The sequence below is a fragment of the Mesoplodon densirostris genome, chromosome 9 (genome assembly GCF_025265405.1).
Source record: "Mesoplodon densirostris isolate mMesDen1 chromosome 9, mMesDen1 primary haplotype, whole genome shotgun sequence".
Taxonomy (NCBI): domain Eukaryota; kingdom Metazoa; phylum Chordata; class Mammalia; order Artiodactyla; family Ziphiidae; genus Mesoplodon; species Mesoplodon densirostris.
The window spans coordinates 45,615,212-46,768,644 of record NC_082669.1 but is presented as its reverse complement, the minus strand read 5'-3'; the positions used below and the strand labels follow the sequence as shown (position 1 = coordinate 46,768,644).

At 36.5% G+C, this 1,153,433-nt stretch overlaps 2 protein-coding genes across 11 annotated transcripts; both read right to left on the bottom strand.

Annotated features, from left to right (window-relative positions):
* Window positions 1-219,950: 219,950 nt before the first annotated feature.
* On the bottom strand, window positions 219,951-315,342 carry ETV1 (ETS variant transcription factor 1). 5 transcript variants are annotated; one of them, XM_060108208.1, is made up of 14 exons: window positions 314,330-314,499; window positions 314,035-314,231; window positions 313,772-313,903; window positions 312,871-312,958; window positions 311,449-311,496; window positions 302,145-302,198; window positions 263,869-263,998; window positions 260,137-260,325; window positions 255,609-255,856; window positions 237,941-238,007; window positions 236,273-236,343; window positions 232,638-232,807; window positions 226,531-226,632; window positions 219,951-221,678 (listed from the first exon to the last, which is right to left on the bottom strand). In XM_060108208.1, exons 3-14 carry the CDS (start codon window positions 313,814-313,816, stop codon window positions 221,457-221,459), a joined length of 1,434 nt encoding a protein of 477 aa, XP_059964191.1. In that variant the 5' UTR covers window positions 313,817-313,903; window positions 314,035-314,231; window positions 314,330-314,499; the 3' UTR covers window positions 219,951-221,456. The 5 variants fall into 5 exon arrangements, with proteins under 5 accessions (XP_059964191.1, XP_059964193.1, XP_059964192.1 ...); XM_060108210.1 differs by lacking the exons at window positions 314,035-314,231; window positions 314,330-314,499 and adding an exon at window positions 315,319-315,342; XM_060108209.1 differs by lacking the exon at window positions 314,035-314,231.
* A 178,515-nt stretch (window positions 315,343-493,857) lies between these two features.
* DGKB (diacylglycerol kinase beta) lies at window positions 493,858-1,147,105 on the bottom strand. 6 transcript variants are annotated; one of them, XM_060107578.1, is made up of 25 exons: window positions 1,147,036-1,147,105; window positions 1,048,542-1,048,618; window positions 1,044,636-1,044,656; window positions 1,033,018-1,033,171; window positions 1,017,725-1,017,865; window positions 1,006,154-1,006,203; window positions 1,002,861-1,002,935; window positions 998,487-998,606; window positions 989,897-990,014; window positions 987,440-987,528; window positions 987,241-987,357; window positions 976,936-977,034; window positions 950,559-950,594; window positions 942,506-942,622; window positions 934,381-934,454; window positions 930,332-930,406; window positions 905,728-905,813; window positions 904,177-904,266; window positions 898,005-898,165; window positions 810,620-810,684; window positions 693,420-693,510; window positions 683,351-683,546; window positions 531,607-531,727; window positions 530,468-530,528; window positions 493,858-493,965 (listed from the first exon to the last, which is right to left on the bottom strand). In XM_060107578.1, exons 1-25 carry the CDS (start codon window positions 1,147,103-1,147,105, stop codon window positions 493,858-493,860), a joined length of 2,412 nt encoding a protein of 803 aa, XP_059963561.1. The 6 variants fall into 6 exon arrangements, with proteins under 6 accessions (XP_059963561.1, XP_059963563.1, XP_059963565.1 ...); XM_060107580.1 differs by having other exon boundaries at window positions 950,559-950,591; XM_060107582.1 differs by lacking the exon at window positions 950,559-950,594.
* Between the last annotated feature and the right edge of the window lie 6,328 nt (window positions 1,147,106-1,153,433).

The following is a 1,153,433-nucleotide window of genomic DNA, read 5'->3' as shown; positions in this document are numbered from 1 at the left end:
CATAAAGAAGTAATTAGCTGTCTAGTGAAATGAAATGGTTCTGATATTTGAAACTATAAAACTGAAAATATGTAAAGAGGGATTTAGTTTATTGCCTTCATATAAAATATGCTAAAGACTGAAGTAGTATGACCACTTATTAATCAATTTCTTAGTGAAATAAAAATTTAACAACAGTATACATCCTTTAATGTTTTCTTTGGTTTTGAGTTGGTAATCATCAGCCTTGACTACACATGTAATAAAAACTCCTGTATAATGTTACTTTGCAAATAATTTCAACTCTACTACAGCTTGTGATATCTGTCCTGTCAAAGGAAGGTGTCTGAAAGTGACTTCTAAAATTTCTGTCCTAAAGCTCAGTCATCATCTTATAGGATGGAAGTGTCTGACGTAGTTTAGGACTAGGCTAATCTGGGTTTTCCATACAGAACTGATTTTCTTTTACCACAATGAACTGTACATCAGTATCAATACACAAAGAAAGGCATCACCCTTGTCTCATAGTAGACTGGGAATATCTTGCCAGTTGGGTCTTTTTTTCCCTGTTAACCCCTGTGTCTGGCACACTAGCTGCTCAATATAGGTTAAAGAAATGATTGTTGAATTTTTGATAAAGTGGTGAGCATACACTCAATGAATGTCAATAATTTCTATTGGTGATTTTGTGAAATACCACCTTTAGTTACGCATTGATTCCATATTTACTTATCTCTTTCCTTAGGATAAAAACATGAAGGAGGTGATAGCACATACTAGACAAAAAAATAAAAGCTATCATATTTACTTACTTAGTAAGTACTTACTAAGTACTAAGTACTTACTTTGCTTAGTAAAATTATAGCTCTGCAGATTAGAAATTAATACTGGGGAAAAAATTAAAGAGAAACTAAGAAGGCATTGATTACTGGTGTTCAAAGATGTTTAGATGCAGGCAAAGAACATGGCTGGTGAATTGGATTCACAATATGTATTTTACTTTATAATAATCTCCAGAAGTTTTAATGTTTACCTACAAAATAAATAATACTAGATTAATTTGTGTTGATATATTCACAATTGGGGAGGTACTTTAGGAATGAGTAGGCTGTTTCATTGGTCACCTGTGGTATCATAATAATACTTTGTATATTCTACGATTTTCTTCCATGAAGTTGAGACTCTTTTTTTAAAAAACAAAATTTCCCAGTCGTAGTAAATAAGAACCATAAACCTATGTTCAGCTTGCTAATACTGAATTGTTCAATTTCAAATTGAATCACATTCAACTTAGTTCCAGCTTTTTTCCCCAATATCAGTGGACTGATATTGGATCAACTAATGGATTGACTACCTGTGCCAACTAAATATGAAAATTTGATTGTGATCTTAATTGTAATAAACCAATGGTTTTTTGAAGCATAGCAGGTACATATTCTACTGCCATTTAAAGGATACTATGTTGTCACTTTCCTGAAGCATCAGGAAATGAACTATTTCATTGAATCATACAAATCTGTCTGTTCCCCCAAAGAGGTAGCAATCATTTAAGATTAGTAGAGTTGAGAAAATAGGCAAATGAATTTTTAAGGACCTGAGATCCTAATAATGACCTAGTGATAATCTAATGACATTCTAGTTATGAAATATGTTGAGGATGGTAAGTAGACTTTCCAGGTGCAATTTCCAGCTGGAAACAGGAAGAGCAAAGGAAACAGTCTTTTCTTGCAACTGCATCTGTTGCTGAATCCTCTGTTTCCCTTTTATAAATGACCCCAAATCCCTTCCTCAGAATTCTTTGTTCATATTTTAATCCAGGCCATGATAATCTTTTAGTTTAAATGTTTAAATAGACTATCAGCAAAGTGAATCTTTGCTGTCAACCAGTCAAAGCAATTTTTGTGTCACTATCAAAAGCCTGAAATAATGTATGATGAGAGTATACATCACACTTAGATACCCTCCTCTTTTTAAGGCAAAGTTCAGGTCCATGGAATTTAGTGAAAGTAGTGATACCAACTGCCATCATTTTAACCTGCACTTATACTGCCCCAGGTAGTACTGGTGATAAAATCCAATATGATTAACATAGCCTGGGGGTAAGAACCAGACTCTGGCATGAGGCCCTCTGGATTAGAAGCTTGGCTCCTTCACTTATTAGCTATGCAAAGTTGGACACATTTCCTAGGCTCTCAATTACTCAGTTTCTTTATAGGGATTAGATTATATACTTTATAAAGTTTCATTAGATTTAATAAACTAATCTACCTAAAGCAATTATTAAAACAGTACCAGTTATAGAAGTTAAGTGTTACATAACTAAATGTTCAATAAAATAATTAGGATGTTATTTCTTCCCTAAAGTGTTAATATTTCTTAATATAATTTCTATAAAAGAGCTGTAAGGTTCATTGATTATATAACTCTTAAATCAGTTTTTAGTCTTACAACTTGAAGTTTACATAATGAGCATTTCATCTGTGTTTCTAGATATTTCTGAATTTTCAAAAAATTGGTTTTGAAATTATAATTATGGCTCTGACGAACCCCAACAATAGTTTAATTTCTTGGATTTTTACTAAATTCAGTCATCACCTGAATTTGAATATCAGTATTCCTCACAATTTATTTGGGTAATTCTTTACTTACTATTTCAGTTATCTATTACTAATTATATCTGAGTAACAAACCTCAAAACAACCATTTCATATGTCCCATGTTTAGATCTTGGCATTTCTTCTGCTAGTCTCTTCTGGAATCATTCATAAAGCTGTAGGCATTTGACAGCTCAACTATGGTGGGTATATCCCATACGACCTCACTCACATGTCTGGGGCTGCAAATGGGATTTCTAAAACGGCTGGAAGCTGCCAGCTTTTCTTTTCCTCTCTCTTTCTCTCTGTCTCTCTCTGTTTTACTTCCACCCTCCAGTTCTTCTTTTCCATGTGGCCTCTCATGTTCAAAGAACTTGACATCCAAGGTAGTCTCAGTCACTTCTGCAACACTCTCTCCATTAAAACAAGTCACAAGTCCAGCCCTAACTCAAGAGCAGGGGAAATAGGCTCTAGCTTTTGATAAGAATGGTAAAGTCATTTTTCAAAGGGGCACGGTAGGAATTATTCAACTATTTAAAAAAATCTACCAATCTGCCTTTTGGGCACAGCAACTTGCTTCTTTCCCACTTGCAAAATACACTTTTTCCTTCCAACACACTGTCTCCAATCACTTTGTATTCAGTTATGACACCAGGCTGGACATTCTTGTCTCATGTTCTGAATTGGGTCTGAATGTGGATGAGAATCCTCAGGTACAGTTGCTCACTGTGGTCGCTCTTGATCTAGAGACCTGTGGGGTTAAAAGACAAGTGAGCTGACTCTCACGCACCCAACATACAATGAGAGACAAAGAGTACAGTCTCAGTAACACTCCATTCCAAAGAGGAAGGAGTAAGGAACACACAGCAACCAGAGGTACACAGCAATTCCGACATCCAGACAGGCACATGCTTTCAGGTTTCTATATTTAAAGGCCACATTTTCTTTCTTGTGACCCAGGAAGCCTTTTCCAGCCACTAGGACACTCCACTTATAGGTCCTTGTGCCTGCAGATCTTTGTCAAGATCTTCATGTGAGTGGCTACTATCCTTCCAATCTTGGGACAAAAGTCAGCTCTGCTTAGAGGTTGATGTTGACAAACCTACTGGTTGTCAAGATACAGTTGTATCTCTCCCTCTCATATTTCCTTCACAGAATTTACAACATTCTGTAATTATCTTCAATATTGATGTATTTGCTCAAATACCATATAAATTACAGTTTACACTTAACTATATATTAAATACTAAATTCCATCCATAATAAAAACTCCTAAGAGCACAAACTCTGTTTCTTTCCTATTTACTAAAGTATTCCCAGAGTTTAACACAGAGCCTAGTACTTCAGAGATGATGAATAAATATCTAGTAAATGAGCAAATGAGATCTTACAACCACCCTACAAGACAGATGTTTCACTGTTTTAATGATGAGGAAACTGAGTGAGGCCTGCACAAGTTAAATAACTTGCCAAAGGTCACACACATCTGGTCGAGAGCAGAAGCCAGCTTCACGCCAGTAACAGGTTACTCCTACAATTTCCCAGTCTTTATAAATGTATAAGAAGTGCATGTCCTTCTGAAGGTTGACATTGTTTCAGAATCTTCCCTTCTTGCATCACTTCACCATTTCAGGTAACATCAGGTCCTACTATATCAGACAGCTCAAGAAGAATGCCAGTGACTTGCACCTTGTTCTCCCTTTCTGTCTATAACCTTTTTACAGACACTGTGTATTATTTAGTAAGTGAGAAAATGGGAACTGGTAGATGAACCCACCCTACAGTGAAGGAAGAGACAGTGAGCACATGTTGTCTGCCTAATTTCCAATGGATTGGAGTCAGCCTGTGTCCCCCTCTTGGAAAGAGTGTATGTTTCTTTATTCTTTCTCCTTATCCTTAGATAATGCTCACTCATCTCACATCTCAATTTTGATTTCTAACCCTACAATGTGTGAGAAATTTCAAATGTGAAAACCAAATTTTTATATTAGTCTTTCCTTAGAGATGCATCACTGTTTAAAAAAGAAGCCAGTAGCGAAACACCATTAGTACAACTGCAAAGAGATTTTAGAAACTTTAGAAACTAAAATCCCATCTTTCAAGGATGAGCTGAAGTTTCAAAGGCAGTAATCATCTCACACACAGACACACACACATTCCTGTGGATGCAAAAGGGGAGTGCAGATCTATTCAAATGTATTGTCATCATTAGTAAGTATAATGATCCCAGTACTATTTTTGGTAATTCTTATTGTTTACTGAGCTTTGCAACAAATCTGTCAGATAGTTACCTGCATTCCTGTTTTAGAGGTGAGGACGCTGTGTCTCAAGGGCTAATAAATGTTAGTGATTCAAGTATTTTCTAAAGTTTTATCACACCATCCTAGGAAGTCTTGCTTTCATCCTATGATATGAAAACTAATGAGATAATACAATTTAAGGCAATAAAGGAAGATCAGAGTGCTGGTGTGCACCAGCTCTAGTTAATGAAGAATATCAAAGCTTTGTTCTTTGCAATATGTTTGGGTTTTTTCTTCTTCTTTTTCTGAAGAAGGGAGTGACAAAGTCCACTCTCCTAAAGGCATTTTTAGGGTAATTACTCATTAGATAATAAAATTATTTAATTAATGCTTACTGTAAATACCACTACCTAATTTTTATTAGATCCACTAAACACTAAACATATAAATTAACAAAAATAACAATATATTTTTCCCATTCAATCCAAGTAGGCATTTCCGCCATTAACATAAACTGTGTAATACCAGTTAGGATACTTTTAGCAGCAATTCACAGAATCATCAACACAAATTGCCTTTTTAAATGAAGGGAAATTCCCTATCACATAGCAGAATGTCCAGAGGTTAGTCTGGTGATGAAGCCATAGGTATTGTATAAGCAACTACTTTAAATTTTTATTAAAAACAACCAACAAATTATTTTGCTTTGACCTCCACTGAAATGTTATAATTTAGTTTGAATAACTTCTGTGCGCCGTGACCATATATTTAGGAAGGACATATATTCTTAGTGGCATCACTGAGTATTTGTGTCATATTGGGTAATATGCATAAGCTTTCTGCCTATTAATTTCCTCATCTGCAAATACTAACAGTACATACCTTATATATGTGTATGCATATGTATATACAGTTAGCTCAATAGATAGAAAGCATACATAAATATTACCTAGAACTTCGGAGAATTAGGCAAAATTTAGTCTTTCTCTACTGTATCTAAATTGAATTTGTGAAACAATAGTTTCTTCAATGATTTAAGAATTTCCTTATTCCATGAAATTATAAATTTACTTTTCACTAAGATATGTTCAAAATTGTGTGTGTGTGTGTGTGTGTTTGTATGCATGCGTGTGTGGCAGCAACAACCAACATTTCTTTCCAAAATGAATGAATATATTTCATACAGGAGAAGCCAGAGTTTAGGTTGTCTCCCTTGCAGAAGATCCTGAATATATGTTTGTTACTCCATCCTGTTCCCCCCTCTTCACTTTCTATTAGTCAAAAAACATAAAGAATTTTGAGAAGTAGGCGTGGAAAAAACAGAGGAAGTTTAGGTGTTAAGTTTAATATACATACTTAGGATATATGTAGTCATCAATTATATATTAGATGTATCATTCTATACATTGTTTTATATGTAATATATAATAATTATTTGGAAAATGAAGCAAATGAGGTTGGAAAAGTATCTATTCAGGACCCAAAATTTACAAAAAAACTTTAAAAAATATAGCTGATTACTTAGTTTTTCAAGGTTAATAATTCTATTTTATGAGACATCGTTGCTTTTTATACTGTTATTACTGCTTTATTGGTACAAGAATATTGAAAAAAGAACATTCAGTGCCTTGTTTACAAGAAATAATACAAAATATAAGACCTGAAAAATACAAAATACAATAGTAAAACAAGCAAAGAATCTCATACATCACCCCCTCCTTCACCAGACCCCATTACAGTTCAATTTCACTGCCTGTTTAAAGTTTTCTTTGCATTTTCTTTTGCTCTAAGTTTCTTCTGCTACTGTGGTCAAAGTCACTAGTTATATTTAAGATTATCTTGCTCAGGCAGGGATTCTAATTATAACTTTGAGTATGTTAAATAAATACCAACTATATATTAAGGGCCAAATTCTGGCCTTGAATTTAAACAAAGAATTTATACTTTCTTCAATTAAACCTGAACATTTAACACATTTATTACAAAAAATCGTTAATGTTGAGGTTCGTAAACACACATAATGATAAAGCTGTCTAGAGAAATGAACTGAAATATTTTGTTAAGTATGATTTAAACTGGGCATTGGGTGTGACCAAAAAATAGACCATGAGCATCTTTCTATTTTACATTGAGCCTGTCAATACTAAAATTCCAAGGCTAATGGGATTGACTTATAGAGACCTAAATATCATAAGTGTCAAAACTTTTGGTTTTGGAATATTTTTCCCTTTTTTTCATGTCTTGGGATTCCTCTAGAAAGGGTGAAAGATTAATCTCATAGACAGAAAGGATAGGAAGCTTTTACCAAGAGAAGTTGGCCTTGTCACTGGGAATACTAGCAAACCATATGGGGCTTAGGAGGGAACATCAGTAACAACAAATATCTTGAAACTCTAGCAAATAAAGTTTAAATATCTACCCATTGGTAATAATCTTCTAGTAGGATATTTATACAAGATGACACAGTTTTTGGGTTTTTTTTACATCTTTATTGAAGTATAATTGCTTTACAATGATGTGTTAGTTTCTGCTTTATAACAAAGTGAATCAGTTATACATATACATATATACCCATATCTCTTCCCTCTTGTGTCTCCCTCCTTCCCATCCTCCCTATCCCACCCCTCTAGGTGGTCACAAAGCACCGAGCTGATCTCCCTGTGCTGTGCGGCTGCTTCCCACTAGCTATCTGTTTTACATTTGGTAGTGTATATATGTCCATGCCACTCTCTCTTTGTCCCAGTTTACCCTTCCCCCTCCCCATATCCTCAAGTCCATTCTCTACATCTGTGTCTTTATTCCCGTCTTGCTCCTAGGCTCTTCATGACTTTTTTTTTTTTTTTTTTTTTTAGATTCCATATATATGTGTTAGCATACGGTATTTATTTTTCTCTTTCTGACTTACTTCACTCTGTATGACAGTCTCTAGGTCCATCCAGCTCACTACAAATAACTCAATTTCGTTTCTTTTTATGGCTGAGTAATATTCCATTGTATATATGTGCCACATCTTCTTTATCTATTCATCTGTCGATGGACACTTAGGTTGCTTCCATGTCTTGGCTATTGTAAATAGAGCTGCAATGAACATTTTGGTACATGACTCTTTTTGAATTATGGTTTTCTCAGGGTATATGCCCGGTTGTGGGATTGCTGGGTCATATGGTAGTTCTATTTTTAGTTTTTTAAGGAACCTCCATACTGTTCTTCATAGTGACTGTATCAATTTACATTCCTACCCACAGTGCAACAGGGTTCCCTTTCCACAGTTTTAGTTTTCATACACAAAAGTTTCAAATAGAATGAGAGATTCTCTTTTCTCTTCACAAAGCCTAGACTTTAAGAGGAGAATGAGGCCCAAGAGAAGTGAAAACTTGTGTTCACACACACAAAAAAACTATACACTAATGCTCATCGCCACACTATTCATAATAGTCAAAAGTTAGGGGAAAAATGTTTATGAAACGATAAATGGATAAACAAAATGTGGCATATCCATAAAAAATACTATTCAGCCCTAAAAAGAAATGAAGTACTGATACATGCTACAGCATGGATGAACCTTGAAAACATTATGCTATGTGAAAAAAGCCAGTCACAAAAGACTACATATCATATTATTCCATTTATATGAAAGTTCGAATTGGGAAGTATAGAGAAACATAAAGTAGATTAGCAGATGCTTAGGACTGGTGGATGAGGTAGAAGATAATGTGGGATAACTAACGGGTGTAGGGTTTTTTTCAAGGTAATGAAAATACTCTGAAATTGGCCATGGTGACAATTGCATGTATTTGTATATATACAAAAAAATCATTGAATTGTATACTTTAAAGAGGTGAATTGCACATTATGTGAAATATATCCCAACAAAGCTTTTACAAAATAAAGAGAAATAAAAAAAGAGAAAGTTACCAAATAACAGTCTAATCTAAGTCTGATTTATAGGAATATCCCAGGACAATGTAGCTCTAGAGTGTGTGTGTGTGTGTGTGTGTGTGTGTGTGTGTGTGTGTGTGTGTGTGTTGTTACTTATGTTTTCCAGAAGTCTAATATGTTGAATTATTTTAATATAGAGTCTCCATGTTATAGTCTTCTATTTTTAGACTAGAATCTACTGGGAAAAAAATGACTTTAGCTGTTGAATTGCATAGAAATGACCTAAAATGCTTTTCATACATAAATGTTTGTCAACATGTGCTTTATTCTATGTAGTAAATTATCAGAATTTAATGCTCTGATCAGTTACACCACACCAGGCTATTTAAAGCTTGAAGCCCAGCAGGGATTTGTTTTTAATTTAGGATAATTTTAAACATCACAAAAATAGCTCTCTTCAAGCTCCCCTGCTGTGTCTTAGATTGTTGCCAAGGCTTTTTGTAATACCTTATCAGTAGAGTAACATCCTTCTATAAATACTACATCCTTGATTCTAATGTCACCCCAAATAGCAGTGTGGTATAAAAGGATACAGAGAAAAGAAACTGAATTAATTTTATTTTTCTTTATTTTCTAATCGTTACAACTTCCATATCACCATGCCTTCCCACTTCTCTGCATACCTTCTAAATGTGGAAGTCTCCCATGGGTTTTAGGTTATTTTATTTTCAAGGCCAAAAGACTTTTTCTTAGAAAATTAAGCTCACTTGGATATCTCATGTGTCAATTGAGAAAAATGCCACTGAACTTTGTGGAGCACTTAAAACCCTACTAACCAAGTCTCAGATGCTTGCAGATTTCTCATTTCAGTGACCCATTCCACAAAGCAATTTCTTCACTGTACAAGTTTTAAAGACATAAACCACGAATGTTTTGGATATAGTCTGAATCTTTACATGAATTCCATAGAGAATGGGACTGACATAGTTTGCCTTCCTTTTTTTTTTTACTCTGAAATTTTAATTCTTTATGTATTATGACAAAAATGTACTCCACATGTGACTAATTGTCAATCATGCTTTATTCATCAAACTGTATTCTAAAAGTGCTACTTGAGGCTCTAACTCAAATAACTTTTGAAATCGACTTTGGAAATTGTTTTTTAATACGCTATTAAAATTTTGCTCTTGAAAAATAGAAAGTCGTTATTAGCCCAAAGTAACAAAAAGACTCACTCAAGTTCAACTTGAAATATTAAACCCAAAATGTTAATAATTCCTACATTTAATAAAACCAATTTGAGTTCCCATTCTAACAGTCTGCCTCTTTGGAACATCCCTAAACAAACATACATGGTGGCCATGTTTTTTCTTTCTTTAATTAATTAATTTATTTATTGGCTGCATTGGGTTTTAGTTGTGGCATGCCGGATCTTCGAGGCATGCGGGATCTTTCGTTGTGCCGTGCAGGTTTTTCTCTTCTCTAGTTGTGGTGTGCGGGTTCCAGAGCACCTGGGCTCTGTAGTTTGCGGCACGCAGGCTTCTCTAGTTGAGGCGTGTGGGGTCAGTAGTTGCCCCGCAGCATGTGGGGTCTTAGTTCCCTGATCAGGGATCGAACTCACGTCCCCTGCATTGGAAGGCAGATTCTTTACCACTGGACCACCAGTGAAGTCCCCAGATGGCCATGTTAACTGCCAACTTTTGTACGACAAGAAGAAAGTGTTTCATGGAAACAACAGACTGAGTTTTAATCCTTGGGTAATAACCTACTGATTATGTCAGCTCGATTAGGCAGCTATATAGGACAAAAGTATTTTTCTCACGATCTCATGGAGCTCCTAAGAACTCTTTTTGTGGGAGCCTGTAACAATTCATTAGCCAAGGTAACCCCAAAACTGCAGCCAGATAATTCATTCTTAGATGACACCATCATTCATTCATAACATTGTACTGAATCCTAGGAGCAACTGTATGCTTATTGGAAGCCCCGTCACCACCATCCTCCTACATTTCCTGAAGAATAGTAATTTTTAAAGTACAGGAAATGAAGGCACAGTAGGCAGGGGAAAGTTAGGGGAGAAAAAGGAGAGTGCTGAAAATAACCTCGAGATTTAAAAAAAACACTTCAACTGCAGGCATAAAAAGAATCTAGACCTGCGAACTGTAGATACATTACACACTGGAGAATTTTTGAGAATTAATAACTTGCTTATAAATAGTAAGGAAGGATGTTTCTTGGTTATAGATATAACTGTCATCTCTGAAGGGTCTAATCTAGTTCATAAAAGCAGCAAACCCAGTTTCCTATACTTGCTTGTACCACACTCCCACTTTCTTGCCCAAGAGACAATTCCACAAACATCCTTAAGGGTCTTAAGTCCCATGACACTGAAGTAGTTTTTTGACTTTTTTTTTCCCCTTACTTTTGGGCCCTTATTGTTTTTACAACTCATCTTCTACCATTTACTAACTTTAGCAACCTGGAACTCTCATCTCCGAACGTTTCTTGGTTTCTCTGCATAGCTGCACTCCAGGGAGCCCTCACTGCAGAAGCACCTTGGTAAACCCCACTGTATATGCAAGAGTGGATGTGATTCCTAAAATGCCTTGACCTTTCTATATTAGTATCAGTATCTCCAGGCTAAACCTCATTTCCAATACCTACCTTCAGCTCTTACTTTTGGAATTTTTTTTTTTTTTTTTTTTACTTTTAGAATATTGAAATGAATGTTCAAAGTATGGGGAAACATATATACAATGGAATATTACTCAGCCATAAAAAGAAACGAAATGAGTTATTTGTAGTGAGCTGGATGGACCTAGAGTCTGTCATACAGAGTGAAGTCAGAAAGAGAAAAACAAATACCGTATGCTAACACATATATATGGAATCTAAAAAAAAAACAAAAAGGTCATGAAGAACCTAGGGGCAAGATGGGAATAAAGACACAGACCTACTAGAGAATGGACTTGAGGACATGGGGAGGGGGAAGGGTAAGCTGGGACAAAGTGAGAGAGTGGTAGCGTATATATGGACATATATACACTACCAAATGTACAATAGCTAGCTAGTGGGAAGCAGCCGCATAGCACAGGGAGATCAGCTCGGTGCTTTGTGACCACCTAGAGGGGTGGGATAGGGAGGGTGGGAGGGAGGGAGACACAAGAGGGAAGAGATATGGGGATATATGTATTGTGTATAACTGATTCACTTTGTTATAAAGCAGAAACTAACACATCATTGTAAAGCAATTATACTCCGATAAAAATGTTAAAAAAAAAAGTATGGGGAAAAGAATAATGCTATTGAAATGAGGTTTCTGTTTCTTTACATTCTGTGTGAAGAGGGACACTTGAGAAAAATATTTTGTACTTAAGGAAAACATACCTCTCAGAGTTATTTTTTTTATAGATGTGAAAGTGCTTGAAACTGCAAAATATGTTACAGAAATACATTTTGGGTATGACTGTTCTTGTCTTCATGATATATGCAGTTAGTGTCTTAGCTCAGATTCCCCTCAAAAACTGAGCCTGAGACAAAATTCACATGCTGATATCTTACTGGGAAGTTGTAAGCTCAGGGACACAAGGATGAAAAGGGCAATGAGGTAAAGCAAAAACAAAATGAAGTCTTGCGGAGCTGACCAAAGTTTCCAGAGTGGGTTGCTGCATCACACTGATGTCTGTGGTGAAGTGGTACGGAAAGGCTGTTTCTCAGAATGTTCTGTTAGGGAAGGGAGTTGGGAGTATTGATTCCAGGCACATTTCCATGCTGGTCTTTCATTGGTCAAAATCGTCACAGGGCTGTTAACTCCCCCCACCCTTCACCACTGTGTTACCTGGCCCCTTTGGGCTATGGAGACAACATCCCCTGAAAGCAGAGGTGCCATCTTCTTTACTATGAGTCATAAAGATGCTGAGTGAGCCAGCAAGTGGCCCTGAGCTAGTAACATTACTAACCTACCTGAAGCCTGCAGTTTGATGCAACAGAAAAGCACTGAGCCTAGAGGCAAGATGCTATGAGGTCATGACCTAGGTGCCTAGAACAGCTGCTGTGGCAGGCCCAACAGACTGATCGGGTAGAAAACTGCAATATATGATGTCCTCCTTGAAGACAGAGATGTCTCTCAATGAACTTCTCTAACAAAGACCCCATACCTCCTCCTAAGAACTGTAAGAAGCTGGCTTGTCCCAGCTAACCTTCCTAGAAGGCCAAAAGTAGAATTAACAGAGAGAGATGGCCATGACAAATCTAGAAGGTGTTTGCAGAAAGACTTTAGGAATAAAATATGAGGGAAAATATTTCTAGACGTTATTTTAAACAGACTTTCAAATAATAAAAAAATTCTATTGACCATCCTATAAAACTGCAGCTTGATGACTTGCTACCCTCCACTGTTATCTGGCGTTCCCAGTCCTCATTTTCTTAGCCTCTCTGTTTGCCCTGACACTTACTACTTGTTATTGCATTATAAGATTGACTTTGTATCATGTGTGTGGTTTATTGCCTGCCTACCCCAGTATACTATAAAGTTCACAAAGGCATGGAATTCTGTTTTGTCCACTCAGTAATCCAGGAAACTAAAATAGTCCCTTTAACAAAGCAAACATTCAATAAGTAATTATTAATAAGTTAATTAATGTGGAGAAGGAAAAAACTGTTCTGTTAAAATCAGACATTTTCTGCTGAAAATAGAAGAAAACCCTACCTAGAATGCTTAAAGAAAATAGGTATTAATTTGCTCACATAGCTGAAAAATCCAAAATAGGCCTGGTTTCATGTATAGCTTAAGGAGGACTTGCAAAGCTGTCACCAGGCTCTGTTTCTATTAGAGTCTTGATTCTTCCTTTCCTCGATCTTTCATGGCCTAATGCCTGCAATAGCCCCTCACAACTTCCCAGATCCAACTCCACCATGAAAGAAAAAATGCTTTTTTGCTAATACTCGAAAGTCCTAGGATTAGCTATGATTTGGGCTTACTCTAGCCTTGACCTTGCCTCTAGCTTTGATCTCTTGGGGCCAGGACAGTGTAGTCAGGTCGACTGGCAGAGGCCTTGGACACATGCCCCACATGCCAGGGCGAGGCAGCATCGCCAGATATGCATGGGTTAAGAGTGGTGCAGTGTATATTTGAAGTGTTTTAAATAAAATCATGATTAAGAACATAATAGTACAGGAAATGCCTCCCTAGTTAAAACAAGCTACAGTGTATTTCAGAGACTGAGGAGAAATACCACGGACAACACTGTACAAACAGCAAGGCCTCAACCAGCCCAACCTCCCGTGTCCTGGAAGCCTCACATTTAATAAGTAGTGTTATCTCATACATGTGTCTACAACAGTATTACGCAAAAGTATGACTATCAAAATGCAAAAGAAGTTGTAGAAGAATATAGGATTAGCAATTATAAATCAAAAAGAAAAAATTCTATTCAGCCCAGTATTCTGCCAGAGGATAAATATTTACTCCCAAATATGCTGACTAATACTTACTGACATCAAGCTCTAAGGTCTTCTGATAATTTGTCAATCTAGTGTTTATAAAAAAGAACTCCCAAGTTAATTTTAAAATGTATGATAAATTCTTAATAAAAATATATAAATGATACATTTAATCCATTTACTATATTTACCTTTTCCTAATAAAACACTTTAAAACATTTTTGAACAAAGATTAAACAAATAGCATAGATAATGCTTAATTTCCTGACATGACTCACTATTCCTTCTGTTTTACCCCTTCTGAACATTGTAAGTGTGCATGCAAAGTTAGAATTTCACCCTATGGTATTCTATTTTAAGGCAACATAACCAGGAACAGATTGCATCTAAATATAGAGAACAGTTCTATTATATTATCTTTAGTTTAGCTTTAAAACAATCAAATCAGAATTATGAATCAATTAAGTTACCTGAAAGTAACATCACATGTCAACTAAAGAGTTTTTCCTATATAATTATCACATTATAATCAGTCAAACTAGTATTAATTATTTTGGTATTATCTCCCACAGTGAGTACTTAAATATAAACTTGTGTTTAAACTCACTGCCCTTGTTAAAGGGTGGTTCTCGGTATATCTCATTCAGCACGTGAGCCCTGGAATGGACCCACAGATTATCTCACTGGAAATTATTCATTTGACATATAGATAAGTTGTACTCATCTCTAACAGAACTAGAGCTAGAAGCCAATTCTTATAATCCAATGCTATTTCCAGCAAACAATATTTCCTTCTATTCTTACATTCTATCACTATATAAGTAAGTGTAAAACCTGTAGAATATGTTCAACACTATCCTTTTTATTGAAGTATAGTTAATTTACAATGTTGTGTTAGTTTCAGTTGTACAGCAAAGTGATTCGATTACATACATATATATATATATATCTGAAAAAGATTCTTTTCCATTATAGATTATTACAAGATATTGAGTATAGTTCCCTGTGTTATACAGTGGGCGGGTCCTTTTGTTTACCTATTTTATATATAATAGTTTGTATATGTTAATCCCAAACTCCTAATTTATCTCTCCCCTCCACTCCCTGCTTTCCCCTTTGGTAACTATGTTTGTTTTCTATGTCTGTGAGTTTATTTCTGTTTTGTAAGTAAGTTCATTTGTATCATTTTTTTAGATTCCACATATAAGCGAGATCGTATGATATTTGTCTTTGTTTGACTGACTTCACTTATTAATACGATAATCTCTAGGTCCATCCATGTTGCTGCAAATGGCATTATTTCACTCTTTAAATTTGGTTAGGAGTTTCAAATCAAGGGTACCTACTTGACTGATATATAATCAAATATAACTCAGAGTTTTCTAGGCCTTTCCAGACCAGGTATCCTAAAAGAGATCATGCTTCCAAGTGCGTAACAGAATTCCACTTACTCTAAGATCTCAGTCAGCTATTTTTAGGGTTCCCTGGGGTGTCACATAAAGGTCACTGGATGTTCCTATACCCACAGTGTGTATCACAGCAAGAAGACCACTGTGCTATATGAGCACCTCCCCAACACACACACACACACACACACACACACTACATACTCCCCTACCTTGCTTTACTCTTAGCAGACTTCGAACTTTTGCTTGAATAAATATTGGAAGTTCCTTTTATTATGCCTATGTTACTATTACTCACACCTGACGCATGTAGCATATTGTGATGATACCTTTCTTGGATGAATTTACTTAAGAACAAAACTTTTAAAGTACTTTCTATTGAAGAATAATAGATACACAGCAAAGTACACACATTAAGTGCTTATCTCAGTGAAGTTTTACCAAGCAAACACATCTGAAAACACAGAACCTATATCAAGAAATATAATATTACCAGCACCCAAGAAGACTCCTCATGTCCCATGCCAGTCATCACCACCCCAGAAATCTTAATCAGTATCTTGACTTTTAACACATTAATTTGCTTATTTTTTTTTTACTTTACACAAATAAATTTATATAATAGGCACTCTTTTGTCTCTGGCTTTTTTTCACTAAACATTACCTCTCTGAGTCCTATTTGATGTAAATATACTATGAATTCCATCTCAGACATCTACCACAATTTATTCATTCTACTGCTGAGGAACATGTTGTTTTCAGCTTTTGGCTATAGCAAGTAATGCTGTTCTGTTGGTTATATACCTAGGATCAAAACCAAGGTAAGAGGGTTGGTGTATGCTTGGCTTTACAAATACTATCAAACAGTTTTTAAGTGGCTGCACCAATTTAAACTCCATTTAGCAATGTATGAAGAGTCTTAATTTCTCCATACCTTCACCAACTACTGTTGGTGTCTTCCTGGCTTCTTCTTTTTAAAAAATTTTTAATAATTTTTATTGGCATGGACCTCCGCCATCCTGCTTTCCTGAGCTGCCTAGCACAGAGCCAATAGTGTCTTTTTCCTCATTTGATTAGTTCAAAGAGTGGTTACCCTATGAAACTACATCTCCGATTTAAACAAATACACCATTATACCCATGATAATAATGCCATTTATGTCTTTGCATCCCCTATCAGGAAAATTCCCTTCTTTTGCACTAATTTTTCCTTTCCCATACTGCTTAAGGATTAATCAAAACAATGGCTTATATTTGTGTAGTGACCTACAGCTTTTGATACACATTTGTATCATCTCACTTTCACAACAAATGTGTCTTTTTTAAATTTTCATTGGAGTATAGTTGATTTACAATGTGTTAGTTTCAGGTTTACAGCAAAGTGAATGTTATAGATAGATCCTTTTTTGTTTGTTTGTTTTGCGGTATGCGGGCCTCTCACTGTTGTGGCCTCTCCCGTTGTGGAGCACAGCCTCCGGACGCGCAGGCTCAGTGGCCATGGCTCACGGGCCCAGCCGCTCCACGGCATGTGGGATCTTCCCGGACCGGGGTATGAACCCATGTCCCCTGCATCGGCAGGCAGACTCTCAACCACTGTGCCACCAGGGAAGCCCCCCCCCCTTTTTTTTAAGATACTTTCCCCATATAACTGGCTTCTTAATTTTATACATTCTGGTACATTTATATCTGTATCTAATTGTGGTGGGTTTTGTTTTGTTTTGTTTTGTTTTTGTGGTACGCGGGCCTCTCACTGTTGTGGCCTCTCCCGTTGCGGAGCACAGGCTCCAGACGCGCAGGCTCAGCGGCCATGGCTCACGGGCCCAGCCGCTCCACGGCATGTGGGATCTTCCCGGATTGGGGCACGAACCCATGTCCCCTGCATCGGCAGGCGGACTCTCAACCACTGCACCACCAGGGAAGCCCCCTAATTGTGGTGGTTTTTTTTAATTGAAGTACAGTGGATGCATAATATAAGTTACAGGTGTATACGAAATAGTGATTCACAATTTTTAAAGGTTATATTCTATTTATAGTTATTATAGAATATTGGCTGTATTCACCGTGTTGTACAATATATCCTTGCAGCTTATTTTATACATAATAGTTTGTACCTCCTTAGTCCCCTACCCCTATATTGCCCCTCCCCTTCCCTCTCCCCACTGGTATCCACTAATTTGATCTCTATTATCTGTGAGTCTGCTTCTTTTTTGTTATATTCACTAGTTGTATTTTTAGATTCCACATACAAGTGATATCATACAGTATTTGTCTTTCTCTGACTTGTTTTACTTAGCGTAATACCCTCCAAGTCCATCCATGTTGTTACAAATGGCAAAATTTCATTCTTTTTTTTATAACTGAACGGTATTCCAATGTGTGTGTGTGTGTGTGTGTCTACACACACATCTTCTTTATCCACTCATCTGTTGATGGACACTTAGGTGGCTTCTGTATCTTGGCAATTATAATTAATGCTACTATGAACATTCAGGAGTATGTACATTCTTGAATTAGTGGAGTTTTTTTGTTTTGTTTTTTCAGATACATACCCCAAAATGGAATTGCTGGGTCATATGGTAGTTCTATTTTTAGTTTTTTGAGAAAACTCCATACTGTTTTCCACAGTGGCTGCACAAATTTACATTCCCACTAAGAATATACTAGGGTTCCCTTTTTTCCACATCTTTGCCAACATCCATTATTTGTGTTCTTTTTTGATGATAGCCATTACGACAGGGCTGAGGTGAAATCTCACTGTGGTTTTGATTTACATTTCCCTGATGATTAACTATGTTGAACAACTTTTCATGTGCCTGTTGGCCATCTGAATGTCCTCTTTGGAAAAAATGTCTATCCAGGTCTTCTGCACGTTTTTAAATCGCATTTTTTTGTTTTATGGATTTTGAGTTGTATGAGCTGTTTATATATTTTGGATATTAATCCCTTATCAGTCTTAGCATTTGCAAACATTTTCTCCCATTCAGTTGGTTGTCTTTTCATTTCGTCAGTGGTTTCTTTTGTGTGCAGAAGTTTTTAAGTTTAATTAAGGCCCATTTATTTTTGCTTTTATTTCCTTTGCTTTAGGAGACAGATCCAAAAAATCTTGCTAAGAGTGTTCTGGCTATGCTTCTACTCGGAGGTTTATGGCTTCCGGTCTTATGTTAAGGTCTTTAGTCCACTTAGAGTTTATTTTTGTGTATGGTATTAGAGAATGTTCTTATTCTTTTACATGCAGCTGTCCAGTTTTCCCAGCACTGCTTATTGGAGAGACTAATTTTCTCCATTGTATATCCTTGCCTCCTTTGTCATAGATTAATTGACCATACGTACCTGGATTTATTTCTGGGCTCCCTATTCTGTTCATTTGATCTATGTGTCTGTTTGTGTTCCAATATCATACTGTTTTGATGACTATAGCTTTGCAGAATATTATGAAGTCAAGGAGCACGATTCCTCTAGCTCTACTCTTCCTCAAGATTCTTTTGGCTATTTGAGGTCTTTTGTGTTTCCACACACGTTTTAAGATTATTTGTTCTAGTTCTGTGAAAAATGCCATTGGTATTTTGATAGGGATTGCATTGAATCTGTAGATTGCCTTGGGTATTACAGTCAATTAATTCTTCCAGTCCAAGAACATGGTATATCTTCCTATCTGTTTGTACTGTCTTCAGTTTCTTTCACCAGTGTCTTACAGTTTTCTGAGTACAGGACTTTTACCTCCTTAGGTAGATTTTTTCCTATGTGTTGTATTCTTTTTGATGCGATGGTAAATGGGATTGTTTCCTTAATTTCTCTTTCTGATAGTTTATTAGTGTATAGAAATGCAACAGATTTCTGCATATTAATTTTGTGTCCTGCAACTTTACCAAATTCGTTGATGAGCTCAAATAGTTTTCTGGTGGCATCTTTAGGATTTCCTACGTATAGTATCATGTCATCTGCAAACAATGACAGTTACCAGTAATAAAATTGAATCAGTAATTTAAAAACTCCCAACAAACAAAAGTCCAGGACCAGATGGCTTCACAAGTGAATTCTACCAAACATTTAGAGAAGATTTAACACCTATCCTTCTTAAGCTATTACCAAAAATTGCAGAGGGAAGAACACTTCTGAATTCATTCTATGAGGCCAGCATCAGCCTGATAGCAAAACCAGGCAAAGGTATCACAATAAAATTACAGAAAATCAATATCGTTGATGAACATAGAGGCAAAAATCCTCAACAAAATATTACCAAACTGAATCCAATAATACATTAAAAGGATCACACACTATGGGAATTTATCCCAGGGATGCAAGGATTTTTCAATATCTGCAAATCTGTCAATGTGATACACCACATTAACAACTGAAGAATAAAAACCATACGATTATCTCAATAGATGCAAAAAAAGCTTTCGACAAATTCAACATACATTTATGATTTAAAAAAACTGTCTGGAAGGTGGACATAGAGAGAATATACCTCAACATAATAAAGGCCATACATGACAGACCCATAGTTAACATCCTACTCAACAGTGGAAAGCTGAAAGCATTTCCTCTAAGATCAGGAATAAGACAGGGATGCCCACTCTTGCCATTTTTATTCAACACAGTATTGCAAGTCCTAGTCACAGCAATCAGACAAGAAAAAGAAACAAAAGGAATCTAAAGTGGAAAGGAAGATGTAATTGTGGTGGTTTGGTTTCTTTTTCATGGAGCACTACGTTTTATTTATTTCAAACAATGGAATACAGCACATCAAGGCAAATGTTTGTATGTCCTACAAAAATCAAGAACCTGAAACTACACACTAATGCTGAAAACAAGTGTTCTAAATATAATGCCTATATAAGTTATTCAAACAGGGGAAAAAGGCCATAAACCAAGGTTATCCTTGATATTTATTATTCATACCCCCAAATTAGATCTTTTCTTACAACATAGTTATTACTATGAATTTAGAAAAATATAATATGTAAACCAACCTTGAAAATTTATAAAATTTCCTTAGAAAGCACTGCAGTTAAGTCTAGAAGCAGCAGTTCTGCCTATTGAATCAACAGTAGAGAAATTTAAAAAAAACCAAAAACCTATTATTTTTCAGATAAGTATACTCCAATTGTGATTTTAATGTGCATTGCCATGATGACAAAGTTGAACACCTTTTCATGTTTGTGACTTGGATATCGCCTTTTATGGAATGCCAGTTCAAGTCCTTTGGATTTGAACAGGCAAAATCTAATGAATTTTCTCTTTATTGATTTATAAAAGTTCTTTATATTTTCTATGTATGAGTTGTTAAACTGTATGTATAGCAAATACCCACCTCACTCTGAAGCATGTCATTTTGCTCTTTCAGTAGTGTCTTGATAAACAAAAGTTCATATTTTAATTCAGTCCAATTTGTCAGGTTTTTTCTTTATGGTTCTTGCTATTGGTTTCTGATTTGAAAAGATGTTTCCTTATTCAAAGTTCAGATATCTTATGTCTTCTTCTAAAGTTTATTGTTTTACATTTTAACTTTATATTTCCATGTAAAATTGATTTTTCTTCGTGGTATGAGATAGTAATTAGGAATTCTTGTCTATGCCTATCTAATTAATATAGCAGTGTTTATTAAACAGACCAGTTTTTCTCACTGTTTTCTCAATCAAGAGATGATTTAAGTAAGGCTCTACTTCTGTTTCATTGGTTTATCTGTGTAATCTGCTGTCCTGCATTTTCTTCATCATTATAGCTTCATAATAAGTTTTTTTATATATAAATTTATTTTTATTTATTTTTGGCTGCATTGGGTCTTTGTTGCTGTGTGCGGGCCTTCTCCAGTTATGGTGAGCGGGGGCTGCTCAGCAGTTGTGGTGCAGGGGCTTAGCTGCTCTGCAGCATGTGGGATCTTCCAGGACCAGGGCTCGAACCCGTGTCCCCCGCACTGGCAGGCAGACTCTTAACCACTGCGCCACCAGGGAAGTCCTCATAATAAGTTTTGACAGCTGACATTATATATCCTCCACCTTTTTTTTTTCTTCATGATTTTATTTATGTTTTTCATCTCTTTACAATTTTAAATCACCTTGTTAACTTCAAAAAGAAAGCCTTCTAAAATTTTTATCAGGATCGTATTGAAGCTAAGGATTGGTTTACATTTGACATCTTTTCAGTACTGAGCTGGCAATCCATGAAAATGATATATTCGGACTTTTATTTGTATAATCTTTAATTTCGCTGAGTATGTTTTATAGAGTTCTTGTGAATCTTCTAAATTTTTGAAGGTTTTAATATTTTTGTTACTTGAATTTTTTATTTTCTACCGTTTTAAAAATTATCTCTTCTCACTAAGATCATAAGTTATTTTAACTCTTGGACACATCTATTTTCGTTTGCAGTTGGTAAAACTAAGTATATTGAGGCATATATTGAGGCATAATATAAGGTAGAATTCTTATAAAATTCTTCTGCAAGAAATTTGGTATAAAAATTTTTTTAAGCTAAATTATGAACAGGAAGAGCTCCAAAAGCTAAAACCTTATAGATTGCTATTTAGTTTTGCACTAGAAATTATTTTAAATGTTCCTGTGATAAAAAACAAAAAAATACCAGAATAAGTGTCAAAGACAAATTACACACTGGAATATTTCCAGTGTATGTGACAGAGAAAAGGAAAATATCACTCCTAAGGGATAAACACCTTTACAAATACATTCTAAAAATTAATCACATAAGTAGAAAAAATGAACAGCTTAAATAAATTCGTTAAGACACAAAAAGTAAGAAATTACAGAGCTTATATATGTAGAAAATATATTTTTAACAAAGAAATATAAACCAAGGAAAAGGAACACCATTTTCAGCTATCAGATTGAAAAAAATTGTGTGTCAAACTGCTGACAAGTAGAAAATAGAAATGAACATGTTCACATTCTTCTGATAGAGATATAAAGTGTAAGAACATGTTTTTGGACCAATTGTGGAAATTTCCCTAGAAAATCCTAAATTTTTATGCACATACCTCTATGCAGTAATTTCAGTTAAAAAAACTGATCATAAGAAAAAACCTCATTGAAACTTATAAAAGATGTTATAAAACCATTAATGTAACATAGCAAAAGTATAGGTATTAAAGTAAAAAAATACAAATGCTGTATTATTGTGTTAAAAAATAAGATGCTATTTTTGTTTTCTATTGCTGTGTAACAAATAGCACAAACTCAGCAGCTTAAAACAACATCCATTTATTAGCTCACACTTCTGTAGGTCATAAGTCTGGTATGGCAAGACTAGATTCTCTGCTCAAAGTTATCACAGGACGGCTATCAAAGTATTCGATGGAGGCTTTGGGGAAATAACTTCCAAGGTTCATTTTTGTAGATAACAGTTCTTTGTGACAGGAGTACTGAGTCCCTTGTTTGCTTGTTGTCTGCCAGCTGAGGAGTAGGGGACACTCCTGGCTCCCAGAAGGCACCTCCTCCAACTTCTAGACAACAATGGTTGTTGTCAATTTATTCTCATGCTTTGAATCTCTGACTTCCCCCACCTCTGATCTCTATATTCAGATTTTAATCCCAAAGGATTATGATAAACTCCCTATTTTAACTTCAACTGATTTGGAACCTTAATTACATCTGCAAATTCCCTTCACAGCAGTAGACAGACTAGTATTTGATTTAACAGCTGAGAAGTATGTCTACCACTGGCAGAAATCTTGAGGGCTATCCTAGAATTCTGACTAACACAGATCCAAAATAGAATGTATTATGACCTTACTTATATGTAAATGAAGGAATATATATAAATTTCCACATATATGCATACCTTTAATAAAGACAGTTTTAACACTGTTAACAGTATTATATATATATATATATATACACACACATAATTTATGTATTTTAACATACATATAAAATATACCATAATATGTACATATATGATATTTTTAAATGTGGTTTTAATGTTCACCTTCTAACTACCAGCTTGGGAATTTTAACATAATGGACAGTATTATAATTTTTTTAAGAAGTAAACATACTTTTGCACCCTGTCCAGAAGTTTATATTTCTAGAAATGAGAGAATGTTTTGTTAGCGTATCTACCTATCAAATGGTGTTACCAGTGTTATGCTTCCAAAACAGAGACCGTATTGACAGTACCAGAACAAGCTTATATGGAGGCACAAAAATACACTTACAAATTTTGCAGTTTGAGCAGTTAAAATCCCGTTTTGATGCATGCTCAATTGAGAATTAAAAGTTCAAATATTGATTTGCATAGGAAATTAGCAATTAAGTACCCATATAATTAACTTGCACCTGCCAATTGATGCACCAATTAAGTCTGCAGATACGGTAAAAGAAAATTCTTGAAAATAAAGTTTCTGACATTTTTTGACAATAATCTGTTGTAGACATTTGAAAGTATACAGTTCTACAGAAAAGTGTATGTGGTGGCCCTGAGAATGTTACCAACTACTGAGAGTGTATGTAAGTGACCAAAAGCCCAGCTGCTGTGGTCTGAAACTTATCAGCAGGTTGGCACAGAGGTCAGGTTTCCCATGGGCAGCTCACTGCCCATGACTAAATGCAATAGGGACACAAAGGCAGATCTGTGTTCGGGAGACCCAGGACTTCAACTGATGGCTTTGGCTCAAGGACTACACAGAGGCACCTACACTTGGCAGAACTGTGTCCCCCCTAAAAAAAATATGTTGAAGTCCTAACCTTCAGCACCTGTGACTACGATCATCTTTAGAAACAGGGTCTTTGCAGATGTACTCAGTTAAAATGAGGTCATACCAGATTAGAGTGAGCCCTAAATGCAGTGACTGGTGTCCTTATAAAGAGAGAGATGTTCAGACACACACACAGGAAAGATGGCCATGTGACAGAAATTACAGACAGATCAGAGTGATGCAGTTACAAACCAAAGAATGCCAAGGACTGCCAGCAACCCCCAGAAGCTAGGAAGAGGCAAGGAAGGATTCCCCCCTGCAGCCTTCAGAGAGACCAGGACCCTGCGGACACCTTCATTTTGAACTTAAAGCCTACAGAACTGTAAGAGAATAAATTTCCGTTTAATTGGGTGTTCACACCCAGTTTGTGGTAATTTGTTATAGCTAACCTAGGAAACTAGTACACCCTTTAACCTTCCTTTCTTCTCTCTGTGACTCAAAATCAGAGTTATATAGCGGTTTGACAACACTCCCAGTCTCAGTCAGCCCCTGCCCACTCTCTCTTACACAGGTATTTCCCCTTACACCATCCTTATGTGTTTAATCTCATGGCATCCATTTCTCAGAGATCCTAGACAAACACAGTCAGTGCACTACATAGAAAATGAACCAAACAGTATTCAAATGTGTATTAAATAACATTTAATAACATGAATGTAGAACTACCCACTTGGATTTAAAAATTTTATTGGCATTTTCCTAATTCATATTGAGGTTAGGGACATCTGCCTATGCTGGTGGGCCAGGAGTATGTGTATTAGTTGTATGTAGAAGCGAGGAGCTTAAATCGTGGTGGGGACTACCTGGAATGAGGAGTGGAGACACACCTACTAATAGAAAACACTGCAGAAACAGATAAAGAAAGAGAAATATCCTGAATTCTGCCTCTCTTCCCATCCTCAGTCTTCTGTCAGTGCCTGCAATTGGCCAATCTACCCAGAGCCTGATATAAAGGAGCAACTTACATAGTTTGCAAGAATGGATCTGGTACAGAAAGGAAATAATCAGCAACTAGACCCTTTACCCATTTTTGTATGGAGTTACTGGTCTTCTTTTTCCTAATAATTTGCACGAAATTCGAACGCGTTTTGCCAATGTTATATTACAAAGTTGCAAATGTCCTAGTCTCCATGATTGTCTTTTTTTTTTTTTTAGTTTTATTGAGATACAATTGATGTCTAGCACTGTATAAGTTTAAGTTGTACAGCACAATGACTTGACTTACACACATGATGAATTATCACAATAAGATTAGTTAACATCCATTACCTTATAAACTTAAAAGAAAAATGGGATTTTTTTGTTTTGTTTTTTTGCTTGTGATGAGAACTTTTAGGTTCTTCTCTCTTAGCAACTTTCAAATATACCATGCCTCAGTGTTACCTGTCGTCATCACAGTCATCATGTTATACTTTATATCCCCAGTAATTATATATCTTATTATTGGAAGTTTGTGCCTTTTGACCACCTTCATCCAGTTTCTCCAACCTCTACCTCTTGTAACCACAAATCCGTTGGCTTCTTAGGAATTCGGGTTGTTTGTTTATTTTAGATTTCATATGTAAGTGAGGTCATAAAGTACTTGTGTTTCTCGAACTTACTTAACATGAATAGACCTTGAGGGCAGAATGCTATTACAAATGGCAGCATTTCCTTCTTTTTATGGCTGAATAATATTTCATTATATTATATTCATTATTTCATTATATATGATATATATGTACACATATACACAAATGTATAAATCGTGCAATTAACAATGAACACAGGGATACATATGTCTCTTCCACATAGTGGTTTTATTTCTTTTGGATATATATTCAGAAGTGGAACTGCTGGATCATATAGTAGTTCTATTTTCAATTTTTTGAGAAACCTCCATACTGTTTTCCAGTGGCTTTACTATTTCACAGTCCCACCAACAGTGCACAAAGGACCTCTTTTCTCCACATCCTCTCCAGATTTTGTCTTATCTTTTTGATGATAGCCGCTCTAACAGGCATAAGGTGATATCTTGGTTTTTTGTTTGTTTTTTTTGTGGTATGTGGGCCTCTCACTGTTTTGGCCTCTCCCATTACGGAGCACAGGCTCCGGACGCGCAGGCTCAGCAGCCATGGCTCATGGGCCCAGCTGCTCCGCGGCATGTGGGATCTTCCCGGACCGGGGCACGAACCCGCGTCCCCTGCATTGGCAGGCAGACTCTCAACCACTGTGCCAACAGGGAAGCCCTATCTTGTTGTTTTGATTTGCATCTCCCTAATGATTAGTGAGGTTGAGTACCTTTTAATGTAACTGTTGGCCCTCTGTACATCTTCTTTGGAAAAATGTCTGTTCAGGTCCTTTGCCAAATTTCTTACTGGATTGTTTGGGTTTTTTTACTATTGAGTTGTATGAGTTCTTTATATGTTTTAAATATCAGTCCCTTATCAGATACATGATTTGCAAATAGTTTTACCATTCCATAGGTCATCTTTTCACTTTGATCATTTCTTTTGTTGTGCAGAAGACATTTTAGTTTGATGGTAATCCCACTTGTTAATTTTTTATTTTGTTGCTTGTGCGTTAGATGCCATATCCAAAAAATCATTGCCAAGGCCCATGTCAAAGAGCTTTTTCCCCCATGTTTTCTTCTAGAACTTTTATGATTTCAGGTCTTATATATGTCTTTTTTTTTAATCAGAATTTTCTTTTTAATGTGTTATGATTGCTTCTAAGGTTTTGAAAGAAAAAAATGTTTCAGCACTAAACTAGATAAATAAACAAACAAATAATGAGTTTGAAAATTACAACTATAAAGCAGAATGAGATTAACAAGACCATGGTGGAGTTTTCCATTAAGGAAGAGTTACCCTTTTAGTGTTCATGGGACTTGAGGATACAAAAGTCAGGCCAGAACATGCCCCTCATTTTCCAAGATGGGAAAGAGTACTGTAGATCAACGTCCAAATAACTTACTCTACAGATTAACAGACAAGATAAGATACACTGACTTGGCAAACACATTTGGCTAGGGGGCTAATCTCTGCTATGCTGTGCTCTATTGCTTTTGAATCATATGCTTACCGAGAATTAATTGCACTTTTCCCAGGAACTATTACATCACTGCAATTGTCATCATAATTATGTAAGTTATATATTGCATAAGCAAATGAGTGAGTATATAGCGTCTTTTCTATTAATGCTTTTTACATGTAAGTCTTTAATCCATTTTGAGTTAGCTTTTGTGAGTGGTCTAAGATAGGGGTCTAGCTTCATTCTTTTACATGTGAATATCCAGTTTTCCCACCACCATTTATTAAAGAGCCTATCTTATCTCCATTGACTTATCTTGGCTCCCTTGTCAAATATTAATTGACCATATATGCATGCATTTATTTCTGAGCTCTGGATTCTATTCCAGTAGTTTGTGTGTCTGGTTTTATGCCAGTATCCTACTGGGTTTTTTTCCTACAGTTTTATTGAGATTTAATTGACATACAGCACTGTATAAGTTCTAAGGTATACAGCATATTGATTTGATTTACATACATCAAGAAGTGATTATCACAATAAGTTTAGTTAACATCCATCATCTCATGTACTTACAAAAAATATGTTTTTGCTTGTGATGAGAACTTCTAGGATTTTCCCTCTAAGCAATTTTCAAATATATCATACAGCAGTGTTAATTATATTTATGATGTTTTACATTATATCTCTAGTACTTGTTTATGTTATAACTGAAAGTTTGTACCTGTTGACCACTTTCATCCAATTCCCCCCTTCCCTCACACCCCCAGCCTCCAGTAACCACAATTCTGATCTCTTTTTCTGTGAGTCTGTTTGCTTTTGAACTATAATTGACCTGTAATACTGTTAGTTCCCATTACACAATATAGTGATTCGATATTTCTATACATTTCAAACTGATCACCATGATAAGTCCAGTTAAGATACGGCACCATACAAAGATATCACATAGTTATTGACTATATTCCCCATACTGCACATCTCATACCTGTGACATTTATTTTCCACTGGAAATATGGACCTCTTAGTCTCCCTCACCTACTTCCTTCCTCCCTGTATCCCCCACCTATTTGTTCTCTGTATCCATAAGTGTTTATATTTTGTTATGTTTATTCATGTATTTTGTTTTCTTAGATTCCATATATAAGTGAAATCATACTGTATTTATCTGTCTGTCTGACTTATTTCACTTAAAACCATCCGGTCCATCCATGTTGTGGCAAATGGCAAGATTTCATTTTTTATGGCTGAGTAATATTCTATTGAATATATATATCACATCTTCTTTATGCATTTATTCACCAATGGGCACTTAAGTTGTTTCTGTATCTTGGTTATTGCAAATAATGCTGAAATGAACATAATGTACATATATCTTTTCTAATTAGTGTTTTTATTTTCTTCAGAAAAATACTCAGCAATGGTATTGCTGTATCATACAGTAGCTCTATCTTTATTTTTTAGGAATGTCAATACTATTTTCCATATTGGCTGCACAAATTTACATTCCCACCAACAATGCACAAGGTTCTCGTCTCTCCACATTCTTGTCAATGCTTGTTATTTGTGGTCATTTTGATACTAGTCATTCTGACCAGTATGATATCTCATTATGGTTTTGATTTGCACATCCCTGGTAAGTGATGTTGAGTGTCTTTTCATGTGTCTGTTGGCCATCTGTATGTCTTCTTTGGAAAAATGTCTACTCAGATCCTCTGCCCATTTTTCAATAGGCTTGTTTGTTTTTCTGATGTTGAGTTGTATGAATTCTTTGTATATTTTGTATATTAACCTCTTATCAGATATATCTTTTGCAAATATCTCCTCCCATTCAGTAGGTGGCCTTTTCATTTTGTTAATAGTTTCCTTTGCTTTGCAAAAGTGTTTTAGTTTGATTTACTCCTATTTGTTTATTTTTGCTTTTGTTTCCCTTGCCCAAGGAGAGATACATACCCCCCAAAATATTATGGAGACCAGCGTCAAAATATTATGGAGACCAGCGTCAAAGAATGTACTGCCTATGTATTCTTCTACAAGTTTTATGGTTTCCGTTCTTACATTTAAGTCTTCAGTCCATTTTTGAATTTATTTTTGTGCATGGTGTGAGAGAGTAGTCCAGTTTGATTGTTTTGCATGTATCTGTCCAGTTTTCCCAACACCATTTGTTGAAGAGGTTGTTTTTTTCCCATTGTATATTCTTGCCTCCTTTGTCAACAATTAATTGACCATAGATGTGTGGTTTTATTTCTGGGCTCTCCATTTCCTGTTCATTGATCTATATGTCTGTTTTTGTGCCAGTATCACACTGTTTTGATTACTTTAGCTTTGTAGTATCGTCTGAAGTCTGGAAGGCTTAGGCCTCCAGCTTTGTTCTTTTCCCTCAGGATTGCTTTGGCAATTCTGGGTCTTTTGTCATTCAATAAAAGTTTTAGGATTATTTCTTCTAGTTCTATGAAAAATACCATGGGTAATTTGATAGGGATTGCATTAAATTTGTAGATTGCTTTGGGTAATGTGGCCATTTTAACTATATTAAGCCCTCTAATCCAAAAGCATGGGATATCTTTCCAAATCAATTTCTCTTTCTGATAGTTCCTTTTTAGTGTACAGAAGTGCAACAGATTTCTGTATATTAATTTTGTATCCTGCAAACTTTGCTGAATTCATTGATGAGCTCTAGTAGGTTTCTGGTGGTACCTTTAGGATTTTCTGTGTACAGTATCCCAGCATCTGCAAACAGTGACAGTTTTACTTCTTCCTTTACAATTTAGAAGCCTGTTACTTCTTTTTCTTCTCTGATTGCTATGAGTAGGCTTCCAATACCATGTTGAATAAAAGTGGTGAGATTGGGCACCCTGATACCAAAACCAGACAAAGATATCACCAAAAGAAAGAAAAGGAAATTACAGGCCAACATCACTGGTAAGCACAGATGCAAAAATCCTCAACCGAATATTAGCAAACCAAATTCAACAATATATTAAAAGGATCATACACCATGATCAAGTGGATTTATCCCAGGGATGCAAGGATTTTTCAATATCTGCAAGTCAGTCAGTGTGATACACCACATTAACAAAGTGAAGAATAAAAATCATATGACGATCTCAAGAGATGCAGAAAAAACTTTTGACAAAATTCAACTCCCATTTATGATAAAAACTCTCCAGAAAGGGTCTCAACATCATGAAGGCCGTATATGACAAACCCACAGCTAACATCATTCTCAACAGTGAAAAGCTAAAAAGCATTTCCTCTAATATCAGGTACAAGTACCATACTATTTGATTGCTTTAGCTTTATACTACAGCTTGAAATCAGGAAGTGTGATTCCTCCAGCTTTGTTGTTCTTTCTCAAGGTTGATTTGGCTATTCAGGTTCTTTTGTGATTACACATACATTTTAGAATTGTTTTTTCATGTTTCTGTTAAAAAATGCGATTGGAATCTTGATATGGATTGCAGTGAGTCTGTAAATGGCTTTAGGTAGGATGGATATTTTAAAAATCTTAATTATTCCAATCCACGAACATGGGATAACTTTTCATCTCTGATTGTCTTTCATATAAACATTTTCATGAAATCCAAATTTCTACTTTACCTGACAATTTCCAGAGTTCATGTTTTATTTAAGAATGTTGTCCTGACATAAACAAGTTTTAAAATATTCTCCTCTGTTTACAGTTACTTCAATAGTTGATAGGTTTTGGTCCACTTGTATTTTAGTATCCACATTCATATTAGTAACCACATCCTACATACACACCAAGTTATTTAAAGTTTAAAATAATTTGAACTTATTTCTTAAGAAGGACTGCTATGGCAGAGACAGTAGAGTCATTAACTATTTCCTGTGCTCTCCTACACCTGCCATTCCCCACAAATTGAGTGTTGGCCAATGGACGATGATCGGAAGTGACCTGTATCATTTCTGGTCCCTGTGAGTTAGGACTAGGTACAATTCCTCTGTGCAGTTTTTTTTTTTCCCCCGTACAGGAACTTGTAAGTCATATGCTGAGAGGGTATCATCACAAGTTGGTGGAAGCCTGAATCACAGAGGCAACAAGTCGAATTGAACTTCTGTCAAATCACATGATACTTTATATAAATGAGAAATAATCTTTTGCTTTATTAGGTCATCTTAGGTCAGGTTCTTGAGAATCAGAGCCCATAAAGGGGATTCTTTTACAAGTGATTACTGAGTGGGTACTCTTGTGTAAAGCCTGTAAGGAAGTGAAGGAAGAGAAGTACCAGAGAAGAAGGTAAAACAAAGTGCTTGTTTGTTTGACTTGACATCTAACTTCAGCCTAATCCATTAATGGCACCAAAGGGTTTTACCACCCAAGTGCCCTCCATCTTCAGTTGAGAGCTGTTAGAAGCCAATACTAACAACAGCTGGGGATGAGTGCACTGTTAGTAAAGCAGAGCTATGCTACGTCTCTACAGAGTTTATTACAATCTCTAAAATATTGGGGTTAATTTTCTACCACATTGTAGCCTATCCTCTCCCGTGCTGGGCAATAAAATTGCTAGCTGTCCTCAAGGCATTAATCTGACTTGAAATAGCACCATCAGTATATACGAAATCTCACCTGTAAGTAACTGCTTCTCTGGGCTACCAATTTTTTGGTTATTGATCTTTTGCTTCTTTGTTTGTCAAAATACATTGTTTTAATTACTGTATGTGTAGAATAAGTTTTTATATCTAGTGAGATTTTATAAAATCATTAATCTTTCTCAAAAATTTATTGGGGATTAGTAGGCATTTTAACTTTTAAATAAATTTACTCAGACTGTGAAGTTGTGTCAAAAATACCCATTGACATTGTATTGAATTTGTAAGTTAATCTGTACAGAAATCACATTCTTACCGTACTGAGTATCCCTATCCAGGAATGTATTCTATTTATTTAGGTCTTCCTTGTAACTTAAAGTTGTGTTATTAGTTCCATATGGATCTATCAATTTCTGTTAACTTTCCCTTATTTTCTAGTGCTTATTACTATTCTTTATGGGACCAGTTGCCCAATTCTATTTTTTTTTTTTTTTTCTTTTTGCGGTATGCGGGCCTCTCACTGTTGTGGCCTCTCCCGTTGCGGAGCACAGGCTCCGGATGCGCAGGCCCAGCGGCCATGGCTCACGGGCCCAGCCGCTCCACGGCATATGGGATCCTCCCAGACCGGGGCACGAACCCGTATCCCCTGCATCGGCAGGCGGACTCTCAACCACTGCGCCACCAGGGAGGCCCAACGAATTCTATTTTTAATTGGTTTTTTGCTAGGTAAAGGTAGCTCTCCAACTTGTACAGTGACACATCATAATCATGTGAAGTCCATAGTTTAAGGTAGGGTTAACTCTTGCTGTTATACAGTCTATGGCTTTGGACAAATGTATAATGACATGTTCCACTAGTCTAGTATCATACAGAGGACTTTTCACTGCCCTAAAATTCCTCTGTCCTCCACCTATTCAATCCCTGGAAACTACTGATCTTTTTACTCTCTCCATAGTTAAGCTCTTTCCAGAATATCACATACTTGGAATCATACAGTATGTAGCCTTTTCACATTGGCTTCTTTCACTTGGTAATATGCATTTACATTTCCTCCATGCTGTTTCATGACTTATTTGATAGCTTATTTCTATTTGGTATAGAATAATATTTCATTTTCTGGATGAACTACAGTTTATGTATCCATTCACCTACTACTGAAGGATATCTTGGTTGCTTCCAAGTCTTGGCAATGATGAATAAAGCCACTAGAAACATCCATGTGCTTTGTGTAGACATAAGTTTTCAGTTCCTTTGTGTCAACAACACGAAGCATAACTGCCAGATCATATGGTAAAAGTATGTTTAGCTCTGTAAGAAACTACTAAACTGTCTTCCAGAGTGGCTATACCATTTTGCATTCCCAGTAGCAATGAAGGAGAGTTTCAGTTACTCCACATTCTTGCCATCATTCAGTGTTGTCAGTATCCTGAATTTTAGCCATTCTAATAGAAGTGAAGGGATATCTCATTGTTGCTTTACAGAGCATCTTTTCATATGCTCATCATCTATATCTCTTCTTTGGTAAGGTGTCCATTAAGGTCTTTGGCTCATTTTTTAATTGTTGAGTTTTAAGAGTTGTATGTGTATTTTGGATAACACTCCTTTATCAGATGTACCTTTTGCAAATATTATCTCCCAGTGTGTCACTTTTCTTATTCATTTGACAGTGTCTTTTTTAGGACAGGAGTTTTTAATTTTAATGAAATCCAGCTTATCAACTATTTCTCTCATGGCTTGTGTCATTGGTGTTATATCTAAAAAGTCATTGCGAAACAGTTATTTAGATGTTCTCCTATGTTATCGCTCCTAGGAGTTTTGTAGTTTTACACTGTACATTTAGGCCTGTGATCCATTTTGAGTTAATTTTTGTGACGGGTGTCAGGTCTGTGTCTAGATTCATTATTTTGCACGTGATGTCCAGTTTGTTCCAGCATCTTTTGTTTAAAAGACTATCTTTGCTCCGCCGTATTGCCTCTTCCCCTTGGTCATAGATTTGTTGACTATATTTATGTGGGTCCATTTCAGAGCTCTGTACTGTTCCATTGATCTATTTGTCTGTTCTTTCACCAATACCACACTGTCTTGAATACTAGTTTTATAGTAAGTCTTGAAGCTGGGTAGTGTCTGCTTTCTACCTTTGTTCTCCTTCAGTTTTCTGTTGCCGATACTGGGTCATTTGTCTTTCCACACAAACTTTAGAATCAGTTTGTCAATATACACAAAATAAATTACTGGTATTTTGATTGGGATTTCCTCAGATCTATACATCCAGTTGCGAAGTACTGACATGTTGACAACTGATTGCATCTTCCTATTTATGAATATGGAATATCTCTCCATTTATGTTGTTTGGCTTTGATTTCTTTCATCAGAGTTCTGTAATTTTCCTCATACAGATCTTGTACATATTTTGTTAGATTTATACCTATTATTACATTTTGGGGGTGCTAATGAAAATGGTGGTTTTTTTTTTTTTTTTTTTTTTGCTGTACGTGGGCCTGTCACTGTTGTGGCCTCTCCCATTGCGGAGCACAGGCTCCGGACACGCAGGCCCAGCGGCCATGGCTCACGGGTCCAGCTGCCCCGCAGCATGCGGGATCTTCCCAGACCGGGGCACGAACCCATGTCCCCTGCATCAGCAGGCAGACTCTCAACCACTGCGCCACCAGGGAAGCCCTGGTGTTGTTTTTAATTTCAAAATTTCACTTATTCATTGCTGGTATACAGAAAATGATTGACTTTTGCGTATTAGTCTTCTATCCTGCAACCTTGCTATAATTGCTTATTAGTTCCAGGGTTTTGTCACTGTTGTTGATTCTTTGGGGTTTTCTACATAAATGATCATGTCATCTGTGAACAAAGACAGTTTTGCTTTTTTATTACCAATCTGTATACCTTTTATTCCCTTTACTTGTCTTATTGTATTAGCTAGGGCTTCCAGTATGATGTTCAAAAGAAGTGAGGGGGACATCCTTCTCTTGTACCTGATCTGAGTGGTAAAGCTTTGAGTACCTCACCATTAAATATAATGTTAGCTATAAGTTTTTTGTAGGTATCTGTTATCAAGTTTAGGATGTTTCCCTCTATTTCTACCTTACTGAGAGGTTCTTTCATTTGTTTAGTTTTGTTATCATAATGCCTGATGGATTCTGTAAATTCTTTTTCTGCATCTATTCATATGATCATGTGGTTTTCTTTCTGGTCTGTTGATGTGATGGATTACATTAAGTGACTTTCAAATGTTAAACCCCAGCCTTGCATGCCTGGGATAAATTCTATTTGGTACGTGGTATATAATTCTTTTTGTATATTGTTGGATTTGATTAGCTAATATTTTGTTGAGAATTTTTGCATCTGTGTTAATGAGAGATATTGGTCTGTAACTTTTTTTTTTTTAATTGTCTTAGCCTGGTTTTGGTATTAGTGTAATGCTGGGCTCATAGAATGAGTTTTGAAGTATTCTCTCTGCTTCTATCCTCTAAAAGAGAATTGGTATAATATCTTACTTAAATCTTTAATAGAATTCACCAGTGAATGTATCTGGGCCTGGTGCTCTCTGTTGTGGAAGGTTATTAATTATTGATTCAAAGTCTTTAATAGATACAGGCCTATTCAGATTGCCTATTTCATCTTGTACAAAGTCTGGCAGATTATTTTTTCAAGGAACTGGTCCATTTCTGTCAATTTTGTGGCACAGAGTTGTTCATAACATTCCTTTATTATCCATTTATTGTCTTTGGGATCTGTAGTTATGTCCTCCCTTCCATTTCTGTATGAGTAATTTGTGTCCTCTCTCTTTTTTTTCATACTTACCCTGGGTAGAGGCTTATAAATTTTATTGCCCTTTTCAAAGAACAAGGTTTTGCTTTTGTTCACTTTCTCTATGGATTTCCTGGTTTCAATTTTATCCCCCTTTAAATCTTATTCCTTGTCTTCTGCTTATTTTGGATTTAATTTGCTCTTTTCTAGTTTCCAAAGTTGGATACTTTAGATTATTGATTTTCAGATCTTTTTCTTTTCTAGCAAATATATGCACTTAATGCTACAAATTTCACCTCTAGTCACTGCTTTCACATCACTTCCATACATTTCTAAAAATTGTATTTTCATTTAGTTCAAAATATTTTTTCGTTTTTCATGAGACTTTGCTTTTGACCCCTGTGTTGTGTAGAAAGTGTTATTTAATCTCCACATATGTTGTTATTTTCCAGTTATCTCTGTTCCTGATTTCTAGTTTAATTCCATTGTGGTCTCAAAGCAGACATCATACAATTTCTACTATTTTAAATTTGTTAAAATGTTTTGTGGCCCAGAATGTAGTCTATTTTGGTGAATGTTCTATGTGAACCTGAGAAGAGTGTACATTCTGTTGTCAGATGAAGTAGTCTATAGATGTAGATTATATCCAGGTGATTGTTATTGTTGTTGAGTTCAGCTATGTCCATACAGATTTTCTGCCTGCTGCATCTGTCCATTTCTGATAGAGATGTGTTGAAGCCTCTAACTACGTGGTGAAAACATCTGTTTCTCCTTGCAGCTCTCTTTTTTTTTCTGTATTTTGATGTTCTCTTGTTAGGCATATACATGTTGAGGATTATTATGTTTTCTTGGAGAACTGACCCCTTTTATCATTATGTCATGCTCTTGTTTATCTGTAATAACTTTCTTTGCTTTCAAGTCTGCCCTGTCTGTAATTAATATAGCTACTCTTGCTTTCTTTTGATAAGGTGTCCACATGGTATTTTTTATCAATTTACTTTTTTTGATTCAGAATATATTTTTTGAATGACTTCTTTTCAGGTGGCATAGGAGACACAATGGTGAATATGATTGACATAACTATTGTTTTCATGAGGCTAAGGACATAGCAGGAGAAAGCAGTGATTTCAGGATTTGTATTGGCTTTTGAAGGAGCCCTGCAGTCAAGACAGCAAAATTCAGGAAAAATCTAGACTGAGAGAGACCTATGCCCAGTTACATTTTGTGAATGATATACACAAAACATCAGAGAGGAGATTTGAGACTGCTGTGATACTTTAACTTCATATGGAAACTAGACTAGACCCCAAGATGAGAATGTAAGAATTTGCGTAAAGTAAGTTCATATGGATTAGTGAGACTAATAAAACTAAAATCTATGGAAGACACTATTGCTCAGAGAAGGAATTTACACATTAAATAATCTTTTGCATGTTTTCTATTCAAATATAGAAAAGTGCTTATGCACATTTTTGTGAATTATTTTCTTTTCAACTCATCTGCCTTGTCCCTTAGGTATATGGTCCCTTGCATTTTCCAGATGAATGCTGGTGGTGTCTTATGATAGCTAGAATATAGGACAAGAAATTATTTGTAATGCAGTACATTTCAACAGCAGCAAGAACAGCAAATTTTCCTTTCTTTTAAATTAGGTTTTAGTACATTTGTAAATTGTTGGAATCAATAATTTATTCTGCTTACATATTTTGATGGGCCAAGGGAGGATTTTCCTCCTATAAAAAGAGAAATATGACTTTGATCATTGTTTATACAGCAGTAGTAAAAGATCGTCATGTGATAGAGGGCATACTTTAGTTTTCCCATTTTCTATTTCAGTAACATTTTCAGAATCACTGAAAACATAGTTCTTTAATTTTAGTTTCTCTTTTTTCTTAATTGAGGTATAATTGACATAACATCTTAGTTTCAGGTGTACAACATAATGATTTGATATTTGTATATATTGCAAAATGATCACCACAATAAGTCCAGTTAATATCCATCACCATGCAGAGTTACAATTTTTTTTCCTTAGGATGAGAACTTTCAAAATTAACTCTCTTAGGTACTTTCAATTTTGCAGTACAGTATTATTAATTGTAGTCACCATGCTGTACATTAAACCCCTATAACTTACTTTATAACTAGAAATTTGTACCTTTTGATCTTCTTCCCCCATTTCTCCCATCCACCACCTCTGTTCTCTAAATCTGTGAGCTCTAAGTTTGGGGTTTTGTTTCTTTGTTACGTTTCACATATAAATGAGATCACAGGGTATGTCTTTTTCCTGTCTGACTGACTTCACTTAGCTTAATGCCCTCAAGGTTCATCTCTGTTATTGCAAATGGCAAGATTCCATTCTCTTTTTATGGCTGAATAATACTGCGCCATATATATACCACAGCTTTTTAACCCATTTATCTATCAGTGGACATTTAGGTTGTTTCCATGTCTTGACTATTGTAAGTAATACTGCAATGAATATGGGATGCATTTATCTTTGCAGATTAGTGTTTTTGTTTTCTTGGGATAAAGACCCAGAAGTGGAACTGCTGGATTATATGGTAATTCTGTTGTTAATTTTTTTGAGAAACCTCCAAGCTGTTTTCCATAAGGGCTGTAACAGTTCCTTTTTTTTGGGGGGGAATAACAGCCCTTCCAGAAGGTATGAGGGGCTATCTCATTGTGGTTTCATTTGCACATTATGTACTGGGTTAATGGAACTGCTATACATACGCCTTTAGTAATGTAATGGTAAGGTGTGAGGGGAGGGAAATCACATCCCTGTGATTTGTGAGAAGTCTTTTAGTGAACCTATACCTCTGGACTGTGAACTTCACAAGAATTTCTCAGTTTTTCTCCTCCCCATCTCAGTGGTATAGGATAGCTAGAGTAGGCTGGAGTTGGCTACCTCCCTTTTCTCAGGTGGAAGGCTAGAGCTGACTAGAGTTGGGTATTCCCTTTCTGCCAGGTCCATTAGAGTCTGAAAATCCCCAAGAAGGACAAGCTCTGGTTAACTAGTTTCTCTGGAGGGCAGGCCTTGTTAAGAACAGAGTGCTCTGGCATATTCCAAATGGTTCTTTTTTCTGTCCACCTGCTGGAAGCACACAGGTTTTATCTCCCATGTTTATTATGAGGAGCCTCCTATGGCTGGGTCCCCCTGGAGTTTTTAACTCTTGTACTTGTCTACGCCGAGCCTCAAGCAATTTGTCACAGTTCAGGTTTTCCTACACTTGCACTGGTTCCCAGGGAGGTTTCCACTTGTTAGTATCTATTCTGTAAGCTTCAGCTGCAGTATTACCTGAGTCTGCCATCTTGGGGGCGGCAGTTTGCCCTGTGTCCTCCCCTCTCTTATGGATCCAAAAAGAGTTGATTTTTTCAGTCTGTTTACCTTTTTCCTTACTGTTAGGATGAAGTGTAGACTTCCAAGCTCCTTACATGTGGAACTAGAAACTGCAAGTCGTAACGCTTGTTTAGCAATTTACAATGTGCAAAGCTCCAATGCAATGAACTTCATGTTGGCTTGCCGGCCCGCCTGCACAGTCTATCTATCACTTCCTACTTAAAAAATCTCTTCACTGCCCTCAAGGTAAAGTCCACTCCCTTTTAGAGGCTTTCTTATGCCATCATAAACGTACCACAGATGATCTTACAGCTTTATCTCCTACCACAAGCCTCCCTTCTATATACATTATAATCCAAGTTCTATGAAGGAACTGTGCATTTGAATACCTCTGGTTTTCTCATTGGCTGCTTTGTATGCCTAGAATTCTCTTTCCATTCCTCATTGTTAATATCTTCCCATCTTTAAAGACCCAGTTAGAATATTTTCTCTTCAGAGCACTTTTCCCATAGCACTTTGTAAATGTCTGCACCAAGAGAGATTTTGAAATGCATTATTCTCTTTTATGCGTCTATCTGTTCCGCTAGGCTATGATCGTCTTACGGTGAGTCACTGTGTTTTCTTATCTTTTGGATCACCATTCTAACATGCTTAATGAATATCTGAGTAGAAGATGCTTACTCTTATGATCTGGATTTTGAAGTATAAGAAGGAAGTGTGATTTGGCTTCTCAAACCATTACCACACTGTGAAGTCAAAGAACAGAGGCTACCTGAGTGTGTGCCCATTACCTGCCTAGGAGAAGCCTTCTATATAACACTGATAACTTGGATGTTCCTGACATGGGAAGTACGACAGAAGGAAGGCTAATGATTGATTGGCATCAGATATGACTTCCTAAATGGTTCAGGCATCCTATGGTCGGGAGGGAAGCAAATGTTCTTTATTTATTTTATTTTTGGCTGTGTTGGGTCTTCGTTGCTGGGCGCGGGCTTTCTCTAGTTGCTGTGAGTGGGGCTACTCTTTGTTGTGGTGGGCAGGCTTCTCATTACAGTGGCTTCTCATGGTGCACAGGCTTAGCTGCGCTGTGGCACGTGGGATCTTCCCAGACCAGGGCTTGAACCGTGTCCCCTGCACTGGCAGGCAGATTCTTAACCACTGTGCCACCAGGGAAGGCCACAAATGTTCTTTAGAAACAGAAGTTCCTAGTGAATTATTGGAGCTAGCCACGATTACCAATATTATTTGAATACTTAGAAGAACACTGGTTCTCAAGTATTCTTATGATCCCCTTATTCTTGGAGAAGGAGAGAGTAGAACAAGCCATTTGCTTTTACTCATGTGCCTTCCAAACTGTGACTGACAGAAGTCCAATGGAAAGCTTTCTCTGCCTACCCTGGGCTGAGTTAGGTGATCTCACGCCACTATGTAATCATGGTATTCCACTCACATTGCTGTAACTGGACTTACTACCTTGTATTTTGCCTATTTTTCACACATTGTGGATTTCTCAAAAGAGGTTGTGTTTCAGTCATCATTTATTCCTACTTCCTAACACAGTTCCAGGCAAATTATCAGCATTCACTAATATTTGTTAGCTGAAGGATTATAAAACCTACCTCGGTGCTTAAACAGTCATGAAAGGATTATAAAAGGATTATAAAACCTACCTCGGTGCTTAAACAGTCATGAAAACTTTGCTGTATTCCTTTCTTATGTCTAGGATAAAATACAGACATTAAAAAATTAGAATCCTCAATGTAAAAGTTAAATTTTCTACCCTCAGCCTTACACAAGCCTGTTGTTTATCATTGGCTAAACAGGGTTAAGATATTCTGCTATTAGGAAACTAAATATTAAAACTAACAACGTACAGAGAGAATACATGGAGGAAAACAACAAATATGTATAAGCCACACCCTTTCCTCAAAAGCTGACACAAAGTCACCAACTCGGAATATTTTTTACAGCTTGCTACATTTTTGAATATTTGGTGCACAGTTTAGTTTCTATTTTTATTTCTCACTTTTCGTTTGTTTGCTTATAGTGTTTGTTGTTTATACTCTGGCCAGGTTGCCGAGCTCTCTGAGGAAACGTGGATGCAGCCCAGTGGTTGTGTGAAGAAGCCTTATCCATCAATCAGCCCCACCCACGTGAAGAGCACGGCAGCGACGGGTGAGTCTGAGGCCTGTCACAGTGCACAAAGCCAGCGGGTGCTGGTCCAGTTGCAGTTTATGCAAACTGAGGCAGTGAGCAGCCTCAGCAGCCCTCCCTGGTGGTCCTGATCTGCATGAGGGGAGAATCTGAGTCAGTGGTCTCCAGGCCAGCAGTCCAAGCCACCCTGTGGCTCTGGGTTTAATAAAGACATTCTTGTGGCCCCGAGATAAGAAACAGAGTCTAAAAGTATTTGGGGAGAACAAGTATCCTAGAACAGATATGCAGTTTCTCTGAATAAGACGATCTGTTTTTAAATCTTGAGTATCCTTGAAAGAAGAAAAGGGCCATGGATTTGATACCATTGCTTTCAGGCAGACCCCATAAAAGAAGTTTGTTCTTGTATGATCCTGTTGAAAGATATTTAAAAAGTAAGGATCTAGAATCCAAAGATGTGAGTGAAATACAATACCATGGAAATATTGTGAGGGCTATGAAAACAAGATGCATTACTCTAAATTTCTTGGTAGCTATGACTGGAATATACATAGTAAGGAACTACTATCTATCTTTCAAACTTTCAAAGCTAAGAGGAACAAAAACCTCTTCCAGGACATTTTTGAGCCAGCTGATGAGTTTAGAAGTATGCTTAGGTACACCTGTTCTCTGTAGTTCTTTTCCCCTCAGGCTCTTACCTAGCAAAAAACAAAATTTTCTCTTTACGGGTTAGTGCACTGTGATATATTTTGTCATCCTTCCTCCAGACCTAGTTAAATGTCATGCTTTGCGTACAGGGAATGCGCAACTTTGCTACCTTTATAAAGAAAAGGGTATAAAAGGTTCAGGTTTAAAAGGATTTGAACTGGATGGACTGAAGCACCAGATCTAAAACTACTGAGCAGTTACTTTCAGGGGGTTGGAATAAAAGCACATATATTGTTAGCAAGTTTAAAATGATCGGAATGTTTATTTTTATAGACTTACTTACAAGGATGGTTAAATGGATTAATACATGTAAAAAGTCATGTACCTAATTACCAATGGTAGATTCTTGTTTTTGTGGACGTTCTAGAGAAGGCCTGTGCTAGTCACTTGGAACTTAGAGCAGAAATACAATTCCCGCAGGAGAGTTCTCTAGAGAAGGACAGGGCCAAGTTCTTTCCTTGCATACCTGAGAGGTACTTGGTTTGCATTTCTGTAGGGCCCAGTAGTAGTCACTTGTGACTCTGATTTACTCTGACATCAATTTGGAAGCTGCCACTCTCAGCTCTCAAGTGGATGTGAAGTAGAGAGATGAATGGTTCTTTTAGTCGTGAACAACTTTAAAGATACCTTTACACAGGATAAACTTATCAGGAGTAGCAAGCAATAAATGAGGGTTATAAAAATTTAGGCATCTTTTACTTACCCTAATTGATGGCTCTCACAAGAGGACTTGTAACTTTTTTCTTAGTTGCCTCTTTACTTTCTTCAGTGCCTGAAGTCTTAAAATGGCAGAGAGTTTGGAGGGGGTTTTTGTAAAGTTAATTAATTGTGCAGTGAATTACTTTAAGGAGTCTGCTGAGTGATGGACCCACTGAAGGGGGTCGATACCATTTAATGTTCACTAGGGGATAATGATCATAAAATGGTGCCAAAAGACCAGCATTAAGGCTGTGCAAGAGCTTGTCAGGAACAGCTCTAAAGATCAGTTGCTCGTGGCAATTAAAACAATTGAAAATGACCTGGTATTACATTATACACGCTGCAACACTGCTCCCAGTATGAACAAACTTTCTTTCCATTAGTGATTTTCAATCTCATACCAAGCACTGCCATTTATTTTTCTTAGTTACCTTACTATGGCTGTCTGTGTACTTCTAACAGGATATTATTAATATTTATCCTATTATTATCTCATACAACATTTCATGCTTAAAGCACTTTGCAATCTTAACTAATTAATCTTTATGTTCTGCCTAAAAGGAGAGTAAAAGGCTTCCCTTTTAGAGTTAGGCAAACTGAGTTGGGAGTGGTTAAGAATGGACCATCAGGAAAATGGATCTGATAGATCCCACAGTCTGGGTTTAGGGCTTTTTTCCCCTAGAAGGTAAAATTAATGGAACTTTGAAATCTAGATGACCCTTCCTCCACCCCCATAGTAAAGGTAACTGGAATGATTTTTTAATGGAATTTAATTTACTCTTTCGATATTAGGCCCCAAGAAGGACGTCTTAAAAATATATCATACATGAGGAAAGAGAATAGAAAAAAGTTTAGTGGGGGTGTTTTTTTAGTGTTAAAACTATTATCTATTTAGAGAAACTAGTAAGCTAAATTTTACTCAACGCACATATCATTTTTTGAAAAATGTGCACATAGTTTGTTTTAGAGCAGTAATTATAATATCAAGATTACCTGATAGCTACCAGACAATGTCAGGTACTTTACAAACATGATCAATCTATAGCACTAGTGTGGCAAATGTGGTATTTACCCACATTTACTGATAAAGCAACTGAAACTTAGAGAGTTTAAGTGACTTGCTAATGACCAGGAAGTGAGTAAAAGACAGTTCTAGAATTCAAACCCAAATCTGTCTGTCCCCAGAGTCCTTAGTTTTTACACTACAAAAATGCTAGTTCTCAGGCTTCCCTGGTGGCACAGTGGTTGAGAGTCCGCCTGCCGATGCAGGGGACACGGGTTTGTGCCCCAGTCCAGGAAGAAGATCCCACGTGCCGCGGAGCAGCTGGGCCCATGAGCCATGGCCGCTGAGCCTGTGCTCCGCAACTGGAGAGGCCACGACAGTGAGAGGCCTGCGTACCACAAGATAAATAAATAAATATGCTAGTTCTCAAGTATAATAGAAAATCTCCCGTTAACAAAATCTGTACTTGACTTAACAGTGATCTGCTTGTTCTAATCCACTGGAACTCGAGACAGTCCCGAAGGCCACACTACACATCTTAAATGTGCCTTCTTTAGATTCACCCTTTCCACCCTGTAACAGAGATCCTACCCACCCACCCCCACCCCAACCCAGTCAGAACGCACACCTCCCTTCCCCAGAATCCTGAACTCATTTCGGAGCCCTTGCCCGTGCAAATCTGATTTCATCACTGCCAAGGGAGGCCCACCCTAACCTGAAGAGCTCTGTTACCTTCTGTCCCACACTCTTACCATTCCTTTCATGAGTAAAGCTGTCCAAATTTTAAACTAACCTTCTAATGAACTGAAGATGATATACAGATCCAATTATGACGTCACTGCCCTCCTTCCCCTCTCCTCCTCCATCTCATCATTCCAAGCTTTTAGTGCATGACACAATAATAGGAAATGTTATTTTATATATTCAGAGGGATTCAATTAATTCAATTTTGTCTGGGTGACTGGTATTTATTCTAAAATGATTACTCTGTGTATCCCCATTAGAAGTTTTAAATAATGCGAGGCACACTGGGGAAAGGCCCTGCTGCTAGTATGAGATTTGTCATGGGGAGACCATGTGTTGACAACACACAGGATTTACAGGGTAGACAGCTGACCCAGGTGAAGGCAGAGAACAAAATCCATAGTTAAGCTTACTGGTAAAGGTCATGCTTGTCTTTTTTTGCAGTACGCAGGCCTCTCACTGCTGTGGCCTCTCCCGTTGAGGAGCGCAGGCTCAGGGGCCATGGCTCACAGGCCCAGCCGCTCCGCGGCATGTGGGATCTTCCCGGACCAGGGCATGAACCCGTGTCCCCTGCATCAGCAGGCAGACTCTCAACCACTGTGCCACCAGGGAAGCCCATGTCATGCTTGTCTTAATCAGCTTGGGCTGCCATAACAAAATACCATATACAGGAAGTAGATGGTACTCACAGTTCTTACTTCTCACAGTTCTGGACACCAAGAAGTCCAAGATCATGGTGCTGGCCAATACTGTTACCAGATGAGGTCCGTCTTCCAGGCAGCCATCTTCTCACCGTGTCCTCACAGGGTGGAAAGAGAGAGGAATCAAGTTTTCTTATGTCTCTTCTAATAGGGCACTGATCCCATCATAGCACACTAGCCCTACCCTCCTAATTACCTACGAAAGGCCCAGTAGGGGAGGAAAATATTGAGGCCCTGGTAAGAAAAGCCAGATTAACAAGAGAAAAACAAAAGTTTATTAACAGGGGAGATAAACGAATTACTCCCCAAGGTGGCCTAGAATTCAGAATTAAATATCATCAATAATAGGGAAAGGGGAGGGAGGATGTAGCCCTCTCAGGGGAGAGTAGTGTCAATGGTTTCTACGAAAGATGAGTAGGCCCTTGTAAGAATGGATGGGAGGTGTGATCGTTTGTGTGTGGTGTCAACACTCAGCCTTCCCTGGTTGATGGCCAGGGAGGGGATTTATGATGACAATTTAGTTCCTTTTGGAAGATCTGTCTGTAGGCAGATCAGGGGAGTTTAGAAAAAGCCTCTCCTTGCATTTGCTGTTTTTCCAGGACCTACAGCTGGAAATGATCAATATGCCAAAGTTGCATATATTTTGGGGTATAATGTTCTGCTGCCCTTGAGCCCCATCTCTAAATATCATCACATCAGGGGCTAGAGCTCCAAAACATGAATTGTCGAAGGATGCAAACATTTAGTCTATAATAATTCTTACTATCTATATGAGACAATAAACACCACATTGAAAACCTAAAACTACAAACAGTGATTCTAGTAATTAAGAGCTCCCAAGTGACAGCTGAAGTCAGGACCTACTGCAGAAATCCTGAAGAGCAACACACTTTTGATCCTCATGACACTTACATGCTTTTTACACTCTTAAGGCAAATTCAAGAAAAATTAAAAGATTTAAATACATGTTTTAGTTTGGGGTCCTCGGGGTAGTGATCCAAATTTTTGAGTCACAGCTTATATACTTTCTGTGAGAAAATATATGTACATTCTCATATCTGTGCTCATGTTAAGAAAAAATGTGAATGGCGGATATGCAACTATGTTTGGGATTTGGGTTTGCTCTTTTAACCTTCTAGGCTGCAGTAACAGGTAAGTGCCACAGCATTCTAAAAGCTATGATAAATACCCCAGAGCTTTACACAGGTGAGCCCTGAAAAATATCAGGGCACTACTACTGGAGTATTAGAGTAACCAGGTCAAAATGATTTTTCCTACTTTATGGATATCTACTAAGAGGTGATTTTGAAGAGAGTACTCAAAACCATTTTTGATCTAGTTCATGTTTTAGACAGTAGTAAATAATGTATATGTAGAAATACATGGCATAAAACACCTATTATTGAACCTAACATACTATATTATACCTGACATTAGTGAGGATGGGAGTTGGACATTGCTTACCTGGAACACTGTCAACTGTTATGAGAAGAAAAGTACATGTGCCATTGTTATCATCTATCAAGTCATGGTTTGGGCCTTGTGACACCATCAAAAATCATGCCAGCTAAAGAAAAAGAAGATAAGTCCCAAGAAATTTACTTATTTTTTTCCCCACATCTTCCAGCTTGTGTGTTATAGCAAATTATTCCCATATATTTCCTATCAATATTCCTTCACTCAAATTTCTTTTGTAATTCGTATTAAGCTACTAGGGTCTATAGATAGGTTTATATTTAATTTCCTACAATCTACTAAAATAGTAGTTTTCTACTATTAGATATGTTGCTTATTCTAAAGTGCTGCTTGGAGAGAGAACCAAATAACTTTTTAAATTTTATCATAGAACGACCTGTAAATGACAGGGAACAAACTAGTAGAACTCATCTTCTGAGTGAATTTGGAGCTGGCTATTTGATCCTTCAGCAATACCTAGTAATGCACAGACAGCTCTGTATTAGATTATTTGTCAATGTTATTTTATGAAGAAATTTAATAAAGTTTACTACTCTGCAATCCACTGAGCACTTCCTAACTTAATTGTCATATTCTGCATTTCCTGAGATTTACAATTAAAATTGTGACGAGCCAGACATACAAACTACCCCTTGTGTGACAAGACAGGTTATTTGTATTTTACCAAAATTATATGAGATATTCATTTATTGTATAAAAGTTCTATTAAAAATTGATTTACCCATCTATGAGTACCTACATGAGATATATTTTAAGTCTGAATAGTTTTTCAGCCCAATTTTCTCTTAATGCCCACCACCACACAAAGATAGTTCAATTTACTATTTATGCCCATGCCAGATCCAGTTAATAAAAAATAATGGCTCTGACATTTTATATTTTCCAAGGATGATCAAATAAGAAATGGTCTCCAGACCAGAATCAACATTTATTTTGATTAAGAAATGTTTAGTCTTCCTTACATTGTCACTAGTCACCAATATTACTTCCTAAATTTCTAAAACTACATCAGGCAATGTCTTAACTTATAAAATTTTATGCCATTTTTTTTTAAACCTAATTTTAATTGCTAGAAAGACCAATAATAATATCCAGAGACCACATTTCCAGTATTATTGCTATTTTGTGTGCTAAGTATGTGGTCTGTAAACAGTGTATAACTAAAAAATCAAAGATTTATTTTTACTATATAACTGAAGATACATTTATCTTTAAATACTCATAATTTCACACTGGCTTTAAGAAAAATAAATTCCTTACTGAATATGGATCCAAAAATCTGTGTTTCTTTGTGCTCATCCTCTTGTTTGTTCTTTCTTTCCAACATCCTGGGTGACTGCAGTAGGAATGAAGAATGTGGAATGATTAATGACTTTGTAAATGATTTCATGAGGCATTAAATTGAAAATCAACTTTAAGAACCATTTGTTTAGTCATTTCACTATACTTTCAACAAACACTTATTGAGTTTCAGGTATTGGGCTTGATGACAGGCTGATGAAGAAAATGATAGCACTGATAACAACTAAGAAATTTGAGAAGGGGAGAGAGACCATTTGCAACTAATGTTGGTAGCACGAAGTTTTAAGTCTTTTTGACCAGTTTTAGACTTACTTGGAGAAGTTTTAGACCTGTCTAAATATCTCTAGGCTTGACATCTGAATGATTTTTGCTTATCTGACTTATTTTATGACTTGTAAAATTCACCACTTTGAGAGTAAGCATCCTAAACATAAAACGAAATTAATACCACATGCCTTACAGAGTACTGATATGGGGGAAAACAAGTATATATGTATATATATGAAGGTGCTTTGACAACTACTGAGTTACACAAATGAAATACATTGCTATTAAGCAAAACTTAACTGGAAATATCCAGAGGCCATTCATGGACATGAAACTTGAAGATATGGCACTGTACATTTATAAATTTCCGTTGTTAAACAAAAGCATTTTAATAGAAATCTTAGGAGCAATTGACCTCTCCTAGCTAAAAAGTGGGGAAAAGGGACAGAAGCCAAAGACAGAATCTTAAAAGATATGAACAGTACTTACAAGGTAGTAGAAAGAAAAAAGCAAATGACAAGTGAGGAGCATCCAAGATGTAAAAGAAAAATAGAACAGTGCAGTAGCAGAAGCCAGAGATATCAAACCTAACTGAGGTCAGGTTCACGATGGAAAACCACACACCTCCCTGATGGATCTGGAGGTGCTTCTTTATATTCAAGAGGTGGTTTTCAGCAGAATAATCATGAAGAAAGATTAAGAACTTCAGATGGAATAAGACGTGTTGTTTTTAAAAATTCTCTCTCCTTTATCTTCTAAATCCAATCCACTTGTTTCTATCTGAACAATTACCTCTTTAATCTACTCCCTGTTTTCCTCTCAATTGCCATGAGCACTTGAGAAGAGTGATACCTTAATGAATGCTTCCTGGTTTCTGATGCCTCAGACTTAGAAAACAGTATCCCTGGAAAGAGACAAAGGGGCAGTATGGAACTTGAAGACAAGAAGACTTAACTTCTAGGTCTGTATTAGTCTGCTCTGGCTGCCGTAAAAAAACAAACAAACAAAAAAAACCACGCAAGGTGGGTATCTTAAACAACAGAAATGTATTTTCTCACAGTTTTGGAGGGTAGAGTCCAAGATCAAGGTGCCATCAGTGTTGGTTTCTGGTGAGACCTATCTTCCTACCTTGTAGACAGCCTCCTACCTTGTAGACAGCCACCTTCCTGTTGTTTCCTCAGAAAGAGAAAGATCTCTGGCATCTCTTTCTCATAAGGACACCAGTCCTATTGGATTAAGGCCCCTCTTACAACCTCGTTTTAACCCTAATTACCTCTCTTAAGGACACATGGGGGCTCGGGGTTCAACATATGAATTTTCAGGGGGACACAATCCAGTCAATAACAAGACCTGAGTATATCAAGGGTATATGGTGACTAGTGATTAAGGAAAGTTGCTCTCATCTATTATTTAGGATGTTGGTTATAAGATATTGAATTACAAAACTATTTCTCTGTGAAGGAAACAATTCAAAACAAGATAAATACTTCTACTAAAAGGTCTAACTAGCATTTCTCCCATATTTTGACTTTCCAACCTGTCCTCTACATAGATATGATTTACCTTCCTAAACTTTAAGTCAGACCTTTCTACTCCTCTCTTGAAAAATCTTCAATGACTCCCCACTGCTTAATGCATAAAATTTTAATATTTTACTTACTCATTCAGTTCTCAATAACCTGGCTCCATCTTGTATTTTGTGTCATCTGTCACTCAACTCTTCAGCCACAGAGGACTACTCATTGCTACTTGGACTTTTCATGGTTTTTGATAACATTAAGCCTATGGTAACACTGTTTCTTCAGCCTGGAATGTCTTCTCCCTCAAGGCTTACTTCTTTTTTTCTTTTTTTTGGGTATCTTTTAAAAATACCAGGCTTTATTTTTTAGAGCAGTTTTAGGTCTACAGAAAGACTGAGCAGAAATTATAGAGCGCTCACATTTAGCTCCTCTCTTCCTGCACAGTTTCCCCTATTATTATCTTTCATTATGTTTTTTAAAAGTTTTTAAATAGGCTTTTTTTTTAAACATCTTTAGTGGAGTATAATTACTTTACAATGTTGTGTTAGTTTCTGCTATGTAACAAAGTGAATCAGTTATATGTATACATATACCCCATATCCCCTCCTTCTTGAAAGGCCCACTTCTACATTCCAGGGCTTCAGTGAAGCCTTCCTTGATCTCAGTGAAGCCTTCCTTGATCTCAGTGAGAAAAAATCACCCCCAAAACTCTTTGAGCATAAGTTAATTGCTTACAAAAATAAACTCAAAATGACTTAAAGACGTAAAACATACGACATAACACCATAAAACTCCTAGAAGAGAGCACAGGCAAAACATTCTCTGACATAAATCATACCAATGTTTTTTTAGGTAAGACTGACAAGGCAATGGAAATAAAAACAAAAGTAAACAAATGGGACCTAATCAAACTTACAAGCTTTTGCACAGCAAAGGGAAGGAAGCAAGGAAGAAAAGACAACCTATGGAATGGGGGAAAATATCTGCAAATGATGTGACTGACAAGGGCTTGATCTCCAAAACATACAAACACCTCATACCACTCAACAACAATAACAAAAGTAAACAACCCAGTCGAAAAATGAGCAAAAGACCTTAACAGACATTTCTCCAAAGAAGACATATACGTATGGCCAGTAGGCACATGAAAAGATGCTGAACACCACTAATTCTTAGAGAAATGCAAATCAAAACTGCAATGAGGGCTTCCCTGGTGGCGCAGTGGTTGAGAGTCCGCCTGCCAATGCAGGGAATACGGGTTCGTGCCCCGGTCCAGGAAGATCCCACATGCCGCGGAGCGGCTGGGCCCGTGAGCCATGGCCACTGAGCCTGCGCATCCGGAGCCTGTGCTCCGCAACGGGAGAGGCCACAACAGTGAGAGGCCCGCGTACCAAAAAAAAAAAAAAAACTGCAATGAGGTACCACCTCACTCTGGTCAGAATGGCCATCATCAAAAAATCTACAAACAATAAATGCTGGAGAGGGTGTGGAGAAAAGGGAACCCTCCTACACTGTTGGTGGGAATGTAAAATTGGTACAACCATTATGGAGAACAGTATGGCAGAAAACTAAAAGTAAAAACTAGTTTTACAAAAATTAAAAATAGTTACTAAAAATATGATCCAGCTATCCCACTCCTAGACATAGAGCCAGACAAAGCTATAATTCAAAAAGATACATGCACCTCTATGTTCATAGCAGCACTATTCACAATAGCCAAAACATGGAAACAACCTAAATGTCCATCAACAGATTAATGGATAAAGAAGGTGTGGTACATACAAATGAACTTATTTACCAAACAGAAATCACAGATGTAGAAAACAAACCTATGGTTACCAGGGGGGAGAAGGGGGAACGGGATAGATTGAGAGATCGGGATTGACATATACACACTACTATACATAAAATAACTAACAAGGATACACTGCATCACACAGGTAACTCTACCCAGTACTCTGTAATAACCTATAAGGGAAAATAATCTAAAAAAGAATGAATATATGTATATGTATAACAGATTCACTTTACTGTACACCTGAAACTAACACAACATTGTAAATTAACTATACTCCAATAAACATTTTTTGAAAATACATTAATTTTTTAAAAGATGTGTTACATATATACAATGAAATATTACTCAGCCATAAAAAAAGAATGAAATGATGCCATTTGCAGTAACATGGATGCCACTAGAGATTATCATACTAAGTGAAGTCAGTCAGAAAGAGAAAGACAAATACCATATGATATCACTTATATGTGGAATCTAAAATATGACACAAATGAGCCTATCTATGAAACAGACTCACAGACGTAGAGATCAGACTTGTGGTTGCCAAGGGGGAGGGGGGGAGGGAGAGGAATGAACTGGGAGTTCGGGGTTGGTAGATGCAAAGTATTACATTTAGAATGGATAAACAACAAGGTCCTGCTGTATAGCACAGGGAACTATATCCAAAATCCTGAGATAAACCATAATTGAAAAGAAAATAAAAGAATGTGTATATGTATATAAATAACTGAGTCACTCTGCTGCACAGCAGAGATTGACACAACATTGTCAATCAACTCTCCTTCAATTAACAAAATAAATTTAAAAAATAAGTTAATTGCTTACATGTCTGTCTTTCCCAAAATACTATGAGCTTCTTAGGGCAGAGAATGTTTTATTTATATTTTAACCAGCATACCTTAAAAACAAAAACAAACCAAAAAGACCTGTCATATAGTAAGTGCTGAATAACTGCTCAATGATTGAGGAAATTGGAGAGGCTATAGAGAATAGTTATTAGAAGTGTCTGATAGGTAAAGAAAGGTAAAAAATAGTAGAAAAAAGTTTCAGTTTTCTTCTCCAAGAGAAGAAACTGTCTGTATTTTATTTTATTTTATTTTATTTTTTTATTTTTTATTTTTTTTGCGGTATGCGGGCCTCTCACTGTTGTGGCCTCCCCCGTCGCGGAGCACAGGCTCCGGACGCGCAGGCTCCGGACGCGCAGGCTCAGCGGCCATGGCTCACGGGCCCAGCCGCTCCGCGGCATATGGGATCCTCCCAGACCGGGGCACGAACCCGTATCCCCTGCATCGGCAGGCGGACTCTCAACCACTTGCGCCACCAGGGAGGCCCTGTCTGTATTTTATAAAAAGAAGCTATGAACATGCTGCCAGTGATCATCTATACAGAGTGGCCTCAAAAATGAGAGACAGGCAGACTGTAATTCACTAGGCATTCCAAACTACAGCTTGATTCCAAAAGATACATATATCCATTTTCCTGTTAGAGCAGCAAGAAAACAAAAGAGGTAGATATAAGAGGAAAACAGTTCAAATATGCCCTAAGTTCCTTGACCTCATAAAGTAAAAGTTGCCGTACCTCTCTTTATAACCCATAGAATTGTAAAAAGTGTCCAATGGACCCATAGTCTATTGGGGGAAAAAAAACATGTTCTGAGTTCACACTGAATAGCTTTTCATAAGAAATTATACAGCAGCACAATTAAAATGAAATACTAATTGCAACAAGATGGTGACTGCAGAATATAACTCAGTCTTAATAGATTTTCTAATGCCTCTCTTTATACCAAAGGGGAGTAGCCCTTGAGCTAATAAAGTAAATTTTCTGATCTCCAAATGAGTACTTTATCCTCATTCAGGCTGATATTGCAGCGACATCATGAATTTCTCAGACAGCTCTGTGAATCAGCAGAGTATTTCAGAGGAAACCATTGACTGCTAAAAGCAGAGTCGTTATTTTTTAAACAGCCTTTAAACTACTAGATGAAACATTTCATTTTGGGTCAAGGATGCATTTGCTCCAGCCACCTAGAGGAGCAGAGAGGGCTGAACCAGTTGGGAAGGAACAGAATAAGGTTACTATGTCAGCCAAACTTCAAAGTATATCGTTTTGCAGGTCAAACATTTTTGACTTCTTCTCCTTAGTATCCAGGTCTATAATTCTTATTTCCAAAGAGCTTAAACATTAATATTGCATGAAATATCATCCTATATTTCTAAAGTATCTTTAGAAAGCCATTAACTAATTTGCTCATAATAAACTTTGAGGTCTAGAAAAAAACTGGTTTTCTTTCTCTTTAAATAACCGCAAGAAAGGAAATTCAGACAAGAAAAATGTACGCTTCCTAATACATCCATTCAGCAAATGTTCTGAGTGCTTCCATATGCTAGGCATTGTGTTAGGTGCTGGGAATACTAAAGCAGTATGACACAGTCCCTTTCCTCAATCATATGACAATACACAGTGTTTAGAGGACAAATTAATTGGACTCAAGATATCCCCACACTTCTCTTTTCTTTGTTCTGGTGAATTGATGAGTGTTTTTGAAGCTTTCATAGCATAAAATGGTGATTTAAGTCGACTCACAGTCTTTTTTTTTTCTTTTTTTTTTTTTTTTCTTTTTGCGGTATGCGGGCCTCTCACTGTTGTGGCCTCTCCCGTTGCGGAGCACAGGCTCCGGATGCGCAGGCCCAGCGGCCATGGCTCACGGGCCCAGCCGCTCCGCGGCATATGGGATCCTCCCAGACCAGGGCACGAACCCGTATCCCCTGCATCGGCAGGCGGACTCTTAATCACTGCGCCACCAGGGAGGCCCGACTCACAGTCTTAAATAGCTTAATATAGACTTAATTTCATCAAATCTTTGGATATGCTTTACTTTCCACTTTTTATGGACGTAAATATATCTTATTTGGGGAGTCCTAGCTTCAAGCAAGTTCTTTAAAATGTTGTATTGCATAAAGAATAGGGTTGAGAGTAAAGCACAGAATATTTATAAAAATATGTAATGCTGAAATTATATGTTGAAGAAAAACCTTTTCTTACACAGAACAACCTGTATATTACTGGCAAGGACACTGATTGATTGCCATGGTTATGTGTACCCTTCAGAATTATGTGCGTGCATTCTTGTGTCTATTGACTCTGATAGGTTTATGTGTGTGTATCTAGTATGGACAATTTAACCCCTAGATTTCCTGTGGCCACTGATAAGCCTCAGTCTTCAAATCATTCCATGCTTTTACTGTTGCCTACTGCCAATCTTTTAAACTAATATAAAATTGAGAGAGTTTACACTGCTGACCATTTATTCTTAAAACAGGTTTCTCAGTTTAATTTTATTCATAATTTTCATATCTATGCATCACCTGTACCATTATTTGTATATGTTGTTTTCAGCTCACGTTTTAAATTTAAAAAGCCCCATTTCAAACAACCATATTTTTAAATCAGTTTGGTATTATACATGTGTGTCTGTGTGTCATATATATATGTATGTGTGTATTATATATACATATGTGTGTGCACACATATGCACACATATACTCTATTAGACAATAATGTTAACATACAACTATATGTGACATTTAAGCCAAGGATCGACAATCTTTTTCTGTGAACAGCCAGGTAACGATTTAGTTTTTGCAGGGCATACAGTCTCTGTACCTCTCAACTCTGCTATTCCAGTGCAACAGCAGCCATAGACAGCAATGTAAACCAGTGGGCATGGTTGTGTTCAAATAAAACCATAGTTCCAAAAACAGCAGACCAGATGTGACCCATGGCCTGAAGTCTTTTAGACTCCTAATCTAGACATATCCTACATCATCAATGATAGGCATATCATTCTATGTGAAACAGTGCTTTAATATAATTCTTTGGAGTTATGAGACTGTGTATCTGACCTTTTACTATTACTTGAGTGGCCATTAGCCCCATAAGTATGGTGGGTTTTGGTCAATTTTTGCACAACAGTGAGGAGGCTGAAAGAACCCATGCTGATATTTCCGGTTAGGAAGGGACAAAGCATGGTTTGCTGACTGGCATTTTGAAACTCTCCTAAGTGTTCCTGCTGGTAGATTAAGAAAAAGTGGTGTGTTGATACAGAAAACAAATTTATGGTTAAGAAAGGGGAAAGGGGGATAAATTAGGAGTCTGGGATTAACAGATACACACTACTATATATAAAAAATAGATAGGGCCTCCCTGGTGGCGCAAGTGGTTGAGAGTCCGCCTGCCGATGCAGGGGATACGGGTTCGTGCCCCGGTCTGGGAGGATCCCATATGCCGCGGAGCGGCTGGGCCCGTGAGCCATGGCCGCTGAGCCTGCGCGTCCGGAGCCTGTGCTCCGCAACGGGGGAGGCCACAACAGTGAGAGGCCCGCATACCGCAAAAAAAAAAAAAAAAAAAAAAATAGATAAACAACAAGGACCTAGCTGGCCTACATTTCTTTAATTGTACCAAAATGTTTTTATAAATATTTTATCATAAATTATGTGAACATCTGATATTTATTTACAATGAGTTTTAATACTATGCATATATTTTGAGTTTTATGTATAACTGTCCATCCATTTGCACTTCCATCAATGGTTCTTTATTTAGAATTCTGAATGATGCATATCCCTTGCCTGAAAACGTGTGACTGTTGTTAATTAAGATCAGTAATATCTGGAACACAGCATCAGCATCAGGCGACATAAGATAGTCCTTTTTGTCCCCCCTATTCGGCAAAGAATTCAACATCTGTCCGCAAACAAAAATGTCTGTGTGGGAGTTGTGAGATCTAATACCACATGCCAAGGGACCCAGAAAGAGTCTTGCCCTCTTGTGCATCTGGTAATAGGCAGACAGACCTTGGTACACACTGTAGAAAAAGCAGAGCAACACGCCTGCCCAATCCCCACTGACCTGGACAGAAGATTAGACCAGAGAGAAACAGAAGTCCAGCTTCCTAAAGGGGAATTCAAGCACACTGTTGGAGGCAAACAAAAGCCCACAAATTTGGACATAGTGAAGATCGTAAGAATTTTACCAGCAGCCCTCCCTCCCCTGCCTTCACCAAAGCAACACTGCATGGAGCTGTCTATGTGGAAGTAACAACCTCTCCCATAGGGGAAAAGGACAGCCATGAATGAGTGCCCTGGTACTACAGTGGTGCCAGATGCAGCTGGAGAAACCCACCTCTCTTCAGAAGAACTGAAGCACTGAGGTGGGACACCCATGATTGGGAGGAGGGAGGAAAGCTGGAAAGAGGCAGATAAGAGTATCAAAGAGCATAACAGGGACACAGTTCCTGCTGACTGCCCTAAGCAGGAACTATACCCATGAGCCTCTGGCAGAACCATACCAAGGGATCTCCCTAGTGGGACTACAAACACCCCAATGCCCCAAGTGCTAAACCCACACCTCTCCCCACTCTGTGGCAAGCTCCTGGTGTGCTCCAACACTTTCAAGTGCCACTGTGAAAACAAGCTCTGATAGACGGAGTTAGCTCAGGAAACAGGCCAGGGTCTGTGCACTAATGAGAAACTACAGCTTGAGCTATGTTACCACCCTCTGGGAAACAAAAAAGAGACGTTTCCAGTAGCCAGACTGGGGAGTTGTAAGAACCAGAGAGAACATACAAGCTTAAAAATTCTGCCACAAAATGTATGGAGCAGGTGTATCCATACAAGTACCAGCTATAAACAGGACAAATGAAGAATATCTCCCACCAGAAGACAACAAGTAAAGATTTGAGGAGTCTACTGCTTCAAATGAGAAAACAGCAATGCAAAGGTCCAAGAACATGAAAAATTAAGGAAACATGTCATCACTAGAAATAACAACCCTCCCCTCCAGTAACCAAATTCAAAAGCATGCAATTGGCGACTTAGCTGATAAAAAATAGCTTTGTTGAGAAAACATGCTGCAGGAAAACGTAGAAAGCCAACAAAATCAGGAAAACAATTCATGAACAAAATGAGAAATTTAACAGAGATAGAAATCATGAAAAAGAACCAAACAAATTCTGGAGCTGAAGAATTCATTAAACAAAATGAAAAATGCAATAGAGAGCATCTACAGTAGAAGAGAACAAACAGAAGATAGGATCAGAGATCAGAGGACAGTAACTTTGAAATAACCCAGTAGGAGGAGAAAAAAGGAAAAAAAGAGGGACATCCCTGGTGGCACAGTGGTTAAGAATCCGCCTGCCCAGATAGCCTCATCCACCAGAGGGCAGACAGCAGAAGCAAGAAGAATGACAACCCAGCAGCCTGTGGGAAAAAAACCCGCATTCACAGAAAGACAGACAAGATGAAAAGGCAGAGGGCTATGTACCACATGAAGGAGCAAGATAAAACCCCAGAAAAACAACTAAATGAAGTGGAGATAGGCAACCTTCCAGAAAAAGAATTCAGAATAATTATAGTGAAGGTGATCCAGAACCTCGGAAAAACAATGGAGGCAAAGATCGAGAAGATGCAAGAAATGTTTAACAAAGACCTAGAAGAATTAAAGAACAAACAGAGATGAACAATACAATAACTGAAATGAAAACCACACTAGAAGGAATCAATAGCAGAATAACTGAGGCAGAAGAACAGATAAGTAACCTGGAAGACAGAATGGTGGAATTCACAGCTGTGGAAAAGAATAAAGAAAAAAGAAAGAAAAGAAATGTAGACAGCCTAAGAGACCTCTGGGACAACATTAAACGCAACATTTGCATTATAGGGGTCCCAGAAGGAGAAGAGAGAGAGGAAGGATCTGAGAAAATATTTGAAGAGGTTGTAGTCGAAAACTTCCCTAACATGGGAAAGGAAAGAGCCACCCAAGTCCAGGAAGCACAGAAAGTCCCATACAGAAAAAACCCAAGGAGAAACACGCCGAGACACACAGTAATCAAATTCGCAAAACGTAAAGACACATTATTGAAAGCAGCAAGGGAAAAATGAAAAATGACATACAAGGGAACTCCCATAAGGTTAACAGCTGATTTCTCAGCAGAAACTCTACAAGCCAGAAGGGAGGGGCATGATATACTTAAAGTGATGAAAGGAAAGAATCTACAACCAAGATTACTCTAACCGGCAAGGATCTCATTCACATTCGATGGAGAAATCAAAAGCTTTACAGACAAGCAAATGCTAAGAGAATTCAGCACCACCAAATCAGCTCTACAACAAATGCTAAAGGAACTTCTCTAAGTGGGAAACACAAGAGAAGAAAAGGACCTACAAAAACAAACCCAAAACAATTAAGAAAATGGTAATAGGAACATACATATCGATAATTACCTTAAACATGAATGGATTAAATGCTCCAACCAAAAGACACAGGCTTGCTGAATGTATACAAAAACAAGACCCATATATATGCTGTCTACAAGAGACCCACTTCAGACCTAGGGACACATACAGACTGAAAGTGAGGGGATGGAAAAAGATATTCCATGCAAAAGGAAATCAAAAGAAAGCTGGAGTAGCAATATTCATATGAGATAAAATAGACTTTAAAATAAAGAATGCTACAAGAGACAAGGAAGGACACTACATAATGATCAAGGGATCAATCCAAGAAGACATAACAATTATGAATATATATACATCCAACATAGGAGCACTTCAATACATAAGGCAAATGCTAACAGCCATAAAAGAGGAAATCGACAGTAACACAATAGTGGGGGACTTTAACACCTCACTTACACCAATGGACATATCATCCAAACAGAAAATTAATACGGAAACAGAAGCTTTAAATGACACAATAGACCAGATAGGTTTAATTGATATTTACAGGACATTCCATCCAAAACCAACAGATTACACTTTCTTCTCAAGTACACACAGAACATTCTCCAGGATAGATCACATCTTGGATCACAAATCAAGCCTCAGTAAATATAAGAAAATTGAAATCATACCAAGCATGTTTTTTTCTTTTTTCCTTTTTTTGCGGTACATGGGCCTCTCACTGTTGTGGCCTCTCCCATTGCAGAGCACAGGCTCTGGATGCACAAGCTCATCGGCCATGGCTCACGGGCCTAGCCGCTCTGCGGCATGTCGGATCTTCCCGGACTGGGGCATGAACCCGTGTCCCCTGCATTGGCAGGTGAACTCTCAACCACTACACCACCACGGAAGCCCCAAGCATCTTTTCTGACCACAACACTATGAGATTAGAAATCAATTACAGGGAAAAAAACGTAAAAAACACAAATACATGGAGGCTAAACAATACATTACTAAATAAACAAGAGATCACTGAAGAAATCAAAGAGGAAATCAAAAAATACCTACAGACAAATGACAATGAAAATGCGATGATCCAAAACCTATGGGATTCAGCAAAAGCAGTTCTAAGAGGTAAGTTTATAGCTATACAAGCCGACCTCAAGAAACAAGAAAAATCTCAAGTAAATGATCTAACTTTACACCTAAAGGAACTAGAGAAAGAAGAACAAACAAAACCCAAAGTTAGCAGAAAGAAAGAAATCATAAAGATCAGAGCAGAAATAAATGAAATAGAAACAAAGAAAACAAGAGCAAAGATCAATAAAACTAAAAGCTGGTTCTTTGAGAAGATAAACAAAATTAATAAACCATTAGCCAAACTCATCAAGAAAAAGGGTGAGGACTCAAATCAACAAAATTAGAAAGGAAAAAGGAGAAGTTACAACAGACACCACAGAAATACAAAGCATCCTAAGAGATTGCTACAAGCAACTCTATGCCAATAAAAGGGACAACCTGGAAGAAATGGACAACTTCTTATAAAGGTGTAAGCTTCCAAGACTGAACCAGGAAGAAACAGAAAATATGAACAGAACAATCACAAGTAATGAAATTGAAACTGTGAATAAAAATCTTCCAAAAAACAAGTCCAGGACCAGATGGCTTCACAGGTGAATTCTATCATACATTTAGAGAAGAGCTAACACCCATCCTTCTCAAACTCTTCCAAAAAATTGCAGAGGAAGGAACACTCCCAAACTCATTCTATGAGGCCACCATCACCCTGATACCAAAACCAGACAAAGATACTACCAAAAAAAGAAAATTAAAGACCAATATCACTGATGAATATAGATGCAAAAATTCTCAACAAAATACTAGCAAACAGAATCCAGGAACACATTCAAAGGATCATACACCATGATCAGGTTGGATTTATCCCAGGGATGCAAAGATTCTTCAATATATGCAAATCAATCAAGGTGATACACCATATTAACAAATTGAAGGAGAAAAACCATATGATCATCTCAATAGATGCAGAAAAAGCTTTTGACAAAATTCAACACCCATTTATGATAAAAAAAAAAAAACTCTCCAGAAAGTGGGCATAGAGGGAACCTACCTCAACATAATAAAGGCCATATATGACAAATCCACAGCAAACATCATTCTCAATGGTGAAAAACTGAAATCATTTCCTCTAAGATCAGGAACAAGACAAGGATGTCCACTCTCACCACTATTATTCAACATAGATTTGGAAGTCCTACTCACAACAATCAGAGAAGAAAAAGAAATAAAAGGAATACAAATTGGAAAAGAAGAAGTAAAACTCTCACTGCTTGCAGATGACATGATCCTATACATAGAGAATCCTAAAGGGGCCATCAGAAAACTACTAGAGCTAATCAATGAATTTGGTAAAGTAGCAGGATACAAAATCAATGCACAGAAATCTCTTGCATTCCTATACACTAATGATGAACAATCTGAAAGAGAAATTAAGGAAAAACTCCCATTTACCACTGCAACAAAAAGAATAAAATACCTAGGAATAAACCTACCTAGGGAGACAAAAGACCTGTATGCAGAAAACTATAAGACACTGATGAAAGAAATCAAAGATGATACCAACAGATGGAGAGATATACCATGTTCCTGGATTGGAAGAATCAATATTGTGAAAATGACTATATTATCCAAAGCAACCCACAGATTCAATGCAACCCCTATCAAATTATCAATGGCATTTTTTACGGAACTAGAACATAAAATCTTAAAATTTTTATGGAGATATAAATGGCCCCGAATAGGCAAAGCAGTCTTGAGGGAAAAAAACGGAGCTGGAGGAATCAGACTCCCTAACTTCAGGCTATACCACAAAGCTACAGTAATCAAGAAACTATGGTACTCGCACAAATACAGAAACACAGATCAATGGAATAAGATAGAAAGCCCAGAGATAAACCCATGCACCTATGGTCAACTAATCTATGACAAAGGAGGCAAGGATATACAATGGAGAAAAGACAGTCTCTTCAATAAGTGGTGCTGGGAAAACTGGACAGCTACATGTAAAAGAATGAAATTCGAACACTCCCTAACACCATACAGAAAAATAAACTCAAAATGGATTACAGACCTAAATGTAAGACTGGACACTATAAAACTCTTAGAGGAAAACATAGGAAGAACACTCTTTGACATTAATCACAGCAAGATCTTTTTTGATCCACCTCCTAGAGTAACGGAAATAAAAACAAAAATAAACAAATGCGACCTAATGAAACTTCAAAGCTTTTGCACAGCAAAGGAAAACATAAACAAGACGAAAAGACAACCCTCAGAATGGGAGAAAATATTTGCCAATGAATCAATGGATAAGGATTAATCTCCAAAATATATAAACAGCTCATGCAGCTCAATATTAAAAAAACAAACAACCCAATCCAAAAATGGGCAGAAGACCTAAATAGACATTTCTCCAAAGAAGACATACAGATGGCCAAGAAGCACATGAAAAGCTGCTCAACATCACTAATTATTAGCGAAATGCAAATCAAAACTACAATGAGCTATCACCTCACACCAGTTAGAATGGGCATCATCACAAAATCTACAAACAGCAAATGCTGGAGAGGGTATGGAGAAAAGGGAACCCTCTTGCACTGTTGGTGGGAATGTAAATTGATACAGCTGGAGAACAGTATGGAGGTTCCTTAAAAAACTAAACACAGGGGCTTCCCTGGTGGTGCAGTGGTTGAGAGTCCGCCTGCCGATGCAGGGGACACGGGTTCGTGTCCCGGTCTGGGAAGATCCCACATGCCATGGAGCGGCTGGGCCCATGAGCCATGGCCACTGAGCCTGCGCGTCCGGTGCCTGTGCTCCGCAACGGGAGAGGCCACAACAGTGAGAGGCCCACGTACCGCAAAAGAAAAAAAAACAAACAAAAAAAAACTAAACACAGAATTACCATATGACCCAGCAATCCCACTACTGGGCATATACCCAGAAAAAAGCATAATTCAAAAAGACAAATGCACCCCAATGTTCACTGCAGCACTATTTACAACAGCCAGGTCATGGAAGCAACCTAAATACCCATCAACAGACGAATGGATAAAGAAGATGTGCTTCATATATACAATGGAATACTACTCAGACATAAAAAGGAACGAAATTGGGTCATTTGTTGAGATGTGGATAGAGCTAAAGACTGTCATACAGAGTGAAGTAAGTCAGAAAGAGAAAAACAAATATCGTATATTAACGCATACATGTGGAACCTAGAAAAATGGTACAGATGAACTGGTTTGCAGGGCAGAAATTGAGACCCACATGTAGAGAACAAACGTATGGACACCAAGGCGGGAAAGCAGTTGTGGGGTGGTGGTGTGATGAATTGGGCGATTGGGATTGACATGTATACACTGATGTGTATAAAACTGATGACTAATAAGAACCTGCTGTATATAAATAAATAAATAAATAAAACAAAAAAACAAAACAAAACAGAGAATCCGCCTGCCAATGCAGGGGACACGGGTTCAACCCCTGGTCTGGGAAGATTCCCACATGCCATGGAGCAACTAAGTCTGTGTACCACAACTACTGAGCCTGCATGCCACAACTACTGAAGCCCGCGTGCCTAGAGCCCACGCTCTATAACAAAAGAAGCCACCACAATGAAAGCCCATTCACGGCAATGAGGAGTAGCCCCCGCTTGCCACAACTAGAGAAAGCCCGCGCACAGCAACGAAGACCCAACACAGTCAAAAATTTAAAAATAAAATAAAATGTTAAAAAGAGAAAAAAATGAAAAGGAGGTAAGACAGCCTACATGATCCACAGGACACTATCAAGTGTACAGATATTAGAATAATTGAATTTCCAGAAAGAGAAGAGAGGGGGAAAGGAGCAAAAAGTTTATTTAAAGAAATAATAGCTGAGAACATCCCAAATGTGGGGAGAGTTCAACATCCAATTTTACAAAGCTAGTAGAAAGCTAGCAGATCACCCATTATCTTAATGTAGAAAGAACTTCTAAGACACATTATAATGACACTGTCATAATCAAAGATAAAATTAACTTAGAATCATCAAAGATCTAGTAATCAAAGATAAAGAATTCTAAAAGTACCCAGGGATAAGAACATTATAACCTACAAAGTAACTCCCATTAGGCTATCATTGGATATCTCAACCCTGTAAGACCAGGACAGTGGGATGACATTCTCGAAGTGATAAAAAAAAAAACCTGCCAGCCAAGAATATTCTATCAGGCAAAGATATATGTCAGATATGAAGAAGAAATAAAGACTTTTCCAGAAAAATAACAGTTGAAGGAGTTCATCACTGCTAGATCTGCCTTGCAAGAAGGGCTCAAAGGAGTTCTTCAAGATAAAATTAAAAACCACTAATCAGTGAAATGAAAACATGGAAAAATATCCAACACTCTGGAAAGTAAATATATAGTAGTCAGACTTAAGAAGCTAATTCTGTAATATGATGATAGGTTAACCACTTAACTATAGCATAAAAGTCAATGAAAAAGAGTATTAAAAACAATTATAGATACTATTATTTTTAACAAGTATACAGTATGAAAAGAGGTAAATAATGATATCAAAAATATAAAAGGTGGGAAGTAAAATGGTGAACACTTTGTAGATGATCAAAGTTGCTGTCAGCTTAAAATGAACTGCTCTACCTATGAGGTATCTTATGTAAGCCTCACAGTAACTGTGAAGCAAAAACCTAGAGTAAATGCACAAAAAATAAAGAAATGGAGAAAAGAGCATGCCAGCAGGGAAAAGCACCAATTTACAAATGTAGGCAGAAACAGAGAGAAAAACAATTGATATACAAAATAAACAGAAAACAATCATTATTAAGTCCTTACATAGCAATAATAACACTAAATGTAAATAGATGAATTCAAAAGGCACAGAATGTTTAGATGGATTTAAAAAACAAGACCCACTTATCTGCTGTCTACAAGAGGCTCACTTCAGCTTTAAGGACACTCAGAGAGAAGTAATGCAAAAAGATATTTCATGCAAGTGCAAACAGAAAGAAACAGGGGGGTAGCTATACTTATTGGACAAAATAGACAATAACCCACAAATAGGTCAACAAAAAATGATAAAAGAGTCAATTACCAAGAGGATATAACAATCATAAAAATATATGGATCAACACTGGAGTACATAAATATATTAAGTAAATGCAAACAGATTTGAAGGGAGAAATAAACACCGATAATTAAAAAGGACTTCAATACCCCACTTTCAGCAATGTATAAATCATCCAGACAGAAAATCAACAAGGAAACATTGGACATGTACCAGGCATTAGACTAAATGGACCTAACAAAAATTTATAGAACATTCCATCTAAAAGAAGGTGAATACACAGTCTTCTGAATTACACACAGAACATTCTCCAGGGCAGACCATATGATAGGACAAAAAACAGGTCTTATCAAATTTAAGAACAATGAAATCATACCAAGGATTTTTTCTAACCACATGGTATGAAACCAGATGTGAACAACAAGAGGAAAGCTGGAAAAATCTGCAAATATGTAGAAGTTAAACAACACGCTCCTAAACAACCAATGGGTCAAAGAAGAAATCAAAAGAGAGATTAAAAAAAAAAAATCTCAAAACTAATGAAAATGAAAGCACGGCACACCAAAACTTATGCAGTGCTGCAAAATCAGTTCTTAGAGGGAAATTTATAGTGATAAATGCAAAAATTAAGAAAATATTAAGCAAAGAAGCAACCTAAAACTAGAACTTGGGAATCATAAAAAGATCAAACTAAGCCCAAAATGAGGAGAGGAAAGGAAATAACAAAGATCAGAGTGGAAAAAAATAAATAAAATAAAATAAAATAAACAAGAAAAACAACAGGAAAAAAATCTTACAGCTAGTTTTTCAAACAGATGAACAAAATTTACAATACTCTAGCAAAACTAACCAAGAAGAAAAGACTCAAATATATAAAGTCAAAACTGAAAGTCAAAACTACAACTGATACTGTAGAAATACAAATGATCATAAGAGACTACCATAACAATTATATGCTAATAAATTGGATAACATAGAAGAAATAGATAAACTCCTAGAGACATTCAACCTACCAAATTTGAATTTGGAAGAAAATCTAAACAGACTGGTAACAGCTAAGGAGGCTGAATCAGTAATCAAAATCACCCAACACAGAAAACCCAAGGACCAGACGGTTCCACTGGTGAATTCTACAAAAAAATGTAAAGACTTATACCAGGACTTCTCAAAACCTTCCAAAAAACTGAAGAGGGAACTCTCCTAAATTCATTTTACAAGGCCACCATTACCCTGATATCAAAGTCATATAAGGACACTACAATAAAACTACAGACCAATATCCCTGATGAATACAGATATAAAAAATCTGAGCTATCAGCAAATCAAACTCAACAAAATACTAAAAGGATTATACACCATAACCAACTAGGATTTATTCTTGGAATGCAAGGATGGTTCAACATATACAAATCAATATATGTGATACACCACATTGATAGAATGATAAAAATCATATAATCTGACTTTTGGTCACCATGATGGCAACATAGGTCATTCCTCACTTCACTCCTCCTCACAAGAAGAACAACTAAAAAGTGTTCATGAACAAAACACGACTGAGGGAATTCTAGAACACGGGAGTGAGGCTGAGCAGTGCCCTCCCCCAGGCTGGTACAGTACCACATAGAGGGGTCTCTTCTGAGTCTATGATTCCTCCAATGAGAAAAGAAAGCCTAGGGGTAATATCCAGCTCCCCCACCTTCTCAGGAGCCAGCACTCTTGTCTTGCCCCATGAGGACTGCAGGGGTATTTGCAGGACTCAACCACTAGGAATCTTACAGTGATGAGGAAGAGAGGAGGAGTCTGCAACAAGCACTCATTTCTTGGCAGACTGAGTTCCTACCTGCAGAGCCCAAGCAGTAATCCTAACCAGCAACTTTTCTCATCTGCAGAACTAAGTCAGTAGCACACTGTGACCAGGAAACTATAGGCTAGCACACTACTGAGTGTAACCCCAGCCCTGACTAGAAGGGCTGCCAGAACACCTGGAAGCTATGGAGCCCAACAACACTTGAGCACAGAGTCCAACAGGCAAAGTTGATTACCCCCAGAGAAAAGCCAGTTCTCAGTGTGAGGGGTACCCTGCTATGCCCAGGCAGGGAAGTTAATGCATAGCCCTACTGACTACCTAAAATAGCTCCTCTCCCTGGGAGGTGCTTGGAGCTGGTCCATCAAGCCCAGGCAGGAAAGCTGAGTCACAGCCCCACCCACTGCTGAGTGAAGCTCCCAGCCATGCCCTACTATAAAGATTGGCCAAAATACCTAGAAAACTGCATAGTCCACCAGTGCTTCAACAGAGAGTCCAGCAAGCACAGCAGATAATCTGCAGAGTAAAGCCAGTGGCCCTTTTCAGCCAGGGAACTTGGGGCATGGGTCAGGTTGAGTCAAGACCACAAACAAAGAGCTTTACTGGTCTTGGAGATGGTTCTCCCACTACACCACAGCAGGGTATCTAATTCACAGCCTCCCTCATTGCTGAAGACAGTCTTTAACCTGTCCAACCAGGGAACCTAACCAGAACACACACAGGAAGCTACATAGTACATTCAACAGCCCTGCTTACATTGGTGCTTGAACAGAGAGTACAGTACAGCCTGTGGTTTTCTACATCTGCAGAGCAAAACTGGTGACCTCACCTGGTCAGGGAAGTCACTGCACACTCTTACCTGAGTTGGGTCTCCAGACAACAAGCTGTGCAGGCCCCAGGCTCCTTCCCTCTGCCTTGCCAGGCACGGAAGCTCATTCATAGCCCCATTTACCACTGAGTATAGTACCGAGTCCCAACTGTCTAGAAAGCCTGACAAGAGAACCCAGGCAACCATGGAGTTTATCGTACAGCCTTGCTTGGGCAGGGAACTGGATAAGCAGTCCTATCCAACTGTTATCAGCCAGTGGCAGCCTTCCCAACATCAGAATTCAGGTAGCAGCCTTGCCGCTGCTACCAGAGTTCAGGTAGCAGCCTTGCCGCCAAATACACCCTGGTAGCAAGCTCCGTTTTCTAAATGACATTACCAACAGATATGCCTAGTTACTTAAACTGAGCTGACTGGTAAAGAACTGTCTCTGTATCAAGCAATTCAAATTTTTCTTATATGTGTAATGTCATGACTTTTCTCTCCTTCTTGGGAGCACCTCCAGCACCACTAGTGGCATTTTGTATGGGTTCCATGTTGTTATTTAAGGTTTGTGGTATTGCACTAAATGCAATGAAAAGTATGCAGGAACTGTGAGAGAACACTCTTTGCTACTATATGCAATTTACACCAGAGATGAACTCCTCAGACGGAGATGACTAGTGTCACATGGTGCTTTAAGCGGATACTTGCAACACCTGAGTTTGCCACAATAGCAGCAGGAGATGGCTATGAAATTATTACAGTAGTACAGTACATACTATAGTTAATTCTAGGCAGTTATGATTTAATACTGCATCTTTACAGTTGATTACATTTCTCTCAGCTGAAGATGGTGCCGAGTGAGGTCTGTGTTTGTGTGTAAATTTTAATATATTTTAACTTTTTATAATAGGTTTGGGTATATTTTATGGTATTAAATGATAAACTAGTAACTACAAAAAAAAAAAAAAAAAAAAACTGTCTCTGCCAAAGCAAACCCATGAAGTTTGGAAGAGAAGACCACTTACTTGAATATGCAGATAAAAACATAAGGAATAAAGGATCATGAAAAATAAGGTACACGACCAAATGGTATACCACCAAAGGAAAGTAATAAGGCTCCAATAACTGACCCTAAAGAAATGGAGGTCTATGAACTGTCAGACAAAGAATTCATAATAATCTTCTTAAAGAAGTTTAGTGAACTACAAGAACACACAGACAAACAAAATTAGGAAAACAATGAATTTTTAAAAGAGAGAGAGGGAAGGTCAACAAAGAAATAGAAACCATCCAAAAAAAAACCCCAAAACAAAAAAAACACACACACATACAAACCACATACACACACAAAAAGATGCCCTGGAGCTGAAAAGTACAGTGACTAAAGAATTCAACAGAGAGCTTCAAAAGTAGACTAGACCATGCAGAAGAAAGAATCAATGACCTAAAAGAGAGGACATTTGAACTTATCCGGTCAGAGTAGCAAAAAGGAAAAAGAATGAAAAAGAGTGAATAGAGTCCATGGAACTGATGGGACACGATCAAAAAAAAAAAAATCAAAAAGAAACAATATCCACAATATGTATGGGAATTTCAGAAAGAGTAGAGAAAGAAATGTACAGAAAATATATTTAAATAACGCTGGCTGAAAACGTCCTAAAGTTTCTTGGGAAAGAAGTGGACATCCAAATTTATGAGGCCCAAAGGACCCCAAAGAGTTGAACCTGAATAGGATCACACCAGACACACTGTAATCAGTGTGTCAAAAGTCAAAGACATAGAATTCTGAAACCCACAAGCCACAAGAGAGAAGTTACATAGAAGGGAACCCCCATATGACTGGGCAAATTTCTCAACAGAGACTTTTCAGGCTAGGAGAGAATGGCTGATATATTCAAAATACTGAAAGAAAAAACTGTCAACCAAGAATTCTACACCCAGCAATGCTGTCCTTCAGAAGGGAAGAACAGATAAGACTTTCCCAAACAAAAGCTTTTCCAAACTAGACCTGCCTTACAAGAAATGCTAAAGGGACTTCTCTGAGTAGAAGTAAAAGGGCACTAATTAATGTCATATAAGATTCTAAGAAAGTAGCATAAAACTTACTGGTAATGGTAAATATATAGCCAAAGTTAGATTCTGTAATATGATAAGGGTGATGCATAATCCACTTACAACTCTAGTTTAAAAGTTAAACAAATGTAGGAAAAAAAAGAAACTATACAACAATAATCTGTTATTAGTTACCCAATATAAAAATATGTACATTGCAACATCAGTAACCAAAAATGTGAGGGGGAGGAGAAGTAAAAGTATAAGTTTAGGAATTCTATCCAAGTTATTGTTTAAAATAAATTGTTATAATTTTATAATATTTAATGTAAGACTCATGGTATCCACAAGAGAAAAACCTACAGTGATTACACCAAAGAACATGATATATTAGGCCCAGGGAGATGGAGAGAGGTGAGGGAATGGCCAGTGAGAACACGCAACATATTTATCAATTAAGTTCTATGTCTTATATGGTGTGCTTCGTGGTATCGTAAAACAATTACAACAGTTACATCAAAGATCACTGATCACAGGTCACTGTAACAAATGTAATAATAATGAAAAAGTTTAAAATATTGGAAAAATTACCAAGACACACAAAGTGAGCAAATGCTTTTGGAAAAATGGCACCTATAGACTTGATGCAAGGTTGCCACAAACCTTCAAGTTGTATAAAACACAATATCTGCAAAGTACAAAAAAGCAAAGCACAATAAAATGAGGTATGCCTGTATATATATTGAATGGAATATTTATTCAGCCAAAGAAAGGAAACAGTGCCCCTTGTGACAACATGGAGAGTCCTTGAGGGTATCATGCTAAGTGAAATAAGACAGAGAAAGAAAAATACTATTAATGATCTCACTAATAAGAAATCTAAAAAAAAAAAAAAAAAAAAAAATTCATAGAAAAAGAGATCAGAATTGTGGTTGCCAGAGGTTGGAGTTGGGGCTAGGGGAAATTAGATAAATGTGGTTACAAGGCACAAACATCCAGTTATAAGATAAATAAGTACTCAAGATATAATGTACAACATGATGACTATAGTTGACAATGCTGTATACTATATTTAAAAGTTAAGAGAGAGACTTCCCTGGTGGCGCAGTGGTTAAGAATCTGCCTGCCAGTGCAGGGGACGCGGGTTCGAGCCCTGGTCCGGGAAGATCTCACATGCCGCGGAGCAACTAAGCCCGTGTGCCACAACTACTGAAGCCCGCGCACCTAGAGCCCATGCTCCGCAACAAAGACAAGCCACCATTGAGAAGCCCATGCACCGCAACGAAAAGTAGCCCCCGCTCGCCGTAACTAGAGAAAGCCCGCGCACAGCAACAAACCCAATGCAGCCAAACATAAAAATAAATAAATAAATGTATGTATAAATAAATAAATAATACTTTTTTTAAAAAGTTAAGAGAATAAATCCTAAGTGTTCTCATCACAAGAAAATATCTAGATATATATTTTGATATATATTTACCAGTTACAATGCTGGTAAATGTATTACAATCAACTCTCTGGGGAAACAGGAAACCCTTATTTGCAGTATTTCTTTCTTTCCATGGTGTAAACACTCTCATCATGGCCTACATTTTGTACAAAATGTTTTAAAGAGATGCTCACAGTTGGGTCCAACAGGAGCCATACCTAGCACATCACTGCTACTCACTAAACCACCAGCCAGTCTCAAAACTAAAGTTTAAAAACTTACAAGGTTTTTAAGGAATAAAAAAAGCTTGAGATCAACTGTTGCATTAGAAAGAATATTAGATGTTGAGTCAGTTATATAATATTTCTCATAGAGCTTGTCTTAACATAAATGAAAATATATTTACTCTAGAAGGCAATTTATATTCTCTAAAATCAAGTATCACAGTAGCTATCAATATACTTATTTTCCCCCTTTCCTTTCTTTCTTGTAGGTTCACCTTATTTATAACTTCAAAAGTTCTTTACATTAAATATATTCTAATTTCCATTTAATCTGCTTTTATTTTGATGTTATAAGTTGATTAAAAACATTTAGAATCTAATGCTATGAAATGTGATTAGTAATGTCATATTTCTTAAGCTTATTTTGTCAACACTTCGCATACTGAATTTTGATCAAGTTATAGATAATATTATCTTGTTTACAAATGAGTCTATGGTAATTGTCATAAAAATATAGCTCTAGTTTAAATTAATAATTGATCTAGCAATTGGAGAAATAGCAGATCACTTCATTTGATTATATCCTTCCAAAAGAGCAGATGTGAAGAAATTTTTAAAATGCTGCTTCATACTTCAGGCAATTATAAGATACTTTAAACTTCACCTATTGATTTGCTACTAAAGGCTGATGGACTGGGGGAGGGTACCTTTAGTGTGAATCCTCTAAATAAAATGCTTACCTGTATTCTTTGAGAAATCGACTTATGGAAATAGACTATTCTATTGCTGCAATTTGTATTTTTTCTTTTATAAGCAAGAGATCTGTTGTCTCTAGGTCACTGCAGATTAAGATTGGTTGCCTGTGTCAAACACTTTCCATGTCTGTAAAAAAAAAAAAAAAAAAAAAGTAAATAATGAGAGTAATTATTATAAAAATTATCTTCTAAATTAGTCTGTTCCAAAAGACACTCCAAGGCACTGCCAGTAAAAATGCAATCTTAGAATTAAGATCTCAAGTGTGGGGGTATAAAAACCTTTGTTAAGAACTGACAAAGATTTAGGTACCTCACTGAAACTTTCTTCTAGACAACAAGGCTTCTAACTCTCAGTCCAAGGTAGAGAGGGGCCTTTTTCAAAGAAATTTCCATCTCTTTTGTCTAATAGAATAGACTCTTTTTATACTCAGGAAGTCCACAAAGTTTGTAAGGGATTATACCAGCTTGTACTAAAAGGAACAGTGATCGTTCAAAATTAAAACAGGCCTTTGAGATCCCAACTTGCTGCAAGTAGGACACAGCCTGAGAAAGCTAGTCAGCTACACATGGGATAGCTCTTAGGGACAGGGGTGACGCATCTTGGGGAGATGGGAGCCCAGAAGGTAAAGGCAAGAGGCATGGAGAATCAATCCAAGAAAGCCAGAAGGAGCCCTAATCAAGGAACTGGCATGTGCTCAGCTAAATTTTAAGATTTCTATGGACCAGTGACTGCTCTTTGCCTCCCTGCTTTTTTAATGGAATGTCCATTCTAAGGTCCTTGTCTCAGCATTGCATATTGAGTTTGTGGGAGTCAGGTAACTTGTCTCCCAGTTTATAGCTCTTCATATCTAGAGGAGCCTGAAGAGCCTCATCTACACTGGGACTTGATTTAGATAAAAAGATGTTGGACTTTGAGCCCAATGCTGTAATGGGATGAGTTTTGGGGATCCTGGGGAGTGGTTAGGGTATTTTCCATGTCTGATGAATTTATGTATAATAATGTGTAGCTGGACTAAGGATGGCCAAACAGTTTCTATTATTCTTCCCATCAATACATGGAGTTTATTTCCTTCCCACTTGAATCTGGGTTGGCCCTGTGACAGCTTAATAGAATGTAATGGAAGTGACAGTGTGCCAATCACAGATATACTTTTTAAAAAACTTTTTAGTTTATATTGGCACATAGTTTATTAACAATGTTGAGATAGTTTCAGGTGTACAGCAAAGTGATTCAGTTACACATATACATATCTCTATTCTTTTTCAAATTCTTTTCCCATTTAGGTTGTGACATAATACTGAGCAGAGTTCCCTGTGTTATACAGTAGGTACCTGTTGGTTATCCACAGATATACTTTTTAAAGAGAACTTACAGCATCTATCTCCTCCCTCTAGGATTTCTCACTCTTGGAACACTTCTTCCTGGAACTCAGCCACCAGGCTGTGCAGAGACCAAGCCACATGTACGGGAAGCCTGTTGATGTTCAACTGACAGTCTCAGAACAACTTCTAGCCACTATCCAGCATCAAATGCCAGGCATGTGAACCATCTTGGCTCTCCAGCACAATTGAGCCCATATACGACGCAGCCAAAGCCGACATTATTGTACTAAGTGAGAAGGCCATGCAGCTTAGCCCAGTCAACACCAAGACTAGCAAGAAATAATAAAGTTGTTGTTGTTTGAAGCCACTACATTTTGGAGTGGTTTGTTATACAACAATAGGCCATTGAAATAGGGGTCTCTGCTGTGTGAGAGGTAATGAAGCCATGAGAGTGGATGAGACTTAACAGGCAAGTATGTGACATGAAAGAAAAGAGGCTTAGAATAGAATCCTGAGCACTGCAAAACTGCTGGACAGAGGAACAGAGGACAGCAACAAAGTCTGTGCAATATGTTCATAAAGGCAGAAGGGAACAGAGGAGACAGTCCGTGACCTGTAAGCCAGTGGAAGAGGTCAGTGCTAATGAGAGATCAAATAAGATACAGCTGATACTTGCTTGTTACATTTAATGACAAGGAAGTCAAAGGTAGCCTTAGCAAAAATAGATTTGCAAACTGACAGGGAAGAAGCCAGATTACTAGAGGTAGAGCTAGGTGAAGAATGAACAGTAAATGAGTAGAGAGACAATACATTGAAAGATTTAAATTATCTTTAAATGCTGATAAGAAGAAAAAGAGGGCTTTCTGGTGGTGCAGTGGTGAAGAATCCACCTGCCAATGCAGGGGACACAGGTTCGAGCCCTGGTCCGGGAAGATTCCACATGCTGCGGAGCAACTAAGCCCGTGCGCCACAACTACTGAGCCCGTGAGGCACAACTACTGAGCCAGTGTGCCACAATTACTGAGGCCTGCGCACCTAGGGCCCACGCTCCCCAACAAGAGAAGCCACTGCAATGAGAAGCCCGCGCACCGCACCGAAGAGTAGCCCCCGCTCGCCGCAACTAGAGAAAGCCCGCGCACAGCAACGAAGACCCAATGCAGCCAAAACTAACTAACTAACTAAATATTTTTAAAACAAGAAGAAAAAGAGTATAAATGTCACGGTAAGAGAAAATTACAGGTGAATAATATTTTACTCTTTCCAGAAAGGATCCTCAAACCACAGAACATCCATTTAGGCATTATCTATGTCCCTTGTCCTAACATACAGTAACCTCAAAAGAACATTTACTACAAAGCAGACTTTGTAATAACTAGCTAGTATCACGGACCCAAAGGAAATTATTCACTGACATATCAAAATGACCTGTTAAAAATCATGTAATGAAATCTACAGTGGAGACTTAACCTTAAGATCTTATAGCTCAAAAGACTATCTTTTTTAACTTTAGGCAAATTCATTCTTCTAAGATGAACAGTGAAATTTATCTTTTGAGTAGACCATTCCTTTTGGGGGGAAGGATTACTGGAGTAATATTCAAAATTGTGAAATATGTCTACTTACTGGTATGAAAGAGAATATACAAAATTTTTTGCTTGATAGGCTTCTGAGGAAGATCGTGGGTACATAAGATTGTGGGTAAAGTTAGATGATGCTTTTCCCACATGCGTATCTGTGAACTTACACACATGCAGAAGAGTCTTCCAGGAGTAGAATGGCTTATACCCTGGTTCCTTCTCTAGGTGTTTCAAAGATGTGAATACCCGTCTGATAAAATGAATTGCTATATTCAGGTAAGACTAAAGAATAGCAAAGAAAAATGGCACTGAAAGAGGATACCAGAAAGGGAAGATTCTAGACTAGAGACTTGGGATCAACACTAGAATGGAATTTCCTGAGAATAGCATGTAGCTTGATTCAAGAAGCAATCTTGATCCAGATACCCTACTAGGGGGGAGGGATCTTGGGGTAAGTAGTTTGAGGGTATGAAGTAAAAGATAATGTTATACTAAAGACCAGAAAGTTGTTCTTCAGGATGAAGGCAGTCTTCCTGGAGAAATCCTCACTGAAAAATATTTACCCTCCCTTGCTCCTTGAGATTCATTGTAGTCTGAGGAAATCAGTGTGCTTGAACTTGGGAAGTTGGGTGAGTCAGGCCACTGACCCACTTTTTTGTTTTCTACATCCCTCCCCTATTCTGATGGCCTAATTTACTCTTCTTCCCTTGGTCAGAATTTTCTTTGCCAACCCATTTTCTCCTTAAAGAAGCCTTACAGGAAATTAGCCAAACAGGGAATTTTCATCCTGTTCTCTTCCCTATTCCAGAACATGGAATTTTCCATTTTCAGGAAACCATGAAGCATGGGATAAAATTCTAAGACAAGTTAATAAGACCATATAAGATTATCTTTTTCTAAGATCTTATGAGGCAAAAGCACAAACCAGAGCAGAATCTTTCATAATGCGTAAGCAACATTTGCTCAATTCCACCTGCTGCAGTTGAAGAAGAGTAAGCAAAGGGAACATGGACAAAGTAATTCTTTCAAACAATCAAATGTCCTTTCTGATTTCTAGCCCCCCAAATTAGGAAGTTTCCATAAGCTCAATGAGTCTCCAAAATACGCCTCTATGCTGGCTCAACTCCTGCCAACTACCACCCTTTCTAAGCATCCTCAATATTTTGACAATAATCGTAGGTGCTTTCAAAATTATAATACTGCATGCATCAAAAAATTATGTGCCATAATGCAATACTTGAACACTTTTCACTAAGTGCTAAAAGATTTTAGTTTTGTGTCCTAATTGTTAACATAGATCAAACACAACAGATTTTAAAAAAACACAGCTGCAGTACCAAAAATGCCATCTGGTTTACTTAGCACCATATCACCAATAATGAGTGAAAATTTTAAAATATTAACCACCTTCAAATTAAAATTTAGCCAACCACATGAAAAGATGTTCAACATCACTAATTATTAGAGAAATGCAAATCAAAACTACAATGAGGTATCACCTCACAGCAGTCATAATGGCCATCATCAAAAAATCTACAAACAATAAATGCTGGAGAGGGTGTGGAGAAAAGGGAACCCTCCTACACTGTTGGTGGGAATGTAAACTGGTACAACCATTATGGAGAATAGCATGGAGGTTCCTTAAAAAACTAAATACAGAACTACCATATGATCCAGCAATCCCACTTCCGGGCACATATCCAGAGAAAACCATAATTCGGAAAGATACATGCACCCCATTGTTCACTGCAGCACTATTTACAATAGCCAAGACATGGAAGCAACCTAAATGTCCATTGACCAAGGAGTAGATAAAGAAGATGTGGTACATATATACAACGGAATATTACTCAGTCACAAAGAAGAACAAAATAATGCCATTTGCAGCAACATGGATGGACCTAAAGATTGTCATACAGAGTGAAGTAAGTCAGACAGAGAAAGACAAATACCATAAGATATCGCTTATATGTGGAATCTTAAAAAATGGTACAAATGAACTTAATCACAAAACAGAAATAGAGTCACAGATGTAGAAAACAAACCTATGGTTACCAGGGGACAAAGGGGGACAGGGATAAATTGGGAGACTGGTATTGACAACACGTGCTACTACATATAAAATATATAGCTAATAAGGAAGGACCTACTGTATACCACAGGGAACTCTACCCAATACTCTGTAATGACCTATATGGGAAAAGAATCTAAAAAAGAGTGGATGCATGTATATATATAACTGATTCACTTTGCTGTACACCTGCAACTAACACAACATTGTAAATCATTATACTCCAATAAAAATTTTTTTTAAAAAAATGAAGCCAGGGCTTCCCTGGTGGCGCAGTGGTTGAGAGTCCGCCTGCCGATGCAGGGGACACGGGTTCGTGCCCCGGTCCACGAAGATCCCACATGCCGCGGAGCGGCTGGGCCTGTGAGCCATGGCCACTGAGTCTGTGTGTCCGGAGCCTGTGCTCTGCAACGGGAGAGGCCACAACAGTGAGAGGCCCGCGTACCGCAAAAAAAAAAAAAGAAGCCAGCCAACATCCCAATTGTAGAAGGTATATAATTAGAGCAACATAGTTCTCAACTGGCAGGGATTTTGCCTCCCATGGGACAGCTGGCAACGTCTGAATACATTTTTGCTTGTCACAACTAGGGGGAGGGGTGCTACTGGCACCTACTAGGTAGAGACCCAGGGATGCTGCTAAATATCCTCCAAGACACAGGCCAGTCTCCCATAACAAAGAATTATCAAAACATCAATGCTGCCAGATTTGAGAAATTCTGAATTAGAGTTATCATAAAGTCCAATTTCATCTTCTTTATTTATGAAGCCCCCTGTGGTTTGTGACAATAAAATCATAACATAGGCCTGTAGGAAGAAATATAGGTTCCAATCCATTACAGTTTTCAGGGAATGTAGAAGGAAATTACTATTGCTACATATAGGAAAACAATACCAGGTCATTAAGAATTTAAGGGGAAAGAGTATCCAACAGACTGGAATCTTTGTACAACTTTATCTATTAGGTAAATTTGAAGTTCAGCAATGCTTTGAAATATAAATAAGCTCTCTAGTATTCTGAGTTTCCAATAAACTTTCTAGAAGGTTCCAAGCATTTTTCTCATGCAAATGCCATATAAGGTACTAAGGTACTTAGAAGCAAAGTGACTTTAGATTTCTATAAATGAGTCTAATATTACAATGGTTGTTTAAAGTTATGAAGAAAATTAAGAAGTTTAAAGTAAAAGGCATACTAATTAAGTTAATTCAGTTAAACATTATCGGTCGGTACCCATTTCCATTAATTTTATTTTCCCCACCATTCAGACTTATATGCTAGCTTTCAGAAGCAGCAAAAATGAAGGATACAGGAATTCTTCACATCGATTCTGTGGCAATCATCTCAAAAGGCCCAGTGGGAACAAGCAAATTTAAGGAGGTAAAGGAAGCAAATTGACTCTCTGGGAACTTTATTAGGTAAGAGGCAGACAAGCTTGAAAAATGGCCCTGTGCTGAAGAGAAGAAAAATCTTCCCTGGCAACATTTTCTTTTCCTTTCCAAACATTTTATTTAAAACCAATGCTATGATTTAAATTTTGGGAACAAAGTCTGTGACCTATATGTTTTATCATATGCAGACACCTACCTTAGGAATCCAAATGATAGGCTAAGGGTTAGTCTATATTGAGCTTTAGCAAGAGTGTAACCAGATTACAAAATTTCAATTATCTTTATATTTTTGAATTTTAACAACTCTACTGTGGATGAAGTCATTGTTTTGAAATATATTAAAATCTTCATTAACAGAGGTACATTTCTTCTGGTCAAAGCCCTATTCTTTCAATGTTATATTAAAGTAAAAACACTCCAAAATGTTTAACACATTGTTCTCCTAACAACCATTAAAGTTGTAACTTGAATTAATTTATTCTGTCATTGCTAGTAACAGATTTCTAATTTAGAGACAGAGGGGTAATGATTTTTAAACTAGGATGATGAATTGACCCAAAAGTTCCCTTCCTAAGGGGAATCCTTAGAATACTATATTCTTAAGTGGCCACATGGAAAAATAGGGTTCCTTAGAGGTTTGGAATATACTAGTTATGTTAATTCTTCTTTGATTTAAAGAAGCCTTTGAGAAGTACATATTAGAAGAGTAAAACCTTTGAGAAACCTAGTTAACTGTTTCTAGTAAGTTATAAATGTTTTGTTCAGTTACCCAGTGTGGTCTGTAACACCAATTAACATACTTTGGCATTAATGTCCTGAGTAAAATTTAGGAAATAGATGTCTAGGACATGAATAGTTGTGTTGGATGTATTAGCTATCCACTGCTGTGTAACAAACTTTATTTTACCCTAGTTTCCATGGGTCAGGGGTCAAGAAACAGCTGAGCTGGGTTTACTGTTCAGGGTCTCATAAGGCTGAAAACAAGACTGGACGAGGGCTTGGGTCATATCTGAAGCTCAAGAGCCTCTTTCAAGCTGAACTGGTAGTTGACATAATTCGTTTCCTTGTAGCTATTGGACTCACAGTGGCTTGCTTCTTCAGGATGAGTAGGAGAGGGAGAACCTGTGCTGCTTCAAGTCTCTGACCTCTAGTCCCTGCTTTAAAGCATTCACCTGATTAGATCAGGTCCATCCAGAATCACCTCCCTTTTGATGAAACTAAACCAACTGATTAGGATCCTTAATTGCATCTACAAAATCACTTCACTTTTGCCACAACACGTAATCTAATCAAGGAGTGAAGTCCCTTATATTAACAGGTCCCACTTACACTCAAGCGCAGGGTGATACAAACACTTGGATACCAGAAGATGGGAATCATGGGCCCATCTGGGGATCCAGTCTACCACATTGGGAAACTTTAAGAAAAGCAATAAACATAGTAGAGAGCCAAAGGAGAGGACAAAAGATCATAACAAGATCTTAGACCCACAATTAGCCTTGTTCCCAAAGGCATACCCATGGCCAGTGTTCCAATAGAAATAATTACCATGTCACAGACTGCATTCTTCAGACTGCTTCACTTAAAAGACAAAGTAGTTAGTTCTACTAAGACCAGTAGAAAAGGAGACCACATGTCTGTTCAGGTACCTATTGCTGCAAGTTTTAAGCCAGGTGTAAAATAAACGTACAAGGAAATAGCAAATATTTTCTGGCACCTTCTCAAATTTCCTAAGATATTGTCCTTCTGGCATTATTTTCTAATAAATACTTAGGCCCATTAAATCACAACATAAAGGAGGAAAAATATATTGTGTCAAATCTAGCTGGTAGGGCTTCCCTGGTGGCGCAGTGGTTGAGAATCTGCCTGCTAATGCAGGGGACACAGGTTCGAGCCCTGGTCTGGGAAGATCCCACATGCCGTGGAGCAACTAGGCCCGTGAGCCACAACTACTGAGCCTGCGCGTCTGGAGCCTGTGCTCCTCAACAAGAGAGGCCGTGACAGTGAGAGGCCCGCGCACCACGATGAAGAGTGGCCCCTGCTCGCCACAACTAGAGAAAGCCCTTGCACAGAGGCGAAGACCCAGCACAGCCAAAAATAAATAAATAAATAAATTTATTTTTTTAAAAAAAATCTAGCTGGTAATGAAAAAAATTATCATGTTTTTCTGAAGAAACAGAAAGATAGATCAACTGGTAGATAAGCCATAATGAAAGCCCAATAGAATTTGTCAGAATTAATTTCTAGTGACTAGAATTTAGATTTCTAAGGTCATATTTTGTCAGTTTATCTTCACTAAAAGACTGTAAATTCTTTTCTGATTATAATCACTTAAATATTTTTACTATCTTGACATTAAATAAGCTTTTTAAAACATTTACCTAAACTTTACACTATCTTCAAACTTAAGAGGAAGGAGACAAGCAAAAAAGTAAGGAGGAGATAAAATATTTTATCATTAACTTTCTTAAGTAAACATTTTTAATTCAGAAACACAAACCATAGAAAAAACACAGAGTGAAGTCTTTGTTGTTTTATTAAATCATACATAATATGCTTTATAAGTTAAAGTAGAGTCTCATTCCTGTATTTACAATCATGGTTTTTAGCCTATTGATTTAAAAAATATTTTGCTTCTCTCTTCAACAGGAAGTATGAGATCACTGATAAAGCTTAAGCCCATATGTCTTGATAGAGCACTGTTCTCTGTACCAGTCATACTCTGTACTTATTGCATATTTTAAATTATTTATATTTCAGAGGAAAGGGTTAGCTAGGTGATTTACGTACTAGTGGTAAAATCCCAGTCCACAAAACTAGCTATATAGAAGACAACTGAAGCTTACTTCTGAATATTTATAGCTATTTTTGAGAATGACATTATTATTCTAATTCTGCAACTAACAGTGAAAAGCAAGAAAAGTTCCTTTTGGAGAAACAGAACAACAGATCCAAGTTTCCAATCCCACTGGACTAGGACATAAATCAGGTAGAAAGATATAATTTCATACAGAGCTGATTCTCTATTAGAAAGGGGATGTAGGCTCTGGGAGGCATGCACTTAATTCTGACTTGTGCACACCACATTTTTGTCCATAGAACTGTACAAATCGCCCTGTGAAAAAGGTTGATCAAATGTGTAGCGTGACTTAGGAGAAAATGCCTGGGATGGCTGACCAATTCGATTCATATCTGCTGGTGGAGATCCATAATGTCTCAATTCTTAATTATCTAGTCTTTTGTGCATTAAAAAAAAATGGCCAATAAAATGTCAGCCAAGAAACACACTGTTCATTCCTTTCACGTTTATTTTAAACCTATTGCACTTAGACTAGAGCTAAATCAATTTTTCATGAATATCTACCCCAGTAGATTGCACCTCAAGCCAGTTCAGCTCCCCAGAGAATTTTAAAAAAGCGATTTATCAAGTAACAAGTAACACCTCAGGAAAAAGAAACAGGGTTTTTAATTGCTTTGTGGCTCCATAATTGAAGGCAGGCACCTTCTTGAGGCACTTGCTGCCAGGAGGAGTGAGACTCCAGTTGGCCCTGCCTAATTAATCCTGTGATACAAACCTTCTGGCTTCAATTTTCACATTTCTGTCTCTTTTTAGAGGTGATAATAAAACTAAAAATTTATGTTGGTTACTGTATGACTATAACTGTGCCAGCGGAACACAAATAAAACCATATGGGCTAAGGAGACCTTGTCTCCCCATTTTTGGTTTCTCCATGGTGTGAGGCACAGGGGCAAGCTTTGTGCTAACAAGAAAAGGTAGGGGAAACTCAGGAGCTGGGCAGAAGGGCAGGTCAACTCCTTCTTGTGAGTTTGCTCTGCTAGGATGACTCATTGAAGCATATGCCTTTTTTATTGACAAAAAAAATTTTCTCAAAATAGAATTGTATGCTCTGAAAGCTCAACGGCTCAGTGACTACAAATCTCAAAACTTCACAAAGCTTTTAATGAAAGACAAATTGGACAGCTTAGCCTTTAAAAAAGCTGTCAGAGCAACAAGCACATGGTCTTTTATCTTAATAGCTTACATATTAAAACTGGTATAAAACATTGTCTGTGGGAAGAGCAATGTCCTCAGTTGAGCTGTGATGCGTAATGCATCCCTCATCACAAACTGGCTCCATTTTTGACACAGGTCAAAATTATTTTGCTTTCATGGAGAACTTGGTTTGTAATGTGACATTAGTGTTAAATGTCCTGTGGAATGATACTTATAGAAAGAGGAGGGGGTCATTAAAGATGCCCTGTCAATGATACATAGTTAGCCCCAGGACAAAATCTGTAAACACAAAAGCATACGGATTTGTCCTTATATTAATTGTGAGACACGCCATGTGTGTAGTTTAAAACATAATACGAAAATACTAAAGCCATTCTATCATTGACATTTTGAGTGATTTTTTCCTACATTGCTATTTATTCTTCCATCTTGAAATACTAACAACATGGTTATTTTCAAAGAGTGGAGTAAAAACCTGAAATGTACATTGTATCATGCTGTTCATATATACGTCATACTTTTATTTTTAAAGGGAGAGAGAAATTTCCAAAAGCTATGGAACTTCAATTATGTTTGTATGCTTAAGATGTTCACAGGTTCTATCATTGTCTTTAACTGTATTCCTTTTAAATCTATGTTTATATACTTTGAATAGAATTTCCACTCTTTCTGCTGAATTTTTAAAAATATGGGAGCCATCTGGTGGTCAACAATTATATTTTTTTCTTAAAAATAAAAACAATTTTGTGTCTTGCAAAATAAAGTGTCATTCTATTTTCAAATTAAGTAAGTTTTTTTTTTTAGTAGAAGACTTTTAACAAAGGCACTAATTCTTCTCTCCCACACACCTAGTTAAATGGATTCTGAACGTGAAACTAATTTTTCAAGTACTCCCTTTTCACTGGACATGCCATCTATTTTTTATAAATATCATATAATTATTATTTCCATAAATTTCATGCATTTACACATAAGTGCTTTAAATTATGCAAGGGGCTGAGGAAAATACAAATATATTGTTAAAAGCTTTATAATATTTGGGTTTTCATACTTTTTAAAATAACACAAATGATTGTTACAGAATATTCTTCATAAAGGACTACTTAGGGACATAGGTTCAGGATTCCATAAATATGTACAGATGTGGAATTTTAAAAGGAAAGGTTAAAATGTAAAAACTATAAAGGTTCAAATTCTAGCTAGTGATATGGGAAACATCAAAACAGAGCTGACGTTAATAGCATTTGTTGAAATTCTACATGCCTTGTCCATACCGATTTAAGATAATCTGTTCATCTTTGAAAGTGGTATACTGAATATATATACAAGTATATACACACATACTGTATAAATATATATGTACACACATATATTATAAAATGAGGCCTGATGTGAACATGTTAATACATAATTTCACTCTGATCTCTAACTTATGACTAACTAGAGTTCTTTTTGTTATCACTAGACTTGGTTAGGTCTTTTTTACTATTAACATGCATTGAGTATTTACTATACGGCAAATTCTTGACTAAAAGCTTTTATAAATGATCTCACTGAATCCATGTAAAACACTGCCTCATAGGTACTATATTCTCCCACTTAATGAGACATGAGGCTCAGAGAAGTAATTTCAATAACAGTGAGTGGCTTTGACTTAACCTCAATTCTAATTCAAAATACTTACTCTAATTCAAAATACTTATTTTTATCTATCATTCAAAACCAAAATGACAGCTAGACACCCTAATTACTTGCAGTTTTACTGTTTTCAATAACATAACTATGTCCTCAATCAGCTTTAACTAGTAGGTAAGGCACCTACCCTTAATCTAAATCTGTTACTTATCTACCAAGTAATGTGCAAAGTAAATTGGTATCAAGGAATGAGAGAATGCCAGTGTAATGACACCTATTGTTTTAGTCCATCAGGCACTCTTTCTTCTTCCTGGTCTAGTACAAACTCCTCCCCTTTCATTCAGGCTCAGCTCTCTCTCTGCTCCATCTCTGGAGTTTAGGGGAGGGTGCCAGTCCTAGAACTCTGGGAACTGGACGTGTAACCCAGGCCTGGCCACAGTGACACATTCAGGAGAGAGCAGGGGACCCAGCCAGGACAAGCAGAGACATTCCCTGGGATATTTTTACCTTTGGATTAGGAATAAGGATGGTGAGAACTCTTTCCTCTTTCAAATCCCGAAATTGAGACGACATAGGCACAAAGCTATATATACTCACCCTCGCGCCCCTTGCCAACCCCGCCCCCCCCCCACACACACGCTTCTGTACTTGAAGGCATAGAAGAGAATGAGGTAAACACACATGGAAATACAAAGAAAAGTAGAAAGCCTAGAGTAGATGCAGCCTGCTTATCTATCTCTAAGATCCCCAAAGCAGTGTCATTCTTACAGGAGTCCCTTTAGTGTCTGAGCTACTTCAGAATCCTTCCAAGAAACCTGTACTGGTTGTTGAGTTTAGTTTTTGCTGCTGCTATTTTGGCTTGAGCTAGTGTGAGTTGGGTTTTTGTCGCTTGAACACAAGAAGCCATTAGAATTGCACAACAATGACAAAATATTAAGTTCCCTATGGGAAAAAAAACAGGGATAACCACTGTTTAGCCAATAGTGTCTCCTGAGTGTGTTTTAAAATAAACAATTTCCCTAGGAAAAGAGCCAATGTGCCTGCATATGGCAGGGAAGTGTGACACACAGCACCAGACTGGTTGCAGCAAACACAGGAATGAGCCAATTTCCAAAAGCTCAACAGTTTTAATCCCCACCAGCATGCAATTTTTGTTTTTATCTCACCCATATATATGCAAAACCAGACTCAAGATTTGCCCACCTAAGGAAGCACACAAACACACACACACCTTCCTGATTTTAACATGACCACATGCAAGCCCAGGAAGTAATTCCTCTTTGAACTCCATCTTCTTAGTCTACTGATAAATGGCAGACATATTGGGAAAAAATACTGTAAATTTGGAGGAAGTCAGAACGCAGCTATTGTGACTAGAGACACAGAATGAAGTAAGCCAAGTGACATATGCCTTCAAGTTGTCCCAGCTTTGTACTTATCAGTTATGTAAATTGGTTAGTCTCCCTGAATGCCCATTTCCTTTTCAATACAAGACGGGAATACCACAGTCAATTCCAAGAATGGAGATAATCTCTGAAAAGAACCTAAAATAGATGCTCAATATATGGCTGGTGTTGCTGTGGCTATAGCTTTTTATTAATATTAGTATTATTAAGTCTGCATATACTTTTGTTAACTAAAGCACTGGAAAAAAGAAAAAAGCTTATTTCCTTATTTACTAATTTTGCTTTTTCTGAATATTCACAATAAGCTTCTTCTAAAGGCACTAGTAATCAAAACTAATAGTTGAAAAATGTAATGCTGAAGTATAACGGTATTGTCAATTGCAAACATTAAATATTCTATTACGATTTTTTTTAGTGAATCTTATTGTTTAAGCTTATCGTGTTTTTCCAAATACTCCACTTGTATGCCTTTTGTTGTCTAAAATATGGTGGGAGAAATTTTAGTCTCACAACCCAGCCCCATGACACTCATTCATTGGATATACAATGTATTATATAATCTCTACTCAATCATTGTTAGGTATATATTTGGACAAAATTATTAAATGAAAATATATAATCTGAGAAGGATTTATTTTAAACAGAGTGAAGCCAAGTTTGCAAGTGACACCCATTATATATGATAAAATAACTCAGTGGTTCCCAAATCTTTTTGCTCATTGCAATTACTGGGAAACTTGAGAAAGTACTGAGTTTCACTCCCCATCCACCTGCTAGATTCATCATTTAATTGTCTGGGGTGTGGCCTTAGCTTTGAAACAGTTAAGAGACCACATGGTGATTGTAATATGCAGCAAGTTTGGGAAACACTGGATTAGCTTCCCTACTACTCTCATCATTGCTTAAGTAGTTTCTGTTTCATTTATTTTTCTCTAGGTCCAAGCATTCATTAGAGAAACTTTCATTGAAAAAAAAAATCATTTATTTAAATTAATGTTTCATTCTCCAATAGTCAACATACTCTGGTAGGGACTAAAGGGTAAGAAAAAAAGTACAAGAGGGCTTCCCTGGTGGCATAGTGGTTAAGAATCCGCCTGCCAATGCAGGGGACACGACATCGAGCCCTGGTCCGGAAGATCCCACATGCCGCGGAGCAACTAAGCCCGTGCACACAACTGAGCCTGTGCTCTAGAGCCTGCATGCCACAACTACTGAGCCTACATGCCACAACTACTGAGCCTGCGCTCTAGAGCCCGCGAGCCACAACTACTGAAGCCCGTGCGCCTACAGCCCGTGCTCCACAAGAGAAGCCACCGCAATGAGAAGCGCGCTCGGCACAACTAGAGAAAGCCCACGCGCAGCAACGAAGACCCAACACAGTCAAAAATAAATAAATAAATAAAAACTTGTTTAAAAAAGAAAGAAGTACAAGACACAAAGTCTGTCATAAAATGTTTACAATACAGTTCACATAACAGAACAAACACACATAAAAATATTAAAAGTCTAAATGTCTCTTCAGGAATGATAATCATGAAAGCAATCAATCACTTAAATACAGTGAAAATATTTTTTTTAAATGCAAGTGACTCCAGCCATCATAGAGGAATTCCCAGACAATTTTCCTTATACACACCAAAACTGTCTTTGGCAAATGTTATTAAAACTGAGACTGTTATCTAGAAACTGCTTTGATTGATATTCACCCACATTGGAGGTGACCAGACAGCTACATACATGCAGCCTGTGATTCCTAACAATACTCTCTCGATTCTTTCAATCTGCTAGCCGGTCCCACGTATGGACATATCAAATGCTTATGCTGAGACTCTGGTGGCCAAGAGGCATTATGATTCGATAGTATCCATATTCTTTATTATCATACGAAGAATGGAGGAAAAAGTCCACATGTACGCAGATTTCTTTACTGCTTTCTAAAAATCCCAACTACCACCACAGCTTAGCATTACTAGAAGATTTCCAAGTTTCATGTCCTGAGAATGCAATCTCTCCACCAGGCCTATGATAAGGATTAAAGGTGATGATGTAAAAGAGAGCACTTAGCACTGCGCCTGAGACATAGTAGCCACTGAATAAATGTTTGTTTTCAAAACAAAGATAATGTCCAATTCCGCTAATAATTGTAATTTAAAAAGTGTTCATAGTATTCCTTGAAGTCATTTATAAGAGAAACACCATCTCATTTCAATGAAATTAATGCCAACTACTCCCAAATTTACTGATTTTCTTTTTAAACGTGGGGTGGGTTTCCCTTAATTGGAGTTCACTCTTTCAAAAATGAGTACGTGTAGGGCTTCCCTGGTGGCGCAGTGGTTGAGAGTCCGCCTGCCGGTGCAGGGGACACGGGTTCGTACCCCGGTCCGGGAAGATCCCACGTGCCGCAGAGCGGCTGGGCCCGTGAGCCATGGCTGCTGAGCCTGCGTGTCCGGAGCCTGTGCTCCGCCATGGGAGAGGCCACAAGAGTGAGAGGCCTGCGTACGGCAAAAAAAAAAAAAATGAGCACGTGTAGATTCCCGGCCTGAGGATATCCAAACCTATTCTTGCCAAAACCGGTTGTGAAACGGATGCATCAATAATTGGAGGTAGAATAACTGTTTATTTTTCTGTCCTTCGTTAGGTCTTCACTCTTTTCCCAGCCAAGATGGAGGAAACCAGAGTCACAGAACATCTGAACTCTGTTCAAAATTCAGCTTATTTTAAAATTTCAGGTTAGGATGAATAATATATTAATGCTATACAACTTCATTGTGTTCACTTTAAAATTTATATTAAGTAGATTGCTACATTATGGTAATGTACTAAATTACCTAAAGCAAAGTAATACAATGATTAACTGACTATAAACATTGGTTTATGGTCAGATTATAAAGTATTACAATGATTAACATTATGCATTTTCATAACACTAGAAAACTGCAGGATGAAGTATCCGTGGATTGCCTCAGTGCCATTAGGAATAATAAAACAGTGGTATAACTCAGTCTCAAGTTACATCTTGAGAGTAAACTTGGTTTTAAATCTCTTCTTTAAGTGGCTGAGAAATTCATTAATTTGAAATGCCCAAGCCTTGCCAAACACAAGGTAGAGAATGCAAGTATTCATGCAAATGTATGATATTAAGAAAAATAGGGATTAACTAACAGTTTTTTAAAGTCTTTTTCTCTAATACTTTGCTATAGAACAACCAGAACACATCAATTTTATTTATTATGTGTTCTTTCAATGATAAAATAAAATTGATATACTCAAGATTTATCTCACCTTCTTTCAAAAATAGATTTAAATTGGGTTACAACCTTAAAAAATACACTCTCAGATTTAGAGAAGCCTAGTTCATCAGTTCTACAACATAATGTAACAGACTGATTCTTTGTGGAGAACAGACAACGCAGAGAAATAAAGACCTGCAGGAGAAGTTATGGATTTTATTGTTATTTGAAGGTAAAGGGTTGGAATGCAGGTAGGCACCAGCATAAAAGATTTGCGCATCGGGACACAAGTCTATAGAAAAATCATAGTGATGGACTAATATTGGAGAATGCTGCAGCAGAACTGTCTGGGCTTGAGTTTTATGTTGCCACAAAACTGCTAGATAATTTTGGGCAAATTACCTTAATTTCATCATCTGCAAAATGGGCATACCTCTCAGTTGTTGAATGAATTAAATAAAAAGTATAAAGTGACTGGCACCTAAGAGACAATAAATCAGTTACTTTTATTAACATTATTATTATAATTATTACCAGCTGATTACGACCAGTTGATTATTATTAGATTCTAATGATAGGGAATAGTTTCAACAGGAAAAAGAGTAAAGCAAAACTGGGAAGGCCAGTTTAAGAATACTTGGCTTGATGAAATTGATATGAGCTTGGGAAATTGTATTAAGCCCTAAAATACATATGCTGATCATTTTATATTACACAATGCTATTTGCCTACTCCTGTGAGAGGAAGTACAAGAGTCTGAGTCTTTTCTGAAACTGAACTTCTACTACAGATACAGCTTCTTCAGTGGTTAATCTCAATACAATTACACACATTTTTGTACACTTTTCCCTACAATATGAGCAGTTTTCAAACAGGGGGTCATATTTTCTATGATCCTGGCTCCCAACACAATTATAGGCTTTTAATAGATGCTCAATAAAGATGGGTTGAACTAACAAGAAGTTTAATGAATGCCTAAGGAAAAATAGAAAACTTTCAAATTAATGAAACTCATTGCTGGTGTATATTTACTTAATGTTTTAACATCCACTAGCATCCATATATCTATTTAGCTGCTTGTTTGAAAACCTCTCTCCTGCTTTATCCATTATCTAACATATTAAAAGCACATATTAATTGAGCAGGTCTATCACACTTTTTCCATGCTGTGTTTCTCAGAATGCAGAACACAGGGGTAAACTGAGTAATATTAGACTTTTCAACAAGGCCACTATAACATATAATAGAAGTCAAACTCACTGGTTCTTATTGCCTGCAAGAATGTCAATGTAATGCTCCTGGGTTGGGTGGGTTGTGTGACAGGCAAAATGACACAAAGCCATTCTGTATCCGTAGAAAGAGGAATTTAATATTCCATGATAATAATGGACCTATATGGGCAAAGAGTTTAGTGTTTTTCTTTCTTTTAAAAAAATTTTTTTTTAGTTCCATGCCTCTCTATATGGTATCCAAATCCTTCTTGCTGAACTTAATTTTGTTCCATTTTTCTTATCCTTAAAAAATACGGAGAACAAATTTTTGATATCATTATCAGTATATAAACTATTCCTAAAACAAAACTCTCTCAAACTGTGGTTTGTTGCCTATCTTTCTTCATTGGTCTGCATGAGATAAGTACAGAAATTTTAATCGCCCACATACTTTCAATGAGTAATGTATATCGGTTTTGTGGTCCTCTTTCTTCTCTCTCTGTTATGTTTGCTCTGATCATATTTATGGAAATTCAATTTTGTGTCTGTTGAATCTAATAAAAAACTAAGGCTTGAATTGTGTATGTATTATTTTAAGTTTATTTTCTAAGTAATTCATCTTTATTGCATTTCATAGAAGTGTCGTTCTGTGATAGATTGGGAAAAAGAAACTAGTCCTCTACCACAGATAGATTGAAAGGCACTGTCCTAGAATATTATGGCCTTTTCCCCTAGACAATTAAAAAAAAAAAAGAACAAAAATAAGTACTTTTAACTTGTTAAATAATTTGTAGTACTTTTTTGCTTAATCTTCTCCAGGTGCTGTATTCCATTTGTTATTCATGTGGATGCGCTTTAACAAACCACAGAGTTGTCAAAACTGAGTTTAACAACAACAAAAATCTGATCATATTACTTCCTTCCTTAAAATGCTTCAGTGGCTTCTCCTTAACAAATATCTTTCATGCTTTTGAAGGCTTAAAAGATGCTGCAAGATCTGCCTCTGATTACTTTTTAGCTTCATCTCCTCTCCAGCCCCCATTCTCTTCCCCTCCCCTGCAGACCAAAGACATAGGCTCTCGTCGTCAGGCCTCTGAATGTAAGTTTACCCTCTCTCTGTAACCCTTCTCTCTCTCTCTCAAAATACCCACCCCCACCCCCCCACACACACAAATACACACGTGCATAGGTGCATACGCCTATGCACACTCGCTGATATTGTTCATACTTACTGTTTCTTCAGATATCACACTACAGGGAACTTTCTCCTGAGCCCTTGGCCTCTTACTGATACTGTTAGGTCTTTCCATTTTCCTTCCATAAAATTTACTACATATGTAAAATGTATTTAATAGCTATATTTTTCATTGGATCATGGCTCTGTAAGGGCAGGGAACTGATTTCTGCCTAGGCTTTTGCATTCCCAGAACCTAGCCCAGTGTCTGACACATTGTGTGTTCTCAATATTTATTAAATGAATAATGCATAAAAATGATACAAGAGCTGATGATTTTAAATTAAATATTCTCATAAATTCTTCGTTTGCTTCATATCTTTCTGCAATAACCCCCATAGCATTTCAAAGACACTATAATGTTAACTTATAGAAAGAATGTTATAATCTTTGTCTTTTTAAAATCTTACTATTATGTAGGGACTTCCCTGGTGCTCCAGTGGTTAGGACTTCGCCTTCCAATGCAGGGGGTGCAGGTTCAATCCCTGGTCAGGGAGCTAAGGTCCCACATGCCTCATGGCCAAAAAACCAAAACAGAAACAATACTGTAACAAATTCAGAAAAGACTTTAAAAATGTCCACATCCAAAAACAAAAAAATCTTTAAAAATAAATAAATATCTTACTGTTATGTAGATCTTCCATCTACAGTATTTGCTGTACAAAGAAGTTTGTTGTCAAAAAATTCAGCTTGTCATCTGGCAGTTTATTTTTCCAACTTGTCAAGGGTATTTAAAGCTATAATCCTTTCCTTACTGTGATAAAAAAAAACTTACTAAGGCAAACATTAACCTAGGAAGGGGGGTGGGATAAAATCTCAGGAATTCAGTGTAGTTGATTTGATTTGAAATTAGATTCTTTATAACTCCATGATTTCTGATTAATTTACACTAACCTCATCTGTAGCTCAATCTTCAATGTATGCTTTTTCGTGCTTTGGTCTTTTAAAATAACCTATTTTCTTTACTTATGAATTAATTATTAATTTTAAAAGATTTGTTTCTTGCCCACCTACCAGGAGCCAGACACCATGATAAGGACTTTTACAAAGACTTCATACTCATTGACGCCTCTGAGACTGTTGTTATTTCTGAGAAACTGAATCCTAGAAAAATAAAGTGATCTGTATGAAATCAAGGAGCTAAACTCTCAGAGAGTCAAAATCCATACCCAAGCTGACTGACTCCACATCTAGTACTATTTCAAATACTCTTCTTACCGTCATCACTGGTATTTTCTAAAAATGTATATGGTTTCTCCAGCAGCGCTTAAGATTATAAAAATCTAAAATAATTGCCCTTGAAAGATGCAACCTAAAACACTTTCAGTACATTTGCTGAGCCAGTTGGAAACCATATAAAAGCAAAACATAAAGGAAAATGGTGGGCACATAGGGTGATTTTTGGTTCACAATAAGAAATAATGAGTGACTGAGTCCCATGTCATCATGGCTGGCTTGATGGCAAAGGGGCAGTCATTCACCCTGTTCATAAGCCACCTGAGCTGGCTTGATGGCAACGGCAATGGGCAAAAGCATGTCTGTACAATTAAAATTCAAATTTATTTTAATAATTTTCAATGCAGGAAAATCTAGAAATCTGAGTATTCCTCCCAAGTATAAGAGCACATCAGATATGAAACAAAGATGGATTAACTTGGTTTATGTTCCTTTCCTAACTGATAATAATTGCCTTTACACCAGATTCATTAACTCTATTCACTGTTCTACTCAAGGATAAAGGCAGAGAAAGACACCTGTAGGGAATGTGCTTTCCTGTGAAATGCATTTCCAAAGAAAGACTCAGTCTTCTCCACAGATCATCACATTACTCACATTCCATGATCAAAAAATGTTGGTTGAGTTGCTTAGAACTTACTGCAAATGTGACCAAGCTAACTATCCAATCACTTAGCCATAGAGTGAGTTTTCTCTAGTACACCACAAAATGTGGCCAGCTGTGTCACCAAAGTTTGCTACTGATCACAAGTGGGATCAGATATGAGTCTAACTGGCCGCAAACGTAAGTTAAAATATATGACCTTCGGTTATGTGCCATTACACATGAAAGCCAACCTGATAACACATCTATGGAAACCCTAATAACTTAAGTCATCAGTTATGAGATAGTCTTTTAAACATGTACCTGTTAATTTCCTTATATATGCTTATATAAATAAATCACATTAGCCTTCATACCAAATAAAAATATTATTTTAAAACAAAACACCCTTCAAACTAGCAAGGAGATGCTTAGTTTGGAATATGAGTATTTTTGCTCTCACTGTATAGGTTTGCCTCCCTAAGAATAAAGAATCCTCTTATACGAAAACCCCATGGTTTATAAACAGGTAACCAGAAACTTAAACCGAGCCATGCTGTAATAAGGCAGACTGGCTGCTAGAAAATGTGCAAATGTCCTTCAGAATAGCATTCACTTGAAATGGGTTTTGATTGTTGCTTTGATCATAGGGTTAGAAGCAATGAAGGAGGAGATCTTATCCACTACATAAGCTGAGTGTGGAAACCTGTATTAAGCAATCTGAGAAGCCTGAGTACAGAATATTAAGTCTCTAGAAATGCCTTACACATACAACTGAAATGGCAGAAAACAGAAATCTTTGGCCTTGCATAAATATATTTCCACTTTTCAATTTACAAGAGCAATTACTGTAGGGAAAGATATTTCATGAGGATTGATGACCACCTGAAGGTAGTAATGATTCCTGTCCTTCTGTTAGGCCATCAACTCCCTTCAGAGATGAAACCTAATGAATCTGTCATTATTGAGCTGATGTTTATAGGTACTTTAAAAAAAAAAAAAAAAAAACTGTCTCATTTGATGCCAATAAACTCCTGAAGATAAAGGAACACAGCCCTCTTTAGCAGGACCATCCTGATTGACTTGTCCCAAAAATCTGCGGAGAAATGTAACAGTCTGACTATAAAGCTAAAATATTTGCCTATAGCCACATTCACAGTACATTCAATGAACATTATTTTGGGAGACAATTAAGAGCAGGCACTGTCATAGGGGCTGGAAATACAACTATGACTGAGGCATAGATAGTTCCTACCCTCAAGGGATTTTTAGTCCATTGGGTAAGAAAGTCAAGTGATAAAGGAATTTCAAAAGACTGCAAACTCTACTATGGCTGGTGTCTGGTGGTGGAAGCATATAATGCAGTTCTCCATGAAAGGTGATTGGAAAAGTTTATCCATAAGAAATGACCCTGCAATAGCAAATAATCGGGCTAAAATGTGGATCTCCCAAGCAGAGGTTATAAAATAAGCAAATGCCTGGAGACAATTAAATAAAAAACAGCACACTCAAGCCACTGTAAGTTGTCACCATTTGGCCCAATAATTCAGGGCCTGGGTGATGAGAGATGAGGCTAGAGAACTAAGGGGGGACAAAAGCTTAATGGTCCCTCCTATACCACATTAGTAGGGCTTACCCTGAACGAAATGGCAAAGTCATTTGAGTTTAGAGTGAAGAGTTGACGTGGTCAGATTTTAGAAGGTTAACTTTGGCCAGAGGGAAGGATGGATCAGGGTGGAACTCAGCCTCAGCACTGCTGGCTGGAAAACCAGTTTTGCAATGCAGTCAAGAGATGATAGTAGCAGGAGAGAAAGAGAGACATTGATATTATCAAAAAATAATGAGGATGTAGGAGGAGGTGACATTCCCTAAGAGAAGGTGGAAAGGAAAAATTCAAAGGGGTAGATAAGACTTTCCCTTTGGGACCAGTGAAGTTTTAGGGGACATCCAAGTAGAAATGTCTGTTAGACATGTCGATGCAAAGGTCTCATCCTGAGGAGAAAAAGCTGGGATAGAAATAAAGTCTTAGTAAGTATCTGAACACACATGCTGATTAAAGCATTCAAAGGGGATCAGATTGCCTAAGGGGCATAGTGAGAAGAGACAAGAAGAGAGATGAACTGAGAAGTCAGCTAAGTATCTGAAACCATACAAGTGATGAGAAGTGACAAAAGGTACACGAAGGCACAATGAAGTATGCAGATGAGATGCCAAAACATTAGAAGGGTGTGTTGTCATGAAGGCTCTAGCGGAATTTGCGTATTTTTATTCTCCGCATCCATTCCCTCTTTTTATGGGAAAGCTATCTTAACTTTGATTTGGGTAAACTCTTCATTCCATTCTCAGCCATGTTCTTCAGATGAAATAGACATCACCCCTAGGATCCAGGAGTTGAATACGTGAAATAAGCAAAACCAGTCAGCTTATTCCCTTCCTGTCTACAATGACTGGCTCAAGGAGAGGGCAGGGCACAAACCTCAAATCAAGTCAATCCAAGTCAATATGATTCAATGATAGCATTCTGAGTTACGTGGGAAATAGATTCTTCTGTTGAATGAGTGTTGTGATTCTGTGAGGTTGAATCATTTTACTTTTCTCCATAGAGTCTGAGAAGGGAGGCAACCCAAAGGTAGGCAAGGAAGATGGATCCTACTAACATCATAGGAGCTCTTAATCAGAGGTAGGTTATAGTTTGAAGTTCATTTTTTCCATCTTCCTACCAAGAGTCTCTGTCCCAAACAGTCCCGTGTTTCCTAGCTTTCCTATACTCAAGTCTACCTAGAAACTGCTGCCATATTAACTTTCTTATTTTTGTTATTTTAAGCACTTTCTCCTGACTATAAAAGAAATACAAAACCATGGGAAAATTGAATATTGGAGAAATTACAATGAAGAGCATAAAAATTAGCACTAATCTCACTACTCAAGGATACCATTTAAATTCCAGCATAAAATAGGGATTGTATATGATATAATGAAAGAAAAACTTCTATCAAAAAAGAGAAATAGACCATAAGGAAATGTGTTAAAATATCAATTTAGGCTACTCTGAACGGCAAGAAATTTCTTCTTCTCCCTATGAGAGTTAACATGGCACCTCTACCTATTATCTTAATGTGAAGGAATTTCAGAGATGTTTTTCCTTCTTCCCAATTTACCAGTGGTTCAGCTCTCCCTACCATGGACTGGAAGGATCCAGAAGTGAGACAGTCAGCATCTATAATTCTCCCTTTCTCCCTGAAGGGGTAAAAATTCTGTGGTTGAAGTTACGAAGACTTCAGAAGAGGTTAGTGTCATAAAAATAAAACAAGTACACTATATATAAAGTAAATATGCAACTGAACAATTCCATGCCATTATCAGACAGGCGTGTGGGATGTGGAAATATGCGACAAAGCTTAGGTATAATTCCAGACCACATGTTTTAAAATGTTGTTTTAAACTAGTAAGCGTGTATATATTTGACCACGTGCTTTAAAATGTTGTTTTAAACTAGTAAGTGTGTATATATTTGTTGACATTTGAATGGTAACATACAGAATTACCCATGTAATCTTGACAAAATTATCCTGGGACAGGAGTCTGCATCTCTGGGTTTAACCAGGAATCTAGCTCCAACCAACATGGGCAAGTAATTCTGTCCACTTTTGTAAAGTCACAAGTTTATTTTTCCTGTTGTCAAAATCAGGCGAGAATTTTTTTTACAAAGCTTAAAATGAGCTCATTCTGTTTCAAGTGCTCAATATTTCCAGTAAGGGGGGATTTTTTTTTCTTCTTTTACAAATCATGTTCTATAAAAATAATTTAAAATTCATAAAAAATTACATTGAAAAAAAAAAGCCCCAGTTTCTTTTTGAGTAAGGAGTTGAACTGCTAAGTGGTGGCATCTTAATTTACATACAACTCTCCATGTAGTTGTCTGGAACTTAATAATGAAACAACATTTGAGCAATAAATAATATATCAGGGCTTCCCTGGTGGCGCAGTGGTTGAGAGTCCGCCTGCCGATGCAGGGGACACGGGTTCGTGCCCCGATCCCGGAAGATCCCACATGCCGCGGAGCGGCTGGGCCCGCGAGCCATGGCAGCGGGGCCTGTGTGTCCGGAGCCTGTGCTCCGCAACGGGAGAGGCCACAGCAGTGAGAGGCCCGCGTACAGCAAAAATAAATAAATAAATAAATAAATAAATAAATAAATAAATAATATATCAAATGCTTTCTCTTCTGATAGGCCACACTTTAATATAGATTCAATGTGTGCTACCTCTGAAAGTCCAAGTGAGATTTAAGATGACTCCTAGATATTTTAATTCCATGATATAAATTAATGGCCTCAGCAAATATTCTAATGTTACATTTCTCCTTACAAGAGTCCTTTCAGCAGTTGATGAGTCCTAACCAGAGCTGATATTAAACTCACGCTCTGGAGAAACATAATTTTAAGCTGTCAAGTGGTTCAGACACTTTCCAAGGTAGAACAAGGATTAATTTTATTTAAGGCAATAAAATTTACTGCATAAACCAAAACTTGGTAGAAATTATACGAGATTCGCCCCCTAACTCTCGATTCAGAAATGCCCTTAGCATAAAGGGTCTGTATAATCTTCCTTTTCTGTCTACTCCAGTCCCTACCCACAATCTAGGGATGGGCTTTCTACTAACTAGATGTCTGAATATTTTCTCTCCTTAATGTGTAATGTGTATGCTTGCCTCAACAAACAAAAGAAAGCATTTGTTTTGCATTTTTATGAACAGATGACTAACAACTATTAACTATTATTCAGCATGTATATTGTGAATTTCAAAACTCCCCAATAAAGAATTCACATTATGTCTTATGCTGCTGTGGATTAGCTCATTTCCAAAAAAACGTGCCTCCACTGCTTTAGATCTTGTGGGCTGAAGTACTGCCTGTGCAGTGGTGGTTTTTTCTGGGGTGGTGGGGGGGAAGCTATGAGGGATCCTAGGAAGATGGCTGAGATTTCTTACTTTTAGGACCTCCTACCTCTTTAAAGCCTCTGGGTATTCTGGTCACATCAGGATTCAAATCATGGTGGGAGGTAGGGGAACAGAGAGGGAAGGAGGATGCATGTGAGTTCCTTTTACCCTATCAGAGTTATCCCATAACTCTCTCCGGAATTTGACTCCTGTTTGAACTTAGGGAGCAATTAAAATGCAGTCATGCCCAACTCGAAGCCCTAGCCAAATGCTTTACACTTTTCTATTAAAGGAATGTTTGTCTCTGAAGCCAAGATTCCAGTCTCTGTTTGTCCCTAGGCTGGAAAGAGTCTTCATTTACCCAGCTGTTTCGATTAAGCAGAGATAGGAGACTGGAGGCCTGACCTCTCACTCACCCTACACAGGAGCATCTAAAGCACCTCTGTGAAACTTGGTGGCTACATGAAGCACAGAGTGAAAACCACTAGTGTAGAATGGTCTTTCAGAGTCCTTCCAGGTCCCCAATCCTTGGATTCTATATAACCCAAGACAATGAGTTTCTTTGGGCAACATACGTCCCTCCTTATGTAGGATTTTAATACGGTCCCTCATATTCAAATACATAAGCAGTTACATTAGGGACCATATTTCCAGTACATCCACCATGATTTAGGGACACAGCTGTGGAGCAGATAGTGACACTGCATCTCTAATCTATCAAAAATGCCAAGATTCTAGTTATCTCCCAAGGGGTGGAGTAAAATACTATGATAATAAATGAATATAGGTAAAATAGCAAAAAAGGAAGCTTAAAGGCATTTTGTCTGTTGAATAGGACAGAAAATTTACATGTTCTTTTAGATTAAGATCAAGATGTCCCCCACTGATACACTGCGGTGCCCTGATGCCAAGGTCTAGGATTGAATACTTAACTTGAATCCTGTAACTAGACCCAACATATTTGTCTGGAGCTGATACTGCCCTCTGGCTGCCAATGTGAATTAAATCCTTACAGAAATAGATCTACAGTTCTTCATGAAGAAGCACCTTCATTTGAGGAACTGCAATTTTTTGACAGTATTCTCTGAGAGTCCCTCATCTGGGTCATGAAGTCAATACTCTCTTCATACTCTCCTAACACTAATGCCCTTCTAAAGGGCTTCGTCTCAGTTCTCTGTTTCAAGCATTTGATATTCCCAAGGAGAGGGAAGTTTTTCAAAAAATCACATTCTTCAAAAATAAAAATAAACAAACTTCATAGAAAATTACAATGAGACAAATTCTCTCACCAGCGTCTCTGGCTTTCACATGTTTTTGCATAATGAAAGGGCTAATATAACATAACAGATCCTAAACTGTTTTCACAAGGAGTGGAAAAAAGATGTGTAAAAGTATGCTCTGTCTTGCTTCCTTCTGTTCACAATGTATCTAAATAAAACAAATGGTGTTCTTGCTCTTTCTGTCTGTTTCCCAATCTGTTTGGATAGTAGCCACCATTCCGAAGCCAACCATAATATCTGACACTTCCTGACATCATGAAAGCCACCATCTGTCTATCACCAAAAACCCTGTACTTTTTAAAGACTACTTGGCTTGATCCTTAATGAAGCTTCACGTTGAATGCACAGATAACTTTAGAAGGGATACAGGGAATAACTGACACAAGGAATCTGTATAAAATCACGTTTTCATTAGATTCCATCTGAAAACACAAAATGAAATATTAAGGCCCCTTTGCAGGCAGAAAAGGGTTGGTTTAGTTTCAATTGTGTTTCATTTCCGATTTGCCTGTGAAAGTTTAGACAGGGTTGGACACCAAGAATAAACCTCAACTAAAACCTAAGCTTTAAATCCAATATTTTCAGTCTTGTAAAATTAAACAGTTAGACATGACTTTGCAGTGTGTATATTTGAGCTATGGAAAAAAGAAGAAGAAAATCCATCAATTACTTTTCCAAGGCTTGAGGAAATCATACCATTTAAAACTGAATCAACTTCTTCTTTAACACCTGAGCGATTATCCAGGAAACAAAAGAAGGCTCTGTAGGTCTTCACTTGTAAATGTCACAGGTGAACACAAACAACCGAGTGCTGGCAACGTCAAGTCACTCTTTGTTTTATTAAACTATTGTACCTCTATGTGTGCAACAAGGGACTACATTAACAAGGGAGACTGAGGAAGAATATTTTCCTAGGTGATATTTTCTTGCAGAAAAAGTAAAGCTTTCCAGGAAGAAGAGAGAATAACAAGTTCCGTATACAAATTTCATTACTGCACTCCATTGAGGAGTTGATTTTCCACTAATTCTTTTTCTCCTCTCTTCACGCCAATATTATTCCCACGGTTCCTTTAACAATCTCATAAATTCAAGTTGTGTGAAGTCGTAGAATTTCCTCCAGCAATCAAAAAAAAGTATATATTATAAAATACACATGCAGACTATATTTATATATACATACAAACGTGTATGGTCTACATATAAATATATATATAGAGAAAGACAAAAAGGGAAAGATATTACATATTTTTATAGTCTCGAGCAGCTCAGTTTAAGTTTGAATCTTAAACTAGGGGAAAGCTACTTATGAAGGTATATTTTAAGAGTCCTTGTGGGAGTTGAAGTTGCATTTCTCCAGAAAATATCTTGGTAAATTAAGATTTATTAAGTGCTTATCCTATGCCAGCTATAAGGTCAAGTACTTCATACTTGTTATTATGTTTAACTCTATGTTAGGCACTGTTATTATCCCATTTTGTTGAAGAGGAAACTGAGCTTTAGAGAAAGTAACTAATACTCCCAAGAGCCCCACAACTAGTAAATGCTGGATCCTAGATTCAGATCAAGATCTTCGGATTCAAAGTCTATGCTCTCTCCCTCCACGATCCTACATTATCTCTTGGTTAGACTGTATATCCTGATACATTCTAGCTATGACATTATAAAACTTGGAGGAGCAGTGGGGGGAGGGCAGAAAAAATGGACGTCAAACTATTTTCATCCGTATGGGTGACAGCCTTCAAAATCAGCACCATGAAAGTCTAAACACTTATTCCTGCAAGGATACTAATGCTTTGGAAGGGCTAATGACTCCACACCAGTGCATCCGCCTTAAAAGAAAGGATCTTAGTGCATTTTGCCCCACCTTGTATATACAGAAAGAGCCCTGAGTTCATTAAAAAGCAGTCTCGTTTCTACTCTCTGCCTGTCCAACTCTTCATCAATGTCTTCAAATGGACAGTGAAGAATGAATTATCCACTTGGAATAATAGGGAGGCAGAAGGAGTCACTTGAGTAGCCAGTCTGTCCTAATACTTGACTCTGACTGTGCTTGAACAGAGACTGAAAACCAACAGATGCTCAGGGAGCTACATTCAACACGTCATCCCAGGTCCTTCCTAAATTGTCATGGAAATAGCTATAAATTTTTGTTTCTGAACAAACTCAGCATAAAGCACATTATCTTCATACCACCGAGTCTTCTACTTTTTGCTCATCAACATAGCTATTGAAAAAAAGGTTGAGAAGTAAAAATATAAAGCCTTGAGTTGAAACATGCACAAAACCAGCAGTTAGCCCTTTGACTGTGTGTGTCCTGAATAGTACGGTTGTGCAGGGACTCTCAATAGACATTTAATTTTACCCTTCAGTTTAGTAACATTTAATTCCTTCTCATCTGTAACATACAAACACATATTTATTTCACATCACACTTCCCTCTACCAGGGAAATCAGGCTCATGTTTCTCAACCTGAAGATGGGACATTGTAGTTTTTAGAATAGAAACAATACGTGAGAAAAAAAAATGAAAGCAGATTGTTTAAATAAAAAAGTGAATAAATTATTCAGACCAGCTGTTTGGATTTGGAAAGAACTTTTCCGTGTTGATTAAAACCTCTTAATTTGTTTTGCGCTACTGTGAAAGAGCAGGGTGTAAATAGACCCATGCCTACCACCACTGAGCTTGCTTTTATCCTTAACTCTTACTATAAATATAATTGTGATAAAATGACTTTTTCTTACCAGTGAGTCTCTAAGCATGACTACCTTTTCCATGGAACTATATTAAAAATCTCTTGTTAGTTTACCTCCAATAACTCAATAACCTTTTTTTTTTTTTTTTTTTTTTTTGCGGTATGCGGGCCTCTCACTGTTGTGGCCTCCCCCGTTGCGGAGCACAGGCTCCGGACGCGCAGGCTCCGGGCGCGCAGGCTCAGCGGCCATGGCTCACGGGCCCAGCCGCTCCGCGGCATATGGGATCCTCCCAGACCGGGGCACGAACCCGTATCCCCTGCATCGGCAGGCGGACTCTCAACCACTTGCGCCACCAGGGAGGCCCTCAATAACCTTTTAACACTACAAAATAAATACATTATTGAATGTAGTTATGATGATGGTGATTTTTATGGAATATGATCTGATAATTATAGAATATTATTTGGAACTTCTATTATACCTTAGTTCTTCGGAATTTAATATAGGAACCAGCATACAAAGTTTAAAAATGATAAAGGATTTAACTCAAATGTGGTCAAAAATTGAAAATCTCAAATATGTACATGAACATATAAAGGATCTGAAGTTGATTTTTTGAAAATGGTCTATTAAGTAGATTGAATATCAATGATTTTCAATACATGTATATGCAACAGGTGCTCGTGTTTTCAATATATAGCCAGTATTCTTAAAAAGATAAAGGATTTTTTTTCTAGTGCTATAACCCAAAATGCCAAATCTTGCAAAATGTATACCAAAACTGTTAAGCGTCTACAATGTTTTATATTACTTGATTTAATCTTCTTAAACAGTGAAGCACAAGGAGGAACTTACTCTCCAAATTTCATGTCTCCCAGGTTTTTTTCTTCCTCTAATACTGCTTCGTTTTACAAAACAATTGCAATGTGGACATCTGCATGGAGACACCCTCGTTTGCAAGAAAGTGCATTTACAAAAACAAAACACCAGGAAATGTAAGAAGGAAAAGAGCTGCCACCCAGCGTCCTGTAGGTAAGCAACAACAGGATGTCTTCTCTTCGGGAGCCTAATTATCCTATGGCCCCCTGGGAGCTGCAGGGCTCTCTAGGATTTTCATCATCTGACTTTAACTTAAGCCATTTCTGTACTTTTTCACTTCAGGCAATCAACACTATCCTGTCAAGTTTATGGGGTACGGATTTCCATCTCAAAATTGGTCACAACAGTCCTCTCGGATACTCCATTCTTTAACACATCACCTTATGGAATACTTGGTAGAACTGATACAATTAACACGAATCACAAATATAGGTATCCATGAAAAAGAGCAGCTGAAACGAATGAGGATTTTTAATACAGAAGACGAGTTAATATTTGCTCTAAGTTTCAACGACATTTTTTCCACATGTAAATTTCCCAATATCACACATAAGGATATTTATACCTAAAATTATATAATTATATATTAGTGATAGAATTGCCTGTCGTGGCCCACCAATGAAACTATTCTCTAGGAGAAAACACCCTATGCTAAACTCATTTTTTTTTTTTAATTCTGGAAAATACCTTTAGAAATGTATACATATGCCAGACACCTAGGACTTCTGGAACCTGGCAAACCACATTTTTTTTTAGGATCAATGCCATCTTAACAGATGGGTGATAGTGTAGGCATGCCAGGGAATCAAAATGTACATCACATTCCACTACGAGGGGGCAGAATCTCATCCAGAAATACCCGTCTGTGCCACTGGCTAAAGGAATATTCCGTTTCAACCGCACCTCAGAGCCAGATCAGTTAAAACAGTAACTTCTAAAGTCACAAAACAGTTTTTTGTTGTGTGTGTGTTTTTTGGGGTTTTTTGGGTTTTGTTTTGGCCTTTGAATGTAAGAATTCACATTCCACTGGGAAAAGTAGGACAGGAGCCATTGTAATGAAATTTTAAGCAGCAAAAACGCTATTATGGCCTATTTCATTTTTCAACTGAATGGCTCACCTAAACAGGAAAACCATTTTGTGGAAGCCAGCATATATTTTTGTTAAATAGATTCCCAGAGATCTTTCTGACTTAATTATTTTGAAGTATTTTTTTCCCTCCCTGAAACCTACAGAAACCCATCTTAATTTGGGAATGAACAGTTTCACCAGAACTGCCCTGCTGGGCAGAGTTGTATCAACAGCCATAATTGAACATGCTGCACAGAACTCATCCCTAGTTCAAGGATATTCACCAACTGTAGTATTAAGGACGCTCTTCACAGATTTTCTGGCTTTGACTAGAGTAAAAGAGAGATGTTCCCTGAAAAAATGGAAAATTTGAGCCTTTGTACCTTAGGTTCCTTATCTCTCTTGAGTTTATGACTCTCTTGAGTTTATAACCCCTACCAAAGAATTTGTTCATTGATATCAGTAAATCATTCATGTGTAATGAGTTTTAATTCTCATCGTGCTGCTGAAACTAAATGTTTTGGTCTTGGGTCATAATGGGAGAGTGGAACCAATATCCACTGCAGACAGACTTTTTTTTTAATTAGGCCTAAAAACAATTTTATCTTAAAATTTGCATTTTCTTATATCTATATCTGCTTCCCCTACTAGTCAAGATATGCCAGCTACTAATATATTAAATTTGACTAGGTATGAAAAGTAACTATTTTCAATAAATTAATTTAAGAGGTCATTAATGAATATATTTCCTAATCATCATTATTAAGATAAATACAAATTTTTATTTTCATTTAAGCATTTATAGTAAAATGTAAATTAAAGTCTTTTAGATACACGGGATCATAGACTATCAAGGAGCATTGTAATCTATATCAATTATCACAAGTCACAGAACCTTAAATGTGACTTTTTGCATTTGTGATTTTTTTAATTAAACTTCTACAGGATTTTTTATTGTTATTGTTCTTACTGAGTAATAATGTTCCTCATTAAAAATACAGCAACAGAGTTTAGGTAGAACACTCATCAGATACAATAAGTAATATAGTGCCCCAACTAATGAAACAATTATTAGCAAATAGACTTGGTACGTGTTATAATACTACATTTATAAGTTCAAGAGAAAATGAAATCTCATATTTAGAGATTCTCTGATTTTTAAATTAAGAGCAAATCAATGATTGTTGGCGAAACTCCTAAAACTAATACCCTGCCCATCAACCTAATCAGTAATTTTATATACTACAGAACTTTGAGAAGTGACATATTAAGTTGTATGAAGTATATAAAGGCATAACTCTACTTTTAAATATAAACAACCCAACTAAAGTTTTTCACAACATGAAGCATAAAAATCACCTGGAGATTAACAGCTGTAAAACAGGACAATTTTTTCATCATTTCCCAAACTGGTAAACTACTGTGGAGAAAAAAAGGAAAACAAAAGTGCAGCTCTCTCAAATACAAAGTTATCTTCCATTGGCCAAGAGAATTATCTAAATGTTACTTGCTTCCATTTGCTCTTCTCATCTGCAAATGAGAATATGTCAAATGTGCCAAGTTGACTAGCCATTCTATTAAAATAAAGACTACCTTAGCCAAAGAAGAAATTGGACAGATTCTCAGCTTTGTCTGCAAACATGAAGAGGAAAAAATACACTAATGGAAGCAGCATGATTCTTCATTATGGACCCCTCCAGGTCTTGAAAATCATCCAAGGAGCTATCTCATCAAAAGTTGAACATCTTCCAAGGATCCCTTCACACACACCCTTTTTAAATGGTGAGTTCCTATCAAAGATTTTCTCCATTCAAAGAGTTGAGAGGTGCTTCTGCAATGATTCCCATTTTCTGAATCTTGTCCAAGATCTATCCAAGGAGTAATAAAGGATTCAGTATACCTCATTCAATTTTTAAGGATGGAATACCTCTAAGGGAGAAGAAACCTATCGCCATGATTTCCAAGGACATGTCTTGCTTATCATTTGATGGTGGAAATTGTCCAGTTGATTCTTGTCTTTGCTTCTAAATATATATTTTCCTTCAGCCCAAGGGATGAAAGTATTCCAAGGTCTCTTTTAGTCAAGAATCTTCTCACACTTACACATATATTACAGACATATCCCCTTTTTTACCACTAAAATATTTTCAATTAGGAGGCGTAAAGTTGGGAAAAAGGTTTTAATTGAAAGGTAATTGCCAATCGTATCATTTTCATTTTGAAATAACACTTATGTTTCACATACTCTAAAGCATTTTATTTATTTTTATCTAAAGGAGAATTTCTTTATTCCTCATTTACCAATAGCTTTTTTTTTTTTAACATCTTCATTGGCGTATAACTGCTTTACAATGGTGGGTTAGTTTCTGCTTTATAACAAAGTGAATCAGCTATACATATACATATACATATATCCCCATATCTCCTCCCTCTTGTGTCTCCCTCCCACCCTCTCTATCCCACCCCTCTAGGTGGTCACAAAGCACCGAGCTGATCTCCCTGTGTATAGTATTTTAAAATACAGGATAAAAAATTATATAAGCATTTCTCCAAACATAGCAGAACTTTAGCAACAACCCATTATAATCTTTATATTTTATGTTTGTTTCTAACAGTTTTTACATATTTCTTCCTATACTAAACAAAATTAAGCAAATAATATACAGGTTTCCTCAGATATTTAAAAGCAGAGCGTTCCCATGAAAGCTTTCCTAAGCTGAAAGGGTTTAAAGCGAAGCAGCAATTATCTTAGGACACATCTTGCTAATGGATGCACAAAATAAATTAAGATAAAGCACAGATGCTCACAGATACAGTTCAAAGCTATGATGGCTTGATGCTGAGATGCTGAGTGCAGTTCCTGGGGAAGGAGCTTGGCGGTGCCACTCTCCCTGCTCAGGAAGCATACTGCCTCTGTAAGAGCTTGCTTCAAAACAAATGCTGACCACTATTTTCCCTTTTTGCTTATTTTCGTAAAAGTGAAAACCCTCTTCAGACTTCTTTCAGTTAGTGAAAACAGGTATGAATGTAGGTATTTTGTAAAAGCAAAGTGGCATAAAGCAAACTTCAAAAAGTCGAGGGTACCTATACCCCCAAAGTACGAAGCTAGACGTGGGAAGGAATCTCTGGATGCAAGAAGTGGAAATTTACAAGTGTCCTGAGAGTGTGGAGCTAGAAGTCAGACTTCAAACAGACCCCAAAGTGTGACTGTTAAGAATGCCAGAATGCGGAGGCTCTAGAAGAGAGTAAAGCCATGGCTGTTCCCTCAAGGTCACTTCCAGAACCACAGTGTGCTTTTTGATTTGACTGCCCTTTGCTGGCAGCAACATGCACTTCTGGCTCTTAATCTACAGTGGCACTTTGCATTTGCACAAGTTACTTTTGGCTCCATCTCTTCCTATGTGAATGTATACAGGTAACAAATTTTGAAGAGGGCTTTCAGAGTATTCAGCTGTGTACAGGTAAAATTAGTCACTTTTGTATGAGGTGACATTTGGAAGCTGAGAGTATCTGTAACTGAAACAAATCCAGTACCCAACACTAAAGAATAAGTTACATCCTTAAGATAAAGCACTTGCTAAAACTGTTTTTTTACTGAGATATAAATGAATGTATAGTATACTAGTTTCAGGTATACAATAATGATTTTATATATATATATATATGAGTCAGAATCTCACTGTCCTAGGATAATCATTTTGATGTGTCTGCTTTCATTAACATATTTTTTATTATTGTAATCAGACTGTGCAAATAGTATTCTTGACATTTTTTCTACTTAATATCAAAAGCATTTCATATTTAGCTCATTTTTTTACAATGAAACTTTTTAATGACTGCATTATATGCCATTAAGTGAATATGCCACTGGAAATTTAATAATCATTTTCTCATATTTTTAAATATTTAGCTTGTTTCCAGTTATTCACTTTTAATTTTTTTTTTTTTTTTTTTTTTTTTTTTTTTTGCAGTACGTGGGCCTCTTACCGTTGTGGCCTCTCCCGCTGCGGAGCACAGGCTCTGGACGCGCAGGCTCAGTGGCCAGGGCTCACAGGCCCAGCTGCTCCGCAGCATGTGGGATCTTTTTAGACCAGGGCACGAACCCGTGTCCCCTGAATCGGCAGGCGGACTCTCAACCACTGCGCCACCAGGGAAGCCCACACTTTTAATTTTTATTTGTAAATTATTTTTGTAATGATTTGTAAATTTTTTTTTGCCTTGTTCACTTTTTAAATAAACTTTTTGTTCGGGAATAATTTTAGATTTATAGAAAAGTTACAAAGATAGTACAGAGAGCGCCCATATACTCATCACAGCCTTCCATTTCTCGTAATGTTATCACACTACACTGTCACGGTTTATTCATCAAAACTAAGAACACAATATTGGGACACTGCTGTTAACTAAATCCTAGACTTCATTAAGATTTCACCAATTTCTCCAAGTAATGTTTTAATGATGCTGTACATTGATATGGAAAAATAAACAAGTAGACTATGGTTACATAAGGCTATGAGAAGACCAAAAATGGCCTATCAGGTTCTCCTATTAGTTTTTGTGTTGTTTAACATGAAATCAGTTATCACCATTAATTTTTAAGGCCAGCAGATTTCTGCTCTAAAATCTAATAATAGTAAAAAGAAACAGACAATATTAATTAAACATTAAAAATACAAACAGATATTTCCTGTTCAAATTAGAATATCTACAATGTTACTAAGGAGAATATATTCTAGCAATGTGTATATACATTTTCGTGTATGTTTGTGCAGATAGCCAACCTTTCTTGAACTCCAAATATGTGCTCAACCCTCTTCCAAGTGCTGCAGAAGGAAAATGGTATATCCCTAAAAGAGTTGACTTTCCCTTCAGAAGCTTAAAAATCCAACAGTCAAATAAACAACAGTAAATTCATAAAATGGATAAGTAAACATCGTGGCAGTGGAGAGCACAGAAACGACCGCAGAAGTTTTCCTGACACATAATTCTAAGAGAAAATGAGAAGAAAAAGTACAGACTAACAAAGTTGTAGGCAAAGTGTCTTGCGGGGGGAAAAAAAAAAAAAAGATTTTTACAGAATTTCTGGCACTCTCTTTGGAGTTACAACAATAGTTACTAATGATTGCCAGTGCGACTGAGGCATTATTATGTACCAAGAACTGCTGGGCAAGTCATTCATTCTCCAAACAAATGGAAGCACACAGCCCAGCAAAAGCAGCCAACTCAGACTCGCCAGTTTCATGAATTGTAGGTCTCAGTATAAACCTCTGGATCAGAATGAAACATTGCTTTTGGTGGGCCTCAGAAACGTGTTGGACAAAACAGTATAATAATAACTAACATTTACTGAGCACTGTTCTAGGCACACTTTTATACACTGTACATGGATTTACACACATAACCCTGACAACAACTCTTCGAAGCAAGATCTAGTGTTAGCTCCATTTGAAGTTGAAGAAACTGAGTCTCAGAAGGTCGCAGAGCATGTGAAAGAATGTTAAAGTAGGAAGCAGAGAAGTGTATATTCAAACTCAGGCTGCCGCACAAGAGAGGAGAAACTGAGAGGCAGGGGGTTCTAGTGGGGAAGCCAGAAAGAGAAAGCGTTCCAAGTGGTAATCTTTCCTTTTGTTTTTAATGTGTCTTCTAGGCCACTCTAAGAATGCTCATGTTTCAAACTCTGTACATTTGGTCATAATCAAACTGGCCGTGCCCCACCCGGCACCCACCAACACACACACACACACACTTTGGGGCATGTTTCACCATGCAATTTTTCAGTGCCTGATACAGTGCTAGACACTGCTATGGATCCACAAGGCAGATAGTTCAAAGCATGATCTTATCACTGGCCCAGGATCGGCATAATTCTCCCCGACCCAGAGCAATTTTTAGGTTGGCAAATTCTTTCATGATCTAGAAACAAGAGAAACTTTAATGCAAGGCTCTGTTATCAAGGCACTCAGTTCCTGCTCCTCCTCTTCTTCCTCCCCTTTGCCCTCATTATGCTAATTTCTTATGATTTTAAATTATGTTTAATATATTTCCTACTAAGTATGATGAAGAAGTTGAATACAACATATTTTTATAACATCTGATGTTCAAATTGGGCCCAAATTTTACTCCCTGGCTCCATACCGTTCAGAAAAGTAGAACACAGCATTCTTTATGCCATGTAGTCATCATCACAATTATTAAAGTTCCCTGAGAAGGTGACATATGTTTTACAGATACTAATACAATCCTCACAACAACCCTTTAGGTAACTACTATTATTCCATTCTACACATTGGGCCATAAACGGAGGCACTGAAGCAAAATAAATTGCCCAAGATTACATATCTATTATGAATCTGTTGTGGTACCAGGATTCATCACAGACCTTGTGACTCCAGAGTTAAACACATGGAGTTGAACACATCATTATGATTTTACTCGATGTATAATAGAAACAAGTTCCCTTACTAACAGAGTGATCACTGAAGCAGTTTACAGAAATATACTATACAAACAAAAAATTATGCACACATTCAGACACAGTGAGAGAGAACAACTTCTAAAAATAGGGGATGTTGAAACTAGTTTTGATTCAGAACCAATTTTATATTTTTTCAATTACCCCACTGTCTGTGATCATCTGGCATCCCTGTAAAACAACTACCACAGGTACCACTGTGAAAGATGTTATTCAAATGCTTGAGTGGGTACATAATGTTCTCAGTGTTTACTCAAGTATTTGATTCCATAATTACAATCTCCCCTGTTAATATTTCACCTTTAGTGTTCTTTATAGGGGCACATTTATTGCTTGAGTACTTCTAATGCTAGTTAGGAAAAATATATATTGCCTGTAACCCAAAGTGTCTTCCAATGTGCATATTGCTTCAGAAGCATCAAATGCCCGTATATGCTGGTGGGAAACACACCTGGGATTTATTGACAATTCATTATGTTCAGGCAACTGCAATCCTATATGTGGGCTTTTTGTTGCTGATATATATCTTTAAAGCTAAAATAAAATCTGTTTACTGTTAACAACATGGTTAAATGAATGAATGAATATGGTTTGTTGTATTTTCTAATAGAATCAACCAAGCCATTACAAATAAAAAAAGCAAAGACAATAACTATTTCTAATGTTTGTAATCAGGTAATAAAATACATCACTGTTACTGAAATAAAGTACAAAGATAACACATTTTTATCTCTAATATCTCTGTTGGCTACTCCATGACCAAATTAAAATTTCTGAAAAGTTCCTATCTACGTAAGAGGTGTTTGCTCTTGACTTTTTCTTTTTCTTTGCTGTGTTTTGTTTCTAAACTTTCTAGTAATCTAGAGACAGGCAATACATAGGCGGCAGTAAAAGATTTAATAGTAAAAGATAATTGCCAGAGTTGAACTACCTAGAATACAGGAGTTGGGTTGATTCCCATACTGGGTCTCTGGGGTCAGGAGTTCCACAGAATAGATTATCTAAAATAAAAGTCTCTAGAGCATTCTTACTGGTGATAGTTTAACAACATGGCTTTGATAAACCTTTGGAAGTTTTTTTTTTTTTTTGACTTTGAAAATGCACAGTTCTAACAAATTGGGTGGGTTATCTAATTTGTTAAATCCTCAGACTTTTAAAATTTTTTTAGTCTTTTCATGTATACAATGGTAGTAAAACTGAAGGGCAGGTATAAGAATTAAATAAGCTCATACATGTTAAACACCTAGCACATATCTTAGAAATCGGGGGTGGCGGGTGGTACTGTAGTGAAAATCTCAAGCCTTGGCTTTCAGTGTTTGAGCCCAAATTCTTGCTCTGGTCTTTACTGTGTGACTTGAGGACTATATAGCACTTACAATGCTCAGCTGACACTCAACGGCATCATGACTTCTCCACATTCTACTCATGATCAACAATTTTATTCCACTTTTACTTCTCTCCCCAACTCTTCCCTGGCTCTCCCTTTCCAGAAAAGTAACAAAAATATACAGGCTGATACCTGCGACATTGCCTTATTCCCCTTGAAACAGCCCAACCCTGGCAGTTGTGCCTTATCAACAGAAGTTGTGCAACTTTAATGTCTTCCGATTAGTTCTCCTCTAAACAGCCAAATGTTTTATTTGGCGTCACCACTGGACAGATCAACTGAAAACAGTAAATTCAATCCAAATTCATGGCCTAGGGAACATCATGTGACTTTCAATTAGGAAACCAGTGCTAACTTATAAAGAAATGGCTAACTACTGAATACTGTTTGACAATCCACTTTTAAAAACAAATCCTTCCAAATCTATCCATTTCAGCTTCAGATTTTATTGCCAGAGACAATATTCTTACAGATAACCTCAAAAAAGAAAAAACTAGCCCTGGTATCTATTTACTCAGAGAAGTGAAATGGTGCATGTAACATCTCTGTTACACAGAACCCAACGGTGACTGATGTTAGCCCTTGAATTCGTCTGTCGTTCACTTTGACTGCAAAGTGACCCATGCTAATTTATGTCAGTTTATAACACCCTTCACTTTTCAACTAACACTGAAACATGAACACATTCTGGTTAAGTAAGGAAAACCCAAATTTTCCAAACACCAAAGCAAGACTCAGTCCACAAATGTCCAGCATTACATAAGTTTACAGAGAACAAGACACCAAATGGCAACCCCTAGATTTCTCCATTACTTGGGTTCCCTTCCCTCATACTTAGTGGAAAACGTATACGCTTTGATTCAGTTCATATAAGCACAAATCCCAGCTCTATTACTTAATACTTGCTTAGTCTTTGGCAAAATAGTAAATCTCCTTGTACCTCAGATTCTTCATCTGAACAAAATGGAAACGGCAATCATAGTAACCTCCTAAGATCATTGTTAAGAGAGGATTAAATACGCTAATACATGTAACACTCTTTAAAGAATGACTGGGATCGGGCTTCCCTCGTGGCGCAGTGGTTGAGAGTCCGCCTGCCGATGCAGGGGACACGGGTTCGTGCCCCGGTCCGGGAAGATCCCACATGCTGCGGAGCGGCTGGGCGTGTGAGCCATGGCCGCTGAGCTTGCGCTTCCGGAGCCTGTGCTCCGCAACGGGAGAGGCCACAACAGTGAGAGGCCCGCATACCGCAAAAAAAAAAAAAAAAAAAAAAAGAATGACTGGGATACAGTAAGTGCTCAAGAGATTTTAGGTATTAATACCTTCAATAATAATAATAGTACTTTAAAAACTTCATGCATTCTACTCACCACAGAAACATCCCTAGCTGATAAGAGTAAGAGTGATTTATTAAACCACTGGTGTATATCAACAACTTAATTATTAGTATCACCTAACCAAGAGCCAGGTTTTATGTCTGTATCCTAAAATTGCAACAGAGAATCAAGAATTAAACATGTGGCTCAGAAAGATCCCTCTGGCGATATCTGAACACCAAACTGAAATAAATCCAGATATGGGATTATGCCCAGAGTCAGAAGTAAGGGTGTTGAAGACCTACATACAGGCAGTAGCAGCTATTATAGGAAGAATCGGAGAGACATGAGATGCATGAAGAAGGTGGAAACTACACAAAAAGATCACTGATGTAACATGGGTGGTACCAAATAAATTAAACCCTATCAAGTATTTTTTCTTTTTAAACTTCCTAAAGCAGGGACCCATTTATGTTTCTCTAGTATATACCTCATACAACAAGTAGTATTAAGCCCAAATATATCTCAACTTCAACTTTTTTTTAAATAATTATGTTTCATCGTAGAAGATAAAAAGAATGTATACAGCCAGTAAAATATGATTAGATTCATTAATATCTCAGACTAAACTATCCATATGTTAATCAATATATTTACGTTAATTGCTAATTTTCATGTCTCGCAACAAAGGTGCAAATTGTGGCATCATCTGACCTTCAAAGAACACATGATACCAGGGGATTTTTTTTTCTTACTAAGTTGTGCAACTGCTAAAATTAATTGCACCCCAGGGCTATTATATTATGCATGAATTGTCACCCAAATGAATGACAATGTTTGAGAGGGAGCGAAAGAATAGGGATTTACGTGTGTTCTCAGTGAACGCTGCCAGCTACATGACAACTGACATGATACCCAATTATAAGATCACTAATTAAGGCTGTCAAACAAGTTCGTGCATTTTTGCCCATCACTACGATGTTCCATCTCGTCCTTTGAATTTTCTTTCAGTAAATGGGGAAAAAACCTTTTCAGAGTAGTTTTTTCTGGCTTTCTGAAACTAGGATTTATCCATTTTGATATGTCATAAAACATGGTAATTTTGCTGTGCCCAATTCTAACATGTAACAAAAGAGCAACGATATGGGTTGATGTTATTTTTCTTATCTCAGCACTCAAAAACAGCTAATAAAGTCGGGTCTAGGGTTCTCCTCTTAAGACTGAGCAATGCCAGTGAAACCTTAAGAGTTTCATTTCGTGGGGAATGCAGGACATGTCATAGAGAAGAGAGCCTTAAAGATATACAATTCATTCTTTTCTTTATTGGAAAGGAATTTTAGCCAGTTAAAAGTATAGCTTATATCACCTCTTATAACACTTCCTTATTCACAAATAAGATGAACGTGATGCCTCTGATTTCTCCATATATGAAGTGAAGCCACCCTTCATTCCACAAGGTAATCAATAAACGACTTGATCCTTTCAATGAAATTCTTAGAAATGCATGTATGTGTAGACATATACAATATTGTACTCATTTTATTATGTATTGTTTATTTAATATGTATTAATTGTATTACTTTATTATGTATTATTTAATACATATACTAAAAATATATGCAGATATATGCATACTGTTTTGTATATATTTAGTGTTTATATGCATGCGTGTCTGTCTGTCCAAGGTTTAACCAAAGGGACATAAAAATTTGTTTAATATTACCTTGCACAATAAAAGTTAGCAACGCTCATATGTAACACACGAAGGTGCACACATACTCACACACAGCACCTATTTAACATATTTAGGGAGTGATGTCAGTACCATGGGAGCATAAAACATCCCTCCTTTTTGTCTCCACTTTTTAGCAACTAGTTTGGCATCCATTCATGAACAAGAGAAGCTCTGCGTGAGTTGTGGGATCCAGTATCATACACCACGGAAATCAGGAAGAGTCCCAATCACCTATGCAATGAGTAATAGGCAGACAGACATTGATATGGCTATGGAACCAGCAGGAGCTTGCAAACTGATCACAGCCCCTCTCAACCTCAGCCAGGAAAACCAGGAGAGTGCTGACTTGAGTAGACACCCACAGATGAGAGCGACTATGTAGAAGTCCAGCCTTCCTGAGGAGAGATTCCAGCATCCCACTTGAGGAAAAAGAAAAGAATACAAGTTTGGATGAACTGGAGAGGGTTAGAGAAACTTTGCCACCACACTACTTCCCCTGATACCTCAGCACAGCCTTGGACTGAACAAGCTGGTGGGGACCACACCTGAAGGAAAAAGAGACCAGTGAATGAGTACCTGGCTACCCACTTTGTGCAGGAAACTGGGCTGAAGAAGCCCATTTCTACCTGCAGCACCCAGAGTACTGATGCAGGACCTCCAGGACTGGGGGCAGGGAGATCAAAAAGGAGGCAGATGCAAATATCAAAGGGCATTAGAAGCATATAGTGACTGCTGACTGCTTTCATGACTCCAGCAGAAATTGCACCCAGGAGCCACTAGGAGAACCTCACTCAAGGATCCCCTCACCTGCCACACAGTTACCCTCCAATGTTCCAAGTGCCAAACTCACACCTCCCCACATTCTGCAGCTGGTTCCTGCTGTTCAATTCAGAGCGCAGCTGCAAGAGCAAGGTCCAATAAACAAGGAGTCCCTTCAAACAAACAAACAAACAAAAAAAGGCTGGGAATTATGGGCAAGGGTAAACTATAGCCTTTAGCTGTAACACCATATTCTAGGGAAAAAAAGAGGTTTCCAACAGAAAAGGTGGTAAGTTGTAAGAAGCAGAGAAGACAGAAGATTAAGAATTCCGACACAAAAAGGAGTAAAAACTGTAGAGCAGGTGCATCCACACAAGGTTGGAGAGAGTGCTAGATTTAAGCAGAACCAAAGAAGATTAACTCCCACCAGAAATCAACAAGTAAAGATTTGAGGAGGTGTCTGCTGCTTCATATGTGAAAGCAGCAATGCAAAGCTTCAAGGAACATGAAGAATCAAGGAAACATGTCACCAGCAAAAGATAATAATAATCCTCCATAACGGAATTCAAAAGCATGCAATTTTGCAATATAGCTAATAAAAAATTCAAAATAGCTCTTTTGAAGAAACTCAATGAACTATAAGAAAACACAGAAACACAGTTCAATGAAATCAGGAAAATTTATGAAAAAAAATGAGAAATTTAACAAAGAGATAAAAATCTTAAAAAAGAACCAACAGGGGGCTTACCTGGTGGCACAGTGGTTGAGAGTCCGCCTGCCAATGCAGGGGACACAGGTTCGTGCTCCGGTCCAGGAAGATCCCACAGCGGAGCGGCTGGGCCGCTGAGCCTGCACGTCCGGAGCCTGTGCTCCACAACGGGAGAGGCCACAACAGTGAGAGGCCCGTGTACCACAAAAAACAAACAAACAAAAAAAAAAAACAAGAACCTACAGGAATTCTGAATCTGAAGAATTCAGTAAACAAAATGAAAAATGCAGTAGAGTGCAGCTACAACAGAATAGATCAAATGGAAGACAGAACCAATGATCAGAGAACAAACAAGTACTTTGAAAAAACCCAGAGGTGAACCAAAAAAAGAATGAAAAAGAGCGAAGCCTATGTGATCTAGGGGACACCATCAAGTGTGCAAACGTTAGATTAATTGGGTTTGAAAAAGAGAAGGGGGGAGAAGGCAGAAAGTTTAAAAAATGATAGCTGAGAATGTACCAAACCTGGGGAGAGACTAGGACATCTGTGTTCACAAAGCGAATTGATCACCCTATTATCTTAATGAAAAAGACCTTCTCCAAGACACTTTAGAATGAAATTATCAAAAATCAAAGACAAATAAATAATCCTAAAAGCAGCAAAAGAAAAAAATATGGTAACCTACAAAGGAAACTTCATTAGTTTATGAGCAAATTTCTCAGCAGGAACTCTACAGGCCAGGAAAGAGTAGAATGACATATTCAAAGTGTTGGAAAAAATTGCCAGCCAAGAAGAATACTCTATCTGGCAAAGTTATCCTTCAGTTATAAAGGAGAAAGAAAGACTTTCCTAGACAAACAGAAGGTGAGTGAGTTTATCACCACTAAACCGGCCTTGCAAGAAAACCTGAAAGGAGTTCCTCAAGCAGAAATGAAAAGGTACTAATTAGTATCATGAAAACATACAAAACAAAACAAAAATATACAGACTGTAAAAGTAAATATACAGTCAGATTTAGAAAACTCTAATTCTGTAATATAAGTATGAATTAACCAGGTAACTACTGGTTGGTGGAAAAGAGTATTATAAAAATAACTATAGCCACAATAATTTGTTAATGAATACAAAATATAAAGAGGTAAACTCTGACAACAAATACATTAAAGGGATAAAGTAAAAGGGTAGAGCTTTTGTATACAATCAAAGTTAAGTTGCTATCAGCATAAAATGGCCTGCTTTACCTATAAGACGTTTTATGTAAGCCTTATGTAACCACAAAGCAAAAACCTATAGCGGATTCCCAAAAGATAAAACAGAAGCATTAGAGCATATCACCATGAAAAATCACCCACTTACAAAGGTAGGAAGAAAGAGAGGATAAAAGAAACAGTGATAATGCAAAACATCCAGAAAGCAATTATACAACGGCATTACTAATTCTTTATATATCAATAATTACTCTCAATATAAATGGACTGAATTCACCAATCAAAAGACACAGAATGGCTACATAGACAAAAAAACAAAACCCAACTATATGCTGCCTACAAGAGACTCACTTCAGCTTTAAGGGCACATATAGGCTCAAAGCGAAGGGATGGAAAAAGATAATCCATGCAAGCGTGAATCATAAAAGCAGAGCTAGCTATACTTAGACAAGATAAACTTTAAGCCCCAAATAGTAAAGAGACAAAGAAGGTTATTATACAATGATTAAGGGGTCAATTCATCAAGAAGATACAGCAATCATAAATGTACATGTACCCAACATCAAAGCACTTGAATATATTAAGCAAACACTAACCAATCTCAAGGGAGAAATAGATCATAATACAATAATAGTAGGGGACCTCAATATCTCACTTTCAACAATTGATAGATAATCCAGACCCCAAATCCATAAGAAAACTTAAATTACACATTAGACCAGATGTACTTAACAGAAATTTACAGAAAATGATATCTAAGAGCAGCAGAAGACACATTCTTCTCAAGTATACATGAAACATTCTCCAGAAAAGATCATATGTTAGGCAACAGAACAAGTATTGAAGGACAGAGCAAACACTGGAACGGAAACAAATAAAACTGAGACCATAAAAACAGTAAGACAAAAAAATTAAGAGCTGGATTTTTGAAAAGATACACATAATTGACAAACCTTTAACTAGACTACCTAAGGAAAAAAGAAACAGAATCAAATAAATCAGAAATGAAAGAGAAGACATTATAACTCATACTACAGAAATACAAAGGGTCATAAGAGACCACTATGAATAATCATATGCCAACGAATTAAATCAACTAGGAGATATGGATAAACGCCTAGAAACATATAAACTACCAAGACTGAATCATTAAGAAACAGGAAATCAGAACAAACCAATGAGTGACGAGATTTAATCAGCAATACAAACCTACCAATACAGCAAAGCCCAGTTTCAAATGGGCTTTTCACTAGTGAATTCCACCAAACTTTTAAGGAATAATGAATGCCAATCCTTCTCAAACTCTTTCAAAAAACTGAAGAGGAGGAAATACTCCCAAACTCATTTTACAAGGCCAATATTACACTGATAACAAAGCAAGATAATGAATACTACAAGAAAATGACAGACCAATATCCCTGATGAATACAGATGCAAAATTTTGACAAAATGCTAACAAACCAAATTCAGCAGCACATTAAAAGGATCATATACCATAATCAAGTGAAATTTATTCCTGTAATGTAAGGGTGGTTAACATATGCAAATCAATAAATGTGATACACCACATTAACAGAATGAAAGATAAAAATCATATGATCATCTCAATAGATGTGGAAAAATAATTTGACAAGATACAACATCCTTTCATGATAAAAACCCTCAACAAATTGGGTATAGAAGGAATATAATTCATTATAATAAAGGCAATACACAACAAACCCACAGCTAATATCATACTCAATATCAATAGTGAAATGTCAAAAAACTGTCCTCTAAGATCAGGGAGAAGACAAGGATGCCCACTCTAAGCACTCTTATTCAACATAGTACTGGAAGTCCTAACTAGAGCAATCAGGCAAGCAAAGGAAATAAAATGCATCCAAGTTGTAAACAAAGAAGTAAAATTGTCATTATTTGTAAACGACATGATCTCACATAGAGAAAACCCAAAAGACTTAACCAAAAGACTGTTGGAACTCATCAACGAATTCAGTTAAGTCACAGAAGTTAAATTCAACATACAAAAGTTGGTTGTGTTTCTATACACTGACAATGAAATATCTGAAAAAGAAAAAAAAGGACTATCCCATTCATAACAGAATCAAAATCAGTAAGGTACTTAAGAATAAATTTAACAAAGAAAGTAAGAGAGATATTACAATGCAAACTACAGCTCTTTGATGAAATAAATTAAGGAAGATACAAATGGAAAGATGTCTCATGTTCATGGAATAGAAGGATTAATATTATTAAAATGCCCATACTACCTAAAGCCATCTATAGATTCAATGTAATCCCTCCCTATCAAGATTCCAATGGTATTTTTCACAGAAATAGAAAACAAAATTGTAACACTTGTATAGAACCACAAAAGACCTTACAGAGCCAAAACAATCATAAGAACAAAGCCAGAGGCATCATACTTCCCAATTTCAAACTATACTCCAAAGCTACAGTAATTAAAACAGTTTAGTATTAGCATAAAAACAGACACACAGACCAATGAAACAGAGAGTCCAGAAATAAATGCCTGCATTATACAATCAACTAGTTTTTGACAAGGGAACCAAGAATATACAATAAGGAAGGTCTCTTCAATAAACAGTGTTAGGAAAACTGTATAACCACATGCAGAAAAGTAAAATTGGACCCCTATCTTACACCATTCACAAAAATTAACTCAAAATGGACTTAAATGTAAGATCTGCTACTATAAAACTCCTAGAAGAAAACAGGAAAAAAGCTCTTTGATACAGCACTAATTTTTTAGGTATGATTCCAAAAGCACAAGCAACGAAAGCAAAATCAACAAATGGGACTACATGAAACTAAAAGCTTCTGCACAGCAAAACAATCACAAAAAAATTAAATTAAATTAAAAAAAGAAGAAAAGGCAACTTATGAAATGGAAGAAAATATTTGCAAACCCTATATCAGATAAGTAGTTAATATCTAAAATTTAGAAAGAACTCATTCAACTCAATTACCAAAAACCCCAAACAATCCAATTAAAAAATAGACAAAGGATCTGAATTGACATATTCCAAAGACATACAAATGGCTAACAGGTACATGAAAAGATGCTCAACATCACTAATCATCAGGGAAATTCAAATCAAAACACAATGAGTAGGGCTTCCCTGGTGGCGCAGTGGTTGAGAGTCCGCCTGCCGATGCAGGGGAAACGGGTTCGCGCCCCAGTCTGGGAGGATCCCACATGCCGCGGAGTGGCTGGGCCCATGAGCCATGGCCGCTGAGCCTGCGCATCCGGAGCCTGTGGTCCGCAATGGGAGAGGCCACAACAGTGAGAGGCCCACGTACCGCAAAAAAAAAAAAAAAAAAAACCACAATGAGTTATCACCTCACACCTGTTAAAATGGTTAGCATCAAGAAGACAAGAGATGGGCCTCCCTGGTGGCGCAGTGGTTAAGAGTCCGCCTGCCGATGCAGGGGATACGGGTTCGTGCCCCGGTCTGGGAGGATCCCATATGCCGCGGAGCGGCTGGGCCCGTGAGCCATGGCCGCTGGGCCTGCGCGTCCGGAGCCTGTGCTCCGCAACGGGAGAGGCCACAACAGTGAGAGGCCCACATACCGCAAAAAGAAAAAAAAAAAAAAAGAAGACAAGAGATAACAAGTGTTGGTAAAAGTGTGGAGAAAAGGGAACTTCGGACAGTCTTGGTGGAAATCTAAATTAGTTCAGCCACTATGGGAAACAGTATGGAGGTTTCTCAATAAATTAAAAATAGAACCACCATATGATCTAGCAGTCCTACTCCTGGATCTATATCCAAAGGAAATGAAGGCAGGATATTGAAAAGATATCTGCATATCCTTGTTTAACAGCAGCATTATTCACAATAGCCAAAATACGGAAACAACCCAAGTGTCCATCAACTGATGAATGCACAAAAAGATGGGATTATACATATAATTCAATCATGAGAAAGAACAACTTACCATTTGCAACAACATGGATGGACCTTGAGAGCTTTATGCTAAGGGAGATAACTTAGAAAAAGACAAATACCATAGTGCTATCACTTATATGTGGAATTTTTAAACGTCAAACTTGGGCTTCCCTGGTGGCACAGTGGTTCAGAGTCTGCCTGCCGATGCAGGGGACACGGGTTCATGCCCCGGTCTGGGAAGATCCCACATGCCGCGGAGCGGCTGGGCCCGTGAGCCGTGGCCACTGAGCCTGTGCGTCCGGAGCCTGTGCTCCGCAACGGGAGAGGCCACTAAAGTGAGAGGCCCGCGTACCACAAAAAAAAAAAAAAAAAGTCAAACTCATAGAAACAGGGTAGAATGGTGGTTACTAAAGGCTGGGGAATGGAAGAATTGGAAGGTGTTGTTTAAGGTTACAAACTTGCAATTACTAGATAAATAAGTTCTGGAGATCTAATGCACAGTACAGTGAGTATAGTCAACAATACTGTATTACAAATTTCATAGTTGTTAAGAGACTAGATCTTAACTATTCTCACCACAAAAAATGGATGATAATTATGTGACGTGGTAGACGTGTTAGCTAACACTACAGTGGTAATCATATCGCAATAGATAAATGTATCAAATCAACACATTGTACACAATGTACTCCTTAAACTTACACAATACTATATGTCAATTATATCTCAAAAATAACTATATTGTTATATATAGTATTTTTCTGAATTTCATTGGAAAATGATAATCATATTTACCTCTAGGATTAGATCTCATGTTCAAACCAGATTTGTACTTTGTTTCTCTAATTTAAAAATTGCTTTCATTTTTCTTGCATTAATTCCGTACATCCTAAACTAGAGCCCAGTGATTATTCAAAACAATGTAATTGGTATCTTTTAGTGGACTGCTAGGTCATTTCTTGCCCAGACTCCTTAAAATATGATGAGAGGAGGAGGAAAGTGGGTACGGAAAGAGCAGAAATTCAAAGGTATAGAAAGGAGATGGACCACTAGGGAAGCACTGAACACCTGCATTACAACAGAGGATGGATTAACAGTTGTCTACCAGTGACTTGCAAGCAATGCTACTGTTAACGGTTGGATTCTTGCCTTGTTCTCCAAATAGACGACCCTGTGTTTTGATTTTGGCACCCCAGCTCATGACAGAAATCAACCACATTGCTTCAACCAGACTAACTGCCTACCTGACCCACAAAATCGTGAGAAATAACAAATGTCTATTATAAGTCACTGAGTTTGGAGGTGGCTGGATAAGCAGCAGGTGATAACTGACACACTGCATTAATCCACTGAGATTATGAGTTGATTCAACAACTAGGTTTTCCTTTCCTGACAAATATGACCAGTAACACAACTGACTGAGTAGTGTCACAGCCCATGGCTGAGAATCACCGGCCTAAGTGACAGGCAGTTAAATACTATAACTGAAAGTACTGTTGATAGATTTTAATTTCAGTGGTTTAAAAACTGTTCTGGGGCCGTCCTGGTTTTCAGGAAAAGCTTCAAAGGCTGTCTTGAAAGAAAGGCCAGTATTTCACTCTGGTTCTAGTGGACCACATGTGTTAAATATAGGGCTTTCGTTTCAGAAAAGTTTTCATTTCATAAAAAGGCCCACCTGAAAGTAAACTTTCCTAAAAATGTGAAAGTCACTAAAATTGTCCAACTGCATTAGAATTATTAAGCCAACACCCAGAGAAGTAAGGTGGTTTGCTCAAGTTCATGAACTTGAAAGTGGGGCTGAGAGAGAAGGAATCCAAACTCCTTTCTCTACCCACCTGACCCAGGGTTTTGTCTCCTGCAACATCCTGAGATTTTTAGTTTGGAGGATGAGGCCTCTGCAGCCCCAGAGGGCCAAGAAATGTCTTAGCATCTGAGCTTTCATTTTTTTATATATATTCAAATAGTTACTAAACAACAGTCGCTGTCACCTACATGCAGTTCCTACCTTAGGCATGTTTCCCTCTGAAGGAGGAAGCCAACCTAGAGTTATAAAATAGCAGGTCTGGGGTAGCATTTTTACAAAGCTCTAAGTCTCATTAGCTACTGTGTATTTAAAACTCAATTCTCTCTCCCTCTTCTTTTTTAAAAAAAAAAATTAAATCCTTTAGATCTTATGTTACGTATATACACAGCTTTTAATATTGAGTGTTTGCTTTTGGGTAGTCCAATAGAAAGATCAGGAACTTTAGCCCCAATATAAGCTATCATTATATTGGATTGCCCACACGCTAACATACAGTTTGAGTATTGTAAATGAGTTCCATTCATTTTGCAAACCAAGAACAAGTCAACAGTGTTTGCTTACAAGGTCAGGATTAATGAGCGCACTGTATTTTTCTCTTTCTTCCACTCCGCAGCAAGCAGTGAGCTCTCAGAATATGTGCAAGGAAATAAATCTTTAGTATATAGTAAAATCACATATATAAATAAAAAATCCTTCTTCTTGCATAAGGACACTTCTGTCTCAGGGTAAATCCCAAATATGGTTTAACCAGTGTACATCTTTATCAAGCAGTCTTTACTAAAAGTTACCATGCCTGTTTCCCTAGGCAGGATAAATGAATATGCTTATGAATAGCAACTATTTACAAACAAGTTATCACATTTATCAAGTCAAAAGAAGCATAATAAAAAGCTTGCCAGAAACCATCATAGATAGAACTGGGCCAGCTTTTTAAGCGTCATACAATAAGTCACTTGGCTACATCAGAATTATTAATAAAGAGCTCGCAATATTTTAGATACATTTTGGTCAGTATGTTCCTCTTTGGTGCCAATGGGGACCTCACACATTTCACACTTACTGAAATTGATGTAAAAGTACAGCACAACTAAAAATAATCATATTCCTGTCTTGGAGGAAGAAATTGTAAAAAAAAAAAAAAGGTTATTGTTTTGATTCAGGTTCAAATACCATTGTGGGACCCATGTGCCTGGCAGTTTTGCTACATTTGATCACTTAATCTTCTGAGTAGTCTGACAAGGCAAACATTATCATCACCTCCTTTCCACCGAAAAGAAAACTGAGAGTCAAAAATATATATGAAAAAATAGTAACTTTGTAATAGAGAAGATACTTGTAGGTACTATCTATGACCTCCCCACCCCCAAAAGATATATACATCCTAACCATTAGAACCTGTGAATATGTAATATTACATGGCAAAGGGGAATTAAGGTTGCTAATCAATTGACCTTAAAATAGATAGATTATCCTAGATCAACCAATGGGCCTGATGTAATCACAAGGGTCCATTAAAAGAGGAAGGGAGAGTATTGACAGAAGAAGATGTTAGCCCAAGGGAGAGTTGAAGATGCTGATATGATGGCTCTGAAGACGGAGGAAGACAAACCAAGGCGTGCAGCAGCCTCTACAAACTAGAAAAGGAGCAAGGAGGCAGACTCTTTTCTAAAGCCTCCAGAGAGAAAGGCAGCCCTGCCATGAGCTTGATTTTAGCCCAATGATACCCATGTTGTACTTCTAACCTACAGAACTATCAGAAAATAAGTTTGTGTTGTTTTAAGGTTTAAGACACTAAGTTTGTGCTAATTTGTTACAGCAGAAATAGGAAACTAATACACTACCATAACCAAGTGCCAAGTTTCACATCACCAGTGATGTCATGCTATGTCATGTGCCCCTGATACAACATGATGAGGAGGACATGTCATCACTGTGATATCCTTCCCCCAAACTCATCACCCCAGTCAAATCATGAAAAGACATCAAATAAACCCAAATGGAGGGACGTTCTAGAAAATACTCTGGGTGTACTCTTCAAACTGTTCAAGGTCATGAAAAACTAGGAGAGACTGAGAAGCTGCAACAGACCTGAGGAGCGTAAGAAGATGACTAAATGCGATGCTGCATCCTTGACTGGATGTTGGAGCAGAGAAAGGACATTTGTGGAAAAGGCAGTGAAATGTGAATAAAGTCTCTCGTTTAGTTAATAGTATTGTGGCAAAGTTAATTTCTTAGTTTTGACAATATACCATGGTTAGGTTATCATTAGGAAAAGCAGGGTAAAAAGGAGGTGGGAACTCTGTACCTTGTAACATTCTGTAAACCAAAAATTATTCCAAACTAAAGTCGATTAGAAATATAGTTATATTTTATACACGTATGTATTATAAATATTTATATATCATTTATGATATATTTATATATAGACCATATGTTACATATAATGTGTATAATATACACCAAAGACACATGCCTTACAGAATCAATTTCAGAATCCATATCTTCTAAGTTCTGTTTCCTCATTCCCTCCCCAAGTATCCTTTTCTGTCTTCAGTCTCCAAATCCACTCAGAGTGAACTTGCCTGACCTACCTATACCATTAATTCAGTTAAAGTCAAAATTATCTGGAATAAAGCACAAGGTTCAATTACTTGCTTAAAATTAGGAAGTGAATGGTTTAAAAAAATCTTAGAATTATGTGGATTAAGGAATATCTACAACTAACTTTTTCTCAGTTTCTCACTTCTTTCCTGCTTAGTCACAACTATTTTTGTGGGATTTTATTTTGAATCAGGAATAATCTATCTAGTGTAGTTTCTGGTATTGATGTTGGCTTAAAACTCTAGGTGTCCTGAAGTAAGTGCTAATGATAAAGACATCTTATCATATCACTGGGATTAAGTGGGGAATGATAACCATAATAATAGTGAGCACTCACTGAGCTTACTATGGTCCAGCCTTTAAATGTATTTATCTCATTTAATCCACAAAACCTTACGATGTGGGGCTATCTTTACTCATTTCCAAATGAGGGAACTGAGACACAGATCAATTAAGCAACTTGTTACATGCCCAATAAGTGGTGGAGGAGGATTTCAAACCTCACCAGTCTGATTCCAGGATTCAGTATCCGACAATAACTACACAAATTTGGGGGTGGGGCTTCCCTGGTGGTGCAGTGGTTAAGAATCCGCCTGCCAATGCGGGGAACACGGGTTCGAGCCCTGGTCCGGGAAGATCCCACATGCCTTGGAGCAACTAAGCCCGTGCACCATAACTACTGAGACTGCGCTCTAGAGCCCGCGAGCCACAGCTACTGAGCCTGCATGCCACAACTACTAGCCCACGCGCCTAGAGCCTGTGCTCTGCACGCAACAAGAGAAGCCACTGCCATGAGAAGCCCGTGCAACATAACGAAGAGTAGCCCCCGCTCGCCACAACTAGAGAAAGCCCTGCACACAGCAACGAAGACCCAACGCAGCCAAAATAAATCAAAAAAAAAAAAAAGTTTAAAAAAAAAATTGGGGGGTGAAGAGTAGGGTTTAGTACATCCTTATTCTATATGATGATATTAAGAGCTAACATTTCTAACATTTATTAAAACATCACCTCATTTAAACCTCACAGCCGAGCCTATGAGGGTGGTATGTACTATCACTGTCACAGAGCTGGTTCTTTGGGAAGTAAACTCAGAGTGAGATTAGAATGCAGGAAGCTTATGGGCAAGTGTACCTCAGGACTGCAGCAGAAGGGAAGGAAATGAGATTGTGCACAGGAGGAGCGGGGCTGTGATACAGCCACAGCAAAGTTCTCAGCCATTCCTCCAGGGAGCTCTGGAGCTGAGATGGCCCTGCAGAGTTGTACAAACTGGGGCAAATGGGCCAGATGTTTAAACCCCCTCCACGACCAGTCACTGAATGTGGGCTGCCCTTGGGAAGTGTTGAGGCCTCGGGTGAGAGCAGATGGCAAGTTCCAGAAGGGTGCTCAGCTATGAGTCATCAGCTCCAACACCCCCAGCAGCTAGAAAACAAGCACTTGAGTCCTGGAGTGTAGGTGGAGTGCCAGGTGGTGTGCCAGATAGTTACAGATGAAAAGACTGAGGAATAGAGAATAAACTAGCTACCTCAAGACAAATAAATAGAAAGCAACATAGGTGAGGCAGGACCCCAGCTCTGTTGGACTCCAGCACAAGCCCTAACCAGTGTGCTATGCTGCCTCACGGTACACAGGAACGACTGGGAACCAAAGAAAAGGTTAGCTGGAGTGTGGTAGCAACAAATACTTCCAGGTCAATACAACTCTAAGGGAGGCTACCTGATTCAGTCCAGGAACTCAGAGGCCAAGGTCAAATGCTCCCGAAGAAGTGACCAAATAAGGCAAGAATGAATTCAGTGTACATTTTTACTTTAGTTATAGTGATTGTTAGCTATCTTTCTAAAATGATGAAACCAAATTTCTTTCTTATAAAGAACAAAAAATCAAAATGTTTTTTTAAAGTTTACATGCAAAAAACATGAAAGATTAAAAATGGAACTTCAGATGCATTAGTAGTATAAGAATGCAACTCCCATACCAGCAATCTCCAACTTTCTGGGAAATGAGGCTTTCTTCAACTAGAACTCACGTATGTGTAACTACCTCTGCTCACAGAGGGCAAGGGAATAGAATTCTATGTACAAACGCATTTGTGAAAATTGATATGGTGATACATTTTAATATATTTACTCCAGCTCAAATAATTTAATGGTTCACTGTCATGAACAACCCTCAGAAATGTTTCACTTTCTCCGCTAATTGAACAGTAACTGAATGAACTGTTTGATTAATTTTTTTTCAAAAGTACAGACCTTGGGCTTCCCTGGTGGCGCAGTGGTTGAGAGTCCACCTGCCGATGCAGGGCACACAGGTTCGTGCCCCGGTCCTGGAAGATCCCACATGCCGCGGAGCGGCTGGGCCCGTGAGCCATGGCCACTGAGCCTGCGTGTCTGGAGCCTGTGCTCCACAACAGGAGAGGCCACAACAGTGAGAGGCCTGCGTACCGCAAAAAAAAAAAAAAAGTACAGACCTTGTCTTATAATGCCTTTGAAAGGCTCTAATTTCCAATGTATCAAAGAGAGAATCTTATTCTTTCCATTCCGCACTTAACAAATGTGAGCAAATTGAGAAGATCTGAAGAGAAGTAACTCCAAACATACATGGGAGGGTAACCAGAAGAATAAGAAGCAAAATGAGAGGATGAAGGAGGAGGTGGAGAAGGAAGAGGCAGAGATGGAGAAGCTTGTTGAAGGTTTAACTGTAGAAATAGTAAATAATCATGAGGTCATTAGAAATGGAAAAGATTTTAGAAACTTTGTGTTCAATGCTCTGATTCATTTATCTCCACACAACTGCCAACAAGTCTCACTCTTCCCACAATTCTACTTTCATCTTGTCTTTAAACATAAAGACGAGAAACTGTCAAATGCCTTTCCTTTCCAAAATCGAGCTATAATATGTCTATAAGAGCATTCCTCCAGATTTTCTCATCCAATAAACATTGCCTAAAAAGGAAATGACTCTGGTCTGGCATTAGTTCCTAAAAAATGTATTCTATGATCACTGCATTCTTTTCTAAGGATTCACGAAATAACTGTTTATTAATCCATTTGAGAACTTGACCAGGGGTAGTGTCATGCTCACACATCAAATCTATACTTCCGAATTATCCTGCTCTTTGATGTTTGCAAGATTTCCATCTTTGGCCCCAGGTTGTCAGTGGTTTCCAGTGGTAAACAGTCCCAATGATAAACAATCATAAAAGCTATTTTTGAATGAATTTTTCACTATATTGTAATATGAGGATTATTCTCTCTAGTTGAAAAAGACATTTGCAAGATAGCAAAACTTCCACGCACAGAAGTGTTCAAGCAAATAGTGGATGATTCCATGTCAGAGAGTTAAGTGTTGCTATTTTCTTTCTGTCATTATGGCTTCTACAGTCCTTCCAATGTGTTGGTACATCTACCACACAAATGTAATGCATTCATTCAACAAATGGTTACTGGGAAAAACGATTTGATTGTTATGTACTAAATACTGAGCTAAACACTGAGAGGACAAAGAAAAATTAGGCAAAATCTGAGCCTATAAAGTTTACACCCTTCTTAGTATCACCAAAACTCACTTAATTGGAAGACATTAAATAAAAATGTTTTCTGAAAAAATTATTTTTAAATTAAATCAGTAATTTAGAACCAAAGAATGATATTCAGTATCACCATTAACACCAAGGACCATATAGATTCTACTACAGGACTTCTCAGCACCCTGAATATGCTAATACGCATTGTGAATTTGTAGGAGTAGAATAGAATATATAGTGCTTGCCAAAGTATGACCAGGGGTCCCTGTTTTCCCCTTGAGACCTCTTAAGGGAGTAGGGTTTAGCAGAAAGAAACATTCTTTCCAACCAGGGTGGGAAATAATGGCCCTGAGAACTGTGTCTTTAGCACTGCACTGACTGTTCCCATTCCGCATCATCACAAAGCAATTCAAAGGCAATTTCAAGACAACTAATGAATAAGTGTGTGACTGAGCAATGCAGAACATATGTGTGAGGGAAATGACATTACATAAAGATCTTGTAGGAGAAATAGAAATTTATTTTTTATTCTAAGTGAGTAGTTTCAGAATGTATTGTATACATATGTACATTGAGTCCCAAATTTAAAGAGTGCCTATGTACAAAATGAATGGAGAATTTTTGCATCTACATGGCCTAACTTTTCCATCATTCAGATGTTTTTTTTTTCTTTAGGAAATCCTTTCGAACTCTTGGGATATACAGTAAAAAAACTGTACATTTGTTAACCTTACCCCCCGCCAAAAAAAAATCGCAATCTCTGGTTGTGGTATCCAAGAATCTATTTTTAAAAAATTCTAGTGATTCTTAGGTGTGCCAAAACTGGAGAGGCACTGAACTAGAATCCAATCTCTTCCTGCTCTTGTTCCCTAATTTTAAGAGGCATCTCCTTACAGTGCAACATTTTTAATCTCCAGAGCAATGGGATCAAGGGTCACTATAGGTTAACAGGAATCCACAGGGGAATAAGAAGCACTGTTGTGTCAAGGGTGGCAACCTTATTAAAATCCAAACCTTTCAATGGGGGAAAAACAAGAAAAAAATAAAAATGGCTAGTTTGGGATTAATTTACATCTCACTGCAAATTGGAAAAGCTAAGAAATCAGAGGAAGGCAGATAATAAGCTTGAAGACAATGAGATAATATATTTCTAAGCATTTATAATACATATTTATTTCTTAAGAAGTTAAAATAAGTATCTAGAATAGAAAGAAGATTCTGGGAAAATGACTGCCTAAGCTTACATTCCTGGCCTCCTTGTCTTCCCCTCAGCTCCCAGTCAAAGAGGCTTAACCAATAAATTAACCTTGATGATAAAAACTCCAGAAAAAAGTACAGTTAGGTATGTCATTGTTGGTAATGCCTGTGACATAATCAACAGACCAACAGAGCTTAAGGTTAAGGCTTCTGAACTAGGGTTTGGTATGAGACACTGGTAGACTCTGGATTTGGGTAGGGAAGGGGGTTTCTGCTCTTCACTTTCTTCTGAAGGTGGCCTGTTTAGCTAGTAAAAGAAATCTAGAGGAAAGTACACTCAAACTGAACCATTTGTGGTACATTAGTCAAGAGATGCCACTTCTCTTCTGCTTGGTCCTCAAGAGGCCCAAACTGAGAAACCCTTCTCCTTATTCCCCGGTAGAATACTCACAGTTTTTCCTGCCTGATCGTTGCAGAGGTTCTCCAGGATTGCCACAGACCGAGGTCCCAAAATCTGTCTGTGCTGTACTGAAGTTACTTATACCTGTGGGCATGCAAAGAAAAATGAACACACCATCAGTGTAGGCACCATAAAGACATCCACTGGGAGAAAATATTTATATTCCACATGTAACAAATGTTCTATAAATATTTGCATAAATAAATAAACTCCATATATTTATCCCATAAATAACAAAGGTCTAGTATCTAAAATATTTACAAAGCATTACAAATCATAATGGAAAAGTTAAATGACCCAACAGAAAACACGGTCAAAGAATATGAAAATGCCCTACAGAAACACTCATCCCGGAAAAACTCTTGCACATATATAAAAGGAGTCATGTACAGACATATGGATTTCAAAATTACAGAAAAATGGGAACCCATTTTTAAATTATCGTTTATTCATATCCGTGGTTATTCGTGTAGCTGAATACAAAACTAAAATGAATTAAATAGAAAGAGATTTGCTTCCAAATGAAACAAATGTTTCATTTGTAAAACTAAAAAAAAAAAAAGCCAAAAATTATGATTTCAGTCATGTGTTCACAGATAATTATCTTATTTTTTCTATTGTTCTAAATGCTGAAAATGTTTTTTAATGCAATAAGGATATAAAAAGATCGTAGCTTAGATGAGTAACAACTCAAGTTTTCAAGTTAGAAGAAAATCACCAAATCCCTGTTATGATAAATAGAAGAGACACATATAGATAAAACTGATGAAATAACTCTAAGAATAAAGACAAAATTTTACAAGCTTTCAGACAAAGAATAGATGAAAACAAAGAAAAGAGAGTCAGACTAGAAACAGATTTCTAGTCTTCAACTCTAGGCGGCAAAATCTATACATTTATAATCTGTTGTCAGGAAAGAACTCTGATTTCAAAATCCTATTCGTAGCAAAGATATAATTTTTACATGAAAACAAAAGAACTTCCAGTTTCCTGTTCCACAAATAAGGAGCCTGTAAGACGCCATTCCGTCCCAGCAAGTAAAAAGCTTAACACTTAAAAAATCAACAGTCGGGCTTCCCTGGTGGCGCAGTGGTTGGGAGTCCGCCTGCCGATGCAGGGGACACGGGTTCGTGCCCCAGTCTGGGAGGATCCCACGTGCCGCGGAGCGGCTGGGCCCGTGAGCCGTGGCTACTGAGCCTGCACGTCTGGAGCCTGTGCTCCGCAGCGGGAGAGGCCACAGCAGTGAGAGGCCCGTGTACCGCAAAAAAAAAAAAAAAAAAAAAAAAAATCAACAGCTCTTCTTATACCCGTAGAAGAGAGGAGGGCACAGGGCCAACCACTGGCCCCAAGACTGGAGAGAGGGACAGGGGGTTACAGGGAGTCCAGGTCCACTGGGCAGAGACTCACCAGTGGAAAACCACGCCAGGAACCAATGCTGGGAAGGAAAACTTGAACTCTGATGAATTGCTGGCAGTTCAGTGTGGACAATTCTGAGAGTTAAAAGTTCCAGGGGAACTCAGTTATAAGGGGCCCCACAATATTGTGAGATGTACCAGGAGCTTGACAAGCCTCCCACAGTAACCAGAGGAGAAAACTCCCCTCATGCACTGGGCAGAGGGAGGGGAAATGGAACCACTTTTAAATATGTCAGAACATGTTGTTCTTAACAAGGCCTGCACTCAGGAGAAACTAGTTAACCAGAGCCCGAGTTGCTGGCATTTAATCAGAGCCTAACTGACCTGGGAGAAGGGAATATCCAACACCAGCTCCCTTTAGCCTTCGGGTGGGGAGAAAGGAAATACCCAACTCTATCTACTCTAGCCATCCTGTCCCACCTAAGGAGAGAAAAAAACACTGAGAAGCACTGGTGAAGTTCACAGCTTAAAGGTACAGGCTCACTAAGAGTGACACCTGATCACATGATTAGAGGACACTTCCCCTCTCCCCGCACCCCACTGCCACATTACTAACAGCCTACTTAACATCAGTCCCTTTTACCCAATACATCAGCTGCAGCTATCATGAATGCAAAAGAAAGACATGTTCTGACATGCAACAAATAATGTATATACCTTCTATAATCATCCATACACTCTTTGAGGAAAATACTAGACATGCTCCACCCAAACAACAATTTAATGAGGACACCGTCAACAAAATAAAGGAAAACAAAATTCAATGAGTGGCAAGAAATGATTTTTAAATATGTATATAAATATGTATGTAAATACTCAAACTTATGTGACTAGGTATTATGATTAAAGTATTAAGCAATGATTTTTAAAACAAAGATATTACTACAGTTCATAAATAAAAATTCTAAACTGCTTAAATCCAGCAGTTGGAGAAGTAAATGCATTCCAAACATTTTCTGCAGTAGAGGTTTTGGGAAACCAGTTATGTGAAATGTTCTGTGCAGGTTTAGACATTATTTAATTTACTCTGATGTAGATATATCTTTACATAGATGGTTACAACAGGAATGTAAGCAGTAATAGGAAAAGAAATGCAGTAGTACTGTATTTCCAATTTAAAGTAGGGAGTAAAAGAGGAACAGAAAGACATTTAATCAAGTCAGCATAGAAAAAACAAATTGGAAATCGGGGGAAAGGAAACAAATGTACTCAATAATTAATATAAAGTATGGTGAAAATATTAATATTTATTTATTTACAATAAATATGAAGGATTGAAATTATTTATTCAAAGGCGAATACTATCAGACTGAATGAAATAAGGAACTCCAGTGACATGCCATTTACAAATGATACACGTAAAACAAAACCTCAAAGACAAAGTGAAAACAAAGGAATGACAAAATCACAGAATTACAAACAAAAGTAAAGTAGCATGGCTATACTAACATCGCATAGAGGGCAATTCAAGGTCAAAGGCAGGAAAAAAGACTAATCAAAATTAATGGGGGGCCTCCCTGGTGGCGCAGTGGTTAAGAGTCCGCCTGCTGATGCAGGGGATACGGGTTCGTGCCCCGGTCTGGGAGGATCCCATATGCCGCGGAGCGGCTGGGCCTGTGAGCCATGGCCGCTGGGCCTGCGCATCCGGAGCCTGTGCTCCGCAACGGGAGAGGCCACAACAGTGAGAGGCCCACATACCGCAAAAAAAAAAAAAAAAAAAAAAAAAAAAATTAATGGGTACTGCACACTTGCTATTTAGATTAAACCACAAAAAAACTCATTTTTAGGTCACAAGTAGTCAAATATTGGCAATTTCAAAAGTGTCAACATATAACTATTAAAAGTCTTTAAAAAGTAATCAAACACATCACTTTATTGTATTTCTAGTAAAGCAAAGATTATTCAACATTGGGAAATGTTTAAAATTGTCAAGAAAAAAAAGTAAACTCAAAAGATTATATTGATAAATGCCAAAACATATTTGCTAAAGTTCATCAACCATTTCTTTAAAAGTTTCTAAGAAAAACAGGACTAGGAAAAAAAAAACACTAAGGTACAAAAAATACTTTAAAAATTAACATCAAATATTTATTAAACAATGAAATGATACAGTCCAAATAAAACCAGAAACACATGAGGGTGACCACTATCACCATACTTATTCAACTTGCTTTTAATAATAAAGGGAAAACAGTTTATTTAAATAGTATATGAAATTGAAAGAAACCAATATTTTTATTGTCTGATTATATGATTGGTTTTAGAAAAGAAAATCCAAAAAATTCTTCTGATAAATTTTATATTTAATAAGAGAGATTTGCACTGTAGCTGAATACATTTGCAAACTCAACTGTATTTCTTTAGAATTTCACTGGGCAGTTAAAAATAGGAATAAAGAGGAAAATCACAATAATAACTGTTGACTACCAATTCACCGAAGGGACCATCAAAATAACCTTTTTATCACGCACAGCCAAATTAATCGTTCTGTATTAAGGGAGAACACCACCTCCACAGACTCTTAGTAGAATCTTGGCAGGAGGGATATTTTTAAAGTTTGGGGGATTGAATTTAAGGTGGATCTTCCCACGCAGCGGGGAGGTCTTGATCGGGATGGAACAAAATTCATGATATAAGAGTTTAGGATTGATGGACATAGGGAAATGAGAATTTTGAAGCAAGTCTTAAAGAGTAAAGCCCAACTGACCGAACTAATTTTCCTGAGAAGGAAGCTGTTTATCCTGATGAGAGCAAGTTGAAAATGTTTTCTTTGAATAAATGAAATGTTTGAAAATTCCTGAAACAAACATATAATTATGTCCAACTGTTATTATCCTGAACAAAAATTTCTTGGAATAATAATGTTCTGTTAATGTACATAATCAAATAGTAAAGTCACCTAGATGTAGAGTTTTATACTTAGTTATATTAATCTGTGACTATTAATGGTTTTGTATCTCATGACCAAAACTATAAGATGCTGAGGACTAAATTTAATAAGATTAGGTTCAAAACATATAGAAACTTATAAAATATGATACAATGGAGACCTGGGTGGGAACACTTAAAATAATTAAACTGTGTTATTTTCTAATTATTACATAATTAGATTGCACTTCCAATCAAATTTTTAGAGAACTTGATGGGGAGAAAGGATCCTAAAAATTGGTTTTAAGTTTCTTATAAACAGGTATTTTGTAAAAACTGCCTTAAAAGTTTTGGGAGAAAAATGAAAACTCTAGAAAAACTGTAGAGTGTGGTAAAGTTTATTATTCCTCTTTATTCAAAACTGTATGTAATTGACCCAAAAGCAAATAGCTAGATAAGTAAACAAACTAGAGAGTCTAGAAATAGATTTAAGTGTATTAGGGAGGTTAATGTAAGTGTGGCATTTTAATTGAATAAGAAAAAGATCTTTAATTTGCTGTACAGTTCTTACACAGTAGCTATCCCCAAAATAAACCTTATAGATCACTTCCTCACAATATACATTAACAATCTAGATGAAATAAAGTTCTAAGTGTTCAAGAAAAAAGTTAATTTAAAAGTAAAGAAAATTTTGGAAAATATTCCTGTAACCTTTAGGTGATAAACTTTTACCAGAAAAGAAACTCAAAACCAAAAAAGAAAAAGTTATGTATTTGACTGCTTTTTAAGAAAATTATGTTTAAAAAGACAATTATTAAAGTCAAAAGACAAGAGAGGCTGGAAGAAAACTGTTGTGTAATACATATGAAAACAAAAAAAAATTAATATTCATAATAAGATGAGGAAAAGCCAAACCACCCAAAAGAAAATAAACACAGGATATGGCAGGCATTTCACAAAAGAAGAATGGCAAATAGCCAATAAACATGAAAGGATGCTTACTGTAACTAGTCATCAGGAAAATGCAGTCAGATACCATTTTGCACACATCAAATTTGCAGAGACAGAAAGAAAACGCTCAATAGGCTACATGTGGAAATAGGCCCTTATATTCTGTGGTTAAGACTATAAATTTCCATACCTTTTTGAAAGTCTACCAAGTTAAAAAGATGCACTTTGAACAAGCAAATCTCCTTTTGAGTATTTATCACACAGATAGCATGTACCAGTTTATAAGTGATTTTTAGGTGTATTTTAGTAGTATCATACACTTACAATAAATTACTTATTTCATTTTCCTTACCAGTTTAAAATAACAGAGACACAAAGAGGATAGTCATCAAATAATGAACAGTTGATCACATTCTGGTACAGTCATTCTATAGAACATCAGAAAGCTATCATTGGAGAGGGAAAATTCTCCTCTACCCTCTGAGTGTCTGGCTGGCCCTAAGGATTAAACTGATTTAAGACAGATTAACAGGAAAGAAAGTGTACTAATTTTATTATATTTTTACATGTTCGTAGGAACCTTCGCAAGAGAATGAAGACCCAGAGCAGGAAGCTTTTATACATTTTAGACAAAGAAACAATAAAATTGTGAAGAACTGACAAGCCAAAGGGGTTTGGGCTATGGGTAGCAAATGGGGAAGAAGTAGGTAGAAAGATAAGACTTTTACAGAACAACTATATCATCCAAGAGAATGAGTGTCCAGAAGCCCCCAATGCCAAAGTAAACCCTCAGCCTACCAGAGGAAAAAACTTGCCATAAATATGATAGAATAGTGAAAAAAATAAGTCAATACATGTCATGATTTTAGTATTTTCTGTAATACAGTTAGCAGTTTTCACCAAGATAGGAATTAAAAATAAAGGTAATATACATTTACAAAGCTATTCATAACCAACTTATCTGGCGATTATCTACAAACATTTTTTTCACCTTGTCAAATGTCATTCTTTCCGTAAATGACATAATATCTGAACTATGAAAGTACTACGATAAATGAGCAGACATTTGACAAAAAACAGCCCATGGGTGTTCCTTTTTCAATCTTAAATTCCATGTATTCAAAGTCTTTTACCTTCTCACTAAAGTGTCTCCACTCTAATGACTCCAATTCTGTGAATCTTCTTAACCAAAAATCTGGAAAATCATCTCTAGTGCTTCACTTTATTTACATGCTAGCTGTTTCTAAGCCCCATTACTTTTTCATTTGAAAAATTTCTTGCATTTCTCTCTTCCATTTCACTCTGATAGTCATCACTCTTATCAAAGTATTTATCACCTTACACCTCAACTATAGTTTATACCCAATCTCATGATTCTCTGTTTTGGCACCTCCTCTCCTCCAGTTCCTTTTCAAACCACACATCTACTGTCCTTTTCAAATGCCTACGCTCATCTCTTAATATAACAAATCCCAACAACTCATTCTGCCTGGCTCTTGAGTTGTACGGTACACACTCACTCTCCCTTCTTAGGCTTGGTCTTTTACAATAGCAACCTTCCACTTCCAGAATAAGATCCAGAATAAGATCAAGAGCACACCATGGGCAGGGAGACTGTGGGTGCCCCAACCATGCTAGCAATTTAGTAATCTTTTTAAAAAAATAGATTTTGACTTCCATTTAGAGCAGAGCCAAGTACAGTTTGAGAGAAGGCAGGACGAAGACTCTCTACTATTGTCACAAGCAACTTAGCTGTATCAAATTTACAATACCACCCCCCATAAACAAGCCCCGATGCTTGCCAAATCCGTCCTCCACAGAGCGAAATTTAACAATCATCCATATTAACTCCAGTCCTTATCAAAGTATTCTTTCCAGAATACAGAATATTCTTTCTCTCCCAGAGAAATGATAGGAAACATAATTTTCTCCACCATGTTGTATTTCAATGATGTTTTTCCTCCTCAGTGTTTTTTCAGTTCCATTTAGAGATAGGTACCAGGATGACTGTCTACAGCTTAATCTACCTTCATGCACAATTCTCTTTCACTCCATACTTCTGCTCTTTCATACATGGAATGCTTCCCTCTTTCCTGTCCTCCTATGAAAATGCAATTTACTCACAAGGGCTGACTCCAATTTCACTCCTGCCTCAAGCCTTTTCTGATCAATCAGAAAATATATTTTTCTCCCTTTGGCAATTGTTGTTCTGTTACTGTCTCACCTATGTTAGTTTTGTCTCCTGGTGGAGATTGCAAGTTACCAGTGATCAAGCACCCTGTGTTTTCTTTCTTTCTTTTGTGTCTCTCTAATCACATAGTACGTACTCAGTGATCAATAGGCATGTGTTAACCAATTAAAAGCTGTAAGCCATAATAGCTTATTTGACAGATCAATGTAAAAACAAATTTATGACCAAAACTAAGCTTAATTACTAAATAACTTTTTATCTTCAATAATCTGTTACAACATCAGAAGAAGTCCTCCCCAAACAATGTATAAATCAAGACACAATAGACTGTTCATTATTTATCAATATATTTGACAATATCAAAGTAAAGTGGAATATTATATATGGGAATCACATTTTCTGCCCCAGAGATATTAATTCAAACAGTCTAAAATCCAAAATTTTTCAAGACGACGACTCTTCCTTTGTACCTGAAGACACCCAACAAACAATCATTGTGTTTCAGTTAAAATAAAATAATACAGCATGGGGAAATGCAGGAGTCTGAGAAATGCCCCATAAGAGAGGAAACAAGGGAAAGTTTCCATTAAGATCCTCTGCTGGAAATGTTTCTTATATTTTAGATATTCCTAGGAGTGCTGGAAGAGAGGAATTAGCCATCAATGATGTGATGTTCATGAACACGACGACCTGGGGAATTCATAACAGAGCACGCCGACATGCATGTTACATAACAGTTCTGAAAATCCTTCCAGATCTATTCATGTATTTGAGAACAGATGTTTCTTCTTCATGATTTTTTTTTCTTTTCAACATTGAAAAACTGACTTTGAAGTCTGGGATCAATTTACAGATTTCCCATAATGTTAAGTCATTTTCTATAATGTTCTATTTGGAGTAAAATTCATGTTTATTTTTATAGCAATGGAAAAATCTCCCTTTGGAATATAAAATGGGACAGTCAGTATGATTAGGAAGTCAGTTAAACAATATATTTTGTTTGGAGACAATCTGTTTCCTTTTGAATTCTTAGAGGAAAAAGAAAAGTCAATTAGTAAAAATATCTGTTAAAATAGCACTAATTTAAAATTAATTCAGGTCCTTATTCAAAAAATTGTTTTAAATGTTTCATCAATTTCCCACAACTCTTCTAATTTAGCTATGCTTGAGTTAATTTTTAGAATCATGTTTCATGAGTGGGCCTCAAAACTTCAGGTTTAATGGTTCAAAAATGGTGAATGTTGAATCTACTAGTTTATAAAAATAATGAAATGAAAATATTTTACAACAGATACTAGTACAAAAAAGCAGGAAATGAATGTAGAAAAGTAATGCAAATGAAATTTTAGCACAAAGTGGAACAAAGTCCACATCGAATTACAAAACATGGATAGGACAGGTCCATAGTTTGACTGGCTCCCAGTGTAGAGTTTATGTATTTACCAACACAAGTCAGCATTTTATTAAAGATTTTCGTAATAAATAGATGTAACAACGCAAGCAACACGATCTGTATTAAACAAGTTTTGTTTCTTTTCTACAGCAGAGCTCCTCCTTCCTTCCCTAGCATTGTGTTAAGTAAAACTTAAGTTAGAAATCTTTTGTAGTTTGTTTTTAGATATAAAATGTTGTGATTATATATTTACTGTATTTTGCTCCCAGTAAGTGAAATCAGTTTTGTAGATTACTCCTCCTTGTGCATGAGACAAATACCTATTATAGCCATCAACCACTTAGGATTTCTTTTAAGATTTTCTTCATTTAATGACCATTGAATCACATTTTAGTTAAGAACTGTCCAAAGCTGAAGCTCAATCAAATGGAGCTTTTAGATTTTTTTTAATAATAAATGTCATTAATTTTCCTTAATATTTTTATTTAGTTTTTTTTCTTTTAACAATATATATTTAATTTTGCAAAAGTAGTTCTAAAGGATACCAGGAAGGTGGAAATTTATGTCAGTCCTAACCACCTTTTAATAATGAAAATCCAGGAATTCGTGAGACTTTTTTTTTGCGAAATTAAGCAACAGCTTCTACCTTTGGCTGCTAATCGATCACAACATGAGCGAGGGCAGAGTAAAGATCAATTATCACACAGTGGTACCCGTAACATAAGGATAACCGCAATTAGGAGGCTTGAAAAAAAAACCGGATTCAGTCGGTGTATTTCTTCTCTCTTTTCAATGACTGAGAATGAAATCTTCCTTCTCAAACCATGTATAATTACTCTTAAAGAGTGACTCAAGTGAGGTGAGGCACTGTTTGAGTTTAACACATCTGCTTCAGAATCTAAAATTTGCTTCATTTTATTGCTAACTTCTCTGGTCCTTTGGAAACTTTACTTCCCTTTTCAACCATATAATCAAACCCATAACCAAACATGAAGACAGATTTAAGAGAAGATATTTCTCATATAATTTTTACAAACATTTTCCCATACAAATTTTTCTCACTATGTACCAGATTGTGACTCTGATAACTATTCCCTTGATCAAAGCACAGTAATTCCATCTAGTCAGTAATTATACGGTTAAAAAAAAAAAACTTCACCAGGGGAAATATAAATGGTGATACAGGAACTCTAATTTACCCCCATCCAACCACCCACCCACAAAATATGTAGTACTCCTCTCACAGTTCTTATTACTTCAGAAAAAGTACTTACTGAAAGGAACTTGTTTATATTAACCAAAGGCTAATTTAGTGTTCTCACCTTTACATATAGAGAAACACACAGAAAATTAAGTATAATTATATTCAAAGAATATGATTTAAGGGAAATACAAAGTTTTATTTTCAAATGCTAAGTGTCAAACCTATTATAACCAGTATTACGGAAACAGTAATCTTGAGTAGCAAATTATGTAGTATTTTTATGAAAAGTTTAATAGGAAGATATGCTCACATGATTTTTTTTAATTTGAAAGAGTAACAACTAAAATGGAAAAATTGGAAACAAAAAAATTTAGAAAAAACCCAGGCAAGATACACTTTTCATAGAAATAAACATATTTCTGGTGATATAAACTGTAGCCATGTAAAATGTCCCATACACTTCCAGATCTGGAAAACATGTTTGGGTTATGGATTGACAAAAGAGAATGAGCAAATGCCTTGAGTTCAGCTAAGACACAGAAATTGGGTATATATAAAGGTATAGTTAGGCAAGAAGTAGTCAGCCAAAACAGGAGAAAACTACATGATTCAGTATGTCCATGCAGGTACAGAGGTCAAAAGATCGAAGAGTAAACCTGTGACTTCTGATTCTATTTCCCTTCTTGGAGTGGGCATTCCCTTGCCTAAAAGGAATTGGCCAGAAGCCTATAGTTCAACCCTATCCCTCAGTGAGGCAGGATAGTGATACTTAGATCCATTTACATTCAACAGTTATTTACTGAATGTCTATCAACTATACTTCTGGTACTCTGTGGGGCTGTTGTGTATACAATGGAGGGCAAAACATACATGATCCCTGCCCTAAAGAGCTTATGATCTAGTGGCAAAGACAAACAATAATCATCAAAGACACACGTACACAAATAAAGGCTTGAATGGGGTAGTAAAGGAAAAATATAGAGTTCTGTCTTATGTCGGTTTCCTAGAAACAGAGCCTGAGATCAGGATTCTTGTTCAAGTGTTCCCAGGAAGACTGGAGTAAGGCAAGCAGGATAAACAGGGAAGAAATTTAAGCAAGAATGTGGACTCAGCTGGAGACTAGTTTGGGCTTGACCCCAGAGGGATCTGGATCTCTGGAGCATGAACCGCACCACCAAGCTGGTCTCACATTGAGGCAAGGAGGCACAATTTTTCTAGTCCTCGTCAGTCACTGGGTGAGGGCTATCAAGTAGAGTAGGGGTGGTGGGAGGGGCACACTTCTTTTGTGAACATACCCAAGTTGAGATCAGAAGGTTGTACAGTGTTTGCCTCAGAAAATGAAAGGACCTAGAATATGCAAGGTAGTCAAAGAGGTCAGCAATAATGGGGTTTCACAAGATGATACCGAGAGAGAGGCAGACAGGAGGTAGATAGATTATGAAGAATCATACAGAACATGTGAAAAATGCTATTTTTTATTCGAAGAGCAATGGACAACTTGCAAAGATTAGAAGCAGATGAGGTACTTAATCAGGTACGTGTTCTTGAAAGATTTTTGGAGAAAAAGAATCAAGTGTAGATCTTGGAATAACAGTCAGGTGATAATTGTAGGGATCCAGAAGAAAATAATGATGGTTTGAAGTACAACAGTGATAGGGCACATGGATACGCATAATTGGATTAAAGAGTTAATTACCGGGGCTTCCCTGGTGGCGCAGTGGTTGGGAATCCACCTGCCAATGCAGGGGACACGGGTTCGAGCCCTGGTCCGGGAGGATCCCACATGCCGCGAAGCAACTGAGCCCGTGCACCACAACTGCTGAGCCTGCGCTCTAGAGCCCGCGAACCACAACTACTGAAGCCCATGCACCTGGAGCCTGTGCTCCACAACAGGAGAAGCTACCGCAATGAGAAGCCGCGCACCGCAACGAAGAGGGGCCCCCGCTCGCCGCAACTAGAGAAAGCCCACGCACAGCAATGAAGACCCAACGTGGCCAAAAATAAAATAAATAAAATAAATTTATTAAAAAAAAAGAGTTAATTACCATGTTAAACTGACAGGACATGTTTATGAATAGGTACCACAAAGAATGCAATGACGTAGAACAATACCATACCAGTTCTACATCTTGTGTTATTTTCTTTAGCTATGCTATACTACCCAGGGACTAGCACAGATAAAGAGGTCAGTAAAGTTCAACCAGATTTAATTATTGCCTGCATGTAATGAAAAGTCAAAGGGATAAGAGAAGTTAGGTCATGGGTGAGAGAGTTACCAAAACAGTGGATCACAGAATTCAAACAGGACCAAGAGATAACGAAGAAACAATGGGGTTACAAGTATAGAGAGATGAGGCATGAACGAGCTGGAGATATGGACTGGGTAGCATAGAGGTTTGTGCTGCCCACTATGCACAGTTAGTTCAATTGTTCTAATTGCGAAATTATCCAAATTAATTAAATTTAAAAGCAATAAGCCCCTGGGAGAATGCATAAAGGATATTAAAGAAAATTTTACCAAGAGAAAAAATTCTGTTTATATATTACCAACATAGATTATTACAATGTAATTCAATGGTACTCGAAGCAAATCCATCACTGATTAGATGGATTTCGAAGCAGTGTGGACTAGCTCGGTACTAGTTAGACAGTACGTTCATCATGGTACTTATTAAGACTGTACAGTGAATTCTTCATTGCAATACTAAAGCAGATTAAGAGAAATTTGGAAAACCAGTGGAACCATACAAAAAGCAAAGTAAAAATAATCTTAAGATGGGCCAGGGGATAAATTCTGAGGTCACAATGATCTCACTGTTTGATCTGCTTGGATAATTTCTTCAGTTCTTTATTTTTGAATCTATACACACAATCTTTGTGAGTTTTGTGTAGATTTTGGAGTCCTTGAATTCCACTACTGTCAAGTAAATGGAAACAGGAGTGAAATCAGAAAGGGAAATCTGCAGTGTGTTCTCTGGAAGGGTTTGGAACTGCCTGACAGGCTGCCCCAGTTGGCAGTGAGGACCTTGGATCCATGAAAAACACAGCTGTGTAGACCAGGCTGTAGATCAAAGGTTAGAATGCCTATTTTTATTTTAATGTTGTAAAAAATTCCCTGGTCCAAGAACCACACAGATTCTGACATAAAGGCTGCAAAGAGAGAAGTCAAAGGCCTTCAGTTCTGAAGTCCCTTGGAAGGATCATATATTAGTGAAGAGGTGGAAATGAAAATGCTCAGATTAAAATAAAATCACGTAAAATTTCAGCATGAATTTTGGAAGTCTAAAAATACCCTTATTGCAAGCAGAATGGATTTTAAAAGCTCCTATACTAAACTTTTACTTCTGAAAATAAACAACACGCTGTTTGCAGCAACAGTGAGCTGTTGTTCTGAGATTCTTAAAGGTGATTATAAATGTGTCAAGATGACATTTGGGGTTGTGCTCATCTCACTATCAGAAACTTTTTTGGCTGAGCTGGGACTGCCTCTCTCTTAATTCTAGGAGAAAAATATGGTAAGGCTCTGATCTGTGCTATTTAAAAAATTGTTTCAGGTAGCAGGACTGAATTAACCACTCCGTGTCCCTTTTCCCTAATATGGTATCACATCTCCTTCCCACAGTGCCTCAGAGTCCAGTATTTGCCTCAAATATATATACATTTCTTGAAGCCAAGAAAATTGGCAAAACTGTTCCTGATAACCAGACACCTATTTATCTATATCTGAAACAGAGTCCACCGGACCATTATCTCCTGCAATTGGATAAGCCCCCACTACCCAATACCCTTCCAAAAGCTGTTGAGTTTTTGGTTTGGGGTTTTTTTTTAACATCTTTATTGGAGTATAATTGCTTTACAATGGTGTGTTAGTTTCTGCTGTATAACAAAGTGAATCAGCTATACATATACATATATCCCCGTATCTCCTCGCTCTTGCGTCTCCCTCCCACCCTCCCTATCCCACCCCTCTAGGTGGACACAAAGCACCGAGCTGATCTCCCTGTGCTCTGTGGCTGCTTCCCACTAGCTAGCTATTTTACATTTGGTAGTGTATACATGTCCATGCCACTCTCTCACTTTGTCCCAGCTTACCCTACCCCCTCCCCATGTCCTCAAGTCCATTCTCTACATCTGCATCTTTATTCCTGTCCTGACCCTAGGTTCTTCATAACCCTTTTTTATTTTTTTTTTGGTATTAAACTGTGATAGCAGAGATGCCCCAGTCAATACTGAAAGGAAGAACCTCCAACAACTGAATACAACAGAACTTCCTACTCCACAAGTAGTTCCCCAAGATTTGAGAGAGAGGGCCAGCAGTTCATAAAATCAACCTGAGTAGCTTTCTGTCTCATTTATTTTTATAGGTTCCTCACTTTCAGCAGGATTTTTTTTTCCCACAGTGTTTTAGATTCCTAGTAAATGCCAGTTCTCAAAAATACCTGGTAAAAAATAAAAAAGTGCAGGAAGATCAATGAAATCTTTTAAATAGTGTCTAAAAATGTCGTGGGTTTTTTTTTTTTTTCCTCTTTTGTAATCTATGGGATATTTGGGGAAGTCATTATAGCATTTTGACAGCATCTGTGACCTTAACGGGGGTGGACCTTTAATGCATTACAGACGTATGTCTTAACAGCTTTAGTATATGCCATGCCTTTAAACCGATGGGTGTATTATAAAAGCAATTGGCTTTTAATCTGAATATATTACTATCAGAGCAATGTATACTTAAAAGAGTTCTATCTATAGTTAATTATTTAGCTCACAGATTTAAAGCCACGTGGTAAATGGGCTTCTCATTTTCTTAACAGAAGGTTAGATCAGTCTTTTAAATGCTATCACAAGTTGGCAGCCAGGAGATCTCTGGTTGGCCTCTATTCTTTCAATTTGTTAGATGCTACCTACTATCAGTTTCAATATCCAGGTTTGCCAGCTGCCCTCGTGTGTTCTGGGTAGCATCACGCAATGAAGCTGTTGTGTACAATTACACAACCGTTCCCAACCATTTAAATCTAACATTACCCTAGAACAGCAAAGGCAAATAGGTCCAAACCAATTCCATTCCACGAGTGTACTAATGTGTCAAATGATTTTAATAAAGGTTTTATGTCAAATCTCTTAGGGGATTGTGAGGAAAATAAAACTTCACCCTGCCTAAAATCAGAATTGTCTGCCTCTCTCTCACTGTGGGAATATGAATATTCTGCTGAAAACTAGGGTGGCTGTTGCTTTCTGTTGCTCTCTGCTACTCCTGTTTTCCAGGCCTTGGAACAGATGGTGCACCACCTGACTCAGAATAGTCTAATGTAAGATTCATTGTGCTTCACGGGAAATCAAAGATCAAGCAACATTACAGAAGGTGACGCAGCACCTCGGCAACCAGGAACCCAGTATGATACAGTGGAGTGGTGAAGGAGGAGGGGAGGAGAGCAAGAAATTCAAAGCAAAAACTGGAAAAGACAAAGAGAGAGAGAGAGTATAAAATCAGTCAACGTACTTGGAAAATAAAACCTTCAGTCCTTGAAGGCTAGCGTTTGAAAATACTACCAAACTCCATCCCAAATATTTAGCCCAAAACAGTAATAACTCTCTCTCCAAAGGACTTTAGTTATCTCATCAGTGTCAACACTAAGAGATTATTCTATCATGTTCTTCAAGATACGTCTTAAATTCAAATCACCTTTAAGGCACAACGGTAGAGGTTGATCGTGACACATGGAAATTAGTAACTTTACTAAAACTATGGAGAAGGGGCCTAGGACAGAATAACTTGGATTATGTGAGTTAAGGTGTCCTCAGAGCTATTGTAAAAGAATAGCAAGTGCAGTCCCAGCAATCCCACTACTGGGCATATACCCAGAGAAAACCATAATTCAAGAAGACACATGCCCCCCAGTGTTCACTGCAGCACTGTTTACAATAGCCAGGTCATGGAAGCAACCTAAATGCCCATCGACAGACGAATGGGTAAAGAAGATGTGGTACATATGTACAATGGAATATTACTCAGCCATAAAAAGGAACAAAATTAAGTCATTTGTAGAGACGTGGATGGATCTAGAGACTGTCAAACAGAGTGAAGAAAGTCAGAAAGAGAAAAACAAATATCGTATATTAACACATGTATGTGTAATCTAGAAAAATTGTACAGATGAACCGGTTTGCAGGGCAGAATTTTTATGTATAAATTTTATGTATATTTTTATGTATTTTTATGTTCATACATACATAAAATATACATATTATATGTATATTTTATGTATAAAATAGATAACTAGTGAGAACCTGCTGTATAAAAAATAAATAAAATAAAACTAAAATTTCAAAAAAAAAAAAAAGAATAGCAAGTGTAGTAGTGCAAGCATCTGCAAGCCCTCCTCCACTCAACCTAGAAAAGCAGTTAACAAACTATGGCCTGTGCACCAAATTTGGCCCACTCCCTGTGTTTTTAAATAAAGTTTTATTGGAATACAGCCACATCCATTCATTTGTTTATTGTCTATGGCTGCTTGCACACGACATTAGCAGAAATTGGTAGTTATGGCAGAGAACATACATCCCACAAAGCCTGAAGTATTTACTGTCTGACCCTATACAGAGAAAGTTTGCCGAGCTCTGGCCTAGAACCTATTTCCCACTAATAATCTACACATGAACATAAACTTTCACCCAATCCAAGAAGTCCATGAAAACCCCTGTAATAAGAGCATCCTATATATTTGACTCACTCTCTTTCTCTTTTAGAAGAAACCAGTTCTCATGGATGTAAATGAGGCAATGCCTCCGTCACTAGGAGGCAATGTTGTTTCTCTGGCTCCCCCACCCAGTACCACCCACCACCACCAGTAGTTCAAATCAGCATTAGCAGAAAAGATATTAAGATGGCCTCTCCATGCCTGAATGTCAGCTTCTGACTTCCTTATAAAAAGAACCCTTGTGTTGGGCTTCCCTGGTGGTGCAATGGTTAAGAATCCGCCTGCCAATGCAGGGACACGGGTTCGAGCCCTGATCCGGGAAGATCCCACATGCCACAGAGCAACTAAGCCTGTGCGCCACAACTACTGAGCCTGCGCTCCAGAGCCCGCGAGCCACAACTACTGAGCCCTGTGCTACAACTACTGAAGCCCACACACCTAGAGCCCACGCTCCGCAACAAGAGAAGCCACTGCCATGAGAAGCCCACGCACCACAACGAAGAGTAGCCCCCACTCGCCGCAACTAGACAAAGCCCGCATGCAGCAACGAAGACCCAATGCAGCCAAAAATAAATAAAATAAATGTATTTTTTAAAAAAAGAGGGCTTCCCTGGTGGCGCAGTGGTTGAGAGTCCGCCTGCCGATGCAGGGGACACGGGTTCGTGCCCCGGTCCGGGAAGATCCCACATGCCGCGGAGCGGCTGGGCCCGTGAGCCATGGCCGCTGAGCCTGCGCATCCGGAGCCTGTGCTCCGCAACGGGAGAGGCCGCAGCAGTGAGAGGCCCGCGTACCGCAAAAAAAAAAAAAAAAAAGAAAGAAAGAACCCCTGTGTATAATGCCTTTGGGCAACTGGATGCTTATTTGTAGCTTTCTTACCCTTATGCTGCTAAATCTTGTTGAATTATTTGTTCCTGTCAGGCTGTCACAACACAAAAAAGTTTCAGGCCCTAGACAAATGCCACATGAGGATGTATTCCTAACTTCGTTATCTCTGTTACTGGTTGTAACACAGACTCACCCACAGAGACAGAGTGGCATTAAAGTGCAGTCAAGACATTTACAAATAAATTACTGCCTGAAAAAATCATAATAAGTGAAACAGCATTTCATCCACAAAAAGCACACTTGAAAATCCGTTATCAAAGTCAATTTGCTATTTCCACCCTACAATAGCCTAATACAATGCATACGAGGCACAGTCGGTGGTGTTCCAGCACAGGCTCTCCGAAAAATAAGCCTTTAAGGATTTCAAAATATCTGAGAAACTGCATTACTGGTCAAGATAATGGCATTTTTGTAACAAATGAAAAATAGCAGCTGAAATGCACAAGGGCATGAGATTAGGCATGAACAATCTGGTTCCAATACAATCCCACCATCTGCCACTTCATGCATCATTCTGAAGCAGGTCAGCGCTTTACCTATTTTATGTTTCAAATCAGTATCAGCCAGAGGGACAACCAGGAGACACAGGGATACCTTTTCGTACCCTCCTTCTCCAGTATGACATTGATAATGAGAACACCGCCTTTTGTGCCGACAACCAATCTTCCTCCAACCCAACCCAAAGACACTTTTCTCTCAGAAGAGTGAGACCATAATAGAAAGATGGAAATACTGAGGACAATTTCATCCTACAGAAAAAACTTTTACACAGTAGGACAAAGAAAAAGTTAAAAAAAATTAATTGGCTCATTTGTAGTACACGTATATTTCCTCTGCCAGTCAGCATTCACTTGTGTTAAGTAACAAGAACATCAAAGATCATAGAAGAAATGGCGAACCTCCTTGTTTTTCTCTTTGAGCCGTTACAGTAGATCCAAAAAAAAAAAAATCTAAAAAATCTGTGTCACTGTACTGCCTCCATGGAATTAGGACTGGTAATAAAGGGGTTTAGTTGCCAATGAGAATCACCTTGCCATGGATGGTGGCTTCAGTAATATGCTCCACGACTTACATACATACATTACATGTAGTCTTTTGGATTTCAAACACTTCATAGTAAAAACAGGGAAAAGGCAAATTTTTAAAAATATACTTTGAAAGGCAATGATTTGACTCTTTTAACTCACTAACCTAGTTAAAATGGCAGGAACAAATCTGAGACAATTTTTTCAGCATTACTGTTCTTGCTCAAGTGGGCATAGTAACTATAAAGATCTTTGCTTTTCTTCTTGGAAGAATGATAGTCTATAAACTTTTCAGTCTATATGACCCAAGACCTTCAAGAGTATAATTCAAAGAGCAAACTTCTAAATAAGGTAAATCATAACTCAAATGCCCCATCAATATTGTCATCTATAGTAAGAGAAGAAACTGCTGAACCTATCAATGCAATTGGGGATAAATCAAAAGAGTTACCAGTGTCTCCATGACTTTATGTCACTATCTCAATTTATACATTATAATTTCATCTCAAGATTGAGCATACTAAAAATGCTATTAACTTGCCTAGCAAAACTAAGTAAAAACAATTTAAATTAGAGCTTTCAGCAAGAATTTTATCTTTGATTCTCCAAATTTAAACAAACATATATATGTAATTTGTAATTTTATACAAATATTTTCTATTTACTCAAATAATAGCATATGAAGCCAACATCTGATGCTATAAAGAGGAACTAATTTCACAAAGTTTGGGAAAACAATTATTCCAAGAGGAGAAAAGAGCTCAGTCTCACTTTCATAGCCCCACACGGAATAAATCAATGCAAGAATATTAATTTTACATTGAACTGAAAATTAGAATTAGTAGTTCTAATATTATGTTGACATGTTTTCAGATGGTCCACCACTTAGGTCAACAAAACAAAGTGGAATAATTCATTCAACAAACATTTACTGAATACTTGCTCTACCCTGTAGGGAACAGGAGATAGTTTGCAATGAAAGACTTCTTGAAGAAAATGACACCTAAGTGATTTCTTAGGAATTAGCTAGGTCAAGGATGGAAAAGGAGAGTCTTCCCAATAGTGGCAGCGAAGACACAGGGCAGAGGAACCAAATGGTGTCAGACAAATATGCAAGCAGTTTGGCTTTGCTGAAGCAAAAAGTGTAAGACAATGCGTAGCCAGAGGTATGACTGGAAATTAGGCAAGGACTAGATGAGAGAGCTTTTGCCCTGAATTATGAAGCTTGGGAGGTATCTTCTCAATCATAAAAAGAAATTTAAAGGCTTTAAGCACAGAGTGTTATATTGTTTAAACCTGCATTTCTGAAGGATCATTCTAGCAGCTGGATTGAAGATGGATTTGACTGGTATAAGAATGGACTTGACTGGTACAAGCATGGAGAAAGGAGATCAATTAAGAAACTAATCAAGAGAAAGCAGCCAGATGAGAGATAATGAGGACTTGAACCAAGGGGATGACCAAAGGGATGGATTAGAAAAGATGGGTTGGGATTTAAAAATCAGCAGTAAACGCACATATATGGAATCTTAAAAAACACTACTGATGGGCTTCCCTGGTGGCGCAGTGGTTGAGAGTCCGCCTGCCGATGCAGGGGACACGGGTTCGTGCCCCTATCCCGGAAGATCCCACATGCCGCGGAGCGGCTGGGCCCGCGAGCCATGGCCGCGGAGCCTGTGTGTCCGGAGCCTGTGCTCCGCAACGGGAGAGGCCACAGCAGTGAGAGGCCCGCGTACAGCAAAAAAAAAAAAAAAAACACTACTGATGAACCTAGTGGCAGGGCAGGAATAAAGACGTAGACATAGAGAACGGACTTGAGGTCACAGGGAGGGAAGGGGAAGCTGGGACGAAATGAGACAGTATCAGTGACATATGTACACGACCAAATGGAAAATGGATGGCCAGTGGGAAGCGGCCGCACAGCACAGGGAGATCAGCTCGGGGCTTTGTGACCACCTAGAGGGGTGGGATAGGGAGGGTGGGAGGGAGATGCAAGAGGGAGGGGATATGAGGACATATATATACATATAGCTGATTCACTTTGTTGTACAGCAGAAACGTACACACCATTGTAAAGCAATTATACACCAATAAAGATATAAAAATAAATAAATAAATAAAAATCAGCAGTACTCAGGGAATTCCCTAGCGGTCCAGTGGTTAGGACGCTGCACCTTCACTGCCAAGGGATCCCTGGTCTGGGAACTAAGATCCCACAAGCTGTGTGGTGTGGTAAAAAAAAAAAAAAAAAAAATCAGCAGTAATCTATAATTAGTTATATATGGATGGTGGATAAGGGGGAGGAGTAAGTGACTTACAAATTTCTATGCAAGTTTCCTGGCCATGATTCCATTCATGGAGCTAGAAAGTATGGGATGAGGAGAGAAATTTGGTAGGGAAAGACAAACTTGTTTTTTGACATATTACAGGTAAGTTTCCTATGAGTCATTTGACGTACCCGGTAGGCTGTGGGATATATAAGTCTAGGGAGAGGTTTAAACCATCGAGTTTGGAAGATGAAACTATGAGTAGATGAGACACTCCAATGAGCATGAGAAACTGATGTGGAAGAGGAGATGAATAAGAAGACAAAGCAGCAGCAGCAGTATCAACACAGAAGACTCAGGACAGTGCCTGATCACAAAAGCCCGAGGAATAGGTAACAGAAGGATCAACAGCAACAGATACGGCAGATAAAGTCAAAAAATAAACAGCAGGAAAGGCCTCAGTTACAAATCAGGAACAATTAGAAGCCATATTTGAGTGGATCCAGGACTGCATAGGAGGTGAATGGGCAGTATTATTGTGATCAGGGAAAATTATTGGGCAGATTCTCAAATACCAGTAAAAAGAAAACAAAACCATCATTTCTAGTTATTTTTGTCAGAGACCAGGTACTATGTTATAATTTTTCCAAACCTCTGAATCTGTGCTTAATGCACATTTGATTATAAGAAAATGAATTTTGAAAAACAGAGAGATACCAACTTTAGGAGTCAGATCACACTTCTACTTAACAGAAATGACACCTAGGAATAATAGCAGTGAAAAGGAACAATAAACAAGGTAAAACTGAAGCTTGGAGGGTGGCTAATGCCCACATTATACTCTCACGAAGGACCAGTTTCTACCCATCCTTCACTTTAGCAGGAAGCGCTTTGTGTTTATTATACACTAAATGAAGGCCAGCACACTGCTTGCTTGGGGGACCTGTAACATTCTGAATGAAAACGGTACTAGTTATCAAGACACATTACATTCTAAGCAAATGTGTCCTCTAAAATGTGACTATAAGTTATGCGTCACCATAGTTTCTCCCCAATTCTGTTTTTTATTGAACAGTAATACAGGAAAATAGTTTAAAATCTGATTTGTAGGCAAAAACTGCTTCCTTAGAAAACAGCCAATTTCACAAAACCACTGATGAAGTTCAGACGATTCAATCATCAACCTCAACTTTAAAGTGAAACTCGTACTTTTCCCCTATTTTGGCCAGAATGTATTACTGCTGCAAAGCAATTTGCACTTTGCAACTTTAAGGAGAGCAGAAAGGACTAGACTTGCCAGAAGGCACTTGGGCAATTGTCACAGGCAGATTGTTTATTCTACCTAGAGGTTTATTATTATTTTCATAGTATTCTGCAAAGATCAAGCAAAAGTGCTAACAGACTCTGGTGCCTTTTTTTTTTTTTTTTTTTTTTGCGGTACGCGGGCCTCTCACTGTTGTGGCCTCTCCCGTTTTGGAGCACAGGCTCCGGACGCGCAAGCTCCACTCACGGGCCCAGCCGCTCCGCGGCGGCATATGGGATCCTCCCGGACCGGGGCACGAACCCGTGTCCCCTGCATCGGCAGGCGGACTCCCAACCACTGCGCCACCAGGGAAGCCCATCTGGTGCCTTTTTTTAAGGTGGAGTTTAAAGTATTATAAAGCAATAAACCATCAAGTTGCTTGACAGGTTATACACATAGGTTGTTCATATACCTATATTAGCAGGGAATATACCTTATTTCCATTAATTCCAGAACTGCGTGGCCTAACCAAAAGAACAATCTGAAGGAATTTTTAAATTTTTTTCCAAATTTTGAGCATAGCTCTGCAAGTGAATCAGGGCTAGAATGTAGTAAACCCACAGCGCCTGAAACAGGAATCAACATTAGCACCAGAAATCATGATTCTGTCCATTTCCAACTTCAAATACAATTGACAAGAATAGTAAAAGTTCAATAATGAAAGCAGCAGTCTCAGAACTTAGGAGGGAGGCAGAAAAGAAAGTAGCTTCGTTTGTGATGACACATCATGGGAAGAATTCAAGTTCAGATCATGTTTCTTACTATGAAGTAAAATTGGTCAAGCTGGGAACCAAAGAAGCATCTATATTAGGTTCCTGGGGCCTCTGAAACAAAATGGCACAAACTGGGTTGTTTAAGCCACCCAGAAATTTATTCTCTCACAGTTCTGGAGCCTAGAAGTCCAAGATCAAAGTGTTGGCAGGGTTGGCTCCTACTGAGGAGCTGTGAGGGAGAATCTATTCCACGCCTCTCTGCTAGCTTCAGGTGGTTTGCTGCCAATCTTTGGTGACCCTTGACTTGTAGACACATCACCTCAACGTCTGCCTTCACATTCACATGGCATTCTCCCTGTGTGCATGTGTCTAAATTTCTCCTATTTATAAGGACTCCAATCATATCCGATTAGATGCCCACTGTACTCCAGTATGACCTCATTCTAACTAATTACATCCCATGACCCTGTTTGTAAATAAGATGGCTTTCTGAGGTACTGCAGGTTAGGATTTCAACATATTAATTTGATGGTGGGCAGAGAGACACAATTCAACTCATAACTACATCCTAGAGGTCTCTATCTTTCCACACACTGTTGTCCCAAAGTCCAGTTTCATCCATCTTCAATCTTCTCGTGTTTACCCCTTTCTCTCCAGCTCCACTGTTGCCCTTGCAGCATTATACTTTATCATCATTGAACTGATTCCACAAAGGCAGGGCCCATGACCACTTTGGTCCTCAGGATAGGCCCAGTGACTAGGCTCATGCTGGCTTGCTCTTAATATAGTACCTGTTTAATGAGTTTCAAGTGAAAGACCCCTCATTGATTATTAAAATTTATTTCTAATTAGACTTCCTGTTTCTAAACCTCATCTCCACTGCACAACATCTCTTTTGCTGCTAACAGAAAAATCTTTGAAATATTTATACCATGCTCAAAAACTATCAGGGGTTTACCATGACTTACAAGATAAAACTCTAAACTCCTGGGCTTCCCTGGTGGCGCAGTGGTTGAGAGTCCGCCTGCCGATGTGGGTCACACGGGTTCGTGCCCCGGTCCGGGAAGATCCCACATGCTGCGGAGTGGCTGGGCCCGTGGGCCATGGCTGCTGGGCCTGCGCGTCCGGAGCCTGTGCTCCGCAACAGGAGAGGCCACAACGGTGAGAGGCCCGCGTACCGCAAAAAAAAAAAAAAAAAAAAAAAAAACACCTCTCAACTCCTTAGCTGGCACATAAAGAACTTCATCCTTGCTTCAGCTCACTCCTTCAGTCTCATCTCCTCAACTTCCTCTCCTATACCTTAGCCAATAAAAGCAATAACTGGAGTTCCTTGAAAAACCTCATGCTCTCCCATGCCTCCATGTCTTTGTACATCTTCACTTTGCCTTTTCTTTGTTTCTCATCCGCTGACTCAAACACATTCTCCTGTGTGAAGTCTTCACCAACCCCTCTAGTCCACCTTTTATGTACATCTATGTTAGAAAAAATTGTATAGTGTCTATTTAAACACTTGTTTTTGTGGCTCACTTTCCACAAGACTCTGAACTCCCTCTGCTTCTTGAGGACCAAATGCAAAACATTTTTTCATCTTTGTATTCTCAGCACATAATATGAGGCATGGGCAGGCGCTGCATAAACATTTGTGGAGTAAACAAATGCATGGGAGAAAAACTATATGGTCCAACGTACATTTACAGAGCCTACTTGGGACACTTTTCATGGGAAATCTGACTTGAAAGTGTTTGTCACTCTTCCAAATCAGGAGCCAGAGTCAACAGAACACATACTTCAATAACAACCTCAATGTCACCATTCCACCTGTCAAATCTAGGCAAGTGAGCAAGGACAGAGAGGCTTAGAAGCTCCCTTTCTTAAGCCATGTTAATTCAGCAGGCAGTTACTGACTCATAGCTCAGACAGTAAAATCAAACCAAATCTAAAATTAAGAATGCAGGAAAAAGGCTTTGTTTGTGTGTGTGTGTCTGTCTGTCTGTGAAATAGCTATCCTATATAGCGTGATCATGGCCCAGAGACATTGTTCTGTTTAGTATCAATCTTCAGATGCAGAGGTTTGCGTTTATTAAGTGCTTCCTTCCATATGAAGGCAGCAGCGACATTAGCAAAAACTCTCCAGGGAGATGTCTGAAGCTTGAAGGAATGTAACTATGAGGCACAGGCATTGCTACCTTGGACATTTTCTATTTCTAGCTTCTGTCATTCAGGCATCACTTAATTATGGGAGCTGGCAGATTAACTTTCCATGCCTCTGGGTATGCATGGTGCATGGTATATACAAGATGATACTGCAGGCACTGAAAATGAAAAGATGGCTTCTCTCCTCAAGAAGGTTGCAACCTACCGAGGGAGGCACCTCTTCAAGTAAGTCATTATGACAAAATATGTGTCAAAAACTTTTGCAGGGCTTCCCTGGTGGCACAGTGGTTGAGAGTCCACCTGCTGATGCAGGGGACGCAGGTTTGTGCCCCGGTCCGGGAAGATCCCACATGCCGCGGAGCGGCTGGGCCCGTGAGCCATGGCCGCCGAGCCTGCGCATCCGCAGCCTGTGCTCCGCAACGGGAGAGGCTGCGGCAGCGAGAGGCCAGCGTATCACAAAAAAAAAAACTTTTGCAGAAGGTACACTGGGATCCTAGAAGAAGTTACTAACATTGTCTCCCTTGTCCTTAAGAAAAAAGAAAGTAAATCAGAGTTCCATGAGCCTTCATCATTTCTTCACTGTATATCACTGGCAACACTTCCCAGTGCTGAAGATGGGGGATGGGCAGAGGAAACGGGTGTGCTTCTCTCTGAGCTGGGTCAAGGTGAAGTACTAGTGGGAAATTGGAGGGCACAAGGAATACAGAAGCCCAGTTATCTCTGGACTCTCACTGTCTGGGGCAGCATCTTTAGTGTGGCTAAGTGTCCTCCATAGCCCCACACAGTCCAAGCAGTCTTGCCACATTTCCTGAATTCCACATGCCTTGATCCTCCATTACAGGGATGGCAGTAACCTCCTGCCAGTACTGATCTCTGTGTTTTCTACCATCCTCTGGCTTCCTAGCTCTTTCATCAACTGTGTAACCCATTCTGTATATTTATTTATTTATTTTTATTTATTTTTTTTTTTTTTGCGGTACGCGGGCCTCTCACTGCTGTGGCCTCTCCCGTTGCGGAGCACAGGCTCCGGATGTGCAGGCTCAGCGGCCACGGCTCACGGGCCCAGCAGCTCCGGGGCATGTGGGATCCTCCTGGACCGGGGCACGAACCCGTGTCCCCTGCATCGGCAGGCGGACTCTCAACCACTGCGCCACCAGCGAAGCCCCATTCTGTATATTTAATTCCCTCTGTTTGGGATGTCCACTTTTCTGTTGGACTTTGATACACATAAAATAAAACAAACCAAACTAAGAATGGAAAATGTGAACTTCTCTCTCCAAAACTGGGATCTTCTATGTGCAAAGAATTGAGCAGTTAGATACATGACTAATAATTATCTCAGTTCTTATTTCACTCTTTTTTACATTAAGATCAGCTTTGGAGTCCAAATTACTAACATATTTTTGAAAAATCCGTGACAGAAATTCTGAGATTTTTTTTTTTTAATATGGGATGGAACAAGTCAAATAATTAAGATTCAAAGGCTATGTGCAAAACCTAGCACAGTTCCACAGCAGAAAATAAATAATATTCTAATCTTCATAAATAGAAAATGCTAGTAATTTTCCTTTTAATTTCAAATTTTGCTATAATTTTGATATTAATAACAATAATCTAATTACCCTAAGGAGAGGAACTAAATCTTCTTTATTATCCTGATTGAATAACAATAATAGAGATAATATGAAATAAAAATTCAATGTTAATATCAATAATGATAAATGGGGCCTCCCTGGTGGCGCAAGTGGTTGAGAGTCCGCCTGCCAATGCAGGGGATACGGGTTCGTGCCCCGGTCTGGGAGGATCCCATATGCCGCGGAGCGGCTGGGCCCGTGAGCCATGGCCGCTGGGCCTGCGCGTCCGGAGCCTGTGCTCCGCAACGGGAGAGGCCACAACAGTGAGAGGCCCACATACCGCAAAAAGAAAAAAAAAAAAAAAAAAAAAAAAATAATGATAAATGACTAAAAATATTAATGCCAATAATAATGATATAAAGCAAATACCTATGAGTTGTTTTTAGATGTTTATCTAACTACCTTTAAACATTTGGCAAAGACATCAACTCTTTGGGTTTCAGTTTTTTCCCGGGGAAACTGGAGAGTGTGGATTAGAATAGTTTTTCCCAACCATTGGTTCACAGGTCTAAAAGTTCCCAAAATTCAAGATAATATTGATCTCTACTGAAATTTCCATTCTTTAAATAAAAAATAAAGTCATTGTTTAAGAAATGTTTCCTTTATAAAGGAACAGTTTCAGACCCTCCATGCATCCTGAAGTGAGCATTTTCGGTGTTTAGAGGAGGTCAGATGAGCTGGCTCATAACTCAGTCTTAATTTCTGACTCAGCTGATAATCTCAGCTAGTACATTAGTTTTAAACAGCACATTGCTTTTTTTTTTTAATTCTCAGTCAAATATTGTTTAATTTATATCCATAATTAACCATTCATTAAAGGCAGGAAGCACAAGGCACACTGATGTTGAAATGCAATAAGGAAACTAGGAGCATAATGATATAATTCTGCAAATTTTGTTCAATTTTCCCTTCATCAGATCAAAATTCTTGTGTATGTTTAGTACTTCAAAAATCAATTTGAGGGCTTCCCTGGTGGAGCAGTGGTTGAGAGTCCGCCTGCCGATGCAGGGGACACGGGTTCGTGCCCCGGTCCGGGAAGATCCCACGTGCTGCGGGGCGGCTGGGCCCGTGAGCCATGGCCGCTGAGCCTGCGTGTCCGGAGCCTGTGCTCCACAGCAGGAGAGGCCACAACAGTGAGAGGCCCACGTACCGCAAAAAAAAAAAAAAAAAAAAAAAAAAAAAAAAATCAATTTGAAAAGCGTTAAACTAATGTAATGAGTATTAAATATGGCTTAGTATCGTGGGAAATAAAAAAATCACACTGCGTACAATATGTTATTTGCAGACTTTTCAAATAACATCTTAAATCTCATTTCTTATCTATTCAGTTAGAAACAAAATGTAAAAATTATAAAAATAAATCAGTTAATTTTTAAAGTAAAGGGCAAGAACTCTACATATCTGGTTACAATGGTACTTTTTTCTCATAACATGCATTAAAAATATTTTATAGATATTTATTCACAAAACCAAATATGATGTACCCTTAGGTTGTTAAATTTACTTTTCAATAAATTATGACCTTTAAATGAAATTAAAATAAAAAGCTTTTATTTTTAATGGACATGGTTGCAGTTTATATTTTTATGTATTATTTCTCTTAAAAACAGCATTAAAATATTTTATATTTTTGGATAATGTATTAATCCAAAGCTATATATATATATTTACTTAAAATATATTTATTATATGCCACTCAAAAGTTATTTTAAAAATGAAAGCCCTACAGACTATGTGGAATTACACATCCCACTGAAGATTTTTTTCAAGTGAAAAGGATTTTGAAAATGCTTATTTTGGCTAAACTCATATCTTTCTAGTTAAGTCTTCATGAATCCAGTGGTTTTTATGATCCAAAGTAGATTATCTTCAAGGGAATCCTAATGTTGTTATTTAAGTCTATAAATGCTAAACTTAAAGATAAAACTGAAAGGAAGGAAAAGAATTATCTGTAAAAGAGCCATCCATTAAAAATCTCTGTCTTTCAGATGCAAACTATTAGATAGAGAATGGACAAACAACGAGGTCCTACTGTATAGCACCGGGAACTATATTCAATATCCTGTAGTAAACCATATGGAAAAGAAATAAACAATTTTTAAAAAAAATTTCTTTCACTGTCTTCTCCCTCTCTCATTGTGTCCTCTTTCTGGGCTGTGGGATCCAGTTTTACACAGCCTGACACAAAATCAGGCCTTATGAAAACATTCATGTCATCCGAAATTTTTTTATAGAAACCTACTTTTTTGTCACATTTGGAAGTTAAGGATTTCTGTTTGAGACATTTGAGAATCTGGTACCTGGTATTCAGGATGTCCATTTGCTCTCTTCTGCTTTCATTTCTAACTCCGCAAAACACAGAGACCAAAAGAAACTGAGTCCTAATCCTTAGTCATAATGGGACTGAAGTAGATAGAGGATGGCCTATACACAGATGTGAAGTGTTCTTGATTTGAATGTTTATATGGAATCCATGAGGTGCATGAAGAGTTAAAAGGAGAGAATTCTTATAGGCAGTATGCTCATTCTTTGGATTCCAGCCATAGTGTTTAAATTATAGAAGAAATATCTATGAATGTATACTTGACAAATTTTCTGGTTTCCAACACCGTTCACCTACTCTTCCTGGAAAACATTCAAATCAAAGTATATAATACTGTGCCTCTAGTGCTGAGAGCCTTTATGCCATGAGATCACAATTTAAATCATGACTCAGATGTAAAACTGTCACTCTTGGGGTTAAGTAAAGACTTGCTCTCACCTTCTTGGGGAACAGTGACCAAAAGCAGCTCAGTATATATTGCCCATGTAGTAGAGATGGTAGTTTGGTTTAACAGCAGGTGTTTTGCACTTGATAATTACTGCCAGCATCTAATCTGATGCCTATCTTTTTTACTGAAGAGAAATTAGAGTAATAATTTGAGAAACTGCTGGGAAGAGAGTTAAGGTAGTTTTATGGACTGAATGTTTGTGCCCCCCAAAATTTATATATTGAAGCCCTACTATCCAGTGTGATGGTATTTAGAGATGGGATCATTGGGAAGTAATTAGGTTGAGATGAGGTCATTATGGGGGTGCCCCATGATGGGCTCTGTGGCCTTATAAGAAGAGGAAGATACCAGAGCTCTCTCTTCCAGCCATGTGAGGACCCAAGGAGGCATGCAGCAGAAGTCAGAAAGAGGGCTGTCACCAGAACCTGACCATGCTGGAACCCTGATCTTGGACTTCCCGGCCTCCAGAACTATGAAAAATAAATATCTGTTCTTTAAGTCACCTAATCTATGGTATTTTGTTACAGCAGCCCAAGCTAAGACAGGCAGCATAGAGATGAATTACTTTTTTTTACAATGTGCCTCTTCATAGAACATATTAACACTCTTCTGATGAGTCTTATTAGTAAAATTTCGAGATGTATAAAAACACTGACACTATACAAGGAGATAGGGTTTTCTTGTTATACAAATACCACATGTACAAGGGCATGTATTCCATTAATGATGAAGTAAGATCAAAGTATGTGGATGAAATAAAATTCATTTAACACTAAAAATGTGTTGAACAACTTCTAAAACTTGCAGGTTCCACAGTCATCATGAGCATATATAATACCACTCTACTGATGTACAAAGTTTATTGCATTTGTCATACCCTTTATTTGTCACGAAGAGAATATTTTTTAGTGACTCTTTGATTAGCTCAATACCAAGTTATCCAAATATAGCTATAATTGGAGATAACAGATGAGTCAAATCCTACAATATAGCCAACATTTTTGCAGAGATATAATTCTTTGGACACCTGAAATCCCTCCATTCTTTCCATCTTTATACTTTAGCTCTACCTAACATTTAATGTATATCTATCATAAACTAGGCAAAGCCATGGATTGATGTTTGCATAAACATTACTTAATCTTCATAATACTCTTATAGCGTAGAAACCATAACCTTTTTTTTCCAGAAACTTTAATATTCAGAATGTTTAAAAGCCACTCAAATTTCTAGCCCTACACTGTCCTTATTGCTGGCAATTTCATAGAAATGAGCATGTTTTATTTAGCAAGAGTTCCCTCTGATTTTCCAGAGATGACTCTAATCAATTTGCTTGGTATTAATATCCTTTCTTGAACCAACTGCTCTGTAAGAGGATGGCACAATCTCCCTGGACAAGCCTTGGTCTTCTGCTAATCCTGAGGCTGGAAGTTACGAGTGGGGATTGGCAGTCTACATAAGTCATATGTACTAAGGAGAGGAAACAGGTTTTTCCCACAGAGATTCTGAACAGTAGACCAAAATTGAAATATAGTTTTATAATGTTCTATTCCTTGATTGTCAGCATCTATACATGCAACTCTCCCCAAATAAACATTCAAAACTGCCTGGACTTATATGATACCACTATCCCATATACAACCCAAAAAGGTCTCACTCCATCCCACCAGGAGACAACTCAAAATTGTCCAATTATTACATCCTGATATCCAATAAACAAACTATGATACATGATTAATTTAACCATCCTCAACATAATCAATATACCATGGTGGAGGGTAAACAGGATATCTTTGATAATGTCTGGAAAGAGGACACAGGAAAATCATAACTAAAATCCAAGCACAGGGGCTTCCCTGCTAGCGCAGTGGTTGAGAGTCCTCGTGCCGATGCAGGGGACACGGGTTCATGCCCCAGTCCGGGAAGATCCCACATGCCACGGAGAGGCTGGGCCCGTGAGCCATGGCCGCTGAGCCTGCGTGTCCGGAGCCTGTGCTCCACAACGGGAGAGGCCACAACAGTGAGAGGCCTGTGTACCGAAAAAAAAAAAAAAGGGAAGGAAGACTAGCTTCATTTTGCCTGCATCATCCCATCCTCCCAGCTGGCACTGCTCAGCACTAAGAGGGAACTCCCAGCTAGAAAGAGTTTCCCTGAATCGGAAAACTAGAGTGAGGTGAGCGACTTGTTTCCCCAGTCTTTCAAAACAGAACCCACTTCAGTTTCATTCCACCTAGAGACCGGCAAAGCTGAGACATACACAGAAAGCGAGGAATCAGGATGAATGGCAGGGACTACCATATCGATTACAGGAGTGACCACAGTTCCCAACGATCTGCTCTGCAGAAGACCTCAGCCACTATTGCCATTGAAGAAACCAATGGCCAGAATGGCTGCCATGGACTCACTGCAGATTTCACTAGATTTCACCCTACAGGTTATTGCATTTGCAGATGCCAGTCACCTGAGTCCCTTCCCACCCCCTCCATCCACTACCAGGGCCTAGGACCCCCAGCAGCTCTGTGGCTGCAGCAGTGTAAGCTACCCGTCTAGACCTGCATGGCTGAAGTCAACCACCATATCAGCTTGAGGTCAGCCCCTCCAGTTATGCACCTGCATGACCCCGGCCTAACTTGAAACACTGGCCTCCACTGCCACACTTGCCTCTGTGGCAAGACTGCAGCAACAGGAGTGTGCAACAGGAGTGTGCACTGACAGCCAAGGCACCCACAGCTGCTAGTGCACAGGCAGTCCAGCCCAGCCCTTGCTGCTGACCCTGGCCCCTCACCACCATGCGAGTGTCTGCATTTGGCCTCTGTCACTACAGACACCTATAGCTGGCCTCCACAGCCAAGTATGTCACACCGCTGGCCCAGGTACCCCTGCTGCCTGCCCTGGTCCCTAGCTGCTGGACTTGAGGGGCACTGCTGAGGACACCAACAGCCCTTGCAGGAACTCAAGTGGACCCCCAGAGAACTCACCAAGAACCACACAGTTGTTGACCTCTATGGCCTGAGCTATGGACACACCACACACTCTTGAACTTGACATCCTGCACCACTGTGGCCACAGCGTGCTCCAGCATGCCCCAACCAACAGATTAAGGTAGTTAGTTCATAAAGTCTAGAAGAGATGACTGCTTCTTCAAATGTGCAGACACCTATGCAAGGCTACTGGGATTGTGAAGAATCAGAGAAACAGGACACTGTCAAAGAAACACAAGAAACTTCCAGTCACTGACCCTAAAGAAATGAAAATACATGAATTTCCTGACAAAGAATTCAAAATAATTGTTCTAAAGATGCTCAGAGAGCTACAAGGAAAGCCCAGACAAACATTTATGAAATCAGAAAAACAATATAAAAACAAAATGAAAAGCTCAAAGAGATAGAAAACATAAAGAAGAACCAAATGGAAATATTGAGCTGAAAAATATGACTGAACCGAAGAATTCAATAGAGAGCTTCAACAGCAAAAAGGCCAAAGTTAGCAGAAAGGAGTACATAACAAAGATTTGACCAGAAATAAATGAAAAATAATAGAAAAAATCAAAACACTAAGAGTTGATTTTTTGAAAAGATAAACAAAATTGACAAACCTTTAGCTAGACTACTACAGAAAAAAGGAGAAAAGGTTTAAATAAAATTATAAATGAAAGAGGAGACAAAACACCTGAAACCACAGAAATGCAAAGAACCATAAGAGAATTCTGTGAATAATTATATACCAACAAATTGGATAACCTAGAAGAAATGTATAAATTATTTAAAAATACACAAACTACCAACACTGAATCATGAGGAAATAGAAAATCTGAACAGACCAGTTACCAGTAAGGAGACTGAATCCGTAATCAAAAAGCTCCCAACAAAGAAAATCCCAGGATCAGGTGACTTCAGAGGTGAATTCTACCAAAATTTTTTAAAGAATTAACACCAATTCTTCTCAGATTTTTCCAAATATTTGAAGAGGAGGAAACACTCCCAAACTCATTTTACAATACCAGCATTACCCTGACACCAAAGCCAGATAAGAACACTACAAGAAAACTACAGGCTAATATTCCTCATGAAAGTATATGTAAAATTTCTCAACAAAATACTAAAAAATGAAATTCAACAGCACATTAAAAGGATTATACACAACAGTCAAGTGAGATTCATCAATGAAATGCAAGGATGGTTCAATAAATGCAAATCAGTCAATGTGATACTTCACACTAAAAGCAAGACAAAAATCACACTATCGTCTCAGTAGATGCAGAGAAATCACAGGACAGAAGTCAACATCCATTTATAATAAAAAAGTCTTCAACAGGTTAAGTGAAATAAGTCAGACAAAGACTAATACAACATGATTTCACTTATATGTGCAATTCTAACAAAGTTGAACTCAAAGAAACAAAATGGATTAATGGTTACCAGGAGCTGGAGTGTTGGGGGAATGGGAAGAGGCTGGTCAAAGGGCATAAGCTATCAGTAATAAGATAAGTCCCAGTTATCTAATGCACAGCATGGTGACTAGTTAACAATACCATATTGTATACTTGAAAGTTGTTATGAAAGAACACTTTAAATGTTCTCACCACGACAAGAACAACAAAAAAATGTGTTCTCTGTCCCTGTTTTGGTGATGTCAAAGCTCTTGTAAAGCTCCTCCATCAGTATGAGTCCCTGAATTGGTGCAAAGCATCCCTACTGACCCATGTCAAATATGCTGTGGAAAGAAGAAACATCTTCTGTTGGGTTAAGCCACTGTGTTCCAGAAGTTGTTTGCTATGAGGATCAAATAACACAACATGTTTAGTTTTCATAGTGCATAACACATAATAGAAGCACATAAATATGTGTCTCCTTCACTCTGGTCACAAATATTTAATCTTGTTCAAATGCTGTCTCAGTTTTTCCCATGTATAAAGTTGAAATAATAATTTCAGTTCAATAATTCAATTCAAATGTGTACCATGAAGCTCAATTAGCTGATTATTTCCATCAATTCAACTATTTTCATATTTATTCCTCTCCAGTCTAGCTGTTTCAGGGCCAGATACTGTCACTGAAGAAATGTTCTCTTCTGTGGGTTTTAGAAAAAGTGTCCTTTTTGAGTTATTAAAAATTACTGATTATTTTTAAAGAAATAAATCACTAAATTTGAACTGGCATCTTCTCAGTAACGAGAAGGTGGCTCCAAGGTCCCTGAAAGATGGTATATTCATCAACAAAATCAACTTCTAGAATGAGCCTGTTGAAGACAACAGTGGGAAAGGGATACGTAATGTCTAAGAACAAGAAATCATCCACAGAGAACAGATTTTTTAAAAAATAAGAATGAGGGGCTTCCCTGGTGGCTCAGGGGTCGGGAGTCCGCCTGCCAATGCAGGGGACACAGGTTCAAGCCCTGGTCCAGGAGGATTCCACATGAAGCAGAGCAGCTAGGCCCATGTGCCACAACTATTGAGCCCGCATACTGCAATACTGAAGCCTGCGCGCCTAGAGCCTGTGCTCCGCAACAGGAGAGGGCACTGCAATGAAAGGTCCGTGCACCGCAACGAAGAGTAGCCCCCACTCGCCACAACCAGAGAAAGCCCACAGGCAGCAACAAAGACCCAACTCAGTCAAAAATAAATAAATGAATAAATTTATTTTTTAAAAAAAGAATGAAAAAAGGTAAAAGTATAATACACAAAGAAGTCTCATCCTTAGAAGGATAACTGATGTCTTTTCTATTGAAAGGTAGCCTACATTCATGAAGGGTTTAGCTTGTACTTCTAAACCCTATTTTTTTTCCTGGCCTTTGTTTTTCTTCATTGTCTCAGTGTATATCCTGGACTTATAAACATTCTGCACTGAGCTTTTAAAACTCCATTTCTGGCCTATAAATAGAGAGTTCTCTTCTATACCTGAAACTGTTGCCATTGTGAGAGAGTGTGGCAAGGGAGAGCCCAGCATAGAAAAAGACAGAACAATCACCTGAAAGCTGGTCAGAGACCATGGTTCCCAAAGAGCCACTATGGTGTACAGTCAGATAGGAGACACTACCATGGTTTTCCCAACAGCAGAATGTGATTTGTAATACGTTTTCAAGTTAATCTGTTTATCTCTTGTAAGGTTTTTCACATATTAAGCCATGATACATCAGCTGTATGATCGTATTGCCTCTCTTTAAGCTTCTATTCCGCTCTAGTTGCTCTGGCTTTTCTCACTGAAATTCCCTGTTTACAGGGACACAAAGAGCTGTTTTAAACTGGAAGCCAACACTTGGGTGCCAGACAGCATGCTGGTGCCACATCGCATTCATTCCATAGTGAAACTGCAAACCAAGACCATTCTGTGCTAAATGCCACCGTATCTCCTCTCCTCCTTCACTGGGGAAGACTCCCTCCATGATGCCAGCTGCTTTTCTGGCACCAGACATGCAAACTCAGGCTGAATTATCCTCACTCAAACCATCGCTGGTGTCACTGTGCCAGACGCACCACTCAGACCTCTTTCACCACACTATGTTGGAAGGCACATCTCCTCTGGGGCTGTTCTAGACTTTTTTCTAGTTTTCCCTGGATCTTGTACCCTTGTACCATTTTTGTGGGCACTGTGTCAGATAAACGAGCTGATTGCTGTTACTCACGAATGAATTACACAGCTCTTCATGCAGAGGCTTGCTGCCTTTTCTTCATGACATTCCCTGTAATAAGAATGATATACTTCAAAGAATCACAAAGAAATAGGAATTAATAGTTTCTATTCAAGGTGAGACAAAAGTCATTGTGTTGTAGGGAATCTGCCTCTTTACCAAAGCGTAGCTCTGTGAGTGATTTTCAAACAGCCCTTGGTGTAAATTACTGGTGTACAGGCGTTACTTGTATTGTGAACTTTATAACCGTTTTTCCAGAAGTAAAAGTACTTCATAATGTCCACTTCTTTTCTTTACGTTTCAGCTTCACTGACACATAACTGACAAATAATAATAATGTTCACCGCTTTTTCCAGCTTAAAAATGTAACCCCCTTCACTGTTCTACAATGTTAAGCTAATGGCAGAGAGCAAGGATCACCTTCCTTCTCCAAAGCTGAGCCACAGGAAAGGGTATTTGGGCACAGGTTCAACGACTGCAAAGCAATCTGTGCTCATCTGAGTCTAAAAAAGGGGGGAAAGGACCATACTGTGTTTGGAAACCTGTCCTCACCTCACAAAGAACTCTATACAATAAGAAACAGAAAATAAAAATCAAACTGACTTAAGCAAAAAAGAGAATCTATTAGTGTATATATGTGGATGATGCAGAGGTAGATAGGGCTTCAGATTTGGGGTTGACTCAGCAGCTCAAGGATATCATTAAGACACTTCCTCTTCCCCATTTCTGCATCAACTTCCTAGCATCAGGTTCGTTCTGAGCCAGTCTCAAATGCTGCCACAGTTCTAAGATCCATATCCACAAACCACACCATGCAGGAAGACAGATGCTGCAGGCTGCAGCCAGCTCGCCTAGAAAGGTGAGGAGCTCTCTCCCCAGTGGCTTAACAACGTCCACCCATGTTTCCTGGGCCAGGCTCACCCATTCCTAAACCAACTTAATTGACACAGGAATAGCACGGAAAGCTAGGCCTAAGGCGGAGCTCTCCGAAACAATCAGCATAGCAGGAGGGAGGAGATTTTCATGATGGGGTCAATCAGGGCACACCTGCAGCTGGGATGGGGTCAGGGTGCCTTCCACCCACCCCCCACTCTTTGCTCCTACACAGGGGGATGATGAGAGGGGAATATGAGACAATCACAAGATCCATATTCTTAGCACTTATTAAAGGCTTTATCTTGCTCCCAAAAAGCTTTGCCCAGGGCTTCTTTAGGGGAATTTGCTTGACCTAAACAGTATGCATACTCCCCGACCATTATCAGTGAGCTCTCTCAGAGCTGAGGAAGCTAAGCTTCTGTTCCACATTCAGGGTACTTTTTGAAATGAAATCACAAATTGCCCTAAAATATTTTACAGCCTTTAAAGTACAAGATCTCCTGAACAATTGACAAGCACAAAATTCCCTGCTTGAGGAACTATCTTGAGCAACTGATTTGATGAAAATTCAGACCGAAAATAAAAGATAGTATCACCTCTAGGATAAAAGAGTAAACTATGATCCTCTTTTTTTTTTAAGTTGTTACCCAAGGAATATATAAATATAAATATATATACATATATACACATGTATGTATGTATATATGTACATATGTGTATATATATACACGTATATATGTACTCACACACATATATATATACTTGTACTCATATATGTGAGATGATATATGTAGATATGAATATCTATATGCATATGTGTGAGTCCATATGTATCTGTGTATATAGATAGATATACATGTACACACATACACTTTGATCACCAGATAAATTTTGTCTTCATTTATAAAGAAACAAAAGGGAAATCTTAAAAGTCTCCTTTAACCATGTGATTCTCAACAGATTCTTGTCTCAGTGTAAGACTACCCATCAAGGATTATAAACTGAATGTGGTCCACAGATATATCCTGTTGGAAACCTAGACAGGTCATCCTCTCTCCACTTTGACCAAAGGGCACAACTTCCTGTCTTAGACCAGGTCCAATTCATAACTTACTGTTAGTCCAGCCTCCAAAGATATTAGAGTACCCTTATCAGAGATGTGATCAAGATGGGATCACAGCCTGTCTTAACATAGGTATAAAAGTTAAATTAATAACCAGGCAACTCCTTGGTAAGCAAGAAAAAAGAAACACGATGGCACATTCAGGCCAAGGTGAGGACATTCAAAACTACCAGAGATTTTGCTGGGCTTTTTAAAGTTTTCTTGTAACAACAAACTTATTTTTTTCTTCTACAGATAGGATCAAACAAAATCGAGTATGTAACAGCTTTAGCCATGCTAAGGCAGCCACCCAAGAACTTAGTCATGAAATTTGTTTCTAGACTCCTTAGTCACAGATTATGGCTTTAGTCCAGGTATTTCTATAGCTGACTGATCTCAGTTGTTTCATGATGATTGTGTCTAATTTCATTCTCAGAGGGAAACCTTAATCCTAAGAGCTCAGGTTACCTAGCATTACCTCCTAGGTACTAACTACAATCTTCACTATGGGTGTTAAAGTCAAGATTTAAAAATATTGGTCCAGCATCACAAAGTGATATTAAATTGATACTGATGAATTCTTTTCGCTCTTTTAAACATTTTCCTAGTTTTCTCTCTCTGTAGGGTTGTTTTCTCTTTAGTTGAAGTATGATAACACATTTTTAAAGCATAGAATTTCCGTACATCACACTCTGACAATCTTGGCATTAAACAATCAGTGTTGGGTACATACAGCATTTGAACCTGGCAGGTCATCCCTCACTTGCTAGGCTACATAAAGGGTGTTGATAAATTGCAAAAACTGACACACCTTTACAAGTTAAGTGATGGTATAAAAATTTTGTGGACCAAAAAGGATGGAGCTACATTTCTTTAGGACACTGTCTTCTTCGGCATTTTCTTCCTAGCACCTAGAACAATGCCTGGCACGTATAAAGGGTTTGATATATATTTTTGAATGAACTAATTAACCATAAAAGTTAGAAAACAAGTCCAAAGAAAACATATTCTCCTGCTAAGTTATTTAGACTACAGGGAGATTTCTTACAGAGAATCTCACCCAATGAAGTAACAACTGATTCCTCCATTTGAAAAACTATTACTTCCAAATTCTATTTATGATCGATATAACTTGTCAAAATTCACAGGTAGAAACACCTGTTCTCTATGATTTGTTTTAAATAAAATCAGATACTTTTCTTTAAGGAGGACACATTGTTAGGAAAAGTTTTTTTGTAAACTCAGCTAGTAAAATAATACTTTACTTCCTAAAGAGACCCTTCTTAAGAGAAGAGGGACGGACCAGCAACAAAAGTAAAACATTTCTCAAAGTAGATATGGATGTTGAGATGTTACAAGGGTTATCTGAGCAGTTATTTTGATTTCTTTAGCTTTGGCATATATGCCAGGAGAGTACACTTTACTTAAGTAAAATTAAAATTAAATTAAAACCAAGGTTAATACTATTAGCCATAACCTGTTTAGATTATTTAGAAGTCTGGATCATAGACATGCTTCAATTCAAAATAATTATTAAAAGCACTAAATCTTTTTCTGGGTGGTGAAAGTTAGGAGAACAATAATTAGATTAGAGCAACAGGAAAACAAGAGGACAGACCATCACCAATACCACCTGTAACTTTCCTTGATCTAAGCAATTCAGAACACAACTTTATTTTACTTATAATTCCAGCTTGAATCAAAGCATCTTCTACCCCAAGCATCAATGCTCTTCAATATCTAATTTCACAGTTTTCTTAACAGGTATCTCATGTTATTTATTATAGTCAGGGGCATCCCAACACCTTTGTCTATCCTTGCTACCTTTTAAATGATTTATCTGGCAAACCATCAATCACAAATCATGAAGCATATTTTACTCCAAGTAAGATCAGTTAAGAAAGAAAACAAGGCTTGTGTGCCCTAATTGGAAACATTACTCACATCAATAAGAGATAAATGCTTGTTCTGGGAAAGATTTTTCCCTCAGATCTGTCTGTAATGGATAATATGGACAAGGTTAAAATCTCCAATCACCTTCTAACTTGAGGCCATAAAGATATTGATAAAAACCACCCAAAGTTTTGTGAAAAGTTTCAAAAACTCAAATTAAGGTGCAGAAGATTGCTTTTATTAGCAAACAAGCAACAATATGTACTTTATTTATGACTTACTCTCTGGTTAAAACCAGAACTGACAAACAACTTAAAAAAAAAATGCCCAATCAACATATACAAATGTTTTGCTGTGTTACAAAAGCCTTGATAAATCTACTAACTTGGCTTTACTCTGAATGACATGTGCTGGAAGTTTTCAATCATCTCTTATTTGATATTTAAACTATTCAAAGAACTTGTAATGATAATATCATAAAATATATAATTCAGAATTTATTAACATTATATATAGTATTTTCTATGTCTTATGGAGGATACCTTAAATATATCCTAGTAAACATATTCTCAAAATAGGAAAAGTCCTAATGTTTCTTTCATAAAATTTTAATTTAAAGGACATAGATGTGCACACTTATTCCATGAGGTCAATTTCACTACCACCACCACTTTACCCAGGTGAAGTTCATTTTCACATTACAAGTCATTTATTATAACTGCAGCACTGTCACAGGGACGGTTCACACAAATAATTTAACTTAGGTAAACACCATTTTCCAGTAATGATAGGACAAAACAAACTTTAGGAGCATTTATGAACAGTAACATCGTATTCTCAGTACACATTTGCCCACCGATCTCTGTTGTTTGCAAATGAATTAACGATGGCTCGAAAAATCATTAGAGCCATCTGCTTTGATGGTAAGGAAGAACTGCCGTGATCATTTTATTATAGGAGCAGAGACTAGGTACTATTGTAGTGTATTTTTAGCATCAGTTACCTTAAATTTCCCATGCTATCTCAAAAGTTACCAGGAGTATCCATCCTCTCACTGAGGCTCCCTGTAAATCCATTTACTGAGAAACCTCTTTGCATAGGTAACTGTGCAGTTTTTTAGAGATGTTGAACATGGGAAATGTCTATTTTTTCCTCCAGTAAAACTGATCATTATGGCTTTTTTCAGTATGTTTTAATCCCTCAAGTAAAAAACTGATGAAATTAAAATCAGCTTAACAAATTAGTTCCTCTGATTGTTTTTGAATATAAATATACGTTTGTTCAATATATTTCCCTGTTGAAACAATTTATGTGAATGTTATTTTCAATGCTACCAGAATTTGAATAGCAATTTTTCTCACTTGCTTAAAAAGTATCTATCTTTACTTTCCTATCAATCTTCGATTCAGGAACATGTTTGTAATGTAACTTTTAGTATTTGCTTGTATTTGGCAGGTAAAAAAAGGGAGGAAGAGGGGAAAGGAAGTTCACTAGTGTTTACCTTTGACGGAAAATTCCCAATAATCACAGACTATTTGATACGTAATATTAAGATGCATGCTTTACCATAAAAATATTTTTCTTCTCTTACGGATGGTGGTGGTACAGAGATGACTATAAAGGAGGACCTGTCTGTTTTCAAGTGCATTGAATTCAGTTGAATTTCAAGAGCTAAGTATATGTTGAACATATATGGAAGAATGGATGGATGGATGGATATATGGATGGATGGATGGATGGATAGAAAGATACATTTAAATGTATTCTATCTAAAGCTAAGTTAAAAGCTAAGAGAGAAAACAAAACCTGCCTATGTACTAAAAAGCAGTCCTTTTTAAACTCGGAAGAGCATCTTTTCTTATCTGGGTTTGCAGCTAACAAGGGAACAAACATATAGTTTTAAGCCATCAGATTAGCTGATTCAAAGTTCTGAATCTGTGGAGTGAGAAATATGCTAAATATATCTTCACTAAAGCTGCATACAGAATTGTCTTTACCAATAGGATATAAAAAGGGATAAGCAGGTAGATTTCACAGAAGTTTCTCATAATTCTAAATATAAGTAGCCAAACAGCAGATACACTTAAGACAGTGACTATAAATGCATATATACTTTACAGCTTAGGTTTGTGTATCCAAAATGTAATTTCACAATCTGGTAACTGATTTTTTTTTATATTATTGAGAAAAACAGCATTACACTTTAGTGGAGGTTTAAGTCAGTGAAGCCAAGGGCTGGCCATAGGCTGCTAGTAAACACTGGCCACTTCCTCTGGCTGGGCAAGCAATCTGACAGAGAACAAGACAGGGACCACTGTCTTTTTGCCACTTAATCTTGAAACTAACACCCCATCACTTCCGTGATATTCTTTAGAAGCAAGTCACTAGGTTCCTGTCCACACTCAAAGGAAGGGAATTACAGAAGGGAGTAAATATCAGGAAATGGGGATCACTGCCTACTACAGCTCCTTAGACCATGTCAGCCCCTTCTCCATTGCTTTATTCCAAGGTATTGCTCTTCTCTGAATTTCAATTATTTATTTTAAATTCAAACCTGATGACAATTAGCTTACCCATAGGTAAGCCACACTTTCCTTCTTCCCATAGACCTTAGAAAAAAGATCTGTTCTTCCACCAACCCTACAGGGTTACTGAAAATGTTAGCCATGATAATGAATATCTAACACCTTCCAGAGCACCTATCATATATAGTAGCCCTTACTGGGCCATCTTTATCACCAACATTGTTGCTCGGTGTTAGTTCCTAAACCTCTACTCTGGATCCCATTTCTGCAAGTTCTTAAACCATTAAACACTCTTCTGCCTACTTCAACACCAGTAACAGACAATTTCAAGTCACTACCATTTTATTTATTTATGTATTTACATTGCAAATATTCCTTCCCATATCCTTCATCTTTAGCAGCAACTGCCCTATCTATCTTCAAAGTCAAGTTTCTTAAAGAATAGCAGGAACTGCTGAATGTACTTTCTGACTGCATTGCACTCTAGTCCCCCAGGCCCACTATGATTCTCTGCTAAAGACTGACAGGGATCTTCCAACTGCCTAAACCAATGATTCTCAAAATGTGGTACCTGGATCAACAGCATCAGTGCCAACTGGGATCTTGTTGGAAATGCACATTTTGGGGCCCTTCCACAGACCTACTAAAAATCTGGGGCTGAGACCCAATAATCTGTTTTAACAAGCCCATTAGGCCATTCTGATGCCTGCTAATGTTTGAGAACCATTGGCTTAGACCACCATTAAAGAACCACTGGCCTAAACTAATGGACTCTCTTCAGTTTTTATCTAACTTTCTTTCTGCAGCATTTAAAATAGACTCCTTTAAAGAAGATGTGGTACAGATATACAATGGAATATTACTCAGCCATAAAAAAGAACAGAATAATATCATTTGCAGTGACGTGGATGTACCTAGAGATTGTCATAATGAGTGAAGTAAGTCAGACACAGAAAGACATATCATATGATATCGCTTATATGTGGAATCTTAAAAAATGTACAAATGAACCTATTTACAAAACAGAAATAGAGTCACAGATGTAGAAAACAAACTTATAGTTACCAAGGGGGAAAGGGGGGAGGGATAAATTGGGAGATTGGGATTGACATAAACACACTACTATATATAAAATAGATAACTAATAAGAACCTACTGTGTAGCACAGGGAACTCTATTCAATACTCTGTAATGACCTATATGGGAACAGAATCTAAAAAAGTGGATATATGTATAACTGATACACTTTGCTGTACAGCAGAAACTAACATAACATTGTAAATCAACTATACTCCAGTAAAACTTCATTTTAAAAAATAAATTAAATTAAAAAATAAAAGACTTTGAAAGTCTCATCACAAACACTCATTCATTCTCTTCTCCACACATTGTCTTCTCTTTCGCAAAAACATTCTCTCCTCCTAAACATTTTCTCTTTCTTCCTCTGATAATTCATTCTTAGTGTTCTTTTTGCACTTGTCTTGCCCCACCTGTCCCTAGCAGGATGGACTGGTCCTCAGTTTCCCTCTTTTATCATTATATATGTTTTCCCTAGTTAATTTTGTCCATCCCATTAATTTATACATGGAGCTGCTAACTCATATCAAACTCATATCCCCTGCCCAGTCAAATCCCTCGGGTACAGACTTATATTTCCAACGTCCTAATCAAGGTCATTAAATGTATGCCCTCCGTAAGTTCCAAATCAGTATGTCCAAAACTAAAATTACCATTTCCCCTCCCACAGTTTCCAAATCTGTTCCTCCTATATTCTTTATCATAATAAAATGTAACATGATTTTTAGAGTCATTACATTGAGAAAACTGGCATTCAACCCACGGAGCACCCTCTTCCCATATTTTCATATTGTTAATCAGGCCTTCCTTCAGATTATGTCTCCTCTTTTATGAGAATCCCTCTCTGGATCTTTACTGCCATTCCTGGAACTGGCGGTTTTCTTATTTTATCCTTTAAAAAAGTTTCTATTCTTTTATAAATAACATATTTTTATTAAATATAACTATATTTTCCAACACAAACAGAAAAAAACAGTGAGAACAGTGCTGTTGTTTTAAATGTTTATGAATCTCTTTAATGTCTGGCTTAATAAAAGATAACTGGATTCTCATATCTGCTCCTGCATTCAACCTGATATAATATGTTGTACTGATTGAAGTAAATGAAGAAAACCCTGCTTCATATTATTATATAATTGAACACATGGAGAAGTATTTTAATAACTTTTGCATATAACTGTGAATATTCCTCTTTGATATCATAGTAAACTCACCAAGTAGCAGTTTCTTAAAGAATAGTTGCAATGTGGTATCTGAAATCATATCAATAAACTTTCTGTAATGTGTTACATTAAAATCCATTGGTTTATCATGCATTTTGAATGTATCTGTTATCACGTAACATCATGCATTGGCTGTTCGGAAAATCATAATTTATTGAATTATGCAGATCTTCCAACTATTGACCCAGTTTATCACATAATATTTAAAAAATCACATTCATTAATATCACCATTAATCTCATCAGAAAAATATCTAGTACCAGAAAGTAATGGATATGTTTCCTGGAATTCTAATTATCTCTTGAACACTTCAATTTTTTCACTGACGTCAAACATTGTCAGTTGTCTTCCTTGAAGTGATAAGCTCACTTTTTTCATTTTCAAAAAAATGTGTCTACCACCCAAGTCTGAATGGCCACAGTTTTGTCTATGCACCATTCTTTCAAGTGCTCCTGAAAAAGTTGGCTAGTTCAGCTTGTACCTGAAACGATCACCCAAGTGCTTCTGAAATAACTGTCCTACCTTAATATTTAGTAGACGTTCTTTGAGTACTTCTCATCTCTTCATACAAAATATTAAACAGACATGAACTCAAAGACTGAGATCTAATAAGATTAATATTTCCATGGCTTGCTCCCTTCGGTGAATGAATTCTGGTAAGGAACGCAATGACTGCTAGTACCATTTGGTGCCAAGGCCTTTAGCTGTACTAGGATACCAGAAGTTTTGTCCACCATTGCTTTTGTACCATGAATGCAACTGTCAACACAATGAAAATAAGTAAATAACTTCCTACTACTATTATTACAGGATTTTAACCTTGCTAACTCCTTAAAAGGATCTCAGGGACCACCCCAATCACCCTAAGGACACCCCAGACAATGCTTTGAGAATAGCTAATCTAAGCATTCTGCCTCCAGGGCCATGCCCCTAATTTTACACTCACTATCCGCCCTCATCTGGAGAGTTATTACAGTAGAGGTCCCAGTTATATGGTCTCTGAGGTCAGAATGCTGAGATTTGAATCTGTGCTATTAGCTCTGTAATTCTAAACTATAAATGTTACCTATAATTATTATTCCAGATAAGAAATTACAGCTGAGGAAGTTGATAAACCAGGACTGAAATCCAGGTTTGCCTGCTGCTGCCTACATTTAAAATCTTACATCCTTTACGCGCCCTTCAGGACTCCCCATAATCAGGTTCTTGTCTCTAGTCTCCCTCTCTGCCTTCCTCTGGTCTCACTCTACTCCCAGACAGCCAAACCCAGGAGCCCCAGCACTAAACTGCTTGCAGTCTTGACATTTCCAAACATATCGGAAGATGTATTTCACATCTATTGACCTATGAATACTCTCTTGGTGGTCTTTCCACCTCTATTACTAATCCTAGTACTGAGGGCCTACATACTTTTATAAGAACATTAGTGCATTTTACTCCACTTAAATGTTTACATAACTGGGTTTCCCTTTCTTGTGGGCAGGCATCTTTGTACAGTGGAATGGGTGAAATAATAATTGTTTTTATAACTTTCAAAGACTTCAAAACACAATGTAGGTTTAATTTAGAAGATATAAAAGAAGGGGATTTATTGCAAAGCACTCTCATAAATATGTTGGTTTTCAAAGGAAATTATGAGAAATTTTCTTGCAAAGGGCTGGAAATTTCCTCTTATCTAGAGATCAGTAAGTAAGTAGTCTTAAATGAAATCTGGCTTAATTACCGTATCTAAAGCTGGCAAAGAGTAAACTAAATTACCATGTATAAAGGAAAAATGTGCTGATGTAGAAGGGGTGGGGAGGTGGAGGGAAGCCTTAATTGAAGGACTAAACTTGTCAAGAACCCATGATGGATATCCTGGAACTGTAAGCGATACACAGTAACATGTGAACAGCGTTTTCTTTGGTTGGTGGAATATGCATCCATAATTTTATCCTCGTATTTTTCTTTTTTCCCAAATTTTCTACATTGGAAAGATGACAAATTTATAATTTGAAAAAAATGTTATTTTGAAAACTATCTGAGGAAAACAATACAGAGTTGCCCAATCACAGTAGATAAAAGTTCAGAAAAGAGAAAATAAAGGTTCAGAAAGGTTACCTGTTTAATCACAGAGCCGCAAAAACTATTTTGTGGAACACCAAAGACAGGAAGGGACATTCAATGACATTTAACGTCAACTCTTACCAATCTTCACACACACACACACACACACACACACACACACACGTTTTCAAGCACCCCCAATATTCCTTGAGATATTTGATCAAGGTTTGTATGTCACAACCACATCTGGTCTCTGTTAATATTTACTGCAAAATGATCCATGAAGTTGAGGGTAGAAAAAGTTAAAACATATTTATACCTGGATTTTCCCATTAATAACGAGAAAGGGTTACTACTGCATCTATTGTATAGGGTTGCTGAAAACGGCATATGACTTAATTCTCAAAAAGCACCTAAAATAGTCTGGAAGCTCCTTGACCAATAAATGGTAGCACTTATTGTTGTAACTATTATTGCTGTTGTGTCATTGATTTTTTAATTTGATACAAGCAGAGTTTTACCTGTATTTACAGAATGGGACAACAGTGATAACCACAGAAATACACATACCTTGGATGTTCATATTCAAAAAGGTTCACTGATGGGTTTCCCAATCACAATTTTGGAGATCACTGACATGCAGAAAAAAAGATCCAACTAAATCTCACCTCAACCCAGAGTTTCCCTAAATTCAGCCAAGGTGACCTGCTGTTTCTATATCCATGTAAATGGAATTTCTCCTGCCTGGCATTCTCCTCCATCTCCTCTTATCCGCTTAGTAAATTCTTCAATCCTCAAGTAAACCAACTGTGAACCGTCCCATTCCTATTCTCCTTTACTTCCCACTTCGCTCTTCTTGCAATTTTTCTCTTGCTATATACATGTCTGTTTTATGACTCCTATCTTGTACTGTAATTGATTATGAATTTGTTTTTCCTACTTGATTATCAACCCCCTGAGGATAAAAATCATCTTAGTGAACTTCCTCTCTCTGGTGACTAACACAAAGCTGGCAGTCAACAATTATCTGTCAAATAAACATTGAATGATCTCCCTCTCTATGTTGATGTAGGGATGGGTCAATTTCTTTCCCTCTTGAGTGGTACAGGAGAAACAAAACACACAAGAAAAATCTAAAAAGGGTAAATATTTATATATATTTAATGTGTATTTATATTATACTTTATTATATATAAAATATATATGTATATTATATATTTACTTACTCTTTAGATTTTTTTGTATTTTGTTTTGTGATATATATGTGTATATCTCACAGATCTCTTTTTCTTGGATTGTTAAAATCTGGTCAGAGATTGATTCTGCGATATACATTTCCTTGGAGGTGAAGAACTCAGTTTTCCTTCACTTCTGTCTGACTTTGATGTTTGATCAATACACTCAAACTGCTAACCTGGAGAAGGTTCCTAGGAAGAGCGCACTGTGGGAGAAGGGACTCACTTTCGAGCCATAAGGAAACCTCAGTTTGTATGTTGACTCTGCCACTTGGGAACAGGATAACTTTGAGCAAGGTATGTAAGCTGTTCTGTCTATCCATTATTTTATCAGTACGTTAAAATTGTAAAGTTTAATTCACGGATTTTTTTAATAGAATGTAAAATCCTAGACACTATCTGGCATAGGTGGGTTTCCATATACATGGTAGATATCACTACTGACACCCATGTAACACAATCACTCTCTCCTTCTAAAATGGGGCTTGCACTTTAAAATTATTTTTTAACGTTAGATGATTGCCTCATTTCTTTAATATAGGAAGCTCTTTGATGACAGACTCAATGTCTTCCTCTTCTTTACCATCTCTTCAAGGCTAAGCCTGGGACAGAGTGCTTGCTGAATCGGTATTTGTTTCTTGAATCGAACTGAACTGGTGGTAAGATTTCCCTCCAGTTTTGGTTGTTTTCAGTGTGTGCTCATGTAATGGATGATCCAAACACAGGGTTCATGTGCCCTTGTTCAGTCTGCCAGGCTGTGATCACCAGCCAATTTTCAGCTGCAAGCCCACATTTTTTTTTATTCTGGGAAGTTATAAAAATAACAATTCTGCCATCACTTTTTAATTCACAAAGTGACTCCTGCTTTCTAATTCCTTTCATTTCTCCTTTATAGGCCTGCCAAAAGCCTTGGCCTTTGCTGGCCTTACATATATAATCAGAGTTACCAATGCTGATGATTTTTACAGGGAATTAAGTTTGATTTGTTTTGAAACATTTATTTATTCCATATGGCATTTAAAGTGACTGAATTACTTTTGGTTTTGAAATGAGGTTGTGTGAACTAGATTCGAATTTTCTTAAAAAAAAAAAAAGAAAAAACAAAAATCAAAAACACAACCAAAAGCCCAGGAGTAATTTTGTTTTAAAAAATCCTGTGTAAAAGGAATTAACATACAACTGAGAGATCAGATCAGATCTGGCAAAATCACAAGATAATTGGCTAAAGCTAAGTCTTTAACATCAATTTCCTCAATCTCAGGCCAAGACTTGGTTCCACACTGTAGTAGACTCTGGGTTTTTTCCTCCCTACACGCACCAGGCCAGTGCCATGCTGCAGTACTCTGGTTTGGCTAGCATTGGCAGCGACACACTGTCTTAGCTCAGGGAATGAGCAGAGAGGGCTAAGTGGCCTCATCCATTCCATGAAACACCTTCACTCTTGCACAGGTTCAGGGTAGTCAGGGCTCCAGGCCTAAGCCTCAGCATCGGGCACAGTGATTGGTGGTTGGGTCAGAGGTAGGGATGTGACCTAATTTTGTCCAATTAGTAAAGCCTACTCCTTTTTTTCAATAGTTGAGTAAAGATAAATTATTCCAGATCCTGTGGTTAGAGATATACATCCCAACACTTCTGCAGCCATTTTCCTACCATGACTAAACAAACAAACAAGAAACAACCTGAGAAAATTAGAGAAATACAGTCATCAAAAAAGAAATACTGTTCATCAAACACTGCCTAAGTCCTAACCTGGATGTGAACCAAAATATACAAAATATTGCCTTTATAGTTTAAGTCAATATGAGTTGCTGTTGTTGCTTTTTTGCATTCAACAACAGAAGAAAATCCTGATACATAAGCAAAGATGCAGAAAAGCAAGTGTATAATTAGTAAATCCTTGTGCTGGGGTTCTTCTGCTGGGGCAAGCAGAACATGGTATATATTATTTCACACGTTCCCTTACTGAAGATTGCCCTTCAGCCCTTAACCATGCTCAGGAGGAAAGATTGTGCTGGGAAGACCACTTTCTAATGTATGTTACAAAGTTAGTGCTAAGGCTCATTTTAAACCAGCTAAGTGCACCACTGCTGTTTCCCTTCTCTGGTGGTTAGAGGTGTGAGTCATGCTTCCTGTTAAGCCCAGGGATGGTGCCTCTGTTTCAGGTTTTATTATTTGGTAACAAAATGGAAAGCACAGGGCGGGGGGTGGGGGGCGCTATGTCATTGAGCTGAAAGCAATCAACATTTACTAGGTTTACACACATGAGAAACGCAAATATGTTTCATTTGCGTTGGTGGCTTGACTCAAACAGCTCATACCACCAGGAAAAAGGAAGTTTAACCACTGGCTTACTCCTTGACTAAATCTTGAGGCATTTAGAACCACAAATTAGAAAATGAAAACCAAAATGTGTTCTGCCTTTCTAAAATCAAAGAGCTAAGCTCTTACTTTAAAGGCTGGTAAATCCCACCACCTTGGCCCATTTCACTTGATTCTTACCCACTGGTTTACTTTTATGGCCTCCTGCCAGCTCTCTAAGGCAGAGCTATGGAATCATGACTCTCAGCTCTGGAACCTGAGACTGGGCTGCAATTGGGCTTGAAAGGGCACCAGAAGCTCCCAGTGACAGTTAACTGCTGAATTTCTTGGGATAACCTTGGACTGTTTGGAAAAAAATATTAATCTGAAAACTCACGGCCTTCAAAGTTGGTGTAAAAAGTGTTAATTATAAAGTTAAAGGTAGTTTTATTCCTGTAGAGATGATAGCACCAAAAAAGGTAGAGAAGAGGTGCTATCTATGTCATTCAGTATACAAGGTTCTCAGCAAACAGCAGTTGATAGTGATGGTACATTTACTTTAGGAAAGCAAGAAAAATAACAGTTCTCTGAATTCATCTTATATAGGCCTAATTTCATTCCACACATCAGGACAGTCGGGAATTTTTAAGAAAATTGCAACGATCTCTGAGAACTGTTAAGTTGAAATTCTTGATATGAAAAAATAATCCAGAGAACAAAGGTTGTTAATGATTCATTTAAAAAATGAACCATTTGCGAGAGCACAGAAATAAACACACGCAGGTACAGTCAGCTTATGCCTGATAAAGGAGCCAAGAAAACTCACTGGAGAAAAGACAGTCTTTCAATAAACGGCGCTAGGAAAAGTGGATATTCATTTGTAAAAGAATGAAACTAGACCCCTATCTTATACCACTCACGAAACTAACTTGAAATGAATTAAAAACCTAAATGTAAGACCTGAAACAATAAAACTTCTAGAAGAAAACATAGTAAAAAGCTCTTTGACACAGATATTGGCAATGATTTTTTGGATATGACCTAAAGCACAAGCAACAAAATCAAAAATAAACAAGTGGGACCACATCAAACTAAAAAGCTTCTGCACAGCAAAAGAAACAATCAACAAAATGAAAAGACAGTCTATATGGGACTTCCCTGGTGGCACAGTGGCTGGGAGTCTGCCTGCCAATGCGGGGGACATGGGTTCGATCCTTGGTCTGGGGGGATCCCACATGCCATGGAGCAACTAGGCTCGTATAGCACAGCTGCTGAGCCTGTGCTCTGGAGCCTGCGAGCCACAGCTGCTGGGCCCGCATGCCACAACTACTGAAGCCCTTGCACCTAGAGCCTGTGCTCCGCAACAAGAGAAGCCGCTGCAGTGAAAAGCCTGCGTGCAGCAGTGAAGACCCAATGAAGCCAAAAATAAATAAATAAATAAATAAATAAAATAAACAAACAAATAAATAAATTTATTTAAAAAAAAAGACAGTCTATGGAATGGGAAAAAATATTTGCAAACCATATATCCGATAAGGGGTTAATATACAAAAGAACTCATATAACTCAATAGCAAAAAAGCAGACAATCCAATTAAAAAATCGGTAAAAGACCTGAATAGACATTTTTCCAAAGAAGATATACAGATGGCCAACAGATACATGAAAAGGTGGTCAACCTCACTAATTGTAAAGAAATGCAAATCAAAACCACAATGAGCTATCACTTCATACCTGTTAGAATGGCTATCATCAAACAGACAAGAGATAACAAATGTTGGTAAGGATGTGGAGAAAAGTGAACGTTTGTGCACTGTTCGTGGGATTATAAATTTGTATTGTACAGCCACTATGGAATACAGTTTGGAGGTTCCTTAAAAAATTAAAAATACAACTAAGATATAATCCCAGCAATCCCACTCCTGTGTATATATGCAAAGAATTAAAATCAGTATATGGAAGAGATATGTGCACCCCCATGTTCATGGCACCATTATTTACAATAGCCAAGATATGGAAACAACCTAAGTGTACACTGACATATGAATGGATAAAGAAAATGTGGTATATATATACAATGGAATATTATTCAGCCATAAAAAAGGAAATCCTGCCATTTGCAACAACATGGAAGGAGCATGAGGGCATTATATTAAATGAAATAAATCAGACAGAGAAAGATAAATATTGTATGATCTCACCTATAAGTGGCATCTAAATAAAAACAAAACCTTACAGTAAAAGAAATCAGATTTGTGATTACCAGGACTGGGTGCGGGGAAGAGGGGAAGCTGAATGATGGTGGTCAAAAGGTATAAACTTCCAGTTATAAGATAAATAAGTACTCAGGATGTAATGTATAACACAATGACTATAGTTAACACTGATGTGTAGTAAGTGTGAAGACTGTGAAGAAAGTAAATCCTAAAGAGTTCTTACTTCAAGAAAAAAAACATTTTTTTCTTTTTTTTTAGTATCTATATGAGATGATGGATGTTAACTAAACTTATTGTGGAAATAATTTCATAATATATGTAAGTCAAATCATTATGCTGTGCACTTTAAATTTATATAGTGCTGTATGCCAATTATATCTCAATAAAACTGGGAAAAAATGAATGATTTGGGAAAATGGGATGGAGAAGTACATAACTAACTTTGAGAACCTACAAAATATAAGTCACTTGACAAACTCCAGTATATTTAATGCTCACAATTAAAAAAAAAATCAAAGTTTCTACTAATCAGAATTCCAGAGATGAAGCCATGTTAATCTTTGCTTCTACAATGATCCTGAGGTATTCTAATAAATGTTGGGAAGAGTTGAAAGCAATATGTATTAATATCTTTCATTAATTCATTCCATAACTATTTAATGATACTAATATAATTGCAAAATATATAGAGCTATGGGGCTACAAAAGTGAATAAAATAACATTGAAATTTCTGTCTTCAAAAAGGTCATCACCTAACAGAAGAAAGGCATGGAGCTGTGTGCCTCTCTTTAGTATTTGAGATGCAAACTGTATCCCAGTTGTCAAGTTTGGAGTCTGATTCTATTCCATTTAAAACTGGTAAATTAGCCTATTTATGCTTCATAGACACCAGCAGAAGACAAGAGACTCCTGGTTTAGAAACCAAGGACCTTATTAATCATACATGACACAGCAAGCAGCATGAGCGTCAACATGACTGTGTGGATTCCTACTGCCCCACACCCAAGTCCCAGAGGCCGGGGTGGGGGATGCAGAGGGCTCAGATATCTGCACACTCAGTAGATTGTGTTACAGCAGAGGAACACTGAACTAGAGAATCTATTACTTTCATGGTAAGCAATAAGCAAGCCTGCTGCTCATCAAAGAGGGAGACTTGGGCTTCCCTGGTGGCGCATTGGTTGAGAGTCCGCCTGCCAATGCAGGGGACACGGGTTCGTGCCCCGGTCTGGGAAGATCCCACATGCTGCCGAGCGGCTGGGCCCGTGAGCCATGGCCGCTGAGCCTGCGCGTCCGGAGCCTGTGCTCAGCAACGGGAGAGGCCACAACAGTGAGAGGCACACATACCACAAAAAAAAAAAAAAAAAAAAGAGGAGGGAGACTTTACCTATCTGTCAAAGCTGTTCTCTGTGAACACAACCCTGAGAAACAGCAGTCAGGGTCTTGCGTTCTTGGTATACCAACAAGACATGCAGGAGTGCAAGGACTCTCACAACACCAGGCAAGATCCAGAGTTCAATACCATAAATGCCATGTGTTGGTCAAAGCAGGAAATCCAATCTCTCTCCCTTCAACAAAAGCTACTTTCTGCATTCTAAATGTGAAAGGTTGCAACACAGAAAATCACTGGGAGGATTGGGAGCTAAGGTCAGGGAAACTGCTGTCCTCAATCTCAACCTAAAGCACCAAAGTAGATGGGTCTCAACAACTCTGCAGGAAGCTGATAAAATTCTCAAGAATCTCCCGAATGCTTCCAGTCAATATCTCAACTGCTACAGACTGAATTGTGTCCCCTCCCAAATTCATATATTGAAGACTTAACAAACCCAATGTGATGGTATTTGGGGGCAGGGCCTTTGGGAGGTAATTAGGTCTAGATGAAGCTGTGAAGGTGGGGCTCTCATGATGGGATTAGTGCCCTGATACGAAGAGGAAGGGAGACCTGAGCTTACTGTCTACCATGCTGTCCCACTCCCACCCACCCCACCCCCTAACACCCACTCCCACCCCACCACCACTGCCACGTGAGGACACTGTGAAAAGGCAAGACAGAAGAAATCTTTCACCAGAACCTGATCGTGCTGACTTCTGATCTTGGACCTCCCAGTCTCTAGAACTGTGAGAAATAAATTTCTATTGTTTAAACCATGTCATCTACGGTATTTTGTTCTAGTAGTCCAAGAATTCTAAGACATCAACCTAGAGCAGCAAGGTGAATCGTGTCTGTCCACGGGTGTGGCTGCTTTTGCCTAAGAAAAATAATAGCTACTCCTGTTCACATTTCAAATTGCATGCAAGGGTTTCATGTGGAGAAATTCTAACCCAGGGACACACAGTGAAGTAAATTCTGTGAAATACAGTTCTAGCCTCTTCTCTGTGATAGAGTAGTAGTGATGCTGAGTGTATTAGAAATAATCAACCAAACTGGATTATTAAACTAACAAGCCAATTATGTAAGTGCCACACGGATATTATCAACTAAGTAATGAGTTTGACAGTGATATAGGAGATAAATGTACTCCTGAACCACCCCAGAGTTGGGGTAAGCTATGACCACCTAGAGCAGAGGACACAATTCTAACTATGATTGACACCACTCACTAGGTTCTTCTCAGAGAAGGACAGCTTCCTGGGAAAAACTGGAGACTTTGCTGGAACCACAAAGATGGGAGAAACTTGCAGAGGACTCCCAGAAATATCAAGGGTCCAAGAGAGGATGAAAATTTCCAGAAATTGTGGGTCCTTTGTTATCAGGTGGTAGCAAGCATCAAAATAGTCTTTCAGAAATAAAACAATCAAGTTATATTTAATAAAAGACTTAATGAACTGTATTTCCCAAAGAATAAAATAAAATGGAGTAAGGATATTCCTGTGGATGATGGGGAATTACGTTGGAACAATGGTTTGGATGGATTCAGAGAGGCCACTGAAGGCTACGAAAGATGAACTTTGGTCTGTAGGCAGTTAGGGAACAAGTGAAGATTTCTGAACACAGGAGTGATATGAACAAGGTAGTGTGCAAAATGGGTTTAAGAGTAGACAAACCTGAGGCAGGAAATAAGATAAAAATTAGGCCATTGTATTATTTAAACTGATGATAATCAAATGTCCAACTACAGTGATAGCCCTAAGGGGATTCCTGGTCAACATTGTGAAGAAAGAATCAAAATAACCTAGTGACTTGGAAAGAATCTTTTTTTTAAAACCTGAGAATGTCCTTCACCTAATCTTAGAGACCTGTATTCACTGAAACCAGTACAGTGCCTTTTATAGCCACCTCATTGATCTTCAATTTTAAATCCTCTCAACCATGATCTTGGCTTCATTTTTAAGAGGATTCATCTTTAAACACAAGTTGGAAACAGAATAGGCATTTAGCGTTTCTGTCTTCTCACTCATGTTATCTCTGCCTGAATCCTGAGTCTATTCTCGATCTTCTCTAGATCTGAATAGAACTGATAAATTCTTTTGCATCTCCCCTAATATTTTTTTATCAAATTACATTTGTTCTTCTATTCATTCTTTAGAGAGTGGCTACTGTATGCCAGATACTGTACTAGATGTCAGATATATAAATATTAATAAGGTGTGGCCATGCCCTCAAGGGGCTCACCTTCTACAGCTAGGCACACAAGTATGCCGCATTACACAATAAACAATATTTTAAAAGTGTACCGTTAGCACAAAGGAGAGATTAGTGACATGGGCTAAGGGATAGGCAGTTTGTAAAGGCTTCTTAACAAAGAAGTTTTTCTTAAACCGTACCTTAAAGAATTGGTCAGGTAGACAAGATCAAAGGAAGAGAAATCCAAGCAGCTACAAGGCAAAGAGAAAAAAAGGACCATGGCTTTGGATGTAAAGCATTTATCTGCACATCTGATACTTCACACGCTTCTTGCATACAACACTCTAATTTTCATAAGTAGGTTGACCATTTTCAAATTAACTGCAGTAAAAAAGAAACTACATGTTTTTGAATGAATCTATATTTTTATGAATTGTTTAAAACACCTACATATTAGGATGTGTCTATTACTTGGAACCACATGGAAACACAGTCAATTTGTTTGAGTCTGTTGCAGAGGACGGGCGCCCTGATGATGTATTCCATTACTGGGAAAAGTGAGAGTTCAGCTGAGATGCGAGAGGCAACAATAATAGACTATTTCAATAGAGAGCAATTTTAGCTATTTTTTATCAGGCAATTTATGGTTGTAGATCTAAACTACAGCTCTAGTGTATTTTCTTCTTTGGATGCCATTTACAGAATGCTACATTTGGATGTCATTTTAACTTTGAGAAGTTTACATTAAATCCAATCTGCACTTATTTAGCTTTGGTCTTTAGCTGTATGTAACTACCTCTTCCCAGGTCACCATCACCAAGCCACCAAGTTTTAACCACCTTGTTAATCACGAAATCACTTATCTGTATTGATTTACTCTGGTTTTACACATCCCTGCTTTCATTCTTCATGGATGGCCTGTTAAAATCAGATGTCATCAGAGATCTCACTTTTCAACTTTTTTTTTTTTTTTTTTTGGTCTCTTCCTCCTTAGAAAGTTGTTTTATTTGGAGTCTCTTGTCCCTCTTCATTGTACTATATTTTGGGTTCTCTATTCATGGCATCGTAACATCTTTTTCCTGAGAGTTTCTCCATCTGTATCACAGTATTAGTTTGTTAGGGCTGCCATAACGAAGTGCCACAAACTGGGTGGCTTAAAACAAAAGAAATGTATTGTCTCACACTTGTGAAGGCCAGAAGTCCAAGATCAAGGTGCTGGCAGGATCGAGTTTCATGTTTTCTCTGAAACCTGTAGGGGAATACTTCCCTGCCTTTTCTAGCTTCTCTTGGTTTGCTAGTAATCTTTGGCGCTCCCTGGCTTGCAGCTGTATAAATAAAATATCTGCCTTCTTTGTCACATAGGGTTCTCCTGATGTGTCTCTCTCTTTCCACAGCCGTCTTCTTATAAGGACACCAGGCATATCAGATCAGGGGCCCACCCAAGTCCAGTATGACCTAACTTAATAAATTACATCTGCCACAACCCTAAATCCAAATAAAGTCACGTTCTATAGTGAAGACTTCAACACATCTGTTTTTAAGAGACACAATTCAAACTCATAACAATTACTGATATTGAGAAACAATAACAGTGACGCCCACCAGTAGGGGCTTTGGAATGAAAAAGCTCTGGTTTCAAAACCTTGTCCTACCACTAACTGTGACCTGGGTCCATTTATTTAATCTTACTAAAAAGACTTAGTTTTCATGTATAAAGTAGGATTAATGACAATACCTTGGAAGTTTTTGAGGATTAGATAAAATATCAATACATTCAGGTGATTAGCTCAGCACCTGGCTTACAACAAATGCATATAAGTAAATGGCACATAGTAAATATTAGCAACTGATATTATCTTAAAGCGTACCAACTATTTCTAAATATATTCAGTTATCCCTATTGTGAATACTATAAAGGGTAAAATAGTAAGGAAGGGCAAAGGAGTCACCAGCTTTAGCCTAAACTGTGTCATCTGCTGGAGTTCAGATATTCTGATAATACCTGTAAAAAGGATGAAGAGAAAGAGAACTATTTGCATGGGGAACTGAGAAGTCTCCAGGGCGTGAACTCATTCCAAGGAAAAAGAGAGCTTTCAAGGACCAACTTGATTAACTACAAGATGTTTGTTTTCAGAAGGGAAAAGTGATTCTCGTGTCAGGCTGTCACTGGCCCACCACCATGGATTTCTATCTGGGTCCTAACGGAGAGACAGGACTCCAAGTTTAAAACAAAAGGACAATTTCAGTGAAAACTTTAAAACTGCAGAGCACAACATGTATTTTTTTGGCATGCTTCTAACAAATTTTAAAGCAAAATGGTGTCACCCTAGTCTAAACTGCTACAAATAGCTGTGAAACTTTGGAACTTTGAGGACCTTTATAATGCCTGGTGGTCACAAATGTATGTAGTAAAGGGTCAGCATGGATGACAGAAACTGTAATAATCCCTGGAAGACGCCAATAGGGAAGGAATACAATAGCATAGATGGAGTGAAAATCAGGAGCAGTGGTGCTTGTAACGCTTAACATATTTAGTTGGTCCTAGCAACCACCCTAGTAGAGAACGATTATTATTATACCCATTTTATACATGAGGAAAACTCAAAGTTGAAGAGTGGCAATGTCTAGTCCAAGACTACAAGGTTAGCAGGCAGAAGAAAAAGTATTTTAACTCAAGCAGTCAAATTTCCAGAGCTGAGAATACTCTAAAACGTATGTTAAGTTTGGAGGTTCCTCAGAAAACTAAAAATATAATTGCCCTATGATCCCTCAATCCCACTTCTGGGCATATATCCAGAGAAAATCCTAATTTGAAAAGAAACATACACCCCAGTGTTCACAGCAGCACAATTTACAATAGCCAAGACATGGAAACAACCTAAATGTCCACCAACAGATGAATGGATAAAGAAGATGTGGTACATATATACAATGGAATATTACTCAGTCATAAAAAAGAACAAAATAATGCCATTTGCAGCAACATGGATGGACCTAGAGATTGTCATACGGAGTGAAGTAAGTCAGACAGAGAAAGACAAATACCATACGATATCACTTATATGGGGAATCTAAAATATGACACAAATGAACTTTTGTGAAACAGAAACAGACTCACAGACATAGAGAACAGACTTGTGGTTGCCAAGGGGTGGGGGGAGAGGGTTGGATTAGGAGTTTGGAACTAGCAGATGCAAACTATTATGTATGTAATGGATAAACAACAAGGTCCTACAGTATAGCACAGGGAACTATATTCAATATTCTGTGATAAACCATAATGGCAAAGAATATTAAACAAGAATGTATATACAGTATAACTGAATCGCTTTGCTGTACAGCAGAAATTAACAACACTGTAAATCAACTATATTTCAATTAAAAACATACATAGGCCAAAAAATGCATTTTAAGCATCGTTTAGTGCAGAGGTCAGAGATCTTTTTCTGTAAAAGGTGAAATAGTATTTTCAGCCTTGGGGGCTTAATGATCTCTGTTGCAACTATTTAACTTGGCCATTGTAGTGAAAAAGCAGCCGTAGACAATACGTATACAATGGCCATGGCTATGTCCCAATAAATGCTTATTTCCAAAAACAGAAGTCAGCCAGATTTGGCCCACAGGCCACAGTTTGCTGACCCCTGCCTCCTTTCAACTGCTGTGGCAAATGATTTGTTCAGTCATGAGAACACGCATATAGAAACAGCATTTAAGCCTACATCACCTCTTCTCCTCCTTTACCCTTAACCCCTTTAAAACTGTTAGATGTGAGTAATCAGCACTGATTAGTTTCACTTAGTGAGAAAAGTCCCCTTCGGTAACAGAGCTAGAAACAGACCCTTGATGTGAATTTTCCATAATAAATCATTCATCTTTGCACCTCTCTTGTTGCACCTGTTCATCGCCTAGATGCTGCTTGCTTAGATTTACGCTCCTCTTTTTCTACACCTGTACTAGCCCATCTCCTCTTTTCCTTTTATTTCTCAGCTAGCTTTTACTTATGTTTCTGAAATTTCACTTGCTTTCTGAACTTTTTTTTGTTCCTTTAAATCTCTGACTTTTTTCCACTTGCTAGCTGTGATTGCGACACATTTACTTATAGCATTTGCGTCTCTGGACACCATGTAAATTCTGTGAGCACTTCAAATGATTAGAGGATTAGCAGTGGGTGGGCAACCTCTTAAAATTCAAGGTTATTCAAAGGTTTAACTATGTTAATACAGCCTAAAAACACTGAGAAAGAGATACAGGATGAAACAAAAACCATCTAAAGGGAAGGTAAACTCACCACATTCCTTAAGAAGAGGGTTTATTACAGCTGAAAGGAACATAACTACCAATACATCCACCACTTTCTTTCTAAGAAAAAAAACCAAAATCGAGAAATGTGGAGAAATTAACCAAACTGGTTATGTAGTTTACTACAAAGCTGACTCAAATTCAAGTCTGCCAACTGACCAGCGACAGGTGTTTCTACCCATGTAAGACCTGAACGGGTGGAAAGAGAAAGAACATTTCTAAAATGTTTTGCTTTCTATAAATCTAACCTATTGCATCATTATTCCTGGTTCTAATCCCTCAGGCAAAATGACAGGGGCTTCTTCCCTCATCTACAAATATAAGGGCTAGAGTTGCTTACATCTTTAAAGAAAGTTCAGTTTTAAATAATCTCAAGTCAAGCAAACTTCTCTTCTTCCTTGCTCCTTCTTACCCTGCAAAAAATTTCGGGGCCAGCTAAATCTGTCAGTCTTTCTACCTATGATGTGACCTGAGTTTTCCTAAAGCACAATTCTGAGAGTGCTGCTGGGCTGCCCGCTCCAGAAACACTGGAGGCTTCTCACTGTTTCCTCAGACAACAAGTATTTCCTAATCTTCAAATTTTGCTATTTTTTCCCCTGTGTCTACTACCAAAACAAACCAAAAAAAACTCTCTCATTATTCTGGTCAAAACCCTTGTGTTAGTTTGCCAGGGCTGCAGTAACGAAGTGCCACAGATTGGGGGACCTAAACAATGGTAAAGTATTGTCTCACAGTGTTCTGGAGGCTAAAAGTCCGAAATCAAGCTTAGCAAATTTCTAGGAGTCTATTTGCAAGGGCTGGTTCCTTCTGAGGGCAGGGAGGGAGAATATGTCTCTCACCTAGCTCCTGGCATTTCGCTGACAACCTTTAGCCTTCCTTGGCAACGTAAATCCAACCTTCACATGGCGTTCTCCCTGTGTCTCTGGGTCCAAATTTTCCCTTAACATAAGGACACAAATCAGATTAGGACCCACCTTAATGACCTCATCTTAACCCGGCTACTTCTGCAAAAACCCTGTTTCAAAATAACGTCACGTTGTGAAGTACTGGGAGTTAGGACTTCAAGACATGAATTTGGGGGTAGGGGCAAAGTTCAACTCCTAACCACCCGATTTGTGTTTCCAGACCTATGCAAAAGCAATCTCTCTCATTAAACATTCCCCTGACTCCAAGCTCAGGGAGTATTTTCCCCTGCTGAGTCCCTCAGTGACAATTCCCTCTCCCTACTTCACGACAAGATTCTTGAAATCAGGGATTGTATTTTTCTTAGTTTGCTATTTTATCCCCAAAGTCTATCATGCTGTGTAACATGTCGTAGACCTCCCCAAAATGCTCGCTGAATTGAAAAGGTTTCTCCCCTTAAGGGGGGGGGCAGGAATTTTTCTGCGGTTGGGAGCCAGGCAAGGATTCTCCAGCTTCCAGTCACATTTACACCATCGTACCGAGAGACAGCATAATACTGTGCTTAAGAGGTTGGACTAGGCTCAAATATCACTTTTGTCACTTATGTATGTATGTAACCTGATGCTTCGTAATTTCTCACGAATTTCTCTCAAATGTCATTTATAAAGCATGACCTCTAGTCCGTACCTTGAAGAATTTGACTGAAAGTTGATTAAGATAACACGTGCAATGTTCTCAACAATGGTAGCTAATAATACTATGGTACAGGATGGCTACAAGCTTAAAGTGCTGACACGATTCTGCAAGACTTGCTACAAGTTCTGTGGGTTTTTTCCCAAAACACTTAAGAAGTTTTACTGAAAACAATAAAATAGAGAAACAGCATCTTCTCATTTTAAAGTAAAACTAACAGCATCTTAGTACTCCACCATTCTTATCACTATTAAAAAACAAAACTAAGTTCCAGATCCAAAATAACTAATGAACCTGCTGGTAAATATTTTTCTCATGGTTCTAGCCTCCTCTCCACTTATTTTGTCAATTTTACATTTGCACCTTTTCAAGAATGAGTAGCAATTTTTATTTGATGAATATCTGTGAGAACTGGACTTAACTTTCTTCATATTAATTAAAAAACAAAACAAGGGCTTCCCTGGTGGTGCAGTGATTAAGAATCCGCCTGCCAATGCAGGGGACATGGGTTCGAGCCCTGGTCCGGGAAGATCCCACGTGCCGCGGAGCAACTAAGCGCATGCGCCACAACTACTGAAGCCCACGTGCCTAGAGCCCGTGCTCCGCAACAAGAGAAGCCACCCAGTGAGAAGCCTGGGCACCACAACGAAGAGTAGCCCCCACTTGCAGCAACTAGAGAAAGCCCGCGCGCAGCAACTAAGACCCAGTGCAGCCAAAAATAAATAAATAAATTTATTAAAACAAAACCACACACACCCTAATCAAACTCAGAGAAAATACACATTTGTTCATTAAAGCTCACCTGCTTTAGATAATTTTTTCTCTTCACACATTAGCATAGTAAGCCAATGTTTGATCCATGCTGCAAAAGCTGTACAAAATGACAAGACCTGTTAATTCCCTAGGGAAACCTTAAGGCAAAAGCAAAAGCCTCACTCGACAAAAGAAAAACGAAGCAGAGGCATGAGGACTATGAAGACGGCTCAGATGGGTAGGCACCACAAGGATGAAGACCATTCTTTTTTTTAATTTATGTATTTTATTTATTTTTATTTTTGGCAAGCAGGGGCTTCTCTTCATTGCTGTGCATGGGCTTCTCATTGGGTGGCTTCTCTTTTTTTTTTTTTTTTTTTGCGGTACGCGGGCCTCTCACTGCTGTGGCCTCTCCCGTTGCGAAGCACAGGCTCCGGCCACGCAGGCCCAGCTGCCATGGCTCACGGGCCCAGCCGCTCTGCGGCATGTGGGATCTTCCCGAACCAGGGCACGAACCTGTGTCCCCTGCATCGGCAGGCGGACTCTCAACCACTGTGCCACCAGGGAAGCCCTGGGTGGCTTCTCCTGCTGCAGAGCAGGGGCTCTAGGCACGTGGGCTTCAGTTGTTGTGGTGCACGGGCTCAGTAGTTGTGGTGCACGGGCTCAGTTGCTCCATGGCATGTGGGATCTCCCCAGACCAGGGCTTGAAGCCATGTCCCCTTCATTGGCAAGCAGATTCTTAACCACGGAACCACCCAGGGAAGCCCCGGATGAAGACAATTTTTGTACAAACATATGCAAGATAAAGTGTAAAAAGGAGCATTGAACATCCAGTTTCCTGCAGAAATAATGATCATGTCAGATAAAATGACTCCTGAAACAAGTTCTGCTTGGATCTTAATTAACAGAATCTTGTTACTTCTCTCCTACATATACCCATGGTATCAGAGCCTTGTTTCAGAACTCTTCTTTCTTCCTGTTCACTGTACAGACCTGGATCCCAGGCCTGCCCAACAATCCCTATAGAAGACAGTGGTAGTGTATTTGGGTCCTTCTTTGGAAAGCAGTCACCTCTCCTTCACCTGAACACTGGGACTAACTCCAGATTCCAGGCAGTCACTTCATGTTTTTGAGCTGTAGCGGAACAAACTTTTTAGCATGGAGATTTCTTTAAGGCTACAAACTTTACAAGTTGGTCCCATTAACAATGACCTAAAGGCAGGAGTTCTTTAAACTGCATGAATCAAACACTTAAGACTTGCTAGAAGTTTTTAAAGAATTTAGCATGGCTATAGATCACAGAGAGGCCTCCATACACACACAGAAAAACCTTCTGAGCCAGATTCATGGAGAGGTTTAAAAAAAAAGGTGGGGGGATACTTTGTATGACATTAAGGAAACAGTAGTCACTACTGCTCAAAGAGAAGAGATGGCGACTGTACAGAAGCTCCAGAGCCTACCTTTGACTTTTCAGTCCTGCCACACAATTATCCAGAGGAGCTGTTTTCAAATATCAAGGGCAATACACATAGAGTTATCATCACTCACTCTTCAAAGCAGTGACCTTTACTTTGGGCTAGTTTCTTTGGCAAGGACGTTTGGCATGAAGCTACTAAAGTAACAGCAAAACTCTGTTCTTGCAACTCAAGCTCTCTTAATGGCAATGTAACAAAACACCTAACTTCGGGCTCCAGGGGTAAAACTTCTTAAGATAACCCACCTGAGACTCCCAGGAAGCATAGTTATCAAAACTAGTTAAAGTCACCTTCTGAGTAATTGCTGTGGAGGTGTTTCAGCACAGCAGACAGGTACATTTTCTGTGGGTTGAGCGATTGATCACTCAGTTCTAGTAACAGGTGCATCTTGATTCTGGGGCCTTGAAACATGACAGCCTGTAGAAAGACTATTAAAATCGCTTTGCTAACAAAGAAAAATCAATTGTTCTCCACAAGGAGGTGCCCTCAGGCACAATCAATATACAATAGCACAAGGCTGGGCTGTAAAGCCTGGGATCAAACAGATTGAAGCTTTTGATTAGGTAAAGGTAAAAAGAGTAGCCGTTTTTCATCTCTCTGATGGACTAAGAGAGATAAACATGTATTTTGCTGCAAGTTGCATTTGGTTTTCCTTCAGCAGATCAACATGCTAAAGGACAGTTTTTTTTCTTTCGAGTGTAATCCTTTCTAAAGTATCATTTTACCTGTGTTCAGTTCAAAGTATGTGGGAGAGAGCCAGAGTTGATAAGGGACCTACTTATGAGACTAGTCGAAGAATCAAAATGGAGAGACACATGGGAGCCGTGACACCATCAATTGTTAAGTGCTCTGGTTGAAAAGTATACAGTATTGTGATTTCTCTGCTAAATATAAGAGATATATGAGTGAAGATGTGGGTGAGGTCGGTACTTTTTGTGCATTTTTCTACCAACAAATCAATAATCATCTGTCATTTACAGACATATGTTTCAAGAGTAGAAAAGTAGCATTTTCATGGCATTTACAACCTCCATGTATTTTCATAAAGCTTTACCTGTGTGCCAATAATCTTTGAAGCAGGTACAAAATTCAAAATAAAACTCAATTCAGGCTGTTCAGATGTGTAAAAGGCACACTCTCAGTAACAAAACTTTATGCTGAGAACATGAAATGCTTTTTTACTCAAAGGAATGTTATAGTTGAACAAGTGCAGACAAAACCCATTGAACAACTGTCAGTAACTTTTCAGACTTAGCTAGAATGTGTATACATTAACAAATTTGAAATTCAATGTCAAAAAATATTAAATGGTCTTGATTTTATACAATCAGCAACATACATAATTCAGTTTTTCATGGAAAATTAACTATATGAATTGATTGAGCATAAAACAAAAAGATACTTTGTAATTTACATGATATAGGGAAGTACATATCAATTAGGAGATTTTTTTTTTTTTTTTTTTTGTGGTACGTGGGCCTCTCACTGTTGTGGCCTCTCCCGTTGCGGAGCACAGGCTGCGGACACGCAGGCTCAGCGGCCAAGGCTCACGGGCCTAGCCGCTCCGCGGCATGTGGGATCTTCCCGGACCGGGGCACGAACCCATGTCCCCTGCATCGGCAGGCGGACTGTCAACCACTGCGCCACCAGGGAAGCCCCCAGGAGGTAATTTTTGTTCAATGTAGATCAGCTAGTAAGTATCGTTCAGTAAAACTTCCAGCCTCATGAGTTTGAGTTTAACCAGATTAATCTCTGGTTAATCTTGTCCCTGTATGGCCATAGAGAAGTCAGGTAGATTGCCCGACAGAATTCAATGTGGTTTGCAGTCTATGTATCCAAAATAAAGATCTGGAAGTTTGACAGTTAGTGTTAGGAACTGAGGCCAAAATTCTAAGACAGAAGAGTGCTGTAGAGTCAAAAACCAGGAGAGGTCTATGAGACTGTTTGCTCTAACAGCTGCCTACATACTACTGCCAACTTTTCAACTAAAATGAATTAGACATAGCTGTATGTTATCCCCGATCTGCATCTCCAGAAAAGGGCTATGTTCATCTCTGATCAGACACCGTCATTGTCCATATGTTTTGCTCAGTAAATTCTAAAGGGAGTTTATCAGGCAGGTGAAACCGATAAAAGAGGGAAGCATAAAAGTGAAGAAAAAGTATTTGAAAGAGCACTGTCTTTGGAAATCCATAAGCAAACTTAAATAGTTATTGACAGTATAAAAGAAATACAATGTTGTAAGTTTAAAACATATACTGTTGTAAGGTCACTGTATTGTCTAGAAAATAGTAAAGGTATTCATTTATATTTGACTTTAATCAGTCAAAAAAGTGTGTTGTAATCTCTAGGGCGGATGTTAATATGTCAAGGAATGTTGTAACAGTAAAAATAGTACAAGAATGTATAATTAACAAGCTAATGGGTATGGAATTTAACAATTAAATGCAAAGAAAAGAAGACTTAGAAAGAGAAAACAAGGTACACAGGACAGATAGAAGAAACATAAAACAAATAAGATGGTAGATTTAAACACCAATATATAAGTAAAAACATTAAATGTAAATGAACTAAAATTACAAGATGAAGATTTAAATACTTGAAAACAGCTAAACTCAAATAAATGCTGCTTGTAAGAGATACTTCCAATTTTAAAATTCAGAAAAGTTAAAAATAAAAGAATGATAAAAGAATTATAGAGCAACATAAAAGGAAGTTTTTAAAACTACACTAGTATTAAACAAACCAGACTCTAAGGAAAGATACATTATTACAGATCAAAGATACATTTCACAATGATAAAAGGGTAAAACCACTATAAAACTAGAATAATTCTAAATATGTACACATATATTAGCATAGCCTCAAAATAGTGAAAAATTTCACAGTTCTACAAGAAGAAACAGTCAATTTCACAGTTATATTGAAAGACTTTAAAACAACTCTCTCAGTGACTGATAGGACAAGCAGATAAATCAGTAAGGATAAAAGACTTGAACAACGTAATTAACCAATTTGACATAATTGAGAAATATAGAATATCCAAACCAACAACTACATACTATAAACTAATTTAAGCTAAAACTAAAGGGAATCTGTTGATTTATTATAATTTATTATAACTAGGAAGTCTGTGCTTGGATCTTCAGGTTTCAGGCATCACTGAACCAGGGACTGAAAATACATTATGGATGTTTCTGCATTTTTTTTCCTAGCTCAGTTCTGCTTAATTTTACATGTTTGATCTCATTATTTCCTGCTGCAAATAAGCTGTCTTTTTGAGACCTAGTAATATTGACCCAAGCAATTCTAAATCTGTATTATTCTAGCATTGAAATTCCAAAGGCAAGAGACAGTCATCCATAGTACTACTTGCTAAAAAATATGGGGAGTACACTGATTGACCTGGATTTGGTCTCATGCTAATCCCTGAATTAAACATTGAGGGCTGGAAGATGGGTAAAGTATCTAATTCTGTAGCAGCCCCATTAAAATTCCATGGAGCAGAAGAGGAGTTTGCCAGTTAAACATGTTTCATGTGACTGGATAAGAAGTTCTAAACTTCCATCTTCCCGTACTGTGACCCCAAAGACAGTCTTTGATGCTGGATCATAACAGAAAAGTTATAAAGAAAAGTTATGATTGGTCCATTTGGGGTTACAAATTCATCCTTGAATAACTAAAGCCATCCTTTAATAACTTCAGGGAATAGAGAGTATTCTTATTTTCTCCTCTTTCAACTTTTTATTTGGAAAAAACTTCAAATTTCCATAAAGGTTACAGTAACACTATAATTAACTCCTTTATTTCCCTCACCCAAATTTACTAATTGTTAACATTTGGTCACATTTTAAAACTTATCACAATGTTCATAATGTGTGTGTGCATGCTTATGTTTCTAAGCCATCTCAAAGTATGTTGCAAACATCATGGCCTTCACCCTTCTCAGCACTCATGCTCTAAGTACAAGGACGTTTTTTATACATTATAGCATAATTATCAAAATCATGAAATTTAATGTCAATAAAATTCTATTATATAATATATAGCCCATATTCAAATTTGATCAATCATCTCAATATACTTAACCACTTTCCAATGTTGGATATTTAGGTTCCTCTTTTCTATCCAAACTAATTTTGATCCTATACTTTCTGAACCCCTGTATACCATGGTAGATCATCTACCTTCTGTGTCTTTGTCTTGTTGCCTTCTGCTATTTTCTTCTCTCATTCCTTCTCTGTGTTGCATCTTTTGAGATACATACATACAGTTGGTGTTTCCTTCTGTCTCCTGTTATATATAGCTACACCACTGTGTTTATCCCCTTTTGATGTCAACAGCTATGCCTAGGTCTGCATGTACTTTGGGATTCTATGGTTCTATGGCCATAAGATATTATTCACTACAAGAAAACATTTTTTTCTTCAGAAAGAAAAAGGAGACAATGTTCCTAGGTCTTTACCAATGTTCCTCCTAAGCCCAGAGTACATTTACATCTCCCTGTAGCTAATCAATTACTCTAATATTCAATAAACTACCCTGAACTTCCAGTCACTTATCTTAACTGAAAAAAATTTCATTGATTTGTTTTTGCATGGTTACCTTTTATTCAGGAATATGGCTTTGTTATTTTCTCAAAAATGACCTTGACACAGATTTCCTGCTGGTTGATTAAAACTTCAGCAAAAATTAAAATAATGCTACAACAGCATATCCTGTGATCCAGTGCTTTCACTCCTAAGAAATTTAACAACAATAACAAAACTCTAAGATAAAAATATGAAGATAAATCTATCTAAAATTTATAACAATACAAAAAACCCCTAGAAGCAACTAAGTGTCCAAATTTGAAAACTGGTTAAATAAATCGTAGAACACCTATACATAGCTTTAAAAAGTCACAATGTACAGTTATACTCAAGAACACAGAAAGTCATCCAGGTCAATAAATCAGGTTATAAACTGATTATTCTAGAATTATTCCCAGATTTAGTAACAAAAGTTGAGATGAGATAGAATTCTTACTCTGGAGACAAAAGGAAAACAGAGCCGGAAGCAAAAACTAAAAATGTTCTTGAGGGAAACTGTAGACAAAATACATGAAACCCAAAAGAGTTTTCTGGGCCAAAATCAGTCTTAATACAGTGTCTTCCATATATATTAATACCCACCAGTAACACTGTACATTTATCAGAATAGCTCCCTCAAGACCACTTGACTGTCAGATTCAGAGCATGCCCATACTCAGCCTCTGGGCCTGTCACGGAAGGACTCAATCCAGTACCTTACAGAGCTCAGCGGGAGAGCCAGACTCTCTCAGCAGTGTGTACAGTTTATATTCCTCTTCTCTAACCCATCACTCTCTTAAGCACGTTAGCCCTCCGGCCTAAGTATAGTGGCAAAACAAAAAATATCAATATAACACAACTATTCCTTTCCCTTCCTCCAACCCGTAGGCAAGGTTGGGATATTTCTTATGCCAGAACCAAAACTACTGGGTTCTCCTGAAGCAGGAAACAGTGGACACATTATAGGCTCTGCAAGTCAGGTCTGACACACCCAGTCAACACAGTCCAGGATAATTTCGCACATGATCTTTATGGCTTTTATCTTCTGCTTCTAGAGGACAGACACAGAGGATAGTGCCCTACTGTGCCACATACAGGGGTAAAGATCGGTTCTAGACTTCCCATTAATATCCCTAGTCATCTTCATGTCTGTGCACATAAGATATTTGGAATTCCATTGCCCCAATGTCCCTGCTGTGTTTATCAAATTAGCAATAGGACACAATTATTCAATGTTTGCTTACTACTTTATTAAAATATGTGTCACACAAGGTCAAATTTAAACAACTTATTATTTCAATTAGTTATGAGACACTAATACAAAATACAGATAGAATAAGCAAGGAGATACAGTTGGAGGGTGAGCTGTAGAAGACTTTCCAGAGTAAATGCTTATAGGGTGAGGTGTGGGACCAGTGCAGGGAAACAAAGGGCCTGTAAGAGGATAATCGTTGGGTTCGGTTTGGGACACAATACATTTGAGAGTCTTGTGGAATACCCAGATGTCCAGCAGGAAATCTGAAATTGGGATTTGGAGCTGGGGTTAAGAATTAGATTTTTAGAATATGTCAAAATAAGTGGTGATAGGAACCATAGGCTTCAAAGAGATAAGCCAGGGAGAATCCATAAAGTGAGACTAGAAAAAGACCAAGGATGGCCAGCAGAGCAAGAAGAACACACACAGGGGACTGATAACAGTGACTAAAAAGGCAGGACAGAGCACTATCTGGAAGTCTCTTAAAGACAGAAAAAGCGGCCAAGTGTTACTAAAAGGTTTCGTTTGTCTCTAAGTCCCCCACGAATCAACCTAGACCTCAAATTTCTCTAAGTATTTTCATTATAGCCCACCCTCTCCACGCACAGGAGAAACTGCCCCTTCTGATCAGAAGCATCTAGTGCTCGATAAGAAGGTTGCTTCTAGTTTTCCTTGGTGTCGTCTACCTGTGTGTGTTGACTCTGGCTGTACTCAGCTTTTAGGTCCTGTTAAGATCCTTCCTGATGCACTGGCTCCTGCTCACCTTGAAGATGGGTCTTGGCCAGATACTCCTTTTGCTTTGTTCCATTCCTTGTCCAGCCCCCATCCACTCCTGTTCATGCTGCGATGCTACCAGACCGGAGTCTACCTCTTATCTGGTTTCTGTTGGCATCAAAAGTTTTCAGATCCTCTGTTTCTCAGTGCCAATTATTCTAATAGGCCCTAAATGATGGATGCCTGAACTATATAGGGCTATTTTTGCTCTTTTAACTTTCTGATTTCAATCTTAAGGCTCTTTAGGACCTATAAGAGGAAGCATCGGTAACAGAAGCCAGGTTGATTCACTAGCCTAAATACATATACGTGTGTGTGTGTGTGTGTGTGTGTGTATATATATATATATATATATATATTCAACTACATTCAAAGACACTCTACTCAATAATGCTTTAAAGGCCATCTTCCTCAAGCTGGAAGCCCCAAAACCTCAACCCTGGAATTCTTTTTTTATTAGGATGAGTTGATGGATCATGATAGGTAGAGAATAAAGACATACATCCAAACTCCAATCTTCAGGCTCACACAGTATTCTGCAATGAATGCCAACACTGAATAACTGTTCCAACAGACCTGTTCCTTTAGTCTCTTCTATAATTTATAAATGAGCCACGATGTTACTACTGAGCTGCAATTTGGGGCAGAATTTCAAAGACCCTCCAACCAACTTGTTTCAGATGTGGGTATTATGCTGACCTCCCTAGCATCATTGGCAATGTATTTAAAAGCAGTCTCTCCACACCAGGGTACCACTGTTCTTATCCAGACCAAGCCTGCGCTCAGAACCTTCCCACACACCCTTTCTTTCTTGGTTTATTCCTTTTCATCATTCAGAATGTCAGATTTTAAGCTTCTTGAGAACAGGTGTGAAGATGATAGCTTTGTATTCTCCACAATTTCCTTGTGCTTTTAACATGGAAAGCAGACACTACTATTGGGTAAGGGGAAAGGGAGGAGCATAAACCCAGAGTCCTTCTCTTAGGCTCTTCCCAGAGGAAGTCACAATTTCTAGAAAATGAGGCTCCAGGGTCTAATTATGATCCTCATCCATCTCTTGCCGTAGCTAATTGCATTCTAATTGATGAGCTTGTCTCCACTCCATAGCCCCCAATATACCCTTCACACATCTACAAAAGAACATTTTTTTAAAACAAAAATATCACTCTTCATACTTCTGCTTAATAGACTTTGATGGCTCACCTTGGCCAAAAGCTGAGTTTCTAAAACTTGCTTTATATTAAGAATCAGTTGAGCCATTTTATTTTATGAATTAAATTACATACAGTAAAATTGAATTTTTTCCTACTGGTTTGCAATCCTATGAATTTTATGCAATTCTATGCCTGCATGTTGTGGTAGGCAGAATAGTGGATCCACATATTTACAGGCCGCACGAACCCCTTATCTTTTTTTTTCTGGTTTTAGTTTTTTGGGGTTTTTTTTCAATTTTTATTGGAGTATAGTTGCTTTACAATACTGTTAGTTTCTACTGTACAGCATAGTGAATCAGCTATACATATACATATATCCCCTCTTTTTTGGATTTCCTTCCCATTTAGGTCACCACAGAGCACTGAGTAGAGTTCCCTGTGCTATACAGTAGGTTCTCATTAGTTATCTACTTTATACATAGTATCAATAGTGTACATGTCAATCCCAATCTCCCAATTCATCTGACCCCCGCTTTGCCCCTGGTATCTACACGTTTGTTCTCTATGTCTGTGTCTCTATTTCTGTTTGAACCCCTTATCTTTCCACAGAAGAATTTCAAGCTCTAGTTTCAGCCTCTCCCAATAACCTCAACCCCAGGCATACTTCCTCATATCCTGTATCCCACATAAGTGAGGTTGGTGGATCACTTATAGTAGAATCACATGGGATTAGGATTCCTGGGCCCTATCCCAGGCCTACTGAATCTGAAACTCAGGAATCTTTATTTTAAAACAAAACTCCAAGTGATTCCAATGTTAAAGAACCCAGCTGGGTGGGTTGTTGATCTACTGGAGAGCAGATCAAAAAGCATGGAGTGGTGGTGGTGATGATATGCGTAAGGGTTGTGCGTGCATTAGAATCACCTTGGAAGTTTTATCAGAATGAGCATGTCTCCTGCTTTTTTCTGTTGTATCATGGGGAGTTGGGGGATGGGGATCCATAGCTTAAGAAAGGTTCCCAGAAGATTCTGACAATCCCAGATTTCTCTCTCTCTCTCCTCACTTGAGAGTCTCTATTATCTACCTGAAATTATCCACCAAATTTACGTGCTTGGGTCCTACATCATTTCATCTATAAAGATGTCTCCATATCCACATTCAAGCAAGATTAACTGCTCGCATAACTGTACTCAGATACTTATCAGATATTTGTAATACAAAATTTCACACATTGAATTAGACAGTGATCTCTGTATCTTTCTTGCCTCTGACACTGACTTCCTCAAGAGAAGCTGTCTTCTTTATTTTTCTCATTTTCAGAGCTTATTCAATAAATATGTTGAAGTAATTAAGAATTACTTGTTTTATAAACACAACAATACACATATCACAGTAACAGGAGTAAGGAAGTCAGTGAGACAAGTTCTGCAGTGGTAATTTTGACCCTCTCATCTCTAGGAAACTCTGCATGGCCAGATGCAAAGTAGTTCTGTTCCACGTTTCCCTAAAATTTTTACTATGAATATCGGTGTAGCAACCATCACCTTGTTTAAAGGTGTCATTTCCACTACGGGAAATTTTATGATGAATTCCAACATTATTTTCCTTGAAATTCAAAAAGAATATTAAGAGCTAAAAACGGTTTGTTTACTCATATTAAATGCCCCTCCCAGCAGAAAAGTTGTATACCCCCATTCTGTGGAACTCAAGCACGGGCAAGTGACACCCTTCGGCCAATGAGTATGAACCGAAGTGCTAGTGTAACTTCAGAGCAGAAGCTGGTTACCATGTTCTTTTTTCCCTATGCCAGCAGACGGTTACCATGTTCCTTTTCCCTACACCATAACAACCATCAATGTTCTGCCTTAAGAATGCACTATCAAAACAAAGTCTGAGACAGGACTGCAGCTGACCTATGGTGGATATGTAGAAAGAAGAATAAACTTTGTTTTTGTAAGCCACTTAGCACAAGCTAATATATCCTGACTGATACAAGGTTCTTGTGACACCAACCCTTGAATGCCCCAAGCAGGTATGACAATAAACCTAAATATGGAAACCTTAATTAATGAGCTTGCTATGGTGAGTGTGCTTAAAACTGTTTTGAACTTTTCTGGGATAGAGGGTGACATTAGGGGAACTTAGAAATGTGTGTGTGTGTGTAAGGGTTTGACTGTTATCGTTGCTGGAGGACCTACTGGCATGTAGTGTCTGGGGGTTGCAGATGCCACATCCTATAATGCACGGGAGTCTTGCTCAAGAATTGTCTGGCCCAAATGCCCACTGTTCTGGTTGAGAAACAGGGTAGCACACAAACCACTTAAAAACATGCAGGTTAATCATACCAAAAGAGAGAGAGAGGGAGAGAGAGAGAAAGAAAGGGGGGGGGGGAGAGAGAAAGAGAGAAAGAGAGAAAGAGAGAGAGAGAGAGAGAGAGAGAGAGAGAAAAGAAAAGAAGGAAGGAAAGAAAGAAAGAGGGAGGAGGGAGGGAGGGTGGAAGCAAGAAAGAAAAAAAGAAAGAAAGAAAGAAAAAGAAAGAGAGGGGGAGGGAGGGAGAGAGAAAGAGGGAAAGGAAGGAAGGGAGGGAGGGGGAGAGGGAGGGAGGAAGGAAAGAAGAACGAAAGATGGGAGAAAGGGAGATAGGGAGAAGAAGGGAAGGGAGGGAGGGAGGGAAGGAGGAAGGGAGAAAGGAAGGAAGGGAGGGAGGAAGGAAGGGACATGCAGATCCAATAGTTATGGTCATAACAGATATATGAAAAATGTGTATTGGAATTTGAATTTTTATTCAAATAAGTTATTGAATCAGTTTGTCAAGAAAATTCTTAAGTTCTTGGCAAACCCTTGTTCAGAAAGCCATTGCATTTCTCTACAGTAATCGAAACAGCATGGTATTGGCACAAAAACAGACATATGATCTACGTAAAAGAATAGAGAGCCCAGAAATACACCCACACACCTACGGTCAATTAATCTTCGACAAAAGAGACAAGAATATACAATGGAGAAAAAACAGTGTCTTCAGCAAGTTGTGTTGAGAAAGTTGGACAGCCGCATGGAAATAAATAAAGTTAAAACACTCCCTCTCACCATACACAAAAATTAACTCAAAATGGCTTAAAGACTTATAAGATATGACACCATATAACTCCTAGAAGACAACATAGGCAAAACATATTCTGACATAAATCATACCAGTGTTTTCTTAGGTCAGTCTCCCAAGGCAATAGAGATAAAAAAAATTTTTTTAGCATCTTTATTGGAATATAGTTGCTTTACAATGTTGTGTTTCTGCTGTATAGTGAAGTGAATCACCTACACGTATACATATATCCCCATATCCCTTCCCTCTTGTGTCTCCCTCCCACCCTCCCTATACCACCCTTCTACGTGGTCACAAAGCACAGAGCTGATCTCCCTGTACTATGCAGCTGCTTCCCACTATTTTACATTTGGTAGTGTATATATGTCTATGCCACTCTGTGACTTTGTCCCAGCTTACCCTTCCCCCTCCCCGTGTCCTCAAGTCCATTCTCTATGTCTGCATCTTTATTCCTGTCCTGCCCCTAGGTTCTTCAGAACCATTTATTTTTTTAGATTCCATATATATGTATTAGCATATGGTATTTATTTTTCTTTTTCTGACTTACTTCACTCTGTATGACAGACTCTAGGTCCATCCACCTCACTACAAATAACTCAATTTCATTTCTTTTTATGGCTGAGTAATATTCCATGGTATATATGTGCCACATCTTCTTTATCCATTCATCTGTCGATGGACACTTAGGTTGCTTCCATGTCCTGGCTATTGTAAATAGAACTGCAATGAACACTGTGGTACATGACTCTTTTCGAATTATGGTTTTCTCAGGGTATATGCTCAGTAGTGGGATTGCTGGATCATATGGTAGTTCTATTTTTACTTTTTTTAAGGAACCTCCATACTGTTCTCCATAGTGGCTGTATCAATTTACATTTCCACCAACAGTGCAAGAGGGTTCCCTTTTCTCCACATCCTCTCCAGCATTTATTGTTTGTAGATTTTTTGGTGATGGCCATTCTGACCAGTGTGAGGTGATACCTCATTGTAGTTTTGATTTGCAAGAAATAAAAATTAAAATAAACAAATGGGACCTAACCAAACTTACAAGCTTTTGCACAGCAAAGGAAACCATACACAAAACGAAAAGACAACCTACCAAATGGGAAAAATATTTGCAAATGATGAGACTGACAAGGGCTTAATTTCCAAAATGTACAAACAACTCATACAACTCAACAACAAGAAAACAAACAACCCAATCGAAAAATGGGCAGAAGATCTAAACAGACATTTCTCCAAAGAAATACAAATGGACAATAGGCACATGAAAAAATGGTCAACATCACTAATTATTAGAGAAATGCAAATCAAAACTACGATGAGGTATCACCTCACACCAGTCAGAATGGCCATCAATACAATAAATGCTGGAGAGAGTGTGGAGAAAAGGGAACCCTCCTGCACTGTTGGTGGGAATGTAAATTGATACAGCCACTATGGAGAACAGTATGGAGGTTCCTTAGAAAACTAAAAATAGAGCTACCATGTGACCCAGCAATCCCACTCTTGCACATATATCCAGACAAAACTCTAATCCAAAAAGATACATGAACCCCTGTGTTCAGAGCAGCACTATTCACAATAGCCAAGACATGGAAACAAACTAAATGTCAATCCGCGGATGAATGGATAAAGAAGATGTGGTACATATATACAATGGAATACTGCTTAGCTCTAAAAAAAGAAGGAAATAATGCCATTTGTAGCAACATGGGTGCAACTAGAGATTATACCAAGTGAAGTAAGTCAGAAGGACAAATACCATATGACATCACTTATATGTGGAATCTAAAATATGACACAAATGAACCTATCTGCGAAACAGAAACAGAATCAAGGACATAAAGAATAGACTTGTGATTGCCAAGGGGGAGGGGGTTGGGGAAGGGATGGAGTGGGAGGTTGGGATCAGCAGATGTAAACTATTACATACTGAATAGATAAACAACAAGGTCCTACTATATAGCACAGAAAACAATATTCAGTATTCTATGATAAACCGTAATGGAAAAGAATATGAAAAAAAGAATGTATGTATATTTATATATGTATAACTGAATCACTCTGCTATACAGCAGAAATTAACACAACACTGTAAATCAATGATACTTCAATAAAAAAAATTGATAACCAAAAAGAAAGCCATTGCATTTCTAACTTTTTGGCATATTCAAGTCAATTATTTAATCAAAGGGTGAAATTTGAAGACTTTCTCAGATATATAGTGTCTCCCCTTCTCAAGATTTTAATTTTTTATTAATGTGCTTATAAATTTCTTCTCAGTTTTTTCAACTGACTGTTTTCCTGCTCTTTAGAAAATACTGATTCTCTTTTGCTACTCACCTTAACAGATATTATTATACATCTGCAGGTTAACTGTGTAATTCCTTTTCCTTTTTTTTTTTTTTTTTTTTTTTTTGCGGTACAAGGGCCTCTCTCTGTTGTGGCCTCTCCCGTTGCGGAGCACAGGCTCCGCATGCGCAGGCTCAGCGGCCATGGCTCACAGGCCCAGCCGCTCCGCAGCACGTGGGATCCTCCCGCCCGGGGCACGAACCCGTGTCTCCTGCATCGGCACGCAGACTCTCAACCACTGCGCCACCAGGGAAGCCCATTCCTTTTCCTTTTAACAATACTATACACATTTTGATCTTTCATTGTGAGACTATCCTGCCACTTCATAATCATTTTTTGTTGCTATGCTCTGATTTCCCTCTGTACCTTTTTGTTATTCTGGAAAAGGATGTTTCCAAAGGGAATAAACTCAGTCTTCCAGAAGGGACTTTAGCATTATATTAGACACGGATGAATCTTTTTCAAACTCATCTAATAGATCAAACATTCTGCTACATCTCTTGGGTAATATCTGACATTGTAAACTCACATGCAAGTTGCTGTTTCCCGTCGCCTCCGGCATTTCTGCTGAATGTTTTTCTCTTTTCCAAGTGACTCTTGCGCTTTGCATTTAACATACACATCTTTCAGCTGTGCCAGGACACCAGCTGTAATTTTACTGGTCTCACTGCTTTTAGCAGCTCCTCCCAATTTAGCTATCAACTGTGGATTTCACAGGAATGCTTCTACCCTTTCCCATTTACTTAATTAGGTATCCTTTTCACTTGCACCTTGACGGCGGTATCTAATGTGAAGTCCACACACGGTGGTGGGATTTAAGTCTCCTGAACGCTAAAAAGTCGGGCTAAAAAGTCGGGCAACCGAGAGAGCTTATGTTATCTTCTTCATTGATCTTTAGTATAAGGCCAGGCAGACTTATACTAAAATACAGTATGACTTACCCTACGTAAGAATATGCATGATGTAAAAAACTGGCTCATCTTGAGACACAGAAAAGGGATCAAATAATAGCATCACAACAAAATCTTGGAGCATTAAGTGAATTAAATGATCCAGTGATATAAATAACTATTTTTAAAGGCATCAAAAATGTTTGCAGCTAAATCTATTTTCTCCTTCCCCCAAATCTGGATTGACTGTACATACGGCCTGAAATCATGGGGTGCATTCTGAATCCTTTATTCCATTTCTTTTTATCAAGCCTGAGAAAGCTGTATGAATGTTAATATGGACTGAATAAATCCTGTGATCGCTGTAGTACCTATAATGATGTGTTCCGCGGGCTTCCCTGGTGGTGCAGTGGTTGAGAGTCCGCCTGCCGATGCAGGGGACACGGGTTCGTGCCCTGGTCTGGGAAGATCCCACATGCCGCGGAGCGGCTGGGCCCGTGAGCCATGGCCGCTGAGCCTGCGCGTCCGGAGCCTGTGCTCCGCAACGGGAGAGGCCACGACAGTGAGAGGCCCGCGTACCGCAAAAAAAATAAATAAATAAAATAAAATGATGTGTTCCCAGGCTGCCATATCATGGCTGATTATGACTTCTTTTTCTTTGCAATCTTTCATTTAATTTCTATTCCTTGCCTCAGTGTTAATATTCCTGACTCTTTGAATTCATTTCAGAGTTCATGAGATGCTGTATCAAATGTTTTGCTAAAATCCAAATGTATTACATCTCCCACTTTGCATTCATCCACTAATCTTGTAATTCAATAAAAAAAAGCAATCAGGTTTGTTTGGCATGATTTGCTCTGTGTAAACCCAGGCTGCTTGTTGCTCAATGGTGCTTAAATTATAAGTAGTGCTCAATGCAAATTTCCCCATCTAACTTCTCATTTTAGCCTAGAAAAGTTTATAGTGCTTTTGTTCACAGATTTTTCTCCTAGCACATAGCAAGTTTCTAGGTCTTAAAAACCAGAGAACAGAAACAACATACTAATTTTTAGGGTACCGCTTTTTCTTCTTTTACTTTCATATTACTTATTTTTCCCATTTATCATCCCTACAATTTCTTTTTTTTTTTTTTTTTTTTTTTTCGCCTGCACCTTGAAGCATGTGGGATCTTAAGTTCCCCGACCAGGAACCAAACCTGCACCCCCTGCATTGGAAGCACAGAGTCTTAACCACTGGATCACCAGGGAAGTCCCCCTACAATTTTTTATTAGATTTTCATTTTATTATGTGAGTAATTCCTTTACTTCTATTCTCCTATAACATTTTTTTTTTAGGAAAAGTGTTCATTGGTAGAGGGACAAGAGGACGATGAAAATAAAGTTTATTTTGAACATCCTCATTGAAAATAAAGGGCAATGCCTTGGTTATATTTATGCAGTATTTTTATCCACATTAGTCATGTAATATAAGAAAGATACAGTTGTAATTTCTCTCTTAAGCTTAAATCTCACAAGTAATGGGTAATAATTTCATTTGAATGGATTCTTTCACTTTCGCTTGACCATAACTTGTTACGGGTTGAACTGTGTTCTCCCCCAAAAAGAAACGTGAAGTCCTAACTGCAACAGGTCGGAAAGTGACCTTACTTGGAGATGAGATTGCTACCGAGCCAGGTTCGTCTTACCTGTCAAGTCAAAGCGCTGAGACACGGAGGTTTGCAGAGAAGAGAGCGTTTACTCGCAAGGCAGTCCAGCGAGGAGCAGGAAAACGAATCCCAAAGCCGCCTGGCGCCTTCCGCCTTCCGCCTTCCCTGAAGGCAAGAAGCTCAGAGATAACAAATAAGCAAGCAGGGCGGTTTGAGGCCTGGGGAGCATGGGGAAAGGTGATTGGAGGAAGGTGTGTGGTTCTGCGCAGGCGTAACTAAGCTACAGGCCTCTGCCAGTTCAGGTCATTGAGAGGACGCTAGCGCATGCCCAGTTGGAGGGTTGGTGGTTCTAACCAGTTTTGGATTCAGATTGATTTAGAGGCAGCTGACACCAAGTTCCTAGAAAACAACTCAGGCGAACAACTTATCGTTTCGGCTACCTGCGGCTTGGAGGGCATGCAAATCTTAAAATGGCCGTGATTAGTAAAGGCAGGTGAAATGGATTTAACCATGGTTTCAGCGTCTTTACAGACGTTAAGTTAAAGTGAGGTCATTAGGGTAAGCCCTAACCCAATATGACCACTATCCTGAAAAGGAGAAAGTGAACACAGAGGCAGATGCAGGGGAAAGACGATATGAAGAGAAATGGGAAAAAGAAGAACAGCTAGAAGCCAAGGAGACGGACCTGCAACAGATTGAGCCCCATAGAGATAATGAGATAATGAGATAATACATTTCTGCTGTTCAAACCACCCTGTTGATCCTACTTTGTTACGGCAGCCCCAGTGAACTAATATAGTACCTATCCTGTATGCATATTGATGTGTTCTCATCATTATTCCTCTTAGATTATACTCTTCTAGAACTTGGTAAATACGTCCAGTTCTTGCTAATCACTGCTTTTTTGCACATTACCATGTCAGCAGGCTTTAAGGACCTATAGGAATCAAAATACTCTTGAAGGAAATGGAAGAACAGAAACGACATTCTATATTCAGCAGTTTTCCCATTCTGAAGATGGAAGATAGTATTATTTTTAGGGACTTTGAGAAAGACTGAACACCCCCAGCCGGCAATTCCACTTCTTGTTTATGCCAGTTACTTGAGGGAATTACTTCTCATCCAGCATGCAAGGGCTTGATGGGACTGTAAGATTCCATGCCCTTTTACCGGCAAAGGGGAAGGACACAAACAAAGGGCAAACCCTTGGGTTCTCTCTCCTGGGCTCTGAATTTTTTTTTTTTTTTTTTTTTTTTTTTTTTTTTTTGCTGTACACGGGCCTCTCACTGTGGTGGCCTCTCCCGTTGCGGAGCACAGGCTCCGGACGCGCAGACTCAGCGGCCGTGGCTCACCGGCCCAGCCGCTCCACGGCATGTGGGATCCTCCCGGACCGGGGCACGAACCCACATCCCCTGCATCGGCAGGCGGACTCTCAACCACTGCGCCACCAGGGAAGCCCTGGGCTCGGAATCTTGAGTAAAGTAATGCAAGAATGGAACGATAGTTGGTAATCTTTGATTTCAGTAATAGTGACCTGAATAGATTGATGATTATTTCTTGCTACTAGGATGTACCCATACACAGCGAGTGGGCATTTGATAAATGCTTTTAGTCAACATTCTCAGGGTCAAGACAGTCTGGAATTTAATGGGTCAGTAGTCTGCCCTGCCTTGATTTTTAGTTAAATGTTCAGCATTCTTGTCCATGATGGGCCACATAGACTTGCACATAGTGATTAATAGAAAGCTTCATTTTATAGCAACAGGGATGATTGACCTGAAACACTCATTGTATTTGAATAAAAGTATCCCTGCTTCCCACTGTCACTAGCACTTTAAAGACCACTTCGTTACCATACTCCTTCTCCACAGACTTTATGCACTAAATAATGGATTATTTCTGCCTAACTGATATATCATATGTAGTTCTCTAAGTGTGGGTTAGATTCACGTGGGTTAGTCTTATGTAGTTTGAGGGCAGGGATCGCTTTTATAAATCTACTATATCCTCCATAGAGTCTACTTATGGGGTGGGGTAACTTAATTTGGATGCAGTAAGTACACAATCAACTGATTTTATAGCAATGTTTAAGACCAATTTGTAGAAGATTCATAATTGGGGATTTTTGAGGGATGAAATCAATGGATTTCCCAACAAAGAACAAATTGAAATGAATAATCCAAAGTCTGTTCTAATATGAGTGAATTAATACTCACTCAATGAATAAATTAGTGAGCAATGTACTTCTCCTTTGAGATCTAAATTATCCAAATATTTATTTTCATATTTCTCCTTGTTCTGGTTTTGGAAAACTGCATCAGGATTTCTACATGATCACAAATTTTTATGAAAATAACTAAACAGTAAATTCTAGGGAAGAATTCTTTTTTCGGTTGATTCTATTTCATAACTTTTTTAAAAGATTTATTTATTATTTATTTTTGGCTGCATTGGGTCTTAGTTGTGGCGCACGGGCTCTTCATTGTGGTTCATGGGCTTCTCTCTAGTTGTGGCGTGAGGATTTTCTCTTCTCTAGTTGTGGTGTGCAGGCTCCAGGGCACGTGGGCTCTGTAGTTTGCGGCATGTGGACTCTCGTTGAGGTGTGTGAGTTGTGGGACGTGGGCTTAGTTGCCCCACAGCATGTGGGATCTTAGTTCCCTGACCAGGGATCGAACCTGCGTCCCCTGCATTGTAAGGCGGCTTCTTTACCACCGGACCACCAGGGAAGTCCTTCATAATTTTTGTGATGGTGAATTTCAAATGTTGACTTATGAAATAATTGAAATGGCAATTGTATGGGTTATTTGTTACACCTGCAAAGCAAGCTCTTCATGAAACAGACAAAAATCAACAAACAAATTTGGAATGTTATCACATTTGGGCCTGGTATTATATATCTGAGGAAAAAATAAATAATAGACTCTTATCTCTTCAGATGCTGTGCTTTCAATAATAAACCAAAATTTACTCTATAAGTGAATGATTATAAACAAGTCACCTTGTGATTAAGCACCATATTTCAGGGGACAGATTTTAAAAGGAATATATGAGATTTGAAAAGTCACAGAAAAATATTCAATTTCTGTTTTAATTTAGCAAGTTCTTAGTGTTTGGTGAGGGGGTGGTGGTGTGATGCTCAGTGTATCTTGTTAACCCGATTTGACATTAATTCAGTACTTTTATTAAATCTCACATGTTTCTGTTTGGGAATTTTTTCCTAAAAAAAAAGTTACCTGAAAGTATCACTGTATTAAAGAGCATAGCTTCAGTATGTTTGTGTCTTTATGATATGTTAATCAAATCTGTCCATTCAAACTAAAGGAACAAGAGTGCAAAAGATCAGTGCTCTGTTTGATGTAGTTTGTTTTAAGGTTCTGGGCTGTTTTTATTTGTTAACATAATGTAAATAACTGAGTTATTTTCAAAACATCCAGGAAGCTCCTTATCTAAATGAACTATTTTTCCCTGCAATCGTTGGGACTTTGTAGAAATAGTGTTTATACATAAAGTTCTTTTTTTTTTCTTTAATAACACTATTAAACTATAGTATGAAATCAAGGCCAACCTATTAATAAAGGAACTACAAGTAATGTGAATTATTAGAAAGCATAAGGTTGCATTTTTTACATTTCTAATCTAATATATAACAAAGTATCTCCTATAGTATTTTTTTAAATACTTTAAGAATAAAATAATCTAAATGGATTGGAAATACTAGTGGTGATGGTTGCACAACACTGAGAATGTAATTAATGCCACTGAAGCAGACACTTAAAAATGGTTAAAATGACAAGTTTTATGTTACATATATTTTACTACAACTTTTTTAAATAGAAAAAAGTTAAAGAATTTAATATTTTTAAATATCAAGTAAAATATTTCTCAAGTATTAAAAGTAGGAGAGCATTGTGCAGTTTAAGATGTAATGTCAGGACTTCCCTGGTGGTCCAGTGGTAAAGAATCCGCCTTCCAATGCAGGGGGACGCAGGTTCGATCCCTGGTTGGGGAACTAAGATCCCACATGCCGTGGGCCAACTAAGCCCATGCCACAACTACTGAGCTCACGCCTCAGCAAGAGAGCCCACATTCCTGCAAACTACAGAGCCCACACGCCCTGGAGCCAGCTCACCACCACTACAGAGAAGCCTGCACGCCGCAACAAAAGATCCCGCGTGTGGCAGCTAAGACCCGACACAGCCAAAAGAAATAAATAAGAAAATAAATAAATAAAATTTTTTAAAAATGTAATGCCACATGCATTATCTTATTTTCTCCCCATCTTTTTGTGCCATATTTGTCTTCTGTCAATTAAATTCACATTAAATTTTCTATAGGACAAATAGTTTTACTGGCTGTTCAGAAAATTTAAACGTACGTAAGATGTCATAGTCCCCTCTAAAACAATGTGATAGTTTTTAAAAATTAAGATTTCTTTGGAAAATAGTTGCTGTGATTTCAATTCTACTTTCTACTTTAAAAATTCATTTGTTGCTTCTTCTGAATCACGTGACTTCAAATCTGCCATGCTTTAAAAGTTTTCTGGGCAATCTATTACTTTCAGAAGTCATGTTTAATAGCGTAAGTCATAGGGGCAGTGTTTACAACATTCTGAAGAAGTTGATCTGTCTCTTTGGGGATCATTAAGCTGCATCCTTCTCCAGTGGAAAAACCAAAGTGGTACTTCAATCATTTCGATTTCTAAATGCTTAAAGACTCAAAAAAAAATTCATGTTATGATATTGCTATTGTTTAAGTAGTACTTGATTTCTTTTTCAGATTTTTCTATAAAGACTAATCAAAGATGTTTAAAGAAATACATTTTAAATAAGACTGTGTTTCAGCAAAATGTGAGTCACTGTTACATAATTTTTTTTTTTTTTTAGTAGCTAAGTTTTATTTTATGCAGTAATAAACATTGAAGCATCCCACTCCTCAAGCTGCAGGGAGACAAAACAAGTGAACCAAGAGATACCAAGGGCCAGTAGAGGCAAAAAATTAAACCCAAACAACAAAATGGCAATTACTCTAAGTTTGAATTCCCTATGCCTTGCCTAGGAGGGGACACAAGGTTAGGCCACAGCACCCTTTCCTCCGCCTAGCCTTTGGGGAGGCAGGGGCCCAAAGTGCCGAATATTCCGAATCACTAGGGAAAGCTGATCCAGGAAGGAGTTGATGGAAATCCGGAAGAGGACAAGGCCTTCAGCAATCCATCTAATAGCCAGGGCACTGCCATTCACTGTATATTCCTTATGAATCATGCCTTGGTGGCATTAGGCATCTGGGATCAGAGATCTGCGGGGCATGTCTGCCCCCACCCCTGGGGGGGGGGTCGGAAAGGCACTGTGAGTGTGAACACCAGCAGTCCACTTCCAGGCCCTACAGCCGCGGGTGCTGCATCTCCACCATGTCCTAGGGCACATGGTGCCCGCTCACCCTTGGGACCAGCAGCAGCTGCTTCCATCACTGCTCCTTTGCCAGGCCCACCCCAGCCTTCTGGGCCCCGGTGACCACCCTCACCTCCAGGCTACCTGAACTACTCTGGCGATCAGAAGTTCCAGAGCTTTGCTGGCCAACTCCACCCCCTGCCCCTACAGCGCTGTCCCCCAGGGCCTGCACGGCCGCCGCGTCCCTCTCAGAGCTGAGGAGAGACTTACATACATTTTTAAGTTATTTAAAATTTAAATCAAGAAAGTAGCTAGGTCCAGGTTACCAAAAAAAAAAAAAATCAGCGTTTATGAATTTGCTAGTGATCACATGACATTTTGAACACAATGACATTCTGGTTTTGTCTTTAGCCTCAGCTTCTCCTCAAAGCCAATCAGTGATGGAAGCAGTAACATCTGTCAAACATGCACGCTGGCTGGCACATGGGAGTCACTGAAATAATTTAGATAGTTCCTTTCCCAAAATTTCTTCCTGACATAGTTGCTGAACAGATTAAGTGAAAGAGATTAGAACACAGTACTAGAAAAATATTTATCAGGTGTCCTGGGACCTAAATTACCAGAAAAAGAATAACACGTGGGAAGTGATAGGAGGGCAAAACACTACTCACGTACACTGGTCATAAATTAAATGATTAAAATGATTCAAAGTAAGTCAACAACTTAGATGGTATTTATCAGTTTTACATGTGCCACCTCCCAGAGTGATCACAATAGTGCAATATTTTCAGTTTCTGGGCTTTTATTTTAGATTTAAATTTTGAGCATATTTATTTGCTATAATCACATAAACTTCATGGAATGTTTTCTCAAACTGTAAGTATAATTTTAATACATCCCAGTGAATTAAAAATTTCTTCTCCATAGAAACATAATTTTAGGATGGAACTAAATAAGAATATTGGAGTCTATATGCAAAAAGAAAAAGAAAAATAACAACCCTATCTTTTATATGAGTTTATAAACCACAGCTATTCTATGTATACTTTTAATGGAACATTCTAAAATCGTCAATATTTTTCAGTAAAGGCATCCACTACTCTCATCAAATTCTCCTCTTCTTAAACTATAATTTTCTATAAAATTTTTTTAATAAATAAATCTTTCTGAAGAAGGCTCATATATTTAAAAAAAAAGAAGAAGAAAAAAAATGCTAAGTCCTAAAAGTATGTACTAGTTAAGTTCTGAGTAAATTGAGCCTAATGCTTCAGGATCATGTCCAACACTGATATCTTATGGAAACTTGGCTTTTATGTAATTCTTACCACAATTGCTCAATATGTTCATTTGCCTTCAACTTCCTTCTATTATTTTTACCCATCTTTATTTTTTCCTTACAATTCTATTTTTCCCCTTCCTCGTATCAAACTGCAACTGGAAAATAGCTGACTCATTTCTTATTTTCAAATTTCAGTTTTTCTCTTTTGAGATACCAAGTAAGAAACATTCAAATGGTCTTCCCCTCTGTAATGTTTTGTCATTATAGGCTCTGAAAATGCTGCCTGATAGAACATTCATTTTAGAAGCATCTCTGATCTGGTCAGATGCTAAAACATCTGGTAATAGATTTCTTTCCTTGTCATATAAACATAAGTTGACTCATATTTTAAAATTGTTCTTTTGAGTAACATATTCTACATATCATTCTTTATTAAACAGTAATAACTTGTAGATGTTAAGGTTGTATAGTAACAACCCATACTAGCACCAAAAGAAATTTATATTAAAAAAATAATCTGACTTGGATAACATAATTAATATGCTATAACTCTGTAATTATCACACCATTTTTTCTCTCATTACATAATTTTTACATGTGGGGGAATTAAATAATCTAAAAACTCTATGTGATTATCAGATGCTTTAGTGGAGTATGTGAACTTTAACATAGAATGCTTTCATTACCTTTTATGCAGAGTAAAGTGAGACCATCTCAATGGTAAACAAAAATGTTCTTCAGTAATTTCTCACCTTAGATCCATCAATAAGAACATTTTTGTCCATACGTAAGTCAATCAGTATTTTTAATACACAGTGTCTTCATCTGTGTGGTAAGTTGAATAACAGCCACCCCTTTTCCTCCATGCCCCTTACCTGTGTCCTGATCCCTGTGAATGATAACTTACCTGGCAAAAGGGACGTCAAAGATGTGATTAAGTTAAAGATCTTGAGATGGGGAGATTATCCTGGGTTATCTGGGTAGACCCTAAATGTAATCACAGATATCCTTGTAAGAGATAGGCCAAGGAAGATTTGACTACAGTATAGGAAAAAGAGATGTGACCACAGAAGCAGAGATTGGAGTAAGGAAGCCAGGAGCCTGGAGCCAGAAATGACAATTAAAAAAAAAAAAAAAAAGAAAGAAAGAAATGACAATAGCTTCTAAAAGTAGAAGTAAGGATGGGATTCTTCCCTCCAGAAGGAACCAGCCCTATAGACACCTTGATTTTAGCCCCTTTAGACTCATTTTGGACTTCTGATCTCTAGAACTAAAAGAGGATAAATTTGTGTTGCTTTATTAAATTTGTGGTAATTTGTTATAGCATCTACAAGAAACTGATAAAAATCTATAAAAAGGAGTTTCAATTAAGTGACCCCCAAGAACTTTCTATAATTTGAGAAAACTGCTCTGCACTGTCAGCTGTGTGAATTTTTATTTTTAAGCATTTTTATAGGCATAACTTAAAGAAAATCATCTTTCATTAGTTATTGGAGAGGTGACATTCTTTGTTGTAGTTAGTCTGTTGGGTATTAGCATCAAAAGGCAGCAAACATGAGGGGAGATAATTCTTTTAGTTTCCTTTACCAAGTTGAAGGAAAATGTTATGTTGTTGATTTCTATGTTTGAATAGCCAATTCAATTAGAAATTCAAAACACAAGAATCTTGCAGAAATCAGCTGCCAGATTTATTAATCTATCTGAAAATAAAAATACAACCAAACAAAAAGTAGAAGAACAGAACCAAAAAAAAAAATTTAGATACATTTCCCAAGAATTTATAATGCAATGTCTTGAACCCTTCTGTATGAGAAATATACTTAATGTTGGCCAATTACTTACTTCATTCAGTGAGTTAGTACCGTAAACAGCAAAATATATAATTTGTCCTTAAATATTATATAATCAATACCAATTCTTCCTTGATTCCTTAAAATAACTCATAGCCCAATTTTCTCACTGTCAGACTAGAACTAGAAGTTTTAAAAGAATAAAAGAAAAAGAGAGAAGAAAAAGAATACTCAATATAATTTTCATTTAGATCATATTTTAAGGACCCACTTTCAATTTCTCCTTCAATTTCTCCAAATGTGTCAATTCTCTTTCCAGTAAAACTTTAGCTGAATATTTTAAAATCTGTTTTTATTCTACGTGCTGTAAATGGCCACATGAGCAAAGTGGGGGAAAAAAGTTCTGATTTTTAAGGCATATTTATTAGCCCATAATGGGCCTAATGCTATATAATGTAAATGTAGAACAAGCATTGAAATCACAGGTTACACAGATATGTTGAAATTAGAATATGTTTTTTTTTTCTTTTGTAGGATTAAATGTGAGTAGTATTGATTATGGTATGTGGGTTTCCCAATAACTGTTCAATTTAAAGACATGAGTTGTGATCCATGACATGTTGGAAAATGGGTAGCCAGGAGATCATCTTTCAACAATTTTTCCTGTGTTCATTATGAAAAGCTTTTATAAGTCGATTTTGGCTTTGTGTTTAGGACTTTTTAAAAAATTTTGCTACTGACTCTTTAAAAATTTTTGTTCTTCTGGGATATTGATGGAGTGAACAAAATTCGTGTTTCTTGCTTGAATCACTTTAGCAAGCTCTTCAGAGATACTGTAACACCATTTACTTATGGTTTTGTTATACCCTGCTTTCAGTATTTTCTCCAAATGCAAAACAAAACCAAAACAAAAACCTTTGAAACTTTAAATCTTTAAATCTTCTTTCAAACAATCCAATCACATTTACACGAGTGTCCAAAACAAGATGATGGATAGTACCAGTGCCAGCACTATGTCATACAGCAACTTCCTCATATTCTTTGACAGTTTGTAAATAATTTTCCATTTCACCAAAAGTTACAAAATTTTCCACAGTTTCCCTTAGCAAGCTGAAGCTTACTCTTCATTTTGTCAATGTGCATAAAAGCTGCTTATAGCATACCATGGCATAAGCTATTTTTTAAGCAATAAATGGTTCGAGTCATCTATTTTGTCCTGAAATACTATCTGTAGTTAACTGCATTGCTTATAAATGGTCATAGTAAATTCAGCATGAAAGAGAATATTACAGAAAAGACAGCAGCAGAAGCATTAGCATTATCTAATATTTATATATGTTTCAACATAACACAGCAGTAAAAGGTTTAAATGCATATCAATGGGTACCATGTCTAAAAATTACTATAGTACCTATTTAGTGTATTGGATATTTTTCTTAAGGAGTGCTTGCTGTATCTAGAACAGCATATTATATGATTTAGTACAGTTAATTCTTATTGATTAAATAATATTTTTATGTACTGAAGGAAGCGAAAGGAGACAGATATTTTTTGCTTCATTGTGATCCCAGATTTAACATTTAAATGAAGATCTCAAAGGACCATGAAAAATATCATTATTTAACTGAAATGAGCTTCAAAATACTTTAACAACAGTATGATTTGTATCTAAAGAGCAAGGTGGCACCAGATACGTATACTGCTACTGGCCTGTGACTCAGTTTGGAGCCAGAGTCCAAAATTGTGCCCCTCATTTACAGTCATGGTGATTACTCAACTTCAGAGAGAATTACCCATTTTATGGTTACCCTCTATGAGTCATATATAAAGCAAAACAAAACAAAAAGCAGCAAATGCAATCTCTAGATACCTTTTTACAAGAGGTGCAAAAACAGTCATTTCTAACAATTAAACTGCCTTTTACAGTAGTTTTTTTTTTTTTTTTGTACACCTTGCAGAGACTCAGAAATGATAGGGGAAAATGCCCAAGGCAAATAGTCTCCAAGTGGATATTTACACAATGTGAATTAACTGTGTACTATAGACACCCAGAGGAAATGAACATTTTCTAGGTTGTTATGAAATCAAATCAACATGATAGAGCTTCATCATACTTAAAACCTGTAGGACCCCATCCCAAGCCTAAGTAAAAAGTAATCCCCTAATCCCCCGCTCCCATTCACCCATTACCTTCCTGTTACACAGAATAAATGTTTAGATTACTCCCACCCACCCTCAAATAAAGTGCACAGTCCATGGCAGACCATAGAATAATGCAACAGGAAAAGCCCCTTTTTGTGTATTATTATTTAAAAATAAAATACAAACAACAAAAATCAGACAAAGATTGAAGAGAATTCAGAGATTCTCTGCATCTTGCAAAAGAGGAGAGGCGCGAGGAGGCCCTTGACTGTCACTTGTGTTAATACACGTAGCCTTCGTTATAGGGGTGAGGGTTGCAGCAGCCCCCTTCTGGCATATAGGCCATGCTCTCGTCAAAGTGCGACAGAGGCACCGTGTCCTCTTCGTTGATATGACGCTCCATGTCTGTCTTCAGCAGTGGGCGCTGATTATCTGGAAAGGCCATGGAGAAGAGGGCTTCTGGATCACATACAAATTTGTAGACGTATCTCTCTCCAGCCACCTAAGGGAAACATGGAAGAGAAATCCCATCCTTATGTGCAGTGCCGGATGGTAACTAGACTTAGTGTGGTGAGTATTTCGCAAGAGATACAAATATCCAATCGTTGTGTTGTACACCTGAAACTAATGTGAGGTTGTTCTGTCAACTACATCTCAGCTTAAAAGAAACCAACAACTCATCTTCACCATCCCAGATTGGAAGGGCAGAGAAAGAAATAAACAAAAACATGATTTAATACTCCAGAAAGGATGAATAACAAAAGAAGAAGCAATTAACTATTAACAGATAGAAAAAAAATCCTCACTTTGTGGGATAAACTATGGTTCAATCGAGGGAAATGCAAAATGTTGATCTTGAGTAATAATTACATTCATTCCAGATATAGCTAGAAAGCTTAGCAGTTTGCTTGTTTTCATGTAAGTGTAAACTTACATTGCTATTTGGGGAAAAAAAAAATCAATGATTTCATGCAGGCATCTTCACATTACAATTTTTTCCCCTCTGTTTGTAAAGGTAATATCTATAGTACTTATAAAATAACCAGGCCTTTAAAGTGTAGTGTCTCCCTCTTAACATTGTATTTCTGAAACTGTAGAAAAACTAAACTTCCAAACCTTAGAAGAAAAATGTATCGTGTTCCTAATAAGACTAGACTAGTGATTCACTGATTTGCAGGGTGAACTGTTTTTTTTCTTTATTTTTTATTTTTTTGCACTGTATATTCTCACTTGAAAAAAAAGATACATAGCCTTATTTAAACGAAAGATGGATCAAGAGGGCAGCATTATCCTGGGTACATCACTTTTAAAAATGAAAGCAAGATGCCTTAGACAGAAGTTAAGGATGTATATAAAGTGTCAAATTGAAGTAAGAGGTGTAAAAAAGTGAAAGGAATTTAAAATACACAATGCACAGGGAGGAAATGAAAAAAAGAAATGTGACAGCTGCCTGAAATAAAGGAGAAGTGGCGTAATTTGTAGGAAATAACATGTCCCAAACTTAAATTTTGAAGAGTAATGCTTCTCTAGGAAATTATAAACAATTGAGTGGAACAAATACAGCCCTGCCCCCGCTGCCATTAATAGACAATGCTGAGCTTCTCAAAAACCCACGGGGGTTGGGCGGGGCGGGAGTGGATGAATACAGTTCTTTGTATTAAGTTTGGCAGTAACTTTTTGTGTGTATGTAGAGTTCAGTAATTTTAGAAAGGTGAAAATTACTCAACTCCTCTGCTACTTGCTGTGTGATGTGGGGGTATGGTGAGTTCATAGTTTATAAACTATCTGTGCATGTTTGGGAAGAGAAAAAAAAAACTACCAAAGAGCACTGCTGTTCTGGACTCAGATTTAGAATGTTTTTTGCCCTGGATTTTTTTTACCCTGTAAGAGGAATCAATTTAGAGAATTCAAATACTCTGAATATCCTTAGGCTTGAAAACAGCCAAGACTTAGTTTTTATGAATTTGGACATGTTTCTTAAACTGCCCCCACTTCCCCTTTTTTTGTGTGAAATGGAGTCAGGAATGGCTCCTTGGAAAGCCTGTTGCAAGAGTAAGATGGAAGTCTGTAGCACAGGGCATGGCAAACAGAGGAGTCTGGCATAAATTTATTCACTTTAGTCCTTTATAAAAAGGAAATTAAGTTCGTAAAGGTGAAATGGTGAAACTGCCATAAAAGTAAAAATAGACCATATCAGAAACAAAGCTTAACTATACTAAATCCTCGCTTTCCGTTTTTCTTTGTTCAAAGCATTTTGAGAATAAAAATAAAATAAATGGCCTGCATACCTCAGAGCATTTAATAACCTGCTTTGTTTTGTCTGCAGCCGCTGAGAAGGAGGCATTTGCTTTAGGATACTGGAAGTTTTTTTGTACAACCTGTTGCTATTGGTTATAATTAGAAATGATTCGATAAATCACTGTGGGGAATTAAAATGTATAATATGCACTCAAGATTATAAAACCTCTTAAGGACTCTGCCTTGACTCACTGTTTTATTTTCCTTACAGTAAACATATTTAGGGCTACTGCTATAATTATTGGACTATGTTAAATGCCACAAAGTTTAGAACAAGGGCTGATAACCAACCAAGGGACAGAACGGCTTCTGTTATTCAGTTACAATATGGAAAATGCTATACATTCAGTATACACTGCTATACATTCAGTATAAATTGCAATGCTTAGATAGATAAAACATGAATTTTGAAAGACTAGCTATTTAAATTATGTGTTAACTTTTAAAATTTCAGAAGTAATACAGGGATATTGGAAGAAAATTTTAAATTACAGATTAAGCCAAAAGACATAATAATCTGATTATATCAACCAGAAATAACCAATGCTTAAATGTTTGTATATACTTTTCCCATCATTTCTAAATTTTGAAATTCATACATGTACTGTCTATAAGGTATAATGATCATTACTTCATTTCTTATTTCTTTCATAACTACTAAAATAATCAGGGTTTCTTTGATGTTTAGATCCACTTGGGTTTTATTTTATTCTCTAATCTTTCCATTTTATTTTCTTTTACATACACCACATACACACAGAGTTTTAAGTTCATGAACAAGCGTGGTCAGATAAACACTTTCCCCATACATTAAAGTATATAATTCTACATCAGAGTTTTTTTTTTTTTTTAAAGAACTGCATAATTTTCCTCTGAATGACTATACTAGAACTTACTTAACCATTATGTTAACAGGCAAAGATAAGATGGCAGGACATTCTAAAAAGAGTGAAGCAATGAGAGAGTCACAGGTGTGTCAGAGAGTAGCAAGTAGAATGGCTCAACATGTGGAAGGATGAATAAGTATATGTACGTCTGTAAAAATTGTCCAAAGTCTTGATTGTTGTGCTAGTTATAAGTAGACTTCAACTTTTGCATTTTTTACCTTTAAACGACCTGGTTTTCCTTATATCATATGCAATACCCCAAAAGGCCTGTGATGTACAACATTTTGCTCTCCTACATTAGCTGACAAATAAATAGTAGCTAATAGTTTCCTTTGGCAATTACAGCCTAATAGAAAAAACGCGAGAAGCCACAACATTTTTCTTTGTTTTTTCAACATCTATGCTGTCATTTGACTATTTGATAGCATCTTGCCTTATTAATTTATTAAATAAAGAGGTAAATAAATAGGATATGTGATAACTGGATAAATAAATAGGAACATGGAAGTGGTGTTATCAGTAATAAGCATAAGTTTGAACACCTTTGAGAATATTTAAGACCAGACATGTCATCCCGCAGATGCCCCCTCAAACACTGTGTCTAAAACCTGAGATATGATTAGACATTTTATGATACTTTTTAGCTCTCTGTGACTCCTCCATTTAGTAAGAGACTTACTGGTCAAGACACACAAGCTAAATATGCCTTGGTTTCAGGGTGTGAGATGCATTCACAGCTACCACCAGGTACAATGCAAGTGTCTCAAGTACATTATTTCATTTAATAATCGCAGCAGCTTCACGAGGTAAGGATACCACTGCTTAGTAGCAGAAGAATCTGTTCAAAAAGGTGATCTAATGAGAATGTAGCATGCAAACCAAAGTCATGACTGCATTTGGTGTAACGCTGCCCAGGGGACCTGCAGAGCACCTACTGTGCCAGCCCACTTGATGTGCCCAATTAGGAAGATGGTGATGAAAATGAAAAGGATGGGATGTATGTGAAAGGGGTTGGCTGCAAATGGGAGTGGTGGATGAGACAAAGGGAGGAATTAAAAAAGACTCCAGGGTTGAGATGGAGAAGACAGAGCAGGTAGTAACTGGTTTTACATTTTGAAGGTGAGATTCAGGGAAATAGGAAGCAATTAAGAACCTAATTCAGCCTTATCTTTTAAGGATCTCTGAAGTTCTAACTTCCAGGCTGGCCAACTCCAGAGCACAGATTCCCTTTGGTCTAGAAAACTCAATGATGCTGTTTCCCTGTCTTCTAGTAAGTTTCATGGACCAACTGGTCTAGTTTTTCTGGGCAGAACCATGGTGACATAAAACTATGCCACAATCTGTAATATACGTCTGTGTCCTCTCAAATGAACAAAGGACGCATAATAAAACTATAATGTAATATTCACGATGAATAAATCCTAAACGTTGTTCACAGTCAAGACTATTAGATCAAATATGCATGCAAAGCTGAAGGATGTAGCAATAACAAATACCCAAATGTTTTATCTTTATTTATTCATTTATTCATTACCTTCTTCAAAAATTTTATATTTTGTTCTAGGTGTAATTCATTTGTTTTATCTCACACCTTTTAAAAAAGCTACCTGGAAATATTAAGAGACACTCATTTGAAATAAAATAAATTTAACTTCATTATACCAATGAAATAAGATCAAATACTTATTTTTAATCAATGGTTTAAGATGTTAAGCTGTCAAGTAATGAAATCAGCCAAGAAAAAATGTTTTTCAGAATGAGAACAAGCAATGTTCTGAATGTTTTAAGAAGCAGAACAAGAGGGAAAAGGTAATAATTCAGTTAGTATTCAAAATTATATACTTGTGGAGAATGTAGCAAAATATCAACAACTTCTGGGGATATATGCTTGCCATATTAGTACTAAAACAACATTTTTTCTACCAAACACAGGAAAGTGGGGACTTCCAGAAAGTCTACTACTTTGTATATGATATTATTACACATTTGTCTATAATGCCCATGAATTTATAAACAGAAAGGCTTGTAATAACAAAACAAACAGCTAAGCATATGTTAAAGTGGGTGAAAACCTTGCTTCAGCAGTGTAATGATATGTGGCTTTAAAGTATGACATGCAGATGAATGTGCAACATTTCAATGAATTTTAATGCTGTATTAGCTGCTCACCTTTTGCATGATTCCTTTCTCATAATAATAGCGGAGTGAACGGCTAAGTTTATCATAGTTCATAGCTGGCCTGTTTTTCTGAATGCCCCAACGCCGGGCCACCTGCCACCAAAACAGAATTACATTGTAGTGTTAAGTATAAACTTATCAACGTATCTCATAAAAATTAGTTAATTCATTAATTACTTCCAAACACTCTAAAACACATCCAAATCAAAAACATAAGTAAAGACACAAAAGCTATCATGATCTGCATATCCTATGTCCTGGTTTGCTTTTTAAACCAGGCCTTCAGTGATCATTCTGAAGCATCACAATAGAATTCTTTGTCACTACTGTTTTAGATACAAAATTAAATGGAAATAAGGGAATGTATTTACAACAGTAATGAACAGGCTGCAATTCACCAAAATGAGGCATGCTTCGCATTCTGAGGTATGCTGTCTGTTTTTTCCTTCTTATTTTTTCTTTTCAGATAAAATCTATAGATCAAGAGCGGCTTCGTGATCTCTTTGTAAAGGTGTTTTTGAGGTTATGATAAACCAAAGGAAAATAGATATCCTGCATGACACTGAATAAAAGAGTGAACAAATGGCACAGTGTGTACAGCAGAGGAAACAGTATACCAATTAGTAAGCTGAACTGCAAAAAATTTTTATTGCCTGAAGCAGCATCAGAATAAAATTGGAGCCAATACTACACTGGGGAATTAAGCATTCATTTAAAGAACAGTAATCAGATGCTAAAAATAAGAAGGTCACCATGTATATGAGTCCACAGACAAAAATCTTTAAAGCAGAATATCCACTTTTGTTGTTTAGTGCACAATCTCCGAGCGTTTTATAATGTGGCTTTGGAGGAGCAACTTTTCTGGCAAAGAGAGAGAATTCTTCAACAGAGCTTCAGCAAAACCTCCTTCCTCAACATATCTGTATCCCCTACCTCACCACTACCCTGGCTAGCTGCAGCCTTATCCAGAACAGGGTGGCCTGCTTCTATGACCCCAGCTAAAGTCACCTTCGCATTAATTTCCACTTTTGCTTCATCTGAGAAGAAATTGCAGCTGCCATGCATACCTAAGTAACCCTGAGAGCATTTTTAAATAGGGTTAGAGTTTTCCTTCATGTTCACAGAATTCCAAGTTGTTGCTACGTGTAATATACTAAAACAGAATGCTTTGCAAAGAGATCATTCTGTCTCTCTCTACTTCATTAGCAAAAACCTTTCCCTAGGGTTTTTTTCTTTCTCTTTTAAAAATACTGATCCTTGCTATTTTCTCTCTCACTAATTTCTACTTCCTGAATGAAGATACAATGTAATTTAGTCACATATATCAGTATAATTTTTTAAGAGCAGAGAGATGTAATGTCACAGGGACGTGACTATATGTCAAAACAGAGTCACCGTGACAGGTACATCTTAAAGTTCCAAAGATAAACTTCTTTTTAATGTAAATGTTCTAAGCAATAGCAAAATGGGCAGATGGCAATAAGAAGTGAAAGCAATAATTTCTAAATAAAATGTCTTTTGAAAAGCTAACAATGGGGCTTCCCTGGTGGCGCAGTGGTTGAGAGTCCGCCTGCCGATGCAGGGGACACGAGTTCATGCCCCGGTCTGGGAAGATCCCACATGCCGTGGAGCGGCTGGGCCCGTGAGCCATGGCCGCTGAGCCTGTGCATCTGGAGCGTGTGCTCCGCAATGGGAGAGGCCACAACAGTGAGAGGCCCGCGTACCGCAAAAAAAAAAAAAAAGCTAACAATGGACATCAGTGAATCTTTAATAGACATGACAACTGAACAGCCTGCAAAACTGGAGGGGATGTGAAAATAAATTATTAGTATCTCCTGAAACGGAACAACAATTTCTGAACACTTACGCATTTGTAAGTGATACTTTTCTAGAGGCTCACCAGGAGACACCTAGAAAGTAAAATACCTGCAACAAACTTCAAGACAACACAGTGGAAGTCTTTGGGGAGAGAAAGATGTTTTTTTAATACCATAAGCAGAGTTTGACTTTTATGATGCCAGTTAATTCTCAGCACCATGGGTATCAGTAGACATTTTAAAACAATCAAATTTATTCTTAGAGCTGTTTCAATATCACATTCATTATAAAGTTGAGGGAAATGGGACATACTCATATGCCTGGGAGATGCAGACAAGTTGTGCAAGATGAAGGAATAAGATACAGAAATCTGTTGTACAGCACTGTTCCTACAGTTAAAGGTACTGGATTGAACGTGTAAAAATTTGATAAGAAGATAGATCCCATGTTGTGTTCCTATCATGATAAAAATTTTTTAAAAGATTGAAACTTGGGCTTCCCTGGTGGCGCAGTCGTTGCGAGTCCGCCTGCTGATGCAGGGGACATGGGTTCGTGCCCCGGTCCGGGAAGATCCCACGTGCCGCGAAGCGGCTGGGCCCATGAGCCATGGCCGCTGAGCCTGCACGTCCGGAGCCTGTGCTCCGCAACAGGAGAGGCCACAACAGTGAGAGGCCCGCGTACCGCAAAAAACAAAACAAAACAAAACAAAACAAAAGATTGAAACTTAAAATTAACAGATAATATAAATAATTTCCAGGATAGGTTAGACCATCCAACAACTAAGAAAGTCCGTTCAGCCCTCACATATGACCCATCAATCACCACTATATCCAGCGCCACTAAAAGCCAAGGTACCAAACGTAAAACCGATAGCTAGTGGGAAGCAGCCGCATAGCACAGGGAGATAAGCTCAGTGCTTTGTGACCACCTAGAGGGGCGGGATAGGGAGGGTGGAAGGGAGACGCAAGAGGGAGGAGATATGCGGATATATGTATACATATAGCTGATTCACTTTGTTATACAGCAGAAACTAACACACCATTGTAAAGCAATTATACTCCAATAAAGATGTTAAAAAAAAACCACCAAGGTACCATTTTCAACATGGAGTGGGTACGATGGTGGCAATACTTCCAGTAACTTCCTTTTAACACTCCTTCAAAAGAAAACTTTGGCTGTTAATGAGGAGAGTGAAAAGATCTCTATAGCACTCTAGCATTTACCCTTATTACCAAATGAATTAAACAGGAAAACGCAATCGTTCAATTATTATTCAATTTATTTTTAAAAATCAAGCTTGAATATGCAACAGTAAACCTAGAAACCACAATCAGGGTCTGGCTATCAGACTTCTCGATAACTCTTCAGCTCAACAAGCTTGAATATTATCAGAAGACTTCTCTGCATCCTACAGATGCTTCACTATGTCAGTAACTGTTCCCTGGAACAATTCCCCAGAACCCATGATGAATTAAAAAATAACATCCCGTTTTCTCAAATATCTGAAAAAGAGAGATGTTAAAGATTATGTGCTTGCTAAAGTTATCCAAACACACTGAGCAGATAATCAGCGCAAGACTGCAGTCTCACTCAGTATCATTTTAAACCGCAAAAGGAAATACAAAAAGTGGAACTCATGAGTAATTCCAACAAGGATGGCTTCAGAGCCACCTTTCATGAGCTGTGCTGTCACAGACCCTCAATTAACTGCTGTGTAGTTGAAAGAAGAGGGTGACCGTGGGCCACAGAGACTAAAGAAATTTCACAAACATTTTCCAAAGAAGAAATTTAAACATAAGCAGCACAGTCATTGCCTGATGGAAGCAATTGTAGCAGTGAGCAATGCAGCAATCAGAAATGGAATGTTTCATTTTGAACAAAGGGCCTTAGGAGACATTGAGTGCTTATTGCACAATTGCCAGGGAGTTAGGCTGACTCTGAATTCCCCTGTCCTTTTTTACTTTCTGAGTCTGATACAGAAAAGGTGTCTAAATGTTGGTTTGTTGTATGGAACAGAAGTAATTGTATTCCTTCCTGGCATTAAAAAAAAAAAATCACAGAAACTCACAATTTGATGTAACTTAATGGGTCCCCTGGTCAAGTCTCCTATTCTACTTGTTCAAACATGATCAGCTTAAAAATCAACAATTGCTATATAAAGAACTTAATCACGTGCCTAAGTATTTTTACACTTCTGAGTGGATCAATAATCACTGACATAATTCAGTCATTTCCCCTATCTTAACAGATAGATGGCAAAAATAAAAATTGTTTCTGCTCACTTTATTTTAATCACAGATGGATGGAAGTAATTGATATAAACCCCTGTTGAATGTCCTCAGTTCTAGCATGAACCAACTCTTGCAGAGATTATTAACATCTTTCATGAGGTGAAGAGCACACATTCCCATCATGTTAAAGGGCTTTCAAATTACTTTACGCTAAGTGTTTCTAGTCTCAATTTTTAGTGCTTCACATTTTTGCGGTTCTTTCACTTATATCATTTAAGTATACCTACATAAAAAATGAATTTCTTTTGACAGCCAAATTAAGTTTTAGATGCAGTACAAAATTCAAACAGCCAAACATTTAGCCTATACTCAGTAATGGATACTTTGAATTTCTGATTTAACTTGAGCCCTCAAATGCTACCAGCGTATTGATGTAACCCGGAGTACACTTAATTGTGCTAACCATCTCCTCTGATTTCATACTTTATTTAATACATATTTCAATCGGATAATCTCTTAAATCTTAATAAGTAATGTCACCTTATCTTCTGGATATCAAATTAGGACACGTTATCTGATTATGATTAAATACATGGTCTCATAGAGCAGAAAATGCAAGATGTATAGGCCCATTAGCCTAGTCTAGGTTGTAGATGTCTAGTCTACGTGAAACTAATCACTTTGAGTTAAAAAATAGCTGGATATCTCTCTCTGAATTTTTCGACTTTTCTGAGGTGTTTAGATCCTATAGCCAATATGATAAGTCATAGGCATGTTAGCTAAAAGTCTTCCATTGCTTTCTCAGCTAATGTAAACTGAAGTCAATTTTAACAGCAGCAGAGAAAGCATCTTTAATAAGACACAAACATTTCATATAAAAGTCACCTTTCTTTTGAGGTCCAAAATGCTATTCGGTAGGTTATGTTGTAATAATAATAGTAGGCTTGGGACTTCCCTGGTGGTCCAGTGGTAAGGAATCTTCTTGCCAATGAAGGGGACGCAGCTTCGGTCCCTGGTTGGGGAACTAAGATCCCACATGTCGTGGGGCAACTAAGCCCGTGTGCCACAACTATTGAGCTCATGCACCTCAACGAGAGAGAGAAAACCTGCATGCCACAACTAGAGAGAAACCCGAGCACGGCAACAGAGAGACCGCCCCGTAATGAAAAGATCCTGCATGCCTCAACCAAAAAAAGAAAGAAAAAAGTAGGCTTAAGCCTAAAGTTAGTCCTGGGAAGAATAAAAATTGAACTGAGAGGTTTTTCAGGAAAACACTCCATTGGTATGTGCATGGGGGAGGGTTGGAGGAAGTAAGAGAGCTGAACAGAATGAAAGGTGTTCCATTTACCTGTATTATCTCTATCCAGAGTCTTCTTAGGTATGGTGACATTTTAAACTTTATTCCTACCTTCCAAAGGAGCATACACAGCCCAGCTGACTCAAAACAGGTGTCACCAATAATCAAAGGGAAACAATGGTCGTACAGGTCTGTGTCTCCTAAGAAACACTTAAGGAGTAAGAATTTCCCACTGTGGCCCTTGTGTGCCTTTATCGCCCACAGCTATGTCTCCCCTACACCCTCTTACACATGACTTTGTTCTCTAAATGTTCCTCTCTAACCCTCTTGACAAAAATCAAGACTGTCCAAATAATAACTGCTAATTCTCAAGAACAATTCCTCCATACCCAAAACTAGTTGAACTTTGATAGACATCTCCTCTCTTCCTCAAAGACCACCAAACATGCCCAACTTAGATGCACCTTTAGAGACTTCCCAAGCCCTGCTCTCTTGAATAAAGGATTATGCTAATAATCTGGTTGATTTCCTTCAATTCCTGTAGGATGGCATTCAACTGGAAAAAGTCTGCAACATATTCATGTCTTATTTTAAATATATTCCTGCTTTTTTTTTTTTGGCCCACCTTTTAATTCAAAATGTTTCCCTATAGTTTTAAAATTAAAAAATACTTCTTTGGCATATTAATCAAGTATATGTTTCCTTATATTAAAACATATCTGATCTTCCTAACTAGAATCTACTAAACTCACCTCTTCAGGCTCAATCAATTTAAATTCCATGCCTCTCCCAGTCCAGGCAATGAAATGGGAATTTGAAGGGTCGTCCAGAAGAGCTACCAAAAACTGCCAGAGCTGAAGTGATCCCCGCCGCTGGTACGTGGGTCCTTCCCGATACATTCCTGGCTCTTGTTTTATATCTCCTAAATTAAAAACATTTTAAGTTTCTATGATTAGCAATGATATTTACATAAAATTTATATTAAACCAATCACTAAAATGGTTACACCACAACCAATTTAAGGGTTTCTATGAAATATACTGTTACCATTAAATAGGGATTTAAAATAGGTAAAAGGGTGAATATCACCCAGGAATCTACAAATTTACACAACTGTATATATAAAGGTCACTATAAACGCACAAAGGGCAGAATAAATCCATGGATGTCATTTACTTATAAAAATGCTGTATAACTTTTTTTTCTTTAGATACTATTTTAAAAACTATAGTATCCGATCATACTTCTTTCCTTCATTGTTAATGCCATTACTTACTGCTCTAAGTAACAATGCAGAGGGAGTAATCAGTTTTAAGCTCTGTGCATTTTATTTGCACAAATTAAATTTTGCAATTTGTAAATACCTCATTGACCTGCACATGACAAACTAGTGAAAATTTTAATGCAAATACTTCAAAGCAAAGTTAATAGCATCTTAGACTCTGTGAGTTAAGTAAAAACTAGGACAATGTCATGGGTAATTCAGGGCATTCTGGATTACTGGTATACCATCTTTCTTCCACACCTTCACTGGCACTCTGCTTTCTCAACTGGCAGCAAATGAAAATTCTCTCATTTTTCCTTGTCTCTTGTTTGTATTGCACTTATTTGAGTTTAGCTTGCTATTCTTTTTCTAAAAGTCCAATTTTATAATGTTTATACACACAAAAAAAAGAATACACCAGAGTTTTCTGTTATCTATATTTGTAAACAAGAAAGGTTTGTTTGTGCTACATTTATTTGTTATTCATACAAAGTGTAAAAAACTCTATTAAATAGATTACAGCAGCAAAGGTGTTAGTTTCCAATTCTTTGGAATATCTGGCCAGATATTTTGATTTTACCAAAAAACAAACAAACCAAAAAAAAAAAAAAACCACAACTCAGTTTCATGACTACTGATTATTTACTTCTATCTCCAGCAAACTGCCTCAAAAATATGTGGAATGGGCTTCCCTGGTGGCGCAGTGGTTAAGAGTCTGCCTGCCGATGCAGGGGACACGGGTTCGTGCCCCGGTCCGGGAGGATCCCACATGCCGCGGAGCAGCTGGGCCCGTGAGCCATGGCCGCTGGGCCTGCGCGCCTGGAGCCTGTGCTCCGCAGCTGGAGAGGCCACAACAATGAGAGGCCCATGTACCGCAAAAAAAAAAAAAAAAAGTGGAATTAGTCACATTGGGGATTGAATGTCTAGGGCCCTACAAGCATATCACTATTAATGCATGACTTTCTCTCCTTCACTAAAAAAACAATTGAGACAGAATATATTCGAGCCGATCTTCTGACATTAAGTGTGAATTATAAACCAGACTGAATCACGAGCTTTTAGAAATTTTCCTTTGGTCAAGAGACAGAAATACACCTCTTAAAATAATTACAGAAAGAACACTTTAAAAACCTAAACCAGGGCTTCCCTGGTGGCGCAGTGGTTGAGACTCCGCCTGCCGATGCAGGGGACACGGGTTCGTGCCCCGGTCTGGGAAGATCCCACATGCCGCAGAGCGGCTGGGCCCGTGAGCCATGGCCGCTGAGCCTGTACGTCCGGAGCCTGTGCTCCGCAACGGGAGAGGCCACAACAGTGAGAGGCCTGCGTACCTAAACCAAAATAAATTCACTCAACAGCTGCTAAAAATCATTATGTTGTTTTGGTCTAAACTAGAAAATATAGAAGTGTCTCTTCATACTGATTTCAATGACAGGTTTATTTATCTCAGTTTTTCCTTCTGAGATTTAGAAATTTTCATGGGGGTAACTGAGAAATTATGCAGATAGAGTGAAACACTGTCAGATTCAGATTTTCTAACCTTTAGATTGCTTCTGCCTATAAATGTGACTGATCATACTGGCCTTGTACAATGAAAAAATAACCCTTTGTTCTTCTTTCTTCTTGTTCTCTATTCCTTATAAAATGTAAGCCCAATACTATCTTCCCAAAAATATTTTCTTAGTATAAAATTGAGGAGTATTTAAAAGCCAAAGGGAAAAAATAATCAAGACAGTTAGCTTCCCCAAACATGTAAGTGACTTAGACTTTGCCCTGTTAGATTATATCATAATCCGGTCTACAGTTTTGAGCTATTTTCCTTCCTTACATGCCCATACTAATTATCGCAATTTCTTAAAATGTTAAGCTCACTAAGCATGAAAGAAACTGATGAAGGTCATGCCAAAAAGTAGACTTTATGCTTTATCTCAAGAGAAAAAGCTGGATTTTAAGGATTTTGATGTTCTGCGAATGATGCTAAAGAAAATAACACAGATCACACCTCTGAAACTCAAAGGTTAAAAGTAACATCTATTATAGAGTAAGGCTGAAAAAGTGATCCCTATTGGAGTTTAACCCTGTGACCTTGGCATGAATTTAGCAATGTAAAGGGAGGCTAAGGAAACAGATCTTCCCAAGACTTATATCACCCCTTCTGAAAAGTCTATGTGTAGCGAAAGCCTGGGGAACACAGTAGACTTCAAGCAGCTAATTAGAGACTGAGAAGCAATCTGCACATACACTTTGCTGTTTAAATAATGACAATTAAAAACTCCTGAGAGGTACCCAGGCCATTACAGCCATGATCCCCAAAGTTTGTGCAATCAGCTAATCAGAGGGCCCCTGCTCATTTCCTGTTAAACAATCAAAGCAGGAAATATGGAGACCACTCTGAAGAACCACTAAGTCAATCAACTGTTCACTTTTTACCCAAGCCTCTGTGTAGATGCTGACTGCGGCCACGTTTGTCAAGAAAAGAAGATTCTAACTTGACACCCCTTTCTAACGTGTGGGGGGGTGATATTTTCATTTTCATTGCCACAGCAAATGATATTAAAAGAGTGATGCTTTCCTAACTCCATCTGAAGCAATTACAAAGTAATGTCACATTAGTAATGAACATCTTCCCAGGGGAAAAACAAAAAAGGAAGACTCACAATCACTAACTAAATGGGCAGCTGTATTGCTCCTGTGTTCCATAATGCATCTTTTCGTGAACAATAAAAGGCAAGAGCCTGCATTAGTCATCCATGCATCCACAGTAGCATGCTTTCTCCTCTGCTTTGTTAATTACGGGATCAGCTCTCAATAAATCTCGAGCAACAAGCTGCATGTTCTCAGCCAGGCAATGGAAAGGGTCCTCTTATTCTACATAAAGCTCAGCAAGAATGATACTCTGTCTAACTCTAAAAATGGGATCTGTCATAGGACAAAAGAAAAAAGCTTCTTAATGGGCAAAGGAAAGGGAATTTATAAGAGGCAAAGTTTAGTGAGACTTGAGTGCGTCGTAAGTGATGGGCATAAAAATCCTTAAGTAGCGATGTTGACTGCTTTCAGGAGAGGCGAAGGTGATCTCTCCACACCCTCTTACAGAAATCAAAACTTGATACACAATGAAAAACCTACCATCGAATTTCTCTGGGACAACACAGGTGTCATCATAAAACTGCCTGGGGCCCTTTTCAAACATGCAGCCTGTGGGGGGAAATGAAATACATTTATTCATGACAGAAATAACACTCACAAATAAAATCAAAATATAACCATTAACACAAAAACGGAGGTAGAAAAGGACTCTTCTACTTTTCCACTCTGTGACCTTGGACACATTATTTAACCTCTGTGCCTCAGTCTCCTCATCTATAAAATGGGAATGATAATAAAGTATCTACCTTATAGGGTTGTTGTGAGGATTAAATGATTTAATATATGCAACTTTAGAACACTGCCTAGCACATGGTAATACATGAGAGTTAACAATTTATATTATTACTAACCGAAGCATAGAGCTTACATAAACACTGGCAAAGCTGGGATGTATAACGTATCATTTCCTTTTCCATTTTCTTCCAAGTTTTGTTATTCAACCAGATGAGAGGGAAATCAGAGTGAATTACTATCATGTACCTTGCATTATGACCCTGATGAACTGAAACAGGTACGGTTTTACCCCCTTACTTCTTTGGATAAATATTTAGCTAGGTTAACTTTCTCATGTTTTCATCTTCAATAGCCAAGGCAGTTAAAAAAAACTTTCCCTTTTTGCTGTAACATAACTAAGTCCATAGGAAAAATGCAAAATAAATTGACAGCTTTTCACAATCATTTTCTCCCCCAAATATCCTTGACTGTGGGACCTTCAATTAATTGCTGTTATCTTTCATGACCAGGAAGAAATTTCCCATAGTTTAGTCACAGTTTTATTTCTCAAAAGTATTGGTCTCTGTGGTAGGTACATAATATTAAAAATAGCAACAATAATTATATTGCATTCGTGCAAAATTTTTGGTCTCATATTTTCTGGATTTACCATCTCATAATACTATCCTTTAAACATGGGGATTTACTTCTATTAATGTTATTTAAACAAAACAACCAATATTGGACTCAACCTAGAAGGATGGATCTAAGTCATTCACTGAAGATACACAGTGTTGACATCAAGGACCATGCATATAATTCCAGAAATACTTTAAAGGGGAGTCTATCCAGATAAAATCATCTTCATTCATTACTTTGCAGGTATCATGCCCATTAGAACAAAACTTTCCCGCCACGTTTACCATAACACATCCACAACAGAAAACTCCTTTTCTAAGTCTCTTATGTGAAAGTCCATTCTTAACAATTACTTGTCCCAAAATGTAAAATCTAGGATATTTAAAGGTGAATGTATTTAAATCAACGGTGCTTTATTTCAAAACAGTGACTTAGGTCTCTAAAGCAAAACTGAAAATTCCTCAAAGATACATTTCAGTAGAAAGCAGTAAGGTAAGGTGATCTTATAAAAGCACATGTTCTCTTTCAAAAGGATGTAGTTGCTGGCAAAAAAGAACAGAGAAGTCCACTTTTCAGCTGTTTATATGCACATGACTCATGTTAACAACCAAATATAAGAGATCATGACCTGAAAAATCTTCCTTTTACTTTAAAAAGAAAAGTTTTAAAATAATGGTTTAGTGGACATAAGTGATTTTCCCCATGTGTAATATAATGATAATCTGACAGCATCCTTAGGATGTCCAATTATGTTGACAGGTATTTACAAGAATTTCAATAGTGGAAAACTTAACTTCTGTTCTGCTGGGATGAGCCAGGAAGCCTTCTTGCCTCATATAAATGGAGTGGCAGCTAGGCACTTCTGCAAGAGGAAACAACATCGGTCAAAGATGTCTGGAGCTGAAAATGTGCTGTTATCAGTGGACAGAGTGCAGAAAGGAAAAGTAACAGAAACTGACACGAGTCTCTTGAGGGGAACTTGTCAACACATAGTTAACATTTCAGGCAGGGCCCACACAAGAAACGTAAGGATGAGACGCATGCCATGGTGGATACTGATTCTCCTGAACAGGCAGGTGAATTCAAAGTTTTACCCACACCAACCTTACTAAAGTAAAGGTGGCTCTACCAGCAAGCCTGCATAAATGCTACTGTGTCCTCAAACAGTGTCATGAGTTAAAATATATTTCAGGACATGTATGGAATAACTTTGTATACTCAATGTCATCCAAAGCAAAGATCAATAAAAGACTCATTCATAGTTTATTTCATGAACACTGGCTAGAAATTATTATGAGAAGACGAAATTGTTACATCTCTTAAAATTACTCCAGCCTAGTAAGGTGACTGCTCTTTTTTCTTCAGATAGAAACATGACTGGCTTTTCATTTTGTTAAGCTCACAGGTCAGATCCAAAAACAGTGAGGCTATAAAAGAGAAATCCAACAACTTCTGAGCAAACACCATTGTTACCTTAAGAGTGAGGCCTTGCCTGTGTGACCAAGTTAACTCATCCCTGAGAAAATAAAACTTGGTTAATGGTTAAGCTTGAGTCATAGTGATGGTTGTGTATCTAATGTGTTTAGTAGCTTTCGATATGGAGAAAAGGAAAGATATATTAGATTAAGAGACAAAAGATTAAAATTCAAGTCCTTCATTTACTACTAATAAAGCTACATGACTTTAGATAAGCCATTTTGTGTCTAAGTTTATATAAAACAAAGGGTTGGGTGAGATGTTATCTGAGTCTTTTATTGTCCCTAGTTATTTAACTCTGAATATAGAAGTTCACTCACATAACCAGAGGTCTATTCATGGTGAAGAGAGTGAAGTTTCAACCTCAAGACCCTCTACTTGCAAGAGCCCTACTGAAATCCTATGCCTAATTTTGTATATGTCATTTCCTTTTCTTTCTCTTTCAGAGGGTTCCCCAAATTCTATAAGTTTTAGGTACCAAAAACCTGGGCCCAACCCTACATATAACATATATAGGTTCCACAGGAATATATACACATGTGATTAAGTTGATTCTATCTTCTGTATGTATTACTTAAGTTTTTAAAACAACATGTACAAAAATAAATGTATAAAAGATATATGACGAGTGTCCTATTTAATATAAGAATACATCTTCCTTTCCACCACTTATAGTAAGCCCTTAACTTCTGAACAAGTAATAACATTTAAATGAATGGGAATCCAATGGCCCTTATCTCTCTTTAACTATCCATCTATAGACTTTCATGCTGTAATAGATAATGAGCACTATTTAGCCCAGATGTCATTCTTTCTTGGTCTGGAATGTTCCATTTTTAAAGTCTACCTGATGTTCTAAAATTTTTTCTAGTGATAAATATCAACCAAAATATGAGATATTATTTCACAGAAAAAAAGCTTATCTTATGTGGTTTTAGTCAAAAATAGCTTAATGGCGATCCCTAATAGCAGTAATATTGAAAAGTATGTGGCAATCAATGGCTTACAAGCCGAAAATACTGTAAAACTCATTTTCAAACACTTTATTACACTGCGCCTTCTTTCTATAAAGTATTATGTAGTATATAATTCTGACCCTACAGGGTTAAACTGTGCTTTCTGATATCAGTGCTTACAATAGGGTTGCAGTGGAGTTGATCTTCTGGGTTAACAAATGATTAGCAATGCATTTTATCCCAACTCTTTAACCGATGGTACTTCAAATTAATTTTTAATGTTATTTTGATTTATTACCAAGGCGTAAGTTCCCTCAGGCAGCTGGGCCTGGGAGGGAGAGTGTTAATGACTCTGCCATCAGCTCCCCAGCTGCTTAGAGGCAAGCATTTTCTTGTACCAATGTTGACACCCTGCCACAAAATACTTTTACTGACTGCTGCCCAGCTGGAGTGTGGCTGTAAAAACAGCTGGCTGGCTCTGGAGGCAGCTAGGAAATGTATAGGTTAAACTCTATTATATATTAAGTGTGACTAAATGTAGTTTCCTCCCCAAGGGGGGAGAAAAAGCGGAAGAAAGAAAATGCAAGCGTTTCTGAGAAACCCACTATTCAAAGTTGAAGGGTCAGCTTATAAAAGTGCCCTAACATCGTATGAAATAATCAAAATCCTGGAAAACTAGACATTTGACATCAAAGATAGGATTTGATGGATAATTTCACTAATACTCATGTCTATTGAACTAGCTGATTTATTGGTTTTTGTTGTACTTACTCTGTAATATTATTCATAAATTCTACTTATTTTTCTATGATATTTAAAGTATACTGATTTAAAATTCATCATAAATTAATGACATAAAATATGGCTAATGCCAGAAACTCCATTACATTTCCAAAGGCTCAACTTGTGGTCTAAGTTCTAAACAAAAAAGCACTGAACAGCAATTTAGAAAAAAATGCATACATGAGAATATATTTGTGATTATGCCAGTTCTTAATACTATTTATTACACCCCAGAGTAAATAAAATTAACATCTAGCTCTTGAAATTGAGACACTTGGCCAGCATTGTTTAAGTCCAGTCTATCTTTAAAATCGGTGTCCTCTATATGGTCCAGAGAAGCCTGAAAAAAATATGGCTAAGAGAAGTTTATTCCCCTAAAGTAACTAAAGTCATGTTATCCTAAAGTGATATCAGTTAATTTATGACCATCAGAGTGGGTCAGACTCTAATCAAATTGTAGAAACATTTCCAAAGTGATTATTCAATCAAATGACTAACATGGTTAATTAGGAGCCATAAACATTGCTCTGAAGTTCATCAAAGTAATGACTTGCCCAGAAAAAGTACTGCTAATTAAATTGCCTGCTGCTTTCATTGCTACCTTATCTAATAAAAAATCCAACCAATGAAGTTTGGCATTACATTTTAACTTTTGCTAAATGCTCAACTCAGATCCAAACTAGCTAAGTGGTGACTTCAAAGGGAAATGTTTTGTAGCAGGGAATGGAGGCATTTCATACGTATTCGTTTATGTTTATCCATGAAATAAAACTTACATAATTCAGTGACAATAATAAGCTGCAGTTTATCCTATTCACAAACGTTAAGATGAGAGCATATTTACACTGTCTTAATATGCATCCATAATTATCATCTTAGGATCATTAGTACGGCAGTGATTACAAACATTCACCTTGTCATCTAAGAGACCTGGTTTTGAATCTCAGTTCTGATATTTCATGGGAGTATAACATTTTGTTAGTTATTTAACACCTCTTAACTCTCAACCTCCACATCTGTAAAATGGGAATAACGGTGATTTCCTTCAAAGGGTTTTTGGAAGACCATATGGAGTAAACCACGGGCAACATTCTGCCCACTTTCTGCTAACACTGAGGATTCAATATAAGGTACTTATTATTATTATTATTATTATTATTATTATTATTTTTGCAGTACACGGGCCTCTCACTGTTGTGGCCTCTCCCGTTGCAGAGCAGAGGCTCCAGACGCACAGGCCCAGTGGCCATGGCTCACGGGCCCAGCCGCTCCACGGCATGTGGGATCTTCCCGGACCGGGGCACGAACTTGTGTCGCCTGCATTGGCAGGTGGACTCTCAACCACTGCACCACCAGGGAAGCCCCTAAGGTACTTATTATTAACAGAATCTATTTTTAAGTCAACCTCACAAGTATTTAAACTGTGTGAATCACTGTACTTAAAACCAGAAATAATTACATATCAAAATTACTTTTGTAACTTAATTTGCTATTCTTAAATCATGTATCTATTGAGATGGTTGACATTGCTTATTCGTGTACTTATTCAGTAGTATTCTTCATAAATCTATTAACCTATGATATTTAAAATATATTGATTTTAAATTCATTATAAATTTATGATTTATAAGGTTTAAGTGAGAAGCTCCATTATATTTTCAGAATATTTGGAGGTACCTCTTTTGAGCTTCTTTTTACAGTATTACTCCCTGATATTTGATGCTAAATGGCTTTAGTCTAAAAAGTTTTAAATTCAATCTGTAAATTGAATTATGTATATTTAATTTAGGGTAAAGGATTTTTTTTTTATTATTTGGAAACTTATGGATCAAAGAGCTCTTCAGCATGACCTTAGGACGGGGCCAAATCAGTCTGCAGAGACTAAACTGCCTATAATTTGTCACAGATGAGTTTATGGTGATGAAAGCTGATCTAATATGCTGCAAAAATTCAAAGCAGCAAAGCACTGTTGTCATTTTAATGCGCTAGTCATAGTCACTGTGGCAGAAGTTAAGAAGACGTAAACTAACACACTAAACTACCTGATTTGATTAGTCTTCACCTTTAGTAACGCAGTTAAAATTTCCTTTAAATTAAGATAAGCAAGTATGAAACTAAAAAGCTGTTTCTTGACCTGCATTTTAAAACTGTCTTGGGAAACATAATACTGATTCGGGAAGCTTTACCAAAGGTCTGCCCACAAAGTGCAGTTTTGAATTTGCTAGGCACTTTTCTGATTTGCATATGCGTTGCCCCATAGTATGGGATGATGTTTCTTCTTCAGGGCATGGTTTGCCTAAAGTTTCTAGGAGCTGTAACAGGCCGGATGGTTTGCCACAGTTGTATGAGACATCCCTATAACTTGTTGAAATTGTTTGTTATCAAATAGTGTACAAAGCTGAAAACACTTCAGATTGTAAACTCTAAATAAGGGGGAAAAAGCACCTTGCTTTCATTTGATGCTTCTAGTTAAATTCCTGGAGAAACAACCAGTGTGATAACTTAATTAAGCATTCAAATCTCTGAGAGTAAATGAGAAATCCCAGTAAAATAGACATAAGTTCGATGTTGTATTTTAATGTGATTTTGCTTTCATGTGAGTGTGCACTGCAGAGATGGATTGATGACACACTTAACTAACCCCTTGAGGAAGTGATGTAACAAGATCAAGTCCACCTAAGCTTGTTTATGGTATAATGATGATGGTGGAAATTAAAACTCCAGGGCCAAAATGTGTGTGTCAACATACATCTGAAATTAACAGGTACTTGGTGAGAAATGTGCTTGTGTGTGTGTGTACTTCAGTGTAAACACAGGAGTTTAAACAAGTTTTCAAAGACATTTATTTATCATCTAAACAAATACTGAGCTGTACCAAGAACTAATGGCATCAATCTCATTCAAGAAAGAAGAGCATTATGACAGATCTTGCCTAAGTTTTGTCTTTCTTAAACTTAAGTTTTTTGTTTTTTCTCATTTCCTGGCAAACTCAGTTTAATGTTTAAAATCCAAAGGTTTTCCAGAGTGCATAAATAAATGAGCTTCATAAAGATGTATTTAAATGCACAGGTCTTCACATACATACTAGTGGAGCATCCTTGTACTCTGCATTTCCACTTGCCACATGAAGAGATTTTGTGTAGCTAATCAAGAAAATATATTTTGTAAAGTGTTCTAAAAAGGATGCTAACCTGAGGATTTTTTTACACCCATACAATCTATTTATAGAACAAACCTGAAAGTAATTAACTCTAAAAAATAAGGCCCAGTATTAATATGTCTGAATTCAAGTGTGAAGGCTTTAAGTCAAGTTTTATAAGATCTATCTGTTGTCAGTCACAAAAGCTCTATATAGCAACTTAGTCACTGAAACTCATGTGAAGAAGGTAGAAAAGTTGGAGGTGGCTGAAATCTTAAGAGAGTGATGCATTTGGTATTACTTCATTCACACTTAGATGGGAGCTTTGTCATTAGGATTTTTAGTAAACTGTGTATAAGTAATGTAAAATCTGCAGAGATATTTCTTTTGCCACAGATCAGATGTACTAAATCTACTGTTGACAGACTTTGAGGACAGAAACAGAACTATGTCAGTCTTTGTATGCCTAGAATAGTGCTTGCAAAACCTTAAAAAAGAAAAAAAAAAGTAACACAGTTATCTGCATTCAGATGCTTTTAAAACTTAAAGGCTACATAACCTAAAATAACAGCATAGAATTTTACCTAAGAAACCACAAACTTCTCTTGTAAGCATCTGGGTTATTTTGCTTTTCTTTTCTTCTTCTTCTTCTTTTTTTTTTTTGCAGGGGACAGTATCCTACACAAATAACCACCACATTCAAAGAGGATTAGCTTATAGTGATCTAGTTGGCTCACAGTTTTACAAGTTTTACAAGCCTGTGGAGGTTTCAGTAAGTTAGAGTTGAAAATAAAGTTGAAATGATAGGAAACACAATTGCACAAAATAAGCACAATTTTAACTCTGACTACTTATTAGATATTATTGCACTCTGACAATTAACGGAAGTTTAAAAAAATATATGAGAAAAGATGCCATTAGTTGCCAAAACAGGCCACAAAAAAAATTCTGAAGTGGGGGAATTTTTCATGATGAGCTTCAATACTGAATTGTTCCCTTTCTGGAACCTACACAATTTGAAACAAATACATCATGAATTGCTTTGTCCTCTCACTCATTTCTCCTTGGATCACCTCAATATTCAGATGATTTAGTTTCCTTGCTTTAAACACGAATGACACTAGCAGTAAGTTCAGTATGATTGTTTCACTACGTCAGAAACAGCATAATTGTACACTATCTTGTTGGCTATGCACAATATGATTGTTTTAACATAAGAATATCTCTCTTATTTTGTCTTATCCTTTAGCACCAACGTGTATTTATAAATATTAGAAATAATAGTGGCACCTCATTCAAGAACTAGCAACAGTCTGAGGAAATCTCTAGAAGTTAAGATAAAATCCTATCAACAGAAGTCCTTATTCTAATTGCCTGGACCCCTAACACTATATTAGCAATTTTACAAACATAGTCATATTTAATCCTTACAAAAACACAAAAGGTATAGGAATTATTTTCCCCTTTCCATGAATGAGGAAACTGAGGACAAAAGAGGTAACAAAACATGCTCAAAATGACATTAGTAGTAAATAGGTAACAGGTCCAGGATTCAGTATAATGTTTCCAGTGTCATACCAAGTGGGTGGTTTTATTTTTTAATGCTAAGAATAACAAAAACATGTGGATAAAAACAGTGAACTGTGAGGGCCCACACACTGAAAAGAAGGGTTAGCAGAATGGAATGTTCAAAGATACTTTTCTAAACTTAAGAGAAGAGTAAATAAATCATAATGATATATGCGTGTCATTCTTTCAGTTTTGCCTTGCTTTGTTTTTCACATGTGTTTTTGAATAGCTATCTTTGTAAAATTTTCAAGACAGTATTAGAAGCAATTAAATAGAAAATTTACACACATGTACACACGTGATAAAAACAATAATCTATTTAATCTGAAAAAAATTCCTTGAAAAGATTTCAATTAAGTTATGCCTATGTTAGGTAAAAATATTTTATGAAATAAAAAGTCTCCCTTTCCTCTAAACTATTAAATAGTTAAGTCACTTAAGTATAGAGATCCTTTAAGTGTAAAATATTCTATAACAATATTCTAAACCTAAACATATATACTCAGATATATACTTGTAAAAGATAAATATTTATCTTCCCTCTCTTGTTCACATTTATGAAACACACACACAGAGGGAGAAATCCAAATGCGCATCCTTAAACTGTCTCATTTAATTGCAAATCTTAGTTGCACATATGAAAACAGTTGTATGTTCATCTCACCCACTCGCAATAAGCAGTTCTGGGCCTAAGCATCCTGGTTGTTTTCTTTAAAAAGAAACTAAAAATCCCACACTAAAAAAGTACACCCCCCTCCCCATTCTAATTCCCTTTTTTCATGCTAGTTCAACTCACAAGCAGATTATCTCTCCCTTCCCCCTTTCCTGCCTGTAAAATCCAAGTTAGACAAACACTGTGTGGCTGAAATGACATATTTGAATGGAATTCAGACCCACCAGTTCCTGTTTATGTTTCTGATTTGAGAATGTTGTCTTCTCATTCACTATACATTAGGAACACTGCAAGGCCATAAATAGTGTCAGGTTACATGCAGGCAGGACCAATGAGCATTAATCATTACTTCCAGTCAACTGGCAAAAGCAGCAGCTGATGGAACACTATACCCTTCAGCTCTGTATAAATGGACATTCCAGAGAGTAAAGAGTGTGTGTGTGTGTGTGTGTGTGTGTGTTTCCTTTCAGTCTCCATTTTATGAATGAAACTCCAGGCTCTATAGAGTCCATTCATGTAAGAGAAATGCTTACAGGGCTCTGCCCCTAGGGATCAATCAGTCATGGGTAAAACTGATATGATTGGTTTAAGACAGCCTTCAGCCTTCCATTACTGACTTAAAATACAGTCCCTGTCCATTTGACCTGTGTTAATGCATAAAGAGTAAATCCAGACCATAGTCTCAATTCTCAAATCAAATCACTAGCCAATGCCACTTACTGTAACTGTAGATTTAGAGCATACTGAAGTATTTCTTAGAGAAACTGATAGAGTGGACCAAAGTACTGTTTGGGGAGACTTGCTATTTTAACCCAGAACTGAATGAGGAAAACTCATACGAGATCTGCTAAGCAATATAAAGCAAAGTCAAATTGTGAGCTCTATTATAATAACAAAATCAATTAGGAAGGCATCACTGTCACTTTTCACAATTTAAGCACCTAAAAATCAGAGATTAAGTGATCTACTAGTCCACAAATCACACACTGAGAAAAAGAAAATTATATTTGGATGCTAGAGAAACAGGTAAGATGTTAATTTTTTCTGAAGGATCAATAGCTCATTCCTTTAAATTCCCAAGTGATTCTCCACTTGAAATTCTTGGAGCAATGGTTTCAAAGTTAGGAGGGAAAAAAATCAGCTGCCATGTTTTAGGAGAAAATGTGGCCATAAGCAAATGATGCTTAGTAATGGAGTAGGGCCAAGCTTGGCCTTTGGGAATGTTAAATATCAGGTACAAAAAGCCAAAGTTCATGGAACCATAATCATCGCTGTGCTGGAAATTACTAAAGATGGTAATGCTTAAAAATACCTAGAATTTTTAGGAGGGAAGAAAACTATTTATGAGCAATTATGGGAATGATTTGAAAAGAGTCAGTCCAATACCAAACACTGTTAAAACATATAATGGGTTTTATCAGCCATCTGTAACTTGGTCCTTGACTCCAGAGGGAAGAAAATACTTTTCTCTTCCAGTGACCTGAAGCCATTTTGGGAAATAGTTGCAGTCAACAATCCCTGAATATATCTCTAACTGATTTCTCATAGGATCTTTGCTATGCCTATAGAAGAAGGAATGAGGAGAAACATGAAAAATACATGGTCTTTGGTTTTAGACGTGTGCACGATTTTCTACTATGGCGTTATAATTTAATATTTATCTTCCAATTTCTAATATCTGGCTAATAAAGTGATAGAGAATAAATCAAGTTACCACCATATTTAACTTTAAACTAAAATTAAAATACTTGACACACCCAGGAGGGGAGATAATAAGGAATCCTATAATCTATCATCCAGAGAAAACATGGAACAGAGAAAGACCACTGAAGAGTCAACGTACATTCAATTATTAATTCTTAAATAACATTCTCTTTTTTTGGCTTTAAAAAATTTCAGTATTCTTTTAAGAATTAGTTTTTAAGGTGGTTCAAAGATACGTGAGTAAAAGTGATGAAGTAAAGCTTAATATTTCTAAATGTTTTTATTTCATATTTTAAAAAATTAAAGTTATAATTATCAGTCATGGGGCCTTCCATTTCAGAAATGAAGAAGCTAGTTTATGGCAAGCCTGGAAGTTCAAAATAAATATCACTAGCCTTTACTTCTCTTCTCTCTGTTCCATCCAACTTTAATGAGCATTTTTCAACAGTTTCCTTTTGTCATCACTGCATTCCTTGTATTTCTTGAACAATATTTTTGGTTGTTTACTTATGTATAACTCAATTGTTCAGAAAACATATAAGAACATTTATTATAAAATATATATGAGGTTAGTTTCCCTAAAATATATATCCCCTCTGAAAAAATAATAAAAAATCATTAAAAAATAATATATCCTGATGACAGAATTTCTGAGCTATTACTACAGTAGTAGTAGTAACAATCATAATAGTAACAGTTTAGAAATAAACTACTGAGTACATTTTGCCTTCTGAATTTTGGCGTTTTTTGGTTTTTGTTTTTTTGTAATTTTGTGCAAGGTGAGCCAGTTGATTGAGGCCCTGACAAATCATCTCCAAACACATAAAGCACTATTTACTCATATTTCTATGTGGCTGCAGAAAACAATTATGTTTTTCTTGCTCTATTATCTACTGATTTCATCCTATAACTTTAACCTTAAAACCATATTCTAAATTCTGCAACAGGAATCCCAAGCAATGCTCACTAAGAGCAGCGTTAGGAATTACTTCACTATTTTCTCTGCTATTTAAGATGAGTACCCATCAACACAGCAAAACACAGAATAACATTTACAACATAAAAATCTTCCCTCGGGGGCTTCCCTGGTGGTGCAGTGGTTGAGAATCTGCCTGCCGATGCAGGGGACATGGGTTCGAGCCCTGGTCTGGGAAGATCCCACACGCCACGGAGCAACTGGGCCCGTGAGCCACAACTACTGAGCCCGCGCGTCTGGAGCCTGTGCTCCGCAACAAGACAGGCCGCGACAGTGAGAGGCCCGTGCACCGCGATGAAGAGTGGCCCCCGCTTGCCACAACTAGAGAAAGCCCTCGCACAGAAACGAAGACCCAACACAGCCAAAAATAAATAAATAAATAAATAAATCTATTAAAAAAAAAAATCTTCTCTCGCCATTTCAGAAACGCAAAACTATTTAACTCTTATGACTACAGTGCCAGCTTGGACCTATGTGAGTACCAGATATATTTGTCAGCTCTCACAGATGAAAGTTAAACGTATTCCTAGTTTTAACATATTTAACATGAGCTAAGTATTGTGCATTTATTTTATCATTTCTCTGCCTACATATTATTTTTCTACATGCTAAGTACAGATGATTACTCTCTAAATTTGAAGGTTTGTCTATTGGCCTTCATCAAAGTCCTAAGGTGATGAAGTATATGGAGAACTTGGGAAGGGTTACTAGGATTTAAAAATGAAAGATAGAAAAGGCCCATCTTATTTTTCCAAATGTAAGCTTTCCTTATATGTTCTTTTGTTTTTAAATTTTTTGGCCATGCCACGCAGTATGTGGGATCTTAGTTCCCCAACCAGGGATCGAACCCTCGTCCTCTGCAGTGGAAGCGTGGAATTCCAACCACTGGACCGCCAGGGAAGTCCCGTATCTGTTTTAGATACCGCAGCCCTTCATAAGCTTTCTGCTGAAAAATAGATTCAGCCGACAAAAGTTTGAAAATGACTCTTATAGTTAAATTTTAAGCCATCAAGCTATCAAGTGTTTTAACAAAGGGTGAAGTCCAATAAGAAAGAAGGCTCAGACAAACTCAAAGTTTATAAAATCAATCAAAGAATTTTAGAGCTGGCTAGGCCATCAGTTTGATACTTTTCCTTCTAATTACTGTTCAGCCTTTTCCAGAAGAACTATTAGGAAAAGTTACTTCTCTGACAATCTCAATTTTTGATAATGTTTATGGTGTATTTTTAAAAAGGAAATAGAACACATTTTAATCTGAAATATCATTTGAAGTTTTATATTTTCCTATCTTACAACAGTGAGCACCTAACAGTTAGAATAAAATCTGGGGACTGTCTAATGTGAAACAAATACCCCCAACTTAGGAAAAGCACACCTTAAGTTTTAATACAAATGCTTTCTTTGCCCTGGGTCACATAGAGCTTTTAAAAGACATAGGCAAGGGCTTCCCTGGTGGCGCAGTGGTTGAGAGTCCGCCTGTCGATTCAGGGGACACGGTTTCGTGCCCCGGTCAGGGAAGATCCCACATGCCGCGGAGCGGCTGGGCCCGTGAGCCATGGCCGCTGAGCCTGCGTGTCCAGAGCCTGTGCTCCGCAACGGGAGAGGCCACAACAGTGAGAGGCCCGCGTACCGCAAAAAAAAAAAAAAAAAAAAAAGACATAGGCAAACACTCATTCTAAGAATTAGAGAAAAGAATAAATAATATATCTAACAAATTGTGGATTAAAGTACTTTATTTTGGACAATTATATAGAAAGATAGGTTGTGGACTGTGCACTAAACTAAGAATAAGGAAACCTTGGTTCTGGTTTTGGCTGTTTCACAAAACACCTTTCTAACTGATGGTAAGTTAACTTGAATGAGCCTCGGACATTTTATCTGTACAATAGGGCTTAAAGAAGGAATGTGAATTAGGTGATACCCCAGAGCTTTCATGAGTTTAAAGACTTATGACTCTATGAAACAGCTATTTGTGTCAATTTCCCAACTGAAAATAATGCTAACATTTACTACCACATAAATGCGACATGCCTCCAAACTGAAAGAAGGCCTCATCAGTACCAGGACTCATGGCCCTATAAAACACAATTAAAAAATACAGAAACTTTTTCTTCAGAAAACATGATGTCAGCTTTCTCCTCTACCCTCTCCAACTACTTCCTCCTCTCCCGAAGCTCCAAGCACATGCTTTCCCCCTTTTTCTTATTTCAGAAACCTTTTTCTGTCCCTGAAAGTTCTCTTTCCCCTCTTCTTTCCCAGCTCCTAGCTTAAACTGCTGCATCACAGGGCTGGAAGGTATCTTTTAAACTAATTAAAGTAATAGAATAGGCGCTGAGTGTTAAAAACACCTTATTAATGTATCACCCCCTCCAATCAACTCCTAGGTTAAGATTTTTAAGACACCCCAAAATGCAAAGGAACGTAATAACATTAAATGATGGGACTGCAAGAACAGTGCAGGGATGAACCTGAAACCCAACAAGGAGCATATTCATTCTCCTCCCTCTCTAAGGCAGTCCTGGAAACAAACGAATAGAAAGTCAGGTTTGCAATGAATGAGACTATGTCATCCTTAACTTAGCATTCTTTTCACTTATAGGACTGATGTGATTAATTTGGACACTTTTTTTCTTTAACTCTAAATTGGTTGATACTTTAAAATATAATACGTACTCTGTCTGATTAGGAAAGCAGTACGTAAGCCCTATTGAAAGACAAAGCACTTTACAGACAAAATAAATATTGCCTATAATAGCACCACGCATATATAACCATAGTATTTCTGTCCTGAGTCTTATTTTTCATGAGTCGGGCTTTACACTTATCATTTTTTTTACTCAATAGTCTCATTTCACTAAATATTTTTTAAAACCTGACTTCTAATGGCTGCATAATATTTCTGTTATTGATAGCCATAACTTACACTACCATTCAATTACTCTGTAATATTCCTCCCCCCCTAAACATTCATCCTGCGTCTCCCCTCCCTTAAGATAATTTTCTGAGAGTGAAAATACCTACTAATCAAAGCACATGAACATTGTGTGCTGATATTTTCTTGAGTCAAACTTTAGTTTCATGTGCCCACCACCCTCCTAAAAATTACTACCCAAAGCTGTCCAAAACCAAAACCAAAACAAAAGACGAATCAACGAACACATACAACTCTAATAAAATATGTTGTGAGTATCTAAAATATTTACCTCATTGGGCATTTTGAATCTGCAAAACCTCATATGCAAGCATGAAAATGGGAAAATAGCCACGATTTTATGAAGATGGAGCATTGCATCCATATGAAGCGCACAATGCTTATTCAACGCTTTTTACATAGTCACTTGGTCATAGGGGCAAAAGAGAGGAATCAGGTTGGATTCAAGAAAAACCAACCAACCAACAAAAAACCTGTGTCCTGCTTTATGCAGCACTATTAGGCTAGAGAAACAGAGGAGAAAAACAACAATAATAGATGCAATTGGACTGCTGAGAACTTAATATCATATAATCATGATCACACTGTACTGGTTCACCAAATTGGCCCTAAATATCAATTTTTTTTATCTCCTCAGTGTCTTCTGATCCAAGATTTGTCCCTTTTCCTGAATAAAAATTTCTACTCTACTAACATATTTTGCAATTTTTTAGCTTAAATACTCAGCAGTTGAAATTGCATTCCTGTAATTATAATTATAACTAATAGACCTTCCATTTCCCATATCATAATTAATGTCAGGCTTTATTAGAGCATAATCATGCTACCTTTTCACTTACAAAGCTTCTTTTATTTTCACAACATTTATATTATATTAAATTAAGCAATAACGAGTTCTAGAGGGCTTCTTAAAGGACAACCTTTGGATCACAGATGCTGAGTAAATGGACTATGAAACGTTTTTTGCATTGTCTTTAAATCACATAAAGTATTTTCTAATGTGCTACTTGTTCAACATCAATAAGTGAACAAAGAACTTAATGATTCAGTGATAAATACATTAGATTTCCTAAAAAGGTTATTTAATATTCTGTCAGCAAGGATGAAAGAACTAATGACAACAAGACAAAACATCTGGAGATCGTACTTGTTGACGGCAATGTATGACGTATACAGATGCGTCAACTTAATTGCAGCAATTTGGTGGCCAGTAAAACATATTTTGAAACACACAGGTTAATTTTTCATCTGCCCTGGTTACACAGTAACTACAGTTCTTTAGACCACAACCATCCAGAAGATACAACTTTACTATTTAACTATTCAAGCAAAACTGAAGTGTATCTTAATGGCAATACTGAAATTAGAATTCAAAAATGTTGTCCAACTTTAGCAATTTGAAATATAATTTACAGGGGAGAAAGTAACATAAATTAACAGCTTCTCAAATATTAAACAAATATTCCACAAGTCATTTGCAAGGTTTATGGCAACTTACAAAAGAGATGCCCTATGTACCTTTAAAATAGGATACTGGACTGTTACAGACTGAATGATCGTGTCCCCCATAATTCATTGTGAAGCCCTAATGCCAAAAGTGATGGTATTTGGAGGGGGGCGGGGGCTTTGAGAGGTAATTAGAATAAGACTAGGTCATGAGGGTAGGGCCCCCATGGTGGAATTAGTGTCCTCATAAAAGAAGAGGAAGAGAGATAAGAGCCCTCTCTCTGCCGCATGAGGACACAGTGAGTAAGTAGCCATCTGCAAAGCCAGCAAGAGAGGCCTCACCAGGAAATGAATCTTCTCGCACCTTGATCTTGGACTTCCCAGCCTGTAGAACTGTGAAAGTTAAATGTCTGTTACTTCAGCTTTCCCACTGATGGTATTTTACTATAGCAGATTGAGCTAAGGAATGGACTATCCTTCTTTAGGTTAGAAGTGACTGAATCTGTGCTTTTGAGGGTCAGACCGTGGCTGACTCTGAAATTCATATTATATATGGTCCACAAATAATGCACTTAAACCTCACAGCCCCAGTTCCTACTTTTTTGCCCTCAATGGATTATTTAAATCTTTTTCTTGTTTGGTTCACATCTTCTTAAGAAAAGTTACACGTCTTCAACATCATGTTATATATAATTTTATATACAATATAAATATAAGGAGAATATATATATATGTGTGTGTATATGTGTATATATATATGTATGGAAAACCACAGAATCAAGAAAATGACTTCAATGATAATCTTTATACATATAAAAACATTTCTAAAAAACACAAAGAAATTTCTAAAAATGCTATGCCCTACAAGTCCTTTTGAACCAATTATTTGGGCTATTTTAACTGATTTCCATGTAAAGTTTCTTGAAATCACGATGAATTCAAAAAACTGTGCAGCAAATTAAAATTTGGTTTGGAGAGTAAGGATAACATCAGTTAACAGGACTAGAAACTTGCAGAGAAAAATGAATCGTATCTATAATAAAGCCCATTGTAGTGCACAGTTCTTAATTATGCCTGTAAATCATGGACAAACATAAAAGGTTCTAAAGTGTAAACACTATGGTACATTCTAGGACCATCTCCAAATTACAGGGCCTGGGACAAGCATTCAAGTACAGTCCCTCACACCATATGTTTAAAATTTTAAACTATAAACCAGCCAAACAAACCGATAAATAAATATGTCTCTCCTCCTATTCCTTGAAACTATAACAACATAACAACTTGGAAGGCCAGGCCAAACCTAGAATTTGGGGAAATCTCTAGGATTAGTGCTGAAAGAGGATGGTATGGAGCCAGTTTTCAGTCTTCAGACCCCGGTCCCTCCCCACCCGCTTCCTGCCTCTCTTCCTATCCCTCAACCCCACCTTGTTCCACACCACAGGGGCCTCACACACCAAACATACGGGCACAACCAAGCTTCATCCTCATCCTCCCACAAGCAGCTGTCCCTTGGCCACCTCCTTGGACCTAGACGTATACACAGGAACAGTGTGCTCTGCCTTCAGAAAACTAGGCCTGGGATAAACTTGCTCAGGCCCTGGAAGTGGACTCAAGGCTGGCTGGGCAGGGAATTCATGGGTCCTGGGTAACTGGTGTACCTTCCAGAAGTAGAGGTATAGCCTCTCAGTGGGCAATTCCCCTTAGTCCGTTTCAACTTCTTGTCCAATGAGGAAGGGTGGCCAGAGGGAGACTCTCAGTGGTAGGGCTCCTTCTTGCTGAGCTTTAAGACCAGTTTATAATAAAACAGGTAACTTTATGCAAGTTGGAAACTTAAGACCAGGAGACAATTTTCTTTCCTCAAGTACAACCGATAGAAAAACTGAGCAGAGTTATGCCTAGAGAAGCAATAGTTCCTTCATAAAGAACATCCATAACTTTGCATCCAGATGAAAGGAAGTCACATTGTTTTCAAATATTTTAAAGTCCACAACCATCTATTGACCATGCTTACAATGACGTTAGTAATATTTTGCCTGGTGCCCTTCTTAGAAGCATTAGCTTTTATTTCATAGTTTTTCCCAAAATTCCTGAGATTTCTGAAAGGCAGGTGTCCTGATTTTGAGATTATAACAAGAGAAATGAGCACAGAATAGTTAAGTAATTTTTCTGAGTTCTTAAGGCCAAATATTGGCAAAGTTGGTGGTAACATTAACAATAGACATAAGTGCTTTTTACTTTCGGGAAACCCCAATTCTCCATCTTGACGTACTACTTAGTGAGATCTTTCGGGCTCAGTGAGACTAGAGCTAAGTCTATTATTGCTACTTTTGCTATTCCTCTCCCGATATGGAAGAATCCTTACTTCTGGACCCTTGGAATCTTGCCACAAGAATAAAGAAGCAAACAAACAAACAGTTATAAGCAATACGTTACTCAGTACAGAAGAATATTGCTTTCTGTAAATATTGTTATTAAACAGTGCAGCAGGAACAAATGGAAAGAAAGCCCAGAATCAAGAAAAGAATGATCATGTTCGTCTCTTGGGCTGAGAGTGTGCCTAATTTTACAAATTGTATTCTTCTTTGGACAGGTTTCATTTCTAGACACTATTTCACCCATTGGCTCATACCAAAATGGTTTGACAGTCCAACCCTTCACATCAAGAGAAAGATTCAAAGAAGGAATAAATCAGAAAGATTCCACCAAAAAATGGTCAGGAGCCACCCAATCTGTGTGGCCATCACGAATGAAACTGACAAGCAAGTGAAAAGATTTATGTTAAACATAACTTAAAGCACAGGCCTACCTGAATCATATGCAAAATCTCTGGGCTCCTGTTTGATCATCAGAGGAGGGGGGAAGCTTTGGCTGGCCGCACCACCAACCATGGTATTGTGTTCATACACTGGGTCATGGTACTCCTGCTTAAAGCCTTGAGGTGGGAAGGGAATGTTTGGCTCAGACATCTGCCGTTGGTACATGGGACGTCCTTCCCTTGGCATTGTCGGCAAAGGAGGAAAGGAATTACAGGGTTCAGAAAGTTGGCGGCGAAATCTGGGAAATAAGAGAGCATGTTTCAAATAAAATAGTAACAAGGAATACCCTTTAAAAATACTGGCACGGTTTTTAACTGCTTAGTTAATGAACATGACACCAGCTGACCCGAAGTGTAAATCTTTAACAAAGACTAGATATCTCCTTCCTGGGTCAGTAGCACTGTGCTTTCTAATCATAATACACCTTGTGTTCCCCTTCTAATTAGTTCCATTCAGCACCATTTCAGTACATGACAAAAAGTTAAAGATGTGCTTCGGGGAAGGCTAGGAGAGCATTGTAGTGTTTGCAAGAAATAACATACTCTAACAGTTAAAATGCCCAACTAGCAATCAACTGGATCATTTACCAGATTTCCTTATTAAGAGGGTCTCAAATTAATTATAGACAAGAAAAACAAAACAGGGGAACCAGAAAGAATCTGATTTCAAACTGCAGCCTCCAGCTTTTAATTCTGTTATCAAACTAACCAACCAACCAACAAACAAAATCAACCAAATAAAAACCTCCTTATTGGTTTTCCTTCCCTTACCATCAGTTATCAAGGGAGCAAGAAGGGAATGACTTTCTTCTCAAATGTGCAGGACTCTTACATCTTCAACAGTGTCCTAAATAACACTGTATTCTAGTGAGAAATTAAACCGGGAAATATTACAGAGACTGAAATCCAAGCTAGTTTTAAAAGACACTTCTATACTGTCAAACAGCAACACAGAACTCACTGGCTTCCAAGAGCTTCAAACAAAATATCAGGTTGATAAAAATAAGCATAAAATATTACAGCAGACCTCCAATGATGGAAGGAACATGCATGCATCACATAGCTTTGGGACAGGTCGTGCTGTTAGGTCAGGAGGAAGTTCTGAGGCCTTGGCAGGAGGCTGAGAGTCTCTATGCTCCTTCCTTCTTGGTTATCCTGTGCACTGATTGGCTCATCACTTCATCGTTCAGTTCTGTGTTTCTCATCCTAATATCATTGACCCACCGCAAAGATGTGGATTAATTAAAGATTTAACAGCTCTAAACATGCCCAGGAGTTCTTACAAATAACCTATCCAACATTTCTATGAGCAAATGTAAGCCTATTAACTCCCCTGCACCCGCCCCCAAAAGCATTCCTCAGACTTTAATTTGGAAAGTTAACATTTAATTTTGGTAACGTTAAATGAAAACAAGGTAAAAGCGAAAGAATGGCAAGGCAATTGCTTTAGCATTTCTAAGAACACTCCACCCTGTGATTTAACTCTAGCCTCTCTGGCTGCCATGGAAAGCACTGAAATTCCACCTACACCTGCAGAAAATAAACTTAGAAACTCAGATAGAGCAAAATAGGCTGACTGGCACTGCATTCACTTCCCTTCTCTTGCTTACTTCATTAGCCAAAAAAAGAAACAAATTATCATTAAGAACTGTCAAGGAATGAATAAGAAAATTGTAAGTTGAAGTTAAAAAAAGAAACCAGCTCACTTGGGAAGCCTTCAAAGGAAGATAATAATACTTCTACTAAAAGCTTTGTTGAAAAATCAAGCCATTTGTTTTCACAAGGCAACGTGATTCCAGTTGGTACTCACTGAGGACCACGAATATATCAAACACACGTGCTTCATAAGGAACTACAGGTTTGTGGTATCATTCTTATGACCAACTGTAAAGAGAAAGCAACTCCAGAAGCTTTCTGGAGAGAGTTCATGGGTAAGGAGAGCGTGCTGATGAACTCCTGGGTAAAGAAAAACAGTGCCTAAGTGGTGGGAAACATTGAGAAAAAGAGACAGGGCTCCTGCACAGTGGGTTCAGGAAAAAGTGCCAAAGGGCTGGCCCAAGGAGCAGAATGAGGCTGAGTAAAGGAAGCGGGGTGCAGCCCAGTTGGCCATGAAGCATTCCCAGAGTGAGGTGGGGTGCCTCGGCTGGATGGGGCTATTTGGGGGAAAGGATCTGTTCCCAGAGCAAATATGCCAATTATAACTGAGGGACTGTCATTTGTTGGCTAGAGCTCTCCAAGAAATCCTCCTCAGAAGCATACGGCTTCAGAGATTTTCCTGGGATCGGCCAGCTGGTGCTGTCCTCAACACTCAGTGGGGTGCAGTGGGAAAAGACCCTGAGCTTCCCTCTTCTAGTTCCGGGCCGGCTGTTCTCAGTCTCAAATATTTGACTTCAAGTAGAGAAACTAAAATGGATTTGGCTACAGCATTTCAAGTTAGGTCACCTAAAAACAGCCATACTGCTTGTTCAGCAGTCACCTCCCATAAGAAAGAACTATTCTGCACAGAGCACCGACTATGCAATCTCTAATTCTGGCCCTCATTTGAGGTGTGAGACGCGCTATCAAGAACTCTGGGAAGTCACCAGAAGTAGACAAAACAAAACTTGCTTTTCTTTGTCGTCCTCTTTTTCCCTTTCAGCCCTGCACAATGTGCATCTGTTTAATGGCCCACCCGGCAATACGATGTCTTTCATCTGTATTTACAAAACTGTTTACACAGATGCACATACCATTACACAAAGTCTCAAGTCCACAGGGTGAGAAGGGAAAGATAATGGGAAGCATTTCATAACTAAAGCACAAGAGGACTCAGGGATGGAAACCAAGGTAGGAAAGTTATTATTTGGTCTCACATTGGAAAGAATGCTTTCATCTTACCTTCATATCAAAAGAGTTACTGAACTTGAGATTGAGTCCCATTAAATAACCTATAAAAAGCAGATCTGAGTATTCCCTTATTTTCAGAAAGCTGCCAGTGGCACATCTTCCGGTTTCCTCTGCTGATCTGGGAGATTCCTCTGGCTGAGCTATTTTTATAATGGTGTGTCAGAGCCAATTTGCACGGGCTTATTGTTAAATTTTCAGGAATTCTGGGAGCCAACTCTTAAACACAGCCATTGTTAAGAATTAAATTATGTACATTTAAAATTATTTAAAAATTATATTTAAAACAAAGGCAGAGAACACTAAAAACTCATCACTTCCTCATTCTTTTACTACATTTTACTACTAATTATACTAATTATGCTCTAGAGGTTATGTCTATTATCTGTTTGGTAGAAATACTGTTTCATGGCATGTTACAACGCATCTCTTTGCAATTCCACATTCAGGGTTGTCACAGTGATACCCTGGAGTCTGCCATGGGGGCAATATTTACATCACAGACTCATCAAATGCTATAGATCAAGGTCCTTGGGTTTTCTCCCATAGAGCCCGTTGTTAACCATTTACCGGCATACCACTCACTCTACTTAAGTACAAGGTAGAAGGGGAAGAAAGGATGCTATACATAATTGACTTGTGTTTTAAGTTGTATTATTAAGGCCTCTAAAGGTCCTCCAATATTTTATTTCAATACGAATTTTTTCATCTCTAGGAGTCGAGAATTACCCACCATAACATTCTCTTTAGCTCTATGTTGTGTCTTGCCTTGTTCCTTTCTAAGTAATACTAATTGAGTCTCTACCTCTTTATATTCTCAGTGTTCAGGGTCATGCCTCTACTGACATTAAATATTCATCACTTGGAAAGGAGGAAAGACAGTTCTATCAAATAAGTTTTCTTCTGCAAAACTATGTACAGCTAAACCACTCATCTAAGGTAAAGAACCTAATTCTGTAAGCCACCTACTAAAATTAGTCTCCTAACTTTATGGAAAAAGTAGACACATATGCTCATAAAAATGGGATGATCTGATTTAAAGTTTAAGTGAAGCAATCTAATTCAAGCAAAGCGAAAGGGAAATGTTCAAATGTCAGTATATAGATTAATTTTCCATTTTAGCAACCAATTTAAATGTTTATAAAGGAATGTTTATAAATGACCTTCTCCACAAATTATTTACAGCTAAAGATAGAGCAAGCTCTTCCTAAAAATATTTTGCACAGATGTGAAAAATTAATACACTCCCCTTGAATTTACTATAGGTCTTAGGAATTGGTAGTAATAGGAATTTCTTCCAAGAATGCTAAAAACAGTTGTTTTTTTGGTTTGTTTTTTTTAAATGGTACTTGCAGTTACCAGGGGGTAAGGGTGGGAGAAGGGATAAACTGGGAGATTGGGATTAACACGTACACACTACTACATATAAAATAGGTAACTGATAAGGACCTACTGTATAACACAGGGAACTCTACCCAGTACTCTGTAATGGCCTATATGGGAAAGAATCTAAAAAAACAGTGGATATATGTATGTGTATAACTTAACCACTTTGCTGTACAGCAGAAACTAACACAACATTGTAAATCAACTATACTCCAACCAAAAAATTTTTTTAAATGGTACTTGCAGTTACCTGTGGTCCATGGGGTAGCTGCTGTCTTGAATGGGCTGCGACGGAGGGAGGTGAGCTGGGAAGGCGCGGTCAGGTTTCGAAGTGTGAGCTGAGTTGGGAGACGCATGGTGCAGGGGGGACACTGGGGTGCTGGATGGTGTTGGGGGGTTGGAGGGCCTCATTCCCACTTGTGGCTTCTGATCATAGGCACTACCCAAGGAATGAAAGAAAAGAGAACATGTGCTTCTTGGGAGCAATTAAAACTTTTTTTTTCCCCCAACCCAAGGGAAGAAAAAATATTTTAGGCTTAAGTCTTAAGGAAGTTGGTATTGCATGTTTTTTGGTTTCTGCAGCTCTAGAACATGTAATCTTTGAAACTGTCACGCACACTTAAAAAGAAAATAGGATAATGAATGAATAACTTGGTAACAGCATAAATATGAAACATCTATTTTTAATATATATACAAACAACACAGTATAAGGAACATCTCTGTCAATGAAAGCAGTGGCATATCATTTCCATCTATTCTTGATATGTCTCCTTAAGCAAGTTTCATAGATCTTTTCTAGATCATTAAATATTTCTGATATTATAATCCTTCTATATTACATAAGATTTTAGAATAAGAACTCACATCAGTTTAACGAGATGCGGATCATACCTGGCTCGCCTTTATTTGTGGTAGAACTCTAAGAAGCCCATGTTTTTGCCTTATTGTCATTTTTTTAATGTAAAATAAATGAAGCCTGGCATTAATTTCCTCACATAGGATAATAAAGGATTATGAGGCAAATTAATAAAGATTTATGTCTCTGATATCTTTAAACGTTCTTGGAGTATAAGAATAGGTACAAAATAATGTTCTTAAGAGTAAAATCCTGTTATCATCGTCTAACTTCTGAACACAATTACAAAATAATAAAATGAGTAAGCTTGTTTTTATATACATTATGAATTTAAGTTGCTTTCTTTAGCGTAGCTCTCAGGAATATGATTTAACTAATTTTTGTAATCTAAAAAATATTTTATTGAAAACAAATTGTACTTAAATTTCTGAACAAAAAAAGATGTTCTAGATTAAAATACTGTATTTCATTTTAAAATAAAAAGCATTCATTAATATATGTTTTTCTTTAAAAAAGAAACTTAAAAAAAACCTGACATGTAATAATTTACCCTGTTGCACCATCTATATACAACAGAATAACATCCAAGTGCAAAAATACTTTATAGAAGTGAAGGAGTATGTGCTGCATAAGTCTTTCTTGCTTTAAAGCAGTCAGTGGAACTCATATTATGTTTGGTTCTACCTATTTCCCTTACCAATATTTCTGAATGTGAACCCACTTCTTTTATAAAATGGTTCACCTGTCTCATTCCCACATAAAAAGAAAAAATGATACATCTCCTGTCCTAGAATATTACTTTTTTCCCTTATGAAATGCTGTATTGAGTTACACTGTTTGTATAAAAATGGAAATAACAAAATTTAATCCATATATCACTGTGGGAATTATTGGTCCCCAAGAAGAACCTCAAAATATTCAGGTAATTCTTCTACCATTAATTTATGAAAGTCAGATATGTCTTTCTTCTTTCTAAGTCCATAAAGCAGCAATTATTTCATAGTCACACTTCTGATCAATGCTAAAATGCAATGGCAATTCTATACCTATTTGGTTTATTAATTAAAAATTCCTCCATATGTTAAATAATTACTCTGAGAATACACAGTACTCTTAAGGAGAAAATGCAAAAATTAAAAAACGATAAAAATAAAACTCAGATTGATCAATATTGTTTTATCTGAACTCAGTATGTTTTTATAGTTGGCTTCTACAAGAGATCTGTTTTATAAAAGCTTTGCAGTGCAATTGAACTGCCTCATCATTTCAGGCTCTGGTGAACCTCCTAGAAAAGCAGATATAAAAGACAAGTTGGCAAGAACAAATAGTAATAGAATGTCCAAGCACTGGTCAGGTACTGTGAAACTGCACAAATCGAAGTTTCTCAAATCTTAAATATCTTGGACAACAAACTAGTGAATATAACAAAAAAGAAGCAGACTCACAGATATAAAGAACAAACGAGTGGTTACCAGTGGGGAGAGTGAAGTTGAGAGGGGCAACACAGGGGTAGAAGATTAAGAGGTACAAACTACTAGGCATAAAATAAGCTACAAGGATATACTGTACAACACAGGGAATATAGCCAATATTTTATAATAACTATAAATGGAGTATAACTTTAAATGTTGTGAATCACTATCTTGTACACCTCTATCTTATATAATATTGTACATCAACTATACTTCAATTTTTAAAAAAGGAGAAAAAATTACTCCACAGAAAGAAAAAAGAATATATGTAAAAAAAATCTGAGGAAATAGAAGACTCCTTTGGATGATAATGTATTATGAACTTGAATCAACATAATTTATAAGACCACAAATATTTGTAATCATTTTTATAAGTTTCTAAACTAACTCCTTTAAAGAACTATGTACATCTCTACTATAATTGAGAGTAATAACATACAATATACAGAGCCAAATTTTTCCATACGCAATTAGAGGCCGACATGAAAAGCAGCAGAATGCAATTTACTATGAAGGGTTTTTAATGAACATACATGTTATCAAATTTTCCAACAAATGAACAATGCACTTCTACTGCTCCACCCTTTATTATCATCTGAAGGAACAACTGGCTTTTTAATAGATAATAGCCTCTGCTAAGCCTTATAAAATTCTAACTTTACTGCAATTGTCCATGAATGCATCTTATAGATCATCTGCAAAACCTGTCAGATAACTAATGTACTGCTTAGACCTGCCAAATGGTTCATTTTTTCCTACACACTCTATCTAAAGTGCATAATGCTTTCTTTCTAATGAGAACTTTCAGCAGCTATTCATGCATGCAAAGTAAGAACCTCTCTCTCTCTTTTTTTTTTTTTAAGTGAAAATAGACACAGGAAGCACCTTTCTCTTTTACTTGTTTATTTATTTATTTGGGCACACCACACAGCATGTAGGATCTTAGTTCTCCGACCAGGGATTGAACCAGTGCCCCTTGCAGTGGAAGTACGGATTCTTCACCACTGGACGGCCAGGGAAGTCCCCAGACCCTCTTTTCAATCCCATAGTGCATCACTACAGTGGAAAGGCAACTCATGATTTGGATAAAAATGACTGCTTTAAAATGATTCTGGGGGCTTCCCTGATGGTGTGGTGGTTAAGAATCCGCCTGCCAATGCAGGGGACATGGATTCAAGCCCTGGTCTGGGAAGATCCCACATGCCGAGGAACAACTAAGCCCGTGTGCCACAACTACTGAGCCTGCGCTCTAGAGTCCGTGAGCCACAACTACTGAGCCCGCATGCCACAACTACTGAAGCCTGCGCGCCTAGAGCCTGTGCTCCGCAACAAGAAGCCACTGCAATGAGAAGCCTGCACAACCCAACGAAGAGTAGCCCCCCTTGCCGCAACTAGAGAAAGCCCGCACACAGCAACAAAGACCCCCCCCAAAAAAAAGATAGGTCTCTGACTTGATCTTTAATTAAAATAATTCTGAAAGTATGCAATCAGACAGTAAATGGTCTTTCCGAGTTCTGCTAAACACATAACCTAATTAGCTTGTTAGATGCTGCAGGTGTAACTCATAAAATATGACTTGAGACTTTATATTATGCTGGAATCGTGTTTCAATAAGAACCATCAGGCCTTCTCTATACACCTGATTGCTTTACCTGACATTGTACAGGCACTTTTCTCCATAGCTGAATTTAAAGGGCTGTTCTTGACTGCAGGCAGAGCCAAGTTCTGAACATGGACTGTGGGGTTCTTTCTTGATTTTCAGTGGGAGGCCATGAAAAGCCACTAGAAAACAAAACACAAATACCCAAAAAAATGAAATACAGTTAGGAATTAAGTACACTAATCTGTTCCACTCCTCTTGGTTAAAATGTCACTAACATTTCGTATTAACTTTCATACATAAGAAAAATCACATTGGATGAATTTCATGCAAGAAAAGATTCTGGAGAATCTCCATATACTCGTTGTTTGCTTTTATCGCATAACGAAATGCATGCTTAAACTCTCTCTCATTACTTAAAGTCAGATGACTACTTGTAATTGGCTTAGCTGATATTGACAATACTAGAAGTTTTCAGAAAGTAAGCTTGAAAACATTTCAGAAAGGTTTCCAATGACTAAAGCAGAAAAAATACAACTGATTATCCAAGAATTAACTGAAGACAGGAACATAATTTTAAGTATTATTGAAAGGAAAACGTCTCAAATGTACCAATAGTAATGGTTTAATGGAATAACAACTGGACTATGAGAAAGAAAATCCAGATGCATGCAGTTCTCAGGGTAACTAATGATACTTTGGACAAAAGGACAAAAAATTCGACCTCTTTTTAGACCAGCGCTCATATATAAAAATACAGATAAAACTATTTGCCTAACTACTTACCAGAAGTGTGAAGATACATTGTGAGAAATATGTTAAAGTTATTTTTCATATATAATCTACCATAAAACAATTATTCTATATGAAATGATGTTTCCTCCTTTTTCATATGACTTAGTGTCATATGTCATTACTGTTCAATATACTATAAAGACAATATCATAAAATATGAAGAAATATGTGTATTTGGAGTGGAATCATAGCTTTCAAACCAATAAATAAATAAGATTATCTAATTTATTCTTCTATATGAAACTGAACAAATGCATATTAGAGATCCTCAGAATAACTGAAGTTTTAGTATAAATGGAAAATGAATAAAAAGATAAGGGGAGGGCCTCCCTGGTGGCGCAGTGGTTGAGAGTCCGCCTGCCGATGCAGGGGACACGGGTTCGTGCCCCGATCCCGGAGGATCCCACATGCCGCGGAGCGGCTGGGCCCGCGAGCCATGGCCGCGGGGCCTGTGTGTCCGGAGCCTGTGCTCCGCAACGGGAGAGGCCACAGCAGTGAGAGGCCCGCGTACCGCAAAAAAAAAAAAAAAAAAAAAAAGATAAGGGGAAAATAGACATGAGAATGAATTTTATTTTCATACTATTTTCACAGGTATGAATTATCAAGGATAAACACAAGAAGGACAGACTGTGGATAGTTACTCCAAGTCCTATAAAACCTGGGATTAAAACAAAATATTAAGTGTATATACTATAAAGGAAGATATTACAAGAGAAACTTTGTGGCTTATGATACCATTCAATCTTGATTATGATACTGCAGCATTACGAACCTGTACTAACTTGAATGTCATATATAATTTTAGTATAAGAAATTGATATCAAGAGCTACCAAGCTCCAGGAAAATAAATGCTAATTGTTTATATAAGCACATAATTTTGACAAAAATGTTCAGTGGTACTCAAGAGACATCTGAAACACTGTAGAAAACAAATGTGCCACAGAAGTAAACAAATTTCATCTAAATTAGTTGTCTAAGGAAAATTTAATAAATAATAATACAATTATTTTGCTGAGTGGTCTATTTCAAAGTATTTTTTTCTAATTTAATGTGTGTTTAATATACCTACTCAAAGTAGAGAGTTAGAGGAATAGAAACAAAGGGGAAATTACATGTCTCTTCATATGCAAAGGGTACGTATGTTCATTAACTTTACCAAGTCAAAAAGTTATAATTTATAAAATGTTAAGATAGAAGAGGCTTAAGAACCTCAAGAATCAATTGTAACATGAGGACTTGTTTGGATTCTGACTTGAACAAACCAACTGAAAGAGACACCTTTCCAACAAATAAGATATTTCAATGTGGACTAGGTATTAGATGTTTAAGAAATTATTGTTAATTTTGTTGGATGTGATAATGAAATTGGCAGTTGTACCAAAAGGAAAGGTTTAAAGCTAAAGCTTCATAAAATATTTACAGATAAAAAATAAGCTCTGGGATTTTCTTTAAAATACTCTAGAAAAAAATGTATAAGGGAAGAATCAAATAGAAAAATGTTGATAAATGTTAAAAGCTGACTGATGGATAGGTGGGAGTTCACTACATTATTTTCTTTACTTTTGCCTGAATTTGCAAGATGAAATGTTTTTAAAATGTGGGAAAAAAATCACAAAAGATTTAAAGTAGTATTCTATAAGAAAATTCTCTCCCTCTGTGTGTGTGTGTGCTACTTCTTAGAATGACAAATATTGTATGATGCAATCTTGTAATATCTTAACCATGCATTTGTTGCTTTCTTAACAAATAGTTTTCCACTGTTTATTACTTACTTGAACATATACAACAAAATGTGTATACCCTAGTTCAGCACTTTAGATTAAGTAGTAGGTTTTATATTTTCCTAAGAAAAAGGAGTAGCAACATCAAAGGAACTCACTTTGCCATTCAACTAAGTAACAAATCATTATACCTGAGAGATGAGATCTAAATTATATGAACGAAAATGGATAAGAACTTAAAAGCTAATAAATTGCCAGTATGATGCAAAGTTTATCATATTTATCAAAGTATCAAACATACCAGAGACTGCCATATTCAACATTACTATATTTTAAAAGTCTTTGGGACCATAGTGTAGGAAAAGATTAGTAAGCAGGATGCAAAAGGCATTAACCATAAAAGAAAATAATCTACGAATTAGGCTTCATTGAAATTAAGAACTTCTCTTCATCAAGACACTAAGTTACAGACACCAAGACGATACTTGCTATAGAAAGATCTGACAAAGAAATCATATTCAACATAATAAGAATTGCTACAAATTAATAAAAGAAAACAAGAGACCCAATTAAAACGGGCAAAAGACTCAAACGGGCAGTTCATAAAAGAAGATACCCAAATGACAAACAAATGAACAATAAAGCAAGCATATATGAAAAAGTATTCAGCATCTTTACTCATTAGGAAACTGCAAATAAAATCACATGAGGTTTTCACTATACACCCACTAGAATGGCTAAACTGAAAAAGACTGGCATTACCAAGATATGAAGAAGACTTAAAGCAATAAGAACTGCTTATATATGCTGCTAAGAGTATAAACTGACAAAAACCCTTTGGAAAACTTTTTGAAGTATCTACCAAGTCTCCATATAAATCTCCCCTATGATCCAGTAACTATACTCTTAGGTAGATATCAAAGAGAAAGGATTGAATATGTTTACCAAAGTACATGTTCATAGCAGCTTTATTCACAGTACCAAAAACTGGAAAAATTCCAATGTTCATTAGCAGAAAAATGGCTAAGTAAATTGTGGCTTATTCATACAATGGAATATTCCACAAGAATTAACAAGGAACACACTGATGACACATGCAGAAACGTGGATGGTCTCACAGATGGTAAATTGAGTAAAAGACGACAAACACAAAAGAGTATACAAAGAGTACACAGTATATGAATTTCAAGTACAGACCAAACTAATGGATAGTAAAAGAATCTCCTTCTGTTGGTGGATGGGAGTGTTAATGACTGAGAAAGGGCACTAGTAACCTACTACAGAGCTGTAAATATTTTATATCTTGCTCTTGGCGGTGTGTATATGAGTATATACCTATGTAAAGTTCATCAAGTTATACACTTAAGATTTTTGCATTGTAATGAATGTGTAGCTCCATAAAAAGACTTAAAAGTATGAGAAGCATCAAGCAATGCTATACAAATTAAGATGTTTGAAAATGTCTGGTGGCCTCCTCTTCCAGCAGAGACATCTGATAATGTGCTTCAACTTCACATAATAAATACTTCCAGATGACTCACGGGAGGAATGACAAGTCTGGGGTACCATTGGGAATGGTTGCTAGCAGGACAGTAGCCTCCTATCAAAATGTCCATTAATATCAACCTAGAAGCAAAAGGCATGACCCATCCTTGTAGATACACCATCTGGAGCTCTAGGGCTTTCAGACTGGCCCCATGAGTTTCCCAAAGTGACTTTAGAAGAAAGAACATAAGGATTCCCAAAGTGCTATCAGAGGCAAGTAGATCCCTAAACAGGGGACCCCCAAATTTGGCCAATCATCAGATTACCGAGGGAAATTTTGAAAAAATTTCAGACAGGCATTCCCATACTCCATATGTTACAGGTTCAGTTGTGTCCCCTCCAAATTTTATCCTGAAGTCCTAACCCCACCTCAGAATGTGACCTTATTTGGAAAATTAGTTAAGATAGGGTCATTAGGGTGGGATCTAATCTAGTATTACTGGTGTCCTTGTACAAAAGGGGAATTAGGACACTGAGACACACAGAACGCCATGTGAAGATTAAGGCAGAGATTAGAGTGAAGCTTCTACAAGCCAAGAATCGCCAAAAATTACCTGCAAGCCATCACAATCTAGGGGAGAGGCAAAGAATAGATTCTCTCTCACAGCCCTCAGAACCCTGCCAACACTTTCATCTCAGACTTCTAGCCTCCAGCTGTGAGACAATAAATTTCCACTTTTTAAGCCACCCAGTTTGTGGTACCTTGTTATGGCAGCCCTAGCAAACTCATACCCTGTTCCCAGAAACTGATTCACTAAAGCTGGTATATAGATCAGGATTCTGTATCTTATAAAATTTTCTAGGTGACTCTCATTACCGGGCAAATTTCAAATCCACTATGATGCCTGGCAACACCTGGATCCAGTGTGTGTTGCACTGAAACAGGTCCAGTACTTGAAAAGACGTTTTTTAAAAAACTAACCATGTCTTCCTTTTTGTTAGATGCCAACACTCAAGGATTCTCACAGGTTCTCCAAGAAGTTTAGGGCTCCCCTACTCTCTCCGTGTGTGGGCCTCTTAATCACTGTGTGCCCTTGGAATCATGACTTTTTTTTTCTAATCGTAAGCCAAATGCTAGGATTTTTTTTTTAATTGCTGTGTTGAGGGGAAAAAAGAAGCCAACCTAAGATCGTCAACCTTTTGCACAAGAACCAGAGCTCCTTTATTTTCCTCATTTTCACTTTTCTGCTTCCTCGAGATTTTAGATCATAAAAATGACTTCTGTTATTTATTATTCTTCAGTAAGGGTAGTACAGAGACTCCCACCAGAGAGGGCTGAGCTGAGACCGTGTTGGGTATTTCATCACAGGGCTGAGAGCCTGAGCGTCTGTGAACAGGCAGTTTTCCAGCTCACTGGCACAGTCACAAGTGGAAGCAGCACATTCATTTTGTGCAATTTGCTTTACCTTCCCACAAGGAGTTGGTGCATGTAAAAGGCTGTTAAGTACTAAATTATTCCTTATCAAATCACCATCATCTGGAGTCATGATCAACACTAATTAAATTACTTTCGCTGAACATGGCTCCAGCCTGCTGCCGAGGCTGCTTAGGTACATTTCATCTCGCTTACTGTACTGTCCTGGCTGGCTCTGGAACCAGGGCTACAGGCATCGGCATTGTTTGTAGTTTTAATTAAAGTGAATCCTTCCTTCTTCAAGTGTATCAAATCAAGTGAGTTAACTCCTTCATTTCATTTACAAAGAAGTGATGGTTCCCAATGATATTATATTATATCCTTATCCCTGACTTCAAACAGTTCAGATCATTTATCTATGAAATCTGCTATCTTCCTCAAACACGTTTCCATGCAAACTTTTATGACCTGCAACTCCTCTGGACAATCAGATTTTTAGGAGGAGAAGCCAAGAGAACTCTCAAGAGATGCAGGGCTTCCCTGGTGGCTCAGTGGTTGAGAGTCTGCCTGCCGATTCAGGGGACACGGGTTCGTGCCCCGGTCCGGGAAGATCCCACATGCCGCGGAGCGGCTAGGCCCGTGACCCATGGCAGCTGAGCCTGCGCTTCCGGAGCCTGTGCTCCACAACGGGAGAGGCCACAACAGTGAAAGGCCCGCATACCGCTAAAAAAAAAAAAAAAAAAAAAAAAAAAAGAGAGATGCATCTTGCATTTTTTCTTTGATGGAGGCTTGACCTTTAAAACCACATCTTAAGGCTGACTTACAATGACTGAGTTCCTCTAATGGTTAAATGTAAGTGCTCCAAAGTACCAGGACTTTAAAAAATGCACTTCCAAAATAAACTTAACCACTTCTTAATTCACACAGTTTACTTGGGTTTATGGTATTCATTGTAAAGTATTTGTTAGATTAGTGACTGTTTTCATTTTAGAACTATGAACTATGAGGCATCATCTTGGCTTCCATTTTTTTCTGCCCACATTTTTGACCAGAGGCCCACTCTTATTGTCATCATTCTCCTGGAGCACAGAAATGCCCTTGGCTTTACAAATGCAACAATGCTGGTATACAACCAAGTCTTTGGCTCAGGGTAGACATATAAGTCATATGTGAACACCTATAATATTAGAGATGGAGATAATGAATTTAAAAATTTGCTCATAGGAGAATAATTTCCTAAACAATCCTGACCCTGGAGTATTTTTTGGCACCACTAAATTGAAAACAGACCATGTTATGACTTACTGGTTCATGTTAGTCCAGAGAATAAACAATGAAACTTATGAGTTGAGTTTCTGTTTATATTTCTATAGTGAACATGAGATAAATTTAAGAAAGATCATATGCTAAACTGTAGGTGTTAACATACTGAACTCTGGTTGAGTTTGGAATAGTGCTAGAAAACACCAGCTATAATGTTTTTTTTTTTTTAAAAAAGACTCAAATTTACATAGTATTATAAAGTTTTCAAAGAACCTTCACCAACTCTCGATTCTCATCATTCAAGATGAGGACATTAGCATTCCAAGTTTGCAAAAAGAATTTTTAAAGGCATGAAGAAGCTAAGCTTCATGTCCAGCTAAAGACCTAGGGCTAACTTATAACAGCCTAGGAATTAAAGCCATGGGCTTTGGGCAGCAACTCTTGAACACTTGAGCATACAATTCAAATATATTTTTGAATGAGCACACTTAAGATCTCCTTCATGCATGAGCACCACTACAACATTATATCAGATGTTTCTTTATCCATTTACTTCTTCATTAATTCATTCATTTACTACAGCCCAGACATTATGCCAGTTGCTAAGGGGCAGGGAATGTGGAGCTATAGAAGAAGCTGAACAGTAAGGCACAGTCCTAACCATCAAGAGCTCACAGAAGTCCAATTAGAGCTTTATTTAGTTGTTTTTTTAAAGAAAAGTTCTAATAAATATATTAGCCAGTCTTCTTTAAGTTTGATCAATTCATGTGTATGCTATGCATATTTCTGTATACATGACCTTAATAATATATTCTGGCACTTGTATCTAAATGAAAACACTTAGAGCATTCATGCTTGCTTTTAGGCATTCTGCCTTCTTTCAATTTATTGCTGTGGCCAAAGGCATTTAAAAATTCACACCATTCATATTCCACTGAAGGAAAAACATTGCTATCCAACATCTAAAGCTTTCCCTTGATTCTGATAACCAAAATGTCACAAGTGATGGGTCCCCTTCTCTATGTGGACAGTGAACGTAAATACAGTGATAAATTGTCTTAGTTCTGACCTTTCACTCTGCTTTCCTCCCAACTCTTATCCTAAGAGTGAAATAGAGCAGTAATTTCTGTGAGTACAAAACAATTATCCTGCAAAGAGAAGCACATCAGATTTTTAACTACTTCTTCTGTAAACAAAACTATGTCTTTGAATCACATCTCTAGTTTTTGAATCAATATTAGCTGGGAATTTAGAGCCTTGATGAGAGTCTCCTGAGTTTGATGTTGCGATTTCTGGTCTGCTCAAAAAGTCTGTTTTAGAATAGTCTGCTGTACAGTATTCTAGTACAGGGGTTAGCAAATTGCAGCCCATGGGTCAAATCCAGCTTCCCACCTGTTTTGGTAAATAAAGTTTTATTGGAACACCGTTCTACCCATTCATTTAGGTAGAGTCTAGGACTACTTTGAGTAACAATGGGATATTTGTGACAGAAACACTTTGACCCACAAAGCCTAAAATATTTACTATCTGACCCTTCACAGAAAAAAATGTCTGCTGATCCCTAGTCTAGATTATGGTCTGCAATGAGAAAGGAGAAAGATCTGGCACAGTGACCCCTGCTAGTGATAGGGAACAGCTAAATTAGTTAACAACAGATATTTAATTCTGCTTCACTAACACTGTGTTTACTCTGGCTGTGTAGCCAATTTAAAGGGGTACACACAAAAAAGATGGTGAAAAAATGACATCACATTGAGGCTCTAAAACACTAGAAATTTATGTGTTTTGAGGTATTTCAAGGCATTTACTTAGACCATGGTTATGTATAATGCAGAGAGTTTTTTACTCTTGTCTACAAAATATAGCTGAGGAAGTCAAAACAAATCATTCTGTGGACACAAAAGTGTTTGTAAAATAATTTCACTTGGCTATAGCAGCAAATTAAAAAAAACTCTGTAAAGAGGGGAAAAAGTAAATGGTATACATAAATTAGGTTATTTAAGACCAGATACAAGCACGGCATGAAAAATGCATGTAGCCTTTTATACAAATATATATAGTTGGGAATACACTCACTAGATGAAAAGCATTCACTTTAAGTTAACATCACTTCAATTTCAGGTGATAAATGGGTGGCAATGACCTCAATTAGTACCGGGTTAAATTCCAGAAGCAAAGGGGAAGGCTTGTGTACAAATAAAGACAATAGTGTCACACACTGTAAATCCATCTTCCAAGTCTTACAGAAAATCGGCAGGTACTTCTGCTGCATCTGAGCCTCTCAAAGATTCTTTTCCAGTACATTTACTTCTTCCAAGCCCTCCCCACCCCCACTGTGTACACATACCACTCACACATACACACACCGACATCCATTACTAAAGGGCCTAATCTCAGCTATCAGCAGAGTGCCTCTATGGGGCCATTAAACCATTTCTCTTGTTTACAGTGCCCGAAGAAAGATGTGAATTATGTCTGTGACAAAACAAGCGATAACATTTCTAAACTGCTATCAAAATGCAAACTGAAACACATTTAAGGACAGAGACCCTGATTCCACTTTCCATGATTTTCCATTATTTGCAGCATCTGGAAATAGATTCACCTATAATATTTCCAAGACAAAAATTTAGACCACTGCACAGCAAGTTGATATATATTTTTTCTGAAAGAATATTCTATGAGTAAAGCAGTTATCAAAAAGATGATACAATGTTTTTTAAAGGAATATTATCAGTGGGGATAGATTCCATACCTAGTTGGTCCTTTGATGTTATTTTGGCAACACATAGAATGCTGCTCTGTAGTAATCACAAAGGTAAAGTAAGGGAGACTCTCACCTCTTGTTATCAATCTCAGAATTTTTAAATTGAAAACATTAGATATGATCAAGTTTTAGCGATTGAGCCAGTGTTCGTACTCAGAAACCTCTGTGCTAAAGGAATCATAAGTGGATGCCCTATGGGTAAAAATATAAACAAGAGGAGCTACACTAATTGGAGGAAGGCAAACAGTCATCAAACTGCCCCTGCATTGCTCCCAGACGTAAATGTTCAGCACATGCAAGGAACTTCCTGGGCAGTCTGGAAACCAGAACTGAATCTCAGTGAAGCCACACCTTTCTCAGAAGGGCGTATCAAACTTTTTTTCCTAATACCAAACTCCTCCTATCAATAACAGGGACTGCATGCTCCATTGCAGGGATTCCTGAATGGTCCTGCCAGGGGTGTACATACCCGAACAAAAGAGGGGATGGAGCTTGAAAAAGTCCCAGAGGTCATCCTGCACCCCGCAGCCCCATCCAGAATCTGGTGTGGTGTCTACAGACGTGGAAACCAGTGCTGAGGACAGAGCCAAAATCAGAAGCCAGGAATCCTCACAATCTACAGAGTAAAGCCTCACGCAAGAAAGTTATTTCTTAAAAGTACACTTCATAATTCAACTTTCTCTACACCGCAGACTACCATTATGCCATCTTAATAGACAGAATAGAATGGACAAGTATTCTGGATTTGGAACCCTCCCTCTTCAAAAGCTAGTGGTGATAGCGAGATGCAACCAACTCTGACTCATCTGAAGGTCACTTATCTACCAGTCCTGATGGTCTAAACCAGAGGTTGCCAATGTTTCTGTTTGATTCACGTAGTGGCTTCAAATAATTTCAATTCGTTGTGATCATTTAAAAATCAGCTTTAAAATCTTTTTCTGGTTTAAAAATCCAAAATTCTGGCTTCTCTAGAAAAAAACACAATATCCAGCAACACTGAATCCACTTTCCAGCCTGAAAAATAGGCCAGCAGTTGACTGAGCCCTATATCAGCTTCCCCTTTGGCCACAACCCGTGTTTTCCTATTTGTCACAGTTCCCACCATCGCTACCACTCCACACCCCATTCTCTCTGGCACTAAATTCACTTCCCTCATTTCTATGCTTGGCATGAGAGTTTTCTACACCTCATCAAACACACAGCTAAGAAATCATTAGTCAGTGTGTTTCCACATGTGGATGTGCATGTGCTCAGACACACACACACACACACACACACACATTACCTCTAATCAGCAAAAATAACTATTACAAAACTCATAACACGCTCTGGTTTAGGTACTCAAGTACTCGTTCTCAGGCAATAGGGCAGAGCAGTGAAGGTAACAAGTACTTACATCTGCCTGGTTTCAAATTTTGCCACTGTTACTTACCAGTTGTAAGACTGGGCAAGCCTCTGTGTACTTCACTTTCCTCTTCTATAAAACGGGCATGATAATAGCACCTGCCTTGTGGAGTTGCTGTTAAGATTAAATGGGACGCTACGTGTAAAGTACGTAAGTGCTCAATAATATTAGCTATTGGCATTGTTATGATTCAAACCCAGAATATTTACACATGACAGCTAAAAGAGAACACGTAGATCATCCAGAAACATAACAGCAGTGGCTAAGAGTGTGGAGATGAAATTTGGCTTGCTACTTACTAGCTTAAGGACTTCTGGTCAACTAGGTAGCTGCTACAGGATTCAGTTTCTCCCTGTGTAATATGGGGCTTATCATAGACCTTCCTCATGGGGTTTGTATAAGAATTAAATGAGGTAATGCACAGGAGAACTTTGAAGAGTACCTGGCACGTGGTAAGAACTCAGGAAACGTTAGTTATTACCATTATTACCCCAAGCACTTCCTTTCACAGAAGATAAACTGAAACTCAAGAAAGTAAAGTGAACAATGATAGGAATGGGACTTCAACCATCAGAGTGTTACCATATTATGGTTTGTATTTCATCTTGTTTCCAATTTCACATGGAAACTTCACACATACTATACATACTACTTCACAGTAGTATGTCAAGTCAACTACTCACTAAGAACAAAAAATGTACACATGGAGAAGAATCTATAAGGAAGGTACCTTGACAAAAGGAAAGAGCAAACAGTGTGGCCTGGCAGAATAAGCATTGGATAAGGAGTCAAGTAATCTGTACCTAGTTCCTACCCCACGGCTAACTAGCTGCGTGACCTCGGGCATAGTGTGCAACCTCTCTGGGCTTCTGTTCCTCATCCCCAAAACGAAAGCATCAGACTAAGCAATCTTGTAGTTCTAAAATGTAACTCTGGGTGTAAGTACCTGCTTACTGATGTCAAAGAAAAATGTAAAAATCTGATGCAAGAATTCAGAGGGCATAACATTCTGAGGCCACACAGCTCTAAGCACCTCAATAATCCCTGAGGGCATTATTGGATTTTAGCAAATGGTGGTCACTGAAATTCATAATGAGACTTAATCACCAAGAAAAGGCAAAACTGGGTGTCATCTACTATATTCAAGAAAGGAGAGTGCATAATGCACATTAGAAAGGTGTACATATGGTTAACATTTTAAAACACTTCATGCTTTAAAAGGCATTTCATGGACCACCTTCTTTCTAGCTGATGATGAAAAGTAATGTTATTATGTTGATAAAATAAAAAGCAGAATCAAAAGATAAAAAGGTATATTCCTAGTTTAAAAGCATCACAAGCACCATTAATTTAAAAATAGAGAGACCTCGGACAGTGCTGATTCATTCCTCTAAATTTTAAAGCCTAATCCTACTATAACAGTACTTCAGCAGTAGTGGTGCTAAATGGTCCTCACCTTCACAATTTAACTGCCAGGAGAAAGTGCCCTGGTGGGAAACTGGTTCTTCCATCTGGAAAAGGGTAAGAACAGGGAAAAGAAGACCTAATGTAAAAACAATCCAAATCTAATCAGTTTTGCATTCTGTACTGGCTTCAAATCAGATCTTCCTTCCCCTACTGGTCCAGTAGATGGAAAGCAGCACGACACTATTTTTTTGGAAAGAGATTCTGTACAGCAAGCCCAAACAGAGAGTACTTCATATCCAGCTGGCAGGAATCAAACCTGAACAAGCTGCAGCTATTTGAGAAACAGATCTAATAAACTGAAATGAAGTACTGAATCAAGATGTCCACCCAAACCCACACCCCTCAGAAACGGCCCTACTTCATCAGTTACCTACTTACGACCTTGATAAATACCGAAGATACCTCTTCTGCAGAAATTGTTGCATTGTGCTTTGATATGGATGCTCGTTAAGACCTATACGGTTACAACAATTACTATTACTTCTCTACCTTGTAATTCTGTAATTTCTTTCAAATAATGGACAATACTGTCTTGGACAAGGCTGACCAGTATCTATTATTATTCCTAGCTGACTTGGAAGATGCCAACACTACCTGGTGTTTCTCAGTCTAGCATGAAGAAGTTCTGAAGCAGGCCATGACAGATGGGCCCTGCAGAACACCCAGACACCAAGAGTGCTCTGTCCTTGATCCTGTGTGACCACGAAGACAGGTCCTTCCCATAGGAAGGACATGTAAAAGGTGGGCTTCTTCTATCCTGCACCCCACTCCCTCGTCCAGCTCTCCAGAACAAACCTCAGAGTACCACCCTCTGCAAACTATCTATATAGATTTCTAACAAGTGGTTCAGATAAAAGGTGGTAAATATATTCTTTGAAATCTATTGATAAAAAAAAGAAAGTAGACCACAGACAGTAGAGAAGAACCAAGGCAGATAGTAGCATCTAAGGATATTTTTACTTAGAAGTAGCAAATGATAAATGTAATCTTTAATTTTCCTTTTTTATGAAATCACAAATACAGAAGCTCCAACCTAAAATTTTACATTAATTACTCTATAGACCATAGTAACATAAAAAACAAAATTAAGATGATATTTCATTGCCAAAGAAGACTGCCAATTACTAACGTGCCTTGTCATCACTTTGGAATAATAATTAGTAAAAAGACCAGCAGTTTTCTATGATTTGTAAGTCTTACTCACTAAGAACAAGTAGTCAAATAAATAAGTTTTTGTGAAATAAAGTATAACCACTTTCTCCAGTATTATTTTCAAAGCAATGAAATAAGTAATTAGTGATGCAAAGACTTGCTTAAATGAATTTGGTGGTCTTCAGAACTAGAGCAGTGTAATTCTAAATTTAGAATTCATTTCACATGTAATGGCTTGAACTAGAAAAGTCTTTAAATAAGCCCAGAGGTAAGAGAAATGGTACATGGGCGACCGAGTGAATACCGCCACCAAGACAACTGAAATTCCAAACGTATATGTCACACTCCCAAGTCTAACAAAATTCTATTATAGCACCATTTCTTCAATGTTTGGGCTTTACTTTTTTTAATATTCACCTCTTGAAAAGAATCTTTCAATTCTGATTTGGTGACCCAGTACTGCTTGAAAGATTCTATTTTCTTTCAAATTAGTGAATCCTCACTTTCGATTCATAATTTCAACATACTTTTCCTCCAGGCTGTATGTGAAAGAGGCTGTAATTTGCATGGTCTTAAATTGACCACTTTAGTACCAAAATGATACACCGGATAAGTAGGATACAACACTCAAATGGCTGAAGTACACCTGCAGTATTCTGATGTCACTCTCCTGAAAACATGATTGAGAACAATTCAGACATTATTAGCCACTTGGCTCCTTGTTCAAAAAGACACCATCGGTAGACAAAGTTGAAAATATGTTGTGAATACCAGAGCTAGAAAAGTTTACCCCACAAAGAAAGGCAGCTGGCTAGAGCCAAAAAAAGTACCTTTCAGTAAATGCCAATAAAACTTTACAGGCTGCCAAAATAACAAAGAGTAATTACAAAGGAAACTTTGCAATTTTCCTGACAATAAACATCTTCTTAAAAAAGAAATTATCTGTCACTTGGCCTCAATTGTTACAGATGTTACTACTAATGAGGATAAATCCCACAAACACGTCTTACTTAAACCAACTACTAATTTGGTACAAAATTTTTAGAATTTCTTCCCCAAAATAAATTTGGGGATTTTCTTTAAATATGCCCTGTAATATTTAATGCAATGTACACTAGAGCATTTTCCATGAGAAATTACCATTCTTACAGAAAAGCTTTTATCCAAACTATTTTGCCCATCTTGAAAAATGGTTATTTAACTGTACCAGATTAAGAGCTCTCTCCAAGAAAAGGGAGATCCATGAAATATAAAAGTAAATACTATGATTTGGGAGCCACATTTTTAACCCCAAAATAGCCTTTATGAAGAAAAAAATGTGTCATTATTATGTAGAAACATTTAGAAAAGTGCATGTTATTTTTCATACAGCAGATAATATTGCTGACCAAACTTCCTTATGAAAATTCATAAGATTTTCTTAAAAAATGAGACTCGTAGCTAAGTAGAGTGTTTGCTTCCTAAACTGTGACAATACCATCAGTACCTCCAGATGCCAATCAAGCCCTTTTGTCATTTCTTAACAATAAATATTAATGTAAAAATTCTATAGCATGAGTGATATCAGAATAACTATAAAAAGTCTCTACTGACACAGGCCCAGCCTTCATAAATAAAATAAGCAAACAAGCTGAAGGATGATAAAGAAAACCAACCAAGAGAGCTTTGGATAGGCTTAAACATGGCCATGAAATAAACAGTCAAGAGATACCACATAAGATATAAGGAGCTGATTTTACTTTGCAAATGTTTCAGAAAGCAAATGTAAACAATCAGTGTATACACAGATCGCATTTCCACAGCTAAAGGATATAATCCCAAGAAAACTGTTATTGGGATGAAGAGTTTCAGAATTACACTAGCATTTTTTAAGTGGTTTCTGTGATTTCCTAACATACTTATTTTTAATAGATTGCTTCCAGGGCTTCCCTGGTGGCGCAGTGGTTAAGAATCCGCCTGCCAGTGCAGGGGACATGGGCTCGAGCCCCGGTCCGGAAAGATCCCACATGCCATGGAGCAACTAAGCCTGTGCGCCACAACTACTGAGCCTGTGCTCTAGAGCCTGCAAGCCACAACTACTGAGCCCACGTGCCACAACTACTGAAGCCCGCGCACCTAGAGCCCATGCTCCGCAACAAGAGAAGCCACCACAAGGAGAAGTCCGCTCGCTGCAACTAGAGAAAGCCTGCACACAGCAAAGAAAACCGAACGCAGCCAAAAATAAATAAATTTATAAAAAAAATAGATTGCTTCCTTTGAATGTAAGTTTTTTTTAATGTATTATATTATAGATTAAATTAATTTTTTTTCTACAGGAAGACATCTCTAATTTTTAATTGGCTTAACAGTTGGGAGTTATGAATCACAAATGAACCAAGTCAGTTTATGGTATTACATAAAGAGTTTAAGAGACTACTCTTGTCCACTTTCACAATCTTCACAATGAACAGTTATTAAGAAAGACTTTAACCATGGATGTACAACTTTTTAAATGATTTTTATACCCTGCAGCCCAATTTATCTCGACATATTTATATAAATTTACAATTATATGTGACTTACTTGCTATGATCTAGGGATATATAATCATGAGAATAGCTGAAAATACGAAATCAAGTATTATACAACTATTCATTAATTACACACACTGATAACCTTAGAAATTTCCTTAATTTTCACCCTATTCACAGTATTCCAGAAGGGCTTCTTAAATGTGTAGAAAATTATCCCCAAAATTTTATTACACTTCATAGAGTTGTTGATGTAACTTCGCAGCTGCTAGTTCAAAGGAAGTCTGTTCCTTTTTTCTGCTACTCTAGAGCCTTCCTATTGCATGATCCCACAAGTGCATCCTTGAGGTTACATTACAGGGGAAAACGCCATGTAATAAGATCATTCTGCTTCGTCCTTCAGGAACCAGCCCTCTCTGATAGGAACCAAGACTTCTCACCAGTTACTAAATTTGGCTCCAGAGCAATAGTGTCATGGCAACTTTCCAATGTACATTTTTTACTTTGACTTGCTAATTGCAAATAAGGGGAAATTAGATTACCACATTAAACATAAAATGTAGAGCATAACTAGGAAGCAGTATTGTACAGGTGTTATTGGAAATAGAAAATCACAACATGGAGGCAATGTTTGTATATTACAAATCTTTTACTTCTACTTTGGAAAAGCGTTTTGTGGTAACATCAAGATACATATCAAATCATACTAATCTTTGCACAATGCAAGTCTTTATGTTATCCATAATATATAAATGCACTAACTGGGAAATAAATTCTGCATTGGATTGTATTTTCACATAAATTTCACTTAAATAAATATTAGTTACTAATAATCCTTGTGGATTTTAAAAATTAAAGATGTAAGGTATATATAAATGGATTTCCATGCTCAAATGAGGTGGTATATCCAAACAATCAATGTATTCTCATGTTTAACTGCTTTCTTTTAAAACTGTCAAAACTGTATTTACTGCTGTGTCAACCTAAAGCACCTATTTAAAATTTGTCTCTTGAGACGCTTAGATGTTAACAGCAAGCCCATGTGAATAAATGGATATTATAATGCCTACTGTAGATCACAAATTATACAGGAATAATCATTTTTCTACAGCTTAGTGATCAAAGAGGATAACAGAAAATGAAAACAAACAGCGTTTTTTCAAGCTGTTTAATGTTTTACCGATGTAACACAATGTAGGAAACTCATGAGTAGAATGGATTTCTTTATATTTCTTTTTTATGTTGTATTCTGAAATATAATCTCATTCTTTAGAACACAGAGCTCTACCACTGCGTCTGCTATAACTGCAGGTGTAAAGTCAGTATTAAGTGTGTCAAATACTGTAGCCAGCTGATACGTTTGGCAGCTTATATTAGCACTTAAACCACACAAAGATTTATACAGCCCTCCTTTGTAATTGACATTTCCAAGAAACTAGAAAAATAAGAAGATGAAAGAGGACTCGGCTCTCCTTCCGTGTGTGCAAATAGAAAAGATGAACTTTGGAGAAACACATGGATACCACCCGCAAAACAAGTGTATGATCACAAACCAAACAGGCCTGGGTTGCATTCTCCACCTCGCTCCTTTGAAGTTAATAGAAGCTTTGTAAACTGAGGGTGTGCATAGGGATAAATATTAAGTCAGATTAAGCTTGATTCCCCTCTCCCTTTACAACTGCATGCATATAAATTCGTAGCCACTGCACATTTCTTCAATTTACCACATTAGATTCCACCGACATAATTATAACATTTCTGATACAGGTGCATTACTTAGTATGTATCTCTTTTAAATATGGTTAACTACAGTGTGCTTATATGCTGAAATATATGTACAAAAAATATATATATTATGCGCCTTTGTTTTTTTCTCTCCACTTTCTCTTCCTCAATAACACGACATCTGATTTCATGCTTAGAAATTTCCAGGCTGGCCTGTTTGTCCTTAGGAATAAATCCCAAATGTACCTGATTGACTTTTGCTGACTCACAAATGTTGACTGTGACCTATCAAACTTCATCTTCCCACTATCCAATGCACACCTAATCTCCAAATACTGCTGCCTTGCTCCCCAAAGGACAGAAAATGCTCAGGCCTTCTTCAGAGAAATTAACACCTGGCCTTCATCTTACCTCATGGGCCCTCCCATCATGACTAGGGAAATCACACAAAAAGTGCCTAACTTCTTGGGCACTATCTACTAGTCACCTTGAGCAAATTGTTTTCCCTCACCAACCTTAGTTTTGGCACAAAACTCTATGGCACAAAACTCTATCTGTAACAGCATAGGATAGTGGTTATGGGTGTAAACTCTAGAGTCAGATCTGCAACTTGGTTGCTGTGTGATCAGAAACAATCCACTTAACCACTCTGTGCCTCAATCTTCCCACCTGAAAAAAAGGAACTAATAGTTTACAGTACACAAGGTTGCTGTAAAGACTGGATGATGCATGAAGATATATATAAAGTGCTTAGAAAAGTACCCAGCACACAGGGAGCACTAAGCAAGTATTCACTACTACTGCCCACGAAGGGTGGATAATCTCTATAGTTTCATTTCATTTCATGGATCATTTCATTCCATGAATCTGGGTTTCTGGTTCCAGGTCATGTTTCATTTGCTTCATGAAGACATTCTCAACTACTCCAATTTCCATTAATCTCTTTAAAAAGCTATAGAACTTATGTAACATTTATTTAATTTGTTAGTCATGCAGGACTTTTATTAATTTTATAATAGTAGTAGTGTCAATAATTATAAATGCCCTGATTAGTTGTATGTTTGTTCCCTTGTTCCACATCTATAGCATCCTTACCACTGAGAGCCTTTTTGTAAGCTGAGGAAATACAAGTATTGGGAGATTAAGTGACTTACCAAGATCACTGAACTAGAAAGTAGTAGATTGAGGCATGAGCCTAACTAGTAGGACCCCAGAACGTGTACTCTTAGCTGCTATGTTAACTCCTCACTCTACTATATCTTAACTATCCCAGGCATATTCCACCCTCTTCTTCCAAACTTCCCACTATGTTTTTTGAATTCAAGGATCATGGTTTTGGTTTTTAACATATTTTTATGCACAAGAACTGTATTCCATGTAAATAAAGACTTAAATATTTGTCTATCTTTATCTTGGCACTACATCTATGCAAATAATTCACACAATTTCTAAAATGGAATGACTCTTAACCATGGTTTAAAAATGGCTGGGTCTCAGAATTCTAAATTGTTGATATACTTTTTTTCCTCTGCTAGAAATAAACTGAGGGAAAAAGATATTCCATGCAAATGGAAATCAAAAGAAAGCTGGAGTAGCAATACTCATATCAGATAAAATAGACTATCAAATAAAGAATATTACAAGAGACAAGGAAGGACACTACATAATGATCAAGGGATCAATCCAAGAAGAAGATATAACAATTATAAATAGATGTACACCCAATATAGGAGCACCTCAATACGTAAGGCAACTGCTAACAGCTATAAAATAGGAAATCGACAGTAACACAATAATAGTCAGGGACTTTAACACCTCACTTACACCAATGGACAGATCATCCAGACAGAAAATTAATAAGGAAACACAAGCTTTAAATGACACAATAGACCAGATAGAATTGATATTTACAGGACATTCCATCCAAAAACAGCAGATTACACTTTCTTCTCAAGTGTGCATGGAACATTCTCCAGGATAGATCACATCTCAATCACAAATTAAGCTTCAGTAAATTTAAGAAAATTGAAATCATATCAAGCATCTTTTCTGACCTCAACACTATGAGATTAGAAATCAATTACAGGGAAAAAATCGTAAAAAACACAAACACATGGAGGCTAAACAATACATTACTAAGTAACCAAGAGATCACTGAAGAAATCAAAGAGGAAATCAAAAAATACCTAGAGACAAATGACAATGAAAACACGAGGATCCAAAACCTATGGGATGCAGCAAAAGCAGTTCTAAGAGGGAACTTTATAGCAATACAAGTCTACCTCAAGAAACAAGAAAAATCTCAAGTAAACAATCTAACCTTACACCTAAAGGAACTAGAGAAAGAAGAACAATCAAAACCCAAAGTTAACAGAAGGAAAGAAATCATAAAGATCAGAGCAGAAATAAATGAAATAGAAACAAAGAAAACAATAGCAAAGATCAATAAAACCAAAATCTGGTTCTTTGAGAAGATAAATAAAATTGATAAACCATTAGCCAGACTCATCAAGAAGAAGAGGGAAAGGACTCAAATCAATAAAATTAGAAGTGAAAAAGGAGAAGTTACAACAGACACTGCAGAAATACAAAGCATCCTAAGAGACTACTACAAGCAGCTCTATGCCAATAAAATGGACAACCTGGAAGAAATGGACAAATCCTTAGAAAGGTATAACCTTCCAAGACTGGACCAGGAAGAAATAAAAAAATATGAACAGACCAATCACAAGTAATAAAACTGAAACTGTGATTCAAAATCTTCCAACAAACAAAAGTCCAGGACCAGACGGCTTCACAGGTGAATTCTATCAAACATTTAGAGAAGAGCTAACACCTATCCTTCTCAAACTCTTCCAAAATATTGCAGAGGAAGGAACACTCCAAAACTCATTCTATGAGGCCACCATCACCCTGATACCAAGACCAGGCAAAGATACTACAAAAAAAGAAAATTACAGACCAATAACACTGATGAATATAGATGCAAAAATCCTCAACAAAATACTAGCAAACAGAATTCAACAACACATTAAAAGGATCATACACCATGATCAAGTGGGATTTATCCCAGGGATGCAAGGATTCTTCAATATATGCAAATCAATCAAGGTGATACACCATATTAACAAGTTGAAGGAGAAAAACCATATGATCATCTCAATAGATGCAGAAAAAGCTTTTGACAAAATTCAACACTGATTTATAATAAAAACTCTCCAGAAAGTGGGCATAGAGGGAACCTACCTCAACATAATAAAGGCCATATATGATAAACCCACAACAAACATCTTTCTCAATAGTGAAAGACTGAAAGCATTTCCTCTAAGAACAGGAACAAGATAAGGATGTCCACTCTCACCACTATTATTCAACATAGTTTTGGAAGTCCTAACCATGGCAATCAGAGAAGAAAAAGAAATAAAAGGAATCTGAATCAGAAAAGAAGAAGTAAAGCTGTCACTGTTTGCAGATGACATGATAGTATACATAGAGAATCCTAAAGATGCTACTAGAAAACTACAAGATCTAATCACTGAATTTGGTAAAGTTGCAGGATACAAAATTAATGCACAGAAATCTCTTCCATTCGTATACACTAATGATGAAAAATCTGAAAGAGAAATTAAGGAAACACTCTCAATTACTATTGCAACAAAAAGAATAAAATACATAGGAATAGACCTGCCTAGGGAGGCAAAAGACCTGTATGCAGAAAACTATAAGACACTGATGAAAGAAATTAAAGATGATATAAACAGATGGAGAGATATACCATGTTCTTAGATTGGAAGAATCAATATTGTGAAAATTACTATACTACCCAAAGCAATCTACAGATTCAATGCAATCCCTAGCAAATTACCAATGGCATTTTTTACAGAACTAGAACAAAAAAACTTAAAATTTGTATGGAGACACAAAAGACCCCGAATATCCAAAGCAGTCTTCAGGGAAAAAAACTGAGCTGGAGGAATCAGACTCCCTGACTTCAGACTATACTACAAAGCTACAGTAATTAAGACAGTATGGCACTGGCACAAAAACAGAAATATAGATCAATGGAACAGGACAGAAAGCCCAGAGATAAACCCACGCACCTATGGTCAACTAATCTATGACAAAGGAGGCAAGGATATACAATGGAGAAAAGACAGTCTCTTCAATAAGTGGTGCTGGGAAAACTGGACAGCTACATGTAAAGAATGAAATTGGAACACTCCCTAACACTGTACACAAAAATAAACTCAAGATGGATTAAAGACCTAAATGTAAGACCAGACACTATAAAACTCTTAGAGGAAAACATAGGAAGAACACTCTCTGACATAAATCACAGCAAGATCCTTTTTGACCCACCTCCTAGAGTAATGGAAATAAAAACAAAAATAAACAAATGGGACCTAATGAAAATTAAAAGCTTTTGCAAAGCAAAGGAAACTACAAACAAGACAAAAAGACAACCCTCAGAATGCGAAAAAATATTTGCAAACGAATCAACGGACAAGGATTAATCTCCAAAATATATAAACAGCTCATGCAGCTCAATATTAAAAAAACAAACAACCCAATCCAAAAATGGGTAGAAGACCTAAATAGACATTTCTCCAAAGAAGACATACAGATGGCCAAGAAGCCCATGAAAAGCTGCTCAACATCACTAATTAGTAGAGAAATGCAAATCAAAACTACAATGAGGTATCACCTCACACCCATTAGAATGGGCATCATCAGAAAATCTACAAACAACAAATGCTGGAGAGGGTGTGGAGAAAAGGGAACCCTCTTGCACTGTTGGTGGGAATGTAAATTGATACAGCCACTATGGAGAACAGTATGGAGGTTCCTTAAAAAACTAAAAATAAAATTACCATATGGCCCAGCAATCCCACTACTGGGCATATACCCAGAGAAAACCATAATTCAAAAAGACACATGCACCCCAATGTTCATTGCAGCACTATTTACAATAGCCAGGTCATGGAAGCAACCTAAATGCCCACTGACAGACGAATAGATAAAGAAGATGTGGTACATATATACAATGGAATATTACTCAGCCATGAAAAGGAACAAAATTGGGTCATTTGTAGAGACGTGGATGAATCTAGAGACTGTCATACAGAGTGAAGTAAGTCAGAAAGAGAAAAACAAATATGGTATATTAATGCATATATATGGAACCTAGAAAAATGGTACAGATGAACCGGTTTGCAGGGCAGAAATTGAGACCCAGATGTAGAGAACAAACGTATGGACACCAAGGGGGGAAGCAGTGGGGGATGGTAGTGGTGGTGTGATGAACTGAGAGATTGGGATTGACATATATACACTAATCTGTATAAAATGGATAACTAATAAGAAACTGCTGTATAAAAAAATAAAATAAAATTCAAAAAAATAAATAAACTGAGTTCCTTATGGGAATGAAATACAGAATTGAGAAATTTAAAGTACTTTAAAATACACTATTGTGCCATGAATTGTATTTTGTCACTGAGATTCTTCTGTCACTGTGTGCTTTTGGAGAGGGTTGGGTTCTTTTTACATGCATTTTTCCCCCCTGTTCTCCAGGGAGCTTGTAGTACTTAAAACTGTGCTGAATAATAGATAGTATAATCACTGTAAATTAAATGTGCCTCTGTCGATAAAAAATAAAATAAAATAAATAAAAATGGTTGGGTCTGTTAAAACACCTTTTTTTTTTTTTTTCCAGTAGTGAGTTATGAATACAGTGTTTATCTTTCCTATAGGAAAAACTTCAAGCACTGGGCGTAGACAACCTACCACACCAACTAGAGAAAGAGCAGGATCTTCCACAATTTTGTAATGTATACACTGCTACATCTGTAGTGTTTCTTCCTTGTGGGTTGAAAATGGAGCATAATGGAAAGGAGGGTGAGGTTTACTTTTTAAAGAACAATCTATTCATTATCTCTATCTAGAGTAGGTATATTACCAACAGGTGGTTAGGTAGCAGGAATGACAACACAAACCAAATTTCTTCACCACTAGGTCAATCAAGTGCAGTCATTTTCAATTGTTTTTAACTGTATTATTAGCATTACTACTCTGAAACTGTCACTGTAGCTTATGAAATCCTCTGGCCTCAAGAGTATAGGCATTGATAACGTCTTACTTCTATAGTTACTGAGTTATCAAATACTAACTTGTATGCCAAAATCTTGACATAAAATATCTCATTTAATCATTACACCAATTCATTTACTTTCTTCTCTTACTTACAAGGGTTAAAGAAGTTAAGTAATTAGCCCAAGATCACAAATACGGTAAATTGTGGAACTTAAGATTTGACCTAAAGCCAACGTGTTGCCTTGTGAGATTACAGCTACTTTAAGATCTTTATTTACTTCAGTGCTGAACAAGCATCCAACGTTAGTAATTCCAGTTCTGTTTTAGGTACAGCTAGAATCAACTTTTCTTAAATTTAGCGTGCAGAGTCCAATTCTTAGGTCGAACACAACTGGTCTGGTAGAAGCCCAGCCACTGCCTAACTAATTCATTCATCCTATTTGATAAGGATGATCTTAGGTCATTCACAACTTAAGCAACCAATTACTTTTAAATGGGCTTCCACAGGCTACATCTAAAGCTGAATACCCTTTCATTGCACGTAGTGTTACAGCAAAGGTCCTGGGGATGAATTTTTATTATTTAAATAAGAGAGGATCATAAAATTAGCACACTTCTAATATAGTTCCCATCTTGATTATTCCTATTTAACTGGTGAAATTTTTTATTCAGGCTGAGTGAACACTATAATTATTATCGCTTTGCACTGTAAAGGTTGCATCTTGAAAAATCAACTTTTTTTTCCCTTTCAATGAATACATCAACTTCAAAATCAACAAAAACATTGAAGATGCAGGCAATTTTGCTGGACCCACAAATCAGGGTGTCCTTGATCAACCAGAATGCATAAACCATAATCTTAAACGTAAGATGTTAACTGATCCTATAACCAGGTCTGTTTTTCAAGTACCGAATGTTTCCAGGTCAACTTTCTGTTTATGAATCCTTAGAGTCAAAATGAAAGTAGCTTTGAACAAACAACACTTCTGAGTGTCTTCTGACAGTATCACTGTGGATATGCACTGAACTGCTTAGTGTGACCAACAGTAAAAGTTCAAATTGTTCTTATACTATTTTACAATATGTGTAGATAAGCCTGTAAGTTGGGAGATATAATTTCTGAATATAGCAAAAGCAAATAAATAAACAAACAAAAACAACACAGAAAAGTAAGTTGATCAAAATAAATGCATTTGTGAAATATTATAATATGAATTAGGTATTTTGTATATTTTATATATATTTGTGTATATATAGAATAAAATATATAGAATAAAAGCTTATATGGTGTTTTCTATGTGCCAGACATACAGCTGTTGCCTAGGTATCCTTAGGGTATTAGTTCTAGGATCTGTTCCCACCCATGGATACCAAAATCCCAATGCTCAAGTCCTTATCTAAAATGGCATAGTAGTTTATTAGTCACTGTTTATTACTTACATATTTTATATAAACATACACAAGTGACCCTAAGGGATGGGAACATTATTATCCAGGTTTTAAACAGGAGGAAACTGAGGCACAATGATCTTAAGTTGCTTATACAAAGCCACACACCTAGTAAATAGAGATTTAAACTCAAGCATCCTAGGTCCAATGCCTTGCTCTTATGTAGTACACTGCCCTTGGTCCCCTGAAAGGATCCCATGTTTATATTACATGGCTTTAGTGTCTACAGCATTAATACTATAAAACAGCATAAATAGACATAAAAAGTTGTACCAGACAAAATGTCAAATATAATGTTCAATTAATTTCTGCACAATATTAGGAAATATTTCTGGCCAAATTATACACTGCCCAAAGAGAAATAGTGTTCCAAACCAAAATTTAAAAATTCTCTTTTGAGAGCTTCATTATTTTGTTAATCAAACATTCAGGATTCCTGAAGCTGAAGGCTTATGTATACACAGGACTTAACCATACCTCTACAACTCAAAGTATGAGCATGATTTTCATAGAGTAATAGGGAACTTAAAGGACTGTCTACTCCACCTGTGCTTTCCATATATGTTATTTTGTACATTGTTATAAATTAGAAGAAATCTATAAACAGTAAGAAACTTTTGGATGTTTTCCATTTTTCCTTTGATTTATTATATTATACAAACATAAATTTATGTATGTATACATGCAAATGGAAAAAATACTTATGTTTTTTATTCACTTGTCTAGTCTTAGCATTTCAAGGAATGATGGGTTAACACATACTGCTCAGATGCGTATAAGAGAAAATGCTACAAGATGAGTTGGTTCTGACATTCACTATCTATGAGACTTTGGGGATCTCACTAAACCTGTATGACGTTGTCTGCTCTGCCTACATCCCAGGACCACTGTGAGGTACAAATGAGACGTGGGTGTGAAAATGATCTATGAATTCTAAATTGCTAAACAAGTAGAGATTAGTATTATCACAAATATTGTTTTTAAATTTCATTCTATAGCACCTAGCATAATGCCTGGCACTATGAATATTTGTTGGCAAAACTTACTTTTCATTATGGAAAAGAAAAAAGCAATGGTAGGAACTCAACCAAAAGAGCAAGCTTCGATTTACCAAAATAAAGAAACGAAATCTTAAGATTCTTAAGCTATTATCTATTTAACTACGTAATTAATATGAAAATAAGAGTATGATTTTTCTGATTTCACAATCAGAGCATTTGAACCTTTTTCTACTATGTGTGCAATTATTGAAAATTCACTTTAGGGGTTTAGAAGACATCTTAATACCAGTCTTAACAAAAATAGGTTTTATATATTTAGAGAGATAGAGAGAAAGAGTTTTACTGATCAGAATTTGAAAAAAAAATTAAGAAAAGTGAGAACAATATTTTAAATAAAATACAGTTAAAGACATTTTTATATGTGGATTCGCTTCTGTGTACATCACACACACATAAACTCATATGACTACCTCTCAATATACATAAGAGGATTGGGCTATACATTCCATAAGCACATTCTCCAAACCTTCAGAAACTGCCATTTAAAGGCTAAGGGCCTAAATTTCCACTCTGATCAATGAAACAGTTTTACCACAAGATGGGATGACTGAAGTTTATTGATTAGCTGATAACCTTCTAATGCACCAGCCTTTAATCTGCAATAAAACAGTGAATGAACGTAGAGCTTTCAGAAAGGAAAATAAGGTTTGATTACCCTAGAAGAAAACAAGAATGTGGAGAGATTGAGGAAGGCAAAAACATTCAGAAGAAAGGGAGCAATGACATCCAGTTACTTGGCTTTCCCTGCAGCCCTGTCAGTTGAGACAACTGAGTCACCTGACATTCTAGCCCCAGTGCCATGGACTAGAGAATCAAATCAAATCAACATAATAAGGCTGTTGTGTCCATGAGGATGGAGGAAAACAACCTCAAACAGCAGTAAGAGTTCACTTCACAGCATGACCTCCATTTCAAAGGAAAAGCTAACACTATTGAAGGGTTTGCTTCAATATTATCCATACATCTTGATAGGAAAGAGCCACTTTTAACCGAGTCCAGTTGCCTTGAGAGTATTTGACAGAACTTTTCCTGGCAACTCTATAGCTGGAAGACAATCTAAGAAGAGCGTATTTTGGTTTGGGATTAAATGTCAACGTTGAAAAGTTCAGAGGGAAAAGTGGACAAAGCAGGGTATATATTTCTTTCTGATCAAAATGTATCCAGAATTTTATAGCAGTTTATAGATTTTGATCATACTTAATGTGAAAAACCTAAATAATAGTAAACTAAGAATTATATACAGACACACTAAAATTGGTAAAGCAGATAAACAAAAGCCTACCATAAAGATGTATTGAATTAAATGCATTCCTTTATCTGAAAAATACACATTTGTGCTAATAAGGTTGCAGAATTTAAAAGTACCTTCTTGAATGAGAAAATGGTTGAGAAAAATATTTTTTATTCCAGGGTTACAAACAGAATTTGATAAAGAAAATGTCACATATAAGTGAAAGTGTCTAGGTTCATAGAATTTTTATTTGCTCTTTTACCTAGACACAAGTGAGAGCATATACTCTTTTTAAAATCAGAGACAGCCCAATAATATTTCTGGATTTCAGTTTTTCATCTTTAAAATAAGACTGTTGATATCACTAATCTATAATGTCTCTTCAAGCTGCAGCTTTGGGATTTTCATGAATATTTACTACTATTTTGGCAATTCCATGAACACTACTACTGTGACTAGTACTCTTACTAACTCTGCTGCTGCTAACTACTACTACTCTCATAATTACCCAAACTATTCTTCTCCCTCCGCCTCCTGTGGGGAAAATATGCCAGATCTGAAACCTTTCTGAAGTCAAAACCTGCACATAAACATGAAAATATATAGTGTTGTCAAAAACCTCTCAAATGCTGGAAAAGTAAGATAAAATATTTGAGGAAGAGGAAAAAAAGCACTGTAGCCTAGATAAGAATTGGCAATAGTCCCCAAATACCAAGTCCTCCCATCTTGCTTTCCTGTAGGGTAATTAGCTCGTATCAGTTCACCGAATATCTTTCCTGGGACAAACGCCTGGCTCTCTTGGTCTCTGTCAATTTATCACGCCTTGATAAGAAGAATTTTAAAACAATATTGATGTCCCATATGAAGAACATTCTTTTTGAGCAATGTAGGTTTTTTCCCAAGGGTAATAACAGTTTTGAAATCTTTACAAGTGGGCTAAGGAAGGGCTCTCAGGGATGGAAGATTTCCACAGAGAAAGCAAGTATGAGTTGGGGTCTGACCTCTGTAATATCAGTCATCACATGCTTTACCTACTGAATTATTTTACATCCTAGGTTTCTCTCTGTATAAAATTGGAACAATACCAAGTTATTTCAGAGTATTCGTGCTAAACAGAGATTACTGAGAAATGTGAGATATGAGTCTTAAATAATATTTATCAGAGAGCCCTAATCTGATAACTGAGACTTGGCTCTATTGTTACACAAATGCAAACAGCTTTCCATTATCCTTCAAATAAAAATGAAACATGGAAAATAAAAGAAGATATCTGTGTTAGATTTCAAACAGCTTAAGCCACCTGTGCATGAATATGTTTTTAAAAAGAGTCTAAGCACCCAAGAAGCTATTCATTCATTTCAATACTCATTCAATCCCCACAACATGTGAATCATACACTAGGACATGATCCATCCTCTACAAGCCAATTGAAATAGTGTTTAAATTGAGATGTACACAAAGCATTTATGGGCACATACAAGTCATTAATTCTAAGATAATTAAGGAATAAATGAGATATGAACTGAATCTTAAAGAACAAGTAGGGTCTCAAAATGTAGAGGTTAATACATTGTATATAGTAATATACAATGTATAGTATTGGGTTGGCCAGAAAGCTCGTTCGGCTTTTTCCGTACGATGTTACACGAACTTCCTGGCCAACCCAATATTAACATGAGAGTACCTAATTTTTAAAAAGCTGTAAAATATTCTTCTTAGTCAACCATCACAGGAATTTAGGCTTAGGCTAAAGAGGTATGAACACAGAGAGTCATCCACTGGGAAATCCAGGGGCTACACCTTTAAGCAGAGTGCTTTCTGTGGAAATAAACATAAAATTTGAAAAAAAACACCTAAGTACATTTTCTTCAGAACATAATAGATCAGAGTCTGAACAGACAATGACTATGAATACACACTGACCCCGATACAATTTCACATCCCTCAACATGGGATGAATAAGACTTTATCAGTTACATGCAGTAAGAAGGAAAGCTTCATGAGAGCAGAGGTACTTTTCTTGTTTGCCCACCACTGTATCAGCAGTGCCTAGAACAAAGCATGGCATATAATAGGCTCAAAACACATTCGCTGAATGAATAAACTTTTACTGTCTTATAAACTTACTTAGCATCCTTAATATACAACTGTATAGACATATGTATCAGTAAATAAGTTAAATTAAAATCTCATAAGTAAAATAAAAATGTTTATACTACTAAGATTTATTATTCATATTTTAAATAATAAAAATGAAGATAATGGATATGGCTCACATTTGTAAGCATACATAAGCACTCCAATTTTGCAAACAGAAATATGAATATAATATTTCCCTATAAAACATAAAGGAACAATCACAATTCAAACCTCTTCCATGGGATCTAAAAATCGCTCTTAAAAGCACTGTAAATTCAACAACTAGGAGTAATTATGAAACAAGCCTGAACGGTTTAACAATATAGTATCCATGGCAAAATGAACTTTGTTAACCTTAGATTTAAATAAGATTTAAAGATGGCATACAAAATCATTAGCACACAAAAGCAGTTTTTCTTAAACTTTAATCAGACATTATATAAGTAGGATTTTTAATCTAGCCACTCCTGATAAATTGTCGATAAATACTTTCTTGAGTTAACAAAAGCCTCAGCTAATGCCAAAGCAAAGTAGTGCTTGTTGGGGCACAATTCATTAGATTTAAAAAAGCAACCACATCAAACCAACCATTTTTACTTAGTGACACACAGCACAAACTCTCATTAGGAGAAAATTCATTAACAGACAGAAGCAAATAAGCACTATGCATATTAAGTAGACGTTTAATGTTATAAAGGGGAAAAAATGGGAAAAAAAGAATGATATAAATAAAACCCCATAAGAACACTAAACATACAATTATGACATAAAGATTCTCATGTACTAGTTTAGCTCAGATTATCTCTTCATCTGTCCTCTATATCTGATTTCATGAATTTTACATAAATTTGATGGCCCCAAAATGTACTCATTTTCATGACTGCTTTGGCTTTACTTGCAAATACTAATAAATGTTGTTTTTGCTTTTTTTATTCATCAATATATATACGCATCTGTGTATATATTAAAAATACTAGAACAAAGAACATAACTTTGGTTCTGAAAATACTTTTCCACCTTCATCCCTTACCTAAATTTTCCAATAAATACTGTTTGGCTTTCAGACTAATAAATCCAGTTACTGCATAATGATATACTTATTTAATATTGAGTAACGTTCAACCAAAGAAGGCACAGATCACTTTTCTCAAAATAATTTGTTACTAAGTATAGGCAGGCTAAGTGGAAAGCATTTGTTGACGTACTCCCTTTGAGCATGTTTCTGAAGTTAATTTCTAGGATAATTTGTAATACTAAAGGCAAAATTAAGGAATGATAAAGAAAATAGGAAGCAAAAAGCTAAAATCTTGGGTTGAGATACGTAATTTTAGCTTTCAGCTATAAGGAAACAACAAACTCCAATTTTTTTTGGAAGGTGGGGCTGTTTTCCTTTGTCATTTGGTTTTCACTTTGGCACTGAGTCTGAACTATCTACCTTATGAAGAATAAACCGGTAGAACTAAAACTTGTGAAAGGGATCTATCTCCTAGAGCAGATCTTAATAAAATTGATCCAACTGTTTACTTATAAGTACATAGTAATTTGTTGTAATTTCTATTTATACATTTCCCCATTAATTATGTTTTTTCTAAAGTCCACTTTCAAATTCAAGCAAGCATTTACCATATTTAGATGTTACCCTTCGTTTTTTCCCTTGAGCGTGGAAAAAGAGTCACAATCACAACGTGGCCTGTGTCTGAGAGATTATTTCTTTGTCATTTTATGGATAAGTAAATAAAGATTAAGAAACAGGCCCAAGGTGTATTATTTAGATTTTCTTTCTTCTCTAAAACTTCGTGGATTCCTGGGAGGTTATCTAAAATGAAAATTATTACAAGATGCAGCTTATTTTTCACTGGGTTTCTATTTTGCTTTGAAAAATATGTTCCTTGTGAAACAAACAAGCACCAAATAAAATTTTTTTTGCTGAAAATGTAGCTGCTGGACTCAAAACTGGCATAGATAGGGCAGATGTACACTACCAATGAAAGAGTAGACTATCTAATAACAAGAATCCCTAATGAATGTACTTGGAAAAGGATGGGGCCCCCAATGCTTGGTTCTCTCTAACCATATTGGGAAAATTCACAATTTACTAGGTAGCCTTCTAAAGTAGAATTGATTCAAGGATGACAGGATCTACAATCAGCCATGACTTTCTTATAGCTAAAGGTAAGAGAAAATAAGTAGAAAATAGTCTTTGCAATTGGAAAACACAAATAACTCAAGTAAAATGATAAAAATGAAGAAACCACTTCAACAGTATCATTTCTATATAGATTTAATTCCCTAGTATATTTCAATAAGATGACAATATATTACTTAATAACATCTTCAGAAACTGTATCTATTACATAATGAATTGTGTATGAATAGCCAAGTCCATCTTACAACTTAACTGCAAAAAATTGATGCTGCTATCTTTATTCTACAAATAAGTAAATAACAGGATAGTAAAATGTCTAACATTGGGCTGCTTGGAAGGCCTGCATCAGAATAACCTAACAGCTCGTTAGAAATTACAGGGCCCAATTCCAGACCTAAACGGGCAAACTCTCACAGATAGGGACCATAAAGCTGCATTTGAATAAGCTTCCCAAATAGTTCATATTCACACTCAAGTGTGAATTAGATTACTGGACTCATGTAAAATTACATAGCTGATGACTTTCAGGAAAATAATTTAAACTTACCCAAAATGATTATCTATCTGAACAGGACAACAAAAAAACCCTAAAACTGATAAATCAATAAGTTGCAGTACAATTACATTATTTAGTATGTGAGCCAACTACAAAGGAAAAAAAAATGGTTGCCTCTAGAGAACTGTGAAAAATGGGGAATGATCTTACTTGCGTTTTCCTACTCTATCAATATATTGCTTTGATAAAATATTTAAACAGAAAGAAAAAAGAAAAAGAAAATACAAAGCAACAAACAGACCAAAAACAACCAAAACCACAACAAAAACCATACACAAAGCAATCAACCTTCAAGGGCTGGCAATGGCTGAGATCGTACACATACGTATGATCGCAGGTGAGAAAGGCAGAAGCCACTTCGTCCTTGAAATGGATAGTTTAAGTCTGATGACGGTGACATGCTTAAATTTACCTCCAAAAATGTTTAAAAAGAAGACAAAACACAGTAACAAACTCATTTCCTCAAATCTCAGAAACAGAATTCCTCTGTGAATGTGTGCTCACCTTCTGGTAAAAGCAGTTAGAGAAATAAAAGACGAAATCTTCCTGACCAGTCACATCCAAAACATGAATCAGGTAAGAAAGGTTTCAAAATTAGTAACAAAAAGTAAATTTTATAAAGTACTCACTGTCTGTGTAGAAAGGAACAGAATGCAGGAAGGTAGCTTAGTAGAAAGGAAGAAAATTAAGAAATACTAAGTGGAACTTTCCAACCCAGGACAAACACATGTTAATATAAAAGGAATTATTCAGTCAGGGTCTGCATAGACCTAACTTCAGCTTTTTTCAGAAGCAGATTTGTAACATGAATCTGTTAAGGTATTTTTTTTCTCCACTTCACTGCAAAAAGCACCCCAAGTGCTATTCTTTTTAAAAAAAATTCCTAAGAAGATGAAGTGCAGCTATGACTTTCATTTACATAGACAACGTATCACCCATGTAATAATGGCTTTAAACAGTTGAGTCTGCACACACTGGTTTGTCTTGATTATTTTCAGAATGGGTCACTAGTATTGTGTTACAAACTTCAGTTAAAGTAGAGAAATTTGCAAACTTTTTATATTTACTTTCATAAATATATCAGAGAAGAGTCAAGGTTATTATTCCTTTAATGACATCATTCTAATTGATTTGCATTCCAGTGTTCTTTCTCGGGTGTGAAAGAAAGGTGTAGAGTTACAAGGATCTGTCCTACTGGGAATTTTGCATAACCCTGGCTAAACCCCTGGGAATGTTCTGGGAGAACATAAAATGTAAATGTGAATATCATCTATCATGTGAATCACTGTAGAGGAAACATGGGAAGGAACTAATGTAATCAAATGGAAACGAACAAGTTAGAAAAACAGTAACACACAACTTTGTAAATGAAGAAAATGAGGGGTGGTAGATTTTAAAAGACTAGTGGTATAACTAAATTTAAAGTAGATGATTTAAAATATAAGATTATTGATGTATTGAATTTAAAACACATGATTTACAAAAATTCAGTCTATACACAAATTTGTATCTACTTTGGAAAGATAAGGCTCATCTATTATTCTAAATACTCTTTTAATTCTCTTTTCTGAAGAGATATAATTCTACTTCCTCTGGACTAAAGCGTATCCTAAAGTTACTCTATCTTTTTCCACAGTGTCTGAATTCTGAAAAGATTCATTTCTAAGAAACAGTGTATTTGAGCCACATAATTGTTTTTCTTAGCTTCCATTCAATTCCTAGGATGGGCTTGTATGATGTTTTTGTTTGTTTTCATTTGTTTTTAATGTCTATACATGCTTCAAACGTCAGCATCCTTCAAAGGTTGCCAGACTATAGCATGACATCATTAAGATTCCAGGTTTCCAACAGAAAAACTTTATAAATAAATATAAGAAATGCTCAGGAAAATTTCTAGGAAATACCCCAGTGTTATGGTTTAATTTCATTTTTCAGATTTTTTGAATGCTCTGTTCACTACTCTTCTACGTATGTTTATACACATTACACTCGAATGTATGTTCTGTAAAACAGTGCTGGGCAGAAACTTGCCATTCATTCTCCTAACCTATATTTACCAAAGGGCTAAAGCAATAAAAGCAAAAACAGAAGCATTTTATTTGATTGAGGTATGTAAGGAAATCTGATTATTCCCATTGGAAAAAAATAGCCCCATAGAAGTTATAGTATAGATGGGCCACACAGAGGGGATGGAGTTTCTTTCTGTTCCTAGAGATAGGATCCCTCCACTCCACTAAGCTTTTCCAGACAGACAAGTATCAAACATTTGTAAAGGGCATTTAGGAGACAAGATAGCCTTTCAATTCCAATATTTGATAAACTTCTCCATCCAGAAATGCTCTTTAGAGTCTAATCCATATGCTCTATTCCTCTATTTAAATTATTTCCCTCTTGTTCCATCCTCAGTGAAGATTGAAATTAGCTGGTCACCATCATCTGAACAATAGTCCTTTAAGTCAGTGAAACTTAAAATAAATCACCTCCACTTTCTTCTTATTAGATTATTTCAGATTTATTTTTACATGTGTTTATAGGTTTCCCTTTATAATTAGGTGTTTTATTCACAAGTCCCAGAGCCATATTTGTTAAACTGTAAATATTCACTAACTGAAGTAAAATAAAATTTCAGCATTCTGAAAGTGCTTGGCTAAACATGCATGGTTTTAGCATGTTTTTCCAGAAGGACACTATATATAATGCTTTAAGGCATGATCAGACATTTCCACCTTAAGAAGGGAATTAGGACTTCGAAAATACCTAGGAGAAAATCAGCACTAAGAAGCTGATCATGGTTATGACAACAATTTTACTTATTGTGCTTCTGAAACATGCCAGGCATACTGACTATGACATGCTCCTAATCCTCAAGAAGTTCACAGTCTTACCGACATGTATCTAAAATATTATAATAAACAGAAGGTACAAGATGCTATAGAGTCTAACTCTGCAGGGTAATGATGCAAAGAAAGGTCAAGAAAGACCTCAGTGCGGTGAACTCGTAGCTGAGTCTGGAGTTGGAGGTACACCAAACTGCAAAGCAAAATTTAAAAAAATTTTAAAGTAAAATGAACACGTGCAAAGGTAAAGAGGCATAAGAGAGCTCACTCTGTTTGGGGAACTGAAAAATTAGAAAGGCTCAAGTTTAGAGAATGGAGAGACACAGGGTACTGGGATAGCAAGAGTTAAAACTGAAAAGATAGCCAAGGCCCAGGTTATAGAACAATGTTCTGTACAGCTAAAGAATTAGGACTTTGTCCCGAAAGAAGTTTAAAGAGAAAATTAACAAGGTCACATGGCTGTGTGTTAATATCATTGCAGAGGGCAGACCGGAAGGAGGGAAACCCGAAGGCGAGAACACCAACAGAAAGGCTGATTCACAAGTTCCGTGCAGGCAGAAAGTGGGTGTGAACTAAGGCAGTGAAATATTAGAAATGGAGTCGAAGCCATGAAATTAAGATACTTCTGAGATGTAGAATTAACAACTTAGTAAGCAAAGGGAGGTTAATGGTAAAGAACTGGGACGGACTGAAGATAAATTAAAGGTTTTCAGCTTGGATTGGTGATGCCATCAACTTAGAAAGGCAACAGAAGTTGAAGAGAGATGCTGGGCAGAAAAAAAGTAAAGATTTCACCATTGGCCTTACTGAGAGTGAACTGTCAGTGGAGCATCACATTGAAAACTGGGTGTGCTATGTAAATGGTGTTTTATGCTGATGCTCAGCTGAGGGCGGAGGGGGTGAGTGCAGAGGTGCTGCGTTTTTCTAATCTGCACCAGGACCTCATTGGTGGATCAGGGACACCAGATGTTCAGTAGACGGGGACAGACTGGAGACCCGCACTAGAGAAAACGACGTAGGAGACATAGCTCGACAGAAGCATGCTGACCACAGTAGCCGAGAGCCACATGTGTTCACATAAATTTAAAGTCATAAAAAATAAATAAATTAAAAATTAATTTCTTCAGTCCCGTTAGCCACAGTTCAAGTGCTCAGTGAGGAATGTGGTTAGTGGCTCCTATACTGAACGGTACAGACATAGATTATTCCCATCATCGCAGAAAGTTCTGTGGGACTGTGCTGGCATGGCACAAGGAAAAGAAGAGGAAAGGTCTGGGGACAGAACCCTGGGAAAGACAGGGAAAGTAGATGAGTGACTTGAGAAGGAGTAATCAAAGGAATAAAGAAAGAAAGAAAGAATCATATGCTGTGAACCTAGAGAAGTGAGTTCAGGGAGACGAATTAATCAAGAATACGAAAAACCAAAAAGAGGGCAAATAAGAAAAGGAGTAAAAAATTACCTTTAGGCGTTTGGTAGAGTATTAAAATCATTACCAATTTCTTCAGATATAAAATGACTCCATGAGACTAACTCTCCCACTCAGATGACAGGTTAAGTTTTTAGAAAGAGCTCCAGCGCCTCACAGGAAGGGACATGTGGAAATGTGACCATTCTGTTCCCACACTTTACTGAAGAAAGGGAGACCTTGCCTAGCTGTCCTCCTTAGCCATCATCCTTCCGGGAATTTCTAAGAGTCTCTAATTAAGGTCTAAACCTTAGCTGAACAGGTTTCTTGAAATCCTATGTCTAATAAATATATCAAACAGTACAGAAAATTCTCTTCTCAGATCAAAAATCAAGCTGATACAAAAGTAGTTACCAGGTGCTGGGGGCAGGGTAAGTGGGGAGTTATTTTTTAGTAAGTACAGACTTTCAGTAGGGATGATAAGAAAGTTCTGGAAATGGATGGTGTTGATGTTTGCACAACAATGTGGCTGCCATTGAACCGCACACTTAAAAAGGATTCAAATGATAAATTTTCTGTAATATATATTTTACCACAAATGAAAAAAAAAAAAACTGTAATGACGCCGAACTAAAATATGTAACACGGGAGAGAATCTGGAAGAAACCTCTTACAACCCTTGACACCTGGGAAATGTAAGATAGCAAACATAAAAGGTGAAAACATTGCACACGAACATCTGTTACTCAAAGTAACGCAGGTATTTGTGTTAGATTTATGATATTAGGTGTGAAAATATGGGTTTGATAAGTTGTAAGGTATTAAGCATCTGTTGTTGCTGTTGCTACTGCCTCCTGTGAAACGTCAATGGCCTGGAAAAATGAAACAAGTTAGAGCTTTAATTGGTGCTAAAAGAACAAAAATGTATTAGGTCAGTTTTATAATCAGGATGGCATTTATACCCTTATCTTTACTATTCACACCTCAGGTCAATAGCTGCAGTTTGCTGATAGAGGCAAACCATAAATATCGGAAGTAAACCCCGAGGCAACCATGTTGATACAGGCAAAATGCTCATTCTTCCACTAGAGGAGGGGAGAACCCCTGAATCACTCCTCTCACATGCTATGACAAGCCCTGGAGCAAGGCTCGGGGAAAGAAACACAGAAGGGATCCTAAGAGAAGCCAATGGCTACTTGCATTTGTGTGACTGCAACCAGGAAGCAGATAATGAGGCTAAAAATTAAATCCAAGCAGGTGAAAGTTCATGAACGTAAAATAATACAATAAGCCAGAGGATGCGTGGTCTAAGATTTTTATGTTATACAATAAATCTCATGAGGATTTGAACTACTGACCGTCTCCCATCAGCACACACACTTTTCCTGCTGAACATACTGAAAAGCTGGAAGTAAAAACTTGCATGTTCATGGATCACACCCTGTTTCTTCTCCAAGGATATTAACGAAATAGAGAACAGGACCTTCTTTTAATCCAAACAGTTTTCCTAAGCTCTGCTCAGATCCTACAGGGGTTCTACTGATGTCACAACCCGACAAATACAATCTCCTCATGACTGTAAGCTAAAACGGCACGGACACAATGAAAGAAAAGACACTGGAAGTGGAGACCAACCAAAGAGAAAGGATAAAAGCAGGAAACAAAGACGAAGAAAAGTTCAAGAGATGAGTCATAGTATACTTACAACTTTCAGCCTGATAGTCTGGCACAAACTGCTCATCATTGTCAGGTACCTGAGCTGAAGAAAAAAAAAAAAGAAAACAAAATTAAGAGAGAAACTGCCAAGGCATAAAGAATGTCAAGTAAGATCTCTCATGGAAGAGCTTTTTAGACTGAGACCAAACCTACGATTATTTGCCAATGAGCTCATATTTAAAATGGCATTGACAGCAATATTTGGGAGGAGAAATAGAAGCCATCATCAATGTCAACCAGAAAACACATATGTCAGAAATAAAATGGTGGCAGCTGTAGTCCCTCTGAATTTCACCTGCCACATGGAAATAAAAGAAACATGCAAAATAAAAGAAGCTACAGGAATTCCGTTAGATGCCGTGGTGGTGGGGGGGTTGTTTTTTGTTTTTGCAAGAATGGAGTAAGAAGTATTTCAATTCACCTACTGCCGGTGCTTAAGCGGCCCATTTAAATTAACCACACAATTCTTTCAAATGATGTGTAATTACGACACATATCCCTCTGCTTTTTAGAAATATCTGCTTTTGATATGTTCGGTCTACTGCCAATTAGACTACCATAATTAAAAATGTTTGCCCTAAATTTGGCCAAAATATGTGACAAAGTTTTTTACATGAAAAGATTATCATTGATTTTGGTCATATATAATAAAATATTATATCTCAATGATTATGGTCACAATAATAAAAATAATAAATAATAAAAACAAACCTAGTCTTTTCATGCAAAATATTTTCCAGGTGACAAAAGAATATCACTATTTCATCAGTCCTAATGTCAAATGACTACCCTATTTTTAGTAAAGGAAAAAATTCTGAAGAGCAAGAACTTAATGTATTCGGCAATCAAAACACAAGTATATTTTTCACTTCTAGAATATTTTCATCACAGTTAATTTAGATGTCAAAATAACCTATTCCAAATTGACATATTACAAAAATAAGTTTTCATCTGCACACACAAATATGCACACTTACAGACATACAAACTACATAAAAGCTGGGTTTATAATGAGTTATCATCCTAATTAACTTTAGCTATAACCTGATAAGCTAGTATTACTTTACTAGTATTATCTAATAGTGAAACTTTTTATCCAATCAAGTCATACTAAAACAGATGTCAATTAATTTTTTTAAAAGTGCCTATTCTGTATGGGGAATTCTTATTAACATAATCAGTCTTTGCTGAAAAAGTTTTGTGTTGGTAATTGAGTTAAGAAAAAAATTCATATAAAAAGAAATTCTACATTTAAAAAATTCTGTATAAAAAAGGAGCACAACATACATAGAATTAAAATGTCTGTTGTGTCAGCTTATTTAATAGGATTTAAAAAAACAAATATTTAGTTGAAATAAATTTATATTATTAAGAGCAGAACAAACGATAATCTTGCCTATTACCAAGACATATGCAGTTTGACATTCAATTATTTTCTAACAACTTTCTTCTGTACACCAATACTTAAGTTTATTGAAGACAAATTCCATCCTCTGCCACTTAAGGAAACCAAACAAATTAAGCACTTTTTTCCAAATTAGAACTGACACCTATTTGATCAGCCTGTACTGGAGGAAGAGGTACTTTTTTCTTCTGATTCCACTAATACCTGATACCAAGGTTAACTAAAGGCCAACAACCTTCAAATCATTGTTCGATGTTATGCTGTGTAAACTGTGTAACATTATTTAACCTCTTTGAACTCCATTTTACTCATCAGTTTAATAGTGATAATATAGGTTTTTCATGAGGATTAAATGGAATAGTCTAAACACAACGCCAGACACAATATCAGATACTCAATAAACGTTACTTATATTCTCCTTTCCAAACCTCTACCACCCATCCCTTTTTTTCAATCCACACACAAAGTACTACTCAAATCATTACAATGCAAGTTTAATATCTTTACTTCTAATGAATTATATTGGAGACAGATAAAAATCGCAGCTAAAATTTGTACATTAGCATTCTCTTAGCTATAAACATTTTTTGACAGTACAGTAAACCTGATTGTTCTCAAAGACTCACAAATTACAAGTGGAGGAGTATCCATTAAAATAAGTCTTTTCACCAAAAAAAATTACAAAAAAATGTTTTTAATATCTATTTAATAAATAACAGCGGGCAGACAGAATCAAATCCTACACATTTTCCCCACCATATCCACAGGTTTTGGTTTTCCTTTGAAATTAACAGCTAAACCCAGATAACTACTGAGATGCAAAATTATCAACCACAGCAATTACTATGCTTTTAAAAAGCCAACATTTACAAGAATCTAATAAAAACGTAATATCCCCTTACAGGAATAGTTAAAAATAGCGGGTGAGTAACAAAAATGTATTTGTAACAGAATATGCTGGTATGACTGTCCCAAAGGCCAGACTTTTTTTTTCTTACTATCAGAAGACAAAGTTGCAATTCAATGATATATATCACTGCAAGAAAGGCATAAAAATCGCTGATGGATAAGCAGCGTATGTTGGGAGATGGGAGTCGGGGAGGGAGAACTTCAGGAGAAGAAGATACCAGAAGTTATACCTCACAAATACAGAAAATAGCTACATACCAACAATTTTGTAAAAAGAATAAGAACTGCTATTTCTGTTCTAACTCCTTAACATACTGAATAAATACTTCACACTTATGCCTGAACATATTCCAGAATTTTAACAAAAAACATATGACTCACATTTTCACAGAAGCTAATCTTAAGAAACTGAATAGACCAAATGAAGCAGCATGCTACTTAAATGGACAAAAGCTGAAGTCTACCTCTAACTTCAAGTTAGAGTCAAAGGAAAGCAGCTAACGAAAAACACAAGTTGGATCTGGGCAAGGAAAATATGACAAAGTATTGCCACACTCGTATCGTACATTTCCTTTTTTTTTCCTCCATTCACGGGGAATTCTGTGAAGTAGCAAACTACAGCTTCCTGAAAATTTGCGACAAGCCATACCAACTCCAAAGTGGAAAATTAACAATAGAGGCCAACCTAAAAATAAATTAGTCTTTTCACTGCTATCTATAATAAACTATGCTTGGAATAATCACCTTTGGGGAATGAAAATGTTTCCCCACACACTGTAATTAAAGAGGAAGGGGAAAGAGTAAGAAAGGAGAAGAGAAAGCATATACCAAAAGACCAATAAAAGGCTTTCAAGAAGATGAAGCATGTGGATTTTACTGGTAATAGCTGGAGCGCTTCTATCAGTTCATCACACATTAATAGACAAGTTGCCATCAAGTCTCAGGACTTCGCCTTTAAAAGGGAAGTATTTGCACTCTCAGCTATTTACCTACATTATTATCCAAAGTTGTTTCTCCTATCCCCCCCCCTCTCTCTCTCTCTCTCTTTCTCGCTCTCTCATTCTACTACATCGCAATACATATTATGAGAAAGAAACCCATGAAAATATTAATCACAATCTTGATGTCACAGAATCACTAACCCTTATTTTGAATTTTAATATACTTTCTTAACTAACATTTCTTGGGAGGGGCTGGGGTGGGGAGTGTTCAATTTTTAAACAGAGTTTGTCTGTCTTTTGTGCTTATTTTAAACCTTCAAATAAAGTAATAATCATTACTTAAGGAAAGGTGAGTGCTGAAATATTTTCCAAGTTTGGCTGCAAACAAGTAAAAACCCCCTTTTTCTTACAAACTAGGCGCCTGTCAGGTTTTCTTTTAAAGCTAGGGAAAAAGTGGAAAAATTACAACTGAAACAAATGTCAAGTTGAAAAGGGGTTAATATTTAATTAAAACCAGTTCTATCCACTGTAACAATGACCTGGAGCCAAACAAGGCGGAAGATGTATGAGTCATTCTTTCTGCCCGTGAATGAGACAGCTGATCTCCTCAGCAATTCCTCCAGACAAGCAGGCAGAGCTGGAGTTCCGCCTCCATTCACAAAAACACAGTCCAGCATGAGCCATGGGGCCCAACCGCAATCTTTTCATGTCACACCCTTCCAGAGAAGCTAAAGCAAGTCAACTTGAACTTGCAGTATAAACATACCAGTTTTATTGCTCTGTCTCAAATACAGCTCAAATCCATTAAGGTACACGTTTAAATAAATGACAAAGTTAAATCCATATATTTACATATGTTTAACCCATCCTGCTTTATAGGGTAATTTGTCACAGAAACTTGAATGTATAAAACTAAGAAGGAAAAAAGAAAAGAGGTAAAGATAGACGGACGGATGAATGGATGGATGGGTGGGTGGAAGAAAGGAAAGAAGGAAGGGGGAAAAAAAGCCAAACCACTAAAGAAATACGTTATTTTTCTTGCTTATTATTCAAATGTTCTTTTTATCTTAAGATTATAATAGTTTATTGCTGAACTTAGTAGCATTTCACTCTCACAGGGTTAAGAAACAAGTTTCTCTAAAGAAATCTAAATTTTCTTTTAAATAAAAGTAAAACAACAAGAAAATCAACCTTCACACAGTCATATTTTGTTTAATCCTAAAATGAAGCTTCAGGCCATGGAAGAAAATAATCATGAGGCCACTAAGCCTGGTTTTATACCACATTGCTTTTAACATTAAAATGATTGTACCAATGTATAAACATTAATTAATGCAGAAGTATAAATACATTTAAACAGATGAAAAAAGGGGGTGCATTTTTCCCATGACAAAAACATCTTTAATATTGATAAAGGCATTCTTTCTGTATGCTCTAAAAGAAAGAAAACAGTTTTAGTTGTCTTTAGTCTCAAATCAACTTCAATTTCCTAACTAACTCTAACCTATAGAGAGGCTTGAAAACTTAAGCATAGCTCAGAGCTGTTGTTATTACCCATATATTTTCTCTAATGCTACTGAGGTCTGACTTCTATTATTATTATGATTATTATTATTTTAATTACAATGTTGTGCACAGATCAAAGGAAATAAAGTTATATTATGAAATTCAAGAAATTATACATTTTCTGTAACTGAATTAGAAAAGCTCAGCAATATTTCATTAACATGTATTAGGACCCTCTGGAAAACCGATATCTAGGCTACACCAAATCCGAATTCTATTTTTAACAAATTTTTCTATTTTGCAAATAGACCCTAGATGAAAATGCATTTATATACTTCCAGTAAATGTTGAGAAATAGAATACATCTACTCTACCTGCTATCCTTTAATGAAGTCCAAACAAGAAGTCTTTGTTTCATAGTTTAGAGTATTTCCTGGTACAAGAAAAAGATGGATAGGAGCTCCCCCCTCCCCCCATACAATGACTCTTGCTCAACTCTAAGAAATAGTATGGACTTCTGTAATTTAATGCCTAATTCTCAATTCCTTTTTTATTTAAACCACACAAAATAATGTCGTTTTTAAAGCCTGTTCTCCTTACTGCCTCACATTTAAAAAAAAAAAATCATGAGTACATACCCAATTTGTGTTCCGTTTCAAAAAGAAACAGTCTAGTTCTTAAAAAATAAAAATGAGTACATCATGACTACTGTGTATTATGGGTGGCTTTATGTATATTGAGTAACAAGAGCACATATTATTTGAGGAAATTCATAATAAATGATTTTGATTATAAATTTAGTATCAGCCACTAAAGTGAACTGAGGAGATAGAATGACATCTCTACTTTTCAGCAAACCTGACTATTAATAGAAGGTCACATAAAACAAAAGGAAGAAAGCTTATCAGCATGAGGGCATGAGGTAATAATAATCTTTAGTGTATAAAGGTTATTCTTGGAGGCACAACTTGACTCAAGTGTCCTGGCAGCATGAAACTTGACTTACAACACAATTGAAAAACATTCTACCCTGATGGCAGCGAATCACTATCGACAATTTTCCTTAATATTACTGATGAAAAGAAACCTCAAGGACATCTAGATCAACATCAAAAATAACACTCAAAAGTTGCTATGTATTTATATTAGATACCTATGAAATGTATTATTTTTCTTTAAGTTGTGTTAAAGGTAAACTTTAACAAGCAACTTTAAAAGAACGTGATCCTCTTTTAACTCAATTTTACATCCTTCTATTTCTGTCCCCCCCACACAAAAGGTTCCATTTTAACTATGAATTTCTAGGATGCCCTTCCTTAAAGCAGCACTTTAAAAAACAGGATGTTACCAAGATGTTGATAGAATTGATATTTGAACTCATTATTTCATGGGATCAAATAATGGGAATTGCCTTTCTGTCAGTGGCAATCTAATTCAAAAGTCAAAGAATCAATAAAGAATTGTACACAGTAAAATGACAATATAAAGTGGCTATGGCAAAATTTAAAATAAGCACATTCTTCACTTTTTTAACTACTACTCTGGTCACTGAAAACATTACCTTTTCAATTTTCTTCAGAATAAGATGTGATTATTTTAAGTTGTGGTGTATATGTTAAAAAAACCTTAAAATTGCAGTGTTAGTACTTCAAAAGTGATACTAATATAAAGTTATATTCTTCAAAAACATATTTTTGATCCCTGTTTAGAAATTTTGGGGAAGAATGGAAGCATATTTTTTGGAGAGGACTTTAGTGAATTGAAAATACTGGTTCCAACCCCACCCTCAAAAAATCCTGCCTTATCTATCCAAATTTTTCCTTGGACATAAAACACATTTCATAATCCATAATAATTTACCTATGACCAATCCATGTTACACTTCGGGTCTACCTTATAAAAATTTTTACAGGAAAAAAATAAATTAAACCTGAAACAATATATTATTTCCCAAGTATTTAGGGACTTTGATAATTTTTTTAAAATTCATGTGACACATTACAAGTACCTTGACTCTCCTGCCTAGTAACATTTTTAGACCTGTTTAACTTCCCAGTGGGATTCTTATGGGAGAAACTTGGTTAATTGCCAATGGTCTTTTTAAAAAGGGTCAAGATGCCTTAAAATTCCACGGTCCCTTTCTTGGCGATAAAGAATTATGAAAAGAAATATGTAAACCGTTTATAGCCTGCCAGTTTGGCAATGTTTTAATTTCTGGATGACCAGAAGAACATAAATGAACAGATCTAGCTACAAATAAACTAGTATAATTCTGAGATCTCTTCTTAGCTAATATTGTTCAAGATGTGGGATAAGTTAAAATACTAATGCAAATAGCATAATTATATAAAATTGCTAAAAATAAATGTGCAGTCCATTAACAGATAATTTTAAAAACCCACCTCTCTTCTTACTCTTAGATTTTTAAAAATAAAATTAATGTTATGCTTATATCATGACAGAATAAATTAATGTAAAGTATTCTGAAAAAATGTTTAAATTATCCTAAAATGCAATCTTACTCACGGTTTGTAAATAGGAGCCCACCTGGGTATTCAGTAAAACACTCCGAGGATTAATTCCTGAACTTATTTAAGCTTATAAATTCTTTTCTAAGTAAAAGTTCATGTTCTTTCAAATACATCAATCATTTTCTAGGTTTATTTTATATAAAGCTAAATCTTCAGATCTGATTTACAGGTAAGTTAATTATCATGGGTAAGAATATTCAGTGCAGGGTTTTAAAATAAACTTGGATAAATTACCAAATCACTTAACTGAGGGACAAAGAAACAAAACAAGTCAAAAGTAAAACACTGCACTGAAACTGATTATAAAATGGTAAGAGTCTGTCACAGATTCCACATTTTTAAATTCCAGGAACAGAGTTGCTGTGCACATTCAAAATCTGCCAGCAAGTGCACTGACTTGGAATCAATGAGACTTAAACATCTTAAGAAGCAACAAACCTTCCAGAACAATTAAAATAGATATCTGAAGGTATTTTGGATAAGCAAATAAATTCCCTCATAAATATAATGTTCTCACAACATTTAACTTTGCAAAACTAACAGATAAAATTCATGCAAGAGCCTCTGTGCAGATTTTTCTTGAGAAAGTTACATTTGAATATATGGCTTATGTTACAATAATAAGTAATCTATTGCAATAAGTTTCATTTACAGTGACAAGCAAAATGACCTTTAAATGTAACTAAAACGTTCATTAATACTTACCTTTCATTAACATACAAATACAATCACCCTTGCAAAGGGATACTGGAAAAGCTATTTAACTTAAAAGCTTTATAAAGATTGCAGAAGCCCTTTGGAGGAACTAGAATATCAGCAAAACAAAGAAACTTATTTTACATGCTAACAGCAACTTGATCAACTGCAAGCAAGACCACTAGAAAAAACACAGCAGTCTGCCTCAAAGTAGCAACAGCAATGCTTGAGTTCCATTTAAAGAGACCCTCTCTCTTCTTTGAACCATCTTAAAAATCTGTTCCAAAAATTACATGTTTCCCATGTAATGCAAAGACAGAAATAACACAACTATACTCAATACCTAAATATCTATAATTTTCTTTGTATTTCCCACAAAACACATCGTAGGATAAAATTATTATTTCACATTTAGTATACCAAATTCAAAAGAAAAATTTCAAATTATAGACGCCAACCAAAGTCCCTCAACATTAGACATTTCTCAAGTTGTATAAAGCTGTACTGAAGCAATATCTCCTTGTTCCTACAAAATAAAGTTTCACAATAAAAGATACAATAGACTGCAACACAAAATTTTATCAAAAAGCAATCAAAAATAAAAGTAATGCCTTTAAATATCTCCTTGCTATATTAAATAAATCCTAATAAAAGTGTTATAATAGCAAAGGTCAATTTCAACAAACATCACATCATAGTAACAAACAGAAAACATTTTTAAAATCCTCCAATCCCCCCAAAATTTATTTTAAAGCCATGGATTTCCTTAGCATTGGATACACACCTAACGTTCTGTGTTGTGAACAAGGTGGAAAGAAGACACTTGCACTTAAATCTTGAAGCATCCCGTCCTGATGAACCCAGAGAAACTAATTTCTGCCATCAGAAAAGTCCTCCGCCAGAACACCAAATAATGATATGCGCTGCTCTAAAGGAAACAGCAAGCCGAGTTCTGGCTCTAGGAGGTCTCTCGAGGTACAATAATATAAACCTGATCAATTGCAATTAAAATCTGAACAGAGGCTTAGAACTTGAAGTCTTGGTGCATTAGTTCTTGCCAAAAGCAGATGTGATTGTGAGCTGGAAGCAATTTCTCCTGGTAATTTGTGATGACACTGGGTAGTGCAGTCCCAGATTCCCCCAAGACAAACTCATCAGAGGCTCTAATGTATGCATGACACATGAGGTGGCTCTTTTAGAGCTCAATTAATTGGGCTGAACATTAAGACAGCAAGTTCAGGACTTTTTTTTTCTCCCCTTCTAGAGTTGCTTTTCCCCTCCTTTGAAAGCAATTTTTTGCCTTACCTTCTGCAAGCCATGTTTCCTGTAATTGACTTAGATCTTGAAAGAGTTCTAAAAAACAAGTCAAAGACATAAACAAAAGATTTGCAAACCTTTAGCCTACATTAAATGGAAATGTTTGTCATGAAATTAGTACTATAGATCAATTTAATTTGGGGAGGGGCATCAATATAAAAATAACTCAGGATTTATAACTTAATTATATCAATAATGCTGCCCATTTTGATGCCTATTAAGCAATACTTCTCAATATCTTTTTTCCCCTTTTTACCAGTTAACTTAATAAATAAGCTTAGGGACCTCAAACAACACGCATACACTAGAACTCAAAAAGGCTGAGGTAAAGGCATGTGTCTATCCACAGAAACCTTTCTTAAATATATTAAACTCTTGCTAAAACAGTAGTAGGGGAAAAATCAGAACTACTGAAAAACGTTTTATTTCTATCTTCCGAATCTTATATAAAACATGTAACAGTACATTGTATAATTCTCAAAGTACTATATGTTTTGAAGTTCAATGCCTCAAAACTAAACGGGACAACTTTTAAATATAAGATTTTGGAAGAAAATTTCTACAGTAATAGGTTTACAAAAGTCAGAGAGATAATTCTCTGGTACCTGTTTATTATCAAGTCCAAAACTGTGTATTCTGTCACAGTGGGGAGGGAGAGGCATGTGTAACTTATTTATACTTATATGAAGATTTGAGGATGTTTCAGAATTCAATATACCTAATCTAAATGGCAAACTGAACTTTGGTAATTAAAGCTAAGTATGGTAAGTTTATTATGAATGCCTGCATAGGGCTGGAATAATTTATAATATATTGACCTCCTACCAACAGTTCATAAAAAGAATCTGTGACCCAGTTTCCCAAACAGGTATTATAATTACTAATTAGGCCTTGATTATGATTCATTGAACATGTTAAGGCCTCACCATGTGGTCATCAAAATCATCAATGAAAAGTTTGATAACAGTATATGATTTTAGTGTAAGGGGATGGGAAATCAAACAATCACTTATATTGCTCAACTTCTAATACAGGAGAAAAGAGAAATTAAGCAGTGTGCACAGCTGCCTAATTTGTCCCACTGTGTTGGATATTTCAAAATTGTTACCTTAGTGTATGGGATTACTTGTATGCCATATGGACAAAGGTATTTAAACACAAAAGAATGGTTAAAAGAAGGATGTCACTGTTAAGTTTTTATTTCCTTCTTGCATTAGTTTGTGACAGAGCCATAAAATATCCCTCAACGCAAACTGTCACATCATGTTTATTGTTCCAAATAAAAGTCTTGGTTAAATGCAGTAATTTGAAAGTGTATTATTCTTAAGGTAAGACTGAAGTGCTTCACTTCTTTAGGAGGGTGGGAAGTATAGGTAAAGAGGGGGGATTCAGCCCAAAATCAAACCTCACCTTCTGAATCATGAGCCAGATCTCTGTTAATGAATTTTCTTTTCCTGACATTTGTTGGTTTCTCGTTACAATTTCTCCCACGCTGATTCTACAAAGGGAAAGATAAAATCCTTTAAAAGAATGTAAACCTCACATGTCACACACACATAGAAACACACATGCATACAAAAGTCTACTTGATCTTCTCCCTAAATAGAAAAATAAAAGTCCATCGTATCAATTCCAATAATCATTTTCTGTGTTCATTTGACAGTGAAAGCTTATGCTGAGAACTCAACAGCCAGGGAGAGTTGCTTCCCTGTGCCGATGGTAATACACTATTTATCAGTCATATATTCATGGTATCTCAACATCAAAACAACATTAAGCAATTACACTTAAAGTCGTTTTAGGCTGGATCAAAGCTAGATTAAAACACAGTGAATTTTATTCTCTCCGATACCCCCCTAAAAAAAGAACAAAAACAGAGTGGTGAAATGAAAAATGTAAGAGAGACAATGAAAAAAAAAGAAGAAGAAAAAAAACACCCCATATAAACAAAAAGTGTCAGCATTTGTCTCAACTTCATTCTTTTCAATGTGGCAGACAAACCCAGCCAAAAACTTTGAGAGCAGCAGCTGCTGCTGCCCTCCATCTCCTCTTCCACTCATCTTGAGCACTTTAATCAGAAAAAGGAGTCTTAAAAACAAAACTATGCCTTATCCAAATCACTGAAAGGTAAGCTCATTTTGAAGATTGGGCTTCTAGAAGCAGAGTCGCCCTACAGTGGCAACAAAGCAGATAAAATATCTGCAATCCCAGCCCCCTTGCCCCCTCCCTTCTCATTCTCTCCCTCCTCCCCACCCCACCCCCTCCGTCGGAGTCAAGTTTATAAACAGCAACTTTCGAACTGATCACTCACATTGGTGACCATGTAAGGCACTTGCTGGTCATAAAATCCATCCATTCTGCTGCTCTTCGCAAATCTCAGCTCAGTATTTTATATTTTGAGCATTTAGCTGGAGATTTCCTCGGGATCTGGACTTCTATCAACCTAGAGGGGAACAAGATGGCTTTTAGGCTAAAAAAAAAAAAATCATGAATGAAGCTCTTGAATTTGCATAGCTAATTACCCTCCGACAGTCCCATTCACAAAAATAACCCTCCCTACACCGCCTCCTTCACCTGGATCCAAAGAGAGCCAAGAGAGTTCACAATTTACATATTTTCGGCAGTAGCAAAAATCCGAACCAGAGGCGATGTATTTATTTACACTCTCGATGTTTCCCTGCGCGGTCGGTGTACCCCGGGCAGCTCTGATTCGCAAACGTGTGCAAAACTAGCAATGGCGATCAACGAGACTTGCTTTGCACCTAACGGGACTAAAGAGACGGAGACACCTCTTTCATAAGGATAGTTTTTGCAACCCACAACCATGCAATTATCTGGAGAGACATAAAAAGTTGTTGGAAAGACCCACCTGAAGGCCACGCTAGGCGAACGGCTGCAAAAAATTCCCTCCAATTTTAATAAAAACATTAATTATTGCCCAGCACTTCCCCCTTGGAAGCCGAAAGCGCCTCTGACAGAGCTCAATTCGGTGGTTTTTCCTCTACTTCTCCTCCAGGGGCCTCCAATCCAAACTGATGGATCGCTGCCTCCCATTGGCTCCGCGTCTCTTTCACAAGATCGGATTTCGGGCTGTCAATCAGGAGGCTTGCTGCCCCTGCTCGTGAATCTCCCGCGCCCCTCTGCCCATACCCGTGCTCCGCCGGCTGGCGCGGTGACCACAGCCTGGAAACGCCACAGAGCAAATCGACTGCCGTCCTAACCCGCTGCTTATTGTTAAGGCGCCCGGGGACACCGAAGCCATGTGTTTCGAGTCGCCAGTTCTCCTTACTGGTGTGTTTGGTCCACTAATTGGGCTGATTTCCTAAAGCACATTCGTTCGGGTCAGATATATACTCTGAAGTGCGATCCACCAAGACCGTGCCTCCTTAGTCCCCCACCACCCCTCCCTCAAGATCTCCAGCCCCTCTACTTTGAACCTGATAAGGAGCCCACCTCACACTAAAGCCTCGTTCCTACTAAGTTTTTGGCCCAGGTTCTCTTCCCATTTTTTCAACACCCACCATAACCATTATGGCGCATCAAAAACATTATTTTTTTAACGTCATCCTCATGTAAATCTTTCATGGGACAGTAAAATCTACGGGGAAAGCACCTGGGAGAGGCAGAGGAATTGCTTCAGGAGTGGTTGCGTTGGAAGGGAGAACTACAGAGCGATCTAGGTGAGGGAAAGTATTAAAATAAAATTTGTCCCACGTGTGTACTGGGACAAGGTGTTTCCAGTCCCTGGTGGAGGTGGGGAGGAGCAGGGATAGGTTAGGGGTGGCTCGGATATCCTAGGGACCCGCACGTTTCCTGAGCTTTTGTTATGTATACACGGAGGCGGAGGGTGTCACTTACTGTACTTGACGCTTTCACTTCCTCTCCAGCTTTTAAACAGCCAGAGCCGGGAGTTGGGGAAGAGAGAGGCGAGGGGGGTCGGGTTTCAAGGACAATGACTAGGACGTTAAAAAGTGAGGGCTGCAATTCTGAAACCACTTGCCCTGACCCTCCTACGGGGCTTAGAGCTGTAAAGAGTCACTTAAGAAGCCTCGGCCCAACCGGGGATGAGAGGCCTCGGGGTTGGGACCAGGGATTCAGTGGTGTTGAAATTCATTTGTGATCCTGGTGGCGACCAGAGCTAGAGACCAAAGGATGTTTCCGGCAGCTGTTCAGCCCTTTGAGAAACGTGCTGCAGTTCTTAATTTCTAATTGAAAGTTTCCTTCCTTAAATGGAACGTTATGGAGCCGTATTAAACCGGAGTGTGAGCGCACAAGGCTCAATTCCGGACCCATGGAGGTCATGGGTCCAAAAATTTTTTAATATTAAAAAAAAAACTTATTACTGGGGAAACACCCAGTAACTGTAGACAGCAAGGACACACACCGTGCGTTCCCTGAAAGTAGTAAATCAGAGTTAGCCCGTCCTAAGGCGCGCACCTACAAGCATTTTGAGCGGGAACTGCACATTTACCCGAGCCGGGGAGGGGTTCGGGCGCAGCCTGGCCTCGAGGCTGGCATCGTGAGGCTCTAGGGTACTTTCTGAGGGTGCAGTCAGGCGGCAAGTGTGTCCCGCCGCGCAGCACTCCCGGGATAACCCAGCCCCCGTAACCTGACCAACAGTTTCCAAAGACCTTCTCTGCGGCTGGAGCCTGACGGGTAACGATGGTAACCGGGAGGGGGCGGAGCTTTAGACTCAGCGCCCGCGAGGTTCTCTCGGCAGCCAATAATTTACCGTCTGTTCCCAGCCCATTGTTGTTTATTGCTGACCCCGCAGCGCTCCGCTAGGAGATTGGCCGCCTTAGGAAAAGAGGCGGAGCCTCTCCCGCCCCTGCAGCCACCTTTCGGCTCCATTCACAAAATTCCGGCCTTTCTTGGTCACGTGGTTGGGGGCGTGGCGGGGCAGGGGAAATGACACAACAAAGGCCCAAGTTTTCCAAACCACAGAACTTTTTTCTGCCTCGCTACCTCCTCTCTGTTCCGTGAACGAACACATACTAGAAGATGAGGAAAAGGAGGCTTGGGTCTGGGAGCAACAAAGAGGGGGGAAAAAATAAGTCCGAAATTAAAGGAAGACTCACAGAGAGATAATTACGGGGTACATACACTGCATATGAGAAAAGCTGCGAAAGAGGAAAGGAAGAGAATAAAGGAGTGGGGAGAAAGCCTTAAGGACAAGCTAGGAACTTAGGCTTGCTGCTTCAAGTTATTGCTTTTAGACTGTCAAAGAGTAAATGGATTTCAGTTTTCTCACAACACTCTGTAATTTTCATTCCTACCTTAGATTTATCCCATAGTTTGTTAACTTTTTAAAACTACTTTTAGGCACACTGCAGGTTTTCACTGGCTGACAGTTTTAGTTTCCATTTGCCAAGACTTCACTCTTTCACAGGCCCCCAAAAGCACTACCCCTACTTCCCACCTACGCTGGACTGACCAACAGAAGCTGAGCCTTAATCCTCGGATTTGACTACCAGGGGCTCCATATTTTCCCTTTGTATTCTTTAAACGAACTCAGCTTTTCAAACTATTTGACCTTAACAGTAACTGAATATGATGATATGTGAATAAGCAGACAAGCCAGTCTCACTACAGCTCAGTTTTGTTGAAACAGCACACAGTTTTGAGATTAATGTTTCCCTCTAGCAAGTGGACTATGGGACCGTGCTCCCTCCTCCCTCCCACTTTCTCTTCTGCCCTTTCTCTTTCTGTCCTTTTTGTGCCGAGATACTGAGACACTAGCTTTTAGTTTGGCTGCTGTTTATCTTCTCTGCTTGGCGCTGGGAAAAACCAGTAGATCTAGTGGCTGAAGGCATTGGAAGGGCTAAAAAAAATTCGTTTTTCAGAAATTGTTACCGTTGTGGAAAATGTCTACAGAGGCAGCTGTTCTATCCACAGAGAGGAACGTCAAAAGTTGCACAAAGTTTCCACTACTTTTGAAAGTGAGTCTTTAAAAATCAGCTTAGTAAACGCCAGTCCTTCTTGAATGGAAAATTTCATTTTGGCAGGATTTCAGGCATAGAATGGCAGAGCAGAGGCCAAGAGGCTTTGACATTTATTTACTTGTATTTTGAAATTCCATTTGGGTTTTGAAATTAGAGCTCTTGAGAGAAAGCCCACCTGCCCCCCTCCGCCCCCCATAAAAATCCATTTCTGAGTTTGGAAAGTTTTTAACTTGCATAAAAAGCTATTTAAATCTTTATAGTTCCTTTGCTGTTATTTAATAAAATAAAATTCATTAGTGGCTTTTCTGCAGTTAACTTATTATAGCATTATACTGAAAATGCCTGATGTTAAAGCACATTTCTAAAAGCAGCAGAAAGAAACTAAAATGGTACTGATAGTTTGAAATGGTTAATATGATTAAAATTAAATGAAATTTGTTCAAACTGGGTTGATTATTAAGTAAAATAGTAAACTGTATAATTTTTTTAATTCTTTATAAGCAAACTTGTTAATGGCCTAGTTTGCACAGAGCTACATCAAATAGATAAGGAAAAGATAGACCATTAAATAGACAAGTGGGCATAGGAATGAACAGGTGAATATAATTTTAAAGGAAAACTTAGAAACCTGCCAGAATAGTGAAAGATAATGAGTGGCTATAGTGGGCTCCCTGTGGGAAGAGAAGCAGGGATTTGAGAGGAGGGTAGACCCTAGGAAGAAGGTAAGGGTATCAAGAAAATTGATGCTGTTTACAAGGTGTTAGCTCCCACTCTAACCCTGCCATTCTCAGCAGGGGAATATTTCCAATATTCCCTTGTAGAGGAAATGTGATTTAAAAAATTGTTAACTGCATTGGAAGTCAGGACATTATTCATTAAAAAAATTAAAAACATCTTTATCCCATCAAGTTGGAAAAAAATTCTAATGTCCAGGGATGTTAGTGTTGGGATAAGGGCACTCATATGTATTGCTGGTTGGAACGTGACTTTCTGCAACCTTTATAAAGCAAGTATCTACTAGACCCTAAAATGTCTAAACTAAGTATGAAGTCAGTATCTACTAGACCCTAAAATGTACAGTATCTATTAGACCTTAATTAGACCCAATAATCCTGATTTGGGAAATCTATTCTATAAAAATAAAAGCAATGTGCATACGGACATTTACTGAAGTATTATGTATAGCGGGGGAAATTTAGAAGCAACTTCAATACCCACCAATAAGGACATGGTTTTTAACATAGTATGATCATTTCATACTTTGCAATTCAATTATGGTGCTTACATAGCTGTTAAAAAGTATGCTGTGTTCCTGGTTCTCAAACTTGAGATTACTTAAGAAACTCTTTGTTAAAAATTCAGATTCCTGGATGGACCCATAGAGTTTCTGATTCAGTAGACCTGAACTTGGGCCCAACAAGCACATCACATGAAAATTCTGTTGCAGAGGATTTTGTCGTAGTTGGCCTCTGAATCTTTCTGGGGAAACCCTGGGTTGGACCTCTACCAGAAATCCAAAGGGAGACCTGCAATGTTTACTAGTTTGGACATGTTTTGCTTGACCCACATAATGTTGGCATGCTTGGAAATTTCATCAACATGTAAAATTTCGATTTCCACTATTGCTTGACAAATCAGAGAATATGATAACACTGAGACTAAATTCCCAAAGAGCAACCATCAGCTGGAGCTTGTGAAGCTCTTGTGAAGGAGCATGGGTTTCAGTTTTGCCATGGTCCACACTCTTCCCTAATCCCTGTTTTTCTTATTTATGTTATGTTATTTATGTTACCCACCTGACCCCTGTAAGCATTTGCATGTGTCAATCCCGAATTACATGTGGCATAGCATGTTAATAAAAGCAAGGGACAGAATATAGAGTATCATATATTCTGTTTTTGTTCAAAAGAAAAAATAGTGTATAAAGGTGCCTGTACACACATATAGGATACATATGTGTATATATACCTATACACCAGTGTTTGTCAATAATTTTTCATTACTGCCCCCCTAAAGAGCCTTTGTGGGCATTTTTATTTCTAATTGCCCTCCTCCCATTAAATTTTAATACTACAGATATACTGTATATTTGTTTATATCCTTAATCCTTTGGAAGGTCACAAATTAGTGTAATATCTAACATCTATCCCTCCAAGAACCAATTTTCAACACTTGGGGGCAATATCACCCCCATTGAGAATGTATAATATATACCTTTATTTTTCTCTTTCTATAAGTACTATATTTAGCTAAAAATATTGATTTTTATCATCCCAAAGAATACACATCCATCTCTTATTATTAGTTACAGGTACCTCTAGTAGGTCTGATTGGAGGTGTGAGGTAAAAGATAATCATAGGGGGCCTCCCTGGTGGCGCAGTGGTTAAGAATCTGCCTGCCAATGCAGGGGACACGGGTTCGAGCCCTGGCCTGGGAAGATCCCACATGCCGTGGAGCAACTAAGCCAGTGTGCCACAACTACTGAGCCCACGTGCCACAACTACTGAAGCCTGTGTGCCTACAGCCCATGCTCCGGAACAAGAGAAGCCACCACAATGAGAAGCCCGCGCACCGCAATGAAGAGTAGCCACTGCTCGCCGCAACTAGAGAAAGCCTGCACACAGTAACAAAGACCCAACACAGCCAAAAAAACAAAAACAAAAACAAAGAAATTTATAAAAAAAGATAATCATATTTTTCTTTTAGCATGTGGAATGGTTTGTTACAACATGCAAGTATCAGTCATTTTTTAATCCATTTAAGGGGTGAACACATTAGTAGTTTAGAGTTAATTTTGTAAGAACCATTGAAATTTTCATTTATAGAATAACAATATATCTAGATAGTCATGGATCTTAACTTTGAGTGATTTGTAAATTTTAGAATAAATAATGAACAAGGATCAAAACTAAACTTTTACCTTTCTTTGGAAAGCGGACTACTTGCATTTGAAGGCATGGCATTGGTAACATTAAACAGTAAGACATCAGCAGAGTTCACCAATCCCTACCCTTGTAGTTGTTTTCTGGACCACTGTGAGAGATGCAGGTTTGGTGGAAGTGCTTTCCTCATGTAAAAGACAGGTTAGTAACAAAGGGAAAAAATGATTCTAAAAGTCCACTTTAGAAATGGAATTTTATTCTCCTGGGACACAACTTGATTTAGAACAATCTAAATCACTAACAATAAAGTTAACCTTTTATGTGTATTACACATTGGGAGGACTATTTCCAGGCTGGCTTCCCAAAGTACCTCCTCTGGGTGGTCTTCCTGGGAATAGTTTGTTTTCCCCAGTTCTGAATCCCAAGGTAGCTTTAGGAGAATTTCTTCTTGTGACTTCTCAGAGGTGGCATTTTTTCATAGCTCTAAATTCTGTGTAAATGTTAATAACTGTCCTTCATTCAATAGTTAGGACCTGATTACAAGTATCTTAGCCACTGGCATATAGAAGGTGTTTAATGCTTGTTGTAGGATGAATGAATCAGTGAATGGATAGCCTACTACTGAACTGCCTCACTCTACAAATATAAACACATTTCAAACATTAACTAAGCAATGTTGTAGGCAATGACTGTTTTGAAAACAAATAAAAATTTGCTGGACAACTGAAAAGGGCCGATTTACCTGAGTACAAATGGCTTTTTGATAAAAGTTTGTTCTTAAATTATTATCAAAAAGAAAATTAAAAGCTGCATTGAGCTAAATATATTTCTCCTATGTATAGGTTTCTTTCATTTTTTTTGACACAGAAAAACATTCTTTGTGATTTCTAAGGATCTGATATTTGTGACCGACAGCAAAGTATCTGAAGTATATAATTCAGAATCATAACTTGTACCAATATAACCTTTTTTTATTTTTTAAATGTATTAAATGAAGGGTTTGTAATAGATGCCCTTGAGATCCCTTATGAAAGAAGTCTCCTGATCTTATTTTTAGTCAATGGCTGTGATAAAGTCACTCAGAGGAAAAAAAACAGTGGTGTAGTGGAAAGAGGATTTTGTATCAGACGGTCATAGATCTGAATGCCGGTCCAACACAGGCTAAATTATGTCATGTCTCTGAGTCTCAGTTTCCACAGCTATATAATGGATATAAAACCTCTTTTTCAAAATTGCTGTGAGGAAGAAATGAGTTAATGTATTTAAATTGCCTCGCAGAGTTGGTACTCATAGAAATTGCCTTTCTTGTCCTGTGTTAGAGCTTTTCTCTGACATAAGACAAAAGATTTCTCCTCTCTGGGTCAGTCCTCCCTGGCCTGATGTCACAGATCCATCCCTGTGACCTTCCAGATGACTTTTAGAACTGTCCTTAATACCTAAGAACAGTCAGCCTGACTTCCTGTCATGGACTTCCTGTCCATGTTTAAAATAATTTTCTAGCTTCCCATCAATGTGGAGGTCAATTCCTGGCCTCCAATACTTATCCTGCTCAGGCAGGGGACTGACACATCAGATTCCTCTCCCTGGTCTCTAGTGATCAGCCAACGTGACGTCTGACACCACATGCCAATTATCTTGCAGTGAAGATCTCCTTGCTGAGTTCAAAACTCTAGCACAGTAGTTGAAGGAGAGAGAAAATGTTGCTTGACGGCAGTGCACAACAGAGGAATTAGTCTCAAGAAAGTAAAACAGAAAAGTTGTCCAAACAGAGCAGTTTCTGCAAAGGGGGCAAAAGAACAGCCTCATGTCCATCACTTCCTTAATACCTAGAAAGTCTTCCCTGAGTGAGGGTCACCAATGATCCTTAAGTCAGTTTCTGGGTATTTGAAGAACAATGTGTCTTTGAACTTTGTAATAGTGATTTCACTTCTTTGTGATCTTCCTGAATTCTCTTTTATATTTAAAATGTTCCTTTTGTCCTGAATTTCTTCTCAAGTTTAAAAATAGCCCTTTGACTACAGGCATTTCATGTGAGCACATCAAAGAAAGCTACAATCTTCTTTGTATCTGTATGACACACTCTAAATACAACTCAGGTTTTTATTCTTGGTTCACTTTTATATTCTAAATTGAAATTACTCCCTATTTCTCTTGTGTCAAATAATATCAATGTTCATAAGTTTATCAAATATATCTTGGAGCAACACAGTCCACCCAGAAAAATAAGTTATCTATGATGAGAGTCTTACCTTTGTTAGGAAAGAATTGTATCTGACACTCTTGACATCATTTGAGTCCATAAAGGAAGGCATTATCAGAAAGGCATTCAGGAAGCAGGTATGTATATGGATGAGACCTAAAAATAATTTTGCATTCAGAGTTAAAACAAAGATATTCTTTCCTATACATATACATATTCTCACACCCACTCCGACTGAAATATCAGAATTCTTAAAATAATAAGTGTTATCAGTTAAAACAGAGGAAAAGGCCATGACATTCATTATAAATAGCTCTTGTTATTTGACTCATTCGTGATGTAATGTGAGATATCCGTGCTTGGTTTCTAGATAATTCAGTCTTATAGCTCAAAGGGGCACCAGTAGCTCATCAAGTTTGTTATCAATGCCATCACTACTCTTCTTATTTTCCAACACATAGAGCCATACTTATTTAGAGCTTATAATTCTTACTTAAGCCTTCCATGTCTGATCACTGATCAAAAACACTCCAGATCACCGTCTCTCAAATTATCTGCAGTGAAAGACCAGCGTTAGTTATCCATCACTGAGTTACAAACTACCTCTAAATTTAATGGCTTAAGTTAATCCACATTTATTATCTCACTATTTCTGTGAATCAGGAATCTAAGAGAAACCTAGCTGGGTGTTTCTGGCTCAGGGTCTCTCCCGAGGCTGTAGTCAAGCTGTGATCTGGAGCTAGGAAATCTGCTGCCAAGCTCACTCATGTGGTGGCTGGTGCTCTCATTTCCTTGTGACTATTGGCCACATAGCTCAGTTTTTCACCATGTGTGCTTCTCCATAGGGCTGCTGATGACAAGGCTTTCAAGTACCAATGATCCAAGAGAGGCAGCTCAAGATGGAAATCAGTCTTTTACAACCTAATCTCGGAAATGACAAACCATCAGTTCTGCCATAGACTACTGGTCATACAGACTAATACCACGTGAGAGGGAGATGGCACAAAGGTGTGAATATTAGGAAGCTGGGATCACTGGTGGCAATCTTAGAGGCTGACTCTAAGAACTTTTTTCTTTTCAAATGTCCAATCTATCACAGATGGAACACAGATTTACTTGCCATTTTAATTTATGCAAAATGGCTTCCACAAGTAGACCCAAGGCTCCAAGGGAACAGGGACTTCATCTTACTCATGGCTGTATTCCTATCACCTCAGTCATCTCTGAGGGATGACTGTTAAAGGACTTATTAAACACATCCTCTTGTTAAAGATGCGTGTCTGGACTGAATGTTTGGGTCCCTCCTCCCCAAATTCTTATGTTGAAGCTCTAACCCCCATTCTGATGGTATTGGGAGGTAATTAGGGTTAGATTAGTTCATGAGGGTAGGGCCCTCACGATGGGTTTAGTGGCCTCATAAGAAGAAGAAGAAGGAAAAGAAAGAGGAACTCTCATTTTCTCTGTCTCTCTCTCTCAAATCCCTTCCCTCCCTCCCCCTTCCTCCTACCCTCCTTCTCTCCCCCTCCCTCCCTCCCTCTCCACTCACAGCTTCTTGAGCACAGTGAAAAGCCAAGCCAGGAAGAGAGCGCTCACCAGAACATGACCATGCTGGCACCCAGATCCTGGATTTCCAATCTCCGCAACTGTGAGAAAATAAATTTCCATTGTTAAGCCAGTCTGTGGTATTTTGTTGTGGCAGCCCGAGAAAACTAACAGCCAAAGGAAATCAAGAACTTCAAATTACAACGCCATTTAGGGATTTAACGCTTCAGGACTGAGATGTGCTTAGTAATAGGTAAACTAAATCCCTTATGCTGAAGTGGAAACTTATTTCCTCTTATTAAATTCTCTGTTCAGCAAATGGAGAAGTGCAGCTGCAGGTCTCAGCACTCATCATCACAGCATACCAGGCACTGTGTTATATGAGGAAGACACAAACAACATAGCACCCCCAATAGATGAAAAGCATAAGCTAGAAAGACAGATATCCCAGCCAAGCAGCCTTTTAGAGGGGCCCTCCGTGACTCACCCCATGTTTCCCCTAACTCACTATTTCTCTGGCATATTAATCTGCTTTATTCATCATAGGATTTAGCTTGTTTAAAATATTCCCACTTGTTTACATATATGCCCTGGTTTTTGTTTGTTCCCTAACTCTTCCTTCCCCACTACAAGACGTAGCTTCAGGAAAGCTGGGTGGATCCTGGTGGTCTTGTTGATTATTTTATTTACAAACCTGCCTGGAATTGGACCTAGCTCAAATGAAGCATTCACCAAATATACACTGAACGAATACAGTTAACTAGAGGTACGTTCAAGGCAAGATGGGATCTATTACGCTTTTCTATAAATCCTGTCTCAAACTGTCCGTGACAAGGCCTAAAATTCTACTTTTTTCGTTTACACCTTCACTTAAGCTCTGGCCTTTCAATATTTTGATCATTGTTTTTTCCCTCCACTTCGTCCTCTTCTTCCGGGTTTTTAAGCTGTGGAGCCACAGTACAAGCACAATATTCTTGTGTCTGTTCAGTGATTCTACTTCATCTTTGGATCACCTAATTTAGTTTGGAATGAAGTGACATCAATGGGAGTTTTGCATGAATAAGGTCTGCAGATGAATCTGTTCAAATTAAATGGAAACTAAAGAGATGTTTTCAAGGACATTTGTTCTAAAAATTGATCTGCTTTATAATTAATCTCATGTAAAATTATTTTTCAATAGTCACGGAAATTGCCAGGTAGCCCACTAATGCAAATGAGTAAATTAACCATTACGTAGGAATTTATAAAACTGGGATGGGAAAGGATTTTTTTTTTTTTTGCGGGGGGGGGTACACGGGCCTCTCACCGCCGTGGCCTCTCCTGCCGCGGGGCACAGGCTCCGGATGCGCAGGCCCAGCGGCCATGGCTCACGGGCCCAGCCGCTCCGCGGCATGTGGGATCCCTCGGACCGGGGCACGAACTCGTGTCCCCTGCACCGGCAGGCGGACTCTCAACCACTGTGCCACCAGGGAAGCCCAGGAAAGGATTTTTTTTTAAATCAGAATTTTTTTGGTTAATATTTAACTGTTTGTTTGTGAAAAAAAAACATTGAGTTCTGCGCTGTGCTAAGCTGTGCAGTGGGCATATTATATACTGCATGATTTCTCTCACTAGATCTTCAGAACAATACTGCAACAGTGGTACTGGTGTCCCATTTTACAGTCTAGGAAACTGATTTTAAAAAAAGGAAAAAGGAATCACCCGAAGTCACAGAGCCATCAAGTGGAGGAACAGAGCTGCAAACCTCAGCTCGTATGACTCCCAGGCACCTCAAGACCATGAATAATTGGCTGCTGAATAATTGCTCAAGTCTGGTTTGAAGCACTTTCTAATGTGTAGTCGGGACAAATGTGACTACACAATAAACAGAACAGAGTTTCCCGAAGTTTTTCTGAGGGAAGGACTTGATCTTGAAATACTAATAGATATCTGGAGAGGAAAAAGTTGCCAGGGTAGGTTTGAAAGTTTGAGAAATCCTGAAGGGAACATAATTAAATCAATTTAAGACAAAACAAAAGAAAGCAAATAACCCTTTGGCACTTATCAGAACCTTCAACACACTAATGCTCTGGGTGAATTAAATCTCCATGGTGGTGGTTTAGAGCCCCCTAGAGATAGGGAAGGTGGGGACCTGGATTGAGACAGTACAATAAAATTTCCAGAAGTAGTTGATCATCTAACATTTTTCCCTCTTAGAACATTTTTAGGACTAAAGCCCTATGGGTTACAGTTTGTAAAATACTTGCGTAAATTATTAGAGCAAAAAAAAGGCAGCAATTCTGAAGGAGCTTACAATGAGGTCTGCTAATTATACTGATTCAGTATTACCACGTGAACACGAAAGATGCCCTTTTCGAATGCTCCTACACTGTTGGTGGGAATGTAAATTGGTAAAATCATTATGGAGGACAGTAGGGAGGTTCCTTAAAAAACTAAAAATAGAGCTACCATATGATCCAGCAATCCTACTCCTGGGCATACATCCAGAGAAAAACATGGTTCAAAAGGATACATGCACCCCAATGTTCACTGCAGCATTGTTTACAATCGCCAAGACATGGAAGCAACCTAAATGTGCATCGACAGAAGAATGGATAAAGAAGATGTGGTACATATATACAAGGGAATATTACTCAGCCACTAAAAATAATGAAATAATGACATTTGCAGCAACATGGATAGACCTGGAGGTCATCATACTAAGTGAAGTAAATCAGACAGACAAAGACAAATATCACTGATATCACTTACATGCAGAATCTAAATTTAAAAAATGATACAAATGAACTTATTTACAAAAGAGAAACAGGCTCACAGACATAGAGAATGAACTTGTTTGACTTGAGTCCTAGGCTTTGTGAAATTGACCTCAGCTACCTTTTATTGTGTCTACTTTTCCTTATGATTGTCAGTACAGGTTTAAATATAATAAGTGATATTTGCATGAAAAGGATGATTCTTATTTCTTAATTTGTTTTGGTTGGGAAAAGATAATAGCATGCCATTGCCTGGGAAATATGAAGGATGCTAAATAATAGGCAGATAACTATTGGGGAAAGTTATTTCTACAACAAAACTTAAGAGTGACTGTGAACTTTATTTTTTAATGAGAGGCAGCATAGCACAATGGTTAAGAACATGGCTAGATTTGACTTCTTTGAACCCTGAATATCTTTGCTTTCATGGGCTCCTTCCTCCATTAAAAATATAGTAAAACTATATAATTATATTGTTATATTTTAAGACTGTCTTGGCATAAGAAATCTGAAATTATATATTCAGTGTTATGATATTAGTTATATTATACACTTGATATTACACTTATTATCTACTTGTTATTATTAAATTCATTTTTTGCTTCCAATTTTAAAAGAAACTTAAATTGAAACATTTTTTATGGTCCTCTAAAATATGGCAGGCCCTTGGCTCTATGTCTATGTGCCTAATGAGAAGTCAGCCCTGCTTAAGAATGTAGGTTCTGAAGCCAGACTGCCATGTTGCAAATCCTAGCTTTTCTACTTAGCAGCTGTGTGACCTTGGGCAAGTTATTTTACTTTTCTGTGCCTTTGTTTGTTCTTCTGCAAAATGGGGATAATTAAATACCTCCATCACAGAGTCAATAAAAGGAATTATCTCTTGTCAAGCGCTTAGATCAATGTTTGGCACATTCACTTTCTAATAGGTTATACCAATTTATTTTATCAAATTAAAAATAGCTGATTTTGGAGTTGAAGTTCTTCTGAATAGAAACAGGCTTCTCCTTGCCCAGGAAGACAAATAACGATAAAGAAATATGTTGCATTCAGCTGAGAGAAGATGGGAGAGGAGGTGGACATTGAGAAGGATGAATTCCTGGGGCTACGTTGCCTGATTCCAAACTTGCTTCAGCCATTTAATAGCTGTGTGATCCTGGGCAGGTTGCTTAATCTCTGTAAGCCCTGTTTCTACATTTTTGAAATGCAGATAAAAATAGCATCCAGTTTATAAGTTTTTTGTTAATTGAAATGACCAGTTTATGATACACTTATAATAACAGCTACATACTATCAACAATTATTTTTATTTTATTTCTTAACTTTCTACCAGCTGTTTTGCACTTTAGTTCTCCCTTATTACTACCACCTTTCCTTGGAATCCAGAGTGTTGGCCTCAACTCTATGGAGTGACAGCTGTAGCTGTAGTTGGGGAGCCCAGAGTAGCCTCCTTGATCCAAAGTGTGTAAGGAACTATGAAACTAAGGAAATCCTACAGTATAAATACAAATATTTTATCATTAAAAAATTATTTCTCTTCATTTTCTCACCAATCTCCACAAGCACAAGTCCTTTCTTGATTTGTATTATCAATTTAGCCATTACTAAAATACAAAAGTGGTGGAGTGTGGGGAATGAAGATGTAAGAGGGAAATTTCCAATGACATTTGCTGTATACATCATTGGTTCTAAAGAAGAATCTCTGATATATGATCATTACCAAGAATGGCTGAAATGACGTTTAAATGCAAGCTAATCAATCTTTTCAGGGCAAAATTATATTTGGGGACAAAAATTCACGTGAAGGTCTATATAAGTGTGGGACCCTTGTCAAGTATGAGTCCCCTCTTGTCTAAGGACAGAACTACTTGGATGCTTCATAAGTCTCTTCTATTCCCTTCTATTCTCCCACACTTTTAAGAATGAAAAGGGGTAGGACACGTATGTACATTTGGTATTCATAATCTCATTCTAATGGTTGGCTTATGTTCAACAAAAGTCTTTAATTCAATGAAATGGCATATCTTTAATGGAAGAATAACAAAGAAGGGCAATTTGCATTTCCTGTTTGGTAAAGTGAATACAATATATAGAATTTAGGAAGTGGCTGCTAATATTGTCAGGAGGTAGTTATATACTATTACAAAAGATTTGTTTTCCAAATAATATCATACATACAGACATAATTTTTAAGTCTTTAAAAAAAGGTTGTGAATTTTATTTATTTTTTTAAAGCTTTTTTGACGTGGACCATTTTTAAAGTCCTTATTGAATTTGTGACAATATTGCTTCTGGTTCATGTTTTGTTTTTTTGACCCCAAGGCATGTGGGATCTTAGCTCCCCGACCAGGGATCGAACCTTTACCCCTGCATTGGAAGGTGAAGTCTTAACAACTGGACTGCCAGGGCAGTCCCCATGAGGGGAAAATTTTATTATTATTATTATTTTTTATTAGTTTCTGCTTTATAACAAAGTGAATCAGTCATACATATACATCTGTTCCCACATCCCTTCCCTCATGCATCTCCCTCCCTCCCACCCTCCCCATCCCACCCCTCCAGGCGGTCACAAAGCACCGAGCTGATCTCCCTGTGCTCTGCGGCTGCTTCCCACTATCTATCTACCTTACGTTTGGTAGTGTATATATGTCCATGCCTCTCTTTCGCTTTGTCACAGCTTACCCTTCCCCCTCCCCATATACTCAAGTCCATTCTCAAGTAGGTCTGTGTCTTTATTCCCGTTTTACCCCTAGGTTCTTCATGACATTTTTTAAAAAATTCCATATATATGTGTTAGCATACGGTATTTGTCTTTCTCTTTCTGAGTTACTTCACTCTGTATGACAGACTCTAGGTCTATCCACCTCATTACAAATAGCTCAGTTTCGTTTCTTTTTATGGCTGAGTAATATTCCATTGTATATATGTGCCACGTCTTCTTTATCCATTCATCCGATGATGGACACTTAGGTTGTTTCCAGCTCCAGGCTATTGTGAATAGAGCTGCAATGAACATTTTGGTACATGTCTCTTTTTGAATTATGGTTTTCTCAGGGTATATGCCTAGTAGTGGGATTGCTGGGTCATATGGTAGTTCTATTTGTAGTTTTTTAAGGAACCTCCATACTGTTCTCCATAGTGGCTGTACCAATTCACATTCTCACCAGCAGGGCTAGAGTGTTCCCTTTTCTCCACACCCTCTCCAGCATTTATTGTTTCTAGATTTCTTGATGATGGCCATTCTGACTGGTGTGAGATGATATCTCATTGTAGTTTTGATTTGCATTTCTCTAATGATTAATGATGTTGAGCATTCTTTCGTGTGTTTGTTGGCAATCTGTATATCTTCTTTGGAGAAATGCCTATTTAAGTCTTCTGCCCATTTTTGGATTGGGTTGTTTGTTTTTTTGCTATTGAGCTGCATGAGCTGCTTATAAATTTTGGAGATTAATCCTTTGTCAGTTGCTTCATTTGCAAATATTTTCTCCCATTCTGAGGGTTGTCTTTTGGTCTTGTTTATGGTTTCCTTTGCTGTGCAAAAGCTTTGGAGTTTCATTAGGTCCCATTTGTTTATCTTTGTTTTTATTTCCATTTCTCTAGGAGGTGGGTCCAAAAGGATCTTGCTGTGATTTATGTCATAGAGTGTTCTACCTATGTTTTCCTCTAAAAGTTTGATAGTTTCTGGCCTTACATTTAGGTCTTTAATCCATTTTGAGCTTATTTTTGTGTATGGTGTTAGGGAATGATCTAATCTCAAACTTTTACATGTCCCTGTCCAGTTTTCCCAGCACCACTTATTGAAGAGGCTGTCCTTTCTCCACTGTACATTCCTGCCTCCTTTATCAAAGATAAGTTGGCCATATGTGCGTGGGTTTATCTCTGGGCTTTCTATCCTGATCCACTGATCTATCTTTCTGTTTTTATGCCAGTACCACACTGTCTTAATTACTGTAGCTTTGTAGTATAGTCTGAAGTCAGGGAGCCTGATTCCTCCAGCTCCGTTTTTCGTTCTCAAGATTGCTTTGGCTATTCGGGGTCTTCTGTTTTTCCAAACAAATTTTGAAATTTTTTGTTCTAGTTCTGTGAAAAATGCCAGTGGTAGTTTGATAGGGATTGCATTGAATCTGTAGATTGCTTTGGGTAGTAGAGTCATTTTCACAATATTGATTCTTCCAATCCAGGAGCATGGTATATCTCTCCATCTGTTTGTATCATCTTTAATTTCTTTCATCAGTGTCTTATAATTTTCTGCATACAGGTCTTTTGTCTCCTTAGGTAGGTTTATTCCTAGATATTTTATTCTTTTTGTTGCAATGGTAAATGGGAGTGTTTTCTTGATTTCATTTTCAGATTTTTCATCATTAGTGTACAGGAATGCCAGAGATTTCTGTACATTAATTTTGTAACCTGCTACTTTACCAAATTCATTGATTAGCTCTAGTAGTTTTTCGGTAGCATCTTTAGGATTCTCTATGTATAGTATCATGTCATCTGCAAACAATGACAGCTTTACTTCTTCTTTTCCGATTTGGATTCCTTTTATTTCCTTTTCTTCTCTGATTGCTGTGGCTAAAACTTCCAAAACTAGGTTGAATAAGAGTGGTGAGAGTGGGCAGCCTTGTCTTGTTCCTGATCTTAGTGGAAATGGTTTCAGTTTCTCACCATTGAGGACAATGTTGGCTGTGGGTTTGTCATATATGGCCTTTATTATGTTGAGGAAAGTTCCCTCTATGCCTACTTTCTGGTGGGTTTTTATCATAAATGGGTGTTGAATTTTGTCAAAAGCTTTCTCTGCATCTATTGAGATGATCATATGGTTTTTCTCCTTCAACTTGTTAATATGGTGTATCACATTGATTGATTTGCGTATATTGAAGAATCCTTGCATTCCTGGAATAAACCCCACTTGATCATTGTGTATGATCCTTTTAATGTGCTGTTGGATTCTGTTTGCTAGTATTTTGTTGAGGATTTTTGCATCTATGTTCATCAGTGATATTGGCCTGTAGTTTTCTTTCTTTGTGACATCCTTGCCTGGTTTTGGTATCAAGGTGATGGTGGCCTCGTAGAATGAGTTTGGGAGTCTTCCTTCCTCTGATATTGTTTGGAAGAGTTTGAGAAGGATGGGTGTTAGCTCTTCTCTAAATGTTTGATAGAATTCGCCTGTGAAGCCATCTGGTCCTGGGCTTTTGTTTGATGGAAGATTTTTAATCACAGTTTCAATTTCAGTGCTTGTGATTGGTCTATTCATATTTTCTATTTCTTCCTGAGTCAGTCTTGGCAGGTTGTGCATTTCTAAGAATTTGTCCATTTCTTCCAGGTTGTCCATTTTATTGGCATAGAGTTGCTTGTAGTAATCTCTCATGATCTTTTGTATTTCTGCAGTGTCAGTTGTTACTTCTCCTTTTTCATTTCTAATTCTATTGATTTGAGTCTTCTCCCTTCTTTTCTTGATGAGTCTGGCTAATGGTTTGTCAATTTTGTTTATCTTCTCAAAGAACCAGCTTTTAGTTTGGTTGATCTTTGTTATCGTTTCCTTCATTTCTTTTTCATTTATTTCTGATCTGATCTTTATGATTTCTTTCCTTCTGCTAACTTTGGGGGTTTTTTGTTCTTCTTTCTCTAATTGCTTTAGGTGCCGGGTCAGGTTGTTTACTCGAAATGTTTCCTGTTTCTTAAGGTGGGATTGTATTGCTATAAACTTCCCCCTTAGAACTGCTTTTGCTGCGTCCCATAGGTTTTGGGTCGTCCTGTCTCCATTGTAATTTGTTTCTAGGTATTTTTTAATTTCCTCTTTGATTTCTTCAGTGATCACTTTGTTATTGAGTAGTGTATTGTTTAGCCTCCATGTGTTTGTATTTTTTACAGATCTTTTCCTGTAATTGATGTCTAGTCTCATAGCATTGTGGTCGGAAAAGATACTTGATACAATTTCAATTTTCTTAAATTTACCAAGGCTTGATTTGTGACCCAAGATATGATCTATCCTGGAGAATGTTCCATGAGCACTTGAGAAAAATGTGTATTCTGTTGTTTTTGGATGGAATGTCCTATAAATATCAACTAAGTCCATCTTGTTTAATGTATCATTTAAAGCTTGTGTTTCCTTATTTATTTTCATTTTGGATGATCTGTCCATTGGTGAAAGTGGGGTGTTAAAGTCCCCTACTATGATTGTGTTACTGTCGATTTGAGGGGAGAATTTTAAATCAGAGATTGAAAATATGGGTACTTTAGGGTAAGTCTATGTGTGCATAGATAAATATATAAATATAAAGGCATTTTTAAAATATGGAGAGAAAGAAAAATATTTATGACATTTGTCTATTCGTACAAGTTTCTACAATTTGACTGCTTAACTTATTTTCTGTGGGTTAAAGAAACCAAAGATATGATTTCTTTGCTGTTTAGATGTAAAAATTTCATAGACACTTCACAAGACAGACTGCATTCCCCCCCACCCCCATATTATCTATTTTGTGTTAGTTAGTCGTATAATTTTCCTTTAGGGAATGGGCAAAAACTCACCTTATTGGCTAAATATTGTTGTACTTCAGTAAGTACAAAGTATAGCCAGAAAGTTTTACTGCAAAACTTAATCTAACTTTATTTCTTTTCATCCAATGGAAGATAAATGGCTTACGATTCTTTTTTTTTTTTTTAATGGAAGTATTGTTGCTGTACAACATTTTTGTGGATTTTCCATTGAAATTTTCAGCAGTTCTGTTGATGTCACACGCTAACTGAAGTTCACATCGATTGCTCTTGATTTCTCGGAGTCTCATCTTTTAGTCCTGATACATGAAAGGGGCTCCAGAATGTTATAATGTGAGGATTTGAGACAACAACCAGACAATAACCTTTCCTGGCTGAGAGGAAGGGCAGTGGAACATGCAGCTGCATTTGCCTCACAAGCTTACTGTTCTTACATAGATTTTATTTAAGGTGTCTTAGGACACTGATCTTCAACTTAGATAGAAAGAGAAGAAAAAAAAGGCCATAGTCAATATTAGAGTTATGTTCATTTAAATGTCTTTATTAGTTATATATTTTTCAAAAAAATGACTCGGGTGGCTATTAAGATACTAGAACTGATAAATGTGTACAGGGTCCTTTTGCAATAAAACTTCCTATGAATTGAAAAAAAATTCTTTATGTTCTAGATTTAACATCACCTCCTCCATAACTTTTGGAACTCAATTATGCCTCTGCTTCAGTTTTCCCAACTATAAAATGGAATTACTACCTTTCTCTGCTTTCTTTCCTGCCCTCAAATCCTGTGGACTCCTCTGAGTATTGAGTTCAAATGAATGCCCTTGTTTTAGTCTCGTTAAAGTATTGCAAACAATTCCCATTGATAAAGGCTAATGTATAAAAAATATGTATGCATATTGTGATTGTGTCATTATTGAGCTGATTTCCAGCAAACATTCTAGATCTTTCAATTCAAAAGAATGCTGGCGCTTTGATAGTTTGGCTCTTTGGTTAGCAGTGGGCACATGCCTGACAGATGCTTTTAGAAAAGGGCATTTCTTGAAGAAAATCGTAAATAAGGCAAATATACATTCCTTATATTTAGTGAATTGAATACAATATATAGACTAAAGGATGATGTTTATTTCAAAGACACCGCCATCACCTAAAACACTTTCAGATTTCATCCTTTGTAGCTGGCATCAATGCTGGCAGGATATTCTTATTAAATAATTTTAACATAAGGGAGTCTTTGAGTATGGATTTTCTTTGAAACAGCTAAAACCTTTTGGAGGGCATCTTGTGAATAAAACAAAGTGGGTAATGTTGCTTTTGTTCAAACACTGATGTGAGTTTAACGTACTAGTATTGAGATTCATTCTCTTGTGTAACTCAGATGGACTCTGAAGACAATAAGAAAAGGGAATTCCAAAAGTGTTAGCTGATGAGAGAATCATTGTAGTGACTCCTTTAACTTTCAACATCAATACATGAATGTCAGTTAAGATGGCAGTTCTTAGGATATTTGGCTAAAGGCCAGGGAAACAAAGTATTTGGAAAAAATTACCACTGTAATAGAAAATTCAAGTTGGCTGAAGCTTTGGAGCCTCTTATCACAATCTTTTTAACTTACAGAGGATACTTTTTTTTTTTTTTTTTTTTTTTTTTTTGCGGTATGTGGGCCTCTCACTGTTGTGGCCTCTCCCGCTGCAGAGCACAGGCTCCGGACACGCAGGCCCAGCGGCCATGGCTCACATGCCCAGCCGCTCCACGGCACGTGGGATCTTCCCAGACCGGGGCACGAACCCGTGTCCCCTGCATCGGCAGGCAGACTCTCAATCACTGCGCCACCAGGGAAGCCCCAGAGGATACTTTTGAGAATCAGAAGAGTTAAGCAATTTAACCAAGTCCACAGATGTAAAATCAGAAACTGGGACTAGAGTTAGGATACTTGACACACAGTAGAGTTTTTTCGCACCACGGCATCATGAATGGTGACAAGTTCACTGGGCTGTCTCTCAAAATAACAAAGCTTTGTAGAGGCAAATCTCTTGAATGTGTAGTGATGTACACAGATAAGGGCTAAAGAATGCTGTATTTTTTTTATGTTAGGTCTCACCCCTTGAGTTTGTAAAAACAAATTTGAGAGCTTTAAATTTTTCTGTGCATTGAAGAGTCCTAGAGAGTTTTTACCTACGATGATGCATTCTAACAAACAGAACACTACTTTCATTCTATTGGAACATATATGTTTATTTGATATATATAGTTTGAACTTTGCCTTTTGATGTTTATAGCAGAGGAAAGTAATTCTAATTTAATTATTCAGAGTTATGTTTATAGTTAATTTTCAAAGGAATTTTTATTGCTCAATACTTGCAGCCATTATAATTTTCAGTTTCTAAGTACATGAGCAAGAAATGTCACATTATCTTTCTTGTCATTAAATCAAATTGCATCTGACTCCAAGCCTCTCCTTGTTTGGCTGGTAAGAGATCTAAATTCAGTCATTTTGGCAACATCCATCTGCCTGTCTAGGACCACACAGAAATCCACGTATTTAATAGGAAGACTGGAACATGGAAGAAGGCCTCAGTTCTTTAGTCAAATATGACTTTAGTGATATGCTCAATAACCAACCCCAGTTTTTTTCCTAAAAAATAAATTATATTTTAATTTTATTTTTTAGTCAATTTATTTAAACTATAAAACAAACAAACAGTTCTTTCATTTACCCCATCCCCATCCCCTGCTCGGCAACCACTACTCTGTTTTTGGACCTATAAACTTAGTTTTAGGTTTATTCTTTTTTATGCACTAACACACACACACATATATAGTATTTATCTTTCTCTATCTGACTTATTTCACTTAGCATAAGGTCCTTGAGTTCCATCCATGTTGTTGCAAATAGCATGATTTCATTGTATTTTACAGCTGAGTAATATTCCATTGTGTGTGTGTGTGTGTGTGTGTGTGTGTATACACACACCACCGCTTCTTTATTCATTCATCCATTGATGGACACTTAAGTTGCTTCTCTATCTGAGCTATCGTAAATAATGCTTCAATGAACATAAGGCTACATATATATTTCTGAAGTAGTGTTTTGGTCTTCTTTAAATAAATGCCCAGCAGAACTGCTGGAACATATAGTAGTCCTACTTTTAATTTTTGAGATAGTGTTTTCCATAGTGGCTGCACCAATTTACATTTCCACCAACAATACACAATGGTTCCCTTCTTCTCACATCCTTGCCAACACTTGTTACTTCTAGTCTTTTATATAATATCCATTCTAACAAGTATGAAGTTGTGTCTCATTGTGGTTTTGATTTGCATTTCCTTGATGATTAATGATGTTGAGCATCTTTTCATGTACCTGTTGGCTATCTGCATGTCTTCTATGGAAAAAAGTCTATTCATTTTTTCTGCCATTTTTTAAATTGTTTTTGTTTGCTTGAGTTGTATGAGTTCTTTATATATTTTGCATACTAGTCCCTTATCAGATACATGATTTGCAAATATTTTCTCTCAGTAGGTTGCCTTTTCATTTTGTTGATAGTTTCCTTTGCTGTGCAGAGCTTTTTAGTTTGATACAGTCCCACTTGTTTATTTTTGCTTTTGTTGCTTTTGCTGCTTTTGCTTTTGGTGTCAGATTCAAAAATCATCAAGACCTATGTCAAGGAGTTTACTGCCTATGTTTCCTACTAGGAGTTTTATGGTTTCAGGTCTTACATTCTGTAAGTCTTTAATCCATTTTGAGTTAGTTTTTGTATATAGTATAAAACAGTATTCCAGTTTCATTCTTTTGCTTGTGGCTGTCCAATTTTCCCAATACCACACATTGAAAAGACTCTCCTTTGCCCATTGTTTATTCTTGGCTCCTTGTCATAAATTAATTGACCATATATGTATGGGTTTATTCTGTTCCATTGATCTATGTGTCTGCTTTTATGCCAATACCATACTGTTTTAATTACTATACATTTGTAATACTTTGAAACCAGGTAGCGTGATGCCTCCAGCCTTGCTCTTTTTTTTTTCAGGATTGCTTTGGCTGTTTGGGGTCTTTTATGATTCCACACAAATTTTAAGATTTTTTTTGTTCTAGTTCTGTGAAAAATGGCATTGGAATTTTGACAGGGATTGCATTAAATCTGTATATTGCTTTGGGTAGTATGGACATTTTAACAATATTAATTCTTCCAACCATGAGCATGGAATATCTTTCCATTTATTTGGTCTTCTTTAATTTTTTTTCACTAATGTCTTATAATTTTTAATATACAGGTCTTTCACCTCTTTAATTAAATTTATTCCTAGGTATTTTGTTCTTTTTGATGCCGTTGTAAATGGCACTGTTCTCTTAATTTCCTTGATTGTTCATTATTAGTGTATAGAAACACAACAGATTTGTGTACTGATTTTATAACTACAACTTTAATAAATTTTTTATTAGTTCTAACAGGTTTTTAATGGAGTCTCTCAAGTTTTTTTAACATATAACATCAGGTCACCTGCAGATAGTGACACTTTTCCTTCTTTCTTTCCATGGGTGAGTTATTTTTTCCTGCCTAATCGTTCTGGCTAGGACATCTAAAATTATGTTGAATAAAAGTGGCAAGAGTGGGCATCTTTGTGTTATCCCTGATCTCAGAGGAATAGCTTTCAGCTTGTAACCACTGAGTATGATGCTAGCTGTGGGCTTGTCATACATGGACTTTAATATGTTGAGGTATGTTCTCTCTCTACTCATTTTGTTGAGAGCTTTGATCACAAATGGATATTGAACCTTGTCAAATGCTTTTTATGCACCTACTGAGATGATCCTATGACTTTTGTTCTTCAATTTGCTAATGTGGTGTATCACATTGTCTGATTTGTGGATGTTGGTTTATTCTTGCATCCCTGGAATAAATCTCACTTGACTGCGGTGGTGTATGATCCTTTTAACGTATTTTTGAATTCAGTTTGCTAATATTTTGTTGAGGATTTTTGCATCTGTGTTCCTCAGGGGTATTGGCCTGTAATTTTTTTTCTTGTGGTGTGTTTGGTTTTGGTATCAGGGTCATGCTGGCCTTGTAAAATGAGTTTGGAAGAGCTCCTTCCACTTCCATTTTTCTTGGAATAGTTTGGAAGGATTGGTATTAATTCTTTGAATGTTTAGTAAAATTTACCAGTGAAGCAGTCTGGTCCTGGATTTTTGTTTGTTGGGAGGTTTTTGATTACTGATTCAATCTCCTTACTAATAATCAACATCTGTTCAGATTTTCTATTGTATCATGATTCAGTGTTGGTAGGTTGTAAGTTTCTAGGAATTTATCCATTTCTTAAGGTTGTCCAATTCGTAAGTGATTATTCATGGTAGTCTCTTATGATCCTTTGTATTTCTGTGGTATCAGTTATAATATCTCCTCTTTCATTTTTGAGTTTTTTAATTTGAGTCTCTTTTTTATTGGTGAGTCTAGCTAAAGGTTTGTCAATTTTGTTTATCTTTTCAAAGAACCAGCTCCTAGTTTCATTGATCTTGTCTATTTTCTTTTTAGTCTCTAAATTCATTTATTTCTGCTCTGATCTTTTATTCCTTCCTTCCACTAACTTTGGGCTTTCTTCTTCTTTTTCTAGTTCCTTGAGTTGTAACGTTAGGTTGTTTATTTGAGACCTTTCTTGTTTCTTTCTTTTTTAAAAAATTTATTTATTTTATTTATTTATTTTTGGCTGTGTTGGGTCTTCGTTGCTGTGCATGGGCTTTCTCTATTTGTGGCGAGCAGGGGCTACTCTTTGTTGTTTTGGTGGCTTCTCTTGTTGTGGAGCATGGGCACTAGGCACGCGGGCTCCAGTAGTTGTGGCATGCGGGCTCAGTAGTTATGGCTCGTGGGCTCTAGAGCACAGGCTCAGTAGTTGTGGCTCATGGGCCTAGTTGCTCCGTGGCATGTGGGATCTTCCTGGGCCAGGGCTCGAACCCGTGTCCCCTTCATTGGCAGGCAGATTCTTAACCACTGCGCCACCAGGGAAGCCCCTTTCTTGTTTCTTGAGGTAGGCATTTATCTTTATGAACTTCCCTCCTGGAACTGCTTTTGCTGCATGCCATAAATGTTGGTATGTTAATTTTCTATTTCCATTTGTCTCAGGGTATTCTTTGATTTCTTCTTTGACCCATTGGTTGTTCAGTAGCATGTTGCTTAATCTCCTCATACTTATGAATTTTCCAATTTTCCTTGTGTAATTAATTTCTAGTTTCATAACACTGTGGTCAGAAATGATGCTCAATATTATCTCAATCCTCTTAAATTTACTACGACTTGTTTTATGGCATAACATATGACCTATCTTGGAAAATTTTCCATGTGCCCTTGAGAAGAACATATACAATTGACCCTTGAACAACACAGTGGTTAGGGGTGCTGACCCCTTGGTGCAGCCAAAAATTCCTGTAAAACTTTTGACTTTCCACAAACTTAACTAATAACCTACTGTTGATCAGAAGCTTTACTGATAACATAAACAAATGATTGACCTGTATTTTGTATATCTACATTTTTATTCATTCATAACATACCTTTTTCTTATTTTTTTGATATTTCTAGGCTATGCAGTTCACCTGTGAGTTTTTCAAATTGTTTCAAATCTCCAAAAGATTTTCCAATATCTTTATTAAAAAAAATCTGTATATAAGTGGATCCAAGCAGTTCAACTCATGTTGTATAAGGATCAACTGTATTCTCTTGGTTTTGTATGGAACGTTCTATAAATACCTATTAGGTCTATATCATTTAAGGCTGAAGTTTCTTTATTGATTTTCTGTCTGGATGATCTATCCATTGAAGTAAGTGGGATATTATAGTCCCCTACTATTACTGTATTGCTGTCTATTCCTTTCTTTAGGTCTGTTAATATTTGCTCTATATATTTAGTTGCTACTATGTTGAGTGAATAAATATTTACAAGTGTTATCTTTTTGGTGGATTGACTCTTTTATCATTATGTAATGTCCTTCTTTGTCTCTTATTATAATATTTGTTTTAAAATGTAGTTTGTCTGATTAAATATGGTTATTCCAGCTTTCTTTTTGTTTCCAGTTGTATGGAATAACTTTTTCCATCTCTTCACTTTCAGTCTGTGTGTTTCCTTACATCTAAAGTGAGTCACTTGTAGGCAGCATATAGATGGGTTTTGCTTTTGTTTTTGTTTTAAATCCATTCAGCCACTCTGTGGCTTTTGATTGGAGAATTTCATCTATTTACATATGAAATAATTATTGATCAATTTATGCTTACTGCCATTTTGTTAATTGTTTCTGGCTGTTTTTGAAGTTCCTCTCTGTTCCTTTCTTCTTCTCTTGCTTTCTTCTTTTATGATTTAGTGACCAAGCCCACTTCTTCTTGAAGGTAGGTAGTGCCAGTGAAAGGAATCTTTGTTAAGTCCTTCAAGAGTAACTTCCCAGAAGTCCCATGTACTCAACCAACCTCCCCCAGCTTCTTCCATACTCTTGGGGTTTCTGCAAGGCCTGAGGCATGGATCCCTATAAATCAAGGGTTCAGTAGTCTTCCATCCCCTTCCTTTGATGCTTCCTCTACCTTGCATCTTTCTCCATTCCTCTCTCTCTCTCTCTCTGTCTCTCCAATCTCTACTATAACCCCTCAGTAAACTGAAAACAAAAGCTGGGGAGTGAGTTTATCTTCAGGTAATAAAAGGAACATAGATTCTGGTCACTTACTGGAATGAGGATGGGAATGTAATAGAGATGTCAAAGTAAAAATAATTCTTGTTCTTTCTGATCCTTCCATAGCAGTGAAAATGAAACACAAATCAATATTTCAATAAATTATCCTATCACACGTTCTGCTATGAATGTACATTGTATTTTGATCATTATAAACACTGGTATATAAAAATAATGGCTAAGCACAATACTCCAGTATCCTATCATCAGAAGGGACTCGGAAGCTGATACAGTATCAATTCCCCATTTTATAGGAAATGAAACTAAGATCCAGAGTGAGACATCTTCATTCTTACCATCGTATACTTTGGTAAAGTTAGTATTAACTCCCGGTCCAGCGACTTTGTATTAGAGAAATTCAAACACTTTTCCTTATTAATAGGAATAAATGAGTCCAATGAAAACCAAAGAATTTCTTAAAGCACTGACACTGCCAAACTTGACAATAGTTTCAGAGTAATTTGCACATAGCTCTTCCCTGATATAGACTTAAACTCTAGCTAAAATCAATCAATAACACATTGAATAAATGCACAGAAATAGAAAATTAATTTTCATTACAAATTACTTCAAATTAGAACATTCTTCCTGCCTCTCCACCCCACCTTATAGAGATAGCAGAAAATCAACATGGATAGGCATGAATAAATGAATTTTTATGTGTTTGTTTCCTCTTTTTTTTTTGAAAGAGAAAGCATCTTTTAATTGAAACAAATATTCATACAATATAGGTCACAAAAATCCAGGTCTTTCAAAAAATACAGATAGGAATAGAAAATAACCACTTTTACACTGTCATCTAGTAAATCCCTTTACTGCAGCTGAATTATGAACACATTTATAGGTAGCACCGGTGGTTGTGTTTCCTCTTTAATGATGTAATGATAGTTTGCAGGCCCCACTTTCTTATGGAACCTCCCTTACCTTTTCTCTAACCATGGCAGCTGGGGGCAAATAACATACTTGGTGGGTTACCCTCTTCAGAATTCCTTAAAAAAGAAGAGAGAGAGAGAACAGCAATTATTAAACTGTGGGGGAAAAAAAAAAAGTCAGAATTGTTAGGCCCATTTTGACATGAAATTTCTAATAAAACTTGGCAAAGGATTTTTGGGTTGGATAGCCAACCCAAACAAATATAAAATAACTGAGAGTTAGAGAAATTTCAGTATTGAATCTTTAAGTTACAGTAACACCATTTAAACAACTTTATATTTTCGGTTTTCAGACCCCAGGTCTTCAGTGTGAGTGTTGTACAATAGTTACTAGTTGCATATTAATTTCCAAGGGGAAAAAAAAGAGTTAATCCCTAAATTCCCATTATTTTGAGCTTTCTAAAACTGTTCCATCTTGTATATAAGGGGTTTAAAAGGAATTTATGGGTTTGACCATCTCAGTATTATTAATGAAAAATATAGCTAAATGTATAGTGGTCGATCTTACTAAGTATCATGGCAAAGTAGCAGGAATTTTGAAATAAAATTGTATGACATATAGTATTTTGCTTCTCATATAATATTTTGATTAGACTATAGGCAATCACTAGCAATCACTCAGGGAGGCAAAGTTTTGGTAAAATTAATAAATGCTGGATATTTTGTTTAATGATGTCATTTTCACATGGAAGTCAATTTAAATGTGTAAAATATTCTGCAGTGTATCTATATAAACATGATTCATGAGGTTTCCCTTTTAAGGAAGGGTTGACTGAAACTAATTTTGGGTAACGTGTATCAGAATTAACCTGTGTAACTGTTAAAAGTTCAGATCTTAAGCAGTTTTCTCATGAATTTTATTACTGCAGATTAAAAATTGTACCTTCTCATTCTTCTGTTTGGTGCAAACAGAAAACAAAATCCAAATCCCTCAATATTTTAAAACATAGTTTTACTCATTTAAATTGCTAGCGTTTAAATGAAGTCATTGTAATTTCTCATACTAGTAGAAATATGAATAATCAAGAATAATCAGTATAGGCCAGTCATATAAACGTTTTGTCAAGTATGAAGACAAAAATGAATATATATATCTTTTTCAGTTTCATAATGGAGATACAGAAACTAAATTTCTATATTGGCTAATTTTCATTTATTTTCTTACAAGTTGCACTTGTTACAAGGAATATCTAGAATTGTATCTTTAGAAGTAAACCATTTTGACATATACACATATTTCAGATATTAAATATAAATGTAAACATAATAAAAATTACTTCCTTTGGCCAATGGAATGTGGGCAGAAATGATAGTTTGACAAATCAGAAAAAAGCAAAACAGCATGCCCTAAGTAGCTGCTGCCCCTTTTGCTTCCCATCAGAAAGAAGACACATGAAGAAAACCTGAACCCAACCGTCAGTCTGTAGCTAAGCCCAGCTGAATTGTAGCCTAATGCAGAATTCAGTGTAGTTCAGCTGAAGAACAGTGGACATCAATCTCCTAAACATGAGGATCGATGCTTCTTGTGGTATGCCAGTAGAACTCTGATGATTATACAGCATTGTTGAAACAATAGCATAAGCTTGTACAGGACACTTATAGAAATGTGAAAAATAAATATACTAATGTATAAATGTACATATATACAAATGAAATAAGTGTATAAATCATCTGAACAGAGAATTAGTCCAATATACTTCTGGACCCAGTGTCATCCTTAACAGTATGATTTGGGCAAGTCATTGTGTTACTCATATTTCTCAACTGTAGTGCTAGTGTTGGATGGGGTAGTTTTTAAGGTCCATATACAGTCGATAAAGCAAGAACACCCTTGCATTCCAAGAGTAATTAAAAGTGCCAAAGATAAATATTTCATAAGTTGAGCGTCTATAGAAAACTATTATTGCAAGTTACATGTTACGATCATTAATTCATTCAGTGGTTCCTTTGAAACAACCACCCTGAGTACAGTATTTATGCCAAGCACAACAAGGGATGAAGAGAAAGAGATGATGATGTGCTTTTTTGCCTGTAAGAAGTGAAAAACCTAACAGGTGACATAATACAAAAAAGAAAAATCTAAGTGTTTTAAGAGTATTACAAACTAAGGACTTTAAGAAAGTAATCTCTTGCAGCTGAAGAGATTAGGAAAAGCTTTTGGGAGGAAGTGCCATTCACACTGGATCTTGGTGGACATGATTTCAATGGGAAGAAATTTTAAGTCATTTGTTGACTGAAGGAAGGGCATTGAAACATGGCAGAACTATTTATTTGAAATGCTGAGGGTTTTTTTTCTTTTTCTTTTCTTTCAGTAGAGTATACTGTGTCAGGGACAGGGTAGATATACGGCTGAAAAGAGAGGTACGGGCTACATTTTGAAGATTTTGATTTCTATGTTCAGAAGCTTAGACTTTATCATGTACAGGATGATTAACAACTAAAATTTTGAAGTGTGCATAGTGAGTGCTAGAAAGTTCCAACAGGTTATATGAAGGAAGAAAAGAGATGAAGAAGACTCAAGGGGAGTTGGAAGCAGTTTTCAATGGGCCTGAGCTAAGGTGAGTGGGGGAGGGAACAGGCATTTTAATTTAATTTAATTTTCTCCCCTGGTTTTACTGAGATATAATTGACTACAGCTCTGTGTACATTTAATGTGTAGGCGGACTTTTTGTTTTGTTCACTGTGCAAAAGCTTTTTAGTTTGATGTCCCATTTGTTTGTTTAGTTTATTTAATCCCATTTGTTTATTTTTGTTTTTTCTTGCCTGAGGAGATAAATCCAAAAATATATTACTGTAACTGATGTCAGAGAAGTTACTATATGTTTTCTTCTAGAATTTTTATGGTTTCAGATCTTATATTTAAGTCTTTAATCTATTTTGAATTTATTTTTGTGCATGGTATGAGAAAGTAGTCCTGTCTGATTCTTTTGCACATAGCTGTCCAGTTTTCCCAGCACCATTTACTGAAGAGGCTGTCTTTTCCCCATTATATATTCTTGCCACTTTTGTCCTAGATTAATTTCCCATATAAGCATGGGTTCATTCTGGCCTCTTTATTCTGTTTCATTGATATATATGTCTTTTTTTTTTTTTATGTCTGCTTTTGTCCTAGTACAGTACTGCTTTGATTATTGTAGCTTTGTAGTATAGTTTGAAATCAGGGAGCATGATACCTCCAGCTTTGTTGTTCTTTATCAAGATCATTTTGGCTATTCAGGGAAGGGGGCATTTTAAATACAAACCCCAGCAATGTGCATTTATTTTCTTTCGGGAAGATAGCATATTGATAAGATAAAATGGAGTTACTAAAGAGTGACTTTAAACTACTGCCAGATGATAAGAAAACAGCATTTTAAAAAAGGAAATTCAAGGGCTTCCCAGGTGGCGCAGTGGTTGAGAGTCCACTGGCCAATGCAGGGGACACAGGTTTGTGCCCCGGTCTGGGAAGATCCCACATGCCATGGAATGGCTAGGCCCGTGAGCCATGGCCACTGAGCCTGTGCGTCTGGAGCCTGTGCTCTGCAGTGGGAGAGGCCACAACAGTGAGAGGCCCATGTACTGCAAAAAAAAAAAAAAAAAAAAGGAAATTCAAGTATTAAAATAATGTTTCTCAAACTTTAATAGAAGAAGTAAAACTATCACTGTTTGCAGATGACATGATACTATACATAGAAAATATGACACTATCAGTAAACTACTAGAGCTCATCAGTGAATTGGGTAGAGTTGCAGGATACAAAATTAATACACAGAAATCTGTTGCATTTCTATACACTAACAACAGAAGATCAGAAAGTGAAATTAAGGAAACAATCTCATTTACTGTCACCTCAAAAAGAATAAAATACCAAGGAATAAACCTACCTAAGGAGGCAAAAGATTTGTACCATGTAAAGTCTAAGATGCTAATGAAAAAAACTGAAGACCACACAAACAGTTGGAAAGATATACCATGTTCTGGATTGAAAGAATCAATATTGTTAAAATAACTAAAATTCCCAAGGCAATCTACCATTCAATGCAATCCCTATCAAATTACCAATGATATTTTTCACAGAACTAGAACAAAAAAATTTTTAATTTGTATGGAAACACAAAAGACCCCAAATAGCCAAAGCAATCCTGAGGGAAAAAAAAAGGAGTTGGAGGAATCAGGCTCCCTGGCTTCACACTATACTGCAAAGCTACAGTAATGAAAATAGTATGGTACTGGCACAAAAAGAGAAATATAGATCAATAGAACAGGATAGAAATCCCAGAAATAAACCCATGCACCTATGGTCAATTAATCTATTTAAAAGGAGGCAAGAATATACAATGGAGAAAAGACAGTCACTTCAATAAGTGGTGCTGGAAAAACTAGACACCTACATGTAAAAGAATGAAATTAAAACATTCTCTAACACCATACACAAAAATAAACTCAAAATGCATTAAATCCCTAAATGTAAGGCCAGACACTATAAAACTCTTAGAGGAAAACATAGGCAGAACACTCTGCAATAAATTGCACCCATATCTTTTTGGATCTACCTCCTAGAGTAATAAAAATAACAACAAAAATAAACAAATGGAACCTAATTAAACTTAAACTCTTTTGCACAGCAAAGGAAACCATAAACAAAACAAAAAGCCAACCTACTGACTGGAAGAAAATATTTGCAAATGAAGCAAACTACAAGGGATTATTCCCCCCAATATACAAACAGCTCATGCAGCTCTATATCAAAAAAAAAAAAAAAAAAAACAACCCAATCAAAAAATGGGCAAAAGATCGAAATAGACATTTCTCCAAAGAAGACATACAGATGGCCAACAAGCACATGAAAAGGTGTTCCACATCACTAATTATTGGAGAAATGCCAATCAAAACTACAATGAAGTATCACCTCACACCAGTAAGAAGAGCAATCATTGAAGTCTACAAAGAATAAATGCTGGAAAGGGTGTGGAGAAAAGGGAAGCCTCCTACACTGTTGGTGGGAATGAAAATTGGTAAAATCATTATGGAGAACAGTAGGGAGGTTCCTTAAAAAACTAAAAACAGAACTACCATATGATCCAGCAATCTCACTCCTGGACATATATTCAGAGAAAAGCATCATTCAAAAAGATACATGCACCCCGATGTTCACTGCAGCACTATTTACAACAGCCAAGACATGGAAGCAACCTAAATGTGCATCGACAGAGGATTGGATAAAGGAGATGTGGTACATATATACGATGGAATGTTACTCAACCATACAAAAAGAACAAAATAATGCCATTTGCAGCAACATGGATGGACCTAGAGATCATCATACTAACTGAAATAAGTCAGAGAAAGACAAATATCATATATCACTCATATGTGAAATTTAATTTTAAAAATAATACAAATGAACTTATTTATAAAACTGAGACAGACTCACAGATTTTGAAAACAAACTTATGGTTACCAAAGGAGAAACATGGCAGGGAGGGATAAATGATGAGTTTGGGATTAACATATACACACTACTATCTATAAAATAGAAAACCAACAAGGACCTACTATATAGCACAGGAAACACTACTCAATATTCTATAATAACTTATATGGGAAAAGAATTTGAAAAAGAATGAATATATGTATATGTATAAGTGAATCACTCTGCTGTACACCTGAAACTAACACAACATTGTAAATCAACTATATGCCAATAAAACTTAAGTAAAAGAAAATATACATAAACATCAATGTTCATAGCAGCACTATTTACAATAGCTAAGACATGGAAGCAACCTAAATGTCCATCCACAGAGGAATGGATAAAAAAGATGTGGTACATATACACAATAGAATACTACTCAGCCATAAAAAGGAATGAAATAATGCCATTTGTAGCAACATGGGTGGACCTAGAGATTATCATACTAAGTGAAGTAAGCCAGACAGAGAAAGACAAATATAATAAGATGTCTCTTGTATGTGCAATCCAAAAAAAAAAAAAAGATACAAATAGACTTATTTATAAAACAGATATAGACTCACAGACATAGAAAACACACTTATGGTTACCAAAGGGGAAATGAGGGGAGGGAGGGATAAATTAGGAGGCTGTTATACGCACACTGTTATACATAAAAGAGATAACCAACAAGGACCTACTGTATAGCACAGGGAACTATACTCAATATTTTGTAATAACCTGTAAGGGAAAAGAATCTGAAAAAGAACAGATATGTGTGTGTGTGTATATACATATTTATATACACACACATTATACATGTATATATGTATAATTGAATCACTAGGCTGTACCCCTGAAACTAACATAACATTGTAAATCAACTATATTTCAATTTTAAAAATCGAAAAGAAACTTATTAAAATTGGAAAAAAAAAAGTTTTAATATGCATAAGAATAACCTGGGTTCTTGTGAAAAATGCAGATTTCTGGGCCTCAGCCCTAGAGATCTTGAAACAGTTGGTGCTGAGAGAGACCCAGCATTTGTAGTTTAATAAGTACCTCAAGAGATAACAATGCAGGTGGTTTGCAAATCATTCTTTGACACTGGTTGGAATATATAACAGTAACAATAAAAGGAAACACTTATTGCCCACTTGGCTAAATGCATGTATACAGTGTCTCATTTTACCCTTTTAGGAAGCCTAAAATGTAGCTATTAATATTATTTCTCCAAGTTACAAAACCAAGAATTAGAGAGGTTTTACAGCACTTTAAAAGTCATAGAGTTAATAAGTGATGAATTCAGAATAGGAGTCAAAGACTGTCCAACTTCAGAACTCACATTGGATAAGTTCATGTTATTAAAGACTGTAGCTTTTGTCTCTCTTCTTATACTTTCTCTTTTCGAAACTTTCAACTGATTGGGACGAGTGCCACATTTAACAGGATTTTCTGATTAAATTTACTCCAGTAAAAAATTTCATTCCTAAGTAGAGAAAGACCAGCTGGAACATAATCAGTCATCATAGTGGGATGCCCTAGATATGAAGATGCCCATCCTACCAAGAATAATACATATGTGCATAGCAGTAATTCTAAAATAAATATAGGAAATTTCTGCAGCATGTGTTATTGTAACTATTTAAGCAAACACATAAGAACTTTAAAGTAGGACGTTATCATTGCCTAGAACATTTTTCTCTCGTTTTTCTTTCTGTCTTAAAACTGACAGCTCAAAATAAATCCATCATCTAGAAGTTGAAACATTAATTGTTGAAAGGAATTGTCCATAATAAAACATGCTAAAAGTCAGATTTAACTTTATTCTTCTTAACTATCTCTTGACCTAAGCTACTATTTTTTTTTTTTTTAAGACTTAAGGGCCAGTCATTTATCTACATTTCCTATGATAATGGAAGCAGTAGTAGCTTATAGTGCTTGAAGTAAAGGAAATGAGTTATGTGCCACTATTTGAAGTCCAATCAACCCAGAACAGACTTTACAAACACATTGAGAAAAAGGCCTAAAGTGGGAATCATTAATAGATTCTTTCCTCCAAAAATTTAAGGAGAAATGAACTCAAAAATTTTCCAGAGTTGGAGCAGCAATTGATATCTGTTATCAGTTGTAATTTTCCTGTTTCAAACCCAACAACTGTTCATTGTTATTTGTTCTTGAAGGTGGTGACTGAGAAAAAGGTGATGGTAGTATGTTGTCACTTTAAACTGATAACAGAATTTTTATTTGCTTTTCTTATCAATGATATTCTTTCCGGTAGTTCCCTTGCTCCGTGAGTGAAGAGGATAGTGTTAGAAAAATTTCCTTTTAATTTCAGACTTAATAATCAAGGTCCATTTACAAAGTTTTCATTGTTTTTTCTAGGCCATGTAGAGGGAGCTTCTTTTATTTTTTTCTAATACATCTTTATTGGAGTATAATTGCTTCACAATATTGTGTTAGTTTCTGTTGCACAACAAAGCAAACCAGCCATATGCATACACATGTCCCCATATCCCCTCCCCCTTGAGCCACCCTCGCATCCTCCCTATCCCACCCCTTGAGGTCATCGCAAAGCACTGAACGGATCTCCCTGAGCCATGCTGCTGCTTCCCACGAGCCAACTATTTTACATTTGGTAGTGTATATACCTCGATGCTATGCTCACTTCGCCTCAGCTTCACACTCCCACCCCATATCATCAAGTCCATTCTCTATGTTTACCTCTTTATTCCTGCCCTGCAACTACATTCATTAGTATCATTTTTTTTAAGATTCCTTTTTTTTCACATCTTTAATAGAGTATAATTGCTTTACAATGGTGTGTTAGTTTCTGCTTTATAACAAAGCAAATCAGTTATACATATACATATATCCCCATATCCCCTCACTCTTGCATCTCCCTCCCACCCTCCCTATCCCACCCCTCTAGGTGGTCACAAAGCACCAGGCTGATCTCCCTGTGCTATGTGGCTGCTTTCCGCTAGCTATCTATATTACATTTGGTAGTGTATATATGTCCATGCCACTCTCTCACTTCATCCCAGCTTCTCCTTCCCCCTCCCTGTGTCATCAAGTCCATTCTCTACATCTGCATCTTTATTCCTGTCCCACCCCTAGGTTCTTCAGAACCATTTTATTTTTTAGATTCCATGTATATGTGTTAGCATATGGTATTTGTTTTTCTCTTTCTGACTTCACTCTGTAAGACAGACTCTAGGTCTATCCACCTTACTACAAATAACTCAATTTCGTTTCTTTTTATGGCTGAGTAATATTCCATTGTATATATGTGTCACCTCTTCTTTATCCATTAATCTGTCGATGGACACTTAGGTTTCTTCCATGTCCTGGCTATTGTAAATAGAGCTGCAATGAACACTGTGGTACATGACTCTTTTTGAATTATGGTTTTCTCGGGGTATATGCCCAATAGTGGGATTGCTGGGTCTTGTGGTAGTTCTATTTTTAGTTTTTTAAGGAACCTCCATACTGTTCTCCATAGTAGCTGTATCAATTTACATTCCCACCAACAGTGCAAGAGGGTTCCCTTTTCTCCACACCCTCTACAGCATTTATTGTTTGTAGATTTTTTGACGATGGCCATTCTTACTGGTGTGAGGATATACCTCACTGTAGTTTTGATTTGCATTTCTCTAATTAGTGATGTTGAGAATCCTTTCATGTGTTTGCTGGCAATCTGTATATCTTCTTTGGAGAAATGTCTATTTATGTCTTCTGCCCATTTTTGGATTGGGTTGCTTGTTTTTTTGATATTGAGCTGCATGTAAATTTTGGAGATTAATTGTTTGTCAGTTGCCTCATTTGCAAATATTTTCTCCCATTCTGAGGGTTGTCTTTTCATCTTATGATTTCCTTTGCTGTGCAAAAGCTTTTAAGTTTCATTAGGTACCATTTGTTTATTTTTGTTTTTATTTCCATCTCTCTAGGAGGTGGGTCAAAAAGGATCTTGCTGTGATTTATGTCATAGAGTGTTCTGCCTATGTTTTCCTCTAAGAGTTTTAGAGTGTCTGGCCTTACATTTAGGTCTTTAATCCATTTTGAGTTTTTTTTTTTGTTTGTTTTGTTTTTTTTTATTTTTTATTTTTCTTTTTGCGGTATGTGGGCCTCTCACTGTTGTGGCCTCTCCCGTTGCGGAGCACAGGCTCCGGATGCGCAGGCCCAGCGGCCATGGCTCACAGGCCCAGCCGCTCCGCGGCATATGGGATCCGCCCAGACCGGGGCACGAACCCGTATCCCCTGCATCGGCAGGCGGACTCTTAACCACTGCGCCACCAGGGAGGCCCATTTTGAGTTTATTTTTGTGTATGGTGTTAGGGAGTGTTCTAATTTCATTCTTTTACATGTAGCTGTCCAGTTTTCCCAGTACGACTTATTGAAGAGGCTGTCTTTTCTCCATTATATGTTCTTGTCTCCTGTGTCATAAATTAGGTGCCCATATGTGCATGGGTTTGTCTCTGGGCATTCTATCCTGTACCATTGATCTATATTTCTGTTTTTGTGCCAGTGCCATACTGTCTTGATTACTGTAGCTTTGTGGTATAGTTTGAAGTCGGGGAGCCTGATTCCTCCAGCTCCGTTTTTCTTCCTCAAGATTGCTTTGGCTGTTCGGGGTCTTTTGTGTTTCCATATGAATTGTAAGATTTTTTTGTTCTAGTCTGTGAAGAATGCCACTGGTAGTTTGATAGGGATTGCATTGAATCTGTAGATTGCTTTGGGCAATACAGTCATTTTCACAATACTGATTCTTCCAATCCAAGAACATGGTATATTTCTCCATCTGTTTATGTCATGTTTGATTTCTTTCATTGGTGTTTTATAGTTTTCTGAGTACAAGTCTTTCACCTCCTTAGGCAGGCTTATTCCTAGGTATTTTATTCTTTTTGTTGCAGTGGTAAATGGGAGTGTTTCCTTAATTTCTCTTTCAGGTTTTTCATCATTAGTGTATAGAAATGCAAGAGATTTCTGTGCATTAATTTTGTATCCTGTAACCTTACTAAATTCATTGATTAGCTCTAGTAGTTTTCTGGTGGCATCTTTAGGATTCTCTATGTATAGTATCATGTCATCTGCAAACAGTGACAGTTTTACTTCTTCTTTTCCAATTTGTATTCCTTTTATTTCTTTTTCTCCCCTGATTGCCGTGGCTTGGACTTCCAAAACTATGTTGAATAAGAGTGGCTTGAGTGAACATCCTCGTCTTGTTCCTGATCCTAATGAAAATGCTTTCAGTTTTTCACCATTGAGTATGATGCTTGCTGTGGGTTTGTCATATATGGCCTTTATTATGTTGAGGTAGGTTCCCTCTATGCTCATTTTCTGGAGAGTTTTTACCATAAATGGGTGTTGAATTTTGTCAAAAGCTTTTTCTGCATCTATTGAGATGATCATATGGTTTTTATTCCTTAATTTGTTAATGTGGTGTATCACATTGATTGATTTGCATATACTGAAGAATCCTTGCATCCCTGTAATAAATCCTACTTGATGGTGGATGATCTTTTTAATGTGCTGTTGGATTCTGTTTGCTAGTATTTTGTTGAGGATTTTTGCATCTATGTTCATCACTGATATTGTTCTATAATTTTCTTTTTTGTGTGTGATATCATTTTCTGGTTTTGGTATTTGGGTGATGGTGGCTTTGTAGAATGAATTTTGGAGTATTTCTCCATCTGCAGTTTTTTGGAAGATTGTGAGAAGGATTGGTGTTAGCTCTTCTCTAAATGTTTGATAGAATTCACCTGTGAAGCCACCTTGTCCTGGACTTTTGTTTGTTGGAAGATTTTAAATTACAGTTTCAATTTCATTACTTGTGATAGGTCTGTTTATGTTTTCTAATTCTTCCTGGTTCAGCCTTGGAAAATTGTACCTGTCCGAGAATTTGTCCATTTCTTCGTGGTTGTCCATTTTAGTGGCATATGGTTGTTTGTAGTAGTCTCTTATTATTCTTTGTATTTCTGTGGTGTCTGTTGTGATTTCTCCTTTTTCATTTCTAATTTTATTGATTTGCATCCTCTCCCTTTTTTTTCTTGTTGAGTCTAAGGTTTTATCATTTTGTTTATCTTCTCAAAGAACCAGCTTTTAGTTTTATTGATCTTTGCTATTGTTTTCTTCATTTCTATTTCATCTATTTCTGCTCTGATCTTTATGATTTCTTTCTTTCTACTAACTTTGGGTTTTCTTTGTTCTTCTTTAGTTGTTTTAAGTGTAGTGTAGATTGTTTATTTGAGATTTTTCTTGTTACTTGAAGTGAGATTGAATTGCTATGAACTTCCCTCTTAGAACTGCTTTTTCTGTGTCCCTTAGGTTTTGGGTTGTCGTGTTTTCATTGTCATTTGTTTCTATGTTTTTTAAAATTTCTTCTTTGATTTCTTCAGTGATCTCTTGGTTATTTAGTAGTGCACTGTTTCGCCTCCATGTATTTGTTTTTGTTTTAGTTTTTTTCTGTAATTGATTTCCAATTTAATAGCGTTGTCATCAGAAAACATGCTTGATATGATTTCAATTTTCTTAAATTTTCTGAGGCTTGATTTGTGACCCAAGATGTGATATATCCTGGAGACTGTTCGATGTGCACTCGAGAAGAAAGTGTATTCTGATACTTTTGGGTGGAATGTTCTATAAATATCAGTTACATCTATCTGGTGTATTGTGTCATTTAAAGCTTGTGTTTCCTTATTTATTTTCTGTTTGGATGATCTTTCCTTTGGTGTAAGTGGGGTGTTAAAAGTCCCCTAATATTATTGTGTTACTGTCAATTTCTCCTTTCATGTTTGTTAGCATTTGCCTATGTATTGAGATGCTCCTATTTTGGGTGCATAAACATTTATAATTGTTAGATCTTCTTCTTGGATTGATCCTTTGATCATTATGTAGTGTCCCTCCTTATCTCGTAACAGTCTTTATTTTAAAGTCTATTTTATCTGATATGACTATTGCTATTCCAGCTTTCTTTTGATTTCTATTTGCGTGGAATATGTTTTACCATCCCTTCACTTTCAGTCCGTATGTGTCCCTAGGTCTGCAGTGGGTCTCTTATAGACAGCATATATATGGGTCTTGTTTTTGTATCCATTCAGCCAGTTTGTGTCTTTTGGTTGGGGCATCTAATCCATTTACATTCAAGGTTATTATCAATATGTATGTTCCTATTACCATTTTCTTAATTGTTTTTGGTTTGTTTTTGTGGGTCTGTTTCTTCTCTAGTGTTTCCTGCTCAGAGAAGTTTCTTTAGCATTTATTGTAAAGCTGGTTTGGTGGTGCTGAATTCTCTTAGCTTCTGCTTGTCTGTAAAGGTTTTAATTTCTCTGTCAAATCTCAATGAGATCCTTGCTCGGTAGAGTAATCTTGGTTGTAGGTTTTTTCTCTTTAATCACTTTAAGTATATCCTGCCACTTCCTTCTGGCGTGCAGAATTTGCACTGAAAAATCAGCTGATAACCTTATGGGGATTCCTTTGTATGTTATTTTTTGTTTTTCCGTTGCTGCTTTTAATATTTTTTCTTTGAATTTAATTTTTGTTAGTTTGATTAATATGTGTCTTGATGTGTTTTTCCTAGGGTCTATCCTGTATGGGACTTTCTGTGCTTTCTGGACTTGGGTGACTATTTCTTTCCCCATGTTAGGGAAGTTTTCCACTATAATCTCTTCAAATATTTTCTCTGACCCTTTCTTTTTCTCTTCCTCTTCCGGGACCCCTGTAATTCGAATGTTGGTGCATTTAGTGTTGTCCCAGAGGTCTCTGAGATTGTCTTCAATTCTTTTCATTCTTTCTTCTTTCTTCTGCTCCTCAGCAGTTATTTCCACCATTTTGTCTTCCAGCTCACTTATTCGTTCTTCTGTCTCCATTATTGTTATTGATTCATTCTAGTGTATTTTTCATTTCAGTTATTGTGTTGTTCACCTCTGTTTTTTTGTTCTTTAGTTCTTCTAGATCTTTGTTAAACATTTCTTGTATTTTCTCAATCCATGCTTCCATTCTATTTCAGAGATTCTGGATCATCTTTACTATCTTTACTCTGAGTCCTTTTTCAAGTAGATTGCCTATTTCCTCTTCATTTATTTGGTCTTGTGGATTTTTACCTTGCTCCTTCATCTGTGACATATTTTTTTATCGTCTTTTTTTTTTTTTTTTTTTTAATGAGTGGGATTGTGTTTTGTTTTACTGGTTGTTTGACCTGAGGCTTCCAACACTGAAGTTTGTAGGCTATTTTGTAGAGCTGGGTCTTGGTACTGAGATGAGGAGTTCTGTGAGACCTCATGGCGATGAATATTCCCTGGAGTCTGAGGTTCTCTGTTAGCTCGGTGGTTTGGAATTGGAGCTCCCACTGCAGGAGTTACCACCCAACACCAGGCTCATGAATCAAGATCCCGCCAGCCACATGGGGCAGCAAGAAAAAAAAAAGGAATGGGCCTCCCTGGTGGCGCAGTGGTTGAGAGTCCGCCTGCCGATGCAGGGGACACGGGTTCGTGCCCCGATCCCGGAGGATCCCACATGCCGCGGAGCGGCTGGGCCCGCGAGCCATGGCCGCGGAGCCTGTGTGTCCGGAGCCTGTGCTCCGCAACGGGAGGGGCCACAGCAGTGAGAGGCCCGCGTACAGCAAAAAAAAAAAAAAAAAAAAAAAAAAAAAAAAAAAAAAAAAAAAAAAAGGAATAACAAAGTAAAAAATAAAAATAACAAAGTAAAAAATAAAATTAGACTAGGAAATTAACAGATATGTTAGAAAGAATGTAAAAATAAAAATATAGATGAATCAACAACCGGAAGGTACATCAGTACCACAATAGTAAAAAAGAGGAGGAGGGAAAAGAAAGAAAAAAAAAAGGCGGGGGTGGGGCACGAAAGGACTTGGCTGAGTGGGGCTAAGCAACAGCGAGGTTTGTGTGGTTTGCAGGGCCAATGCTCAGGACCCACCGGGCTGGAAAATGCCCTGGGAGCTGTGGGGGATGGGGCTTAGGCTCAAGGAACAGAAGGGGCCCAGGCATGCCCCCCACCCCTTTTCTCAGAGGGCAGGGGACCTCACCTGGGAGCCCAGCAGGCTTCCTGGTCTCAAGTGGGTGGGGTAAATGCCTTCCTCTCCTCTCCTCTCCCCTCCTGGTCCTCTGGTCTGGGGTCTGGGAAATCTCCTCCCGCCTGCCTCTCCTGATCTCCCGGGCCACCCTCCTATGCCTCCAGGACCAATGTGGGCGGGGGAGAGAAGGAGGAGTCTTGGAGGGCAGGGTACGGGCCTGGGAGCTCAGCAGGCTCCCTGGACTCCAGTGGGCAGGGCAGTCGCCCTCCACTCCTCTCCCGCTCCTCCTGGATGGACCCTCCCACCTGCCACTCCTGATCTCCCCAGCCTCCCTCCTATGCCTGCAGGACCCACACTGCCTGGATGGAGCTTTGGAGGTGGGGGAACCGGCTTGGGAGCTCAGCAAGCTCCCCAACCCAAGTGGGCCAGGTGATCACCCTCCGCTCCTCTCCTGTTCTTCCTGGAAAGTCCCTCCCACCTGCCTCTTCTGATCTCCCCAAGTTCAGGGGCACCGATCTTGTCTGGCCTCCACTTCTCCTCCCACCCTCGGTCCCCCTATGTCCTACCAGTTCATTCCAGGGTTCCTCCCGTCTCCTTGGGGGTCAGAGTTCTCCACCAGTGGCCGGCAGGCACCATAGCTGTGGGGAGACGCTACCTCCGCATTTTCCCACACCGACATCTTGACTCCTCGGGAGATTTTATTTAAAGCTTATTCAGAACCAACTATGTCCCAGACACTGTGCTAAACTATATGCAGAGCCCTGGTGGGTACTGATTTCTCTGCTTTGCTTTCCATTTGTATCCAGCTTGCTGTGTATCTTCTTTTATCCTCCAGGAACTTATTAACCCTTCAAGCATAAGGGAAAAATTAAAGTTTACTCAGTACCATGAACAGAAATTTTGATATATGTATATTTGAAAAATCTATCAAATGAGAGTGGCTGAATTTCTTTAATTCCTTTAAAGGAATCATTCATCAGAGGTGCTAGACATTTGGGGCTGACAGAAGATGTATCAGATAGTCCTTCAAGATCCTATTTTACATATGTCCTCTGGTTTATACTTCAGTATAAACTTTTTGATTACTTGATAATGTGGAGACAGCCTGGCAGTAGTTCTAGAAATGGAAGACTGACAACAGGGTGCCATAGTTATTTACTTAGGATATGATTTTATTTATTGTGAAACCAAAGAGAATCAACTGAAACTGTTTAAAACCAATGTATAAATATGAAAAGCAGATACAAAATGAATACATCTAAATCAATATTCTTACATTTATCAAAAAAATACATCAATAATAAAAAGAATAGGGCCTCCCTGGTGGCGCAAGTGGTTGAGAGTCCGCCTGCCGATGCAGGGGATACGGGTTCATGCCCCGGTCTGGGAGGATCCCATATGCTGCGGAGCGGCTGGGCCCATGAGCCATGGCCGCTGAGCCTGTGCGTCCGGAGCCTGCGCGTCCGGAGCCTGTGCTCCGCAACGGGGGAGGCCACAACAGTGAGAGGCCCGCATACCACAAAAAAAAAAAAAAAAAAAAAAAAAGAATATCCCACTCCTAGCAAAAAAATACAAAGTAATAAACCTAAAAAATGGACAGAACTTATATGAAAAATCTCTAGAAAATTATTATCTCTTTGTGTAACATTTGCATAAATGAAGAGATAGCAGATGTGAATACTCAATATTGCAAAGATGTTGATCCATTCCAAGTGAATCCTATAATTTTAGCACAATTCCACTCAATATCCCTATTAGATTTTTCTTATAAAAATAAATAAGTACATTTTCTTTTTGATGGAATGACTTTCTATCTCCAACTTTTGTTTCATTTTCTGGCAGCGACTTATATTCTTTAAGTGAATTATCAGCCTGCAATACTCATTGTATTTTTTTCAGTTTAGAAAAATCTCTCTCAACCTCACGTATTCCTCAAGCTACTATTTGTTTCCTCTTTCTCTTTAAAGCAGTACTCCACCAAAAATTTCTCTATATTTTTAAAGTTTCTCTCTATCTAGTCTTTCTTCAATTCACCCTAACTCTCCACCAGAATGCTTTTATCAAGGTCACCAAGCAACATGATATCCAACATCCATGTTACTAAAACTAATTGTCCTTTCCCAGTCCTTATTGTATTTGACCTGTCAGCCTTCTTAAACAGGGCGAGTTGAAGCATGTTTTTCTCCTGACCTCCAGGATACCACACTCTCCTAGTCTTCCTATATCCTTACAGTCTTCTTCCTCTCAGGCTCCTTCTTATGGATTCTCCTCAGCTCCCTGATCTCTAAATTTTGGGGTGACTCCCAGTTTGGTCCTTAGATCTTTTTTCTGTTGATATATAAGTTCTAGGTGGTCTTATCCAAACTCAAGTCTTTAAATACCACCTACAGGTATTCTGAACATTCCCAAATTCATGTTTGCGATCGGGCCCTTTCCCTTGATTATCTGACTCATACATTCAATTGATGACTTGAAGCTTCACTTGGACGTACATTAGGCATAGTCAATGGACAGTTGTCAAACTCACTCCTATTTCCATCACCTCCAAACCTGCTTCTCTCATAGCATTTCCCCATCTCTGTAGATGGCAGATCCATCTTGCCAGATACTTTGGAGACATTCTTGACATTTTTCTTTCCTTTCCACACCCTCCATCTTTTCCATCAGCAAAGTCTTTTGGCTTTTTCTTTAAATGTATCAGATTCTGATCACTTCTTAACACATCCACTGCTGTCACCCTAGATTAAGCCTCCATCTTCTCACTTGAACTAGAGCAAGCAAAAGCCTCTTAAAACTTTGCCATGGACTGCATGTTTGTGTCCCCTCAATTCATATGTTGAAACCTAGTGCCCAATATAATGATATTAGGAGGTGGCGTCTTTGAGAGGTGCTTAGGACACGAGAGTGGAGCCCTTAAGAAAGGTATTAGTGCTCTTATAAAAGAGGCCCTGCCCAACTCTGTAGCTCCTTTTAGCATGTGAAGATACAACAAGAACTCAGCAGTCTACAACCTGGAAGAAGAGGGTTCTCACCAGAACCCAACTATGCTGGTACCCTCATTTACACTTAAAGCCTCCAGAATTGTGAGCAATATATTTCTGCTGTTTATAGGCCAGCTAATTTATGATGTTTTGTCATAGCAGCCTGAAAGTACTAAGACACTCTTCTTCTTGCTTATGTCCTTATTCCCCTAAAATTACTGCCAGTAGAGAGGCAAGCAGAATCCTTTCAAAATGTAAGTCATCACAGCTCCACCCAAAATTTTGCAAGAGCTTTTCATCTTACCCAGAGAGATAAAAAGTCACCACAATGGCCTATAGGATCTTAAATGATGTATTAGTCATCTATGGCTATATAACAACTTACCCCAAAACTTAGAGGCTTAAGAAAAGAAATGCTTATAAATCACAATTTTTGTAGGTCAGGAATCTGGGGCCAACTTAGTTGGTTCCTCCAGCTCAGGGTCTCTTAGAAAGCTGTAATCAAGGTGTCAGTCAGGGCTGTTGTCTCATAGAAAGGGTCCACTGTGGAAGACCCACTTCTAGTCTCACTCAGATGGTTGTTGGCAGGTTTCAGTTCCTTGCTGACTGTTGGATGGAGGTATCCCCTAGTTTTGAAACAGGCCTCTCCTTAGATCAGTTCACAACATGGCAGTTGGCTTCCACCAGATCAGGCAAGCAAGAAATTAAGAGAAGTAAAGCAAATTTAGCACCAGAGTCTTTTCACACTTAACCTTGGAAGTGATATCCCAGGATTTCTGCTTTATTTTCTTTACCAGAAACAAGTCACTAGGTCCAGCTCACACTAAATCGTTGGTAGTGAAACTCGAGCGTGAATGCCAGGAGGTGGGCACCATTGGGAACCAACTTAAAAGCGGCCCACAGCAAATGACTGCCCCTCTTCCATTACACATGTGGCTTTTTCTCTTGCCATTTTCATCTTGGTCACTCTGCTTTAGTTACATTGGCTCCATGGGTATCCCATGTGTGAGCTATACCCTCTCAGGCCATTTGGGCTAGACAGGTTGAAGAGATTTTTGATTTTTAAATGTTGCACCCAAATCCTAAGAAGTTGTCTGGAGGATCAAGGATGGTAGTTATTTCATCTCAGCTTCATAGGAATCCACTGTTGCCCTGAAATCAGGAGCATGTTTAGTATCTTGCTGCCGAGACTAGGCTATGTGAAGTAGTACCATGAATTCACAGCATCGTGCATGATGGAAAGTATCTCAGAAATCATATGAAGCTGGCCTTGTGAACTGCAGGATTCTCTTGACCAGTTATGATTTTACCAGCAGGTAGAGGTGAATCTCAATTATCCCAGAGCTTGTTCATTAGTTAAGATAAGAATGTCATGGTGGCTGCAATGTTCAGAATGATCAGAATGATCAACAGCAACAAACAAACAAAAAACCAAGAGGAAAACAAAACTATTATAAAAGTTTACCAGGTTGAGTTTCACAGGACTTGAAGCGAAGGCTACAGAAAACCTAGAAAGCCTGTGAAAGAACTGAAAAGTGAATATGATAGGATAGGGGTAAAATATACCATTATTATAGAAACAAGGCCAGAGATGAGTACCTAAATTGTGACTGTGTAATAGTACACATCATTAATCTGTTCTGATGGAACAGTGAGAGGAAGCTTGAAAGTCTAAAGGACAATAGTATTATAAGAACTCCATTTTGATACAATATCTTGCCTTTGTTCCACCAGCTCTTTCATTAGTAACTCCTTATAAAGGTTGGCTACATTAGCAGATACTCCTTCAGACAAAGATCAGGCTTTGTGGGTTTCCATGGAACTTTACTGATGATTAATAAGTATTAAATAATTAATTTCAACTCAGCAAACAATGACAGGATCTTCAACAATAGCACTACATTTTCCCATTACATTATCTACAGATAAACAAATAAAAAAGATAGTATGATTATTTAGAGTATATCTTTTTCACTAAGTTGCTATCTCCTACAAAACATTTATAGCGTATTTATTATGAACTCATATTTTCTATTTAAATATCAGGTAAAATTTGAGTATTATAATTACCAGTGTAAGTATCAAACACTAAGAAAGAATACTTAAAGAGAAGTAATTTTACCATAGTATTAGAAGTTCTAGACCTTTTAAAATTCTTATTCTGTAAAAAGTTCACTGAAAGTTAGACTACTAAGGCAAACATTCCCAGTTGCTCTATAGCACATAAATAGTAAGGTTTTTAATATTATATGGTAATGGAAAGGGGTCATGGTTTGGATTAAATGTTTCTAATGCTAGCTAATCATATTCAGAGTTCTCTTTACCTAACATTGTTTACCTGACATTTAAAAATGGGAAGAAATGCATCTAAATCTATACTACACGTTTGAAATTGATAGTTTATATTTGGTATAAAAGGGATAAAATTTATAGTCCCGAGTGACAATTTTATGTAACAAGGCATGAGAATGTAAAATTCCATTCAAATTCCCCTCTTATCACTATTCATGAAAACAGCATTTCTCAGCTGGGAAAGCTAACAGCGATATTACATGGTGACATTATTTCAGAAGAGTTGTCTACGATGCAGAATATCGAATTTTTTCACACATGAGTAAGGACTAAGTAAAATTTAGCATTTAAGTTGCATTCTGTACATGATATTTTAAAGGGCAAGGGTAAGTACTTTTTGAAATAATATAATAACCTAAATTAATTTCAAAACAAAATTTAATATTCATGTACTTTTTTTCTTTCAAGTCTTTCCAAACAGCTTTTCCAAAAAGAATAGTATATCTTGATATACTAAAAATACAAACACTATTATTGCTGTTTTAGTAAAAAGGAAACTGGAGCATGGAATTGCATAAATGATTTTTTGAAGTGAACCCCAATAAAGTATAGGGGTAGAAGAATCATAATATAGCCACAGTATTCTTAATTTTAGTGCTTGATGCTTTTCTTTTAAATATTAAAACCAGTGGAACAGCCTAATAACATCATGTGCAAGCAAGGAAGATGTTAACTGCTCTATTTTCACCACCTTATGGAATCACAGCTGATGCAAAACCATGCAATTTAATCCCCTGTATTTATGGACAAGGAAATTTAAATTTAGAGGCATTGTGACTTGCTCAAGGCCAGAGAGTATGTGAATAGCACATACAAGAATCAAACTCACGTGTCCTTTATCTCTTGTATAGTGCTGTGTCCACTATGATTAAAATGAAAGAATTTATTCGGGTTGCCAGATATCAATACTTTGATCCTTTATGTAATTAGATTAATGGTATACAGAGTTTTGGTTTTGACTTTAGTATGTTTCAAATATAGTCTGCACATGAGGCATTATACTGCACCTGCCTTTTATATTTAAGAGGTAACATAAGTTTAATAATCATTTTTACCTAATTCAGAAATAACAAGAAAATATTTGCTAATCTTCACAGCTGATTTTCCACTTATTTATTTTTTTAACAAAATAGCCACCAACTCTTATATTCCTGCAACTTAGCCATATAAAGCAGATGTCAGCAATCTTCTTCTGTAAAGAGCCAGGCAGTAAATGTTTTTGTAACTACACAATTCTGGTGTAACCCTCAGGGTTTGTAGCATGAAAGTAGCCACAGACAATAGGCGACTGAACAGAAGTAGCCGTATTTCAATAAAACTTTATTCACAAAAACAGATCATTGGCCCATGGGCTGTAGTTTGTTGACCCTATCTAAAGCATGGTGATTGCAGAATGAAAGACCAAGATAATGATATGCTATGGCATTTCAGTTCAGGAGTATTTCAAGTTCTGTAATAAGAGCACCATCAAAGTCTGAGAGTTCTGGTTTTCCTAAGTGATATCTAGAGACCTGCTGAGTTGGCATAACTTAAAAAAAAATATCTTAACCTTTCTCAGATTTCTTTTTTTTAAATAGTTATCTTAGTGTTATCACTGGCATCCTATTTTTAGGAGAGAATTAGACAACATACAGAGTTTAAACTTTTTTTTTTGGCCATTTTGCACGGCTTGTGGGATCTTAGTTCCCTGACCAGGGATGGAACCTGCGCCCTTGGCAGTGAAAGCGTGGAGTCCCAACCATTGGACCACCAGAGAATTCCCTAGAGAGTTTAAATAACACATTATATTCTTTCTTAATTTGAACCTTCCCAAACCTTTGACCCTCACACCCATTTGTCTCATCACTCATTTTTTTCTCTTCAGAGTCCCAATGAAACGCCAATAAAAGAACTGAAAACAAACTAGTGAATGTAACAAAAAAGAAGCAGACTCACGGATATAGAGAACAAACTAGTGGTTACCAGTGAGGAGAGGGAAGGGGGGAGGGGCAATAGAGGAGGAGGGAATGAAGAGGTGCAAACTATTAGGTACAAAATAAGCCACAAAGACACATTATACAGCACAGGGGATATAGTCAATGTTTTATAATAACTATAAATGGAGTATAACCTGTAAAAATCGTGATTCATTCTACTGTACACCTGAAACTTAAATAATATTGGACAGCAACTATACTTCAGTGTTAAATAAAGAATTTAAAAAGGTATAAACTCACAAGGTTACAGAGAACCAGAGGAGTAAAATGATGGGCCAAAATTCTAAGCCCATTTTTGGAAGAAGGGAACCAGAGGGAGTGGTGTTGAGTCAGATTAGTGGCAGAAGCTAAGTGTAAAGTACCTGCAGGGGAGGCCCTGCAGGGGAGAGGGCTGATCCCAGCTTCAGGGTGCAAAGTACCGGGAGACTCAGCACTTGAAGGCAAGTGACAGGGCAAGTTGACAAGGAAGTTAAGGTGTAAGATGTGAGGCATGGAAGCAAAGATTGGATTAGAGTTTGCATATAAAAAGTGTAGTTGCCTTTTTCCCACTCCCAGGGTCCAACTGTCTCACAGCCTTACGTCCCTTCAATGCCTCCATAATTAGTAGGTATGGACATTTACTTGGAAGTAACTGAGCCAGAGAAGCTCAGGGCTCAGGGACATCCAGTCTGATGGGGAGCTGGAGAGGAATGGGACAGAAAGCAAGGAGATCAAGCTCCAGTCAGCACAGCGAATTCAAGATCCTCTAGGCTTCCTTGTACCTTGTTCCCAGAACACCAGCCATAAAGCCCAAGGAGACTTCTCCTGAGAAACTAATAGTCCTGGAGAAGAAAAGAGAAAACAAAAAAGCTCCACTAAAGGACTTCCCTGGTGGCGCAGTGGTTGAGAGTCTGCCTGCCAATGCAGGGGGCCCGAGTTCGAGCCCTGGTCTGGCAGGATCCCACATGCCGCGGAGCAACTAAGCCCGTGCGCCACAACCACTGAGCCTGCGTTCTAGAGCCTGTGAGCCACAACTACTGAGCCTGTGCTCTAGAGCTCACGAGCCACAACTACTGAAGCCCGCACACCTAGAGCCCGTGCTCCGCAGCAAGAGAAGGCCCCGCAACGAGAAGCCCGCACACCGCAACGAAGAGTAGCCCCCACTCGCCACAACTAGAGAGAGCCCATGCGCAGCAACAAAAACCCAATGCAGCCACAAGTAAATTAATTAATTTAAAAAAACCCACTATGTCTTCACATATGAGGGTCCCAGTTATTCACCCTAAATTCTCAAACCTCAGACTAAGGGCAAGTGGATTATGACATACTGGAATGAATGGTGAGAATAAAACATCAATAAATGAAAAATCTGGGTCCTAGAGCTCAGGATAAAGATCAGTAAAATTGGAAAAGAAGAATATAATTATTCAATATTAATTAAACACAATGCATCAAGTGGTAAGACAAGCATTTGAAACATGTACATACTTATTTATTCTCAATGAAAATCTTGTGGAATAATTATTGTTATCTTCAATTAATCAATTACTAAACTGAGATAAAAAAAATACAGGCGAGTTGCTATTGTTATAAAAGTAATTTTTACAGGTTGTATATTGTTCCCAACTCCTTTCCAGTAGAAGGATTATATATGTCTGCTCCTTGCTGTATCATTTGCTATGCCTCCCTGAGGAAGGAATACACTTTTGAAGATCATGAGCATCATACTTGTATATATGACTTACTCTAGACAAGTACATAAGCTATATTCAATTAGAAACTTCAAGAAGAATCACACGAATTTGTTATTGTTCTTTTCCTTTTTCCAGAAGATAGGATTTTCTCCTTCAGCCTGGCTCCAGCATAAATAAAGCATGTGAAACAGAGTAGAATACATATGACATAAAATATAAACAAGGAAGTAAAATTTTGTGTTGTAAACAAAGTTCTCAAACCTCACTTCCCTGTCTCTCCTTTCCAATCTCTCCTCCCCACCCCAGCTCTTCTCAGCTTTTCAGCATTTTATTATTATATGTGGTTTGTCAGCTAAAGATCACCAGTTATTGCAAGAAAGTCTCTGACACAAAAGAAAAGGACACCAAATAAAACATTAAAAACAAAAAAGAAAACTCCAGAATAGGAACCTAGAGGAAACAGACCTAGGAACACAGGAAATAGAAGGATACTTACATTTAATAGCGTCAGAGGGATAAGAATATTTATTACATCTCCAAAATGGGAACGGAATGCTATTATAAAGGAGCAATGATAGAATAAAAGGAAATCTCTTAAAATTAAAAGTATGACCATGACTATAAATCAAAGGTAGAAAGATAAAAAGAGAAAATCTCATAAATTAGAACAATGAAGCAAGAAGTGAAAAATAATGAAAAAATAAAATCAAAGGATTGATCCCAAGTGACAAACATCCAACAAAGAGAGTTTTCTGGAAAGACACAAAAGAGAAGGGAGTTCAATTACCAAAGAAGCAATAAAAGAAAAATTTTGAGAAATTATAAATACTTAAAAATTCATAAATTGTTGAGCATATTTTAATATTTTCTAGTCTATAGTACTTTTATATATAAAGAATGGTTATAATAGAGATCAGAAAATGTGATACTATAAAATTTAGAGCAACTTTGAAACATTGACAAATGAAATGAATTATGTATAATGTAGGAGAGGCTAATTTTGATCTATTCTGCTTTAGTCAGATTGGAAATGAGAATACTGTATTCTGTATTGCACTTGCAAGGGATAGATACTCCAAGGATGGAGTAATAGAATGAATAATGGGCAATTTACTGTATCAGTTATTTATTGGTAGGTAGATTTGAAACCAAATCTTTGTGGTTTCAAACAACTATCATTTCGTTTGTTCATGATTCTGGAAATCAGCAATTTGAGCTGGGTTCAGCCAGGCAGATCTTCTGCTGGTCTTGTTGGGGGTCATTCATGCAACTACAGTCATCTGGTCACTAAACGAGGACTGGAGACCTCCTTTATGTGTCTAACAATTTGTGGTGGCTAACAGCTGAGCCGCTCTCATCCTCCGGGAGACCAGCCCAGACGTCTTCACACGGATGTCTCAGATTCCAAGAAAGTGAGACTAGAGGCAACAAGACCTCTTTAGGTTTATATTCAAGCCTCTCATAACTTCACTTCTACCGTATTTTATTGGTCAAAGCAAGCTGCAAGGCCAACCCGGATTCAAAGCGGTGGAGCAACGCTACCTCTCACTTCTTGTGACAAGCTACAAAGGCACGCGCATACAGGGATGGGAAGAAGCTGTAAGCATTATTTTGCAATCTGCTATATTTACTCCAAACCATGTCACATGAAGAATGCTTGAAAAAATTAGGCATGACAGTATAGGAGCAGTACAGTACAGGAGCTATGGTCATTATTTTTGACATTTGAAGTGTTGTAATGTGGAGGGGACATTACTCTTGTTTTTTATGGATGCTACAGATCAAATGAAATACGTATACAGACGTTTCAGAGAGTCAGTTTCCGTCAAATACAAGAAAGAAGTCTTTAAACTTGTGAAATGCTCTATCAACAGGAAGGATTCAGGTGTATGTGGGACATATCTTTCCTGGGAGGATAAATTACCACAGCTGTGGGTTTAAAAATCTATGGTTACCTTCCAACCTCCTGCATTTTTAACTGAGTTTATATTTGGCCTCTTCTGAGAGAAACACAACTAAACAACCAGGAGAAGGTTGCATTACCTAATCCAGTTGTACATTCATTGCAGGATAAAAACAAACTCTAGCCCCAATAAGCAAGGTAGACAATTTCCTGGAGACTCTTGTGTTTCCTACTTCTCTATTTAGCTCTTACGTGGGACTGACTCTAGTATGATAATGGTGATACAGAGACACCTACATTCTTATGAATCCCTCCCTACTCATATAGCAACAAGACCTTTGTAAATTTAGTAGCTGAAAGACCACAGAAAGAATAAAAGCAAAGCTGTCGATAAAAGATTAATTATGAGAAAGTTTTCAAATAGAATCATGAAGCCTGCAGGTATATTGGATCAATGTAAAAGAGAAGAACTTAGTATACGCAGTAGACATTATGCTCAAAGTAAGAATGGGGTTCCTTCCAGACTTAGAGTTAGCACTAGATGTCATTTGATGTGGGTGTGTCCCTTTACTGAGGCGGCTTAAGGAATGAGGAGGGAACTGCTGGGCTGGAAGAATCCATGGATTCGTCCTGTGCCTTCCTCCAGCCTCGCTGGAGAGCAGACCATGATCAAGCAATGTGAATGTATGATTTCCTGTCTGGGTTTTCCTATCTGGAAATCCCCTGGCTGGCACACTTGGCACTCATTTCCTTGCGGTATTTCTAGCAATGCAGATGTGTGTCCTACTACACCCATCATTAATTTTTTTCTACATCGTCTAAACTGGACTATATCTAGGAAATTCATATTCTTCCTTCCAAATTCTTCTCGATTTTACTACGGCAATCTTTTACGACTAGGTAACCCACATAGTGCCCTTTTCCCCAGCTTTCTAAATGAATCTCAAATTTGGACGTTTATATTTATATAAATTTTACTTAAATATATGCTGTATATAAGAAAAAAATTTGTGTATTATATATAAAAATTGATTTAGAGACATAAATATATGCCCATATATATTTTCATATATATGCATAATTATTTCCAATTTCTCTTTCTATATCTTATGAGGTTTTAAAAAATCAAAATAAGGTTTTTAGGATACTTTAAGTAGAGTTTCCTTCCTGGCAGCTGTTAGCTTTGGCATTTGTCCTCAGTTACCAACAACAAAAATGCCCAGCATTTTATTTATATTCCCAAAGCAGAAAAAAAAAAATACTGGGATTAAAGTAATATGCTCATATTTCAATAACTTCAGCTCCTAATATATTTCTTTTTCCAATAGTTAAGCAATCCTTGCTTAAAACACTTATTGCATATTCCTCAGAATCAGCAAGAACACCCCTCACTTACTTGAGAAATCACTAATTATTATTTTTGTTGATCCATGTTTTTATGTATTATTACTGATTCATATTCACATCACATTGCGGGAAATAGATCAAGTAAGAGAAGAAAATTCCCTACACTTTTCCTCTAACCCCAAGTCTCAAAGGCCATTCCTGTTAACTATTTTATGTCCACCAGAATTCCCAGCTCCCAACACTATGTTCTTTTATTCCTGTCATTAACTGGCATCGTGCCATATGTTTTGATTTTTATAATTATATATCACTGAAGTTGTTCCAGATCAACATACGTAGCTTTCTCATTAATCTTAATAGCTTACAGAATATTCCTCTATTTTATTTATTGATTTCTTCATTGACAGACATGTAGGATTTTTTTTTTACCCTATTACAATCAATGGTGCAATGAACATAAACACAGAGGCACAAACTTACACTTTTTTTTTTTACTATAGAGCGTAATTTTTTAAGTGGAATTATTGAGTAATAAGAAACAAATTTACCTGCTAAAAAGACTGCATCAAATTTGTATTCTCATCAAAACTTTTTGAGAGTATCTTTTATTCAATAATCCATGCCAAAATATTTTTAAAATTTTTAACTATGATGGGTAAAAAATAATAAATTGGTACTTACTTAATTTTTAGTGGGAATAACGATTGCTACATAACCTTTGCCCATTTTTGAGTTGGGCCATCTTTTTTTGCATTGATTTTGTATCTAATGATTTGGCAAATTTTATATCTCTACATTTATGTCTCAACAGTAGATCTGTTATATTTGTTGCAAATGTTTTTCACCTGACTATTATTTTTTCCATTCGTTTTTCTTTTTTTTTTCCACATCTTTATTGGAGTATAGTTGCTTTACAATGTTGTGTTAGTTTCTGCTTTATAACAAAGTGAATCAGCTATACATATACATATATCCCCATATCCCCTCACTCTTGCATCTCCCTCCCGCATTCCCTATCCCACCCCTCTAGGTGGACAGAAAGCACTGAGCTGATCTCCCTGTGCTATGCAGCTGCTTCCCACTAGCTATCTATTTTACATTTGGTAGTGTATACATGTCCATGCCACTCTCTCTTTGTCCCAGCCTACCCTTCCACCTCCCCGTGTCCTCAAGTCCATTCTCTACATCTGCGTCTTTATTCCTGTCCTGCCCCTAGGTTCTTCAGAACAATTTTTTTTTTTTTTAGATTCCATATACATATGTTAGCATATGGCATTTGTTTTTCTCTTTCTGACTTACTTCACTCTGTATGACAGACTTTAGGTCCATCCACCTCACTACGAATAACTCAATTTCGTTTCTTTTTATGGCTGAGTAATATTCCATTGTATATTTGTGCCAAATTTGTTTATCCATTCATCTGTCGATGGACACTTAGGTTGCTTCCATGTCCTGGCTATTGTAAATAGAGTTGCAATGAACATTGTGGTACACGACTATTTTTGAATTATGGTTTTCTCAGGGTATATGCCCAGTAGTGGAATTGCTGGGTCGTATGGTCATTTTTCTTATGAAAGAACTCTGTGTGCTGTTTCCTAATCACATCCTCTTACCTGTTCCCACTCCACAGAGATAATAATTGTCTAGAAATTTCTTTTCTCATTTCTTGCTCTTTTTCATAAAATATAATTTTAGCACATATGTATGTATTCCTAGACAACATGCTGCTGAATTTTGCTTGTTTTTGAACTCTAAAAACATGGAATTGTACTGTTTATATTCTTCTGTATCTTGCTTTTTTCATGCAATGATATATTTCCAAAATTGAATTCACATTGATATTTGTAGCTGAAGTTCATTTCTTTTCGGGTATTACTCTTATGTCCAAAAAACTGGTTAAACCCTATTTTTAATTATAATAGATGATCCATGTACTTTGTTGTGTTTTCTATGTGGGTGATCATAACACCATTAAGTAATGACTGTTTTATTTCTTCCACCCCAACTGCTATCTCATTCATTTTTCTTCTTTAACTTATCTTACCCAGCTCTCTCTACTAGGTCGTGTTTTGACAAACCAGCTCCCTCCTACTGAGCCCCATTTTCCCCCACCCTCTACCCTGAAATCCTTGATTTGTAATATTTGCCAGTTTCAGTAATGCAAATAACCATAGCCATTTTCAAGCTACCAATAGTACCTTGGAGATGGGAAGAGGGAGAAGGCGTACCTAAAGGACTCTCTTTGAGCCTGTACAAGCAGGGTCCACAAGCCCATGATACTGTAGACACTTTAGTCTGGCCCCTAACTTCTTTTTATCATTGAATCAGATGATTGCTGTAAGTTTCTTTGTTCTTGTGGGTGTTTTCTTTTTAATAGATACCTTTGATAGGTTAGACAGTTCTTTTCTATTTCAAGTTTGCTAAGAGTTCTCATCATAGTTTTTTAATATTCCAGTAGGTTTTCTGCACCTAGGGAGATGATTTTTTTTCCTTCCTCCTTTATCTGTTAATATGTAAATGAAAGTTAGAAATTTTCTTGTGCTGATACCCTTTATTCCCTTGGTAACCTAACTTGGTGATTATCTATTATCTTCTTTACATAATGTTAGATGTAGTTTGCTAGTATTTTCTTTGGGATGTTGTACCTGTGTACAAGTGGTAGTTTAACTTTATACATACCATTTGCCAATATAATACCCTTAGTTAGTCTTAATGTAGTTTGGGAAGCTTTTCTTCTTTATCTGGGTTAGTCTATACATGTTCTCAATTATCTGTTCCAGAAATATTTGGTAGAATTTTCCTAAAAAGCTGGTTGAGACTGGTGCCTTCTTTGTGAGAAGATTTTTAATTAATAATTAAGTTTAATTAATGAATATAGGAAATTTCAGGGGTTTTGTCCATAGGCTTTAATCACTTTTGATAAGAATTTTTTCTAGGAATTTTCCATTTTTTGTATACTATTAATATTAATGAAGTATTTCATAGTGTTTACCACTGTTTATCTTTTATTTTATCCCTAATTATGTCCCATTTCTAAGTTGTCTTTTTTTTCTTTATTAGGCTTATTAGAAGATTGTACATTACATAGTTTTCTTCAAAGAACAAATTTTGTTGTTCTTGGTTGAGCCTCTGTTGTAAATTTGTTTTTATTTTATTAAGTTCTGCTTGTATCTTTATTATTTCTTCTATGTTCTTTAGTTTTTATCTGCTTTTTAATAAATTTATTCATGGTGTATTTTAACATACCAAAGGTAATAAAAGTGGTATCCTATATTTTCTTCCAGTACTTTTATCATTTCTTTGTTGTTGTTACTTACATATTAAATCCAGTTGGGATTTACTTTTTTTTATGGGGTGTGTTATTTTTCTCCCAAACTGACAGTTAATTGTCCCATCAAGGTTTAGTAAATGCTTTCAAAGTTTGATATCCTCCTTTGAAAACCATATATTAAATTCCCTTCTCTGTCTGGATTCTTCATTCCATGCTACCTAGCTAGTTATTTATTTGTCTTGTGGTAATATGCTGTTTTAATGATAATAGGTTTATAGATTATTTTAACATTTAATAATAAAGTCTCCTCTAATTATTTTTGTCATTTTCCTACAATTCTCTTAGCTATTTTCACACACTTATGTTTCTTGATGAACTTTATTCCTTTTAGGATTTGGTAATATGCACATGTGTTACAAAATTTACAAAAGGAAATACAGAGAAAATCCTCTTTGTACACCTCTCTGCCAGCTCCTTTAACCTCTTATTGGAGACAATTCTTCTTATTAGAGACATTCTATGCAATAAAAAAAAAAACACATAAATATATTTTCCTTTTATTCTCATAAAATAATAGCATTTGTGATGTACTTTGCCTTTATTCACTTACTATCTTGGCCATTTTCTCAACATCAGACATCAGGGTTTATGTCTGATGAACTTCAGAAACAATTTGGCAAATTTTCAACCAAGTCTATATGTTCTCTCAAACATATGACCAAATGCCATTTTCAAATGCTATTTCTAGCAACTTAAATCAAAGAAAGTAATATTTTATCATGTCATATGAGGTCAATTTTTCAATTCAATCAAATAAAAAACTATATCAATTTGTGGATAATATTTTTTTTTTTTTTTTTGCGGTATGCGGGCCTCTCACTGTTGTGGCCTCCCCCGTTGCGGAGCACAGGCTCCGGACACGCAGGCTCCGGACGTGCAGGCTCAGCGGCCATGGCTCACGGGCCCAGCCGCTCCGTGGCACGCGGGATCCTCCTGGACCAGGGCACGAACCCGTGTCCCCTGCATCAGCAGGCAGACTCTCAACCACTGCGCCACCAGGGAAGCCCGATAATATTCTTTAAAAGATGAAATATACCAGCTTTCCTGTTATCACATTGTACTGAGGCAGGAAATGCTAACTTAAATATAAACTTATATATATATATATATACACACATATATACACACATATGTATACATATACATATTTTTCATAAATTTGGGCAAAGTACTTATTCTCTCTATGCTTCAATTTCCTCATCTTTTACAGCAAGTATGAATAACTGAGCTCTGTTTCAGCTCTAAAAGTCTACTATTTTATTATATTCTCAAAGTAATTACTTCCTGTTAGCTCAAACACAGCAGTGTATTGGAAGGATAATGTAAAACATCATTGCCTTTTCTGGAAGAGGTGAATCGTTGATATTTAAAAAGCTTTGTGATCATAGCAGCATCAGTGGCCTCAGCAGTAGCCAGCCATGGGCTGCTTAGCAAAGTATTGCCATTGATATGATTCAGCCTTCTAAACTTCCCTTTTTCCTGTCTCTGGGTTCAAAATTGCATGTTCTTAGGGTGGAGTATCTGGACTAGCTTGACTTGATTTGAGCCTCCAGCCACCTCTGGAACAAGAGGCCAACAGGAGCAAGAATTGGAGCATTTCACTGTGAATTGAAGCTTTTCTGAAAAGAGGACAACATTGTTAAGACTTTGGTAGCTGTATCAAGAGGTGTTTATTCATCCAATATGAACGGTACTTTGACTATAATTCTGTATACTAGGCATATTATAGTTTTTGTAATACATTAGGGAAAGAGTACTGAACACCATTATTAAGTATATATTTTCATTTCACAAGGGCAATTCAATTGTAAACACTAAATTTGCACTGCTTTATTTCTGTATACATAAAAATTCTTGAATTTTCTTTTCAGTTTACCTCCTTCTTGTTTGGGTGTGGGATTACTGCCAAAATGTAAGGTTGATTCCTTAAAAATATTTTAAAGTCTAATAGAAAATGAAGTAGTATTGATTTCACTAAGAAGTCAAAGATTTCTTATTATCTTACCTAATTTCTAAGATAATACATTCATATTTGTTATTATATAGCTATTTATTTAATGGACATGGCAGTAGACTGAAAATCAAGACATGTTACTTTATTTATCTACGAATGGGGACTAATAATTTTGACCTAAGGAAAAAAGAGACTGTGAGGGTTATGTAATGTATTTAGAGGAATTTGGGAATAAAGGAAGTTGAAAAGGTGACATTGTAAAGGTTTATTCATGGTCTAGCTTTTCCTCAATAGCTTTACCAGACGATTGCTAGTTTGTGAGCTCTCTAAGGGCTGGAATCAAATCCTTATCACTTACTATTCCTAGAAATTATGGCAAATGATCAATGCCTCTGTATTTGATAGAAGGAAAGTGGTACTAGGGGAAAATACAAATGGAATTACAATACAAAATATACTTAAAATGAGACTAATAAAGCCATAATTGTAAAGGTAAACTGGCATAGAAGCTCGACAGGAATGCACACACAGAGGAAACAGAATCAGGGAAAATGGAGGTCATAGCCCAGCTGGGCCAGACAACAGGCACACACAGAGGATTTGGCCAGCCCTCAAACTCTACTACCCTAGGTAACTGTTGATCATCTTCTTGTCCTTGCGCCAGCCTGTCACTCTCCTCTGATTCTTTGAAACCATACAGATTCTAAAGCCATCCAAGGAATATTTCTCTTTTATGGCTTTGAATCTTTAAATCATATTCGGTTGATATTTGACATACTTGTTGACAGCCTAAATGGATTTTTTAATAATGTAGCTTAGATAAATCTCTCTTCTATTGTAGGGGAGCCAAAAATGTTTTTATGGCTAAGTCTAGCTTAATAAGCAGCCAGAGCTTTAAAAAATTCAACCATTTAATTTTTAATATGGATTGGTTCCTTTTGGTAATTAAAAACAAACATTTTGTAAAACTGCCAATATATTAATCAAAACAATATAGGGTTATGTACATCAGGAACTTAAATATGTTTTAAACCTTTCTGAGGTGGAACCATGAAATAAAATTAAAATAGATGGAAACAAGGCCCTTTATTGCTTATTCCCAGTATAGACCAAAGGTCATATATAAAGTTCAGTTATGGCCATAATAAACTTTAGTAGATTCTAAAGTTTGCTTGGGGTAATACATATCTAAATGTTGTGTCACTGTGTTAACATGTAGGACCAGGAAATAAAAGAACTATATAGCACCTTGGTTATGCAAGCCTCAGAGTTTTTGCCACTAGTCAAGCCTGATCAATGATGATCCAAATCTCTTACATTTTTCTTATTAGCAGCAGTGCGAATATGCTGCTGTTGGGTGAGGATAACAATGTAGCTACACCTTTTTTTGGGAAACTTAGAGCTAGAAACTCTCTGTTTTAGCTGGAGACCAAATTTAAAAAGCCCCAAAAGAGATGTTTCTTTCTTTTTTTTTCTGCCTAGAAAGCTAAGTAATTAGTATGCTCCCAGACATAAGGATTATCAAGTATAATTATTTCAAGGGCTTGAAATGGTTGTGCTTTGTGTAGTTCTATGCAGTGTGCTGGCGTTTCATTCACTTCTATTATTTCTGTACTGCCGGGTGTGTTCTAGAATTTTCTTTTGCCATCTAACTCTTATTACATCGGTAAAAAAGAAATCAAATACTAGTTATCTTACATTGGTTTGTAATAAAAGTCAACATGTTAACACTTTTACCTTAATATTAACACGATGTGTCTTACTCTTTGGCTAATATCTTACTAACTTTCCAACATCAAATCCTGATATATATGTATGTGTATAATATTCTATTATGCCATCCTTGCAGTTCTCTTGGTTTAATCAGATTCTTAGATTATTGGAATATTAAGAATGATCAGACAGCATATGGAACCACAGAAGATCCTGAATAGCCAAAGCAATCATGATAAAGAAAAGCTGGAGGCACCACAATTTCTGATTTCAAACTATAATACAAAGTTATAGTAATCAAAATAGGATGGATTCACCTAAAAATAGACATGTAGATCAATGCAACAGAATAGACAGCCCAGAAATAAATATGTGATTAATTTTCAACAAAGGAGCCAAGAATATACAATGGAGAAAGGATAGTCTTTTTTTTTTTTTTTTTTTTTTTTTGCGGTATGCGGGCCTCTCACTGTTGTGGCCTCCCCCGTTGTGGAGCACAGGCTCCGGACGCGCAGGCTCCGGACGCGCAGGCTCAGCGGCCATGGCTCACGGGCCCAGCCGCTCCGCGGCATATGGGATCCTCCCAGACCGGGGCACGAACCCGTATCCCCTGCATCGGCAGGCGGACTCTCAACCACTTGCGCCACCAGGGAGGCCCAGGATAGTCTTTTTGATAAATGGTGCTGGGAAAACTGGATATCCACATGCAAAATAATGAAACTGACCCCCATCTTACACCATACAGAAGTCAACTCAAAATGTTTGATTAAAGATTTGAACATAAGATCTAATACCTTAGAAGTCCTAGAAGTAAACATAGAGGTTAAGCTCTTTGACATTGGTCTTAGCAATGATTCTTGTGGATTTGATGCCAAAACCAAAGGCAACAAAAGCAAAAATAAACAAATGGGACTACATCAAACTAAAAAGCTTCTGGCCAGCAAGGGAAACCATCAACGAAATGACAATTTATGGAATGGGAGAAAATATTTGCAAACCACATGTCTGAGAAGAGGTTAATATGCAAAATATACAAGGAGCGCATACAACTCGATAGCAAAAAACCCAAATAATCCAATTTAAAAATGGGCAGAGAATCTGAACAGACCTTTTTTCAAGGAAGACATACAAATGGCCAACAGGTACATGAGAAAACAACATTACTAATTATCAGGGAAATTCAAATCAAAACCACAATGAGATATCACATTACACCTTCAAAAGGCTACATCTTCAAAACGACAAGAGATAACAAATACTGGTGAAGATGTGGAGAAAAGGCAATCCTGGTACACTGTTGGTGGGAATGTAAACTGGTACAGCCACTGTGGGAAATAGTATGGAGGTTCCTCAAAAAATTAAAAACAGAACTACCACATGATCCAGTAGGTTCACTTCTTAGAGAACCTAGGGGAAGGACAGGAATAAAGCTGCAGACATAGAGAATGGACTTGAGGACACAGGGAGGGGGAGGGGTAAGATGGGACGAAGTGAGAGCTTTCACCATATATATATGGTGAAATCACAATCTCAAAGAGATAATCTGTAGTCCCATATTCATTGCAATATTATTCACAAAGGTATGGAAACAACCTAAGTTTCTGTCGATGGATGAACTAATAATGAAAAAGTAATGAATTTATGAATATGAATATGGATATTATTGGCCTGCCATTTGTGGATGAAACTGGAGGGCATTATGCTAAGTGAAATAAGCCAGACAGAAAAAGACAAATACTGCATGTTTTCACTATATGTGGCATGAGAAAAAAAAATAAAAATAAAAATAGAGACAGAGATTAGAATGGTGGTTGCCAGGAGCTGGGGGTGAGGGAAATAAGGAGAGGCTGTTAAAAAGTACAAACTTTTAGTTATAAGATGAATTGGGGCGGATGATCTAATGTATAGAATGGTGACTATAGTTGACAACATTGTATTGTGTAATTAAAATTTCTAAGAGTTGAACTTAAGAGTTCTCAAAAAACAAACAGAAAACACATAAATATGTGAATTAGTGGATGTATTAATTAACTCAGTGGGAATCGCTTTGCAAAGTACACTATCATTTCATTGGTCAATTATACCTCGATAAAGCTGCAGAAAAAAAAAAGAATGATCAGACATATTTGTCAATTCCACCCTTTCAAAAGGTTGAGCTGAGAGGGTCATAAAGTTCTTAATTCTGAACTTAATTCTGAGAAGGTCATAAAGTTCTTAATTCTGAACTTAATTTTTCTCAGTAAACAAAGCTAGTTTAATAGTAAGTGATCATCAATTAAATGATGAACTCAGTGTAGTTAGTTCAACACACTGAATTCAAGAGAACATTCCCTCTGCTCAAAGACAAGGCAGCATCATTAATTTTCAGAGAGGTGATAAGTTTCAAGTGCCAATAGTTTGGCCTATATAATATTTACAAGTTTTAAGCACTTTGAAATAATGTGAAGATGCAGATAGAGTTTGGAATGAAACTTGAACTACCATATAGATCTGTCTGCTTCCTCCTGATTGTTAGTTTTTCCATGTACTTTTGCAGAACTATGAAGGTGAAGATCACTAGACTCTCATTTTCTTTATGTTGATGGAGCCACTGAAAACCCCAAATCACCACAAAGTCAGGAAATGTGAACTGTGGTCGCTTTCCACAACCTATTATGAAATAAAACTGCTTAGTCTTCTTACCTTATGTGAGGTCTCAGATATTGATCTGGAGCATACATCATCAACAAGCAAACAAATGAATGTGGCCCTCTTCCCCCTTTTAGTCTCCATAATAATCAGCCTGATATTATAGCCAGCCTACAAACTTCTTTCTGCCCCCCAAAAGATTAGCATAGGTACGCTACGAAAAAGGTGTTTTTTATTATTATATATCATTAATGTGCAGTTTATTTTTGCAAAAGACTCTAAAATTACCTTTTTTTAATGAGATTTCCTATAGTTCTGTGTTTGGGAAATTCAAGTATAAACAGTAAGAAATGCTCCACCTGAAATACAATATACTGAATTTTGGCCGTTGGAATGTAAGGCCATTTTATAGATGCTACTGAACTGAAATGGTTTTTATTCACTGACCAAAAGATAAGATATATTTTGCCAGTTAATGCAGCTCTCCAAGTAAAAACGTATAGGTTGATATAAGCTTCCATTTAAAATAAATTTTTGCTGCAGCATCATTAAATATGTTCTTTAAACTTTTCATGTTTTCTTAAGAAATAACTTTATCAACTTTCCCCTGAAATAATCAGCCTCATTTGCAGCTGTGAACTAAGATTATTTATTGAGACAATTTGAAAATTCTTAACAGTTTCTCTAAGGCCCCCAAAAGTCTGTAATGCAAAATACTATAGGATTTAAATGTGTTCTTTGTTTTAGTATCACTCTCCGCCATTACAAAAAGTAACACAAATGCAAGCCAAAATCCAAAACTAAAAACCCAAAACAAATTCTGTCATTACAATATAGTTGTGGAACATGTAGAATTTGGAACACGGTAAACTCGGGTTTGAATCTCAGCTTTCCTGTATTACCTTGAACAAAATATTAGCTTTTCTAAATTTTAAATTTATATGTAAAATTCTGGGCAATGATAGTGTCAATCTTGGGAGATTCTTGGAAAGATTCCATGATATAGTCTGTTTAGCACAGCAGCTGCCTCACAGGAGACAGTGGTTTTCAGGCAAATGCTTGTTGGCTCTTATCAGACTTTATCTATTGTTATGAGCTGATTTATGTTCCCCCAAAAGTCCTATTGAAGTCCTAATGCTCAGTAACTCAGAATGTGACTGTATTTGGAAACAGGGCCTTTAAGGAGGCGATTAAAGTAAAATGAGGTCATATGGGTGGGCCCTAATCCAATATGAATGATGTTCCCTCAAAAGAAGAGATTTTGACACAGATGTGTGAGCACACAGAGTAGAGAGAAGTCAGCTACCCACAAGCCAAGGAAAGAGGCCGCAGAAGCAATAAACCATGATGGCACCTTGATATTGGACATCTGGCTTGTATATCTATGAGGAGTTAAATGTCTGTTATTAAAGCCTGTGCTGTTTTGTTATGGCAGTCCTATATATCTCCCCAAATTTCTCCTCTTGTTTCAGACTTACTGTGTTGGACAGAAGGGTTGAGCTTATGACTAGACTAAGCTGTGACCCTAGCACCTTATAACAGCCATAGTCATCAGGAACCCAGAGAGAAGTAAAGGTGAGAGGCAGAGAGAGAGAGACTCCCAGAGCTGCCCGTTGATTCAGCAACTCTCTTTAATTTTGTGAGCTTCCCTCCAAATTTTTTTTCTTTTTAAGTAGGGTTGCAGTTACTTTTAGCTAAAAGAATACTGACTATTCTTTTGATTGTTGTTATAAAATTGAACATATGGTTCCATGAGGAAAAAAGCTTTCTTACATCAACAGAATTGACATGTTATGGGTTAAATTGTACATTCGCAGTCCAAAAAATAAGATATGTTGAAGTTCTAACTCCCAGTACCTCAGAATGTGACTTTATTTGCAAATAGAGATTTTGCAGATATAATGAGTTAAGATTAGGTCATACTGTAATAGGATAGGCCCCTAATCCAATATAACTGGTGTTTTTATAAAAAGATCGCCATATGAAGAAACAGAGACATGCAGGGAGAATGGTTTTTAAAGGCAGGCATCATTTCACATTTTTTAATAATATCAATGGCCTTCAATACAGTAGGTTTTCAAAAACTACTTGTTGAAGCTATTTTCGTATGAGAGTTCAGTTCCATGAGCAGTATGTCTTGTTTCAAACCTTGGATCACTACACTACTAGGTATCAGAAGAGTATCTACCTCTGAAATGTTGATTCTGAAGTAGTCTTTACTTTTTCGGCTATTACGTTATTTTATTTCACTTTCTTATCTTTTTTCATGTTATATTTTCAGTTTCAACATGCTATAATATTAATTGTATGAAATATCCAAATGAATGAGCACATTTCATGTCTGTACTGCAACAGGTTTTTCTATCTGGAAATATTGTAGTACTGACAAAAATTACAAACAATTCCATAATTCTCTCAGATTCATAGCTGATAAGTTATATCTAATTAAGTAATGGAATAGTCTCTTATGGAATCCTTTTGCTAATCATTATAACTTTGTTCTTTATGGACAAAAGAAGATCATAATATACTAGGTTTTGGTATCATATAGATGACAAGTAATGATCACTTATCAGAGAAGAAAGAATATACATAATTTCACTGAAATGTTTATCATTTGGGGAAATATTTTAGAAAATCTTTTACATAATGGGAACCTAAAAGTCCCTGGACTGAATTTCCAAAAACCAGATTGAGCTTTAACTGCATAGTACTTGTGATTTAGAACCAAATGACTTAAATTCTTAGCATCTCAGCTTCCTTTCTTATATATTATCTTCAAAGCATCTCATCAAGGTAAATAAATGGGAAGCCCCATTTTTCTCTTCTTTTAACAAGTTCTTATTCATACTTGTGTGTGAAGGTTCAGCCCTTTCTTTAAAATAAAAAATTCATGGCACAACTAGTCCTAAACTGAACATTTCAGCAGACATGCAACTAGTATGCAGTAGGGAATCTAGGCTATGGTTTCCTCACCTAAACATTGTGTCCTAGTCATGCCATGTAGATTGAAAAACTGAGACATTTTTGCTTCCTTTCAAACTGGCCACTCAACTAGCATTCAGAGAATTCTGCATTTGAGTCAAACAGATGCTAAAGGGTTGGGAAGAAAGAAAAGGAAGGAATCAAATCTACATCCACTGCAAAAGGAATCTAAAAGACTAAATGACTTGTTGGGAGATATTCTAAATTGCAGCTATTACAAGAATGACATTTTAAAATGAAATTCTACATGAGGGGTTCATAACCTCACATCCACTAACCCCTGGATCCATAAACTAATTTCAAGGGCTGTGTGAACTTGTATGAGGAAAAATTACACCTTTATTTTCATTATCCTCCAACTGAAATTTACATTTCCTTCAATTATAAACGCAGGCAACCAAAGTAGCACTACATATAATTTAATCACCAATAGAAATCAGAGATATTTAAAATCACATTACAGTTGTTGGTGATATCACCAGCTACTGTTTATGCTCACACTGTTTTGACAGTGATTTTACATATTGCTAAGTCTTGTTATTTAATGTGTTAATGGAGTCACACCATTTAAAAAAATTAAATAGCTGCATTTTAATATAATTGGCTTTGTTTTTTTATAATCCTATATGTTTTGTTTTATGCATTTCAAAACATCATTCTTAGAACTTAGTCAATAATTGAATACCAAAAAGGTCCATGACACAAAAAAAGGTTAAGAATCTCTGATAGGTTGATATTCTGTATTAAATTAGTATAATCTGCTAAGATTTGTGTTTTAAACCAATTTCAAGGACAAAAGAAAAAGAATTGGGGGAAATTTTCCTTAAAATTCTCAAAATGGTATAACAATATCAATTTTAAAAAAGCAATATTGAAAAGAATATAAATTAAACTTATCAGTTTATATGTATTATTAAATGGTGGGAGGGTAACTATCTTCCAATAAAGCATACTAATACAATCCTAAAATGCTGACCCTGTGCCAGAAAAGGAAAGCTTTCTTATCTCTCTCACACAATTTCTGTAGTTTGAATATGTGTCTGCCAGAGAAAAGACAACACTCACTTTCCATTACTTTGACATTGCCTTTGAAGAGACATGTGTGAAAATTCTCTCACAGAGGTTTTGATATATTTAACATCAACTTCCGTATTGTTTGCACATTTTTGTTGAGAAATTTTCTAGACACTATTGCCCTTGTGATGGAAATATACCCAAAAAAAAAAAGTGTCTTTTTGTACACCTAAAAGAAAAGAAAACTTTCAATGTAACATTGGATTTGGATCCCCAAGAATAAGAATTCCATCAAGCTTTACTCTTAAGAGCATCTCTACTTCTAGAAAGAGATAACTGAAATTTTTCCATTTTCTTTTTTTAATTTCTGAGGAATTATTGAGGTGTTGTTTTTTTCCTTGAGTTTTGCTTTTTTTAAGTGGACATAAAATGTCTTTTATGTTACCATAGCATTTGAAAAAACTCTATAGGCTGTGAGATGTCACCAGATTGCTTCTGAAGATAAAAAGGAAGCATACTGACAAACAAAAATAACAAATTGATTGTGAGGTCAAGGCGTTACAAACCTAATTCAAAAAAATACTGGGCTTGAAAATAGGGTAAATAAATATTAATTATTTTAGGAAAGCCATACTCTGTTACATAGTCATTTGCATATTAATCATGATTTGTACATGAACATGACCCTAATATCCTCTAATTTCTTTTTCTCTGTATCTATCTTTCTTGAACTTGTGGAGTGAAGTAAAGGGGTGAGGAAGACTGATAATGAGATATTTTAATCTTGCTTGAAAAGTTAATGGTACAGTGCATACCAGCTCTTCTAACCATAATCTAACCATAATACACCAAAATAGATATTATGATAACCTTTAGTCTCTCCATTGGGATTGTTTTCAAGGTGTATTTTATGAGAGGTTAAACCAGAAATATCCCTTTTTTAAAAAATGGGGTAAATTAATTCAGAAATTATGAAACTAGAGCCACAGGTATTCAACCACCATCTAGTTTATATTTATTTTTCCACTTTGGAAAACAACATATGAGCCACAAACTGACAATAAAATAAAGAGAGTTGAACAACATGGGCTACCTTCTATGTACCATGAAAAAGATGTCACTTTTTGAAGTGTTAGTAGTTAATTCTTTTTCACCGTATCTCTTATTACCAAATAGAAAGGAGTCTTGAAATTGAAGGCTATCCAGTATTCCAGAAAAAACTGACTCATAACTTAAGTCTTTCAGAAGTTTTATAGTTGGTCCTTCTATCTATAGAGAGAAGCATGTTTAAACAGTAAAGTTACAAGAAAGAACGACTAAATTGATCAATTTTTTAGACCTTGAGTGAACAAAAGGTTAAAATCTCCCTCCGTTTTTATGATCAGAAAGCCTTTTCTCTCTCTCACCTAGGGAAATTTAACTCATTCATTAGCTTGTTAGTTATTCTCTGTTTGAGGATGAGTTATAAATTCCAACACAAATAAGGTGAGAACTGTAACTTTTGCTTTTCTTACTTTATCTAAAACATCTCACAATAATAATGATCCTTGATGTTTGTATGAATCGATTCTTAACAAATGCAAGCTCTCCCTCATACATTATTTTATTCAAGCCTTACTAAAACTCAGGAGTAGATACAGCAGTGTTTTGGAGCCAGCCTGTCTCAGCTCCTGAGACCCAACTGCTAAATTTTCAGAAATAAGTTTAATAAAATTAAATATTAAGCTATATAGCTTATAATCACATAAATTATACTTGAAACAAAGGTACTAAATACTCAAGACTCAGCATTTCCTAATTACCACAAATTCTATCAATCAGGGATTTTTTTCCTCTACTAAGTAGCTATTATTAGCCTAACTTTATTAATGGGAAAACTGAATCTTGCAGAGTGGAGAAAGTAAGTGACTTACTTAACACAATAGGGACTGGAGTGGGGCCTCTAACCCCTATCTTCTCACTCCCGTTTTAATTTTTTTGTGTCAGTTCCATAAGCCAAAAATATTGAGCACTAATCAATAAGTGAAAAGCAATATAATTGGAAATTTACAGGGAAATCCCAACACCACCTCCATCCTTACTCTCAGATGATGACTTTGCTCTCCACTCCATCAAGAACATAGAAAGTCTCAGGAGAGAACGTACTCATGCTCCCTCAGCCACGTGTGATCTATCTCCTTGCGTCTGCCCCTCATCTTAGGTGAGTTTTTTGCATCATTTGATAGTGAGGACTACTCTTCTCTGAAACACTTCCTTCTCTGGGATTCCAGGATATCACTGTGGGCTAGTTTTTCTCCCTACCTTTCTGACTGTAGTGTCTCACTTGCTTTCCTTCTCATCTCACTGACCTCCAAGTGTTGGGCTGTGACTAGGGAAGCTCACCATGTCTCATGGCTTTATTATCTGTCCATCTGTCTATTTATCCACCTTTCTGACTATCAGATTTATATATCTCCAGTCCAGAAAGCTCCCCAGAACTCCAGATCTCTATCTCTCACTGACCTATTTGACATTTCCACTCAGATCTGACATCTTAAATTTAACATGCCTTAAGCTTAAGACTGAGTTCCTGATATACTTGCCTGCTACCTAGTGCCATATCAGCTCTTCCTACAGTCTTCCCATTTCAGGCCCCAAATCTTGATTCTTTTTTTCCCTCATACCCCCAAATGCACCTAAAAGCCTATTCTTTCAGTAATATTTTCAAAATATATGTAGAATCTGGCTGCTTCCCAACACCCCCATTGCCACCACCCTGGTCTAAAGTGACCATTCAGCTCTCATCTCGACTATAGCAAAGGCCTCTTAGCTCACCTTTCTCTCTTCCCTTAGGCACCTGTTGTCTGTCACCAACACAGTAACCAAAGCGACGCTCTTAAAACTTGTCAGAACATGCCACTTCTCTACTCAGAACTTCCAATAACCCACCTCACCTGGAAGAAAAGCCAAAATCTGTACTGGGATGGAAAAGGCTCATCGTGATCTGTGGCTCTACGTCTCACTCCCTCCTGGTCTCACCTCCCCACGCCCAAGGCTCTCTGATCTCATCTCCTAACATTCTTCCCCTTGCTTATTCTGTTAGTCTTTGAAAACACCTGGCACGAGGCCTCTGTGTTTGTTTTCCCCTCCGTCTGCATAAGATTTTCCAAGTATGCTCATAGTAATGCTCTTATTTACTTAAAGTCTTTACTCAAAAGTAATGGTCTCAAAGCACCGAGCTGATCTCCCTGTACTCTGCGGCTGCTTCCCACTATCTATCTACCCTACGTTTGGTAGTGTATATATGTCCATGCCTCTCTTTCACTTTGTCACAGCTTACCCTTCCCCCTCCCCATATCCTCAAGTCCATTCTCAAGTAGGTCTGTGTCTTTATTCCCGTTTTACCCCTAGGTTCTTCATGACATTTTTTTTTCTTATATTCCATATATATGTGTTAGCATACGGTATTTGTCTTTCTCTTTCTGACTTACTTCACTCTGTATGACAGACTCTAGGTCTATCCACCTCATTACAAATAGCTCAGTTTCGTTTCTTTTTATGGCTGAGTAATATTCCATTGTATATATGTGCCACATCTTCTTTATCCATTCATCCGATGATGGACACTTGGAGGGGAGGGATGGGGAGGGTGGGAGGGAGGGAGATGCATGAGGGAGGGGATGTGGGAACAGATGTATATGTATGACTGATTCACTTTGTTATAAAGCAGAAACTAATAAAAAAAATAGAAAAAAAAATACTACTTCTGCTTTCAAATATCTCATATCTACTTAGGAGATGGCATATCAACCAGTAATATGGTGGATGCTTCAGGAATTGTGTGCACAGCGTGTCTTCCTCCATCGCCCAATTAAAGTCGCCATTTCCCATTTTCTTGTTCTAGTCACCTACCCTAGACTTTTAAATTTGCCTAAAATCAGCAGACCAGAGAAGCCAAAACTTTTTTTGTTTCTGTTTTTGGTGAATCAGAGGTTACATTTCCTGTCCTTTTCAAGGATGTCTTTGGAGGCGGAACTGGTAAATGTTTTATACTTATTTGAAAAGCTGGTATAAATATTTCAGGTCACAAGTGAGCTTTTCATGTTAAAGCCCATTCCTCTGTTTCTGTATGCATAAGTTTTTAGCTGTGGAGTGAAAGTACTATTTTAAAATAATTGTGTGTCAGGGGGATGGGTTGGGAGATTGGGATTGACATAGACATACTACTATATGTAAGGGTAGATAACTTATAGGGACTTCCTGTGTAGCTCGGGGAGCCCTTCTCAGTACTCTATAATGACCTGTATGGGAGGGGAATGTAAAGAGTGGATATATGTGTATGTGTGACCAATTCACTTTGCTGTACAGTAGAAACTAATACAACATTGTAGATGAACTATACTCCAATAAAAATTTTAAAAAAAGAAGAAAAAAAAAAAAAAAAGTAATGGTCTCCCTGTGGCCTATTCTGGACACTTTAAAACTCAACACCCCGCCTTCCCTACTTCAGTGTTTCATATCCCCTTCCTTTGTCTTATATTCTGTTTTTCTTAGCATTATCACTATCTTATAAAGTATGTTTAACTTATTCATCTTCTTTATAGAATATCACTTTCTGTAACAATTTTCAGGAGATCAGGAATTTATTTTTGTCTTTTTTTATTCAGCATCTTATCCTAAAACTTAAAACAGTGCCTAATGTTACTCAATAAATGTTTGTTGAATAAAAGATTAAATGACAAGACAAAAAATATGGAAATTAGAGCCACGAACTATCCAGTTATGCTTATATTGATATAAAAAAGGGAAATTCAGCCAAGCTTCTCCAAGTTACGAGGTAGTGATTGTGGGTATATATACCAGGAAGTCAGGAATTCTGAGGTTTATTACCAGGTAATTCCAAGTCAGTTCAGGGGACATGGGCTGTAAGAATTTGTGGAACCTCACTTAAGCACTGAAACATTAACTTGATTCAGCAACTCTGGGCAGGTCTCACCATTTTTTCTCCTATCCTGCTAACCTACTTTCAGACAATGTATTCTTTTCTGCATTGTAGAGTTTTATTCTCTCATGCCTTTGGCTTGAACATAGCCCATGTCCACACCCACCCCACTTCTGGCTTTATATATCAGTAACTTTCAGCTTCACTGCTGTTTACTTTTCTCTCTTAATGTAAATCATAAGAGATATAATCCTCTAGTGGATATTTTTACAATTTAGGTAACTGGTCAGTCTAAGAATTGGCTGTCTTTGTTTCAGACACACTCTTAGAATATCACCTGGTACAATGGCAGTCAGTGTCTTATTTTACAAAATGGTTTCCTAAGGATGAACCCTTTTTAAAAAAAAAATGTTTAACATGTCAATTTTAATTGGAGACAAAATATTCCATTGACTCTCTCGACAAATCTCTATTTCAGGATTAATGGCTACTATCAGTAATTTGGATTTAACATTTTCCTTACATCTTTCAGAAAATAATGTCAGAAATACCGTTATCTCATCTCATGCATTCAGTATAATTAATTTAGGTTAATTCATGCAGTTGAAAATATTTACTAGTATTTATGCAAGAAAATGGAATATACAGAAAACCAAGACTGAGTCCTAAGGACGAACTCTTTCGCAGAGGCTATCAACAAGGAATGATTGGCATCAAGGCTGATGTATTCAGTAAAACCTAATGTCATAAGAAATATCATTATCATGTTAAAAATAGAACAATTATCACAATACATGCTAGAGTGGTCAGTCATTCAACACATATTTATGGAGCAATTTTTATCTCCATACACTGTTCTAGGCACTATGCCATAGTGGTAAACAAAATCCATAAGGTCCTTGCTTGTATGATACTTAATGCTAGAGGACAAGATGGACAATAAACAAGTAAATAAAAGAATTTCTGACGTCAATGACTGCAATGAAGAGAAGAAGTAAAGTGCCAGCTGTTATTCTAGATTGGGAAAGAAAGTCTCTCAGGGATAGGTATTAAGCAAGATGTAAATGACAAAATGATTCCAGTCATGTGAATACTGGGGAGGGGGCAGCTTAGGTGTAATAAACTTGAGGAACTTTAATGATAGTGTGACTAGAGCATAATGGTTGAGATGTAGAGCCCAGACATTTTAAATTGAGGATTTTGGATTATATTCAAGGTGGGATAGGAAACCACAGAAAGTTCTTAAGAAGAGCAGCAGCATGATCTTATTTACTAAGATCAGTTTGGTTGCGTTTGTTGTAGGCAGACACAAGTGGAAGATGGGCTACAAATCAGTAGACTATGGCAATTAGCAATCATCCAGGTGAGAAATGGAGGCCTAGACAAGGAAGGTGTCAGTGGAGATAGCAAAAAGCGGGGAGACTTAGGATAGTTTTAGGGATTAAGTTGATGGACCGTGCTGATGAATTGTATTTACTAAATTAGAACGACCGGGGAGTAAGAAGTTGGGTTGCACCTAAATATTATTTATTGTCTCACAATAAACTCTACACTTTTAAATTGTTCTGTTTTGCAATGACTGAAAACATGGAACCAACAGTACTCCAACTCACTTTTCAGCAGGTACTGATTTCAGGTTTGCCAGTGAGGGATTCTTGTGTGTGGTTTGGAAGGTAGACAAGGAGGAGGCATCGTTAATTTTCAGTGGGAGCTGTAAGCAGCTGCATGGCCATTGGAAACAGCAGGCACAGAACTTTCCCAGTGACTTTCAGCTTCCTGGGCAGCTAAGATTGGGAACAGTAGTTTCCTGCTTACTTCAATTTCATCCATCCTTGGGGCTTCCCCAGACTTGCTAATGGTTGTGTAGTTCTCTAGTTGTCTGAATTAAGTCATTTCCTGTATGAAATGCTTAGAGTGGTTAATATTTTCCTAAACAAACTCTGACTAATATAGGGAGAATCATCAAGAGTTCTACTTTCTGGATTTCAAGAGAAAAAGATCAGAGCTGAACATATAGATTTTGGAGTCACTGGTGTTTAGATAATGAACATGGTACAGGACAAGCTTCCTTAGTAGATAAAAGAAATAGGGGAGGAAAGCATCCTGTGGGTTCACATCTGCTGGCATAAAATAAAACAGAAGTCAGAAAAGAATACCGAGCAGGAGAGGTCAGTCAATCAAAAGGATACTCAGATGGGCATGGCATTATAAATGCCAAGGGAAGAAGATGTTTCAGTGAGGAGGGAGGTTACTGAAATCTAGAATGGTCAGGGGAGGTTTAATAGGAAAGGAAGGGCCTTGAAAGGTAAATCTATTTTGAATTAGAAGGAACAATTTTTAGCTACTTACTGAAGACAGCTAGAAGAGTTTGAGCATGGGAGCAGACATGCTAGCGTATACAGGGTCTTTGTGGATGCAGTAGGGTGTAAGAAACATGAGAGCCAGTAGAGCTGGTGAGAGTTATAGGTGGGGCAGGCTGTTGAAAAAAATAAGGTGAAATAAGCAAGAGGCTTTTCAATGAAGACATTTAGTAGGTCTTGATGGCATTGATCATTGACATAAAATAGCTTGTTAGCAGTTTTAAGTTGGACTGATTAAGAGTAGGATAATATTGACAAAGAGGGAAGTTAGGAGAAGGAACTGATCCTGCCTTATCTGTAAAAGTGGCAATTTTTTTTTTAACAGAGAATAATTGTCATTCAACAGAATCAGAGTTAAAATTCATTGAAAAAAAATTTTACTTGGAAATAAACTGCTTTTCTCTTTTGCTCTCTTATTATAGAAGTTCCAAACTTACTGCAAAGTAGAAAGACTAATCTGATAAATCTATGTGTTTTTAAAATCCACTTCAACAAGAATCAACACATGCCGATCTTGTTTCATTAAACTTCCCCTTCAGCCCCCAGATTCTACTGATGCAAATCTCAGTCATGGTATCATTTAACCTATAAATATTTTATGATGTAACTCTAGAACTTGAAAAAAATCATAACCATGCACAACTAAAATATTAACAAAAAAATCCCTTAATGTCAGTCCGATGTTCAGACTTCAGATTTCCCCGATTTTCTCATATTTCTTTGTTGGTTTGTTTGAATTAGTATCCAAATTATGTGGACAATTCTCTTTGGAAAAAACATGATGTGATGTTAATACCCACAGAAGAATATACATATAACATATAGGAAAGATACAAAGCAGATAATACAACAAATTATCTGAACCCCAAACCCAACTCAAGAACTAGAATTTATCAACACTGATGAAACTACCTGTTTTCCTCTCCCCTGTTCAAACCCTGTGCCACTGTATCAAAAAGTAGCACTATGCTTGATTTTGTATTTATCATTTACTTGCTTTACTCCTCCTTAAAAAAATTGTTTTACCACATATATATATGTTCTTAAACAATATGTTGTTTAGTTTTACTAGTTTTTAAGCTGTAAGAAAATATTGCATACCGTAGTTTTCTTTTCATGCAACGTAATATTTCTAAGTTTCATCCGTATTGTTTTGCATAGCTGCAATTAATTCATTTTCACTGCTGTGTAATCCTTCATAGAATGACTATCATGGTTTATTTATCCACTCTTCTGTTTATGAACATTTTGTTTCTGTCTAGTTTTTTTCCTATTATTAACCATGTGTCTCCTATTACACATGTAGAAGAATGTCTATAATATTAACCAAAGAATGACATTGCTAGATCATAGGCTATCATCACATTCAACTGTGCAAAATAATGCCAAATTGTTTATCAAATTGATTATACCAATTAATACTCCCACTAGCAGTTTATTAGAATTCCCATTGTAGCACATCTTTACCAAAGCAAGAACTTTTAGAGTTCTTAAGTTTTGCCTGTGTAGTTAGTAAAACCAACATCATCTTGATTTTTTTTTTTTTTTTTTGCGGTACGCGGGCTTCTCACTGTTGTGGCCTCTCCCGTTGCGGAGCACAGGCTCCGGACGCGCAGGCTCAGCGGCCATGGCTCACGGGCCCAGCTGCTCCGCGGCATGTGGGATCTTCCCGGACCGGGGCACGAACCCGTATCCCCTGCATCGGCAGGCGGACTCTCAACCACTGCGCCACCAGGGAAGCCCCATCTTGATTTTAATATGTGTTTTCCTGAGTACTAGTGCGGTTGAGAACTTTTTGTATTATTTACTGTGAAACTTCTCTGTGAAGTATCAATAGTAGATCATCTATTTTTGTCCTTTTTCATGGGTTGACTTTTTACAATTATTAATGTAAAGCTTTAATCTGGTTATCTATAATCCTTTACTATTAGCATGATTTGAAACACTTTCTGTGAGGTTGTGGATTCTATTTTCACTTTCTTTGTGGTATTTCTTGATGAACAGGCATTCTTACTTTAGAATCATTTTAGTGTTAGTGATTTTGGAGTCGTTATTAAGAAATTTTTCTTACCTCAAGCTTATCAAAATTATTTTCTGTTTTCTTATAAAATTATAGTTTTACTTTTCACATTTACATTTTTATTTTAGCCAACTTTTGTTTGGATAATTCTGGAATAAGTCAATATTACTTTCTTTTAAAGTATTTCATATAAAACTTTACTGATTATATAATAAGTACCATGGGCTAGATTCCCTGGGAAAGACTCTGAGTTTTTTTGACAAGAGGTTAATTTGGGGAAGAACATCTGTGAGGGGTGAGAGTAGCTGGACTGGGCAAAGGGAGAGGCTGAACGGTGAGGAAATCACAACAGAGGTCTCAGTGACTCCAAGGAGGCACCCTGGAAGCCAGGCCATGCAGAGTAGTCCCAGTTGGGTTAAGGACCAGGGCTTTGTTCTGCCATATCCACCAGCCACCAGTGCAGCGGCTAAAGGGGCTATAACTTTTAAAAGGCAACCTCCTTACACCAAAGGCAGTTCCCGGAGAGGGACTGAGGTCTGGGCCTTCAGGGGGCAAAAACCCCTGGCAGCTGAGGGAATGATCACCCTGAGGGGCATATGAGTAGCACACAAGAACGTAAAAACTTTAATGAGTTTACAAAATAGGGTAGAAAATTATGTTCCCTGCTTTATCTCCAGTAAAAACACAGTGTCAGAAACAGAGAGGACATCCAATAAATGTTGAGGGAATGAATGTAACGTGAAGTAGACACAAAGGGAAAATCTTTCTATTCCCCCTAAGCTGTTTTGTATGTATTTGATGTATTAAATAATTGAGTATGCCACACTGAATAGACTTTGTTGAAGTCTACACTCCGATCATCTTAATTGGAAATTGTTGTGTTCAGTCGGACACTTTGGTTGCACACAATGGAAGCTCAACTTGAAATAGATGATTGCCTGCCCTCCATACCAACTTATTCACCTACCTAATCTGCCTCTTACCATGTGCCCTCCACTGAACTGACCTTTTACTTTATCATTCAATTAAAAAGCTATAAGATTTTGGTTGGAGTCTTTTTCCTTTCTAATGGAATGATATGATAATGATCATTAAGATAATTATTATCTTAAATGATTATTGATAATTATCATTAAGATAATTAATTTTGGAATATTTCATTTTCATTAGTTCCATCAGGCCATGAATGTTGGTTTGCTTAAATACATGCCTATCAATTAACGTATATGGAACACAATACTTGCCTGAGATGTTTCTTCTTCTTTATATGTGAAATTGATGTACCTGGGGGAATTTTCGCCATGTCATTTTTTTAGTTTTTCAGGTAGCAGCCTACCTTATATCACCTTATAGTCTATACTGAGAAGTCATGGTAAAGGTTCTTCTACAGTTGCTAACAAAGTTCTGTTTTAGAATTTGAGATAAGTTGGACAAATACGGCTAGATAGAACTTTATTTTTATTTTCCAAAGGAAAAAAGGGACTTACTGAACTAGTGAGCCTTATGCATCATGTTGTAGAGGAAAATACTTCTCTCTCAAGAGAACTAGCTGCTTTCAACTTGTGATAAATTTTTCAGTAATCTGAATTATACCTTCATTATAAAGCATCTAATTTTAGTCTTAGACAGGTATTGTTCAATTTAGCTTGGTTCTTTGCCATCCTCATTTTAAATTATTTTCTACCTACTAGAGAAAACTATCCACATTATTTGCTTAAGCTTGTTGTGTGTTCAGAAATGATTTTATGTATCTTTTTGAAACAGTCAAGAATTCAAGTTTTATAGTAGTTGAATAGGCTTTCTCCAATTTCTTTGAACTCAGAATTTTTTTTTAATGCAATTCTTTTTTGTGTGTGGGAGGATATGGTAGAAAAGAAGTGATATACTTAGAAGAGTAATTACCAGAGGGTTTTTTTTGAGAATATTTTTATCCAAGACAATCAGAATTTTTTGATCAAGTGAGCATAAGGGGATAAGGACGGGTAGGTGTGATTTTCCAGGTGCCTGATTTCCCTCCATGAGACTGATGCCCAATACTCCCTACTTTCGAAAATTACCTTCTATCCTCATATGTATGGTTATGGGGGGAGTGGGTGAGCAGTTTGAGATAGTCTCCCTCTGTCCCTCTTGTCATAGTTTATCCATCCAAAAATGGGCATCTGACTTAAGTCTGGTTCTCCAGAACCCTGTCTCAGGATTTTCAGCACTGTCATCCAGAATACTGTTTGTCTCTTTCTAATGACAACTGTAAGATGTAAAGTGTGAGTTTTATTTTGACTGACCTGAAGAAAAGTGAAGAATAAAGCTAAAAGAAGAGCAGAGATGCTGAGAATAGCCTGTGACATTTGCATTCCTGTATCTAGTGGTTCCTCTCACCCAGGCACGTTCTTGTTCTTGAGTTCATGAGACATAGTATCTTATATTAATGATCTTTTTTGTTAGTTATGAGAGATGAAATACTGTTTATGTCACATGCAACCAAAAGACTCTGGCCCAGTATAATTACTGTTTCCCTAGTAGGCTCTAGATAGTAGTCAACAGGTTTCATTTTGAATTCCAACTATGGTCCCTATTGGAACTAGCTGCCTGGGATATTGGGTTGAGAGGGAATTTGAGGTATATATACTTGATTGAGAGAGAGAGAGGAAAGAGAGAGAGAAGGGGGCATGATCATGTAGAACAGGGCTTCTCGACCTCACACAACTGACATTTAGAGGTGAAAATTTGTTGTTGTGGGCTGTGGGCTGCTGTTCTATGCATTGTAGGATGTTTAGGAGAATCTTTGGCCTCTACTCTCCACCCATTTGTGACAACTAAAAATGTCTCCAAACATTGTTATATATCCCCTAGGAAGCAAAACTGCCCTTGGTTGAGAACCACTGGTACAGAGATATTTGCAAGGGATGGCACAGTAGCAATATGTAAACCAAATGTTTTCTAAACCAATTTAGATCACATAAAGTGTGCATCCAATTTAGCAAAGGGAAATTAATAATGGGTATTTATTTATTTGTAAATTAGCTGCCCTTTCAGTTAAAAAGATAATCACATGTTTACATAAAAGCTAAAGAAATCCACAGAAAGAAAAGAACATAAGCAAAACCAAATTTTACACTTCCGTTGCTTTTACTTGGGCAGCCTGACAGTTGTCTTCCTTGACATTGCTGTCACTCCTGCAGGCAGCAGCCACAGCCTGAAACTGCTATGACACTCTTTTAAAAACGATAGAAGTTGAGAGTAGTGAGGGCCCTCATGTAGAGAAAAACTATAGAGGATGAAGCCAACACAGAGGAAAGCTGACCTGAGAAATGGGTAACACCATCTGAGTCTGGAATCCAGCAGGAACTGAAGTCAGTATTTTTCAGATACTTGAGATAACAAATCTCCCTCTCTGACTTAGACTGATTTTAGTTGTTTCCTTCTTTCACAACTCTAAAGATCCTCAGCAATGCAGAAAGGTATGTCAAAGGAAGATCAGGATATAATTCTTTCATTATAAATTAACTTAGATTTATTTTGATGTTTGCATACCACAAAGAGAAGTTATAAAAGCACTGAAGATGGTGTAGTGAAAATGTTTTATGAGGTAGGAAAATGAATTTTATGAATATGATTTGTAACATATCTAGAGGAAATAAAATATAAAAGTGCTTAGATATGGTTGGCTGCTTTCTAGGAAAATTTTGCCATGTATATAATATATATACACCGAATTTAATAGCGATATCATCAATCATTATGTCTCTCAGTATGTGGCTCCTCCCCTTGCAATTGATGGGGAATTATTTCTCTATGACTCCTGCTGAAGCCTTTCCTGAGAGCCATGGTTTATATCATGTGACCCAATCCCCAGGTACAGAACCAATTAGACTAGGAATGGTCTCGAGGACAGTTAATCTGTATGCTTAATGATGTCTGGAGCAAAACAATGAACTTTGCTAAACAGATTCCCTCTTTTAAGGACTTGGACACTAGGTCCTGGTAGAATACACCTGTTAGAAATGTAAGTTGAAGCAGAAATGTCTCACACAGAAAGCAATTAGAGAGACTATGATGAACATATACAAGTTACAATGATAAAGAAGGAACCCAGGAATGAAGAGAGAAGGGTAGATTTAAGAGAGAGATCTTGAGACAAGACTTACAGTCAGGAGAAACAGAAAAAAAAGGAATTGGTCCCTCATTGCAGACTTGATTTCTTATGATTTTCTAGTGTCAGTTATAGGTTCATTCCATTCACAATCGTGCCACTTATCACTTGAGTGCCTCTCAGCTCCAAATTCACCCTTCAGTACCTGCTCTGCAATAATGGATTTGACATCAAGCATTTCTCCCTTACAGGAACACATATTAAACTGTCAGTAGAGGGCACAGGAGAGGCATGGGGGGAGGAAGAAGGCTGCTGACTCTGGGGTGCTGCCCTTTATTTTGTATTTTATTTTTGGCTCCTGCTGTATGTTCTGTCAGTGGTGGATGTGTAGGGATATCCACTGATACTGTCCCAGTTGTACCCCCAGAACTTGCAGTGCCTCAGTGACCACGCAGCCATGGCTCTCTGGTGACCATCTAGGTGGCCTTCTCTCCTGGAACACATCATGTACTTCATGTTCCCTGCTCTGCATGCTTGCCCACTGGCCTGCACCTTGGACAGTTTTTCCCACAGCCCTGCCTATGAACATCAAGCACTTCAGGACTCACGGCAGTCCTCATGCACTCTGTGCACCTACTCCAGCATCGGCTTGTCTGTACACCTGGAAAGGCTGCTTTCCAGGGCCCTGTCTAGGCAGACACCACAGGCTCTAATTCTCCAGTGAAAGCTCCGCCCCTACTCCCTCTGTATACCCTTACTTAGGAATCTTGGCAAGCTGCGACCTTATATCCTTCTGGCCCAGCCACTGTGGTGGACTATCTCTGACCTAAGTAACCTCACAAACTTTCCAGGAGGCTGCAACCACAACTTCTCCAACAAGATTCAATGCCTACCTTGGAATCCACTTGTCCTTCACTGCATACGTTTCCTCTGCCCTTAATTAACCCATAGAGTTCTCTGTATATCCTTGTAGTTTCTCCCCTATCTTAATTTAATCATTCATTATACTAAAATTTGTACACACTCAAACTGCTGTGACTTTTTTCTCCTTATTGGACTCAGATGGATTCACCTTCTTTTACAGTAAATTCCATTTCTCTTGGGCTAACTTCAATCAATTTCTATATCTTGTGATCACAAGAGCTGGATTCAAATGGCTGGGACACACCACTTAATTCACTCTGAGATTCAGATGCCCTTTTCTTTGACTCCCATGGAATTTCATGAAACTGACCTCAAGCCCTAGATCTGACTGTACGTGCCAAGGTATAGAACACTTAGATCAGTTTGGATGAACACAAGGTTTGACATATTTGTCAATAGTACCAGGAAGACTTTTGTGTACTATAATACTTAACAACCACAGGAGAAGGGCAAACCAATATAATTAAGGTTAAGGGTATGTGGAATAACTGAATGAGAGAAGCTTAGTGTGTCCTTATTTCTATTTTAACTCTGTTCAGGTTCATGAATCAATGAGCTAAAGCAAAGACATACAGAAAGAGTAAATATTCAAACAGGATTTGCTCAGGTTTCCCCAGATGAATTGTTAGTCATGCAGGTTAATGTATCCTTTGAGAAAGCAAGTAATTTTCCTGATATACCCATATGCTCTGGGGCTGCAGGTCAATTCTTTCATTTAAGAAATAAAAAATGACAAAATACCTTCAATAATTATCAATGATTGATCTCATTAAGATGTATGCCCAACAAATTTCTGCAAAATTAAATTCACAGACGTTGGTCCACTTTGGCACAGAAAACTTTGAAAGGTGGAGATTTGGAACAAAGCTCCTATAACATATCAACCCTTTCTATTTTTAAATATGCTTAGTCATTAATTACATCAACTAACAAGCTAAAAATTTGCTATACAATTTGTTTTTTTTTAAATTAGCACTGATATAAAAATATTCAATCATTTTAGGAAAAATAAATATAACACAATATTTCGGGGATTTTTATATAATATTTTTAAGTGATGTAGTTTATACTAACAAGGGAGAATTAAAAGTAGTCCGACAATCAACAATTATGTAATAATACTGGAAAGAGCAAAGTACAGTGATTTTCAGTATAGCTGACTCTTTAATTACAGGTAAAACATCTTACAGAATATGAAAACATGAAGAGCATTTCTGCTTAGAAAATCTGATTAAACATTATAGTGTGCAATCAATATGATATTTGCAGCACATCAAAAATTAGTACCGAAATATTAAATATCTCAAAGAAAATTATGGCTAGGTCATGCCATATTAGAGAGTGACATTGAAAGAACTGATGAAAAATGTCTTTCTGCATAATTTACTTTTTCATAGTAAAATGTAAGGAAAAAGTTTTTTAAATGCCTTAAGAAATATTCTCAAAATAACATTTAACTGAGATCAACACTTCTATCTCAAGACAAAAAGAATAAAGTCATGAGCATTTTTGGTGAGAAGTGGAGTAACGATTTGGATTATCAGAGAAATTATTTCTCCTGAATTAAGCACACAGATATTATTTACCTATAATTTTAAGAACGTATGGAATAATACATTTCTAATGCAAGTATTCTTGCTCTGAAGAACACGCAGTATTTTGTGGGGATATTTCTTTTTTTTTTTTTTTTTTTTTTTTTGCGGTACAAGGCCTCTCACTGTTGTGGCCTCTCCCGTTGCGGAGCACAGACTCCAGACGTGCAGGCTCAGCGGCCATGGCTCATGGGCCCAGCCGCTCCGCGGCATGTGGGATCTTCCCAGACCGGGGCACAAACCCGTGTCCCCTGCATCGGCAGGCGGACTCTCAACCACTGCGCCACCAGGGAAGCCCTGGGGATATTTCTTAACTTAAACATACTATTTACAAGTAGAATTACATACTTTGGTATAAATCAAAGGTGTTCAGAAATTTTAAGTGTTCAACAAAATTTAAATTAAAAAGACTGAAAGAAAACTCCCCGAAAAGTAAGAACTACAGACTGTTAGTGAAAAATACTTGAATGCAAAAAGAAAAAAAAAAGATATTAGGGCAAAATATTAAATGTCTAACTCAGGCTCTAGATAAAAATAAACTTGTGGAAAGAACAAAATGAAAATATATACAGAAAGTGAAACCCTTATGCCTTGTTTTTTATAATTGAATTTCTAGAGAATATAGTTCAAGAGCTAATAGATGACTTTTGGAAAAAGAACTCAATTATTCCTTAGAGATACTGAGCCAAAATTGAAATAGTCAACATATGAGTCCAAATGCTGTCCATTCCTGCTCTTTTGAAAACTCTAAAAGCTTTTTATTTCCACAGGACTCTGGAAGGGTAACATCACATGTTGGTTAAGTGTACAGTTCCACTCAGCTCCACACCTTATTACCTGGCTGAACTTGGATAATTTTCTTAGCTCTCTGTACCTTAGCTGCCACCTGTAAAATGGGAAAATAACACCTGTCTTGTAAGGTGATGTATCAAATAAGCGCATATAAAGTGGTTAGAACAGTGTATAACTCATAGTAGCCACTCAATATTATTAGAATACAGTCTGATTTATTTGGTTTTTGGTTTTTTTGCCATTCCACACAGCATGTGGGATCTTAGTTCCCCAACCAGGGATCAAACCCACGTCCCCTGCGTTAGAAGCACATAGTCTTAACCACTGGACTGCCAAGGAAGTCCCTACAGTCTGATTTATTTAGTAACCTTTCAATAGCATTGATTTATTTTTTATTTTTTATTTATTTATTTATTTATTTGCCGTACGCGGGCCTCTCACTGTCGTGGCCTGTCCCATTGCGGAGCACAGGCTCCGGACGCGCAGGCTCAGTGGCCATGGCTCACGGGCATGTGGGATCTTCCCGGACCGGGGCATGAACCCGTGTCCCCTGCATTGGCAGGCAGACTCTCAACCACTGCGCCACCAGGGAAGCCCAGCATTGATTTTCATACACACATGACACAGTGATAATTAAAGATCATAATTATCGATTCAATCAGCCTATTCATTCCTTCCAGAATAGTCTTATTTAATTTTTCATCATTCTATTTCACTGTTCAAGAACTAATAATGCTTCCCTACTGCATAGGCCATCAGAGCTAAGTTCTATTTGGATTCTAAAACTTCTGTAATTGAAGCCCATTTTACTTATTTGAGCTCCTTTCCTTTTCCCCCCACAGTACATCGCATCTGTTGCACTTGCGATTACCCATTCTTTCCTACAAGTGACATGGATTTGTTGATCTGTTCCATTGGCCTAAATCAGCTTTCTCTTTTCCATTCTTTCAGAAACAGTTCCAAAGCATTTCATTGAGTCTTTGTGCTTGGAATTTCCTTCCTCCTCATTCTTTAACCAGGAATATTTGAATACCTAATCTTTGCAAGGCCCTGCTAGGTATAGCAGGGAGTTAGCCAGCATGGTCCAATGATCTTTAGTGACGATCTGTAGAGAAGACACACAATGAAATAAGCAACCAGACCATAATCGATCTGCCTAGATTGTTCTTGCCCAAACTCTTCACAAGACCTGCTCCTCCTTCACTTTCAGGCCTTAGCTCCAATGGTACCTTCTCTAAGATGGCTTTTTTTTTTTTTTGACCATCCTGTCTAAAAACAGCACCTGTCCTACCTACAGTATTTGTCTCATTATCTGTTGAATAATTTTTATAGCATTTACATTATCTTAAAATGTCATTTCCACAGATGGATTTACTTGTCAAGAAGAGAGTTGCACTGTCCCCCAGCCCAAACTCCCAATTATCCAATAACAACAGTGATGTCAGTGCATGGCACTGATATTCCTCAGCTCCAGTGTGGGTCCTGATGGCCACAAATTCAACAGAAAAATTTCTCCACCCTTGCCAGAGTAAATGGTTCAGAAAAGGTCAGTAACCTAGACCTAAGCTATTCAGTGCAAGACATCCTCCTGGCCACAACAGTGCAGCTCAGAATCAAATGTTTGGAAGGGGAAGTGAAGAAAAGATTTCTCTTTTGGTCTGGATGGTATGGTATACACATAAGAAGTCTGGAATTGCTGCAGCCATTTGGCTGCAAATACGGCAGTTTTATTTTTTCCTTTCCAAACTGTGTGCCTTCTATTTTCTTTTCTTATCCTACTACGGTAGCTAAATCTTCCAGTAATATGTTGAATATGAGTGATGAGAGTGGATATTCTTTCCTTCTTCCTGATCTTAAGAGAAAATGATCCAGTCTTTCACCATTAAGTACTGTGATGTTGCCTATAGGTTACTGTATAGACACTTGTTAGCAATTCAGGTGACTATCTTTTATTCCTAGTTTGCTGAAATTTTTTTCCTGAATTAGTGTTGGATTTTGTTAAATTCTTCTTCTGGGCCAATTGTTATGATTCGTATGACTTCCTTTTCAAACTATTGATATTAATCTCGGGTGGCCTCGGCCTGCAGCGGCTTGAAGCATGGTTTCAGTTCCCAGCCAGAAACTGAGGTTGGGTCGCAGCGGTGAGAGCACTGAATCTTAGCCACTAGACCAGTGGTCAGTGACAAGGCCCTGGCCCTTCGGCTTTGCATAAAAGAATTCCCACAAAGACAGAAAGTAGTGAAATAAGTAAAGTATTTATTAGGGAAAAAAGAAGTACACTACGTGTGGATAGACACATGGGCAAGCTCAAAGAGAGAGTCGCACCCTCATGGCAGTTTAAATCACTTATATGGGGCATTTCTTCTGGGTTTCCTTTGGCCAATCATTTTGATTTGCCTCGTTCAAAGTCCGTTTTTGGTATAGCTCAGGATTTTCCCATGTGTGCACACACATCTCTTAGCCAAGATGGATTCTAAGGAAGAGGCCTATGGGTAGGTTTAGTCACATGGCATCATTCCCCTTTTGACCTCCAAGGAGCCTTTCTGCATCATGTGTAGTCAGGAAGGTCTCCTGACTTTGAGAATGAGGAATATGTGGTCTCTTATCTTCTATCTGGGCAGGGCCCAGCCTCCTCTCTCAATTGCCCTGTTATTCCCATCTCAGAGTATTGGTCCACAGAGAACGAACTCAAACCGTTTGCCCCGGGGCCCGTCTGTCTCCTGCCTCAGTATGATGGATTATACTGATTGATAGTCAAATATTTAACTAGCTTTGTATATTCAGAATAGTTACCACTTGGTCATGGAAAAAGTTCTTTTAATACTTGGTTGGGTAAGTTTCACTAATGTTGGTATTGAGGATTTTTATGTAGAAAGTCTTGAGAGACACTGGTCTGTCATTTTTTAGTACTGTCTGACTTTGGTATCAGAATAATTCTCTCATTCACAAAATAGGTTGGGAAGTGTCCCTTCCTCTTCTATTTCTGACACAGATAGTGTAAAATTTGTAAAATTGGTGTTAATTTTTCTTGAAGTGTTGGTAGAATTTTCCAGTGAAACCAGATGGTGCTGGTGATTTCCACTTTCCTCTTTGGGAGATTTTAAAATATGGATTCAATTTCTTTAATAGTTATGGGATTATTCAGATGATCTATTTCACCTCAGTTCAGTTTAGGTAGTTCGCAGTTTTCCAGAAATTGGTACATTTCTTCTAAGTTGTCATATTCATGAGCATAAAGTTGTTTGTCCTATTTCCTTTATATTCTTTTAATGGCTATAGGATCTAAGGTGACATTCCCTATTTCATTCTGGACATTAGTGATTTGTGTCCTTTTGTTTTTATTGTTGTCAGTCTTGCTAGAGGTTTGCCAATTTTATAGACTTCCTTTGAAGGCCAACTTTTGCTTAATTGATTTTCTCTATTGTTCCCTTGTTTTTAACTTATTGATTTCTGCTCTTTTCTTTATTTCCCTCCTTCTACTTTCTTTGGGTTCCTTTTGCTCTTTCCTTTTTTCTAGATTCTCCACGTGGGAACCTAGAAAATTGATCTGAGACCTTTCCGAATTTCTAAAGTAAGCATTTAGTGCTATATATTTTTTTCTCACATGGTTGTTGCTGCATCCCACATATTTTGCTGTATTTTAATTTTCCTTCAGTTCTATGTATTTAAAAAAACTTTCCTTCGAGCCTTCCTCTTTCAGTCATGAATTTTTAAAAGAAGTTTGTTGTTTAATTTCCACATGCTTAGAGATTTTCCTGTTGTCTTTCTGTTATTGATTTCTAGCTAAACTTATTGTCAGGCAACATACTCTGTATGATATCAACTCTTTTAAATTTGTTAAGGTTTTTTTTTTTTATGGCCCATCTTGATTAATTTTCCATGGGTATTTGAAAAAAATGTGCATTGTGCTCGCTTGGAATGTTCTACATGCATGAATTGAAACTTCTTCATTGATTGCGCTGTTCAGTTCTTCTATATCCTTGCTGATTTTCTGCCTAGTAGTACTATTAGTTGCTAAGAGGTGGGTGCTCAAGTCCCCAGCTATAATTGTGGGTCTATGTCTCCTTTCAGCTTAATTAGCTTTTTGCCTCATGTATCCTGAGACTCAGTTTTTTGGTGCATATACATTTAGGATCATACATCATCTTGGTAGATTGATTTTTTAAAAAATCATTAGATCTCATCCTTCTTTGACTAGTAATTTTCTTTGTTCTGAGGTCCATATTACTGGATATTTACATATCCACTTCTTTTTGTTTGTTTGGTAAATGTTTGCACAGTATATCTTCCTCCATGCTTTTAGTTTCAACCTAGCTATGTCACTGAACTTGAGATGAGATTCTGTAAATAATAAACAGGCTATTTTTTTGAATTTTATTTTTTTATACAGCAGGTTCTTATTAGTTATCTATTTTATACATACTAGTGTATACATGTCAATCCCAATCTCCCAGTTCATCCCCCAACTGCCCCCCGCCACCGCTTTCCCCCCTTGGTGTCCATACGTTTGTTCTCTACATCTGTGCCTCTATTTCTGCCCTGCAAACCGGTTCATCTGTACCATTTTTCTAGATTCCACATGTATGCGTTAATATATGATATTTGTTTTTCTCTTTCTGACTTACTTCACTCTGTATGACAGTCTCTAGATCCATCCACGTCTCTACCAATGACCCAATTTCGTTTCTTTTTATGGCTGAGTAGTATTCCAATGTATACATGTGTCACATCTTCTTTATCCATTTGTCTGTCAATGGGCATTTAGCTTGCTTCCATGACCTGGCTATTGTAAATAGTGCTGCAATGAACATTGGGGTGCATGTGTCCTTTTCAATTATGGTTTTCTCTAGGTATATGCCCAGTAGTGGGATTGCTGGGTCATATGGTAATTCTAATTTTAGTTTTTTAAGGAACCTCCATACTGTTCTCCATAGTGGTTGTATCAATTTACATTCCCACCAACAGTGCAAGAGGGTTTCCTTTACTCTACATCCTCTCCAGCATTTGTTTTTGTAGATTTTCTGATGATGCCTATTCTAACCGGTGTAAGGTGATAACTCATTGCAGTTTTCATTTGCATTTCTCTAATAATTAGTGATGCCGAGCAGCTTTTTTTTTTTCATGTTCAGATAATTTTATTCGGTTTTGACATTGTGATAATCAGGATTTTAAAAAACATTAGTAAAATACACAGAGAGAAGTGCACATCTTTTTTTTTGTTTTGTTTATAATAGATTTTACTTTTCAGAACAGTTTTATGTTCACAGCAATATTGAGCAGAAAGTACAGAGATTTCCTATATTCTCCCTGTCCCACATATTCATAGCCACTGCCACTCCCCTGCCCCAATGAACATCCTCCAGAGTGGTATGTTTGTTACAATTGGTGAACCTACATTTACACATCATTATCACCCAAAGTCCATAGCTTACCTTAGGGTTCACTCTTGGTGTTGTACATTTCATGGATTTGAAGCAATGTTTAATAACATGTATCCATCATTATAAGAACATACAATGCATTTTCGCTGCCTTAAAGATTCTCTCTACTCCACCTATTCATCCTTCCCTCCCCTATAATCCCTGGCAACTACTGATATACTTACTGTCCTCAAAGTTTTGCCTTTTCCAGAATGTCACAGTTAGACTCATACAGTATGTAGCCTTTTCAGATTGTTTTTTTTTCACTTAGTAATACACATTTATGGTTCCTCCATGTCTTTTCATGGTTTCATAGCTCTTTTTCTTAGCATTGCATAATATTCCATTTTCTGGATGCACCACAGTTTATTTATTCATTCGCCTACTGAAGAACATCTTGTTTGCTTCCAAGTTTTGACAATTATGAATAAAGCTGCTATAAATAACCATGTACAGGTTTTTGTGCAGACATAAGTTTTCAACTCCTTTGGGTAAATACTGAGGGCTAGTCCTGAAGTGTATTTAGTTTTGTCAGAGATTGGCAAACTGTCTTCCAAAGAGGCTGTATAATTTGCATTCCCACCAGCAATGAATAAGAGTTTCCACTGCTCTACTTCCACGCCAGCATTTGGTGTTGTCAGTGTTCTGGATTTTGGCCATTCTGATAGATGTGAAGTGGTATCTCACTGCTGTTTCAATTTGCACTTTCCTGATGACATATGATGTACAGTTGTTTGCTCCAACCCTAACTGGATGAAGCAAAATGAGAATTGCTCAAACAACTGAAAAATCCAAGGGTAAATCTGACTTTAGGCACAGCTGGACCCAAGGGCTCAAACAAAGCCATCCAAATCTAGCTCCTCTCTCTGCATCTCTGCATAGATACTAGTCTCATAAAGCCTCTCCCACAGTGGTCTCAAGATAGCTCCATGGAGGTCCCAGGACTGCAACTTTCCTCATTCACATCCAGTAGCAAAGAGTGAGAATTCTTGTCCCAGCATTCCCCCCTAACCAAGAATTCACTGTGTCTCATCTTCTCCAATCTGATCTCATGACTCTCTGAACAAATCACTGTAACCAGGAAATGTGATATACTAACTGGCTCAGACCCAAGTACATGCTTAATCCGAGATGGACACTGAAACAATACTACCTCGTGGGCTGCTAGTGTTGGAGGGTCTCCTGCAGAGGCGGGGGTGGATGTGTCTCACCGTGAGGACAAGGACCTGAGCAGCTTTTCATGTGTCTCTTGGTCATCTGTAAATCTTCTTTGGAGAAATGTCTATTTAGGTCTTCTACCCATTTTTGGATTGGGTTGTTAGTTTTTTTAACATTGAGCTGCATGAGCTGATTATATATTTTGGAGATTAATCCTTTGTCTGTTGATTCATTTACAAATATTTTCTCCCATTCTGAGGGTTGTCTTTTTGTCTTGTTTATAGTTTCCTTTGCTGTGCAAAAGCTTTTAAGTTTCACTAGGCCCCATTTGTTTTTTATGTTTTTATTTCCATTACTCTAGGAGGTGGGTCAAAAAAGATCTTGCTGTGATTTATGCCAGAGAGTGTTCTTCCTATGTTTTCCTCTAAGAGTTTTATAGTGTCTGGTCTTACATTTAGGTCTCTAATCCATTTTGAGTTTATTTTTCTGTATGGTGTTAGGGAGTGTTCTAATTTCATTCTTTTACATGTAGCTGTCCAGTTTTCCCAGCACCACTTATTGAAGAGGCTGTCTTTTCTCCATTGTATATCCTTGCTTTGCTTGCCATAGATTAGCTGATGATAGGTGTGTGGGTTCATCTCTGGGCTTTCTATCCTCTTCCATTGATCTATATTTCTGTTTTTGTGCCAGTACCGTATTGTCTTGATTACTGTAGCTTTGTAGTATAGTCTGAAGTCAGGGAGTCTGATTCCTCCAGCTCCGTTTTTTTCCCTCAAGACTGCTTTGGATATTCCGGGTCTTTTGTGTCTCCATACAAATTTTAAGATTTTTTGTTTTAGTTCTGTAAAAAAAAATGCCATTGGTAATTTGATAGGGATTGTACTGAATCTGTAGATTGCTTTGGGCAGTATAGTCATTTTCACAATACTGATTCTTCCAATCCAAGAACATGGTATATCCCTCCACCTGTTGGTATCATCTTTAATTTCTTTCATCAGTGTCTTATAATTTTCTGAGTACAGATCTTTTACCTCCTTAGGTAGGTCTATTCCTAGGTATTTTATTCTTTTTGTTGCAATGTTGAATAGGATTGTTTCCTTAATTTCTCTTTCTGATCTTTCATTGTTAGTGTATAGGAATGCAAGAGATTTCTGTGCATTAATTTTGTCTCCTGCTACTTTACCAAATTCATTGATTAGCTCTAGTAGTTTTCTGGTGGCATCTTTAGGATTTTCTATGTATAGTATCATGTCATCTGCAAACTGACAGTTTTACTTCTTCTTTTCTTATTTGGATTCCTTTTATTTCTTTTTCTTTTCTGATTGCTGTGGCTAAAACTTCCAAAACTATGTTGAATAAAAGTGGAGAGAGTGGGCAACCTTGTCTTGTTCCTGATCTTAGTGGAAATGCTTTCAGTTTTTCACCACTGAGAACGATGTTGGCTGTGGGTTTGTCATATATGGCCTTTATTATTTGAGGTTAGTTCCCTCTATGCCTACTTTCTGGAGAGCTTTTATCATAAATCGTGTTGAATTTTGTCAAGAGCTTTTTCTGCATCTATTGAGATGATCATATGGTTTTTATTCTTCGGTTTGTTAATATGGTGTATCATATTGATTGATTTGTGAATACTGAAGAATCCTTGCATCCCTGGGATAAATCCCACTTGGTCATGGTGTATGATACTTTTAATATGTTGTTGGATTCTGTTTGCTAGTATTTTGTTGAGGATTTCTGCATCTATATTCATCAGTGATATTGATCTGTAATTTTCTTTTTTTGTAGTATCTTTGTCTGGTTTTGGTATCAGGGTGATGGTGGCCTCATAGAATGAGTTTGGGAGTGCTCCTTTCTCTGTAATTTTTTGGAAGAGTTTGAGAAGGATCGGCATTAGCTCCTCTCTAAATGTTTGACAGAATCCACCTGTAAAGCCATCTGGTCCTGCACTTTTGTCTCTTGGGAGAGTTTTGTTTTTTCTTTTAAACATTTTTACTGGAGCATAACTGCTCTACAATGGTGTATTAGCCTCCGCTTTACATCAAAGTGAATCAGCCATACATACACATACATCCCCACATCTCCTCCCTCACACACCCCTCCACATCCCCCCATCCCACCCCTCCAGGCAGTTACAAAGCACCGAGCTGATCTTTTTGGGAGATTTTTTTTTTTTTTTTTTTTTTTTTTTTTTTTTGCGGTACGCGGGCCTTTCACTGTTGTGGCCTCTCCCGTTGTGGAGTACAGGCTCCGGATGCACAGGTCCTGCAGCCATGGCTCATGGGCCCAGCTGCTCCGTGGCATGTGGGATCCTCCCGGACTGGGGCACGAACCCGCGTCCCCCGCATTGGCAGGCGGACTCTCAACCACTGCACCACCAGGGAAGCCCCTTGTTGCGAGATTTTTAATCACAGTTTCAATTTCAGTGCTTGTGATTTGTCTGTTCACATTTTCTATTTCTTCCTGGTTCAGTCTTGGAAGGTTATATGTTTCTGAGAATTTGTCCATTTCTTCCAGGTTGTCCATTTTATTGGCATAGAACTGCTTGTAGTAGTCTCTTATGATGCTTTCTATTTCTGTGGTGTCTGTTGTAATTTCTATTTTCTAATTTTATTGATTTGAGTCCTCTCCCTCATTTTCTTGATGAGTCTGGCTAAAGGTTTATCAATTTTGTTTATCTTCTCAAAGAACTAGCTTTTAGTTTTATTGATCTTTGCTTTTGTTTTCTTTGTTTCTATTTCATTTATTTCTGCTCTGATCTTTATGATTTCTTTCCTTCTACTAACTTTGGGTTTTGTTTGTTCTTCTTTCTCTAGTTCTTTTAGGTGTAAGGTTAGATGGTTTATTAGAGATTTTTCTTGTTTATTGAGGTAGGCTTGTATTGCTATAAACTTCCTTCTTAGAACTGCTTTTGCTGCATCCCATAGGTTTTGGATAGTCATGTTTTCACTGTTATTTGTCTCTAGGTATTTTTTGATTTCTTCAGTGATCTATTGGTTATTTAGTAACGTATTATTTAGCCTCTATGTGTTTGTGTTTTTTACATTTTTTTCCCTGTAATTTATTTCTTATCTCATAGCATTGTGGTCAGAAAACATGTTTAATATGATTTCAATTTTCTTAAATTTACCGAGGCTTGATCTGTGACCCAAGATGTGATCTATCCTGGAGAATGTTCTGTGTGCACTTGAGAAGAAAGTCTAATCTGGTTAAACAGGCTATTTAAAAAATCTTTTCTTGACTTCCCTAGTGGTGCAGTGGTTAAGAATCTGCCTGCCAATGCAGGGGACAGAGGTTCAATCCCTGGTCCAGGAAGATCCCACATGCTGTGGAGCAATTAAGCCCATGTGCCACAACTACTGAACCTGTGCTCCAGAGCCCATGAGCCACAACTAGTGAAGTCCATGCTCCATGGCAAGAGAAGCCACCACAATGAGAAGCCCACACACTGCAACAAAAAGCAGCTCCTGCTCGCTACAACTAGAGAAAGCCCACACATAGCAATGAAGACCCACTGCAGCCAAATAAATAAATAAATTAGTTAAATAAAAAAAAATAAAAATCTTTTCTACCAAACTATCGTTTGATTGACATTTAGGAATAATTATATGTTAGGGCTTAAGTCTATCCTTTTATTGTTTGTTTTCTGATTCTCATTCCTCTATTTCTCTTTTCCTTCCTTTCTATGGATTACTTGAACAATTTTTAGTGTTTCACCTTATTTATACATTTTTAAAATTGTTCTTTTTGTATAGCTTTCATGGTGGTTGTTCTGGGTATTATAATATATAAATGCTATTTAACACAGTCTACTAGTATAAATATTTTACCACTTATAGTGAAGTGTGGGATCTTCACTTCCTCTTAGGTCCCTTTACTTTCCTTACTTTAAATATCACTGCCTAGAGTACTGGATGGTATCACAATTTTTGCTTCAATAATCAAATATAATTTATAAAATTCATGAGGAAAGGATAATTTATTTTATGTACCCATATTTTTGCTCTTTCTATTGTTCTTTCTTCAATCCTAACCCTTCAAAATGTTCTCTTTTATCACTTCATTTCTATTTGAAGGACTTTCTTTAGACAACCTTAAGATAGATATGCTGGTGAAGATTTTCTTTAGTTTTCTTTCTCCTGAGAAAATCTTTATTTCCCTTTCCTTCCTGAAGGATAATTTTGCTAGATATATAATTCATAGTTAACAGTTATTTTCTCTCAGCACTTGAAAAATATTGTGTCACTTACTTCTGGCCTTCAGGGATATAGATCAGAAACCATTTGAACTGATGTTGCCTTGAATATAACATGTTGTCTCTGTCTGGTTGTTTTCAGAAATAAATTATAATGTACCTTGGTGTGGATTTCTTTGGGTTTATCGTGTTTGAGATTCATTTGATTTCTTAGATCTGTAGGTTTGTGTCTTTTACCAAGTTTGGAAAGTTTTCAGTCATTATTTCACTGAATACTCTTTTAGTCAATCTCTTCTCGTTCTTGGACTCCAATGATATTAATATTAGATATTTGTTATTGTCACACAGGTCCCTGAAGCTCTGATCAATTTTTTCAATCTATTTTTCTGCCTGTTATTAAGATTGGGTATATTCTATTAATTGTCCTTATGTTTGCTGATTTTACCTTCTGTCACCCCCAGTCTAATATTGAACTGATCCAGCAAGATTTTTATTTCTGTTACTGAAATTTTCAGTTCATTTTCCATTTTCTTCTGCTGGTTCTTTTTTTTTATAACTTCCTTTCTTTCCTGAGTTTTCTCTTTTCATTTGTTTCAAGAGAATTTATAATTGATCTTGAAGTATTTTTATGAACTGCTTTAAACTGAATGCTGGCAATTCCAACATCTGATTTATCTCAGTGATGACATAAGTTGATTGCCTTTTTTCCATTCTAGTTTTTATTTTCCTATTTCTTACTATGATAAGTGATTTTTGCTTATACCGTATAAGTTTTGCTTGTACCCTATAAGTTTTTCTATTGTGTTAAGAGGCTCTGGTTCCAATCAGATCTTTAAATCTTCTATTTTAGCAATCATTCACTCTGTTTAGCATGCAGATTTCAGCCTAGTTTTGTTCCATTGACAGTTTAAGTTTGTGGGGTTCTTTTTGTTTTGTTTGCCTTCATGGTTTTATTTTGGTCTTCTTGGTTCATCTTATGCTACTGGGGCTCTCACTGCTTCTTGCTGGTATTGCTTGGGGGAATGGATGGGATAGGGATTTAACCAAAGCAGTCTCCTTTGTGTCGCTCAGTACGAAAATCTCAGGCCCACAGGTTCCTGCTTGTGACATTCCACCACTATGGAAATGAAATCCCTAATGGATGCTTGTCCCCCACCCAAATATAATTATACTGTAATAAAGGGACTCCTACTAGGAAAGCACTAAAGTGACTTTTGCTGTGAGAACTGTAGGAAAATGTAAAAGTAGCCATTACAGATCTTGTTTCCCAGCTTCCTCATAAGGGGCTTTAACATAATAAAAGGAGACAGCTATTCAGGGCATAATTACATGGGAGTCTCAAGATGGTTAACTATAAATGTATGTAAAAGGAGAAAATTGACAGTGTGTTCACTGAAAGCTTGGTGGAATTTTATAGGAAATTTAGGAACTTACAACTCTCTAACCTCGAACTTTCTAGGATATAAAAACCTCAAGGCATATATGCTCAGTCTGAGCTTAGACCAATAACTAAGAAAAGTTCTGATGCAGCTCCAGTATTGGTTGTCAAAATGTCCTCTTTTAACATTAAGTTTGTAATATAAGAAGAAAATTGACATGAACGTCAGGGTCCCTTGACCCAGTCTCCAATAAATTACCCCAATATTGGGTGCAATGGTTTGAAGGCTGAATAGAAATGTTTAAGCCTATTAGATAAAGGAGTACAATGTAGAGTATTACCTAGACCTGCTAGTAAGCCTGTTCCAGGTGTAGAATGAATGTATGGGGATATGGAGATGCTACAGTAGTTGGGAAAAATAAATGTCTGGTTAAATTTTGGAATGTATGATAAAAAAAATGTATGTCCTGGTGTCATCTGCATTACTTGAGTGGATAATTAGTATAGACATAATATCTGAATGAAAATCCCTCCTAACCAGGTACACATGAAAAGATATCTTCCCTTTGTCAAGTGCTAATTAGACAAGCAAAATTGAATCAGAATTACCCAAGCCAACTCAAATCAGAAAACATCAGATTCAGGTGTATTAGTGCTCAAAAACTCATTGTATAATAGCCTGGTGTGGACAATGAGGCAAGCCAATGGAATTAAGACACCAATAATAAATTATAAGAGACTTAATAACTCAGTATTCTCAATATCCTCACTTTGTGAGATGATATAACCTATTCAACTGATGAATATTTGAACTCTCCCTTATATTGTCACAATCTAATAAGGTGGGACCAAGTCTAATGCAACTGGCAAAATTATAATATACTATACTGATGATATTATAATTATGTCTGAAATTGAGGATCAAACTCAAAGCAACCTTACTATGGTCATAAATCTCATGATAATCAGGGATTATTGGTTAACCCCACAAAAATCCAGAACCCCACACAGGTTGTGAGGCTCTTAAGGATTACTTGGATGGGAGCAACATATGGCTTATCACAGATCATTAAAAATAAATCATTTTCACTGACTGTCTCTCAGTATGAACCATGCCTATTGGAATTTCTTGGCTTTTGGAGAATTCATACTCCTTGCTTTGGGATATCATTGGCTAGAATCCTTAAAACCATTGAAAGAAAGTCCATATTTAACTGGGAGCTTGAGCAAAAACAAGTGTTCTTAGAACAGCAGAAGGTTGTAAATCAAGCTATTTCTTTATGACTACATAGCCCTAAGGTTGAAATGACATTAACAAGTGTTGGCCACCTACACTCATGCCAACTGGAACCTCTCACAAAAGTCTATACCTATTACTACTACTTAATGGCAACCTATCTAGTCTTTTGGACTAGAAAATTATCAGATGCGGTTCTCTGGCGTACTCCCTTTGAAAGGCAGTTACTGACTTGTTATTGAGCACCTTTGCAGACAGCCAAAATAAGTAAATGCTTAAGATTGTATTAAGACCTGAAATACCTATAACCATAGGTGATAATAGGAAGGCATTCCAACAGAGGGCAACACCTAAAGAAACTCCCTCATAAGATGGAATGCGAATGGTATGTACAAGAACATGCTTTTTTTTTTCTGCAAGAAAGGGTCACTGCATTCATAAGCAAGTAGTCTCATTTCTCCTATAACCTACTGTAGAGCTGCCTGAGGACTTACTGATAGCTATTGCTTAATGGGCATGCTTTTGACCGGGTGCCTAAAGATGCCAGGCAAGGTCTGGTTTAGAGAGTGCAATTCCAGAAGCATGACTGGGCCATGACTCAGTGTAAAAATCAGCTACCCTGCAAACAGCAAATAGTAAAATCCTCATGTAAGAGCTGAATTACAGGCTCTGTTCCTTGCAATGATAAAAGAACTGGGAAAAAAATAAAAGCCCTACTATTTGGGTATACTGACTCTTGGGCTTGTAATTTGTTCTGCAAAATGGACAAAATGGGTCATGAAAAGGACCTTTATAAGGGATACTACTCTTTGAAAATCTCTATGGAAATTCTGAGATAAAATCAAAGTAAGGTATGCTGAGACTTAACCAAAACAACCTTATGCCAGGATCTGAAGATGATCACAGTCAAGAAGTTGACACTCTAGTTTTTTTTTTTTTTTTTGCTGTACGCGGGCCTCTCACTGCTGTGGCCTCTCCCGTTGCGGAGCACAGGCTCCGGACACACAGGCCCCGCGGCCATGGCTCGCGGGCCCAGCCGCTCCGCGGCATGCGGGATCCTCCGGGACCAGGGCACGAACCCGCGTCCCCTGCATCGGCAGGCGGACTCTCAACCACTGCGCCACCAGGGAGGCCCCGACACTCTAGTTTGATCTCTTGAAGTGGCAGCTTAGGTCCATGACAGGAACAGACGTAAGGAAACTCAAGTCATGCAACCATGTGCCAAATGGTGATATGTACTGGTAGCCCCCACTGAAGTCAAACGTTTAACAACCAGAAAAGGCAAAGTCTAAAGTTTACCCTTGCCAGCACATAGTGGGCTAGTAGATTACTTTTGCTTTTTACTTATGGCTGGGACTAGGGAAGTGTACTTAAGTGGACACTGACAGGACTTGATTCATGTTCCGGGTTTGGATTTCCATACCCAGTACACTGAAGCCAATGCTGTTAATACTATTAAAAGACTGGGGAAAAAAGGAGTCAATGCTAATACTATAAAAAGACTAGGACAAAAAAATATTGTACCAGTTTGGTCTTCCCAGTTACATTTCATCAGATCAAGGCATTCACTTCTCTATCTACCTAATGCAACAGTGGGTATAGAAACATCACTCTCAATAAACACTTCATATTCTTTATATAATAACTGACATGGTCAATTAAAATATCTGTTTAAAATGATTGATGGTGACAAAAGATTAAAGCGCTAGTCTACAAACTTCCGGCCTTATATTTTGCAATTTAATATCAACAGGTCTAATTATGGGTCTTCATTAGCTAAATTGTTATGCATTTGTGGTGAAATTGGGGAAAAGGGAATGAGGGAGGATACAAGAGCTTATATTCAAGACTTATATTTAAGCACAATTTTTTTTCAATGCCAGTCTTAGTAGTTCCTAGACTAGAGCTACTGTCCCAGAGCATGAAATGCCCAAAATGAGAAATTATATCTGTTAATCTGAACCTATCTAAAAAAATTCCAAAGGGATGGGTGGGATGGATTATTTCTTCTCCATACCTTGCCAAGTTGGGGCTGATGGCTGTAAATGTTTTGTTGCCTAGTGAATGTGAGAGTCCCATTCCAAGTATTTGTTTAATCTGATCCTCCGTAGGCAGAAATGGAATAAAGGAGATGTTTCATCTAGCTACCAGCAATATGAAGGGTCAGTGCCTGAACCTATCTCAGCAGGAAAGGTTTAGATGAAAATTAATGATAAATGAAAGAAAAAAGAGATTGTAAACTGAGGGAGAAGGAGTCAGGGAATGCATATAACAAAAGGGAAATGTTAATATAATTTTGGTGCCTTGAGAGAAACCTGGAGAAAAATAATAGCTACCTTAGATTTGACTCATATGCATTTGGAGGGAAGCACTCTGTTTAAACTTCCTCCTCATGTAAAGAACTAAGTAATGAGGTGGGTGACAGCCATTCTAACCAACACACATTCAGGAGTTGTCTGTGTACTCAAAATGGATAAAACGATGGGAGCTCTGACTATGATCATATGAAACAATATTAATATGGTTATGTATTTTGATTCTAATTTTCCGGGATGTGTCTATTACCAAAGAGACATGAAAAGAAGAAACTTACAGGGAATATTTACTCAGTGCAATCTGGAGAACACAAATTCATAATAATCTGAATAAACACTGTGTGGCCATTAACTGTGAGGGTAAAAGTTTAAAAATGTGCTGAGATTTGCTCATGTAAGATTATCTGCTGCATGTCCCAACTGTCATAATATTATATATAAAAATAGGTAATTGCCCTGTTTTTGTGGGTAGAAATTAATATTGTAAAATATAATAAAACTTAAGATAAAACTGATATTAATGTAACTAAACAACAACAAAAACATGTAACCCAATTTTAAGATTAACAAGGGACCAGAACAGATACTTCTCCAAAGAAGATATACAATGGCCATTAAGTATATGCAAAGACACTAAAATCTAATCATTAGAGAAATGCAAATCAAATCCACAATGAGATATCACTTCACACCCATTAGGATGCTCACTATAAAACAACAACAAGTGTTCATGAAGATGTGGAGAAATTGGAATGGTGGTACACGGTTGGTGGGAATGCAAAATGTTGCAGCCACTATGAAAAATAGTATGGAGGTGCCTCAAAGCATTAAAGATAGAACTACCACATGATCCTGCAATTCCACTTCTAGGAATACACATATATACAGAAGAGTTGAAAGCAGAATATCAAAGAGATATCTGTACACTCATGTTCATTGCAGCATTATTCATGATAGCCAAGAATTGGAAGAAGCCCAAATATCCATGGACAGATGAATGAATAAAGAAAATATGGTACATATATACAATGCAATATTATTCAGCCTTGAAAAAGAAAGAAATACTGTCACATGCTACAATATCATTGAAATTTGAAGACGTTATTCTGAGTTAAATGAGCCAGTAACAAAAGGACTATTACCATGTGATTCCACTATATGAGATACCTAGAGTACTCAAAATCATGAAAACAGAAAGTGGAACGGTGGTTTCTGGGAGCTGGGTAATGAGGGGGAAATCGGTATAGAGTTTTAGTTTTGCCAGATGAAAGAGTTCTAGAGATCTGTAACAATTAAACACAGTTAACACTACTGAACTGTACACTTAAAAATGGTTAAGAGGGTGAATTTTGTATTTTTCTTTTTGCTACAATTAAAAAATTTTAAAAACCACTGATATTTATGTCAAATGCATGGGTAGATTAAGTGAAAACCTCCCCAGGTCTTTACATCTATGGAGGAGAATTGCCCTGAAGAAGATTCAGAGTTGACTACTGATATATTTTTTTAGACTTATTATATTTGTTAATCACTCAATAAATGTGTACCATAAAGTACAGATAGCCGAAGATCAGAGATGCAAAAGAATTGTAAAGTTAGTACAAAAACAGAAGAAAGTTTGTGCTAATGTTATGGGATGATTCAGCTGTCTGTTTAAATCCATACCAACTATTACAAAAGTACAAAATGTAATCTGTAGGACATCTTAATTGTGTATTTAATTACGCAGTGTTGTCAGACAAGGGAACAGTTAATGAGTAATGGAATCACTATCATTTCTGAATCTATTATTTCACCATAATACATGCACATTTGACCCAAACTGTACACTTTGTTTCCTACTACTAGTAGGTTTTGTGGAATGACATATACACAGGAATAATTGTCATTTGTGGCCTGTCATCCTATACCAAAGATATTTCTACTTTTTAGTTCTATTCTTCTTCTAAAGAACAGTACGTGGTGATAGATTTTTAAAAAATTTGTTAGATTTTAAGGAATATAGGTGAAAGGTCAATTCCTTTATTCATACTAAATGATTAAAACTGGTATGATAGTTATTTTAAAATCTGATACTTCTTCCATTTATTGTATAATTTTTATGACATCAACTGTAGAGTTACAGTATTCATTTATTATTGTCTTTTCTACAGTTACACGGAAGGACTTGTCTGTTAAGTTTATCTTAATGGTTTTGAGACCTTTATCCCAAGTTGGAATAGTTAGTACCACGTTGGATAATAAATATTAACTATAACATATTTTTTAAAATGTTTTTTGATAAGATACTTATTGAGCAAATTGGGGATTTTCAGAACAGTTTTGAGGAAAAAAAGAACTGTTGAGTAAAAAGTGATGTAAATATTTCTACCAGCTATCTTACCACATATATAATTATTTGGCTATTTGTAAGGAAATAACACACACATACATATATATTTCCAGAAGTGAAGCTATAGATAGTTGTCTATAGTCATTAACAACTCTTTTCCTCAAAAATGGCATTTTATAAATGTCTCTGCAAATTCTTTATTAATTTAAATGATGTTATAAATTTGGTGCTTTCCTGTATTTCTTTCTATTTTTGTGTACTTTCTTCAGTTCTCTAGTTGGTCCATTTGAATAACCATAAAACTTAAAGTTAGGAGAAACTGTCAAAATTCTCTCATGGGTTAGCTGTGAATTAGCCTCTGGGAAAGCCCTTCATCTCTAGGTTTCCTTTTTGTTTGTTTTTAGACTCCAGAGTGAGACATTGATAATGCCAATGACTTCAATTTTTTTTTTTTTTAAGGTCCTGGAAAGTTCTTTCAAATCAAATCTTACAAAGAAACAATATGCAAAAACAGATGAAAGTCAAGCTTCTCTGATCATGATGGGAAGGCCTAGAGGAATCCTGCTTACTTCTATTATCCACATTCCCCCACCCTTGTTTCTATTAAATCCCCACCCAAAGGGACTCTTTGAAATTACCAGAAATCCACTTACCTCAATTTGAAAAACCTACAGATTCAACTATTTTCAATTTCATTTATTGACTTAAAATCCCAAGTACAAAACCTAATTTACATGTAAATGATTCACCTAAAATCAGTCTAATATTTTAGCAAATTTCTAATTATTTAAAGGAATTAAATAAGATGTCATTTCTAATTTGTCCCTGCAAGGTTTCAGGACAAAGTAACATAAAAATACAGCAATGTGGTATTTTATATTTCTGTAGTAAGGGGGTCAGAGTTTGAGATACAGTAGCCTAAAGCCTCATAAATTAAAGTAGATCCCATTTTTTTGTAAGACAGCCAAGAGAAATTATGAGATTCCTAAATCTCATACTCAAATTGTATTTAGTTCAAGTCAAAACAAGACTATATACACAAAAGAAATGTTGTCTTATTAAAATTCAGAACTCAGGTTAAGAACCCCAGTTTTATCAAAGCATTTAAACTTTAAATAATTGTTGAAAGGGCACTGCTACTTATTTTGTGTCAATGGCAATTCAGCAATATAGAGGAAAAAAGCACTTAGCCCAAGTAAGGTAAATAAATGCAAAGGTGAAATAAGGTACAGGGATGCTTTGGGCAACTGTGCCATGAGTATTCTGATGCTCAATTTTCATTTCCTTCATTAGACCCAGATGGTGCAGTTTCTCAACATACCTAGTAAAAAGGCAACAACAAGATGTTTACAAACTATCAGGCTTCCAGCGATGAAAATGTGACTGTTAATTGCAAAGTTCTATTTCCAGATGTTCAGATAGCTGAGTGCTTTTCAAACAGCACAAAAAGATTCACAGAATAACTCCAAGAAAGTAAAGTAAGGCAAGAGATTAAAAAAAACAAAAAACACTACTGAAGTTTGAGAAATATGAACCCACCATAAAGGAGTGGATATTCAAAAAATCCTGGTGATGGGAACATTTGGAAGATATGTAGAAGATGCACTAGGAAATAGAACAACCAGTTTAGGCTCACTTTATGAAAGATAAAGCTCATCATATAATTTATTTAACTTGAATAGTAAGAAACATAATATACTTCTTTTACTAGGCCATCAGTTGTGAACACCAAGAATTCAACAAGAAGAAAACTAGTATGTTGGTTGCTTGTTTTAAGAACTAAAATGATTCTCAGCAAAAGGAATATGATTCTTATCTTCTTTTTTTTAAGTGCTCCTATAGTTCATCATTCTTTCAAGAAAAAAGTTCTTCCAATGCAGAACATTGCTATATCTTTATTTAAGGACAGCTGCAAATTTCTGTGGATATATATGTCCTATAAAATCATATTCTAGATTTAAGACACAGGAGTCTGGAAGATCTAGGGGAAGATGGCGGAAGAGTAAGACGTGGAGATCACCTTCCTCCCCACAGATACATCCGAAATACATCTACACGTGGAACTTCTACAGAACACATATTGAATGCTGGCAGAAGACCTCAGACCTCCCAAAAGGCAAGAAACTCCCCACGTACCTGAGTAGGGCAAAAGAAAAAAGAAAAAACAAAGACAAAAGGATAGGGATGGGACCTGCACCAGTGGGAGGGAGCTGTGAAGGAGGAAAGGTTTCCACACACGAGGAAGCCCCTTTGCGGGCGGAGAATGCGGGCGGCGGGCGGGAGAAGCTTCGGAGCCGCGGAGGAGAGCACAGCAACAGGGGTGCGGAGGGCACAATGGAGAGATTCCCGCACAGAAGATCGGTGCCGACCGGCACTCACCAGCCCGAGAGGCCTCTCTGCTCACCCGCCGGGGCAGGTGGGGACTGGGAGCTGAGGCTCGGGCTTCGGTCAGAGAGCAGGGAGAGGACTGGGGTTGGCTGCGTGAACACAGCCTGAAGGAGTTAGTGCGCCACAGCTAGCAGGGAAGGAGTCCGGGGAAAAGTCTGGACCTGCCGAAGAGGCAAGAGACTTTTTCTTCCCTCTTTGTTTCCTGGTGCGCGAGGAGAGGGGATTAAGAGCGCTGCTTAAAGGAGCTCCAGAGACGGGCGCGAGCTGCGGCTAACAGCGTGGACCCCAGAGACAGGCATGAGATGCTAAGGCTGCTGCTGCCGCCACCAAGAAGCCTGTGTGTGAGCACAGGTCACTCTCCACACCTCCCCTCCCGGGAGCCTGTGTAGCCCGCCACTGCCAGGGTTCCGGGATCCATGGACAACTTCCCCGAGAGAACGCACGGCGCGCCTAAGGCTGCTGCAACGTCACACTGGCCTCTAACGAAGCAGGCTCGCCCCTCACTCTGTACCCCTCCCTCCCCCGGGCCTGAGTGAGCCGGAGCCCCGAATCAGCAGCTCCTCTAACACCGTCCTGTCAGAGCAAAGAAAAGACGCCCTCCGGTGACCTACACACAGAGGCGGGGCCAAATCCAAAGCTGAACCTTGGGAGCTGTGCGAACAAAGAAGAGAAAGGGAAATCTCTCCCAGCAGCCTCAGGAGCAGTGGATTAAATCTCCACAATCAACTTGATGTACCCTGCATCTGTGGAATACCTGAATAGACAACGAATCATCCTAAATTGAGGAGGTGGACTTTGAGAGCAAGATATATTATTTTTTCCCCTTTTCCTCTTTTGTCTGAGACGTGTGGATGAAAGGCTCTTGGTGCTTCAGCCAGGAGTCAGTGCTGTGCCTCTGAGGTGGGAGAGCCAACTTCAGGACACCGGTCCACAAGAGACCTCCCAGCTCCACGTAATATCAAACGGCGAAAATCTCCCAGAGATCTCCATCTCAACACCAACACCCAGCTTCACTCAACGACCAGCAATCTACACTGCTGGACACCCTATGCCAAACAACTAGCAAGACAGGAACACAACCCCACCCATTAGCAGAGAGGCTGCCTAAAATCATAATAAGTCCACAGACACCCCAAGACACACCACCAGACTTGGACCTGCCCACCAGAAAGACAAGATCCAGCCTCATCCACCAGAATACAGGCACTAGTCCCCTCCACCAGGAAGCCTACACAACCCACTGAACCAAATTTAGCCACTGGGGACAGACATCAAAAACAACGGGAACTACGAACCTGCAGCCTGCAAAAAGGAAAGCCCCAAAACAGTAAGAAAAGCAAAATGAGAAGACAGAAAAACACACAGCAGATGAAGGAGCAAGATAAAAGCCCAGCAGACCTAACAAATGAAGAGGAAATAGGCAGTCTACCTGAAAAAGAATTCAGAATGATAGTAAGGATGATCCAAAATCTTGGAAATAGAATAGAGAAAATGCAAGAAACATTTAACAGGGACCTAGAAGAACTAAAGATGAAACAAGCAACGATGAACAACACAATAAATGAAATTAAAAATACACTAGAAGGGATCAATAGCAGAATAACTGAGGCAGAAGAACGGATAAGTGACCTGGAAGATAAAATAGTGGAAATAACTACTGCAGAGCAGAATAAAGAAAAAAGAATGAAAGGAACTGAGGACAGTCTCAGAGACCTCTGGGACAACATTAAATGCACCAACATTCAAATTACAGGGGTTCCAGAAGAAGGAGAGAAAAAGAAAGGGACTGAGAAAATATTTGAAGAGATTATAGATGAAAATTTCCCTAATATGGGAAAGGAAATAGTTAATCAAGTCCAGGAAGCACAGAGAGTCCCATACAGAATAAATCCAAGGAGAAACATGTCAAGATACATATTAATCAAACTGTCAAAAATTAAATACAAAGAAAACATATTAAAAGCAGCAAGGGAAAAATAACACACAAGGGAATCCCCATAAGCTTAACAGCTGATCTTTCAGCAGAAACTCTGCAAGCCAGAAGGGACTGGCAGGACATACTTAAAGTGATGAAGGAGAAAAACCTGCAACCAAGATTACTCTACCCAGCAAGGATCTCATTCAGATTTGATGGAGAAATAAAAACATTTATAGACAGGCAAAAGCTAAGAGAATTCAGCACCATCAAACCAGCTTTACAACAAATGCTAAAGGATCTTCTCTAGGCAAGAAACACAACAGAAGGAAAAGACCTACAATAACAAACCCAAAACAATTAAGAAAATGGGAATAGGAATATACATATCAATAATTACCTTAAATGTAAATGGATTAAATGCTCCCACCAAAAGACACAGACTGGCGGAATGGATACAAAAACAAGACCCATATATATGCTGTCTACAAGAGACCCACTTCAGACCTAGAGACACATACAGACTGAAAGTAAGGGGATGGAAAAAGATAATCCATGCAAATGGAAACCAAAAGAAAGCTGGAGTAGCAATTCTCATATCAAACAAAATAGACTTTAAAATAAAGACTATTAGAAGAGACAAAGAAGGACACTACATAATGATCAAGGGATTGATCCAAGAAGAAGATATAACAATTGTAAATGTTTATGCACCCAACATAGGAGCACCTCAATACATAAGGCAAATACTAACAGCCATAAAGGGGAAATCGACAGTAACACATTCATGGTAGGGGACTTTAACACCCCACTTTCACCAATGGACAGATCATCCAAAATGAAAATAAATAAGGAAATAAAGCTTCAAAAGATACATTAAACAAGATGGACTTAATTGATACTTATAGGACATTCCATCCAAAAACAACAGAATACACATTTTTCTCAAGTGCTCATGGAACATTCTCCAGGATAGATCATATCTTGGGTCACAAATCAAGCCTTGGTAAATTTAAGAAAATTGAAATTGTATGAAGTATCTTTTCCGACCACAATGCTATGAGACTAGATATCAATTACAGGAAAAGATCTGTAAAAAATACAAGCACATGGAGGTTAAACAATACACTACTTAATAACGAAGTGATCACTGAGAAATCAAAGAGGAAATCAAAAAATACCTAGAAACAAATGATAATGGAGACACGACGACCCAAAACCCATGGGATGCAGCAAAAGCAATTCTAAGAGGGAAGTTTACCGCAATACATTCCTACCTTAAGAAACAGGAAACATCAGAATAAACAACTTAACCTTGCACCTAAAGCAATTAGAGAAAGAAGAACAAAAACACCCCAAAGTTAGCAGAAGGAAAGAAATCATAAAGATCAGATAAGAAATAAATGAAAAAGAAATGAAGGAAATGATAGCAAAGATCAATAAAACTAAAAGCTGGTTCTTTGAGAAGATAAACAAAATTGATAAACCATTAGCCAGACTCCTCAAGAAAAAAAGGGAGAAGACTCAAATCAATAGAATTAGAAATGAAAAAGGAGAAGTAACAACTGACACTGCAGAAATACAAAAGATCATGAGAGATTACTACAAGCAACTCTATGCCAATAAAATGGACAACCTGGAAGAAATGGACAAATTCTTAGAAATGCACAACCTTCTGAGACTGAACCAGGAAGAAATAGAAAATATGAACAGACCAATCACAAACAATGAAATTGAAACTGTGATTAAAAATCTTCCAACAAACAAAACCCAGGACCAGATGGCTTCACAGGCGAATTCTATCAAACATTTAGAGAAGAGCTAACACGTATCCTTCTCTTCCAAAATACAGCAGAGGGAGGAACACTCCCAAACTCATTCTAAGAGGCCACCATCACCCTGATACCAAAACCAGCCACGGATATCACAAGAAAGAAAACTACAGGCCAATATCACTGGTGAACATAGATGCAAAAATCCTCAACAAAATACTAGCAAACAGAATCCAAAGGATCATACACCATGATCAAGTGGGGTTTATTCCAGGAATGCAAAGATTCTTCAATATATGCAAATCAATCAATTAGATACACCATATTAACAAACTGAAGGAGAAAAACCATATGGTCATCTCAATGGATGCAGAGAAAGCTTTTGACAAAATTCAACACCCATTTATGATAAAAACCCTCCAGAAAGTAGGCATAGAGGGAAATTTCCTCAACATAATAAAGGCCATATATGACAAACCCACAGCCAACATCGTCCTCAATGGTGAAAAACTGAAACCATTTCCACTAAGATCAGGAACAAGACAAGGTTTCCCACTCTCACCACTCTTATTCAACATAGTTTTGGAAGTTTTACCCACAGCAATCAGAGAAGAAAAGGAAATAAAAGGAATCCAAATCGGAAAAGAAGAAGTAAAGCGTCACTGCTTGCAGATGACATGACACTATAGACAGAGAATCCTAACGATGCTACCAGAAAACTACCAGAGCTAATCAATGAATTTGGTAAAGTAGTAGGATACAAAATTAATGCACAGAAATCTCTGGCATTCCTATACACAAATGATGAAAAATCTGAAAGTGAAATCAGGAAAACACTCACATTTACCACTGCAACAAAAAGAATAAAATATCTAGGAATAAACCTACCTAAGGAGCCAAAAGACTTATATGCAGAAAATTATAAGACACTGATGAAAGAAATTAAAGATGATACAAATAGATGGAGAGATATACCATGTTCTTGGATTTGGAAGAATCAACAATGTGAAAATGACTCTACTACCCAAAGCAATCTACAGATTCAATGCAATCCCTATCAAACTACCACTGGCATTTTTTACAGAACTAGAACAAAAAATTTCAAAATTTGTTTGGAAAAACAGAAGACCCCGAATAGCTAAAGCAATCTTGAGAACGAAAAACGGAGCTGGAGGAATCAGGCTCCCTGACTTCAGACTATACTACAAAGCTACAGTAATCAAGACAGTGTGGTACTGGCATAAAAACAGAAAGATAGATCAATGGAACAGGATAGAAAGCCCAGAGATAAACCCACGCACATATGGTCACCTTATCTTTGATAAAGGAAGCAGGAATGTACAGTGGAGAAAGGACAGCCTCTTCAATAAGTGGTGCTGGGAAAACTGGACAGGGACATGTAAAAGTATGAGATTAGATCATTCCCTAACACCATACACAAAAATAAGCTCAAAATGGATTAAAGACCTAAATGTAAGGCCAGAAACTATCAAACTCTTAGAGGAAAACATAGGCAGAACACTCTATGACATAAATCACAGCAAGATCCTTTTGGACCCACCTCCTAGAGAAATGGAAATAAAAACAAAGATAAACAAATGGGACCTAATGAAACTCCAAAGCTTTTGCACAGCAAAGGAAACCATAAACAAGACCAAAAGACAACCCTCAGAATGGGAGAAAATATTTGCAAATGAAGCAACTGACAAAGGATTAATCTCCAAAATTTATAAGCAGCTCATGCAGCTCAATAGCAAAAAAACAAACAACCCAATCCAAAAATGGGCAGAAGACTTAAATAGGCATTTCTCCAAAGAAGATATACAGATTGCCAACAAACACACGAAAGAATGCTCAACATCATTAATCATTAGAGAAATGCAAATCAAAACTACAATGAGATATCATCTCACACCAGTCAGAATGGCCATCATCAAGAAATCTAGAAACAATAAATGCTGGAGAGGGTGTGGAGAAAAGGGAACACTCTAGCCCTGCTGGTGGGAATGTGAATTGGTACAGCCACTATGGAGAACAGTATGGAGGTTCCTTAAAAAACTACAAATAGAACTACCATATGACCCAGCAATCCCACTACTAGGCATATACCCTGAGAAAACCATAATTCAAAAAGAGACATGTACCAAAATGTTCATTGCAGCTCTATTCACAATAGCCTGGAGCTGGAAACAACCTAAGTGTCCATCATCGGATGAATGGATAAAGAAGATGTGGCACATATATACAATGGAATATTACTCAGCCATAAAAAGAAACGAAACTGAGCTATTTGTAATGAGGTGGATAGACCTAGAGTCTGTCATACAGAGTGAAGTAAGTCAGAAAGAGAAAGACAAATACCGTATGCTAACACATATATATGGAATTTAAGAAAAAAAATGTCATGAAGAACCTAGGGGTAAAACAGGAATAAAGACACAGACCTACTTGAGAATGGACTTGAGGATATGGGGAGGGGGAAGGATAAGCTGTGACAAAGCGAAAGAGAGGCATGGACATATATACAGTACCAAACGTAAGGTAGATAGCTAGTGGGAAGCAGCCGCATAGCACAGGGAGATCAGCTCGGTGCTTTGTGACCGCCTGGAGGGGTGGGATAGGGAGGGTGGCAGGGAGGGAGACGCAAGAGGGAAGGGATGGGGGAACAGATGTATATGTATGACTGATTCACTTTGTTATAAAGCAGAAAGTAATAAAAATAAATAAATAAAAATAAATAAATTCTTTCCAGTCTCCCTTCTCCTCTTTGACTCTAATGCAGGCCCAGAGCCTGGAGATTTGAATCAATGATCACTGGGACTAACCAGACACTTGCAACTGCTCCTCTCATTGCTCTAGGGAAAAAAATCAGCTAATAAAAATTGTTAACTGCCAAAAAAAAAAAAAAATTTTTTTTTCAGCAAAGACCATTGAAAAGCTTAATTTCTTCTGGAGTAGATTTGTGAACATGCTAAGAAGTCAAATACGGGTGGTTTTTGGAGCAGTGTAACAGAATAATTTTCATAAACTGATCTCTAAACACTGCTGATCATATATCAATATTAGTGAAACATTTTAAAGTATGTACACCCTGTATACGTGTATTAATTTTGCTAATAAAGAATAAACCTGTACTTTTATTCTAGCATTCAAACTACATTATAAAATATATGTAAAATATATATTATATAAAATTTATATCTATATTTTAAAGGATTAAGTGGCTTTTGTTTTGGATGTAATACATCGTTGTAGGTATAACAACTAAACTTCATAAGGATATCATAAAGAAAACTAATTTTGAGAACATCAGAGTACTCTGGATTAGCAAAGACTAAGTGAAATAAAATTCCAGAAATGTAAGAACTCTCTGGGAGAGCTCCAGACCTCTAGCTGTTTCTTTTCCTGGGAGTATTTGCCAAATATTGGTATGAGCTGAGGTTAGCTTGGTGTAGGGAGAGGGTCCCTACTTGGGGGAAAGGGAAACCAGCAGAGCTTTAAACAACTGTACATTTTTAAATTATGGATTGATATTTGAGGAATCTCAAATGCATGACTGGCTTTCATCCTGGGATATTTGCTGACTTCTATGGTGGTGTGGGAACCTGGGGACTGAGAAACATTTAAAAGGCAGAGTGAAATATTCAGTAGCTTTGTGGTGCTTAAGAGAAAGTTCTCCTAGAGGGACTGCTTCAAATTCACAGTCATCTCTGTCTCTAGATATATGTCATATTTTGAACCTCCACAGGGTAGAAGTTTAAAAAGCTTTTCTCAAAACCTAATAATGGTGGAAATTAATCCCTCCCAGTGTTTCAGGACCAAGAAAGCAGAGATCTGCCAGGCTCTCAATCAAACACTCAGATGAAGGTCTGACTGAAGGTCAAACTCATCCAGACCCAGCCTTTCTTTTTCTTTCAACACTAAACAATTTACTCCACTCATTTCTTGCTTGCATGGTTTCTGAAGAGGTGTATGATGTAATTCTTAACCTCTGCCTGCATAGGTTAAGATTTGCTATTTGTGTTTGGTTTCTGCAGCTTGAACATGATGTCTCTAGGTGTAGATTTTTTGGTGTTTATCTTGTTTGATATTCTTTAAGCTTCTTATATCTGTGGTTTGGTGTCTGTGATTAAGTTTGAAAAATTTTTAGCCCATATTACTTCACATATTTTTTCTGATTTTTTCCTCTCTTTTCCTTCTGTTATTCTCATTATGTGTGTATTACACCTCTGTAATTGTCCCAGTTTTTGGATCTTCTATTTGTTGTTGTTGTTGTTGTTGTTCTTTTTGCCTCTTTGCTTTTCAGTTAGACAAGTTTTACTGACATATCTTCGAGCTCACTGATTCACTCCTCTGCTGTGTTCAGAAAGAGGCCATCAAATGCATTCTTCATTTCTGTTACAGTGATTTTGATTTCTAGCATTCCATTTTGATTCCTCCTTACTGTGTCTATTTCTCTGCTTATATTACCCATCTGTTTTTGGATATTGTCAATTATCTTTTCCATTAGAGCATTTAACGTATTAATCCTGTTTTAAATTCCCAGCCTGATAATTCCAAAATCTCTGCCATGTCTGCATCTGGTTCTTATGTTTGCTTTGTCCCTTTAGACTGTGTTTTCTCTAGCTTTAAGCATGCCTTGCAATTTTTTTGTTTAAAGCCAGACAAGATGTATCAGGTAACAGGAACTGAGATAAACAGGTCTTTACTATGAGGTTTTAAGTTTATCTTTTAGTGTTCTTGTTATTACCTTTGGGCTTCCATAGAAACTCCATCTTAAAGTCGGTGTCTTTCACCTCTCTTAGTTGTAATCTACTGTTATTTTCTTAGGGTCTCTTGATGTGCTGGTAGGCATTGGGGAGATGAAGTATTCTATAATATTTTGCTTAAATCTCGGGCTCTTTAAAGAGGCCTTAATTTCTGGTATATGATTTTCAGAAGAGTTTCTTAGTCTATTTTTTTCCTTCCCTTATGTAGACAGGAAGGCTAGCATGGCTGGAGTTGTCTAATAGTTCTCACTCTAGGCTAGATAAGGCTTTGCCAAGGTAGTTTGCCTTGAGGATCCACCTTCGATATGGAGACCTAAAGGCTCTAGTCATATTTTGAAATGGTTACTTTCCTCTTTTTGCCATTCTGGAGCACAAGGGGACTTTTCTCTGATCTTTACCATGAGAATCTGGTGAGGATCCTGAAGGTAAAACTCATAAAAATGTGGGCAATCCCCCTAAGACTGTGCCCTTTTAAAATACATTAACTTTTTCATATTTAATAATGATTATACAGTGAAATTGTCCATTATAGAACTGAAACCAACATGTTTAGAATGAAATATAAAAATCCTCTCTTGGTCCCCACCAATTGCCATCTTCTCCTCAAAATTAACCATGTATCAGAGTTCGATGTGCCTTAGATTTCAAAGAAGGCAATCATATGTTTTGCAAACAGTTTTATCTCTCACTTTCTAACATTTATACCCCTTGTATTACACACATCTTACATGAGGCTTTAGATCCTCTTTCACTCACCTATCTCTAGTCTTGCCAAGGTTCCCACTGTTCACCCCAGCCACAGACTTCAGTGCTTCCTTCTTAATAATGAAGGTATGAAACCCTATTGATTCTCAAGTATTTAAAAGCAAAAGTTTGGGTGTGTTAGCTCCCTATGGGAGACCAAAGGGTCATAGAAGTCATTAGCTAAACCTTTAGCTTATTTTCCTCCCAGACGAGAGCTTTTAAAGATAGTTCTATGAGACAGAGCACTAATTGTGCTTGACACCAAGTGATTGCCAGTTCAGGAATGCAACCTTGCATTGGTTGTTTTTTCTTTCCTAACTCACTTCTGCTTCCCTATGATTGTACTCCTTAAAAAAGTAGCAGCACAAGAACTTTTGCCTTAAGGTCTGCTTCTTAACCTAGGGTAAAACACCATTTTTTTCCTTTTCTTACTCTATTACATTGGCCAGGACCTCCAAAAACATGTTAAAGAAAGATGATGATTATATAGATTTCATGTATGTGAATTTTTCTTTTTTCATTTTCATTTGACTTCCTGCTTGTGATGAGAAGCCTGATGTTGATCTATTTTCCTTTTTCTTTTTTGACGGAATCATATATTATTTTTAAAAGATTTTAGAACTCCTCTTTTTTACACATGATTGGTTTGGTCTAGGACCTGGGAGCTTAAGTGACCTTAGATCTTTGTATCACCTCCTACAGAGGGTTACCAGTGCCTTCCCAGGACCTGTTGTGTGGCTACAATAAATAGTTAAGATCTCTGTTCCCTTCCATGAAATGGGATGGTTATAGTAATTAAGTGATTTGAATAAGGAACTACATCAGAGGTGCTTTATCCTTACCTGGAACTGATCGAGATGAGATTCTGGATTCTGGAGCTTATATACTTTTTTGGGATGAGAATTTGGGGGATCATGGGAGGGGATGAGAATATTTTGCCTGTGGAAGTGTTGTGAATTTTGGATGTCGGAGGGTGAACTGTAATAAATAGCCTCTAAGATAGTCTATGCTTTTTATTCTGAACTTCCATGTAGTATGTATCTATATATGTTTTTTTCCTTATATTTCAATTTTGTCTTTGATATTTCCTTTCCATTTTAAGACTTGAGTCTTTTCTTCATCTTGGGAAAGTTTTTTTTTTTTTTTTTTTTTTTTTTCTTTTTGCGGTATGCGGGCCTCTCACTGTTGTGGCCTCTCCCGTTGCGGAGCACAGGCTCCGGATGCGCAGGCCCAGCGGCCATAGCTCACGGGCCCAGCCGCTCCGCGGCATATGGGATCCTCCCAGACCGGGGCACGAACCCGTATCCCCTGCATCGGCAGGCGGACTCTTAACCACTGTGCCACCAGGGAGGCCCAGGAAAGTTTTTTTTAGCTGTTCTCTCTCTCATTTTCTTTCCTTCTTTTCTAATTTCTTCCTTTGCATTCTTTTCCTTCTAACCCTCTGGGGATGAGATGCTGTATTTTCTGAGAACATTATGTCTATCGACTTGATAACCTACATTTTTTTTGGTTTCACTCTGTAGTCCAGAAATTTGATTTTATCTTGTATAGTACTATTTATTCTTCATCTACTTATGATTTGACTCTAGTAAATTTTTATTTTGGCAATGACATTTTAACTGTTTCTGATTCATACATTGAATCTTTCCTATAATCCCATTTTCTCTTTTTTATTTTTCTAGGTACAGTAACTTCCAAACACTCTGAAAATATTATAATTCTTAACTTCTTTTACTTCTTGTATTATATTCCTTTCTGTGGGCTTAACTGTTCTATTCATTCACTTTGGTTTTTCTCTTTTCTGTTGTCAATTTTCCATGACAGAAAAATTTTATTTTTTTATTTTTGCAGTACGCGGGCCTCTCACTGTCGTGGCCTCTCCCGTTGCGGAGCACAGGCTCCGGATGCGCAGGCCCAGTGGCCATGGCTCACAGGCCCAGCTGCTCCGCGGCATATGGGATCCTCCCAGACCGGGGCACAAACCCGTATCCCCTGCATCGGCAGGCGGACTCTCAACCACTGCGCCACCAGGGAGGCCCCCCCAGATAAATCTTAATCATCTACTTTTGCTTAAGAAATAAATGGAATATATTGACTTTCATAAATGAAATGTCTAGAAATGAGCAAGATCTCTCTCTTCCATTTCTAATCTCCATTTCTTATAGGTTCTTTTTTTATTTTCAGGCAACAGTCTCCCAGTAGAGAGATGGCTACAACAACTCCAGGTTAATAATACCACCTTCAGTCCCAAAACACTAGCTTTACTTTTGAAAACTTCAGCAAATGCCCCAGAAAATAATTTGTTTAGCCTGATTTAGATCATATATCTTAAGTCCATTTCTGAAGAATTACCAAGGAAATACATGTTAGTTATAACACATTTCAATCTTAAACATAACATTCTTTTTAAAAGTAGACCTCTTGCTCTTATTTCAAACTATAATATATATATATATATATTTTTTCAAAGCTTTGGGTTACATGAAGTCAATTACTATTTCCAATGACATTTGAAAGACAAATTCTTCAGTTTAAAATTGCTCTTTCCCATGTAACTAAAGGATTCAAAATTCTGCCTTCTGATACACAATATTATGAAATCATAAGGAAGATTTTCATTCTATTAGAATAAATACCAATAGATTGGACAGCTGTCTTGGTACAACGTAAGTGAAAGGGTGAGGCCCTGTGAAAATGTAAAATGTTACTTTTTCTTTTTTACATCTTCTAAATTTGGGAGTTCATTTCTGAACATATATGGAACATTAGCACAAATATAGAATGTAAACTCTAAGAAGCAATTATTTTTACTGTGATTGTTTCATAAGCTCAAATTTATTATAGTGTTTAGTTTGAGTCCTGTAAATTTTAAAAGACTGCATATAAGCTCAAATGTATTATAGTGTTTTGTTTGAGTCTTGTAAATTTTAAAAGATTGCATATAACTTATGTCCTCAAGGAAAGGTTATTCTGCACAATCTCTTCCATGTACTACCAAATGTATAAATTATCCAAATACCAATATTAATAGATTAAATTGTATTGACATGAAGAGGAGGACTTGCCTGTTGGAAAGAGGAATATTTTAAGTACAAAGAGATCACTACCAACCAGTAAGAAGTAGAATAAAGAACCGTAAAGATCAGCAGGAACCTGGGACAACTGCATTGAAGACATGTAATCTAGAGATAAAAAAGCCTATTTCAGAAAAGGATCAAAGCCCTAAGAACAGAGAGAAAAACCGCAAAAGGAAAATTTGGGGAGGTGATCATGGAAATAAGCTCTCTCCTGGGTTTTGGCACCAAATGCTCAGAAATTAAAGTTTTACAAAAAAGTGGAAAAAAAAAAAAAAAAAAGAAAGAGGCTCTCTCCTATTGGGATGAACTTGCTGAAATTTTGTTGCCTCATTCCAAAAATACTTCGAATACATCATAGAAGGGTTTCTTCAGAGACTCAATATATCTAACAGCTAAAAGTTCTTTAGTTGAAAGAGGGAGAAGAAAGGATTTTGTTATGTAATGTGCCATGCTTGATTTGAAAAACTTTACAGGTCTTGAAATATCTACTGTATATATATATATAGGTTAAGAAAGGGGGAGACCTTCAAGATGGCGGAGGAGTAAGACATGGAGATCACCTTCCTCCCCACAAATACATCAGAAATACATCTACATGGGGAACAACTCCTACAGAACACCTACTGAATGCTGACAGAAAACCTCAGACTTCCCAAAAGGCAAGAAACTCCCCACGTCCCTGGGTAGGGCAAAAGAAAAAAGAAAAAAACAGAGACAAAAGAATAGGGATGGGACCTGCACCAGTGGGAGGGAGCTGTGAAGGAGGAAAGGTTTCCATGCACTAGGAAGCCCCTTCACAGGAGGATACTGCAGGTGGCAGAGGGAGGAAGCTTCGGGGCCGCGGAGGAGAGCACAGCAACAGGTGCGGAGAGCAAAGCAGAGAGATTCCCGCACAGAGGATCGGTGCCGACTAGCACTCACCAGCCCGAGAGGATTGTCTGCTCACCCACCGAGGCGGGCAGGGGCTGGGAGCTGAGGCTCAGGCTTCAGAGGTTGGATCCTATGGAGAGGACTGGGGTTGGCTGCATGAACACAGCCTGAAGGTGGCTAGTGCGCCATAGCTAGTGGAGAGGGAGTCTGGGGAAAAGTCTGGACCTGCCTAAGAGGCAAGAGACTATTGTTTTGGGGTGCGCAAGGAGAGGGGATTAAGAGCGCCGCTTAAAGGAGCTCCGGAGACGGGTGCGAGCCACGGCTCAGTGCGGACCCGAGACATGGGCATGAGATGCTAAAGGTGCTGCTGCACCACCAAGAAGCCTGTGTGCGAGCACAGGTCACTCTCCACACCTCCCCTGTCGGGAGCCTGTGCAGCCCACCACTGCCAGGGTCCCGTGATCCAGGGAGAACGTCACCAGGAGAATGCACAGCATGCCTCAGGCTTGTGCAATGTCATGCCAGCCTCTGCCACCACAGGCTTGCCCCGCATTCCATACCCCTCCCTCCGCCCGTCCTGAGTGAGCCAGAGCCCCCTAATAAGCTGCTACTTTAAACCCATCCTGTCTGGGTGGGGAAGAGACGCTCTCAGAAGACCTACAGGCAGAAGCGGGGCCAAATCTAAAGCTGAACCCCAGGAGCTCTGCGGACAAAGAAAAGAAAGGGAAATCTCTGCCAGCAGCCTTTGGAGCAGCAGATTAAATCTCCACAGTCAACTTGATATACCCTGCATCTGTGGAATACCTGAATAGACAATGAATCATACCAAAATTGAGGCAGTGGACTTTGGGAGCAACTGTAGACTTGGGGTTGCCTGTATGCGACTGACTGGTTTCTGGTTTTATATTTATCTTAGTTTAGTATTTAGAGTTTATTAGCATTGGCAGATTTGTTTATTGATTTTGTTGCTGTCTTCCTTTTCTTTTTTATCTGTAGATATATATATATAAAATTTTTTTTCTTTTTCTCTTTTTGTGAGTGTGTATGTGTATGCTTCTCTGTGTGATTTTGTCTGTATAGCTTTGCTTTTACCATTTGTCCTAGGGTTCTGTCTGTCCATTTTTCTTTTTTTTTTTTTAATATAGTTTTTAGTGCTTGTTATCATTGGTGGATTAGTTTTTGGTTTGGTTGTTCCCTTCTTTCTTTCTTTCTTTTTTTCCCCTCTTTTCTTCTGAGCCGTGTGGCTGACAGGGTCTTGGTGCTCCAGCCGGGTGTCAGGCCTGTGCCTCTGAGGTGGGAGAGCTGAGTTCAGGACATTGGTCCACCAGAGACCTCCCAGCTCAACATAATAACAAATGGCAAAGCTCTCCCAGAGATCTCCATCTCAACACTAAGATGCAACTCCACTCAGCAACCAACAAGCTACAGTGCTGGATGCCCTATGGCAAACAACTAGGAAGACAGGAACACAACCCCACTCATTAGCAGAGAGGCTGCCTAAAATCATAATAAGGACACAGACACCCCAAAACACACTACCAGACGTGGTCCTGCCCAACAGAAAGATAAGATCCAGCCTCATCCACCAGAACACAGGCACTAGTCCCCTCCACCAGGAAGCCTACACAACTCACTGAACCAACTTTAGCCACTGGGGACAGACACCAAAAACAACGAACTTGCCGCCTGCGAAAAGGAGACCCCAAACACAGTAAGTTAAGCAAAATGAGAAGACAGAGAAACACACAGCAGATGAAGGAGCAAGATAAAAACCCACCAGACCAAACAAATGAAGAGGAAATAGGCAGTCTACTAAAAAAGAATTCAGAGTAATGATAGTAAAGATGATCCAAAATCTTGGAAATAGAATGGAGAAAATACAAGAAACATTTAACAAGGACCTAGAAGAACTAAAGAACAAACAAACAGTGATGAATAACACAATAAATGGAATTAAAAATTCTCTAGAAGGGATCAATAGCAGAATAACTGAGGCAGAAGAACGGATAAGTGACCTGGAAGATAAAATAGTGGAAGTAACTACTGCAGAGCAGAATAAAGAAAAAAGAATGAAAAGAACTAAGGACAATCTTAGAGACCTCTGGGACAACATGAAATGCACCAACATTCAAATTATAAGGTTCCCGGAAAAAGAGAAAAAGAAAGGGACTGAGACAATATTTGAAGAGATTATGGTTGAAAACTTCCCTAACATGGGAAAGGAAATAGTGAGTCAAGTCCAGGAAGTGCAGAGAGTCAGATACAGGATAAATCCAAGGAGAAACACGCCAAGACATATATTAATCAAACTATCAAAAATTAAATACAAAGAAAAAATATTAAAAGCAGCAAGGGAAAAACAACAAATAGCATACAAGGGAATCCCCATAAGGTTAACAGCTGATCTTTCATCAGAAACTCTGCAAGCCAGAAGGGAGTGGCAGGACATATTTAAAGTGATGAAAGGGAAAAACCTATAACCAAGATTGTTCTACCCAACAAGGATCTCATTCATATTTGATGGAGAAATTAAAACCTTTACAGACAAGCAAAAGCTAAGAGAATTCAGCACCACCAAACCAGATTTACAACAAATGCTAAAGGAACTTCTCTAGGCAGGAAACACAAGAGAAGGAAAAGACCTACAAAAAAAAAAAAAAAAAAAAACCCAAATTAAGAAAATGGTACAGGAACATACATATCAATAATTACCTTAAATGTAAATGGATTAAATGTTCCAACCAAAAGACATAGACTGGCTGAATGGATACAAAAAAAGACCCCTATATATGCTGTCCACAAGAGACCCACTTCAGACCTAGGGACACATAAAGACTGAAAGTGAGGGGATGGAAAAAGATATTCCATGCAAATAGCAATCAAAAGAGAGCTAGAGTAGCAATTCTCATATCAAAAAAATAGACTTTAAAATAAAGAATGTTACAAGAGACAAGGAAGGACACTACATAATGATCAAGGGATGCATCCAAAAAGAAGATATAACAATTGTAAATATTTATGCACCCAACATAGGAACACCTCAATACATAAGGCAAATGCTAACAGCCATTAAAGGGGAAATCGACAGTAACACAACCATAGTAGGGGACTTTAACACCCCACTTTCACCAATGGACAGATCATCCAAAATGAAAATAAATAAGGAAAGACAAGCTTTAAATGATACATTAGAAAAGATGGACTTAATTTTTATTTATAGGACATCCATCCAAAAAGAACAGAATACACTTTCTTCTCAAGTTCTCATGGAACATTCTCCAGGATAGACCATATCTTGGGTCACAAATCCAGCCTTGGTAAATTAAAGAGAATTGAAATAGTATCAAGTATTGTTTCCAACCACAATGCTATGAGACTAGATATCAATTATAGGAAAAAATCTGTAAAAAGTTACAAACACATGGAGGCTAAACAATATACTACTTAATAACCAAGAGATCACTGAGGAAATCAAAAAAAACCTAGGATCCAATGACAATGAAAACACAACGACCCAAAACCTATGGAATGCAGCAAAAGCAGTTCTAAGAGTAAAGTTCATAGCAATACAATCCTACCTCATAAAACAACAAACATCTCAAATAAACAACCTAACCTTACAACAAAAGCAATTAGAGAAAAAAGAACAAAAACCCCCCGAAAGTTAGCAGAAGGAAAGAAATCATAAAGATCAGATCAGAAATAAATGAAAAAGAAATGAAGGAAATGAGAGCAAAGATCTATAAAACTAAAAGCTGGTTCTTTGAGAAGATAAACAAAACTGATAAACCATTAGCCAGACTCATCAAGAAAAAAAGGGAGAAGACTCAAATCAACAGAATTAGAAATGAAAAAGAAGTCACAACTGACACTGCAGAAATACAAAAGATCATGAGAGATTACTAAAAGTAACTCTATGCCAATAAAATGGACAACCTGGAAGAAATGGACAATTTCTTAGAAATGCACAACCTTCTGAGACTGAACCAGGAAGAAATAGAATATATGAACAGACCAATCACAAGCACTGAAATTGAAACTGTGATAAAAATCTTCCAACAAACCAAAGCCCAGGACCAGATGGCTTCACAGGCGAATCCTATCAAACATTTAGAGAAGAGCTAACACCTATCCTTCTCAAACTCTTCCAAAATATAGCAGAGGGAGGAACACTTCCAAACTCATTCTAAAAGGCCACCATAACCCTGATACCAAAACCAGACAAAGATGTCACAAAGAAAGAAAACTACAGGCCAATATTACTGATGAACACAGATACAAAAAGCCTCAACAAAATAGTAGCAAATAGAATCCAACAGCACATTAAAAGGATAATACACAATGATCAATGTGGTTTATCCCAGGAATGCAAGGATTCTTCAATATACACAAATCAATCAATGAGATAAATCATATTAACAAATTGAAGGAGAAAAACCATATGATAATCTCAATAAATGCAGAAAAAGCTTTTGACCAAATTCAATACCCATTTATGATAAAAACCCTCCAGAAAGTAGGCATAGAGGGAACTTACCTAAACATAATAAATGCCATATATGACAAACCCACAGCCAACATCGTTCTCAATGGTGAAAAACTGAAATCATTTCCTCTAAGATCAGGAGCAAGACAAGGTTGTCCATTCTCACCACTATTATTCAACATAGTTTTGGAAGTTTTAGCCACAGAAATCAGAGAAGAAAAAGAAATAAAAGGAATCTGAATCAGAAAAGAAGAAGTAAAGCTGTCACTGTTTGCAGATGACATGATACTATACATAGAGAATCCTAAAGATGCTACTAGAAAACTACAAGATCTAATCATTGAATTTGGTAAAGTAGCAGGATACAAAATTAATGCACAGAAATCTCTTCCATTCGTATACACTAATGATGAAAAATCTGAAAGAGAAATTAAGGAAACACTCCCATTTACCATTGCAACAAAAAAGAATAACATACCTAGGAATAAACTTACCTAAGGAGACAAAAGACCTGTATGCAGACAACTATAAGACACTGATGAAAGGAATTAAAGATGATACCAACAGATGGAGAGATATACCATGTTCTTGGATTGGAAGAATCAACATTGTGAAAATGACTCTACTACCCAAATCAATCTACAGAGTCAATGCAATCCCTATCAAACTACCACTGGCAGTTTTCACAGAACTAGAACAAAAAATTTCACAATTTGTATGGAAACACAGAAGATCCCGAATAGCCAAAGCAATCTTGAGAAATAAAACCGGAGCTGGAGGAATCAGGCTCCTGGACTTCAGACTATACTACAAAGCTACGGTAATCAAGACAGTATGGTACTGGCACAAAAACAGAAACACAGATCAATGGAACAAGATAGAAAATCCAGAGATAAACCCACAGACATATGGTCACCTTATTTTTGATAAAGGAAGCAAAAATATACAATGGATAATAGACAGTCTCTTCAATAAGTGGTGCTGGGAAACATGGACAGCTACATGTAAAAGAATGAAATTAGAACACTCCCTAACAACATGCACAAAAATAAACTCAAAATGGATTAAAGACATAAACGTAAGGCCAGACACTATAAATCTCTTAGAGGAAAACATAGGCAGAACACTCTATGACATAAATCACAATAAGATCCATTTTGATCCACTTAAAAGCTTTTGCACAGCAAAGGAAACCATAAACAAGACCAAAAGCCAACCGTCAGAATGGGAGAAAAGAGTTGTAAATGAAGCAACTGACAAAGGATTAACCTCCAAAATTTAAAAGCAGCTCATGCAGCTCAATATCAAAAAAAACCAAACAACCCAATCCAAAAATGGGCAGAAGACCTAAACAGACATTTCTCCAAAGAAGATATACAGATTGCCAACAAACATATGAAAGGATGCTCAACATCACTAATAATTAGAGAAATGCAAATCAAAACTACAATGAGGTATCACCTCATACCCGTCAGAATGGCCATCATCAAAAAATCTACAAACCATAATTGCTGGAGAGGGTGTGGAGAAAAGGGGACACTCTCGCACTGCTGGTGGGAATGTAAATTGATACAGCCACTATGGAGAACACTATAGAGGTTCCTTAAAAAACTAAAAATAGAACTACCATAAGACCCAGCAATCCCACTACTGGGCATATACCCTGAGAAAACCATAATTCAAAATGAGTCATGTACCACAATGTTCATTGCAGCTCTATTTACAATAGCCAGGACATGGTAGTAACCTAAGTGTCCACTGACAGATGAATGGATAAAGAAGATGTGGCACATATATACAATGGAATATTACTCAGCCATAAAAAGAAACGAAATTGAGTTATTTGTAGTAAGGTGGATGGACCTAGAGTCTGTCTTACAGAGTGAAGTCAGAAAGAGAAAAACAAATACCGTATGCTCACACATGTATATGGAATTTAAAAGAAAAAAATGGTTTTGTAGAACTTAGGGGAAGGACAGGAATAAAGATGCAGATGTAGAGAATGGACTTGAGGACACGGGGAGGGGGAAGGGTAAGCTGGGATGAAGTGAGAGAGTGGCATGGACTTATATACACTACCAAATGTAAAATAGATAGCTAGTGGGAAGCAGCCGCATAGCACAGGGAGATCAGCTTAGTGCTTTGTGACCACCTAGAGGGGTGGGATAGGGAGGGTGGGAGGGAGACCCAAGAGGGAGGAGCTATGGTCATATATGTATATGTATATGTATAGCTGATTCACTGTGTTATGAAGAGAAAGTAATACACCACTGTAAAGCAAATTTACTCCAAAAAAGATGTTAAAAAAAAAAAAGGTACACAGGGACACACTTTATGTAATCAAACTTAATGCTAATTCAGTTTCGACTTGTGAAATGCGGAAAACACTGCACTCTGAGGTACAGGCTAGAAGATGGACATAATAAGAGTAGAAGATATCTATCTTGACATGATACATTTAACACACTGCTTTAGATTACTGAGTCATTGTGCATATCTGTGTTATATAGCAATATTTACTTTTGCTAATTGTGGGAGTGACTTACAGCCCAAGGCTGATGGATAGAAATGAACTTCAGCTAGTGAGTGAGATGACCACTGAGCACCCACAGTCATTGTAGATTTGAGTTCTTGTCTAACATTTATAGTTTATAAAATCCTAACGAAGTGCTATAAAACTGTTTTATTGTGAAAAATGACTCTGGAAAGAAATCCAGCTGCTAGTGGTAGATATTCATTAAAAGTATTAATGTTTTTATCCATAAATTAACATTTTGGATAAATTCAAAGTGGATTGTCACCTTCTATGTTGGCTTGGAAATCTGGTTTCCAAGTGCACCATAAGTTCTACATGAAAACAAGAATAAGTGATTTGTAAATCTAATTCGACAAATGGTCTAAATAGTTGAAAATTTGTTCTTATTGTGAAAGATAAAACTTTAGTAAAATCTGAAAAAGCAATTAACTCCTAGTAAGAAACATGTAACTTCAGAAGGAAACGTGCTTTTGGAGACACGTATTTTAATAGCTGTATAACAAACAGTAGTCCCATATAACACATGCATGAAAAGTCCAAAGATATCATTGGCATTTTTCAGTTATATGCTATTGCATTTGAAAGAATATATGCTTAGAGCTGTGTTCTCAAATTTGAGAAAGTCTCAGAAAGCACTTTACCAGAATATGGAAGCTCTACTGTATTTCACTCATAATTATCAGGGAGAATTCATGGTGGAGTGGAAATAAAACATGATCCACAAAACCTGGATTCTAGCCTTGATATTGGTACCAGATAGATGTGCCATTTTGTTCAGGGCACTTGTTCTTTCCTGGGTGTGGATCCTTTCTCTTTTAACTGTAGGGGTGAAGGGTGGAGTAGTCAACTCAAGTGGGTCCCTTCTAACTCTAGGCTGTCATGCTTCCTCTGATGTTCTTTGTCTAAAAACTAAATACCAAGGTCCCAGAGTATCTGCAGGTGATTCTAAGTCATTTCAGCTGCTCCTTACTTTACATGCTGGCAGCACTACAACTAAAAAAAGCCTTTCTGTCACTAGATGAGTAAGCAATTGCGATCCATCTACTCTGCGAGCAGCCTGGCTCCTTTTCCCTGCCACACGCCCTCAGAGTGAGTGGGATGTGCCTGCCAAGCCAAACACAATGAAACTGTGGATTTGAACATTAGCCTAAAACACAGAAAAAGTTAAATGCTATGACAACTGTCTATGATTCCATCTACGCTTTAACTATGTATTCAGTGATAGTATTCTGTCCTTTAAATCCATTTTTATGTTCAAATATTTCTATAGTGTTCCCCCTGCCACCTCAGCATTTTATCCTGGAGAATAATGTTTGTGGCATTTTATCTGTGAAGAAATATAAGGAGGGGGAAATAATGGGTTTCATCATACAAATCACGGATGCTCTGTACTCATCTGTGACTCTTGTGACAAAGAATTAAAGAGGAGCAAGGCATCTAGAGCTGGTGTGAACCCCATGCCTTCACCTAAAATTGTAAGAGGTGCTAAGGTCAAGTTCTATTACACATTCAATCTTAAAGGGCAGAGATTTTAACCATGTTCCTTGATAGCTAAGATGTTTAATCACTGAAATAGGCTGGGGTTTGTAGTCAGGCTTCAGGTTCTGTTCACATGGGACCCCCCTCTGAACCTTGCTTGCCTCCCCTGAGCAGACTCCTCTGCTCTCCACTCCCAGTCCACATGGTGAACATGCACCTTAGCACCCATCACTTCTTTTTTTTTTTTTTGCGGTACGCGGGCCTCTCACTGCTGTGGACCCTCAACCACTGCGGCACCAGGGAAGCCCTGACCCACCACTTCTTGATGCAATCTATCTCCTTAGATGTTTGAAAATATGATGGAGCAGTCCTAGAGCAAAGACTTGTCCATTTTTTCTACTTTAGCAACTAAGAGCCACCTGTCACCTAGTAGGCTGTTACTAAATGCTTGTTGGATTGACCTATGAGTAATGTTCCCCAGATACTAGTTACATCCTCTGGAATTTCTTTGCTACAAGTTCTGCAACAGATGATGGCAGAACTTTGCCCAAGAAATTAATTGCCCAAATTTAAGAGGAAGTGAGGTTGCTTTTTTGAAAATGATAGAGAAAAATTTTATTCTAGCTAATACCTATTGTAGCTAATAGTCAGGTAGAGTTTAATTCATGCCAAGCTATGTCCTAAATCCTTTACATATATTGACTAATTGAGTCCTTACTCAACCATATGTGAAAGATGTCATTATTATTCCTATTTACAGATGAAGAAACTGAGGCACAGAGAGGCTAAGTAACTTCAGCCAAGTCATACAGACATTGGCAGAGCCGGGAATCAAAGCCACACACGCAGACCTTTTTACAATGTTCCTGTTCTTAAACATTTATGCTATGGTTCTCTGGAGCTATATTCCATTGTCAGTCAGGTGGAACTGTAATTCTTTTATATAAGTTATTTATTTATTTTTGGCTGCTTTGGGTCTTCGTTGCTGCACACGGGCTTTCTCTCGTTGCAGCAAGCAGGGGCTACTCTTCGTTGCGGTGCGCAGGCTTCTCATTGCGGTGGCTTCTCTTGTTGCGGAACACGGGCTCTAGGCACACAGACTTCAGTAGTTGTGGCTCGCAGGCTCGGTAGTTGTGGCGCACGGGCTTAGTTGCTCCGTGGCACGTGGGATCTTCCCTGGTCAAGGATTGAACCCGTGTCCCCTGCATTGGCAGGCAGATTCTTAATCACTGAGCCACCAGGGAAGTCCCAGAACCGTAATTTTTGAATTAACAAAGCTGATTTAGTTCATTAGAATTGGAATACATCATTCAGAAGAATTCTTAATCAGCTATACTGGTTAAAAATATTCCCTTTGGTGTTGTCTTTATTATTTAAAAAGAAATAACTCTATAGGATAAATGTAAAGGATTGCCCCATTTAGAAAGAGGATTGATTTTGCAAAAAATCTTTTGCCATCAACTTTGGTTTGCAAATCTGAGAAAGTGTAATTACTTAGCTCTCCCACATAGTTCTAATGTAGCTAAGTTTGTTAAACCAATGAGCCAACTCAAGAAAGCTTTACATATTCTCATATGGCTGGCCACTTGTGATTTTTTACTTTTTGCATTGCCTTACTGACCTTCCAAAACCATATTGGCTGCCTGATGATCCTTGTCAAAATGAGAATAGAAGTATGATAATGTAGACTTCTGTGGTCCAAAAATTGAAAATAATCTAGACAGTCTTAAAAAGCTAGTATCTGGGACTCCCTGCAACCCACACAAGCAGATTGCTGCCTTGCATTTCAGCAGTGGAATAAATATATTATGAATCTAAGGCTGCCTTAAGAAATAGAAAAGAAGGGGGGGAAAAGGTTAAAAAGTAGACACATACTTAGCATCAAGCCCTGCATTGTAAAAACAAATTTTGAACCTGCTGGGTCCATAAGTCATTATAGTACTGAGAAAATAATAAATATGCATTTGTAGGGGAAAAAAAGTAGTGTTAATAAAGTTGTCAGACTTGAGAGAGGCATTTCCTAAATTGTCAAAGCATTTCCTGCTGCTTCAAATTCAGCTTCTCCTTGGTAAACTGATTACTGCAAAAGAGTATCTGAGGATCTGACAGGATCTATAGCAGTTTTAAGTTAAATTCCTTTTCCCACATAAGTTACATTTTCATTAATTTCTGTGGGTTTTGTTTTGGTTTTTTGCCTTTGAAAAAATAGTCACTTAAGGTATATTTACTATATGTATAATAATTTATTAGGAAATGGAAATTTGAATTACTAATCCAGAAAGTTTCATACAAAATTCCCATAGATGTTGTATTTCATGCAGAAACTGTGCTGCATAACGATCATGTGTGATGGATTATTTTACTTTACAAATTATTTCTCCACTATTGATGAGTATTTGGAGTTTACTCTAAAAAATTGGACTAGTACTTGTACTGAAAATGGCATTTGCAGAGGGTGATGTATTTTTAAACTGCTATACTTAAATATATTATCTGATAATAGTATTATTTAAATTACTATATCTGATACAATCTTTTAAAAATAGATTAGGCATACATTGATGAAATTAAGATATATTTGAATATAGTAGAATGTTTTTCAGAAAACCTGAAAATCCAGTAGAGTCTCATTCCAGAAAATTTTGGGCAACTACAGAAGTAGGAACTATATGTGTCCCATGTCACACAAATCAATTAACATTTTTCAACCTTCTTGCTTATTTACCTGTTGGCATTTTTTTTACCTTATGGATTTATCTCTCCCTCTTGTTATATGACTCTTATAATACAGGTCCCTACTTGTTTTTCTCTTATTTCTCTGACTGTTTCTTCTGAGTCTTCTTTGCTTTCCCCTTCTACTCAACCTGTAAATGTTGATGTTCTTCTATATCCACAGCACAGACATCTCTCCTGAACTTTTTTGCAGATATTTAATGAAACATCTCCATCTCCATTTGAATAATTAATTTGTCCTTTTCCTCTTTCAAAAACAAAAACAGACCATGATACCTATGCTCCTGGGGCAATGTTTCCTATATTTGATGATTACACCATTAGCCATTCCATTGTTCAAACCAGAAATGAGGGAGTCATCCTTTATTATTTCTTTTATCTCTTCTACTCAATCACCAATAACTCTGTATTTTACCCTTCCAATATTCTCGCATTTGTCTTATTTCTTTTCTCTGCATTCTCCCCTCACGCCAGGAGCAGCTTCCTTAAAGAAGAATCCAGAATAATACTAAGACTATCGCTTAAAATACTTACAGTCCTATAATTGCATCATACTTTCTATCTCTGCTCATCCCGGTCATGACCAGATGTGGGAGCTTTCCAGGTATTACCATTCTACTTTCCTCTCCATGCTTGGTATCCATTCATCCGACCCAAGCACCCACACAGTCTTCTTCACAAAAAACCCACAACTACCAGTTCACCCACTGTGATTACAAAGCTCCCTAGTACCTTTAACCTCCTGTTGGAATTTTCTTCTCTTCTCCTTGCCTCATGTAAACTCCAGATACCTACTGGAGTAACTTCTTCCTATTCTTAACTTGATGTTGTTTCCTTTCTCCTCTTTCCAATATTCCTTGCAATCCATTACTTCAACTTCCTTTTTTTCAGATTTATTCCTCTGGATAAATAACTTCATCCTTCTTATTCACACTGTCATCTAACAGTCTTCCTTTCACCCAGCTCATTCATTGAACGCTAGAACTTAGCTAATAATTTTCCTCCCTACCGATGTCACTTTTCTTTCCAACTTCAATATGTACAAATCCTCTCCCCTGGTCTTTCAGTTTTCTGTCGTTTTCTTTTCCAATGACCTTTTCATCCATTTTAGTGCTGCTCTTATGATAATATGAATAAACCTTGTTATCACTAGAAACTTTTAAAGTAGACTTAAAGTAATCCACTGTGAGATCAACAACTTCATTTTTACAGCTTTTCTATCAAATATTTCTATGGCTACAAATATCTGACCTCATTGAGACCTCTGATATGTTAACTCCATCACTTTTTCAGTATCCATCTGCTTCCTAGATCAGCCTGGTTTCTATGGTCCATAAATAACACCTCGCTTTTGCAAATATTCTCAATTGGTTGTGCGGCTTTCCCTCTATTTCTCTCAACTAGTAGGTCTGGATGAGCCCTAACAACCCTCTTTTCTGTATGTGAAGTGAACTGCAGAATAGCTATTGAGGAAATCACCCACCTGAGCCAAGGAGATTTTGCTGCACACTTTTGACATTCACATTTACAAATTTAACACGGTTAATTTAAGATTTTTTGATTTGCACCCAGTGTGGCTCAATAATCATATTACATCTCAAACAGACTTATTGCCCCACTACCTGAAATTATTTTATACTGCTATCTTGGGGCAAAAATTGGTTAACTCCTCTCCAAATCATTTTGTTTTTCTCCTGGACTCACAAGCTCCCCTTGCCTCCTTTGCAGCTGGAAGTAGTCATGTTCCTGAGTTCTGGGCAATGGAATGTAGGCAGAAGATATATCCATCACTTTGGGACCTGGCCCACATATATCTTCTACATACAATCCTTGTCTTTCTGCGAACTGAATGGAAGAGCACAGTGAGGACCTAGAAGATGGTGAAGTCACAAGTTGCAAAGAACCTGGGTCATGACTGACTACGAAAAAGATAACTTGTCTATCAGGAATATTCACATTGGTTTTCACAATAAATAGGTGGGTTTTTTGGTTATTTTCAGCTGCTGAGAAGTTGGGATTTGTTTTGTTATAATAACTAGTATTTATATTCTAATAGAATATTATTTCCTCCTAGTGTATGGTCGGGTAATATACAATTCATTAAGAAAATTGAAACCACCAGAAGCAAATTCTCTCCATTTTCCATCCCTAAACAACCTGCTTACATTAGTACCCATTTTTTCCTTCTTCTCTTTTGTTACACTGGAATGATTAGCCCTCCTTGTTTCTAGGGACAGTCACTCTGCTAACGTTCTGTGTTCTATCTTTTATAACCTCTTTAAGGAACTATGGCCCCTCGCTTAATTATCTCCATCTCACCCACAGCATCAATTTCTAGCTACATAGGATCTTTCACATCAGCATAGAAACATGCTCTAATCCTCTAATAAAAACCCTGCCTTAAGCCCACATTTCCTTTCAATTATAGCATTTTCTCTGACTTAACCAAACCTTTTCAAATACTTTCTTACACTTACCCATTTTACCACTTTCCTTACATGCATGTTTTATAATTTTTTGACAGTAAAGTGGGGTGAAGGGATTCAGAACACAGCAGAAAAAAACCCACAAAGAACAAAATAATCATTCACATGTCTACCACCCTTAACGCTGATAACATTATGAAATTTATTATTTTACTTTTTAAAATAACTTTGTTTTTCAAACTGATAAATACAAGTTATAAAGTTTAAGTTTTGCAGAGAAATTATAAAGATGAAAGATTTGAAAAAAATCTCCAAATACACCTGAAAATATCTTCGTTTATACAAAGCAAATGCATATATCATTCAATACATGTAAAAATGAATGATTGATATTTTTTATAGAAATGGAATCATATTGTGCATATTATTTTAAATAAGATACTTCATTTGAATTTTGCTATTAATATTTTATATTCTGCAAACCTATGACTTACTTCTTTTATAAAAATAATTATTCTCAATGTTGTTTACAACTGGATTTCTGTGGGGGTTTTTTATTTTTGGTTTAATGTTTACCACTAATTATTTTATGCTTTTGTGTTCATTTTCATCCTTCTCTTAATTTTCTGAATTTCTTTGTCAAACATTGTTTCCCTCCAAGAAGGGTGTTTAGGTTGTGTATTCCCTGATATTTTTCACAGCTGAGAATATATCCTTGTTGCCTTTATACTTGACTGATACTTTGGGCATAATATTGTTGGGTCACCCTTTTCTAAGACTGTTGTGGAAACTACTTCATTGTCTTCTGGCTTTGCAGTTTGCTAAGGAGAATTTTTATGTGAACCTGATTTTCTCCTGTTGTAGGTGAGTTGATTTTTAAGTCTAGATGTTCTAAAAAGACTTCTTTAAAATACCACTTAAATAGCTGACTTAGAATATACTTTGGTCTTGAGATTTCTATATCAAATCCTCGAAGAGCGTTCTCTTTCAATTTTCAGATTTAATTATTTCTTTATCTCAGGGAACTCCTCTTATATTAAATTTAAAAATAATCTTCTGTTCTAATGTTGAGTTTTTCAACATTAAGAGAAAAATTATACTTAATGTCAGCTTATCTTGCTCTATCATCTGTGTCCAATTGTTTCATTCTGTTTCTTTAAGTTTTAAAAAATCTGTGATTATTTCAAACACTTGCTCTGTCAGCAATTTTATTTTTAGTTTTGTCATTTTTCTTTGTTTCTAATTAATTTATTAATTCTATTATGATGCTTTAATCCTCATTCCCCCTTACATTTGCAATTCTTTTCAAATTATTTTTTATCTTATCATTTCCTCTTGGAGCTTTTTTTTTTATAGGAACCACATTTCTTAATTTGTTCTACAATGTGAAGCAGTTGGGAAGAATTTCATTTTGTCCTTCAAGTAATGCTTTCCTATTGGATGAGCTCTTTTTCTTTCTTCCCATGCTTTCTTTCTTAAGTTATTTGCCATAGTGTATTTGCTTACATGCCATGAGTTAATTTTTTCTTTCTTATTCCTGGTTGTGCCTATCTAGACACTACATTTGCTTGCCTAATTGTGAAAGTAACTTAGCTATTTTCCTGAAGTATCAGGGCCAGCACTGTTTTATTTTCTCCCTGAGATACAGTGTGAAGGCTGAATAATTGTCTCTATCCAATTTCTGTGGGACAGGGAACAGTCAAGAGGGTAGAGGTGGTGGTGTTACTTCTAACAGAATCTCTGCTTTTTCCTTTATGAATTTTTTATGTACACTACCAAGGTTTCCTCTTGTTAGTATAGGCAAGGGTAAACTGACATTTAGTGAGCTTATACAAATTTTAGGGCCCTTGTTAAGGAACATAAGGCAAAATTATGAAAATAAAATTAGGTTCAAGGCCTTAAAAGGGACTCAGGTAAGTGAGGGAAACCTGAAGCTTAAGCTTTATTACCCTATAGTAAATCTGCCTTAACTAGGTGCTGCCTTAACTCCGTACCCATGTGATTCAAGATTATTTTTCTTATGCAATGTATAGTCCTGATGACTTTCTATCAGAGTCACCTTCTGTTTTCTTTCCCCACTTTACATAATTCTACAGCACTTTCCAGATGCTGTTTCCTTTGTTTTATGATCAGAAGAAGAAAAAGAGAGAGTACCACCTTTGGTGGCTTCACTCAAGATTTTGCCATATTGCTCGGGATTGTCTGTGCAAATGTCAGCATGTCTGAGTCAGGGTTCTCCAGAGAAACAGAACAAGTAAGATACGTATATTGATAATATACATATGTGGAGATATATTTTAGGAATTGGCTCATGTCATCATGGAAAATGAGAAGTCCTAAGATCTGTCTGTAAGCTGGAGAAAAAGGAAAGCCAGTGGTATAATTCAGTCTGAGTACAGAGGCCTGAGAAATGGGGAGGCCACTGGTATACCCAGAGTCTGAAGGCCCAAGAACCAGGAGCTCCCATGTCTAAGGGAAGGAGAAGATGGACTTCCCAGCTGGGGAGGCGAAAGACAATTTTCCCCTCCTTTGACTTTTTGTTCTATTTGGCCCTCAGTGGATTGGATGAGGTCCACCCACATTGGTGAAAGCCATCTTCTCTACTCAAACTACTGATTCAAATACTAACCTGTTCCAGAAACACCCTCACAGACACACCCAGAAATAATATTTTACCAGTCCCATGGGTACCCTTTAGCCCAGTTAAGTTGAAACATAAAATTAACCATCACAGGGAGGGACAGGATCCATACCATGCTCTCTCTTTCTACTCTGGTATAGAGTCCTATACTTTTTCCTTTTCCCAGTTTACTAATTTAGGTTATTATTGCTTGCTTGACTACTATTTATAAATTTTATCATGGGTTTTACTCTAGGAGACATGAGATAGATTTTGTGAGGAATTTCTTAGGGTAAAATTCTCTATTCACTCCTAATCCTTCCAAACTGCTCCCATCACTCCTCTGCTCGGATCGGGGGTACAGTAATCTCCTTGTGGAAAAAACAAGCAATTCTTTGAATTTGTCTTTCTTGATCTCCCAACATAATTTACTAAGAGTGTCCACTGGCTTTTTAAAAAAATATTTTCCCCTCTGGGCTTCTCTGAAACAAACTGCTCTTAATTCACTGGCAGGGATTTTGCTGTCTTTTGGCTGGATTCTTCTCCTTGACTTCTGAAGGGAAGTTGCCTTCAGGCTACAGTCTTGAGCCATCCTCATTTCCTCTGCACTCGTTCATTCCTGGCTTACGTACCTATTACCGGGGCTAAGAGTTCCAAACTGTTATCTGCAGCATGAACTTCTACTTTGAGCTCCAGAAAATGAATGTCTGTCTGTGCTTAGATATTTCACAACTATCTGCAACTTAAGTAAACAAAACAGAATTTTACTTTTGTCTCAGATCTCTACCTTGCATTCCATGTGATTGTGCAGTTTAGTAAACATGAAAAATAAATCATAATCTTGCTCATCTATTTACTGTTGAAAAATAAAACATATGTACAAAAGATATATAGGTACATAATATATGTACAATTTAATGACTATTAAATGACTATTAACAAAGTAAATACATACGTACATGCTACTGACCCTAAGAAATAGATTAATATTAGGAACTTTGATGTCCTTCGCATGACCCTCTCAGATCCATCTCCTACCCAGCTCCCCCATGTAATCACAATCCTGACTGCTCTTGATTTTTCTTATGGTTATTACAGGTATGTAGGTGTCTGAATATAACTATATATGTATATGTTTATATATATATACTCATATATATATACCTTATTTTAGAAAAATTAACCAATGAAAATTCAGTAGTGAGTTCTGAAGCTAACACCTATATGAAAATATGATATATAACAAAGATGGTATTAGGAGATCATTGGGACAAAGCTATGGAATAAATGGCACTGGGACAATTATGCGTATGGAAAAAGCTAAATTGGATTTCTGTACTACTTTGCTCATAAAAAATCACTGTTTATTTAAAACAAACACATAGATACAACAAGGCTTGGGAAACAGGAGTGGCACCCATTAGAACAGGAAGATCAAAAAAAGATGTCATCCTCTTACACATGATGGCCATTCTCTCCACTGTTCGGCTATGATCAAGATAAGTCATAAAAATAAAAATAAGGAATGGGTAACTTTAAGAAGGAAATATGGTTATTAAAAGGAAGGGAAAACGTTCAACCGGTATTAAAGCAAAATTTTAAACCTAACGATTGATTTAAATGAGAAAGAGATAATCAAAAATTAAGATCAGAGACTAAAATTTGGAAAACTATAAGACTAAGAATTTGTAAGTTAGAATAAAATAATACTCAAAATGAGGAAAATTTTAAAAGTCAGGGAGGTTTTTTTAAGTGGTAAAGTTGAGATACATCTGATAGCCAAAAGATAAAAGATAAAATTGACAAATTCTTAACAATTTGAAGAAACAGAGTTGAGAGTTAACAGAAGAGAAGGAAAAAAAGTAAAAAAACATTAGAAGGAGACAGGCATCGTGTATTATGGAAAGATTTTTTTAAAGTATTTATTTATTTAATTTATTTGTTTGGCTCTGCCAGGTCTTAGTTGCGGCACTCAGGATCTTTATTGTGGCCTGTGGGATCTTTTAGTTGCGGCATGCGAACTCTTAGTTGCGGCATGCATGTGGAATCTAGTTCCCTGACCAGGGATCAAACCCTGGCCCCCTGCACTGGGAGCATGGAGTCTTAACCACTGTACCACCAGGGAAGTCCATTATGGAAAGATTTTTGAGGGCTCTCCAACTTCTTTGGGAATATCGTATTCTACTATGTATTTGATTTTCTCCACATTCTTTTTGGAGATGTGAGAAATAGAATCATTGATTGTCACTCATTTTTATTTTATCTTTCATTCTACAGCATATCACAGAAATTTTTTTATTTCTGGTATACTCTCATGCTTATATTGCCATTTTACTCTTTTTTTTTCCTTTCCTTTAGAAGGGAAACCTCAGTTTGTCCATTTCAAGTCACCAAAGTTTTAACATTGTTTTTTGTACAAATAAACCCATGTACAAATAAAACTCAGATGGCAAACTTTTTACAGGTACTAAGCATAATTTATGTATTTAATAGGTATTTGCTCAACACTCAAGAGCAAGAAGTACCATTATGGTTATCTAAAAGCACATTGAGATTCCCAATATGAGAAGTTTGGATCTCTCTGTCACTCTAAGGCAGAATCTTTGAGGTTTACAAGGTGCTTGGAACATGGGAGGATTTGCTCCTTAAATCAGGGTAAATCCCATTATTGCTGTTTCTCCTTCCAATCACAACTAATGAACACCTTCTCTTCCTACTTCTGTCAAGCAATGATGCCTCTGAGAGGCTCAAAGATGAATCTCACTCCTAGCAGACTTAGCCATAAATAAACTTGCTGCTGCTCTGCAGGGCTCATGTCTGGGATCCAGGCTTCCCAAGCATCCTGCCCTCCGCCCCGCCTCCTGCCTGCTGAGAACAAACAGGGGTCCTACATCATCACTGAGAAAACGACACGAACTTCACCGAAACCTCTTCCCTTCCTAGTCAAGGAAGATGAAAAGTGTTGCCTTTCGGGTCCACCACCTATGCTCAATAGCATCTGCTCACTTCCATTCCCTTCCTACACACACACACACACACACACACGTATAAACTATATATTTAAATCCAGATGATGGAATAATATTGTTTTAGAGGTGGAAGATCTCCACTCTGGACCCCTAAAACAATTGAGCCCTAAGGAAAGAGGGTAAAACACACACACACACACACACACACACACACACACACACACACACACCTTTCATTCTTTCAATCCCTTACTGTGGTGAAATCAATACCTTAAGGAAGAATTTCTGTGTAAACATGGTAGTCTTATCTGAATCCCTTTTGCATTCTGTCCCCTTCTTTTGCACTATTGGTCCCACGTCTGTGGCTCTCAGTGCCAATGTTCCAAAACCGTTTATTTCTGCAATTTCTCAGACTTTGTCACCTATATTTCTATGGTTCTAGCTGCTCTGGATTCTACTGGTATTAGTGACGCCATCTGCGCTGCATTGTCTACTCTGCTAAAAATTCTCCTGACTTTGACCCTTGGAAAGTATAAGGTCCTTTCTCTTTGTCTGACTATATCTTTACTTTGAATATTTTCTTTGCTCTCTTCTATACTCTTCTCCTACTCAGAAAAACTGGGAGGAATAGTATGGTCCAGGCTGTGTTTTAGATGAAAGAAAGAAGCTTTCAGATCACCTTTGACCCTCAGCCTTCTTTGATACATCTTGAATTGAAGCTTCAAACGGCATCTCCATTCTCCACTCCACCTGAACTGGCACAAAATTTTGCAGCCTAACTCTTTCCTGCCCACCGCCCTGTAGGCTACGTCAAGAGATTCTAGTGTGCTTCCATATTCAGCCAAATCATGAAAAGATTTTAATTAGAACTTAGGCTCATCAAGGAAAGCTTCCATTTTATCAGCTGACTTTATTCTCTTTATGCAAAAAGAAATGGTGGCAATGTCTCCTATTAGCAACAAACTCTGCTGTTACCTAGTCTGATAAAACTCAGATAGGGCTTCTCTTGTCTTTCCTAAATCACCTATTCTTAGGTTTTTCTTTCTTCCATGTTAGAAAAAAGATTGAGCAGAAGAAAAAAACAATGGTAATTAGCTCTTTGGGATTCACAAATTACCTAAGATTTTGAAATTTTTGTTTTTATGCTAGAATAATTTTCTGGGTGACTAAATTATGTAATTTAGATAGGTTTTTCTCTCAGAATTTTGCACTATCTAAAATGCATCTTCTGGCAAGTGTTTAAATTTAAACTCAGTGATATGTTCCTACAATAGTCTGCTCTAGCCCTTTGCTCAAAAATGCTACTATTCTTTTACTGTTTAGAAACATTTGAATGAAAATTTTCAATTTCCCCACAATTGTCTTAAAATCTAGAGCCCTAAAAGGGAGGATGAGTCTAAAGATCCATTAGCAGTTGTTAATTTCTTTTCCTTAAGTCTCAAAACTATGATATTAAACTATCTTGTATTAGAAGGCACTCTGCTATAATACAAGTTAGCACTGCTTTCATGTTCACAGGTCATTCCTATTCTTGTCAATTGCATAGAATAAACACTGACAATCATGTTGCTTTTCAACAACTGGAATTGAAGTTCTTTATCATCAGAAACCACTGAAAAATTCTTTAAATGCAAGTTGGGATGAGGATATCTACTTTATAACATAACTATGGGAAAATTATTCAGCTGTCTGGATGTACACTAAATGCAGACATTCTTGGATAGAACCTTTCTGTTTTTTCTTATTCTATTAGTACTATTTTTGATGTTTCTGACCTTTAGTGTCAGAGAAAGTTCTCGTGATGCCAGTATTTGATCCGTGTGTGCTGAAATTCAGATGGAAATACAACATAAACCTAGCTTGAGAGAAGCAAAGATATTTGTAGGTTTGAAAAGTTTTGCTGGTCTTGGCTAAACATTTTGGCTTTCAAAACCTAATTTACTAGAAATTAAATATGAAATATGTTAATACATATAGTAGTTATATAAGTATTTTATACTGCTTTAATATGGCTCACCTATGATATTCTATGAAACTCCGAAGTGATATTCATAGAATGGCTCTCTCAACCCCCTGCCTCTGCTCACTGTATAAACTTTACCCCCTTATCTCAAATAAGACATGACATGACATCATCTCTTTGCCTAAGACAACAATATATCCTTTTGTTGTAGAGAGGTTCAAAAAGTTAGCCATGCTAAATATGATTCTGGTTTTTATTATGTAACAAATGCTACAACCTGTATTGAAGACAGAGTAACATCTCTCTACTGCAGATAGAAAATGAGACGACTGGAACTTGCTGTGCTAAACTGCTGAGATCACCATCATGCATTATTAATTGAAATAAATAAGAAATAAAAGAAAAAATGACTTTTGCTCCTGCTATTTGAAAGGTCTGTAGTGCATTATCTAGTCATCAGTTCAGTTTCTTTTTACCACATCATGCATCCAGACTTAAATGATGTGGATGACAAAAATTCTTTCTGACCTTGTCACTTTAAGTTTCTTCCCCCACCCCAGTATCTGTCTCACAGTCATTAGAAACTCACTTCCTTGAATCTTGTATTCACAATCACAGAGCCTTGGGAAAAAAGTAAAACTGCTGTCATTGATAGGTTATTTCAAAATAACTAAAAATAATATGAGTGAATCTGTCACTTGGAAAACTTAGAGTGAGTTCCACATTCTGCTGGGTGACCTTGGAAAGAACATGTAAGTTATACCTACTAGATTTCCAAACAGACAACTGAGGTGGCCAATTGAGCAAAATAGCAGATTTTAGAAAAGAGAGGAGGATCTGAGGAGAAAGAAAGAAGGAAGGAAGGAAAGAAAGAAAGATCAATTTATTGAAAAAGCCAATTATGTTTTAGTAAATTTACTAGCTTTTAGACTAAAGTAACCAGTCTTTTAAGTTAAAAAATGAGGAAAATTTAATCTCCCAAATAATCTTTGGTGATTTAAAAATACTTCTGCAAATTCACTGACATTCCTTTTTTCAAAAGGACTCTAATTTCCCTACCCTAGAATGTGGGCTGGACTTGTGAACCATTTTTAATAAACAGAATGTGGTGAAAACCAAGGCTAGGCCTCAAAAAGGACAAATTTTTTGGTATCACTTCTAGAGGAAACCAGTTGCTATAATATGAGGATACTCAAGCAGCCCTGAGGAAGGTTTATTCAGAGAGCTGAGGCCTCTCAACGACAGCCAGCACCAACTTGCCAATGATATAAGTGAGCCACTTTGGAACTGGATATTTCTGACAGAGTCAAAGACACCAGATAACTTCTCACTTGACCAACACCTAACTACAATATCATGAGAAACATCAAGCCAGAACTGCCCATCCAAGCTGATCCTGAATTCATGACCCATATAAGCCATGAGAGTTTAAAAGTGTGTTGCTTTTTTGAGACTAAAGTTTTGGGGAACCAGACAAGGACATTACAAGGAAAGAAAACTACAGGCCAATGTCTTTGATGAACATAGATGCAAAAATCCTCAACAAAATATTGGTAAATTGAATTCAACAGTACATTAAAGGTATCACACACCACAATCAACTGGGATTTACCCAAGGGATGCAAGGATGGTTCAACATCTGCAAATCAATTGATGTGATACAACACATTAACAAAATGAAGGATAAAAAGCATATGATCATCTCAATAGATGCAGAGGAAACATTTCACAAAATTCAACATCCTTTCATGATAAAAATCCTCAACAAAATTGGTAAAGAGGGAACATATCTCAACATGATAAAGGCCATACATGACAGGCCCATAGCTAACATCATACTCAATGCTGAAAATTTGAAAACTTTTCCTCTAACATCAGGAACAAGACAAGGCCCATTCTCACCATGTTTATTCAACTTAGTATTGGAAGTCCTAGTAACAGCAATAGATAATACTTAGCCATGATATATTTTCATTCTTTAGCATCTACCCTTTGAGTTAATGATGGAGATAAATGTCTATTATATATATGTATATATATGTGTGTATATATATATATATATATATATATATACATTCTACCATGAACTTTGTTCTTATAGTTCTCTGCTTAAATTGCAAAAGAAAAATAATGTAATAGAAACAAATATGAATTCCTATTAAAGATGGTTTTAATATGATGGAATAAATAGTCTCAAGGATAGTGCTCACTTCTCTCTTTTTCTTTTTTGCAGATAATTCATTCAACAGACATTTATTGAAGTCCAGCTCTATGCCTGGTAGTGGGAATGTAGCAGTGAATACTATAGACACTAAAGACTTTACAGAGAAGTTAATCTATATTGTATATAATTAATTTATGCTATAATATGAAGAATTGGAGTGATTCAGCATATTCACATTGTAGCTAGCAGAAAGGCCCTCCACATTTAATCTCTTTGCCTGTGCTACTCAAAATTCTTGTCTATGAGGAGGTACATGAGTGTGCCTGAATGGAAATCAACACACTGTTGCCTTCATTGCAAAAGTCTTACTAAGAAACAAATAGCAACTGAAGTTAAGAGTGTGCCTCATGATATAGGTAACTTATATTCTGGTACAAGCTCCCTATCTCATCACGCACATTCTACCAAGGTCCTTATCTTGCTGCAGACTAGCAAGAAACAGTTTGCAGATGGGCAGCCGGTCTTCTGACCTCACGTTGGATTACACTGCTCTAGACTATATTCCAGCCTTATTAAGAGTTATCACTTGTAGCTCAGTTCACAAAAGCTGTAATTTGACTGCATGCATAAGGAAAGACTAAATCTTAGTATAAAAGGTCCCTAAAAAATCCCATTGAAGAGTATACTCTGGGGGCATAGTGCTTGTTTGTTTCATACCTGTCACGTGTGGTAGATGAAGGGTAAAATTTTACAACTATAATTTTTAGAGAAATAGTTCCTTTTTTAAACTTAATGTTTACCATTTTCCCCTTTCATCTGTATCATCCACTATTCCTTTTATCATTCTTTTCTAAGATTTATATTGGTTACATATATAATAGGAAATTAGTTATAATGCTGATCATTAAATATCATGGAAATGGTTAGGAGAGAGAAATATCTAGGAAAATGCTTTCCTTTGCCTGGGGTTAGGGAAAGATAATAAATTTTACTCTTTTTGTTCTGTATTGGCATTTATGTCATTTTTTCACTTGCTTTCTATAACAAAAACAATGCTTATTTAATATTATTTATTGAGAGTTCCAATTTTAAAAACTATATAAACAATTTTCAAATAGTTTAAAGCAGAGTAGTATAAAGGAAAGTTATTACAGTGAAATATTTTAAAATTATTTTCCTTGTCAGTAGATTAAGACACTAAAATTTTAGAGCCAGGATCTTAGGATTTACCTGGTCTGACCCTCTCAGTTTATACTGTATATATTTTTCCTGTTGAAAAATCAAAGCCCAACAAGATTGGGCAAAAAGTGGGGGAAATGATGCTAGAACTCATCTAGTGGAGGTTTTTTCCACTTCTTTATCATCTTGCTGCTTGTTTTAGACATACTTTTATCAGCGTGCCAAATTTACATTTGATATCATAGTTGCTATTTTATTCTCAAAATCTTATACGATTTTCTTACTTTCCATCTGACTACCCAAAGGAACATGCTTTTCTCTATCATGAAAACACTATGAAGCTAGAGAACTAGAAATGGTTCAGAAAGACCAGAGGCTGTTCTGACTCTGCACCCTCGAATCCATCACCTGGGTCACTAGTGCATAGTTGCAGGTGAATAATTAATGTAGTTGAACTGTGCTCTGGTCCAGTAGTACCTGCATGTATACACGTTATTTCTCCTCTACACCTATTTTCTTGAATGTATAATCAAGTTACTAAAGAACGTACTATGAAAACTATTTAACTGCTTGTTCCACCGACAATAGGTCATCAGCAAAATCCCTCACATTGTTGACTTTTTTGCAGAAGTTGAAATCTGCCTACTTCGGAATCGTTCGTTTCAAGTGGCATAGGTTTGCTTCTTCACAGACTGCATGTTCCTCTCCCGGAGGTGCAATCAGCCACTTTCCTGCTCCTTATTCTTTAAAAAATCCAGTTTTTAAGCCCATGATTCCATGTCATGAGACTATCCTATCAAGTATCCTTCCTTGCTGCAGTTGGTGTTTGGCTCTCTCATTACTTTCTTTCATTCCTGGAAAATTTTAGTTCCTGGTTCATGGTCACTCTCTCTCCACCACTACTTCTGCCACACTTCTAAAGAATTTCAGTATCCACTTAGATGGTCCGTTCAATATCTTTGCCTAGAGTTTTTTGACATCCTTCCCTTCAATGCCTGTGTCTCCAGCTATTCACTTTCAAGGTCCACGCCCTAAAGCTTGTCATCGCCAGGAACTACAGTCCCTCCACATTCCATTCACAAGCATTCTTTTTTCCCCCAGCAACCACATCCTATCTTTCCAGTTCACTTAGTCTAAAATTCCAACTCCAACAATCCCTTTAACTCATGGGTCTATAACCCATTGACTGCACTATCTTTGTTTATCCCTCACCCATCCTCATGTTTCTACTTCTCTCCTTATTCTGCTTAAATTCCACATCAGTCACTATAACCACTCCCTGACCTCCACCCTTAGCTACCTTGCCTTTCACTCATTTTCTCTGCTCTCTTGGCAAAGCCTGTATGCATCTGTTTACATCCAACTTGCCTCATTTTCCAGTCCTGCCCACACACGTACAGCTGAACACACTGGAGAAAAACATACCACATGTCTTTAAATATGACTACCAATGAGTTTTTCATGATGCCTGGAATTAACATTGTATTTCCCCAATCTAGTGTCTCTTCCATTTTCCTAGATAACTATTTCAAATCGTCTTCTCTCTCCTCAAATCTCCAACACCTACTCTTTTATGCACATTCTTAGTCCATGACGTAGCATGCTGTTTTTCTGAGACTAATGAAGCAACAGAAGAGAATTTCAAAACGCCCCAACAAATGCATATGCCTACTATCTGTCCCTGTGCCTATGAACTGTGTCTATTGCTATGAACTGTTTGTACTCCAAGCAGTGATCAACCTTTCCACTTACGTGCTGGTTTCTACTCAACCACTCCAGCACATTGCTTCAGCCAATCTTCTCCCTCTGCTCCATCACTGTTTCTTCTCTGAGATCTTTCTCATAAACACAAAATATTCTCTATTAACTCTCACCTTAAAACAATTTTCCTTGGAGCTCTCTTCTTTCTTTAGATACTACATCAGATTGTTTCCATTACTTTAAAGAAAAACTTCTCAGAATAGTCATCCTCAGTAACACTCTCTAAATTCTCTTCCTTTCTTCTACCTTGAACTGGCCTCATTCAGGTCTTCATGCTTCCAATTCCACTGAAATGACTCTTGTCAGTGTCACCAATAACCTCTGCATTGCTTCTAGTCTTAGTCCCCATTTACTGGACTATCAACAGCAATTGACAGAGTTAATGGGTCTCTCATCCTTAAAACACTGTCTTAACTTGGCTTCCAGTTGTCATGGATTTTCTCCTGTGTAACAGGTTGCTCTTCTCATAAGCTTGTTTACGCTGGGCTCTCCTCTCCTTGCCTATCTGTAAACTTAGAGTGTTCCAGGGCTCAATCTTTGGACCACTTCGCTTTTTAACTAACATATATTTTTCTCATAAATCTCAACCTTAAGATCATTTAAATCTTGACGAAGTCTAAGTGAACATCTTCAGCCCAGACCTCATCCCTGAACTCCCAACTTGAACAACAAACTGCCTACTTGACCTTTTCACCTGAACGTCTGATGGGAGTCGTCAAGTTAACATATTATAAAATGAACTCCTTAGGTTCTAACCTTCCACATCGCATTTCCCTGAGATCTTTATCATCACTTAAACCCATTCTTCCAGTTGCACATGCAAAATATCTTTGGAATCATCCTCTGACATCCTCATTCTATCTGTCAGTAACTTCTTTTGGCTTTACCTTCAAAACATATCCAGAATTTAACCACCTCTCACCATCACTTTTTTTTTTTTAAATCTCTCTAGTCCAAGCCTCCATTATTATTCACTCAAATTAATGCTCAAACCTTCTTACCAATTACCCAGCATCTGCCACAGGCCTTCTCACTCTGTTCGTATCCCAACTGTTAGAATGCTTCTTACAAGACATAAATCAGATCAGATCAACCTTCTGCTCATGATTCTTTAGAGGCTTCCCATCTCATTCCATGTACAAGCCAAGTCATTGGAAAAGATCTGGCCTACAATGGAATATTACTCAGCCATAAAAAGAAACGAAACTGAGCTATTTGTAATGAGGTGGATGGACCTAGAGTCTGTCATACAGAGTGAAGTAAGTCAGAAAGAGAAAGACAAATACCATATGCTAACACATATATATGGAATTTAAGAAAAAGAAAAAATGTCATGAAGAACCTAGGGGTAAAACAGGAATAAAGACACAGACCTACTTGAGAATGGACTTGAGGATATGGGGAGGGGGAAGGGTAAGTTGTGACAAAGCAAGAGAGAGGCATGGGCATATATACACTACCAAATGTAAGGTAGATAGCTAGTGGGAAGCAGCCGCATAGCACAGGGAGATCAGCTCGGTGCTTTGTGACCGCCTGGAGGGGTGGTATAGGGAGGGTGGGAGGGAGGGAGATGCAAGAGGGAAGGAATATGGGAACAGATGTATACGTATAACTGATTCACTTTGTTATAAAGCAGAAACGAATACACCATTGTGAAGCAATTATAATCCAATAAAGTTGTAAAAAAAAACAAAAAAACCCACCTCTGGCCTCACCTGTTACAATATCTCACTTTCTCACTTTATTTAAGGTGTATTAACCTGCTTTCTCTCCCTGAGACAAATCAGACATGCTTCCACATGAGGGCCTTTCTTCTTGCTGTTTCCTCTGATGGCAATGTTCTTCTTAGGGACCCATATGTCACTTTTTACCTCCACCAGATCTTGGATCATATGTCACCTTCCCCAGGAAGACTTTTTGCAACTCTATTTAAAATTGTGCCTTCCTTGCACTCCCTACAATTCTTTCATTTTTTCCAATAGCACCATCTAATATACTATGTATTTCATATAGTTTACTTATGATCTGAATTCACTCACTAATAAACTAAAAACCCTGTGAAAGTATGGATTCTGCTTTGTTCACAGCTGTATTTCTAGCATCTAGAATAGAGCCTGATGCAGAATATAAATATTAGTGATATCTATGTTAGTTATATTACACAAAGTAATGTTACAAAATGAATGAATTAATGTTGCAAAATGTTTTTGTTTTTTTTACATTCATGATGGTATGAGCAACATACACTAAAAGTGTGTTCCTTTTATTCCTTTAGAGGTGTTTAGCATTGGGTGGTTCAATACATACAGAAATGATTAAGAATGGAGATACAGGGTCTTCTAAGACTGGATAGATATGGCAGGCCAGGATGAAAATGGTTGGAAGGGGAAACATGAGGACAATTAGGACAGGAAAGGAATATTTTCTGTGGCTTCAGAGTTAAAGCTGAGAGTCAATAAATTCAGGTACTCATGTGGTGGGAAGATCAAGGTATGGAAGATAATTTTATGAGCTACCCATGTATCCAGTAATTCAGACCAAGAAAAATACACAGTTGGGCCTCCCTGGTGGCGCAGTGGTTGAGAGTCCGCCTGCCGATGCAGGGGATACGGGTTCGTGCCCCGGTCCGGGAGGATCCCACATGCCGCAGAGCTGGGCCCGTGAGCCACGGCCGCTGAGCCTGCGCATCCGGAGCCTGTGCTCCGTAAAGGGAGAGGCCACAACAGTGAGAGGCCCGCGTACCGCAAAAAAAAAAAAAAAAAAAAAAAAATGCACAGTTTTATCAACACTTATAAACTAGCAGGAGCCAGCATTCACCTTTTAAATAAGGTGCTAAGGACTAGCAATCACTGATGGGGGCATAGCTCTTTATTATTTTCAAACATATTTTCACGTTTTCCCTTACTTGACTTGGAAAAAGGCAAAGAGTCATTTCAACTACAGAAATGAAGTTTAGAAGTTATGTGCCATAGGGGCAGGACAGGGATAAAGATGCAGATGTAGAGAATGGACTTGAGGACACGGGGAGGGGGAAGGGTAAGCTGAGCCAAAGTGAGATAGTGGTATTGACATACATACACTACCAAATGTAAAACAGATAGCTGGTGGGAAGCAGCCGCATAGCACAAGGAGATCAGCTTGGTGCTTTGTGACCACCTAGAGGGGTGGGATAGGGAGGGTGGGAGGGAGATGCAAGAGGGAGGGGATATGGGGATATGTATACATACAGCTGATTCACTTTGTTATAAAGCAGAAACTAATACAACATTGTAATGTAAAGCAATTATACTCCAATAAAGATGTTAAAAAAAAAAAGCTATGTGCCATAGCTAATGTCATATGGCTTTAAGTGAGTAGAATTGGTATCTTAGCCAGTCTCTTAGTTCAAAACACTTCCCTGTGCATCATTCCCAGCAATAAGCCAGGCATCCTGATTGGGCTCAATCTACCCACAGAGGAGGAGGCTTTCATCTCTAGGGGACAAAGTTGCTGTACGGCCATTGGCATGGGACATTCCCTTCCAAGATGCCAAAGGCTCTTTAGTGTGGTTCGATCCTTTCAGTGAGGCAGGGCTCCATAACTGTTCAACATAGGGTATTGCTGCTATATTAGCCATCTACTGAACATAACAATTTATCTCCACACATAATGGCTTAGAACAATAAACATTTATCATCTTTCAGTTTCTGTATTTCATGGACTTGGGAGCATAACTGGGTGGTTCTGGCTTTAAGTCTCTCATGAGGTTACAGTCAAGATGTCTGCCATCATCTGAAGGCATAACTGTGGCTGAAGGATCTCCTAAGGGTGTTCTCCCATGTAGCTGGCAAGTTGTTCTTGACTCTTGGCAAGAGGCCTGCTTTCCTGGTGACACTTCTTCTCCACAAGGCTACTTGAGTATCCTTCTCTAACAATACCTGGCTTCTTTGTAATCGAGTGCTCCAAGAAAGCAATGTTAAGTTGCAATGTCTTTTATTACCTAGCTTTAGATACCACATTCTATCATTTTTGCAGTAGCCTGTTGATTGCATATGTCAGCCCCACTTAATATGGGAGGGCCCAATAAAAGTGTGTGTTTATCAGGAGATGACCATCAGGGACCATTTTGGAGGCTGGCTCCCACAGCTGCCCATGGGAGAACCAGGTCTCTTATTTCCAGCAAGAGCATTCTATTTTTGAGAGGATGGGTCTAAATGCTGAAGCCTGGATAAATGGACTTTTCTAATGTTAGAAAAATATTTAACTTAGCTGTTTATGTTTAAAAAATAGTTTTCAATTCATACTTCCCTGCCTGCATTCAAAATATATCTCAGCATTCAATTCTTCAGGAAGCTTGGCCACATCAATCAGAGTAAGAGCAAAACAGTGACAAGACGGAATCTCTGCTCACATCATAATAAAACATCTATTACTGGCACTCTAAGAGTAGTCATGGGTGCGTAATTCTCATTAATTTCACATTAAATGTCCAGCAAGCATTACCTCATCATATAGGTCCTGTTGCTGTAGCACTATCACTTCAATTATTTTCTAATCAATTTAAATGTATTTTTGAGCAGAAATAGTGATGTAACCCAAGTAATCTGTAGATTTATAATGTAATTTTTAGGTTGGAGGAAAAAACACACACAATCCAATTGAACTGGACTGATTAAACTGAGAATTTCATAACTCTCAGGGAGTTAGTGTTGTTTTTTACTTATTAACAGATAAGAACATGATTATCCACATTAGTAAAACAATTTGCTCAAGATCTAACAAGAAAAATACAGAATAATCACAATTTTAAGGCATCATGTAAAGCTCAAAATAACCTAGTCCAACATAAGTAACAGGTAGTCATCTAGACTAGCACTCAGCTAACTATTTCTGTAAAGGGCCTGATACTAAGTATTTTAGATCTGAGGACAAGATATTCTTCCACAAGTACTCAAAGAGCCATGGGCAATACATAAATTAATGAGCATGGCTGTGTTCCAGTACAACTGTATTTACAAAAACAGGCAGATACCTGGATTTGACCCATGAGCCATAGTTTTCCAACCCGATTTAGACTATTGATCATATACTGGTAACCCAGGCCTACATGAAAACAACAGTAGTTTCCTTTGAGTTCATGTGTGGCTTTTTTTTTTTTTTTAAGAATGAAATCCATTAAGCAAACATGTTCTTGGAAATACAGCCATCTTACACGCTGTTGTTTCAAACTCAGTCAACTTTTAAACAATTGTGTTTATTGTCCACGTCCAAGTGCATGAGTCCAGTTCACATTTGGCTCAAAGGCCCTCTGTATTTGGGATCTCAGTATCTCTCGAGGTAACTCATTAACCGACTGATTGTATTTAAATGAATTAATCACTATATCCTCAGCTTTTCCTTAGTATATTGCATTACTTTATCACATTTTATTAATTTTAATAGTATAGATATTAGTCTCTTCTGCCTGATTGAAACCTCTTTGAGACATGATATTTTGTCTCATGTACTTTTTTACCTCTGCATCAGGCGCATTGTTCAGCATATAATAAACGCTTCAATGTTTTTTTGTTGCTGTTGAATTTATGTCAAAGTTTATCTTCCCCTTTGAACTTCCTTCCATGGGCCTCTCCTGCCAGTGGGAGACTAATAATCTAGTATCACTTCCAAATCCAAACCACGTAGTCATGGCACACCACTATGCCACTACCTTCATGTTTTCTCTCAGTCTAAATAAATTCATTTTTTCCGATGACTCATCACATGGCATGGTCTTTGGACCCTTCACTACCTTCACTGTCCATCACTGATGTGCTCCCACTTGTTGGCATCCTTCTTGAGGTGCAATGCCCACAGTAGCACTCTACTGTGCAGTAAGTCTTTATTTAGCACTTACTGCATGCCAAGGTACAGGGCAAGGCACTAGTAAGCCCTGTGCTGAACCAGGGCAAGTATAAGTGGTGCTTTATCTTTTTCTTTGTTTTTTTTCCTTTCCCTTGTAAGTGTTCACAGATTATTTTAAATATTCTGAAATTTAGCTCAAGATGGAGGATAAGCCCCTTGGTCTACCAGCACTGTTTCTGCACAGTTTTCACCCTTTGGCCTCCCCACTGGTCATCATACTGCCTCCAATATAATGATAGGGGCTCTAGGAGATTTATTAGAACACTTGGATATTATGTTTCTGGACCAGAGATAAAACTTTATTTTGCAGTTTTATTGAGATATAATTTATGTAACATTATGCAAATTTAAAGGGCACAATGTGTTGATCTGATACATTTCTATTGAAAAATGATTACCCCCACAGTGCTAGCCACCACCTGCATCGTGTCACATGATTACCATTTCTTTTTTGTGATGAGAACATTTGAGATCTACTCGCTTAGCAATTTTCAAATATACAATACAGTATTGTTAACTATAATCACAATGCTGTACATTAGATCCTCAAAACCTACTCATTTTATAACTGGAAGTTTGAACCCTTTTGACCAACAAGAGATAAAACTTAAAACAGTCACTGCCCTCTTTTAGGCTCATTATGTATTTTTGACTTAAATTCAGCCTGGCAAGTAAAGAGTTTTTTAGATGCTACTGGGACTCTTTTGGAATACTAATGAAGTAAGATTCCTTCATCTGTAACACACGTGACTGACAGAATATATTAAAATTCTACAGATCCACAGAAAGGAACTAACAATCAGACTGACAGGCAATGATAAGACGATACCATTCACAGAATAGGAAATGTGCATAGATAGTGAACCTCCTCAATGATCAGGGAAGCCCTGTAATACATACGTGGACACATGTAGTTACTTTTCACGTGTATCTTATTTCCATTCCCTGGGTATTCATGTACATTAAGAATCTGATGCTAAAATTTGTGTTCCTGACACTTGTTCAGTTTTTTTCTGTACTGGCTACTCTATTTTCTTTTTCTATGTATTTCTTTTTCTATGAATTTTAACTCAAGCCATCAAATTTTATTTCAATCTTTTCCCTAATCATAAACACACACACACACAAACACACACACACAGAGTCATCTCTAATTTCTTTATTTCCTTTCCAATCCCCTTATTTCTCCTAATGAAAAGTTCAAAAGCACTAGCAGTGCCCAGGAGACTTCCAATTTCTTATTACAAAGATATATGTTATGTTTCAGCTCTCTTCTAGAAACATTCCAACCTTCAGCATTATAGAAACTCAATAAATATTTGCTACATTGCATTAAAATACATGTTCATGTTCCTCATATGAAGTCATAAAAGAGGTAGCAGTGAGTAGAGTTGATATATACCATAGGGTAGAGAGATACTTTCTTACTAGCCCAGCTACACTTGCCTCCTGAGTACCATTCACCAATGGGTATTTTGACAAGTTCTCTGACTAAAATGAGAATTCTTCACCTCTCCAGTCCCCTAAGAATCATCCTTTCCACTTGGTTCCTCCTTCTTCCCAAGGCCTGGATCACTGTTTTACAAACTAATACTAATGAATCAGGAAACCAGTTTACCATGAGCATTTCTTAAATCAAGTGATACCTTAGCCAGGGTCCCTCTCATGCCTCTCTCCCCCAAAAGTGGAAGTTGAGTCTTGAGTATATGTGCAAGTGGTTTATTTGGGGTTTGATCCCAAGAAATAGTAGTCGGGGACTTAAGAGTTGTGAAACCAAGAAGAGAAAAACCAGTCCCCAGGTGTGTTGTCTTGGTCATTACTACAGGTACCAGGGGCTAGAGCCCAACAGAGTGACTCTGAAAAGCCATGAGTCATGTGCCTCAGGAGAGGCATGGAAGAAGGATAGTTTTCTACCGGCTCCTGTCCCCTCACAATCAAAGATACTCCAAAAATGAATTAATTACCTCACATTTTTAGTATCATGCATCAGAATAGTTGATGGTGTTCTCATCTAGTTCTAAGCAGAGGTGGTTGAGAAGCCCCATGGCAGAAAGCAAGAAATACCTGATGCAACCAAGGCAAATACTAGCTTCTGGATGCACAGCAAAGACCATAGTAAATAGGTGGAGAACATTAAGTCGCTCCAACACAAGTAAACAGAATAGGATAGGATGGGATGAGATGACATGGGATAGGATAGGTCAGAAAATACCAGATATGTCACAGGTAATAATGGCAAGTGTTATATCATTAAGGTGGTATTTCAGTTCTTCTTCACATGTGTGTGCATGTGACTGTGTGTGTGTTACTGGATAATGAAGTAAAAAATATATTTCTTGGCTTTGGTCTGTTGTCCAAGTTTGAAAGCCACTTGGGCCATGCTCTTCTACTCTTGCACGTATTGATACCCTGACTTTCCTCTCTAGAACCCAGAATTTTTTCTTACTTCTTCTGTGATCATTTTATATTGAACCATCATAATGTCTAATAAACAGAACCATACAGAGCAGTTCCTACATTGTTCATCTTCTACCATTTATGGCTGAGTATTAATTTGTAGCTTAAGCATCTTGAATCATGTACAGAAAGCATTTGGACTGGATGGTGGTTTCACCAGGAAGTTAGGCAGAAGTTTTTTTTTTTTTTTTGTGGTATGCGGGCCTCTCACTGTTGTGGCCTCTCCCGTTGCGGAGCACAGGCTCCGGATGCGCAGGCCCAGCGGCCATGGCTCACGGGCCCAGCCGCTCCGCGGCATATGGGATCCTCCCAGACCGGGGCACGAACCCGTATCCCCTGCATCGGCAGGCGGACTCTCAACCACTGCGCCACCAGGGAGGCCCAGGCAGAAGTTTTATATTGTACTTTGTTTATAGCTGAGGAACAATGGCTGCACCTGGGAATCTACTTATGAGAAAATCAATCAAATAAAATGTGGGCAATGCATTGAATTTAAAAAGAATTAAACTTCTGGAGTTTGAAACTGATCTCTATAAAATGTATCTCATTTTGTGCATTTGCTTGATGCCCAAGGAGAGAGAAAAACTAAATAATATTTGGAGGCCTACAAATAAGGTACCATCTTTTTTAAACAAAATTCAGAGATTTGACTTTTAGATGATCTTCCCCAATTTCCTCCTTCATGCAAGGGTTTTAGCTATTGTTAGGATATTTTCAAGAAGTACAATGTTTGAGCACAAATGAAAGCATTGAGTTGGATCTTTCACCTATTATGGCATTTATGTTGAAAGACTGTATTAAGGCATGTGAATTGACAGCTTTGGATAAATTATTCAAAACCCCCTCTATTTTTTGGATGATCAGGAGCAGAGCCTTTTTCTGCAAGGTGTTCTTCAAGGCCTTCCTCAGGGAAATGTTGTAGAGTTTAGGGAAGTGTGTAGCCCAAGATGGAGTTTCTATTTCATGCTTAACATATTTCATCTTATTGGTAATTCAATCTGTCAAGTAGGCTAAAAAAAGGTCATTTACGACTTAAGTTTTTTCAGTCTTATAGAATAAAAATAAATGTATATACATTTCAGTGATCGCCTCATCTTTGGTTTGGAGCATCTGCTTTGAAAATCTTGCATTAGTGATGTCTAGGTATATAAACATTTAAACTATCATCTCAAGCATTAGAAGTCAAATAGAATTTACTGCATTGGATTTTGACAAGCGTGTATCATTAGTGTGACATTTTCTTACTTAACACTTGGCCATCCCTAGCTTTTAAATGAAATAATACTTTTTCAATTTCCATTTTCTACTAGCCTTAATGGCTTGAATGCTATTAAAGAGGAGCGGCCACTTCTTTGAAATGTGTGTTTCTGTTCTTGAAATCATTGACAGCATTACTCATAGACAGCTAACCAGTTTCATTCTAACTTTGGGTGTGTTGGTACTTCATCTGGTCTAATATTAAGTCAACTCATCAGGGAACAGAATCAGAAGAAGTTTTGATAATGATACAATTCTCTCTGCTGGGAAAGAAATAATAATTTGGAGCTAAATAGACACATGAGAAGGAGGCAGAGGTGGTGGGACATAGGGAGGCGGATTAAACATGTTATCTTAAAGTCAGTAACGAGAATCCCCAGCTCCTGATTTTCAGTGGCTCCTTGTGTTGCTACAAGCCCCCAGGAGGAGCACATTTATGTAGTAGAGAATGCCGCTAAGAGCTCCAAATCCCTAGCTGGTGGTTCATGTTCATAAAGTAGGCTGGACCTTGTGAGAACTAAGAAAAATCCTTTTGCTTCTTTAAGGCTCAGATTAAATCAAACTCATACAGTCTACCATGATTTTCCTCCCAACCTTATATCTGAAGGTTGACTCCCTTCATATGGTAAGAAACCATAGAAGATTCAACTCAGATAAGAAGAATATCTCCCTCCTTCAAAAACTTGCGTGCACAGGCTGCACCTCACCTCCTTTGTGGCTCCAAACCCCACCCTGTTCTACTCAACTTTCCAAAGGCAGAGAATCAGGTCTATGCTTACCTTCCTAGACTCTCCACTTGGAAAGAAACAGAGGAGACGGGGAATGCTGTCCAAATCCATAAAATTAATGATCAACATTTTTTTGGATCTTACCACATGCCAAGTGCTGTCTTAGGCAATTTACACTTAATATTTTATTTGTATAACCTAAGAACTACTACTATTCTCATTTTATAGATTAAAAACCGAGAGCGCTAAGATTTGAGTAGAAGTCCACTGTCAAACATCTTATAAGTGGGGGAGCTGGTGTTCAAAAGATAAGGGTGGGGAGGTATCAAACAAAGACGATACTTTATTCACCTCCCTCTTCCCACCTCAAGCCGTACCCTTGAGCCACGTGCCCCATCCTGCATACCACCCACCCACCTGTCCTCCTTAGGGCAGGGTAGGGATGGCTGGGAATTTGACTCACAGTAAGCAAGTCTTTAAATGTCTTGCCCGCCCTTGTCAGTTTTTGGCGCCTTCCTCGAAACAGCCAATTGACAACCATCCTACCACCGATGGGCGGGGCACAGAGGGGGCATTCCTTTCGGTTATGCCCTGCCTCCAAAGCCGCCTATCTTCGTGAGTGACATCTGTGGTCCACCCAATCACATAAGCCAGAAACCTAGGTGGCACTCTTTTGACTCCTCCCTCCATTCATACTCAAATCTCTACTCTGAAATCCCCTCTCCCTGTCAGGACTCCATTATTTCTGGTCCTACCGCCTCACACTAACCTCCTAAATGAACTCTCCCTCTTTACTATTACCCTCTCCAATTCCAGTCTCCATGCAGTAGCAGCCGACCTTCCTCCCATTTAACTCTTGGCCTCTATTACTAATAGTCTTTCCTATGACAGAGTCTCTCTAGATTTCCAAGGAGGGAAAGTCCTAAGTCTTTGAGAATGGAATCTGTTGCATTATGTGTATTTACTGAGGTGCTTCTACAAACATTTCACTCTTGTTTGATACCCGTGTCCAAACATCCCGGCATCATGCACAGCTCATCATCTAAAATATGTATTCAGAGCCTGTGCCCTTGAGAGTTAGTGTCCTAGGGGATTGCCTTACTTAGGATGCAATTTTAAAGAGGAGAGATATTTTTACCAACTTTGTTTTTACATTTGTTTCACCCTCCTGATAAACTTGCTTTTCCAAATATTCTCTAAGGACAGGAGAAATTAATAGTAATGAGCTCATTTGGAAAGCAGTGGGCTCATGATCATTTTGGCTTTGTTTACTCTGCTAAATGGTTCCTGCTCATTTTATTTTAAGGAATTTTGCTTAGGCAAGATGCTGAGTGCAGCAAGGTGGTTTTCACTAAAATAAACTTATTGAATTTTGGTGAGCCTCTGGGACAAAAAAGGAAAGACAATTGCCTACAAAATGTGGAAGTGTTATCTTTTGGTGAAGAAGAACAGTAGGTATACGCAGCATCTAAGTGACAAACATGTACATTCCTAACTTCATTTGTACACCTGCCAAATTTCCCCAGCAGCTGTCTGCATTACAGCCATCTGAGCACAAATAGAACAAATCCAAAATTTCCCCGACAACATGCATCATAACTAAACTTGAAAATGGTTTCTCTATGATCAGTTGGAAAGTTTGACAGTATGTATATTTTAGAGTGTAAAGTTTGTGGAGATTTTTATTCCTTTCATTTTATATAAACATTATGGTTTCCAAAGACAGCACATTTAATACATGGGGATTAAGATGGCAACAGTTTCTTTCATGAAGCAAACTACCTGATATTGTTACAGAGACATTGGGTAGTAACAGTAGCTTGACCCAACAATGTCAAGGAAATGAAATGATCACATATCGCAGCTTCCTATTCTCCATGCACACAGTTTTGAATACCTGGTTTTTTATTTGCTTGTTGGAAAAAGTTGGGGACATGGAAATGAGAAAATACTCCCTGTCACTTGAGGAGATTCTCCAAGGTGATGTTCCTAGGCTCACGTGTAAGTATCTTGGGAGTTGGCTTACCCAATGTAAGCCTTGGAAGGTACACTGTGGAAGCATCCCTGCTAGTTCTGGCTTGTATTCCTGAACCTTCTCTTTTTTTTTTTTTTTTTTCTTTTTGCGGTATGCGGGCCTCTCACTGTTGTGGCCTCCCCCGTTGCGGAGCACAGGCTCCGGATGCGCAGGCCCAGCGGCCATGGCTCACGGGCCCAGCCGCTCCGCGGCATATGGGATCCTCCCAGACCGGGGCACGAACCCGTATCCCCTGCATCGGCAGGCGGACTCTCAACCACTGCGCCACCAGGGAGGCCCTTGAACCTTCTCTTATTTATTCTGTTGCTTTATTTGTTTTGGCTTTCTGAGTTTACCCATTTGAAAAATAGGGATGAGGACCAGCGTCTATTGTATTCAGTTATTCTAGCTGTTAGACAATATAATGTGTGCAAAGTGCTTAGCATATTACTTGGAACATATTCCTAAAGAAAGGCAATTTATCTTCTTATTCGTGTGAAAGCTGGAAAATTTCTTTATGAATTGATTTTCAATGTTCACAAACTAGGACTCACATTCAAAGGGCTTATGAAATGGCTGAGAAAGTGTCCTGAAGGCTCTAATGGGACACCCTGAAAATGGCAGGAGGTCAGGTCTTGTTGTTTAGTGAGGCATGATTCTTATCATAAAAAGAAAGCTTTGTCTTTCATAAAGGAAATGAGGTAGAAGACTCTCTCTCTCTCTGTGTGTGTGTGTGTGTGTAGTGTTTGCTTTTGGCATTCGAGGGGGAAAGGGAATTCAAAAGCATGTGAAGTTATAGCAGACAGAAATTCCAAAATTCGAAGTCTGACCTCAAAATTTACAGCACAGGGCTTCCCTGGTGGCGCAGTGGTTGAGAGTCCGCCTGCCGATGCAGGGGACACGGGTTCGTGCCCCGGTCTGGGAAGATACCACATGCCGCGGAGCGGCTGGGCCCGTGAGCCATGGCCGATGGGCCTGCGCGTCCGGAGCCTGTGCCCCGCAACGGGAGAGGCCACAACAGTGAGAGGCCCGCGTACCAAAAAAAAAAAAAAAAAAAAAAAAAAAAAAAAAAAAAAAATTTACAGCACAGGGGAGCTGGGAACAACATTCAGAAATTGATTCTCAGTCTGTTGTTCATTGATGTTGGATGACACACTGGGATGGAATTTGATGTGCTTCTCAACAGTGTTTGTTTTTCTACTAGAGGAGTACATAGTTCTCTTTTAGCTTTTAAGTTACATGATCTTTTGGGTTTTGAAGTCATCTGATAGACTAGAAAATTGATAAACTTCAAAGCAGGCACAGCTAAATCTGAATTCAGCTTCTCTTATATCACAATGGAGTTTTAGTTTAGTCAATTGCTTTGAACTGAGTGTCCATGATAAGACATTGGGGGGCTTTATACCTATCTTACAGGATTTTTGAGAGAATCAAAGTGAATAATCTATGAAACACCTAGGACCACGCTTGCCTCATTGCAGATGTTTGAGAGAGATTATGTTAGTCTCTTTTCCTTTCATAATGGAGTTCTTGATGTTAACTGTGGGTTGTGGTAGCTAAAGAGTTTATGGACATGAACAAGAAAAGATGTTTCATATAAAAGAGCAATTGAATCAGATAATCTTAGGGGATGATGGTTCAGTAAAACCGTTCACTTAGTAACACTAACTGAAACCAAAACAGGTACTAGGTTAGTTTCTTACAACCATTCTGACTGCCAGTCTGCTCAAAAGCCCTCAAATAATAGGAAACATCTTATAAACAAGCAAACAATCTTAGAGAGAGTTGGCAGTGGTGCTTATTGTTCTTGTTACATGTAGGAGATAAAACGCAGATACAACCCCCTGTACACAAGTAATAAGCTCTAGCTCATTTTTAAAAACTATTATTTTCTAATCTGACTTAAAATGGAAGAGAAAAAAGAATTTTCTATATTTTGGTTTCAAGTAAGACATTTAAATTACTGATAAAGTTAGATGTTCTTTTGGAGTACTTTTTTTTTTTTTTAATAATGACACCTTACTATTAGTATCTTAAACTTGTCTGTGATACATATTTGTAAAAGGTTTAGAACTTCACAAACCTCCTAAGAGGCAGTAGAGAGGCCAGAGCAGACCACCACAATCTTGGGTTTTCATTCCAAACCTGCTGAAATTTAACTTTCTAACTTTGGCAAAGTGAAAACTTTTTGAACCTCTCTTTACACAGTCATTGAAATGAAAGTATGATCTTGATTTTCTGTTAGATCTCTTCTCCTTCAAAAAGCGTTTCAAGGTCATATAAATAAAACAAACAAATCATTTGAAATGACTGCTCTTTGACAAGGAAATCACTAAAGTAGCAAAATGTTTCCCACTACTGTGAAGGATCTGCTGTGTCATTTTTCAAAACAAGCTGAAGTGAATATTTAAGATTATTCATGAGACAATGTTGTAAGAAATACTCAATTAAAATTGGAATTTTAGTCTTTCAAGTGTTGCAGGTTGGTTATGTACACGTTGACTCAAAATACATGTAAATTTAATTCTTTTATTTTAGATGCCACTGTTGAATAGTTTATCAATAAAACCTTTTCCAAATCAATCCACATTGAGTTTTCATATCTTTCTTTGTTTTGGTCATGTTAAATGTAGATTTTCCTATATGAGTTGCATATAGTAAGAAAATTATATTGTCATTACTAATAATACATATAAGAACTATCCTATAATCAATTCACTTTGGTTATTGGATTTATTCTTCTACCCCTTGCCAGAAGTAAGCTTACAGCTGGCATTGTAAGACTTTTATTTAAGATTAGAGGGCAAGTGCAATGGTTTCAGGGTTTGGTAATATGAGGGAAACATTAACAAACAAAATCAACGTGATTTGGAGCTTTCTAGCACTTAGTGGCAAAGTTCACTTTGAACTCTAAATTATTTATGGCACAGAAGGAGACACTCGGTAAATAACAGGAAAAGCTTAGAAATCAAATGCAGATTGTGGTATTTGCTAACATTAACACTTGGGTTCCCAAAACCCAAGCCTAGCGATAATTTATTTACTCTGAATTACTTCCCAAAGAACAGTTACATTTCTGGTGGAAAAAATAGTAGGACATTAGCAAATGACTGAAAAAAAACTTCACAGGGGAAAAGAAAAATCATTCTTCTGATTTGATGTTTAAGCAAATTGTACAAAGCTTTACAGGAATCTGAAGATATTTTTTCTTAAAACTGATGAATGCTTGACAAATAGTCTACCTTATTTCAGTATAAATTAACATGGCATGTGTCCATGAAATGCAGTATACCACTACCAGGGCAGCAAACAAATACTCACAAGAAAGTTAGAAGTTTAGGTGTGTGTATAAATTGTTACATAGATGTAAGTACATTTTATATGTGTGTGTGTGTGTGTGTGTGTGTGTGTATATATATATATATATATGTATGTATGTATGTATATAATTTGAGAACGCTATTGACTAAAGAAAAAAAACCCAACAATGAAATCCAAACACTTTGTGTCAACTACCATGAATTAGAGTCTACCTATTCCAAACCAAGTTAAGAGTTATAGAAAAATTGATCTCTTGAATTATCTTTTTCACTTAATGCATTTCAGTATCCCCTATGGTATGCAAGTAATTATCCTTAGTTTTAAAGCATTTTCTTTTAATACTTCAATAATTTTATTTAAATTGGCTTCTACTTGTGGATTTCGTTTGACACCATGAACTTGAATCCTAAGGACTTGATCAACCTCCTTTTTCATGGAAGGAAATGGACACAAATGATGCTTCCTTTTATTAAATTCAGTAGTGAACATTTTCATTGGCATCTGCTCCTGATGACATCTGGTTTATTTGTTATGTAACAAGGATTTTTTTTTGTTAAAGTTGAAGTCATCCTACTTTTTTCCTGGCATTTCCCTTAAAGTTTCACTATGCATACCTTCTTAAAAATTCAGTATTTATTATTTATACTGCTCAAGTTCATGGCAAACTCCCTTTAAATATAAATACCACATTATTCATTTTAGTTTCCAAGTGGTAGAGTCCAAATACAGTGATAACTAGAGCATGAGTGCAGCTTTTCCTTTTCTCATTCATCTTTGGGCTCTTACTTGGTTCCTTATTTTCCTTCTCTCATTATTTTATTTTTCTTAGGAATTTGGAGTTGAGTCAAGCTGACTGAAAACCCAGTAAACTTTCTGCTATGCAAGGCTGTTTCTCAAAGGAAGCACTTTATGAAAACTAAGTCCCTAAATATCTAAAGATGTGGTTATAAACAGTCCCTACAGACGTGGATTGTGTTATCAATTTCTTGATCCCAGAGGCAAGTAAGATCTGTTTCAGTGGGAAACACTACACATTTTTGGAAGAATGCAACCATTTATAGTTGGGATTGGCAAGGGGACCCTTAAAGAAGATGACAAACATTGAAGGAAGGTAAGCTCTGCTGAATTTGCAATTTTGACCAAGGCCAGGTCAGTATACACATGCCAGAATAAAAGGTGCTTAATCAGGCAGCATTTATGATTCCATCTATGCATGTGTGTAGGTATGTATGTATGGCTTCTCCAAAAAGAGCTGCAGATAAGTAGATATGCATTATGGAATTGTGAAAGGGAGGAGCTAGGAGAGCAGGAACCCTACAAAATGGTAGGATAGAACCTCTTGTGACTTCATCATGATGGATTTCCTGAGGTTCCTCACTGGTGACAGGAGAAAAGAGGGAAGCAATAGGTATAACTGTGGGAGATTAGAAATCTTGACCCCTGCCTCCCTTAACTTTAAAGGTAAAGAGACCAGAGTAGAACAGGATGTTTTCAGAAAGACCTACTGGCAGGGAAAGTAAACTTCACTCCTAAAAGAAAATAGCTGTGAGGAAAGGTAAAATCTAAGCTGGTGTTTAGATTAAGACAAAGATCTAAGCAGTCTTGAAGAAGAGTTGGTGCGAACACAACTTTCACTTGGAGGAGGAAGCATACCCTGGCAGAGCAAACGTTGCATGGCGTTATGTTTTTATATTGGAGGAAATGGCCAAACATTGTGAGTAAAGGAAAGGAAGCACAACTTTAGAACCTGTGCTTGGGGTGCAGTCACTCTTAGAGCACTTAGGAATCTGCACCAGCATAGGCATCACCTCCAGGAGTTTGTGGACACCCTTTAGCGGCATCACCTAGTGGCTGAAACAAACAACGGCACAATTGCAGGCATCAAGACTCATATTGGCCTCTCTCTGTGCCATCCCCCCATGCCTCCTTCTCTTCATACTACAGGATCCTGGTGATTCCTGCACCAGAAGGAGGTATAACTTGGTTTTCATGTGAACAGGATATGTGAAAACATGAGCAATCAATTATAAAAATAAATGCTGTGTGACCATATCTGAATCCTGAGTTGATGGAGAAGGTCAAAGATTGAACACATACACCTTTTCTTCTCTATCTGCCAGAAGACTCTGTTAATCCACTGAAAGGGCACGAGCAAGTGATCCAGACATCATCACCAGGAGGGAAACAGACTAAGAATGCATGTCCATATAAGCACAGGCAATGGTGGAAGAGGAGACACTTTCCTGTCATTTCCATGCAACCAAAGGTTGATAACAAGCTTTGGGAGTGACTTTGACCTTAATTTAAAATCCATGTTAAGTTGGTAGAGATAAGCTAAAAGTGAGTGCATATATTACAAAATATATATGAGGTATTTACTCTTTAAAGTGTTGAATTAAGGACTCTGTTTTATTGGTAAAATTGCTTCAAATCAGTTTTTAAAGAAATATGTTTTTAAAGTTAAAATAAAGAAAGAAAAGTATGCGCTTCTCTAATCTAAAAATCAAATAATGTTATAACTTTGCTCTTACCATTATGACTGGATAACATCATACCTGGCTGTAGTGTTTCTTAACCAATCTTTCTAAACCAAAAAAAAAAAAAAAAAAAAAAAAAAAAACTTGAAAGAATCTGGAAGTCTAAACTTTTAAAATAACAAATAATCAATAGTTAATATAAGTATATGCATGATTAGGTTCTCTTGTTGTTGTTATTCTTAGTTATTTCAATTATAACTTTCAGTTACCTACCTGATTTGGGGTTTTGCATTTTACCCAAGACATATTAAAACTCTGAAAAACCTTGCCAACTCCTGTCAACCCCACTTCTCAATTATCCCTATTATCAGGCAGTTTATTCAGGAGAAGTAAATTTTAATATTTGCCTAATAAAACATAATTATGCAAATTGCCTCTAAAATTAAATATTCTCTAAAACCAAATATTTTGGAAATAACTATTCTACCATATACTTTTATTGGAGAATTCAGATTTAACTGAAAATCCTTCTATTTTAAAATTCTCATAGTATTTTTTTTTTTAACCATTTGGAACTATTTATGGAGATGGGAGTAGTTTTGGAATAGGTGGGTGTTTTATTCCTAGTTAACTATGAGAATGCAGCCGAAGAACTTAAGCTATGCAGGCATAATTTTTCAACGTATGTTTAATGAGGTCTTCTTACCGCCCTAAATATCTGCTTCTGAAACGTGCAAAGTATTATTGGGACTAATTTAGAGAAATTAACAATATGATAGAAATTAAATGATACTTTTGACAAGATAAAGACACCAGAGAATGAGAATTCTGTTCACATATCTGAAGTACAAATCCCAAGACTTAGAAAAGGAATACATAATTTAAAAACTAAAATGAGTTATTAAAAATTCAAATTGAAATTCAATTTTCAAATTCAAATTTGAAAAAGTCAAATTCCAAAATAGCTCAAAAATGAAATGGAAATGTCCAACAGTTTAAGAGTTATAAAATTAGATGCTATTATGCTTTTTAAAAAATATATGGACTAGAAACCAATGGAAGATTGAGTTTTAGCAAGGAATATTGATTTGATGTTACTGTTTTCTATTTTCAAATGCCTATTACCCCTTCTTTAAAGTCAACAGAGGGACGTCCCTGGTGGTCCAGTGGTTAAGACTCCATGCTCCCAATGCAGGGAGCCCGGGTTCGATCCCTGGTCAGGGAACTAGATCCCACATGCATGCTGCAACTAAGAGCCCACATGCCACAACTAAGACCCGGCCCAGCCAAATAAATAAATAAATATTAAAAAAAAAAAAGTCAACAGAGGTTTCCAGTGTAGGAGCATTTATAAACTAGGAGAATAAAATCAACATAAAATCAAGAGTTAAGAATTTATTCTTGAATTTATAAATGTTATTGCTCTTAAATGTCAATACTATGTGTTTAGCAGCAAAGTTATTTGAAACCAAAGGTTCATTTAGAAACCTTCATTTATGCATTTGTTAAGTAACAGCATGTTTTTTTTTTTTTAAACCGAAGATCACCACTGATCTTCCAGCTGCATGAACAAAAGGGAACCTTTATTTGGCCTATTTGTTTTCTTATATGAAAATAAATAAACTAACAATTGAATGAGCATTTTCCAATAACATTCAAAATTCCTTTCTGCAATATAAAGTTTAATGCCTTGAAATTAATATAGGCTATACCTGACTCCCCCATTATTCAATTAGATTTACTCTGCCAAATTGTGTGAGGTGGCATGTGTTATGTGTGTGAATAAATGAGAGGTAGACAAAACTTTTGTCTTTCTCTCAGAAACTCTCTAAAAGGTAGAAGACACATACTGAGAACAAGAAAAAAATATCTATGCTGCAACAACTTTAAAAGAAATGCCAGATATTCAGAGCTGCATACGTGAAGTTAATGTAAAATATTACAAGCCAAAACCCAACAGAGCTCCCAGCAAGCAGTTACTAGAGAGCGTAGAAAAAGTTACAAATATATATAAACATTTTGAAAATATTATTTTGCCCCTCTGCAGCTCTTTATAGATGCTAAGTGCTTTAAACTCCTATTTTATCCATTATTTCTTGCACCGATTGCATGATAAGTCACAATTCGTTTAATGACTGGAGGCAGGGAAACAAGTTTGGAATACATCAATGAATTCTCTAATAAACAGTAAGATATTAAAAGCCCTGCATTTTCTAAGATTGAAAGGATGTTAGAGGGTAAAGGAAATATGAGGGTCGAGGACTTGGAATTCCTTGGAGAGCTTCGAGTTGTTGAGAAGACTCCTAGAAGTTTTCTAGGTCACCTATTATTCAACGCTTTCCTATCTATGTGGTGGTTAAAGTCCCCTCATCACTATCACACACCTAACTTGACTCTTGATTGTGACTTTGATGAGATGATTGCTGCATATTTCTTTTATTCTCGTTCTTTCCTCCTTCAGTCAAACTAGCTTATTCTAATTCTAGCAAGTAAAGGCATTATCATTCAAGAATTTTGAAAGCTATTCACATTTATATGAAAAATAACTTCATTTTATTCAGTATATAGTCATTTTTCAGTATGTTATTAGTAGTGTATCAGTAATATATTGGTGTTTCAGAAAAGACCCTTGGGGCTTCCCTGGTGGCGCAGTGGTTGAGAGTCTGCCTGCCGATGCAGGGGACATGGGTTCATGCCCCGGTCTGGGAAGATCCCACATGCCGCGGAGCGGCTAGGCCCGTGAGCCATGGCCGCTGAGCCTGCGCTTCTGGAGCCTGTGCTCCACAACGGGAGAGGCCACAACAGTGAGAGGCCCGCGTACCGCAAAAAAAAAAAAAAAAAAAAAAGACCCTTGCATCGTGTGGTAGGATCATTGAAAGCAGAACAAAGCGAAAACACATAGATCAGTTAAGTAATTATTGAAAAAAGTTCACATGAGAGGTAAGGACCAAAAGTTAAACAGTAGAGGGAATAGAAAAGTAGAAGATGAAGGAAAAGATGCGAAAGAAACCAAATAGAAAACCCGGGGTGACTGGTTAGATATGGAAGAGTGGGTTGTGTCATTTCCATTAAGTGAAAAAGCAGACACAGATAGGGGAGAAGGCTGTCATGTGAGAATGGGGAGGAGGCAACTTTCGGGAACAGTGAGTCTGCGATACCGGGGGAACATCCAAGCAGAATTACCCGGACTGCAACTTACAAATGAGATCGGGCTGTTCGTCAAGTTTTGAGTATGGGGCAGTGCTTTCCCCAAAGCATCTTCCAAAGTTCTGACTACATAAACCAGGGAACTTGGGGGACTATTTGAAGTGACCTATAGCAAACCTTAAGTTTCACTTTAATAGTTGTTCCATTTTAAACATGTATATGGATTTGTGCTGGATTTTACATAAAAAAATTTTTTTTTCCAAATCTTAGGTAAATGTGTGAATCCCAAAGATGCTCATTCTTTGGCACATTGTTACTACCCTACCTTAAAAGGCGTGTATACATTGAGTCGTGAAAAGTACTTTGTAGTGATTTAAGCCTATACTCAATTCCTAGTTTTCAGCTATATGACCATAAGGAGGTTATCTTCAGCTCCAGTAATTAAAAATAGCAACATCATGTAATGTAAACAAAACATCTACCATATTGATTTTTTTTTTGTCCCTTTGCTTTTAGTATGTAAAGCCCTTTCAGTAAAAGTCCTGAGTGAAAATATGAGTCAATAAAATTTGACTGGGAAAATTGAGTAAAGAATGAAAAATATCCTAAACCTAATAATAATATGTAAGTTACTTCTGCTGTAAAATACTTGCTTATAAACTTCCCTAGTACAGCCTCATGAAAGTTTTTCATCACAACTTTTAGATATTGCCATTTCAAATGGCTTACAGAGATGGTTTAATGGTCCCATCAGCTAGAATATAACCCACATGAGGACAATGGCCTTTAGTTTAGTCACGGATGTTTCCTGAGCTCACAGGCATCTTGTAAACAGGTACTAGACTTGTTAATGGAATCAGTAAGAGACAGACATCATCTTTGTCTCAGTATTTCGGCATATTTCATCTCAGTTGAAACAATTCATGTAAACAATGATCCAGATTTCTTAGCAGAGAAAGGGAGAGTGGTAGGACAGTAATGAGTCTCATCATTACCAAGTAGACAAGTAGTTCTCCTTCTGACTGCAGAAGTGACATTTTACAGAGGAAAAGATTCTTAAATAAAAGGTAGTGAGTACCTTTCAGAGCCCATGAGCCGAACAAAATTTACACAAGTGTTTTTGCTTATCTGTTTGTTAGCCACACAGCATTTTAAAATTAAGACTTCATACAAAAATCTTAATTTGCCACTTCTCTTGGAAAGTGGAAGAAATGGCGATGCCAGTGTATAATACCTTTCTCATTTGGTAAAAATCTGTTTGCCCCGAGTGGCTCCAGCCCCTGTAAACCACATGTGAGTGGGCTAGTTCCAACACAGTTCTCACTGTTATCTGATGCCCACTGAGGTTTACCTGGTGGGCTACGCTCCCTATGTTACCCTTGTTTTAAAAACAATACAACAGGCCTCAAATGGAGTTGCTTATTGCTAAGCTTCACATCACCAAATTGAGACTTAAATGTAGTTCCAGCTCTTGCAGAAATGGAATCATAAACCAGTCAGCCAGGAATCTCCCAATCAGCAGTAGTTAGGTAACTGCCTAATAGATCCCTGCCATTCACTCAAGGAAAGGAACCTTGCAATAACCACTCAGATTTTTTGCCTGGAATTACTTTTTTGTTCCTGCTCCCTTCTGCCTATGAAAGGTTTTCCTTTTGTACAGATCCTTGAACTCCTTTCTACCTGCTAAATTAGATGCTGCCTGATTCTAATGGATTTTTGCTCAAATAAACTCTTAACATTTTTTATTTTTTTTGCGGTACTCAGGCCTCACTGCTGTGGCCTCTCCCGTTGCGGAGCACAGGCTCCGGACACGCAGGCCCAGCAGCCATGGCTCAAGGGCCCAGCCGCTCCGCGGCATGTGGGATCTTTCTGGACCGGGGCACGAACCCACGTCCCCTGTATCGGTACGCGGACTGTCAACCACTGCGCCACCAGGGAAGCCCTAAACTCTTAATATTTTTAACATGCCTCAGTTTATCTTTTAACGCCCTTAGGCATCTGATTTGCCACCTTTCCCTTCACCTTTGATATCTAGTTCTCTTTACAAGAGTGGTGGGCTTAGGTGGGACATTAATGCTGTCTTTGTGCTCAAAAAAGCTCCCTCAAAACAAGGTTCCCTCCAAAGCAGAGCCTGAGGTTGGGTGTTAGTTGTTCATTTGGAAGATAATGCCAGGAAAAACAAGTGAGAAACAGGGAAAAGTAAGAGACCCAAGACAAGCTCATAAAGGAGGCTACTACTGTGTGGGCAAATGGGACTCAGTCCCACTGGGAACCCTCTAAGAAACCACACCTCTGAATTGTCAGACCTAAAAGGACACGGGAGGCTGGGACACTTATCAGGGGACTTCCATCCCTGATTGGATGAAAGTTAAGCTGGTGGTTATTACTGGGCAGCACACACTTCTGGGTAGAGCCCCCAGGATGTTTGCTTCCTTGCAGGAGAGTGTTCTCTGGCAGCGAATGATCAGCGTGTAGCGAACTTTCCAGAGCTGCAGGTAAACTCAGGTAGGATCTGGGGGATATGGCCCTTTTACAACCGCCTGTATTACGGAATTGCAAACGATCAATGTCTTAAATCTTTGCATGGGCAATAACACTACTTTCTACATTCTGAGTTTTTCAAATTATTTTTTGATTGTATTTAATCTACATCAGTAGGAATACAAGGTGAATTTCCATAGGGAATATTATATTATAGGGCTGGAACTTGGAGACAGTCCTTAGACTCTGGTAATACACTGCCTATATTATACCAATTTTCCATTACACCAAAGACTAATGTTAAAGAAAAAATTATTCACTGACACTTGTTAAAGCCTGCCAAGGAAGACTTTAGTGGGGGAGGGGCTGGGGGATAGGTACAAGAACTGTAACCGAGCAGGACCCTATGGAGCCTTCCTGGGACAGACCTCCTTCACCCACCAACTGCAGCTTGTTTGTAGAAAAACCTTAGCTTCCTAGGCCTCCTCTAAGTTGCAAAGGATAAATTTAATCAGAGAAGTGAGAAAATGCAGAAACAAAGGAAAACAGTCAAGCAAGACAAAATAATAATAATTTAGCCATTAACAAAGTCAAAGACCTTTACTGCCTCCTCAAGGGCTCTAGATAATATGCTGAGCCATATACTTTGAGCTGCTTTGCAGATACTGAAACCTCCACCAGGTGGAAGAAGTTAATTGCACGTTGCCCACAAGCACATAGACCCCAGACCGGTTGGAACCAGAAGGTTCATGATTTTTTAAATAAACTTATTTATTTATTTTTGGCTGTGTTGGGTCTTCGTTGCTGTGCGAGGGCTTTCTCTAGTTGTGGCAAGCGGGGGCTACTCTTTGCTGTGGTGCACGGGTTTCTCATTGCAGTGGCTTCTCTTGCTGCAGAGCACGGGCCCTGGGCGCACAGACTTCAGTAGTTGTGGCTCGCGGGCTCTAGAGTGCAGGCTCAGTAGTTGTGGCGCACGGGCTTAGATGCTCCACGGCATGTGGGATCTTCCCGGACCAGGGCTTGAACCTGTGTCCCCTGCAGTGGCAGGTGGATTCTTAACCATTGCACCACCAGGGAAGTCCCCATGATGGGGACTCCCAATTTCCTCACCAGCAACCAGTCAGAACAATGTCCACGAGCTGGTCACACACCTGGGAACTCTGCCTTACACTGTCATTAGAAACCCTTCCCTGAAAGCCATCAGGGAATTCAGGCCTTTTGCCCAATAGCTGCCTTCACTCCTTGCTTGGTGCCCTGCAGTAAAAGCTGCAGTTTCCTTCACCACAAACCAGTGTTAGTACTGATAGATTGGCTTTACTGTGCAAGCCAGCAGACCCAAGTTTGGTTCGGTAACAGAAAAACTGCAGTGGAATTGTACAATAGGGGAGAGAGAGATTGGACTCAATTGTAAATACAGCATGGGTAAGTGGGAATTCATAGCTAAGGAGCAGGGTTAGTGGATGGAAAATTACTCAGAGGCACGATCCAGGGCAAGGGGGCATTCTTGTTGAAGGCAGGCAGGGTAAACAAGTATCACCTGAGCAGTAGTGGGGGATGAGAAACATGATTAGCTATGGAGTGATCAGCTGTGGAGTTTGGGGAATCTGGCTCAACTGACTTAGCAAGATTCTTGCTAAAACTGGACCAATGCAGAGACAAAGAAGTCCAAAAGTTCAGGCCTAGTTGGAAAAGCATTCAGGGGAGCCTGAAGTTCAAGGAGGGAGTTTCTGTCACTAAAATGTACTGAGAAGACCAGCGAATTTATTAATTTCTCCCAGCTGTGTGGGTGGCAAGAGCAATGTGTGAAACTCACAATAATAAAGGCTCTGGAATAGGAAAAGCACTCAAGTTAAAGATATGCTAAGTTTTCATCTGGCTGGCAACCTTCTTTGACTTGGGAAACTCTCATCTATGAATAAGAGGCCCGAAACGTCTTTTACGCTGTAAAATATTTGCAAAGTACCTTAATTTCCCCCTCAAAACACCTAATAATTTTCATATGAACCAGTTTAAATTCATTAGCATTTGCCAAGCACACTCTTCAAAAGCTTCAAACTGGGACAGCAAACCAAAAGCAAAGGTAAGGCTCTGACCCAGCAGGTAGGGGCGGCTTCATTAGCCGACTCAATTCAGCTATTGCTCCCGCTGAAGCTGAACTTGCAAAGTGAATGTGCAGGAAAACGTGGGGGCAGACATAACATAAATAATTTAACTTGAGAGGAGTACTCTAAACCTCTCATTTACAGTCACCTTTTATTATTCCTACCGGCCAAAGTAGAAAGTGTCTTAGGTGTCCAGAGAAGGAGAAAAAATAATTATTCTATTGCAAGCTTCCACAAAACTAAAACCAGGACTAAGCATATCACCAGAAATAAATTACTGAGATCATTGTCTTCAGCAAAATAGGTCTCATCACAGCAGATGCTTTTATTTTTTTCACTTTTTCCTTGCTAGAGTGGCATCACTCAAAAACGAATGAACTAAGAAATAACATTGCTCTCCCTTTCCTCCCCTTCCCACCCCCCCCATCAATTTATATACATAGGATCCAAGGTGAGACTTGTGTACGGGATTCATAATCCAAATGCATTTAAGTGAGGATTAAGCACTTCAAATGTATCAAGAATTAAAGTGAGAGAACTTTTACTCTATTTTAAAAGGCATCAACTTGTAGCAACAGCTCTGAACATGATTCTTCTACTTGCCTACCTCCTTTTGTTAGTTTCCTCTTGCTGCTGTAACAAATTACCACTAATTTAGTGGCTTACAACATCACAAATTTATTATCTCACAGTGCTGCAAATCACAAGTCCAAAATGGGTCTCACTGGGCTAAAATCAAAGTGTTATGTTCCTTCTAGAGGCTACAGATAACAATCCGTTTCCCTACCTTTTGCAGCATCTAGAGGCCTCCGCACTCCTCGGCTTGTGATCTCCGTCCTGCTGTAGATTCCGACGCAGCACTACAGCACCTTTAAATCCCTTTTTGACTCTGACCTCTGACCTCTTCTACTTTAAAGGACCCTTAGGATTACATTACACTCACCTGGATCGTTCAGAACACTCCATCTTAAAGTCAGCTGATTGGCATTCTTGACTCTATCTGAAACCGTAATTCCCTGTTGCTGTGTAACATAACATAGTCACAGGTTCCAAAGATTAGGGGGTCATTATTCCGCCTATCAGCTCCTCACCATTCCCTGGAGAATAGAAGCAGCTGCACTAAATACAGACTATTTTTTCCTTCCTTTTTATATATTTTCTTCTGAAACAAGCAATGCATTTTATAGTGACTTGGGACTTTAGTGGCTGTCTGTTATTTACTCATTCAAAGATTATTGGGTATCTGATATGGGATGGCCCCAGGGGAGCAGTAGTGATGAGGCCCCAAGACTGGCTTTCAAAGGACTCACAAGTTTAATGAGAGAATCGGATAAGTAACCATTTAAAATACAAGCAAAAGAACTTTAGCATAGGTGTCAGTCTTAAAGGAGCGCAAACAAGACTCACCAGAAAAACTCATTCCAATGCATTCGAGACCCGGGTGGTTCCAGAAATCCTTCTGAATGGAGGGGAACAAACCCTTGAGGAAGGGAATGTGCCAATGATTATAAAATCTTACAAGGTGCATAGTCATAGAAGAACACGGCATATCTAGTGAATAAGTAGAACAGTGTAGCTGGAACTACGTTTTGCACACGGGGATAAGAGGGAAGAGGATACAGGAAAGGTTGACAAGGTCCAGGTTGACAAGGTATGAAAGCCCTTGTGTACATGAGGGTTTTGAGCTTCTATCATGTAAAAAAGGGTGACCCAATAAGGAATATCATCTATTTCTAGAAAAATACAGTTGGCATTGTAGATGAAGGATTGAAGTAGGGACAAAGAGGATTTTCCTGCTGTTGCTACTACTACTACTACTACAATTAATACTATTACATTTCCTTTGAAGCTGAAAGAAGCAATTTGAATGTCTGCCAATAGAAAATAATTTTGAAAATTATCTCTACTTAATCTTCACAGTAACCCTGAAACAGGTCTTATGTTTATCCCTATTTTAAAGGTGAGAAAACTGAGGCTTAGAAAGATTAATTTTCTCCTGAAACATATTCTGTAAAACAAGAAGCTGGGATCAAAATTTATACCTCTGTGCCCAGAATCCTCTTAAAGTTCCCAAAGGCAGATTTATCTTGAGGTTCTCACGTTGAATCTTCTGGTTATCTTACTGGCATGGGCCCATCCCAAAAGTTGATGAATAGAGAGAGGAAGCAGCAGCCTGCTCAGTCACATGGCAGAGTCACAGAGCGCTGTTTCGCTCTGGGGACCACCACATCCACCAGGACACAAGACAACACCCTGTGTAGCCTAGGGGAGCATCCACACTAATCTTGACCTCAAGTAAAATGAACCCCAAGAGATGCTGCTCTACTCCAAGCTTAGAGGCCATTTTCACCTTGGCCTACTGGCCTCAGGTCTTCTGTGAGGACCTGAATGAGCTAGACCATGACTAGTGGGGTCAAAGGGCTGGAATTCTCTGAGAAACCACCTGGGATGATATCGCTAATATGCAGAATGTAAAACAAAAATGATACAAATGAACTTATTTACAAAACAGAAACAGACTCACAGACTTAGAGAACAAACTTATGGGTACCAGGGGGGAAGAGTGGGGGGGAGGGATAAATTGGGAGTTTTGGACTGACATGTACACACTGCTATATTTAAAATGGATAACCAACGAGGACCTACTGTATAATACAGAGAACTCTGCTCAATATACTGTAACCTAAATGGGAAAAGAATTTGAAAAGGAATAGATACATGCATATGTATCACTGAATCACTTTGCTGTACACCTGAAACTAACACAACATTGTTAATCAACTATGCTCCAATATAAAATAAAAATTAAAAAAAATTAATTCAACCACACAAAAAAGTTACTTTGGAGAAATTACATTGGAACATTATCAATGGGAGTTAGGAAGCCAAAATAAGTTTTGAAACAATCAATTAAAAAGCTTATTCAACCATCCTAGAGAAAAGATTGTTATCTTTCTATTCGCTCTGTGAAAAATATTACAAAACTGTTATCTACAAGGAGCGGACCAAAGAAGATGCAGCCAAAAAGTGTAGGTAAAAACAGGGAAGTGGAATGGGCAACTAATTCTCTTTCTAAAAAGATACTTTGCTTTGTAATTTTTTTTTTTTTTTGGCTGTACACAGGCCTCTCACTGCCGCGGCCTCTCCCGCTGCAGAGCACAGGCCCCAGACGCGCAGGCCCAGCGGCCACGGCCCACGGGCCCAGCCGCTCCGCGGCACGTGGGATCCTCCCAGACTGGGGCACGAACCCACGTCGCCCACATCGGCAGGCGGACTCCCAACCACTGCGCCACCAGGGAAGCCCTGTATTTTTTTTTTTTAATGAGATGTCACTAAATTTTATGAGCTTCAGGACAAAAAGGACCTGGATCGACCCCAGACTACAAATATAATTTAGGTAGGAAATGAGGATCTGGACAAAGACCATAGGGATGATGAGTAGGGAATGGACTTGATAAATATTAGGTGGTAGAGGGGATGGGACTGAGTGGACGGGTAGGAGTGGTATTTAGGAATGGTTGAACCTTTCCCTCAATTCTCACTTCAGAGACCAAACTGGTGCAATTCACCTAGAAATTTGTACAGTAGGTGGAAAAAGATTTGTATTATTTTGGAGATTTTTAGTTCGATATGCCTGTGGGGTACTCGAGAAAAGTAAATAGGCAGCAAAAATATAAACTGAATTAAAAAAACAGTTGAATTAGAGATATAGAATAGGGAGTCCTAGGTGTATAGGTATATTTAAAACCATAAATTAGGTGATGTTTATGCAGTAAATATAAGGAAACATATATAATGAGTAAAACAGGGTTGGGGAAGGCAATGATAGATGGAGAGAGAGAAGCCAATAAGCCAGGGCTGAAATTAAAAATATTTAATAGCCTATATAAAAGTATAAGTGGATCAAAATATTTTAAAATTCCCCTTTTCAAAGGAAATATCTAATTCTCTGAAGATCTCTATCTATGTATCTATGTACCTATCTAATATCTATCTACTCCTCTAATGGAACATATTTTGGTGTAAGTAATCTATCAAATTTTTCCAATGATTTTCAAGTCACCTGTTTCATCTGATGTAGCTGTTGCTAGTTGAATAACTCTGGTCCTTGAGCTGTGCTCTGACATGGGAACAACATCAAACTCTTCCAACAACTTCTTTATATGTTTGTAGTCATCAGTCGACCCTGAATGTGTTTTTTCTTAGAGCAACTGACTCGATGTGTTTTCTGAGATCAACTGGATATCTGGATAGAAAAATGGAGTAAGAGAAAGAGACTTTTGAACCTGCTATGACTCTGCTTCCATTTGTAAGATGTTAGATTATATTATTCTACTAGGATTTTTTTTCTATTATTACATTATGAATTTTTAACTTGTATTATTTTATATGGGTTTTCTAAATATTTAATTTTTATACATTTAGCATTAACACATTTTACAACTAGTATTCTCTATTACTTTAGTTTTCTGTAAGTTTTAGAGAGTTTATAAAATTACTTACATTATTTTAACAAAACTCTCTGAAAATGTAGAATGGCCAGATATTGCTTTGAGGCTTTCTAAGTCAGACTTGGTAGTTGTTGTTGTCTCTCTTCCAGAATGCAAAATTAATTGACAGCCACTTAATCCTAATTTGGGGTTTTGCCTTATTCTCTCTCCCTCCTTCATTACTTCCCTTTTTTCCCTGCTTCCCCCTTTTTCATCTTCTTTTGCTCCTTCCTAATAATTTAAAATAAACCCACTATTCAAATGCCTGATTGATGAATTCCCTAAACTTTTAATGAATTGAGGCAATGAAGCACCCAGGACCTGGTTTCTATCCCTATGCCCTCACTTACCTTCTCTGATTCAGGAGCTCCTTCTTTCTCCTTCTCTCTTCATGTAAAAGTCTAGTTACCCTGGAAAGGCATTTACAGATTTACCTTCTCTAGAGGATTTTTAAAAATACCTTTAACCAAATCACCTGTCCTCATTTGAATACATATTTTGCTTACCTTGGTTCTTACCTTGGTCAATAATTTACTTAACTCTTCCAATAGATGGAAAGACACTTAAAGAAGAGACTGTATCATTAAAAAAATTAATTTCTTCAACCCCTTTGTAAAATACCATGTACCTAGTCAGTGCCCATGAGATATTTGCTGAAGTCAGTTACACAAAATAAAATCAGAAATCAGTTTCATCCAGAAAATTCAATTAAGCCCTTACAGAACCCACAGCCTAGCCTTTCAGTCCCCATGATTCTATCATCCGGTTTGCTGGCATTCCTGGAATCTCTGAAATTGGTGGAATAATGTTCACAACAGCACCTTGGGGCCAAAGCACCACAAAGTAGAAATGGTTTGATTCTTAATGACAACAAATTCTGCCCCCAAATACCTTTCTCCCTGACAAAAGACAGGTGGTCTGTTTGGTACCCCCAGTGGATATTCACTGGGGTAGACTGACTGTCAATTGCTTGGAGAGTTCATTTATGGAAAAAATCAGGGCAAAATGGCGGTAAGGAATGACACAACTGAATGGTTAACATTTTTATTTCAAAAAAGCAGTATACTGTATATAACACTTTCTGAGAAAATAATTAAGATAGTATAATGAAATGCATTCAATGTTTTTAAGCACAATACAGATGTCTAGAATCCTTTAAATGTGAGTTTATTCAAACTTTATTTAAATAGAATGCACTTTGAGAGATTTAACGGGTGATTTCTGCATTTCACAAAATAAAAATTCTTCTGCAAGTTTCTGTTTATTTATTTATTTAAATTTTACATCCTCAACATATATTACAAGGGCTTAATATTTTAATTAGAACATATGTAGTGTATTTGAACCGCTCTTTGGGCTAATATGTGCCAAGAAAGGTACACTGTCCTTTTTATAACCAGTTAAAAACAAACTAACTTTGACACAAAAAGGAATGGGGTCGTAAGTTTCGTCTTATTCAAGTAGAATACAGTCTGAGATTCAAAACAGATTCTTCCTTGAAAACTGCAGTTATTTCCCATCCTCCTGAACAACGACAAAAGAATAAAATGCAAAAAAAATATGTCATTCATTAATTCTCATTGGATTTAAATTTCCCCCTGCAATAGAATACACTAAATATCTGAGTCTTTTGCTTTATTCTGGCTATAATCACATAAACCGTTTAAAAAATAAAAACTTTTAAAATTCTGTTTTCTTCACTTTCTTCCAGATATGTTCTCCTGCCACAATAAACTGACCAGCACTCTTAGCGTCAGATACATATGGTATACACATGTAAGTGGAGAAATATATTTATGTCCTTTAAAATTCCTGGATCTACACAGACATCTCCTTTCCTGTTAGAAGCATAGATATCCAGGTTTATTCTGGAATCTCTATTTATCTCCTCAGTGTATGGCAATGTTTAGCAAAGTGCATATCTCTTTTCCCCTTTTCCTCTGACCCCTGCGATCCCAGTTTAATTTTTACTCAAGAGCTTCATCCACTTAAAACTTTGTACAACTATATCTACTGTATTTAAAAGAGGTTGACTCAACAACGCAAACACTCACCCACACACACGTAAGAAAAGTTTCCATCTTACAAAGCTAACATTATTTAATATTCCTATATACCATGGAGCTTTCAGTTTAGAGTTTTTCTTAAAATATATATCCTTCACTTGAAGCTGTCATAAAAATGGGGAGAACACCTTCTCTGATTTCAAAACCATCAAAGTAGGTTTTTAAAAACTACTTTCCAAACCCCAGGAGTAGTGTACTCGAAGGGCAAGCTCATCAGTATCTTTAGAAAATGAGTTGGGAAAAGTAAAATTTGATTCCTATTTGAACATTTATTATTGGTACCAATGAATCCTACTGACTGAAAATGTAACTACGATTATCACTAATAATAATATAGCTACAATGAAGTAAAGCTGCATCCCATTATTTCAACTATTGAAGTCTTATAGGCCGGTTGTTTGATTTCTCTCATCCCACTGTCTATTCAACAGCTTTTCATTGCACAGATTGTTAAAAATGATTCACAAACTGTTGCTGCCTTCAAACTATATACTATAAAAGGTAGCCAAGAAATAACTGTATGTTGTACTGAACATAAAGTAATTTGTGGCTTCAGAATATGTTTTTGACACAAAGCCTGCCTGCCCATTGTAGAAAATTTTGTCAATTTATGTGAAAATATTTATTACCTGTAACCATAGATACACAAAATCAATGTGTGTATTATGTAACATTACATCAGTAATGCATTTGTTACTGCTTTGAGATTTCTTCTGGTCTTGATTACAGCTCTGCCAAATAACTTTTTTTTTTTTGTTATACAAGGGCAAGTGATTGCTGTGCTACATTTGCAATTGTAATGATAATTTTCCTGAGAATGTTAAATTATGTCTTAATTTATTCAAAAGACTTTATTTTCAAAGCAATTAAACTTATTGTTGATTGATATTTACCATCCAATGTTCCTGGAACACTAAAAGAATACGCTTTATACATAATCTTCCATTATAGCACAATGCTTGAGGGTAGCTATTTTATATAACAGCATTCAGTTGAGTCTTCAAATCAAAGAACAAAAATTATAGCAATTTCACTTGAAATCCATAAATCCATGCTCAGGATTATGTTCAACAGAATCACTAAATGTTATTTGTAATTCAAAGATGAATGAATCAATAGGAAAATAGAACTGATAAATCATTAGTACTTTAATGCAGAGTGGAGAGAGAAACTAATAAATCATGCACTTCAAGCACTTGTTTTCCTTATGGCATGTTTGAAAACATAAAACATACAATGATAAGATGCAGGTCAATATGAATGAACAATACCAAATCTGCTCAGAATAGCATTTCATTTTATATCATAGGCTTAATGAAACACTTAAAAATACTATTCCATAATTTCTTCAAACAATCAGAGAATCCACCCAGGCCATGAAATACTTTAACAACAATCTAGGCTGTTATTTCCAAATAAATATTTGAAATGTCACAGAGATGGGAGTAGAGTAGGTGAGGGGGAGGGTGCAAATGCATGCATGATTAGCTTCAATGAGCTCAATATTATTACAGGTATCAATTTATACTAGAAAGGAACTGATACAATCATTTACTTTCTTGAGTGTACTTAACTGATCCATTAAAAATTACAGACGTCTATACTTATAAATGACCAAAAAAGCAAGAAATCAGCCATTGAGCTTTGATTGTGTTGTATGGCTTACTGTCTGTGAAAAGTGAGAATTTTAATTATAATTAATGGGTAATTCACTCTCTTCCAGAGTTTTAGTCATCACAAAATTGCACATTAGAACCATAGATTTTCTCCACAATGCTTAATTAATTATGCATTAACCCATTTCTCTCGAAGCATCTTTTTCTGAATCTTTGGTGGGAAACACAGTTTATTAGGCACATAGTTTCAAACATCTATTTGGTTACTGTTGTGATTAAGAATTTTCTTCTAAATTCACATGCAGAAGGGAATAAGGCTTGCCATGTTAACATACTTTACTGCCAAGTAACATGTTTTCACTTATGTCTGGAATTAAAAACAAAACTAAACAAACTAAAAACCACTTCCTACTTTTTAGCACAAGAATACTTTATACCTGATATCTTAAATTCCACTCAGAAGCATCAAGATGTCGAAGAAAAACTACTTAGATACAGCAAGTAGACAACTATTTAACAAAACCTTTCAATTAAAAGCTTCTCCTCAACTCAAAGATCATTGATATACTGTTTGATTCTAAAGGGAAAATATAGCAATCTGCAATTATGATTATTGTAGCATTATTAAGTAGTGCTTATTAATAACTGGAATCACATTTCCCGTGATATTTCCTTTTTTTGTTGCACAGATTTTTTTTTCAGGTTAGTAAATGGAAATTGAAGAAGGAATGGGTAGGAGACAAAAAAATTTATGGGAATGCATGCAACAAAAATAGGCAGTATCACTTCATGTAAACTTCTGCTTTCTTCATGCAAAGATGCTTCTAAAAACTGAGACATTAAGTTTTCTAATAGCTGGATTTTACATTAGCTCAGTAACAAAAACTGTTAAACCAATTCCATGATTTTGCATGAGCAGGAGACTTGAAATTGTTCAACGATTTCCAGCATAAGTGTTCCATGGCCCAATTATGCTAATTAAATCTCTAAGAATGAAAAGATACAGGATTATTCCTTGCTTAGGTTTCTTGTTCTTTTGATGAGGGAGCAGAACAACCCGGTTTTTGGAGGAGGGCCCATCAGCATCGGGGCTTGGTTCTTGTGCATAATTTTTATCTAAGGAAAAAAAAAGAGAAAGAGGGTAGAGTAATCTCCAGATACAACATCAATTTCTGAGAATCTCTCTTAAGGTTAATAATATCCCCTGAATTACTGAAACAACACAAGTGCAAAATGTATTTTCAGAGTTTCTATTATTTCAAAAATATTTTTAAGGAAGATAAGGTATGTATTTAAACTATATTCCAATGCTCAGGATGATACCAAGAAATTAAATTTAATTGAAATTACATTTTAAATATCATATTACTTCTAACCTCACTTGTAATAACACCCCCAAATTCCTTGTTCATGCCACATGATTATCTAGTATAATTTATTGACCATTAGTTATGTATTATTTACTTAAGATAGGAAAGGCTGCACCATTATAGTATTCAGAATCCCAGTTATAGCCCAACATCAAGATGTACCTGATATCAAGGCAAGCCTTATTTACTCTGCTAATCAGATTGTTTCTCTCTTTCAATATGAACTGCAAGGCTTAATTTCAAAACAATCATTACGGATGAAAGTCAAAAGTTAACGTGCATAAAAGGTCAGAAATGATGAACTAGCTTTCTAATTTGTTAATTAATTGGTAATAGAATAGAATCAAATATTGAAAAGCCTGCTTAAAACATTCTGAGAGACTGTTCTAAAGCTACTCTTTTTGATTTCTTTGAAATAAAACTACGAATCACCTTAAATGAGACAACCTTAAAGTAGATTATGTCTGCAATTTTCTCTAATTCAAGCCTAAATTAGAGAAGACATTTTATGAATATATGCTATGCTCAAAGCTAATTGAAAGCAATTATCAAAGTGGCATTTTGTCTGTGACTTTAAGATACATTGTAAGATAATAAATGATTCTCATTATGTAATAAAAAGGTCACATCTTGCCTTTGGGCTAGTGACGCTAAGAGTTTTTCAAAAGCAATCTGAGACATTTTCTTTAGAGAACTGCAACTAATATAAGAACCATCGCTTATTAAATATCAGTTGTCACCAGCACAGCACCCGCATCAGAGATGAGTATTTCTTTCAAAAAGAAACACTACCTCATTAAAAGCTGCAAAAATATATCTCTTAAAGTGCATAGCTGACATTTTCAAGTTAAAATGAATATCCTTCACTTGTCATTGACTAATAGCAATGAAACAAAAAAAAAGTGGATGTCACGTGGAAAGGATCATTATCAGCACTGGGGCTGTTGGGAAATGGAGATTTACTTCACAGTCTAGAAAGACAGAACTATGTTAAAAATCAGGATAAATGAACAACTCTTTATTTAACTCTGTTGGAATCAGGTTATTCTGGGAAGATTCAGTGCTCTTTGTACTGTAAAAATAAATTGCACCTGTAAAAGGCCACCAGGCTAAACCAGCCTCAAACTCTCTGGATATCTGATTTCGTTTTATTTTATTTTTCTTATCTTATGAATTGGGGAATCAATAGCCAGATAGTTAAGATGCTAGAATGCACCTATCTATGTAGATTGAAAAAGATCTCTACCAGATTTTCTCTCCTAATAATTCACTTTTAGATTATGCCCTACCTTATGCCATTGATTTTATACTCCTCTAGAGTATAAAACCTAATACACCATCATTCACTCATTTATTCATTTCACAAAATGTATCAAGCCCCTACTATGCCTCAGACACTGTACCATGAACCTCTAATAAACAGACAAAGCACAATCTCTACCCCCAGTAAACTATAGTCAAGTAAGAAAGAGAAATTTAACAAGCACGTTCAATAGTGTTATAGATGCTGAAATACAAGGCTAAGCAGAAAGGCACTATTTTTTTTTAATGCTGAAAATAAAAATGAAACTTTTTATACAAAAATGTTAGTTTAAAATGAGTACCTGATGAGGCAGTGAACATATATTACTTATGTCATAACCTTAGATTCAAACAGAACATAAGTAGCTAAGGTAAAAAAATAAAGATTTCTGATTCACAGTTGCTGGGCTAAATCCTTTAGAGAGTATGATAATATTAGAGCCTTTTGTTTTTTTTTTTTTTTTTTTTTTTGGTTTGTTTTTTTGCTGTACGCGGGCCTCTCACTGCTGTGGCCTCTCCCGTTGCGGAGCACAGGCTCCGGACACACAGGCTCCGCGGCCATGGCTCGCGGGCCCAGCCGCTCCGCGGCATGTGGGATCTTCCAGGATAGGGGCACGAACCCGTGTCCCCTGCATCGGCAGGCGGACTCTCAACCACTGCGCCACCAGGGAAGCCCTATTAGAGCCTTTTGGAAAACAAGATCATTATTAACAAATTATTGTTGTTAAGATGTTGGAAGAAATATATCATTCCAGTCACAAAAGATTAGCATCAATTTATGACAAAGCATAGCCAAAATACCGCAACTTATTGTGTATGAGATTTTGTTTGCCCTTTGTATTTTTAAAGTTATTTGGATTTTGTTTGATCATAGCTATCTTTTTATTAACAATCCCTTTTAAAAGAAACCACATGTTGTTATTCCTTTGAAAAATAGCACAGTATCTCATTCAGTGCTCTTGACACAGTGGGACCCTTAATCCATACTACTGACTAATTTGAATTCTAGGTTATAGTTTCAAAGCAGGATAATGGTCCTATTTTAAAAATTATCTGTAATCTATCTTCTTGGTTGTTTAAGCACTCCCATGGTCAAGGTACACAACTCTTTCTTTAATTTAACATTATTTCCATACAAAATGCAATCTACATCTTTCTGTTATTCATAAAAATGAGAAACAATTGGCTGTTTTCCTCTTAGGGGAGATTACATGGAGGAAACTCGCACTCATGAGATGTCTAGTATGTATCCAGGCTCTTTGCATATATTATGTCATCAGATAATTATAGGTCTTTGTATATTTGAGCAGAGCAAAAACTACTCCATTAAGGATGAGAAAAATTCCAGTCCAGGTGAACTGTTGGTACTGTAGTCACAGAAAGTCCAGGTGAGGTTTCAGAAAGCTGTAGAGACTTAAGTGTAATTTAGGTTCAGATGGCCTGTGTAGGGGGAACCTGGTTAAGGGTGCCTCACCAGGCATGGGATAATGACTCAGATGCCTGTTTCAACTCCACATCCTTATATTTTTATTACTACTTTTTTTGAGAACCTGTTATCTACAAGAAAAACAATATGGAGTAAGGAGCAGATTTTATCCCCCAAAGATTTTATTATATTAAGCCTCAGCAATCTGAAAACATGAACCAAACATTAGGTTCTCTTTGAGTGTTTCCATTTTTTTAAGAGTCAGGTAGTTACTTCTTAGTTGTTTCTCAATACATCAAATATTTATGGAGCACCAGCTATGGGCAAGGCAGTTTGCAAGACTGTTTAGTTTGGAATAGAACCTGAGATTATAATTGAGAGGTAATTGTGGGCACTCATAAGCAATGGTGATGGGGCTCCTAGGAGCTGGAATGGCTGTACGAAGGTCAAAGAGCATTGCTAAAAATGCAAGATAGATATTGTCAGAATTAGAATGATGTTCTATTAAGAACTCTTCATTTCTACTTATCATCTATTCCTTTGGAAAACAACAGCAGCAAAAGTCTCATGACTCTTTCTACTTCTATCTTCCTACTTCAAATTGGACACATCTAAAAATATAAACAGAAAAAAATTGATTTCAGTTTCAGTTTTATAATTATTCAATATGAAATAAAAATTCACACATAGAAACCAGATGAAGGATTATAAGGCACAGTTTTCTTGTTTCTATGACATTGTCAGGGTTGCATGGTGTGAGAGACAGCTCCACCTCATAACTGTAATATGACCAATAATAACAAGAATAAAAATAACAAGATTTGGCTTTTACTGTGTGCTGAGTATTATGCTAAGTGCTTTACACACATTAGTCACAGGCTACCTGTTTCATCCAGCTCTTTGAGTTGCTCTTGACAAAAGTCTACTCCCATAAAAGTAATATTATCGAAGAACATAGAATTGAAAAATGATGTCCTAAAAGGGAAAGAAGAGAGGTTTATATCTTACAGTACACGGTGAACAGTGTCTAGTCCCACTAGACTTTTGTGTTCTCTCTGAAGACTTTTAGTCTAACTAAAATTGAGGAAGACTAGAAGGTCTTCCTGAACTCATTCTCCAAGCAGTATTTGGCCCAGCTCATTGCTATTTTCTTTCTTAGCTCCCTGTCTCTCAGCATCAACTATTCCTAATACTCTCCATTGTGAAGAGTAGTTATTTTTCTTCCTCATGTGATAGAAAAACCCTACTTAACACCCAGTCCCTGAATGACACATCTACCGAAGCAAGTGCTTATCAAAGCATCCTGATAAGATCGGAATAAAGGTGGATCTATTCTATCTTTAAGGAATTCTCATATCTAATATCAAAAGAATATTTTTTTCATAATTTTTTTTCTATATTATCTAATTTTACCCTCTCAACAACCCTGGGAGGTAGGTGCCAACACCCTTATTTTACAATACAGGACAGAAACTTAGGTTCTGTAACTTGCACTACACCACTCAAGTTGGTAAGTGCAAGAGCTGGGTTTTGAAAGCTGACTCTCAAATCTCCCAAGCACTCCTTGTTAATTCCCACCTCTGCACTTTTGTGTCAATTAGTGCTTTGGAGAACCTTCCCTCAAACTTTGACCCCTGTCCTGCCCAGCTCAAATAACATATTATTTTGAAATTTCAAAGCACAGTGAGATAAAGAAGATTCTAAGTGCCCTCTGAGAGGAAAAACAGGTCACTTACAGAAAAATAAAAATCAGCATGGCATTAAGCTTCTCAAAAACATGAGTGGTAGAAGAAAATGGAGAAAAACCTTCAAACCCCAGAAGAAAAGTTAATTTTATCTTAGAATTCTATACTTAGTCAATGGATTGATTAAGTGCAAGGGTACAATGAAGATACTTTCATTCATAAAAGGATCTAGAGAATTTACCATTTACATGTCCTTTGAAACATTTTTGAGTGTGTTCTCCAGCAGAATAGATGCGTGAGCCAAGAAAGATTAAAAAAACAGAGGGTCACATTGACAACACCAAATGTTGGTGAGGATGTGGAGTAACAGGAACTCCCATACATAGGTGCTGGGAATGCAAAATGGCACAGCCACTTTGGAAGACAGTATGGAGGTTTCTTACAAAACTAAATATACTCTTATCATATGATCCAGTGTTTGCACTCTTGGGATTTAACCAAAAAAGTTGAAAACATATGTCTGTATAAAAACCTGTACACAGATGTCTGCAGCAGCTTTTTTCATAACTGCCAAAACTTGGAAGCAACCAAGAGGCCCTTCAGTAGGTGAACGGATATATAAACTGTGGTATATCCAGACAAAGGAATATTATTCAGTGCTAAAAAGAAATGACCTATCAAGCCATGAAAAGACATGGAGTAAACTTAAACGCATATTATTAACTGAATGATGTCAATGTGAGAAGGCTACATCCTGTATGATTCCAATTATATGACATTCTAGAGAAGGGAAAACTACGGGGACAGTAAAAAGATAAGTGGTTGCTAGGGTTTATGGGGGAGAGTGATGAATAGATGAAGCACAGAGGATTTTTAGGGCAGTGAAAATATTCTTTAGGATGTTATAATGATGGATACAAGACATTATACATTTGTCCAAGCCCATAGAATGAACAACACCAAGAGTGAACCCTAGTGCAAACTATGGACTTTGGATGATTATGATGTGTCAATGTAGGTTCATTGATTATATCAAAGATACCATTTCAGTGGGGAATTCTGCTAGTGGGGAGGCTATGTGTGTCGGGTGGTGGGAGGTATATGGGAAACTCTGTACCTTCGTCTCAATTTTATGGTGAACCTAAAAGTGCTGTAAAAATTAAGTTTATTAAAAACAAGAATAACAACAAAAAGAGTATCCAACTGAGACCCAGGATGAGAGATCTGCAAGAAACCTAGCAAGAAACCTGCAGGGAAGGGCTTCTGCCATATAAAGAAGGGAGTGGGGATAATAGATTAATTGATACCGTGTAGTTTTAAAAAAATGAGAATTATTATAATGATGACTTTACAAAGAAAAAAGAGATTATAAAAGCTTTATAGGAAAGAAAATGTAATTGTGTGACAGTACTTGGTTCTACAGTTGACAACATTTTCATAATCTCAATCACTACATGTTTTATATTGATTTAAATAAAATTTTTCTTCAGAAGCAGAACAGCATACTGGTTAAAAATCAGACTGCCAGGGTCCACCACTTCCTATCTGGAGACTTTGGGCAGATGACTATAATTCATTTCCCTCATCAATACTGTAGAGACTTTGGGCTTCCCTGCTGGCACAGTGGTTAAGAATCCGCCTGCCAATGCAGGGGACAGGGGTTCAAGCCCTGGCCCGGGAAGATCCCACATGCCATGGAGCAACTAAGCCTGTGCACCACAACTTCTGAGCCTGTGCTCTAGAGCCCATGAGCCACAAATACTGAGCCCACGTGCCACAACTACTGAAGCCCGCATGCCTACAGCCTATGCTCTGCAACAAGAGAAGCCACTGAAATGAGAAGTTCGTGCACCACAACGAAGAGTAGCCCCTGCTCACCACAACTAAAGCCTACATGCAGCAGCAAAGACCCAATGCAGCCAAAAATAAATAAATAAAATAAAGTTCCATTAAAAAAATACTATAGAGACTTTAATATAGTGTCCATTTCATTGGTTTCTTGTAAGGACTAAATGAATCAATGTGCACAAAATGCTTAGAATGTTACCTGGCACATAAAAATCACTCAGTACATATTAACTATTAGTAAGAGTTAAATGGAGTAATGTAAGAATATTAAAAACCACTTTCTATAGCATAAATTAAGTAGAATATACCTAAAACTATTAAGTCAAAAAAATTACAGCAGATTGTTTACAGACATATAGTAAACAATCAGAAGAGACAGCCAAAGAATCAAAGAGTGGACCTGGTAACACAGAAATGATGGGAGAGAAGCTAGCCATTTTTCTTGGAACGCTATACATTCTGTTTTTTTTAATGTGCACATATTATTTTGATACGAATGTTAAAAAAATTAACAATGAGGGGACCTTCAAGATGGCAGAGGAGTAAGACGTGGAGATCACCTTCCTCCCCACAAATACATCAAAAATACATCTACATGTAGAACAACTCCTACAGAACACCTACTAAATGCTGGCAGAAGACCTCAGACTTCCCAAAAGGCAAGAAAATACCCACGTACCTGGGTAGGGCAAAAGAAAAAAGAAAAAACAGAGACAAAAGAATAGGGATGGGACCTGAACCTCTGGGAGGGAGCTGTGAAGGAGGAAAAATTTCCACACACTAGGAAGCCCCTTCACCGGTGGAGACTGGGGGTGGGCACGGGGGAAGCTGTGGAGCCATGGAGGACAACGCAGCAACAGGGGTGCAGAGGGCAAAGCTGAGATATTTCCGCACAGAGGATCGGTGCTGACCAGCACTCACCAGCCTGAGATGCTTGTCTGCTCACCCACCAGGGCGGGTTGGGGCTCGGAGCTGAGGCTCAGGCTTCGGAGGTCAGATCCTAGGAAGAGGACTGGGGTTGGCTGCGTGAACACAGACTAAAGGGGGCTAGTGCGCCACAGCTAGCTGGGAGGGAATCCAGGAAAATGTCTGGAACTGCCTAAGAGGCAAGAGACCATTGTTCAGGGGTGCATGAGGAGAGGGGATTCAGAGCACTGCCTAAACAAGCTTCACAGACAGGCACGAGCTGCAGCTATCAGCTCGGACCCCAGAGATGGGCATGAAACGCTAACGCTGCTACTGCAGCCACCAAGAAGCCTGTGTGCAAGCACAGGTCACTATCCACACCACCTCCCACCCCGGGAGCCTCTACAGCCTGCCACTGCCTGGGTCCCATGATCCAGGGACAACATCCCTGGGAGAACACAGGGCACGCCTGAGGCTGTTGCAACGTCACACCGGCCTCTGCCACCACAGGCTGGCCTTGCATTCCAATTATGACTACCGTACCCTTCCCTCCCACTGGTCTGAATGACCAAGAGCCCCCTAATCAGCCGCTGCTTTAACCCCCTCCTGTCTGGGTGGGGAACAGATGCCTAAGGGTGACATACATGCAGAGGTGGGGCCAAAACCAAAGTTGAACCCCAGGAGCTGTGCGAACAAAGAAGAGAAAGGGAAATCTCTCCCAGCAGCCTCAGGAGCAGTGGATTAAACCCCTACAATCAACCTGATGTACCCTGCATCTGTGGAATACCTGAATAGACAACGAATCATCTCAAAATTGTGGTGGCGGACTGTGGGAGCAACTGTAGACTTGGGGTTTGCTGTCTGCGACTGACTTGTTTCTGATTTTTATGTTTATCTTAGTTTAGTGTTTAGCACTTGTTATCATTGCTGGATTTCTTTATTGGTTTTGTGGCTCTCTTTTTTAAAATTATTATTATTATCTATTAAAATTTTTTTTCCCTTTTTAAAGTTAATTTATTTTTTTCTTTCTTTTGCTCTCCCTTTTCTTCTGAGCCGTGTGGCTGACAGGGTCTTGGTGCTCCGGCTTGCTGTCAGGCCAGAGCCTCTGATGTGGGAGAGCCAAGTTCAGGACACTGGACCACTAGAGAATTCCCATCCCCATGTAATATCAATCTGTGAGAGCTCTCCCAGAGAGCTCTGTCTCAGCACTAATACCCAGCTCCACCCAACAGCCAGAAAACTCCAGTGCTGGACACTCCATACCAAACAACTAGCAAGACAGGAACACAACCACACCCATTAGCAAAGAGGCTGCCTAAAATCATAATAACTTCACAGAAACCCCTAACACACCACCTGACATGGTCCTGCCCACCAGAAAGATAAGATCCAGCCCCACCCACCAGAGCACAGGCACCAGTCCCCTCCACCAGGAAGCCTACACAAGCCACTGAACCAACCTCACCCACAAGGGGCAGACACCAAAAACAACAGGAACTACGAACATGCAGCCTGAGAAAAGGAGACTCCAAACACAGTAAGTTAAACAAAATGAGAAGACAGAGAAATATGCAGCAGATGAAGGAGCAAGGTAAAAACCCACCAGATCAAACAAATGAAGAGGAAATAGGCAGTCTACCTGAAAAAGAACTCAGAGTAATGATAGTAAAGATGATCCATAATCTTGGAAATAAAATGGAGAAAATACAAGAAACATTTAACAAGGACCTAGAAGAACTAAAGAGCAAACAAACAATGATGAAGAACACAATAAATGAAATTAAGTATTCTCTAGAAGGAATCAATAGCAGAATAACTGAGGCAGAAGAACGGATAAGTGACCTGGAAGGTAAAATACTGGAAATAACTACCTCAGAGCAGAATAAAGAAAAAAGAATGAAAAGAATTGAGGACAGTCTCAGAGACTTCTGGGACAAAATTAAATGCACCAACATTTGAATAATAGGGGTCCCAGAAGAAGGAGAGAAAAAGAAAGGGTCTGAGAAAATATTTGAAGAGCTTTAAGTTGAAAATTTCCCTAACATGGGAAAGGAAACAGTCAATCAAGACCAGGAAGTGCAGAGTCCCATACAGGATAAATCCAAGGGGAAACACGCCAAGACACATATGAATCAAACTATCAAAAATTAAATACACAGAAAAAATATTAAAAGCACCAAAGGAGAAGCAGCAAATAACATAGAAGGGAATCCCCATAAGGTTAACAGCTGACCTTTCAGCAGAAACTCTGCAAGCCAGAAGGGAGTGGCAGAACATATTTGAAGTAATAAAATGGAAAAACCTACAACAAACATTACTCTATCCAGCAAGGATCTCACTCAGATTCAATGGAGAAATTAAAACCTTTACAGACAAGCAAAAGTTAAGAAAATTCAGCACCACCAAACCAACATCACAATAAACACTAAAGGAACTTCTCTAGGAAGGAAACACAAGAGAAGGAAAAGACCTACTATAACAATCCCAAACAGTAAAGAAAATGGTAATAGGAACATAAACATCATAATTACCTTAAATGTAAATGGATTAAATGCTCCAACCAAAGGACACAGACTGGTTGAATAGATACAAAAACAAGACCTGTCTATATGCTGTCTACAAGAGACACACTTCAGACCTAGAGACACACACAGATTGAACGTGAGGGGATGGAAAAACAGAGACCATGCAAATGGAAATCAAAAGAAAGCTAGAGTAGCAATTCTCATATCAGATAAAACAGACTTTAAAATAAAGATTATTACAAGAGACAAAGAAGGACATTACATAGTGATCAAGGGATCAATCCAAGAAAAAAGGAGAAGAATTGTAAATATTTATGCACCCAACATAGGAGAACCTCAATATATAAGGCAAATGCTAACAGCCATAATAGGGGAAATTGACAGTAACACAATCATAATAGGGGACCTTAACACCCCACTTTCACCAATGGACAGATCCTCCAATATGAAAATAAATAAGGAAAAACAAGCTTTAAATGACACAATAGACCAGATAGATCTAATAGATATTTATAGAACATTCCATCCAAAAACAACAGAATACACATTCTTCTCAAGTGCTCATTGAACATTCTCCAGGATAGACCATATCTTCGGTCACAAATCAAGCCTTGGTATATTTAAGAAAACTGAAATCATATCAAGTATCTTTTCTGACCACAACGCTATGAGACTAGATATCAATTACAGGAAAAAAAATCTGTAAAAAATACAAACACATGGAGGTCAAACAATACGCTACTAAATAACCAAGAGATCACTGAAGAAATCAAAGAGGAATTCAAAAAATACCTAGAAACAAATGACAATGAAAACACGATGACCCAAAACCTATGGAATGCAGCAAAAGCACTTCTAAGAGGGAAGTTTATAGCAATACAATCCTACCTCAAGAAACAAGAAAACTCTCAAATAAACAACCTAACCTTACACCTAAAACAATTAGAGCAAAAAGAACAAAAAAAACCCCAAAGTTAGCAGAAGAAAAGAATTATAAAGATTAGATCAGAAATAAATGAAAAAGAAATAAAGGAAACGATAGCAAAGATCAATAAAACTAAAAGCTGGTTCCTTGAGAAGATAAACAAAACTGAAAAACCAGTAGCCAGACTCACCAAGAAAAAAAGGGAGAAGACTCAAGTTAACATAATTAGAAATGAAAAACAGTAAGTAACAACTGACACTGCAGAAATACAGAGGATCATGAGAGATTACTACAAGCAACTATATGCCAATAAAATGGACAACCTGGAAGAAATGGATAAATTCTTAGAAAAGCACAACCTTCCTAGTTCTTCCTGTACCAGGAAGAAGTAGAAAACATAAACAGACCAATCACAAGAACTGAAATTGAAACTGTGCTTAAAAATCTTCCAACAAACAAAAGCCCAGGACAAGATGGCTGCACAGGTGAATCCTATCAAACATTTAGAGAAGAGCTAGCACCTACCCTTCTCAAGCTCTTACAAAATAAAGCAGAGGGAAAACCACTCTTAAACTTATTCTTCAGGCCACCGTCACCCTGATACCAAAACCAGACGAAGATATCACAATAAAAGAAAACTACAGGCCAATATCACTGATGAATATAGTTGCAAAAATCCTCAACAGAATACTAGGAAACAGAATCCAACAGCACATTAAAAGGATCATACACCATGATCAAGTGGGGTTTATCCCAGGAATGCAAGAATTATTCAATATATGCAAATCAATCAATGTGATACACCATATTAACAAACTGAAGGATAAAAACCATATAACAGGGCTTCCCTGGTGGCGCAGTGGTTGAGAGTCCGCCTGCCGATGCAGGGGACACGGGTTCGTGCCCTGGTCTGGGAAGATCCCACATGCCGTGGAGCAGCTGGGCCCATGAGCCGTGGCCGCTGAGCCTGCACGTCTGGAGCCTGTGCTCTGCAACGGGAGAGGCCACAACAGTGAGAGGCCCGCATACCGCAAAAAACAAAACAAAACAAAACAAAACAAAACAAAAACATATAACAATCTCAATAGATGCAGAAAAAGCTTTTGACAAAATTCAACACCCACTTATGATAAAAACTCTCCAGAAAGTAGGCTTAGAGGGAACCTACCTTCACATAATAAAGGCCATATATGACAAACCCACAGCCAACATCGTTCTCTATGGTGAAAAACTGAAACCATTTCCACTAAGATCAGGAACAAGACAAGGTTTCCCACTCTCACTGCTATTATTCAACATCGTTTTGGAAGTTTTGGGCACAGCAATCAGAGAAGTAAAAGAAATAAAAGGAATCCCAATCGGAAAAGAAGAAGTAAAACTGTCACTGTTTGCAGATGACATGATACTATACATAGAGAATCCTAAAGATGTTACCAGGAAACTACTAGAACTAATCAATGAATGTGGTTGAGTAGCAGGATACAAAATTAATGTACAGAAATTTCTTGCATTCCTATACACTAATTATGAAAAATCTGAAAGAGAAATTAAAGAAACACTCCCATTTACCAATGCAATGAAAAGAATAAAATACGTAGGAATAAACCTACCAAAGGAGACAGAAGACCTGTATGCAGAAAACTATAAGACACTGATGAAAGAAATTAAAGATGCTACAAATAGATGGAGAGATATACCATGTTCTTGGATTTGGAAGAATCAATATTTTGAAAATGACAATACTACCCAAAGCAATCTACGGATTCAATGCAATCCCTGTCAAACTACCAATGGCATTCTTCACAGAACTAGGACAAAAATTTTCACAGTTTGTATGGAAACACAAAAGACCCCAAATAGCGACAGCAATCTGGAGAAAAAAAAAACAGAGCTGGAGGAATCAGTCTCCATGACTTCAGACTACCCTACAAAGCTACAATAATCAAGACAGTATGGTACTGGCACAAAAACAGAAATATAGATCAATGGAACAGGATAGAAAGTCCAGAGATAAACCCACGCACATATGGTCACGTCATCTTTGATAAAGGAGGCAAGAATATACAGTGGAGAAAAGACAGCCTCTTCAAAAAGTAGTGCTGGGAAAACTGGACAGCTACATGTAAAAGAATGAAATTAGAACACTTCCTAACACCATACACAAACATAAACTCAAAATGGATTAAAGACCTAAATCTAAGGCCAGACACTATAAAACTCTTAGTGGAAAACATAGGTAGAAAACTCTATGACATAAATCACAGCAAGATCCTTTTTGACCCATTTCTTAGAGAAATGGAAATAAAAACAAAGATAAATGAATAGGACCTAATGAAACTTAAAAGCTTTTGAACAGCAAAGGAAGACAACACTCAGAATGGGAGAAAACATTTGCAAACGAAGCAATGGACAAAGGATAATCTCCAAAGTATACAAGCAGCTCATGCAGCTCAATATCAAAAAATCAGACAACCCAATCCAAAAATGGGCAGAAGACCTAAATAGACATTTCTCCAAAGAAGATATATAGATTGCCAAGAAACACATGAAAGGATGCTCAGCATCACTAATCATTAGCTCAATCATCAAAACTACAATGAGGTATCACCTCACACAGGTAAGAATGGCCATCATCAAAAAAATCTACAAACAAAAAAGGCTGGAGAGGGTGTGGAGAAAAGGGAACATTCTTGCACTGTTGGTGGGAATGTAAATTGATACAGCCACTATAGAGAACAGTATGGACGTTCCTTAAAAAACTAAAAATAGAACTACCATATGACCCAGCAATCCCACTACTGGGCATATACCCTGAGAAAACCATAATTCAAAAAGAGTCATGTACCACAATGTTCACTGCAGCTCTATTTACAATAGCCAGGACACGGAAGCAACCTAAGTGTCCATCGACAGATGAATGGATAAAGAAGATGTGGTACATATATACAATGGAATATTACTCAGCCATAAAAAGACACGAAATTGAGTTATTTGTAGTGAGGTGGATGGACCTAGACTGTGTTATACAGAGTGAAGTAAGTCAGAAAGAGAAAAAGAATTACCATATGCTAACACATATATATGGAATCTAAAAAAAAATGGTTCTCATGAACCTAGGGGCAGGACAGGAATAAAGACGCAGATGTACAGAATGGACCTGAGGATATGGGGAGGGGGAAAGGTAAACTGGGACAAAGTGAGAGAGTAGCATTGACATATATACACTATGAAATGTAAAACAGATATCAGTGGGAAGCAGCCACATAGCACAGGAAGATCAGCTCACTGCTTTGTGACCACCTACAGGGGTGGGATAGGGAGGGTGGGAGGAAGTCACAAGAGGGAGGGGATATGGGGATATGTGTATACATACAGCTGATTCACTTTGTTATACAGCAGAAACTAACACAGCATTGTAATGTAAAGCAATTACACTCCAATAAAGATGTTAAAAATAAAATTAAAAAATTGAGAAGAAAAAATAGAGCCACAGACAAAAAAAAAAAAAAATTAACAACAGCAAAAGCAAAAATCCCTCTGCAGTGAACTGTCTTCCTCTCTAATGCTTTGGTTCTCCTAATGTGGTTCACAAACCAGGAACACTGACTTCACTGTTAGAAATGCAGACTCCCAGTCCCACCCAAGACCTGAATCAGATTCTGCTTTGTAACAAGATCCCTAGGTGATACACATGCATGCTTAAATTTGGGAAGCCCTGGTCTATTTGTCATTTACTTCTCTTTCTAAGGGGTAAGACCCATCAGAATCTGACTGACTGACTAAACGAATGACCAGCACCTTCTAATACTCACCCCCCAAACATATGGCTGAAAGCTAATATCAATGGAACCAAATAACCTAATTTAACGCAAGTTTAATTAGCCTTATTGTTAATCTACTAGGTACTAGCTTATTTCAGCTTAGTGCTGGCGATTCCAAGTTGAACAGATACTTTTTAAAACATAACTGAGGTGCGCATAGTCAAATGATGGTAACATATGCAGTGGTAGGATGTAACACGCATTGTGCTATGGAGATATTCTCAGAATGCAATGCGAGCACAAAACAATGCCACTTAGATCATGGGGGAAGGAGTGGACATAATTAAACTGAGTCTTAGCAGCATCACTCTGGAAGTGTAGCTTAGGGTCTGTGTGCCATAACAGAGACAAGGAGATCAGATGGGAGGTGAATAAAATAATCTAGAAAGAAGTAAAATGGATTTTACTTGCAGCAGTGGCAATGGGGATAGAATACAGGGCAGATTTGAGAGATAGCAAGGAGGTACAATCTGCAGGACATGATGGATGTGTGGAGTATTGGAAAAGAGAAAGATTCTAGCATGACTTTCATGCTTTTAGCTTTGTTTGCTATGTGTGTGCGGTGGTGGTTTTTTATAGAAAGAGATGTATTTTTGGCAGGAGTGAGAACCAGGAAGTTAGTGAACTCTGTTGAGTGTGACATTCTAAAGGAGCTGCTTAGTGTCTTTGGGATATGAAAGTCTGGTGTTCAGAAGGGAGAACAGGTCTCGAGACAGATTTGGGTGTAACAATCCTATAAATAACATCATCCATTGAAAAGAGATTACTAAAGGACAAATGTGTATCAAATGCGAATATCAGACATTAGACTGCATAACGGGGGAACATGGACATATAATAGTGAAGCAGGAGTGAGATACTATGAAAGAATATGCGGACAAGTAGCCAGGGAGGTAGGAGGGAAAAAAAAGGAAAGAAGTTCCATCACACAAACATTTCCAATCAATCTTCAGAGAGGCCTATTCTTCTTCTATTAATGAGGGTGAGACCTTCAAATTACATGTATCTAGGCTAGGCATGCCTCCATTTGTCACAATAGTTTGCATATAAGTGATGTAAGCTACTAAACTGTTTATATTAATTCTAAATCTAGAAATCATATTTGAGAGTTATATACTATAGGATGTTTATGCAATTTAGGGGTTGGCAAGCATTTTCTGTAAAGGTCTATATGGTAAATATTTTAGGCTTTGTGGTCTATATGGTCTCTGCCACTGTAGCACAAAAGTATCCACAGACTAAATGTAAAAAAACGGATGTGACTGTGTTCCAGTAAAACTTTATGTATGGAAACTAAAATTTGAATTTCATGTAATTTTAACATTATGAACTATTATTATTCTTTTGATTTTTTTCAACCATTTAAAAATGCAAAAATATATTCTTAAGTCTTTGACTATGCAAAAACAGGTAGCTGTGCAGATCTGGCCCAAAGACCACTACCTGCTGACCCCTGATGCAATTACAGTCAAATACTGAAAATTGCATCTAGAATTATGAGGCATAAGGTGGAAGGAAGCAATTTTAATTTAAAATTATGACTTAATTGGTCAATAGCTAAAAGATGAATAAAAGTGGAAATAGTTTCAAATGGCATGTCTTTGCTATACTGAGTGCCACCATTCAGAATTCATTCTGTGAAAGTACTGAATTAGAACATATACTAGCTTTCCCAATTTTGGTAACATATCAACTGATCAAATTTGGCTTAAATGCTTAATCTCTTTATTGCTTTGCACCAGGGTGGGCTTAATAATACCGTGTTTGTTAGAAAGTACATCAGCAGGTAGCATTTTCCTTTTTAAATATTCTCCCCGTAACTAGCCAAAATCTTCTTTCCCTGATTCACCTCTTTAAGAGTTTATCATCACTGGATTTATTCAGCTACCTTAAAAATGAATGGGGTTTTCAGAGCAAAATAAATGCCATAAAATATCTGTAGGGAAAGCTTAATTTAGCAATTACCTGGAACATTAAAAGTTACGTAGCTTGATTCTGGAGTACTACTGTCTCTTTCCAGTAATGGAAACCATTTTGAATGCATGCATGTAGCTGAGCCATATGACAGCAGGAATAAAGAGCACGCTAAAATTTTCAGGTCCATAACTGCCAAAAAGCAAAGCAATGAAACAGAACAATTTTCTAAAATCCCTGTGCCAGCTTCTTTATGATTCCAGCCATTATTTTCTGGAATGATAGTAATTTCCAAGTTTAATGTCAAAGTCTTTGATCTAACATCAGATTCAAAGAACTCATTGTGAAGATTTATAATAAAATCTCTAACAAATGGGTTTGAGAGGTTTACTTGCTGATTAAATTCACAGGAATTTTAAATAGGTATGGTAATAAGAAGAGAGAAACTTTCTCCTGAAAGTGATGGGCTATTTGGCCACATTGCACGGGAAATATTCACACCTGGATTTGAAATCTCTTTTAAGATATAAATTTGGTTCTCCTTTTATTTTATGGTTGTAAGTTGGTTACCAGGGAAGGTCAATGACATTTTTAAAAATGTTTTTTATAATTTTCATGTCTTTACAGACAAATTATACCCACAACTTTAACACAGTAACTATTTTTCTTTTCCTAGGGTCTCTCCAAATATTTTGTCTTGTGGGAAAAAAGAAACAAAAACTTTAAAAAAGAACAAAACAATACAAAAAATTCTCCTCTTTGACTATAACCAAACAATATTAGCAATATATTCACAACTTGTGATTCTACTTCTTCATAATATTTCATATATCCTTTTTTACATGTTTTTTTCACATAGCATTGGGGTTAAGATTATGGATTCAGGACATGAGGCAAGGGTTTGAGTGCCAGCTTGGCCACTGGCCAAAGGATCTAACATTTTTGAGCCTCAGTCTCTATTTACTAAATGAGGATAATGATACACCTACTTCAAAAGACCACCACAAGTACCAAAAGAGGCTATGCCTGTCATTTATATGCTTAATAACCATTACCTATTATTTTTAACATAATTATGTTTAGTCCAATGGAAAACACATTTTGCTAACCTCTCTCCCATTTGAGACAACAAGGCTTTTGGGATTCCTTGGGTGACACTGAGATGATATTTATGGTCATCTGCCTTCTCTCTGAGGAGGCCAGAAGCACCTGGTAGGATTTCAGTCACATGCCAGGCTCCAGGTCTACCAAAGGAAAGACTAGAAAAAAATCCATGTCAGGCATTTACTAACCCACAGAAAGTATGGGTGTTTTAAACCAAGGGAGACCAAAAGCCCATACTGACAAAAATGTGAGGAGAAACTTCTTAAATGACCCAATTTCTACTCTCAGCTATATCCTTCATTATTTGGAGCATCACAGCATTGACCAAAAGACTTTCTCATCAACGTTAAACTATTTCATGGTAATCTAGTCAACATGTTGACATGTTACTCATAAAAAATTGCAATCCCATAATGCAATGATAATTGATATTCCTAATAATGTGCCTAAGATATTGATTAGGGAGCATAATTATTTGAATTAAATTGGAGTAGAGAGGACATAGCCTAATTACTTTCCAAATTCTCCTATTTCAGATAACTGTTCCATCATTTATTCAGTTGTTCAAGCCAGAAATATGGATCATCCCTGGCATCTTCCTTTTACCTCCTATAACCAATCTATTACAAAGTCTGATCAATTTTATCCCTCAAATATTTTCTGTATCTCTTGACTTTTTTTTTGGTCTTTCTATCACCACCATTCTAAGGCCTGAACAATTGCATAAATCTCCTAACTGGTTGTCTTCCCTTCCAATCTATTCCCCACCTACAATGATCTTATCACCATGCAAATCTGATCACATCACCTTCCTGCTTAAACTCTCTTTAGTTCCACTTGACTCTTAAACTAAAGCTAAAAATTCTTCCTGTATGATTGAAGGTCCTGCAGCTCAGATTCCCATGGAATCACCTGCCTCACCCCACACCTCCCTTCCTTCTGTTCCACAGCCATCATGTCATCGTTCAAATCCTTGTCAACATCATGCTGCCTCCCATCCATGTTGTTCCCTCTGCATTGAACACTCTTCCCTCTGTTATGCCTAGTCATATGCTTCTCATCCCGTAGTTCTCAGGTCTATTTTGAGTTTCTTTGAAAGTCTTCTTGGATCTCCTCTGACAAGGTCAGATCTCTCTACTGTACCTTCTCTTATTACCATAGTTCCATAGTGTCACAGTTCACAGTACCATGAACCTTTCATTCACGGACCTTACATCTTTCTTGAAGCTTTATATTTGTGTGATTCTTTGAGTAATGAATACCTGAAAGGAGTTCAGAGATCATGTCTTTGTTTTGTTTTCTCTCCATTGTAACACTCTAGGACAAAATTCAGCACGTTTATAAAGAAGAAATTCAGTAAGAATTTGCTGAAGGAATGAAGAAATCAATCACTGATATGCCTGACTTGGATTAAACAGTTGTACTCTTTTCTTAATTTTTATTTACTGCTTTCAAAATCACATTTAATAGTAAATATCTGTTTTGTTTATCCCATGAAATTGTGACAAGATTAAGCACTGTATAGGCATACCTCCTTTTATTGCACTTCACTTTATTGTGCTTTGCAGATATTGCTTTTTTTTTTTCTCTCTACAAATTGAAAGCTTGTGGCAACCCTCTATCAAGCAAGTCTGTGCACACCATTTTTCCAACAGAGTTCATTCACTTCATGTACCTCTGTCACATTTTGGCAATTGTCACAATGTTTCAAGCTTTTTCATTATTATTCTATTTGTTGTGGTGATCTGTGCTCAGTTACCTCTGATGTTACTATTGTAATTGTTTTGGGGCAACATGAACTGTGCCCATATAAGATAGCAAACTTAATAGATAATTTTGTGTGTTTTAACTGTTCCAACGACTGGCCATTCCCCCATCTCTCTCCTGCTCCTCGGGCCTCCCTATCCCCTAAGACACAACAATATTGAAATTTGGCCTTAATGACCCTACAATGGCCTCTAAATGTTCAAATGAAAGGAAGACTCACATATCTTTCACTTTAAATCGAAAGCTAGAAATGATTAAGCTTAATGAGGAAGGCATGTCAAAAGCTGAGACAAGCGAAAAGCTAGGCCTCTTGTGCAAAACAGGCGAGTTGTGAATGTAGCAAAAAAGTTCTTGAAGGAAACCAAAAGTGTCACTCCAGTTAACACATGAATGATAAGAAAGCAAAACAGCCTCATTGTTGAGATGGAGAAAGTTTTAGCGGTCTGACAGAAGACAATCAGCCACGACATTCCCTTAAGCCAAAGCCTGATCCAGAGCAAGGCCCTAACTCTCATTTCTATGGAGGCTGAGAGAGGTGAGGAAGCTGCAGGAGAAAAGTCTGAAGCTAGCAGAGGTTGGTTCATGAGGTTTAGGGAAAGAAGCCACCTCCATTACAAAAAAGTACAAGGTGAAGCAGCAAATGCTGATGTAGAAGCTGCAGCAAATTATCCAGAAGATCTAGCTAAGATAGTTAATGAAGGTAGCAATACTAAACAACAAATTTTCAATGTAGACAAAACAGTCTTACACTGGAAGATGCCATCTGGGGCTTTTATAGCTGTAGAGGAGAAGTGAACGCCTGGCTTCAAAGTTTCAAAGGACAGGCTGACTGTCTCTTGTTAGGGGCTAATGCAGCTGGTGACTTTAAGTTGAAGCCCATGCTCATTTACCATTCTGAAAATGTTAGGCCCCTTAAAAAATATGTTAAATCTACTCTGCTTGTGTTCTCTAAATGGAACAACAAAGCCTGGATGACAGCACATCTATTTATAACATGGTTTGCTGAATAGTTTAAGCCCAGTGTTGAGACCTCATGTGCAGAAAAAAAGGTTCCCTTCAAAATATTACTGCTCATCGACAATGTACCTGGGTATCCAAGGGCTCTGATGGAGATGTACAATGAGACTACTGTTGTTTTCATGCCTGCGAACACAATATCCATTCTGCAGTCCATAGATCGAGAAGTAATTTTGACCTTCAAGTCTTATTATTTAAGAAACACATTTTGTAAGGTTATACCTGCCATAGATAGTGGTTCCTCTGATGGATCTGGGCAAAGTAAACTGAAAACCTTCTGGGAAGGTTTGCCATTCTAAATGCCATTAAGAACATACCTGATTGATGGGAAGAGGTCAAAATATCAACATTGATAGGAGTTTGGAAGAAGTTGATCCAACCTTCATATATGACTTCGAGGGGTTCGAGACTTCAGTGGAGGAAGTAACTATAGATGTGGTGAAAATAGCAAGAGAACTAGAAGAACTAGAACTAGAAATGGAGCCTGAAGATGTGACTGAATTGCTACAATCTCATGATAAAGCTTTCACAGATGAGGAGTTGCTTCTTAAGGATGAGCAAAGAAAATGGTTTCTTGAGATGGAATCTATTCCTGGTGAAGATTCTGTGAAGACTGTTGAAATGACAACAAAGGGCTTAGAATATTACATAAATTTAGTTGATAAAGCAGTGGCAGGGGTTTGAGAGGACTGACCCCAGTTTTGAAACAAGTTCTCTTGTAGGTAAAATGCTATCAAACAGTATCGATGCTACAGAGAAACTGACTGTGAAAGGAAGAGTCCATCGATGCAGCAAACTTCATCGCTGTCTTATTTTAAGAAATTGCCAAAACCTCCACAACCTTCAGCAACCACCACCCTGATCAGTCAGCAGCCATCAACATCCAGGCAAGACCCTCCTCCAGCAAAAAGATTATGACGCACTGAAGGATCAAATGATAGTTAGCATTTTTTAACAAGAAAGTATTTTTAAATTTAGGTTTGTACATTCTATTTTAGAAACAGTTCTATTGTACACTTAACAGACTACAGTATACTATAAACATAACTTATAGGCACTGGGAAACCAAAAAAATTCATGTGACTTGATTTACTGCAATATTTGCTCTATTGTAGTGGTCTGGAACTGAACCTGCAATATCTCTGAGGTATATCTGTAATATGTTAAAATCCTCTCATTTTTTTAAAGTCTTCTCAAATAAGACATGTGCAACTGTGTTCTGACTATTCAAGAAAATAAAAACAATAAATTATTAAATTCTTTTCAGTATTTTTGTTAAGTTTTTTCATTCAAATTTTTGTTTGAAATTGGTAACCCATCCTGGGAATATCTCTATGAAACACTGTGCTCTGTTAGTGGATAAGAAAGCTTACTCTTTAAAACTTTCAAAAATACAGTATGTTGCCTTTTGAGGAAAAGCTTAGAATATGTTAGCCATATTTTCTAATTATAATACACAAAATCAGAAGAAATGAAGAGCTAGATAAGGTCTTCCACAAGGCAGATTGTGGGAGAAGAGTCAGGCTCAGGCCTTATGATTCTACAGTTTGTAGCCACCAGAACAGAGACCTCTAACTGCTCTGGAAATAAATCAAATCTACATACTAGTACGATGATGCACATCAACTAAGAGACTATTAACTTCACGCATTCTAGAGAAATATATTCAATTTTGAACCAGATGTAAATATAAATAAAATAACTATTGGTATTCTAGAAAGCTAATGACATAATTCTGTTAAGTGCACATAATTTTATCACTTTTAGTGTGTTTAGCAGTCCTGGATCACATCAGTATAAATGCATAAGGTATTATATACTTAGTACATTTCTCATTTCAGTTTTTGCCCTTTCGTGTCTTTGGACGTTGTGTCCACTTTGGGTTAGGAGTTCCTATCAAAGGACATATCTATGAGAGATGCTATTTTCTTTGAGCTAAACTGAAATGAACTTTTCTAAATTAAAAATGAGTAGATTGGGCCTCCCTGGTGGCGCAGTGGTTAAGAGTCTGCCTGCCGATGCAGGGGATACGGGTTCGTGCCCTGGTCTGGGAGGATCCCATATGCCGCGGAGCGGCTGGGCCCGTGAGCCATGGCCGCTGGGCCTGCGCATCCGGAGCCTGTGCTCCGCAACGGGAGAGGCCACAACAGTGAGAGGCCCGCATACCGCAAAAAGAAAAAAAAAAAAAAAAAAAAAAAACAAAAATGAGTAGATTAATTCAGGTTTCACAGTGAAAAATAAGAGAACAATGTAGGTTTATTTCATAATATTTAAATAGAATGTATTATAGAAAAGAGCTATAAAAAGGTAAGTCTAATTGTAAACATAACCTGTTTGGGATAACTTTTAAAATATAATATAGTAAGAAAAAATTCTTTAAAATATTTTTGTGTAAAATGCAATCAAATCTAATCAGTTTGGCATTAATTAAGCTCTAATAACATACTTCAGTATCTCTCCTAAGTAGTGTGATCCGTTTCCCCTTCATCCAGGTCGATTTGTGCACATTATGGTGTCATGATAATTTTAAAACATACTGAGAAAATGACAGAGCTGCAAAATTAAAATAAATGATTAATGGTATTTTTTTTCATGTTTTGTACTAATAGGTATTACTAAGTCTTTAAATTAATAGAGCTGTCAAGCTCATGGGTGTTACAGATCCAGCAATGAACCAAAATGGAAATTATATATTCCAAAGACACCTAAAGATGACACTTTGGAATATTTTAAATTTTAATTAGTAGGTGCAATTGTTTTGTTCCCTGTAACCACTGCAAATTAATTGGAAATTAGTCACAACCAATCCTTTTTTTTAACAGTCTGAGATGAAGAGGTTGGTGCTTTACACCTTAACATTCTTGTTTGGGGGCCAGAAAGCGCATATGCAGTAAATTGCACTGTCAATTACAAAAAAAAAAACAAAAACAAAAACCTTGTGAAATTAGGAAAAAATTATGCACAGGTAAACAAAACTAATTAATGCATAAGTAACAGGGGAACGGAACACACAAACTAATGCCACTAAACACTAACGTGCCAGTCTTTGGGGAAAAAAGGCTTAGAAATGCAAAATTATGTAAGAGTATTTACCAATGAAGTCTTAGGTAACAGAACGCTTTTAGTTTATGTTTTATTTAACTGCTTTTGGAGCCTCACTACCACTCACATCTTAAAAAGTATACCCACCAGAACAGCAATCTGATTATCGAAATATGTCTCAAGATGACAGAAGACTGTTAGTTAATTTTCTGTTCCTCAAAATATCCAGATTTAGACTCACGGAATAACAAATGGCAGTATTTTCTTAAGATTTATTCTTATTTTGTATTTAAATATTAGGCAAAATGCAATTTCCAGGCATATCAAGAAAATATTCACTGTCTACACCTACCTATTAACAATTTTCCTACTGATAATTTATGGGTTACTCTTTTTCTTTTATCACTAAAAATACACGTTACCTTGCCTGCTTTTTTCCCCCTCTAAAGTAAGCCATCAGAGCTGCTTAAGATTCTTTAAAAATGATGTGTCTGTCATCCCCAGGCGCCATGACAGTTCTGGAGGCCAACCATAAAAGGCCAAAAAGTGGGCAGTGTCCAATTCCCGGAAATCCCCACCCCTTCCCCCAAATAGTTGGAATAATCCTCCTACTCTTTAGCCTAAGAAATTACCCAGCCCATAAAAACTAACCACCCCATATTTCAGGGCTGCTCTCGCCTTTTGAGACAGACCGCATTCTGTCTGTGGAATTTGTATCTCTCTAAATAAATCCACTTCTTACCTAAAAAAAAAAAAAAAAGAGTGCCAATTTTCTCTGATTTCAATGGCTTAAGCAAGTACTACTAGTTCAATGGTATAACTTACTTTGAAAATGCAACAACAACTCAATAGGAGTTTCTTATTAATTTATTAATAAATATCTATTGAGGGTTAAAAAATACGGTGTGTCTGCAAAGGCAGCAAGTGTCATGTTTTAATAGCTGTGTAACGTTTAATGAGAAAATAATATACTTATAAAATTTTCAAAATAAGACTAATTTCCAGGAAATCAACCTGGTACATTAGCTATTATTTAATATTATTTAAACTTAATAGACTTAACACAAGGGTCTTGGGAGATTCAAGAGTTAGGTTACCTGCAGGTTTCATGCACTATTCTATTCTGCATGAGTTTTAATAGAATTTTCCTTTTAGATAATTACTAAAGATGTTAAATATTATGGTGAAATGATATCTTTTTCCAGTATGAGTTTATCTGTGATTATAGGAAAACAGTAAAAGTCACTGCTACATTTTCTATAGTACTTTGGCTAAATCTCAAATAGATGTCAAATATTATCGCAACATAACATGAGTTTAACTATTTTTTTCCTGTATGATTCAGGATAACAAGAAAGTTAGTCCAAACAATGAAAAAGAAGAAAATTCAGGTGCATTATAAAATATAACAATACTTAATATATACCACAGAATAATTAATACTTCTTTAGTGTTGATAAATGTGATGCAAAGTAATTTTCAACAACCCTTCAATACTCTCTTGTGATTTGTAGGTAGCTGGTTTTAGGAATAAGGAAATAGTTCCAAGATTAAGTAATTCTCTGAAGTCCAGAGGTCACTGATACAACAAATATGAGACACTGGATTCTGGCCTTTATTTCTGTTTTCTACCCATTGGGATCTAGTTATTTTGCACAGTACTATTACTAAGCAGTTTTTTCCTCCCCTTCATATAGAAATCCCATAAAACACTGTTTTCAAGGAGTGAAAAATATTTTTAACCTCAGACTACTTTGAATTGCTGCTAATGGGCTACAGAAGTGGACCATTTTAGTTGTGGATGGATGCCAGCTTGCTCAAACTAACTTCTAAAATATTAAAACCTAGAATGGGTTTCAAATAAAAAGCTGACATACAGAAGTTGTAATAAAATGGTTGAGATTCTATAATTAAAGAGTGGTAAGGCTTTGTAATTTCTAACCTGTTTTCAGTTCCCAGGTCTGTGATCAGTTAATCCAGGTAGTAGGTATAAGGAGACCCACCTGCCATAAAGATAAGTAAATTCTAGCTATTTTCTTACTTCTCAAATTTGCCCCATTCTCCCCATAAATCTTTTAATGTTCTGTTTATATTTAGGATTTAGTAGCCTCTTTTCAGGAAACATTGTTCTAGCCACAATTTGCCTTTAAAAGTATTTATTTTATCTTTAGTAATCAAGAGAGATGTAAGCATATAAACTAGGGAAACAAGTAATCTGTCTGATATCCTTGTACTTCCTAATATAATATCATGTGAAATTCTCATTCAAATGGTATTCCCAAGCAGAAAGAATTTTCATGATATTCAGCTTTACAAGTGAGTTGAAAGGGCTGTTAAAACAATTTCTTTCTGAAAATTGCTTAATTTGCTTCTCAACTGTAAGTGCCCTATGTTTGGTTTGCTGTGGTTAGAGCTGCCAGAGAAAGTCTCACTGCCTCTGCCTGTTTTACACTCACTACTATGCATCACAGAAAATTTCAGAGACCTTGTATTTTCATCTCTCTCAAATTTTTATCCTTAGGCAAATAAGCCTAATGAACTGATGACAGGTTTGGGAGTAGAAAAACAAGTTAGAAACAGTCCCAGTTTTATAACTCTTTGCTTCATGACCTTGAACATTCACCTAACCTCACCTCCACGGTCTAAAAGCCTCCCATATAATCATATAACTTACTTGCAATACTCTTAAAATGTTTGCCTACAGACAAAGTAATCCTAAAAAACATCTCGTGTGGTCATCCACATCATTACTGCCTAGAGAAATACATAAAACCTAACTTTATCTTTATAGGTGAGTAGAGAATCTCTGCCTTTTTGGTCAATTATTTTCACTCAAATAACAAGGTAAATGTAGTCTCAACTGCCTAAATGCAGGACACAAAAATGGGAAAAAATTAATGAAGTTTTCTCAAAATGGATAAGATTTATAATTCAAGGTTTAGAGCACTTCTCAGACTTATTTAGAATTTCTGTAAAATATATGTAAATGGGGACTGTACTGTGAAATCTGTAAGTTGGCAGATAAGTACTTCCGACTAATAATATACCAATCTGATGGGGACTATTCATGCAGATCTCAAAATGGCCATATACAAAATCTAAGAAGAGTGGTGGTGTTTTCAGTTCTAGTCAAGAAGAAGTAAGCACGTGCTACCCTTTCTCTCCCACTGAAGGCAACTACAAACCCTGCACAGAATGCACGGAGCAGCTGACTGAGGATTGGTGAAAAGCAAATGACAGCACGTAGATTGGGGAAGGAAACCAGAGCATGAAGTGCCACTGAGCCAGTGATGACCTTCCTGTTTTTTCTCCCTTCTCATATTCCCCAGTCTGGAATTAAAGGCAGCTCAAAACCTGGAACTGTACACCAAGTACAGATGGAGAGCTCCAAGAAAAGTCCTGTGTTTCTGGGGTAGGAAATGAAGGACATACAGGGAGAGGTCAGAGAGGGTGAGAGAAGTATCTTGTGTCACTTCTCCCCCTCCCCCCGCCACCCCGATCTCTCCCATCCCAGTCCCCTGGCAATTCCATAGCAGTGGCAGGTGCCTAGAACTCCACTGAAGGAAAGCCCTACTCTCTGGTCAGGGAAACTACAGTCCCCAAAGCACGGGCAAATACCTGCTGATTTTTTTCTCTCTTCATCCCCTTACCACAGGGCCCTGGAGGCAGATACTATATGAAGAACTACATGGCAGTTCAGAGAAATGTAAGCCTTCTATTTCTAGTCAGAGGAGACCTGGGAGTCAAAAAACATCAGGGAGATCCTCGAGTGGAGAGGGCCTCAAAAAGGCTACCTCTTAAAGTTGTATGTGATCTCCTGAGTTTACCCCTGAGCAGTGTATGCACAGATTTGACCTTATGAAGCATACTGACAACGTAGAGAACTGAATTAGGGGATAGACCACCACCCAGGTTCCAGATAAGCCTGTGGATCTTGTACGTGTAGGATAAATCTAAATAACACTGCAAAAACTTTGAAAATTGAACTGACATTAGAACCACAGCTCACAGGCAGTAGATCCGGATTTGTGGCCTGAACCTAACTGGGTCAGTTACCTGCTAAAATAGCAACAACAATAACAAATCAACATTCCCTACAAGAATTAAACAACACCTAGAGTCTAATAACATGATTGTATCATTTTTAGGATACAATCCAACATTTTTCAATATATGATGATCCAGGAAAATCTCAAAAACTCCCAGGGGGAAAGAGAACAAGTGATGCAACCTCTGAGATGATAAAGGTGTTGGAATTACCAGACAAGAAATTTACAGCAGCAACTATAACCATGCTCCAAGAAGTAATGGCACACACTCTTGAAATGAAAGATAGAGACTGTCAGCTGAGAAATAGAGGATATGACAAAAAAAAAAAAAAAAAAAAAAAAAAAGAAGGAACCAACTGAAAATTTTACAACAGAAAAACTCAACGACCAAAATAAAAGTTAACTGCAGGGGCTCAAGAACAGCATAGAGATAAGAGAGGAAAAAGTCAGTGAGCTTGAATATAGATGAATAGATATTATCCAATATGAGCAATAGAAAGAATAAAGAGGAAAGAAAAAATTAACTGAGACTCAGATATTGGGATACTACAGAAATATCTAAAACATGTCATCAGAGTTTAGAAGGAAAGGAGAAAGACTGTGGTGCTTAAATCAGTATTTGAAGAAATAATGGCTGAAAACTTCCCAATTGGGCAAAAGACATAAACCCACAGATTCATGAAGTTCAGAGAAACTAAAACAGAATAAGCTTAAAGAAATCCATGCCCACTCATCAAAATCAAAGTACTGAAAAGTAAAGACAAGGGGAAACATTCCTGAAAGCAGCCTGAGAAAAATGATGCATTACCTATTGCAGAGCAATGATTCACATGTGGACTTCTCATCCGAAACCGTATTATGTAAAAGACACTATGTGAGGTATGATGAGGAATTAAGGATGAAATCATAAAATGTTTACAATTAAGTCAGAAGAGCTGGACACATACATGCATTGCTGAAATACAAAGCTGTGCATTGGGATGGCATTAAGAAGATATTAACAGAGAGTCACAGGAGTACAAAGGATCAGGCAGTTATTTCAGACAGATGGGGAGTTAAAAGGTTTCGTGAGAGGGCTTCCCTGGTGGCGCAGTGGTTGAGAGTCCGCCTGCCGATGCAGGGGACACAGGTTCATGCCCCGGTCCAGGAGGATCCCACATGCCGCGGAGCGGCTGGGCCCGTGAGCCATGGCCGCTGAGCCTGCGCGTCCGGAGCCTGTGCTCCACAACGGGAGAGGCCACAACAGTGAGAGGCCCGCATACAGCAAAAAAAAAAAAAAAAAAAGGTTTCGTGAGGAAATTGTCGCTCAGTTTGGCATTGAAGGAAGGGATTTTATTTTATTTTTAGTATATATGTATTTATATCCCATCACTTTTCAGAAAGATTTTGAAGTAACTTATAAAAATATATATATATCCCAACAGCATAGGATAATTGATTCAGGCAAAATAATAAACCGTAGGTAAGATTAAATGAAAGAAATGCAAACCATGGGTCCTACAGAAAGAAGAAAGAAATCTGTGCTGGAAGAAACCACAGATTTCCTGGGAGCCTGCTTGAAGGCCAGAAAAATGTGTCTATTTCTAAACCACAGAATAGGGGATGGAGATTGCAGGTACATAATTAAGCAGTATGAGTAGAAAGCCTTTGGAGAGTGGTCCCTATGAAGCATGGTTGGCTGATGGAAGCCTTGGGAGAATTATTTAATGCCATGACAAGGATACTGAACTCTACGCTGTGTGAAATGAGGAGGCAATAAAGTTTGAGATCAGGGAGTTGGAGGATCATAGTTATGTTGTTCAGTAGTAATTCTGGCAATGTGATGGATGGCTTTGGCTATACTGGGAAGCAAAAAATAATGTATTAAGTAAAGAGAAAAAATGTAAATAAGGTGAAAAAGAACTGAATTCTTTTATAAATGATAGAGTTGTAACTGATTACTAATACAAACCACTGAGTGAGGCAACAAAACATCATAATTAAGGGAAAAGGCATTAGAGCCCACTGACTACCCCTAACTGTGTGGCCTTTGTCAAGTTGTTTGGCTTATCTGCTTCAGGGTTTTTATTTTTTTTAATTTATGATATGGGAGTTATAATAACTTTACTGACTTCTTAGGGTTGTTTTGAGGATTAAATAAAAATAAATAGGAATATATAGAACAGAAACTGGTATATCGTAAATGATGCTAAGTATTGTTAAGCATTATTACCATGGTTTCTTCCAAACATCTCAACGACATCTCAGTGTTTTGTAAATTCAATTAGCCTTCATCTACATATCACTAAATTCCTGGGACTGGAAAATCTTACATTTATAAATGTTTATTTTCTATCTTAATGTCCTGAGATTAAATTGTATTTCAGCAAATGATTTAAGATTAAATAACACTTTAAAATTATGATTATTTTAAATAATTACAACAAACACATACGTAAAAATTTAATAGGCCCTGAAACACTGTTCCTCTTTTTAAAGAGCTTACATTTTAAAGCTGAGCTGAATATATTCTCTTTGCAAAAACGAGTGTCAAAATGAAGATAAACTCCAAGTAACTGCAGTGTCTAGGGCCATGGGAAAAAGATCCAGCCTTCCTAAGAGAGGGTACGAGCAAAGGCTAGGCAATTAGCCGATGTCTGAATCAACTAGAAGCTAGAGCCAGAGAAGGAAAGTGGCATGCAAGTCAGAAAGCAGCATCTTATAGAATGGTCCACTCAGTGGAAATGGGGACTGAAGGAGGCAGTGGCTCTTAGGGCACTAAATGACCAAGTATCTGTCCCAAGAATACTAGGGATCACACTTAAAGCAGTAAGACTACCAGGCTTAGCGAGGATTGGCTAACTACCAGCTCAGGGCTGAGTTGAGTGTTGAAGGTATTTAATACTAGAGGCTGAGACTGGGCAAGTGGGTCAGAGTCCTGAGAAGTATTATACCAAGGAAGGTATTTAAAACAGGCAAAGAGAGACCAAAACACATGTAAATGCCTTCCAGAAGTTGCCTTGACTTCAGCTATCACTTTCATATTTTACCTGTGGTCATTTCACCATTTAGCTTATTTATGATCTGTTTGTGACTTCCCTCCCATTCTCTACCACATGGAAGAAAGCTTCAGGAATCCTTTCTGACTTAATCATAGACAAAGCACCCAGAGTGATATTGCATTACAAACTGTTTGGCATTACTTTTCATAAAAGTAACACAAGTAATAACTAGTACATGACTATTAATATTTCAATGCATTAACAGAATGTAGCCTATACAATGTGTAAAATGAAGACATAATTGATAATGCAGAGGGAAGTGGCCCCAAAGTTTAATCGTCCTATTTCAGGAAACAGAGAGATTAAATCTTTTAAGGTTGAGAAAGTATTTCTTCTCCGATACATTCAAAATTCTTTGCTTTGAGAATGTAATGAATAAAGATAACTCAAAATAACTTTTACATGTATGTATATATGAAAAATATGTGAATGAATTGCTAGCCAACCTACATTATGTTCAGTGAAAGATTTAGTAGAAAGCATGTTTTAAAATTATTATACTACCCCAAGAATTATTTAAGAAACTCACAAATTCAAAATGCACATGGTGTTGGCAGCCTAACGATGTGTGAGGCACAGTGCTATGCGCTGCAGGTACAGGGATGACTAAAATCATAGTGCCTGACCTTAATAAGCTTAAGTCTACCCAGAAGATAGTCAGAAAAGCCGATAACTTCAATTTAACGTAGTTAGTTCTTTGATAAAGATATGAAGCACTGGGGCTGTGCTTTTAGACTAGTTGGGGTCAGGGACGGGATAGAGTGAAGGGAGGGGTGATATTCAAAACAGAATTTATGGAGGAGTGCCAGCATGAAATGAGTCTCAAAAGATGAGTTGTGTAATGCAACTAAAGAAGGAGAAAGGTTTATTTGGGCAAGAGGAAAGTATATGAAAATAGGAAAAAGAAGTAAGCGATGATAGCAGTGAAACAGGAAGCCCGATTCAAACTATATTTTATCAGATAGAAAGTAATTAAATGTTCTAATTGGAAGAGTGTCGTGCTGAGATTAGCATTTTCTAGTGATCATTCTGGTAGAAAAGTGAAGGATGGATCTAAATAGAAAAAAAAAAATGGGGATGGGGAAAGATTGATGTGGCTGTTGCTGAGAGTGAGGAGAAATGAAATGGGCCAAATCTAGGACAATGGTGGTAGGGATGAAAAGAAAAGAGTCCAGAAATATGCCATATTATCAAGTGGGCACAGTTAGTGAATTTTAGGGTATGGAGAGAAGTACAGGATGACTCTCAGATTTCTAGCTTAGGAAACACTGGGCTCCACTAACTCAATGTGGTAAAGGGAGGAGGAGGAATTTTGGAATTTTAAGAAAAAGTCATTATATGGTGGGTGGGGAGGAGATGGAAGGAGGTACATGATGCGTTCATTTTGGTTACACTGAGTTTGAGGCTTAGTATGGTCACTCCTCACTTAATGAAACTTTACTAGACACCTGTCACTCAGAATAAATTGGGGTGGGAGGGCTGGGTGTGCAGATACAAAATGAAATCTGACCTAGTGTCTGACCTCCCATATATTACTGTTCTTCCTTGTCTCCTCCTTAAGCTGTTCATTTTTTTCTCCCCACAATGGGAACATATGGACAACAGAGTCAGTATGTTTGAAGTGGTCAGGAGGAAGGAATGGGGAGGAGGGTAGGAAGGGGAATATAGTTAGGCTCTGGAGTCCACCCTAAAGAAAGGCTCTTCATGAACTGTTTCAATATAATGTCTTCTAGAATTAATTGTGTCTTTAGTTTGTTATGCTTATTAACATAGCTAATTGTTAAATGGTTAAAATCCATTCTCTGTTAACTCAGTGACTATTACAAAACTGTGAACAAAGGAGTATCTAACAAGTTTCTGTTGACCATTTTATAGTGAGATAATTTAAAAGGTCATAAAAATAATTACAACATGTGAAGAGACAGTTTTAAGCTTTTTGGTTTTTGTTTTTCCTGGTAATTGGAACTTAGGATTAGTGAAATTTGTAAGTAAATATTACCTTAATGGTTTTTCAATTACTTTTTATTGTGATAAAATATATGTAACATAGAATTTACCATTTTAACCATTTTTAAGTATACAGTTCAATGGCATAAGTACATTCATACTGTCATGCAACCATCAACACACCTATCTTCAGAATTTATATTACTCTGATTCTTAAAAGAATATTAACTGATGTAAGAATCAAGACCCACTTATCACATGCTTTTCTATTTTATATATTCCACTTAAAGAAAAGCAGAACTTCTGCTGTGCTCTAAAATTATATCTAGAGCAATTTCTTCATAAATTGAGTATCAGCTTATGGATATTTAAATTCAGTGAAGAATTTTAACATTCTACCATTTTTATGTTCTGTAAGAGAAACGTGTTACTCAGTTGAAGCAAAGAACACTCTTAAGTTCAACCATACCAACGCTATGAATACTAAATATTCTCTTTAGTTAAAGTGAAATTTAAAGTTCAAATCTCCATGTGGTTCTAGGAAAAGAAGAGTATGCCAGAATGTGAAATAATAATAATGAGCCATAGTCTAGTACAGTTCTTGGTCCACTGTGTTGACTGCAATAAATGTTTTAAATGAATAAGAGAGTTTACACAGAGAGAAAACTCAATAGTCGTTATATAAAAATTAGTAACTTAACAATTGTTTAGATCATGATAATTAATAGGTGAAATGAATATCCGGTTACTCGCTGAGAGAAAAGTTAACAAAAGAGTCATTGGAAGAGCTTGTGTGAAATAAGCTACAAGTATTATAATGCCCTAATTACATTTTAATAGATACAGACTTTTTAAAGCTAGGGAGAGGCAGTAAGTGATTTATCAAAGGTCATACTCTGGAGTGGAGGGTCACAGGGATGGCCTGGGGCCTCCTCAGGTGGAGATCCAGGGTGGGGAGTAGCCATCAAGAGTTTAGACAGTGGAGCCAGGCTACCTGCATTTCAAGTTCTACTCTGCCACTTACTATGTGGGTGGAATCAGGCAAACTATTTAACCTTTGTCTGCCTCAGTTGCTTTATCCACAAAATGAAGCTTATTATAGGATTTCTGTGAGAATTAAATTTGTCAATACAGGTCAAGTGTCTCCAACTATGTGGCGCAAACTAAAAGCTTAATAAACGTTAGATATTTTTATTGCCATTAATCCTTCTTGATTTAAAACGTGGCACAGGGACTAGATTTCCCTTCTCCCTGAGAAGAGTCCAAAGGAATGCAAAGTACTCATGGAAGGTGTTCTGTTTCACTGTCTTTCATTTATTCTTTTGTGACCCAGGCTGAAGAAAAGTGACCTTTCATTAAGACAAGAATACTGCTACTACCACTGCCACTACCATCCTGCATCATGACCACAATCACCACCACCACTGTGACTACCATCACTGACAGCAACTCTACCAGTTCACCATGACCACCATGACCACCATCACCACTACCACCAGCATCATCAGAACTACCGTAACCATAAGTTTCACCACTTTTTCCACCATCACCATCGTGATGTTACCCCTAGCACCATCATCCTAATCTTTACCATCAGCACATCATCACCACCGCTGGAATCAATAACAAGACCTTTAATATCCATGTGAGTGTAAACATGAACTCAGAAGTGTCATTGGGAGAGTGAAGAAAAACAAGATGTAAATATATACATGCTAGTAAAAGGAGGAACAGGAATTTTTTTAAAGGACATTTGGAACCAAGTACAGAGATAGCAGTTGGCATAGGAAGTAGCCATTTTTGAAAGATTTTTTGACAAGTTTGTCTTACATTATTATTACAGAATTAATGGATTTCACAAACTTAGGGTTCAATTAGCTAAAGGAATATACCAGGAGTAAACAAAAAGTCATATTTATGTGCTGTACACAAAGATTGAGCCAAGTGCTTCAGAGTAAAACCAACAGAAAGGTAAAAATTAAGACTCCCATGTTATATGCTAAGCTGTGCTCTTTGAAATTGGTAGCTAACTAGTGGTTAAGAGAACGGGCTGTAATCAGAGTCCTGGGTTTGAGTTCCATTATGTGCTACATACCTGACCTTGAGTAAGTTATCTGACCTTCTAATGACTCAGTTTTCTCCATCTGAAAAATGGTGATATCCGTAATTTAGTTTGTGTGAATATTTAATGAATACTAATATAATGTTCTATGTCAATTATTTCTCCAAAAACCCCCAATACCACTCACCTGTAACCATGTCAACACCAGCACTTAGCACAATGCTTGTATTAATCTAAGATTAAGACGTACCTACCTCTAAAAAAAAAAAAAAAAAAAAACATTGTCACTCCCTAAACACTTCCCCCGCCCAATTTTAACCACAGAGTAAATGGTACCCTCATTCACAGATAACAGCTACCCTCCATTCATCCCTTTCCCTCATTCCAATCCCTCATCACAAAGGGAACTCATTAACAAATTCTCCCTGTTTCACCTCCACAGTGTAGCTTAAATCCATCCACTTCCTGGCCCCTACTGCTGCCGAAGCCCAGACCACTCTGATAAACCCTGTCTCCCAGCTGCTACTCAGTACAACCCATTCTCCACATAGCAGCTAAGGTGAACTTTAAACATGTAAATCAGATGATGCTTAAATCTTTCAACAGTTTCCTACTGCACTTAGAATCAGATGCTAATTCTTTACCATCATTTTTTCTACTTGATCTGTGCCCTGCCCATCTTTTCTACTTTACCTCTTACACTCTCACCCTACCTCTAAAATCTGTCATTCCATCATCCTTCTTACTGTTTAACATACTGAGCTTTTGACCCTTCTTTCAAAAAGGCCCCCCAGACTCACTTGTCTAAAGTAGTACTCTTTGGGCTTCACTGGTGGCAAGTGGTTGAGAGTCCGCCTGCCGATGCAGGGGACACGGGTTCGTGCCCCGGTCTGGGAAGATCCCACATGCCGTGGAGCGGCTGGGCCCGTGAGCCATGGCCGCTGAGCCTGCGCGTCCGGAGCCTGTGCTCCGCAACGGGAGAGGCCACAACAGTGAGAGGCCCGCGTACCGCAAAAAATAAATAAATAAATAAATAAAATAAAGTAGTACTCTTCATACTCCACCCAGTTCCTCTTTGTCATTTTTCATAACGCTAGTAATCAAAAGTTATATTTATTATGCATCTGTTTTATATTTATTAATTTATTTTATTTCCTATTATCAGAATGTAAGTTCCTTGAGGACAATTATATTATTGAATACATTCTATTCCATGTTCTATTATTCCTATGTTTTATTATTGATCATGACGTATATTATTGATCAGGTTTCTATTCTTAGTGCCAAGAGAAGTGTCTAGCATATTATTGAAATGCAATAAACTGTTCACTATACAAATGAAATTTAGGGAGATCTAAATGTCTGAGTGAAATAATATCTCATTATGCAGAGAACAACTACAATGGTCATTTTTCTATAGAGAAGGAAGACCTCAAATCCCCAAATGGAGGCAAAAGAACAGATGGGTAATAAATTCAGGGAGAATTATGTTTGAAGATCCCATAAATATTTTTTCTTATAAGGCGTTCTGAAATAAGTACAAGAAAGGTTAAGAGAAACTTTATCAATTTTGCTTAGTTCCAGAGTTTATAACTGATTTACGGTATCCAAAGATTATACTTTCGCTAACACAAACATTCAAATGCTAATCATTGCCAAGGGCATATAATGCGTAAAACCTGAACTCATTGGCTCTTGTCACATAAAGAAAGAAAGAAAGAAAAAAACAGTACTGGGTGATAGGTCCAAAGCTTAGGTATTGTGATTATTTACTTATAGGAGTATGTGATTAGTTAGTTATGGGAATATGTAGTATCTGGGAAGCAAAATTGAAAGTGACATAGCATTTTAATTACTCTGTACTCACGGTGCATGGGGTCTGCATCCATGGTTCCCCATCGATTTGCATTGGCAGAGACTTGCTAGTCCTGGGGAAAAATATTTCATTTTAAGTTTAACATGGAAATACTTGATACAACAGACTATATGTCCCATAAAAAATTATGAGACCAGGGAATGCAAATATGGTAATAACTGGGCTCTGCTCTCAAGTTATCTCTTTGAAAGGAACTTCAACTTTTTTTTTTTTTGGCACACCACGTGGCATGTGGGATCTTAGTTCCCCAACCAGGGATCAAACCCGCACACCTTGCATTGGAAGCTCGGAGTCTTAACCAGTGGACCACCAGGGAAGTCCTGGAACATCAACTCTTGACTATTAATGAATACCTTGAAAGGTATCTTAGTTACAGGAATGTTAAGAGCTTCCTGGTAACTGTCGTGATATAAACAAAAATTCTGGATGCCAAAAGACAAATGTAGGGTTTATGTTTAATGCCACAATCAGAATTCCTACAGCCAAAAGGGCCTCCCCTGTTTTCATGCAAACCCACATTGTAAATGTGGAGAAAAAGTGTTTGACATCTCAGATTTTCCGGTATCAACACTTTCATATATATAACGCCATTATATCTGTGCTATAATCTGAGGTTTCACGTTAGGGTAAAAATAGACCTTTTCTCTACAGGTAAAATTTTGAAAAAATGTTTTTTTTAAAGATTTAAATGTAATACACATATAAAATCTTACTTTATAACAATCCATTGTTTAATTTATAGAAGTAATGGTAGACTTTAGTCCATGAAAGAATGTAAGTTAATGGTGTGTCAACAGTGTTTTCATTGGGTAATTTGCCCAGTAGATACTTTGATGCTTCAGTAAATTAAACTGAGTGTGAGCTAGATTAGAGGGGGTAGAATTTGTATGTTAGAATTGTATCCACGGTCTCAACAAAAGAGAATCAAATTCCAATGGACATGGTAAGTAATAGTGAACCAAAACTTTGTAAATATTGTCATTTTCATTATTTTGAAATATATCAGCATTAATCACTGATAACTTGAGGCACAGATAAAACAAACATGGTTATCAGAGTCTTGTATGGCTTTAATTAATTTGTAGTTATGCCATGTCAACCTCCTTTCTCAATTATAGAGAAAGAGCTACCTGATGACCACAGAGGAGCACTGAGCCAGCCGCCGCCCAGCACTTTTCAGTCCTGTGTATATTTGCCCCATCTCCATGGCTCCTTCCAAGCCAACCACCTCCAGCAGCTGATCACTCAGATCTGAAAGAAAACAGAAACCTTGTAAATTACAGTGCATATGCATATGTGCACAATTTCATGTCATTAGATGTTATGGAAATGAAAAATGAAAGCTACTTCACAAAGAAAGCTTCTCTGTCTTGGATACGCTACTAAAAGTAACGAAAAGATGGCCTACTTTTGAAACTCTCAGTTTAACCAGACCCTGAGGTGCTGTGGGAAAAGATGTGCTGTCAGCTTATTCTAAAACAAAATGGGAAGAATGGATTCTGAGCCAAATAATGCCAAAAAATATACCAGTAGTTTTTAACATCAACAAACTTAACGTTATTCCACATGTATATATGGAACATTTTACATCCCACATCAGACATTTGGCAGCAAATACACATTTCAATACTATAAATAAAGTATGAGGATATGCTGTCAAACATGATTTTGTTAAATTACTCGAAAAAAAGACCTTAGAGATCATGGAATTAAAGTTTCTCAATTTAAAGATAAGACTTGAGGCCCTAAATCATTGAGTGAATTGTCCAAAGTCATAGGTAAACTTGAGCAGGATGTCAAGTTTTTCTTGAATTTGAAAAAAGGAATTTTTTTTTTTTTTATGATAAGGAATGTGCTACCAAATTCTACTTGGGAGTAGGTTAGATAATTAGCACAATCCAATCATAATTTTTTTTCTTACCAGAGGACAGTAAAAAGAGGCTAATAGTATTACATATTGCTTGTTGACTGTTTCCTAAGTGTCTGTCACTGGACTAGTCACTCTCTGTATACCACCTTACTGGCTCCCCCCGCAAAACCAGTTTAAGACAAATATGATTATTAGAATTTACAGATAGAGAAGCTAAAAGTTAGAGAAGTTAATTTATTCATATTAACATACATAGGAAGTGACAGAGCCAAAATTTGAATCCAATCACTCTGAGGCATAACCACAATGCTGTATTTGATACATGAGCCATACCAAAGAGAGAGACTTTTAAAACTTAGAGAAATATTTCTTATTCAGGGAGTGAGAGTGTTCTGTGTGAGCTCCACCTGAAGACTTTCACTCAGTGGGAAAGCAGACGAAGTACTCACGTCAGTAAAAGCCGAAAGAGCGCAGTCTCAGCACACAGCCCCTTCGCTTACTTATTTGGTTCAGAATGCCTGAACCCTTGATTTGAAGGTAAAATTCTAGGTGCACATATATGGTCCTTTTCTATATTGATATTTTCATGTAATCCCATGTATTTTCAAATGTCAATAAATTGTTTAATATTGTTTTAGTAGCAACAAAAGCTGGAGGGGGTGGCATAGAGTGGCATAGGGTAGGGCATGATGATTATACAGATAACCATGTAATAGCTAGTCGTAGCTGAGGGTGGACCTGAAGAAAAACCAGCATGTGTGTGTTGTATGTACTCCATTTTGTACAGAAAGCCCTCATTCCCCACTGATGAATCCATTTTAGCACGAAGTTCAGAGAAATAAACGATATATTTTCAGCGTTGTTCAAATGTGTCGGTGAACAGCACTTTGAAATCTCAAAGTTTGCTAGGCCCATGATCTTTGGCAAATTTTATATAGGCCCTGAAAACAAAAAGTGTAACCAATCCACTGTATTTTTTTTTTGAAGAGAACTGACTTAAAAAAAACTACTACTTTTTAAATTTTAAGCTCTAGCTACAGCATGAGATTTCTTCACATGGACACAATCATCCAGCTACCAGATCAAATGTTAACAAGTCCTAATCGAGAACATTCACCTTGCTGTTCTAAACCCTATTTAGACTTATTTCTCATGAAACTTATTCTGTGTTTCTAGTTTAAATTTATGTTGCCAAGAACAGATGGACAAGGAATGGAAACATATTCTTTCAGCTGTAGCCGGCACTAAAATGTGCTTGGCTCTATAGCCTGGGTGTTAATATACGCATTTTTTAGATACATGTCAACCAGCAAACTGCACTGTGGCAAGCACTAAAACCCCAGATGTGTGTCTGGTGATATTTATAAAACAACAACCACCACAAAAGTGAAGTTCATATTTAGTATTACATATTTTCCACTGCTTGATTCTTAAATAGGTGAAATGTTATGCTGATTTCTGTAAGGATCTGGTTGATGGAAACTATTCTACAAGAAATGAAATACTTTCTCACAAGAGAGTTAATCTGTATAAGCCCTAACTTCTCCATGAATCACAGGGATTGTCTACACCCACACCATATTGCTACTGTCTACCACCCTCCGTCTGATTTTTTTCTTTCTTTTAATTTGTCTTTGTTTTTCTCCCTGCAAAAATGCCATGAAAATCAATTCTACCATTAATAATTGGTAATGAAGACATTTCTTATAGATTTAGAAGACCTAGGCTTTCAAACTTTCATGTTCTTGCTAACACAAAGAACTGTAGAGAAATGGTGGTCTATTTACTAGCTCTGGTCAAAGTAAATAAATACCATATTCCTTCTAATTAAGTGTTCAGAAAAAAAAGAAATTCTAATTTGTGCTGCATAAATTTTCTCCCATAAACACTGCCATTTTTTTTATACAGAAGCCTGCAACGTCTGTGTACAATTGCTGCCTCTTACATACTGTCTTTGAGGTCAGGGTCCTGACTGACTTCAGACAAAGATAATTTCTATATAATTTTGAATTCTGTTTCTACATGTGGTATCATCTAGAAACATCAAAGACTTCCTCATGTCACATTCTAGCTAAAATTTACTTTAAGTGCAGGTCGTTCCTTGGGATGTCATAACCAACCAGATTCACCTCCTTAGTTGGTCTGCTACCTGGCTATTGCTTTCATACTTAAATGTAGGAGTAGTGAACGACAGCCCATGAACCGAATCCAGCCCACTGCCTGTTTTTGTATGGCTTGCAAGTTAAGAATGGTTTTCACATGTTTACAAATGGAAAAAAAATTTTAAATGACATATTGTGACATCTGAAGATACATTAAATTCAAATGTCACCATTCACAAATTAGTTTTTATTGGGACACAGCCACTCATTCGTTGAGGTTTTGTCTATGTCTGCTTTCACACTACAATGGCAGAAGAGAGTGGCTGCAGCAGAAATCACATGGCCCAGAAAACCTGCAATATTTATTATTTGGACCTTTAGAGAGAAAGTGCCAAACTCTGCTTAAGAAAACATTAACTATTTTGGGCCACTGACTTTTTCACTTTAGTACTGCCACTATAAATCCTAATGGCATCACAGTGAGTGGCCTGAAAGACATAATGTCCGAGCACTCATTCCTCACTGTGTGTACTGGTGTGTAAAAGAGCTGCTCGCAACCGTGGCATTTCACCACACTCATGTACTGTGAGGTTTCTTATAATCAGTTTGTTATCAATCATGTAATACCAAAGTTTCTAAATAACTCGGTTACAAAAGAAACTACAGCAGCTTAACATTCAGCATTATGCTCAGTCATTGCATCTGGTTGGCTTTCTTGCGTGTGAAAGTAGAACCATAGGTAGGAAGGCAGAAGTTGCATCTGGGCCAGGAGATGCAGGTGAGAGCTCCCCGTGGGGGAGTCATCCGCTGAGCACTGAGAAAGCCTGACCTCCTGATACTAGGAAGTGTGTCTGTTCCAAGGAAGATAGTGCTTTTGATCAATTAATGATATGAGATATACTTCTGAAGGGGAAAAATAGTACGTTTCTGAAAGAGTTAGCATATCTTTCCAAATTGCTCCAGGGGTACAACAGAGGCAACAGAATCTGCCAAATTTGGTATTTTCATATTTAAAATAGAGAGTCTAGAAGAGGTACTTCAGAGAGAAGAAACTTAATGAAATAAGCAAAACTGGCATATAGTACAGCAAGATTCTTAACACAGGTCAGTGACTCTGAATGCAGAAGAATGTAACTTTTTCACTAACATGTAACTGAAATTAAGCACTTCTTTCAATTATAAATTTAGGCAAGAAACCATAGTCATAGTAGAAATATCTCTGACTTTGTCACTGACAGATATCATAGATATTTCCATATCACATTACAGTTGTTGCAATATTTCAAAATTCTATTTATACTAATCTTTACTGACACCTTAATAATTATGGAGCCCCTCCTAGATTTCTAAAGGTAATTTATTAATATGGGAAGAGAATCTAAAAAAGAGTGGATATATGTATATGTATAACTGATTCACTTTGCTGTATACTACTGTAAATCAACAATACTCCAATAAAAATATTTTTAAAGGAAGCACATATATTACTAAATCAAAATCTTAACAACATTTCAATATAATTGATTTCCTTTGTAATCCTGCATATGTTTTTGTGAATTTAAAAACATTACTCTGAGAGTCAGTAGATTTCACCAGACTGACAAAGAGGACTATAACTCAAAAATGATAAGAAACTCTACTTTAGAGTTTAATTTGCCTTATGACTTTGTATATCTTTTCCTGAACATTGTAAGTGCTACAATAGTGTTACACAGGGAATCAGGGGTATGAATGTAAAATCTGAAAGTCAGGGGTGCAGTATAGATTTGAGAACACAGGAGCAGAACAGCTAATAAATGGATAATATTTATTCATAGCTTAGGCTCTTCATTTTTGACAGTTATACCCTGATAATATGTCTCATTATGTAATTGTTTCAGACTGCCATATGTAGGGAACAGAAGAGGATGCATTACGAACACAGACTGAATGTGGGTTGTAGCATTTTGGCATTTCGTTGAATATAGCGTGTACTGAAGGGAGAGGAATGGGGTGGAGGCAGGGCAGGACATACTCCTTCATGCATGGTGTCCAGCAACATGCTGCAACACAGGGGGCAGCTATGTCCTGGGGCACACTCATTGACTCAGCAAGGACATTTTGTCATCACCTAAATTGCTAATTATATCACCAACAATTAAGTCCTTACCTGGCCAGGGTGAGAGGAAGCTAGCTATAGAGTTGTACCTTCTGATTGTGGGTAGATTATATGCCTTCCAGTGATGCTTGCTTTATCTAGCAGACATTTGAAACATGCCTGAGGATCCAGAATAAACTTTTAAAAAGCCAAGGGATGTATGAAATTCCTCCACCAAAGCAAATGCTTCAAGGATTCTTTTCTAACATGTCCATCTATTGCCCGTTGATTTTTTTAAAGTTAATTAATTAATTAATTTATTTTTGGCTGTGTTGGGTCTTTGTTGCTGGGTGCAGGCTTTCTCTAGCTGCGGCGAGTGGGGACTACTCTTTGTTGCGGTGCACGGGCTTCTCATTGCGGTGGCTTCTCTTGCTGCAGAGCATGGGCTCTAGGCGTGCGGGCTTCAGCAGCTACGGCTTGCCGGCTCTAGAGTGCAGGACCAGCAGCTGTGGCGCATGGGCCCAGCTGCTCCGTGATCTTCCTGGACCAGGGCTTGAACCCGTGTCCCCTGCATTGGCAGCCGGACTCCCAACCACTGCGCCACCAGGGAAGCCCTGCCCATGGATTCTTAATTTAGATGTACTCCCCATGAACATAAATAGCTGTTTTCCCCTACCTCCAAAAATTTGAAAATGCAATTAGCAAAGGGCCCGAGTGGACATAGCTAAGCAAAAATGTATTAATATGAACTCTGTGTTTCACAGTACAAGTATATTTAAAGCAAAATTTTAGCACCTCAGGGAACCTACTGTACAATTACAGGTCTATCAAGAAAATGGAGATTATACATATGGTACGCCTACTGTGAGCAGGCTCTCTGCTAAGGGATTTACAGGCATTTTTTCCATTTAAGACTCCTAACAACTCCTTGAGGCTGGTATTATTCTCCCCATTTTATTGATGAGGAAACTATGTTACCTGTTCAAGTCTTCACACATAGTTGAAAATCTGGTTTTCCAGCTAGGTTGCTTGACTCCAAAATCCATGTTCTTGTACATATTGACAACAGTAAGAACTAACCAATTAAATGTTATCAGTAATTGAAAGAAAAAATACTACAAAGAAATATATGATACCTTAAAATGGTACCATTAATAATCCCACCAGTAAATCATTTCAGATGCTGTCACCAAATTATAATACAGTATAAAACTCTCATTCACAATGCTACTCCAGGTCATGTGTGTGAATTATACTCTGAAGAGTCTATAAGAAGGCTGAGAAACACAAAATACTTTTTGAAAGGACTTCTATCCAAAGTAGTCAGAAAATAAAAATGAAAAAGTTTAGAATGTAGTACACAAACGGATTAAGGAGAGTTATGAAAATCTAGCAGTGTGAAATATCCCATTCTTTGCTGAAATCTGAAAAATAAGGAGTTAAGGTATATACATAAATATAAATACAGCGGAATCACATGCCTGACTTTAAAAATGACTTTTAAAGAATAGATTTCATCATCTCTTTTATTTTATTTTATTTATTTCTTTTCTTTTTGCGGTATGCGGGCCTCTCACTGTTGTGGCCTCTCCCGTTGCGGAGCACAGGCTCCGGATGCGCAGGCCCAGCGGCCATGGCTCACGGGCCCAGCCGCTCCGCGGCATGTGGGATCCTCCCAGACCGGGGCACGAACCCGTATCCCCTGCATCGGCAGGCAGACTCTTAACCACTGCGCCACCAGGGAGGCCCTCATCATCTCTTTTAAAGCCATCTGTTTTTTAAAAACAACCAGCTAGAGCTGACTATAACTTCATGTATTTTCATTCTAAAATTCTGAACTTCCCTAAATGGATCCAAAAAAAAAAAAAAGTAGACCAGAAATCATAGTGTGGCATACTGTCAACACCTCTCTATTGTGACCAAAGTAGTTCAGGGCCTGCAATCACTTTGTTATGGCGTACTTGAAAGATGACCTTCACCTCAGGACACACAACCCAAGAAATCGTACGCATTTCATTCACAAGGCCATAAAGAGCTGGCTTAAAGACTTCCCACAGCAGTCTATTACAACTGGCAACGTGTACTATCAGTAAATGTAAGCAGAGAGTTTATGAGCACAAGCTAGCAGTGAATCTGAACACTGCTGCTTCTGGGATCTTGAGTCAGTTTGTTCTTGTTAAGCTTTATGGAGGGACTGAAGGCTGTCGCTTGTTTTCTGTGTGAATGAGCCGTTAGTGTGTGAGGGGCTGTTTTCACAGCACCAGGCCTCCCCTGCCCTCTTCCATAAACCAAGCTACTTCATGTGTCTCCTCATATTAGAGCCATCACTAAACAAAGCGAGTGCCCATGTATGAAGGCTGACGTCAGTAAATTCTGAGTAACTTCTGGAGGGGCATCCTGCATCATAACACTGATGCCTGCTAAGGGGCTAAAGTCACCACCAATCCTTACTCTCCTAAGAATTAAGCAGTTCCAGGGCTTCGCTGGTGGTGCAGTGGTTAGGAATCTGCCTGCCAATGCAGGGGACATGGGTTTGAGCCCTGGTCCGGGAGGATCCCACATGCCGTGGAGCAACTAGGCCCATGCACCACAACTGCTGAGCCTGCGCTCGGGAGCCCGCGAGCCACAACTACTGAGCCCATGCGCCGCAACTGCTGAAACCTGCATGCCTGGAGCCTGTGCTCTGCAGCAGGAGAAGCCACTGCAATGAGAAGCACATGCACTGCAATAAAGGGGGCCCCTGCTCGCCACAACTAGAGAAAGCCCACGCGCAGCAACGAAGACCCAACGCAGCCAATAAAGATAAAATTAAAAAAAAAAAGAATTGGCTACCATCTTTAAAAAAAGAATTAAGCAGTTCCAACAATTAAAAAACAACTTAAAATCCAATTTAATAGAGGGTAGTGCCAATATTATTTTACATATGGCTATGTATGTGACCTTTATAATCAATTTCCAGAAGCACTATGAAAACCAGTTTTTTATTGAAATGTATTACAGAATATAATAGTATAGATTTACTGTTTCCTTATTTTAATTTCAACAAAATATGAAACACACTTGTGAAAAGGTAAAAGTTTTAAATCATGGTAATATATTTGAACTCATTTATAAACTTAAGGCTATAAATTAAAGACAAAATATAATTGTGAAGAATAGTGATTTATACTAAAAATCGTCCTGTATAAAAGAGCTGGTTTGTATATCCAATTATGCCTGGTAACATATAAATATTATACCCCTAGCAAGAGACTGAGGAACTCTAATACATTGGGGTTACTGTGCTTTCTCAGGCCATTTGCATAAAAGCACTGCTGGTCAGAAGTAAATCCCACTCTTCTGGTAGTCTGTCTTCAGAAAAGAGGCTACATGACTAGATAGAATGAAATCCAAGTAATCTTCTTTGGAACTTTTTGATAGTGGTTAAAATATAGGATTATATCCTGAAATCTGGTGTCCTGCCAGAGAGCCCTTGAAAACCTGCTGAGTTCAAGGCTCTGCACAACAGGAGTGCCAGTTTCTGATGAGAACAGTGTGGGTTTAAGGAGTTTTAATGTTTTGCAGGAGCAAGGACTCCATCCCAGTCCCCACAACTGTGGACAGGGCACGAGGGCAGGACTGAGACAGGAACTGTGATGGCCTCAGGCACTAACAACACACTTATCGTCATTGCCTCGCCACTTAGAGATGAACGCTTCTTGACTCATTCAAGTCAGAGAAGACACTGAATAGAGGTCTATTCTCATTCTTTTAGGCTTATGGTAGATTATAGACAGATGGGCCAACATCTCTAACAGGCTACCTGTTAACAAGTTAGTATAGATTTAAACACACTTGAATTCTTCTGTTTTGTACATATCCTCCCTCTTTTCTTTCTTATGCTGTAAGAGAATTCTGTTTCATGACTTTATAGCTACAGAAGAAGAATTATATTACATCTTGGATTACTAAATTGAATTAATGTTGACATAAGTAGTTTTATTTGGATGGCCTTTTTAAATTAGTCCCATTTGTAAATACTTATAAGAAATTCAATATCCTTTGTCATGTCAATTACAAAGTTAGCAGAGAAATCCATTCCACACATGAAATCACTTAGAAAAGAGAACTTGTAACCTACTACTGTGTAGGAGATTTTCAGTGTCTATTCACCTCATGACGCTTATTAATCATGTACTGACAAGTTTCCAAAGAGCTTGAATTTTTAAAAAATAAAGAATAAGCCCTTGTTTGTAGACATGTTGAGGGATTCAAGTAAGTACAAAAGGTCTCTGTGAAAAAGTTTTTCTTTACATTTTAAAAAGCATGTCATTTTATCTTTATAAAAGAACTACACTGATTACTAATTCATCTTTTAGGAAATACAGCAACAACATTCATGACTAATAGTAACATGAAAAGCAGAAATGGAACACTCAAAATATGTTCATCCCTAACAACACTTGAGAACATAAGAGAAGTTCAAATGTAAACTTTCAGATTTCCAAACTGAGAAACTCAGAACTTTATCTCCTCTTTCAAGGAGTGCCTTTGGGGGTGGTGGAAGCCAAAACCTCTTTCACAGTACAAAATTTACGAATATAATTCATTCTTCTCCTACCTCCTCATATAAGAGATATATTCTTTTTAAAAAATAAAGTACTACTGCGTTGATACTCTTGGTACAAAGAAAATTTATTCTATTTAGTAGTATACTTTTAAAAGTTATTTATTTAAAAGGGCCTCACTGTATTGGTCTTGTAGCCCTTCATACAACTGAACAAAAGCAGTTCTATGAAAGAAGTCTAAACTTGGACAAATCATAAAAAAAAAGCAAAGTTCCTCTCTGTTTTTATCAAATTTGATTGCTGCAGCTGTTCCTAGTTTCTGTATTTTAAAAATAGCCTTATTCAGTGCCTTGTTGGCTAAAGGCCAGAGTGCCATTAGAACATGCTGTACGGAAAACCTCTATTCAGTTACAGATACAGAAATATATTTAAGATCAGTGGGGGTCATCTGCAGCAAACACTTGGAAAGGAAAATAGAATTTTAATGTGTTTGGACCGATCGCCACTTTTACCCGATAGTTTAAAGCTCCTGTGCAGAACCTTCCTATTCATTTTTTTCCTCTTAGTTGGGTAAAAATACAGAATGAGTATCAATTTCACTGGAAAAATATTATTAGAAAGTTCTATTCCTCAAATAGTATTTGTATAGCTGAGATTCACATTTCAAAGAATACCTACCAGTGGCTTCTGTTGGACAAGTTGGTAGGTATGAATCCATCCAGTGGAAAGGTACATATTACTGAGCAAACGTTACAAAAGGATTTGCAACTTCTCTATGATGTAGGCTACCTAACTAAGGTCACTAGGTGTGAAACAGACCCATGTATGCAAGGGAAATGAGCCTAGGGACTCATTCTGGACTGACAAATTCATACTCTTGGGCTTGAAGTATGTGGGGATCAGGTCAAAGAGTTGAATTATCTGGTAGCCTCTTAGAGCTGTACTCAGATATTCAGTTCTTTCCTTATTTTTTTTTTCTTTTAGCAAAGGATTCAATAAAACTAGCATGTGGGACTAAACAGATTCATAATGGAATGTTAATTTAAGTTGCAAGTAAAAAGACTCTGTTCTGCAAGGATCATCAATAAAAAGAAGAAATTTCTGAAGCCAAGGAATGAGAATAAGGAAGAATTAGATAGCAGGTGTCTAGAGAGAACCCACGTGAGAGGAGAGCTCTTCATCACTGACAAGAAGTGAAGCACCCAAGATTTACCTTTCTTGAAAGCTAACATGTTAGCTTTCCACAATTTGGGAAAGTCTGGCAGAAAACATGAATTTCTGGAGTCAGAGATCCAAGACATTATTACCCACAACACTGCTGTCAGTGCCCTGAACCTCAGTTTCCAAAAGGTGAAGCAAAGAGCATTTCCACCTTAGAGTCAAAGGGGGATAGAGAAACTAGGTCAGCATTCTGCAGGCTTCTTGGGATAGGACTGGGCTCACTGTAAACCCAGGGGCAGAAGTAAAACCCAGACTCGTGTTATTTCCACAAGGAATGAGGATGAAGAGATGATGCCCCGGTGTTTCTGGTGCAAGACACAGAGAACCAAAAATTCAGTGGGATTGCACTGGTATGTAGAACAAAGCTGTACCATAACTGGGCTAGGGGCAGTCTACTGTAAAGAATATCTTTATTACTCTATTTAGTTAATACAATAATTTAACTGTTACTCTTTATGAGTTTTGAAATAAAAGTAGTAGTGATGACAAAGTATACAATAAAGTATACAATATTTTAGATCTCTGGGTAGAATATTAGAAAATAAGACATTTGTTATTTACCACATGCTTATTATAATCTCAGGATTAACAAAAACAAAAATGTCAAAACAAAAAATATCAGAGAAAAATTAAAATCATACATATCAGTTGCTAAGCTAGGTGTTAAGGATACAGTGGGTGAGCAAAACATAAATAAAGACTGAATACAATCTTTGGAAAGTAGAAGTTCACATTTCAGTGTACATTCAAAAATGAACACAAGTCTGGAGCTCCTAGAGGGCAACTTGCCACTACATGGGAGGAGTCATTCTGGTTAATAAATTGTTTGAGTACTTAGATTCAGCCATTCCTGAACCTTGCCATTGATTTTTTTTTGCTATATGAGCAAATATATACACTTTGTATCTTTCAAAATCATTTCAAATATTTAAAATAAGTCTAGTTTTTTTTCTTTAATAGATCTCTATTGGAGTATAATTGCTTCACAATACTGTGTTAGTTTCTGTTGTACACCAAAGTGAATCAGCTATATGCATACATATGTCTCCATATCCCTTCCATCTTCAGCCTCCCTCCCACCCTCCCTATTCCACCCCTCTAGGTCATTGCAAAGCACCAAGATGATCTCCTTGTGCTATGCTGCTGCTTCCCACTAACTATTTTATATTTGGTAATGTTATTTAGCCAGTTGAATTGGGTTTCCCTCACTTACAACTGAATGGCACCTGAGTGTCATGACTTTCGGTTCTTAGCATTGCCAGATTCACCCTCCTCAGTGTACTCTGGTGGTATCATTCTTCTTCCCTGACACATTTCATTGATTTATATTCACTAAAGTGCAAGAACCTTGGCATTCAGCTAGCCATAATCTTAACTTTATTTCCAATGTTCCTCTATGCAAATTTTCACACCTTGTTCAAACTACTATTTTTCTGTTCCCTAAAATAAGTCCCATTGCTACTACTCTGCTCCTCAATATTAAGGAAAGCTTTTTCCTCTCTTCTGTAAACTCTGTTAGTCCTTTAAAGTTCAGTTTAATAACACCTCTTCTGTAATGCTTTCTTTTATGTCACCAACCCACTGCTAAATGTTATAAAAACACTCTATCTTTATGACCCTTTTGACACTCAACCCACACTGTGAGGCAGCAAACACAGTAGCAAAGATTCACATAAGGTGGACCTGGAGTGCAAGACCAAGCAGTTAAAAAATGACACATGTCACTTTTCACTTTGGTCATCTCATTGCCTAATGGACTATATGAGAGCATAATCATTACCAATATTTTAGTCCAATTATGATCCCCCCCACTCACAAAAGAAATCCCAATTTTTACATAGCTATTATGAATTTTTGATGATCTCATTTTGTTCCATCCTGATTAGGAATTTTGGCAAGAATTTTTATTTTCCTGGTTTAAATTTCATCTCTGCATTTTGTTATATCATACATATTGTTTCAGAATAACTAACATTCATTGCTCATTTATCCATTCATTTCATACTCCAAAATTACACTGAATACCAAATAGATTCTCAATAGATCAATATATGCCAGGTACTGTGGAAAGCAACTGCGACTGATGTGAATGATGTTACGGTTCCTAACTTCAAACCGGTTAGTATCCTTAAGAGAAAGGATAAAAAGAGTAAAAAAAAAAAAAAAACAACAACAAAAAAAACTGTAACGTAGTATACTTAGTGCTACAACAGACACATATTCTATGTATACATTGACAAAAATGTTGAGTGTTTAATTCTACGGATGGTAGCTGGGGTGGGGAGAATTCGGACAGAAGTTTAGGGGAAGTCTTTCTGGATTGATGATATTGATGGTGAATTTTAGTTTTCTGATGCTGGGTTAAGTGAAGCTCTTCCAGGACAAGAAAAGAGTATGGAAACACAATGACATTTAAAATGACATGGTATGTTCAGTGAATTATAAAAGTCTCCATTTTCCTGGACTGTAAGTAGCACGAGGAAGAGTTGTGAGAAATGAGGTAATGAGGACTCAGTCATGAAGGGCCTTATAAACCTTGATTAGATTCTTGGTTTTCCCTGCATTTGACTGAGGGCCAGTTAAGATTTCCAAACTAAGTAGAGAAGTGATTACATTTAAAATTAAAACATTTAGGGAGTGATGTGAAAGATAGACTACAAAGAAAGGAGGTAAGAAGCAGAGTGGTCAGTTAGAGCACTGCTGAAATAACCCTGGTGAGGGATGACAAAGACTTAAATAAGGCCACGACCATGTGCATGGAAGGGAAAGTTGCGTAGGAGGTAGCACTGGCGGTGTCATGAACTGGGAGATGGGGAGCATTGGAAGGGATGAAGATGCCCAGGTTCATGCTCGTGATGCAAGCCGATGGCAATGCTATCAACCAAGATGAGGAAAGCTGGCGGAAAGCCAGTGGGAAAGCAGAGAACATGGTGAGTTTGACTCAGGATATGCTGATATCATGGTCTCTGTGGGACATTCACAAAGAGCCCTCTGAAAGTCCAGAGAGGACTGTTTGGAGAAAACATATCTATAGATATGAACACTATCTCTAAATTAACTTAAAATCTTAAAAGGTCGAGAATCATACACTGTTGTTTTGGAGTTTGCTGTTGTTTTGTTTTGTTTTTAGATCCCCAAATGTACAACCTGGCACACAGCAGACAATCAATAAGCATATGTTAAATTAGTAAAAATGTACTGTATTAAGTACACTTGAAGCTTTTCTGATAGTCCTCTGTAAGTCCTCCAAAAGAAAGACAGACTCACCTTTGAATTTGTTTTATAATGAGTACTCGCTGGGGAAAAAAAGGCTCATGATTTTAGAGAAACATTCTTGAAGTGACAAACAACGTACTGTTTTTGATTAAAGATAAATATTCATAGATTATCCTTTATATAGTAGTTATTTCTTACATTTACCTGGCTCTCTTTTGTTTCCCACATTTTTTCATGATTTAATACACTCATAGTATTTAAGAACTATGCTTAAGCCATTGTTAGATGAATTTTTTTAACTTGCAATGGAAGATTTCTTAATGATACAATTTTATAGAGGAAGAAAAGAAGTCACAGAAGATAAATTAGGGTGTCTAGGGTTCTTCTCAGGATATTACATTTCCTCCCTGCATCTCAAGCATACTGATGGAAAGATTCTTTGGAATCTTTGGATAACTGTCATTAGTTAATAACATCAAGGTAATTTTCAAACGCAAAGCTCTTGTTATCTAGCCATTTTGTTTTTGGAAACTCCTTTGTCATTACTAATTCTTCTCAACCTTCATCATAATTCAAAATACTGAAAACTTCATTATTTTTACTGACTACTGTTTTGTTTTCAAATATTTCCAAAACTGATTATAATTTTTTTAACATCTTTATTAGAGTACAATTGCTTTATAATAGTGTGTCAGTTTCTGCTCTATAACAAAGTGAATCAGTTATACATATGTCCCCATATCTCTTCCCTCTTGCGTCTCCCTCTCTCTCACCCTAGCCATCCCACCCCTCTAGGTGTTCACAAAGCACCGAGCTGATCTCCCTGTGCTATGTGGCTGCTTCCCACTAGTTATCTATTTTACATTTGGTAGTGTGTATATGTCCATGCCACTCTCTCACTTTGTCCCAGCTTATGCTTCCTCCTCCCCGTATCCTCAAGTCCATTCTCTAGTAGGTCTGCATCTTTATTCCCGTCTTGCCCCTAGGTTCTTCTGACCATTTTCTTTCTTTTTTTTTAGATTCCATATATATGTGTTACATACAGTATTTGTTTTTCTCTTTCTGACTTACTTCACTCTGTATGACAGTCTCTAGGTCCATCCACCTCTCTACAAATAACTCAGTTTCATTCATTTTTATGGCTGAGTAATATTCCATTGTATATATGTGCCACATCTTCTTTAACCATTCATCTGTCGATGGACACTTAGGTTGCTTCCATGTCCTGGCTATTTTAAATAGAGCTGAATGAACACTGTGGTACATGACATGACTCTTTATGAATTATGGTTTTCTCAGGGTATATGCCCAGTAGTGGGATTGTTGGGTCGTATGGTAGTGCTATTTTTAGTTTTTTAAGGAACCTCCATACTGTTCTTCATAGTGGCTGTATCAATTTACATTCCCACCAACAGTGCAAGAGGGCTCACTTTTCTCCACACCCTCTCCAGCATTTATTGTTTGTAGATTTTTTGATGATGGCCATTCTGACTGGTGTGAGATGATATCTCATTGTAGTTTTGATTTGCATTTCTCTAATGATTAATTATGTTGAGCATTCTTTCATGTGTTTGTTGGCAATCTGTATATCTTCTTTGGAGAAATGTCTATTTCGGTCTTTTGCCCATTTTTGGATTGGGATGTTTGTTATTTTGATATTGAGCTGCATGAGTTGCTTGTATGGTTTGGAGATTAATCCTTTGTCAGTTGCTTCATTTGCAAATATTTTCTCATTCTGAGGGTTGTCTTTTCGTCTTGTTTATGGTTTCCTTTGCTGTGCAAAAGCTTCTAAGTTTCACTAGGTCCCGTTTGTTTATTTTTGCTTTTATTTCCATTTCTTAAAGGAGGTGGGTCAAAAAGAATCTTGCTGTGATTTATGTCATAGAGTGTTCTGCCTATGTTTTCCTCTAAGAGTTTGATGGTGTCTGGCCTTAAATTTAGGTCTTTATCCATTTTGAGTTTATTTTTGTGTATGGTGCTAGGGAGTGTTCTAATTTCATTCTTTTATATGTAGTTGTACAGTTTTCCCAGCACCACTTATTGAAGAGGCTGTCTTTTCTCCACTGTATATTCTTGCCTCCTTTATCAAAGATAAGGTGACCATATGTGCATGGGTTTATCTCTGGGCTTTCTATCCTGTTCCATTGATGTATATTTCTGTTTTTGTGCCAGTACTATACTATCTTGATTACCGTAGCTCTGTAGTATTGTCTGAAGTCCAGGTGCCTGATTCATTCAGCTCTGTTTTTCTTTCTCAAGATTACTTTGGCTATTCGGGGTCTTTTGTGTTTCCATACAAATTGTGAAATTTTTTGTTCTAGTTCTGTGAAAAATGCCAGTAGTAGGGCTTCCCTGGTGGCGCAGTGGTTGAGAGTCCACCTGCTGATGCAGGGGACACGGGTTCGTGCCCCAGTCTGGGAGGATCCCAAATGCCATGGAGCGGCTGGGCCCATGAGCCATGGCCGCTGAGCCTGAGCATCCAGAGCCTGTGCTCCGCAATGGGAGACGCCACAACAGTGAGAGGCCCGCATACCACAAGAAAAAAATAAAAATAAAAATGCCAGTGGTAGTTTGATAGGGATTGCATTGAATCTGTAGATTGCTTTGGGTAGTAGAGTCATTTTCACAGTGCTGATGCTTCCAATCCAAGAACATGGTATATCTCTCCATCTATTTGTATCATCTTTAATTTCTTTCATCAGTGTCTTATAGTTTTCTGCATACAGGTCTTTTGTTTCCTTAGGTAGGTTTATTCCTAGGTATTTTATTCTTTTTGTTGCAGTGATAAATGGGAGTGTTTCCTTAATTTCTCTTGCAGATTTTTCATCATTAGTGTACAGGAATGCAAGAGATTTCTGTGCATTAATTTTGTATCCTGTTACTTTACCAAATTCATTGATTAGCTCTAGCAGTTTTCTGGTAGCATCTTTAGGAGTCTCCAAGTATAGAATCCTGTCATCTGCAAACAGTGACAGCTTTACTTCTTCTTTTCCAATTTGGATTCCTTTTATTTCTTTTTCTTCTCTGACTGCCGTGGCTAAAACTTCCAAAACTATGTTGTGATTAGAGGGGGCAACCTTGTCTTATTCCTGATCTTTGTGGAAATGGTTTCAGTTGTTCACCATTGAGGACTATGTTGACTGTGGGTTTGTCATATATGGCCTTTATTATGTTGAGGAAAGTTCCCTCTATGCCTACTTTCTGCAGGGTTTTTATCATAAATGGGTGTTGAATTTTGTCGAAAGCTTTCTCTGCATCTATTGAGATGATCATATGGTTTTTCTCCTTCAATTTGTTAGTATGGTGTATCACGTTGATTGATTTGCATATATTGAAGAATCCTTGCATTCCTGGGATAAACCCCACTTGATCATGGTGTATGATCCTTTTAATGTGCTGTTGGATTCTGTTTGCTAGTATTTTGTTGAGGATTTTTGCATCTATGTTCATCAGTGATATTGGCCTGTAGTTTTCTTTCTTTGTGACATCTTTGTATGGTTTTGGTATCAGGGTGATGGTGGCCTCGTAAAATGAGTTTGGAGTGTTCCTCTCTCTGCTGTATTTTGGAAGAGATTGAGAAGGATAGGTGTTAGCTCTTCTCTAAATGTTTGATAGAATTCTACTGCGAAGCCATCTGGTCCTGCGCTTTTGTTTGTTGGAACATTTTTAATCACAGTTTCAATTCCAGTGCTTGTGATTGGTCTGTTCATATTTTCTATTTCTTCCTGGTTCACTCTTGGAAGGTTGTGCATTTCTAAGAATTTGTCCATTTCTTCCAATTTGTCCATTTCATTGGCATATAGTTGTTTGTAATAATCTTTCATGATCCTTTGTATTTCTGCAGTGCCAGTTGTTACTTCTCCTTTTTCATTTCTAATTCTACTGACTTGAGTCTTCTCCCTTTTCTTCTTGATAAGTCTGGCTAATGGTTTATGAATTTTGTTTATCTTCTCAAAGAACCAGCTTTTAGTTTTACTGATCTTTGCTATCATTTCCTTCATTTCTTTTTCATTTATTTCTGATCTGATCTTTATGATTGCTTTCCTTCTGCTAACTTTGGGGTTTTTTTGTTCTTCTTCATCTAACTGCTTTAGGTGTAAGGTTAGGTTGTTTATTTGAGATGTTTCTTGTTTCTTAAGGTAGGCTTGTATAGCTATAAACTTCCCTCTAGAACTGCTTTTGCTGCATCCCAGAGGATTTGGGTCACTGTGTTTTCACTTTGTTTCTAGGTATTTTCCGATTTCCTCTTTGATTTCTCCAGTGATCTCTTGGTTATTAAGTAGTGTATTGTTTAGCCTCCATGTGTTTGTATTTCTTAGATTTTTTCCTGTAATTGATATCAGGTCTCATAGTGTTGTGCTCAGAAAAGATACTTGATACGATTTCAATTTTCTTAAATTTACCAAGGCTTGATTTGTGACCCAAGATATGATCTATCCTGGAGAATGTTCCATGAGCACTTGAGAAGAAAGTATATTCTGTTGTTTTTGGATGGAATGTCCTATAAATATCAATTAAGTCCATCTTGTTTAATGTATCATTTAAAGCTTGTGTTTCCTTATTATTTTCATTTTGGATGATATGTCCATTGGTGAAAGTGGGATGTTAAAGTCCCCTAGTATGATTGTGTTACTGTCGATTTCCCCTTTTATGGCTGTTAGTATTTGCCTTATGTATTGAGGTGCTCCTATGTTGGGTACATAAATATTTACAATTGTTATATCTTCTTCTTGGATTAATCCCTTGATCATTATGTAATGTCCTTCTTTGTCTCTTGTAATAGTCTTTGTTTTAAAGTCTATTTTTTCTGATATGAGAATCGCTACTCCAGCTTTCTTTTGATTTCCATTTGCATAGAATATCTTTTTCCATCCCCTCACTTTCAGTCTGTATGTGTCCCTAAGTCTGAAGTGGGTCTCTTGCAGACAGCATGTATACGGGTCTTGTTTTTGTATCCATTCAGCCAGTCTATGTCTTTTGGTTGGAGCATTTAATCCATGTACATTTAAGGTAATTATCGATATGTATCTTCCTATTACGATTTTCTTAATTGTTTTGGGTTAATTATTGTAGGTCTTTTCTTTCTCTTGTGTTTCCTACCTAGAGAAGTTCCTTTAGCATTTCTTGTAAATCTGGTTTGGTGGTTCTGAATTCTCTTAGTTTTTGCTTGTCTGTAAAGCTTTTAATTTCTCTGTCCAATCTGAATGAGATCCTTTGCTGGGTAGAGTAATCTTGGTTGTAGGTTTTTCCCATTCATCACTTTAAATATGTCCTGCCACTCCCTCCTGGCTTGCAGATTTTCTGCTGAAAGATCATCTGTTAACCTTATGGGGATTCCCTTATGTGTTACTTGTTTTTTTTCCCTGGCTGCGTTTAATATTTGTTCTTTGTATTTAATTTTTGATAGTTTGATTAATATGTGTCTTGGCGTGTTTCTCCTTGGATTTATCCTGTATGGGTCTCTCTGTGCTTCCTGGACTTGGTTAAGTATTTCCTTTCCCATATTAGTGACGTTTTCAACTATAATCTCTTCAAATATTTTCTCAGACCCTTTCTTTTTCTCTTCTTTTTCTGGGACCCCTATAATTCAAATGTTGGTGCATTTAATGTTGTCCCAGAGGTCTCTGAGACTGTCCTCAATTCTTTTCATTCTTTTTTCTTTATCCTGCTCTGCAGTAGTTATTTCCTATTTTATCTTCCAGGTCACTTATCTGTTCTTCTGCCTCAGTTATTCTGCTATTGATCCCTTCTAGAGAATTTCTAATTTCATTTATTGTATTGTTTATCATAGTTTATTTGCTCTTTAGTCCTTCTAGGTCCTTGTTAAACGTTTCTTGTATTTTCTCCAATCTAGTTCCAAGATTTTGGATCATCTTTACTGTCATTATTCTGAATTCTTTTTCAGGTAGAGTGCCTATTTCCTCTTTACTTGTTAGGTCTGGTGGCTTTTTGCGTTGCTCCTTCATCTGCTGTGTGTTTCTCTGTCTTCTCATTTTGCTTAACTTACTGTGTTTGGGGTCTCCTTTTTGCAGGCTGCAGGTTCATAGTTCCCATTGTTTTTGGTGTCTGTCCCCAGTGGCTAAGGGTGGTTCAGTGGGTTGTGTAAGCTTCCTGGTGGAGGGGAGTAGTGCCTGTGTTCTGGTGGATGAGGCTGGATCTTGTCTTTCTCGTGGGCAGGTCCACGTCTGGTGGTGTGTCTTGGGGTGTCTGTGGCCTTATATTGATTTTAGGCAGCTTCTGTGCTAATGGCTGGGGTTGTGTTCCTGTCTTGCTAGCTGTTTGGCATAGGGTGTCCAGCACTGTAGCTTGTTGGTCACTGTGTGGAGCTGGGTATTCGTGTTGAGATGGAGATCTCTGGGAGATTTTCACCGTTTGATACTACGTGGAGCTGCGAAGTCTCTTGTGGACCAGTGTCCTGAACTTGGCTCTCCCACCTCAGTGGCACAGCCCTGACGCCTGGCTGGAGCACCAAGAGCCTGTCCTCCACACAGCTCAGAATAAAAGGGAGAAAAAAAAAAGAAAGAAGAAGATAAAATAAAATAAAATAAAGTTATTAAAATAAAAAATTGTTAAGAATGAAAATTTTTTTAATAAAGAAAAACAACAGCAACAAAAAAACCAGACAGACAGAATCCTAGGACAAATGGTAAAAGCAAAGCTATACAGACAAAAGCACACACAGAAACATACACATATACAGTCACAAAAAGAGAAAAAGGGGAAAAAAAAATATCATTGCTCCCAAAGTCCACCTCCTCAATTTGGGATGATTCGTTCTCTATTCAGGTATTCCACAGATGCAGGGTACATCACATTGATTGTGGAGATTTAATCAGCTGCTCCTGAGGCTGCTGGGAGAGATTTTCCTTTCTCTTCTTTGTTGGCACAGCTACTGGGGTTCAGCTTTGCATTTGGACCCGCCTGTGCGTGTAGGTCGCCTGAGGGCGTCTGTTCTTCGCTCAGGCAGGACGGGATTAAAGGAGCAGCTGATTCGGGGGCTCTGGCTCACTCAGGCCGGCGGAGGGAGGGGTACGGATGCGGGGCGAGCCTGCGGCGGCAGAGGCCAGCGTGACATTGCACCAGTCTGAGGTGTGCCATGTGTTCTCCTGGGAAGTTGTCCCTGGATCACAGGACCCTGGCAGTGGCGGGCTGCACTGGCTCCTGGGAGGGGAGGTGTGGAGAGTGACCTGTGCTTGCACACAGGCTTCTTGGTGGCTGCAGCAGCAGCCTTAGCGCCTCAAGCCCATCTCTGGGGTCCGCGCTGATAGCCGCGGCTCACGCCCGTCTCTGGAGCTCCTTTAAGCGGTGCTCTTAATCCCCTCTCCTTGTGCACCAGGAAACAAAGAGGCAAGAAAAAGTCTCTTGCCTCTTTGGCAGCTCCAGACTTTTTCCCGGAGTCCCTCCCAGCTAGCCGTGGCGCACTAGCCCCCTTCAACCTGTGTTCACGCAGCAAACCCCAGTCCTCTCCCTGGGATCCTACCTCTGAAGCGCGAGCCTCAGCTCCCAGTCCCCGCCCGCCCTGGCGGGTGAGCAGACAAGCCCGAGCACCCTGGCGGGTGAGCAGACAAGCCTCTTGGGCTGGCTAGTGCTGGTCGGCGCCGATCCTCTGTGTGGGAATCTCTCTGCTTTGCCCTCCGCACCCCTGTTGCTGCGCTCTCCTCTGTGGCCCCGAAGCTTCCTCCCTCCGCCACCCGCAGTCTCCGCCCGCGAAGGGGCTTCCCAGTGTGTGGAACCCTTTCCTCCTTCACAGCTCCCTCCCACTGGTGCAGGTCCCGTCCCTATTCTGTCTGTTTTTTCTTTTTTCCTTTTACCCTACTCAGGTACTTGGGGAGTTTCTTGCCTTTTGGGAGGTCTGAGGTCTTCTGCCAGCATTCAGTAGGTGTTCTATAGGAACTGTTCCACATGTAGATGTATTTCTGATGTATCTGTGGGGAGGAAGGTGATCTCCATGTCTTACTCTTCCGCCACCTTGAAGCTCCTCCAAAAATGATTATAATTTGATAACATTTTTTAAATTTAAAAATTCTTTCTTTAAATTGGAAATAGGTACTTGTCATTATAAGATGCTAATAATATCCTCACATTATTAGTTGTTAGAAGTATTTTACGAATTTTGAATTCTATTAAATGATGATTTATTTTTTCAAGATAAGTCACCACGCAAGAGGCACTTACTTATTACACATGTTTTTCAGCATATGTTGCAAGTTTATTTTAATGCTGAAGAGGCACATTATGATCAAAGCAGAATTCTGCCCAATTTAAACTGTTCCAAGCTATTTTCATACATTCACTCATGTAATACTGTAAGATTTACATTAAAATGAATGCTCCTCTACAATTAAGTGATTCAGTCAACATTAAAAAAAAAAGGTGCAAATGTGTGCAACGTGAAAAGAAAAACCAACAGATGTGCGAATAATCTCTTCTTGCGGGCCAGTATCAGAAAGAACAGTAGCCAAAAAAAAAAAAGTTCCAACTTTTATTCTTTCTGTACTCCAAAGTTTTCTGTACCACATTAGAGGACACACACAAGAACATTCTCAGGATTTTCCCCAATACTGATAACTGGATTAGCCAATAATAAATTGGAATGAGGAGCAAATAATAAACTATAAAATCAATAATAGCACTTAGAGATGGATATATATTTTGATTTTATCTCATTCTTATACTCCTCTATTCTGATAATGAATAAATTCCAAGGGCAGCAAATGATTCATCCATGTTTAGAGAAGTTTCATATGTATAAACCAGAGTATTTAGCATTAAAGCATTTAAATTGGAGTGAGCCAGCCACGGATACGGTAACAAAAAGAAAAGCTTCTGATCCTAGAGGTCACTAAAGCTGTAGGCCAGTGCGTGCAGCTGTCCAGGTTGTATACCACATCTCTCTAGGGTCACCATTCACATCCTTGTCAAGTGAATGGTATCTCCTCAGATTTTACAGAGCACATCCTATACCATCATAAACACTGGGGCGCTGGAAAATGTCATGAAGCTGTAGGAAATGTGAAGAGGTTTATTTAGATGGAATAAATGAGGTGCAAGTGCTTCATATGGAAACTTGTATACTGAGGCCTAATATATGCAAGCATGTTCAGCTCTGACACAAGGCTTAACTGTTCTGATTTATTGCAGCTCTTCTACACATATCTACAAGTAGCCCTCGGTAAAGTGAACATTCTAAGTGTGTCTTATGTGTGTGTGTCTATCTAGACAAATATGAGCGAGGAAATGATTAGCCCGAGGTTTCTGGTTAAGTCACTGACCATACTTCAGTCCATTACATGAGACCCATTCCCCACACACATCTTAAATTGGGAAATATAAAACTGCTGAGAAAATATACGGTTTACGATTTGGTGAAGAGTTAATATGATCTAAATTGTCTCATAAAAATCTTCATTGGCTCTTTGCCCATGAGAACTAAAAGGTTCAAGTTCTTAATGAACTGGCTAAAAGGAGATTGTGTTTTTGAAACGTCATGAGAGAGCCAGTTCCCTAGTTATAAAAAAAGGGTAGCTATTATTTTCCACACAAAAAAGGATATTAAAAGCAGGGTCATGGGTATGGGAGGGGAACATATGCTCAAGTGGATCGATTCAAGGAGAAAAAGAAATATATCACGTGAATTGTTTCTGTTCTTTATCTCTGGTAGTTATTTTCATGTAACTTTGAAATTAGGGGATGTAGTTTTATTTGGAAAATTTTTAATCATTTGAATAAAGCATTCTGTGGGTGTATATATGTGTGTGTATTAGCCCATGTCAGGTGTTCAACAAAAATATCATAGTCTGTGTTTCCTGTTAATCAACTTAATTCTGTCTCCATTTTCCCATTACTCCATCTTCTCTGTAAATTTCATCTCAGGTATTTTAAAGAACAATTTCCTCTTTAAAGGTTGTATAATAGCCAGGAAAATTTGAAAACAGCCTCTCTCATTCTTAGTGTCATCTTGCCACTGTTATTCACAGTGTACATGTTTGCATTCTGATGCCATGAACATGTGGGATTGAGGAAACTTGTGGAGACTTGTTCTGGGGCTTTTTACCAGCTCTTCCACCTGAGGACATCTTACCACCTTCTCAGGATTCTTCCAGGGAGCCGACTGTGGTGCTATACTGTTCTTAGGACCCACCCACAGCAACCCTTTCCCCTGGCTGGCCTAGCAGAACCTCTCCTTTCTCTTTCCTTTCCCCTAAAAGTTCCTCTTTCTTTGGAACATCTCATATTATCTCTTTAGAGAGCAAAAGTCACAAATTGTTGGCCAGAGGGCTGAATCTGCTACACAGACTTGTTTGACTTGTACTATAACATGTTCTAAAATTTTTAATTGTTGCTAACATCTTTTATTAATCTCTCAAATTTTTCTTTTTTCTTTTTTTAAAACCACTCAGTTGAGGTATAATTGACATATGGAAGCTGTATATATTTAATGTATACAATTTGATGAGTATGGAAATAAGTATACACCCATGGAGCCATCACCACAATCTATGCCACAAACATCCATCAGTTCCAAAAGTTTCCTCCCCTCTTTTTTGGTGATAAGAACACTTAAGATCTATTCTCTTAGCAAACTTGTAAAGTACACAATACAGTGTAGTTAACTATAGGCTCTATGCTGTACACTAAACCTCTAGGAGTTATTCTTCTGGTACATCTGAAACTTTGCACCCTTTGAACAACACCTACCTGTTTCCCTTCCCCTCCAGCCCCTGGTAACCCCGTTTCTATGCTCTACTTATATGAATTTTTTTTTTTTTCTTTTTCTTTTTGCGGTATGCGGGCCTCTCACTGCTGTGGCCTCTCCCGTTGCGGAGCACAGGCTCCGGATGCGCAGGCCCAGAGGCCATGGCTCACGGGCCCAGCCGCTCCGCGGCACATGGGATCCTCCCAGATTGGGGCACGAACCGAACCCGTATCCCCTGCATCGGCAGGCGGACTCTCAACCACTGCGCCACCAGGGAGGCCCTACTTATATGAATTTGACTATTTTAGATTCCTCATAAAAGTGGGATCATGCAGTATTTGTTCTTCTTTGTGTGGCTTATTTCCCTTAGCATAAAGTCTTCCATTCCATCCATACTGTCACAAATAGCAGGATTTCCTTCCTTTTTAAGGTTGAATAATATTCCACTGTATGTATATACCAAATTTTCTTAATCCATTCATCCATTAACAAACATTTAGGTTGCCTCCATGTCTTGCCTATGGTGAATAAGGCTGCAATGAACATAAGAATACAGATACTGCTTCAGGATTCCAATTTCAATTCCTGCAGAAATATACCCAAAAGTGGAATTGCTGGATCATATGGTAGTTCTATTAATTTCTGAGGAACTTCCATACTGTTTTCCATAGTGGCTGCACCAATTTTTCTATTTCCATCAACAGTTTACAAGGGCTGCCTTTTCTCCACATCTTCACCGACACTTTTCTCTTTCCTTTTTTTATTTTTTTTTATTATTATTTTTTTTAATTTTTATTTTTTTTGCATTACGTGGGCTTCTCACTGCTGTGGCCTCTCCCGTTGCGGAGCACAGGCTCTGGACATGCAGGCCCAGCAGCCATGGCTCACGGGCCTAGCCGCTCCGCGGCATGTGGGATCTTCCCAGACCGGGGCATGAACCTGTGTCCCCTGCATCAGCAGGCGGACTCTCAACCACTGCGCCACCAGGGAAGCCCTCTTTCCTTTTTTTAAAGACTAGCCATCCTAACAGGTGCGAGGTGATATCTCACTGTGGTTTTGATTCATATTTTCCTGATGATCAGCGATGTTGAACACCTTTTCATATACCTATTCTTCATTTGTATGCTTTCATTGGAGAAATGCCTATTGTATTTTTGTTCTGTTTTTGCTAATGAGTTGTGGGAGTTCCTTCTACATTTTGGGTATTTACTCTTAATCAGACACATAGTTTGCAAATATTTTTCTTCCTTTCTGGTTAACATTTTTTAAAAAATAAGTAGAGTCCTCATAAACATGTAATTCTCAGATTCTTGAAAGACTGGAAGATCCAGCAACACTGGGCTGACTTGCCCACCTTGCAAATCTCCGTGTCTAATTCAAACAAGTTCCTGCCCAGAGTGTTTCACTTCTGGGCCCACTTGCCATTTGTGTCTTTGCCTTCTGAGCTTAGAATACTAATTGCAAAAAGTCCCAGGCTGGAATGTGGAAGAGTCTTACTATATCCGTAAAACTGGGAATGGCAAAATACAGGCAGACAAGTCAAATAATAATATATTGTGTATAAATTTTACAGAATGCAGACAGAAAGATGAATAGGCAGATAGATGTAAGCAAGAAAAACCACAGACTTTGAATAAGGTAATTCCTGCTATTTTATACTAAATAAAATAAGGGCTGGGCTTAATTATTTTATAATTAATTTAATAATGCACATATTCAAAAGAAAAATGTGTGTACTAAATAAAAGCTGTCAATTCCTTAAAAAGTTGACATTTCTGAGATGAATTAGAAAGGCATGGTATGTGTTCTCATAGAGATTCCAGCCTAATAAAGAGAGGAGGTGGTGTGGGGAATCATATAGGCAGACAGTTCATTAAAACACCAAATGAAAAAAGGTGACAGGGATTAAGACAGGGCTAATTAGGTAGCTTGTCGGAAGGGAAATCCTTAAGGGAAGACTTCCCAGAGGAAGTCATGTGTCAGCAACAACCTGAGAATGAGAGTCAGTCAGGTGAACAGGTAGGCAATGGTGATCTCAGGCAGAGCCACAGCATGTGTAAAGGCACAAAGAAAGGTGAGATAAATCCTGATGCTTAACATGACTCAGAAATTGTTCAATATGGCTGCAGCATGGAATTTCAAGGGTTATGAGGGAAAAAGCAAATTAGGTTCAGAAAGTAAGCAAGTGCTGGGCACATGGTTTTATAAACTATCTTAAAGAGTTTGAATTTATGTTGAAGGGCTGTTGGCCCTCCATTGAAATATTTTATGTAGCAGCATAATCAGGTTTTTGGCACTGAGACCCCTCTGAAATCCAGTTTCTTCAATCTGTGGAGTGGAAATAATGTCATTTAACATGCTTGCCTTATTGGATTATTGCAAAGATCAAATAATATAATACATGTTAAAGTTCAGCAAACTCTAAGATACAAGTAAACCTCATACTGAATAAAATTCATTTCTTTCAACTATTTTTGTAGCAAGATCTCTGAAGGGTAACTAAATTTTATTATTAGACACCAGTAGTAAAGTACACCTTACAGCAGTCACTAGCAAATACTCAACTAAGAGAAAGACAGATATTTACAGAAAACATAAATATTAGGGTAAAAATGTATGAGATGGAGATTAAAGGTGTTGACAAGAACTTTTAATTAACCTTTTCTCTTATATTGTTTCTCTTATTGGGTGCTGAAGACATTTGTTGTGCTTTTTTGTTCCTACCACTTTTAAAGTAATCTCCCTATGTTTCGGGAATATAAAATCTGCCTTTAGCAGAGAGCAGAAGCTCACTTGCCCTGCCTTCTTTGGAGTCAGCATATGATTCATTAGCATGTAACCCACCAGCACATGATCGATCTGCATGTGACCCATCGCAGTGTGATCCACTACAGTGTGATCCACCAGGCTGTGACAAGGGCTTCACCAATCAGGTGCACCAATGTGAGGCTTTGGTTTGGAATGCAGTGGCTTGAAGAAGGAGGTGCCAGGCAGAAATGACTCTGGCCAGGATGGCATGGAGATAGTGTTTCCTGTGGAAGGAGTGTCAGAGTGTAGCATCCTGCGTCCTTCATCTCTATGGTAAGGTATTGTACTCCTACACAGAAGCAGTGACAGTCAAGTTCCCTGTGGAAAAGTTAGGTGACGTACTTTGCCTGCGGTTCCTGGCAGTGCAGCTTTTAGGCCTGATTCTCTGTCCTTTTGAGAGACTCTGGGGCTACTAATACCATTAAATAAATTCCTTCTTTCTTGCACAAGTTAGACTGAATCCTGTTGTTTGCAACTGAAAATCCTGATATATATGTCAAAGTAAAACTATGATTTTTATCCTGAGATGGCAATTTTTTAGTGCTACTGCATTATTGTACTTGGGAACTAGGGTGAGAGTGTAAATGTGGAACAAAAGGAGAAAAAAATGCATCCCAATACTATATCCTCAAAGTAAAGTAAAATATATTTTTAAAAACTGGTGTTCTTACAATTTCAACATGACTTATCAACACAATTTCTCATGTGATCCTTGAATATGTCTACAGAATTTTGTTTGTAAAACTCCACTCTATGTATGATCTTCTCAGTAAAGTTTTTTAGTGATTAAACATTCAAACCTTATGAGATCTGAGACCACACTGCTGCTCCCTAAGTTACTAATTGTGTGACTTTGAAAAAATACTTAATCTTTGCAAGCACCTGTCCCTTTGTTCGTAAAATGAAATAAAAATACCTATAAGAGAATATATGCAGAAAAGCACCACGCTTGGTACAAGACAGGTCTTCAATAGTTGTTAGTATCATTAGCAATAAAAACATTTCATTTAGCTAGGAAAGCATTCCAAGGGTTGAACAGGAATAGTGAGTACTAGTACTTTAGATTCTAGACTGGGAGTGCAGTATTAGAAGGCCTTAAAAAAGTCAAAAGGCACAAAGACTAGTCTAGGATAAAGAAGTACAATACATTCTATTTTATCCTCATTTTTGAAGTAGGAGGCAGGAAGGATTAATGGAGGTTCAAGTTCTACTTCAAGCATCTTCCATCCATTTTACTGGATGACAGCGACTGCCAGAGAGCCCTGATTTCTTCCTCTTTATACATCTTCTTCTTCTCTCTTTCTTCTAAGTTATGGATTCATGTTTCTTTCTGCCTGTGTGTACACATATGCCAGCATTTTTGTATTGAATCAAAGAGTTCTAAATGGAAATAGTGCACTAATTTTAGAATATTTTGGAAACTGTCTTTTACTGCTTTCTTCTTCATTTTTCTGCATTCTAGCTTTATGTCTTTAATTTTGGAATACAGCACTACTAGGTAACCTCTGCAGCCAGCCTGATTCTCTAACTATTCACTGAATACACTGCTAGTCCCATCCTAGTGCTCCAAGAGTTGTCAAAAATAAACAAAAGGACATTCACAGCCTTCTGGATATGACTAGCTTTAATTTTTTTCATTTACTTTCTTTTGCTTCTTCATTCTTCCTTTTGGATTCTCCTCTTCTTTCCACTTCATCCCTTAATTAGCTGGCTTCTTTTTTTTTTTTTTGTGGTACGCGGGCCTCTCACTGCTGTGGCCTCTCCCATTGCGGAGCACAGGCTCCGGACGCGCAGGCTCAGCGGCCATGGCTCACGGGCCGAGCCACTCTGCGGCATGTGGGATCCTCCCAGACCGGGGCACGAACCCATGTCCCCTGCATCGGCAGGCGGATTCTCAACCACTGCGCCACCAGGGAAGCCCTAGCTGGCTTCTTGATAGCCTCTATATTCTGCACAATGAATTCCTAAATTACCAGGGTAATATAATGGAATGCATTGTTTCCCTTTTTCTCTGTGGGTGCATGTATAAATCTCAGACAGAATATAATTGTGGCCATATGCAGAGTGGGAAGTAAGCAGGACATGAATATAAACCTGGGAAACTATTACTACTGATGAAAAAAACTTTAAAAACCATCACCACTCATCAATTTTTAAAATGTAGCTCATGTTTAAACATTTATTTGTTTCAAATGAATAATGAAAGGCAGTTCCATCTCCCCCTAAACCAAAATTAAGTAGCACTGAAATTCCTTTTCATGGAGAGATATTTCAAAATTAGGTATTTGGAAGGATACAGACACAGACTGCAACTATAAAAACAAGATCAAAACATTCTGATGCCCTTTCCCTACTTCAGTAGGACAGCAACTACACAAGTCTATTCTCTAGAGTAATGATCTTGCCTCCCTCCAAAGGTTTTTTTTATCCCATATTCAGGAGGTCATATCCAGTCTCCAGCTGCACAGAGCCCCACTCCTGTTAATTTAAAATGGGGGCTTCAGAGGTTCACATACAGGAAAATCCGCTCCTTAAGAGGTAAGTTCTACCAATCTCCCATTTGAAGAAAAAAATGGAGAATTTAGCTTTGAACAAAATAATCTATTTATATAATCTCTCTTCACGAATCAGAAATAAAAGCTTAAAAAAGTTAATAAAATATCTTTGCTTAAACATAGTTCAGTTTACTTCCATGTCTTAGTAACGTTTTTATTTTATTATTTTTTTAGTAGGGGAGAGATCTGGTATTGTTATTTTTATCATCATTATCATCATCGTCATTTTGTTAAGTTATCTGGCATATACAGAAGGTTATTCACCCTATAGCTGTCTCATTTTTTTAAAAAAATGTTGAGCATTCATTGAAAAGAATGAAAGAAATCTGGTTGAAGATGCAGGTGCACTAATAAATGGGTGGTCTTTGGATTACAGTATTTATGTGTACTATGGCAAAGCTGAACAGAAACCTAAATGTTATACATACAAAGTGGTACAACAAGAACATCTGTGTTGGGGGGATTGAACTGGCATGGCTAACACCTCCAGTGCCAGGTGCAAATGAAATTTCAATACAGCTTGAGTAATCTTGACTGCTAGCATCTGCCTGCATCAGATTATCTCCTATGTTCCTAGTCCACCACTATCCATTAGAGTACTTATGTGATACATTTGGTGGTGCAATGGCCAAGCACAAAGTAGAGACACCTCCATTACTGGGGGGCAAATGCCTGACTCTTTAACTCAACACAAAGGCAAACAGGAATTTTTTTTAGGATCAAGGGCAGCCAGCCAATTCTACGATACTGATTAGCAGACAGCACTCCAGAAAGATGGATGCTTTTGGCCTTTCAGTTTAGTTAGATATATATCCATGTGCATAATCTGGAGAAGGTTAACTCTTCAGTTTAAATTTCTGTCTCTAAGTATTATTGCCAGGAAAAGAACAGAATTTTAATGTGTTGTGAGAATCGTAAGAGAGTTTTAATGTGACTTGGCTCGATGCAGAGTCTCTACATACAACTCATTTCAGAATCAATCAGTATGGTAGGGTGAGGATGGTGGAGATCCTCCATCCAACAGTCTCCACAGCACGGAGCTTCACATAGATTATGTCCCTCTCTTCAAGTCTTCAAATCTCACTTACCCTCAAGAAATGACCATGCCACCTACTGCTGAGAAACTAGAAGTTCTAGAAGGGCACTGCTTCAACATTTCACCATTTTAGAGCCTACACAAACCAGCACCCACCCTTTCCCCTTTGTTTCCTGTTACAATAGATTTGTGGGCTCTTTATCTTTATAGAACAAGCCCATTTACACCTGCATTATATCCTCACCTTTACTTGAATTTTCATGCACTCTCTCTCTCTCTCTCCACTGGATTCCTTGCCATCTGAATTTTAACCCACTCAGGATTCTCTCCTTAAAAGAAAAACCTCTATAGATCCTTGTTCCCCTATAATGGTCACCTTTCACCATTGCTCTCCTCTTTTTCAACTAAACATTTTTATAAGTTTCCTTACCTTGTTCCCCTCCTACTCACCTCTCAAACCATTCAACTCTGGCTGTTTTCCTTAACATTTCATTAAAATTCATCATGTTGATTTCATAAGTCATCCTTTATGCTGCTAAAAATCAAAGGACTTCATCATCCTAATAGAGACATTGCAGCATTTGACATATATGACTACTATTTCTCAGGCAGTCACCTAGCCTCTGCTTTGTAACACACTCTCATGTTTTGTTTTGTTTCCTACATCTCTGGCCACTTATTCCTAGTTGCCTTTACTCTCCCCATTTCCTCTAACAATTAAAGGATGGAATTCTGCAAGGTTTTGTCTTGAGTCCTCTTTTCACTATACTCTTTCTTTAGAGATTCTCATTCACCAACATGGCTTCAGTTACCACCATTTTGTAGCTGACCTACTCATTTTAATTTCCAGTTTTCTAAAATTCAGGCCGTAACAACAAACTAGTCATTCAACATCTGAATTTGAATGACTCATAAGTACTCCAAACCCAACACTTCTGAAGTTAACTCATCATTCCCATTACCCCCCAAATACTTATTTCTTTTCTAAAGTCTTCAATTCTTCCAAATTTCACTACCATCCACCCAATTAATTAAGCCAAATAACTTAAGCTGTTTTTGACACCTGTCTTTCTCCTTCCTCAAATCTAACAATTACCAAGACCTGTCAGCTAACTTTCATAAATTAAACAAGTTATACATGAATATGTACTTTATAAAAAATGGCAAAAATGTCCATTCTCCATTACTTCCAATATTTGTCCATCTTTTTCTTTATCTAAAGGTAAAATTGAATGAATTTGGTGTATATTCATCCAAATCTTTTGTCTATTCTTATATGTATTCATGTATGTACCAGTTCAATTTCAAATATATGATTAGTTTGTATGTCAGTTCTTTACAAAAAAAAATTTGTAACATACTCTGTTATTTGATTTATTCAGACAAAAACATGTCCTGTGGAGTTATTTTTGCATTTAAAGATTTGTCTCATTTTAGTTAATGCACAAAATACCACGGTATAAATGTCCCACTGTTAGACTTTCTCCCGTCTAAACTTAGGCTTTCTCCTTTTTCAATTATAATGCTGCAATGAGTATCATTGTACATGACTCCTTATATGAGTGTTTCTCAAGGTTGAAGAACAGAGATAATACTCCCAAGTACTGTTGGGAGACAATTCTTCTCAGATTTCCCAATTTCTGTTTTGTCCTGCGCTATCCTTTCAAGCATAAATAGTGAACATTGGAAGATAACATGTCTCCCTCCAGAGCAAAAGGAAGGTATGCTTACCCTACAGTATAATAATGCTTTCACTAAGCTCAGAGTTCTTCCCTATAATGTAACTCATTGCAAGGGCAAATGTTACCTGGCCTTCTCTGAGTTGTCCTGTGGGCATCAGGACTTGGGAAACCAATGCAAAGCTGCTGATGCTCTGGCTACTCTGTTGTTATGAGTGTAAAACTATACTTCATCTGTAATTCAGGATTCTTGTGTCTTCCACCAGCATTTTTATAAAACTGTGGCAATGGCTATATAGTTTATATTCTCATCATAAGGGTATGGAGAATACAATCTTCCCCACATTGTAGCCAATGATTTATAGCTTATAGTTTATTTCCAAACAGGAGAAAAATGGTATCTCACTGTTTTAGTTTGTGTTTCCTTGGTTACTAGTATAGTGAGGTCGTATATGTTTCTCTCTCTTTCCATTTGCTCCTTCCCAATTACTCCTCATACTATTTTTACTTTTGCTCTCTGATACCACCATCCTAGTCCAAAGTAACTGTAATAGCTTCCTAACTGGTAGCCTCGCATCATTCGGTCTCCCTCAAATGAAGAATGCAGATCTGATCACATCACTTCCCTGCTTAAACACACTTAGTCTTTCTGATTATCCTTAGGACAAAACTCCAAACAGTGACAGGGCCAACATGGCCTCATATTTTCTTCTCCCTGCTCACCTCTCTAGCTCTATCTGTTGCCATTCTTGTCATCATTTTCTACAGCAAACATAGCTTTTTGCTTTCTTGAATATGTCAGTGTTGTTTGGGGGATGTTCATCCATTTATGAAATCAAATGCAATATGTTATTTCAAATTCATGTTTTCAAAGAAATTTATTATGATTTCATGTTTTGGAAATAAGAAATAAAAAATGTGTTTTGGTTGTACATTTAATACAAACAAAAAAAGAAGTACAGGAAGAACACATATGGAAATGCTACATGGCAGTTATTTCTGGGTAGTAGGATCAATACATATTTCTTATTTTTTCAGTAGTTATTTTAATTTCTGTGTTCTTCCCTTTTCTGCAACAAACACATTTTACTCTATTGGTTAGAAATATTTTTCTCAAAATCTGTTTTTTTCCTTCTATTTTGCGCTCTTCTATCACATTATTACAACAAAACAATGAAATTTCAAATGTGGTACATGGTTCTACCTGCAAGAACGTAGCACAAATCTGAAAATACCAAGAGAATATTAAGTGTAAGAACTGCTTTTTTCCTCACCTAAACTAACTTTAAATTCGTAAGAACTAAGGAAACACAGCACGAAGTTGAGAGAAAATTCTGTCGACTGCTTCATATGTTTTAGCGTCACATAGTACTGTCTTGGCTTCCATTTATGTCTCCCACCCTCTTGCACGCACTCCTTTGCTCTTCCTCCCACTCAACACTTAATAATCACTATCCCAGTGCAAGAATGCTGCTAATCCAGTCGAAGGAGTTCATGGTGAAATGGAGTTGATCTATAAACACCTACACTCACTATGATGGCAAATGATAAAAGCATGAAGGCAATGATTATGATGAGAGGTACTAGTTGAGTGGAGTCTTGAGGAAAATGTGGACACTTGTTTGGTGGCTGAGGGATGCAGTGAGATTTTTCATACAGGGAAAACAAGAAGAATACTGCAGGTTAGGGCAAATGAAAACAACTTCATTAAGAGAAGAACCTGTAGTATCAGTATGCATGCGTGACAAGTTGGTTAGTGACAAACCTGGGAGAAAATTAAAGTTCTGAGACACATTTTTCTCAAGAGTAAAATATGGATAATATATTAAAAACACCTCACAAAGTGCAGGCCCATGGTAAGCATAAATGTTAGTATTCTTTCTCTTCCATCTCTTATATGCACATCTCCTTTCTCTCAAATTTTACAGCAGTCTATGCATGCAGATGAGCCCACAATAATAAGGATGGTAATGATAACAATATAATCATTACTATTTAGAACATTTAATAAGTGCAACTGTTTTATATGTTTTACCTCATTTAATCCTCAAATAGTCCTGTAAAGAGGGTATTAGTATCTCCATTTTACAGATGAGAAAACTGAGATAGAGTTAATTAACTGGCCTAGTTAACTAATGGTGGAGCTAGGATTTGCAAGCAGGCATTCTGATTTTGGATTTGAGGTCTTATCTAATACGATTAGTACTAATGTTACTTCTCTGTGTACTGAAATCATATATATCTATATCTATATCAATATCTATCTATATATATGAAAAAAATACTCAGTCTATATTTTATTCACAAAAGTCAAACATTTTCAAACATATTTGTTTATACAATGCTAAGCTTGCTTTCTCTTTAAGTGTGTCACTGTGTACATATGGCCTGGATATTATTTCTTTAAGCAGACAGATTTGCAGATTCACTCACAAATAGTTACCAAGCTCTTACTATATGTCAAGCCTTGTGCTAGGACTTTAAATGGTTGAAAACAATTAGATACCATTCCTGCCTTCTGGGGGTTTACTGTGTAATGAGGATAACAGATTATAATCAATACTATGAAGGAAATGAACAATATGGAATGATGGGAAAGAATTATAAGGAGACAATTATAATTTTTTTCCTTTACCTTTTTAATCAGGTTGGAAGTTGAAGGAATGTGTTTAGGAAAAAAATAGAATGACATTGGTAAAATATGGTGAATATTACTCAAATCTCAGCCATGGCTGGTACTTTTTGGACTTTAAGCTTATGCTAGTGTATTAGTTATGTCATGAGTGATAAATTTTGTTTAAAATATTATTATAAACACAAATCATAGAATGAAAAAGGTGGTTATGAAATTACAGACAGTATGTTACCACTTTCATCAATGAGCATGTGGGGGAGGGGCCTGGGGAGGGAGGTGTATATTCAGAAAATAATTTGAAGGATTTGTACCAATGTTTTGGTCATGGTTACCTTTGAAAGATGGAATTATGAATGATATTTTGTTACTTTTCAGAACTACATATTTTCTATACATTTTATCAACTTTAACTATTACATTTAATTTAACAAATCACACAATGTATTATATAAAAAAATTCTTCTGAACCTCTAACCAAGATTCTTATTTCATCTTGCCCACTGAATGAGAACTTGAAAGGGTTGAGAAAGTCATTTTTCTCTTTACATTCCAACGTATGCATCAAACAACAAGAGAAAAGGCTAGAGGGTCTCTAAGGCAACTTACAGATACAAAGCACATTGTATTTCTAAAGGATATATGTGAGGATTCTCCTAAAGATGCTACCAGAAAACTACTAGAGCTAATCAATGAATTTGGTAAAGTAGCAGGATACAAAATTAATGCACAGAAATCTCTGGCATTCCTGTACACTAATGATGAAAAATATGAAAGTGAAATCAAGAAAACACTCCCATTTATCACTGCAACAAAAAGAGTAAAATATCTAGGAATAAACCTACCTAAGGAGACAAAAGACCTGTATGCAGAAAATTATAAGACACTGATGAAAGAAATTAAAGATGATACAAATAGATGGAGAGATATACCATGCTCCTGGATTGGAAGAATCAACATTGTGAAAATGACTCTACTACCCAAAGCAATCTACAGATTCAATGCAATCCCTATCAAACTACCACTGGCATTTTTTACAGAACTAGAACAAAAAATTTCAAAATTTGTTTGGAAAAACAAAAGACCCAGAATAGCCAAAGCAATCTTGAGAATGAAAAACGGAGCTGGAGGAATCAGGCTCCCTGACTTCAGACTATACTACAAAGCTACAGTAATCAAGACAGTGTGGTACTGGCACAAAAACAGAAATATAGATCAATGGAACAGGATAGAAAGCCCAGAGATAAACCCACGCACATATGGTCACCTTATCTTTGATAAAGGAGGCAGGAATGTACAATGGAGAAAGGATAGCCTCTTCAATAAGTGGTGCTGGGAAAACTGGACAGGGACATGTAAAAGTATGAGATTAGATCATTCCCTAACACCATACACAAAAATAAGCTCAAAATGGATTAAAGACCTAAATGTAAGACCAGAAACTATCCAACTCTTAGAGGAAAACATAGGCAGAACACTCTATGACATAAATCACAGCAAGATCCTTTTGGACCCACCTCCTAGAGAAATGGAAATAAAAACAAAGATAGGGCTTCCCTGGTGGCGCAGTGGTTGAGAGTCCGCCTGCCGATGCAGGGGACACGGGTTCGTGCCCCGATCCCGGAAGATCCCACATGCCGCGTAGCGGCTGGGCCCGCGAGCCATGGCCGCGGAGCCTGTGTGTCCGGAGCCTGTGCTCCGCAACGGGAGAGGCCACAGCAGTGAGAGGCCCGCGTACAGAAAAAAAAAAAAAAAAAAAAAACAAAGATAAACAAATGGGACCTAATGAAACTCCAAAGCTTTTGCACAGCAAAGGAAACCATAAACAAGACCAAAAGACAACCCTCAGAATGGGAGAAAATATTTGCAAATGAAGCAACTGACAAAGGATTAATCTCCAAAATTTATAAGCAGCTCATGCAGCTCAATAGCAAAAAAACAAACAACCCAATCCAAAAATGGGCAGAACACTTAAATAGGCATTTCTCCAAAGAAGATATACAGACTGCCAACAAACACATGAAAGAATGCTCAACATCATTAATCATTAGAGAAATGCAAATCAAAACTACAATGAGATATCATCTCACACCAGTCAGAATGGCCATCATCAAGAAATCTACAAACAATAAATGCTGGAGAGGGTGTGGAGAAAAGGGAACACTCTTGCACTGCTGGTGGGAATGTGAATTGGTACAGCCGCTATGGAGAACAGTATGGAGGTTCCTTAAAAAACTACAAATAGAACTACCATATGACCCAGCAATCCCACTACTAGGCATATACCCTGAGAAAACCATAATTCAAAAAGAGACATGTACCAAAATGTTCATAGCAGCTCTATTCACAATAGCCCGGAGATGGAAACAACCTAAGTGTCCATCATCAGATGAATGGATAAAGAAGATGTTGCACATATATACAATGGAATATTACTCAGCCATAAAAAGAAACGAAACTGAGCTATTTGTAATGAGGTGGATAGACCTAGAGTCTGTCATACAGAGTGAAGTAACTCAGAAAGAGAAAGACAAATACCGTATGCTAACACATATATATGGAATTTAAGAAAAAAAATGTCATGAAGAACCTAGGGGTAAAACAGGAATAAAGACACAGACCTACTGAGAATGGACTTGAGGATATGGGGAGGGGGAAGGGTAAGCTGTGACAAAGTGAAAGAGAGGCATGGACATATATACACTACCAAACGTAAGGTAGATAGCTAGTGGGAAGCAGCCGCATAGCACAGGGAGATCAGCTCAGTGCTTTGTGACCGCCTGGAGGGGTGGGATAGGGAGGGTGGGAGGGAGGGAGATGTAAGAGGGAAGGGATGTGGGAACAGATGTATATGTATGACTCATTCACTTTGTTATAAAGCAGAAACTAAAATAAATAAATAAATAAATAAATAAATAAGGGATATACATGAGGATTTTAAAGTACTATTTGGATATTAAATTTTAAAATGAGACTAATTCAAAGTTTTATTTATAAGTAATATCATCTTTTCCAGTAATAATTTTAATGATTATGAGCAACTGTCCACTGATTTTCTCTACCTTAATTAAATTTAATGCTTGGATTTTTGTTTGCTTCCTTGTAATATGGATTTTTTTCTTGATACCAAATCTCTGAAGCTTGTACTCCAGTCGCAATCTCTACAATTTCACTTTTCCCATTTTCATTAACCTATAAGAAAAGCAATATCACAAATATTCTTTGTTGTTAATCTGGACTAGCAGTCTAAAGTATTTACAAATCTTTTGTGACCACTATCAACTTCTGAAATGATTAAACATACCAGGTTTATATAAAAGTCTGTGATGAGAGTATCAGAGTGAGAAGAAGAGTGCCAGGATTCAAGAAACTCAGGTGCCTCAAGAACCTAGAAAAGATCTATTTTTACATGCAGCACGGAAAAATTTATCATCACACAGTACTCTGCTGAGCTGGAAAAGTGATAAAGATGGTAGAAGATCATGAGCTCACCTCATCCCTCTGGAACACCAAAATTACAACTATTTGCAGAGTAACTATTGATGAGAAAGACTTGAAAAGCAGAAAAGACGTTCTACAACTAAAGATATAAAGAAGGAAGCACAGCGAGATGAGTAGGAGAAGGAGATATGGTAAAGTCAAGACCCATACCTGGGGGTGGGCAACCCACAAACGGGAGGATAATTATAACTGCACACGTTCTCCCCAAGGAGCAAGGGGTCTGAGCCCCACACTGGGCTCCCCAGCCCAGGGGTTCTGCACTGGGAAGAAAAGACCCCAGAATGTTTGGCTTTGAAGGCCAGTGGGGTGTACTTTTTGGGAGAGCTAGAGGTCTGTAGGAAATAGAGACTCCATTCTTAAAGGATGCACACAAAATCTCACATGCTCCAAGACCCAGAACAAAAGCAGTAATGTGAAAATAGCCTGGGTAGATCCACCTGCTGATCCTGGAAAGCCTCTAGGAAAGGCAGGAGGCAAGTGAAGCTCATCTTGGGGATACAGACCATGGTGGCAGCCGTTTTGAGGAGCTTGTTCTACCATGAAGACAATGGAGCTAGCAAGTTCCATTTTAAAATCCTCTTCTAGCTTATTAGTACCGGGCCTGGGCCCCACCCACCAGCCTTTCTACACCAGTACTGGGACAACTCAGGCCAAGCAGCTAGCTGGATGAGAACACAGGCCCACCTACCATCAAGCCAGGATGAAACTGGGACCCCAGAGCCCAGGCCCTACACACCAGCAGGCCAACGTCAGCTGTGAGACACCTTGGACCCTGCTCCAGGTCCAGGATCTGGCCCCACTCACCAGTGGGCCAATATCAGCTTTGGGACAACCTGGACCCTGCAGCCAGCCATGTGGGGAACTGGCCTGCTAACTAGCAGGCCGACACTAGATCTGGGACATCCAGTTCTGCAACCACCCACCTCAGGACCCAGCTGCACCCACTAGTGCACCAGCACTAGTCCCAGGAACCCCTGGGGCTTCACAGACTTCCTCACCCACCAGTGGCCAGACAGCCTCCACATAAGGTAGGGTATGGCAACCACCCAGACCAGGGGCCAGACATGCCTATCTGACTGACCACAGTAGTCAGCCTGCTATAACAGAAGGGCCCATGCAGCCCACATAGGGGGCACTCCTAGAGCATGCAGCTCTGGTGACAAGAGGGGAATGCACTGCTGGGATGCAAAAGACAAACCCTACAAAAGTCCACTTCTCCATGATCAGGAAACATAACCAAATTACCAAATGCATAGAAATAAAAACAGTAAATCAAGCAAAATGAGGTAACAGGGGACTATATTCCAAGTTAAGGAACAAGATAAAAGTACAGACGAACTAAGTGAAGTGAAGATAAGCAGTCTACCCAAAGAAGAGTTCAAGGTAATGATCATAAAGATGCTCAAAGAGCTTGGGAGAAGAATGGCTGAACAGAGTAAGAAGTTAGAAGTTTTTAACAAAGAGTTAGAAAATATAAAAAGAACTAACAGAGCTGAAGAATACAGTAACTGAAATACAAAATACACTAGAAGGAATCAAGAGTAGATTAGATGATACAGAGGAATGGATCAGCGAACAGGAAGCATAATAGTGGAAATCACTAAAGCTGAAGAGATTTTTCAATCTGCAAATCAATCAATGTGATAGAGGATATTAACAAATTGAAGAATAAAAACCATATAATCATCTCAATAAATGTGGGAAAAAACTCTTGACAAAATTTAAGATCCATTTATGATAAAGCCTCTCAACAAAGTGGGTAGGGGGGGAACATACCTCAACATGGTAAAGGCCATATATGGCAAGCCCACAGCTAACATTATACTCAGTGGTGAAAAGCTGAAAGCATTTTGTCTAAGATTAGTAACAAGACAAGAATACCTATTTTCACTACTTTTATTCAACAGAGTACTGGAAATTCTAGCCACAGCAACCAGACAAGAAAAATAAATAACAAAAATCCAAACTGCAAAGGCAGAACTACAACTGTCACTGTTTGCAGATGATATGATACCATACATGGTACATTCTAAAGACACCACCAAAAAAACTACTAGAACTCATCAACGAATTTGGTAAAGTTGCAGGATACAAAATTAATACAAAGAAATATGTTGCATTTCTATATATTAACAATGCACTATCAGAAAGAAATTAAGGAAACAATTCCATTTATAATCGTATCAAAAAGAATAAAATACCAAGGAATAAATCTAACAATGGAGGCAAAAGAACTGTACTTGGAAAACTACAAGACACTGATGAAAGACATTAAAGAGAACACAAACAGATGGAAAGGTATACTGTGCTCATGAGCTGGAAGAATTAATATTGTTAAAATAATCATACTACCCAAGACAATCCACAGATTCAGTGCAATCCTTATCAAAATACCAATGGCATTTTCCCACAGAACTAGAACAAATAATTCTAAAATTTGTACAGAAACACAAAAGAACCTGAACATAGTCAAAACAATCTTGATAAAGAAGAACAAAGCTAATTTTAGACTATACTACAAAACTATGGTATTCAAAACAATACGGTACTGGCACAAAAACAGACACATAGATCAATGGAATAGAACAGAGAGCCCAAAAATGAACCCACACTTACAAGAGCCATTAATCTACAACAAAGGGGGCAAGAATACACAACGGGAAAAAGACAGTCTATTCAGTAAATGGTGTTGGAGAAACTTGACAGATACATGCAAAAGAATCAAACTGGACTTCTCTTTCACACCATGCACAAAAATATATTCAAAACGGATTAAAGACTTACATGTAAGACCTGAAATCATAAAACTTCTAGAAGAAAACATAGATAGTTTGCTCTTTGACACTGGGCTTAGTAATACGTTCTTGCATATGTCTCCTCTGGCAAGGGAAACAAAAGCAAAAATAAACAAGTGGGACTACATCAAACTAAAAAGCTTTTGCACAGTGAGGGACATTATCAACAAAATGAAAAGGCTGCCTACTAACTGAGAGAAGATATTTGCTAACAATATATCAGATAAGGGGTTAATATCCAAAATATACAAAGAACTTACATAACTCAATATTGAAAAAAACCAACCTGATTAGAAAAGGGCAGAGGATCTGAATAGACATTTTCCAATGAAGATATACAGATGGCCAACAGATATATGAAAAGAGGCTTAACATCACTAGTTATCAGGGAAATGCACATCAAAACCAAAATGAGGGGCTTCCCTGGTGGTGCAGTGGTTGAGAGTCTGCCTGCCGATGCAGGGGACATGGGTTCGTGTCCCGGTCCGGGAAGATCCCACATGCCGTGGAGCGGCTAGGCCCGTGAGCCATGGCCGCTGAACCTGCGCGTCTGGAGCCTGTGCTCCGCAACAGGAGAGGCCACGATGGTGAGAGGCCCGCGTACTGCAAAAACAAAAACAAAAAACCCCCCCCAAAAACCAAAATGAAATTACATTCTGACACTTATCAGAGTGGCTACTATCAAAAAGACAACAAATAACAAGTCTTGGCCAGGATGTGGAGAGAAGGGAAACTTCACATATTGTCGGTGGGAATGTAAATTGGTGCAGCCACTAGGGAAAACAGTATGGAAATTCCACAAAAAATTAAAAATAGAACTATTATATGAGCCAGCAATTCCACTCCCAGATATTTATTCAAAGAAATTGAGAGTGTTAATTAGCAAAGATATGTGCACCATTATGTTCACTGTAGCATTATTTACAATACCCAAGATATGGAAACAATCTAAGTGCCCATCTGTAGATGAATGGATAAAGAAAAGGTGGTATATATATACAACAGACTATTACTCAGCCATAAAAAAGAATGAAATCTTGCCATTTGCAGCAACATGGACAGACCTACAGGGAATTATGCTAAGTGAAATAAGTCAAACAGAGAAAGACAAATACTGTATGATTTTACTTACAAATGGAATCTGAAAACCAAAACCAATGAACAAATATGACAAAACAGAAACAGATTCATAGATACAAAGAACAAACAGCTAGTTGCCAGAGGGGCCGGGAGTGGGGGAAGAAGAGAAATATGTGAGCAAGATAAAGAGATACAAACTTCTAGTTGCAAAATAAATGTCATGAGTATGAAATGTACAGTGTGGGGAATATAGTCAGTACTTATGTAATATCTTTGCAGGTTGACGGATGGTAACTAGACTTATCCTGGTGCTCATTTTGAAATGTATAGAAATACCAAATCACTATGTAACAGGAACTAACATAGTGTTGTAGTAAATTATACTTCAAAAACAAACAACTCAAAGAGATCAGATTCACTGTTACCAGAGGTAGTGGGCTGGGGGAGGGGGAATTGGATGATACAGTTATAAATAAATACTAGGGATGTAATGTACAATATGATAAAGGTAATTAACACTGCTGTATGTTATATATCAATATGAAAGTTAAGGGACTGAACCCTAAGAGTTCTCATCACAAGTAAAAAAATTTTTCCTATTTCTTTAATTTTTATCTACATGAGATACGTTCACTGAACTTGCTGTGATAATCATCTCATGATGTAAGTCAAATCATTATGCTGTACACCTTAAACATGTAAAGTGCTACATGTCAATTATATCTCAATAAAATTGGAAGAAAAAATGTCTATGATGAGGTCATAGGGGAAATTCCAAAAGATCTGGTTAGAACATAAATGGAAAACAGCAAAACAGATCTCAAACTAAGCTAAAAGAAATGTATACACAAGTCTTTAAAAATGGTATCACTCCTCCATGTATAGACATATGAAAATTTCCATTTACAGTTGAAGCTATCAATTTCCTTCTCTGCTTGTGAAGTCACCACAAGTTTGCAAGGTGGACTGAGCCTTGGCAGAAAGTTATGCTCCTCTCAAGGCAGCTGATTCTCCATCATTCTTTTTCCCACTTTCCTTTTCCTTTCTCCTCCCTTTATCCATTGAGGTCTAGGTGGTAACAACTTCACTGCATCTGATCTCATAGTCCTACCCATAGTACTTCTGTAATAAGTCCTTTGTGAATAAACCCACCTCAAGGTATCCTTACTTGAGTGTTTAATCTGTCTCCTGTCAGGACCCTTACTAATGTGCAACTGTTAGATGTCATTTGACTTTGAAATAAGGTAAGTTTTATTTGGTAAGGTATATTCATATAAACACAGATACACCTATCAGACATGGCTTTTGTTGCTAAGACTGCAGTCTTCAAAGAGAATTTGAGCAAAAAGAATAATCATTTTCAATATGAGGTATTTAATATTTATGTGTTCAAAATAGAGAACAGAAAAAGGAATGTATTGGTTTACTGAGAGGAAATGGAGAAAGAATTTGAAATCTTTTCCAAATAGATAATAAATTTGAGCTCTGGCTTAACTTAGCTATGACACTTGAAATCATATATACAAGGTTAGAGTTTTAAAAAGTTATAAATCTTGATCAAGATTATGTGTCTCAACATTGAAATCATTTTGAAAAAGCACTCAATAGTTATATAAAAATATCACCCTAATAAAAAAAAAATTGTGAAAACCACAATGATATTTGCTCAGTCTCGTAGGTGAATTTGTTGGTGGTCTAAAGCTGTCTGCCAAAGAAAGCTCTTTTTGTGCTGTAAATTGACCAAAGGCCAAATGCTAATGGGAATGAAGACCTGATCTGCTTTGGAAGTGGCTCTTGCCCATAATGAATCAGACATGGCTTGAAGGAAGATAAGGGGAAGCTGACCATACTTTTGTCCATTTATGGAGATTCTACATGAAAATATTACATTACATCCTTTGAGAAAGTATTTAAACCACCATTCCTGGGAGAGAGACTTTTTTTGGTACAACTTTATTGAAATATAATTCACATACCATACAATTCACCCATTTAAAATACACAATTCAATGTTTTTCAGTATACTCACAGATATGTGCAAAATTACCACATTAAATGTTAGAACATTTTCATCCCCTCTAAAAGACACCCTGTATCCTTTAGATATTGTCCCCTTAGTCCCTAATCTCCAAATCTTTGTCTCACTCTCTCCCCAGCAATTACTAATCTACTTTCAATATCTATAAATTTCCCTATTCTGGATATTTCATATAAATGGAATCATATGATATGTCACCTTTTGTGATTTGCTTCTTTCACTTAGTATAGTGCTTTTAAGGTTCATCTATATTGTAGCACACATCAATACTTTATTCCTTTTTATGGATGAATAATAATTCATTGCATGAATATATTATATTCTGTTTATTTATCCAATGATGGACATTTTGGTTGTTCCCACCTTTTGGCTTCTATAAATAATGTTGCTATAAACATTAAAGTGCACGTCTTTGTTTGACAACATGCTTTCATTTCTCTTGGAAATTTACCTAGGAGTGGAATTTCTAGGTCATATGCTAACTCTATGTTTAACCATTTGAGGAATTGCCAGACTATTTTCCAAAGTGGAAACATTTTACAATCCAACCAGCAAGGTAAAAGGGTTATAATTACTTTACATCTTCTTCAACACTTATTATTAATCTCACCTTTTGATTTTAGCTATCCTAGTGGATGGGGAGTGGTAGTTCATTGCGGTTTTGATTTGCATTTCCTTGATCAGCAATGATGTCAAGCACGTTCGCACGTGCTTATTGGCCATTTGTATATTTTCTAATGAGAAATATCTATTCGGAAGCTTTCCTCATTTTTGAATTGGGTATTCAACTTTTTGTTATTGAGATGTAAGAGTTCTTTATATATTGTAGATATAAGTCACTTATCAGATACACGATTCACAATTATTTTCTCTTATCTGTGTGCTGTCATTTCACTTTCTGGATAGTGTTCTTTGAAGCACAAGTTTTTAATTTTGATGAAGTTTAATTTATGTATTTTTTTCTTTTGCTGCTCATGCTACTGGTGTCTTTTTTTTTTAACATCTTTATTGGAGTATAATTGCTTTACAATAGTGTGTTAGTTTCTGCTTTATAACAAAGTGAATTAGCTATACATATACATATATCCCTGTATCTCCTACCTCGTACATCTCCTTCCCGCCCTCCGTATCCCAGCCCTCTAGGTGGTCACAAAGCACCGAGCTGATCTCCCTGCTCTACGTGGCTGCTTCCCACTAGCTATCTATTTTACATTTGGTAGTGTATATATGTGCATGCCACTCTCTGACATCGTCCCAGCTTACCCTTCCCCTCCCTGTGTCCTAAAGTCGATTCTCTACCTCTGCGTCTTTATTGCTATCCTGCCCCTAGGTTCATGAGAACCTTTTAAGATTCCATATATATGTGTTAGCATACAGTATTTCTTTTTCTCTTTCTGACTTACTTCACTCTGTATGACAGTCTCTAGGTCCATCCACCTCACTACAAATAACTCAATTTCATTTCTTTTTATGGCTGAGTAATATTCCATTGTATATATGTACCACATCTTCTTTAGCCATTCATCTGTCAATGGACACTTAGGTTGCTTCCATGTCCTGGCTATTGTAAATGGAGCTGCAATGAACTTTGTGGTACACGACTCTTTTTGAATTATGGTTTTCTCAGGGTATATGCCCAGTAGAGGGATTGCTGGGTCGTATGGTAGTGCTATTTTTAGTTTTTTAAGGAACCTCCATTCTCTTCTCCATAGTAGCTGTATCAATTTACATTCCCACCAAGAGTGCAAGAGGGTTCCCTTTCCTCCATACCCTCTCCAGCATTTATTGTCTGTAGATTTTTTGATGATGGCCATTCTGACTGGTGTGAGGTGATACCTCATTGTAGTTTTGATTTGCATTTCTCTAATGATTAGTGATGTTGAGCAACCTTTCATGTGTTTGTTGCAATCTGTATATCTTCTTTGAAGAAATGTCTATTTAGGTCTTCTGCCCATTTTTGGATTGGGTTGTTTGTTTTTTTGATATTGAGCTGCATGAGCTACTTGTAAATTCTGGAGACTAATCCTTTGTCAGTTGCTTCATTTGCAAATATTTTCTCCCACCCTGAAAGGTGTCCTTTCCTCTTGTTTATGTTTTCCTTTGCTGTGCAAAAGCTTTTAAGTTTCATTAGGTTCCGTTTGTTTACTTTTGTTTTTGTTTCTATTTCTTTAGAAGGTGGGTCAAAAAGGATCTTGCTGTGATTTATGTCATAGAGTGTTCTGCCTATGTTTTCCTCTAAGAGATTTATAGTGTCTGGCCTTAGATTTAGGTTTTAATCCATTCTGAGTCCATCTTGTTTAATGTATCATTTAAAGCTTGTGTTTCCTTATTTATTTTCATATTGGAGGATCTGTCCATTGGTGAAAGTGGGGTGTTAAAGTCCCCTAGTATAATTGTGTTATTGTTGGTTTCCCCTTTTATGGCTGTTAGGATTTGCCTTATGTATTGAGGTGCTCCTATGTTGGGTGCATAAATATTTACAATTGTTATGTCCTCTTCTTGGATTGATCCCTTGATCATTATACAGTGTCCTTTTTTGTCTCTTGTAATAGTCTTCATTTTATTTATTTATTTATTTATTTATTTATTTATTTATTTTTGCGGTATGCGGGCCTCTCACTGTTGTGGCCTCCCCCGTTGCGGAGCACAGGCTCCAGACGCACAGGCTCCGGACGCGCAGGCTCAGCGGCCATGGCTCACGGGCCCAGCCGCTCCGCGGCATATGGGATCCTCCCAGACCGGGGCACGAACCCGTATCCCCTGCATCGGCAGGCGGACTCTCAACCACTTGCGCCACCAGGGAGGCCCTAGTCTTCATTTTAAAGTCTATTTCGTCGATATGAGAACTGCTACTCCAGCTTTCTTTTGATTTCCATTTGCATGGAATATCTTTTCCCATCCCCTCACTTTCAGTCTGTATGTGTCCCTAAGTCTGAAGCGGGTCTCTTGTAGACAGTATATATACAGGTCTTGTTTTGGATCCATTCAGCCAGTCTATGTCTTTTGGTTACAGCATATAATCCATTTACATTTAAGGTAATTATCGATATGTATATTCCTATTACCATTTTCTTAATTGTTTTGGGTTTGTTATTGTAGGTCTTTTCCTTCTCTTGTGTTTCCTGCCTAGAGAAGTTCTTTAGCATTTGTTGTAGAGCTGGTTTGGTGGTGCTGAATTCTTAGTTTTTGCTTGTCTGTAAAGGTTTTCTCTGTCGAATCTGAGATCCTTGCCGGGTGGAGTAATCTCGGTTGTAGGTTTTTCCCTTTCATCGCTTTAAATATGTCTTGCCACTCCCTTCTGGCTTGCAGAGTTTCTGCTGAAAGATCACCTGTTAACCTTATGGGGATTCCCTTGTATGTTATTTGTTGTTCTTCCCTTGCTGCTTTTAATATTTTTTTCTTTGTATTTAATTTTTGATAGTTTGATTAATATGTGTCTTGGCGCGATTCTCCTTGAATTTATTCTGTATGGGACTCTCTGTGCTTTCTAGACTTGATTAACCATTTCCTTCCTCATATTAGGGAAGTGTCCAACTATAATCTCTTCAAATATTTTCTCAATCCCTTTCTTTTTCCTTTATTCTTCTGGGACCCATATAATTCTAACGTTGGTGCCTTTAATATTGTCCCAGAGGTGTCTCAGATTGTCCTTAGTTCTTTTCATTCTTTTTTCTTCATTCTGCTCTGCGGTAGTTATTTCCAGTATTTTATCTTCCAGGTCACTTACCCGTTCTTCTGCCTCATTTATTCTGCTATTGATTCCTTCTAAAGAATTTTTTATTTCACTTATTGTGTTGTTCATCATTGTTTGCTCTTTAGTTTGCCTAGGTCCTTGTTAAACATTTCTTTTGTTTTCTCCATTCTATTTCCAAGATTTTGGATCATCTTTACTATCATTACTCTGAATTCTTTTTCAGGTAGACTGCCTCTTTCCTCTTTATTTGTTTGGTCTGGTGGGCTTTTACCTTGCTCTTTCATTTTCATCTGCTGTGTGTTTCTCTGTCTTCTCATTTTGCTTAACTTACTGTGTTTGGGGTCTCCTTTTCATAGGCTGCAGGTTTGTAGTTCCCGTTATTTTTGGTGTGCGCCCTCAGTGGCTAAGGTTGGTTCAGTGGGTTGTGTAGGCTTCCCCTTGGAGAGGACTGGTGCCTCTGTTCTGGTGGATGAGGCTGGTTATTGTCCTTCTGGTGGGCAGGATCACATCTGGTGGTGTGTTTTGGGGTGTCTGTGTACCTATTATGATTTTAGGCAGCCTCTCTGCTAGTGGGTGGGGTTGTGTTCCTGTCTTAATAGTTGTTTGGCATAGGTTGTACAGCACTGTAGCTTGATGGTTGTTGAGTGGAGATGGGTCTTAGCATTGAGATGGAGATCTCTGGGAGAGCTTTCTTTGTTTGATATTATGTGGAGCCAGGACGTCTCTGGTAGACCAGTGTCCTGAACTCAGCTCTCCCACCTCAGAGGCACAGGCCTGACACCTGGCTGGAGCACCAAGACCCTGTCAGCCACATGGCTCAGAAGAAAATGGAGAAAACAAGAAAGAAAGAAAGAAAAAGACAAAATAAAGTTATTAAAAAATAAAAAATATTATTAAAAATTAAAAAATAAAAAATAAAAAGAGGAACCAAACCAAAAAACAAATCCACCAATGATAACAAGTGCTAAATACTATACTAAAAAAAAAAACAAACACAAAAAAACAAACCAAAAAACAGGCAGACAGAACCCTAGGACAAATGTTAAAAGCAAAGCTATACAGAGAAAATCACACAAAGTCCACCGCCTCAATTTTGGGGTGATTCGTTGTCTACTCAGGTATTGCACAGATGCAGGGTACATCAAGTTGATTGTAGAGATTTAATCTGCTGCTACTGAGGCTGCTGGGAGAAATTTCCCTTTCTCTTCTTTGTTTCCACAGCTCCTGGGGTTCACCTTTGGATTTAGCTCCGCCTCTGCGTGTAGGTCGCCTGAGGGCATCTGTTCTTCATGCCCATCTCTGGTGTCCATGCTGATAGCGGTGGCTCACGCCTGTCTCTGGAGCTTGTTTAAGCAGTGCTCTGAATCCCCTCTCCTCGTGCACCCCAAAACAATGGTCTCTTGCCTCTTAGGCAGGTCCAGACTTTCCTGGACTTCCTCCTGGCTAGGTGTGGTGCACCAGCGCCCTTCAGGCTGTTCACGCAGCCAACCCCAGGCCTGGACTCCCTGGGATCTGACCTCTGAAGCCTTAGCCTCAGCCCCCAGCCCCCGCACGACCCGGCAGGTGAGCAGACAAGCCTCTCAGTCTGATGAGTGCTGGTCAGTACCAATCATCTGTGTGGGAATCTCTCCACTTTGCCCTCTGTACCCCTATTGCTGCTGTGCTCTCCTCTGTGGCTCCAAAGCTTCCCCCCTCCACCCCCCATCTCCGCCAGTGAAGGGGCTTCCTAGTGTGTGGAAACCTTTCCTCCTTCACAGCTCCCTCCCAGAGGTGCAGGTCCCATCCCTATTATTTTGTCCCTATTTTTCTTTTTTCTTTTGCCCTACCCAGGGACGTGGGAAGTTTCTTGCCTTTTGGGAAGTTGAGGCCTTCTGCCAGCATTCAATAGGTGTTCTGTAGGAGTTGTTCCACGTATAGATGTATTTCTGATGTATTTGTGGGGAGGAAGGTGATCTCCACGTCTTACTCCTCTGCCATCTTGAAGGTCTCCTACTGCTGTCTTATATAAGATCTACCCCTATGTATTCTCCAAAGAATTTTATAGTTTTAGATCTTACATTCAGGTCTTTGACTCAAGTTAATTTTGGTATATGGTATAAAGTAAGGTTCCAATTTCATTCTTTATATGTGGGTGGCTTGTCCAGTTGTTGCAGCACTGTCTGTTCAAAAGACTCATTTCCCCATTTAATGGTCTTGGTGCCCTTGTCAAAATCAGTTGACCAGAGACACATGGGTTTCTAATTTCTATTCCATTGATCTATATGTCTATCCTTATCATAAGTGCCACACTGTCTTGATTACTTAGTGCTTTATACTAAGTTTTGAAATTGGGAAGTGTGAGTATTCCAAATTTGTTCATCTTTTTCATGATTGTTTTGGTCGTCCTGGATCCTGTGCAATTCCATATGAATTTTAGAATCAGCTTGTCAATTTCTACAAAGAAGCCAGCTGTGCTTCTGACAGTGATCATACTGAGTCTATAGATTAATTTGGGGAGTATTACCTTCTTAACAATTTAAAATTTTTCAATCTATGAACATGAAATATTTTATTTAGAGTTTCTTTAATTTGTTTCAACGTTTTGTAGTTTTCAGAGTATTAGTTGTGGTTTGAATTTTGTTTAATTCTTAGTATTCTATGATGCTATTATTATATAAATGAAATTGTTTCCTTCATTTCGTTTTTTTGATTCTTAATTGCAAATGTTAGAAATACAACTGATTTTTATATAATGATCTAGTAAATGACAGGCATGCTCACTTATCAGTTCTAATAGTATTTTAGTAGATTTATAAAAATTCATAAATTCAAGATCATGGTATGTAAGAATAGAGAGAATTTTACTACTTTCTTCCCCAACTGGGTGCCTTTTATTTATTTTTCTTTCCTAACTGCCCTAGCTGGAACCCCTAGTACAATGTTGTATAGAAATAATGAAAGTGGACATCCTTATTTTATCTGTTCTTACAGGGAAATGTATCTAGTCTTTCACCATTACATATGATATTAGCTGTGCATTTTTTTAAACAAATGCCCTTTAACATGTTGAAAATTTTTATACTAGTTTGTTGATGTTTTTAATCATGAAAAGATATCAGAATTTGCCGAATGTTTTTTTCTGTGTCTGTTGAGAAAATCATGATTTTTGGTTTTACTCCAGTGATATGATGTATTACTTTAATTGATTTTCAGTTGTTAAACCAACTTACATTCTTAAGATAAATAACACTTAGTCATGGTATATAATTCATTTTATATGTTGCTGGATTTGCTTTGCTAGTTTTTTGTTGAGGATTTTTATATCTATATTCATAAAAGACACTGGGTTTGTAGTTTTCTTTTCTTGTTCCGTCTTTGTGTGGGGTTTTGGTGTCATGGTAATCCTGACCTCATAGAATGAGTTAGGAAGTACTCCCTCCTCTTTTATTTTTTGGAACAGTTTGTGAATAATTAATACTAATTCTTCATTAACTGTTGGATAGAATTCACTAATGCAGCCATCTGGGCCTGCACTTTTCTTTGTAGATTTTGAACACTATTTTAATTTCTTTACTTATCAATTCAGATTGTCTATTTCTTTATGAGTCAATTTCTGTAGTTTGTGTCTTTCTACGTATTTATCCACTCCATCTAGTTGATCTAATTTATTGGCAAATAATTTTCCTAGTATTCTTTTATAGTCCTTTTTTTTTCTTATGGAATGTACTAATGTCCCCTCCTTCATTTCTGAGTCTAGTAATTTGAATCTTCTCTTTTTCTTGGTCAGTCTAAAGGTTTATTAATTTTGTTGATTAATTAAAGAACCAGGTCTTTGTTTCCTTGATTTTCTTTTCTGTATTTCACTTATTTCTGCTTTAACCTTTATTTTTTTCCCCTTCCTTTTGTTTGCTTTAAATTTACTTTGCTCTTTTTTCCCCACTGTCTTAAGATGGAAGGTGAGTTTATTGATTTGAGATCTTTCCCCCTTTTAAAAAATACATATTCAACGTTATTACTTTTCCATTTTTTTCTAAGCACTGCAACCTATAAATTTGGAATCTTTTGTCTTTATTTTCATTCATCTCAATTTCCCTTTTGATTTTTTTCTTTGACCTATTGGTTATTTTGGAGTATGTTGTTTAATTCATGTATTAGTGGGGTTTTCCAATGTCTATTGTTATCAATTTCTAATTTTGTTCCATTGTAGTCAGAAAACATACTTCATATTATTTCTGCCTTTTAAATTTTACTGAGGTTTGTTTTATGGCCTAGCATATGGTCTATCCTGGAGAATGTTCCTTGTGCTCTTGAGAAGAATGTATAGTCTCTTGTTAGATGGAGTGTTGTAGATATATTATATAGATTTTTTTCTTTATAGGTGTTTGTTCAGATGTTATATAGTAGTTCATAGCATTGTTCAAATGTTCTATTTCCTTGTTGAGCTTCTACCTGGCTGTTCAACCATTATTTAAAGTAGAGTACAGATGTATCTGATTATTTTTGAATGGTCTATTCCCCCTTAATTTCTGTCAGTTTTTGCTTCACATATTTTGGTACACTATGTTATGTGCACATATGTTTATAATAATTATATCCTACTGATGGGTTGATCCTTTATCATTATAAAATGTCCCTCTGTATCTCTAATAAACAGTCTTTTTGTAAACTGTTTTTCTTTGTGATATTAGTATAGTCACTCCAGCTGTCTTGTGATTGCTGTTTGTATATATTCTCCCAGTCTTCTACTTTCAATCTATTTTTATCTTTGAATCTAAAGTATGTCTTCTATAGATAGTATTGAGTTGGATTATGGTTTTTTAGTTTGTTTGTTTGTTTTTCCTTTCTGACAATCTCTGTCTTTTGATTAGGCTTTTAATCCATTCACATTTAATATCTTTTTTATATAGTTGGATTTATGTTTGCCATTTTACTTTTTTGTTTGTGTTTCTTTTGGTATGTCTCATATCTTTTTTGTACCTCTTTACTGCTTTTCTGCAAGTGAATGTTTTCTAATATAGTATTTCAATTAATTTAATGATTTAATTACTTCAATGACTTTTTCACTATATTTTCTTGAGTGATGTCAGTATTTGCCCTAAGGCCTACCACATACCTCTTTATTTATAAGAATCAGCTTCAAATTTAGTTTAACTCAATTCCAGTGAGCCATAAAAATATTACTCCTATAACCCTATTCCCTTTCTATCCTTTTGTGATACTATTTTCATATTATTTACATTATATATCTATAAATGTTAATAATATTTTAACATTACATTTAAAATAATTACATTATATAATTTACTGTCTTTTAAAGAAGTTGAGAGAATAAAGGAGAGCAGATAAGTATAGCTTTTGCTAACTAACCTTATTTATAACTCCTAGATCCCTTCATTTGTTCCTGTGGATCAAGCTACTATTTGGAATTAACTTCCTAGCCAAAACAGCTTAGATTAGTCACCTCTGTTGTATAAGTTTGCCAAATGTATCACATATGTATATGTTATAGGTCAAACAATACATTACACGTATAATGTTTTATACAATAGCTTTTTTTTTTCTTTTTTCTTTTTTTTTTTTGCGGTACGCGGGCCTCTCACTGTTGTGGCCTCTCCCCATTGCGGAGCACAGGCTCCGGACGCGCAGGCTCAGCGGCCATGGCTCACGGGCCTAGCCGCTCCGCGGCATGCGGGATCTTCCCGGACCGGGGCACGAACCCGTGTCCCCTGCATCGGCAGGCGGACTCTCAACCACTGCGCCACCAGGGAAGCCCTATACAATAGCTTTTAAAATCAGTTAAGAAAGGAGAAGAAATATATAAATATGCTATATTATATAGTTACATTATTATCTTTATTATTGTTTTTCATATGTTCGTGTGAATTCAAGTTACTGTCTGGGGTCAACTGCTTTCAACCTAAAGAGCTTCTTTTAGTATTTCATATCATGTGGGTTTGCTAGCAACAAATCCTCATGCTTTTATTTGGGAAGATGCTTATTTTGCCTTCATTTATAAATCATAGTTTTGCTCAATACAGAATTCTTAGTGACATTTTTTTCTTTCAGCACTTTTAGTATGTTATCACCCCCTTTTTTTGGCTTCCACTGTTCTGATGGGGAGTCACCTATTAATCTTACTGGAATTCCATTGTAAATTAGAGTGGTTTTTCTTCTTGCTGATTCCAAGATTTTCTCCTTATCTTTGAATTCAGTATTGATACTGTGATGTGTCTGATTGTGTATCTCTTTGTGTTTATACTCCTTGGAATCTGTTGAGTTTCCTAGATGTGTAGATTAATGTTTTCAATAAATTTGGGAAGTTTTTAGCCATCATTTTTTTTTTTTTTTATTAGTTTCTGCTTTATAACAAAGTGAATCAGTCATACATATACATCTGTTCCCACATCCCCTCCCTCATGCATCTCCCTCCCTCCCACCCTCCCTATCCCTCCCCTCCAGGCAGTCACAAAGCACCGAGCTGATCTCCCTGTGCTCTGCGGCTGCTTCCCACTGTCTATCTAGCCTACGTTTGGTAGTGTATATATGTCCATGCCTCTCTTTCGCTTTGTCACAGCTTACCCTTCCCCCTCCCCATATCCTCAAGTCCATTCTCAAGTAGGTCTGTGTCTTTATTCCCGTTTTACCCCTAGGTTCTTCATGACATTTTTTTTTCTTATATTCCATATATATGTGTTAGCATACGGTATTTGTCTTTCTCTTTCTGACTTACTTCACTCTGTATGACAGACTCTAGGTCTATCCACCTCATTACAAATAGCTCAGTTTCGTTTCTTTTTATCATCATTTTTTTTAATAGTTTTTGTGCTCCTTTCTCCTTTCCTTCTGGTACTCCTATTATGCTTATTTTGGTGCACTTGATAGTGTCTCATTATTTCTCTGCATTGCATTTTTCTTAAATTTTTTTCTTTATTCTTCAGATTGCATAATCTTTATCAATCAATTTTCAAGTCACTAATGTAGCTCAACTCTACTGAATTTTTCACTTCAGCTACTGCATCTATTAGCCCCAGTATTTAAATTTGGTTCTTTTAAAAAAACTAATTTCTACCTCTTATAGACATTGTCTGTGTGGACAAAGAATGTCGCCTGCCATATAGGTAAACAAAGGGTGTTCTGGCCATCAAGCCATCAGTCACTGCAGCTGCCCTCACTGTGCACCCTGAGGGGATTCAGGATGGAAAAAAACAGGACAGATAAGGTGCATGCATATCAAAGAAACGATTTCAGTGAGCCCAGAAACTTGTATATTCCCATATAGAGAAAAGTGCTAAATTCATCAACTTGAGACATCTGGTATTTCTTTACTTAACAGTAATCTTTTGATGTTCTGCCTACCTGGTTTTTGTTGCAGAGACTCCTATATATCCCTTACCTCTTTGAAACAGTCCCTCAGAGCTATCTGAAAGTCTGTCTCCCAGGCTTAAGTCCTCAATAAGTCTGCTGAATAAAATGTAATGATTCAACTTTTAGGTTGTCCATTTTTTTAAATAGACGTCTTTATGATGTAACATTGTCATCATACCTTTACTTCTTTTATCACGATTTCTTTACTTCTTTGAATATATTTATAATGGTTACTTTGAAGATTCTGTCTGTTGAATCTAACATTTGGTTGCAATCACAGGCAGTTTCTGTTGTCCGCTTTTCCCCCCTTGTGTATGGATCATACTTTGTCTTCTCTGCAGTTCTAGTATTTTTTTTTTTTTTATTGGAAACTTGACACTTTAGATAATATGCTTTGGCAACTCTGGGTACTTCCCTCTTACCCTAGGGGCTTGTTATTGTTATTTGCTTATTTATTTGTTTAGTGATTATTTCAGTGAAGTCAATTTTCCCACTACTACCAACCCCCCACTCCCACCCTCTAGCATGCAGCCTCTGATGTTGCTCCTCAGAGAACACAATCTTGGATACACCTATAATCACTCTGGGATGACAATGATTTTTGCAGGGTTCTCTTTGTCTCCTTCCATTACCACAATAAGGTCTAATACTTGGTAAGCTTATTTGTGCTCTTATTTTCCCTGAGGCATGAACTGCTTGATGGACTGATCCAATCAAACTTGGGACCATCCAGAAAGACACTTCCTGAGATTCCTGTTTGAAATCTGTTCTGATCGAAGGAAGGTACTTTCCAGATGCATCTAAGCCTGATTCTCCCCAGCGAAGTACTCAACTTAAAGTTTAGTCTATATCTCCAATGAAGCTATCACTCTCCTCCCAACTGCCTTTTATCATAACCACCACTGTTTCTGAGACCATCCTTCACTCTAAACTTCTCCACATTATATTGCAAATGAAGTCAGTTCCTGTGGGAAGAGATGTGGAGCTCTCTATTTTATAATGTGTTTTTTTTTTTCCCCACTGCAAAAATCTCTGAGCTACAGCTCTGAAGCAGAAGTGGGGCAATAGGATACTTCTCTCTGAGTAACACCTCTACTTTATGAGCTGAATATTCAATTGATGGGGCAGGGCACAGTAGTTCTAGCGGATTTTGTTGAGTGTTTCTTAATTTGTTCATTATATGAACTATGTTTGCCTTCCTTAGAACCGCTTCAGAGACTCTGAATGTTCCTCTAGGATCATTTCTGGAGACTTAATTTTTTAAAAACAATTTTTATCAGTTTCACTAGGGAGTGAGTCCACAGAGCTTTTTGTGCTATCATGTCAAAAGTGAAACTTTCATTTTTTCTTTTTTTTTTGTTGAGATTTGGGACTGGATTTACATAATCCAGCCACATTTATTACTTGAAATGTTTGTCCTTTTTTACAGCTTGGATGCAGTCAAGCCACAGAACCAGATTATTATATATAGACATTAAAAAGAGAGTGACCAGTAGAATATTGTCATGAATTAGTTTTGATCAGGTTAGCTAAAGACAAAGACAATCACATGATCTATTAAGAGGAAGTGACAGAAATCAAGACAATAATAAAAACGAGTTAACTAAGAGTACAAATTTCTGTTTTCCCTACAACAAAAAAGGCCTGAATTTATTCTCTAAAGTCAGCCAGGTTTATGCCTATGAAATGTGCTATTGTTATATGAAGGGAATTTATTTTTTTAGCAGAAGAATTCAGGCCATTTAATTTTATAATTAGTTTCTCTGAAATGAATTAGAGAAATATTACTCTCCTCCATACTTAATAGAATTTCTATTTATTTTCCCCTCCCCATGAGTCACTGATTTTCTAGTTTCTAGACTAGTCACTGAGTTTTGGTTTGAAATATCTGAAGGTCAAATTATTACTTGGCTACAGTGATCCAAGGATTGAAAAAATGTCTAATCACAACATAAATAACCTTTCAGAATCCCAACAAAGTATAATAGAAATGAAATAAGTAAAAATAAACCCCCACACACAGACAGAAGCATATCAAGAATTATTACAAATGGTTGAATTTCAGGGAAAAATGCTATTACAAATATGTAATCCATAGTTTCTCATTTTACCCCAGATTCTTAGATTTAAAGCCAGATTCCTTCATTATTTCTGACCTGATATGAAACACCATCTGGCATGTGAATGTTAAGAGGATCATATGTAAGCAAAATAGATATTTTCTCTCTTTCTGATTCTAAGACTTTTTAAAGGCATGTAGATTATTTAGGTTTGAAATGTGAATTATAACCAAACTGATAAAGAGATAGGATGGTTTTTAGTATCAATTTTTTAAAGTAATTACACATTTAAATATTTTAATTGGCATTCCGTAATTCTCTTTTAAATTTTAGCCTCATGACTATTTTTCTTGAAGAAAGATTTAAAATCAAGCCCTCACAAAGCAAATGATAATGTAAATATTTTTATAATTATTTTATGATCTATACACATGTCACACTGAATCCATAGTTCAACAAATCTATGTTGGCCAAATTTTCCAGATAATTAGCAAATATTTATCAATATCCAGTAGTTTTACTTATAATACATGAGCTGAATCATATGTGAAAAATACATTATGGCATTGCAATTAATTTCTATAACTACTTTTTAGATGAGGAATTTCTGCTGTTTTTAACATTTACTTAGAATCATAAACTTTCAAAGCTGAGAGCTAATAGGTCATGTGGTTAAAATATTTAACTTTAAAGATAAAGCTGGGGTCTACAGTTTACATAATTTATCTAAAGACCTACAGCTATTTAGTGAGGCATCCAGGGTTAGACTACAGGTTACCAAAGTCTTGGTCCATTCTACTTTGAACCCTACTATACTTCTTTCATAACCTTGATGAACTCCTGTCCAGAAAATCTCACTTTGGAGGGTTTGAGATATATATGGTTGCTTCATTCTCACTTACACCACACTGGAAACTGAAACTAGATTCACACTTTAAAAAAGGTTCCCTTTTCTTACATTTTTACTCAATCATAATGGCTAAATGTTTGAGTTTCAAAACAATTCCGAAATTTGCAAGCTACTAGAGAAACCTATGAGCAAATAGCCAAACAAAACTAGCCAATTTAAATTTAGAAAAATAGACTACAATAAAAATAAACAAAAATGATTTTTTAAGGTCAATTCACTAGGAAATAAGAGTCAACTGAGTTTCCATTTCAAGTATGGAATAACTAAGGCTCACTGGGTTCTACCCTGATAAAATTACACAAGAAGGAGGGGAGAAAAGGAAGGAGGAAGAAGGGAGAAAGAGAATCAGCAATCTTGTTTGTTGTTCCAGTCCTTTATGCTGGACTCCATGAAAAAAATATACAAATACCAAATGCATGGAACAAGCATGTATGATTTATATACATCTCATATAAACATATGTAATATTTATTCATCATTTCATTAAAACAGAAAACCGCAGGAAAAATAATGGGACACTTAAAACTTGAAGTCCTGTTATAGTTTGATCTACTCTTTTTCACCTCTTGAATAGAAGATCACATCTGTCTTCAGAGTTCTGGACAACTATGTGTGCTACTGAAAAATATTAAATAAAATAATTTAGCAAATTTCATTTGCTGTTGTTAGTTGTGTCTGCCAAGAATATCATCAATTGAGACAGCATTTATCAAGCCACTGTCTATGCTGATTAGCTACTGTAAAGAGTGATTTAACCACTCATATTCTTTAGGCTCAGAACTCTCAATGTCAGCATCATAGAGAATTTCTGGCTTTGAAAACTAAGGTTACTGTGTCATGAGCTTCGGTAGCTCACTAATTCCTCTGACAACAGGGCTCTTTGTAATTTATTTTTATTTTATCTTATAACTGATGCCTGTTTGCCTAGCGACCACAGGATAGAAAGAGCTAGAGTGCATGCTACTGATTATTTCCTCAATTTGAAGGAAATAAATATAGAGGCTGACAACACTGAAGGACAACGACTAAGTTGTTAGTGGACATACTCTGGTACACAGTCCACTTCCCATTGCTACATGTTCTAAGTTGATGTAGAAAATGTACTATTATTTTAATACTTCAACCTTCTGAACTGGCCTGTCTCTTGTGACTGGGAGTTTCATCTCATTATGTTTTTGTAAAATTGCAGACTCTAATTTGAATAGACACTAAATTTAGTATGGGTAGTCCAAAAACATCTTTAGAGCTATGCTGATAGCACGCTCACATAAGTGCATGCACACGCACGTGCACACACACACAATGTATAATACTAAACTGAATGCATCATGATGACGGTTGTGCAAACAGCACTACCCACAATGAAAAGTAGCCTTACCCATAAGAGTAGATCTGAGCAGAAGTATAATTGGCAGATGCTTTTGTCTTTTGTGGCAATCAGAGAAATCATAAGAGAAATATGAACAGTAAGGTTTCCCAGGACAAATGAACATTCAACCTCTGCCACTGTACAGAATGTATTAAACATTAAAAAAATTTTTGTTTCAAAATTCATTACTTCTGTTACTTACAAAGAACATTAAAGCTTAAAACCACCTGACATCAGTTTTTTTTTTCTTTTTTGTTTGTGTGTATGTGTGTTTTCAAATATTTTCCTATGAATAGTGGCAATGAATTAAGAAGAAAAGCATTTAGGATAACTTATAGTAAATGTGACCACACAAATTTCATTAAGAAATTGAGAAAATGATCAGTTGGTACTGAAATTATATATATATATATATATATATACACACACACATATATACACACATATATATGTGTGTGTGTATATATGTATATATGTGTGCATATGTATATATGTGAAGTTATACATATATATACACACATGCATATATAATTTTTTTAGTATAATAATGAAGATTTTAAAGGAAGCTTAGATGTAATATAGTCTGGTTCCTACATTTTATAAAGGAGAAAATCTAGGTATATATGAGTAAAAGTATAATTTTATACTGTATATTGCACAGAACAGCAGTATAACACATTTTATATTTATACCAAATAAATTTAGTTATTTTCTATATAAAAATCAGATTTGATTATTTGTTAAAGATGTTTTCTAATTTTAATCATTCTACATTATTTTACTTGTTCATAAAATTTTCTCATCATTACTGATATATATATATAAGAATATATATATGGATATGTATATACATATTTATGCATATATCATTCATTTATTTTATTCTATGAAATTTACACCACAGCAGAAATCCAAGAAAATTAAGTCATCCAAGGAGGAGTTTCTCTGGGTTAATTTTTATGGACTATTGCTGTATCAATAACTACAAAGTATTTTTGTCTTTTGTTCAATGACTGTCATTCATTCCCAAGAAGTCTGTTGCTAAGTGAAAAGTTCTTAAATAATTAAAAAAACTTAATGGTAGTGAGATAAATTATGCTGTATTCCATCCTAAGCTAAGATAAACAAATAATTTTCACTATTAGAAAAATATATGAACTGAAAAACAGAAAGAAGTGTATACGTAATTAATGATAATTCAAAAGTAAATAAACAGTAGTTTGTGCATAAACTACAATGTAATGAAATTTTATTTTCTTTGCCAAAAAACAGAGTAACTTTATAGTGAGAGATGGTTGGTGGAGGAGGTATGAAAAAGTTAGTTCTTGGAAAGTTCATTCTTACTGCACCATTTTTTCCCACCATATATATATATTTTTAACTCATACAGGCTCATGCTTCTCCCGTACTAAAACTAACTTAAAATAAACTCACAGAGGTTGGGGATTTTTGTTTCCATATATAAGGAGCTACGATGTCAACCACTCTGTCCTAACAACAAGTAAAAACCTGAACAGACTGAAGAAGTCAACTCTTCTTGGATCCCTAAGTGAGAGGAGAACACAGAGCAAATCAGTCTCCAAGACTGGAGAGACAGGCAAATATAGGGAGTCTAGGCTTACTGGGGCAGAACTTAACTCACAAGCAAAAACTGCTGTGGGAAACAGTGCTGGGGTAGCAAAAGCTAAATGGTAAATGATGACTTGCTGGAGGCTCAGTGAGAACAGCTCAGAAAGTTAAAACTTCCAGGGGCCTCCAGTCACAGGGAGTCCCCTGAATATTGTAAGATTCACCTCCAAAAACTTCACCAGATTCCCACAGTAAATATCGGAGAAAAATCCCGTCAGGGTCTGTGCATGCAGGGGGTAAAAGGAACCATTTAAAAATATACCAGAGTGTTTTGTTCTTTTTTTTTTTTTAACATCTTTATTGGAGTATAATTGCTTTACAATGGTGTGTTAGTTTCTGCTTTATAACAAAGTGAATCAGTTATACATATACATATGTCCCCATATCTCTTCCCTCTTGCATCTCCTGCCCTCCCACCCTCCCTATCCCACCCCTCTAGGTGGTCACAAAGCACTGAGCTGACCTCCTTGTGCTATGCAGTTGCTTCCCACTAGCTAACTATTTTACGTTTGGTAGTGTATATATGTCCATGCCACTCTCTCACTTAGTCCCAGCTTACCCTTTCCCCTCCCCGTATCCTCAAATCCATTCTCTAGTACGTCTGCATCTTTATTCCCGTCTTGCCCCTAGGTTCTTCATGACCTGGTTTTTTTGGTTTGTTTTTCTTTTTTAGATTCCATATATATGTGTTAGCATAAGGTATTTGTTTTTCTCTTTCTGACTTACTTCACTCTGTATCACAGTCTCTAGGTCCATTGACCTCACTACAAATAACTCAGTTTCATTCCTTTTTATGGCTGAGTAATATTCCATTGTATATATGTGCCACATCTTCTTTATCCATTCATCTGTCAATGGACACTTAGGTTGCTTCCATGTCTTGGCTATTGTAAATAGAGCTGCAGTTGAACATTTTGGTACATGACTCTTTTTGAATTATGGTTTTCTCAGGGTATATGCCCAGTAGTGGGATTGTTGGGTCGTATGGTAGTTCTATTTTTAGTTTTTTTTTTTTTTTAAATGTTGAGCCTTCTTTTAATTTATTTATTTATATTTTTGGCTGTGTTGGGTCTTCGTTTTTGTGCGAGGGCTTTCTCTATTTGTGGCAAGCGGGGGCCACTCTTCATCGCGGTGCGCGGGCCTCTCACTGTCGTGGCCTCTCTTGTTGCGGAGCACAGGCTCCAGACGTGCAGGCTCAGTAGTTGTGGCTCACGGGCCTAGTTGCTCCGCGGCATGTGGGATCTTCCCAGACCAGAGCTCGAACCCATGTCCCCTGCATTAGCAGGCAGACTCTCAACCACTGCGCCACCAGGGAAGCCCTATTTTTAGTTTTTTAAGCAAGCTCCATACTGTTCTCCATAGTGGCTGTATCAATTTACATTCCCACCAACAGTGCAAGAGGGTTCCCTTTTCTCCACACCCTCTCCAGCATTTATTGTTTGTAGATTTTTTGATGATGGCCATTCTGACTGGTGTGAGATGATATCTCATTGTAGTTTTGATTTGCATTTCTCTAATGATTAATGATGTTGAGCAATCTTTCAAGTGTCTGTTGGCAATCTGTATATCTTCTTTGGAGAAAGGTCTATTTCGGTCTTTTGCCCATTTTTGGATTGGGTTGTTTGTTTTTTTGCTATTGAGCTGCATGAGTTGCTTGTATGTTTTGGAGATTAATCTTTTGTCAGTTGCTTCATTTGCAAATATTTTCTCCCATTCTGAGGGCTGTCTTTTCGTCTTGTGTATGGTTTCCTTTGCTGTGCCAAAGCTTCTAAGTTTCATTAGGTCCAATTTGTTTATTTTTGCCTTTATTTCCATTTCTCTAGGAGGTGGGTCAAAAAGAATCTTGCTATGATTTATGTCATAGAGTGTTCTGCCTATGCTTTCCTCTAAGAGTTTGATGGTGTCTGGCCTTACATTTAGGTCTTTAATCCATTTTGAGTTTATTTTTGTGTATGGTGTTACGGAGTGTTCTAATTTCATTCTTTTACATGTAGCTGTCCAGTTTTCCCAGCACCACTTACTGAAGAGGCTGTCTTTTCTCCACTGTATATTCTTGCCTCCTTTATCAAAGATAAGGTGACCATATGTGTGTGGGTTTATCTCTGGGCTTTCTATCCTGTTCCATTGATCTATACTTCTGTTTCTGTGCCAGTACCATACTGTCTTGATTACTGTAGCTTTGTAGTATCGTCTGAAGTCCAGGAGCCTGATTCATTCAGCTCCGTTTTTCTTTCTCAAGATTGCTTTGGCTATTAGGGGTCTTTTGTGTTTCCATACAAATTGTAAAATTTTTTGTTCTAGTTCTGTGAAAAATGCCATTGGTAGTTTGATAGGGATTGCACTGAATCTGTAGATTGCTTTGGGTAGTAGAGTCATTTTCACAATGTTGATTCTTCCAATCCAAGAACATGGTATATCTCTCCATCTATTTGTATCATCTTTAATTTCTTTCATCAGTGTCTTATAATTTTTTGCATACATGTCTTTTGTTTCCTTAGGTAGGTTTATTCCTAGATATTTTATTCTTTTTGTTGCAATGGCAAATGGGAGTGCTTTCTTGATTTCACTTTCCAATTTTTCATCATTAGTGTATAGGAATGCAAGAGACTCTGTGGAGTGTTTTGTTCTTTTTAACAAAACCTGTCTTGGGAAGAAGGGATGGACTATTTAGTCACAGCTTAACCTGCGGCAGTATTATGAGAGCTTAACCGCCAGCGAAAGGGAAATATGCAACTCTAGCCCATTGTAGCCATCCTGAACCACCCAAGAAGGGAAAAAAAAGCAAAAATACTTCTAAAGTTCACAGTCAAGAGAACTAAAAGACTGAGACCTAATTTAGGACTATAGAATGCCCCCTTCCCCTTACAACTCACCACCACATTACTAAAAGCCAATTTATAGCCATTCCTTTTACTTGGTACATCACATCCCACTATCAAGAAAATTTTACAAGGCATAGAAAAAGGCAAAAAGCAAAATTTGAAGAGAAAGAGCAAGCATCAGAACCAGGTACAGCAGGGATGTTATAATTTTCCGACCAGGAATTTTAAACAACTGTGATTAATATGCTAGTGCTCTAATGAGGACAGTATGCAAGAACAGAGAACATAAGCAGAGAGATGGGGATCCTAATAAATAACTCCCAAGGAAATTTTAGACATTAAAAAAAAACAACACTGTAACAAAAGTTTTGAAAATGCTTTTTATCGGCTTAACTGAACATAATTGAGGAACGAATCTGAATGAAGACTGAAAAACACAGAATAGAATATCCAAGGACTGTAGGACAACTACAAAAGGTGTAAGATACATGTAATGCAAATATCAGGAGAAGAAAGAGAGGAAGGAAGAGAAGAAATATTTGAAACAATAATGACTGAGAATTTTCCCAAATTAATGTTAGACATCAAACCACAGATCCAGGAAGCACAGAGAACACCAAGCAAGATACATGCCCCAAAAAACCCCTATATCCAGGGCTTCCCTGGTGGCGCAGTAGTTGAGAGTCCGCCTGCCGATGCAGGGGACACGGGTTTGTGCATCGGTCCGGGAAGATCCCACATGCCATGGAGCAGCTAGGCCCGTGAGCCATGGCCTCTGAGCCTGTGCATCCAGAGCCTGTGCTCCGTAAAGGAAGAGGCCACAACAGTGAGAGGCCTGCGTAACACAAAAAAAACCAACCAACCCCCCGCCCCCATATCCAGGCATATCATTTTCAAATTAGAGAAAACCAAAGACAAAGAAAAAAATCCTGAAATAAGGCAGAGGGAAAAAAAAATTAAACTTAGGGCTTCCCTGGTGGCGCAGTGGTTGAGAGTCCGCCTGCCGATGCAGGGGACACAGGTTCGTGCCCCGGTCCGGGAAGATCCCACATGCCACGGAGCGGCTAGGCCCGTGAGCCATGGCCGCTGAGCCTGTGCATCCGGAGCCTGTGCTCCGCAAGGGGAGAGGCCACAACAGTGAGAGGCCCACGTAACAAAAAATAAATAAAATAAAATAAACCTAAAGAGAAACAAAAATAAGAATTACATCCAATTTCTCCTGAGAGATCATGCAAGTAAGAAGAGAGTGGATAAAACACCTAAATTGTTGGAAAAAACGCCCCACCAGGGCCTCCCTGGTGGCGCAGTGGTTGAGAGTCCGCCTGCCGATGCAGGGGATACGGGTTCGTGCCCCGGTCTGGGAGGATCCCATATGCCGCGGAGCGGCTGGGCCCGTGAGCCATGGCCGCTGGGCCTGCGCGTCCGGAGCCTGTGCTCCGCAACGGGAGAGGCCACAACAGTGAGAGGCCCACATACCGCAAAAAGGAAAAAAAAAAAAAAACAACAAAAAAAAACGCCCCACCAACCTAGAATTCTGTACCCAGAAAAATTACTCTTCAAAAGTGAGGAGGAAATAAATACTTTCTTGGACAAACAAAAATAGAGGAAATATATTGCCTGTACTTGCCTTGTAAGAAATGTCAAAAGGAGTTCTTTAGAGAGGAGGAAAATAATAAGGGTCAGAAACTCAGATCTACACAGAGAAAGGGATGACCAACAAGAAGAAATAAGTGAAGGTAAAAGAAACACTTTTATTTTTCTAATTCATAATCAATCTAACAGATAACAGTTTGTTCAAAATAACTGCAACAATGTATTCATATATATGCTTATGTGTGCTTATATATGTAAAATAAATGACAGCAATGATAAAAGGTATGAGGGGAAGAATTAAAATTATTTTGTTATTGTAAGGTATCCACACTACGCATGAAGTGGTATGGTTTCATTTGAAAGTGGACTTTTAATAACCACTAGAGAAAGTTAGAAAAAAAACACAACTATAACTGATATACTAAGGAGAGAAAATGGAATCATATGAAATGCTCTATTAAAATCACAGAAAGCAGAAAAAGAGTAGAAGACAAAAACAGGAACAAAGACTAAGGGCAACAAATAGAAAACAGTAATTAATACTGTAGTTGTTAATCCAACTGTATCAATAATCACTTTGATATCAAGGGTCTAAATGCCCTAATTAAAAGACAAGCTTGCCAGAGAGGATCAAAAACCACAACCCAACTGTATGTTGTCTATGAGAAAACCACTTTAAATATAAGGACACACAGATTAAAAGTAAATAGATGAAAAATATACCATGTTAACACTAATCAAAAGAAAGCAGAAGTAGTTATATTAATATCAGACAGAGCAGACTTTAAAGCATGGAAAATTTTCAGAGATCTTTATCTCTGAATAAAGTGCACTACATAATCATAAAGGCATTGATTCTCCAAGAAAATAAAACAATTCTTAATGTGTATGTGCCTAATAACACAGTGTCAAATGACATGAGGCAAAAACTGATAGAACTGCAAGAAAAAATAGATGAATCCACTATCATGGTTGGAGACTTCAACATCTCCTTCTCAGAAGCAGACAAATCCTGGAGGCAGATAATCAGTAAGGACATAGCTGAACTCAACACTATCATCAAATCAACTGAATATAATTGATGCCTACAGACTATGTCATTGAACAATAGAAGAATACACATTTTTCTCAAGATCACAGGGAACATCACCAAAGTAGACTACATTCTGTGCAATAAAACACACTTTAATTAAAAAAAAATCTTATTCATACATGAATTCATACATGAATTCTTATTCATTTATTCTCAGATCACAATGTAATTAAACTAGAAATCAGTAACAGAAAGATAACTGGAAAATTCTGAAGTACATGGAGAATGAACAATACACTTCTAAATAATACATGGGTCAAAGAATTAAATGAAAATGAAAACACAACTTATTTCTGGGATTCAGCAAAGGCTGTGCTTAGAGGGATATTTACAGCATTGAATGCATATACTACAACAGAAGAAAGATCTAAAATCAATAATGTAACTTTTCATCTTAAGAAGTAGGAAAAGAACAAATTAAATTTGAAGTAAGTAGAAGAAAACAAAAATAACTAGAGCAGAAACTAATGAAACGGAAAACAGGAAATCAGTATAGAAAAATCTATGAAATGAAAAGCTGGCTTTTTGAAAAGTTCAATAAAATCAACGAGCCAGGCTAACTAGGAAAAAAGAGACAGGGTGCTAATTACTAATATCAGAAAATGAAGGAACGGATATCACTACAGATGCTACAGAAATTTAAAGGATAATAGAGGAATATTATGAACACTTTTGTGCTCACAAATTTGAAAACATCAATGAAATGGATCAATTCCTCAAAAGACACAATCTGCCAAAACTCACACAAGAAGAAATAGATGATCTTCTGAAACAGAAAGTACCAGGCCCACAGGGGTTCAACAGTGAATTTTACCAAACATTTAAGAAAGAAACTATACCAATTCTATATTATTTCTTTGATGCAGAGGGAATACTTCCTAACTCATTCTATGAGACTAGTGTTACTGTAATACCAAAACAGAACAGTGACATTATAAGAAAACTATCACCATCTCTCATAAACTTAGATGAAAAAATCCTCAACAAAATACTAGCAAATTGAGTCCAAAAAGGTATTAAAAGTATTATACACCATGACCAAGTAGGATTTATCCCAGTTATGCAAGACTGGTTTAACATGGGAAAATCAATTATGTCTTGCATCACATCAACAGACAAAAATCCAACACCCATTCTTGATAAAAATTCTTGGTAAACTAAGAACAGAGGAGAGTTTTCTCAAGTTGATAAAGACTATCTACAGGAAACCTACAGCTAACAGCATATATTAATAGTGAGAAGTTCAAAACTTTCTCGCTAAGATCAGGTATAAAGATGTCCCCTCTTATCACTCCTTGTCAACATCATACTGGAAGTCTTTCTTAATGCAATAAAGCAGGAAAAGGAAAAGAAATGGTGCACAGACAGGGAAAAAAGACATAAAGTTGTCTTTGTTATCAGATGACATGATCATCTATAGAGAAAAATCTGAAAAAAATGGCAAAAAACCTCCATGAACTCCTGGAGCTAATAAGCAATTACAGCAAAGTTGCAGAACACAACGTTAATGTACAATATCAGTTGCTTTCCTAAATAAAAACAATGTACAACTGAAATTTGAAATTAAAAACAAAATACCATTTACACTTGCACACCCAAAATTAAACACTTAGGTATAAATCTAACAAAATATATACAAGATCTATATGAGGAATACTACAAAACTTCAATAAACAAAACTGACCAACTAAATAAATGGAGAGATATTCCATGTTCATGGATAGGAAAACTCAATATTGTCAAAGTATCAATTCTTCCCTAATTGAACTATATAGTCAATGCAATTCCAACCAAATCCCAGCAAACTGTTTTATGGATACTGACAAATTGAGTCTGAAGTTTATATGGAGAGGCAAAAGACTCAGAATAGCCAACACAATATCGAAGGAGAAGAATGACTGAGGTTAGAAAAGTAATGTTACCTGACTTAAGGACTTGCTATAAATCTACAGTGATCAAGACAGTGTGATATTAGTGAAATAACAGAAAAATAAATCAGTGGAACAGAATAGAGAACCCAGAAAGAGATCCTCATAAATACAGTCCATTCATCTTTGGCAAAGGAGCAAAGGCAATACAATGGGGCAAAGGTGGTCTTTTAAACAAATGGTATTGGAAAAACTGGACATCCACATGAAGAAAAAAATGAATCTAGACAGAGACCTTACACTCTTCACAAAAATTAACTAAAAATGGATCACAGTCCTCTCATCACAAGATGAGGGGACCTAGATGACCTTGGGAATGCCTTTTTTAGGCACAATACTGAAGGCACAATCCATAAAAGAAACAGTTGATAAGCTGTACGCCATTAAAATTAGAAACTTTTGCTCTGAAAAAGACCACATCAAAAGAATTAGAGGAACCACAGACAAGAGGAAAATATTTGCAAAGGACACATCTGATAAAAGACGGTTATCCAAAATGTACAAAGAACTCTTAAAAATCAACAGTAAAAAACCAAATAACCCAATTAAAAAATGGGCCAAAGACCTTAACAGACACCTCATCAAAATGATATACAGATGAAAAATAAGCATATGAAAAGATGCTTCACATTATATATCATCAGGCAAATGCAAATTAAACAAACGATGAGATACCACTACACACCTGTCAGAATGGCCAAAATCCAGAACAGTGACAACACCAAATGCTGACAAGTATGTGGAGCAATGAGAACTCATACATTGCTGGTGGGAATGCAAAATGGTACAGCTACTTTGAAAGAGTGTTAGGAGGTTCCTTATAAAACTAAACATACTCTTACCATACAATCCAGCAATCATGCTCTTTGGTATTAATCCAAAGGAGTCTAAAACTTAGGTCTGCACAAAAATATGAATATGAATGTCTATAGTAGCTTTATTCATATCTGCTAAAACTTGGAAGCAACCAAGATGTCCTTAAGCAGGTGAATGGGTATATTAACTATGGTAATCCAGACAGTGGAATATTATTCAGTAGTAAAAAGAAACGAGCTATCAAGCCATGAAAAGCCATGGAGGAAACTTAAATGCATATTACTAAGTGAAAAAAGCCAATCTGAAAAAAGACTAGTGGTTACCAGATATTAGTGGGGAGGGACAAACGAATAGGTGGAGTGCACAGGATTTTTAGAGCCATGAAAATATCTGTATGAGACCATTATGTTGACTACATGTTATTATACATTTGTTTAAATGCACAGAATGTACAATACCAAGATGAACCCTAATGTAAATTATGAACTTTGGGTAATTATTATGTCTCAATGGAGGTTCACCGATTGTAACAAGTGTACCCCTCTGGTGTGGGATATTGATAATGAGAGACCCTCTGCATGTGTGGGAAGCAGGGGTGATATGGGAAATCTCTGTATCTTCCTCTCAATTTTGCTGTAAATGTAAAATTGCACTAAAAATATGTTTAAAAAATAAAGTCATAGAACAGGAGCCAGAAAACATTATTGGGACCAAAAAATGTTTAACACAAGTTTGCCTCAAAACAGGAGGATTAGCTCAAAGTGTTGTAAAAGATTCTTTCTCTTCAGTCCCTCATTTGGCAAATTCACACAATTCATATTTATTTTGCATGATTTATTTTATTAGAAAATATGACTTCCCACAAATTGATGAATTCGTTTTTGCCTAAAACACTAATGTCAATATAAAACTTCTTATGGTCTAGTCACATAGTATATTCTTGGGGAAAAAGTCATTTCACTGTGATAAAAGAGAAATCTAGTCTGAAAAACGGTATATATTTTCAAAAGCTGTTGTGAAAAGTCATTAATTGAAGAATTATTATGTGAGGTAATCTGTAAAGTCAAATATCTTCCACAAATTAAGAAAAAGGAGAAATTAATGACACCAAGATAAGACAGAACAGTAACTAAACTATTTCAATTGAAAAACTGGTATAACCAGAAAATTATTGTAACAGTAACAATTTTGCCACATTTCATATAGCAACATCGATTCACAAGTATTTTAAAATGTTAACTAAAACTTCAGAACAAACTTGCTAGATTAGTAGACCATCCTCACTAGTCTTGTCCCTTTTCATTCTCTTTGATGTTTACTTTCCTTATTTCAGTTCCTATTAAGAACCAACCTCCTCTATGCAGTGTAGCTCTCATACATGCTTTTATATCTGTCTGGAAAATGACTTTCTCCCTGTTTCCTGCTAAGTCCAAATACTTCAGGGCAGTCTTCCTTCCTCTGCTACCAGATGAGACATGACCCTAATGTGCAGATCTATTATAAATATCTTTACAACAATTAATTACTATGTAATTATTTTTATCTTCATTATTATGCTGTAATCCTCCTGGAGGACATATATCAATTCTCTGTGATGTTCATTTTTGGATGACAGATTGGATTAAACAGGAATGTACTTTTTAAGGACTATTCAGGTGATGCCATATTTTTTAATACTATTCTATAAAATAAAACTATTCCATAAAAAAGTAATTTATTAGCATTTTAAAGAACTGACTATATCAGAAATTAATGAATAAAGTCTACAAAAGAATACTTGAGCATATTGAAAATTAATTAAATATTATGTGTATATGTTTGTGTGTATTTGCACATATGTTATATCTGTGTGCATATACATATATGGTGTATATATATACATATATGTGTGCTGTACATATATATGTTTATATATATAGTCTCTTGGTATGGAATGGAAGATAATTTTCTGCTATTCAGGAAAAATATTGCTTTAAACTAATTACTGTGTTATATTCTCTGACAATGCCTTCAGGTTCACTATACCGTAATTCTGATGACAGAAAAACATGTTTACTGGTTTTCAAAAGGAAAAAGAAAAACTTGGTTGATGTGCATTTAAAAGGAGAAGAGTACATACTATTGGAAGTATATCAATAATACTATTCAGTGGGCTTCCCTGGTGGCACAGTGGTTAAGAATCCACCTGCCAATGCAGGGGACATGGGTTCAAGCCCTGGGCCAGGAAGATCCCACATGCCACGGAGCAACTAATCCTGTGCACCAAAACTACTGAGCCTGTGCTCTAGAGCCTGTGAGCCACAACTACTGAGCTCACGAGCCACAACTACTGAAGTCCGCGTGCCTAGAGCCCATGCTCTGCAACACGAGAAGCCACCATAATGGAAGCCCGCGCACCACAACGAAGAGTAGCCCCTGATCGCTGCAACTAGAGGAAGCCTGTGCACAGCAATGAAGATCCAACGCAGCCAAAATAAAATAAATAAATAAATAAATAATTTTATTTAAAAAATATTATTCAAATATCCCAAAGTTATCAAGTCTGTCTTATAATGTTGAATTTGGCTGAAGCCCCATCCTCTGAGTTGGAGAGAAGTTGATGAGGTTTTACTGAATTTTCCTATTAATATTCTTAAGAGTTCTTAGGAATGCTTTCATGCCACACAAATCTGCCACGTGCTGAGCTCCTGGTAACCACTGCCCAGGTTTTTCTGCTGGTCCACTCAAGCTAGCTCTGAACCACTTGTTCAGATTGCTGGATTCCTTCTGCATCCTTCTGCCTCTCCTTTAATTCCCCCCCCCATCTATGATACAATTAAATAAAGATTTAAGAGAAGGGAATTAAATGAAGAAAAGTAAAAGGTTAAAGTGGATATTAAATATCCCCTCTTCCAGAATGCATAACTCGTGCCTCTCCAGGAAGTCCAACCTCTGGGCCCTCTTTATCCTCAATCCTTCAGTGCTTGGAAGTTTCAGACGCCATGTATCTTCAGTAGACAAATGACTGCTCAAAATCCCTTCCCTTCAAAGTCCAGGGAAGTTTGGGAGAAAAAAAAGAAAGTTCTTTCCTTGAGGAGCCCAATGTTGTGTGCGTGCGTGCGTGCGTGTGTGTGTGTGTGAAGCTGGTAAGATTAACAGTGTGACTATGCATTTACTATAGGAGAAAATTCCCATCCCACTAAACAGGGTGATCCAGACTCTGGAGACAAAGGTAAGTGAATCTTTTTTTTTTTTTTTTTTTTTTTTTTTTTTTTGTGGTAGGCGGGCCTCTCACTGTTGTGGCCTCTCCCATTGCAGAGCACAGGCTCCGGACGCGCAGGCTCAGCGGCCATGGCTCACGGGCCCAGCCGCTCCACGGCATGTGGGACCTTCCCAGACCAGGGCACGAACCCGTGTCCCCTGCATCGGCAGGCGGACTCTCAACCACTGCGCCACCAGGGAAGCCCGGTAAGTGAATCTTTAAAGAAGACCAAATGCTTCTCAAAATCTGTGTGATTCAGTCTTATTCTACCTGGCATGTAGCATGCACTAAGACAGGATGAGCTCAAATTCCTAATTTGGAAAGCAAAACATTAACACTTTAAGGGCATAATCCTGCTAAGGAAGCACCCAAAATACATTAAGAAAACAATATTTACTGTGAATTGTCTGATTATTTTACTAGTTCAAGGTTTACCTCAAAGCCATGAAAAGGTACTTATATGACTAAAAAGTGCTCTGTAAAGTGCAGCTCCCAGAATGATGAGCACAACTGCTTTAAGGGCAAGTTCCAGGCTCCACTTTACAAGGAAAAATTCTTCACAAGCCCTAAGATGTCAGTTTCCAAGCTCCAACAATTTTAAGATCTAGACTACATCCAGAGCAACAGGAAGAATCTGCTGGCCGTTTAAAAACAGCATTTTGCCCTTGCCACACAGAGACAACTCAAGCTTATTATCCATGCTTGATATTTTGCTTTCGTGGTTTAAAAATGGAAGAATGATTTCTTGAGGTATCTTGGCTGGACTTGCAAGACAGAGGGGAACACATGAAGGGAACTCAAGACAATGTGAGCCTATGTATAAAACAGGCTTGCCTTAAGCTATGAGCAGGCAAAGAAAGAAGAAAAGGAACACAGAAAGGAAGTAGTGGGAAAATGATTCTTTCAGACAATTCTCCACCCTAGTCTGGTTAGCCAATGACAAGTTGGACTATCTGAAGCGACTGAGTGAAGAGCAGTGTAAAAGTCTCTCTGTCTTCCTTTCTCTTTGTACTTTACATCCTAGCCAAGGGAGGATGTTCATATTTGCTGTTTTGTAAAGAATTCATGCCAATGTCTCTTCTTTCCCATACACTGGGTCCCAGAATTTCCTTTTTGATGTTCCTTTGAGTCCCAGGCCTCATTTTTCACCACTTTAAGTTGCAAACTTAACAAGATAAATGTTCTCACTCGCTCCTTTTGTCTTTGTCTACTTAGCAAGTGTGAGAGAGTGTGATTGGGGAAAAGTCCTTCCTCATCAGAGTTTCATAAGGCTCAGAGGGAGTAATAACTATTCTTAGTCAGAGAGACTGAAAATAAATCCCCAAGGTAAAGGTAATAACGTAGACATGCATTTCATCTACTAAAATAATGTAGATATGCATGGTATCCACTGAAATAAATATTCTATGCTCCTCTATAAATTGCTTAAAGATGATGATCATTATGTAAGAATACGAAGTATAAGCTATATGGAGCTGGGAGTGGGGCAGGTAGTCCCAGAGGAAAATTACCTATATAATTAAGAACCAAACGTCAAGAAATAGGAACCAGAGTAGAGGGAGAGTGAGTGAGCTGCATCCCTAGGTAGATGGAGAGAAGAGTGCCCTCTACCTCTCTCCCTGCCATCCCTGCTCCTACCTCCAGAAAGGGAAAGAAAGCAGGAAATAAAGCTTCTGTTTGTCACTCCCCATATCACAACTCAACTAGACGAAAGGCCTGGCAAGGGCAATTTTACCTGTGATCCTCCGAGTGAGAAGTACACCTAGTTTGGGTTCAAAAAAGGAAGCCAAGATGCCTAGAAGGCATGGTATCTTCAAAGTACTCTTTGCCAGGCAAGTAACAGCCCTTGTGAGCTACAAGCCTCTGCCTGCATGTTCGTTCTTCTACCTTTCCTTGGGATGAAACTTTCCATCCTGGAGGAAAAGTAGGGAACTTTGTGATAGACTTTGAAATTCAACATATTACATAAACAGTAAAGAAAAAAAAAATCCTCTATTCCCCCTCACAAACACAGTCACATACATACTTGTCATTGTTAGGTAACTGGGGAATTAAGGATAAGGTGTTAACCACAGATTTAAAAAGAAAATAAATTTCATATACTGTTCTCCAAAAGTAAGTATGAATTCTTGAAATTTGCAAATACACATCTGTATTTTTTTTTGTTCTTAGACTATTTGGAACTATCTTAGCAATATCTCCTCAATAAAATACTCCTCTTCTTGAAAACGTGAACCACACAATGCTAAATGAAATACTTACTACAGACGTTTCCCCAGTGTTTTAAATGCTCCAAATGCCAAATAAATTACTAGAAAAAAAGATAATGTTTTTGAAAGAAGTTTCATGTGAATGGATTGTTTATACATAGATTTAATATCTGAAACAAAACAATAAAATTCAGTTTAAAATAGCCTCATTATATCACATCACCCTATCCAGATTTTATCAATACTTACACCCTTGGAAAGTTACTTCCTATTATACTTTTCCACTGGCAACACTAAAATCCCAAAGAAGACAGAAAAGGTGATGGAGGGGGTGTATTCCTAGTCTTATATCATTGCAGTATTCACTTTAAAGCAATGTAATCCTTTTCTGTTTCTGCCCCAACATTTCATAATTATGTCATTTTACAAGAATTGTGTAATTTACATAACCACCTAAATTGTCATAATTGCTAGAAAGTGCTGAAAAAGCATACGTTAGGCATTTCAGATTCATTTCTGCTCTCTGTTTTAAATGCACTTGAAATGCCTTTTGCATAAAAATTCTTTTGGTCAACAAAAAAGTAACTTGGGTTTGATTTTGAAGGAGCCATCCCTCTGCTCAAGCCGACTCCTCCTCTTCCTCCAGGAAGCCTTTGCCAGGTGGATGCTGAGGTTCCACCTAAGTAAATAACTCTCTCATCTTGATTTTATGGAAGAGGAAACTGAGAGCCACAGAGATCAACTGACTCCATCTGAGTCTCACAGGTCATCTTCGCAGAGTCAAGGCTAGAACTCACTTTTTTTTGAATTGCATATTTTGTTTACTGTCCCATACCTTTATCCACTGCATTTAGAAAGAGGAAAAAGGAAGGACAGAAGAATGGATTGGTCTCCCCACAGTCTTCTCAGCATGCCATTTCCATTATAATTATCTTAACCATCTGTTTTGCTTGGAACAGGCAAAAGAATTTGATATTAAGAAACTAAACTGCCATTCTGTAGAACAGAAGAAAGGCTTCAGAGATGGGACCCTATTTCAGGATGCGGGAGTGAATGTCAATTTTATCAGGGGTTTCATCAACATCAGTGAAGTACAATGCCAGTATTTGATCACTACTCCCTGGAAAACTAGGGGCTCATAATTTCATTAATAACATTTTATAATTAAACATCATTGCAGTATATGGTAGTTGCTAAAAGTGTAATCAGGAAACCGTCTAAAAAGCTAATCTATCCTTGCATACTTAAAAATAATGCATTAATGTTTAGCTTCCTGAAGCTAATTTGGATGTTATGTGAATCTATAAAATTTTGTGGCAATATAAGTGATGTGCATTAATAGCAAACCACATTTCTGGAGTGTTTACCCCTTGCATGTACACACATATATAAACACATGCAGTGCACACAACACACAAACATATGCAATTTATGATACTACTAAGTCAGGATGAGTTCTGAAATAAAATAAATAAAAATGAGCTCATTTACTTATTTGATACTTTTTTTTCAAATGTTACTGCAAAATATGCATTTTAATTCTGATTTTAAAATAGAATTTAAAGAGTGATGTAACTATTTTGCAGTTACTGACTTTTCAAATTATAGATATCATTTGAAGAACCAATAATACTTCATAATCATCATTTAAAATGAATTATAATTGTTACTTGTTCTGATGCTTGGTTAAATTGTAACTATCAACAAAAAAGGCAGCTTATCACTTCCCAAATAAGTAGGGAAGGCACAGCAATTTTCTTAGAAAAGTGAAGAGAGTATTCAGTACAATTAAGGAAAAAAGTAATAACAAACTATTATTTCTGCCAAAAAATTGGGAAAATATTAGCAAAGCTAAGAGGAATCAGAGACCCTTTGAACAATCATTATTGTTCCAGAACATATAATTTATCATAATGTCACTGAAGAAGAAAAGAGGAAAAAAATCAAACAATATATATTTTGATAAAAGGATAATTCTGGCTGTTAAATAAAAATCAAATTGAGAATCAAATTTCACGTAGCCGATAAATGTAACACAGTTCCTGTAATTTTAATGAAATGATTTTAGAAATAGTGGGAAATCTTTACCTGAAAAAAAAATTCATAAAATTTTCTAAAAATCAAAGCAATTAAACTTTTCCCAACTATGAACTACGTATGAGAAAGAAGTAATTTAATTCCAGATTTCTCTTTTCTGACATAGTTATTAGCAAAAGATTTATCAACTCAACACACTTAAGCCAATTTAATTCTTATACCAGCAATACTAATAGCTTGATGAAATCTCAAAAACTGAAACTAAATGGAAAAAAGTTTTAACGAAAATAAGCATGTGGGTCACTAAACATTTTCAGAATATTGCGTCTTTTTTTTTTTCCCCTCCTGGTCACTTTTCTTATTTCCTTTCTTAAGTCTTAATGTAATAATTACCCTCCACTTTCTGAACTTTTTCTCAGCATGGTAGAAGACCAATAAATCAATCTGTTATACTAACCCTAGTAATCAGTATAGAGAAACAACTTACTGAGATTTCTTACATTTATTCTCTTCTTGTAAATAAGGTTTATTTTTAAAGCCATATGTAATATCCTGCAGTCCAGCATTACACTTGCTTAACATTTTCTATACTAATTACTCATAATAACCTGCTACTCTTCTAAAAATATGTACACATATATAGATATAAAACATCTATGTGTATATATTACTTATGTATAAATATAAAGAATAAAGTTGAAATTGATTCCAATGGAACAAGGAACATGGACATGAACGTTATACTCAATTTGTCCATACTTTCCCCCTTCCCTCTGTCCCTTCTTTCCTTCCCATTATTTTTCATTACTTTCTGGTTTGTGTATTGTTTTTTCTTCCTCCAATGTGACCAGCTGTGAAAACACTAATAAATGAGGCACTTACTCTTTATGGTAGTATGGTCAGTCCACTAATGTGCCTGTGTAGCCACCAAATAGTCCCTAATGTGAGAAAATATTGTCTTGAGTAAATATAAATAATATATACTTCATTTTTTTCTAATATTTTATAATTATTCGAAAGATAACTTCTTAAAATGCCATTTGAATTTCAATTCATATCAGGTTCATGCAGTTTATCCAAGATATTTTGAATAAGAATCAGAAACAGGTCTGACAGCAATGCAATAGTTTATATGAAGGAATCAACAATGTGATTACCTGAGATGTGGTACAAGCCATCAAAATACATCATTAATTTGGCAACAACGATTAGAGATTATCATCAAGTTCACCTTTTAAAGATGATATAAAGGTTTTTTAATTTCATGTTTTTTTTATAATCATTGTAGTATTTAGTGAATGTTAATCATTCATTCAATATTAAACACAAACATAGTCAAGAATTCTGTGGTCCCTAAGAGTTTATAATTATTAAAGGCTATTTGTTATTACTATGTATGTCACTGAAACCTAACAAAATAATTTATATTTTGAATATATCTATTAAATCGGTTGGTATCCTCTATATATACAATTGTATAATAAATATCTCTCAGAGGTTGGTGAAAGAAAAAAGTTTCTTTTAAACCCATGAACTTCCTTTTATCAGAAATAAAAATTAGTGAAAACTGTTATTTTTGCCTTTGTTTCCATAAATCCCAGGGCTAAATTTCGGGCTCAACTATAATAACCTTTCTTGGAGTATATTTTCTGATTTAATAAGAACAAAACTCAGCAATGCTTATAGCAAATAACCATTCTCAAGAGTATAGGACAAAAGGGTTGAGTTTTTATCTTCCGAAGGGAGCAGCGATGTGGAATCGAACCTGAACTCAGGCAGAGAAGTTAAAGGCAACATTCTCTATGTTGGGTGTCTGGGTGGTGGTGGGTTGATCCTTGAGTCCTCAGAGCCTTCTGGCCCAATCTCCCTGGATTAGGCTGGTGGGCAGGAACATTCTTGGCATCACTGCTACTGGCCTGGAAGATGCAGTGAGCTACAAGACCTGTACTATCCCTGCTGATATTTTAAACCACAGGAGACAACTGTCTCCAGGTACCAAACCCGACTGAAATACAGGAAGATAAGGATGATGCACCCACACCTGTGGTTTTCCAGATGGGTAGCTGTATAGAAGCAACCAAAGCGACTTAATTAACTTCACAATGACATAATGCTGCATTTTATACAATTGGATTCATCACATTATGGTAGGAGTTTACAGAAGTTTTCCTCCTTTCAACTCTCTACCATTTTAATAAACTCTACCATAGAATAGGTGAACTCAGTTAATCAAAACAGGTAATTCCTAGTAAAAACATACGTCAAAGCAGTAGCTGGGTACTATTTGAGGAAAATATCAGTTGATAACTACATATTATACCTATGTATAAATGGTGATTAACTTTCAGATGCTTGTTGAAGTACCATAGGATTAACAGCCTAAGAAAGTTAGCATGCTTTGTCTTAGGTCTTAAAATTTTTTTCTTTCTTTTTTTTTTAACTTGTCAGAAGAAGATACAGGCATATAGAACAATGATTATATTACAGTGAAGAGGGATTTTGTTCTGTCAGCAATAGAGCTTCTTCCAAGGGAGATAAATGAATGCCCACTCCCAAAGCCTAACTTTGTAACTGCTTTTGCTGTTTGTTTCCTCTCATTCATTTTGCATCCATATTAGGCTTGCATCTGTTTATGTACTTGTCTATTATTCATCTACAGGATAACTGCTCAGCAGTCGTTACTTCCTTTCATATCTTTTCTGCATCTTTTGTTTCCATGGGTTGTTTTGGCAATAAAACCAAGAAAAGGGTACAAAGCTTATAAAAAAAAGTGCAATTGGAACATCATGTTTTTATGGCTCTAGGAACGTTATTGCTGATTTCAAAAAGTTTTAAAAAAATGTTAAAATGCATTCAGCAAAGTTTAAAGCTCATAGGTATGATAAATTTGAAAATTTGAGAGGAAGGAATTTAAAAAGTGCTTTCTAAAACAGCTCAATATTGTTTGATCTTGACACAGAAGACTGTCTTGTGCAATTTTCTATAGACTGTACATTTTCATACCAAAATCTCAAGCAATGCAGTCACAGTAATTCCTTACATTTATATAGCATTTTGTAATTTTATTATGTGTTTATTCATCCATTATGTCCTCTGAAATTTCTAGGTAGATAATCAGCATCTTCATATGAAGGCAAAAAAGGAGAGTAAGTACGTTAAATTATGTGCTAAGGTCAAAAGGTCAATGAATCTCTGGGCCTAGACTAGAATCTACATTTACCTGACACCCATCCAGCCTGGTGTGGGCCAGGAGAATCCTCACAATAAAGTTGCCGCAGGCTTCTTGTGTGCCAGTGGGAGTGAAATATAATTTGGAACTCTTAGATTATATAAGCATACTTCTTTGTGTGATTTTAAATTATTATTGTGTTCCCAAAGTCAATAAGACTCTATTGGTAATTAAGGTCCATTATCCCAGAACACAAAAATCTGGATAATGGATTCTCTGAAGCCCTTCCATTCACCCCAGAATAAAAACTTCAACTCTGTATGATTAATTTGGTCTCCTCAAACTATATTGTTTCTTAAGAATCTGATTCAACATGCTAGGTTGAGCCCAACATAATGTTAGGTTATTTACAGAAAAAAAAATTGAAGGTACATAAAACCAATTCAAACAATCAAAAGCAAGACATCTGTATAAACTCATGCATTCAGAATATGCTTAACACTTGTTTCTTTGTGAAAACTTCATATGATTACATGAGATGATCTGCAGATTATTAGGAGTGATTGCTATTTTCCTTATTCAGATACTTGTTAATCTGTTCAATAAGCCTTCATAACTATGAAGAACATGAAGAACTATTCAAAGGCAACTGCAATGTTATTCCTTCAAATGCAAGGCCCATTAATCGTAACAATATTAAATTCCTTAAATTTTGATAAGCACAATAAAAGAAACAATGAAAATCATGATAAAGTCCTTGTGTACTATTTAGGCTTGGTTGAGTTAAAAATGTTGAAAAAGACACACATAATTGGTTCTAATTAGGGCAGGAATTTTATCCAAATGATGAAAAATATTCCACGGTTTGGGAAGCCTAAAGGACTTCTCAAATTGAAAACAGTACTAATTCTTTCATTAAATTCCAAAGACTTCTACTGGAGCCTATTAAGATAGGTTGTGATTTCTAAAACAATGCTGAGTTGCGGTCATTGGTGATGAGACCATCCCTCCCGTTGGCCTGATTATTATGAGATTGAAATTTAGTAGGTATAGGGGATTAATGAGATTGGAGTTTAAAGTTAAATCTATAGAGATATATGCATTTTACCACATTGCAGTTTATAGACCCTACAGGAGAACTACATTTAATGTTGATGGGAGATATAATTTTAAAATAATGTGATTACCTGACCAGCCACCATACATAAGTTGTGTTTAAAACATTAATGGAAATGGAAAAGTGAGGAAGGGGAGAAGATGGCACAGCAGAGGTACACAAATGTTCTGTATGCCCCCTCATCAATTATGTATTGCTAATATACTGCCATTATTTAGAAAACACTTTTATGCTTAGGAGATTTCATTATTAACTCTCTCTGTTAAATTATTTCAACTTTCTACATCCCGTAGCTGCAAGAAAATAACAAAGCAATCCTGTAAAGCCAAGGTTCGGTATAAAAGAATTTTTCTTTGGTAACTAGTAGCACTTGTGAAAAATCACAGGATTTTAACAAGCCATTTGTATTGCATCCAAAATAACCAAGAAATGTCAATGTTTATATAGTTGCTTAATTATTTAAAAAGTTATTATCTTTGGAGTGGTTAATCTATCATTAAGTGATAAGTGGCAAAATGATTTTATTTTGGCCCGTGATATCCAGGATTCTCCTCAGAAACCTACGTTGATGCTTCCTTATTGTTATCAGAGCTGTCACTGTGGCACAAGATGACTCGTAAGAAAAAATAAACTACTTCCCTCTTTCAGTGCCCTCAACCAGAAATGTCAGAAAGTGCCCCTTACCTTTTGTTCCCTCCCAAAAGAAAGATTCTTGGTGAAAGGGCTTAACTTCTGCCATTTGGGTCTCCCATTTACTTTGAGCAAAAAAGAGACAAAAAGCAAGTGGTGAGAAGAAGCTGCCTTTGCCCTGCCATCTTGCTCTTCTTTGTTGTCTTTCAGCCGCTCAGTAATTAACTCTTGATAAGCTAAGTGACATCTTCAGTAAATGGTTACAATTTAGAAGGATTAATAGAGGTGCTATTTAAAAAAAAAAAAACTTAATAAGCCAAAGAAGTCTCTGGAAATTTTTATATGTGCCTCTTAGTGATTTTGTAGAATCTGTGAGTTAATCATTTCACAAACCTTTGAGGGATGGTCTCTTCAAGTCTCTTTCAAGTAGCTATGACCACAGATATGGCCTTAATGTCTATGTGACTTTTGTCCTCTTTTTTTGACTCTTGGTAATAAATGCCTACTAGTGGTTAGAAACTCAAGCACCATAAGGAAATGGTCCGAAGTGACTTAAATGCATTCTGACTTAGATCATTAATTAAATGTATGGATCCTTCTTCTTGTAAGCTCACTTCATGGGCATCTAATTAAAGTAAATGCTCATTATTATTAGTTACAAATTATAACATTAATAATTCCTATGCACACTGTATATCAGATAAAAGCTCACAAAATAAAAACAATCAGTAGCCTGATTTTCACTTAGCAGGTCAAACATATAATTTTTCCTATCTAAGATTTTTACCTTAGCGTTTTCTTCCATGGTGATCCATTATTCTATAAAGGCTATCAAAATCCTGAATAACTTTGACCACGTGAAGGAGTCTTACATAAATCCTAATATATTAAAATTACGTATGTGAATGTTATGTTCCTAAACCCAACTCATTCCACTTGTGAAAAATGGCATATAAGTAATATCCTATAACACTTATTATGCATGTCCTAAAATTGTCCTTAAGAAATAAGCTGACTTTTAAGCAGCTTATACTAACTTCAACAAGAAACAGTGCAAATTAAAAGGCTTTAAAAATTTAATTTAATTAAAAATGTTTTGTTTTAGCTAGTTGACTTTTACCTGAAAGTAGAAAAGCAAAATAAAATGAATGAATAAAAGTGATTTGCCTGAACTCCAGGGAACTTATAAATATATCATAAGAACATTTATGCAGACATAAGAACAGAAAGAAGGAGAGTATTAGAGATATAACCTATGAACACCAGGAGAAAATATTAAGAAAGAAACAATTTCACAAATATTATAAAATGACTGCAAATTAATGATTAAATAATAAAATATAAAGAAAATTCCTTACAATACATTATTTTTAGAAGTAACAAATATAAAATAGCTAGTTGGGATAACAGGACAAATTGCATTAGGTTGCTGACCTACAGTAATTTATGTATTTCAATACATCTATACAAAAAGGCCAACATGAAGCAAATCAACATTCTCTGGTCCATATTTATTAGGCAGATGATGCCTGACGAACAAGAAAACCTAAGCTGATTTCATTTGATTCCATGAGTCCCTGACCTGCCTGCAGGCTGACATAATTTTCCTTCACAGAAACCAGTCTCTGGTGGTTACCAGACTTGATCTCATCCAGTGGAGGATGAGTTCTCTTTGAATTACTGGAGTGGGGTGTACCCTAGGATGGATAAATCAGCCAAACAGAAAGGCCTAACAGGGCAAAGAAGCAGTAGGGCACCTATCCTTACATTGTCCTGAAAATGACCTCAAGAATGACTTTCCACGAGGTAAGAGGTAATTCTGTCTCCACTTTGGTGTAGCTTATATCACTCACAGTAAAGGTCACAAATCATGACAGTTTTCTGTGCTTGAGAATCAGATTACTGTTTGTCTGAGAAGGAGCGGAGAGCTGGAGGCCTGCTTCTCTTAGGAATCTAGGTCAGAATTCATCCAGTAATGCCACCCAAGCCCTTCAAAGCAATATCTTACATTGTGGAAATACTTTGAGCAAATCCTGACGGTTGTTCATAAATTATATTACAACCTGAAGGAAGAAAAAGTTATTCTGTTCTTTTTTTGACTCCAGCTTTTCATAAGGTAAGTTATAAAATTTAATTGGTGACCTTGGAGAAAGGTCATAGTTCTTAAATTCAACTATACCTTTCATAACTTCCAAGTCAATAATAATAACTGAAGATGATGTTAGTGTTTCTAAATTCAATAGAAGTGTCAGCAGCAGTAAATATACAAGAACCACATCCAAATATATGAAGGCTTTATATCTATATATAGATAGATAGATATACACATATATACACACACACATATATATATATGAAGCTTTCTGGGTGTTCCTGAAATACTACAAATGTTCAGAATTTGCACTTCATGCAAATAGGAAGCAGACATATATTCCTTAATAAAGGTGACAATATGAAGATTGGCGATCAGAAGAGGATATGATAGAGAAAGAATTGCAGTGATAGAATAATCTTTTTTAAAAAATGCAGTTTCAGACATTAAATGCAAATAAATGAGGATGTCCATGAGCATTAAGCCTATTTTTAGGTAATTTACTTTTTCTTAGACAAAGAAGAAAAGAGATGGAAAAGGAGAAACTAAAATGGAAAAGGAGAGGCTTTGAGAGAAATTTACATGTTGCTCTGAGGCTGTACAAATGTTGCCAAAGCTGTGCCCAGCACCTACTAATGTGTGGGAAACAGAATTGGCAGTTAAGAAAGTGCTGTGTGCTGTGACTCCAAACTCTGGAAACCTATTGCTCCTGTGTACAGAACAGAACTTTTAGTTCCCTCAAGGCACAGGCAAATCAAAGGAGGTGATGGACTGATGATGAGAAATAAGCAATGCAGAGACATTTAAAAATTCCCAGAGCTAGATGGATGTTTTTTATTTGCTTTTAATATCAAGTAACTAACTCAGATATCCTGATTTTTATCTTTAGAAGTCAAGTTCATATGCTGAAATTACCAGCACTTCATCCACCTAAGACTTACTCAAAGTAGGGGAAGCACACTTTTAGCTCCTGATATGGCATTTCAGTTTCCAAAACAAACAGATTAAGGAATGTCTTCCAAAGCATTAGCACATCAAAGCACACTGCTATTCAAATACTTCATTTAGACAGAAAATATTCAAGTTGGATTATTTCCTTAGCACACTGCATCTGATAAATAAAAATCTCCCCTCTTAATATTACTACTGTTCTCCCAATAAAACTGAGACTATAATCATCTTTGACTGTAGCTTCTTCCTGAAATTAAACCCATAATACTGTCAATTCTTCCTTCAAAATGATGATTACTTTGTCCTTTTTATTTCTACAGCCACTGCCATAATCTGAACCTAAACTGAGAGTCATAATAACTGATTTCTAGTCCCACCTTTGCTACTTGATACTGGTCAAATCTTCTAACTTTACTCTTTATTTATTAAATGGAGGAGTTGAAGATTGCTAAATCTAAATTTCTGTTATTGATATTTTCCTTCTATATGCGTAATGTATGATGAGAGATTTTGTGGGTGATGGGGGAGCAGAGATTTACTTTACAAGTGCTTATTATTACATAAAGAGAATAAGATGACTTCTGGCAAAATGAGAAAGACTGCGGAAGACATAAAGAGGAAATAGAACATGACCCAGGTCTTGAATAATGAGAAGAATCTTAAAAAGCTAGAGAAGGAAGTAAGAATGAATTTACCCACCATCATTGTGCTTGTTAATAGTTTTCTCAAAATTATTTTTTCATAAAATCTTTGAGCACAGTGTCACTAAATGCCAACCACTCATTTTTCCACAACTTACATTACCTTTACTCGCCTGTAGAGAAAGAGATGTAGGGAGCAATTTTTGAATGGAGGGAGGAATGAGATTCATGGAAATGTCATAGAGGAGTCCTCCCAAAATTTGAAACTAATTTATCCATCGGATTTATTTATATGAGGGAAATACACACACACACACACATACCATGATAATCTTTGGTAATAACAAAAGAAAAGGCTATCTGCTACAGTAAATATCCTACTGAAAACTTTGCTGAAGCCCCAAACTCTAATTATAATTACTTAGGGATGAGGTCTGGTAAAGAAGATTGAAATTTGACTGCAATTGATTAAGTAAAAACAACAACAAAATGACATGTTTAATTACATCATGCCCTTTGGGGAAAAATACCACACAAACTAAAAGAAAGGAGATGAATAAGCCAGGTAAGCATAGGGAAAGGGGAATCCTAGAAGCTGGTGCTGGCCAAAAGGTGAGGAGACTATCCAACTGGCCTCCAACGTTCAAACATTATGGTTTTCTTGGCAAGATCAGTGGTTTAATGAGTAAGAGTGCTTCAAGCTATTTTAACTAAGGAACAAGTTTGCCAACAAAAATTATAATAATTTTACTCTCCATTTAATATGTCTTCGTGAAGAAAATGTACTGGCTAGATCAGAGTGAAAACAGATTTATTTGACAATTATATCTCATCCTAAATAAGAACTGACATTCTCGTTATAAATTGGCTTTCCATGTATCAAAAGAAAGAGGACTTCTTAAGGGACATTTCTTAGCTGGTTTGTATGCAATGTTCACAACGGCTTCAATCAGCCCAGGGATCTATATGTAACACTGCTTGAATTTTTTAAAATATCAGTACCTGTTAAATGTCAGAAAAATTAAATCTAAGTGTAATGGCTAATGTTTATTGGGTGATGATTATTTGCCAGGTACTGCTCTAAGTACTTCACATCTAATTTTGAAAATGGCTTTGTGTTATGAATTTAAAACCTATCTCATTTTATGGATGAGGGGACTGAAGGACAGAAACATTAAGAATCTTGGCCACCATCATACAGGTGGTAAGTGGAGGAGCCAGAATTCAGAAGCAGCTAATCAAGCTTCTGTAGGCACATTCATAACCACTGTATCAAACTGCCTATCAGACCACCGAAAATGCCTAAATTCATCTTATGTGCTAAGAATGGCATTTAATTTACTATAAAACTATGTGACAAATTATAATTCAAAAGAATACATTCAGTAGCTTTTAAAATCAAGTTCTGGGCTTCCCTGGTGGCGCAGCGGTTGAGAGTCCGCCTGCCGATGCAGGGGACACGGGTTTGTGCCCCGGTCTGGGAGGATCCCACATGCCGCAGAGCGGCTAGGCCTGTGAGCCATGGCCGCTGAGCCGGCGCATCCAGAGCCTGTGCTCCGCAACGGGAGAGGCCACAACAGTGAGAGGCCCATGTACCGCAAAAAAAAAAAAAAAAAAAAAAAAAATCAAGTTCTATGTTTTTGTTTTTTGGTTTTGTTTTGTTTTGGGCTAAGAAACTGGGAGTCACTTTAAGAAGTGTGGCACAGAGATCAGACCTGTGAGTTTTGGGCCTATACCCTCCTATGGGTCCCAGCTGTCTGGCCCTGGCTATCAGCACTGGATTATCTAACATTTCCTTGAAAGCCCATATTATCTACTCGTAATAATTGATTATTAACCACTGAAATAGCTACAGCTCCCTATTTCTCTATCCTTAATGCTCTTATGTCTGAAGTCTCTCTGGCAACCAATTTTTTTCCCCCTCCTGCCGGATTAGAGTTTTGAGTACGGTAATGAGGAAAATGTGATGAAGTCTAAGTGTGGTATCAAACCAATTAAATTAGCCTTCTCTTAAAGCTGTTCCCCATTGCTGGGCTAAGAATTATTTTCAATCAACAAACCTGAAAAAGTCTTGTTGAAAGATATAAACGTTGCAACAAAGATGAAAACATTCCCATATTAAGCCCTGAAAAAATAAAATAGTTTAATTGGAGGTGTTTTAATGATTAAAATATTTTAATATTAATCACTCTCCTTTGCTACTGCATTATGTGTATTGCTACTACACATAATGCAATCAGCAGAGTCAATACATGTATACTCTTATGATGACAAAAACCAAGACATAGGGCTTCCCTGGTGGCGCAGTGGTTGGGAGTCTGCCTGCCAATGCAGAGGACACGGGTTCGTGCCCTGGTCCGGGAAGATCCCACATGCCGCGGGGTGGCTAGGCCCGTGAGCCATGGCTGCTGAGCCTGCGCGTCTGGAGCCTGTGCTCCGCAGCAGGAGAGGCCACAACAGTGAGAGGCCCGCGTACCGTGAAAAAAAAAAAAAAAACCAAGACATAGAAGTCAGTTAAAGACATATCACTCTACTCGAAGCATCTCCCTTGGTCCCTAACTGAGTGGGAAGAAAAAAAAAGCTTAAAAAGGTCTTGAAATATTTTCAGAGACCTGTAAACAGGAAGCATAGCCAGAGGTTAATTGGAGAACTCTCTGCTGTTGTGAAGGTAAGAGTGAAAAACGAGGCTAAAATAATGCCCTTTCCAAAGAATTTCACACACAAAATAACACTATGGGTACCAACTTCTAGCTCCCAAACTTACCTCTCTCTACTAATCCCTTCACTGTGTTTGTGAAAAAGCTCTGCTTCTTTATTGCATTATCCTCCCAGCTTTTTTTCTTTCTCTTCCCTTCATAGCTAAGCTTTTAGCACAGTTACTTGTGCTTTATTTTCTACACTTCCTCACCTGCCATTCACCCTTCTGTAATTGCATTCAAGCTTTGATCATGTGCTCTGACTCCACTGAATCTGTGCCTGCAAAGGTCATGGAGGTCCTACTAAGTGTGAGACATAATGCACATATATTTCAGTCCTTCTTCTCTTGACCTTTTGGAGGCTTGTGAACAACTCTATATTCCAGAAATTCTCTTGTTTCAATCTCTTTATCATAATGTCCTATTATGATTCTCATTTATCATTCCTTTTAAATCTCAGCAGAGTTTTTTCCATTATGTTACACTTTCAAAGAACCAGTTTATCTGCTTATCTATTAAATCTTTGTTTTCTATTAAATCAATTTTTACTCTTACCTTTTATATTATTTCACCCTTTCGTGTTTTTTGCATTTATTCTATTTTCCTAACCTTCTAAGTTCATTTATTAGCTCATTATTTTCAATCTTTTTTCATTCCTAGTACTTACATTATAGCTAGATAATTTTCCCTCTACTACTTGAGCTGACACTCAAATTTAATCTATAGCATTTTATATTTAATTTCATTCTAATGTTTTAATTTCATTTTGATGTTTTAAATTTTCCAAATTATGGATATTTCAAGTGTAACTTTTTAAAAAAAAATTTTAAGTGGGAGAATAAAATGATCTGCTTTATGTGTTTTAAGATTACTATGGCTTTTGTAGTGATAATGGATAGTGGCCAGAGTGGATGTTGGTAGGTAAACTGGAGGTTATTGCCATAGTTTGAGAGAGAATGATATTTTTATAAGGATGTACGTAGTGAAGATAGAGAAGGAGTAGACAGATACAAAATAAAATTGAAATTACCACAGACAAGGTAAGCAGTGGCACATGAAAAACATTAAGAAAAAAGTGTGTAAAAGGTAAGCAAGGGCCAGGAGCAAGTACTTTCTCTATATGAGTCCTGCTCTCTGCTTTCTCAATATGAGTCCTTTCTAATTAAATAATAAGAGTAACTCATACTGGGTCTAAGGTTTAAGTTATCTGAGCCTGCACTAATGATTTCCACCTTTAACAAAAACACAGATATGATATATTTTTTTATTATCTTAGTAAACAGACCTTAAATGATGTCAATATAAAATAATGACATTCTTTATTTGGAAGAGTCTCTGAGTAGGAAAAATAAAATAAACCAAAGGACCATGATGAGTATAAGTTGACATGCAAAAGAGTAAGAGAACTTTGTGAAAAGGCTTTATATTAATAAATCCTGTTCAATATTCATGTTTTTGAAAACCAATAAGATTTTGTGTTAGATATCATTTCCTTGATATACTTGGTTGAGCTTAATTTTTAATGGGCACCCAGAATAAGAAGACTTCGTGTTTGTGTTAGGGATGGGAAGACCGTGCTTGGCGAAGGTACTTTGGATAAGAAGAGGAATACAGATCTTTTTTGTTGGTGCCTTAAGATTTTTTTCATAGTCAAGAATCAATTAAAAAGTCTGAATTAAATACATTTTAGACTTGTTGCCCAGAGGAATAATTAAAGATATATTTTCAAAGACAACAGATACAATTTACAGACTGCTGAAATTAGGATGAAATGCAACAGGACACTTTGTCCTATAGCTTCCTTGCATAATCCAAGAACATTTAATCAGTTCAAATCGGCCTGAATGGAAGAGAACAAAAATTGCTGGAGGGTGAAAGAGATGGGAGGGAACAACCCAGAGATGGCCAACTGCAGCTGTAGCTCTCCAACAGTAGCAAGTGTTGTGGAAATACACATAAGCACAATCAAGACTATGTACAGCAGAAACTCGGTCTTTGGTACAAAGGGGAACAGACTTTTCACAGTTGATTTAATTTGCCCATGTTACAAAATGGAATAATGACCCTATAAGGAATGAAAAGAGGATCCGTAGCTCTAGGGTGTGTTGCTTCAACCAGGGTCCACCTCTCTAGAAAAAATGTGATTAGCCCTAGGAAAATCTGCAGCTTTTAAATTATTATCAGGAGGCATTTATTTTAAACCAAGAAATTTTTGGTTTTTAAAGCCTGATTCCAGTCCTGCTAATTTGTAACACAGATGTCTTATGTATTTGTCTATGACATTTGTTCAACAGGTTTGAAGCAACTTTGCTATAGCACAACTTTTCCTTGAACTCTATATCATTCCCTGTTGAATATGGTTTAAGAAATCCCTTGGACACCCTTCCTACCTTGAGAAATCCCCTGGACATCTTCCTACCTTGAATAGGGTACAGATTCACTAATGTGCATTGACGGTCTCTGTCCTACCTAATGAAAATTTTCATTGAAAGAAAAAAGTTAAATGCAAACTCAAGAGAAAAGTACAGCTATATTCAGTAATCTTTGACATATAAGGGCTATTTTACACATTTATCAACAAGAATTATTTTTTAAAAAAATGCAATATTGGCAATGTAACAAGGTCTGTTAAGTTAACCCCAATGAGATTTTTTTGTATTTGTTCAAAATACAGTCAATGTTCATCTAGTTAAGTGAATATATTTACACTGTTCATTGTCATTGCATTTGCCTTATAACTCTGGAGCACCTAACACTGTCAATGGAAAGCTATGGGTTTCTCTCTTTTGGTAAGTAATAGGAATTTCTGATATTGTCACTGGAACATTAATATTAAAGAAATTTTAAATTGTTTCCTCCTATTTCTCTTTTCACCTTTGATCTAATGTTAAATGGTGTGCCTTAATTTCACAAGAATCTTATTATGTAAAATAAATATATTTTAAATTGTTGGGCACTTTTATCTTCTTGGTTGGCAAATATGCATGTCCTGACTTTGAAACTTTATTGCAGATTAAAAACAGATTAAAACACACACACACACACACACACACACAACCTTGAATTTGCTTAGGAAAGAAATCCATCAAAATAAATAATTCATGTTGGGATGGACTGAAATCTAGTCTTTTAGGAGGTGCCAACAGATGGTTTACATTTATAGAACGCACACTTGCTGACTTCCAAACAGAAATTAAAATTCATAAAGTATATCATTAGTACTCCTTATAAGCAGCATTATGTTTATGATATGAATTTGGATTTTCCCAGGTGAACAGTTTTCCATCATAATTTTACTAAGAAAAAAATGAAACAAACTGCTTTCTAGTTACTATTTTGTGTTAGCAAGTTTAAAATTAAACCTTGCTGGTGATCATCCAGCAACACAAGCCAATGGGCTCAGAGCTAGATGAGGCTGTTGTTTTCATGACATTCAAGATTTCATAAGAACTCTTAGACATTTTTCGTCATCCAAACAATAGGCATTATTACAAATAATAAAATAAGGCAGCTTCTCTAGCTTTTAATTCTTATCACATCAGTTAGGTTAGGAACTTTCAACCAATATAATTAAAAGTGAGACTTCAGCTTATTAAAGGTCAGGCAACTAGGCATTTTTAGTTAATTTTAGCAACTCTTTGGTCTAAGTGTGGCCACATAATACCATGGAATTACAGTAACATTTCATTTTTGTGAACCTGACTACTAACCAAAATGTTAACATTTATCTCAGGTAAGGTTATGATTAAAACTTGCTTTAAGCCCACAAAAAGAGATGCTTTATCGCTCATTAAGATTTTATCTACCCAACAGAAAGGGGAATATTGTCAACTATACATTTAATGCAATCAAAAGTCAAGAAAACCATTATAAAAAAAATAGGTCTGGGACTTTATTCACTAAGTGCAGCTAATGGCTTACTTGATTAAATTAACTAAATAAATGACAAAGCTTCTTCAGAATGACTGTATTTACACATGCAGAATGTAAGAAAATTAACTAAATGAACCGGGCAATTGCTAGATGATTTTAACCATGTTTTAACTGCATTAAATTATGCAAGGAATTGTTTCCATTCTCTTCTTCAACATGTTGGGTTGCTCGATGCCAAAATAATTTAGACAAATATTTATTTACAGTGGCGAAAACCTGTCATTTCAGTAAAAAAAAGTCAAATATAAATGTTTTGGTATCAGAAATAAAGCAACTAGTGCTTAGGCTGGATTTATTACTTTTCAAGCAATGTTTTCAAAATGTATAGCTAGCGCCTTCATATTTTTATGCAGACATAACTAAGTGCTAGCATGAATTATTTGAAGCAATGTAATATTCTCCCTTTGTAAACTTCAGATATTATATGCTCAATGGTGAAGGATGAGAGATGGAAGTTTTGGACACATCTACTCAAAACCACCTAGAGTTGAGTTGATATTTTTGCTTTTTCAATGATTGTCTTGATATGCTCTTTAGGAATTAAAATAGACATTATATTTAGATTCTACTAGTCCATAATAAATTTAATATGTAGTATATACATGATCAAATATAAAATAAGATTGAGCAAGGTCCTCTTTCTTAAAATGGATGTAAGAAGAAACCAAAACATATTTTATAAAGCTATATTTTATTCTAACATAGAATATAACTTTTGATGTTTTAAAAAGGGATACAATAATCTGGTGGTATCTTTTAAATTTTAAGTACCAGGATTCTTTTTTAACTGTCTGTCTGATTTTTTTTCAACTAGACATGTAGTTGAAAAGCTTATATACTATATTCTTTTCTAAAAAGCAATTGGCATTAAATGTCCTTAGAACACAAAGCAGAAATAAATTCTTCCCTGTAAAGCTTCCTAATTAAACAACTTAAGAACAAACGGTGAGAATAAGATTATGCTTAGTGAAATTGTGCTTTATATGTTACAGAAGACTTTGAATAAATCCTGAGTTTTGTGGTGAACAATTAATAACAGGGATTTATCTTCTCTGGCCTTAGGTTAAGAGAGGTGTAGTGAGGGCAGAGGGAACCCTCTGGAGAGTAACAGCTCCCCAGACGATAACACAGAATTTGAATTTTCAGCTTCACAAAATAAACCTAATATCCAATGGTGTTGAGTGGAAAGAGCTATCTCTCTTACCTTGCAGCATGGATGGAACCCAGATTTATACACTGTCCCTGGAGGAATGGCTGGGAAGCCTTCTGGGCTCAGGGTCAGAAACCTACTACAGGGCTATTGCAAAGTATAGTTCAAGCAGATAGAGGTGAAACATCCAGATAGGGACTGGATATGAGATGATGGACTCAGAATTCTGGCCAAATCAGCTCTTACTAGTCAGACTGCAGTAAACTGAATCAAACTATAGCTCAGAACACCAACTGGGCAAGCAGCAATGAACTAGACAAGGGTTACTGCCCTCAGACCCAAGGGAGCTAGAAGACACTTTATCCAACAAGTCAAACTTTCCCTTACCATCATGAGGTGAGTTAGGCCGCACTCCTCCCTTCACACATCCAGATGAGACCTTGGAAATCTGAGGAAGGGACAGGTGGCTAAGAACTCTGAGGGGCTGCACATTTTATATTGAATAACTGAACATTATGTAAAGAGATTCATTAAGTGGCATAAAAAGCACAGTTTAAAATAGATAGGACTATATGTTTTCTTTCCTGCTACTTAGCAGATGGCAGTAAATTAGACTTGACTAATTATTAGTAAAATAAACTAAATGTCTTCTACATACCTGAGTAAACTGTGAGTTTGCAACCGTACAAAAGCAGGCAGTATTGTTATGACTATCATGTTCTTTATTTTGCAATGACGTATCCTACAACTAGGTGAAGCAGGAAACCATGAAAAGACCAACTTTTTAGTGTTCATATATTTTAACAGAAATCTCTCTGAAATAGCCATAACAAATATTCTCAGTTCAGACTTTCTATCTTAACGAAGCCCAAAGACAAATGAAAATACCTGCTTCTAGGGACCTCAGTAGGACATCTAGGGATGCTCCTGTTGCTTTGTTTTCCAGGCAGGAATCCTAAAAAGATGTTCATAAATCCTGATCATAATTAAGGTTCTCACTCAAAGTATAGGCTCAACTATACTTGTGAGTGGCAGAGATCATCAAAGAACAGGGCCCAACCCTTAAAAAAGCCAAGTAGCTACTGTTTTTGCACTTTTGGGAACTCTGACTCACCATATAAGAAATCTGGCTATTCGTATGGACTGACTTTTAGAGAGGTCATGTTGAGAATGAGAGTCTCAGGACTACATGGAAAGGAAGAGAGGCCAAGCTGTCCAAGTGTCCCAGCAGTGGTGCAGGTGTGAGCCATCTCGGACGTTTCAGCCCATTTGTGCACCTAGATGATCATAGCCCCAGCCAACATCACCAGGAGCAGAAAAACTGTGAAACTGAGCCCAGTAAATGCACAGAATCACGAGAAAAAAAATGGTTGTTGTTTAAAGCCACTCAAATTTGGGTTGGTTTATCATACAGCAATATGTAATAAAGCTGAAACTTTACCAGAAGTAGGGTTTTGCTGAAACACAAATCAAAAATATGTGGCATTGGGCTTCCCTGGTGGTGCAGTGGTTGAGAGTCCACCTGCCAATGCAGGGGACACAGGTTCATGCCCCGGTCCAGGAGGATCCCACATGCCGCGGAGCGGCTAGGCCTGTGAGCCATGGCCGCTGAGCCTGCGCGTCCGGAGCCTGTGCTCTGCAACGGAAGAGGCCACAACAGTGAGAGGCCCGTGTACTGCAAAAAAAAAAAAAAAAAAAAAAAAAAAATGTGGCATTGTCTTTGTGATGGGGACTGGGCAGAATCTGGAAGGACTTTGAGAAGACTGTTATGAGAGCTGGAAGGCTGCTTCTTTCAGCTTTCCATCCCCGACTCCCATTATGCGACAGCAACTTCATCTTCCTGTCTCTGGTCCATTTTTTCCCCCCAAGCCAGAGCTCATTCTAAAAACAAACCTGATGATGTCAGATTTAAAACCTTTCAAAGTAACTTCATTAGGAATTGGATACAATTTTTTATTTTCATACCTGGTACTTTGTGATTGTGCTTATTTCTCTGGTCCTAATCCTAAGCACACACTTTTTGGCTTTAGGAACTTTTCTCTATGTTTGGAATGCTTCCCTTTCTCTTGCATTCTCCTATTTTTTTCTTTCCTCAGTAGTTTCAGTTCAGATGTTATTCATCTTACTCCTTAAACTTCCATACTTCTCTGCTATCCACCCCATACTGTGTTAATTGCTCCAGCTAACACATCTCTTCTAACCTCCTGATATTCATATCCCTTTCATATTGTGCCTTCCAAATCTTTTCCTTGACTGAGCTAATTCCCAAATGTCCTGCTGGTACTTCATTTGGGAAATCTCTACCCACTTTTCCAAAGTTGAGTTAGGATCCTATGATATCCCATCCTTGCTCCAGTAACTGCATTTTTATTTTTATTTATTTATTTATTTATTTTTCTTTTTGCGGTATGTGGGCCTCTCACTGTTGTGGCCTCTCCCGTTGCGGAGCACAGGCTCCGGACGCGCAGGCCCAGCGGCCATGGCTCACGGGCCCAGCCGCTCCGCGGCATATGGGATCCTCCCAGACCGGGGCACGAACCCGCATCCCCCACATCGGCAGGCGGACTCCCAACCACTGCGCCACCAGGGAGGCCCTGCATTTTTAAACTGTCTGTTTTATATGTATCTTTCCCCTTAGATTCTCACTAAATTGAAGACAAGAGCTATGTCTATTTCTTTCTACCCCCAAGGTTGAAAATAGCATCTGGCACACAGTAGGGTCTTTAAATAAATATATTCTGAATAAATGAATAAGTAAAAATGAATAACTGATCAAGCCAACTACTTTTGTACTTTTTCCTAAGTATAATTTTCTTTCTGGCAAAGTAAACATACATAAAATGTCTTCCAATTTGGGGTGTTTACACGAGTTTTAGTGTGCTTCTTGCTTTTACTGCAAGGGGATTATATAGTGAGAATGGTGGTTAAAATAGGGGAGTTTGGGTTGTTGTTGAAGTACCCTCTTGCCCTTGGCCAAGATTAAGTAGGTAAATACTACTGAGTGCATGTTAGTGCTACATAAAAGGCAACCTTTTCTATGTTGGTCTATTCTCTGTGCTCATTCAATTGTTATTTTTACAAAGCAAATAGCTATCAGTGTGTAGAGAAGCCATCAAGTTCTTATAGATGGTTTTAAAATACTGTTTTTAGTTTGTATGCCTTCAAATTGCGCTTAAATAACACAGTTATTTTTGACTGATTGATTCTAAGAATTTTGCTATTACAGCCAAACTATGACATTTTTCATCATATATTTTTAGCATTTTTAAAGAATGAAATGCTGTTCTATTTTTTAAAATGATTTTTCATTTTGAGTTTCAGCCAAATATCTCAAAAATCCATAGCTCCTAGAACTCAGAGAAAATTAGCAAGGCCAAATAAAATATATGTGGCTTACTGCTGCAGCTGTATATTTTAAAGAAAGCTAATATATCGACTGGTTCTTAGAAGTGCATTCATAAATTGCTGTCTTTGAAAAATGTTTGTAGCTATAAAGGCTAGAGATGATGTCATTTTGCTGCTACAGGTAAAGAGGTTTCTGTGTGTTCGACCTTTTAAGTATTTCTATTGAGATTCTAAATACCAATGTACCAAAATATATCCACCATTATTTATCCAACATGTTCAAAGTAAAATGACAACATTCCACTGTATCAATTTATATCTTTATATATTTTTACCCTCTGATTATTTTAATGGTTCAGTTGCCTTTTAATACACAAAGAAATACACATTGGTTTAACTAAATGGACAATGCTGTTCATTTTAATATAGCATCATAATTTAAAATCATCATTGTCTAATCAATTTCCTTGATATTAGTGATCACCAGCAGCATTATAATACACCTGCACTTAAGCAAGCTAATGTGCTTCAGTGTAACTGAAGTTTTTGTGTTTTAATTTCTTTGTCATATGAACATTACCTTATATTTTAAAGCCAATTTCACTTGAAATATAGATTATGAACAAGTTGGTTTCCTTCTAGAGATATCTGTTGTATATGAGATTTACTGGTGCATAAGCAGATGTCTTTGCACGTCTTCCAGGGTGTGGCAGATTAAAGATGCCACAATTCTTTGACGTTTTTCTTATCAAGTCTTAGAAGGTTCTGTGACTGTTTAAACTAAAAGACAACAGCAGAAGTGATACTGTGCCAATTCCTGGGCCAGCCCTTAGGAAAAGCTGGCATATTCCACCTCCTGTCTCTTGGAACTACATGGACCATAGATGGACCCACATCTTCTCAGGCTTTCAGCCCTCTATGCTAAGGTGCCAAACTGAAGCCCAGAAAGTGAGCCTGGTCATGCCACACAGAGCAGAAGAATTACCCACCAAATTACTGACCCATAAAACCATGAGTTTTAATAAATGGTTGCTGTTTTAAGCCACTAAGCTTTGAGTGTTTGTTACAGAACAACAAATAATCAGAACATAGGGTAAATGGTGTGATTCTCTGGGCTGACACTTCATTTTGTGATTCTCTTTCATGAAACTATTTCAGAACTATTCTACTAACTAGGTTACAATAGGCCAAACAACTAAATATCAGAAAATAACTCACTACAAGAATATATAGAAATATTGAAATAAAGTCCATAATTCCAGGGCTAAAGAAAAAAAAATCAGGGTTCCCAACCAAGTATTACCCGGTTTTTCTATTTGTTTTGGAGATAAGTCAGGTCGTTAGTTTCTAGCCCACTGATCTAACCACTGAATAGAACTATCTGACTTGTAGACTTTAAATGTCTATCTTAAACATTAAAATAACACACACACACACACACACACACACACACACTCCAAATACTTCTTTCATATCACCAGATTATAAAGTGTTTTATAAGTCATCTTGTAAAGATTCTGTGAACTAAGCAGTGAATTCACCCACCACCCACAGGCAGCTGCTTCTGGGGAGGAATTAATCTTCAACAGCAATAAATAAATAAATAAATAAAACAATGGAATGAAAAACAACATGCACATTTTAGTATTCATATATATGTATATAAATACGAAGAGATGCTTCAAGCATATGCAAGGTTACTGGTTTAGAATCCAAAATGAATAGGTGCCCAAAGAATTCTCAGAATAAAAATGTAAAAACATGTAAGAAATTCTTCTTCTACTTGGTTTCTTTTAAAATTTAAAAATGAAGCTAGCACAATTTAAGAAATAAAATAAATATGTTAGAGGATGTAGAATCTTTGGGAATTCCTAGCATTACTAATCAGTTTTGGAGAAAGTTAATTTTGCTTTTCCTTTAAGAAAAACATGCAAATCTTCCAGTGGTTGAACAATTTAAAAGTATAACATTCACAAAGTATACAAAGTATAATATATTTAGAACACACACTGAACATTTGGAACATAAGTTATTTTATGTATCACTTCTAATAGGGAAGGGGTTATTGAAAAACAATCTGAATATCAGAACATTAAGTATCTTTGAGTTTGATGGTCTCTCTATAGGCTGTAAGGGTAACGTACTAGTTATCTATTATAGCAGCTTAAAACTGCAAGCATGTATAAACTCAGAGTTTCTGTTGGTCAGGAATTTGGGAGTGGCTTAACAGGACGATTCTGGCTTAGAGTTTCTCATGAGGTTGCAGCCAAGCTGTCATCAAGCACCTGAAGATTTACCAGGCTGATATGCTTCTGTGATGGCTCACTCAAATGGCCACTGGCTGGATGCCTCATTGCCTCACTGGTTGTGGGCAGAGGCCTTAGTCCCTTGCCCGGTAGATCTCTCCATAGGGCTACTTCAGCGGCCTCATGACACGGCAGAGGGAGGGATGAGAGAGAACGATCAGGGTCTTTCTCTGAATTCACCATTTCTCCAGCTCCACCACTGAGTGTCACAAAAATCAAACATATTCTCTCGAAATGCAACTTCACATTCTGGCAGTGTGGGAGCAATCCAGGTCAAGGTATTGGCTAGATCAGAGGAGAACAACCAGCACTGAATTGTAGTTCATAGATGTAGAAACATTTTGTTTAGATGCAATCCATTTTTCTTCTTTGTTTTACTTGTTAGGGAAATTTGGTTTTACTCCTGAGAAATATCGGGATGTGATTTGAATCTAAAATACATCTTAGAATTAACTACATAGAGAAGGTTTTACGACACTTCTTAAGATAGGTTGCAAATATTTAATTATCTGTATTAAAAATTCTGTAATGTTTCATAAGATAGAGAATTAATGGGTAGGCATTGTGGAAAGATGGAAATATACTGACTTTTCTCATCAGGGGTCAAGGAATCCTACGCCTTTAACTAGGTTTATTATAAGGCTTTTATTGTTGCTGTTACGAGAGAAGGATATCTATCAATTTACCTCATGGGAAAGGGGTTTAATTTTTAAGATGGACGTGGATAAGAGAGGAAACAGAAAAGTATAGCCGTCAAAAGTGATGCACCTCCAGCATCGGGCTACTCTGTCTCTCTCTCACAGGCTGCACACCCTGTCTCTCATGGCATTTTCACTTTTTACTGCACATACGCTACATTTTCATCTCCTTCTCCCTCCTAACTAGGCTCTTCTGCTTAATCATAGTTTCTATTCCCTCCCAACTTTAGCTGGCCTTTGGTATCCTGGCTGCTCTCACCCCTCTGTAAACCATGCATTTCAGCTGTTAAGGCACTCCTCAGCCTAGCTTCTATGTTGTGTAATTTGGGTCAGGACCCCACCCATCCTTTCAATCAGTCAGCTCTGACTGGGGCACACATGGGCACAGGGGTTGCAAAATGCTGCCTCTTTAGGAAGAGACCTGGAAAATGTGCTCCTCTCAGCAGGGGTTTTTTGGGTAATAAAGGCATTCATTCTGAGGCCTTGCCCAAGTAGTACAATGCTAAATAAATAGGTGAATAAATGAATACAATATTTTAGTTCTATCTCTTCTACTAATTTCCTACATGACCTTAAGAAAATATTTTTATACATGTTTTATCTGTCAAAGAGAAATTAATTTTTTAACTAAATAGACATATTGAAGGCCTATTCTGTGAAGCTATGACTAAAAACTTGTGGAGACTTGAAAGATGCTTAAGAAGTTTGTTTACCTTCAAAAGTGATTAATAGGAGGGATGAAGCATGTAAACAAATAAAATATGAGGTAGAAAGCGATTTTTTAAAAGAGAGAGAATTTAAATATATAGCTATTAGTGTTCAGATCAGAAGTAGATAAATCATAGATAATAATATCTTCCTTAATTACTTTATAGAAAATATAAAATTTCAACTGACATAAAATGGGTACAAGCTTGAAGGGAAAGGACTGTAGGGACAAGTTTTGAAAAGAATAGATTCTTATGGCAACACAGGCTCTCTTATGCATAAACAATAATTTAGGAATTGATGACTGACCAAAAATTTTTTAAAAGCTGCCTCGAACTTTGAAAAATATTTTATAAGCTTCTCAGAACTTAAAAAAAAAAGTCTATAGTCAAATTTAAATTCATTTTCTTAATACTGTAACAGATATCAGAACTTCCATTCAAAGGGAAAATAATATGAGAAACAGAATATGCCGTGGTCCAAGCTATGCTGCTTGCTGTTTTTATGTTCTTGTACAAGTCTTTTAATTTCCAAGGCCTCAGTCTTCCTTAAAAACATAAAATGACTAGACCAAAGAATTTGAAGGTCCGTGTACCTCTGTGATTCTATTGAATCTGATGCAATTAGTCAAACAGTTACCTGTCATTACAGAGGCTGTGGTGTGTACATTTTAGCACCATACCACAATTTAATAACAGGGCACAGAAGCCACAATGCCTCCTATTCTGTTCCATCGCTAATTTATCAGGGGCTAAAAGCAACCGAACTAAGGATCCCAGGCAGACAATGGTGCCTTTGAGGGGCAAGGGAAGCACCATTTAAAGGGAAAGCACTACCATTCTAAAATAATGGTAGAGCACATGGCCTGAGTACCTTGAAAGAGAGCACTACAAAAAAGGTATTCTCTGCTTAAATGCCTCAAAAACAAAAGCTTTTCATTGGGATTTATAAGGAAAAAAGAAAACAAATTCCAATAAATTGGTTTCCTTTTGTTATGTATGCTGCTGGTGCTGAGGGGGTGAGGATATAGGCAAACTATCATTTGCCAAAAATCTAACAATACTATGTTTCTTATAGAACAAAACCTTAACATTTTGCTAATGAAGATAAAGAAAGCAGAAGAAGACATTTTGGTGCTCTTGCCTGTTTTGGTTATTGCAAGATCATGCATACAACCATACCCCTTCAGTGTGTTAGCATTACCGTTACATGTCTTTTGGCCTCTACTTTCCTTGACACTTTGATTTAAAACAAGTAAACAAGCATACAGTACTATACGTGCAGATGTTGTTTAATTTAATCTGACTTGAAGGGCAGCAATGAGACTAAAAAGCAAATAACTCTTGCTAATTATGTCATTTATATATTATCTTTCACAAACAACACATGATGATAATATATTTATTTGGAGAATTAGATGAATTAATGGTCTGTCAATTTAAAGAAATATAAAAGATATATGTGAAAGTAACCTTTTAATATCCAAATCGGGTTGGCACATATGAAAGATATATGCGAAAGTAACCTTTTAATATCCCAATCTGTTCACAGATTCTCAGTACTAAAGTTCTTTAATTATAAAAAATTCTATACAAATGCCAGGCATTATTACTGCCATATACATATATGCAAAATTATTAGTTGGAAGAAAAATCTCATATGATAAAAAAGGAATGTGTTTTCTAAACCTATATAGATGACCATAAACTATGAAAGAACTTTTAAAGATTTAGATCAGAAAAACATATTTTCCAATCATTATTTGTTGAGATTTATGTCTTTGAAGAAGCTATGCATGTAGTACGTTGAAGATTATATTGTACAGTAGTTTCTTTATCTGCCACATTGTTAGAATCTCCTTCACTATGCCCATTTTCACTCTACTTTTATTGTTTAAACAAGATGTTATCCACAACTGAAAACGTTTTTTTCTCTGACCCCTTAGTGTCTCCATATAACAAAATAAGTGACATAAGGACCATGAGATGTTCATAGTGCAAAATACTGACATTTAACAATTTTTATCTTCTACAAATGGCTGCTGCCCTAGCATTCTTAAATGAAATTTCAACTGCAAATTCTTTGTGAATAATAAAAGATTTAAAAGGGAAAGAAGAATATAGTTTGTAGATGGTAGTATTGGGACTAGGGAGCCTATTTTGGGGGGTTAGATAGAATAGATAAATGAATGGATATTTCTGATAATAGGATATTTGGTATACCAGAACCAGGAGATGAAGATAATGCAAGCCAATATGTTTGTCCCCCTATTAGTCTAAATTCATAACAAGGATCACAGTTTTTCTTAATAGGAGATGTGATGATGTTTTGGCAATCTCGTTTCAGATGAGATTCAATAATAGAGTAAGACCATGAAACTGATGTGCATGTGCAGTTTATGGATTCAGGTTGACTGCTTGATACTCGTAGCCAATATGTTTCTATCAAGCACGGTGAGCTCTCTAGTTTATCACGTTGTGCTTATAATGACAGCAAGGCTAGAGTGCTGGGTCTGGGGTTGATTAGGATCTTACCGTTCTGGTTAGCATAGTATATTATAATGGTGGGTCTTCATGTAATATGGCATAGAGAACAGATTTTTTTTTTTTTTTTTTCCTTTTTTTTTTGCGTTATGTGGGCCTCTCACTGTTGTGGCCTCTCCCGTTGCGGAGCACAGGCTCCGGATGCGCAGGCCCAGCGGCCATGGCTCATGGGCCCAGCCGCTCCGCGGCATATGGGATCCTCCCAGACCGGGGCACGAACCCGTATCCCCTGCATTGGCAGGCGGACTCTCAACCACTGCGCCACCAGGGAGGCCCGAGAACAGATTTTAATTGACTGACAACTCTACGTACAAATGCTGTGTATAAATTTTCATGGTAAAATTCATTTCTCTTGTTCTGAAAAGGCATGTTCTAAAATTGTACAGACATGATGATATTACTCAGTTGTTACTAGTAAGTGGTCCTACCTTCCTTTCCTTTCCTTCCTTTCTTCCTTCCTTCCTCCTTCCCTCCCTCCCTCCCTCCTTCCTTTGTTCATGTTGGGGAGAGTGTGTGTACATTTGTATAAAGACATATCTGCATATTAGTAATTTCTTTTTGCACCCACAGATAAGCAATATGATAATATATGGAGTTAATTATTTTAAAATTTTACTTGCAGAATGATTTTTAGAGGGATTTAAATTATTGGAAGGGGGCTTCCCTGGTGGCGCAGTGGTTGAGGGTCCGCCTGCCGATGCAGGGGACACGGGTTTGTGCCCCAGTCCAGGAGGATCCCACATGCCGTGGAGTGGCTGGGCCCGTGAGCCATGGCCGCTGGGCCTGCGTGTCCAGAGCCTGTGCTCCGCAACGGGAGAAGCCACAACAGTGGGAGGCACGCGTACCGCAAAAAAAAAAAAAATTTTGGAAGCATATTTATATTTCATTGTATTGTGGAAGACTGCCCTAGATTTGAGCATCTATGTCCCTTTCCGAGAACTTGAGCAATGTACTTGGGAGGGGTTTTGGCTAATAAGAGAGTATCATGACTTGCCTGCTTGGGTGCAGGAACAGTCCAGGATTTGAAGTAAGAGGTACCTGCCTGTGTGGTCACTGACTGCCCGCTTGCTCCACAGTAGCTCCCCCCGAAATCTGACAGTCCCATGCTTCACTTTCTTCCTTTGGATTTTGGCACTGTATCCAGATGGTTCCTTTCAGGTAATATGCAATGATCTGTTCTGTTTTTGGCAATAGCCTCCAAATTTTACCTTACCTTTTCTCTTGTAATAACTAATCCTACCTTCTTATACCTGGCCAGAGTTTTTTTTACTAAGATGCATACCTCCTCTAATCTATAAAAGGTCTTCAGTGATTTCTAGTTACCCTAATTCAGATTTGTTGATACAGCAAAAAAGACCCTTTATGAACTGACTCCTGCCTACCTGACTTTATATCGTTTTTATTACTTGATACTTTTTCTCATTAACATCAGACTTCCAGTTTCTCACGCTATGCTGTTTCTGCCTCTGTGTGTGTTAAAAATGCAGCTTCTTCTACTTTGAATGGCCTTCTCCATTGCCTTAGATAAATTTCTCTTCTTTGATTAAAATTGAGATTAAGCATCACTGCTTCTGAAATGTCCCTCTACCACCTTTGGGCAGAAGTAATTAACACTTTTTACGTTACCATTGCTTTGAATATACTTAACTTCCATAGTTTTGCTTTGTTTTATTCTGTTTTTAAATGTGCACATCTTCTTGAATCTTGAGGCAGACACCACAGCTCATGTATCTTTGTAGTCCCAACTCCTACCGCACACCCTGACACAGAGTTGTTAATCAATAAAAAGTCTTCTTATGAAAACTTGGTCAACTAATATTTAATTATAAGCTTTCTTTTCCCAGCGACAGAACACAAGGTACTTGGTTATAATTCAGTATGAGCCTATTTCTTCAGCTAAACCAGGCTTACGCTTAAATCTTTCCACATTTTTTCCCTTTAATTGCTTTTCATTCAGAGAGAGGAAAGCAACATTTAGCAAGCACTTAATTGCAGCATGTACAGAATGAGTCAAATGAACTCCATGTGTGTAAATTTTAATAGTTTCAATTCATACAGGGTCTCTGCCTCTGGAACAGCCATACTTTCTCTGCCTCGGACATCTGACAGAAGATAAGAAACAACTAAGAAAAAATAGTTTCTTAACAAAATCAACTCGCCTTTTTTTTGCGGTACGTGGGCCTCTCACTGTCGTGGCCTCTCCCGTTGCGGAGGCTCCGGACGCACAGGCTCAGCGGCCATGGCTCACGGGCCCAGCCGCTCCGTGGCAATGTGGGATCTTCCCAGACCGGGGCACGAACCCTTGTCCCCTGCAGCGGCAGGCGGACTCTCAACCACTGTGCCACCAGGGAAGCCCTCAACTAGCAATTCTTAACAGCCCTTACCAAATCCACAATGTCAATGATGCCCTGCTAGTAAAGATTAGAAGAATTCCAGAAGTTTGAAAACACATCTCCAAAGCTAGTTCATAACGATGATGAAGCTAATCAAATTTTAGGACAATGCCAATTGTAAGTAACAAACTAAAGTGTCATTTAATCATGTCTTTAAAAATTTTTTTTTTTTAAATTATTTATTTTTGGCTGCATTGGGTCTTTGTTGCTGTGTGCAGGCTTTCTCTAGTTGTGGCGAGCAGGGGCTACTCTTCGTTGTGGTGTGCAGTCTTCTCATTTCGGTGGCTTCTTCTGTTGTGGAGCATGGGCTCTGGGCTCTAGGCACGCGGGCTTCAGTAGTTGCGGGACATGAGCTTAGTTGCTCCGCGGCATGTGGGATCTTCCCAGACCAGGGATCGAACCCGTGTCCCCTGCACTGGCAGGAGGATTCTTAACCACTGTGCCATCAGGGAGGTCCCAATCATGTCTTTTAATGTGAGTACTTTTCTAATTCTTCATTCATAAAGAGAAATTTCTTTATTCTTTTTTTTTTTTTTTTGCGGTACACGGGCCTCTCACTGTTGTGGCCTCTCCCGTTGCGGAGCACAGGCTCCGGACGCGCAGCCTCAGCGGCCATAGTTCACGGGCCCAGCCACTCTGCGGCATGTGGGATCTCCCCGGACCGGGGCATGAACCCGTGTCCCCTGCATTGGCAGGCAGATTCTCAACCACTGCGCCACCAGGGAAGCCCTCTTTATTCTTTATGAATATAAATGCAAGAAGTTCTCAAATCTCATTCATAATTTTAGTTGCTAGCCAGAATTCTATACTATGGTACTCGACCTATTAGCATACAGAAAATACTTTGTTCTTTTTTTAATACTTAAAATTCAGAATGTATTAAGTTCATGTTTTACTGTGATGTAGTAGTTGAAGCTTTATTGTTTCTTAACACAGTTACATCTGCCTCCACTAAGAACTATAGGCTATTTAGTGATAGAAATTTTTTTCATCAATGATACCACACAGTTCCCTATTCCCTATAATAAAGGCAAGTAAACCTGTTTATCATTCTTGTTGAATTGTAGAACTACATATATTTTTATATCTTATCTCCTCCCCTCAAACTTCTTTCAATAGGTAAGGATTTCTTGACAATCCACTTTTTTCCAGAAAGCATTTTTTTAGTTAATAAAGACATGATAAAACATGAGTTAAATTACAGTAGATCTACATGATAGAATATTAAACACCACTGAAATTCTATTAAAATATATTTATGGTATAAAGTAGATGCCCAGGGTACATTTTAACTGAAAATTAAAATGCTGCTGACATAGGACCTTCTAGAACTTGGTGCCAAATTGTTATATTTCATTAACTTGCTTTTTTAGATCTAAGGCATTTAAATAATTTTAATTTAATAGAAGGGCATCCTGGCCTCACAGAAGCTACTGTGAAGTATATCTGAAAGGTGAGAATTTTAAACACAATTTGATCCCATGGCATTGCCTCAATTGAACCTTGGTTCTTTTGGGGTACACTGGAATATATAGTGGGAAGGAAATGGCAGAGGCAGCTGAGGCTGTGACACTTCAGGAATGATAGAAGGTTTCTTTGCAAATTTTCTTAACATTCTTATGATTCTAATGTTATCAGGATCAGAAATGGAGAAAATGGCAAATACTATGTCCGAGCCAGGAAGATCATGTTTGCAGGTATATGAGAAATCATACCTTGAACTTCCTGAACTGTTTGGGAAGAATTTGAAGGTGTTAGAATTCTTGACATTCTATAAGTGAGGCCTCTATCTGAGTTTTTACTGTTATAGTCCTAGATGGCTTTGGCCTGGGAGAGAAAGATTATAATACATTTATTTTTGCAATAATTTTTAGTGCCATGCTTGTGGTATATTTCATACATTGAATTAATATACTAAGTTCAAATTCCTAATTTGAAAAGAACTCACTCAGGAATTGATTGTAAGAATATATTTTAGTAGTTAGGTCTAATTGACAATTGCTATTATTTACTTCTGACCAACAATATATTTTCCCAGGAATAAAGTGCCCCTTGCCCTTTTAACCATTACCTTATCCTATATTCTTCCTTGCAACTTTTCTCCTGCTTTTCTGTGTTTCCCTCTTAACCGTCCACCTTATTTACACCCTCTTTCTACTCTCTTTACCTTCATTATTTTATCCTTGTAGAGCAGCCAAAGTCAGCCTTTGCTTGTTAGTCAGTCTCCATGGGCAAGTCCCTCAATGTTTTCACTGTTTACATGAAAGCATCCGAATGTATAGCAAATAGACCAGCTGGAAACCTCCCTACAGACAGACGCATCCAAACAGGAGGTTCCTTGATGTGTTGCGGTGGGTCAGGCTGGTTCTGCTACCAGAAAGAACAGCCCACACCCATATGCACTGCTGCCCCTGAGCGCAAGGCTTGCGATAGCATCCACACGGTCTGGGTCTTAGCCAACACTTAGCCCTTAGCACATACAGTGATACAGAAAGATGTGACGATGACAGAGTTTTGGAGTACTGTTTGTAGCATGCTGTTCTTTGGCATAGTTCTTCAGAATCGAAGAACAATATTTCTCCTAATTTCCCGAGACACATAGTTTATTATAGAATCAGTCTTAAAAATGTCTATAGATTTGGAGGCAACTGATCGATTTAATATTAAACTCAATATTTATTGTAGATGTCTCAGAAATTGTTTTGAAATGTTGCAACAGAGACTCCTGCTTGAACAAACCACCTAATTTTTAGTTTTTTTTTCAGAGTGGGGAAAGAGGAATATTAATGAGACAAATACAATGATCTTTGGCTCTGATTGAAAAAATGTGGTGAAGATTTATCAACATGTAAAATATACTTAAAAACTGAAGCAAATATATTTGAATGCATTTTACAACAGGCAATTTCTGAACAAAACTAATATATTTTCATAAGTATGCGTTTATATGACATGCCATACTAAAATCCTGTTTAAAAATTAAACACTTCTGGCCATTTACACATTCTATTTTGAATATTATACATACGGGCTAATAACACACATTTAATCAGTAAATATCTTGTTCTAAGTCATGGTAACATGCCATAACAAAAAATGGATAATACCATTAAAAAACACTGTCTTAGGTTTAGTTTTTAAAAACATCCCTTTCTTTATCACTATACTTTAAAAATAAAAGAAAAATAAATAAGAAAAATTCCAAAATATAACTCTCTAAACAAAAGCAATTCTCTAAGAGCAGTGTGTTTAGAGACACATATCTTTAGACTCTTCTAAGCAAATGCCTTGATAAGATATAAGTGGGACTTTGCAAATCTGTATGATTATTATCAAGGAAAACCCAGCTGTATTTTTCTGTCCTATGTTTGTTACTCTAGGGTGGTCAACCTGAACTACAGACTCATTAATTGACATTTCAGAAATGTACAAAATCAAATGCTATAACCCCAATCCAAAGTGTATGTAGCACTTTTATAAATCTGGCATACATTACAACCAACATGGAACCACATGTACGGAAGGATGCTCACAGACACAGTGAAGGAAAGGGAGACTCTGCCTTGACCCCAAAGCCCAACACAGGCACTGGGTGAAAAGCTGTATTCCTTATTCCAAGTAACCTCAGATTTTCAAGGGACTGCATTCCAAGAAAGTGATTTGGAAAATCAAAGAGTGAGCATTACATCTCTTAACTCTCTTTGTGAAAGATATGAAATTGAATTCCAGAGACTGAAAGTTAATTATTTCATCTTCTACAATTTGAACATCTTGTATAAGAATGACTTCTTGGAGTTTACTTTTGGCCCTGGAAAACCTACAAACTCTGAGAGATGAATGCTGTACCAGTCAAGAAAGGCTAGGTTTTCCTGTTGCACAAAGAACCTAAGGTCTTGGTGACTTACAACCAAAAGGTTTTATTTTTTTATTCATGCTACACAACTAAGATGAATTTGTAATTTGGCTGCATATTTCCTTCCTTCAATCTACCTGGAACACTACTAGTTGTTGCAACGGCAGGGGGAGAAAGGACATGCTAACTATACACTGGTTCTTAAAGGTTCTGCCCAGAGGAGACACCAACTACTTCTGCTCATATGCTGTTCGGCAATGAGTCTCATGTCACAGCGGAAGTCAAGAAGTTATATGAGCACATGTAACACTTTCTTCTATCAGGGGAAAGTCTGTGAACAATAATACAGTTTACCACAGATGGCATCAGGCAACATAATTTCCAGGAGTGAGATAGAGGAATTGCCTGCCACGGTGGACTAAATCAGGGAATGTTAGACACTTGGATGGACTGTAATTCTGTGGTCAAGGAAAATGATCACAAATAACGGATCCATTGTGCCCCCCACCCTAAAATATTAGGGAGGAAGTGCCAAAATATCACACTATCTAAAAGTAGACAAATGTCGTTCATTGTTAAACACAGAGAGATGAAACATTAATTTCCTAACTTGTAAATTCAAGGAATTTCTTTATTATTGGCCCAGGTACATGAAAAAATTTCATTTATGTCTCAAGTAGACACGAGCTTGAAGTGAAATGGGTCCTAAAATGTCTTCTCAGACTTTGGCTCTTTCCTTGGTAATTCCAATTTTTTGGGGTTCAGGAATCTTAAATCCTCCTTAGAGTAAATTCTCCAACCAGTCTTAAAGGAATCTATAGTTTTCAGTACTTGAAGACCTAGACCTAATGGAAGCTTGAAACTGTTTCTCTCTACCAGTTTTTTTTTTAAAAACATTTATTTATTTACTTATTTAGGCTGTGCCAGGTCTTAGTTGTGGCATGTGAGACCTTTAGTTGCAGCATGCGGACTTCTTAGTTGTGGCATGAGGACTCTTAGTTGCAGCACGCATGCAGGATCTAGTTCCCCGACCAGGGATCGAACCCAGGCCCCCTGCATTGGAAGCGTGGAGTCTTACTCACCGGACCACCAGGGAAGCCCCTACCATTTTTGTTTTGATGAGAAAAATTTTCAGTGTAATTCCTTTTATGTGACCCAGATAAAAGTCCCAATTTTAAAACTTCATTCTCAGAAATATTTATAGATTTCTAAATAGTAAATAGTAAATGGCAGGAATACATCCAGGTAAATTATTCAATGGAAGCAGAAAATTCTGCCATTGTTAGTAAAAAAATCACAAACCCTATAAGTAGGCAACAAATATCTTGTTGCACTAAACGTTTTGCTTCTGTAAGCAGCAGACCATAATGTCATTTTAGACAACAAAGCAAACATTGGCATAGAGAGCCAAGAGCTAATCTCAGGAGTTTCAGATAGAGTAACTTCTGGAAATTGCTAGTAACATCTACTATTTACCTTCTTTTCAATTTCTTCACAAAAGAGGCACAATCTCTGAGGGACAAATGCTCACTTTTGAAGTTTGAATGTTATGTTTATCAATGCAGTGGAAACAGTAGAAATTATGACAGCTTATTCATTCTGTTTGTGAAAGGTCACTTTGGTCTAATATTTTTGGTTTTAAAAAGTAATTGTGGGGCTTCCCTGGTGGCGCAGTGGTTGAGAGTCCGCCTGCCGATGCAGGGGACACGGGTTCGTGCCCCGGTCCAGGAAGATCCCACATGCCGCAGAGCGGCTGGGCCCGTGAGCCATGGCCGCTGAGCCTGCCAGTCCGGAGCCTGTGCTCCGCAACGGGAGAGGCCACAACAGTGACAGGCCTGCGTACCGCAAAAAAAAAAAAAAGTAATTGTGAATGTCTTTTGGGAAGATATTAATCATAATGTTAAAGTTCAAAAGTCCTTCTCTATGAGAAGTTCTCTCTTTCACTGCACTTTCATCTATAGTGGATATGACATGATTTACTTATGTTGCCTTCTCTTTCTTCTGCTGGATCTTCCCTTGCAATATGGTGCGGCACTGTCAGCACTGACTAAGAATGCAGAACAGGGTAAGCCTGTCTTTCTCACAGTATTTTAAGTGTATTCAAGCTGTGAAAAGTGTCGTAGCAATCTTCTCATTCTCTGTCAGCTGAACTCTATTTGCTCATATTCATATCTTGGATTGACTACAATTCAAACCTGTGTGGTTTTTTTTTTTTAAATAAATTGTCCCAAACTAAAAGGTATATTTCAGCAGTGTTTTGGAACTCCTAATCAGGGAACAAGTTTTTGGACAGATCTATACCATTTTTTCTCTGGGAGTATCAATACTTAAACCAGCAGGTGAAAGTACATTTTATTAAATGGCTCATTCAATTCAGATCCTGGGTGGTCTTACTTATGGATAAATTGTACTGCCATCCTAAGAAAACTATTTAACCTATCTGCACTTGGAGAGAGCCTCTGCATACCTTCTATCTGATTTCAAATGATGAGATGAGAGGTTTCTGGTTTTGAAATCAGGTTTCTCAGAGGTGCTGGTCTTGACAGTGGCTCCTACTTCATTAAAGAACGTATAAGATAAGTATGTAGAGCTTTGGCCACTACTGGTTTCATTTTGGGTCATCTCTGCATGATGCAAAATGCCATATCAAAAATTAGTGAACTAGCGTTCTGGGCTTTCTGGATGGCCGAATCAAAGACTGAGAAAGCTCAAATAATTGTGTGTAAATCATTCTTTTTTTTTTTTTTAACTAGAATTTATTGGTAATTTTTAAAAAATTTATTTTAATTTTATTTTTTGGCAGCGCTGTGTGGCAAGTGGGATCTTAGTTCCCCGACCAGGGATCGAACCCATGTCCCCTGCATTGGGAGCACAGAGTCTTAACCACGGCACTGCCAGGGAAGCCTCATGTAAATCATTCTTTGGATGAGAGAATAAACGAAAAAAAAGAAAAAAGTTCTGTAGACACCTACTGACATGTCCCTTTGGATATATATATATATATATATATATATATATATATATATGTTTAAAATATAATTTTATTTATATTTAAATTAGAGATATTGTTATTTGTTGAATATGCACATTATTAGTTTAGTACATACATTAAGCTTAGAAACAGCAATCACTGAATAGTCTGGAAATAAAGGTTCTTTTATAAATTTGCTCATATAAAAATATAAAAACTCCTGAGAAATCACGTCAAGAAAAAGTTTACCTGAGTTTGCAGGTGCATGATAAAAATATCTCAGTGCTCAACTTCTATTTGTACCTGCCAAGATGAAGGCAAACAGGGAAAACCATGAAATCTTACCATGGTTTCTGTATTTCATTCCATTGCGCATTATCCAATGTCATCTTTTCTCTTCACAGGATAAGAACTAATATCTCACACCTGTGGCTGATTTATTCTCCAAGTCCTATGCCATATATTGGTATTTTTTAAAGAGTACTTATGTAAAATATGCTCAATAAAGAAACTTGTAAAACAGAAAGAAAAAAATAAAAAAGAAAACATATGAATCACCTGACCTGTAACCATTCAAAATAGGTAATGGTAACAAATGGTTTGGCTTTCTAGTACTTTTTTCTTTGTCTACTCCTCATCTCTTCCTGGGCTTCCTTCTCTTTTCTATTTGCCTATTTTTCTAGGTGATATCCTTCTGGCTTGCCTATAATCCATCCTCCACAGAGCAGACTGAGTTTACTTTCTGAAACTCTCTAAAACCCTCCATGGTTTCCTACTTCACTCTGAATAACTTTCAAAGTCCTTATATGCTGTTCTTGCTAAATCTTTTACAACTTTCCTCTCTGACTTTGTACAGTCTGTTTTCTGACTCTCCTCTCCTTTATTAGTGCTCTATTGCTGAAACAAATTAGCACAAACTCAGTGGCAAAGACAAATTTTTTTTTGTTAGTTTCTGCTTTATAACAAAGTGAATCAGTTATACATATACATATGTTCCCATATCTCTTCCCTCTTACATCTCCCTCCCTCCCACCCTCCCTATCCCACCCCTCTAGGTGGTCTTAAACCACCAAGCTGATCTCCCTGTGCTATGCGGCTGCTTCCCACTAGCTATCTATTTTACGTTTGGTAGTGTATATATGTCCATGCCACTCTCTCACTTTGAAAGACATATTTTTAATCTTTCAGTTCTGGAGGGCAGAAGTCCAAAATGGCTCTCTCGTTTTGGGGGCTCTAGGGGAGAATCCATTCCCTTGCCTTCTGGAGCTTCTAAATACCATTTGCATTGCTTGGCTCCTTGGCCCCCTTCGAAGCCAGCAATCTTCAGCTGGGTCTTTCTCATGCTCCCATCTCCCTGGTTCTCTCTCTTCTACTTCCTTCTTCCAATTATAAGGAACCTTGGGATTACACTGGGCCCAACCAGACAATCCAGTATAATCTCTTCACTTTAAAGTCAATTGATCAGCAGCCTTAATTCCTTCTGCAACCCTCCTCTCTTTTGCTACATAACAACGTAATTCACAGATTCCAAAAATGAGGATGCAGGCATCTTGGGGGGCGGGAAGCATTATTCTGTTGACTACACTCTCAAGCATTTCTTGGGAAGTCAAAACCGGCTACCCACTACCCTCCATAGCATCAAGCATGCAGACCATGTGGTTGCCCACTGACAGCCACTCTGATGTGAAGAGTGCCATATTGCGCCTAATGAATAATTTGAAAAGTTGGAAATATTGGAATACTGCAAATGGAAAGTGGTAAAAGATGAGAAGAACATCAGGATGAGGGTAAGGTTATTTAGCCAAAGTTTATGAGAGATAATAAAAATACTTGTTTTGTTGTACTGATATCTGTTTATTGTGATTTATCAAATAGAGACTTTCCTTTTTACACTATTTATTTGGAAATGAGTGATGTGTTTTATTGCAACTTGTGTTTTGGTGGCTTTCAGCCATTCAAAGATTATTGAAAAACCTATTTTCGGGTGGCTTTGGGTATACAGTAGGGAATAGGATCCAGGATTGGCTTTCAAGTGACTCACCAGTTCAACAAGAGAAAAAGATAGCGTAAGAAGAACTTAAGCTTAGGTTTGTCACCATCATTGTCTGATCGCATTTTGGCTAAGATTCAATCCCAAATAAATGTTTCAATAACCAGGCCTTTTAAATTAGATTTATTTATTTATAATTATGGAATGAAACATATAATTTCCTTTTATTTCTTTTTTTAATGCTTTTTAAAAAACATCTTTATTGGAGTATAATTGCTTTACAATGTTGGGTTAGTTTCTGCTGTAAAACAAAGTGAATCAGCTATATGTATACATATATCCCTATATCCTCTCCCTCTTGCATCTCCCTCCCACCCTCCCTATCCCACCCCTCTAGGTGGTCACAAAGCACCGAGGTGATCTCCCTGTGCCATGCGGCGGCTTCCCACTAGCTATCTATTTTACATTTGGTAGAGTATTTATGTTGATGCCACTCCCTCACTCCATCCCAGCTTACCATTCCCCCTTCCTGTGTCCTCAAGTCCATTCCCTATGTTTGCATCTTAATTCCTGTCCTGCCCCTAGGTTCTTCAGAACCATTTTTTAAAATTCCATATATATGTGTTAGCATTTGGTATTTCTTTTTCTCTTTCTGACTTACTTCACTCTGTATGACACACTCTAGGTCCATCCACCTCACTACAAATAACTCAATTTCGTTTCTTTTTATGGCTGAGTAATATTCCATTGTATATATGTGCCACATTTTCTTTATCCATTCATCTGTAATGGACACTTAGGTTGCTTCCATGTCCTGGCTATTGTAAACAGAGCTGCAATGAACATGTTGGTACATGACTCTTTTCAAATTATGGTTTTCTCAGGGTATATGCCCAGTAGTGGGATTGCTGGGTTGTATGGGAGTTCTATTTTTAGTTTTTTAAGGAACCTCCATACTGTTCTCCATAGTGGCTGTATCAATTTACATTCCCACCAACAGTGCAAGACTGTTCCCTTTCCTCCATACCCTCTCCAGCATTTATTGTTTGTAGATTTTTTGATGATGGCCATTCTGAAAGTGTGAGGTGAGACCTCACTGTAGTTTTGATTAGCAATTCTCTAATGATTAGTGATATTGAGCATCTTTTCACGTGTTTGTTGGCACTCTGTATATCTTCTTTGGAGAAAGGTCTATTTAGGTCTTCTGCCCATTTTTGGATTGGGTTGTTTGTTTTTTTGATATTGAGCTGCATGAGCTGCTTGGAAATTTTGGAGATTAATCCTTTGTCAGTTGCTTCATTTGCAAGTATTCTCCCATTCTGGGGGTTGTCTTTTCATCTTGTTTCTGGTTTCCTTTGCTGTGTAAAAGCTTTGAAGTTTCATTAGGTCCCATTTGTTTATTCTTGTTTTTATTTCCATTTCTCTAGGAGGTGAGTCAAAAAGGATCTTCCTGTGATTCATGTCATAGAGTGTTCTGCCTATGTTTTCCTCTAAGAGTTTTATAGTGTCTGGCCTTAGCTTCAGGTCTTTAATCCATTTTGAGTTTATTTTTGTGTATGGTGATAGGGAGTATTCTAATTTCATTCTTTTACATGTTGCTGTCCAGTTTTCCCAGCACCACTTACTGAAGAAGAGGCTGTCTTTTCTCCACTGTATATTCTTGCCTCCTTTATCAAAATAAGGTGACCATATGTGCATGGGTTTATCTCAGGGCTTTCTATCCTGTTACATTGATCTATATTTCTGTTTTTTGTGCCAGTACCATACTGCCTTGATTATTGTAGCTTTGTGGTATAGTCTGAAGTTGGGGAGCCTGATTCCTCCAGCTCTGTTTTTCTTTCTCTAGATTGCTTAGGCTATTCCGGGTCTTTTGTGTTTTCATACAAATTGTGAAATTTTTTGTTCTAGTTCTGTGAAAAATGCCATTGGTAGTTTGATAGGGATTGTACTGAATCTGTAGACTGCTTTTTGTAGTATAGTCATTTTCACAATGTTGATTCTTCCAATCCAAGAACATGGTGTATCTCTCCATGTGTTTGTATCATCTTTAATTTCTTACATCAGTGTTTTATAGTTTTCTGCATACAGGTCTTTTGTCTCCTTAGCTAGGTTTATTCATAGGTATTTTATTCTTTTTGTTGCCGTGGTGAATGGGAATGTTTCCTTAATTTCACTTTCAAATTTTTCATCATCAGTGTATAGGAATAGAAGAGATTTCTGTGCATTTTGTATCCTGCTACTTTACCAAAATTCATTGATTAGCTCTAGCAGTTTTCTGGTGGCATCTTTAGGATTCTCTATGTATAGTACCATGTCATCTGCAAACAGTGACAGCTTTACTTCTTCTTTCCTTATTTGGATTCCTTTTATTTCTTTTTCTTCTCTGGTTGCTGTGGCTAAATCTTCCAAAACTATGTTGAATAATAGTAGTGACAGTGGACAACCTTGTCTTGTTCTTGATCTTAGTGGAAATGGTTTCAGTTTGTCACCATTGAGAATGATGTTGGCTGTGGGTTTGTCATATATGGCCTTTTTTATGTTGAGGTAAGTTCACTCTGTGCCTACTTTCTGGAGGGTTTTTATCATAAATTGGTGTTGAATTTGTCAATAGTTTTTTCTGCATCTATTGAGATGATCATATGGTTTTTATCTTCAGTTTATTAATATGGTGTATCACATTGACTGACTTGCATGTATTGAAGAATCCTTGCATTCCTGGGATAAACCCCACTTGATCATGGTGTATGATCCTTTTAATGTGCTGTTGAATTCTGTTTGCTAGTATTTTGTTGAGGATTTTTGCATCGATGTTCATCAGTGATATTGGCCTGTAGTTTTCTTTCCTTGTGACATCTTTGTCTGGTTTTGGTATCAGGGTGATGGTGGCCTTGTAGAATGAGTTTGGGAGTGTTCCTCCCTCTGCTATATTTTGGAAGAGTTTGAGAAGGATAGGTGTTAGCTCTTCTCTAAATGTTTGATAGAGTTCGCCTGTGAAGCCATCTGGTCCTGGGTTTCTGTTTGTTGGAAGATTTTTAATCACAATTTCAATTTCAGTGCTTGGGATTGATCTGTTTTTATTTTCTATTTCTTCCTGGTTCAGTCTCAGAAGGTTGTACTTTTCTAAGAATTTGTCCATTTCTTCCAGGTTATCCAGTTTACTGGCATAGAGTTGCCTGTAGTAATCTCTCATGATCCTCTGTATTTCTGCAGTGTCAGTTTTTACTTCTCCTTTTTCATTTCTAATTCTGTTGATTTGAGTCCTCACCCTTTTTTCTTGATGAGTCTGGGTAATGGTTTATCAATTTTGTTTATCTTTTCAAAGAACCAGCTTTTAGTTTAATTGATCTTTGCTATTGTTTCTTTCATTTCTTTTTCATTTATTTCTGATCTGATCTTTATGATTGCTTTCCTTCTGCTAACTTTGGGTTGTTTTTTTCCCCCTCATTCTCTAATTGCTTTAGGTGAAAGGTTAGGTTGTTTATGTGAGAGTTTTCTTGTTTATTGAGGTAGCATTGTATTGCTATAAACTTCCCTCTTAGAAGTGCTTTTGCTGCATCCCATAGGTTTTGGGTCGTCATGTTTTCACTATCATTTGTTTCTAGGTATTTTCTGATTTCCTCTTTGATTTCTTCAGTGATCTCATGGTTATTTAGTATTGTATTGTTTAGCATCCCTGTGTTTGTATTTTTTACAGTTTTTTTCCTGTAATTGATACCTAGTCTCATAACATTGTGGTCGGAAAACATACTTGATACAATTTCAGTTTCCTGAAATTTACCAAGGCTTGATTTGTGACCCAAGATATGATCCTGGAGAATATTACATGAACCCTTGAGAAAAAGTGTATTCTGTTGTTTTTGGATGGAATGTCCTATAAATATCAATTAAGTCCACCTTGTTTAATGGGTCATTTAAAGCTTCTGTTTCCTTATTTTCATTTTGGATGACCTGTTCATTGGTGAAAGTGGGGTGTTAAAGTCCCCTAGTATGATTGTGTTACTGTCGATTTCCCCCTTATGGCTCTTAGCATTTGCTTTATGTAATGAGGTGCTCCTATGTTGGGTGCATAAATATTTACAATTGTTATATCTTCTTCTTGGATTGATCCCTTGATCATTATGTAGTGTCCTATTTTGTCTCTTGTAATAGTCTTTACTTTAAAGTCTATATTGTCTGATATGAGAATTGCTACTCCAGCTTTCTTTTGATTTCCATTTGCATGGAATATCTTTTTCCATCCCCACTCTTTCAGTCTGTATGTGTCCCTAGGTCTGAAGTGGGTCTCTTGTAGACAGCAATATATACGGGTCTTGTTTTTGTATCCATTCAGCCAGTCTATGTCTTTTGGATGGAGCGTTTAAGCCATTTACCTTTCAGGTAATTATCAGTATGTGTGTTCCTAGTACCATTTTCTTAATTGTTTTGGGTTAGTTTTTGCAGGTCTTTTACTTCTCTTCTGTTTCCTGCCTAGAGAAGTTCCTTTAGCATTTGTTGTAAAGCTGGTTTGGTGGTGCTAAAGTCTCTTAGCTTTTGCTTGTCTGTAAAGGTTTTAATTTCTCCATCAAATATGAATGAGATCCTTGCTGGGTAGACTAATATTGGTTGTAGGTTTTTCCCTTTCATCACTCTAAATATGACCCACCACTCCCTTCTGGCTTGCAGAGTTTCTGCTGAAAGATCAGCTGTTAACCTTATGGGGATTCCCTTGTATGCTATTTGTTGCTTTTCCCTTACTGCTTTTAGTATTTTTTCTTTGTGTTTAATTTTTGATAGTTTGATTAATTTGTGTCTTGGTGTGTTTCTCCTTGGATTTATCATGTATTGGACTCTCTGCACTTCCCTGACTTGATTATTTCCTTTCCCGTATTAGTGACGTTTTCAACTATAATGTCTTCCAATATCTTCTCAGTCCCTTTATTTTTCTCTTCTTCTTATGGGGTCCCTGTTACTCAAATGTTGATGCATTTAAAGTTGCCCCAGAGGTCTCTAAGACTGTCCTCAATTCTTTTGATTCTTTTTTCTTTGTTCTGCTCTGTGGTGGTAATTTCCACTATTTTATGTTCTAGGTTACTTACCCGTTCTTCTGCCTCAGTTATTCTGCTATTGATTCCTTCTAGAGAAACTTTAATTTCATTTATTGTGTTGTTCATCATTGTTTGTTTGTTCTTTAGTTCTTCTAGGTCCTTGTTAAACGTTTCTTGTATTTTTTTCCATTCTATTTCCAAGATTTTGGATCATCTTTACTATCATTACTCTGAATTCTTTTCTAGGTGGATTGCCTATTTCCTCTTCATTTATTTGGTCTGATGGGTTTTTACTTTTTACTTTGCTCCTTCATCTGCTGCGTATTTCTGTCTTCTCATTTTGTCTTACTTACTGTGTTTGGGGTCTCGTTTTCATAGGCTGCAGGTATATAGTTCCCATTGTTTCTGGTGTCTGCCCACAGTGGGTAAGGTTGGTTCAGTGGTTTGTGTAGGCTTCCTGGTGGAGGGGACTGGTGCCTGTGTTCTTGTTGGTGGGGCTGGATCTTGTCTTTCTGGTGGGCAGGACTGCATCAGTGCTCTGCTTTGGAGTGTCTGTGAACTTATTGTGATTTTAGGCAGCCTCTCTGCTAATGGCTGCAGTTGTGTTCCTGTCTTGCTAGTTGTTTGGCATGGGGTGTCCAGCACTGGAGCTTGCTGGTCTTTGAGTGGAGCTGGGTCTTAGCGTTGAGATGGAGATCTCTGGGAGAGCTCTCGCTGACTGAACTTACGTGGGGCCGGGAGGTCTCTGGTGGTCCAGTGTCTTGAACTCGGCTCTCCCACCTCAGAGGCTCAGGACTGACACCAGGCCGGAGCACCAAGACCCTGTGAGCCACTTGGTCAGGAACGTGGGGAGTTTCTTGTCTTTTGGGAAGTCCGAGGTCTTCTTCCAGCATTCAGTAGGTGTTCTGTAGGAGTTGTTCCACATATAGATGTATTTTTGATGTATCCGTGGGGAGGAAGGTGATCTCCACGTCTTACTCCTCTGCCACCTTGAAGGCCCTTCTCCTTTTATTTCTTACATGTGTTTCAGGGACCAAAAATGTGTTTGAATTATAATTTTCCAAAGCTCAAAACTGCATGTAGCTAACAGGAATCTGTTAAAAGGCCTGTGTGGTTTAGATTTTTACTTATCTTCATTTTCTGTCTGAGTTCAGGGTTATGGGACCTGCAACTTCACTTATTTTTTTTCTTGGACATGGTTTTCTGCAGTAGTTTATTTTCAATACACACTCTCAAAAACATAGAGCTTACTCTTGCTTCCCAGTAAATAAGTATCTGAATCTTCAAGCCTCCCTCGTTTCATGAGATTTATGTTCTTTTCTATAATTGGTTATTTTCTAACCAATCCTCATAATTTTAACTTATATCTATCCAAAGTTAGTGGAGGTGTTGGCTATGGAAGTAGAGTATTGGAGGAAATGTAGGTAGTAGCAGGTAGAAAAAGTAAAGGGACATTTTATAATAGTTCAAGACTGGCTACAATGTATAGTTTCCAGGGAGAAAAGTAGAGGAAAAAAAGCCCCATGTAGGAAAGCCTAAATAAATGTAGAATTACATTTCTATAACAAGTCATTTGACCAATGTATCATAATCTTCTGGAGTAGTTTTTGATTCATTTTAAGGACTCAATATTAAAAGGGTGAATGAATAAATTACAGAATACATTAACCAAAGTTTTGGGGAAAAAGCCAGATTAGTTTCAATACAGAAAGCTAAATAAAGTTAACAAAACTACTAATGTGCTTCATTTAGACCAACAACAACTACAAAGTGTTATCCGCATTTCAGCTCATCGTTCATTCTCATATTTTCTTTCTCTCTCCCTCTCCCTCCCTCCTTCTCTCTCTCTCTCTCTCCACATCCACACCCACAGACCATGTTATACCCATGGTGATAATATTTTATGAATCAAAAACTGAGTCACATGGTTTGACTAAATGGATAGGAGAGTATATGAGGGGTTTTGGGAAAGACAGAAAACGGGCCACAGTTATAAACTCACTTGGGATTTACTTTTACACTTGCTACCTCTCTTATATTGTGTTACTACAGGTCTCCATGGGGCATACCCTCCACTCTTCACTCCTGAGAAGTATTGTCTATAGAGCTATTGTTAATAATTTGTGTTATAATTATTAGTATTACTGAGCCAAAACAGAAACAAAACATCCCCCCAAATCCCTACATTTACAACCACAGGGAGAAAATATTTTAAAATGGCATGGTACCCTATAATACAGGACCATAAGGTCATGATAATCGTATACTAACTACTTCCAAACTCACAGAGAAGAATATAATTGCCCTTTTATGATTGCCAAATCTACCAAGAATTATAAAATATCTCTAGTGTAATTTCCAAAGTCCACCAATATTTTCCAATCTTATGTGATGTAAATATTTCCTAATAAAATTAACTCAAGAAATGTTTGTTTCTATTTTAGATGTCACCATTGTTTTAAATATGATAGCAAAGTACACCTTATTTGTCCTGTTTCACTTCTTTCTCCACTAATCATTATTATGATATTTCTTAAATGGTCAATAATATGATTCACAGATTGATGCATACAATGATACTGTTACAGTTACCCAGTGTATCACTTACTCCACATTTAAAAAGCCTTTGTGAAAATGACCATTTATTTTATTAGTAATTAGTAATTATAAACTTACCCGATAAAGTTAACTCTCCTATATATCTCTCAATATTTTCAGCCAAATTTAAAGTGTTCTCTTGACTTTATATTTCATTCCTATATTAGACGTTTCTTTTGTTTTTTTAATACTTGTCCTTCTTGCCTTTAATTCTGACTTTCTTAGACATCCAGAATCCAGTTTTAACAAATATATCATTCATAGAAATGTCTCCTCTATGGCTGCACTCTTTTAATTTCCTGGTTTTGAATAGTTTTATTTCTAGTCTCAACAATGAACTTTCAGGTACCTCATTTCAACTAAAGCAAATGGCTGTTGAATTCAATGACTCACTCAGCAGAGAAACTCATTAGATAATAGTTTATCAAAGACTACATTTGTTTTGAACCAGATGGGTTTTCTTAAGGAAATCCTTTAACTGGATGCAGATTTGATTGGATTTTAGCTTTCCTACACTATTAGGCATCAGAGTTTCATATAACACATGCAGCCCGCAATATATTTGTATATACTTGACATGATTTTAATAGCCAAGGTTTTAAAAATAAAAGATTGTACTACTCTTCCTTTAGTTTATCTGTTTGTGGTATTTGAAATTTTGTTTTAACACATGTATCATCTTATAAATATATTTCCAAAACCTAAAATCTGAGAATATATTTTAAAAATACAATGTTAAAGAATAACACCAAAGAAGATAATCTCATTTGACTAAGATACCTAGTTGCAGTGGAATAGGAACAGTTGATCCTAGAAACAATTTTTCTTTGGAAGTCGAGTTCTTTAAAACCTCTATTTCCCATATCATACGTATCCTAACAATTGGCAAGTCCTGAGATTTCTACCTAAAGAAAAAAAATCTCTCTCCACATCTATCATATCCAGCCAAAGACATCTTCATCTGTTGTGCAAACAACAACATTACTGGTCTAGTTTATATCCTGTCTTCAACTCTTACCACTTAAATAAATCCATTCTCCTTAAGGCAGTCAGTATTTTTTAAAATACAAATTAGGGAGACTTTACTTATTGTAATAAGAACTAGGTAATTTGGGCCAATCCTACAAAGAGAACAACCAGTGCTGTTATATACATATGCATGCATATACATAAACATATTCATGTACATATACACGAACAGATATATGTGTATGTGTGTGCATGTGTGTGTATATGTATATATCCATCTACTTGAGGGCTCAGAAAGCTAATAAGAGAATAAAGAAGCTGGGCCACCATCTGACTATGGATGGAGATCCCCAGGGCAGGTGGACAACTTTTGCCCTGTGAGCTTTCATTCATTCCAGGAGGGGTGGCTGATAGAGTAAAGAGTGCTTCTGTCACACTCATGGGACTGAGTTCCAGGCCAGGAAAGTAGGTGGCTTGGGAAACACTCTTTTTCTTCATTTGGGACCCCAGATGGCAGTACTCTAGCAATAAGAGCCAACTGGAATTAGGCAGACTCTCCCAGGGACTCCAGTTCTGTTTTGATTCTCTCAGTCTCTGTAATACTTTATAGCAACAAATATGAACAAACTAAAGCCAAAGGCAACAAAACAAGCAAATTTCACAAATATAATCTCGAATAAATAAATGTAGGTATAGAAGAATAAATACTAAATGACTGAATTTATTTCAACATGCAAATTAAACTATAATGTTTAGGGCTGCCTTCTTAGGTGTTAAAATTATATGGAAAATCAAGAAAGCATTTATAATCAAAGTCAGGATAATGGTCGCTAACGCGGTGAGCAGTGGCTTGCAATTGAAGAGAGGACATAAGGAAATTTTCTGGGGTGCTGCTGATGTTCTATTTTTTGATGATGTTTACACAGGTGATCACTCTGTAACACATCACTGAAGTGTATTTTTTGTTGACACTTGTGTACATACATGAGTGCTATATTTTATTCTAAGACTATTAAAGTATTTATTAGATCATATTGTTCCCTACTGAAAACCTTCCAATAATCTGCGATTGTCTTTCTCCTATTCTCATGATCAGTACTATGATAAGATTGTTAGCAAATCAGGATCTTAAAATTACACTGACGCAACGTGTTGGGACACTGCCAAGAAGACCTTCTAGTCCCTGAAGCTAGTGGCAACTGTGCCATTTGCTGGGTCACAAACTACTAGATCTATAAATGACTGCTGTCGTTAAACGTGTTCAGAAAGCTTTGAACAGTGATTCCGAACATACCCTATATATCCACATACATGAGAAAGGTCACTGTCTTTAAAATCAGTTCATTCTAATCATGACTGCATTACTGTCCCCCATGTCAACCTCATACCTAACTACCAGAGATTAGACCTCTACTTAATATCATTAGAAATGAGGTATAAAAAAAAAAAAAAACAAGCAGACAAAACAAAAATATTGTGCAAGTAGATGAAGTTAACTAAATAATAACAGCTAATAACAACAACAAAAAAAAGAAATGATTTCAGAATCTAAAGTAGTATTTTTGCGATATGTATGTACTTTGAGTGAATAGTCACAGATAATACAGTAATAACTTGTATAAACTTCAAAACTGGAGGCTGCTTCTATCTTTGAAATAATTCTATAGTATTGCCAAAGCTAATCAGTGTCAATAATCTAAATTCCTTAGTGGTTTTCACTAGGCTTAAAGTAGGCCTACTGTATCATAAATTGACAAATTTTTACTTTATTGAGAAGTTGAAAAATTCCACAAATTTTCCATTAAAATTCACCGTATATTGAAATAGACATTTTATTTCTCATTTTAAAAATCAAAAGTCAAATTACATTTATGAACTCACTGCTGGACACTAAACTGGCAGTGATTGCTTACCAGGGGAAGTATCTGTGAACTGAGCTTTGGCTAACATTTGAAGAGAAAACAATCTGCTTGGACTCTAATGTAAAAAACTAAACCAGTGGGCTTCCCTGGTGGCTCAGTGGTTGAGAGTCCGCCTGCCGATGCAGGGGACACGGGTTCGTGCCCTGGTCCGGGAAGATCCCACATGCCACGGAGCTGCTGGGCCCATGAGCCATGCATGGCCGCTGAGCCTGGGCGTCCAGAGCCTGTGCTCCGCCAACAGGAGAGGCCACAACAGTGAAAGGCCCGCGTACCGCAAAAAAAAAAAAAAAAACAAAAAAAACAGCAATTTCTTTTCTGGAAGCTCATCTCATTACCTGGCCTTCCAAGGCAGAAAACTGGATGTAAGTGAATGCTGTGAGGCTTAGCACAAAGTGAGACAGTGGAATGTTATGTATTATGACAAGAAAGTCTGGTAATATTTCAGAAATCAAAATGCTCTTAATGGTGCATTAAAAAAATCTATAAAACACCACACTATAAAAATAAGCTATCTTACATTAACTAGGTGTAATGATGCCAAATGTAGAAACTGACAGCCTAGGCAGATCTCAAAATAATAAATAAAATCTAAAAAAGATAATTCATCTGAAAGTTAGTCATTTTAACTTGAAGCAAATGCATAAACCTTACCTTTAACTTGAAGAATTACAGGTTGATTTGTTATTTTTGAAAAAGAAAATTTGCAACCTCCTTCTTTGCTTAAGGTTTGTGTATGTATGAGTGTGTGTGTGTGTGATGCTAATTCTACAAGAGGAAGCTGTATAGACTACAGACATATAACATAAAAAATAAAATAAGAATGAAGAAGCCCATTTTCTAATTTAGGATTTCATTATAACATTAAATTATTTGTGTGTATGATAGTATATCCCCTCTAATACTTGATAGATTTTTCAGTCCTCAGATGATAAATAGCTGGGATAAATAAATATCTTTTTTGCCTTGCAGTATATCTTGATAACCAAATTATATAATGAGATGTTAGGCTTCTCCTAACTTCCATAGTCTAGTAGACTAATTTCAAGAATCTTTTTTTTTTAATATTTATTTATTTAGGCTGCCCCGAGTCTTGTGGCACATGGGATCTTCATTGTGGCATGTTTAGTTGTAGCATGCAGAATCTTTAGTTGCAGCTTGTGGGACTCTCAGTTGCAGCATGCATGCAGTATCTAGTTCCCTGACCAGGGATGGAACCCAGGCCCCCTGCGTTGGGACCGTGGAGTCTTACCCACTGGACCACCAGGGAAGTCCCTAATCTCAAGAATCTTAAAGATATTTTTTCTTGGCCAAAGATTCATTCGTGTTAAGAATGAAGACCAAAAGAATACCTGCCATCATAGATCTTAAAATTATAACAAAGATTTTACAGTAAGTAAAAGATAAAAAATATATACAAAAACTTCTAAATTCAGTTTCATCATATGGAACTTTCTAATATGAAGGAAATAAACAAGGTGATATAGAGTAATTGGTGGGTGGCTTTGCAGTTAGAATGAGTGCTCAAGGAATGCATCTCTAAGAAATCTGCAATTAATTTTAAGCTGAAAAATGAGGAAATGGTTATGTGACAAGCCAATAAAAGTGTATTGCTGGAAGAGAAGGAAGTTTAAGTGCAGAGACCTATGTGGGTAAAATTTTTTTGTCTCTTTGAGCAAGAGCAAGGAACTCTGTTTGCCGAGAGTGAAATGAGCAGGGGGAAAGCAGGCTATTTCCAGATGAGATAGTCTTTTCAGGTTTCTTATTTTCAAAGACAAATATTATAAAGTGGAAGACTCCATAGTAGTTTCCACAGCTTGACAAGATGACTAGATTGCCAGTCTGTTTGACTTTATTTTTTCATACATTCATATTTAAACTTTTACCTAAATGATTAATGTCAGTTTGTACGAGAAAAGCAGAGAGCAAATGCAGATGAACTTTCGAGGGTTAAAATGAATGGATAAGACCTAGTTTAATTCTAGGACTTAAATTTGAAGATTAGATTTATTCACCTAGTTGGCCTGTAATCTAAGTGATATTTTTTTTCTTTTCCCTTAGAGGTGACAGTCCCAAGTAGGATTTAATTCATTCTAAAGCAGTTAAATTTTTTGAGAAACTACTTACTTATTTGGAATCATTCAGTTTTATCCCAGTGGCATTGAGTCAGTCAGAGTCCCTCTCTCTCTCTGTCCCCCCGCCATATATATATACTATATATGTATTATATTGTCAGTAAAACAAGATAAAGAAGTTAAACAGACTAGAATCAACAAAAAGCTAAATAATGTATAAAACTAAAATAAAGTGAGTAAAAAGGGAATAAAAGATATTAGTTGAAAAGCAAAAGAGTTAGTGGAGAAATTAATGATTCTACATTTGGTTTCTAAGAAGGGGCTGTTAATTAATGTAGCAAGAATTTGGCTGTGATTTGAAGTGATTTTTTATTTTGGCCAATATTTATAAGAATAAAATAGATATTGATATTGGTTATTATATGTTTATATTTCAGCTTTCATCAAGAGAAGTGAATTTTTTTCTCAGAATTTTTGGCTGGCTCGGTTGATAGAGCAGAGAACTAAAGTGAAATGTTCCCTGGATCCGTTGGCTCCATACTTCAGAACTAGGCCTGTGTTTTTGTTTTTGTTTTTCTAAGAGTTATAATATATACTGGAAACTGCATTGGCTTTGGATAGAATTGAGTTCTTAACCTCACTTCACTATATAGCCACTTTATGAGTTGGAAGTTTGAGCACTATTTTAAAAGCTGCGTCAGTTGCATCACCTGTAAGGTTAACACTGAAGTATCCCTGTGATGTGCACAAAGTTCTTCCTCAGCTTCATGGGTTTCCAGTTCTCCTCTGGTTCCGCTGTTTCCCCCCCCCCCCCACAAATAATCATTGGGTTACTAACTGTGTACCAGGAACCAAGCTCAGTCCTGGGGACTGAGGAAACAAAAGAGATATATTCCCTGCCCTCATAATTTTTACGGTTTAGTAGGAGAGAAAGGAACACAGTCCAAGTAATCAGGCCAATAATTAGTTAATTCTATTCTGACTTCTTGCTGAATGTCTTTAGCTATTCAAATGTGTCCTCTTGCCCCACCAGAAACCTAGAATAATACAAACATTTCTCTCCCTCTTTGGGTACCTAATTCATTCTCATTCTTCAAGTCTCAGCTTAGTATCATGTATTTTCTAACTTCCCTAATCTCTTCCACAAGCTTTGGAGCTCCTAGTATATATTTCTATCACCAGTACTTACCCCTATATACATATAAAATATGCTTTTAATGGCTATGCCATGATTAATATAACATTTTCCCTAAATTTGGACATTTACATAATTTCTGTTTATGAAATGAATATATTTAGATATAAATCATCTCTCTGCTTATCAGCTTGTAATAGATTTCTCTAATAATGTTTATTAAAGGATCTAAATCTTTTTTATAGTATATTGCTAATATTAACATGTTATTTAATGGTATAAAAATATGTGTTCAGAGAACAGCCAACATAGAAATGTAATTTTTCTTTTAATCAAAAACATCTTTGCTGAGTCTTGTAATAAAAGAGAAAGTAATATTGAAGCCTAAGCATCTTTTATAACATGTATGAGGTGAGGATATGGAATTAGTTACAAGATGACAAACATTAAACAGTAGTTTAAAAACTATCAGGTAAACCTAGAAACAAGTGTGAAACTGTAAATCTTAATGTAGATAGAGGGGAAATGTATGGGCTACGTGACGGAAGAACAAGGGAATATTAAACCTGATGGGAAACTTAAGGGGAGAAAACCCTTAGAGGCTCTGCCAGGGTGGAATGAGGTCTTGTTTCTAGAATAAGCTAAAAATACGGGACACATTTTTCTCAGTTCCCCAAGTAGGTCTCTAACAGTCTTTTTGCCCTCTATTCTACTATAGATAAATAATTTGTTTCTTCATCTTAAAAGTTGGCAAAACAGGCCCGTGTACCACAAAAAAAAAAAAAAAAAAATTGGCAAAACACTGCTTTCTTTGTAGGATTGTTGTTAGGACTGAACGAAATGGTCTGCTAGCGGCAGAGCACTCTCTCTCTTGTTCGTCATGTATGCTCAGGGGCTAGCAATGGAGTAAATCTTGCATATAAGTTTTTTAATGGCTTAAAGTGAAAGCAGATACCATACTGATTAATCACCAATTCCAGGCAAAAAGTGAAAGCCAGAGGGCTTCTTCTGCAAGATTTAAGGAGATCTAACCTTCTGTAGCCAGAGAGCAAGGAGAGCAAAGAACCAGGCCTGGCACTCAGTCATGAAAGCATCGGACTTCAGAGAAGTTTGGTCTCCTAGTCCATGATCAGAACCCTGAGAGTTGCAATAGTGATATACGGTTACCTGGACAGATGCAATTCAGAAACTAGATCTCCTAGATTCTCTCTGGGCTTGTAAAAAGTGGCTCTATGTCTCTTTTTACTAGATACTACTCTCCACACCCCAACTTGAGGATCATGTAGAGAACTGACAAGAGGCAGGTTTCTTATAAATAATCCTGCCTTCCCTCAGGATTTGCTGACATTAGTCCCCCTGACAACCAGACAAACGTTAACGGTCAAATACCAGCACAACCAGAACAGAGATGCTGTGGGGCTGCCAAGAGAGGAGAGGGGCTGTCACTGAAACTGCTGAAGGATCTGCAGGAGCTGGGAGAGTATGCACAGCATGGGTCCTGTGGGTCCTTGTCAACAGGTGATAAAATCTACATTTAGATACAGTAGTTAGGGCTTCCCTGGTGGCGCAGTGGTTGAGAGTCCGCCTGCCGATGCAGGGGACACGGGTTCGTGCCCCGGTCTGGGAAGATCCCACATGTCCGCGGCTGGGTCCGTGAGCCATGGCCGCTGAGCCTGCCAGTCCGGAGCCTGTGCTCTGCAACGGGAGAGGCCACAACAGTGACAGGCCCATGTACCACAAAAAAAAAAAAAAAAAAAAAAAGATACAGTAGTTAACTGATATGAGAACACTCTCCTGTGATACAGAATTTAAAAACCTGGCACATATCCTAGGAGATGGTGTTAACAGCTGCCAGGATGGCTCTTGTAAGCCTGGAAAAATTTATGAACTATGCTAAGTGGGTGGAAATTCCAGAACTGCCATGCCAGATGAAGGAGGAAGAGATCAAAAAACTCAGTGCATTGGGCATGCCGGAGAAAAAATATATACGTAAGGCTAGAAACCCCACCAGCTAACTAGAATCTACAGGATAGCCCATCAGACACTCCATGTACCAAACAGTAACGAATGTGCTATGGAGAGGGACACATCAGTATCACTGAGCAGCTCAGTGATAGCTGTCTTCTGTAGGCAGGGTAGGAAATGACATTGCAGAATTGGGATTCCTCATAAAAATGAGAATGACAGAATCTCTAAATAATAAACACCAAGAAGTGGCTCTTAATGGCCAGAAGAAAGGTAGGTGCAATCATTGCAATGAACAGGAACATAGGAGTGACAAACCTGGGGTATAACCTTAAGAAAAAAGGTAGAGTAAATCAATAGAATATGGAGCCCCTAAATCAAGATAGATGGGCAGGGTGTTGCTCAATTTATACAATGAAAATAAATCCTTTCTCTGTTCCTCCCTCTACCTTGCTCCTGCTCCCCAAACACTATCTCTTGCCTAGTTTGTAGATCTGAGTTGAGTCTCAGACTTTTCTGTGAAGACTATTTACTGAAGGACAGGGCAGATCTCTAAGACAGAGTACCTAGCAATACCATGAGAGCATGGGGCAGTAATTCCCCCAGTCCTTTCTGAAAGATACTGAAGGCCATTTACTCAAGTGACTATGCACTAGGTAAAGAGAAATATCCAGAACTTTTGAGGACTGTTAATTCAGAGTCAAAATTAAAACTGATACACTGAGGCCCAAACTGATCCAACAGTCCTCCTAATAGAAAGAAAGCACATGGGAGGGAGCCAGATTATAAATGGAGTTCTGGCCTGCAGCTGGCACATGGTAGTCCACAGACCCATCAGGTGGTCTTTTCCAAGACCTCCAAATGTATCGTTGGATTGCACACCCTTGCAAACTGGCAGATCCTTCACATTGGTTTCTTGTCCTGTATATAAGAACTATCAGTTAATGCCATCCACAAAGATTAAAGAAAGCAGAGGTAGTAGTCTCTGGCATATTCTCATTTATGACACCAGTCTAGACTTATTAAAAATAAGGGATGGATTATGGCATATGACAGTGGAAAACTAAACTTGACCAAATAGTAATCTCAACTGCATTTGCTTTATAAGATACAGTATTTTTCTGGAGCAGAGTAACACAGCCTTCAGCGTGAGGTATGGAAAATGTATTCATTTCTATCTCTTTAGGAAAGAAAAATCAAAATAAGTTTAGATCCATGTGCAAGAGACAACAGTAAACTACAGAGTCTTAGTCTGGGGCCCTGTTAACTCTCTTGACCTCTGTCATAATGCATATGGAAGGACCCACTGAGTCATAAGCTCAGAAAGCCATTGCAAGATAGAAGTAGTACACCTGGATCAGACATAAGTAGTGTCAGAAAGTATGGAAAGTTGCATGAAAAGGTGGCCCTGTCTCTACCACTGTCGGACCAGCACCCCTCCTTCAGCTCCCTCCTATAACTCTTAGGACTAGATGTCAAAGAAGGAAAAAGTTTAAGCAGGTTTCATAGATGGTTTGTCTTGTTATGTTAGTACGCATCAAAATGGGCTGCTGTTCTACCAAAATGTTTCTTAAGGATGGAGGTAAAGGGAAATTCTCCCAATGAGCAGAGTTCTGGGAAGTGTACCTAGTTATCCTTTGTGTGGAAAGAGGAGTCGTGGAAGGCTAGAATTTACATGGACTCATGTATATCTGGACAAGGAGTTCCAAAGATGCTTGTGTATAGATTTAAAGGAATGGGAACAAAGTCTGAAGATCTCTGTATCATAGATGAACACCCACCGTAGAGGTTCCTCTACAACATAACCAGATAGACAGAATGACTCCGCTAGCTGATAGGGAAAACTAATCACATTGCCAAGGGACCCCTCTTTCAGCAAAGAAGTAGAGCAGAGGGCATATTATTGTGGAATACACTGGTCCAGTTACTTCAGCTACCAAGAAAATGCTGAACTGATAGAAAAATAGAATGCTATTTAAAGACTCAGCCAAAGTACCGATCAGGAGATGATACCCTGCAAGGATAAAGTGTCACCCTCTAGACACAGTATACATCCTAAATTAATAACTATTGTATGGTGCTTTGTTCCCAATACTTAGAATGCATGGCTCTGGGAACAAAAGAAAGAAAGTACAAGTGGTCTTACTTACCATCCCTCCTAATGACCCACCTTGGGAATCTGTGCTTCTCATCCTTGCAGCTTCAGGCTCTATGGATCTAGAGACCCTGGTATCCAAGGGGAAAATGGATGCTGCTACACAAAGGGAGCAGGGAACAATATGTCTGATGTTTAAGTTACTACAGGATTGTATTTTGATGCTTCCATGACCCGATTTAATGAAAAAGGGACAAGTATAGCAGCCATAGCCCAGGAAAGATGGGGATCTGGGCAAATCCGTCAGATAAGTTGCCTAGTTCAGCAGAGGTACTAGCTGAGTAAGAGGGTGCTAGAATGGTGGTGGTGGAGGAGGAGGATAATAATTATTGTGGCCTTGAGATCAACTGCTGCAGCAGAGACTTCTGTTAATCTCATTAACACATCTCTTGTAAGTTCCCCAGGAACTAAAGTCTGCCTTGAATCCTAGAGAAGTTGCCCGTAAGTGGGGCAAACTATAAGAAGCAATTTCAATGAGTGGTTCAATGGGTAAATTAGACATTCTGCTGTTCCATGCAAATGTGCCTTATGTCATGACCAAAGCACCCAGCTCCCATCTTCTAGGAATAATGGCTGCTGGCCACTTCATAACTGCACCCCCATCCTGGGATCTGTCATCTATCCCAGGGAACTGACTCAATGATATCTACTCTCCCTTTCAGGAGGCATCTATTCAGAAGGAGGTTGATGGAAATATTCAAAAGCCCAACCGACAATCCAGGACAACTCAAAAGGGCTGTCCCAGGTCCTGGAGGATCACTCTGAGGTCTCAGTTGCAATACATTTGTGGATCTGCTTTTCTGTCTTCCCAAACCTGACTTCCTCACTTCTTACATGTGTCACTCCTGAGACTCTTCTCCAGTAAACTTTTTGCATGAAACTCTCTGCCTCAAAGTCACAGTTTCCAAAGAATCCAATCTAAGATATCGGTACACCTGCATTAAACAAAATATATAGGGAGACTGATAATAGAATAATATTTAAGGGGATTGAAAATATATGTATAATTAAAATGTGACAAAAATATCACACAAATCAGGTATGTCAAAAATTTTGTCTTTTTGAGAAAACAAACTTAATTGCATGCTGCTCATAAGAGACATATTTTAAAATTATATAAAAATGTTGAGAATAAAGGAGAGAAAGGGATTTCCCATGCAAAGATAACCAAATAAAGCTGTTTTTATCTGTTAATATAAGGCAAAATTATCTTAAGGTAAGAAGCATATTTACAATAGGCGAAGAGGGATACATCATAGTGATGAAAAGAGTAAACCAATGAACAATAAGAACAATGAAACCTTCTAAATATGCATACCCAAAATATGTATGAACCTAAAACATAGCACTGACATGAGTAAAAACCAACTGACAAAGCTATAAGGAAAAATACATCAAAACATCATCATAGTGAGGAAACACCTCAATCCATAGCTGACAGGAATAGTAGATCAAAATCAATATAATTTTAAAAAGCTTTGATGAACACATGTACGTGAAATATGTGCCCAAGCTGATCATGTGGTGGGTCATAAAGCAAGTCTGGTCACATTTCGAAAGACTGAAATCTTTGACAGTATATTCCTGACCATAGTGATATCAAGCTAGAAGTCAACAACAAACAAACAAAAATTCTCAAAACTATTAGAAATAAAGCAATGAGGCACTAAGTGACCATGGGTCAAAGAAAAAACGAAATTAGAATTAGATAACACGATAATAATAAAATATCAAAATCTACAGAATCCCACTAGAGCCATGCTTTGGAGGCAATGCAGAGCCGCCAATGCATATATTTGAAAAGAAGAAAAACTAAAATCAATCAGCTAAGAAGTCAACTGAGAATGTCAGAAAAAGAACGGCTAACTAAAACCAAAGAAAGTAGGAGAAAGAAAAAGATATTACAAAGGTGAGTAATGAAAAGTTGTGTCATGAAAGATAATATAGATATGAAAAAGAAAATAAAAGGATATCTGGAACAATGTTATAGCAATATATTTGTAAATGCAGATGGCATCGACAAATTCCAAGGGAAAGAAAAAGTTCCAAAACTGACAAAAGAGGAAATATGGAAAATTTATATAACGTTATATGTATTTTTAAGATAATGACATTTTCAAACATCATAAGAAAAACTTTGGGTGCAGATGGCTTCAGAGAATACAGTAAGATAATATACTCCTTAACCTGTATTACAAGGCTGGCATAATAACTTTAAACTAGTTAACCTAGCTAACTAGCTCAATCTGATTAACCTTGTTAATTAACCTAAATAATAACATTATAAGAAAGTAGTGATGATTTTCACGAACATAGATGAAAAATTCTAAATCTATTAGTAGTAAATTCAATACAGTGCTACGTAGAGAAAATAACACATCATGCCAAGTTAGATTTATTTATGGAATGCATGGTTGCCTTAAAATTTGAAAATTAAACAAAGTAATTCACAGAATGAAAAAAAAATTTGCATGATTTTCTCAATACATACAGAACTAGAATTTGATAAAATTCAATACCTATTTATAGTAGAAACTTAGTAAACTAGAAATAAAGGGGAAATCTTAGTCTAAGATGTATTTATAAAAGTATACAGCAAACATCAGATAAATGGTGAAATACTGAAATCCACCTCTTCACCCTCCAAAATCAATATCCATTATCACCACCTGTATTCTGTGTTGTACTGTCAACCTTAAACAGGGAAATAAGAAGAGGAAAATGAAATGGTCTAAGAGTAGAAAAAGAAGAAATAAAACTGTTATCACTTATATCTGACATGATTACAGATATTTAAAATCCAACAGAATCTATGCATATACTATCAGAACTGATAAGTGACTTCAGAAAGTTTTGTATCTGTATACAGTGACAATCAGAAAGTAAATATTAGAAAGGATACTATTTAGAATAGCATACCCAAACATCAAATATCTAGGCATAGGACTACTACATCAAAAATTATAAATCATTATTATGAGAAAATTTTTTTAAAAAGCTGAATCAATGGAAAGAGATAGTATGTTCATGAATTGGAAGGCACAGATTGTAAAAGTATTAATTTTCCCTAAATTCACCAATGCAATTCCAATCACAGTCCCCACAGTTATTTATTTACCTATTTATTTTTAGATTGGAGGAATTAACATGCTGATTCTAAAATGTGTAAGAAAAATTTAAAGGGACTGCTCTTCTTGAAAAATAAGACATTCATCAGGACAGTGTAGTATTGACATAAATGTTGTCAAATAGACCAATGGTGTAGAACTGACAATGGTCAGAAAATTGTAGCTGTGAGTCAAATCTGGCTTGCTGCCTGTTTTTGTAAGTAGTTTTATTGTAACACAGCCATGTCCATTCATTTATGTATTGTCTTTGACTGCTTTTGTGCTACTGTGATAGAGTTGTGTAGGTGCAACAGAGAGCATCTGACCCCAAAATTTAAAATATTTACTATCTGACACTAGAGAAGTTTGCCTATTTTTAGTGTAGAATATAGAGTCCAGAAATAAATCAATACATAAATGGAACTTGGCATCAAGATTATGTTACCACCAAGCAATGCGGTAGGAGCCTTTTCAACAAATAGTGCTATGTAAATTGAATAATGATATGCAAGAAGAAATTATTCCTGACTTCAATCTTAAACCATGCACAAAAATCAATTTCATTTAAAAGTCAAACAAGTAAAGCTTCTTCAAAATAACCCAGGAGATGTTAAAAAGACTTTAAAAAAACTAACTGCTGATAAAAAGCAATAATCAAAAAGGAATAAATTAATACACTAAACTTCAATAAAATGAAATCAAGATGTTCTGATTTTCAAAAGACATCATTAATAAAGAGGTAAGCCATACACTGGGAGAATATATTTGCATATTTGCAACCTATAGAACCAACAAAAGACTCTAGTTCTTTCGAATACAAATACATAGCAAGCTAGCTAGATCGACCCAATAAGAAATAGGCAAGAGACTAGAGGATATCCAAATAGCCTGGTCACATAAAATAGTGCTCCACATAATTAATCAATCAGTAATATGCATATTTAAAACACAATAAACCAGAATGGCTAGATTAAAAAGACTCATCATACAAAGTGTTGGTGAGGATACAGAGCCAATTGGAAGCCTTGCCTGCTGACTGGAGTGTAAATTGGTAAAACCACTTTCAACAGTATTTACTAAAGCTGAATATACACATAGCTTATGATCCAGCAGTTTTCATTTCTTTGTCTATACCCAGAAGAAATACATATTCACATCAAAAGACCTGTACAATAATGTTCATAGCATTAGGGTTTATAATAGCTCCACACTAGAAAAAAGCTGTATACTAATATAATGAATATACTTGAATAAAGAAAATAGAAATTAAAGAGCTAGATATAAATGAATATATGCTACATGACTCTATTTATATAAAATTTAAAAACTGGCAAAACTTACTGTTTTAGAAGCCAGGATACTGAGGAGGACATGGGCTTGGTGGGTAGAGTTCTGTGGGGTTGGTAATATTCTATTTCTTGATCTGGAAGAGCAGCTACATAGATGTGTTCACTTGTCAAAATTCACCAACTGTACAATTATGATGTGTACAATTCTCTGTACAAACGTTATAGTTCACTAAAGTGTTCAGGTTTTTAAAAAGGATAACACATAGTAAGGCAGGGAGTAGGGAGTGGGAGAGGATGGCATGACATTCTAGATATGTGGTCAGGGAAACCCTTTCCCAGGGGAGCATATTTTATCAGCAATCTGAAAGAAGAGAGGAAGAAGCCACGTGAAACTATGTGAAGATCTAAGGTAAGCATATTCCAGGCAGAGGGAGTATCAGTGCAAAGGCTCTGAGATGGTACCATGCTTGGTATACGCGATGAGCATCAAAAAGGTCAATTTGGCTTGAGTGGAGGAAGTGAGAAGGAGATGGTCACAAATCAGATTGGCTGGGCACATATTAAACTACTGAATGAGTAACTTATGTGCATATTGACACTTCTGGTCTTAACATGATGTTCTTTGTTATCTGTCCATTAAATATACACAGCACATTGTAAAATGATTAAAAAACCCTATCTACTAACCTTAGAAAAACAGATTTAAAATGAGGGTAATAAATGTGCTCAATTTAAGAGCTTATTCCTGTTTCATTCAATCTTTAAAGTTTTGTCCATCCTACACAATTCCTAATGAAGACAGAAACCATCAGTTAATCAAGAAAATAGCTAGATTGAGAAAAAAAGTGTTGATAAAAGCATAATCTGTTCATTCACTGATCATTTATGGAAAAAAGGATTATATACACACATATGAAGGGTTTATATAGAGATAATGCTAGATTTAAGGCCCAACACCAGCAATAATGGAAACAGAAAAACAGAAAATCATTCTTTAAACGGACATATTATTCTTAAAGACAATTTATACTAGGGTAGTCCAGGAAGATCAGGCAATGACATTTGAGACAACTGAAACTTATTCTGAGGGCAAAAGAAAATGAACAACGGGGCCTCCCTGGTGGCGCAAGTGGTTAAGAGTCCGCCTGCCGATGCAGGGGATACGGGTTCGTGCCCCGGTCTGGGAGGATCCCATATGCCACGGAGCGGCTGGGCCCGTGAGCCATGGCCGCTGGGCCTGCGCGTCCGGAGCCTGTGCTCCGCAACGGGAGAGGCCACAACAGTGAGAGGCCCACATACCGCAAAAAAAAAAGAAAAAAAAAAAAAGAAAAAAAAAAAAAAAAAAAAGAAAATGAACAACAATTATACTTTCTACATTTTATGAGAACCTACACATCCCACACTCTAACTCTGAGAATTTTTCCTTTTTAATTTAAAAATACTAGTGTCAACATTACCAACAACGGTAAAACAACACATGCAAGAACAACAAAATAAAAATTGAAAGTCCTGAGACCATACAAAGAGCTTCCCTGAGAATTGTGAATGGCCTACAATGAGATTATACCCCATCTGCCTAGAGAGAGTTGTTCAAAAGCAGGAGGCTTTAAAGAAAATCACAAAACTCCGACTTTCCCCTTCTTACTGAGTCTATGTTAAAGGGCCGTAAAACTTGTTGACAGTTCTTGCCACATCTATTGGCACACAGTACCGGCTTGACAAGAGTTTAGCAGCCTAGCTGGGGCCCATGACCTGTCCCCTGTACTCTCTTAGAATTTATTTTCACCCCAGCAGGCAGCACCTCACAACATCGGTAATTTGTCAGGCAGCTTGTACTCTCCAGTACAGCCTACTTAACAGAGGGCTCTTATAAACATCTCTGTGAATCACGAGTAATGCCGCCAGGAGAGAAACCGAAATTTAAGAGCAGTGAGTACAATCTGAATTGATGGCTCAGGTGACTTGGTCTTGGCTACAAAATCAATGGGGAGTGGTCGTGGGGGAATTTGCTTATTTGGTTCCCAGGGAATCAGTACCGTGGCCACCACAATCTTAAGATCTTTGTGAGAAAGTGAGAGATGGAAGGTGTGCAACCAAAGGGAGTGCAGAAAGCAAACAATGTGTTCCATGATTCACCATGAGGAAAGAGAGGAATGAATGAGCAGATAAGACACCAAGAAACTAAGCAGCATAAACAAAATATTTCAATCATCCCAACACCTGGAAAGAGTGAACTGTATTTTAATCAACTTTCATTGGCACAAATATTTTAACAGGAATTGCCCCTTTCTTGGGAAAGGATGATAAATAACTGTTTTAATTCAAAGTTGGATCAGAATGCAGTCAGTATTATACTCCTCATCAGATCTCATTTAAAGATTTCAAGTACTGAGAATTCTACTATTTAATCATAAAATAGTTTCTCAGGAAAGGAAAAATTTGTCATAATCTGAAGTAAGAGTCCTATTTATTTTTATAATTCTGTGGAGTCAGGATTACTTCTTAGAAGGGCTATTTTTTCCATAGCTGGAGAATGACCCCTTAACCTTTGCCTCCTCTCTCGCAAATGTGGGCCAAATGTTAGAAGTGCTTCACATATTCTAGTGTGATAGCTTTGTGAATATCCTTAAGTTGATGAAATAAATATAAGACACTTTACATTTTGATAGTAAATTATTTGAAATGTGTTAAGATCCACAAATCACTCTATAAGGTAAAAAATATTCTGAGAAGATTATTTTCACTTATATACAGGTTAGGAAACAGACTTTGCCAAGTTAATACTTGGTCTGAAGTCACAGACTTCTTTCTCTTTTCACCACAGAATTTATTATAACCATATTCTTATAGTCCAGAAAACTAAAAACTAAAGGCTATCTCTAAGAAATCCACTGGCCTACAATGTCCACGTCAAAAGTCTTTTCCCTCAGGGGCTGCTGACTTGAAAAGAAAGTAGGAGGCAGACAGCCTGGATTGGGAGAGAATTCTGTGTAAGACAATTGGTGTGATATTATTTTGCTTGGTTTTTTTCTTGCCATGTAATATAACTTCTTTTTATCATACACCTCATGGGAAGACATAAAACCAAAAAAGAAAAAAGTCAATACAGTATAGTCAATAACACGGTACTATAAACTTCAAAGTTGCTAAGAAACTAGATCTTAATTATTCTTAACACAAAAAAGAAATGATAATTGTGTGACATGATAGAGGTTTAGCTAACACTATGGTGGTGATCATATTGCAAAATATAAATGCATCAAATCAACACATTGTACAACTTAAATTTACAAAATGTTTTGTGTCAATTATATCTCAACTTTAAAAATGAGAAAAAGAAATGTCAATACTGTCTTGGTACACAATTTTCCTACAGACCTCCAGAAGCTACTGTCTTCTGATCCATAAGTAGGTGTAAATGTGCTACAAGGATCGATCAAGAGTGAGCTGTTCAGCTGCTTTTTAGCAGGGCCACTCTGGGATGGGCCTTCTCATCTGAAGGAGGAAGAGTAACGGAATCTGAAGAAAGCATTATTCCCAAAGGATGACATGCGGCGGAAAAAAAGGAAAGGAAGACAGAATGAAGAATTCCCTTCAACCTATTTTCATCTTTTTTCTCTTGAAAAATGGGATAATGATTTGTATTTTAGAGAATACTTTGCTCTATCACACTTTTCTCTACTGTTATTAAAACAAAAATAAAATTCCCCTTCCTTTCCTAAAACAATGCTTTGGTTCCCCTGGTTTTCTTTCTGATTGGGACTTTCCAAAATAAGTTGTGTTCAAGTGATGCTTTGCTTCCATGCATCATTTTGATATCTGCATGTCCATATGTTTTTCCCCATAAGTGAAGTCGGTATATATACACACCTGCACAGATACACACTCACACACACAAACTCTGTCACAGCATATGCATGATCAAGGCATTTTATCTGAGTACTCACTAGTAAATACACTCTTCCAATAAGTCTGCCAGAGGTATTTAAAATGTCAGATTTTTAAAAAATCTAATTCAATTTTTATGCCTAAACTAACACATTTATTTCATTTTTTTGGTTTGCAATTTTGGATAACTTAACGTCTTGGCTTGCAATGGAAGTTAAATTTTAGTATCTACCATAAACAAAATATTCATTCCCTTCCTCAAGAATGAAAACACCTATTATAATTCCTTGTTAACTCCTAACTTTTGGATGAACATTTGGATGAAGAGTTTACAAAGATTACATATATAAAATATTCAGAAACCAAACGGCAAAAATAAAAATGAAACCAAAAAAAGCAACAGAAATCTAAAATAGTCTATCTTAACAAAACAGATGAAGACCTATATAATCCCTCTAGAAAAAACAGGTTTCATTAATAAAAAGGACAGAAAATATATTAATGAAGAATTGTAAAATAATACCTAACTACAAAATTGTACAAAACCTCATGACTCAAAATAGCATTGTTAATATGTCAGCATATTTTAGTTACATACGTTTAAAGTGAGACATACAGATTAACTCATTTCGTAGCTCTGAGAGTTCTTCAAATCCTACACATGTTTAAAATTTCTATTTAAATTTGATTCAATTACTATCTTTAAAAAATCAAACAGCATCTTTCATACTTTTATACTGAATAAAAGATGCATTGACTCCTTGCTTCCCACTAAGCTCACTAGATATCCTGTACTTCAGTTTTAGTGAGTTGGCCTGGATGATGTTAAGAAAAGACTACAATATAAGAACTCTTTGGAAGAAAGTGTTTATCATCAAGTATAGAGGCTTGGCAAAACCATCCATGATTAATATATTATTTTATTACTGCTCAATTACTTACCAGATTTAAGATGAGTTAAGGTATTTACTTGCATGTGACCATGGGTAGGCTTATTTCACAGCACGAACATGTTCAAATATGAGGTGATATGGTTTAGACCTATTTTCTATTGAAGTCACATTTTTGTGCATATGAATTTGCTTTTAATTTTGAAATGACATTTAGTTACAAATCCCATGAACCTTTCTTGCAGTAAATTTAAAAATGGAATGTTGATATTGGTTGATTTTCTACCTCTTACTATTTTAAAAAGATATTCTGAAATGTGAATGACACTTAGTAAGAAAATGTATGATGTAGTATTTTGGATGGAGAAGTATGTATTTTCAAACATCAGTAGGGAAGAAGTCAGTATGCTAAGGGCTTTAACTATCCGAACAGACATGGATTTAAATCATTGTACATAAAAGGATTCTTAAATACTTTTTGTTATTTGATGTTAAAAAATGTTTGTTTCATTCACAGAAATTGAGTTCTACAAACAGCAGCTGGTTCTTTCATTAAATCAGAACCAAACTGCTAATTTCATTATTAATGGTTAGCTTTGACATGTTTAAAAAGGGTAGAAGATAATAGACTTGTCTTAGACCTTGAAATGAACAACTGTTCAGGGAAATGGAATTGTTCAAAGATACATTTTCTTTCTGCCAATCTGTGAAATATAATTATTCTCTTAATGAATCTCTCAATGAGTAGCAATCATTCAGAACTTGAACAGGTAAAATATAATGATAATGGGAGCAGCTTTATAAATAAAAGGATAAAATGAGGTTGTTATTTTATACCATATTACGGGATGATTAGAATAACAGTGCAGCATTCATCAGACATTTGAACTTTCTCAAAAAAGCTCCCTGGGGGTCATTTAAATTAGTTATGTTTATCCATAGAGATTTTTAGTCTTATTTCAAATGACTGTCACCTTACAACACTCAAGCCTCAATCTTTAGCTTACTCTAATTAATAGCTATACTGTATAGTAGCCAATAGACACTGTTTTAGACACTGCCTAAAACAGACACTAACCCCCCCCCGCCCCAGTTTATAAATCTACAATTTATCAAAGGAAGAGCAATGTAACTATTTTTATTAAACCAGGGGAATATTTTTTCAGTTTGGAGGGAATGGTGGTCTATATGAATCTCTATCAATTTCCACAAGAACAGAGTTGGCTGGATACTGTCCAAGAAGCTATCATTTCTTTGTTAACTAGCTCTATACAATAAAAGACTGTATGTGTAAATACTAAATTCATGGCAATGGAACTCTAGTGGTTAGTTGTTTTGGTTAACTCAAAGGCACATACAGCTCAAAGGTAATTAAGTAGATGGTGGGATTTGACTTTTTCAAGAAAAAAAGTCTCTTTGCTCTCTGCTGGACGCACCTGGAAGCCTTTGGTAGTAAGATAAATGAGTGCAAGGAGTACCAGGTGCTAGACTGTGGTGTTTTCATTACATCCATTAAGATAACCAGAAAAAAAAAGACATAAATAAAGAGGGGTAAAATAAAAGTTCAATATCTCTCCTGGCATGACATGAAATCTCTAAATAAGAAATCACTCCAAAAGATGGTGCAATTAAAGTTTCATTCTCAATAAGATTATAGTTTTTCTTGGCTATTTTCTATCTTGATGGAAAAGAAAACATGGTTTTTAATACAAATAGAAAAAAATAGAATCATGACATATTTAACAATTTATGTAGCTGATTTCATGTTTTTTGATAGTTCTTTCATGTTTACTCTTTTAAAAAAATCCTCCCTAAATTATTTTCATATGTCCTGATTACAGGAAAATTATTTTAACTTCCCTGGGACACACCTATTACCTGAGCTCCAAACCATCACCCTCAATTGACAAAGTTACTACAGGGCTTTATATTTAGGACACTTCTGTGACAGCCCTCATATTTGGAAACTTTATGTGAGTACTATTTGAAAGATGCTCTACAAGTGTTAATTAGTTGAGGCCTATATAATCAGCCAATATTTATTTAACTTGGAAATATGTTTTATACTTCTACCATGCGTAGGTTAAATTTACTAAAAATTATAATGCAGTTTTAGCCTGTGTAAATGACCTGCCATTATCTTCAAAAGACTCAGAATTGGATATTATGTTGGACTGGATATTACAGAAACAAGTAAGATGGCTGTTTTATCACTGATATTAGACATCAGCATCATAGAGAAAATGACCCATTAAAGTATTTATATTTTACATCTTTCTCTGAAGTTACAATTAAAATCAATAGTTACAAATGTAGAAGAGTCTCAGAATAGCATTAGCATTTTGAAAATAAAGAAGGTATTCTGCCTCAGAAGTCAGAGAAGGTTAACAGATGAGCCTTAATTTAAAACCTCAAGTAAACAAATTCCTTTCCTTCTTCCCTTGCATCTATTAAATCGATTGCCAAAGCATATATTTTTCAAAATGCAACTGCTACTAAAAACTCATTTTTTTTTTCAAGTTTTCCCAGATTCATTAGGTGAAAGCAAGCGGCTCCTTGTTCTGCCATTCCTACCTACCTGTTCTTTGAATTTTCTCCATTTTCCTGACTTCAATTTGCTTTCAAGAATAAACCTTTAATTTCAATGATCTCATTCACATATTAGAAAACACCACTTTCCTGTTTAAATGATTACTTACTTACTATATTATATCCAAAATGATCTCATGGCCTTACCAATCTCACTATAAGAAGTTGAGAATTGTACTGCATGCCAGATTTTGTTTCTAGAATTATACTGTATGTCAGATTTTGAAAATTTGACTGTTGAACATGGGGTATTTGTCAGTAATCCCAGCCACAGAATGGTATTCTATATAGCTCCAGAAGGAATATGAGAATATTCTAAAGACTGTCATCTGTTTTGTTACTAAAATATTAATTTATTCATATTTATGGTTTCTGTTTTCAAATTTCTAGGAGGCTAGCAGTTTCTGTGAAGTCTTTATAGTGTCATGACAAATAGAAATTTCATAAATGCCTCATCAAAATATATATGGTTTTACAGGACAACTAGGCCAAATATAAGAGTACATGATCTTATATTTTGAAAGTTTATTTTTATTTTTACATACAAGAAATATGTCTTGTATTTTCTAATTTCTTTTTACTGCTGTTTTATAAACTTTAAAGGCATGCCTTTTGTAAAAAAAAAAAAAGAGAGAGAGAGAGAGCTATCACATTAAGATATCCAGGTTATGATGCAATCTTCAATTGCAACAGAAATTTTGATATTTAGATAGCTTTAACAAGTACTTGCTATTATTTGCATTATCCAGTCCTGGAAAATTTCAAGGAAGGTAGTTTAAAAACATACAATTAGGGCCTCCCTGGTGGCGCAGTGGTTGGGAGTCCGCCTGCCGATGCAGGGGACGCGGGTTCGTGCCCCGATCCCGGAGGATCCCACATGCCGCTGAGCGGCTGGGCCCGCGAGCCATGGCCGCGGAGCCTGTGTGTCCGGAGCCTGTGCTCCGCAACGGGAGGGGCCACAGCAGTGAGAGGCCCGCGTACAGAAAAAAAAAAAAAAAAAAAAAAAAAAAACAAAAAAAAAAAACATACAATTAGAAATTCATTTTGAGACATCTCCTTAAAGGTTACTAGATAACAAATGTTTGGATCTATGTATTTTCAACTAATGAAATTATCATGGTATTAGTGTATGCATATATTTCTGTAAAATGCAACATCTCAAATGCCATGATCTTTTCTCAACAACTTTAACTTCCAGGTATAATAATGTAACATGAAATCCTTTTCTTGCTTCTAAATTTAATTGATTTAATCACTGAATTTAAATGCTTGGAAATTGTTCTGCTTGCTGGTGTCTGAATGCCAAATACATTATCTACAGTTCTAAGATGAATGTTGCAGTTATATTTAGACAACTTAAAACACTGCCTTCTAAATTACCCTAAATAACCCAGAGAAATGTCTAGAAAAATTGATAGTAGTGCATGACAAATATCCATTACCACCAACTTTTAGGTAAGTATAACTTTTACAAGGAGTAGAAACTGTTAGGCTCTTACTATTTAAATGCTCTTTGTGCAATTTTCCAGGCAACAGAATGGACAGCACACATAAGTTAATCTCAGTTCTTCCAGAACTCACAATCTCCATTTTAAAGATGAAGACCTTGAAGCCAATAACCTGATTTTTCTTCAGCGGCAAAAGACATTCATCTTTGGCTAAGCTTTCATAGACATCAACTCATTTGTTCTCTTTGATCAGTTTGGCTTGGATTGACCTTTTTTTTCTTCCTACTTCTTCAGAGTTTTCAAAAAAATAAAGTCATCTGATAGAGACAGAGTCCTTGACAGTCAATCAGATCTATAGTCTCTCCCCTCTAGCTCCTAAAAAGAATCAGGATTTTAGTCTTCCCCAGTACAGAGCACAGACATCAAATAAGGTGGGGTAGGGGTATGTGCAGTGTAAGTTTCTTTGTGGGGAACTTATACATAGTACATTTTATGCAAGATAATGAAGAATAAAAATAATGTGTTCACTAAGTATTCAAAATTGGGGTTATGCAAATTATACAAAGTGGTGGAATCTGTACTATTAGCCTAGTGGAGTTTTCTATACTTTAGCCTTTCTGGTCCCACCGTCACAATTTTTTCCATATCCATGTACTCCTCTATTATATTTTAGTTTTGGCTTTTACTCCATTTTTACTTAAATAAATTTATTTCAAAAATAAAATTATTTAAAATTACAAACTAAGAAAAAAGCATTCCTTACCATAAAGAGAAAACAACTGCAATAGTACATATAAAAACTGTCACACTTTAAAATATTCATCTGTGTACTGCTTAAAGTAGCTCAATTTTCCATCAGTGTAGTATATACTACACTTTGAGAAATTCTGCCCAAAGAAAAGAATTTGCATTGGTAAATGGGAATGAAATCACTGAAAACTGCATGGACAGTATCATGTTAATTAGTTTTTAAAATAAACTTTTCTATCTGTCTCTGTATGTGGAATAGACATGCACCTAGTTAATGAGGTTTCAAGCAGGAAGTCCAGCTGCTCCTGACAGTACCGCCCTTAGCTTCTGGCAAATGTTTGAAATTCTACGGCTTGAATGTAATTACTTTTGCTCAGTGGTTTTCAAACTTTTTAAAGCAGTCAACCTTTTCTGCTTTTTAAATGAAGCAATATTTTTAAAACCAGTAAATTAAAGAGAAAATTAGAATTTTATTTGTGCAAATATATTTTACACGTTTAAATTGCTAACACTTGCGATATAGTCAATCTATGAGAATAACAGAGTTATTCTGATGATAGTTGCAGTGTTATAGGCATCCTATTTTTCAATGATCTCTGCAGTTTGTTTTTATTGTATGATACTGGGAATATCCTGATCCAGACAGATATGTAATCATAAATGATACGAACTTTTTACATCTCACTTGGCAGTCCTGCACCATTCCGCATTCATTACTGGAAAATGGTATAGTTGGACTTGTATCATCAAAGCTTAAAACCATTAGAATGCCTAAAAACTGCTCATATTACTTGAGGGGTCCTTGCTGTCAAAAAGCACGTTCACAGGTGTACTTTTAATATAGTTTTTCAACTTTGTTAATACAAATTTACTTGCTGCTTGCCTTAGATGTTAACTAGAAGTTTCAATTAGTCAAATTTACCTTATTCTGCATATTTAGCTGAAACTTTGTTTCAGTTTTATCACTGGTTCTTTACCAGGAGTTGTGAGCGTGTTTATATCCTACATCTCTGTTAAAAGTGCATTTGATATACAAACTAGTACAAGCCTGTTATTTTGGGGAGCTAGTTAACTAATGCAATTTTTTATGAGCAAAAACTTTTCTAAGGACTGATTTCCATTTTCATAAAAAACATTCGTATTGTCACCTTGTTTTCACTTCCATTGACTGTTATGCACTCTTTATTGCTTGTGTCAAACAAAAGTACCTGAGTTTGCAGGCCTTTTAATTCCTTGTGATTCACATACACTGTGGTGGTAATGTTCCCCTTGGTACATCATGAAATATACAAAGATGTATTTTAAAATGACCATTGCAGAGCTACAGACTTTCCAATTAATGTCTTAATTATTGAGTTGTTTGTTTATTTAGATGTGTATATGTTTACAAACGTATGTGTGGAAAGGTATAACTATCATTTTATCCATCTATCTATGGATCAATCCACCCATCAGGAAGAAGAAGAGGAGGTGGAACCGGAGGAGGAAAGGGAGTTATTTTTGTCTGGTAACACAATTTGATGATTTGGGAATTGTCAGTATGACAAAATGTTTTTATAGAACACACTTTACAGTGTTTTTATTATAGGTTTTCATATTATTATTCCAAAATATGACAGAAATAAATTTGAACCAAGTTTTTACAGAACCTCTGAAGAACTGCAGTTATAGCTCAATGGAACACAGTTTGAAAAATAATGGTTTATCTGAAGGCTTTTATTTCTTTTAAAATGCAAACAGCTCTACTTTCATCTGCAGTCATTTATATATTAATGTGAATAAATTTATTAGATATCTTTCTGAGACTTGGATTTAATGCAGAAGAAGAGGAGGCAAAGATTAACTCAGCAACTGAAAGAAATGGGAAAGACTGAATATTAAGGCTAAGAGCACTGAAGATCTAATTTGCCTACTTTACAATTTTGCTTAAAGACCATGACACCTACATATGATACACTCATTTGTATTTCCAAAAGAAGTAAAACAAAACAGACAACAACAAAAACAAAAGAAAAAGACAAACCCACAAAGAAAGTGTCTGAATTAGATGAATGTGATTATGCATATGTTTCAGAACTGCATCCGTTTTAGAGTATTTTGCTAAAACAATAATGTAATTAAATTAATTACTTATAATTTTGATCAACTCGAATTAAATCAACTGTAAAATTTCCAACCAGTGAATTTATTAATTGAAGATACTCTGATCTTATGCTGTGAACGTCCTCAAAGAATGCAAGCAAAAAAATTGTGCAGAAGTTCCAGTTTATGTAGGGTGAAATATAAATGAGTATGTAATGCTCCAAACCTGATCTTGTACCTTTGATCTATGACATTTTTTAAATTAAAACAAACTTGTAAACTTTTTTCTTAATTTAAATCCTTCTACTAAATTAAAAAAAATTATCTTTACTTCAAGAATCTATAGTTAGGTATGCTTCCCCAACTCTCCCCACCACCAAAAGCTTTCTAAAGTTTATGGAAACAAGCATCCATTCTAATATAGTAAACATTCAGTTTAAACTTCAAATTTTTTACACAGCTATATCAGAAAAGTTGCTAATTAATATTTCAAGAAAGTGCAACTTAAAAAGAAGAAATTTACGTTATTAATTTGTTCATTTATTTACTTATATTTTTCCAAGAGTGAAGTTATTAATTTGAATCTGGGTTAAGAAAATTGTTGGACTAGAATTACAGTTTCTGTTATTTCATTCTAAAGGCCATACCTGTAACCATTCTGTGTAAATTTGAAAATATATTTAGATTTAAAATACTGATTGACCCTTACATTTAATACTATTGTCTTTGTGTCAAGAAATTGAAAGCAAGATCAAATGATACAAACATTTACCCATTTCGGGAAGGGATACATGCAGGTATTTTAAGTAGTAAATTTCTTTCATTTCTGATTATTAAGTGTAACATTTAAGAATTAACAGAATAAATGTGAAATCAAAACTTTGAAGCATTTTGAGATACTTTTAGCTATTTTGTTGTAAGATATATCAAAATAAAAAAATCTTGATAAAATTAATAAAAGACTGACTAACACAGAAGTCTTTTTAAAATACTCAGCTGATAAAGTCATTTTAAGCATTCAATTACACTGATCTTGAAATAAAACTAAACCCAAACTTACAAGCATAGTTGGTTTAGGGAGGGGAAAAAAAGTTGAGCCAAATCAATTATAAAGCATGCTTTTGTTATTACTCATACAATGACCTTCAAAAACTCTGATTTCTAATGTTTTTCCCAATCTTTGTACTGAGAAAAATGTATCCCTAAGTCACAAACCCTGTAGGTTCTCACTTCCTTCCTTCTTCTTTCCCAAGTTTATGGAAACTTGGTCCCAATAGTTTCATAGTACAAAGCAAGAAGACAGAATGGGAAGAGAGACCTTTTCCTAGGGTTATGGGCACTGACAGTCTATACAATACTTCTGGCTGATTTGTGTGTGCTTCATTCCAAACGTGTATTCCTCAGCATACAAAGGGGGATGAGTGAGGCCAACAGACAGCATGTCTGCAGTAGCTCCATAGTATACAGACACTTGTCCTGGTGGAGCACAGCCATGAGTTTTACAAACTTTAACATCTCCTTGGGCTAACATAGTTGGCAGCTGAGCACTGAGAATTCAGATACATATCTGAAATGTCTACATGCAAAGGACATGCCAAGTATTAATAGGCAGAAAAATAAACCTAGAAATTATCATTTTATATATATAATATATGTGGAACTATTTTTTAACTATATGGACTATATTACTATATGTACTCATTGCTTCCTTAGGGATAGAAGCAGAGATTTTTTAGGTTTGGTCTTAGTATGGTCCTTGAACTAATTTTTAAACTCAGAAATTTTTCAGGAATCTTTTTAGAAATCTGCATTTATATTTAAGTATAAATGCATTATTAATGTCAATAAATCCTAGAAATTAGTAATTATACCTAATTCCTCTCATTTTAAAATTCATATAGCACAAACCTACTCATTTTTTCTACGTACTTCTTCAAAAAACCATTTTCCTCCATGTTTTCATACAGTTATATTCGTTCTGAATAGAAAGCATCTTAATTAATTTGGTATAACTTTCTTGCATTAAATTACACAACTCTTCAGGATTTGCCTCTTTAGGATCACCCATACATTTAGTGGGCATCAAAACCTTCTGTTATTTGGCAGGCTGTAGTAAGCACTTCTTTCAAGAGGATACTTAATACTTCCTCTGTCAATCTTTTTTCACCTTCATGGTCACCAAATTCCATCTAACGGAAGTCACTGCCTGCTACTAAAACTTGAATCAGATACCTTCAGATACCTGAAGACACCAAAACATAAAGCTATTTCCTACCACCGCCAAGCCTATAAACCATCCTCACATTTTATTTTCTTTATTTAAAAAAACATTTATTTTTATTGAGCTCATAAGGCTGTGATCTCTTCATATTTTGCCTTTGCTACACTGAGCTGAGCCAATACGTTTTCTTGGCCATCTGAATGCCATCAAAGGTATCAGATAGATTCTGGAAGGTTAAAAAGAATAGTATGGATACCATACATAAATTGTGGCATGATCAATTATTATAATACCAAAAGATTATAATAACAATTTGGTATCTTTGTTTGTACAGTCTATCAAGAAGAATTAGTTGTCATGTCCCAATATGAAGTATAATTCAATGGAGTTGAAAATTGATCCATAGTTATTCTACCCTATTTTGTTAGTCCTTTGTCCTTTGTTTCCCAGGTATTCTACTTTTTACTAAATTTCTGGAAAAATAGAAGCAGATAACCATAACTGATCGTGGGATATTTTAAAATGCCATTATATATAATATTTAGGACAACAGTTTCATGTAAGATAGCTTCCTAATCATAGCCTGACTGAAGAAAGCCAAAAATAAAACTTGCAACACACCTCAGAAAAGCCTTAACTAGGCCCTTGTTATAGCAACTCAAACATCTGACCAAGATGATCACATTCCAGAATTTAATGTACAATACATCCTATATTATTATCCACTAAATACCCACATATATTTTATTTTCTGTGTAAAGAGCTATACCCACAAAAAGGAGAATAAAGGAGAAAAAATCCATGAAAATATAGCCAGTTTATACATGATTTTAGAATCTATTATAATATTAATTTAATCACACTTGCATATCTGATATAAAAAATACAACTGCATAAATATATACAGGGCAATGGAAAACTCTTTCATTTAAAGTAGTCTTCAAGAGCCGATTAAGAAGCAACAATTAAATATTAGAAAACTTACCTTGACTTGCAAACTTCAACTCTTTGGCATCTGTGAGCGTGGTCCTTTTGTCAGACCCTTTTTTCTCTGTTCGGCGATGGCTTCGTCTTTTCTTAGACTCTCCCCAAAGATTGGACCCTCCATGCATGCTTGGTATATTCAAAATAGCAATTCCTTCCAGAGAGATGTTTATTAAATCAATCTGTACTCCATCACACTGATTAGAAAAATGAAAAGAACAGGAACAATTTGATTTCATCTTTTGTATTTCCTTACCTTTTAATAAGAATTTTAAAATCTATAATCTTGTCCTTTCTAAATAAACCTTTCAAGAACACTTAAATGGTTACCCTAAAGGTCAATATAAAAGATAAAGCAACCAATAACATTTACCAGGCATCATAAATAGTCTTTTAAAATGATCAAATTAAATCATCAGTGTATCTTTGTTTACAGAAAACCTTTGGAAGGGGCACAATTTAGTGTCTGCATATATAACCAGCTGCAAATTTCCAATGTGTTACAAAGAGGTTGATTCTGGAAAGTTTTGTCAAATTTCATGCAGAAGTTTTAATGACTGCTCCTATTTAGAACACACTGCAAGGTACTACTGGGGGAAAATAAAGAAACAGAATTCATAATTAGGGTCTCATTTTTGGGGAGCAGAGAAAGAAATGGCTTAAGAGACTTTTGAAAAAAGAAAAACAGCAATTCAAAGAGATCTGAATTACAATGAAGTGGCCAAGGATGGTTTCTTGGACTAGATTAAGTTCCAAGCACAGTGTCAAAGGCAATGAGAGGCATGGTTATCTAAATGAACATGGAGAACCAGGCAGGCTGAGTGAAGGAAATGCCAAGAGCAGCAGCAGTAAAAGGAATCTCCAACCCATCATTACTTTATAGCTGCTTTAACGAAAAAATGGAAAGTAAAATCAGTCAGCCAGATTTTTTTGTTTGCCTGGTGAGAAGATACCCTTTGACTATGCAAAATATGGAACACTCTACCAGACAATGCTTTGCAATACTCAGAGTGATCACTTTTTACTTTTTTGAATTCTCCATATATTTCTACTGATGCACATGTGTGGAAAGTGACAAGGCCATACTGTATTTCTGTAATTATGATTTATTTATTCATTTGCTTTGAGTTTCCTAAAATGGTACTTATTATAATATAGCCCAGATATTGTCCTCCCATTTTCAGTTAGACGTCAATATGAGCAGAGATGTCAATATGTAACACTATGCTTTACAAACAAACTTTGTTAGGGATATGCATTTCATCAATTAAAGTATATCTGCAGCAGGATTGTTTTATTTGCTATATGTTTTATTACAGTAAAAAAACAAAAAAAGGTGGATACAATTTCATCATTCTCTTTCTCACCGTAATCATGATTTTTGAAACTGGAAGAGATAATCCTTCACCAAAATTACAAAAACTAAAAACAAACAAAACCCCTCTCTTTTTCTACATTTTCCTCATCATACTGAATCTAATACTGTATCTTGTTCACTAAAATATAAAAACTGTGAAATAAGGCAACACATCTTGAGCCTACTTGGCAGGGCTAGAAACAAATTCTAGAGAAGGTGCCAAGTTTTCATTCAATTTATTTCAACGAGGGTGAAACCAAGGTCTAGATGATGCCTTTTTTCCCCCTAGAAACAACTGATTTTTTCCCCCTTCTTTTCATGTATTAAGATTACTTCTTTTTACTAAAGAATTCTGCTCATGTGTATACTCACTTACTGCTATATATTCTAGATAAACAGATATTAATTTCATAATTAAAAGTAATCTTGTGTAAATACCCTGCAGGCCTCAATGAATCAAACACATACTGTGTGTCAGGCCTCCTACTGTCTTCAAGTGGAATGTACTGGCTGGATAATTAGATAGTACATATTTTTTAACCTTATTTGCATGCATATTATATCTTTTGCACACTGACAAGCAGCAGTAACAACAAAAGTCAGATTACCACAGGGAATTCCCACAAAGAAGTCTTCATTCCTTATAATTTGCAGCCTAAATTAAAATAATTTGATCTTTGACAAGGATGAAATGTCAAGCAGAAGGGGGTCCTCTACAAGCCACGGCCTGTGGCTTCTGAAATCTGCCTAATTTATGTCAGTCACTTCTTAATACATATTTAAGTATTACACGAAAAAGACGATAAATATGCAATCTGACACCTTTGGTATTTCCCTGCTGTTAATTTATAAAGGTCTGGCTTCCCCCAAACTGACTAAAATCATTTAAATAACAGAAGAACTGTGAAATAAGCTGGAGTTGAGGCCTGGCTTCCATTTTCACTCAATATTGAACACAGCAGGTAGTACACTAAGACAATTATTTGACTAGGCCTTCGAACCCCACTGTGACAAGTTACTTTCAGAATTAGTGAAGGAGCATTCCTTTGTTCATCTGCAAAAAAGGAGAGCATGTTGCAAATAGGCTTTTTTTTTTTTTTTAACTGAATTAGGGGAATCACATGTGACAACTGAAAAACATCAGTGTATACTATTATTCATGTTTTCACTCTTCAGAGTCTTGGCACGTGTAGTTTTAAGGAAACAGTAAGCAGCTCTATGAAAAGTGAAAAAAATTCTTAAGAAATTCCAAAGAAGAAGGACCAATGAAGAACACTGAGGTTCCTGTGAGAGGAGGACAGTGTACTTACATAAATACCTACTTATTAATAATTTGTTTCCACTAGTTCTTGACCCCAGGCTACCTTCCTCTGTTTGCTTTAACGTTATGTTCATTAGTCTGGAAATTTCCAGTGCTGGCCCTGATGAAGACCAGGAGTTGTATAGCACACCAGTTGAGTGCATGGAAATAAAAGCTGAGGTGAAGGCTATGAAATATAAACAAGTTATAATACTGTGTCAGATAATATTTTCATCTACTTTGAAGATTTATGATTTTTAAAAAGGTAGCTACAGAGGAAAAGAATATAAAAGCTTAAAAGCTAACAGCCTTGGTTAGTCAATAAATCCTGAATATTTTTATTATGTTGAAGAGAGGTCGTTAACGTATACTACTATGGGAGCTATTTTCAGAGTGCAATGTTGTGAGGCCATTGTCCACTCTTTTCAGTTTTGAAATGGAAGATCTTATTCTAGAGACAAATTTACCTACAAGAATATGGCTTAAATTTTTCTTCCAATATATTTTAATCCTAGTTTATAAATATACCCTGCACCACATTATACAGAAGTGTTAAAGACAAACTTTTATATGTGAATTTAGTGTTTTAGATTCAGTTAACATGTCACTTGACAGAAATATTTAAAACATGTGAAGAACTTTGGAGAGCCATAGAAATGTGGATAATAAATCTGATGAGATATGATTAATGATAAACTGTAAATATTTTTTCAGAGTGAGTCTAATTCTATGCCCAGTTCAGATAAAAAGTATTCATAATTTTACTTAATGAAACATAAAAACATTGCTTTGTTCATTGTTTAAAATGGTATGGTGTAAAATGACTTAAATATACCTGCTAAATTAGAAGAGTTTCTGCAAATTCATACGTAAATCATAGGATAAAATTATTTATGTTTTGCAGAAAACTATAGCAGCAAACCTACAAATTAAAACGTACATGTAAATGGCTTAATGGGATCTCTTCTGCTATTAGAAGGCTGTGGTATTCTACATTTTCCCAGTGATTAAGCTCCGTGTTTTCTGAAACGCATTTGAAAAGTATTATCCACAAAACACAGTGTGATATAGGGACCCAGAACATGCCTTTTAGGTGATTTTACTGTTAGCTGGCAGTCCAGTGATGGAGACAAAAGTGCTGATTGCAGATAATCACAAGATTATTTTTAGAGTGGATTGGGAGATAACTAGTAAAGGAGAGGAAGATGGAAGCACACCTGGAAAACAGGAATATTTGAAACTGGTACCATGTATGCACACACACAGTTGCTGAACATGTTGATAGTAACAATAACACTGCTGGTTCAAGATATCAAGCATTGGAGCTTCCCTGGTGGCGCAGTGGTTGAGAGTCTGCCTGCTGATGCAGGGGACGCGGGTTTGTGCCCCGGTCTGGGAAGATTCCACATGCTGCAGAGCGGCTGGGCCCATGAGCCATGGCTGCTGAGCCTGCGTGTCTGGAGCCTGTGCTCCGCAACGGGAGAGGCCACAACAGTGAGAGGCCCGCATACCGCAAAAAAAAAAAAAAAAAAAAAAAAAAAAAGAAAGAAAAAGATATCAAGCATTAGCCACAAGTATCAGCAGAAAAGCACTTTATTTTATTTTATTTTATTTTTTGCGGTACGTGGGCCTCTCCCGTTGCAGAGCACAGGCTCCGGACGCGCAGGCTCAGCAGCCATGGCTCACGGGCCCAGCTGCTCCACGGCATGTGGGATCTTCCCGTACAAGGGCACGAACCCACGTCCCCTGCATCGGCAGGCTGACTCTCAACCACTGCGCCACCAGGGAAGCCCCAGAAAAGCACTTTAATTTTACATGTTTCTCTCTTTCAGGAGATTCTGTGAAAGCCAGAAATTATTGCTGGAATATTAAATTTCTTAGCAAAAGTTATCTCATTAAAAATAATTTGTGGTAACTAAAGAAGAGAAATTTCACCTTTGGTCACCTTTCATCTGTCTCATTTCTTCCTCACTCTCCTCAGTAAGAAAAATTACAATGTATTTATCTTAATGAAACGGTAACAGTACCTCAACCCCACACTTCTTGTACTTTCCTGGAACAGGGAGGTATTTTTTTTGTTTTGGACTTAATGAGTCCAATTTTTGTTTACCAGGACCATCTTTGTTGAGGTCCACACCTTTAATGTCTCCCTTCATCATTGTTTCTAGAATTTCATTGCAAAAAAAAAATCACCTGGGAAGCTTTAGAAGAGAGGGAAGATCTTTTGACTATTCTTATCACACATGTGTGTGCACGCACGTGTGCACACACACACACACAGAAAGAGGGCAGGGAGATACTTTTGGAGGTGATGAAATGTTGATGGCTTTCATTATGATTATAGTTTCATGGGTATATTCTTTTCTTCAAACTCATTAAGTTGTCTACATTAAATATGTACAGCTTTTTGTAGGTCAACTACGCCTCAATAAAGGGTTTAAAAAAGAATGTTCATTCACACGTTTCATTTCTACTACTCCAAGATGGTGTTTGGTAGGGGTAAGGATAGGCTAAGGTTCTCTAAATGCATGCTGAGACACCGGCCAGGATGATTTTGATATAGGTGAAGCACAGACTAAGCGAAATTCTGCCCTACCACCTTTAATAACTCTGTGCTTTCCAGGTTACTGGGCAATCAGAATCTTATCTTTCAAATTCTGCTAATTTATTTTGTGTCCCTGACACCCTTCTTGCAATTTGTTAATTCTTGAGCTCATTTAGGTTTTGTAGAAATACTTAATCATTAAGACAAAGGTCAGTATCTGAGGATGGAAATTCCTGGTCTTAAAATGTACCACCCTCCCAAGTCTTATCGAATACCAAAAGACTCAAATACTTTGGAGAATGGGCCATTTTACTCTCTCATGAACTTTGCCTGGTACATGGAACAAATTAAAAACTCATGAACTTTGTAAGTTTCAATCCCAGATGTTGACCTGAGATTCTCAGGTACATATCCATGCCCCAGGTAGTTTTATACAAACTTTGCTTTTAATATATTATCTTGTAAATTTAAAACTTTTCATTTAATCTTTTTATTTCTTTATCTTTTGTTACAAAGTTAAAAGATAATTGAAATTATTAAAATTAAAAATTTCACCTTTGTTAATCTCTATGTATATAGATAATTGAAATTCTCAAAATTAAAAATTTCACCTTTGGTAATCTCTCTATGTATATATTTATATTTCGATTCTCCAATTGATTTGTTTCCTTAAACATTTTGGCAGCAAGCAACACAATTCTTGTTTTTTTTTTTTAATCATGAAAGAAAATGCTCATATGTGTGTTGCTGCAATAGAGATGCAACAGAATCTCTCTAAATCATAGGATTTTGAGGAAGACTAAGTCAGGTAATGGATATGCATTGCTTAGCACCAAGCATGACGTATATTTAATAATAGATAAATCTTAGCTATTATTTTTATCAACTATTAGCCCGTGATATTAATATTATTCCAAATAGTCACCTTTTTCAGAAAAAAGCTTCCTAAATGAAAGAGAGATATGAAGTAAAGGGTCACACAGCAAATGCTTTGCTTGGAAGAAGCTGTCATTAAAACATATATCCATTACTTGAGGTACTCTTGCACTGAAGTGGTTTTATTCTCTCATATATTTTCAAACCATAGTTGGTATAATTTTAGGCCAGGAAGCAACAGCAAACAGAATCAAATTTCCAAACTGCTGTTTTTATTATATTTAATTATGAAGTAACCTTGAGGGTAGAAAGGCGTATTCTGCTAATATGATAGACTGGATTCATTAAAAAGTGAGTAGAGAAGCAGACTTTACATTACCATCCATACACACACACACACACAAAACAAGCTTTAGAATTAAGATAAATTCATAAAATTATAACAGTATTTCAAGATATGCAACAATAGAATGGGGAGTGCACAGTGCTGTCTCTGATTTATAAATGCTACTCCAGTGGTGCATAAAATAAGGCAGTAAATGCAGAGCTGGGAAGCCAGACTAGGAGGGCATGTAGAAACATGACCCAAAAGAGTTTTTCTCAAAATGTAAAGCTCAGTGGAACAAAATCACTGAATTTTATCACTTGTAATGTTCAAATCAATGTTTTCCATACCTATTTTTATCACACGTCTTTTGCTATATGACACAAACTTTTCCTTGGACATTTTTCACTTTGTGACATACATAATATTATACTATAGATCGATGTTTGTTTTTTGTAAATTGAGACTTTACTTTTTAGAGCAGTTTAAAGCTCATGGCAAAATTGAGGGGAAGGTACGGAGATTTCCTGTATACCCCGTCCCCACAAATGCACAGCCTCTCCCATTATCAACATCCCCACCAAAGTGGTACATGTTACAACTGATGAACCTACATTAACACATCATAATCACCCAAAGTTTACAGTGTCCATTAGGGTTCACTCTTGGTATACATTCTATGGCTTTGAACAAATGTATAATGACCTGTAGCCACCACCATTGCATCACATGGAGTATTTTTATTGCCCTAAAAATCCTCTGTGCTCTGCCTATTCCTTCCCCCGTCTCCCTTAACTGGGACCATTGATCTTTTTACTGTCTTCATAGTTTTACCTTTTCCAGAATGCCATATGTTCACATCATACAGTATTGTAGGCTTTTCACATTGTCTTCTTTCACTTAGGAAAATGTATTTAAGGTTGCTCCATATCTTTTCACAGCTTGGTAGCTTTTCAGCACTGAATAATATTCCATTGTCTGGATATACCACACTTATTTTCCCATTCATCTACTAAAGGACCTCTTGTTTGCCTCCAAGTTTTGGCAATTATTAAATAAGTTGTTACTAACATCCACGTGCATGTTTTTGTGTTAATATACGTTTTCAACTCCTTTAGATATATACCATATATACTGTATCATACAGTAAGGGTATGTTTAGCTTTGCAAGAAACTTCCCAACTGTCTTCCAAAGTGGCTGTACCATTCTGCATTCCCACCAGCAGTGAATCAGACTTCCTATTGCTCCACATCCTCACCAGCTTTTAGGGTTTTCAATACCCTAACAGGTGTGTAGTGGTATTTCACTGCTGTTTTAATTTGCACTTCCCTGATGAAATATGATATGGAGTGTCATTTCAGATGCTTATATTTTGAATATACAAAGTTCTTTATCAGATATGTCTTTTGCAAATATTTTCTCTTAGTCTGTGGCCTGTTTTCTCATTCTCCTGACATTGTCTTTCAAAGAGCAGACATTTTTAATTTCAGTGAAGTCCAACTTATCAATTATTTCTTTCATGGATTGTGCCTTTGGTGTTGTATCTAAAAGGCATCACTATATCCAAGGTCATCTAGGTTTCCTCCTATGTTATCTTCTAGAAGTTTTAAAGTTTTGCATTTTACATTTAGCTCTGTGATCAATTTTGGGTTCATTTCTGTTAAGGGTGAAGAAATGTGAATAGATTTTTTTTTTTTTTTGCCTGTGGATGTCCAGTCATCACAGCACCATTTGTTTAAAAAACCTTCTTTGCTCCATTGTATTGCCTTTCATCCTTTGTCAAAGAAGAGCAGACTGTATTTATGGGAATCTATTTCTTGGCTCTATATTCTGTTTCATCGATTTGTCTGTTCTTTCACCAATATCACACTGTTTTGACTACTTCATAGTAAGTCTTGAAGTCAGGTAGTGTCAGTCCTCCAACTTTGTTCTTCTCCTTCCATATTGTGTTCGCTATTCTGAGTCTTTTGACTCTCAGGATAAACTTTAGAATCAGTTTGTTGATATTCACAGAAAAATTTACTGGAATTTGGAGATTATATTAAATCTTTAGCTGAAGTTGAGAAGAACTAACATCACAACAATGTTGAGTTTACCTATCCATGAACATGAAATACCTCTCTTAGATAATTTTTTTTCAATCTACGTTCAGTGGTAGGCGAAAGTAAGGAGAGATGCAAGAGGCTTCAGGGTATCCACCCTATATTCAACCAGAAGCCATACCTTAAATTTTTTTTTCATTTTTGCCTTTTGCTTCAGATTTTCTTCAAGCATCGGTTTCTGAGAGCAGAAATGCTCAAAATCTACTATATAATAATATCTCAAATAATGAGCTTTGAAGGTAAAGGGAGGTCTTAGATGATTTTTATAAATATATATGTACATATAGCTGTATAAGTATATATATATATATATATATATATATATATATATATATATATATATATATATATATATATATAAATAACATACACATATTTATCATCACAAATAGCAATCACAGTAAGTGCCTACTGAGCCCAAATCCTTCACCTTTTGTGATTATATCCCTTTTCAGGGTTATGATCGGATTCAGTCATGAAGAGCTTTTTCCATCCTATGACAATCAATTCTACCCCTAATACTTCAATTTATTTGTCAATCATGATGAGGAAAAAGTCCAAAAAGATTACATTCTGAAATAGTACCACTTTTGCTGTTATTATCATTAACAGTAAGTTAGAAAGCTGGGATAATGAAGAACCTAGCCAGACCATTATTATGATTCTCTGTGGTCCATAACTACTTTTGTCTACCAAACTTATTACCCTAATATTTGCCACTAATGATTTAGGTCTCAGTAGACAAGCTATTTATTTCTTTTTAAAAAGAAAAGTGTTAAAGCCGGTATTTCTCAATTCATATCAGCTAGTCATTAGGTGTCCCTGTTTCATAGTTCTGTTCCTTTGATTTGTCTTTATAACTTAACAAAATATAACTTTTCCTTTTTCTTTAACCCCTAAAAAACTCTCAATAAAACTAACTCATTTTCTATTATAACTTGTCTCCAAAATTTTTAGTCCTACAATGTCTATATTTTTGGTAGATGTATTTGCTCTAAATCTTTTTAAAGTGTATCTTTTCTTGCTATCTTTGCTCTCTTTCTTGGCTTTTCCACTTCCTACAAATGTAATGGGGAAATGGCAACCTCGGGAACTGAGAAAAGACCTAGTTAATGAATGGGAATGGGAATGGAAAAGTATATGTCTTAAACTTTATTCATAAAAGTAAGTACAATTTTAGTGAACTGTGTTTTAAAGGTTATAAGATATAGAGACCTGAAAATAATACGTTTTTAAAAATGTATTTTGCAACTTTTTTTCTTTCCCTTCAAGTACTTTCTTTTATCTTACATTTTTCTGTCCATACTATGCCCACTGATTTCTAAAGTTGTGTTCCACCTCTCATTTTTTTATGCTGTATTAAACAACTCATACTCAAACTTAACTTTATATTAGTATTTCAGATGTGCTAGATTCTCAATGAGTGACAGAAATGACGTTTTAGAATCTTGGGTCAAGCTGTATGAGTCGCTAAAATTCTAATTCCTTCCATGGGCTAGCACAACATATTAATAATCAAACTCAAGCCATTTCATAGTATTATAAAGATAATTCATTTTCTTACTTCTATTTCTACAGATTCATGTAGCTTCTTGCAGGTGGCTGAGAAAGTTTCAGATGTGCCAAACTCAAAATACCAAAATTTGTTCTTCATTCTGAAAAAGGAAAGGAAGAAGCAACTTAGGCAATTATCAATAACAGAAGGGATTTTTTGAAATGGGGTAGGCCTGTCTTGTATTATAAGTGATAGAAAAGGTTTGAGGACATGTACCATCCATTATGTAATAGATGGTCACATAATTTTCAGAGTTTAACTGTTAGCATCAAATTATATGATTGTCCCGGAGGGGATTATAGGAATGTATTGATCTGACAGATTCAAGTATATCTTTGCCTTTTCTATAATATTGATTGCTCAGATTTTGAAATATGGTTTTAGTGCTTATGATTCTTAGCTTGTTCTTAGACAAGTTGACTTTAGACCAGCCACTCTGTAATCATAAAGAGAGAGAAAAAAAAGAAAAGTCTAGGCTTTTCATGAGGAAAAGGAGACCAAACTTAAATATGCTCAATTTTTCTAGATGGCTATGCATTCATTAGAAATTATCATGATTGGAAACTATATTAAAAAGAAAAAATAGAAGTTATCCATAAATATAAAATTTAGTAATTTTTGGATAACTATTAATTATTTTTTAAAGATACTGTCCTCTGTTATATGAACAATAATGGGAAATTATGATACAGCATGAAAGAACTAAAGAAATAATATATTTTATCAACATATAGTTACAAAGAAAATATAGTTTAAACTACTTCAGTATTTAATCCAGAAGTAAGATGCTCAAAATTTATTTTCTCCCACAACTCAATGACCATATCTTTGTTTCTTTGTACCAGATAATTAAATTAATGATCATTTAATGTAATTTTACAAAGGCTGACTGGATTTTTATATTAGCCAGTAGTGGATTTAAAAATTCACTCTCACGAAAAGCTGCAGTTTTTAATTATACATAGTCTAACAAGCTATCACACCCTCAATTAGAAGAAAATACAGGTAAAATGGGATACATGCTTTCTCACATGAAGGCAAAACAAAAAGAATTTTTATAATGATATTCAAATATCTCTCTCACAACAAATTATTTTTTCCTTATAAACATGGATATGTACTTTTCACATTAGAATGTAAAATATTTCAACAATTAAAAAAGACACTTGGCAAGGACCTTACTGCTTAATGCAACCCTCTTACTTGTTATGTAAAATGACATGGAACCTAATACAGTGCTTATTATTATGCTGTGTTGTATAGAGTTCTCCGATATAAAATTACAAGCTATAAAAGTAATCTTATCTATCTAGACATACCCAATAATATTTAGCCTCATACAAGGTTTTATTTGCTTACAAAATTTTTACTAGCCCTTCTTGCATTAATCACCATATTAAGGCCAATAATCTGAAAACCAAGATAAGTTTCATAAGACTCTAGCACCATGAATCATTATTCTTTTCCAGAGCATATCTCCTTGGATTATGGCCTGATTTAATATATCTGAGTAGACAGAAATAGATGATAGCTAGTTAGATAGAACAGGGCAAACATTTAACAGTAAGATCTGTGGGCCTGAGTTTACATGTAAGTTTATATTAATGCAAATAATGTACTTTATAGAATAAATGTAGTTTTACAAATTTATACAATGGCTGAAGTTAATGGAAAATTTAGCTTATGGAAAATTAAAAATATTTTCCTATTGATTCATCATTATCATGAAAAATATATCATTCAGCATGATATGAGAGGAAAATATCGTTCTGTGTGAAATGGTCTCCAGACAATCAGAATAATATGTAGTATATGTTTTATGACTGTTTGGAATTGTCTTTCTACATTCAACAAGTTTTCTAATAATATTTTTCTGTTGGCCTTTTATCCAGACCTTCCTGGATTCATTTGTTCATCCAGTCATTCATTCAACAAATGTTTAATGAGAACATTCACTTCCATATGCTATGTTTAGTTCTAAAGATACAAATATGAACACAATTATCTTTGTCTCTAAGGAGCTCAGAATGGTTAAGATTATGAGCATATAAAATAACTGAAAAGTTAATTCTCTAAATTAAATATGAGCAAAATATTGAGAAAAAACACTTCACTGAATCACCTGCTTTTGCCTTGAGGGGTCCAGAAAGCTTTAGAAGAGAAGATAGCGTTATAATGGATAAGTAGAAGGCAAATAGGAGGAAGGTGAGACAAGTTCTGGTGTTTTTAGGAGTGCAGTGTGACTTAACAGATTGCCTAAGTATGGGCTAACTAGGGTCTTTTTCAGAATGGGTATGCCAAGTTAAGGGGTTTGGACTTGATATTATAGATTTATAGGATGTCTGAAAGAAGTCTGTTAGCAGTGAAGCGACAGCCAGCCTTGTTAGATAAATAAAACTCATAGAAATGAATAATTGGGCTGGAATGGCGAAATGTTGGTGCTGTGGACAGAAATGTGGCTGTTGGAATAGTACAAATGAAATAGAATTCAAGGCCTAAACCAAGGGGCAAGGAAAATGGAAAGAAGAGGCTGAATTTAAGAGACATAAATGAGGGAAAATCAATAGGAACTCGTGGTATTAGATTATACTGATTTCTGCCATACCTAGGTTATCTCTAGAGGTATATGTGGGAATATCAAAGCATTACTCCAGCAAAGAAGGGGCTATGAGTTTACATTTTGACAGGTTCTGTGATGTAATGTACACTGTATCACAGTTTGAAAATTATATATATACATACATACATACACACACACATATATGGCTTCCAATTGCATGTAAATGGTTACTCCCTATTTTTTTTCCATTCTGTCCATCAAAGTTCTTCATAGCTTAACCAGGATGATGAGGAGCTTGTATCAGCTAACCAAAATATACTCATTTTAGCAAACACATCACAAGAAACAGAAATTCTGAGAATTTACATTCAGTCTTTATTCACCATATTAGTTAGCATTACTGCTCATGTGCAAAAGCTGCTTTAAATTCTCCATTATTACAACCATTTTATGTTTCACTTAGATAAATATATGGAGGCAATAAAAAGCACATAGAACCAGATTCCACATGACAAATTAAAAGCTGTTAAATTTTATTTTTTTTCAACCAAACTGGTCTTTAGGTTGTAGAAATGCAAAAAAGCACATTTAAGCATGTATGCTATTTATTTTTATGGCTCACATTAGAAAATGATCCAAATAATTCAAACTCAGATTTGTCAGAGAAAACATATAGCTGTGGATTTTAAGAACAAGGTAACTGGACATTTAACCCACTATGAAATGTTCACACCAGAGTCAAATTTATTGTTCTTACACAGGTTTTGTGGTTACAGGTACGATGAAAAATGTCCTACAAAAAAAGTTAATCATACTGTTATAATTTTAAGTCATTAATATACTAAACCGTATTTCAATGAATTTAATTGTAAGTCTACAGGTTTTAGTTTAATATTTAAAGTGCTTGGCTACCAGATGGTCAGGTAAAAATAAAATTATCTCCAATTTACCAGGCATTTTCTTACTACCAGTAATTCTCCTTCTTTTATATATCCTCAGGAAAATGTGAACTATCAGAAATACTGCTCAGGCAAAAAAATTATTCTTGTCATAATGAAATTTAGTTAATATTTAGTTCTATAAGTTCTGTTCAAATACGCATTTTAATTTCTAGCAATATATTTTCCTTGGAACTTTTCTTCCTGGTTTACAAAGGTTTTTTTTTTTTTTTTAAACTTTGTCTGCTAAGTAATGTTAATGCAGCAAACATAAAACAAAACAAACAAACATGAATTGCCAGTGCATTTACCAAAAATAATACCGAAGAACCTAATTAGATACGACGCTCACTCCTAAGAAAGATTCAACATAAAAAGGGTGAAATTGCCTCATTTACCTTACTGTAGAAAACTCTAAAGTCACAAACACACAGAAAGTTTTAATGCAATGAAATTACTCTTAAGTTAAATGTCAACTTTTTCTCACAGGTGTGCTTCTTTTATTATTTTCATGTATTTAGTGGTGATACAGCAGCTATTGGAAGACCATTTATACATGTATAAATCTGAACTCTTCTAATAGACACTTGAATCCCTTTTCAAGCATCCTTAACTGATTCTATCTATACTGTATGAATAACATGCTCATCAGATAATAAAGTCCTCAGACCTTTGCTTATTATTTATTTTTATTTATTTTTAAAATAAATTTATTTATTTATTTACTTTTGGCTGCGTTGGGTCTTCATTGCTGCAAGCAGGCTTTCTCTAGTTGCAGCGAGAGGTTACTCATCGCGGTGCACAGGCTTCTCATTGCTGTGGATTCTCTTGTTGCGAAGCACGGGCTCTAGGCACGTGGGTTTCAGTAGTTGTAGCACATGGGCTCAGTATTTGTGGCTCACAGGCTCTAGAGCACAGTCTCAGTAGTTGTGGCACACAGGATTAGTTGTTCCGCAGCATGTGGGATCTTCCCGGGCCAGGGCTCAAACCCAGGTCCTCTGCATTGGCAGGCAGATCCTTAACCACTGAGCCACCAGGGAAGCTCCGACCTTTGCTTTTATTTTATTTTTAAATTTTATTTATTTTTAAAATTTATTTTATTTTTGGCTGCGTTGGGTCTTCATTGTTGCAAGTGGGTTTTCTCTAGTTGCGGTGAGCGGGCTTCTCATTGCAGGGGCATCTCTTGTTGCGGAGCACCGGCTCTAGGTGTGTGGGCTTCAGTAGTTGTGGCTCGCAGGCTCTAGAGCACAGGCTCAGTAGTTGTAGCTCACGGGCTTAGTTGCTCCACGGCATGTGGGATCTTCCCAGACCAGGGATCGAACCCGTGTCCCTTGCATTGGCAGGCGGATTCTTAACCACTGCGCCACCAGGGAAGCCCCGACCTTTGCTTTTATTGTTTTTTTTTTTTTTCGGTACGCGGGCCTCTCACTATTGTGGCCTCTCCCGTTTGGAGCACAGGCTCTGGACACGCAGGCCCAGCGGCCATGGCTCACGGCCATGGCTCACGGGCCCAGCTGCTCCGCGGCACGTGGGATCCTCCCCGGACCAGGGCACGAACCCGTGTCCCCTGCATCGGCAGGCGGACTCTCAACCACTGCGCCACCAGGGAAGCCCCCCCGACCTTTGCTTTTAAAATGAAAGCAAAAACATAATGTCCTAAGTAGCTTAGTTAAAATGGATTTTAAATGAATATTTTTTACTCATTAAAGATGTTTCAAAAATCTCATCATTTACATTAGTTTGCTTTCATTTTTGTCCTGTTATGAAAGCATTTCAACAGTCATTTCAAAACTGGTTTTAGGGCCTCCCTGGTGGCGCAGTGGTTGAGAGTCTGCCTGCCGATGCAGGGGATACGGGTTCGTGCCCCGGTCTGGGAGGATCCCATATGCCGCGGAGCGGCTGGGCCCGTGAGCCATGGCCGCTGGGCCTGCGCATCCGGAGCCTGTGCTCTGCAACGGGAGAGGCCACAACAGTGAGAGGCCCACATACCGCAAAAAGAAAAAAAAAAAAAAAAAAAAACTGGTTTTAAAATTATTTTCTCATGGAGAACAATGTTTCTAACAATTTGATAACTTTATTTTAATACAAAATTTAGTCTTACAATTTGATGGAATACTCTAGAAACAGCAGGAATTTTGAATTTGGCTAACAATAGTGGTGATGAGAGACGTGTCACTGTTGACTTACAGCAATAGGGTAAGTGTTTAAAATGGTAGATTTATGTCACAGAACTCAATTCAGTTTTGTTTTTCATTGCCAAGAGACGTTACACCAGACTTTGGTTATAGGGTTACTCATTTATTCCTAAATGTAGTGAGGTTTTGCTCCTAATATGATTATATTTTATAAAAAAAGAAGTACATTTTATTGAAACCCTCAAACCTATGTTTTTTTAAAATAGCAATTTATACACTCTCATAGCAAAAGAATAATGTTGATAACATTATTTCATAAGGAAGGAACATGGCTGTAATGACTACAGTGGGGACATTTTATATCCACACCGAAGACAGCAAACATTTTTCATGTTTGCACACAACGGGTAAAGATATATTTTTTTAAATGACATATAAAAATGCTCGTATCTAATGTTCATTCTTAAGGTATGATTGTTAAGCCCTCAAGAGACAATGAAACAGGCTACAGAAACTTCAGACAGAATCATAAAATATTCCACCTTAGTATGTAAAAAGAGATGGATAGTCTAATGGAAAAGTACAAAAGCAGTAGTAATGCCATACTGCAGAGTCTAAAGAAGTATACATACATAGTAAGTCCCCAAAGAACAATGATAAATAATTATATGAAATGTAAAACTAAACCTATAAAATGTTTAAATGGTGTCCAAGATGTTTAGACCTGAATATATTTCAATAATAATTAGATCTCTATTATTAAAATAAGTATTTCATAATCATAAAAATTTCTTTAAGAAAACTGTTAGGGAGATGAAATGAAATTTGTGATAGCCATATTTTCTGCTGTTACTGAGCATGGCACTGTCACAGGTAAACCCAATGAAGTTTAGAAGTCACTCACCCAACATCATATGGGAAGTGCAAAATGTAACTCAGAAATTCTAGCTTTTTTCCCATACTGTCTCTCATTAAATATAATAATGAATGCAGCATCACATGAAACTTTTTTCTAAGCCATAAGGGAAATGTTGTAGGTCAGATGGGTGATCATCATTAAACGGTTATTTTGTTCATATTTCTACTTTAGAAGTATTTTTAATTCCCCTCTCCTGAAATAAGTCAACTAAGGATGACAGTGTAATCTAGCGCTGACAAACAGGACCTGAGAGATTTTCCATTCTGAAACAGAGACATGTACAATGGGAAAGCTAGGCCCATTCTTTCCCCTGTTTTTGCATGTTGTCAAGGAAGGAGATTCTAATTGGAAATGGAGCAGCCATCTTATCACCATGACAGGAAAGGCAAGGGGTACCCAGAGATGCTGACCCAGATTCCTGAAGAGAGTTGAACTTCCTAATCAGTCAATTCTGAAACAGTCCATTTCTGGATCTCCACTCATGTGAGATTTATAAATAGACTCTTATTATTTATTTTGTGTATTCTGTTACTTGCAGCCAAAAGCACACTGACAGCACTGTCCATTATAGTTCTAAGAGAATTTTCACATATATTATTATCAATGAGATATTTGGAAAATCCAAATGAGGTGATATATTTGTTATACAATACTATTTTTCTAGATGTGAAATTTGGTGGTAACTGAAGTAAAGGAGGTAAGGTACAGAATTTCTGTTCAGCATAATCCCCTGTGCTTATCTTGTGACTAGATATGCAAATATCACTGAATATGCTTTCCTCATCTGACTTGCTATCCCCTGAATTTTTAAAGAATTACTTCCATGTGTATATACTTGAAATAATCTTGGGAAAAAACTCACAACACATCCCTTTTTGAAGTGTCCCAAATTTGCAACTGATGCTTTTATCAGTGTCACAGACTAGTAAGCAGTTGGTAAGTTCATACTTCTCACCTTCCCCTGTTCCATATCCAAAAACTTAGAAATAGAGTCAGTGGGTGATATTTGAATTAATAAAATATACCATGATATCTGAGATTACATACAGAAATATTTAAGGTAGAGTATTTCTCACTAATATTAATAGACACATGTAGAGCCTAGCCAAAATTGATAGTGAAAATGTAATGAAGGTTTGTCTGCATCAATATAAAATAAAGCCCTACTTCTTTTAAAGGGATTATTATATTCATAAAATGTCCACAACACAAAAACTCTCTTCAGTATGTATAAAAACAAAAAGAGGAAGGCACCAGAAATGCAGGAATTAGCAAGTCTCCATGCCAAACTCTGAACATCAGGGGAAACTAGACTGTTCTCCTCTCTAGTGGTAAAAAAAAATCATTTATCCAACGTTCTGAGCACCTACTCTAGACATGGTACTGTGATAGGCAATGGAATTACAGTTGTACATACGACAGAAGTCTCTGTTCACATTACAGTTAATTTTTAGTCAGGAAAAAATATACGAAATGATTTAATATCAACTGTGATAAGTTCTAAAAGAGGAGGTTTATAGGATGCTGTTAAGAGTGAACATAATAAAAGGGAACAGGGGCCTCCCTGGTGGCGCAGTGGTTGAGAGTCCGCCTGCCGATGCAGGGGATACGGGTTCGTGCCCCGGTCTGGGAGGATCCCATATGCCGCGGAGCGGCTGGGCCCGTGAGCCATGGCCGCTGGGCCTGCGCATCCGGAGCCTGTGCTCCGCAACGGGAGAGGCCACAACAGTGAGAGGCCCGCATACCGCAAAAAAAAAAAAAAAAAAAAAAAAAAGTAAAAGGGAACAGCAAAATTTCTTTAAGGAAGGAAATTGGCCAGATTTTTCAAAGAGTCTAGGTAACAGAGTTCCTTAACCCATCCTCCTTCCTTTGCTCTAATTCCACAGTTACCAAGCAATGTGGAGTTAATTTTGCTTTCCATGGATTTTGATATGATGTCCTGAACTACGGAATTATGTGTATTCTACTCTCTGGAAAGGAATCACCACCACTTTCCCTCTATTTTAAGTGGTATATATAGGTTTTACTATTTGGTAACTTGAGCAAATGATGAAGAGCCTGATCACTTCTGGGTGCCATGATAAAATGATGTTTTTCCATTTACTAAAAATGAGGACGAGACTGGACTATGATCACACACTTAACATACTGCTCCCTAGGATGATTGCTGGAAGGCCTTCACAGGCAGCTGGGACAACTAGCTGGATAATAAATTGAATATGCTGACCTAGACTGTGAAAGAATTGCTTGCGACATCCCCTCTCTTTCTACCATTCACCAATTGACTTTCTTGGTTATATCTGTCTCTCTCTCTCTCTCTGTCTCTGTCTCCCTCTTTCTCTTTTTTATTTGCTTTTACTGAATGTACTAAACCAATCAATTATTTAAGCACCAGATATAAGAATATAAAGGTTCTTCAGTGTTAATATATAGTTTGACAGATATTTAAGGAGCACCTACTTAGTTTCAGGGAAGTTAATTAAATGTAATAGCTCAGGTACACTTATAGTAAAAACAGCTCCAGTTTTCTGACCTGACCCATGGACAACTCTTTACAACTAGAATATGAATTAACTGGTAACTTTCTGCATTTGACTATGAGAAGGAGTCAACATTATTAAACAAGTAACTCTGTCTAACGGCATTTGCTTTGCATGTTAAAATATTAATGACGTTTGAAATCACTACACAAAGCAGTTTCAAACACAAGGAATTCAACATGTGAAAAAGGAGATTATACAAACAGTTTTGAAAAACACATCTACTTTTCATCACTGAAAGGCCAATTAATTCTTTTCTATTACTACACTCAGTGTCATAGAATAATTTAAAATCAATAATTATGAATCATTAGAACATATTATACCTTGCTACATTTTATTTTTTTATTATTATTATTTTTTGTGGTACGCAGGCCTCTCACTGTTGTGGCCCCTCCCGTTGCGGAGCACAGGCTCCGGATGCGCAGACTCAGCAGCCATGGCGCACAGTCCTAGCCGCTCCGTGGCATGTGGGATCTTCCCGGACTGGGGCACGAACCCGTTTCCCCTGCATCGGCAGGCGGACTGTCAACGACTGCGCCACCAGGGAAGCCCCCTTGCTACATTTTAAATGTTTCTCCTAACCAATTTTTAGATGCTATGTTTTGTAAAACTTACAAAAATAAAGAAAAAAATTACACCTCTCTAGCTCCTTCACACATCATTTTCCTTACCTATATTCTGTGATGACTAACACAGCTTCACAACTTAAAAAAAAAAAAACTTCTAATAAAACTTGTTTCTATTCTCTGAAAATTAGTTAAGTGTTTTACCTTCTGTTTTTCTTCACACATCAGCAGTCCTTTTCCAATTTTGTAACAAGAACCACAACTTTGCATTTTGAAAATGTTGTTCACCTTAAAACTTCTCACACTAGAATTAAAAAATGGGGCAATCCTCCTTTTCCCAATGCTACAGAGGACTGGTTTTACACACACATTAATTATCTTTATAAAAACGGTAAGAATAAGAATCAGACTACTTGAGTTATATTGAAAATATTGATATTTTTAGTCAAACTGAAGAATTATATAGTCTAACATATGAATCAGTAAACCCATTATTATTTAGATTGCATTTTTTGTCACTGATTTATGTCCTGAGGGACCCAGATGACTCCCGGAAATATCATGATCTGTTTTTGTTTCCAGTCAAGATGCTATAATTTATATAAAATATTCAGGCTGACTTGTATATAAACTAATTGACAGATGTAGGCATTATTATTTGGAGATTAATCATTGTGCTGGTGCACTCAAGTACATGTTGGATAATTCTAAGAAACATTTCCTTTCCTTTTCTCTCTAGTATTATCTATTTTTAATTTTTATTTTGTTTTTGTTTTTTGCGGTAAGCAGGCCTCTCACTGTTGTGGCCTCTCCTGTTGCGGAGCAAGGGTCCAGACGCGCAGGCTCAGCGGCCATGGCTCACGGGCCCAGCCGCTCCGCGGCATGTGGGATCCTCCCAGACCGGGGCACGAACCCGTGTCCCCTGCATCGGCAGGCGGACTCTCAACCACTGCGCCACCAGGGAAGCCCCTATTTTTTATTTTTAAAATAAGCCTAGCCCATATACTATTTTCTCCTGTTTGAAATTATGCCCAAATAAGCAGATAATAAACGGAGATGAATTACAGTTGAAGATATTTTACAAGATAAAACCTTTTTCAATTTGCATTACCATCAACAAATCAATAAACCAACATTTCTTCCTATTAATATACTTAGCAACACGTTGAATTGTTTTCCAGAATTTAAATAAAAAGTCATCTGTATCTTTCACTTGAGAAGAACAAAATGGTATCCTTGTTCAAAAAAGTAGTACATAATCTGAACCTAGATACAGTATTGAAGTCATTTTATCCAAAATATTATTGGATATTTATAGTTGCTCATTTAGGTTAGTGACTCAGAGATGTTTCCTATTATGAACAGATTATAGAGACTGCAGAGGATAACTCCTTGTTATTTTTATCTATCGGTACGAAAACAAAATTTCTTGGAGGCTCTTTTTAGTAAGTCATCAAATGTAAAATAATCATAAGGTTACTCATACCTACATAATATGTTTCAGTGTTGCTAAATCTTGCCAGAGTTCATTATTATGGATTCATGGAAATACGTATGTGAGCAAGAACACTACTTTTCATTCAGCTATCTCCCCCCAAATTTAGAACCTAATCATTTGAGACAGATGAAAACAAAAAGCAACTTGCTTAGGAACATAAAAAGGGGAGACCAGAGAAAGGGATTTCTATTATTTTTGCTCATTCATTCATTCAACAAATATTTACTGAATACCTCTTATGTGACAGGCACCGTTCTAGTTGCTGGCAATTCATTAGTGATGAAGTTCCTGCTCTTATATTGCTAATAGCTTTTATTTGTTTAAATGTGAGATTAGACGGCCTATTATCACTTAGAATTGATGAACCACTCTCCCCATTTCTTCTCATTCTTAGAGCAGAGTGTATATAAAATAAAAATCCCAAACAAATACAAAAAATCATAAAACATTTATACCAGCCAATTCCTGGACTAGTTTTCAAAACTAAATTAGAATTGCATTTATAATTAATTAAAGTATTATTGAATACAGCGGTAGATTGTTTAAATGGCCACAAATTCTTCCCAATCCTGTATGCAAGCCATTACGAAATGGGACTATGCCACATCTCCCTTCCAGAGGTAGATCTCTTTCTTCACCCCCCTGCATCTGGACTAGCTTTAGTGACTTTGACCAGCAGAATGTAACAGAAGTGATGTTGTGCAAGTTCCACAGCCTAGGCCTCAATGGCCTTGTAAATGCTACTTTCCCTCTCTTGGAGCACTGTCCTGAGAACTCCTTGTTGTGAAGACATCCAGAGTGGAAAATGACGTGAAGAGGAAGATCTAATATCCTAGTTGAGCCCAGGCCCAGCTCATCCACTAACTTACTGCATATGAAGAGCTGCCCAGTTCACCCAAAGAAGTAAGAAAAATAATAAACTGCTGTCATTTTCAAGTGCAAAGTTTTGGTGTGGTGTGCTGTGTAAAAATGGATGAAAGACACACAAACTTATTATGTATCTTGCAACATGCTAACCACAACATATACAGAAGTCAGCAAAAGCTTCCATAAATTCTGCCTTATAGACTCTGCCCTACAGTGCAGTGGGAAAGACTAATTCCTCAAGCACACAAATATTGTGAAATTGCTATGGTACCATGGGAAGGAGGAAAAGTGGAAATATTTCATGAGAGGTTATAATTCCTGGAAGGGAAGCACATTTCTGGCACAGGTGACTGTCAGCACAAAGGCCCTGTGGCAGAAAACATACCTAAAGCCATGTTAAGGAGGTTAAAGAACCTAGAATAGAGAGAATGGTAGCTCAGTGTGAGTAAGTGCTGCTAGATTAAGGCCAAACACTTCATTGCAGAGCATGTTTGTCTTATGATGAATACTGGTAGTAGCAGTGCTTATACTGAATTTGTATTTCTTTATCTATGTGTATTATTTCTTTTGATGCAACTATTTGCTGCATGAGCATTCAGGAAATGGCAACACAATATGATCCTAAAAGATCAGCAGAGCAATGCTTGAACTTCATTGTTAAAACTCCTTGCATATCTAAAGCCTCAGATCTGAAACTAAGTGACCTAAATAAATTTAATGATGGAAATGAATTAGAGAGAAAAGAGCTCTGGTAATTGTGGTTGTATTCATCTTTCAATTGAACAATTTAGACTTTTACATAGAAGAAAAGGAATATGATAGGTCAATTAAGTACGGCAATAACCAGGCAAATCGACAAGTCTCTGTTGTACAAGTTGACTCTGTACTATGTGGTCATCAATTTCATTAATTCAGTATAATATAAAGAGTATGCAAAATTCTGAAGGGGAGATAAAAATTCTCAAACTCTTATTGTTCACATAAAAGGAAACTGTCAAGTGAAAAAGTAACAGTCAATTATTTCCAATCAGATAAAACTACTGAAATATTTCTGTTGGGAACAAAGTCTTGCTTTCCTCTCAGCTCAAAAAATACAGACATAGCAAATTAATATTCCTGGAGTTCCCCTCCTTTGCTTATTAGACTCACAATAATACTGCTCAGAAGGATGAGGAGGCATTTGGGGAGATTATTGGTTTAAGCAATAACCCCTTAAAGCAAGGCAAGCAAAAAGAAAAAAGAAAGAAAAGAAAAAAATCTGAATTCTTTTTGTTACATTCAATCGTCACAATAGAGTAATTTTGTCTCATCATCTATAAATCTATCATCCTGCTAATACTTCGGTAAAATCATTTCATTGTAGCACATAATATATATTAATAAGCTACTAGACTTTTTCTAATAATCTACTTTCCTTTCCACTTTAGATTTAACAATCATATAATAATCACTGTTCTGCTTGCGAATGAATCATATGCAATAGTAAGGAAATAGCTAAGAGGGAGATGCAGCCCGTGAGAGATTTAATCATAGGAAATGGCTGACTTTTTATTTCCAATAACCATCTGCACTCATGGTAAATCAGGTGCTAATGAAGCTCAGGCCCAGGCTGCATGGGAGTATAAATCTCAAGAACCAAAAGTCATGGAGCAACAGACTTCAGAAAAACAGAATTTTCTAAGGAAATGTACCAAGAATATCATATAGAAGGTCACCATCTGCAAATGTGTCACATAAATGAATATATTTGGTAGTCCTAATACCACTTTATGACACTGGCTATAAACATCAAATATATACCTTTCTTTTGAAACTTGACCACTCTAAACTATTATGTTCATTTATGGTTTCCTCCTAGAGAGTCACCATTTTAAGGGTTGGAGTTCCCCATGCTAATTTCATTTTAATCTTCTTCAAAGTGACTTAGAAGTACTCAATACTTAGAAAATCAATGATGGAAATAAACGGATTAATTGTGGAATCCCACTTTTAGAGCAGAAAAGTACTACAGATTTTTTTTTTCCCAGTGAATGAGGAAGCCAGATCTAAACTGGGTAGAATTTGTGCCAGACGTAGGATTAGACCTAAGTCTTTTGAGAATCAACCAATATGACAATGTCTTCTAAGACTTTCTGTTTCTGTCATCATAATCCTCCACTTCATGCCTCACTCAACCACTATTGGGGTAATATCCACAATATGGATCAAGACAGAAATAGAGGGGCAAGGACAGGCCACCATCTACAGAATCAATCAAATTCTGTCACAAAAAAAAGGATTCAAGTCTTGAGCACTTGACAAAATATTGACCTTTTTCTACATGCTAGTGTAAAACATGGATCGTATCTATCCCTGTGATTATTAATGATTATATTCTTAACCCTTTGCAAATAATAACAAAAGCAAGGACCTGGAATCACAGGTAAAAATGAGGTGTGGGATTTCTAGTAACACTTGAGTCAACCTGAATTCCCTACCATCCCCAGCGTAACATGGCTTCATTATTCTCCACTTGTTACCACGTATGCAGGAATTCTAGTGAAGTGCTAAGAAGTCTTTTCTCTCACTTTTGTAAAAATAAATTAGAAAACAACAGCCAATTAGTCTGTAACTAGCTTTATGAATTACTGGGGTGGATACGAAGAGCAGTGGTTCTTAATTATCTGTGGGTCATGGATACCTTAAGAATTTGATGAGTCATGAACCTTCTTTTCTGAAATACATACATGACACATATGTAAAGGATTATGCCTAAAATTTCAGAAGTTTTACAGTCTTCCTGAATTCTATTCACAGTGCCCAGAACCATGTAAATTCAACTTAAAAGTTATAACTATGGTCATATTTACAACCTTGAGAACTGACAAAAATCTTAGGTGGTGTGTATTATAAATGACAGACCTTAAATATAAATTTTGGGGGGGGGCTTCCCTGGTGGCGCAGTGGTTGAGAGTCCGCCTGCTGATGCTGGGGACATGGGTTCGTGCCCCGGTCCGGGAAGATCCCACATGCCGCGGAGGGGCTGGGCCCGTGAGCCATGGCCACTAAGCCTGCGTGTCCGGAGCCTGTGCTCCGCAACAGGAGAGGCCACAACAGTGAGAGGCCCGCGTACAGCAAAAAAAAAAAAAAAAAAAAAAAAAAAATCGCTTCTCCTTTTGGCCCTTGCTTTCATTCTTCAGAGATTTCTCCCAGCACTACCTTCTACCCCTTCCCCCCAACCCTGGAGATATTTCGACCACAGTCCCCTGACATGGTCAAGTGCATTTCCACTCCAGCTCATTTTGCCCTCCTCCACATCCTCTGGATGGCTGTCCAGCTAACTTCCATTTCCTTGTGCTGCGGCCACTTTGTCCTTTTTGAAGGATCTAAAACAATCCCAAAGCACCTTCTGTTCTCCCCTCTGCGACCCCTCCTCCCGTCCTCACACAGCGCACGTATCTAGCCCTAAGGCTGCATGTTTTGCCCTGGTGGACTCGGAGACCACAACACTTCCCACACTGCAGTCCTCTGCTCTGCTATCAACAGCCCCTTCAGTCAGCCTCCTGCCCTTCACCTCTCTCACATATGCATCACACACACCATGGCCTACAAGGAGGCAGAGACACAGAGAGATCTCCGAGGAAGCTCCTGAAACCTCCTCTCCCGACGCTAGGTTAGGTGGGTTTTGCAGGGGCTGACTTCACGAGGAGGGTAAAGAGATCCTGACAGCATATCTTCCTCCAGAAGAATCCACTTCAAAAATCTTCCAGTTTATAACCATTGGCTCCTTTTTTTTTTTTTTTTTTCGCGGTACACGGGCCTCTCACTGTTGTGGCCTCTCCCGTTGTGGAGCACAGGCTCCGGACGTGCAGGCTCAGCGGCCATGGCTCACGGGCCCAGCCGCTCCGCAGCATGTGGGATCTTCCCGGACCGGGTCACGAACCCGTGTCCCCAGCATCGGCAGGAGGGCTCTCAACCACTGCGGCCCCAGGGAAGCCCCTCTTCATTCTTTATACTCGCCGTTCCCTCTCCCTGAATTTTCTTCCCCCCAAACAACCACATGCCTTCCAGGTCTCTATTCAAATGCCACCTTCTTAGAGAGTATTTCTTGGCTGCTCTGTTTAAAATTATAATCCCTGACCCTAAGCTGGTATTCCCTGTCTGCTTTCTTCTACAGAACTTCCTACCTTCTGAAATTCTGAAGTGGTACTTGTTGATTACCTGCCTCCCCAAACAGACTAGAAGTTCTTTGAGGAAAATGATTTGGTTTCATGACTATATCCTCAGTGCCTACAGCATGTCTCACATTTGTTAAGTTCTCCATAAATATTTGTTGAATAAATACACAAATACATTTCCAGTTCAACATGGGGGGTTCTTAGTATTTGAACCAGACCAGACAGCACAGAGACCTGGGTTAAAATATTGGCTCAGACTTGTTTCAAGAATGATTTCCTTTCAATTTTCTACAAATCAGGATACCGGCTGTACAAATATTATACAGAAAATCTACGATGGGAGAGAGAAGAAGTGGCTCTCTTCTACCTCTCTCGTTTCTGCCCAGGGAGCTAGGCTCCTAGGCAGAAAGCAGGTGGGTACCCGGCTTGCCCTTGTGGAAGGCTGCTGCTTGAGTTGGGTCTCAGCTGACACAGAAAATCCAAGACAGCTGTGGCTGAAATTGGAGGTGGACAGAGAGAATTCTTCATAAGGCACCAAAGTCACTTACTATGAAAATGCACCATAATAACCATTTATATTTCTCAAAACTCTCTTTAATTTCATAAGTAACCTAATCCATCATGCAGTATTTTAAATATATTTTCTATCTTGTCACAAAGATTATGAAAACAGATGTATACTTTCATCACAAAAATAACCTTACATCGGATGAAGATTTTACCAGTACCCCCTCCAATTTAACAAAGTTACTAACTATGCAATTTTTCATTTTAAATTAAATCATAGGAATAATTTTCCTTTCTCCCTAAACCCATTAAAAGTCCAATAATTTATAGCAGAGATAACACTGAATGATTCACAAATTAATGAAACCATTGTTAACAGTGCTCTAAACTTTAGGAAATAGAATTATAAAAGCCTTATAAAAACAGAGACTGTCCCTGCCCCCTGCCCCTTTCAGCAGTATGTGTGTTGCTTATTCAAATCTAAACTTATGAAGACTTTTGTGCTAAATAATTTTCTAAGGTGACAAAGAAATACCCAGATATTTCCATGCAGGCAGATTGGTGAGAGGTTGATCAAATACTCCAATTGTAATGTTTCTTAAAGCAGAAGTGGTCTTTCTATAAATGACCAAACTTGGAAGAGAAAACTGCAGTTGGTGTGACAGTCTGAGGCCTCTTCCTGGCCCCCAAAGCCATGGGGAAAATTTCGAGGAGACTCATGGCACAAGGCCGCCCATGGCCTCTGTAACTTAAGCCAATATTTAGAAAGCCTAAGTGCATGATTGTCTGCATTTTGCAGGTTCAAGTAATGATGTTATAGCACTTGGGTTACAGTATAGGGGGTTCTGAACCATGAGAACCCCTAAATTTGAGACAATTTTGTGCCATGATATTCTGAGTTCTCTCTCAAGGGATTTTATTCTTTGACCCACTGTACAGAATTGTTTCCTAATTAGGCTCTTTCAGAGCTAAAAGGGACAAAAATAGGGCCGAGCAGCCAAATGTACCTTTTATAAATCTACCTCTAAACTTGTAGAGAACTCTAACAATGGTTTCATTAATTTAGCAATCACTCAATGTCATATCTATTATAATGTACTAAGCTCTTAAGAGAGAAAGAAAAAAGAAAATTGTTTTATTCCCATGATTTAATTTAAAACGAAAGATGAAAAACTGCAATGATGGTAGTCTTTTAGTTTTTTTATTTGCTTTATGATTTAAAGTATGGACTTGCTTTTCTTGAGGGCCATGCTTTTGTCTTCCTCAGTGTATAGTCTTATCTTTCTAAGAACAGGTATGAAAACACTTAAGTGACTTTAATAAAAACTGGTAATATGTATTTCAAACTTGGTAACAAATGCAGCCCCCAAAGATGCATATAAAAACAGTGCATATCAAAACAACATACCTAACCAGGACCCCAAGTTATCGGTGGTAACAACGAAGCACCTTGTCTCCCATCAATAATCATGTACCTTCCATCGGCTGGGCCCCTCTCCCGGATCCCTGGGATCTTCCGGAGATTCTTGCAGGATCTTCCGGAGATTCTTGGCAAATCCAGTTCCCAGCTCCCATGGTAGGTTATGCTCCCCTTGCCATGTGCAAAACTGTTCACAGCCAGGGATTTTCCCTCTGAAGTGTCTTTGTAGATAGTACAATACTTTTCCTTCTTCACAGTGCTCCCTGCATGATGTCCTAAAATTTCTGTCTTTTCAATCCACAAAGGGCTTTCCTGAATGGAAATGTACTGGATCTGCCAGACTACTCAGTGCCTCCTGTGATTCTGCAGTGCAGCTGAAGTACCTCAAAGTTATTCAGTCAGACAGTCTCAAGATAGTTTAGATTTTGCTCAGAATGGCCCAGCCAAAATTCTGTAAATTGTGTAGCTGCACAGAAGAAAGGCTTCTACTGAAAGCAGAAAATAATGAAAGACAAATGAATTTAATTTGACGCTCATGACACTCTTTTTCCTCCCTACTAATTTTGAAGCTGACCTCTTTATGAACACGGATTCTCTTTGGAGATTCAGTCATTTCTAGGGGAAGAGAATGACATTCTAATCCATTTGCGTATGTAAACACAGTAAAAAAAAAATAGTAATGTTAATTTCTCAGTTTTGGATGTTTACTTCTTATTTTGGCAAATGTATTATGACTACCTAAGATGTTAACTTTAGGGGAAAGTGGGTAGAAGGTATATGGAAATTCTCTATGCCATCTTTGCAACCTTTCTGTAAATCAAAACTTTTTCAAAAATAAATATTTTACTTAAAAAATTATTTAGTGATAGAAGTGATCTCCAGTAATTCAAAAAGTTAAATACACACTAGGGAACGATGCAATCAGTCCATATAAAGGACAGAAAATTATCTAATACCTATCCTAGATATACTGACTGTTTTCATTAGAGACTAACATCAAAATCCTCAATGGAAACATTTTCTGTAGAACACACTGAGAGATCCAGGGGAATGCATGCAAGTGGGATACCGACTGAAAAGTTAAAAACTCAAAAGGACCAAAACCAACGCTTATTTTAAATAAACTGTGTACTTGAAAACATTTACCTACTTATTTTCTTCAGACCTCCTTTTTACTAAGTGATTATGCAAACAGAATTAAGAAAGGGAGGAAAAAAAAAACCCTGTATTTGTTCTTGTCCATTGTAAATATTTACACATTTTGGTGAAGTAGAAAAACAGTTGTTAGCAAAGTTGGCTTGAAAGAATAGGAGGAAATGTTGGTTAAAAATAAAGCATAATGACATTGAGGAAAATGTCATCTGAGGAAGAATTTTTTTTAATTTTTATTTTTTACCAACATCCTTTTTTGAGAGTACTGGAGACAATTATGCCACATACACATTTTAAGACTTTTTTTCCCATTACAATAGATATCTTCATTTTCTAAATGTGTTATTTGTAAGTCAAATTCATTTCATTGACTTCACTTTCTTGTCTCATTAAGCTAAATCCAGTGAGTGTTTGTTTTGAGCCCTCTTTAAATAAGAGCTCCTGTTTCTTTTCATCATCTGTAAGTCCTCCAGGTACAAAATCACTTTCGTTGCACCAACTTTCCTATTCATACACCACAGTTACTAGAAAGTCTAAGATGAAATCCATCATTAGGTGCCTCAAAGAAATTATGGTGGAAATTTGATGATTCAGGGAAAGAAGAAAGAGAGTTGGGGGAGTCCTGACTGATGTCAAGTGTCTGGCTAGTTGATGACTTCAGTTGGCTTTAAGCAATTGATTTTAATACAATAATTCCTCTTTTAATCTCTTCCCAAATAGACCTATGCCTACCTCTAGAGACTGGACATTCCTCTCTCCTGATGACAGAATGTGCAGGTGTGCACCCTTAGGCTCAAGGGTTGTCCAAGGGGATGCTGTGTGCAGACTGAGGTGTCCTGCAGATGAAAGCTAAGCTCCTTGTAATGCACCATGGAGCTGGGCGTGGGAAAAGAGGAAAGGCCATTGCTGAGAGCTGCGGCCAGGGCCTCATTCTCTCTGCGCTGTCATCTCCAGGTGAGAAATGTCAAAGAGTTGGAACCTGGCCCTCTATGTTGTTGTACCAAGGTAATCAGATACAGCCTAGTTTACTTAACATCCATAAACAAGTTGATGTTAAATAAAATAGATTAGATTGATTAGATTGGTTGGATTGATTTAAAACTTTTAAATATTTAGATATACGTATGGTATCTGGACCTCCATTTTACTTTTCTTCCAGGCCCTAAAAACCTCAGGTACAACCCTGAGAATAATAATTCCAGCGACTAAGACTTACTGAATGGCTTCTATGTGTCAGACACTATGTAAAAAGCTCTACGTGTACTATTTTAATTCAGATAACAATCCACTGAGATAGGAACAATTTGTACACACATTTTAGAGATAAGAAAATGGAAGTTACAGGAGTAGAAATCTATCTTACGAACAGATTTTCCTTTTAGTCACAGTTTGTAGGAATGCTTCTTTTTTTGGCATTCAGGAAGTAGATGTCCTCCCCAATTTCTTCCTGTTTTTAGACATGGCCTAATCACAAACATTTTCCCAAAATATATTGGCCTTAGAGGATTGGTGATGATGTTTGCCACAGTTTCAATTTCTTCTGTGCTTGAAGTGGGAGAGCATCCAAACTCAGGCAATCTTTAGCTTTAGTTACTGATTCTGCCAACTCTTTGTAATAATGCAATCTTTTCATTTTATCAGTGTGATATCTTTCTGAATCCTAAAGTATGTGTTTCACATGCATTCAAATTCAGCCATCTTTCTTCTCCAACTAATTTTTACAAGACAATTTAGTCTTAGACTGCAAACAGCTTTTATATCAGATTTTACCTCTGATAGTCTGGTAGTAGCTGCCTGAATGGCTCTACAGACAAGGACAATGGAGTTGCCGTGGATGCAGCAGGAAAGAGCAATTTAGAAAACGAGTGTTGGAGTACACTGTCTACGAATTTCTTATCCACAATTAATACAGTTCTCGTGCACAGATACACAGAAGGTAGCATTTTTGTCCACCAAAGTGTTATTCAGAGAGGCAAATACAACATATAGAGAGGAATATGCCTCTTATTCATTCATATATACTTTCCTTTTACTTTCTCATCAACCATCCCCAATGATCTTTTAAGTACTTGTGTACATATGCACACATGCACTCACACACACATAAACACACACATCCTAAAACATAAAGTATAGGTGGACTTATGCAAAAAAAAAGGTTTGATCCCGTTCACAAAAGTAATTTCTATACATTCTATTGATAGGTATGATCAGTTAAGGAACACTTACTAAGGGAGTATTAAAACCAGAAAAACAACTCAGGAAATTAAGCATCTGAGAGGACCCAAAGGTATTTTTTAAAAGAAGAGTGTTTACAGTAGGAAGGATCATAAAGCTTGTGAGTTTTTATTGCCACGGGCTTTCCTCTGTAGTTACAGATTGAGGAGAAATAACAGAAGGTGCCTGGGGGTTCTGGGATGTGTTTCTGAGTCTGAATGGACAATGGTGACGACTCTCAGCTAGGTGGCTTATGCAGCAGCCACAGGGCCTAGTGGGAAGTGACTGTGGAACGGACAGTGAAGAAGAGCCAAGAGGGCAGCCTTCAGGAAATTTAAATTATGAAAAATATAATAACAATGTGCTGGTCAGGCAAGAAACTGAATAATCGCATTCCTGTTCTGACTGCCAATTTGGTAACATTTTGGTAGCTCTTAGCAAAAAGAACTTCCTTCTCCTTTTCTTTTAGAGTAGCCTGAAGAGTAAGATCTGTGGTAAAAACAAAACTCAACAGCAAAGTTTTTTTTCAGTAACAGTTCCTATTTATAATGGCTTATTTCACTCTCGGGGAAGAACATCTCTGGAGAACACAGGGTTTCTAAATATCATTTCATGTCTCCTTACCTCTTTTCTTTTGGGACTGATGCCCAGGTAGTTTATCTGAGGTATACCAGTTCCTGAAGTACTCAGGAAGTCAGAATTTCACACAATCATCAAATGAATATTAGAATCATTTTCAAACTTATGACTAATTCAATCAAGTATGATCATATTTTAGAGCACATAATATAAAACCCAAAACCACATCAGTTTAGAAAGACAGGATTTTGTTCATTTTTCATGTAGCAGACATTAGGAGGTACATAGTCCTTTGTGTTGGCTTCTCAGTGTCATCAGGGACCCAGATTTCTATCTTTTTGCTCAGCCATCATCAATGTGTGGTTTCTATGCCCACTGTCCAGCATGGCCTCTATTGCTCTAGCCCTCATATCAACATACCAGGCCAGGAGAGTGCAGATGCCAGGAGAGCAAAAAGAGGCTCCTTGCTAGTCAACCATTTTTGCATCCTTCCTGAATGTCCCATACAACATATCTGTACATGTCTCATAGGCCATAACTTAAGTCACACAGTCACATGAAATTGCAGAAGAGGCTGAGAAATCTAGTCTTTTAGCTGATTGCATTATCACCCTGAATTAAACTCGGGGTTCTAATTCTAAGGAGAAAGGGGAACATGGCTATGGAGTGGTATCGTTTAACATAGCCTGTTTATAGAGGACATGCTAATTGGCTTTCATACTGATGTTTTAATAAAGCATGTAGTTTGTTTATAAGAACCAAGATTGACTATACGGTGTGGCAGTCTTTGGTTACCATCAATCATGGACTGAGAGGCTTTTAAAGATGAGGTATGCACTGCCTAGCATTTCTGTAACAACCCACTTACTCATCTCCACCTTACTTTCAAGCACAAGATACCTAAATGTTAACAAATCTGAGGAATAGGCCAAACTGATCCATTAATTTATGTAAATAAACTTTTAGATAAGACACAGTGTCAATTTTGAAACTTAGTGTGATTGAATTATTAGTTGAATGTATATCAAATACATAAAATAACAGTTTCTTAAGAAGCATCTTTCCTTATTCTAGACCTAAAATTAATAAATAGTATTTAAAGGAAGGGTGAGAAATATATGTTGCTGGCCAAATTTGGCTTACCATGTTTTTGTGTAAATAAAGTTTTACTGGAACACTCTCAAGTGTTTACATATTGTCTGTGGTTACTTTCACTGTATGATGGCAGAACTGAGCAGCTGTGTCAGACAGTCTGACCCACAAGGCCAGAAATATTTACTGTTAGACTGATATAGAAAGAAGTGTCCTAATCCTGGTAAAGGCATAACAAAATAAATAACAGGACATACTGAATTTTCCTCACACTTAGAAGAGCCCACAGAACTCTCTTGAAAAACTGCTTATATAGCTGTATCATTGAATTATATAGCAGATTCATCAGTTTTTACCTTGACTCTGACTTGTTCTTAAAGAATGACAAATTCCTTCCTCTTAAAAACGTTTACTCCAGTGTTTCTCAAATGGGGGCAATTTTGCCTGCCAGGAGACATCTGGCAACATCTGGAGATGTTTTTATTTGTCACAACTGGGGCAGGGAAGGGTGTAAGAAGCTGCCACTGGCGTCCAGTGAGTGGAGTCCAGGGGTGCTGCTAAGCATCCTGCAACGCACAGGACACAGCAGCCCACCATAACTATCTGGCCCTACCTGTCAATAGTGCTAACGTTGAGAAACCCGGTGGCAAGTGAGAATGTGAACAGGTGGTTGCCAATTAGCAATCACATCCCTTGAAAGAAAGTATCCTGTGGTAGTCTATCTCAGGGATGGTAGCTTTGCTATGTTCCCTCATCTTTTTTTTTTTCTCTCTGAACTAAAACACCATTTTTACTTGCACTTATCAACTCAATGTTTTCCATTCATCACTTAAAATGTACTGCCATAATGTTTCTCACAAAGGGTATCATGTTAAATGCTAGCTCCTAAGTTCTGTTCTGAAAGAGAAAAGGATTCCATGGCCAAAAGAACTGGGGGAAGGATGCTAATAATATCATAATATCACCACCTTGGAGATTCACCACATACAAGGAAAAGGCTCTGAGAAGTCTGACGGTGAAGAAACCTATGCACTTTGGGCATGTGGATCCTGTTGAGGCAGCCAGTTACGGACAGAGCTCTAGAATAAATGAAGTAGATCAGTGGAGCAAAGGGCATGCCAGAATTTTCTAAACAGTGTTCCCAGGATGACTCATTCCAACTTGGTCATCAGTGGGAAAAATAAGGATTCCTAAATAAATAAGTTTGGAGATTACTAGGTTAGACATAGTTTAATAAGTTTATTTATATTATAGCAATGGTTTTAACCATTTTTATGTGACAAATCCTTTTGACAGTCATAGATCCCTTCTCAGAATAATGTTATTAAATACATAAAACAAAATGTATAGGGCTTCAAAGGAAATGAATCGTATCAAAGTACAATGATCAAAATATAAAAATAAATGTGTGGCATATTAATGCAAGTATTTCTTTATTAACACATCAAATAAGACCCAGTAGTAGGTCTAATAACTATGAACATTTTGAAATAGGCTTGAGTATAAACAATTTTTCGTAATAGTTGCAACAACTATAATTTGATATGAAAACATCTGTGATTTTTAATTGGAGACAAAGTCTCAGGTATGGCTGTTACTACTGGAGTTTTTTGTCTTCATGCAAATTGAAGGAAATACTTAATTTCAGTGAGAAGTAAAAACTAACATATAAAACATCACAGAGCCTTTAAAATGTTATGTTGATTGTGAATTTCCAAGAGTGAGGGTTGTAGGACTAATGTGAACTTGTATATGAATACAACAATATGGGAACTATTAAGTTATTTCAAAAACACAGTTCCACATGGCATGTGGGAAATTCTGCTCTGAACCTGGAAGCTTCTAATGTCATAATGCAATACTGCATTTACAATCATTGTTTTAAACTAGCATTTTCAAATCCAGTTCAACTCCATGATAACAGCTGTTGTTTTCTTTACTATTTCACTTTCAGAAATAAATTTTTAAAAATCTCTTTGAGCTTCACAGTTGTTCGTATGAAGTATCTCCATTTAAACTCCCAGGATAAAAGGAAAAATGAGTTGTTTCACACCTCTACATTTAGGGATTCTAAGCTGATCGTGACCTTTTGCCCCAACACATGACTATGTATCAAAGACGATTCCTTTCTAATTCAGTAACCTCATGCATCAAGAAAGATCTGCGGTGAGAAGGTATTTTTTGGCACAGGAATTGTGACACAACTATGTGCCATTTGCTGAAACAGTTGTACAGATTTTAGTAAAAAGCAAAAGATAAGTGAGAAAGAAAGTGTAAATTGTCAGTCTGTGAACTACTGCTGCCCCCGGTCTACAGTAATTACAGCAAAGTGGTAGCTGACTGTCCCTCTGGTGAACTCCAGCAAGCATGGTTTTTTCAAGCTTATCAGCTTGACATGTACAGCTCCTCTCCCAGGAGGCCCAGTCTCTTTTAAATGGTCAAATATTTTGATGGAGGAAATAAAGGACAAAAGGGCAGGGGGAGAGAAACAAAAAGATTATTAACATTAATTAGATTTTTGCAATTGTTATATTTAAAAGGTCTATCTAATAGGAGGCTTCTATTTTTTGATTTCTCTAACTGGTGCTTGCCATTTTAGTGACTACTAATAGATACCACAGAAAACAGGCAGGGAGCTAAATTTTATACTGTGAAATCAAAATAAATAAAAAAATCAGAAAAAGCAGTTTTTAAGTTCCACACTCAAATGACTGATCACCACTGCTATGACATTTTAAAATATTTTCATCCTCTCAAAAATCTCACGCAGTATGTGCCGTTATTATTCCCATTTTACAGGTTATTATTGTCAGATGGAGAAGTGTCCTTTTCAAACACCCACCACTAGAAAATGGTGGCCTATTATTTGAAGGAAAATTCTTTTACAGATTATATAAAATGCTCTTGAAATAATGTTAAGTGAAACAATATGCAGTTTTTCCAAATTTTTGTTTTTAATATTAAGCAAATATACATAAAAACCTAGCTCCCCCCCCCAAAAAAAAAGACTGAAAGGAAAAATACTAAAAAGACAACAGTGCTTATTCCAGGCTGAAGGAATTATGGGTGATCTTTTTAATACTTAAAATTTTACATATTACCTAAATTTTCTACAACATGTAAATATGAAAAAGAAAAAGAAAACATTATAAAGCTAATTGTATATCTTTGAAAATTATAAGAATAAGTAGATTGATGAATGCAAAGTTCTCAACTGATTTTTTACTGATAATATGATTTTTAAAATTCTTTTAGTAAGGTGGGGAAAAAAGATTCACTGACAACTTTCCCAAACAGCACCATTTCAAAAAATTTAAGACAATGAATATGGTGATGACAACTAAGAAGAGCACAGAGATGAAATCTGAAGCTTATTCAACTCTTTTCTCCCTCTGCTGCCAACATAGAATAGAGAACTTTTATATAGAATTTCAACTGTTGTCCTTTACCCCTTTGTTAACTCATTCTAAACATGAAGGCAAGCACTCTTGGGAAGATCATTTAAAACACTAACTGCCTTTTCATTACTGCGTTGTCACACCTTGCCAGAGTGAACAGCAAGTCACAATTTTTTGTTGTCATTGTTGAAGCATGTCTTTCAATATTACTACTGATTTAAGAGTTGACATCTTTTCTAAAAGTCAGACTAACATGGTAGCATTTGGGATGAGCCCTCTTTTGTGTGTCTGCTTCATTCCTTTGTTGGAGTTCCTCATTTTCTGTGTGTGGGATTGAAGAATCATGGAAAATTGCCACTTGTGTGATAAATTACTGTTTTCACCCATCAAACTTTGAAAATGCTCCATACGAGCCTTGCACACCATTATGTTGTCCCATCTAGGACCCTTTGAAAGTCAGCAGGGTGCATCTGGCTGAAATTCAGTCAGGCGATTAAATTTATTCAAGCTTGGTGAACTTGAGAGCTTTCAAAAGGAGAGTAGCTGAAGGGATGAGATTATAGTCCTGACAGCGCTCTGGAAAGGTGTCTGACATCTGACTGCTCATAGTGAGGTATGATACCTGTTTCCATTGATTTGCAACAAAGTCTTTCTCAATAAGCATTTCCACTTAACATTTCCTCTCAGGGAACCCATGCAGTTGAAGATATTTACGAGTTGCTTTCAGCTTAAAAATAAATCACCTCTAATTCCTCTAAGCGAAATCAATCAAAAACCTGTAAAAAATGGACTGGTTGTTTGGTCGATTCAGGCAGAAAAGTAAACAGCACTTCAGCTTTTCTCCACCATTAAGGCCTAAATGGCCTAGAAAGTAAATCAATATTTCCAGTCAGCCTTCTGGCTATTGTTTAGCCAGTAGATATGGATTTGCTCTGGCTTACTGCTCTCCTTCGGCACTAACCTATAATCCTCCGAGAGGAATAATAAGTTCGTTATCTAGTTCAGCTCTCTGTTGTACATTTAAATGGACCACATCCATCAATGGCCCTTGTTAAAGTTAAAAGATGAGGCATGCCATTCAAGCCCCTTTATAGTGAAACACTTCCAACATATATAGGGGGACATTATAACTGGTTGGCAAATGACCTCCAAACCCTAAGTGGGGTGCAGGTAGCAATTTGAGTGTGAGAAGACATATATCACAGCTGTTTCCAGAGAGAAAGTACTATGTACCCATTTCTGAGTAAACAATGATATACACATAAAGCTATATGGTAACAGAATCTTTCACTATGCCTACTAATCTTTCTTCAATATTTCTATTTAAATACTGGTGTGATTCCAAATGGTAAGAGCTATTCAGAACTTCCTTCTCTGCTGATAATGCAAACCAAACTAGCTCCCTGTCTTCATGTCAGCAAATGAAAATCTCTCATACTTTTATTAATTTCACTTTAATAATTTGTTTTAATAGCTTGATAATAAAGATCTTGAGGATTCTAGAAGAGGAGAATCTTGGGGAAAAGAGATTTCCTTGAAGAAATTAATTTTTATTTGTCATTTTCAGCTTGATAAACTAAAATTCTCCTTTAAGTGCCATCCATGGCTTAACCTGAGAAAGATATAATGAAGGAATAATTTTTCTTTGAACTATTTTATACACTTAATTCTTACGTCATTGTATTGATTTCTTGATAAGAACCACAGAGAAAAAGATGAATTATAATCATTTGAAATTTCAAACAGAGATATTTAGAGTGCACAAGACATTTCTTCAACAAAATGACAGCCACAACAACAAAACAGAAAAAATTCGCGGTTACTTTTCATGCATCCAAGAGTCACAGGTATCTTTCATTATATCTTGGTCTACATTTCATCCAGACATCTTTTCCACAACTTTAAGTAAAATTATCACAACAGAATTGAGAAGGGGAAATACAATTATGTGAGTAAAATATTGCAGAAGAATTTAGAAGATGGAAAAAGCATGCAAAATATACTCATTTAGGAGAGAAAGTGTACCAATTAATCGGTATTGATTTAGAGGAGGTAAAGACTCAATCTGAGGAGAGGTTTTTGCTGTTGCCTTCTTTAAGAACTCACCTCTTCAATTTCTGGAGTGTTTGTTTTAGCTTCAAATAAATTATATCTTAAATTAGACAAAATATTTAAGTCTTTAGAAATTTGTTTTTAGTAAAAATTAATTCAAGAAAAATCAACATAAAACCAGTATATATGCAGTTTGACATATTTATTACCTCTACTTGCTAGTTAGAGGTATTTTTGTGATTAAAATATTAAATTTAGTAACAATATCACATTAATTCACTTCTAAGAATTGACAAAATTAATTTTGTATGGAAATGTATAATTTTATCTATTTTGTTTTTGCTGTGTTTTGTAAGTCTATGGTAAGAGTCTGACTGAAATTCTGCCACTTGAAAGTTGAGCCCACTTTCTCTCCCCACAACCTTTCATATTCTCCACCCCACTTGAGCAATGATGCTCTAAGGAGAATGGAAGAAGGTAAGTTGAAAGATAATGAAAAATGGCTATTTTGTGTCTTCCAGACATGACATATGGATACTTAAAATTCATACTTCTAATTCTTAGTAATATACATATGCTAAAGATAAAATGATTGAAAAATTCTAACTATGTTCTCATTGTAACACTGGATTGGAAAGATATAATACTGAGAGACTCTAGTAAACATATGAATGAGAATTAGACAAATAATTGATTTAGAAAATTGAGTTGATTTTTATCTGTAACTGTACTTGAACATCTCTGTTAAAATAGAGTTATATTAAAATCATTTGAAAATATACATGAGAGCAATACCTCCTAGTATTTTTTATTTATTTATTTATTTTTGCGGTACGCAGGCCTCTCACTGTTGTGGCCTGTCCCGTTGCGGAGCACAGGCTCCGGACACGCAGGCTCAGCGGCCATGGCTCACAGGCCCAGCCGCTCCGCGGCATGTGGGATCTTCCCAGACCGGGGCACGAACCTGTGTCCCCTGCATCAGCAGGCGGACTCTCAACCACTGCGCCACCAGGGAAGCCCCTAGTTCATTTTTAATATAAATTTCATGTGCTTCCTCAAAGAATATGGTATGAATAGCCTGACAGCGCCAAAGAGTACCTGACCACATTTTGTTTGTCAAGAAAGTTTTATCTATACTTTTGATATTAACTGATTTAGAAATTTTAAAGCATGTAAATTTTCTACTTTTATTTGCTTCATTTTATTCTGATGTCTGAAAAACTAATTTATATAGAAAATATTGCCATATTAACATGGTTGAATATGTCAGGCAAAACTTTTTAAGATTATACGATTGTAACCTTTATCTGGGAACTGTGAATACTAGATAACGGTGCTATAAAAAGGTGGCAAGGGTCTAGTTTACTCTGTTATCTAGTTAACATCATGATGTAATCACTCGTCTAAGAAAAATATTCACAAAATATCTGTGTCCTCATAATTACCAGTGAGTGGGACATTCTATGTATTCAACATGACTGTTGAAGAATTTATAAATAATTAATAAGTAAATTAATGTATCTAAATTAACAATTATTTTGTTTCTGTAACAGAAGCTTAGGCCATTTATCCATGGACATCTTGGGTTTTTTTTTTTTTTTTTTTTTCGGTATGTGGGCCTCTCACTGTTGTGGCCTCTCCCGTTGTGGAGCACAGGCTCCGGATGCGCAGGCCCAGCGGCCATGGCTCACGGGCCCAGCCGCTCCGCGGCATATGGGATCCTCCCAGACCGGGGCACGAACCCGTATCCCCTGCATCGGCAGGCGGACTCTCAACCACTGCGCCACCAGGGAGGCCCGACATCTTGGGTTTTACTTGGGCATCAAGAGACACTGAGTGAATTCAGCAAGTGAAACAGATGTGGTGCTCTTATCTGCACTCAGGGAGTGAAGAGTAGTTGAAAATAAATGATTTGGGTCAAATTCTATTGGAAATTCCAAAACGCATTGGCAAAAAGTGGTTCCGATACACAATTACAACTAAAAAAAAAATAAGAATTCAAGGATATTTGATCACATTTAATTGAGCAGAAATACCTCTGTTCTACACTTTAGGTACAGATCTACTTTGGGGTACAAATATAGATATTTTAGATAACTTTGGGCTAAGAATTTACCTAATTTTCCTATACAGGAGATAAAACTTCTACAGATATAGCTCTATCCTGTAAGTATTTTAATAAAGGACTTGGCAAATTTTGGCTTGAAGCTCAAAACAAATCTGTTTCTGTATAGCCTGTACATCTGCAATTGATTTGATGACAAGGAACACAAAATTTGAACCCCAATAAAGCAAAACGTTACTCCCTCAAAACAGAAAATCCATGCTTTTCATTAGTAAACATGTATTACCAATATAGCACTCAATAATATTATATTTTAATGTTATCAATAAAAATGTATGAAAATTTGTTTTCTTTCTTGTTACTTAATAATGTATATAAAATCCTTAATTTTGCACCTTGGCCTGAAACCCCTAAGTATTTACCATTTGGCCTTGACAGAAGAAGTTTGCCTACCCTTTTCTCAGGATACTGCTCGACTCCCTAAAGATCATAAAACATTCACATTGCTAATTACCTGATACAACATCTTTGGGCCTTCATGTTTTCTGCGTTTCCTTCACCATTTATTTACCTGTCTTATTGGTCTACCAGTTGCTGATGGAGCCGCCAAGGATAATGTTTTTATAGTTTCTAATGACTTATTTGTTTCTAAATCAAGACAGGAAACTGTGACTACTATTCTGTTACAGAAAAACTATAAGCAAGCTCTCTGAAGTGATTTATATAACATGAAGCTTGTGTATACCACCTCAGAGCCACATGACTAAGAACAATATGAGTCCAATGACACAGGCCAAAAGGAGATAATAGACACAGCTTTATGCTGAATTTTTTAAAAATGTAAGCACTTGTAAGTTCAGTTCATTTCTTTTTATCTTTTTTTTTTTTTTTTTTTTTTTTTTTTGCGATACGCGGGCCTCTCACTGCTGTGGCCTCTCCCCGTTGCGGAGCACAGGCTCCGGACGCGCAGGCTCAGCGGCCATGGCTCACGGGCCCAGCCGCTCCGCGGCATGTGGGATCTTCCCGGACCGGGGCACGAACCCGTGTCCCCTGCATCGGCAGGCGGACTCTCAACCACTGCGCCACCAGGGAAGCCCTCTTTTTATCTTAAATAGCAAAATTAACCTTTTTTCATTTAATTCATAGTAGTATCTAGAAATCAGTGATGGAAAAGAAGATCAATTAGGTCATTTAGTTCCCTTCCAAGGTTCCAATTTTCTCATTCAGCATAATAACTTTGGCCTGTCCAAATTTATGTGACTGAAGAGATAGGTTTCCACAACTTAACTTGGGAGATATTTCTAAATCAAATTCATCTGTACCAAAGCATCATTAAAGACTTTGCTATTAGAATTACACTAAATTGTTCTGTGCTTAATTGCATCTCATTTTTCCTTTATTCCCCTTGGCTACCCAAAGCAAACTATTATTTTTTCTTTGACTATATTTTAAACCAGCTAAGTCCACATATATTATTGATAAAGAATGTATCAGTAATGGTTTCTGTTTATTGTATTGTTGCATAAACATCTGTGTTCCTTTGCTCAAACTACTGTGAAAAGGAGACCCCCTTTGTATTAAAAATTACCCCATTTCATAGGAAAATTTCTTAAATTCAGCAAGCATTCCAGGGGCTTATATACAACCTTTTCTAGCTTTATTTTGCAACACATCAAACCATGAACACCTATGTAACTTGCACTTTCTTATACATGTGCACTTCCCTCCTGCTATCCGTTTCCCCATCAATGCTCACGTTTTGATTTTCTGAAACCTCAATCACATTAAGTGTTTCTTTTTCTGCAGTAAAGCACAGCCCCCCTACTCTTCACTGATTAAGTCTAACTCGAGAAATTCTGAGGATGCTAGGTTCCCCAGCATATCGTTCTCTTCTTCCTGCCCAATTGATGGATATCCTGTAACACAACCTTGAATCCAAAAATTAGCTGATTAAAGAAGTATTAAGAAAATCCATATATATGACTAAGTCAATCCATCAGTGTTTTGTTCAGCAGGATCACCTTTTTCTCTATAAAATACCACTGAGAAAATACCCCTGCCAGGAGATAGCAATGAACTATGACCTCTGAGAGTGTTGCAACAGGAACTAATAACAAGGAAACATTTGCTATTAGAGCAAATAGACTCCTAATCAACATATTATCGATCCTTCATTTTTGTCAAGGTCATTTTGTGCTTTAAAAAATGATCCTACAGTAAGGTTTTAATAGGAAAAGTGGACTAATTTGATTTAAACAGTAAATGCTATTAATTATGAAAGACAGTCAATAAAAAGCTTGTTCTTCCAAACATAAAGGCAAATCTTACAGTGCCTTTGATTTATGGTAATGAACACAATGATTTTCACTAGCACCTCTTACTCCCATCCCACCATTTGCTCTTTTCCATGCTCACACATTAGAAAAATCTTTAATCTTTGTAATTCAAAGGAAATTTTGGTTAAAATTATTTCTTCATAATTTTATTACTATGCTTTTTTATTTACAATAGATAAATCTATTATTTAATAGCTTGATACTGTTTCTGGAGTAAATGTAAGAAAATTTTAAAATCTGATTTTATAAAGATCTAGGTAAAGTTTTTAAAGTAACTAATTATAAAATGTTGATGTTTGAATTTACCATGTAAGATTTAAACGAGAATTCCAGCACTCTGAAATCTAGATTAAAACATTTAGAGAACCATCGTGTCTAAATAATATCTTACCATATGTACCAATATGTACCTTACCATATGTATAAATATGTACAAATGCCAAATGTGCAATATTTTAGATACTTGGATCTATTAAAGTCATTTTTAGGTTTAATTAATTTATTATTCACATTATCTGAAAGAAACCAAGATATAAATTATTTAATTGATAATAAACTCAGTGAATTTAAGATAAGTAAAATCCTTGAACATTTAGGCCTAACCTATTGAATTTCTCCAAGAAAAAGGGTAAATATTTCCCCCTAAAAATGACTTCACTGTAAGCAATACAAGCTACTCTATATATCACTTCAATAACATGAAATTTCTTGGTTATAAAATATGCATTTGAAGAACTACCTTCAATATAAGTTTTCCCATTGTGAGTCAGCAATATATGAATTAAAGTTTTCTCTCCTAGACTGTAATTAAGTGACTATGTCACCAAAGGTAGAGCAGGTCAACCTTACATATCTGTAAGGATGCTATTTTCTTCTTTATATGAAGAGTAAGTTTACTGGTTAGTAAATAATATATTTTAAATATAATAACTAAATGAAAGTAAAAACAAATTCCCAGAGTCTAGTCTGAATGCAAAATGTTACCTGAGAAATCCCAAATGTTATTCTAAATTTTACTGAAGATTTACTTATTTGAAAAAAAAAACAATTAGTGTCAAGGTGAAAATACAATAGCATATCTTATAGGAAATAAGAGACAGAGAGGTCTAGCTCTGCATGGTGTATAAGTGATCAAAACTTTACATAGAACAAATATTTTATACCATTTGTCAATTATTAAAAGATTATCTTTTCTAAGTAAAGTATGTTGGCTTACCATTAGGAATCTCATTAATTACGGATTCAGAGGCATTATTAGTTAAACCTTACGTACCGGGATCTAGTACAAAGACAATACTGAAGCTCACCCCAAAGCAGGAAGAACCCCAGCTCTATGTTGTTATGGGCCAAAAGGCTGCTTTGAGCTTTTGTTTGTTGATTGGGATTTTTCAAATAGCATAATATTTAACAACATTGATGACATGTAGGTCAAAGCAGAGAGCACATTTAAAAAGAATCAGTATTTTATTTTAAAAATTCTGTACGAACTGTGCTTTATAGTGCTTCTTGGTACATTTCATACTAGGGTGACAATATGCTTTAATTCACACCCAGCTCTTCCATAGAGGAAGCTGCCATGCTATGCAAATATCTACTAAGCTGATAGAGTAAGAGAACACTAAAGACCAAGGAAAGAATAAAACCATACAGGTTTTTCACTGAATAAAAGAGGCAGAATATGTTGCCCTGTTTTCTACATCTGACTGACTCAGAGCAGGGAGAATTCTCAACTCTGAACTGGGTTGAGAAATTGTCTACTAATCAATCCCCAAGCTTTTTATTGTAAAAATTATGTTACATGAAAATATTGGAGGGATATAATATTCTCTACAAGGAACTTTTCAAGTTTTCTGAGTTTTATATTTATTTACACAAACTGGGGGACAGAAATCTCCATAGGAATTATATGTTTTCTTTCAATTTTACATAGGTAGTCAGAACATGACAAACTTTCTTGATGACAGAAGATTACCTTATTAGTATTAATACTTGTGTATAAGTATTATCCCCTGAATAAGGGATAAGAACTGCCAGTGCACTAGCTGTGGATGTTTGCTGCTCTCAGACTGTTTAACCATAGTGGTTGGCCTACTTTTAACATGTAGACTATTTGGGGGGCACAGAAGTTCTTGCACATTTACATCTTTCCCCCTTTCCATTACCCAGTCATTAGAAATAATCTATGGGTGTATCTTCAGGTTCTAATGTGGTTAGTTAGCTCTTTGCTCCTTTTCTCCTTTTAAGGTAGCTCACCTCTAAGCTATGCTTTCCCTGAGTTCTGGAGTCCAGAACCACTGTTGCCTTCTATCAACAAAGCTGCTTTTCCTACTGTTCCTCTTCATGGTTCATTTTCTTCAGCATTACAATCTCATTCACCACTTCCATCACTATCATTGACCTGCATCACTAACACGATGGTCCAATGGACACTTCTTTGCCGTGTGTCCTCCCTTTTCACTACACATTTTCACTTTTATTTGGGTATGTTTTGTTTAATGCTGCTACTCTTTTGCTTCTTGGATTTCATGTGAAAAAAGTGGATTGTTCTCATCAGCTAATCAAAGTATTTACTATTTGGCTGCTTTCTTATATCAAGTGTAATCTTTGAGTGTTCCACTTCTTTTAGATAACTTTGATCGTTCCTAGTTGCCCAACCATTATACTTTGTTTTCAAGGAATTGGAAGCCTCATGTATTTATGTTCTTTCAAGATGAATGGGGGAACAAGAAGTCTGGTTACAGATAGCCAAAATTTTACTGCAATCTCTGAACACTTAGCATTGATATAAATATTGGCTTCACTTCAAAGAATGCTTTCTGCATTGCAGAAAATGTGACATTAGCACCATAAATTGCTCACATACTGCATGCAACTACCTAAATATCTTCTTTGATCTCATCCTCTTGAATGATTTTGATCAATGATAATGACTGGTTGAAAGCTTAAAGATGGTAAAAAGAAGAAATGCCCAGTTTTATAGTATCCATTATGAAACATTATGCTAAATGACATTTACCAATAAATAGTCTCCTATGTTTCCTATGAGCTGAGGCTTTGAAAATGTCCTTGAAAATACAAAATGTGTAATTAGGAAAATAGAAAGACACCTTATAATGAACATCAGTATAATTGGTACATGGTTCTAAAGGTATAATTCATTCAAAGGATGAGCAACTGACAATCAACGCTTTGAGCACAAATTCACATTTATGATTTTGACAAATTCACACTATCATTTTGAAAATGAACAGTGAGGCAGAGCTACGACTACTTTCATAGAAAGAAAAACTAACTGGCATGTGTGAAGGCAAAACCTTAGACCCTGTTTTTATTACCATTTTGTTCTTCTCAAATAAGAAAATCATCTACTGAAGTAAAAGACTTAGTAGTAATTTATCTCTGATGAGCTAGAATGAGGGTGCAGACAGAATAGTGGTTAGAAACATCATGGGAATGGAATTAGAATGAACAGGGGCTGACATTTATTATCTGGAGTCATCTATGAAGTAATGTGAGCTTAGATTCTAACCCATAGCCTATGACTAAAAAAATGCAGGAACAAAAGGTAATGGACTCTGAAAGGCCTTGATTTTGAAAGTCATTTAGTTTTCTAAGCTGGCTGTCAGTGGTGGGCCCAGTCTGAGGCTAGGTAAGATCTAGGGACTATTTAAGTACAACTTTAGGAAGTCGTCCTGAAACATGCCTGCAAATCCTGCAGATCTAGGAATCCTACTCCCATTTACACCTGGTGGACACAGAAGAAAGGTATGATGAAATTAGTAAGAAATTCTGAATCAAGAAATATGAATCTAATGAGTTTGCCCTGCAATCTATAAAACATATAAAACTAAACCAATATTTTAACTTCTCTAAGCCTCATTTTCTCATTGGTAAAATGGGAATACCACTATTATCATCACCACCATTACTACTCCTGAAACAAAAGTAGTCTCTAGCTTTTGAGAATATATTTGAAAGCACTTTAGTATATAAAACAGTATATAAGTATCTATTATTATAAATACATAAGAAAAATTATATATCCACCATGTTTTTGGATATGGATCTAACTATGGGGAAAAAAAAAGAATCCAGCACTCCACCTGAGTGTACAGTTCTTCAATAATTATCTATAGCCTATTTTATGCCATCAACCTAAATGTTAGAAGTGTTTATGATATTAGTAAATCCAGAATAATTATATTTTATCTAACAATTAAGATTACTGAGTACCTCAATTCTAAACAAAGGATGTTTCTATAATGGAAACAAAGATGAACATTTAGACTCCATATTGAACCACACTGTAACCTTTAACTAATTCCACAGCCAAGCGCTAAGGTTCGAGAAAACAAGTAGATTGATTACCATGATTGTACAGTGATTGTACAGTGACTGTCCTATACATTCACTCCCATGAAAAAGTGAGCTTTGATTTTGGCTTAAGAAAAGAGAAAACTTAAAGGTTGACAGTACTTTAATTGAGACAGACTATGGAGTGACATTCAAAGTATGTGTTTCTAGAATGGCAAAGAAAATCTGCTTCAACATGGTGTTCTTTGAAAAATCCATTTCTCTTGAAGTTCTCAAAGAGAGACAGGACACGAAACAGATTATTTTGAAGCCTTTGAATTTAACAAAATGAAAAATTTTTTAACAATGCTCAGACTGCCAATTTTTTTCCCTTTTAATAGGAGAGATACACGATGACAATATTAACAAAAAATTTAGATTATTATGAAAACAACCATGAATTCTAACAAGAATACTAGAATTTCTTTTCAATCTATTTTAAGGGAAGGTCTACACAAATATTTAACAGACTATCAAAAAAAAAAGCATTTGTACACTACAGTGTGTATAATAATAGTTTTCTAAAAATCCATTTTGAAGTACCATATAAATCTCTTCAATTAAGTTGCGAGTCTAAGATAAAAACACCCTTTATGGTCTCCCTCAGAGTCAGGATCATGATTTTACTTCCTTCCAACTGTCAGTAACGCCAAACATAATGCATATTCAGTAAACAGTCAGAATAACCCACAGATTTCCTTGCATTATGTTTAATAATTTGTGACTCTCAGAGAAGTAAAGCAGTGATTCCTTAGAGAAATCACCCAACTAATCCAGTCAAAATTTGAGTACTTCAGGCCTCTTCTGCTGTTTCTACACTGGCCAAGTACAAGCGTCTACTCTGGCTTTTGGACAAATACTGGTGCCTGTACAGAAAGCACCATATTCTCCAGATATCTGGCAAGTAACAGACTTCATCTTGCCAGTGTAGAAATAGCATTAGAGCAAGACTAATTGCTGGAAAGCCTGTTCAGAAAGATTTGTCATTCAGGATGGTAAAAATAATCCCACTTTTCAGAGTACATTCAAACTTTTTTCTTAATTATCCAGTATTTAATAGAGATCAAAACATTTCCATTTCTACAAGTGAATGCATTTTATGTAATACAGTTACTTCCTTTGATTTGAGTTCAAGCAGGGAAGCTAAAACAAAACAAAAAAATTGTCTAGACTTACCATGTTTGTTCCTTGTGTAAGATGAAATTTATTAAGCCTGAAGTGTGTTCCATTAATATCTTATTGAAAAGTCGCAATGCCAAGAGGGAGAGATATTTTAGATATACACTTGAAAATACAGTAGAGTATAAACAGGTTAGATTGAACTGATGGCTCTCGAGATGCACAGTAAAGGGAGTTTCAGGGAACCTATGTGGCAGGCCATCCTTGACCTCTTCTTAACTCAATTTGCCACCCTGTACTAGAATGTGATATCTTGTTACAAAAATTGCCACCAAAAATGCCTGCTTGTAGCAGCAGTAGCCAGCACCTCTCCTGACTTTAGTAACCTGATTCTGCCAGTGGCCACATCTCTAATAAAACCCATTGCCTCTGATTATTTTAATTGTGGGTTCAAATTTCTGATTTTTAAAAAAATGTTCTCCCCTGGAGTTACTATCATAATCCAAAATGTCTTCCATTGTGCTGGGTCAAACTACCATAGTCTTATCAAAACAAGTCCAGATTAAGCCAGTTTCTTTACTCTTAACCTTTAATGGTGATATGAACATAGTTGTTGGATTTCCAGCATTTAGTATCCTTATCTACCATCCCATGAGTCTAAGAAAGCATATCTCTGATTTGTAACACAAGAGAGCCAACGTAACCACAGTAAATAAAAGAGAAACATGTTATGATGTTAAGCCATGTGCACTGCTTGGCATTCATTCAGTTCACTGTAGCTGAAAAAATAACTGTGAGGCTCCATATCCCATTAACACAGTGTTAATTATTGTCATTGTCTCATCAGTGGTTTGTTTATGACAGCTCTGGCTGACAGGAATAGTGGGATGTTCTGTCAAGGCCATCACCTGATGAGATTTTTATTGGCAAAAGATCTTTCTTTCCTTTACTCAACTACATTAGGAGAATCAGTGCTTCATTAACTCCAAACATAATCGCTTGCATTAGGCCAGTTTTAAAATGTTTTAAATAATTGGTATAATAGTCTCTTTCTAGCATTATAGTTAACCAATTCACTCTCTAAAAATGGAGAGACTCTTCAAACTTTCTCAGCTCAAAAAAATTCAACTCCATGGCAGTGAAAGGCAAACACTGCCTCACTGGGGGAGACTTTCTAAATACTGATCTAACGTTTTCTCCCTTTATGTATGACACCTGTGACTAAGAGCAATTCCACAGGGGGAAAAAACCTATCTCAAGTGGGAAAAAACCCAATAATTTATACACACACACACACATCCTGTTCAACTAATATGAATCATTGCCCTTTTTCTTTTTTATTGTGGTGAAAAGACTTTTAAATCTCCCTCAATGGGAGGGGGACTTCAGATACCTTTGCAGGGACTGATAATTGCCACTTTCTCTTTAATTCTCCCTCTCTCTTCTTCTCTTTAGATATAGGTTATCTGAGAAAAGTAGATCTATTTCGTTTCTTGTATTATTTTAATGTTTTTCAAAAGAAGAAAAGACAGTATTATTCTTATGGTCAAAATTGTTTTATCACAGTTTACCAGTTTCTGTAAGTGAAAATATTTCAAGCTAAACTGAACCTGCTTACAAATCAAATACATAGAATAATTTTAATTTAATGATAAAGATGACACTCCTATCCACATCAAATAACACCTAATTTTAATTCCAAGAATATATTTTCTTACTAACAATTTTTTTATTGGCTGCTAATTATATTCTTTATGACACTGGATGTGAACTTCAATATAAAGTTTAAGAATTTTATGTTTTTGGGCCTCCCTGGTGGCGCAGTGGTTAAGAGTCCGCCTGCCGATGCAGGGGATACGGGTTCGTGCCCCGGTCTGGGAGGATCCCATATGCCGCGGAGCGGCTGGGCCCGTGAGCCATGGCCGCTGGGCCTGCGCATCCGGAGCCTGTGCTCCGCAACGGGAGAGGCCACAACAGTGAGAGGCCCGCATACCGCAAAAAGAAAAAAAAAAAAAAAAAAAAAAAAAAGAATTTTATGTTTTTAATGATTCTGGTTTCCTTATTTGTGTCAATGGAGTCAAATTTGCTTCCCTGTGTAACTTGCAATAATGTTGTCAGAATATGAAATGTATGAGTATGATAGTGTGTAAAAATAGTTATCAAAATGTGAGAGGTTATTATCCATAGCACAGACCTGGGCCATAAGTAGGTACAGTAAGTGTACTCGTTAATTTTATATGTCAAGTTGGCCAGTCTATGATGCTCAGTCAAACACTGGTGTTTGGTCAAACAGCAGTTTACATGCTGTTGTAAAGATATTTTTTAGATTAACATTTAAACCAGGTGACTTGGAAAAAAGTAGATAACCTTCCATAATGTGGGTGGGCCTTATCCAATCAGTTGAAGGCATTAAGAGAAAAGACAAAGGTCCCAGTGCAGGAAGGGATTCTGCTCTCCAGATTGCAACATAAATTCTGCCTGAGTTTCCACTCTTTGGATTCATGACTGCAATGCCAACTTTAGCCAAAATTTCCAGCTTGCTAGCGTGCCTTGTGAATTTTGTCAGCCCTCACAATCCAACTGCTTGAGTTAATTCCTTAAAATAAATCTTTCTTTCTCTCATATATATACACATACATACATACATATATATAATGTACTTATATGCAATGTTTTTATGTATTTTATTACATATGTTACATATATATTATAATATACATCCATCCTACTGGCTCTATTTCTCTAGAGAAGTCTGACTAATACCTCTCTTATAAACTGAGTTCAGAATCTCTTCCTTGATAAGAAAATGTCTGACATTTTGGAGTAAGGTCTCTCATTGTGTCATGATCATTTCCTGCTCCTAGAGAGGACATTTCTTTCAACAGATACCACGTCCTCCTTCCTCTAGCCTTATGCAAGCATGAAAGTAATTAATTCTCATACCTACTTGAGTTTGGTTTGGCTTCGGCACAGCATGCTTTCCCTAGCAAACCATAATTGTTTCTGAATAATTGATCAGTGACGAACATTCAATTTTCTTTATCTTCTCTTCCTCTCATTCTCCTATGATATATTTTCACTGGGGAACCATTTTCCACTTTAAAAAGAAAGCCCCAAATGTAAGGCCTTTTAGTGATCAAATCAATTTATGATGCTTTCTGCCAATTCACATCAACTCCAATGCAACTCCTCTTGGAGAACTCTTAGAGAACACCAATTAGTGTCCCATAGTATCCATTAGTTTTCAATAAGGAAGTAAACTCATGTAAAGGCCTTGGAAACTATTTACATATGACTGCTTTGCCATCTATCTAATCACCACAGTGACTTGCTCTTTTCAAATACCCTTTGATAAAGATTGTTATTTAAACCACTGAACCCTACATGAATCATGGAATCTGTCAGGATAAAGACACCTAAAATCAGGACCAGTGACACTCATCTAAGCTTTGTTAATTTGCTTAGTGATTATATTCTTTACTCTTCTCTTATGTAAAAGTAAGATTACATTATAGTAGTACCCCACTTATCTAATTATTATAATTCTTGAGCCAGGAGAATGAGACCTCCTTTTAAGAAAGTAGTAAGAGATTCCTTTGAGGAAGATAGTTTTCAGAAAGTTCATCCATTTTATCATGTCAGAAAGAAGAGGGTGGCTTTTTGGCCAAAGGCATGCTTATTGTGATATGCAAAGCTGATTTACAAAGGTTGAATATCTAATTTCCTCTTGGAGTCAAACACAGATATTAGACCAAAAGTAAGAGTAGAATAGGCTAGAAACTGCTGAATGCTGATATTGTGAGATGCACCCACATGCACTCTCAGAGATCTCCATTCAACCTACTGTTTCCTTCAGATGCAATGCCCTTCCTTCCTCCTCAAACATCTGAAACAAAAATGTTACCATTCCCTTTTCTTTATTGAATGCTATGCTATGTCACCCATATCTTTCCAATGTGCTGTAACCAAGTGTTTAAAAGAGCAAATCCACAAATGGACTTTATTTCATTATTCATTCTCCCTAAGAGCAAATTAGCATATGTACTCAATTGCTCACTCTGCTATAAATTATTCCTCAAATCAAATTGTAACTCAATATTCAAGGCAATCTTTTTTTGTGTGAAATTAACATTTACTGGGTAGTCTCTATATGCCAGAAACTGAGTCCAGTGATGAAAACAGAGGCGCAGTCTCATTTCATTAACAAACTTCCCAATGCAGTGGTTAAGATGAGACATAAAGGAGAAAGAGCTCTCCATGAAAAAAGTGAAAAAAGGCATTCTACATCAGAGCAATAAGAAGGACAAAGAAACTATGGCAGTAAAGAAATTGCTATCTTTTAGGAATAGATGCAACTACAAACTGGGACTGGCGAGGCAATGCAAGATTAGCACGAGCAGTTTAGCCTCTACTACCTCTAACCTGCAGGGACAAAAAGGAGACACAGGATGACCAGAGCCCAGGCAAAGGTTGACTCTCACCATAAGATGGAATCTGAGGTGGTTTGCCCAAAGGAAGCTGGAGTCAGTGAGGAAAGCCACTTGCTAGGGATGCTGACTCAGAAAGCGGGAAGGACAGAGAGCTTTAAAACTCCCCTTTACCCCTTCCTCCATTATCCCATTATCAGTAAAGTCTCCATTATCAATGACTTGCAGCGGCTGAACCAAATCAGATGCCACGTGACACAATATACCTGAACAATTCAGCCCCCGATATACCAGTAGAAAAAGCAAAGGACAAGGAACTGATCTGAGAACATGTTGGGCCAGAAGTGGCATTAAGATTCTTCAGGTCGTTAAGGCTCACCTCATTTAATACTTTGGGAAAACGATCTTACTGTGAAGGGAAAGAGGACGGATCTGGAAATATTACATTTTAAAGAAAAATACTGCCTATCCCGGATATAAGAAATTGGGAAACTCACACAAAAGATTGGGGACTCTGAGTTGGTATACTCCTGGTCAAGACCACACTTACAGGCCCTATCGGGCTGACTTCCAGAAAGATGAAAAACTAGAAATAAATTTTGATGGTGACCTTTATTTCTTTAAAAGAAAAACAAGCTCTTAGGGTGCAGAGGACTGGCCCACTTTGGGACTGTCTAAACCATTTCACTCTAGTAAATGCACGGAGTGAGAGAAACCTCCAGAAGATCCTAAACTTCCTGCTATTAAACTAAGTGACATCTTGAATAATTCATCTATATGATGAGATATCACCATATTTGCATCTCATTTTGTGGAATTATTTAAGGTACATACAATTTCCCAAGTGTTATATTACTAGGCTGAATGAAGAAGTAAAGAGGATAAATTGTGGCTTGATCTATGTTTTCAGTTCTCAGGAAAGATATATAGCAAATGAAAGAGGAACAGATTGCTTGAGGATACAGTCAAGTGAGTGACTACGGGTTCGGTACTGAACAGAAAATTTAGCTCAAGGAGATGCTGATAGTTTTGGGAGAAAATGCAGGAGTCGAGTACATGAGGTCTTTATGAGGTCAAAGAGCAGTTAAGGAGTGCAGGAGGGAGAGAGCTGAAAGGATAAGAAAAAGAAGTCAGGGGCTTCCCTGGTGGTGCAGTGGTTGGGAGTCCGCCTGCCGAGGCAGGGGACACGGTTCGTGCCCCGGTCTGGGAAGATCCCACATGCCGCAGAGCGGCTGGGCCCGTGAGCCATGGCCGCTGATCCTGTGTGTCCGGAGCCTGTGCTCCACAACGGGAGAGGCACAACAGTGAGAGGCCTGCGTACCGCAAAAAGAAAAAGAAAAAGAAGTCAGAGAGTGAGGGCAATGATATAGTTTACTGTATGAATATGACAGGGAGTAGATGAACACCATAGAAAGGATGGTTCTTCTAGTTCATAGGTTTCAGAAACTATCATCTTAGGGAGCTAAAAACTTGAAGCCAAATGGATCTGGATTCATCAAATGTATTACGTGTTTATAATATCTGATTAATAAGCAATCTCAAAGTCTCACTGGTATATAATAAACATTTTGTCTTAAGCCCATGGGTCTTCAGTTTGACTGTATTTAGTTGATCAAGGCTGGGCTCACCTGGGCTACTCTGCTGCAAGGTGCCTGTGTGGTGGGGCTTTGATCCAGTATCTAGGTCTCTTCCATGTTGTTCACTCAAAAGGCCAGGCTGATGGAAAAGAAGCTACCTGGGCACGCTCTTCCCATTTTGGGTGACAGGAGCACAAGAGGTAAGCCTAACCATACAAACAAATTAAAGCCTTAACTCAACTGATATATGCTAACATTCCACTGGCCAAAATAAACTGCATGACTCAAACTGAAATTAATGAGGTGGAGAAAAATAATCCACCTTTTCTAATGAGTTGTATTACAAACTGATAAGGCAAAATCTGTGATTAAAGACAGTGAGTGAAGAATTCAAACGGTGATGCAATAAGAATGAAGACAAGTACTATAAACCAGGTGCCTTGATGGTTCCTTGAGACTAAAGGGAAGTGAATGAGAGGTCAACAGACACCACCACCAAGGAGAGACAGAATAGAATTAGGTAGTAAATTTCAAAGATTACCCCTTCCTGCCCTCCTCTAAAAGAAAACAGAAGAATAACAGTCTAGATAGAACAATAAGGCAATGTTAAGAATAGAAGCTCCCATCCTCTGGGAAGCAGCCAGAGGGTGTGTGTGTGACTAACTTTGTGTTAACTTTGTCCTCTGTATTTTCCTCGCAGGTATATAAACAGTATATGATCAATAATATATACTTATTGGAGGGCCTCCCTGGTGGCGCAAGTGGTTAAGAGTCCGCCTGCCGATGCAGGGGATACGGGTTCGTGCCCCGGTCTGGGAGGATCCCATATGCCGCGGAGCGGCTGGGCCCGTGAGCCATGGCCGCTGGGCCTGCGCATCCGGAGCCTGTGCTCCGCAACGGGAGAGGCCACAACAGTGAGAGGCCCACATACCGCAAAAAAAGGAAAAAAAAAAAAAAAAAAAAAAAAAAAAAAAAAATATATACTTATTGGAGAGGATGGGTATTGACACAGGTAGATGTTAGAGGGGAGAAAATCATCAACACTAAAGTAGTTTTGTACTGAACACAAAATCCAACAAGCCTGGAAGACATCACTTTTCAATTCTTGGAGTCCGTATTAATTATTAGTAACCAGGAGCTAACACTGTATAACACGTACTCTAAGAAGGTAGAACACATTTTAGCACATAAAGCTGTGAAGAAAGAATATAGTGGTTCTTGACAAAGTAAACATATCCCTCACCCAGAGTGCAGTGATCATTTGAAGTTTTGGCCTCTGAAGGTATGAGTATTAGAGGAACTATGATTGGCTGGGACTTTGTAAAGCTAGGCAGTATTAATAACCTCTGGGTGTCAGAAGCATCCGGGGACAAGTCAATTATCATGGAAGTACTCAGAATTTTATCTCAGGGAGAGTAAGCACAGATATAAAGAAATTTTTCAAATCAATAAGCAAATAATTATATATTTATTTACTATTATATGACCAGTATGGTTTAGTTACAATAGGGAACATGGAAGGATTATAAAACAAAGCATTCATATTCACAGGTTACATCAGAGTGTAGTTGACAACATTATTAAAGTTACCAGGCATTTAGGTGAACAGGAAATGTTTGGATTATTATACTGAGGGGAGGGCAAAATACTTTGGGGAGGTACACCTAATAACCTTCAAAATTTATGGAACAATTGCCATTTCTAACTTATTTTATAATCGTATTCTTCTAGTTCACTGCATTTTTTTAATTTTAATTTTTAAACATTTTGCATTTTATTGTTCATTATTGCAATAGTCATTGAATTTCAACAAACACTATGATACTACAATGAACAAAATCCCATCCATATGCAAATCCCTTAGCTATTCTTCCATCAATTTTTCTGACATTTTAATCACACCACGACTGTTTACATATATATATATGTATACGTATATATACTTATACATATATATACTTTTTGAAAATAATCTTTCAGCAGAATCTTTTAACAGATTTAAAAATTTATAATAGCTGTATGTTTTTATAAAGTCTGGTTATGGGTAACTTTCTATTCATTTTGTTCCAAATTCATTTCATGTGTACATTCATTCTATTTCCAAAATCTTTTGCTATTCCTATCTCTAAGACATTTTTACTCAGCAAAACACATCTAAAATAAATTTCATCTACATTCGCTTATATAACCAACCATATTTATAAAAGCACATTTCTTTCAAGAATTATTTAACCTTTATCTATCATCAAAATGTTTTCAAAAGTCAAATCTTGAATATGATAGAAGCATAATTTTAAATTATTTGGCTAAACAAAAGAGTAAAAATGACTGCAACATTAAAAGTACACACACAAGGGCACACATATACTACATAAACAAAATTAAAAGAAAATTGACAAAATAGGAAAATACTTGCAATATATGAGGTACACAGTTAATGCCCTTAATATAGAAAGAGCTTTGAAGAATGAATCATATTAAAAAATTATACCAATAAAAATGATAAAAGACTAGACAACTCAGAGAAAGATACAAATGTACTGAACCTCACTTGCTTGTATTCAAACATACAATAATGTACTAAAAATAAATTCATATATCTTTAAATGGAAAAAATATATTTCCTTAGTAACAGTAGAAAGAGCAACAGTAGTGAGAGCACAGATACAGAAATAGAGAAGTATAGATTAATACAAATTCTCTGAGAGCATGACAATAAACATCAAGAAATTTAAAATGAGTACCAGCCTATTATTAATAAGTCAGTGTAATCAGACAGTCTAGGACTCAAATTGTTGGTCTGCCATTTGCTTGTTATATAATCCCAGTAGCTTACTTTGTGCCATGAGTTTTAACTTACCTTTCTGTATAATGGGGATCATAATAACCACCTTACAGGATGGTTGTCAAATAAACAATAAACATATAGATCTGACAAACAATAATCACTCTTCAGGTAAAAACTGCTAGTATCTCATTATTCTCCTCTATCTCCTTATTCTCCTCTGGAACTAATTATAGATACAAACAGAGCTTAATATACAAAGATGTTAACCAAGTTATTAACTCTAACAGTAAAATAAGAGGATGATGATTTAATACGTCTTGTTGCATTCATATGGTGGGATAATACACAGCCACTTCAGTATTATTACAGAAAAAATAATAAAATTATTTAGTAAAAATAGTCAGGCCATACTGGTATAACAAAAATATCAGATTGTATAAATAATATGTTTTATTATCACAATTTTGTCTACGTGTGTATGGGATATGGGTAAGAGCAGGCATTTATGTGTGTAGGTAGTGTCTGGACATGATATGATGTGTATGTATGTCACAGTGTGTATGTATAAGCACAGAGAAAAACCACATGTCTATAAACATTCATTTATCCAAAAATATATAATGAATTCCTGCTATGAAGCAGATACCACACTAATTTCTGGTGATAAAATTCTCAGAAAAGACAAACACAAACACAAACTTGTATAACAGCAAACAGTATATTGAGAAGACAGATATTGTTAGAATAATCTCATGAACAGATTTCAAATTGTAACTAGAATAATGCTACAAAGACATATAGAAAAGCATGTAACAGGGACATTGACTTCTAAAAGGAAGTCAGATCAGGCTTCCCTACTAAAGACAGAATGAAACTGAAATCTGAAGGAAAAACAGGATATACACAGTAAAAACTGGATGAAAGATAGCTCAGAGAATGCCCTGAGTTGGAAAAATGCAAGGGACTTCAGCGTGGTTTTAATAGATAAGCATTGTATCCAGTGAGGCTGGAGGGTCAGGTGAGTGACAGATCCCACAGGGCTTACAGGGCGTTATTAAGATTTAAGGAGGTGTTCATATAGGTGAAATGATAAAGATCTGTTTGAAAAACATTACTCTGGCTACAGATTGAAGGTGAGCAAGTCAGTGAAGAGAACTGTGAAGTTATCTGAGTAATGCAAGGAAGAGATTACAGGACCCTAGATCAGGAAGGGGTTGGTAGAAATAGGATGAAGTGATGGATCTAGAAGTTACTTATAAGGCAAAACTAAAATTATATAGCAATGGATTGGATACAGAGAGTACAGAGGAAAGAAAATTATAATATCTTCCTTCTGGAGTTACGAGAAATAAAAAACAATAAGTCACTTAAGTGTTCAGTACAGGGCCAGGCACAGAAAGGGACTGATACTGAGTGCGAAGGAGCCGATGAAAGTGCTTTATAGGACCCTAACTTGCATAATGAGAACAGTGGTGCCATTCAGGAGCTGGGAAATGTTGGAAGAGCATCAAGTTCAGGAGGAAAATTATTAATTCAGTTTTACATATCCTGACCTTGAATTACCTTCAAAATACGCAAGAGCAGATGCCAGTGAGGCAGTTGGATAAATTAGCCTGGTTCTGAGGAGAGATCTGGATTGTACATAGATTTGGGAATTACATAAGGGGTCAATAAAGTAAAGTTAAAAGGGCCTATTAACAAGTCTTTAGCTATTCCAGATAAAAGGAGAACAATCCTGAAGAAGTGAGAGAGCAGAATTGGCTAGAGATATGGTATCATAGTAGCCAAGTGAAAAAAGAAGTGCTTCTAGAAGTATCCAACTGTAATGAATCTTGCAGAGAGCTCATGTAAGAGGCAGTTAAAAGAAATCTCACTGAAGAAAGTGACATGAAGGTCACTGGCACCCAGAGCAAGAGAGATCCATGTAGACAAGATTGGATGAGACTTGACTAGTGAAAACAGAAAATGTAGAAAACACCTTCAGCATTTTAGCTACAAAGAAGAGAGGCAATAAAGAATATTAGCTGGAAGGGCACACACTATGCAAAGAAAAGAATTTGTTTTTTAATGATAGAGATTTGGGCATATTAAGAAAGAAGATTTGCTCTTAGAAGTTAAAGGCTAAATCTACAGTAATCCAGACCAGAAATAAGCTCCTTTGTCGTCAATTACTCTACGACAAAGGAGCAAGAAGTGCAACGGAGAAAAGACAGTCTCTACAATAAGTGATGCTGGGAACACTGGGCAGCTACTTGCAAAACAATGAAATCAGAACATTCTCTAACATCAGATACAAAAATAAACTCAAAATGGATTAAAGACCTAAATGTAAGACCAGGTCCTATTAAAACTCCTATGGGAAAACACAGGCAGAACACTCTTTGACAAAAATTGCAACAATAGGGCTTCCCTGGTGGTGCAGGGGTTAAGAATCCGCCTGCCAATGCAGGGGACACAGGTTCAAGCCCTGATCCAGGAAGATCCCACATACCACGGAGCAACTAAGCCCGTGTACCACAATTACTGAGCCTGTGCTCTAGAGCCCGCGAGCCACAGCTACTGAAGCCTGCACGCCTAGAGCCCATGCTCCGCAACAAGAGAAGCCACCGCAATGAGAAGCCCGCACACCACAACAAAGAGTAGCCCCTGCTCACCGCAACTAAAGAAAGCCTGCACGCAGCAACGAGGACCCAACGCAGCCAAAAATAAATAAATTGAAAAAAAAATCACAACAATATATTTTTGTATCCATCACAAAGAAAACAAAAGCAAAAATAAACAAATGGGACCTAGTTAAGCTTAAAAGCTTTCGCACTGAAAAGGAAACCATTGACAAAACCAAGAGACAATCTACTGAATGGGAGAAGATATTTGCAAATGATATGACCAATAAGGGGTTAATATTCAACATATATACACAGCTCATGCAACTCAACATCAAAAAAACAAACAAACCTATTAAAAATGGGCAGAAGAACTGAATCAACAGTATTCATACTGTTTAGAATAGACTGTATATATTTTAAGTTTACAGGGTTACAATCTTTCTCAAGAAAAAAATTAAATTCTAGTAAAAGATATTTCAATACCTAACAATAAAAAGATGAAGTAGATGAATATTAAGGACTAATGTGCATCCTTTCCAAATGTCTAGAGCTTGGAAAGTGAAAGCTCACTGTAAGAGACCGGGATGGGACAGGTCAGAGATAAGTTGAGTATAAGGAGTATGAAGGGAGTTAAGCAAAGGTTATTTACCCTCTGAAAGACGAACAGAGAAGACTTTGGAAAGGTTTTAAAATGTATTTGAACAATTAAAAGACAGATGAAAAGAATCCCATGATATCAAGAAGGCAGTTTCACTACTATGTGACATCCAAATTGTTCTGGAGATGGTACACTATGGTACAGCTAAAGCCCCCCCCTCCCCCCAACCCTGCTCCAAAAGTCAGGTACAAGGGTTTGCTCTCGTCTCTGCCAACAATAATGAGGGGCACTTGTTTGTCATTTAATTAATCTAAGCTTTAGTTCCTTTACATGTGTAATTAAAGAATTTTCCTGTATTATCTGCCTCTTACAACGTTAAAATTCTTCGCTTCTGCTACCAAAAGAAGAGTAAAGCTATGCTGCAAGAAAACAAAACAAAACAAAAACAAAAATCACTGGCGTAACCTTAAGGACCTGTATAGCATGATATTATCAGAACTTTTTATTGTAGGTCCCTGTGTAACTGGGAATAAAAGCTCCACACATTCCTTGACTTAATTCTGAATAGAGGTGTGAAATGACATTCTCCAGACTTAGGGATGTGTGAAGGGCACTTCACATTTCTGACAAGCTGAGTCATTTGACTTTATCCCCTGTGTAACTTTATCCATTAAAATCCTATCTCTTGTGCACATAATTTTACAACTACATACAATTTAAATACTCTCAATAAGACAGCTAGTCATTTTAAGACTTTTTAATGTGATCTACGTTTAAACCAACAAAACGTTACAATAGAGTATCAGTAAAGGGATTTAAAAAGCTAACACATGTATTTCTTGAAGTAAACATGTTAAAATAAGCATGTAAAAATAGTGAATGGATGACATATTAAGTAATTATAAGTAAATACATCTATTCTTTTTTGGAATTTTTATTTTCTAGTAAGTATTAAAATTGGTTTGGCTTTATGCATGAAATAATGATTAACTTTGAGTCACATTATATTTATGTATTTTTAAATAGGGCTTTACTTTGATTTCATTATATATAAATGAATAAAATTCTGTGGTGCTTCTTCTCAGCTATGTTTCATAGATCTGGGTAAATTCTGAAATTTTGGAAGAGGAGTCCACTTCCATTCTTTTTTTTTTTTTTTTTTTTTTCGGTATGCGGGCCTCTCACTGTTGTGGCCTCCCCCCTTGCGGAGCACAGGCTCCGGACGCGCAGGCTCCGGACGCGCAGGCTCAGCGGCCATGGCTCACGGGCCCAGCCGCTCCGCGGCATATGGGATCCTCCCAGACCGGGGCGCGAACCCGTATCCCCTGCATCGGCAGGCGGACTCTCAACCACTGCGCCACCAGGGAGGCCCCACTTCCATTCTTAACAATTATCTCTTAACTTTGTAAACTATATACTGTTTGAAAGTATATACTTTAAAATTTTCTTAAGATTATGTATCAGAACCAGTATCTTGCTCTGAGCCTTAAATTCGTTCTTGAAGAGTTTAAATTAGTTCACTTCTATAGCTCCAAGTAAATTTATTCAACATTTCCTCTGGTGACCCACTGAAAACTTTTCTAAGCTGCAACTCATGCCTTTAGTGGTCTAGGCTCTGCTCTGCTCACCAGGCATCACTCATGGGATGACTTTCTTCCTTCATGCTAAGTATTCGATACTATTGCACTGTAACAGTTCCTATACATATCATTGATATGAAAGGTACATATATCTAATGGAAAGGACTAGGATCATAGGAACAGATATTATATTTTAGGTTTTCCAATAAAGCACTCTATGACCTTGGGGACGACATTTAAGTTCTCTGCTCCCCTACTGTTTTTAGTAAAGATTAAGTGTTTTCTGAAATCCCAAACCTCTAAAGTTATAGGATTCTACATTTTTGAGTATATTATACTTATGATGATTAATTCCACAATATCAAAGATTTCCTTGTTTACACGTATCTTGATGTTGTTATATGTAGACTAGAATAAAACAAAAACTGTGAAATAACCAGCAACTTCAATACTCACATACAACACTTCAGGAAACACAACAAAACATACTGTTATCTTGGTTCAGTGAGATAAGCTATGAAATTTTTGAGTGGTAAGAGCCATTGGAATTAGGAAGTATCTACTAATTCAGAATATAAAAATTTTGATATAGTTCCTGAACGTTTTCCTTGTTTACTTCACTTGGGAAACATTATTTTTGAACTTCAACAAAGAGATTTGATAAATAACATTTACAATGATTAAAAATCATTCACCATACAAATGAACTTATTTACAAAATGGAAGTAGAGTCACAGATGTAGAAAGCAAACTTACGGTTACCAGGGATAAGGGGAAAGGGATAAACTGGGAGGTTGGGACTGACATATACACACTACTGTATATAAAATAGATAACTAATAAGAACCTGCTATATAGCATAGGGAACTTTACTCAGTACTCTATAACGGCCGATGTGAGAAAGGAATCTAAAAAAGAGTGGATATATGTATATGTATAACTGATTCACTTTGCTGTACACCTGAAACTACCACAACATTGTAAATCAAGTATATTCCAATAAAAATTTTAAAAAATAATTCACTCAATTTAAGGAACTTTATAAATAATGATCTACAGTTCAATTTTGCTTAAAATTCTGCATTGGCATGTAACAATTGGGACTTATAATAAATTTTTCTGGTAATTATTTTACTTTTTATGTGCATACTATACATTTATCCTGCCAAGAATGCTAGGAAGAAATTCAAAGTAAACGTCAGTAAAGCTATTTTCTCCAGAATTTTGGATGAGTAGGATGGTTTGGATAGCTGTGTCTTCCAGATATTTGAGGGTATATAACATTCAGCAACAAAGGAAAGAAAACAAAAAACTTTTAACCTAGTTTGAATACAAACATTGAATATATTATGTACTCATCTGATGTTTTTTGAAAAACCAGGGAGTTACAAACATTAAGTAAACTTGGGCTTGATCATGCCAAGTCATCTTTGTTTATGAATGAACGTAGCTTTCTGCAGCACAGTGGTGTTTATAGCACCCCGTGTAGGTCTCTATGTCTCTGCATTAAGTACAGATTATAATGCTTCTAGATGTTTCCTTAAAATATGTCTAAATTATATATATATACATATAAATGTACATATACCTCTGTGTGTGTGTGTGTGTGTGTGTGTGTGTGTGTGAATATACATGGGTAGTGGGGATGGGGCAGGGAGGGAAAGATCTCTATGTTTCCTTTATGGCAGGGTATATAATCTCAATTCCCTCTAATTAAAATAATAAAGCATACAATACAAAGCAAAACAGTGTCTGATACACAGCAACTACTTTATAATTGTTGGTTATCATTATTACTATTAAATAACTATGGAAAGTTTATATCAATCCACTCATTTATTTTTAATCTATTGTTCTGTTGTAAATACAAATAAACACACAAACAACTCTGAACTATGTTGAAGATGATTAGCTTTGGAGTAAAAAAATCCTGGGTTTAATGCTGGGTATGTTAATTACTAGCTGTGTTAGATTCATTATCCTTGTTATCCCTCTGAACTTCTGTTAGATATCAGGTAGGAACGATAATATTTACCTCACAGATTTATGAGAAATAAATAAAAAATCAATGTGATAAAAATACGTGAAATGGTCTAATAACATAGAAGGCATTCAATAACAGCTAGCTGAACCTGAAATCAGGAAATAAAACTGCTTCTTGAACTACAAACATCTGTAAACGTTCACAACATTCCAGGTCATATGTTCTGCAGAGCTCATTGCAGAGACAGGACCCACCTCCATTAAGAAGCCCATCACTGAATTTGATTACTGTAACTGAGACAGCAGAGGGAGGAGTATATGAGAATCTACTCTGCGGCAGGAGACTGTCTTTACTATTTTTAAAAATCATTTATATTATTATAATAAATAATTTTGCTTGAAACAATAAATTCATTGTATCTAATAAAAGATAAACCTCTGCAAAATTCTCTCTCCTATGGAGAAGGAAAAGAAAATAGAGTGAGACAGTAGTCTGAGTAAACTCTACAGTTAATGTGATAGACAAAACGTTTCTTAGTTCAGAACCTACTGAAAAGGTGAATAAAGTTATATCACAATCCAAACTTTAGGACATTACACCATAAAACTCCTAAAAGAGAACATGTGCAAAACATTCTCTGACATAAATCGTAGCAATATTTTCTTAGGTCAGTCTCCCAAGGCAACAGAAGTAAAAGCAAAAATAAATAAATGGGATCTAATCAAACGTAGAAGCCTTTACACAGAAAAGAAACCATAAACAAAATGAAAGACAACCTATGGACTAGGAGAAAATATTTGCAAACGGTGTAATCAACAAGGGCTTAATTTCCAAAATATACAAACAGCTCATACAACTCAATATCAAAAAAAACTAATCAACCCAATCAAAAATGGTCAGAAGACTAATTATTAGAGAAATGCAAATCAAAACTACAACGAGGTGTCACCTCACACCAATCAGAATGGCCATCATCAAAAAGTCTACAAATTAATAATAAATGCTGGAGAGGGTGTGGAGAAAAGGGAACCCACTCTCCTACACTGTTGGTGGGAATGTAAATTGGTGCAGCCACTATGGACAACAGTATAAAGGGTCCTTAAAAAACTAAAAATAGAGCTACCATATGATTCAGCAATCCCATTCCTGGGCATATATCTGGAGAAAATTCTAATTCAAAAAGATAACATGCACCCCAATGTTCACAGCAGCACTGTTTACAACAGCCAAAACATGGAAGCAACCTAAAAGTCCACTGACAGATGAATGGATAAAGAAGATGTGGTGTGTATACACACAACACACACACAACACACACACACACACACACAATGGAATATTACTCAGCCATCAAAATGAATAAAATAATGCTATTTGCAGCAACATGGGTTGACATATAAATTATCATACTAAATAAGTCAAACAGACAAATATCACATATCATTTATATGTGGTATCTAAAAAATGATACAAATGAACTTATTCACAAAATAGGAAAAGACCCACAGACATAGAAAACAAACTTATGATTACCAGAGGGGAAAGGGTGGGAGGGGAGGGGAGGATAAATTAGGAGGTTGCGATTATCAGATACAAACTACTATATACATAATAGATAAACTACAAGGTCCTACTATAAAGCACAGGGAACTATGTTCAATATCTTATAATAAACTATAATGGAAAATTATGAAAAAAGAATATATATATAGTTATAAATATGTATAACTGAATCACTTTGCTATAAACCAGAAAGTAACACAACACTGTAAATCAACTATACTTCAATAAAAAAATTAAAAAACGACAAAAATGAAAAAAATGAAAAAAAAACTTTAGGAATATATACGTAGACATTCTACAATATTTTTTATCCAGTTCTTGTCAACTATAAAACTACTGAGCTTGGGAGATACAAACTTCGGTTTTGCAAGAGCCCAGATCATAATTCCTTTTTGGCTTTTAGTTGTAATGAAGGAGATTGTAATCATGTATTTGTTGATACTTGCTTTGTGGCCAAAGACAAAGTGAAAAAAAATGTTATTTGGTTTGGGCTTGGTGATCATCACTAAACTGGATGTTCTCTTTGAAACTGTGTTGAAATTATTCAAAGTAAAGATATTTAATTTGAAAACAATCTTGGAGAAGCACTGATGGTGTTCTACAAATTTTAATGAAACCATGACCAGGAAGTGGTTCACTAACAATTGAATTAGATTTAGAGGCTCCTAATTAGCTCTAAAAAATTGCCCTCTCCCTATCAAGATACAAAGTATGTGAAAAAAGAGTGCCAAATATCAAATAACAGTCCAAAAAGTCCTCCCTGTGCTCCATAACTGTGGTCTATGTGTTGCCAAAGAGATACATACTTGGTTAGATCAAAAAATGAAATGGACATTCTACACGGTACTTGGAACATGGGGTGGGGGGGAGGAAGGAGATCATGCGACTTCTTAAGTAATGTCATGTACTGCAGCACTTTTACTTGACAGATACATGTGACATTTTAAATATATCCAAACTGAAACTTCAAGGGACAACCATCAATATTTTTGCTTATTTTATATATTAAAAAAATTTGAACTAAAATGCAGCTCTCGGCACAGAAAACTGGTGTTTAAAAAAAGGTTCGTATTCTAGACTTGCCAAGTGAGAGTAAAGCTCCTAAAAATGATTTCATGGGAGAAAAATATATATATTATCTACTCTATATCAAAGATGAATTTAGGTGGCAATATTTTCATTGTGATATGACTAAAAAATATATTTTGAATCTTGTGAAGAATCCTTTTCTCACTGACCTTCAGTCTTTCAAAGATAATATGCAGGAGGGTTTTCAGATTTCAGTTTCAATTCATTTGCCAATATATATTCTAGAAAATCACTTTAGAGAGAATCTAGGTAAAATACCTGACTGCTTACTATAAATTCAATGAGCAGACTTTTGTCTCATTTATTCCAATACAGCTTTCAGAATGTTTTTTCTCTGTATTTCTGAACTGAAAAATGAATCACCACAGTAGATTTGAATGTGAAAGTGACTGCACTGTCCTTAATGTTCTACCTCATCCATGATATAAATTCAGAAGCCTCAGGTAGAAATTCTCAAAGACATTGCATACTGCACACAGTTTCATTTACCTTACACTTTAAATTTAGGCTTCAACTATATATGGCTAAGATGTTGATTTATTTCAATTCAGATATTAAGTAACTAAATCCTTATCTAGCTGATGAGAAAGAAGCCAATCACTCGTACTTTACAAATGTATATGCTTGTTTTAATTTTTAAATTAGTGTCTCAGAATTTTACTTGTTCAGTCACTGAAAAGTCTCATGGTATTTTGGAAAAGTTAATACAACTCTAAAGAACAGGGACTCTGATATTCAAATGGTTTTAAATAGTGAAGCCTTGTACCTGGTAGTTACTAGCTGTTTGGCCGTAAACAAATGACTTTTACAGATACATAGATAGATAGATATACAGACAGGTAGACAGATAGACAGAATGATAAAGATAACACATTAAACAGGATTTTGGTCAGGCTTAATAAAATAATTTATGTTAAAAGTACTTACTAAACTGTAAACTATTACATAATTTATCAGTTGTTACTGACTATTTTTTTTTTCCAGTCAGATAAAGTAGAAAGTAGATATTTGTTCTCAAATAAGTTATTCAGGGCTTCCCTGGTGGCGCAGTGGTTGAGAGTCCGCCTGCCGATGCAGGGGACACGGGTTCGTGCCCCAGTCTGGGAAGATCCCACATGCCGCGGAGCGGCTGGGCCCGTGAGCCATGGCTGCTGAGCCTGCGCGTCCGGAGCCTGTGCTCCACAACGGGAAGAGGCCACAACAGTGAGAGGCCTGCGTACCACAAAAAAAAATAAAAAAAAATAAAATAAAATAAAATAAAATAAGTTATTCAAACGTCTTGGGTCAACTGTCTCTAGAATTTCTGTTTAAAAAAGAAGGAATATTTTGCCTTTCAACCTTTATCAATGGAAAACATTTAACTCAGTCTCAAAATATAATTTCCACAGATATTTTATTGGGTAGAGTATATTTTAAAGGCTCTATAATAAGAATATTGTTGTAATAGAAAAAAATGTTTAGTATCAGCATTGCATAGGCAAAAGCATACTCCTGTAATCAGACATATTTAGACATGCAGCTAAAGAAAATATACCTTTGGGAGAAACTCTGACTGCTGTTACTATTCTCAAACAAATATGGAACTCAAAAGTACCTGTTTCAGTGCTGATATTAAATGTCTCACCATGTTCCCATTATAAATCCTTCTTTTAGGAGTTTATAATGGGCCATAAAAATTCACTTCAGGCACTACTTAGCATCCAAAAAAGCTATTACAGCCTCCTGGGAAAATAATAAGAATATTTATAGAATGTATACATATAAATATTGATATATTATGTTTACTTATTTTTAAAAATGCACTTGTGACAACTAATCTCTTTTATCAGTTTGCTGAATCATATTACCTTCTTCAGTTCCATTAACGTAAAAGGAAAAATACAATTAAATTCAGTGTCCTTTCAATTGTTTCTAAATATGATTAATCTAGTGTCAACAAAGTACTACTTCAGAATTTGCTTGCTGGCCTCTAGAAAAATCAAGAGAAGGACCAATCCCCTTCAATGGGAATAAACTCATATATATTTTTTGAAGCTTCTTTTTGTGTTGTTATTGTTGAGCACTGCCGTTGCAAAAATTGTATGCAAACAGAAACTCTGCTATTCTATTAAATAAATGAAAAGACATAATAGGAAATATATATATATATTGTCTTTAGATGACTACTTTAGAATCAGAAAAACTTGAAATTCATAAACATTTTATTCAGGTAAAAGACCATCCAATTTTCCCACAGTCACTCACATACAGCACCAAGGTAACAAAGAGAACTCCCAGGCTTTATTTATTTCAAATATCAAAGCACCCTCTTGAAAAGAAAATGCCTTTGTTGTATTTTATGTGATAGTACAGTTTTAAGGTTCTATTTCTCTCACAGGATATTTTTAATCTTAACTGCTAAAAGGTTCTCCCATTAAGACATTTTTAGTGCTTAATGCCGTGTTATTCATGCATGAGTTTGGGTCATTAAAAATTCTATGGATAGAATAGAATCTTCAAAATCTAATAATAATGATGATGATGATTAATAGCAATACAAGGAATACTAATAGCAAGTACCTTTTATTGTGTACTTTCTGTATCTCTGGTACAGTGTTAAAGTTCTTTATATTCATTATCTCATTAAATTACCAAAATAACTCTATGAGGTCAATGCATATTTTGATGGCAAAACAGGGCTCTAGGGTACAAAATGACTGATACAGTATTGTATAGCTAAACACTGGAAAATGCTGGGACTCAAATTTTATTCTGAGGATAAAGCCTGTACTTCATGATCATGCTCTACCTATCTCTCTTCTAGAAGAACACCATTATGATTTGGTAAATTAAAGGTCCTAACAATAGGAACAGTATAGCTGATCCAAGTAATAGATGGATAACTAGATGACAAGACAGCCAGATGGCCAGCCACTAAATAATACAATATCTCTTTGTGATTTTCAAATTCATAATATTTTTTGTCATTCTAGAAATCAGTCTTTAAGTTTATTACACACCTTTGTATTCTGGTCTGAAAGGTAAGATAAAAAAAATGTCCTATCTTTAAAATAACTGTCGAAAAGAATAATGCTATTTACCTTTTGAAATCAGCAATGGAATATTAATTACATGAACACTAATAAAATTATCTTCTTAATTATAAGAAGTTTTAAATGGCTTCATAACTCTTACACTTTTAGTCTTTACCAAATAGGTGCTCAAATATCATCTGGTCCATAATTAGTATATAAAAGCCAATGAATCTAGTTATGCATAAATTTTTTATTTAACTGTGTAATTACTCCTTAGTAGTTCATTAAATTGGTTTGGAAATATTTTGAAAGAATTAGTCATAGGTTTGCATCTTTCAACTCACAAGAATGTTATTCCATATAAAGCTGAACTAAAATACAGAAAGGAGAATTTCTGAAAAAAGTTAACTGAAATCGTTGACATTTCACACAATGATGATTACATCTAAACCACTGACATACATTTAACATTTATAACTGCTCCAATCTTTGAATCTGGTACATGGAAATAAATTGAAAATAAAACTCTTGATCTCTTCTTCATCAATCTGGTTCTCCTATAATATTCTCCCCTTAATAAATGGTTCCTCTACTCTTCTAGTTGTTCAGGCCTAAATTTTAAAATTTACTACTATTTCTCTTTCATACCCCACATATAATCAATCAGTGAATCCCATTACTATCACCTTCAAAACATATCCAGAATCCAGTCTCATCTCATCCCCTTCACTCACCACCATCACAGCTTACTCCAACCAGCAACACTCCCTACCTAGACTTGGTGACAGTCTCCTAACTGGTCTTGCCACTTAAATCCTTACTCCCATTCAGTCATTATCCCATGCAGAAACCAGAGTTGACCTGGTACAACTCGCCAAACCCCACCAATCAGTAAAACCTAATCCTCATCACTCTGAGGCCGTAAGTGGCCTGGATGTCTGCTCTTCTGTCCTTATTCTCCCCACCCACAATTTTCCTTTTGCTCACTCTGTTCCTACCTCATTGCCCCCTTGCCTTGAATACACCAAGCCTGGATTTGTTCCTGGACCTTCATACCAGTTCTCCTCGCTGCTCAAAATACTCTTCCCTCCAGATCTTCTGTATGTCACATCCCCTTCCTTTTTCTGCCCAAATGCCATTTAGCAAAATGCCTTCTTTGACATCCCTTATATAAAACAGTTAAGCTCCATCAACTCTCTATCTGGAAGCTTTATTATATTAATATTCCAGGCACTCTGCTAAATATATTATTTACACTATCTCATAATCTTCAGAACAATTCGAAGAAGTAGGTTTTATTCTTTCTCTTTCAACCAGAAGACTGGAGAAGTTAAGTAACTTTCTAAAATTTACACAATGATCTAGACATGCGGCTAAGATTCAAACTCGGTCTCCAGATTCTTCAGCCCTTGCTCTTTATCAACTACCCAGTCCTGTTTATTCTTCAGAATTCTCCCAGTTTTACAAAGAGGGACATGATGGTGAAGAGTTTAAGATAATTGTTCAAGATCACACAGCAAGTAGATGGCAGAAAAGGGATTCAAACCCAGGTTGAACAAATCTGGCAATTACTCCCCTGCATCGCACAGCCTTCTTAAGGAAGAGAAGACATTGTCACTACTGGCAATCAACATCTAAAGATAAAACATGTGTTCACTTGGCATGTATTCTGGGCTTTTTACTTACTTACCCAAGTCTCACGTAAGTAAATGATTATTTCAGTTCTATGGTTTGGTTGGGGTAGAAATGTAAGAAAAGTATTCATATTATAAAGAACATTACTAATACTGACTTAATCCCAGAAATTATTTCGAGTTGAGACTTATGATTCCCATTGATTTTTCCTTCTTTTATTGGCTAATTCATTCTACCCTCTTAACATAACTGCTAAACTTCTCATTTTTCAATGTCCATACTGGGCAACTGAATTAAAATTTCTCTAAAATAAAAACTAGGAAACCCTTTAAATACACCTTTAACCATAATATAAAGCATATTCTTTTAGAATCTTTGTAATGTACCACCGGCATTAAGGCCATAACACAAATTATCTTTTATTGCTTGTATATTTAGTGAAAGATAAAGATCGATTGTGCCATACATTTGTTTTATACATAAACCAGCCTTTACATATTTCATTGAATTTAATAATTATCATGGGTGAAAAATCCCATTTATACACTGGAATCAAACATAATCCAACAGAAAGGGCATACATTTATAAATTTATACAAAGATATACTGAGATGTACCTGGTCCATCTACATCCAACACACAGAACCAATCAGCTACAAACAATAATCCGATAGTCCCTATTACATATAAAGTCATTAAACTAGAACTTGGTTACAAGATTAGTTATCTCCTGCTTTCTCAACATTTATCCAATAGCAGGAGAAAGAAGACAAGCTGTCTTGTGACAACATTCTGCAGTGTGTCATTAACATTATGCTGTAATCAGACTTGTATTAAAGATGATTACAAGTGTCTTTGGTGCCTAATAAGTATAGTCCCATATCAGCATACAAAAAGGAATATTTTACATCATTTTAAGTTAGTATTAGTAATAATAGTTTTACTCCATTCCTCTCAAAGCCATCCCAAATAACAACATTTTCATCTAAATTTTTCTGCAATAGTTTGAAAAAAAATACTACAAGTATTTAGGATTACTGAAATTGGACTTTTAACCTCAAACTCCTTTTGTTGTTGTTTTTTAAATCTAGATTTAAGCCACCATTGTGGACATATATCTATATAAATAGAAAAAGGAATATTTGATTCAAGAGGAATATACCACAGACCAGTTTCATGTGAAGTCCTCATATGTAGTTTCATGAATTACCTAACCCAAATTACCTGTAGGCATTTGAGAAGGTTGTTCAGTCTACTTTTGGCAATACAAGCTCATTGCAATAGAAATTTGCTGTTTGTGTATTAAAGGATAAAACTGGACTTAGAAATCTGTATACTAAGCTAAATGATTTGAAGCCATGCAATCTGCATGTGAAATATATGAAATCAAAACCTGATGCTTTACTGTATAAATAAACTTCCCCTAGAATACATTAGGAGGTCAATAAATGTTTGTTAAATGAATGTATGAATGGATGGCATGACTTCATCGCATAAGAAAGCCATCCATCACAATAATTAAGGGCACAGAGGGAAATAACAAGCCTTTGCAAGACGACTTGACTAAAAGATCTGACACCTTACCCCATCACCCCTCTGCCCTGCCTCAGATTTAAGTGATTTCTTGATAATGAAGTATTCCAGTCATTTCTCCTCAAATTATGAGTAAAGACAAACTATTAAGCAGATTACAGATCCTCATGAAAGCTATCACCGAGCCTTGAGTTTAAAGTTTGTTGAATCTAGTACAATTACTTCTACCAACTCTGTATTAAGCAATACTACTGTTGAAACTTTATTTTTACTTAAGGACAGTCATACCTCTAAATCCGTTTGTTTCATCAGTTTTATTGTTTAATGACTGAAAAATTACCTGATATTTTTTTTATAAAAACGTGATTTGAAACAAATCTATTTGCGGAAAGAAAAAAAAAATGTAGGGATTCAAGGCCTGAAATAATTAAATATTTCTTATATCACTAAAAGATATCATTTAAGAGTCTTCCCAACTTAAGGTATTTAAGCCTTTTCCTTATTCTTTATTTATTTTACTTTAATTCGATCTATTCAAGTTTCCATTAACTTGCATTTGTTTTGGCTTGAATTGTTTTATAATATTTTATTTCTGTTTGACAGTTTAGTTTGAATAACTCACATATCTCCAATGTGAAAGTTAAAACTGACCATAATGTTCATATAAACACTAAAACAATGGTTAATATAAATCGGTGACCACTTTGCTGTTTCTAATGATAAAGTGGTCCCTATGAATTATTTTATTATGCATATTTACATGAATCTTGACATCTTAGATCCAATTCTTCTCAAGTAAGGATTGATTAAATACAGCTGGCTAAGACAAAGGAACTAAGTACTTTCATTTCTCAAAAGCACTTATTTGAACAACTTTCTTGAAGTCTCTGTATGAAGGCTTTTCTGACTTGCTTATGATTTCAACTAAAATTTTAACTAAGATAAAATAGTTAAGCTTATAATAAATTACTTTATATACTATAATAAATAATAATAAATGTACTTCATATATTATTAAATAAATTTATACACCTATATTTCCTCATTATTTAAATAAATTGTTAAAGAGAAACAAGTGACCCAAAATGGAGTCACTTATGCTTAGCCCCATCAAGACTTAATACCTAACCTAACTGCAGTTTTGTTTTAGCCTCTCTCAGTAGAATTTTAAACCTATCAGTCTGGAATTTCCTGATCCATATTAGTGAAATAATCTGCCTGATAAGACCCCTGTACTTCCTGTTCCCTAAGGGAAGGTGATCTTGTTTGAAACAATCTGTTCTTTACTTTTGCTAATACCCCTCTTGTCCAACCCTGTTTCTGCCTATAAAAGCCTTCTATTTTGTACAGCACCTCCCAGTTCCCTTCTACTTGCTAGATAGGATGCTGCCTGATTCATGAATTGCTGAATAAAGCTGATTAGATCCTCAAATTCACTCAGCTGAATTTTCTTTAAAAAATCTATTAACTTTTCAGCTTCTATTTTTATTTACATTTTCATTTGTTTTATAAATAATATTTACAGAATGTAATTATCAGTCTTATTAAATTACTTGTATGCAACTTGTAGTTCTTTCATTATAGTATTGTTAGGAATGTCTTTTGCATGTTCAAAAATATTTGTGTCCAAGCAACATTTTAGCTGGTTAAAAATTTAGGGGCTCACTCTTTACATATTAAAGAATTTTATAGGTAAATCTTCCTACTACCTTCTAAAAATGAATGCTTTTTGTGACAAGTCTGAGACCAACCAAAAATCTTTAGGATCAACTTGAAATTTTTGGCCCAGATACTCCAGAGAGTCTTTTTCTATATTTCAAACCTAATGTAATATGATATGTCTTAGTGTCTGTTATTTCATTTTAAACTGTCCTTAAACACATTTGGCCCTTCAAAACTATAAATTCACGTTTACATTCATTTCTGGAAACTTTTAAAAATATATATTTGTATTAATTTTTTTTATGTATGCGGTTGTTTTCTTTCAGAACATCAATTTTGTATTGGTTTATTCATTTGTTCAACTGGCAATTAGCAATAATAAGGACTTACTGTTGTTATGCACTAGGCACTGACTGTTCTAGACTCTGTTTTATAACCTTTTCTGTGTATGTATGTATGTGTGTGTGTGTGTGTGTGTGTATATATATATATATATATATATATACACTATATATATATACACACACATATATATATACATGATGGAAAACTTTTCACTACAGTCTTATTCAGTTCCACTTTTATTTCATTTCAGTTTGCTTTGCTTAATCAGTTCTGTTCTCTGCATCCCTTACCCCTTCCATCAGTGCCTTTTTTGTGCTACTCTCATTTTGGCTTCATTTCTGTAATTGTTTTATATACATCTTCCATGCCTTTCTTAATTTCCCTCTTCCAGTTCAGATTTTATCTTTGTACATCCTGAGATATTGAATTTTTCCCTTGACTTGTTGCACTGAGGCTTTTGATGGGCCTGGGTGAGTGAGTGTTTCGTGATAATAAGACACATGTGATTACTTTCTGCTCATGCAATATTTTCCTGGAGGGTTTTCTCAGCCTGTATTTTTCTCCCTTTTTCTATTCCTGTATCATTGTATAGTATGTACTGGTACATTTTCTCCATTATTCATCTTAAATGAAGTATTTACTTCATTTGGACCATGGGGAAGAGTTGGGGATTCTACTGCAGAAGAGAAAAGACCTTTTTGTCCTGATTTAGAGAGAGCTTGTTAGGGCAGAAATAGATATTTGTGTAAGCGTGTGCGTGTATGCATTTGTGTATTACATTATAAACCCCCTCCTCCTTTAATCTTGATAGTTACTGACTCTGATTAAGGGAAGACCTGAGAGAAAAAGAAACTGAGCCTTGTAGCCAGAGACCCTCAGAGAATTAATAACCAGGACAGTTGTCTTAGGAAGGAAAAAATCTATTTTGATAGGAAATATAGGAATTTTTGTGTTACTAATGATAGTAATTTATGAATGCTATGGATGTCTTTAATCCTTGTCACATGTAATAAATATCTTAAAGATATTTAATATACATATTAAAGATATTTAATAATCTACACTTCACCCTGGGGTTTTTCTACTTTCTGATGGGTTCTAGGGTACATAAGAAAACCTATTTGGGGGAAATAACGGCAAGCCTACTAGTTTTAACACATATCGTTCTGGCTTCCCTTAGTAAACCACTGGATTTACTCATTCTTTGCCTTTTGTACACTTCTTACTTTCATTCTTTCATTGTTGGGTTAGCTTAGACTGTATTTTGTTGTTAAAGTATGCGAAGTCCTTTTTCTGGCTGATTTTGGCCCCTGGCAGGATGATGGTTAGCTTGCACTTTCACATATCAATGGCACCTTTCTGAGCAAAATGAAGTAAGACTCAGAACAAGACCTACGCTTTTATATCCTAATATACACTAGTCTTTTAAAAATATTTCACATTCCCACCACTTCTCTTTAACATAGTATCAAAAGTCCTCCATAGCGATCAGGCAAAACACAAATAAAAGGCATCAAAACTGGAAGGGAAGAGGTAAAAGTGTCACTATTTGCAGATGACATCACACCATATATAGAAAAAACTAACGTCTCCACCAAAAAACTACTAGAACTCATAAATGAATTCAGTAAAGTTGCAGGATGTAAGATTAATAAACAGAAATCTGTTGCTATTCTATTCACTAATAATGAACTATCTGAGAGAGAAAGACAAAGAAACAATCCGGTTTAAAACTGCATCAAAAAGATAAAAAACCCAGGAATAAACTTAACCAAGGAGGTGAAAGAAAGACCTGTACTCTGAAAAACTAAGAAAAACTATAAAACACTGATGAAGGAAACTGAAGGTATAAAGAAATGGAAAGATATCCCGTTTTCAACGACTGGAAAAACTAGTATTTTAAAATGTCCATACTACCCAAAGCAATATATAGATTTAATGCAATCCCTAACAAAATAGCCACGACATTTTACACAAAACTAGAATGATCCTAAAATTTATATGGAACCACAAAAGATCCTGAATAGCCAAAGCAATTTTGAGAAAAAAGAAAGTTGAAGGTGTTACATTTCCTTACTTCAGACTATTCTACAAAGCTATAGTACTGGCACAAAAACAGACACACAGATCAATGGAACAGAGAGCTCAGAAATAAACCCATGCACTTATAGTCAATTAATCTACAACAAAGGAAGCAAGCATATACAATGGGGAAAAGACACTCTCTTCAGTAAGTGGTGGTGGGAAAATTGGACAGCTACATGTAAAAGAATGAAGTTAGTACATTTTCTCATACCATATACAAAAATGAACTCTAAATGGATTAAAGACCTAAACGTAAGACTGGAAACCCATAAAACTCCTAGAAGGAAATGTAGGCAGAACACTCTTTGATATAAATTGCAGGAATATTTTTTTGGCTCTGTCTCCTTAATATAACAAAAATAAAAATAAAAATAAACAAAAATAAAAATAAACAAATGGGACCTAATTAAATATAAATGCTTTTTGCACAGCAAAGGAAACCATTGACAAAACGAATACACAACCTACTGAATGGGAGAAAATATTTGCATAGGATATAACCTATGACCAATAAGGGGTTAATACCCAAAATACATAAACAGATCATAGAACTCAATATCAAACAAACAACTCAATTAAAAAATGGGCAGTAGACCTGAATAGACAGTTTTCCAGAGAAGACATACAGATGGCCAACAAGCAAATAAAAAGATGCTGAACACAACTAATCATCAGAGAAATGCAAATCAAAATGACAATGAGATATCATCTCACACCTGTCAGAATGGCTATCATCAAAATGAACACAAATAACAAGTGTTGGTGAGGACATGGCAAAAAGAGAACCTTAGTACACTCATGGTGGGAATGTAAATTGGTGCAACCACAATGGAAAATAGCATGGCCATTCCTCAAAACACTAAAAACAGAACTACCATATGATTCAGCAATTCCACACCTGAGTATACATCCAAAGAAAAGAAAATACTAATTCTAAAAGATGTATGCACCCCAATGTTCATAACAGCATTATTTACAATAGTCAAGATATGGATGCAACCTAAGTGTCCATCAACAGATGAATGGATAAAGATGATGTGGTAAATATACACAATGGAATACAACTCAGCCATAAAAAAGAATGAAAATTTGCCATTTGCAACATGGATGGACCTACATGGTATTATGCCTAGTGAAATAAGTCAGAGAGAGAAAGACAAATACTGTATACTATCGCTTATATGTGGAATATAAAAAATAAATGAATGCGGACATCCCCTGTAGTCCAGTGGTTAACACTCCACACTACTCTCAATGCAGGTGGCACAGGTTCGATCCCTGGTTGGGGAACTAAGATCCAACATGCTGCACAGTGTGACCAAAAAAACAACAAAAAAGAAATCTTTGGTATGGCCAAAAAATTAAGTAAAATAAATGAATTAATGTAACAAAACAGAAATAGATTCACAGATATAGAGAATGAACTAGTGGTTACCAGTGGGGAGAGGGGAAGGGGAAGGGGCAATGTAGAGATAGGAGATTAAGAGATACAAACTACCATATGTAAAATAAATAAGCTACAAGGATACATTGTACAGTACAGAGAATATAGTCAGTATTTTATAATAACTTTAAATGGAATATAATCTATAAAAGTATTGAATCACTATGTTGTAATTAAAAAGTGAAAAAGTGGCTGGATAACAGGAATTTAATTGGATCAACCTAATCTTAAGGATAGATGTAAACTGTGCTGCTGAAAATGTTTGGAAATTCAAACTACTCTACTTCAACTCTCTGAAACCATTTCATGAACTAAAAGGAACAATCTGATAGCTCTTACATAGTAGACTTTTACATTATCTTCAGATAACATTAAGTATTTACTTTCTTTAAGGCAACGCTGTAGCAGCCTTAATCGTTAAGCTTTACCTATAATTATTAACCATAAATTTTCTGACAATATCTCAAATAGATTTATACTTAATCCAATAATTAAATTGATTAAGTTATACATATATTACTAAAGTATTGATAAATTCTTGAGGAAAAAGATGTATATATTGATTTATATGAGATTGCTCATAAAAATTATATTGAAGCAAAAATAACTTATATGTATGTAATCATGGGAAGGCCACATGAATACATGGTATGAGAGATCATGTCTTTATTATGCTCTTCACTTGCACATTTATATTATTACTTATAAGTGTACATTTTGCAATGTCTTGACATTTGTTAACTGTGAAAGGCTATGCCAGATATGCTTCAGTGGAAAATGCAAGTGCTTGCCCAGAAATATAAAAATGATGATGTCTCTTCTCCTAATAGTTACATATTTTTATTTCTGTTGATAAAAATGACTTCAATATCCTTTCATATATGCATGCAAAATTCCCAGTTTTCAAAATCCCTTGCAATTATTGGCTTCCCGCTAGTAGGTAAAGAAATTGCTACCATCAAATCAGAAATATTTCCCTTTGTAACTTTCTGTCCTTGTTGTTGCACTATGGCTCCTATAAAAGGTTCTCTTTGTCACTCTGACTACGAATTGTTACAATTTTCAAAGAGAAAGTAATGAGAAGTCCATATAATAACCCTTCCTTGAGTCATGTACTCGTGTACCACCACCACGTCCTTCCAGTGAAAAATCGGGCTGCAAACACTACCAATGTGTGTGGCAGTCTTTTCCAAATGTCTTTGCTCTTTCAGGAAATACTTGTAAACTGATTCAGCCCCAAACTGTTTCCAACTCTTCTCTGTTTCTTATTTGTGATTTGACTACAGGTTTGGTCTGTGGCTCTCATGTCCCCGAAAGATTTTCAATTCCCCTTCATGGCCTTTGGCTTTAATTCTACCATGGCTTGCTACTACTTTTAAAAGGTATACACAGAAATTGACCTCTAAGAGCCAGTCAATTAACCATAATCACCCAAAGAAGGAATTTCAGGAGTTGTTCCCATGTGCTTCCACCCACTGCCAAAGTTTTGATTTCTTTAGCCTTGCTCTGATTTCATTTCCTCCATTTCCCTCACCTCATACTTCCTTTTCTATCTCTCCTCCTCCTTCCTTTTTTACAGTCTGCTCCAGAGCCATTTTTCTTTCTCAAGTGACACATTCCAGAAGTGCCATCTAGGAGGGATAAGGAAATATGAAGCCCAGAAACCAGTCCTAGGGAAGAAAATCAAATGCAGTGAAAGGAAGGAACTCCAATAAGCACAGATAGAAAGAGCACATGAGTACAGTGGATGTTTTGGGCATCTTCCCAGTTCCCACCTTTGAAGACTAAAGTTTTCATTCCTTTTTTTTTTTTTTTTCAACTTTAACCGTTATCTTCTTTCATGTATTTATTTATATTTTTTTTATCATGTATTTATTTTTTTTTTAAACATCTTTATTGGAGTACAATTGTTTTACAATGTTGTGTTAGTTTCTGCTGTATAGCTGCTGGAAATAATGACAGCTGACAACAGCTGGGAAGAGAAGAACCTCTTAGGCCTACATCACAGCTTCTCCTAGGGAAGAAGATAACTGGTCAATCTAAGACAAAAAAGTTTCACCCTTTGTTTTAAGAATGATTCTCATGGGCCATTCCTGCTCTAGAGCTCTCCATGGAATCTGCTGAAGCATTTTTGAGATTTAATTAAAATTCAACTCTTCCCAATCCAATTTCTTTTGTTCCGTCACCAATGTTGATACCAATGCATTTCCTGTAAACAAATCTCCATTTCAGAATTTTTTTTTCTAGGGAACTTGACTTGAAACTATAGGCTTTGGGGTCAGAGAAATCTGGGTTTGAAACCAAGCACTTTTAACTTGCTTTGTGACCTTGGGCTTTTTAGTTTCCTCAGCTTCTATCAACAAAAAATGGTAACAATGAAGGCAATGGTATTGTATTTTATGAGAATGATGTCATGGACTTGTGTAACCTGACTATCTGAAAAAAATGACTTAAGTGAAAAATTAAATAATATATTTAAAACACATCATTTTGCAGAAGAGATCCTCAATAATTAAAAATAAAATCCCTTTCTAACTTTAGAGAGGTTGAAGAAAATCAGAGGGCCACCAAGCACATATACTGATAATTAAAAACAACTAATTACATTTTTGGAATATAAGATAGTCATCTCAGAATCAAAAAGATCTTCAGTTACTTTAACTGGACCAATAAACTAAAGTTAGACAAGCAGTTTGACACTGCTGAGTTATCTTTATTTTGACCAGGAAAGCTTACTCTTTGTATCAGGCAGAATAACCCCTACCTTCCCCAAAGTTGTCCAATCTTTTTATGTCCTCACCCCCTGAACCTATGAATTTGTGAGTCTACTTAGTCAAAAGAGCTTTGCAGATACGATTAAATTTAGGACTTTGAGATGGGGAGTTTATTCTGGATACCTGGGTGAGCTCACTATGATCACAAGAGTTCTTAAAAGTAGGAGGCAGAAGAACATCAAAGGGATATGTGACACTACAAAAGAGATTAGAAGATGTGATGTGAGAAGAACTCAGTCTGTCGTTGATGGATTTGAAGATGGAGAAAGGGGGTTATGCTGGAAAAGTCATGGAAATGGATTCTTCTCTAGAGCCTACAGAAAGGAACGCAGCCCTGCCAATACCTTGTCCTTAACACAGTGTGTCAAAAATATCTGACCTAGAGAACTGCAAAATAATAAATAATAAAGCTTTGTGTTGTTTTAAGCCACTAGGTTTGAGGTAATTTATACAGTAGCAAGAGAAAACTAATACAACCTTCATGACTCACGGTAAGATTCTCAAGAAGTAAACCAGTTCTAGGTCTGTATGTAGGGACTAAGGTTGGGAAAACAGTGAAAGAACAACATAAATGACTGGACTAAAATATATTTGTTCTACGCCAATGGTTGAATAAAATCTGCATCATACTTTTCCCACTCTAAGCTTGTTTGGCCAGTTCCATTCTCTTGCCCTTCCAATGTGCCCTCTTCTCCCCACCTCCCTTCAAATGCACCAGAAAAGTGATGTTGTTCCCAGTCTATAAAACTATCACATGGAGGAACATCAGAAACGTTTATTTCCCTACTTTTGTTTGTTACTTTATTTATTTTTGGGGGGGGGGCTTAATATCAGCACCCAGTTAATTCAAATTAGCTTTTGATCTAGATTTTTAGCTCTTATCAACCCCTACCTAAGTTAACTTTTCTCTTCATATTTCTCCAGAAATAAGCATTACTCTCACTTCCTTTTTGTTGTTGCTTATTCGTATCACAAAGAAAAACTATAATCTTAACTAACCACCTGTTGATCAATCACAATTAAAGAAATCTCTACGTTTGTATGTGATCTGAACATAAGACTAAGTTCTGGATAAGGAGGCAATATGCATAGGACTAAGTGAAGTCAGACAGACCTAAGTTCAGTTTTTGCTCCCGTTTGGTCAGTATCTGATGTCCAGAAGTTTATTTCAATGTCTAAGTCACAATTATCTCTTCTGAAAAGCAGGATGCACTGACCCAACAGGGTGATTTTGAGTACAGTAAATGCAATTAAAGTACTGTGGCAACTAAATAGAAAAATAAACTTACAGTTTATTAATAAATGATTTTTAATTATTTTTTATTACAAGAATCAATGACATTAATAAATAATGCCTTGACAATACTCCCAACATGATACTGAATGTCATATTATCTTCAATGGTTTATTTGCTCATGTCCACATATTTTTCTAATTTATGCTATTTCCCTTGTGCAAGAAAAAAAGTGAAATTACTTGCTTTTATCAACTGGAAAATTTAATTATGTTTGAAAATAATATTCAATTTTCTATTGTAAATCATGACAGAAGGCAAGTTTTGTGAATTTACTTATGACAGCAATCTCTGGAAATGTATTCCAAGCTCCCTAGAATAAGGTATAGTTGTAAATTTTTGGCACATACTGTACTAGTATTGCTTTTCCAGAAATATAGGGCAAATGAGTATTGTTATTGATTATGATTTCAAAAAATATCAAAGAAAAGATCAACAGAAATTATCAGTGTTCTTCAGGCAGAGAGTATTTCAACTGGAAATTAATGCCTAACTGTCCCCATTACATGTATTAGCATATTATTTAGAAATTGCAGAATTAAAAAAAATTAATTCCCAATATCAATCATTATTTCCTATTTATTTTTAATAGTACTGAATGTTTAACTCTGAGCAAAGACCATTATAAAATAAATAGAAGCTAAAAATTAAATTCATCAAACTAATATTTATTACAATAGTTGTATTTATTTAGCAACAGAATGGATATCACGCCTCCTGTTTGGCTGAGGACTGAGAATTCTTGCTCCCTGTTTTCATAGGCATTTCTGACTCCTTGGATAGTTACATTGGCATGTCATCCACTTGGGGACAGGGTGCCATAAAGCCCTGACTGCTCTCTAGCCGTCTGTCAGAGAGGCCACCCTTTTAAAAAAAATACAGTGTTTTGTTTTTAAACTAAGTTTTTCATTTCACTTAGTGACTTCCTAGTGATTCATCTGCAAGTTGTATACCTATTTCTACAATAAAATTCATTTAAGGTAGTCTTGCCTTAGCTCAAACTCTAGGAGGCTGACCTTTGTTTTAAGTAGAGGGTTTGCAGTATTATATTATTAAAAGTACTGGCAAACAAAAAAGCGAGCATAATCTTTGAAAATATTTAATGGAATCTCAGAGTGAAATTAAGTGAACTATTAACAACTATATCATTGTTAAAATGCTTTCACAGAATTTACTAAGACAACTAATTTCACCTTCCTTGATGAACTTAACTCAATTTGCATGTAGGCTTTTCTATCTCTTTTCTGATTTTCTTTTTGCTTATTTGTGTGTTTCTGCAGTAAAGAACTGCAGCCTCAGCAAACCATAAATTTCACTTTTATACACAAAATACTTTTCTGGGAACCAAGACACTATGATTTATGGAGATGCATTTCATTTTTAAATATACAAGGGAGGTGAAACGAAACAGAAAAAAAAATCCTTATATTAAGACACAGAAAAAGTGATTGTAATTAAAAATTAAGCTGGATTGATTGATTCAGTAACCAAATCCATGAGAGTAGAGAATCAATTTTTACATTACTCAAGTATTGCAGAATTAACATAAAATGACTTTGATAATCCTAAAATTATTCATGCTTTTATACTGATTTCAAGTTCCCTCCACATTTACTGGTTTCTGGATTAGAAAAGTAAAATTTAGTTGAAGCTGAAGAGCAATATTGACTCTACAGAAAATATGTTCCACTCTTAAAAGTATGCTAAACATATTCCTTAAAGTTTCTCATTAGAACTTATTTACTTAGCAAATGTGACTGCACATGCCAGCTTTCTTTAACTGATTTATTATTTTGATTGCGTATCTCCCAAATACATTTTCAACTAAGATAATTATGTTAATTGGCATCTTCAAGACAGAGAATTGTCTTTAAGGTAATCTCTGGGGAGTTAAAATATTTTCAACAATTTATCATGAGATTTTCAAAAGTTAATTCCCAACTTACTCTATAACCCCCCAAATTGCCCCTAGCATTCTCCTTTAAGTCCTTCTTAGGAAATAAGAAGATTGTGCCTTAGAAAATTCTAGGGAAAGCATTTTAAAGGCAGAATTTATTGGCCTTTAAGTAACTGAAAAATAAGACAAAGAAATTGAAGCTTAGAGTTTAATATTTTCCCCTCGGCATAGGAAAGATGAAATTACAAAATTAAATCTTTTATTGCAAGATACCAAAATGACTAAAACCATCAATATGTGATAGTACCTACATGGCAAAGCCTTGTTATCAAGCCTGAAATTCGTTAAGTTTTAAAGTATTTTATTCTATAAGTATGTACCTAAATCAAATAGAAACTCAGGGATACTAGGACAAATTAATTCAAACTTGACAGATTGCTGATCCAACTTGTCAGTCTAACACTAGAAGAGCCAGGATTAAGAAAATGGGGCTCAAGCTCTCTGCCTTGGTATCAGGTTGTACCCTGTCACTGCTGCTTAGTGAGCCTGATGGAGTCACATTAGTAAGTCAAGAGAGCAAAGGCAGTCTTTTTTTTTTTTTTTAAACAGTCTAATCAAACATGTGACATTTGGAAGAGGACTTAGTAGAGAAACCTTCAAAAACACTGTGTTATTTTTGTATTCATGTTTTAAAAAGCAAAAAAAAAAAAAATGTAAATGCAGACTCTCTTATTAAAGGGATACTATTAAAGGGATACTATCAAGCTAGACTTATGTGTTACTGAGAACAATTTACTACCCAAACCCATTATACAGTTAACATAGTAATTTAGATAAAAACAGAAAGTGTAGTGAATCTTGCTTCCTGGAGTGACAGAGGTTGGGGCACGCGTGAGATTTCAATGAACTACACTTAGAAGTGGCCATGAATTATAGATGACAGCAGAGTTAGATGCATTATTTTATCTCAAATTAGAGCTGACACTGTGAAGCAAGATGTCCTTCTAGCAATCTAAGTAAGTGTTGGCAGCAAGAATAGGTTTCAATCTAGAAATATATTCCTTAAAGAAACAGACAATTAAGTATCACCTAATTATCTTCTCTATAGCTTTTGAAAGGTTAACACTTCCATGTTCTAAAATCTAAGTAATGAGAAAAAAATACAGTGACCTGAATATACTCTCTAACCTTTAACAATTTCTAGGATTTTTTAAACATTTCAAATCCTATAATGAAGAAATTACATAATAGTAGGGAAAGCCTTACTATTTTTTTTTTTTTTTAAATCCAGGCTCTTTCCAAGGCAAGAGTGCCTTATATTTCACTGAAAACATAGCCAGATGAGACTTCTCCAAACATGAAAGGGGGTGTGGTTTTCCTAAGGTAGGCTTGCTTTCATTACATGTACTTATATCCAAACTGCCTCTTTATATTTATTCTTCATAACACTCATTCCTAATATAAGCTGATGTACTGTTAATATTACTCCTACTTCAGTAGAGAAGAAAATGAGGTTTTTAAGGAATTTGCAAATGTTTGTTAAAGAAGAATTTCAATATAAAGGCAATAAATATTTTTATTTCTATTGAAAGATTATCACAGAATATTTCAGATATAAAATGATAAATGAAAATAATATAAAAATACCTGTGTTCCCCTCACATAGTTCCCCTCGTCTCTACACATAGATAACCACTTTCTTTCTTTAGTTTGACATTTGTCATTTCCATGAATTATGCTTTCTCTATACATGTATGAATCTCTAAAACATATAAAAAATTTTGCAAGTTTTAAAACTTTTCTGAAAATGTTTTCAGAGATATGTATTTTTCTGTACTTTGCTCTTTTAAATCCAGCATTGGGGTTTGTGAGATATATTCAGGTTGACAGATGTAACTCAAATTCTTTCATTATCATTGTTGAATGATATTCCATTGTTTGAATTTGCTACAACAGTTTACTTATTGACCTACTGTTGATGGCACAGTAGGATGACTCGAATTTATTTTGCAAGTATAAACAATGCAAAGAGTGACATTTTAAAACAAGTCTCATGCTATACATATGTGAGAATTTCTCTAGAATACATAGCTAGGAACAGAAGTGCTGGGTCTTAGCATATGCACATCTTTAACTTTATATCTAACTGAAAAACTGCTCTTCAAAGTGTTTCTATCAACAAAAACATGATAGGCAGTGTTTAAGATCTGCCTTTGCTCCTCATGCATGCCAACACTTGGTATTGTCAGACTTTTAATGTTAATTATTCTGATAGTTATAAAATGGTAGCTTTTCATTTCCTTTTCTCAATTGAAATCAATTGAATAGTTTTTCTTGTGTTTACTGGGTATTCATTTTTCCTCTTTTAGAAATGCTGTTTTCATATCTTCTGCCTATTTTCATTAAAAAAAAACTAACTTTTCTGTTTATAACCACAGAAAGCCTCTTCATATTCTAAATAATAATCCTTTGTCAGTAATAGACATGCTTTCCTATGGAGGGGGTGTGTTTCCAGGCACTCCTAACAGTATTTTTCTATGCTTGCACCAATGCCACATTCCATATTGTCTTAATTATCATAGCTTCATAATACATATTGGTATTTGGTAAGAAAAACTCTCGAACCCTGTCTTGATTTTTTTAAACATTTGCCTTCCATATACTTTTTTTTTTTTTTTTTGCAGTACATGGTCGTCTCTCCCATTGCGGAGCACAGGCTCCAGATGCACAGGCTCAGTGGCCATGACTCACGGGCCCAGCCGCTCTGCGGCATGTGGGATCTTCCCGGACGAGGGCACAAACCCATGTCCCCTGCATTGGCAGGTGGACTCTAACCACTGCGCCACCAGGGAAGCCCCCCATATACATTTTAAGACAAGCTTGTCCAGTTCCTTTCAAAAAATACTCTTTTAGGATTATAAATGAATTAAAAATTGAAGAGAACTAACATTTTGATGATAGTCTTCTTACTAATGAATAGGGATTTAACACCTTTCCATAAATGCATCATTTTTTTGTTCTTGAAGGTCTTATGCAACTTTGTTAGAGTTATTCCAATGTAATTTGTATTTTCTGGCATATCTGTAAATAGGACCTAATCCTCTTTCCTTTCAATTATATATGATAACTACCTGTTAAATATCAGATGGTTCATATTATTTCTAATAATTTGAATGTAGACTATTTAATGTTTTACATAGAATCATGTATATGACAAATGACAAATAGGACAATCTAGTTTCTTCTTTCCCAGTCATAATACATTTTGTTTTGTTTTACTTCATGTTTTTGACTTACTGATCTACTGATAAGTTCTAGTACAGTGTTCTACAGAAATAATTAGATTGTAAGCATCTTTGTATCATTCCTCAATCATAAGGATGTACCTTCAATTTTCATCATTATGTATCAGGTTTGTTAAATTTTCTAATAGTTATTCTTCATCTTTTACTCCCAGTTGCTAAGAATTTTAATTAGTACTTAATTTTATTTACTGCCTTTCTTTTTTCATTTTAATGAGCTATTTGATAAATTATTTTAAAACAAGTTTACTTTTTTTTTTTTTTTTCTGGTACGCGGGCCTCTCACTGTTGTGGCCTCTTCCATTGCGGAGCGCAGGCTCAGTGGCCATGGCTCACAGGCCCAGCCGCTCCTCAGCATGTGGGATCTTCCCAGACCGGGTCACGAACCCGTGTCCCCTGCATCAGCAGGTGGACTCTCAACCACTGTGCCACCAGGGAAGCCCCATGTTCACTTTTGATATATGTCTACTATAATATCCTAATTTTGAACTGCTCTTGTATTCTTGGGATAATCCAACTTGATTATGATGTAGCTGATATTTTAAAACATATTTGTTTTAGGATTTGATTTCAATGTATTTTCTTAGAATTTTACATCTATGTTAATATTTGAAATTAGATTTAATTTTCCTTTCTCATCCTGTCTTAGATTATGTTTATCAATATGTTCAAACATAAAGTGAATGGGTAAGAGTTTCCTCTTATATTCCCTCTAGTTGGTATGCATGCTATTTAAATTAACACTTCCTTGAGTATTTGTTCAGAGTTGTTTTAAAAAACATCAGTGAATGAAGGGGTGTACTAATTTTTAACTACTGATTTAATTTCTTTATTTTATGTCTAATAAATTTTCTTTGGTTAACAGTTTCAAAAATTGTATTATTCTAGGGCCTCCCTGGTGGCGCAGTGGTTGAGAGTCCGCCTGCCGATGCAGGGGATACGGGTTCGTGCCCCGGTCTGGGAGGATCCCATATGCCGCGGAGCGGCTGGGCCCGTGAGCCATGGCCGCTGGGCCTGCGCATCCGGAGCCTGTGCTCCGCAACGGGAGAGGCCACAACAGTGAGAGGCCCGCATACCACAAAAAAAAAAAAAAAAAAAAAAAAAATTGTATTATTCTTGCAAATTGTTCTTTTTTTCAAATGCACTGTAATAAAGTTCTTTACTATATTATTTTATATTTATTATTTTTATTTCTGCATTTTAATTCTCTTATAAAATTCCTGAAATTCTTTATTATTTCTGTGTGACCTATCTTGCTAGAATTTTTGTCTTTTCCATAAGCAAATATTTAACTTTATTTGAATTTAGGTTTTGTTCTATATCTTTAATACCATCTCTTACAAATATTTTAAGATATCTTCAAATTTATTTGAGTGTATTCTAACATTTTAAGTTAAATGATTGGCTCATTAATTTTTTGCCTTTCCCCTAAAATAAGCATTTATAGCTATAACTTTCCTTTAATTACACAGTAACTATCACAAAAGTTTTAATATATATTTTCATTATGCTTCATTTCTAAATATTTTTTAATGTCCATATGACTACTTTCTTTGATCTACAATTTATGTGTAATTTTGAATTTCTAAATAAGGGTTTTACATATTTTCTTTCTGTTCTATATGGTAATTGATTTTGATGATTAACTTTTTGTATGAAAATACAGTTTACATGATAATGATTCTTGAAAACATAGCATCATTTACATATTGGTCAATTTGATAAACACAAACTGCCAATCCCTGTTTTGTATCTGTCAAGTTTAACTCAAAATGATATGTTGGATATGCCTTTGTGTTTTCTATTTTTATTGCCTTTTCTAGGGATCTTTTAAAAATCCTGTTACCTTCCTTTGCTTTACTTGACATTTATTTCCTTATTTTTTTCCTTTATTGGTTTGGAAGTAGGGTTCTACTTCTAAAGCATACGGTAAACTTAGAACCTTTAAATCCCATCATTTCTCTCTCAACTCACATATTTGCATTATACTTTGTTGTCTCCCTCTCAGTTAGACATTACTGATTTATTCATCCAATGCTTATTTAGATGTGTCTACTTTTATACAAATTTCTTTTCTTCTCACATGCTAAATCTTTTATTCTGAGAACAAATTAAATTGAGAACTTCCTGAAGTGAAAGTTTATTGCAGATAAGCTCTCTTAGCTTTTGTAGAAACATGTTTTCATGTGCCTTCTAGTGCCAAAATGTTAAGTCAGCTGATTTTCAAATCATGGGTTGACAATTACTTTCTCAGAAATGTGAAGATATTCTGCAGTACTCTGGCATTTATTGTTGATGTTGAATAATCAAGTGTCCCTTGTGTTGTGTTCTTTTGAAGATAATTTGTCCTTTCTCTCTGGCACTGTTTTTTTTTTTTCTTGCGGTGCACAGGCCTCTCACTGTTGTGGCCTCTCCTGTTGTGGAGCACAGGCTCTGGACGCACAGGCTCAGTGGCCATGGCTCACAGGCCTAGCCGCTCTGCGGCATGTGGGATCTTCCCGGACTGGGTCACGAACCCATGTCCCCGCATCAGCAGGTAGACTCAACCACTGCGCCACCAGGGAAGCCCCTCTCTGGCACTTTTAAGGTTCTCTCGTTCTCTCTGTTTCTCTTTCTCTGGTACTCTGTAGTTTTAACTAAGATGAATCTGGAAGTTTTGTTTCCTTCTTTGTTTTTGTGTTGTTATTATCCTGAGAAGAATTTATTATGATTTCTAGATTCAGAATTTATGTTCTTTGTTAACTCCGCAAAATGTTTTTGCACTATCATTACCAATATTAGTTCTCTCACCTCTTTATTATCTACTTCTAGAATCCAATCACATGCTTCTCTAGTTAACATTTAATTATCTCTCATTTTTAAAATGTTTCCCCATGTGTTGTTCTATCTTCCATTTCACTAATACTATCTTCAGCTGTGTTCTAATATGCTTTTTAATCCTCCATTGAGAATTCTCTTTCAAATTTCAATAATCATATTTTACATTTATAGACATTGCATTTAGCTTGTTTTCCAGACTGTTTTTTTTTTTTAATAATCATGTTTCTTTCTCAAGTTTTTATTTTTTTTTTAATTTTTAACCTTTAAAAAATACTTACTTTTAATTTCTGCTAATTTTAGTATTATACTTTTTGGGAGGTTTTTTCTTTTGGTATAAATCTGCTTCGTTCTGTTTCTCCTGTCTTTTGTTCATGACAATTTATATTCTCAACCACTTTTAAATTTTCTATTGTGACTTCTTATTCATTGAGGCTTCTTCTTATTTTATGGGTGTGAACTGTACAAGTCCTACGTTGAGAGTTAATGTCTCCAGGTAGAATTTGCTTTTGGCTCTGCAAGGTAACCAGTGGCGATATCAACCCAAAATTACTTAAAATTCTCACCTTGGGTTTTTTTCATACCTCCAGAGATAGCAGAAACTTCAGTTCCAAATTTGCAGGAAGTTCAGTCTGTGGTTTTTACTTCCACATGAATTTTTAGTGTACGAACTTTGTGTCCAGGCTGAAACAAGTATCTTTTGTCATTTCTTCTTGCTGAGGATGGATTTTTCTTTCGACTCTGTCTTTTCATTCAGTTTAGAGCATTTCAAATGCTTAGCTTTGTGTGAAGGTAACCTTCTAACACCAAATTAAAGGGGCTGAGGATCTTGCCTTATGACCCCAATGGAACAGATAAAACGAAATATTTGAGAAAACTAAATTTTGTAGACATGCCCAAAGCAGCTTTGTTTCTAGTTAAACTTAGATCACCAATTTTCCTCTCTCAGTTTTTGAACACTGAGAAATTCCCTCTTACTTGCAACATAGCCATGCATTTACATTTTGCATTTTATCATAGCTAGGCATTTATATTTTACCCAGCATTTTTTTTTTTTTTTTTTTTGTGCAGTACACGGGCCTCTCACTGTTGTGGCCTCTCCCGTTGCAGAGCACAGGCTCCAGACATGCAGGCTCAGCGGCCACGGCTCACGGGCCTAGCTGCTCCGCAGCATGTGGGACCTTCCCAGAACGAGGCACGAACCCGTGTCCCCTGCATCGGCAGGCAGACTCTCGACCACTGCGCCACCAGGGAAGCCCTTACCCAGCATTTTTAAGTGTTTGGTTTGAGGGTTTTCAGGACATCTATCCACCACAATGCCAAGAAATAAAAGACTATATTTAATTATTTGCATTTCTGACTTTGGAAAAGAAGTTTATAAACATTGGCTATTATATTATTATTAAAATAATTATAAAATACTTATACTTTATACATATAATTAAAAATCACCTCGTTCACTGCAAATACTCTTGTTTATATGCATATATGTTAGATGATGATGTCAACAATTTTGGTTATCATACTGCCAAATTTTATAAATCCTTTTTATAGCTACAACTGTAGCAATTTGATAATAATGGTTCTCAACAATATTCATAATGATTACTCATCTGTAAGATGTAATAAAGTCACATGAGGTTTTTAAATTTTCCATCCCCAAAATTTCTAAATTTTTGTGTCAGATTCTGATATTGTATATGGTAGTTATAATTTTTAGTATTATTAAGTTGCAATGTATTAGTACTATTTTTTTCTTACTGATAATTTTATACTATTTTTCTTAGTAAAACTTTAATGTTATAGCAATATTATGTGTGACAAAAAGATAAGGTATGTGTTCATTAACAACATTATAGCATGGTTGCCAAATGCATACACTTTGAAGATGGATAGACTTTAAAGATGGATAGATAAGAATTCAGATGTTGTGTCCAACAATACAAGTTTTACAACTTACCCGACCTCTCTTACCTTCAGTTCCTAATTTGGAAAATTTGGATAGTAAATATTGTAGCATTAAGTGCTAAAGTAACAACAACAATAACAACAATAACAACAAAATAGATAACACTGGACATTTACTGAACACTGCACTAAGTATTTGATATTGATCAGACATTTTCATCTTCACAGGAGACTACAAAGGAGGTCCAATTGTTACTCCCACTTTACAAATATATATGATGCATGTAAAGCCCCTTAGCCTAATACTTACTACATTATAAATGCCCCAACAAATAATATTTGTTATTTTTATGTATTATTATAGCTAGTATTACAAAGTTTAAATCCCTACAAATTCCAGATAAACTCATGAATACTGTGTTCTTAGGAGTGCTATTTAAAAAGGCATAAACATAATAAATAATATATTATATGTGAAATGCCCTAAACCACCACTGAATATACCTGTTTATTCCCTGTAGAAAATTCATTTGAGAAATACAATAACTCTTTGGTTACTAAATTAAAAATGCTTCTTTTCCAATTAATGAGTGATAGAGACATGGAATTAATCCTTAATCTATTTCAGACTATCTATCAGTACCACTATTGTCCCCCACACCTCTGTCATTTGTATACTCTTAATGCTTCCTCTACTAGCCATCATGATGGTTCCTTTCTCTGCCTATAAGATCCAAGACTAATTTCTTTTCTGATCATTATGGTTACCTGATACCAATTCCTAGGTTTTCTTACACTAACAAAAAAATGAATAGCAGAGTATATTTTGAACAAAATAATAAAAATCAAGGAGAGAAGTTAAGGCTAATCTTATTTTTCTAAAGTATAGGGTCTATAAATTATGATGATTTTTATAAAAAGTATCATCTCATATTTTCCATGTTATAAATGAAAAAGGACTGTATTTATTGTTTTTCCTTCACTGAATGAGTTTAAAATACTATAAAACGTATCAAAACAAATACATATCTATTGGTTATAAAATGAAGGCATTTAAATTACAAAACATGGAAGACAAAAGAAAATAAAATTTTAATTAGAAAGATTGACTAATACATAGGATCACACATCTGAAGAATTTAAAAACTTATCATAGAAAACAAAGCAACTATCAACAGTCATTCACAATGTTAATCCTTGAATGATTCCTTACTTTAAGTTCATATAATCATATAAACTACACTGGACCTTCATCAAGAGGACTATTTTCAGGGAATTGTCCAGAGATAAATGAGCATTTAGAATGTTCATTAGAAGTTATTATGGCCAATTTAATAAAAAAAAGTCATTAAACATTCCCAGGGAAAATTTGTGAGGGCAAATTTTAGCAACATCTTTTAGCAGGTGACTATTCTGTACAGACATTTAATAGGAAAGAAAATTGGGAAAAAGTTTCCAAGTACTAATGCCCCAGTTGTACAAAAACTCTGTTTAACATCAACTCATTACCTACTGTAAAATCATTTCAGAGAAAATAGTTCTTAAAAATTTGAACTCATCTTTTCCCTAGCTTGTTTCTTAATTCTTACTGTTTTTCTTTGTGGTACCTTGTCATGATGTGTCTTTTAAAACCTGCATGTCTTCTAGGATGACAAACTGTGAAGAAAATAAAGGAGTAAATCCTCTGATCTCTTAATTTCCTGTATCTTCACAATATATTTTGGATACACTGTCTCAAAGACTGCCCACATTCCATTGCATTATTATGTGCAAAGTGAAATTAGTAATCATTATTAAAGCAAAAGTTGATCTATACTGAAAAAAAAAATCCAAGTAGAAATATCCTGATTTTGCTATAGTCTTTTTTCTTAATTTGTCAACCACATTTCTTTTTATTTTTCCAAATTATTTAACGATGTTTTACTAGGACACACAAAATTCAGAAATACACTTAAATAAGAAGAACCAGCACAAAGGAAATAATGGAGAGAAGGCCATAATAATGGAGCCCAAAATGAGGCTAAAATGCATGAAGTTTGGCTTTAATTAATTGTGATTACAAGACTAGATAAATCATTTCTCATCTTAAAAGGTGGAATCTGTTTCCAAGAATCATAAAGAGAACTCTGCATCTTAAAAGGTAAAGTATCCCTAATGACATATATACATTAAACACAGCCACAAGTTTCATGTTTCTTATAAACCAAGGCATCTATCAAAATGCTATTTCTTTTTGGTTAGAATTGTGATTTTCCAAAAAAGCAAGTCCTAAAAGTAATGCCTTCTGTGAAAAGTAATGCCTTCTGTGAAACTCAACTACTTTTTGCTGCAGAAATTTCCTAGAGTTCAAAGTCCTATCAGAAGAGGATGTCTACACTGAATTGTTGAGGCTTTTTTTCTTTTTACTTTTAAGTTAAACTTCAATCACCATAATTTGTAACATGAGGAAAAGCCATGTTTCACTGACTTCCTTGGCTGTTTAGCCTGTCTTTTATACACATCACAACCAAAATTGTCTCCAAACACTTCTAGCAATCTCCTGTTTAGTAAAGGTATAGGGTCTCTCCATACTTCATGAAAGGATTCCCTTTGAAGTCAGTTTGTGCTCTAAAAGGCATGGAGAAAATCCTGTCAACAGTGGACCCCAAGAGCCATACGCACTTTTTGTGTTTTGAAAAGCTTAACTAATGTTCCACTCAAACAAAGTGTATTCTTTTCTAGGACAGTTATTTGTACAGCCTTAAAACCACTTCTAAGATCCTCATCAAACCTTCCTGAGAACTTAGGTAAATTGGTTTACTTAGTTTTTTATCAGTTGCTCTATTAACTCCTTAAGAGTGATACAATAGGGAAAAGAGGTATAGTTTTCTTTTATAGAAACTTGCTTTGTTAGCTTTTACACACTCCACATATTACTTTACACATGGCATGCAGCCAGAAACTGAGTGTTATCATGAATGCCAATTTAAAAAACAAATCAACTAAACATTGACAAATGATCAAATCTTTGACTAATGATATATACAATAAAGTATGATAAAACACCAACTTCTATTCCATGTGTTCTAAGAGCTTTCTGTATTTCTCTCTTACCCAGCTTACCATTTGCTCAATTTGTATCTAAGGACACATGTGAAGTCCCTACTCCAGGGTTCTGGGTAAGAATTTGTCCAAGGGCATATAGAGGGTCAAATAAAAACAAGCTCATAGATATCATCTCACACAGGTCAGAATGGCAATCACCAAAATGTCTACAAACAATAAATGTTGGAGAGGTTGCAGAGAAAAGGGAACCTTCCTACACTGTTGGTGGGAATGCAAATTGGTGCAGCCACTATGGAAAACAGTATGGAGGTTCCTTCAAAAACTAAAAACAGAGCCACCACATGATCCAGCAATCCCACTCCTGGGCATATATTCAGAGAAAATTCTAATTAAAAAAGATACATGCACCCCCAATGTTCATAGCAGCACTATTACAATAGCCAAGACATGGAAGCAACCTAAGTGCTCATCGACAGATGAGTGGATAAAGATGTGGTATATTTATACAAGGGAATATTATTCAGTCATAAAAAAGAATGTTGCAGCAACATGGATGGACCTAGAGATCATCATACTAAATGAAGTCAGACACAGAAAGACAAATATATGATATCACTTATATGTGGAATCTAAAAAAAAAATGATACAAATGAGCTTATTTACAAAACAGAAACAGACTCATGGACATAGAAAACAAACTTATGGTTACCAAAGGGGAAAAGTTGGGGGAAGGATAAATTAAGAGTTTGGGATTAGCAGATGCACACTACTATGTATAAAATAGATAAGCAACAAGGATCTACTGTACAGCAAGGGAACTATATTTAATACCTTGTAATAAACTATAATGGAAAAGAATCTGAAATATATATGTGTATTGATGTATATAAAACGGAATCACTTTGCTGTACACCAGAAACTAATGAGATGGAGCAGGACCCTGTAAGGGCCCTCCCTGGTACAAATTCTGTCCATGTCCCCTGTTTCTTGTCTGTAGAAAATAAGCTTCATTCAGCCCCCTTGACCTTTCCTGCATTCTAAAGGGCAGATTCAAGCAGTTGCTAATCAGGGAAGGGAGGAAATGCAGAAAGAAAGGAGGAGCAGTCAATCACCGCCTTGGGGCAGGGTCCTGGTTCCTCCTGAAGGAACATACATAATGTTAGCTTTGAGCTCTTCTGTAGGAACTAAGGCCCCCACCCAGGTGGAAGATGGTAACTTCAAGCTGAACACAGTGAACACAAGATTCCGGGAACACCACCCTGTTACCTCACCACCAGCCAATCAGAAGAAAGTCACACACCCTGCAAACCTCACACCAAATTTTGCCTTTAGAAACTTCTCCCTGAAAACCATAAGGTAGTTCAGAGTTTTTGAGCACAAGACAACTATTCTCCTTGCTTGGCCCTGTAATAAACCCTTCGCTGCTCCAAGCTCCAACGTTTTGGTTCGTTTGGCCTCATTGTGTGTGGGGCACACAAACTTGGGTTCAGTAACACTAACACAACATTGTAAATCAACTATATTTAAATTTTAAAAAAACCTCATAAATTTGGCCTCATTGATGCCAGGCTCAATTCTAAAAGCTTCCAAAATGTGAATCAAGGGTCGGGTACATCAATATATTACAATGGGCCTGAAAATTCACATATGCAGAAAAACAACTGTAGAAATACTATGTTGCACCTATATACACTGATAATTTTCAGAGATATTTATTTTAATTAGAGTATAAGATGCACTCATTTTAAAGCATTGGTATATTTATGTTACTTTGTATAATTTTATATTTTCTCAGTCACTGGGTACTAAAAGTACAACTACCAACACATCCAGTTCTCAGACTTGAAATGCTGAAAACCCTTCTAGATATGAACAGACCTATGCTGATAAACATGCAATGGCTACCACAGCTGCTTCTGTCATAGCACACCCACTGGCATTCTAGAAGATAAAACCCATTAGCTGTTTCTAAGCTTCTATGTGTATTAGAACATTTCCCTGACTTTGGTCATCTCAAGCAAGACTAATTCTGTACCTTCACTGGAAATTTTAAACTATGTATCTGATTTTTAGTAGGCTCTTGACTAAAGAGATATTATCTAAAGCCTGACAGAGTGACACTGAAATTCCAAGAAACTCAGACCATCTAATCTCTTTAAAACACAAGAAATCCCTTTGTTGGATACTCCAATTTATGCATGCATTTACTTATCTGCTTATTCATTTTCTCATTCACCATATACTTAGGAGCACCTTTTGGGTGCAAGGATATACACTAAGTGTTGATGCTATGCTCTTTTTTTTTTTTTTTTTTTTTTTTTGCGGTATGCGGGCCTCTCACTGTTGTGGCCTCCCCCGTTGCGGAGCACAGGCTCTGGACGCGCAGGCTCCGGACGCGCAGGCTCAGCGGCCATAGCTCACGGGCCCAGCCGCTCCGCGGCATATGGGATCCTCCCAGACCGGGGCACGAACCCGTATCCCCTGCATCGGCAGGCGGACTCTCAACCACTTGCGCCACCAGGGAGGCCCCGATGCTATGCTCTTTAAGAATTTAGCAACTTAGCTGGAGAGATACTATGAATTACAGAAACAACTTAGTAACAACTTAGTGTTTTTTTTTTTTTTTTTTTTTTTGGCGTTACGCGGGCCTCTCACTGTTGTGGCCTCTCCCGTTGCGGAGCACAGGCTCCGGACGCGCAGGCCCAGCGGCCATGGCTCACGGGCCCAGCCGCTCCGCGGCATGTGGGATCCTCCCGGACCGGGGCACGAACCCGCGTTCCCTGCATCGGGAGGCGGACTCTCAACCACTGCGCCACCAGGGAAGCCCCAACTTAGTGTTTTTATATGTGTAGTTTAGGCTATTAGTGTTGGAGGAATTTGGAAAGGGAAGATCACATAGGAAGAGTGTGAAAAAGAAAACCATTATACAGGAGATGGGTTAAAGGAGACATCTGAATGTTGTGCCTGATGTAATATATAGCTTGTGGGTGGATATGGGTGTAGTATTGGAAGGCTGATCAGCATTCTAGTTTGAGGAAGCTACATGTTAAAAGATGCAAGCAAGAAAATACAAAAGGAATGGAATACTGACACTAGAATGCTTGCCTGTGGGAACAAGGTTGGTTAAGGCCGGAAAATCAAACAGACAGTTGAAAAGACCTTGAATGCCTTACTAAGAATTCTGAGCTTTCTGTTATGCAACAGGGAGTCCTAAAGTTTTCTAAGCATGATCATGACCTTTAGCTAAACACAGTACACTTGTGAGGTGTCCAGCATTGTTTAAAATCGTTTGCAAATAATAACACATTTATTCTTCACAAGGGCACAGAAGCCTTTCTCTGTATGTCCCCCGTTTCTTGTTTGTAGAAAATAGGCTTCAGCCTCCATAACCTTCCCTGAGTTCCAAAAGGCAGGCTCAAACAGTTGCTAATCAGGGAAGGGAGGGGATGGAGAGACAACGGAGGAGCAGTCAAGAAACAACAGTGCAGCCTTGGGGCAGGGTCCCGGTTCCACTTCAAGGGATACATATAACAATATCTTTGAGCTCTTCCACAGAACTGAAACCCACAACAAATGGAAGATATTAACTACTTGATGAAGCCTTCTTCATTCCAGAGAGAAGGTCACAGTTTGATAACCTTGAAAATCACAGAAGCTCATCAGGAGACAACCCGAGGCCGGATTAGAGGAATGCAGGCCCTGAACACACCCTGATCCTTAACAGCAACCCTGCCCTCCAACCACTGCTATAAAACTCCTCACCAAATCGCCCCCAGGTTGGGACACACAGTTTTTGACGGCACAAGCCTGCTGCGTCCCCCTTTGCCTGGCAAAGCAATAAAGGTATTCTTTTATACTTCACTCGAAACTCTGTCTCTGAGATTTGATTTGGCACTGGGGCACAGAAGCTGAGTTTTCCGCATCAATAACAACTCTGTAAGGTAACTAATTTTTATCATCCATGTATTTGATACATAGTTAGAGAGCTAAGAAACTGAGAAGTTAAGTAAGTTGCCCAAGGTCCCAACTAGGAGAGGCAGGACTGGGACTCGACCAGGTTCTGTGTTCTTATCCATGACTATCAAGTGAATGAGCAAAATAAATCTTTAAGAAAATCAATCTGAGTGCAACAAAAAGGTGTCTTTAAAGAACTGGAAAGGCTGGGAATGGACTTCAGTTAGAAGAATTTTCAGCAGTACTTGCATGGGGTAATGTGATTTAAACCAGAATTGGGGCTGTAAGTAATGGCTGAATGGGAAAAATTCAAGAGTCATTATGAACTCAAAAAACTGAATGTAATGACGATACGATAAGTTAAACCATGTCATTTCTCAAAGAATCTATGTGTACAAATATACATAAAAATATTAGAAGTTAATAATCATACCTTTTAAATGCTTGATAAAATCTGTTCTTTTAAAACTCAAACTCAGAAGTAGTTTTAGTATGGTTTTCCTAATTAGGAAATTATTTTTTGTTGAAAAGCAATAGCCAAGTGTTAAATGTGAAAATATTGACCACGGTTTGCTAGGTTCTATTTTACGTGGCATTAACTTTCTGTTTGTGTAACTTTGCATTTTACTGATTCCTTACAGCCGAAACTGTGTCTTTGTGAATTGTCTGTAAGCTTTGTGGGATATAAATTCCAGGTTATTTTGAAGTTATGCCTGTTTGTATCATTCGCCCACTCAAGATATCACACATTCTTCCAACCACCCCCTACACTTGGAACAGGCACTCAATTAATATACGCCAGGCAGGCAGGCCACCTTGCTCTTCTCCTTCAAAAACTCCTAAAAAACCATCTGTTCTGGGAGGCATTCCAGCTAAAATAACCACCTACTACTTTCAGTTGCCTGTAATCTCTACATCCACTTTCTTGAGCACAGCTGACATATTTTACCATTACAAAATCCGTAAGACAAGATATTTTCTAAATATCTTATAGTGGTATTTAACCTCCCCTCAAACATCTATGTTCCCTTAATGCATATTCTTGCAGGCTTTTCTTTCACGACAGATTAAGGAAATATCAGCTTCAAAAGACTAAGAGAATTAACTTTGAATTGTGTGTGGGCTCTTGGATCAAAATGTTTAGCCAACCCAGTTAGTTATTCTGATCTCGGTGTTGTGCCAAACTCTCATGGAGAACACTCAGTGCAACTATCTAATTGGATGCTTCATGGACATACTATATAGCGTAGCAAGTAAACAATGTAGTAAACTGTTTAATTAAATCAGTGGACTTCGATTTTCAAAGTTCAGTATGGTTTACTTTCTAGGCAACAACAACTAATTGTGATCTTATGATATTTTTGATAAACAGTTTCATAGAATAAAAAATAAGACAAGAACACATTTTATGATTATGCAAAAGAGATACAACAGATAATTTCTTCTTATTTTTGAAATATGAAATGCATGTATTGTCATGTTGGCTAATAACAAAATCCTGCATGCCTGTGAATCCCTACTACTTGTATAAATATGCATAACTTTGTGGGGATGGCATTATCCAGGTAATAATCTAAAGACATGCATTTTTGACTTCTGCAAAAATCAGGCCTAGCTGAACGATAAAGGGCCTTCTTTGTATTTCCAGAGCTGGGATTTACAGATCAAGAGACAGGTGTCAGAAAACTGAGAAGAATTAATGCATGGAAGCTACAGAATAAGGATACACAGTGGGGATTTCTGCTAAACTAGAAGGGCAAAGCCCTGGTATTGCTGGGTGGAAGTGATGGGTGACAAGATGGGAGCCAAAATGCTGGTAATGGAAAGACAAGAGATGAGATGTAAGTGTTGGCCCCCTCATTCTTCAGGTCAACCCCTCAGAGTAGGAAAGGAAAATACCTAAGTAGGATGAGACAATCAAAGAACCTAAGAATACCCTTGGGATATCCTGCCTGTGGGTGGAAAGAACCATGTTTTCATAATTCTGTGCCCTATATGGCATAGGCTCAGTGAAGTAGCTATGGTGAGGGAGGTGTCCAGTCAAATGGATCTGGAGAAAGCCCCTGAGGGTCACAGAGACCTTACTATGGTGAATAAGCATCTTGGAATTATAAGACCCTTCTACAACGTGGACTCAAAAGTGGTAAGAGGATGAAGGAGGAGGAGCCACAGATTTAGGACAAGTTGGTGGTTGAGTGTGTGGACCACTGAGAAAGAAGGCAGTTACACAGTCCACAATCATGGCGAGCAGGTATCAGCCAGATGCCTAAACTACCAAGTGGATCTCTACAGAGGATACCAGGGGAAGATGCCCAAGGACTGCCTGACTTCTGCTATACTTCCTCAGAGAGAGAGATCGCCTAATAGAGAGCAGAGAGAGATTTTTCCTAGGTTAACAGGAAATGGATTATGCCCTTCGTATCCAAATATTGTTCTGGGAAGGAAAACAGGCAGGACAAAGCCATTGAATAGAGACTGATACCTAGAAAAACTGGGTCGTTAAATGAAAGAGAAAAAAATGTTAAATCAGAAAAGACAAGCATTTTAATTGACAGAACCAACTGTTTATTCCATCAGTGAGAATGGGGACTCAAAAACAAGATGAGATCAATAATCAAGATGAGATCAATCTCCTGTGCTCCACAACGGGAGAAGCCACAGCAGTGAGAGGCCCGTGTACCGCAAAATAAATAAATAAATAAATAAAATAATAATAATAGAAATTAAAGAAAGGCACTCTTTCGCACATGTAATTTATGATTGCTTCATATTTTACTGCTTGTATTAATATGGCTATTGCCAAGGCTTGTAATTTTTATATAATAATGTGAAATTAACTTAGCTACTCTTACCATTACCTCTAGCCCACAAATACTTAGAGATCATTAAAACTTCCACCGAAAGATAACAAGAGAAGTTTAAAATGTGTATTTTTTTTTTTTTTGCGGTACGCGGGCCTCTCACTGTTGTGGCCTCTCCCGTTGCAGAGCACAGGCTCCAGATGCGCAGGCTCAGCAGCCATGGCTCACAGGCCCAGCCGCTCCGCGGCACGTGGGATCTTCCCAGACCGGGGCACGAACCCATGTCCCCTGCATCGGCAGGCGGACTCTCAACCACTGCACCACCAGGGAAGTCCTAAAATGTGTATCATTTAATACCCGTTGAATATCTACTTTGTGTTAGGCACCTGATAAGCAGAGAAGATACAAAGATGAATAAAGCATGATTCTTACCTTTAAAAATTTAACATAGTAATTATTTCTAACAATATTCCTAATTTGAAGACTTTAAAGACAATTTCTACTTTTTTAAAGTTCTTTTTGAAGTCTTTCAACAAGTTTGCTTTGAAATTTATTTGGATTTATTTGGAAAGGTACACCTGTTTTCTGACTGTTTAGAAACTATTAATTATCACCATCAATATGCTTGCAATACTTCCTGCCAAATAGAAAAGAACATGCATGGCATACATCTCTGTGCTTAAACATCTCAAGATCACATAAAATAATGCATAAAAAGCAAATTTAAAACTGTAAATCAGTAGGCACATGTGTTTTATTATTTAAACAATAATGATAAAGGTCAAAAAATTTTCTTAGAACACAAAAACAAGTAGATAATTACTTAGGATATGTTAACGACTTTATTCTCAAATGAATTCCAAACTATTCAACTATTACAAGATAATATTTATTTTGAAATTAAGGAAAAACCTGTGACCCTTGATTTGCAAATTGTGTTGTTTAGTACAAAAGTATTTATGCTTCACTTCATTTATTAAGGCCCCAAAGAAATATTTATATAGCAACTAACATTTGGATAACTACTGTCTGCAAATCATTTTATAATACACTTCCTTGACTGAAATTTTTAGATAAGATTCCATTTGTCCAAACAGATATATCTATCTGAAGGTAAATTTAAATCAGAGCCCTATGAAGACAAAAAACGGACCAAATGAGACTGACTGAATTCACACTACACAATGAAAATCATAAATAGTAAATAAAAATGAAACAGCTAATATAAACTAATATATGCATGTGCATAGAAATGGAAGTAGTCATGGCTCATGCATATCACGGTTACTACATGCCAGTCACTGTTCTCTGAGTTTTACATTAACTTACATACTCCTTTCTACTCTCCAGGGTAGGAACTACTGTCATGCCTTTTTTTTACAGAGAAGGAAACCTAGGCACAGAGAGGGCTAAGCTGTTTGCCCAGGGTCACCCAACTGGTAAGCAAAGAAGCCCGGATTTAGATTTAGGCTGTCAGGTTCCAGAGTGTGTCCTTGTCACCACTATAGCCATTTCAAAGATCAAATTAAATGGTTCTGGTACATACTGCTTTTCCTAACAAACAAATAAACAAAGCTGACACAGATACGGACTGAACACTCAGGAGTATCTATTTCACATATTGTCCTAGTTCACAATTTTGTGTAACACACATAGATCTGAACTAGAATGTGTTACTTTTTGCAGAGAATCTCAGTTTCTCCACAATTGCTCAAATTTCACACACTACTTAAGATGAGAAGTCTACTTAAATTCCTCATCCACTGTACAAGTAGCCCCCACTTTTTGAAAGTTTGCTTTATGTCACTTCACTTTCGCAAAAGACCTACATGAATACCTGTTCTCCCTAACCTTAAGAAATCCTAAGAGGATTTTCACTTTTACAAAAAAAAGACAAAAGCAAAAATAGCGTTCAGATTTGTTTTGCAGCAAGAAGCGGGCACCCTAGCAGCAGAGTAACACCTCCAAGCTCCTTCCCTGGGAACTGAACTCAGCATCTCAGTATCAAGTCACCATAGCTTTGAACTGTGTGTGAGAGCATCTGTGCTTTACCTTGAATTGTTTTGTGCATCCAGTAGCAAGCCTCTTCGCTTTACATTATTTTGGCTTACAAAAGATTTCATACAACCTGTCTACTTTTGGATAGCAAGGGAAACCTGTATTTCTCAATTATATCTATTGTTTATCTCCCTATGTTCTAGAACTTGAGATTTCCACTCCTTTCATACACTCTGATATCTGTCCACACTCTTTTGAACATTTTCTCCATAGTTACAGTTTTCCATATATTCCAGGGAGTAAATTTCTTCTGTAAAGGACCAGATAGTAAATATTTAGGCTACGAGGATCACGTGGTCTCTGTCACAATTCAACTCTGCCCTTGTGGTTTGAACACAGACATAGAGAGCAGGAAAACCCATGAGCTTGGCTGTGTTCCAACAAAACTTTTTTCACAAAGCAAGCATAGGACTGGAATCGGTGCGTGTACCATAGTTTTCCGATCCCTAATCTATCTTGCTATGCTACATTGGTAAGTGTTTATATCTTGTGCTACCTTTTGGGAGGGAAGTATAATTTGAAAATGCTCTCCCATCTAGAGAAGCCACTTAATTCTACAGCATTCCCTGTATGTCTCTATCAAATTTATCTTCTCTTTTGACTATGATTTTTACTAGAAAATCATCTTGGGCCAGTTCTTGGATAGTTGGTATTTTCACAAACATTATCACACTGGATAGGATAGCTACAATAACTCTGTGAGGTGCCTGACCCAAATCATTCCAATTTACAGAGGAGTTTACTCCCACAACCAGGAATAATAATATAGCTTCTTAATCTAAAGTCTCTGCTCTTGTTACTATATAACATACTTTTTGCATTACATAGAAAAATCGTATGTGATTATTATCAGATACTTGCTACCTCTTAAATACTAAAGTGGTGTTCAAAAACTTCCTACTCCATTTTCCACCTTCTACAAATCACTTCGTATTTCTGACCTGCCTTCCCAAATTCCTAAAGAATTATTGGCCCCTGTAATGAGGACATCATTGTTCCTCATGCACTTCATTCAAATGATAGTTTTGACAGTACATTCTGATGGGGATAAAAAGGAAAGAAAGTGGTATTACTTTAGCTATATCCTATGCATTATTCAATTTAATGTAATCTTATAACAACCCTGCTCTGTTGTTATTCTGGAAATGTTTCTGTTGTTACAGGTGATAAAATGGAGGTCATTCTAAATAATGTGCACAAAGTTTCAGAGCTGGTAAGAAGCAGAATTCACACATTGTGTGCACTTTGTATGACATCATGACATACCAGTTCCCAACTTCCAAATCATCAATATGCTTTTTCTTATGTAAACTCTGCTTAAAATTCTCTATATTTCTTATGAGGACCAGGAAAACTTGCTTGTATCATTTCAACAATGAAGTTAAAAATCACAGAAATAACTTCAATATGAGTTTTGAGCTTTATGAGCTAAAGAGCTTGAAACATTCTGAATGAAATTAAAACGCATTTCATTAGTGTGGAATCATGAACACTTGTCAAGTTGTTTTGTACAAAACTCTCTAGGTTTTCACAGCTATATAAAATCTCCCTCAGAGGAATAATTGCAGAATGAAAAAAAACAGATGTGGCATTTTTGCATATTATCAAAAATATCTTTTTATTTTATCTTGCCAATGTCTTACCATAACTGCATTTATGTCGTAATTCTGTACATAACATGTACAAAGAAAGTACATGACATTTGCAGTATATGTAATGGTCTCCAACAAGGTTTTCTGGTTACTTACAGTTCCCTAGAGATTACCTCTGCTGCAGGAACTAATTCTGTATGTTTCCTAACTAAAACCCCACCTTTCATGCTGTGCACTCAAAGCTACACCAAACATTCTCCACCCTATTAAAAGTAATCAAATCAGAACGTTTAAAGGTATTTTAAATGAATGTGCACGGAACCATCTCCAATTTGGTTCAGGAAATAGATTTAGCAAAGTTTTTAATACCCTGCAAACTTTAAGAGGAAATTACCTTTCGTTATTTAAAGCTAGAGAAAATTGGGCTTTAGAACTTTAAGACAATGTACTATCATCAAGCCCAAGGCAATGAAAAGAGTCTTTCTTTTAAAAAAGTCACTTAGTGTTTTGCTTTTGTAAATTGTGTTTTCACTGTTGGAAATTCAAACACCATATAGTATTTTTCAGACTCTTACCTGTGGGAATGAGTTAATTCTGTGTAATATAAAGCTAAACTTGAAATGTCATCATTTGTAGTATCTGACAGCAATTTAAGCCCTCAACAATATTAGAAATTGAGGCTGCTAATACATATGCACAAGCTGATTCTATGTGACTTCTGAAAGATTAAACTGCACACCCTTTGTGGACAGAGCAAGAAATTAAATTAGGATATGAATGAGTGCAGTTTTACTAAGTAGATGTTCCAGCAAAGCCTAATACTATCGCTTTACTTGAAAAGTTAATCACCTCTCACATTATTTTTTCAATTGTTAACCTTCCAATGAGTCATGCTAGCTTAAAATTAACTTGGTATATTAGCTGTATTCACCTGAAAGTTCACACAGAAACATATTTTATAGCTTTTAACTGTTTCAAGTTTATATAAAGGATTAAATATATTTTAACAAGCATCTACATAACTGACATGATTATTTTATTCTAATCTGAAAACCTAATTATCACCTTATTATGGAGGACAAGGAACAGCTTTAGAGGCAAATTAATGTATCCTATCAGTGGGACAGTTTGTCACTTTATTAAATAATCATCATCTTGGCAAATAAAATTGTTATAAGCTTCATCAAATGAAGAAAAGAGACAGGACCCCCTCACACTATTAAACATTAAAATTAACTTCCCACAGGTTTCTAAACAGTTTACTACACTTTCACTGTGTTGGATCATAAAGTAGAAATGACAGCATTAAGTTCTCTTTCTAACATACAAAGCAAACATATTTCACAACATCTTTTAAAAGTAAACAGACTTCAGACACTACACAGATATATCATATATTTAATTGTACACAGTTTAAAAGTATGCTGCATGTTACAATAACAAGAAATCATCATGTACTAGTAAAGGTGGCATGTAAAAGGGCCTGCATCATTAAAAACTAATTGATATTATTAAGCAATTACCTAAAACACACAGTTGCCAATAATTTCTGTACATTAAAAAGCTTCTATGTGCTTAACAAATAACTGTTCTCCTTATTTTCCTATCTAAATGGAAAATTTAAGAAAATTATAATAAATATATGTAAAAGAAGAGATTTGCTAAAATGCATTCTGAAGAAATATAGTATTACTTTTTAAAATATTTATAAAATGAAAATTTTGCAAGATCATTAAATATTCTAAACCAAAGAGGTATGTTGAAAAAGTCTTATAAATAATTAATATATTATATCATAGTAATGCTATTATTCCTAGCTTTAATTATCTAAGAATTTTTTTAATAAGAATTTTTTCTTAGAATGCCCTCAGTTCCAATAAGAAAACTGTTACAGATTTTGGCTTTTATTTAATTAGTAATGCTACAATTAAGAAAGTATCAAAACTCTGACTTTTAGTTTGACTTAAGTAATGTCCTTCCCACATCAAATTAAAACTGGTCTTGTCTGTCAAATGTGATCAAAACCTCCTTAATTAGTTAGCAGGACTATGGTACACAAATGGCCTTTGACCTCTCAACACAGATTGCTCAGATTTTGGCTTTTTGTAACAAACTCTCAAGTCTGTTGGCCGGCATTCAAATACAACTCAAATTACACTTTGCTTAAAGAGATGCATATTTACACAACAGAAGGGCTACTGGTATTAATATCTACCTTCTGCCATTAACGCAACACTCAGCAAAACAATTACTTTGCTAGTGTGCTTATTAGGAAAGGACTCTTCCCGCCTTGTCTTGATCTCAAGGATTGCTGCGATGACTGAGTGCATGTAGGCCATCGCCCTCTGCTGGTTGGATTCTTCAACTTCTTTAAAGTACTTAGAGAATCTTTTCAAGACTTGCTTATAATGATGTCCTAAAGCTTCTTTCTTTCTGTAATTAAGGATCTATGGAAACTATATAAGAATTTGAACTTTAAACTTAATTCCAAGAATTTTAATAAAAGGAAGCTTTTTGTGAGGGTCACAATAAAGGTAGATTCTTATATTCCTTATCCTAAAAGTTAAAGAAACAATTTTATAAGTTAATATGCCTAAATAATAAATAAATGCTTCTGACAAAATAGTCTAAATAAGCAAATAAATAAAACAATCTAAATAAATGCTAAATAAATGCCTCTGATAAAACTATTAATAATAATGTATGCAATTACATATATTACTATAATTATATGTAATATAAATTTATCTCATAATATATGAAAATATAATTCACCAATGACTTAAGTCAGTGTCTTCAAAAAGCATAGCTGATTATAACAAGTATAGTTAAAAATAACCAAACCCAGTCATATAACCCAGTTTTCACTAATCTGGATTTTACCAATGCTCCAATTTACAGATGATGGAGCAAAAATGACTCTTTTATTTTACTAGCTCTTCATCTCAATCCCAGACATCCCACGTAATGCTACGCGCCAGTAAAAGGATCTACTGTCTATGGAACTGACCTGGATATTCCACAGATAGATACCTCCCATTCGACAAGCACAGCATCAAATTCATAATCTTCTGCCCACATACCACCTCTTCTTCCCACATTCACCTCTTGGTTAGTGTTGCTACCATTCTGCTTTCATTCACCATTCCCTTCACATCCACATTCACAGCCATATCAATTACTAAATTTGATAACAGTAGTCACTTTTCTCTTCTAAAAATCCATTTCCTTAGTCTTATGTCCTTGTTTTAAACCCGACAGTTGTTTCATATTACCTCAAGGGATATAAGTCCCAGTTTCCAATGGGACTATTCAAGTTCTCTGTGATCTGAGTATGATCAACAAATCCCCTTCAATTTTTCGTTTCTTACATTTCAAACACTATCTATCTATCTATCCATCCATCCATCCATCCATCCATCCATCCATCCATCTACCTACCTACCTACCTACCTACCTACCTGGAACTATTTATGGTTCCCACCACATACTGGTATGCTTTATGCCGCTTTACCTTAATACATGACATTGCTTCTATTAACTCCACAGTCACTTGTAAAGCACCTAATCATCTTTTAGAACCATGTTCAGGAATTATGTTTTCTACAAAGCTTTCCCTCGCACCACCACACCACCACCACATGAAAATTATTTTCTCCTTTGTATCCTTAGGTATGATACTTTGGTTACTGCATTCATCTCACAGTACTACACGTATTGTTTGCATGTACCTTTCCCCTGCTAAGCCACAAACTCTAAGAGGCTGGAATGGTATCGAACTCATCTGTTACCCTAAACAATAAAAATATTTTCTGGTTAGTAGATATGTATTAAATGACTGTTCATCTGGACAGAATGGTTTAGTAACTTGCTGCATATGTAACCTAGAGAAGTTCCTTAAAATTCTAACTCTGTTTTCTAATATACAGAGTGGGAGTAATAATAGTAACCGTCTCCTAGGGTTGTGTATGACTTAAATAAAATAATCCAGGAAAACAATTTGGTAGAGTATCTGGAACATAGTGCAGCCTTTAAAACATACTAGTGATGACTTTTATTATAGTACATTGTTAGAACAAAAGACAACTATTAGATTTATAACTACTAGGCTACAAGAATTCATAATGAAAATAAGATGGGTACTAACTATCATGACATTATTTTAAGGGGTCATGGTAACCCAAGGTTTTTTCCTTAATGAAATAATTTTTCTCATAAAGATTGATAAGATTAACAGATAAAGAGAAATCAATAGAGTTTTTATTAGACTTTGCATTCTTTCGCTTATATAATAGTTTCAGTTAGTTTATGTATATTTGAATATAGTTTAGATCATTAAGCAAATACAAAACAGGCTAAAACATCTAGTTTGAAATGTAAAAAAGCTGATAATGTAAAGTAACTGACATGAATATAAATATATTTCATATTAATAAATTCACAGATTACATGAATTACAGGACATGAATGTTTCTGTACCTCAGAAGTTACAGAAATTACAAATGACCTTTGTAATTTGAATGTCTTAAAAATGAAAGCAGAATGAATAAGAAAAAAGTTAATGAAAATAAATATGCAAAAAACACATGTAAAGAATTGATTAGGTCTGTGTGTAAAAACAAAACAAATTATGCCATCACAGTGAATAATAAACTTATCAGCAAATTAGAAGGGTGGCATAAGTGGCATGTGCCCTGCCTAGAAACAGATGGATATTTAAAGATTTAGAGTTACAAAGGTGATAAATGTGGGACTGACTGCTTGCACTACAAACAGGTTTTATTATATAATGTTTTCTCATAGTCTCTGTATTTTTACTACATTAAACAGATGCAATAGAAGATGAGGACCACAGAAATTTAGATGTAAGTGGCTTCCTAAACCCAAGAGAGTGAACTAAGAATCCTAAGGTCTATGAACAGCCCAACTCACTTTCACAATACGTGACAATTTTGGCAGAGACTGCTGATCAACTTCCATTTTCCTTTCTTTCTGTGTGTACTAGAGCCTCCCAGGCTTTAGGTGGGCCCATGAGCCCACAGTGGGAGACCACATTTTCCTGAGCTCTTGTCTTTCAGGATGGCTACTTCACTAAGTCACAACATGAGCAGAAGTGACATGTGTGACATTCAGTGGAGGAACTTGGTGACGATGCTGTAAGCAGTGGACATGGGTATGAGAAGACTATCTTTTTGGGGGGATAACCTCTTTCTCTCTCACCTCAGACAGAAACAGACACGTCCTCCTGGTAGCACAATGTACTTAATTTTGCACTTAACTTCAGTGATAGTTTTTACCACATTTTACTGTGATTACATGTTTGGTTTGTCTTCCCCACTGGCCTGCAGGCTTTTCAAGGGCAGGAAGGATATTTAATTATTAACTTTATTTATCTTCCAAGCACTTTTACATTACAGACCTGCCTGTAGTAAATATTTCTCTCATGTTACATATTAAAAATAACGGAAAAAATATGAAATTGTGTTAAGGGTTTTTGTGTTAAAGTTGTGGGGTTTTTTTGTTTTTCAAAATTTGGTAGCAATCATTTTCTTTTTATAAGTAAAAGGATATAACTGTGTAAAACTTTAACTCTTTACTGAATAAATAATATATTAGTATTCTTAGAATATTAAAACATTGGGCCATAAACTAAGAATTGCTTAATTTTCTGAGGTCAATATTTGCCTAAGAAAATGATATATATTTGATGTGTATGCCTGAAACATTTCTATTTTGGTTATATGGTAAATCTATTTGATGATTAAACAGTTTCTTGAATACTTATACTCAAGTTTCCCTCAGCACTTAGAAAGATTTTCTGAGAAGAGCAGAGCAGAAACCTACTTTTAAAAGATGTGTTACACAGCAAGTCAAATACATATTAAAATAAAATATAAGCTACAAACAAAAATCAGTGTTGAATAAATACTTCTTTTTCTGTTCCACATCAAAGACAGAAAGGAGAGACAGAGAGAGAAACAGAAAGAGAGATCAGGAAAAAAAATCAAACCCAAAGAATACACATTTACTTAATTATTTGAAGATCCACATTACCTAATTATTTGCGGATCCAGGTAAGCTAGACCCTATCCAATGTCTTTTATAGAATAAAATTATTTTAACGTAGATCGTAACTGCTTTTAAATTTTCAGAAAGTTTAAAAGTACTTTTATAAATGAGCTTAGGACTTGGACAGATATTTATATACCAATATTCATAGTAGCATTATTCACATTAGCTAAAAGGTGAAAAGAACCCAACTGTCCATCAACAGATGAATGAATAAACAAAATGTAGTATATACATACAACAGAATATTATTCAGCCTTAAAAAGGAAAGAAATTCTGACTACAATACGCTACAAAATGCTACAATATGGATTAACCTCGAAGACATTATGCTAAGTGAAAGAAGGGACAAATTTGAATGACAAATATTGTATGGTTTCACTTACATGAGGTAGTCAGATCACAGAGACAGAAAGTAGAATGGTGGTTGCCAGGGACAACTGGAGGGAGGGGAGAAAGGGGAGTTATTTGTTTAAAGGGTACAGAGCTTTAGTTTGGAGAGAAAGAAAAGTTCTGGAGATGGGTGGTGGTAATGGCTGCACAGCAGTGTGAATGTACCAAATGCCACTAAACTGTACACATAAAAGTAGTTAAACTGGTACATTTTTTGTTATATATATTTTACCACAATTAAAAACAATTAGTTAAAATACAAAATATCAATCAAATTTTGAAAAAAATTCCCTAAAACAAAATAAACATCTGGCTTCATTCCTTTGGCTTTAATAAAAGCCATATAAATGTGTCTACATAAATAAAAAGTTTTTATTCCACATAAAGAATTCTACAAAGTTGTTAGGTTTTGTATATGATGAAGCTTACATTAAAAAACTGAAGTTTGAAAACTTTGAAAATTTGGAATTCTGAAACACCCATAATCACATTTAAAAAGTAAAAATAGAAAATTCTAACAACTAGAAAGAACATTGGAAATAGCAGTCAGTAAGATCTTCCTTTATTTTTAATGTTTTTATGGCCTAACGCAGTTGGCATTCTTCCCTGTGCACCACCAACTCCAACATTAGCTTCCTGTTTAAGTACTTTGCTCTTTATTGCCAAATTCCTTTGAAGGGTCATAAAAAATACATGCATTTTTTAAATAAAGCTTTTCTATTGTTTGAGATCACTTCAGAGACTCTGTAGTATCAGAATTATGATTATAACATAAATTTCATGCCCTGAGTCCTTCAGGCCTCCACTTGTGATATTCACAAGCCAGAATTATGAAATTTTCAAATCTACTCTCAAACTTTTGTCTCTGACATGAATTTCAAGTCTTTTGAAATTTAGTAACTGAGAATTGTGATCCCTTCCTTTTTAACCCTATCATGAAGTAGTAGTTGCATTAAAATACAGTTTGGAAAAAGGAAGGGCCAGGAAGTTAAATCAAAATTCTTCAAGGAGGACTTCCCTGCTGGCACAGTGGTTAAGAATCTGCCTGCCAGTGCAGGGGACAGGGGTTCGAGCCCTGGTCTGGGAAGATCCCACATGCCGTGGAGCAACTAAGCCCGTGCGCCACAACTACTGAAGCCTGCATGCCTAGAGCCCGTGCTCCGCAACAAGAGAAGCCACTGCAATGAGAAGCCTGCGCACCGCAACAAAGACCCAACACAGCCAAAAATAAATAAATAAATACATTTATAATAAAAATTTTTTTTCTAAGGATAGCAAACGATCCTTAGGAAGCAGCAATTGAGTGGATTCATTCTAATGAATAGAAACAGCCAATCTAAAACTCAGGGAAGGGCAGGAACAGCAAAGGACAGAGAAAAGGTCAAAAGTCAGGCCAGGAACCAGATCTCAGGTCGCCATGTAAACTAGTAAAGTTTGAGAAATTGATGAGTTTGATAAAGCAAGGTAGGTTAGCTTTTTAAAAAGATCACTCTCAAAGAAGTTGCAAGAGACTAGAGAAGAGAGCGTAAACTCTCAGAATTCTGAGGATCACTAACAATTATGGCTTGGTTAGACAGCAGAAGCAGCCATAAATAAAACTAAAAACTTAGTAGGAATAGGTAAGATGGTGTGTTTTATGGATTAAGACAACACAAGGTTTAGAAAGAGAGTAACTGACAAATTCAAAGTCAATTTCTGTAGAGGTTAAAAAAAAATCTATATATTGGATATAGTAACTTAGAGATCTTCTGTGACCTTAATGAGAACAGTTTCCCTTCAAATGGAAAGAGAATCCACATCAAATTGGTTTTCATAAGGGAATGAATGGACAATGGGAAAGTGTATAAAACTTATTAAAAGAGTTTGGTTATAAAGAGATTAAGCTGGATCAGGTATAGCTGGAAAAAAAGGAAGATCAGGAGACTGATATTTTTCTCTCTCTTTTTTTTAAGTATAAAGAGAAAAGCTAGGTAGAACTTGATGGGAAGATGTTTGGAAAGAGCTTGAAATAGTAGGATATAAAAGATCTGGGAGAGAGGAATAAAGTATGCTTCAGGTATAGAGAAAGAGAAGATGGTGGTGGTATGGAACAGATATGGCTCACAAGAGGTAGGGATTGGCCCTAGGTTAATGGATGGCTAACTTATCTGTTATGTTAGAAAGGATGAGGGAAAGATGGATGTTGATGTAGATAGACTATTGGGGTTTGTGACTTGGGAGTTGGGTTAATCACTGTTTAACTTGTGGTTTCTATTTCTATCAATATTTTTTTCATTGCAGTATAAATCAGAATCATTACCAGGAGGAAAGGTTTGTATAGAGTAATGTTGGAAATGGGTGGTGTTGTGGAGATGGAGAGAAGGAACTGGATAAGCAAATAGATGTAGGATTACCATTTGTTACTGAACACTCAGATAAGTTTGGTCTTGTTTTGTGATTTTCTGCAGTAAAGTTCAACATCCCAATGAGTTATGGGGAAGGGAGTCAACTGGGTAAATACAGAGCTAAGCTTTCGACCATGGAAATCAGTAGAAGAGGAAATAAGTTTAGCTTATTGGCAACAGTGGTTGAAATAATAAACATGTAAGAACAGCATCAGGTATTTTCTAGTGAATGACACTTTCAGACCAGACTCTGTAAGGTAGTATTAAGATTTATGTACAAAAGAACAGGTTTAGAAAAAGTCAAAAAGAAAGTAAAAACGTTGTAACATAAGGATCCAAGTTTAGTAACTGACGATTATAATTGCTTATTAGTATGTACAGTGAACACAGCAGCATCTATTTCCCAATCCCCAATCACTCTGTTGCCATCTAGAAATCTACATGGTTCTAAGGGAAGTCATTTCCATCCTCTGGTGAAAGTGACCGGTCCAGCGGCAGGCATGTAACAGATGCAGAGCCAATAAGAGTGACAATCAGAACTTCCTTTCTCTCTTTCTCTCTAGACAATGTGGGTTTGTAGACGTAAAACTTGGAAATATTTGACTACTATAACCTGAGTCTGTCTGAGGACTAAGTTAACATATGAAGCAGGGCAAAGACCAGAAAATAAAAATGAAATTAGGACCTAATAATTTTATTTATCTTTAGATCAAACTTGGCCTGAAGTTCACGTAACCGAACACAGACACTAAGAGTTGCCGAGCATACGTGTTGCAGGCGTCCAGGTCTGGCTTTATTAGAGGCCATATTCCTTGCCATTCATCAGGAATAGGAGTCTGCAAGAAACGCCTTGAAGGTAAATTCAGACTCTCTAAGAACAATCAGAGAGGCAAGGTGAAGAAAGTGTGAGAGAGAGCGCTGACGTGTCCTGTGGGGGTTGTAGGCAGTGAGTGAAGAGGTCATGAATCGTAACTGCTCATACTTATCAGGAACTTGGTATTCGCTAGTCACTTTCAAAGTGCTCTTCATCCACTGTTTCTTACTTAGAAACAACCCCCCACGACCAGTACTATTAGTAACAATCCTTGTTACGTGATTAGAAATTTGGGGCACAGAATGATGAGCAGTCTTTCAGAAGTCACACAACTGATTTTTGAACGGGAAGAGCCAAGATCTGAAGCCAGGAAAACAGGCTCCAGAGCTCTAACTAGCACACATACATATGTGTGCTAGACACACATATGTCTGTCTGGGGGAGAAAAGAATGCAGTCAAGGAGATCCACGTATGGCTTTTCATTAAGATTCCCTGCTTATTAGTTCTAAATGCATGGTGAAATACAGCTCACTGCTTCATATGATATATAACAAGTGCCACTCCTAGCTGTTCGCATACACCACAAATATTAAGACTTTATAGGAGACATTATCCACGGGATTTTCATGAGTTGGAAATAGACATTTGGATGTTCACACAAGCTGGCCTGAGGACAGAACTGAGGCATCAACTGGGAGATGATCATGAATAAATGCACAAGGTGGCCTCAGGAACCCTGAGGTCGATCTTTTCCATATAGCTCTCCTTTAGATCTTATGGGTTTGGAGAGCTTAAGTACCATTTCCAAAGAAATATTCTGAATAAACAAGGTATTATTGTTTAAGTTTTAATTATTTCAGCTCCAAAGCTACTTCCAGGGACCATAAAACCAAGGGAATTTAAACCAGGCAGGAGTTGTCAGTGGTTAGGTGGACAAAGAATAGGAATGAGAAAATCAAACTTGTTTCATCTGTCAGTAAGTCAGTCAAAACACATTGCCAAGTTCTGATTCAGTGTCTGCTCCGGATATAGCAGGTATCCATACAGCTGAGGTCCGAACTTTCAAACAGCAAATACTACATAGGATGGTGTTTATACACAGAAGCTGGATAAATTCTGCTTGGTGCCTTATTGCTGTGATCAAGGTAATTTATTTTGAACAGTCAAGCTACAGAAGTTTCTAAGAAGTAATCTAAAGTTGTGTTCCTTAAAGAGTAGCTCTTAGACCATGTCTTTCACAATTTCTAGATTTATTTAACAAAAATGAAGACTTCTAGACAGTACCTTAAACCTGTTAAATAAAAATATAAAAGGACAAAACCTTGTATATAAGTATACTATGTATTTACCTATTTTATATCTTATAATTATTATATACAGATCTACATAAACTTTAAAATTTATTATATGCTTATTTTTGACAAATATATATTTATTTTTAAATTTTATGTTTATTATTTGTATATGATTTGTTATAACAATGTTTATTTAGATAAAATATAAGTAATATGTAAACAAATGTATACATTTGTATTTATATAAAATATAACGTATATTTTTACCCCAGAGGATAAGACAAAATGGCACCAATGGCCACAATTTACATGACAGAGTCATGCTGGTGGAACATCTGACACAACAGGATTAGCACTGATGTGGAGGAGAGTTCAGTTTCTGGAAAGACTCTATGCCTAGGATCACTGAAGCAGTTGTTCCTTCTTCAGAAGGTCTGAGATGAAAGTCATTAACCCAACAGAGTTGGGGATAAAGCGCCAGTAATTGCCCCAAAATAAGAAGTTGTTTTTAAAATTTAAGTTGTCCTTTAAGTTACAGTAGCCTGTTTTACAAACCACATCATTTCAGTTCTGTCTATAGAGATGAATCAGTTTCTATGTCATTTATATAATCTATCTAAAGATGATTATACATAAAATCTAGCATTCCATTTGCCACCCTCACCAATCCTTAGGAAATTATAGGCACCCTATGATCACGCCTAGCATGGTGAAGATATGGGTACACAGGACAGGTCTCAAGGTCAGCATCAGTGTTTAGCATTAGCTGGTGTTAGTGAAATGCAACCAGCACTAAGATTACTTAAATGCTACCAGATGCAGAGGGACCCAGAAAATGAAGAAGACAATTGGGAATTCCAACAGAAGCTTTAAGTCAAGAACCAAAAGAAAGTAAGTGCCATAGGAACAAGGGCAGGACATGGAGAAACAAGGAGACATTGTAGAGGCACAGTTTACTCCTGACTATGCATATGTATTAAGAGCATGAGCTTCTGGTTTTCCTACTATGAAGTATTACGTGGACAGTATTCACCTCCATCAAATGAAAACAGCAATTGTTACAGAGTAGACTTACTTTGAGGATTAAAGAAGACATCATATGATAAAAATGATTTAATGATGTGGAAGTGTTATTCCTAAATAAATAGCAGCCTTTATTATAATTGTATGTTGCAATATTATTGCCATTAAACGCTAAGCTCCTCTGAAACAAGAACCTAGTATTATCCATCACTGAATCCCCTCTGTGAATGTTATAGAACATATTTTAACAGTCTTCCGATTGAAAAGTGATATCTATGTTCCCTCCCTTTGAATCTGAGCCTTTGACCACGTCAATCAATAAAAAGTACAGTGAATATGAAACTCTGTGACTTCCAAAGCTAAGTGAAGAAAATGCCATAGAGCTTTTCCCTGTTCTCTCAGGATACTAACTTCTGGAGGCCTGAGCTGCCGTGTCAGAAGTCTGGCTATCCTAGGCCACCACGCTTTGAAAATGCCTAGGCCACATGGAGAAGCCATCTTGTAGCTACTTGTGATAGTTGATTTTACGTGACAATTTGGCCACAGGGTGCTCAAATTAAACATTATTTCTAGGTGTGTTTGTGAGAGTGTTTCTGGATGAGATTAGCATTTGAATTGTTGGACTCAGTAAAGTAAATTACCCTCCCCAGTGTGGGTAGGCATCATCCATACTATGGTGAAGGGTCTGAATAGAATAGAAGGCAGATGAAGGAGGAATTTGCCCCCTTTCCCCTGACTCACCGACTGAACTGGGACATCTTAATCATCTTCTCTGACCTTCCAACTGAGATTAACACCATTTGCTGCCCTGGCTCTTAGGCCTTTGGACTCAGACTGAATTACACCACTGTTTTCCTGCGTCTCCAGATTGCAGAAGGTAGATTCTTGGACTTTTTAGTCCAGCATCAGCCACCAGACATGAGAGTAACCAAGATCCCATCCACTAGCTATCAAATCACTTCCAACCAGTGAGTCTTCCCAGTTGAAGGCCCAGACATGATGAAGCAAAGACAAGCCATCCTTGCTTCACCCTGTTTGAACTGCTGACCCACAGAAGCTATGCATGTAATAAAATGATTGTTTTACATTGCCAAGCCCTCAAGTAGTTTATTATTCAGCAATAGTAAAGCAAAAGAGATTTTGATATGTGGAAGTGAATGGCCGCCACAACAAAAACAGAAAACATGTGACATTTGCTTTGGAACTGAAGGGTGAGAAGAACCTGGAAGAGATAGGAGGACACCGACAAGCCTTAGGATACTGCTAGTGAGGGCTTGAACAACATAGGAACAATGTTATGGGAGGGGGAAGAAACTGAACTCATTATACGGTGGCAGAAAGCTTGCTATGGAGCAATAGTAAAGGGAATACCTTGGTAATTAGCATATTTTTGGCCCCTTATAAGTGTTTGTCAAATAAAATCTTTAAAAATACAATAAAGTTATAGCATGTCTGCTATTTTTCTTGCTAGAAGCTGAGGTGGGGAGGAAGATTTTTAAGATATTAAAATTAAAAATTCATAATAAATCAAGATTTTGTATTTCTACTTTCTAAGTCTCCTCAGAAATTTACCAATTAAGGAAATATTTTCTTCATATTTTAGGGCTACTACATAGAATTATGAGGGTGGCTTAAAAAAGATTTCCCTACTTTGTGAAAACATTGCTCATGTAGAAGTACAAAGCAGAAAATACAAACTTCAAAATGCTGCATATTCAAGAATATTATCTTTCTCTTCAAAGAAAAATGTATGTGAGGAAGCCTGTTTTTAAAAAGTAAACCTACCATTCAAGGTTAATATTTTAGAATTATTATATTCAGTCAGAAAATAATGCTCAACACATCCTTATAAGAACATGTATTCTAAAAGGAAAAGCATTAGTAACTAATGCTTAGGTGGAGCAAGAAGCAATGGAGAGCACCTAATCAGTTCCAATTAGCCATGCCAGAGGATTACTTTCCAGGTAAAATTACCTTATAATGAGGTGATTAACCTCTTTGGAAAGAGTTCAAGATAGACTTACTTTATACTTAATATATCCTATATAGAAGTGGTATAACAAGGGTCCTCAAGGTTCCATGCCAGGGATAATTTCTAACAGGAATCAACAGATTTTATTCTAGAAGAACCCAAAATACTTACATTATTGATGGAATAAATCGTAAAGCATCTAGATACTATAAATCAGGCATTTAAACTTCATATCAAATTAACTAACTTATACGGAACTAACTTTATACTAAAGAATGTAACAATTGAACTCTAACGAATTACAAATGCTAGCCTCTAGATTATCTACGAACATCAAAGGAAAAAACATTTCTGTTGTTCACACTGGTCAGTGTTACAGGCTCATTCCCCAAAGTCAGCTGTCCACTGTCTAATTACTTTAGTGGATCCCCTCAGCCCCCAGAGCACACCTGGTTCTTGTTACAGTTAGAGAGACTAATGCTAAGCCAGGGAGTAGGCCTGAACACAAAGGAAACAGAAGCTTCAGTGTTTTCAACACAAAAACACTAGTTAAATTGAGGACAGAGTTCTTAGAAACAGCAGCTTTAACTGCTGGCTAAGTTTATCTTTGGTTTTTCCCTTAAAAGTGATAATTCATTAAGGACTACTTGAAATTATATATCTATATATCTATAATATGTATAAATTTATATATTATATATATTTGCTGTCAGCTTATAATAAACAAGAAATAATTTACTTTTAATTTGATAATTATTTCCTGTAAGTTTCCATGTAGGCATAGGACCTATAATAACGAGCAGAAGTTTTTTTCTTAAACTGCCTTCTGTTTAGTACACTTCCCTATAAGAAAACACTCTATATCTTGGATTATTCCGTTGTGATTTTTCGGACATTTCTGAATTAACTACTGTTACTTCACAAATCTTGTTTCTTAATTTGGTATCCTAGGAAGTGAGTGTGTATGTGTTAGTGTTTGTGTATAAAATTTTTGCATAAAACACTTGCAAATTCATGTAAAGCAAAAACACAAATCCTGGGAATAGAAAGGCAAAATCAAGGAAGAAAAAATTTAGAATATTTGCATGAAGATGATACTAATAAAATGTAAGTATCTTGCAAACAAAAACTAGAAATAAATGTTTCTTCTTCAGCTAAATCAGAGAATATATAAGCAACCCTTACTTCAACATATACCCTTTAGAGCTCAATGCTCACCTTAACTTAGGAGTCCCAGAAAATACCCATCTGTACTGTTACAATGTAGACTTTTCTTCCAGTTTACATTCTTCTGCAGAACCTGTAACGATCTAAGGTTTCTATGTAACCCCAAATTAATTTTCCTCATTTGCCTTAGAGAGTCAAAAAATACAGGGTCTAGCTGGATGCCCATCATATAAAAAGAACTCCTTATTAAATGTCTGCAGAATAATCAACCAAATCAATAGGAGACAGCAATGTTTTATCCAAACTTCAGGACCTTCACTGATCCTTTTGTTACTCCCCTGCAGTGTCAAAAATAAAGGAAAGAAAACAAGAGAGCAGGAATAAGAAATCTGGAGAGAATGAAGAAAAGACGGAGTAAGAGGTAAAGAAGGAAGAAAAGTTACTGAATCTCTTCCTAATTTATCCTCCAGTTCTCACACACACTATTCCAAAGAGTTATCTTGCAAACATGATTTTGAACAGCTCGGACATAAAAGTGAGCATTATGGTTTAATGATACCAGGAAATAATGCAGAAAGATTCAGGTGAATTGAATCCCTTGCATCAATGTGCACACAGCTCTAACTCACTTAACCATATTTTCATCTGCTCAGATCAGACATATTTAAATGAGTCTCAACATACAAATGAAACTATATGGAGAGAATAGCATAGTTAGTAAATTATTTTAAAGGTCTTATATTAGAACTATATTGTAGCAAGAATACATATAATTATGAAAAGCTTACATAAATATAATATGAAAAGCTGAAACTCACAGAAAATATATGTAGCATATACATACACAAATAAATAAATCTATGCATCACAAATATGTATATGTACATACATGTATAAATCTATATATTATCTACCCATCTATTTATCTACACACTATATGGCTTATATGAGGATAATAGCTTCGTCATCTGGAAAAGCTGACTTAATAACGCTTACACAAAAAAATTCAAGAAATGTTATTTAAAGGATATAATTGAGTAGTCATGCTAAGTGATAATGAAAAATGAGTAAGTTTCATTTTTAAAAATAGACCAAAGTTGGGTAGGTACACAGAAAATAAAGAAAAAAAATGCCTTAGCTCATGGGAGTCTCATGAGTATATAATTTTGTCCAAAAGGTCCCTGTACAATGTGAACAATTCTAATGAATATAGATTTTATTCGAAATACTAAAAATGACAGATGTTTAAACTTTTAATATCAACAGTGCCATTTCCCTAGTTGGTTTATAAAAGATGGTACCATTTACAAATGTGGAAGTTTACAATGAAACATAATTTACATTTTTAAATAGAAAAAAATGCTTCACTATACAATAATGAAGTTGTCTTGACTGATGGATGGAAAAGTGAGGTCAAATGCCTAAAATAAAATGCCACACAGAATTTCAACACTGCTTGTGAAGATTTGAACATTTATTTTGTTGAATTCTAAGAATATATTGTGACCTGTTTTGACTAATAAATAATTAATAATTATTAAGAATTACTGCTAACCTATAAAGTTGATAATACAAGTGCTAAAACAAATTTGTAAGTAAGCATTCATTAGCAAGGCATTCACAGAGCTCAGGGATTTATATTGTAAAATTTTTGTTTGTTAACACTGCTGGCTGGGGTCCTTGGATATTAAATACAAGAATACCAAAAAACCTTTTAGTACCTAAAAGAATAGTTATTTAGAATCAAGACTCATTCTAAGCATATTTCAACTCTCTTTCTATTATCTTTTTTGGCACTATAGAAAGCACAAACTATAAAAGTAGTAAGATATTTTGAAACAAATATACCACTTACTAATAAATAATGTAATGAATACATTTAGCAAGTATCTATTGAGTGCTCATTATATTCCATGCACTGTGTAGATACTAACGTCCCAAAGAGAGTCTCATTCCATGATCTCTTAAAGCCTATTGTCAGAAAAAAAAAATCAAGAACCATTCCACAGAATGAGTGTGATCTTAAAGGCATAGGAGAATTTTCTAAATTCATGTAGACTAATTTAATTTCTTGAGTAATGTGCAGAGCACAGAATCTTTTCAAAATTAGGTTTTATTAATACAGTAACATCAAATTATCACTCTGGAACACCAATTTTTCAGTTTTGTTTCTTCTCACACATTTAGAAGGCAAGGCCCTCTGTCATATCTTATATCACTACTTAGATTCTGAGTTAAACTGCCTTATTTAAATTTACATATCCATTTCAGTTTTCTAGTTGTAGATGTCTTCACAAAAAAGCAGAAAGTAGTACAGAAATAAGGCACATACTTCTTGAACAGGGGGCTAAGAAAACGATGTTTCATTCAGGGAGTTAGAGACCAGATAGGTTTTTTTTTTTTTTCTTTTGTGGTACGCGGGCCTCTCACTGCCGCGGCCTCTCCCGCTGTGGAGCACAGGCTCTGGACGCGCAGGCTCAGCGGCCATGGCTCACGGGCCCAGCCGCTCCGCGGCATGTGGGATCCTCCCGGAGCGGGACACGAACCCGTGTCCCCTGCATCGGCAGGCGGACCCTCAATCACTGCACCACCAGGGAAGCCCGACCAGATAGTTTTAAGTGATCAATGTGACAATGAAATAGTATCTTTGTGCAATATTGCTAACCCTCAGTGTTTGCTAGCAGGTGTATTAAGTGTTGTGTATTAAGAATTTGAATTGGTTCTTTAAAAACAAGCTATGACTACAATATTAAGAAATCTTTGTAAACCACCGATACTTTTTCTATAGTTAGTTCCATTTTGCATATTACCTATAAGTCCTTGTCAATGTTACACAGATTTACACATGGAATTCAATCATTTTTCATTTTCTCCAAAATTATTATAACCCTTCATAATTATAATGTTAATAGACAGATAGTATAGTGTGTTTATGTACAATTGTTCATATCTTTTTTTTAAAAAAGGCAAGAACTTAAAATGCTTTTACTAAATAAAACCCGGAAAGGTGTAATACATTTGAATTATGAGCATCAGTATGATGGTAAATAGTAATAGTCAAGTTATATAAATATTTTAAATACCAATATTATGTAATAAATGGTTTTAAATAATAGTAGCATAGATACTTTAAGAATTATTTTTTCCAGCCTAAAACCACAGAAATATTTATTTAAATTCAGTTTGAAGACTATCTTAAAGTTTAGAAAGTTGAACAGCATATTTCCTTTTAACAGTTAACTTAGATTTACGTAGAAATTTGGAAAAGAATATGATATAAACCTCTCAGCTAGCACTCTCTTAAGCACCACCGGAAAAATCATTATCTTTCCCAGTTCTTTCAATTTCTGTCATAAGAAGCATAGAGAGCAGAACTATATATTTTGGTAATTAATTTCCTTAAGATAATGTTAGAAACATCATGTTCTTTAAAATATAAATGAATTTCAAGGTGAGCATGCTAGAGGATAATATTAATGGCGTGTGATTTATTGTGACAAGAGATCTGATCTGAAACACCATTATTCGGAGTACTTAAAAAAATCCATTTGCAAATTCCTGAAAATATGAAAGTGCTATAGCTGAACCTGTCTCAATGTTGAAATCTGGAAATCTGTCCTTGTAAGTATGAAACTGCTTGTGCACAATATCTGGCATGTCTTCCTCACAGAAATTTATTAGAACATTTTCATAATCTGAATATGTTGTATTGCAGTTTAGAGAATTACCTAAATGCTTGTAACTCTGAGTGAAGACAACCTACAAAAGTACAGATTGAAATGTATATGGATAATTAACTTGGTGATGTATATAATTTTAGGGCTGGTTGTTATCTTAAAAAACAGTTGGCGATAATTCACTGAGCATCTACTGATATGCCTGGCATTCTTTGAACTCACAAAAGAAACATGTGACCTGTAACAATCTAGAAGGTGTTTTCTATGTCATTACTGTTCCAAATGAAATATCCCCTTTAAACTATATAAGCAAGATTTACTTGTGACTTAAATTTACAAGTAAGTTTCAATAAGATGTAATTTTACATCTTATAAATTCATCGGGGTATATAAATACATTGTAGTAAATGGCATCTAACCACATGTTGGGCAGTGAGCAATGTCATAAATTAGTACTGCAGTTGATAATAAAAACCTAAATAGATATATGTAAATAACAGAAGTCTTATTAAAAAGAATTAAAATTATTCTGGAGAACAGAACTGATTACCTTTTATACTTGAGGGAGGATCATAAATATTGGCATTCTTAAATATAGGCTGTTAAATTTGAGCATCACCTAAACATACTGATACACTACTCTATATTTTTAATTCTCCTTTCTCCGTCCCCCCTCCCCCATGTCTCTCTTTCTCTCTGTTTCTCTGGTTTTCTCCCCTTCCTCCTCTCTCTTCTCTCCTCCCTCTGCTGAATAAGTTTGGGACTTAATTCCTTTAATGGGCTTTTAAACTGTAAAACTCCTGGTGGGGCACACTGCATGAAGCATTTTTCAAATAGCATTTTTTTGTTGCTAGAAACCTATTTTAATATATGAATATCAACACATGAATGCTTCACAGAATGGCACCGGGGTAAGCATAGGATAGTTGATTCTATAATATGGTTTTATGTGCATTAATAAATATGTTCATTCCAGAACATTCAAGATGGGTCATCAAGTGCTGAAATATACTACAAAGTGAATATAATTTCATTGTTACATCAATTTTTTTCATAGATTTCATGAAATAAAATTAAATCTTGTAAAATGAAAGTGTCTATTCTAGATATAAAAAAAGATGCAAAATTTTAATGAAATTACTTTTGACTTTTAATTTTGTAATATACATGGCATAAAATTCAAACAGTACAATAAAAATTCAGTATACATCCCAACCACTTGGTTCTCTTTTCCAGAAGAAACCAAAGTTAAAAGATTTTTGTGAATCCTTCTAAAGATATTATGTGCACATACACATATTCATTATATACCTTTTCCATTTTCCTTACAACAAAAATCATAGACGTCTGAACTATGAAAGAAAGAGCAAACCATAGCATCATGATTTATCATTAAGGCAATACCTAAGGCACATTTTACAAATAAGTTTTCATATGTCTTGCTAAAACATTTAAATAGATCAATATAATGAAAAATCAGATAGGGTCTCACTAACTATGAAACTATTTAATATGATGATTCTTGTATAAAGTAGCACACTAAAGTCTACAGTTAAGAAAAATCTGTAACAGATTTAAAAATACATTTTAACAGCATTTATTTATTATGAAACTACATGGAAGAAAACTATGTCAATCTACTAGTGTATGACAAAACTGAAATAAACATAAGAATTTCCAGGAGCAGTTGTCTTATGTGTTCTGTAATGTTTATGGTACAATGTCAATCTAGCCAAATACAGAGACCAAGGGCCTTTGACTTTGAACAGTAATATATAAAGCACTTAAATAACTCTATATAAATGCTGATTATGATTTTGTACCTCTGTGAAATGAACAGAGTAGAAATGGGTATAACTGAAGCAAAAGATGTTTCACTGCTTCTGCCCAATTTTTCCTGGCTAGTGGGGTGGAGATAGCCATATTTCCTTCTAGAAATGGGGAAGATAACAAAGCCAAAGCTTTCTCTACTTCCCTGAGTATCAGAAAAAAGTCAACATCTACATTTTAGAGGAAATAATTTCTGCATATTTTGGTTTTCAAGGCTTTTTCACTGTGAAGAAAACGTCTTTAAAAGTAGTTTTTGTCAGCATTGATATTTCTCTGGTTTACTTTCCATTTAGCTGAGGCCGATATAGGACTGATAGTACAAAGATTAGAGGTCTTATATGATACCTACATAATGTACAGTTACTCAGCATGATCAAATCAGAGCCTCATGTTTTTCCTTGGGATTTAGGATGATCACTCCTCACATACTTAGCCATGTAAAGACTTCCAGTACATCTTAATAAGGTACTATTTTCACCTTACACTTTCAAGTGTAAGGTGAAAATAGTACCTTCTCAGCACATAAGAATGGGCTTAGATATGACCACACTGTATTCCTCATTATAACCTCACTAAAACCTAACAAGAAAAATTAAATTCGTTTACCCTTTTGTCTTAATACTTACACATACACCAAGCCTTATTCAGTCATTATATGTAAAATGCTTTATACCATATAGTGATCCTTTTTATGACATAGTTCATCAACAGCAACCATAATTATAACATGTTATCTTACCTACTATTGAATTTTTCTGGGTGTTTTTCTCTCATGATGTGGAATCTGTGTGCAATGGAAGCATCCTAAGAAGAGAAACAGAAACGAAAAACAAGACAGTTTATGATCCTATTATCTTGTGGAAATAACGATTAAAAGAGAAAAAACTGAAGAATAATATTGTAAATTAACTTTTCCTAAACAATGTCATTGCAAAGAAGATATTCTGCAATTAGGCAGAAATGTGTAATCCACATAAATTCCGTGCAAGTGTGATTTAGTCACTATTGGTTACTTTTCATATTTACTTCTAGGAATTGATTTCTATTTAATTTTTTTTTTTTTTTTTTTTTTTGTGGTACGCGGACCTCTCACTGTTGCGGCCTCTTCCGTTGCAGAGCACAGGCTCCAGACGCGCAGGCTCAGCGTCCATGGCTCACGGGCCCAGCCTCTCCGCAGCATGTGGGATCTTCCGGACCAGGGCACATACCCGTGTCTCCTACATCGGCAGGTGGACTCTCAACCACTGTGCCACCAGGGAAGCCCTGATTTCTATTTAATTTATATATCTCCTTTAATAATTGGTTTTGGCCTCATGCTTAAAGTATGTTTAAGATAGTTCGTATGAACATAAATGTCAAAAATTAGTTGAAAATATTGTTACACAAAAACTAGAAGAATGGCTTAAGTGGAGAAATGATCAGGTGGAGAAGCTCCTAGTCCTTTGAGATTAATTATGGGTAAAAGTATCATTTGAGGGTGCATATCTAGTAAAGGTAAGTATAAGACGTGGCTTCAAAGTTGGCTAAGAGTGTACTGGATGTGTAATTATTAACTGTTCATTCCACAAGCTACTTTTTGACATATCTTGCTTAATGGAGAAAAACAACAAAGGGAAAAATTTATTTTCGGAGAATTGGGGACAAGTGTAACTGAACTCTGAGACCTCAAATGCACCAGTTCTGCACCCTAATGGATGTTTCTCCCTTTTAGGAAATTCATTCAGAGTTTCTATGATACAGAATCACACAATGTGTGAGACTGGGAGAATACTTTGATTCAAGCTTTTCAAGTACAGACTGTTCTTGCTGACTTTTAATAGTTGGCCCTATTATTCCAAGCAAGGAGATAATTTCCCATGCTTCATCTACACATGATTAATCACTCCAATGAGAAACTAATATATTTACCAGTAATCTCAAAGGAAATGGCGCTATTTTAGCGATTAACAGTTAATTTCATTTCATAGTAGAGATAAAAGAAAAAGAAAAACCAAACACAAAGGAAATAAAGAAGTTGTGTATTTGAGAGAATCCTGAAAACACTAATCAAGGATTAAAAGTCTAATGAATGAAATGAAAAGGCTAATGTGCTTACTCATGCATAACAAAGCATGAGGCACAACAAGAGAGGGACCAATGCCCGCTGCAGATGGCAGACCGAGAGCTGCTTTTCCCTGCAAGATAGAGCTGTGATAGAACTCTAGTTTCTCCTGTACAATTTTATCCTCTAAAAATTGTTGAGTAATTGAATTAATCCACGTTTAAAGGACACAAAAGTATAGATAGGTGCATACTGAAACAACACTTGTAAAATAAAAAAAGTTTTTAAAAAATTCTATGGTTTGATATCCTAACATATAACTCTGTTATATATGTGTGGTCAATTTCCTGGTTTGCTAAGTAAGAATATCAAGGTGTTCACCTTTATTGGTTCAATAGCTCTCAAACCCAGTCACAGAGTTTCTTCCTTTTTAAAAAATTCTCACTAATAAGTCATAAATATACTTTTCTGAGAATATGCAGTTGTCGTACTGTGGTATGAAATTATAGAAAAAATCTGAGTATGGTATATTATGTGGCATTATCATTAATTTTAAAAATCACTTATTTTGACTTTATCCCTAATCCGCTTCAAAATCAATCTGGAATACCTTATAATTAAATGCATACATCCAGCAGACCAGTTAAACAAAAGTAAAGAAATATGAATCAAGTACTAAGAATGAATGATCAATATTAGTTATCCACAGGGAGACTATCATTGAATTTACCTCTGCATGAATTATTTGTTTCTGTAAGTTATAGCACTGAAACTTTTACAAGTAGATTGTGTCGGATAATTTGCTTTATAAGCATACACTTTTGCAATAACAGATCTCTTCCTTTCCCAAGCAACACAAATAGTACAGAGAGAGAGAGAAAGGAAAAGAGAGGAGGAAGGAGGAAAGAGAGAGTATCAAAAGAAGACCATTTATGTAGACTGGACTATAACTGCCTAAATTCCTAGAAATACAGAACACCAAATAGCCAAAGATAAACTGAACCTTCGCTCCTCTATCTCCAAGATGCTCCGGCAAAGAATCATGTAGGAAAGAGAAGGGAAAAATAAAAACTAGTGAGGAACACTGGTATGCCTTTTCCTTGTGTTGAATGGGTCCCACCCACAAAGAGAGAGCTGGCCTTGCTGACTACAGGATGGATAAGGAACAATGACAGCAGGTGTTCATTTGGATGAAAATTCAGACCAAATTCCCATGGGACCCTGTCCTTTTGGCATAACCCCAAGAGGCTTGAAAGAGAACTGCCAAACCCTGCAAACTTATCCAGCAGCCATATTTCAGGGGCACTAACGGGTCTCTAGAAAGAGACCAAATAAGAAAAAGCTAAAGTAACGTTGTTTTTTTTAACATAAACTTTGCCCTTTCGGTCTCTATGCATTGCGGTTTGTAGGAAACAGAAATTAAATTGGCATCACTTTCATATCCTAGAATGGATAAACTTTGAATTCGGACAGATTTTCACTTCCAAGACTTGTGACTGTGAGCAAATTGCTTATTTACCATGAGTCACAGCTTCCTTATCTTTAAAAGAGGATACTGATACCCCTTTATAGTATTGTAGTGAGATTTTCTGAGATTATTCTGTACAGCAATTGCAGTAGTGTTCTGTTATAGCTGGGGTGTTCATATATTCTATATCCATACTAGAATGTTATTTAAAGTAAAAAGAGGGTGCTAAAAAAGAGCTGAATTACAAAAATTTGAAAGATGTATTTACTGACTCTCAATTTGGTTTTATTATTTCCCGGATTTATACTTTCATTTTAATTTTAAAAATAAAATCAGATCTAAGAACTAAAACATATCCATCTTTATTAAAGCAAAAAAAAATAAATCCCATTATGTTCATTTCAAAGTAGTCTGTGTAGTAATTTGTATGTTAATTTATATATATGCAAATATGTACGTGTGTGTGTATATACACACACACACACAGGTATACACAGATCAGAGAATCAGCTTCTTAGCCACATCTGCCTTTAATACTCTGCACTGGTACTTTTCTAAAGACTGATTTTTTTCTTTTCCTGTAAGGGCTTATCATTGTTTTCTTAAAATAAACTTACCCTAAATCCCCCAAATTGCATTTTAAGTTATTAATTTGAAAAACTTCATTATTTTCTGGGGATCATAATATTTTAAATTGAGAAAATGAAAGTGCTGAGATGCCTATATACAGAGAATTCTACTAAGAGGAGGACACTATCAATACTAATCTTTTTCTTGAAGTGTAAAATATATTTGCCTAAATATGTCATAGGTACTATACTTTTTAATCCATTTAAAGAAACTTTCTCTGACAAACAGTTTTACAAAACTTGCCAAATAATTTGTATTTCTGGAAACTGTATTATTATTATACCAAATTAAATATCTTCTCAATTCATTCCATTTTAGGATAGAATATAAATCTAGCCAATTACAAGTAAGTATTATCAAGAGTTATTCCAAAATGCAATTATGGAATTTAAAATTAAACCTTGTATGCTAGATGAATGAATTTTCATTGATTTCTTGAAATAGTTCAGTTCCTCCTTACTTTTGGATGGATAAATCACAATGTTTTCCTGTGTGTGAGCTGTTTTTCCTTTAATAATTGCAATTTGCTAAAGAGCCTCGAAAGCTGAAGTAGTGTTTTATTTATTGAATATTTTTAAAGATTTCCAACTGCATTTTTGAGGTATTATTTACATACAATAAAGCAATTTTAAGTGTACAATTAAATGTTTGACAGAGGTATCAATAACCACTTTCACAATCATGATATAGAAAATTTCCATCACCCCCAAAAGTTCCCTAAGGCCCTTTCCATTTATATACACACACACACACATATGTGTATATGTATGCGGTGTGTGTGTATATATATATATACACACACACACAAACACTCCTCCACCCTTAAAAATCATTGATCTGCTGTCATTATAGTTTGCCTTTTCTAATATTTCCTATAAATGGAATTTAAAAGTACTCTCTTATGTCTGGCTTCTTTCACTTACCATAATGTTTTTGAGCCATTTGTTCCAGTGTCAGTGGTTTGTCCCTTTTTATTGCTAAGTAGTATTCTATTAAATAAGTATACCACAATCTGTTATTCATTAGTTGCTGACATTTGGCTTTTATGTACAAAGCTGCTATGAACTTTTCAGCACAATTCTTTTTGTAGACATGTGTGATGATGTCTTTTGGGTGAACACTTAGGAATGAGACCACTGAGTTATATGGTATGTGTATATTTAACTTTATAAGAAACTGCCACATTATTTTTCAAAGTACTTGTACCATTTTGCATTCCTACCAGTAAAGTATGAGAGTTCCAGTTACTCCACATCTTTACCAACACTCCACATCTACACCAACTCTTGACAGTCTTTTTAATTTTACCATCCTAATAAATATGCAATGGTATCCTTTCTTGGCACCTTAACCCTTATGAGCCAGCACCATCTGCTTTGGTAGAGAGGTCTGCCAATTCTGATGAAACTATATGATATGAAAATTCTGGTATAGACTTAATAAATGTTCCCAGCTCCATCCCAATTGATTCATCCTCACAGCTTTTAGTATATTTCCTCAGTTATGCTGTTCAACAATTCCAAAATAGCAATGAGCAGTCTCTGGAAGTCCATTTGTGCATTCAACCCCACACTCACTCCACACACAACCTCAAGGGTTTCAAAGAATTTATTTTTCTATTAAATTCCTCCAAAAGATATTCAGAGAATATGTGCTTAGGGTCTCCCTTGAAGAACTCTGAGCTCTCAAATTGATTATGATCTTTTTATTTGGTTAAACTATACTTTAAATAAAAGTAATGTTAAAAAATTCAATATATATAAAAGTACATGAAATGAAAAGTGAGTCTCACATTTCCCCAATTTTAATTCCTAGAGATAATAACCAAGATCCTTTCTCATGTATCATTTTGAAAACTGTCTATATATAAAGTATACATTATGAAAATATATATGCACATATGTATATTTACAAAAATAGGTTTTTATTATACAAACTGTGCTGAAACTGGGGTTTTTTTCACTTATAAATAAAGCTCAGACATCTTGTTATATCAGTAAACTGGTTATTTTCCTGAAGTTTTTAATGTCAGCAACCTCTTCCCTTTAATGGATGTGTCATTATTTATATAGCTATTTTCCTACCGGTAGTGGTTTGGGTTTAATATTTTGCTACCAAATTTGATGTTGTTTAATATTTTGATACCAAATTCTATACAACCTTTATGCAGCTCTGTCAATATTTCTTTACAACAAATACTCAAGTGGAATTCCTGGCTAAAAGTGTATGTAAATATTACATTTTATTATAGAGTGAAAAATTATTCTCCAAAAAGTCAACATATTCCCACTAGTAGTGTCTAAGATGACTGGTTATCATTAAGTTTATCAATTTCTGAATTTGACGGGCTAAAAGGTATGTCACAATTGTTTAAATAAATTTTCATTATTGTTGATTGAAATTGACTATCTTTTCATATGCTTTTGTTCATATTTATTCTTATGTGGACTACCTATTCAAGTACATTATCCACTTTGTCTGTGTACATTAAGGAAACATTTACTTATATTAACAGCCATAATGATAACAATGAATAATAATTAAATATTTACTCCTGCTAAAGCACTGTTTTAAAAGCTTTACATGTATTTCATTTAACCTCATAAAAATTTTTATGAGCTATCTATTGTTATCTATGTGTTATGAATGAGAAAACTGAGGATTATGGATCTTAGAATCATTCTGGACCATACAGGAAAAGGTTGTGGAAATAACAGTTGAATACAGGAAACTGCCTCTAGAACCCAGGCATTTTATGCTTTTTACTAGTGTAGACAAAGTCATGCATTGCAAATATTTTACAAGTTTGTTTTTTGACTTTGTTTTACCTTGTAGAGTTTAAAATGTTTTTATTTCAGATATATCAATAGTTTCTAAGTTTTGAATCATGCTTAGAAACATCTTTCTTTTCTCCAGAATTAGGAATAATACTACTTTTTGTATGTTTTGGCCTTTATGACTTCATATTTTACAGTGTAATATCTGAATCATTTTGTATTATTTTGGCATAAGAGTTAAGTAGAAATCTTGCCTAATTTTTGCCAAAATACATATTATGTATATTAATGGGTTTTTGAATAATTTACTTTTCCCTCTTTGTTTGAAAGACACAATTTATTACATAATAAATTTCCATCTCTGCATCTCTGCTACTCTGAACCAGTATACTAAACTATTTTAAATGTAGTTTTGTAATCAATTTTCATATCTGGATGGGCAAGAGTCACATTCCCCATTTATTTTACTCTTTTAAAAAATTTTATGGTTATATAGAAGATTTGTACTTTCTGGTAAAAGTTGACATCATTTTTATTCAAATTACCTTGCTATGAATACCCAGCCAAAATCCTTTGGTATTGCAATTAGATCTGATTTGACAGGTAAATTTTGGGAGAACTGGGATATTTTATAGTATCAGGTCCTATCTTTTAAAATATATATTTTCCTGCTTACTATGTTTTCTCATATGATTCTTAGTAGACGCCAAAGTTTCCTTCATATTAAGTCCAACATATTCATTTATGTTAATTTCATACATATTTATCTTACTTTTGTATTTATTGTAATATACCCCTTTCTTATTTTATCTTTTTAACTGGCTATGTTTTATATAGAAAACATTTTTTTTTTTTTTTTGCGGTACGCGGGCCTCTCACTGCTGGGGCCCCTCCCGTTGCAAAGCACAGGCTCCGGACGCGCAGGCTCAGTGGCCATGGCTTATGGGCCCAGCCACTCCGTGGCACGTGGGATCTTCCCAGACAGGGGCACGAACCCACATCCCCTGCATCGGCAGGTAGACACTCAACCACTGCGCCACCAGGGAAGCCCAGAAAACATTTTGATTGTTATTAATCTTTTAAACCTTATAATTCTGTTATTTTATGGTTCCTTTCAATTGATTCATTTTTTTCTGGGAATACAGTCCTATCACCTATCATCTATAAATAATGATACATGCTCTGGCTCTGTTCAAACATTTCCATCTCTAAGTCTTTTTTTCTTATCTAATTGCTTTATACAGTACATGCAGAACAATACCAAATGGAAATGCTGGTACACTTTTGCAGATTTACTTTAATGAGACTATACGCAGTATATTATTAAAATCAAAATGCTGGCTTTACTTTTGAGAAATTAAGTTTTTATCAGGCTTGGAAATGATTCATCTAGTTATATTTTATTAAGAGTTTGTCTCCCTTTCTTGATATATTTTTCCATACCCATTATCATCTTAACATACAGCATGTTAACACAATCTGACATGCTATGTATTTTTCTTTTGCAGCTTTTTAATCATCTTCTCCTCTTAAGCTTTGTGTAAGGTTATGTAAGCTCTATGAGGACATTGCATGTTTTATTCATTTCCATATCACAGAACTAGATATCATATCATATCACTAGCCTAGGAAAGACTAAGCACTCAAATTGTGATTGACTGAATGAATGGACAAATGATTAAAATGACCACCAGATGCTGAATGACAATGTGTACAGCAAAGAGGTTAAGAACTTGGACTATGGAGTTGAAATGTCTGGGTTCAAGACCTGGCTCTAAAATTAAGTGGATCTTTGACCTTGAAAAGTTGCTCAGGCTATCAGTGTTTCTAATTTCCTACCTTTAAAATAGGAGTGACACTAATAGTACCTGCTTTATTATGAAGATATGATGTTCTAATACCGGGAAGACAGCTAAAACAGCATCTGGCATGTATAAAGCAAGGAAATAAATGTTAGCTCTTATTATTATAGAAATATAGTTATCATTTTGAGATTCACATGACTTTCTCTTTTGGTTTATTGATATAGTAAATTAAATAAATTCCTATGTGCATTGGATGAAGTACCTAGAGACAGCTGTGCTTTGCTATTTAAAACTCTGTGGACTTTAAAAAGGCTATCCTGTGCATATGTGACACATTAAATAACAAACCCAGAGGGAACAACACACTGTAAAATTCACATATTTCTGTACTAGTATATATGAATACTGACTTAAAGAAAGATAAATTAACACTACAAAGAACATGTCAGTTCTGGTTATATATCTCACCAAATAAATAATGGAAAAAAATTGGTTTTCCGAGGTTAGATTTTGAAATTTTAAATATGAGATTAGAGTCCCATAATATATTTACCATCTGCAATAAACAATCTTTGCTCTCCTGACAATCTTTACCTGAATGTCCAAATTACATAATGTCCTCTCTGTTAATATATTATTTAAGAAAATTACACCAATAGCTACAAATGGGATTGTTTCATAGGCAGATTTTGTCAGATATTGATATTTATTGTGTTGGCTTAATAAAGGGAATCAGAAGGTTTCCATTTTTATGGTTCAGAATAGTTAATAATGCATAGGATTTGTTCTTTGAAGGTTTTAAAGAATCATTTGTGAATTGCTGGCCTGGTGGTTTTTGGAAGCAACATTATGACAATATTTTTAAATTTCTATTATCTATTTAGGTTTTCTCTTTATATGTAAGTTAATATTTTTTATGATGTCGTCTGAAGTGGGCTGAATGGTGGCCCCCCAAAGGTATCAAAACCTAATCCTTGGAAACTTGTAAAGTTCTTGCAGATGTGATCAAGTCAAGTATTAATATTGCTTGGGTCCAGTGACTCCTTTCTATCTTATTCTTTCTTTCTTTTAGAGTAGTAATGACTAACTGTTATACTATGCTTGTTTCATCACTGTTTAAAGCAGATAACTTGTTTTCTAGTTTTACAAGTTCACAATGAATAATTTTTCCTCGGAATGTATAATACTGAGTCTCACCTATAACTGATTTTGATTATTTAAAAGACAGGATTTGGGACTCTGAGGTGATGATATTCAGATAAGACTTTTGACTTGAGTTGATGATATAACAGATTGAGACACTGGAGATACTCAGATGATGTGAAAATATTTTACAAGTGGGACAGAACTGAATCTTTTGGGGTCAGAGCACAGACAGTAGTGGGGTGAATGGTAACCCCTAAATATATCTGTCACTAATTCTTGGAACCTAGAAATGTTACCTTATATGGTAAACTTTTTGCAAATGTGATTCAACTAAGGATCGCGTAAAGAGGAGATTATTCTGAATTATCCAGGTGGGACTTAAATGCCCTTACAAGTGTTCTTGTGAGACAGAGGGAGATTTTACAGACTGAAGAGGATGAGGCAGAGACTGGAGTGTCACAAGCACAAGTCAAGGGAATGCTGGCAGCTACCAGAAGCTGCAAGTGGCAAGGAATGTATTCTCCCCTACAGCCTCGAAAAGGAGCACAAACCTGTTGACACCTTGATTTCTGCCCAACGCTACTAAATTTGGACTTCTAGTCTCTTGAATTGTGAGAGAATAAATATCTGTTGTTTTAAGCCACAAGTCTGGGGTAATTTGTTACAGCAGGCATAGGAAACTAATACATCGTCTATTCCTACAGGTTTTTTGAGAAAAGCATTATCTTACAATATTTTTATTTTGTCTGAATCCAGTTATTTTTATTCTCTCAATTCTAATTGCATTCTTTTTTGTATTTAACATGATGTTTGGAACCTGTAATTTAGCAAAAAGGCATACGAGAAGATTACAATAGGCATAACAAATTCTGTATGTCAAATACATACAGTGGGATGAAACAGTCAAACAGAAAAATCTTAGACAAGCAGAATCTCTTGCTTGGACAAGAAAGAATTCAACCTTAGAAATCCCTGATTAGTATTCATTAACATTGCATTGGAGGTCTTTAGAAATGCAATAGGTCAAGGAAAAAATAAGAAAAGATGTATGTATTACGAAGAAAGAGAAAAACTATAATTATTTATAGATGACATAATGCCCTATATAGAAAATCCAAAGGACTCATTTGAAATCCACATAAGTTAAGAGTTTAAAGAGTTATACACATATACGAATAGCATATAAAATTAGTAGAACTGACTACATTAAAACAAAATAAGGGAAAATTATTGCATCCACAACAACAATTACAAATATCAAGGGGAAAAAAAACCTACCACTGCAAGTCCCACAGAAAAAAATGAGAAGTACTGAAGGAAACAGAAGAACAATCAGTGGAAATGCATACCATCCCGAGTTGCAATGACTTAAGGAGTTGGGGTTCAAAGACATGAGGGGTGGTAAGTTTCTTCTGAACTGAGTATCAATGGAAACAGGTGGACTTTTCTCTATTAGATTGCATTTACTGTCTCGGAACTAGTTTTTAGTATGTAGGTGTGTGCATGTGCATACGTGTATATGATTCCAAAGGAACTCAGAGGCATCAAGTTGTGTATCTGCAACTTATCCTGCTGTGAGTACTTTAGATGGAACCCATTGTGGACCTCTGTTGGTTAGCTTTGGATTACATTCCTGGGACAACCAGGGCATTTTTCTAGAATTAAAAACTCAGACTTAGAGATATACATGACTGAGAGCAAGAAGAAAGGTCTTAGAATAAAGTCAGTCCTTGGGGTAGGATACAGGATTTGTTAAATGGTAGACACAGATTCAAAAGCAGAGTTTTCAATGGGAGACTTTTGCAAAAAGTCTTCACTTTGAGCTGGCTTCTCGTGAATTACTTAATTTTTTAAATTAAGAAATTTCTTTAAATTGCTTTCTCTTGGATGATGACAAATGTTAAATTCAGCATTTAGCTTAAATTATTGCATTCAAATTTTATAATACTCTTTAGCTTTCTTTTTCCCCCCCAATTATTTAATGAAGTTGGAGAGAGTCATGCCACTCTAGGTGACCCTGTTGCAGAGGGAGGTGAGACTTGAAATTATAAGTGAGATGAGGCCTGTTCCCACTTCAGTGTCTTTCCACTCTGTCTCCCATTTATGAAGAGACCCTTGGGGAAATGGCAGCTTTACATTGAAAGAAAGTACATCATCAGCATTCCATCAAAAAAGAGATGATATACACTAATCTGACAAGGTATATTTATCCTAAATGAAGGAAAGTTTATCTTCATTAAATGATTATCAAAAAGTCTTTGGAAAACTAACAGCCTCATGCAGAATACTGGGATAAGTAAATGGAAGCTGTTACCACACCTAAGTCCTTCAGACAATGTGAGGAGGCAGTTACCAGACCCAGAAGAAGAGAGTTACCTGGAGAAGATGGCCTTGAAAGAAAAAGACATCCAGTTGCAGGTGAGTTTTCATTGAGGTAAGCAGGAATATAAATACCCTAACCATATTTTCCTCCTTTCCATCTCCCCCTGGGGCACGCAACTGGCCAAGCAAATCAGAAGGAAGAGGGCAAGAGGAATCTGATGCCTGTATAGGATACTGCTCAAGCAGAAAGAAAGATGGAGAAAGGCAGAGAGAGAATCTAGAGAGGCACACAAGCAATCCAGAATGGAGGACTTAGTCCTAAAGATTCAATGCTTATAGCAGAATGGAAAACTATGTATGAGAACATAAAAGTCTAAGAAGCATAAGCACCAAATATATAAAAAATAATTGACAACTAAGATGTCCATTGGACTACAAAGTATAAATTGTGTCTATATATGTATGTATATAATATACATATAATTACAAAATGATATACAAAATTTTGGATTAATTAAATAAAACAGTATTACATGGTACCTGAAAATAGACACTAAACTTTCTTATTTTAAAAAGTCACATGCCTGGCTTTATCAAATTTTCTGGCTTTATCAAAGAATGATGTATTCCACATAAATATATTACCACCATATGTTATACACTAGACTTTTAAATTTTATTAATTTGGGATAAAAAGTATTTTATGAAATATATAAATTTAACTTATAGATTAATTTAATATTTTATCTCATTGAAACTGATATATAGCATCACCTTCAAGCTACTCTTAATGGCTAGAGTCACCCTATTAAATATCACAGATCTTGGGTGAAGGGCTGTTCACTCTACACTGAATGACTCCAGAGTGCTATGTTGTGGTGTTTCCTAGTTTTCTTAGAATTTTTCATTCCTTTCCTCTTCTATCATGTTAAACTATTATCTTTCACTTTTTGCTCCAAAAAACAGGCCTGTCCCTAGCAGTTTCCTTCTGTTTCATAATCTCAATTTTCATATTTTGAGAAGAAATAGAACCTTAGAATTTTAAATACAGAATTAACCTCAAATACTGCTCATAGCCTAGATGAGCAAAGTAGATTAAACAAAGCCAATACAGGTCTGGAATATGGTCAATAAGGATAAAAGGTGGTAGAAGAGTCTACAGTGTTCTCCTATAAGTGAATTTCAGGAATTCTGTGCATGAAATTACAGTTCATTATTATAACTATTCCTAAGCAATTTATTGTACTCAACTTCCTAGATTGCCATTTTATTCCAAAAAGCCAAAGCTATTTAAAATTATCTTTGATAAACATTACCAGAATGTAAGTATTATATTTTTCATCTCCTATAAATAAAAATCTGTTAAAATTGTAAGAGATTTTGACAAGAGTGAAAGAAAAAGTACAAATGATTAGTCTGAGTTTAAATTCCAAAACAGAACACCCATACCTAAAATTACATAGTAAAATGAGAAGATTTCATCTAAATTTTAACAATCTTACTGAAAATTCCTCTTGTTTGCATGTATTTAATACAGAAGAGCTCATGAAACCAGACAGACTAGTTCAGGTTACTGGAAAGAAGATTTGACTCTAGGGAATCTAGAGAGACATGCCAAGAAGAGAACTTAAATTAAATCAGAAGTCCTGATCCTGCTCTTTGTCACACACAATACATGGGATTAGCAGTGCCAGAAACAGTTCATATTAACCTTGAATTCTGTGAACAAATTTGTAGAAAGAATAATAAACTTACTATATACTTACTAGTATCACAACTGTATGATTTCTATGGTCAAAATGCTCCCTTATATATATTTTGTTTTACTTCCTGACTGTTTTTTAACTGAAAGAAAAAAAAACTAAATTTCTCTCAAAGTGCTTCTTTCGATTAAAAATTCCTAAATTTGAAGGGCAAGAAATCTCAAATTTAGTAAACGTATAGATAACGTAATTGGTGACTGAAGTGTAATCCAAATTATTGCTTTTATAATTTCAGTTTGATTCCTAACAGGAAATGATCTAAGGAGATCTTGAAAAATCCGTGAAAACCGTAATTCAAAAAGATACATGCACCCCCAATGTTCACTGCAGCACTACTTACAACACCCAAGACATGAAAGCATCTAAATGTCCATCGACAGATGAATGAATAAAGGAGATGTGGTATATTTATACAATGGAATAGTACTCAGCCATCAAAAAGAATTAAATAATGCCATCTGTAGCAACATGGATGGACCCAGAGATTATCTTACTAAGTGAAGTAAGTCAGACAGAGAAAGACAAATATCATATGATATTGCTTACATATGGAATCTAAAAAAATGATGCTCTATTTACAATAGCCAGGACATGGAAGCAACCTAAGTGTCCCTCAACAGATGAATGGATAAAGAAGATGTGGCACATATATACAATGGAATATCACTCAGCCATAAAAAGAAATGAAATTGAGTTATTTGTAGTGAGGTGGATGGACCTACTAGAGTCTGTCATAAGAGTGAAGTAGGTCAGAAAGATAAAAACAAATACCGCATGCTAACACATATATATGGAATATAAGAAAAAAAGAAAAGGTCATGAAGAACCTACGGGTAAGACGGGAATAAAAACACAGACCTACTAGAGAATGGACTTGAGGACATGGGGAGAGGGAAGGGTAAGCTGTGGCATGGACATATATACACTACCAAACGTAAAATAGATAGCTAGTGGGAAGCAGCCACATAGCACAGGGACATCAGCTCGGTGCTTTGTGACCACCTAGAAGGGTGGGATAGGGAGGGTGTGAGGGAGGGAGATGCAAGAGGGAAGAGATATGGGAACATATGTATAGCTGATTCACTTTGTTATAAAGCAGAAACTAACACACCACTGTAAAGCAATTATACTCCAATAAAGATGTTAAAAAAAATAAAAATATTAAAAATAAAAAAGATACACAGCCTACAGTAAATATCACAAATGACTGTTGCTGCTGTGTTTACTATTCTATTAAACATGTAAAATCCATAAAACACTTTAAGTTCAAAGTTAAATATGAATTTTTACCTTTCTAATTATGTCTCTGCTATTCACAATTGTGGTTAATGAATCAGAGACTGTGGCATCACTAGTTAAAAATGAGCTTGTGAATAAAATAGAACTCAGGCCCACCAGACCTACTGAATCACAATCTGCACTTTTACAATCTCCCCAGTGTACTTGTGTACCCATGAATAGTTGAAAGGTACATTTCTACCTCGACATGTCTTTTCTGTCTGAGAAATACACACATTTTATCCAGTTTGATAGAAATAAAACACTCAAAAATGCAAAAAAAAATGATGCAAATGACCTTATATACAAAACAGACATAGACCCACAGACAGAAAACAAACTTATGGTTACCAAAGGGGAAAGGAGGCAGGGATAAATTAGGAGTTTGGGATTAACATATACACACTACTATATATAAAATAGATAACCAACAAGGACTTACTGTATAGCAAAATAGTTCGTAATAATCTATAAGGGAAAAGAATCTGTAAAATAATATATATATATTATATATATGTGTGTATATATAATATATATAACTGAATCACTTTGCTGTACACCCGAAACTAACACAACATTGTAAATCAACTGTACTTCAATAAAAATCCATGAAACCCCAATTAATAACACTTTTAGTAACAGTTAATCATTAGATCAGGAGCTCTCTTTCTATAGAGCCTAAGATGAGAACTAAAGAAAGAGTGTGCAGTTTATATAATAAAGACACAGAAGTTGATACCTAAGTAGCACAGGAATATTTAAATCAACTTTCGTAGTTTTGGTGATGCCCTGATTAAATTACTCTAGTAGAGAAAATCAACATGCCTAAAACCTGATGTAAACCTGAACTTCTCAAGAGGTACTGTAGTGTTACAGAGCAGTCCTGGAAAGGGAAACCCTAGATATTCCCTTTCAGAGGGTTCAGATGGAGTCAGAAGGGACTACAGAGGGGAATATGAGTTAGTATAATAGGAAGGTACCCTCCCCATGACCGACAAGAAAGAAGTCAACCCTTGTTTCACAGTTAAGGTGTAGGATAGGACCACAGTCAATGAAAGCAGGCCAGGACCCCAGGGCATGAGAACCTGGAATACTGCACATGATGTTATAGCATAAGGACACAAGACATGGACCATTTCCATAATATCTCAAATAAGGAATAATTCTTGCATTTGAAAAATAAATCTAATTTGACACCTGGTGTATGATTACCAGTCATTAAACTGAAGGTGAGAATGACCAAGTTGATATGAGTGCAACAAGAAAATTGGAGTGAGATGGGGTGAAGGAAGATGTAGTGAAATGGGCAGGAGAAGGAGCTGAGGTGGACACGAAGGAAGAGGGGAATTGAAAGTTAGAAAACAACAGGATTTTTATTTACTGTCTGTAAGTAGGGAAGAGAGTAGTTGTCAGAGATGAGGGTGGAAGTAAGCCTGCATGCTTACTTCCAGGAGGTGGGGGGAGTCCCCTGGAGGACAACACTGATGCTGGGAGATAAGCAGTTTAACAAAACCAAAAAGAGAATTAGGATGATTTTCATGGAAAAAGTGTAAAAGTAAGGCTCTCTATAAAACATTCATAAAGTCAATGAATGCCAATAGTCCCAATGATGCACCAAGCATTAAGTACAAGGTGCAATTATATAGTCTTTATCCCATTTAAATCTATAAGGTAAACACGATGATAAAAAAAATACTGAAGGGTTCATCAGTTTGTATAACCTATCATAAATCATCAAGTTGGAGTAGCCATACATACATATATACATACACACACACACACATACATATAAATAGTTTATAGTTATGTATTCCACTGTCTCTAAAGGCCAACTGCTTCCAAAATGATTCTAGCTTTATTACAGGAATGATTTCCAAATAAGATTATATTCTTTATATCTGAAAAATGATGATACTAATTTGGTTGGTTAATTTCAGTAAGGTATTTGAAAGTGACAGCATATGTTTTTATTTGGTCTATCTTAGGGGAAAAACTCATTGAAGAGTATTGCACTACGTTTCATTCTCTTTCCTCTTTCCCACTCCTGTCCCTCCACCTTCTCCTTCCTATCTATCTGTCATCACATAGGAAAGTTCCTTAGGTAGATTTCATCTTTTTTTCTATAAAATATTCCTTTCCTAGAACTGTATACCTACCCAAGGGATTTTGGTTCTAACAGGGTAAAACTGGGCTGTGGCAGATGCTGCTTGCTGCCTTCCCAGTGTCTATTTCCCTCCTCTTTTTAACCAACAGAACTCTTATTTCATCTGGCCAGCCATATACCCAGCTAATAAAGTAAGCAAGCAAACAAACAAACAAACCCTAAATCCTCAGGGTTCCTCTTTATAGCAAAGAATGGTGATATAGATATAGTTCCTATCTACCCACCATCACCACCACCACCACCAATTTACTTGCAGGAAAGTGGATGTGATTCCTAAGAGGTATAAGCAGATAATTTAAGGATAAAGGCCACTGCTGAAAACTGCAAGGGAAAAAATAAGGAGCCTGGTCCTTTAAAACATCTTGATGGCCACAGTAGCTCTGAAGTGACTTCCTCCAGATGTCCTCCCAAGAAAAGAATCCCCTAACTTGTAATTCTGTTATTGCTCCATGAAGACAAACACAAAATAACGAAAAAAATAAGGTGATAACTTCCCTAGCAACTCATTCCTCTGAAAACACAAAGTCAGGGAGTCTGCAGATTCTGTAATGGTGATTTCTGGGAAACATTTCACTCAATAATTTTTCCTTATGCTTAAAATTACAACGTTAGGGGCTTCCCTGGTGGCGCAGTGGTTGAGAGTCCGCCTGCCGAAGCAGGGGACGCGGGTTTGTGCCCTGGTCCAGGAGGATCCACATGCCGCGGAGCGGCTGGGCCCATGAGCCATGGCCACTGAGCCTGCGCGTCCGGAGCCTGTGCTCCGCAACGGGAGAGGCCACAGCAGTGAGAGGCCCGCATACAGCAAAAAAAAAAAAAAAAAAAAAAAAAATTACAATGTTATATTTATACAGAGACATGATTTCTAAAGGATTTCTGGAAATTTATCTGTTTTCACCTGATTACTTTTGCTAAATTAGATATTTGGCTTTTTTGACAGAAACAGACAGATATTTACATCTTTATTTCAGAATGAAAAGATCTATCTGGGTTTAATGGACTTTCCTGAGGTTATGCAGCTCTCCAGAAGGGCAATCCGTGGCTCAGGGTGTGACTCCCTTATTTAACCCAGCAATATGGATATTCACTTAATGTTCCTTTTGATCACGTTCTTGTCAAGAGGTGTTTCAACATTAACTGCTGTTAATGCCATTAGCATATCATATTTCCTAAAACAACTAATATTATTCAGAAAATCAGGAGAAGGTGCTTGCATCCGTAATTCTATTTGTAATCTAATAGTAGGTTTCATTTAATTAATGATGTATTTCCTAGGTGATGTTGGGAAACAAAATGATGTTGATTGGTAATTGTTAAATAAATACATTTGTCCTTATGATTTGTCCTCAAGAACAAATATAATGTTAACTGTCCTTTCTTGTAATCATATTTTCTAAGAGAATAAAAAATCATATTTTCTCCTTCAAGAGAATAAAATCAGTAAGTCAGTAGCTTGAGACCATAATCAGAGGCTCCTCATTTATCTAATTTAAGTTAGAAGAACTTGACTTCAAAATCACTCAGCAAAACTACCTCAAGCCTTGATGCTACAAAGAACATCATACAAAGTGACTACAGAGCTCCCACATCAGTAAACTAGTACTTTAAAGAGGATAAAGGGCTATATACATCACCCTTATGAATGAATAATATTGGTAAGTGAATTTGCAAAAGATTTCAGAGATAAAATTACTTTCCTTCTAATGTAATATAAAAATGAAAGTCTACTCAGTATCTTGAAAAAATTAAAATTATAAGGGAAAGTAATTCCTGTTTGTCTGCTTTTTACAACTCCAAAAGAGGGCTGTAAATAGTCTATTAAGGGCCTTGTGATGGGAAGCAGAGAAAGTAGCAATCTTTTCAACAGGTTTTATTTACTGAAGGAAGGAGCAATCCTACTGGGAAGGAGGGGGGAGCTAGAGTCTGGGGCGGAGATGATAGCTCTAGTTGAAAGCACTAAAGGAAAATCCATAAATAAAAATAAAAGAACACATATCAAAATTGCTTCAGTAACATTTAAAATATTTGGTCATGTTTTTCCAACCTAAAAGTAAAGGCCTAATCCTTATGCAAGGGAAAGTATCTTGCATTTTGGCTTGTTTGAAGATAAGTAAACACAGTTGTCACATTTATTAGTGTATTACAGATTACACAGACGTATAGAATTAATGAATATTAGAGACATTACTTAAATCTCTGCCTTGCACAAATCATGAAGCCCTGTGAAGTATTCCTGGGATGTCCATAAGAAGAGAGGTAGTAAAATCTCAAACTCCTAAATATCTTCCACATGCCATTCCTGAGCAGTTATTACACATGATTCAGTACTGTGTGTCCTACAAGATTTATCATAGTGGCAAATAAAGACATATAACCCTTAAATGTTATAATGTATACAACGCTATTTGTGATAGAACACAAACTGTTAACACACAAGGACTCACAACTTCCTCCTCTGCTGTTTGCCCACTGATTTTTTTCCCTCTTCCCCTATCTACTGCAAAAAGAAAGTTCAGATGCCTCTTAAATTGACTTTCTGAAGAAAAGCACTAAAAAAAAAAAAAATTACATTTCTTATGAGATATCTAAAAGAGTCAACTTCATAGAATCAAACAGTGGAATGGTTGTTGGCAGGGGTGGGGAGAGGAAAAACAGTTATTAATTAAAGGGTATAAAGCTTCATCAAACAAGATGAATAAACTTTAGAGATCTGCTGTACAACACTGTACCTGAGTCAATAATATATTGGACACTTAAAATTTTGTTAAGAGGCTGGATCTCAGTGTTCTTTCCACAATAAAATGAAATAATAACATAAAAATAATTACTACCCCCAGAGGGGGAATACAATACATCTGAATGGGAATATAACACATCTGAAAGGGAATATAATACATCTGATGCACACCCTGTTGGGGTGTGTCATCAAAAAGAGTGAAAAGATCAAGAAAAGGCAACATAATGGAAGGGAAACCAGTGAGTGCTGTTGGAATTGGAGAGTTTAGAGGTGCTAGAGAATGGGAGTGGACCAACAATGTTCATATGAGTTGTGTTCAAGGGAAATGTGAATATAGATGAAAGATTCTGTTTGGGTCATCCTTTAAATTCAACTTTGCTCCAAAATAAGCTAGTTGGTCAATAGTGTTTCCACACAGACTTTGACTTTTTGGACATATTAGACTTTCTCACTCTTTTTACACCTGTGAAGGTGGCCTCATCTCCATCACAAACACAAACACACACACACAAACACACACACACACAGCTAACCAAAGGAACTTTCCAAACATACCTGGTTCTCCTTCCCTCTGTTACATCACAGGTCCCCTTCCTCCATTCCAAGACCAGTCCCCTGACCCATGCTTGGATCCTATCCCTTATCCATCTCTTAGGAATCACAATACATTAGGAGTTATATCCTTTCTCTCCAGTACTTCATCCTCTGCTTCTTTATAGGCTCTTTTTCCATAACATTAAGATTCTTCAGGTATCTATAATGTAAACAAAAATCCCTTAACCTCCTGTGCCTGCAAAATATTGGCACTTTCCTTTTTACCTTTCACTCAAACTTCCTAAAAATACTAACTAGAATTTCTGACTTCACTTCCTCACTCCCTCTGACCCTACTGTAGTCTGGTTTTCTACATCACAACTTAAAATTTTCAACTACGATTTCTCTCTTTGCTTTACTAACTTTTACTCCCTATCCTACTGCCATATAGAGTGTAATTTATCACTCCATTATAACTGATATCCTCGATCCTGAGGCAAATTTGACTCTAATTTGTTTCCCTCCTTTCTTTAACACTCTTTCCTTGACTAGGATCAAACCAACTCCTAGTTTTCCTCCTATTTTCCAGGCCATTTAATCTCGGTTTACTTGGTTACTCTCCTGCCTATCTCTTCAATAATGGCTTTCCTTGGAATTCTGTCCTCATACTCTTTTTTCTAACTCTACACAAGTGGGTCTGGAAAGGAAAGGCTACTCATATTAGGGAGATGAGACTTGATTCTAAAAACAAGAAACTACAGAAATGTTTTAAACAGTGCATCTTATTTGCATTTTAGAACAATCACTTGGACACTGCATGAATGATTTTTTTGGTGGGCTCAATGTTAGGAAGATATAAAATAACTGCTGAGTTAGAACAGTAGTAGTAGTGTGGATGGAAAGGAATATTCATGACATATTTAAGACATAAATACTGGCTTTGATGATTGATTGGGCATTGATTGATTGAGTGCTAAGTAGGAGGAAAGTATTAGAAATGACTCGCTGGTTTTGGGTTTGAGTAATTTGATTGATATGGGGCCTCCAAGTGAGATAGAATAAGGATTGGAAGTTCATCAGAGATGACAAAGTCTTCTTTGGTCACAATGAAGCTTTTTGCTTAACTTTTCAGTGAAATTTAACATCTAGTTTTAAAAAGTATATACAATGAATAAATGGACACAACTGTGTAACCAACATCCAGATTGAAAAAAAAATAGCACATTTGTGTGGTCTCCAAAAGTCCAGTCCCATCATAAGAAGTTGAGTTTTAGTCCTATAACATTTTCTAGTGAGTCTTCACTTGACTCAAGTGTAGGTCATATATAAAAATTACACACACATACACACAAACACAAAGAATAATAGCCTCACCTAAATATTATGGTAAAATATGAGATTTGACTAGAGTCACTGCCTATGTCTTTGAAAGGCTGAATGGCTAAAAGCCTATTTAAAGTTATTTTTTCTGGCATTCATGAACTTAGTGCAACTATAATTATGTGATGGTGTGTGTTAATAACTTTTAAATAATTAAACAAACAGTGGACTAGATCGATGGTTAATGAGAATATTTAGAGAGTCTGTGTTAACTAAATATTAAGAAGAATATTAGAATCTCAAATCAAAACTTATGTGATATGGGCTTCCCTGGTGGTGCAGTGGTTGAGAGTCCGCCTGCTGATGCAGGGGACACAGGTTCGTGCCCCAGTCCGGGAAGATCCCACATGCCGCAGAGCGGCTAGGCCTGTGAGCCATGGCCCCTGAACCTGCACGTCCGGAGCCTGTGCTCCACAACGGGAGAGGCCACAACAGTGAGAGGCCCGCGTATCCCCCCCCCAAAAAAAAAAAAAAAACCAAAAAACTTATGTGATATATGTTGCTATGATATTAACAAAGTGATTTCTTTCTAGAATTTATCTTCCTTTTGAAAATTGGCAATCATCAATATTTAGATAAAAATTTAAAATAAAATATGTGAATAAATTTATGGAATGTTTATATGTATATGATAATGAATAATTCAGATTTTGCTACTTCATTATTCCAACAATGTTTATTCTTATATTATTTGACATAGGTTAAATAGAAAATCATCCAATTTTTCACTGGGAAAAAAAATCAAACATGATTTGGAATAAAATAATTCTTACTTTAAACCTTTTCTCTGCCATTTACTAGCAGTGGAATCCCGGGCAAATTGTTTCTACTCTTTGAAGTTATGGTAAGCAATAACGTCTTATAGAAAAACCCAAACGAACTTTTTGGCCAACCCAATAGTTTGGTGAAATAATCAAGCTAATACCTGCAATACAGAAAGTAATCGATAATGATAATAATTTTCTTTATTCATAGTTCGATTTGCTAATGTAAAAGTGGTTACTGGAATTTTATTATAAGAAAAGTGTAAGACTTCTAACTTCATAAGATTTTTAAATATATACATGTATTATCTTTTAAATATACCAATTAAAAATACTCTCTACTTGCATGTTGTATACAATATATGTTGTATATAATATTTTTAAATTAAAAAAAGTAAAATGTTTCTTTTAGAAAAGTAACTTCATACACGAAAAGTTGATATAATTATTAGATTGTCCCTGGATTTTCCTTATCTTTTCACAAATTCTTAAAATTTAGGCATTTAAAAATATGTCACATATTTGTTTCAAGAACTTTGTTGAGTGACACGGAGACATATTTCACTGACAGTTGTGATGAGAGATCAAAGTTATTAGAAAGTTCACACAACATGAGAAAATAACCCAAGTCACTGAACTCCAAAGCTTTTTTCAGGATTGTTCTCCTGATCCCTGCAACACTGCCTTCTACTTCTTCCAAATTCATAGTCTGAAAATCTCCCCATCTTTGCTTACACTGTTTTCTACAGCTTTCAACTATTCTGATAAAATCTAGTTCAATATCTGCAGCCTTGACTGCTCTCTTGCTATTCAGTTCCATGTTTCCAAATCCATATTTTATTCTGTCATGCAGGTGTCATGCTGAAAATTCAAATCTAACATCATCTTTTCCCCAAAAATGGATCCAGTTCAAACTGTTATTGCCATCACTGATGCCCTCATCCTACTCCTAGCTACCCGGGTTCAGAGTTCAAGTTATTTCTGATTTTTCCCTTTTCTTCCACTTCTAAACAATAACCCGTGCTGTCAATCTACTTGAAGTTTTTTATTTCTATTGTCCTCATCTTAGTTCAAGTTTGATCACATCCCACATAAACTACTACAAGCATGTCCCAAATGGTTTTTTCTGCTACTAAGATGACACACTAATACAATCCATCCTAAGTACCAGTACACATTCAAACGTGATAATTACTCTATGCCATCAAAGTTCCACATCTGAGGCTTAGCTTTCAAGGCTGTTCATCCTCTGCTCACTCTAACATTTAAAACTTTAGCCTCTAGGAATCTATTCAATATTTACAAATATTTAAATATAATCTGTAGGGACTTCTCTGGTGGTGCAGTGGTTAAGAATCCGCCTATCAATGCAGGGGACACGGGTTCAAGCCCTGGTCTGGGAAGCTCCCACATGCCGCGGAGCAACAAAGCCCATGCACCACAACTACTGAGCCTGTGCTCTAGACCCTGTGAGCCACAACTACTGAGCCCAAGTGCCACAACAACTGAAGCCCACACACCTAGAGCCCGTGCTCCACAACAAGAGAAGCCACTGCAATGAGAAGCCTGTGCACCACAACGAAGAGTAGCCCCCGCTCGCCGCAACTAGAGAAAGCCTGTGTGCAGCAACGAAGACCCAACGCAGCCAAAAATAAATAATAAATAAATAAGTTTGGAAAAATAAATAAATAAATATAATCTGTATACTTCTACTTCCACAACTCCTCTGTTTCCAATTAACAAGTACTTATATCTATTATGCCATTATAAAGTAACTTCACGAACACGAAACTGTTTTGAATATCCCATGTAATTATTGACCCTGCAAAATGAAGAAACATGGGTCACCTCAAAAAGAAATAGGTGACAAGAAATTTAAATCACCTGGATATTTCACATTCAATAGCAATAAGAATCATAACAATTATATATTTATAGTACATGGAAATAAACTTGAGTTGAAAAAGTAAAAAAATGTTAATTATATTCTTTGTATGTTTAATGAATAGTAATAACCACAGTCAAATTTTGCAGAAGTAAAACTATCACATATACAGACATAACCATTTTCAATACAACTACTCTGAATGCTTAACCTATGCAAACACTTTTAGAGACATATTTGCCTAGTGTTACTACTTCTGATAAAATCATTTTATATCAATGTGTTTAGCAAAATGGTTCTATGATTGAGCAAATAAATGTTCAATTATGTTTATTTGAATAAATTATGGATTAAAAATGAGTTTCGGGCTTCCCTGGTGGTGCAGTCGTTGAGAGTCCGCCTGCCGATGCAGGGGACACGGGTTCGTGCCCCGGTCCGGGAAGATCCCACATGCCGTGGAGCAGCTGGGCCCGTGAGCCATGGCCGCTGGGCCTGCGTGTCCGGAGCCTGTGCTCCACAATGGGAGAGGCCACAGCAGTGAGAGTCCCGTGTACCGCAAAAAAAAAAAAAATGAGTTTCATGTTCTACATTGTTGTTTGAAAACTAAAAAGAACTTTCTATGTCTCTGGACTTATTCACTATGAAAAGTTCCACATATAAAACTATCACTTTTAACTCTAGGTACAAAAAAAATCATCACAGAATTACATATTGTGGCTATTTACTCATCAGGGCAAATAAACAGAAATGTGATCTTAATCAAATGCCATAATCCAATACAAGATCTATAAATACATGAATGGGCAAGAAGTTCCATAGTATTTTGGCACCAACATATTAGTGTCAATCTTTAAAGGGCTTTGAAGGTTCAAACATATAAAAATGTTCTTCAACTAAAATTATATATTCTCCCTGCTTAGAGAAGATGTATGACTAAAATGTACTGTCTTACAAAAGTTTTCCTTTAAAGAATGAATTTTCTACTACATTCAGTATTTTATCTCATTTAGTATTTACCACTTAATCTTATATGGTAATGTGGCATTTTAGTTTATTTAGTGCTTTATAAAATGACAAGATTTTTGATGTCTCACTCAAAATGTATGCACAGCTTAAGACAAACCATATTTAATACTTCAAATAGGATATTTTTTTTCCTGCTTTGTGCTGATCTTAATTCAGGACCCCACTATCTAAAAGAGGTACAAAATTTCTGAGTTTTTGCTAATATAAGCATATAAATTTAATCTAAACTTTGTTCCCCTCTTTTCAAATAAACATTTATAAAAATGGTTTTCAATTAAGAATTATAACCACTGAAAATTAGTCTTATAAACAAAATATTCTGGGGCACCTTGGACTGAAATGTTTTGCTAGGCAAAACATCACTGACTCTCTGACATCAAATATGCAAAGTGAACAGAAGAATGAAAGCGCCTATGACTTTCTAAAGATATTCAAAGTTACACATTTGTAAAACAGTACTTTGCTTCCATGATTTAGTTAAATCATTTTCTGTATGTCAAATTATATGCTATTCTTTCGCTCTAATGTGAAATGAAAAAAAAAATACAGACACTAAACCAGTATCTAGTACTACTAATGTTTGCAAGCCTAGTGGATGTATGTGATATGGCTTCATGATAAACAGTTATCTTCCCATAATTAGCAATATTGGTTCAACAAACAAAGAAAAAACAGCTCTTGAGAAAAGCAAAGGTATTAAGAGGTAGTTTAAGTCAAATCTGATATTATTCTTGATATCTACCACAATCAAATTATTTATTTTTGTTGTTTAAATGAAAAGTCCAAATACATTCCTATTATATTTCAAGTTGACCTGTGAACATCTAGATGCAGTTGCCACTAATTAGTGGCACCACAGAATTCAGAAACAAGTCTTTTCTGATACACACAATGGAAAAGACTTTAATAAGTGAATACCTAAGAATCTATAATACCATTACACAAAGAGAACTATAATAATAGTCAACAAATGGCTTTTTAAAAATGTACTATTTGTCACTAAATACACTGCCATTATAACAAAAAACCTTTTGTGCTTTAAAAGGGTATGTTTCTCTCAGTAAAATATTTATGCTTTTATAAATTACCAGACTATATAGCTCATCCACAACAATTTCACTGTTATTGCATAAAATAGTAAATTATTTCTTTTAAATTATTAATTCAATAGAAAAAAGAATTTTTCAGGCTTATAGTCTTTTGAAAGGACAGAAAAATAGATGAAACAAAACCAAAATGACAATTTCAGCATTTAAAATTTACAAATGATAATTCAAACAAATGTTATGACATTTAAGATAATGAAACCCTTCATTTATTCTGCTATCTGGTATGAGTTTTATTTCACGTATAAGGAATCAGAACAGATGTCCAAATATTGTAATGCCAAAAGAGAGTTAGGGCATATCTTGATTAATACCCTCAGAGCAGCCTGTGGTGTCTCTTTAAAACTGGCATGCATTACCTCAAAACAACTATTTAAATCCATTCTAGGAAATATAGCTAGACAAAGCATTCCAGAGACAAAAAGAAAACAACAAAGCTTAGTATAATCCTTTTAGCAATGTGAGTTGCATATTATTGACAGACCATTCATTGCAATCAGCAAATGATTAATTGCAAATTTGTTGCTAAATTGACCACACTCAAAAAAAGAGACAAGCTTCAGGCTACTGTTAAAGAGGAAAAACTTATGTTAAAAATGATTGGAGACTTTTTGCAGGGAATTAATTCTAATCAATATGCTTGTTGACTACACAGTAGAATAATGACTTCCTTAAATAGAAGAGGTACCCATTATTGTAGACACTAAATTAATATTTAACCTACTGACTTGCAATTTTTAAAAATTTATTGAAGTAGCATTTTCTTGCCTTACCTTTAATAAATAGTTCATGTTTTATCAAACATGTGCAAAAGATTTGTTTTCCTATTTCAAATGTAGATTGCAGACGTAATGCCCATATGGTCAAACTTATAATAACTGCCTGAAGCAATTTGTTCTTGGATTTTTAAAGATAAACCTCAGTGGCATATTAAAAATATAAAAGGTGATAAGATAGTACGATGGATGAGTATTTGTCTCTCAGTAACAAATGGCTTTTATTTCTTTACAAACAGAGCACCTTTAGGGTTCTTTTATTCAAATCAGAGTGTTTCAGGCAAAAAAAGAATGGTGCAGTGGTATATTATTATAGATACTTTGTTCAAAATGACCATTTTCACAAAACAGAAATAGAGTCACAGATGTAGAAAACAAACTTATGGTTACCAAGGGGGTAAGGGGAGGGAAGGGATAAATTGGGAGATTGGGATTGACATATACACCCTATTACATCTAAAATAAACAATAAGAACCTACTATATAGCACAGGAAACTCTACTCAATACTCTGTAATGACCTATATGGGAAAATAATCTAAAAAAGAGTAGATATATGTATATGTATAACTGATTCACTTTGCTGGACACCTGAAACTAACACAACATTGAAAATCAACTGTACTCCAATAAAAATTAATTAAAAATAAAAATAAAAAAATAATCTACTGAAGGTATCGAAAGTTGGATATTACTATACATATAGTTGAGCAAACTGATGTTCAACAATGCTGGATAAATCATGCAATGTTGCAAAATCAGTATCTGGCTTCAAAGGGTATTCAAACTCAGCTCTCTTCTAGGAGATGGCTGGTTATCTTATTTACACAATATCACTGAGCGCTGAAAGAGCTGCTGTCTATCACCAAATGCCACTGAAGGAAGGACACCTGATGTTCTATCACTACTAAACCTCAAATCAAAAGTTTGGTTGTACACTTAACTTCATTAATAAAAACATATATTTTTACTTATTTTAGATTTTTACATCCCATTTGTACTGAATTAATTTCTTATACTTTAAAAATACATGGGAAAATAATCACGTTTTATTCTATTTGAAGGGTTTAGGTCAGTACAGGAATATTTTCTGTCAAAAGGCATGTAATTTATATCTATTCCTCAATTTGTGAAAAGTATCTTTTACAGAAAATAAACATTGTCTTGGTAAAGCAAATTTGCTGCCTTACACATTCTCCTTCATAGCATTTGTTGAAGATGCTTACCTTGCTTAAATGTCTTTAAAGCTCATTAAAATATATTCACAAATATGTGTTCCATTTTTAAAAACTGCTCTACTAATGATGCATTAATATAGCTAACTTAATTAACACACAGTTTTATAAAATTATAGAGATACAAATTGAAAAGAAAAACAGCACAGGTAATAAGCTATTGAATTCTAAAAACTTGAAGAGTTTTTAGAGATTCAAACTCAAGAGATTCAGAGAGTAAAATAACCTGTCTAAATGTTAGTGCTGAACCAGGAATAAAACAAAAGTCTTCTAAATTAAAATGCAGGCATTCTTTCTATTTTACCTTAAATCATCTGAATTAAAGTCACAATGTAACTTAAGGGAATTATCAATTTGTTGTGTTTTGGGTTTTTTTCCCCTCAAAAAGTGTAAAATTCTATCAACGAGTACTAGGATTTATCCGTAAGCACTTGTCAGCTTTTTGCTAGCAAGGACACACAGGACCAAACTAAATTGGATTGTACAATGAGAAAACATTCACCCCAACAAACTGAAAACGTCAAAACTACTAATTACTTTAAATAGTGGTATATCTATATACTTGCCTTAATTAATACGTAAATGTATTAATTGCTCCCATGTGGGGAACAAATTATAATTGATAGGGAAGGAGAGGAATCACTTGGAGATGAAGCTAGAAAAAAACTGGATTTTGAAGAGAAAGAAAAGACATTTGTGTAAACATGAAAGGCTTTGACAATGTGAAGGTAGAGTTTTAATTTGATTTGATTGACAAGTCCTCATCATAATTTCTTGAACAGAGGGAGGGGAAATGTATATCTTAGAGATGGGCGGTAAAATGTCTAGCAACATTTCTCCTTCTTGTTACATGTAAGATAGGAATGGTATCTAATAAACTCATGAATACAGCCGTGAAAATTTCTAGGCAAAATGTAAAAAACAATTTCACATTTTCTAGCTGCCTACAGTAAAATGCAAGACGTGGCGGGGAGGGAGGGAGGGAAAGATGGAACAAATAACAAAGGAACTTAAGTTTTAAAGCAAAATTTAAAGAAAAAATTAATGAGCCAGGACTTGATGGGTTTGAAAAAACTGTTTCTCATTTTCAGCCCCTCCCATCAAAAGATACTCAAGAACTGGCTTCAGAGAGAAGAGAAATCCAGGCACTACAAATAACACATGAACTCAGGCTTAAGATCACCAAGTTGTTACTAAGACTGTTAAGACCTAAAAAATTTTAAGGTCTTGCTTAGTGGATCTTCTAAAGAGTATGCTTTATAGACTTTCAGTTAATAGGGTTTTTAAGAATCTTAAGGGAATCCTCCCACAGCAGGCTCTTAGGAAACCCAAGTTAGAGAAAAGTCTATCAGGAAGATATATAGGGGTATGGTTTGTTGTCTAGTGGAGTGGATTTATAATTTGACACACAGGAAGCATGAAAAGTTTTTAAAGGAACTCTTCCAATTGGACTGATGGGGACAAAGACAGCACAAAATGAAAAGAAGTTGTTGAAGCTCCAACCTACTATGGGAAGGTAGCAGGCTGAGAAAACTGTTTAACAGAAAACATGGGCTATTTTTTTCTGGAAAAGACATAGTGTCTCAGACAGCAGAACTGAGAGTTAAGAGAATCATCTCCAGGAAGCTGAATTAGGTAGTAAACAAGAAACTGACAATATGTGCTCTGCTGAATTTCAGAATTATTAAGAACCAGTAACTGCTATGTACTTTGCATTTCCTTACTTTTTGAGTGGAAGTGTCTATGGCCTATTACCCCATGCCATTGTATGTTGGGCGCATATAGAGCATAGAGATAATTTGTCTCTTTAGTTAACAGATCTTTATTTCAAGATAAATCATACTCAAAGAGCTGTACTAGAGGAAGTGCACTCAGGAACCTCATCTATGCCTGCACCTGATTTAAATAACAAGCTTCTGGCATTTGAGCTGATGTTATAATCGATGAGGTTTTTGAGGGTCTTGGGAGATAGTATATTTTGTGTGTGATATGGCCATAAATCTGGGGGGGAGGGTGAATGCTGCAACTTCTCTCAATAGCAGCTGTCAATAAATTCTATGCCCATCTGATCACACGTCATACCCCAATGAAAGGTACAGTCTATTTCCATCTTTCAGAACCTGGGCCTAACTGACAGAATGCAGTGGAAGTGACAATCTAGGCCTTGCAGCTTCCACCTTTGTCTCTTGGAAAGCTGTTTCTGAAATGTGTGCTTTGCAGGGGACCCACCCAGCCTCCAAGTAAGAAGCTCAACTAACCTGAGACCTCCATGATGTGAGAAGTGAGAGAAGAGGCCTTCCTACCCTGAAGGGAGTGAGATAAGTCAAGCATCCTGGAGGGAGAGAGAAAAGTCAAGTACCAAGGTACCAGACATGTGGGTGAAGAAACTGTTTTGTCATTGGATCCTCCAGCCCCAGCTGCCAGAGCTAATGTCCATGAATCGGAGATAAATCACCCACTGATCACTTTCCAAATCCCTGCCCTACAAAACTGTGAGCAAGATAAAATTGTCATTTTAAGTCCTTACAGTTTGAAGTAGTGTGTTACACAACAATAAATAACTCAAGCCAAACACACCTATAGTATTCATTTATGATTCTGAAATACTTTTGGTAATAGTTGTTTTTTTCAGGCACTAAAATGTAATTTATAAAAGTTGGAGCCTTAAATGCAGTTGACAGAAATAAAAAGATCATAAAATTTGACATCAGATTGACAACTTAATTCAGAGTTTGGTTTCGATTGTCTTGGGTTTTATAATTGCAGTTAAAATGCCAATACACAGTCCTTGAAAATATGATATGACCTATACCACTGCTCCCATCACAGTGCATCCCAACTGCAAAAACCCTCTTGGTGCCTGTAGTTACCATTCAAAGCCCAGTACAATTCCTACCATCTCTGAAAAACTTTACCTAGTATTCTGACTCTCAGACTTCCTTTCCCCTTAAGAACTTTCTACTACCCTCAGCTTGAACTCCTCCAATCTTCCATTCAAGGATCAGTTTACTTATAGAAAACTAGAATCAATGAAAGTACCACTAGACAGCTTAAGATTTCAAAGGGCTTGTGCTGTTCTTTTGATTTTTACGTTCACTCCAGCAATTAAGTTCCTGTCTTTTTTTCCCCTTGTGATTTTGTGCCTCTCCAGGATTTAATTTATGTAAGTGACGGTATGTTGTTGTTAGTCCTTGCTTTAGAAACATCTGCATGCTTGCACAAACTCCATATTTGTGTGACTATCTCCTCCGGGAACTAATCAATCCTCGTATATTGTGTTACCCTTAAGAGGAGATTAACAAACCTCTTTCTACTATAACACTGCATGGATTACTTACATATACTGATTTTCCACATACTTTGAACTTACGATCTATATTTTGACTCGTTTTTATTTAAGTAAAAGTGTCAATCATCTTATTAAATTAGGAGTACATTTTAAGCAAGAATTACCTGTGGTATTCTTATTATAGAGTGATTTTCAAAGATTATTATAAATAAGATCATCTCTTAGATTTATTCAGGAGATCTGGAATGGGGTTAAAATCTGCACTCCAGATGTTTCTGGTCCAGAGACTATACTGTAAACACTGTTCTGTGCCATGAGGATGAGAGTCAAGACAATTTTCTAATAGTAACATAAAGCGGTGAGGGACCAGAGAGCAGGTCCAGTTAGAAAACCTTTGCAAAAGTGCAAAGGAGAGCCACCAGAAGCCTGATCTAGACAGTGGAATTGGGGATAGAAAGGAGGGGACAGATGGAAGCTGAACTAGCTATTAATACGTTCCTGCAACTGTTTTCTATTAAAGCTGCCTTAAAAAAATGAAAATGCACTGCTGTAAGCACTAAAGCAAACACAACCAAAAAGATGTTTTCTTAACTGGGAAATTATGATGTGCAGTTATGTTTGGTATCTAAATACAAATTCTGCATGTAGGCTGCATTTATGGAAGAACCAAAAACAACCACAATACACTGTATCGTAGCAGAAACAAAACAAACTAGCTGTACTTGGCATAGTAATGATAAGCCCTTTAAATTAAATCTTTATGCAGATTCTATTTCATACTCCAAACTTGTCATGGAGCCTGTGTAATTCTGATATGTAAACCAACAAATAGATATGCTCTGTGTATTGAGTAGCCAGTTTGGGTACCAGCTGGCTTGGCTGTATGCCTTTCTAATGGTAATGAAGTCACACAGCTGCTAGGACAATCAGCTGGAGTTCAGATTATCTCCAGCTAAATGGATATCCATTGACTAGCTTCTTATCCGGACTCATTAAAGTTCAGTATTGACAAATGAAGAGTGTTTAGAGGTTTATAGTTAAGAGGTATCTAGAAATGAACTTGTTGACTTTTTTCCCCTATAGCTTTCTCCTTGTGATTCACAGGGTATCATTCATCTATTTGAGATGTGTGATGACTAATGTACTATAAAATTTTAAGTACTCTTCCATTACTGTTTTTAAAGTGAACAAATATTCCAAAACGAGTAGTCACATGCATCAATAAGAAGTTGTCAGTATATGAAAACAAAAGCATCACCCAAAAGTACTGTTTTTCTTTAAACCAAACAGAGAAAGACATGGTTCTCAGAAAAAGTTTATAGTTGAACTGAAATTGATTTTTATTTAAAGACTCTTCCTTGCAAGTATTGTAAGTGAATAATTTCCAAGATTTGACTGTAGCTACACTAGTTTACATGTCACTGCAAAGTAAATTTCTTTCAACCTAACAAACTAGATAAAGTGTATCAGTGTAAGTTAGTTAATTCTGTATGTAATTATCCCTTGAACATGCTAAAACTTTTTCAAATCCTCAAGGTAACAAGAACTTGAATTCAATACCTGTTACTCTCTAAAGGTCAGAAGCAGAAAACAAGCCTTCACATTACAGTAAAGCTCTCCAATGTTCTTCCTTTACCCCCTGCTGCAGTCAAGGCATAGAGCTCAGAAATAATATCCCATGTTTTGAACTGGTCAACTATTTATTTCATGTACTCAATTTTTTGGTTTCATTTTGTTTCAGGATTGCCTGACCTTATTTCCCACACTCATCCTCCCTTATCCTGAAGACTACCTTCTACTTGTCACAAGTTCACTGCCTTTGTGAAGATGTTAAAAATGCTTAGTCCAGGGCTTCCCTGGTGGCACAGTGGTTGAGAGTCCGCCTGCCGATGCAGGGGACACAGCTTCGTGCCTGGGTCTGGGAAGATCCCACATGCCGCGGAGCGGCTGGGCCCGTGAGCCGTGGCCGCTGAACCTGCGTGTCCGGAGCCTGTGCTCCGCAACGGGAGAGGCCACAACAGTGAGAGGACCGCGTACCGCAAAAAAAAAAAAAAAAAAAAAAAAGGCTTAGTCCACGTTTTCCAACTTCCACCTCCAAAAATCCGTTTAAAATTACCTCCTAAATGTATATGTATACAATTATTTGCCTTGGAGTTTGATTAAATGTCCTTTAGACTCTTCCTCTTCTTGAAACAGAAAACAAATCTTTAGCAGACCTTCCTGAAGAAGATATGGAAATAGAAGAGTGCTGGTGAAGTACAAATGTGAATGAAGCTCAGAACCCCAGTTTATTTGCTTCTTTACAATGTCCTCATATACATTCTCTATCCTCTCTCTGATCTGCAGTGTACTTATTTAATTTCTAGATCCCTTTACTGCTGATTCTAAAGACAGAGCAACATTCTTCCCCTGCCAGTAATGTGATTTAAAATGCTTTCGCTTTTAGCTACAGCCAGATACTTCTGTAGGTCTGCATCATATTTTCAAGTGTAAGTGCTACAAGGCAGGACCTATGGCATTATTAAATGCATATTCTCTAGCTTACAGTGTGCACTAACACTATGACTAACCACACTTCCTGGTAACTCGGAATAAAGATTTTGGCAGAATCCTCTCATTAGGGAAGAACAAAATTCCAGGCCTTCCCCAAACCAATAAAGGTAAACTCACCACAGGACGGATGTTGTCCTGACTCCACAGAGCATGCTCAGAACAAGTCCAGACCTCCACACAAAGTACATTTTGGGGAGGTAAAACGGCAAACTCCTACAGTCAAAAACTACTTCCTAATCGTTTTTTAAACTTTTTAAAGGGAACAAGTATGTTCTCTAGTCTCAAAACATTTACGCAAAAAAAAAAAAAAGGTAGAAAATATGCAAATAAAGTGTCCCTATATTGGCACAGCGTGACACCGGAAGTCAGAAGATCTGCTTAAGTCTGGGAATTTATGAGAATCACTTAATCGCTTTTGATTAGTAAAACAGGAGTTCAGATTTCATTCATTAACAAAACAAAGATATGCCATAGGCTGTGCAAGGCACTGGAAACACAAAATTAGAAGTCCAATACACAGACCTCTGGAGGAGATCACACCTGGTATGCCTAGGGTACCTGAAAATTCAAGATTCTGTTAGTAGGTGAATGGGTAAGAACATCATTACTCCCTTGGAGTTTCCACACAAAAAAGATTTACTGCTGACATCCTCTGCTATAGAAGTGGCTGTTGATATTCCTTGATATTCTGTTCTCTTCTGTATTTCCTAGCAGCTTAACCATTGACTAGTTCTGGCCAGTAGGTTGTAACTGGAGGGAACAGGGGTAATAAGTATCACCTGTAGCCAGGAGTAGTTACCTGTCCAGGATTCCTTCTTTTTGCCCTGCTTCCCACTCCATCTGTAGGCTGGATGCTGCCAAGGTGACACTGTACTTACAATATAGCACAGGTACTGGTTGCAAGTACCTGGGCTATTTAGAGGACAACTACCTAACCCATGGACAAGATATAACTTCTACTGGGTTAAGCCATAGAGATTTAAAGGCTTGTTTTTTTGTTGCAGCATGACCCAGCATAACATGCTTAATTCAAACAACTATATAATATTAAAATTCTCACTCACTGACATAAAAAATTAAGATCAGTCAGTGCTTTTCATGACAATTCCAAAACCTAGCATCTTATTCTCTGGCCCTCAAAACGTAAGCATTTAAGCTCTGATATTTTCTCCCAGGAACATTGCAATTTTAATGGAATACATAACTCTCCTGAGCAACACTGTTAGAGATGCTCCTGAAATATTAAATGTGCCATGTAAAATCCTTAATGGTCTATTACTAATCAGCATTTTCATGGAGAATCCACATATGACTTAATGTTAAATATGTCAAGCCATAAGGTGTGTGAGGATGTTTTCATTTTGTACTTGCATAGAGATTTTCACAGTGTTCTTATTTTTGATGCCATTTGGGAATATCTGTGGATTCCATGTCTTTGTTCACCCTTTCTCCTCAGGTATCCACGGAAGGCCATATGTTGAACCAACGTGGTACCCCCTGAAGTAAGTTTTCCTCTTTAAAATGCTACATTTTGCAGCATTCTACGTACCATCTATCTACATTCCATTACGCTGGCACAGGTCTGACCAACTTGCAAGCAGGCAGAATGCCAAATACACAGATGGTATGGGGGAAAGAGCCAAAAAAAACATGTGAATCAACTGTGGGTACTGATGGCATAATTCCCAGACATGAAAGTCCAAACACTTGTCCATCCTAAGCTTACAGTACATACTTACAGACACGCAGATTTGTCAACAATAATCTAGCACTGACAGATTAATTTTATAAAATATTTTTTAAAGCCACCTTTGGCTGCTGAGGATAGCTACAAGGCAATAACTCCACAAAGCTTGGTGTTCAGTCTTTGGTCATTACCCAGGTGACTCTTCAAAAGACAAAGAGGCAAGACGTTTAAAAAAACTGTTTCTAACGAAATCAGTTTTAAATAAATGGAAAAAGTATATCTTGGCTTTATTCATATAGACTGTGCAATAAAAACAGAAGACAAATGTCAATAAACTATATGCTAGGACCAAAGACTGCACAGCCGGCTTCAAATTGTGGCTGTTAAATACTCATCTTTGACCCCGATGTCTGTGTGATCAAAACTGTATTGTTTTAAAACCAGTAAACTTTATTATCAGGATTGGACCTGTGAGCACAAGAAATGGACAGTACATGATTTGAGGATCTTTAAATGGATCATCCACTTAAAGAATGCCTTCCCTGCTGTCTTGGCAGTTTGCCTGAAATTTCTTAAATTATTGCCACTTAGTTAGGTTAAGCTATTTTATCTCCTGAAGGGGCCTGTTAGAAGGAAAATGTTTTATTAGGGAAAGTAGAACAGAAGACTTTGGATTTCGGGGATAGATGAGGTGTAATTATTGCAGCAAAGGCCCTCAGGACCTAGTGGGAAAGACCCCCAGAATCTCTTCACCTTACTCATAAGCTATACTAAGGACAATTCCTATTAAATTGGTTTTAGAGAGAACATCTATTAAATAAGTTGATACTTAACTTCTTGAGGTTGAAAATAGAAAATTAATTCAGGACCTAGATAACCTATTTAATATGTTCAGAGTTAGTGAGTAATATATTTAACTCAGGTCTCTTGAGCCCAAATCCAGCGCTATTGTTATTATCCTATCATCCTGCCATTTTACAGAGTTGAACTAGTTCATTTATTTAACTTTTAGAGTTAAAGATGTGAATAGGAATATTATATTCAATTTTCAAGAGACCATTTATTAAATGACTACTATTGTATAAATGCAAGATTTCAAATGAGCATGGAGAAAATAAATTGTCCTTTCTAAGTGGCTGATTAAATCATGTTACATTTCCATAATTTTCTTAAATTCCATAGCATATAGTACACACAGACATTTAGTCTCTTCTATGATTAGACATCTCACTACCGTTTTTTTTTTTTTTTTTTTTTCTTTTTGCGGTATGCGGGCCTCTCACTGTTGTGGCCTCTCCCGTTGCGGAGCACAGGCTCCGGACGCGCAGGCCCAGCAGCCATGGCTCACGGGCCCAGCCGCTCCGCGGCACATGGGATCCCCCCAGACCGGGGCACGAACCCGTATCCCCTGCATCGGCAGGCGGACTCTTAACCACTGCGCCACCAGGGAGGCCCTCACTACCGTTTTAATCTTGATTCCAGGTCAATTTATGTCCATTGTCTATAGATGTATTTTGTTTACCAAATAATGAATACATACTTCCAGTGCAACATATTCATGTTTGCAGAACATCAAACATAGTCACAGAAACTGGTGTTTGAGAAGTCTACTTTAATCCTTATTTTCCTATAAGATGGAATTATTTGGCTACATTTGATTACCAAAGAGGATTTGTATAAGTGATATATATTCAGAGCCTACCTAGAGAGTGAAGTTTTCACAATCATAACTTTGTTTTTCTTGAAAGATACTAAAATGTTAAGAAACAGGTTTACTCTTGAAGTTTACTTGGATATGAGATAGGATTAGAATGACCTAAGGTTGCTTGAATCTTCTAAAATTTCACCCTGAATAGCTCAGATTTTAGAAAGTGGCTTACAGCCATTCCTCAAACAAAGAAGCTAGTAGAGTACTTTACAGATTTCTCAAATTATAATTAAGGTATACAACTGGTAAAAACTTACTGTTTCATCAATTTGCCCTACTAAATGTAATTAAGAGACTCCCTGTCCATTAATATATTGCAGAACTTAATTATAACACAGCTAACCATTACAGAGGTTCTGAAAGACCACAAATCATAAAATCTCCCTGACAGCAGAAGTTCACACACCAAAACCTGAAAACAGTTTATTTGAACTAAACAAAGAGATTTTACTCTGTGACAATTCATTTATTTTTTATTCCTTCAATCATATGGCCATTTATGCATTCACCAAGTAACTGCTGAGCACTTATTACATGTCAAGAACTGGGGCAGGGCCTCCCTGGTGGCGCAGTGGTTGAGAGTCCGCCTGCCGATGCAGGGGATACGGGTTCGTGCCCCGGTCTGGGAGGATCCCATATGCCGCGGGGCGGCTGGGCCCGTGGGCCATGGCCGCTGGGCCTGCGCGTCCGGAGCCTGTGCTCCGCAGCGGGAGAGGCCACAACAGTGAGAGGCCCACATACCGCAAAAAGGAAAAAAAAAAAAAAAAAAAAAAAAAAGAACTGGGGCAGTTATTGAATACAAAGAAAATACAGTACGTAGTCAGAAGAAAATTCCTTTGGTATAAGATTCAGAATTGAAAAGATTATATAACTTCTGCAATGAATACATGAAAGGAGATGAGATTTTCATTCAAGGTAGAAAATGTCATCCATTACAAAAGTGCTATTAATAACAGACCTTTAATATTTAATAGAGCAGAGTGATTAAGACAGAATCCATACTTTATTATTCTATCTTCTACATGTATTAAGTAGGTTTGACCACATTTGGGGGTATTACATGTAATTAAGAATAAAACTAAGAAACATTTTTTTAGATCTCTATAGGACATAGTAGACGCCTGTATCCATTTAGAGCAATCATATTTATGTCAACAGCTTATTCTGCTTTTATTGAATGCAAATTTGTTGTATAATTTTCACTTTCTCACTAAAAAAAATCAAATGAATTAGCTCTGTGAGCATGAGGGGACGTTTTTTGAGAATTTATTCACTTTAAAGACACAGTCACACAGTCTAATTCTGGAAGCAGTTAGGACAAATAATTATTACCTGTATTTTCCTATTATACCAACACAATGGTTTTACTAAAACAAGATTTTTTCAACATATCTACTGGATTTTAAACATTATAGTTGAAGGCCAATTTTTTATCATGAGTGTTGTCAAAATTTTATATTGAAATACATTTGTTTACTAGGTTGTAACTGTTTTTACAGGTAGAACTACATGTTGTTCATCTTTGTATACTCCTTGGGACACAGCATAATGTTTCATTTAAAAAAAGTGTTAGAATGAAATTAAAATGGTGAACATATGGAAGATTTTCTAAATATAAAAGTCCTCTATGCAGTTACTATGCTCCACTGATTACTCGTGGTTAAAATGTTCTACCTGCCATTTTGTGCCTAAATTTGTTGGTTCTGCTTTTGGGTTACAGACATTTCTAGGCAGTTAATTACCAAAAAGTAATCTGATTCTTGTTTTAAAGTTTCATTTCTTTACAAGGCAAATTAAAATCTTTAAACTCATGAGATAAATTATAAATGTTAAATGTATAAAAGTGCCAATGAAAACCCTACTAATTAACATGAGAACTGATTATATTTCAGATGCTATTTAAATCACAACACTTTTATAGTTCTAGCCAATGAAATACTCCTATAACATCTTTCTAAATTGTGATGTAAATAATAAACCAAACTTTGATCTTCTTTTTAAATTATGCAGGTACCCTCCCACCGTAAAAAAAAGCTGTTTTCCAAAATTCAAAAATTTTAGTTCAGAATTGACAAATGTAAATATATAAGGATCACATTCCCACCTGAAAATAACTTAAAAAATAGGACATTAACTTGACTTTCTTAAAAGCTATACACAAGTAGAACTATCAACTGCATTATTTGAACAATGTATGGGTATTTCCAACTATTACTTGCACTCCACAGAATTTGATTATAACTGCAAGTAATCTGTTATTTAAATATCTGAATATAAAATATATTATGGATTGGTAATCTAATTACAAAACAAGTAATTAAATATTTATGAGCAAAACATGCTTATCAGAATCTCAAAGATATTAACATATTGAGCTATTATTTTTTATCAAATGAACGTATTTTAAATTTTACCCTGTATTAAGTATAGTAATAAAAAGAATGCTCTGAATTAATTTTTACTACAATTTTACAAGAAAGGTGTTACTAACTTCCCACTCAGAGGTGGGACATTCCCTCAACAATAAAGATTTCTTAACTAATGGTTCTCATGTTTAGAGCATTATAAAGTCAGTTAAAATATTAAAATCAGGTAACAAAAATAAAAAATGGGAACACTCATTATGACATGATTATATTGTTTCATTTTTTTCTATCTCATTAGCAATTTCAGGAAAATTATTCAACATCTTTGAGGAAATTGATTATAGCAGATTCTGTGACTATTTGCCAGGAGAATAATGAAATCAGCAGTGGCAGTGTTCAAGATCTCAAAATACGGAAGGGAGATGTTTGCTTTGAGATGGATTGCCTCTTAGGTGCTCCTGACAGGGCAGATCAGACACTCCCCCCCCCAATTATTATGAAGAAATCAGAAACGGATTCAAACAAGCTAACATGTTTAATAATTTATATTTATTAAACTATCTTTTCATTAGTCTATTAACTAGAATATCACTGTTTTCAAAAAGGACTTAGGAACTTTATCAAAAAATGTATGAATGGGGGAGAGGGAAAAAATCAATAAATTTCACATTTCAAGTGTCTAATACCAAAGTATTCACACAGCATTGCTACAATCTGGGCAACATCTCAACCTTCTGCCTTTTCATCTAGAAATAACTTTATCACTAAATTCTTTGAATAATTACCTTGGCTATTTTTCTTAAAGCTACTTAGATTATAAATAAATGACATAGTTATTGAAGAAATGTAAGAAGATTTCTCATTTCAAATTGCTACCACAGAAGTCCTGTTATTTTAAAGGCAAAACCAATTGTTTTACAACACAAGTAAAGAACAATCTATCCACTCTAGGAATAAGTAAACTATTATTGAGATTCCTGGGACATAAAACAAAAAGTAATCCTCTCCCCAAAGAGTACATAATTTGAACAAAGTCATTGAACCAACTGAAAATACAGCTATAACATCAAACTCTACATATTCTTCCAGAACCATTATAACAGTACTATCTTAAAAATACTTTCTTGCATACTTGAAGAATTCAATGTACTTTCCAAAATCTGTAATTTGCACTCAAGTAGTTTGGGGTTTAATTGAAGATCAAGAGTAAACAAATTAGACCCAAATGGGCCATGCAGATAATGAAGATGTATAAAGAAAGCTGTGTGGGACAGATGCACACTGAAGAGCCCATTTTGTCTCAAGGGAAACACAGAATCTGCTCCAGCTCAATACTGCCATGCAGGGAAGACCAGAGGAGTACTGCCTCATCTTGTGATTTTCCACAAGAAACACGAAATTTGAATTTTATATGTAATACTTCTGTTTAAAAAATGCTTGCCTATTCAACATTTTAAAAAAGACAACTAAAAATAGCATTTGGGTTGCAGGGACTCAGGAGATAAGAATTTTTTCCCAGAGATACAACCACACTACTATTGGAATATGAAGGTATGTGGCTCCCAAATTTTAGCATGTAGCAGAATCACCTAGAAGCCTTGTTAAAAATGCAGATTGCTGCATCCGTTGCCCGAAGTTTCTGATTCAGTAGGTCTCGGGTAAGGTCTGATAATTTGCATTTCCAACAAGTTGCCAGGTGATGGTGCTGCTGCTGCTACCCTGATGTACATTGTCCTATCTTCTTTTTCAATGAAAAATAACAAATCATAAGACTCCATTACAATTTTTAAATGTTACTGAAGTAAATACATATACAAGTATTTACATGGACATAACTTTTCATTCCTCTTGAATGAATTAAATTTTTAAGAAACTGCCTAACTTTTGGAAAGTGGCTGATTCACAGAACCCATCAGAAATTAATGAGGGTTTCAGGTTTTGCATATTCCCTCCATCACTTAGTATTATCTGGCTTTTGATTACAGACTTCCTAGTAGGTATGCAGCAGTATATTACTGGAATTTTACTTTGCATTTTCCTAATGATTAATCATGTTGTGTTCTTCATCTGCTTATTAGCTTCTTAAAATAGCTTTTTTGGTGAAATGTCTATTCAAGTCATTTGTCCATTTTATAAATGGAGTTGTCTTATTATTCTTGGATGACAGTTATTTATATTATATGGATAAAAGTCATTTATCAGACATATGATTTGCAAATATTTTCCACACTATAGCTTGTCTTTTAATTTTCTTAATGGTGTCTTTTAAAGCGCATTTTTAATTTTATTGGACTCCAATTTATCAATTTTTAGCTTATGGGTCATGCTTTCACTACTGTGTCTAAGTACACTTTGCCTAACCCAAAGTCACAAAGATGTTCAGCAGTTTTCCTCTATAAGTATATATTTCTAGTTATTATTCTGGATTTTGGTAACGTATCTTTTCTCATATTTTCTTGGTCTAGTTATATTTCATCAGTTTTGTTCATTTTATCAGAGGACAAATCTTTGATTGGTTTCACTGATTTTTTTCTATTACTTTTCTATCTTCTATTTCATTGATTTCTGCTGTAATATTTATTATTTCATTCCTTCTGTTTGCTTTGGATTTAGTTTGGTTTCTTAAGGTGGAAACTTACGTTATTGATTTGAGACATTTCTTCTCTTCTAATATAGGCATTTAAATCTATAAATTCCCTTCTAAACACTGCTTTAGCTACATCCTATAAGTTTTCATATGCTGGGGTTTTATTTTCATTCAGTTAAAAATATTTTTAATTTTGTGATTTTTTCCTTTGATCATGTATGATTAGAAGTATCTCGTTTAATTTCCACTATTTGGGGTTTTCCCAGATTTCCTTCTGTTGTAGATTTTTAATATAATTTTGCTGTGGTCAAAGAAACGCCTTGTATGTCAATATTTTTACATTCATTGAGACTTGTTTTGCAGAACAGCAAACTGTTTCTACTGTAAAATGTTCCTTGAGTGTGTGAGTGAGTGAACAGAATGTGTATTCTGCAGTCATTTGGTGGAGTGTTCTCTATATGCCAATTTAACATAGTTGGTTGACAGTGTTGTTGAAGACTCCTATATCGTTGCTATTTTCTGTCTAGTTTTCCTAAAAATTACAAAGAGTGAAGTATCAAAAATTCCAGGCAATGTTGTTAAAGTTTTCATTTCTTCTTTTAATCTTTCAGTTCTTGCTTCATATATATAGGGGTTCTATACATTTAGAAGTGCATGTACATTTACATCCTACATTCCAAGGGTGCATGTACATTTGTAAGTCTTATATAGTCCTGATGTACTGCCATTTGTCATCTTTAACACTCCAGTTCTCTTATGGTTACTGTTTGCATGGTATTTCTTTTACTATTCTTTTACTTGTAGCCTATTTGTGCATTTGAATTTAATGTGAGTCTCATATATAACATATAGACAATTGGATTTTTAAAAATTTTGTTTATTTTTGGCTGCGTTGGCTCTTCGTTGCTGCACACAGGCTTTCTCTAGTTGCAGTGCGTGGCTTCTCTTGTTGCGGAACATAGGCTCTAGGCGTGCGGGCTTCAGTAGTTGTGGCTCACAGGCTCTAGAGCTCAGGCTCAAGAGTTGTGGCTCATGGGCTTAGCTGCTCCACCGCATGTGGGATCTTCCCAGACCAGGGCTCGAACCCATGCCCCTTGCATTGGCAGGCGGATTCTTAACCGCTGAGCCACCAGGGAAGCCCTATATAATTGGATTTTTAAAATCCAGTCTAACAATCTCTACTTTTTGATTTGGGTATTTAGTCCATTCCCATTTAATATAAGTATTAATAAGGCTGAATTTATGTCTGCTATTTTGTTACTGTTTCTTCTTGTCTCACGACATTTTACTCTTTTGTTTTTCATTTACTGCCTTATTTTGTGACAAATATTTTCAGTGTAACCTCTCTGCTGATTTAAAAAATGATATTTTTCTCAGTGGTTTTGTTAGTGATAACAATATGTATCTAAGTTTATCAAAATCTAATTCAACTTAATTCTGCTAAAATACAGAAATTTTGCTCCAATATATCTCCTTTTCCCCCTCTCCATTTTATTTTATTATTGCCATATATATTTTTATGTTATAATCAATATATTACAATAATCTCTCTATATAATGCCATATAATAATTGCTTTATACCATATTATGTATTTTAAAGTAATTAACAGAAGAAACAAGAAAAAAACAAATTTATAGAAACTTTAATATTTACTCATACATTCATCACTTCCAGCAGTCTTAAGTTCTTCCTGTAAATGAGTTATTCACTGGTGTCACTTTGTCTCATCGTGAAAGACTTCTGGTAGTACTTTTCGTATGGTAAGAAATCCTATATGAAATCTTTCAGTCTTTATCTGGAAAGATCTTTATTCACATTTATTACTAAAGGATAATATTGTTCAATATATTACTCTTGTTGACGGTTTTTTTTTCTTGCAGTAGTCTGAATACATTATTCCACTCTTTTCATCTGCATTGTTTCTGGTCAGAGGTCAGCCATTTTCTGTAGTCATTCCTCTGTACGAGTTGTTTCTCTCTTGCTACTTTCAAGATTTTCACTGCCTTCTAACAGTGTGACATATTACGGCATGTCTCAGTTTGATTCACTTAGTATTTATCTCATTTGCTTATTTGTTGATTTCCAGGATCTGTAGATTACTCTTTTTCATCAAGTTTTGGGAGTTTTCAACCACTGTATCTCAAATTACCCCCCGCCCCTCTTTCCCCTCCTTCTAGGACTCTCATTACCTGTATATTGGTATATGTAATACTGTCCCAAAAGTTTCATACCCTGTTCATTTATCTTCAGTCTTTTTGTGCATTCAGATTAGAAAATTATCATTCATCTGTTTTCATGTTCACTGGTTCTTTTTTCCTTCTCTTTTTACATAGATCTGCTATTGAGCCCTTCTAGTCAAGTTTTCATCTTTGTTACTGTACAATTCCACAATTCCCACTGCTTTTTAAATAATTTTTTCTCCTTTGATATAATCTATTCACTGAGTCATTATTTTCATATATATTTTAATTCTTTAAATAAAGTTTATTTTATTTTTTAACATATTTATAATAGCTACTTCAAAAACTTGGTCTACTATTTTCAACATTGGGAAAATTCAGGCACTCTCTACTGACTTTTTTTTCCCTAAGAATGGGTCACATTTTATTTCTTTGCACATCTCATAATTTTGTTGAATACTGAACTTTTTAGATAGTAAAACAATCATGGATTATGCGTTTCTGTCCTTAAGGCTATTGTTATTGTTTTTTGCTAGTTTGTTTAACTTGCCTGGACTAAATCTGTGAAATCTCTCTCTCCAGCAATGCATGATGTCCTATAATGTACTGTTAAGCTTGTTTGTTTTTTCTTTAAACCTGGCATTGTAATAGTCACCTTTGTGATCATATACCTCAGTGTTCCAATGAAGCTTGGTCAAAGTTTGTCCTCACCTACCTCGGCCATTAAGTTTTTTATTTTTTGCTGATGGACCTATTTGTGACCCAGATAGTACATTTAAACTTTAGACTGTGTTTACAAGTTTGTCCAGGGTTTTACTTCTTATAAGGCTCTTAGACATCTCTGCCACACAGACAGAGGCTCTACAGGCCAGAGACTGTGGGTTGCTTAGGACTATTCTGTTAAGAGCAGGCACTTAAGTTTTTGTCAACTTGTGATACATAGCAAGTTTACCAGGCCCTTTATGTCTGTCCCTCACATATTTCTCTGTCAAGTTTTTGGACAGTCTACTGGCCCTGCATATGCCATATGGGCTTGCACACTAAGTCTTAGAAAAGTACTAAATCATCCCTGTTCATTTGCTACTGAGCTGACCACTTTAACTGACAACACTTCAAATTAAATGAGCCACATTTGGCAGTGGCAGCAAGGCAGGCCCCTCCTGATCTAACTACCAGATTGATACAGCTGGGGAAGGGACTGATAGCATATCCAGGCAATAATATGATAGACTTGAATTTTCCTTGCCTGAAGTTCAAATTCTTCATGAATCAGCACCCTTTGCTTTATATTTTTGGTTTAATCCTAGAGCAAAGAACTGTTTGCTATTAAGTTTATCCAGCCTTATACTTGTTTTGGAGGTGAAAGGATTTGTTGACCCCTCACTTGGTCATGCCATCCATTGACTTTTGATTGATTTATACAGGATTACTAAAAAATTAAGTAAGTTTTTAAGATCAAGAAGCTGACCTCTTTTTGTGCAGAAGAAGAAACTGAGACAAGAAAAAGTATAAAACTGACCAGATCTGAACTAAAAGTTTTTGACCAAGTTGAATCTAAACCCATCTTTGATTAACAGCCCCATACCATCTATCTCATTATGTTTCCTGAGCCAAAGGAGTCAGAACTATTATAGTCGATAGATAACTGTTGATGCTAAAATAAAAGATAACCTTCAATAATAGGAAGCCGTGAATCCAGATCAAATGGATAACATCCTTTCCTCTCTTTGATAAATAATAAATTCTCTTTAAAAACATATTTGAAGGTAAAAACTAAGTTATCAGTCACAAGTTCTCTAAAAATCACTTAATTTTGATAACATCTCCTTTGACAGAAGGTATCATGGAAATCATCTGAGAAGAGAGACTTCCAATTCCCTTGTTCATGAAAGTTGTTAAAACTGAAGAGATTAGTCTTTCTAATAGCTGGTACAAGACATTCCACATGCATGTTTGTCACAGGTACAGCCTTCTTGATTGACATAAAGTAGGTTATTCCTCTATTCTGAAGAACTGCTTCCTTTATACAGTTCACAGTCCAGAAGGTAGACTTACTTACAGTAAGCTCAGGATCCCTGAGAATATCAGCGTTAAAACTACACTCCAAAACAAGGCTACATATAAAATATGTTTATATACTAGAACATAGTGTAATATGAATAATATCAATAAAACAGTCATATACCATCTTGTTTGGATATAATTATTACATACAAATGTTCTCTGCAAATAATTATGAGTCATAAGATATCAAACTGCTGCTGAATATGTTTCATATGAAACACTGCATACTGTAGGAGAAAGACCTTGAGTTTCAGAGTCAGACTTATCAGCATTTGAATCCCAATTCTACTACCTATTAGCTGGGTGATTTAGTCCTTCTCTGTTTTAGATTCCTCATCTTATTAACAAGGAGTGCAATATTTTCTATACTGTATTTCTCTATTAACTAAATGATATACTACACTATATAGAGATGTTTATTAAAGTATCTGACATAGAGACCAGAGGTAATAACTGTCCTTCTCTCTACATCTCCCAGCTCTGAATGGAGGCATGGAGGCATACTGAATAAAATGATTTTGTACCTCCTGAAATAGCCATTTTGCAAGTATCTCACACTGATTTAATAAGAGCTGAGAAATGATTGTCTATTAAATTTTTGTACTGTATATTTATTGTGTTATATTCAAAATATAAGATGCATTTCATATTCCAAAACAGTTTCTTAGGAAACACACTAGCAGTTTAAATTTAAGTTTGAAAATAAAAATGCAATGTTCTCGGGAAATAGCATTCCCAGTGAATTGCTTATAGTTCCTTTCTCTGAGTGTAGGTAACTGTTCTCACTCCTTTCTGAATTCCAGACAAGGCAATTGTAGAAACAACACTCTTTTCCCAAACATGAGCCAGGCTATTTGTTACTTGTGAAATCCCCAGATCCTACCTACATATTTCAAACTAGTTCTTTCATTAAACTCTACTTTCAATTATCCCAATTTGAATGGTGCCATCTGTTTCCTATTAGGATTGTTAAAATATTAAGGAATTATTGTTAATTTTGTTAGATATGATAAATGTATGGTAACTGTATAATAATGCCTTTAGCAGTTAGAGACACATACTAAAATATTTACAGGTAAAATAAAGATTGGCAAGACTTTGATAATTACTGAAGCTGCTTAAATGTACATAGCCTTTATTTTACTTTTCTCTCCATTTTCTGGTGTAGTTGAATGTTTCCAGAGTAAAAAGTTAATTTTTTTTTTTTTACTATGGCTACTTTGTTTTTCTTTTTCCTTTTTTTAAAAACATCTTTATTGGAGTATAATTGCTTTACAATGGTGTGTGATAACATAGTTTTAACGTTATCTCTGGTTTGGTGGTCCTACCATGAACACAAACAGAACAACCATTTCTAAGACAAGTAGGTTAGTAATTTCCTCTTTTGTCCACTCTGTAACCCTGATATTGGTAACTTTCTCCCACTCCAGTTAAAAATTTCTTTGTGCCTGATTCCAAACTTCATCTTCATTTGTTTCAGGGCAGCTCTAAGGTTCATTTGTGACCTTAGAACAAGATGGAAAAAAAAAAAAAAGACATTCCGAGTTGTTTAAAAGTTAGACTCTTCTGGAAACAAGAATGACTGTTCTGGAAATTATACTCTTTTGCTACATTTCTACCATGTCTCGAAAAGCATGTTATCAAGTTGTCTCCCTTAAGCAGCATAGGGAAAATCATTCTACCCAACAAGGAACTCTCTCTCATTTGGCTAATGATTGGGTACATGCCCGTGGCAGGTCACTTAAGTGACCTGGTCTATTGACCTTTAAATTTTTTAAGCCATAACATTATTCATAGAAGGCAAGACTTGATGATCCAATTGCTGTAATGGATGTAGAGACACTGACAGTTCAAAAGAAATAATCAGTAGGCAGAGTAAAATAGTTTTATATGTGCAATAGTAAAAATATTTCAATCTTATTTATTATTTACCATGCTAACTACCCATCTCAACATATTTTCCAGGAGTTACTATCTTTATTATAGCATCATAACAACTACGTACACAGTTTGGTTATGAAGGAAGTATTTGTAGAAAATTAGCATTAAGAAGGGAAAACTTGGGCCTCCCTGGTGGCGCAAGTGGTTAAGAGTCCGCCTGCCGATGCAGGGGATACGGGTTCGTGCCCCGGTCTGGGAGGATCCCATATGCCGCGGAGCGGCTGGGCCCGTGAGCCATGGCCGCTGGGCCTGCGCATCCGGAGCCTGTGCTCCACAACGGGAGAGGCCACAACAGTGAGAGGCCCACATACCGCAAAAAGAAAAAAAAAAAAAAAAAAAAGAAGAAGGGAAAATTTTAGGGCTTCCCTGGTGGTGCAGTGGTTGAGAGTCCGCCTGCCGATGCAGGGGACACGGGTTCGTGCCCCGGTCCGGGAAGATCCCACATGCCACGGAGCGGCTGGGCCCGTGAGCCATGGCCACTGAGCCTGCGCGTCCGGAGCCTGCGCTCCGCAATGGGAGAGGCCACAACAGTGAGAGTCCCATGTACCACAAAAAAAAAAAAAAAAGGGAAAACTTTAGAATTTTTATGTCATTTAAAATAATGATTTAGTATAGCTTTTTACATATGCTAAAAAGTATCTATCTGCCCACTTCCAAAAAGCTAGGCAGACTAATTTTTACTTTACATTTTATGTAATGTTTTCAAACTCAATTTCATGTAATTTTTCATTCATCTGTGTATGTTTTAAATAATTCTGAGCAAAAAAAAAAATCTGCTAAAATTCCATAAGATTAATTATAAATTTTAAGGTACATGTACTCATTCCTTTAAAGCAGGGCATTCCAACTCCAGGATTATGGAATTAGGGCTGAGTAATTCTTCATTATAGAGGGCTGTCTACAGCCCTCTACAGTGAAGATACTGTAGATATTGTATTGTTGGATATTTAGGAACATCCATGGTTTCTACTTAATAGATGTCAGTAATATCCCTCCTACCAAGTCTATGATAACCAAAAATGTCTCCAGACATTGCCAGATGTCCCTGGGGAGCCAAAATTACCCACTGTTGAGAACCAATGCTTTAAGGTGCATATTGCTTTGCATCTACCTAAATTCTAATTACTACCAAAGGATTGTAACTCAAAAAATAGCAAGAGTTAAACAAGAATAAGAAATAGGGGCTTCCCTGGTGGCGCAGTGGTTGAGAGTCCGCCTGCCAATGCAGGGGACACAGGTTCGTGCCCCGGTCTGGGAAGATCCCACATGCCGCGGAGCAGCTGGGCCCATGAGCCATGGCCCCTGAGCCTGCACGTCCGGAGCCTGTGCTCCACAAAGGGAGAGGCCACAGCAGTGAGAGGCCCGTGTACTGCAAAAAAAAAAAAAAAAGAAAGAAAGAAATGAAGGGGCTTCCCTGGTGGCACAGTGGTTAAGAATCTGCCTGCCAATGGGGCAGGGGACACGGGTTCGAGCCCTGGTCCGGGAAGATCCCACATGCGATGGAGCAACTGAGCCCATGTGCCACAGCTGCAGAGCCTGTGCTCTACAGCCCGCGCTCTACAGACCGCGAGCCGCAACTGCTGGGTCTGTGTGCCACAGCTACTGAAGCCCGCGTCCAGAGCCTGTGCTCTGCACGCAAGAGAGGCCACTGCAATAAGAAGCCCGCGCACTGCAACGAAGAGTAGCCCCTGCTCGCCGCAACTAGAGAGAGCCCGCGCACAGCAACGAAGACCCAATACAGCCAAAAAAATAAATAAAATTAAAAAAAAAAAGAAATGAAGAATTTTGAGAAAGGCGTTGCGGTAAGAAATAGGTTTTCGACTAAAAACATTTCTAAACGAAATAATTTCAAGTGATGTGTACTGAATGTGAGGATCTATAAGAGAGCGCCACAGTGAGCTGTTGCTTGAAAGTCTAAGTTGCTTATGAAGCCTGGGAAATAGTAGGATGGCAAGCAATGCATTTTTCATCAATTTGCTTTGCTATACCTTCATCTAGAACAGTTCGTCACAGAAAAGGAATGAATTTTAAACCTTCATACATAAAAGCCAAAATTGGTCACTGGTAAATACACACACACACTTTGATATGAGTAAACTGACTTTTTACTTACCTAGCATTTCACCTGTTTCTCCCACCATCCTTTTTAAAATATCAAGTGATAATGTTAAATATAGTTACTTGAGGAGCTAACTGAACTTACTCTTATATATTTATGAAGCCTACAAGTAATAACATATTCAATTCATTGATTTGGCTTTTGAGGATCTTTATCTTATTCTAAATATACTCAATATTTATGTTCAAAGATAGCCTTGAACTACCTTGAATATGCTTGCATATCTTAGCATTGATCTCTAGTTGATTTATTTCGTCTCTACAACTACATAGGAAGCTCGTTTGGTTAGCATTGTCCACTGTATAAAGAAAAGCACTGGGAATAGAATAAAGCCTGAGTAAATACTTAAGACTTAAATTGAGGAACATTTTTCCTGTTCTGTAGTCACCTTAGGTTTTAGCGTCGCCATGAAAGAAAAGCCAAAATTAAAAAATAATAAAAGTAAATATCCACAACTGCTGGTGAAACAGCAACTTTTGGCACCAGCAAATTAAGGTTAGAACAGATTTCAACTCACAGTTTTCCTGGAATTTTTATACATGCCTGACTCTGTCTGAATTACTTTTGGGAGTTTCAAAGAAAGTGCAGGACAATATTACCATAAATGTTGTAAGTTTGGTTCGGTTTAAGATATACTTTTCCCTGTTAACACCAAAAATGCCAATTTCTTTTAATCAAACATGACTGTAATTAAAATAAACATGTAGAAAATAAAGAATTACATAGTTCAGTAGGAAATTCAACCATGTAAAGCTATTTTTAAAGCATCAACTTTTATTTAACTCTCAAAATGGAAAATTATCAATTCTTGCCATGCAACAACTCAATAAAAAGAAAATGTGCTAAGTATGATCTTTTGCTGAGTGCCAGGTGCTGGCACTTAAAAGTTCTTGCTATAAGAAAGTGAGATGGAAATTTTTAGTGTGTGAACCTTGTACTGTGTAATTTAAAGTGGTCTATTAGTAGCCTCCCCAAAAGCATCTTTGGGTAAAATGAAAAGAGATACTTTAGCAAAAATGACTTGCTGAAAAGAACAAACTGATGGACTACAAAAATTTCAACAGTTAATATAAACTCTGGATTTTCTCTTTCTGTACATATTTTTATTTATTATCTATGTCAAAAATCTCAAAAAGCAGTCACCACTACTTTAATAGGCTTTTCTACTGCACTGCCACCAGCTCTCTCCTTCACAACATGGCCCACTCGCTCAGGCAGCTCTTCCCCAATGCAGCCTGCAGTGACCTTTCCATGCTTGAGTCATAAATCCCTAAACATAGGGGATGAAATCACTGACATGCTGCCTTACATATGCTGGTGTGAATGCACTACAATAATTGCTCTGTAATTACATGGTAATTATTGGCCATTTAAGTACATTTAAGAACAGGGTGAGTACTATGTAATCAAAGACTAATTATCTGATTATTCCTGTCTTTTAAACTGTAGGCTTACAAGATATAAAAATTGCAAGTAACATGATAATTAGTCATTGAGCTACATGCTAACTTGAAGTATAATTATGAAGTAATCCGTAGAAATTGTATTTGTATTGTGGTTCTCAACAGTAATTGCAGAATACCTATATTGTAATATATATTCTATAAAGTGATGACAGAAAAAATCAATACTTTATAGTAATAGAGCATAAATATGGGTAACCAAAAATATTACACAACTCATTAGAAAAACATGTGAATGGGGATATATATTTTACAAGATAGGTAATCAGTCTCTGAAATAGGAATTGTTATGGTTTACCTATAAAATACAGAATACTATTGTATCTTTTAATACTCATTTTTTAAACATCTTTATTGGAGTATAATTGCTTTACATTGTTGTGTTAGTCATGTTAGTTTCTGTTGTATAACAAAGTGAATCAGCTATATGTATACTTATATTCCCATATCTCCTCCCTCTTGCATCTCCCTCCCAGCCCCCCATCCCACCCCTCTAGGTGGTCACAAAGCACGGAGCTGATTCCCTGTGCTATGCGACTGCTTCTTTGCACACTACTTCAAAAAAACATGATAGGGCAAATAACTGAGACAGGGATAGAGAAATGGAATGAATACTATAAGGTCAAAGGAGACAAAGTTAAGAAATTCATCATTTGCACTGGGGTTTAGTGGCTTAATACAAATGAAGAGTGTAGCTTAAATTCATTACTAACTGGTAGGACCCAAGTTGGAATCATTTATACACCCTCACTGTCTTCTCCTCCTGAAATTACTAAGCGACATGAGAACTGTCTGGATAACTATTTAAAATGGTACTGAAACACACTAAAGATATTTACTTAAAATTATTTTCAAAGCTTCAACTTTAAGTCTGGAAAGGGAATAATAAAGGATCCTCTCCTGAAAATTTGTCTGATATAGGCTGAATTCAGAAACCTAAACAAATACAAAATCTGTGGAGTGGCAAGGATACCAGGAGAAGGATTTCATGGAATATGGTTTACATTATGTGTTTGCTGAGGGTGAAGATCAACTATTTCAGTGAGGAATGGTGCTAAAAATTAATAATCTGTAAAACCTTTTAAGTAACTATTTCTTCTTTAGTAATATGATTAAAAACCCAATAATATGAACCCTGAAATAAAGATCATGTTGACTCCATTACAAAGTAATTATGATGACATTTTGTATGTAATCTTGGCATGGAGCTCTGGAATGTGTTAATACCATCATTTGCCATGAAAAAATGTCTTTCAGCAATAAATAAAAATTCCTTCTCTAAAGGATAAGGGTGAGTTGACAGCATCCAAAGAAATAATAATGCTATCAAAATGGAGCTTGGTTACTTTCAAATTCTTTGCTAAATTTTTCAACATAGTCTTAATGCTACTATTTTTTAGTATTTTTCTATTTTCTGCCACAGCCCCATGAAATACAATATATACCTTCAAGTATTTTTGCATGGTTTATTTTAGATTAAGCCTTGATTTATATTGTTTTGCCTTCTATGTTCCTACTCCAAGGAATTCTACACTACAATAAACTGCAATCTGAAGTACTTTCAAATACTGTCTTGTATAGTTAGCCAGATACAAATGCATAGTCAAGTGAAATGCTATTAGTAGTCACTTACGAACTTGTTAATCTTTTGACCTGAGCAGCTATTCATAAAGTGAAATCCAAAATGGACTGGGGTAGATTTATTTGATCAGCATCGATTAATTATCGTATCATTAATGAAGTATTTTCTTTGATTGAGATCTCATTAAAGGTTTCTGTCTTATATAAAAACGTCAATAATCCTTCAAAGACAGGAATGCCATTTTACTGAGGCTATATTTTCTCATGTTGTAACCAAAACTTATTTATAATTGTTTTTCCAAAGTGAATCATTCCACTGTTAGTTTTTAAAATAAATTACTATACACTGTTTCATGAAGCATAAAAAATTGGGAGGTAATAAATAAAGATCATGCATTGGGTAATGCCTTTGGTCAGGCTGAGGAAGGGAGTTAGTAAGCAATTAACGTGGCTAGGCATTCTGTGTACACAATAACTCATCTCAAGTCGCCTTCTTCCTTGATCACTTGTCAACTGATACAGCCTACAATTTAAAATTCCTGTCTCCTTTATGAGAAAGGAAAGCTGAAAAGTGAATGGCATATATAAAATATGAAAAGATGCTTTAAGTGAGTTTACCGTACAATACTGGGCATCTCATGAACACATCCATGAGATCAAGCTACCCACTACATTAAGTTCCTGAGAAGAAATGTGCCATCATACAAAAGACAGCAAAGGTGGCTCAAACTGACTTCTTAACAATCGCACCATGAATCATTTATGTAATTTACCATTAAACTAAACCTCTTCTTTGTTTTCATTTTCCCCTACTAATTCATTGCTCTAGTGCAGGATGGCGCTTCTCAGAAAACAAAGAAGCTAGCAGAAAATGTCATAAATGGATACAAAGTTTTCCAGCTCATTTTATCTAGGCTGTTTCCCCTATAAAGTATCTTAAGAAAATATATAGTAGAGCTAAAGAATCTAAATCTAAAGCAAACCATATAAAAACCTGCTATATAATATGGAATAAAAAGAAAGTAATTTTAGTCTGTTTAATAATATTATCAAATATTGTCAAAATATTCTGCAATTATTTCTACATTTTTATACTGGCAAACGCATATAAAGGAAAGTTTATGTCCTCAAATACATTGAATCTATCCCTTGAAAAACTGCTACACTAAATGGAATATCCACTTTCACCACTTGTATTCAAACATTCCACTGGAATTTATAGCTAGAGCAATAAAAAAAGAAAGGAGGGCTCCCCTGGTGGCACAGTGGTTGAGAGTCCGCCTGCCAATGCAGGGGACACGGGTTCGTGCCCTGGTCCGGGAGGATCCCACATGCCGCGGAGCGGCTAGGCCCGTGAGCCATGGCCGCTGAGCCTGCGTGTCCGGAGCCTGTGCTCCGCAACGGGAGAGGCCACAACAGTGAGAGGCCCGCATACTGGAAAAAAAAAAAAAAAAAGAAAGGAATTACAAACATCCAAATTGGAAAGAAGAAAGGAAACTATATTTTATTTGCAGATAACGTAATCCTGTATATAGAAAATTCCAATCCAACAAGCCCAACAATTACTAAAACAAGATACAAAAATCAATCTAGAAAAACCAACTCTATTTCTATATACTAGTAATGAACAATCTTAAAGTAAAATCAAGAAAATAATTTTATTTATAATAGTTCCTAAGACTAAATTCTCAAAAATACATTTAATAAAAAGGGGGAAAACCTGTACAAAATATTGCTAAGAGAATTGAAGAAAGTCTAAATAAAGTGAGAGATAGTTTACGTTCATGGATTGGAAAACAGTATTTTCAAGATAGCAATTTTACAGAAATGTCCTATAAATTTAATGAAATCTTTATCAAAATGCCAGTAGGTTATTTTGGAGAAATTGACAAGATGATCCTATAACCTATGTGGAAATAAAAAGAACCCAGGATAGTCAAAACAATTTGTAAAAAGAAGAAAATTGAAAGACTTAACACTATCTGATTTCAGAGCTTACTAAAAAGCTATAGCAATGGGGAGTATGGTATTGGTATAAGGATAGGCATATAGACCAATAGAATACATTTAAGAGTCCCAAAATATGGGCCTCCCTGGTGGCGCAGTGGTTAAGAGTCCGCCTGCCGATGCAGGGGATACGGGTTCGTGCCCCGGTCTGGGAGGATCCCATATGCCGCGGAGCGGCTGGGCCCGTGAGCCATGGCCGCTGGGCCTGCGCATCCGGAGCCTGTGCTCCGCAACAGGAGAGGCCACAACAGTGAGAGGCCCACATACCGCAAAAAGGAAAAAAAAAAAAGAGTCCCAAAATAAACCCTTACAATTATAGTCAATAGAATTTTGACAAAGACATCAAATTAGTTCAAATGTGGTAGAGGACAGAATTTTTAGCAAATGGCAGTGGGATAACTGGATAACAATATGCAAAACAAAAAAAAAAAAGAAGAAGAACTTAGGCTTTTCATTCAAAGCATATACAAAAATTAACTGAAAATGGATCCCACACCTGAATAGATGAGTTAAAACTACTGAACTTCTGGAAGAAAATATAGGAGAAAATCTTCATGGCCTTTGGGTTGGACAAAGAGTTCTTAGACATGACACCAAAAAAAAACAATGATCCACCAAAAATTTTTTAAATTGGACTTCATGAAAATTAAAACTGATACCATTCAGAAATGGAAGACAAGTCACAGAATGGAAGAAAATATTCAAACATGTATCTGATAATGGGATTATATCCAGAATACATAAAGATCTCTTATAATCAACACTAAAGACCCAAGTTTTAAAAATGGAACAAAGATTTGAGTAGATATTTAATCAAAAAAGATATATCAATGGCTAACATGCATGTGAATAAATGATCATCATCATTCGTCATTAGGAAAATACAAATTAAAATCATAATGAAATACCACTACACACCTACCACAATGGCTCAAAAAACGACTGTATCAAGAGTTAGTGATGATATGGAGAAACTGAATTGTTCATGTAATGCAGGTGGGAATGTAAAATGGCACACAGAGCCCCCTTTGAAAAACAGTTTCACAGTTTCTTAAACTGTTCAACAGGTACTTGCCAAACAACTAAGCAATTCTACTCTTAGGAATCTATCCAATAGCAATGAAGATATATGTCCACACAAAGGAATGCATGTGAATGCAGCATTATTTATGATACTAACAGCCCAAACTGGGAATAATCCAAATACACATTCATTAATGAAAGGATGTACACTACTTGATTTAACTATATAGTAGAACACCATTCAATATTTTTAAAAAAATGAACTACTGATGTATGCTATAATATTAATGAACTTAAAACATTATGCTAAATGAAAGAAACCAGATGCAAAAGACTGCATATTTATGATTCTAATTCTATAAATGTTTATAGACATTTTTCCAAATGGCCAACAAGCACATGAAAAGATGTTCAATTTCACTAATCAGCAAGGAAATGCCAATCAAAACTACAATGAGATATCACCTCACACCTGTCAGAATGGTTATTATCAAAAAGACAACAAATAACAAGTGTTGGCAAGGATGTGGAGAAAAGGGAAACTTCTTCCTCTATTGGTGGAATGTAAACTGGTACAGTCACTATGGAAAATAGTATGGAGATTCCTCAAAAAATTAAATATAGAACCACCATAAAATCCAGCACTTCCACTCCTGAGTATTTATCCAAAGAAAACGAAAACACCAATCAGAAAAGATGTGCACCTTTATGTTCCCTGCAGCATTATTTACTATAGCCAAAATACACAATCAAGCTAAGTGTCATCCATAGACGAATGGATAAGGATGTGGTGTGTGTATATAATTTATATACATATAAGACACATAAAAATATATGCATATATATAATAGAATATTACTCAGCCATACAAAAGACGAAATCTTGCCCTGTGCAACAACATGAATGTACCTAGAGGGTATTATGCTAAGTAAAATAAGTCAGACAGAGAAAGACAAATACTGTAGGATTTCACTTATATATGGAATCTAAACAACACAAAAAATGAACAAATATAACAAAATAGAAACACAGTCAGATACAGAGAATAAGCAGGTGGTTGCCTGAGGGGAGGGGTGGAGAGAGGAGAGAAACGGGTGAGGGAGATTAAGAGGTACAAACTTCCAGTTGACAAAATAAATGAGTCATGCTATAAAATGTACAGTGTGGGAAAAATAGTCAATAATTATGTAATATCTTTGTGTGGTGACAGATGGTAACTAGACTTATTGTGGTGATAATTTTGAAATGTATAGAAATATCAAATCACTATGTTGTTTACCAGGAACTACAATATTGTTGTAGATCAATTATACTTCAAAAACAAACAAAACAACAAAAGTCATAGAAAAAGATCAGGCTTGTGGTTACCAGAGGTGGGTGTGGGGAGAGTGGGAATTAGATGAAGGCAGTCAAAAGGTACAAACTTCCAGTTAAAAGATAAATAAGTACTAGGAATGTACAACATGATAATTAACACTGCTGTATGTTATATATGAAAGTTGTTGAGAGTAAATCTGAAGAGCTCAGCACAGGGAAAAATTTTTTTTTCTCCTTCTTTAACTTTATATCTATATAAGATGATGGATGTTCACTAAACTTATTGTGGTAAATAAGTGGTAACCATTTCATGATGTATATTATTCAAGTCATTATGCTGTATGCCTTAAACTTACACAGTGCTGGATGTCAGTTATATCTCAATAAAATGTCTAGAAAAGACAAATTTAGAGACAGAAAGTGTATCAGTGATAGTCTGTGACTGAAGATGGGAGTTGGTTGTAACTTCAAATGAACACTAAGAAACCACTGAACTGTGCACTTAAAATAACTGAATCTTACACCATGTAAATTATACGTCATTTGCTATTAAAAAAAACATTAGAGGAATAAAAACGATACAGAACAGAAATTTGTTAAAATCCAAAAAGAACCCAGAGCAGTAAACGAGGAAAAAAGGAACAAAATTTCATGAGACCTACAGAAAATAAAGACAAAATGGCAGATGTGAAAACAACCATATCAGTAATTATAGAAATACGAAAGGACTATCACTTGCATCAAAAAGTAGAGATGGTCAGTCTGGATACAAAACAAGATTCAATTATATTCTGTCTACAAGAAACAGGCTTTAGATTCGAAGACACAAATAGGTTGGAAGCAAAGGGGTGACAAACAATTATACCATGTAAATAATAACCACAAGAGAGCTGGAGTCAACATAGTAATATGTAAGAAAATAAACTTTAAAACATGAAATATTGTTAGAGGCCAAGAAAATGAGGTATCACATTAATAAACTGTTAAACATAAGGAAGATACAATAATCATAAAGTATGCACACATAACAATAGATCCCAAGATACATAAAATAAAAAGCGACAAAATTGAAAGAAAAACAGATGATTTAACAATTATATTTGGAGAGTCAAATACCCCACTTTTTTTTTTTTTTTTTTTTTTGCAGTACATGGGCCCCTCACTGCTGTGGCCTCTCCCATTGAGGAGCACAGGCTCCGGACGTGCAGGCTCAGGGGTCATGGCTCACGGGCCCAGCCGCTCCACAGCATGTGGGATCTTCCCGGACCGGGGCACGAACCCATGTTCCCTGCATCGGCAGGCGGACTATCAACCACTGCGCCACCAGAGAAGCCCCAAATACCCCACTCTTAATATTAGGTAAAACAATTTAAAAATAGATGGCTAAAACAACACTACCAACCATATCGACTAAGCTGACATTTCTTGAACACTATACCCGACAGAAGCGACAGATTCTTTTCATGTGCACAAGGAGTATTATCCAAGATAAACTATACATTAAACCAGTAAAAAGTATCAACAATTTTAAATTTACTGTAATGGACCAAAGGATGCACTTCCACTACAACGACATGAAACTGGAAATCAACCACATGAAAAACAAAAAAAAAGAGAAATCCCTAAACATTTGTTAAACACCACACTTCTAAATAACCATTGATCTAAAAGGAAATCATGAAGGAAACTAGAAAATTTCTCAACTGAACACATATCAAAACATAAAAAAAAAAGTATGGGTTGCAGGTAAAGCAGTGCACAGAGGGAACCTGGTATCTAAAACTATCATTTCTATAGATACAGAAAAATCATTTGATAAAATGCAATAAAACTCATCAGGATAAAAAAATCTATCAACAATCTAGCATTAAGAAGGAACTTCCTCAGCTTTGCAAAAGACACTGGAATTTAATTGCTAAACTCAAATTTAATTGCCAAACACTGGGTGTCTCTTCCTTAATATTGTAAACAAGGAAAGTATACCTACTCACTGGATTCTAGCCAGTGCAATAAAGTAAGAAACAAAAGAGAGAGAAAGGAGACTCATGGCTGCCTAAGGTTGGAGGTGGGAGCAGAGACTGACTGCAAGAACATGAGGAACTTTTGGGGATGACAGAAATGTTTTACAACTGTTTTATGCATATGGTTGCACAATTATATAAATTTAATAAAAATCACTGAACTTTACCCTTAAATGGGTTAATTCTATGGTGTGTAAATTATATATCCTAAATGTTTTTAAAGTATTGCTGAGATAAGAAACTTGAGTAAATTACTTACATTATCCACAAGAATTTTTAAATTTTTCATTTTTAATTTCAAAAAGACTCATGTAATGCTCATTCTTCTTGACAGCCATAGTAATTCAGTAATAAAAAGCTCAATCCTATCCAATTCCTCAAACAGCACACTAAAATGGTTTACACTTAGGACATGTCTTTTGGTCACCTTCAAATTACTGATTTGTTTCTACACTTAATCAAGATCCAGAGGTGTATATTTGACCATTAAATAGTCACAGTATGTGGACTGATTGTTTTTTAGGGTTAACCCCTTCAGGGTGTAATACTTAGACTTTTAAATTATTGATCATAATATACTTTTAATTCTATGTAATAATTTGTAAAATAATTTTGAATAATCTCCTATAGCATGAATTTTCATGTGATAAGCAGAAAAAAACATTGAGCCCATTTCCCTTATCACATCATTGGTTTCACTTAAGTGAAATATTTGATAGTGTGCAAAAACCCTGGGTTTGCTCTTGCAAGGTGTAGGCCAATGACATTATGCCACAGTCAACAGTATCATGTGATAAAGGAATTTTCCCATACATTATTTTTGGGGTATAAAATTTACTAACCTTGCAGATGTTGTTATAATACTCTCAGCAATCATGTGACATATTTACTATGAAAATGTGACTTTAATGATGCCTTTGAAATGTTGGTCTTTTCCTTGCCTTTGGCAAAAGTAATAGTAAAGTAATCAATTTTGTAAACATTGTATTATGATTGTTCTGAAATAACTCAATTGGTTTACCAGAGAGGTTATTGTGTTTTGTTTGAAAATTAAGCAAAAGTTCATACCCCCAATTGTCAGAGACATCTGACCTAAAAAGCTCTAGGGTGAGCTTAAAAAAATCATTAATACAATAAAATCTAATTTTAAAAGATTTTTATCTTCATAATTCCTATCATATCATTTTCTGTTTTGGCTACTTGTGCAAAGTCATCACACTTGTTAATTTGCTTCCCTGAGAATATTCAGTTTTACCTTCTACACCAGTAAGAGTCTGGTTCACACTTTGAGTTACAACTTCATGACTGATTTCATCATATTTATATTTGAATGGTTTATTTTGAAGCTTTGATTAATTTCCAATGAACTGTGGATAAAACTCAATGTAAACTCATTTGTAAAAATGACAAATGCATATTTAAAACACACAAGCAATAAATGCAAATAATATGAAAATATTAGGTGAAAGGAAATTTACCCTGTTATCTGAACATGTTCTAGGATAAACTGACCAACACTGTCCTTTTAGCATGCACATACCCTTTCAAATGCAACTATTTTTAGTAGTATAATAGGGTATCTATGAAAATAGTAATTAATCTTATTTTCAAATTTGTACAATACATGTGAAAAAAATTTCACTGTGGTTTCATCGGAGTCACCAGACACCTGGTTGACATTTGATAGGTTATAAAGATCCACTAGTGGTCCATGGTTTACACTTTGAAAAATACTGCATTAAAAATGTGGTGTCTCTTTTCTTCCAGATAGACTGATATTACAAGCGATAACCTGCCCAAAGATTTGTGATATTCCTCCATTCATGGGAACAGACAATAACTTAAGTAAAGAGCAATTTACTTGAGAATTATGAAAACGATGATTCTATGTTAATGGACACTGAAATAAAAATGATTCACAAACACAGGTCAGTTATAGTACCATTTCACTTGTGAAGCACAGTGAAGTGCTTCCAAACTGGATTAGAAGATTTGGCAGTGGCTTGGAGCCCAAGTGGAAACGTGAGACTGTTGGAAATATACCTTGCTACTTGTTAAACATAACAAATGAAGCAAGAATGAACTGAGCCCACTGAGGGTAAGCAAGTAATAAAAGATAAAATATCACTGATATTTCCCCATGAATACATGTATGGAATAACACTTTAAAGTAATTATTTGTGTTTTAGAGTTCTTATATTAAGAAACAATAGACTGATATTTAAAGAGAGCTATACAGAAGCAACCTAAAGATTTAAAAATTTCCCAAAGTAGGTAAATGACTTATTCTCTCAATCGTAGGCCACTTTGTTTTACATTCTATAGGGTTTTCCCAATCACATCCACAGTAATCTACTCTCAAATTTTTACCACCACATCCTCTTTTGTGTTATAGACCTGAATTTCCAACTCAATCAAGTATCAGAATGTTTCTGAAGTCAAAACATTTTTAATAGCCATGTCAACCTCAATTCAGATCCATCACCAAAACTTCTCAGTTGTTCCTGTGGTCCTTAGCACACTCTGATTTCTAATATTCCCATTCTAAAAATCCTGTTCTGTTTCATCACATCATCATTGCATACCATGGAAAATGCTAGCCTCTGAACTCATTATTGGCCTCCCTGCCAGCACTTTTAAATACATTTTATTGGCTGAAGTCAGATTATTCTTCCTAAAATACCATTCCTTTTAAATGTTTTTCCAAAATCTTCCAATGGTTCTTTATAGACTACATCTTAACTTCCAAACTCCTTATCAATTTTTTTTTTTTTTTTTTTTTTTTTTTTTTTGCTGTACGCTGGCCTCTCACTGCTGTGGCCTCTCCCATTGCGGAGCACAGGCTCCGGATGCACAGGCTCAGCGGCCATGGCTCACGGGCCCAGCTGCTCCACGGCACACGGTCCTCCAGGACCGGGGCACGAACCCGTGTCCCCCACATCGGCAGGCGGACTCCCAACCACTGCACCACCAGGGAAGCCCTCCTTATCAATTTTTCATGGTGAACCAGACTGCTGTTTTTGAACTTTCACATGATCATCTACCTGCAAACACCTGTCAAGTCACGGTGGTCACTCTCCCCTAAACACTGTTCATGCTACTTAAATTCTCCACTTCATAACTTTGCTCACATCATTCTTCTTGTCCAGGAAACTCTTGCATACTTTATCTTCCTATTTAATTCCTACACACCCTTGAATAATCCAGGAGAAGAAGATTTTCCATATAATTTTACCAGTTTTGCATTTCACTACGTTGCTTGGTCACCTGAACCAAGCTGTAGCTGCCTCTCTCTTGCAGAGGCAAAAGATTCAGATATTCAAATATGAATATAACACTTCTGCCTGCCAGTGGTCCAGGCACACAATTGGAGGATTTTCTGTTGGGGAAGATTCTGCTTGGGGCTATCTTCCTGAGACGTTAATCACGCCTCCCCTCCCCGCCCCCAGCAGATTGCCAGCTAAATTACCATTGAGGTCAAGGTACTTCAGGAGATTTTGGTGCGCAAATAAAATGCCCTGTCTCTACAGCTAAACTGCTCCCAAATCTGTGTTTATCTGACTTTGCTGTGATGATTTTGAAAAAAGAGTGGATAGGTCCACTGGAACTATTTAAGGAATCTGAGATAAAGATTTATTTGCACAGTTTCATGCTATGGGCCACAACACATTACAGGTCCATGTCATGTTTTATTCTGTCTTAAAAAGGTCAGAAATTAAAATAATTTCTAAATACACAATGATGAACACTTTCCCATTTTATCAAGGCTACGGTACTTAAAAAGGGTTTGTTTACAAAGAAAGAACTAACTTTAGAGTTCATGGAGTCAGAAAACCTACCTGAAAGAATGGAAGAAAAGACTGAATTTTGATATTGCCCTCCCTCTTACCAGCTGCATGAAGATGGGAAAATTGACCTCCCTGAACCTGTTTTCTCATCAGCAGGAATGAGACAGAGGAGTAGTAGTGACTAGCTCACAGTGATGTGGAGATAATTAAATGAAGTAAAATTTGTAAAGCATCTAGTACCAAATATGCTCACGTATAGTAGCAGCTCAATAAACAACAGCTCATTATTATGGCAATAAATTTAAAACTCAAGATATCGCTAGCTCAGAAGGTAACAACTGGTTGTACATGCTAGAGAGAAAGCTCCATAAATTCTTTCTGGACACATCTGCATACACCTCAGGGATCTCAAAAGGACACAAAGAAGATTTTAAGTGTAGGACACCATAAGCATTTTTTTTAAATTTCATCTTGATAAAAAATAAAGATATTAACTAAAATTTCTTTTTAATATATTATTAAACACATTATATTGCTTTCAGGATAGAGTTTTTACTTCTCTATAATCTAGCCATTAATTTTGAAATTTCACATGACCTTGAGGTAATTAAAAAATATTCAAGTTACAGTTATAAGATAACCATCAGATATGTAATCACATATATTTAGACAATTTCAGCAGAACATCAGAAGAAGGTCTTTGCGTTGGTACAGGTTATAACAATGAAAGAAGAAAATTCCTTCTATTTAGGTGCAGTCACTGAGAATATTAACTGACTAACCTCATCTAATAAAAATTACACAATATAAATTCTTATAATTTTGTATTTATGAATATTTAGCTGGTGGAAATGTAAATTGGTGTGGTCACTATGGAAAACAATATGGAGATTCCTTAAGAAATTAAAAGTAGAACTGCCATATGATCCAGCAAACCCATTTCTGGGGATATATGTCAGGTAAATAAAAACAGGATATTGAAGAGAGATCTGCACTGCCATACTTCCCACAGCATTATTCACAATAGTCAAGATACAGAAACAGTCTAAATGTCCATCTAAAGAAGATATGGTGTGTGTATGTATATATGTGTGTGTGTGTGTGTGTGTGTGTGTGTATATATATATATATATATATATATATATATATATACATACACACAGAAATGGAATATAAAATGGAATATTATTCAGACATGAGAAAGGCCAGTCTGCTGTTTGTGACATGGTTGGACATGGAAGGCATTACACTAAGTGAAATAAATCAGGGAAAGACAAATACTGTATGATATCACTTATATATAGAATCTAAAAACGCCAAACTCATAGAAACAGAAACTAGAATGGCAGTTACCAGCAGCTGAAGGTTGGGGGAAATGGAGAGACATTTTTCAAATAGCACAAATTTTCAGCTATAAGATGAATTAAGTCCTGGGGATCTAATGTAGAACATGGTGATTACAGTTAATAACACTGCTTTATATACTGAAAGTTGCTAAGAGAGTAGATCTTAAATGTTCTCACCACAAAAAGAAATAGTAATTATGTGGCATGGTGCAGGTGTTAGTTAACTCTATGGTGGTAATGCAGGTGTTAGTTAACTCTATGGTGGTAATCATTTTGTACTATGTAAGTGTATCAAATAAACATGCTGTACACCTTTAACTCTGACAATGTGATATCATTTATATCCCAGTAAAGTTGGAATTCTGTATTTGTAAATGTTCAGTAGAACAGCAGTGGTTTTCATAAGCCTTGAAGATATTTATCAAGTGATATATGCTTTCAAAACAAAGTGAATAAACCTAACATACAGAATCATTTAAACAATACAAAAATCTTCATGATAGGAATTTAAAATTCATTAACACATGTTTGGAGTCACTCATTTTTGTGTATAAAAAATGTCAATAACATCTTTTATTCTCATGGACCCCTAACATAGCCGATACGCAAGCCAAATTTTTGTGTCTAATGGAAAACAATTCAGGTTAGTTTTCAAAGAATATCCAGATTATCTGGCACATTTATTATTTGGATTATACGTATAGTCAAAAATCCTGGGGCATGAAAATAGTAATGATAAAACTTCACACACTGTTTTTGATGGGAAAATTCTTCTAGGACAAGGGTGTTAATAAATTCCTCAGTAGTGGCATTTTCTCTTTTATAGAACTCCATTTTTGCTTTTTAGGCTTATCACACTATTTTTTCCCCCTATAAGTCAGTTCTTTCTTTGCTTTCTAGGCTTGCTCCCAAATGTCAATTTTCCCTTTCATTCACTCCCACTTGTATTTCTACTGTCAGATGCTTCTTCATGTTCATGCCAAGATATGTATTTTTTTTAATTCAGCTTTTGAACGTTTCCCATTTCCTTTATACCTGCTATTCCACCCTTTCTATCACCATCCCTTCTAACTCCCTCTATTGCTAAATGCTTTATCTCTTTCACAGATTCTCCTTAAACTGCATTTACTACTACTCCTCTTTATGCATTCATGCTAGGATAGTCATTAGGACTGTTTATCCATATTTCAGTCTCCTTTCTCTGGGCACTATCAGAAATTAGGAGTGGACCCATGACTTGCTACAGGAAAAAAAATAGTAAGTGAACCAAAGTGATACATATCACTGTCAGTCAGATCCCTTGAAGAGCCTGTGTGTAATTCACTCTATCTCTTTTTTGCTGCCAAGGCAACCATCAACTTTCCAAGTTGTGGAGACAACATTCAATTATGGGTCCATGAATGAGGATGATATGGATCAGAGAATCCTGGCAACATATGCTGGACACACAGCTTGAATGAAAAATAAACTGTTTTTAATCCACTGAGACTTGGAGGGCTTTTTGTTACCACACTGTAACAGAAATTGTTATCTTATGGAGGATGTTATCATTATATTTTAAGTAAAGAAAAAAAAAACACATATGACATTGGCTTAGCTGTTGGATGCTATGTAGTGAGGAAACTATCATCAGAGGTAGTAGGAAACAAGGTGATGATTCATATTATACTTTGGTGAAAGTGAAGTGGATCATGTACTAAATATCTTGAGCTATAAGAGAAAAAGTTTTCAAAAAATGTAGGTACTATGTATCTGTTGTCACTGCTGGTATTTGGCAAGGTATTTCAAGGAAGAAATGAGCACAAAAAAGAACTGGAGATTTTGCAATGAAGAATAAAAGAATATAAAGTGAGAATTCATTAGGGCAGGAAGAGGAAACTTCACAAACCATAAAAGATAAAACTGAGACAGCTTTAGAGACACAAAAGCAGATTAAAACTCAGCTTTTGAAAAGAAAAAATATGGATTTATAGCTATTATTAAAAACTTTCAATTTATTAAACTGGCTCAGGATAAGGCTGTGATTCAAGCTATAGTCTTCATCCACATTTTTAGAACCTCTGAAAGATTAACATTCATTAGAGAAAAGTCAGGCTAATGTGTGGCACATAGTAAATTCTTTTCATTGCAAAAGATGGCTCAAGGACAAAAAGATTAAGGTTGAGTGTCTATAGCTGAAGTTTATATAAATAAAGTACCCTCAATTAAAAGGAACTGTGGGTGTAGGTAGCAGACCATGTTGCTGACTGGAATTGAACAGCTAGTCAACTAAGTAGTCATAATATTTTAAAAAGCATGAACTAAAGAAGATAAGTGTAGAAGATTGAGATGACCGATGAGGCCCCAAAAATCTATGAGTAGAATCTGTGCTGAGAAAACATATCATCTCTCAAGAGAGACCAGTTTCTAAATGCCTATCCCAGATGTAGCCAAAGAGGACAATGAAAAAGACTAAAGCAAAGGGACTGTGAACAATGGACAACAGGGTCCCTGGAAAGCAGAAAAAAGGTTTAATTAGGTTCCATTTCACATTCCCAGTGTTGGAATCCTCACAGTTATATGCTCAGCAACCTTTAAGAAATGCTAAAAAGCAGGCTCAGCCGGGTGACTTCCATTCGTTTCCTTTCTGGGAGCATGTACTGTGGTTATCCTGTTCCTGATTCACCATATATCAGGTGAGAAAGAGGGCAGACAATTGTTATTTTTAATTCTACGTTTCTAACTCAAGAGAGCTCACCCAAAGAACTGAGGTAGACTACTTTCTCACCTCCTGAAGAAACGTATGATTAGGCAGAGATCGTGGACTCTGACCAGTTTGGACATGGCTGACTAGGAGTATAGGGTTAGCATCCTTGATCAGGGCACGAGTGTACTGGGTGTGGGGCAGAGATTAAACTGAGTATTTTCTAACCAAAAGACCTGATTCTAATAATCACTGGACATATCCCTCAATATTCTTGTTCTTCTAATGAGTTACAGTAAAAATAAACTCCCCTGCCCCCTTGTAGTTAACCTGTGGCTGCATACTTCCTTTAGTAATAAAATGTAAAACTCTTCCGTGCCAGCTTTGGGTAAAAGCCTTTAAAATCCAATACTGAATTTACCATTTCCCCTGTCACAGTGAAAGGAGATGTTCCGGAAGGGGAAGACTCTATCAGCCTGAGTCCCCTGAATTAGCAGACCCATAATACAGTGCCTTCTGGACCATGAGGGATATATAACACATTAGCAAGAAACAAACCTTTGATTTTTTTTTTAAGCTCCTAGATTTTGAGGGTTTGTTTGCTCAGCATAACCTAGTCTATCTTGGCAAATACACATATTACTTTTATTTAACTTGTTACTCTGCTTTTACCTAGTAACTGCACCTGTAAAAAATTAAAGTCAAAAATAACAACTCAATTTTTTCATCGTTTTTCAAATCTTCTCAGCTATATTGCAATGTTCTTTAGAGGAAATACCAGTTATTATGGTACTTAAGTAATATTCTTACCAACTAGGACAATTACTTGCATGTATATAGAAACCAAGGATTTGAATTAATTTTTACTTGAATTAATCTTTCAGTTTCCTTCTTAAGTGACTTCCCAAGTTCTTAGTGACTTCTGGTGAGCATATATCTGGCTTTGCCTATCAAATATCCCTTCCCTCTTTTTCAGAATAAAATCTCTCTCTATAATGGACAACTTATTCCTTGTGACTCAAGTAGAAATAAACTCATCACCATCAGGACTGACCTTCTTTGATGCAATAGTACCTCAGGACACAGTGATTCCTTTAGGAATGAGTCTATGCAGGGCTGGGCTTCAGGGGCATAGGACTTGTGTAATCAGAAGGAGCCTCACCATCAGGACGGCCTTGCAATAGGTTCTACTGCTTCATTCTTGAAACTCTTAACTTTTGAACAAGTAAAGCTCTTTCTTTTCATTTCACACTGGGCCTTACAAATTATGTAGCCCATCTTCAGTGTATGTCCAAAACTTTTTCAATCAAATACTTCCCTAGGGTTTGCTGCTGGAACTATGAGGTAAGACTGCATCTTTCTACTATAGATGTAGAATTTCAGGGAGTGATTTCTTCCACTAGATGGGACAAGTCTGAAGTAAGCAGACCCAAAAACAGAGAAACTGAATCCAGAGAATACTGTTTGGACCCAAGCTAGAGAATAAATCAAAGATCAACTGAGCCAAGGGACAGAATAAGTAATATGGTATTGATGACTGCGTTGAGCCTCCAAACCCAGCTTGAAGTCCGAAACACTCCTGGATCAGTTATGTGAGTCAACGTGTTCCCATTTTAGCTTAAACTAGCATGACTGGGGTTTTGGCCATGTGAATCCCAAGCAGTCCTTAGAAAACATGTTTTATTTCTGTGTTGAGTCTCATTTGTTTCCCTAATTTGCTAAAATGTTCTTGGAAAAGCACTACACTTTGCATAAAGTAAGCTCTTTCCTGGTTAATTGATATCCATAATAATCACTGAATGCCTGAACTTGTTATAGATTCAGGGCTCAATATGGAATGATACATATGGAATAAAAATCTGGTTATGGGTTTGAAAAGTCAGTAATTCCTTACTTTATTTCTTTGAATTTTTCTTACACGTACTCAGCGCAGACTGAATGCCATACCTCTGCTTTAATGTTTATTGTATATATCTCCACCTTCTCAAATAATCCAAAATAGACCTGATGCATGGAGTGCAAGGGAGAACTAACCTAATCACAAGAAATCAGGCTTTATCTTCAATTTATTCATTTCTGTACATACAATATAAAGAATAGACATCTACTCCTGCCTTTCAAACAGAAACAGTAAATGGAATAGAATGCAAATGTATGAAATTATATTATGATAATATGACTAAAGTATTAAGATGGATTGTTAATCATTACTTAGTAAATTACCACTTTCGTATGGAGAAAATAATAACTTACATATATAATGAATAACATTACACTTGGACTAATATGGTTGTAAGTTAATTATAGACTACACAGTTGATTTAGTTTCATTTACCTAAGGAGCTGTTCTGACCCTGCTGCAGATTAATTACATCTTCAAGAATACACTCTCATTTATCATTGTCACTTGCAGCATTATAGCTCTTAGCAAGTGTGTAGGGCTTTTTTTTTAATATTAAAAAAAATTCCTTAGCTATGATACATTTTGCAAGTTTAGTCATTAAAAGCACATGACAGCTAAAACCAGGTGAGATTAAATTAGTTATGGAACATTAGGAAAGTCCATGTCCCAGAAATTAAATGACTGTAAAAAAATAAAATAAAATAAAAATTCTGTTAAAAATCATTCAAGTCAGACAAAGGCCTCTCCTACGTTTATAGCTTTTTTGAGAAGATCCCATGCTTTGAAATATACATACAGAAAATGTACAGCATATTATGAATTCCTTTCTGCACGTTAAGCAGCTTTTCAATATTCCTATTTTCTAAAATTGTTAGAAATTGTCAAAAGAATAACATGCTAACCTTTATACACATATAGAAAGTTTTGTTTAAATTATGATGGAAATTTTATAATGCCTGCTTTTCTCTAACAATGAGAATGTTCTTAATTAAATACGAGTGAGAAGAGGAACCAAAGAGATCTGTCTGTAGCCTGGAAGAGAGTGGAACATTTATTCATTCACAGTAAATGATCACTTAATTATCTATTGGGAAATGCTGTATGCCAATGTATGTGCAAAGAGTAGGCACACTTGAATAACTTACATTCCTGATCTCAAGGTGCTCAGATTCTAGGGAAAGACAAACAGATGACTATAAAAACATGAAAATGTGATTAATGTTAAATAAAGATCTGTGAAGAGTAACATGAGGTACCAAAAAAGAGTGGCAAACTCACTTTGATAGCTCAGGAAAGACTTTTTAAGGGAAAAATAGCCTGAGTTGATTATTCACAAATGGACAGCTGCTGACCTTATAATTTGCTAACTAGAAAAGGGTGGATATATTTGTGAGAAGTTACTGGTCGGGGCTGGGGGAAGGATGAAGGGGATCGGTTTCACCCAGACAGACTTGATGACACGAGTAAAACTACAGATCACGAAGAAGCATTTTAGAAACTACTGGCAGTTTCCAAAATGGAGATGAGGCTGAAGATGTGTCAGGGCCAGAACATGATACGCAGCTTGGAATTCATCTGTATGAAACAGTGGGCCAGTAGAGGCATGGCTGCTAAGCAGAGCATGGACCTGAAGAATTAGGACTGGAGGCACAGAAGAACCACAAGGAAGCACTCCAACAGTGAAAATTAGAGGTGATAAGGGTTTGAGCTCCTTCGGGACTAAAAGAAAAAAAGAAAAAATACTTAGAGAATATTCAGATACAGAATCATCAGAAGTCCTCCATTAGGTTTGGAGATTTGTGAAGCTCCAAGATGAGATCTATGTGAGTGGTACAGAGAATGCTGGCCTATTTTCCAATGATGTTTGAAATCATGGGGAGGAATGAAATAACCCAGGCAGATATGGAGAGGAAACAGCAGAACTGAAAAGCAGTCCTGGTAATCTTTCACAATTAAAGGGCAGATGAAGTCAGAAAAGCACATGAAGGTGACACATATTCAGCAAGGCGGTCAGAAAAGAATTATAAGTTTCGAGAGGGTATGGGGTTGAGGAAGCCAAAGGAAGTGAGAAAAGAAATTCAAGAAATAGAAAGTGATTCAAGGTTAAATGAAGCAAAATATTGAGAAAGGTAGTGTTACTGAACTGGTAAATATGAAGGTCAAAGGTAACAACAGACGGAGAAGTTTCAGGAACGTTAGTATGTGAGACAGTAAGTAGCAAGATACAAAGCCAGCTTGCATTGGTTCAGCAAATGCAAGATGAAGTGGGGACAACTAAAATTAATTGTTTTCGACTCAGAAATTATCTAGGAATAAATGTTTCCTTTTTTAAATGTAATGTGGGTTTTGCACTTTCTTCTTTCCCCAAATATTTTATATTTTAATTAAATATTTTAAATTAAACACTGCATTGTATCATCTTCAAAGATCAAAAATTTGTGTCAATAATCAAAACCCACTATAAACTTTCTTGCGTGATAAAGAAAGTACAGGAAAAGTAACTCAAAAGTATTTAAGTCTGCACATTAAAAAAAAAAAGAAAAAAAAAAAAACCTCAGAATACCTGGTGGGGAAAAAAAAAGACAATTGGAAAATACAGCAATCAGTTGCTTAATGAAAGAGCAATACTTGAAAATTTATTAATAAAACACGAACAATTTTGTTTCAGCTTCAGATTCAAATTTCTACTTTGGGGTTTTTGGTTTTGAGGGTAAAATCAAATTTTAATATTATCGGTTTTTATATGATGGATCTGTTTTGAAAAAATTCTCAATATTTTGCTTGATCCTTAACGAATAACTTATCATTCAGTAAAGAGTAAGTTAATTATTTTTTAAATAATTTACTGAAGGGTTTAATGTGGCCTAGCCAATAAAAGAGAAACACTATGTAATCTTAAGAAAATGATAAGAACTGAATTGACATTAAAATTTTGTAGGTAAAATAAACTGCCGTGAGGTAAAATTATCATGTATTTGAGATTAGTAATCTTTTGGTGATTGACAATTTATTCAAATACTGTGAATCTTTCTTAAGATAAATAACCTATTTCAGAAACAAATGTCCTATGAAACAGAATCTTCCAATAAACGTATGAAGTAGACTATCCAGGAAAAACATATTATCCAATTCAGCATTAATGTCATTATAAATTTCTTCGTCATAAAATGGGAAAAATACATTTGAAAACAATGTCTTTCTATAATGAGGATTAAAGGCTTTACTTGATTAATGTTTTCAATTTCTCAAATGTATAATCCAAGTTCCTCACTTAGGAAAACACATAAATTATTGTTGGCTTAATAACAGAATTATCTTTAGACCAATAGAATTTGGCCAAAACAAATTTAAAGTTAAGTAATAAAAGGGTGGTAGCTTAAAAATTATATGTTTATAATAAAAACATAGATGAAATGGATATAGAAAAAGAAATGAGATTTAAAAAAATAGATTTGATCATGTTCAGAGTCTAATTTTATTGATTTCAGGACCAGACCAAAAACTCTATGTTCTTAACCAGTTTGTGATCATAACTAAATTTATATGGTTAAGATACTTCCTTTGTATCTTCAGTAAAGGCACAGGGAAATAAGTAATGTAAGAAAGGGCTAATAACTAAAGGAATTCTGATTGCTAACTATTCCACTAACTTGAAATTTGTAGTTATGAGAATTCAGTAGTCACATTTTTCCTACACTGGAGGAGTAAGAGGCTTTTAGTGACTGACTAAGGCTGAAGGATATTAAATCATAACTATGCAAATATCTATTTGATAGGACATTTGGGTGGTAATATAAATGGTGCACTAGAAGTCCACTAGTCTTTGTCAGATTTCTTCCAGACTCAGAGAGTAATTCCACAGAGAGCACAGACCCATTTCCAATTTCAGAAGTACTAATATGGAAAAGGTTTTAAATTTCATGTTGGCTTTCACTTTTTACACAGCGTGCAATACTAACTTGTTTCTGGATATGTTCTACAAAAAATGGAGGACCTTTCCAGAAGCCTTTGAAATTCTTATTGCCTTGCTTGTTTCTGCTCACAGTGCTGACGTCTGTGTTGAAGAGTATCCAAATTGGAACTTACTGGGATGATTAACAGCTGCTACAAAATCAATACTCTATGTAGGGAAAACAGAATTGGGCTAAGACAATCTTACATGAGCACTATTCTGTGGCTGAATATCTATCGATGTCAGCAAGCCAGATATAATTTATGTTAGTAGAAGCATTTCCATGGATATAATCCATGGGCTTTTCAGAGTCTGCCTCAGAGACCTAGGGGGTGGGGATTCATAGGTTTTAATTATGCATAATTATGCATATTCTCAGTTGCAAAGATGATCACTGATATACTTAGTGAGAAATAGGTTTACTTAAATCTTTTATTATTTTCACACTTACTATGGTTGAAATACTATGTCACACTATTGTTATTGCAGTCTAACTCAAAATGAGTCTTAAAATTTTTTCTCCACAAATTAAACTGAAAGGTAATACAGATGTTTGTGTATTTGGTTTATTATACACTGATGCTCCAATTAACAGTAAGGTAATGGCTGACATACATCCTAAAAATCCTTTATATCTATTTTTCTAGGGCTAAATATTCTTTATAATAATTATGCTCTTTATAATAACTTAATATCATAAATTTAAAATAACAAGATAAATATGCTGACAGTTTAAAGGGACAAAAATTAATTCCCTGAAACGTTACTTATTTGTATCTCTTGTAGCCACATTTAAGGGAAGATGCATGTGTGTAATGTTTTACATCCAATATGCTGGAATTCACACTTCTTTCTGGCATGATGTTCATCTTTGTATCCACTGTAACGCTTATCCAGGAATTACAGCAGGCACTGAATAAGTATTTGTGGAATAATCTAATAAATGAACTCTTTTGTGACTAAAATACTAATCAGAACTAGAGTACTAAATGACCAACAATGACTCAATATTTTAGAATTTTTATACTAATGTAAGTACAGTATACACCATCAGAAGTTAAGAAATATTTATTCAACAACGCCATTTATAAATCCTGGTAAATGGCCCATAAGAGGAATAGTCTGCCGTTCTGTTAAACTGAATCCTCCACTAGGAGTACCTTTGTGTACTAACACCCTTCCTTCCCTGACATTACACATTCATACTCCCCTTATTGCAATATGGCATGCGTTGCTTGTCTGGATGATTACTCACAGGACAGGAAAAAGTTAATGGTTAAAGGGACTTAAGATGATCCTTTGTGTATGTGAGGCAGCTATTATTAATTTGAACTATACCTTTGCATTTTAAATATATAATCTCTCTTGCTTTCTGTACTGGTGAGAAAAGTGAATGTTTTTCAACAGGGAACTTCCATGGAGCCTGGGTTCTACAGTTCCCAGATGTTCAAGTTTCCCATCAGTATCTTTTCCAGAAGTTGACTCTCCAGCTCAAAGCCACAAGGACAATAACATGAGAAGTCAGGGTCAGTGTGGTTATGGACTGGGAAAGTCACAGTTATCAACAAAACCAGAAAGGTGAAAAATAAAATTAATGAGCCAGTGGTCTTAAGGCTAACAATGAGGGCCTTGATACCTTTGGGATGCATAAGGCCAAATCGGCAAAGGGGAGATGGCCGAAGAGAAAGTGGAGCTGTTGCAAATGGAGAAAACACTAATTTGAGAAGATACATGCACCTCCAATTTCATTCGTGCATTGTTTACAATAACCAAGATATCGAAACAGGTAACCTAAGTTGAACTGATGGATGGATGAATGGATAAGGGAGATGTGGTATTCATGCACAATGGAATATTAGCCATAAAAAGAATGAAATCTTGTCATTTGCGACAACATGGATGGACCTTGAGAACACTATGCTAAGTGAGATTAAGTGAGAGAAAGACAAATACTGTATGATCTCACTAGTATGTGGAATCTAAAAAAATAATACAAACAAAACCAAGCTCATAGATACAGAAAACAGACTGGTAGATGCCAGGAGAGGGGATGCAAAATGGGTGAAGGGGGTCAAAAGGTATAAACTGCCAGCTATAAAATAATTGTCATGGGAGTGTAATGTGCAGCATGGTGGTTACAGTCAGTAACACCACACTGCATATTTCAAAGGTACTAAGTAAGAAAGTAGGTCTTAAAAGTTCTCATCACAAGACAAAAAAAGAAAAAAAACTGTGTAACTGTGTATGGTAATGGATGTTAACTAGAGTTACTGTCATGTTCATTTTGCAGTGCATACAAATATTGAATCACGTTGTACACCTGAAACAAACATAATGCTATATGTCAATTATACCTCAATAAAAAAAAGAAAGAAAAGAAGAGGAAGCGAATGCAACAACACTTGAAACAGAAGCATTTGTTATGGTCTGGTACAGGCAGCCCAGTACAGATGAATTCACTGTGAAAAGCGCACCAAATAGTATCATACAAAACAGAAAATATTTTCCACTCAGCAGTGAAATAAAGACCATGCACACTCTTAGTCACTTTCTATCATAGTACCTTGCATCTTTCCTTCATAACACTTACTACTACTTCAAATTTGTTTGTCTCACCCTCCACAAAAATGCAGATTGAATAATAACTGAAGTTATGTCTGCTCTATTCTCCAATACTGATTTTCACTATAGTACCCAATGTTTAAAGAATGTCCAACACACAGTGAACATAAAGAAATTAAAGGAAAAGATGAGAATGTATGAAACAAGAATCAACAGAATGGCAAGTATAATTTAGTAAAGTCTATCCACTTAAAATAAGCAAATAAAACCACATCAAATCTCAAATCATTATTAAAACAATTTTTATAAGAGGCAGGGATATAGAACAGGTCAGAGTGAATATTTGAAGGAGAATTTAAGCATCATGGTAGCAGGTTTAGAGACTTAGATACATTTGAATAATCCTGTGAAATTTTAAAGATTGCCCATGGTCTTACAATATTTTGAATCATATTAAGAAGAGAAAGTATCATTTCCCTTTCCAAATCCCTACATAAGAATGTTAATATTGTTAACATTTTGGCATATATGTTTGCTGACTCTTTTTTATGCCCTTAGAGACAAAGCTACATAAAAAAACGTTCATATTTTATCACTATCATCATTCTTAACATTTATTGAGCATCAGCACTAGATACTGTTGTAAGAGTTTTAAGAGTCCCTAACTCAGCCCGCAATACTTCCTTAAGATAGCTATTATCGGGCTTCCATGGTGGCGCAGTGGTTGAGAGTCCGCCTGCCGATGCGGGGGACACGGGTTCGTGCCCCGATCCCGGAAGATCCCACATGCCGCGGAGCGGCTGGGCCCGCGAGCCATGGCCGCGGAGCCTGTGTGTCCGGAGCCTGTGCTCCGCAACGGGAGAGGCCACAGCAGTGAGAGGCCCGCGTACAGCAAAAAAAAAAAAAAAAAAAAAGATAGCTATTATCCTCATTCTCTAAAGAATAGGAGAAAGAGTGCTTAATTACGGACAATTTGCTTTTGTGATTTACCATTATAATTTTGAGACCCTTTTCCTGTTCAAAATGATAAACTTTTAGGTTGTTCCCAATTGTATGTCACTAAATATAATTGGTACAGTTTAGGCTTTTGTATTATTTACTTCTGCAGAATGGATTCCTAGAAATGGGACTGATGGCTCAAAGGGTATTCACATTTTAACAGATACGATCAAATTACTCTCCAAAAGATTAAATTTATAGACCCACCACACAATTATGAATGTGCCTATTTTTGTATACACTCATTGACATTAGATACTACCACTGTTTGTAATTTTCAATAATCTGAAACAAGATAACCCATTGTATAATTTTTCATTTCCTTATAAATTAATAACAGGAATCTTTTTATCTGGCTATTCATTGTAATTTTCATAGTCTTAGTCTACTTTTCTATTAGATGTTTTTCATTAAGAATTCCATATTTTAGTTTATTAACACCATGTTTATTACTTGTGTTGGAAATATTTTCTTTGATTTTGTTAATGAGTTTTAATATACTTTTTTAAATGAAAGATTATGAAAAGTAATTTTAATTTCCTTTTCTTTTATGGGTTTTAAGTTTCTGGTTTGCCTCACACAGGTTTCTCCTACCTTAAGCAATGTACTTTGATATTTTCTTCTAATATCTTATAAATGTATTACTTATAAGATATTATTATATTAACATTATCTTATACTATATATTAATTTATAAGATATAATTTGCATTTTTAATCTAGTGGATGTATATTTCACATGGATATGAATGCAAATATAAGTTTATTTTCATTCAAAAGAGTAACCAATTCTGCCACCTAATTTACTGTGCATTTCATTTTTATCCAATGATCTGAAATTTCAACATTTTACAAATACTAAATTCTCTGCATATCTTTGTCATCTTTTTGGTCTAATCTTACATTCTTGTCTATTCATCTATTTTTGTACTATCATATTTTAGTTACATTAATTTGATAGTATTCTGCACATGGCAAGGAAACTGACCACTAAAGGATATTAATTATCTCAAAAATATAAAGGCATTTTTGTATAATTGTAAATTATCATTTATCAAAACAACTACCAGTAATCTTACGAAAGTTCTCAGTAGCAATAGACTAAATTTATAAATTAATTCGAGGAGTCTTGATTTCTTCCCATATAGGAACATGAGATGACTTACTCAGGTTTTATTTTATAACTTTGTATTAGTTTTCTCCCTATAAGCTCGGTGTCTTTCTTACTAGATGTAAACCTTGATATTTCATAGTTTTCTGGTATCATTAACTAAATTTATATTAACAGGTAATTTTATAAAGGAAGGCTTCACGGTCATTTTTCTGTATATTTATCTAGTATTTGGCACCTTAAGTTGATTTACTAGTTTCATGTTTAGTTGATGAATATTTACTATATACGTCATCGTATCATCTTCAAATAACAGTAAGCCTGTCTCTTGTCAATATTTATGACATTTAAATTTTTATTATTATTAGCTCACTTTTCTAAAAGTGATAACTAGAGTGGTGACAGAAAAATCCCTGTATTCTTCCTGATTTTATTTGGGATGCCTCTAGTATGCATTACTATAATATTAACTATTAATTTGCAGAAAATGTTTTACACATTTTCAGTAGTTTTTAATTATAAAAAATAGCAAACCTATTATTTAAATAATTATACTAACATTGACATATTTTGACTTTGTAGAAATAAACCCTACAGTCAATAGGTTTTAGCCCTTAAATAGAATACCTGAATTTATTTGCTAATTTTGATGCTTGCAACTGTTGTATTTATATACACATATGTATGCTCTTTTTGGGGGTTGTGTTTGAGGTATTGATACTGAGGTTTGCCAGCTATGTAAAAAGAATGGGAAAGCATTCCATCTTAATCTATATTCTGGAACAATTTTTAAAATATAAGAAGTATTTGTTCTATGAAAAATCATTTGAAATGACAGCAGTTTAAATAGTTCTTTTACTACATTTTTACCTCTTCCTCTTTGGCTATGTGCTTAGAGAAATGGTTCTCAAAGTATGACCACGGATAGGAAATACTGGGATCACCTGGGAGCTTGTTAGAACTACACATTCTTGGACCCCAATTCAGACCTACTGAAAGCCCGGGTTTGAGGATCATCAGTCTGCATTTTAACAAGCCCTTCAGGTGATTCTGATACATGCTTAAGTTTGAGAACTGCTGCCTTAGATTTCCTACCCCTTCCTCTTCAGCATATTTCAGCTTTCTTCATTTGGACAGACAATACTCAAATTTCTTCCACATGATAAAGTTTACTAGCACAGATGCACAGGATATACTCATAATTATTTAAACTTTTTCCATAGCTGTGGTTATATTTTCAAATTTATTACGCTCTGTTTCTTTTTGTTTTAAAAACAAAATTCTTGTAGAGACGTCAGCAAGATGGCGGAAGAGGCGTTTTCAGCATCACCCCCCCCCACCCCTTCCTAAACGAACATAGATTTTGACAACCACTAAGGAATAGATAGTAATACCTTTGTTGGGAGTCAGGGAGTCCAGCGGAGAAATTCCAGCACACCACTTGAGCAAAAAATCCGAAATCAGACCCACTGAAGGGGGTAAGAACACTTTTCCCTTTACCTGCATGGCCTCTCCCCCAGAGTGGCATAGCTCAGTGCCAGGAGAGGCTCCACTAAGCCTGAGATTTCCCCCGGGGTGAGGGTGGGGGAGTGGGAGCGTTGGGAGTGAGTGTTCAGCTTCCCACGCCTCCAGGACGCTGCCCCAAAGGCCACTTCTTTCTTGCCTCACCGGGAATAGCGAGGGTCTCACCACAGCTGAGGTGTTGAGAGAGGCTGGGAGCAGGCAGGCGAGAGGAGGACTCAGAGCCACAAGGGCCTGGACCTCAACAAGGGGCGCTGGAGCCTAAAGAGCCTACAGACCAATGCACGGACTCCCTCAGGAGGCTGGCGCACAAGCTACCCTGGAAGCCTCAACTGACGATTTCACCCCACCTGGCGTCTGCAACGCTTTGCGTACCTCAGCCCTCCCCGCCTCCTGGCTGACACGCCATGCGTGCCCTATGCGTGCGTGCCGCGTGGGAGGCGGAGCCCCTGCGGACTGCTGGTGAGCATGCGCGGACGGCTGGCTCAGCTCCGCGGGATCGTCCGAAGTTCCCCAGATCTGTGCGTTTCAGGGTTCTGCCCTAAGGAAAACACACAGAAGGCTCTCAGCACCCACCCTGGCTTTGGGGGATGGAGAGAAAGCAAACAATGTTAAGAATGCCTCCCCCCACCTTCCCAAAGAGGGAACAATAGGTGGGGAGTGGGTGCATCTATAGAAAAAGTCCGACAGAGCCTCAGAATCCTTAGCTGCTCTGACAAGGTGTTTCTATGCCCAGGCCGGTCAGTAAAGACTGGAAAAGGTGACTGCTTTGTAAAATGCATACTATGGATCTTGAAGCAGCCCTGTAACCTGGCCTCAGTCCTTAGCAGTGGTCCCAGTGGTCCTGTCTCCTCAGGGACCCAGAGGGAGACATGCCCATCAATGTACTTCCTATTGCCCACTGTGGATACTGAAGCATCCTGTAACTCAGTCCCAGCCCCTCTCAGCTACTACATCCGGCAGTGTTTCTACATTTTGAGGTTTACACTTACCAAGAGTCATTTGTGTTGTTCCCAACACTGTTTATGCCAGTTTTAGTCTTTATTATATCATTTAATTACCTATTATATAAATGGAAAATATGATTACAAAAAGAAAGTATTTTATATGAAAACAAAGATGATTTGGGAAGATTTGATATAAATGCAATTCTAAAACTGCTATAGAATTATATATTCTTTGTTATAAAATCATATGTAAGAAAAATCATAAAAGATTTTTTAAACTATTGTAAAAATCTAGAAGGATTTTATACTGCTTCACAAGTATCTTTTGAATTTTTGTTCCACTTAAAAGAAACTAAAAATGGAAATCACAGATGGTTTATTATGGAATGTGATTTATACAAGCAAACTTTGTAGAACCCCAGTCGATGATACACATTCAAAGAAAGGACATGAGCTGGACCTATAAGAAAAAATTTCTCAATTCAATTATATTTATAGGTTTTAGGTTAAATGAAATATCCAAAGCTATATGTATCTTTTTTATGACACTTGTTTTCCCTTTTAGTTAATGTCTAACTATTACCTCTGGTAGACGAACTCCTGCTGTACATAAATTGGACTTCATTTCCCGATTATATTCATTGAATCATTCAGTGGCCTCTCTTAAAAGACAGACACCACACCTTGGCTTCCAAGTCTTCAAGACATGGCAGCAGCCACTTCTGCTACTGCCTTTTTTGTCATTCATTCCCACCTTCTATCTTTATGTTCCAGGCACACTGACTTTATAGGTCCTTGAACACAACGGGCCTTTTCTCTCCTTGAGCTTTTCACATACAGTTATACCTGCTTGGTATGCTCTTTCCATCTCTTTGGTGCCCACCTGACTTATGTGTATTCCACATATCCTCTCTTAAATGTATGTTCTTTATATAGGCCTTCCTTGACCATGAGACCTAAAGTTGTTGTCCCTTATTCTAGCTCATGGCAACTTTTTTTTTTTTTTCACAGTATACATCATAATTTTCCAAAAAACTTGTATTTGTGCATTTGTTTGTCAATGCTTTTTCTACCATTAAACTCCAAGTTCTAATAATGAGGTGATCTCTTTTATTCACTTCTATAACTCCAGGGCCTTACCAAAAAAAAAAAAATGTACTTAGTTTTTTTGTTTAATAAGCAAATGAATGAAGAATCAACAGTGAGGATAAAACTAATGGCATGTATGAATTTGATGGTGATGCAATGGGTGAACAATTTTTTAACTGTGATTTTTGAGATTATCTATAGTTATTAAAGTGCAAAATCAGAATGAAAGGTAGAACATAGCAGTTTTTCTTATTAATTTCTATAATCTATATTTCTAACATCCAGCTGTTAAGTCTCTCATGAGAATTCTCTCTCACCTCACAATAATATGTTTAGTGATTATATAGACTTTTTCTCTCTTGTTCACTGCTAACCAACCCTCAAACGGTATCTGGCACATAGAAGGTAATAAATAAATGTGCTTTTATTTAAGGATCACCACTGTAGATGAATACCTACTCTCAGATTTAATTATGATTTCAGAATTATTTCGAATTGTTCTGGCTAAAAGTGAAAGGCATTACAAAAAGAAATTAGAAGAAACTGGCTAGTTATTCACCAATTTCCCTTCTCTTCTTGGGCAGACAGAATTCCTTTCCCAGCTTCCTTACAATTAGGTGCATCTAATTGATTCAGATATGACCAATGGGTTACAAGCTGAACATCTTACAGGCCTGATCTATTAAAAAAAAAAAAACCAAACCAACAGAAAAACACAAACGCCAATACTTCACCCTCTTTTGTTGCCCAACTGTTAAAATAGAGAGGGCTCTGTGTATCAAGAAGAGGGTGGAGCCACAAGATGGAAGGACCCTGGGTCAATGACTGACCAAGTGGACCAGAGCCTCTCCTCAAAAGTCAACCCCTGCTGTCCTAACATGTGAGGGAAGAACTAATTTTTAGTTGTTGTCAGACCACTAATATTTTGAGGTTTGCCTCACAGGTTCTCTAAAAATTTGAAGTAAGGTTTTATGTACACTGTAAATCACAGTCAGTATATAAAAGACAATTATTGAAATAATGAAAACAACACTGACAGTAGAGTCAAGTTTTGAGACCACCTTGTAACTAGGAGGTAGGAGGGTTCCTAGAGATAATTTCAAGTACAAATTATGTGCCATCTTAAGCTTTCTCATGCTGGTGATAGCAAAGAGTTGAAATGTCCCCCTTATTCTTTCAATGCTCCAGTTCCACTGTTTCTTATATATTCAGGAATATATAAGCTTGAGGTACACAATTCATTTCTTTTTGTTGTCTGCTGGAATCACTCATTGGGGCAGAGGAATACAAGTTGCTAAATAGAAGGTGGCCTGGCTGAGTGACAGCCAAAGCTTGAACTCTTTATAAAGTCTGCTGGTCTGATTGTGACCCTGAGTGTTGATCCTCCGTCTTGCTGGGACAGAGGCAAATATTTCAGGGAAGGATGCTCTCCCTCTCTTCACACCTCTCCTTCCCGTGTCAAACTCAGTGAAAGAGGCTCCAAGTTAAATGGAACAGGACCCTTCTAAAGAAACGCAATCAAAATCTACCTTGTTTAGTTCTGTTCTACCTTAAAATCATAAATGAATGCTATTACATATTCTTGAATTAGGTCCTAAACCTTGCATTTCAAATTTAGTACTTCCATATATCTAGCAATTGCCTATCTAATGTAGAGTTCTAACAAAATTTTCTCCCTCTAGAAAGGTAGTTTTTGAACACTTGTCAACGAAGCACCATTATTTCTCCAATGAGATTTTGGGCCACATCTATACTGAGTTTCGATATGTGTCTCTCTGCTTCTCCACTGAGTTCTTCCTCTATTCATTCATTGCACTATTTTATTATAATTATCCAATTCATTTATAACATGTCTTATTTGGTAAAACATTTTTCCATTTCTTTTTATTAAAATTGACTGAGCTACTTTGTTATATATATTTTGGAAAAAGTTTTTCAAATTTGTCATAAAATCCAGCTCTAATTTTGATTACTTACAGGTTAAAGGTATACATTAATTTGCATATTACAAATTAGTAAGCTATCCCATCTAAGAATAGAAAATGTCTCTATTTATTCTGATCTTTTATGTTTTTGTAGAGAGTTTTAATGTTTCTGTTTATAGGTCTTGTATATTCTTTATTAATTTCTGGATAGTTCTAATTTTTTGGTTGCTGTTTTTGTAAATGTATAGATTATTGCTTATATAATGGAATAATATTGAATATTTAAGTTGATTTTATATTTAGTAACTTTGCTATACTTCCTTATTTAGTCCTAAAATATTTTCAGTTGGGATATTATGTTTTGTCTTTACGGGGGGGATTTTTGGTCTTTTTTCACTCTATATTATTTATTTGTAATTCTCTTTACAATATTTTTATAAAATCAATTTTGCAGTAGATTTGATTAATTACTTTCAAAAATCCAGTTTTTGGTTTCATATTCAATTTTTTTGCTCTTGTTATTCTTTGCTGTATGTCCTGTCTTATTTCTATTACAGCTTTCCTTTTCTTCATGTGTTAGCTATTTCCCCTTTTCCAACATCTTGAGTTTTGTATTTAATATTGGTTTATTGATATCAGGTTTTTCAACCTCAGCCCTATTGACATTTTGAGCTATGTAATTCTTTCTTGTGTGTTTGGGGGGCTATTCTATGAACTGGGAGTGTTTATCAGTATCCTTATCCTCTACCCACTAGCTTCCAGTAGGAATCCTCTCTTAGCCATGGCTATCAAATGTGTGTCCAAACACTGACAAATGTCTCCTGTGATGGAAAGGAAATAACTTCTGTTGAGGACCACTAAAAATTGATCAAAGGCATATAACAAACTGAGAACTATTTATTCAAGAAAAACTACTGAACCTAAGAGAAGAATACTGGCAATCTGTGATGTTTCAACCTTGAGCTGCTACCTTACCCTCCATCTCCATCAGTACTATAGATCTACCAGGGTGGGGCAAGTTATGAAAGCAAGCAACTTTACTGTCGGGGGAGCTAACATGACTTGGAGTGGAAGCTGGAAAAACTCCATGACCCAGAGTTATCCAAAATAATAGTAATCTCAGTGGCAAAGGTAGCAGCATGCCTCAGTTTGTGAAAATAACTAAGGCAAGCAACTAACCAGCCAACTAGCCAGATATTCAAGGAGATCTTGAGAATGAGACAGCCATAATGGGCCTTGATAAGCTGTCACATATTCCTGGCTGTCTGAAAGGCTATATGCATGTGCAAGGTCGCACATATGTTCAGGAGAGTCCAAAGAGGGCCATAGTTATTTATACATCTTTGGCTAAGTGAGAGGCCTTCTACATGAGCAGAAGAGACAAAAAGGCCAGCAGATATTAAAAGCTGAATCAGATTAATAATTGCCTGCAGTTTGTATGTGTTCCCCAATAAACATACAGATTCAGTGGCAAAGGGATGAACTGTCTCAAGGTGTTTAAGCACAAACTTTGGTCAATCATGCCGACCCAGGAATGATCCCTAGAAGCCAGGATTAATATAAAAGCAAGAAGAGAAAACAAAAACAAAAATACTGAGGCATCAGTATATCCATACACTACAGGGGAGAAAGACGCCTTATAATTAGTGGAGGGAAATCCCTAAGCAAACACAGGAACAAACATAACACCTATGGGAGAATGCAAATCCACAGTTGTTACAATATATTATATAAAATCTCTTGTTTCCAACAAAAAATTAGCAAACATGCAGAGGAATGGCAAAGTGTTTCACATACTTTGGAAAAAGCAAACAATGTCTCTGATGGACCCTAGATGTTGGACTTAGCAGACAAAGACTTCAAAACAGCTATTATAAATTGATCAAAAAAACTAATGTAGACTATGCTTAAATAATAAAGGAAAGTATAAGGACAATGACTATTCAAATAGAAAATATCAATTAAAGACCTAGAAATATAAAAAAGAACCAAATAGAAATTCTTGAGTCAAAAAGTACAGTAACCAAAATAAAAAATTAACTATAGGGACTCAAGACAGTGGCCTTATTCATGACATCCAAAGACCAGAAACAATCTAAATGTGCATCAACCCGTGAAGAGATAAACAATATATGATATATCCACACAATAGGATACTTACTACTCAGCAATAAAAGGAATACAGTATTCATGTAGTTCATATAAGTGAACCTCAAAACATTACGTGAAGTGAAAGAAGCTAGATGCAAAAGATGATATAATGTATTATTTCTTTTATATGAACTATCCATAAAAGGCAAATCTTAGAGGTAGAAAGATTAGAGCTTTGCTTGGAGCTGGGGGAAGGACCCGGAATTGACTAGAAGTGGGCATGAGGGTTCTTGTCTTGGTGATGAAAACGCTCTAATATGGGATAGATTTATTAAATCATTAAAAGGTTTACTTAAAATGAGTGAATTAGGTTGTGTGTAAGTTATTTGCCAATATAGCTGTTAAAATATTGTTATTCATATCAAATATAAATAGAATTTTAATGGATCAAATGCATTACATTTTTCTTGCAAATAATAATAATCATTATCATAGTATTAGTAAAGATTGTATATTTAGCCTTCATTATGCATCATTATATGAGGCTCTTTAAATGTATAATCACATTATTTACAACAATGAGAGAGAAAATAATAACTACCATGATACAGGTAAATGAATGCACACTAAGAAGAAAAAAAATTGCTAAAGGTAGCTTGACTCCTAAGTTCATGGACTCAACCAATGCTTTTTATAGTTTGCTAGTTGTGTCTCTGTGTGTATGTGTGCACATGCACATGCATAAGAGAGAAATGAGACATGATGTAAGATTAATATTGGGCAAATGTGTTCAATGGAATGTAATGCTGTAGATAATATATTTTAAAGACTTCATAATTACTGGGTAATATATATAAATACAAGTAAAATTACTGTTAAGATTATTAATTTCTTAGGGATTGAAATTTCAATAACTCTTTAAATTGCCAAATGATACTTTAATTTTGGTCTCAAATTTTTCAAGAAAGTAAGTGAAAAATTAACCTTTTGACTTATTAACCACTTAAGAATACTAGCAGCATTTTTCTTAGACTTTACACTAAACCATAAATTTTAAAATGTCTATAAATAAAAACCTAATAAGTTATGATATTATAATGTAGATTTCAAAATAAGAAAAAATTTGATGCATTGTTTTCACATTTTTAGTAATGTGAAACTGTAGCTTATACTCTAAACTTGTAACTACCTTATAAACCATTCTAAGCTTCATTTTATTAACACAAATGGTCAAGCCAATTACATAAAATATAGTTTCTTTCCTGTGTTTAACACATGAAAAATTCATTGCTGATTCTCTGACTTTAAATAAATTCATAAGCTTTACTATTACCCATTAGAAGAGGTGTTTTGCTGACACAAAGATAAAATAAATTATTTATAATCAGTAAATCTTCATAGTATAAGAGTTTACATCAGTTATTATCCAGAACTGGTAAAAAAAGAATGGTTAGTGGAAAATCTTACCACGCCAATGGAAAAGTAATTATTGATGATACTGTAAGGCACTGGGTCTCCCTTCTCATCTTTGTCATTAGGTATGACTTCAAACTTCCACCTGTCCAACATGATTTCTGTGCTGTTTTCAATGTCTTTTAAGATTTTCATCAGATTCTCACCTTCATAACCTAATGAAAAAAAAATTATCTTGAGAAAAAATATAATCAAATAACAAAAGCTACAATTATATATGTTTAGGCGTGTGAATATGTGTGTATCATTCTAAAGCTAAATAATGCATTTTAAAGCAAATTCTAACACAGGTTGAAGAATTAACTATAATCTTATTATACTCATACCAATATTTTATCTTTAGCTTTAATTTGTAACTCATTTAATTTGTAGCTCCTGTGGGACAAATTCTCAGTAGAGCCAACTGCCAAATGAACATCTCCAATGCATACCCCTCACAAAACTTTTCATCAATGTATTTATTCAAAGTGGAATTAATGATGTGCTTTGGTATCATCCTCCTGTGAACTCTCCCTCTGAAAGACAGTTGACTTTCCCCTCCACCCAGTTGCTATAGTAAAAAGCCTGGATGCCATGTTAGACTTGTCCCTTGCTGCTACTCCCTCTGCAGGCTTTATATTTGAGAACACTTTTTTCCAGAAGCCACCCTCCCAAAATAATGGATTCTGTACAGAACCACAGCACACAGTTCTCAAAACTAGCCCTACTGTAGAACTAGCATGGTGCACTATAGTTATTTTCATTTTTCTCCCAAGTTCCTTTTACCAGGTGTGCCCTACAGTAAATGTCCAACAAATCCATTTTAAAATAAATCTACTATAGACAGTCACTATGGCCAGAAAAGAAACTTGCTGCTTAATATTATACTTTCTCTTAAATGTACCTTTAGGTATCTAACATTATAGTTAATTAGGGCTGTAGCCTAATCCTGGCTGTTATTTACTTCAGTGTCTGCTTTTAATATTCTAAACAGTTTCTTCCTCTGTAAAAACTTAGGTTTGGTGTGAGAATTAAATGAGAAAAAAATGAGAAAATGCATAAAAGGTCTTAGTATATAAGGCAAAAGAATAGAAAGTTGTCAACAATACTGACGATGACGTTAGAATTTGAAATGTTATACTAATTTAAATAATCTTTCTAACACTGTACACATTCTTACAATGATATTTTGAGTAGCAACAATATTTTCATAGATTTTTTTCTGTGTCCAACTTCATTCTATATTTTAATAATTTATTTGTTGAACAAGAAAATGCCAGAGGCTATGAGTCCTCATTAGATGTGTTAGCACACATAACTCTGGAAAAACCGATTGGATTAAAAGAAAAGGGAATCGGCACTGTAATATGCCAACATTAAATTACATTTATGGTGTATTTGTTGAATTAACTATTAGAGGGGCAAGGCAGCCAGAAAACAGGAATACGTATCTTGGAGCCTACCATCTCTTTTTACCTTACACAGGTCTGAAAACTAATTATACACCATTCAATACACACAGCAAAGAGTACAACAAACAACGATTACACAGATATAAACATTAAAAGTATTAAAAACCATTTCAATAAATGTCATACCATATTTTATAGCATAATTCAAAAATTACGAGCTTACATAATATACATATACTTGTACTCAGTGATAAAACACTGAATTGTTTAAACTACAAGACTATAGTAATTAAGCATACTTATTTTTCAGGTGTTTCTTAATAGTTCCACCCTCATTCCCAATGTTTATTTTCTTTTTAATTTTTAATTTCTTTTAACACCCCCCAAATAAATTATATATATATGTATGTTTCCCTATTGCATTGAATTAAAAACAGTTAAATATATTCACCTATCTTCCAAATTCTACTCTTGTTTAAAAATAAGCATGATCGTTTGAGATATAAATGAATTTACATACATCAAACTGTATAATATAGTATGAAAATATAGTATATTTAATATATAGTATTATACACAAACTCACTCAGCAGAAATATGAGTAAATGATAATGCTCTAAAACAAACACTGAGTTTGTCCTCAGCTACATCTCAGGTTAAAAGAAGCACTGTTCAGCATAACACTGGAAAACAGTAGGAACGGCAACCAACCAGGAGACAACATAATAGAATTGAATTTAATGAAAGAGTTAATACAGCTAGATTAAGCAGGGTCAATTAACTTAATTTCTTTAGCACTGGATATGTTCTCAAAGTTTTTATGGCTAAGTATGAAAAAGGCTGGTATCAATCAGTCTTCTAGCCAAGTAAAAATGGAAAGAGAGAGGCAATAAATCTATTTGGAGAATCATACCTGCAGTTCAGTGCTAATTCGCAAAGGTGAAGAATTCCAAATTGTAGTTCCCCATTTAACAAATATCTATGCCCTACTTGTTTAGATTTATCTGTGCCCAAGCTTGTTTAATAATGATCCATAACTATAAATAGGATTCCTGAACTCAAAAAGATTATATTTTTTAAAAAAAGATAAATTAAACTTACTAAATATGCAAACAAAGCTTGTTCCAGAAAAGAATGATGCTATTTTGCTTCCATTATTTTGATTTAAAGCCTATAATCACTCTAGGCTAAGAAACCAAATGAAAACGTAATTAGTATTTATCTTTGCTTTAATGATATGATGTTATCATAATGACTGATTCTATCTAAAATGTCATAGAAATTTTTACAAATTTAAAATCACATAAAGAAAAGCAACAACATATATTTGTAAGAGTGTGCTCCATGTAAAATTCTGCCTCCTACCCCCTTACTCTTCACAAAACAACATTTTTCTTGCAATAAACTCCAGAATTTTGTTTGAGAGATTAATCATTGCCAGAAAAATTGCAAAGAGAATGTAAATTAAGTATTTTTTTCAAATGCCCTACAACATCTTATATTTGTACAGTGTCATGTTTTCCAAAATATGTAAATATACTCATAAAAATTAAGCTTCCAGTCAATAGATTCCAGTGATATTACGTGAACAAAATGATTATTGGCTGAATAAAGTAATTTCTTTCCCAAATGTTAAGCATAATGATAATTACTATAATTACAGGAAGGACTCAGCCCAGACACTGGGGAAACAACTTGATAGTTGGGTGTAAGAACCTCCAAGGCAGATACCACTATTTTCTTCAAGTTCTGATGAGGAGTCTGAAGCACACAGTGGTTAAGCAACTTGCTCAAAGTTAGACACCTGACAAGAAATAATCCCACCCCAGAGCATGTTTCTTTATTAGTAAACTCTAGCAGATCGCACCTCCATTTTCCTAATCACTCACCTTGGGCATCTTGCAGTCCCCCTTGATACCTCACTTTCCCCAAAGTCCCTACCCAATCCATTGGCAAGTTGTATCAGTCTATCCCTGAAAATGTCAGTGTGTGCACTTGTCTCATTTGTACTACCACCGCCCTAGCCCAGCCCATTTATCCTCTAAATACAATGGTAATCCAAATTCTCCTTTCAAAAACTATGCTTCCCCACATTGCCACATTTTCTTAACAGTCTTTTATGCCCCCAAATTAACCTATTTTGAAAACACAAATGTCACTGTGCCACTCTGCTTTTGAAACTCTTCCAAAGTTTCACTGTGTGCTTCAAAGTCAATCACATAAAATTTTTACCATGACCATTAAGACCTGCATAATCTGGCTCCTGATTATCTCTCCAACATCATCCTATTCACCCCCGAGGCCATACCTACCCACTGCCCCATGACCTCTTAGAGTTACATCAGCCTTCCTTCAGTCCTTTCAGTACAAAGAGCTCACTCTTTCTTCCTCATATTTTAAATCAAGCTTAAATGTTACTTCCTCAGAGAGGTGTTCTTGACCATATAGCTGAATAGTTCCCCTTGGTTATTCTCTGAAAATACACTCTGATTCTTTCATATCCTTGACCTTATTTTGTAATTATATATTTCATTATTCCGTGATTTATTGTCTGTGTACGCAATGAAATTGTAACCTCCAAAAGGGTAAGACCACTTTATTTATTTTCTTATTTAATATCCATCACCTAGAACAGTGCCAGCATATGCTAGACATGCACAAAGAGTTCATCATCAATATACACTTTGACATATACTATAATCCATGTGTCTTTGGCCACTGATAAGAATATTTTTAAAACTGTTTATAAGGAAATAATTAGAGGATGCCCTGAATGGAACTTCTATATCAATTTTGAGATTTAAGTCATTAGCCAGCTTGAAACCAAAATAAAATTATTAATTTTCAAATATCAAAAATATTTCCAGGGCCTCCCTGGTGGCGCAAGTGGTTGAGAGTCCGCCTGCCGATGCAGGGGATACGGGTTCGTGCCCCGGTCTGGGAGGATCCCATATGCCGCGGAGCGGCTGGGCCTGTGAGCCATGGCCGCTGGGCCTGCGCGTCCGGAGCCTGTGCTCCACAACGGGGGAGGCCACAACAGTGAGAGGCCCGTATACCGCAAAAAAAAAAAAAAAAAAAATATTTCCAGGGCTTCCCTGGTGGCGCAGTGGTTGAGAGTCGGCCTGCCGATGCAGGGGACACGGGTTCATGCCCCGGTCCGGGAAGATCCCACATGCCGCGGAGCGGCTAGGCCTGTGAGCCACGGCCACTGAGCCTGCGTGTCCACAGCCTGTGCTCCGCAATGGGAGAGGCCAAAACAGTGAGAGGCCCACGTACCACAAAAAAAAAATATATATATATATATATATATATATATATATATATATATATATATATATATATATATATATATTTCCAGAGGAATACGTAAGAAGCCACATGCATGATTCTCTTCCTTTTAATCAATACACGTATATTAACATGGGCAAATATGAGCATCTCATAAGCAATGGTTCATTCTATCTATCTATCTATATCTGTCTTTAGATTCTATACAATTTAACTCAGTATTTTATAATATTCTTGTACTAAGTTATATCCTTAATGAAAGTTACAAATATATCATATACCATGTTTTTAACTTGGTTTCAAATTCTGTCAAATACACAAATACATGTATATACATCTTAGAGTTCACAAGTTGCCCAGGTATTCATGGAACAATTCTTCTCAAATTTTGTTGTAAATCAAGTTACTTAGGGAGTTTGCTTAAAAAAAAAATCAACTGCCCGGGTCCCATCTCTAGAGATTTCCATTTAGCATATTTGAAGTAAGGTCAGTCCACTATATTTTTAACAAGCTCCCAAGGGCTTCTGATTTACACTGTCTTAGTAGACACTTTTCAAGCTTCTCTGAGTTTAGATGCTAAAAATATTTAGGATTAGGTTCTTGTTTCTTTAGCAAAATATGGTTTTCTTTTCTTTGATATCTTCAGGTAAGTTTAGCCTGTTAATGACACTTCTAATTATTTTAAGATCTCATCTTGAAATATTCTCCCCTTACTCACCTGTTCCATCTACACTATTCCATTTTCAGTTCCTTCGGTATGTCAAGTGCCTTTGTATCTCTGGGCCTTTGGACTTGATGTTCCCTCTGCCTATAACGTCCACCCCCAGTTCTATATGGCTCCGTCATTATCCACCTATTAGTATTCTTCTTATGTCACCTCATCAATTCCTAGGTGAGGTCATTCATTATGTTGATTATCATCTTACTTGTCAGTAGGAAGTCTCACAATTTACACATGACTTGATGTTCCACTAGAATTTAAGGCTCTGTTGAAAGCAGATATTGTTTTCTTTCTATTCTTAACCCTGTACCCCAAGTGCAGAACACACCACCTGGTGCAAAGTGGGTCTCAGAAAATGTGTTGCCTCTTGTACTTATTCCTGGACAAGTCATTTGTTAGCCTTTCAATTTTTTTCCTTTGTTTGTGATTTTCTCACACACTCAGAGATTACAAATGTGAACATTATTTTAGAGTTAACCCATGCTTACCTCATTTCTTAAATTGGAAACCCCAAAACCAAAAAGGGTTGGAAGCTTGCCTGCCCCATCAAGTATATAATTAGCACTCACAGTCTAACTCTTGATCCACTATTTGTTTCTCTACCCTAGACGATTGTTCAAAATTATACTACATATCTGACAGCAATTATGTTTGCTGAAATCACATGGCAGCTGTCATGCAGTGAAGAAATGTTGGATTTAGTTTTAGGGGGAAGGGTGCTCTGTACTATATCTGTTTTCTAAGATTTTTTTTTTAGCAATTTTACCTCCTCCCCATCGCAGGCATCTTGCTAGATCATTGCCGGTCCCGAGAGGCAGAATAGCGACTGGAGGATGCTTGACTACATTTGCCTTTTCTGTAGAATTGAAAAATTGAAATAAAATAAATTTTTGATCACAGACAGAACAACAACGAAAAAAAACACAGTTTGGCATGGAAGGCATTCCACCAGGTACTTATAAACATAAAACGTTCTATTTTATAGTTATATACAATTATAAATTGATTAATTTGTATGTATTTCTAGCAATTTATAAAACAAATAAATACCAAAATTCACAGAGTGACAGGAATTTTCAAGACTTATGCATGAGGTAAGCCTTTTAAATATGTTAATTCAGTTAAAAACTGTAGCGTGTTTGAATTAACTCCGTTGAAATTCTCAAGGATTCAGGTATATGCAACACAGGAATATTCATACAAGGATGTAAGCAGAGTGGAGAAGTAGCTTCCTATAAAAAGTCCTTTGCAACATCAACTCGAGGTACACTTTAAGGAATAAAGTATTTTGAAAGTAGTGGAATTCTAAGTTAGTAAAACGCTAACAATGGTTGTGCTGCTCTGTGTCGGAGTCAACGACGTACAAGATTACCAGGTTTCGTTTGAGGTTCAAAATTATACAACATAGTGTTTGAGTCCAGTAAAGATATTTGCCACTGAAATTCCACATGCTTTTGTTTGAATCACTGAGCAAATCTCACAAACATATATTACGTTTCTTTATTTTTCTCCCTTCTCAGCCCTTCAAAGTAAGCATATGTGGGTGTGTAGGAATGGGGAGGGAATAGATTATGTAGGGATGTGCCACAGTGTACTAGCCAAGGCTTAGATTTTGAGGGCTAATGCAAACCAACAATATCCTCCTGTTTTCACTAAAATTCTTACAAGTTCTCAGATATTGTTCACGCAACTCCTTAATTTTTGCAGTTCTTGAACTCTGGTTTTCTCCTTAAATATATTACTACTACTGACATTGTTTATTGGAAGGCCAAAGAATACAATTTTCCCTGTTTTTCCTGTTTTAAAAATATGTTAGTAGATTAAAGTCGTTAGATGCTTACCAAAAGTGTGCTGACAATATGTATTCATTTTTAATTTGAATATTTTTGAGAGTATGAAAAGGTAGAATATTCTCAACTGCATTGACTAAATAAAAGTTTGCTTCAATATATATAGATAGTAAAACTTCTTTTGAATCAATCTTTCCTTTTTATGAAGAGGCCTATTTTTAAAAAAGATTGGTCAATGCAGATCCAGAAATATTTGAGGGCTTATTAAATTCCAAGAGAAATGAATGAGGAAAGAAGGATTTCTAGTTACTTGTAAACTATTTTGTCAGTTAAAAATTTGAAATATGTAAGAATAAATTAAGCCAGTAAACAGTGTGTAACATTCCAGATGTCTAAGTGTATCACCATGTATTTTATTTAATGCATCCACATCCAAAGATATGGATGCATTAAATAAACAAACAAAATACACAGAATTTAAGGTTACCACTCTCACCCCAGCTATGTTAAATGTGTGCCTTCATTACCTATGCAGTCCAAAATCCACCCCACAGTTCCATCTCCACCGCAGGCTAACACTCTGAAATCAGGAACATCACGGAAAAAGTTTAACCTGAAAAATAAGCATGTTATGGCACATGATTGATATTTCAAAATTAGGACATTTTTAGTTTTGTATATTTAGCATTTCATCTAATGAAAGATTTTGATTTTATTGAAAAACATTAAATTCTTATATAGAATGAAATTCTAAAATAAAAGTATTAACATGTTCTAAGTTAAACATTGTCATTATATACTCTATATTCTATAATAAATATATTTTTTCTTTTATCAACTCTAAAGTTAAAAAAATAAAGTTATTAAATTATAATAATTTTCATTAAGATATACTCCCATATGCGGTATGCAGTTCACATAATGCAGAGTGACATATACAAAATTGTTTCATTTACTAATTTTTATTGATAAACAATTCTTTTGAATAATTATATAAATGTGACCAATAGGTCAGTAAATATGTCTTTGAGAGTTTTCTGCCTTCTCCATTACTGGGAGAAATTGATCAGGCTGCATATGAGGTTTTAGCCAACTGTACTCAGTGTTTCCTTCTGACTGAATCTGCAACTAGAAGCCAGGCTTCCCCCTGTCTTTTGACCTGGCTGGCAGTGTTTGCCACCCAGGAATATTCAAGACTAATTGTGGGGTCAGCTGTGATAAATGTCCACTGCTTCTGCTGCTACTGCATGCAGTGTGCTTATTAATGAAACCTACCTTGGGGAAAATTACAAAGCTAGGTAATGCATCCAGTTATACAATCACACATGCCTACTTTCTTGCAAAAAAAAAAAAAAAAGAATTGAAATAGGACAGAATATTTAGAATGTGTCTCTTCACCTTTCTTTCCCCAATGGTAACAACATAGTACAGTTGGCCCTCCATATCTACAAGTTCCACATATGCAGATTCAACCAACCAGGGATCGAAAATCTTAAAAAAAAAAAATCCAGAAAGTTTCAAAAAGCAAAACTCGAATTTGGTGAGCCGCAACTATATATTTACAAAGCATTTATATTGTATTTACACCTATTTACATAGCATTTACATTTTATTACATACTGTAGTAACCTAAAGATGATTTAAAGTATGCGCAAACACTATGCCTTTTTATATAAGGGACTTAGAGCATCTGTGGATTTTGGTATCTGGAGTCCTGGAACCCATCCCCTGCGGATACCACAAGAAAATTTTCTATAGGATTACATATATAAATGTACACAAGTAAATTTTATCACGCACATATTTTTAACATAAATGGGATTATGCTATACATCCTTTTAATTTATCTGTGTGCATTTTTTGACTTAAAAATGTCAGAGATCTTTCTGTGTCAGTGTATATATAAAGATTTATTATAAGTGAATGTATTAAATAGGGTATATATTCTATGATTAAATAAGTCATTTCATGTACTTTTAAAATCTTTAGTGTTTCACTATCACAAAAAAACAGATATTGTAGTTAACATTATTTGAATACATTTATGTGAACAAGTGCATTATGTCCTGAAAGCTAAACTTCTAAGGGAAATATTCCACTACAACATTATGATACCCTCTGAATGGCGCCCACTGTAGAAAATGTAAGGGCCCACTTCCTTGAAACTCCAAAACACTACATATAAACAACTTTATGATGTTTCTTCAATAAGTGAAAAATATATTTTTGTAGGTTTACAGATGTGTGACCTCCTTTGTGAATTGCATCTTTAAAGCCTTGTCCTTCTTTTCCATAAGCTGAATTTTATTATCTTATAAACTCTACGTATTATGAGTGATATTTTCATTTAAATTAGCATCACTAGAAAAAAACATTTGGTTAATGTAATACAAACAGTGTGTAAACATAATAGAAATGTAAACAAATCAACTAAAACCCCATCCCCTTACGAAGAGCCACAAATATTTAGAACATGAAATTTTCCTGTATTTCCTCATGCATTGTATTGTGGGCATTTACCTTTCGTTAGACGTTGAAATATTTTCTTCCAGGCTGTCACTGGTTAGTTTGCTGTTATATAAGCAATATAATAAACACCTATATACCAGTTGCCCAACCCAGAGAGTAGAATATTCCTAATAACTTACGTATACCTGCGTTCTTTCCCTATAGCACCCCCTTCCTCATTAACAAAGGTGACCACTATTCTGAATTTCAGGTTATCATGTGTATGCCATAAACAACACATTGTTTGTATGTTGCTTTTTCATCTCAGCATTGTTACTAACATTCCTCCATGTAGTAGCTGAATTTCCATCAACGTGTAGTTGAAGAGTTATTTTATTTCTACTGCTGTGTTTAATACCATTTATATGGGTATGCTTTTTAAAATTCATACAATGGATATTTGGATTGATTAGCTTTATGTTCTCATAAAAAATGCATTATTGGACATATTTTCTAGTGCTCATGGACAGTGACCACTTTTGAAACTTTACAATATCATGCCAGACTATTTCCTATAGAAGCTGTACCAATGTATGTACGTAAAAGAAGGTGGAAAAAAAACTGTGCTGAGCCCATCCTAACACTTGTAATGTCATACTTGTTAATTTTATGTTTCCTTGTTTGTGAAATGCCTTTTCATATCTTTTCTCTACTCCTTTTTTACTTGTTGATTTGTAAAAATTCTTTACTTCTTGATTTTAATCCTTTTGGGGTTTTTTATTTCTTTTTTTGGCAAATATTTCCTATAGGTTTAAAGTTTTTTTTTCTTTTACTTTCCTTAATGTATATTTTAACAAGTAACATTTTAGTTTTAATGTATTCAGGTTTATCAATCTTTTGATAAATGGCTAGCACTTTAGCCTGCTTTGTGTAACAAACAATGTTTCCTCAGTGGACAGAAGAGAATTCACATTTACTCTCCTAAAATTTCAGTTTTAATTTTTAAAAAAAATTATTTATTTTATTTTTGGCTGCGTTGGGTCTTCATTGTTGCACGCGGGCTTCTCTAGTTGCCGCGAGCGGGGGCTATACTTCGTTGCAGTGCGTGGCTTCTCATTGCGGCGGCTTCTCTTGTTGCGGAGCACGGGCTCTAGGCATGCAGACTTCAGTAGTTGTGGCACGCGGGCTCAGTAGTTGTGGCTCGCGGGTTCTAGAGCACAGGCTCAGTAGTTGGGGTACACGGGCTTAGTTGCTCCGCGGCATGTGGGATCTTCCAAGACCAGGGCTTGAACCCATGTCACCTGGGTTGGCAGGCAGATTCTTAACCACTGAGTCACCAGGGAAGCCCCTTAGTTTTCATTTTGACATAGAAATTTTACGTGGTGATGTAAGATAGGATGGTGTGAGTTATTGGAATAGAATAGATAATATATATAAAATATCCACAATATTCTAGAGTGGTTCTGTCTAGTAGTGATCCCTTTCTTCTTTTCCCTTCTTCACTGCCTTCTTTCAGCCCTCTGCCCTCCCTTTCTCTTTCTCCATTCCTCCCTTTCTCGCCTCCTTTCTTCCGACCTTTTGGGTGTTGTGCAACAATTTTTCTTTTCATTTTTAAATCCATCTTTTCATGTTTTGGATAATTCAGTTTTCTATCATGCAAATCCATCATAAATCAAATTTCCATATGTGGGTATTTTTCTTTTTAGACTCTGTTCTATTTTATTCATGAATTTGTCCATCTCTGAACCAGTACCACACTCTTACAACACTATAGCTTTATAGTTAATCTATGCCTCATTGAACATGAAATCTTATCTATTATTTTTTTCTTTGCTTTACTGTACACATATTAAATTTAACTTGTCATATCCCATAAGGGTGAAAATAAAAACACACACAAAAAAATCATAAATGTTTAAAAAAATTGCATTACATGAAGTCTACTGATCAATTTTAGGAGAAATAACATCTATATGGTGTTAATTCCTCATCCATGAATATAGGATTTTTCAATCAACTTATTCTTTATTATCCTTAAATAAATTACGACATTTTTTTGCTTGCAGGTCATTGTTAGATTTATTCTTGATTGTTTTAAAGTTTATGTTGGTATCTTAAATTTTTAAATTGTTTATTAAAATTAATGTTTGTTGTTGGTATATATAAATATATTTGACTTTTATATATTGATCTTACAAACAGCCACATTACTCCTCTTTTCTACTGCCTATGTTTGTAGATTCATTTGGATTTCTATGTAAACAACTGTATCATATGCAAATAACAATGGTATTATTAGTGATCTTCAATCCTTATAATTGTTATTCCTCTCCCTGTCTTATTGTGCTGGCCAGAGCTTCAATACTTTATTGAATTAGAGTATTTATACAGAATATCCATATCTTGTCCCCAAATTTAAATGGAATACTTCCAGAATTTCCCAATTTAGGATGATGTTTGTTGTACGGATTTTCTTTTCTTTTTCTTTTTTGAGTGACACCTTTCATACATTTAATTAAGTCTTCTTCTATTTCTGTTATACAGAATTTTTATTATGAATCAATGTTAATATTCTCTGTGCCTTGTGAGATATTGAGATGATTTCATTTCATTGGTAATGTGGGCATATACACTTACTTATTTCTGCATTATTAAAACATTCTTATAATACTTTCATATACCCAAATTGGACACTGTTTATTAATATTGTTATAGAGTTGGTTTTGCTTTGCTAACATTTTGTTTAAAAGTTTTTCATCTACATTCATGAACACAACAGACTTACTATTTTTCTTCTTCATACCACCTGTCTAACTTTTTATCAAAACTTTTCTGTCTCATAATATGAACTGTAGAATATGCCCTTATTTTCCATTTTTTGGAGGCATCTATATAATTTTGGAAGTTCCTTAAAACTGGTAGCACTTGCATATCAACTATCCAATTTCTAGTGAGTTTGATTTCTTTTTTTTAATTGAGGTATTAAATAATTGTTTCAATTCCTTTATTATTGAAAACGATCCTATTTTCTAATTCTTTCTAAATCAGTTTTTACCACTTACATTTCTGCTTTAATTTGTCTATCTCCTAAGTTTTCAAAGACCTTGTCACTGAAACCTACAAAAGCTTTTCAAATTAAGCCAGTAGCTGAAAAGTTTATCATAGAGCTGAAAAGTTTACCATAGTTGTTTCTGGTGAAAGCCTAACCATCCACATGACTCACCATTGCTCTTCCATCCATGATGATGTTTCATCTGTTTTCTTTTAAAATTGTCATCTTTGGTTCTTCAGCAGCATCCTAACCCCAAACATAAACCCCATGTGACTGTCAGACCAGCTTACTCTCTGTAAGTTGATTGCTAAATGGATTGAAAAATGTACTTCTCTATCTTAACTTCTTAATCCACTTCATCCATGCAGTTTTCCCAGGAGAGTCATTCATTCCTTATTTCATTCATTCCTTGAATAGTAGCCCTGGATAATTATTTAATCAGTCTGAGCTTCAGTTTTCTTATCTTTAAAATTAAATTAATACCACCTGCTTTGTTGGGCTGTTTTAAGGAATAAACAAAGTGTGTATATAAATTACATTGTACTATCCAGAGGTTATTATTAATTTAATAATTTTATCTTTATTAAAAGTAGTAAACATATTTCATAGGTCAGATTGTCACTCTTCTATTTTACCACCTCTCCCACCCACAGCATTCTGGCAAAATAGTCAGCAAGAGAATTCTAACAAGCAAAGCTGGATGGACAGTGATGAGAGTTCTCCTACCTCCAAGCTGATACTATTAGGAGACCTATTTATGGCACTGGGGACAGTAAGTTCAGATGATAACAGCTCTGACTGAGAACAAACAAATGCAAGAGACGTGGAAAGAGTCAAAATGCAGGGCTTGGTGTGACCACTGACTTTTCATTCATTAAGCTGCAAAGACCAGCACATGTGAGGCTCCCACTTCATAGGTCATCCTAACGATGGAGAAGATGAAGGCATGTGGAGCGTCTGAAAAGACTCCCCTTTGCGGAAACTTTAGTACTATATACTATATGTTTCACCTATCAATTTCAACATTTCGCTTGAAGAACTAGTAGGTATGAACATTTTGTAATGAAATAATCATTCATGGCTCCTGAATTTATTTTTGCCATTTTATGGAAATTTTAAAAAATGAAAACGATTTTTTTAAAGCAGATAATGATTCTTGAGTCTTCAGTGTTCGTAATTATGGCACTGGCTCTCCTAGAGTTTTTTATTTATCCATGATAGCTAAATTTGAAAAAAGAACCTATGTTAATGTATGTTTAGTATGTTTAGCTCTGTGTCCAATGCCTTCTTATCACATATGCTCAACAGCCACCACTATAGCACACCCTAAAAAAAAGTGGGTGGTAAGATTATAATGCTTAATACCACTAAAAGCAAGTCAAAATATTTCATCTAAGATTCAGAGGTCTACTTTCCATTTTAAATAAGTTTTAGGATAACACTGATATAGAAAAATTAGTGCCTGACAATAGTATCTAAAAAGCACACTACAACAACTCGTTAAGAAAGAAGAAAAACTGCAGTACTGATTCCATTATCTTGGAAAGTGTCTTATAATGAGATTTCTTAAATGACAATGTGTAGGAATTTCTTTTTATTCCAATAGCACATTTTATTATTCAAGGAAAATAAGTGATACCTGTCATTTATATCTAATTTTGATGTATCAGATTTAGCATATAAATATAATAAATGTATGGCTACTAAAGAGTGTACATATTGTACATTATATGTTATAAAGTTATATTCTTTAATACTTAAAGGAAACCAATGTGCGATTGATAAATACTGTTAGCATAATACTCTGGAGTGAATGCTCATTTAATTGTACATATTCATTCCTTTGTGCAGTGGTTGAGAGTCCGCCTGCCGATGCAGGGGATACGGGTTCGTGCCCCGGTCTGGGAGGATCCCATATGCCACGGAGCGGCTGGGCCCGTGAGCCATGGCCGCTGAGCCTGCGCGTCCGGAGCCTGTGCTCCGCAACGGGAGAGGCCACAGCAGTGAGAGGCCCGCGTACAGCAAAAAAAAAAAAAAAAAAAAAAAAAAAAGAAACACAAGGCTGAAGGATAAAAAATGATTTTATCATGTCATCAACTCTTCCTCTTCTTCTTCCTCCTCTTTGTTTAGAAAAAATAGTTTACATAAAGAGCTTGCCTTAAGAAAGGTCTTCATTTTGATTTAAACATTTTGAGCCAGATACAGCATACTTATCTCTTATTATTCAGCTCAATTCATATTCATACCTGTATGTACACAGTTGTATATTATTCTTACAGTTATAGGATTATTTGGCTTCACAACTGTCTCACTAAAATCAGGCAGAATTTTCTGGTCAGTGATGTTGCTATTGCTTATTAACCTTTTTTTTTTGGTCTAGAAAACCAATTCTTAATACCTTCCAACTCGTTTTCTAATACCCAAACTGTATCTATACATACCTTGGTGTCACTGATATTATTACTGCTGCTGCAGCCAATCTGACAAAATCTATGCATGAAGCAATTATGTCCCTCAAAGTTTCTCTATGTTATATATTTTAAAAGGGGGGGGGGTATATGCCGTCTTTTTCTGTGGATTTTGATAATGTCAGCTTCAAAGTGATGACTCATCAACTGTAATGTACCTTTCCCATCATTTCAGCTTAAAGTAAAACAAATTATAACTATGTCCTCCCATCTTGTATCTATTTTACCAATAAATTACAAAGTTTAGGTAAATAAGGAAGTTCACCTCTTTCAACAAATGTGGCTAGTCTTTTGAGGATATTGTATGAAAGATGAATTTATACTGATTTGGGGGGGCATTTAATGTAAACAGTGGAATGGTTATAAACAAAATGTTATTTGGACTCATCATTATGAACCCAATAAAATTTAATGCTGTTCTCATCATATTCAGAAAAACTTTCAGAGTATTTGAGAAAATATATATCCCAATGAGCGATTAATAATTGAAACATTAATTTCTTTATCTCTGGAAATCTCAAAAACATCTCATATGCATATGTGTATTTTAGAAGAAAAAGAGAGAGAGGCAGAGAAAAATGACAAAAAGAGATGAGAGACAGAAACATGAGTGAATATTTACTCTTGGGAAACCTATGATGCTATGTCATTAAATAACTTCAATATTCTCCTTAGTGTAATACAAAATAGAAAGAAGTCAGTAAATAAGGTCTGTAAAGTAATCCAAATATTTGTTCCTTTTTTGACTGGTGCACATAATTTTTGGAAAATTAATGTGTTAAAATGAGTATCAAATGCTTTGAAGTCATTTTTGAGTGAATAAAAACAAAGGAATACTTAGTGAATTTTATTTTATATGCATCAGATCATTCCACCAAGTTAATTTTAAAATGTGAAGTAAGAAGTTATTTTGAATTAGGAAATACATCTAGACATCTATTAAAAAAAATTACTTTGGGGCTTCCCTGGTGGCACAGTGGTTGAGAGTCCGCCTGCCAATGCAGGGGACACGGGTTCGTGCCCCGGTCTGGGAAGATCCCACATGCCGCGGAGCGGCTGGGCCCGTGAGCCATGGCCGCGGAGCCTGAGCGTCCGGAGCCTGTGCTCCGCAACGGGAGAGGCCACAACAGTGAGAGGCCTGCGTACCACAAAAAAAAAAAAATTACTTTGACTAGAATCAAATACAAAAGAATAGCTATGCCTAAGAGAGATACATTTCATGGAAAATCCATATACCTAGAAAACTAATTTTATGAATGATATAGCACCTGCATCAATCCGCTTATTTAATATGCATTTATTAACTACAACTGTGTATCAGGAACTGGGTTAGAGTCCAGAGACTCAAAAGCAAGATAAGAGTCCTTGCCATCAGGTATCTTAATTGAGAAGGCAGACAGACAAGAAAACATCTGATTCACATTGCTATGGAATGTTTTGAAAACAGTTAATGCAGAATAACTGGAGGAGAATAAATGCATTGTCAGAGGGGATGGGAAAGTGAATGATCTTTCCATTCATCAAGTTAGTGAATAAAGCTAGTGAACAGGTTTAGAAAAGGGTGAGAAAATGAATTTAGTATTAGAATGTGAAATTTGAGATACCTATGGGACATTAACATGGAAATGTAGACTAAGTAGTCAAATAAACCTACATAGACAGAGAAATCTGAGATGGAAGAAGATAGTCGGAAGCAATCCGTGTACACTTGATCAAAATCATGAAAAGAGAATAAGAAGAAGGAACACAGAGTTGTGTTGCAGCAAAGGAAACCATAAGGTTCCTTAAACAACTAAAAATAGGGCTACTATATGATCTAGCAATCCCACTCCTGGGCATATATCCAGAGAAAACCATAATTTGGAAAGATACCTGCACCCCAATGTTCACTGCAGCACTATTTACAATAGCCAAGACATGAAAGCAACCTAAATGTCCACTGACAGAGGAATAGATAAAGAAGATATGGTACATATATACAATAGAATATTACTCAGCCATAAAAAAGAATGAAATCATGACATTTGCAGCTACATGGATGGACCTAGAGATTATCATACTAAGTGAAGTAAGTCAGAGAAAGACAAATATCATATGGTATTACTTATATGTGGAATCTAAAATAAATGATATGAATAAACTTATTTACAAAACAGAAACAGACTCACAGACTTAGAAAACAAACTTATGGTTACTAAAGGGGAAAGGTGTGGGGGGATGGATAAATTAGGAGGTTGAGATTAATATATACACACTACTATATATAAAATAGATAACCAACAAGGACCTACTGTATAGCACAGGGAACTCTACTCAATACTCTGTAATAACCTATATGGGAAAAGAATCTGAAAAGGATATATGTATATGTATAACTGAAGCACTTTGTTGTACATTTGAAACTAACACAACATTGTAAAAAAATGACATTCCAATATAAAAAAAAATGCTGGAGAGAGAGTGGAGAAAAGGGAACTCTCCTACACTGTTGGTGGGAATGTAAAATGGTACAGCCACTGTGGAAAACAGTATGCAAGTACCTCAAAAAACTAAAAATAGAATTGCCATATGATCCAGCAATCACACTCCTGGGCATATATCTGGACAAAACTATAATTTGAAAAGATACATGCACCCCTATGTTTATAGCAGCACTATTTACAATAGCCAAGACATGGAAACAACCTAAAGGTGCATCGACGGAGGAATGGATAAAGAAGATGTGGTACATATATACAATGGAATACTACTCCACCATAAAAAAGAATGATAATACCATTTGCAGCAACATGGATGCACCTACAGATTCTCATACTAAATGAGGTAAGTCAGAAAGAGAAAGACGAATACCATATGATATCACTTATATGTGGAATCTAAATTACAACATGAATGAACTTACCTATGAAACAGAAACAGACTCACAGACATAGAGAACAGACTTGTGGTTGCCAAGGGGGAGGGAGAGGGATTGATTGGAAGTTTGGGGTTAGCAAATGCAAACCATATATATATATATATATATATATATATATATATATATATATATAACTGAATCACTTTGCTGTGTACCAGAAACTAACACAACATTGTAAATCAACTATTCTTCAATAAATTAAAAAAAAAAAGATCATGTTGCAGTACAACAGACATGGATTTGCTCTTTTATGAGTCTAAAACCTTGAGCAAATCTTAAGCTCCCTGATCATGAGTTTCCTTATTGGCAAATGAAGAAAATGCTTAACTCATAAAGTGATAGTATTTTGCATATTCCCTAGCATACAACCAACATATCACTATTATTATTATAAAATTAAGAAAGCATATATACATGAAATGAACTAAGTTCTGAGTGTGAAATTCTAAGAAAAAATGATATTAAAAGAAGTGACTAAGGAGAATGTATCCAGATATATAATAAGCAGCACCTCAGAGATAGGAGACATTGATTTTCTAATATCCAGGGAGATGAGACTTTTAAGATAGGTGAAAACAGCTAAAGCTACGTGACTTAACACTTAGCAATTTATCAGTGACAATAGCAATGTCAGTGGAGAGTAAAGTCAAAACCCCAACTGCACTGAAGAGGAGATGGAAAAGTGAAAGAATAGCCCATTTTATTAAGAATGTAGTTGTGAAGAGACAAAAGAGTTGAGAAGGTAAGTAGCTATACATTTCCATAGAGATTTGTCAAATTAAAAATGAGAGTATCCTCAATTTCACATGTTGCTCATGTTTTTGCAACTCCGCAATGACCTGGGAATTGTTTTTCTGTTTTCCTTTTGGTCTTGAACCTCTATCCTTTATCCATTCCTGTTGTAATTTGTGATTATTATAACACTTTCATCATCGCACATGTTTTCATAAACTAATCCAAATCATTTTAATACAGAGTAGTCATATGTTAAAAAGGGTTTACATTTTCATAAACTAATCCAAATCATTTTAATACAGAGTAGTCATATGTTAAAAAGGGATTACATACTTGAGCTAAAAAGCCAGTAGAATAGGAACAGCTCAAGACGTAATAATAAGAGGGTGGGAATAATAAATTAAGTATCAAAGAACCAACAGGAACAGGGACCCAGAACAGAAGTTGAATACACCTTATTTAGGAGGAGAGATGCCTCATCCAGTGAGAGGGAAGGAAGTCAGGATGGGTATGAATATCAATGTGTTCATAAGGGTAGGAGTAAGGAAAATAAGTTAGAATAATTTACTTGCCATGGCCTCTGATTGATAAATTAGGATCAGGGACGAATACTGGTTTTGTGGAATGTGATGTTTAGAAAAATCTGAAACCCTCTTTAAGAAAAAATATGCAAAAAATGTATATAAATTTAGGTTTAGATAAATTATATATAAATATATAAATGTAATATATGAATATATAAATAGTTATTTAAAATAAGAAATCACAACAAACTGGAAATTTAAGATAGCTCACAGATATGACATCATATGATCTAGAATAAAAACATAATAATTAATTAGCTTGATATACTTAAAATTTTTCCATTTATTGGCTTTTCATATGAACAATTTTGAATAACATATTTATGAAGAGATAAAAAGATGAGATCAAATTGTAGATTTCTATAAGCTGATTGTCTCTATATCAAATTGCCTTAAACTTTCATGCTTCTTGAGTTTTAGAGTTTTAAATGGAAGAGCAGGGCGTAATTTGAAAAAGTCTACTTGGTATAGTATTATCCGTAGAAATGTTAAAGACTTCATTACTTCAGTGACCTAAGACTTGAGTCTTACTTTTTTTTCCCCAAAAGGTCCATTAGCACCTGTAGGATCAATAAGAGGATGACTGAATAATTTGTGAATGTGTGTGTGTGCATGTGCACATGCATACAACTTGACAGTTACAGCCTTCATTGTAAGTCACAGACTATTAAATTGTCTTTGAAAGCAATTATGAATTATGTGCATACCAAAATCAATGCAAAGCATATACTTTTATCTGTATGTTTCTTACATTAGTAAAACACATATTTTTGTCATGATGATGTGCTCCACCAAACTCTGTATTCCAATTATCACCATAGGAACAAATAATTGAATCTTAAGTGCAGAACTTTTTTTTTTTTTTTTTTTTTTTTTTGCGGTATGCGGGCCTCTCACTGTTGTGGCCTCTCCCGTTGAAGAGCACAGGCTCCGGACGCGCAGGCTCAGAAGCCATGGCTCACGGGCCCAGCCGCTCCGCGGCATATGGGATCCTCCCAGACCGGGGCACGAACCCGTATCCCCTGCATCGGCAGGCGGACTCTCAACCACTTGCGCCACCAGGGAGGCCCTTAAGTGCAGAACTTTTTAACTGAGTCTGTGATAACATGATCAATAATGTCCAATGTTTTACCATCATCCAAATGAACTTCCAAAAACTTGATTGGGAGTCCACAAGTTGCATGCACTCAAGTCATTACTGCAATAAATGAATTTTCTTTTTAAAGCATTCTGATCACTCTTATGTAAAAACGGCATTACTTGATCTTTTTAAAGTTCTTCTTTTGCTAGTGGACCAAAATCTTAACAACTATTACTTCACTTACAACACACATAAGAAAACTTGAAATTGAAAATGCACATTAATTTAAAAGTCACATTTGATCTAAATGAAAAATCATGCTTAAAAGAGTGTTATACAAAGGAATTCTCTGCAGTTTAAATGATTGCCTTCAAGCAGAGAATTCACTATTAATTTGAGGCAGATACTGATGCTTCTTTAGCATTTTTGTGTTTATGGTTTCCACATGGTCAGTGATATCACTAGAGTTCCCATCGCTGATGGTAAAGATTGATAAATATTTCATAGAAGTTATGTATTCATCATCAACACTTTTTAAAACAAAAATTCATAGAAATGCAGAACTTAATTTTTCATTTAATATGCATTTTCATTTTTGAGATATATTTGCTGAAAAGTTTTTTGGCAAAATAAAAATGCATAATATAACACAATATTTATAAACTACCTGTTTAATTTGTAAGACACCAAGGAAGAGTGTTCAAATTTCATTAAACATTCTTGGCAGGACTGATCATTTTCTCTTCCTCACATATTTCATGTACATCTAACCTGTGATTTCCCACATCTCCACTGACAATGCTGATTGCTATATTTGTTCCCATTTGCATCTCACAAGGAGAGGACAGGCATAGTCCACAGCATAATGGACTGGCATAACAAGTATACCAGTTGGCCAACAAGGTCTTTCAGTGAACATTTATTTTTGTCTTTGAATTCTCTGTACACTGTATTTCAGAAGAAGTTGTTGCTTGTATGTGGGAAAGATTGGGAAGAGAAAGTTTTTTTGCTTTTTTAGATGAAATGATTATAGGTTAAAGTGAGAACTGTGTTCACTGGACATGTATGTGTCTTACATCTGACTAGAGGATAACAGCAGAAGCAGGATGTGCAAATTAGCTCTCAAACCCCTCAAGTTTATTATAATGTACCCATGAATAATAATACTTAAACTAAAAATACAAAATTCTTATGCTAATACTAAATTGAGTTGGATGCTGGGACACCAGAAATAAACCAGAAGAGTCCTGGGTAAACTTAATTATTATGGTCACAGTAGTTGTAAGACCCTATGTGATTTGGCCCGTCAGTGCTATTCTAATATGCTATCTCTGTCCATTCTGCTCCAGCCACGCTGGCCTTCTTGCTAATGTTCCCCAATTGTGTCAAATATTCTCCCATCATGATGCTTTTAGTCATGCTCCTCCCTCTGCTTTAAATGTTATTCTATGTGATGAGCAAATGGCTTGCTTCCTCATCTCCTTCATGTCTATACTCAGTGAGTCTTTCCCGGCTCAGCCTATTTAAAATAACCATCACAGAACACTAACTACCAATATACACTCTGTTTACCTTCCCTGCTCACATGTGTATATTTTATTAGTTTAATGTGTGTCTTCCTCCACTAAGACCATGAGGGCAGAAAGTGATGTTTCTTTTGTTCATAGGGGACTGGCAGTGCTAAGACTTTTTCCTGACACCTGGTAGTCATTGAATTAACATATGCTGAATCAATTTATATTACTAATACTATTATATATATATTTATTGCTGTTGTTATTGTTAAACTACCATTTCACTTTTACTTAGTTGTTGAATCATTATTCTGTTTGAGTGTGGACTACATTCAATAGTCCACTGTTATTATTTCTAATTAAATTATAGGAGTATGTTACTACATTATCATTAATAAAGGATTCTGAGATAATCATCTGCTATGAGTTTTCTTATTTTCACTCATTAGTAAGATGCTGTTATTTGACTCCCTGGAGCTGACAGTAAAGTTGTGCCAGGGAGCTTGCTGGGCAGGCTTAGATAATAATAGCAAACTGAGGATAGTCAAATAAAATAGTTTATGATACTTATTAGAAACTTGACTTTTGTAGAATAAAATAAGAAACAGGTAGAAGGATATACACAAATGCATTGGTTATTTTCAACAGCCACCTTAGGAGAAAATGTTATTTTTCTAGACTGTTCAAGGAATTTGGATAAAAAATCACCTCTAAACAAAAACACATGGATCTATAGTCTGTTATTGAGCTGTTCTTTTCTCTGTGAAATGAGTAACAAAAGTTCAGATTTTTCAGCATCTTTAAAGTAATAATCGATTTGTTGATGTTTGTGGAAAGTGACTATAGACTTGTAATGCCCAAAATTCTTTCATGAGGCTAGAAGTTATAGGACTATTAACTGTAGGAGCATGATAGATTTTGTTACTTGTATTTAACATGTTGATCTTTAATATAGACGCATATATCGCTTCTCAAACTCAGTCACTCCACTGATCAAGGCAGAGACAAAATTATGCTCACACATTTAATTGGGGGGGATTGCAAAATCATCTACATCATATTTTATGATTAATCATTAGAATTGGAAGGGTCAATGGAGTGCTTTGTTTTTACATTAGCAAAGAAACGATTTTTTTTTCCTGGAAATTTGCAGTAGAGCTGGATTGAATTTTGATGAACATTTTCTTAGCATTTTGAGGATTTTGTTCAGCTCTCTGACACAGCAAGATTTCATAACAAGAGACATATGTAATATGTCATAGTTCTGATTCAAGAGAGTTTTTATTTAAGTAAAATATGGTAGAAACTTTGTTATATAAAATGATATTTTAAATTAAGAAAGTAATGAAATCTGTGGAATGTGTTATGTGTTTTCTAAATTACAAATTTATTTTAACAGGAGAATGTATTCCAAGGCTTTACTATGGAAATATGTGTGATACTTGGAATATGTGAATCTGTATGTTGACTGTTAAAATTTATTTTTTAAATGATATATGTTTTACATTTAGTTCAGGTATATGAAACCAAAGATTTTTTTAAAGCACCTATTTCACAAACAATTCATTGTTGTGATTGTTCACTATGCTGAACAATCTGGAAAATAATTTACATAATTTAAAAATATTTATCTTATATATTTTTTCAATTCAATAAATACTTGTTATTTTTCACTTAAATATTTTAGGGATGATATGAGAAAAAGCCATCTGTACTTTCATGAAGCTGATAGTCAGAAGGGAACAACCAATATCACGAGTATACAAAAAACTTGATATTAACTTTTCATAAGTCACATTAGCATATGCAGTTGGTATAACAGCTAGAGATGTGCATATTTATTTTAATGTTGTGAAGGAAAAAAAATCTCATTCTGTGAAGACCAGTGAGCGATATATGTTTTATATTTCATTTTTGCAACTAATTTATACCTAAAAACCATTCATTCAATTATATCATAATATGCTTCATCAGGAAGAAACAACTTACATGATACAGACTCTAGTTTCAGATATCTTTAAATAGTCATTATCAGAGTGAGAGGATTTATTTAAAGAGATACAATAAAGACAAACAAATAAACATCTATTTCTATATTGAAAACAAAGATAAAAAGGGAAGGGGCCAGAGAGTTTGGGTATTTACTAGATAATTTACACTAGGGATTAGCAGAGTTTCGATACATCAAGAAAAGCATCTAAACAAAATGTTAGAAAAGAAGAATAAAGATAGGACGAGAGAGGAGAAAAGAAGAATAAAGATAGGATGAGAGAAGAGAGGCATACAAAAAGATCTAAAAATTTGGTATGGTAAAGAGGAACAATGGGGGAAAAAGGAAATTAAAAGAATGAATAACTGCAGGCTCTGGGTGGCAGATAAAATATTTAGTTTTTTAAAAGTGTATCTATAGTAGCATTGGAAAAGTAATAAACCAGGAATAGAAATGAAATTAAATCACAAATTAGAGTAGTAAAGAGACCTTACAGAAGAGAACAACTTAGAAAGCAATACATTGAAAGGGAACTGATGCAAAAGGCACCCTCTGCCTCCATGGTTGACCCAGGATCAGGGATGGCACAGCTAGAAACAGGGATGGGAAGAGTTACGACACGTGAGGTCAGCTATGGGATTAAGTGAAGGATTACAGCATAGCCTGACCAGGGTCCCATTTCAGAGGAGCTACCTGGGGGGTTTGCCTCCTGGATAACAACTGAGGAACAGCTCTCTAACAGAAGTGCACATCTACCACTGGGCATGCAGCCTGGGGACTGGCATCAGATATAAAACAGGGCATTCTCATAGTTATAGAGATGAAAGTAGAAATTCAATACAATTCCATTCAAACTCATACTTTAAAAACTCGAGACAGTAACAACACATTGAAGAGAGTAAATGTCATTAAATTTTGAGAGAATAATTAGGGAGTTACATTATATAAAACAGTCTCCAGTGAGAATCAACAAATAGATCCATGAAGCAAAGGAAAGGGCAGCAACAGTCTAACATATATATTATTTCACCATATATAAAGTACATCAAATCAGTGGTGAAACAGTGGAAAATGAACAGCTTTCGTTGGGACAGCTAGATTTCAATCTGAAGGAAAAAAATGTTCCATGCCTACCTCATCCTAGTCTGTCAACGCATCTCTAAGAAAAATGTAATCTGTAAAGATTAAAGGTTAGAAATTGAAAACAAAATGAAAAATTAATAAAAGATATAAAAATATTTCAGTAATTTTGGCTTGAGGAAAGGTTCTTCTAAAATATAAAGTTGAGAAATCATTCAGTGTAGAATTAGCAATGAAAATTTTATATATTTATATGGACAAGAAAAAGAACAAAATATACAAACTGAAAGCACACAGAACAAATGAGAAGAAAACACTTGCAACATATATAAAATGATGATAATATTTATACAATAAGATTTTAAAAGGAACACAAAAAAGACAAATCAAAAGGAAAATAGGCAAATAAAAGAGCATACGTGTAAAACCAATAGCTAGTGGGAAGCAGCCGCATAGCACAGGGAGATCAGCTCGGTGCTTTGTGACCACCTAGAGGGGTGGGATAGGGAGGGTGGAAGGGAGGGAGACGCAAGAGGGAAGAGATATGGGGATATATGTATAGCTGATTCACTTTGTTATAAAGCAGAAACTAACACACCATTATAAAGCAATTATACTCCAATAAAGATGTTAAAAAAAAAAGAGCATACGCTTTACATAAGAAATCAGAAGTTTAGTATATATAAGACAGAATGCTTGTTTGGAGCATCTGTTGGTTTTGCCTTATTTGACTGTGGGGAAACATGCTGCTGAATACAGTTTTGGTACGTCTATCAAACAAGGAAACCAACGGCGTTGACCCAAACAATGCGGTAGGCACGTGGCCAAACCTAGGCCTATGAGACACTTCTTTTCTAAATTTGAAAAATGTGAAACACAAAGATCACGATAGATTGCTGGTGCAAAAAACTAATGCTTGTCTAAGAATTTAAAGTAATTATTATAAATTTAATGGGGAAGTTACTCTAATTGTAGCGTATCAATATGGCCTATAATACCTATTATATAGTAATTAATCTACTAAATCAGTGGTTCTCCATGCTGTCTGCACATAATCAGCTGGGGAGCTTTTAAGAAATTGAAGTGCCTAGGCCCACCACTCAGATATCCTGAATCTAGCTATACTCCCAACACCTCCTTCAACCCATACCTATGCCCTCATAGGGAGTTCTCCATTCTCACTGTTTAAGGATAAAAAAACGGATTTACCAGTGCCTCTCCATGATGTATCAGAAGTAGCTGGCGGTAGCCTGCTATGGCAGTACAAATAAACTGGGAATAATGTGAGGACAGAAAAGAATGCCGTTTGACCTCTGGGCAGTATCTCAAACAATAAAATGTCCTGTTTACCTTTTCTAGACAGAGAGATAGTTAGAGTTTAGGAGACATACCAATTCAATAGTACTGACTAACAAATATTTCTCACACTATTAAGGACTCGGAAAGGATAAGAATGGAGAATTAGCGATGGAAGCAAAATTTATATAAGTGAATGTCTCAGAATGGACCCATAATTGGGAGTATAATTGCTCCAAAGAAATGCCAGTTAGCATGCTTTCTTAGTCACTCCCAGTGAATGTTCAAAACACTCATGTTCACGTTGGTAGGGTCGGAAGCTTTGGAAGGGATAAACAACATGAATTTATCTTGAACAAGAAGAGTAGGTACTGACTCTGGAGTACTCAACTGTCATCAAATGAACCAATTAGTGAATTCCAATATGTTGCTATACCTCAAGGGAACCTAAGCCAGCTACTTAAGGGTAGCCTAAAATCCCTGGACCCTTTCCATAATGCAACTGCAGCCATTTGTCCTCCCTAACCTGACATTTGTTCTAGCAATTGGATTGACTTTTCTTTCCCATTATGCCTGTGTCAATGATCATAGCAAATGACTTACTGAATGCCTTAACCACTACCATAGTGTCCCACATACTGCTGTCTCCTTTCAAGGAATACCATTCACAGAGAAGGAAGAAAGACAGTGGGCTGATGCCCCTGTGACATAAAGGCCTTCTTACATGTTTTATCAGGGAGAAACAGTTGTCCATAGAACACTGAAATAACCTACTAAAGACTCAGTCACTGAACCAGTGGGAGCACTTAAATGGTGTATGATCAAACAGCTGTATCATGTGCTCTGAACTATACGATGCTGCTTTACCCAATTCAGAAAACATGGTTCTGGAACCTAAATGTAAAGCTTGGTAATGAAACTTACAATTACACTTAATACTCACTGTGAATCTTAAATTTATGTGTCGAATTGGCTGGGCCACGGATGCCCAGAAAGTTGATCAAGCATTATTTTGAGTGTTTCTGCGAGGGTATTTTTAGATGAGATTTAACATTTAAATCAGTAGACTTCATAAAGCAGACTGCCCTCACTAATGGGTGACCCCCATTTAATCAGCTGAAGGCCTGATAGAACAAAAGGCAGACCCTAACCCAAGAAAGAGAGAATTCTCCAGCCTGATCACCTTTGAACTGGGATGTTGATTCTTCCTAGTTCTACAGCAGCTGGCCAGCCTTTGGACTCAAACTGGAACATCAAATTACAGATTTGGATTTGTCAGCCTCAATTAGCATGTGAGCCAATTCCTTATAATAAATTTCCCTCTGTACATATGTACTATTGGTCTGTTTTACTAAAGAACGCTGACTAATACATTCACTTTCAAATTTGCTTCACATTCCCTTGGTTTTGAACTCTTATGGATGAGATGTTTTAACACCAAAGAGGAATGCTAGCATATGAGACAGTAAAATTTTCATTGAATTGAAGCTAACACGTGGGCATTTTGAGGCTCCTCGTACCACTAGACTAACAGGCAAAAAGACAGATAGGATGTTAACTGGTATAACTGACTCTGATTCCCATGGAGAAATTAGGTTTCCTGCTATATGATGGGAAAAGGGAGTACTAATAGGAGCTCTACTCCGATCATTGGTTTAGTTGTAAGGGCTAGGTTACATACAGTCACAAACAACCCAAAATCTTCGCGGCATAATCTCACAGAGGCTTCTTTATCATCCATTCTACAGGGACGTGGGGTAAGCGGGGCTGGGGGTAGGGGCTCTCTTGCGTGGTTTTCACTCTGGCATCCAAGCTAACCAACAGGCCAATATTGAATACTGCTGGACACTGTGGTAGAGGAAAAGAAAGAGTGGAAAATTTACTTTCTGCTCACAGTTTATTGTAAGAGAAAGCCATACAGCCACTCTTAATACCTAAGGTGAAAGGACTGAAATCAAGATCAAGTGCCTGGCAGAAGACCTGGAAATATCTGATAAACAGTACTAATACTGAGAGGTACTACCATGCCTGCATTCAAGGCACATGAGAAACAAATTCAGCCCTATACAAGCTATACTACCAAAATCTCAGACCTATCAGGGAAAAATATTTGAGTCACGGGCTTCCCTGGTGGCACGGTGGTTGAGAGTCTGCCTGCCGATGCATGGGACATGGGTTCGAGCCCTGGTCTGGGAGGATCCCACATGCCGCGGAGCGACTAGGCCCGTGAGCTACGGCTCCTGGGCCTGCACGTCTGGAGCCTGTGCTCCGCAACGGGAGAGGCCGCGATAGTGAGAGGCCCGCGCACTGTGATGAAGAGTGGCCCCCGCTTGCCACAACTAGAGAATGCCCTCGCACAGAAACGAAGACCCAACACAGCCATAAATAAATAAATAAATACATATTAAAAAAAAAAAAATATTTGAGTCACTACGCTGGGGAAACATTTCCAAGAAGCTGAGAAATGTTTTATATTTCAGCTACAGTTTTCAATCAGTAGTAAAACCAGGACTATAGACTTTACATGTGTTTTATTCTTTGTGTTATGAAGAATATCATTTAATGAAATTCATATTTATAGTTAAATATGTAATTTTCTCATTACATTTCTGTATATTGAGACCAAATGGATGAAGGGAAAGGAGAAAATAGTCATCTCCAGAGATGTTTTAGAGAACCAGGACTTGAAGCTGGATATAGTAACAATATGAGACTTGGGGTTGTCTACATTTTAGTAGGATGTGTATTTTTGGCTACATATTTAGCAGTAGCAATATGTTGATTGGTATTTTTTTCAACTTTTATGTTCAGAAAAGAAGAGATATTGGATAACTCAATGGTTGGACCATGGTGAACACCTATTGCTTATTCTCACCGAGAACTCATCTTTCATCCTCAGGTTATATAACATCCTCATTTGGCTTTGAGGAGACAAACAATTTAGATAATAGTCTTGACAGGACTGTTAGTCCAGATGCTCCATCCCAAAGTAGCCAAGGCTGTGGCATGGGAAACAAGAGAGGCTAATAAATATGCTTCTCCTGGGGATATAAAGTTTTGAATATAGAAGCAAGAATACCAGAAACAATTGAAATCAATTTCTTGTAGCAGTAACTCCTACGGACTCTGTCTTTTTAGTCAAAATTTCCTCAAATTGTCCTGATTCCTATCCTTTCTGAAACATAGTTCTTCACTTTTCCATTAATTATAGGAGCTACTTCATAATTTTCCAGTAAACTCTATTTTGGATCATAAACCAGATTATATTTCTGTTGTTTATAGAAAAGTCAATCTAACTAATGCCATATTCAACTTTATAATTGATTAGCCATGCAAATAAAAATGATATGGATATATTTTCACCTAGTATATTTAACAGTAATAAAAATTACTGAAGATAGCCAATTTAAAGTAGGGCGTGGGGCCTCCCTGGTGGCGCAAGTGGTTGAGAGTCCGCCTGCCGACGCAGGGGATACGGGTTCGTGCCCCGGTCTGGGAGGATCCCATATGCCGCGGAGCGGCTGGGCCCGTGAGCCATGGCCGCTGAGCCTGCGCGTCCGGAGCCTGCGCGTCCGGAGCCTGTGCTCCGCAACGGGGGAGGCCACAACAGTGAGAGGCCCGCATACCGCAAAAAAAAAAATAAAATAAAATAAAAATAAATAAAGTAGGGCGTGGGAAATAAAACATTATATATTGCTGCTGGGATTATAATTTGATACAAAGTTTTTGTATAGTAATTTGGCAGAACCTGAGAAGTAAAATTGAAAATATTTGAATATGCTTCTAAAAACAGATAAATAGATAGACATTAACTTAAATTATGCCAATTATTTAAAAGTGCAGGCAATATAAATATTTCCCAATAACAGAATAGTTAACAAAACTATGGAATACTGTGCAGTTCTTAAAAACATTTAAACTGATCAATATCTACTGAACTCAAACAATATCCACCATATGCTTTTGAGTAAAAGGAAGCAAGTTGCAGAGCAGTAAAAAAACTAGTCTAAGTTATATTAAAAAATCCATTTATCTATGCAACACATATATGTGTGTGTCTATATATGAATACATTGTGTATATATGAATACATTCTATACATACAGTAGTTTTTATATTTATAGAAGTTCTTGGAGGATATGCACAAACAATTCACAATAATATCCTTGAGAGGTGGTAGTGCTTAAAGTGGGGCCCTTAAGTTAATTTCTAAATAATATTCATTGTAGCGTGGAATTGTACAAGTACACTTATTACTTTTATTTTTCAGTATATTAAACTAGAGAAGATAATAGGATGGCTAACAGTTAAAGAGTAAAAGGAAACATGTAATACATATTTAAAGTGGAGTAGGAAAAAAATGAAATGAAATGAGAAAACAAGGCTAAAATCAAGGTTATTGCAATAAATTTACATAGTGCTACAAAGTGATTATGTTATTGATTATTAATTAATAAATGATATTAATAACAAATAACAGTCATTGAGGGCATATTATGTGGTAAGCACATTTTTATATGCTTCATGGGTAACACCCAACTTAATTTTATAACTAGCCTATGAGGCAGGTACTATTCCCTCAGTTCACGGAAAAGACCAGGACGACACAGGGTAGTTAAATGGTAAGGTTTATAATTAGCAGAGTCATTAGGTATTTAGTTTAACTATAAAATACAAGCAAATCCTGGATTTACTAGATCTGGTGAAGCTACAGAGGTCTTGGAGGAGCTAAACTTCTTAATGCAAAATTCCTTAATCCTGCAGATTAAGAGCTACTTCTTTGAAGTTAAGAGAATATTAAAGAACAAAAAAAGAGGCATCCTGACTGAGCTTCTGTGTTAATATCAAGACTTTACTTTTTCTTGTCTTTAACCAGACTGGAACTTCCAGCATGTGGCTCACCTAGCCAATAATCTGACCATGATCCTCTACCTGGTGGAGTCTGGAGCTTGACAAAGGCAGTGTTCTGAACTAAATTCCTGTGGTGAGCCTGCCTTCTACAGCAAGGGGGTTCCACACATCATGGCTCAACATTTGGAAACTAGCCCTGGACAACAGGTAGCAGGCAATGGAAGAAAAAGATGAGTATAATTGTGGGAGCCTGTGCTAATTAACTGCATGTTATTTACATTTATCTAACATGAGATACGACGGCATAAATTTTATTCTGAGCATTTAAAAGACAATTTTAACATTTGGTTTCTCATTTCTGAGAATAACCTAGAAGACTTATTTTAATCATACCGATTTTGTTTTTTTAAAGAAGTTTATTTATAGAGCTCTTCTCTACTTCATCTGGTCTAATGTTTACTATCATGTTGATAGAGAGAAATCAGATCAGTGGAAGAAAATGACATTAATTAGTTAACTAGGCCAAGTTAATGATGAATTATTTCAGTGCATACTTGTGATATCAAAAGTATATGGTATCTGTTGAAAAATAATTGTATTTCACTACATCTTGCCTATTAATAAAGTATCTTATGAAAGAGTGATATGTATTAGAGTTTGTAAGTAGTAAGTGAAAAAATCATATTATGATTTCTATTCTTTGTTAACCAGAAGAATTAAAAATTAAAAAAAATTTTTTTTTATTCTGTAGTAGATCTATGTCCTATATTTAATAAACAGAAGGAGAGCAGTTCTTCTAACACATAGATGGTTTAGTAATTTAAGGACCCAGCTAATATATGTGTATGTCTGTGGTGTGATTATTCTTATTAACATTACTACTAGCAGTATGAGAATTACTTCACAATATTTAGAAAGGAGGAAAATCTTATTGAAACAGACCATTGTGAAAAACAGCACCTCCATTAGTTTCTCTTATGTAGTTGATATTCAACGTTGTTTTGTACACTAATCTGGCTGCTGTATTTGAATAACATTACTTCTAGGTTTGTCTGGCTGCTTATTTAATTAATTAGTATTAAATGAATTAATGGTAATAATATATATAGGCTTACCCTGGCATTGGTCCATTTCCAGCAAGACTGTAAACCTGACGAGGATTTAGTAGATATTGGAATTTTCTGTAAATTCTATAAAGATGAAAATATGGAAGGAAAGAATAAAATTTAGTGATATCTCCAAATTTTTATTCTAAATATGCACATGCATTTAGAACACTCTCTATCCTGCTTTTGAATATTATTTAGCTAATGAGATTTCAAATAAATATTTTAAAATATCAGTATACAATTAGATAAATATCTTCTCTTAATAGATCCTTGGGAAATTTACAGATTATTGGGTCAATCTAACAGAGATGAAAGTTATTTATCCCATATATAAAATGGGATTGGACACTGTATGCATGAAAGTAAAGACTGTGACTTCAGCTACTTAATTTTTGTTTGTTTGTTTGTTTTGCGGTACACAAGCCTCTCACTGTTGTGGCCTCTCCCGTTGCGGAGCACAGGCTCCAGACACGCAGGCTCAGAGGCCACGGCTCACGGGCCCAGCCGCTCCGCGGCATGTGGGATCTTCCCGGACAGGGGCACGAACCTGCATCCCCTGCATCGGCAGGCGGACTCTCAACCACTGCGCCACCAGGGAAGCCCTCAGCTGCTTAATTATTTCACATAAACAATCATCTTGATGAGCTAGATCACAAAATGCTAAACTATTTCTATAGGCACATATTAAACAATTCATTTTTTTCTGAAAGAACTCAATCTTTGCATAACAAATGCAACAGAAATGTTTCTAAGTACACACACATCCCGTATCACAATTCTGAGACAAAATATTAAACGTGAAGGAATATATTTGGTATTTAAAATTAGTTTTTATATATACATGTGAAAATATTACTATATATCTTAACATATTCATATTATGTGTACTGAAACTCTCCAAATATCTACTTATATCCTCCCACGTCCTTGTGCAATACCCTCACATTCTAGATCTTGAATAATGATATCACCTAGCATCTCAAGAATGATCTTAGAGCCATTCTCAGTACCTCCTTTCCCCCAGCACCTGAAATCGAGGACAATCCTGTACCTTCTAACTGAGTAATGTCTATCATACCTGGTTATTCTCACTGCCTTACAAGTTCTCTCACCAGCTCTGTAAAAGTCTTGCCTATTCAGCCTTCTTCTGTACTTCTATTTAAGTACAGTCACGTTGTTTCCATGATGAAAAGTTCCTGCCAGTGGCAAGTTACTTACAAAATATATATATATTTTTTTCTGCTGTACGCGGGCCTCTCACTGCTGTGGCCTCTCCCGTTGCGGAGCACAGGCTCCGGACGCACAGGCTCCGCGGCCATGGCTCGCGGGCCCAGCCGCTCCGCGGCATGTGGGATCCTCCGGGATCGGGGCACGAACCCGTGTCCCCTGCATCGGCAGGCGGACTCTCAACCACTGCGCCACCAGGGAAGCCCACAAAATATTTTATTATGTTTAAAATAGTTTGGGCTTCCCTGGTGGCGCAGTGGTTGAGAGTCCGCCTGCCGATGCAGGGGACACGGGTTCGTGCCCCGATCCCGGAGGATCCCACATGCCGCGGAGCGGCTGGGCCCGCGAGCCATGGCCGCGGAGCCTGTGCGTCCGGAGCCTGTGCTCCGCAACGGGAGAGGCCACAGCAGTGAGAGGCCCGCGTACAGCAGAAAAAAAAAAAAAAAAAAAAAAAAAAAAAAAAAAAAAAATAGTTTGTCTCGTCTTTCTCCTCCTTTCTCTTAAACTTCAACCTCGCTGAATATCTCTTGGTTCCCTACCAAAACACCACACCCCCTTCCACGCATCTGTCTTTTTTCTTCCTTCATCTGGCAAACATCTACTTATATCAGAACCAACTCAAAAGCTAGACTTCTGAGTCTTCAGAGACAATCATTTCTTCCTCTGAACTTCCATAGCACTTTTATTTTAAACATTCCTAGCTTAGCTTTTGCCTTGGGGTTACTGTAGTAAATCTGTTTACGTGTCTGCCTCCCTGTATGACTGTGTCTTCTGTCTCATCCCCAGTTCCTAGTAGAAACTGGATTCCCTCAAGTGTTGCTGTCTGAATGATGTGTGAACATTTTCACACCTGTTGACTGGTATGGGAAACTATGTGTGAATATATAATTGTTACCTTTTTCTACTTATCTAATACATCAAAGAAGAAAACCTACATATTTTGAAGGGAAAACCCTGAATAGAATTCCATTATTTGTGAAAGATGCTTCTTATGCATTCAGGAGAATTTATGACTGCATTAATAATAGATCTCCTTTAAACATATTTACAATTCTTTTGACTTTGAATGGCCCGTTAGTGTATAAAGGACAAAGCACAAGTGGGTGTGCATATAGGAGCACTCAAATATCCTCCCTATCCCCCATTAAATTTAATTTACTGATGACTTCAGTGTATCTATCTGTAGATATATATTTTTTAATTTAAAGAAAATTATTTTTATGTACTGGGAGAAGAGGGAGTCAGATATTCAATTAAGGGTCATTCTACATTATTAATATTATCTTAATTTGTGGGGAATGTTTCCATTTGAAATATATTTTTTTTCACTTGATACTTCATTTGTTTCTAATTTCCAACATGAATTTAAGTCTCATCTAATACTTTGTGAAGAGTTTACTTCTTTTTCAAGATATCCATAATATATACAACTAACAAACTGTGAGTAGGAAAGGAGAAAATAATTTTAGCATCATTATTTATTATTTTATATACCTAAAAGTGAGGCAACTGTTCTCTTTAATAAAGCACTGTAAATATTTTATATTATTAAGTCACTAGTTATTTAAAATAACTTGTCTTGGGGCCTCCCTGGTGGCGCAAGTGGTTGAGAGTCCGCCTGCCGATGCAGGGGATACGGGTTCGTGCCCCGGTCTGGGAGGATCCCATATGCCGCGGAGCGGCTGGGCCCGTGAGCCATGGCCGCTGAGCCTGTGCGTCCGGAGCCTGAGCGTCCGGAGCCTGTGCTCCGCAACGGGGGAGGCCACAACAGTGAGAGGCCCGCATACCGCAAAAAAATAAATAAATAAATGAAATAAAATAAAATAAAATAACTTGTCTTGTTAGCAGAGTTAAAAGTATAACTATAAAGTGATAAAAGGGAAAACTTTTTAAGCAGAAATAATATTTTATTGAATGGAAAATGACCATTCTTCATTTAATTGAAATGAAGCTGGAAAGTTAAATGGTAGGAAAGGAAATTACTTTTCAAAATTCCTTTATTCATGGAAACATTCAATTTCATTATTTAGTGAAACCACAATGTAAATTTCTATTTTTATTATCATAGCGTCTGTGTGAGTGCTTTTATCTGATTGCTCATTTTTTGGCAGGAATTAGTTAAGAGTTCTAGAAATTATTAAGACAGGTACAACTGCATTTCTGTTTCTGACAATCCTTCTTAGAAGGACATAAGATTTACTCTTCAATGTGGTGATTTTCAGATTTTTATTAACTATTATGATTTAATCATTAATTTTACAAAAAGGAAAATTTTTTGTTGTCCACATGAATACTGAGATACTTTATAATGCAGCTCATTATTATTATGATTAAATATACTGTGCTCCTCCAGGATATATAGCATCATGTTCTCCAAATGAACATGCAGAAAATCATTATAATATATTTTGTCTAGAAGCTGGATATAAATTCTGTTTCTAACTACTGGGCAATCATTTACCTGAAGTCACCATGTTAACCATTTAGAGAACCAATTTTCATTCAACAGTATTTATGGAGCCACACTGTATGTAAACCTCTTTGTTAATGGCTAGGGGTGATAGGCAGGGTAGAGAGAATTCAGACACCTGAGATACGATAATAAAATATTTACAAAAGGCCATTATTATATTAAAATTTCAACTGTAAGGACAAGGAGAGATCATACCAATATACATTGTTATATAGAGATGATAGCAACACTTATTTCACATTAAAATTAGTGAACCATGAGGTATAATATTTTTTAATGTTTTTATACTATAAATTTAGTTTATCTTTTTACAGATTTATAACATAGTAAATAAGTGTGATTTTTAAAAACATACCGTTCTCCTTGCTTCCCACCACTTTTGGGGTTCACAAAAACTAAAAGTGGATGAGTACCAGGAACAGGAGTGATCTAGAAGAAAAGTTGAATATGTGGACAAATTATTTATATTATATATAAAGAGAACCCCCTGTTATTTCTAAGTCGTCAAATGTCAATTAGCAAATTCAAGAATATGGTTCTTTTGTTCTGTAATGTGGAGAGATAGAGGATAGATAGATAACAGATCTAATTAGCAACATAATTAAATCCTGTGCTTTGACTCCATATATATCAAAATAAATACACACTCCACTAAGAGGTGATTTTCTAGCTAGGAATAGGGCAGAGGAGAAGGCAGCTATGAAAAGGGAATAACCTCTCAATAGCTATGAGATGAAAACAATAGGTACAATTCGTGGAATCATGAACCATCCAGAATAGAGCAGATTATGGTGGTAAAAAAGATTATAAAAGAAAGGGATCAAAGTATAAGTGAGCCCTACTCTTATAGACAATCCCTACTTTAGAGCTTTATAGCACATTTGAAATCCATCTTCCCAACCACTTGTGAACTAGAATCTAAATAAGATGGTTTGAGGCCACTTTTGGACAGAGGCCCCATCTATACAATGTTTTCTCCATGCTTTCTTTTCCTGCTTGAGAAGAGATGCCAGTTAATCCAGTCTATTTGCTAAACAGGAATCCATTAAATTGACTGTGTCCCTATATGCCATGCACTGCTTTCATCACTATACATTCTCTATTTAACCAAAAAAAGTGCCTGTCTTAGTGGAGCTTATATTCTGGTGGAGAAACAGACAAGAAACAAACAAATAGGGATTTCCCTAGTAGTCCAGTGGTTAAGAATCCACCTTCCAATGCACCTTTCAATCCCTGGTCAGGGAACTATGATCCCACATGCCGCGGGGAAGCCCACGCGCCACCACGAGAGAGAAGCCCGTGCTGTAGGGAAAGACCCCGCATGCCGCAGGGAAGATCCCACGTGCTGCAACTAAAACCCGACACAGCCAAAAAAATAAATAAATATTTTTTAAAAAGAGAAACAAACAAATAAATATACATTTAGTAGTGAAAAGTATCACCAGAAATAAAGCAGGTAAGGTGCTAGCACTTCATCAGTCAGGGGCAGAAACTGTTTTTGATAGAGTGGCAAAGGAGAACACTTGTATTTTACTTGAATTCAATGTTAAGAGGTAAGCTGTTTTAAATAAGAGTATTTCTATTCAGTGTAAACCTATGGAACTCCCATCTAAACATACTTTGATAAAATAATATTTTAATAACAAAAATATGCAACCAATGCAGTCCTCTAAATATTATGTTGAAAAGTTTTAGATCAATTTACTTTTTGAAAGTAGAGTCAAAGTATCCTTCATTGCTCTGGTATTTTTCCCTTAGAAAGTACCTGAAATATTTAATGAGAAGACTAAAAACAACCATTTCACCATATCAGGTTCTTCCTTTTGTTTAAACAATATAAGTTAAAATACCCTACCAACATATTTTCCTCCAATTCTTGTGAAATACCATTTTTCTAATGAGTATAGGCACTGGGAAATTGTTGAAATCTTCACACTATATGAGAAGGTTGAGTAAAATATTCTCAATTCTTATACTCTTACCCAGCTTGTTCCCATTACAATCTATTCTTTCTGACTCTGTTTTACTTCCTCTTGTAAAGAGGACACATGGGTTTTGTTCCTGATTTGTCTCTCATTCAGTTGGGAGATGAGATGGACAAGCTGGATCTGTAGTAACTCCTCAGCTCTTCTCCCCTGAACTCCATGTGCTCAATCAGCTACTGGACAGAAAGTACCTACTAGCTTAAGACACTGTGCTATAAACTTGCAATGTGACATCCCCCTCCCCCCATTAAAAGAAACACCAAAACACACCTCTGACTACTAGTATTCAGTTTCCTTTACTTCTCATTCTATTACAAAATCAGATAGAACTCCTAAAGTTTTCATATGCAAAAAGTAAGACTAACAAATGTGGATTTTAGTTGATTTTTGCATTTAGTTTGAATTGTTATTCCTTATTTTTAAAGAGAGGGAAGATTCTCAAGGTAAATAAAATATTTTAGCAAAACATAACATCTGAATCCAAATACAAATTAGGATTATTGTCCCAAAATTCAATATTCAGCTTACCATTACATGAGATTACATTAAGTTCATTTGGGCAAATTTTCATATTCATTTGAAAATATATTTTAGAATAACTCTCGGAAATATTTATTAATTGAAATGTTTAAAGGCATAATTATGATTTATCAAATAAAGGACAGTACCACGCTACAGAAAATTGTGTTGTGAGGAAACACTATTACAAACAAATAAAGATCCCACTAGACTATATTATAGTCTGTAGAGGATCTGAAAATATAAAAACCTAGATGTCATTTTTAGGGGTGAGTAGATGGATAATTAGATCAAATGGATTAGAAAAATAGGAGAGAATCTAGATAAAGAATTTAGGATAACGATGATACTTTACAAGTGATAAAAGTCAAGAACCCAAAATGGAAGTACAGGAAATAATAAAATCAAATTAGCCAACTCTTCCTCACATATCCCCTTAACATAAATTATGCTTGTAAAATAAGACTGTATAAAAATTAAAAATTGGAAACTTTAGATATTTATTTGTAAGTTATCAGGGACTGTGGAATACTGCCTCTTTGACAATGATTCTAACAGATTAAAACACCTGACCTAATGTAACCTCCACTTAAGGAGTAGTATGTGATTCAATATCAAACCCAAGAAAACTCTGGTCTTAGGGGATCATTTAATGGTGGTATTTATACAAGAAATGTCAAGGTTTCAGGCAAATTGGCATCTTTTTCAATGCTCATTCAAAAAGCTTTTAAATTCTGCTAAACTTTGTTACTATAAAAAGAAGGTCAATCTAGCAGAGTAAATTTAGGTGCCAGGAGACCAAAGGCAGCATTTTTTAGATTTGAGAGCCAAAGACCTACAGTACTGCATAGCCATTTTCAAATCTACAAGTTAAAAATAAAAAACTTCTGTGTTCACTAATAGTCCTGAAATAAGAAGCAGCATCTTAGTGGCAGAGACTGCAATTTGTCACCTAATTCTTGTATTCCTCTTCATCCTTAGTAAAAGAACGCTGAGTTTTAGGATTGCCTACATATGAGGACATTCCCTTATGTAAACATAGCATGACCACCAATATAGAAAACTTAACACGATTCTGGACTAGCTTCTTTTGTTATAAAAACCATTATTGAGACAACTGGTGAAACTTGAATGGGATCTAAGGATTAGATAGCACTAATGTATCAATTTTATATTCAAGTTCACTAATTCTCTTTTGAACTGTATCTAATATAGTCTTTAACAGGACAAATTTTGTTTTTTTACTTTCATACAATAATTCTGAAATAAGATGTAAAACTCAGTTATTTTGGAAAGTGATGTACTCTCATCCTAAAATGTCATATGCATTTTGTTATAGATTTTAGTGGGATGGGAAGCAGTTAGACAAAAATACAAGTATTTTAAAAATTCTGTTAGCCTAAAACTATTTGATCTTGGAAGTAAATATTTTTTATAGCACTTTAAGTAATTTCAAGTGGAACAGTATATAAAACAGATGAAAAGCAAATTACTATGTCTGAAGTGTGAAAGAACCCTGAACCTGTTCTCAGCTTCCCACCACCCCACTCTTGTGCTTGAGGCATCTCTACAAAGTCCTGGGCCTCTCAAAACAGTTTTTTTAAAAAACATCGGGATAGGGTAATACAGTATAACAAAGAAAATACTGATGGTGGGAGAAAGTGTTCAGGAATATTTTACAGCATGTGTGGTACTTGAAATCTTGCAGAATGGTTATAAATTAGGTGTGAAGGACACTGCAAGAGCAAACAGAATGGATTCTCCTCTATAAAGAATAGAGCTAATCATGTGAGATTGTATTTACTCACATAAAGGGGCAGTTTCAATCATATAGAGTAAACATTGAAGAATAGGACTTTAGGGTCAGACTGGTTTGGGATCCCAGTTCAACCATTCCTTTCTACAGATACGCTCTCCCTTAGTGCCATCAATATGCCTTTCACTCCCAAATTCATATCCGTCCTCACCCCTGAATTCTAGATTCACATATCTGTCTGCCTGCTCGACATTTCCATTTGGATATGTAACAGCATCAGAAATTTCACTCCAAACTTTATTCATCCAGATCCTTTTCCATCTCAGTCAATGGCAACTTCATCATTTCAGTTCCATGGGCCAAAGTTCTTGGAGATGTCCCTACTCTTCACTTCTTAATGAGGTCTAAGCCCACTATCTGACTTAAAATTATAGACAACTCCAACTCTCAGCCCTGACACATCTTATCTTATTCAGTTCCATTTTTTTCATTCCATTTATAACCTAGCACATGATATGGATGGAGACATGGACTCATTTTAGAGGTTGTTATATACTCAAAGTATAGAATAGTAATTCTGGACTTAGAGAGGGAGTTAAAATGACAGTGAAGAGCTGATTATAAGAATCAACAGGCCTGAGGACTCCAAGTGGGCATACACACACACATATCATCAAAGAAAAGGAGTTAACTTTATACACACTCTATACATTTCTGTATAGTGCATATATGTATGTTTACAGTGTTAGGAACTATAAGGATGAGATACTACAAATAATAAAGACAGGACGGATAGAGAAAATCAGTTGTGGTGGGGAAAACACTAGTTCAGTTTTAGATATTTCAGTATAAAAGTTCCCCTTTTCACCTTTTGCTAAGAGTATTACAAACTAGACTTTTTGGTTTGCAAGTGATGCTTATGCTTGGAAACTTTTTTCAAAGAATAATTAGGGACAAGGTAACGTCGGCTTAATACAGTTTAAACAACAGTTCTGTTTTTTTTACTTATTTGTTCACATGTGGATAATCATCTGTATTTTCACATCTATTGCATGTTAAGGAATTGTAGTTTCAATTACATTTGATCATATGTATTAAGTGTAAACCTATGGTATGAGCAATGACAAAGACGGAGTACCTAACCACCTCTATTTGAAGTCCTCTAGGACTTGGGTTAATTAATGAGACTCATCCTAAGGTTATACATGATCTATTACTTCCTCTAATTAGAAATAATAATCCTGATCATTATGCTGGTTAGCTGGAAAGAAGTAAGATGAATGTGCTTAACTATGATTAATAGTCTTTAAGTAGTGTAGATCTCTTCTGTCACTGAGTTATATGCAGACTGGGCTGCAACTCAATGCTTTTTTATGATATATATAATTTTTAAAACTTGCAGAAAAAATTAATTTTCTGTAAGACCTTTTTACCTTTTATGATAAAGAATAAGCATTTTATTATTTTTAAATTGATTACCACAACAAAAATTACTTATTTTTCCATTTTGTATGAAATGGCTATCCAATAGTTTTATTCTCTTACCTTTTAAATATTTTCTCCCAAATTATGTGAATACCTATGTGCATCATATTTTAGTCCATTCTGCTGAGGTGAAACAGACCACTGCATGTGATTATATACTAATTTAAAAAAATTTTAATGATGATGATTACAGTATTTACTTACTTCTCTTTTATAAGGGCGGATGTCTTCCCTTTTCTAACTGACAACTTTACCTGACACTTTTATATGTCAAAGAAAGCTATGAAAAGTTACTATCTGGTTAGAGAAATGAAACTCATTCACAGAGAAAGTTAATCACCTATTGTTTTTGATGTGACTAATTTAGTTGTAATAACATTGAAAATTTTGGATCCTTTTTGAATAAAAAAGAAAACACAACTTATATTGCTATGTCAGTTTAAAGTCTTTAGAACACTCTGCATGCACCGTTTAATTTTGATTCTGATGTCTGAGTAAAGTCAGATGTAACTATACAAATCTTAGGAAACTAAGACTAAAGCAGTTATAATTCTAGTGCATTCATGCTTTTTATTTCAAACTTTGCAACAATGTAATAGTACATGGAAGAGCAAGGTGGTCAGAAATACAGCATTTCTAGACATGTTAAAATTTGTTAACCAAGGAGACAGGGATCTTCGGAGTAAAACACACAAACTCTGAGTAACATGGTCCTCATTCACACCTCACTAACTGTGAGGCCCTAGGAATAATTTGACTTCAGAACATCAATATGCTCATTTTTAAAGTGGTAATAATAATATTTATCATATATTGGAGAGTTAAGAATTCATAATTATCTCATATGTTCATTGAGAGGTGTCACTTAATACACATAAAGTATCATCACAGTGCCTAGCATATACTGTTTAACAAATGATGCGTGTTTCCCTTCCATGTTGAGAAGTATGTGCCTAGTCATATGTAAAATATACTTGAATTTTAAAATTAGGTTTCCCTTTTGTTATTTTCATTGCAGGAACCCAGAGCAACTAAAGATTTAAACTAATCGATATTGTCAATTGACCTATTAAAACTACAAATGTTGATTATTTTCCATTAAAAATTTCACAGGATCACTTAACAAACTAAAAGCTTTTGCTATCAAAATTATGAATAGATTTCATATTTGGGGCTTTCAGTGAGATCACTTAACACCCAAGTATGCCTTTCAAAAGGTGTGGACGCTGATTTTCTCTTCCGATAATTAACTTCTATACTCTCTAACCAATGTAAAAAAATTTATTGTTCCCAATTTCCTCTTTTTACATTTGAGTTTAATAATTCATGAACAATATTCTACTCACAATGTGTTTTATTATGTCAAAACAAAGCAGTAACCTGTTTATCAATATTTAAGCAATAATTATTAAATTTTCAATGAGATATTCAAAACAATGAAGAAACAAGCATTTAGGCAACTACTGTGTGCTCTCAACTGTGCTTGTAAATTAAGAAATATAAAAGACATAATAACCCACAGAATCACAGATAAAATAATAAATGAAAAAAAGATATAAAATCACGTATATTGAACACAAGTATGTGACATAATATACCTTTGTGTGGTAAGAGGTTGGTAAATTTTCTTGGAGGACGTGAAACTTGAAGCATATTCTTAAGGAAAGGAATTAAAAATTGGAAGAGAGAAACGTATAGGTAGGAAAACAAAACAAAAGAACTTAATCCATAGATTAAGCCAAATTCTTTGATTGTGTTCATGTTTGACTGAGAAACAGAGGCAAATAATTACAATAGATTCACTCTGTAGGATGTCTTAAAATACAGATGGAAAGAAATGTTACTTTTGATGTCAGAGACCCTAGGGGTAATTTAGAGGTCTTTAAAGTACTCAAAACATGATTTTGAGCTACTTGTGTTAACTTAAACTAGAAATATACATGGAATTTCAATTTCAATTTAAAATATTGGAAGATATGGATAAATTATAATAGATTTTTTAAAATAAACTTTCTTTTTTAAAAAATTAATTTATTTATGGCTGTGTTGGGTCTTCGTTGCTGCGTGTGGACTTCAGTAGTTGTGGCACTCGGGCTCAGTAGTTGTGACACTCGGGCTCACTAGTTGTGGCTCACGGGCTCTAGAGCGGAGGCTCAGTAGTTGTGGCACATGGGCTTAGTTGCTCCGAGGCATGTGGGATCTTCCCAGACCAGGGCTCAAACCCATGTCCCCTGCATTGGCAGGCGGATTCTTAACAACTGTGCCACCAGGGAAGCCCAGATTCTTTATTTTTATTATTGATTTATAAAAAAATTCCACACAAGTAGAGTTCATTATATTATTTTCTGCATACATTTTGTGAGTCAAAATCACTTCCAAATAGATATAATAATATGTGTGGAGAACATATACTTAGAAATAAATAATGCATATGTAGATAATAAAGGTATATATTTAGTAATAATTTGCCAAAATTTCAGATTGACACAAGATCTCTTACCAAGTTGAGTTTAAATGGAGATAACATCATAAATGATTAATCCAATCAGAATGTCACTCTGTCAATCAACTATAAAACTGACATCTTGATAAATTAATAAAAATGTTTCTGAAATTGTCAACTGAACAAATTTGCACATTAAATAAACATGTTGATAGCTAGACATATGCCCTTCTAAGAGCATGGAAGTAACAAATATGAAAGCTACAAACATTTGGATTAAAAAAAATCATACCTGTAGGCCTTGTCCATCCACAGTAACAGAGTTGGCTCTTTGCATTTTGTTCTTGTCAATCACTTTGTTTGGCTGCTGGGAACCACCCTTTTCCTTTTTCACTGTTGCTTGTCTTTCCTGTAAGGAAAAAATCTTTTATAAAAATACTGAATTGTTTCACTACAATGAGCAACATAGAGAAGAATTTCATGGCTACAAACTAGGGCCCAGGTTCCGAATTTGGGGTCTCTCTCTAGTGAATAATATGAAAGCTAATGTTTTCTACTGGCTCAAAATATATGATAGATGTATGATCAAAATATCAGTTAAAGAAAGGATGTGAAAGAAAACCAAACTGTATTATCCCTAGGTACCCAATTATGACTCTGTTAAAAGTTATTAAAGAATACTAAAGCTAATCATTTTCATAAACAATGGTGCAGATAATAATACAGGATTGTAATGTAAAGGATTTGGTACTGAGCACTGAAAATAATGCTTATAAATACATGCAATATTGAAAATGAATACAGGATGGACCCTTAAGCTACTATTGATTTTCAAGAATGGCACATAACTTAAAACAAACATTCCATCCCAGCTAATTGCTATGTTCACCATAATAGAAAAAATTTTTATAGTGGTCTTCTTCCTGTTTCTATTTCCTCTCTTTTCACTCTTTTCAACACAACCCAATAAACTTTTATCACCATTAATCCACTAAATCAGCTTTTATTAAAATCGCCAATGACCTGCTCATTTGCGCCTCACCTGTTGGTCAGTCTTCACCTTCTCAATTTTTAAGCAGCATTGACAGAATTGACATCTACCCTCTAGAAAACATGCCTCAACTGGGTTCCGGGACACTTCTTTCTCTTAGCTCTCCTCTTACTTGACTAACTGCTCCCTCGTAGTCTTTTTTGTTGATTTCTCCTCCAGCTTTATAATCTGTAACGTTTAACACTTGACCTCTCCCTTGGACCACTCATCTCCACAATCTATACTTACTCCCTAGGTAACTTCATTTAAAACCAAGGCTTTCAATTTCACTTTGATAATGAAGACTTGCCTACCCACCTTAAAAATAAATCCCAAACTGGACGATTATTCACCACATCCATCATCACATGGTTTAAGCACCCGTTATTTGCCTTAATTATCGTAGCCATCACCTTAATGGACCAATCAGCTTCCATCTCTTGTCTCCCTACAGTCAATTTTCTATATAACAGTCACACCTATCCCTTTTTACTCCACTCCAGCTACAACTACCTCACCTTTGTTTCTTGATCACAACATTTGTGCTCTTAATATAGGGATCTTGCAACCACTCTGAACTCTGCTGGACTGTTCTTGCTCATGGTCAAATGTTAGACAGGCTACTCTATTCCTCTGTGTGTGTGTGTGCGTGTGTGTGCACTGTTTCACATCAGATCCCAGATCAGTGCCTGATAAAATCACCATAAATGAATGCGGAAATAAATTAATCTTAACACTAAAAAATCAAAAAATTTAAAGTGCCTGAAATATTGTGTTGAGGACTCCTGGGGCATGTCTAGGTTTGTTGTGAAAAATTGTCCTGATCAATTAGCAATGTCTGCCATGTGTGCTTAAAAGTTTGAGTGCCACGTATTTCCTATCACTTATTCAGATATATATACATTTCTGTTCCTATATTTACATGTATCTTGTCGATTACTCTTCAATTACTGTAATTTAGGAAAATATTTTTAAGTGGAAATATTTTAAAAGTAAAGCTCTTTTAAAATATATTAGGGCCAGATGGAACAGAAAACGTCTCAAACCAAAATAAATGCTAATCAGTGTAGTCCTTTTATAGTCCTTGCAATTTCATGGTGCAAAAATACTGAATATATTTTTTGTGTGGCTGAAAATGGATGGTGTAATAGGATTCCTGAAATTCAAATTCTTTGGAAAATGATGTACTTTCATATAAGCATAATTTCTGGCAAAAATATTGATATTTTAAAAAATAGATAATTTTTTCTAAGCTTGCAAATAACATTTTGTCCATAGATAGTTAAGGGTATAATGCATAAATGAGTGAATTATAGGATGAGGTTTGGAATCAGACATCCCAAGTGGAATCCCATCTCTGCTACTTAAATACTATGTAGACTTAGAGAACGTACTCTTATTCAAAATGGAGTTAGTAATACCTATTTCTCAAAGTTGTGTATGGCTTGACAGAAAATGTATAAAGTTCTAATACTGTGCCTATATTAGTGTATGTGCTCAATAAATGAAAGTTATTGTGAATTATGTAAAATAGGTACGGTTCTTCCATTAGGGTGCTCATTAATGTCACCATTATGCAAAATGCTTGTTATATTTCCAAATACATATATATGAAAAAATCCACTAGTTACAACAGGCATATGTTTAAATAAGTAAAGCTCAATGTTTATATTAGAAAATCCATAGCAGCTTGTGCTGAGTGCAAGCATGTAACACTGTTGGTGGGTATGGGAATAATTTTTTTCCAGGTTCTAGCATGCAGGTAAATAAAACATGGGCACAATGTTCTATAAAAGTCTACATTGTGAAAGTTATAACTTATCTTATATGTCTTATATTCTGTCATGTAATCCAACAATTGTTATTTAGTATTTAATTCCTAAATGCTTAGGTTATAAGAACTAAATAAAATTTAAGTTCTTGGGTTATAAGAACTAAAATAAAATTTTAGTCACATTGGAACTTGGTATTTGTGACCAGACTATTTATAAATGTAATTCTGGAAATTTAAGACATGTAAGTATATGTCTGTAAAGAGTTACCAAATTATCTATTAATATTATTTTATTCTTATCTATGCATATAGCTAGAGAGAATCCTGTGTGGTGAGAATCTCCAGCTAACAGATAGCAGTTGATTAAGTGGTTTCATGTCTCTCCAGGGAGTCATCCCTCTGAGTAAATTGTGGATTAAACTAAACTAATGCTTTCTAGTAGCAACTGTGAAATATAAAAAGAAATTTTAAAACTCTAAATTGTGTTTTCAATTGATAAGATTTTCTTTTTGAAATCTAGACTCATAAGGGGTATATAACAAGTTAATAAAAAAGTCTTCAGTCTACCCATTGGCAGGTGAATTTTATTATATAATCTGGATAATACTAAAATTTATATTTGTTTAAACGCACACACACACACACACACAATCAAAAGCAAGTGGTTTCTTTGAGGGAAGTATGCTTAATGGGTAGAATTTGTGGAATTAATCAAGGCTGACAATTTAAAAACAGGAGAGACTCATAATCATTTAATTTTTCCCATGGTTTTCTTTTTATTATACTCATTTGTTTTATGTTTATTTCCAAATTGTATGGAAGTCTCTCTGAGCTATTCACTGTATTTTACTTAAGCAGCATAAGCTAACAGGAGGGTAGTTGGATACTTTTTCCTATTTCCACTAAGAAAATCTTTACTTCTTTCCTCTTTTGTATGAGGGACAGGAAGGGTGAAGTAATTGCATCTTTGAAAAATCTGATGTTCACAAAAACTTCACTGGCCTCTTCTGGGGGTTAATTCACCCTGACTGACCGAGTTCTATGATGATATTTAAGAAAGTTACTTCCTATGTTGAAGTTACTGAAAAGTTTCAGGAGGAGCTCACCAGCATTATTCTGCACCTTTATTCAGGATAAAATTGCTCTCTAATAATAGGGGGCAGTGCTTATCACTTCACCGTCAGTTCTTTTTTTTAAAGTTTTTGGGCTCTAAATCACAAAATAAATTACTTTGTTATAATTAAGGCAAATTTTATTCTGCTAGATAAATTATCCCAAATATAAAGAGTTGGAAAATGATTGCTTTAATCAATAGAAATTACTCAAACACTGAAAAGGGTTACTCTAACAAAAAAATCATGAAAGAATATAGAACATATAACAACAAAATATAAAATACAGTTATTGATATTTTAGCATTTTCAAATATCAACCATTTGTGTTTGCTATGCAGACATTTAAAATATAGAATTCAACGTTTTGTGATCCTTAGACTGTACAAGTAGCGCAACAGATCTTAACTGGGGAATATATTGTATTAGAATTCCAAAAGAATAATCATCGTAATGAACAGAGAAGAAAAGCTGAAAGGCCATTCACAGAAAACAGAAAGATGAAATAAATGAAATAAAAAGATGTCACTTTAAATATGTGCTCTAAAAAAAGTCTTTTTCTATATCATGCTGATTCTCAGAAGTAGAGAGTTTGTAAGTTGTTGAAAACTGCTTTCACAAAAGCGATGCTTACCACAATACTTAAGTCTGCCATTATCGATCACTCACAAACAACAAGCAGCAAATGATGATTACCTCAAGCACAGGGTTTTCTTCTTTTTGTCCAACCTCAGCATGAGAGACAGGCAGCAGCAAAGCACCTCTATTGGTACAAAGCCACAAAGGGTGGGGGTAGGCGGTGCTTGGCTGCCAAGAGCATCCTTTACTGGAACCCTGGAACTTGCTTTCTCTGCTACTGCACCGCTTGCCCGAATGGAGACTTAGCCCATTCAGCCACTGAATCTAGGCCCCAAGAATTTCCCAGGAACCCTAGAATTTTAACCTGAGGAACACATGGATATTCACAATATAAAAGATCTTCCTGAAGCAGGAGTGTTACCATGCTCATCTGGGCTTATACAAGTTACGAGCTCCAAGAAACCAACTTAATGACAGCTGCACCTTTAATTATCGTAACCTTATTATGGGATTTGAACATTTTCCTGCTGAGAAACATTAATTCATTTCAAATATGGCAAAGGCTCTAAATCTACCAGAAATCCTTAGAAGTTGCAGCGAAACATGGCTGAGTAGCAAAGTAGTCTTGATTTTTAGAAATACTTTTATATAGTTTTAAACATAACTATAATAAATGACATAAAGATTTCCACTTCTTTTTAATCAGTTAAATAAGTACTTATTCAAAAACAAAAACAAAAACTACTTTGGGCAGAGACAAAAATATGGGCTTGGAGGCCAAATTCTAGCTTTATCTCTGTAAAGACTTGGGCATGTTATTTACTATCTCTAAGCCATCATTTAATTAATCTATAAAATGGGAGGGTTCATGTGATGACAAATTGAGAAAATGTCAATGAAGGTACCAGCATAAGTTAGGCACTCAGTAAATGGCAGTAATTTTTAAAATATAAAAGAAATTGGTATATTTTATCATTAAGTTTAACACAGGTACACTGCTTGGATTATAGTAAAGATAGGTGTTGTGAAGAAGTACTTTATTTACTTTATAGTATTTTATTTGTTTGTCCACTATGTCACCATAACTTGGGATAACTGTTGTGATAATCTGAGTCTTTTGTAGGAGCACAGAAGACAACAAACTAGACAGAGTCAATCTTAGTCTTAACGTACTTGCAGGTGCTACTCACCAACTCAGCCTGAAGGTATTAATTTATATCTTGATCCACAGACCTGGTTTTCATACATCACACATGATGTGCATATTCTCTCCTAGGATAATTTCATACTGAGTGTGAACCACTTACAAGATTTCTGTTCAAGAAATCCTGATTGGAAGAAATGAAATTTAGGAATGGGAAGGTCCATGTCAAAATCATTTATTTGGGCTGTGTTTACTAGCATATGGTTGGGCCACTATAAAATTATGTGTGAGTGTATGGACCTCAACCTTACTCACTCTCCATTCCCTTTGTAAACCATAATAATTGATGGCCACCATAAGCCGAAGCTTAAAAGCCAAGAGGCAGCTCTTTTGTATATTCATACTCATCATCTCTTTCTGCCAGGTGAGTTAAATGCTTAACCTAGTTATTTCTATGTAGTCCCCAATCTGTTTATGCAAGTTCTAAGTAGAATTTATTTTATTATTGGTACTGTGGAATTAATTAGCACTCAAACTATTGAGTTTTGAATGTAAAATAAGTTGTTTCCATGAAAAATTATTTGCATCCTTTGGAAAGGCACAATAAAACAAAATGTGTGTGTGTGTGTGTGTGTGTGTGTGTGTGTGTGTGTAGGAAGAGCAGTCAAGTTGGGCTGGACACAATGACTAAAAGATTTGAGAATTAATAATAGAAACAGATTTTTTTTTACACTCAAATTGCTTTGCAGATGCCTGTGAGTTTTTCTTATACTTTAAAACAATTGAAAGTAATTGAAAGCAATTACTTTCATTAATAAACAAATATCTTTCTACAAAATAAGGAATGCTTTTGTTATACTTTAAAACAATTGATAATTGAAACTTATCAAGGGTGTTAAGGCTGTGCTATATGCAAGAAAGGGTATATGCCATTTCCAAATAATAGATGTATCCACATAGAAAAGCCCTTGATCCTATGTGAAAAGTTTAGCCAATGAATACACATTTACATATTTTAAGTAAAATGTTTAAGGTGTATACACATTTTTCTATAAGTTCCCCTACATACACTTTAACCACATTTTCAATTAACCAAAAAGCAATTGTTCTTGATGGAGGTATATAAGGCTTCCTGCGTGTGTGTGTGTGTGTGTGTGTGTGTGTGTGTGTGTGTGTGTGTGTGTGTGTGTGTGTGTGTGTGTGTGTATTCACACAGTCACCCATGTATATAGCTATACATGTGCTTAAAGAAATTTTTGGAACAACATAGTTGAAAAAAGCTTATATAATGATTTCGGACATGGTTGAAAGTTTGAGTTTATGTAAACCAATACAGCTTGCCAAAACAAAACAAAACAAACAAACAAACAAAAAACAGTATAGGAAGACTTTTAAAAACTTTATAGCAGGCAAAAAGAGGTTTTTTTGACAAATAAAAAAAGCATGTTTTGAAAACAGCAGTTTTGGTCTATTTAGTCAATCTATAATAATACAAATTATTTAACTAAATGTGGGAGACATTTTGAGATTAACAAGTCTAAAGAGAAAACTTTAAATCTCTCAGTTCATTATTTGATGAGCTATGATAGGGGCAAAAATAAACTCAAGGATCTTAACATATAAAGTTAATTCTCTGACACTTAAATAATTAGCCTAAATAATAAACTCTCCTAATACCTTTGTCACCTGAGTGTGTAATTTAACGTCTACTTTATAATATTTATGATAATAATGGTATCAACTGACTTAAAGAATATAAAAACAGTTTAACATCTCTCTTAGAGTAGAAACATTATATTTCAAGCATAGCTCCTAGTATATTTGTAAGTATATCTATGGTTAAAAAATGAAATTTTTAAAAATTTTAATGAGGCGGTCTACACTGATTAGAAAGCATTTTAGGGGGAAGGAAGAGAGGTTATTACATATTTGTGCAATTATGTTATCCTCTAAATAAATCATACTCATATAGTATTCAGATATTATGAGTAATATTTTCTAAGCAAGCAGATTCAAATTATAACTTTAAGTGAAAGAATACCACCTGAGGATATCCTTTAGAGATAACAGCAATTGAATGGGATATTGTCACAGAACAATGTGGAGGCTTTGCTTAATTAATTAAAAGGTAAAGTTAACACTTTACTGAAAATAAATGTTGGGCAATGCCTACATTTATTTTCAAAATCAAAGTCATTTACTTTGTGACTATATTTTATTCCATTGACTTTCTATGCAATGTCATATGCTAAGTGATTAATGTAGACGTACTCTTTTAAAAGTGATGAGGACTTCAAAGTGAACAAGAGTTTCTCAATTTTCTATCATTGAAAGCTACATTTTAATGGCTTAGAGGAGTGAACTGTTTGGGTTTTCTGCAAGTTTTAAATGTGACAGATAGGAATAATGCTATTCTTATACACTGGTCAAAACTCTGCAAAGTAACCTTTATTTTTTCCTGCATACTTTGTGCCATTTAACTTCTTGTTTCCCTAATGCTTGTCACAAATGTTGATTATAAAGGCTGCAAGTCTATCCCATCATGAAAATACAAAGATCCCAATTCCAAATATCAAAATATGAGAAAAAATAAAGCATACAAATTAATTTTAGTATGTCACTGATACAGCCCAAAATGTTCTTTATAACAATACAAGATGTATAAATGACCTAAAATTGCAAGTGTGAAAACCTTTGCTTACGCACCTCAGGGACTGAAACTCCTGAAGTGGGCAGAGTCTGCTGAAAAAAAAGAAGCCCATATTAAAGCTGAAAAAAAAAAAGTCAAACTGAAAACAAGTACCAATGAAGGTTCTTATATCACTACACACGTGTGAAATAAATGAATACATTACAATTACATTTCCTTGTCATAATTTTTCTGCTTACTTTCATTAATAAACCAAAATCTTTTCATGAAATAAGGAACACTCTAATGCAGAGGGGATTAGACTGTAGAATTATTTATCCAAACTACAATTTCATATACTTAAAGTAGACTAATCTTTGGCCAGCTTCACAGACCTCTCTACAATAATATTGATATATTACATTCATATTTTGGAATGAGAACTCATCTCCAAGTTCCATTATCCTTCATAAACCATTCTTACTAATTTTTTAAGTTGCCCATTTACACAGCCCACCATTTCACTTTCTAGTCCAACTTTCAATCTTTTCTACAAATACTCAGTGTCTTTTGATATAGACACAGCTTATGGTGCTGATTTTATGTTGTGATATTCTGGAAATAAAAATATATATTCCATTAATAGCAGTAAAAAATAAAAAGATAAATAAGTAGAAAAATTTTACTTGAGAGTAATTATTAAAAGATTAGGTTAAATACACTAAAACCAGTCTTCATGACAGCATGTCTTCAATTACCCACCACCCTTCCTTTTCTAGGTCACACTGGGGAAGTTTTTTCTGGCAAGAAACAGAGATAAGGTTACCAAATTCCAAAAGCCTGTGTCCTGTGGGACTTTATAAAATAAAACACAAATTTGGAAGAATAGGTGATAAATCACTCAATATTAGATAAAGATTTTCCTTGGTTGCGGGGAGTAGGAAAGGTGGATGGGAAGCTAGTCCTTAGACATTGTGTGTCTCTAGAAAGAAGAGAGCAGTCAGTATATTTGAGTTTCCTCTCCTGGACCAAGCTATGTGTGTGAGACTCCCAAAATGAGAATGAAAGATCTGAGAACACAGTTATTAGTTTACTGCCTTACCCAGTAGATCTCCAGGAAGGGAACAAAACCCAAAAGAATAAATAGCTCCATGTGAGGCTTCATGGCTGCTTGTACAGAGATGGAGTAGAAGGATCCAATGTACCCAAAAGTGGAACAGAAGGAGAAGAAGTCTAGGGCAACCCTAGAGAACATTGAAGTGTCCAGGAACACAACTCTATTTAGAATATATTTCCATAATATAAGTAAAAAATACTGCAGCAACAGATTTTTAGTAAAAAAAAAAATCATGAAGTCTGGGAGGATGAACTCGAGTCAACTATCCCATTAACAGGAGAAGACTATGAGGGCCATTGTTGTTGTTTCTCAGATGGACTGACAACAGATTTGGTAGAACTTTCATTGAAAGCTTCTGATGTCAGTAATATTCTTGATTTCTGAGTCCAAGTCAGCCTATATAACACCTGGGGCAACGGGTGGTGGGGAAACGTTTGCGTTTGCTTCAGTCGGGACCAGCTCAAAGCATTTTGTCAGCCTTCTTTCTTTCTTATTTCTTGGTTGAAGCTTAGACCTAAATAAACATTTAAAGACATGAATGTAGCCCTTCCATCTTTATCATAATATACAAATATTTGATCTCCTCAAATCCAGATTAAGTGCCTTATCCTATCCCATGCCATTGACCAGGGACTATCAAGCAATCAAACTAAGATGCCCATCAGGCAGTTTCTAGGGCATGAGTCTCAGATGCCTTCTATCTTGGGAAGCGTCAATGCTTGCTGTGCATATGTCTGTACAGAGCAAGTCAATAGAAAGCCAAGTGAAAAGACTATAGTTACCAAATGATTCAGACTAACAACCAATTGCAGTGCAAGAACTTCAAATAGCATAGCTCCTGTCCACCCCACCACTACCACCAAAAAAATAAAATAAAATAAATCAATAAAGGATATCTTTGAGCTAATTATGGGCATATGAATATAGACAGAATAACTACTGATATTATGGAATAGTTAATATTTTCAGGTGTGATAACAGTATTGTAAATGTATAGAAGATTGTTCTTATATTAGAATGTGCCTGCTGATGTTGTGTCATACTACCTGCAATTTACTTTCGAAAGGTCCAACTTAATAAATTATATATTATGTGTATATTGTAAAAATGTATATATATGCATACAGTCATATATATACATATATATACAAAGAATGATTGAAAAATAATAATTACTTCATATAGGTTGGGGATATACTGTATTCACTGTGTTTTGAGATTTTTGTAATGAAATTTGGGAGAAAAACTGATCTCCCTTTCTAACTTTTTTATACATCCTCTTATTCCTAAAAGAGTGCAAAAATGTTGCTACAATGAAATAAAATATGTGTGTGTGTGTGTGTGCGTGTGCGTGCATGTGTGTGTGCGTGTGTGTGTATTGGGTTGGCCAAAAACTTTGTTCGGGTTTTTCCGTAACATCTTATAAAGAAATATAGGTAAACATCTAGGTTGCTGGGGAAAAAAAGCAGAGAGAGACAGAGAGGGACCATTTGAAAATAAACGATAAAAGGGGTTCCTTAAAAAAATAATGTTTCAGATGAGGCAGAAGTTCATATAGTCAGGTATTAGCCTTTTCCAAATCTGTTCATTCTGAGGGAGTGTCTAATGATGGAAAAAGAGTTCTGAGTTTGTATTCACAGGGGTTTCAAATGCAAAAATGTACAGGGGACAAGAAGGTAATACTAATGGGCCCAATGCCACAAAAAGGCAAAGACTGTGCCAAGTTGGATAATAAAAATCCCACTTTAAGGCATACCCCACAGAAACACAATGGGATGAAATTGAAGCCTGGCTACCATTTTGCTACCACTTTCATAGAGAATCTGTAATTTACAGATATTCATGTTTGCAGGCTTCGTTTTTCTCAGAGTAGTGGTGATGTGAGTTATCTACGGAGAGAGAGCGAAATTGGCAGAGAGGTAGAAAGATGAAGAAAGTAAGAAAATAGTAGAGATTTTGTCACTACTTCTCTGAGAATGGGAAAGCAGCTGATGAGTAACAGGATCAAGCGAAATTAAGGGCTCAGCTGGAACTAGAAGTAATAAATATGTAAGAGAGAAAGCCACCAGCTCTGAGAATTTCTCCAGTAATCCTCAGCCGTCTGACAGCAACACTAGAAATTCATTCCAAGAATAAGAGGGATGAAAGAACATATATATGAGCTCACTTTCAATCAAGATATGTAGGCAAAGAGTATACATTAAATTAACATGCTCATCAGTAGCCTAACCCTGAGTTACAGTAAGAAAACCACGGCATCTGGGCAAAAGAAAAAGAAGCAAGTTGACAGAAAACAAATTCAGAAATTACATACTTCTTTTTCATTCTTCCATGTATAATTTTTTAAATATCAAGGATGAACAGAGTAAATGTTTCAGTTTTTTGAAAATTATCACGTGTTAATTCTAAATGTAATGTATTTTTAATCAGAATTAATACAGGAAGTGTGTTTTTTTATTTAATCAAATGTGAGATGTGACTACAGAGGAATGTGATTGATTTTATTTAATCAGTATCATTTTAATATTAAATAGAATACACAGTACAGATAATTAGTTTAAAAGATGCATTTGCCTTCGGGGCACTTATTAAGTTTAACCTAATACCAAGAATTTTTAAAAGTCCTATTATTCTTAAGTATTGAGATATCTCGTCTTCATATTTCCTAACATGTAATCATTTTAAATTGACAATTTAATTCAAATTGTCATAGGACAAAGAAAAAAATCTTTGATAGAGAGATTATTAGAGGTTTGACTTAGTTTAACTATAATAAGAGTATAGTACTCACATTAAAAGGGTCATCAGTTATTTCAAGAAAAATTAACAGAATTATACCTTCTACCTATATACGGATGTTCATATTTTTAAAAAATTGCTTTCATGTTTATGGTCTCATTTAATCCTCCCAGTAAAACAAGAAATCCCATTTTCCAGATTGGAAAACTGAGAATCAGAAAGTTTAGATGACTAGCCAAGAAAATTAAGTTAGTGGCAGAATCCAAATCTATTGCTTCCCTTTGCAGGCTTCATTTATTAAAAGAACAGCAGGGTTCAACAAGAACTTTTTTTAAAAAGTTTCTTTTTAGCCATGTCTCATTTTTTAAGCGATTTGGAAATAAAATTAGTTTAAATGTTGATGAACACTCCAAATATTTAGAAATCACAAAGTATTACCGGTTCTGACAGGCTTGGATATCAGTATGGAGTAGCTGAATACAATAACTCCGGTGCCATAATAAACGTAAACTGGCCAAATAAAACTATTTTAAATAGCTTCTTTTCCTTATATAACTGGATATCCCTGGCATTAAAAAAAGTGAGAGACAGAAAAGCAGGTTTGGGAAAAGAACAACTGTCTTCCTAAAATGGTGCACTGCCTCAGTCTAAGAGGGGAAGCTGTTCCTTCCTCACACATGATAATAAAATGTATCCAGGGCATCATGGTTTCCATGAATTTTATTTTTACATTGAAGCTTCATAATTTCTTTAACCTTTTATGATTTCGCACATCCTTAAGTGTGTACACTCACACATCTGAACACAATACAAATTTTAAAAAGAAATGGATCAGAGTGATTTTTATACTACTATTGCATTTATTAACATCTTTAATCAAAGGTTATTTCAGTGTATGACAAGTGTATCAATTAGATGAAACATAAATTGTTTTTCTTTTCAACGGGTCCTTGACATATCTAATAAATATGTGTGGAGGAGGGTTGGATTGGGAGCTTGGGACTAGCAGATGCAAACTATTATATAGAGAACAGATAAAAAGCAAGATCCTATTGTATAGCACAGGGAACTATATTCAATATCCTGCAATAGATTGCCAACAAACACATGGAAGGATGTTCAACATCTCTAATCACTAGAGAAATGCAAATCGAAACTACAATGAGGTTATCACCTCACTCCAGTCAGAATGGCCATCATCAAAAAATCTACAAACAATAAATGCTGGAGAGGGTGTGGAGAAAAGGGAACCCTCTTGCACTGTTGGTGGGAAAGTAAATTGATACAGCCACTATGGAGAACAGTATGAAGGTTCCTTAAAAAACCAAAAATAGAACTACCATATGACCCACCAATCCCACTACTGGGCATAGACCCTGAGAAAACCATAATCCAAGAAGAGACATGTACCACAATGTTCATTGCAGCGCTATTTACAGTAGTCAGGACATGGGAGCAACCTAAGTGTCCATCAACAGATGAATGGATAAAGAAGATGTGGCACATATATACAATGGAATATTACTCAGCCATAAAAAGAAATGAAATTGAGTTATTTGTAGTGAGGTGGATGGACCTAGAGTCTGTCATACAGAGTAAAGTAAGACAGAAAGAGAAAAACAAATACCGTACACTAACACATATGTATGGAATCTAAAAAAAACCATGGTTCTGATGAACCTAGGGGCAGGACAGGAATAAAGACGCAGACCTAGAGAATGGACTTGAGGACACGGGGAGGGGGAAGGGTAAACTGGGATGAAGTGAGAGAGTAGCATATATACTGACATATATACACTACCAAATGTAAAACAGACAGCTAGTGGGAAGCAGCTGCATGGCACAGGGAGATCAGCTCTGTGCTCTGTGACCACCTAGAGGGGTGAGATAGGGAGGGGGGGGAGGGAGACACAAGAGGGAGGAGATATGGGGATATATGTGTATGTATAGCTGATTCACTTCGTATACAGCAGAAACTAACACAATATTGTAAACAATTATACTACAATAAAGATGTTAAAAATAATAATAAAATGGAAAACAATTTAAAAATAAAAATGCCATTTTAGGACTTAAAAACAAAATCCTGTAATAAACCATAAAGGAAAAGCATATGAAAAAGAATATATATATTGAATATATATATTCATTATATATAATGAATATATATAACTGAATATATATATATATATATATAACTGAATCACCTTGCTGTACACCAGAAACTAAAACAGCATTGTAAATCAACTATACTTCAATAAAAAATTGTTTTAGAAAATACACATATTGTAATCTTACCCACCATCATTTGCCTAACCACTTCTCACTGGAGCCAAATTTTGAAGTTTGCACCAACATAAATTTAAAGATAAAAAACATTTTTAACTGAGATGATTTCGTTACTCTTATTAACTGCTCACAAAAATGTTCTATTTTTACTCTTTTTTTTTTTTTTTTTTTTTTTTTCGGTATGCGGGCCTCTCACTGTTGTGGCCTCCCCCGTTGCGGAGCACAGGCTCCGGACGCGCAGGCTCCGGACGCGCAGGCTCAGCGGCCATGGCTCACGGGCCCAGCCGCTCCGCGGCATATGGGATCCTCCCAGACCGGGGCACGAACCCGTATCCCCTGCATCGGCAGGCGGACTCTCAACCACTTGCGCCACCAGGGAGGCCCTATTTTTACTCTTGTTACTGTGATTATGCATGTTTGCAGTTTCGTTCAGGAGATACTGAAGAGAAAGGCGTGTGAGGCTCCCTCCTTAACAGCTTCCTCAACATTCAAGTCTCTGTCCAGAAAGCACATTGAACCGTCAGGCAAAGTACAATGGACATTTGGAGACTTAGGTGGTGCCAACTGTTTTCAATAAAAATGTTAAAAATATGTTTAATAGCGATATTAAAAATCATTTCAAACACAGATTTCTACATATAAAAGCAATCAGCAAGAATAACGTTATTGTCTTGCCTACTTGATTATCTAGTGAAATAAAGCCATAAGAAATGTTATCCTACTTGGTTAGGTCTCATAAAATTATCAGAAGCCAATATGGTTACGGAAGTGTTCTTCAATTTCTTTCTGGCTGTGATCCACAATAAATATTTGTATATTTACACACTTGTAAAATAATTTCACAAAGACCACTTACACAGTGTGCGCCACTCTCTGATCTATTATTCTCTTTTTCCATTTCTATTCTCCTCTACTTTACTTCATTATTTTTCTTCCCATTCCTTTTTTGAAGGTATAGATCCCCTAACTTTATTTCATACCTCACCAATTTTTTTTTGGCGGGGGGGGCGGCAGCACAAACATAAAAGATAAGTTTAAACATGGGATTCAGGGTAAGGCAGGTATTGCTTCTGACACTTGCAGGTTGTGTGACTTTAGGTAAACTTCTTAATCTCTCTAAGCTTCTTACTCTCTTCAAATGTAGAGGGAGTATCATAATTGTACCTACCTTTAGAATTAAGAGGATGTCTAGCAAATAAGTTCTCAATAAATGGTAATTGTTTTATTAACTGTAGAACCCAAATATTTCCACTGCCTGCTTAGGGCTCAGCAAGAAAGGACTGACTGCACTTTCTTCATCTGAAAATATTTTTGTTGCTAATAAGGAGGGACCCAACAGAATTATCTTTTAATGAAAGCATCTATGTGAGGGCTATTAGAAGAGACAGAAGGAAGGAAAGGGAGGGGGGTGGGGAGAAGAGATCAAAGCCAGAAAACAATGAACCAAAAGGAGAGGGGGAGCGGAGAGGCTTAGAAGAGAAGCGGGTTGGAAGAAGACAGTCTCCTTAATCTTACAGACTGTCTCTTCCAAAATCTGAGCAAAGGAAACAATGAGTAAAGGAAAGATGGGAGTCAATATTTAGACCATGACTTTAGTTTTGTGTTTGAAGTACTGCAAAATTCTAAAATATCAGATTCAAATAATTCCAAAATGCATTTCAAAATGAAACATACATGTCTTATTATTTTTTCAGATTATTCTTTGGAACTCTTACTTTATGAATAGATAATTAAGAGTTACCTATTGATGGGTATGTGTGTGTATATATAATTGTTTGTGAATTTTGGGCACAGGAGTCCATATGCAGTCGGTGGTTTGAAATAAAAAAGCACCCAAATATAATAGATTAGTACCTACTGAATTTATATTCATAAAATGAATCAATAATACTCCCTGCTATGCCTATTTTTTCTCTCAACAAATATATGAACCTGTTCTAGAAATGTACCATTGTATCGTTAGTGTACCACTGCTTTCTAAAATACAGAAAAATCACTGAAGGTAATGAAAGAATATTAAAAATAATATTTAGAATTAAAGTATTATGCTGCTAAGTTTTCATTTTCATCAATCTTGGAAAAGACCTTGAATTTAAAAACTAATAAGTTATAATGAGATTTGTTCTCATCCTTTGCCCCTCTAAATATCCACTGATCTCACACCAAAGCATTTTCTAACCAGGTTAAAGTCCAATTGTGTACTCACATTAGGCTTAGATTCAATTGAGTTAAAATTTTATACTGACTGCCAGTCAAACTTACCATGAACTTTCATTATGTGCATGTAATTAATTGGGTCCAACGAACAATATCAGTACTGAGTTATAGACTCTTTTCCCCCGACCATATAATTAGAATATAATTACCCACAGGATATCAGAATGATGCAAAACCTTTCCTCTAAATGCGCCCTCATTAGGAAACAAGTCTCAATGTACATTTATTCAATCAGTGTGAATTAATTAAAATGTTACTGAAATAAAAGAGGGCAGCAATAAAGAGTATCTGATATCTATTAAGAGACTATCACTTGAGATCTGCATGCACAGTTTATATTTAAACCCATTTAGCTCAAGTAGGAACTTTGCCATGTAATGTTACATATATCCAGTATGCTAGGAAATCTGAGTAAATGAGTCATTGTGTGCCATTGTTTTTGAAGAGAACATAATACACAATGAATACAAACATCTTAAAGAATCTGGGTAAAATTCCAAAGGCCCCACTACTCCCTGATGAATCTACAAATTTGTTACCATCAAATGGAACATATTTGGTGGACAAAAGTAATTTTTACTTGAAGTATTCAGGTAATTAGTTGTTCATCTCATACCTTTTTATTACAAGTCTGACCTATTTATTCTGATCTGGCTTAGGACATGATGGTTGGGAAAGTCTAGACTTACCAAAGCACTAACTACTTTTTTTTTTTTTTTAATGAGAAAATAGCCTCAATTACTCAGGCTAGATCAAGTTATTTCAATCGCATATTTTCTTTAAGCAGAAGAGTCCTATGCACCTAAGAATATATTCTTTTTAACAGTATGCATGGTATCATACCACACATTCCAATTACACAAAACATGGAAAAAATAGTAAATGCATAAGGAAGCCATAGGACATATGATCCATGTCCCACGGGAAGCTGCTGATTCACATAAAATCATTCTTCCTAAAAGCTATTTATCTTGGTTTCTTTAAACCTGTCATATTGTCATATGCAATAACATTTTATTGAATAAATTAATAAATAACCATAATACAAAGGAATACTCAGCATTATTCAAGAGCAATATCATGAACAGTAGAAAAAATTATAAAGCTATGTAGCACCTCTGTATAGTAAGATATACAGAGAATTTCAAACCTTTTATGTTGTTGCATAATTCTTCAGACATCTTTAGCTTTAGAAGTAGGTTTTATAAAACTTCATTCTGGTAATCAAAATTTGGTATTCATACTTATAAATAAATATACAGTGGAAATTCTGAAAGAGCTCTAAGATAAATTAAGCCATCTACAAATTGCTCTTTTTAATATATGCTTTAGAAGCAAACTCCAGCCAATCTGTCAATTATTACTAATTATTGCTTGTTTTTTTCAGAAATTTTAACTCCATAAAATTGTATATTCTTAAACGTTCTGAATGTATATTTACAAAATGGTATAACGTTTCATTCAGATATTAGATTGGTCTTAGGCAAGACCAAAAACTGAAAGAATTAATGAACTCACTCTTGCTAAGCAAGAAGGGAGATTACTGCAGACAGGTTTGATTTATTTTGAACATGAAAAGTTTTTTTAGAACTTCAGTAACAAAGACATGCAAGTATAGTTGCTTGCTGAAAATGCTGTGATTTGAGTAACATTAACTAAAACACCACATTTACTAATGGTAATCACCACAAAAAGAACAGAAAAATTTCTAATATAATAAGAACAGTTTTAAAATTGCATCTTGTAGGAAACATCAATTTTCATTTTCTGAGAATTAAGAGAGTATTTATAATATTTCACATGGACTATTGTATTACTTAAGCTATATTTTTTAAAATCTGGTTTTAAATATAATTTAATATCCAGAGGAAAATGTCTTAATTCTCCCCAGAATTTTGAACTGTTCATTTAAACTCTCTACCTGAAATACCACTTTATTTTAAATATTAGGCATTTTACGGTACCATCTATTGGATACTTTATATTACTGCAACAACATAACAATCACAAGCTTTTCAAAATTTAGTAATAAGTATAAAATACTTCAAATGCTACTCCAGAAACTAAACACAATGCTAATTTGACATTCATTAATATTATCTCATCATTATACACTTTAAACTCAATTTTATTAGCCTATAACAATAAAATTCAATTATCATGGGTTATCAATGATTAAAAAAATAAGCTTCCCTATTGCATATTCGTTTTGATTTGTATTTAATATTTATATCACTGTCTAATGTATTTTCTTCTTGACTCAGGAAAAAGAGTGATGACTGTTGGAGCAAAAGAGCTGACAAAATGTAATTCATTAACTCAGGAAATATTTGTTTGAGCACCTACTACATGTCAAATTGAATTAGGTGCTAGAGATAAAGAGATACACCATTTTAGTGTGAGTGATAGGAATGACAGTGGTGCTATTCCATGAGCACAAGGAACAGTTTAACAAGAAACAGGTTCCATACAGTTCCTGGTATGTTGGCTTTCAGATCTCTGTGGGATACCCAAGAGGAAATTTACAACATGATGCTGAGTATTCGGATCTAGAGGGTGTAAGGGAGAACAAGCTTAGATATAATCAAAGGTGGTAATTGTAGTCATGAAATTGTATAAGGTAATTTATACAGAGCATAATGACATTAGAATATAGTTAAAAAATGGAAACCTAAACATATTTAAGAACAGAAAGAGGACTAGGAATTTAGCAATACGGATAGTGTGGCCAAAGAGGTAGAAGAAAATCTAGTAGAAATGTCTTAGATGACAGACATATGAGACCAGACATTTCAAATACTGTCAAATGTTGCAGGGGATTCAAAAAAGATCATTCTTGGAAAGGATGTCTAGTAGATGCTGCTGGTAGTCCAAAGCACATCCTTAGTTACCTGGCCAGGGCATCTACCCTCAGCTGCTCTGAGTGTCGAGTGCTGAGAACTCCCATCTGTCCCATTTTCTGCAGAATTAGCCTTTGTTCACTGCAACAGGCTCTCCAGGGAGCACCACCTATCCTGCAGAGAAGGCCACGGCTAATAAACGACTGATACAGGTTACAAAATGCCAGCCCCTTGTTTTAAGTTGAGAAAAATCCTATGGTATGATTTTGTTCCAGAGCCCCCAAGGTTTAGGCCAAGGCTTAAACTCTCTCTGTGACCACTTCTTTGCTCAAAGCCTGCCTCTTTCCTCTTCTGCTTCCTCCTCCCTTAAAGATTTTCTCTTTTTAATAAAGAAACATTCCTCTCTTTATATATCACACATAACTAAATCCCCGGTTCACGTTCTACTCCTTGGGAATCCAACTAAAAAGAGTGCCATTGGATTTAGGATGGATGGCCAGAATAGTTTTAGACTCATTTTACAGTCAGAAATTAGAATAATGTGGGTTGAAGAGGAAGGAAGAAATTTGACACAGTGAAGGTATCTTTACACCTGCATATACTTATGGCTACATTAAGAGGCAGGCAAAGACCACATCATACACAAATATGGAAAATAACACTGTACAGGAGAAAGAACAATTCTTCTTCTGGTATGGGTTCTTTGACAGACAAGTAACTAGGGGTATAAAAAGAGAAGTTCAAGCGCTGGACTCAAATTATAGTGCTGTCAAATGTTATCTAATATGAGCATGTTGGACTACACCTTGTTTGAGTTTTTTCAATTGGAAGCTCACAGATCAGTATATTATTAGATTGTGACTAATGACATAAAGGGAGAAAAGTAGGGAGTTCTAGGAGAGAGAGGGGCACAAAATGCTCAAATGAAAGAAACTGGAGGAATGTAGGCCTTGGATGACTCAAGGATGTTGGAGAACTGGTAACAAAATGAAATAATTTGAGATGAAATAGGAGTAATGTCACAGGGAATAGAACACTAGGTGATCAGCTGTATTCCTCCAGAATTTGGGTTTCCTTGGGCAAATGAGAAGGAATTGGTGAAAGCTCCTATGAGTATCAGGAACAGAATTTAAAATGATAGATTTTATCATCTAGACTGGGTAGCAAGGAGTGGGCATGGAGGTCTCCCACAGAACTAAACTATCCTTATTCCATATAAAGGGAAAACAGGTTGAACTAAGGAATGAACACAGGATTGAGTCAAAAATCACTTCACTATGCATGAAACTGCTGTATGGACAAAAAGTTATATATAAATCAATTCTGGCTCAGGTTTCAAGTGAAATTTGAGAATAGACAAGTTATATTTAATAGTAAAACAGAGGAAAGCATGTATCTAAATACTTCATGAGCACCACCATTTCATCTGGAATCATTAAAACCACAAAGGTTACCTTTGCAAGGTAGAATTTATTCTTAAATGTCTAGTGGTGAAGGGACTTATTTTTACGGAACTCAAAATTTAAAACTTAGAAGATATAAATGATATAAAGCATTTATTTCTACTGTAATGAAACCAGATCTGGATATTTGCCCTGCACTAATCCCAATCTTTCTTTGCGGGATATAAGCAGAAATACCAACACAAAGGTATACTTGGGAGTTTTTATGACAGTTTGGGGCCATTTGGTCTTACCAATGTTTAATGAGAATAGCCAATTTTGTACATCCTTGCCAACACTGAGTATTATCATTTTTAAAATATTTGCCAAAATGGAAGGAAAAAGTTTATTTCATTTTTCAGTTTGATAGTCTTGAATATTTATAAGCTTTAAGTTTTAAAACTATTTTTTAGTTATTTGCATTAATATTACAAAACAGGACTTTTTTGTTATAATGCTTATGTTTATCTTGATTTGTAAATTTTGGTCTTTACCACTTTCTAAAGAAATTTTTGATTGGTCAAGGCTGTCAACCTTTTATTTCTCTTTTTAGGAAAAAAGATAAAAAGGCCTTCTAAAGGCAAAAATTAAATCTCCAATCCATGTTTGATTTATTTTGGAATAGGTATGAAGCACAATTTATCTTAATTTAGTTTCCCATATGGTTATACAGTAATCTCAACTCCCCTAATCTCCACTAGCCCCTACCAGATTTGATATGCGACCTTCATCATATACCATACCATTACATAGAGTTCAATATGTTTTAGACTTTCTACCAGTTCTTTGTATCTCCTAGAGCCACTATTACATCATTTTGATCACTGTAGCTTTAGTAAACATATTCTTAAGATTTGTTAAAACAGGTCTTTTCTTACTACTCTTCTTTCTCAGAATTTACGTTTGTGCACATTTATTCTTCCAGGCAAACTCCGGAATAATTTTGTCAAGCAAAAAATATTACATGGAAATTGAATTAAGTAGATGAGCAAATGTGAAGAAATGTAGGTCAACTTGATTTTCTTCAGTGTACTTAGATTTAAGAGAATACTTTTAATTTTTTGTTTAGGGGTAGCAAGGTCTCTTTCCACCTTGTTGTCATTCTCCTTTGCACTAAAGGAGATTTTCTTAACCTTCTCCTCCAAATACTGATTCAGTTGTTCTCAATGCTGATCTTTCTCTATGCAGAAACTGATACATTTTAGTTTCTGATAAGGCTTTACTTTTTTCTCTACATTCTTAACCTTCTAGATATCCCTTTCAAATCAGTATACTGTGAAAGAGATGTTTTCTTTAGTATTCTTGGTCATGTAAATTTATTAACATTTTCATCTTCTTGCTGCAATGAATCTTCATGTATGACATCCTTCTAACTTTTAACTGCTATGCATGTTTCTTTGTTTTCTTGTTGCAGAATTATTACTATCTTATTTTGGCAATAGGTACTTATTTACACTAAAACGCACTTTGGCCATAAGCCATCAGTCTGCATGACAGTTGTTATAAAAAAGCAAAACCAAAGGAAACAAGTGCTATACCAATTATAGCAATATTATTGAAGTGTAGTCCCGTACCAATACAATTTCACATAGAAGAAATTAATCTCTGATCTTATAATAACAGTAACAAGAAAAAAGTGTTCCTCTAAATGAATGGTTTGTTTTTAAGTTGTGAGTCTTCACAACTTAAAACAATTGTCAAGCCAATATTCCCCCCCTTTTCCAAAGGCTACTAAGAAACTCAGGGACAAATTTGCAAACCACCTCTGTCAACTTTTTAGGATGCTGTGATATGAATTTCTAAGTCTAACTTAATTTTGGCACAAACTTATTATGTTTTTTTTTTTTTTTTTTTTTTTTTGTGGTACGCGGGCCTCTCACTGTTGTGGCCTCTCCCGTTGCGGAGCACAGGCTCCGGACGCACAGGCTCAGCGGCCATGGCTCACGGGCCCAGCCGCTCCGCGGCATATGGGATCCCCCCAGACCGGGGCACGAACCCGTATCCCCTGCATCGGCAGGCGGACTCTCAACCACTGCGCCACCAGGGAGGCCCTATTATGTTTTTTATTGCTGCTTATTGTATATTCACATAAGCTGCCTTGAAGATTGTTGGTAATAAGTTGTAGAGTAACAATTCACTAATAGATAATCTTGCATCCTCACTTTTGAATCAGACACATATATGATATTCTTTATTTTGTTTGAGTCTATTTTATAGATTTTAAAATTTGAATATCTTTAATCCTTCTTTAGATAATGCTTACTTTTGTCTACATGTTTTAGATCTCTATCAGATTTTCACTTAGCTGAACTTCCAGTTTATGTCATATTAGCCTTTTGTTTTTGACCTTCTGTAAATCATGACAAAACCAAGAAAGTACATGTTTCTTTCCTTAAAAAAGGATACAGCAACATTTTAAGCATAAATTATCATAGAAACTTGTAGAAATATTTTTTAGCCCTATTAAAAAATAAACTAGAACTTCTATTTAGAGTCCTAAAAATAGAATTCTACCATATTCATTAGATAAAAAAGCATCATTAACCATGATATATGAACTTTTTCTTTTATATTAGATCCTGCTTATAGGTATACATATTCTATATAACATAGCCTAGGTTAGCATAAAGATAGGTTATAAACTAATAAAACCAATCTAATTAAGACAATGTAACAGATAAATGGTTCATCTCACAATGCAGATGATGGAATCATCACTTAGTGATGCTGGGGCATTGTCAGATTTCTTTTACTATGTGCCTTTAAAGTATATGTACATGGGGCTTCCCTGGTGGCACAGTGGTTGAGCATCCGCCTGCCGATGCAGGGGACACGGGTTCGTGCCCTGGTCCGGGAAGATCCCACATGCCGTGGAGCGGCTGGGCCCGTGAGCCATGGCCGCTCAGCCTGCATGTCTGGAGCCTGTGCTCCACAACGGGAGAGGCCACAGCAGTGAGAGGCCCGCATACCGCAAAAAAAAAATAAAATAAAATAAAGTATATGTACATGGAAGACTATGCCCAACCAAAATGGATCTACACATTATTTTATAAACATTACCGCTTTTTAGTGCTGAATATATCTTTCATTGGATTTTGAAGCAGAAAATGATAGACAAAAAAATAGAAGAACATTCAGAATTCAATTCTACATACTTAAAAAAATAAATAAAAAGCAGGTATCCTTTATGTATAATACCACGAAATTGAGTCTGAGTTAGAGTTTCAAAATATGGGGAAAAAATGAGATTCTTTCTTGCCTATCATTACTCTGATGACAATTATGAATTGATCTATAATGAATATTAATTAAATGAATATTAAGTAATGACATTGATGAAACATTATTGAGCACTGACAATGTGCTTTATCCCACTCTTTAGACAAAAAAGAAAATTGCATAGGCACAAACCCATGGTACCTTACATAAAGAATTTTCAAGAAAATAGATGACTTCAGTTACTATGGTTAAGGTTAAAGAGGTAAATGGAAAAGAAGGGTGAAGCAGCTGAAATGGATGTTAAATAAAACCTGAAGCTCAGTGCAGCAAGTCACAACCTTAGCCAACTGTTCACACCTCTCCACCAGGCTCTCCTCACTTCTGGGAGCTCTCTAACTAGTTCAGGAAATAAGGTTACTGAGAATTCAATATCCAACTCTCAGAATTACAGAGAATTCAAATATCTCCCTCCCTCTTTTAATTAGCTGATGTTTGGTATTGAAGTTGTCATTATTAACTGTTGCTGGTTAGGGCTAAGTGAAAGATAAGACAGGAAGAGGCCATAATCCTTGGACCGTGAGAAAGAAATGCATGCTATACTTCCACTCTCTAACAGGCCCCTGACATCACTGAGGAGTAAACACATGCTCGAAGGAAAGATTTAACATACTCTATGCTATTTAAGACTTACCATATCTACGATGAATAATTTAGTAGAATTCTTATAATAGTGGAAGAGCAAGCAAGATCGGAAGAAGAGGAAAAGTTAATGTAGACATATGGTTCTCTGAGGGTGTTATACCTAGAGATACATAGATTGCTGCTTCAGCAACACCATCACTTGGCCAAGTTTACAGAGTTACAGTAAAGAAGAGAGAGAGGTAGAACTGGAACCATTTGAATCAGATCTAAAGACTACGTTTAAAATTTATATTTTCTCAATAGTTTTGTTTTCCTTTCTCTGAGCTAACAAGTTTTATCATTTATCTTGCTGGCGTTCTTAAAGATTAATTTAAGGTAATATAGGGTATTATAATAAGAGAAAGTATTCCAGGAAGAACACACCACAATTGGTCCAAAAGAAGCACAATGCTGAACATATTCTTTGTTTTATATCACTTCTTGCCAATGAACACTATATTTACTGTATATTCTGATAATATTATGTCTGTTTAAAAGTAAGATAAAATAATCCCACCAAATTAGTTTTTTAACTGTTTAAATAATTAATAGTTTACTGTAAAACTAACTTTTGGCTTTAGGATTCATTTCAAGCACTGTGTTTCTGATTCGGAGATGTGTTTATAGTACAGAAAGAACTAAACAACTGTGAAATCTGACTCATTTGAACAACCAAATAAGTACATTTTGGGAAAAAAATGATACTTTCCAGTATAGATAAGAGAGTAACTTGGGGAAGCCACTCTTCATAAAGATGTTCACTAAGGTGTTATTTATGAGATTAAAATAAGGAATTGCAAACATGCTAAATATAAACACTGTTTTAACTGAATTATAGTATCTTCAACTAATGAGATATTATGCAGCCATTAATAGTGATGTTACATAGTATATAGAAATACACAAGCACTTAATGATATCAGTTTAAATGTAAAAATACGGTGTCACATGATATGTCAAGTTTAATTACAAAAATGCCAAAATATACATTTAAAAATCAAGAGGCAAACTTTAATAGTGGTCCTATTTATACATTAATAATGGTTCCTATATAACTGTTTTAGAGATTTTTAAATGTTTTCCTTTTCAATTTATATTGTTTTTATAAATTTGATTTAATAAATGCATAGTTCTCTTTTAATAAAGGGTTAAAATTCACTTTCTGGTTCAACATAATGCTTACAATAGTAGTAATACTAGATGATATCGACTGAGAACTTACTATATTTAGGCATAGTTTTAAGAAATTTTCATGAATTAATTCACTTAATTCCATTTTCCAAATGGAATGCATAAGAACAAAATGTTAATAACTTGCTTCATGTCGTAAAACTAGTGAAAAAGCCAGGGCTCAAAAACAGACAGTATACTGCTAGCATTAATTGGGTTGAACCAATTCACTCTCACACTTGCAAAGTATGAACAATCTGATTGCTTCGTGTCCTTTCCAACCTTAGGATTTTTAATTATCTTAATCATCCTGATGGGTGTGTAGTGTTATCTCTTGAGATTTAAATATGCGCTTTCCTGACAAGTAAAGATGGTGAGCATATATTCATATGTTTATAGGTGATTTGTGTATATATATTTTATTCAAATGTTTCTTTAGATCTTTTGCCCCTTTGAATTAGATTGTTTGTTGCTTATCATTGGTTTATGTAAATTATCTTTATATTCTGGACACAAATCATTTGTCACCAGGCTGTAACCACTTAAAATAACTTGCCTACAAATCCAGAGTTCATGTTAGGAACTTAAGTTTCTGGTCTCTGTCCTTTCTGGCTATCACCATCCCAAGCTTACTTCTGCTTTCTTTCTCTTCAATTGATCTTCCATACTTCACTTCTAAAACTTTTCTCTGGGGTCTCTGGAAACTTTGCTCAAAACAAACAAATTATCCTCTTTCTTTCTAAGTCACTGCCACTACCTCTATAACACTTCCGAGGTTGCTCATTCTCTCAAACATCACTTGTTCTATTTTTTTGATCGTTTTGTGTTTGCCTGTTTTTGTATTGTTTTTTATGGACTAGCTTGGCTTTGCATTAAAATCATCATTCTTCCAGTCCCAAAGTAGAAACTCTTATCATTTGACTCATGGAATCTAATAGTTCTCCCCTCTATTCTTATTCATTACTGTGATACAGCAACCTGTCCACCAAGACCCTGTAATTATCCCAGGTGGTTTTATGGACGAGATGAAACAGACCATACCCAGAGTTCCTTGACCTCCTAACACCTAGCAAACCTCCTCTCTGCACACCAGCTGAGCCACCCAGATCCATGGCTGCATAATGGACTTTACCATCCTCTGCAACTAATCTATTCTGAAATCACATCAAACCCTAATATTCTGCTCTCTGCTACAATCTTCTCTCCTGTTTCCCTCATTTTCTTCCTTTGTTGGTGTTTTCTGATTATTTGCCTCACAACCCAGTAATTATATTCTCATATCTTCTTTGCTCCCTGCTTAAATTTATTGTAATTCATACTGCTAGCCGAATTATCTTTCTAAAACACAAATCTGATCATGCAGTCTCTTATTTATACTGGATAAAGCCCAAATCCTTGACAAGAAAGGTCAGGCTTTTCACCATGTCAGACCTTGTCTTGCCTGTCTCTCCACACCTCACCTTTACTCATAAGACTTAAACATTTTGCTGTTTCAAGATCTCACTCTGTACTCTCTTTTTTCTGAGACTATTCATATAAAGTTCACTTTGTATTTGTTGGCCAAATCTTTGTTTTATTCAAGATTCAGCTCAGGCATCATATCTTCAAGAAAGTTTTCATTTACTCATTGAATTACACTCAGGATAGATGAAGATTCTGTTCACTAAAGCCTCAGTAAGTTAATATTTACCTCACCATAATATGTAACCTGCCTGCCCGTCTTGCCCAACAGACTCGAAATTACAGTAACTAAAAGAACTGTTCTTATCTGAATTTTTAGCTCCAGTGACTTTAATAAAAGCCAATGGAAGGAAGGAAGAAAGAAATAAAGAAGGAAAGAGAAGGAAAAAACAGAAGGAAACTGGCACTGCAGATATTGTAAATAAAAATAATGTACATTGATTATCAGTAATGATCTTAAAAATTATTTAAAGGCAGAGTCATAACAGTTATATGAAGAGTGGATACTTAAATGTAAAAAACCCAAGTTTAAAGTAATCAACATTACATGATCCCTGTATTTTATCAACTTTACTAATATATGTTGATGTAGAAAATTATTAATAATTAACCCCTTATTTACAGACTAGAACCTTGCTTTTAAATTATAATGTAAAATAATTATTTTATAAAAAGAAAACTAAATCACAGAGCTAAATATAATAGAAATGATTTTAATGATGATCTGCTTTTGCTGTTCAAATATAAAATTTAAAAAGCTACTTCTTCATGAGACATCTCAAGTATTCATTTGTTGACAGTAACAGAATTAACTGAATAAAAGCCTAACCCAAATTGAAGAATCAGTATAAAAACACGTGTAATCACAGAGACCCAGTTAGCCTGATAATTTAAAAAATACATAAAATTTATAATGAATGTAAGACTACACCATAGCTCTAGAGAAGTTGATCAAATATACAGCTTCCACTATAAAATTATTCTGAGACTCAGAGGGACTCTATCTAGCTTATTTCATTGATTTCTGGAAACTAAAAAAGTTATGTATTAACAAAAATAGTTTTAAAGTACTAAATGAGGCTAAATTTTTCTAAATTTTACTAAATTTTTCTTATAGTGAAGAAAAATTTATGAAAAGGAAGACAATAGACATAGATTAGCACACAGAAATAAACACACATCCCATCATCATATTCAAATGTCAGTATAAACTGAACTCTACTCTTCTTAAGGATAGAAGATAAAACATGATAGTAATAAGGCTCATAGGGTTCGAAAGATAACAGACCATGATCAACAGAGCAGGAGGGACTTCTGTTAGGTAATGAAGGCATCTCCAAAAACATACCTTTTTTGTTACAACGAGGGAACTTCATATAATTTTTTTAAAGCCTTTCAGTGCAGGTTGATGACATAATGGTGAGTCCAAATTTAATTAAAGCAAATCTGTGAGGGACTAACACAACATGGACCAAGTCTATCTTGAGTTAGGGGTAAAACTTGGAACATAAAGAAGTGGGCAAACTGCATGCTCATCAGGTCATGTTTTATGTGAAACTGTTACAATTTTTTGCATTGATATTTGATTGGGATTGGACAGCAGAGATTTCTGAGTGTGATCCAAAACAAGAATCAGGAATGCATTTTTGATGGAGTCCATCAAAGGCAGAACATCTGTTTTGACAATCAAGTGGTAAAGGTTAATGGCCTTTTCTGGAAATTAAGTTGTTGATCAAGAGTCCTGACTGACTGCATTAGATTCACTTTCCACTTGTTTGGAGGTGGGATGAGCTATGCAATACCTTTGTAAACAGTACAGAATTATCTTCAATATGGCAGTAAATAGACTGTGGTTCCAATCATTTTTTGCTGGAAAAGTCTCAAAGAGAGCATTATAAGTACCTAAACATGGTCACAAAGAATCTTGATAAATTTTAAGCAATGAAGCTTTTTGTGATAGTATTCTCAAAATATACTAGAAGCCAACTGCAACTCCAGAAATCGTGATTATATTTGATGTATAGAATCACTGATTACATTTCTATTTTAATTTCAGAGTAGTTGGTTTTAATCCATTTTTATGGCTATAAGCACCATCAAGACAAATTATTTGTGGAATCCTATTTAATTATTTGTGGAATCCTATTTTAGTGCATGCTTATAAAAGCATGTCATCAGGGCCTCCCTGGTGGCGCAAGTGGTTGAGAGTCCGCCTGCCGATGCAGGGGATACGGGTTCGTGCCCCGGTCTGGGAGGATCCCATATGCCGCGGAGCGGCTGGGCCCGTGAGCCATGGCCGCTGAGCCTGCGCGTCCGGAGCCTGCGCGTCCGGAGCCTGTGCTCCACAACGGGGGAGGCCACAACAGTGAGAGGCCCGCATACCGCAAAAAAAAAAAAAAGCATGTCATCAGTGCAAAGAAGATGCTGACCTTGCTAATCTTCATAACAGGTGAGCACGTACGTATTGAATCATTAAAATTAATAAGTGTTGAGGAGGGACTGAGGGCTGAAAAGAGAGGTACAGAAATTTTAAACAATAAATAAATAAAAATAATACCTGAAGAGATGTTCTAAAATATAAGAAGACTGCTGCTATGGACCTCGACCTTGTAGTGTGTCATTAAAATGCTTCAACCAGCAAAAAGGGATCTGTAATGAGTTTATATTGCTCATTGAATAACCAATTCCTGAACGCAGGGTCAAAAGCAAGGGATAAAAAACTTCAATAAAATCTTATGTCTTAAGTTCTTCATTTCATATTTTCTAGAATGAGCTAGAAATGATATTGATGACCATTTTGCAATAATTGAGTTTGAAACTCACCTGCTCTTCTTAGAGAACGTGATCATGAAAAACTCATATTATTTGTGAGGACTAACTATTTTCCTTCCATGAAATTTTAAAAATTTACAGCAGGTGATACAGTGTGAAATCATTGCTGGGAAGTTAATGAGAGTTCACAAATTGAAAAGCCTCCGAGCCCATCAGTTGTAGCATATTAAGCAATTTTGTGTGCAAAACAACTTTATTAATTTGTTTAAAGTTTTAGTATTTAAACAGTTAATCAGTTTAAGAGTCAATGTACTTATTCCATGATTGGAAAGTAAACTTTAATTTCTACTTAGCAAGGCAGCAGGTAAAGTGATTTAGGCTAATTTATTGACATGTACAAAACCACAAGGACTTCAAAGAGCAGGTGTACTTAGAGAATTACAAGTAGTTCAAATCCTTGATTGTAGTGTGTAAGGTGGTGTGTGAGGGATTAGACGGGTTGATCCAGTTAAAGAGCCTTGTTTACCATGCTAGAGAGTTTGGCATTGATTTAAAATACTTTAAATATTTAAGAAGGAAAATATTTTATTGTATTTTTGAAAGTGGATCCAGGGAGTAGTATCGAGAATGCAAAGAAAAGAGGAAATTCAGAGATTATGCTATTAGTACTAGGAGAATTCTGGAGAACAATTTTTGGGTGACATATGAGACAGTTACAGTTGGGCTGAAGAAAAGAGAAAGAACATCAGAATAGGCTGTCTAATGATTAATTTGATATTCAAGATGAAGCACCAATTATAATTCTTAGGTTTCTGGCTTGCGAAAGTTGGGGAATGAAGGTTCTAGATAAGGCAAATAGGAGAAGGGCTATATTGGGATTTGGAGAAAGGGCAGAAATGATGAGCTCAGGGTATAAGCTCTGGAATGATCATTCTTGGGTTCCAGTCCTGAATTGTTTCTTCATAGCCATGTGACATAGGAAATTACTTAATCTGTTTCTCAGTTTCCTCGTAGGTAAAATAGAGATAGTTACAATATTTACCTTAAGGTCCGCTGTGATTATTAAATTAATTCATGCAAATCATTACCAATAACTGCAAACCCTCCATAAGCTCAACTGTTTGTTACCTCACTCATTCTTGTAACTTGACACCAATAACCTTGATTCCAACAAGCTTTTTTTTTGTGTGTGTGGTACGTGGGCCTCTCACTGTTGTGGCCTCTCCCACTGTGGAGCACAAGCTCTGGACGCGCAGGCTCAGCGGCCATGGCTCAGGGGCCCAGCTGCTCCACGGCACGTGGGATCTTCCTGGACTGGGGCACGAACCCGTGTCCCCTGCATCAGCAAGCGGACTCTCAACCACTGCACCACCAGGGAAACCCCCCAACAATCTTTGATTCCATTGCAATCCACAATGTATTTTCCTAACAACCCTTACTCTTCATGTCCTTACTTCCTTGTTTCCCAGCTTAATTTCCATGGCCAGTCCCTAAAATTACCCCCTTGCTCATACTCTCAACTCCTTTGCTTCTCTCTCATTTCATCATATTGGGCAAAACACAGTCTCATTAAGGCTGCCTCATGCCTATTCTACTCCCAGGCCTAGAACGTAACTGGAGAAATATGACCAGAGAAATATACCCATCCAAGCTTACCGATCTTCTTCTAAATCCACAGTTATTAACAGGAAGAGACTTTTCATTATTCCCTGGCAATCATACGGTATTTCTTGAGACACGTAGCTCCCACTCTCCCAGGTGACTCATGTGTAACTTATTCCTGATCCTCAAAACTCTCATACCATCTTTGCTCTTAGCAATGACCTACCTTCCTACTTTTCTAAGAAAATCTAAGTGTCATCTTTTTTCCATTGTTACCCCCTGAACACACCAGTTAGATTGATTGTTCTTTTAAACATGTAAGTCAGATCACTCTCTCTTTTGGTCAAAAGCCTCTAATGGCTTCCAACTTCTTTTACAAGGAAAGCTAAAGACCTTAGCATAGCCTAAATTGTCCTACACATATGAAAATCTTAAGACATATTTCACCTTCTCTACTAGTATTCCCCCTGTAGAATGAGGCCCAGTCACTAATTTCTTTGATGCACTTCAGCTATGTCAGGCTTCCCCTGCCTCTGAGTCTTTGCTTGTCCTTCTTTGGTGACTCCTCTGTCTACAAAGTTCTGTCCCCAGAGAGCCACATCGATGACTCCCTCACATTCCTCAACTATTTACTCAATTATTTCTTTGGTGAACTCTTAACTACTTCTTTTATAATTGCAGTTCCAGCATTTCTTCTCTTCTTTTCCTACTTTAATTTTGTCCTTTAAGCTTTACATACCACCAGTAATTTAATATAACCAGGTACTAAATACTGTACTTATTGCTTTGTTTATTGCCTATTCCACTCCACCGGAATGAAGACTCTATGAAGGCAAAGATTTGATTTGGGTTTTTACTGTTCTTCCTTCTACTGTTAATACTACTGGGTACATACTAGACATTCAATACATACTTTTTGAATGGATTAATATATTTAGCATAGTAGCTGCTACAGTATATGTGCTCAGTAAATAAGTTACTGTGATTACTTATAATAATGATAACATATCAGGCATGTAAACAACATGGAACCTCCAGGTTGCAGCACTTGAGATTCAGAATAGGAGGAGGAACTTAATATAAATTAATACGGTAATGAAATAAATAAATAAACAAGATCCCACTGGGAAAAATGTTAAGAGCAGAAAGCTGTGGCATGTGAGGGCAGGGCATACGGATGAGGCAACATGGGGCAGGTTGAAATCTTGAAAGCTAGGAAAGATATTAAAAGGGAGTATCATGAGAAGCAGAAGAAGAATAAGGAGACGATAGTATAATCAGTGTCAAGGTAAGGTAGACACTCATGAGAGAAGAGGTGGTTAGCAGTGCCTAACACTTCAGAGTACATAGTACCAAGGAAATGATAACGCAGCAAATGTCGAGATACAAATCATGATAAATACTGTAGGAAGATTTAATGAGTGAAAATAAATATTCAGAATCAAAAGTATCTACAAAAGCAATTAAAGAGTTTTCAAGATTGTTAGAGACAGGACTATTTATTTAACCCATGTTCTTTACCTTTGATTCTCTCAAAGAAAGAAAGGATGGAATAATAAAAGAATGTATCTCATGTTTGAACTTATAAGACCAGAGGCTGATATAAGTAGGCTAAAGAAGTAGTCTCATTGAATTGAATAGGGCTTTATACCCAGATAGTTGGATAAAAGAATGACATAATAGATTTCTTCTTATAGTTAAAATCTGAGCTCAAAGATGCATCTAAACCAGTAAAATTACTACACTTCTTAAAGAGAATGAAAATATATAAAAATTTCATAAGTTCTTTCTCTTTAAGAAAATACTACAAAAGAACATAATACCAAAATTCATCTAAAATGTATTTTAATATGGCTCTCATTATTTTTAATTAATCTTATTTACTACAGGTTGTATAATAAATCTTACATGAAGAAAGGAAATTTAGAATTAGCTACTGCTCTCCTCAGCCCCATGGAGGTATTTACTTCTGCTTTATATTTGCAGTTTGAGAAGGGAGTTTTAATTTTTTTAAATAAAGGAATTTAGATACAACCAGCATTTTACAGATAATTACAAAATGAATCATAAGTGGGTGCAAATTGAGTAATTTGATTAATTTCTAAGTTGACCTTTAGAAATGTATTTGTCTAACATTTCTTACTTGTTGTATTTTTATTATATCAAACTGAAGTTCCAGCTAGTTAACTTCCATGTTGTTTTAAAAAAATGAGAACTGCGTTATAGATATGATAGTTTGTTTTGTAAAATAACTGTTTCACTTTAGAAGCAATTTGGATTTTGAAATGTAATATGAATATTATCTTTGAATAGTTGCTTCTCTTTCTATCAAGATTTGTTCTTTTCAGGATTACCTCACTTACACATTTTGCCCTTGTATATTTATTAAATCAAGGAATTATTTTGCAGGTAAATTTATTGTTCACTAATAAAAATAAAATACACCTAATGGCAGTGCGTAACTCTCTTCAAGGTGTGTGTCCTCACTCTAAGTAGCCTCTGACTTAGGTGAAAGACCTTCCGACTACAGATACATAATGTGCATCTCCAGCAAAATTGCCCATAAGAATAACTTCATTATTCTGGGAAGCCAGATCTAGAAAACATGTAAAATGTGGAAGTGTTCTGCCCATACAATTTCTGGTAACTACAGCATGACTAAGTGATAAAACCTGAGTCAGCTTCAGTTACAGCATACCTTACTAAGACATTTATTGTGCCATGAAGGAAAAAGGAAATATAGTGGGCAAAGGGGTATTTTCTGAAGCCATGAGGTAATTTTAGGTCTATTGAGTTCTGCCTTGATCAATGGGAAAATGATCTCTGGAAGCATTGAGTGGTAGAGTATACCAGTTAGTCACAGACACCCCAAATTATAGAAGAATGATGAGAAGGAAAAACTCACCAGTACCACTGGACAAATTGTTGTAGGTGGTAAAATATGGTCCTTCAAAGGTCCGCAGTCACATTCAGGTTTCAGATGAGAAGCACATTTATTATGCAGCTAGGAAAGGAGAAAGAGGACACTATCAAATTTTGCATGGCGACAGCAAACATGAAGCAGATTATATTTCGCCCAATATACAGCAAATATATTTAAAGAATTACAAGAACAAATCAACAGGATCATAAAGGGATTCATACTACATTTGCCCTTATATGTATTCTACCTTAAATAAACTGTTTAGCAACTTCCGTGACCCAGCCTATATATTTTCCAATTCTCAGAAATGTTTATATTAGAAATGTGCTTTAGGTTTTCTACCAAAAAGTCTGATTTCTTTGACAAACACACATTATTGTCCATTACAGTCCTTCCTTGGCTTATCTGTTAGCATAATCTTGAAACTACTATGCACTGTGGATGCTTTTTTTTTTTTTTTTGACCCTCCTGTTTTCTCAAAGTCATTCCAAAGTGCACAGCTCAGTATGGGGCATAATTGATCCCATCATTAGTTTTAACTTTCTAATTCAATATGTAAATGTAACCAGAGATTCATCTCAGTAGGAGCAGGATATAAATATAAGAAGACGATTATGATTATAAAAATTTATCTTTATATTTATCAGCTCTACATTAAGTATGTGTATAATCATGTAACATGTTATTTCCTTTTCTACATGTAAAAATCTAAGCTGATATTTTTGTCAACCTTGTCACAAGTTTAAATTAAGGTGTTATAACATAGTATATTAAATAGTGATTTTTTAAAAATTGAGATGATAATTCTTATTGGAACCATACAGAATTGCTAAAGTAGTAGTTGTTTAAAGGTATCTAGGGGTATATCTGCCCCCTACTCCCTATCAGTTTAATATAAATATCCATACTTTAGAAAAATGATACATATTAATAAAATAACGTCTTGTTCAAAACCAAAAAGGAGCGGCTTCATTTGTCAGTTTTGAACCAAAAGCCACCCCCTTTACGTCATGATTACATTAATTAATTTCCACAACAAACCTACCTTTGTAACAGTTAATTAACAACCAACCATAGGAGTCTAATGGGGTTGACAGTATAGCAACAGTATAGCTCACCATTATTGAAGGGGTATTTCTGTTGTCCTTGAATCTAAAACATCTGTCACGTCGTGCCTTGGAGTTAAGGCTACTTGCACAGTAATTAACTCACACTAGGCCACATTACATGAAATAAAAGTATCTTTACACATTCATCAATAATGAGCAGTTCTGCTTCTCTGTGGCATGTAAACTCCTTTTAAAAAAGTGGTTTAATCTTATCAGGCATTGCTGATCTTTGTCAAGAGGCAGGAGGTATTGAAGATAAAGAAGCAGTTGAAGTCACACGCAAAATAGGAATAAATCAACAGACACTCACTTGGCAAATGCAAATGCATAGTTTCCTCAAAAGAAAATCAGTGACTGGTTTAAATATATTAATTTATTGGACTTAACTTTCTTAGAATAAATCATGGCCCTGAAATTTTGGATTTAAACAAATAGATTACCAAGTATTGTAGGTTAAATTGGTCTTTCCCCAATGAATTTCCTAAATCCTAGTACTTGTGAATATGAACTCATTTGGAAATATCTTTGTAGGTGTATTCAAGTTCAGTTGAAGTTATACTGAATTAGGTTGGGTCCTAATCCAATGACTGGTGTCCTTATAAGAGGAGAGAAATCTGGACATAAGGAGACAGATATGAAGGGAAGAAAGCCATGTGACAACGGAGGCAGAGATTTGGTGATGGAGCCACAGGCCAAGGGACACCAAGGATCGCGGGCCACTAAAAGAATCAGGAAGAGGCGAGGGAGGATTCTTCCTTACAGCCTTCAGAGGGAGCCTGACCCTGCTGACATCTTTATCTCGGGTTTATAGCCTCCAGAACTATGAGAGAATAAATTTCTTTTCTTATTTTGTGGTATTTTGTTATGGCAGCCCTAGGAAACGAATATACCAATCATTATGAAAATTGAACCCAAACCAAAGACAGGCTGTGTGTCTGAAGACTCTTTTGTAATGTGGTGTCACAGAGAAAAAGCTTCTGCTTTTTGATCCTGTACCACCTATTTAAAACTGACAATGCAAGGCTGTACGAAGCCTCTACAAATAGAGAGATGTAAGAAAAAAATTCTGTCTGTACACATTGAGAAAGTACTGATTTTCACTCTTAACTGCAGTTAGTGAAGCTTTACATGCAACTCTGAAGGACAGAGATGCAGGACACTGACCACAGGTACATAAGCTGAGGGCCTCAGCCTCCTCCATGCCTCCATACCATGTGTTTCTAACAATCTACAACTGATATGATAAGGGATAACTAACCTCTCTATACAGTTATTTGAGGGTTACCAGATGTAAGAAAAGATAACATGAATTTAATGACAGCTTTTTGGCATTTAGGCTAGTTTCCCAGCAGGGGGAAAAAAAAAAAAAGGGGAACTGAGGACTCAGGTAGAATCACACAGTTGATAAGCCAAACAGAATGCGTGTGTAAAGGGTAACTCTTCGTATTGAGGTTTGAGGGTTTCCGAGCATAGGTACCGGCAAATGGTCCTATGAAATACTGCTCTCTGCAGAGCTAAATAAAACCAGCATGGCATTGTCCAGTTTGATTGTCACGTGGTCCATATTCCTAAGTTTTGGGGGTTTTTTTGGGTTTTTTTTTGGTACGCGGGCCTCTCACTGTTGTGGCCTCCCCCGTTGCGGAGCACAGGCTCTGGATGCGCAGGCTCAGCGGCCATGGCTCACGGGCCCAGCCGCTCCGCGGCATGTGGGATCTTCCCGGACCGGGGCACGAACCCGTGTCCCCTGCATCAGCAGGCGGACTCTCAACCACTGCGCCACCAGGGAAGCCCCATATTCCTAGGTTTTGTCTAGGCAGCTGCAAGGCAGAGTCTTGGAAGAACATAGGCATATAGCAGGGTCTACAAGGAGGTCAGTAACCGTATCATCATCAGTGAAACAGGGAGATGCAGTGCAAGAAAATTCTCCTCCCCAAGAAGTATGTATTAACTAATAATGTGCAAGGTACCTTATACTTTTATGAAGACTGGAGTCTGGCAACTGCTAAATATAGTTGGACGTCCATCAACATCATGAGATTATTTATAACCAGGAGTGTCACACCAGAGGACACCATGTGGGAAAATACTGATCATTCCACAATGTGTATAGCAGGTCTAGTGCATTTATCATACTGCTCAGAGACATACTTGAGGACACAATATAAAATGTGAAAGCCAATGAGAAAATGCTTATAGTTTCCAGGACTATTTATCAAGATTAAAAGTGACCCTCATTTTTGCTGTGAAACTAAAACTTCTGCATAAAGTCTCTTTTTTAAAAAAGAGCAAATATCAACAAAATAGAAACCATATAATAGAATTTAAAAGGCACTTTCCCCCAAAACTACCCCCAAACGGGTTATGTTCTGTTTCTTGATTAGGTGGTGGCTACACAGGGTGCTCATTTGTGGAAAACTCATTGAGCTCTACCCTTAAGATATTTATACTTTTCTGCATGTATGTTATTTTTCAGTAAAATTGTAAAAAGGAAAAAAAAGTGAATATAATCAGCAATAAAAACAAGCTGCTTAAACTGGTCGCCATGACATTTTACAGAAAAAGACACAGCACAGCTGAGTCCTTCTCAGTGTCAATAAGATACTGAAGTCTGACAATTGTCTTAAAGATAACCCAGATCTCAAATCAGCAAAACAGAAAAAGCCTCATCAAGAAGAGAAATAAACTAGAACATTGATGAATCCTGCCTCTTAAATGAAATGGCCAATGAAGCCCCAGAGAAAGGAAATCGTTACCTTTTTAAAAGTGTTTTTATTTTTGTTCACATTTACCTCTGCATTTTTAAAGAGTAAGGCATAAAAATCTCAGGTCGTTATTCTATTATATGTACAGAAACGTCCATTCATGTTAAGGGAATCAATCCCTTATCTAGGAAATGCATAAAATATAAACCAGCTATTCCTGGAAGTGAATTAAATACTTGGAAATAATTTCAGAGTTTATGACAATTTCCAATAGCACCTAATTTAGAGCCAGGTCTATGTTTATTGAAAACAGCTGTCTCAATTTAGGAAGAAAAAGAAAATGTGTGAATGAGTGTGTGTGTGTGTGTTTATTGGAGGGAGGTGAGAAAACAGTGAAGGCATTGTATTGAGAAGAAAGCAATGTAATCTAAGAAGTCAAAAGGGAGAAAAATGGAAAAAAAAATTTCATAAGAATTTGGAGTCAAAAAAGAAATCATTTTCCTACAGAAAAATGAAGTGACCAGATTTAGAGGAACATTTGCTGGTCTATATACATTTTTTCTCTCTAACATTTTGCCATTTCAGGGTGCTGCCTTAATGCTGGCATTGGCTAAAGCATGAACCTTTCTATTTTAAAGGCATCAGAAACCTTTAAACATTATTGTTAGGAGTTATTATTTTTTATTTTTTGGTGGGGGTATTTGTCTCACTTTTTTTATTTTTTATCATCTTTATTGGAGTATAATTGCTTTACAATGGTTAGTTTCTGCTGTATAACAAAGTGAATCAGCTATATGTACACATATATCCCCATATCTCCTCTCTCGTGTCTCCCTCCCTCCCACCCTCCCTATCCCACCCATTTAGGTGGTCACAAAGCACCTAGCTGATCTCCCTGTGCTATGAGGCTGCTTCCCACTAGCTATCTATTTTACTTTTGGTAGTGTATATATGTCCATGCCACTCTCTCACTTTGTCCCAGCTTACCCTTCCCCCTCCCCGTGTCCTCAAGTCCATTCTCTAGTAGGTCTGCATCTTTATTCTGTCATACAGAGTGAAGTAAGTCAGAAAGAGAAAAACAAATACCGTATGCTAACACATATATATGGAATCTAAAAAAAAAAAAAGAATGGTCATGAAGAACCTAGGGGCAAGACGGGAATAGAAATAAGGAGTTACTATTTTAAAGGAGGTAGGAGCCCTACATGATACCAAAAGTCAATAATCCATAGTCATCGTATAAGCTTTCGTTTGCGAAGCTCAAATGACATGTATCATCCTCCTACCCTGTGAGTCCTGCCTGACCGCGGGTATTTTACTGCAACCGGAGCAAATGATAACATGTTTTAAATACAGGTTTTACATGTCAAGAAAATATGTTCATGGCAGAAATGAACAGGTATAAACAGTGCGATCTTAAGAATCAGAGAACGTAAGCAAGAGGAGGAGGAGAGAAGCAATGATGACATTCAGCCCGGCTGATTGAATTATAAAGCCCAGGGGAAATGGTTGCCTAATGTTAGAAGGTAGTTTATATTGTTCTCACTTAGGATTTTTCTGTTTTTATTTTTTAAGTGGTTAGATTTACAAAAGGAGATAAAACCCAGTTCTACGAGCCTAACATTCTATCCACATAAAGGCGAATAGTATTATATCAAGAAGCCACAGGTTCCGAATAAAAAAGTGGTGCTAAAATGGTTTTATCTTTCAGCATTTGTCTACACTTACTTGTATATTTGATGCAGATTTGAGTATTACAGGATGATTTAAAAAATTTTAAATCATGCATTTAAAATTCACTATTTAGCAGTAAGAAGCACAGTGTTATCAGTCCTGAAAGTGAATTATCGAGGACCTCCTCTAAACTCAGCACTCCATCAAGATTTAGGGTTATTAGAAGAAAAATGTGTATACTGGACCCGGAGCTGGATGAGATTCTGGTCTAACAGTGTAGATGACGTTAGCATGCAGACGTGACACTGCTGGACAGCGTTTCGGTCTTTCTTTTGGTGTGGAATAAAAGCCTGGAAAGTGTTTAGAAAGTGGCAAACATTATTATCACGGGAAATTTCAAGGACAATATGGAACTGAATTTGATTCCTGAGGTATAGTCAAAATTTGAGGTGGGTGCATTCAGGGCAATACTAGAGTCAGCAAAATAGGGGGGAAGCACGGCTTTCCCAGAGGCCTGTCAACAGACATGCTTGGCTACAGCAGGGACTGGGCACACAGGAGACTATTATATACGTCATGTGCTTAGGTTTGGGTCGGATATTTGGAGAAGTGAAAACCAGGTTGAGGTAGGAAGAGGTGAGAGCTGCATTTATTATCACAGGACTATTATAGGTTGCTGAAGGTGGCATATGATAACAAACTAGTATTTTCAGAAGATGACTCTGGAGGTGGTTTGCAGCCTGTGTTATAGGAAAAGTACCTTCTGTTAGGGAGATAAGCCAAGATTTCTGACTCTAATCTAGTTAAGAGGTGCTAAGAGCCTGCACGTGGGCTGTGAATGGTGAAGACAAAAAACTCAAATCTGAGAGAGATATTTTAAGGGGAAAACTTAAAGTCTCACAGATAGGTTGGATATATGAAATAGAGGTGAAAGACAAGGATAAAAGGGATTGACTTCTGTTTCCAATGATTGCTAGCCTGATGTTACCATGTCTGATAGAATACAGTTGGAATGGCTGTTCTTTGTGAACATAAATAAATCAGCTTAGTCTAGGATTTAGTGATATTCGAGACCACATGGTTCTGGGTGCTTTTAGAATATGCAGGTGCTATCCTTAGACTGGGCAACTACAGACCCTTCCAGAATTGAGTAAGAGATGGCATGAGTAACATTCATGGAGTGCCCTCTGTGACCCATGGGATGGGTTTTGTGCCCTCACATGACATTTTAGCTAGTTTTCACTATGATAATAATCGTCCTTCCATAAGGACTAGTATGTATGGGGCCTTCCCTGAACCCATTGACATAGATTTTTTTTAAAAATTCATTTAATTCTTACAAAAATCTTACAAGATAGGTATCATTAAGTCCATTTTACAAATGAGGAAGCTGGCCAAAGCTTTTTACATACTTGGCCCAAGATTGTACAACTACTATCTTACTGGTTGGACAGAGACATTCTTAAGAATCTGGTCAGTCTAACTTATGACTAAGTTAAAACTCAAGCCATTTCCAAAAGTCATATGTACAAAGGAAGTGATGGCATTTGGAAAACCACTGAAATGAAGCCAGGTTTCGTTCTCTTTGTTTCTCTCTGCAATCTATTCCTCATGGACTCCGTTCAGATAGGCCTAACTAAAGCTCAGCTTTGACGGTGCCATATCCCATCACAACTTCTGCTAGTTCTTTGCTATATTAATAGCACTTTCTGGGAAGCATTGAGACATAAGAAAGTAGATTCAGTTTGTTTAAAGGCAATCAGTAGTGTAAGTGTCAGTCAAAAGCAGATCAACTTTATACTAAAATTTTCATACAATAGTTCAGGAAGAAAGTATAGATTATACTAAATACATAAATGTTTGGAGGTAAATATCCTCTGTTTAACCTAGGCAAAAAATCTATAAATTAATAGATATAGTCTTATAATTGCTTAACATTAAAAACCAAAGCAGCACAGAGGCTGAAGTTATTTTTAAGAAGGCTATATATATTCTTCTGGATACATGAGGACTTATATAAAAATATCAAGTCTTGTTTCATGAACCAAACACCCACAGGAACCCTGGAGATCATGGTTTACAGCAAATCAGGCTGAAGTTAGCCAGAAGCCACGGGTCTTGGGAGAGCTTAGTAAGAGGGCAGCCACTTTTTCCTGACTCTGCCTTAAACCCTTCAGTGGTCCCTTGGTTAGCCTGTGTCCTGAGCAGAACTCGGGATTTAAATACATTTACGGCTTATATTGTGCTTTGCTGTAGTGACCAAAGAGTCATCTTCATGTACACTCTGATCTTTTGCTAAGAATAAGATGTTAGGGACATGCTGTCTGAACTGAATTAGATATGAAATCCTTAGATTTTAAAAAGCAGAGTTTATCCAGAGGTAGCACCTTCTTTCCTATAAAAGGAAAGGCCTAATTTCTTACAACACTAGGACCAGGATCAAGACCAAATATAAATATGTAACTGGAGAGTGCTTGGGCTAGAAATACAGATTTTGGAGTCACAGATGAGAGGAACCACTAAAACAAAAGAAAGAAAACAAGAAAAACAAAATGGAATATAAAACAAGAAAAAAATTTCAAGATGGCTTGATAATCAATAAGACCGTTAGCAATGGTAACTTTGAGGAGAATGATTCCCATAGAATGAAAAGGGCAGAAGATATACCTCATAGAGATTAAATTGGGGAAGAAGGAGTCAAGTAAAGAAACTTAAAATCTCTAAAAGCTTTTGTATTAGGAAAGGTAGCAATGCATATTTTAATTTATTTTTCCTTAAATTTATTTATTTTTATTTTTGGCTATGTGGGGTCTTCGTTGCTGCATGTGGGCTTTCTCTAGTTGCAGCAAGAAGGGGCTACTCTTCGTTGCAGTGTGCAGGCTCTAGGTGCACGGGCTTCAGTAGTTGTGGCTCACGGGCTCTAGAGCACAGGCTCAGTAGTTGTAGCGCACGGGCTTTGTTGCTCTGTGGCATGTGGGATCTTACCAGGCCAGGGATCGAACCCATGCCTTCTGCATTGGCAGGCAGATTCTTAACCACTGCGCCACCAGGGAAGCCCAGCAATGCATATTTTTAGAGCGTTCAAACTTTAAACACATTGGGTTTTTTTCAAGAAATAAAAATAGGAAAGAAAATAACAGATCTAAAACATTATACTTGAAATGTATGAAGGATGGCAAAATAACTTGAAATACAATGAAGAAATAAATTCTGATATTCTCTAACTTCAGTTTATAGTAAAGATATAACTAATGAAAGATGCACTTTATGGGGAAAGTAAGAGGAACAGGCTCCTACAAGATCAGAAATAAAACCAAAATATTTTTGTAGATGCTTAGCAAGAAGAAAAAAGAAAACTAATATTTTTAAATGGCCCAAATTTTTTAAAAAATGAAATAGCTGTGGTCTTCTTAAAACTGAGAACTCAACATGTTTAAGTAATTTCTATGTGTAATTTAAATCATTGTTAGACGTTTTATTACAATAACCAAACACTTCAAAAAAATAAAACTGTCTTTCATAATTGAGGAAATTTCAAATGTAAATATAATTTAACTGAGTAATAGCTGAAAATGATTGAAGAAAATGTTTTCATTTTTAAAAAGTGCTTAATTGTACTTTTGAAATGCAAGTCACAGTTTGTTTTTCTCATTATCCTATGTGTATGTGTGTGTGTGTGTGTGTGTGTTTAAGAAAAATTTTTAAATGGCATGTGTGTTGGGGAGGGGTGTTGAGGGGCACTACAGAGAAACGTATCTGCTTAACTGAAACAACGCTCCCTACTGTTTTATTCCCACAAAAGCAAGAATAATTTGTCCTATAACAAGATGACTCATACACTAGCTGTAAAAAGAAAACACAACCGATGGGGGAAAAAAACCAGCCCCATAAACGTTTCTGTACCAAATTGTAAAAATGGCTATTCTTAAAAATGTGCGTTCTAATTAATTTCCAGAAGTACAACATGAAACACCAGAGGTACCATCTAACAACTGCATTTATTCCAGAAGTTACTTGAAGCAGCTTTGACAATTAAGCAAACTAGGTAGAGTGCTGAGATTTCCTGGGAAAGACCAAGTGACCTCTTCTTTCTCGATTGTCAATACCATTAGTGACTAGCGTTTACATCCATATCTGTTATCCCTCAATTTATCATTTAACTAAAGGAGCAAGGCAACACCATGTTGTAAAGAAGGGTTAAGTGAGTTCTTAGAAGCATCAAGAACTAAAATATGGACCCACCTGCATCTCTACCTAGTCATGTGGTCATTGATGATTTGCATAGATTTTTCTTGGTCTTAGTGTCCTCACTATAAAATTAAGTCTTTGTACCACATTATTCATTGTTCTACCCTTTTTAAGCCCATAGACTCTATGATTGGAATAAATTTAGAACATGTAGAATAGAAAATTTTACCAGAATAGTGTTTTCGGGCAGAGGGATAGCTGAACTCTACCCAGTCAGTATCCCAGGCTCACTGCCCACCCACAGCCATGGTGTCTAGTTACCTTCCTGGCAGCTCCTAGAACTCCATGGAGCACAGATTGAATACCTTATGACAGTATTATCTCTAAGGTTGTCACTAGCTCTAAAATTCTCGATTCTATGAGGACAAATCTGACCTTGACATTTATCCCTTTGGGAGCCAAACATGATATAAGATGCCCCCATGAATTTACGCTAACTTGGACTTAGTCTAAAATTCAGGATGGCCTTCCAGGATAGGACTCATCAGAGAACATGGGATATACCATCTTCATCGTGAGTGAATGCTAGAGATTTATCCTTCAATGTTACTCACTGTGATCTGACACCAAACACAATGCAGTCCTGTCAAGCCCTGGTAACATTTAACCGTTTTGTGGCACTTATCACACTTGGTTGGGCAGTTGCCTTCAACCCAGTAATGATGCATCACCTAGAACACAACAAAAGCACTGTGGTAAAAGGAGGCATCCATAAACACCACCCTGAAAAAGCAAGCATGGCCACACACTTACATCAGTGTTCTTCTTGGACTTTACATAAGTCTTGATGCAAGAAGGAGGTGCTCTAGCCACACAACGCTCATGGACTGTGTACTTGCAAACTGAAAGGAAACATGTACACAAATTCAGAGCTAATCCTGGTCCTGATTGCAATTTTATACAGAAAGAATGACATTAACAGAAGCTCGTTTCATAGCCACTGCTCCCTAATCAATCCAATCAGCCACATCAAGGAAAAGTCCAACTCGACTGTTTTTACCATGGAATACAAAAGGCCAATTAGTACAGGAAATATTATGCATGTGAAGAACCAAGACTCCTCTATCATGGCAATAGCAGGAAATACTTAATTAAATCAGGACTCACTCAAATTTTTCACAATAATTCCCAGATGACAAACATACTAAAGACAAATTGATGACTGCCAAATGGCTTGGTGTCATTTGCTAGAAGGAAGAGATCTATATTTTACAAAGTATAGGCATGAGAGCAGCTGGCGGGCATGGGAATAAAAGCCCATGAGTTTATGCTATTTTGTCTATTGATTTATCTAAACCTTAAATGGCTGATTAGTCTATTTCCAGAGAATAGATTTCATCATACATGCCAGGCCTTCAGTTAAACTTCATCCTTCATTGCCATCATGGCACTGTTTGTCCAAAAGGAACAACCTTTGCTGGGCAGCATATTGTATATATATATGCAAAATTTTATATGTATCTGCAAATATGTATAGAAACACATGTACAAACATATATATGTGTGTGTATATAAAATGTATAATGTATATAAAAAAACCAACACGTACACTTTATTGGCATCTTTAAATTACTTCACAGCTTGATTCTCAGTATAACTCAGGGTCATATACAGATATTCTTTAATAAAACACTGGTTTCAAATTAAGAATTCTAAATGCATAAATATATAGAATAAAAATTAAGTAAAAAACAACCAAGTAGCTCTCTCAATATAACAAACAAAAATTAACCACTGCATGAAGTTAGAATGAAAATATAATATTTATATAGTAAAACTATTCCCAAATATCCACGTCTCTGATTTCCTTTGGCAACACTGAGGAAGAAAACACAGTTTCTCTTCTCTTCCATATTGGCAATAATGTTGAGTATTACATTTGCCACACTAATCAGTTAAAATTTGTGAGCAAGATTCTCACTCTTATATGATATTGCCCATATTATTTGAGAATTACCATTTTGTTTCATAAGCTCCCATCAATAGAAAGTACCATGAAAAATTATTTTCCTTAAAAATAATAAAACTTTGAAAACAAATTACTTCCTTTGTACATGGAGAATGTTCTGGTATAAATAGCCTTTTAAATGTGGCCACCAGAAACTGCCCTCTAAAGTGGCACGAGGTAATTTTATGTAACTTTACTAAAATCCTTAAACATGTAAGAAATCACTTAAAAGTGTACCTACCATATGGTTTTTAATGTAAAATAAAACATCTGAGAGAAAGTCAACTCCCAAATATGCTACCAAAGAAGCTGTTAGCTAAAAATAATATCTGAAAATTGTGTATTATATGGAAGCCAGGTAAAAAATTAGATTTAATATAAATGCACGAAAATGGGATGTGTCTAATAAACTTGACAATTTCAGTAACTCCATACACTGCAGAAAAGGGCGTGGATGGACAACGTGCTGGACCAAGACAAAGTCACACTTTAGTGAGGAGGACTCAGTATTCCCTCTGTTTTAACAGAGGCATCAGGGAATGCAAAAGTTCCTCAGGCATACATGTTGTTTATTTAAAACTTCTTAAGTGCCTTTTATAAATTAATTGTTACATATACTACCAGAAAGTACACCATAGAATAAAATAAATATTGTAAATATAAGTGTACCTAAATAAAAATAATGGCCACAATTCATGAACTGGCAACACTTTGGGTTCTAATATCCATTAACCATATATTAGATTTTCTTTGTGATAGAATTAAGAATCACGTGCCTGAGGTATAAGATTAGTTTGTATTCCTTGTGCTTTCTTAGTTTGAATGGAAACTGATAATCAATTATTTTTAAAAGACTGAAAGGAATTAGCTCATTATAGGAAGACAATGTGAATAAAGTGATAACTTAGGGAGGGAAAAAAGACAAATATGCATAAGATATAAATATGAGAGACCAATGGATATTTTCGTAATACTCCCAGAAGAAATGGGAATCATGAATAAATTAAACTACAGTGGAAAGAAAATGGCTAGTGAATTGGGAAATGTCCTTATTTCTTTTCCAAGGAGAAGGTTTTCCAAAATTGAAGAAAGTTAAAACGAGAGCGATCTAAACCTTCAGAAACATACTTCAGGGAAAGATAAATCATAGGTATGGGAAGGGTCAGGTTATTTCTGAACTCCGTCTACAAATAGGGCTATTCCATGAAATCAACCACTCCTCACCAGAGGTGATGACATCCGGGCAAAGCAAACATACTCACAGGAGCAGCAGAGGCCCTGCTTCCCCACGCCAATCAGCATGTTCAAGCAAAGATTGCAGTAGGCAGGTTTGTTAAAGTGCTTGAGTCGCCACACATGCTGTCCGTCATCCTTCACATTCTGCACGGGATGCAAGAGAAAAAGATTTCACTTAATGAAGTAAACAGTGGAATATGTAAGTGCCAATAAAATTCAGAGCTGGACTGAAGCATTTGAAGACAATCTGTTATTTCATCCCTGACTTTCTCCAAGATTGCCACAGAGTCTAGAAAACCACATGTGCTCTAGTGGAATGATGAGATCCTGCTAACAAATATCGGATGCTATAGCAACCCACAAATTCTTGCCTAATATCAACAGTTCAACAGCAGGTCCCAACCATCATAACCGTCCGCCAAACTGAGCACTCCTCAGAACAGAGGCGTGATTGCCTCACCTCTGTATACTTTACTCCTAGCACAATTCCATAAACAAATCAGTGAATAAAGGAAGAGAAAATACTCTTGAGTGGAAGATTCTGAGAGATGAAAACCTTGGCAGAATATGTTAACCCTTGCTTAATAGTAGGAATATGCAAATTTCATGATGGTGGTTAGCTCTTATAAGGAGGTAGAAGGGTGGGATGGGATGGGAAAGAATGACACTTAGAAGTAAGTTATTCAGGATATTCTAAGGCTTCAGTTGGGGGATTCCTTATATGTTATAATTGACATTAATATATTTTTTTATGTCTCAAATAGAAAATTTAAAAACATAAACTTTTATAAGGCTCTAATTACATTATTATTTTCTTTACTTCTCTTTTACAAAATATGAATGATTTTAATCTCATGGAAAGATGGCAAAAATATTAAAACTATATTACTGTATTTACTTATAAGTCTCTATCATTATTTGCCACAGTAAAACCTTGAGTTCAATTAATTCACATTTTAGCAAAACAACTGTAATTATTATTTATTCTTCTAAGTAAAACTCTATATAATATTATAATAGCTATTCTCTATTAAATACATTGTTTAAGATTGAAGTAAAATGAAATAATATGATGCTTAAGATTCCTTACAAGGAGGTGAAGATATTAAATGAAGTTATTATACATCATTACTTTTATTACCATCATTTTCTGTATTAACATGTAGTCCTTGTACATCATGTACCAAACTATATCAAACTCAGATTAATTTTAGACATCATTTATTGGTATTCTATAGAAACCACTGCAGGTCATGGTTTTTCAGGTAGTCAAGTTGCCACACTTCTTAGAACACGTGGAGCTAATACTTTTTTTTTTTTTTTTTTTTTTTTTGCGGTACGCGGGCCCCTCACTACTGTGGCTGCTCCCGCTGCGGAGCACAGGCTCTGGACGTGCAGGCTCAGCGGCCATGGCTCACGGGCCCAGCCACTCCGCGGCATGTGGGATCCTCCCGGACCGGGGCACGAACCTGCGTCCCCTGCATCGGCAGGCGGACTCCCAACCACTGCGCCACCAGGGAAACCCGCTAATACTTTTTTGAGCACCTATTATGGTCTGGGGCACTAATACAAATTCTGTGGTAGTGAGACAGTATAAACATGTCCAGATCATCTTGTTTCTCTGGATAATAAAATATTAATTATAATGCTTCCTAACTACTTTTTCCTATTCCCAATCAAGAGATAAACCACCAGATTTGAAGTACCCAATTAAATCCACAGTAACTAATTCCTACATTAGAACCAGAAATGTCAAATTTGCATCATAATATGAAACATTAATGAAAATGCTTTCTGGGAGATAATTCTCCATGGGTCTCTTGAATTTCTGCACATTTTGCAAGCAGAAGAACTGTCCTTTTCTCCAAGTTATCTTTTCAAAGGTGTTTGAATAACATACAGCCTTGCACAACAGAGATGTGCAGAGGGCAGGTTTCCTTAGTGTCTGGTATAATAAAGATAATTTCTCCCTTCTAAGCAAAGGTTTAGCAAGTTTGTTTACTGTGTATTATAAAAGATTTAGTTTCCCCAAGCCAGGGGTTCTGAGCTCTGATGCTGTGCAAGGCAATTACTTGGACCTCTCTCCATCACCCCAAAGAGACTTCATGGGCCAGGAGAACTAGCTCAGATGTGAAGCTCCTATTGCTTCTTTGCTGTGAGTAAACAAGTTTTTGTTTCTGACGCAGGCACTCATGTCCTCTGCCAGCACCCATGGAACTGTGGCAAACTCACTTGTTCCCTTGCAAGTAGGGTAACTCTCAGACCCTTCATGGTTCTTGACAATGCTCAGCTTCATTTTCCTGACAAAGAACTAACAAGTTCTCAGCAAAAGCACTTCTGCAGAAGGTGCCATGGAGGGGACATCAGAAGACAATGGTGTTTCAGGTTTTTTTTCAAAGCTTAAGAAATAGATTTTATAGTAATTTCTGAATCCAGTTCTGGTCTGCTCAAGTCATATGATTTCTAGTATCTTTATTATGTGAATGGAATGCTTTATATATTTGTTTAATTTTGCTATAGCTTCCAAACTATCTATGTTTTAAAATTTCTATTCCTTCAAATAAGAATAAGATACCCTGATGTTAAAAGTTAAAGAGGTTAATTTTTTTTAACATATTGATAAAGTTAGAATTAAGTATTAGATTAAATAATTAGATTAATGCTCAAAAAGACATTTTTAAGTGAAAAGGAGAAAAGAAAATTTAATTTTCATATGTATTACTGTTCTCATAAGCCTTGTCATTTTATTTTTAAATGAGTGTCCATTACATGTGAATAAGCCTCCTCCTGTTGAAGAGCACATATGGACTAAGTTAGCTGGCATTTTCCTTATCAAAAAATAAACAAGTCTGAACGTGGGTGTTCTGTCAATCAGAACACTTAGCCATGTTACAGGCTGCCACTGATGCACAAATCCATTACCCCGACATAAAATGCTCTACCAAAAAACAAATTAAATCACTTTATAGCTCTTAGCCGGATACATTGCCAGAATATTCAGAGGATGAAATATGTATGTGACTTCAAGAGAAGAAATTGAAACCAGGAGCCAACTACTTCTAAGCAGCGCAAATTAAACGCCAATGCTATGTATTTTCATGTCTTGTCTTGTTTGTCTTATTTAGATGGTAAACTTACTGGGGAAGGGGGAGACTCTGTCCCTTACTATATTCTATCAGCCAGTAGAGCATACGCCTCTTAGTACTTCCACTGCACATAAATATTTATTGTCATAGAGAGGAATTCATTTTTATAAAAAAGCAATGAAGAGGGAATCTGGAAGGCTTGATTCCTGGCCTCTGATGAAAATGTGGATAAGCCATTTCACCTTTCTTATTTTCCTCTCTAATAAAAGGAAATAAAACGAAAGTAACCACTTTCCTCACCCAGGCCATGGTGTGAGGTTTCATTATACAATACCTGTGAAGTCAATTTAGCTCCTCAGAAGACTGGTGTTATATAAACAGCAAATATTATTACCATCATTGGGTTGAGTTGTGGAACATCCCCGTGTTTCAGCCAAAAGATTTGAGAAGGATGCTTGTAGGTTTATGATACTTTATTTCATAAAAGTTGTGTTCTCCTGGTTTTTTCATTACCAGACATTACTCTTAATAAAAATTTATTCCTGATATTTAGTGAACACTGTATTTTATAATGAAGCAGTTCAGTTCTGTGCATGTGTCAGAGAAATGTTTAATGAAACACAGGCAAATTAACACAGAGAGGGAGTGCCAGGGTCTTCCTCGCCTTCTAATCCCCTGTAAGTCAAAAGGAGGCTTTGAAGGGACGAAGGCTCTTTGGAAAATATTGAAAACTATTTCATTATCTTAGTGATTTCTAAAGTATTAGTTTTTTCTGTAAATACCTCCAAGATTGCAGACAGTGTTCAAGTGAACTAGGGCTCTTATAAATAATACCATTTTTTTTCAAAAGACCTCAAGGAGAAATTTCACTGATGTCACAGTCAAAATGCTCCCATCCCCCGCCTAGCCAGGTCCGTTTCAACTGACTTCACTTATGACACATAGAAGAGCTAAGGTCGCAAATGGATTCCAACTCAAGAAATAATAAGTGCCATTAAATTACCTTACTTTTCTGTTCAAGGTCTCCAAAAAATTATAATGATATGAAAGAAACTGTTCTTTTAGACAAAAAGATGAACTATAGGCCTGAGACAGGAGAATGCAGAAAGAAGTTTTAAAATTCTGAGGGGTGCTGCAATCAACTGCCCATCTCCAGATCCCACTTTCTGAAGTCAGCCTCAGACCCTAATAGTCTTAAGGTTCAAATGCCATTTCAACTGTCAGTATCATCACGTGGTTATTTTCCTTGAATGACCCAGTGTGGAATCTCAAGAATTGTTGCATTTATCCAGCTTCATAACTCCTTTCTAGATTGTGCGAACAGCAGAACAACATCTTAACCAAATTAAATTTTTAAAAATAGAGTGTGAAACATTAGTTTTACAAATATAGCTTAGTCTATTAAGAACACATCATCTTCTGCTTTCCATCATACTCATCAAGGGACACATTTCATCAGAAATCAGGAAGCAAACCAAAGAATTACTTCTACTTTATTGAATCAGGCAAAAAAACGTATCCTAAAACATTTCAATCAATGGCAAAGCTTAAACTATATATAGGGATTAAAGACCAGGACTCTGAGAACACAGAGTGAAATCAACATACATAACCTTTCAAAAATCATACAGGCCAGATTTGGGCCCAACAATCCAAGACTAAGAAGTGAAGGTATCCTTATTTTAAGCCAGCCTCCTATTTAAATGTGTATTCCTGTTTTTATGATAATATGAATTCAGGAATTTTCCTTGAAAAACCTAATAATGATTCAAGATTACAGATTTCAGGAATTGGAGCATTACTAATTATCCTGTTCATCGAGGAAAACAAATGTTTGAACTGAGAGAATATCAGAAAAGGAAAGGGATATTCCTGACTAATTTCTTTTTACATGTCCAGATAAGATGACTGGCAAAAAAATGACCTAGTTAGTTAATAATCAAGCCAGGGTGAAGACCAATTTGATAACCTTCACTGCCACTCTACTATCTCTTCATTAGTCCTTATGTCTTGCTGGGGTGGTCTAACTGAGCTAAATTGAAAAAAAAAAATCAGATTTCTCTTTCCAAGATAATTTAAAAACAGTTAACACTCATTATGTTTGCATGACAGATTAATGATAGAATAACTTGGGGGTCAGCAAAACTATGGCCCTTGGGTCAAATATGGCCAGCAAGCTGTTTTGTAAATAAAGTTTTATTGGAACACAGCCCTGCTGTCATTTAGGTGGTGTCTGTGGTGTCTTTTGCACTGCAGTGGCAGAGTCCAGCAGTTCCAACAGAGACCTTATGACCCACAAAGCCTAAACTATTAACTATCTGTCCTTTTACAGGCAAAGTTTGCCAATCACTAGAGCAGAGTTTATTGCTAGATACAGTTATTTAAAAAAGAAAAACATTTTCCTTCAAAATAAGATTTTTTTAAAAAGCAATTCTTTACTGAGATGAATGCTGACGGAAGAATGAGTAAGTCTCAGGCATAAATTTTTAATTGTAATCAAAATCACATAGGCCACCCAAACACTCGATTTTACTTCAGATGTAAGAGACTACACCATTTCTTACTGGGTCTCATGAAGTGTGAAGGACTTCTTGTAAGAGAAAGGAAATGACTTCTACTCCCTAGCATTTGATAAAGTATCGGGTTCTGATAAACTACAATTCTGATCCTAGCACCACAATGGGTATTAGGTAAAATAGAGTACTTTAAAAAATTCTGTTGGTGGAGAAAAATGAACCACAATAAAATCACAACTGTTCTACCTTACATTTCATGTGAGGACTGCTCTCCCAGGGCAATATTCTTATCTGGGTAATTGGGCTAATACACCACGGTCACTTTCAAATACACTGTGGTATTTAACATGCACTATCAATTAGCATCTACTCCCTGAGCTCATAATTGACAATAGACAAGAATATATAGGACAACATAACAAGAGAGGCCTCACAATAAATGGCTGAATTCAACCTAAAGCTTCTAGATTTCCAATCTCGTAAGCAAAAGTGGGGGGCGAAGTAGGAGGGAATACCATGAATCAAATTCTCTACAGGTAATAACAAAACACATTTACTGCCTACAGAAAAGGAAATAAATCTCAATTACTAAAAAAGGCCCTCATCACTCAGTTGTCATTGTGTCATTACTGGTTTGTAAAACACTTACCATGCCTGGGAATTAAAAAGCTGTTTTTAACAAATAGATGCTCTGATTTGTGATCATAATTACATAGCTTTTCCATTTTATTAAAAGTCCATTTTAAAAACATTATTGACTTATTCTTTTTTTTAAGAAGTGAAGAAAATACTCTCAGAATTATTCTTCACAGGGGAACCATCCAATCTCATATTCAAGTTGATCTACAAATGTTAAATAATGTAGCCCTGCCATCTAGTGGCCATCACTGGGAACACAACTTTGGAACACAGCTTGGGTTTCTTTGAAACCCTGAATCGATTTCTCCTATTAAGCTCCAAAAAAAAAAACTTTTAACGAAAAACATAACATATAAATCTAAGAATATGAATATAAAGTAAATTATGTATCATTAACCTGATGGACATTAATGGCAAAGAATTGTCACTCCGTTGAAATAAAGTTACTGCTACACTAGAAACTGATGAGGTATATTGTATTTGTTTAAAATATTTTTAGTTAAATCCACATAGATTTATGGACTATATTGACCAATGTTATTTTCATAATTTCACAAACATCTGTATTTATGAATAAAACTAAAGAATTTCTAAGCAATATTTTCCAAAAGAAAACATTATTTCAAAATCTTTCTGTGATATTAAAAATATAGATGACTGTATCTCCATTTCTGTACTTTCCTGTCCAACCTTAAACTACCAAATGATTTACTTACTTCTTTCATTCTCTCATACAAGAATTTCCATAAATATTTAGAATAAAAACATTTTAGCTTTAAAAATATAAAATTCCCTTTGGGAACCATTATCAATAGAATTTCTTGAATAGTCATTTGTCAACTATTTTTCAGTATAGAATATACACCAAACCTTACAAAGTTAACATTTAGTCAGTTTTCTTTCTGTTTTCTCCCAACAGTCTGATTTACATATGCTTTTGACAGAAGGTATATTAAACAATAAACACATATTTATGATACAGAGATATATAGTAAGTTATTACAAAAGATACTAGGTTATGTATAGTATAAGAACATCAGATACAAGAAGTATTGCTTCATTAATTTGCAAAATGTAGAAATATGTATCTATTAACAATAAGGTCTATATTAACTTTGTTTTAATAGATTATTTACTTTAAGGGTAATTTCCTATTTATCATCTATTAGTAATTTTTCTTTTCCTTCCTCTGACCATGTCTAAAATCCCGTGGGCTTCATGAAGGCTAAGATTAACCTGAATGTAAATGAATTTGAAGATCCAGGTGAACTGGAGGCAAATTCTACCATCTGAAACTCATTTATATATTCCCAAACCCATATGTAAATATGTACAAACCTATTTTTGTATACTCTCACATGTTTTACAAACACAGACTGCAAGATCTCTTGAGAACTGTCTTTAAAAAAAACTGGTATCTTGAGTAACTGTGGTATAGTCTTGAATCTGAAAAATCATTATTGCTGGTAACAGGAAGCATGAAAAATGTGGAGGTCAGCAGCAGAGTGGTGGACATTACATTCTTGCATCTCAAAACTAAATATTCTATGTGTCAGGGTGCTTTCCATCAGTAATACTCTGAATCTAAGTATAAATTTTACTACACTCATGTTATAGTTAATTCTTATTTATTAAGCTAAGTATAAAAATCTAGTGTTGACTCATTGGATTTTTAAATTAACTATTACTAAAATTCACACCAAGCCGGGGCAGCAAGATTTGGACTCAAAGTCACTATCATATCACATTCTGATCTTATGTTGATCTACTTTATTCCCCAAACCACCAGTTTTAGTTACCACTGTAGGCAATGATATAAGAAAACTTTGACAGGCTTAGAAGGAAGAACTTTGACAGACTGTTGATATGTAAGGAAAACATTTACACACACACACACACACACACACACACACACGCATATATACTCAACCACCTCTATATATAATTGGCTCCCCCAAGTATGGGTTTGGTTATCAATAAAACAGATCTTCTTCATGGGGAGGGGGAGTACAGAATGGGATGGAACACCACAGGAACCACAGAATGCAATAATACTGGGATGTTTCTTGCATTAGATAAAATAAGGTCAATGTTTTTTTTTTTTTTAAACAAGATTGCACTTTAAATAGTGGGAAAAAAGAGAGAGAGTATGTATTAAATAATATGGTAATACCTAAACTGAATTAATATATTCGTGGCAAGTATTACTATAAAAGGAGTTACTGTTAACTTGTACTGTGACATACGCATTAGAAGAAGCAGGCACTCACTATATACTTAATGGTAGAAAATAGCCAGATGAATGTATAATCAAAATGTATAAAAGAGAACCCCACTGACTTACCACCAGGCCACCCCCCTCTGTAAATGCTTACATTTTCTAAGCCCAGGAGCACAAGAAGTGGAATTGTTGTCATGCCTCCTTGAATCCATTCCTCCAGAGAGACTGTTCCATCATGATCATAGTCAATTTCTTCCATCATTTCATGAAGGATCTGGAGGAGGAGAAACTTGAAATAAATCAATAAAATAAATTTCATATGACACAACAAAGTATTGCACTGAATTGGTTATAATAAACTGTGACTAGCAGCTAAGTAGAGGGTTGAGGTAAATATCTAAATAACTCAGTACCATGTTAATCCTATTATTGAGCATAGAGTACCTTTGCTATGATTTCAAAAACCTGACTACTTACACTGATCAACTTTTATAAATAAATGCTTAACTTTTTAATATTTTGTCACTGGATGGTACAGCTTAAACAAGAAGGTATCTCTAAGCATGAAAGTGATCTTTAATTGCTTTCTCTAGATTACTTTAAAAAATTCAAATATATGCCAGATAATGACAGACCAAATTAACTTCACGGCAAAGAGCTGAAATAATTCTTTGCTAAGTGGTGTGGGGCGGAGGAATTAAGTTGCTTTTAACTGCCTATCAGAACGTAAAGGAGCCAAGAAGTTAAACAATCAAATAATTTTTTGATTAGATTTCTTTTCTAAGGAAGACTCGCACAGAGTGTCCTAAAATGTTCTCTGTAGTGTCTGTTTGTAATATATTTATCTCTCAGCTGCATAGTGCTAATAGTAGCTGTTAATTCGAAGGGTTGTTGTGAGGTCAAAGGTGCTAATACATTATAAGTATCTTTGAAGAGTACCTAGCACATATAGTAAGTGTAATATGGGTGTTGTTACTGTTATATTTGCTAATATATATTACCCAAACATATTACCCTTGGCTGCTGGGAAGGCAAAGTACCTGCCATCTAATGGCACCGAAGTGGCAAACATGGTAGAATCCAGTGAAGGAAGTAACTCAACACCTTTATCTAATATGGAACTTTTAATCAATTTGAAAAAAGAAAGAAATACAGAGAGCATTAGAAGAAAAATTTGAAAAGGTGCAATAAATGGAATAACTTGATATGTGGACAGAAGTATTATTTGCCTCAACATCCCTGAACTTAGTGGATTGGTGTCTTTCCTCAGCAAGTTTTTGAAAATCAGATTATTTTCCTTCATTGAAACAAACTTATCTATAGGTAGCGGAAAGAGACTCTTTGGAACAAAGTGATGTTGAAATAATTATTTCGTTACACTCAAAATGAAAGACAAGGGAAATCATTTAGAATTGGGCAAAAGGGCATAAGGTCTCATTAAAAGGCCCTCCCCCTTGAAGACACTCTGATGAACTACTAGAAATGAACAAATGAGGAGAGAAGTAAAACACAGAGTGTTTGTTTCAGAGGGCTGATACTTTCATACTGTACTTAATAAATCTAATGGTAGAATCTGGGTTAGTTTTTAAAAACTCCCTTCAAGGGCATCTCAGTCTACCCTGAGCCATCAACCTGAAATGTACAATTCTCTTTAGTTATTATGCAAACTTACCAGGAGTCAGACAACGTGTACAAATGTACACACATGTTTAAAATGGGGAGAGCTGCTGAATCATCAGGCAGAATGAAGCAGTTACTATGACAGTAAACAGCCAAGTCTTTTATCTTTACTCTTTATACTGCCCACAGAAAGGGCAGACTTCTCAGTATGTGTCGCAAATGATTAACAATGCTATATAGCTTTTTATTTGTATTTTCCAGTAGGTATTTGTCCTAATTAGGCTGCCCAACCACTAACTGTTCCTTCTTCAGAGCATCCAGATCCCTCTTTTCTCAAACCCCCCACCGCCAAATATGGTTATGTGGTGGTGCCTCCTTCTGCTTTCAAAGCTGATTGAAAAAGACCCCCTTCCAGGCTTCCCTGGTGGCACAGTGGTTGAGAGTCTGCCTGCCGATGCAGGGGACATGGGTTCGTGCCCCAGTCCGGGAAGATGCCACATGCCACAGAGAGGCGGGGCCCGTGAGCCATGGCCGCTGAGCTTGCGCATCCAGAGCCTGTGCTCCACAACGGGAGAGGCCACGACAGAGGCCCGCGTACCACAAAAAAAAAAAAAAAAAAGACCCCCTTCCCTCTATTACTCCAGTGAGGACAAGAGCCTTGATTGATAGGTGAATTATTTCACATGAACATAGGAGTGCATGTATCTTTTACATTTACAGTGTTGTGTTTTACACTAACATAACCAGAAAAGGCAGCAGAACTTATGAGTCTTTTGATTTCAGTGAAAATAGTATTAAGATGAATCAAGCGGTATTCTTAGAATTAAATATGTTACCATCTACTTTATTATTCCATATGCAAACTGCAATTTTGTTAATGATACCTGCCACTCATCATGTGCACATCATGTGTGTTTCCATGTTGAAAAATAAAAAAAGGAAAAAGAAAAATCAGCTGAGTTAAAACTTAGAAAACTCTAATCCCAGTAAGAACGGTGCTCTCCCTTTCCATGACATTGCATTGACTTTGTTGTACTTTAACCGCATTAGTTTGCAAAGCAAGGGAAAAGCTATCAGACCGCTCCTATCACATAATCATGCCATTACCATGCTGTTGACTGCATAAATGTGAATTTATGTGGTTAAATAGGCGCTTTGAATTCATATAAAATGTAAAACATTTACATAAAATTGATTTGTATTTACTTAATTAATGTACAATATGCTAAACTTAGTTGGTTTCAAAGAGAAACTAAAATCAATAACATTCTCCCTCAAATATTCCTGTGGCCAAAGTAAAAGTTTCGAATCATGTTTGTTTTAATACACATTTGAATAATGTTGTAACTTTGGTATACATCTATTGAAAATAAGAGGTTTTTAATGCTCTTATAGGCATTGTTAGATACTATTTCTTGAAACAATTTGATTAAAGTTTCCTAGCTCGATCTTTAACTAGCTGCAGAGTTTTGGGCAAGTAACTAACATTTTGGGGCCTCCCAGCAAGCCCACTCCTGGGCATATATCCAGACGAAACTATAACTCGAAAAGATATATGCACCCCTATGTTCATAGCAGCACTATTTACAATAGCCAGGACATGGAAGTGACCTAAGTGTCCACCAACAGATGAATGGATAAAGAAGACGTGGTACATATATACAATGGAATATTACTCAGCCAAAAAAAGAATGAAATAATGCCATTTGCAGCAACATGGATGGAGCTACAGATTATCATACTAAGTGAAGTAAGCCTGACAAAGAGACAAATACCATATGATATCACTTATATGTGGAGTCTAAAATATGACATAAATGAACTTATCTACAAAACAGAAACAGACTCACAGACATAGAGAACGGACTTGTGGTTGTCAAGGGGGAGGTGGGTGGGGAGGGATGGATTGGGAGTTTAGGGTTAGCAGATACAAACCATTATATATAGAATGGATAAACAACAAGGTCCCACTGTATAGCACAGGGGACTATATTCAATATCCTGTGATAAACCAGAATGGAAAAGAATATGAAAAAGAATGTATATATATATATATATATATATATATATATATATATATATATAACTGAATCACTTTGCTGTACAGTAGAAATTAACACAACATTGTAAAGCAACTATACTTTAATAAAATAAATGAAAAAAAATTGGGGGTCTCAATTTCCTCATCTGTAAAATGAATAAAATAGTAGTATCTACCTTGTAGAGTTATGAGCCTTAAATAACACATATGCAAAGATAACAGTGCACTGTGCATAGTAAACCATCATTATCATCTTCTTAATCATCTTCATCCTCTTTTAGATTGAATATTTTAGCGATTTCCATATAAGGAAAATCATGGCGATCATAAAAAACATGTCAGTTCTGATTTTTTTGTGGCATGGTATGACCTTAGCAGTGTCATCAGCAGCTTCTGTTCACTTACACCTATATTAGACTACCATGCAAATTAATTTCCATGAGGAAGAAAAGCAAAAGTTATCATTACTAAGAGCTTCAGAAAACCACATATACTTTTTCTTGTTCAGAATCCACTTTGGCTATTGATTAGAAATAGTAACTTAAGAGTTATCAAAAGGCATATACACACCATTATATATAAAATAGAATACTAATAAGGACCTACTGTATAGCACAGGAAACTCTACTCAATATTCTGTAATGACCTATATGGGAAAAGAATCTAACAAAGAGTGGATACATGTATACGTATAACTGATTCACTTTGCTGTACACATGAAACTAACACAACATTGTAAATCAACTATACTCCGATAAAAATTTTTTAAAAAATCAAATGCCAGTAATATATTAGGATTGCAAAAAAGATGAAAGGGAAAGGGGTCTTCTAGAATGTAGCCAACAGTTAAATCATTCCTATACCTACTGGATTAAGTTCAGTGACGTCCCATTCAAGGTACTCTGCCACATGCATCATCTGACTGATGATATTTTCTAGTTCCTGGAGGAGAGGGAAGGGAAGGGGAGAGAGGGAAGGAAGAAGGAAAATGAACACAAGGTCTTAGTAAGTTCTTCAACTTTGACTTACAGGAATTGATTTGTTCAACATGTAGCTCAAAAACTAAAGGAGTAAGATGATTAATTTTATATAAAAAGTAAACATATGCCTCTTCATTTTAAAGGTCTACTTAACTATACATAAAAGAAGAGCTTAAATATACATTCCTTTGTACTTTGTCTAGAAACCTTCACCAGGAGAGGGCACAACTATACAAAGAAAGGTTTTCTTCCAGGAGAAGATTTTTAAGAAAATTTTTGTTTGGAAAGCAGCATCTGATGAAAGTAGGAGCCTGCATATTTTCACAAAAAGCTGTGATTTTTAAGTACTGAATATCCTGACCCCACACCTTGAAAACAGGTGTGGAAGGGTGGGAGGAAGGGTTTGAGGGCAGCTGAGAGTTTTATTTTTATTCTGATACACTGAGAACATATACTGATGGTTCTAGCCATTTACTGGTAAAATTGGCTCTGCTAGAGGTGTGTTCAGGTTAAGGTTTAGAGGCTAAGTGCATGTACAGTTTATTTTATGAGGGGACAGAATTTTAGTCTGAATTTTCACATTCTTCTGCTCAACATCAACTCTTTGAAGAACTGCTGGTTAATATATATGCCTTGGCTAAATAAATTATAACATTTTTTCATACTGATTTATTTAATGTTTTAATTTTTCTGTATCTTCAGAAAAGATTAAACATACTTTGTGAATGCTAATAATTTTAAGGGTAGTCCGTCCATGACAATTAAAAGTGGTATTTCATAGTATGATAATTTAAAATATAAGAAGTATAAAGAATAAGGCTTGAAAGTATATTAATAAGATTTATTCTACTAAAACCTCTGATCTAATGTACGTGGTTAATATGCATAAAATGAAGAAGAAAATATAGTAAAAGAGGGTTTTTTTTTGGGGGGGGATTCATGGATCCCTCTGAGAAGCTGATGAAAGCTACACTCCCTCTCTCCAAAAATATATATATGGAATCATGAAAATGTTATATAACACAGGTCATCCCAGAAACAATGCAAATATAAATGTGTTTATTACAGATGAGAAAAATTTTAAACACTAATCCCTTGCAATTAGAGGCTAGAATTGTGTGTGTGTTTGTGTGTGTGTGTAACTAATCTTCCAGTTACTTTATCTTTGCTTATATACGCCTTAATGGTTTGGAACCGTTAAAGTCTCTGGATATGTTTGGAGTAACAGAAACTATTTTTGGTGGACTATTGTGTACACATGTGGTACTAGATAAGTCATTTAACCTCTCTGAGACTCAGTTTCCTCAACAGTAAAATGGGTATTCTAATAGTACCTAGTTCATAGAGTTGCTACCAAGATTAAATATGCTGTTATATGAAATACTTTTATCTTATCTGGCACAAGTGATCAATAAACATTAACTAGCATTATTAGACATACTGGTCATTTCTCAAAGTATTAATTTTCTTCTGTTGTGTCTCTAGTATATGAACATAGCCTTTAAATTTCAAAGACAAATGATATCAGAAGGTGTACTTCCTACCTGACAGTGAAGGAAATATCCTGGGGCAGTAAGTTGTATGGAGAAAATCATAGAAATTAAATCCAGACCTTTATTTTAAAAAAGACTAATTTAATCATAAACCAACTTATTTATCCTCAGCTCATTGTTTAATATTGGGAATATAGTTATAAATATTGCTAGTAATCTACTATATGTTAACCAAAAAATGGCCAGAGACCAAGAAAAGCATTTGACTGAATTTTCTAATCAGCTGCCAACCCGTGGCTAAGAGCCTAGTAAAGAAACATTGTTTTAATTTAATTAAAAAGAAAAAGAAAACAAATCTGCATTGAAAATATAATTTGCATTACTGTAGTCAGAAATGCTACAATAAGCCTATTGACATATGTAGAAGAAATCTAAACTTCTAGCCGGGAAATGCTACCAGAAAATGAGCAAATGTATCATGTTACTTAATATTCCTAAGTGGAAAACTGAACACTACTAGGCACTTAAAAATAACAGCATTTGAAAAATTAGAAAGACCCTAACATAAGAAATCCCACAATCGCAGCATCAATTCAGATTGGTGGTCATTTCCTAGAATAGGAATTATATATTTTTATCTCTCTCTGGAGAAACTAATGCACCATTATCCTACTCAGTGTTACATAAATATGTCTCCAACTTCACCGCTTTGCTTGTAAAAGTCTGTTTGAGTTCTGCCATAGAGAGATGCATCAGATGATGAGAGAAACTCATTATCAGAAATAATGTTTATTTTAATCAATATTAAATATATCAAAACATGTGTTTTTACATGTGCCTATGTACTTCAAAATTTCCATAATGTGACGCTTATTCTTTTGTTAATATTCTTATATTTCCTTCATAGAACAGGACATGATATAATATACAAAATGTTAAATAGAAAATACATCATTGGTGGAAACTGAGATGGATATACTCAGGAGGCCCTGATTTGAGACCTAAGAGTCTAACTTCTCCTCTGAAAACTGTCAATGATTTGCATATATTACAAATAAAATAAACATTTAATTATTACTTTCTGTGAGATGGTATTTTTCTTCTATTGATTTTTATGAGTAAAACTATAGATAGAGTGCAAGTTGGATTTAAAATCAGATGAGAAGGGAAGTTTGCTGAAGCAGTTTTAAATATAATTACCCATTTCATCAACATATGTGAGTAATAGTACTTAAAAAGTGGGAAAATAATAAAATGATTGAATCAACTTCATAATTCCTTTAAATTCTACCTGTATTCTTGATATTTTCCTCTATATGTATATGTGTGTGTGTATATATATATATATATATATATATATATATATATATATACACTCACTTTTTTTTCTTTTTAGATCAATGGTCTCATCTTTCTCTTATACTTTATTCAGACAGGGTTGAAGTCTTTTTTATCTTTCTGTATATAAAAAGTCACTTTTTTGTAGTAAAATTATTCGATAGATCAACTGTAATCCTAACAGTTTCCTCAGATCACTTGCTTTCAAAAAGTCAGATGATAAAAATGCTGTGTGAGTGCATGGAAATTATATTGTGTCTTCTGTGGTAATAGCTATAAATTTATTCATTGCATTTTTCAGAATAAACTACTTTGAAATTTTCACAGAAAATTTGAAGAAAAAAATTACCGAGCTGTCCAGGAAGCCATTTCCATCCGTGTCATAGAGGCGAAACATAACTAGAAATAAAAGAGGTGTTGAAAAAAAGATTATAGGTGAGTAAGATCAATGCTAGAATAAGGCATATTCTTTAAATTTTATTTTCTGTCAAAAACAAATACTACTAAATCCCTCCCCTCCTCAAAGCAATTGATTTGGGGATCATTTCTCAAGCTTAAAGATGAATTAATCATTAATAAAAATACTGGATATCAGATATAAATTCTACCAATATTTGTTATATAGCTAGAAAACACTAAAAAGTGCTACTGTCTGTTTAAATTTGTATTACAAGATAATTAAATGGAAATTCAAAATAACAGATGAGAAGGAATTCAGACATTCAGAGTCTGAATATTAAAGGACAGAGTGGATAAGAAGAAATAACTAATTCAGAGGTCTGGAAATCAATTATAATTTGGAATCTACCATCCACTGTTATGTGAGCTTAGTCAAACGCTGTTTTCTTATCTATAAAATAAGGATAATCACCCTGTCATAAGACACATATTTGTTAGGGATAGGGGTTAAGAGGTACAAACTACTATGCATAAAATAAGCTATAAGGATATACTGTACAAGACAAGAAATATAGTCAATATTTTATAGTAATTATAAATGGCGTATAATCTCTAAAAATTGTGAATCACTGTTGCACATCTGAAACTTACATAATGTTGTAAATCAGCTGGATATATGTATATGTATAACTGATTCACTTTGCTGTACACCTGAAACTAACACAACATTGTAAATCAACTATACTCCAATGGAAAAAAAAAAGACATTTGTTGTGAAAGTGAGATGATATACACAAAGGTGTATCAAAAGCTGTAGGTCACTACACAAATATAAGCCATTGCTTTGATTAATCCTTAAGCAGTATGGGAAAGGAAAAATTAGTGCAAAATAAGGGAATTTTCCTGATAGGGGATGCAAAGACATAAATGGCATTATTATCATGGGTATAATGGTGTATTTGTTTAAATTGGAGATGTAGTTTCATAGGGTAACCACTCTTTGAACTAATCAAATGAGGAAAAAGACACTATTGGCTCTGTGCTAGGGAGCTCAGGAAAGCAGGATGGCGGAGGTCCATGCCTGGCCTGAGGATTCCCTTGTATAATTCACACACCACCAGGAGACTACAGAAGAGGCTGCAGGTGCCGTTTTGAGATAAACAGAGAAGAATGACACAGCTGTAAAAATAGAGGAGTGGAAATGAGGGTTTGTGTTGGGTTTGTATAATTTCCTGGAGAGTCTTGATGTCTGAGGTCTATAATATTAACCAAAGGCATTGACAACTAGGAGACATAATTATGCAATGACCTTAATCTGTAACTCATTGTTATTTTTATATTTAAAAATAAGTATTATATTTCAAAAATTCTAAGATGTTTATAAGATGCAAAACTAGTCTGCACATCACTAAAAGGAAAAAAATGCTGCCAATCTAGCTAATGTGTTCTATTTACTGTAAAATGGAAACAGACTTTAAAGATGTTGAAATGTAAGGGGAAATGTATACCTATTGAATTAAAGGATAGAATGTTAGATTTGCTAAAGAATGTAAATATCTTGATTTGCAAACCATGATAATTGTTCTCTGTTATATATTAAGTGAGAATAAAATTCAGAAAGAAACAAACAAAAAAACTTATCACAACATGGATACTAAGCATTTCAAGATTTTCTAGTGTAGCATAAAATGGTAAAAATACCTTTTTAAGTGGCAAGAATTCATACACCATTCAGAGAAGGGGTTAAGTACCAGGAGCAAGGCAAGAATTTCCAAAACCTAACTATATTTTAGAATGAGGGACACTTGTGACTCTGCTAATCCTTATTGGAGTAAATGAGTGCTAAACCATTTCATACAGCTCAGGTATATGGACAATTACCTATGTCTACTGGTAAATCTTGTTGGAAACATGAGCTCAAAGACGTACACACAAGTGGGGTGGGTGTGTGGTAACTGTCATTCATTTTGGGCAGCATCTGAAACATCTTCCTAAATTCTGAAAGCCAGACTTTATAAAGCACAATAACAGATGAAAGGCCAGATACCTTCCTTTACTAGCCTGACTTGAAAATAAGGTTTGCACATGACCCAGCCTCTACCAAACGGAAGCACAAGCCCATATGATTAATCAGATGCTAGTGACCCAAGAAAAAAGGGGCTTCACAGAATCCATGGTGATGAGAGGCAGCAGCAACAGCAGTAATTGAAGAAAGGGGTGTGTGACAGGGATGGTAGCACTGAAAGGTGCTCTGTCTGTCCACAAAGAAGCAGTGATGGGTTGTCTTATGTATAAGAAAAGAGTTATAAAAACTATCTTTACTTACAAATGATATGTTTGTACATTTAGTTTGTACAAAATTCTATTGAATCATCAAAAAGAATTGGAACTATATATATACACATTTCATATATATATAAGAATTTACATAATGTATATATATATTAGAACTTACGTAACTGATATGTAATCTATATCTTATTATTAGAACATATATCATATGTATTATATCTTATATTAGAAGTTATATAACTATATAATTAGATCTTATATAACATATAGGTTATATGTTTTATATTAGAAATTGTATAATGTATAAATATTAAGACATATGTTTATATATAAATATACATAAGTATATGTATTTAGTGACACAGTAGGATTAAAAAGTCAATTGCAGTTTTACATACTTGCGAAGAACAATTAGAAAATGAAACATAAAACATATAATTTACAATAACATCCAAAAACCTAAATATATAAGATAAATTTATCAAGAGTTGGAAAAGACCTCTGTGCAAAAAATATAAAACTTCACCAAGAAAAAATATAGAAAACCTATATAAATGAAAAGATGTATTATGTTCATGAATTGGAAGATTCAATATCATTAAAATGTAAACTCTCCACAGATTGTTCTATATAACAGATACAATCTCAATAAAAATACCAGTAGCTTTGTTTTAAATATTAACATGGCTGATTCTAAAACTTACATAAAAATAAAAAAGACTTACAATACCCCAAACAACCCTGAAAAGGGAGAACAAATCAGAAGGATTTACATGACCTGACTTCAAGAGTTGCTAAAGACCAAGTGAATCAAGATAGTGACATACTGACTAAGGGCTACACAACAGAACAATGGGAAATACGGAATATAGATAGAGATCCACACACTTATGGTCAACAGGGGCCAAAGCAATTCAATGAGATAAGAAAAGTCTTTTCAAAAAATGATGATGGAACAGCTGGATGGATATTCATATAAAAAAAAGTACCTTGACCCTTACTTCACACCAAACATGAACATTAAGTCTAACTGAATTTTAACTTCAAAACTAAAATTTTTTGAAACTAAACTTTAACATTAAAGCAGAGCTATAAACCTTCTAAAAGAAAATACAGGACAATATCTTCATGACCTCAACATAAGCCAATATGAACCATCAAAGATTTTTAAAAAATAGGTAAATTAAACTTCATCAAAATTGGAACTTCTGCTCATTAAAAAGAAAAAAAAGACTATTAAGAAAATAAATAAGCCAGCTGCAGATTTGAAAAAAAATTTTCGGAACACATATATCTAACAAAGGACTTGTTTCTACAATATATGAGCAAACCCTAGCTCAGTAATAAAATAGCAAACAACCCAATTAGGAAAGAGGCAAAAAATCAAACAGATGCTGCAAAAATGGAAGAGAGGTGAGTAGTCAGTCATAACAAAGTACGCAACATCATCAATTGTAAAGAAAATGGAAATTTAAACCACAATTGGAGACCATCATATGCCTTCTAGAAAGACTCCACAATTCAAGTTTTTTCCCCAAGGCCAGTCTACCAAAGCTGCTTACCTTCTCAGCCTCTCAGCTGTCTAAGAATTTACAGTTTAAAAATACTGGCAAAAGCCTGGCTCCCCGCTCCCAGAAATTTAACCCACAAATCCAACTTGCCTTGATAATTTCCTAAAATTTACAAACAGATTTTTTTTTAAATATTGAGTTTAAATGTTCTAGTTGTTTCTAGCAGAAAAGTTGGTCTGAGAACACTTTAGTGTTGTATGAAGTAGAAGCCCTAGTATACTTTTATATTAATTTATACACACATTAACAGAAGTTAATGGCTGTCTATAAATCCTGTCTAATTCACCAAGGAACAAAGTTGAAGAACTTTAAGTTTTAGTTAATAATTATAGCAATAATAAAAACAGTATACATATATTGAGCACTAAGTATCTTGTAGTCTAAATCTCACCAATTATAAATCAATGATAAAACTTTCCTTTGATTCTGATGCAAGAGAGGAATTCTAGGACTTTAATTTTCAGAGGTAAGTCTACTTTCCTAATTTAAAATTGTAGTGGGGTCATGCAAAACAGGAAATATTGAACACACATATTTACTTTGCCTTTCTATTGAAGGTCCACTACAGTAACAGTAAGGGATGAAATAGGCATAAACCCACAAGTACAAAGAAAATGTGAGAGGAGACAAGAAAAATAAAATTTTAGAAGCTGGAAAACACATGGTGACTGATATAGAAACCTGAGAAATATAGACGTAAGCTGGTAGTAAAGAGGAGGCACAGATTCACACAGAAAAGGAAACATAATCTTCATGAAAAGAAATTAGACCTTTAAACACTACCCCTCACAGCTTGCACCTGAGGGTATGCCAGCCCTCTACCTTAAAGAAGACTGGATCTTTGAGCTTTACAGCAGTCAAGCCACAGGGACTCTGAGTTCAGGGTACTCAGGCATTCTGATGGTAGGGGTCCAATACCAAAGAGTGTAATCATGTGAAAATGGATATACTGAACATTGAGAAATATAAGTCCCCTTCCTCAACTCTAATGAGTCAGACTTAAACCTCACCTACCCACCCACCTACCCACAACCACCAAGTAGTTGTTTCAAAACAAAGTAATTTGGAAGAAACCAGCAAAGCAGCGAGAGGGGAACCTTATAAATAAGAGGGAAGATTCAATCCATAAAATAAGAATAATAGCAAATAAGGATGGTGCTGACAACAAAAAGGATTCTCTGTGAAGTGAAAATTATGCTAGAAAGAGTTAAAAAAAAAAAAAAAAAGTCATCCTAGATGTAGAAGATGTCCCAGATGTCAAATGAAAGACATAAAAGAAAAGAAGTTGGAAAATAGGAAAATTAAAAATTGTAATAATTCAAAGTTCTGTCATGGAGTTTCAACATCTAAAAATAGTGATTTCAGAAAGACTGAACAAGTAAAATAAAGGAGAAGGTAACTAACAATGAAAAGATGAAGGAGCAGATGGAGAGCACAAGTTTCCAAACCAGAATTTATGGTGGAGGATTTAGGAATTGATTAGTTATATAGGAATAAAGAAACTAATCAAATAAAGAGGAAAAAAGGCAGTTATTAACACCACAGAAAATAAAAATTGTTTGGCTTGGTAAGCCTATAGAACCTTTCCCTTTTAAAAGCATATCTGGGGCTTCCCTGGTGGCGCAGTGGTTGAGAGTCCGCCTGCCGATGCAGGGGGCGCAGGTTCGTGCCCCGGTCTGGGAGGATCCCACGTGCCGCGGAGCGGCTGGGCCCGTGAGCCATGGCCGCTGAGCCTGTGCGTCCGGAGCCGGTGCTCCGCAACGGGAGAGGCCGCAGCAGTGAGAGGCCCGCGTACCGCAAAAAAAAAAAAAAAAAAAAAAGAAGCATATCTGAATAATACTGATAAAATTAATAGTGATCGTCAAACATTAAAATATGACTATTTTTTCCTTAGAATTTAAAAGTAAAGTTAGTCTCCAAGGTCAAGTGAATCATTGAACAAAGAGGTTTTATTTTTAAAACCAACATATAAGGATATAGATTTTTAGGTGCAAAAATAATTTAAGCCCACTATTAAAATTATTCTGTCAACATGATAGCTTCCAAAGGTGGTTACCTCTTACGAAGTTACAAACCAGTTTAACTCACTTTTTTTCTATTTTTATGCTCATGCAATTACACTTTATATAGAAACAATTATGTGCCCACACATGAATTTGGTTAAAAGCTCAAAGGAAAGGCAATTACTCAATATGAGGGTAATTCTTTATATCTAGAATTTGTTTCTTTTCCAAAAGATTTGCAAGTTTTTAATCTATTTTCCCATAGAACATGTTTTTGTACTTTGTATAATATGTTATTGATATGAAAATATTATTATGGAAATTGTTTTTAAAGATTAGAAAGTATGTATTTTAAAAGACATTTAACCCAGAATTCGTTTAACTCACAATTTTGTACTGTTTTATGTATTTTAAGACCTATCTAATAAACCACAAGGGCAGAGGTGAAAATCATTTGCTTGGAGTTTTTGACATCTAATATAATGGTGTTATACTTTCTTCTTTTCTCCACAAAAGAAACAATAACCTAAACAAGGAAAGGCAGCTTTTCAAAATAAAAAGAGCACCTATACAGCAGGTCAGAAATCATACATTTTAGTCACAGATAGCTAAACTGGTGGTAGGTGGTATAATTAATAACCAGTCTCTATGGGCTTTAATTTTTTCATTGACAATATAGGAAGGTTACCTAGATGATATTTGAGAACTTTTCAATATTAAATTTCAGTGGTTCTAAGATTAATACTAGACAAAGCAGTAACTTTAACATACAGGGTAGTCCTCATTATCTGCATGTCAATTATGTGTTTTTCTGGACATTTTCCTACTGATTTCTTTTTAGTGATATATTTTCAGTAACTGTAAGCTAACTTGAAGTTATTCTAGCTAAGTCATTAATAATTTGATAAACACTAACCCCAATGTGAATGCCACATTTATACTTGAAAATAGAAGTATAAATTTAGCACTATTTGATGCCTTCAATAATTCACATTATCTTCCTCTTGTCAAGCACTAATAGACTTCAATACAGTTCCATTTAACTAGCATTTATTGAGCATCTATCTTTGAAAAACACACATAATAAGTGGTAGGTGCTAGAGTGGGAAGTTATACACAGTGCAATGGTATAAGGAAGGAGAGTAAAATAATCTGATTAGAGATGGCAAGAGGACTCATGATGTGAGCTAGGCTTCAAGTGTAGACTGGACTGGGTCTGATATACACTGGGAAAGATATACACCCCTAGCAAATGCACATTATAAGCAAAGGCATGAAGGTGGAAAAGTTCAGGGTTTGCCTGATGATTAAAAAGTAGATTCATATGACTGGGACATTTTTGTGCAGGTCATAGCCAAATGCAAGACTGGCCAAGTAGGTTGGGGTCAAATTGTGGAGCCAGATTAGTTTATGGATGCTAAGTTAAAGACTTACTTTGATGTATTACTCAATAGGGAACTACAAAAGGGACACATTCTTCCTGAGTCAGAAGAAGAGGAAAGAACAGGTATAGAAGTGGACAAGTTTTAGGCAACATGAGAGGAAGTTACAAGAATTTACAGCTAATGAGTGAGATGATGATTAATTAGGTAGGTGTTTGAAGCAACACAGCATCTGAATGAACTTTTAACTAGGAGAAGTCAATGACCAGAGAAACACTGAAGGCACTGAAGGCCAGCTGAGGTTTTGAGAAGAGTTCTAATCCACAGAATTATATTATTATTTCACAAAATCTCTGGCAGCTCAGTATATGAACAAATAAATTGGATGTTCAAAACTAAGTGAGAAGGAATGATTGACCTCACAAATTACAGGGTCAGTCTACATTTGAAGGGGTGGGAGGCCCAAAAGCAGCAAGCAAGTTCAGGAGGAAGTGAAGTGGTCAAGGGGCAAGAATTCTTAACTTACTTTTATTTCATTTAACATGCACATAAATGTGAAGGAATTTATGTGAGCAAATATTGGTTCATTGAATTCTCATAGCAAACATACAAGATAGACATTATTATGATCCCAATTTTACAGCTGGGGAAGCTGAGGCCTGAGAGGTTTTAACAATGTGCCTGGGTCACTCAGATAGTAAGGGTCAAAGCTAAGATTCATTCAGTTAGTGAAATGAAGAGTCCAGGCTCTTGAGTGCTGTGCTATGCTATATTTAAATTCAAAGTAGAAAAGTAAAAAGTTAAGTGAGCATAGGCTGTGGTCAAAGTAACATACTAGAATTTAAATTTATAGAATAAGAGCAGTCTTTGGGAATTAAAAGACTTGGGGTATTGCAACAAAAGTGGGTGACTGAAATAAAACGGAGTTGAGGTCACAGAATTTGAGGAATCTAAGGAGACTCAAAGAGGGATGTATTGAATGGCTCTCCATAAAGTACTGTAGTGGGCTTAAGGTGAAGAGGGCAAACCAGACCTGGTACAATGTTCTTATCTATGCACCTCGATGGTTGGTAACTCCCACCAACAAGGAGACATAAAAAAAAGAATGCCTCCACAACTTCAGGACACACACACACATGCATGCACACATACTTTCCAAGGGTTCGTGGGAACAGATAAATAAATACCTTCTACTTGACGGGGCCTCAGAACTGGCAAAGACCACAGTGAGGCATTAGGATTGAGTCAGAGATTGAGTGAACGAAAGCAAGTTGAAGAAATGGCATATAATCAGTGGAAAGTTCAAAAGCTTTTGTTTGTTAGTTTCCCTTCAATGAAAAACAATGCTTTATTCTAAACATTTTGTAAATACCTGGCAGAAAAGAGAGGTGGGGGAGATTAGAAGTGGCAGTAATCACTGAAAAGATTTATACAACATTGTTTTTTGGGGAAAAAATATTTAAAACATGTCGTTAATTTATCTAATAACCCAGGTAAAAGAAGGTATCAAATAATGCCACCATCAATTCCAAGAACAATTGTAGTTTCAGCTGAATTATGTGTGTGTGTGTGTGTGTGTTTTCATTGGACTGAAGGAATTGCATAAACCAATGCTTCTCAAAATGTGGTCCCTGCAACATCAGCATGACCTGAAATGAAAACTCTGAAGTCCTGTTCCAGGCTTGCTGAATCACATATACTCAAGTTGGGGCGGAGCAAGCTGTGTGCTCATAAGCCCTGCAGGTGATTCTTATGTGCGATAAAGTTCAAGAACCTCTGGCCTAAGACAACATGTCTGTACTCCTTTCTGCTTAGCTGCTTAGAAATTGAGATTCAAAAACATCGCTCACCTGCAGAAGTTAACTATATTAGGTGCTTGATTATATCTACTTCTGTGTTAATTTTAATTATTTTCTTCTTTTCTTTCCTCTAGTATATATTATGTTTAATAAGTCATAACCATTTTGGAAATATATATTAAATTAACAACCATTAAATTTCTTTAAAGACATTGAAAAAATTTTTAGAATCTATAACTATAATATACTGTATGAATGTTAGGACTTTGTAAATGTGCAATTGTAGAAGAGAAAAATGTATAAGTACATGGCTAAGAAAGTGGGCGAAAGAAATGGATTCTGATTTAACTGATGTAGGAAAAAGCCAGGCACTGGCATTTAAAAAACCAACCAACCAACAAACAAACAAAAAAACACAAGCTCCAGAAGAGTAAGGAAAAAGCCAGGCACTGGCATTTAAAAAACAAACCAACAAATACAAGCTCCAGATGAGTAAGGACCAGGTTAAGGTCCTCCAAACTTGAGGACAGTAGAGAAGAAAATTAGAACATAGCTAGAACCTTAATGAGCTTCTGAAATTGAAATGCATTTTCTTTCAAGAGTCTGGTGAAAATCACTGAAGTAATGCCAGGTGGTAACAAGTCTGTCTATGAGGAAAGTCTAAAGAAATGGTTAAGAAAAAAAAGAAAATGCAGCTGAATGGTATAAGCTCAAAAAAGAGCTGGAAAACTTAAAGAACCGAGGGAAGGGGATTGATAACACTGAAGAGAGGTAAGTGGCAGGTCAGGCTCAACTTGATTCATCAAGTGTTTCTGAATCACTTGTGGGTTAACATTCTGCATGGCAACTGTGGACGAAGACTGCTGAGACACAGATTCAAACTGAGAACTTACAACATACCTCTTAGGAATTCTACCTTAAAAACAAAATACTTGCAGTTGACCTAAAAATAATTAAACTGGAACACAAAGACCATGTTGGGGAGAAGTAATGGTGCCTTTATTTATTCTCAGACCTGGAATAGAATCTTTTTTTTTTTTTTGCGGTACGCAGGCCCCTCACTGTTGTGGCCTCTCCCGTTGCAGAGCACAGGCTCTGGACACGCAAGCCCAGCGGCCATGGCTCACGGGCCCAGTCGCTCTGCGGCATGTGGGATCCTCCCGGACCGGGGCACGAACCCGTGTCCCCTGCATCAGCAGGCGGACTCTCAACAACTGCGCCACCAGGGAAGCCCGAATCTTTGTATTTTTAAAATCATTCCAAACACAGTCCTAATAACACCTGAGAAAACTTTCTCTCTGGCCATTACTTCAATAAAAATTCACTAAACATTAATATTTATTTTGGAATGAGAGAGATTTCTGTAGGTTCTTAGGAATACAAATAAATCTTGAAATGCAAATATTCAACATTTAGAACTAATAAATATGTATTTAAAGAATGATGTTAATATGGTTTATTCATAACTTAAGCAGGTGTTACTATTAAATAATCATATTATATTAAATTCTTTATTAGTAAGAGAAATATTATCTAATTTACTGTTAAACTAAACATGCTACACAATCATAATTCTGAGGTGTCACAATATTCTACATTTACTTTAGAAATGTCAAATTTAGGATTCATTATCTTTACTATCATTTCAGTGGCAAAAATATTTAATTCATTTTAATGATATCTAATACAATCAGGTTAATCAGCTTATTGAACAAGCCACCAGCTCTGTATTTAGCAAGGGCTTTGGAGATAGATTATTAAATGATTGGGCTTGCAGTAAAGGTTTGAAAAATATTTTCTTGCCTTGCAATGAGTACAGTTTGCCACCAGAGAGAGCTCAGTCACTGTATTTTATTAAAGAGAGCATATTTCCTTTCAACTAGATTGAAATTCTCTATCTGAAACGCCTGCTACATGGTAAAAGAAAAATAAAAGCTATTGTTTAATTATTTATAATATTCAGAGTCAACTTCTAGAAATGAAACTCTCATGCTTGGCATTTAAGAAATTATTTGTCCACAGCAACGACGTTAGTGCAGAAGGTTTCAAGGAAGATTTCCAGAGAGAAGGGCTCAGGTTGCCTATGGACAGTGAATCCTTTTTCTGCCTAATGGGAAGATCTCCTACGTACTAGAAATAAGTGTATTTTCAAAACAACACAAAGGATACTTTTCAATATCGTCTGGTTACCAAACTGAGCAAATTCAAAAACAAAAACCATCAATTGATAAACATGCTCAAGAAATACTCAGTAATAAATGGACCTTGATCAATAATAACCTAAAACTGATAGATTCTTAATATCTTTTAATTGCCTGATTTTCAATTGGAGGATTTTTTATCATTATTAACCAAGGTCACTTTATTTAATAAGAATGTAAACAACCACAGTATATACAATGTTAAGTTTGTCAATATCCAGTCCTATCCCCCACCCCAACCGTGATAAGTAAACTAAATGAAGAAACACATACACTCCAGTTTATCCTCAGGTCTTCCTCTTTCAAGGAGAGACAGGTAACAGACAATATCCTTCAGGTGGATTACTTCTGGGGAACACGTATTTGCTGGAGAAGTACGGGGAGAGGTGATGGCACCTTTATTCATTCTCAGACCTGGAAAAAAAGATTTGTCTTCATATACTTAAAAATATTCCCAGTGTTCTCAAACAAAAACCAACAAAGGAAATAGAGAGATAATGCCTAGACCATGTAGAGAAACTCTATACTTCTTAGGTGTAAAATAACCAAATTCTCCGGTCTCTAGTATAACAGAGACAGACATTCTATGATTCTTTTTTTTTTTTTTTTTGCGGTACGCAGGCCTCTCACTGTTGCGGCCTCTCCTGTTGCGGAGCACAGGCTCCGGATGCACAGGCTCAGCGGCCATGGCTCACGGGCCCAGCCGCTCCGCGGCACACGGGATCCTCCCGGACCGGGGCAGGAACCCGTGTCCCCTGCATCAGCAGGCAGACTCTCAACCACTGCACCACCAGGGAAGCCCTCTATGATTCTTTTAAGTAATGGAGAGTTCTTTGGGATTTGGGGACATAGGGACTGCTCTGCCTACTCACTGGATGGTGTTTGGGCCAGAATTCTATTGCCCAGAGTTAGCTGGTAGACAGATTTCAAAGCATGAAGAAATACTTTGCTATTCCACTTTTCTCTGCCTTAGGCAGTGACAGCTGTAACTCAGCTGGGACGACTAAAAAATGGTCTTTCACAAAAAACTGAAGAAATAAGTCTGTCACAATATGATTTATATACTGATGGTCAGGAATCATTCATACATAAAAACATGTATTTATGTCAAACAGTTGCCAGCACCATGAATAAGACATCCTTTTTGCCATCAAGGAATCTGCCCATGAATAAGAGAAAGAGAACATAAACAAAAATCTGGATAAACATGACAGATTTAATTAGAGAGGTAAGAACATACAACTGTAGTTTGGTTTGAATATGGTCCATACTTTATTTATTACATCCATTCATTGTGCCTATTCCAAGACAAGGGTAGAGAACTTGAATATATGTGCACAACAGCTGATGACTGCAGATTATCTGGCTGATGATAATTAAATCGAAAACTCTTTCACAATAAATAGTTCCATCTTACAGAGAAGTCTCTGAAACCAGATCATATGTATCTGACAAGACCTCAAAGTAAACCCCAATTATCCTTTGAGGTCTATTTGGTCATATAAAAGGTATGTGGGTTAGATGGCTGATGGGCTGAATGGCTACTTGATTCCTAATTAACCAGGAGTTACTGGAATGCAGGGAATAATCTTAACCAAATACAGTTCTACAAGCCTGTCATTCATCAGCACACCTCCACCTGACCACATCTCTTGCTCTGGTCTATCTCTTTCCATGTATAACTTTGACTGAACACCTGTGATTTCCTTCAGCCATTTCAAGATATCCAGGAGTATAATTTAATGCATTCTGAAAAGTCAGCAGTTAATTAGTTTAGTAGTCGCAATGTTACTACTAATAAAATGTACCATTTATTGAATGTACACTATGTGGCAAGAACCATGCTGGGCACCTGAACACGTATCATTTCACTTAATTCTCCCATTAACCCTGTGAGGGGAGATTGCATTAATCCCATTTTACAGATGAGAAACAGGCTTAGTGAGATGAACTGCCCAGAGTTTCATAACTAGCAACTTTATCCTTTTTATTCTATACTAATAGCTTATAGATTATTTTTGTTCAAGGCCAATAGTAAGGAAAAGAAAAACAGTTTACATCTTAATCCAGCACAGATAACACACACACACACACACACACACACACACACACACACTAGTAGGTTTCATAACTGTGCCAATGTTTTCTGTGTTAACCTATTTTCTTTTCTATTCCATTTTTAAAATTCTGTCAAAGACCCCTTAAACTGAATTCATTACCCATCACGGGCCACAACTGACAGTTTGAAAAACAATGCTTTACATCTTTCATTTTTTTACCAAAGTCTTCTTTATTTCAAAAACATCTCTATGCTTCACATTGATTCCACTTCTGTTTATAGTTATTGGAAAAGATATATATATATATATATATATATACACATATTATAAATGGATTTCCTCCCTTAACAAGTGTCACTGTATATCTGATACAAACGAACATAGTCACTTTTATAAACCAAAGGCAGAGAACAGAAGACAATCCTGAGCTTTGAAAAGAAAATACCTGACTAATTCTAACTAATCATCTAAAGCCTAGCCAGCTGCAGAAATAAGCAGTTTCAACTTATGATAAAAGACATTTTGGCACTGATCCTTCACATGACCATAACTTCCAGACTCGGAGAACACAGCCCTTGAATTATGGTTGGATAAACTATGACCTAACTCATCCTGCCTGATGAGCTAATCCTCTCTTCTATGCTCCCCACTTATGGTACTGAAATGATTTAATCAGCTTGATTTAATTCTTTTATACAAAAAATTCAGCCTAAAACAAGAATAAAAAGCATGTATCATCACATTCATTTGGAAGAATGCCAAAAGGTATACATTTTCACTTATATATGTTCACTTATGATCATTTGTATATGTAAAATGAAGCTTATGGTATTTCATTATCAATTTTCATAATACTAAACACAAACATTTGGAAAATATGAGTATAATTTTCTGTTTGCCTTTCCTGTATGTAATGTACATACTGAATATGAACATTAATGTATAATTTCAACTTAACACTACTTCTGAACCAGAAACATATTACTATACTAAAATTATTTTGTTTGACAAAATGAGTTGACTATTTGCCATTTTCTGTTCATGATAGGTTGTAAACACAAAGTTGTATCATGCATTGAATTGTATCATAGTTTAACATTTAAAAGAATTTAAAGGTTATTTTAAAAAGAAATTATGGGCATATATGACAATACACAATGAAAAACTAATCAGTTTTTCCTTAAGTCCAATTTCAGCTAAATTTGAGAGGCAAAACATATACTTTTAGCAATGATTTATAGTGTGCATCAGAGAAACAAAAATAAAATGTCAATGACCTTTACCACAATTACTTTACAACAAAACAATTATAGATCTGGACCACTAAATCTTGACGTGTTGCGTTGAAAAAGCCTATAGGTTTGTTTCAGCTCCTAACCCCCTACCCTAGATCAGCCCACTTTCTCTTAAGTGGTGAAAATGTTTCCTTATATTTTCATTTAATATTTTGAGAGCAAGCCCTAGGGCCTCAATCTGTCTTCAGAGAAGTTGTTTTTACACCCTATTCTACCCTTTCAAAAAATTTTTTTTTCCTGTCCCTCAACTTGGCTGTAGCTCTTTCCCAGTATTTACCTCCCTCTAGGAAAGTTCACTTCCCTGAAGAAAAGTCCTTTTCCTTTTAAGCAGTTTGTGCTAAGGCTTATACAGGACACACACGAGACCATGCAACTGGCAAACAGGACATAGCAAGCCTGGTTTCTTGGCTGAAACTCCTCAATGAAACGAGATGGTAAATGGAATCCTACACTCCTCTTTAGCAGTAATAGCCTCTGAAGAAGAGGTTCAAAAGTCTACTTCCCTTGGGACTTCCCTGGTGGTGCAGTGGTTAAGAATCCATCTGCCAATGCAGGGGACACGGGTTTGAGCCCTGGTCCGGGAAGATCCTACATGCCCCAGAGCAACTAAACCCATGTGCCACAACTACTGAGCCTGTGCTTTAGAGACTGCAAGCCACAACTACTGAGCAAACGTGCTACAAATACTTAAGCCTGTGTGTCTAGATCCCATGCCCCGCAACAAGCCACCGCAATGAGAAGCCCACGCACTGGAATGAAGCGTAGCCCCCACTCGCCACAACTAGAGGAAGCCCCCGCACAGCAATGAAGACCCAACACAGCCATAAATAAATAATAACTTAATTAATTAATTTAAAGAAAAGGTCTACTTCCCTTTAACAAAGGCCATTTTAACCCATCCAAGCATCAGTGAAACTCTCTCTTTAGAATTGAAACTGTACATGAAGCTAGGTAAAACACAGTGTGGTTTTTTTTTTTTGGCCTCAAGTGGTCAATATTTGGCTCTGAAGATCATGTGACTGACATCCTAATTTGCAGGTTCTCTGACTTGCCCAAGGCTATGCTTCTTTAAATATTTTCCCACAAAAGTGACCCATATATACCTATACACATATATATTACAAGGTACAACAAAGTACAAAATAAAGTGAAAAATAGGCAAAGTAGGGCCTCCCTGGTGGCGCAGTGGTTAAGAGTCCACCTGCCGATGCAGGGGATACGGGTTCGTGCCCCGGTCTGGGAGGATCCCATATGCCGCGGAGCGGCTGGGCCCGTGAGCCATGGCCGCTGGGCCTGCGCATCCGGAGCCTGTGCTCCGCAACGGGAGAAGCCACAACAGTGAGAGGCCCACATAACGCAAAAAAAAGAAAAAAAGAAAAAAAAAAAAATAGGCAAAGTAATTAGAGTCTATTAGTTTTATTAGCAATAATTATCTTGTACTTCGATGGCATTTTTCTGTTTTTATGATGATTATATATATGTATATAAACATATATATATAAACATTATTCTCTTCAAAGTTTTAACTACAAAAAGAGTTAGCGTTAGTCAGACTGAATATTGCCTATGATTTTCATATTCTTCAAGCACACGATTTTCATTGTATTCCAATACAGACACTCCATTTCTTAAAACAATGACCTAAAAAGTTTTATTCTAATAGATACTTTTAATTCTAGTCTCAAGGTTCAATTGTTAGCAAATCAATTTTGGGTACATGTTCAATTACTGCCTCTGCTCCAGTTTATTTTATTTTCAAACACTTGCATTCCAGATAATGAAAACTGTAGCGTTATCTCCATTGTTTCCCTTCATCTATTAAAATGAAATATTCAAAACTGTTATTATTATGAAATAATGACACGGATTAAAATTCTAAACATATAAGGCAATAAAACACTGTGGTAATTTGGTTTTTCCATTTTTTTATACTGGTTCAATCTGCAGAAATTTAACAGGCTTATGAAGCAATTTGTCACATAGTGTAGTCACATATCATACTTCCAATATTCATATTAATAGTCATGATGAGTAGCACTGATAACCAAGAATAACAATAGTTACTTCATATTATCACACAATTCATGATTTTTAGACAACTTTCTAACTATGCTTATCTTAAAATAATATAATTTTAAAAAAATTTTTTTATGCTTACACAAACCTGCAGCAAGATGAGATAGATGGGTAAACTAGATTGTTATTCCTCATAAAATGAGGACAGGCAATAGATACAGTCCTTGACAAGAGACTAGGGTCAGCAAAATCCCTCTAAGAACATCATATGGGTTTCATCTTTTTGGCCACTGGCAAAAACCTGAAACAAGCAATTATAAGGAACAGGGTTTGAAGCAGGTCTTTGGGGGTGACATTCTAGGAGCAGAACAAACTCTGCAAAGGAGGAAGGATAACATTCCTGTCTGTGTGCCAGCAACACTGACCCTGCAATTCCATTTGTGAGACAAAACCATTGTAAAGCAATTATACTCCAATAAAGATGTTAAAAAAATAAAATAATAATAAAAAAAAAGGGTGGAAAGTCAGAGAGTAAACTACTGATAGTCACATAGCAATCCCAGGAGTTAAGAGTTGAAGACAGGCCATCTAACTCCAAACTTTGAGCTCTTTTCAAAAGCAGTAAAAACAGGGCTTCCCTGGTGGCGCAGTGGTTGAGAGTCCGCCTGCGGATGCAGGGGACACGAGTTCGTGCCCCGGTCCGGGAAGATCCCACATGCCGCGGAGCGGCTGGGTCCGTGAGCCATGGCCGCTGAGCCTGTGCGTCCGGAGCCTGTGCTCCGCAAGGGGAGAGGCCACAACAGTGAGAGGTCCGTGTAACAAAAAAAAAAAAAAAAAAAAAGCAGTAAAAACAAGACTTGCTCTATCAGTCCTGTCCAGTAGAATATTCTTCAATGATAGAAACGTTCTATGTACGCATTGTTCAATATAGTAGTATTAACCACATATGGTTGTTGAACACATGAAATATGGCTGGTGTTTGACTGAAGAACTGAATTGTTTTAATTGATTGTTAACTAACTTAAATTTAGATTTCAAAGTTACATTGGGCTGGTGGCAACCATAATGCAGGTGACACACTGTCTACAGGTAGAGAATTGAGAGTTGGTTGCATTACTCTGTTTTGTGACTATACCTAAGCCACCACATATGAAAAGAAGCCATGCTACCAAAATTTCTATGTTTGTCACATTAAAAAGAAATCCCAATAATATTCCTTAAATTTGACTGTATTCTTTCAGGATGTATGACGTCTTAGTGGAAAAAAAATACTATATTGAATTTGACCTTTGTCCTGTGTTTGCAAACTAAAACACAGGAAAATGATCTGTTTAATTAATAATGGTAAAAGTTGGCATTCCTAAGGTACCTAATACATTACGTTTTTGAGTCCCACAATACCCAGTAAGATACATATACTTCTTATCTCCATCTCGCATTCGAGAAAACAAAGACCAGTTGTGCATCCATAATTCAAAAGACAGCCTGATGTGGGATTTCATGCTTTAAGTATAATTTTGTGGGGCTAGAGAGAGAAAAATAAAGCAGAGAAATCTGTCTCCAGCCTCTCAATAAATGACCTTTTGTTTAAAGGGTCTGGTTTTCAAGACTCTTGAGAGTGCATACATTATTTCATAAACCTTTGGAAGGAAATTAGAAATCCTAGCAATGGCTGAGAGCTCTAAATTCATCTTCCATTCAGATCAGTCCTTGTGCCATCCACTTAATACATGTTTGTGAGAAGCCTGTGGATGTGCTTGCTTGCAGGTGTAAACATGCAAACACGAAAATACATATTTACCAAATCTTTGCCTGCATTTTCTTATGGGAAATGGATTAAGAATGATTTTTCTTCTTGCTTAACTGTGTTTTTTAATAGGTATACAACTAACATATCCTTTATAAACATAAACATAAACAAATATTAAGGTCCTTTAATATTAGTCATGTAAAACCAGGTTCCAGGCATGTAAAACCAGGTTCCAGGCATTGGAGTTAAAGTACTGAACAAAGCAGATGAAAAATCCCATTTTCATAGGGTTTTTGTTCTAGCAGATCAAAGCAAATGCTCAATACCACAGCACATTTTCTAGCTTGCTACTAAGTATTTTTAGAGCATAACACAAATTAAATAATATTATGATTGATTTGAGACTCTGTAAACTACTAAATATCTTATTGCCCTCATAAGGATCTCAAAAACTGTAAATAAGTATTTGTTAACATAATATGCAACAATCTTAAGATAACACTATCATTTAATATGTAATTATTAAGATGCAATTCAAAATACAAAACCCCTTTATTTTGGGTCAATAAATTTAATAGTAAAAATGAACAGTTTGAAAACCAAAATTTTACTTAGCATATTCAGATAGAAGAATAAAGAAACCTATATAATCAAGTTCAGTATATTCAAACCCACTTAATAATTAAAGAGGAGATTTGGGAGAAACTTTTCTTTTACCGAGAGTAATTTTATCATTGATGGGGCGTTGAAGTTACGGAGTTTTCTCTGGTTTCAGGGAAGGATTTTTAGGGCTTTCAGTGTTTCCGGATAAAAAATTTATTGGAGTAAAATAATTTGTAGATTACTACTACTAATAATAATGATTAGAAGTCTGAATTTGGTACTATAGAGGCATAAAAAATGTAATGGCTGACATACATAAATGCTTATTGGCCAATGGATAGAAATTCTTGTATCTTTATTTCTAGGGCATTTGTATGTAGGTATATAAGCTGCACAGACTATAATCGTTATTATCAATAAAGCATATCAACAGCAATGAAAGCACAAATATATTTGAAATGCCCTACTGTGTGCCAAGAATCTCCGCATCTCATAGTTACATAAGTCTTGTACTCTGTTCAGTTTGTGTTTTTTGGGACCTGGCCTGCCTTTGTTTGCATGGTGGAAACTGAAGTAGCTTATTAGACATAAAAGGCCTATAAAGCTACTTTACACTACACACACACACACACACACACACACACACACACACAACCATTTTTACTATCTTTAAGACAGTACTGATAAGAGTAATACTTTCTTCTCAGCACAGTTAATGAAGTGTGTTGTCTGGCAAGAACACTCAGTAAGGTCATTTGGCAAAAGAACATTTTCCCAAAGGTTTAAGTACTCCATTTTCATTGCACAATTTTCTGTTCTTAACTTGATTAACTTCCTTATGGACAAATAGGCATTGTTTCTCCTTTTCTATCTAAAAAAAGCCATTGTGGTATGACACTCTGGTTGTACAGACAACATGAAAAGAGCTAAATACCATTACTGATTGTAGCTTCACAGCACAAATTCACTAACCATTGCCACATCAAATGAGCAATGAGAGGGGACCCAAGATAAAGTACCTGAAGTTTCTCAGAGATAGTTTTTATTATTCTCAATCTTAAATATCTTTGGAACTTTTTTTTTTTTTTTTTTTTTTGCGGTACGCAGGCCTCTCACTGTTGTGGCCTCTCCCGTTGCGGAGCACAGGCTCCAGACACGCAGGCTCAGCGGCCATGGCTCACGGGCCCAGCCGCTCCACGGCATGTGGGATCTTCTTGGACTGAGGCACGAACCCGTGTCCCCTGCATCGGCAGGCGGACTCCCAACCACTGCGCCACCAGGGAAGCCCTGGAACTTTTTTATATATCTGTAGCCTCATCTGCCTTCATGATAGCTTCCACACCACTGACAGTGTAATTATTTTCTGGCTTACATCCTTTTCATGGCTCTCCAATTTCTTCTGGATAAATTCAAAACATAGCATGATGGACAACACTCTCTACCATGGGGTCCTGGCTACCCACCTCATCTCTCCTCCAGTCATGTCATCTGTCCCAGCCCAACTGAGTCAAGGCACATCCCCAGATCTCTCAGGACTCCCCAAGTCTACCTTCCTCCACTCTCTGAAGGCAGTCAGGACTCTAATCCTGCCAGGATTGCTCCCCCAACTCTACCTCCAGGCTGTGCCCAATACTTCCCAGGTCATGACTACTATCTCCTCTGGGACCATCAAAAATGACCTTATGACCCTCATCCCAGTTTCAGTCAGTCATGAGAAACCTAGGACTTTCCATCATCCTCAGCCTTGACCTGCACTTTCTATCTGATTCATTTTTGCCAACAGCATTCATTCCATTTGACGTGCCATAAATTTTTATTTTTAGTAGTCTTTCTCTCACCACTAGAATGTAAATGACTATGGGAGGGGTAGCTCTATTTTGCTCACTGATGTACTCCCAGTAATTTGAATAGTATCTGGCACATTGTAAGTGATCAATAAATATTTTTGAATGCATAAATATTGAATGTCTTAAAGTTTGTGCACTGTCCTTTGATGGGACATGATTTTAATATTTAAACAGAAATTGTATATGCTGCTTTCTCTTCTTGGAACTCCCTTCTAATCCACCCCCTCCCATCCCTCCCCCTACTTCTACCTGGATAATTTCAATTTATGGTTAAAATCTCAGTCACGTGCTCCTGACACATACAGCACAGCACTTATTTTATTATAATAAAACTGACCACCTATCTGTTTTTTTCCCTGACTCTAAAGGATCCTCAGCTTTCTTGTGGAATTCCTGGTACATAATGTGTTTTTTTTTTTTTTTTTTTTTTTTTTTGCGGTATGCGGGCCTCTCACTGTTGTGGCCTCTCCCGTTGCGGAGCACAGGCTCCGGACGCGCAGGCTCAGCGGCCATGGCTCACGGGCCCAGCCGCTCCGCGGCATATGGGATCCTCCCAGACCGGGGCACGAACCCGTATCCCCTGCATCGGCAGGCGGACTCTCAACCACTGCGCCACCAGGGAGGCCCCATAATGTGTTTTTAAAAATGAATGGTTGGATGCATACATTAAGGAAATAATAAAACAAATAATTAAATGGTACGGCTGGTCAATTCACTACATGATCTGATTTAAACGGTGCTAGGAAAATCTTCTCTTTGTGTGCTATAAAACAACTAATAAGAAATAACAAAAACTCTTACACTGACCTATGGCTAATAAAGGATGTTTCCTATTATAAAGTCAATGTTTTGGATGCTGGGGAGCCCAACAGGAATATATAGTATGAGTGTCTGAACCAGTTAATAAATCACATCACATTCTCTTCTAATTGCCATATTCTTAGAGAAAGTAATTGTTATTTATAACTGCTGTTAATTGCTATCCTACAAAAAAAGAAAGACAATTTAGCTGAAGAGGGTTAATTCCGGGAGTTTCTGTGTGACAACTGTCAAAGGTGGGCTTTGGAGAGAGGCAGGGATGTCCCAGCTAATCTACAAGAGGCAGATGGTGGGACTTTAACAAGGGTGACAGGGTTGCTTCCCAGCTACACTCTCTAGGTATCCCATCTTACTGATCACTGCATCCCTAGCATATGCTCTTGAATTAAAATGAAGCATTAGCTGAGACCTGAAGGAGCTGGGTTTTGCTGTGAAATAAGGGCAGAGGGAAGGAACATCATGCAGAAAAGCCCAGAGTCCTGAGTAAGCACAGCAGGTTTTAAGTCACAGCAAACTGTTGGATATGAAAAGAATCTGGGTGCCTGGGGCAAGGAGACAGAGAATGAGGACGGTAGGCAGACTCTATAAGCTGCATGGCATGGGCTTAATGCTATGGAACTCAGATTTTATCATCTTCTTAACTGCACTGCCCAGGCCCTGGAGTCTCTGTAAGGTCACTTCAGGAGGGGGTGTCTCCAGAGGCAGGGGGAAGGCAGAGTGACTAGGACTCCCTGTACTCAGACCTCTCCTGCACCACCCCCAAAGCAAAGTAACTCTGCTTTAATCAGCTTTAAATATCAAGGATTTATGTTTACTTGGGAAATAATGGTTTAAAAAACATTCCACAAGGTGATCGTGAAAATCTGCACTTGGGAACCCACGAATAATATCAGCAGGCTTCTGTGTTAGAAAGAACATTTTGCAGATGGGAGGGCAGGGCCTGGCTGGGAGTCATGCTAATTGACAGTCTATGACACAATGATGTAGCAAATTGACACTGGCAGAATGTTTGAGAAGAAGTTACAACGAGTAATAGCATTTTGTGATTAACTAAACCTAAGTAGTGAGGCAGTGAAGGGTAGGAAGGGTCCAGGATTTTAGGGTAGGGAAATTGATAAATACTCAGGTTCCTTTCAACCAGAAAGAAGATAGGAATAGAAGCAGATTTGGGTAGAATATAATTATTTGACTTTCCAATCCACTTAGTTTGATTCCTATGGACTCACTCAGATGAAGGGCTCCATCTGGAATATAGTAATATGTATTCTCTGTGAGCTGAAGAAACCGTTTGGGGTTGTGTGGGAAACAATTGAGCATTTTATTTTAGACAGCACCTGTTTTTTGTATGATGTGAAAAAAAATGTCATCTGTTGAGAGTGAGGGGAAAGATATGAATAAACTAAAGGAGGTTTAAAAAGTTTAACCTGATTGATCTAGGAGACAGTATCAAGAATAAATACTTTTCAGAATAGATTTTTTTTAAAGTTGAAGAGGTGTTAAGGCCATGTTAATACTGGGTCTTAGGAATGTGTAGTGACAACAACCTGCATGCATATTTATGAGATTTCTCCCTGGTTATGCTCCGTGTGCAAACAGCAGGGACTGAAATATGGGATCATAATAGTGATCCGTGGTTGAGGGTTTGTGAGCCACTCGCGGAAAAAAAAAAAAAAGGATTCCAAATAATTAAACATTTCTGTAAAGATAATAGTTCAAGTGATAGATTCTAGGGATGAAGGTAAGATCAGAAATTGGTCGTTGGACTAGCAGAGAGGTTTAGGATTAGGGATTTGGGATTTACAATGAGGCAGAAGAGGTTATAAGAAAGCTGGAAAGATGGTATATTGGGGATATATTTAAAAACTAAAAGTCCAACATGGGAACAGCAGAATTAATCATCTTATATTTAAATAGGGGATAAGAGGCACTTAACGGAAACAAAATGTTCCAAAACAATACATCATCCACTACATGAAATGCCAGATGGATCATTAGGTTCAACAAAACACAACTACATACACACTCACAAATTTTATACCTATTTATAATTATTTTTAAATGTTTTATTCTATAAAAACTAAATGCTTTACTTTTACCAAATATGTGATCATTGTTCATTAACAAGAATAATATTTTTTTCCTTTTAAAAAGTTTGTCTCCTTATTGAGAAGCCTTTATTGTTCAGTTGATATACAGAATCAAGAATGGCTACCATATTCCTGATGGTAATGTGGTAATGAAATATGTGAACTCTCAGAGCAGATAAACAAAGCAGATTATATAGCACCTCTTTATTCAAAATTAATTTGTGATTTTTTCAACCACAAATACATCTAGATAACTTAGATTATGGCAAAGCAAGTTTCTAGGAATAAAAATCTATTTATCTTTCAGTTTCTGAGTCAAGGCTACCCCAGGCCTTGAAAATTTTATTACTGTCCAGGGTTCCTTATTTCCCAGAAAAAAATCCACTATCAAAGGTAATTCTGAAAATACATAGGATGAGAAACAGTCCTACAAAGGACACTATGCACCTATGTCTTAAAATGTGGAGGCCACGCTTTGAAAAGGCATCACAGTTTAATTTATTATTGCTGCATGAGGGTTACACAGCCTATCTTACAATTCCTTTCAAGTAGGTCTATGCAGGATGTGTGATTGTCCCAAAGAAGTAAAAGCTGTTTTTCCTTATTTTTTTTTCCCATTTTGAAACATGGTTTGATCTCTACTCCTTGTAAATTTGGTGTCTTCTATGTAGTACTTACTATGTGCTATGTGAAGAAAAGAGGGTTTGAGGTTTGAATTTCTTATAAAACTACCAAAGTAATTAGATTGTCTCTTTCCTCCAAGTATGACACAATTAGTCTGAGTCTGTTGACTCAGAGAGACAACCTATCAAAAAATGTTCAGTATTTGTCTTCTTAAAGAAGACAGTGTTTCCCAAGGTCAGTATTGCTTCATGTAAATTTAAATAAGGGACAACTTTGTTATTTCCAAGGAATATGCAATCCATTTATAGCATGAAATGGAGAACACAGAAGTTTTAATTTCTAGATCCAAGTAAAAACCTGTCTCATATAAAAATTTTCAGCCCAGAACACTCGTAAGCTCTGAAACCACACATTAGGACAAACTAAACAGAACTCATTCAGAGAAAACAGCAAGTGTGGGTAGTCCTCTCAGCTCATGGTATAAGGGGAATTATTTCAGGAACAAAAATATTTGATGGGTAGTTAAAGGTTACAAGCATATTAATTGTTCTATATTTTGAAGGGATCAAAATATAGCATATGGAAGGTATACATCTGTTTTAAAAAGCTTGAACCAACATGCGATTGCTCGAGGAAAAATATTTTACTTCATTAACAGAAAGGGAAGCAGTACAACATAAGGCTTAATAGTGTGGACACTTCATCAGATTGCCCAAGTTTTATTTATGGCTCAATCACCTATATCTTAATTATATGTTTTAAGCTTTTTATTTATTAGAGTGCTAATTAGTAAAATTCTCCTCACCTCTTTACCCACACTTCGATATTCTGTGTTGTGATGCTAGGACGGGAAGTCTCAACCAGTGGCTCCCAGAGGATACTTAATCCCCTCTCAGGGGATCTATAAGGTCAAATACTAGCAGTGATGATTCTGAGATATCATTTGCTTTTTTCACTCTCATCCTCTCATGGGTGTACAGTGGACTTTTCAAGGGGCTACATGACACGATATGGCAACACAGCAGCGGATGTGGTTATTCAGCTGTCTTCTGTGAAGTTGGATGTTAGTCATTTGCAACAGTGTGAACTAATGTCAATCTTCTCACTAATTTTTTTTTGTTTTTGAAAATAGTCATTTTTCATAAAGATGTTATTTTTGACAACATCTGAGGGGACGATCATTGTAATTTCTAGAATGTGTCATCTTTAATATGGTAAATAGAAATAAATATCACCCACATAAACAAGAGCATTTTGGGGTCCTCAATAATTTTCAAGAGCCTAAAAGAGTCCTGAGATTAAAGAGTTTGGGAAACACTGCTGTAGACTACATTTCTCCATTGCCAGATGGAAACCTGTTGGGTTCAAAAGGGGCACTAGAGAGACAAGAGAAGGGAGGAGGGAGAAGGGACTAGTTCCTGCTGGTCTATCTGCACTTATCTGTTAGATCTCTCCAGCATCTCACCGTCCCAGCCCCTGGTTCCAGTAGCAAGGCGCTCTAGTCTCCAGCTTACTGCCACACCAAGAAGGCGCAGTGAGCTCCCACAATTCAGTCCTGCACAGACCATGGTGATGCTGTAAGAGGTCTGACTTCCAGGGCTGCACACTCTTCCCTGAGCTCCTGAGCTATCAGAGCCAATCAGGAAGGATCCCCTCCACAGGAGTCTGACAGTGACACCTGCCAGGAAACACCCACTCCCCGACTCTGCCTCCCAGCTCCAAGAGGTCCTCCTTCCAAGCTTCTGGGTTTTGATGACTCCAACCCAGGGGAGGCATCTGCTTCCTATGGTTCTACCTCAGTTTGTCTCTGTGTTCATCTTCACTTTTTCAACTCTCCAACACTGTTTAACCAGTTTCCTATTGCACATTTTCTAAAGTAATATAGTGAGATTTCTATTTTCCTGACTGTGTGGAGTGATACAATTAGTGACAAGTAGTAATGCATTAGACATCTCTAAAAAGCTACACCTAATGAGAGAACCAACCATCTCTATGGTGACAAACTGAATTAAGTATCTAAGAGAAAAATCTAAACTCTGTTCTGAGCTTACAAATCTAAAAATGTGAAAGTATATTGGTAATTTGAACAACTGATATTAAATACTATGTTTTTACATAACTGCTTTGTGACTACATATACATATACATATATATATATATATATATACACACACATATACATATATTCCAGTCATTTAAAAGAGCACTTTGCTATATTTGATGGAAGTATCTCTTAAAATTATTACCTAAACACAGACTTCTAAGACATTGAAATGACAAGTGATGAATAATGATAAAGTATATTTACTCTAATGTTTACTTGCACAGTCTTAGTATGAAAGGATAAATCCTGCAATAAAGGTAATTTTTAAACAAATCATCTCATCTTATAGAGAATTTATAATGATTTTTCCCTTTGAGGTTTTTGCATTACATGCATTTTTAAAGTAAATAATTAAACTTACCACCTGAGAGGAGAGCAGGCTTACTTTTTACCATTGGACTAGAATGAGGAAACTTGTTGCTAAATGACATGAAAAGGTGTGTTGTGAAATCATCAGGAAGCTCGGCTTCCAGGAATGTCTTCATAAATAGCTTGAAACCTTCAAAATCTATTGTCTGAAAAAAAAATTTAAACATATATTTTAAGACTCAGCCAATGTTAAGATTTTGTGCTATGCTCAAAAACATTAGTAGGAGACATGACCTCAAACATTCTTAAATCCAAGTCTACAAAAGGAAGGTAACTATTTGAGAACTGAATCAGGCAGTCAGTCCTAGGTTGACACCAGTGATTAGATTTGTATGTCTTACCTGCAATAATGGAGCAAGAAAAGCAGGAGCTTTTCACTCAGACATCTCTATTTCCACCGTATCTATGTGGCCTTAAAATTTTTACTCTTTGAAATTTAATTTCCTCCTCTGTAAATTGAGTATAATATTCCCAATCCCGTAAAGTTGTTATGATGATTAAATCAGACAATTATGTGAAGATGTCAGTGCAGAATCATGAACACAGCATGAATACTCAGAAAGAAAGGTATTTCTCTCATCTCCTTTCTTTGTCTCTAATGGTGAATATTGTTTTCAACAACTGGAGAAAGTGGTTGACATGAAAGTTTCACCCTAACACCAAGACGAATGGATATAAAATTCTAAAGTGAAATTCTAAATCTTCCTATGCAGATTTTCAAAGGAATCTACTTCAAGATCCATGCCCACTCTTACTCACTGCAGGACTATAAAAGCGTCGACATTTACATGCGAAGAACCATTGCTACTTTGAGAATCTCCATGTCCACTTGGGGAAATGGTGATGGGAGCCACCTTCTATCCTCAAGTTAATGAGAGGATTTCACAGGAGCTACTAGGAGAGCTTGCTTTCTCCAAGTAGATGAGGACAGTGGGCCAGGATGTGACTCCTGCCTGGGAAACTGAGGACAAGGATACAGGTACTCGGGACAAAGACAAGAAAATGGTATTGTACTGGGCTTGGCCAACCCTCCTTGTGACTGAAGGGACAATGACGCAGAAATGTTGCCTGGGAAATAGCTGTAGACCTCATGGAAGAGAAGGTCCCTGGAGCTGTGTTGGATACTATCCAGTAGGCCATTTGAAGGGACTAGGAAACCTACAGAGAAGAAACTGAGATAAAGCCACATCTGTCCAGATCAAGAGACTGCAAGGGCTATAGGCCTCATAGGAAGCCCTTGAAGGGCAGTTTTTTATTACCCAGTTTAACATAACTGAGATGAAACTAAAAATAAGGAAAAAATAAAACTTGGCAGATTAATGCTCCCAATTTTTTACAGAATCCTGGCAGAGGAGAATAAAATTAATTACATAAACTGATATTTTGGATACAAAAAGTCTATTTTTCCTATGTAAAAATATTGGGATAAGCTGGTAGAGAACAACCAATTTTATTATTGCACTGTTTTGAATAAACCTAAAAGGGAATCAGACATACAGGGGTATCATTACGAGAAAGTAAATTTTTGCAGATTAGATTGCATGCCCTTTAAATATATGTACTGTGTATGTTTTTGTACCTAACATTAACCTCAAGCTAATACAAAACAAAACCAAAAACTTCACTTTATTTATTAATGGTTCCAAGGCACTATAACTTAATCTGACATTTTTGGTTAAACTTAACTTAGTCTTGCTTTGCTTATTAATTCTCAGAAGGGCACTTCAGATGTTTATATTGGTGGCGGTAAAAAGACTTCATTTCCTTCCATATTTAATGAATCACCTACACCACAGAATACTGTAAATTCTACTAGTGGATTGAACCACAAAACTAAAAACTGTGAATAATATGAATATATAAAGAATAGCATCAATTAGCAGAAGTACTTTCAAAAAGCAACTTGCCACAATGAATGAAGCCAAGGTTTCAAAATACACAGATGAGGCCAGCAGCCAGACTAGTATATCCAAATAAGTTGCCTTGAGGAGGGCACCTATTCTTACTAATAGGATTCCTCAGGATGGCCTATCAAAAGAGAAGTAATCCACACTCAGCTGGATGAGTGACCAACACTTGTCAATAATCTTCAACATGTAAGGTCTATGGAGAACGCAGGAGTTAATTTTATATGCAAAGCTATAGGAAATTTGTATGGTAAACATTCACAAGCATTGTGATTAAAATCAATGTTACTTATAGTTGCTTTTCTTCCTGGACCCTTTTGTAGTCAGCACTGTGTTTGGAAACATAACAGATGACAGAGCATGGTACTGAAGTCAGACTACCTAGATCAACTCTCAGATCCAACACTTTCCAACTGTGTGACAGTGGGCAATTTATTAAGCTCTCTGTGCCTCAAATTCTTCATCTATAACACAAACCTCTTGATTTGCTAGGAAGAATTCCAAATAGTATTTGACGAATGAGCCTTAAAACCATATTAACTTAAATGTTTCCATTTAACAAATCATTATATGGTTCATTGTTTTTTGCTGGGTGTTTTTTTAAATTGTTGTTGTTTATTGTTTTTCATTTGTTTTTGTTTCGTTTTTTGAGAAACTAGGTAATAAAATGTGAACAAAAGACTATAAATGCTGAACTTTTTTCTCTGAATCTTCCTTTACAATAAGATTATATCTTAAAGCAATTATTTCAAGCCAAGGGTTTGACGTGGTAACACAGGAAAACAACAACAACCAAACAAACAACCAACAAAAACAAAAACAAGGACTTCAGAATAAAATGATTTTGTTTCATATTCCAATACCTCCACTCACCACCTGAGTGATTTGGGGCAAGAAACGTATCTGCTCTTTTTAAGGAAAAATCTGCCACATCCCAAGTGTGATAACCCACACAGGACCTCCTTGAAATTGGTGCTTGTGATTTAATGAGGAAAACCAAAAAAATAGCCAACCAAAGGAAGAAGTGAACTTAATGCATGACATCCCTCTTAATAAGGAATACATTTCTCCTTGGTCCTTCTTTTTTCAGATCTCAGGAAAACTTTCTGAATTTTCTCCAGTGTAGCTCTCTCTTGCTCAGCAATGAAAAAATAGCTTAGTTTTATTATCTGACATCTCTACACCTTAATTTCCTCCATATAAGATCAACTGTTCAGCATTGCTGCCTAAATGTAATAATAAATTGATGTAAAGCACTTAACGCACCCTTGGACACATAGGATGTCAAAGAAATAAAATAGTAAAAAAAAAAAAAAAAAAAAAGAAAGGAATAAGTAAAAAGAAGCACTTGTTTGAGGTTAGATGGGTTTTTTCATTATCTTAATTTGCCCACCTCTTTATTGGTCCAGGAAACTAGAATTTCATTGCATTTTTCCAAATCTAACCCTCTGTTTTTTGGGTCTTAGATATTTTTGCTGTAATTTTTCTGTGTCAGGCAACACTGGCAAATTACTGCCTTCAGAAAGCAAGCCTTTAAAAATAGATTATCTTCCTTTAAAAAAAAATAAAAACTTATCATAGACATAAGAATAGAATAAAGATTTCCCTAGTTCTTAAATGATTTCCATGAGATGATGTCATCCTATTTATGACTGAAGTTTTACTGATGATGTCAACTTTTTCCTCCAACTTCGTTACATTATTGGTGGCAGCAAACTTCCTTTCTCTTACATTTCCTGTCATTACACACAGCTTACAATGCTGCAAAACCCAAACTTCTTCAGAGCCAAAAGGCAGCTGCTTCAGTGTTTCAGATTCACTGAGGAATTAATCTTCAATGCCTTTACTGGTTAACCCATTTCTTTCTTATTAGCAAAAGATTTTCCAATCTTTTCTAAAATTCTATGTTGTCCAAAGTACCAAACATTTCTGTAAGTGGATAATGTCCTCAATCTATATATTTTCCTTATCTCATGATTTAGCAGAATATCTTAAAATTTAAGTACCTTATTTTCTACTGCTATCATCTAGCAGCATTAGCACTGGTTTTTGAAGACTGTGACCTTTAAATAGAATGAGATCATTTATATGCATAGCAATAGAAACACTAATGAAAAAAGTAGGGTCAGGCAATTGAATGAGTGTTCAAAAATCAAACTGGCTGTAAGCTCAAAGACAGATACACCAAATGATGTTTAAAATTTTGAAAACTGCTTTTTCGTTTTCTTTTTTCCTGAAGGAACAGGCACAGACTATTTAGGGAGATAACACAGAGAATCTGTAAAGAATACAAACTTGGGAAGCTGCTCAGATGTTGTTGCCAAGTTGGCACAAATCCAAAAACATATTTCTATATGCCTTTCATTACTATATCTGACCATCTGGTTTCTTGGTTTAAATCCCTGCTAATACTAAAGAAATAACTCTAGTATTCATCCAAGTAGATTCAAAGTGAATGAAAATAAATGTTGTCATTCTATCATTACTTTAATTTATTTTGGCAGTCTTGGGATGAAGATTTTCTCATATTCAGCAAACGTTCATCATGCATACATCCACTTTGTACTGGGCTCTGTTCTCGGTGGTGTGTAAAGATGTTACTGATACATGCAAAACTCCTTCCACCAGGAGGCTTATCTTCCAATGAAGGAAATAAAAAAAAAACCAAAATAAACAGGATAAATGTACATTGTCTGAAGGTATTAAATGTTGACTAAAAAAATAAAGGAAAGGTTTATATATGGGGGAGGGGTGCTTACAGTTTTAAATCTGAGGACTAGGAAATGAGAATCGATTCTTTGAATAAAGATTTAAATGAGATGAGGGAGAGAGCTTCATACATATTTGGAGAAAGAACATTCCAGATCAAACAGGTGGTGCAAATATCCTGAGGTATTAAGACGGTCCTGTTTTAGAGGATTTGCTGTAGGAGCTAGTGAGGAAGAACAGGGGTCCAGAGCAGGACTGAGGGAGGACTAGAGTCATAGAGAAAGAGGATCTTTGGTGGTGTGTGGATGGGGGCTGATCCTGTAGCATGTACTAGATAGTCAATAAAGCATTATGGTTTTAACGTAGAGTGAGAGGAACAGTTACTGGAGGGATTGCAGCAGGAGATCACATGGTCTAACACATTTTAACAGGATCATGTGACCATAATAGGATCATAAGACTCTTTTATATAATAGGATCATTTTATATAATAGGATCTTATAACTTTTATATCACACAAAAGATAGTCCAATTTTCACATTTTCTAACAAACTTGTATACACGGCTGATTAATAAGTGATCTTTAAAAGAAAAAAGGAATCATTGAACTATTATAGATTAAGGTACTAGCTAAAACCATTCACAAAGAAATGACTTTAATTCATTTACCAGCAAGTATGGACTGAGTACCTGCTATGTGTACAATACTGTTGGCTACTGGGCAAAAGAACTCTGATCAAATGAGGTAGGCAGTAACATAAATTAGAGGCTTTCTTTCACCATTTCCATTTCAATTCTGCTGCCTAATTTATATCATTAACTAATTTTATTAAATTGAACATTGATGTAAAGGTCATTGAACCAAAGTATATAAATTAATATGTAGCATGGCTAACTTCCTGAGATTTCAAATACATATTTTTTATATTAAAATATTTTCAGAAGAAAAGTGTGCACTTTAAATGTCTGATTGTTTATGCTTATTTTGTATTGCAATTTATTGTTCATTACTTCAAATTTCAGAGAGCTCCTTGACAGTCTCCTAAAACTGCCATGGAGAAACTTCTGTTAAAGATAAAGAGTGAAAGTGAAAGTGTGAATTTCACACTGGATTTTTAAAGCTTAGTTTTGGCAAATGAAATTATTTTTACTACCTCAGAGGTGCATAATTTATTAGTTGTACTTGTCTTTACCTAAAACTAACATTTATTAAGTCTCAGTAAAGAGAAAATTAGAAACATGTTTTTCAGTAAGACGATAAATGGCAAGAATAACAAACAACGCTACTCCAAGTTATTTTAGTAATTATGAAATACAAATAATGGATTGGAAGAACTTTAAGCAGATTATTCTTATCGTGATTTTCAGTATATCTTGTGATCAAGAGTCTGTATCCAACTACATTTTGTACTTAGCAGGAATCCACTTTCACGGAGTAGGACGTCGTCTTGCCTATGTTTCAGTGCTGTCACTAGAACTGCTGTGAGCTGTTACTGAGGCACACACCAAATGCTCTAAAAGTTATTTCTCCTCAAAAAATAAAACTCAATAAAGACTTTGGGAACAACTATGCATATATAATTTTCATTAATAATGTCAGTTTTTAATGACTGCTTACTTGCATCTTTACTTGGAAAGAAAATTTCCAAAGGGAGTTCTCTTAATGAAGGTATGTGTGCAGGTAGAATTACAAGTATCTCTTCTTCCCTGCTAGACTGTAAGATCCAACACAACACTGCATCACATAGTGCTTAAAATAGTGTCTTTTACATTGTAAGTCTTCCTTATGTATTTGAAGTATGGACAGTGGAATAGCAAAAAAAGAAGAAAAAAATAGCACAATTTCACTCAATTACCTCTTTGTAGGAAATCTAACAACAAAGAAAACTGATTCAGGTAGAATGGTAAGAATTTATGAAATAGAATAAATAGAAAAAGCTTCTAAGCAGGAATATACTGTTTCACTTAATAAATCTCAAATGAGATTATTTTAAAGTATAATAGCATATGGCTATATATTTAACATTGCAGCAGATTAAAATAAAATAAAATCAACAAACTAATGATAACAAAATAACCAAAAATTTGGTATGGTTTCAAATATATACTTTCCTATAAATTCTATTCTTTCTAACCCATCAAGGCCTCAATATACCAGGGTTATTATTGGGAGAAATATCAAGATGGGAAGGTGTAGAAGACAAACTAGGAAATAGTCAGCCAGCACGTGAGAGTGAGGGATGGACATTTTACAACTGGGTAAAGACTTAAGAATTCAGGGCTTAAGAATTCCCTGAGTTGAAGCATTTTGTCAGCAATTTGAAAATATATGTAATAGTTTGACACTTTTTGATAGCAAAGATCATCTTGACCATTTCTATTTCTCCCACAGGTCCAGATACAATATCCAGTATGTAACATACATGCAATAAATGCATTTGGGATGCAACCCAATAATTTTTGTTCCAAGTGCTTTTCTCACTTTCTGTATATATATATATATATATATATATATATATTTTTTTTTTTTTTTTGCAGTATGCGGGCCTCTCACTGTTGTGGCCTCTCCCGCTGCGGAGCACAGGCTCTGGACGCGCAGGCCCAGCGGCCATGGCTCACGGGCCCAGCCGCTCCGCGGCATATAGGATCCTCCCAGACCGGGGCACGAACCCGTATCCCCTGCATCGGCAGGCGGACTCTCAACCACTGTGCCACCAGGGAGGCCCACACTTTCTGTATATTTATCTCTCACCAGTGCATGCTTTTATGCCAAACCCTTTCTTAAAGCCTCCAATATCTCCTTTTAATCTTCATAGTTAGTGATACATTCTATTATCCATAAGTGGAAAAATAAAATTAGGTGTTTGCTTAATATGTTTGTTGCATATAATGGAAACTCTCTAAATGTTATTGTGTTCCAGGAACTGCACTAAGTATTAATATGTTATGTGTATGCTATACTTCAATCCTCACAATAACCCCTTAAGTAAATGCTACTATCACTCCTATTTTATAGATAGAAAGCTGAGGCTCAGAAAAGTCAAGCAAATTGCCCAAAGCCAAAAGCTCCTAGTTAGTGCCAAGGACCTAAATATTTCTGACTTCAAAGGCTACTATGTTATAGTTAATCGAAGTATAATTCTATTGACAGATTTTGATTTTTCAATATTCATACCTAGTACAACTGGTTTATCACCGTCAAATGTATTGACTAGTGTATCAATAAACTAGCCATTAGAGAAAAAAGGGAAATAAAATAAAGTATAAAAATAAAAAGTAATGGCATAACTATCTCTACTCAGTTCCACAATCTTGAAAACTGAGTTGACCGTAACTCTTTTTGACATACTAAGTGTAACCTATTACTTTTTTTTTTTTTAACCTATTACTTTTGACCATATATCTGCAATGTGTTCTAACTCTGCCCCCGGCCTCTATTACAATCCCAACTGCCCTCCCAGTTTTCATCATTTGATTGGACTGCTCCAATAACTCATACCTGGTCTTCTCTTTAACTCAAGCCTGTTGTTCACATTGGCTTTAGAAGTATTCTCCTAAGTGGACAATTTAACTCGTTGATCTTAGGAATATCATTCATGATTTCCTTTACCTATTAAAAAAAACCCTTAAAATCCTTAGACACTCTAGGCCTTTCTACACAAATCTCTAGATTTATTTTCCCCTAATATCCTTAAATGTACTTCTGCTCAAAAAAACTATTCCTGTTGATGAAAACACACAAACAAAAACAACATACAAACCTTAAGATAAGTTTTAGTTGTAGCAAGCACCTAAAGAGTTTGCTCAACTCTCCCTGAAGAAGTGAAAAAGATCATCTGAGGATCCCAGCATCACTTTTTCTCTAACCTGATTTTTAACTCATATAAATTATTTAATAAATGTTATGAAAGAAATGAAAGAGCAACCTACACAGAATGTTTAAATACTGCATATCAAAGTTAGCTGTTATGATTAAACTCAGGAGTTACTAGTTTATTTTTCGAATTATTTAACCTTGTTTTTGAAACTCATCTGTAGAGAAAGCAATTGGAAGCAATTAGTATAATTGTATTTTATATACCCTAAATATTTACCTATTGTTAAATTTCTGTATATTTATTACAGAACATTAAGGGAGAAATGGATCAACTGTGACATATCAACTGTAACAGATATCACCTAGCCACGTGAAGCAGTCAAATCATTAATCCAAGCTTTCAATTTAGGATAGATGTAGCAGATTGTCCGTTCTCAAATTCTAGATGTTTTCATAGATATAAAATAGTTTGGTTTTTTTGTAAATGTTGAGATTTGATCCTCAGTGCAATTAAAATAAACCTGCAAGAAGTTATTCAACTTGATTTGTTTAATTATGACATAACTAATTAATCTCACAAGTATCCATGCAAATATTTTCTCAAATTGTTGGATGTGGTTCCATTCTATGCAAGAGCAATTCTCTGAGTATCAAGGCATAAAAACTGAAGCCACATGGCGAAATAAAAGTTACTATGTATTTCAACAATAAGTAATACATGTCAAAATTGGGTTAATAATTGTAGTAGGCATTTTATTCTTCAATTTGCTGCTATGTTTTCCAAAACTGTGTTCTGGTTGTAGCTTTGATAAGAGGAGGAAGATGACTGAAATTGTGCTGATAGTAATAGGGAAGAGAAGCAGAAATACTGGTTAACATGTTACATCCATTCCTTGCTAACTAACTGTCCTGGCGTTTATGCAGTTGTGAGAGGTGGAGCAAATACAACAGACACTATAACTACCGCCAGGACAGCACTCTGGATTGCAACCAGGCCTGATAGGGGAAGCAAATCCCATGTCATGTCCTCCACTCATACCTCACGGTAGAAGGAAATTAATTTAGCGTTGGGAAAGACATCAGAGTGACAGCGTTATATTTACTACTTTATAGATGAGGAAAGTGAGGCTCTGAGAAAATCAAGGTTACAGGATTGGTTGGGGTGTGTCTCAGATATTCTCCCTTTCACCTTTCATAAATTTTCCAGAACTTTCATATGAAATCATGTTGCTCCTTACAGCGTGATCCACAGCCACTGCCTCAAAACATCAATGGAACACCTGGCAGACAGAGACTTAAGTATTTTGCATATACTTTAGAATTTAACCCTTTTCACAACTCAGTAGAGACAATACTCTCTTCCTTTTATAGGTGAAAAAACCCAGGCTAGGAGAGATGAAGTAACTTGTCCAAGACGTGCTTATATGTGGCAGATACGGATTTGAACTCAGTTCAGTTGGAAACCTAAGACCCCTAAGACCATGTTTTCTCTGTTACACTTTCCAGGTGCTTTCTTTAATGGCAAAGGTTGAATTTGGTTCTGGAAGTACAATTATAGCTTACAATACAAGGGTGTTTATATCATTGCTAATAATTATAATAGTGTCAATATCCTTGTTAAAGACATTTAAAATATACATTAGGCAGCAGCACTACAAAATGTAGGTTCTGAAATCCCAGGTTTCTTATTAAGGGGTTGAAGCAACTCACTTGTCTGAATAACACAAACCCAGTACAGAGTACTGAGTACAAAGATAGAGTACGCCCAGGGAGCTAAGAAAATTTAACTCAGCCTTAGGCCAAGAATCATCTACTGACAGGAAATGTAAAGAGAAAACCCTACACTCACAGAACACTGATAAACAAAGAACACACATAGAGTAATAAGTATGCATGCCCTCATTCTTCTTCCTTTTGGCTACCCTCAGCTTTCCGCATTCTTTCTACTCTGCAACTGAAATTGCTTCCCTAACTAAACAACTGCATATAGAACAAAGGCTAAGCCAGGAAAAGGAAGGAAGAAGCTCATTCTACTGACCCCAAGAAAAGATGCTCATTTGCCACCAGTTTTCAAACAGCCTGGAGCAGGGATGAAGGTTGTGCAGAATGGTGTGTTGGTTGAGTAAGGTGTTCAACAAATGCCCTTTAAAAACTAGGGCCTGCTTAATAAAAGCAACTGTTTACTCTGAGGAGTTGCCTCCTAACAACATAAAGCTCATGTAGACTGTCTTTGGGGGAGCTAGTAGGTTTCCACAGAGCTCAGGGATGAGATCAGGGAAAGGCCATCCTGTGAAAGGGGCTGGTAAAAATCATTACCGTCAATGAGTTGCCATTTCAGCTGTGCTTCATCCTAGGAGACTGTAGTATGTAGGACCAGTGTCTAAGTCAGTCAAGATCATTCTGATGTAATCAATTGTACTGGGACATGTTGGGGATGAAACTGCGGTGCTTGTTGTCATTGAAACAAGAGGGAAACTTGTGAATAAGAAGTAACTAGTACATATCCAGTATTGTCCAAGGGAGACAATGTTATGGTTTTAGACAGCTCATGCATTTTAGTAAGATATATTCTCAGTAGGATATAAACATCCATTTAGAGAACTCAAAATGTGTTGTAATTCTAGGTATCCAACAGAACTATGGACCTAAAACTTCCTTGACAAAATGGACTTTACTAGGAGAGCGTGGTTGAAACAATAGATGGATTGCTCTTTTTCCCAGGAGGGCTAAAATCAAGAGCTTTTTCACTCATATTTTCTTCACAGATTCTAACAGCATTGTAGACCAATTAAAAAGTCCTTATCCATCTCATTTAAAAGCAATTATTAAATCTCCCACTGAAAAATAATAATTTAAGACTTTCATTAAATAGATCATTTAACCAGAGCCTGATTATATTTCGGTGAAATCAGAAAATTAAGTTCAAGAGTCTACAAAACTGAAGCCTGCACTCTGGACCCTTTTTGATTCTACTGAGGTATCAGCTCCTCCATTTGAGTCTTTAATTTAAACAAATATCAGTCACTTATAACTTTATAAGTATTACAGTTAATATTGTATATTATATGAATCTTATTGGTACAGAAGTATAGCTCAGTGATACGGATAAGAAATTCATAGCTCACATCAGAAGAAAGAAAGAAAATACAGATTTTAATAGAAAAGAAAATGTCTTACTTGTTTAAGAATGTCTTGTTTCTGCACATGCAAGGAAAGAAAGAATACATGTGTTAAGGTAAGATAATTTATACTTATCAACTCATATTGCTGATAATTTAACCAAAAAGTCAACTTTACAGATTGATTTTAAAGCATACCCTAGATCCATGGGTCTAAAAATGTGGTTCCAAAATAGCAGCTTCAGTATCAGCTGGGAAACTGATAAAAACAGAAAATTTTGAGCCCCATTCCAGAAACTAAGGTGAGGAGGCAACAACCTCTGTTTTAAGAAGAACTCCCAGGTGATTCTGATGCCAGCTAAAATTTGAGAATCATCGAATCAATCAATCTTAGAATGTAATAAGCAAACAGTTCTAATTGACATGAGATAAATATAATGAATAACACATACAGTATAATTAAAACCTTCCAGAGAAGAATGTGAAAATATAACAGTATAAAGATATATTCAATTATACTTATTCCCCACTCCTATTTCCTTCTATTAGAATAACATACCTAGCCTCTCTCCACCCTTTTTAAAGACAAATACCTTTCTATACATAAGCCACTGCTTAATTTCTTCCCATCTCTTTAGATGTCGATGAAATAATTTGGTGTGGAATTTGGAATCCAGGGAAAAAATATTTATATATGCAATGCCAAACTGATTCTTTCTCATAGTATAAAATTCTATGACTCTCATGAATCAGTTATATCTGAGATGTTCTGAGTGTGTTTTACTATGAACCTTCTCACTAGGACTGGATGGCCACTACAATCTACCTGTAATCATACTCTTTATATTGTCCACATAAGATTAGGTGGAAACTAATAGGCATCTCTTACCTTGTTGGGCACGAGTCAGTAATAATTATGTGCAATGGAACATGCTATGCTCATTACAGAAGCAATGTAATGCTTGCAATGACATGCAATGTCATTCAGTGCATGTGAAATACCTTTCCCTTTCCCTTATCCTTCTCATCTCCTCAGGTCTTCCCTCTCATTCTAATGGCCTAGCCAATTAAGTGAAGAGGAAATGTCTTAAACTGGGATCCCAGACAACCAGATTTTAACTACGGTTATTGTCACAAACCTAGATGGTTAATCTTGGGAAAGTCATTTTACTTTTCTTTTCTTTTTCTTTTTTTTGCGGTATGCGGGCCTCTCACTGTTGTGGCCTCTCCCGTTGCGGACCATGGGCTCCGGACGCGCAGGCTCAGCGGCCATGGCTCACGGGCCTAGCTGCTCCGCGGCATGTGGGATCTTCCCAGACCGGGGCACGAACCCGCGTCCCCTGCATCGGCAGGCGGACTCTCAACCACTGCGCCACCAGGGAAGCCCCATTTTACTTTTCTTAAGATGAGTTTCTTTACTTAAAAACTTTATAATTATATTTGTTTGGTTATCTCAACACCTTTCTCAAGTTTTTATTCTTAAAGAATCTTTAAAGCCATTGTTTAAATTTATATTTTATGATTCTGTCATTTATTTCCTCATAGGAATTAAAAATGAATGAATCATCCATACATTACACGATATTTCTCCTCTATTCAAATAGACTTAAACAGGTCACATTTTCACTGGATTAAGCTTTTATAAACAGAGCTTTTATAATTCAGTAGTTCAAGTGAATCATAAGAAAAATAATGCATCTACTATTTAAGCAGCTTTACTTTGTAAAGGGGAGAATCAATTTAAGAGATATTTAGGTAGTTTTCTCTTGTAAATACATTTTATATGGGTGATACAAGCCATCTGCATTTTAGAAAACAAAGTATTAGTCATTTACTCTAAAGCAAGACTAGATTAATCACTTTTCTAATTTTTCTTGTACAACTGAACATCAATTAGGTAGTCACTCATCTATGCCTACTTTGGGCTCAACTTGACCAGTCAATAGAGAGTGGTAAGTGCACATGTGAGTTGACAGTATGAATTATGTCCTACTATTAAAGTAACCTTTTATAAACTTGATGAAGGCATGTACTGAACAGAATCTCTAGGCCTTAAAGATTTATTTCTAAACACTGAATACTCCTAAATATTTCCTATTGGCTTTTGTAAGATACATACTAGTATTTAAAAGACTCATAAAAACTTTAAATTTTTCTCCTGACGGGAAAATACCTATCAGCTTTAAAATTTAAGAGTGGTTTCACTCTTAAATTAGAAATACTTTTGGGTCTTAATGAGATCTAACTTTTTTGTTTTTCAACTGTTCATTATTTTAATAATGCATTTCAAGAGCAGATCTGTGCACTTATGGAGAGGTATTACATTATTGAAAAGGCTGACATCATATGTGTGTCTAACAATGAATCTAGTAATTACCTCAATAAATCCAGTACATGGTGACTGATAATCCTCATGAAACATATAATATCAGTAAGACTAAGTCTTGAGAGTCCTTTAAATAAGAAATAATTGAAGCAAAAAGTCTACTTTGCAAACAAGATCACATTCCAACTGAATTTATAGCCGACAGCTATCTTTAGGAGGAAAAAACTGTTTTTCTCTCTGTATGTAGATTAGATAACGTGCATGTTTTCAACTATGATTGGGAAATGTAAATATTAATGAATTTTTGGGGTCTTACAGCAATTCAGTAAAGCTGTCATCTTTACCTTTCCAACCCTGCTTTCTTGGTCTTTGAGATTTTCAGTTCTACCAATTTATCTGCCAACATTCTTTCTCTCACTCTAAAGCATCTAGGAAAATAAAATGTGAGGAAAATGTAGGCCAGATGCCTGCTTTTTTCCCTCATGATATAGGCAAACGGGAGTAGCTTTAAATTGTCTATTTTCTGCATCATTTGTAGGCACTAAACATTAACTTTATTTTAAAAAATGAAAATAAATCTTAGGTTAAAGAGCTTTAAGAGGTATAATTATGTATCAGAATATAGACAGAATAAAAATATGGAAGGAATAATAGTAAATATTGGAGTAAGAATAGTATTGGAAATACTAAAAGGAAATTATAAAACAATATGAACATTTTGAGGTCAGAATTTAGAGATTTGGTTTTGACTAAAATATTAGTTCTATGAATCCCAGAGAAGTTAAATATTAAGGATAGCCAAGAACTTTGCTTTTGTAAACATTCAAAACCACAATGATAACGAAAACAAAAAACAGATCACATTTTAATCAGCAAACAAATCTATCTAATGAATGGCTAGATAATATATCCAGGCAAAAGAGTCTTCTACAAAGGGCAGTTTCTTTTAGCTCCCATAAAACCCAACTGTCACTTGGTGAAGCTGCAAAAGAACTTAGAGCAATGATGATCAAACATTTAATATGTAACATTTCTCAGCTAACCTTGTCTTAAAGACAAGGTAATTAACAAATAATTAGGGAGGGAAAGACATTCATTCAAGCAAGGTGTTTCAAAGCAATTGACAGGACATCAAGTTTTTATAGGGAAAGATTCATAAGCTTATTGGTAACAGGCTAAAACAAGATAAGGAGAAAAAATTCCTCTCTTTGTATCCAAGCCTGCTCTTTAAAGTAAGAGACCACTTATATCCATCACAGAATCTTCCTTCAGTCAAGGGAATACTGCCTGCCCCATGCCAATGTTCATTTGGGGTTAACATCTGTAGGTCATAGAGTGAGAGTCAGACACACTTTCTCTCCTCTTCTATCTAAAACTGTTTCCTGACTTTTAGGAAAAGAACCTAGCATGTATTATAAATAATCTATACACTTCCAAGCACACAATATAGAAATGTTCTTTTCATTAGCAAAATGGTTTTGGATGAAAAAAGTAGTACACCATTTAATGTATCTTCCAGAATAGCATTTCATTATGAATTTCATTTTGTATATGAATATCTATTTCCAAGAACTCTTTATTAAGAAATCCCTCCTCCAAACATCTATATGAAACTTAAATAAAGAAAAAAGGTTTTACCCCTTCAGGATTATACTTTGCAAGCACACCATTACCATGGAATTCTTCAAGAACGTCTTTTAATTTCTTTGTAGAATCTATAAGAAATAGAAAACACACAAATTATTTATATATGCTACTGTGGTTATATAATCCAGTCCAGGAACAAAGACTTCTTAAAATATAAATAAATATCATCAGATATTAAATTATAAGACAAACATGCAAAATGTTCTTTACCATTTTTGAAGGGCTATCTAATTGGAAAAGGCAATCACAAAAAAAGAAACAGGGGAATTCCCTGGCAGTCCAGTGGTTAGCACTGGGTGCTTTCACTGCCCGGGCCCAGGTTCAATCCCTGATCAGGGAACTGAAATCCCGCAAGCTGTACTGCAGGGCCAAATAAAACCAAACAAACAGCAAAAAGTATGTTTTGACCAAGAATGGGGACACTGCCTATGTATTATACGAACTAATGTGCAAATAAATAAATGAATGGGTAGTATGCTTCTTCCCTGTTTCTTTTGATAACATAACTTCTAAACTAATGAAATAGTCTTGGTTTAAAAAAAATAGGTATTCTTTGTGAACTTAACAATACACAGTACATTTTTCAAGAATCAGTCTATTAACTAATAATAGCCCTGCTGAATAAATAAGAAAAATAGAATCCATTCAGAGGCAAACTATAGATCTTAGTATTTTGCAGGCATTTTTAGAGAGAATTTTCTAAACATACATAAAGCTCAACTTATTTTATATTAATTAAGAAAAAAGTTTAGATATGTTATGAAAAGTATTTTAAATTATGTTTTGTCAAAATTTTTATAATTTTCAGGAGTTTCATCATATTAAGATGGTAACAAAAGAATCTTGAATTAATGCATGAAATAATGTCATGGAAGAACACAAATATTATGAGACTTAAATATTATATATAAATATAATAAAATATATGTATTCAATCTACTAACATAATGTTCTCATAGTTATCAAAATATAATTTTGACTAAGAAATCTCAGAATTATATATGTAAATGAGAGGAAAACAACACCTAACAAATACTGCTGTCATTTAAATATTCAATCAGTTTAAATAACAGTGATAAAAACAGCTTGAAATTAAAATGTGGGAAATAATCAAAAGATTTTTAGTTTCCTATTAGGGAACAGGGCATGGATATTATTTCCTAGCATTTGAATATAATCTTTCCTGCCTACCTGCTAAGAGTCAGTGATTTTTGAATCATCACGAAACATGTTCCAGTTCCCAAAAAACTAATTTACAAATAAGCTTTTGAAACACTCTTAAAAAATACACTCTTAGATGCCCATCAAATGCATCATGCCTATATTTTACAAATTATACTTTCATTTGTATTTATAAATTTGTTTCTTTATACCATAAATTCTGTTTAGTTTTATATGTATGTGACTATATTTTTTTATTGTGATAAAATTCACACAACATAAATTTACCACTTTAATAACCATTTTAAAGTATACAATTCAGTGGTTTATTAGTATATTCACAATGCTGTGCAACCATCACCACTATCTATTTCCAGAACATTTTCTTCATCCCCAAAAGAAACCCCAAAACCCTGTATTTTTCATACAAATGGAATTATATAATGTATTGTCTTTGTGTTTGACTTCTTTCACTTAGCATAAAGCCTTCAAGGTTAATGTATGTTGTAGCATGTGTCAGTAGTTCATTCCTCTTTACAGGTAAAAAATATTCCATTTTATGAATATACCACATTTTGCTTATTCATTCATCAGCTGATGTGCATTTGAGTTGTTTCCATGAATAATGATGCTATGAACATTAACGTATACATGTTTTTGTTCAAATATATGCTTCAGTTCTCTTGGGTATATGCCTAAGAGGAGAATTGCTGGGTCATATGGTAATTCTATGTTTAACGTTTTGAGGAACTGCCAAACAGATTTTCACAGGGCTGTACTATTTTACGTTACTATCAGCAACGTATGAGGGTTCCAGTTTTTCCGTATCTTTGCCAATACTTGTTATTTTTTAGTTTTTTAATTAAAGCCATCCTATGGATATAAAATGGTTTTGATTTGCACTTGAGTAGTCATTTACTAATGACTAATGATCTTGAACACCTCTTCATGTGCGTATTGGCCATTTGACCATTTTTTAACTGGGTTGTTTTGTCTTTTTGTTGAGATTCTCTGGGTGTGTGTGTGTGTTTGCGCACACACGCGTGCACTATAACGTGCTTGAAGCCCGTACAGATTCCTATGTATAAATATTTTTCATTATATATCTTGCCAGCACTTTCAATACTGTGATCAAGGTTAATTTGTTATTCTGTGTCTCTTGCTAAATTGAAGGTTTCCCTACGGAAGAAAATGCACATTTTCATTTTTGCACAGCATTCAATTTATTACAAAGCTGAAACAATAGAATTGCAATAAATATTGGGATTGAAATAATCACAGCTATTCCTAGAATACAACAAATTACAGTAATTGCTTTGATGTGCACCTTGGCAGAAACTTATACTACTTCAGAGACCAGGTGCTATATTAAAAAGAGACATGAAGCTGACTCCTTACTCCCAAATCCTTCTCTGTGGATGATAAAGCACTATTCTAAGTTAGCAGAACACCTTTTACTTCCTCTTGTTTATAGATGTAGATTCAGACCCTTCTGTACATACCTACAGAGACATACATATACAGATGTGTAAATCCTGGAATAATATAACCCAATAGACTATTTTAACCATAGCTTGGCTCCATGATAAAACTGAAGGGGAAAAAAAAAAAAAAGAAAAGAAAAGAAAAAAAAAACTGAAGGAGAAGAAGAAAAATTTGGTTTCTTATACACAGGACCTCCACAGAACTTCAGAGATACCACCTGAAGATGGGCTTTTCATTTCACATATGCATAGGAATACACAATAAGTAATCATTTATAAACGCCCTGGAGAAAGCAACAGCCTTCAAAATTATTCACGTCACTTTTTAACAGTTTACTGGCCATAGTTTACACTGGAATATTCTTAGTGGGAGACCACTAGGAATAAATTCATGAATTAAGAGCCAAAATCTCTATTTCTGTGACTGCATTTTCCATGAACTGAGGCTCAGTGATGATCTTGGTCTGGGACAATTTAAGAAGCTCTGATTCATATTCAGATGAATCATCATCAACTCAACTTGCTCCTTTTCCAATTCTCAAGTTCCATTTTTAACATCTTGACATCTGAAGTTTACCCACAATCCAATTCCCACTTCACAATCTAGTTTAGAACCTGGAGCCGTATCTTGCTCTTCTATTCATGTCCCAGTAAACGTTTTGGGTCCAACCTTCCTGAGACTAAAGTCTTGACTTTTCCAGCCAATCTGCTATAGATGGAGATTGTACATGGAACATCAGAGGGTTCCAGATATCTTGCCTTAGCCCTGTAGTAGTTAAACAGAATTCCCTTTTGTAAACTGTCTACATATCTGCTTGGATTCCCAAATTGCACTGGATTGTGAAATACCTACTGCTGTGTTCTACATATCTTTACAGGAACACACACTTATTTTGTAACTCAGTTGCTTTTCTGGATTTGTTCCTATTACCTATCATCATAAACATTCCTAACTTTTGATTATAATCAACTGTCTGTCCAAAACAACACTGGGCAGGAATTCCCGGCAGCCCAGTGGGTGGAACATTGTGCTTCCACTGCAGGGGGCATGGATTTGATCTTTGGTACGGGAACTAAGGTCCCTCAAACCACATGGCTTGGCCAAAAAACAAAAGCAAAAATACACTGGGGCAGCAAAGAGAAGAAAGGATGCATAACTATGTCCAACCTACCCTCTAGTACAAGACATACCAAGGAAGTGACACCTAGATGAACAGATAGTAGTTGAGTGAAAGACATAGTTTCAGTCATATTTGAGCTAATATTGGAACTTCAAGTATGACAGCACAGTGACAGATTCTGGGCTGAGAAATCCAGGCAGGAAGCCAGAGAGGCAGGCAGCTGTGAACTGGGAGATCAATTCACAGTTAATACGTATTTGTAGTAGGACAAAGGTCCGGGTTCCAAAAAGATTGGCAACTGAAATGCCAGGCAGCCAGGTTAAAACAGCTGCTTTAACCCTTGGGATAAGGGATTAGGACAGATGCTCAGCACAAAATACTGGGTCTCCTAGAAAGCAAAGGAGGATCATGACTTGAGGCAATTCTGAAATAGAGGGCTAATTCCAGAGTCAACAATGCTTGCCTTGGCTACTAGGGCAGAAAACTTAGAGAAGAACACTGGATACCAATTGCTGCCTTCTGACTAGCATACCCATCTTACAAGGAAGTAATTTAATGTTATTAACCACAACAAAGAGAACAGGGTCATTTTAGGTTGTCTTTTCCATCACTCTCAGCATCATCTAAAAAGTAAAGTGGTGGGGCTTCCCTGGTGGCGCAGTGGTTGAGAGTCCGCCTGCCGATGCAGGGGACGCGGGTTCGTGCCCCGGTCTGGGAGGATCCCACATGCCGCAGAGCGGCTGGGCCTGTGAGCCATGGCCGCTGGGCCTGCGCATCCGGAGCCTGTGCTCTGCAACGGGAGAGGCCGCAACGGTGAGAGGCCCGTGTACCGCAAAAAAAAAAAAAAGTAAGGTGATACTAAGCCTAAAAGCAGGAGTAATTCTGTTGAGCAAACACTTCTGATATATGCTGAAATGGAGGAAATCTACCTGGGGATTGACAGAGGAGATTCTGGCTTGTCTTTCTAGCACCTGCTCTAGTGCATGAGTTGTTCCAGAGGTCCTCTAAAGTACTCACTCCCTGTGAATCCTCTCATGTTTGGCTGAGTCACATAATATCCAATGCCATGAGAGTTAAAGTAGCTACATTTCAGAAATGTTCAGTTAGGAATATTCTGAATGTGTACATGATTTTCAAGGAAAATTTAAATCCTTTCATATAATTCTGACATAAAAATAAATTGAAAAGTGTCTTTGGCAATGATTAGAAAATAGAAGAATCAAGCTAATGGGTCCTAAAAAATGCTATATAAAAAAATAGAACACTTTTAGTTTACTTCCTATCTCTTTAGGTGTCTGTTGCATCTTGAATAAGCTTCTCTTGTGATTTTACTGCCTCTTTGCTTCTTTATTCCAAAAAACTCAACATGTGTTTGTCAGATTAATTGCAAAGGCCCCATGGAGTAATGGAAAGACTTAAAGCCAGATAAATTTGGATTTGAGTCTTGGCTGCAGAACTCTTGGCTGAATGTCCCTGGGCATATATTTAACCTCTCTGTGGCTCAGTTTTCTAATACTTAAAATTGGAATCATGATACAGACCTTGAAATACTGTGTCTAGCAAAGTGTCTAGTGCCCAGTAGATTCCTGTTCCTTTGTTCCATCCTAAACAGACTTCAGACACATCATCATCATTCAATATTTCCTTTTGTCTTTGAAAAGCTCCTCCTATTGGCATCATAGATGTCTCAAAATATGATACAAACATACCTACAGATATTTATTTTCTGTGCCTTCCATATTTACAATTCAATATATAGACATCCAATTCCCACGGTATCTCATGATTCCAGAGTCCTTCCTTTTCTCATGATGTTCTTTTTGCCCAGCATTCCCTTCAATGTCAAATGACGTTAGAGCATAATATATGCCATAGTTTACCTGCCACCTTGTCTGCAAAACTTCTCAGGGCCACCTTCAACTACAGCAGACAGCAATTTGCCCTCTGTGGAACTCCTCATAATAATTCTCTTAGAATCTATACCCGATTTATGTATTGAGTACTATTAACACTATGAATTAAAGTTTGCATGTGTAGAGTGTTTTGGAGATTGCAAAGTGTTTTATCTTCTTATGTCATTTAAAACTCAAAATTACCTTATGACTTCATCAAACTTTCTCCCCATTTTAAACATGCAAGCAAGGTTAAAGAAGTCATTATTTATTCAAAAATCACACAGATAAGACATTAAGGTAGTGATCCAAATTCTTGTATATGACATAAATCTGGTCTCTTTATGTTAGAAAACGAACTAATAGAATTTTCCATTACAGCCAAGTCTTCTTCTTTGGAGTCCATGACTTTTGTTAAGTTAGTTCAGAGAATTTTATTACTTATTTTTCTAGTACATGGAAATATTCTATTGCTTTTTTACCAACTTAAATTAACAGATGAAGGATATATCTTCTAGGTATACAAGAAATATAACAGGAGGGGTGGGTCAAGATAGTGGAGAGAAAGATTCTGAGCTCATCGCCTCCCATGGGCACAGCAAAATTACAACTATTTACAGAGCAACTGTAATAAGAATGATCTGAAGAATAGCAGAAAAGATTTTCTACAACTAAAGATATAAAGAAGGAACCACAAAACTGTGGGAGGGATGGAAATGTGGTATAGTGAAGAACAACAAACTGGAAGGCAATCACAATTGCAGAGGTTCCCCCCAAGCAGTGAGGGGTCCCACAACAAGCTCCCCAGCCCAAGAGTCCTGCAGCAGAAAGTCGAACATCTGGCTTTGAAGGCTAGAGGGACTGGCATTCTGGAGAATAGAAGGGCTTTAGGAAACAGAGATGTTGCTCTTAAAGGGCAAAAGCAAAATCTTCACATGCTCTGAGACCCAGGGCAGAGGCAGTAATTTGAGAGGAGCCTGGATTGGACCCATCTACTGATCTTGAAGAGCCTTGTGGAAAGGCAAGTCTGCAGTGTCTCACCCTGGGGACACATGATGGTGGCAGCCAGTAGTTTTACCACCCAAATAACAGTCATAGCCACTATGAGAAGATTATTCTATTCCAATGGTTAACAACAAGACTATCAGACTTATAAAATTCATTTGTCATTTTTAAAAATAACAAGTTTTTAAAGAACTGACTGTAGATTAATAATCTTATCCTTTATCTGCCGAAGTAAACAGTGCCATGGGTCCCTGTTTCAGTGAGGACAGTGGGTTTCCAGGGAAAACTGAGAGCTTTGACAACTTGAGAGAGGCTACCAAGGCCTTTACTCTTCATGTTACACGGGACCATGGAAAAGTCATCTTTTACTTCTCTTAACTGAGTGATTTCAAAAGTTTCCTTCAAAATCTAGACTCCCTAGCAGAGACTTTTTCCCCCTTATCACAAAGGATATGTGTGGCCTAGAAATCTTTCCTGTGCCCAGTCAGAAGCATCTTTGCAGTGGCTGTTTTAACCTTGTAGTAGTAGGGTTGTGTTAGCTGCAACTGTTTTAAAGAAGAGACTTTTCTAATATAAATATTGAACTAGCATTCATGTGCATAACATATTAGCACAGATCTTCCTCAACTTACGATGCGGTAACCTCCTAATAAACCCAACATAAGCTGAAAATACCATAACTCAAAAACGCATTGAAGGGCTTCCCTGGTGGCGCAGTGGTTGAGAGCCTGCCTGCCGATGCAGGGGACACGGGTTCGTGCCCCGGTCCGGGAAGATCCCACATGCCGCGGAGTGGCTGGTCTCATGAGCCATGGCTGCTGAGCCTGCGTGTCTGGAGCCTGTGCTCCGCAACGGGAGAGGCCACAACAGTGAGAGGCCCGTGTACCACAAAAAAACAAACAAACAAACAAAAACACATTGAATACACCCAACCTAGCAAACATCATAGCATAGCATAGCCTAATGAAGATGTGCTCAGAACCTTTACATTAACGTACGACTGGGCAAAATCATCCAACGCAAAAACAATTTTATAGTAAAGTATTGAATATCTCATGTAATTTGTTGAATATTTACTGAAAGTGAAAAACAGAATGGTTGCATGCGTAGAGAATGGTTCTAAGTACATGGGTTGTTAACCCTTGCAATCCCATGGCTGACTGAGAGCTACAGCTTACTGCTGCTACCTGGCATCATGAGAGAGTAATGTACTACGTATGGCTGGCCTGGAAAGAGATCAAAATCTAAAATTCAAAGTACAGTTTCTATTGAATATATATTTCTTTTGTACCACCGTAAAGTAAAAAAAAAATCATTAAATTAACCCATCGTTAAGTTGAGAACCATCTGTAAATGATACAAAATTAAATTTGATAATTAACATTTCCCTTAGCTATATATAGTACTTAAAATTAGCAAAAGAGCTTTATCTTTGTCTAACCAAAACAGTTTTGTTTTTAAACCAGCGGTACGCAAACCTGGATCCACCTTACGATCATCTAATTTTTAAAATATGCTGATGCCTGGGCCCAAAACACAGTGATACAGACTGCATTGGTCTGGGGTGGATCTCAGACATAAAGATTTTTAAAAAGCTTCTCACATGATTCTCATATTCAGGTAAGGTTGAAGTAACCATTGCTCTGATTCTTAAAAAAAGATACACAAAGAAACTGAGAGTTAATCAGCAAATTTTTCCTGCTATATTTTCCTATATATGTATATATATTTTGTCTGGTTGTTGCTCAATGGGCCTCTATCAGGGAAACAAAAACTTACTAGAACATTTTATATAAAAATTTGTCTACTCTCACCTCCAATCACAATGGCAAAAAATAGTATTTTGAAATTCCAGAAGTTGACATTGCTATTAATGCAATTCCTCAGGTGATACAGAAGATGCTTTACTTAAATTGTAGTCAGCAGCAGAAAAGAAACACCTACAGCAGTATAGAATAAAATATTTGGAGAACTAGTCATCAAGAGACAGAAGTTCACATCTACTTGCATGAAAATTTTAATAAAACTACCAAGAGATTGAAAAAAAAAGTGTTACTATTGTTAAAAGATGGTCACACTGTAGCACTTTATATGCTAGTTGAAATCTATACACTTGGATTTTAAAATACACCCTAAGAAGAATATTCTAATGATACAAATACAGTAGGAAAAGATGTAAAATAAGCTCTTAAGGTGTTCTTAGTATAAGTTTCCTCTCCACATGTTCTTTCAAGTTCTTGGGATCATTGTTAACTTGTAAAGACAATGGCCATAATATCTTCCAGAAAAGGGCTATACACATTGCAGTAGCTATGTCTATTTACCTGAAAAGACAACTATTTAATTCCAGAATAACGTGATCTGAGATCATGAAGAAAATCTCCTTTCTCCTTTTAATATCATTATTTGCTGATAATATTCTTAAACGACTAGTCCTTAAAACACTTTTATGCGTTTGCTATTATTTTTTTCCCTTCTTCATCTACCTATACTTAACCTTTTGATGTGTGCATCTACTGCAATGCCTTGGACAAAATATCTGTAGGAGTGAATCTTAGACAAACAAAATATCTGAGAATTTTGTTAGTAAACCTAAGCCAGCTGGACACTGTCCTAAGAACCCGTGAAATAATTTATATTGCATACATATTGTAATGTATAGGAAATTCATCAGGAAAATATATGCTCTCATTTGAACCACAAATCTATACATTAACAAAAAGTTGATATGGAAAACAATTTTAATTAAGAATTTTAGGACTTGCCCGATGGTGCAGTGGTTAAGAATCCGCCTGCCAATGCAGGGGACATGGGTTCAAGCCCTGGTCCGGGAAGATCCCACATGCCGCTGAGCAACTAAGCCTGAGCGCCACAACTACTGAGCCTGCGCTCTAGCGCCCGTGAGCCACAATTACTGAGCCTGTGTGCCACAACTACTGAAGCCCGTGCACCTAGAGCCCGTGCTCCACAACAAGAGAAGCCTCTGCAGTGAGAAGCCCGTGCACTGCAACGAAGAGTAGCCCCCTCTCGCCGCAACTAGAGAAAGCCCGCGTGCAGCAACAAAGACCCAATGCAGCCAAAAATAAATAAATAAATAAATTTTAAAAAGAACTTTAATTGGTGGCTGAATTGACTGGTTAGATTCAGTGGAGTGCTGGCAAATGTTTAACAACTGCTGAGGGTACAGAGTGCTGACTTGAAATGTTTGCTGATTTAGCTCTTATAAATATTCCCATCATGGCCATTTCAAGCCTTCAATATGACATAATGAATGTGGAGTTGGGAAGAGACGATAACATTGGACTTGTATGAGCAGTAGTTAATGAACTAATAAACATAAAATTTTATATACTCTAGGGAGAAAGAACAAGTCTTTCAAAACAAATAAAGATAAAGAGAATAAACAAAAGCCCCAGCTGCAAGTGTGCAATTATTCTTTCAAATATTTGAGAGGCAGGCACTGAGTTTAAAACAAGTATTATTCTAAGTAGCTGGAATATATCATTGCACAAAACCAAAAATATTCTGGCTCACATGGTTTATAGTCTAGTGCAAGAAGATAGAAAATAAACATAATACATAAATGTTAAAAGATTTCAACTATTATGGAAAAATAGTACAAGGTAAAAGGGATTATCAGCTTGCAGGACAGTTTGTGATTTTAAATAACAAGGTTAGAGTAGACTTTTGTGAAAAGGTGAGATTTGGGCAAAACACTGAATCTAATTTATGTTTTAAAAGAAGCACTCTGTTCACATAAAAGTAATGAAATCTGAATAAGCTTTGTGCATTATACCAGTGCTTTGATAGAATTTTATAAACCATATTTATGTAAGATGTAACCATCTGCAGCTGGTACATGGGGCCTCCTGTACATATTTTTTGGTAAGTTTCTGTGAATCTATCATTACTTCAAACTATTTTTTTAAAGGAGCACTCTACTGTATTGAATACAGACTGCAGAAGACAAGGATAAAAGCAGGAAAATAATTATGGAACTATTATATTAATCCAGTCTAGAGATATGACTTTGCTTGAAGGTATTAGTGATGGAGCAGGAATGATGGATTATTTATTATTATTATTATTATTATTATTATTATTATTATTATTATTTATTTTTGGCTGCGTTGGGTCTTCATTGCTTCATTGCGGGTATTCTCTAGTTGCAGCAAGTGGGGGCTACTCTTCTTTGCGGTGCACGGGCTTCTCACTGAGGAGGCTTCTCTTGTTGAGGAGCATGGGCTCTAGGCTCACAGGTTTCAGTAGTTGCAGGCTGCGGACTCAGTAGTTGTGGCTCGTGGGCTCTAGAGCTCAGGCTCAGTAGTTGTGGCTCATGGGCTTAGCTGCTCCACAGCATGTGGGATCTTCCCAGACCAAGGATCAAACCCATGTCCCCTGCATTGGCAGGAGGATTCTTAACCACTGTGCCACCAGGGAAGTCCCCTTCTTTTTTAAAAAAAAAAATTTTTTTTTGACACATTATTTTTTTTTTTTTTTTTTTTTTTTTTTTTTTGCGGTATGCGGGCCTCTCACTGTTGTGGCCTCCCCCGTTGCGGAGCACAGGCTCCGGACGCGCAGGCTCCGGACGCGCAGGCTCAGCGGCCATGGCTCACGGGCCCAGCCGCTCCGCGGCATATGGGATCCTCCCAGACCGGGGCACGAACCCGTATCCCCTGCATCGGCAGGCGGACTCTCAACCACTTGCGCCACCAGGGAGGCCCTTGACACATTATTATTATTTTTTTTTTTTCCACTATATTTTTTTATTTTTTTTATTTTACAAATTTAATCAGTTATACATATACATATGTTCCCATATCCCCTCCCTTTTGCGTCTCCCTCCCACCCTCCCTATCCCACCCCTCCAGGCGGTCACAAAGAACCGAGCTGATCTCCCTGTGCTATGCGGCTGCTTCCCACTAGCTCTCTACCTTACATTTGGTAGTGTATATATGTCCATGCCGCTCTTTCACTTTGTCACAGCTTACCCTTCCCCCTCCCCATATCCTCAAGTCCATGCTCTAGTAGGTCTGTGTCTTTATTCCTGTCTTACCCCTATGTTCTTCATGACACTTTTTTCTTAAATTCCATATATATGTGTCAGCATACAGTATTTGTCTTTCTCTTTCTGACTTACTTCACTCTGTATGACAGACTCTAGGTCCATCCACCTCATTACAAATAGCTCAATTTCATTTCTTTTTATGGCTGAGTAATATTCCATTGTATATATGTGCCACATCTTCTTTATCCATTCATCCGATGATGGACACTTAGGTTGTTTCCATCTCCGGGCTATTGTAAATAGGGCTGCTATGAACATTTTGGTACATGTCTCTTTTTGAATTATGGTTTTCTCAGGGTATATGCCCAGTAGTGGGATTGCTGGGTCATATGGTAGTTCTATTTGTAGTTTTTTAAGGAACCTCCATACTGTTCTCCATAGTGGCTGTACCAATTCACATTCCCACCAGCAGTGCAAGAGTGTTCCCTTTTTTCCACACCCTCTCCAGCATTTATTGTTTCTAGATTTTTTGATGATGGCCATTCTGACTGGTGTGAGATGATATCTCATTGTAGTTTTGATTTGCATTTCTCTAATGAGTAAAGATGTTGAGCATCCTTTCATGTGTTTGTTGGCTGTCTGTATATCTTCTGTGGAGAAATGTCTATTTAGGTCTTCTGCCCATTTTTGGATTGGGTTGTTTGTTTTTTTGCTATTGAGCTGCATGAGCTGCTTATAAATTTTGGAGATTAATCCTTTGTCAGTTGCTTCATTTGCAAATATTTTCTCCCATTCTGAGGGTTGTCTTTTGGTCTTGTTTATGGTTTCCTTTGCTGTGCAAAAGCTTTGAAGTTTCATTAGGTCCCATGTGTTTATTTTTGTCTTTATTTCCATTTCTCTAGGAGATGGGTCAAAAAGGATCTTGCTGTGATTTATGTCATAGAGTGTTCTGCCTATGTTTTCCTCTAGGAGTTTGATAGTGTCTGGCCTTACATTTAGGTCTTTAATCCATTTTGAGCTAATTTTTGTGTATGGTGTTAGGGAGTGATCTAATCTCATACTTTTACATGTCCCTGTCCAGTTTTCCCAGCACCACTTATTGAAGAGACTGTCCTTTCTCCACTGTACATTCCTGCCTCCTTTATCAAAGATAAGGTGACCATATGTCCGTGGGTTTATCTCTGGGCTTTCTATCCTGTTCCATTGATCTATCTTTCTGTTTTTGTGCCAGTACCATACTGTCTTGATTACTGTAGCTTTGTAGTATAGTCTGAAGTCAGGGAGCCTGATTCCTCCAGCTCCATTTTTCGTTCTCAAGATTGCTTTGGCTATTCGGGGTCTTTTGTGTTTCCATACAAATTGTGAAATTTTTTGTTCTAGTTCTGTGAAAAATGCCATTGGTAGTTTGATAGGTATTGCATTGAATCTGTAGATTGCTTTGGGTAGTAGAGTCATTTTCACAATGTTGATTCTTCCAATCCAAGAACATGGTACATCTCTCCATCTGTTTGTATCATCTTTAATTTCTTTCATCAGTGTCTTATAATTTTCTGCATACAGGTCTTTTGTCTCCTTAGGTAGGTTTATTCCTAGATATTTTATTCTTTTTGTTGCAATGGTAAATGGGAGTGTTTCCTTGATTTCACTTTCAGATTTTTCATCATTAGTATATAGGAATGCCAGAGATTTCTGTGCATTAATTTTGTATCCTGCAACTTTACCAAATTCATTGATTAGCTCTAGTAGTTTTCTGGTAGCATCTTTAGGATTCTCTATGTATAGTATCATGTCATCTGCAAACAGTGACAGCTTTACTTCTTCTTTTCCCATTTGGATTCCTTTTATTTCCTTTTCTTCTCTGATTGCTGTGGCTAAAACTTCCAAAACTAGGTTGAATAAGAGTGGTGAGAGTGGGCAACCTTGTCTTGTTCCTGATCTTAGTGGAAATGGTTTCAGTTTTTCACCATTGAGGACGATGCTGGCTGTGGGTTTGTCATATATGGCCTTTATTATGTTGAGGAAAGTTCCCTCTATGCCTACTTTCTGCAGGGTTTTTATCATAAATGGGTGTTGAATTTTGTCAAAAGCTTTCTCTGCATCTATTGAGATGATCATATGGTTTTTCTCCTTCAACTTGTTAATATGGTGTATCACATTGATTGATTTGCGTATATTGAAGAATCCTTGCATTCCTGGAATAAACCCCACTTGATCATGGTGTATGATCCTTTTAATGTGCTGTTGGATTCTGTTTGCTAGTATTTTGTTGAGGATTTTTGCATCTATGTTCATCAGTGATATTGGCCTGTAGTTTTCTTTCTTTGTGACATCCTTGTCTGGTTTTGGTATCAAGGTGATGGTGGCCTCGTAGAATGAGTTTGGGAGTGTTCCTCCCTCTGCTATATTTTGGAAGAGTTTGAGAAGGATAGGTGTTAGCTCTTCTCTAAATGCTTGATAGAATTCGCCTGTGAAGCCATCTGGTCCTGGGCTTTTGTTTGTTGGAAGATTTTTAATCACAGTTTCAATTTCAGTGCTTGTGATTGGTCTATTCATATTTTCTATTTCTTCCTGAGTCAGTCTTGGCAGGTTGTGCATTTCTAAGAATTTGTCCATTTCTTCCAGGTTGTCCATTTTATTGGCATAGAGTTGCTTATAGTAATCTCTCATGATCTTTTGTATTTCTGCAGTGTCAGATGTTACTTCTCCTTTTTCATTTCTAATTCTATTGATTTGAGTCTTCTCCCTTTTTTTCTTGATGAGTCTGGCTAATGGTTTATCAATTTTGTTTATCTTCTCAAAGAACCAGCTTTTAGTTTTATTGATCTTTGCTATTGTTTCCTTCATTTCTTTTTCATTTATTTCTGATCTGATTTTTATGATTTCTTTCCTTCTGCTAACTTTGGGATGTTTTTGTTCTTCTTTCTCTAATTGCTTTAGGTGCAAGGTTAGGTTGTTTATTCGAGATATTTCCTGTTTCTTAAGGTGGGATTGTATTGCCATAAACTTCCCTCTTAGAACTGCTTTTGCTGCGTCCCATAGGTTTTGGGTCGTCGTGTCTCCATTGTCATTTGTTTCTAGGTATTTTTTAATTTCCTCTTTGATTTCTTCAGTGATCACTTCGTTATTAAGTAGTGTATTGTTTAGCCTCCATGTGTTTGTATGTTTTACAGCTCTTTTCCTGTAATTGATATCTAGTCTCATAGCATTGTGGTCGGAAAAGATACTTGATACAATTTCAATTTTCTTAAATTTACCAAGGCTTGATTTGTGACCCAAGATATGATCTATCCTGGAGAATGTTCCATGAGCACTTGAGAAAAATGTGTATTCTGTTGTTTTTGGATGGAATGTCCTATAAATATCAATTAAGTCCATCTTGTTTAATGTATCATTTAAAGCTTGTGTTTCCTTGTTTATTTTCATTTTGGATGACCTGTCCATTGGTGAAAGTGGGGTGTTAAAGTCCCCTACTATGATTGTGTTACTGTCGATTTCTCCTTTTATGGCTGTTAATATTTCCCTTATGTATTGAGGTGCTCCTATATTTGGTGCATAAATATTTACAATTGTTATATCTTCTTCTTGGATTGATCCCTTGATCATTATGTAGTGTCCTTCTTTGTCTCTTCTAGTAGTCTTTATTTTAAAGTCTATTTTGTCTGATATGAGAATTGCTACTCCAGCTTTCTTTTGGTTTCCATTTGCATGGAATATCTTTTTCCATCCCCTTACTTTCAGTCTGTATGTATCTCTAGGTCTGAAGTGGGTCTCTTGTAGACAGCATATATATGGGTCTTGTTTTTGTATCCATTCAGCCAGTCTGTGTCTTTTGGTGGGAGCATTTAGTCCATTTACATTTAAGGTAATTATTGATATGTATGTTCCTATTCCCATTTTCTTAATTGTTTTGGGTTCGTTATTGTAGTTCTTTTCCTTCTGTTGTGTTTCTTGCCTAGAGAAGTTCCTTTAGCATTTGTTGTAAAGCTGGTTTGGTGGTGCTGAACTCTCTCAGCTTTTGCTTGTCTGTAAAGGTTTTAATTTCTCCATCAAATCTGAATGAGATCCTTGCTGGGTAGAGTAATCTTGGTTGCAGGTTTTTCTCCTTCATCACTTTAAGTATGTCCTGCCACTCCCTTCTGGCTTGTAGAGTTTCTGCTGAGAGATCAGCTGTTATCCTGATGGGGATTCCCTTGTGTGTTATTTGTTGTTTTTGCCTTGCTGCTTTTAATATGATTTCTTTGTGTTTAATTTTTGACAGTTTGATTAATATGTGTCTTGGTGTATTTCTCCTTGGATTTATTCTGTATGGGACTCTCTGTGCCTCCTGGACTTGATTAACTATTTCCTTTCCCATATTAGGGAAGTTTTCAACTATAATCTCTTCAAATATTTTCTCAGTCCCTTTCTTTTTCTCTTCTTCTTCTGGAACCCCTATAATTCGAATGTTGGTGCGTTTAATGTTGTCCCAGAGGTCTCTGAGACTGTCCTCTGTTCTTTTCATTCTTTTTTCTTTATTTTGCTGTGCAGCAGTTATTTCCACTATTTTATCTTCCACCTCACTTATCCGTTCTTCTGCCTCAGTTATTCTGCTATTGATCCCATCTAGAGTATTTTTTATTTCATTTATTGTGTTTTTAATCGATGCTTGATTCGTCTTTAGTTCTTCTAGGTCCTTGTTAACTGTTTCTTGCATTTTGTCTATTCTATTTCCAAGATTTTGGATCATCTTTACCATCATTATTCTGAATTCTTTTTCAGATAGACTGCCTATTACCTCTTCATTTGTTAGGTCTGGTGGGTTTTTATCTTGCTCCTTCTCCTGCTGTGTGTTTTTCTGTCTTCTCATTTTGCTTATGTTACTGTGTTTGGGGTCTCCTTTTTGCAGGCTGCAGGTTCGTAGTTCCCGTTGTTTTTGGTGTCTGTCCCCAGTGGCTAAGGTTGGTTTAGTGGGTTGTGTAGGCTTCTTGGTGGAGGGGACTACTGCCTGTGTTCTGGTGGATGAGGCTGGATCTTGTCTTTCTGGTGGGCAGGTCCACGTCTGGTGGTGTGTTTTGAGGTGTTTGCGGACTTTTTATGATTTGAGGCAGCCTCTCTGCTAATCGGTGGCGTTGTGCTCCTGTCTTGCTAGTTGTTTGGCATAGGGTGTCCAGCACTGTAGCTTGCTGGTCGTTGAGTGAAGCTGGGTGCTAGTGTTGAGATGGAGATCTCTGGAAGATTTTCGCCGTTTGATATTATGTGGAGCTGGGAGGTCTCTTGTGGACCAGTGTCCTGAAGTTGGCTCTCCCACCTCAGAGGCACAGCACTGACTCCTGGCTCCTCAATTTGGGATGATTTGTTGTCTATTCATGTATTCCACAGATGCAGGGTACATGAAGTTGATTGTGGAGCTTTAATCCGCTGCTTCTGAGGCTGCTGGGAGAGGTTTCCCTTTCTCTGTTCTCACAGCTCCTGGGTCTCAGCTTTGGATTTGGCCCCGCCTCTGCGTGTAGGTCGCCGGAGGGCGTCTGTTCTTCGCTCAGACAGGACAGGGTTAAAGGAGCAGCCTCTTCGGGGACTCTGGCTCACTCAGGCCGGGCGGGAGGGAGGGGCACGGAGTCTCTGTAATATTTTTGAAATGATGAAATGTGTGATCCAGAGACTTGAAGTATTTCAATACTTGTGTATAGGAATTTTCTTCCATGAACTTCTCCGGAGGGATCGAATCAGCGCATGTCCCCGCGCCGGCTGCCCCGGGGCCGCAGTGCCGCCGCGCCGGGTCTGTGCTTGGTCAGTTCGGCCGGCCCCCACTCCACCTGCCAGCTGCAGCAGCTGCTCCCGCCGCTTCCCTGACACATTATTTTGAAAGCAGAGCCAAAGGGGTTTCCTGATGGATTGGATATGGGTTGTGAAAGTGAAGAGTCAAGAGGATCCCAAGGTTTTATGTTTGAAGAACTGGATAAAGAGGAATGGGGAACACTACAGAGGGTGCAGGCTTGGGATGGAGAGTTCTCAACTTTAGTTTTAGGGATTTTACAATCGAGAAATCTATTAGACATCCAAGTGTAGCAACCAAGGAAGCAATTATACATAAGTGTGGAATTCAGAAGAGGGTCTGAGCTAAAAAACTAACTTTGAGTGTTATTTGTATGATGTTTAAATCCAGAGCTGGATGATATCACATAGAGAATAAATGTAGAAAAGATACCAAGGACTGAGACATGGAACACTCTGAATTTCAGATGTCAGGAAAAGAGGGGGAAGAACATGCAAGGAGACTAAGAATGAGTACTGAGTGAAATAGTAAGAAAACCAGGAGAAGCAAGTGGCATGAATTCAGTGTCACATAATGTCAAGTAAGATGAGGGGCAGAAACTGATCACTGGATTTAGCAAGAAGAAAGTCATTCGTGTCCTGTCAAGACCTGTTTCAGTTTAGTCCTGAGACAAAAGCTCTATCACAGTGAGTTAAGAGAAAATAAGATGGGAGGGGTGGGAGGCAGCAAACAGAGGCAACTCATTCAAAAAGATTTGCTACAAATGGAAGCGAAGAATTTGAGCAGTAGCTGGACTGCAGGAAGTGGACTCAAGATAATTTTTTAAGAGGAGAAAAAAGAAAACAGCATGCTGATAGAAATGATCCAGTAGACATGGAACAATTGAAAATGAAGGGAAAAGAAGGGAAAGCCACTAAAATGGTGTCCTTAAGCGGATAAGAAAGAACACAATCTCATTCACAGCAGGAAGTCAGAAGGTCTGGCTTAGGGTGTGGGACATGGACAGTGTACCTAAGTGAGATGGGACAATATATGGATTCATGTGATGGGGGAGGTAGATGCCCAGTTAGTGTATATAAAGTCTTCCTCTGATTACTTTAGTCAATGGAGGAGAAAGAAAGGCCATGAGCTGAGCAAAGAGGACAAAGGAAAAGATGGCGATTTGAGGAGAGGTGTGAGGTGTTGAAAAGACAGCAGAAGTGAATGGACAAGGGAAATGGGGCATGACTGTCAGGCCACATGGAAGGCTAGTCAGCTATAAAGTAGGGGGAGAGTTAAAATTAACTAGGATTATGGTTTGTCCAACCAAGTGCTATGGAGTGAGAGGGGCAAGAGAATTATGGGGGGAAACAAGGAGACTATTTCAATGACTTCTCATGGGGCACTGCCCTTGGGTTTTAGATCATTACTTCAACTCAGGAAGAGTCCCCTGTGACTCTGCTGGTCATCCTCTTCAGTCTGAGAGAACAATTTGGGGCAGTTACTGTGCTTTTCAGAGCTTTATGCCATCTACTCAGACGCCAACCTCCTTTGTACCAGCCATAATGGGATATGAAAGAGAAACTGGTACTTCAGGTTGCTTTCTATGTGTGTTTCCCCAGAGCTAACAGTACCTCCGTGGTTCTTGTCTTTCTTTTTGTCCCGTTTCCTTCAATTTTTCTCCATTCTGTTAAGTGGCCAATTATGCTTGGACACATAACGTTCTGTTTAATAATTGTCTTTTCAGCCTTCCCCCTGGTCCAGAGGATAAAATAGAAAGCCCAAGTAGTTAAGCCCTATGTAGACCCATCATTGTTAGTAATGAAAAGGGTTATTTCTCCAGAGAGGCATAAGCCCCTTGTCCCCTTTTCCACCAACTCTTCCCTTCCTTTCCGACGACTCTACCCATGCCAGCACACACTCACTCAGTTCATTTTGGAGAGGCTGAAAAATAGCAGGGAGATAATTCTTGACACTTTCTGTTCCTTGACAACACTTTATAACTTGTATAGTTGAAGTTACATATTTTTTCCCCACTCTTTGAACTTAAAGTCTGCTCTTTTATTCCCTATAATTTTTTCTTTCTTTTTAAAAGTTATTTTGAGTCATTTATTAGATTCAGTGAGGGTAGGTTTTACAAATTGAATTCACTGTATTTTTCCAGAGAGATAGACTATATATATATATATATATATATATATATATATATATATATATATATATATACGTATATGTATATAGTTGCAAGAAATGATGACTTCATGCAGTATTGTTCAAGTCGTTCCTTCACAAATATCATGTGGCATCTTCAAACTAATGAGCTCATTTTCAACTAAATATCAAGATTTTTAGATTCGCTGGTGCTAATTAACCACCATTCACTATTTGTGATGACAATGTTGCTATTAGTAAATGGGGATGATAATAATAATATCTTCCTTGTGCTTCTGCTGAGATTAGTACCTGGTGCACATTAAGTATTATTATATTAACTGTGAGCCCTTATCCTCATCTCTGCTGTCAGATTTATACTGAGCTCTGGGAATTTTTTTTTTTTTTTTTTTTTTTTTTTGCGATACGTGGGCCTCTCACTGTTGTGGCCTCTCCCGTTGCGGAGCACAGGCTCCGGACGCGCAGGCTCAGCAGCCATGGCTCACGGGCCCAGCCGCTCCGCGGCATGTGGGATCTTCCCAGACCAGGGCACGAACCCGTGTCCCCTGCATCGGCAGGCGGACTCTCAACCACTGTGCCACCAGGGAAGCCCTGGGAATTTTTTTTTAACCATAAACTTAATTTCAGATTATTATCAATTTTAATTTACTTTTGCATTTTCACCAGATGCTTTAAACTTCCTATCTGCAACAACAACCAAGATACAATGTAAAATGATTTCAATTAAAGTTATTTTTAAATTATCAATTTTGACCTTGTTATGGGAAATTCACTTTCATAGGCAATAGCATTAAGTGCAGGCATTATATGTGTTTCAATCAAAATATTTAATGAAATGCAACTATGAGTTACAATTTTAAATCTGTACACCATTAAAAATTTTGAAATCCACGCTAGTTCAGAAGATGAAAGTTTTGTTTTACTTTTTAAGTTCCTTTGTGAGTTGCAAAACATTTACTGAGGAATCAGATATTCTGGAAACAATAGTATATTCTGTACTCGCAATGATAATAATATCCTGTCTTAAGACAATACAAAATTACCAAAATTTCTAAACAGTTTCTGGCCATAAAAATTGCCAGCTCTCTGTACATTTACCAACAAACACAATATTATACAACCTGGAAAAATCGAAGACTATTTACTTTGCTGGCATACATATTTCAAAGAATATAATTTGCTCACATACATATTTTAAAGAATGTAAAACTCCAAAAGACTGTCCCCAAGTTTTAAATTCAAAATAGAACTCAAGGAAAGGGACCATATTTATCTTGTGGCTTTCTGTACCCACACTCATCCATACCATGCCTCTGGAGGCTGTGAAAGCTTTAATGTGAAAAGGAGGGATGTAACTATACATGGAATTATTCTAGATCCTGATTCTCAGATGATCTGTAGGATAGTCCTCTCATAAAACAGACCTCCATTTTCTCCCTCTAACACTGAGAAATTAGAAGACACAATATTTTAGGACTCTTCCAGCCACAATAGTCTATGATTCATAATTTAAAACATCTCCAGATACCCTAGAAGGATACTCAGCTCCACACCCCCTAAATATTCCCCTCCTAATATTCCCATCTCGAATTTTTACTTCTCTTAAGTCTTATCCAACTTTTGAACAGAAAGTTCAGATTGAGGAATTTGGAGATGTGTAATCCCACTACCAGACAAACTGAAAAAAAGGAGAAAGCAGCAAGAATTCCAGTTCAGAAAGGAAGATGTTTTTCTGGCATGGCAAATTCCCCAGGACATTACAACCTCTAATAATATTAGTACTGGTGTTATATTCGAGAAATGTATTTAGAATTATACTTACTACTCTGAAAAGTGATTGGCTTCGATTAAGTTCCCTTCAGTTGACAATTTTAAGCTGAGGAATTTACCTACCATGTGACAATCAATCTTTATGTGTTTACACGTTATCGATCAGAGAGCAGACTAGAGATGAAACACTGTGTTTGGATACTGTCGCTTGGTTTTCTGAATATCCCTATCAGGCAGTGTTCAGAAAGGAAATTTATGGTGGTGGTGGGTTTTTTAATGGTATCTCTCACAGTCTACATCTTACATTGGTATATTTGCTATAACACTTCCAACAAACTTCGATATAATTTGTGATCAAATTTTTAAAAAATGCTAATATGCTAATAAATGAGCTGGCTATTCTAAGTGAGAGGATTTCTGATGCAATTTAGCTATATTCCAGCCATTTATCTATTAGGATAAAGGCTTCTCCCATATTGTTTAAATATTTCTGGAGATCTAAAAAAAGAAGGGAATGATTAAGGGTGATAATTTTGTAAAGGAATTTAGTTACAAAGCAGTCAGAGACAGTTTAAGGACTGTGTACCATTGCACAAGTTACGAATCAGAAATGAGAAGATGAATGAGGCTGTCGCAGCCTCCCCAGGGAACTGCAGGAATCCACTGATCAATGTGATTGTGTCTACTACAGAGAAAATTCTCGGTCATTTTGAGGAAGAAAAAAAAATACCTGCCAGGAACACAAAAGCTGCTGAAAGTAAGCTAACACTGTTTGTAAGTTTCTTAGACTGCTGTAAAAAAAAATTACCACAAACTTGGTGCCTTAAAACAACAGAAATTTATTTTCTCATAGTTCTGGAGGCCAGAGATCTGATATTAGGTAACTTGAAGGATGGTTCCTTCTGGAGGCTTTGAGGAAGAATCTGTCTCATGCCTCTCCCTTAGCTTCTGGTGGCTGCTGGAAATCCTTGGCAATCTTGGCCTTGGTGATCTATCACATTGATGTCTGTCCCTGTCAGAACAGGGTCTTCTCCATTTCTCTGTGTCTTCTCCTCTTCTGCCTTTTATTTATTTATTTTTAAAATAGATCTTTATTGGAGTATAATTGCTTCACAATACTGTGTTAGTTTCTGTTGCACAACAAAGCGAATCAGCCATATGCATACACATATCCTCATATCCCCTCCTTCTTGAGCCTCCCACCCATCCTCCCTATCCGACCCATCTACATCATCGCAAAGCACCGAGCCCATCTCCCTGTGCTATGCTTCTGCTTTCAACCAGCCAACTTTTTAACATTCGGTAGTATACATATGTCGATGCTACTCTCACTTCTCCCCAGCTTTGCCCTCCTGCCCCATGTCCTCAAGTCCATTTTCTATGTCTACCTCTTTATTCCTGCCCTGCAACTAGGTTCATCAAAAACTTTTTTTTTAAAGATTCCATATACATGTGTTAGCATATGGTATTTGTTTTTCTCTTTCTGACTTACTTCACTCTGTAGGACAGACACTAGGTCCATCTATCTCACTTCAAATAACTCAATTTTATTTCTTTTTATGGCTGAGTAATATTGCATTGCACATATGTGCCATATCTTCTTTATCCATTCATCTGTTGATGGACCCGTAGGATGCTTCCATGTCATGGCTATTGTAAATACTGCTGCAATGAACATTGTGGTATATGACACTTTTTGAATTATGGTTTTCTTAGGGTATATGTCCAGTAGTGGTATTGCTGGTTCATATGGTAGTTCTACTTTTTAGTTTTTTAAGGAAACTCTACTGTTCTCCATAGTGGCTGTATCAATTTACATTCCCACCAACAGTACAAGAGGGTTCCCTTTTCACCACTCCCTTTCTAGCATTTATTGTTTCTAGCTTTTTTGATAATGGCCATTCTGACTGGCATAAGGTGATACCTCATTGTAGTTTTGATTTGCATTTCTCTAATAATTAGTGATGTTGACCATCCTTTTATGTGTTTGTGTGCATTCTGTATATCTTCTCTGAAGAAATGTCTATTTAGGTCTTCCATGCATTTTTGGATTGGGTTGTTTGTTTTTTTGATATTGAGCTCCGTGAGCTGTTTGTATATTCTGGAGATTAATCCTTTGTCTGCTGGCTCATTTGCAAATATTTTCTCCCATTCTGAGGGCTGTCTTTTCATCTTGTTTATGGTTTCCTTTGCTGTGCAAAAGCTTTTAAGTTTCATTAGGTCCCATTTGTTTCTTTTTTTTTTATTTCCATTACTCTAGGAGGGGGATCCAAAAGATCTGGCTGTGGTTTATGTCAAAGAGTGTTTTCCCTATGTTTTCCTGTAAGAGTTTTATAGTGTCTTACATTTAAGTCTTTAATCCATGTGAAGTTTAATTTTGTGTTAAATGTTAGGTAGTGTTCTAATTTCGTTCTTTTACATGTAGCTGTCCAGTTTTCCCAACACCACTTATTGAAGAGGCTGTCTTTTCTCCATTGTATATTGTTGCCTCCTTTGTCATAAATTAGGTGCCCATAAGAGTGTGGGTTAATCTCTGGGCATTCTATCCTGTACCACTGATCTATATTTCTGTTTTCGTGTCAGTACCATACTGTCTTGATTACTGTAGCTTTGTGGTATAGTTTGAACTCAGGGGGCCTGATTCCTCAAACTCCATTTTCCTTTCTCAAGATTGCTTTGGCTATTCGGGGTCTTGTGTTTCCATACAAATTGTAAAACTTTTTGTTCTAATTCTGTGGAGAATGCCATTGGTATTTTCATAGGGATTGCACTGAACGTGTAGATTGCTTTGGGTAGTATAGCCATTATCACAATATTGATTCTTCTAATCCAACAACATGGTATATTTCTCCATCTGTTTATGTCATCTTTGATTTCTTTCATCAGTGTTTCATAGCTTTCTGAACACAAATCTTAAGCCTCCTTAGGCAGTTTCATTCCTAGGTATTTTATTCTTTTTGTTGCAGTGGTAAATGGGAGTGTTTCCTTAATTTCTCTTTCTGATTTCTCCTTGTTGGTGTATAGGAATGCCAGAAAATTCTGTGGATTAATTTTGTAACCTGCAACCTTACCAAATTCATTGCTTAGTTCAACTAGTTCTCTGGTGGCATCTCTGGATCTTCTGTGTATGGTATCACACCATGGGCAAACAGTGACAGTTTTACTTCTTCTTTTCCAATTTGTATTCCTTTTATTTCTTTTTCATCTCTGATTGCTGTGGCTAGGACTTACAAAACTATGTTAAATAAGAGTGGCGAGAGTGGACATCCTTGTCTTGTTCCTGATATTAGTGGAAATGCTTTTTCACCATTGAGTATGATGCTTGCTGTGGGTTTGTCATATATGGCCATTATTATGTTGAGGTAGGTTCCCTCTATGTCCACTTTCTGGAGAGTTCTTATCATAAATGGGTGTTGAATTTTGTCAAAAGATTTTTCTGCATCTTTTGAGATGATCATATGGTTTTTATTCCTTAATTTGTTAATGTGGTGTATCACATTGATTAATTTGCGTATATTGAAGAATCCTTGCCTCCCTGGGATAAATCCCACTTGATCATGGTGTACGATCCTTTTAATGTTCTGTCAGATTCTGTTTGCTAGTATTTTGTTTAGGATTTTTGCATCTATGTTCATCAGTGATATTGGTCTATAATTTTTTGTGTGTGTGATACCTTTTTCTGGTTTTGGTATCAGGGTAATGGTGGCTTCATAGAATAAATTTGCGAGTGTTTCTCTCTCTGCAATTTTTTGGAAGAGTTTGAGAAGGATCAGTGTTGGCTCTTCTCTAAATGTTTGATAGAATTCGCCTGTGAAGCCATCTGGTCCTGGACTTTTGTTTGTTGGAAGATTTTTAATTACAGTTTCAATTTGAGTACTTGTGATAGGTCTGTTTATATATTCTGATTCTTCCTTGTTCAGTCTTGGAAAATTGTACCTTTCCAAGAATTTGTCCATTTCTTCCTGGTTGTCCATTTTATTGGCATACAGTTGTTTGTAGTACTCTCTTATAATCCTTTGTACTTCTGCATTGTCAGTTGTGATTGCTCCTTTTTCATTTCTAAATTTCTTGATTTGCATCCTCTCCCTTTTTTTCTTGATGAGTCTGGCTAAGGGTTTATCAATTTTGTTTACCTTCTTAAAGAACCAGCTTTTAGTTTTATTGATTTTTGCTCGGGTCTTCTTCATTTCTATTTCATTTACTTCTGCTCTGATCTTTATGATTTCTTTCCTTCTACTGACTTTGGATTTTCTTTTTTCTTTCTCTAGTTGTTTTAAGTGTAGGGTTACATTGTTTGAGACTTTTCTTGTTTCTTGAGGTGAGATTGTATTGCTATAAACTTCCCTCTTAGAACTGCTTTTGCTGCATCCAATAGGTTTTGGGTCATTGTGTTCTTGTTGTCATTTGTTTCCATGTATTTTTTAATTTCTTTTTTGATTTCTTCAATGATCTTTTGGTTATTTAGTAGCTCACTGTTTAGCTTCCGTGTATTTGTGTTTTTTACCACTTTTTTCCTGTAATTGATTCCCAATCTTACAGTGTTGTCATCAGAAAAGATGCTTGATACGATTTCTATTTTCTAAAATTTTCCGAGGATTGATTTGTGACCCAAGATGTGATCTATCCTGGAAAATGTTCCATGTGCACTTGAGAAGAAAGTGTATTCTGCCACTTTTTGGGAGGAATGTTCTATAAATAGCAATTTGATCTATTTGGTCTATTGTGTCATTTAAAGCTTGTGTTCCCCTATTTATATTCTGTTTGGATAATCTGTCCATGGTATAAGTGGGGTGTTAATGTCCCCTACTATTATTGTGTTACTGTCAATTTCTCCTTTCATGGTTGTTAGCATTTGCCTTATGTATTGAGGTGCTCCTATGTTGGGTGCATAAACATTTATAATTGTTATATCCTCTTCTTGGATTGATCTTTTGATCATTATCTAGTGTCCCTTCTTCATTTTATTTTATTGTTTTTTGCGGTACGTGGGCCTCTCACTGTTGTGGCCTCTCCCGTTGCGAAGCACAGGCTCCGGACGCGCAGGCTCAATGGCCATGGCTCACGGGCCCAGCCACTCCGCGGCATGTGGGATCTTCCCGGACTGGGGCACGAACCCGTGTCCCCTGCATCGGCAGGCAGACTCTAAACCACTGTGCCACCAGGAAAGCCCATCTAGTGTCCCTTCTTATCTTTTGTAAGTGTTTATTTTAAAGTTTATATTACCTGCTACGAGTATTGCTACTCCAGTTTTCTTTTGATTTTCATTTGCATGGAATATCTTTTTCCATCCCTTCACTTTCAGTCTGGAAGTGTCCCTAGGTCTGAAGTGGGTCTCTTGTAGACAGCATATATATGAGTCACATTTTAGTATCCACTCAGCCAGTCTGTGTCTTTTTGTTGGGGTATTTAATCCATTTACTTTCAAGGTTATTATCGATATGTATGTTCCTATTACCATTTTCTTAATTGTTTTGTGTTTGTTTTTGTGGGTCTTTTCTTCTTTTGTGTTTTCTGCCTAGAGAAGTTTCTTCAGCGTTTGTTGTAAAGCTGCTTTGGTGGGGCTGAATTCTCTTAGCTTTTTTTTGTCTGAAAAGCTTTTGACTTCTCCATCGATTCTGAATGAGATCCTTGCTGGATAGAGTAATCTTGGTTGTAGGTTTTTCTCTTTCATCACTTTAAGTATATCCTGCCACTCCCTTCTGGCCTGCAGAGTTTCTGCTGAACAATCAGCTGATAACCTTATGGGGATTCCTTTACATCATTTTTTGTTTTTCCCTTGCTGCTTTTAATATTTTTTCTTTGAATTTAATTTTTGTTAGTTTGATTAACATGTGCCTTGGTGTGTTTTTCCTAGGGTTCATCCTGTATGGGACTCTTTGTGCTTTCCTGACTTGGGTGACCAATTCCTTTCCCATGTTAGGGATGTTTTCAACTATAATCTCTCAAATATTTTCTCAAACCCTTTCTTTTTCTCTTCCTCTGGGACCCCTATAATTCGAATATTGGTGCATTTAGTGTTGTCCCAGAGGTCTCTGAGATTGTCTTCAATTCTTTTCAATCTTCTTTCTTTATTCTGCTCCTCGGCAGTTATTTCCACCATTTTGTCTTCCAGCTCACTTATTCGTTCTTCTGCCTCCATTTTTCTGTTATTGATTCCTTCTAGTGTATTTTTCATTTCAGTTACTGTGTTGTTCATCTCTGTTTGTTCTTTAGTTCTTCTAGAGCTTTGTTAAACATTTCTTGTATTTTCTCAATCCGTGCCTCCATTCTACTTCCAAGATTCTGGATCATCTTTACTATCATTACTCCAAATTCTTTTTCAGGTACATTGTGTATTTCCTTTTCATTTATTTGGTCTTGTAGGTTTTTACCTTGCTCCTTCATCTGTGACATATTGTTTTGCCGTCTCATTTTTTTTTTATTTTTATGAGTGGAATTGTGTTCCTGTCTTACTGGGTGTTTGGCCTGAGGCTTCCAACATTGGAATTGGTAGGCTGCTGGGTGGAGCTGGGTCTTGGTGCTGAGGTGAGGAACTCCGTGAGTCCTCACTTCGATGAATATTCTCTGGGGTCTGAGGTTCTCTGTAAGTCCAGTGGTTCGGACTCAAAGCTCCCACCACAGAAGCTTCAGCTCATAAACGAAGATCCCACAAGCTGCCGGTTCACTTTGGGGTTCCTCCCATCTCCTTGGGCATCAGAGTCCTCCACCAGCTGCTAGAGGGCACCCTAGTTGTGGAGGGATACTAACTTCGTGGCTTCCCACACCGCCATCTTGACTCCGCCTCCCTCCTCTTCTGCCTTTTATAAGGACACTGGCCATTGGACTTAGAGCCTGCGCTAAACCCAGGATGAGCTCATCTTGAGATTTTTTAATGATATTTGCAAAGACCCTTTTCCCAAATAAGGTCACCTTCACTGGTTCCAGGGGTTAGAATTTGGGCATATCTTTTGTGGGGGATTGGGCGGGGCAGGCACTATTCAAATCACTACACACTAGATTTGGGTAGAAACTTTAAAGGTGATGTTCAGCCAAAGCATTACTTTGTAAACCCCAGGGATCTTAATGGAATTTTGTAAAGTTATTTTTTATTAAAAGGTATGTTAGTTCAGATTCTCTGAGACGTTCATGTAAGACACTGGAGAGACATCTGTGAAAAATAAAAGGGAGTGGGCATAGACAGGGAGAGCCTTTAGACTCTAAAGCAGGTCTAGCACTTGGGAAAGGAGACAAGAAGATGAAAACTGGGTAGGCAGGCCTCAGAAGTGATGAAGTTCTGAGAAAGTGGTGAGCTCCTGGTTGGCCACCAGGCCAACACCACTGTGCTTGGTCACTGCCTGGGAGCAATCCAGGGAGAGCATGGCCTCAGCATCAATACTGTAGTAAGTCCAAAGTGTAATGTTAAATGATGAAGAGGTAGTCAAAGCTCAGTGAATAGCTTGCTGTCACCATTCATCAAGAAGTTTCAAGAAGATTTCAAGAAGAAGGAAAATTCTGCAAACAGTTCTTTTGATATATCTAGGGTATGTCCTGCTCAAGGACATCCTTCTAGGATTGTTGATTTTGAGATAATGTACAAGTGATCTTTATATCTCCCATTACCACTGTTACTGTTACAGCCAGGGGCACTGACAACCTGGAAGGCATATTATATGATATGAGTGACGCATTATGTGCAGTGAGGTGCTAATGGAGATGACTCTGCTCTAACAAAGGATTAGTGAAATGGTCCTGAGAGCCAGAAGGTACTCACATTAATCAACTGGGCTTCAAAATAGACCTCATGCCTAACAATAAAGTATGGAAAAACACACTGTTCTATACTTTTTTGGTAAAATTACAAAAGTTTTATGAAGAGAACTAACCAAACACACATCTTGGGTCTAGTATAAGAGGCCAGATTTACTACTGTGAACAGTGAAAATGTTGCAGAATTGGTTTGTATGCAATAGCAAGAAATTCATTCAGTATAATTATTACTGTGAATTCAAAGAAAATATAAATACTTGGTATCTAAATAAATTTTAGATCATACAGATAAAAATAATTTGGCAAAATACCTGAATAAACATAGTCTGTCAGTTATTCTTTCAACTAAAAATGGTATACTGGGCCTCCCTGGTGGCGCAAGTGGTTGAGAGTCCGCCTGCCGATGCAGGGGATACGGGTTCGTGCCCCGGTCTGGGAGGATCCCATATGCCGCGGAGCGGCTGGGCCCGTGAGCCATGGCCGCTGAGCCTGCGCGTCCGGAGCCTGCGCGTCCGGAGCCGGTGCTCCGCAACGGGGGAGGCCACAACAGTGAGAGGCCCGCATACCGCAAAAAAAAAAAAAAAAAAAAATGGTATACTATGAGAAAAGTGAATAATTCAACTTGCACCTCCAATAATCAAAGCAAGTGCTTTTCCTTGGGACAACGTATTTCTGTGTCAATCAGAATTACTTATGCATACTTCCTATTTTATTACATAGAACATTAAAAAGATGCACTCAACAGCAATGATTTAATTAAACTGATTATTTGTAATGTTTCTTCAAGGACATTCTTAAATAAATAAACAAATAAATAAATTTTTGAATAATTTGACAAGTGCATGGGATCATGACAGGAATATGAGCATCTCATATTGTCATATTATCTCACCAGTTTTATTGACACAAAGGGAATGGAAACAGATGTGGAATTCGAGTTTTAAGCCTCCTATTGTTGTGGTCTCTGGCATCAGCTGGTAGTTTACAACCACCTATTTCTATAGTTTAAAGAGCCAACAAAACTGTCCACTAGTTCCATGTACTTGGACATGGTCAAACCTCAGGCATTTATTCCTGCCTCTCTCCCCGCTTCACCAGCCCCCTTCTGCTCATCCGCCCCCTTCAGCAAGCAGCAGCTTTGACTACATCTTCCACCCCATTTTTCACTTCAATCAAGAAGTCTGCAAGAGTTTAATTTAAAAATATACCTCGTTTCTTTGTTGTTTTTGTTTTAAGGGTTATTTTTATTTACTGCATCTGTAACTTAATCATTCTTCAAGTTTCTGCTTAGAGAGCTAATACTTTACACAGCAGTATCATTATATACTACACACATATATACTAATAAGCTCAAAAAGTGCTAAGTAATTAGGTGTTAAATGATTAAGTAATTGGTGCATTAGTGCCTTATATTATGCAAAAGTCTGTTGAGTTTTGTATAGGTGCTTCAGTATTTGCTACTACTTTGGAAGATTTGGTTGGGTGTTTTCATAGGCTGGGAATGCACGTTAACTTTCCTATTAAAAATAATGGCATAGAAGCTTCTACTATTTAAAAAAATCAATTGTCAACACATTTTCAATAATGGATTTGATTCAGATAATGAGGGATGAATACATTACACCTACTAAGTAGAAATGGAATGTATAAAGTCAGTGAGTTCAAAGTAACTGAAGAATAACCAAGAAGGTAATGAGGAAGAGACCACAAGCATGAGAAAAGCCAAGAACAGCACTGGAATATAACCCAGCCAATTGGAGGAGCCAAATAAACCTGTTCTAAGTAATCAATAATGAGGAACAGAGAAATGCATACACAAACCATCTATACCATAAAAAATTTCAGGAAATGAATATGGGAGTGCTTTTGCAGTGGACAAAAGATGAGATCACCAGGAAGTATAAATGAACCTTAAGTAAAAATGACTATACTGTCCAATAACTATGGGAAATTCTTTTGTGTTGCAACCTGTCAAACATCATGATAAAATCATGTTTATATTAGACAGCGACGTTCTCATAAACCCATACTGCCTCACAAAATTTTTGTAGTGTCCGCTGCAAAGGAGAAAAAAAAAAGGACAGTAAGCTCATTTTCCTGACAGTGTGACTTTTGTAAACTGGCTTGAGTTACTAGAATGTGTGACAGCCAGCTGCTTTGTTAGTTTTTTGGCCCTGACTTGTTTTAGTGTTATCTGCTCTCACCTACAGAATTGGGAGGTGTATAAGGACAACTTAAGTCTGAATGTGCATAAGAGATTTACAAGCTGTGGAGAAATCATCTTGATGTTGTTTTTATGATAGGAAGAACATGAGAAAGACTGGGAAAGTATCTCCTCCAAAGTTAAAGTTAAATTAAGAGATTTCCAAGAAATTAAAATAAACTTCCATTATTACCTAGTAAGAGCTTTACCTAAGGCACATTATTCTAGCACATACACAACTATAAAGAAAATTCTAAATTGTTTGGATATTTGTTTCAGTTAAAATCTAAAATTATGGAAAAGCTGAGAAGAGGCAGTGTGAAATGCCTTTACATATATTACTATTATTGTCATTTTGCTATGGCATACTTGCTGGTTTTACTTGAATGTTACTCTGAATGAGGTTATCGGATTACCTTTTCAACAACTGTCTTTGCAACTGTTATTTAAATCTTAAGCAGATTATAGTTGAATATCAATTACCCTTTTTTTTAAATTTAAGAATCTATGTAGTCATAAGCAACAATCTTTTCAAAATTATTAGATTTTCTAAGAAAGTCTGAATTAACCAAGACAGATGGCCAATTACACAAAATTGGCAGCAAATTTATCCAAATTCATAATACTAAAAATAATAATTTGTTATTGTCTTAGAATTCTGCAATTCCTTTCCTCCCTTTCTGTCACGGATTACTTTACATGCCCCGGCTCTCACTGCCCCGGATGACATCATATTAAGTGGCATGTGTCCCTCTGCCATTAAGATTTTCATGTATAAAGGCAAGATTATTGTATTTTTTATGAATATATAGCTAATAATGCCCATTAAAAAAAAAACAGAATGCACTTAAATACAAAAAGATATAAACATCTAAAATGTCTCTATCTGCAAATGACTACTATTATCATTGTGATATCCTCCTGGGATATTTTCAATATGCATGTAGAAATACATATTTATAAAACTGGTATCAGAAGTTATGAAAAATGGGATTACAAGTTACATGGCATTTTTCAAGGTGCTTTTATATTTAATGTATTTTAAATATTTTTTCATGTTAATAAACATATATCCAAACCATTAGTATCACTAGTATTGGCAGAACAGTGTGTTCTTGTTTGTCTGTTTCATTTACTAATCTCTTATATTTAAGCACTGAAATTATTTTAAATTTACATTAATATTAAAAGTATAATAAACATGACATATACACGTATCATTACACCATAATTGGTTCCATCCTTAGGATAAATTCCTGAAGGACACATACCTGGGTCAAAGGTTTTATATATTTTAAGGCTTTTTTTTTACATCACGCTGATTTGCTCTTCAGCAAGTTTGTACCAATTTAATTTGTCATAACAGTGTGTAAGTAGAAGATGTTTGTTAATGTGTATAGAATCTGTACATGATTCAAATGTGGTGCAAATCTACTTGCATTCTAACTACATTAATCACGTGCTGAAGTAAAAATGACACATTAATTTCAGATTCCATATTGCTATGAATAATTAAGTAGACATAGGTATTACTAGTATATAAATTCTCTATTTTTTCTTGCATTGTAGCAGAGTGATTACTGAGCATCATCCTCTTAAAGATTATCAAGATAAAGTCATTGAAGAATAAAAGTGCTCTCAAGTGGAATGAGCATAACATTCAGAGTTAGGAGACCTGTACTACTAGGGCAAATATATTCCTTGGGCCTAATTTTTCTTATCTGTACATAAAGATGATAGAGTGTGCAATTTCTAAGCCTTTTCCAGTTGTAAAACACTCTGTATATGCTACATTGCAAGCTGCATTAAGCTAATGACCATGACTTACTTTCTAATTTTTTCCCATAGCACCTGGCACATAAAGTACTTCCATAAAAGTCATTTTTATATGCTACACAGATTACATTAAAATCTCTTTGTAAATGAGTATGCTAGCTGCTTATTAACCAAATCTCATTTCATAGGATTGTATCAAAATAAACTAAGAATTGATTTTACAGTATTAATTACTCTATAACCTTTTGCAGATGGAACCATTCTTACAAGTTGCTTGATTTTTTTCTAGAAAGTAAAGAGAAAAAGGTTGAGGTCCCATGTAACATTTACTGATACAAAATATTCAGTCAACTAAGAAAGCATTTGTTTTTATATTTCTCGCCTTCAGCTAAAAGAGAGAATTGAAGGAATTGGCCTTTAACTTCTACTCTCGTATAGATAGTTCTGCATTTTCAAGGTATGTATTGCTTCATTTTTGTGACTTTTAAATATATTATGAATTAGTAGAAAGAAGAAAACATTTGTTCTTATTTTTATGTCAATTGCTTAAATTAACAAAGGGAACTTGGAAGGTTTAATTAAGAGACATAGCTGCCGTGTTTTAACATTATTCTATTATTCTATTTTTAATTATGGAAGTAGTATGATTATAATCATCATTTAAGAGTAATATGGTTAAAGTAACTTGATTAAAATATTCGATCAGTACCACAGGGTATAAAATAAAAGTAAAGGCTCACCCAAACCCCAGAATTAACTATTTTCACCATTTCTATTGTGCTTAGTGATTTGTTTCTTGTCACAATATCTATTTATTACCTGATATAAAAGAGCTATGTTTTATATACACCTCCCCCAAAACACACAGATCTATTCAAAATTTTACTGGTTATATGACTAGCTTTAGTTCTCCTGATTGACATTTTATAACTGATAACTGCAAATAATTCACTAAAACTCTATTTCTTGATCCTTCAGTTTCAAAGTATCTGTTGTCTGCTCTCTATGAAGTCTCGGAAAATTGTTTGGCCTACAGTCTATTTCTCTATTCCTTTTTCCAACTTTTCTTAACCATACCTTTATGTTTGCATTTTTATTCTGTGATGGAGATTCCTCCTCTATAACTTAGATGTAAAAATGAGGCATGGAATACAAGAAAGTCATCTGTGGTAATTCCAAATTGGGACACTTAAATAGTGATACACCTTCTTCATGCTTTGTCTTCCCTGTTTTTGCCACCTGGAAAATGAACAGGACCTACTCCCAGCATAAATGGCAAGGCCACAAGATAAAAGTACTCTGTGATGTAGAACCACCCACAGATCTGGCACATTCCCCAAGTATTTTGTGTAGGAAGGATATAAACTTCCTTGTTCTTTAAATCTCAGGAAGTTTGGTCTCTCTGTTTTCGCATCTTAGCCCACCGTAACACATTTCAATATTTTGTCTGGTTTTTGATTCTAAAATTTCAAAACCACTTAGCATTTATAAAAATAAGCATATAAGAGTATAATTTACTTCTTAACCAAACAGTGTGATTTGTCCCTGAGGGAAGGAGCTGAAAGCTAAATTAATCTTATGTCACTTGAAAAAGAATGTTTCAAGCATCAAGTAGATTCCATTTTCTTATATTCGATCAACAGCTCAAACCATGCCACACCTTTTAGTTTGCATGGTATTTTAAACATGATATTTTTATTTATCAATATTTTTTCAAAATTCCTTAATGCCCTTCTTTATTCTGAGTTTTTACTAAATGAATACTAGACCTTATATCTCTCTGTTATTTTGCCCTTTGTGCAAACTGGATCCACTATTTACAGTCAGAGCATTAAGGTCTTCTTCAAATATATATTGTATTACTCAACATTTTTTTAATGTTGGCATCATAATTTTAATTTCAGAGATGTTTTCCTAATCTTTGTTTCTATTTCATCATAAATTTTCCTGTTTTGTGATGCAGCATTCTCTTAAATCTAACAATAATACTTACAAATGCTTTTTTATAATATTAATTAAACCTATACCTTAATTAGTGGAAAATTAATATTTTTTCAATATTGGGTCTTCCTAGGATGAATATGAAATATTATTCCTTTTATTTATGTCAGCTTTAATAAGTTTTCATAAAACTTTCTAACTTTCTCCATTAGGCGTTATACATATTTTGTTAGATTTATTTTGAGGTACAGTATATTTTTGTTGTTATTTTGAATGACATCTTTTTTTCAAATTACATTTTCTGGTTGTTGTTTTTGGAACATAGAACTTTTTTCTATATTTATCTTACATCCAGCACCTGGTTACTTCAATTATTAATTCTCAAAATGTGTTTATAAAATCTTTGAATTTTTTCCTTTATCACTAATATTATTATTTTTTAAATTACAAAAGCTGTACAAGTTAGTTGGAAATAAATATACAAAAGCAATAAGAAAGTGAAAGCAGAAATTTTCCCCACCCTCCCTTGGGTTAATGTATATATTTTTACCTTTCTTCCAGTTTTATTGAGATATAATTGACTTACAGCACTATATAACTTTAAGATGTACAACATAATGATTTGACTTATATATATCATGATGACCACAGTAAATTTAGTGAACATCCATCATCTCATACAGATACAAAATTAAATAAAGAGAAGAATTGTTTTGCTTGTGATGAGAACTCTTAGAATTCACTCTCTTAACAACATTCACATATAACATACAGCAGCAGGGTTAATTATATTTATCATGCTGTACATTACAGCCCTAGTACTTATTTATCCTATAACTGGAAGTTTGTAAATTTTGGTTGCCTTCCTTCAATTTCCCCTCCCCCTTACCCCTGCTTCTGGTAACCACAGATCTGATCTCTTTTTCTATGAGTTTGTTTGTTTATTTGTCTGTTTGTTTCTGAAGTATAATTACCCTGCAACACTACTGTAATTCCTTTCACACAATTAGGTGATTAGTATTTCCATACATTTCAAAATGATCACCACTATAAGTCCAGTTACCATGAATTTTAAATATAGATTACCATATAATCCATATACTATGATAATTTGCTCCTATTCCAACCCTTATATCTTTTGTTTCTTTTCTTACATTACTGACAAGAACCTCCATTATAATGTTCAACATAAGTAGTGACAATGGACATCCTTGTTGAGTTCCAGATTTTAGAGGGAATACCTGTACTGTTTTGCCATTCAAGATGATACTTATATTGTTCTGTTAAATACTTTTAATCAAGTTGAAGACATTTTTTGTTTTTCTGGCTTATAAAAAATTTTTAATCATGAATATCTATTGAGTTTTATTAAATGCTTTTAATGTTTCTTTTTCAACATGAATCTCTTATTGTTAATTGAAATGAACTGCATTTTAAGTGCCAAAAACTCTTTCATTCCTGGAGTAAATGTAGTGAGATTAGGATATACTGTATTTTTTTCAATTATCACAATCTATTGACTTGTCCTCCTCAGCCCACATTCTTTTTTTAAATTTATTTATTTTATTTATTTATTTTTTGGCTGCATTGGGTCTTCGTTGCTGCGCGTGGGCTTTTTCTAGTTGTGCCGAGCCGGGGCTACTCTTCGTTACGGTGCGCGGGCTTCTCATTGTGGGGGCTTCTCCTGTGTGGAGCACGGGCTCTAGGTGCATGGGCTTCAGTAGTTGTGACATATGGGCTCAGTAGTTGTGGCTTGCGGGCTTAGTTGCTCCACGGCATGTGGGATCTTCCCGGACCAGGGCTCAAACCCATGTCCCCTGCATTGTCAGGCGGATTCTTAACCACTGCACCACCAGGGAAGCCCCCACATGTTCTTTTTTGTACACTTCTGCTTTGTATGTTGTATCTGGTAATATATTCTTTGAATGGTTACACTTGAGATAAGACTATACCTACTTATATTAGAAAAGCTTAATCTTAATATAAAATCTGAACAATAAGAGAGCGACTGAGCACTTTAAACATATTCACGTCCCTTCCAAATTATATGCTATATCAATTAGAGTTTTAGTTATATATTTATTAGTCATCATAAGAAATTATCATGATTATTTATACACTTAACATTGGTTTAACTTTCTGGTATTAATCTTTTTCCCAGGGCACCTTGGCTTCTTTATTCTATTACCCATCCTATGCCAGATTTACTTTTTTTTCTTTTTTGGACTTTGGGGATTTTCCACGCTTTTTGTGAGTTCAACAACAATATATTTTAATGCATGCTTACTTTTTAAAGACTTCTCAATATGGCTAGACTGTCACACTGATGAAAGCGTCTCTCATTCTTTTATTAGAGCACAGTTGTCATCAACTAAGGTTCTGGCTGTGTCACAGTAACATGTCCTACATCCCTAGGTAGTGTGAGATGAAGGTACCAATGTAATTTCTATGAAAAAGAGCAAGAAAGAGTCATCTAAATATTCTGAGTGACTTTCATCTCTATTTTCCATTTTCCCTTGGCAGTTTACACTTATTTTATCATATGATTATCATATCAAAGTCTCAGAAAAATATACAGTAAAAAGTAATAGGATATAAAAATACGATACTTCAAAGATTTAGAAACAGCTAATTGGCTTTTTAAAATCATTTTCAGGTATCTTATTCTTAGTATCTCAAGAAAAGTATAGAAAATGGCAAAATTTACTAACTCTAGGAAATGGTTTTGGTCTTGCCTTTTCTAACCTTGCCTTGTCATTTGATTTATTTTTAAGTAAAATATTTTGGTTCTAATACTGACTCATTCCATCTAGTTAGTTCATTAAAATCATATACATATATGTGTGTGTGTGTGTATATATATATATATATATATATATATATATATACACATATGACATAAATATGTAATAGAGAATTGAACTAGAAATCCAAGGCCACCTGCATCAAAAACTTGTGAGAAAGAGCACATAACAGTAAGAGTGTGACACAAAGAAAGTTAAGCCCACTTTTCCAAGCTAAAATTCTGAAATAGAAAATCAAATATTGAATCCTAATCTCAAAATATACAGACACTGTACATTTAAAAAATCATAAATAAGATTATTTCTGAAATACCAGATTAAGGTAAATATTTATCTTACTTTCCAAAATTTGGGGTAACTCAAATTTATCTGAATAGTATTGGAAACTGCAATATTCAGATATGAAAGGAAGAAGAATTTTTCTTTTTTGCTACAGCTGAAAGATCTATGGATAAAAGAAAGCTATATTACAACTTTTTGTCCCATAAGCTCAAAGAATTATTTACAAAATAGTTTTTGAACTCTTTGGCAGAAAATCATTTGGGAGACTCATCTGTCTTTTTTTGCTCTTCATGACATTTCTAAGCAATGGTACAGAGATCTCCTGTGTTACAAACATCATAGGACGCAAAGGTCAGAAAAATTTTCAGGAATACACACACACACACACACACACACACACACACACACAAACATATACCCTTACAGTATTACAGATTGTGAAAAAATTCATGGCTAAGACTGAGGCTGGAGCAGAACAAAGACACACCCCAGACCCCAGGGACACTGCACGGAGTAACAAGCCACAGTAGGACACTGCTGGGAAAGGGAAGGACAGCGCTCCTGTACCCTGATCCCAAGCAAAAGCTTGCTGCTGTTGGAAAAGGAGCAGGAAAAGCTCTAACGTCCTTTAGAACTTTGCCCGGATACTAAGCAGAGGTATGTTGCCTTTGGGGTAAGGCCAGGAATATTTGGAACCTTACAAGCCCTGAGGATCAGGTATACAGAATCTTTCTCAGTCCGAGGACACAGCAGATGATAGGAAACCCTCTGCTGTCATCCTCGTCCCACCTAAAGCCATGTGTATTAATCATGTCTTTGGTTTTCTGTATTCTGGTGCTTTGATATCTTAGGGCCTTGCTGAACCTGGAGGGACGGTTCCTTTCAGGGTTAGCTAATTCCTAGAGAGAACAAAAGTCTTGCCTGTGAGTGCAGCTTTCATCTCAATCCAGAGCTTATATCCCAACTACGTCCTTAATCAGGCTCCCACTCTGGACCACAATCTATCTGCTCTCCTTACCCCAGAGACAAGTACCAGACAACGAGAGACAGGCCCAACGACAGCCTGCTGAAATTATTCAAATTAACCAATCCTAAACTGGCTTATCCTGCCTCACCCATTCTTTCCCACAGAAATCACAATAAAGGCTCTCACTCAAGTTTTCTCCTCACTCCCGCTGCCTCCTGATTGACCCTGGTGCTTCCTCAAGTGGCCCCTTGTCACAGGGTGTGCCCCCTTCTCTTAGGATCTGTAAGTGCAACAAACTATCTGCTCAATTGCAATCATTCCCTGATCTGTTGGCATTGCCACACCTAATAATAATATAATCTATTTTTTATATTAATTTTCTTCAGAGTATTGTTGCCTTACAAGGTTGTGTTAGCTCCCACTGCACCACAAAATGAATCAGCCGTACACATACAGATATCCCCTCCCTTTTTGGACGTCCCTCCCATTTAGAATACCACAGTGCATTAGGTAGAGTTCCCTGTGCTATACAGTATGTTCCCATCAGTTGTCTAATATATTTTTAGAAACACCTTACACCAAGTGACACATGACAGCAGTCTACATCTGACGAGTGGGAGGCAGCAGAAAGTTTCACCTGTGCCACAGGTGCTGAGCGTCTGCTGAAACATGGCAGTGGAGCAAGGACACTGAGAAAACAACCTCAGCATTCCAGACCTGACCTTCAGCAAAATAAAGCTGTAGTTTACTACTGGGGAAATTTTTTAAATTCAGCATTTAAATTTGAGATAATGGTAGATGTATATGCAGTTCTAACAAATAAGGCAGAGAGATCTCATGTGTTCTTTTCCTACTTTTTCCTCAATGGTAATATCTTGCCATTTTCCAATTCCCTCTAGCTCCCACCTCCTTCTTAGTCCCTGACAAGCACTCATCTGTTCCTGTTTTTATAATTCTGTCACTTCAAAATACAATATACATGGAATCATATAGTATGTAATATTTTTGGATGACTTTTTTCTATCAACATAACTTCCTGGAGATTCACCCAGGCTGTTGCATGTGTCAACATTCGGTTCATTTTTATTGTCGAGTACTATTCCGTGGTATGGAGCTCCCACAGTTTGTTCAACCATTCACCAGCTAAAGGACAACTGGGTTGTCTCCAGACTTTGGTGATTATAAATAATGCTGTTATAAAGAGGTATGTACATTTTTTTTTTTTTTTTTTTTTTTTTTTTTGCGGTATGCGGGCCTCTCACTGTCGTGGCCTCCCCCGTTGCGGAGCACAGGCTCCGGACGCGCAGGCTCCGGACGCGCAGGCTCAGCGGCCATGGCTCACGGGCCCAGCCGCTCCGCGGCATATGGGATCCTCCCAGACCAGGGCACGAACCCGTATCCCCTGCATCGGCAGGCGGACTCTCAACCACTTGCGCCACCAGGGAGGCCCAATGTACATATTTTTATGTGAACATATTTTCACTTCTCTCAGATAAATGCCCAGAATGGCACTGCTGGGTTATATGGTAGCTGCATGTTTAGTTTACTAAGAAACTGCCAAATTATTTTCTAGAGTAACTATATCATTTTGATTTCCAACCAGCAAAGCATGAGCAGTTTCTCCGATCCTCTCAGCATGTGGTGTTGCCACTATTTCTTTGTTTAGCTCATCTAATAGGTGAGTAGTGATGCCGCATCTTAGTTCTCACTTCCATTTCCCCAAGGGGTAATGATGCTGACAGTTTTTCGCATGCTTATTTACCATCTACATATCCTTTTGAGAGATATGTCTGTTCAGGTGTTCTGCCTATGCTCTAACTGGAATGTTCCTTCTGTTTTTTACTGTTGAGTTTTTTTTTTTAAATAATACATCTTTATTGGAGTATAATTGCTTCACAATACCATGTTAGTTTCTGTTGCAAAACAAAGTGAATCAGCCATATGCATACACATGTCCCCATATGCCCTCCCTCTGGAACCTCCCTCCCATCCTCCCTATTCCACCCCTCTAGGTCATCACAAAGCACCGAGCCGATCTCTCTGTTCTATGCTGCTGCTCTCCAGCAGCCAACTATTTTACATTCGGTAATGGATATATGTCGATGCTACTCTCACTTCTCCCCAGCTTCACCTCCCACCCCATGTCATCAAGTCCATTCTCTATCTCTACCTCTTTATTGCTGTCCTGCAACTAAGTTCATCAGTATCATTTTTTTCTAAGATTCCATATATATGTGTTAGCATATAGTATTTGTTTTTCTCTTTCTGACTTACTTCACTCTGTATGACAGACCTTAGGTTCATTCACCTCACTAAAAATAAATCAATTTCATTCCTTTTTATGGCTGAGTAATATTCCATTGTATACAGGTACCACATCTTCTTTATCCATTCATCTGTCAATGGACATTTAGATTGGTTCCATGACCTAGCTATTGTAAATAGTGCTGCAATGAATACTGTGGTGCATATCTCTTTTTGAATTATGGTTTTCTCTGGGTATATGTCCAGTAGTGGGAATGCTGGTTCATATGGTGGTACTATTTTTAGTATTTTAAGGAACCTCCATATTGCTTTTCATAGTGGTTGTATATATTTAATTCCTACCAAGAGTGTAGGAGGGTTCCCTTTTCACCACTCCCTTTCCAGCATTCACTGTTTCTAGCTTTTTTGATAATGTCCATTCTGACCAGCATAAGGCCATACATACCTCACTGTAGTTCCGATTTGCATTGCTCTAATAATTAGTGATGTTGAGCATCTTTTCATGTGTCTCTTGGCCATCTGTATGTCTTCCTTGGTGAAATGTCTGTTTAGGTCTTCCACACATTTTTGGATTGGGTTCTTTCTTTTTTTGATATTTAGCTCCATGAGCTATTTGTATATTTTGGAGATTAAACCTTTGTCTGTTGGTTCATTTGCAAATATTTTCTACCATTCTGAGGGCTGTCTTTTTGTCTTGTTTATGGTTTCCTTTGCTGTGCAAAAGATTTTAAGTTTCATTAGGTCACATTTGTTTATTTTTGTTTATTTTTGTTTTTATTTCTATTACTCTAGGAGGGGGGTCAAAAAAGGTATTGCTGTGGTTTATGTCAGAGTGTTTTTCCTATGTTTTCTTCTAAGAGTTTTATAGTATCTGGTCTTACATTTAAGTATTTAATACATTTGGAATTTATTTTTGTGTATGGTGTTAGGTAGTGTTCTAATTTCATTCATTTCCATGTACCTGTCCAGTTTCCCCAACACCACTGATTGAAGAGACTGTCTTTTCTTCATTGTACGTTCTTGCCTACATTGTCATGAATTAGGTGTCCATATGTGCGTGGGTTTAAATCTGGGCATTCTATCCTGACCATTGATCTATATTTCTGTTTTTCTGCCAGTACCGCACTGTCTTGTTACTGTAGCCTTATAGTATAGTTTGAAGTCAGGGAACGCAATTCCTCCAGCTCCATTTTACTTTCTCAAGATTGCTTTGGCTATTTGGGGTCTTTTGTGTTTCCATATGAATTGTAAGTATTTTGTTCTAATTCTGTGAAGAATGCCATTGGTAATTTGATCAGGATTGCACTAAATCTGTAGATTGCTTTGTGTAGTATAGTCATTTTCACAATATTGATTCTTCCAATCCAAGAGCATGTTATATTTCTCCATCTGTTTATGTCATCTTTGATTCCTTTCACCAGTGTTTTATAGTTTTTTGAATACAAATCTTTAGCCTTCTTAGGCAGTTTTATTCCTAGGTATTTTATTCTTTTTGTTGCAGTGGTAAATGGGAGTGTTTCCTTAATTTCTCTTTCTGATTTCCCCTTGTTGGTGTCTAGGAAAGCCAGAAAATTCTGTGGATTAATTTTGTAACCTGCAACCTTACCAAATTCATTGCTTAGTACTACTAGGTCTCTGGTGGCATTGGATCTTCTGTGTATCGTATCACGTCATGGGCAAACAGTGACAGTTTTACTTCTTTTCCAATTTGTGTTGCTTTTATTTCTTTTTCATCTCTCATTGCCGTGGCTAGGACTTACAAAACTATGTTAAATAAGAGTGGCGAGAGTGGACATCCTTGTCTTGTTCCTGATATTAGTGGAAATACTCTCACTTTTTCACCACTGAGTATGATGCTTGCTGTGGGTTTGTCATATATGGCCATTATTATGTTGAGGTAGGTTCCCTCTATGCCCACTTGCTGGAGAGTTTTTATCATAAATGGGTGTTGAATTTTGTCAAACGATTTTTCTGCATCTTTTGAGATGATCATATGGTTTTTATTCCTTAATTTGTTAATGTGGTGTATCACATTGATTAATTTGCGTATATTGAAGAATCCTTGCATCCCTGGGATAAATCCCACTTGATCATGGTGTACGATCCTTTTAATGTTCTGTCAGATTCTGTTTGCTAGTATTTTGTTTAGGATTTTTGCATCTATGTTCATCAGTGATATTGGTCTATAATTTTTTTGTGTGTGTGATACCTTTTTCTGGTTTTGGTATCAGGGTGATGGTGGCTTCGTAGAATGAATTTGGGAGTGTTTCTCCCTCTGCAATTTTTTGGAAGAGTTTGAGAAGGATAGGTGTTAGCTCTTCTCTAAATGTTTGATAGAATTCGCCTGTGAAGCCATCTGCTCCTGGACTTTTGTTTGTTGGAAGATTTTTTTTTTTTTTTTTTTTTTTTTTTTTTTTTTGCGGTATGCAGGCCTCTCACTGTTGTGGCCTCCCCCGTTGTGGAGCACAGGCTCCGGACGCGCAGGCTCAGCGGCCATGGCTCACGGGCCCAGCCGCTCCGCGGCATATGGGATCCTCCCAGACCGGGGCACGAACCCGTATCCCCTGCATCGGCAGGCGGACTCTCAACCACTTGCGCCACCAGGGAGGCCCTGTTGGAAGATTTTTAATCATGGTTTCAATTTAATTACTTGTGATAGGTCTGTTTATATTTTCTAATTCTTCCTGGTTCAGTCTTGGAAAATTGTACCTTTCCAAGAATTTGTCCATTTCTTCCCGGTTGTTCATTTTACTGGCAGTAGTCTTTTATAATCTTTGTATTTCTGCAGTGCCAGTTGTGATTTCTCCTTTTTCATTTCTAATTTTATTGATTTGCATCCTCTCCATTTTATCTTGATGAGTCAGGCTAAGCGTTTATCAATTTTGTCTATCTTCTCAAAGAACCAGCTTTTAATTTTATTGATCTCTGCTATTGTTTTCTTAGTTTCTATTTCATTTGTTTCTGCTCTGATCTTTATGATTTCTTTCCTTCTACTGACTTTGGGTTTTCTTTGTTCCTCTTTCTCTAGTTGTTTAAAGTGTAGGGATAGATTGTTTATTTGAGATTTTTCTTCTTTCTTGAGGTGGGATTGAATTGCTATAAACTTCCCTCTTAGAACTGCTTTTGCTGCATCCCATAGGTTGTGGGTTGTTGTGTTTTCATTGTCATTTGTTTCTATGTATTTTTTTATTTCCTCTTTGATTTCTTCAGTGACCTCTTGTTATTTAGTACTGCACTGTTTAGCCTCCATGTATTTGTGTTTTTTACAGTTTTTTAATTTCCTGTAATTGATTTCCAATCTCATAGTGTTGTGGTCAGAAAAGATGCTTGATATGATTTCAACTTTCTTAAATTTTCTGAGGCTTGATTTGTGACCCAAAATGTGATCTATCCTGGAGAATGTTCCATGTGCACTTGAGAAGAAAGTGTATTTTGCCACTTTCAGGTGGAATATTCTATAAATATCAATTAAATCTATCTGGTCTATTGTGTCATTTACAGCTTGTTTTCCCTTATTTATTTTATGTTTGGACTGTCTGTCCATTGGTGTAAGTGGGGTGTTAAAGTCCCCTACTATTATTGTGTTACTGTCGATTTCTCCTTTCATGGTTGTTAGCATTTGCTTATATATTGAGTTGCTCCTATGTTGGGTGCATAAACATTAATAAATGTTACATCTTCTTCTTGGATTGATCCTTTGATCATTATGTAATGTCCTTCCTTATCTCTTGTAAGAGTCTTTATTTTACAGTCTATTTTATCTGATATGAGTTTTGCTACTCCAGCTTTCTTTTGATTTCTATTTGCAAGGAATATCATTTTCCATCCCTTCACTTTCAGTCTGGAAGTGTCCCTAGGTCTGAAGTGGGTCTCTTGTAGACAGCATATATATGGGTCATATTTCTGTATCCATTCTGCCAGTCTGTACCTTTTGGTTGGGGCATTTAATCCATTTACATTCAAGGATATTATAGATATGTATGTTCCTATTACCATTTTCTTAATTGTTTTGGGTTTGTTTTCATGGGTCTTTATCTTCTCTTGTGTTTCCCCGCTTAGAGAAGTATCTTTCGCATTTGTTGTAAAGCTGGTTTGGCGGGGCTGAATTCTCTTAGCTTTTTTTTGTCTGAAAAGCTGTTGACTTCTCCATCAAATCTGAATGAGATCCTTTCTGGATAGAGTAATCTTGGTTGTAGGTTTTTGTCTTTCATCTCTTTAAGTATATCCTGCCACTTCCTTCTGGCCTGCAGAGTGTCCACTGAAAAGTCAGCTGATAACCTTATGGGGATTCATTTGTTGTTATTTTTTGTTTTTTGCTTTTTGCTTTTTTTTTTAAATTTAATTGTTGTTTGTTTAATTAATATGTGTCTTCATGTGTTTTTCCTAGGGTTTGTCCTCTTTGGGACTCTCTGTGCTTCCTGGACTTGGGTGACTATTTCCTTTACCATGTTAAGGAAGTTTTCAAGTATAATCTCTTCAAATATTTTCTCAGACCCTTTCTTTTTCTCTTCTTCTTCTGGGACCTCTATAATTCGAATGTTGGTGCATTTAGTGTTGTCCCAGAGGTCTCTGAGATTGTCTTCAATTCTTTTCATTCTTCTGTCTTTATTCTGCTCCTCAGCAGTTATTTCCACTATTCTGTCTTCCAGCTCACTTATTCATTCTTCTGCCTCTGTTATTCTGTTATTGATTCCTTCTAGTGTATTTTTCATTTCAATTATTGTGTTGTTCATCTCTGTTTGTTCTTTAGTTCTTCCAGATCTTTGTTAATTGTTAAACATTTCTTGTATTTTCTCAATCTGTGCTTCCATTCTATTTCCTTGATTCTGGATCATCTTTACTATCATTATTCTGAATTCTTTTTCAGGTGGATTGTGTATTCCCTCTTCATTTATTTGGTCTTCTAAGTTTTTACCTTGCTCCTTCATCTGTGACATGTTCCTTTGCCATCTAATTTTTTTTTTTTATGTGTGGGGTTGTGTTCTTGTTTAACTGGTAATTTGGCCTGATGCTTCCAGCACTGGAGTTTGTAGGCTATTGGGTAGCGCTGGGTCTTGGTGTTGAGATGAGGAACTCTGTGAGACTTCACTCCAATGAATATTCCCTGGGGTCTGAGGTTCTCTGTTAGTCCAGTGGTTCGGACTCAGAGCTACCACCATAGGAGCTTCCACCCGAACCCATGCTCACAAATCAAGATCCCGCAAGCCCCATGGGGTGGCAAAAAAAAAAAAAAAAAGAGAGAGAACAGTAACAAATTAAAAAATAAAATTAGACTAGGAAACTAACATATATGTTAGAAAGAATGTAAAACTAACAATATAGATGAATCAATAACTGGAAGGTACATCAGTACCACAACAGTAATAAAGAGGAGGAAAAAGGAAAACAAAAAGGACGGGGGAGAAGGCCTTGGCTGTGGAGAGCAATGCCTGAGCAAGAGAGACGTTTCGGCAGTGGGTGGGGCCAATGCTCAGGGCCCACAGGGCTGAAAAAGGCCCTGGGGCCTATGAGGGGTGGAGCTTAGGCTCAAGGAACAGAAGGGGCCCAGGTGTGGCCCCCATCCCTGATCTCAGAGGGCAGGGGACTTCACCTGAGAGCCCAGCAGACTCCCCGTGTCTGAGTGGGTGGGACAATCGCCCTCTACTTCTCTCCCACTCCTCCTCGAGGACCCCTTCCACCTGCCTCTCCTGATCTCCCCAGCCTCCCTCCTATGCCCCCAAGAACCCATGCAACCTGGAGGAGGCTGGAGGGCAGGGGACTGGCTAGAAATTCAAACACTATTTGAATTAGAATGGTGAAAGTAAACATACTTCCCTTGTTCCCAATCTTGGGGAAAAACATTTGTCTTTCAACATTAAGTAGAATGTAAGTTGTGTCTTTATTGTAGATGTTCTTTACCGAGATTAGAATATTCCTTTTTATTCCTGTTTTTCTGAAAGCATTTCTTTATGACACACATTTAATTTTATCAAATGACTTTTGTGCAATGATTGATAGAATTATGAGATTTTCATCCTTTAGTCTGTCAAAACGGTATACTGTTTCATTTTCTTAATATTGAACCAATCTGATATCCCTGGAATATAGCCAAACTTGACTATAGTGCATCATTTTACATATTTTGTTTGCTGATATTTTGTTAACATATTTTGCATCATATTTATGAGGGATGTTGGTCTACAGCTTTCTGATTTTGTACTGTCTTCATCTGGTTCTGGGATAAGGGTAATACTAGCTTCTTTTTTTTTTTTTTTTTTTTTTTTTTTGCGGTATGCGGGCCTCTCACTGTTGTGGCCTCCCCCGTTGCGGAGCACAGGCTCCGGACGCGCAGGCTCAGCGGCCCTGGCTCACGGGCCCAGCCGCTCCGCGGCATATGGGATCCTCCCAGACCGGGGCACGAACCCGTATCCCCTGCATCGGCAGGCGGACTCTCAACCACTTGCGCCACCAGGGAGGCCCAGGGGTAATACTAGCTTCTTAAACGAACTGCTATTTCCTTCCTTCCTATTTAATGGAAGAGTATATATAGAATTGGTGTTATTTCTTCTTTAAAAATTTGATAGAATTCTCCAATGAAATCATCTGAGTCCAAGGATTTCTTTTAGGGGAGTTATTAAATCATGAATTCAATTTCCTTGATAGTTATAGGGCTATTCAAACTATCCACTTCATATTATGGAAGTTATGACAGTTTATGGTTTTTGAAGAATTCACCTAAGTTGTCAAACTTGTGTGTGTAGAGTTGTTCATGGTATTCCCTACTTATCCCTTTGATGTGTGCAAGATCTATAGTGGTATCCTCTGCTTCATTCCTGATATTGTCAATCTGTGTCTTCTCTCTCTTTATTTTGTCACTCTTTCCAGAGATTTGTGAATTTTTATTGATCTTTTCAAAGAACCAGCTCTTGTTTCATTTATTTTATTTTTTTGTTTTGTTTTGTTTTCAATTCCATTGACTTCTGCTATCTTTATTATTTCATCCTCCATCCTTGCTTTGGATTTACTTTGGTCTTGTTTTTCTAGGTTCTTGAAATGAGAGATTAGAATATTGATTTGAATTTTTCCTCTTTTCTAACATATGCATTTAGTGCTGTAAATTTCCCTCTCAGTCTTCATTAGCTGTGTCCCACAAATACTGATATTTGCATTTTCATTAAGTTCAATCTAAATTTTTATTTCCTGTGGAAGTTCCTCTTTGACCCATTGTTTATTTAAAAACATGTTGTTTGGTTTCCAAGTGTTTTGAGATTTCCTATTAGTTTCCTGTAATGGATCTCTAGTTTGATTCCATTGTGCCCAGGGAATACAATTTCAATCCTTTCAGATGTGTTAAATTTTGTATTATGGCCCAGGATATGGTCTATCTTGTTGCATGTTCTATCAGCACTTGAAAAGTGCCATGTAAGTATTCTGCTACTGTTGCATGGAAAGTTCAATTTAAAAAATGATTGAATCCTATTGGTTGATGGTGTGGTTAAGTTTTTTACATCCTTGCTTTTTTATGTCTAGTTGTTCTATCAGTTTTTGAAGAAGAAATTTTGACGTTCCAACTCTAACCACAGATTTGAATATTTCTACTTACAGTTCTTTCAGTTTTGCTTTACACATTGTGAAACTAATTGTTTGCTGTAAATACATAAGGACTGCTCTGTCTTCTCAGTAGATTATTCCTTTTGTTTTTATATGATGTGCCTCTCTACTTATGGAAATATTCTTTGCTCTGAGTCTACATTTTCTGATATTAATTTTTCCATTCTCATTTTATTTTGATTAATATTTGCATTATATATATTTTTTTCATCTTTTTACTTTCAATCTGCCTATATCCTTATATTCGAATTGAGTTCCTTGTGGACAGCATACAGCTGGTCATGATTTTTAATCTACTCTGGAACTATGCATGTTTTAATTGACTCACTTAGACTATTTGTATTTAATGGCTTAAGTCTGCCTTTTGTTTTGTTTTGTTTTCTCTGTTTTTGTTTCTCCCTTTTTCTCTTGTCTTCTCGTGGGTTACTTAAACATCTTTTAGAATTCCATTATGATTTCTCTTTAGTGTTTATGTTTGTGAGTGTATCCCTTCAAGAGGTTTTAGTATTTTCTCTAGGAATTATACTACACACATATAGGTTATCATAATCAACTGGTGTCACCCTTTTGCCAGTTAAGTGAAATGTAGGAAACTGACCCTCTTCTACATGCCTTTACCTCCCCTGTTAATAATATAATTGTTTAAAATATTTCTTCTACATACATTTAGTTTGCCAAGAAAAAGGAAAATATTTAGAAATAAAAAGACTTGTACTCAAATGTTCAAAGCAGGATTATCCTTAATTGCTGAAAACTGATAACATTCAATTCACAAGTAAACTCATAAACAAATTGTGGTACATCAATACAGTGAAATATAGCAGCAGAAATAAGAGTCAACTACTGATGCAAGCAATGAGGATGTATTCAAAAGCATTATGCTGAGTGAAAGGAGAAAAGAAAACAACAACAAAACGAAAACAATATACCTATATGACTCCATTTTTATGATATATTTAAAGACAAAACTATAAAGACAAGAATCAAATTAGTGGTACCACAGACTGCATGTGGTAGGTGTGAACTGACATAAAGTGGGCTGCAGGGAAGGAACTCTATGAGATGATGGACATTGCAAATTAAAAATTCAAAGCAGTTAAAATCATATTACTACATGTCTAAAGTACTTTGCAAAATGATTTCATACATTATATCACGTAATCATCATATGAACTTTCCTACATAGCTCGTGCTATCCTTTTATTTAAACCTAATGAGACTGCAGCTCAGAGAGAACCTACAATTTCCCTAAGGTCACTAATCTTGGGAAAGTTAGTAGAGGCAGTAAAGCAGCAACTGGACTGACTAATCATATCCTATATTCCTTACATGAATATACTGTGCTATGCTAGTATATGATTTTTAAAACTTTACACCTCAAGCAGAATAAGTGTTGCATGTAAGTAAAAAAAATCCAACAATATGTTTTAAAGGCTGACATTCATGGGCATGGTCATGAGAGCAAGAAGGTTAAAGAGTAAAACTGAGGGACCTAAGAAAATGTAAAACAGTCCTTGAAGAGAGACAATAGAAGCACAGGAAAAGCAGAAAAATCAGCTTTATTTTGCTGATATCTATAAATATGTTGTAAGTAAAAAGAAAAACTATTTGGTGCATCTTAAAAATTGTCTTTAATCTGCTTTTCTGAAAGGTTCACAGAGGTTGTTTTCAGCTCTAACATAACACATCCAACAGTTTCCATTAGAAATTAAATATGAGCACATCTGTCTCCTTATTAGTTATTCTTCTGTCAAATGTTCCAAAGCAATAAAAAATGGACAATCAGATGAATCACAGATCAGAGGGCAACTTGCCAGTTTAAACTGTCTGAAGAATTTTCTGACATTGTCAGTACTGTATTACTTAAAATAGCCAAGTAGGTGGGTGTGGTGGTTATTACTGTTCCATGAATAGATTTGCTTACAAGTGGCAGGAAACCTTGACAGAATTCTGATTGATAGTTGTACAGTCATTCACCTTGTTTCAAACCTATCATTTGCTTTGCCTTCCCAGAGCAAAATGTTCTAACAGTCACCATATATGAGAATGAAGAAGTGCTGAGCTTATTCATGCCACTCTAATCCCCAAATCCAATTAGCATCCAACCTTGTCATATAGCTACCCTTCTAATGCTTTTTCAGCTACATGCAGTTCTGTGGCTCTGATTAAAAACAGTGGGTGGCCTTGATCACTTAAGATCCTTCTTATAAAATCATTAAGAGCTCAGCAGAGCAAGAGAATGAGACCAAATAGAAAGATGGAGACTACATAACAGTCCAAAAGAAATCCACATTGATATATACCAAGAAAGACATTTTCATCTTAAACCATTAAATGACAAGATTAGACGAGGAAGATGGAAAAGGAGACAATACTCATACTTTTGCAATATGAACTTGAATGATAAAAAGAGGGAAGAAAACATAATTTTCTACTCTATGCTTACTATATGGCTACTATATGCCATATACTCTTCAGATTCATATTAATTATTTCATTTATCCTCATCATGATCTTCTGAGGTACCTATTATATTCTCCATTTTACAAAGGAGGTAAATAAAGATCAGAGATGCTGAACAACTTATCTGTGTCCATGGATTCAATAAGTATCAGAGAAGACTTCAAATCCAGGTCTCTCTGATCCTAATGACTAAGCTATATTTTAGTTTTTTTGGGGGTCTCCCAAACCTATCATTATATAATTGCACTTTTTAATTTATCAATTATCTTCTCAATAACAACATTCTCTTTTAATCATATTACTGTATCTTTGAGTTATCTATTTTAAATGACTTTCTCTCTATAATTATGTATAAGTACAAGATTAATTTGTTAACTGCCAGGAGTGAAAGAAGGATCCTACCCAATTGCTAAAACAAATGTACATAGCTTTGGGAATCATTGAAAAAGGACTGTTAGAGAGAAAACTTCATTAGGTAATAAAGAATACAATGTAGCTATAAAGAAACAGTGAGAAAGGTCTTTCTATACTGCTAGGGAAACAGTACCAGTTAAAATAGGCTGGTAGACTCAAGTTAAAAGATGAACACTAAGGCAAACAAACAAACAAAATCTGTTGAGCAAACTTTAAAACTTACTTTATAAATGTAATATCAGAATACTTTGGGTTTGCTTAATATCCTGACACCTCATCTTTTTGCAAAATGGCTTTAAGGAAAAGGCATCGTATCTACAGAATTATCATTAGGCCCTTCATACTTCTTCTTTGCAAATACTTTTAATTCAATCCACTAGAAAAATCTCCCCCATAGAAACATAATATTGATCTCATAAAAAGAAATACTAGGGGGCTTCCCTGGTGGCGCAGTGGTTGAGAGTCCATCTGCCGATGCAGGGGACATGGGTTCGTGCCCCTGTCCGGGGAGATCCCACATGCCACAGAGCGGCTAGGCCCGTGAGCCATGGTCACTGAGCCTGCGTGTCTGGAGTCTGTGCTCTGCAACGGGAGAGGCCAAAACAGTGAGAGGCCCATATACCGCAAAAAAAAAAAAAAAAAAAAAAAAAGTAGAACCTAGGGGCATGATGGGAATAAAGACTCAGACCTACTAGAGAGTAGACTTGAGGACATGTGGAGGGGGAAGGGTAAGCTGGGACAAAGTGAGAGAGTGGTAGTGTATATATAGATATATATACACTACATACACTACCAAATGTAAAATAGATAGCTAGTGGAAAGCAGTCGCATAGCACAGGGAGATCAGTTCGGTGATTTGTGACCAGCTAGAAGAGTGGGATAGGGAGGGTGGGAGGGAGGGAGATGCAAGAGGGAAGAGATATGGGGATATATGTATATGTATAACTGATTCACTTTCTCATAAAGCAGAAACTAACACACCATTGTAAAGCAATTATACTCCAATAAAAATGTTAAAAAAAAAAAAACCCTAGAAATAGAATTACCATATGATCCAGCAATCCCACTACTGGGCATATACCCAGAGAAAACCATAATTCAAAAAGACACATGACCCCAATGTTCATTGCAGCACTGTTTACAATAGCCAGGTCATGGAAGCAACCTAAATGCCTGTCGACAGACGCATGGATAAAGAAGATGTACATAATATACAATGGAATATTGGATGTACAAGTTTTAATACTGGATATACAATGGAATATTACTCAGCCATAAAAAGGAACGAAATTGGGTCATTTGTAAAGACGTGGATGAGTCTAGAGACTGTCAGAAAGAGAAAAACAAATATCGCATATTAACGCATATATGTGGAACATAGAAAAATAGTACATATGAACTGGTTTGCAGGGCAGAAATAGAGACATAGATGTAGAGAACAACTGTATGGACACCAAGGGGGGAAAGTGGCAGGGGATAGGGGTGGTGTGATGAATTGGGAGATTGGGAATGACATGTATACACTGATGTGTATAAAATGGATGACTAAGAAGAACCTGCTGTATAAAAAATAAAATAAAATTCAAAAAAAAAAAAAAGAAATGGTACATGGAACTTCTCAGATTCAGAAAAGACAAAACCATTGGAATGGGATTCCTCACATCATCTTGCCTTATCAGGGAGTGTCAATCCACCACTACTGTCCCAAACAAACCCTCCTGCCTCTTCTCCCTCCATGCCTCACTTGTGGTATTCAAATACTACATTTCCTCTTCAGCTTCCTGAATGCACTGACTCTGCTTTTGCCTTCTGTGTCTGGGTGTCTGAACCTTAGTAGGATATTCAGCTTTTAGAAATCAGGGATGATTGTATGATTTTTAAAGTGTCGCTCAAATATTTTGTATACTTAGTACTTAAGAGTTTTTTATGAAGATGATTAATATTGTTCGCCAGAATCAGAGAGATGTACACACATCTCAGGTTTTACAAAAAGTGTATGTACAAGTTTTAAAAGCAAAATTATGATAAGATTAACAATCTCCATGAGAAATTCTTGTATTACATTTAATGTTACAATTACTGTCAAAGTCTGGGATCTTGCCCCTAATTTATGGTCCTTTTAAATCAAGTGTTTGTTATTTTATTACAAATTAAAGACTATTAAGATGATTTTTAAAATTTCTATACTTGATTTAATTTCTAGCTTATAAAATTATTGCCACTACTATAACCGCAACCTAATTTTAAAGGAGCAATCATTTCTACAATTCTTTTTTGCCTCTCTTATTTTTCTTTTGTTATTAATTTTACAAATGCAATTATTTTTCTGCAAATGTCCACTGCAATCAGTAGGAATGTGGGGCTACAGCATTTAGTTTGATAGACCCATTAAAATCTAGCCAGCCTAACATTAGCAAGGTCAATAGTGTAGGTATTTGGCTTCTCTCAGCCTATTTTGTGAAAATTTTGCAAAATATTATTTTTAATTTCTGTGAACCTCTTGGAATATTTTTTTAAAGTCTTTACTTATTAACAGTCTTACTATAATTAAATTAAAAAACAAGGTTGGGGCTTCCCTGGTGGCGCAGTGGTTGAGAGTCTGCCTGCCGATGCAGGGGACGCGGGTTCGTGCCCCGGTCTGGGAAGATCCCACATGCCGCGGAGCAGCTGGGCCTGTGAGCCATGGCCGCTGAGCCTGCGCGTCCGGAGCCTGTGCTCCACAATGGGAGAGGCCTCAACAGTGAGAGACCCGCGTACGGCAAAAAAAAAAAAAAAAAAAAACAAGGTTGAAATTTTACCAAATTCTGATAGATGAAATTATCATTCCATAGTAATATTTCAAATATGTAGAGAAGTTTAAAGCATAAAACCATGGACATCTGTGTACCCACCACACAGACTTAACAAATGTTAAAATGTTATATTTTTCTTCAGTTCATTTACAAAACTCAACACAAAAAATTATAGATTCACCAAAGCCTGTACACACATTCCTCTCAATCCTACCTGGAAATAACCACAGTCCTAAAACTGAAGTGGATCTTCACCATCCTGATCCTTTTTACATTTGCTGCATATTTATTTATTATATTTATTTATGTATCCATATACAGAGAGACAGTAAATATTTAATATTTACATAAAAGTTTTTATTTTTGTAAATTTTTTTAGCATAAACATAATGAAAAATCTTCGAAGTGACAGTGCTGAAAAAATAAAGCAGAAAAGGAGGTTTTGGAGTGTGTGATCTAGGGGTAGTTTGCAATTTAAATAGAGGAATGAAAGTAAGTCTCCTGGAGGTGTCATTTGAGCAAACATTTTAAGAAGTGCGAGTGGTTTATTTTCCTCCTCTATTATTACATTGGTTTGGATCTCTCAATACCAGGATACAGCTTTCTTATTTTTATTAATGCTTTTACTTTTTTCTTTTATCTAACATTGCTATACTAGCTAATTGCGTGAGTGCGTTTATGTGCAAGGAGTGATTATAACTTACCTAGATAACTCCTGCCATTATTTTAACTTCACCCTGTCTTGTTTGTTTCTCATTTCCTTGTTTTTGGTTGATTTTAAAACATCAAATGGCTTTTTCTTCAAATTGTTAGATACCGTCTCTTCTTCATGACTGAATTAATCTGTTTAAATTTATTATGACTGCTTTTTAATTAAATTTATTTCTATCACCTGGTGTATGGGAGCGTGTGTAGTACGTGTGTGTATGTCTTATCTATCGTGATTTTTCTTTGCTTTATATCTTTAGAAAACTAGATACCACTTTTTAACTTGATTACTCTATATGTTTAATACAAATAATCAATATAATTTTTCTAACAATGTCTAAAATAGTTCATTTCTCTATTACTTTTCCAAAAGAACATTAGCATATTTCAGTCACAAGTGAAGATGTCCCTTATTTTCCTTGTATCTACTGTCTAGAATTTTAATACTTCCTTTTGAAACTTAAAAAAAATTACTTATTATTAATTATTCCACTCACTAGTGCATTAGATTTACCTCTTGTATTGTTTCTTTACACTGAGTTCACTTTTTGATTTTGGCGTTTTTGTTAGTAGTTCTTTCATTCAGGGACTTTTTGTGCAAAACTTTGAGACTGAGTATTTTATTTGCCTCTACTCTTGAAGCAATAAATATCAATTTATAAAATTATACTTTAACAGTTCATTTTCTTGAGCATTTTCAATTATTTTTGCATTGTGTTGTGATACCTCTCATTGAAGAGGATGTCAGCCCCTAGTCATTTTAAAAATAAAGTCAGGGGCCTCCCTGGTGGCGCAGTGGTTGAGAGTCCGCCTGCCGATGCAGGGGATACGGGTTCGTGCCCCGGTCTGGGAGGATCCCATATGCCGCGGAGCGGCTGGGCCCGTGAGCCGTGGCCGCTGGGCCTGCGCATCCGGAGCCTGCGCATCTGGAGCCTGTGCTCCGCAACGGGGGAGGCCACAACAGTGAGAGGCCCGCATACCACAAAAAAATAAAAAAATAAAAAAAATAAAATAAAATAAAAATAAAGTCAGGCATAGCTTTTTTAAAGATAAACTATCATTTTGTTTTCCATTTTTGAAATACCTAATTTATCAACACTAGTAAGCTTTTGTAAGAAAAGGGTGTGAACTTATAATTCCATCTTGATAAGTATTCCAAGGAAATGATCCCTATGCTTCATTTTGGTTCTCACAATTTTTAAGCCTATAACTTCCTTCCAAAGTAATTTTACTAAGAATTCATAGAATTTGAATCTCAAGTATATTTATATCTTTTTAATTAAAATATATCCTATATTTGTAATTATGTATTAAAAGAGCTAACTTTTTGGGCTTCCCTGGTGGCGCAGTGGTTGAGAGTCTGCCTGCCGATGCAGGGGACGCGGGTTCGTGCCCCGGTCCGGGAAGATCCCACATGCCGCGCAGCGGCTGGGCCCGTGAGCCATGGCCGCTGAGCCTGCGTGTCCAGAGCCTGTGCTCTGCAACGGGAGAGGCCACAACAGTGAGAGGCCCGCGTACAGCAAAAAAAAAAAAAAAGAGCTAACTTTTTAATTCAAAGTGAGGTTCAGAAAGATCAAAAAAATGTTCTTTAACCAATTTATATCTGAATAATTCTAACTAATATTCTTTCACATATGTATAAGGGATTATTGCCTAGCATTGTACTATATCTACTGATCATATGGCTATAGATCCTATATTAAAGTTCCTGAAAAGAATCTGGATCTTATACATGTATAAATTAAAGTGCAGTGAAGGTCATGACACAGTACCTGTTCTTCATAACTAGTTCTGTAAATATTTGATTCTAAATAAAAGGAAAAGTAAACACAAACAGACAACTTATAATTATTCTCTGCCTTATAAAAGCCACATGAATGGCACCTACAGTGCTATAGTTCGTAAGAGGAAAAATTTTAAATATGACATTGTACTCATGTTCTTAATTCACATGGCATTTCCTTGGTTGATGTATAGTGTTCCTCCTATGCTTTCCCAGGGTACCTTGTAATTGTCACATCTTATTTTCTGTAATGAATGGCTGTCATATTTGCCTACTTGGTATGCATAGACTGCCCTCTCTTTACTGGTAACACACCAATTTAAGAATCCGCATTGCTCCTACTCTCAGACTGTGTTGTTCCAGAAGCCCTCCCTATTCCACAGCTACAGGAATAACACTATAATCGAGGCCCAGACAATCAAAGCCACAGCATTCCTGGCGATGAGAAAGTGAGCTGAGACACCATCTAGCATCATCAGCTCTAGGATTTCCCTGAACAATTAGAAACAATGACAGCTCTTTCTGCCAGATTTGTAACCCAGTAAAGTATTCATCAATCACTGCTCGAGTCATCCTGCTACCAGAAGAAGAGACAAGGATGCTTTTGGAGAGAAAAATCAGAGCTGACAGATGGAGGCACATTCCTGAGGGCATGAAGCTATGCCCAAAGCTCTTAACGGTCCTGTAATTTTTCAGTTAATTAGGTAAATTCTCTCTCTTTCTCTCATCCTCTCTTTTGTAGTAGACAAATAGAGTTTAGTTTCTCTGTAACTGCAGGAGTTTTACCTCACAGATCATATAACTGCCTGTTCTCTCCTCTGTATCACCCACTATATTATGTCTCTTGAGAACAGAGATGATGCCTTGTTAACCATTTTATGTTCAGTTTCTATCATAGTGTCCAACTCTAATAATTAAAAAAGAACAAATGAATAAGCATTCATTTTTATAGTTATAACACTAGTTATTATTAAGTTAAAATAATTGATAATTTTGTCTATAATCCTGAGTTAAACATCTTGAATTGGCACCAAATAAATATTATTTTCCTTCTACACTGCCCCATGGGGGATTATTATGAACAACTGGATTATCAGATTAGAAAAATAGTTATCAACTATGGTGTCAAATCACACTGATGAGGTAAGATCAGTATCGATATGTATCAGAAATGAGATAAGTGACATAGAAAGGGATGGTGTTGAAAGTCCTGGAAATGCTTCGTAACACACATCCTCTCATCTCTGGCACAGAGCTCCCGCATTCCAGAATTATATTATCCAACAAGTATGGTAAGAAACATTTGGGTATTACTGCTTTAGAGAATCTTCTTAGAACAACAGTCCTTTTTTGGTTTGGGTTTTGCTTATGAAATATTTCACAGTATGAAAAACTTGCCCGCAAACTAGCTTCAGTAATTGTAGTATTTTGTCATATTTGTTTATCTGTCATTTATCTGTGTATTTACGTATTTTGGTGTTACTTTATAGTAAGTTATAGACATAATGACACCTCACCTATACATTCTTCATCATGCACCTCCTAGGAGTAAGGATAATGACAAAGTCACAATGCCACTATGACACCTAAAATAACTGACAATTCATATCTAGTATCTAAACCATATTCAAATATCCCCATTTGTCACAAAAATGCCCTTTAGAGCTTCCTTTTTTAAACTAGATTCACACATTGCAAATGGTTATTCGGTCTCTTTATTGTAGACTAATGGGATTTCTGTTGAGTAACGTTTCTATGAATGAATAGATCAGATTATCCTTTCCTGAACGTTCCCCAAAATACTATCTCCAAAAAATGTTAATGTTTACAGCACAGAAAATATTACTATGAAACAAATAAGTTCTTAAAGAAGAAGAGTTCTATACAAAAGTAATAAATAATTAGCAATATGAAGAGGGCACACGGGTTAACAAGCTGGGGATTGCTGTAAAAAAAGATTCTGAACTATTCAAGTCATGCATAAATACTACTAAATGTTCATCACCCTCCATTAAAACGCTGAAGAGTTCAAAAGAAATGTAGTAAGACCGAATTTTAAGAAAAGGGAAAGAGAGATTGCAACCCTAAATGATTTCAAGGACAGTATAAGGACGTTGAGCTGGAATCAGTAGCCAGTGAAGGAGTTTTGTACAGAATGAAGACTTGATGAAGATTAATAACTGGGGGAAAAAAATGAACATAGCACAAGAGATTACAAAAATGAAGTAAAGCATGGGCATAGGCTGTTACAGCAACCCAGGTAAAAACTGACAAGGGTAGAATGTTTGCTTTTAATTCATAGGCTTCATTTGCCAGGAAAGGCCAAGAGGCTCTTCAGAAATGGTGGAAATAACTATACTAAGATACAGGTATTCCAGGTCCTTACACAAGACATGTCACTAATTAGCTGTGTGGCCATGTATAACTCAGGAAAAGTACCTAGACCTCAAAGTTCTCACCTGAAATCTAAGGGGGTAAAATAGATGACAACTAAGGTAACAGCTCCAAGTTCCTCTTACTTCAGGAATGAGTGGCTCTGCCATATCAAACATCCTTCATACACACTCAAAGTTTCTTAAAGTTTTCAAATGATGTGGAAATAAAAGCACTTATTTTTTAATGGGAGTTAAAGAGAACTTTAGAAACAAAACTTGAGAAAGTGTTAACTTTAATGTAGGCCAAGTTTTCTCCTAGCATCCTCTTTATAGCCATTGTGGAAAAGTGTAATAAAACTAAGAGACAAATATAGATCAGAATATCTCATAAGAAAGTCTATGTAGAAATTTAAGTATTTTTACTAAATTATTTATAAATAACTGTTTATATGCAAATATTTCTTTGTATGTGCAATTCAATAGTGATTTAATTTACAACAGTATTAACTATTCACCCATAAGCACTAGGTTTCTTGCTATAGGCGAGGGGTTAATATCTGATATTTCAGGCCAAATACTAACAGAGGCCATATTTTCAAGGCCATATCAAAAGGAGTGAGTGAAACATCAAGTTTAAGATTTCAAGTTCAACTGAAGCTACGGCGAAGGAGTGTGTGAATCATATGGGATGTGTCATCATCCCCAGGAACATGGAGGTCTTATTTTACCTTCCACCCAAGTAAGAAATGTAGGGTTTTGGACAACAAATATTCTAACACATCTGGGATCCTCTCATAAGTGTTCATTAGTAAAGAATGCATAACAGTAGGCAATTTTTTTTTTTTTTGCCAAAAAGTATTTCATTATTAGGTTTTAGAAAATATGTTTTACAAAATCAGCTTGAATATATGCCTGACAAATAGATATCAAATAAAAATAAGTAGTAATTTCGAGCCAATAATGCAGCAGAGTTTTAGGCTGTAAAAGGATAGGGAATGAGGAACATTAAAAACAGTAAATGTAGTTCTTTCCTCAAGAAAATTCTGATCTTGTTCCTTTAGATTACACGTATGAAAGTGAGTAACAGATCCTTTACTCAGCATTCCCTGTCATATTTTAGCAATGTCAGGGTGCTGCATTAACAGGAACAACATGTCTACGTAGATTTCCAATATGAAACTTCTAGGATTGTGCTTACTTTCCTGTTTTCCACTAACTCTGGTGCACAAGCAAATCACTGTTAAGTAACTTAGGATCTTGTGTTAACTCCTTTAGATGACTGAATTCCACTTTTTTTAGGCCTTTAAGTTTTTCCTAGAGAAGTGAAAGAACGCATCCATATTGAAAATATGAATGACTTACTATACTTAGAAACTTGCCTGAAACTAGGAAAAATGATTCTCCAAGGCTGTATTCAGAGATCAGTGGCAGAAACTCCCATGTTGCCACTCTCAAAAAATGGCAATGACTATGGAACAAGACAAGTAAGCTATGGTCTGGTTTCTGATACTTTAGTGAAACTTAGTCACTCCTGACAATTAATCTCTATCCTGAGTGAGTATGTCTCATCCTGAACTGGTTTTCTCATTGTGATGTTCGGCTATGGTTAGGTTATAACATCCTAGGACGGCACTTGCTGTCATCTAAATATAACGCAAGACATAAAGGTGTGTCACAAAAGTTAGTTAAAACTTTGTAGTAGCCACACTAAAAAAAAGTAAAAAGAAATGGGTAAAATTAATTTTAATAACTTACATAATTCAATATTTCCAAAATATTAACATTTCAACATGTAATTGATATATTAAAATATGAATGAATACCTTTATCTAACTAAGTCTTTGAAATGTAGTGTTCATTTCATTTATGAGCAATTAGAGTAATGATATTTCACATGCTCAATAGCCACACGTGGCCAGCAGCTACTGTATTAGACAGTATAGTTCTGGAATGTTAAGGTTTCAAATGCTTTAAAAACAGTGCCAAGCAGAGTGCCATGAGCTATAAGATTTTTAAAATGCTCTTTGATTATCATGGTATAACTAAAAGCTGGAGCTCTGGAGGCCCAGAAGAGACCTATTTGAAATATGCTGTATTTCTCACTCTCTATTAATACAATCCTTGTAAAGTTGTGTTGCTTTAAAACCAAATAGTGGGCCTCCCTGGTGGCGCAGAGGTTGAGAGTCCGCCTGCCGATGCAGGGGATACGGGTTCGTGCCCCGGTCTGGGAGGATCCCATATGCCGCAGAGCGGCTGGGCCCATGAGCCATGGCCGCTGGGCCTGCGCATCCGGAGCCTGTGCTCCGCAACGGGAGAGGCCACAACAGTGAGAGGCCCGCATACCACAAAAAGAAAAAAAAAAAAAAAAAAAAAAAAAAAACAAATAGTGAGGGATAAATTAGGTGTTTGGTATTAACATACACACACTACTCTATATAAAACAGATAACCAGCAAGGACCTACTGAATAGCACAGGAAATTCTACTCAATATTTTATAACAACTTATAAGGGAAAAGAATCTGAAAAAAAGATAGATATTGATATATATGTATGTATAACCAAATCACTTTGTTGTACACCTGAAACTAACACAACATTTTAAATCAACTATACTTCTATTAAAAAAATAGTAAGGGCAATTTTAATAATATTTAAATTGTTTTCAGTGTTTAATGGTAAAGAATTATAACTAAGAATTATACAGTAAGAACAGTACATACTTTAAATATTGGCTCTTCTAAAACAAAATCCATGCTTCTCATAAAGTTTTTATTATTCAGATATGAAGTCCTTTTAATAGTTTTTCTTATTATTCCATATTTATAAAAGTGGAAATGGAGAATGAATAAATCCTATCTACTCTGAATGAAAGAGTATTCAAATTAGCTATGTAATTTGTTAAAACAGCCTAAATCACAATTTCCTAAGTTGATCATTTTCATCCCATCACTTAAAGTTTCTAAAACTGGGTCTTCACTTTTGTGGCCTCTCCCGTTGCGGAGCACAGGTTCCGGACGCGCAGGCTCAGGGGCCATAGCTCACGGGCCCAGCCGCTCCGCGGCATGTGGGATCTTCCCAGACCGGGGCACGAACCCGTGTCCCCTGCATCGGCAGGTGGACTCTCAACCACTGCGCCACCAGGGAAGCCCCACTGTTTTTTATTGTGGTAAAATACACATAACATAAAATTTACTGCTGTAACCATTTTTAAGTGTATAGTTCTGTGAATTAAGTACACTCACATTGTTCTGCAAGCATCACCAGCATCCATCTCCATAACTTTTTCATTCCTCCCCCAAGGACATGACATGTTATACCCATTAAACATTAACTCTCCATTCCCCTCTCCTCCCAGCCCCTGGAAATTATCATTCTACTCTCTGTTCCTAGGACTTCGACTACTCTAGGTACCTCATATAAGTGGAATCATACAAGAGATGTCTCTGAGACTGACGTGTTTCACTCAGCATAAGGTCTTCAAGGTACATCCAAGTAATAGCAGGTGTCAGAACTTCCTTCTTTTTAAGGCTAATGTTTCTTTCTATATACAAAACACATTTTGTTTATATATGCATCATTTGATGGACACCTGGGTTGCTTCTACCTTTTAGTTTTGTGAAAAATGCTGTTATGAACTTGAGTGTACAAATATCTGAGTCCTAGGCTTTTACTTTTATTACCTGTCCTAAGTTTGTGGACCATTTATCTTTCCTATTTTTCTTTCATTAAGATGGTGGCAGATACTTCTTTCATTTTAAAATAAGATAAGGGACTTCCCTGGCACTCCAGTGGTTAGGACTCTGTGCTTCCACTGTAGGGGCACGGGTTCCATCCCTGGTCGGGGAACTAAGATCCTGCAAGCCGCATGGACGGGTCAAAAAAAAAAAAAAAGGTAGTAAAAAATAAAATAAAATCTCTCCTCTTTGTGCTGGTAATATACACAGTATTTTTCCTAACAGAACATATAAATTTATTCCCCTGAAAACTTAAATTTTGTCTGCCCCTTATTCCCTAGTTCTTATTCTACTATATTCTTTTAAGATCACCATGATTTAATATTAAGTCACTGCACATGTAGAGATATTAGCATAATGAATTCTGAAAATTAAAAATATCTGCAGAATGCTCTAACCTACAGCTCCCTGGTTCCCAGATAAATTATCCCAGTTTCACATTTTGGTTGGAATTTATCCTGTCACATACTCTAGGCTTCAATCTTTCAACTCTCTTCACTCTATTAGTTCTCTCAGCTCCCACATGTGAACTATTCTTGGTATTAAAAACTCATTTTTAAAGCAATACAATTTCAACAACTAAAATATCATGTGTGCTTGGTTAGGTTAAATTTAGCCTTGTGAAATGGCACCTTAGCAGTTTTGCAGCATCACTAAGTGCTTCTCCTATCACCAGTTCCTTTTTATCCCCAATCCACAACTCAGATTCGATTGCAATCTCTTCCTCTCTAGTAAATACAGCTTTGAGGACGTATGATCCAAACTTTGGAGAAAAATAAACACAGTCATGTACCAAGTATGATCTAAAAATATGAAAACATTTTAATAATCAGAACTATTCCAAGGACCTTGACTTCCTGAATTTCTAACACATTCAGTATTCCTTACTTCCAGCTATTTCTTTTAGCAAGCCTTAGTAGGAGAGGAAGGGAAACATAGATGAGCAGATATGAATAATGCAACATTTAATTTTTGCCTCAACTGCAACAGAAAACTACTCTCATATTTAGTACACCTATCAGGCATATATTTCCTCAACTTTCCCAGCAGGATTGCTCTTGGGAACATCAAGCTACCACATAAATGAAAAGCAGTGAGAGAGAGAGAGATGACATGGAAAAAATATAGGCATACATGTATTGTAGCCACTTTGAGCCAGGATTTTTATTATTGTGGCTGAAGATACTCTCGACAGTAAAAATTTCTTCAAGTAATACTATTTTGATTAATAAAGGACTAACTGATTTCAAGATCACAAAATCTTATATAAAAGTTTGGGTATTGGTCTCTGTTGTATTCATTTATGAACAGAACTGTGGTTGGGTTTAGAATTTTGGAGTCATTTTCCACTCAACATTTAACTAATGTAACTTTATTTTCTTCTGAAAATTGGTTAAGAGAGAAATCTGAAACTAGATCAAATGTCCTTACTTAGAAATCACCTGCTTAAGTGCTTATAAATGTTTTCTTTATCCTTCAAATTTAAAAATATTATGAGAGTATTCTAGGTAAATGTTTCTTTTCATTAATCCTATTAACCCCTTTGGTCAGTAGACTTATGTCCTTCATCAGCTCAGAAAGGCATATTCTAATACATAATTAATTAATGTTTATGATCAATTTCTTCTGCTCTTTTATTCTGGCATTTCAATTACATACAGTATTTTATAATTTCTCCAGTCTTCATATTTACTATTTTCCTGGTGTTCTACATTATTTAAAATAAAACATTATGAATTACACATGAAATATTATGAACTACAAATAAATACAAAGGGTTATAATTAGAAAATGGAGGAATTAGGAAGGAGGGGATCCATTTTTGTTTGTTTGCTTCTTTGATGCTTTCTTGTTTACATCTTGATTGCTGCTGCCTATCTGACTAGGGCTGCTGGTTGTCATTCACTGCAGGGCAGGCATGCAGGGCCCATAGTTTCCTGTGCAGGTATGAAATCATCATTCAGGGCCTCCCACGGCACATTCTTCTGACACTGGAAACCTGCCTCCAGCTCATCCTCTCCTCCCACCCTAAGCTACTGAAGTTCCTCTTCCAAGGTCCCCTTACCAGGAGGCCTCTCTCTGGGGTATGGCACTTCCAAGATAATTCAAACCTGGCCAGCTTTCACTAAATCCATTTAACCAAAGGGAAACTCACATGTCCCTGCCATGCCAAAAGATGAGGTATAGGTTGCCCCTCGTCTGCCTCATTTCTTCCAGCCACTCATTTCACGTGATTATTTTTCCTCTTGCGTAGGCAGGTGCCTGGCACATGAACAAACCTACTGCCTAAGACAGAATCCTAACAGAGAGAAGCATGTCTTAATCTCTTCTTCCACCATTCTGATCTCTAGGAGTGGTTCTCTTGGACACCCAATCCCCTGGCTTTAATCTTGGGGGTTGAAGGACTTCCAACCACAGAACTACCCACCAGCTAGGCTCAACACTCTTTCCTCCTCCCCTTCCTCATCTCCTTCTAGCAACAGCAACAAAAAGGAGTCATGAGATCACAGACTTTGTACAATCATGAAAATAAAGGAAGCAGTTGGGAAAATATTGTGAGAGACAAATCCCTGGACCAGACTTATTGGACACCAGAAAATGGATAAAATATAACCTTGGGTTAAACTGAAGAAGAAAGGTGCAGATTTTAAATATAAAAGGCTTATACTGCAGGCTGTTATAATATATTTTTACTGTCTATCTATAGAGAATAGCAACAGAATCCCTCTGCATGCTTATTAGGCGTTATCTTTATGTTCCTTTTCATTCCCCACCAGCTTGCCATTTTGCCCCAAGTTTTTCTGATTTCTTAACCATGTTGATGGTTGGAAGTTACTGAACCTATCATTGATGATTGTTTTTTGGTGTCCATTTGTTGTAAGGCAGAAGGAATGGTGAGCACTAGTCAGAATAGCAAGTGAAAAAAGAGGATGGGCTATGTAATCAGACAGACCCAAGTTCCATTTCTGACTACGTGGTAAAGCATGCCACCTCTCTAAACCTTAATCTTATTAGTCTGGAAAACAGTATAAATAATTTCTCCTAGGTTTAATGTAAAGATTAAATAAAATAGTGCAAGCAAAGGACATAGCACACTGTTTTACATATGGATGTATGGTATTATAGGATGATACCTACATTCTCTGTGAATGCTTTTATTGTAACAGCAAAGACAAACACAAAAACAGAAAAGAAACCTCTGAACCAACATTGTTTATAATAATAATGTTGGCAAAATACAAACAAACAAAAAAAACCTATGAACCAAAAATGCCCTCTAGGTAACCTGACATATTTATGCAAATATCATTCAGGGATGAACTCCTGATGAGAAGTATGACTTTATGTCCTATGCTGCTGATGGGACACACTTAATACAGAAAAGCTCATGGACTACTGACACAGTTTTCTGTCTGTAATGTGTTCCATTTCATATTATGCATCAATATTTGCCTTTTTATTCTCATTTCAAATCCTTGCTAAAGTTCAGACCTAATTCCAATTTTTCAGATTTCAAGAAATACCTAAGGGCTAAGAGTATTATGAAGTTCATCTCCAAGTTACTTTAATTTGATTATAATCTCTCTCAGGGATGGATACCTTCACTTCTGAGGATATTGGTTTACAGCTGGATCTACCACACACACATATATAAGACTAAATGCCACTGAGATACTTTAAGTCATTTGTCCCACTAAGAATGCATCTCATAGTCTAGTAAATGTTGCAAGTTTCAATTTGTCAGTCATAATATATGTCTAGCTACATTAGAATAAGAATTTAACTACAAAAAGCACAGGTACAATATTTGACTTTAGTTAAAAAAAGATGAAATCTAGTCAGATATTATCACTATATTTTTTAAAAATCAAACAACCAAATATAAGTAAAAACATAAAAGATTCTAAGGGATTAACTACAACAAAAATGATCAAGGAGAAATTAGTAATAAAAAAACATGAGTAAATATTAGATTTTGGTTTGCAAAGTTTTAAAAATTTTTCTTTTTTGAGGTGTCTAATATCTATGCTTCTACAATAATATACTGATTTTAGAATTTGAATCAGAAATAGAAATGTTAATTAACATACTTTTTTTTCCTTTTTACTATGGAAATACATGTTTTCATCTAAAATAAGCACAAATGACACAATGTTTAGATTATACTGTCAAAACCAATTGTCTACTTAGTGTCTATTCCCATATCCCTGCCACAGATATTGACAATAATGATACAGTACAAAGTAAAGTCTATTTTTAATCAATTCCCAGTAAAATATAATAATACAAATGTACATGTGCATGCAGACACACACAGATTATGGCATGATGCTGATAGCAAGAATCAATTCTGGTAACAATAACAATAAAAAAAATCAGTAGGCGCCACATGTATCTGCCAAGTCTAATTCTGAATTGCTCTACTATGTGCTAATATAAAGGAAAGCAACCCAGATACCAACTGGGAAAAACTCCAGATTTTCTCTTGGGTATACAAATCATGACTTCTGTTAGGAAACTGTGATAATACCAATGTTCCAGAAGATCAGCACATGAATGCTTAAGAGCCTGAAACCTCTATAGGCTCACTGAAGGGCGGCCCTTAACAATTAAACACATTTGTTTCAAAAATATCAGGGAAATTGGGCCACTGTCACAATCCTCCTACAAGGGACTGTTGAAAGTTATTTTCCAGAAATAAAAATAAAATGGCTAAATCAGGGGTGGTCCAATGTCTATTCTTTATTAATTCTGCCCCCTCTAACTCATGCAGTTCTAGAATCTTGAACCAGCAGGCTATGATGAGAATGCCAACCAACGTACATCAAAGGAGAGCAATAAAGAGACAGGCGGGGTGGCCTCCTATGTCCCCCAGCAGCGTGGAGAAACTTAACCTATTAGAACCCTGCAGGTGCCCCCTTCCATTCTGCCTCCTGCCCTCTTGCCACAGTGTTGGAAAACTTCTGGGTAAGGCTGTGGGTAGAGAATGTGAAGAAAGGAATTATAAAATAGCTGCAACATGAGGGAAACAAGCAGAGGCAATGGTTGTCTGATGAAGAAAAAGAACTAAAGAATACAATTGTCTCCAGTCCAATTATTATATCAGTCAGGATTCTAAATCCAACTATTAGTTGTCAAGTGGAAGTTTCCACTTTGCAAGCTAGGAGAAGGGAATGATGATAAAGACAATAGCATGTAAATGTTGTTGGAACAATATTTGGACTACTGTATGCTCAAAATCTATGTATTAGGGATGGTACTATTTGAGGCACAGAGAAAATAACTATAGATGATGGTACTGTAATGATGTACAGAAACAAAAAGTCAGACATATGTGCCTATTACAAAAACAGGCATAGTTCTACTGCAGTTTAAAAATGAATATAATGTAGCAAATATTTAATTATTCATTAAAAGAACTGATTGCATCTAATCATTAGGATATTTGCTCTTTCCTTTATTCTACTCTTCTGTCCACTTTTCTCTTCCTTTTGGTTTCCCTTATTCCATTCCCTATCATTTCCAGATGCAAATGATTCATTCACTTTCCATATTTGATTTCTTTTGACCAATATCTTCCATTTTTGTAATACATACAGAGTACCTAGTGTATATGATACAAAAGGGGGATAAATGGACATAGAGGCATTGACTTCCAGTTATACACATTCTATGTTGATAAATTAATTGGTTTATTGACCAATAACAATAAGTGGTAAAAATTATACTTACTAGCCCTATGTCCCTATGACATATATACTATAATTATCCACATTTTACAGATGAGGAAGCTGAGGAACAGAAATGAAGCAATTTGCCCAAAGCTGCTTAGTCTGTAAATCAAAATTCAAACCTAAGCAGTATAATTCTAAGACCACATTCTTAACCACTATATCATATGCCTTAAGAGTTAAAAAAAAAAAAAGTACATAAACATTAGGTTAAGTCATTACATGAAGAGTGAAATGAATGGTATAACCAATATATGTAATAAATTCTGAAAAGACAGAGATTAGGACAGGTTGAAATATTCAGCGAGAAAACCCTCCTCCCTCACCTGATATAATGTTTGGAGATCTTGTGAGGAGGAGAGAAAGGTAGAAAAAGAAGAAAGAGAAGAAATAGAAGGTAGGAAGAAGAGAGGAAGAAGTTACCAATTTTTTTCCCACCCTTTCATCACACTGCCCTATGCCAGTTCATTATAGAAATTACCTAGTAGCCTTCAATCATCCATCCTCTAATGATTCTCTATGCTTTAGGGCATGCTTGGTCACCTTCTATATAAACAACAGAGATTCTGGATCAACAAAAAACCTTTTAAACCCAGTTTAAATTTGCCCTTTTTTTATACACCATCCAAAAAATCCTACCCCTTTAGTATAATAATATGCAGGCAATCTTGTATTTTTTTTAATTTTAGAATTTTATTTATTTTATATACAGCAGATTCTTATTAGTTATCCATTTTATACATATTAGTGTATATATGGCAATCTTGTACTATATAACATTGGGATACAGTAGTGTTTCATTGTTTTCCAAATTGCTTATACCACACTTTATTTCAACTTAAGAGTTGACTGTCTCTATAATCTAGTCCAGTAAGTGCTAAAATCCTAAAACAAAACAAAACAAAAACAACTTGGCTGTGGTATTTTGCAATGCCTGATATTATAACACTTGGAAAAATTCCCTTGGGTTGGGCATTTTGAAGCATTTCGAAAAAAATTTTTTAACTGCACACATAATCAGGAAATAGTGTTTATCATTTATGGTTTCCAATTAGCTAAAGTCTTATATTAAATAAGCTTGTTGAAAAATTCAAATTATTTCATTTCAAAGACAAGCACAAGAAAGAAGCAAACATTCTTAATGAACTTATAGTTGATCACTGGGTGGACAGTTGGAGAATTTTTTATGTGAGTGGATTGTGCATGAAATGTTATGGGGGATAGTGCTCTTTCCTTGATATGACTTTTCTATTGGATTTAAGGCAAGAAACTCTAACAAAGTTAACCTCAAATTATCAAAGAGACTTATCTCAGAACTAGAACTTTGAAAAGTCTAGAACAAAGCATGGTTCTGTTGTTAAGTCAAGCTAGACCTGGAAAATTGCAGTGAATCTACTGAATACTTTTTGACCCAAATTTCATGGTGATAACCTCAGACTAGGCATTTTAGAAACCTCTCATGTATTTGCAATAAGTGTGCTAAGCTCTCTGTACTCTCTGTCAACATATTCAACCAGATTCCAGAAAGGTCTACCTACACTTAATTACTCAGAGATTTTTAAAAAAAGAAAAATAAAAAAGGTCTATTCACATTCTTCACATCTAAGTCAATAACATACCCATGACTAGGAAGAGGGGAATCTTAAAATCAGAAAAGTTTATTTTTGTATCAAAAGTTTACTTTTGTTTATTTTCGAGTACCCCATCATGTCCCTTTCTATATATACAGACTAGAACAATTTTCTCTATCTTAAGTTTAATTAATTAATTAGCTTCATATTTATTGAGTGCCCACTGTGTGTTAAATGTTATGTTCACAAGTTGGATATATATCTGTGAATTCTAAAGTTATGGAATGATAATAGCACAAATTCAAAATGCAACCACCTAATGGAGTAACAGAATTGTGTTTTAATTTTTGTTTTATTTTGATGGAACAGAAGGGAATCAAGAATTCAATTTTAGATCTGTTAAATGTGAAATGTCAAGGAGACATCCCATTGAAGTTGTCAACTAGACAGCTGCATATTTAGAGCTGAAGTTGAGAGGAGAGGATTGGGTTAGAAATATACACCTGGAAGTCATTGTCACACACATTTCATTTAGAGGAAATGAAAGTTGAGTTTTAGAAGGTAAGTGAATAGGAACAAAATATATGCCTCTTTGGTCTAGTGATTATTTTAAACTGGCTGTTTTTAAGAAACAGTAGACACAAGTGAAGCTCTGAAAACTGAGTACAAGTTACTTTTTTGTAACAAAAAGAAATTATATTTTTAAGAGAAACCTCCATTTGTAAGGGTTTTTCCCTCACCAGGAAGAGGAGGATGACCAAATCTCTAGAAACTGCTACCAATGGAGAAGGCATCAACTTAAATCTGCAAACCAACCTTACCCGTGTTTACTGTGTTTTTCCCAGTACACCTCCCATAACTGAGTCCCCACTCCCAACATCTTTTCTCTTTAGCTGAAGATGCTATTTAAGGTGATGGCTTCAGCCATTTCTGAGATTTACTCAACTTTCCTGGGTGTCTCCCACATATATAGAAGGTGACCATGTTATTAAAATTTTGTTTGCTTTTCTCCCGTTAATCTGTCTTATATCAAGTTAATTATTGCACGAGCCAAAGAATCTAAAAGGGAAGATGGGAAAAGTTTTCATCCTTAAGCTGGCAACCCACAAAGGGACCTTTACTGTCCGGACACTGCTTGATCCAAGACTACTGCAACTGAGCAATCCTGGGACCTCTGACAAAAGCCAGAAAAGGTAAGAATTCTTATGATGTCAGTTTCACAAATCTCTGCCTACAGGGTCTGATGAAAGTGGGAGTCCTTTCCTTTTTCTAAATTTAGATTAGCAGGAGAAAACATTTGTGAAATTAATTATTTGTGTATATTGACTTTGGTAATAATTTCTTATGAGTACTCTTGCTTTCTATTGATGGCCCAGAGATGGTCATTGTTTGGTGTGTCATTGGTGTAAAGAGGAAAACCACAGGTCTGATGAGGTTTCCCTTTCATCTTGTTCTGTGTCCTGATAGATTGGCTTTATTTCCAGTGAAAATATTCTCTCTGGTCTCCAACAACTGGAGGATGCACATACTGGCATGCATTTGGTGGGTAGCCGAATAGGCCATGGATCCAGTAAGCAGCATTTTCTTTGTCCAGCCATGACAGCTCTCAGGGGAGTTTGTCATAAGGGGGTTCCAGTCCATAATGGGCCTTTGTCATTTCAACCTTTGTTGTTTTGTTAGTCCTGGAAAAGTACCATTCAGGTAGCACCTGTACAATGTCACAGATTAGTGAGTCTGTTGCTGGAGGTATCTCACATTTTCCTGGGAACCTGGAGATACTGTTTGCACTACACCATTCTTAACTGCCCGTGCCAAGGAAAGTCCTTGCTTTCTGAGGCTAACTTTGCGAGTGAACTTTCTGAATCTTGTGAGGGTGCACTCTTCTTGTGGTTTGCCTCTTACACCCTTAGTCAAGCCACAAAAAGGCATATTAGTTTGAATCACTATTGATATTAATAGATCTTACTCATCAATAGGCAGACAATGGATCTTTTGGATAGGACTATTTTTAAAAGGTTTTTAGAGTGCTCTCATCCTGCACAATTCTTTTACTTGTACCTACAGAAAGATCAAATTGGAAAGAGGACAAAGAATTATAAAAGCTGGCCTTAGGAGTTCCTTAACAGAATGAAACAACAAAAATTGGACTTAGAACAAAAAGTAAGGCCAACATCCAATGTAAATTCCTTTCTCAAAATCTCACCCCGTCTGCCTGTTTTAACTTCCCTTTTCTTACAAGATTTATAGAAAGCACTCCAGCCTGATCTCCAGGACCTTGGTACACAGGTTAGTCATGTAAATACTGAAAGCCAGGAGATAAATTTAGCAGAAGCACCTGGGACAGGCAGTAGGGCTAACTTTACTGTTTCTTACCACTCCTGAAAGGAGCAGGACCCTGTGGGCCCCTCCCAGGTACAAATTCTTTCCATGTCCCCTGTCTCTTGTGTGTAAGAAATAAACCTCTTTTAGCCTCCCTAACCTTCCCAGGGTTCCAAAGGGCAGACTCAAAGAGTTGCTAAACAGGAAAGGGAGGGAATGCAGAAACAAAGGAGGAACAGTCAAGAAACAAACAGTGCAGTCTTAGGGCAGGGTTCTGGTTCCTCCTCAAGGAATATACATACCAATATCTATAAGTTCTTCTTAAAACTGAGGAACTAACGCCCCCACCCAGGTGGAGGATGGTAACTTCAGGTTGAACACAAGATTCCTGGAGCACCATCCTGTCACCGCACCACCAACAACCAGAAGAAAGTCTGCACACGGTGGAAGATAATGAAGACTCTGACCCCCTCCCCAAATGACTCTCCCTTTAAAAAGCTTCATGGTCTAGCAGAAGCCTCAGAGTTGGTTTTTGGACATAAGTCCACCTTCTCCCCAGGTGGCTGGCCTCTTGAATAAAGCAATCCCTCCTTTCCACCCAACACTTGCCTCTTGAGTATTGGTCTTTGAGCTGCAAGGAGCCAAACCTGAGTTCAGTAACACTCCTACTTCCCAGGCCTCTGTAATCAGGCTCTGCCAGCTTCAGACATTTCTATACAATGTCCTCTGCAGATGTATCCTGAATTCCCATTGCAAATAATTCAGGTTCCCTGGACAGCTGCAGATCTTCAAAAAACTACTGAAACCAGAGGGTGTAGTGTGAAGGAATCGTTTCATTTTGTAGATCAGTATCATCAGCTTCCTGAGGAACCTTTATTGAAATGGATTATGAGGGTGCAGTTGATCCTTGAACAATGCTGGGTTTAGGGGCACCAACACCTCACATGGTTGAAATCCATGTATAACTTTACTCTCATCCCTCAGTATTTGTGGTTCTGCTTTCATGGATTCAACCTACTACAGATTTTGTAGTACTACTGTACATATTTATTGAAAAAAATCTGCAATACGTGGACCCATGCAGTTGAAACCTGTGTTGTTCAAGGGTCAGCTGTTGTTACCGAGTCCAAGCTCGCTCTGCTTGCCGCGTGGCAGGCCAATGAATTGGAGACGAGGTGTTGAGGCAAGGAACACGACTTTATTCAGAAAGCCGGCAGACTTCGAAGACTGCAGACTACTTATCTCCGATAAACCATCTTATCTGGGCCTGGATGCCAGTTTCTTTATAGAATCCGAGAGGGAGAGGAGGAGAGAAAGTAAAGTAAAAGGGCCATCAGTCTTGCAAAACATCTGGAATGACCAGCCTTGGTGAGGGAATGTGTTGGTTTCTTTTGTCTTGCAGCCATTTGCTGGTGGGCAGGGTTCCCTGAGGCAGGCCTTTATGTATGATTATAATAACAAAAGCAACGAAAAGTCAAAGAAACAGATCCACTGTGGAGTCCGATTTAGCTCTTCCCTGTTACGCTGTCACTTGTTTGGGAGCCCTTTCTTTAGCTTTGAGCGCTGCAGAGCAGAAGAGCACATTTAGGTTGATACGGAGCCGAGATCTCACTACTCGGGTCACATAGTAAATGCTGTAATTAAGGGGTCCCTCTCACAGGAGCGCCTGATATAATCTTACTGTTTGCAAAACCGAAAAACAGTTTGGGAAACCTTATTAAACTTGCTGTCTCAGCTTCCCCTCATGGGTCTTACAGATGCTAATAAAAACATTAAGTTAATTAACAAGAGAATGAGAAGAGGCCAACGGGAGAGGAAAGGGACTCTTCCCAACACTGGAAATTTTTAAATGATAATTAAAGAATAGAGTGAATAAATTGAATATTGATTGGGGCAAAACAAAGAGGAAACAGAAAGGGGAGAATATGAGGACTCATCCCAGCAGTGTAGACATCTTTAGATGGTTATTAAGAATTGGATAAATAAAATGGACATTGATGGGGTTAAAACAAAAGTTTTGATACAACACAATCAAAGGTTGAGTGGGCCAATAGGGACCTCCTGCTGTTCCCCCAACATTAAAGGGCCCCAAACTAGTCTACTCTATTTACCCCAGCTTGAAGAAATTTAAAAACTGGAAGGCAGAAAGCAACCATTTGGGTCAGTAGTTAGGCAGGTGAGTCAAGTTAAGACTGACAAAAGGGCCAAGGTCCCTTGGCTCAATTCCTTTCTGAGTACCCAAAGCTTTTTACACAGGAGTGAGTAAAATGGTCATGAGGTGAAGAAAAAAAGTTTCCAGGACTCTACAGGAGACTCATGCGCTGTGGCACAAAAGCCATTGGTGAATGTGGGTAACAAATGGATTGAAAGACTATAGAAATGCAAGCGTTGACAGGATCCTAAAAAACTGTAATGTTTAAACAGGCTTTATGTAAAGAATTTGTGTCAACTTTACCTGAATGCTTTATGGGAATGGATATTATGTCTGGCCAGGAGAACTTCTCCTACTCGGTATTGTGAAACCAAAACATGTTGATGTAGTCCTAACTGTATTCCTATAGATAGGATGTAAGAGTTGATGGAATGAAGTTCAAAGTTTGTAGTGTGATATAAAATTCATATCTTATGGCAAAACATGAAAAAATTAAACACAAAAAATTATTCTCTCCCTTTGGCCTCCTCTCTCCTGTCTATTGTGCATCGACCAAACCTCCGCATCAGCAGAATACCTGCTCAACCATAAAGAGCAACATTCTCCTGGCACCAACAAAACAACTCCTTAAAAGATAGCATTCCTTCTTGATCTTGTAAGGGGTCACGGTGACCCACCACTTTGCACTGGCAGGTCTGCATTGTGTAAACTGTCAATAATGTGTCATCTAACCTGTAGCCCTCTGTTTCAAAACACTTACATAACCGCTTTGACTTCTAGCTGGTAGAACAGTTCTGGGAGCATTCTGAGATCCTGCTGCAGGGTTATAATCCTCAGTTTGGCTCAAACAAAATTTTCCACTTCTTTCTTAGACCGACTGATTAACTTTTCAGGGACAGTAGGAAAAATGGTCTATTTGAACAAGCTTTATGTGAAGTGGTTGTGTCTCTTCTACCTGACTGCATTATGGGGATGAACACTGTAGCTCACTGGAGAATGTATCCTCTACCTAATATTGTAAAACAGAAGGCATGTAAATCTAAGCAATATTAATTGGACATGTTAAAGGGAATCAACAAAACTGCCTGAGACCACATAGTGTGGTATAGACGCTGCAGGCTGATTGATATTCAAGGCTTGATAGAAGCCATATTAGAGGCTTTCCCCCCTAAAGTGAATTGGTCTAAGATTGAATTATGTACTCAGAAAAAGAACACCCAAAGGCCTTGTTAGAATGTTTTATCCAGACTTTACAAAGGCATAAATCTTTTGGTTTCCACCTTAGCTGGAAATCTTCAACACGATATAATAAAGAAAATCGAAGATAATTTAGTTGGGTGGGTCAGCCCTTGATATTCAGTCTGCAGTCCAATTCTTTGAGAATTTGCAAGTAACCATCCTGTCTGTCAAATCTCCACAAGGCCAGAGGTGTGGCTCCAGAGGCAATTCAAAGCACTACCAAGACCCAAACCTCCCCTACTCATCCCAAAATGCCTGTAGGTATTGGGAGATTAGAAACAGAATTGTTCTGCATTTGAGAAAAAAAAAAATTAAATGGTAAGTACTCTAGACCTCTGATAAGGAAATATGCCCCAAAACTCCATCATGGAAAAAAAAAAAAAAAAAACCTGGATACTTTCTCTGTTCTTTTCTGATGTAGATTTTTCTACCCCCTCCTGTTCTCTAGGACCATTCCTTGAAAAGCAAGTTTTAGGGAGCTGTTTCTCATCAAAATAAATAAATAAATAAAAGGAGGAGGACATTTGGAAACTGGGCAAGTGAAAAATCTTTTCCACAAATAATAGTAACTATACAAGGTCTCTGTGTCTGTCTATAAGATTATTTGTGTCTATATATGTATACTGTAGATATGTGTCATTTTTCTACAACTGGATGGTATTGCCAACATTAATTTGTAAAAGAGCTCTATTTAATTGGGTTGAAGGCAAGCATTTATAAGGATTGGGGTATTCTAAAATTCTCAGTAATACAGAAACTAACTGAAATGTTTTTCAAGTTCATATGATGTGGGATAATCTTCGATAAATAAAAGCTAGTTGAAGTTTGTTGGCTTAATTAAAATAGGCATGTCTCAGAGTTATAAGCATTAAATACAATGCATACAACTTTTATTTTGCCTGAGTTTACTAGTCAAATAAATTCATCTTTTATCTTTTACAAAATTTGTCAATGAGAAAATTAGCTTGAGATGATGGCTGACTTTGTCTAATGTCTCGTGAAGTTTTAACGAGTAATCTAAACACAACTGTTGGAAGCAAGTGATTTAGATAGATGTAAGTAGGATAAGAGTTTTTAGGTAAACCTTTTGCAATAATTATGTTTTAGGGTAGGTGTACTTAAAAATAGCTTCCAAATATTTTTGGTAACTTGAAACTTTAGAGTTTTGCTAACTTAAATGATGGAACTTTACTAACATCTAAAAAACATTTCCAAAAAGATGCACAGGAAAACTGAGTAACTCTCCAAAATGACCCAAGCCACCACCTTAAATACCATTTCAAGTTCAAGACAAAAGAAAGATGTTGACATAGGGGAGGCCAGTTATGGGAGATTACCAGGAAAAGCACAGTAAAGCAGGGTATACTTCTTTGTTTTTTATTTTTTATTGGTTTTTTTTGTTTGTTTTGGGTATATTTCTTATTCAGATTTAAGTTGGTGCTTTCTCCAGTGACAAGAGTTTCTAGAGGTTTGGTCATCCTTCTCTTCCTGGTACAAAGAGGGAGATGCCTTTACAAATGAAGATTTCTCTTATAAATGTGAATCTCTCTTACAAAAGGATAACTTTAACTTGGTTTTCAGAGCTTCTCCTTTATCTGCAGTTTCCTAAAAATAACCAGCTCAAAATCATACTTATGTTGAAGTGGTATATTTGGGTATGGCATTTCTGTTCCCCTTCACAGTTAAAGAATAATTAAATAGGTGAGGGACTACAGAATGGGGTAAGGGAGCTTATGAAAGGATAAGTATAAACTACCAAATGACAAATACTAGTACTAGAGCCTTCTACCATTGTTCTTACAAGCTCAAAACCACAAATTAAAGACTTGAAGTTCTGATTATGAAGGTTTATTTCTAGGAAGATTTTTCTTTCATCTCAGAAATCAGGAATGTCTTCAACTATAATATTTTTCTACTCAATATTTTAAGTATAGTTGGATGATGTAATCTATTCTCAGCTGAATTCACCAAGGATTTAAGCCAATTTATATATTTTTATTGTGTGAAATAAAATTCATATTTTATGGCAAAACACAAAAAATTGAAACATAAAAAATTTTTCTCTGCCCTTTAACCTCCTCTCTCCTCACTACTGTGCATTGTGCATCTGCATTATGCATTGACCAAACCTCCCCATCGTCAGAAATACCTGCTCAACAATAAAGAACAATATTCTCCTAGCATCAACAAGATAGCTCCTTAAAAGATAACATTCTGGGACTTCTCTTGTGTTGCAGTGATTAAGAATCCACCTGCCAATGCAGGGGACATGGGTTTGACCCCTGGTCTGGGAAGATCCCACATGCTTCAGAGCAACTAAGCGCGTGCACCACAACTACTGAGCTTGTTCTAGAGCCCGTGTGCCACAACTATTGAGCCTGCACTGTAGAGACCGTGTACTGCAGCTACTGAAGCCCATCCTCCACAAAAAGAGAAGCCACCGCAATGAGAAGCCCATGCACTGCAACAAAGAGTAGCCTAGCCCCTGCTCGCCATAACTAGAGAAAGTCCGTGTGCAGCAATGAAGACCCAAGGCAGCCAAAAATTTTAAAAATTAAAAAAAAGAAGATAACATTCCTTCTTGATTTTGGTGGGTCATGATGATCCACCACTTTATACTTGCAGATCTGGATTGCGTAAACTGTCAATAATACATCATTTAATGTATAGCCCTCTTTTTCAAAAAACTTATATAACTGTGCTTTGACTTCTAATGGGAGGAACAGTTCTCAGAGCTTTCTAAGATGCTGCTGCTGGGTTATAATCCTCAATTTGGCTCAGATAAAATTTTCCATTTCTTCCTTAGATAAACTGATTCATTTTTTTGTGGACAACTGTGAACAATTCATCTCATAATTTAAGAATTAAATTTATATCTACTTATGTCATTTCATATAAGTATAAAAAGCCTAAAATATCTTTGTACATTAAAACTAAGTGGAAAAAAAAACTGTTTAGAAACTATAATTGAGGAAGCAATGCAATCTCAGTACAAACTAAACTTAAATTAGGTAGGACAAAGAAATAACTAAATTAAGGGATAGAATATTGAAATATGTAGATAAGCTGCAAGATTTAATTTTTAATTGATTCTCATTTCTTGTATCTTCAAATATAAATTTTTATTCCTAAACCAGCAGATTTTTAAAGTGTTTTCTCAAAAAAAATTTATCTCTGTGGTCTACTGAATATATGTCATTATATATATATATATAATACATTATAATATATATTACATGTAACACATTTTATATATATATATACACACAGAGAGAGAGAGAGAGAGAGGATACTTTTGTTGCAGCAGAAATTAACCTTTGGGGGGGAAAAACACAGTTATTATAGCATCTTACTAAAGGTAAAAAAAAAAACACAAGGACACAAGATTTTATATTTTAGTTAATTTCAACTGAGAAAATGTAAAAAGTTGACAATACAATGTCAGAGATAAATTTAAAAATTTATGATTATTTGCTTAACTGAGAAAAAATAGCGATGTTTAAAATCAATTACCCCTAAACAACTCTCACAAAAATAACTAGATTAACAATCGAGAAGGAAGTGAAACTAAAGGTATTAAAATTTTCCCTGTTTCTCCATATTTTGCAGATTACCTGCAAAGAATATATATAGCCTTTAAAAATAAATTTTAATTCCTTTAATTGCTCTTACTCCCCAGTCTATATTAGCATAATCTGTAACCACACTGACTTTTCTTTTAGTTGCATAATCTTTATCTCCTCATTTTTTTTCTCCCTATATAAACAGCAAGTGATAAATGAAGTAAGGTTCCATGTCTGAGAATATAATAATTTTGGTTCTGCCAATTAAGATACTAGTTTTTCTCTAGGATACTAATTTTCTCTCTCAGGGTTATGATAAAGAAAAATAGTGATTGAGGGAAGAAAATAGGAATGAAATAGAATGAAGAGGGAATACAGACTGAGAAAAAGGGAGGGTGAGAGATGGATCAAATTTAGTTATTTTGGGGCCTCCCTGGTGGCGCAGTGGTTGAGAGTCCACCTGCCGATGCAGGGGACGCGGGTTCGTGCCCCGATCCCAGAGGATCCCACGTGCCGCGGAGCGGCTGGGCCCGCGAGCCATGGCCGCGGAGCCTGTGCGTCCGGAGCCTGTGCTCCGCAACGGGAGAGGCCACAGCAGTGAGAGGCCCGCGTACAGCAAAAAAAAAAAAAAAAAAAAAAAATTTAGTTATTTTGGAGAAGAAAATTACCAGCAAAATATCTTCATTACTGATCAGAATTCAGATATTACATTATAAAATTATTAAAATCCTCAAAAGTTTCTTCATTAGTCTAGAGTTGGAGAAATTTGTATATATGGTTTGATGTGTAACTACCAAGGCAAGTTACATCAGAGATTAGAAGACATATTAAGTTTATTTACACCTACTATTTTTTAAATTACTAAATTGATTTAGTTTTTGTCATTTAAGATCACATTAAACTTATATACAACATCACTTAGGACTCTATTTTTATTGATTATAAAAATCATAATTTTAGACTTTTCAATTCTCATGATAAATGACCTGTTCCATACGGATCAGTCCCAAGAGAAACAGCTTGTTTGATGGATGTATAAATTGGAGACAAACTTTGAAAACTATGTACAGGTGAGCAGAGATACTACAGAACAGTCATTCAGCTGTTGTTCTGCATGTGTTCCTGGGTGGTGGGAAATACATGGCACCCAACAGGCTTGAACTGAAAAACTCCTCTCTAGAGCAGGATGGTGTTTCAGATATACTAGGCTGTTCACTGGCTGCTGCCTAATAAGGCACTGCCCCCACTCTCCAAAAATACTTTTTCAAAGGTTCACAAGTTAAACAAATGAGGCAGGCAATTTCTTCTTTCCTTAAAATTAATGCTCTATTCGAAACAAAAGTAAAATCGAATTCCTACCTTTTGAAAACAAAAACATAACTGAATTCTTACCTCTATATTACAGCAACAAAGGCTAGACTGTGAGGTGGAGGACTGAAGGAACACAAATACAGAGCTATCCTGGGCTTCCTGACTAATTCATTTCATTTTTGTCAATTGCATTAACTCTCCAATTGCAAACTTCCCTTTGCCCACTTACTGGATTATAACTTCAACATTTCTTGTTACTACCATTGACTGGGGCAGCCTATTTGATTTTACCTACCCTGCTCAGGGGCTTGCACAGAGCTGTAGTGTTAAACTTGCAGTAAAAAGGAGCCAAGCCTTTAAATGCATACTCAAACAACTTTGGCGGACCTCTTCATATTTCTCCCTACTAAAGCCTGGAAATGGATTCTGCCAAGGAGAAATATACCTTCTCCATCGAAGCTTCTGCCCACAATCTCTGATTTTTTCATGAGTCTCTTACTGCTTTCAAAGTGACTCCAACTCCCTGCCCATCGGACCTATCTCAAGGCTGCCTTAAAAGGTGAACTGAAAACACTTGGAAAATGATCCATTTCTCAGCCCAGCAGCCTCCAAGAAATATCAACTTTATATTTTGTCTTCTTAGCCATAGCAAACATGTGTATCCTTTATGAATAATTTGAACTTCCTAGTCCCTTTAGTCATTTTTCCCCTTCCTATTCTCATTCCTGTTGGAGAGCAATTTTGTTTGTTTACACTTTGTTTTTAAACTAATGATCACCCAAAGGATAACATATAAAGAATCAGTACAGTAGAGTGATTAAATGCATGGATCCAAGACACAGTCCAACTGATTTGAGCCATGGCTCTATAATTTAATAGCTCTATGACCTTAGGCAAGTTATTTAATTTCTCAGAGCTTCAATTTCCTCATCTGTAAAATGGAGATAATCAAAATAATTGCTGGCCTCATAGAGTTGCCATGGGGATTAAATATGTTAAAGCATAGGTACTTAGAAAAATGTGACCAAAATGAACTCATGATAATCTCTTTGTAAGTATTAGATAGTATATTATATTTGCCATCCAAGATGTGTTCTGAGCAATAATAAATATCAGCATGCAAACATCTGGCTTACTTTAAAAGTGCACCATTCTGGGGGATTCCCTGGTGGCACAGTGGTTGAGAGTCTGCCTGCTGGACAGGGGACGCGGTTTCGTGCCCCAGTGAGGGAGGATCCTACCTGCCGTGGTGCGGCTGGGCCTGTGGGTCATGGCCACTGGGCCTGCGGGTCCAAGACTGTGCTCCGCAGTGGGAGAGGCCGCGGCGGTGAGAGGCCCGCGTACCAAAAAAAAAAATAAAAAAATAAATGTGCACCATTCTGAATACTCTAAAATAGACCCAAGGTCTGCAATGAGCTATCTTTTGTCCTCATGGGATGAAGCCATGAATAATAGCTGATTGTGACTACATAGGACACCAAACTAATGGTCTTGCCAGCTTTGATACTGTGGAACTAAGGCAGGATGGAGCCAAGACACTACAAAGGGCTATAAAAAGAGGAAGCAAAACAGGAGAAGAAAGGGCAGAATAGATGAATAAATGTTTTGTCTCCTTCTTTGTACTCTAGGTATATTTTTGATCAGATACTAGTGGTATTACATTCTTTGTGAAACATGGACTGTTCCCGAACACCCTTTAAACACTGTATGGAGTAATAGCATGGGAACAGTCGGAGAAGGCATTGCCCAGGATTTTTGACCTGTGGAATGGCTACACCTACATCAAGCATCCTATAGAAAGTTCCGGAAGCTTCCACTGTGGCATTTAAACTGACAGTAGAGAGATATAGAGCATTTTAAGAGAAAAGTACTTACAACATGGAGACATCCTGGACTCTGCAGTAGACCTGAAGAAGAAACATAGGCTTTGAAAATGCTGTGTCCACTCCAAAGTTAGGAGCAAGCTATATTATGTGGAGGATGTGTGTGTGTGTGTGTGTGTGTGTGTATGGATATATATATATGGAGGAGAATCTGGAGAAATTTTGAGAAAGTGGCAGCATCTCTGTATATTGAGCTCTGTGCTATCAGTAGTTTAGAAAGCAAATTTTCATTAAATTAGGAAATGCTGAGATACATATGCTAAGTTCTTAATCACCTGGGAAAGAGAAGATAAAATATATGCAATTCTGTGATACACTAGAAAGTTTTTACAAAATATGCTAGAGAGGATGGTTTAGGAAAAGAAAGCCAGTTAAGACTCAAACAAGACCTGGTAGGAGCAATCACATGGCCCAGAGCTAAGCTCTGCCTGCAATCAATCTCTCCAAGATGTCTGGATATCTCTGTGGTTTTTATTAATTCAAGGGGATCAAGAAAAGTCAGAGGTTATGGAGAACCAGGAAAAAAACAGAAATAGTTGAAGGAGGAGGGATCATATATCAACCCATAAGATATGGCTAATTGAGAGCTGAGATGTTAGTGGACACGTTAGGTGGCTAAAATGAGAACTTCCAAACCTCACCTCATGAGTAGACATGACACCATGGGCAAGCTATGGGATCCACTTCAAAAGGACACCACACCTACTGCTACCAGTGCAATGGGGAGGAATCCATAGCACAGGCTATATGCATAAATTATGTTTCGAACGGATTCTTTCCTAGAGCTGGACAAAATGCCATCCTATTGGAGCTGACTGTGCACCCTGTAATAGAGTCCTATTGGTGCCCCTGACTTGCAAGACCCTGAGAAAAGTGTAAAGAGTCCAAGGTGTCTGCACTAACAGAGGAAGAATTCTGGACAGAGTCTCAGGGGACTATTTTTTTTTTTTTTTTTTTTTTTTTTTTTTTTTTTTGCGGTATGCGGGCCTCTCACTGTTGTGGCCTCCCCCGTTGCGGAGCACAGGCTCCGGACGCGCAGGCTCCGGACGCGCAGGCTCAGTGGCCATGGCCCACGGGCCCAGCCGCTCCGCGGCATATGGGATCCTCCCAGACCGGGGCACGAACCCGTATCCCCTGCATCGGCAGGCGGACTCTCAACCACTTGCGCCACCAGGGAGGCCCTCAGGGGACTATTATTATTTAGTTCATCTCTGGGCATTACTGTCCACATTTCCCTAGAAAGACTATGGACATAACTCTCAGAGGTCTAAATGTACAAGGTTCTGTGCACCTGGGCTGACTGCACTGAGAAGCCCCTGTTGTTGCCAGAGGATAAAGAAGGGGTCAGAAAAATGGTGCCCGTGGACCCAGCACCTGTTAAGCAGACTAATGTTGCTAACTAAGGTCAATTCCAACTTCTTGTAGGTATTGCCCTATTCTTTACCTCTTACAGGAGAGACTGACTGGCATCTTCTCATGCTCTCCTTGCATGCCTTTGTGCCAACTTGTATGGTCAGTTAGAGGTCAAAAATATCATGAGAGCAGTTCCAAATATTTCAGCCTACCGACTGCAGTGAAAAGAAGCCAAACACAAAGTACAAACTTTCTTTGATACTGAAAGTTTTCAGATACCCAAGGAACTGAAAGAGTAGATGAAAGGGAAACTACAAAGTAGGAGAAAGAGTTCTTTCATTTAATGTGGAATTTGGACTCAGAAACACTGAAGCAACATACAATTACAGGACACATGGAATTTTACCAGTGATCAATTTACGAATGTCGGTTTCTCCAAGATGGATTCTTTGAGGGACTACATTAAGGAACTCTTAAGTTAACGGTATTGTTTTTTACTTCTCAACTCTATGCTTTTTAAATCACACTGGGAGATAAGGTAATACAAGGAAAATTAGCAGAAAACTCAATATAATGGTGATGGCAGCCAACAGTGGAAAAAGAAGGAAGAATTCTGAAAGGTTCCCTTCACCAGAAAGCAACTTTGGAAATAGCAGAAATTATCATTAAATGGAGCTGCACCATATAATAGTGCCTCATAAATGACCTATGGAAGCAGTCACTGCTGCTTCAGAAATACTTCCCAGAGACGCTGAGAGCAACACCTGATGTCTTTGACACCCAAGAAGAGAAAAAAGACTGGAGATCATTAGAGTACAAGTTTTCTGACCCCAAAGAGCCCAAAATGTTTAAGACCTTTAATTTTTTTTAATTCTGCCACCGTGAAGTGAATACGAGGGGAGTGGAAGGGAAAATGTGCCCTCCCAGAAAGGTTTATTTAAAATAATTCAGGCTCATAAGTTAAATGTATGCAGTATTTTTTCCCATCACAACCAGTTAATTTGATATTGGTAATAGGGTATTTCAGTAATCACATCAAATCATATCCCACCAATGATCAGAATATATTCTTTGTTCTATGCTTTCTTTGGGATTCCTTTCATTATGGGCTACCTCCTTGAATATCTTCTAACTAAAGCAGAGCTTTTATGGGTAAATTTCTAGAGAAAGACTTTCATTTGGCAAAATTTTAAAAATACCACTACTAATCTCTGATATCCATAGGGAAACTATAAACGAGAAAGATTTGGCAGAATTGTGTAAACATCTGGAGGACTCTCCTCTCCAAGTCAAAGTCGTGGCTACCACCAGCATTTTACTCTTTTCCTGATTTTTTTTTTTTTCATTTGAGAGTTTTGATTTCCCACTGTATTCAGTTTGGGGGCAGGTTTCAAGGGACAGTGGATTATCCTAATCTAGTAAGAAACTAAGCCTTAAAAAGGTCTAGAAGTCATTTATCATTTGGCAGCTGTAGAAGCTCAAACAGTAACACATTCTGCTCCAAAGGCACTTATGCCATGGGGCAGGACCCTCAATGTTCATTCAGTTGCGAGGAGTTCTCAAAGCATTCAGCGAAAGGGGAGACTTTGCCTGGAGTGGAGTTATTTGTCCCTTTCTCCCAGATCCTTCCTTTCTGTGTTCACTCTATAATATAAAGCACTGAAAAATAAATTAATGATGATTGTTACTTGTAAGAAAAAGGTGTGTGTGCATGCATAAATGTGTTTTAAGGAACTAATTTTTTTTAATAAAATTTAAGAATTAAGCCTATTTTTCACAGTAGACTCTAAAATACCTGTAAGTAAATGGATTCCCCTTCATCCTCCCTGGATGAATATAGAAAAGTAGGTGAGTCTCCTAGCTTGAAAAGTAGGGCACAAATAGGATGGATCTGAAAACCCAGTGTTAGGGCATAGGGAAAAAAGAGGGATCAGAGACCAAGATGAGGAGACTTCTGGGCACAAATCTGAGGCTGCCTTTATACGGAATGAAAGGCAACCTGATGGGAAAATATGTGTTTTCATCAACTTCTGGGCTACTGATTATGGTGGTAAAGACTATTATAAGCTTATATTCTTTGGGAGACAATTCTCAATGTTTCTTTCATGTTTCTGCAGGTTTTACAAGCAGGGACACAGACTACATTTTTCTCCAAACTATCATTTCAAGGATGTTTTTGGAGTGAAAAACCTTGAGAGACACTGATTGTGACCCTCTCTTGAGCAAAAGGAAGCTTTGTTTACTGTCTATTTTAAAACATTCAGGTTCCCTAAACTTGGAGTTCTCCTATGACTCAACCCACTGCTTGTGCAAAGGTTACCTGGCCCTTTTCATCTTTCCCTGTGAAAACTAAAGTAGGGGGCTTCCCTGGTGGCGCAGTGGTTAGGAATCCGCCTACCAATGCAGGGGACACGGGTTCAAGCCCTGGTCTGGGAGGATCCCACATGCCGCGGAGCAGCTGAGCCCGCGCACCACAACTACTGACCCCGTGTGCCACAACCACTGAAGCCTGTGCACCTAGAGCCTGTGCTCCGCAACAGGAGAGGCCACCGCGGTGAGAGGCCCGTTCACCACAATGAGGAGTGGACCCTGCTCGCCGCAGCTAGGGAGAACCCACGTGCAGCAACAAAGACGCAACACAGCCAAAAATAAATTAATTAATTTAAAAAACAAAAGTAGGGAGCCAATAAAAGCACGAGGTACATGATGTTTTCTGTGACATGATAAACAAAGCCCTCTTTCTCTGCCCCAGGAGTCTTGCATCTCCTTCTAGCATCATGACGCCTCAGCAAGCTAACTTCTTACACTGTAAGTAGGGTAAGATCTCAGACCGCTACAGTCTTAGCAATGTTCTTCCTTATAAAATACATTTTTGGGTATGAGAAAATAATCCTTACACCTGAAGATGCCTAGCCAAGGCTCTAAAAGAGGCTGCAGGATTTGAAGAGAAACTGGAAAACTGGGCCACAAGAAGTAGGAATGTATTTCTCACATAATCTCACAGACGCAAACGTAAAATTCAATAAATAATAAAATTATAAATGTGTATTTGGGAGAAGCAGAGATACTGAACTACAGTAAAAGAAAAGAAATAGTAGAAAGATAACTCAGAACATTCTAATGATAATAACAATGAAAGCAATAATTAACTTACATATGGTAGTTTGCATTTTACAAAGCATTTCCACACATATTATTTTATTTGAGTCTTACAACATTCTTGTGAGTAGGTTTTATTATTTTCTTAAATACACAGTAGAGAAAATTAAACTTTAGAAAGTTATGTAACTTGCTAGCGGCCAAGACTAATACATTAAGTAAATAAACAGTAGAGAAGTACTTAAGAAAACTGAATAAAACCAAAATAAAAATCTAGATTTGGCCATAAGCTCAGAATCTTTCAGCACCAAGTTTTTCCCTTTATGTGCTACCCTCCTTGTTCCCTATAAACATGTCTTTTTCTCTTATGTGAAAGAACAAAATCCCTCTTTTTATTCTATTAACTTTAAATATGATCCTTCCTCTTTTTCTTTTTTCGTGGCTAAGATTCTATAATGAGTAGTTTATGTACTCTCTCTGCCTCTCTTCTTTTCCACTCAGTTAATATCTTTACTTTCTCCCAATGACTGTATGTCGATAGACCACGTTTTACTAATGCCATTCACAGATCCATATTTTATGACTGCTGCTGAATTCTTCAATCTTGCCCTCCATGTTTATACTCATGTCCATGTGCACACATACATGCTCAGACACAAATACGTACATATACCAACACATACTTCCAATTCTTCCCTAATGTGTCACTTCCTTTCATGCCTCAGCACATGCTCTGATAATTAGTTGGAGTTTCTCTGCTTTTTTAAACCTCATTCAATACTTTCAATTAAAATTACAATTCCACTCCCCTTTCAATACCTATCCACAGGAAGAAGAGTTAAAAGCTCTTGGAGAGCCTTGCATAGATTTTGGTTCAAGATAGTGACATAGGAGGATGCTGAACTCACCTCCTCCCATGGACACACCAAATCTACAGCTACATATGGAATAATTCGCTCTGAAAGAACTCTGTAAACTAGGTGAACATGAACGACCCCTACACATAGGGCAAACAAGAAAAAACCCACATCAAAATAGGTAGGAGAGGCTGAGGCACAAGCTTGCCATGAACCCCACCCCTACTGTGGTGACACACAACCGGGAGGGAACTCACAACTCCCAGCTTCTCCCTGAGGAGCCAGGGGTTTGAATCCTACATACGGTGCCCCAACTTTGAATACTTCCACCTGAGAGATGGGCCCCCAAAATATCTAGCTTTGAAAGCCAGTGGGGCTTGTGTCTAAGAGACCCACAGGCTATAGGGAACTGAGAAACTGTTCTTCACAGGCTCAGGCAGACTCCCTGTGACTAAGCCCCCAGGTCCACTGCAGAGGCAGCAGGTTAAAATCTGTAATGCTCAGGGCTTCCCTGGTGGCGCAGTGGTTGAGAGCCTACCTGCCGATGCATGGGACGCGGGTTCGTGCCCCGGTCAGGGAAGATCCCACATGCCGCAGAGTGGCTAGGCCCGTGAGCCGTGGCTGCTGAGCCTGCGCATCTGGAGCCTGTGCTCCGCAACGGGAGAGGCTACAACAGTGAGAGGCCCGCGTACCGCAAAAAAAAAAAAAAAAAATCTGTAATGCTCAACTTTCAAAATGAGAATATATTATGTATTGCTTATCAGATGTCTGTACATAGATAGAGAGATATAGATACAGGTATACATTAATGTGATCAATACCACAGGGAGGAGATCATGGAGTGATTCAGAATTTTAAATGAGTAAAATGGTTTCTTCCAGGAGAAAGTATGCAACATTTTGTGTAGGAAAGATGTCCAGTCTTTCCATTAAAAAGGACTATCTGCTTATCTTAAAAGCTGTGGCCTGAGGAGCAAGTATCTAATTTAATAGACATCTAGGGGCTGACTGCAATACTCTGCAGAGGCAGGCACCACCTTTGCTCCGTCTCTCCCTGCCTCACTCCAGGTTGCTTAATATACCAGAAAGGAGCTTGCACACAGGTCTAGTGCCCCAGCATTTGCAGCTGGGCCCAGGGGATGCACCCCTTGATTAACTGGCTCTGGTGGCCAGTGGGGTATGTTCTGGGGTCCCACAAGCCTGTAACAGAGAATCCATTCTTAACTGTCTGATCCCCAGGGCACAGCATAGAGGCTACAGACTGAAACACCCAGTGTCTCAGAGAAAGATGCCTATTTTTAGATCATGTACCAACAGGTACCTGAAAGGGTGCCCTACATCACTCATCATCAAGAAAATGCCAACCAAAATCACAATGAGGGGATTTCCCTGGTGGCACAGTGGTTAAGAATTCGCCTGCCAATGCAGGGGACACGGGTTTGAGCCCTGGTCCGGGAAGATCCCACATGCCACCGAGCAACTAAGCCCGTGTGCTGTAACTGCTGAGTCTACACTCTAGAGCCCACATGCCACAGCTACTGAATGAAGCCCACGAGCCTAGAGCCAGTATTCCACAACAAGAGAAGCCTCCACAATGAAATGCCGCACACCGCAACGAAGAGTAGCCCCCACTCGCTGAAACTAGAGAAAGCCCGTGCGCAGCAACAAAGATCCAATGCAGCCAAAAATAAAATAAATAAATTTTTAAAAAAAAAAAATCACGATAACACTTCACACTTGTCAGAATGGCTATCATCAAAAAGATAAGAGATAGCAAGTATTGGCAAGGATATGCACAAGAACCTTGTACACTGCCGATGGAAATGTAAATTGGTGCAGCCACTATGGAAAACGGTATGGAGGGTTTTCCAAAATTAAAAAATAGAACTACCATATTTTCCAGCAATTCCACTTCTGGGTGTACACCTGAAAGAAATAAAATCAATATCCTGAAGAGATATCTGCACCTTCATTTTCACTGCGGCATTATTTGCAATAGCCAAGACATGGAAACAACCTAAGTGTCCGTAGACAAATAAATGGTAAAGGTAATGGTAAAGACAGATAAATGGTATATAAATGGCATATAATATTTTATATATAATTTCCTTTACAACTTATTTGTATACATATATAATCTACCCATTAGAAAGAAGGACATCCTGCCATTTGTGACAACAACATGGGTAGACCTTGAGGGCATTATGTTAAGTGAAATAAGTCAGAAAAGAGAAAGACAAATACTGTATAATCTCACTTACATGTGGAATCCTACAAAATTTAACTTACAACGAACAAAATGGTGGTTCCCCAAGGCCAGGGGCAGGGGGTGAAATGGGTAAAGGTGTTCAAAAGGTACAAACTTCCAGTTATAAGTATAGCAGAGCACAGTGACTATAGTTAACAATGCTGTATTGTATATTTGCTAAGAGAGCGCATCTTAAAAGTTCTCATCTCAAGAAAAAAAATTTTACCTGTGTGGTGATGGATGTTAATTAAATTTATTGCGGTAATCATTTGCAATACATATCAAATCATTATGTTGTACATCTAAAACAACGTTTTATGTAAATTGTACCTCAATTAAAAAGAATCTTGCATACATAATATCCGGAGTAAGTATTTCCCTGCTGTATCATCGTTTGCCATGATATTTGTCTCTCTGAATAGACTAAGCTCTTTGAAAGAACTATGATATTCATTTCTATATTACCTAGAACCAAGCATAATGCCTAAGAGTGAAAGGTACTCAGTACTGTTGGCTGAATAACAACCAGCGAGTAAAATTAGGTCCGTCTAAGTCTGCATACTCATATTTGTGTGTGTGTGTGGGTGGGTATGTGTGTGTGTGGCACTTCCTGCTGTAATGTGGGTGGTGGCATCTAAGGAAACTTCTAGCAAATCACAACCTTTAATCTACAGCTGAATTAAGGATGAAGTACATAATTTAATCTGTATGAATCTCTGTGATAATTTTTATTACAATTTGTCATACAAATATTAGTAATAAAAACAAAAGTAATTATTTATAGGTGGGGAGCACTATCCTCATTTTAAAGATGAAGAAACAATCTTAAAGTGATTGTGATGACTTGATTAAGGTTCCAAGGTAAATAGTAGGTTATATTTTATTTGTGTGATACTGTCCACATTAGTAGTTTTCACCAAGTAGTTCAGTCTCCCCCAATGCTGGACAGACAGAAGGAATGCATTTCTCTACTCCCTTGAAGTTAGATGTGGTCATGTGGATTGCTTTGGCCAAAGAAACGTAAGCAAAACATTACCAGGGAGAAGCCTTAAGAGCTAGCACCCAATGCACGAAGTCTATTTCTCTGTCAGAGCATCTGCCAATTTTAAAGCTGATGACTGCTCCATCTGACTGGGACTTTTGATCAAGGATAATGTGAAATTAAACCATTTGCTGATTCAGATTTGGAAATGTAATAGGAGCAAGAAATAAACTTCTGTTTTGTTAAGCCACTGAGATTCTGTGAATTTTTCAATCACAGTCTAATTTGGTCCACTTTGACCAAAATACTTCACAGAAGTCCTAACTTCACTATTAAAGTTTGTTTGACCATAAAACTTAATTTAAGGTTTTGTGGCAAGTTTGAAAAAGATGTTTAAAAATCATTGAAATGATATATTTTTAGGATACTAAAATAATGGAAACTTAGACATTCATAGTTATTACTTTCTTTTACTACTGCAGATTTAGGTATTGAAAAACTTAAGGTATATGGGCCCAGAGAAGCCACCAACAGGAAATTCAGTCTGAAGGAGTACAACAAATAGGAACTGGAGCCAGAGATGAGGCGAAAGAGATTATGCAGCCAACATACATTCCAGAAATAAAATCTGGGTCAGAGCCAGGAACTGCTGAGCTAATCAATGTGAATCAGAAGAAACAGGGTCGGAAATGAGAGACATGTATTATCTAAAATAGAGTCACAGATCCTGATTTCAGACAAGTGTCAGGGTAAAATCAAGACATTCCCCATAAGCAGTATAGCTGAGGAGTCATAAATCAAAGAACAAAGAACCACCACAGTCACCACCATCACGAGCCTCATCAAAGCAATAACTGATTGAGTCCTGAGCACTCTACAGACCTCTTCACGCTTAATCATCATTGCAATCCTAGGACAAAGGTGAAGAAAATGAGGTGCACATCACAGCACTGGAACTCAAACCCAGTCTAATCTAACACCAAATTATGTGTTCTTAGCCACTATGTTAATTGACTCTGTGCCATTTATTCTTCTGTCTTGTACAAAGAGAGTAATTAAGTGGCTTGGCCTCCCAAAATAGAGTCAGTGTACAATAACAAAGGGCCTAGGACAAAGGTAAGAGCTAATCCCAGTGGGACAAATTAGAAAGAGGGCTAATATGTCATCTAAATTTGCTTAACAATAAATTGAATATGCACAGGGGAGGAGGTCTAGTCTCTCCCTCCAGTCTCCTTAACCCATCATGTGTGGATCAAGCACAAAACACATCTCAAAGACACAGATCATCCATCATGCTAGAGGGTGGGGTTTCTTGGGAGAGAAAAGCTACTTAAAATGGCCAAGCACTTTACCAAATTTTTTATTATAATTGCTTCCTGAGTTTATTCTCCTCTCTTTTCCCTCCTATGTTTTTCATAAGGAAGAGTGAAGGAGGTTCCAGAGACGGGAGAAAAGCAGCGTGGGTAGAATGATGAAAACTGCTCACGGAGGTTGACACAGGATCCCTGCCACATAGCAGGATAAGGGAGCAGAAAGGTGTTCTGGGGCCAAAGCCATAGTTAGAAGCTTTGCTTCTTTGCTTTGTCCTGTGTACAAAAGCCCTTTGAGAGATGGCTGTGGCTGATGGAGATAAGAGGACCTGAATCCTGGGTTCCAGATTCCCCTATTTTAGAAACATGGTTAACAATCTGTTTATTTACAAAGTGATCTCTGTAAGAAATATAAATGAATTACTACTGTTTCGATCTTTGTTATCGCATATTGTGCCATAGCAATAGGCCAGGCAATCTGCCTGACAGAGATCATCTGCCACCTCTAAGGCTTATTGTGAGTATTAAATGAATTAATATTTGTATATTATTTAGAATAGGGTACTAAAAATCGATTATTTACGATAATGATGATTACTGTCTCATTAAATCCTACAACACTGCGAGGCAGAATTCTACTTTTCCAGGTGAGGAAGCTGAGGCACAGGTAGTACATGTAACCTTCCCAAGGTCCCAAGGCTAGTAAGTTAAAGTTGGGGCTGCGGTTCAACACTGTCGAATATTAGTTTGCCTACAAAGCCTGTGCTCTTTCCACTAAGCCACACCACACGTCTCACTTCAATGGAAGAGACTGTACACTAGGTCCAAATATTAGGCATGCTGGTCCTTATTGAAAAGAACAAGTCATCAAATAATTCTGCAACTCTCTACAATGCCAGCTGCTATAAACAGTATGAAATTTATGAGAGTTTGGAAGTGTTCCCACTGTAATAACATAGTATTTTTCAAAAATAATGTATATGCTGTATAACACGCTTTGTATATAGCAAATAAAAAGCTAACCCTAAGTGACGATATGTGGGCAGATAATGAATAACTTGGAAATACTGTGTAGATTTTACATAGAAAATATTGTTATCCATGAAAAGATTCCAGGAAGCAATGACAAACTAATAACGTGATAAGCTCAATTCTCTACACGGCAGGAGTGAGAGCTGTCCATCTTATCACAACAGTTTGGATGACTTTTTATGAAGAGTGGAAAAGAAAAGTATACTCCTCTCCCACAGATCAATGGAAATGCTCCCCATAGAGTGACTCAGCCTGAAACCCTAAACAGGAGCATGGGCTCAGCATGCTGTAGGCAGCCACAGCAGGCTTCACATTAGCTGCCTTCAGCATTTGTGAGGACAACACAGATCTGAGGCTGCCAACAGCACCAGAAGCTTCTACCTTGTGGGAAGAATGTGGTCTTAGAGCAGAAAAAAAGACATTGGCTCTTAATGCTCTAAAATGCAGCACTTTTCAACTTGATCATCAACAATATGTTCAAACAGCCAACATAACACACTCCCTCTCTATTAAAATAATAATCGTAAACAGTTATATAACTTGCAACTCACCAGGCACTGTTCTCATTACTTGACATATATTAACTCATTCAATTTAATCCTTACAACATTCGACATATTTATTATTTTTCCCATTTTACAAGTATGAAAATTGGGACACAGAGATGTTATATAACTTTTGAAAGTCAGACATCTAAAATATGGTAGGACCAGGATTTGAACATAGCTGTCTGATGTGCTACCTGCCTAGCCAGGAATGCTGTGCCAACGTCACTCTATTTTCCCCCCAATTAACTATGAGGAAAGCCTAGAAACTGAAACAACATGTATAGTTACAGGGTGTAATGGACTAAAATTTGTGTCTCCCCTAATGCATATGTTGAAACCGTACCTCGCAATATGAGGGATCTTTGAGAGGTAAATAGAATTAGATGAGGTTCTTAGGGTAGAACCCTGATGAACTGGATTAGTGCCCTTATAAGAATCCCAGAAGAGCTTACTGCTCTTCCTCTTGCTCCTTCCACCATGTGAGAATACAAGAAGTTGGCAGTTTGCAGCCCAGAAGAGGACCTTTACCAGAATCCATGCTCGCACCCTAATCTCAAACTTCCCGCCTCCAGAACTATGAGAAATAATTTTCTGTTGTTTATAAGTCACCCAGTCTGTGGCACTTCGTTACAGCAGCCTAAACAGAATATGACACGATATATTGTGGCACTTGTGGAGAGAACTCAAGATCAGATAACTTGAGAAAAAGATCTTTATGGTATTATCTAAGTCCAACACTGAATGATTTGGTTTTGTGGGGTAGGGGTTTCATGAACTCATTCATCTCAACCAAGAATTCGACGACCCCACCCCACTCCCCAAAAGCGTATAGAACACTTATTTGAAAAATATCACATATAATCTTAGCATGCTGCAAATTTAAACTTAAATTAATAACTTTTTAAAAATTTAGTCATTTAATACATATAAACAATTTCTTATTGAAAGTTACAAAACAATTAAAATCTAATATATCACTTTTCTAATAGACTACAGAGGGGTGTCACTTTGCCAACACTGCATTGCAACATGAAAAATCTGGTCCTTAAAATGCTGCTGATAAACTGATCACATGTACTGAATAGCATGGAAAATATACCACTTTTATAATCTTCAGGATAATAAGTTTGTTTCCTGTTATGTTTTGACAATGGCAATTTACTACACAAAAATCCATCCTAATCATAATATTCTTTGCTATTTAATTATACAGGAAACTTCTTAGAGGATTTGGTCTAACACTCTTCATTGTTGCCTTGGTTACTTAAAAAAGAGTAGCAAGTCTAATGATCATGGAATCAGCACTATTTATGTCCTTCACAGTTAACATGTCTTCTCATGAGACCCATTTTAATAATGTTCTTATACTCACTGTGTCACTACTCACTACGAATTTATTGAATGCCCATTAATCTTTGTCTCAAGAGGTTAGAACTTTTACATTTATGACAATTTTTATTACCACTTGTCTTAGGTATTTCTGCAAATCTATTACTAAATCAAACATTTTAATGATGGAATTAAATGTACCTCCATAATTCCTTAGCCAGTAAAATAAAAGTAGCAGCCTGTAATATATTTAATACTTTAGTACTAAATTCTGTTTATCAGTTCAAATACAATTTGAATATCTGAGCAAAAGTTATTGTAAATAATAATTTAGCTCTCATGGCAATAATTTATCTATTTTATACTAGTGCCTCCACAGGCATGTTTCCTGTAAGTACCCAAACACTGGAAAATATCTTTTAATAATCCAGCTAAATTCAGCATAATCTAAACTAAACCATTATGTTTATTTTACTTGGGAGATTATGTCACCAAATTCCCCTGTCCTCCAAGTCAAATTTTTAGAGCTAAATTTTAGAACTCTGTCTCTTTCTGCCTCTCTCTCTCTCTCTCTCTCTCTCTCTCTCTTTCTCTCTCTCTCAATTCTCGTATTTTATTATTGCCCAAGTTCTCTTCCACTAGTTTTAATGATGTAATATTTGAATCTATGCTTTTCTGGTCATCATTCTCCATCCACGTTTTTTAGTCTATTCCAGTAGCCCACTGGCCTAATTTCAGTCTCTTTGTCACATATACTATTTTCGTATTTGTAAATTAAGCTTCTTGGAGCATAGCATAGTTCATGTCGCCCTACACTTAACAGTCTACAATTACTCTTCACTGCCTAACTCAAGTTGAGCGTTGTATATTTAAATTCTATCTCATTTTTATAGCCTTACCTCCACTTACTCCCTTAATTTGTAGTGTGGCTAAATGTAGCTCATCTCACTTCCTCAAATATATGCTAAATTTTTCTTTTCATTGATATCATTTTTTCTGCATTTACCATGAAGTTTTTTTTTATGATTCATTTCAAATTCTACTTCTTCCATGAAGCCTTCCCTTTTTCCATCTCTAGCTGCATACTATTGCCCTACAGATCCCTAAACTTTGCTGGTAGTACTTAGATATTTCACCTAGATATCATTTATCCTAGAGTTGCTTATCCACTAGTTTCTAGCCTTCATTAAACTGTAAATTCCAAAAAGGGAGGGTCCATATCTGTTCATATTTGCATCTCCTACAGCACCAAGCAGAATACTCTCCCTAAAGATGTTCAGAAATATTTACTTAATTATTGGATATATCACAACAGTAAAGAGCATACAGAAATTACAAAACATAGGTAAATCATTTTTTAGCCAGTTTAAAAATCACTGAGTATAAACATGCAGACAAGAATTCAGCCATTCTGGGATAAATTGTCTTCATACGATAAGTAGATGAATTGTGCTTTCAGTGGCTCAAAACAGTTTTTCAGTATAAGGACCACATTCTGATGTCAACAATTTCTGATCCTCCCCTCCATTTGATAGTTGCTGTATTTTTATCATTATTGATGGAGAAAACTTACAGGTTACATGGGTTTGCATCTTCCTTACAAATACCCACCAGCACTCTGATAACCTCACCCAGAACACTTCAGCTCTCCAGTTAGGAAAAGTCTGGAAAACCTATGAAATTGGCCTCTTCAGACGATATACATTGTTTATTAATGTTCCTGACTTATACTATGTACCCTGTAAATGTGAGTGTTATTATTCACTCACATATCTATTTCTTATTATTCCAATCCTCCATTTGAGTTTAATCCTTTTCTCTGCCTCCTTCATAATATGATTCAGTTCACTTCTGACACTTCTCTCCTACATGCCCCAATTCTGTGCATAAGCATCTCCAGCTGTTCCAGTTTTTGCCTCTTTCACTATTGCGTGCTATTGGTTCTTTTTTTTTGCTTTCCACTTCTTGCATTTTATTCTCTAACACTCACCATTCTTATTACATTCCCTGCATATTATTTTTTCTCTACTCATCATGCTCCCAGCCTTTTGCTCCCTCCTATTTATTAGTTGCTTCATTTTCTCTCTTCAATACCTTGACACAGTTGCTACCCATATTTATTGTTGAAACTCAATTTGTGAAACAGATGTATTTTTGAAAATCCATGGTAAAAACAATAAATAAATACAATTTTACTGTTTATGTGTAAAGAAGCTTACGATATTTAAAAATTGCATCCTATAAAGTGAATCACCATGGCCTATCTTTTGTATCAGTACACACACTAAACAACGTGGTGTAAGATCCTACACCTTCTCTTTCTTTTACAACCTCTAATTTCAATGCCATGATGTATCTATGACTCCCTACTCCCAATCTTTATGAAATGTTATGCAGGAAAAAAAAAAATCTCACTTTTCCCCTTACTTCTGCTTATCCTTCTTCTTGGTTACAGACTCACCAGTCTCCATTCTCCCAAACCATCTTATCCTTTGCTTCACATCTATTACGGCGGGAGTGTTTCCAAGTTCACTTTTGCATCTAAAGTTCTAGTTCTTTTTCTTCGAGATCTAATGTTCGATTTAAGTCTACCTTCTCCTTTTTCTCATGCCAAACTGGTAGTCTCAAGTTCACTTACTTGAAAACACAGAAGACACACCTGTATTTATCCCAATGCTGAACGGGATTTATAATCTGTTTTGGTAAGTAAATAATAACGTTGTTTAGTGCAAAAAGCAAGTCAAATCATATTATCAATATGAATACTTACATTCAGCGTATTTCTGAAGCTGGGAAAATTCTGAGGGGCTGAGATGGGCCCATTTTTCCTGGTTTGTCATGGTGGTGGTGAGGAGATCTCTTACATACCAGGTGAGAAATTCTTTATTCAGATGTTTGGCAGAATTTATGCTTCAAAGTTTCCACATGGCATGTTTCATTATAAAATACCTCAAGCTTTCAAAATATGCAATCTGTCAACATGAGACCACTGTGGATATGGGTTTGTAGTTTCAATAAGGTATTAAAGCACTGCAGAAAGAAAAAGAAAGATTGAAAGATTAGTATCATTAAACAAAGAAAAAATTGACAAGTTATAGAATGTTAAAGATTTTTAATCCTTAAATAATATATTTCAGTTATTCTATTTACATAATAATGTTTAATTGCTCACTCTAATGGCATTTTATACACATTTTCTAACACCAAATCATAGAAGAAATATGATTAAAAATAGTGTGAAGAAAATTTTATAAGGTCTAGTTTCATACAAGTAGACTTTTTTGTTGTTCAGTTTAAACTCCACATTCCAAGAGCAAAGAAGGGTGTCATTTTTATCAATCTAAACTTATCAATTTTTTAATATCTAAACAAATGTTATGTTTAGACCCAGATTATTAAATGAAGCTAAATAAGCTCTAAAGTTCCCTAAATATACAGTCTGCTAGTCTACTAGATTTCCAACAATGGTTTGGAATGGTCATCAGCGGTAGCACATATATTTGCAATTATGCAAATCAATTTAGGCAGGTTATATAAATTGGGTTTTTTTCCCCTAACAATTAAAAAAACCCAATAATTTTAATTTTACCATCTGTAAAAATGTCAATAAAATTTACCAAATTAAAGCAATTCCAAATGTCTGACAGACTTTCATAATTATAGTAGATGGAACTACTGTGAATCACACTTAAAAATAAACCCCTAGGTTGTCATGGACCTACATTCACTGCTACATCTATAAAGGCAAACAAAATGAAAAACCACCTGGTTTCAACTTTTTATCAGAGACAGTAATCAATTGCTCAGTAACAAAGCAGACTGGCACTGTAATCATTACAGAAACTAAAATATTTAGAAACAATTACTCAGATAATTTATGAAATTAAATGACTGGAAGGATTATGCATATAGATGTCATTACCTAAAGGCACGGTACCTGTATTTGGCATTAGTGCCTAACCTTGTTTCGACATCTATTTACTGTTCTCTATCAATCCCACAACCTCACTGTCATATTCTGTCATCTTATCCTTAAGAGAAAAAAAAAAAAAAAAAAAAAAACTCTTCTTGTTGGTCTCATCTCTTCAGGGTTCCTGCAATCAGTTTTACAAGGTGGTAGTTGGCTTTTTAAATGGAAAAAAATGCAGATACTGATGCATTAACAGAGGCCAAATTGCTAGGTCTTTTTTCCTCCCAGGGGATGCACTTACATCACAACCATGACTCTGTGGAAGCAACACAAACTAAAAGGAATAAGAACATGTGATGGATATTTCTTTGTGCTTTCCACGCAGTTTCTTCCTGCTGATTTCATCCTTCACATGGATTTCATCCTAATTCTTTGCTTCTCTCCAGTTACATGCCATTTTGGTGGGACTATAAAACAAGGTGTTCCGTTCTCTTCTATCCAAAGGGAGGCAGATGATTCGGTCCCATTTTGATCATTAGACTCCATCTCACGGGGCTTTAAATGTTGAGTGGAGTTATTCAAGCACAGTGTGAAAATAGCTCTGGTCTAAATGATTACAGCAAAAATAGGATACCTGTCCCTGTCTAAGCCTGACTCTCCAGGTATCTTGTCACTTCTAGAAGTAAGTACCATTATTTTAATAAGGGATTAAGTGGGCCAGAATCAGTTTCTGTTGCCTGCTATCTAAAAATCTAAACTGATGATAATAGCGGTTCATTTATTCATTCAAAAAAAAAAGTGTTTATTGATCTCCTATGTGCTAGAAAGCATTCTAGGGACCGGAAATAAAACAAAGATCAAAACACACAAAAGATGAAAATAAGGCTAATTCCAACAATGTGTCAGTTTTACTGAGAGCTTACAGTATGCATGGCATTCTCCTAACAGCATTTGTGTTGGATCATTCAATCTTCACCAAACAGCTCTGTGAGGTGCTAATAGTGTCCCATTTTGACAAATAAAGAAACTGACACCGGGTGATTAAAATCTGATAGATATGACAGAGACTGCTAGAAACCCACCCAATATCCATTCTTTCTTTCTTCCTTGGTAACAGAACCCTAATTTATTAAATGAAAATATATCCATCTAAACAACTATATTCCTCAGGTTCTTTGCATGAAGTGGCCAGTGAGATGTAAGTGGATGTTGGGTGAGATATATAGGAAGGTTCTATTTGCGGAAAGAGCTAGCTAGCTTTTAATTTTCTTTCTCTTCCTCCAACTTCTTACCTGGAATGTTGACATACTGGCTGTGAATTCAGCAGTTTCTGATACTAGTGAGATAACTTTTAGAATGGAAGCCACGTGCTAAGAATGAGAGACTCCCATAAAGTAGACCAGGGGTAGGCAAACAGCTGACTGCAGTAAACATTGGCCCACAATCTATTTTTGTAAATAGTTTTATTGGGATACAGACACACCTATTAGAGAAACCAGTAAGCAGCCAATTTTTGAAAGGATTTCAATGTCAAACAAAGAGGGTTGGGAACTATTCTAAAGATAGTAAGGAGCAATGAAAGAACACAAAAAAGGCCAGAAACCAGATTACTTTGGGAAAATGTCATTTTGGAAAAATATCAGTGTCTTCATTCAGATTCTTTCTATTTCACTTGGATTGTGATAGCTTCTTAACCAGCCCCCTGAGCTCTCTCCTTTCCTTAACATGGCCTACCCCTTACTGCTCATGGGTAGTCATGAACTGAGATGATTCCAGAGGTCTGTCTGATAAATTACCAACAAGTTAATTAATAAATTAGAATAGTAATTCGTTACTTAATTAATTATAGTTTTCCACCTGGCTACCTGTGCTGAAATTTATTAAAATTCCCCAGTTAATTTAGTGTAAGAAACTCAAATTTAAAATGACTCGTTAACTGACATCCTTCAGATCTTGAGATGAATGATATCTTCTCAGTAAAGTCTCACCTGGCCATTCAATTTAAAATTTAACATTCCTACACACCATCCCTCCATCACACTTTTGTTTTGAATATAACATCTTATTATCAAATATTTAAATTATTTATATTATTTAATATTTGTCTCCTCACACTAAAATTAGGGGTAACATAAGTGGTTTTAAGCCCTGATGGGATTCCACAAAAAGAACAAAACAACTAAAAATACATATTGAGTTTGCCCTTGATATTCATCTGAACGTATATGTTAGATTTTGTGCCACCATCCTCTCATGGGCTCTAAGATAGACATCCCATGAGAGGAGGGATTTTTTTCTGTTTGTTCAGTGTTATTTCCCAGTGCTTGGAAGAGTGCTTGGTATATATAAATATTTATAGAATGAATTCACTTAAAGGCTTTTTTCATAATGAAAAACACGGGTAGGAGAGTTAGAAGGAGCCCCTGAGGTTGATAAAGAGAAAATGGCTCATAAGGAAGGAGTCAGGAACAGAAGTCATTATGGGTTTCACTTTCCTGAGAGGCCTCACCCCTTCCCTTCAACTGAATGGACATAAACAAAAAAAGTTGTGCTTAGAGATATAAAGCTTTTACAGTTGAAAAAGAAAAAAGCTTTATTTCACAGAGTTTTTATGTTGGGTTGTGAAATATAAAACTGACTTTGTATAAATGAGAATCATTCCCAAGGAATGCCGTAATTGTCAGTTAAGCAATTTATAATAACACTTACACATGAGCATCAGGACAATATTTAACTTATTTGTAGATATTTAACAAAAACACTACTTAGCTTTCCTTTTTTAGCGTGATCTTGTCGACGTAGGTCTTTACTTTTTGTATCAGGAACAGCATTTCTGGATTGATCTAATGCATTTGCATTCTAGCAAGAGGTATTTAGAGAGTAATGGCATCCCTGAACCACGCACAGTAAATTCTCTGGTTCTTAGATTTGGTTAATTCCAACACCCATATGCTTTGAATAAAACTTCTCATCCCTCTCCTAGTGGGTGCCTGGAAGCCTTTGGTTTCTGACAATTCTGGTAGTTCTCATCATAAGACATGCAGCCAGATAAGAAAACAATTAAGGGTGGGGCACAAATGGAGAAGGTTCTCCTAATCAAATCTTTTAAACTAGTTGAACTAACATATCATAAGTCTGTAAAGAGAAATGTTGCATGTGTAATATTAAATCAAGAGGCACAGCTATTTTCTATGCCTCAGAAGGAGACAGGAATGATGGCAACATTTCCTTATAGTCTCTGCCTCTTTATAAATGTATAGACAGAAAATGACAGGATTCAGTTGAGATTCCCTATGATGCTTTCACAGACTTCCTGTTCCTCTGCAAGGGGTTTTCTTTAGGCATATAAAATGAAAGCCAAGAAGACTCCACCTCGCTGGCTGTTGGAATGCATTCTCATCTAGTGAATGGGTGTGCCACTTCAGTTAGTTGGTGGAAGGAAATAATTATATTGGAGGAGTTGGAGAAGGCTCTTTGGCCTACTGTACCTGGACTAAAACACAGTCTCCAGAGTTAGTAAAGGAAATCAATTACCTCATGAATAAGGTACAAGCAATGTCTAGATAAATGGATGTGGCTGGTTGGATGCACTGTATGTTAGTCTCATTAAGTGTAGATTTCTAAATATTTATTCAAAGTCAGCATGTGATGACTCCAATCATTGAATAAAGTTAATACACATTAAGGCACACTGAAGACTCTATGTAAATGAATTTAAGGTATTATGATGACTGAAAATATTTACTGGGTCTCAAGGGTCGTAAATCCCAAAATATAAGGTAACCCGTGGAAAAATCACAGAAGTGACAAAGGATGAGACCCAAAATATCAATCACAGAACCTCTGAAAGAAAAATAGGATGAAATTAAATGGAATATTACTGTTATCACTTGATTTATAATTATTTGTTCATTTATCCATGAAAAGAAGTCTAAATTGAGACCCAATGACATGCTAGGGACTGAGCCAAGTGCTGGTGATGTAGTTATAAGTAAGACAGTTCCTGGATCTTGTTTGGGGGAAGGATCCACATTAAACAAACCAACTACACAAATAGATAATTATAAACTGTGATAAGTTATATGAAATACAGGTAATAGAATTCTATGAGAGTACAAAATACAGCCCTGATTTAGATTAAGAGATTCAAAGTGCAATCCACAGAAAAGTTTTATTTAAATTAAATCATAAAAGTTGAGTAATAGTTATAAACTTGAGTGAGAGGAACATTCTGAGCAGAATCCGGAAGTGAGGAAACAAACAGACAAAAAAATAGAAATATTAGAAGACCTCCAGAGAAGGCAAGTATGACTGGAGCCTGGTGAGCAAGAGGGAAAGAGGCACATGATTAGACCACAGAAACAGGTAAAAGCCACATTATGGACATTCTTAGAGGCCATATTGAGGATTTATCTTAAGTAAATTATGAAGCCATTGACATATTCTGAGGAGCAGATAAACATGGTCCACATATATTTTAAGAGGTTTTTTTCTAATCAGTGGATTGGAAGGTGACAGGAATGGAAGTGGGAAGGCCAAATAGGAGGCTATTCCAGTAACTGGATGAGAGCTGGTAGTGGCTTTAACTAGGAAAGTCAGAGTAAAGATGAAAGTAAAAAGCCAAACTCAAGATACATTTCTGTAGCCAGATCTGATAATGAATAGGATACGTTGTATGCAGGATGAGGGGATCAAGAATGGCTCCTATAGTTTTGGCTTGAGCACAGGGTACAAAAAAGGTGGAGTTTAAAGTTCCCAAATACTGGGTTTCCCTGGTGGCACAGTGGTTGAGAGTCCGCCAATGCAGGGGATACAGGTTCGAGCCCTGGTCCAGGAAGATCCCACATGCCGCGGAGCGGCTGGGCCCGTGAGCCACAGCTACTGAGCCTACACTCTAGAGCCTGGGAGCCACAACTTCTGAAGCCTGCATGCCTAGAGCCCGTGCTCTGCAACAAGAGAGGCCACCGCAATGAGAAGCCCGAGCACCGCAACGAAGGGTGGCCCTCACTCGCCACAACTAGAGAAAGCCTTTGCACAGCAACGAAGTCCCAACTCAGGCATAAATAAATAAATAAATAAATTTTAAAAATAAATAAATAAATAAATAAATAAATAATAAAGTTCCCAAATACTAGAACAGTACCAGGTGTGAGAAGAATAGAAAAATCAGTATATTTGTTTTGGGATGTGCTAAGTTTATGAAGAGACATCTAAGTTTAAAGGATTAGCAGTGACATAGGCCTAGGGCTAATAAGAGA

What these genes read in the sequence shown, in the direction of transcription:
- ETV1 (XM_060108210.1), bottom strand. Translation starts at nt 313,816, where the DNA reads ATGGATGGATTTTATGACCAGCAAGTGCCTTACATGGTCACCAAT. An exon ending in AGACTATCAGGCTGAAAGTT is followed by an intron (nt 263,999 to 302,144) that starts GTAAGTATACTA and finishes TTTGTTTTCTAG; the next exon opens with TGGCTTTTCATGGCCTCCCA. An exon ending in AATTGATTGAGCCTGAAGAG is followed by an intron (nt 226,633 to 232,637) that starts GTGAGTTTAGTA and finishes TTTTGGTGGCAG; the next exon opens with GTGGCCCGGCGTTGGGGCAT.
- DGKB (XM_060107578.1), bottom strand. Translation starts at nt 1,147,105, where the DNA reads ATGACAAACCAGGAAAAATGGGCCCATCTCAGCCCCTCAGAATTTTCC. An exon ending in ATTACTTTTCCATTGGCGTG is followed by an intron (nt 810,685 to 898,004) that starts GTAAGATTTTCC and finishes TTCTCTTCTTAG; the next exon opens with GATGCTTCCATTGCACACAG. An exon ending in ATGAATCTGTAGAAATAGAA is followed by an intron (nt 683,547 to 693,419) that starts GTAAGAAAATGA and finishes TTTTCTAATCAG; the next exon opens with TGTGATGGAGTACAGATTGA.